Source organism: Bos grunniens, chromosome 19 (genome assembly GCF_055505025.1).
Source record: "Bos grunniens cultivar Pamir isolate PY7600 chromosome 19, Bosgru_T2T1.0, whole genome shotgun sequence".
In the NCBI taxonomy this organism is placed as follows: Eukaryota; Metazoa; Chordata; class Mammalia; order Artiodactyla; family Bovidae; genus Bos; species Bos grunniens.
In genome coordinates, this window is record NC_141183.1 from 50973975 (window position 1) to 52081347 (window position 1107373).

The 1107373-nt window shown below is 41.4% G+C and overlaps 6 protein-coding genes, 3 long non-coding RNA genes and 8 pseudogenes across 63 annotated transcripts; 10 read left to right on the plus strand and 7 right to left on the minus strand.

Moving 5' to 3' along the window:
• Positions 1 to 885: 885 nt before the first annotated feature.
• On the minus strand, positions 886 to 134476 carry APPBP2 (amyloid beta precursor protein binding protein 2). Of its 3 annotated transcripts, none has more exons than XM_086360505.1 (13): positions 134359 to 134476; positions 43112 to 43200; positions 40751 to 40902; positions 35546 to 35669; positions 22600 to 22768; positions 18610 to 18699; positions 16198 to 16265; positions 16012 to 16117; positions 15022 to 15146; positions 11904 to 11989; positions 10092 to 10282; positions 8627 to 8792; positions 886 to 5846 (listed from the first exon to the last, which is right to left on the minus strand). In XM_086360505.1, the coding sequence occupies exons 3-13, from the start codon at positions 40869 to 40871 to the stop codon at positions 5593 to 5595; spliced, it is 1500 nt and encodes a 499-aa protein (XP_086216631.1). In that variant the 5' UTR covers positions 40872 to 40902; positions 43112 to 43200; positions 134359 to 134476; the 3' UTR covers positions 886 to 5592. The 3 variants fall into 3 exon arrangements, with proteins under 3 accessions (XP_086216631.1, XP_086216630.1, XP_086216632.1); XM_086360504.1 differs by lacking the exon at positions 134359 to 134476 and adding an exon at positions 61262 to 61656; XM_086360506.1 differs by lacking the exons at positions 35546 to 35669; positions 40751 to 40902; positions 43112 to 43200; positions 134359 to 134476 and adding an exon at positions 28169 to 28975.
• Positions 117303 to 118153, plus strand: LOC147352636 (peroxiredoxin-2 pseudogene; annotated as a pseudogene).
• Positions 134477 to 149914: 15438 nt separating the features above from the next.
• Positions 149915 to 150615, minus strand: LOC147352637 (uncharacterized; annotated as a pseudogene).
• PPM1D (protein phosphatase, Mg2+/Mn2+ dependent 1D) lies at positions 150502 to 211695 on the plus strand. Of its 2 annotated transcripts, none has more exons than XM_086360556.1 (6): positions 150502 to 151246; positions 169809 to 170037; positions 178632 to 178756; positions 197418 to 197608; positions 205364 to 205606; positions 209926 to 211695. In XM_086360556.1, exons 1-6 carry the CDS (start codon positions 150775 to 150777, stop codon positions 210481 to 210483), a joined length of 1818 nt encoding a protein of 605 aa, XP_086216682.1. In that variant the 5' UTR covers positions 150502 to 150774; the 3' UTR covers positions 210484 to 211695. The 2 variants fall into 2 exon arrangements, with proteins under 2 accessions (XP_086216682.1, XP_086216683.1); XM_086360557.1 differs by having other exon boundaries at positions 150569 to 151246; positions 169812 to 170037.
• On the plus strand, positions 188357 to 190743 carry LOC147352639 (lysosomal-associated transmembrane protein 4B pseudogene; annotated as a pseudogene). The gene has a single exon (XR_015148305.1). The product of XR_015148305.1 is annotated as a lysosomal-associated transmembrane protein 4B pseudogene (transcript).
• Positions 211696 to 212746: 1051 nt separating the features above from the next.
• Positions 212747 to 216704, plus strand: LOC147352640 (uncharacterized). Its single transcript, XR_015148307.1, has 2 exons — positions 212747 to 214147; positions 214260 to 216704. It is a non-coding gene; the product is annotated as an uncharacterized LOC147352640 (long non-coding RNA).
• Positions 216705 to 221422: 4718 nt separating this feature from the next.
• Positions 221423 to 221523, plus strand: LOC147352641 (U6 spliceosomal RNA; annotated as a pseudogene).
• Positions 221524 to 224022: 2499 nt separating this feature from the next.
• BCAS3 (BCAS3 microtubule associated cell migration factor) lies at positions 224023 to 815383 on the plus strand. Of its 42 annotated transcripts, none has more exons than XM_086360511.1 (27): positions 224595 to 224663; positions 226055 to 226142; positions 230582 to 230636; positions 238865 to 238940; positions 254005 to 254111; positions 281713 to 281794; positions 318628 to 318700; positions 363387 to 363494; positions 364201 to 364277; positions 378142 to 378218; positions 381595 to 381678; positions 388696 to 388866; positions 399845 to 399938; positions 428272 to 428405; positions 444821 to 445085; positions 471545 to 471695; positions 483367 to 483411; positions 492862 to 492986; positions 495000 to 495165; positions 497959 to 498059; positions 524187 to 524287; positions 526698 to 526894; positions 532866 to 532963; positions 791545 to 791718; positions 802884 to 802949; positions 811334 to 811424; positions 814581 to 815383. In XM_086360511.1, exons 2-27 carry the CDS (start codon positions 226072 to 226074, stop codon positions 814615 to 814617), a joined length of 2826 nt encoding a protein of 941 aa, XP_086216637.1. In that variant the 5' UTR covers positions 224595 to 224663; positions 226055 to 226071; the 3' UTR covers positions 814618 to 815383. The 42 variants fall into 42 exon arrangements, with proteins under 42 accessions (XP_086216641.1, XP_086216663.1, XP_086216657.1 ...); XM_086360512.1 differs by having other exon boundaries at positions 791545 to 791712; XM_086360509.1 differs by lacking the exon at positions 811334 to 811424 and having other exon boundaries at positions 224595 to 224678.
• On the plus strand, positions 597451 to 598762 carry LOC147352643 (uncharacterized). Its single transcript, XR_015148306.1, has 3 exons — positions 597451 to 597754; positions 598024 to 598185; positions 598291 to 598762. It is a non-coding gene; the product is annotated as an uncharacterized LOC147352643 (long non-coding RNA).
• LOC147352644 (uncharacterized) lies at positions 671383 to 682420 on the minus strand. The gene is made up of 3 exons (XR_015148308.1): positions 682014 to 682420; positions 681806 to 681912; positions 671383 to 671456 (listed from the first exon to the last, which is right to left on the minus strand). It is a non-coding gene; the product is annotated as an uncharacterized LOC147352644 (long non-coding RNA).
• LOC147352645 (uncharacterized) lies at positions 804646 to 805732 on the minus strand. The gene has a single exon (XM_086360558.1). It carries the CDS (start codon positions 805600 to 805602, stop codon positions 804778 to 804780), a length of 825 nt encoding a protein of 274 aa, XP_086216684.1. The 5' UTR covers positions 805603 to 805732; the 3' UTR covers positions 804646 to 804777.
• A 710-nt stretch (positions 815384 to 816093) lies between the features above and the next one.
• Positions 816094 to 822374, minus strand: LOC147352646 (uncharacterized; annotated as a pseudogene). Its single transcript, XR_015148304.1, has 2 exons — positions 821813 to 822374; positions 816094 to 818363 (listed from the first exon to the last, which is right to left on the minus strand). The product of XR_015148304.1 is annotated as an uncharacterized LOC147352646 (transcript).
• TBX2 (T-box transcription factor 2) lies at positions 822374 to 837569 on the plus strand. 2 transcript variants are annotated; one of them, XM_086360555.1, is made up of 9 exons: positions 822584 to 823129; positions 824249 to 824516; positions 825494 to 825640; positions 826832 to 826908; positions 827013 to 827176; positions 827604 to 828241; positions 830495 to 830893; positions 836867 to 837081; positions 837463 to 837569. In XM_086360555.1, the coding sequence occupies exons 1-8, from the start codon at positions 822735 to 822737 to the stop codon at positions 836987 to 836989; spliced, it is 2211 nt and encodes a 736-aa protein (XP_086216681.1). In that variant the 5' UTR covers positions 822584 to 822734; the 3' UTR covers positions 836990 to 837081; positions 837463 to 837569. The 2 variants fall into 2 exon arrangements, with proteins under 2 accessions (XP_086216680.1, XP_086216681.1); XM_086360554.1 differs by lacking the exons at positions 836867 to 837081; positions 837463 to 837569 and having other exon boundaries at positions 822374 to 823129; positions 830495 to 831922.
• A 6412-nt stretch (positions 837570 to 843981) lies between these two features.
• Positions 843982 to 848362, plus strand: LOC147352648 (gamma-interferon-inducible lysosomal thiol reductase pseudogene; annotated as a pseudogene). Its single transcript, XR_015148423.1, has 2 exons — positions 843982 to 844107; positions 847473 to 848362. The product of XR_015148423.1 is annotated as a gamma-interferon-inducible lysosomal thiol reductase pseudogene (transcript).
• Positions 848363 to 858067: 9705 nt separating this feature from the next.
• LOC147352649 (high mobility group protein B1-like) lies at positions 858068 to 871800 on the minus strand (annotated as a pseudogene).
• On the plus strand, positions 871317 to 909192 carry TBX4 (T-box transcription factor 4). Of its 7 annotated transcripts, none has more exons than XM_086355619.1 (11): positions 871317 to 871439; positions 872046 to 872120; positions 873047 to 873135; positions 881452 to 881664; positions 882437 to 882531; positions 890884 to 891003; positions 892554 to 892701; positions 903296 to 903448; positions 904395 to 904483; positions 904610 to 904845; positions 907013 to 909192. In XM_086355619.1, the coding sequence occupies exons 2-11, from the start codon at positions 872111 to 872113 to the stop codon at positions 907633 to 907635; spliced, it is 1776 nt and encodes a 591-aa protein (XP_086211745.1). In that variant the 5' UTR covers positions 871317 to 871439; positions 872046 to 872110; the 3' UTR covers positions 907636 to 909192. The 7 variants fall into 7 exon arrangements, with proteins under 7 accessions (XP_086211745.1, XP_086211746.1, XP_086211751.1 ...); XM_086355620.1 differs by having other exon boundaries at positions 907016 to 909192; XM_086355625.1 differs by lacking the exon at positions 872046 to 872120 and having other exon boundaries at positions 907016 to 909192.
• A 100218-nt stretch (positions 909193 to 1009410) lies between these two features.
• LOC147352651 (transcription and mRNA export factor ENY2-like) lies at positions 1009411 to 1009790 on the minus strand (annotated as a pseudogene).
• Between the last annotated feature and the right edge of the window lie 97583 nt (positions 1009791 to 1107373).

Consider the following 1107373-nt stretch of genomic DNA (forward strand, 5'->3'; position numbering starts at 1 on the left):
CAAGCTTCCCTTGTCCTTTCAGCCTGATGAGAGTTTATGCAAGAAATGGCATTTCAAACAATAGAAGAGCATGTTCAGTCATGGAGATGGAAAAGGAAATAAATTTAAATTCAGGAACACCAGGGAATTCCCTGGTGGTCCAGTTGTTAGGACTCTGCGCTTTCACTGCTGAAGATGCAGGTTCAATCCCAGGTCAGGGAATTAAGATCTCGAAGCTACATGGCTCGGCCAAAAAAAAAAAAAAAAACTGGTGATATATGTATCACCAAAGGTGGCAGGTGATGGAAGTCAATGCTGACCATGCCAAATGAAGGTGGGGCTTTGCCTAACATTCATCAGTTTTCTTCATAATCTGGTTTCATTTCCTGTCATTGTTTTCACTGCTTTAGATTCATGCTGTTTCATGGTGGATTTTTAAAAAGACCTAAGCTGACCCCACCTTTCATACGAGGAAATGAACACAAAGAGGCTTATAATGACACATCTCAAATTCCTACCGTTAAGAGGCAGGGCTAGAACCATAACCCACACCCAGGGTTTTCGCCGCTGACAGACACCCAGCAGAGCTTTATCTGTCTCATCACCCTTCCTCAGCCTTCACGTGAGCTGAGGGAAAAGAAGGGTGTGATTACTTTTGTAAAGTCCCGAAAGCCCTCTGCATTCATGCAGTGCTTGTGTTTCCAAACTACTTTCATAAGCACCATCTTAGGTGCTGTTACCAAGCGTCTCCTCTGCCACACGTCTCACCAGAAAGAGGGCACCGCTGCTCCAGTTCTGGCAGTCTCTCTCGTGTTCTTCGCTAATAAAAGAGTCTGTGATGTTTAAACAGTCCCAAGTCCCAACCAAAAGTAAGCACAACTAAACTGGAAACAGATACACTATGAGTGCAGGAACACTATATTTATTAAGTCAATAATTCATTTTTAGCAATACAAGTACAGAATATATCACAATGCTGGTTACAAACATACTTAGTATGGTATTAATGGTTACAAATAATGGTGGGCACTACAAGTCTGTGGTAAGGGTGATATGAAAGGTTATTCTGACACAATGAAGAATTGTCTTTAAAAAACTCATCAATGACCTTAGATATTTCTATAGAAATTACTGTGGCATTATTAGTGGGGATTTTCATGTAAAGAATGGATAGTGATTTGCTTTTGTTTCCGTAAGAGCTTTTTGAGTCTATTAAACTAAAATCCCCGGTTGCTTAATAAAGTATAAAAATAGTACTGACCTGGTAATATTTAATAAAACATAGCATTCATTCACATCATAAAAGTAGAACTGAAGTGAAAAGTTTTTAGTTACCATGGCAACAGATCTTCCCATAAAAGGAATCTACAGAAATGAGTAATGTATACAAACGGTACCTGCAGAGTTATTTAGGGATCCAACGCTTGTGCACCACAAACCAAGTTTTCTAGATATCTATATAGAGCATATATTTTTAATCTTAAATTTTACTTTTGAAAGAAAAATGTGCACTTCAACAAACTCACTAAGGCCACTCATGCTATAGATGCCTAGGATTGCAATTAAAGAACAGCAATTATTTTAACAAATCCTCAAGCACACTCCTTCAGGTCACCAACAGGGTAAAACCAGTTTTCTGCCTAAAACATTCCTGAGAGTTGCGGACAACTACTAATGTTCAAGCTGGAGATGAATTAAAATGTCAGATTAAAAAAAAAGAAAAAAGGAATTTTCTAGCAAGAACTGAGGTCCTCCAAGAGGTGAAATATATATGCTAATTCTTAGAGCAAAAATAAATCTTAGAGACACTTTTACTTATAAATATTTTTCCAGTAGTAACTTTGCCATCCAGAAAAAGAACAGTTTGGAAGTAGCCAGGCTACAGATTCAGGGGGAAAAAAATAGAGTGACAGTTTAGTACAGGTATCCTCCTCTTTCTCAAAGTTCACTTTATCCTACTTTGCTTTTATCAAAGACCTGCATTAGCGCCTGTTTTTACTAACCGAAAACAGATCCAAAACCATCACTTTCACGAAAAAAGGTGAACAGCAAAAATGGCGTTCCGCGTGTGTCTGCACACGCGTGGCTGTTGAGGAGGCAGCAGCAGTGAGCAGTGGGAGGGCACCGCCACGCTCCTCTCCTGGAACTACGTTCGGCACCTCAGCTTCAAGCCGCCACAGCTTTACCTGTGTGAGCTTCTGAGCTTTATCTCAGTGTATTTTGTGCATCGACTGGCAAGATGTGCCCTAAGCTAACTGCCACTCTGCTGTTCACCTGTTTTGGCTTACAGAGGTTTCACTGCAACACTACTTTTGGATAGTGGGGAAAGCCTGCTGTCCCTCCTCCTACATAGCAAACCATTCTTTTCATCTGTAAAGTATGGCCCAAAGTTTCAGTCATGTTCTAGGCATGTGTCTACTGCTCAGCATCCTGTCTGCACTGTCAGGAGCAGCCAAATGGCACGCTATTTATAAGACTGCAGCTGCCTGATCTGGTTTTCTCAAAATTATGAACTCTAACAGGCTAAGAGTGTTACAAAGGTCTTGTCTAATCTTTCATTTTCACAAAACAAAGCACACCTGCAAGGAGGCTATTCCAAAGCAACAGCCAGCTGTTTCTGCTGAACAGAGACAGAACTTTGATAATGTAAGGGTCCTAATGCTTTGGGCAAAGTCAGCTTTGGCGACCCATAAAAATTATGGTCTAAAAAACCCTCAACTGGCTCTCTGAAACTGAACAAAGGAGTGACTGGCCACCTGTGTGGTACAGGAGTGTTATGGGCTCCCTGATGCACCCAACTTGAGCAGCACCAAACTTTAGGGGAAAAAACCCGAGTACAAGAGAGAACAAAGCCAGGAAAGGACGAGACCAAAGGCCTCTTACTTACTTAATTAGTTGAACCGCCAGAAAAATCTTTTAAGTTGGTCTATGCTTTCTTATACACAACCCCACCATATACAAAAAATCTGTTCAAGCAATTGGTTATTGTGAAGTAAATTTTACTTTCTTTGAGACTGTTTTCCCCTACCCCCATATATCATGATGATATTCACCTCCCTAACTTATCCTAAGCATTCCAACTAAAAGGATAAAACCCACACTTAAAATTATTAGGGTATTATTCTTCATTAGAACCAGAAATAATAGCATATTAAGTTATATCACTATCAGAAACTGGCAATCTCTTTTCTCAATCTAGAGTGTCTGCATTAAGCATATGGATTTACAGAAAACTACATTAAAGCAATGGCAATATGGCAAACTATCAACAATTTTTTTTTTTTTTAAGAAAAACTGGCTGTCATTTAACATCACCCTGTGATCCTAGGCTTCTAAATATCATGTTGCTTTATCACTGAGTGTGATCTGAGTTCAAACTGAATTAGAGAAGATGAGGCCTTAAGTCATTTGCTGGATTTTATCCTAGGAAACGCTGTATATGCACAAAACCAAAAATACAGATTAAAAAAAAAAAAAACTTCATATGAAAACACAAGTTTCAAAATATTTATTGGAAAACAATTTACCATGACATTCCTATACCACAAACATACCACAGGACTCTAAATAATCAACAAAAGTATACAAAGCCTATCCTTAAAATCTTTGGAGGTATTAAATATATAGGCCCATGAGGATAGAGCTGAGTAACTTAAAAATGTTAGTCCTTGGTCACACAGACTATTTGGTAATTAATAAAGAGGTGCCTCGGCATTAGATTGCAATTAACTGGGAGGGGGAGGCGCAGGTGTGCCAATGCGCTCTTTTCAATTCAAAATAATTCAGTATGAGGATTAAACCCAGCGTTCGAAATCACACAGCTATCATCTTAAAGACATCTGGGCTTGTTTCATTTCTTCCACCTCCCCTAGGGAATCCCCTCCTGGGAACTTAAAAACGGTGGGATCATAACTAACAAGATGGCAAATAACAGCTTTAAACAAGGTTATATTTGGGAAGGCCAAAAAAGTGTTTAAAACTGAATTGATCTGAAATTTCCAATTACTTCTTCTGCACTCCACGTGGTGGGCAGTCTAGATTTTCCCCCCTCCCATCCCAACACGCCTGTTAGACAGAAAACCTAAATTCAGCACACATCCACCCACCCACAGACCACTCCAAGCATTAGCCAGGAGCAACAACTCTTAACAGCCAAGTCATGAACCCCTGAAAATAGGGGGGAAAACCCTGATTCTTAACTATAGAGGCACCAAACAGGCCACTATAATAAGAACTGAGGTAAGGGCAACAGACCTTTTTTGTTTCTTAAATTGCTACATGTTACAACTTCTCAAATTTGAATATTACCTCAACATTAAACAACTTGACTGGCTTAAATGAAAAATCAAAACCCAATAAACAGAAAGAGGAGTTAGTGAAATAGATATATCATTAGGGGAAATCTTTACATTTGACTCTTGAATTTCATATAAAATGATCTATTGCTTGCAATTTTTTTTTTATCATAAACATGAAGGATTTCTAAGAATTGCTTATTAGGCGGCATTTGTTTTTCCATTAATCCCCATAAACCAAACACTGACCTAAAATTCCCATCTGGACATGAGCTATTTCATGACTCAGCCAATATACTTGCGAACTGCGTTATTAGGGTAGCATATAAAATGAGAGGGATGGCTGCAGCAGGTATTTACAGACTTGCTTAGGGCATTGCCATCTGTGTGCCTTGACTGAAGATATGCCACTGAAACTGCCAAATTTCCCTCATCTCGTGTCTATTACATGAATACAATTTTTGTATTATCAGTTTTCATAATACATCTAAATGAAATCATTCTATGATAAAAGTAAAGGCAGGGGCTAAAATAATCATCTAAAACCTCTGGTCCAAATAACCCCTTTCTACATTAGGCTGGTCCTTTTCAGATCCTCCTGGTCCTGTTAGCAAAAGCTATCAGAGCATCTTGCCTTTTTGTACCCCCAAAAAACACAACAAAACCAAAACAACCAAAGAGTTAAAACTGCTGGTTTATCAGCTTTTCTATTACTTACAGGTCAACACTGGTCCAGTTCAGATGAATCTGACAGTCCTTCCCCCTGGTCATGCAGCCCTGGAGCGGCTGCACCCGTTTCTCTAGGTAAGGATGCCCCTCTGCTCTTAGTAGTTGTGTTACCTTTTCTATACTGTGTATAAAGATTTTCCTCATAAAACTTCTTTACAGTACAGTATTGAATACCTCCTCAAGGAAGAATTATATGTTAAAAAGTTGTTAAAATCATCCTTACATAATAAGAATGCAACTCTTTTAAACTCTTAAATAGTTTTATTTAGGGGTTCTTTTTTTCTTTCAGGCTTTCTGCAAAATGAATTACTTTTTGTTTAAAAAAAGAAAACAAAAAATTCCTGTTGTTTGTTCTACGAGGTTGAAAATACGGGCCAGACTACTTATACATGCGGTACATGCTGAATATAACTGAATATATGCTTATTCCTACGGACACTCTGCAAGAAAGGGATCACCCAAATAGGGTCAAAGGACTGGACCAGTGTTTCAATGCAAATTCCAGCCCCCTAAAAAACACGGTTTTGATTTCACAGTATGAATTCCCTGGAATCTGGGAAAAGGTAAGTTAGTGAACTGAGGTCTTCCCTCAGCAGCTCGGTCCCTCGACATTCTGCGCAGTCAGGAAGGACTGCACCACTTCTTCAGTGGACTGAGGGCTGGTGTTGACGTCCTCAAGAGCATCGGTCACGGAATACTGCCGATCTCGTAACCGGTTCCAGTTAGACAGAACATTGTGATACTCAAACACTTTCTCATAATTTCCAATGGAGTTGTAAAGTTTAATGAGACCTCGGTAATCGTATTCCAGTCCACTGTAGCCTTCACCAAAAAGTTTCTTCCCTGAAAGTAAACAGAAAAAAAAGGAAGCTCAAATAATGAAATAACAAGTAGTTTCTACAATACAAGCTTAGTTCTTTAAAATAGGGTGTCTTTGTTTTATTCCTTTTAAAAGGAATAGATTCAATTAAAAAAATTTTATTGGAATACCTTTGCTGTACAACATTGTGTTACTTTCTTGCTATACAGCAAAGTGCATCAGTCATACACACATGCTATGCTACGCTAAGTCACTTCAGTCGTGTCTGACTCTGTGCGACCCCAGAGACGGCAGCCCATCAGGCTCCCCCGTCCCTGGGATTCTCCAGGCAAGAACACTGGAGTGGGTTGCCATGTCCTTCTCCAATGCATGAAAGTGAAAAGGGAAAGTGAAGTCGCTCAGTCGTGTCTGATTCCTAGCAACCCCATGGACCGCAGCCTACCAGGCTCCTCCACCCATGGGATTTTCCAGGCAAGATTACTGGAGTGGGGTGCCATTGCCTTCTCCGATATATATATGTCTCCACCATTTTTTACATTTCCTTCCCATGTAGGTCACCACAGAACATCGATGTGTGTTCTCACTAGTTATCTGTTTTATACTCAGCAGTGTGTTTATATCAGTCCCAAACTCCCAATCATTCCACCCTCCAGTTGAAACAGATTCAATTCTTTTATCAGGGTTTACTAACACAGTCTTACTCATAGCCTACTTCTAAGACTTAAAAAAAAAAAATTCTCTTGTCTAAGGTCATTGGTCTCTCTAGAATAAAATTATAAAATTTCAGTTTGAAGGGAGTTCATGAAGATCTCACAGCTCATTTACAGGGCATACTGTTTCTAAAAAAGCAAAGTATCTGGAGTATGCCACCTTTTATGTAAAGTAAAATATTTATGTCTCTGAACACTTATGCCAGAAATATACAGAAGAACGACACTGGTAATCCAGTGGTTAAGAATCCACCTGCCAATGCAGGGAAAACAGGTTCGCTCTCTGGTCTGGGAGGATCCCACATGCCTTGGGGCAACTAAGCCAGCGAGCCACAACCACTCTGCCGAGTCCAAGCTCTAGCGCTGAGAGACACGACTACCGAGCCCACGTGCCACAACTCCCAAAGCCTGCATGCCGAGAGCCCGTGCTCGGCAACGAGGAGCCCGTACACAGCAACAAGACCCAGCACGGTCAAAAGTAAAAAACAAAAACAAAAAACCCAGAAAAAATAGATGAGAAACTAACAAGACCAGTTACTCACAGGAATGACTGGCGAGGAGAAATTAAGGGCAGTCACACATCTGTGAGAAGACCTTTCTGTATAGTTGACTATTTTTTTTTTGGTTATGCCATGTGGCTTGTGGGATTTTAGTTCCCTGACTACGGATCAAACCCAGGCCCTCAGCAGTGACAGTGAGGAGTTTTAACCACTGGACTGCCAAGGAACTCCACAGTTCTAACTTTTCAGAGTATTAATATTTCACAGTCAAATAATTTAGCAGACTAAATAAAAACGGGGGAATGTTACACAAACATAAGCAAATGAACCTAGTTCTCTCGTAAATGAGTAACTTAACTGATAGCAGGTGGCAGGGAGATAAGCAACCTAAGTAAATTCTGAATACAGTATTCTGATTATATACCTTCAGGTTAAGGACAAGATAAAATGTAAATGAATTATTAGGCTCTAAGCAGTAACACTGGTGTTCATAGTACTACGGGTTAACAATTCTAAAACTACTTTACGTGTATTGTAGGGTTAAGCAAGATAATCTATTATGGATAACGAGGAATCTTCACATACACGGATATATGATTTGAGGCAAAGGTAGCACAGCAGAGGGGAAAGACAGTGTTTTGAAAAAATGGTCCTGGTCAACCTGTATATCCATACAGAAGGGAAAAAGGAAGAGGGGAAGAAATTTGATCACTACCTCACAAATTTCCAGAAGATAATCTCCCCAAAGAGTATCTTTTGACTTTGGGGTAGAAAAATATTTCCAAAACACAATTTAAAAAGTGCCAACCATAAAATAAAAGAGCAATAATTACAATATTATATGTAATTAATATTACATTAAACTTTAAGAACGTTTGTTCTTTGAAAGGCACCGTTAAGAAACAAGCAGTAGAGGGACAGTTATCTGCAACACGTTTAACTAACAAAGGGCTTGTTACATCTAAAGTATATAAGGAACTTCCATAAACCAAGAAGAAAGTGACAGACAAATTCAATAAAAACATGGGAAGAGTTTTAACAGGCACAACATTAGATGATGACCACAGTACTTTATTTTGTGATCGGTCTGAACTGAAAACAATTCAAATGTCAACTAATAGTAGAATGGATAAATAATGATATACTAATTCAATACAATATTACAAGGCACTGGAAATTAACAAGCAACAGGGATATGAACAACACTGATGTATTTTACAATTGATGTTCACCAAAAGAAACAAAGCATATAAAAAGATACACTGTATTTCATTTATATCAAGTTCTAAAACAGCTCAACTTTGTCTAATTTAAAATCAGGAGAAGGGTGAGGATGGGCTAGAGGTAGTGTTTATACAAATTTTTAAAATAACTATTTTTGCCTTTACTTGACACACTACTGTCATATTTCTTATTACTGGCTTCAATTATCGATAAATAATCTTTAGCAAAATGTTTTAGAAGACTTCTGAGTAGCTCCTGGAGATCCTGAGCAGCTCTAAACTCATTTAAGTCTTAATAATAACACTTCCCTATACAACATGTAAGACATGTTGATCTCTTATCAATTAAAACAATTTTAAAGTAACATACCAATTGCTATAGATCGCAAATAAAGTTTCTCAGCATTTTCATACTGATTCATGTCATAATTATATAAAGAAGCCAGATGTCCCACCGAAAGGGCTACTTCATAATCTTCTTGACCAAGAAGTTGTTCTTTAATCTGAATTGCTTTGATGTGCATTTCTTCAGCTTCCTGAAAAATAATCAAGCTGTATTAACCATTAGATTATACTTTTTACTATGTCAACAACTCTTATCCAATTAGTAACATTCTTCTAAATGCCAAAAACAGTTTATGGATGGCGTAAGGTAATCTGATCAGAGAAGACACTACATTGTTCTAAAAGCTGCCTAACAGGAAGCATCACTGGCTTCGGGAAGCTATGCACATAAGCTGACGAAACACTGAAATACACCAAAATGACAAGAGAAAACGTGTCCATGTAATAACAAGCTGTTAGAAGAAATTAATGTCGAAATATTCTAAAATGAAAACTTCTTTCAATTTAACACACTTCAAAATTTAATTGAACTGTGTTAAGAAACTCTTTATTAATTTTTACATAGAAGTATATTTTATTATTTCGTTTTTTGGAGTTTTGACAATTTTTATCTCAATAAACAGGTTAACTGAGGAATGTGTAAACTGATTTTCAGATAAAAATGAATGTCTTAGATAGCAACTCTCTTTCCTTTCTTACTGTGACTCTATAAGAATTGATGCTTTTGAATTGTGGTGTTGCAGAAGACTCTTGAGAGTCCCTTGGACTGCAAGGAGATCCAACCAGTCCATCCGAAAGGAGATCAGTCCTGGGTGTTCACTAGAAGGACTGATGCTGAAGCTGAAACTCCAATACTTTGGCCACCTCATGCGAAGAGATGACTCACTGGAAAAGACCCTGATGCTGGGAGGGATTGGGGGCAGGAGGAGAAGGGGCCGACAGAGGATGAGATGGCTGGATGGCATCACCGACTCGATGGACATGAGTTTGAGTGAACTCTGGGAGTTGGTGATGGACAGGGAGGCCTGGCACGCTGTGATTCATGGGGTCGCAAAGAGTCGGACATGACTGAGAGACTGAATGGAATCAACAGTAATAAGAATTTATAACCCAAAGTTCTAAAAGGAAACTAAATTCAGTATATTTTTACCACTACAATTATACAATACTTGCATTATCTTACATTTCTTGCACATCTAACTATGTGTCAGGCATTCTAAGTGTTCAATTTAAACTATTAGCTAAGAGCTATGTTTTAAGTCTGATATATATATTTTTCTATGGTTTGTATTTTTGAATTTTATTTATATTTTGACTGTTTTATACTAGCTATTTTCTCAATTCTTATGTGAAATAATGTGGAAGTATAATAAATGTATACTTTATAATTTAAGATTACTGAAGAAGCATTACTTAAGATTTATTATTCACATTGTACTTTATTACCTAAGATTACTTAGACAGAAAAATACAGTAAAATGTGCTCCTACCTTAAATTTTCTCATTGACTGATAAAGTCTTCCAAGGTTTCCATAGTGTTTTGCAGTCTGTACATTAAATTCTCCAAAAGCTTTTTTAGCTAGTTGGAGTGAAGACAGGTGCAAATCATGAGCTTCTTGAAGCAGCCTCTGTTCAGTTTCTTTATTATGACAGTCAATAGCAATCTCCTCTAAAATAAGTGCTAAATAAGAAGGCAACAAAATCAGTGCACTTTCAAACCATGTATCAAAGCTCATCAGAACATAAACTTTAGAAATGAATTTTATAAATGTTACTTGTATACACTTCTATATGTTTATGGTTTAGAACCATAAACCATATAACACACCAAAGAACTGGTAAAGATGAGCGTATTCCATTTTAATGAAAAAACAAAACAAAACACTTTTGGGGTCATTCTATTTTGCATAGTATAATGGATTTCAAATGTAAGAAAAACAACAGTACACAACAAATTATTTTGCAGAATTACTCTCTATTTTACCAGATCGGTTTGCTTTGCTGACGTAAATTGTTTTTTAAGCAAACAGAAGAAAGACAAGAATGAAAAGGCAAATTTTTTTAAATTGTGAAACTGTGTCAAGGACTACCTAACCACTCTTGAAAACTGTGAAACCACATTTGCAAACTATATAACCTTTAACCAAATAGAAGTAAAAGAACTGGTTTCCTCCTAACTCACTTGACCAGTCAAATCAGATAAGAAGATAATTTAACTTCAAAGTCCTATTTGAGACCCTCAAACTCCATTTAAAGTCTTACAAATATATATTCTTTAACCGGGCAATTTTATTGCTAGGAAAATTGTTCATATTCACAAAAAGTAAGAGATTTAGCTCACTGTAGCATTTTTAAAGAACAAAAGGTTAAAAAAAATTTAGAGGTCCAATAAGACAGGTGCAGTTAAAAACATTAGAAAACTAGAAAAAACATCGGAAAAAAGGATATATACCTACACGTATTGAAATGAGAAAATGTTTGTACTACATCGAGTGAACAAAGCAGATTACAGAACTAAAAAAAAATTATTCACTCATTTCAGTCTTCAAAGAAAGAAAAGCCTAAAAAAAATATTTGCCCACATGTTGATTCTGGATTGATGAGATTTCAAGTAACTTAATTTTTTCTCTTTTAATTCTTGACATCATGTATTACTTGCATGACTTCAAAAATGCAAACCTAAAGGAGAGGTAAAGCCTAGTTCCAGAATTAAGGTAAAAGTTCTTCATCATGCAAGGAATTACCACATGGGTGACCCAATCGTCAGCAAAATCAAAGGCCCTTGGTAAGTGACTGCAGAAGAGTTAAAAAGTAAAGAAGAAAGTGGTATGTGGTGCGAGCCTTGCAACACTAAAGGTAACCTGATATGAAACAGTTTCAGAGTCTTGCACAATAAAGGTGAAGGCGTGTGAAAACCCATCTGCAATGTCACGGTGATTCTTCAATCCTCCCCTCAAAAGAAAGGCATGAATGAATGAAAGGAAAGAGAAAAAGGAGGGAAGAGGCAAGTGGAAGGAAGGAAGAAAGAAGGGTACTCTAGCCTACTAACAATGTTGTATGAGAGAAGCAAACAACTTTTCATTATGAACCACTGGAAATTCTTAGAGACGTGGGCAAATATGTTAAATCAGTGATTGTCTGTTTTAGTAATATACAGTCTAATTCTGAGGAAATCAACAAATATTCCTATTTTAATCAATTTTAAAATGTCAGATAGTAGGCATCTATTATAATTGACAGCTAAAGAAGTCTTAAAATACATCTATCTATCTATCTATAGGAGACCAGATTACAAAGGGTACCTTTCACCCTCTTTGAAGAAGCCAAAAGAAGATGATCTTCAGGTAGGATGTGGGTAATGATACCAATAGCTCTTTCTGCATGAAACCTGCAATACAGAAGATAAATTCTGGCATTTCTTTTATGTTACAAATAATTTAGGCATTAAAACCCCCATAATTTACAACATAATACTGGTAGAATCCCTAAAACTAGCTGTGGTAAAGGACAAGTTTCGCTGTAACATTCCAATCTTTTGTACACTGAGTTTTTTCCCTCCCTTAATTTATTTTTATTTGAAGGATAATTAAATGAACTTTTAAACACCCAGTGGATTCCCATCTATCTCCCTCATAACCAACTGTGAAATTACTATCACAGCCTACAAGGCTTAATACAGTATGATCTTTCACTGGGCTACCTCTCTGACCACATCTCCTACCATTATCAGAAGTAATTCCCTCTTTCCCTTCTAGCCACATAGGAATGGCAATTTTCTGAACATGTGAAGCAGTTCTAGCCCAGGATTCTTGCATTTGTTTTATTGTCTCTCTGGAATGGTTGTTCCCTGAATATCCACATGGTTTACCCTCAATGAAGTCTTTCCAGATCAGCTTATACAGAAGACCCTAAAAAAATCTACCATCACTCTCTAAACTCTTAGTTTATTTTATTCTTCTTCACAGCATATATTCTCATCTGACATGTTTGGTTATTGTTTCATGGCTCATCCTGTCAAACAGAAGGCAAGTTATTTGTCTATTTTATCTACCAGTTCCTTTCAAACAACTCTACACCTTCTATTCCCATCTTTCTTGGACTGCAAGGAGATCAAACCAGTCAATCCTCAAGGACATCAGTCCTGAATATCACTGGAAGGCCTGATGCTGAAGCTGAAACTCCAATACTTTGGCCACCTGATGTGGAGAACTGACTCATTGGAAAAGACCCTGATGCTGGGAAAGATTGAAGGCAGGAGGAGAAGGGGACGACAGAGGATAAGATGGTTGGATGACATCACCAACTCGATGGACAGGAGTTTGAGTAAACTCCAGGAGTTGGTGATGGACAGGGAGGCCTGGCATGCTGCAGTCCATGGGGTCGCAAAGAGTCGGACATGACTGAGCTACTGAACTGAAGCAATCATCAATTTTCTCAGATCTATCTTCCAATCTGCTGTCTCTTTAGTTGTATCTAATGCTATTTAATTTGTCTACTGAGTTTTAATGTCAATGACTATTTTCTAATTCTAGCTATTATAATTTGTTTTCATAATAAGTGTTTATTAACATAATTCATACCACAATTTAAGTGTACAACAGAAGGTTTTTAGCATATTTCAGAGTTATGCACCTATCACTATTAATTTCAGAATATTTTCATCCCCCCCAAAAGAAACTTTGTGCCCATTAGCAGTCACTTCATTTTCCTCCAACTCCCCCAACTCTAGGCAACCACCAATTTACTTTCTGTTTCTACAGGCTTGCCTAGTCTAGACATTTCATGCAATGAAATTATATAATATGCGGTCCTCTGTGGCTGGCTTCTTTCACCTGCACAGTGTTTTAAAGATTCGTTCAAGCTGCAGCATGTATCGGTCATTTTATGTTACTGTGTATTTTTGGCTGCTCCAAGCGGCATGTAGGATATTAGTTCCCCAACCAGAAATAACTCATGCTCCCTGTGGTGCAAGTGTAGAGTCTTAACCACTGAACCACCAGGGAAGTCCCATTTATTTGTATTATTGAAGTATACTTGATTTACTGTGTTGTGTAAGCTTTAGGTATATTGCAAAGTGACTCAGATATACATATAGTTCAATCAGTTTATTTTTATATCTGCCTTTTTTCCTTAAGTTTCCCTCTAAAGCATTATTGATTCCTTCTTTTATATCAGTGTCAGCAATTTTTTTTTTCCTGTACAGGGCCATACAGTAAACATCTCAAGATTATGTGGTACACACTCTGTCCCAACTATTCAACTCTGCTGTTGAAGCATAAAAGCAACCACACACAAAACAGGAGTGCATGAACACTGCCAGGTTCCAATTAACCTTTATTTTGCCTTCAGGCCATAGTTTGCCAACCCATTTATACCCTTAGTCATCTAAGAATCCTTACTTTATAGCATCAACCAAAACATTCTGTTAACTGATATTTTTAGTGTTCTAATCTTGTTCATCATGCCTTCTGACTCACTCACAGAGAAAACGTTCCCTTATTTAAAAACATTTTTTATGGTGAGTTCATCTTAGGTAGAGTTAGGTCTAAGGGAAGTCTGTATGGCTTGGACTGAAGGTTAATTATTACCAAGAGCTTTGTATTTTCTCCTTAAAAGCATCCTAAAAGAAATCAGCAGTCTCAAAGTACTTCTTAATGTTTTCCTCGGTTTGGGGTTTCCTGTATGCATGATGCCCAAATACAAGGGAGAAGTCTATAGCCTATAAATTCCCCCACGAGGCTCGTTTTGTTCAACTGAGAGCTCAGCCTAAGATGGACAATCTTCCATGTCACCCCTCTTGCCAGTGGGCGGTTTTTTCCCTGGTCTACCCTTTCCCTGAGGGTGTAGCTTTGATCTTGGCTTCAGTTTTAAGTCACAGCCTCCTGTGGCCTAATGCCTTATCTCTTAAAACCAGGACTGGTATTCAACCAAGGTTACAGAAATTTCTAAGGCCTTCTAAGCCTTACCACCCCAGAACAGTTACACCATGGTTCATGCCTACCCTTTTGGGTTTTAGTCCATTATTGGCCATTGGGAATTTCCTCTCTCTCTTACAAGCTCAGTTATGCATTAAAAAAGATGACTGTCATTCAGTATTTCTGCATGTTATGATCAAGTTTGTACACCACTGTATTAGTCAAGGAAAAATTACTGAAGGAGATACTTAAAAAAAAGACATTTTATATGATGATACAAAAGTCTCAATGTCAAACCACATACGCTCTAAATGAATGGCTTATAAATTGGGATGATTTTAAATGACTTAAAGAACATTTTAGGGATCTTGTTAAAGTTCCAGGAGGACAACTTTAATCCATTAATTTATACATGAAATAGTACTGTGTTAGGGAAAAAGCAAAGCAAAACAAAACAAAATAGCAATAGCATTTAATTCCTCATGAAAAGGAAAGTAGAACTTACAGCGCATTGTCAAATTTCCCAGAGCTATACTGGTGAACATAAGAGGAATACGCCAAGTCTTCATGAGCTGTTGCTACGTGAATATTTTTGCCACCAAACACTGACTGCCGAATGTCAAGGGCTGCCTGAAAGAGTCAAGAAAATAACTGATAATACTGTGAATGCTTAGAAAACACTACCTAGTTAAATTAAGTAGTCTAGTGACCTAAATATATATTTTATATACTCAACCCCATCAGTTTTGGAAAAAAGTTCTGCTGTAGTTAGAGCACATGTATGCTTAGTGGCTTCAGTCGTGTCCGACTCTCTGCGACCCCATGGACCATGGCCTGCTAGGCTCCTCTGTCCATGGGATTCTCCAGGCAAGAATATTGGAGTGGGTTGCCATTTCCTTCTCCAAATTTACACAACAGAACATAAAAGTCACTCACGGCTTGATTTTCTGAAGAGTAAGTCTGAATTAAAAGGCAATGGCTTACTAATAAAAGTCATTCACGTGTCTTAGGAATTACATTAGTGTTTTTTCTCTATATCCTTTTCAGAAATAAACTATAAAATCAGGGATACCTTGTCCAGAGTGATGGCATAACAAATCATGTACCTAAGATTGACTAAGGCCTAAAATAACTGTTATCTACCCTTCTTGCTACTACAAAGGCACTATAATGATTTGTGCTAAAGTAACAACAAAGACATCATCTGGGTAAATGAAAAAATTGAAAACTACTAAATACTGACCCACAACTCCAAACTTTTTCCCTACATGAGCCTCTTTGATTCCTAAAACAGTAAGTCTTAAGAAGTTTTACTTCTTTAATTCCTAAAGAAGTTAAGTTTTACTTCTGTTATTATTTAGTAAAATAATGGTGTGCCATATATGAGAAGGGGCTCCGAAAAAGTTATTTTTTGAGAGTAGTTTATACACCATAAACAAATTATAGGTCAGCAAGTCAATTTAGGTTGAAAGAAAAAGTGTAACTATTAACATACCTGATAAATTGCAACAGACTGACAGATATTATCTACATTGAGTAAGTAGAACCCATAATCTAGCAGTGTATCAGAATATTTTGGGTGTTTGGATCCAAAATGATCCCTATAAAAAGATACAAAACTATTAGGATATAAAGTAGAGAGAGACAATTTTAAATGGTATTTTTAATAACAATCACGTACCGTGCCAAATACACTGCATGTTTAATTAACTGCTCTGCTTTCTTAAATTCACGTTTTACAACACAAGCCTAAAGATGAAATGAAAAATTGTTAAATAACTCACAAACAGTTAATGAATGTGTTAAAACAAATACGATTTATATATTCAAACTACAATGGTTAAAAAGAAAAAAACATCTTCAAACATAAATAGAATGGATCTATTTGTAATTTCTTTCCTTCCAAGTATTTGAAAATTCCATTATAAACAGATGTGTATATATCCTGAGTAATTATAAAACTTAAAATTTTCAGTCATGCCCAGAACTAAACTGTTATAACAAAGGTATCTTAAAAAGCTCATATATTCCCATTCTTACATGTTATTAAAATAGTGGGGGGGGGGGGGGAGGGGGTTTGCCTGTATATTTTTGAGATTAATTCTTTGTCAGTTGCTTCATTTGCTATTATTTTCTCCCATTCTGAAGGCTGTCTTTTCACCTTGCTTATAGTTTCCTTTGTTGTACAAAAGCTTTTAAGTTTAATTAAGTCCCATTTGTTTATTTTTGGTTTTATTTCCATTACTCTGGGAGGTGGGTCATAGAGGATCCTGCTATGATTTACATCAGAGAGTGTTTTGCCTATGTTTTCCTCTAGGAGCTCTATACTTTCTGTTCTTACATTTAGATCTTTAATCCACTTTTGAGTTTATTTTTGTGTGTGGTATTAGGACGTGTTCTAGTTTCATTCTTTTACAAGTGGTCGACCAGTTTTCCCAGGACCACTTGTTAAAGAGATTGTCTTTTCTCCATTGTATATTCTTGCCTCCTTTGTCAAAGATAAGGTGTCCATAGGCGTGTGGATTTATCTCTGGGCTTTCTATTTTGTTCCACTGATCTATATTTCTGTCTTTGTGCCAGTACCATACTGTCTTGATGACTAGCTCTGTAGTCTAGGGAAAAAAAAAAAAAAAACTAAATGAAATACATTGCTTAGCTCTACTAAGCAATGTCCTGGGTGTTTTACATGCTCTGCTTCATTTAATGAAAGGAAAACTCTACAAGTAAGGTCTCTTCAAAATTCCCATTTTAAAGAGAATGAAACTGAGGCACAGAGACATTAATGAAGTTAATAGTATTTCAAAGAGGTGCTTTTTGGTGAGCGTATTTATCTATACGTAGAAAACTTCATGGGAAAGGGCATTTTCCATCTAGATTGTTGGGGAACAAACCTGCTTTCAATTCTATCTATTAAAAAAATTAAATATGTTATTTACATCTAAAAATAAATAAATAAAATAAAATAGTGGGGGGTGGGGTGGGGGGAGAGGGTTCACCATTATTTCCTAAAGTACTTATTTATATCCCAGTAGCTTAAAACTATCTGGAAGTTTTCCATCTAATAATCTTTAAATGTACAGAATTCCAAGTATTCCTATTACTTCTTAAAATGTTCTGATTCATGGGAAAGTCAGTAGACTTTAAGTATCATTTAAATACAGAAATATAAATCTTGCACATAAATTAAGCTGTTTTTATACTAAATGCATATTCAATGTTTTAAATTAAAAAACATATTACTGTCTCTTCTAGCTCTAATGATTACCTGAATATTTATGCTATTTACTTGCTCTAAAATGACTTAATAAATTTTATAGAAATCTTAAGACTCTTCTAAATCTGTCATTTTAGAAAAATTCCTCTAACTGAAATTTCCGTAAGTAAAACCAGCCAAAGTGGAATATTCAAAATGGAAAAGCTCTGGGAAATACTATATCTGAAAATTATATCAATGCTTTAAAGCTTCAGTTTACTAAAGCAGCAATTTAAAAATATTACTAAATGATTTCAAAGACTTAATTCATTCTGTTTTTTTTACCCAGTAAGAAGAAACACCATGTAAGTATTGCCTATCAGGTCAAGAACAGAAAGCTATCACACTGTGAGACTGCAATACTGTGACTGAAAGGTTTAATACTAGGATATCCTTTAGCAGAAAAGTGACCGAAGCCCATACAATCATGGCATAAGGAATTCAGGTTGCTGTAAAGGTTTAAGAAGAAGCCAGATTCCTGAAACTGAGCAGAAAAATTTAGAAAATAGATGTTGGTATCCATGAGTATGCAACACTTAATTTTTTAAATAGCAGGTGGTGGCTGTTGCTGTTCAGTCACTCAGTTGTGTCTGATTCTTTGCGACCCCATGGACTACAGCCCACCAGGCTCGTCTGTCCCTGGGATTCTCCAGGCAAGAATACTGGAGTGAGCTGCCATTTCTTTCTTCAAAAGATCTTCCCAGATCAGGGATTAAATCTGTGTCTCCTGCACTGGCAGGCAGAGCCACCAGGGAAGCCCCCAAACAGCAGGTTAATTAACACAAATTTGAAGCTTATTAAACTCTATAATCCATTTAATAATTTTAACATTATATTTACCTTAGAAGCTTGTCTTAAAACATCCACCACGACTTTGACTGGTAAGCTTGTTGTGATTTCTTTCATTGCCTCAATGCACCATTTGTATGCCTAAAAAAATTTACAGAAGAGCAAACCCTGTGATGTATCAAATTGACAGTATTCAATGAAATGCTTAAGAATTTTTCCCGCAAGCTTTCAAGTACCTGAATAAGGAAGACACACAAAATATTTACACTTAAAATTTCCTCTCAGAGGCTGAGTTTTCTTTAAAGTATGCTTGTTACATTTTTCTTTGGATATGTGACACACATTCAGGACATCAGAAGCATGTTCTTTCTGTCCCAGAGCCTCTGCACATACCATTTCCTCTGCCTTACGATACATCCCCCTCCTTCCTCCAACCCCCTAAACCACCTAAGCTGTCCTTCAGGTTTCAGCTCCGGACAAGGTTTCCTGTACTTTCCTCCCCCTACTGTAACACTTCTTTGTGATATTGTTCTACTACAATCGCTTGTGTAGTTGGGTGCTCACTTTGTGCTAGCTATTGTTCTAAGCATTTTATGTGCAGTGATACAGTTAACCAACACAACACCTCTTTGAGACAGTGTCACACAATGTGCTAGGGCCTAGGTATCTAGTAGGGGACAAAAATAGAATGTCGTTCATCCCCTAGTGCTTAGTAGGGTGGAGGGTGGGGAAGCAAAATGAATTATTCTGGATAGTAAGAACTGCTTCAAGGAAACAAAAAGTATTACAAAAGGATCATAAAAATGTGGGGAAAACCACCTGAAAATTAGAAAGTAAACATTTGTTTTCTTCTATAAGCTTCCATCTCTTTCATTCCACCTAAAAGATGTTAACTCTTCAGAAGCAATTTTGATGCAAAAACAAAACAGGAAAAAATAAGCAAAAATGATTTGGGTTAAAAAACACCTGGTTTGTAAGATACTAAATAAGCTGATTTTGCCCCAGTAAGAATGTAAAATCTGTGGTAAATTGTAATACTGCTTTTAAAATATTTACTGCCCCTCTTTGAGGAAAGATACGGAGAAGGCAGTGGCACCCCACTCCAGTACTCTTGCCTGGAAAATCCCATGGATGGAGGAGCCTGGTAGGCTGCAGTCCATGGGGTCGCTAAGAGTCGGACACAACTGAGCGCCTTCACTTTCACTTTTCACTTTCATGCATTGGAGAAGGAAATGGCAACCCATTCCAGTGTTCTTGCCTGCAGAATCCCAGGGACGGGGGAGCCTGGTGGGCTGCCATCTATGGGGTCGCATGGAGTAGGGCATGACTGGAGCGACTTGGCAGCAGCAGCAGCAGCTTGAGGAAAGATAAACTTCCCTTTCACATTAAGATTTCCTTTGGCCAAAATATTAATTAAAATATAAGCAGAGTTCATGTGAAATGTGCCATTTCTAGGAGAAAGCTTCAAGAACCAGTAATTCCTTCCCCATACTGTTTTTGCCTTTGCTCCAATGCTGGTAAAGTTCTAGACAGAGGCCGCTCCACAACATGTGGGTTTTGATCAACGTGTAGATATGATGTGAAGCAGAGCCACAGACAGACCAAGACATGAAGCAACATGAGCAAGGAATCAACTGGTGTTATTCCAAGTCAGTGCTGTTTGGAGGTTGGTATTATCTTGGTATATCCTAGACTATATGGACTCAGAGCAGAATATGGTGATAATGCATCAAACTATATCCTCAAGATTTGTGTACTTTTCTGTAGGTATCAATGACAAATTTATAAACTATCAAAATTACACGAGAAACATCTCTAGACTTAAATGTTCCTCATGAATGTGCAGCGAATTCCAAAGATCATGAATAAAATATAGTATGTTGCTGTTGGTTGCTAAGTCGTGAATGATTCTTTTGCAGCCCCATGGATTGTAGCCCATTACGTTCCTCTGTTTATGGTATTCTCCAGGCAAGAATACTGGGGTAGGTTGCCATTTCCTTCTCCAGTATAACACCCCCCAATTCAAATGTTCAGAAAGAAAAAAACTGTCACTTAAACAGTAACTGCTGGTAAATAAAGTGGAAACTGGTGAATAAAAGATATTTCTGTTCCACTGAATACACTGTTGAGTCTGGACAGAAGAAGATGGGCCTGGAGCTGAGTACAGGAGTAAAAAATGGCAAGACATGATTTACTTTACAGAACAGAAAGAAGGATGCAGGGGAGTATGAGAAACAGAGATGAAAAGAAACAATGAAAGAGCAATCAGAGACGGCCAAGATGAGGAGGGCATATGTGGAGAGATAAAGGATGGTCATGGTGGGGCACCTAAAGAACTTTTTTTTTTTAGCCATGCCTCATGGCTTGCAGGATCTTAGTTCCCTCACCAGGGACTGAACTTGGGTCCTCTGCAGTGGAAATGCCAAAGTTCTAACCACCAGACGCCAGGGAATTCCCAGAAGAACTTTTCAGGCAGGCAAATACCATTGCTGTTTACTTCATTCTCATTTCCATAAAGGCTGTCCACACAAAGGCCTTTTGTGAATGGGGTTCTTTGTTTTTGGTGTGTAAAACAACAGAAAAGGGCCAAATTCTATATCTAGACTGACACGCTTGGGAACAGTTACTGCATAAAAGGGGCAGCAAAACAATTCATCAACAGAACTAATTCAGCAGACACAAGAATTCAGCATCAAAAAGAACCAGAAAAAATATATAAACCTCCTGAGAAAATGCAGGCATGCTGATTAGGATTTTAGATTTTAACAAATAAGCTTGATGACTAAAAAAAGTTTCCCCCCAACTTTACTGAAGTATAATTGACAAAAATTGTATATATTTAAATTGTACAAGATTTGATATACATACATACTGTGAAATGAGTATCACAATCAATCTAATTAACACATGCATCACCTCAGTGTTCTCTTTTTTTATGTGTGATGAGCACATTTAAGAGCTATTCTTAGGAAACTTCAAATATACATATAGTATTAACTACAGTCAGCATGCTATAATTAGATCCTCAGCACTTACTCATCTTAGAATGAAATATTAAGCTTTGAAAAATAGTTAATGTAAACGATGAGGCATGCCTCTTAGAACAGCCAAAATCTACAACACTAACATCAAATGCTGGCAAGGGTATGGAGTAACAGGAGTTCTCACTTCTTCCTGGTGGGAACGTATGCTGGTAGAGACAATCTGGCAGTTTCTTAAAAAACTTAACAAACTCTCACCATACACTTCAACAAGTTCAACACTTCCAACATTCTTTGATAATGCCTTCTTTGATAAATATTAAAAGTGGGATGATCCTAGCTTTGGGGTTGTAAACATCACTTTACAGTTATTCTAGAATTCTCTAATTTCACTTCTAATGGTAACTTTCCTTTAAATGTGGAACATATATATATATATTTACATTGCAGGGCAAAAATTGACATTAGGGCAATTTTAAAATATTAAAGCTAAATGACAGCTATCTGACAGTGCAAAATAATTATGATATTCCTCCATAAATAAAGTAACCTTGTAAAAGAGTTAAGCCCACACAGTTCACTTTTCAACTATGTATTCATTAGCACCAAAGCCTTAATTTAACAGTATAAAGCCAAAATGGAGGCTACTACTTTCTGATAACTCAGAGATAGAAGCAAAACAATGCAATTAAAGTATAAATAAAATCTAGGTTCCCAATGAAATGAATGCCTTCAATTTATGAGAGTTCACCCAGAGCTACACAACCAATAATAAAGCACCCACTAAAGGTTCATTTAACAGAGCACGCTGTCAAAATAATTTAGGCAGAAGTACATTTAGTCAAATTAAAAACAAACGTAAAATTGTACATGTGTATGTTTAAAATCCATCTCACAGAATACTCCTTTGCCTATTTAAAATATTCCATTACAAATGTATATTGCTTTAAGTAAACCCATTATTTGAAAATGAGATTAAGACAGATATGAGGTTATATGACTTATTTTCAGCTTAACAGATACTTACTGGTTATAATGAAATATACTTCAAAACACTCACCTCATCATAGTGACTTTTTGCAAACAGGAGTGCACACAGTTCTCCATAGAGTGCAGCTTTGTTTGCTTGCTGGCCATGTTTTGAGAGTTTATCCATATATGTCTGAGCTAACTTAAACGTTTCTTCACCCAAATGGTATTTGCAGTTTCCATTTCGCACATGAAGCAATCTGCAATTGCACAAATAATATGAGCCTATTTCTGATAGCTATTTTCTGTATGGTAGACTTGGTAACCTCTTACAGATGGCTACATAGCACCCAAATGAGTTAAGGTCACCAGACAGAAGAAACGAGGCACTACTGGAAAACAACTGTCTGGCCCAAGCTGGGACTGACTACACACAGAAAGAAGTGTATGTTCATCCCAGAAAGCTACCGGTGATTAATCTGATCCAATGTTGATTCCTTATCCTCTCTAAATATTTTGTATACTTTGTGCACTTGTCATGTACTACATGTATTACTTAAAACTCTCTCTGTTTCAAATCCCAAAGTAATACAGTTTTATTATAAGAGATCTGGAAAATAATGAAGACAATAAAGATCAACATGAAATCCTATTACCTATCATTACTTTCCATTCTTTTTTCTAGTATATTCTGCAACCTTTTTGTTGCTTTATAAAAATGCTTAATTCAATTATCTTTCTAGTAAGATAAGTTCACTGAAAACTGTGGTACTGCCAGTTCTTTCTTTCATAACCTTTATCCTCTATGATGGAAAAATACAGAATTTTTTACACACAAGTATCTGCAAAACCATGCTGATTATCTAGTGATATGTAAGAGTAGTAAAATGCTTTAGGTCAGACTGAGGTCAAGATAGCAACAGGGTATACATCTGTACGAACCACATATGAGACAGAACACTGTGAGGACCTGACATATATTTAAGAATCTATTATGATGTTGGCTAAAACATTATGTCCATATATCATGCCAATATAATTTTATGAAAATGCTCAGCTCTGAGAGGGAACAAGGTATAAACATCATTTAAAAGAAAACCAAGTGGAAAATAAATAAATGAATGAAAACCAAGTTAAAAAAAAAAGAGAAAGAAAACCAAGTATGGAGAGGTTAGGAAGCATTCTTCAGGAGTATTAAACGAAACCCAGATACTTAATATCTAACTTTTATATCTATTCCAAAAATACTAACATATCAATGACCCAAGATGAGAGAGATGGTAACAATCTTCTGATCTCTAGCTTTCTGTTGTATAGTCAGGAAAAAAGAGAGTAATTTTACTATTGTTTTTTAAAAAGTGAAGTATAGTTGATTTACTATATTGTATTAACATAATTCCCTATGCTATACAGTAAGACCTGTTGTTTATCCATTCTATATACACCAGTTTGCATCTGCCAATCCCAAACTCCCAATTCATCCTTCTCCCTCCCCCCAGGCAATCACCAAGCTATTCTAAAAGAGAGTACTTTGGGGGACTTTCCTGGTGGTCCAGTGGTTAAGACTGTGTGTGCTCCCAAGGCAGGGGGCCCAGGTTTGATGCCTGGCCAGGGAACTAGATCCCATATGCTGCAAAGAAAGATCCGACATGCCACAAGTAAGACCCAGAGTAGGCAAAAATAAAGAGTAATTCTGAATCATCAGGATTATTCAATAAGGTGGAACATTACACAATGTGCATCCTTCCAACACTCACCATACAATTAACTGCTTTTAGAAAAGACTAAAACCCTCATATAAAACAACACAGTATATCACTCTAATGGCAGAAAACAAAGAGGAACTAAACAGCCTCTTGATGAAGGTTAAAGAGGAAAGTGAAAAAGATGGCTTTAAAACTCAACATTCAAAAAACTAAACCATGGCATTCAGTCCCATCACTTCATGGCAAATAGATGGGGGACAAGCTGAAACAGTGATGGATTTTCTTGTGCTCCAAAATCACTGTGACTACATATAGCCACAAAATTAAAAGATGCTTGCTCCTTGGAAGAAAAGCTATGATAAACCTAGACAGTGTATCAAAAAGCAGAGACATCACTTTGCTGACAAAGGTCTGTATGTATAGTCAAAGCTATGGTTTTTCCAGTAGTCGTGTATAGACCGGGGACTTGGACCATAAAGAAAGCTGAGTGCCAAAGAACTGATGCTTTTGAACTGTGATGGTGGAGAAGACTCTTGAGAGTCCCTTAGACTGCAAGGAGATCAAACGAGTCGATCCTAAAGGAAATCAACCCTGAATACTCACCGTTAGGACTGATGCTAAAGCTGAAGCTCCATTACTTTGGCCACCTGATACCAAGAGTCAAATAAGACCCTGATATGGAGAAAGACTGAGAGAAAGAGGAGAAAGGGGTGGCAGAGGATGAGACGGTTAGAAAGCATCAATGACCCAATGGATATGAGTCTGAGCAAACTCTGGGAGATAGTGAAGGACAGGGAGGCCTGACCTGCTGCAGTTCATGGGGTCGCAAAGAGTGATGACTAAACAACTGAACAACAGCAACAAGGTTAATCCAACATTCTGAATGAAGTACCTTCCATGATACCAAATTTCTTTTTTTCCCCCATTTATTTATCTTAGTATTTATTTGGCTGAACAGGTCTGAGTTGCAGTATGTGGGATGTTTACTTGTGGCATGCAGGATTTTTTTTTTTCTCTCTTAGCTGTGGTGTGCAGGATCCAGTACCCTGACCAGGGACTGAACCTGGGCCTCCTGTACTGGCAGCATGGAGTCTTACCCACTGATCACCAGGGAAACCCCAAAATTTCAACTTGAAGAAAAAATATATGTAATTATCAGATGAGTTGATTGGATTTATATTTTAAACCAGAAATATAAAAGTAGAAAAAAATATGTTTTGGTATACAGACTTTTCATGCTAAAGTAATACAAAATTAAGAGACACTGTCACTTGACAAATTGCTCATTTAATAACCCAGAGTTTGCAATGATCCCTGCCACAACGAAAAAAAAGTGAAATCTAGTAAAGAGAGAAAGAATTTATGACCATCAGGAGCTTCATTCTAACTATGCAGGCAATATATAATGGGGAAGACAGCCTTTGCAATAAATGGTGTTGAGACAATTAGACAGTAACCCACAAAATAATCAAACTGGACTACCTGCTCATACTATACACAAAACTAAATTCAAAACAGATTAAAGGCCTAATGTAAGACCTGAAACCATAAAACTTCTAGAAGAAAACATAGGTAGTAAGCTCTCTAACATCAATCTTAGTAATTTTTTTTGTCTCCTCAGGCAAGGGAAACAAGAGCAGAAGTAAATACATGGGAACACATAAAACTAAAAAGCTTTTGCACAGCAAGGAAATTATCAAAAACCAATTCAGATCACCTATGGAATTGGAGAAGATACTTGCAAACAATGTATCTGTAAGGGGTTAATATCCAAAATATACAAAGAATCCACACATTACCAAAACAAAGAACCTGATTAAAAAATGGACAGAAGTTCCTGGGTATTCATCCAAACAAAAACATTAATTAGAAAAGAGGTATGCACCCCTATGCTCACTGCAGCATTATTTACAATAGCCAAAATATGGGCGCTACCGAAGCGCCCATCAATAGATGAATGGATAAAGAAGATGTGGTATATATACACAATGGAGTATTAGTCATAAAAAGGAATGAAACCTTGCCATCTACAATAACATGGATGGACCTAGAGGGTATTATGTTAAGTGAAATGAATCAGAGTGAAAGACAAATACTGAATGACTTCACTTATACTTGCAATCTAAAAAACAAATGAACATTACAAACAGAAACAGAGTTACAGACAGAGAATGAGCAGGTGGTTGCCAGAGGGGAATGGGGTACAGAAAGAAACACGTGAAGAAGGTTGAGAGGTTCAAACTTCTCGCTGCAGGAGTCACAGGTATGTCATTTACAATATGGAGAATATTGTCAATAAGTCTGTAAAATCTCTGTATGGTCACACAATGTAACTATAGACTTATCTGGTGATCATTTTGAGTTATATAGAAATATTGAATCACTATGTTGTGTAACAGGAACTAACAAGAGTATTGTGGATCAATTATACGTTAAAAACAAACCCATGGAAAAAGAGATCAGATTTGCGATTAGCAAAGGGGGGAGGTAGGGGGAGAGGAAGTGGACAAAGGCACACAAAAGTTACTATTTCCAGTCATAAGTATGAGGGATGTTAATTTAATGATAAAAGAACATTACTGTATGTTAAACATATAAAAGTTGTTAAGTGTCAATCCCAAGAATTTTCATCACAAGGAAAAAATTTTTTGTATTTCTTTAATACTGAACCTACATGAGGTAACAGATGCTCCTTAAACTTGTGATAATCACTTCACAATGTATCTAAGTCAAACCACTGTGTTGCACACCATCTTGAATGTATACAGTACTGTATCTCAGTTACATCTCAGGACAACTGGAAGGGAAAGAACTTCATTCTAGTGGGGAATGGTGTATTAAGGTAGGCAGACAGACATCAATAAGTAAGACGATAAATGCTATGAAGACGATAAAAAATAGGGTTATATGATCAAAACCTTCTTAAAGGAGGGGCTTAGGGCAGACAGAAGAATTCTCCTCTGTCTGTAGATATAACATCTGAGCTGACACTTAAATGTAAGAGGTAATCATGTGCAGATCTTGGGAAACATGTTCCAAACGAGTGCAAAGGCCCTGAGAAAGGGAAAATAATTCTATCATAAACAAAGAATAGTAAGAAAGCCAACATGCCTGGAATATCATGAATAATGGATTATGTGAAGAGAGATAAAAGTAGAGAAAAGTGAAAGTGAAAGTTGCTCAGTCCTGTCTGATTCTTTGCGACCCCATGGACAATATGGTCCATGGAATTCTCCAGGCCAGAATACTGGAGTGGGTAAGCCCTTCCCTTCTCCAGGGGATATTCCCAACCCAGGGATTGAACCCAGGTCACCCACATTGCAGGCAGATTCTTTACCAGCTGAGCCACAAGGGAAGCCCGAGACTACTGGAATGGGTAGCCTATCCCTTCTCCAGCAGATCTTCCTGATCCAGGAATCGAACCAGGGCCTCCTGCATTGCATACCAACTGAGCTATCAGGGAAGTCCAAAGTAGAGAAAACAAAGATTTTTATAGGGTCTAATTTGACATAGTAAGGCACTCTGGCTGCAAAAGTGAGTGAGATTATTTATGCCGTAGGACAACACAGTCTAATAAAACCAACTGAAATGTTCCATATCTGCTCTACTCAATTTAGTAGCCACAAGTGGCTAATGAGTATCTGAAATATGCCCAGTGTGACTTAGGACTGACTTTTAATTCTTAATGTTAAATAGTCACATGTGGTTAATGGTTACCATATTAAATAGTAAAATTTTAGAAAGACAGCTGTGGTTATAGTGTGCAGAATGGATTACAGTAAAGCCAAGACTGGAGGTAAGGCAACCCACAACATAAGATATTACAACAGTCCAGGAAAAAAAAAAAAAAAACCTTGAGAAAAAAGGACTGGTATAAGAAAATACAGATTTGATAGTTATCCAAATAGCTGAACGAGGAAAAAAAATTAAATTTAGAGAATGAAACATGCTCACCAGTCATTTCTACAATACTAGTAACTGCATTTCCAGCAAACTTCACTGTAGGTAGTCTCCCTAAAAGTAAGTTTCTGAAAATTAGTAATTGGAATATGATGGGGGTAGCAAACTAAGTATTTCATGCTAGAAAAAGCACAGCTTGATATTTTCTCCAGTCTCTGCTGATTATCTATTGAAACAAAAGGGCAAACTCAACATATGTAGACTCTTCAGGGTCTGTGTGTTCATCTGGGCTTACAATGAGCAGGATGCAGGATCCAAGAAACTTCTGGTGCAACCAAGGATCTAATTCTATCGCAGTGTTCAGCCTAAGGAAAAGGCAGGCTCTCAAGGTTCTCCAAACGTGGCATAACCATTAAGCACAGTCTTTATTTTAATATTTTTTAAAGATAGATTTTATTTTTTAGAGCCGTTTTAGATTCACAGCAAAACTGAGAAGATAAACAGACTTCCCGTATACCCACAGTCCCACGATATTTTATTTTTATGACAACATAAAATCATAGCTACTTGATTAATAGCTATTATCAAAAGCAACCATTTAATTAATTAAGTTACTCATTGTTTGAAGTGGAAAATATACAAATCTAAAAGCCACACTACTTCCCTGATAGCTCAGTTAGTAAAGAATCTGCTTGCAATGCAGAAGACCCTAGTTCGATCCCTACGTCAGGAAGATCCCCTGGAGAAGAGAAAGGCTACCCACTCCAGTAGTCTAGCCTGGAGAATTCCATGGACAGTATATGGGGTCGCAGAGTCAGACACGACTCAGCGACTTTCACTTCACAACCCCTGGTCAAAGGCCACTAGTTTATAAATATATTTCTATAAGATTGAGCAAGATAACTAGTTTTAGACAGACATGACCAAAGTATGTTAAAAGTAAACGTGAAGGGGGAAAAAAAATTCTCTCCCGCTCATCCAAGTGTATTTTTTAATGAATCATCTTGCATTTCCATAACACTTTCATCACCCCAGACACTCTATAATATACAATAGCTTCCCATTCTCTCTGTATATCCCCCAGCTGCTGGTAACCTCAATCTACCTGTTTCTATAAATTTATCTATTCTAGATATTTAAGTAAAATCATACAGTATTTGTGATTTTGTATCTGTCATATTTCACTTAGAATATTACTTTCAAAACTCACCTATATTGTAGCATATATCAAAATTGGTTGAATATTATTTTGCTGTATATCCACAACTGACTCTTGAACAATTTGGAGGTTGGGGCACTGACCCTTTAGGGCAGTAAAGAAAAAAAAAAATTCTCATATAAGTTTACAGTCAGGCCTTTGTATCCATGGATTCAACCAACAGTAGACCATGTAGTACTGTATTATGTATGTACTGAAAAATAATCTGTGTATTAAGTGGACACTCAACAGTTCAAACCCATGTTGCTCAAGGGTTCTTTTGTCGGCGGATACTTGAGTCATTTCTACGTTCTGACCAGTGTGAAACATTGTGCAATGATCACTAGCATACAGTTACCTGTTTGCATCCCAGTTTTCAATTCTTTGGGATATATATACCTAGGGCTGAAACTGCTGGGTAATATGGTAATTTTTGTGTTCATCTTTTAAAAAAAACACCAAACTATTCCATAGCAGCTGCTCCGTTTTACATTCTCATTAGCAATGCATGAGGATTCTAGTTTTGCCACATTTTTTTAAAAATTATTTTTAAAATTTTCCTTCTGGTCCTGGACTTTTCTGATTTCTGATTCAATCAATTTGCTCTAGATTTCATTAAGAATTTCTATTTTTTTCTTGGGTCAGTTTAGGTAACTCTGTATTTCTAATAAATACCTATCTGGTGTGGTTTTAATTTTAAATGGGGGAGCAAAGCACTGTGAGAGGAGACAGATAACTGCTGGTTCCCTAACCAAGGCATTTTCCTTATCTCATGCTTATTGGTAGAACCCTGATTTTGTGAGGCACTGACTCCTTTCTTGTAGGACTCATGAGTAAATCATTAGTTTAAGCCGATCGTTTAAGCCAATCCTAACATAGCGATCCTATTCAGATTGCCAGTGACTGATTCAGAGGTAAACAAATGATCTAGCTCTGCCTAATGAGACACAAGAGGTCAGCTTGGTGGTTTCCAAGAAAGGCTCTTTTGTCATCAGAGATAAAATACAGTCTTTCTTCTGCTGGACAATGCGGAATCTGCATGGGATACCTCAAACCACAGGAGCATTCTTACAACCACTGGAGATTAGAGGAGTGAAAAGATGGGGAAAACCTAGTACCCTGATAACCTCTATGAATTCTGAATTAACCTACTTTGGAGATACTTGACTTTTACATATATTTTTAAAATCAAATTCTTTGTATTTTTATAGTGTACTGCTTACGTGCCTATGCGTGTGCATGCTCAGTCAGGTCTGACTCTCTGTGACCCCATGGACAGTAGCCCGCCAAACTCCTCTGTCCAAGCCATAGAGGGCTGATACCTGGGTTTGTGACCTTTTTGTTTGTGGATTGTACGTTTTATTATCAACATCCTTTTTAATTAACTAATGGGTTTTTTATACTGAATTCTGCTTTTATTGTTGATATTACTGTTTGAGGCTATTTTCTTTTAACAGTATATAGCCGGGTTTCATTTTTTCACCTTCTTGGCAGTCACTGTCTCTAGAGAGGGGAATTGAGCCCGTTTACATGTACTGTAATGCCACTTGTATTTGATTTTATTTCACATTTTTCATTTATCATACTTAGTTATGTCCTCTATTCTCTTTGCTTGTATCTTGCTTGGACAAGTCTTCAATCGTTCTTACCACTCTACTCTCACTATTCTAATTTGGAATGTCTATCATGTTTTTCCATTAATCAATTTATTAAATACCCCTCCCTAAGCACTGACAATGTTTGAACATTAAATAATGACAGCCATTCATATTCCCTGCACCAAGATGAGACTTTTATAATACTTCCTTATAGTACTACATTTTTCCAAATACATACTTTTAAAATAGGCTATCATATATGCCCAGTATAAAGCAACCTGAACATAATAACATCAGCCTCCACCTTCCATCCAAAAAGGTTTTCTGCCAACGTGAACATACTAAGTTTTAGGGATATATATGATAAAATTTTGAAATCTCTAATATTTAAATCATCTTTATGTTATAAATATTTTAAACCTAAATTAAAATTTTAAAACTTTTCTTCCTTGCAATTTATGAAATGTTACTAAACTGTTCACATGCATCTTAAAACATTTATTTTCATCATCAAACTACTTTTTGAATCACCTAACAGTTTTTCAGAGTAAAACATTTTCACTTGTTTGCAAATCAGCACTTTTGAGCCTGGTATAATGTCACTAGAAATTTTATCCAAAGGCACCATCAACCATTTGCAAAGAATTAAGACCACTGGGCTTTTTCCTTCTGCCTAAGACAAGTGGACATCCATAATTTCTGCAACCAAGTCACTTAATCCATTACATTTCAAAGAAATATTCAAGAAGCCAGTTAATAAAGATACCTAACACAACTATAAGGCTATGATTTCCAGAGTAATTCTTAACGTATTAAATTCCAATACTTTCTTTCTTTTTGGCTGCATGGGGTCTTCCTTGTTGCTTGCAGGCTTTCTCTAGCTGCGGTGCGCAGGCGTCTCACTGCAGTAGCTTCTCTCATTGTGGAGCACGGGCTCCAGAGCACACAGGCTTCAGGAGTTACAGCACATGGTTTCAGGAGTTCTGACACTTGGGCTTCAGAAGTTGCCTCACATGAACTATAGAGCACAGGCTCTGTAGTTGTGGAGCATGGGCTTAGCTGCCCCAGGGCATGTGGAATCTTCCCAGACTAGGGATCGAACCCATTTCCCCTGCATTGGCAGGCAGATTCTTAACCACCGGACCACCAGGGAAGTTCTTCATTACTTTCTTAAAAAGAAAATTCGGGCAGGTTATCTCTATGAGTTTCCTGATGCTGGCACAGGCTAAGTTTTCAGGTTAACATCTCTTTCCCAAATAGTATTTTGTTGTTTAAAACAACAGACTTGAAAGAACATCACATAATAAGAGGGGCTTTGTAAGGCAACTCTTCAATTTTCAGGTGGAAAAAGAAAATCATCTTACATTTAGGTGGTAACTGAGAATTTATTTCCTTATTTTAAAAAACACTTATTTCTTTGGCTATCCCAGGTCTTGGCTGAGGCACTCAGATCTTTGATCTTCCTTGTGGTACGCTGGATCTTTCAGTTGCAGCATGTGGGATCTATTTCCCAACCAGGGACTGAACCCACACCTCCTGCACTGGGAGCTTGGAGTCTTAGCCACTGAACCACTAGGGAAATCCCTGTGTTTTCATTTCTATAATTTCCTTTTCATTTCCAGTTTGAAAAAAAAAAATCCTTATATAAGACATATTACAAATTCACAATTTGTTCTTCATGCTCTTTCTACTCCATTATGTCTAGTATATATTACAATGCTCACTATTTATCACGTTTCTACACTATCTTCCCCTACCTTGAGATTTGCTATTACTGAACTTTTGTCTGGTTAGAGAAATTTCTTGACTGTTTTCCTTAGGAAAAAGACATGGAGGTATATTTGGTCTCTATACACTTAAAAATCTGAATTTTATCCTAAATGTTGTATAGTATTTTCAGAGTAATTGAGATACTGCTATTGTCTCCTAGCTTCTAATTTCTACTTATTCTTAGATTTCAAGAAATTCATCTTCCTAGGGCTCAGGGTTCTTTCTTCAATCTAGATTCAAGTCTTTTCCTCTCGGTTTGGCAAGTTCAATTTTTCACTTAAAATCCCCAAAATATACCAAAATAATAACTGTGGTTATTTCTGGGCAGCAGGGTTACAGATCATATTTATTTTCTTCTTCATAGATTTCTGAATATTTTCAATTTGTTTGGTAATTGACACAGGCATACGCAGAACAAAATTATTAAATAGAAAAATTAAAGTAAAAGAAACTAAGTCGTGTCTTCAAGGAAAAAAACAAAGACTGAGAAATGGTACCAGGTTTGACAAGATGATTCTCCAACATCTGCTCTATACTGCTTTCATTCCACCCCAATTAGAAACTGATTTTATGCTATTAAATTTAAAAACACACTCTTAGATTAGGCTCAAAACTCCTGGGGCTGGCTAAAGGATTTCATTAGCATCTGTTCTCCAAAACAGAGTTTTCCCAACTCTAAAGCTAAGAATAATTTAATCTTTTTTTCAAACAATACTACTATAATACTAAAAATTTTATGTATGCCTATCATGACCAAGAATTTATCAAGTATAGCTGTGCAGGAGCCAATTTTATTCTGAAATTTCAAATTCTTAAGAACAAGATGTCTAGGTATACAGGCAGTAAGCTAGTGTTATAAACAGTTCTGTTTCTTGGCACAGGCTTTTTTCTACTCATATGTGTTTGTTCTAAAGACAGCCAAAACAGTAACTGAATTAAAGTAACCTATCCAATATTTTCCCCTCTCCTCCTTCCTTAATGTAGACCCATGAGTTCATTTGGAGCAGTAAAATGCACAATTAAAAACGTTCTGCTCCCTAGACCACATTATACCGGTTGGAGGATATGCAGAGTCTGTCCCAGCTTTCTAGTTTCGAAGAGAGGTAAGCAAGGAAGACAGGCCTAGGCTTCTAGGAAAACTATTTTTTCTGTCTGAAAAAAAGAACTCAGCTGGCATGAGCCTTTTGCCCTTCTCCTTGCCTGTAACATTTACAAACATAATGAGCTACATGCTAAAGTTAATAAAAAACAGGAAAGAGAAGAGGAGCCCTAGTCCTGGGAAAAAACAAAATCTTTTGGTTATATTGATGTAAAATTTATATAAGAGCCTTAAAATCAGACAGACAAGAGAAATGTTAGATATCCAAAAGAAATAAATCTGACTTCATGAGTAAAAAGCAAGCATATATAAGAAAATGTTATACCTGTAGGTCAAAAGACTGCCTGCTATGAAAGAGGAATCTACAATGACATCATACAAAATGGATTTTTAAAATTCTAAGTTAACTAGTTCATACACAAAGAAACATTTAGCTAGCCCCTAAAATCCCATGATATATAGTCAAGTCTCCTATTCCTAGGCAGAAGTGGAGAGGAAAGATGACACAGATTATTTTTTATCAGTACTACAAAGTATAGGCCCAATAACCAATCCCTTTATAGCTTCTGCACACAATTATTATTATTATTATTGGAGCTTCCCTGGTGGCTCAGATGGTAAAGAATCTGCCTGCAATGCTGGAGACTAGAGTTCGATCCCTGGGTCAGGAAGATTCCACTGAAGAAGGGAATGGCTACCCACTCTAGTATTCTTGCCTGGAGAACTCCATGGACAGAAGAACTTGGTGGGCTACAATTATTGGGGTTGCAATTATTACTATAATTTATCATAAAATATCTCTGGGCAATTGTCCTAAGCTTCTAAAATATTATTTATAACTAAGTTTCCACATTATACTTCAGGATTTGAAGTTCTGTCTAACACAAGTGAGCCCTGTATAAAACAGTATAATAACCTCAAAAGACTGAGCAGAGAGCATTAGTAAATGTTAACATAAATCAACAATGGTTTTATGTAAAAGAACCTATATTCCAGCTCTCAAGAGGTTCAGATTTAATTAACTCATTTCTAAGATACATAAGAAATATCATCACTTATTCAGTAAAAATATAATAAATTCAGTAAATTGACCAGACTCTGGTTAACTTATGACAGAATTTTCATTATTTTTTTAACTTTATTTCAACTTTCCTTTAATTTTATGTATTAAAAAAATTCTTTTAAAGAAATGTCAAATCAAATTGGGGGAGGGGGGCAAGAGAAAACCTACATGAAAACAGCTAAAACTAAATGCTACATGTACAAAAAAATAAAGATCATAAAAGCACAGAGTCCTTCTGAATTTGCTTGCCTTTAAGTATATCTGTTAAAAAATGAATTTTCAAGAAGTTATTTATAAGTAAAATATTAATCAGGTTATGTATGATTCCAGAAATGTAAACAAACATTTGTTTGTTACAAGCAAACAAAAAAACACCGAAGAAAAAAGTATATTTCTTCTCCAAGCATCCAGTGCCTAGTACAGCATTCTATAAATATTTGTTGAATGAATGAACAAACGAGGTCTATGACAAAGAAAAGAGATATATATAACACACAGTCTGGTTCATAATACTTCAATCTAAGCTGTCTGTAGCAAGATAACTCTGTTTTGGAGATGAGAGACAGGAGGCCAGACTAGTGAAACTGACACATGAATGTCATCTCAGAAGGTTGATCAAATGTTGGAGTTCGCTTAGATGAGCTAGAACTAGAAAAGCCACTAACACCATTACAGCATGTAACACAGGACCGCTCCAACTTACCTCACACAACATTCTACTGCACGAAACCAATGAGGCATCTCATCGTGTAGAGTACACAACTGAAGGCAAGACAGAAAAACCTTCTCGGCATCACTGTACCAGCCTGCATCTGAAAGAAAGCCACCTGAGGACAAGAGAAACCAAAATCTTCAGATAATTTAACAATCACCTGAAAGCATGCTTACCATGAACGTTATCTAAAATGGAAAAAACCTGTGTTTTCTAGTCCAAAACAAAGACACCAACTATGAAATTGTAAAAAAACTTTCAAACAAACTAGCGGCATTAGATCCAAGTTGACACCCTGAATAAGGAATCAAGAGTTTTAACCCTCTAAAAATTTTCCACTGACATTTTCCAGTTAATTAGCCACTATATTTAGTGATTTTTCTAACATTTTCATCATGCAGGGTTAATGTTAACTTTTCAATCAAATAAACTTCATCTTCTTACAATAAACCACATTACAGAGGACACACAGATAAAAAGAAACAGTAGTGCTAGATCATGTCAGTTTTTGTTTTTTTTTTTTTTCAAATTTTTTAATTTCAGATACACACATGCTCCCCATCCTGAACCCTCCTCCCTCCCCCCTCCCCATACCATCCCCCTGGGCCTTCCCAGCGCACCAGCCCCAAGCATCCAGCATCGTGCACTGAACCTGGACTGGCATCTCGTTTCATACATGACATTTCATATGTTTCAATGCCATTCTCCCAAATCTTCCCACCCTCTCCCACAGAGTCCATAAGACTGTTCTATACATCTGTGTCTCTTTTGCTGTCTCGTATACAGGGTTATCATTACCATCTTTCTAAATTCCATATATATGCGTTAGTATACTGTATTTATGTTTTTCCTTCTGGCTTACTTCACTCTGTATAATAGGCTCCAATTTCATCCACCTCATTAGAACTGATTCAAATGTATTCTTTTTAATGGCTGAGTAATACTCCATTGTGTATATGTACCACAGCTTTCTTATTCATTCATCTGCTGATGGACATCTAGGTTGCTTCCATGTCCTGGCTATTATAAACAGTGCTGCGATGAACATTGGGGTACATGTGTCTCTTTCCCTTCTGGTTTCCTCAGTGTGTATGCCCAGCAGTGGGATTGCTGGATCATAAGGCAGTTCTATTTCCAGTTTTTTAAGGAATCTCCACACTGTTCTCCATAGTAGCTGTACTAGTTTGCATTCCCACCAACAGTGTAAGAGGGTTCTCTTTTCTCCACACCCTCTCCAGCATTTATTATTTGTAGACTTTTGGATCGCAGCCATTCTGACTGGTGTGAAATGGTACCTCATAGTGGTTTTGATTTGCATTTCTCTGATAAAGAGTGATGTTGAGCATCTTTTCAAGTGTTTGTTAGCCATCTGTATGTCTTCTTTGGAGAAATGTCTATTTAGATCTTTGGCCCATTTTTTGATTGGGTCATCTATTTTTCTGGAGTTGAGCTGTAGGAGTTGCTTGTATATTTTTGAGATTAGTTGTTTGTCGGTTGCTTCATTTGCTATTATTTTCTCCCATTCTGAAGGCTGTCTTTTCACCTTGCTAATAGTTTCCTTCAATGTGCAGAAGCTTTTAAGTTTTTTTTTAGCAAAAAATCAAATTGCTGTCCTTCAACAGTCCTAATGCACTGAGCATCTGGGCATCACTTCCTTAGAATACTGTTCATCTTTTTTGAGGCTCATGACCCCCTCCTAGTGGTTTAATACATTTTTTGATCGTGCCAACTAGTCTTAATAGTGTCAACAGGAGCTGGGTTGAAGAAAAAATATTTTGCTCAGTCTGGTGTTTTATGTTTAATTGTGTGTAATGAAACAAATATTTTAAATGGGGAGAAGTGTGCTTTAGAATATTTCTTCTCCTAAATATGATTATTATTTTAGGGTGCTCACTAAATGACTGGATTAATGAGATTATAATATTCATATTAAGCAATCTCCTACTCATCCTCTCAACATACTGGGCATTGTGCTGGTTATTAGGCTATCATGTTTTTCAGCTTCAAACCAACCCTTCTAGGCTGTCTGATGATACACGGCTAGGACTCTATTATCACATTTCTCCTTTGCCAGTTGGTTCCCTGGTAGTCTCTACCAAAGAAGGCATTAGAGAGAAGGCTGTAAGCCTGCAGGAGTAAGAGACACTCCCCAGTACCTTCCGGTTTCTGTCAGAATGGGCTCTGCTGACAGTGCCCAAAGGTTATGCTTCTTTACTCTGGCAGTGCAATTCATCTCTGTAAGTCAATTCCAGTTGCAGATTTCCAACACTTACAGATCTAGATTCACAGTATCCCATCAAACAACTAGTCACTGAGGTGCCCCTCCTAGAGGTCAAGATTCTAGACCCACGAGCCCTCTTCTCAGAACTCTGAGGCACCCGTACCACTGGAGCAGGATCCCAGCTTTGCGATGACCGGGCGGCTTGTGGGATCTTAAGTTTAAAAACCTTTGAACTGTATACTTTGACTGGGTAAACTGCATGCCCCATGAAGTACATCTCAATAAAGCTGCAATTTTAAAAAAAAGTATACATCACATAGACTTCTGGTATGAAGTTTTTTCACTGTTTCAGTAATTTTAGGATCAAGACTGATAATATAGTTGTTCAATCTGGCTTCTTACAGAGGGCAGATTGGTATGAGTGTAAAGACAACAGAAGAGCTCAGTGAATATTAGCCTTCCTGCCTTTCATCTTCCTTGATACTAAAAATCTCCCACACAGATTTTTACATGACCATCTAGGACTAAATGGATGTCAATATTAACATTCATTAAGATCACAAACAATCTACTGTTAACAGACATTCTTAAGTCATAATTCTGTGTTGCAATTTATAGTCCATGGGACTATCAAAGGATAAATGCTGAAAATTCTTTTCGGAAAAGAATGTTGAATTCCTCCAGCAAACTGTCTATGACCACTACAAAAATTTTTCTCTAATATTGAAGGAAATGATCATGAAAACTTGTTGGTGAAGAATATATGTGGACATGCGAGAGAGAAAGAGACATACACGTTAATGTGAGAAGTTAAAAATGAATGGTAGACATATGTAAAATAGACGACCAGGGCAAGTTTGATGCATGAAGCATTGCATCCAAAGTTGGTGCTCTGCGACAACCCAGAGGGACAGGGTGGGGAGGGAGGTGGGAGGGAGGTTCAGGATGGGGGGGATGACACATGTATACCTGTGGCAGATTCATGTTGATGTATGGCAAAAACCATCACAATATTGTAAAGCAATTATCTTCCAATTAAAATAAATAAATAATTTTTTTAAAAAAGAATGGTAGAATGTGATGATGGGACAGTCCTGTATCCTGATGGTAATGGTGGTTATATAAATACTTACATGGAATCAACTGCATAGAAAAAGCACACACAACAACTCAAAAATCAAACACTCCAGTTAAAAATGGACAGAGAACCTGAACAGACATTTTTCCAAAAAAGACTTACAGATGACCAACAGACACATGAAAAGATGCTTCTCATCACTAAATATCAGGGAAATGCATATCAAAACCACAATGAGATATCACCCCCTACCTGTCAGGATGGCTATTACCACAGAACAACAATTAACAAGTATTCACGAGGAGGACCCTCCTGCACTGTTTGTAGGATTGTAAACTGGCACAGCTACTATGGAAAACAGGATGAAGCTTGCTCAAAAAATAACAAATAGAACTGCTATATGATCCAGCAGTCTCACTTCTTAGTATTTACCCAAAAAAAGGCAAAAACACTAATTTAAAAAGATACATGCACCCCAATGTTCACTGCAGCATTATTTATAACAGCCAAGATATGGAAGCAACCTAAATATCCATCAATAGATGAATGGATAAAAAAGGTATGAGATACATTTATACACACATAGAGTACTACCCAATCACAATTTTTTTGAAAAGGAGAAATCTTGCAACAACACATAAATCTAAAGGGTATCATGCTAAATGAATTAAGTCAGAGAAAGAAAAATATCATATTATCTCACTTATATGTAGAATCTAAAACCAAAACAAAACGAAAATAGAGTCATAAATACACCAACCAAACAGCTGGTTGCCAGGGAAAGGAGGTGGGGATGGGGTGAAATAGGTGAAGGGGATTAAGAGGTATGAACCTCCAGTGAGAAAATAAATAAGCCACAGGAATGTAACATACAGCCTAAGAAACATGGTCAATATTACTGTAATAACTTTGTATGGGGACGATACTTGTCATGCAATCATTTCATAATGTACACAAATTCCAAATCATTGTGCAGTATGCCTGAAACCAACATAATATTATAGGTCAACTACATTTAAATTAAACACACACACAAATGAGTATATATAAAAACCAATGAATGTTAAATATTGGATTGGTCAGAAAGTTCCTTTGAGTATTTCTGTAAGATGTTACGGAAAAACTCGAACAGACGTTTTGGTTGACCTAATAGGTCTGTAGTCTAGGTAAAACTATTAAACCAGTGTCAATTTCCTGGTTTTGATAGTGTCAGTGAATCCACATCATTTCAAAATAAATATTTGACAAAAAAGGGTAGCAATAACTTCAATAATAATTGCCCGAAACATATTTACCTATGTAAATAATTTATAAAAGGCATATTAAAATGTTACGCAAAAGTTAAACAATAGTTTTCTGTATGTGTAGCATAAAAATCTTTTTAGAATCCTTTTCCATTTATGTTTTCAATATTCTTGAATATGCCCATGAGGAATGCAGATTTACCCTCATTTTAGAGATGGGAAAACTCAGGTCCCAAAAGAACTTTGCCCTATGTCACAGCTATGAAAGAGGTTGGTAGCAGTTTGACACAGTGGGAAGGTAAGTGGTTGGAATCACAAACCCACAGGGCTCTAAACTTAGCTCCATTACTATGTGACTTGAGCAAGTTACTCAACTTTTCTGAGTCTATCTCCTCATTTGTATAATGCTATTAATACCATCACATCACTGGAATTTCATGAGGATTTTTTTTGAAACATAGTATTTAAATGCATAGTATAGCCCATAGCACAAAGTTAATGTTCAATGTATCACACCTAGTTCTTCTGATGTTTTTCTCATAACCTCCTTATGTTGACTTTGGGAATGTACTGGGAGAATCCTTTAATGCCAGCAGGTTTAATTCTGAGTCATGTCACAGGACAAAACACTCGTCTATTTCACCATTACCTACCTAAGACAAAGCCGACCTGAATGGCTTTCTCCTTTACTGCAGCATCTGATTCTGCTATGTAAGAGCACCGTCTACTGAATGAGTAGGCTAAGACTGAAGCAACTTTCACACCATGATCCATCAAAGCCTGGAAACAATGATGAAGCAAATGTCTGAAAGAGAAGGAAAAGGTCATTATTGTTATTACAAAGGTAACATATTTTGTCCTTTTTGAAAACACGTGCCTTTTTGAAGTAATAATACCATTATTTTCAAAGATGGGATAAGATAAAACACAGCTTTTTGCCTATGATGCCATAATAATTCTCAGTTAGCCTAATATTTTTTACTCAGTGGATCCAGTGATTCTGTATGTGTACACTGATGACTGGGAAGGATAAAATGAACTTCTAACATCAATTTTAAAAACCAAATTATCTTGTAGTTCAACAATGACCCAATTTAAAAATGGGCACTAGATTTTAATAGAGATTTCCAATGGCCAATAACCACAAGAAAAGATACTCAATATCATTAGTCATTAGGGAAATGCAAATCAACTCACAAATGAGATACCACTTCACACCATCTAAGATGGCTATAATACTACTTAAAAAAAAGTGATGGCAAGGATATGGAAAAATTTGAACCTTCATACATGGGTGCGTGTATGAATGCTAAGTCATACTAGTTGTGTCCGACTCTTGTGACCCTATGGGCTATAGCCCACCAGGCTCCTCTGTCCATGGGGATTCTCCAGGCAAGAATACTGGAGTGGGTTGCCATGCCCTCCTCCAGGGGATCTTCCCCATCCAGGGATCAAACTTGGTCCTCTTGCATTGGCAGGTGGGTTCTTTACCACTAGCGCCACCTGGGAAGCCCTCGTACATGGTAGCAGGGACATAAAATGGTGCAGCCGCCATGGAAAACAATTTAGGGCTTACTCAACCTAGTTACATATGCACACAAGACAACGCTACGTCCACATAAAGGCTTGTCCGTGAGCGCTCACAGCAGCATTATCCGTAACAGCCAAAAAGTAGAACCAACCCACATGTTTACCAACAGATGACTAAATAATCAAAACACAGTACATCCACATGACGGAAAATTATTCATAAAAAGGAATGAAGTACTGAAACAACCACGAATGAATCTTAAAAACATTATAAGTAAAATTCAGTCACAGAAGAGCATATATTATATGATTCCATTTATATGAAATGTCTAGAATACATACATCCAGAGACAGAAAGTAGATTACAGGTCGGCCAGGGATTAGGGGTAAGGGGAAACAGAGAGTGACTGTTAATGGGTACCACGTTTCTTTTTGGGATGATGAAAATGTTCCAGAATTAGACAGTGGTGATAGTTGCAAAAACTTGTGAAAATACTAAAATCCACTGAATTGTACAATTCAAAATGGTGAGTTTATGGTATGTGACTCATCTCAACAAAAAAAACTGTTTTAAACAAAACTGTAAATAACCAAGTCACTGCTCTGGATAAAGGGGAGGAAAAGTCAAACTACATGCTTTTAGTTTCACAAATACATTAAACACTTACCAAGGGATTTGGACTTGGTGAAAGATAACCTGAGAGATGAAACAGAGGTAGTCCACTAAATCTTTACAATGGCCATCTTTAGAACTGCACAGAGAAATTCAATCCCAGAAAACTAACCTTTTCTTAAGGGATTTTTTAGGAAAGTTTTCCTATAGCCTTCTTGTCCCAAAATGAAGTTCTCATCTGTTATTTTTCTATAGACTAATTTTAATTAATCAACTAACCAAGAAATTTCTCTTAGGCTAAGTACACAGGCCTCATTCCCAAGGCATCCCTAAACAGTGAAATCATGTGATTTACTTGTTGATTACTGTATTATCCCTTTCTAAAATACAAACTCCATGAGGAAGAGACCTTGAAGAACTTACTCACTGCTGTAACCAACATCTAAAACAGTATCTGACACATACAGGGATTCTAACAAGTATTTACTTAATTTTTTGAACAAATGAAACAACTTGCCAATGTTCATACTAGAGATTATAGAGTATTTTGTAAAACTATATTCTTATTTTCCTAGAAATGTAGGTTAGGAAAAAGAAATGCCACTTAAATTTAGGGAAGAATAAAAGCAAGAACAATCAAAGGCCATGTCACCTACACCTACATATGACTCCTACCACATAATAGCCAGAACATGGAAGATGAATTCATTTTTTGTTTTTTGAACACAGAAAGCAAGGGTGGTATTGATGGTTTCAAAACAAAATGAATGTAGTTAAGGCTACTGAATTGTAAACTTAAAAAATGATCACAATGGTAAAATTCAGAATATGTATAGTATAGTTTACCACAATTGTTACAAAATGAATTTACCTTTTATCCAAAGCTCTCAATACTTTACCAAAAACTTCCAATTCACAAAATTCACTGCCCAATTGACACAAGCGTCCCTGTTGGTATAGCTGAAATTAAAAACAAACAAAAAATAGATCACTGAATAAAATTTAATGCCAATTTCTACTTTAATAATACTTATGAATATAATTTCATGGACTTAATATTTCATGAATTATGAATACTGCTCAAAGTTACAATTACACAGTAACATCAGAAAAGATGCTTATGCTAAGAGAAATGTAATGCCAAACTAACAAATCTGTGTAATTCACATAATAGCTAGATATTAATATTTATAAAAGAGTATCTGGTAAACACTAAGTAACAAAAAGTCCTATATATTGTAATTATCTATTAAACATTAAAACAGTTATAGCCAAGAAACAACTTTTTTCCTTAAAACTGGATAAAGTAAAATTATCAAAATAATAGCAAAGATAATGTTCAGAAGCCAGAACTAGGCACTATGCCCCATTAAAGGCACTTCAGAACACAAGAATCTCAGATCAGTACTGGGCATGAAACTTCACAAGCAGACTAACAGTACATCGTGTCTAAAGCAATCCAGTCTGGCACAATTTCTAATCATGTCACTCATTTATTCCTTTTGCCTGACTTTCTAAAACTTCCATTTAAAACAGTATTTAAATAAATGTATTAAATGTTTATCCCAAAAAATACATACACACAGTTAAAAAAAATACTATTGTCCCTCTTTCCCATGCCTCAACTTCACCATATGTTACTCAATTTGCATTTGCTATACAGCGCCTTATGGAAGGCAGAGATTTTGCTCCATCAATTCACTTTTTACATTATAAGCACTTAACACTTAACTCATTTGACAAAAACATGGGTTTCAGAAAGAGGACATACTCCTGAATTCATTTGCCAAATAGACTAGTTAACTTGGCGCAGGGAAAACATACTACAAACTCAGCCAGCAAACTCGGGGATAAATCACTAGTCATGATGGTGGTGGAGAGTGTGTGTGTGTTGGTGGGGGGATGTATGGGGGTGTGTGTGTGTTAGTCGCTCAGTCATGTCTGACTCTTTGCAACTCCATAGATTGGGGCCCGCCCGGCTCCCCCATCCATGGGAATTTCCAGGCAAGAATACTAGAGTGGGTTGCCATTCCCTTCTCCAGGGGATCTTTCCAACCCAGGGATCAAACCCTGGCCTCCTGCCTTGCAGGCAGACTCTTTACTGTCTGAGCCACTAGGGAAGACTGCCTATTAGGTAGATACAGGACTACCATGCAACAATGACCACTTTGCAGGGACTTCCCTGGTGTTCCAGTGGTTGGAATCCTCCTTCCAATGCTGGGGATGAGGTTCGAACCCTGGTCAGGGAACCAAGATCCCACATGCCACAGGGCGACTAAGCCCGCACCACGACTACTGAGCCTGCATGCTCCAGAGCCCATGCTTCCCAGGAGAAGGCCACGTAAAACCACCGAGACTCATCACAGCACACACGTCCCTCACCCACCGCCCCGAAGACGTCTGTGAACCATTGTGATGACTGCTGGGGGGGGAGAGAGGGTAAGAACTACCTCCCACATGCTCAGGAAGGGGAGGCAGAAATGTTACCTTAACACAGTGGTTGGGTACTCATATTAACCATAAACCTTCATAAGAAAAACTTGCTATTTTTGGACATGATTATGTTTTCTGTGGTAAAAATAAATAAAAGAGCTTCTGGGAATGCATATGATAAAATTCACTACCATCACATACATCTTCACGATTAACCAACAAAGGAAAAACTCAGGAAAAATAAAGCTGAGAATCTATAATCAAACCTCTATTTTGGGACTTACCAGTATGATAAATTTCTGATTTGGGACAGAAAAATGCAGTTAACAAAATACATACATATACATACTTCAAAAAGAGTTTAGGACAAAAAAACCTTAGTCTCTTATCAAAATAACCCATTAGTAAACTTAATGCTTAGAATTTCTTTTGTAAAATATAAGAAATGAAAGTTATACCACTTTTTTGCCTTTCACTAGTCAAATAAAACAATTAAACTGTATGTTCTATAAACTATATGTTCTATAACTCATAATATCCCTTTAATTCTGAAAATTTCCTAACAAAAGGTGTTTGAAGGAAAGCCATAAGCTTAGTTACTATTTTAAATATATTAAAAGTATGCCTATTGATAAACACAAGCTTTTTTTTTTTTTTTAATCTCTCAGCAGTTCACTTTTTCTAGCTACAAATGGGTCCACATTTAAATTGGGGGTAAAGAATAGTGATTTAACTGTTTCAAATCATCCAATCATCTTTTCATGCACAGCAGCCATACTTCAGTTAAAAAAAAACCAAAACACCTTATCAGGCTTCTCCCCTCAAATGCAAATTTATACATTATATGAACAGGACTTTTGAATACCAATCCAAAATAAACAGCATTTACTGTGCCAGGTACTGTTCTAAGCACTTTTCCTAAGCAACTCATTCTGTCCTTCCACAGATAAGGAAACTGAGGCATATAAAGTTAAATAACTTGCTCAAAATCATACAATTAAGAAGAAGCAGGGTGACAATCTGGCTCCAGGCAGTCTGTCTTTACATCCATGTTCTTCATAACTTACACTATAATACTTTTCAAAGGTATTATATCAGGAAGTAAGAAAGAGTATAAAACAAGCAATTTAAAACATTTTTATAGAAATAATAGAAGACAAATCCCTTCATAGATTCATGTATCTTATAGAGTAGAGCTAAGAAGAAAACTGAGGCTCTAGGTTCTTTGATAATGATTCTTACATCAGATTTTTTAAAATTTGACTTATTTTAGTTCATTATTACATAATGTATTTTAGTATTAAATTCTCTACCCACTGAGTAAGGAGGTTATAGACTAGCAACTACTTTTAGCTATTGATACCTTAAAGAAAATAAGAAAGAACAAATTTATTTTTTAGAAGTATGTAAACTATCTCCCAACAGATATGAAAACAGACAATAAAAATACAACTAAAACAATATTGTACAAGTATGAAGATAGACCAATCAATGGAACAAAATGCAGAGTTCAAAAGCAGATCTTAGTATACATAAAAACTTAACATTTGATAAAGGGAGCATTTTAAAATCATTAAAAGAAAAAAATAGTTAATAAAGAATGCATAAAAATGCAGAAACAAAGTAAGGTACCTCCTGATAGAACAAAAATAAATCCCAGTCTTATCAAAGTTCTAAATATTAATATTAAACAATTAAGTAACATCCATGTTAAAAGTTACCTTGTAACACTGCCCTTCTAAAAGCATTATATACTACAGGTAAAATCATAAAGGAAGAAGAGATATGTGATTTCATAAACACCGAAAATGTCCATGAGTATAAAATACTGTAAACAAAAATTAAAAATATAACAAAAGTAAAATATTAGGAACACACTTATGTAGGATTTAATATCTTGAATACATAAAGAGGTGAAACTCCTGGTGATGTTTCAGAAGCAAGGGCTTTCAGACACTAAACATTTTTTCTATAAAAACTGAGGGCAGCTATTGCAAGGGTAATGCAAGACAGCCTCAAACCCAGAGAACTCTTTGGAAGATAAAGATGGAGATGAAAGCCTTCCTTAGCCTAAGACATTCTGAACTGACATACCTGCTTTCTCAGCCAATCCAAAATTACCAGGCTGAGTGAACAGTTTAGCGTTAATATCAAATAAGCAAACAAAATAATCTAGGCTAATTCCCAACAACAAAAACTTCAGAAAAGTTTAGAAAAAGACATAAAAGAAACAGCCCAAAACTATGGTCTAAGAATAACTATGAAGTCACAAACACACTCACCCACACATACTCTACGAAACTCATGCATCTCACTCATGTTTGGAACAGTTACCCCTCTCTTTCAGTCACTGAAGAACTGCTGATATTGCGCTTATGGTAGAAGCACCAAGCAGAAGGAAAAAAGAGAGAAGGCAGGATGCAACAGTCCAATAATCCCTGAGCATCTATGGTACAGGATTTGTATTTCACATCTTTTACCAGATTACTGCAAATGTTTCATAAAATTAGTCTTTCCATCAAACCAGTCAATCCTAAAGGAAATCAGTCCTGAATATTCACTGGAAGGGCTGATGCTGAAGCTCCAATACTTTGGCCACCTGATGCGAAGACCTGACTCACTGGAAAAGACCCTGATGCTGGGAAAGACTGAAGGCAGGAGAAGGGGACGACAGAGGATGAGACGGTTGGATGGCATCACCAACTCAATGGACACGAGTTTGAGCAAGCTCCGGGATTAGTGGACTGGAGCCCACGGGGTTGCAAAGAGTCAGACATGACTGAGCGTCTGAACTGAACTGAGTCTTTCCATTACCGTTCTTGTTCTCCTCTAATCAATGTCCACATAGCAGGCAGAATGAACTTCTGAAAAAGTGAATCATTTCATGCCATTACTGTTTAAAAGCATGCACCTTCAATGCATACGTAATCCAAAATTGTTAATGTGGTCTACGAGTCTTTAAAAGTCATCTAAGTCCTACTAGCTTTCAAACCTCATCTTTCACCATTCTTTCTCCCTGATCCCCTACACATTTCTGCCATACTAACTTTCTTTTATTCCACCTCCTGACTTTTTGTACACAAACCTGCTGCCTGCACAGGGAAAACTGATGCCATGATTCTTGATTTGGTTAATTTGTAACCATCCTATTGGTCTCAGCTAACACCTCACTTTTTCCGAGACCTTCCCTTGACTCCCCAAACTAAGTTCTGTTCCCTGTTATATTTGCTCATAACACGTATTTTTCTTCCACAGGTGCACCAAGGCAGGCATACACACATTCACTTAAGTGATAATTTGTTAAACATGTCATTCCATTACATTCTACACTCTGACCACTTTCACCACTATATTCTCAATGCCCAACACAATGCCTAGGAACAGACATACATTCAGTATTATCTGAATGCAAAATCCAAACTGGTAGCAATCTGCTCTGGGTAGAACTCAGAATCTTAGAGGAAAAAAACAAACAAAAAATTAAAAACATACTCTCTATCTCTGGAGCTTATCATTTAGAGTATAAAGTATTCAATACTGCTATTCTATAATTTTTTATTGAAATTGCCCAAATTCATCTGATGAACCTATTAAGGGAAAAACCCTGATTTGACAGTTATTTACTGTCTCCTCAATCAGACTGTAAGCATCTTAAAGAGACATCTGCTAGGCTCCAGTCCTGTCCTCTACTGTACTGACACACCGTGCCCATACAATAAACTCTGAGAACAAATCTGAATGCAAACTTAATAAACTACAGTGCAGAACATAAGGTGCTAGTATCTGAATGTAAAAATCAAGAACAAATTGTAATAGCTCCTTAAATTTATAGACAAAAATAGGTGTTCCCTAATTTGACATCTGATCTTTTACCAAGTACCTGGTGCATTCATTGTATTAAACTCTCAGCTTACTGAACCTGTTTAACCTTTGTAATTTTCATATCAAAATCAAGATTATTATAGCTAGGAACATTCTACTTACTTTTTAAAATTAACTTCATAAATATCACGAACATTTGTGTAAGGCAAATTGTCCTAGGTTTGGAGAATATAGTGGTGACTATGGTCACCACTGGAATACAAAGACAGTGAGAACTGTTTTGTGATTTCAGGGACTTCCCTGGTGGTCCAATGATTAAGACTCTACACTTCCACTGCAGGGGGTGCGGGAAGCGTGGGCTCGATCCCTAGCTGGGGAGCTAAGATCCCACGTGTCTTAGTTCCCACATCCCACGCGTCATGTAGTGTGGCCAAAATTTAAAAAAAAAAAAAAAAAAAAGAACTGTGATTTCAAAAAATTCAGAGGCTGTCAGGTAGGAAAATAAATGATGTTCAGATTATACAACCCAGACAGGCAGTGTTTTAGGAACACAAATAAAATACCCAGACCAATGAAGAAAGCACTTTGGCAGAGGTTTGAAAAGGAATGGGAGTCAAACTTCTAGCAATATGGCAGATAGCACCGACAAACAGAAACTTTGCAGCCTCTTTCCAAACAGAGCAATGCTGGATAAAATATTACAAAACAACTTGGGGATAAATAGCCGAGTTTGAAATTAAGAGCAGAAACTTCACAGCTGCCCCAAATTAAGGAGACATGAACTCAAGAACAGCTGAAAAGAAAAACAGAATAGTTTTATAGCTCCAAGTGGTTGTGGACCAGAGTGCAATGACCAGATAGATAGGAAGGATTAAGGGCAGCAGATCCTTTTAAGCAAAGGAATCTGGCACTGAACTGACTCACTAAACCCAGGAATAAAAGTCTAGAACATCTCCCACAGCCTTGGCAAAGTCTGCTGTGAAAAACTAAAACCAGCCTAGGACATTTGTAAGTATGCAGTCCAAATTCATACTACCTAGATAATCTACAGCCCCCCAATCCTGAATTTGGCTTTAAAAACTGGTCTGAAACCAGTGAAACCTATGAAGTATTCACAAGCAAAAAGGCTGAAACACCTACAAGGGATGATGAAAATGTTTTAGAGGTCTATCACTGGAATCTCACAACCAAAGGAAACTCTGTAGAGTCTATAGGAAAACGGATCCTGTTTCTTCAAGAAATAAGTTGCAAAGATAAGAAAACAGATGGATAGGGAATCTACAGACCAACAGAGCCTTAAGAGATATATCAGCCAACACCCAAGGCACAGATCTTACCTGGATTCTGATCCAAACAAACTGTAAAACTATATACATATTTGACACTTAAAAACCGAAAATTTGAATGACTGGCAATTTAATAAAGAATTACTATTAATTTTTCTTTGGTGTTATAATAGTATGATGACAACTAAGACATTTACAGATGAAATTAAATGATGTGCTTCCAAATACTATATGAAAGGGGATTGGAGAAAATAGATTCAGCAGTAAAACTGGCCAAGAATTGGTAACTGTTGAAGCTCAGTGATGGACACATGGAGATCCATTATTCTATTCCATCTACTTTTGTGTTTAATTTTTCCATAATAAAACGTTTTCTAAAAATAATGCATCCATTACCGCTAAACAAGTAACATCCTTTACCTCTAAGATAAATAAAAGTAGCAATATTTTGTTTTGTTCAACACATGTAAGATACATTTATTCTTGTTCTCTAATCTCAAAGTTCATTTGAAATTTAGCTCTAAATAAATTCACTTTGGAATATAAATTTCCTTATTCTATTTTCACATTACACTGTATATTACATGTAATGTCCTTTACCTGTTGCTTGAGTGCACTGTGATCTCAGATTATACATTCATGGATTAAAGCAAGTACTATAGAAGTATCTTAATATAATGCACATTTAATTAAAAAAGAAATGCTTTCTTCTGGAGGTAAACCAACATTTAAATTTCTTACTTCTTATGGGATTTCCCTGGTGGTCCAGGGGTTAAGAATCCACCTTACAATACAGATGAGGTGGGTTCGATTCCCAGTCAGGGAACTAAGATCCCACGTGCCTCAGAGCAACTAAGTCCATGAGCTACAGCCATTGAGTCCGTGAAGCTCAACGAAAGAGTCCACAGGATACAAAGAAAATCCCACGTGCTGCCACTAAGACCTGATGCAGCCAAGTAAACAAATTTATTGTTGCTTTTTATAACATTTTCTCAGCTGCTCCACACTCATTGGTTCCATTATACTTAAAAAATATATATATACAACTGACCAACATATGATTATTTGCATCTTGCAGGGCAAAGTGCTCTGTTTACTGATAAGTGAGCTAAGTAGACATATTCACATTATTTAAAGTACAAGGAATAGTTAACTCTCAAATGGGAACGTAACCCTTTCCTAACTTTAAATATACTGTCCACATATATGATACTAGATTCACCATCCATTAAAAGAGAAATTAAAAGAGTTTTTCCCCCAATCATTCTAAGAATGAACTTACGTCTAGAACCCATATTCTCTAATTCTCTCATTTGGTGGGTCAGTGGAACATTTTCAAGATAACATGATTGTGTTAATGGTGGAAGATGCTATCATGATACAAATGGAAAGTCAAAACAAAAGTCTGAAACTGAAAGTGAAGGTCGCTCAGTCGTGTCCAACTCTTTGGGACCCCATGGAATATACAGACCATGGAATCTCCAGGCCAGAATACTGGAGTAGCCTTTCCCTTCTCCAGTGGATCTTCCCAACCCATGGATTGAACCCAGGTCTCCTGCATTGCAGGCGGATTCTTTACCAGCTGAGCCACAAGAGAAGTCCAAGAATCCTGGAGTAGGTAGCCTATCCCTTCTCCAGTGGATCTCTCCAACCCAGGAATCGAACCAGGGTCTCCTGCACTGCAGGCAGATTCTCTACCAACTGAGCAATGAGGGAAGCCCCAAAAGTCTAGTTAGATGAAAAATCTAGCCAACAATGATAACCAGTCATATATAACCAAATAGGTATCAGGGATCTCTGTATGTAGGTAAGAAGTTTCTTGACTTCTCTTCTTAAAGCATCACTACCAACCTTGGTGAAAATCAGGAGTGTATCCATGAGGCAGTAGAAAGAAGACAGTATGGTTTTAAGAGGGGCTTCCCTGGTAGTTCAGATGGTAAGGAATCTGCCTGCAATGTGGGAGACCCAGGTTCAATCCCTGGGTCGGGAAGATCCACTGGAGGAGGAAATGGCAACCCACTTGAGTATTCTTGCCTGGAGAATCCCATGGACAGAGCAGCCTGGCAGGCTACAGTCCATGGCTATAAGAAAACATTCTGTCTCTATATGAGATGTCATGCCCTGCACTTGAAACACTGTAAATTAACTACACTGCAATTTTTTAAAAATTAGGGGAAAAAACCCTAAAAACAAAAAACCTCATTCTGTATTCTAGATAGTCAACTTTAAAACATTTGTTTTGGGGACTTCTGTGGTGATTCAGTGGTTAAGACTCCTTCCTTTCACTGCAGGGCAAGGGTTTAATCCCTGATCAGGGAACTAAGGGAACTGAGATCCCATATGCCATGTAGCCAAAAAATAGAAACAAATATTGTTTCCTTTGATTCCAGCAGAGATGCTTTTTTTTTTTTTTTTAAATTAGAAAACATAGAAAGGAACTTATAAAAGAGAAAACCAGGGCTTCCCTGGTGGCTCGGTGGTAAAGAACCTGCATGCCAATACAAGAGATGCAAGATACTCTGGTTCGATCTCTGGGTCGGAAAGATCCCTCAGAGGAAGGCATGGCAACCCATTCCAGTATTCTTGCCTGGAGAATTCCATGGACAGAGGAGCCCGACAGACTCCAGTTCATAGGTCACACAGAGTCAGGCACAACTGAAGCAACTTTGCTCATACGCAGACATAAGCATCCTAGAGCCAGTGCTCCGCAACAAGAGAAGCCACCGCAGTAAGAAGCTCTTTGACCTCTTTGATGGCAACTGAGGAGGAACCCCCACTCCCTGCAACTAGAGAAGTCCTACAATCAGCAATGAAGACTCAGTACAGACAAAAATAAATCTTTAAAAAAGTATCAATAGTATCAACTATTCTTTGACTATACCCAAGATAGTTTAATAATGTGGGAGTTTTGTCTGCTGTGGAGGCAAGTGGACAAAGGGGAAAATATAATTTAACTTCTTTTATGGTTTTAGTCTATCAACTTCTCTTTGGTTATTTGTACTTTCCTAGTCGGAAAGATCCTCTGTAAGAGGAAATGGCAACCCACTCCAGCATTCTTGCCTGGAGAATCCAATGGACAGAGGACCCTGGTGGGCTACAGTCCACGGGGTTGCACAGAATCAGACACAACTGAAGCAACTCAGCATGCATGCATATAAGCTATGCTACATCTAAAGCGAATGATGCTACAACTTAAAAGACTATCTTCCCCCTTTCCATTGTATCCATGGTTATTTTTACTTTCTCATTCCTAGTTTTGAGAATGTGAGCTTTCTCTCACATTTCTTGATGTGGCTAACTAGTGAATTAATGTGGCCAATTAACTACTTAATTAGTTGACTTATTTTTCTTTTAAACCAATCACCTTGACCTACTTCTTATGTGAAAGTAAAAGTGTTTAGTCGTTCAGTCGAGTCCGACTCTTTGCGAACCCATGGACTACAGCCCACTAGGCTCCTCTGTCCATGGAATTCTCAAGGCAAGAATAGTGGAGTGGGTTGCCATTCCCCTCTCCAGGGGATCTTCCTGACCCAGGGCTTGAACCTGGGTCTCCCACATTGCAGGCAGATTCTTTACCACCTGAGCCATCAGGGAAACCCCTGAAAACAGAAGACCCAAGGATCAAACCCAGGTCTCCTGCATTGCAGGCAGATTCTTTGCTGTGCCATCTGACTTCTTAGTCACACTAATATTTTAGAGTATCGGCTTTTAGGCTATTCCCCTCTTAGTACAACTTCATGGGACAGATACGTTATTCTTAAAAATTCAATTTTACTTCTTTTATACAATAAAATAAATCATAAAAATTCTAGTATAAAAATATACAGAGAATATATGTACAAAGTTAAAAACAACTACAATTCTTTCCCTTGAATAAATATTACTGAAATTTCGTGTTCCTCTAGGTTTTTTTTCAACATGTACTCAAATGTACACATATATTCGCTCATTTAAAAACAACAAACATGATTGTTATTCATACTACTTTGTGACAAGCTTTTATTCTCCCCGTGTACTCTTTACACCAATATATCCAGCATTCTCATTCTTTCTAAATGATGTACAGTATTCCATTCCTGATTGATGAGCAAACAGTTGTTTTCAATTTTTGCCACCATGAACAATACTGTACTTAACTTTCCTGAACAGAATTTCCTGTACAGTCAACAAGCATTCCTATAGGAAAATTTCATGGTATTGTAGATTAAAGGATAAGAGTTTTTTGAATCATTAAACCATGCTAATCTGGCAAGTGAAGAGGAATGGTAATTTTTAAACCTTTTTACTGATATATGACATATACACAGATGAGTGCACAACTTATATTTAAAATGTAAAGCTCTAAGAAGTACAAACTATTACGTATAAAATAAGCTACAGGAACATATTGTACAACACAGGGAACACAGCCAATATTTTACAATAATATAAATGGAGTATAACCTTTGAAAATTGTGAATCACTATATTGTATATCTGTAACATATATAATATTGTACATCAATTATACTTCAATAAAAATACATAATTTTAAAAAGAAAAATAAAAGAATGCAAAGTTCAATAAATTTTCACAAAGTGAACATGCCCAGATACCAACATGCAGATGACATTAACGAAACCGAGCACCATCAGAATCCCAGATATCTCCCTTCGCGCCCTGCACTGTCACTACCCGCCAAGGGCAACCTCTCCAAACTTAAAACACTTTTCATTTTTTAAGCCTGTTTTTGAACCTTATGTAAATGGAACCACACATTATAGATCCACATTTTCCAAGCTGCACCAAAATGCCCTGGGGCACTGCAAGATATTTTAAACTTGAAAGGTACAATATTCAACATTTATATAAAACCATGCCAAATACTAGACTGCTATATTTCTTTCAATGACATCTTATCTTTGTGAAGCAGCATTTTTGGTGGTTGTCATGATAAAAGGAACGTGCAAAACTCATGTAACAGAAAATAAGAATGGTAGTTTCCAATTCAATTTCAAGATCTGAGAAGTTGTACAGTGTCTGACACATACACACATTTCAGTAGTAAGTAATCATGCTTATTTAAGAATGGAGTAAAATACTCTTTCAATTTCTGTTTATTCATTTTTTTTAATGGTTCTTGTGTTTTTAGGACTTAAGTATTATTCAGTTTTTTATATCTAACTACTTAATTAACAGAGCTGTCAGGTATTTCTTTTGACCTAAAGGTGCTGTGAAGGGAGAAAGTTTGGGAGCCTCTGGTATATACTCCTTTGCTGATTTCTTTCACTTAATGTCACCTGTGAGATATATCCATATGGTTTCACAACTGCAATTCATTCATTTTACTGTAAAATATTCCTCTACATGACTATTTCACAATTTATAATTCTCCTACTGATGGCTATTGGGATAGTTTCCATTTTTTTGGTTATTATGAATAGTGTTGCTATGAACCTTACTGTTATAATCGTGAGGAGGAATTACTGGGGTATACGGTGTGTGTATACACGCACACGCACACTTTATAGTAGACAATGTGAGTTTTCCAAAATGGTATATCAATTAACACTTCCACTAACAGTTTATGAGAGTTCTGATTGCTCCATATCCTTACCAACACTTCTTTTTCATTTAGTCATTCTGAAGAGAGTATAGTAGAACAGCAATTGCCCTGAAGACAAAATGAGGTTGAGCATCTTTCCAAAATGTTTCACTGGACCTTTGAATGTCCTCTTTTTGGATGTCTATTGAAATTATTTTCTCATTTAAAAGAATTAGCTATTTCTTGTTTATTTCTAGTCTTTTAGATGCAAGATGAATCTTTTATGAGATACTATGTGCTGCAAATATTTCCTCCCACTCTGTGGCTTCGCTTTTCACTCTTTTAATGGTATCTTTTAATAAACAGATGTTCTTAATCTTAAAATAGGCCAATATACCAAATTACCTTTTACATTTAGCTCATTTTTTGTATCCTATTTATTATATTTTTGCTGACACAGTGAACACTTTTTCCTAAAACACTGTTTTCCACATTTAGATCAGCAATCCACCAAAAATGGTAATTGTGTATAAGATCATGATCTTTCTCCCTCTACATGGATATCCAACGAACCAACACTATTTATTTGATCTTCCTTTCCCCATTGTACCACTATGTCACCTTTGTCATAAACCAGGTGACAGTACATGTGTCAGTCTGTTACTGGACTGAACTCTTCCACTGGGCTATTTGTCTATTTATATGGCAATCCCATATTATCCTATCTGTTACAGCTCCATATGATGGTGTAAGTTCTCCAGATTTCTTCTTCATGATTGACTTGGCTTGACATTGCACTTTAATTTGCATTTCATTTGTTGTTTATTAGCCATTCATATTTTCGTGTTCTGTGAGCTAGCTCTTCAGGTCTTCTGGAAATCAGCTGGTTGTACTTTATATACTGGTGAACATCAGATCTTTCTGTATTAGGAAATTCATTACCTGACAAATGTCATTTGCATCAATTCAGTTCAGTTCAGTTCCTCAATGTCTGACTCTTTGCGACCCCATGGACTGCAACACGCCAGGCCTCCCTGTCCATGACCAACTACTGGAGCTTGCTCAAACTCATGTCCTTTGAGTCGGTGATGCCATCCAACCATCTCATCCTCTGTCGTCCCCTTCTCCTCCCGCCTTCAATCTTTCCCAGCATCAGGGTCTTTTCAAATGAGTCAGCTCTCCGCATCAGGTGGCGGAAGTATTGCAGTTTCAGCTTCAACATCAGTCCTTCCAATAAACATTCAGGACTGATCTCCTTTAAGATGAACTGGTTGGATCTCCTTGCAGTCCAAGGGACTCTCAAGAATCTTCTCCAACACCACAGTTCAAAAGCATCAATTCTTCAGCGCTCAACTTTCTTTATAGTCCAACTCTCACATCTAAACACAACTACTTGAAAACCCATAGCTTTGACTCTAGGACTTTTGTTGGCAAAATAATGTCTCTGCTTTTTAATATGCTGTCTCTATGCTCATTTGCATAGTCTTTTTAAAAAAATGTGCTTTCAATTTCCCCCCTAATTTTTAATGTATTCAACAGAATCCATTTCTTTTTTTCATCCTGGGTTTTGGTTTCATGCTTAGAGAAGCCTTCGCTAAGCCAGGACAGTATTACAGCGTTGGCAAGATGAATAACAGAGGACTTCACATTCTACATTACTCATTTTTGTAACATTTGACACTTTTTAAATTTGTAAATTACTTTAAAAATAATTTCTTTAAAGAAGAATTTCAGTCATTCCCACTGTAAGATACTGACCCAGTAATTTATTTTGGTGCTTTTAAGATATCATTTGCCATATTTAAATCTTTAATTTGCTTGGAATTCATTTTGGTGTAAAGTGTTAAGTAGAGGTCCAACACTCCTCCCAGATAACCAGCTTCCTCCCAACTGTTTAAATACAGCATTGCCCTGTAACTTTAGTACATAAACAAATTCTTATATATGCTTTAGCTTCCATGTAGACTGTCTACTATGTCCTAGAAATCAATTTCCTTCTCTGCTCTTCTTTTTCCAATACTGTATTGTTTTAAAATAAATATGGTCTTCTAATATACTTGACTATCCTGAATGTTGTACATTTAACATTTTCCTTGGCTCATTTATTCTCAGGTAATTAATTCCTCCATGTAAGCATCATATTTAATAAGTTTCCTATACCTAGTAAAATCCTGAGATTCTGATTCAACTTGCAATAAATTCAAAGCTTAAACTGACATGAGCTGACAAATTTATAACACATTACCTTTCCATCCATATACAGGGTGTGGCTGCCGATTTATGTTCTTTTATGCCCCACTCCCACTAAAGTTTTTGCTATTTTTTTATTTATCTTTGGCCACACCATAGGGCTTGGAGATTCCCCAACCAGGGATCAAACCTTGGTCCTTGACTGTGAAAGTGCAGAATCCCAACTAATGGATCACCAGAGAATTTCCTGTTCTCAATTTATTAATCCTAAGAGCTTTCTAATGTGAAAAAACATTAACTCTTTGGTTGTCAAATATGTTGCAAGAAATTTTTTTGCAATTTGTTACCAGCCAATTTAAAAAGATTATGAGAATATTAGTTGAGAGTGAAGATAACTAAGAATAGAAATAAACACAAAAAATGAAGAAAAAATACAATTCTAATACTAAATCAGGAATTCATTCATATGTTTTTTAGCAGAAGACTTAAAATAATAATTTTTAAAACCCCCAAATTACTAAGTTAAAGACTGAAAACAAAAAATAAAACACATTACTGAGACACTTCACCTGGTCAAAAGTTAACTCTATGGCAAATTCTGTCACTGGAACAGGATACAAAACAGACCATTCAGCAGTTACAATAAAAAGATCACAAACTTCATCTTTGAGGAACCCAGACCTTCACTCTATTTGCTTTTACTTGGTATATAATTTCACAATTCTTTCTATTCGCTTTATCTACTTCTGTTCCCAAATCGTTGAGTGCCCTTAGCAAAACATCGATCTGAGTCAGAGACATTATTCAGTACTGTTTTATTGAACCATCTATATCTTCTGTCAATTTTTTAAAAAACATATACACCTTAGCAGCCATTCCAACTTCTGTTTAGCCTTTCTACATAAAAGCCGCCACTCCTGTCCCTTACTGCCAGCAAGCGATCTTATCCTAATTCCTTACAACCATTCTTCGCAATCTTACTTATGTTATACTTCATGTCTTTACCTCTTTCCATCTGATCTTAGAGGAAGAAGTAGTCTTCCCCAACTCCAATGTAAGACTGGTACCTTAATTTATGGATGGTGAAAGAAGGGGCAAAGCTCATTCAATTAGTGTCTCTATTCAGGGTCTCTGCTCCATAACTTATTTCCTGCCTCACTTGTATATTCAACCTCTCACTCTGTTTTGGTGTCTGTCATTCAGACAAGAAGTATATTTTAACATCTTCCATCCTTAAACTTTAACAACTTTCACATTTTACCCTTCTACAGATCATCCCTCTCTCTCCCTTCCCTTCTTAGGAGCAGTCAGCACACCTGCTTCTTCATCTCCTGTTTATTCCATAACCCCATTTTCTAAAGCTGCACCTGAAGCTACCGACAAAAACTAACCGAGTGACAGTGAACTACAGTGAATCAGGATGGGGGAATTTTTGATGCACAAACACTATAATTTTGTCTGTGACTATGCCTATTGATGGAAGTTGGGGCAACTGGAGGGATCTGATTATGGGTTCTCCTTGGAAACTATAAACTGGAGAAAACTGGAAACACTCAACAGTAAGCAAGAAAGCAAGGTAAAGAGAATACTGGGTATGCTGCTGCTGCTAAGTCGCTTCAGTCATGTCCGACTCTGTGCGACCCCATAGACGGCAGCCCACCAGGCTCCCCCATCCCTGGGATTCTCCAGGCAAAAACACTGGAGTGGGATGCCATTTCCTCCTCCAATGCATGAAAGTGAAAAGTGAAAGTGAAGTTGCTCAGCTGTGTCTGACTCCTAGCAACCCCATGGACTGCAGCCCACCAAGGCTCCTCCGTCCATGGGATTTTCCAGGCAAGAGTACTGGAGTGGGGTGCCACTGCTTTCTCCATACTGGATATGAGACCCTGACTAAATTACTTCACTTTCTCACTTATAAAACAAGTTAATACCCTAATTTAGGTTAATTGTGAGGCTTAAAATAACTGTGTAAGAGCACTTACAGTTTCAGGCATATGTTAAATACCTTCCTTTCCACATTCCCAACAGGCAGACAACTATTAAGGAATAAAAAGTGTACCCAAAAGACGCCATATTAAAACTCTGTGGGCTATATGAAACACAAAATGTGGCCAAAAGCACCATCTGTTCATTCACTATTAATAATGCTCAAATGAAAAGCTTCAATTAGAAATGAAAGTTACTAGAAAGATATCCAAGTACTTTGAAGAAATTCAACCAATGAATGTACTTTGATTAAATTTCCAATGATTTTCTCTAAAAAGTGTAAAAGGTTACAACATAGGATTTAATAAAATGGATACAGTTAGCATACACACAAAGTTGCAGTTTCCCAGGCTGGGAAAGAACTCTTAACTCATCCTTCCTGCGAGGAATACATTTTAAATACACAAAACTTCCTTAGACACACACAAAAGCAAATCAATGTATCAAAGGGATCTGGAATAAAGGGAGATTTTTCCTTAACCACCCCCCCCCCAAATAATAATATAAATGACCAAAATGAATATTCTCCAAATATCTAGGGGGTAAAAATTGTTAAACTGGTGTAAAGCAGCTGGATTTAGTAGATAGAATGTAGCAAGTCAGCAGCTTTCTGAAAAAATATTCTGGGGTGGAGAAAGCGGGCAATCTTCCCAGTGAAACAACTGCCATAAAACACCATATATATGTAAGAACATACACATCTGTTAAATCTTAGTTTACAATGTTCCAGCCAACTTACAAATCAAGAGGAAGTGTTTAGATCTAAAAAATAAATCATACTTTTACTTCTGGTCAAATTCTGCGTGGGTGGCTACTGGAGACGAGGAGATATCCACGCCGATTCAAGGCAAAGAGGACTGAATAATAAGGCCACTGTTCACATTCAAATGTGGGGGGAGAGGAAAAGGGAGGCTCCGAGTCCATAAAGTTCTCCTCCCTCTCTAAACACTGCAAGACTGTCCACGTCTAAAGACACTTACCCTTGAACCTCCTTGGAGACTGAACTTGGAGGCTTTTTGTTCAGATTTTTGAGGGGGAGCGATTTAGGAATGCTGCAAGATTACAACTTTCAACTACAGGAACATGATTTAAATTCTCAAGTGTTTTTTGTTTTTTTAAAAAGAAAGACTTTCTTCCTTTCAGGTAGTTTATCACCATTCTCGTATTAATAAAACCGCCTATTCAACCGCAAGGATCAATATAAACAAAAACCACAGCTTCAAAGGATACGCGAATAAGGCACACCATTACTTCCAATAATTCCCCAACTTCTTCCCAATGACCGACGAGAAAGGTGACACGAAGCAAGAAAAGAAAAATACTTGCAAAGGAGGGAGGCGAGAGGAGAAGGCAGAAAGGAGGGGGAAAGAGCAAAACAAAAGTCCAGCTGATGCTGACACTTAATTGGGGAAGAGAGGGCAGAAAATATTCCCGAAGTCACAGGCTGGAAGCCAAGGGCTGAGTGGGACAAGGGCGCAATAGAGGAAGTCCAAGCAAAAGAGGCCTACCCCAAAGGGGCCCCGAGGTACGAGGGAACACCAAAAGCCGAGGGGGGAAAGTCTCACTGCGAAGAGGCATCCCATCCATCAAGGCACGAGAGTTTGAGACACAGAAGATAGCAGATGGAGCGTTTCTACACCGGACAGCCCGGCACCGCCCCAGAGGTCTCGGGGCGCCGATCCCACTACGAGGGGTGAGGGGTTAAACGCGGGGGTTCGCGGACGTGGAAGGGGGTGCGGCCCCAGGGGCTGCGGCGGGAAGAGCGGGTCCACGGCCCGTACCTTGTAGTACACGTCGAACTGGATGTTCTCCGGCAAGGAGCGGATGTCGCGGCGAGAGCGGATGTAGTTATCCACCACAGCGGAGATGGCGGTGTTATAGAGAGTCTCTGGGATCCACTCGAGCTCCACGGCCGCCATCTTCCTTCTCTCCGCCTCCTCCGCCTCCTCCGCCTCCTCCTCCCGAAGGCCCCCGCCTCCCTCCGTAGCGAACTCCTCAGCGGCCCCGGAGGATTCCGAGGGGCGGCGGCGGCGGCGGCCACGCGGGCACACGGCAGAAGGGCGCGGCCGCCCTGACTCCTCCCGGCTGAGCTGCGGGCGGCGGGCGCAGACCCTGCGGGGAGAGCTCGCCAGAGAAACGGGGCCAGCCGCGCCGAGGCCTCACATTCCGGGTCTGCGAGCACCCCGGGCTCCGTCCCAGCACCGAGCTCTGCAGGGGCGGGACTGCGCGCGCGCGGCGTCGTGACGTCAGCGCACGCCGACACGCCGGAGGGCAGGAATGCGGCAGGCGACTCGGGAAGGAAAGATCCCGCCCACGGGGAACAGAGTTTTTCCATGGGGACCGGGGCTGGGTGGTTGAGGGGGGACTTTTTTTCGCTGGGACGAGTTATGACAGGTTTTTACCAGCTGCTGCCGAGTCTCCAGCTTCATCTCTCCTTTCAGCCAGTCCTTCTTCGGGAGTTCTAGGACCTTTTCGAGGTGCAGGCAAAAGTTTGGATGATAATTATCAGTCCACTGAAGATCGCACGTTCAGAGAATTCACATTGCTCTGGAAACATTCCCTTCGGCTCCGGTTCCTAAATCGAGTTAGGAACCTTCGGCCTAGAACTAGGGATCAGGATGAAAGGGAGACTTGCGTTGTGTAACCATTTGCACTGTTTGAACTTTACTGTTTCTTTTTCCTCATGAAATTTACCGGGAAAAAAAAAAAAAAAACACAGAAAACAAAAAGAACCACTTTAGAAAAATCTGGTGGGGCGGTTAGCCTGATTATGGAATTACAAATAGTGGTGAGAGAAAAAGGGCTAAGTGTTGGCCGTGATATGACTTACTGGTAAAACAGAAAGGAAGATTTCAACTTTCTCCCGTAGTTCTAGTCCCAGCCTCAGGGGAGAAATAATTGAGAGTTGTTGTTACAGCGCTCTTCCATCCTCAGCCTGAACATCTGCTAACTTATGTAACTTAATTTCCCGTGTCTTAGATTTCAAGAACTTCATGCAACATCTTTCTGCTCTAGTTTAAGGAAATTGTCGTAATTAGTGACACTGTCGGTCTCATAGTCATGCTATAGCAATGTAAAACCTGAAAACAACGATGATAATAATGTGCTGACACTTAAGAGCTAAAAGAATTGGAAGTGGCTCTTCCAGTTCACCTCGGTATGTCAATGTTAAAAGGTTAAATAGTTTGGTAAGAAAGAAGGAAACAAACACACTTAGTCCTCTTCTCAGTCTACACCAGTATTTACTCTGTAATCAATGAACCGAGGAAAGCTGTGGTTGGCCTTAAATAGGGTTACCAGAAGTGGCAAGTAAAAGAATGCAAATACCCAGTTATTTTAATTTCATATCAACAATCAATTCTTACCTTAAGGTGCTAATTCCAGAATTGGAATCCATTTGCAGGCCCTTGTGAACTGGCTGAACAGAGGAGAAAGTGGTAAAACTAGGCCATTTTTGTTGCAGTCTGCCCTCAATTGAAGGAAGAAAGCCTTTCGGTTGTACTCTAGAAAATTAATGAGTCCCAGCAGAGCTGGTATTTGAACTCAATAATTATATAAATGCTGCCTTTCATATTTTGGATGATAGCATAGCATCTGAGTTTTCAATGGTCAAGGTCAGATCATGAAGGTGCTAAAGTGATGCTGATGACCTTGGACTTTATCTTAGAGATGATAGGGAATCCCTAAAAGATTGTAAGGTAGTAAAAGAATCAGATTTGTGTGTCAGCAAGAAGACAGTAATGATCTATGACCAGCAGAGCCAGAAGAAGATCTTGAATCATGCACTCCTGGCTACAGAAGGATAGAATACAGAGGAGGCCTGCTAAGCTGTCATGGCCACCTATACATTTGGGTGGACGAGGTCCTTTGTATCACAAGGTTATCCCCACAGTCCACCAAATCTCCTTTAAGCCTTGACTACTGGTAGCCTCAAATTTGGCAGAAAGCCTTCCACTCTACAGAGCTATATGAAACAGGAACTTGGTCCAAAAATCCTGAGAATTCTAAGAGGCAATACACATTGTAACTTTTTTTTTCTTCTTTGGCTGAACCCTGCAGAATGTGGACTCTTAATTCCCCAGCCAGGGGTTGAACCCATGCCCTCTGTGTTGGAAGCCCCAAATCTTAACCACTGTACAGCTAGAGAAGACTCTGTAACCCTTTTTAACTTGCAGTATCTCCCTTCATTGAGATGTTGGAGGGGGCGTCCAAGTACCTTGCTTTTGAATCTGATTGGCTTATATCTGCTTCAATAAATGGAGTACAGCAGAAGTGATGCTAGGCCAGAAAAGGCCACATAGAGTCTACCTTCTTCTCTGGAATACTCCTGGATTCCTGAGCCAGCTTGTAAAAAGATGAACTACTCTGAGGCAACTGTTCTCTGAGTAAGCCCAAGCCACATGGAGAGGCTACATGTAAGCACTCCTGGTCAACAGTCCCAGCTGAATGCAGCCTTTGAGTCATCCCTGTTCAGGTATCAGTTGTTTCCGTGAAGAAACCTCCACATGATTTGTCAATCCTAAGACGTGAGTTGGGCTTCCCTCATAGCTCAGCTGATAAAGAATCTGCCTGCAATGGAGGAGACCTGGACTCCATTCCTGGGTCAGGAAGATCCCCTGGAGATGGAAATGGCAACCCACTTGAGTATTCTTGCATGGAGATTCCCAGGGACAGAAGAGCCTGGTCGGCTACAGTCCACGGGGTTGCAAGAGTTGGACATAGCTGAGCAACTAAACCACCACCACCAAGACATTTGTGTTACCCTCTGCCTTTCCTGTGGAGAAGGCAATGGCACCCCACTCCAGTACTCTTGCCTGGAAAATCCCATGGACGGAGGAGCCTGGTAGGCTGCAGTCCATGAGGTCGCTAAGAGTCAGACACAACTGAAGCGACTTAGCAGCTGCAGCAGCAGCAGCCTTTCCTGTGGAAAATTCTGAAAGATGTGGGAATACCAGACCACCTGAACTGCCTCTTGAGAAACCTATATGCAGGTTAGGAAGCAACAGTTAGAACTGGACATGGAACAACAGACTGGTTCCAAATAGGAAAAGGAGTATGTCAAGGCTGTATATTGTCACTCTGCTTATTTAACTTATATGCAGAGTACATCATGAGAAACGCTGGGCTGGAAGAAGCACAAGCTGGAGTCAAGATTGCCGGGAGAAATAAAAGTAACCTCAGATATGCAGATGACACCACCCTTATGGCAGAACTAAAGAGCCTCTTGATGAAAGTGAAAGAGGAGAGTGAAAAGTTGGCTTAAAGCTCAACATTCAGAAAACTAAGACCATGGCATCCAGTCCCATCACTTCATGGCAAATAGATGGGGAAACAGTGGAAACAGTGGCTGACTTATTTTTCTGGGCTCCAAAATCACTGCAGATGGTGACTGCAGCCATGAAATTAAAAGATGCTTGCTCCTTGGAAGGAAAGTTATTACCAACCTAGACAGCATATTGAAAAGCAGAGACATTACTTTGCCAACAAAGGTCCGTTTCGTCAAGGATATGGTTTTTCCAGTGGTCATGTATGGATGTGACAGTTGGACTATAAAGAAAGCTGAGTGCTGAAGAATTGATGCTTTTGAACTGTGGTGTTGGAGAAGATTCTTGAGAGTCCCTTGGACTTCAAGGAGATCCAACCAGTCCATCCTAAAGGAGATCAGTCCTGAATGTTTATTGGAAGGACTGATGTTGAAGCTGAAACTGCAATACTTTGGCCACCTGATGCGGAGAGCTGACTCATTTGAAAAGACCCTGATGCTGGGAAAGATTGAAGGCGGGAGGAGAAGGGGACGACAGAGGATGAGATGGTTGGATGGCATCACTGACACAATGGACATGGGTTTGGGTGGACTCCGGGAGTTGGTGATGGACAGGGAAGCCTGGCGTGCTGTGGTTCATGGGGTCTCAAAGAGTCGGACACGACTGAGCGACTGAACTGAACACCCTTTCCAGTCTTTCCAGATGAGGGTCCAAGCATCAGTAAGCTAAGTGAGACAAGTGTCCTTGCTCTGCTCTGAAATCCTGACCCACAGAAACATAATAAGATGGTTCTTCATTTATATCACTAAGGTTGTAGTGGTTATGCCACAGCAGGTCACTGGAACACCCCATTCCAATCCCCTATAGTTCCCAGGAACCCATCACTTAATAGACTTCATAATCAACCTATTCCCTCCCAGAACTATACATTACTAAACATATGAATTCATTCATGAGAATGAGACAATTCATATCCTGTGTTGGACAATTTTCTTAATTTTATGACAATGGCTATGCTGCTGCTGCTGCTGCTAAGTTGCTTCAGTCATGTCCGACTCCATGCAACCCCATAGACAGCAGCCCACCAGGCTCTCCCATCCCTGGGATTCTCCAGGCAAGAACACTGGAGTGGGTTGCCATTTCCTTCTCCAGTGCAGGAAGGTGAAAAGTGAAAGTGAAGTCACTTAGTCGTGCCCCACTCTTAGCGACCCCATGGACTGGAGCCTACCAGGCTCCTCCGTCCATGGGATTTTCCAGGCAAGAGTACTGGAGTGGGGTGCCATTGCCTTCTCCGATGGCTATGCTACACTGCCTATAAGAGTGAACCGCCTAACCGTAGGTATCAGAATGGAGAGAAGGAATTTTTCCTTTTTTTTTTTAGATTATTTATTTTTGGGTGCGCTGGGTCTTCGTTGCTGCATGCAGGCTTTCTCTGGTTACGGCCAGCAGGGGCGGTCTCCAGTTGCGGTGTGTGGGCTTCTTGTTGCCTTGGCTTAGCATTGCGGAGCACTGCTCTAGGTTCGCAAGTCCAGTAGTTGTGGCTCGTGGGCTCTAGAGCACTGGCTCAGTAGTTGTGGCACATGGGCTTTGTTGCTCCGTGGCATGTGGTATCTTCCCGGACCAGGCATTGCACCTGTGTCCTCTGCATTGGCAGGTGAATTCTTAATCACTCAACCACCAGGGAAGCCTGAGATAATGACTCTTGTGCTAAATTTGTAGAGGCTTTTTCAGAGACCTTCAAGTCTTAATTCCACATAGTCAACACCCATCAACCACAGACCAACAATCACATGGCCCTCATAAATAGTCATCAAGACACACCTATGGCATCACACATCACCGAGGCAAAATGACTGGATCCTATAACTTGCAACCACCAAAGAACAGAGCAAGGCTTTCCAACAAGTTATCATCACTTGGGGACACAATGCAGGTAGGAAATTCTGCCCCGTTCTCATCTTTTAGTACCATTACCCGTATCTGCAGAAAACTCAAAAGCTTTTTTCTGTACATGTTCATGGTTACGATCCATCTTGTCTGGACTTCTTTAAATTCATCCTGCTTGCTACATGTGGCTTCTTGTCTCCAAAATTAATCCAAACTGCTACTTGCTAGGATGCTCCCCCAATCTTGTTCTCTACTGTCTTCATTAATATTGACCCTAAGACCAATAGCAAATATAATCTATCATTTGCCAGTCCTTATTTTGAGGAAGCTCCCTTAAAACCTACCCTGCACAAAGTCTACCTACTTACCCTGACAATCAAAAGTAGAGAATCACATGTTGATGTTTGGCAGAAACCTACCCAATATTGTAAAGCAATTATTTTTCAATTAAAAATGAATCAATTTAATTATTAAAAAAATTAAATGTAAAAAGAAAGGAAGTATAGAGTCAGCATAGATGGTCTGAGTGGTTTTGTATTTTGCTGCTAATGCTGGTCCAATACAGAATAAATGTTTAAGGGTCATTCTTGAAAAGACAGGCATATAATCCATAATCACAATACAATGTGAGAAACACTGTGATAGGGTTTCCTTGGGATGTTATAAGAGTAGTAAGGAGATAATGAGTTGGTTTTGGATGTAATATCTACATAAAAGTTCTAAAACAGGTCAATTAAAGCATTTTCAGTTGCAGTGAAGTTCATAGGATAATAACAAACAGATTTACTTGAGCAATTATAGGTGAGTTCATTTCACCTTGACACTATACCTCCAATTTCTAGGAAATTTTCTAATTATCAGAATGTTTAACATACATGCAAAAATTTGAAACAGAGTTATGGTTCTTTATCTGAAACAGTAAAAAGTTTAACTTTTTCAATAAGATAGAAAATAGGAACAAATTAAACTATATGCAAAGTGATATAGTCATGTAACCACCTCATGTAGCCATCTGATATGGGTATTAGCCTACCTAAGTGCATTCCAACCACATCCAACTCCTCACCAAACTGTTTAGTCCAAATATACAAATGATACAGATTTTTAACTTAAGAAGACAAAATATGTGGTGAGATCATCTACTGAGCTTAACAACATACTGAGAGATTGGGTCCAGTTTTGAATTTTTTAAGGATGAGGTTTCTATATTATACACAGGCAGACTTGGGATAGGTTTCAAGACTGGGGGAAAAACCTGATAATTTTTGAAGATAGTCAAGTATGAGAGAGTAAAAAGAGTATATCAAAAGAGAAGAAGAATGTATAATTCAAGAGAAAAGGAAAATTGAAAGATCACAATTATAAACTGCCATGTAACATCCTTTATAATGATATGTTACAATTTAATTATATCATGTGTGGATGCCATCTCCCCAGCAGGCCTGTAAGCTTCTTGAGGACTAGACAATATCGTGTGTTTCAGATACCAAGTCTACTGAAGACAGAGGGTGAGCATTCAGTAATTATATTAATAAATGAATAGGTCTTCCTACTTCTCTTTTGGAGGGAAAAAACACAGAGTTCACTGCTTCCAAAAATTTACTTCCTTTAAACTCATACTTTGAAAAGCACATACTTTAAAATAGTTAATTTTTCCTTTTAAAAAAATGTTGTGAAATATACAAAACATTAAACTTAACTATTAACCATTTTAATGTACAATGTCTTGGCAATAAGTACACTAAGATTATTTTGCAACCATCAACATTGTCCATCCAGAACTTTTTCATCCTCTCAAAAACTCTGTACCATTAAACAATAATCCCCCAATTTCCTCCTCTTCTCAGCCCCTGGTAACTTCTAATCTGCTTTCTGTCTCTATGAGTTCACATATTCTAGATACCTCATATAGGTGGAATCATACAATTTTTGTCCTTTTGTGTCTGGCTTATTTCATTTAGCATGTTTTCAAGGTTCATCCATGTTGTAGCTTGTATCAGAATTCATTTCCTTTTTAAGGTTAAATAACACTCAATTGTATGTATATACCACATTTGTTTATCCATTCATTAGTTCATAGACATCTGGGTTGTTTTCACACTTTGGCAATTATGAATAATGCTATGAACAGAGTATACAAACATCTGTTTGAGTCATTGTTTTCAATTCTTTTGGGTGTATACCTAGGAGTAGAATTGCTGGATCATATGGTAATTCTCCCCTTCATGGATCACTGCCTTGTCGTGGCCCTTGCATAACTCGGTGAAGCTATGAGCCATGCTGTACAGAGCCATCCAAGACGGACGGGTCATGGCGGAGAGTTCTGACCAGATGTGGTCCACTGGAGGAGGGAATGGCAAACCACTCCAGGATTCTTGCCGCCAGAACCCCATGAACAGTATAAAAAGGCAAAAAGATATGACACCAAAAGATGAGCCCCCCAGGATGGAAGGTGTCCAATAGGCTACTGGGGAGGAGTGGAGGGCGATTAATAGCTCCAGAATGAATGAGGCAGCTGGGCCAAAGCGGAAACGACACTCAGTTGTGGATGTGTCTGGTGGTGAAAGTAAAATCCCATGCTCTAAAGAACAATATTTCATAGGAACCTGGAATGTTAAGTCCACGAATCAAGGTAAATTGGTCATGGTCAAGCAGGAGATGGCAAGTGTAAACATCGACATTTTAGGAATCAGTGAACTAAAATGGACAGTAATGGGTGAATTTAATTCAGATGACCGTTATATCTACTACTGTGGGCAAGAATCCCTTAGAAGAAATGAGTAGCCCTCATAATCAAGTCCAAAATGCAGTACTTGGGTGCAACCTCAAAAACAACAGAATGATCTCAGTAATATCAAAGGTACATTTCAGCAAGAAGGGGAAGGTTAAAGGATGGAAATGGCAAGGACCTAACAGAAGCAGAAGAGATTAAGACATGGTAAGAAAACACAGAAGAACTGTACAAAAAAGATCTTGATGACCTGAAAACCATGATGGTGTGATCACTCACCTAGAGTCAGACATCCTGGAATGTAAAGTCAAATGGGCCTTAGGAAGCATTACTACCAACAAAACTAGTGGAGGTGATGGAATTCCAGCTGAACTACTTAAATCCTAAAAGATGATGCTGTTAAAGTGCTGCACTCAATGTGTCAGCAAATTTGGAAAACCCAGCAGTGGCCATAGGACTGGAAAACGCCAGTTTTCATCCCAATTCCAAAGAAGAGGAGTTCAAAAGAATGTTCAAACTACCAGGCACTTGTGCTCACTTCCCATGCTATTAAGGTTATGCTCAAAATCCTTCAAGCTAGGCTTCAGCAGTACTTGAATTGACAACTTGCAGATGTACAAGCTGGGTTTAGAAAAGGCAGAGGAATCAGAGATCAAATTACCAATATTTGTTAGATCATAGAGAAAGCAAGGGAATTCCAGAAAAACATCTACTTCTGTTTCATTGACTACACAAAAGCCTTTGACTGTGTGTTTCACAACAAACTGTGGACAATTTTTAGAGATGGGAATACCAGACCATCTTACCTGTTTCCTGAGAAACTACATGCTGGTCAAGAAGCAACAGTTATAACCTTACATGGAACTACTGACTGGTTCCAAATTGGGAAAGGAGTACAAAAAGGCGGTATATTGTCACCCTGCTTATTTAATTTATATGCTAAATGCCAGGCTGGATGAGTTACAAGCTGGAATCAAGATTGATGGGAGAATATCAACAACCTCAGCTATACAGATAAAACCACTCTACTGGCAGAAAGCAAAGAACTAAAGAGCCTCTTGATGAGGGTAAAAGAGGAGAGTGAAAAAGCTGGCTTAAAACTCAACGTTCAAAAAACTAAGATCCTACATCCAGTCCCATCACTTTATGGCAAATATGAGGGGGAAAAGTGGAAGCAGTGACAGATTTTCTCTTCCTGGAGAGATCCCAGAAGCATTGCAGCCATGAAATTAGAAGTTGCTTGCTTCTTGAAAGGAAAGTGATGACAAACCTAGGCAGTGTATTAAAAAGCAGAGGCATTATGTTGCCAGCAAAAGTCCATATAGTCAAAGCTATGGTTTTTCCAGTAGTCATGTATGGATGTGAGAGTTGGACCATAAAGAAAGCTGAGTGCTGAAGAATTGATGCTTTCGAATTGTGATGCTGGAGAAGACTCTTGAGAGTCCCTTGGACAGCAAGGAGATCAAACCAGTCAATTCTAGAGGAAATCAATTCTGCATATTCATTGAAAGGATTGATGCTGAAGCTGAAGCTCCAATATTTTGGCCACCTACCAATGGCACCCCTCTCCAGTACTCTTGCCTGGAAAATCCCATGGGTGGAGGAGCCTGGTAGGCTGCTGTCCATGGGGTCGCTAAGGGTCGGACACGACTGAGTGACTTCACTTTCACTTTTCACTTTCATGCATTGGAGAAGGAAATGGCAGCCCACTCCAGTGTTCTTGCCTGGAGAATCCCAGGGACGGGGGAGCCTGGTGGGCTGCCGTCTATGGGGTCGCAGAGAGTCGGACACAACTGAAGCGACTTGGCGGCAGCAGCAATGTGAATAGCCCACTCATTGGAAAAGACACTCATGCTGGGAAAGACTGAAGGCAAATGGAGAAGAGGGCAGCAGAGGATGAGGTGGTTGGATAGCATCACAGATTCAATGGACACGAACTTGGGCAAACTCCAGGAGACAGTGAGGGACGCCTGGCATGCTGCAGTCCAAGGGGTCGCAAAGAGTCGAACATGACTTAGCGACTAAACAACAACAACATGGTAATTCTATTTTAAACAAATATTTATTTGTTTGGCTGCTTTTAAGTCTTATTAATAGTGTGTCATGCGCGATCTTTCATTGCAGCGCACAGACTCTCTAGTTGTGGTGCTTGAACTTAGGTGCTCTGCAGCATGTAGGAGCTTAGTTCCCTGATCAGGGATCAAACCTGGATCCCCTGCATTGCTAGGTGAATTCCTAAGCCTGGACCTGCACAAGGGTTCCAATTTTCCCACATCTTCACTCTTGTTATTTTCCACTTTTGATAGTCATCCTAATGAGTGTAGGAACATCTTTATACATATATCTATTTAAATAGGTGAGGAAACATCTATAAATTAACGTGCAATTTGTACTTTTTTAAGGCTCTAGATATGTATTGCCTAAACACTGTTTCCAACATAACTTTATTGTCTTCAGCTGTATATTTAATACACTGTCTTCTTGAATTGGGCTAGCTGATCACTGTGTTGTGAATTTTTGTGAAATACAAAAATGTTTTAATACCAGTTCACACTCATTGAATATTAAATAGGTAGCTGAAAACTTTCACCACCAAACCCCTGCATGGATCCCAGAGTAAAAATGAAATATTTAAGGGGGCTTCAGTACAGAGGGTCTCCTTTTCTTTTTATTTATTCTTTATTTTTGGCCATGTTGCTCGGCTTGTGGAATCTTCCCTATCAGGGGTCGAACCCAGGCCCTCGGCCCTCCCTCGGTCGAACCCAGTGGGAGCACAGAACCCTAACTACTGGGTGAGTGCGTGCTCAGTCGCCTTAGTCATGTCTGACTCTTTGCGACCCCATGGAGTGCAGCCCGCCAGGCTCCTCTGTCCGTGGGATTTTCCAGGCAAGAATACTGGAGCATGTTGCCATGCCCTTCTCCAGGGGATCTTCCCAACCCAGGGATTGAATCCGTGTCTCCTGTGTCTCTTGTATACAGGCGGATTCTTTACTGTTGAGCCACACCAGGGAAGCCCCCCTAACCACTGGACCACCAGGAAATTTCCCAGAGGGTCTGCATTCATAAGTTGCATCCAGAAAGGGAGTAAGAACACAGAGTAGGAACTGCGGTTTGATAGACCCAGGGAGATGGGTCTTAGAGAACATCACAGGGCACCCCAGCCTGACATGGGAGCAGCATGTTGTCATTCAGTCCCTCAGTCGTGTCCGACTCTTTGTGACCTCTGGGCAACCCAAGAGTTGCTCAGAACAACAGAATGATTCTTTGTACCCAAGAGCCTGGAACAGCCTCCCAGAACTGGCCACTGGCAGCCTGTGACACAAAGGGGTAGACAATTCCACTGTAGCAGAGAGGGCCCATGAAGGAAGAGAGAGAGAAGTCTGAGACCCAAAAGTAGTGATGGGCATGGACTATCTTGCAAAGGCTGATCACTAGCAGGATAAAACAGCTCCAACTGTTTTTTGGTCCTTGGATCACATGACTCAATATTAAAATGCCAAGGGCAGAAAGTCATACTGGCTAACTTGGGTCACGTGTCCAACTTCGGTCAGAGGGGGACAAGGCAATACATATGACTGTTCATCAAGATTACGTCAAGTAGGAAACCAGTAATTATGTGAGAAAGTAGTATCAGATGAAAATACCAAAAGATGAGGTCAGAGATATCTGGCAAGCAAAAACTACAGATGTCTAAGTGAAGTCACCAAGTAGATTTACCCTTCAAAGATATAATAAGCTTTGGAAAATGGCAACTTTATTAAGGCATAATTTGTATACAATAGAAGTGAAATATCTTAAGTTGATGACTTTTGACAAAGGTACACATGTATGTAACCACCACTCCCAAAAAGTGTACATTTTCATCTCCCCAGAAGTTCCTTGATGCCCCATTTGCAGTCAGTCTCTCCAACTGTTCCACTCCTGGAACCCATTGATATGATCTTCTCGTACTATTGATTAGTTCTGTTTTAGAATTTCTTATAAATGGAATAATAATCTAATATTTTAAATTTTTCATTTTATTTCTTACTAGCTTAACTATAAGCTTTTTTAAATTACTTTTTTAGTGTTTCCTCTAAGGCTAATATTATTATTTTTTTAAAGATTGATTGATTTATTTGGTGGTGCCAGGTCTTAGTTGCAGCACGCAGGATCTTTCAGCTGTGGCATGTGGGATCTAGTTCCTTGACCAGGGATTGAACCTGGGCCCTCTGCCTTGGGAGTGCAGAGTCTTAGGCCCTGGACCACCAAGGAAGTGCCTAATAATATATATTCTTAACTTATCAATCTATTTAGAGTCAATACTATAGTTCTCCACACTTCCCACTTTGAACTTTCCATTCAGTCCTTATCCCTACTTATCTGACACTTCCTACTTCACAATGAAGCAACTTTACAATAAAAATTTACCAATAAATTCACCTGCTCTTTTATACTGAATCTGATTGTTGTCATATCCTTCCCTGGGACACTTATTATAGGCCCATCCTTACATTTATTTTGTTCTGTTTGTAACAGTTATTGTCTTTTAAGCAAATTTAAAAAAAGAAAACAGTCTTTTATATTTTCCTGCTTACTTACAACTCCTGACACTCTTATCTTCCTTCCTGTAGATTTGACTATCTGGAAAGTATTTAATACTCTATTAATTTACATTCCTGCCAGTAGTAGCAGTGACTTTCCTGTATACAAACTATAGCAAGTTAGGAAATAAAATGGAAAGAAAGATTATAAAACCACGGAAAACATAAACTACTGAATAAAGATTAAGAATAAAGAATAAGAACAGGACTTCCCTGGTGGTACAGTGGTTAAGAATCCATCTGCCAGTGCAGGGGACGTGGGTTCCACCCCTGGTCTGGGAGGATTCCCTGTGTCTGGGAGCAACTAAGTCCATGTGCCACAACTACTAAGCCTATGCTCTTGAGCCTAGGAGGCACAGCTACTGAAGCCTGCAAGCCCGAGCCTGCCCTCCGCAGCCAGAGAAGCCACCGCAATTGGGAAACCTGTGCACAGCAGCCAGAGTGTAGCACTCCACTCGCCGCAACTAGAGAAACCCAAGCAAAGCAATGCAGACCCAGCATAACTAAAAAGTAAATTAATAGATTGGTTAATTAGTTTTAAAAAATAATATATTCTTTATTCATTAAAATGTATAACTTACATAACTGTAAAGTTAATAAGAAATATTAATGGCCTATGTCAGAAAAGCCGCAAAACAATAAAGATGCAAAAGAGGCTTTTAATGAAAGGAAGGACATGTTTTATTCCCAGAGAGAAAGATGGTCATGTAGAGATGTGATTTCTACTTTGTTCTCAACAATTCTATGTCATTTTTGTGGTCAATATAACATATATACTGGAATTTACCTTTAAAAAGAATTCATGTATTAATTACTGGTATATCTGATTTTGCTCCAGCAATCAAGTTTTACATTTTCCTTCATATATTCTTATTTTCTTTCTTTTCTCTGTGACTTTGGCTATATAGGTTTTTAAAAAATGTACTGTTATTTTTCCAGCACTGAATTCTATTTCCATACTTCCAGTGGCAAACTTTGTCTTTTATTAAAAAAAAAAAAACAGTTTTTATTTTCTGATTATAAAAGTAAGACATACCCGTGAAAGAAAACTTGGAATAAATAGGAAACTAGGAAAAATTTTACTGTAATTCTACCATGCAGAGATAACCACTGTTAATATCTTTAAACTTGTTTTGTCTTGAAATTACTTTTTTCCCTAAAAGCAAAGCACACTTCCTGTAACAATTTCAAGTAACACAGAGGCACCATAGTTGACATCTTTTATTTTGTCTTGTCCAGTATCTATTCCTTCTTCTTCTGATAACAATACCCTGATTTTGGGGAGGGGACCTATATCTCCCCCACTTTCAGTTCATGTGTTTCAGATGGTACTGATCCAGCCCCTCAGCTCTAAGGGCTGGTACAAGACCCAGGTTTGATCAGAGTGATAATGACCCAGGCAAGCTGACACAAAATAATCCTGCAGCTTTGGTTGAAATTGCATATCGGGAAAAAGAGTTTCTTTTCTACTGTGCCTCACATCTAACAAGCAGAATATGATGACAGAGATGCTATGTGACTTCAAGGGACACAGTTTCTACTCTGCCCTCTCCCTCTTGAGTCAGCCATTCAGGGGGAAGCCAGTCACCGTGTTGTGTGGATACCCAAGCAGCCTTGTGGAAAGGACCCTGAAGAAAGGAACTGAGGCATCAGCCATGTGAGTGAGTCACCTTGGGAAGGAATGCTCCCGCCTCAGTTGAGCTTTCAGAGGACTGTCCCTGCACCTCACCGCTTGGCTGAATCTTCATGTGAGATCCTGAGCTCCCAGCACAGCTCAACTAAGCTGCTCCTGACCCACAGAAACCTTGAGAGATCATAAATATTTATTGTTCTTTTAAGCCATGAAGTTTAAGGGTAATTTGTTATGTGGCAATAGATAACTAATACAAGATTGGTTTAGGAATATAGAGCTAAGCCAGTCAGAATGTGGCATTCCCAGTAAGCTTTATTGATTTAGGAATAGGCAATTTACTAAACTGTCTGAATTAAACCAAAGGGATGGGCTTCCTTTTTTAAAAAACAAAGAAAAAAGGAAAACAAAACAGCTGGGTAAGCCACTCTCTTCCACTGACCATAGACATGAAAATCCATATTCAGATTGTAGTTGGCAGCCATCTTGTTGTCATAAAAGCCAACTTTAGGATAAATACAATATTTCATGCAAAGATGGGCTCAATAAAGGACAGAAATGGTATGGACCTAACAGAAGCAGAAGATATTAAGAAGAGATGGCAAGAATACACAGAAGAACTGTACAAAAAAGATCTTCACGACCCAGATAATCACGATGGTGTGATCACTCACCTAGAGCCAGACATCTGGAATGTGAAGTCAAGTGGGCCTTAGAAAGCATCACTACGAACAAAGCTAGTGGAGGTGATGGAATTCCAGTTGAGCTATTCCAAATCCTGAAAGATGATGCTGTGAAAGTGTTGCACTCAATATGCCAGCAAATTTGGAAAACTCAGCAGTGGCCACAGGACTGGAAAAGGTCAGTTTTCATTGCAATCCCAAAGAAAGGCAATGCCAAAGAATGCTCAAACTACCGCACAATTGCACTCATCTCACACACTAGTAAAGTAATGCTCAAAATTCTCCAAGCCAGGCTTCAGCAATATGAACCGTGAACTTCCTGATGTTCAAGCTGGTTTTAGAAAAGGCAGAGGAACCAGAGATCAAATTGCCAACATCTGCTGGATCATGGAAAAAGCAAGAGAGTTCCAGAAAAGCATCTGTTTCTGCTTTATAGACTACGCCAAAGCCTTTGACTGTGTGGTTCACAATAAACTGTGGAAAATTCTGCAAGAGATGGGAATACCAGACCACCTGATCTACCTCTTGAGAAATTTGTATGCAGGTCAGGAAGCAATAGTTAGAACTAGACATGGAACAACAGACTGGTTCCAAATAGGAAAAGGAGTTCGTCAAGGCTGTATATTGTCACCCTGTTTATTTAACTTATATGCAGAGAACATCATGAGAAACGCTGGACTGGAAGAAACATAAGCTGGAATCAAGATTGCTGGGAGAAATAGCAATAACCTCAGATATGCAGATGACATCACCCTTATGGCAGAAAGTGAAGAGGAACTAAAAAGCCTCTTGATGAAAGTGAAAGTGGAGAGTGAAAAAGTTGGCTTAAAGCTCAACATTCAGAAAATGAAGATCATGGCATCTGGTCCCATCACTTCATGGAAAATAGATGGGGAAACAGTGGAAACAGTGTCAGACTTTATTTTTCTGGGCTTCAAAATCACTACAGATGATGACTGCAGCCATGAAATTAAAAGACGCTTACTCCTTGGAAGGAAAGTTATGACCAACCTAGATAGCATATTGAAAAGCAGAGACATTACTTTGCCAACAAAGGTTCGTCTAGTCAAGGCTATGGTTTTTCCTGTGGTCATGTATGGATGTGAGAGTTGGACTGTGAAGAAGGCTGAGCGCCGGAGAATTGATGCTTTTGAAGTGTGGTGTTGGAGAAGACTCTTGAGAGTCCCTTGGACTGCAAAGAGATCCAACCAGTCCATTCTGAAGGAGATCAGCCCTGGGATTTCTTTGGAAGGAATGATACTAAAGCTGAAACTCCAGTACTTTGGCCACCTCATGCGAAGAGTTGATTCATTGGAAAAGACTCTGATGCTGGGAGGGATTGGGGGCAAGAGGAGAAGGGGACGACAGAGGATGAGATGGCTGGATGGCATCACTGACTCGATGGACGTGAGTCTGAGTGAACTCCGGGAGTTAGTGATGGACAGGGAGGCCTGGTGTGCTGTGATTCATGGGGTCGCAAGGAGTCGGAAATGACTGAGTGACTGATCTGATCTGATCTGATCTGTGGATGGCAAATCAGATAGACCATATAATTTGGGTCTTTGATAAAATTATTGAGCTACAGAAACAAATAACCATAAACTCCACCTTAACTTGATTTCTTTATTTTTAAAATATTTATTTATTTGGTTGCACCGCGTCTTAGCCTCGGCAGGCAGGATCTTTGAGCTTCAGTTGCATCATGTGGGCTCTTAGCTGCTGCATGTTAGGATCTAGTGCCCTGACTAGGGATCAAACCTGGGCTCCCTGCATTGGGAGTGCACAGTCTTAGACACTGGGCTATCAAGGAAGTCCCCCCCCCTTAAATTTAGTCTTCCAGTTATATGAGCCCATGCATTTCCTTATCATTTTAGTCATAAAAGCCATCCTTTGGTTAGCACGTGCTTTGAAATGAACATCTCCCTTTACTTTCAAGGTTTCTTAGTCATCTTGTTTGAGGTGCCTCCTTAGGTGGTGTTTTTTCTTTTCTCAACCTGTCTTTGCCTTTGGAAGAATTTATTATGTTTGTTTTTATAGTGATTAGTTACATATTTGTTTCTTATTCTGACTCGTGCATTCTATGTATTTTCTTTTATTCTTGAGTAATTTTGAAGTCCTATATCAGAGGTTGCAAATGATATAGCTTTATATCCAACCCACAGATGTGGTTGGGATGTTTGTCTCACAGGGTATTTAACTTTTTTTGAATCTGGAAAATCTGGATTTTTTTTATTCAGAAATTGAAATATTTTTCTAGCCACACTTGAACAATCAGGTCTGTAACATGGGGTCCCTAGCCTTATGTGGCAACAATCGCCTGGAACTGAATGGCGGCTGGACCCCCTAGAGGAGGTGTGTCCCCTCTGGTCCGCTAGAGTCCTTATGTTGTGTTCTTTTTCCAAACTGGTGAGCGAATTGCATTTTATATTTATAATCTTTGCTTTTACTATTGTTTTCTTGTGGTAGAATATGCTCCTGTTTGCATGGTGCTGTCAGTTTTATTGAAGACCTAAGGACTGTTGTTATGGACTGAATTGTTTCCCTATCCCCAAAATTCATCTGATGGAGTCTTAACCGCCGCCTCCCCCCACCTCTGAAATGATGGTATTTGGAGATGATGCCTTTGGAGATAATCAGGTTTAGATGAAGTCATGAGATTGGGGCTTTCTTGATGGGATTAGTGTCCTTATAAGAAAAGAAGAAAAAAAAAAGATAGGGACTTCACTGGTGGTCCAGTGGTTAAGACTACATGCTCCTAATGCAGGGCACCTGGGTTCAATCCCTGGCCAGGGAACTAGGTCCCACACGCCACAACTAAAGATCCTGCATGCCACAACAAAGACCTGGCACAGCCAAATAAAGTAATTTTTTTAAAAAAGGAGAGATACCCCAGAGCCCTCCCACCTGACTGCAATCCCTGCCTTCTTCACAATATGAGGATACATCAAGAAGACAGCTGTCTACAAGTCAGGAAGACTGCTCTCACAGAACCTGATGATGCTGGCACCCTGATCTCAGACTTCCAGCCTCTAGAACCATAAGGAAATACATTTCTGTTGTTTAAGCCAACCAGTCTATGGCATTTCTTCATGTCAGCTCAAGCTAACTATAGTATACTGTTTTCAAACAAAAAGAAGTAAGAATGTCTACTTCTATATTACCTCTCTGGCCCCTGTGGACATTTGGGTTTGCAATTTCTGTTTAAATCCTTTTCTGTTTTACTTGTGGTGGCCCACAATCTGTTAAGAATTATGATCTGATCCAATATTTTTATGACCATCAAGATCCGTTATCTATAATTTTGCTGCTCTACCCAGGATAGTTGGAACAAGATTTCATTCCCCACTACCTTATGCCTCCACTTTTATTGTGATTTAGTTCAAGATTGTTATTACTTTTTCTTATTTTGTCTCTTCAGTTTTAAGATCTCTTCTGAAGAATTCGATTAAATTTCAAAATCACTTTATCAATGATGATTTATACTTAACTGTCAGCTTCATTGGTTTTTTGGCTTATCATGGTTTCTAATAAATCATGCTTCCCTTTTACGATGTTTTTATCGTGATTTGTGTTTTATTTTGCTGCAATCCTTCCTCAAGGGAGAAAGAAATCTCTATTGATAGATGGTCTGCACTCCCTCAGAACACGTGTCAGTCACTCTTTCCACCAAGGAAGGCCTCCTGCTCCAAGGCTACATCATCCTGTTGCAGGCTTTACCCTGGGAGGAGAGCCCTGGGCATGGAGCAGGCCCACAAGTGAACACCCTCCCAGAGCGAGAAAGTAAGGGAAGTGCCCGAGTCTTGAGGAATTCCACTGATGTGATTTGATTGAGCCTTTTTTTTTTTTAATTTTTTCTTTCTCTGTTTGTTGTAGTTGACAAAAATTAGTCGAATTTCAGGCAGTTAATCTGACTGCCAAAGTAAATTGCCATGTCAGAGGGAGCCAGGTATAGCAGTCTGGAATCATGATCCTCTTCCCTTACAATAGCCAATGCTGGACTTCCCTGGTGGTCCAGTGGTTAAAAATCCACCTGCCAATGCAGGAGACACCGGTTCGACCCTTGGTCCCAGAAGATCCCACATGCCGTGGGATTTAAGCCCGTGTGCCACAAATACTGAGCCTGCGTGCCACGGCTCCTGAATGAAGCTCGAGGGGTCCTTAACAAGAGAAGCCACCACAATGAGAGGCCCGTGCACCACAAGTAGAGAAAGCCCCTGCACAACAATGAAGACCCAGGCAGCCAAAAATAAATAAAACAAAAACCAGCTAATGTGCTCCATTGGCACTCTGCATCTACTGTTGAAGATGAGAAAGCATGGAAAGTTATGAGTTTCTTTTACCTTTGTAATACAGAAGAGCCACCAGGATTCACTTGGCATCATCTTTAATTCCTTTCTTTCTCACACCCCACATCCTACCCACTGAGAAATCTCATTGGTCCTGCCTTTAAAATAATTAAAATCTGATCACTTTTACCATGTCTATTGCAACCACCCCAGTTTAAGCCTCTATCATCTCTCATCTGGATGACTGAGATAGTCTCCTAAAACAATCATACTGCATTCACTCAAAGTAAAAACAAAATTCCTCACATTGGCCACCGTGACTCCATATGATCTGAAGCTCCCTCCACCCCATCTCACCGCCATGACCTGATCTCCTACTGTTTTCCTCCTCATTCTATTCCAGCCACAGTGGTCACCTTGCTCTACTGTTCTCTCTTCCTGGAACACTCTTCCCACAAATAATTTCACTGTTAACTCTCTTGCCTTCTTTAAGTCTTCGCTCGAATGATGCCTTTCAAATGAGACTTTCCCTAATCACCCTAAATAATGTTGTAAGTAGCCCTCCAATCCATTTGCTTCTGATCCTCTCCATTATCTGCTTAGCACTTACCATCTTCCAACATACTAGTAATTATTATGTTGATTACCTCTCCTCCTGCTGGAATGTAAGTTATACAAGTGTGGAGATTTTGCCTGTTGTGTTCACGGTTTTATCTCCAATGTCTAGAAGAGTACTCAACACACACAATTAGGTGCTCAATGAATATTTGTTGAATATAATGAGTCATATACATTTAAAAAAATTTATTATTTGTTTTAATCTTTGGCGTACCGAGTGGCATGTGGATCTTATTTCCCAGATCAGGGATCAAACCCAGGCCTTCCGCATTGGAAGTGCAGACTCTTAACCACTGGACCACCAGGGAAGTCCCTATACTTTTTTAGATTAAAATTTTTTTCATGGAACTCTGCTCAATGTTATGTGGCAGCCTGGAGGGGAGGGGAGTTTGGGGGAGATCTGATACATGTATATGCATGGCTGAGTCCCTTCGCCATTTACCTGAAACTATCACAACATTAATCAGCTATCCCCCAGTGCAAAATAAAAAGTTTTAAAAATAAATAAAATAAGAATTTTATCATGTGATTTAAAAAAAAACAGAAAACAAAAACATAATAAATTGCCACTTATACATTATCCAGCTACAATTATTATTGACATTTTGCAATATTGTTGAGTACACTATATTTAGATGTGGCTTATCTTTCAGTAACCTAAAATAAAGACGATATCTGCTAACATTTTTCCCCAAATTAATCTGTGGGAAAGCCTTATTTTTCATTCTAAAATGAGATAATCCTAAACTCTAAAAAATTACTTATATAAGAAATTGCCTCTTCTAATTCATGTTGATGTTTGGCAGAAACCAACACAATACTGAAAGCAATTATCCTTCACTTAAAAATAAATGCATTTATTTAAAAAAAAAAATTGCCTCTTTCCAAACCTATCGTGTAACTCAGCTCCAATGGGAATTATTTGAAGAAGAAGATATAAAAGGAGTTCCTCTTTAGTTTCCAGAAACAAGCTAAAATTTTTCCTTTTCACAACTCTTGAATCATTTTATCAAGAAGTTGGAGAGATAGGAAGTAGAATATGTGTGATTCATTGACTATCTTAGCCAATTCAGTATCTGCTTTATACTAATTTTTAAACAGTATTTAAAATATTCCTGACTTCTAGTTAAAAAGGTAGCTTGAAAAAAAAAAAAAGGTAGCTTGAAGAACTGTGGTGGGTTGTTTTTTTTTTGGTTAAAATGTTCCCCCTTGCCAACACTCCATTACAGCAACAGTAAACTTTTAAAAAAATATATATTTATTTGGTCACCTTGGGTCTTAGTTGCAACGTGTGGGATCTAGTTCCCTGACCAGGGATTGGACCCACATCCCCTGCATTGCAAGGTGCATTCTCAACCACTGGACCACCAGGAAAGTCCCTAAACTTTTTGTTTTTTTTAAGAAGCATAGACTGATAAGAATAAAGAAAACAAGAATGGAGGCAATAGCAACAATGTTTTGGCAACTGGAATGTAGATGAGATGGATGTGTATTATCTGACTTAGTAGATCTAAGAAAGCACAATCTTCAATCAGCAATGGAGAAAATAGAGAATTAATCTGATTTGTGTCAGAGAACTCACAAAAGACTCAGGAATTGTTGGCACCAGATGCCTCTGGAATTGGGGGGAAAGGAGTGGATAAAAACAGGAAGATTGACTGAAAATCTGACTAGGAAATGTTAGGCTCCTACGTGCTCACTTCCACACGTGCTGACAAACAGCTCTGCTTCTTCTTAGAAGCAGAGAATTGAATCTTATTCTTTCCAGAGGGTAAAACACAGGGTGTCTGGTCTAGGGGATACCAGATTCAGTTGAAGGTAGGAGTTTCATGCTAAAAACAGGTTCGATGAGTGAAAAACATTTTATTATAAATGTTCAGATGCTTCTACTACCCACTAGCCTTCTTCTGGTTTCCCAGAATGCTGACAGCCAGGTCTGTACCCTTCATGCAGGAGAAGGGGCTTCTCTAGGGAGTCTGCTTAGCCCAGAAGAACTATAGAGGGCAACATCAACGGAGTTCCCTGGTGGTTCAGTGGCTGAGACTCCACATTCTCAATGCAAGGGACCTGGGTTCGATCCCTGGTCAGGGAACTAGATCCCACATGCTGCAATTACGAGTTTGCATGCTGCCACTAAAGAACCTGTGTGCTGCAACTAAGCCTTGGTGCAGCCAAATAAATACATATTTTTAAAAAGAAAGTGACATCAGGGTTCCTCAGCAAAGGTCAGTAAAGGCCCACAGTGAACAAGTACCACCTGCAGACAGAGCCTGGTGGCATCTCAATTAAATATGAGCATGCAGCCATGCATCTAATATAAAACACAGTAACCAGAGCAAACAGAAAAAGCAACTTGGAGGAAACCTATATATTGAGGGAGGAGAAAACATGCAAAAACTATGTCTCATATCTTCAGATATACTTTATCTGTAAAACAAGAATAAGATGCAGTTTTAAAAGGGACTTTAAATTCTAAACTTTAGAGAGCAATAAGCATAGGCAGCATATTAAAAAGCAGAGACATCACTTTGCTGAAAAAGGTCCGTGTAGTCAAAGCTACGGTTTTTCCAGTAGTCAGGTATGGATGTGAGAGTTGGACCATAAAGCAGACTGAATACAGAAGAATTAATGCTTTTGAAAAATGTGGTGTTGGAGAAAACTCTTGAGAGTCCCTTGGACTGCAAGGAGATCAAACCAGTTAATCCTAAAGGAAATCAACACTGACTATTCATTAGAAGGACTGATACTGACGCTGAAGCTCCAATACCCTGGCCACCTAGTAGAGCTGACTCACTGGAAAAGACCCTGATGCTGGGAGAGATTGAAGGCAAAAGGGGAAGGGGGTGGCAGAGGATGAGATGGTTAGATAACATCACTGACTCAATAAACATGAATTTGATCAAACTCTGGGAGATAATGAGGGACAGGGAGGCCTGTTGTGTTGCAATCCATGGGGTCACAAAGAGTTGAACACGACTTGGTGACAGAACATCAACAAACATCTTGGAAATTAAACAGATGATCCCAGAAGTTAAAATCGCAATAGTAGTTTTGGAAGTGAAAATTGAGGAAATCTCCCAGGAAGCTGAAAAAAACTCATAGGAAATAGAAAAGAAAAAAATAGGGAATCAGGCTGAGAGGAATGACATTTTCAAATATTAGGAAGTAGAAAAAAGAGAAGAAAATATAGAGAAAAATAGAGGGGAGAAAATAATCCAGATATAATTTAGGATTGTTTTTCCAAACTATAGGACATGAGTTTCTAGACAAAAAGGGCCTACCAACGGCCTAGAAAAAATGAATGAAAATGAACATCCACCAAGGCTCATCACCATGATATTTTAGAACATCAAGGACAAAGAATAAATCTTTCCAGGAAGATTTTGAAAAACAATCAAAGTGACATCAAACTTATCAACAGCTATACCATTGTGAATATTTTTATTAGTGTATGGTGTCAGAAAATTCCTTTGAGGGAAAATTATTTCCAACATAGAATTCAGTATATCAATTAAGTGTAAAAGTAAAGCAAAAATATTTTCAGACATAGAACATCTCAAAAAAAATTGTTCCTCACTTACCTGTCCTCATAAAACAGCTAAAGAATGGACTCCACCAAAATGAAGGAATAAACCAAGAAAGAGAAAAGAATAGGAAACAGAACTGAAAAAGTGAGGAACCAACCAAAACAGAGCTAAAGTAAAGCCTTAGAATGATAGTAATAGTAAAGGCAGAAACCAACGGAACAGTGGCAGAGCCCTAGAGAGGAACCGGTATAGACTAGAGCCCATCAGAAGACTCTGGAAAAGGGGCTTCCCTGAGGTTCCATGGCTGAGACTCCAAGCTCCCAACGCAGGGGGTCCGGGTTCGATCTTCTCAGTCAGGAAACTAGATCCTGCCTACCACTAGATTCCACACAGTGCAACTCAAACAATCCTGCATGCAGCAACTAAGAACCAATGCAGTCAAATAAATAAATATTAAAAAAACTTTCCCTCGAGAAAAGATGTCTAAAATCAGGTTAAATTAGAAGAATATTATTGCTAGAATAGTACTATTTTTAAATGTTTCAAGAGCAGATTTACATAACCAGAGGAAGTTTGGGATTTAATTAATAAATAAGTAGAAAGTTAAATAAACTAAAATCAACAGTATAACCCCACAAAAGGCAAAACATGTAAGAAAAAAAGAGAAATCACAGTGTAATACTAAACTTGAAAAAAATAGCATTTACATGTTGATCTATTGAAATTATAAACTAACTATATGGGAAGGATAAGGAAATGGGAAGGGTACCTAAAGTGAAGTCGCTCAGTCGTGTCCGACTCTTTGCGACCCCATGGACTGTAGCCTACCAGGCTCCTCTGTCCATGGGATTTTCCAGGCAATAGTACTGGAGTGGATTGCCATTTCCTTCTCCAGGGGATCTTCCCAAACCAGGGATTGAACCCGGGTCTCCCACATTGTACACAGACAGCTTACCGTCTGAGCCACCAGGGAAGTCCGGTAGAGATGGTAGACGAGTTAAATCCTGGGACTTACCTGGTGGTCCAGTGGCTAAGACACTGCACTCCCAATGCTGGAGGGCTGGGTTCGATCCCTGGTCAGGGAATTAGATCCCACATGCTGCAACTAAAGATCCTGTGTGCCACAAATGAGGCCTGGTGCAGCCAAATGTATAATTTAAAAAAAAATTTGCTAATTAAAAAAAAAGAGTTAAATCCTCATCTTCCATGAAAGGAAGACAATAGATAATGCTTGAATTTGAAAATAAGAAGCACCAGTGTAGGTTATTTTAGAGATAAGGAGATAAATTCCAAAAAGAAAATCATTTGGGAAGGTGAGAATTGGTGGCCAATTGGGAAAATATTTCGTAAAAGAGTAGACGGATAACAAGAGCATCAAATTTCCCAATAGGAACACTGTTGTTGGCGAAGTCTTAATTAGTGTATAGACTCGGTACATGACCTAGAGGGAAAAAGTAATTTCCAATCTTAAACAATCTGAGAACAGAAAACTGAAAGGAGGATTGCTGTTTTACATAATAAAACTATAATAGAACTATTTGACTCTTAAGTGAATGCATAACTTTAAAAAAACTAATTACAAAACACACAATTCTATTAGGGGTACTAAGTTAAAAATTAAGTAACTCATATGGCTAAATTAGTTGGTGTATTACTATTCTTAAATGGAAATTAAAAGCCAATCTTTCTCCTTGATAAAGTAACTAACAAATTATTAAGTTAAAACATGAAAATGTTGGCGTTCCCTGGTGGTCCAGCGGTGAAGAATCTGCCTGCCAATGCAGGGAACAGGGGTTTGAACCCTGGTCAGGGAAGATCCCATATGCCATGCTGCAGTTAAACCTGTGAACCACAATGACTGAGCCTACTGAGCCTGCGTGCCTAGAGCCTGGCTCTGCGACAAGGGAAGCCCAAGCTCTGCAAGGAAAAGACGCTCCTGCTCACCGCAACTAGAGAAAGCCTGCATGCAGCAACAAAGACCCAGCACAATCAAAAATAAATCAAGTAATCTAAAAAATAAAATGTTTACTGCTGAATGAATTCAGTGAACTTCTTTGACCCAGTTAGAGAAAAGAATATAACGTTCATGAAGTAATAACCGAAAAACCTTCAAAAGAGCTGTTGTGTAGTTCCACATTAATTTAGCTTTTCTTTTTTAATATGCCTTCATTACAAGAAAAAACATCTGTCAAGCCTGAGAAAAAGGAATGAACTCTTTGGTCTTCAGGCAATCCCTGCTCCCCTTCTCCTGCCCTCCATGTGCTGAGGCCATTAAGTGGTTGGAGTTTAGTGGAAGCTGGGAAGGGTTGATAATGTCTGCCTAACCAAAGGTATCTTTTCTACCTGGCTGTCAAGATGTCAGAAAAAAGTAATAAGCATCTTCATGCTTATTACTCTTTTATATGTGGACATGTGGGCCTCCTGTTAAAATGAAAATAGTTTAACTGGGAGTGAATCTACGAAGTCATCATCACCTATTAACAATTTAGTTTATCTCTTAGCATACTCCTGGCGTTAAAGAACACAGAAATAGGGACTTCCCTGGTGGTCCAGTGGTTAAGACTCCACACTTCTAATGCAGGAGGTTAGAAGTGTGGAATCATAAAATCCCATATGCCTGCCACAGAGCGAGGTACCCCAAAAAAGGACATAGAAATAGTAAGCATCGAACAGGAGAGAAGAATGATCTCAATCAGCACTGTCCGACAGAAACATAGTACCATTGACATATGTTATTATGAAATTTTCCAGTAACAAATAAAAAGAAACAAACCAACAAAGACCTACAGTATAACCCAGGGAACTACACTCAATCTCTTGTAATAATCTATAATGGAAAAAAAATCTAAAAAAGATTTTATGTTTTAGTATTTTGCTGTACACCTAGAACTAACACATTATAAAGCAAATGTATTTCAAGGAAAAAAATTTAAAAAGTAAAAAGAAATGAGTGAAATTATTTTTAATGTATTTTCTTTAACCCAATACATATATAAATGTTATCATTTCAACATAGAATCAATTAAAAAATTACTAAGGAGGTATTTTACATTCTTTATTTTTCTACATCTTTAAAATCCAGTGTATGTTTTACACTTACAGCACATCTCAGTTTGTATTAGACACATCTGAAGTGCTTAATATGCACCTGTGGCTAATGGCTCTCCTATTAGACCAAGAAGGTTTAAATCAGTGGTTTTCAAAGTGTGGTCCCTGGACCAGCAATATCACCATCACCCTAAAACTTGTTAGAAATAAAAATTCTCAGTCCTTGCCCCAGATCTACTGCATGGGGGCTTCCCTTGTAGCTCAGTGGTAGAGAATCTGCCTGCCAGTGCAGAGACACAGTTTCAATACCTGATTCTGGAGGATCCCATATGCCCTGGAGCAACTAAGCCCCTGCACCGGGACTACCGAGCCTGTGCTCTGGGAGCCGCAACTACGGAACCCCACACACCCTACAGCCTGTGCCACATAACAGGAGAAGCCTCTGCAATGAGAAACCCTTGCAGCTCACACGACTAGAGAGCAGCCTGAGCAGCAGTGAAGACCCAGCACAGCCAAAATTAAAAATAAATAAATAAAATTTAAAAAGAAAGAAAGAAATGTATAATAGGCTTCAGATTCTTCCACCTCATTAGAACTGATTCAAATGCATTCTTCTTAATAGCTGAGTAATACTCCATTGTGTATATGTACCACAGCTTTCTTATCCATTCGTCTACAATGGACATCTAGGTTGCTTCCATGTCCTGGCTATTGTAAACAGTGCTGTGATGAACACTGGGGTACACGAGTCTCTTTCAGTTCTGGTTTCCTCAGTGTGTATGCCCAGCAGTGGGATTGCTGGGTCGTATGGCAGTTCTGTGTCCACTTTTGTAAGGAATCTCCACACTGTTCTCCATAGTGGCTGTACTGTTTTAATTCCCCCCAACAGTGTAAGAGGGTTCCCTTTTCTCCACACCCTCTCCAACATTTATTGTTTGTAGACTTTTTGATAGCAGCCATTCTGACCGGCATGAGATAGTACCTCATTGTGGTTTTGATTTGCATTTCTCTGATAATGAGTGATGTTGAGCAGCTTTTCATGTGTTTGTTAGCCATTTATATGTTTTCTTTGGAGAAATGTCTGTTTAGTGCTTTGGCCCATTTTTTGATTGGGTCATTTATTTTTCTGGTACTGAGCTGCATGAGCTGCTTGTATATTTTTGAGATTAATTCTTTGTCAGTTACTTTGTTTGCTATTATTTCTCTCACTCTGAAGGCTGTCTTTTCACCTTACTTATAGTTTCCTTCATTGTGCCAAAGCTTTTAAGTTTAATTAGGTCCCATTTGTTTATTTTTGCTTTTATTTCCATTACTCCTCTGGGGATCATAGAGGATCTTGCTGTGGTTTATGTCAGTGTGTTTTGCCTATGTTTTCCTCTAGGAGGTTTATAGTTACTGGTTTTACATTTAGATCTTTAATCTATTTTGAGTTTATTTTTGTGTATGGTGTTAGAAAGTGTTCTAGTTTCATTCTTTTACAGATGGATGAAACTGGAGCCTATTGACAGAGTGAAGTAAGTCAGAAAGAAAAACACCAATACAGTATATTAACACACACATATGGAATTTAGAAAGCTGGTAATGACAACCCTATATGTGAGACACCAAAAGAGACACAGAGATAAAGAACAGACTTTTGGACTCTGTGGGAGAAGGCGAGGGTGGGATGATTTGAGAGAATAGCGTTGAAACATGTATATTACCATATGTGAAATAGATCACCAGTCCAAGTTTGATGCATGAAACAGGGCACTCAAAGCCGGTGCACGGGGACAACCCAGAGGGATGGGATGGGGAGGGAGGTGGGGGGCGAGTTCGGGATGGGGGACATGTATACACCTGTGGCTGATTCGTGTCAGTGTATGGCAGAAACCACCACAATACTGTAAAGTAATTAGCCTCCAATTAAAATAAATTAATTTTAAAAAGTAAAAATAACAAGATTTAGCAACAAATGTATAATTTTTCTAAAGTAGTCATCACAGTTGATAAACTCTGGGTACATATTTAGTTTGTTCACGTATTTTGCATTCATTGTATATTCATTTTGGTTTAAAATATACTCAATGAAGTTCTTGAGAAGTGAATAATTAAGTCAATAAACAGATATACTCCTATTTATAGAACTAAATAATAAGTGAAACTGTTTTAAATGCTTTCCCTTATTTTTACAAACCAGGTTCTTATTGAAATGCTTATTCAATGATTTATGTACTGAGTTAAATACCACACTAGTCTATTTTATTTTGTAATTAGTTCTTTCAAAATATAGCCTAACCAGAGAGTCATGGATATTTGTTCATTTACCAAAAATCTTATCCTATAATAAATACTACTTATTTTGGCCAAAAAAAAAAAAATATATATATGATGGTGTGGGCCCACAATCTGTTTTAACAAGACTTTCAGATGATTCTGAAACATGCTAAATTTGAGAGCTAGCAGTCTAAATCATGGGGAGCTGATAGGAGAATTTTTTCCCTTAACTCTGTTAAATACATAATATGTTCAATGTGGGTCAAATTTTTTTAAGTACAAAAGCATATACAGGGAGAAGCCTCCTTTGCTGCTCCAGCCCAAACCAGCTCTAGAAACAATCAAGATGGTCTGTTTGTAAATAGCCTCCAAAATGACCCTCAGGGATCCCTGCCTCCTAGTAGTTACTCCTCTGACATTGTGATATAAGTCTATATTTGGGTTTTCATCCCTAGCCCTTTGGTCAGAGCAATTTTTTGTTTGTTTGTTTTTTTGGAAGTTGCTTTACACTGCCGCATCACTTTCTGCTGTACAGCAAAGTAAGTCAACTATACATATACATACATCCCCCTTTTTTTGGATTTCCTTCCCATTTATGTCACCAGAGAACGCCAAGTAGAGTTCCCCGTGCTATACTGTGGGTTCTCACTATTTGATACATAGTCGTGTATATAACATCAATCCCAGTCTCCCAACCCATCCCACCCACCCCCCTTCCCCTTTGGTATCCCTACGTTTGTTCTCTATGTCTGTGTCTTTATTTCCGCTTTGCAAATAAGATCATCTTTATCATTTTTCTAGATTCCACATGTATGCATTAATATACAATATTTGTTTTTCTCTTTCTGACTTACTTCACTCTGTGTGACAGTCTCTATGTCCATTCATGTTTCTGCAAATGACACAATTCTGTTCCTTTTTATGGTTGAATAATATTCCATGTATAAATGTACCATATCTTCTTTATCCATTACTCTGTTGGTGGACATTTAGGTTGCTTCCATGTCTTGGCTATTGTAAATAGTGTTGCAATAAACATTGGGGTGCCTGTACCTTTTTGAATTTTCTCAGGGTATATGCCCAGTAGTGGGATTGCTGGGTCATGCGGTGAAAGTGAAAAGTGAAAGTGAAGTCGCTCAGTCGTGTCTGACTCTTTGCGACCCCATGGGCTGTAGCCCACCAGGCTCCTCCAGGCAAGAGTACTGGAGTGGGTTGCCATTTCCTTCTCCAGGAGATCTTCCCAACCCAGGGATCGAACCCAGGTCTCCCTCATTGCAGGCAGACGCTTTAACCTTTGAGCCACCAGGGAAGCCCATGGGTCATGTGGTAGTTCTATTTTTAGTTTTTAAAGAACCTCCTTCCTCTTCTTCATAGTGGATGTACCAATATACATTCCCACCAACAGTGTAAGAGGGTTCCTGGACAGAGCTATTAAAACCTTTGTAATTTTCTAAGTGATAAAGCTGCTAGGAACATCTTTTCTTTTAAAACTTGGTCTTTGACCCTGATTCTTGACACAGAGCTCCTCAATCCCCGGAGGTTGGATGGCAGGAGCACCTTTTGCTCTAACGAGGTGACTCTTGGTCGGATTCAGATGGGAGCTGGTCCCCTTACAGGCTAAGCCATCATTAGAAGCTTGGAACTTCAGACTTTACCTCCTACCTGAGAAGGGGAGATGGACTGGAGATTGAGTTACTAACCAATTATGCCTGTGTGATGAAGCCTCTATAAAAATCATACAACTACAGGGTTCAAGGAGCTTCTGGGGTGGTGAACACACACACGTGCTGGGAAGGAGGCACATCCCAACTCCACAGGGGAGAAACTCCTGCACTCCAGGACCCTTCCAGACCTTCGCCTGTGCACCCCTTCCTCTAGCTGTTCATCTGGGTCCTTTATCATATCCTTTGCGCGTATGCGTGCGCTCAGTCATGTCTGATTCTTTGAGACCCCATGGACTGTAGCCCACCAGGCCCCTCTGTCAATGGAATTTTCCAGGCAACAATACTGGAGCAGGTTGCCACATCCTATTCCAGGGGATCTTCCTGACTGAGGGATTGAAGCTGCAACGCCTGAATTGGTAGGTAGATTCTTTACCACTGAGCCTCCAGGGAAGCCCATCATATCCTTTATTATATAATAGCTGGTAAACATAAATAAGTGTCTCCTGCGTTCTGTGAGTTATTCTAGCAAACTGTTAAGCTTGAGGAGAGGGTGATGGGAACCCCAATTTATAACTCGTCAGTCACAAGAAGTGCAGGTGACAACCTGGGACATGAGATTGGTATGTGGAGTGAGGGCAGTCTTGTGGCATCAAGCCTAACTTATGGTATCTGATATCATCTCTAGGTAGTATTAGAACTGAACTGAATTATCGGACACACAGCTGGTGTTGGCATATTGGTCAATGGGGGAAAACCCCACATACTTGGTGACCAGTTAGAGCGTGAGAGTAGGGGAAAACAGTTCATTTTCCTAAACAACTCCCTTGTATAATCCTCTCTCACATTGGCTCAGGGTTGGTCACACAGACCATAGACTGCTGTAGTAGTGATGGTGTGTCCATTCTGAGGCTAGGGTATAGTAAGAGATGGCAATTGCCTGCTGTCTCTGGTATCAGTCACTGGAAAGGCGGGTGGGAGGGCGGCTACCATGCTGTGAAGACACTCAAGCATTATAGAGAGGTCCACGTCGTCGGGAACCGAGGCCCTCAGCCAAGAGCCCATAAGAAACTGAGGCCTCCGCTAATAGCTGTGTGTGTGAACCACCTTGGCAGTGGATTCTCCAACCCCAACAAGTCTTAAAATGACTGCAGCCCCAACTGACATCTGAATTTCAATATCATGACAGATCCTAAGTCAGAACCACCTAGCGAAGCAGCTTCTGAATTCTTAACCAACACACGCTGTGAAATTACAAATATTTGCTATTTTAAGCCATCAAATTTTGGTATATCTTGTGCTGCAGTAATAAATAACTAATCTACCATGTTGTTTAGAAGAATTTTGAGAGTTACTTGAGGTCGGTACAAACAGTAAAATGGCCTAAAGAATCTAAACTGCTGCCTTAAGAACATATTCTTTACGTTAGCTTTTGTATAAACAAAACCAAAAAAAACCACAATTATTTCTTAAAGATTTTAAGATTATAAACATAATGAGCCTTTCTTATTACACACACACACACACACACACACACACACACAGAGTACAGAATTATGTAAAGTAAATAGGACAACTCCCCCACTTCTATTTCCTTCTTTTTCATGAAATACAGTTTATTTTGAGTATATTCTCATTTTCCCTCCAAACCACCCAAAATCTGTTTCTTTTGCTTGCAATCAGAAGAATTGTAATAGAGTATAAAATATATATACCATAATTTAAGCTGTCTTGTCCTTGGACATTTAAATTACTTCCAGTTTTTATTATTAATAATATTGCAATCAAACATTCCCTACATATCTTTGCCTACCTGTGTATTATCTTTAAGGTAAATTCTTAGGGACTTTCCTGGCCATCCAGTGGTTAAGACTCTGTGCTTCTAATGCAGGGGAAGTGAGTTCCATATCTGGCTGGGGAACTAAGATCTCACATGCTTTGCAGTGTGGCAAAAAAAAAATAATAATAATAATAAAAAGTTCTTAGAAATGAAATTGCTGACTGAAAAAGGTATGTTCATATAAATACTTGATGTGCTGTGTGCTCAGACTCTCAGTTGTATCTGACTCTTTGTAACCCCATGGACTGTAGCCCGCCAGGCTCCTCTGTCCATGGAATTTTCCAAGCAAAAGTACTGGAGTGGATTGCCATTTCCTACTGAAGGGGATCTTCCCGACCCAGGGATCAAACCGGTGTCTCTTGTGTCTCCTACATTGGCAGGTGGAAAAACTTGATAAATACTGCCAAATTTCCTTCAATAAACATCATACCAATGTAAACCTTCATGAATAGTGTTGCTGGGGGCTTTGGATGCTCCTTTCCCACCTCCAACTCCAACTCTGATTAATGAAGAACATACACCAAAAAAAAAAAAAGGCCAAAAGGGAATAGAAGTACAATTGCATAAATGTGGACAAGATCCCAGTGCTCCAATGCTAAGCTGTAATTTTGCTGAGGTCTGAGGCCAAAGTAAAGACTTTTATTGCCAACCTGAATCCAGCCCTTGTGACCCACACACTCTGGCTTTCTTGCAGAGAAAACAGTCAAAAAGTGAAATTCCCTTCCTCTTATAAATTAAAGTTCCAAAAATCTATCCTTCCCAATTTTCACTGGTCCTGATGAATTTGATTTCCAATAGCAGGACCCCTTTCCCACCCAAAAAAGTGAAGTCCCTTTGAAATATCTTTAAAGTGAGATTTATTCCTCGCAGTAATAGTTGAAAGAGATATCCTATTTGATTCATTATGAGGAAATACTTACTAAGAAGTGGTCCTGAAGGGTTTTGTTGTTGTTGTTGAGGAAGAGAATGGAGGTCTTTCTCTCAGAGTTGGTTTGTAAAATAATTGACTGAGGATTGGAAGGGCTCATCTCTGGTTTACTGTTGGTCTGTTAGCTCATTGGATAGATGGGGAAGCAGACACCTGATTTCTGTGCCAGTGATTATATTAAGCTGTATTTCTTCAGGGAAATAACTAGCAAGATAGGGTGTTAACTGTTAACATGGTTACTGATTATATTTATAAAGTACAAATCTATGGTTTTCAGTTCAGTTGGTCAGTCGTGTCCAACTCTTTGCAACCCCATGGACTATAACACGCCAGGCCTCCCTGTCCATCACCAATTCCCGGAGCTTACTCAAACTCATATCCATCGTGTAGGTGATGCCATCCAACCATCTCATCCTTTGTCGTTCCCTTCTCTTCCTGCCTTCAATCTTTCCCTGATTAAAAACTTCTGATGATTCATCATTGCCCAAATCATAAAGTCTATGCTTCCTAATTTGGCTTTTTAAAGCCCTTCACAGTCCAATCCAGGAGTTTCCCTGATGGCTCAGTCGGTAAAGAATCTCCCTGCAATGCAGGAGACCCGGGTTCGAGTCAGAAAGATCCCCAGGAGAGGGAAATAGCACCCTACTCGAGCATTCTTGCTAGGGAAATCCCATGGACAGAGGAGCCTGGTGGACTACAGTCCATGGGGTTGCAGACAGGACTTAGTGACTAAACCACCATACCCACGATCTAGTCCAAACCTCCATTTTCATCTCTTTCACTGTTCCTACCTGATCTCCTACCCTGCTCCTCTATTTCTTGAAATCTGGTCTTCAATCATGCCAAAAAATCGGCCACTGCCCAATCAGTCAACGCACAATGAGTCATGCTCCCCATGATTTTTTAAAAATAATTTTCTTTATTCATTAATTATTTTTGGCTGTGCTGGGTCTTCGTTGCTGTGCAGGCTCTTCTGTAGTTGCAGTGAGTGGGGGCCACTCTTCGTTGCAGTGCTCGGACTTCTCACTGTGATCACTTCTCTTGTCGCGGAGCAGAGGTTCTAGGTGAGCGAGTGGGCTTAGCAGTTGTACAGGGTTAGCTGCCTCCATCTTCCTGGATTAGGGATTGAACTCGTGTCTTCTGCATTGACAGGTGGATTCTTTACCACCGAGCCACCAAGGAAAGTCCCTCCTCACGTTCTTCACACGATTTATCAATATTGAGACCACCTATTTACCCTGTATTAGAATATATCCTGCCTAGACTATCAGACAGCTCCAAGTTAAATTTGATGCCAACTCACTGAACTCCCATTAGCCTAACTGTCTTTTCCAATTCTTTGGACCAGATCTCTGTCCTTATATATAAGACTTTATAATTTTCATTTATTTATTTATTTATTATTTTTGGCCACACCATGCAGCATTTGAGACTTTAATTCCCTGAGTAGGGATCAAACTCATGTTTCCTCCAATGCAAGTGTGGAGTCTTAACCACTGGACTACCAGGGAAGGCCCAAGATGTTACATTTTTAAATTACAAAATCAATGGAATATAGAGAAGAAATACAGATTTAGTTTGTTAAAAAGAAATAATGCTGTTATTAAAAAAACAAGTACTTAAATGTACAAACTATACAACTCTCCGTCTTCCCTAATCCCACTCCCTTGATATAGCTGTTGTTAAGCATAATAAATATAACTTTGACTTTTAAAATATTTTATTTGGGTGCCCTGGATCTTAGCTGTGGCATGGGGGATCTAGTTCCCTGACTAGGGATTGAACCCGGGCCCCCTACATAGGGAGCACAGAGTCTTAGCCACTGGACCATCGGGGATTTTTTAATATAAACAACTGATACTCTCATACATTGCTGGTGGGAATATAAATTGGCACAACCATTTTGGAAAACTATTTGGCAGTATCTATCAAAACAATGTACACATAAAAATACAAGAGTTTACTCCTAGGTGTATACCCAACAAAAATGTAGACTTACGTGAAAATATATAAAAGGAACTTGCATAGAACATTATTCATAATAACTCAAAACTAGAGATAACCAAGTTGTAGAACAGATAAATAAATTTTGGTATATCTAGTAAAAATATCATGTACCAACAGAAATTCGGAGAAGGCAATGGCAACCCACTCCAGTACTCTTGCTTGGAGAATCCCAGGGACAGGGGAGCCTGGTGGGCTGCCGTCTATGGGGTCGCACAGAGTCGGACACGACTGAAGTGACTTAGCAGCTTAGCAGCAACAGAAATTAACCAGCTATAGCAACATTCAATATGAATCTTTCTCATAATGATGACCAAAGAAGCCAGACACAAAAGAAAATATGCTATGGTTACACTTACACGAAGTTCAAAACGGGTAAAACTAATGTACAGTGATAGAAACCAGGATGAAGTTACCTCTAGAGAAGATGCTCGTGACTACAGGGGTGCACGAATGGGCATCTGGGCTGTTAACAGGTGTAACTGCTTTGTAATAATTTATTGAGCCAAACATTGATGCAGTTAAAATATATGTTTTTAATGGCTCCAGAGTCTTCCACTGAGTGGATGTTTACTAATTAACTAGTTTTCTCTATTAATTGGACATTTATGTTGAACTTCAGGTTTTTATTCCTATTATAATGTGGCAATGAACGAGCTTGTGCATGTACTTTTTTCCATTTGTTTAAGTATGTCTGTAAGATACGTTTCTAGTAGAACAAATGATGCTTTAAAAGGAATTCGTTAGGAATTCCCTGATGGTCCAGTGGTTAGGATTCATCTCTTTCCTTGGTCCAGGAGCCCCAAGACACAGCCAAAAAAAAAAGAAGGAATCGTGAAGGTTGATGGGCATTGTTTTATAACTCTGCAATAAAGCTCTACCAATTTGCATTTGTACCAACAGGACGTGATGTCTTAATTTTCATAACCTGGAAATTCACTGGGTAGAATTGGACTTTCAGTTGCTGCTTCTCTAGCATGTGAAAACATTTCTTTCTTTTGTAGAATTTTATTTTTATTCATTTTTTTTACTTTGGCTGCGCTGGGTCTTCCTTGCGGTGTTCGGGCTCAGTATTGCAGAGTTGCCCTGACGCGTGTGGGATCCCTGTTCCCTGACCAGGAACTGAACCTGCATCTCCTGTGTTGGAAGGCGGATTCTTAACCATCTTAACCACTTGGACCATCAGGGAAGTCCCCAAACATTTCTTAATTGTTGTGCTCATTTGTACTTTTATTTTATTTAACTTTTTGGGGGAGGTCAAGCCATTTTATTGAGGGGCTTCCGGGGGAGTTGAAGGGATGGGAGGACCGTGAGCTCTGATGTCCTTCTCCTGGCCAGGATTCCCCAGATTCATAGTCACTGAAAAGCCATTTTCAGTTCTTTTAAATTATTGGTGAAATTGAAAACTTTTCCACGTTAACCATTTGTTAGTCTGTTTGTTTTTCAGCCACACGGTGAGGAATATGGGATCTTAGTTCCCCGACCCGGGATGGAGTCCATGCCTCCTACCGTGGAAGGGAGGAGTCTTAACCACTGGACTGACTGCCAGAGAAGTCCCTGTTTATTATTTTTTATGAGCGGCTTATTTACGTTTTTCTCCTTCTTTTTCCCTTAGGGAGTGCTTTACTTCTAATATATGTGTTCAGAATACTAACCCTTTATCAAGTGGTGGAAATTATTTTTCCTGGTTTGTCATTTGGAGTATGTTTTCATTTATGGAGATTTTTGGCCTTAGGAAAAGTATTTTAAATTTTAATGTGTCCTGTTTTATGTTCTTAATGTTTTCTAGTATCTTGTCAGACTTGAAGTCTAGCAGGCGAGTTTTTCAGAATATGTCTTGTGTTGACCATTGTATATCAGTTTTTCCTGGAACACAGTGTACTCTGGGATGTTCTAGGGGAGGAGATCAAGGTAATAGACAAATTCTGCCCACACATCCTGGGCCAGCCTCCCAGACACTGGTCTGGAGTAAATAAGACAGGCAGTCTAGCTCCTCAAGGCCTTCGTGAATGCCTCTTTGATCCTGGCCTCTGAAGCCTTTGAAATGGATCAAGGCACAACATTCACTTTTTAGTACAACAGCCACATTATATACTACATGAGATGTCTCACCTTATTTCCTGCTCAGTCGTATTTTCAAATTTAGTTTATTGACTGACATCACCCAAATAACACCATAAATCATCTATTTTTAAAAACGGCCACATTTGGAATTTAACATAGTGATCCTTCTCTCTTATATTTTAAGAGAAATTGATGTACCCAAAGAAGCACTAAAATCCCCAAATTTCCCCTTTTCCAGTTCTCCTTATTCAAGGCTTTAGTAGGAGAGGTCTCATTCTCAGTCAAGCGCCAGCTTATTGTCAGAATTCTTTCTTGGACAACTGCAGCTCTATCCATCTCTCACTGGACGACAGTGGTTCAACCCACCTCTATACTTTTCCTGAGTTCTAGAAGAACACATGAAAATATTTCAGCATAATCCCCTTGTCCACAAAACTTCACCTCCTTATGCAATAGTGATTTTCCATAATCTAATAGCAATCTAAGTCTATAGGCTGGGAGCCAACCATTGGCTGTAGCAGAATTTTTTTTGTTGGGATAAGAGAGTGGAGGCAATAAGAAAGGGGTTCCCTGTTTCAGATTTGTCATGAATCTTATCAGTCCATTCCAAATGTTTAGAGCACACCATCTGTGAAAATAAAACTCAACTGGGAGAAGATCCACAATAAGGAGTCACGACCCTGGGACTTCCCCGGTGGTCCAGTGGTTGAGACTGTGCTTCACTGCAGGGGCAGGGATTCATTCCTTGGTTGCAGAAACTAAGATTCCGCATGCCCTGGGGTGCAGCAAAAAAAAAAAAAAAAAGTCAAGACACTAACCTTCCAATAGCCTGAAAAGAAAAATTTACCTCGCATGTAAACTTCCAATTCCCAAACAACAGCATTTGAATTACTTCTGTCTCCTTGCAAAAGAAAAAAAAAAAAAGGAAGGAAACTTGTCATGGTTATTCCAAAGACTCACACTAGTGGACTAACCTCTTCCATAGTGAAAGAAACTACTTCACCTCCCACTACAGAAACCAAAGAGGCCAATTCTCCCTGCCCTCTTCCCCTTGCCAGCACCCAGACAAATAAATGCTCCAGCCCTGGAATTTGAGTCTTGTGTATAGTAATGAAAAAACGATGTCAGAATTCACTCACAAGAGGGGTTACGCTGGCAATGCCTTGCCGTGGCAGGGTCAGTAAACACTTCTTGATAAAAGACAGCTGTGGTGACTTCTGCTTCTTAGGCCAGAGTCACCACAGACAACTCAGTTGTCTTGGCCTCTGCTGGTTTTCTGAGCCTGATTCTCCAGAATTGCATTGATTCTGGGAGCCAATCACAAGACTATCTGAAGTGAGGAAGCCAAGAATGGAGGGACTTTGTTGGGGGTCCAGTGGCTAAGACTCTGCACTATCCAGTTCATGGGGCCCAGGTCAGGGAAATAAATCCTGCATGCCGCGATGAATACTTGGCACAGCCAAATCAGAAGAAAATTTTTAAAAGAAGGAGCATTGATGCTGAACTGTTAAAAATTGTGACAGAAGGTTTACTGCATCTTCTTTTTGGTTCCTTTGTGTTTATCTCATGCATAAAACCTATGAAGTTCCATTTCATCTTTGGGTCCTATATTCCTGGCACAATGCCAAAGAGAGTCTTACACTAAGTCCTCCACTCTCCTTTAGGGATATGATTTCATGTTTTAATAAAAGGCACATCTCTGGGACTTCCCTGGTGGTCTAGTGGTTAGGAATCGACCTGCCAATGCAGGGAAGATGGGTTCGATCCCTGTACTGGGAAGATTTCCCCTGCCACAGAGCAACTAAGCCCAAGCAACACAACTCCTGAGCCCGTGCTATAGAGCCCATGAGCCACAACTACTGAAGCCTGAGAGCCCTAGAGCCTGTGCTCCACAACAAGAGAAGTCACCGCAATGAGAAGCCCTCAGTTCAGTTCAGTCGCTCAGTCATGTCTGACTCTTTGTGACCCCATGGACTACAGCACGCCAGGCCTCCCTGTCCAACACCAACTCCCGGAGTTAATTCAAACTCATGTTCATCAAGTCGGTGATGCCATCCAGCCATCTCATCCTCTGTCGTCCCCTTCTCCTCCTGCCTTCAATCTTTCCCAGCATCAGGGTCTTTTCAAATGAGTCAACTCTTCGAATCAGGTAGCCAAAGTATTGCAGTTTCAGCTTCAGCATCAGTCCTTTCAATGAATATTTAGGATTTCCTTTAGGATAGACTGGTTGGATCTCCTTGCAGTCCAAGGGACTCTCAAGAGTCTTCTCCAACACCACAGTTCAAAAGCATCAATTTTTTGGTGCTCAGCTTTCTTTATGGTCCAACTCTCACATCTATACATGACTCCTGGAAAAACCATAGCTTTGACTAGAGGGACCTTTGTCAGCAAAGTAATGTTTCTGCTTTTTAATATGCTATCTAGGTTGGTCATAGCTTTTCTTCCAAGAAGCAGACGTCTTTTAATTTGGTGACTGCAACCATGAAATTAAAAGACGCTTGCTTCTTGGAAGAATGGTGCTTAGCACTTAATAATTGTTCAATTACAAGCCAGACACCAAAAGCTACATACTGCATGCTTGCCTTTATATATAACTATAGGAAAGGCTTCCCTGGCAGCTCAGATGGTAAAGAGTACCTAAAATGCTGGAGACCTGGATTCAATGCCTGGGTTGGGAAGATCCCCTGGAAAAGGGAATGACAACCCACTTCAGTATTCTTGCTGGAGAATCCCATGGTCAGAGGAGCCTTGCGGGCTACAGTCAATGGGGTCTCAAAGAGTTAGACACGACTGAGAGCTTACGCTTTTATATGAGTGAGTGAGTGAAGTCGCTCAGTCGTGTCCGACTCTTTGCAACCCCATGAACTGTAGCCTACCAGGCTCCTCCATCCATGGGATTTTCCAGGCAAGAATACTGGAGTGGGTTGCCATTTAAGGCAAATGTTAAGATATGGTAACAGAAAACAGATCAGTGGGTTTCTGGAGCTGCAGACAGGAGGATTTGCTACACAGGAAGATAAGGGAGCTATTTTGGAGTAGTTAATGGTAATGGTTCCATGGGTATATGCGTGTGTGCCTACTTAGTCAGTCAGCTCTTTCATGACCCCATAGACTGTAGCCCCCAGGCTTCTCTGTCCATGGAATCCTCCAGGCAAGTAGATTGGAGTGGGTAGCCGTTCTCTTCTCTAGGGGACGTTCCCAACCCAGGGATTGAACCCAGGTTCTCCTGCATTGCAGGCAGATTCTTTACTGTCTGAGCCACCAAGGAAACCCTCCATGGGTGTATACATTTGTTTAAAAGCACAGAACTGTGTAGTTAAAATGGGTGTATTTTGGGACTTCTCTGGCAGTCCAGTGTTTTAAGATTCCATGCCTCCAATGCAAGGGGCATGAGTTTGATCCCTGGTCTGAAAACTAAGATCCACATGCTGTGTGGCTAAAATATAAAAATAAAATAAAATGGGTGAACTTTATAGTATATAAATTATACCTTAATAAAGCTGATTTTTTTTAAACATTCTAGCACTGAACCTATACTTTTTTCTCTACTTTCAGGCATTAATAAGGTTGAATTGTGTCCTCCCCCCCAAAAATTTGTTGAAGTTCTCTTCAGGATGTGGCCTTACTTGGAAACAAGGTCTTTGTGTTTGTAATCAAATCAAGATAAGGTCATACTGGATTAGAGGGGCTCTAATCCATGGCTGTTATCATAGAAACAAGAAAAGGAAATTTGAACAGAGACATAGACAGGGAAAACATATTCAATAATGGAGGCCAACATTGAGGTTGTGTGTCAAAAAACCCAGAAATGTCAAGGACTGCCACCAACGACCTACTAGGAAGAGGCACGGAAGAAGCCTCCTAGAGCCTTCAAGGAGATGATGGCCCTGTTGATGCCTTGACTACTTCGAGAGAACAAATTTCTCTTGTTTAAAGATATCCAGTTTGGGCTTCCTGCTGTTTCAGTGGTTAAGAATCAGCCTACCAATGCAGGGGGCACAGGGTTGATCCCTGGTCCCGGAAGCTCTCACATGTGACGGAACAACTAAGCCCACGCACCGCAACTGCTGAGCTCCACGAGCCTAGAGCCTGTTCTTCTCAACAAGAGAAGCCACTGCACTGAGAAGCCCGAGCATCGAGCACCGCAAGGGAAAGTAGCCCCCCCTGGCCACAACTAGAGAAAGCCCTTGCACAGCAGTGAAGACCCAGCACAGCCAAAAGGAAATATGTAATATAAATAATATATAAATAACTTTAAATAATAAAGATATCCAGTTTGTGGTAATTTGCTACCGTATACCTAGGAAGCTATTACAGGAACATAGAATTATTTTCATAATTCTGTCTCCTGCCTTGAGGGGCTCTTCTAAGAGGAAGCTGTGAGTCAGTGAGCTTGAGGTCTGAAAACTTCCTCCCGACCTCGCACAGACTCGGTCAGCCCGCTCTCAGCCCAGAGTCCCTCCCGGTCTCACACGCGACCTTCCGTGGGGCTGTCATGTGTGGAGCCGTCTGGCTCCTATTTCATGGGTTTCAACACTTGTGGTTTCCCTCCGCTTCGCATCATAAGCCCAGCTTCATATACAGCCCAAGCACGATACTTGTAACACACGCCATCGTATGTGTGATGGGCTATAATACTCCAAACGTTAATGTGTGTTTCCTTACCCTCCAGATCATCTTTTTTTTTCTTCTTCTTCCAGAAGAGACTTTTCACAACCTACAATTAGCTCTAAATTTCCCCCGGCGTTCGGGAAATGAGGGTGGAGGGTGAGGATATCACTGTGCAAGGTCAGAAACAAAAATCAATACATTTTTTTTTGTTTTTGACTGCACGGTGTGGCATGCAGGATCTTAGTTCCCTGACCAGGGATTGAATCTGTACCCACTACAGTGGAGGTGTGGAGCTCTAACCAATGGACCACCAGGAAGTGCCAATACAGGTTTATTCATAAGCTCAAAAGCTACTTCTGTATTGCAAAGCAAAAGAATATTGAGAAAGGTGATGCAAAGTAGAGGACCAGACAGGTGTGAGTTCTAAGTTGCTTCAGCCGTATCCGACTCTTTGCAAGCAGACAGGTGGAGCCTGAGAATTTGACACTCTCTCTTCACTCCCACCCCCACGCACAAGACTCTAAACTCCAAAGGGGAGAAGAACCAAGTAGCAACAAATCTAAACACACTGTATTTTCAACAGGCATTGAGATCTAATCGAATTTGACTGTTTGCTTCAAAAATTGGCAAGGATGGAGACTTGATATCAGAAATTGCGATTGAATAGTACTTCTATTTTATACACACCATATGCTTGTATGGAGAAGGCAATGGCAAGCCACTCCAGTACTCTTGCCTAGAAAATCCCATGGACGGAGGAGCCTAATAGGCTGCAGTCCATGGGGCCTCAAAGAGTCGGACACGACTGAGCGACTTCACTTTCACTTTTCACTTTCACACATTGGAGAAGGAAATGGCAACCCACTCCAGTGTTCTGGCCTGGAGAATCCCAGGGACGGGGGAGCCTGGTGGGCTGCCGTCTATGGGGTCGCACAGAGTCGGACACGACTGAAGCAACTTAGCAGCAGTAGCAGCAGCAGCATATGCTTGTAGGGGGCTTCCCAGGGGGCACTAGTGGTAAAGAATCCACCTGCTAATGCAGGAGATCTATGGGTTGGGAAGATCCCCTGGAGGAGAAAATGGCAACGCACTCCAGTATTTTTGCTGGGAGAATCCCATGGACAGAGGAGCTTGGCAGGCTACAGTCCATGGGGCCGAAAAGAGTTGAACATGACTGAGTGTCTGAGCATGACATCTGTAGGTCCCTGGGACTGAGAACCTTTTTTTACTTAGTTAAATTATTTATCATGGGATCACAGTTTCCTGGCTAGGGGTGGAACCCACACCCCCTGCATTGGGAGCACGGGGTCTTAACCACTTGGACCACCAGGGAAGTCCCCATGATCACGTTTTTAACTGCTCACTGTCTCACTTACCTAACCCAAGTACCAGCCCTGTTCTTTGTTTGTTGCTTTTATTGATACCTTTCAATGATTTCCTGAACTTTGGGTTTTTTTTCCTGGGGGAGGATTCAGCTACTTGTGGAATTACTACTTGACCACTCCTCTGCTAAATCTTCTGAGGTCCCAAACATCTCTGGGGTCCCTGAAATAATAACAGTTGATAGACTGCCTGTTTTCTGAACTATTATATCTGAGTAAGAGGTTCTTCGTATTTCCCTTTCACTGTAAGAGCACAGCCTTTCTTTCTGATAAGCGCCTCTGCTCCCTCTCCTGCTGATGACCTATAGTCTACTCTGCCGATTCTGTCCAAAAACCACTTGTTTCTTTGTTTCAAGTTTCCTGTAAGTGACTCTGCCCTCTGCCAGAGGTCCTTCTTCCACCTCTCTCAACCGAATTCATAAAGCTGAGGATTTCAAATGCAGATTTGCTTCCTCTTTTTAAAAATTGTATTTATTTTTGGCTATGCTGGATCTTCGTTGCTGCAGGAGCTACTCTCTAGTTGCGGCCCGCCAGCTTCTCATTGCGATGGCTTCTCTTGTTATGGAGCACGGGCTCTAGCATGCTTGGACTTCAGTAGTTGCGGCACATGGGCTCAATAGATGCAGCTCTCAGACTCTAGGGCACAGGCTCAGGAGTTGTGGCACACGGGCTTAGTTGCACCTTGACATGTGGGATCTTCCTGGACCAGGGATTGAACCCCTGTCTCCTGCATTGGCACGTGGATTTTTCACCACTGAGCCACCAGGGAAGCCCTTCTCCCACCTTTTTTCAAGAAGCTAAACACACAGTTCCCATGGATTCTTCCTATCCGTTGTGGTTGAACTAACACTGTAGACTTTTAAAATCCACAAATTCAAGGGCTTTTCTAATGACCACTCAGGATTCCTAACCAGCAAAGTATGGGAGGTTGATAGTGCTGTATCAGTCAAATTCCTTTGAATTTATAAACACAGAAAAAGGACTGCTACATGCTCCGGGGAGGAAAGAAAAAAGGAAAGGAACTTGATAAAGTAGCTCAGAAATTGTGGAAATAATAGTAGTCTTTTTTTGTTATTGCCATTTCGACCATTTTCAAGTGTACCTCTCAGTGGCACTTAATTAGTGCCAAATCACAATATTGCCCAATTGTTACCACTATTTCCAAAACTTTTTCATCATCCCAGACAGAAACTCTGAACTCATTGAGCAATTGTTCCCCATTCTCCCAGCCCCTGGTAAACTCTACTCTACTTCCTGTTTTCTACAAATTTGATTAGTCCAGGTACCTCACATAGGTGGAATCATACAATATGTTTTCTTTTGTGGCTGGCTTATTTCACATAGCTTTCAAGGTTCATCCATGCTGTAGTATATACCAGAACTTCATTCCTTTTTAGCTGAATAATATCCCACAGTTTACATACACCACATTTGTTTATCCATTCATCTTTGGATGCACAATTGGGCTGCTAGATTTTTGGCATTGTGAATAATGCTGTGGTGAACATGGATGTACAAATATCTAAGTCCCTGCTTTCAGCTCTTGTGGTATATACCCAGGACTTGTTGATCATATGTCAATTCTGTGTTTAATTTTTTTGAGAAACCACCATACTGTTCTCCATAAATTCATTTTTAAGTAACATTTCTTTCTTTCTTTTTTAATACTGATTCTTTATGTGATTTAGAAAGTCTTTCTCAAATGTGAGCATATCAGAACACTTAGAATGGATAAAATAATCTTGCCCTTCTCCATTTCTGCAAAAAAATTGGGATTTTGCTAGAAATTGCATTGAATCTGTAGATACCTTTGAGTAGTACCAACATCTTAAACAATAGTAAGTCTTCCAATCCATTAAACAGGATATCTTTCCTCTGAGTTAGGTCTTTAATTTCATCCAGCTTTGTATATAGTTCTCAGTTTACCAAGTTTTGTACCTCTTTGGTTAAATCTATCTTGAAGTATTTTATTCTTGTCGAGGAGCTATTGTTCTGTGGACTTTTAAGGTTTATTTTCTTAGCAACTTTCAAATATGCAATACAGTATTGATAGGAACAAAGTGGGTGATTAAATGGTTAATCCCAGGACTTGTCTGGTGGTCCAGTGGTTAAGAACCCATCTGCTAATGCAGAGGACATGGGTCCCATCCCTGGTCTGAGAAGATATCACATGCCTCGGGGCAACTAAGCCCATGCACCATGGCTGCTAAAGCCCAAGTGCTCTAGAGCCCCTGCTCTGCAACAAGAGAAGCCACTGCAATGAGAACCTCATCACAACTAGAGTCATACTGCTTGCTGCAACTGGAGAAAGCCCATGCACAGCAATGAAGACCCAGTGCAGCCAAAAACAAGTAAGTAAAAAAAAAAAATTTAAAGGGGAGAAAGTGTTTGAAAAAATAGTTAATAGAAGAAAAAGTAGAAAAAAATATGGGAGACCCCTGTGAAGTAATGATTACTCAAGAGAGCAGGTTTGCTTAACTACAAAACCAAGCGGGATTGCTTAGCAACAAAACCATGCAACAGAAACACGAGATATGCCCCCAAACAATGAAACAATGGTGGCATGAGACACATATCCTGCCTAGTGAGCTCAGTAAGTTAATAATCCCTAGGACATGCTCTCTGCACACATAAAAAAAACGATAATTTATGGACTTAGTTTGACCGCACAGGGACAAGAAAACTCCCCTGCCCAACCCGGAGAAGGAGCTGATGATGGAAGCATGGTGTCTACTCAAGAAAGACAAAAGAAGTTCTTCTCTCCCTCCCCACTTTTCCTTTGATTATAAAACGGGAGTTCGGCATCCCCTCACCTACCTGCTTATAAACCTCACAAGTGTCCTATTCTAATCAGTGATTTTTATAATCATCATTTGCCTCTCGCTGAATTCTTTCTGCACTGAGACATAAAGGACTGAGGTACCAGAGCTCTCTGGGGCCCCCAAAATAACACCAAATGGTTTCACAAATTCTTGACTATAGTCACCATGCTGTGCATCACATCCCCATGACTTCTTTGGAATTGTTTTCTTAATTTCCTTTTCATATTTTTTATAATTGGTATACAGAAATACAACTGATTTTTGTGTGTTTACTTTGTATCTTTCAATTTTACTCAAATTACTTATTAGCTCTAACAGTTTTTTAATGTATTTTTTTAGCATGTTCTACATAGAAGATCATATCATCTGCAAATAGAGGTCATTTTATTTCTTCTTTTCCAATTTGGATACCTTTTATTTCCTTTTCATGCCTACTTGCTCTCCCTATATCGGAAAGAATTGACATTAGAAGAGTCCAGTCACCTCACAGAACTTCTCTTTAGGATACTGCCATAAGGCATCTCTATCCCAAACTATTTTTATGTGTCTGCATTCAAGGTTGCAAATCCTGGGAGACAGAATTGGCACCCACTCCAGTGTTCCTGCCTGGAGAATCCCAGGGACAGGGGAGTCTGGTGGGCTGCCGTCTCTGGGGTCGCACAGAGTCAGACACGACTGAAGCGACTTAGCAGCACCAGCATGACTTTTGGGCCAATGGCCTCATCCTTGCAGGTGAGATGTTGTAAGATTAGCCTTGCTTGGGCCATAGACCTTCTCTCTGCCTAGAGAGTAAGTCTGACACCAGAAGAAAGCAATGGAAGAGATGCCCAGAGGATAAAACCGATACGTACTTCGGTACTTGAGAGTCCACAAACAAATCACCAATCTGATCTGCAAAGGTTAATCTCTAAGTGTCTGCTTTCTTATCGATTTGCTGGAGATAAGTAAGAAGTCTGATGTTGGTACTTTCCTGTCCATTCAAAGTGGAAGACGATTTCTGTGAGGCAATAAGCAAATTGTCTGTTTTGGATCAAAGCATTATGTGAAATGTCCAAGAGAGAAGGGGGAGCTCTGGTGCCCCGAACCATACAGAACCTGTCTATGATCCTAAGAAAAATCAGGGTCAGCAAATACTTCCTGTACTGAGACCTGGAACCCAGATGCCACTTGAGCTTCTGTAGCTCACCATGGACTGGCAACAGAAATCTCTCTTACTTCCTGACCTTAAGTAATATCTTTCTTGTCTACTTAAAGTATCCTCTAAGGACCTGGTTTCTTAGAAGTGGCATACCCTCTTTGAAACTAGATGTCTTCTTTGTAATTTTGGATCATTCCCCATTTAGGCAAGAGTGAATCTTGCAACATAATTTTATACATATATATGCTATTTTGCAAATGTCCCCTGATGGACAGAACTAGTAAAACAGTTCAGTTCAGTCGCTCAGTCGCTCAGTCGTGTCCAACTCTTTGCGACCCCATGGACTGCAGCACGCCAGGCCTCCCTGTCCATTACCAACTCCCGCAGTTTACTCAAACTCATGTCCATTGAGTCGGTGATGCCATCCAGCCATCTCATCCTCTGTTGTCCCCTTCTCCTCCTGCCTTCAATCTTTCCCAACATCAGGGTCTTTTCCAATGAGTCAGTTCTTCGCATCAGGTGGCCAAAGTATTGGAGCTTCAGCTTCAGCATCAGTCCCTCCAATGAATATTCAGGACCAATTTCCTTTAGGAAATTAGGATTGACTGGTTGGATCTCCTTGCAGTCCAAGGGACTCTCAAGAGTCTTCTCCAACACCACAGTTCAAAAGCATCAATTCTTTGGCACTCAGCTTTCTTTATAGTCCAACTCTCACATCCATACATGACTACTGGAAAATCCATAGCCTTGATTAGACGGACCTTTGTTGGCAAAGTAATGTCTCTGACCAAAACGTCACTTGAGGATAATAGAAAGGACCTGGGGATGAACAAACTCTCCACTTGGGTCTACTCACAAACACAAATCAGCCCTAAAGAGCTTCAGATGACTCCACCATCTTTTCTCTTTGTCTCTTCCGCTCCCCTCCAAGTTAATCACAATACAATCATTAAAAGGAAAGTATTTGTTTTTGCAATTCATCTTGTCCAAGTTCTTGCTTATTGTGATAAGCAAGATATTTGGGGAAAATATATGGAGTAAAGGTTCAGGTGCTGAGCAATGTTGTTGTTGTTTAGTCACTAAGTCGTATCTGACTCTTTTGAGACCCCATGGACTATAGATCACCAGGCTCCTCTGTTCATGGGATTTTCCAAGCATGAATACTGGAGTGGGTTGCCATTTCTTTCATCTCTTCCTGACCCAGAGATGGAACCCGCATCGCCCGCATCGCAGGCAGATTCTTTTACCACTGAGCCAACTGAGAAGCCCCAGGCAACGATGGGAAGTTAGTAGTGGATAAGTTCACTCTCCAGCAGTACAGAACACTCATACCCAACAGGAAAATCAGTAAACCAAAAATCCCATGTATCATGTGAGAATTCAATAGATGCCTTATTATTTACAAAATAATGTAAGTCATCACTTTTTCTCCCCATCCATAATAGTAGTAACTAAAACCTCTGAAAACTTTTTAAACAAAGGTAAGATGCATTCCATGACCTCTGACATAGAACACTTTTAGACAAGATCCTTCAAATCTTCTCTTGAGAAATATCACAGTAACACTGAAGTCCAGTTTCTGGACTTAGGCGGAAAAATTATCTGAAACTTACGCAGGTACTTGAAACTCCAAATTATATATAATTTGACCTTTACTGAGCCTTATGGCAGAAAGTGAAGAGGAACTAAAAAGCCTCTTGATAAAAGTGAAAGTGGAGAGTGAAAAAGTTGGCTTAAAGCTCAACATTCAGAAAACGAAGATCATGGCATCTGGTCCCATCACTTCATGGGAAATAGATGGGGAAACAGTGGAAACCATGTCAGACTTTATTTTTGGGGGCTCCAAAATCACTGCAGATGGTGACTGCAGCCATGAAATTAAAAGACGCTTACTCCTTGGAAGGAAAGTTATGACCTACCTAGACAGCATATTCAAAAGCAGAGACATTACTTTGCCAACAAAGGTCCGTCTAGTCAAGGCTATGGTTTTTCCAGTGGTCATGTATGGATGTGAGAGTTAGACTGTGAAGAAAGCTGAGCACTGAAGAATTGATGCTTTTGAACTGTGGTGTTGGAGAAGACTCTTGAGAGTCCCTTGAACTGCAAGGAGATCCAACCAGTCCTTTCTGAAGGAGATCAGCCCTGGGATTTCTTTGGAAGGAATGATGCTAAAGCTGAAACTTCAGTACTTTGGCCACCTCATGCGAAGAGTTGACTCATTGGAAAAGACTCTGATGCTGCGAGGGATTGGGGGCAGGAGGAGAAGGGGACGACAGAGAATGAGATGGCTGGATGGCATCACTGACTTGATGGACGTGAGTCTGAGTGAACTCCGGGAGTTGGTGATGGACAGGGAGACCTGGCGTGCTGCGATTCATGGGGTCGAAAAGAGTCGGACGCGACTGAGCAACTGAAATGAACTGAACTGAACTGAGCCATGACAGGACTTCTCCAGTGGCTCAGCCATAATGAATCCACCGGCAATGCAGGAGATGCAGGACACTCGGGTTCAGTCCCTGGGTTGGGAAGATCCCCTGGAAAAGGGCATGGCAACCCACTCCAGTATTCTTGCCTGGAGAATCCTATGGACAGAGGAGCCTGGCGGGCTACAGTCCATGGGGCCACAAAGAGTCGGACACGACTGAAGGCACTGAGCACACACGCACAAGCCATTACAGCCCTTTTCTGTTTCTTTCCCCTGTTGCTCTATCCTAGATTTAGGGAAATTGTACATTTTCTCCCTCTCTGCCAGCCAGAAATTTCACATTTGAATTTCAACTAGAGGAAGTGACACAAATAAACACCCATCTCAAGTTGTGTCATCTATAATGGTTTCTTAATTTTTAAGAAATTTTTTAAAAAATTATTCTTTTTGGCCACACCACATGGCATGCAGGATCTTAAGTTTCCTGACCAGGGATCAAACCTGCACTCCTGCAGTGGAAGCACAAGTCTTAATTAACCACTGGACTGCTGGGAAAGTCCCAACAATGGTTTCTGATGAAAATTTTAAAAAAATTAGAGGAGGGGACTGTATTTATGCATACATGAACATATTATTGTACATAATTCTCAAATTACTAACTACAACATAAACTTAAAACTGTAACCAAAAAAAAAAAAAAAAGAGAGAGAAGGAGACTTGCCTGGTGGTCTGGTGGTTAAGAATCTGGCTGCCAATGTAAGGGACATGGGTTCGATCCCTGAACTAGAAGATCCCACATGCCAGGAGGCAACCGAGTCCATGCACTACAACTGCTGAAGCCCGAGAGTGCTAGGGCCCTTGTTCCACAAGAGAAGCCCCTCAAGGAGAAGCCAGAGCACCGCAACTAGAGAGTAGCCCCCACCAGCCACAACTGGAGAAATGAAGTAGCAACAAAGACGAAGCTCAGCCAAAAATCAAAACGAAGTCAGAGGAGGGGACCTGGCAGACCCTCTGGGTTCTTACAGTGAGTCCCGTGGACCCGTCTCTGCTTTCAGAAGCAGCTGTAGTGGTTAGTTCCGCGTGAGCTCAGGTGTACCTAGCACTGACTGATGAGACAGCCCATGACTCCATATTCTGCCCCAGGACCTTTCCCCATGCCGCAGGAACCTGCTAGACCCATAGACAAAGTGTAGTCTGGAGCAAATTCATCCAAAGGGGAATGCGGGTGGATGCTGATCCAGCCTTCCAGCCTTCAGATGCCCCATTCTGGGAGGCATGCTATAGTTTCTCGGGAGTAGTTTCTCTGGCTCACTGGAGCCCCTGATGCCCACAGCAACCATCTAGATAATGACTCTTACGTGGCCTCTTCCTTCTCTGTTTCATTCTCCTCAGGCCCTCCTGGGATCATCTTCCAAATAAACTACCTTCACTCAATTCTTTGTCTCAGGCTCTGCTTTCAGATGAACTCAGGAGTCATTATTGGTATTCTCAGTACAGGGACTTAGATATCTTGGCACCTGGTCTCTCTAAGGAACTATGGCTGGGGATGGTTGTGAGTAGGAGAGAAGACCGCAGAGAACAGAGACAGATAAAGCAGAGGACTTCCCTGATGGTCCCCTGGCTGAGACTCCATGTTCCCAACGCAGGGGTCTCCAGTTCGATACCTGGTCAGAGAACTAGATCCCACACGCTGCGACTAAGAATTCGCAAGCCACAGTGAAGACTCAGCCACAGTCAAATAAATAAACAAATATTAAAGAAAAAAAGGATGAAGGGGGAGAGAAAAGAATCCAGAAGTGGACAAGGCAGAAGAGGGAAGGCTTTGGTGGAATGGGGAAGAGGGTGAATGGAGATCCTGGACCATCCAAAAAGAAGCACCGACCTTCACTCCAGGGAGGAGCCCAAGACGGTGCTGAGGCTATGGTGACATATGGTCTGCCTCCCTATTGCCCTCCTAATTCTTATTCTGATAGCTCTAATGATTCTGTGAGTCCCCGACAGAGGCAAAAGCATGTAGTCATGGCTATTGCCTCCACTCCAGAGATTATACATGACAAACACGAAAATTCTAAGGACAGAAGGGCGTGCGTGGTCCAGGCCCTATGCCCAAGGATCCCTAGTTCATTCCTACTCTTCCTTAGCCCCTTGTTTCCTTGCTTTTCTTGATACTCCCAGCTTCCCATGGGGCTTGCCCAGTAGCTCAGCGGTAAGGAATTCACCTGCAATGCAGGAGACGCAGGAGACATGGGTTCAATCCCTGGGAAGATCCCCTAGAGGAGGGCATGGAAATCCACTTCAGTATTCTTGCCTGGAGAATCCCACAGACAGAGGAGCCTGGTGGGCTACAGTCCATGGGGTCGCCAAGAGTCAGACATGACTGAAGGGACTGAGCACCAGCTGGCCATAGGGTAGATTTTCATGGTAAATTAGAGGAAGGCAAAGGCCACTGCGCCTCTTCACTTTCCCCCTGTGGATTTGAGTTTCAGGTTTGGGAGTGGGGGCCCAGTCTCAGTGCCAGGGTCACTTTTGAATCTTCGCAGGATCACACTATTGTATCACTTTCCCTCTTCACCCTCTGGACTTCCCTGGTGACTCAGATGGTAAAGAATCCACCTGCAATGCAGGAGACCTGGGTTCAGAAGATCCTCTGGAGAAGGGAATGGCTACCCACTCCAGTATTCTTACCAGGAAAATCCCAAGGACAGAGGAGCCCGAAGGGCTACTGTCCATGGGATTGCAAAGAGTTAGACAGGACTAAGCCTCACTTTCATCCTCTAATTTCTCCAGAGGAATAATTCCCCTCTTCTCACACTCCTTGAGAATGAGGTTCTAGATCTTGTTATTCATGCCCTAAGCTTATGAAGAAAAATTAAAGTTCATTAGGTGAACTTTCCTTGCAGTCCAGGGATTAAGCCTCCAAGCTCCCAATGCAGGGGCCAGATTTGATCCCTGGTCAGGGAACTAGATTCCACTTGCTGCAACTAAGAGTTTGCATGCTGGGAAAAAAAAAAAAAAGATCCTGTTTGCCACAACTAAGACCTGGTGCAGTCCAATAAAAATTTTTTAAAGTTACTTAGGAACAGGAGGTACCCTTTACCGTGGATATCCTTATGGCTTTCACCCTTTACCAAGGGAATCTTGTGAGAAGGCATGCCTTCAAACTATAGGCAGTTTACCGGATATCCTTAGCTTTCACTTTTGTTTTGCAAAGAGCCTGAAAGTCAGAAATCAGTGAATAAGACCTTCTCCATTTCCACGTCTCTCCTGTGCAAACCTTGTGCATTCACACAGCCTTTCAGAATCCCTGGAATATGTTAGAGATTTCCAGAGTGCCCCATGATTATCCAGTTCTCCAAGGTATACTCAGATTCCCAGCCTGCCTCTCGCTAACCTCCCCTGAAAGCAGAGCCTCAGGGAGCTGCTATGTTGCCAGTGGAGGGCTATTGTTTTGATAATGCCCTGGGAGCAGGGTTATTTTGTTCTGTTGCACTGAACTCTGAGTCAAATCAAACAGCCACGACTACCTAAGAATAGAGATTTTCCAGGGCGCTCCAAGTTCAGACAAAATATTGACTGTGCTCTGGGGGTGTTGCTTTTCAATGAGCTCCACAAGAGGTCAGTCCTCTCCATCCACTGTGAGACTGCTGGCTTTTTGTGGCTACCACCCACCTGAGCTGGGGAGGGAGGGGATGGAAAGAGTAGCCCATTCACAAATTAAAATACCACTGATCCCATTTTCTAAGCACAGTCCTGTTGTTTCTCTCGGATAGATGATTTTCAGTTTGTTCTGTGGCTTCGGTTAGTTTCTCAATATCTAAAAAGGTTGATGTTAGTTGTTTTGCTGGTATTTTCACTGTTTTTTTTTTTTTTGTGGGAGAGTTTGTTCACTGAGGTCCTCTCTGTCATTCTGGAAGCTGATCTCCAGGCAAGCTCATTCCTAAACATGGTTCGTTCTCACGTATCCTCCACCTCTCAGCAGAGTCTTTACTTAGAGTTTGTCCTGCTTCCATCAAACTCAGAGTCAGTTGTGATTTAAACTTATTCTGGTGTGGACTATTCCAGTTATCCTTCAGGTGTACAGTTCTCTTAAATGGAACTTCCAGAAGTCATTGTGTTAGGGGAAGCACACTGATTGAAACCCGCCCACCCTGGCCAGGCACCACGGTAACCATTTGCATGAGTTGTTTTACGACAGGAGATCCTGGTAGGGAACACGGAACTAATAAGCCACCGCCAACCAGAAGAGTTCAGGAAAGGTCAAAAGGAGACACCACATGTCCGACCACCTCCCGGAATCCTCTCTGGCATCCATCTTGGCTGAAAAGGCGTGTACCACCAGGAAGGACTCTGAGTCAGAATGATTGGCTCAAGACAACCCGTAAACTAATCCCATCAACATAAAATCTGAGACTCCAAGCCATGTAGCAGAGCTGTTCTCCTGGGTTCCCTTACTCTGCTGCTCTCCACCTCGATGCTTTTTCCCTATAAAATCTCTTGCTTTGTCAGCACATGCGTCTCCTCAGACAGTTCATTTCTGAGTGTTAGAGAAGAGCCCGGTTTCGGGCCCTGGAAGGGGTCCGCTTCCTGTAACAATTGGAACGTATTCATCAGATCATCCAACTTCCCTGGCGATCCAGTGGTTAAGAATCTACCTGTCCAAAAAGAAAAAAAGAATCTGCCTTGCCAATGCAGGAGACACAAGTTTGACCCCTGGTCTGGGAAGATCCCACATGCGAGAAGCAACGAGGCCGGTGTGCTCCAACTACTGAAGCCCAAGTGCCCTAGAGCCCGCACTCAGCAAGAGAGAAGCTACCAGAATGAGAAGCCCGTGTGCCTCAACAAAGAGTAGCCCCTGCCACTACAGAAAGCCCACGTGCAGCAACAGAGAGGCAGTGAAGCACGCCCACCCCCCCCCACCCCCGCAATAAAATAAAATAAAATAAAATAAACCATTCCACTAGCCTGCTGCGCAGCAGAAGACTGCTTACTGAAAAGCACCCTGGGCAGAAGGTGATAACTTGAGAACTGTTAAGTTCCCTGTACAAGTGTCCTGGCTGGAACAAATCCCAGTAGCTTCTTCCTGTTCTCGTTTTTACCTGGCTTGTCATCCAGGGTGTGTTCTTGATCCACCATTGCTAACTATGGGGAAGGAAATGCATGGTGGGCTATTTGGGAGGAGGCGCTAATCTCTCCTACTTAGCTCTGGACCTTTCGCCTGGCATTAGTGCAGCCAATCAATAGTATCTTATCTCCAGACGTCTCAGTCCTTCCCCTAAGAATCAGTTCAGATTGTTTCCATGCCATTCATGAGTTTACTACTGGGACATGAACTGTGCCTTTTCAGGATCCCAGTTGATGATCTGACAGAAGTTTTTTGTCATTAATGAGTTTTTGTTAACCTCCAATGATTGAGTGTGGGTGAAAGAAATATACACCAACTCCTCTATCTCCATGTAATTGATTTAAATAAAGGAATATTAACATCAATGATGAAAATACACATCATTGATGAAACAAGGGAAGGGAGACATGGATATATACCACAATCATTTCTGCTGGATGATTGTCACCTGGGACTCAATTTAAGACTAAAACCTACACCTTTCATTTCCAAGAGATTAGTGTTGTGTCATGAAAACTGAATAGAGGAAATCCTAGCAGATCCTCACTAATACCCACTAAACAGAGAAATATAGTCTCCTAGAAAAAGCAGTTTGTGTGTATGTGTGTGTTTTTGACAGATGGGGCCATTTCCTACTTGGAATTTCTTTTAATGCTATAGATTAATAGTACCTGTGTATAGTTGAGGAACGAAAAGGAGGCCAGGAAAACAGAAAAACCTGTGGAGAGGTCGTTCCCTGACTGTACATCCCATTAAAGCAAGAAGCTCATCTCAGGGCTGAGAGAAGTTCCCTTATATTTAGGGGCAACTGACCCCATGAGGAAATTCAACTTACAAAACAGCCAGGAAGGAAGCCATACACATGAACATGAAGCAGAAGCAGAACCAAACGAGAGAATAGACACCAAAAACTATTACCTGGAACAGAAATTTGAACAAACAAAAGATAAATGTCTACCCGGAGGAACTTCTAGACAAGACAACCCATGACTCTAACTTCCTCTCAATTCTGTGCAGGAAACTGACATTCCGAACTTAATATTTTAAACCCACATAATGAAGGACTCCAAGAGCAGCCAGGTAAATAGTGAGAGACCCAAGGAAAATAAATGTAGAATATTTATAGTCAATTATCAAATCTTTCTAAATTAGATTGGCAAAGTTTTTCTTATAGGGCCAGATGGATAAACATTTTAGGCTTTGTGGGCCAAGAGACACAGTGAGAGCTCTTATTATTTAAAAATATAATCATTAAAATGTAAAAACTATTTTTAACCTGTGGGCCGTTAAAAACAAAATTAGCCACTGGCCAGATATGGCCCATGGGCTGTAGTTTGCCGGTCTAGACTTGTTGATATTGTTTAGTCGCTAAGTTGCGTCCGATTCTTTTGTGATCCTATGGACTGCCGCCCACCAGGCTTCTCCGTCCATGGGATTTTCCCAGGCAAGAATACTGGAGTGGGGGCCCTGCCAAAAGGAGTCTGCCCATCGCAGAGTCCATGCACCCACCCTTGCCCACGCAGCTTTAGTCATGGCATCCAGCAACGCGCATATTGGAAAACCTGCCCTGCAATTCCAGGTTCCCCCAGTGGTGGATGGTGCCTTCAAGAAAGTGAAGCTTTCTGAGTACAAAGGAAACTACAGGGCCCGCTTTTTCTCCCATCTGCAATTTACCTTTGTGTGCCCCACAGAGACCATGGCTTTCAGCAACGTGCTGTGGAGTTGCACAAGCTGAACTGAGCGTCTCCGTGGACTCTTAGTTCACTCACCTGGCTTGGATCAACACCCCCCAGAAGGAGGGAGGCTTGGGCCCTGGAACATCCCCCTGCTGGCCCATGTAACCAGAAACTTCTCCCATGATTATGGTCCCAAGGAAGATGAAGGTATTGCCTACAGGGGCCTCTTTATCATTAATGGCAAGGGTGATCCCTAGATCACCCTCAGTGATTTGTCTGTGGGGTGCTCAGTGGATGAGGCTCTGTGGTTGGTCCAGGTCTTACAATTCACAGAGGAGCATGAGGAAGTCTGTCCTGCTGGCTGGATGCCGGCAGTCACACAGTCAAGCCCAGTGTGAACCACAACAAGGGAATCTTTCTCTAAACCCAACCAGGCTGGCAGATGGATGGCAAGCTTGGGCTCTTGGCCACCATCTGTGCCCCTACCTGTGTGTGCCCCTTACTGACCCAGGAAAGGCCAGACCTGCCTCTTTAGGCTCGACGGTCCAAGATGGAAGAGGGGCTAAGCCAAAGCCTTCTTAACCTCCTAGCTGAGAGCTAGGTGAATGGTGACCCCCTCTTTGGACCCCACATAACTGGGAACAGGCCTAGAGGTGATTAATAAAGTATTAGTGCATGCGTGTGTGCTAAGTTGCTTCAGTTGTGTCTGACTCTTTGCAACACTATGGACTGTAGCCCACCAGGCTCCTCTGTCCATAGGATTCTCCAGGCAAGAGTACTAGACTGGGCCATTTCCTATTCCTGGGGATCTTCCAACTCATGTCTCCTGCACTGGGAGGCTAATTCTTTACCACTGAACCACTAGGGAAGCCCGATCTAGACTTATCCTCACTCAAATATGAATAATGAGGAAAATCACTGGATCTGTGACTGTTATGAAACACAGCAGAAAAAGATAGACACAGCATATAGAGAGAGACAGATATTAGCAAAGATACTTTAGGTCATGTCAGAAATCCAATTTAAACTATCTTCAGGGAAAAAGGATTATTAGCTCAAACAACTGAGCAGCGCTGGTGGGTCAAAAGGGGGAGCAAAGTGATCTTTTTCTTCCATCTCTTTTGTCAGCTTTTCTCTATGATTCAGTCACTTTCAATCTGCAGATGTAAAAGAAATATGTTGGAAATCTGGATTAAGCGAAAGATTCGGGAAAAATAAAAATAAGTAAAACTGACCAATAAATATCTGTATAGATGCATAACATGAAAGTGACTTAAAAACTGATGAAGAGAGAATTCCTAGTGGTCCAGTGGGTAGGACTCCGAGTTTCCACAGCAGGGGGCTTAGTTCCTGGTGGGACAACTAAGATCCTGCATGCCCCGTGGCACCTCTAAATAAAAGCAAAGAAAAAATAAGTGCCAACATTGAATAGTTAAGGTTGGGGCTGGAATGTTCTGGACTTGTCAGCCAGGCCGCGCCAGCTGCCTGTGTCAAAAAAGCAAAAAAGAAGTTTAAAAACTAGTTTAAAAAAAAAAAAAAAGCTAATGAGTAAGCTCTGGGTTTGAGAGGTGGATTTGAGAGGGCTTGAGGTGCATGGGGGAAGCTTGGAAAGGTAGAGAGAATGGAAGAGGAGGAGAATCGACTAAGGACAAGGAAGGAGGTTCTTGAGTATTGTTCTGGGTGCACAGATCCAGAAATTTGAGGCAGTACTTATTCTTGTAGCATTCCTCATCATTCTCGGTACAGGAGCGGAGAAGACAGCACCGAATTTGTTCTCAAGATGGTGTTGGATGTCAATTCATAGCTGAGTTGGTAAAGAATGTGCCTGCAATGCAGGAGACCCCGGTTCGATTTCTGGGTCGGGAAGATCCCCTGGCAAAGGGATAGGCTACCCACTCCAGTACTCTTGGACTTCCCTTGTGGCTCAGCTGGTAAAGAATCCACTTGCAATTTGGGAGACCTGGGTTTGATCCCTGGTTTGGAAGATTCCCCTGGAGAAGGGAAAGGCTACCCACTCCAGTATTCTGGCCTGGAGAATTCCATGGACTACAGTCCATGGGGTCTCAAAGAGTCGGACTCGACAGAGCAACTTTCACTTTCACTTTCTGATAGTAAAACAGAGGTCCATATGGTCCTTGCTCACCCGATCCCCCCACTGCCACCCACAGTATCTTCTGCCTGACTTTTGCCTGTGAAAAACTTCACAGGTTTAATAAGTTTAATCAGAGAAGTGAGACATACTGAAACAAAGGAAAACAGTCCAAGGAGACTAAATAATAATAATGCAGTCATTAAGCATAGTCAAGGACCTTTAATATTTTCTCAAGGGCTATAGATAATATTCTGAGCCATACCCTGTGACTTGTCTTATAGCTGTCTTATAGATACCAAAACACCAGGTGGAGAAGTTAACTACATGATGACCAGACTGTGCCCAGGACTTGAGCTGCCACAATTCTGAGAACTGACTGCAAAGAAATGGAAACAAGTGCACCCCACTGAAGATTAACTGTACCTACAACCACCAAGATGATGCTGATCAGACCACTGATGACCAATTTGAAGATGACTGTTAGAGATGACTGTACTCTTTCTGCCTGTAATCCCCCCCACTCTGTCTATAAAAACCTTCACCCCCTGATTGTCGGGCTGGGGGGGAGTCGGCCTTTGGACAGGGTCGGCCACTCTCCCTCCCAGTTGCCGGCATCTGAAATAAAGCAAACTTTCCTTTCCAGCGACCCGGCCTGTTTACCGGCTTTTGAGTGGCAAGCAGACCTGTATACCCCTCCCCACACCTTTCAGTAACAACAGAAGAAGGAAGGGATGCGGGAAGTGAGAGTGCTCCTCAAGGACTAGTTGAGGTGATAACCAGGGAGGTCAGACTACAGAGCAAGGGAAGTTTGGCAGTAATGGAGCTGATGTGTTGAGAAAAGAAAGATCAAGAACCTACATGTCTCTAGAAATTTACACAACATTGTATATCAACTATATTTCAACAAAATAAAAGAACCCCTATGCCTTTTTTGGGTCGGTCAAACCTCAAAGCTGGCAAAAAAAAAAAGAACCTACAGGACTCTGTACGATCTCAAAACAGTAATAAAAGCTAGGGTTTGGAAGAGGTAGAAATAGAGAATGGTAGGTACACTGAAGTCAAAGATCTCCATTTTGTTTTATTATTATTTTTACTTAACATTTGGCCACACCTTGCAGCTTGCAGGATCTTAGTTCCCCGACCACAGGGTTGAACCAGGGCCCCTAGAAATACAGACTCCTAACCACTGGACTGCCAGCTGCTGCTGCTGCTAAGTTGCTTCAGTCGTGTCCGACTCTGGCGACCCCATGGATTGCAGCCTACCAGGCTTCTCCGTCAATGGGATTCTTCAGGCAAGATCACTGGAGTGGGTTGCCATTTCCTTCTCCAATGCATGAAAAGTGAAAAGTGAAGGTGAAGTCGCTCAGTCGTGTCTGACTCTTAGCGACCCCATGGACTGCAGCCTACCAGGCTCCTCCGTCCATGGGATTTTCCAGGCAACAGTACTGGAGTGGGGTGCCATTGCCTTCTCCCACTGGACTGCCAGGGGATCGCCCAAAGATTTCTAACGGGGAGCAGTTTCTTGCATGGTCATGGGTGAGTCCACTTTCCCTGGAGTGAAACTATATGTCACTTGAGTTGCATAAGTCACTGAAGTGTGGCTCATAACCATGAGATTTCATGTTTCTTTCAAGGGAAGATGAAGTTATCAGGGTGCTGGCAAGGACGGGGGTTAGCAGTAGACAGGAGCCAGGGGCTACAAGCTCTTATAAATGCAGTCTAGAACCATAAACCGGTGGATGAGAAGAAAAGTGGTGGAGGAATTTTTACCCATCTGAGAGGAGTACTGGTTTGGTAATAATGGAAATGGAAAAAAAAAAAAAAAAGCAGAACTCCCTCCAGCCCCTACGATGTATGGATTGTGGGAGATCTTGAGCCACCTAACTTCAAAAGAGTAGTCCCAGAAGTAGGATTTTCAAGATAAAACAAGAAGGGAGGGAGGGAAGATTATAGAGGAGAAAAGAATGTGGAGGAGTTTGTTTATAATGGGAGTAAATATCCAGAAGGCACAGCAGAAAAATATTTTGGGGAAGGGAGCGTGGGAGGATGAGTCAGGAAAGAGAGAGTAAAGTGGCATTGGCCCGAAAGTACAGGAGAGGAAAAGAGAAGTATGGGGACCCCCCTGGCAGTCCAGTGGTTAAGTCTTCATCTTCCAGTGCAAGAGGTGTGAGTTCCATCCCTGGCCAGGGAGCTAACATTCCACATGCCTCAGGGCCCAAAAAAGAACCCCAAATATATTATAAAAACAGAAGCAATATTGTAATAAATTCAATAAAGATACTTTTTAAATGGCCCACATCAAAAAAAATAAAAGGAAAGAGAGGGAGATACAGAAGTTAAAAGATGAGCTGCCCATATTTGGGATAAAACCCAAGAATGATAAGTGAGTTCAGTTAGCTTCTACATGAAACTCTAGTGCCCTGTTCAGGTTCCTCTGATATTCTGAGTATAGCTAATTTCAGATAAGGTCTCAGTGGATTCTGTATCATGACATGCAGGCTGGGGAGCTGGGTAATCGTGTTGGAGCAGGTCTAGTTTGGCTCTATCGCTCAGTAACTTCCAAGCCATTGTGGACAGTACGTGTTCAACGTGTGTTCATTTCTTGTCCAATGAAAGAGGGACTCCGTGTGACCAAAGAAAGTAGATGAAGTCGCCAAAGGACTGAAAAGCCTAGAAGATCTCAGCCATTCTTCCTTCCCTTCACATTTCAAGAGTCAGAAAACTGGGGGATGGGGTGGGGCTGAGATTCTCCTGCCTCAGAGAACAGGAGGGGCTGAGTGACTATCCTTTCTTTCATCTTGAATTGGATAGGAAGTTATGTCTGTTGAAAGGGAGGTGGGGGAGGAACTTCCCTGGCGGTCCAGTGGCTAGGACCCCATCCTCCCAATGCAGGGACCCCAGGTTCGATCCCTGGTCAGGGAACTAGATCCCCCACATGCCCCAACAAAGATTCTGCATACTGCAACTAAGGATCCTTCATGCCTCATCTAAGACCTGGCACCGCCAAATAAATAAGCAAGTGTTTTAAAAAAGAAAAGGAGGGGGGGGAGGAGAGGGAGAATTCTTCATCCTCCGTCCCATGGAACATGTCCCAGAAAAGTCACTCACTGAAATGTCTGTATGAGATTCAAGCTTCTGAAATGAAGGTGGGGAAATCAGTCCACTGACAGATGAGGTGGAGGAAAATGTCTTTCTTTTAAACAGAGACTCTCCCTGGTCTCCCTCACTTCCTACCATCATCTTCATCAAATTACCCAACAGTTCTGACATATCCTCATTTCACTCCATCTTCTGAATATTTTCTCAGGTCTAATCTCCATGACATGGTCACTGTTCCTTGGGGATTTTATGTTTTTGTACTATATTTGTGAGTTTGTTTCCTCCTGTCTCTTTACTGTTCTTCCCTACTATGTCTTCCCTTGTGGCTCAGCTGGTAAAGAATCTGCCTGCAATACAGGGGACCTGGGTTCAATCCCTGGGTTGGGAAAGATCCCCTGGAGGAGGGAAAGGCTACCCACCCCAGTATTCTGGCCTGAAGAATTCCATGGATTGTACAGTTCATGGGATCCTAAAGAGTCAGACAGGACTGAGCAACGTTCACTTTCACTTTCTTTTTACTATGCTGCAGTAGAAAAAGTGCTGAATAGGATTACCCTTAACTACTCAGAACTGGATGTTAAATAACACCTCAAAAACTGAAGGTACAGCCCTGTTAGGGAGATTGATAGATCCCAAAGTTGGGAAGTATGTGCGTGTGTTAGTCGTTCACTCAAGGTTCAGTGTATAATACTTTGTTTAGAAATAATATTTTTCCATCTAAAATTTGGGAAATAGGGAAACTTTGTTGACCTCAAGCAAAAAAAAAAAAAAAAAATTTTTGTTTTCTTTTTTTGGCTCAGATGGTAAAGTGTCTGGCAGGTTCGATCCCTGGTTTGGGAAGATCTCCTGGAGAAGGAAACGGCAACCCACTCCAGTACTCTTGCCTGGAGAATCCCACCGACGGAGGAGCCTGGTAGGCTACAGTCCATGGGGTCACAAAGAGTCGGACACGACTGAGCGACTTCACTTTCACTTTCAGTGGCTTGTAGGATCTTAGATCCTCAGCCAGAGATGGAACCCAGGCCCTGGCAGTGAAAGTGCCAAGTCCTAAGTACTGGTTCGCTAGGGAATTCCTCACTTCAAACAAAATTTTAACTTCAGATTTTTGTCTGTTAAAGGATGTATTACTATTTACCTTTGCAGAGCTATTATATTAACCCTATAGTATACTAGGGATCTAGCATGAAATAGGCCTTCAACAAATAGTAACCATTATTATGGGCTTCCCAGGTGGCTCAGTGGTTAAGAATCTGCCTGCAGGCTTGGCCCTTTCCAAAGCAGATGCTTCTAGTTACCAGCCACAGGAAAATCTTAATAAAATCTTAATCTTTCTTCCACTGCACCACATAACTTTCTGGTCAGCTTGTCTGGATGAAGTAATTGAAAAATGTTCCTTTAATCAGTAACAAAATAAATTGACTTTTTGGGTTACGAGAAGGGCTAATTAGAAAGTCATAAGCCTGCACCTAATATTTACAGCTCCTTATCCCATCAAGCTCTCCCTTGCTCTCAGCTGATTTCACTTCTATTTCACTGAGAAGGTATAGGCCAATGGGCAGTAAATTCCTCAGCCTCCTGTGCTGTGCTGTGCCTGGTTGCTCAGGTCATGTCCGACTTTTTACGATCCCATGGACTGTAGCCCACCAGGCTCCTCTGTCCGTGGGGATTCTCCAGGCAAGAATACTGGAGTGGGTTGCCATGCCCTCCTCCAGAGGATCTTCGCAACCCAAGGATTGAACCCAGGTCTCCCTCATGGCAGGTGGATTCTTTACCAGCTGAGCCACCAGGGAATCCCAAGAGTACTTAAGTGGGCGGCCTATCCCTTCTCCAGTGGATCTTTCTAACCTAGGAATTGAACCAGGGTCTCTGGCATTGCCAGCAGATTCTTTAGCAGCTGAGCTACCAGGGAAGCGCCCCTCAGCCTCCTACCGCCCCCCAAACCTACAAACTTGTCTGCATTTTCCTTATCTCCTCAATGGTGAAGCTGTCTTGCTTCTGAGGTGATTCTCTTCACTTCCATGCTGAATCGATGGCTCTCAGATATGATCCCTGGACTGGGAGCATCAGCAGCACCTTGGAGTTTATTAGAAATGCAAACTCTTGTGCCCCATTCCAGAAGTACTGAAGCAGAAACTCTGGGAGTGGGTCCCAGAAACCTGTTTCAGCAAGCCCATGAGGTGCTTCTGATGCACCCTTCAGTTTGAGACCCACTGCTCTAAATTCTTCAGAGAAGGCAATGGCACCCCACTCCAGTACTCTTGCCTGGAAAATCCCATGGATGGAGGAGCCTGGTGGGCTGCAGTCCATGGGGTCGCTAAGAGATGGGCACGACTGAGCGACTTCACTTTCACTTTTCACTTTCATGCATTGGAGAAGGAAATGGCAACCCACTCCAGTGTTCTTGTCTGGAGAATCCCAGGGACAGGGGAGCTTGGTGGGCTGCCGTCTCTGGGGTCGCACAGAGTTGGACACGACTGAAGCGACTTAGCAGCAGCAGCAGCTCTAAATTCTTGCTATTCAAAGTGGAGCCCATGACGCATCACTGGCATCACCTGGGAGCTTGTTAGACCTGTTGGCTCAATCCCACTGTTGAGTCCAAGATCCCCAGGTGAATAATAAAGTTTGAGAAACACTGCTGTAGATAGCATTCTCTTCTCAGGGACCATCCACACTCCCCCTCTCTCTATCACTTTTTACCCTCTTTTGGGTATCTCCTGTCAGCATTAAAAAAAAAATTATTTATATTTATTTATTTATTCTTGGCTGTGTTAGGTCTTCATTGCTGTATGAAGACTTCCTCTAGTCGTAGTGAGTGGGGGCTCCTCTCTAGTTTTGGTACATGTGCTTTTTTTTAAAAAAACAAACAAACAACACCTTTTTTTTTTTTTTTTTTGTATTGTGGGTAGAGCTGATTAACAATGTTGGAACAGTTTCGGGTGAACAGTGAAGGAACTCAGCCATATATATACATGTGTCCATTCTCTCCCAGCACCTACCGTTTGGATTACCACAACTGTGGAAAATTCTGAAAGAGATGGGAATACCAGACCCCTGACCTGCCTCTTGAGAAATCTTATGCAGGTCAGGAAGCAACAGTTAGAACTGGACATGTAATAACAGAGTGGTTCCAAATAGGAAAAGGAGTACGTCAAGGCTGTATATTGTCACCCTGCTTATTTAACTTATATGCAGAGTACATCATGCGAAATGCAGGGCTGGATGAAGCACAAGCTGGAGTCAAGATTGCCAGGAGAAATAAAAGTAACCTCAGATATGCAGATGACACCACCCTTATGGTAGAAAGTCAAGAAAACTAAAGAGCCTCTTGATGAAAGTGATAGAGGAGAGTGAAGCTCTTTAAGAATGTTAAAGCTCAACATTCAGAAAACTAAGATCATGGCATCTGGTCCCATCACTTCATGGCAAATAGATGGGGAAACAGTGGAAACAGTGTCAGACTTTATCTTTTGGGGCTCCAAAATCACTGCAGATGGTGACTGCAGCCAGGAAATTAAAAGATGCTTACTCCTTGGAAGAAAAGCTATGATCAACCTAGACAGTATAATAAAAAGCAGACATTATTTTGCTAACAAACGTCCTATAGTCAAGGCTATGGTTTTTCCAGTAGTTATGTATGGATGTGAGAGTTGGACTATATAGAAAGCTGAGCACCAAAGAATTGATGCTTTTGAGCTGTGGTGTTGGAGAAGACTCTTGAGAGTCCCTTGGACTGCAAGGAGATCCAACCAGTTCATCCTAAAGGAGATCAATCCTGAATATTCATTGGAAGGACTGATGCTGAAACTGAAATGGCAATACTTTGACCACCTGATGCCAAGAACTGACTCATTGGAAAAGACCCTAATGCTGGGGAAGATTGAAGGCAGGAGGAGAAGGGGACGACAGAGGATGAGATGGCTGGATGGCATCACTGACTCGATGGACATGAGTGAGTCTGAGTGAACTCCGGGAGTTGGTGATGGACAGGCAGGCCTGGTGAGCTGCAGTCCATGGAGTCCCAAAGAGTCAGACATGACAGAGCAACGGAAATGAACTGATTCTCCCCAAACTGCTTCTCACTGTGATGGCTTCTCTTGTTGTGGAGCATGGGCTCTAGGTGCTCAGGCTTCAGTAGTTGCAGCACTCAGGCTCAGTAGTTGTGGCTCTTGGGCTTAGTTGCCTTGAGGCATGTAGGATCTTCCTGGACCAGGGATTGAACCCTCAACCCCTATACTGGCAGATGGATTCTTATCCACTGTACCATCAGGGAAGTCCCATGTTTATCTTAACATCCTCCTCCTTTGGCAGTGGTAAAGAATCCGCCCATCAGTGCAAGAGTTGGAAGAGACTTGGTTTCCATCCCTGGGTCGGGAAGATCCCCTGGAAAAGGAAATGGCAACCCACTCCAGTATTCTTGCCTGGAAAACCCCATGGACAGAGGAGCCTCATGGGCTACAGTCCATGGGGTTGCAAAGAGTTGGACATGACTGACCATAAGAGCATATGGAACACCTGTTTCTCTGACCACTCATTACCAGCAGCCCTCCCATACCCAGGCTGGGTGCTTCAGAGACGTGAGTCTACTTGGTCTAAAACAGGGTTCCCAGTCTCAACACTCTTGACACTTTGTTTTTATATTTTTGGCTGTGCCTTGGGGCTTGCAGGATCTCAGTTCCCTGACCAGGGACTGAATCCATGTCACTGGCAGTGGAAGTGCAGAGTCCTAACCACTGGGCCACTGTGGAATTCCCCGACACTCTTGACATTTTGGACAGGATAATTCTTTGTTCTGGAGCTTCAGTAGGGGGAGGGGGTGTCCTGTGCATTGCAAGATATTTAGTAGCATCCCTGATCTCTACCCAACTAGCATTAGATGCCAATAGCACCCCTTTATTCCACCTGTGACAACCAGAAATGTCTCGAGACATTGCCCAAAGTTTCCTCAGAGAAAACGGCCTTGTGGTTAAGAACCACTAATCTAAAAGTAATCTCAGACTTCCTCAGTGTTCTAGTGGTTAAGAATCCACCTGCCAATGCAGAGGACACGGGTTCAGTCAATGGTGCAGGATGAGTCCACATACCCAAGGACAACCAAGATGATAGGCCACAGTTACTGAAACCCGTATGACCTAGAACTCTGCAACAGTAGAAGCAACCACAGTGAGAAGCTGAGCACTGCAGCCAGAGAGTAGCCCTTGCTCACCGACACTAGAGAAAGCCCTTGCTCAGCAACGAAGACCTAGTGCAGCCAGAAATAAATAAAAAAAATTTTAATATTTATTTATTTTTTAGGCTACATCAGGTCTTTTGTGGCATGTGAACTCTTAGTTGCGGCCTGTGGTAATCTAGTTCCCTGACCAGGGATCAAACCCGAGCCTCCTGAGTTGCGAACACAGAGTCTTATCCACTGGACCACCAGGGAAGTCCCCAAATATTTTTTAAATGAAAATTTCTAAAAATAAAAGTTAATCTCCTGTAAGCTACTTCATGGAGAAGGAAATGGCACCCCATTCCAGTACTCTTGCTTGGAAAATCCCATGGACAGAGGAGCCTGGTGGGCTGCAGTCCATGGGGTTGCTAGGAGTTGGACACGACTGAGCGACTTCACTTTCACTTTTCACTTTCATGCATCGGAGAAGGAAATGGCAACCCACTCCAGTGTTCTTGCCTGGAGAACCCCAGGAACAGTGGAGCCTGGTGGGCTGCTGTCTGTGGGGTCGCACAGAGTCGGACACAACTGAGTGACTTCACTTTCACTTTCACTTTCTCCACTTGAGAAAGAGTTGTGGAAAGTCATTCTTCTTCTCTCACCACACTGGGGAAGCGTGCAACGTGGACTTCCTTATAACTCGAAATGAAGAAAGCGAAGGGTCCCACCACATCACTGAATCACCGGATCAACCAGGCCTTATGTCTGTCCTTCCTCTGGATTTAATTTTGAATAATAAACCTTCTAAATGCGCTTGCTCATCTTGTTGACTCTTGTTTGTCTCCTTCCTTTGTATCTGTTTGTTTTTTTTGTGTCTCAGTCTGTTCCCTTTAGCGTGACATTCTGTTTGCACTGTTGGTTTGGTTTTCTACTTCAGTTTCCCAGCAGATACTAACTTTAACTCTTTCTCCACTTTTTTTTTTTAAATGTATTTATTTATTTGGCTATGCTGGATCTTAGTTGCTAAACTCAGAATCTTTGATTTTCATTGTGGCATGCAGGATCATTCGTTGTGGCATGTGAGATCTAGCTCTCTTGCCCAGGGATCAAACCCAGGCCCCCTGCGTTGGGAACACAGAGTCTTAGCCACTGGACCACAGGAAAGTCCCTCTCCATGTTTTTCAGGAAGGCTAGTTATCTCACCATGGTCACCTGGTTGGGACCAGGCTCCCAACTCCAGGCCTTAACCTGAAACCTCACAGACGACTTTCTGCACACCTGAGGGGCACCTGGAACACAGCAGTCAGAACAGAGGTCTGACTGGGCTCCAGAACGCTTTCACTGCTCCTCAGGCTCACTGGTGCCCTCTGCTGATACTAGGTCAGGAGTCTGCACCGCTCCAACCTAAAACCAATTTTCTCTGGAGTTGTAAGACCTTCACTCGAACCTGTAGAAGTGGGATTGAGAAATAGAAACAGGAAGTCCAAAAATTTTGGGCTCTTGGAATCAAAAGAACGTGTCAGTTCGAAAGGCTTAGACGAACATTTTGGGGATATGTGTTCTTCTCTAGCCACAGTGCCTTGAACAGCCTTAGTCCAAGGTAAGAATTCAATACATATTTGCTGAGTGACTGTGTGCTGATGAGCAAATGAAGGGCTGGTCTGCGGAGAAAGGCATAGTTGACACACTTTATGCTCCTAGAAATATAAAAAGAACAATTGTCTTGGTTCCTGACAAGTCCCTATTCAGGGTCCTGCCTTCAGATTCCATGAGACACTCCTGTATTTGTATAACAAATCTGTAACTGGGCAAGACCCTAGGGGGTCTTCCCAGGACAGATCCGCCACATACCCTCTGCCTGCCTCTTGTCTGTGGAAAACGTCAGCCTTCTAGGTTTTCTCTGAGTTTCAAAGCTTTAATTTAATCAGAGAATTGAGGACTTTCCCAGTGGTGCAGTGGTTAAGAATCTGCCAACCAATGGAGGGGACATCGGTTTGATCCCTGGTCCAGGAAGATTCCACGTGCTGCGGAGCAAATAAGCCTGTGCACCACAATTATTGAAGCCTGCCCACAGCCTGTGCTCTGCAACAAGAAAAACAACCGAAATGAGAAGCCCAGACACCGCCCCCACTCACCAAAACTAGAGAAAGCCCACGCACAGCACCAAAGACCCTGTGCAGCCAGAAATAAATAAATAAAAATAATTTTAAAAAATCAGGGAAGTGAGAAAATGCAGAAAGGAAGGAAAACAAGCGAGGCAAAATAATAGTACTTTAGCCATTAAATGAGTCAAGGACTTTTAGTTCCTCCTCAAGGACTATGGATAATATTCTGAGTCATGTCCTTTGAAGTGTTTTGCAGAGACTGGAACCCCACCCAGTGCAAAAAGTTAACTGTATGCTGCCTACAGGGCTTCCCTGGTAGCTCAGCTGGGAAAGAATCTGCCTCAATTCAGGAGACCCCAGTTCGATTCTTGGCTGGGGAAGATCCCCTGGAAAAGGGATAGGGTTACCTGCTCCAGTATTTATGGGCTTCCCTGCTGGCTCAGACGGTAAAGAATTCCCCCTGCAATGTGGAAGACCTGAGTTCAATCCCTGGGTTGGGAAGATCCTCTGGAGGAGGGCATGGTAACTCACTCCAGTATTCTTGCCTGGAGAATCTCCATGGACAGAGCAGTCTGACGGGCTGCAGCCCATGGGATCCCAAACAGCTGGACTCACCTAAGTGACCAAGCACAAGCACATGCTGCCCACAAACATGTAGACCCAAGACAGGTTAGAATCAAGTTGCTCTTTAATATGCTGTCTAGGTTTATCATAGCTTTTCTTCTAAGGAGCAAGCGTCTTTTAATTTCCTGGCTGCAGTCACTGTCTGAAGTGATTTTAGAGCCTAAGAAAATCTGTCACTGTTTCCACTTTTTCCCCACCTATTTGCCATGATGTGATGGGACTCAATGCCGTGATCTTCGTTTTTTGAATGTTGAGTTTTAAGCCAGCTTAGAGGGTAAGGTTTAGAGGCTTGTGATTACCTTCCCAAGAAAATGAGGCACATCCCCTACTGCATCCGATCCTCAAACAATCTGGAGGAATTCGATTGACTTTCCACAGGCTTAGCTTTGCAAAGAGGATGAGGCACAAAATGAAAGGGTCTCTTGGACACACCCAGTATCTAAGCTCTGAAGTTTCTCCATTAGTTGTTCTCCTCATGTAGCCTGTAGAATCATTCACTTTGTCTCTTTGAGAAATGTTTTTAAATACAGAAAAATATAGAAAGTAATAAAATGAACACCTTGTCCTTACTACCAAGGATTGAAGATTGTTACCATTTTTGTTATACTTTTTTGTTCTGTTTCAAAGAAGAAAAATATCACAGATGAATTTGATGTCCCTTTACCTCTCATTAGGCATTCCAGAGTGTTATGACCTGTTTCCTCTCCTCCAAAAATATCACTGCCTTGATGTGTTTGTACTTTTTCCGTGCACTTTTTAGATTTTAGACTTTAAATTACCTTATATTTTCTGTATATTACCCAAATTATATTACTTTAGCAATATAAAGTATTGCCTTACATGTGTTCAAATTTGTATAACAATGTGCTATGACCATATCAATTTGTTTTCATTTAACATTATTCATTTTATATCTTGTAACATTAGTTTTGGTCTTCCCAGGTGATGCAATGGTAAAATCTGCCTGCCAATGCAGGAGACACAGAAGACTCCTGGGTTGGGATGATCCCCTGGCATGTGTGTGTGTGTGTGTGATCACTTGTGTCCAGCTCTTTGTGACCCCATGGACTGTAGCCTGTTAGGCTTCTAGGGTAGGAAATGGCAACCCATTCCAATATGGTTGCCTGGAAAATTCCATGGACAGAGGAGCCCCTTGGCAGGCTACAGTTCAGGGGGTTGCAGAGTCAGACGTGACAGAGTGACTGAGCACACACGTGACCTTACTTTTGAGATATATCCATATTGTTACAGTGTACTAGTTAGTGATGCTTTTGGCTGAGAATAGTGTAAAATCCAACCAAGAGTTACTTCCCTGAAGTAACTAGCTCACTTGGTAAAGAATATGCCTGTAATGCAGGAGACCCCAGTTCGATTCCTGGGTCAGGAAGATCCCTTGGAAAAGGGATAGGCTACCCACTCCAGTATTCTTGGGCTTCCCTTGTGGCTCAGCTGGTAAAGAATTCACCTTCAATGCGGGAGACCTGGGTTTGATCCCTGGGTTGGGAAGATCCCCTGGAAAAGGGAAAGGCTACCTACTCCAGTATTCTGGCCTGGAGAATTCCATGGACTGTATAGTCCATGGGGTCCCAAAGAATTGGACACAACTGAGCGACTTTCACTTTAAAAAAAGAGTTACTTAAACAAGGATTTTTTTCCCCCACATAGCAAATACTCTAGAGGTAAAGGGATGTTGGCATTTTTTCCATGGCTCAGTAATGTTAGGACCAGAATCTCTGTATTTCTTTTGGCATTTCCTTTCCTTTCTGATTGTATGCTGGGGGGAAAGGCAGCGCCAACTACATTTGTCTTGAAAATCCCCCAACAAATTTCCATTTATATTTCATTGATCTTTTAAAAAATATTTATTTATTCATCTGACTGTGCCAGGTCTTAGTTGGGGCACGTGGGATCTAGTTCCCTGGCCAGGGGTTGAACCTAGGCCCCCTGCATTGGGAGCATAGAGCCTTAGCTACTGGATCACCAGGGAAGTCCCTGTATTTTCTTAATCTTTATTATCCAAAGATCCAGGTGCAATGGAGTTTGGGAAGGGAGTGTTGAGCTTTTATATCTTCTACAGAGGAGATGGCAAATGGAGACAGGAGTTAGGAATGTTAATAAGTCAGTCAAATAATGTCTGACATACTGTTCCTGAAAGAACATACCTTCCAACTGCTATCACAGTCATATGAGTACACCACATACTCTTATCTATTCCATTTTTGATGGATGTTTTTTATTTTCGCTATTGCAAACAATTGTGCAATGAATATTCTTGCATTTGTCTTCTAATTTTGTAAAATCTTTATCACCTTCATCAAACACAAAAGTTGTTTTAATTGCTAAATCATGTCCAACTCTCTGTGACTGCATGGACTGTAGCCCTCCAGGCTCCCCTGTCCATGGGATTTCCTAGGCAAGAATACTGGAGGGGGTTGCCATTTCTTTGTCCAGGGGATCTTTCTGACCCAGGGATCGAACCCATATCTCCTGCACTGGCAAATGGTTTCTTTACTACAAGGCCACCAGGGAAGCACCCCGCCCTACCCCGCCATGAAAACTGGCTCTAATGAATAATATATTTTTGCTTAGCAAGGATTTTGAAACAAAAAGTTCAATATTTAACGTTTTTCCTCCTCTAGCATCACTTTCCTGGGGTATAAACTTGAAGTGAATTTATGAGTTTCTCCTTGGGCTAATAGGAGTTTCTGGGAGTAGAAAGCCAGTAAACATATGAACAATTTCCTGCTACACATCAATCAATAAAGTCTAAGTGTATAAAGACCATAATTTGAATTCGTTCATGAGCAAAGACTAGGATATATCAAAAAGAAACAAAACGAATCAGACATCTCGGAACAGAACACATGGAATGAAAGCAGCACTGCAACACAGAAGAGCACAGGGCGGTTCAGAGCCCAGCAGACAAGACCAACCACACTGGTTCCTGGCCGTCCCCAGTTCCTTTCAGGAGAGGAATAGGAGATTTCTACTCTTGTCAATGCAGATTCTTCACATTGCAAGTGAAGAAAAATTCAAGAGAAACTGATTTCATTAAAAAGGGAAACTGGAAAGACCATTGGTGGGTCCAGGGATAATCATAATATTATTCAAAGCTTGATGCCACAACTAATACTCAACACAGCCAAAAATAAATAAATATATTTTTTAAAAACCCACAAAGCTCAAATACTGTCGCCAGACCTAGCTCTCAGATCTTCCTCTTAGTGTTAAGCTTCATTTTCAGACTGGTTCCCGTTCAATCCCTGGGAACTAAGATCCCACTTGTCAAGAAGCAATTAAGCCTGGGCTTTGCAACTAGAGAGTCTGTGTGCCACAACAAAAGCTCTCGCAAAGACGGAATAAAGATCCCGAGTTCGGCAACTAAGACCTGACACAGCCAAATAAATAAATATTTAAAAAAGAGTATTGGAAGATATTTCATTTTTATTGTTTACAATAGTTTATTGCAGTAAGTAAGCAGAGTAAGCTATGTTATTCTCATTACAAAGCCAGTCTCAGTCATTTTTTATGAATTCTTTAACTTTGCCACCTCATTTTTCATGAAAGTTCTTTCAAGAATAATTAGACAATAGAAGCTCTTTCCACCACTTAGCACCACTTACCCGATTAATCAGTGCTCTCCTCTGCCTCCAGAGAGGACACGGATGTCCAGACGCCCACTGCACACTGAATCTTTGGGTTAGACTTTGATTCTGCTAGACATTTCTGCTCCCAGGTGTTGAGTCAACGCTGGTTCACAAACCTGTTTGTTCCAGTTGTTCTAGTTTAATTAAATGTTGCATAACATGATGAAGTATGAGTGGAAGAAAAATAAAGTTCTCTCTATTAAAAATTAAATGGAAAGCTTTATTAATAACAAAGGCAAATCAGTTTTTAAAAGCTGTTGTGAATTAGGTGTGGGTGAGAGAGACAACTGGAAAAGGTGGATGGTGAGTTGGATAAGTTATAAAACCCAGCAGAATTCTGCATCAAGAGCACTCTGTACCAGTTTTGAAGGTCTTGTTCACTTTAAGGAAGTAAAAACTGAAAGTCATAGGTGATACACTATTGATGTGGTTTATGGCAGAAGGAGGCGTGCTAAACCCCAAACAGTAGACTCATATTCAAAGTAAAGGTCTTGGCCCTACATCAAAAGACTGGCAAGTGAATATATGGGAGTGTAAGTTAAAATGTTTAAAGTACATATGTATTCATGTGGCGAAAGCTACAAATCAAGCAGAGAGGTCAATGAGCAAGAGAAATGGAATTGAATTAGTAAGCAGAATTACTTCTTGTTAGCAGGTAAGAAGTAGATGTTTCAGGAAAGTAAAGAGGATGGAGCTCAGATTATAGGAAAGTAAGGTGAAAAAATAAAACCACTGAGAAAATTTAATCAAGAAGCTTGATAGAAATAAATCACTACTAATGATCATAAGAACTAACATTTATTGAGTGCTTATTGTACACAGGTACTATCCTACCATTTTCTATGCACTATATATATATATATATGTTTTTTTTTTTTTTACAATTCATGAGATAGTACTAAGTAACTTGTGCCAGATTAAACCGCAAGAAAGTGAAACTGATTTTTCTGGTAAAGCACATGCTGGAGGGGAAAAGCTCAGGATTTTTCTGATGAGAGGATATTCCAGAAATAAAAATAAAAGGATTAAATCAAAAGCAAATTATAAGTATTAAGTGTTCTTGCTAGTTGACCAATATTCACTAAAAGATACAAGCTTCCTGGACTTGCCTGGTGGCGCAGTGGATAGGAATCCACCTGCCAACATAGGGGACGTGAGTTCCATCCCTGTGCTGGGAAGATTCCACATGCTGTGCAGCAGCTAAGACTGTGCACCATGACTGCTGAGCGCAAGCTCTAGAAGTCGAGAGCTGCAGCTACTGAGCCCACACACCGCAACTACTGAAGCCTGTGTGTCTAGAGCCTGTGCTCCACAACGAGGCGAAGCCACCAAAAGAGAAGCCCATGCACTGCAGTCAAGAGTAGCCCCTGCTCATGCAACTAGAGAACGCCTGGGTGCAGCAACAAAGACCCAGTGCAACCAGAAATAAAAAAAATAATAAAATAAAAAAAGAAAGAATAGACAAGAAGGTCCTGGTGCATAGCACAGGGAACTATATTCAATATCCTATGATAAGCCATAATGGAAAAGAATATGTGAAGAATATATATATGTGTTACTGAATCACTTTCCTGTAGAGTAGAAATTAACACAACACTGTAAATTAACCATACTTCAATGAAATAATTGTTAAAAATAGCTTACCTTTAAAAATCAACTCTGAACTCCTTTCTAAGTTCACTCAAGTCCCACAGACTGGACAGAAAAAGAAAATCTGGGGGAAAAAAATTATGATATACCTTACAAGTTCTGCTCAACACAGAGAAGGCAGTGAGTATTCTAAAATGCTCTGTTCCTGCCATAGCTCAGAAACCAACATTATGATATTAGCACCTCTAAATAAATCAATTGCTTAATTTTGCTAGTTTCTATCTTAAAGTGGTCTTCTCTGATTTTGTCTCTAATTATGAAGGGCGCACAATTTGGAGGTTGGAACTTCCAACAGAAGCATAGTAAGCAGTTGTTGTTCAGTCACTCAGTCATGTCTGACTCTTTTCGAGACCGTGGACTGCAGCATGCCTAGCTTCTCTGTCCTTCACCATCTCCCGTAGCTTGCTCAAACTCATGTCCATCGAGTCGGTGATGACATCCAACCATCTCATCCTCTGCTGTCCCCTTCTCCTCCTGCCCTCAGTCTTTCCCAGCATCAGGGTCTTTTCCAATGAGTCAGTTCTTCACATCAGGTGGCCAAAGTATTGGAGTTTCAGCTTCAGCATCAGTCCTTCCAGTGAATATTCAGGGTTGATTTCCTTTAGGATGGACTGTTAACTAAAACTAATAGCACAGTACTTCAAGGGTAAAATAAAATGCATTCCTCAAAGTATTAAATGACTTTTGTTTAACTTTTCAGAAACTGATAAAATGGAAATTTTCATCAAGGAAAAGCAATAATCAATCCAAGAGTAGGCTACATCTCTTTAGAAGAAAAGCCTAAGTGGGTAAGTAAAGCTATCTAAAGTGAAAAGGTATGAATATTCTTTCCACACTAATGACAGCAAAACCAGTTAAGTGCAGAAAACACGACAGATTGGATTTCCATGGCTAATTAAGAACACATACAGGTTTGACACCTTTGGGACTCTGGCAGCCGTGATTCTAATTTTGTGTCTCCTACCAATTTACATTTGCACATGATGAATGAAACAGTGGTAGCCAGATTAGACTGCTTGTTTTGTTAAATGCTGAGTTGCAAAAACAACAGGGTGAGAGTAAAAGCAAGTTTAAGAATTTAACCTCTTGAGACACAGTATCTCATAACTCTAATTGCGAAGGGTGACTCTAATAGGTGAGCAATGGACTATTAGCCACAGGAAGAGACAATAGCAAATTAATTAGTGTCTTATTTTTCTTCTAAGATTAATTCTTACAGTATATGTTTGAAGATTTTGAACTCAGTCATTAAAAGCAAGATATGACTCCCAAGTCAACAAATTAGTAAGAATAGGGAATACCGAAATAGATCCAAGTATATGAAAAACTTGCTGTTTTAATAATGGGAATATCACTAACTGATATATCAAAAAATAAGGTCATTGCACAAAAGACATTGGGAAACATACCTAGTTGAAAGAAATTCAAATCTAATTCATGCCAAAATAATTTCAAATAAATGTGAATGTAAAAACACATTTTAAAACATAAAAATGCTAGAAGAAAGCATGAAATTTTAATCCCATTTAGCTGATCTCAAAAGTGAAAAGGACATTTGAAGCACAAACCCACTGGAAATATAAAAAAGAAAAGCTCAACGTGTTTTAGTATTTTCTATCCCATCTTTTATTCTAGCATTTAAAAAATATTTATTCCTTTACTGTTATGAGCAATGCTTCTGCGAAAATCTTCATATATGTACCTCTTGCAAAGATACTGTATGATGAATTACTAGCAGTGGGACTTCTAGGTCAAAGCATGCTGCTGCTAAATCGCTTCAGTCGTGTCCAACTCTGTGCGATCCCATAGACGGCAGCCCACCAGGCTCCCCCATCCCTGGGATTCTCCAGGCAAGAACACTGGAGAGGGTTGCCATTTCCTTCTCCAAGGCATGAAAGTGAAAAGTGAAAGTGAAGTCGCTCAGTCGTGTCCAACTCTAGCGATCCCATGGACTGCAGCCCACCAGGCTCCTCCGTCCATGAGATTTTCCAGGCAAGAGTACTGGAGTGGGGCGCCATTGCCTTAAATTTCATTTGATATGGACTGAAGCTAGAAATAAACTAAAGGTTTATGAGAGTCTCCACATCTTTCCCACTTCTGATTATCAATCTTAAAAGGATTTTGCCTGTCTGATAGGTAAAAATTTCATTGTTTCTTCTTGTACTTTTACATTGTTTTCCCCTTAACTTAGCTCTTTTATCCACCTGCCATTTTATTTTAGAGTTGGTCTCAGTTAAGGGCTTCACCTTTTCTCCTCTTCAGAGATGGTGAGTTGTCCCAACAAATGGATAGCCAGGTGTCCTAATGTCAGTTCATGAATCATTAGGCCTTTATTCAACTGTTTGAAATGCCACAACCATCATATATTCTCTTCACATATATATATTGATCCTTTTCTGGACTCTCTCTGTGCTATTGTCTCCTGGTCCATTTGCCCTTTCTCTGCCTCTCCCAACTTTATAGAATATTCAGGTACCTTCAGGACAACGAATCATCTTAATAGTCTTCATTTCCGATAACATGTTGGCTATTCTTATCCATTTTCTCTTTTTGATACATTTTATGTTTATTTTTTAAAACATATTTATTTATTTATGGCTGCACTGGATCTTTGTGGCTGTACTCAGGCTTTCTCTAGTTGCAGCGAGCGAGGGCTACTCTCCAGTTGCAATGCTTGGACTTCTCCTTGTGCTGGCTTCTCTGGTTGCAGAGCACGGACTCTAGAGGGCTTCAGTAGTTGTGGCACATGGGCCTAGCTGCCCTGAGGCAGGTAGAATCTTCCCACGCCAGGGACTGAACCCATGTGCCCTGCACTGGCAGGGGGTTCTCAATCGCTGGACCACAAGGAAGTCGCTGGATAAGTTTTAGAATCAACTTGTCAAGTGAAAAAAAATCCAGTTAGAATTTTGATGAAAATTTATAACAAATGTGTAGAATGAATTATAACAAATTAAGTGTCTCATCTAGGAATGTGACATGTTTTTCCACTTATTCAGGGAATTATTTTTTCCTTTGGTAAAGTTTCATTGTTTTCTTCACATAAATTTTACACATTTCTGGCTAAAAGGATGAATTAACCAACTTATATAATGACTTTTTGTTCTAGACTCAGGGGATATAGAAATGAACAAGACAAGTTCTCTGTTCTTCTGGAGCCTGTATTTTAATTGAGAGACATGGTCAACAGACAAACGAATAAAAAAGATGACAAAGAATTTCTCTGCAGAGAATTAGAGTTATATAACAGAGATATAGGGAGGCTAGGGGCTTCCCAGGTGGCACTAGTGGTAAAGAATCCACCTGCCAGTGCAGGAGAAATAAGAGATGCAGATTTGATCCTTGGGTTGGGAAGATCCCCTGGAGGAGGGCATGGCACCCACTCCAGTATTCTTGCCTGGAGAATCCCATGGACAGAGGAGCCTGGTGGGTACAGTCCATAGTGTTGCAGAGAGTCTAACATGACTGAGCAACTTAGCATGCACGCATAGGGAGTCTATTTTAGATAGGATTAGTAAATTGAGATCTGAATAGCAAAAAGAAGCCATCCTTTTGAAGATAGTAGAGGTGGGGGTAGCATTCTAAGGAGATGGAATGCTGCTGCTGCTGCTAAGTCGCTTCAGTCATGTCTGACTCTGTACGATCCCCATAGATGGCAGCTCACCAGGCTCCAGTCATGTCTGATTCTGTACGATCCCCATAGACGGCAGCTCACCAGGCTCCGCTGTCCCTGGGATTCTCCAGGCAAGAACACTGGAGTGGGCTGCCGTTTCCTTCTCCAATGCATGAAAGGGAAAAGTGAAAGTGAAGTCACTCAGTCATGTCCAACTCTCCGGGACCCCATGGACTGCAGGCTACCAGGCTCCTCCGTCCATGGGATTTTCCAGGCAAGAGTACTGGAATGGGCTGCCATTGCCTAAGGAGATGGAATAGCTAATGCAAAAAGTCTTAAGGCCCTTAAAAACTTGGCTGTTTCAAGGAACAGAAAGGTCACTGAGGCTGTGAGGGTAGTGGGGAAGGGGGAATTAAATGTTATTAAATGCTCCAAACATTTAGGGACAAAGAAGATCATGTAGACCTTCATAAGGAGTTTGTATTTTATTTTAAATGTGATGGGAAGTCACTGAGTGCAGTGAGTAGGGGAATGACTTGATCTGATTTATGGTTTTGAAAGATCATGATAGTAGCTAGTGGAAAAGGGATTGCAGAGGTGGTTGTGGTTTAGGTGCTAAGTTGTGTCTGACTCTTGAGACTCATGCACTGTAGCCCGCCAGAGTCCTCTGTCCATGGGATTTCTCAGGCAAGAATACTGGAGTGGATTGCCATTTCCTTCTCCAGGGGAACGTTCCTGACCCAGGGATCAAACCCACGTCTCCTGTGTTGCAGGTGGTCTCCTGTGTTGCTGGCGGAGTCTTTTATAGCTGAGCCACGTGGGAGGCACTTACAGAGGTCCGAGAGTGAAAGAAATCAGACTTGTGAGAAGAGTGATTCAGGGGCCTAAGTGAGAGGTAATAGTGGCTTAGAATGGAAAGGTAGTGGTAGGCGAAGTGAAAAGTGGTGGGTTTGGTATTGATTTTGAAGATTTAGTCAAATGGATTTGCTGATAAATTAGATAGGAAAGAAGGCTGAATGCTGAAGAACTGATGGTTTTAAATTGTGGTGCTGGACTCTTGAGAGTCCCTCGGACTTCAAGGAGATCAAACCAGGCAACCCTAAAGGAAATCAACCCTAAATAGTCATTGGAAGGACTGATGCTGAAGCTGAAGCTCCAATACTTTGGCCACCTGATGCAAAAGGTCGACTCACTGGTAAAGACCCTGATACTGGGAAAGACTGAGGGCAAGAGGAGAAGGGGGTGACAGAGGATGAGATAGATAGTATCACTGACTCAGCGGACGTGAATTTGAGCAAACTCTGGGAGATAGTGAAGGACAAGGGAGCCTGGTGTGCTGCAGTCCATGGGGTTTCAAAGGGTCGAACACAACTTAGCAACTGAACCACAACGAAAAGGACAGAAAATGGAGGAAAGAGAGGAATAAAAAACTCCAGTGTTTTTTGACTTGAACAGCCTGGTGGATGATGATGCTTTTTGATATTGGCAAGACGAGGAGAAGGAGATATGGGGAAGAAATCAAGAGTTTGTTATTGCCATGTTAAAATGAAATGCCCATTAGACACTCATGTGGAACTCTCAAGTGTGCAGATGCATTCAGAATCTGGGATTCAGGGTAAAGTTCAGACTGGAGATACACATTTGGGAGTCATCAGTGAATGGTTTGTAGAACATTGGTCCTGAATGCTGTTGCCTGGGAAGTGTGTACAGGAAAAGAAAAGAGCCTATGACAAAGCCCTGAGTGCTCCCAACAACCAGAAGACTAGCTGGTGTTAAATAAGCAAAGGAAAATGAAAAGGGGGTCCCTTAATGAGGAAGGAAGAAACCTAGTGTGGTCTCTCACAAGCTAAGAGAACCAAGTTTCCAGAAGGAAGCATATTAAGTTTCAAGAAGGAAATAGTGGCTGCACTTGCTGCTTCAGCTGGAACAGAAGTCAGTCAGTTCAGAACAGGCATCATAAGTTTTGGAAACAGAGAAGTCTGGTTATGACATAAAAACAGTCTTAGCATTAGGGGGATGGTTGCTTAACTGGATTGGGTTAAGGAGGAATTATGAGGTAGGAATTGAAAGTAGACTCTAGAAAGAGACAAATCTTTAAAACTTTTTTTAAGAGAGGGAGCAGAAAAATTGGGTAGAATGAGTCAAGGTAGCTTTTGTCATTGTTATTTTTGTTAAAATACAAACCAGAACATATTTGTACAAAGATGGAAATAATTCGGTAAAAAAGGGAAACCAATGAGGTAGTAATCTTGGAGAGACAGCAGTGACTGGTCCTGAAGAGTGATCTCAGCTCCTTGTCCAGGGATTGAACCTGGGTAGCCTGTATAAAGGAGAAGGCACTGGCACCCCACTCCAGTACTCTTGCCTGGAGAATCCCATGGACGGAGGAACCTGGTAGGCTGCAGTCCATGGGGTCACTAAGAGTCCGACAGGACTGAACGACTTCACTTTCACTTTCCACGCATTGGAGAAGGAAATGGCAACCCACTCCAGTGTTCTTGCTTGGAGAATCCCAGGGAGGGGGGAGCCTGGTGGGCTGCCGTCTATGGGGTCGCACAGAGTCGGACACGACTGATGTGACTTAGCAGCAGCAGCAACCTGTATAAAAACCAGGAATCCTAGCCACCATTCCACCAAGAGCTAGAGGTTAGAGGCAAAGTAGCCCTGGCCCTTTCCCACATTTAAAAGCAAGAATGTTTCAAGGAGGCAAAAACTGTAAAAACAGGAAACTTTATTATTAGAGACACAGCACAGTGTGTGGGAGAGCATACAGAGAAACAGTTTATGTCAGAAACTAGGCAGAAATACACACCCACAGAGAAGTCTAGGCATCTCGAATGAGGAGCCCAGGAAAAAGGTGACTTAAATCACTTACATAATACACTCTTTCTGGGTCTTTGTTTGCACTGGCTAATTATCTTGTTTCTTTCTTCACATGCGACCAGTCCTAGGATCCTCCTCAAGATGAGTGCACAACATTTTTTAAGATGGATCCCATTGCAGAGGCCTATGGGTGCATGTCCACACTTATTGTGGGGTGAAGTCCTCTCCCTTTTCAACCCCCAAGAAAGCCTCCTTGCTCATGTACAGACTAGGAAGTCTTCCTTGACCTCAGGAGTGGGAACCTTATCACGTTAGTAGAGCTCAGCTTTTGTCACTAGCTTTGTCCTTGGAATGTCTGGGTGAGAACAAAGCTTGAATTTTACTCCACTTGACAAACACCAACTGTCCAGCCCAGTTCAGTTCAGTTTAGTCGCTCAGTCCAACTCTTCAGTGTCCAACTCTTTGTGACCCCATGGACTGCAGCATGCCAGGCTTCCCTGTCTATCACCAACTCCCAGGGATTGCTCAAACTCATGTCCATTGGTCGGTAATGACATCCAACCATCTCATCCTTTGCTGTCCCCTTCTCCTCCTGCCCTCAGTCTTTCCCAGCATCAGGGTCTTTTCCAATGAGTCAGTTCTTCACATCAGGTGGCCACAGTATTGGAGTTTCAGCTTCAGCATCAGTCCTTCCAGTGAATATTCAGGACTGATTTCCTTTAGGATGGACTGGTTGGATCTCCTTGCAGTCCAAGGGACTCTCAAGAGTCTTCTCCAACACCACAGTTCAAAAGCATCAATTCTTCAGTGCTCAGCTTTCTTTACAGTCCAACTCTCACATCCAAACATGACTCCTGGAAAAACCATACCTTTGACTAGATGGACCTTTGTTGGCAAAGTAATATCTCTGCTTTTTAATATGTTGTCTAGTTTTGTCATAGCTTTTCTTCCAAGGAGCAAGCATCTTTTAATTTTGTGGCTGCAGTCACCATCTGCAGTGATTTTGGAGTCCAAGAAAATAAAATCTTTCACTGTTTCTATTGTTTCCCCACCTATTTGTCATGATTTCCCCATCTATTTGCCATCTATTTGTCCAGGCCAGGGGCCCACCTATCTCCTACCTTAGTAAGAGCAAGAAAGGATAATTGGTGGAGCAGAGCTCTTGAGAGGACAGCAAAGAGGAACTAGAATACAAATTGAGGGGATGCTTTTAACAGTAACAAGGCCTGTAATGGTAACAAGGAGGATGAGGTATGGAGAAGCCAGGGTGTGGATGGAAAATTTGATGAATATTTTGAAACATAAAGTGGCTGAGAAGTGATAAGGATAATGGAAGAAGGGAAGACAGTGATCCACGAACAAATGAAGGGGGAGTTAACAGGGATAAGCTGGTGACAACATCTTGCTGCAGTGGCAGCTGGCATTACCTTTAAAAGAGTTTGTGTAGTGTTGAGTTAAAAAAATAGTCACAACCCAAAAGTTGACAGTTATGTTTTATTTGGTGGGAATTTTTAGGACTTCAAGCCTGGGAGATAGAATTTCAAGTGACCCTGAGAGAACTGCGTTGGGCAGGGGGAGGAGTCAGGTTATATAGAAGTTTGCAACAAAGGGTAGGTAGTCTGAACATCAGAAGTATTTTCATGAATTAAAGAAAACCAGATATCTCAAGTTTGGGAACTTAGAACTTTTCTATGCATGGCAAGATGCAAGAGTCTGGGCTCACTTTTCATATTCATCTCCACTATCTGGGGCTAGTATCATGTTTCTCCTCGGTGCTCACCGTAGGGAGTGGCTACAGCCTGAAAGCGGCTGGATGGTAGATGTTTTTCTCCTTCCTGGTTGCCCTGGAAGCCTGGAATTGCTGATGATTTTGACACCCTTGTTTATTGATACAGGAGGAAATACTCTATTTCTCAGTTGAGACTTCCCTCGTGTTCTAGAGGTTAAGAATTCACCTGCCAATGCAGGGGACGGGGGTTCGATTCCGGATCCAGGAAGATCCCACATGCCACGGGGCAACTAAGCCCATGTAACACAACTACTGAGCTGGAGTGCCCCAACTACTTAGCCTATGCTGCAAATACCAAAGCCCACATGCTTAGACTGACTGCAATGAAAAGTGGCTTGGGGGTTTCAAGGAGAAAGGAAGAGAAATGATGAAATGATTTGGGGCAACATGAGAACCTGGTTCAAATATAAGAATACCTATGAGAGGAATAATATTCTCTTGTACTTGAAATGCTGTAAGGGAGGTAGAAATGTTGTAAAGGAGGTGAGAAAAGAGAATTTAAAGACAAAGGAGAAAGGGAAAGATATGCATCTGAATGCAGAGTTTCAAAGAACAGTAAGGAGAGATAAGAAAGCCTTCCTCAGTGATCAGTGCAAAGAAATAGAGGAAAACAATAGAATGGGAAAGACTAGAGATCTCTTCAAGAAATTAGAGATAACAACAGCACATTTCATGCAAAGATGGGCACAGTAAAGGACAGAAACGGTATGGACCTAACAAAAGCAGCAGATACTAAGAAAAGGTGGCAAGAATACACAGAAGAACTATACAAAAAAGATCATCTTGTTGTCATAAAAGCCAACTTTAGGATAAATACAATATTTCATGCAAAGATGGGCTCGATAAAGGACAGAAATGGTATGGACCTAACAGAAGCAGAAGATATTAAGAAGAGGTGGCAAGAATACACAGAAGAACTGTACAAAAAAGATCCTCATGACCAAGATAATCACAATGGTGTGATCACTCACCTAGAACCAGACATCCTGGAATGTGAAGTCAAGTGGGCCTTAGGAAGCATCACTACAAACAAAGCTAGTGGAGGAAAATATGATGCTGTTTAAGTAATGCACTCAATATGCCAGCAAATTTGGAAAACTCAGCAGTGGCCACAGGACTGGAAAAGGTCAGTTTTCATTCCAACCCCAAAGAAAGGCAATGCCGAAGAATATTCAAGCTACTGCACAATTGCACTCATCTCACATGCTAGCAAAGTAATACTCAGAATTCTCCAAGTGGGGCTTCAATAGTACATGAACTGAGAACTTCCAGATGTTCAAGCTGGATTTACAAAAGGCAGAGGAATCAGAGATCAAATTGCCAACATCTGTTGGATCATCAAAAAAGCAAGAGAGTTCCAGAAAAAATCTACTTCTGCTTTATTGACTATGCCAAAGTCTTTCACTGTGTGAATCACAACAAACTGTGGAAAATTCTTAAGGAGATGGGAATACCAGACCACTTGACCTGCCTCTTGAGAAACCTATATGCAGGTCAGGAAGTAACAGTTAGAACTGGACATGGAACAGCAGACTGGTTCCAAATAGGAAAAGGAGTACGTCAAGGCTGTATATTGTCATCCTGCTTATTTAACTTATATGCAGAGTACATACTGCTAAATGCCAGGCTGGATGAAGCACAAGCTGGAATCAAGATTGCTGGGAGAAATATCAATAACCTCAGATATGCAGATAACACCACCCTTATGGCAGAAAGTGAGGAGGAACTGAAGAGCCTCTTGATGAAAGTGAATGAGAAGAGTGAAAAAGTTGGCTTAAAACTTAACATTCAGAAAACTAAGATCATGGCATCTGGTCCCATCACTTCATGGGAAATAGATGGGGAAACAATGGAAACAGTGACAGGCTTTAGTTTTTTGGGCCCCCAAATCACTGCAGATGGTGACTGCAGCCATGAAATTAAAATATGTTTGCCCTTTGAAAGAAAAGCTATGACCAACCTAGACAGCATATTAAAAAGCAGAGACATTACCAACAAACGTCCTATAGTCAAAGGTATGGTTTTTCCAGGAGTCATGTTTGGATGTGAGAGTTGGACTGTAAAGAAAGCTGAGCGCTGGAGAATTGATGCTTTTGAACTGGGGTGTTGGAGAAGACTCTTGAGAGTCCCTTGGACTGCAAGGAGATCCAACTAGTCCATCCTAAAGGAAATCAGTCCTGAATATTCATTGGAGGGACTGATGCTGAAGATCCAATACTCTGGCCACCTGATTTGAAGAACTGACTTGTTGGAAAAGACCTTGATGTAGGGAAAGATTGAAGGCGGGAGGAGAAGGGGACAGCAGAGGATGAGATGGTTGGATGGCACCACCAACTAACTCAGTGGACATGAGTCTGGGCAAGCTCGGGGAATTGGTGATGGACAGGGAAGCCTGGCATGCTGCCGTCCACAGGGTCACAAAGAGTCAGACATAACTGAGCAACTGAACTGAACTGAAGGGAGGTTTCTCATGATGTACTCTACATATAAGTTAAATAAGCAGGATGACAATATACAGCCTTGACGTACTCCTTTTCCTATTTGGAACCAGTCTGCTGTTCCATGTCCAGTTCTAACTGTTGCTTCCTGACCTGCATATAGGTTTCTCAAGAGGCAGGTCAGGTGGTCTGGTATTCCCATCTCTTTCAGAATTTTCCACAGTTTATTGTGATCCACACAGTCAAAGGCTTTGGCGTAGTCAATAAAGCAGAAATAGATGTTTTTCTGGAACTCTCTTGCTTTTTCCATGATCCAGCGGATGTTGGCAACTTGATCTCTGGTTCCTCTGCCTTTTCTAAAATCAGCTTGAACATCAGGAAGTTCACGGTGCATGTATTTCTGAAGCCTGGCTTGGAGAATTTTGAGCATTACTTTACTAGCGTGTGAGATGAGTGCAATTGTGCGGTAGTTTGAGCATTCTTTGGCATTGCCTTTCTTTGGGAATGGAATGAAAACTGACCTTTTCCAGTCCTGTGGCCACTGCTGAGTTTTCCAAATTTGCTGGCATATTGAGTACAGCACTTTCACAGCATCATCTTTCAGGATTTGAAATAGCTCAACTGGAATTCCATCACCTCCACTAGCTTTGTTTGTAGTGATGCTTCCTAAGGCCCACTTGACTTCACATTCCAGGATGTCTGGTTCTAGGTGAGTGATCACACCATCGTGATTATCTTGGTCATGAGGATCTTTTTTGTACAGTTCTTCTGTGTATTCTTGCCACCTCTTCTTAATATCTTCTGCTTCTGTTAGGTCCATACCATTTCTGTCCTTTATCGAGCCCATCTTTGCATGAAATGTTCCTTTGGTATCTCTAATTTTCTTGAAGAGACCTCTAGTCTTTCCCATTCTGTTGTTTTCCTCTATTTCTTTGCATTGATCTCTGAGGAAGGCTTTCTTATCTCTTCTTGCTATTCTTTGGAACTCTGCATTCAGATGCTTATATCTTTCCTTTTCTCCTTTGCCATGAGAAACGCTGGGCTGGAAGAAGCACAAGCTGGAATCAAGATTGCTGGGAGAAATATCAATAACCTCAGATATGCAGATGACACCACCCTTATGGCAGAAAGTGAAGAAGAACTAAAGAGTCTCTTGATGAAAGTGAAAGAGGAGAGTGAAAAAGTTGGCTTAAAGCTCAACGTTGAGAAAACGAAGATCATGGCATCCAGTCCCATCACTTCATGGCAAATAGAAGGGGAAACAGTAGAAACAGTGTCAGACTTTATGTTTTTGGGCTCCAAAATCACTGCAGATGGTGACTGCAGCCATGAAATTAAAAGACGCTTACTCCTTGGAAGGAAAGTTATGACCAACCTAGATAGCATATTCAAAAGCAGAGACATTACTTTGCCAACAAAGGTCCGTCTAGTCAAGGCCATGGTTTTTCCAGTGGTCATGTATGGATGTGAGAGTTGGACTATGAAGAAAGCTGAGTGCCGAAGAATTGATGCTTTTGAACTGTGGTGTTGGAGAAGACTCTTGAGAGTCCCTGGACTGCAAGGAGATCCAACCAGTCCATTTTGAAGATCAGCCCTGGGATTTCTTTGGAAGGAATGATGCTAAAGCTGAAACTCCAGTACTTTGGCCACCTCATGTGAAGAGTTGACTCATTGGAAAAGACTCTGATGCTGGGAGGGATTGGGGGCAGGAGGACAAGGGGACGACAGAGGATGAGATGGCTGGATGGCATCGCTGACTCGATGGACGTGAGTCTGAGTGAACTCCGGGAGTGGGTGATGGACAGGGAGACCCGGCGTGCTGCGATTCATGGGTTCGCAAAGAGTCGGACACGACTGGGCGACTGAACTGAACTGAACTGACTGAAGGGAGGTAGTTCTGCTAGGCTATAAACCAGTCTTCCCAGGTGGCTTAGTGGTAAAGAATCTGACTGTTAATGCAGGTGATATAGGTTCAATCTTTGGGTCAGGCAGATCCCCTGGAGTAGGAAATGGCAACTCATTCCAGTGTTCTTGCCTGGAAAATCCCATGGACAGAGGAGCCTGCTGGGTTACAGTCCACTGGGTTGCAAAGAGCTGCACACTACTGAACACACACACACAAACCAGCTTTCTGTTAGAACAGGAAGTTGATGGGAAGATTTAGAGAAGAGGTGAAGTATAGAGGAAATGGGTGATAACAGATGTTGAAATCTAAAGGGTGGAGTGAAATGGTTTAGGATGGTTGGTGAAGAGCAGGTTACTGAATCAGATGAAAAGAAATAGAGAGTAGCATCGAGATGTTAATCAGGGTAATGATAGATGACCCTGAGGCTACCCGGTTGTGACAGAGTAAAAAGGACTGTAGAACAGGAGGGATTATCTTTTTTGTAATCTCTTGGAATGGAAAGGAAGGTGGGTAAGCTGTTTAAGAAGAGTAGTACAGAGCTATACAAGGTGTTCTCAGGTGATGTTACTGAGGATACCGGTCTAGAATAGTTAATATTTCACTCGGGTTTTTTTCATTTATTAATAGCTATGAAATACAGGCTATCATTTCCTTCCAGTGTTATAATTGTCAGGTTTTGATGACAGGATTATGATCATCTTTCAGAACACGCTGGGATTTTTTTCCCGAGTCTTTTTACACTCTGGAACCACCTGGCCTAGTGCATTTTGATGCAGGGTATTATCTTTGAGTACATTTTCAATTTAATTGATCTCGTCAGAGTTGCTACATTTTGAAATGATTTTTATTTATATTTTATTGGTAGAAGGGTTTTTCCTATTTTACGTCTGTGTCACATGTCAAAAAATAAACATTTTCCCCATTCCTAGGATCATTCACTTGAAAAATCTCCAAGGCTCTACTGGAAAGAACACACAGGAGAGCTGATGGTGAAGCGGTCAAAAACTGACAAAGTGAACTTTAAATTGATTCCCAAGAACGTTTGCTGCTGACAACAGCCAACCTGCCCACTCCAAGGCTTGCTTTATTGCTGTTGAAATCCGTGCAAAGGTTTTAGCTCACAGATTGTAACTTGCTGGGAGAAGACGCGGGAAGGTAACCGAACTGTTGGAGCTCTGTAGCACTGGGCAGTTTTTGTAACCTGTTTTCAAGTGATCCCACCAAAGGAGTAAAATGCTTGCACCCAGGGCTCGTGGGAAAAACTATTTTCAACAAAAGGTGAAAAGATGTTAAAAAAAAAAGTTAAAATATAAGTCTTTTCAGTCTCCGACGTACGTTAAACGCCAACTGGGTAGCCGACCAGATGGAAATCACAAGTTCTTAACACGGGTTAGATTTGCGCTGTCAACTCCCGGTCGGATCCATCCCACCCAAATTCAGCTCGGCGGTGGCAAGCTTTTTTTCCCCCAGCCTGTTCGCAAACCACCTTCCGAAGTGAGGTTTCCCGCCATTTCAGTTCAAGAAATGAAAGGTCTCTTCCCGGCAGATTCTCCGGACCCGCCGGAGACCCGAGCCCACACGCCTTTCCCCGCAAGGCAAGCAGCGGCACGCCCTGGGCGGCCGCATGCATCGTGATCCCGGGGACTGAGCCAAAAGGTGCCAGCAGACTAACAGAGCGTTTTAGCACCCGCCGAAAAAGCCGGACGGCGAAAACCGCCAGCTGTGGCGAGGAGTAAGCCGGGCGGATCAGGCGCGCCCCCAGCGCCAGCGCGGGTTGGGACGGAGGAGCGCGGCCGTTGCAGGGAGGGGCGAGGCTTGGGGGCGGAGGGCGGGCGCGCGCGCCAACTCGACTCCGGATTGGTCGGCTCCGCAGAGCCGAGTGACGTCAGCCGGCGAGAACGTCGGATTTGTGTGGTGGGCACGGGCGGGCGGGGGGAGGCCTACTGCGCAGGCGCAGCGGCTGGGCTCTGTCCGCCCCCGGCTTTCGGGCCCAGCTCTCGCGGACAAGTCCCGACATCGCGCGCGCCCCCCCTACCTCCGCCCTCCGGGACCGCCCCCTCCTCCGGCTCGGCCTCGTCGGAGATAAACAATAGTTGGCTGGCGAGCGCCGAGGGTGCCTCCCGCCGCGGGGACTCGGCGGGCCGCGCGGGACCGGCGGGATCGCGGCCAGCCGGCCATGGCGGGGCTGTACTCGCTGGGAGTGAGCGTCTTCTCCGACCAGGGCGGGAGGAAGTACATGGAGGACGTTACTCAGATCGTTGTGGAGCCCGAGCCGGCGGCCGAGGAAGAGCTCTCGTCGCGGCGATCGCCCTCGCGCCCGCCGCCTCCGCCGCGGTCACCGCCGCCCCCGGCCGGCGGCGAAGTGGCGGGGAGAGGCGCCGCGGGGGCCGCCCGGGAGGCTCGCGCCGCGCCGCCCGACGCCGGGGCCTCGCCGGCTCCCGGCCGCTGCTGCCGCCGCCGCTCCTCGGTGGCCTTCTTCGCCGTGTGCGACGGGCACGGCGGGCGGGAGGCGGCGCAGTTCGCCCGCGAGCACCTGTGGGGTTTCATTAAGAAGCAGAGGGGCTTCACGTCGTCCGAGCCGGCGAAGGTGTGCGCCGCCATCCGCAAAGGCTTCCTCGCCTGTCATCTCGCCATGTGGAAGAAGCTGGGTGAGTTCCCCGGCTTGCCGCGGCCTCCCCCCTCCTCTTCTCCGGGCAGTTCGGGGATTTCTGTCGCGCCGGCCCCGCGAGCCCCCCAACCCCCGGCCACCGAGGGCGCTCGGTGTGTCCATCGACGGGAGGGCAGACTCCAGGGTCTCTCAGCGCACTTTCCAGGATGGGGGGCTCCGGGCAAAGGAAAGTGGCTTTTCGGAAGGAGAGGGTTGTGGTCTCCTTTCAGACATCCCTCGCTTTATTTCCACCCCCCGACCCCGGCCGGGATCGGTGGGGAGGCTTCCCCTCGTCCCTTCGCTACTCCACTCTGATGGCAGCCAGCGGGTAAGCGTGTTTGAAACCTGGCGCCAGATTTTGGCCTAAAGATGCACTGAAGACGTGTTGCTACCCAGGACGCGCGAAGGAAGCGGGAGATGGCGAAAAAAAAAAAAAGAGTATCTCCTTCGAATCTGTCATAATTTTGCTCTTGAAGGACTTGTTCCTATCGGTGGCCTCCTACCGGCGGTGTCAGGCCTCCAAAATTGACCCCGGGTGGCTGGTAGTTGGAGTAAGCTGTTGGCTATAGTAGAGAGGCTAAAAAGTTATCATCCAGCGACTTAGTCTTGGGAAAGAATTCGGTATGGTGATCATGAAATGTTTCTAGGATCTTTATGCTTGTACGGCTTATGAAAAATAAAAGCGTGGAATGGGTTCTTACCACTTAAACTGGCCCCGTTAGCGGGATGTGTTAAATTCAGTTTAGGGCTTTTCAAAAGCGCACTTTTATTTTTTTTTTAGCCCTGTGGTACTTGCCTTAGCTAATTGATGTCAGAGAGTTCTCAACAGTTCCCACGTAAAAGTGCTTGTAAATTGTAGATACCCGTCAAAGTAGGAAGAGATAAGGAATTACTGATGTGCCAAAAGGAATTGGAGACCCTAATTTCTAAAAATTCGATGTAGTTTCATCGAAGCTTTGAATGTGTTCTAAAGCAGCCGATGTTTCTGTACCCAACCTGTGTTATCATACAGAGTTGTAGGTGCTTAGGCATTGCTGTGAATGAATGGCATGAATCTTTTTTTAGAGAAAACACAATACCACTTCTGTTATTTAAGAAAGTCCTCTTGTTTAAGGTAGCATAATGTTGCTTTATTTTCAGTAGAGGAACAGAGACATAGAGAAGAGTGTAAAGGTTAATCAAATACAGAACATTTTTAAAAGGTATTGTCATAGAGTTGTGGACTAGCTTCTTTCAAAGTCTGTTTTCTGTTTGCCTGGATTTCTGCCAAGAATTGTTTGATTGACTCATAGAACCTCCAGTCCGCCTGTGGGAGGCTGTTTCATCCAATCCCAGAGGCCCCTATTATGGATTTGTTTTGTTTTTGTGTAGGCAGAGCACAGCTGAAAGCACCAGCAGCATATTCCAGAAATTTGTCATTTCATTGCTTGTAGGGCAAGTGGGAGTGGACAGCAAGACAAGATAGAGGAAAATTAGACACAGAGAACATTTAGAGTCCTGTGTATTTTGGAGCACACTTGGAGCAACATGAATTTGCCATGTGTTTTCACTGAAAGGATAAAATATAAACCCTGTTACTTGAACATTTTTTAATAAAGCAGAAATCCTGCTGTTAAATGTGAATGTGTATGTCTTTTGACATGTATGTACTTTTTGAACGAAGATTTATACACCAAATGTTAAAGCTTACTTTGTTCCCACAGTTAGCCTTATACTCCACCATCAAAACTTGCAAAAAAAAAGAGTAGGCTACATAAATGGAAGTCTTGACAGTCTTCCTGTGTGTCAGGCTACAGTAGTGGTTCTCAAACTTTTTGCTCTCAGAACCCTTTGTACTCAAATGATTCAGGGTTCTAAGCAGCTTTTGTTTATGTGAGCTACATCTATCATATTTTACTGTATGAGAAGTTAAAACTGAGAAATTTAGGGGCTTCCCTGGTGTTCCAGTGGTTAAGAATCTGCACTGTAGTGCAAGGGACGCCAGTTCCATCCCTGGTCTGGGGAGATCCCCCTTAGTTGCCATGGAACAGCTAAGCCTGGGAGCCATAACTACCTGAGCCCCTGTGCTGCAGCTACTGGAGCCTGGATGCCTAGAGCCCGGGCTCTGCTGCAATGAGAAACCCAAGAACTGCAATGAAGAATAGCTCCCTGTCTCTGCAACTAGAGAAAGCCCACATGCAGCAACAGAGACCCACCGCAGCCAAAAAACAAACAAATAAATCTTTAAAAAAAAAAGAAATTAATGAAATTTAACCTATTAAAAATAAGCTTATTGTGTGTTGACATTTTAAAGTGAAAAATCACTTTTCCCCCTAAAATAAATATTGAAATAAATATTCTAATCTTTTGCCCATTTTTTGTTTCTTTGAGTTTTGAGAGATCTTAATACATTCTGAATACAAGACATTAATTAGATATACAATGCAAAAACATTTTCTCCCAGTCTGCACCTTGTCTTTTCATTATTTTAGCATTGTTTTTTAAAGAGAACATTTTAATTTCAATTAAATCAAATTTATCAAGTTGCTATATATGGCAGTCTCACACACATATGTAGTAGAAAAAGGGAGGAATAGTTTGTCTTTTCAGATAATTGTGGATATTCCACCCCAAAGTGGTAGTTTCTTAAGATTAGTCAAAGTGGAATCTGAAACATCATCAATAAACTTTTCTATTTTAACAGTAAGAGCCATTGGTTTCTCTTGCACTTTGAATCAGCCTTTTACCCACATGTGTTCTTGTGGCATGTACATGAGTCATTTGGAAAATAATGGTTCACTGAATTATGTAGATCTTCCAAGTATTGATGCATTTCATTATAGAATACCCACATTTGTTACTATCACTGATCACATTGGAGAAGTCTTAAGATTGGGAAGTTACCAAGTTTATTGTCATCACTACCAGGTAGTGGACACATATATTCTAAAATAGGAGATTTGGGGACATCCCTGCTGGTCCAGTGGTTGTGAATCTGCCTTACAATGCAGGGGACTCAGGTTCCATCTCTGGTAGGGGAACTAAGATCCCACTTGCTTCAGAGTAACTCAGCCCACGGGCCTGTAAGTACCGAGCCTGCATGCCACAACTAGCGAGGACATGCCCCGTGAGGAAAGATCCCACGTGACGCAACAAAGATCCCGAGTGTTGCAACTAACGCCCAATGCAGCCAAATAAATACGAGGTTTTAAGCAGCAGTTCTAAGTTTATCACTGGCAACAAATACTGTCAGCTTTTCTTGAAAAACTTCATTTTGAAAAAAATGTATGCCAGATGCCCAAGTCTTTCTTTTTTTTTGGCCGTGCCTTGTGGCTTGCAGCATCTCAGTGTCCTGACCAGGGACACAGCAGTGAAAGGTCACAGACCTGGGACTTCCCCAGTGGTCCAGTGGCTAAGTGCCTTCCCAGCGCACGGGGCCCAGGTTTGATCCCTGATTGGGGAACTAGATTGCACATGCCAAAAACTATGTTCTGGGGACTAAAAAAGATTCCGTATGCTACACTGAAGAGTAAAAATCCCACGTGCTTCTACTAAGACTTGGAGTGAAAGTGTGAAAGTTGCTCAGTGTCTGACTCTTTGCGACCCCATGGACTGTATAGTCCATGAAATTCTCCAGGCCAGGATACTGGAGTGGGTAGCCTTTCCCTTCTCCAGGGGATCTTCCTAACCCAGGGATCGAACCCAGGTCTCCCATATTCCAGGCAGATTCTTTACCAGCTGAACCACAAGGGAAGCCCAAGAATACTTATCAGTCTTTCAAGTAAAAATGATGGTCTGTGAAAATTGTAGCTACTTCTTTCCATCATTCACTCAATCACAAGTGCTTTCCCTCTTCATAGCCATACTATGCAACAGAAGCCTTTTATGCACCTCCCCTCTTATTTTACAGAAGGTTGAAGACATGTATTCGTGGGTGGAGGTTTAATAAAATTAATTTTTATTGCATCATCAAGGACATTCATAAGTTAAACTGGTTTCCCCCCTTTTTTTTTTTTTGCCAACTGAGCCACAAGGGAAGTCTTCCCTTTTCTTTTTTTAAACTGGAAGTGAGTGGTTATGTTTTGCTGACTTTGAGGCACGTGGGGTCTTTAGTTTCCCAATCAGAGATCAAATCCGACCCCCTGCACTGGAAGTGCAGAGTCAACCACTGGACTGCAAGGGAAGTCCCTGGTTATAGTGCATATAGGACCACTAGTCGAAGAAGGCAATGGCATCCCACTCCAGTACTCTTGCCTGGAAAATCCCATGGACGGAGGAGCCTGGTAGGCTGCAGTCCATGGGGTCGCAAAGAGTCAGACACGACTGAGCGACTTCACTTTCACTTTCATGCATTGGAGAAGGAAATGGCAACCCACTCCAGTGTTCTTGCCTGGAGAATCCCAGGGACGGGGGAGCCTGGTGGGCTGCTGTCTATGGGGTCGCACAGAGTTGGACACGACTGAAGTGAAGCAGCAGCAGGATCCACTAGTTCACTTAGGTACCACTGCCTTGCTTCCTGCTAAGGCAACAGCAGTTTTACTAGCCACTGCTTTTCAACCATCAGTACATATATCAACACAGTGAAAAGGGCAAATAAACTTAGAAGTATTATGAAAATGGTTTTGATCTGGTGGAATCCCTGTAAAGATGATTCGCAGCATTGTGAGATAACTGCTGTGTTTTGTCTGTTTCTCGGCTAAACCTTGGGGTCTTCGAGAGCAGAGATACTGCCTTACACATCTTATAGTTAATCTTTTAGGGCTGACCATGCAATTCCTTGCCCAAAGTGACTGCTAGTTTAGTTGAATTTCTTTGGGTGTGGTGGTTAAATTGGTGTTTTTACCTTTTTTTTAATTAAAAAATTTCCCCCTTTAAAAATGATAATGTGTTTGCATACGATTTACCATTTTAGCCAGGTTTAGGTGTATAATTCAGTGGCATTAAGTATATTCATAGGATTGTGCAACAATCACTACTCTACATTTTCAGAACTCATCCATTATCCAAACGGAAATTCAGTACTCATTAAACAGTAATTTCCCATTATCCTCTTCTCCAGCCCTGGTAAGCCTCTATTTTACTTCCAGTTGCTGTTCACCTCTTCTAGCTACCTCATATAAGCAGAACCATACCACATTTGCCCTTTTTGAATTTTATTTCATTTAGCATGATGTCTTTAAGGTTTGTCCAAATTGTAGCATGTGTCAGAATTTTCTTCCTTTTTAAGGCTGAATGATACTCCACTGTATATACACACCACAGTTTATCCATTCATCTGTTGATATTTGGGTTGTTTCCATCTTTTAATGCTGCGATGAACTTGAGTGTAGAAGTGCCTGTTAGATTCTCTGTTTTCAGTTCTTTGGGGTCTAAACCTGGAAGTGGACTGGCTGGGTCATTTGGTAATTCTGTGTTTAACTTTCTGAGGAATCACCAAACTGTCTTCACAGCAGTCGTACTGTTTGACATTGCCACTAGCAGTTCTCCAAGGGTCCTGATATCTCCCTATTCTTGCCACCATTTGATATTTTTCTTTTCTTAAAAAATAATAGCCATACCAGTGGGTGGAGAGGGCTTTCTTATATTTTTAAAGAATGCCTTCTTTGTCTTCCTGCACCACACCCTCTTATATTTTTTGGCCACTTCTGACCTGCAATGTCTTGGTTTCTCAATCTGGGATGGATCTCACACCCCCTTCAGCAGAGGGTGGAGTCTTAACCACTGGACCGCCTGTGAAGTCCCCTAAGGCCTTCTTCATTTATTTAATTACCATTAAGGTTGACCTCTCTAGCATTGTTCAAGTGCTTATATACCCTTGCCAAATTTACAAAGGAAAACTTGAATTATCTAAAAATTTTTATATGACTTACTTTTGTCTTGAGGCAGAGGGACTTGATAAATATAGCATAGAGTGAGAGAGAATGTGAATGTATCCTTTTTGTTTTCTTTTGGCCATGCCATGTGGCTTGTGGGGTCTTAGTTCTTCAACCAGGGATTGAACCTGGGCCCCCAGCAGTGGGAACCTTGGAGTCCTAATCACTGGACTGCTAGGGAATTCCCAACATATCCTCTTTTTGAAATGTATTTATTTTGGCTGTGCTGGGTCTTGTTGGGGCTCATGGCCTCTGGAGCACACAGACTGAGTAGCACAGGCCTAGTTGCAGTGTGTGGGACTTTAATTCCCCCACCAGGGATTGAACCCAGGCCCCCAGCATTGGGAGCATGGAGTCTTATCCATTGGACTACCAGGGAAGTCCCAACATATTCTTTTAAATTTTTTTTTCATTTTATTATTACTTCTTGATCTTAAGTTACAGTATATGTCTAATTTATTTATGTTCCTATGTGTGGATTTACTGTTTCTGTGTTATGCTTATGTTCTAAGAAATAATGTTTCAAAGTTTATATGTACTTTTTTGTAGGTTTATTCATTTGAAATAATGTTCTTATTATCCTTTCTAATGCCACTGCAAATGACCTTCAAGAGAATATCACAAAATTAAATGATGGGATGGCTTTTATGATTCAACACTCTCAGAAACTTTTTAAAGCGATGGCACCCCACTCCAGTACTCTTGCCTGGAAAATCCCATGGACAGAGGAGCCTGGTGGGCTGCAGTCCATGGGGTTGCAAAGAGTCAGACACGACTGAGCGACTTCACTTTCACTTTCCACTTTCATGCATTGGAGAAGGAAATGGCAACCCACTCCAGTGTTCTTGCCTGGAGAAACCCAGGGACGGGGGAGCCTGGTGGGCTGCCGTCTATGGGGTCGCACAGAGTTGGACACGACTGAAGCGACTTAGGAGTAGCACTTTGATAATTCAGAGAAGTTAGTGAACAACATGCAGCTTTTATTCCTTTGAATCATAGTTTGTTGACTTACGTTATCAAGAGAACCATTAGAAAGGTAACAGCATACACTTGAAATGAATGAAGTGTGATCTCTGATGTGATTACAGGAAATTTGCCACAGTATTTGTAAAGGACGATGAAATATGGGAAGTTTTTTTTTTAATTTGTTCAACTGAAAATCAGAGCATTTACTTAAAAGAATATGGCCAAAGGAATGAATTATGAAGAAACTGGTCTTAACCTAAATTGTTGATTCTGTGTTTGGCAGATAGTTTTCATTATCTTAAATTCAAAGACAGAAACAGAGATGGACAAATGCAGAAGAGGGGCAGAAGGGGTAAAGGGAAACAAGAGAAAGCCAGATAGAACTAGAAAGTGTTTATCGCTCTGTTGTGTCCTACTCTTTTTGACCACATGGACTGTAGCCCACCAGGCTCCTCTGACCATGGCATTCTCCAGGCAAGAATGCTGGAGTGGGTTGCCATTCCCTTCTCTAGGGCATCTTCCAGACCCAGGGATTGAGCCTGGGTCTCCTGTATTGCAGGCAGATTCTTTACCATCTGAGCCACCAGAATCTTCCCCAAATTTGAAGAAAACTTTTTTAAATCATGGAATTTAAGCTTGTTATCATTAGTTTCATATTTTTCAGTTTTTAGTATCAAGGACCTTCGTTGTCTCGCTCATCACATGTGCTGAATGAATTTGCCGTATTTATCAAGTACTGATTTTTTCTATTTTTGTTAATCATTCATTACTTTCCATCAGTATTAGATAATCTCTGCTGCCGCATGTTGTTGCATGTAGTTCATTCCTTTTTTTCCTTCTTGCTGAGTGGTATTCCATTGTCTAGATATACCACAGTTTGTTTATCCATTCACCCATTGATAGGCATTTGGATTGTCCACAGCTTTTACCTGTTATGAATAAAGCTGATGTAAAGCCTTTCTTTACAAGAATGAACGTAGAAAGAATGATGGAACTAGAAAATTTCATTTGGTAACCATCATAATTGTTGATTCAGCCAAGAAACATCAATAAATACTAAAACTAGTAGGTAAAACTTGGAGGAACAGAATTGCTGTAATGAGTTCCCTAGGGGGCGGTTAGCACACATTGGATGTCTTAAAAACAACATAAATTTATTCTCTCGTGGTTCTGGAGGCCAGAAGTCTGAAATCCAGGTGTCAGTAGGGTTGATCCCCTTTTGGAGACTCTGAGGGTGAATCTGTTCCATCCTCTCCTCTAGGTTCTGGTGTCTGGCAGCAATTTTTGGCATTTCTTGGCTTGTTCAGTGTCCACTGTCTTTATATCGCCTGTATCTTCTCCCCTTCTGTCTTAAGGACACTTGTCTTTGGATTTAGGACCCACTCTAATCTGACTGATCGCTTCTTAAGATCTTTAACCTAATTACATTTGCAAAGATCCTTTTCCCAAATTAGGTCACATTCACAGCTTCTGGGTGGGCATATCTTTTATTGGTGTTGGGTGGGGGCACCATTCAATTCACTCCAAAGGATATTTATGTTGTCTCAGATAATCTCCCTGTGAAACATATTAATTACAAAAAGAAAAAGATTATAGGGAGAAACCTGGCAGACACCACCTTAATTGAGTGATTCAAGAGTAGCATCACTTTACATGGGACAAATTGAAATTGTATACTGCCTGCAGGGAGATGATCATATTTCTGTGATGTTCCTGCCAAAAATGCATAATCTGGTTACAAACATGAGGAAACATGAAACAAACCCAAACTGAGAGACATTCTTGAAATGACTGGCCAAGTGTTCCTAAAAAGCATCGAGGAAACACTGAGGTTCCAAGTTGGAAGTGACTAAAGATACATGCTAAGCAAATATAACAAGGGGGTCCTGAATTTTACCTTTTATTATAAAGCATATTGTTAGGCTAGTTGATGAAAATGAGTGAGATCTATAGATTAAGTGGTAGTATGCTATCAATGTTAATTTCCTGATTCTGATGGTGTAGGAATTAGGGCTTTCCCCGTGCTTATATTGCCATTCTGTTCCTCAAATTTCACCCTCCAAGCAAGGAATCCTCCTGTAATGCAGGAAACGCAGAGACTCGGGTTCGATCCCTGGGTCTGGAAGAATCCTGGAAAAGGAAATGGCAAAACCATTCCAGTATTGTTGCCTGGGAAATTCCATGGACAGAGGAGCCTGGCAGGCTACAGTCCATGGGGTCGCTGAGTTGGACATGACTGAGAGACAGGAATTGGATACTATACACAGGAATTAGATACTATAATAGTATTTGGGAGTGATGGTATATTTTGTTGGTGGTTGACTTTCTACTGGTTCAAGAAAAAAGTTCTTTGGATTTTTCCTGAGGGGGCGGGGAAGTAAACCTGAAGAAGCAGGTGTCCGATCGGAAGAGGATCTAGGTAGCTGTTTCATCAGAGCCCTGCAGTTGGATGCATACCAGATAACCAAGGCTGTGTTTATTTGTTTCAGTAAAGAGGATAAATCAAAACTGCAGCAACATTTGGCATCATCATTTGATTATAATCCCCTGTCATTTTCTAAGAGCTGTCAGACTTTTGCTGTAGTCAAACTATATCAGATCATCCCCTCTGCTCATGCTTTAATGGTGACACAAATCTTTGTGGTTCTTTGGGAGATGTGATAATGCTTTTAACTTGCTGTTTTGGAAGAGAGTGCTATTGGTGGTCTTGCACTTGACCTTTTCAACCATTAATAGACTTTCTGACCAATTACTAAAGAACCATGAGAGGAAGCTGTTAGTTTCTGAGGTTATTTGGGGACCAAAAGCTGTGGGATAGGTTTGGGATTCCAGTGGGTCTCAGGTAGACTGGATTGAAAGTCTTTTTAGAACCTGACCTCCATGGGCCTTAGCTCTTATATATCAGTGGACTGAGGCTGTATTCTGTAGCTCCAGAATTTTTAACTTAGAGCTGTTGTTCAGTAGTTACTCAATGTTGTGGGCATCTCCTTTACCTCCGTGTTTAGCTGCGTGTGAGAATGGCCACATACTACTTTGAAGATGGTTAACAGTTCTTTAAACTTGGAAGGTTGTTTTGTTTCTTGTTTTTTGTTGAAAGACCATTCTGGAGATCCAGTTTTGCTTCTCCCCTGTTGTCAGTGAAGTAACCATACCAGATTTTCTTTGGGTAAGTAACTGCTCTCATCTGATCTCCATCATCTCAGGATTTTCCCACCCACAGAAATCAGGAGACCCATTTTCATGGCAGCCTCTTCCCTTAGTATTTCTTGCTCAGAGAGAAAAGTCAGTAAAATGTGTTTAAAAGATTTTGGTGTACCATATATAAAATAGATTAACAGTAAGCATATCTGTATAGCACAGTGAATGCATTCAATGTCTTGTAATAACCAATAGTGTAAAAGAATAAAAAGAATATATAGGAACTTCTTTGGTAGTCCAGTGTCAAAGACTCCAAGCTCCCAGTGCAAGAGGCCTGGTTCGATTCCTGGTCAGGGAAGTAAGACCCTACATGCCACACAGTGTATCCAAAAAGAAAGAAAGAAAAAAAATATAAAAAGAGGTATAACCGAATAATTACTTTGCTGAATACCTGAAACTAACACAATATTGTAAATCAGCTATACTTCAATTAAAAAAAGGTTTTGGTGTTTACTTAATTAGTTCTTTAAGTATTGAAGTTGAAGAGAGTCTTTTCAGGTTTTCTTGGGGTGGATAAGTGGGATGCATATTCATACAATAGATTTAGTCTAAGGTCCCTATTTCCCTAAATCTTTGAATTGTTTCCTTTATGTCATTGTGTTTGTTTTCTGGAACTTCCATAATAAAGTACCAAAAATTGGTTGACTTAACAGAAGTCTCTTGTCTTAGAGGTCTGGAGGCCCAAGTGCAAAATCGGGGTTCCGGCTGGGCCGCGCCGTTTCTGTCTTCTGCCAGCTCTCAGAGGAAATCCCTTACCTCTTCTAGCTTCATGTTTACCAGGAATTCTTGGCACTCCCTGGCTTGTAGAAGCCTCCCTCTAGTCAAACGACTCTTTCCCTTATGTGTTCAACATCTTTTCTCTGTGTGTTTGTCTGTCTCTATGTTCGTATTTCCCCTTTCTGTAAGAACGCTGGATTAGAGCTCGCCCTCACGACACTTTTAACTTGACGGTCTCTGTAAAGACCCTCTTTCCGAGTAAGAGCATGTTCTGAGGTACTGAGTATTAGGATTTCAGCATATCTTTTTTGGAATGACACAGTCCAGCTCCTTGAGAGTCATGTCAAATTGTTTGTTGTTTCTCAGTCATGGAATCTTAGGCCAGAGTTAGATCTGTGTTTGCAGTTTTATTACCGTAATTCTAAGCTAGTATGCTCACTGTAGACTTTCCACTTACTGTTCATTGATACATTCAGCCCTGTCTCACCACTGGTTACTACTTGGAATATGAACAAGAGACTCAATGTCTTCTACCCCTTATTGGTTCCGTAACTAATTGACATTTTTCTGAGACTTAGTTGCCTGCAGCCTACTCTGTGGTACTGGTTTTGTGTTACTATTCTTTGAAAACAACACAGTGACTCAGTCTACGATGAGGAGGGAAAAGAGCATGGGAGTTTATTAGAAGGATGTTAGGCAGCTCACAGAACCAGACTAAAGGCTAAACCAGGTTTCACAGTGGACAGAAGCCGGGATCTCTGGGGCTCTAGGTGATAGGAACTAGTGGACATTCATTGAAAAGTTTTAGTTTCTGGGGTGAATCAGCTCCAAAAGTTGGCTCTATGCCTTTCTATCTAAAGATGCAAATATATGAAAGAGTGACACAGGTCATTTGCCTACACCTAGGCCAGGAGCAAGCAGGTTTTCAGTTCCATTCCTAAAGCCTGCATGCAGTGGAGGCTGTGAACTCCAGAACAAAACTGGGATGCTAGTATTAGAAGCGGGAATGTGTGTTAGACACATGTGTACTGTATTTTAATACTGTCAGTAAAGGCTAAAGTAAAAGCAACATCAGGGCTTCCCTGGTGCCTCAGTGGTAAAGTGTCTGCCTACCAATGCAGGAGATGTGGGTTTGATCCCTGGTCTGGGAAGATCCCCTGGAGAAGGAAATGGCAACTCACTTCAGTATTTTTCCCCAGGAAATCCCATGGACAGAGGAGCCTGGTGGGCTACAGACCATGGGCTCGCAGAAGAGTTGGACACGACTTAGTGACTAAACAACGACAAAAGCAACGTAGCCTTTTCCTCCATTCGGATATTTCCTCAGGAAAAAAAAATTCCGAAAGCTGAATTATTTGGTTGAAGAATATGTTTTATCTTTTGACGACTCTTGGTACATGTTTTTCAAATTGCTTCCTGAAGGCTTTTACTGTTCTGTACTACTTTGACATTAGAATGCTGTAAAAATCCTTAGTGCAGTGATTAGGACTCTGTTGAATTGCCTGGGTTTAAATCCCAGTTTCTCCATTTACTGCCTGTGTGACCTGAGTATCCTCATCTTTAAAATAGAATCAAGATAGAACCCACCTCGGACTTACCTGGTGGCACAGTGGATAAAGAATCCGCCTGCCAGTGCGGATCCCTTACTGCCATAAGGGTGGTGGTGTCTGCATATCTGAGGTTATTGATATTTCTCCTGGCAATCTTGATTCCAGTTTGTGCTTCTTCCAGCCCAGCATTTCTCATGATGTACTCTGCATATCAGTTAAATAAGCAGGGTGACAATATACAGCCTTGACGTACTCCTTTTCCTATTTGGAACCAGTCTGCTGTTCCATGTCCAGTTCTAACTGTTGCTTCCTGACCTGTATACAGATTTCTCAAGAGGCAGGTCAGGTGGTCTGGTATTCCATCTCTTTTCAGAATTTTCCACAGTTTATTCTGATCCACACAGTCAAAGGCTTTGGCATATGAGTCTCAGGATATATTAATAGATATTAATACATGATAAGTATATAAGTACCCCCAAATTTAAACTTATTATAAAGAACATATACTTTCTATACATGTTTATAATAGCTTTACTTCATCCATAAATTTTACATTTTTGTGTTATAAAATTTATTAGTCTTTGTTTTAATGACTTACGCACATATTCTAAAGGATGCTTAAATCAGAATTCATATACTATCTGATACTGTTTTTAATATCTCCTAGTTTTAAGTCATTTTTGTTTTTTGATTAAAATGTAAAGTAGAAAACAAGAAAGGCTAAGGAAGACATTATAATAGAGGCAGGTTCCTTAATGCGTAAAGTCATTGCAGTTTGAATCAGAACCTCCACAGGGTGGAGGTTACTTCTGAAGTTCATGTGGAAAAATACTTCAGAGACTATTGAGAAAGAAAAATAATTGGAGGACACTTAAACTCCCAATTATTAAAAAGCACCATAAATAGATTAGTAGGATGAGTCTAGAAATAGATCTGAGGCAAGATATAACATATGATAAAAGGTGACATTTCAAATGAAGAGGGAGAGCAGGAATTATTCAGTATTTTTAGATCATTGCAGAATATCTTTCATAATATATTAGTGCTTTTGACAAAAAACGTGATTTAAACATTAACATTTCTTTGATTACCCTTTTTATTTTTAGCTTTTTTCCTCCCTTTTCATCTCATTTTAGGTGCTTTTTGCCAACAGCTGAATTACTTGTATACTGTAGGTAAATTTTGTTTTTCTTAATGTGCTTAAGAACTCTTTTTTCTGGGAGTTCACTTTGTTCTCATTATATTTAGCTGCAGAAAACAATCTTTTCCAGTTTCTTTAAAAAAAAAAAAAAAAAAAGGAAAGGTTTTACCTAGAGCCATAAAATAAAGGTCTAAAGAAACATACCATACTCTAGGCTGAGCTTCTAAGGAATGCTGTCTGTAACCGAACTGCAAAACTGCATGGTCTATAGAGCTGTCTGCTGGGATCTGTGTTTGCAGAATTGATGCCTTTTTCCTGCTGCTTTTTTTTTCTTTTAACTTAAAAAAAACCCTGAAATATAGCATGCATACATAAAAGGCCGTAACACATAAATGTACATAATAAATAATCATAAAATGAACACCATCCAGTTAAGAAAGAGAACATTGCCTGAACCCCAGTAGGCCCTTCTGATCTCATATTCCTCGCTTCCCCCAAGGGGCAATCAGGATCTTGACTTAGGTGATTATAGTTCTGTAGTGATTTACTTACTTTTCTTAATAGTTTGCCTGTTGCCTGTAAACATGAGAGAGAGAGAGAGAGAGAGAGAGAGATTTTTTTTTTCCCCTGAAGAAAAGCATGCTGTATGTATTCTTTTATCTCATACTTCTTGTGAGATTCTTACCCATGGTGTGTAGTATAATCTATTGTTATTTTGAAGGACATTTGAGTTGCTCATTTTAAGCCCAGATGAACAGTGCTGCTCTGAGCATTCATAGGTATTGTGTGCACATGTGCATTAATTTATAGTGTATACCCAAGGGTAATGAACAGAGTATGCCTATCTTCACCTTTACCATATAATGCCTAGATGTTTTCTAAAGTAGTTGTACCAGTTCATACTCCTACCAGTAGTTGATGATAGAACATGTTATTCCACATTCTTAACTTACTATTGTCAAATTTTATGCAGTCTGATAATTATATGTGGTATCTTGTTGTGGCTTTTAATTTGTATTTCTCTGATGATTAAAGAAGCCAAACATCTCCGCATGCTTCTTGGCTGTCTGCATGTCCTTGTTTGTCAAAGCCTGTTGAGGCTCTTTATCTGTTTTTCTGTTGAGTAGTCTTATTGATTTGATTTGTGGAGCCTTTTATGTATTCTGGATACTATTCCTTTGACCCATATATGTTACAAATGTATCTTCTTCCATTCTGTGAGTTGTCTTTTCACTCTAGTATCTTTTAATGAATAGAAAGTCTTGATGGTACACAATCATTTTATTTTATATGGCTAATCCATTTTTTGTCTTTAGGAAATCCTTCTTTACCTTGAGATCATGAATGTACCTTTTTGTGCATTTTCTGAGCATTTTAACTTTGCATTTCACGTTACGTCTTTTTTAAAAAATGAGTTTATTTTGGCTTTGCTGGGCCTTCCTTGCCGCACACAGGCTTTCCCCAGTTGCGGTGAGCAGAGCTGCTCTCTAGTTGCCGTGTGCAGGTTCTCACTGCGGTGGCTTCTCTTGTTGCGGAGCACGGGCTCTAGGGCCCGCAGGCTCAGTCGTTGCGGTGCATGGGATTAGTTGCCCTACTCAGTTCCAGGAGCAGGAATTGAACTCGTGTCCCCCGCATTGTTCAACCTGGATGAACCTGGCGCCACTGCGCCACCAGAGAAGTCCCTCATGTTAGGTCTTTAATGTATCTGAATTGATTTTTTGTGTTTGGCATCAGGAACTTAGAGTTACTATTTTTTAAATTTTGTCCCAGTTCCATTTATTGCATGTCTGTCTTTTCTCCACTGTTCATATATCAAGTGTCTAAATATGCATGGATCTGTGCTGACTGTTTTATTTGTTTACGGGTTTTCTACTTTTCCATGAATGTCTTATTAGAGATTTGTTAGCATTGTTCCCAGATATTTCATACCTTTTGCTGTTACTGTGGATGGGATCTTGTTTTTAAAGTTACATTTTGTAATTTTTTCTATTTTACAGAAATAGAATTGATATTTTATATAAGTATTTATATCCATTGACCTTATTGAACTTTATCACTGCCAGTAATCTAGCCACAACTGTTTTCTTTGGGGCTTTTTTTTTTTTTTTTGCAACTCCACTTGGTGTCTCTCAGGCTGTTTGCTTTTTTCTTAAATACATAATGGTAATAACAACAACTAGTGTTTTTAAATTTTATTTATTTATTTTATTTTTGGCTCTGCTGGGTCTTTGTAGCTGTGCACTTTTTCTCTAGGTGGTGAGTGAGGGCTGCTCATTGCAGTGGCTTCTCTTGTGGCTGAACACAGGCTCTCGGGCTTCAGTAGCTGTGGCTTTGAGTCTTCAGAGCACAGGTTCTGTGGCTTAGTTGCTCTGTGGCCTGTGGGGTCTTCCTGGACCAGGAATTGAACCCATGTTCTTGCATTAGCAGACAGATTCTTAACTACAGAGCCACCAGAGAAGCCCGCAAACCAATGTTTATTGACTACTCACTGTGTGTCTGGTACTGCTGCAGATGGTTTTACGTGTGTACGTGGCATATGCACATGAATTTCTAGCTTCGTCAGTATTGGCAGCTGTTCTGGTTTCCCTCAGCAGTTGTTTCCTGTGCTGCAAGAAGTCCTCTGTTGTGAGTGACAGGTCACTCTGGAGGATGGATTCCTGTATCATGTGATGGGCCGGGGAGATGCACTGTAGGGTTCAAGAGATGGCTTTTCGGCATATATAATTTTGGAAAAGAAAAGAACTAGTCAGTCTAGATATATTAGAGGAGGCTCATGGCTATAAAAGTTGAGTGGCACCTCATCCACTTGGCGGGGGCGGAATTTATCTCTTCTCCCACATCCCCTTTGAGATCCTGTTGTTCCCATCGGCAGACGCACCACTTTCTTTAAAAGAGAGCAGAATTGAAAGAGACACACGTACCCCAGTATTCATGGCAGCACTATTTACAATAGCTGGGACATGGAAGCAACCTAGATGTCCGTTGCCAGATGAATGGATAAGGAAGTTGTGGTACATATACACAATGGAATATTACTCAGCTGTAAAAAGGAACACATTTGAGTCAGTTCTAATGAGATGGATGAACCTGGAGCCTGTTACATAGAGTGAAGTAAGTCAGAAAAAGGCAAATACTGTATATTAATGCATATATATGGAATTTAGAAAGATGGTACCCATGATCCTACATGCAGGGCAGCAAAGGAGACACAGACACAAAGAACAGACTTTTAGACTCAGTGGGAGAAGGCGAGGGTGGGATAATTTGAGAGAATAGCTCTGAAACATGCACATTACCACATGTAAAATAGATGACCAGTGCAAGTTTGATGCATGAAGCAGGGCACCCAAAGTCAGTGCTCTGGGACAAGCTAGGAGGATAGGGTAGGGTGGGGAGAGAGGTGGGAGGGGAGGTCAGGATGGGGAGGACACATGTATACCTGTGGTTGATTCATGTTGATGCATGGCAGAACCATCACAATATTGTAATTATCCTCCAATTAAAATAAATTAATTAAAAAGAAGAGAAGTATTATAGTTAGTACTGAGGCTTCCCAGGTGGTGCTATTGGTAAAGAATCCACCTGCCAATGCAGGAGACATAAGAGATGGAGGTTCGACGCCTGGATTGGGAAGATCCCCTGGAGGAGGGCATATCAGCTTACTCCAACATTCTTGCCTGGAGAATCCCTGGACAGAGGAGTATGGCAGGCTACAGTCCATAGGGTCAGAAAGAGCTGGACATGGCTGAAGCGACTGGCATGCACGCACTGTAGTTAGTACTGGCATCTTAGGCACGTAAATGTTTCACCTTTTGCCATGTGGGGAGTTTAGGCACTCAGTTTAAAACTCCCACAGTTTTAAATGAATCTGCCAAGCTTCCAGCATCCATTCCTTACTTCAGCCTTTGTCACTGCCTCTTTCAGCTTTCCTGGAACTCTGTTAACAAGGAATACTGATGTACTGCCTTCTTTACTGACTGCTTTTTCCTCATGTTGAATTAAAAATTTTGCATTCTGATTTTTTTCCCCTCAATACAGTTCCATGTGTTTAAAATTTCAGGAATTCCTCAGATTTCTTATGACCCTTTTCTGTGTTTCATGACTGTGTTTCAGGACTTTTTATTATTTGTAATCTGTCCTTTCAATAGGATTTTGTGGGGAGAATATGTCAGTGTTCAGACTTTGTTTGCTATCTTGAACTGTAATTTGTTCAATGTTATAGAATATTTTATTCTTGTAGCTCAGTCGGTAAAAAATCTAGCCTGTAGTGCAGGAGACCTGGGTTCAATCCCTGGGTTGGGATGATCCCCTGGAGAAGGAAATGGCAACCCACTCCAGTATCCTTGCTTGGAAAATCCCATGGACAGATGAGTGGTGGGCTGCAGTCCATGGGGTTGCAAAGAGTCAGGCATGACTGAATGACTACACTTCATTTCATAGAATATTTCAGAAGTTTTAAATGATAGTAAGTATAATCAATATAGGTTTTGGAATTAGATACATGGGATCTTTGCTGCTTAAAATATTTGAGTTATTTTGAGCAACTTTCTTAAACAAAGTTTTGGTTTCTTCATCTGCAAAATTAAAATGATGGAACTGATCTTAGCTTATTGTTAGTGTTATGAGATAATACAGGTAAAGCTCTTAGCACAGGTAAAGCGCTTAGGAAGTGGTATCTAGTAGGTGCTTGGTAAATGTTATTTATTAGGTTATGAATATTCAGCAGAGTTATTTTAAAAACAAATCAAGTGGCTTTTTCTGAAAATCTTTTTGGAGAAAAATTAATATAAACAGATGATAAGCTGCTGCCAGTATCAAACTTTTAACATATCCTTGCTACTAAATGTAGTTAAGACTAAGACTTATGTGGAATTACTAAACCTATGACGTAACATTTTTCTCCTAAGATTGCCTTGATGGTCACGATATAATTGCATTATCTATAAAATTAATTTATTAATGTAATAATGAAGGGATTAACATAAGTCCTTCTTTAATAGCTTTCAAAATATGTTTCTTAAATATTTTTGTGTGCTAATTCAGATTTTAATATGCTAACTCAACGTAAGTTGCAGTTTTTATTCTGCCACAGTAGTTATGTATACACCTGAAAGTAAAATTTTGTCATTTCTATTACAGCAGAATGGCCAAAGACTATGACAGGTCTTCCCAGCACGTCAGGGACAACTGCCAGTGTGGTCATCATCCGAGGCTTGAAGATGTATGTTGCTCACGTGGGCGACTCAGGGGTGGTTCTTGGAATTCAGGATGACCCCAAGGATGATTTTATCCGAGCTGTGGAGGTGACACAGGACCATAAGCCAGAACTTCCCAAGGAAAGAGAACGAATTGAAGGACTTGGTGGGAGGTAATGATTGTCCTCTGTCTTTCCTCTCTCGGTTCTATTTAGTCCTTTTCTGCTTTACTTACCAGGTGGACCTACTTCTCCCTTTCAATGAAGTTACAGATTTTTAGCTTGCCTGGTGAAGTATCCATGTATATTTATAATTATTTTATTATTTTGAATTGACTGATTTATTTCTGATAAATGGCTCCAAAAGGAAATAATATCTTAATGGCACTCAAGTAACAAAACATACAGGGATTTATTTAAAGCCTTTTGTATAAACACTAATCAGCATGCCCTTCAGAATCTGGACAAAGCAGCCCTCAGAGTTTCAGAATAGAACAATTTGAATCTATTTTGGGGAATAGAATTTTGTTAGAATTAGCCTTCAGTTTTCCTCTTTGATTTGTAAGTTTCATACGCGGCAAACCTCTGTGTTATGTTCTCAGTGTGTTTTGAGACAGTTTGTAAACTATGAAGTGAATTTGACTTAAGCATAGTATTTTTATGATACAAACTAAAATGCAAGGTTATTCTAAAAGCAGAGGAAGGAATAACGTAAGAAAATTTAAAAATCATTCCAATACTAATTTTTAAAAAATCAAGGATCTGAGGCAAGTTAACAGAATCCAATGTTTTCTAAGTAATCATTTAACTCAAGTCTTCCCATAATATTGTTACTTTTTTCTCCTTTCTTGTTTTTATTAAATAATTTTTTTTTTCAGAGAAATAATAAGCTGAAGGAAAGAATTAACATCCTTAAATTACCAAGAGTTCAAAAGATCAGTAAGAGAAGCAGTAAAACCCTGCCAGATTCAGATGGCATAAAGGAGAAGTTTGAAAGACAGAAAAAATTAAAAACAGTAGGAACATTTGAAAAATATTTAACATTGAAGTGAAGTTCTATTTTTTGTTATTGAGTTAGCAATATTTTAATTGTAATGGGTATCCTGTTGCTAGGATTATATATTGGTATGACCTATACAAAATACAACATACCACTAACTTTAAATTTATATAGGCTGAGTAATTTCAGGAATCTCCTCTAAAGAAGGAATATGAAAAAAAAAAGAAGGAATATGAAATGTGGACCAAAATGTCTAAATAGAGTTATTGATTGCAGCAGTGTTTATTGACTGTTAATTCAGCTGAAAATAACTTGAAGGCCCAACATCTGGAAAATGGTTAATTACATTTAATTATATTCATAACAGTGGATATGATGTGAACAAAATTTTTAAAAATCATGGTATTACGAAAATTTTCAAACATTAAAGTAAAGGTCAGGGAATTCCCTGGTGGTTCAGTAGTTAAGACTCTGCACTTTCACTGCTGAGGGCCTAGGTTCAGTCCCTCCTCAGGGAACTAAGATCCTGCAAATTGCGTGGCACGGCCAGAACAAACAGACAAAAAAGTAGAGGGAGACTAGTATAATGACCTCCAATACATATGAGGAATTTAAAAAAAAAATACCATTTTTTTGCCTGTTGCGCTGAGAGATAATTGACGTTATTGTGTAGATTTAAGACGTACTACATGATAGTTTGGTTTAATTATATTGTGAAATATTACCACAGTAGGTTCAACTAATCTCCATCTTCTCATATAGATACAATTTTTAAAAAGAGAGAAAAAATAAAGGGAAAAAAGTCTTGTGATGAGAACCCTTAGGATTTATTGTCGTAACAACTTTCCTGTGTATTGTATAGCAGTGTTCACTACACTCATCATGTGGTACATTACATCCATAGTACTTACTTATCTTATAACTGGAAATTTGTACCTTTGACCAGTTCCCCCTTTCCCCTGCCAGGAATTTTTAATAATATAGGAGAATGCTTGTTGGTCACAATAAGCAGGATATAAAATTACATTGGTAACTATTTGTCTCCATGGAGATTGTACCAGTTTATACTTCTAACAGCAATATATGTGAATGACCCTGACAACATAATTATAGAACTTGTTGATCATCACCAGTTGTAGGTAAAAAAAAAAGTCATCTTGGTGATGCTTTCATTTGAATTTATCTTGAGAAAAGTTGAATTATTTTTTATTTGTTGAAAAGCCATATAGACTTCGTTTTCTGTGTGTTTTTGTGTATCATCTTTGTTTATTTATGGGGGAGAGTAGTCAGCCTTCTTTTTGTATTAATGTATAGGAGCCATATACATTAGAGAAATTAGACTTATGTATGTGATGAATTTCAGATGTTGTTTTCACAGTTTGTCTTTTGATTCTGCTCCTGGAATTTTTTTTCCATGTGGAAGTTTATTTTAATGTAGTTAAATTTATCAGTGTCTACCATTATGACTTTTGGTTTTTGTGCCATATATATAATTCCTTCACTCTGAGATTGTTATAAAGTCTTCTATATTTTCTTCTTATACAACAGTTATGAATACTTTGGTCTTAGGAACACTTTACATTCTTAAAAATTGAGGCCCTCAAAGAATTTTTTTGTTTATATGGGTCAGATGTATTGACAACCATATTAGGAATTAAAATGAAGATGTTTCAAATATTTGTTAATTTATTGAAAAATAACAATATTAAGCTCATTATGTGTTAACAGAAAGAACTTTTTTCTATGAAAAAATAGCTGTTTCCCCAAAACAAACATTTGAGAGGATTGGCACCGTTTTACAATTTTGTAAGTCTCTTTCTTGTCTGGCTTAGTAGGTGACAACTAGATTCTTATATTAGCTTCTGCATTCAAATTGTTGTGATAAGGTATTTTGGTTGCAGTATCTAAAGTAAAATCGTATTTTACATAGATATATAGGTGGAAAAGAGAGACTGTTTTCAAAGCTTTTTCATATTTTGTGGGCATTTTTCTTTGATACTGTTCTAAAATTCACGAAGAGGGAATTTCTTAAAGATTGATAATGTGATGTTTGAAATCTTACCAGTAACTTTTTCGTATTCTTTCATTGAGAGCCATTGGTGTATCAGTTAAGAGCCATTGGTTAAATAATATCTTTATCCATGCATGATCTTTTTAATAGACTTTTATTTTTTGAGCAGTTTTAGATTCATAGCAAAATTGAGCAGAAAGTACAGGAGTCCCTGCCTCCTCTATGTGAATAGTCTCTTCCACTGTCAGCTCTCTTCCCCAGAGTGGATCATTTGTTATGATTGATGACCCTACATTAACACATCGTTATCACTCAAAGTCAATAGATTACATTTGGGTTGCTTTTGGTGTTGTACATTCTAGGGTTTGACAGATGTGTAATGACAGGTGTCTACCGTTATAGTTTCATACAGAACAGTTTCACTGTCCTGGGAATCCTCTGTGCTCTGCCTCCTTTCCCCTTCCCCTCTTTCTATTCCTGGCAGCCACTGGTCTTTTTATTATCTCCTTAGTTTTACCTTTTCCAGAGTGCCACATAGTTGGAATCATAAAGTATATAGCCCCTGTGCATGATTTTGAAACCTAAGTATTGGTCACTTGTAAAACATTGGTTAGCTGGGTTATGCAGATCATCCAAATATTGACATCTTTTATCATACAATATATCAAGTTCTGTAGCTGTTTAAAAACTCCACTGTATGCACATGGTCTTAGTATTATTAGGAAAATAATTTTTTGACCTTGCAGATCCCCTGAAATTGTCTGGGGGACTTCCAGGGGGGTCCCTGAACCATGTTTCAAGAGCCACTTTTCTAGTATTTGTATGGTTTTGTCATTTACATTTTAATCTTATAGCTCTGGAACTTTAAAGTTGTGTAGTAGGGATTCAAGTTAATATTTTTTTCTAACTGGCTATCAGTAGCCACTTGAACAATTCCACAGCCATTCCTTGCTGATTTGAAGGCTTACGAGGCATAAAACCCTTCTATTAGTGGGAAGATGACCTGGAGTTTATCCTCTTCTAGCAGTCTTTCCCTGGTTAAGATAAATGTGGAATGTTGACTCTGTTACAAGGCAACATTGCTCGTTGTAGAAGGATCCTTGAATGGAACTGCAGGTGGATAGGAAAGATTGCTATGGACCACAGATTTCCCTTGGAAAGCAGGGACCTTGGCTGCCCTGTGTGCATGCAGCTGGACTTGTGTGGGGATCGGGAAGTCAGGGGCTCTTGAGACACAGATTCCTGTGGCCTACGAAGCTCACTTGTGGTGGCTGGAAGTTGGCTCCTGGATTTCTGTAAGGATCATTGCTGAAGGCGGCACTACTGGAGCTGCAGTTCTGCAGACTGTGTTTCCTGTCCTGTATCCTGCAAAGTCAAGTGAACCTGGTTTCGTGCTATGGTTTATTAGGTCCTGTAAGTGTGAAGTGAAGGTCAGTGTGTATCTGAGACCACTGCTGGTAGTTACGTAAAGTGAGCTTTGCAATCATATTTATTGGGCTGGCCAAAAAAAAATAGTTCCTTCAGGTTTTCCCATATGATGATATGGCAGAACCTGAACAAACTTTGTGGCCCACCCAAATTTGGGCCTTTTCTGGGTATCCTTAAATACCAGTACCATACTTTTTTTAAAATCGAGGCTTTAATTATAATTTTTAATATTGGTAGGCCTGATTCCTTTCATTAGTCTTGTAAAAATTTTTTTCTTTACCATTCTTTATTTTTCTCTATGAATTTTTAATATGTATTTGTATTTAACTTTATTTTTTGAGTTTATGGTTTTTGTGCTGTTACTTAAAATACCATCCGGACAGCTGGACAAACTCTTTGCCATTTGAGAGCAGGTGTCTTTTTGCACAAATTGAGCTATTTTGTTATAAGTTATTTCCTCCTTTCCTTCTGTCCTCACCCTAGGCAACTGGCCAGTGCTCTGTTTTCCCAGCCTTCTGTTGCTTCTCTGTCAGCCCCTGCGTATCAGGCTGATCCTTTTGTATGCCTTTTAATCACACAGGACAATGGCAGGAAGTGCAAGAGAAACAGCATCTTTTACAGCATTGCTTTGGGTTTTTGCTACTGGGTGTAAAACTTTTAGCCAGTGCTCTTTTTTTGTCATTTGTTCCTCTGTTGGTGTTTATGCTCAGAGACCATAACAACTTTGAATATTACGTGTCAAGAGAGCTCCCAGGAGTGTTATATTGAAAGCAATGTGGGTAGCTACTGTAATTACTTAATGTTAAGCCTGACTTTGGGGCTTCCCTGGTGGCTCAGTGGTAAAGAACGTGCCTACAATGCAGGAGCCACAGGTTTGATCCCTGGGTCTGGAAGATCCCCTGGAGGGAGGGCATGGCAACCTACTCCAGTATTCTTGCCTGGAGAATCCCATGGTCAGAGGAGCCTGGCGGGCTGCAGTCCATAGGGTTGCAGAGTTGGACACGACTGAAGTGACTGAGCATGGCACACATGCAAGCCTTACCTTTTAGGGAGCAGGTTTAGGAAAGAGCTACAGGGCATAAGGTGTTAGGAAGGCAGAATGCTGGTGTCTCTTTTCCCGGAACTCTTGTGTTTCATAGTTTCTTGTGAATGGTATTTTGGTTGGATATTAGCAAAGATTTGGACAGCAACAAACACTTTTTGTCTCTTTTTTTTTTTGGTCACGCCACACAGCCTGGGGGATCTTAGATCCTGACCAGGGATAGAACCCAGCCTCCCTGCATTGGAAAAGCAGAGTCTGAACCACTGGACTGCCAGGGGAAGTCCGTGAATGGTAGATGTAGTCTTTACTGTTTGCTTTTTGAGGGTCAGCTTTGAAGAAAGCATAAAATAAAAAGTAACCACCCCCCAACTCGGCCCTCCATCTCCCTAGGGGCTTCCCTCTGGGCGAGGTTCCCTCAGCCCCAGCCCGACCTGCCTGGGCAGGGGATGGAGCCCCTAGCAGCAGGGCCATAGGGATCAGCGCTTCTGTGTCTTTAGGACCAACCTGCTTGCTTTACGGGGGCGGCAGCGAGTCCCTAGTCTCCTGGGCTGCTCAGGAAGCCCCTTCCCCACGGGAGGCCGAGGTCCTCAAGCAGACCCAGCTGGCCCAGGCCAGGCCCCCAGACCCCAGGCCTCTGGCTTCAGCCCTCCAGCCTCAGCTCCCTAGTAAGTGCCCACTGTGTCCCTGTTCGCACCCCAGGCAGGCCCCAAGGACGCAGACCTGGGGCGGGAGATAGACCCTTCTGGTGAAAGGCTCGCCATTACCCAGCGCTCAGGCGTGCCAGCCAGGTACGGCGGGGCTCCCGTAGGCTTCTGCCCCCTGAGGCCTGTGGGACACCCCTCCCCCGGTGCTGCCTGCCTGCCTCTCCCAGGGAGCCTCAGCCCTGCCCGGGATGCTGCCACGCTGCCTGGGCGGTCCAGCCGGTGCTGCCAGCTCCTGCTCCCTCGCCCGGGGCCCTGGCGGCTCCGCCCCCGCCTCCGCCCTCGGACTGAGCGTCGCCTGTTGCCCTCGCCAGGGGAGGTGGCACATGGAGGCGCCCAGTTTTGCTGCGGAACACTCACCTGGAACACTCACCTGACCACGGCGGGCCTGCCGCGCTCGCCCCAGTAAAAGCAATTCCAACCTCAAAAAAAGATAACCACCTTTGCTGACTCTTATATGACCTGGAACAGTGTTTCTTTCAGTACTACAAAGTAATTCTCAAAAGGGAGAGTAAATGAGCAACTCTCTTGATATTTATCTTCTATGTTAACATTGGCCAAATTTTCTACCATGTTCTTTACTTGTTTCATTCCCCTCCTGTTCTGTCTGGTTATTGTAGCCCCATGTGGCTGTTTGAACTTAAATATAAATAAATTAAAGTTAAATTAAAAATTCAGTTTCTCATTTGCCCTAGCCACATTGACAGAGCTCAGTAGCTGGGCATGGCTGGTGGCTGCTACATGTTCAAATGTGCGGAGTGAATGTTTCCATCACTGCTGCCAGTCTGTTGGGACAGCGCTGCTCAAGGCGCCTGGCCTGCCCTTGTCTCATGAGGTTTGTTTTATACTTTAGAAAGATGGTTGCAGTTGTTCTCCTTCTGCTATATTCATGTTTTTCTGGACTCAGGGAGATTTTTTTCTCATTTGTATATATTTATGCTTTTGTTCGGAGAAGGCAATGGCACCCCACTCCAGTATTCTTGCCTGCAAAATCCCATGGATGGAGGAGCCTGGTAGGCTGCAGTCCATGGGGTTGCTAAGAGTCAGACACGACTGAGGGACTTCACCTTCACTTTTCACTTTTCATGCATTGGAGAAGGAAATGGCAACCCATTCCAGTGTTCTTGCCTGCAGAATCCCAGGGACGGGGGAGCCTGGTGGGCTGCCACCTATGGGGTCGCACAGAGTCGGACACGACTGAAGCGACTTAGCAGCAGCAGCATAGCATGCCTTTGTTTCTCTTAGAGCTTTTATTCCGTTTGTTATCTCTTCTCTAGTATCTTCATTCCTTTGAAGTTAGAGCAGTAGTAGAAAAGCCATAGATGGAGGGGAACTGGCTGGCTGCTGCTAATGTCCACAGCATTTCTTAGCGACATTCCTGTGGAGATGGTCACCATTGTCTGTCCCATATTCTGTTTAGTTTCTGAGTTCATCACGTTTAGGGGGACAGAGTCATGCTACTCACAGTCAACATAGTAAACTATTGAGACTCAGGTATACATCAGGATGGCATAGTGCTCATTAATAAGGAGAAGAGTAACTGACGAGAAGACCACAGATGATTGTCAGCTGACCTGCCGTACACTAAATGAAATTTCAGACTATAATCAGAGGGTTTCAGTGTACACGTGGGACCTGAGTGTGAAGACTTAATTTGATGACCTTAATGTCATCTATCGTTGAGAGTCAGGAATCCGGTCTTGGGCATGTATCTATCTGTCAGGTAAACCTGTTATCAGACAGGCTAATATTTGTTTCTTGGAAATGCTCTTTCCCCTCTTCCCCTCAACTTTTTTAAACCTTCCAGGGAAACATTTTTTTTCTTTTATTTATTTTTTTAATTCCAGGCAGATTATGGTTAAATTGATTTAAGGGCCAGTTTCCCATTTCCGTCATTCGGGCATAGGTTGAGAGACCATCTCTACTGTGTTTTTAGTATTACTTTTTTGCTGAAATATTTGACCATATTTCAATATGTTAGGCACCCTGGAGTGTACTAACTACTCTGTGTATTAATTACAGATTTCTCTTGCTCCTACACCAAATTTCTAGGAGGGTTTTCTTGTTCTCAAACTCCCAGATCGCTCTCTCTACAGCTGATCTGTTTCCAGGGTCTAATCTCACATTTCTAAATACAGAAATATCTAAATACATAGGTATTTCTAGTGAAGCATTTCTTATTAATTCCTCAGATCAAAAATACTAAAGCGAAAGTTCTGTTTTCAATACCCTTAAATCCTTCAAAAACTATACAACCTTTTCGACTTCTTTTATGTATTTTTCCCTCTTCTTTTATAACCACTTCTTCCTCCCCTCAGTTTTCTAAGTTATCAAATTATCTTGCTTTTATATACATGCTATCTACTCATTTCTATTTCTCTGTGCTCCCTAAATAATCTCCAAATTCTCATCTTAATCTACCCTATTTTGTCTTTGCCTTATGAACAGGAACTTTGATTTATGCATCTTTGTGTCTAAAGCAGATGATAATACAATCTGATTGTAATAGTTATTTAACATGTGAAACTACTTGAGTTGATATAGTGTGATCACTTAGTGTATTTCTGTGAACCTCTTGTCTTTCAGTGTGATGAACAAGTCTGGGGTGAACCGTGTGGTTTGGAAACGGCCTCGGCTCACTCACAATGGACCTGTGAGGAGGAGCACAGTCATTGACCAGATTCCCTTTCTGGCAGTAGCCAGAGCACTTGGTAAGTAGGACTTCGGTTTGGTGAAACCATCTCGGATGTTCTGCAGCATATGGTGGTAAAATAAAAGACAAGACTGAGAATTAAACCCTCATTTGGCACATTCTGAGTGTGTAAATAGATACTGTAGTAAATGATTGAAAACCTAATTGAGAGGAAGGTTAAAGTATGGATTTCAGTGCCATTTGCTCTTTGATCCTGAGTTGTGTTCAATGTTCTGATAGTTTCCATTTCTTTCTAAAGAAGTAAATGTATGCCTAGGTTTGATGTTAGCCTTAAAACTATTTCTAAATGTCCTTTCCTACTTTAGCCCCTCAAATTTCTCTTCAGAGCCTTCAAAGCTCTTTTTTCTTTTCCATTAGCTAGCAGAGTAAATTGTGACAAAATTAACACTTATTTTCTGTTCCATCTTGTTTTGGAAGGAAGGCTAGAGGATTGTAACTATAGAAATATCTTACTTTGGATGTACTAGTTAAGTTTTCTTCTAAAGAGAATTTCTCTTAGAAAACACCATTTTTTTCCTTCTCTCCTTCTTCCTCTAAAGACACTTGAGCACTAACTTGGTTCCGGGTACTGTATTAGGGTTTGGAGTGATGATACAGATACACTCTGCCCTCAGGGAGCAAGAATAAATAGTTGGAGAGATGGGTGATAAAGAAGTAAATCTGTTCTGAACCTAGTATAATATTGCAGGTCAATTATATTTCAGTTTTTTTTAAAGGTAAGCTTGTACATTGTAAAAGGTAAGCGTGTACACTGTACTGTAAACAGTGAGAGACTTTATTTTTTTGGGCTCCAAAATCACTGCAGATGAAAAATTAAAATATAAAATTAATAATAATGCCATAAAATTAAAACACGCTTGCTCCATGGAAGAAAAGCTATGACCAACCTGGACAGCATATTAAAAAGCAGAGACATTACTTTGCCAACAAAGGTCTGTCTAGTCAAAGCTATGGTTTTTCCAGTACTCATGTATGGATGTGAGAGTTGGACTGTAAAGAAAGCTGAATGCCAAAGAATTGATGCTCTTGAACTGTGGTGTTGGAGAAGACTCTTGAGAGTCCCTTGGACTGCAAGGAGCTCAAACCAGGCAACCCTAAAGGAAATCAGGCCTGAATATTCATTGGAAGGACTGATGCTGAAGCTGCAAATGCAATACTTTGGCTACCTAACGCGAAGAACTGGCTCGTTGGAAAAGACACTGATGCTGGGAAAGACTGAAGGCAGAAGGAGAAGGGAACGACAGAGGATGAGATGGTTGGATGGCATCACCAGCTTGATGGGTATAAGTTTGAATAAACTCTGGGATTTGGTGATGGACAGGGAAGCCTAGCGTGCTGCAGTCCATGGGGTTGCAAAGAGTTGGACGTGACTGAGCGACTGAACTGAACTGAACTGAACTGATTTGTACATGAAGTAATTACAGATTAGGAATTATGAAAGACAGAAATCACAGGGGTCCTGTGATAAAGAATAATTTAGAAGGGAAAATCTATCTTAGGTAGTGTGATGGAAGTGCTCCTTTTAGGAAGTGTTATTTTAGCTGAGATGTAATGGCTAAGAATCAGATTTTGTGAAGAGCCTGTTGAAGAATATCCTAAGCATGGATCCTGAATTGGGAAAGAGCTTGGCATGTTCTAGGAATTATCAAAAGTTGGGAGTTAATTGAGGCAAATGTAAACATCAGATATTTTTGTTCTAGACTAAGGTTACTGGGAAACATTGAAGGATATTAAGCTAAAGAGTAATATTATCTCATTTGCATTTTTTAAAAGATCATGCTACTGTTGCTTGTTCATCTTTGGTATTTGATCAAATACATGTAGTCCCAACCTTCATGGACCCTATAATCTAATGGGGAGAATTGATAATGAGCAAACAAATGAGAAAATTCTTTTCAAAAGCATCAAAAAGGAATTAAGCAATATGATATGCCAGTAGTTGGTGGGAGGGATAGGTGGTGGCCAGGAGAAGAGGTACTTTGGAGAGGATGATTAAGGAATATTCTTTTAAAAAGTGGTGTTTGAATAAGACCTGAAGGAGGAAAAGGGGCTAAGTCAAAGCAAAGGCATAACACTTGCAGAGGCCATTAGGCAATTGGTGGACATTTGATTTGGGAGAAATGGTGGTGGGGGTTGTTCAGCACATATTCTTTTTTCCTACTAAATAATGTCCTGACTCCCTTTTGGGAAACTCTATCTTCCCTACTCTGTGCGGTCTTAGTTTAGACATTCCTATTCAGGGTCCTTTAGTAAAATATAAATGGTCAGGCATATGACCCCAGCTGGATCAGTTAGATTCCCTGTTCCATGATTTTGAATTGTGAATCCAGTAAGGATCAAAATTAAAAACCAAGAAACCTGGTTGGTATGAATACGTCCAGGTGATAATTGACCTCCTTTGGCAGTGCTCATTGACGTGATTGGGTTTTCCTGCCTAATTGTTTGGAAGTACCTTAAGTTAACCTGAACTGGAAATTGTCATTTGTTTGCAAAGAACCCTAACGCTGGAAGGAAAGGACTCCTTGTCTTTAGTGAGAGAGAGAAGGTAGGGATTTAAAATGACGGTGGAGATGAGGATGCTTGCCTGATTGAGAAGGGTGGTACAGACTAAGGAAGGAAGTGTGATGAAGACATTATGGGTGGTAGGCAAGGACTAAATTCTGCAAGGCTTTTTAGAGCATGATAAGGAATTTTATTTTAAATGATTTTGGGAAGGGATTGAAGAGTAGGAGAGGAAATAAACCCCAGTGGTTAAGAGGTAGACTGTGGAGCCACAGTTCCTAGGTTTCTAATCCCAGTGTTGTCATTTACTGTACAGACTTGGGAAAATTACTTAATATATTGTGACAGTTTTTTCAGCTGTGAAGTGGGGCCTGCTTCATACTGTTGTGGGTATTGGGTAACTTAACACATGCAAAGTACTTAAAATAGTGCCTGGCACATAGTAAATGCTCTGTAAATGTTAGTTGTTGTTATTATTGTTGTTTACTAAAGTAGGGCAGTGACATGATCGAGTTTGTTTTTAAAGGATCATAATGGCTAAAATTATAGGGTAATAACATTGGAGGCCAGGGTGCCATTTAGGGGGCCTGTAGCAGTTTCTAAGCACTTCACCTATTTTATAGATTTTTGTCTTAGTTACCCAGGCCATTCACTCATAGTATATATGTGATATAATTGACCCTCCAATTGTTAGCAAGGAAAAAACGGGGGAAAGTGATAGTCAGCTTCTCTTTACTCTTCAGGTAGATGGCAGATTTCAAGTTGACTGTTGCCATTTGTAGCATTAGTGAGCTCCCGAGGGCACGGGAGGCAAGGAATTAATATTACTGAAGAATAGAGAGGGGTTTCATGGGGAACTCAGCATGGACTGAGGGCAAGGTCTTACTGCAGGTTCAAAACTAAGGTGAACTTCAGTTTAGAAAAGCAGATGCTAGTTTATCTGGTGTATGTGAAGTGTGTGTGCCTTGCTTTTCACGTAAGCCTTGAAACCTTACGTGACTACAGAGAGGAGGACAAGGAGCAGGTGAAGGAGCAGCAAAAAGAGCAGAAAAACCAACTGGTGTTCCTGTTTCTAACATTCCTGCTCTGTTCAGGTACAGTGCTGGAGTAATTCAGGTAAGTAATTCAGCACACATGAATATCTTCCGTAATCTTTATGTTTTTAAGGACAAATTGTTGCATTATTAGACAGTCCATGAGTTAAAATCTGTCTCCATGAAGCTTTCAGACAGGGCAGTGTCTTTACCTTTTCTTTTTGCATAATGACAGTCATTTACCTATTCAGAATTGGCTAGCGTGTTTCTCTAGGCTAATTTCAGACCTTCCATTAGTCTTGTCCTATCCCTCTGGATGTTTCCCTCAATAAACGTGATTCCAGATTGAGAACACTGTAAGATGTGGTCTGATCAGTTTGAAGTACAGTGGAAATACGTAGTTCCTGCTCCCTGAGCATTGTACTTGTAATAATGGAGTTTTAGAATTATGACTGCCATTAGCTTTTAGTAATCTTTTCATGTTAGTTGGCTTATTAAGCTCAGATCTCTAGATATTTCTCTTATGAACTGCTACTTAGTCGAGTTTCTCCATTACATACTCTGTTGGTTTTTATTGGGATGGTGTAAGGGTGGGGAAATGGCAGAAAGTGAAGAGAAACTAAAGAGCCTCTTGAGGGTGAAGGAGGGGAGTGAAAAAGCTGGCTTAAAATTAAATATTAAAAAAACTAAGATCGTGGCACTCCCCACTCTTTCTTGGGCTTTAAGATCACTGCGGATGGTGACTGCAGCCGTGAAATCAGATGATTGCTTCTTGGCAGGAAAGCTATGACAAAGCTAGACAGTGTGTTGAAAAGCAGAGACATCACTTTGCAGAGAAAGGTTCATATGGTCAACACTGTGGTCTTCCCAGTGGTCACATACGGTTGTGAGAGCTGGACCTTAAAGAAGGAAGAATGCCAAAGAGTTGATGCCTTCAAACTGTGGTGCTCGAGGACTCCTGAAAGTCCCTTGGACAGTAAGGAGATCAAATCAGTCAACTGATTTGATCCTGGGTATTTAGGATCAAATAAATTCAAGGAAATTAATCCTGAATATTCGTTGGGGGGACTGATGCTAAAGCTGAAGCTCCAGTATTTTGGTTATCTGATGCGAATAGCCGACTCACTGGAAAAGTCCCTGATGCTGGGAAAGATTGAGGACTAAGGAAAGGGGGTGTCAGAGGATGAGATTGCTGGATGGCATCACCGATGCAATGGACACGAAATTGGGCAAACTTCGGGAGATGGTGAGGGACAAAGCAGCCTGGCTTTCTGCAGTGCATCAGGTCACAAAGAGTCGGACATGACTGGGCAGCTGAACAACAGCAAGGGTGCGAGGTGGAGGCTGAATAATACCATTAGATGGGTTTTTTTTGCAGGATATATTAATCAGTACAAAATTAGTAGATTAGTGTGTAGTTGAAGAGATCTTGAGTGATGTGATTTTTTCCCCCTTAGCTTAGTTTCAACATTTGTTAACTATCTAGAGAAAGAAAGAATGTGTGTAGTTCTCAATTTTGTGTATTATGCATATTCAGAAGTATGTAAGCAACAGAATATTATTAGCATTGTTTAAATACTTTTAGTTGCCAGAGAGAAAAAATAGTAATTAGAGAGTAGAGAAATCAGGCAACACATTGAATGATGAAAATTCCCGTCACTAATAAGACGTTGTATGCCTCCAGACATGTGATACACACATCCCCTAGGTAGTACCCTGGTCAAGAGTGCATAGCTACAATCTAGATGAAGGAGGCTAAAGAAATGTTCTAAGCAAGTGCTATTCTGGCTTCTCAGCTGCCTATAAAGGATATTATTAGGCCATCTAACAATTCAGAATATGAATGGTAGGTGGTATATTAGGTACATATTATATTAATATAAATTTATGAAGCTGGTAACTGCAGTGTCCTTATTCTTAGAAAATACACTTTGAAGTACTTAGGGATAAAAGACCATTATTTAAAACACCTTTGTTGCAAGGTTACATGCACAGAATCCTTATACATATGTAGATTGAAAACAAGCAAATGGGGCAAAATGTCAGCAGTAATGAATCTAAGATGGGGGTTCTTTGTTATGTTTTTATTTTTATCACTTTATACATTTGAAATGATCTCCAGATGAGATTAAAAAAAATAGGCTGGCAGTAATAATATGAAATTCAATAAAAGTAAATAAAAAGTGCTAGGTTTAAGTTCATAATATGCTTTGGGTGATTATCTGCTTTCATAGCATTTCATTTAAGAGACAACTAGGGTTTTTTGTTTTGCTTTCTTTTTCGTTGATTGCTAATGAGCATAAGATAATTCTACAGTGATAAGTGCATGCATACTCAGTCGCTTGGTCATGTACAGTTCTTTGCAACTCCATAGACTGTAGCCTGCCAGGCTTCTCTGTCCATGGGATTTTCCAGGCAGGAAACTGGAGTAGGTTTTCTTTTACTGCCATTTCCTTCCCCAAGGTATCTTCCTGACCCAGGGATCGAACTCATGTCTCCTGCATTGGCAGGAGGATTCTTTACCACTGAGCTACCTGGGAAACCCCTAGGTATAGTTTAGCCATAAAAAATTAGTATAGTCTTAGAATGCTGTAATACAGTAGACTGTCCTACTTAATCAGTTAAGAAACTGCCTTTCCAGATTAGTCAGTCGATCAAGTCTATGTAGGGATTTTGCGTACAGCTTTGTTCAACTTACAAGTGTAAGTTTGGACCTTCCCTGGTGGTCCTGTGATTGAGAATCTGCCTTTCAGTGCAGGGGATGCAGGTTCAATCCCTGGTCAGGGAACTAATCCCTCATGCTGTAGGGCAACTAAGCCTGCGAGTGTGAATAAGACCTGACGCAGCCATAAATATTTTCCCCACTCTTTCCACTGAAATCTGCTGCCATTCTCCTAAACTTAAACAGGATAATTGGGCAGAATACAGCCTGGAATCAAAATACTGAGGACACTTATAGCTGGGTTAGTATTTGTGAAGTTTTGTCATCTAGAAGAGAAATTAACCTGATTTTAAAAAGGTGTTGCGAGTTCCCTGGTAGCCTAGCGGTTAGGATTCTGGGCTTTCACTGCCATGGCCTGGGTTCAGTCCCTGGTTGGGGAACTGACATCCCACAAGCTGTGTGGCTCAGCCAAGGTGGGTAGGGGGCGGGGAGCTTCCATGTACTGAATGTTTCAAAAAACTGAGCATGCAAAAATGAGAGCAACAGGTGAAAATTCTCAAAAAGAAAAAATGTGTGATGAACTATAAAAGAGAGAACCATATTTTAGCTCAGTAAAACAGAATTACTACAGATGATAAAAAGTAATAAACAACATTATTTTGTGAACTGTAGTGAGCCTTTCCTTCACTTGAAGTGCTTGGGTGGTTGACATAGATGTCTACATTGGCTCGGAAGCTGGAGAATATAAAACTGGGTTTCTTATAGTTCTGAGAGTGCATGGTAATGTTAAAATAGTTGATCCTTGGTTAGTTTTCCATTGTATTCAAAACAGCTTTTCCAACCAGCTGTTTTTTCACTGTGCATTGTTTTTCGATTTATCCATGTTTATGTGATTCTAGTTCATGCGTTAACTGCTGTACATTCAGTTCCAACATGAAACTATATTTTTTCCCTCTGTGCCCTGATTGGTGGACATTTAGGTTATATGCACACATTTCCTATTATCAAAAATGCTGCAATAAATACCTCCTTGTGTACATCTATGAGATTTATTTAAGGCACATAACTAGAAATGGAATTGTTGGGTTACATTACATTACTCACCAACTTTTAAAATACCATGACACACAAATAATAAGATAATATCTTAGAATAAACAGGGAAGGCTGCTCAAGGCTGTGGGCAACTGACCTAGAGGTTCTAGCCACTCAGGACCTACCCTGCTGACCCACGGTCACACTTAAACCATCCACGGCATATCACTTGGAAAGTGCAGTCCAAGATGTATAAAGATATGTATATCTTTAGCATTATTATGTGATGCCAAATTTCTCCCCCAAGTGATTATACCAGGCTATTAAACTCTCACTGTATTAAGAATCTATTGCTGTTTTAACAGAATATTCCCAAACCTAACAGTTCAAAACATTTATCATCTCCCATGGTTTCTGTGGCTTAGGAACCTGGGAATGGCTTAACTAGGTGGTTTTGGCTCAAGGGTCTCTCGGGTGGTTGGAGTCAGAGTGTCAAGTATGACTGTGTTCTGAAAGCTTGAATGGGGTGGGGCATTCACTTCTAGGACAAACTACTCACATGGCTATTGCCAGGAGGCCTCCATTCCTTGCCCAGTGGGCTTCTCTGTAGGGCTGTTTGCTGCGTCTTCATGCCGTGGCAGCCGCCTTCCTGGAGCGAGTGATCTGAGAGACAACAGGGTAGCAGCCACGATGTGCTTTTATGATCTAGTGTCAAAAACAAGTGACATCTCTTCACCTCCTCCATATTTTTTTTTTTTGGTTAGCTGTGAGTCACTCAGTCTCTCCTGCCCTTAAGTGGAGGGGAATTAAGCTCTACTTCTTAAAATGTATCAGTATGTGCAAATATTCTAAAACTGCACACAGAGTCCCCGCTTCTTCATGATTGTTTATTCATTCACCAAGTATTTATTAAATGCCTGCTATGTTACAGGTACTGCTCTAGGTTTTGAGGATTCTGCAGTGAACGAAACAGGTGAAGATTTCTTGACCCATGGATCTTACTTTATAGTAGGGGGAAACATGATAAACTAAACTAAATAAGTAGAATATATATTGTATGCAGTGAAAAGTGCTGGCATGAAATATTAAGCAGGAAACATTGTGGGAGGCGGGAGTCATACTTTTAAATGGAATGGTCAGGGGAGGTCTGAGAGATGACGCTGGAGTGAAGAGATGAGGGCCTGGGGGTGACTGGGGCATGAGAATTCAGGCAGAAGGACCAATAATCCGCAGTGTCCTTTTCATGAGTTTTTTTTTTTAAACTGAGGAACTTGAAGAGTTGCCATTAACCGATGTAGCAAAGACCAGAGCGGATTAGTAGAGGGTGGTCAGGAGTTCAGTTTCAGACAAGTTACCTTCAAGGTGCTTATCAGGTATTGAAGCGGTGATACCCATTTGGCTTCTGGTTATGAGAATCAGCTAGTGAGAGCTAGGCTAAAGACATCAGTTTGTGGCTGAATCAAGGGATTGAGTGTAGGCAGAAAAGGGGAGGGGAAGAACAGGGAAAGGTCCAGGGACTGAGCCCTGAGATACTGTCACTGTTCAGAGGTAGGGGCATGAATGGAGGAATGGGGTCAGACAAGACAGAAAGAGCCACAAGTAAACAAGATAGTTTGGGAGAGTGTCCTAAAAACTAAGAGAATAAAGTATTTCAAGAAGGTGAGTATTTCCTTATATGTCAGTTATACCTCAATTTTTAAAAAAATGTATTTACTGTTGAAAGCTCAGGTAAAGCAAAGACTTGAGAGGTGATGTGAGTCATTGGTGACCTTGATAAAGTGGCTTTTGGTTGGATAGTGAGACCACAGTTGTGACTGGAATTGGTTTAAGAAAGAGCGAGAAGAGGCAATTTTGATATAACAAGTTTTAGACACTCTTCTAGGAATTTGGGAAGGAGAGCTGGGGCTCTAGCTGGAGTCAAAACCCAGGAGAGGGTTTGCTACTGTTTTAAAAAGGGAAGAAATAATCAGAGTTTATGGGAAGGATCCACTCACCCGGTGCAAAACACCATGTAGGAGATAAAATACAGTTGTTACAGTGATGTCCTATGACAGTTGCATTAACATAATTTTGTAAACAAATGTATGGAAATAAATGGATTGTTTCATATAAAAAGACATGTGGGAGAGATGATACTGTTTCAGTAATGAAAAACATCAGTTCTGCTTTTTCTCTTGGTTTTATTTTTCTATCCCATATTTTCACCTCAAATACCTTTATTGAGATTTAACTGACATGCAGTACTGTATATTAAGTTTAAGGTGTATAGCATTAAAAAGATAATATCCTTTAGATTTGAATATTTAAGCTAAAAGAAATGCTTTGTTATTATCACTTTACCTGTCTTTATTCTGGCACATGGGGGAAAAATATAAAAAATTAAGTTCTAGCTTTTGTTTTTAAAGTTTAACTTGTTGCATGGTAATTCTTATTGGCCCATAGTAAAATTATAGTATTTAGTACCACTCTTATGGTGAATAGTCATTTTTATTCTAGCTTTTTGGGAGAGAAGTTTGCTCATCAAAATTTGTACTGTTGATCAAAATTACTTGAGTGCAAATGTAGCAAAGGTGCCTCCTAGTGTCTCCCTGATGGAATTGCATGTGCGTCTTACAACTCATTGATTCATTGTACAGATACTTGAGCGCAGACACCCTGATGCTGGGAAAGACTGAGGACAGGAGTAGAAGGGGGCAGCAGAGGATGAGTTGGTTGAATAGCGTCACCGACTCAATGGACGTGAGTTTGAGAAAACTCTAGAAGATGGTGAGGGACAGGGAAGCCTGGTGTGCTGCAGTCCATGGGCTTGCAAAGAGTCAGACCTGACTTGGCGACTGAACAAGTATGCCAAACACAGGTCTTTGCCCTCATGGAAGCTTATGGTTTAGAGAAGGGGAGAGGCATTCGTCAAATGATCACAAAAAGAAGAAGGAATATTTTACCTAACTGGAGAGCCACTGAAGTGATGTTTGAACTGAGCTTTGAAGAATTACGAAAAGCTAATAGAGAAAGAAAATGTGTTCTTGGCATAAGAACTGCATTTGTGAACAGCTCTGTGATAGGAGGAGGCCTGGCAAATATAAGGGACTCTGAATAGGGTATGTGGAACAGAGATATGAGAATAAGAGGCATTGATCAAGTGAGAAAACACTGCATTTTTCTAGGCTGTGGTTAAGAGTTATGCACGAGTAAACTACTGCAGAGTTAGGGAAGCAACTAGGTTGTGTGTGTGTGTTTTAATTATGGCAAAAGACCTATAGCAAAATCTACCATTTTAATCATTTTAAGAATTCAGTTCAGTTGAAGTATATTAAGTACATTTAAATTGTTGTGCCAGCAGCCCTCGGAGCTCAGGCTCCGGCCGAGGTTCCAGCTGCGAGCTCTTCGCGGGGAGAGGCGCGGGGCCCGGGGCCAGTGGTAGGCAGACGGGGGCCGGGAAGAGGGAGCGAGGGTAGCCGGGGAGAGAGGGGCCGGCGACAGCCGCGCGGTGCTCAGGACCGACGGCTAAAGCTCCTGCGAACTTGGGCGCAGAGTTGCGCCACTGCGCCCGCGGCCCGAGCGATGAAGATGGTGGCCCCCTGGACGCGGTTCTCCTCCAACAGCTGCTGCCTCTGCTGCCATGTCCGCACTGGCACCATCCTGCTCGGCGTCTGGTACTTGATCCTCAATGCCGTGGTACTGCTGATTCTGTTGAGCGCCCTGGCTGATCCAGATCATTACCACTTTTCAAGTTCTGAACTCGGGGGTGACTTTGAGTTCATGGATGATGTCAACATGTGCATTGCCATCGCGATTTCTGTTCTCATGATCCTTATCTGTGCCATGGCTACGTACGGCGCATACAAGCAACGCGCAGGCTGGATCATCCCATTCTTCTGCTACCAGATCTTTGATTTTGCCCTCAACACCTTGGTTGCGGTCACCGTACTTGTTTATCCAAACTCCATCCAGGAATACATATGACAGCTGCCTCCTGATTTTCCTTACAAAGATGATATCATGTCAGTGAATCCTACCTGTTTGGTCCTCATTATTCTTCTGTTCATCAGCATTATCTTGGCTTTTAAGGGTTACTTGATTAGCTGTGTTTGGAACTGCTACCGATATATCAATGGCAGGAACTCCTCTGATGTCCTGGTTTATGTTACCAGCAACGACACTACGGTGCTGCTACCCCCGTACGATGACGCCACTGTGAACAGCGCCACCAAGGAGCCGCCGCCCCCGTACGTGTCTGCCTGAGCCTGGAAGTCCGGCGGCGCGAGAGCAACAGCCAGACTTGTCATTCATCAGAGCAATAGTTCTTTAATTTTTCTTCTGAGATGAGCTCTCTGAGCTTATTTGTCGCAGAAATGCTACAGTTTAAAATTTTAGATGTTAAGTTGAAACTCTGTAGTTTGAAACCTATGCTTTAGCTGGAGCACCTTGCTAGAGTAGCTGTAGAAATTCTCTCTGTGGGGTGGGGTGGGGTGGGCTCCCCTAGTTTTCCCTCGGCGTTGGAACCACCCGACAACCCGGATGAATCTCGAGTCCGAGACGTCTGTTGTACATGCTGAGCCCCAGAGTCGAAGACTTTCCAACGCTTTTCTCTTCACTCCCTCTTTCTCTCTTGAACGTGTATAATCAAGTCAAAATTAGACAGTGCTTTCCTTGGCCATTCCAATTTATAGAAGAAACCCTTAGGAGAACAGGAATGTTATTTGTGTAAGGAGTCCATATAAATACATAAAACAAGAATTTCCTTAGATATTTACTTTATGATTTAAAAAAATAAATAAATAAATTGTTGTGCCGCCATTAGCACCATCCGCCTTGCTAAGTCAGTTCAGTCGTGTCCGACTCTGTGCGACCCCATAGACAGCAGCCCACCAGGCTCCCCTGTACCTGGGATTCTCCAGGCAAGAACACTGGAGTGGGTTGCCATTTCTTTCTCCAATGCATGAAAGTGAAAAGTGAAAGTGAAGTCGCTCAGTCGTGTCCGACTCTTAGCGACCCCATGGACTGCAGCCCACCAGGCTCCTCCGTCCATGGGATTTTCCAGGCAAGAGTACTGGATTGGGGTGCCATTGCCTTCTCTAACAATCCGCCTTACATCTGTGTTTTAAAGAGATGATTTTGGTTGAGTTTTGAGGGTGGATTAGGTGAGACAAAAGTTGCTGGGAGTCTCTTCGTGGGAAGCCACTCAAGGAGTGAGGTGATGCTGAAATTCCCTAGGGGTAAGGGCGTTAGGTGTCCTGCACCCTGCTGGCCACAGTGTGCCTCAGGAGCGAGCAGAGAACACACTGAGCCCCAGAAGAAAGGCCTTGTTCTCCTCGGGTGTCATTCCAGTGCCCCTAGTGAGAGCAAAAGGGAAATGGCCATTGAACAGGCAGCCAGCAACATCTGCCATGATGTATCCCTCCCTTCAATATGTAGAGGAAGAACATTCTGTGCCCATTTAATGGTGTACAAACCCTAGACCAATGATAAAAACACTTAGCTCAATTCTGATTCCTACTCATTTGATCTCAGGTAAAGCCATGGGAAATAATGGAAATAGAGAGCTTATTTTTGGGGGCTCCAGAATCACTGCAGATGGTGACTGCAGCCATAAAATTAAAACACGCTTGTTCCTTGGAAGAAAAGCTATGACCAACCTAGACAGCATATTAAAAAGCAGAGACATTACTTTGCCAACAAAAGTCTGTCTAGTCAAAGCTATGGTTTTTCCAGTAGTCATGTATGGATGTGAGAGTTGGACTATAAAGAAAGCTGAGTGCCAAAGAATTGATGCTTTTGAACTGTGGAGTTGGAGAAGACTCTTGAAGGACCCTTGGACTGCAAGGAGATCCAACCAGTCCATCCTAAAGGAAATCAGTCCTGAATATTCATTGGAGGGACTGATGCTGAAGCTAAAACTGCAGTACTTTGGCCACCTGATGCGAAGAGCTGACTCATTTGAAAAGACCCTGATGCTGGGAAAGATTGAAGGCGGGAGGAGAAGGGGATGACAGAGGATAAGATGGTTGGATGGCATCACCGACTTGATGGACATGAGTTTGAGTAAGCTTCAGGAGTTGGTGATGGACAGGGAAGCCTGGTGTGCTGCAGTCCACGGGGTCACAAAGAGTCAGACACGACTGAACGACTGAACTGAACTGAAAGCCATGCAGAAGACTTCTCTGGTGGCTCAGTGTAAAGAGTCCACCTGAAGTGCAGGAGGACTCTTTATCTCTATGGACTCCCTAAGTCCATACTGATACAAAAAGATTATAAAGAAGTAGAAGAATGGAAAGCTTTTCTTTAGACAAGATAACTAGGGGCTTGCCTGGTGGTCCTGTGGTTAAGAATCCACCTGCCAGTGCAGGGGACACAGGTTCGATCCCTGGTCCAGGAAGATTCAGCATGTTGCGGAGCACCTAAGCCTGTGTGCCACGACTCCTGAGCCCAGGCTCTAGAGTCTCTGTTCTGCAACAAGAGAAGCCACTGCAGTGAGAAGCCCGAGCACTGCAACTGGAGGCTACACCCACTCGCCACAGCTAGAGAAAGCCTGTGTGCAGCAACAACCCAGTGCAGCCAAAGATACAAAAATAGGGAAAGACAACTAATAAATGTTAGTGTTCTGTCTTCAGTTTACAACTATTACAATAACATGTGATTTGTGCAAGAATCATTAATGGATGCTAAAAGCTGGCGTATTTTGGTAAGGAACAGGATATTTTACACAGTCTCCAACCATCACCCTTCAGATTTCTTGGGGATACCTTTACAGCGTTGGTGGACAGCAATTTAACTGAATAATCAAACTCGGCATTGCCAGTGGCACAGACTGACACTGTACCTCCTAATGTGATTAGCTGAGAAAGTGGTATTCCGGCCAAAACCAAATTTAACCTGAATACAAGCCTTTATATCTTGCAGAACACAAAGAAGCAAACAAACAGCAAAACCCTAAATCAAGGGTCATTCTGCAAAACAGCTGGCCTGGAGACTTTTGACAATGGTCTGTTAGTGTCATGAATGACAAAAATCACGAAACCTAGAGAGTTGTTCTGGGTTAAAAACAACTAAAAATATGCCAACTAAATGCAAGGAATGATCCTTGAGTGGATCTTGGACATTAAAAAAGGGGTTGTTGGATTTTCCTGGTGGTCCCGTGGTTCAGAATCTGCCTGCCAATGCATGGGACCCAGGCTCGATCCCTGGTCTGGGAAGATCCCACATGCCGGGGAGCGACTAAGCCTGTGTACCCACAACTGCTGAGCTCCCATGCTGCAGCCACTGAGGCCCGAGAGCTCTAGAGCCCATGCTCTGCAACAAGAGAAGCCACTGCAGTGAGAAGGCCCTGCTTGCTGCAACTAGAGAAGGCAGCGACAAAGACCCAACGCAGCCATAAATGTTTCTTTAAGAAAAAAAAATTATTGCAAAACTCCCTGGTGATCCAGTGGTTAGGACTCAGCACTTTTACTGAGGGGCCCGGGTTTGGTCCTTGGTCAGGACACACAGCGTGGCCAAAGACACTGCAGGACACACAGTGTGGCCAAAAAAGAGAGACATTATTGAGATAATTGTAAAAATTTGAAGATAGGTTTTATATTACACAATTCTGGATCAGCATGCCATTTTCTGACTATGGTTCTATAGAAGAAATATCCTTATGCTCAGATTAAAGAAGAAATACACCATATTGTCGGGTTGGGAAATAGAATATTGTTAAGATGGCATTTCTATCCAAATTGATCTATGGTTCAGTGTTCAGTTCAGTCGCTCAGTCGTGTCCTACTCTTTGCGGTCCCATGGACCGCAGCACACCAGGCCTCCCTGTCCATCACCAACTCCTGGAGTCCACCCAAACTCATGTCCATTGAGTCGGTCATGCCATCCAACCATCTCATCCTCTGTCGTCCCCTTTTCCTCCTGCCCTCCATCCAGCATCAGGGTCTTTTCAAATGAGTCAGCTCTTCGCATCAGGTGGCCAAAGTATTGGAGTTTCAGCTTCAGCATCAGTCCTTCCAATGAATATTCAGGACTGATCTCCTTTAGGATGGACTGGTCTAAGGGATTCTCAAGAGTCTTCTCCCAACACCATAGTTCAAAAGCGTTCAATTCTTTGGCGCTCAGCTTTCTTCACAGTCCAACTCTCACATCCATACATGACCACTGGAAAAACCATAGCCTTGACTAGATGGACCTTTGTTGGCAAAGTAATGTCTCTGCTTTTTAATATGCTGTCTAGGTTGGTTCCTTCCAAGGAGTAAGCGTCTCTTAATTTCATGGCTGCAATCACCATCTGCAGTGATTTTGGAGCCCAGAAAAATAAAGTCAGCCACTGTTTCCACATCTATTTGCCATGAAGTGATAGGACCAGATGCCATGATCTTCGTTTTCTGAACGTTGAGCTTTAAGCCAACTTTTTCACTCTCCTCTTTCACTTTCATCAAGAGACTCTTTAGTTCTTCTTCAATTTCTGCCATAAGGGTATTGTCATCTGCGTATCTGAGGTTATTGATATGTAGTCCCATTCAAAACCCAGAGTTTGGGACTTCCCTGGTGATCCAGTGGTTAGGACTTCTTGCTTCCATTCTAGGGGGCACAGGTTTGATCCCTCGTGAGGAAACGGAGATCCCACATGCCAAGTTGTTGGCTCTTTGGTGATGCCAGGCTCCTCTGTGCCTGGGATTCCCAGGCAAGAATACTGGAGTGGATTGCCATTTCCTTCTCCAGGGGATCTTCCCGACCCAGGGATCAAACCCGTGCCTCCTGCTTTGGCAGGCGGATTCTTTACCTGCTGAGCCACTAGGGAAGCCCTTTTTTCATGCTGCGTGGTATGGCCAAAAACAAAAAAAATAATTAAAAAAAGAAACAGTTTCAGAAATTTAAGTTAAAAGAAATGTATGTTTCTTCTGGAAATGTACTGAGGTTTAGTGAGAAGAAAAGAGATGAACAGCATATTGGGGACTATGGGAGTTGCAAGCTTGAGAGAACATATTTGGGAGTTGCAAGCTTGAGAGAATGATTTTGTAGAAGGAGTATACATATATACTTGTATATATATCCATAGACATCTCTAGAAGAATACATGAGGACAACAGTTATTCCCTCAGTGTAGAACCAGAAAGCACATGAGTGGGAACAGAGATTTTTGTATCTTTTGGTTTTTGTGCTATGTGAAATAACTTATTTAAAAATATTTTCCAATTTATAAAGATATTATTGTTAGTTTATATATGAGAAATTGTGACCCTTCTTCAAGGTTATATAGTTTGCATTAGATTGAAAGTTGGAATTTCTTTTTTTTAACCTAGATTTTAATTTTAGACATATTAGGGATTCTGCTGTGTGTAAATTTATGTTCTTACTTGCAATGGCAATATAAATTCCAAATATTGGGGGAAAACTACTTTTGAAGGCTTTTAACATCACGTATGAACCCTGTAATTCTACTTTAATATTTATCTTAACTGTTTTTCTATCCATGTTCATTTTTATAGTTTCAACCAGGGATTTTTCTTTTACTGGTATAAATTGATGAATGTGTCTTTGTGTGCTGGCCTGGATTATAACTAGCTTTTAGTGGTCATATGTGTTCTCTTTTGTTACTCTGAAGAATGAATTGCCCCTTTCAAGAGGCTGGTTTAGCAGTGAGTTCCTATTTTATATTAGAGTAATTGCTTCAAGCTATTCTTTCCTTCGGCTCTGAGCATAGTTGAAATGGCCAGTATTTCTGATGGGAAGGTATGGTAAAGTTTGAATAAGGAGAGGACAGAGAACTTCCTCTTATTTAGCAAAAGTCAGACCTGCTTAGCAGCGGCAAACACAATTTATCCTCTTGTCTGAAAACTTTTTGCTCTTAATTTAAGGTCTTTGCCCAAAGAATATCACAACAAACAAAAGAGGCAGAAATTTGTTTTCATCTTTCTGTCTCCTCCTTCCTGTTTCGGGGAGCAGAAGAGTTTATATTGTCCTACTTAGTTATCTTGTGTATCACAGAAGGATAGATGGTTTCTATAAATTTTCTTCCTGTTTCTGTTTTATTGATCTGTTGATGACCTGAGTAACTGAAAGTTTTTTTTATGTTGAACATTCTGAGGTCTTCATCCGGTGGATCCGAAAGGCAGAAGTTTTAGGCGTTGTTTTATGTGGAGCTGATCAGGGAGAGGATAATCAGGGAGAGGCTCACTGGAAGAGTGAACTGTTGATCTCCAAAGACTGGTTACAACTTTTTAGCTTCCAAAGATAGGTTAAAAGCATAAAAATGCTCATTTTTATCTCTGCAGTTTTCTTCCAAGTGACTAGCACTCATCCTTTCCGATTTGATGTAGGGGGTTACATCAAATTGTCTTGACCTGGGGGGTTAACAGGTTTTCGGTTAGCCACTAGAACTCCTACTTATAGAGCAAGTTCTCCCCACTTTATCTTTTCTTCACAGTTATCTTAGTTAATCTTGGCCATTTGCTCTTCCCTATACATTTTATTTATTTTTTCTTCTACTTTTCAATGTATTTTTAAAATGTTATTGAAATATAGTTGATTTGCAATGTCATGTTAGTTTCTGCTGTACAGCAAAATGAATCAGTTATACATATATTAGTACATATATCCACTCCTTTTTAGAGTCTTTTCTCATATAGATCATTACAGAGTAGTGCTTCTTTCTCATACAGATCATTACAGAATATGGAGTAGAGTTCCCTGTGCTATACAGTAGTTCCTTCCTATACATTTTTGAATCAGTTCTTCAAATTCTACAAGAATCCTTTTGGGATTTTAGATGGAATTACACTGACGTTATAGGTTATTTTTGGAAGACTTAACATCTTCATGATCTTCCTATCTTTGCTTATAATTTATTTCTCTGTGTATTTAGGTACTGGAATCTAATTGTATAATTTTGTCCATGATAGATTTGCATGCCTTTTGTTAAACTTTTCAGTACCTTGCATTTGGTTCATTGTTGTAAATGGAATTGTTTAAAATTTTATATTTTCTGTTTCTTGCTGTTATATAGAGATACTGCTGACTTTTATTTATTATTTAGCAACCTTGCTAAGTGTTCCTGTTCTGATAATTTATCTAAATTCTTTTTGATTTCCTATGTAGAAATACAATTATCTGCAAGAAATGATAGTTTTATTTTCTCCTTTCTAATACATATATATGATATATTTTTATTTTCTTACTGTGTTGAGAAGGATCCCTCGTATAGAACTGGAAGAAAAGTGGTGATAAAAGACACGCTTTTATCAGGTTAATAAGAGAGTTAACTTTTAAAATTTCTAGTTTGCTAAGAATTTTTCTTTTTTAAAATCATGAATGGATTTCGAATGTTATCAAATGCTATTCTGCATCTTTTGAGATGAACATGTAGATTTTCCTCTTTAATCTGTTGATGGGATACTACTTTCTTGGAAATAATGCTTCTGGCTTTTTCTGCCTCCTGCTCCCCAGGTGATTTGTGGAGCTATGATTTCTTCAGTGGCGAGTTTGTGGTGTCACCTGAACCAGACACAAGCGTCCACACTCTTGACCCCCAGAAGCACAAGTATATTATCTTGGGAAGTGATGGGCTTTGGAATATGATCCCACCTCAAGACGCCATCTCCATGTGCCAGGACCAAGAGGAGAAAAAATACCTGATGGTGAGAAGTAACTCAATTCCATATGATCACCTATGCATTGTTCTGGTGCTTTCGTCAGGAGTCTTGAATATGAACTAAGCGTGTTCCCGTGGAGTAGGTCTTTGCATTTGCCCTGGCTGGAGAAGAAAGTAAGGTATAGATTTCTGCAGCTCATTAGGGGAATGATGGATCCTTGAACTGTTTCCACTTTTTGGCTATTTTGAATGCTGCTGCTATTAACATTCACAGACAAGTTTCTGGACATGTTCTCGGTTCTCTCATATCGACCTGGGAATGGGATTGCTGGGTCACGTGGTAACTCTGTTATCTGTACTGCTGTTACCTATACCTATACTTTATATACCTATAAACCTTGAAACAACCGTCAGTGAGAAAATTCTTTCCTTTCCTTCATGGCTTGCTTGAAAATTGATCTCTTTATTCTGAGCAGTGACAAAGGAAGGAGATTCGGGAAAGTGTGATGTTATTGAAAGCAAGCAAAGAGAGTGTTTTTTGGAGCAGTAGCCAGCAATGTCAGATTCTACAAAGAAGTAGAGACAGATGGATGAAAACAGGATATTGGGTTTTACAGTTAGGATCTTCTAGTATTAGTGATCTTCAAGGATGCAGAGTTTCAATTGAAGTGATGGGAACATTAGCTGGCAGGTTGGAGTGACGATGAAAGAATATTTTGTGAGCCTAGGAAATAGATGTAGTGAGTGTTCGGCAAGACAAGGGAATTGCCATTGTTACCTTGAAAAGACAGGGTCTTGAAAGCAGTTTTATAGTCTTTACAAGAAAGATTGACAGAATAAGAGAAATAAGAGATAAAGGTCCAAAGCACATGGAAGTAACTGGAAGCAATGGCTGCTTGGAAGAGATGATCTTTTCCTAAGATGAGAGGATCGGTGAAGCTAAATAAGGAGACAGCATAAAAGAACTTGTATTAAATTGCCTGCATTTATTCCCTCAGCTACCATGTTAGGCACTAGGTACACAGGATGCAAAGGTAGATAGAACATGGCCCTTGCTCAGCATTTGCCATATTATTGCAACCAGGATGTATAGGTAGCTATCAGTACCATTTGATTGTGAGTTGTTTTGATGATAAGTGCATGCGTGCATGCTCAGTCATGTCTAACGCTTTGCGACCCCATGGACTGTAACCTGCCAGGATCCTCTTGTGGAATTTCCCAGGCAAGTATCCTGGAGTGGGTTGCCATTTCCTACTCCAGGGGATCTTCCTGACCCAGCGATCAAAGCTGCATCTCTGGCATCTCCTGCGTTGGCAGGCAGATTCTTCACCATCTAACAGTCATGTGTCTATTCAATTCTACAAACTCGGGTCTAGGATGATGCATTTGGTCAGTGATGTTAGATGTAAAACAAAGATTAAATAAAATAAATATTATTTTGTTTGGCTGTGCTCGCTTGCAGGATCTTAGTTCCCTGGCCAGGGAACCTGGACCCTTGATAATGAAAGCATGCAGTCCTAGCCACTGAACTGCCAGAGAATTCCCATGTCTGTTGGATTTATAATTCTTTTTTTTTTTCTGGCTGTGTCACCTTTTAGTTGCAGCATGCCAGCTCTCTGGTTGTGCCATGCAGGCTCAGTAGTCATGACGCATGGGCTTAGCTGTCCCGTGTCTTGTGCGATCTTAGTTCCCTGACCAGGAATTGAACCCACGTTCCTTGCATTGCAGGGCAGATTCTTAACCACTGGAACTACCAGGGAAGTCTCTGGATTTATAATTCTTTAATGATGAGAGAAAAACATTTCAGTGGCATGATGAGGCCATAAACCAGTTTTATTGGGCTGGAAGAACCTATTCGTAAATACCTAAATGAGTATTGAAAGAGTATCTATAGAACAATATTTAGAACAGGTGTTGAGAACTGAGAGAGAGAGGATAGGAAACTTGAAGATTGCATAAGGAAGTTTCATGGGTGAGACTCGTATTTGAGCAAGTCTTAAAGGTGGAGTTGAATTTACCAGGTTAAGAAATCAAGGGAGGAGAGTTGAAGCTTTCCAGACAAAGGAATAGAATGTGTAAAGTCGAAGAGACAAGTCTACAATACATTCAGGTTTCACAAGTAACTTGATGTGATTGGAAAACAAGAGGCAAAAAGGTTTTGAATGGTCTGTTACGAAGTTAGGTCTTTGTAACCAGGTAGTGGAGCGCATTGAAAAGCATTTTAGAAAGCATACTCATTGCAGAGTGGAATATAGAATAGAGGGTAGATGAATGGATGTGAAGATTGTATTTATTAGGATGTGCAGGAAAACCATCTGACCTCTTAATAAAATGAAACCGGCAAAGTTGGCAATGAAAGAGAATGAGTGTCAGCAGTGATTAGTGAAGAATCCTTGCGAGGTGAATTTCAATGAATAGAGTCATATCTATAAGATCTGTCTTCATCTCTCTTTACATGTTGATTTTTACTGCCAGTGTATTTGATTTGATTTTTCTTAATGAGTTTATTAGGCTTCTTCTATGGAGGCTGCTGTTACGTTCTAAATGAAAATTTTTGCAAGCCTGAATCTAAGGCAGCAATGGAAAAACAAAAAGACTACGCTACACACACACACAAGCAAAAAAGAAATACATTAAACGATAGGATTGACAGAACTTGGGTTTTAAGAAGGGAGAGTATGACACCCAAATTACTTAGTGATGGCTGGAAGCTGTTATGAAGAAGAAACACATCATTTTATGAGGAGGGATGATTAGTTCATATGTAAGCATGTTGAATAGGAGGTGCCTTTGGTTCATCTAGATAGATATTTTCAGTAGGCAGTTACTGAAAGGCAGTGCCTGGAAATGCTAATTTCAGTGTTAATAGGAGTAAAGTAAAGCCACAACAATTTGTGACCTCACCTAGTGAGACAGTATGGTGGAAGAGAAGGACACAGTATTATGGAGTGGCCCAAGTCAACAGGGGCTTCCCTGATGGCTCAGTTGGTAAAGAATCCACCTGCAATGCAGGTGACCCTGGTTTGACTCCTAGGTCAGGAAGATCTGCTGGAGAAAGGATAGGCTACCTACTCCCAGTATTCTTGGGCTTCCTGTGTGGCTCAGCTGGTAAAGAATCCACCTGCAATGTGGGAGACCTGGGTTCGAGCCTTGGGTTGGGAAGATCTCCTGGAGAAGGGAAACGCTACCCACTCCAGTATTCTGACCTAGAGAATTCCATGGAGTGTATAGTCCTTGGGGTTGCAAAGAGTCAGACACGACTGAGCGACTTTCAAGTCAACAGAATCAGTGAGTTGAGGGAGAGGGCAAGTAAGTTAGTAGAAATGGCTGATATAGATTTCCTTTTGGTGGAGCTTTACTGGGAGGGAAACAGGCACACAGAAGTGAAAGGGAGAGTCCTTCAGCGAGTTCTCAGGGCTCTGGTGTTTGGCGAGTGGTGCAGCGTGCGCGTACACTGGGGTATGTGATAGACTAATGAGTTACAGATTGATGCTGCCTTTGATCAGTTGAGGTACGTATTTTTCATATTAGAAGGGGGGCAAGCAGTGTTTTAAAACATCATTACATGCGATGCCTTTCTTAGGAATGCAAGGATGGCTTAACACTAAGATTTTAAAGCAGCTGAGATGAGTTTTTGCAGTTTGCCATCATTAATGTATTGAATACTGTACTATGACCAAGATCAGACAACCCCAAATAAAAATGATTACCTGTTTCCCAAGGAGAGAATGAAAAAAAACCCAGTTCTTTATTCAGTTTGAATATATAAACTTTAGGGGTAGAGCTGACAGTTAAATGACATATGTGTAATATATATTTTAATGAAGTATTTATAGTACTGTAGTAGATTATATATTATTATATAGTATACATTACAGTATGTTAATATTTAATCTTGTAACACATTAATCTATCATATTAAGTAAAATTTTTTTTCTGCTTATAGTTCATGGCACATTTCTTTTTCAAACATTTCTACTCATTTTCATTATTCAGCTGTTTCTGCTGCTACTACTGCTGCTAAGTCGCTTCAGTCGTGTCTGACTCTGTGCGACCCCATAGACGGCAGCCCACCAGGCTCCCCCGTCCCTGGGATTCTCCAGGCAAGAACACTGGAGTGGGTTGCCATTTCCTTCTCCAATGCATGAAAGTGGAAAGTGAAAGTGAAGTCGCTCAGTCGTGTCCGACTCTTAGCGACCCCATGGACTGCAGCCTACCAGGCTCCCCGTCCATGGGATTTTCCAGGCAAGAGTACTGGAGTGGAGTGCCATTGCCTTCTCTGCAGCTGTTTCTAGAGGTACTTTTAAAACAGGAAACTCTTTTCTGGAGCACATAATTTTTCTTTTCTGTTCTTTGAAACTTAACAGTTATAAATCCATTGTATGATGCTTTTTGGGGGCTTCCCTGGTGGCTCAGTGGTACAGAATGCACCTGCCAATGCAGGAGGTACGGGGTTGATTGCTGGGTCAGGAGGATCCCCTGGAGAAGAAATGGCAACCCACTCCAGTATTCTTGCCTGGGGATATCCCATGGGGCAGAGGAGCCTGGCAGGCTACAGTCCATGCGGTTGCAAAGAGTTGGACACAATTTAGCAACTAAACAACAACATAATGCTATTAGTCTTATTCTAAGCCACATTTATTTGTATAACATGAGAATGTCTAATTTGTTTTTTCCTTTTTTACTGTTTCTGTTGGTATATCAGTTCAGTCAGTTCAGTTCAGTTGCTCAGTCATGTCCGACTCTTTGTGACCCCATAAACCACAGCACGCCAGGCCTCCCTGTCCATCGCCAACTCCCAGAGTCCACCCAAACCCATGTCCATCGAGTCAGTGATACCATCCAACCATCTCATCCTCTGTCATCCCCTTCTTCTCCTACCCTCAATCTTTGTCAGCATCAGGGTCTTTTCAAATGAGTCAGCTCTTCGCATCAGGTGGCCAAAGTATTGGAGTTTCAGCTTCAACATCAGTCCTTCCAATGAACAGCCAGGACTGATCTCCTTTAGAATAGACTAGTTGGATCTCCTTGCAGTCCAAGGGACTCTCAAGAGTCTTTTCCAACACCACAGTTCAAAAGCATCGATTCTTCGGTGCTCAACTTTCTTTATAGTCCAACTCTCACATCCATACATGACCACTGGAAAAACCATATCCTTGACTAGACAGACCTTTGTTGGCAAAGTAATGTCTCTGCTTTTTAATATGCTGTCTAGGTTGGTCATAACTTTCCTTCCAAGGAGTAAGTGTCTTTTGATTTCATGGCTGCAATCACCATCTGCAGTGATTTTGGAGCCCAGAAAAATAGTCAGCCACTGTTTCCACTGTTTCCCCATCTGTATGCCATGAAGTGATGGGACTGGATGCCATGATCTTCATTTTCTGAATGTTGAGCTTTAAGCCAGCTTTTTCACTCTCCTCTTTCACTTTCATCAAGAGACTCTTTAGTTCTTCTTCACTTTCTGCCATAAGGGTGGTGTCATCTGCATATTTGAGGTTATGGATATTTCTCCCGGCAATCTTGATTCCAGCTTGTGCTTTCTACAGCCCAGGGTTTCTCATGATGTACTCTGCATATAAGTTAAATAAGCAGGGTAACAATATACAGCCTTGACATACTCTTTTTCCTATTTGGAACCAGTCTCTTATTCCATGTCCAGTTCTAACTGTTGCTTCCTGACCTGCATATTGGTTTCTCAAGAGGCAAGTCAGGTCTGGTATTCCCATCTCTTTCAGAATTTTCCACAGTTTATTGTGATCCACACAGTCAAAGGCTTTGGCATAGTCTGGAACTCTCTTGCTTTTTTGATGATCCAGCAGATGTTGGCAATTTGATCTCTGGCTCCTCTGCCTTTTCTAAAACCGGCTCGAACATCTGGAAGTTCACAGTTCACATATTGCTGAAGCCTGGCTTGGAGAATTTTGAGCATTACTTTACTAGCGTGTGAGATGAGTGCAATTGTGTGGTAGTTTGAGCATTCTTTGGCATTGCCTTTCTTTGGGACTGGAATGAAAACTGACCTTTTCCAGTCCTGTGGCCACTGCTTAGTTTTCCAAATTTGCTGGCATACTGTTGGTATATATTTGATCTCTATACTATATGGCTTGTATTGCTTTTTTCTTCATGTAAGTGACATTAGCCATTTATGTATGTATGTATGCCTTTGACTGGGTGGATCACAAGAAACTGGAAAATTCTTAAAAGAGATGGGAATACCAGACAACTTTACCTATCTCCTGAGAAACCTATATGCAGGTCAAGAAGCAGTAGTTAGAAATGGACATGGAACAACAGACTGGTTCAAAATTGGTCAAGGAGTACGTCAAGGTTGTATATTGTCACTCTGCTTGTTTAACTTATATGCAGAGTGCATCATGTGACATGCTGGACTGGATGAAGCACAAGCTGGAATTAAGATTGCCAGGAGAAATACCAATAACCTCAGATATGCTTTCACCCTAATGGCAGAAAGTGAAGAGGAACTAAAGAGCTTCTTGGTGAAGGTGAAAAGAGGAGAGGGAAAAGGTGGCTTAAAATTCAACATTCAAGAAACTAAGATCGTGGCATCCGGTTCTACCTCTTTCTGGCAAATAAATGGGGAAAAAATGGAAACAGTGACAGATTTTATTTTCTTGGGCTCCAAAATCACTGCAGACTGTGACTGCAGCCATGAAATTAAAAGATACTTGCTTCTTGGAAGAAAAGTTATGACATACCTAGACAGTGTATTAAAAAGCAGAGACGTCACTTTGACAAGAAAGGTCCATATAGTCAAAGCTATGGGTTTTCCAGTAGTCACGTATGGATGTGAGTGTTGGACCATAAAGAAGACTGAGCACCGAAGAATAAATGCTTTCAAACTGTGGTGCTGGAGAAGACTCTGGAGAGTCCCTTGGACAGCACGGAGATCAAACCAGTCAATCCTAAAGAAAATCAACGCTCAATATTCAGTGGAAGGACTTTGATGCTGAAGCTGAAGTTCTTGGCCACCTGAGGCAAAGAGCTGACTCATTGGAAAAGACCCTGATGCTGGGAAAGATTGAGGGCAGGAGGAGAAGGGACTGACAGAAGATGAGGTAGTTGGATGGCATCGTCAACTCAGTGGACATGAGTTTGAGCAAACTCCAAGAGATAGTGAAGGACCTGAAAGCTTGGTGTGCTGCAGTCCGTGGGGTCGCAAAGAGTTGGACACGTCTGAGCAACTGAACAGCAACAGTGTACACATATATATGTATGTATATATAGCTGAGAACCATTTATATTTCTTTGTCTCTATAGTTGGTTCATGTCCTTTGACATTTTTTTATGTTGGGGTTGTCTTTGATTTGCAGAATCTCTTATTTTAGGAAATTGGCCCTTTGCAGTGTGGGGTTTTTTTTTTTTTTGCCATGTATGATAATTTCATTTGTGAATTATTTATTGTAATACTTCTTAAAATTAATTTTTATTGGCGTATAGTTGTTTATCTGTAATATCTTGATGTTTACTTCCCCCTTTTAGATAATTTCTGTATAACTGTATAACTTTTCTTAAGTAAGGTTACAATGAAGACCAAGTTTCTTGCTCCCCAAAAGATAAAAATACAGATGAAATTTAACCACAGGATAAGGCTTTGTTTTATTGATTTATTTTTTAATTTAGAGCAATGCTGTCTTAACATAGTTATAGGGATTGTGGATAAGGTTTGAAATTTTAATTATTTATGTAGGCCTTGTTGAACATTATTAATTTGTATTAATTTGATACAACCATAGTGGTAACGGAGTCTGAGTTATCTTCTTTTCTGTTGTTTTAAATACAGGGTGAGCATGGACAGTCTTGTGCCAAAATGCTTGTGAATCGAGCCCTGGGCCGCTGGAGGCAGCGAATGCTTCGAGCAGATAATACTAGTGCCATAGTAATCTGCATCTCTCCGGGAGTGGACAGTCAGGGACATTTCACCAGTGAAGATGAGCTCTATCTGAACCTGACTGATGGCCCTTCCTATAACAGTCAAGAAACCTGCGTGATGACTCCTTCTCCGTGTTCTACACCACCAGTCAAGGTATACAATTCTCTAGTATTTAAGCTGTAATAGATGGAATTTCTCTGATTAGTATTACATGAAAACAGTTTTCAGATTCTTTATAAAATAGGATTTTGGATTTTGTTGTGTAACTTCTTATCAGTACTTCTTATTTAGTACCCAGAGGTATTAAAGTGCATGCTGGATCTCCGTAGAACACCTAATAGACAGTGACTAGATGTGGCCCCTGAAGACTATTAACAGTATTAATATTTGGAACATACTGATTCCCTTCTAATATTATGCATGTTTGTAAGCATTTAAATTAAAAGCTTGTGATGGACTTTCATATGTGGTATTTCATTTGAACCTCATAACCCTGGAAGCTAAATAGTGCAGATAATTAATCCCATTTATAGATAATAAGAGTGAGATATTAAGCAGTTTGAATAAGATACAGAATCAAGGCTGAACTGGACCTTAGGATATCAGCCTTTAGAATTGGCTGTCTATTAACATGAATAAGAAACATCATTCCTGTTTCTTACCCATATTAATATTGAATGAATTTAAGATGTGCTCAGAAATAAGTTTAAATGCTATAGTATTTCCCTTTTTTCTGATTTCATCCCAATTTTTTCCTACTTTTTTCCAATCTTCTGCTAATAATTAGTAATATTGATAACTGCTGTGATATACCTGGCCTTCTGAGAATGTGCTTTCAGAAGAATGACCAGTAAAATGGGAAACACAGTGGAATTTTATGTCATGTATTGAGACAGTTTTTAAGATGATCAAAGCTACACAGTACAAAGAATTTATTTAATTTTGGGTATTGTGATCCTGTATAGAGTACTTGGAAGGTTTCCATTATTGCTTTCCCATCTTTTACCTCACATATATATGGCAACTTAATTTTCCTTACATGGACTCTTCATTTAGAAATTGACAAATTAATATTTTATGCTTATTTTCCTAAAAAAATTTCTTGTGGAAACTTTCTTTTCTTTGAAAACTCTTGAATAATAATGCAGGTTGAGATCTTTTAAAGTCTCTTCATTCTCTTTTGAGTGTTATGGAGGAGCTTATGTTCATTTCAGAACTCACCAGTTTCTGCATTTGAAAGTATTCATTACTTTTGTGTTCCCTAAAGTGTTCATATTTGTAACTGAATTGTAGGTAGTGTAGAGGTGCCATAGGATGGAGGTAAGAATGAGGGGAGAGAAGATACTGTAATAGGACATTCTTAATGTATGGATTGGCATTAGTAAAATTGTACAGAAATGACACCAAGGAATAGTTTAGAACACTCTTTAAAGATTTACTTTCGGCTGTCCCGGGTCTTGGTTGCTGTGCAGGCTTTCTCTAGCTGCAGCGAGCAGGAACTGCTGCTACTGTGCGTTGCAGTGCGTGGGCTTCTTGTCGTGGTGGCTTCTCTTGGTGCAGACCGCAGGCTCTAGGCACGTGGGCTTCAGTAGTTTCGGCTCATGGACTTAGTTGCCTTGCAGCATGTGGGATCTTACCAGCCCCAGGATGGAACCCTGTCCCCTGCACTGGCAGGCAGGCTCTTAACCACTAGACCACCAGGGAAGCCCTTTAAAACATGTTTTACAATTTTGAAAAATAATGATCTAATAATTATACTAAAGTAAAGATTAGGAGATTGATGTATGGACTAACTTCTGTGTAGGCATGGTTATTTGTTAACCATTTAGCCACACCTAAATATGAAAAAATATTTAGAGCCATTCAGAATAATCACTATTGTAGGCTCTGGCCTAACAAGTAAATAAAGACAGATTTCTGCTCAAGAGATTGTGTTTTGTTTTGTTTCTTTTATCTTAGTTAACCATGGCCACTCATGAGTATCTCTGATTTATTTCATTGTTATAATAATAATCCTGTGTTTAGTAGCATCTAGATAAATATAATGACATTTTGATTGATTTTGAATGGTTTTTAAGACTTACCCATATTTAGATTAGGCACTTGAGACTAGGTTACCTATCTACAGACATGTCAACTTCTGTTTGAATCGTAAGCTAAATCGGTACTCAAATCTTTGTTTTGGGACAAACATACTAGAAATACTTCTGTTTAAGTGATATATTACTATGGCACACCTTTCTTTCTCCATCTTTCTTTAGGGCAAAACTAATTTTAGCTGTTTTTTAAGTAAGCCAAGAGCTCTAGGAAGGAGGAATGAGGAAGAGAGTTCTTTCAGAGGATTAGCACTTAGTATCAATTGCATTCTAGGCACAACTTGTAATTAGCTGTTTACTGTTGGATTATAAATATATGGAGCTCTCAAAGTGGATCTCTGAAGTGAAACTTTGCAAGTGTGAATTTTTAGGATGTAAGCTCTCAATATCATGTGTTTTATGAACACGTAAGAAGGCTTAGCATACAGGTAGTAATTAATCTGAGATGAGTCTCAGAAGTCTAAGCCGTTGGCTGCGCAAACAGATGCGGTATATTTCCACAGAATGCCAATAGAAAGAGAAGGAAATGGAAAAGTTAAAGGAATAAGTAGGGGAAGAAAAGCCAGTCCACCTGTGGTATCAGAATAATAGTTTGTGAGTTTAAAAGAACACAGCACAACAGAAATTACAATAAATTGTGTTAACTCTAAAATCATCCCATTGTTTTTCTTTTGTAAAGAAATTCCATCTAATGTCTAAACCTCTTTGTACAAGCTAGAGCAGTTATGTTCTATTCGTATAAGTGGCCTGATGAGTATCTTTTTTTCTTGTCCCTAAATTAGTAATGTGCTTGTTTGGTAGTAGGAAGTCTTCTGTCTACAGAATTTATCTGCTGCCTGGTCTTGTTGCAAATCCTTTTTCTATATTAAAGCAAGATGAACCTTTAGTCAACAATTACTTATGGTGAGGTATAGTTTTCTGTGATCAGTCAGTACATGCTTGTGATCAGGGTAGACATTGGAATCAACCTAATGCAGAGGGGATAAATTCACAGACAGGTTGTCGTTGATATTGCTGAAAGCCACATATGAATGTTCTAGAATAGAGACTGTTCTGTTATCCATGCTCAACACCGGTACTTCGAAATAAGACTGCTGCCCAACATCTAGTCAGTGTTAAAACAGATAAGAATTGGGCTTTCCATAAACCATGCAATGTAAAATAAATAGATGAACCAGTGACCCCAGAAAGAAAGAAATATACTTAGGTTTTTTTTTTTTTTTCTTAAGGGTCTTTCCTGATGGTCCAGTGACTAAGACTTCAGGTTCCCAATGCTGGGGACCTGGGTTCAATCCCTGGTCAGGAGACTAAATCCCACATGCTGCAGCTAAGAGTTTGCATGTCGCAACCATTCTGCATGCTGCAACTCAGACACAGCACAGCCAAACAAATCAATAAAAGCATTTTAAAAAGCATGGCAGTATTCTGTTGGGGGCAGTACTACGTTAGGAATGTCAGAGTTTCTCATCTCTAGCCTCCAGTGGACCTAAAGTTGGTTTATTTTTCTTAGTAAAGCGTGTTCATGTTTATGGTTGAATTGAAATGCTTTTAGATTCCTACAGTTTCCCTTTTTCTTCTTAATTCTAGAAACATTAAAGGAAACATTACTTTTATAAATATGCTTTTTTATAAAGCACTTTTTCAAAAGGTGTTTATTCCTAGGGAATTTTATATCAGAAGGTGACTAGTAATATATCTTTATTTACCATTCTAAATACAAAAGGATTTACTTAGGCTTTTCGGAAAATATTTTATTAAATTTGATTTGACTGAAAGAGGAAAGATTGAGGGAAATGATACACATTTGGGGAAGAGGAAGTATTTATGCTTAAAATTTGCCCTTGAGAAAGTTATTAAAATAGTGATTTTATAAACTATTAAAATAGGGGAAGATTTTTATTTGATAGGAACAATGTCCTCCCATCTCTTGTGTGGAGATGGGAGGAGATTCCGAAAACATTTAGCTTCGGGGCACTGCACCTAAAGCAGTGCACACCGTGCCTCCCAGTGAGGCTTTTAAGCAGCAACCTGCAAGTTCCACGTGACTTTCGTTTGTATCTTTGCACGTTGCCCTAGCCATACTTAGCACAGTCCCATATATCCTACTTTCTCAAATCCCAGAACAGCATCTAGTGTTGAGGAGATGGGTGCAAAGCAACAATCTGAATTTCCATTGTGACAGAATTGCTTTAATGTCACACTTTACATTTTCCACACTACTAAATATTCAGAAATTAAATATAGAAAGTAGGAAATAAACCCCCCAAGTAAACAATTTTGTCATTTATTCTAATGAAACCCTTTCATTTCCCCAATGGTTAAGCTGAATTCTAGGACAAATTATTTCTCACTTGGTCTTACCTTCCTGTTTTTCAGCCCCTGGAGGAGGACCCATGGCCAAGGCTGAACTCCAAGGACCATATACCTGCCCTTATCCGTAGTAATGCCTTCTCAGAGAATTATTTAGAAGTCCCACCTGAGATAGCTCGAGGGAATGTCCAGGCTGCAGTCATATCCTCAAAAGATCCAGAGCCACTAGAAGAAAATTGCACTAAAGCCCTGACTTTAAGGATACACGATTCTTTGAATAATAGCCTGTCCGTTGGCCTGGTGCCTACCAATTCAACAAACACCATCACGGACCAAAAAAATGTGAAGATATCGAGCCCGGGTCAAATGAAAGCCCAGGAAGTTGAAAGAACCCCTCCGGCAAACTTCAAAAGGACATTAGAAGAATCCAACTCTGGCCCTCTAATGAAGAAGCACAGGCGGAATGGTTTAAGTCGTAGTAGTGGTGCTCAGCCTGCAAGCCTCCCCACAACCTCCCAGCGCAAGAACTCTGTTAAACTTACCGTGCGACGCAGACTCAGGGGCCAGAAGAAAATTGGAAATCCTTTACTTCACCAGCACAGAAAAACTGTTTGTGTTTGCTGAAATACGTCTGGAAATTTTTTCCAAACTTCTTAAGAGGGCTCTTTTGAATTTGGTGCCGAAGTTGAACTTTTTTTAAGGGGACAAAATAAAAATAGTATGAATTTGACTTTTTGGAATTCAACAATTTTAGCCTGGCCTTGTACTTGCTTGTATTATAAATGTGAATTTTGTAGATGTTAGGGTGTAAGTTGCTGTAAAATGTGTGTAAATTTGTATCCTTCACACAAACTCAGTCTGTTACTCTGATACACAGTAAATGTAACAACAGGGCTAAAGGTTTAAAAAAAAAAAGAATCTATTAGATTTTAGAAATACATTAAAACTTTTAAAAATGCTTATTAAGAAATTTGTATGTCACTTGTGATGAAAACTACACAACTTTTTAAAGTAAATTATTAAGCAAACTGGAAAAGTGATGTATTTTCATAGTGACCTGTGTCCCACTTAATGTTTCTTAGAGACAGCTAGTGTCTTTTTTAAATTATTTTTTATTTCTAATTTCATAATCCAGAACTAAATTTTTCATAGAAGCCGAAGTGTTGAGCCATGCAAAAGTAGCTGGGTGTTAGTCTCCTTGTCCTAATTAAAATACTATGCAGTATCTCTTATTTCATTCAGTAGCATTTTTTCTAAAACATTAACCATCATATTTGCTCACCAGATCTTTGAAGTAGAAGGAGGTATGTTTGCCTAAAGAGATGCCCTTTTCAATCATCCCAGACATTCAGTGGCATTAATAAGTCTTAAAGTAGTTATATCCTCTTCTCGTGTTTGCATAAAATATGTGAAGTTTTTCTTGCTATTTCAATAATGGATGGTGCTGCTAATTCCCAACATTTCTTAAATTATTTTATATATCGTACAGTTTTCATTGATTATATGGATATGTTTGTTCATCTAATAAATCAGTGAACTGTTACTGATGTTGCTGAATTATTGTTATTGGTTTGTTTTAATGATATATATTAACTTTGTGTTATGCCATGATCAAGCTTTAGAATAACAACTTAAAATGTATGTAATGTTCATTTTTGCACTCTTTAATTTTAACGGAGAGTACATCAACTCAGGCTAAATATACAATAAGAATATGATTAGGTCAGTTATGGTTTATAAGTTATGGTTTGTAAGAATTTGATGAAATATTATGTAGCAATTGAAAGTGAATAAAACTGTATTATTTGAAAAAACTAAAAGGAACTAATACTGAAATACTAAGAGTATGTCGTTTTGGTGTGATGAGTTGCTTTACAAAGAGAACTTTTGAAAATGTATGACTTTAGAATAGGACTCTGAATGAGACCTCGAAGAGTTAACTCATGCATTCAGCATTGACCATGCACCAACGGTAGGCTAGGAACTGTGCACTTGGAAGCATACTAGCTGTAAGAGGATTAATTGAGAACAAGTGCTCCAGGTGAAACATTAATCTTGGCTAGTTTTTCAAGACTAGAGATAGATCCTGGTGGCTCAGACAGTAAAGAGTCTGCCTGCAATGCAGGAGACCCAGGTTCGATCCCTGGGTTGGGAAGATCCCCTGGAGAAGAAAATGGCAACCCACTCCGGTATTCTTGCCTGGAGAATCCGGTAGACAGAGGAGCCTGACAAGCTACAGTCGATGGGGTTGCAAAGAGGTGGGTGTGACTGAGCGACTAACGCTTGCAATTTCTTTTTTCAAGACTAGAGTTTGTTTTTCAGATCTTTTCAAGATAATGAAAGCAAGTAGCAAACACTTTTGGACTCATTTTTTTGTGAAAGATTTTTTTCATCTTTATTTTTCAGATCAACTTTTTAATGTAAAAATGTCAGAATTTTTCCTAGATTATATTTTTAGTATAATAGAGTCCAGTTTCATACCATACTAGTAATTAACTTTTTTTTTTTGGTATGTGTTCTAGGGCTGTTTTTAGGCCTGTTCTTTTAAGGAGGTAAAGATGTCATGCAATCGCAAATAATGTTTTAATGTTTCTATTTTTATTAAATTTTATTTGCTTATCACATATAGATCAGAAGTGTAATGCATGATGGAAACTTCATAATGTATAAAATGGGTACGTAATGAATACACCCTCACTTTAGTCCTCAGGGTAGCCAACAAGTCTACACAAAGACCTACAGCTTTACATGTATTTTTCTCTTTCATATATATCTTGGAGATTTTTCCATATCAGAACATCACAGAGCCTCATTCTTTAGTATTCTACCCTGGCTATGTTATTTAACTATGCTACTACTTAACTGGGTCTTCCCAGGTGGTTCTTGTAATGCAGGAGACGAGAGTCTGACTCCTGGGTCGGGAAGATCCAGTGGAGAAGGAAATGACAACCCACTCCAATATTCTTGTCTCAGAAATACCATGGACAGAGGAGCCAGCAGGCTGCAGTCCATGACTTCACAAGAGTCGGACATGACTTAGAGAGTAAACAACAACTACTACTTAACCATGTCCGCTGAAAGGAAAACAAACACAATTTCTTTTACTGAAGGTGCCAGATGTGTGGGTTTTCCTATACCAAGAAATGCTCCAATATTCTGCAGATGCCAACTGGGTGTCCTACAATTTATTGACACTGTCCATCGGATCCCACAGAGCTCAGTCTCGTAGTGCTGCCTACACTTAAGATACCAATTGCAAGTCCCAGATTGTCACCTACGTTTCTCCTTTGTTGTTCAGTCACTAAGTTAAGTCCAGTTCTTTGTGACCCCATGGACTGCAGCATGCCAGGCTTCCCTGTCCTTTGGTATCTCCTGGACTTTGCTCAAACTCACGTCCATTGAGTCGGTGATGCCATCCAACCATCTCATCCTTGTGTCCCCTTCTCCTCCTGCCCTTCATCTTCCCCATCATCAGGGCCTTTTCCAATGAGTCCGTTCTTCTCATCAGGCCAAAGTATTGAAGCTTCACCATGTCTTTCCTATGAATATTCAGGACTGATTTACTTTAGGATTGACTCGTTTGAGCTCCTTGCTGTCCAAGGGACTAAAGAGTCTTCTCAAGCACCGCAGTTCAAAAGCATCATTTCTTCAGTGCGTACCCTTTGTTATGTTCCGACTCACATCCATAATAGCTACTGGAAAAACCATAGCTTTGACTATAAGGGACCTTTGAGGTGGTTGCGGCACAGGTTGCTGCAAGCTCTTCCTGCGCCAGACCCTTAGTGACCTTTGGAACAAGGAGGGTGAGGGTCCTGGCACCTTTCCCCTCGGTGCAAGTTTTCTCGAAGCTTTTGCTAGCCAGGCCTTGTGGCCGCCTCCGTGAAAACCACTCCTGGGTGCAGCCCCATGTGGCCGGCTGTACTGTGCCGCTGGGCCAGACGATGGCCAGGAAGCTGCTGCTGAGGGCCCCTGCTCTCCGTGTCCTCTGCTTTCCAAGCCCCCCAAGCCTGCCCTGCTGCCTGCCAGCCCATGAACACCCGCCACACTGGCTACCGAGTCTTCTCCGTCAGCTCCGTGGCCGCCAGAACTGAGGTAGCCAAGCGTTCTGCTGCTTGCTGCTTGAAAACATACTCAAGAGATGAGTGTTCGTTGGAAAGGAAAAGTTGATTTATTCAGGACGTCAGCAACCTGGGAGAAGGCCGACTAGTGTCTAGTGTCGAAAAGCCAGCTCCAAAGATTCTGCTTGACCATGAAAGTTTTCAAAGGGAGAATCATTTGAGGAGGAAGGGTAAGTGTCTTCCTTATCTTCCCCTGTGCAGACTTTCTTCTGATTGGTCAGTGGTGAGGTAGAAGGTTCCAGGAATCTTGTGCTCAGCCTTAAAATACCATTCTCCACCCAGGTGGGGCCTCATTCCTACTGAAGAACTCAAAGGACGTTGTTATACGCCTTGAGGAGGAGCCACGACCCTGCCCCGAAGCTGCACTATTATTTCTTGACTGTTCCTCCTTTGTTTCTGCTTCCCCTCCCTTCCCTGATAATAAGCACCTGTTTAAATCTGCGGAACTCAGGGAAGGTCAGGAGGCTGAATGAACCCTGTTTCCTACAAACAAGAAATGGGGGACACGGAAAGGAGTGTATCAGAGGGTATGTATCAGGTAGTTATATACGCCCCTTGGGGAGGAACTAGGACTCTCTCATCACTGAACTATTGTATCTTGACTGCTTTTCCATTGTTCCTGTAGTCCCTTACTTCCTTAAATGTCATGAGTTACTGACACCTGTTCAAGGGCACGCATTGCAGCCAGGCTTAGATTACACAATGGCTTGGGCCAAAACTGCGTCTCTTCTGTCGAGAAAACCAGGCTTGGTTTTCTTTCTCCAGGGACTCCCTACCCTTTCTGTTCTTCTTTGTATCCTCTCTTTTTTGAGATCTTCTTTTTTTTCCATTCACGTCAAGAGTGTTCATAATTGCTTGCAAGCGCATTTGTGCAATTTTGCTTTAAAGTGTCAGATATGATTCTTTGTCATTTAAGTATTGGCATCTGTTGATTTTTGCATGTGAATTGAGATTTTTCCTGGTTCTTTATATACCACGTGATTTTTAAAAAATCATTGATTTTTGGCTGTGCTGGGTCTTTGTTGCTATGCATGGGCTTTCTCTAGTTGCAGCAAATGGGGGCTACCTTCCTTGTGGTGTGCAGACTTCTCATTGCGGCGGCTTCTCTTGGTGCAGAGCATGAGCACTGGAGCGTGTGGGGCTCAGCAGTTGCTGCATATGGGCTCAGTAGTTGTGGCTCGAAGGCTACAGAGCACAGGCTCAGTAGTTGTGGCACACGGGATCCTGGACCAGGGCTTGAGCTGGTGTCTCCTGCATTGCAAGGTGGACTCCCAACCCCTGGGCCACAGAAATCCCTACCATGTAATTTTGGATTATATCCCAGATGCTTGACTATTATGACACTTTATTTAGCTCTTATGGAGATCATTGATATTTTTGTTTTAGTAGGCAGTCAATCTGGTTAATTCATGCTGTTACAGTAAAGAAAGTGGACATGAGAGAATGGTCACTTGCCACGTCCCAGGCAAGTCCCGAGGATGGCTGCTAAACGTGGGTTCTTGGCTTCATGAGGGAAAGGACTCAAGAGCCAGTCATCGTAGAATGAAAGGTTTATTCAGGGAGACACTCCACAGACAGAAAACCGGCCATCTCAGAAGGTGGGAGGTTGTCAGTTTTTATTAGGGTAATGAGTGAGAGGATTATTCCAACTGTTTTGGGGAAGGGGCAGGGATTTCCAGGAATTGGGCCACTGCCCACTTTTTGGCCCTTTATGGCCAGCCTTGGAACTGTCATGGTGTCTCTGAGCAAGTCATTTAGCTCACTGATGTATTGTGCGTGTGTGTGTGTGTGCTCAGTCGATCAGTTGCTCAGTTGTGTCCAACTCTTTGGGACCCCGTGGACTGTAGCCCACCAGGCTCCTCTGTCCATGGTATTTTCCAGGCAAGAATATTGGAGTGCGTTGCCATTTCCTTCTCCAAGAGATCTTCCTGATCCAGGGATCAAACCAGCATCTCTTGTGTCCTGCATTGGCAGGCAGGCTCTTTACCATTAGCACCATCTGGGAAGACCCGCTGATGTATTACAATGAGCATATACTGAGGCTCAAGGTCTAGTGGAAGTCAGGCATCCGCCATCTTGGCCCCACCTTGGCTCTTACTAATCTATATTGGCTCTTCAATGGCTGTCATTCTTTTAAAGGTTGTACCCTTCCCATTCCTGTCTCAGTGCTGCATATTTTAACACTCCTTCCGTGGGTTGTGGTTTCAGTCTCGATTCATTTTCCAAATCCTTTGCCATTGTGTAATTTTATCTGTCCCTTGTATGTATCACCCAGGGGCTAGTTTGGGACCTGGGCAGTGATCTATTTGCCAGTTTAGTTCTCAGAGTCTTTGATATGCTGATTAGGATAAGATTCATGCTTAAGGTATTCAGTGGAATCACTTTCCAGAGCTGCCCCCTCTCTAGAGTCTCCATGAGCTTTCCCTTTCTTTGGGGGTTCCTCTTTTTCAGGCAGAAAGCTGAGGTTCAGGGACCATGCACTTCTGTCATTGTGACTGCATTTGGTGTTTAAATGGATTAACATCTTTGAGTCTTGGTCCTCACGTGTAAAATGCAGAGCAGCATACTACAATGACTGGTATATAGAGCTAAATAAATGTTTCCTAATATTAAATTTTTAGCTTCTCAAAACTGTTACTACAGATTCAGTTTTCACTGATTTAAGCAAACTTTATCCAAGTTTATGTATGTGAAGGGGAAATAAATTATGCCATGGGCATCAAATAAGAGTTGATGAAACTAATTTTTGGTCTTCAATCAATAGTTTTAATTTCTAGTGTCTTTAAGTATAAATGTGTGTGTGTGTGTGTGTGTGTGTGTTGGTAAGTCATGTCTGACTCTTTTGCGACCCCATGGACTATTGCGTGCTAGGCTCTTTTGTCCATGGAATTTCCCAGGCATGAATACTGGAGTGGGTTGCCATTTCCTTCTCCAGGGGATCATCCCACCCCAGGGATCATCCCACCCCAGGGATCAAACCTGTCTCTCCTGAATTGGCAGGCAAATTCTTTACCACTGAGCCACCTGGAAAGTCCTTAAGTATAAACACCAGCTCCAAATTGTAAGATAAATTGTTGGGGTTCTGACACCTAATTTTTCCTGTTAGTGAATAGAGTCTTAAGGGGAATATAAATGAAACACAAACAATCCCTTCTGTTAAAGAGTTTACATTTTAGCTAAATAGGCAATGCAATTATACATTAATCCTGTAGAAAAGTTACAGAGTAGTACTAATGTGTCAAAGATAAAGGGCAACCATACTTCATGGTTTACCTTATTTTCCTTTGGCTTATTTATTTTTTCAGCCACACCATGTGGCATATGGGACCTTAGTTCTCTGGCCAGGGATCGAATCCATACCCCTGCACTGGAAGCACAGAGTCTCAACCACTGGACCACCAGAGAAGTCTGTCTTAATTATTAATAGAGCCTCACTTCATGAAGCTTTCCTAGCTAGGATGATAAATTAATGACCACTTTATAGATAACAGTTTTAAGAGAATGACAAAGTGAAAGAAAATTATCACTGTATTTTCACAAAGTTGGCTGGGCCTGAGAATGAGCAGAGTGGGCTAAAGAGATCTGTGGGTTAGGCTGAAGGCACCAAGATAATAAACAAATACTTAGAATTTTGAATAGCAATGTGGGAAATGGTGTTTCAGAAACCACAGTTATCTAGTAATATCCAGGGCAGAAAAATGGCAGGCACTGTTGTAATTAAATAGATATGAAGTGATATAACCTTGGATTATGTTGGTTTTGCAATTCTAAAGTTTCAAATTCTAATTTTTAGAGATTACCACAAACGATAGTGTGCAAAAGTTTCAGCCTAATGGACGCATCAGAGAATGCCCACGGAGTGAATAAGTAATATACTTGTAGTCACAATTGGAGGATTTTAGAGAAATATAATGTTATTTTCATTTCATTTACTTTTTAAATTGATTTTTTAATGGGCATGTAATTGTTTTACAGTGTTGTATTAGTTTCTGCCGCACAATAGGAATCAGCTATAAGTATACATATATCCTCTCTGTCTTGAGCCTCCCTCTTACCCTCCCCAGAGAAATGTAATTCTTTTACACATTCATTAATTTTATTTATTTACGTATTATTTTTGGCTGTACTGGGTCTTGGTTGCTGTGCACGGGTTTTCTCTAGTTGTGGCGAGCAGGGGCTACTCCTCTTCGGGGTGCTTTGGCTGCTCATTGAGGTGGCTTCTCTTGTTGCAGAGCACAGGCTCTGGGGTGCGTGGGCTTCCGTAGTTGCGGCACACGACTTAACTGCTCTGTGGAATTTTCCCAGACCAGGGATCGAACCCATGTCCTCTTCATTGGCAGGCAGATTCTTAACCACTGGAACACCAGGGAAGTCCAAAATGTAACTTTTTTAATAGACATTTTTAAAGAGCAGTTTCAGGTTCGCAGCAAAATTAGAGCGGGAAGGTACAGATTTCCCACATAAGTCCCCTGTTGTTCAGTCGCTCAGTCATGTCCGACTCTTTGTGACCCCGTGGACTGCAGCACGCCAGGCTTTCCTGACCTTCACCAACTCCCGGAGCTTGCTCAAACTCATGTCCATTGAGTCGGTAATGCCATCCAATCATCTCATCCTCTGTCGCCCCCTTCTCCTCCTGCCTTCAATCTTTTCCAACATCAGGGTCTTTTCAAATGAGTCAGCTCTTCACATCAGGTGGCCAAAGTACTGGAGCTTCAGTTTCAGCATCAGTCCTTCCAATGAATATTCAGGACTGATTTCCTTTAGGATTGACTGGTTGGATCTTCTTGCTGTCCAAGATACTCTCAAGAGTCTTCTCCAATACCACAGTTCAAAAGCATCAATTCTTTGATGCTCAGCTTTCTTTAGGACCGACTCTCACATCCATACATGACTACTGGAAAAACCATAGCTTTCACTGTACGACCTTTGTTGGCAAAGTAATGTCTCTGCTTTTTAATAAGTCCTCCACATACAAATTCTGTTCTCAGGGCGTGTTTGTAGGTCCAGTTTGTTCATAACAACTCAATTAACACAGCTGGCTATACAGTACTGTACTGTAGTATGTTTATAATGCTTTTCACAAAAATAATACATATAAAACAAACACAAAAAATAAAGACAACATTTTTAAAGTTACAGTACAGTACCTTGAAAAGCACAGTAGTACCAGCTACATCCCTGCTGCTTTCACACTTGTTTCCAGACCTGCTGGGTGTGAAATAAAGATACTGTATTACTGTATTCTATACAATACTGTGCAGTAAAGTACACAAAAGCACAACCACTTGTAGAGGACGCACGCTCATGACAATGTACACCTGATGCATGAACTAACCTACCTTATTAGACATACAAATGCACGTTTGCATCTCTGAACGTTCACAACTTGCGGGTTGTATGTAGGTGATTTACACTGTACGTCCTGCCTTAACACATGTACAATCACCCTTGCTATCAAAATGCCCAACCAGAGAGAGAAGACTGATGAGCGTGATTTTTTTTTTAACCTCTGTGTTTTTCCTTTTTTTTTTTTGGCCCCTGCTCCAGGCTTACAAGATCCTAGCTCCCCTGCCAGGGACTGAACCCGAGCCCTTGGCAGCGAAATCGTGGAGTCCTAACCACTGGACTGCCAGGGAATTCCTCCTTTGTTTTTCCTTATACTTGACTGACAATTAAATATTAATGTTCACCATAGTTCTATGTGAAATCAGATTATTTCACCACTGCTTAAATCACATAAGTATTGTCCAAGTGTTTCTGTGGCCAAAACAAGTGAGGCAATGGCTCGTTTGAGGCTAAAAAAAGAATTCTAATCCTATCAGACAAAAATAGAGGAGACAATATTAACTGATCCTGATGTTTGCTTTGCTTATGGATAGTTCCTTGACAAATCTCAAACTTTTGATTCTGGACTGCAGGGCCATGGGATTTTAGTAATCAGTGATTTATTACAATGGGCCATTATAGCAACTGGAAGAAAACAGGACTCTAGCTTGAAGTTACTTTTACACTGAAAATGAGTTTCCCAGCTGGGATTGCTCAATCCAAAGAAGAGACTATTGAAAAGTTTCTCCATGACCCAGTAACCTGAAATGACTCATGAACTAACAATATGTACTAAGCCTTCCACAAGTCATGTTCATTCAAAAAATGATTACCACAGGACTTACCTGATGATTGGGTTGGTTGTGAGTCCGCTTGTTAACAGAAAGGACAGGGCTCAATCCCTGGTTCGGGAATCTTCCACATGTTGTGGGGCAACAAAGCCCACGCGCCACAACTACTGAGCCTGTGTTCTAGAGCCCGAGAGTTGCGACTACTGAAGCCCGAGTGCTTTCGAGTCTGAGCTCCATAACAAGAGAAGCCTGCGTGCCGCAACTAGGGAGCAGGCCCCATTTGCTGCAGCTAGAGAAGGTCCAAGCACAGCGGTGAAGACCCAGCACGGCCAAAAAGTTAAAACATGATCACCACAAATTGTTTTCTATTTGAGGCCCATGAGTGAATCGCACACCATCTCTGTGGAGAAAAAAAAATTGGAGTAATTACAAATAGCTGATTTTTTGTTGTTGTTTTCTCGGTTTACTGCAGCACTTTTATCTGGCAATGACGCATTGCTGGGGCCTAATGTTCTCACATGACAGTGGAAAACCGAGTCTGTTGTCGTCAAAGAATTGAAAATTGCACACCCAAGCCTTACATAAAAGGATGAATAAATATACAGATGTGAATGCAAACTGTTTTCCAGTTCAAAGCAGATAACAAGCCACTGTGTTCTGGCAGGAAAGCTTCAATAAGAAAGGAAAGTAGGTCCTAAGGCTTGGAACTTTCTAATCCTGTAATACGGACAGGAACTAGTTAATTTGTACACATTTCTAACTGGTTCTGAGAATTTTATTTTTGTAAAAAATATTTATTTATTCGGCTGTGTTGGGTCTCAGTTGCAGCACACGGGATCCTCATTCCATCATGCAGTGCACAGGGTCTCTAGTTGTGGTTTGCAGACTTAGCTGCCCTGCAGCATGTGGGGGTCTTAGTTCCCCAAACAGGGATCTAACCCACACCCCCTGCATTGCAATGAGGATTCTTAACCACTTCACCACCAAGGAAGTCCCAAGCATTTAAAATTTATTTACACCTCATAAAAATCCCATGAGGCTGATGCTTGCTTAGGCAACACACACACTCCAAGTGGGAGAAGGCAATGGCAACCCACTCTAGTACTCTTGCCTGGAAAATCCCGTGGACAGAGGAGCCTGGTAGGCTGCTGTCTATGGGGTCGCATAGAGTCGGACACGACTGAGCGACTTCACTTTCATTTTTCACTTTCATGCATTGGAGAAGGAAATGGCAACCCACTCCAGTGTTCTTGCCTGGAGAATCCCAGGGACGGGGGAGCCTGGTGGGCTGCTGTCTCTGGGGTTGCACAGAGTCGGACATGACTGAAGTGCCTTAGCAGCAGTACACTCCAAGTGGAATGATACAGAGGAGTTTAGCATAGCCCCTGCACAAGGATGACATGCAAATTAATGAAGCATTCCATATTTTTCAGTTATTGAATGTGTGTTTTTGTGTATTCGATGTCTTTGCAAAGATGAAGTAGTATAAAACATGATGTAAAATTGTACCAATTGATACGGAAATAAACAGTACCAGCATTAAACTTTTCAAAGTTTTAAAACTTAAAAAAAATATACTGGGAATTCCCTGGCAATCCAGTGGTTGGGACTCCTTGCTTCCACTGCAGGAGCACAGGTTCAATCCCTGGTCTAGGAACTAAGATCCCACACGCCAAAACAAAACAAAACAAAACACCCAATAAAATAAACAACATACAAAACACACCTCCTACCAAACCATCACATTACTAAAAAAAATCTTAGGAGGAGCATAATACTCTTTTTACAGTTTACAAAGGAAGAAACCAAGTCACAGAAATTCTCCTTCACTAAAAAATGTATGACTTCAAGAGGGTTCATCAGATCCATAAAATGGCATTCCTCAGTTCCTCAAGCCCAAAACACAGGCAGGATCTTTGATTCTCCTTTTCCCTTCTCTTATACATCCAACCCATTATCAAGTTCTTTCAATTCTGTCTTCCAAAATATTCTGAAATTGATTACTTTTCACTCTACTGCTTCATCTCTAGCCCCAGGTCTAGATAGCTCTCCCATGCCTCCTTACTTGACCCATGGCTTCCACTCTTGGCCCCTCCCTAAAGACAGTTTATTGTCTGTTTAGTAGGTATAATGGTCTTTTAGACATGTAAATGTGATCATGACACTTCCTAGCTGGAAGTCTTCCAATAGATTCCCACCCTAGGATAAAACTAAAACTCGTTATAATTCTATACACTATACTGGATTTGGCCACTGCTTACCTTTCCTAACTAGTTTGCTATCATTTTCTACTTAATCTACTTTGGGGTTTTTTGAACACATTTATTTAGCTATGCTAGATCTTAATTGTGGCACTCGAACTCTTAGTTGCAGCCATGTGAACTCTTCGTTGTGGTGTGTGAGATCCAGCTCTCTGACCAGGGGTTAAACCGGGCGCTCCTGCATTGTGAGCACAGTCTTAGCCACTGGACCACCAGAGAAGTCCCAATCCACTCTGTTTAGTCATATTATTTTTCCCATTCAACATTCATTGCTTTCTTAAGGCCTTTGTACCTGTTGTTTGTTTTGTCTAAACTGCTTTTCACTCAGAGCTGCTGAAAACCTGCTTCACTGAAATCTTGGTTCAAATGCCATCTCCTTAGAGGCCTTCCTTTACCACATTACCTAAAATAAGCTGTCTCTTATCTCTATTTATCTGGCTTATTTTTTTCCCCATAGCATTTTACACTATTTGAAGTTCCCTCTTTGTCTGTTTATTTCTGTCTTCCTATCAGAGTGCAAATTCTTTGGTTAAAGAAAGACACATTGGTTGACTTATTTATTGCTGTATCTCCAGAGTCTAGAACATGACTGACACTTAGTAGGTGTTCAGATATTTATTGATTGAATGAGTTTGTGTTTATCATATTTGTCTCCTTGTTTCTTCCATAACTGAAGAGGAATAGTGAAAGAGTTACGGAGTTTAAAAATGCATATACAACAGTTAGACTGAAATGCTTTGTACAAATACTAGTTACTCTACTTGTGATTGTTACCTATTGGTCTCCTCTGGATTTCGTCTTTATTCTTTTTTGTGGGTCAGAGACAACATGAGAATAATAATGATTTAATTAACTACCTCTGAATTTTGAACTATCTGTTGTATTCAGGCCTGTTAGGTGTTAAGGGAAATTCAACAATATGAAAGCCTTAAGTCTACTCATGCCTAGGTGGAGTTTAACTTTCTGTGGGAGAAAATAAGACATACCTTAGGGAAATAACCGAAAAAAAAAATTTTTTTTCAGAGACAACAAGTAAGCCAGGGATAGTAAAAGATCAAAAAGAATTCAAAATATTGGGAAAGATTCCTTCCGTATAGGGTTTCATGTAGGAAGCAAATCATAAAAGACTGATGGTGCTGGGCATTTGTGTAGTGAAGAAGATAAATTTCCTCAAAATCTTTCATTAGCCTAATGTTCAAACATTGGGCTGATAAATATCACTTTGGGTGTCCTTTTTTACTGGCACTAATTGAGCGTCATAATCAAATGGGTGGCTTCTTGGCTATATCTATATTTATCTCTCCAGCACCTGATTAACTGCATATTTCCGGTGAGACAGTTTAGCGACTAAACTTTTTCCTTCTCATGGTGCTAAAACCTTTTTAAAATTTTTACTGAGGTTATCAACACCTCTGTTACAAACCCCATGGCTATTAATGATCCATAGTCTCAGGGGACTGTCAGAGGTATTAAATTTGACAGTGCTTATGAAGTGCTTAGGTCTTAAACATAACAATAAATGTTATTATTATAAAAAAAGATGTCACTGACGGAATGACACCAGGGAGATCTCCATCTGTTCCTTACGGGAAATGTAAACAAGTGAGGAAGGAGTCAGGCGTGGTCCACCACCTAGGTCAAACAGACAACATGACAGCCGCACCCTTCATTCAGATCACCACCCCGGCTCGGGAGCCCACCGGGGGAAAACCAGCCTCAGCTCCCGGAAGGTAAACACATCGAAAAAGGCGGGGCAGAAGGCGGGTTCGGAATGGCTGAGTGGCCAGCGAAAAGTGATTGGCAGCTGCCATGTCCACGTGCTTTGAGCTTCGAACCAGCTGTCGCGAGAATTCGATGTAAACACACCCGTCCCGGTGTCGAGTCTGACTGCTAGCCTGCGACGCCCGAGTAAGAGGTACGGGCTTCTGCAGCAGGACGCTTTGTGACTGGGCCACGAAGGCGCTGGGCACAGAGGAAAACAGACGTGTTTGTAATTCCCCGCCACCCGCCTGCGTTCGCAACCGAACCTGACACCTCAGCTTCACTCGAACTCTACATACTGTTTTGTTTTCCCTCGAGCCCCAGCGGATTGGGTCAATTCAGGAGGCGGGCCCGCCTCTTTCCTACTTGCTGGTTGGCGAAGCTGACCCCTGAGGGCGGTGCCCGGCTGCGGCCGGTGTGCTTCTGGGATTGGCTGGAGAGGTAGTTCCGCTGAGGCGTGGTAGGAAGTGGTAACCGTCAATCACGAGGGGGAGACTCCAAACACTGAGCCTTGAGCTGGAGCGCAGCGTTTACCGGCGGGGCGGCCGGTGAGAGGGCTGACGGTGCGGTGTGGCTCGGGGGAGGCTGGGCGAGGACCAGGGCCGGGCAGCGTTGAGGCCAGGGGGTTTGGCTGGCGGGGATTCGGCGAGGAGGGGCTGTGGAGGTCGGAGGGGGAGGGGAGGCAGGGCCAGGGGCCAGAGGGCGGCCGGGGGCAGCGGCGGCTCGGTGTTGGAGGTTAAGTGGGTAGCGCCGTGCTGATGTCTTTCAGGAGAGTGGGGCCTGAGGGGCTGGCGAGGGTCGTTCTCGGGAGACAGGGTCCTTAAGGACAGTTTCTTGGGAGCCTGTGTTTCGAAAAATAAAGGGTGGAATGGAAATGAGAGGGCTGAGAGGCTCGAGGTGAAGGTCCCTTCTGAGGAAGGGGTCCCTGGGCTAGCTGGGGCAGAGGGTCTTTTGCTTGTAGCAGATGGGAATCGTCTGTGGGCGAGATTTCCATTAAGGTGATAGAATGCCCCTTGCTTAAAAGAGGTGGCTTTAGGTGCTTTCAAGCAAGATTAGCTCCAGGCTACGTGCTGTCTCCTAAGATCTTTCACATTGCTGTCTCTTTTAACCTTAACCAAGTGTGTTCCATGCTTTTAAAACCTCCCAAGTGATTCAGATGCTTGTTAGACATTCAAGAATCAGGATGCAGTGATGGGACTGGAAAGGATAAAGGGCTTCTAATGTCATATAAGTTTTTATTACTTACTTAGACTCTGGTGATTAGGTTACAGTAGCAAAGGGGTTAACATATGATTTTGAAAATCTTGTTGAATTGTGACCATGCAGTCTCTTTTTAAATATATAATTGACATAAAGTATTAGATTAGTTTCAGGTGTACCCATAATGATTGGTATTTGTATATATTGTGAAATGATCACAATAAGACTAGAAAACACCCATTAGGATACATATGTAGTCTTACTCATAGATTACCAAAGATCTTAGTTGGAAGGTGTTACCTCACTGCTCCATTTGGTCTTAAAATACTGTACCTTGTATATTTTTTATTATTCAACATTAGAGTTCAATAAATTCTCTAATTTTGGCTCACAGAGGTAGCACATTTGTTTTTATAAAGTGATCCTCTGCTAGACTTTCCATCCCTTCCTAGTTTATGTTAACGGGAGCTCAGCGGGTCCTACAAGAGTCTTAACTAGTTTTGTGGTTCTGAGGCTTGGTCCAAATAAGAAGACCTCAGAGTAGTTTGAAAAGTACTTTTGTCTATTTCTTCCTATTCTGCCCTCTGCCCTTTTGGGTATAAGAGAAATTGCTGGGAAATTTTCCTATATTTTATATATTTTTTGACAATGGATCTCTAGCGAGCAATCATATATCTTGTTATCCTGAGCAGTAATGACCCTTTTTTTTTTTTTTTTTGTCTGTTCATTTTGGAAACAGGTTTTCTGAATGAAGAAATGGCTACAGACTCCCCCAGAAGACCCAGTCGTTGTACTGGTGGAGTTGTGGTTCGCCCTCAGGCCGTCACGTAAGCAAATTTCAGATGAACCTGATAGGTGAAAGAAAGATTACTCAGAATAGTAACTAACAATCAGCTTTCTTTCCTGAGCAGTGCTTACTTTTGAAAATCTGTTTAACTTGGCTTTACAGGATGACAGATATTATTGATTGCCAAAGCCAAATAAAAGCAATAATTGGAGGGTCAAGTTGATGTGTTTAGCACATTTATAGAGTACACGAAAAACACATGAGTACTGTTTTTTCAGACCTCAGTTTTAACAATTAGTGGGTCATTAAGTCAGTTTAGTCGATCAGGACCATTTAAAAAATAGAATATAATAGAAAATATAATTGGAGGTTAGTATTGTGTTCTGACAAGCACATAGATGTATTCATTCACATGTATGTGTATGTTTACTATGTGTGTGTGGATGTGCTCAGTTGTGTCCAATTCTTTGTGATCCGGTGGACTATAACCCACCTGGCTCCTCTGTCCATGGGATTTTCCTGGCAAGAATACTATATTGTGATGTAAAATATATCACTCTAGGTCTCAGTCAGAAAGTTTCAAAGTCAGTGTCAGAATACATTTCTATATTTTAAGCATTTTTTGACAAAGCATATCTGTACTTTCTAGGAGCTTATAATCTAATGTAGTTTAAGATGTATATACTTGTAAGCACTATAATGAATAAAAAAAGATGCCAGCAAAACAGCATGAGAATTTAGAGGGAATATTTTAGGGAAAGTATTTAGTTGGAGTACTTCAGATCTGAAAAGGTTTCATTAAGAAGCTAACATTTATAGCATACTTTAAAAGTAGAATATAATTTGGGCAGTTAGAATCAAGGGCTCATTTTCGGCAAAGGGGATGGAGTGAGCAGATGTGGGAAAGGGAAGCTGTTTTCATAAATGAAATCTTAGGGAACTTGACCTATTTAAAGGAGGTTGGAGTGGACAGTCAACACCCTTGAATAGCTGGCTAAGGAGATGAAATTTGTTTTCTGTCTTTCAAAAATGTCGTAAGGGAATTGTAGCATTTTGGATTATTTCCCATGGACAGTTTAGCATGTTACATAAAGATTTCCTTCGTAGATTAACAGAAATATGTACATACTATGATAATTTACCATTAAACTCCCCTTATTTTCCTCTTGTGTTTCCCAGGGCTGTATATTCCTTCACTAACTAAGGACCATGGCGATAGGTTAAGCATATTATTAGCTATGAGTTAGGTACTATTTCAGTCTTCGTTTTACAGGTGAGGAAACCAAAGCAGAGAGATACCAGTTTTCCTTGATAACAGCCAAGAAAGGAAACCTGGATCAAACCCAGGCAGTTTGTGTCCAGAGTCTGTGCGCTTTATGCACTGTTCTATGCTGCCTCACCATATGGTATTCCACATATATTGCTTTCGTTATGCAACATGTAATTTTAGTGTTTTTTTGAAGTACTTTAATTTATTCAGTGTTCTCTTAACAACTAATGCTTGAGCATCTACTCTGTGCCTAAATATTGAGTTATAGATTCTGGAGATAAAAGGTAAATATGAGAGAGGGATTCCTTTCTGTAATAAGAGTTTACATTCCAGTGGGGGACACAGTCCATAAAGTAATTACAGGCTGTGATCAGTGCCCAGTGCTCTGATGGAGAGTGACATCGGAGAGTGTGATTTAAGGCTGTCAGGAAGGACCTTTCTGAGGAGGTAACTTTAAGGCTGGAGATCTGAAAGGGAAGAGTTTGAGAAGGAATCCATGGAGAACAAAAGCTGATGTAAAGGTCTTGATTCAAAGAAGAGCTTGGTGTGGTCTAGGAATTGAAGTTGCATGTGACTGAAGCAGGCTAAGGAGAGGGGGAGAAAAATGAGGTTGGAGAGGAAGGCCTAATCAGTTTTTATAGGTATCTAAGGCCCAGGGACGGGGGAGCCTGGTGGGCTGCCGTCCATGGGGTCGAATAGAGTCGGACATGACTGAAGCGACTTAGCAGCAGCAGCAGCAAGGCATATTGCCTTTTTTAAAAATAGGATTTAGAATAACTCACATTGTTTCCTCTAAATGTGATTTTTCACATTTCTCTAAAATGAAGTTGATTTGGTGTTTTGAATAATTTTTTTTCTCCATTTGCTGATACCCATATATTTCACATTTGAAATATCTTCAGGATCCTTAATATGGGCTTCCATGTGGTTTAGTGGTAAAGAATCTGCCTGCCAATATAGGAGACACAGGAAATGTGGGTTCAATCCCTGGGTTGGGAAGATCCCCTAGAGGAGGGAATGCCACTAAAGTATCCTTGCCTGCAGAAATCCTATGAACAGAGGAGCCTGGTGGCTACAGTCCATGGGGTTGCAAAGAGTTGGACACGACAGTGCACGCGCACACACACATGCAGTATCCTTAATAGTTCTTCACTTTTATGCATTTTGATATTTTCCCATGTCTTACCTATGTCAAGAGTTCTGTGAGGATTTCTTAATAACTCCTAATGCCTGCTGCTGCTGCTGCTGCTAAGTCACTTCAGTCGTGTCCGACTCTGTGCAACCCCATAGACGGCAGCCCGCCAGGCTCCCCCGTCCCTGGGATTCTCCAGGCAAGAACACTGGAGTGGGTTGCCATTTCCTTCTCCAATGCATGAAAGTGAAAAGTGAAAGTGAAGTCGCTCAGTCGTGTCCGACCCTCAGTTACCCCATGGACTGCAGCCTTCCAGGTTTCTCCATCCATGGGATTTTCCAGGCAAGAGTACTGGAGTAGGGTGCCATTGCCTTCTCTGCCTAATGCCTGCACATGCATCAAAACAGATTCATTTTGCTGTATACAGGTAAGGGATTAGGATTAGGTTCATAACCAATTTAAACAGAAGGTCACTGAATACTGAGTCATCAGCAGTAGTTTTTCTTGCTCTAGGGCATTCTTCTGCTCTGACTTAGGAAGATCCTGCTTTAGTCAAGTCTTCTCTCATCACTCCTTCGGTATGAGTTAAAAGTTGTATCCTTTGGGTTGGCTAAAAAGTTCATTTGGGTTATGGAAAAACCCAAATGAACTTTTTGGCCAATCCAGTATATCACTATAAGAGACCATGTGGCCATAAAAAAGAATGAGATATTTCCATTTTCAGCAGTATTGATGGACCTAAAGATTATCATACTGAATGAAGTAAGCCAGGCAAAGAAAGACAGATCTATGATAGCACTTACATGTGGAATCTGAAAACAAATACAGATGAACTTATTTATAACTCACAGATGAAGAAAGCAAACTTATGGTTAGCAAAGTGGAAAGAGAAGGGGAGGGATAAGTTAAGAGTATGGGATTAACAGATAAACACTATGCTATGCTATGCTAAGTCACTTCAGTCGTGTCCAACTCTGTGCGACCCCATAGACGGCAGCCCACCAGGCTCCCCCGTCCCTGGGATTCCCCAGGCAAGAACACTGGAGTGGGTTGCCATTTCCTTCTCCAGTGCATGAAAGTGAAAAGTGAAAGTGAAGTCGCTCAGTCGTGTCCAACTCTTAGCGACCCCATGGACTGCAGCCTACCAGGCTCCTCTGTCCATGGGATTTTCCAGGCAAGAGTACTGGAGTGGGGTGCCATTGCCTTCTCTGCAGATATACACTAGTAGACATAAAGTAAACAATAAGGATTTGCTATTGTTAGCCCAGGGAACTGTATACAATACCTTATAATAACATATAATGGAAAAGAATTGGGAAAAAATAGAAAACTGAATCACTTTGCTTTGTACACCTGAAACTTACACAGTATTGTGATTCAACTATGGAGTGAAGTGAAGTGAAAGTCACTCAGTTGTGTCTGACTCTTTGCGACCCCGTGGACTATACAGTCCATAGAATTCTCCAGGCCAAAATACTGGAGTGGTAGCCTTTCCCTTCTCCAGGTGATCTTCCCAACGGAGGGATCAAACCCAGGTCTCCCACATTGCAGGTAGATTCTTCACCAGCTGAGCCAGCAGGGAATCTACTCTTTGCGACCCGGTGTTCTGGAATTCTCCAGGCCAGAATACTGGAATGGGTAGTCTTTCCCTTCTCCAGGGTATCTTCCCAACCCAGGAATGGAACCGGGGTCTACTTCAATTTAAAAAAATGGAGGGACTTCCGTGGTGATCCAGTGGTTAAGACTCTTTGCTTCCATTGCAGGGGGCACAGATTTGATCTCTGGTCAGGGAACTAAAATCCTGCATGCCATATGGCACAGCCAAAAAAAACCCCCAAAAAACAAAAAACATGACTTTTAAAAAGAGTTAATGTTTGAAAGAAATTTAAAGCTCATTTGCGTTTAAAAACATATTCAGAAAAATTAAGAAAGTAAGTTAGCAGAATTACCAGGTGATGAAAGTTGTTTTTTTCTTTTTTAAGTATTATGAATAACTGTTAGAGCTTGTAGAAAGAGCTTTTCCTTGTTTTATATTTAGCTGTCATGTTAAATTTTCTCCATCTCACCCCTTTTTCAGGGAGCAGTCCTACATGGAAAGTGTCGTGACTTTTCTGCAAGATGTTGTGCCTCAGGTAAGTATCTCTGTGGTTTCGGGAATAGCATGCCTTACTCTTGGCCAGGGAAGTTCTGAAATATTCTGTTCCCTGAGTTTGACACCAGTATCATCAACTTAAGAAAGACTTTTGATGTTTTAGCATTGTGAGCACTGGTAGTGTGGAACTATTCCTGCTGTTACTATTAGATGTGCCTTAGTTTTGTGCTGATGTTGTCATAATTATGTTTCTTTAGGACTTGATTTCCTAAGAGGAATCAAGGTGAGGTACTAGTTGAGAGATGGGGCTTGGGAATGCCTATTTGGGTTCTGTTTCCAAAATCTTCTCTTGTCGTAAATGTTGCCTGTTGAAAGTGAAATAAGCAGTATATGCTTTGCATTTGGTTAACGAGATATTATATTAACCAAATACTGAGTGCAGATCTGTATCACTTTCATATTGAACAGTAGTTTTATGCCAGTTAGAGCTTGTCTTGTTACTCTAGGGCTTCCCTGGTGGCTCAGACGGTAAAGAACCTGCCTGCAGTGTGGGAGACCTGGGTTTGATCCTGGGTCAGGATCCCCTAGAGAAAGGAATGGCTCCCTACTTCAGTATTGTTGCCTGGAGAATTCTGTGCACAGAGGAGGCTGGGGGGCTACAGTCCATGGGGTTGCAAAGAGTTGGACACAACTGAGTGACCAACAGTTTGTTACTCTAAGAGAGTAAGCCCTTTACTGTTCACTAACTGTGAGAATAAAGAATGAGAGTAACTCTCCTGGGATCATCTCTAGTGCACCGTCACCCAGACTTCAATTAACATAGGTAACACTTGGCACACTTGTTAAAAATAATAATTTCCAGCCCCATCTCCAGGTGAGTTTGTCTTAAGGGAATTGAGGCGGCCTCCAGTAACTTGTGTCTCTAGGAAGAATCTCAGGTGATTCTTGGGAAACAGTATCTTTGGGAAGTTGCTGGTTAGTGGAGTTCCTAAAGGGGGAGGGTTCTGGTTTTCTCTGGTACTGTCAGTGTTCCGACTGGCATAATATCTGTAATTGTAGTGATGAAAAAGGGCATTCATAAATCCAGTGTCCCAGCTTTAGGAGAAGGTCCTGGAAAAGTCTAAAATCCAGATTTCAATTGTATTACACCAATTGTATTCTTCAAATAAGGGAAAATATTAAGGCATATATGGTCTTCCTTTATTATATTCAGTCAACTTTGATGAAAAAATAGGTCATGATGGCAAGATCTCTGGGGCCTGTAAGGCAAAATAAATGCTTTGTTTTCTTGAGGAGCTTGGTTAAGTAGGGAAGTCAATGGCTTGAAACAGTCAGAGATAGTAACATATCCGTAAGATATCAGAGATAGTAGTAAGATATCAGAGACAGTAGTAACATATCAGTAAGTGCTGCACCTGGTAGTAACCGGCTGAATATTTAAATGCTCAGGGAATGCACAGCAAAGGAAGAGCGAAAGAGTCAAGTTCCAAAGGACATTGGAAGTGGGGTCAGTTGAAATGAATGGAAATGTGATGGTGAAGGAAACTGCCCAGCTGGGGATGGTAGGCAGCAGAATTGCTGTGGCTGTAGAGACTCTTGTATAGCCCAGGCTTAGAGAGCAGTCAGGGCCAAAATCCAATTTGGTCTTCTACAAACTGTACCTTTCTCTTAACCCCTGGGCCTTGATATGAGGCTAGTTCTAAGGGAGGAGCGTTTGAACATCTTGATAGTCTACCTTCCCATTAGAATGCCCCTTTATAACATTTTTCAAAGGCACCTTTTGTGCTCATGGAAACCCTGCAGAGCAAGCAGTTTTTTGTCAGCTGGAAGAAAGAGGCTGCGATCAGAGGCTTTGAGGGACTAGTTGGAGAGTTTTCTAGAGAAACAAGAATACTGGGTTGAGCAATAGATTGAAAATAGGGGGCTGCTAAAACTGATTGGGTTTTAGCCAAGAATGTTATGATGGTGCAAGGTGGAAGATTAACTTAGTTTTTATGAGGATTATACATCAGGAAGGGGATGAGCTATGCAATTGACTGTGAAGATTGGGATCAGAGTTAGGTACCTGTGGAAGTAAAGATGTAGTTACGGATCTAAGAAATAGAATAGTCATTTAAGAAGTTTGCATTGTCTAAGTCATTATTCTAGTGACTATGGAAAGAAAACAAAAATTCAGGCAGCAGACTTGACTCAACCAGGCGCCACCAGTCGGGTGCTGTGTTAAGTTAAGGGATGCTCAGTGCCTGTCCTAAAGGCTTCATAGTCTAGAGACCTGCCTGGTGGTCCAGTGGCTAAGACGCCATGGTTCCAATGCAGGGGGCCTGGGTTCTATCCCTGGTAAGGGAACTAGATCCCACATGCTGCAACTGAGTTTATATTCTTCACTTAAAGATCCCATATGCCACAATTAAGACCTGGAGCAGCCAAATTAAAAAAAAAAAGCTTCTTGGTCTTGTGCAGTAGTCAGGCAGACCCTTTTTTTTTAAAGGGCCAGAGAAGTTTTACAGCTCATACAGTCTTTGCTGCAACTGCTCAGCACTGCGTTTTACATAAAAGAAAGGGTATGGCTGTATTAAAATAGAGCTTGATTTATGAACACAGGTTGTTTAGTCACCAAGTCGTGTCCTACTCTTTTGACACCTCATGGACTATAGCCTACCAGGCTTCTCTTTCCATGGGATTTCCCAGGCAAGAGAACTAGAGTGGGGTGAGATTTCCTTCTCCAGTGAACATAGGTGGTAGACCAGATTCGATGACCCATGGTCCCTTTTTTCCACATTTAATCCAGAATAGAATGGGAAAGACTAGAGATCTCTTTAAGAAAATTGGAGTTACCAAGGTAATGTTTCATACAAAGATAGGCCCAGTAAAGGACGAAAATGTCAAGGACCTAACAGAAGCAGAAGATGTTAAGAAAAGGTGCCAAGAATACACAAAAAAACTGTACAAAAAAGGTCTTAATGACCGAGTTAACCGAGTGATGATGTGGTCACTCACCTAGAGCCAGACATCCTGGAGTGTGAAATCAAGTGAGCCTTAGAGTCTTACTACAAACAAAGCTGGTGGAGGTGATGGAATTCTAGCTGAACTATTTCAGATCTTAAAAGATGATGCTGTCAAAGTGAATGCACTCATTATGCCAGCAAATTTGGAAAACTCAGCAGTGGCCATAGGACAGGAAAAGGTCAGTTTTCATTCCAGTCCCAAAGAAAAGCAATGCCAAATAATGTTGAGGTTACCCCACAACTGCACTCATTTCACAGGCTAGCAAGGTAATGCTGAAAATGCTTCAAGTTAGGCTTCAACAGTACATGAGCCAAGAACTTCCAGATATACAAGCTGGATTTAGAAAAGGCAGAGGAAACAAGATATCAAATTGCCAACATCCGCAGGATCGTAGAAAAAAAAATGGAATTCCAAAAAAAAAAAAAAAAATCAACTTCTGCATCATTAACTACGCTAAAGCTTTTGACTGTGTGGATCACAACAAACTGTATAATATTCTTAAAGAGATGGAAATGTTAGACCACCTTACCTGCCTCCTGAGAAACCTGTATGCAAGGACAAGAAGCAACAGTTAGAAGTGGATATGGAACAAAGGACTGGTTCCAGATTGGGAATGGAGTACGTCAAGGCTGTATATTGTCACCCTGCTTATTTAACTTATATGCAGAGTACATCATGTGAAATGCTGGACTGGATGAATCACAAGGTGGAATCAAGATTGCTGGGAGAAATATCAACAACCTCAGATACGCAGATGATACCACTTCAATGGCAGAAAATGAAGAGGAACTAAGGAGCCTCTTGTTGAAGGTGAAAAAGGAGAGTGAAAAAGCTGGCTTAAAACTCAACATTCAAAAAACAAAAATCATGGCATCTGGTTCCATCGCTTCATGGCAAATAAGTGGGGGATATGTGCAAAAAGTGTCAGATTTCATTTTCTTGGGCTCCAAAATCACTGCAGACAGTGACTGCAGCCACAAAATTAAATGACTCTTACTCCTTGGAAGAATAGCTATGTCAAACCTATACAGTGTTTTAAACAGCTGGAGACATCATTTTGTGGACCAAGGTCTGTCTAGTCAAAGCTATGGTTTTTCCAGTAGTCATGTATGGATGTGAGAGTTGGACCATAAAGAAGACTGAGTGCCGAAGAATTGATGTATTTGAACTGTGGTGCTGGAGAAGACTCTTCAGAGTCCCTTGGATTGCAAGATCAAACGAGTTAATTTAAAGGAAATCAGTCCTAAATATTCATTGTAAGGACTGATGCTGAAGACCCAGTACTTTGGCCATCTAATGCAAAGAGCTGACTCACTGGAAAAGACCCTGATGCTGGGAAAAATTGAGGGCAAGAGGAGAATGGGACAACAGGGAATGAGATGGTTGGATGGCATCACTGACTCGATGGATATGAGTTTGAGGAAACTCTGATAGTGATGGACAGAGAAGCCTGCCTTGCTGCAGTTCATGGGGTTGCAAAGAGTCAGACACAACTTAGCGACTGAACAGCAACAAATCCAGAATCTGCCGTTTTGCATTCAGCCACTTGGAAAATGATACATCTTTGCTGAGATGTGTTCCAACTCCTGCTTTATCCTGGGAATCACTGAATTCATGGAACCTAAAAATTATTCTCTGGGTTTCCAAATATCCCTAAGAGGGAGAAAATGTGTTGTCAGACTTATATCAGTTTCTTCAGCTGTCACAAATAGTGTGAATTCCCACTGTGTTTAACAGATGTCATTGATGGCTGATAGAAGCCCTAAGCTGTGCCCTTTGATTCAATAATTGTACTTAAGAAAACTTACTAAAAAATTCTCAGAAAAAAAAAGTTACAGCCAAGAACTTTTGAGTGAGAAATTTTGACATTTTTCAGTGTGAAAAATTGTAGCCACAGGACTTGCCTGGTGGTCCAGTGGCTAAGACTCCATGCTCCCAATGTAGGGGGCCAGGGGCCACGGTTAGATCCCTGGTCAGGGGACCAGATCCCACATGCTGCAACGAAGACCCAGGGCAGCCAAATCAATCTAAATAGAATTATAGCCTGCCCAAATGTCAGTAATAGTCAAGCAAATTATATGTGGTCTCTGTAGAATAATTTGCTATAATTAAAAAGTAATACTTTTGACAAAGAGCATGCAATGGAAGTTATTTTCTCTCCAGTGAAGAAAAAACATACCTACAGTGATTGTTGCTGTATTTTTTTAAATTTAGTAATAACTCTGTGCTTATGAATGTGTATATGTTTTAGAAACCAGATAAGGAATAAAAGGAGAAATAACAAGTCCTGTATCAGTAATGGGATAAAACCTTCAAATCTAAATAAGAGAGCAGTGCTGTTGGATCTTGACTGAAGGAGGGCTAAAAATCAGTGCTGGGGGAGAAATTATGTGTCAGTACACTGACCTCCAGTAAGATAGCAGATAAACCTGAATGGGGGCCTTCCCTGGTGGCATAGTGGGTAGGAAGCTGCCTACCAATTCAGGGGACACCAGTTTGATCCCTGGTCTGGGAAGATCCCACATGCAGTGGAGCAACTGAGCCCGTTCACGGCTGCTGACGCCTGCACTCTCTAGGGGCCTCCAGCCACAACTAATGAGCCCCTGTGCCTAGAGCCTGTGCTCCGCAGTAGGAGAAGCCACCGCAGCGAGAAGCCTGCGTACTGCAACTAGAGAGTAGCTCCACTGTCCACAACTAGAGAAAGCCTGTGTGCAGCAGCGAAGACCCAGTGCAGCCAAATAAAGCAGTGTGTACAGATCAAAAAAAAAAAAATCTGAATCGGCACCTGGTGAGTCTATACTTCACTGACAGACGACTCAAACATGAATAAAGGATATCATCGAAAGCTGGGAGGCAAAATGACATGATGTCACTTGCCTTCTAGATGCCAACCTGCAGGAAGGCACGCAATATGCTTCAGTCAACTTCATAGAATTTTCTAAAAAATGCTTAGTAGAGAGCAGTATGTCTGCTGAGGAGAGATGAAAACCTGAAGACGTAGGAGAAGTGTTGCAAGCCTTGTGAAAGTCTTGTTTCTCCCCGAAGGGGAAAGAGAAGAAGTCTTAAGAATCCCAATCCACTGGAGAGCCTCTTTTAACCTTGTTTCATATTGCATGTTGGCCAGCAGTCAAAGGAGAGCATCATGCAAATGTTGCAGAGGAATTGGGAGAATGTTGATTAAGGAGATGATAAGCTGCCTTAAGGGTTCCCTGGTGGCTCAGCAGTAAAGAATTCGCCTGCGGTGCAGGAGAGGTGGGTCCAATCCCTGGTTCGGGAAGATTCCCTGGAGGAGGAAATGGTAACCCACTCCAGTATTATTGCCTGGAGAATCCCGTGGACAGAGGAGCCTGGTGGGCTACAGTCCATAGGGTTGCAACGAAACTGAAGTGACTCAGTGCACATGTGCACACAAGCAGCCTTATGCTAAATGGAAGAAGATTCGGAAATGTATTATTGCTTTACCAGGTTAATGGAGAGCCTGACATAGGGAAAAAGGGGTCGTCCTAAATGCAGTGTGGTATCCTAGGTTGAGTCCTGGAGCAGAGAAACGACATTAGTGGAAAAACTGCTGAGATCCCAAGAACGACTGGGGCTTAATTAGTAGTAAAGCACCCGTGTTAAGTCACTGGTTTTGACAGAGGTACCATGGTAAGGTAAGATTTGGTTAGATTAGATAGTTAATAGTAGGTGAAATTGGTTGACTGGTATATGAGAACTCTCGGTGCTATGTTTAATAATCTAAAATTATTCCCAGGTGAGAACTTTATTTTTAATAGGCAAAGCTTTGTTTTGTTTTTTTTCTAAAGATTTTTTATTTTTGGCTGCACTGAGGCTTAGTTGCTCCTGCAGCATGTGAAATCTTAGTTTCCCAACCAGGGATTGAACCCGCCTCTCCCGCATTGGAAGGTGGTTTCTCAACCACTGGACACGCAGGGAATTTCCAAGAGTTTTCAAGGATAAGAGAGCAAGACAGAGGAAGAAGAGGAAGAAGATGAGGATGAGATGGTTGAAGATAAAGTAGATGAATTAGTTGGTTCTAGTACAGATTTTCCTTTTCTCTAAGTATAATTGTACCATACATATCTCAGGTTGTTTTTTTTTTTTAAACAAAGACAATTGAAATCACATGAATGTGTAAGATAACATTTTCTTTTTGTTTGATAAACCTACTATTAAAATGATCCTGTCTTTTAGTAATATCTTTAGTGGCCATTAACATTGTGTAGTACAGAAAAAGGCTGTAAGGTGACATGGAAATTTAAAGCAAGTCATGTATAACACATATATTGGATAGTAGTTTTTGTAAACTTTTGATACAGGTTATGTTAAATAACTTCTGTGAACTGAGTATCACTTTATAACTGAAAATGTTGCAGCTTTCTGTTGACATCCTCAGTGCTTGCAAGTATATACAACCTAGAAAATCTAGATACTTTTAAATAAAAGCATTTACTTTGTGGAGAGATGACTCCCTTTGAATACTGATGGGAGACTTCCCTGGCGCTCCAGTGGTTAGGACTTCACCTTCCAGTGCAGGCGGCGCAGTTTCAATCCCTGGTCAGGGAGGTAAGATTGCACATAACCTCACAACCAAAAAACCAAAAGATAAAACAGAAACAATATTGTAACAAATTCAATAAAAACTTTAAAAATGGTTCACTGTAAAAAGAATGCTGGTGGATACTGTTGATTCTCTCCCAGTAACTTCATAGCAGTTTATGCTTATCTTCGTGACCCTTATGGGCTTGCAAGAAAGCTTATAGGTTGGGTCTAGAGGTAAAAGAGACTGAAAAAGTAATGTGTTTTTTCCATTCCCAACTCTGGCCAGCACCCTCCACCTGGAACTGGTAGTTAGTGGAAAGTAATGATCTTGACAATTTTAGGTAGAGTATAATTGCTTGATCCTAAACACTTGGAAACTAAATCAATATATGTGGTGGTTTGGTTTATTTCTTCAGCTTTATTTGTTGACCAGTAAAGGAGATTAGTTTTTTGAGTGTCTTTGAATTATAGTGACACTTCCAATAGACTCTGATCATTGTATTTTAGGTTTCTGCAGTTCTTAGGCTAAAAACCCTTTTCCGACCAAGATTATCAGACTCCTAGATAGCTTTCTTTGAAAATAAAAGTATTACAAAATGTGCCAGTTCTCAAGATGTAGGATTGGTGAGGTTGGAGGGGTTCAATTACTCTTTGTTTTGAACATCACTAGTATTCGTGCTATAAAACATTTTCATTCAAATATTTCTGTTTACTATACAGGCTTACAGTGGAACACCTCTAACAGAAGAAAAGGAGAAAATAGTCTGGGTCAGATTTGAAAATGCAGATTTAAATGGTATGCTTTTAACTTTTGGTGGGGGGCATATGAATTAAATGTTTGAGGTTGACCTGATTCCAAAAAGAGAACCCTTACCTTTTGTCAGGTTACTTTCTCTTAAAATGAGTTTTTAAGTTTTCAAAAAACATTTATTTTCAACTATAGAAACTTGATTAGAATTAATATCGTAAGTCTTAGAGTCACTGTACATGTAGTGCCTAGAGTCCCTGTACATGTAGTGCCTAGCCTTAAACTTTAAGTCCAAGTAAGATAACAATTTCTTAGAGAAAAAGTTTTTCTAATTCAAGTTTGGTCAGTTGTATGGGATTTATAACAGCACAATAAAAATTAGTGTTGAACTTTTTAGACTTTGAAATATTTTTCTGGACTTCCCTGGTGGTCCAGTGGCTAAGACTCTGTGCTCCCAGTGCAGGGGGCTCGGATTCAATCCTTGGTTGGTGAACTAGATACCACATGCTGCAACTAAGAGTTCGAGGGTCCCAGCTGAGGAGGCTGCATGCTGCAAGCAAGGCTTGGTGGTGGTGCTAGTTTGGTTTAGTTGCTAAGTCGTGTCCGACTCTTGAGACCCCATGGACTGTAGTTCACCAGGCTCTTCTGTCCATGGAATTCTCCCAGCAAGAATACTAGAGTGGGTTGCCATTTCCTTCTCCAGGGCATCTTCCCGACCCAGGAATTGAACCTGGGCCTCCTGCGTTGGCAGGCAGATTTTTTACCAACTGAGCTATGAGGGAAGCCCAGGCTTGGTGTAGCCAAATAAGTAAATAAAAGGGAAATTATTTTTTAAAAACATATTCCTGAGCAGAACTTATGCCAGTCCAGGGCCTGTTTGTTCTCAGACACCTTCCTTCCACGTCATTGCTCCTTCCTGCTCCCTCTTACAAAGGGCTGCTCCTTGTCTGTCGTCTTCTGGCTGAGTTTGGGAGGCACTGGTAGGAGATTGGAAGGGAGGATGGGAGCAAGGGAGAGTATTATTCCCTCTCCCTCTCTTTTGGCAGCTGCATTTCCTCCGTGCTTCTCTCTTCCCCTGGGCAGCTCCACTTGCCTTTCTGGGGGTGACCCCAGCACCCTGCTTTCCTCCCTGTCTTCCTAGCTTAGGGGTGGTATTGGCTTCCTGCTGTTGCTAATTCAGTAGGCCACCATCTGTGGAACCAGTTGTCTGTATTAAGTTCCCTGTTATGAATACACTGACTTGTTTTCATTTCTTAGTTGGACATTGATGGGTACCTTACTCTTGAGTCTTTGTCTCCTCTGGGACATTTAAGATTCCGCATTTTCCTTTAAAAACTACTGTCCAGAACGCGGGAGGCTGTCACTTCCACAAATCGGTTTCTTTTGAATTTGGATTCTCTGTCAGGTGGTTTGTTTACATGGCAACTTGTTATGCCGTCCATGCAGAGTAACACATTCGTTTGTATAGGTGGTTATTTATGATACATAACCTTTTCCTACAGTATTTCTCTCTGAAAGCTTTTTATATTCAAAATTTCCTTTCTCTTCACGACTGTCAAATTTCCTTGTTGCCAGTGTATTCTTCCTTTTCTTCTTTCTCTTCTTTATTAAGAACTACTTACTTGTTTGTCATCTTTTGTTTCCTGTCACCATTTCCTCATGAATTCAGACTCTTTTCTCTTCTGCAAGTGTATTTGCTTTGTGGATATCAATGTATTAGAGGACTTTCTTGATTTAATAAGAAAGGAACTGTGGTCATGGTCTTGAAAATATTAGACAATAGCAAAAAATTATAAAGCATATGCAGAATGTTAAAAGTAATTGATCTTTAGAAGGTTTATGTCAGCAGTAATATGACTTAAAAAAAAAATCACATAATTGGGACATTCCTGGTAGTCTAGAGGTTAGGGCTCTGCACTCTCACTGCCTGGGGCCCAGGTTCAATCCCGGGTCAGGGAACTAAAATCTTACAAGTCTCACGGCATGGTCAAAAAAAAAATTTTTTTTCACAAAATTAACTTTAAAAATGTCATCAAAATAATCTTTAGGAAAGTGTTTTTTTTTTTTTAACAGCAAATAAGAATTGCTGGAGTAATAATGCTTTATAAAGCCTTTGCATTATTGAAGTGCAATGCATTTGCATCTGGAAATGTAAATGGATGCCACTTATTTGGGACTTTCTGTTCTGTTGAACTTATAATGGTTGTCCTTAAGAATATCCTGTATCTTAGTTGATTTATTAAACTTTTAAATTTATACATCTTCATGTTAAATACTTCAGCACACTCCCATATCCTTTGGTCTCTCCTTTCTATATCATATTGATAGTGTATGACATTTTGTCCTGGATTTTTATGGATACTCTTTTTACCATCTCTGGCCCTCGGGCTGTGTGTGCATGTGCACACAGGTATGTGTGTGTTTTAAAGCCATAGTAAATATTACCAAGATATTGGATCCTCCTTAACTTCCCCAGTCTCTTACAGCATTTCTTGGATTTGCCTCTTATTTGTGTTCTTTCTTTAGGAATGTTTTATTTAGGTGCTTGTATGGCAGACCTTTTGAGATATTTATGATTGAAAGAAAATTTGGCATGGGAAAGAAAAAGTAGGATTCCCTGGCTGAAAGTGCAGCATCTCTCTGAAAAAGGCCGTGTGTGCATGCTAAGTTGCTTCAGTTATTCCGACTCTTGCGGACTATTTGTACTGGAGCCCTCCAGGCTCCTCTGTCCATGGGCTTCTCCAGGCAAGAATACTGGAGTGGGTTGCCATGCTCTCTTCCAGGGATCTTCCCGACCCACAGTTTGAACGTGGGTTCTTGCGTCTCTGGCGTTTGGCAGGCAGGTTCTTTACCACTAGCTCTGCCACTTTTCCATTACATTAGAGATTCTTGATCAGCCATCCTGCCCTTCCCTGGTTTTGTCTTCCGCAGCTGGGATGTGATTCTTTGATCATTGCCTTTTGTCTGTCATGACATCGTAAGGGAGACAGTGGAGAGGCTGCTTCTGGCCGCCGCCGTAGTAGCTCAGCAGCCTGTTTCTTTGTAGAGCAGTTGGATACCCAGAGATTGTATTAGGTATTTAGGCTTCTCTTTGCTAGACTTGGAGTTTTTTCTGGCAAAACAATTTAGAAGTCTTTTACCTGTCCATAGATTTAAGTTATTTTATAATATTAATGAAACTCTATTAGCTGTTGATTTAAAACCTGCAGTCTTCAAATTGAACTGTGCTCTGCTGATTCCTTTCTGTTTGTTCCAGCAGGCCTGAGAACTCTGCTTTTCATCATGAAATTATTAAAGGGTGCCATTTGGCCCCTGCCACAGGGTTGCAGCCCGTCTGATTACAGGCTTATCAGAGTTGGGGGTGGAGTAGGTAACAGCTTATAGGAGAGATACTTCTGAGGAATCTGGGTTATTGGGATTCTCTTTTCCTGAATCCTTTTAGCTATCTCCGTTCCTAATCTGGTTTGGTGTCCAGTAGAGACTGCGACTGTTGGAGTTTAATAGGAGGAGGATTAAGGCCCTTTGTGTCATGGTTATTGTTTTGTTTCTGCTTTCAGGGAGTCTCGTTTATACCCAAGATTGTTTTTCTTGAGGCACTCACTGTACTGAAAAAGATAAAAGAAGTAGCCAAAGCAGGTTAATATCCTGACATTTTCTGTCACATTCTCTAAAGGTGAGCATGTAGTGTGAGTCGCAAAACACATCAGGTTTAATCAGCTGGTTTGCTCCAGTATAAGAACTGCCAACTTTCTAGCCTTTGCGGGGGTAATTCTTACTATCCTGAGTTGGTCAGTTCTAATATCAAGTTTTAAGTATCTAATTGATACTTAGATATCAATTTTTCTGTTCAACAGATTTTTTTTTTTTAGTTGCATGTGATCAGTTTAAGGGCAAAAAAGGTTTTAATTGTGGTAAAATGTGCTTAACATAAAATTTACTTTCTTAACCATTTTTGAGTGTACTGATCTGTAGTTGTAAATACATTCACATTGTTACACAACCAATCTCCAGAGCTGTTTTTATCTTGTAAAACTGAAACTATACCCATTACACAACGACTCTACATTCTCTCCTTCTCACTAACTCCAGGCAACCACCATTCTACTTTGTCTCTGAATTGGAGATACTTAAGCCACCTCATAAGCAGCATCATTCAGTGATATCATCAGTTCAGTTCAGTTGCTCAGTCGTGTCCGACTCTTTGTGACCCCATAAATCACAGCACGCCAGGCCTCCCTGTTCGTCACCAGCTTCCAGAGTTTACTCAGACTCATGTCCATCAAGTCGGTGATGCCATCAGCCATCTAATCCTCTGTCGTCCCCTTCTCCTCCTGACCCCAATTCCTCCCAGCATCAGGGTCTTTTCCAATGAGTCAGCTCTTTACATGAGGTGGCCAAAGTACTGGAGTTTCAGCTTTAGCATCAATCCTTCCAATGAACACCCAGGACTGATCTCCTTTAGAATGGACTGGTTGGATCTCCTTGCAGTCCGAGGGACTCTCAAGAGTCTTCTCCAACACCACAGTTCAAAAGCATCAATTCTTCAGTGTTCAGCTTTCCTCACAGTCCAACTCTCACATTCATACATGACCACTGGAAAAACCATAGCCTTGATTAGACAGACCTTTGTTGGCAAAACAATATCTCTGCTTTTTAATATGCTGTCTACGTTGGTCATAACTTTCCTTCCAAGGAGTAAGCGTCTTTTAATTTCATGGCTGCAGTCACCATCTGTAGTGATTTTGGAGCTCCAAAAAATAAAGTCTGACACTGTTTCCACTGTTTCCCCATCTATTACCCATGAAGTGATGGGACCAGATGCCATGATGTTAGTTTTCTTAATGTTGAGCTTTAAGCCAACTTTTCACTCTCTTCTTTCACTTTCATCAAGAGGCTTTTTAGTTCCTCTTTACTTTCTGCCATAAGGGTGGTGTCATCTGCATATCTGAGGTTATTGATGTTTCTCCCGGCAATCTTGATTCCAGCTTGTGCTTCTTCCAGCCCAGTATTTCTCATGTGATATCATACATGTGTCTAAATTTCCTTTCTAAGTCTGTGATATTCTGTTTTTTGTTTTCTTTTTTTAATCATTTTATCTTTTCATAGGTGATCATTTGGGTTGCTTCCACCCTTTGGCTTTACAAAGAATGCTGCTTTTAGCAGTTATTTTTGCAAATACCTCTTTGAGTCCCTGCTTTCAGTTTCTTTTTGAGTAATACCCATAAGTAGATTTGTTGGCTTATAAGTTCTTTTTAATTTTTTGAGAAACCACCGTACTATTTTCCATATGGTATTCATTTTAAACCTGCTCCCATGGCTGGGAAGCATAGTGGCTTAATCCCTTGAGTCTTTCACTTCTCACTGCTCCTCTCTGGCGCTTATTTCTCTTCTCTGACTTCTCTAATGAGGTTGGAGCAGTGATTGCTCAAAGCTCTCTGTTTATAACTTTATGATCAAAGAGGAAAAAAGAGTCCTTTGGGCAGTCCAGCATGCTCAGTCTGGATTACCTTCCAGTTATGGGAATAGTTGCAGTGGCCAAGGATATGGTACTAGCACTGGCTCAGCTGGTTGTGAGGAGAAGCCTGTCCTTGTGCTTGATGTGGGGGGAGGGTAAGATCAGTTATCAGAAAAGGAGGAGGTATAGAGCAGGAAGCGTGTGAGGCTGCAGAGAGAGCAGGGGCTGTGAGCCTCTGCTGCCCTAGTGTGCCTGGGTCCCCATTTCAGTGGCCTCCTAGACATCTTCACTTAGATATCCCCAAATGCCTCAAACTCTTAATCATTTCCCATCTAACTACGACGCTTCAGTATCTATACTTTAACCTCACTTGCCTTTCAAGAGTCACGAAAAGCAGAGAACTTTTTATACCTTGGAATCTTTGCACAGGGGATCTTCTGGCTGAAATGAGAATTTCAGCCTTAATCCTCATTCAGCTGTTGTGTGCACGTGTGTGCCCTCAGTCACTCAGTCATGTGCAACTCTTTGCGACCCCATGGACTGTAGCCCGCCAGGCTTTTTTGTCCGTGGGATTCTCTAGGCAAGAATTCTGGAGTGGGGTGCCATTCCCTCCTCCAGGGGATCTTCCCAACCCAGGGATCGGATGCACACCACCTGCGTCTCCTGCACTGGCAGGCAGAATCTTCATCGTTGCGCCACCTGGGAAGCCCCTCATTCACCTATTAGCATCTACTAAAAGTGAATTTCCAGTTTTTAGATTGGGTATTGGTAGGATATTGCTGCTATCAACATGCATGTGAAATACAGAAGAAGCTGGTTTGGGAGGAAAATTAATTTTACTTTACACCTTGATTTTTGAGGTGAGCAGAAAATCCAGGATCCGCCTCTCCTCCTCCCAAGTACAAACAGTTTTCCAAGGAGGGAGAGTATACTGAGTGTGCTAATAGGTGAGGTTAACAAATAAGATAGACTGTAAAAAAATTTTATTGAAATATAGTTGATTTACAGAGTTGTGTTAATATCTTCTGTATAGCAAAGTGATTGTTATACATATCTATACATTCTTTTTCATCTTCTTTTCCATGATGGTTTATCACAGGATATCGAATATAGTTCCCTGTGCTATACAGCAGAACCTTGTTGTTTATCCATCCTATATATAATAATTTTATATTATATATAATATTATATATAATATATTTGGCACATCTGCTAGTGCCAAACTCCCAATCCTTCTCTCCTCTACCTCCCTTCTCCTTGGCAGCCACAACTGTGTTCTCAGTGAAGATAGACATGTTGTTGAAGGATGAGTGAATCAAAGGAAAATGTTGTAGTTATCTAAAACCACAGAGGAAATGCTACATATCTCTATAGGAAAAACTGTAAAGTCCATATTTAGGGGAGAAAAAAGAAACCAGTGAAAAAGGTAAAGAGCAGTTTTAGAATAACCAATGATGGTATGATAAAAGACATAAAGAATAAGGATTACTTAAAGCTGTAGTAGTTCTGAAGAATAACCTAAAGTTTTTACAAAATTAAGAGCTTCACTTAAAAGTAATGAAGTCTGCTCTACCACCATCCAGAGAAAGAAAAAGAGCACAAGTGACTAAGCAGAACCTAAAGTAAGATAAAGGAGATTTTTGTATAATGACCTCAGTGTTTTATATGTGGCATTTGAGGCCTTCTAAAAGTGACAACCTGTGATCAAGGTGGTAGCTGTGGTACAAAGATGACTGAATATCAAGAGTCCTGAGATTGCTCTTCAGCTTTGAGTAAGTTATACCAACCTTGTTCTTTATTTTTGGGTGGGGGGGCTTCCCTGATAGCTCAGTTGGTAAAGAATCTGCCTGCAATGCAGAAGGCCCTGGTTCAATTCCTGGATCAGGAAGATCCTCTGCTTAAGGGATAGGCTACTGCCTCTAGTATTCTTGGGCTTCCCTGGTGGCTCAGCTGGTAAAGAATCTGCCCGCAATGTGGGAAACCTGGGTTTGATCCCTGGGTTGGGAAACTCCCCTGTTCTTTTTAAGTTTTTTTCTTTTAGGCCACACCATATGGCTTGTGGGATGTTTGTTCCCTGACCAGACATTGAACCTGGGCCCTCAGCAGTGAGAGCACAGAGTCGTAGCCGCCATACAACCAGGGATTCCCCGAACTTGTTCTTGTCAGTGATAAAATGAAATCAGCTCCTGCTGTACGTATAAAACAGGATTTTTGTGCATCAGATTAGATAATGTATATATAAATCAATGGAATATTATAAAAGAACATTTAAATGTTAGATGTAAAGAGAATTGGGCCTCCCCCGTGGCTAAGTGGTAAAGAGTCTGCCTGTAGTGCAGGAGATGCAGGTACAGTCCCTGGGTTGGGAAGATCCCCTGGAGAAGGAAATGGTAGACCACTCTAGTATTCTTGCCTAGGAAATTCCCTGGACAGAGGAAGCTGGCAGGCTACAGACCATGGGGTCACAAAGAGTCGGACACGACTGAGTGACTGTTGATGTTCAGTCACTCAGTCATGTCCGACTCTTTGCAATCCCATGGACTGCAGCACACCAGGCTTCCCCGTCCTTCACTATCTCCTGGAGTTTGCTCAAACTCATGCCCATTGAGTTGGTGATGCCATCCAACCATCTCATGCTCTGTCACCCTCTTCTCTTGCCCTCAGTCTTTCCCAGCATCAGGGTCTTTTCCAGTGAGTCGGCTCTTTGCATCAGATGGCCAGAGTATTGGAGCTTCAGCTTCAACATCAGTCCTTCTAATGAATATTCAGGGTTGATTTCCTTTAGGATTGACTGGTTTGATCTCCTTACTGTCCAGGAGACTCTCAGAAGTCTTTGCCAACACCACAGTTCTTTGGTGCTCAGCCTTCTTTATGGTCCAACTCTCACATCTCTACATGACTACTGAAAAAACCATAGCTTTGACTAGATGGACCTTTGTCGGCAAAGTAATTTCTCTGCTTTTTAATACACTACGTTTGTCATAGCTTTCCTTCCAGGGAGCAAGCATCTTTTAATTTCATGCTGCAGTCACTGTTCACATCGATTCGAAGCCCAAGAAAATAGTCTGTCACTGTTTCCATTGTTTCCGCATCTATTTGCCATGAAGTGATGGAACCGGATGCTATGATCATCTTTTGAATGTTGAGTTTTAAGCCCGTATTTTCTCTCTACTCTTTCACGTTCTTCAAGAGGCTCTTTAGCTCCTCTTTGCTTTCTGCCATTAGGGTGGTGTCATCTGCCTATCTGAGGTTACTGATATTTCTCCCGGCTCTCTTGATTTCAGCTTGAGTTTCATCCAGCTCTGCATTTCCCATGATGCACTCTGCGTATAAGTTAAATAAGCAGGGTGACAATATACAGCCTCGTTGTACTCCTTTTCCAAGGTTGAACCAGTCCATTATTGCATGTCCGGTTCTAACTGTTGCTTCTTGACCTGCATACAGCCTTCTCAGGAGGTATGTCAGGTGGTCTGGTATTCCCGTCTCATGAAGAATTTTCCAGTTTGTTGTGACCCACACAGTAAGAGGCTTTAGTGTAGTCAGTGAAGGAGAAGTAGATGTTTTTCCTGGAGTTCCATTTCTTTCTCTATGGTCCTGTGGATATTGACAATTTGATCTCTGGTTCCTCTGCCTATTCTAAATCCAGCTTGTATATCTGGAAGTTCTCGATTCATGTAGTGTTGAAGCCTGGTTTGAAGGATTTTCAGCATTACCTTGATAGCATGTGAAATGAGTAAAATTGTAGGGTAGCTTGAATATTCTTTGGCATTGCCCTTCTTTGGGATTGGAAAGAAACCGACCTTTTCCAGTCCTGTGGCCCCTACTGAGTTTTCCAAATTTGCTGGCATATTGAGTGCAACACTTTAAGAGCATCATCTTTTAGGATTTGAAATAACTCAGCTGGAATTCCATCACCTCCACTAGCTTTGTTTGTAGTAATGCTTCCTAAAGCCCAATGATTTCACGCTCCAGGATGTTTGGCTCTAGGTGAGTTACCACACCATTGTGGTTATCCTGGTCATTAAGACCTTTTTTTAAAAGTTCTTCTGTATATTCTTACCACTTCTTAATCTCTGCTGCTTCTGTTAGGTCCATACTGTTTCAGTCCTTTACTTTGCCCATCTTTGCAAGAAATGTTCCCTTGGTATCTCTAATTTTCTTGAGATCTCTAGTCTTTCCCATTGCATTTTTTTCCTTTATTTCTTTGTATTACTTGCTTAAGACCGAGGGACTAAACAACAAAAGAGAATTAATTATGCCCTTAGGTTAAATAAGCTTATGATTCTGAATTTTGCTGGATATAGAATCATGTGCTATTAATTTTATGCTAGTGAATTCCTGTCAAAGGAAAGTCAGCATAAAAAATAACTGGGACTTCCCTGATGGTCCAGAGCTTAAGACATTGTGCTTCCACTGCAGGGGGCACAGATTTGATATCTGGTTGAGGAACTAAGATCCCCCATGCTATGCCTTGTAGCCAAAAAATAGGAAGAAAAAATTACTGATTTTGAGCTCTGTTCAAGATTTTGATCTTTATATTTGAGCGATGGGAAGTCACTAATGTAGAGGATAGAAGTGAGAAGGTATGCCATTTTTTGTTTTTTTTTTTCGGCTGTGCCTCTTAACTTACGGGATTTTAGTTCCCCAGCCAGGGATCAAACTGTGGGCTGATGGCAATGAGTACAGAATCCTAAGTACTGGACTGCCAGGGAATTCCCCAATATGTATATTTTTAAAAGATCGCTCTGACTCTAATACAGAGTTTGGTGGACAGTGGTGGAGGCAAAAAGTCACTCAGGCTTTTGCAATAGATATTGTAGACAGAGGTGGTGGTGGTGTAAGCAGAGAGCTATTTAGGAAGCTTGCTCATAGATTTATTGCTGGAGGGAAGGAAGAAGGCGGTTCCTGATTTTGCTATCTGGATAGATAATCATGCTGTTCCCCAAAATAGGAAACCCTGGAAGATCATGTTTGGGGAGGAAATCCTGATCTTTAAGTGGAATTTGATCTTCTGTTGAGACATCCAAAACCCATACTGAGGAAGTCACTAGCAGAAAGTAACTGAAGCAATGGTTGGAATGCGGTCACTTAGGGAGGGTTAGTGTAAGAAGAAAAGGGAGTTTAGGAATTTGCTTTGAGTAACTCTGATATTTCAAGAGAAGTTAAAAAAGGATGAGCCAGCGGAGAATATGGTTAGCATTGGTTATAGCTGCTGAATAATCTTAACAAGATGTTCTTAAAAACATATATTGGATTCAACAACTTGGAGGTTACTGATGACCGTAGTAAGTCACCTGGGAGGAGAGTTGGGGCAGAAACACGTTCTGAAACAGGCAGGGATGAATGAGAGATGAAAAGCAGATGCAGTTATAAACGAAGAGTTCAGCTCCTGGAAAGAGAGGAAATAGTGAAGTCAAATACAGGGAGAGGGATATTACTGGTTTATGATTTTAAAAAAACCCTTATTTAGGGACTTGCCTGGTGGTCCCTGGTGGGTTAAGATTCCAGGGTTCCTTTGCAGGGGTTGTAGGTTTGATCCCTATTCAGGAAACTAAGATTTTTCACATGCTGCCTGGAGCAGCCAAAAATACAAAAACAAACCCACCTTATTTATTGTGCAAATATATCATGATAAATAGCACAAAAGTATGGATCACTGAATTTTTACACATCGTAAATCTGTGGAGCCATAACTAAGGTAGAAGATAGAATGTTGCTACCTAATTGCCTAGTGATTCTGAATTTCATATAAAGAGAATCGTTCAGTATGTAGGCTTTTGTGTCTGGATTTTTGCTTATTATGTCTGTGAGGTCCATCCATATCATGGTATATGGTAGTAGGCCATTTTTTTCCTGTGCTGAGTAGTGTTGTATTGTACATTGTATCCGTGTACCACTGTGCTTGTCCATTCTCCTCTTGATGGACTTTGGGTTGATTCCAGCTGTAATTACTTGAATGCAGTACTATTGTGGTAAGCATTCTTGTCTCTTGGTGTATCTGTGCTGAGGCTTCTAATGAGTTTATACCTAGAGTGGAACTACTTGGTCAAAGGGCATGGGATCTTCAACCTGAGTATATGTAGTCTGTTTTCCCAAGTGGTTATACTGATTTACATTTACTAGCACTAAATAAGCAGCCTCTTCACTCCATATCCTGCCAACTCTTGGTTTTGTCATTGTGGTTTTAATTAACACTTCCTTCATTACAAATGAGGTTGAGCCACTTTTCGTGTTCACTGATGATTGATTTGAATATCCTATTTTTGAAGTGTTTTTCATGTCTCCTGCCTATTTTTCTAATGATCTACCTTTTTCATATTGATTTTTAATTTGTATATGACTTAGCAACTATATGTATGTATGTATGTATGTAAATTAGACAAATCCTTGTGGGGTTATAATTGTCTCTTCTCCCAGGCTCTGCCTCGGCTTTTCACTCTTCCGGTCAGGGTGGCTCATGAGAAACAGAAATTCTCCATTTTAATGTAATAAATTTAATGTAGTAGAATTTGCCAGTTTTTTATACTAGGAATTTTTTTGTGTCCTGTTGTGAAGTTTTTTCCCTGTACCATAATCATGAAAATACATTTCTACAGTGTTCCTCTAGTGTTTTGTTAATTTTAGCTTTGTCATTTATATCTAAAATTCACAGATATTGATTTATTTGAAAAATTTTAAAAGATAGGCACTTTAGCATGTTTAAATACTCATTGGGAGTATACAGTACGTGGAAGGAATGGGAGATACAGGAAAGGAAGGGTTAGAGAAAGAGCCCTGAGAAGGTGAGAGAGAATAGGATCCAAAGCAGAGTGATTTACTTTATTTTTGTTTGTTTGGAAAAGTTCTATTCATCCTTCAAACCCTAGGTCATTGAGGCTCTATGGAGTCTCTCTGGGTACTCCAACTTTATCATCTCTCCATGACGTTAGTCATCTCTGCCCTAGCACCTACATTTATTGTTGCCTTTTTCATGCTGTTTCAGAATCATCAGCTTACACATCTGTCTCCTTCGTCAGACTGGAGGTTTCTCACTTTAAAAATTACTGGAGTATAATTGCTTTGCAGTGTTGCGTTAGTTTCTGTTGCATAACACAGTGAATTAGCTCTATGTCTACATGTGTCCCCTCTCTCTTGGACCTCCCGCCCACATCCCCCCCTCTCCACCAACCCTCCCATCCAGGTCATCATGGAGCACCCAGCCGAGCTCCCTGTGGTACACTCAGGTTCCACTAGCCATTTTACACATGGTAATGTATTTATGGGCTTCACTTGTGGCTCAGCTGGTAAAGGATCCGCTTGCAATGCAGGAGACCTGGGTTCCATCCCGGGGTTGGGACGATCTCCTGGAGAAGGGCAAGGCTACCCACTCCAGGATTCTGGCCTGGAGAATCCCATGGACTGTATATGTATAGTTTGTGGGGTCCCAAAGAGTCCTAATCTCCTAATTCATCCCACCCTCCCCTTCCCCCTCGCAGAGTAATTTACTTTAGACAAAAGGAAATAGAATTGTGTGTCATAGAGTGGAATGAGAAGAGAGTGAGTGGTACAGATGCATGTAGGTTTTTGGCAACGAAGTTTCTAGATTTCCTTGTGCGGTATATGAGACACATTATCTGCTGAGTAAGGAGACATTGGGTGGAGTCAGGGCTTGGAGAACAGTTTAAGAAAGTCATTGAAATTGTAGAAGTTGTTTCAGAAAATTGAGTACATTTGTTGTGCAGTTTTGAAGGCTCAGTTGAGGTTTGTGGAGATAATTTATAGTGGTGACAATTGTGTCTCTTGTGATTTTCTCTGGGGGTACTTGGTTGCCATGGAATATACTAGGATAGTGGACTGGTTGGGTTCATCTAGGATTGAGGTTTTGCTGGTTGGGTGCCATGCAAAGATCCCACACAAAGGATAAGAGAATGTAGATGACTGGCAGAAGTTACTGAGATGCCTGATCAAAGACTGTTAAGGCAGGAGGAGAGTAAATATATGAGAGAGGCCTGAAGAGTAGGGAGAAGGCAGGGTTTCAGTGGGTTGGAGGTCTTAATGAAGTCAGAGCAAATCACAAAGCAAATAGTTAAGCAAACTTGCTGGAAGATAAGGTTGTGATCTGAGAAGAAAAGTCTTGATTAGTGATTTTTGAGGTGTAATAGTTCTGTTCAGTAAGGATGATAAATGCTTAATATTCACTGGTGTGAACTGGAAAAGTTGATTAGAAAAGTACACATAATTCTTTTATTGTGAACTGTATGTCCAGTGTGTTCAGATGTGTCAGGATTTACTATCCCCTGTAAGGAAAGGAACATAATTTTTCTTCCATTGCTAAATTTATACATACTAGAATTCTAGATGGTTACACATCATATTTGTATTTAGTTAATTTTGCTAAATATTTTACTTTGATTTGCCTTTATAGGTGGTTGTATTCTTGGTATTAGTATTTCCTGGGTATCTAGTGAGAGTTTGATTTTTATTTTAAAAAATTTCTTAATTAGAAAAATATTTTTTTAATGTAGCATGATTTTATGACAAGAGTAATCATATTTGCATAGTGCTTCTTGTGCCAACTTAACACAAGCCCTCTAGCTCTTTGCAGAGACCTTTACTCCATCTTTTTTTGGCCCTACCATGTGGCAGGTGGGATCTTAGTTCCCTGACTGGAGATCCAACCCTAGCCCCTTGCATGAGAACACAGAATCTTAACCACTGGACCTCCAGGGAAGTTCCCCCACTCCTCCCCATCTTGCATCTTACTCTACCTTATCCTCTCCCCATTGTTTCTCAGAGTGTCCAGATACAACTTGTGAACCCACACAGCTTACATTGTCTGCCTCTGCGGGCACTGCTCCGCTGTCCTTCACCCGGCGCTGGCATTTCCCCTGGGTACTGCTGTCAGTCTGTCAGGTTCTGTAGTCTGCTCTTCATGTGTGATGGAATGATACTTCCTACTGGTACCCTCCTGAGAGAGTTTGGTTTTTAAAACCTACTTGTGCTAATTATAGGTACTGTTCCCTGGTGGCTCAGTGGTAAAGAATCCTCCTGCCGATACTGGAGACGCTGGTTCTGTCTCTGATCCAGGAAGATCCCCTGGAGAAGGAATTGGCAGCCCACTCCAGTATTCCTGCCTGGAAAATCCTGTAGACAGAGGATCCTGGCTGGCTACACAATAGTTCATGGGGTCACAAAAGAGTCAGAAACGACTTAGCAGCGGAACGACCAAAAAAACTACTAGTTTTGTGATTTCAGCTTTTTGTTCACTTTCATTTAAATGTTTTCCAAAACTTCTGAATTTTTAAAGAAAATATTTATTTGGTTGGGTCAGATCATAGTTGTGGCACCCGGGATCTTCATTGCATCCTGTGGGGCCTTTCATTGCGTCGGACTCTCTACTTGTGGTGCTTGGGCTCAGTAGTTGTGGTGCTCAGGCTTGGTTGCCCCTGCAGCATGTGGGATCTTAGGTCCCTGACCAGGGATTGAACCCGTGTCTCCTGCATTGCAGGGCAGATTGTTAACCACTGGACCACCAGGGAAGTCCCCAAACTTCTGAACTTTTATTGAAAAATAATTGAAGCAATCGTTATGCCAATAGCATTAAAGGAATGTCGTTATTTTTGTTGATTGACATTGTGTCTTTTAAATTTCCTCTTCTGTTATTTAATTCTAATGCAGATACATCAAGGAATCTGGAATTTCATGAAATTCATAGCACAGGGAATGAGCCGCCTTTGCTGATTATGATTGGCTACAGTGATGGAATGCAGGTCTGGAGCATCCCTGTAAGTATGAATATGCTGACTCCCTGAAATAGAAAACTTTGCAGCATGCTAGCTGGTGGCCATATTTTCTCTAAGGACTCCTCCATTTATTTTGCAAGCAGTTGCTCAGAGACTGCTTTGTGTGGAACCCCATAGGAGGCCCAAGGAGTAAAGGGCACGTGGGAACTGAACCATGCAGTAAACGGTTTGTAAAGTAGGCTAGCGATTGTGGGGATCACTTTACATGGAAGATCTCACGTCTCATCATGGTAACCCTATGAAGTAGGTATTATTATTCTCTTTTCCTGCAATTTTTACAAAAGAGTAAAGAGGCTAACCCCTGGAGAAGGAAATGGCAGCCCCCTCGAGGGGTTCTTGCCTGGAAAATCCCTTGGACAGAGGAGCGTGGCACGCTATAGTCCGTGGAGTCGCAGAGTTAGCCACAACTTAATGATTAAACAACAACAAAGAAGCTTATAGAAGGCTTAAAAAAATTAGCGATTATTAAAAAAAAATGTTTTGAGTCAGTTAAAACATCCACGTGGTCCAAAATTCAAGAGGTGTGAGTGGGCAACAAAGCTCCCTACTGCTGCTGTCCTCAGTTTCCCTTATCTTGAGTAGTTTCTAGTTCCCTAGGGTTTCTAGTGTCTTATGTATCCTGATTTTTTAGCAAATAAGAACATATATATTTCTCCCTCCCTGCCGTTCCTTAACAGAAGGGAACATACTATACAACTGTCTGTACTTTGCTGTTTTTTACTTATGAATTAGTATTCCAAGAGCTTCTCTATGGGATATATAGCCACATATAATTCTCTTATTTGGACTTTCCTTAATTTACATGACTTGTTTCCAATTATTGGTAACACCTGAGTGCACCCTCCCCTGGCCTTTTCTGATATTAGAAACAATGATGTAATACATGAGCTTGAACTAAGGTCATTTTGTGTCTGTGTATCTGTTAGGATAAATCACAGTTTTGATAAATGTTTTACATTGCCTAACACTGGGCCCAGTTTCCATCTTCAGTCCTCCATGTGATTCTCTGGGATGACCAAAAGTAAATGTACTAGAAGAGGAAGAGGCTTGGTGGGATCACAGCTCAGTGAAGTGCAGTTGGGACTACATACTTTGGCTCATACTTGGTTATATTCTGGTGTTTGGCATGGCCTAAATATCATGTCTCTCTTATAGACTGGGGTGGAAGGCCTAGTTGGCAGGTGGAACATCTGTTGTGTAGTTTTTTGTTTTTTTTTGCAGTTGGAGACCCGGGGCCAGTATTTGTGCCTTTAATAAACGCATTTACTACATTGTTTGAAGGCTGTTTTGCATGGGTTCAACTAGACTTTTTTTTCTTCCCTTTTCGGTTCTTTTGAGTATTATGGTTACTTCCTAAAAGATTTATAAGCAAATATATATTGCCTCAAATTTAATGAAATGCTAGATGTTCTTGAGTACAGAATTTGGCGTAAGGATTATTGAGTAATGAGTACATTGATCTTCATAATTCTTAAACATTTAAACTAAAAATATTGTTTATTCTTATATTCTGTAAATCACTGATAATGAACTATAGTTCTTATAGTTCCTCTAATCTTATAGGGGGCTTCCCTGGTGACTCAGTTGGTACAGAATCTGCTTGTAATGCACGAGACCCAGGTTTGATCCCTGGGTTGGGAAGATCCCCTGGAGAAAGGAATGGCAACCTACTTCTGTATTTCTTGCCTGGAGAATTCCATGGACAGAGGAGCCTGGCAGGCTATTTAGTCCATGGGGTTGCAAAGAGTCGGGTACAACTGAGCTACTAACACTCACATACACATGCACTAATCTTATAATAATTATGTATCATATTATTAAATATTTAGGATTTGAGGCTTTATATTTCTTAAAAATTGGCTTTATTTTGCAGAGATAGAAGAATCCTGTTGGTATGTCATGGATTGAGTGAACTTGTTTTTTTTGCCTTTGGGGATGTGTAATTGACATTTTTTCAAGACCTTGCAATGTTGTTTGTAATTGAAGTATCATGCCAAAGGCATAGACAAAAGGACCTAAAATGTAGCAGTGTTTTGTTTATTTGCTTTTTCCTAACAAGAAAAATAATTCTAGGTTGTGTTCAGAGGAGAGGATTTTGTAAATGTAACCTTTTCTTATTAATAAGAGACTATATTTTGATTCTTAAAAAATTTATTTTTTAATGACTGAGTGATTGGAGTATAGTTGCTTTCTAATGCTGTGTTAGTTTCTCCTGTACAGCAGAGTGAATCAGCTATATGTATATAAATGTATATGTATCTTCTTTCTGGGATTCCCTTCCCATTTAGGTCACCACCATTTTGATGCTTTACTCTGTTTGATGACGGACTTGAAGGCAAAGAGGAAGCTAGAGCTTTAACAGGGTTGGGCCTTGTGGATTAGGGGTGTTGACCAGACTGAACACATTCCTTTGGTGGTACTCAGGCTGCCCACTTGCTTTGGTTATAATTAGAGGTATCGCTTTTAATAGTTGACTTATGTCTAGCTCTGAGTAACTTAAAGGTCTTCCGAGTAATTTTAATTACTTCTTTGAAGTAATTCTTATGCACAGATTGTATTTTGAGAGAACTAAATAATCTTTTCTTCGTGGAATTTTCATTAATTGTCAGTTGTTACTATTGTAGTTGTATAGCCCCCCTGAGGACTGGTTCAAGAATTAGGAGGCAGTTTGGAAAAATAAGCTCCTTCTGTTGCACTGATGGAGCTCTTCCTGTGTTCAGAGAGCTTTATATACACATTGTCTCATGTGTTGTATACTGTGAGGGAGAAGTTATCCTATTTTATAGGTGGTAAGGTCACACTACTTAAAGAGGAGGAATTGGAATGCAAACCCAGTTCTGTCTGACTTAACATTCAAAGCCCACTATCTAAGGGCTCTATTTCCTCTCTGCGGTAGCAGAAGATATGCCATGCAAGTGGTATGGCAGCTTAGTGTTAGTTTTCAGGGTAAAAGTTATGGTGTACCTTCATATGTTCATCCTTTATAGACCAGTGTGAGTTACCCATTGCTCTAACTAAACCCTTCTGAAACTTATCACTAGTTAGCCATTCAGTAATCATTTAAGTGTTACCATGTGTAGATGAGGAGTTTATGTTGGTCAGTCTAGAAATAAACCTGGTTCTAAGGGACCTTTGAGACCGTAAAGCATATTTGCTTTTGAGTTAAGTGAGGGTGGGCAGAAAGTCCATCCTTGTCTGAATTTCAGCTCAGGTTTTGCTTCAAGTTTGTGCCCAAGGTTGACTTTATATAATTGTCCCACCTCTGAGTCTCAGATTAAGAAAATAAACATCCTGGCTAAACATTAAAAAAAAAAATTGTTTATGAAGTTCATTGTTGTTGTTCATTCACTAAGTCATGTGTGACTGTTTGTGATCACATGGGCTGTAGCAAGCCAGGCTCCTCTGTCCAATGCTGTCTCCCAGACTTTGCTCAAATTCTTGTCCATTGAGTTAGTGATGCTTTCTAACCTTCTCTTCCTCTGACACTCTCTCCTTTTGCATTCAGTCTTTCCCAGCATTAGTATCTTTTCCAGTGAGTCAGATCTTTTCCAGTGAATCGGCTCTTTGCATCAGGTGGCCAAAGTATTGGAGATTCTTCTTCAACAACAGTCCTACCAATGAATATTCAGGGTTGATTTCCTTTAGAATTGACTGGTTTGATCTCCTTTCAGTCCAAGGGACTCTCAAAAGTCTTTTCTCCAGCACCACAATTCAAAAGCATCAATTCTTTGGTGCTCAGCCTTTTTAATGAAATGCATAAATGCAGTTGAGGCTTAGATGATATCTCAGAATCTAGCTAAGTTGAGTTAGCTCAAAACTGTGCGGAAGTGGTATCTCTATTGCCCAGTCCCTATGACTTTGTGTATGAGATGCCTGCAGGAAAACACTAGTATTCATAGCTTTCCCAAGCTGTCACGCGCCTTCTGTCAACACATCTGATGTAACATGAGAAAGAATGATTATTTATGTTGTTGTTCTGGATAAATAGGTCCCTTTCCTACTCATGTCTAGCAATGCCATTACCTCTTTTTGGTAATGTGAATATCAGTGCTCTTGCTTAAAATTCTTTTTAAAAAAATTTATTTTATTTTCTTTTGGCCATGGTACGTGGCTTGTGGGATCTTAGTTCCCTAGTTAAGGTTTGAATGTGGCCCTTGGCAGTGAGAGCACAGAGTTCTAACCACTGGACTGCCAGGGAATTCCTTTAAAATTCTTAAAAAATTAAAAAAAAATTTATATTTTTTATTTGAAGGATAATTGCTTTACAGAATTGTTATTTTCTGTCAAACATTAACATGAATCAGTCATAGGTATACATATATTCCCTCCCTCTTGAACCTCTCTCCCATCTAAGCCCTCTAGGTTGTTACAGAGCCCTGTTTGAGTTCCCTCAGTCATACAGCAAATTCCCACTAGCTGTCTATTTTACATATGGTAATGTAAGTTAATTAAAAAAATCAGCAGTACATGGACTAAAGACCAAATAGGTTTATGGGATTTATATGAAAAAAAAAAAAAAAAAACACAAAACACAGTAATTCTGTACTTTTCCTTTAACTCCCATAATTCTTTTAGCTCTTGTTATCTTAGTTATTTATTTTATTTATTTCAGTTATTTTAAAATATCTTGCTTGTATTCTTTATATTTATATATTTATATATATATATATATATATTTTCAGCCAGTCTTACACATAGATTGACTGGGTACCCTGAGGTATGAGAACTTAAAAAGTGTTCATTTATTTAACACAAGTCTGTAATAAAGTATGTATTTTGAGCAAAATAGTGTCTTTTAGGAGCTAGTAGAAGAACTGGATTTAAATAAAAATAAATAAAGACAAATTGTAATATGAAGAAAAAAGAGATTATAATAAGGAAGTGGCATGGAAGTAATTAAATTTAGCCACAGTATGATTGGAACAGCAAATAGTAAAGTCAGAGGTTCTGAGGTGGAAATGTTCTTTACTCTATAGTTGGACATTGATTGAGATTTCTTAAGTTTTTTTTTTCTTAAGAATATTGAGATAAATATCTTTATGATTATGTAATTTAGAGAGATCAATAAAAGGTATACTAAAGCTCTTGGTAGATTTGCCAAATTGCATTCTTATAAAGCCATGCCATTTATACTTGCCTCGTTCATTCATTAATTCATTCACTCAGCAAAGATTTATTGATTGTCTTTTATATGCCAGACCTTGTTCAAGGTGCTGGGAAAACAACAATGAGCTAAACAAAACCATTATTCTTATGGAATTTCTATTTTAGGTGGGTGGGTTGAAGAGTGGGGAAGATGATATTAAAACATGTACAATGCTTTGATAATAAATAAACACATACCAAGTGTTATAGTGGGGTGGTTGGTGTTGTTGTGGGTTGCTGTATTATGTAAGGTAGTCTTGGAAAGCCTCTCTCAGTGACTTGCAGAGCAGAAGTGTGGAGGAGTAAGTCTTGTGGGCATTTGAGGAAGGGGCGTTTAAAGGCAGTACTCTCTCATATAGGATTCTGTTTCCTATATTTAAAAATAGCAGGGAGACACTTTGGTGGAGCTTGGTGAGCAGGTGAAAAATGCTGGGTGTCTCAGAAGTGCTGGGCTACAGTTTTGCAAGGTAAAACTTACAAAATGAGCTTTGTACCATTGTAAGAACTTCAAAAAGTCTGAATATAGAGCAAAGTTGAACCAATTTTATGGAAAATATGTATACTCACCACCTCGATTATACCATGAAAATTTTTACTGTATTTGCTTAATTTTCTCTCTACCTATAGATCTTATGGGGTACATTTCAAAGTAAATTGCAAAATCAGCATGGTTCCCCCTAAATACTTTTGCATGGCTTATCATTAAAGTTGAATATTTGATTAGTTTTTAATGTAAAATTTACCCACAGTTAAATACACAAATCTTAATATGTAAACTTCCTGAGCTTTGATAAAGACATGGCAGCCCACATCTCTGGCAAGATATAGACCATGATTATCATTCAAGAAATTTCCCTTGTGGCTGTTCTCAACTTTTCCTCCATCCCATCTGTGAAACAGCCACTACTGTTATCTTATTTTCCACTGTGGATTAGTTTTGCCTGTTTTAGTTATGGCACTCAGGCTTAGTTGCTCTGCAGCATGTGGAATCTTCCCAGACCAGGAATTAAACCCATGTCCCTTGTATTCGCAGATGGATTCCTATCCACTGCACCACCATGGAAGTCCTCTCATCCTCTTTTGAAGTGCTTAATATCTTAAACAGGTATTGAAAACGTATTCATTACAGTACCTAAAAGATGAGAGTTGTATGAAACAGTGTATTTGAGGTTCAGTAAGTTAAGATTTATTAGGGAAAACCACTAGACCATTCAGGTATGAGCCCTTACGATTATACAGTGGAAGTGACAAATAGACTCAAGGGATTAGATCTGATAGAGTGCCTAAAGAACTATGGACGAAGGTTCGTAACATTGTAGAAGGCAGTGATCAAAACCATCCCCAAGAAGAAGAAATGCAGAAAGGCAAATGGTTGTCTGAGGAATCCTTGAAAGTAGCTGAGAAAAGAAGAGAAGCGAAAGGCAAAGGAGAAGAGGAAAGATACCTCCATCTGAATTTCAAAGAATAGCAAGGAGAGATAAGAAAACCTTCCTAAGTGATTAGTGCAAACAAATAGAGGAAGACAGTAGAATGGGCAAGACTAGAGATCTCTTCAAGAAAATTAGAGATACCAAGGGATCATTTCATGCAAAGATGGACACAGTAAAGGACAGAAACAGTATGAACCTAACAGAAGCAGAAGATATTAAGAAAAGGTGGCAAGAATACACAGAAGAACTGTACAAAAAAGATCTTCATAACCACAGTGGTGTGATCACTTACCTAGAGCCAGCCATCCTGGAATGCAAAGTCAAGTGGGCCTTAGGAAGGATCACTATGAACAAAGCTAGTGGAGGTGATGGAATTCCAGCTGAGCTATTTCAAATCCTAAAAGATGATGCTGTGAAAGTGCTGCACTCAATATGCCAGCAAATTTGGAAAACTCAGCAGTGGCCACAGGACTGGAAAAGGTCAGTTTTCATTCCAGTCCTAAAGAAAGACAATGCCAAAGAATGCTCAAACTGCCGCACAGTTGCACTCGTCTCACATGCTAGTAGAGTAATGCTCAAAATTCTCCAAGCCAGGCTTCAACAGTGTGTGAACCGAGAACTTCCAGATGCTCAAGCTGGATTTAGAAAAAGCAGAACCAGAGATCAAATTGCCAACATCCGCTGGATCATCAAAAAAGCAAGAGAATTCCAGAAAAACATCTATTTCTGCTTTATTGACTATGCCAAAGCCTTTGACTGTGTGGATCACAACATAACAAACTGTGCAAAATTCTTTAAGAGAGGGGAATACCAGACCACCTTACCTGTGTCCTGAGAAATCTGTATGCATGTCAAGAAGCAACAGTTAGGACTGGACATGGAACAATGGACTGGTTTAAAATTGGGAAAGGAGTACATCAAGACTATATATTGTCACCCTGCTTATTTAACTCATGTGCAGAGTATATCATGGGAAATGCTAGACTGAGTGAAGCACAAGCTGGAATCAGGATTGTGGGGAGGAATATCAGTAACTTCAGATATGCAGGTGACACCACCCTTACGGCCGAAAGTGAAGAGGAACTAAAGTGCCTTTTGATGAAAGTGAAAGAGGAGAGTGAAAAAGTTGGCTTAAAACTCAACATTCAGAAAACTAAGATCATGGCACCTGGTCCTAACACTTCATGGCAAATAGATGGGGAACAGTGACAGACTTTATTTTCTTGGGCTTCAAAATCACTGCAGATGGTGATTGCAGCCATGAAATTAAAAGACGCTTATTCCTTGGAAGGAAAGTTATGACCAACCTAGACAGCATATTAAAAAGCAGAGACATTACTTTACCAACAAAGGTCCGTCTAGTCAAAGCTATGGTTTTTCCAGTAGTCATGTATGAATGTGAGTTGGACCATAAAGAAAGCTGAGTGCTGAAGAATTGATGCTTTTGACCTGTGGTGTTAGAGAAGACTTTTGAGTCCCTTGGACCGCAAGGAGATCCAACCAGTCCATCCTAAAGATCAGTCCTGAATATTCATTGGAAGGACTGATGCTGAAACTGAAACTCCAGTCCTTTGGCCACCTGATGGGAAGAGCTGACACATTGGAAAAGACCCTGATCCTGGGAAAGACTGAAGGCAGCAGGAGAAGGGGACGACAGAGGATGAGACGGTTGGATGGCATCACTGACTCGATGGGCATGAGTTTGAGCGAGCTCTGGGAGTTGGTGATGGACAGGGAAGCCTGGTGTGCTGCAGTCCACGGGATCGCAAAGATTCGGACACGACTGAGCAATTGAAGTTAAGATTCGGAGTGTTTTCTTGGATGTGCTGCAAAGAAGCAACACTAGGTGTCGCCAACACATTGGGCTAAGAAAAGTCCAACTGTTCCCTTAAAAGAAAATATTTTCGTTAAAGCTTTTAGTGTGGCTTTTACACTTTTTGTCTTGCCTTTACATTGAAAACTTCAGAGAAAACCTGCAAGGACATATTTGAGGTGAATACCAATTAGCTTATTATTTGTTAGAAGATGGGTGGCAACTTTGCCATGTCAAGAGTGCTAGCCAGGAAACAATTTTTATGGGTTTCATTTGGGAACAATCTAAAGTCAGTGATTTGGGTAACTGGCAAGCAGAGAAAGTTTGAATATGGACCCAAATCAAAAAAGTTGCCTTTGTTGAGAGTAGAGCCTTATTTTGTTTGGTTCAGTCTCTTATTACTGGAAAGAGAAGTATGAATGGCTCTTTAGTCACTTGGCAGTGGACGATCTTCAGGTGTCACAGAGTGAATGAAAGCAGAAATGAAGAATAATATTGAAACAACTTGTGGAATTCTGCCAGGCTGCTCTGTCCGTGGGATTTCCCAGGCAAGAATACTGGAGTGGGTTGCTCTTTCCTTCTCCAGGGGATCTTCCCGACCCAGTCATCGAACCTGGGTCTCCTGCATTGCAGGCAGATTCTTTACCCTCTGAGCCACCAGGGAAGCCCTAATAAAAGCAGAAGTGAAGAAGAATATTTAAGTAGCTTGTGAAATTCACTCAGATTAGTAGAGGAAAATATTTTCTGTGGAATATGTTTCCTAAGGTATGACTTTAAACAAGTCTATATCTAAAGTTTAGTCTTAAAAAACAAAAACAAAAAAAAATAAAGTTTAGTCTTGCCAGTGTTTAAATAGTGGCTTTCTGTGACCTTTGTTGATTTGAAAAATGAGTTTGAAATTTAGTATTGTAAATCGAAATCTCTTGTTTGAAATAATTTTGATATTTTTCCACTCTGAAATGGAAGCTCCTCTTTGGACACAAGCTGACCAGTGAGTGTGCGGAAGGCAGCTGTTTTTCTTACGAATTTCACTGACCGTGTTAAATACCATAAGGTGCACAGATCGTCAGTGAGCAGATTGAGTTTTTAACGTGTGTATAACTTTCTGGGCACCACTCAGATTAAGACACAGACCACTTCCAGCCACTCAGTCGTCCCTCGTGCCACTTGCTTGTCACTGCTGCCTCCTTGTACCTCCAAGTAACCACTATTCTGACTTCTGTCACCAGAGATTAGTGTTTTCTATTCTTGAACTTAAAAAAAAAACAGGGTGTGTGTTGGGGGGTGGTCAGAGATAATCCAGTCTACTCTTTTGTGTCTGGCTTCTTTCTCTCAACAGTGTGACTATGAGATTCTTTCATGTTATTATATGTAGCAGTGATTTGCTCTTAATTTTGCTGTATACTATTTTTAGTGTCCTACTCTTTGCAACCCCATGGAAAGGCACCTCTGTCCATGGAATTGTCCAGACAAGAATGCTGGAGTGGGTTGCTATTCCCTTCTCCAGGGGATCTTCCTGACCCAAAGATCGAACCCGAATCTCCTACATTGCAGGCAGATTCTTTACCGTCTGAGCCACCGGGGAAGCCCGTCCATTATACAACTGATTAATGTTTTTGTTGATTGCACTTTTTGAATATTATGGATAAAGCTGCTCTGGTGTTCTTGTGTGTGTTCCTTGGTGGATATATGCTGCACCCATTTCTCTGGGATGTAGACCTAGGAATGGATTTGCTGTGTCGAAGTGAACGCGTATGTTTAACTTTAGTAGATAACTGCCAATCAGTTTTCCGAAGTGGTTTTACCAGTGTGTACTCCCACCAGCAATTTATGAAAGTTTCACATGCTGCACGTTCTCATTAGCTCTTGGTATTGTCAGTCTTTCTAATTTTAACCATTCTTGTGTATATGGGTTGGTATCTTATTGTGGCTTTAAAGATGCTTTTATTTTGCAATAATTTTTAACTTTCAGAAAATTTTGTACTAATATAAGGAACTCCTGTTACTCATTACCCAGATTTACTAGTGAAGGAGATTTTACTTTTTATTTATCATTCTCTCAATTTTTTCTGTGTGTGCAGATTTTTTTCTGAACCATTTATCAATAGGAGAATTTATGCCCCCCTTCCATAAAAAATTCTGTGTGTATTTCCTGGGAACAAGCACATTATCTTTTATAACCATAGCACTGTTAGCAAAACCAGCACCTTTAAATTTGATACAAATAATAATGAAGTCCATTTTATGATTTCATCATTTATCCTGTTAGTCTTCCTTATCAGGTTTTTAAAATTTTCACTTTTTTAATGTTGTCTTTTGATGAAGGAAATCCAAATCAAATTTTAAGTGGTTTACTCTATTCTTAATGCTTTTTGTATCCTTTATTCTAAGGCCGTGAAAATATTCTGTTATGTTTGCTGCTGCTGCTGCTAAGTCGCTTCAGTCGTGTCCAACTCTGTGTGACCCCATAGACGGAAGCTCACCAGGCTTCCCCATCCCTGGGATTCTCCAGGCAAGAACACTGGAGTGTGTTGCCATTTCCTTCTCCAATGCATGAAAGTGAAAAGTGAAAGTGAAGTCACTTGGTCGTGTCTGACTCTAGCGACCCCATGGACTGCAGCTTACCAGGCTCCTCTGTCCATGGGATTTTCTAGGCAAGAGTACTGGAGTGGGGTGTCGTTGCTTTCTCCATGTTTTCTGCCAGAAGATTGCTATTATCTTTAGATTTATAATCCTTTTGAAATTTTTGGTATATGGTTTGACACAGGGGTCAAGGCTTTTTTGAATTGAAAAAATTAAAAAATGTAATTGATTTAGCACCATTTCTTGAAAGGACTGACATCCCAGGTAGCTCAGTGGTAAAGAATTCACCTGCCAATGCAGGAGACTCAGGAGACGTGGGTTCATTTCCTGGGTCAGGAAGATCCCCTGGAGGAGGAAAGGGCAACCCACTGCAGTATTCTTGCTTGGAGAATCCCATGGACAGAGGAGCCTGGTGGGCTACAGTCAGTGAGGTCACAAAGAGTTGGACATGACTGAGTATGCACGAACTCAGCACTCCTGAAAGGATCATTGTTTGCCCACCAAATATGAGTACGTAATTTTGACCATTTCTGTGTTTTTGCTTTTATTTTTAGTCTATTTTCAAATTGATTTTTAAACCTTTGAATTTTGAAAAAATCATAGACTCATGGGAAATTGCAGAATATTAGAGTCCTGGGTGCATTTCCCTCAATTTCTCCCAGAGATGACATATAAATTATAGTACCATATCAAAACCAGGAAATAGACATTTACAATGATTAAAATTTTTTTTTATTGTTAGTCTTTTCCAGTTTTATTTAGATTTAGTTGACCTACTACCTTGATCTTTAACACCATGAATTATGGTCATTTTGCCAGTTTTGAACTTTATGTTGATGGATTCATAGTATATGAACTCAATCAGATTTTCATCTACAGACGCAATGATTAATCTTGAGACTAAGTCCCCTTTTTTTTTTCCAGTTTGCCATATTTGAATATTCTTCACCTTGGCCTGGGGATTATTTGCAGCTTGACAGAGTGCATTGATCACACGGTTTTCTCTTATGCCTTTTCTTTTAATCTACTTTCTTTCCTTTTTAAAAATTCATTTAAGTAGATTTATTATTGTATTTATTTATTTATGACCGTTCTGGTCTTTGTTGCTCTACGGACTTTTCTCTAGTTACATCAAGCGGGGTTACTCTCTAGTTGCCGTGCAGGGGCTCAGAAGTTGCGGCTCTGGGGCCCTAGAGAGCAGGCTCAGGATCAGGGATTGAACCTGTGTCTCCTGCATTGGCAGATGGATTCTTTACCGCTGAGCCACCAGGGAAGCCCTGTCTTCTTTCTTTATGTATATGTTTCTGGTTTAAAAAGTGCTGATCATCTTGATGTGAACTATCAGAAGTGATAACAGAATTAACAAATGATTGTTTTAAAAGGCTGATACTTTTTAAAATAAATTAATTAAAATGAATTTTAATGCATAGCACATAAAAGTAGGCAAATACGAGTTATATATATTTGTGACTCATTCTTGCCATTATTGGCGTTTTGGACCAGGTGACTCTTTATTACGGGGGGCTGTTCTGTACATTGTAGCATACATAGTCACGTCTGTGGCCTCTGTCTACTAAATGCCCAAACCAACTCCCTTAATTATGACAATTAAAGATGTCTCCAGTCATTGTCAGATGTCCTCTGATTTAGAACCACAACTCCAGAGAAAATTTTGGTCGAAACTACTGGCTTAGATACATGCAATTTGATGGGAAAAGTTGTTGAGTATAGTTAAGCATACCAAAGATTTATTGTACATGTATACGTGTACACACACACACACACACACACACACTTTAGTGAGAATTATTTTTAAAATGGAATTGAAATATTTGTATTTTTAAATATTAAAATTAAGTGCTCTCCATTATAAGCCTGTTCTTTCCCTTAATATTCATTCAGGTTGATTGGTAGTAATCAACTGTGTTCTCATTTTTTTTTCAGATGGGAAGGGTGAGATAATAGAAAATAATAGGTTTCTGGGGACTTTCTTATTGGGTGTACCAGGCGGCATGTGGGATCTGGTTCCCTGACAGGGACCAAACCTGTGCCCCACACGGTAGAAGTATGATGTCTCAACCACCAGACCACCAGAGAATTCCCCTCTGGGGCCTTTAAAAAGGAACTGAACTAGTATTTCTATCTTCTAGATTTTGTTCATAATCAATTTAATGTTTGAATTTTGAACATAGGCCCGAAGGAATGAAGTGAAGAGTTTCTGATTTCATAATTTTTAATTCAGTTTTCCTGTGTGTTTCAGTATTTTCTGGAAATCTTGATTTTACATTAGCAGTTGGGAGAATTCTTTGTATCTCTAGAACTATGATCAGGTTTTCATGGTCTGTATCTCTGGTGCCAGGTACATTGTCTGGTAGGATATGTGTGTGTGTATTTACATATATATTTACATATGTATGTGCACATATATATATATGCTCATGTATATATGAGTATATATGTTAATAAGTATGTTTCAAGATTTCAGCCTTTAGCTGGATATTCTAAGTGTGCTAGAGAGTCAGTATCAGAAAGATTCGAAGTCAGTTTTATAATCTTTTGCTGTTTGCTTTCATTCCATTTCCGTTCCCAGTATATCCCCTTTTCCTAAAATCTCTTTTTAAAAAAGTTAATTAGCAGAACCCTCGTCTTTCCCTTCAGCCACACTGGAACTTTAGGTCGATGCCACGTATTAGGATGTATCAGTGTAGCTGAGGGCTGAGCCCTGCCTCGAGGAGATGGTGTTTTACTTGTGCGCTCTGTCACTACATGATTGCCGTCTGTGTCAGTGCTTCCCAAATGGGAGTGATTGTGCCCCCAAGGAAACATTTGTCTGTGTTTGCAGACATTTTTTATTGTCATCATTAGGAGTTGCTACTGGCATCTAGTCAGTAAAAGCCAGAAATGCTGTTAAACATCCTACCGTGTACTGGACAACCTCCCACAGCAAAGATTATTGAGTCCAAAATGTCAGCAGTACTGAGTCTGTGAGATTCATGTCACGATGGGGGTTTGAGCAGAGTGCAGTAGAGCCCTGAGCAGCGTTGGGGTGCTTTGGGGAATTTTGATGCTTGTGCTGCATAGTGAAATTTCATAATACAAATAGTAACAACTATTAAAAAAATCAGAATGTACCACACACATTATTTTAGGCACATTACCCTTTATTGTCTTATTATCCTATCAATTTGACCAGTTGCTATTATTCCCAGTTTACAGAGAAAAAAATTGAAGTTCGTAGTTAACCAGCTCAGCTTCTTTGGTAGATAAGAAAAAAAAAAGTATTTTTCAGAGCAGTTTTAGGTTCATTGCAAAATTGAGCTGAACGTACAGAGTTCCCACATCCTCTTGCCCCCACAAACACATAGCCTCCCTGTTAATGAGCATTGCACATCAGAGCGGTGCCATGTTTGAATTGATGAACCTGTGCTGACCCCACATTGTCATTCACAGTGCGAGGTTTACATCAGGTTTGCTTTCAGTGTTGCACATGCTGCGGGTTTTGACAGATGTGTAATGACACGTCCCCACCATTACAGCATCACACAGGGTCTCACTGCGCTAAATGCCCTCTGTGCTCCGCCTGTGCCCTGATCTGAACATCTCGTGTGCTCCCTCCTCTGGCAACCACTGGCTTTTTACTGTCCATGTAGTTTTGCCTTTTCCAGAATGTCCTATACTTGAAATCATACAGTATGTAGCCATTTCAGATCAGCTTCTTTCACTTAGTGATACGCGTTTACGCTTCCCTCACATCTTTTCATGGCTGATAGCACATTTGTTTGCAGTGCTGGATGATATTCCACTGTGGGGAGGTACCACAGTTTCTCTATGACATATACCTTTAAAGATTACCACAAAATGTACAGATGTCAAGTCTATAGTTTGATGACTGTGTGTTTTATGTATGTTTATGTAAGTGTGTATATATGTGTTTACACGTGCAAATAAATGGCACTACCATTGAGAACAAAATGTAGAACGTTTTTCTTACTCAGAAAGTTCCCCAGACAGTATTAACCCCAAGGTAATCACTCTTCTGAGTGTGGATTAGCTTTGCCGCGTTGGACTTTGTGTAAGTCGAGGCACGTAGCATGTGCTGTTACACTTTGTGTCTTGTCTTTTGCACTGTGTCTTTTTAAAAATTCATCCGTGTTGTTACATTTTGTAGTAGTTTGTATTTTTTATTTTTTTCATGACTGTGTTTCATTCTGTGGATTGAATATACTGCAGTTTGTTTAGCTGTTCTTCTTTTGATGGGCATTTGTGTTTCTGGCTTTTGGTTATAGTGAAGAAAGCTCCTATGAACATCATTGTAGATCTGTGACTAATACTTTGTTTTTGAGTACCTACCTAGGAGTAGAATTGCTGGGTCATAGGTTAGGCATGTATTTAACTCTATTAGAAATTCCCTGGAGTTTTCCAAAGAGCCTGTACTGTTATACACTTGACATCTGCAATAGCTAAGGATTCTAGGAGGTCCGTTTCCTGCGCCTTTTGGCACTTTAAGTCATTTTTTATCATCCGGGTAATCTTACAAGTTTGTATGATACCTATTTTACAGAAGAAAAACCTTAGCCTTCTCTTTGATATAATCAGTTTCTCTTTGGTTAGTATCTACTGCAAAACTATCTCAATCCACAGATTATATCAGTGTAGGTTTACAATGCCAATAAAATATGACAAGCTGAGTCTTCTAAAAGTGGAAAAAGGCTATAAGCCAAAATTGGCTTATCTGTAGCGTCGTTTTCTCTCGTTCCTTTTCAATTGGACATGTACTCAGCATGAAATAAAATAACGAGTTAAGGGGAATCTAGTTTGTGTGTCTGAGTGATTATGAAGTGTTTATGACAGCTCCTAGGCTGACACGCTCTGTAATGGTGTTACATTGACTTCTGAACACCTTCTAGTCTGCCTCCAGGCGTGTGTGTCTGTGTAGTCTGAGTGGTTTTACATTAACATCTACCCGGGGTAAGATCTTTTGACTACAGAAGTGTTACTTGCAAATGGAAGATACCATTAGGGCCGCTTCAAAGCTCCGCGATGGTATTTGGACTGGTGGTGCTGAAGTAATGGCTGGGGTTTTGAAGTGTAATGTCTAAATCTGCGTTGCATAACCGGAGGAACGTGTGAGTTTAAACTGCTTTTCTTTGATCTTCCTTTCAAAAATCAGGATAAAGGGGAAAGGTTAAAGTTTCCTTAAGATACTCCTCTCTCTGTGTGTAAAAAAAATTTGGAAGTATGAAAATATGATTACAAGTTCCATTCATTATTTATGTTCTGCGGTTTTCATATTGTTCTTGAAACTCACTTCCTTCTTGCCTCAAGTTTTGTATTTTGAATTTAGTGTTAAGACCAAAATACAGGCTTGGTTGCTGTCTGCTTTATGTGGTTAGCGAGTATCTGTTCTATAAGTTGTTAGTCCTCACAAATATGCATTTTAGGTGGTTTTTGTGGTTTGCATTTTTTTCCTGATGGCATGCAGAGTAGGTTACAAAGATACTGACACTGACATTAACTGAATCATTTGTGGTTAGCTAGGCAAAAAGTAAAACAAAAAACTTGTCCCCTATTTCCTCCTACTTTTAGGAGCTTTCAAAAGAATTACTTTTTTTACCATTAGGAATACTTTGCTCAAAGTGTGCTATCTTAAGTTTTTGAAATTGTTGGAGAAGAGTTATAGCACATAAAATGACCGGCTGGCAGTGTCTTGTTTGAGGGAGGAAAAAAAAAACAACTCGAGTTTAAAAACTGTTTTTGAATACAGTGTTAACAGGAGATTCTGATGCCTCTTTGATCTGGACGTGTTTTCCTTTGTTTCCGTATGTCTAAGATGAAAACATATCATCCGATTGGAGAGAGCTTGCTTTGTAGTCGTGATTGGCACTCATGTAGCTGGGTGCTAGCCTCCTGTTGCTTAGGAACCGAACATGTTAGTGTAAGGTGACACTTCCATCTCCTACCCCTGTCTCTTGTTTTATGTTTTTATTTTTACCCTTTTTCTTTAACTAAAGAAATTTTGTGTGTGTATGTATTTACCTTTCCTCCTCAATTAAAACAAATTATTGTTGTTACTCTGTCAGTTAAAAAGGCTATTGGGAATTCCCTTGCTGTCCATTGGGTAGGACTGTGTGCGTCTGTTGCAGGGGGCATAAGTTTGATCCCTGATCCCTCAAGGGGCGGGGCTTGACCAAAAAAAAAAAAAAAAAAAGAAAACACACAACAACAATGCAAAAATTGTCATGAACCAATCTTTATTTTAAAGACTTCGTAAGTTCAGTTGTGCTGTTTGTATGTGAGAGAACTAGCAAAGTGATAACTTTTTTATTTAAATAGACCAAGTAAGGGCCTTTTGTTGCCTGAGGAACTGAATTCTTTAGTGTAAGACCTTAACGCCTCTTCATTCCTCTTTTCTGTCTCTATTTTTACCTTTCACCTTTGCAAGACCCAGAGGATTGTTAATGGCAACTGGAGACCTAATTCCCATCAGCTGGCTAAGGGGCCATGCTGAAGACCTTTCTCTATATTTTTACCTTTTATCTCTATTTTTTCTCTTTTTTTTTGGGTGAGGGGCTAGGAGCGTATCAGAGAAGTTTAAAATTTATTTGTGGAATCTCCACATTTTCCATATATTTTTGAATAAACATTAATAGAGTATTTTCAAAGCAGCTTTCAGTTCAGTTCAGTCGCTCAGTTGTGTCTGACTCTCTGCGACCCCATGAATCGCAGCATGCCAGGTCCCCCTGTCCATCACCAACTCCCAGAGTTCACTCAGACTCACATCCATCGAGTCAGTGATGCCATCCAACCATCTCATCCTCTGTCGTCCCCTTCTCCTCCTGCCCCCAATCCCTCCCAGCATCAGAGTCTTTTCTAATGAGTCAGCTCTTCACATGAGGTGGCCAAAGTACTGGAGTTTCAGCTTTAGCATCATTCCTTCCAAAGAAATCCCAGGGCTGATCTCCTTCAGAATGGACTGGTTGGGTCTCCTTGCAGTCCAAGGGACTCTCAGGAGTCTTCTCCAACACCACAGTTCAAAAGCATCAATTCTTCGGCACTCAGCCTTCTTCACAGTCCAACTCTCACATCCATACATGACCACTGGAAAAACCATAGTCTTGACTAGATGGACCTTTGTTGGCATTAGGTTTACATAAAAGTTGAGGAGAAAGTACAGAGAATTCCCATGTATCCCTCAAACATAACCGCCTCCCCGCCCTGGTTTCCCCTGTTAACATCTTGTATTAATGATGGCAGTGGCTGGCTTACAAGATCTTCGTTCCCAGACCAGGGTTTGAACCTGGACCCACAGCAGTGAAAGTGTGGAGTACTAATCACTGAACCACCAGGGAATTCCCGAGGTACTTTTTTTTAAATTAGTGAACCAATATTGACACTTTATTAACTTAAGTCCATAGTTTACATTTTTCTCCTTAGTGAAGAAATTCTTCTTGATATTACTTTTAACTCTAAGACTGATGAAGCAATGTTTACTTATTAAGGACTTCATTTCAGTTGTGTCTATATGGCTGCTACCTGTGAGACAATTAGAAAAGATTGATGTCTACATTTGTTTATTTAAGTGGGCTGTTTTTACATCATTCTTGGTAAGAAAACCTGTTGCAGGTAAAAAGTTTACATAAACACAGAAAGGTTGGAATGAGTGTGGGATGTTTGCCAGGTGGAGTGGCCCTTGATCTTGAGCAGGAATGTGAAGACCAGTGATGAAACGTGCTGCCCAGAGGAGGTGCTGCTTGTCTCTTAGGCATTGGTCCTTCTCTTGAGAGCTGGAAAGCTTAGGAAGTGTTATACCAGTGGGTTCAAGAATGAGTTGTACGCAAATGTGTTTCATGATATGATATTATAACAAATTTCCAGATATTAAATATTAACAACGTTTTGAAAACAAGGGGCAAAGGCAACTTATGCTAAGTACCGTTAAGATTGAACGATGAGGCCAGTATAGACCTAGTTAGTTATTTGTCAGTTCATTCATCCAACCAGTATCTTTCTTTTTCTTTTTAATATTTAGGTATGGGTGTGTAGGGTCTTAGTTGTGGTGTGCGGGTAAGTGTGTGGGCTCTATAGTTGTGGCTCTTGGGCTGTCTAGTTGTCACATGAGAGTTCAGTTGCCCCTTGGCATGTGGATTCTTAGTTCCTCAACCAGGGATCAAACTTCTGCCTCCCCTCCATTGGAAGGTGGATTTTTAACCACTGGACCACCAGGGAAGTTCTGAAAAGCATCTTCTTGATTTAACTCTCTCTGTGTGCCAACCATGTGTTTTACATAACTTATTAGTTCAGTTAGTTCAGTCGTTGAGTAGTGTCTGGCTCTTTGGAACCTGGAGTGCTTCATGGACTGCAGCACGCCAGGCCTCCCTGTCCATCACAAACTCCCAGAGTTTACTCAAACTCATGTCCATTGAGTCGGTGATGGCATCCAACCATCTCATCCTCTGTTGTCCCCTTCTCTTCCTGCCTTTAATCTTTTCCTACATCAGGGGCTTTTCAAATGAGTCAGTTCTTTGCATCAGGTGGCCAAAGTATTGGAATCTCAGCTTCAATATTTTATTGATAAATAAAACATTTTATTAATAACTATGAAATTTAGTACCATTACTTTGTTACATAGATATGTTATTACTCTTATTTTAAAACCAAACTCAGATTTAGCCCACTTAAATAGATTATAAACACAATCCAGTTTATTTTCTACTGTAATAAACTGTTGGAATCCTTGATGTTGTTGATGTGATATTTGTAACTGATGGTCTCTCATGCTGTACTCACTTGGCTTGTTGCCATAGGCCATGGTTTCGGAATAAGAATACAACCTCCGGGGTCCTACCTACTGGGGGCTCTGGGGTCCTACCTGCTGGGGGCTTTTCAAAGTGCAAGTGTTAGTTGCTCAGTCGTGTCTGACTCTTTGTGACCCCATGGACTGTAGTCCACCAGGCTCCTCTGTCCATGGAATTCTCCAGGCAAGAATACTGGAGTTGGATGCCATTTCCTTTTCCAGGGTGCTTTTAACTCTTTTAGACTTTCTAGCTGGAACCAGAGGCAATGTTTGGAGAATGCAGGTGTGAAAGATATTTTTGACTGGAAGTCAGGATGTGCTTGAGATAAACATGAGGAATTGTATTTCTCATGTCTTTTATGTCTGATGCCTTGGTCTTTTAATTTATATTTCCAGTCTAAAATTGCCCTACTATATATGTTATAGCCATTTTGAAAAATAGGTAAATTAATGCCTCTATTTAAGTTTTTTAGAGATTGAAACTTGCTAAAGAAAGAAAAAGAAAAGGACTACTAAACATTATCTTTTGTGTTTGAACTGCTTGAGTTACAGGAGGAAGATACAGTAATTTTTTATGTTTCCTATCTTTAATAGGGACTGCATTTGCTTTGAGTGTTTGTGTGAATTTTTATAAATCAACATTTTTCCATTTCACTGGCTATCACTTTGTTATAACCCAATCATTTTACCTTATATGGGGAGGAGAGCTTGCTTATTACTGGATTTGAAATTAAAATATGAATTCAATCATGGACCAAAAGCTCTAGTTTTCCAGAGCTGCTAAAAAGAATCTCATTCATATTTTGTGTTGATTAGCATACATAACACTGGGAATGGAGGGTCCTTCAGGACAGAACTCTTATGTCATGTGCCCTGATAGAGGACCACTATACTAAAGGGGTTTATTTATTTAGATTAAGGCAGCATTGCTTTGCCAGAGAAGACTGATTTATGCCTTTCGCTCACTGCTGCGTAATAGAGCGAAATCCATAATTTTTAGAATCAAGCAGCTGTATTGGGCCAGAGACTTTATCAGGCCATTCATGAAATAGTAATATTGAATTTCAATAAGCACATGAAAAGATGTTCAAGCACCTTCTTTGAAGAAAGTGCAAATTAAAACCACAGTGAGAATCTCACTGAACATCCACCAGAGTGATACCAAGTGTTGGATGTGGAACAGGTAGAGAACTCTCTTATACTCGTAAGTTGTTCAGTTACTGTTTCATTAAAAATCTCCAAAAATGTGCCCATATTCCTAGTACAAAAGCAGTTTCAGTAGTATGTACTCAAATAAACATGTTCCATAAATGCCATGTGCAAGAATATTCATAGCAGTATTCCTTATGATGTTACCATTTTAAAAATGGTAAAATCATGACACTCATACAACTGTACAATGGACATGTGTCATAGATTTTATTTAACTTTTTAATGAGGTGTTAGGCAAGTTATCGCTGGTTCAAAGGAGAATCTGAAGAACAGTATAAGCAGTTAGGAACGCTGAAATGAACCTGTTCAGAAATGTGAACCTAGCTCATATCCTGTTGGGACAAAAGTGTACTGCTTGGGATCTTTTTTATGAGTGGAGTTCAATTGCATCTCTGCTAGACAAAGTTCATTTGCATTTCTGTGGGCAACATCAATTGCCTTACTATCAGTTTTCTACAACTTAAAGTATTGTCAGATAGCCCAGTCAAGACAAAGGTGCAGGTTCTTACAGAATCAAATAGCCCCAAAGGATCTACTGTACAATTGTTGATAATCCACTGAAAGAACACACAATAACCTTTTTCCCCTTTGAAAGTTTGTGCAGTTTTTCCAGATACTTTATGAGCCCCAAACTAGAAACAACTTAGACTTCCATCAGCCAGTGGTAGAATGGATAAACTGTAGTAGTTTTATGCAGTGGAAATCTGTGTAGCAACAGAAATAATCATATGCAATAATACAGATGAATTTCACAGGCAGGTGATGTGTAAAAGAAGCCATTCACGAAAGAGTACATACTGTGTGTTTCCATTTACATAAACTTGAACAAGTAAAACTTACGTGTTAGAAAAATCAAGATATTGGTTGTTGTAGTGACCCAAGGATGAAAAGAGCAGATAAAACCAAGGAGGGTCTTAGAATGTAGGAATGGAAAAACCAGACCCTTATTGTCTTTCCCTCCCCCATGTTGTAACTACTAACAGATTTCAGGTCTTCCTGAGCAGTATAACCTATCTCCCCTCCTGTCCCATCAGTTCAGTTCAGTCGCTCAGTTGTGTCTGACTCTTGCGACTCTGTGGACTGCAGCACACCAGTCCTCCCTTCCATTGCCAACTCCCAGAGTTTACTCAAACCCATGTCCACTGAGTCAGTGATGCCATCCAGCCATCTCATCCTCTGTCATCCCCTTCTCCTCCTGCCTTCAATCTTTCCCAGCATCAGGGTTTTTTTTTTTTTTCAAATGAGTCAGTTCTTCACATCAGGTGGCCAAAGTATTGGAGTTTCAGCTTCAGCATCAGTCCTTCCAATGATATTCAGGACTGATTTCCTTTAGGATGGACTGGTTTGATCTTGCTGTCCAGGGGACTGTCAAGAATCTTCTCCAACACCACAGTTCAAAAGCATCAATTCTTTGGTGCTCAGATTTCCTTATGGTCCAACTTTCACACCCATACATGACTACTGGAGAAACCATAGCCTTGACTAGATGGACCTTTGTTGGCAAAGTAATGTCTCTGCTTTTTAATATGTTCTCTAGGTTGGTCATAATTTTTCTTCCCAGGAGCAAGCGTCTGTTAATTTCATGGCTGCAGTCACCATCTACAGTGATTTTGGAGCCCAACAAAATAAAGTCTGTCACTGTTTCCACTATTTCCACTGTTTCCCCGTCTATTTCCATGAAGTGATGGGACCAGATGCCATGATCTTAGTTTTCTGAATGTTGAGTTTTAAGCCAACTTTTTCACTTTCCTCTTTCACTTTCATCAAGAGGCTGTTAGTTCTTCTTTGTTTTCTGCCATAATGGGTAGGGAGAAGGTATTTGGCTTACTCTTCCCACACCCAGTATATGTGCTTCATCCAATCAGCAAATGACCCATAAGACCCCTATCTCACTCCTCGTACCTTGGGTATAAAAGTGGACTAAGAACCCCTGTTCAGGGTCGGTTCTCCCTTGAGCTGGCCTGCTGTTCTAACAGTGTCTCCTACTCTGATAAACTTCATTTCCCTCTCATTCTGTCTCATATCTGGAAATTCTTTTCCATCCTGCGCCCAGACCACGAGAGTTATGGTTGTTGTTGCCTTGGGTTTGTGACTGGGAATGGGTGTGGGGACCTTCTGGGTGTCCGTACTGTTGTTTCTTGATGTCTGTGCTGGTAACAGATGTGTATTAACATTGCAAATTCATTAAGCTGTACAAACACCTAAGATTTCTGTATTACTTCTGTGTCTGTTATCTTTCAATAAAGTTTGTTAAGGAGAATCAATGGCAGACCATAGTTCTCCATTTGCAGCGTCTCAAAGGGAAGTTGGACTTCCCTGGTGGCTCAGACAGTAAAGTGCCTGTCTACAATGCGGGAGACCTGGGTTCGATCCCTGGATCGGGAAGATCCCCTGGAGAAGGAAATGGCAATCGACTCCAGTATTATTGCCTGGAAAATCCCATGAACAGAGGAGCCTAGTAGGCTACAGTCCATGGGGTCACAAAGAATCGGATACAACTCAGCGACTTCACTTCACTTCACTTCAAAGGGAAGCTGGGGGTGTAAATATGTATTCCTGTCCTGATTCTTTGTCATTGTAAAGCATTATTATTGTCCTTTGTGTTTGATTGACTTCTCTATTTTGTAGTCAGATGTCTTTGAAAAGTCATCAGGATTTCAGAGGCAGGTTTGGTTCTGAGGACTAGATGACCTTCGTGTGCTTTTAGGATTCTCTGAAAGCACTTACAAAGCTCCCCCACTACTTTTACAGCCTTTTCTGTGTGTGTGTGATTGTCTTCGGCTGTTATAATTTCCTCTTGCCTTCGATTGAGTTGTGAGATTCTAAACTTGTCCTCCCCTCCACCGCTTTTTGGTTTGGTATGTAATTTGCATATTTTCACCATGCGAAAGCTATTTTCTATGGTTGGAAAAGATTTTTTTCCAACAGTGTGAACAAATCATTCTTTGTTCTCCTTATTGTGCCTCCAAACTGGTACGTCCGGTTTATGCTCCAAACAACAAAAGTCTGTCATCAGAAATTAAATGCCAGTAAGAACAAAGGCAGAGACCATGAGGAGCTATTGGAGAGGTTTCCTCCCTATTTGCTCCTCTCCCCAAGTTACTGCAGTTGCCAGCAAGTTGGAGCTTTGCTTGGTACACGCCTTGCTGGTAGTTCTACCCTTGTATTTATTATTAGTGTTGGTTTAAAAGTGAACTTAGAGCCCCTGGTGATTCTTCCCAGGATCAGTTAAAATCCTCATCTGTGAGGATTTTATTCTTTGCTATTTTCAACGAGTTTTTTTTTTTTTTTTTTTAAAGAAACCTAAAAATCAATTTGACACTCATTTAATTGAGAGCAATATTGCCAGTGAACATGTTGTTTAAAATGATTAGAGGTAATTGAAAACGGCAGCCAAAGTGGAGCCTGTAAGACCATATCCATTTTCTCTGTGTCCTCCCTAAAATGTGCACATCTTATCTGTATCCAAATGATTAGCACTTTTTCTGTTCTGAAATTGTATTCCAGTGTAGAATTTGCCTATATTATTTGAAGGGTGTTCTCCTCCAAGTGTCATGCTTGACATTTGTGACTCAGGAAACTTTAGAATTCTGCTTCTAACAATTTTGATTTTAACATGTTCATAAATTTCTATCACTATTTTGTAAATTGTGATAGTGCTTTCCCCGCTTCCTTCTCTGATGTTTTAATGAAAGATTCTAGGACCTTAACTTAGGGGCAAGAAGGACGGGGTAATGAATATGAGGATGTATTTTGTAATCAATACTAATGTTTTTTCTTAACCTGTTGCTGTACATTTAAAGAGGGATTTAGAGTAAAAGCTTAGAATAGAATAAGGCATTTCGGTTTGTTTTAAAAGCTGTTATGCTCAAAAGCATGGTATGTTCAGATTTCAAAATGTTTTTATATATCAAAGTAAGCTCTTGGGTATTAAATCCAGTGATAACAAACGTTTATCATATTGTGAATGTGGCAAGACAGGTTTGTTATATTCTTTATTCTTTATTATAATTTAGTATAGCAGCTCAGGTAAATATGTTTAGACTTTTTTTTAAACTTTTTTTTTAAGCTTATTTGATAGAACCAAAAACTAAATGCTAGACTTGTGGCATATGGAAATAATATTTCAGAGCAGTGGATTTTGTGTTAGAATACTATGATTTGTTATAGGTATAATAATCCTTATTTGTGAGAAATGGTTTTCATTACTCTGAATTATAACTTCAATGCAATATCTACGGTATTGTTTTACAGTTTATTTTTCATTTCATTCTTGGTAGAAATATATGTATATTGAAGAATATTATTTATCCATTGTCCAACAGCAGTTTATTTTCGAAAAGTAAGTGGCTTGACAGCTTTGGAGATAGCAAGTAATGTACCTGTAATGTAATTGGACTGTGTTAGTGATATACCTTTCTATGAAAGTGTTCCTAAAATCAAAGAGGTGATGGTAATTTTTAGATTTCAGAGAATGTGTGATTATTTGATGGGGTGGGAGATTGGACAAAATGACCCTTTAAGGATTTTTCTAAATTTAAAATTCTGTTCTATAAGAATAAAATGTAGATTTAAAAGCTGTAACTCTAATGGCCTTCGTAGTTCATTTAAAAATTTAATGTTTACAGAGGACTTTGTAGAGAGGTAAACTCTTTAGTTTGCTATCCTGAGTTTGTAGCTTTTGTGTGTTTAATTGGTGGTAGGTGGTGCTGTTGTTGCATGGTTAGTGGAAGAGCCTAGCGTTCCTCATAGCTTCTGCTTCCCAAGTGCTATAGAGGGATTTGCCACTGTGGCCAGTAAATATATTTTAATTATTTTTATGTTATAAATGAATATGATGGCTCTTTGGGCATTACCATAATTTAACATTTATAAGAGACAAAATTATTTACAGTTTGCAGCACTTCAATTCAGGTAGAAGAGAAGCTGAAGATCTAAAAAAAGTATTGATCTAAAAGGCAGCGCTACAGATTTTTTGTCCAATATTGGAAGACTCATAGACCTTTTGTAATATATAAAGTGTTGATATTTTAAATTCCTTGTTTGGCAGGCCTGTTTTTAAAGAAATACTGTCGGTGTGTTTACTTTATGGAATGTTTACCATTTTTACATCTATTGTAAGTTTTTGGGTTTATAGAATGAGTTTTACAGTATTTGCCATTTTCTTGATCTGATGTAACATATTCCATCAAACACTTGGCAATTAAGAAAATTTATTGGGCACTACATTACCACTTACAGTACTCTGGAAAGACTTTCTTAACTAATTATGATTTAATCTGTGCAGTATTTGAATTAGCAGCAGACTGTCCTTTTGAACTAGTAATTCTGAAAAGCAGTTGTTTCCACACCCAACACATATATCAGTCTACCTCTTTTCCTTTTGGAGGAATAGACTACCCTTTATATTTGAGGAACAAATCTGATAATGACTCAAAATGAACAGATTCATATAATGTTTGATCTTAGTGTATAATAAAAATGAAATTTAAAGATGCATACATTTTTAATGAATAGAATATTGAAACTAAAAGCATTTTGAGTTTGTTTAGCATCTTTATCGTCTCAACTTATAAATGCAAAGAATATAGGCTTAGAGGAAGTAGAGGAAATGTTGGTCAAAAAGTATAAAGGTTCAGTTTTATAAGTTGAGTAAGTCAGGAGACCTAATGTTTAGGCATGGTGACTGTAATTAATTATATTGTATTGAATACTGAAAAAATAGATTTCTTGGCCTTCCTTGGTGGTCCAGTGGTTAAGACTGTGCTTCCACTGCAGGGGGATGTGAGTTCGATCCCTGGTCAGGGAACTAAGATCCTGCATGTCATGCGACATGGCCATAAAAGAAAGAAAAGAAAACTAGATAACTAGATTTCAGTTGCTTTTATCACATACAGAAGGTTACTCTGAGAACCTGACATACATATATATATATATATATACACACACAGGTATATGTATATCAAATCTTCATGTTGTACAGCTAAATGCATACAATATTTACTAAAATATATTTAGAGAAGAAAATAAGTAATAAAGGTTTATAGAGGTTAAATGATTTACTCAAGGAGGTTAACAGCTAGGGTTGCAGAACCGTAACTGGCACCCAGGTCATTCACCCTCCACCTCAGTGTTGTTTGCAACATGTTTTGCTTCTTCTCATACATAGCACATTTGTGAAAGTTACTATAGCATTTAAGTTCTGCTTTTCAGAATGTTAAGAATATTTATTTTCATACATAGAAAGCTGAATACTAATAAAAATCCTAGCTGCTTTGCTCTAAAATGGAAGGCAGTCATGTAGGAACTGAACAAACTTTAACAAACTTGTGGTTTATTAAAGATAAAAATTATAGGCTTCCGAAACAGACCTTTTATTTTCCTATTCATATGAAGTGCATGCTCTTAACATTTTCTAAAAATATTTATGATAATTTAACATATCAACATGCTTAATGTGTATGGTCACCATAAGTGTGTGTATATGTGTATATATTAACATTTGAGACCAAAAATCATGGTAAAAATTTAGGAGATCTTGTTTTTGTATAATAATGTTCTGACCTGTGTTTTCGTTTCCTGTATTTTTTCTGTCTCCTCCTGCAGATCAGTGGGGAAGCACAGGAGCTTTTTTCTGTTCGACATGGCCCAATTCGAGCGGCTAGAATCTTGCCTGCTCCACAGTTTGGTGAGTGTAGCCCTTAAGAAGAAACAAATCATTCAGCAAGAGGTTTCTCTTTTATTGGTCTTGGACAACAGACAGCAAGAATGATAACTAAAGCCTGTTTTCCTCCAAGTGTCCATACCCCTTCCCCTCCTCCCTCCAAGATAAAGTCTTAAGTTCTGTCAGTTGAGATGGAAATAGGTAATCTTAACCAATTCAATATGGCCATTCACTTTCTGCTGTGGTTTTGATTTATCTTCCTCCTCTTTGATCTCCATTTAGTCTCTGACTTTGCTGGCTCGCTCTTGAAGGCCTCTTCTCTCTTGGTTTTCATGGCAGCGCTCATCCCAGATCCCTTCCTTGCTGACTGTGCTGCTTTTGTTATGTTGCTTGTTTAGCTTTCTGCTGTGGGTATTCCCCAAGTCTCTGATGTTCTCAGTGTCTTTGCTCTTCTCAGTTTTACTTAACTGCCTTGGGGAGCTTGGTTTTCACCATTATCTGGATTGCAGATGAATCTCTTGTCTGTATTTATAGCGATGGCAGAAGTACAACTTTGGACTTTTGGCCTTGAATTTTTGCTTTAATAATGAAAACTTCTTAATGTCGTATGTAAATATTAGGCATTTTTTAATTAAAAAAATCAGATATATGGTTAAACTATATCAGTTGTTCAGAAGCCTAAATAACTCCCAACTCTAATGATCTACGCTTTGTACAGACTGTCTTTTCTCTGTAATTTGCCAGTGTTCACTCAGTAATGTTTTTTGCATGTGCATTAAAAACAATCATTTTAGTACCATTTGCATACTTATAAAAGAATATTAAAATATTTAAATTCTGTTATATTTTTAAAGTTTGTACAGAAGTTGGAAATCTTCCTAACACTTTGTACAGTTACTTCTCTAAATTGGTGAGAATGGTGTTTATTTAAACTATTGTGTGCCTAAGTATTATTAGAGATTAATTTAATTATGAAATCTGCTTAATCGAAATGGTAGAGGTAGAGGTAATAAGGCAACAGTATCCTGCAGTCATGTGGAGGTTTCCCCTTGTTATTGAAGAATGTGGCATTATACAGTTACCAGCGCTGTCTCTGCTTCATACACACTGTTTTTTGTTGCATTTGTGTTTTGGTGAAAGTTTTGACAAAGAAGATTGTTTTTGGAATAGCCAGCTTTCTCTTTGGATGGTTGGAATTAAGAACTTCATTACTAAAGGAGTCTGCTGTGTCTTTGTTTCTTTGGTATGTAATTCACAGGGGCAGATTTTTCTCCTTTGATTTATGAAGTTCTTCTCTTTATATCAACTATTTACTATTTATTAAAAATTTTTTTGGTTGCACTGTGTGGCTTGTGGGATCTAGTTTCATGACCAGGGATAGTATCCAGGCCTCCTGCAGTGGAAGCATGGAGTCCTAACCGCTGGGCCACCAGGGAATTCCCCTATTTATGCCAATTATTAATGTTCAACTTTTCTCAAATTTTTTACTTTGGGCAGAAATACTTCATGGGAGAGTATAAAACTTTAGAAGTTAATATTGCTATTAGGATTTGAGTTTGTTTAATTTACTTTGTCTAATTAAAAGAAAAATTTCTTCATCCACTATAACTTTTTAATACACTTTAATTTTAATATTTAAGATGTAATTTCACAAAGCTAAATGTCTGACTTACACAAAATGTATGTGTTGGTTTTATTATTTAATTTTTTAGATTTGTTTTCATTAAAGCTATACATGCAACTGATCAGATAAATTTTGTAATGGAAAATAGACTACCTAATTCCTCTCTTTTGCCCATTTTGCTTCTGCACGCATTTTGGTGGAATAAGTCTTTACTAGTTTCTGGAAAAAGAATGTGTGGTGGATCTTGTTTGTCTGAAGATGTCTTTATTCTTTCTTAATTAGTTCTTGATTGTTAATTTGGGTGGATAAGAAATACTTGTAAGTAATGCTACTTCAGAAATTTGAAGGTATTAATCTAGTGTTATGGTTGAAGAATCTTAAGTATTTTGATACCTTTTTCTTTGTAAATGGCTTGTTTATTTCTCTGGGACCTAGTAGAATGTTGGCTTTATTCCCAGTGTTCTGAAATTTTGCAGTGTTGTTTGTTGGTTCATATATTATTCTGGGCCTCTTCAGTGTAGAAGTGCAAGTATATAGTTTTGAGAAAGTTCCTTAAACTACTTTTTCTATGATTTCCTTTCCTAAATTTTCCATGTTCTCTCTGGTACTTGTGTTTGACTGTTATACCCCCAGAGTGATTAATTAAAAAATAATTTCATCCCTGTTCTCTTTGGGATATTGTCTGAATGTGGCTTGCTAACTCCTCTTGAGTAATTCTTTTCTGTTACCCTTTTTTTTTAACTTCACCTTCTCATACCCAACACATTGCTCGCTCTCTCTTTCCCTCTCCTTCTTTCCCTCCTTTTGCTTCTGCCTCTCTCTCTCTCCCTTCCTTTGTCTTTCTTTTCTTTTTTCTTCCTCTCTCCTTTCTCCCTCTTTCCCTTTCTCTTTCTTGGTGTAATTTGTTTTGCATGTAAATATTATCAAACAGAATCCAGTGATACATAGAAAGAATTATATGTCAGGACCAAGTAAAAGATATTCCAGGTATACAAGGTTGGTTAACATTTGAGAATCAATCAATGTATTTCACCATATTAGTAGAATGAAGAAGAAACACAAATAATCATTTCAATAGAAATGGAAAAAATCTTTAGCAAAATTTAATAACTATTTATGATTAAAAAAATGTTTAGCAAATTAGGAATAGAAAGAAACATCAGTATGCTAAAGAAAGTCTATAAAGGATCTACTGTTAATATTACAATCAATAATGATATATTAAATATTTTCCTTTGGAATTTGGGATGGATTTACCATTGAACTTCTGTTTACCACTGAACTCAAGTCCTTGCCATTACAATAAGATATGAAAAAGAAAAGATGTAAATATTAGAATGAAAGTTGTAAAATCATCTTTATTCATAGATAATTTGAATGTGTATGTAGAAAATACAAAGAAATCTCCAAATGGTTAGAATTACGAAATCAGTAAGAACTGTTGCACAGCAGAATCATTAGGTCTTTGGTGAACTGATTCCCTTGCAGTGTGTTTTCCCAGCATTATCTTTGGCCATCACCAGTGTTCCCTATCTCCACCTTCCTCTCCGCAACAACACTCCTTTGTGATAGTTTTATTGAGCTTCCATTTCCTAGGATGAGCCCTCTTCTTCCTATCAGGTCTCTCATTTTCTACTTCCTCTTCTAGAATACACATGTCCTAACTCTTGAGTTAGGATGTTATTCAGCTTCTCTTGAGTTAGGACATTATTCAGGGTCAGTAGTATGTGTTCCCATAGGATTTACTGTGTTTTTTTTTAAATTTTAGTTGCTCATTGCCTCTTACTTGTAGGTTTGTAGGCTGTTTTCAAATCTTTAGTACCTAACAGAGTACTTGATACAAGGTGTTAATATATATTTTAATGTTCCTACATAATATAATCTTTTGAAAGTTATTATCTAGAAGAAAAGCAAGTTCCCTTTCTGTAGGTATTTCTGTGCAGTCTGTCTCCTAACAAAAGTGAGAAACTGAAAGATTTGGATGTTCTTTTACCCCATGCTGCTGCTGCTAAGTCACTTCAGTCGTGTCCGACTCTGTGCGACCCCATAGACGGCAGCCCACCAGGCTCCCCCGTCCCTGGGATTCTCCAGGCAAGAATTCTGGAGTGGGTTGCCATTTCCTCCTCCAATGCATGAAAGTGAAAAGTGAAAGTGAAGTCGCTCAGTCGTGTCCGACTCGTAGCGACCCCATGGACTGCAGCCCACCAGGCTCCTCCGTCCATGGGATTTTCCAGACAAGAGTACTGGAGTGGGGTGCCATTACCTTCTCTGCTTTTACCCCATAGAAGGTCATTATTATATTTAATTGGCGTTTATTCATATCAGCACAGTGTGTGCTTCCCAATTTTTTCATGGTCACTAATAATAATTGATTACTTTCTTAATGAACCTACGCCTGCAGTCTTCCAGGAAGCTATGACCAATCAATTGGTATTTTCATGTCAAATAAAAGCTGTTATTTATTATCTTTCAAATCCATCCTTTTTAGAAATTAATTTCAAGTCAATTCTTATTACTCTCAATGACTCTAGTAGTTTTAAGTAAATCAGTACCTGACTTGTGAAATAAAATATAGCAATATATGTGATTTAATGTGTAAGTTAAAAATTTTAGATAGCTGTGGATATTGTGCTAATAATGATTATTTCCAAGGAGTGGGATCAGAGGCCACATTTGCCTTAATATGTTTTAAATTTCTTAATTTAAAGACCATACAATTAATTCTAACCACTTAAAATATTCGTTATAAGAATCAAGGAATGCTGAAATGTAGAAAGTGAAAATTCGTGTGATTCTGTTATTAGTGATAAACCCCGGTTGCCTCTTTACTTCTTTTTTTTTTTTTTTTTTATTATTTTTTTTGCCTCTTTACTTCTTTAATTTCTTCACTCAGATACTGAGTGTATATTGATAGCTTACAGTATGCATTTCCTGTTTTTTTTTTCACCCTTGAGCTATTCATACATTCTTGAAATTAACTTGTATTATATACAGTACCTGATTCTAGTTCTTTACATGTATTATATGTATTTGCTTTTGGATGTGTGTGTATGTAGAACAGTTTATATTGTGAACATCTTTCCACTTCAAAAGTTCTTTCAGCATTGCCAAAAATTATGTTATTTCATTGTATGAACATTTATATTAATTTTAAACCTTTGCCCTGTAACATGTTACATTGTTATATACTTGTGTGTATGTGTGTGTGTGTGTGTGTGTACATATATATATATATATATATCGGAGAAGGCAATGGCACCCCACTCCAGTACTCTAGCCTGGAAAATCCCATGGATGGAGGAGCCTGGTAGGCTGCAGTCCATGGGGTTGCTGAGGGTCGGACACAACTGAGTGACTTGACTTTAACTTTTCACTTCCATGCATTGGAGAAGGAAATGGCAACCCACTCCAGTGTTCTTGCCTGGAGAATCCCAGGGACGGGGGAGCCTGGTGGGCTGCCGTCTGTGGGGTCACACAGAGTCGGACACGACTGAGGCGACTTAGCAGCATATATATATATATACATTTAAAAAGTATACAAGGAATTATTTTTAGGATAACTCCTAGAAGGATAATTACTAGGTAAAAGAATGTATTCATGTAAAAATTTGACAGATATTGTAAAATTGCTTCTCAAAGGAAGTATGCTGTTTATACATGTGAATTCCCTTTTCCCAGTTCTGTGCTTTATTGGCTATTATGCCTATGTGGTGAAGGAAAATCCTATTCTTTAGCAATTTTTTCTGTCTTTGAGTGCTAGGGAGAGTGGATAGTCCTCATATTTTTGCTGTTTTTTCTAATAATACCATGCTTGTTTTGTACTACTGATTTCAACTCTTTACTAGATTATTAGTGATATATTCTTATGTATGTGTGTCTGTAGATGTCCTGTATTGTTGTTCAGTCACTAAGTTGTGTCTGACTCTTTCCCACCCCATGAATTGCAGCACACCAGACTTCCCTGTCTTTCACTATCTCCAAGAGTTTGCTCAAACTCATGTCCATTGAGTTGATGATGCCATCCAGCCATCTCACCCTCTGTCACCCTCTTCTCCTCTTGTCCTCAGTCTTTCCCAGCATCAGGGTCTTTCTAGTGAGTCAGCCCTTTGCATCACATGGCCAAAATATTGGAGCTTCAGCTTCATTATCAGTCAGTTCAGTCGCTCAGTCATGTCCAACTCTTTGCGACCCCATGGACTGTGGCACGCCGGGCTTCCTTGTTCATCGCCAACTCCTGGAACTTGCTCAAATTCATGTCCATCGAGTCGGTGATGCCATCCTCTGTCGTCCCCTTCTCCTCCTGCCTTCAGTGTCTCCCAGCTTCAGGGTCTTTTCCAGTGAGTCCGTTCTTTGCATCAGGTGGCCGAAGTATTGGAGCTTCAGCTTCAGCATCAGTCCTTCCAATGAATATTCAGGACTGAATATTCCAGTGAATATTCCTTTAGGATGGACTGGTTGGATCTCCTTGAAGTCCAAGGGACTCTTAAGAGTCTTCTCCAACACAGTTAGAAAGTTCAAAAGCATTAATTCTTTGCCGCTGAGCCTTCTTTATGGTCCATCTCTTACATACATGTCTTTAGTTTCATACAAAGAAAATCTTTGCATATCTTTACCATATCTAATTTTAAATCATGACTCTCTTTGAAAGTTGAAGTTTTTCTTTTTCTATTATATCTTCTTGAATGTTTTTTTTTTTTTGCCAACCTCTGATTTTCATAGCTTTTTTGGGGAAATTTCTCCTTTGTTATATCTTCCTTTAGAATCACAGGTACAGTTGTTTTTAATCATTATATTCTCTTCAGTGCCTTGTGTGATATGTGGAATATCTATAGGTGGTACCCACCAAATGGATTTATGCAGTATTTTGCCAAAGAAAAACGAAAACTCTACTTTAGTATAATGTAGTTTTTAAAATCATTTATCACTGACCAAATGGATAGTGCCATTTTTGACTGTAACAGAGCTTGTAATTCTGTCAGGAATTATATTAGCCTCTTGCTTACGCCGTTTGCTTATTGCTTATGGAGTAGATGACCATTTTGGGTTCTCACCTGAACCAGATTTTTTAGAAATCCATATTGAACCTTATTTATTATCCTTAGGAGTCTAATATACTGGGTGTCTGAATTTTCTTGTTTTAGAGCAAATTCTTATAAACTAGGGCTTTTACTCTGAGAGCAGATGGACTGTGGAGATACGGTTTCCTTAAGTGTCTATGAGCCAAAATCCTGTTTCTCATCTAATACAGTGGGTAGAAAACTTGGCTTATTCCTTTTAGGTTATTTTATTATTACTTACTGCCAGAAAGTTAACTATTATTTTTTGTTCTGCTATGCATGGAATTCACAGTTCACATCCTAAAATATTAAAAGGTTTTTAAAAAAACCCCAAGGTCCAGTCCATTTTTCCTTACTGGAGTATAAATGCCTAGTATATTTTGAAGCTTATAATATTGTAAACAGCCCACCCATGCAGTCAAAAACACTAATTGTAGCTGCTGTTTTATGATATGAATGGCTGAAGTTATTTTCTAGAGACAGATATGAGCAGAACACCTTTAGAATTGTTAAACTTTTTCTCATTTCCTTTTTTCTTTGCAAATTTTTGAATAGGTTGCACTTTCTATGTGTTGAATTTCATTATTTTCTCAATGTGCTGGCTACGTGTTTCATCCTTTTCAAACAAGTTTTGTCACAATCAAGGGAGAGCTGTTTGATTTGTTTAGTCATATGAATTCAGAAATTCTGATTAACTTTTCCAGAAGGGTTTGTCATAATTTTTTTTTAAAACTCTAATAACTGTGGTTCAACAAGTAAACCCTGTAAACACACACACTCTCACAGTCTGTTCATCCAAAACACTAGCGCCTTTCCGAAAGTAGGCCAACTGACATTTGCTTACAGTCATCACCAGTATTTTGCAAAGAGGAAACAGGCTTATCGACATTTTAAATGGCCAAACTATGAGATTTAGGGCTTCCCTAATGTTTTCTGCTCTAATTACTTCTCAGTTTGCTTTGTGTATTTTTTTTTTTTTTTTCATAACACCTAGTCCTTATCACTGGGCCCTTTGTCACTTGGGATCATGTAGATTTTTACAAAATTTTGCGAAGCCTGTGATTTAGGTGAATCCTAACTTGGGAACATATGTCCTGTTCACTTGAAATTTTTTTAATGTTTTTGGTCAGAAAAACAGTGTTTTTAAAAGAGAATGTTTGTTTTAGAAATACTGCTTTTTTAGTTTAAAAATCCTTTTAGTTTTTGGTGATGCCATGGTATTGAGTTAGATAAATTGATCTAAGCGTATTCTCAGTTCACACCTAAATATATGATCCCTATAGTTTGGGACTTTTCCTATGAAGGCTGTAGTGAGTAGGAAGTATACTAAAGAGAAAAGAGAGGAAGTAAACGGACAAGTCATATGTATAATATTGCTTTGATACTCTTCAGATACAATTCTAGGTTGATTATAAACATTATCACCACTTTACCGCTGTTTTGCAAGGTGAATACCATTACCCTGTTTTATAGGTGAGGAAACTAAGCTCAAAGAGGTAGGTGACTAGCATCAAGATATGTAGCTGTTAAGTGATCCAGCTGGAATTTGAAGTTTCAAGCTCACCCTTAACCATTTAGGCCTCACTGTCTTCCATTATATGATTTTTCCTTTATTATAGGAAAACAGTTTTAGCAAATCCAGGTGTTTCTAGGCTATGACTCTGACCGCAGAAATCAAACAATTTTGTATTCATTGAAATTTGTAAAAGTAGCTCTGTTTTTCTGTATTTTCATTCACACTTGAAGCTCTAAAGTATCTTCAATTGTGTTTTCATTATATTTGAAGTCCTTGGTTTTTAGTCTAACAGTGAAGAGCAATGAAGATAGTCAGTATTGGGACCCATATATAGGTAATCTGTTTTCCTACATTAAGTACATTGAAAATTTTAAGCTGTTGGGATGAAGTATATCACAAAGACAGCTGTAATCTATTCAAAGTACGTTCACTCTAAATTAAATCAGCCCTTTAAAAGAAATGTTGGTTCCCTTTACTGGACTTGGTATAAACTATTAAAAGTACATCAGAAGGGTTAGTGACGGATATCTCAAATCAGATAAAAACAAAGGTGTAACATGAAGCAACTAAATTACATGTGAGCTTAGTGATTCTGACCCAAATAAACAGACTTGTAATGGAGATGCTGATCCTTATCAGTACAGTTTAAATGCCTTTTTTTTTTAAACTGTAGAACTATGAAGAAGATTGTAGGTGTTTTAGTGAATTGGACAAATTATGGTCTTGAAAATTGTTTGTTTATCCTTACACATTCCTAGGTGTGAAAATGAAAACTCATAATTTTCTAAATAATAGATATTTTAAAGTAAATCTTTTAAAGGATTTATCTTTATTGACAAATAATTTTCATGCCATGAAACTCATCAATTTTAAGTAGAAAATTTGATGAGTTTTGCCAGATGGATATCGTTATGTAACTATCAAAACACAAAACCTTTTATCACTGTAAGAAGTCCCCCTTTTCACTTCACACCCACTAAAATGGCTATATCCAAAAGAGAGATAATAACAGATATTGGTGGGATGTGCACTAATTGAAACTCTTATACATGGCTTCTGAGAATGTAAGATAGTATAGCCACTGGAAAATAGCTTGACAGTTATTAAACTGTTAAATACAGAGTTGACATATGACCCAGCAATTCCACACCTAGGTGTATAGCCAATAAAAATGAAAACATATATCTACACAAAAGCTTGTATGTGAATATTTATAGCAGCATTATTCACATTAGCCAAAAAGTAGAAACAATCCAGATGTCTGTCAATTTGTAAATAGAATGTGGTTCTAATGAAATATTATTTGGTCATAAATAATTGAAGTTCTGATAAATACTAAACCTGATGAACCTTGAAAACATTATGCTAATTAAAAAAACACAGCTATAAAAGGCTGTGTGTACTTAGTGACTTAGCACAAACATAGTAAGTGTCGATTTAACTTTGTAAGAAAATGCTAAATTGGAATTCCAAAGTGGCTATTCTGATTTTCATTCCCACTGGCAGTGTTCCAGTTTTCCTAATGACTAATAATATCAATCATCTTTTCTTGTGATTATTTGCCTTTTTATTGTTTTTATAAAATTGTCTCTCCAAATCTTTTACCCATTTTTAATGGTGTTTTTATTATTGAGGTGTAAGAGTCCTGTATATATTCTAGGTAGAATCCCTCCTTTAGATATGTGTGTGTATATGTATATAAAATATGTACAAAGATGTGTTCCTTCATGTGACTTACCCTAATGGGCTTTGAAAAAGAAAGACTTTACATTTTAGAGCAGCTTTGGGTTCATAGCAAAATTGAGCACAAGGTACATATATTTCTCTTATACCTTCCTGACTCTGTACATACTTTTTCTCCCCCATTATCAACATTCTCTCAGAATACAGGTTTTTCAAAAGTTTTTACCTTTCAATTTTCATTCATTTTTATTTACCAATTTGCTGAATTTGGTGTGTGTGTGTGTTTTTCTTTTACAGGTTGTGATTTTGGTGTTTCTTTTTTCATTCAGGTTTTTTCCTAGGTTTCCTTGTGATTTTTGTCCTTGAACCATGAATTATTTAGAAGGATGTTGTTTTCTTTTTAAATTTTGAGAGATTTTCCTGGTACCTTTGTATTATTAATTTCTAATTCAATCCCATTGTTATTAGAAGGCATAGTTTATGTGATTCTGGTCCTTTTAAGTGTTCTGAGATAGGTTTTATGTCCTAGAATATTTTCTGTCTTGTTCCTTTCTTCTATATCCTTACGTATTGTCTTTCTGCTTATTCTATCCGTTACAGGAGTTGGTTGTTGAGATCTTCCGCTGTTAGTGAATTCTTGTAATTTTATGAGTTTTTGTGTTATGTGTTTTGCCATTCTGTTATTGGGAGCAAAACATTTAGGATAGTAAAGTCTTCTTTATGTATAGATATGTTTTTTATGAAGTCCCTGATACTATTTCTTGCTCTGAAACAGTCCTGCTTTCTTTTGAGTAGTTTTGGCATGGTACATTTCTTATGGTTGTTTTACTTTTAACCTTTGATTTTCTTTATACCTGAAATGCATTTCTTGTAGGCAGTGTGTAATTTTTATCCAATATTGTATCCTGATTATCATTGTGTTTTAGACCATTTTATTTAATGTGTGTATTATGGGATTTAAATCATAAAATAATTCCATTTTATCTCCTGTGTTGTATATCTTAGCTATGTCTTTTTGTCTTGTTTTGTTTTTTAGTGCTTCTTTATGATTTATAGTATTTATCTTTAATTCATCACAGCCTACCTTCAAGTAATATTATACCATTTCACGGATTATAAAAAATCGGAAATACTTAACAACAATAGCAAAACAAACCCATTTTGATTGAAAAAATGGGCAAAGATTTTGAATAGATGTTTCCCCAAAGAAGATATACAAATGACTTATAAGCACGTGATGCTCAGCATCATCATTGCTGCTGCTGCTGCTGCTGCTAAGTTGTTTCCGTCGTGTCTGACTCTGTGCGACCCCACAGATGGCAGCCCATCAGGTTCCACTGTCCCTGTGATTCTCCAGGCAAGAACACTGGATTGGGTTGCCATTTCCTTCTCCAGTGCATGAAAGTGAAAAGTGAAAATTAAGTCGCTCAGTCATGTCTGACTCTTCGCCACCCCATGGACTGCAGCCTACCAAGCTCCTCCGTCCATGGGATTTTCCAGGCAAGAGTACTGGAGTGGGGTGCCATTGCCTTCTCTGAGCATCATCATTAGGGAAATGCAAATAAAAACCACAAAAAGAGAACACTTCCCATCCATTATATAACACCCATTATAATGGCTAGAATAAAGAAAAGAAAAAAAGCCCCACAGAAAATTAAGTATTGGTGATGATGGAGTTGGAAAAAATTGGAATCCATGTGCTTTGCTAGTGCAGCCACTGTGAAAAGTGGTATGGTGCTTTCTAAAAAATGTGGATTTGTGAAGAATTTTGGGTATGAAGTACTAAAGAAATAAAATACATAGATATATTTGTTTTAATAGACTTTTTTTAAAAAAATTGGGGCTTCCCTGATAGCTCAGTTGGTAAAGAATCCACCTGCAATGCGGGAGACCTGGGTTTGATCCCTGGGTTGGGGTGATCCCCTGGGGAAGGGAAAGGCTACCCACTCCAATATTCTGGCCTGGAGAATTCCATGGACTGTATAGTCCGTGGGGTCGCAATAATTAATTGTAACTGGAGGCTAATTACTTTACAATATTGTGGTGGTTTTTGCCATATGTTGACCTGAATCAGCTACGGGTGTACAGGTGTCCCCTTATCCCGAACTCCCCTCCCTCTTCCCTTCCCATCCCATCCCTCTGGGTTGTCCCAGTGTACCGGCTTTGAGTGCCCTGTTTCATGCATTGAACTTGGACTGGTGATCTATTTCACATATGGTAATATACATGTTTCAATGCTATTCTCTCAAATCATCCCACCCTTACCTTGTCCCACAGAGTCCAAAAGTCTGTTCTTTTGGTCTGTGTCTCTTTTGCCCCTCTTGCATATAGGGTCATCGTTACCATCTTTCTAAATTCAATATATATGTGTTAATATGCTGCATTGGTGTTTTTCTTTCTGACTTACCTTCGCTCTGTATAATAGGCTCCAGTTTCATCCACCTCATTAGAACTGATTCAAATGTGTTCTTTTTAATAGCTGAGTAATATTCCATTGTGTACACATACCACACTTTCTTATCCATTCATCTGCTGATGGCTATCTAGGTTGCTTCCATGTCCTATCTATTGTAAACAGTGCTGCGATGAACATTGGGGTACATGTATCTCTTTCAATTCTGGTTTCCTCAGTGCGTATGCCCAGCAGTGGAATTGCTGGGTCGTGTGAACTGTGGTGTTGGAGAAGACTCTTGAGAGTCCCTTGGACTGCAAGGAGATCCAACCAGTCCATTCTGAAGGAGATCAGCCCTGGGATTTCTTTGGAAGGAATGATGCTAAAGCTGAAACTCCAGTACTTTGGCCACCTCATGCGAAGAGTTGACTCATTGCAAAAGACTCTGATGCTGGCAGGATTGGGGGCAGGAGGAGAAAGAGACGACAGAGGATGAGATGGCTGGATGGCATCACTGACTCGATGAACATGAGTTTGAGTGAACTCCGGGAGATGGTGATGGACAGGGAGACCTGATGTGCTGCGATTCATGGGGTGGCAAAGAGTCGGACACAACTGAGCAACTGAACTGAATTGAAGGAGTCTCCACACTGTTCTCCATAGTGGCTATACTAATTTGCATTCCTACCCCCAACAGTGTAAGAGAGAGTTCCCTTTTCTCCACACCCTCTCCAGCATTTATTGTTTGTAGACTTTTTGATAGTAGCTGTTCTGACTGGCGTAAAATGGTACCTCATTGTGGTTTTGATTTGCATTTCTCTGATAATGAGTGATTTTGAGCATGTTTTCATGTGTTTATTAGCCATCTGTATGTCTTCTTTGGAGAAATGTCTGGTTAGTTCTTTGGCCTATATTTTGATTGGATCATTTATTTTTCTGGTATTGAGCTGCATGAGCTGCTTGTATATTTTTGAGACTAATTCTTTGTCAGTTACTTCGTTTGCTATTATTTTCTCCCATTCTGAAGGCTGTCTTTTCACCTTGCTTATAGTTTCCTTCATTGTGCAAAAGCTTTTAAGTTTAATTATGTCCCATTTATTTATTTTTGCTTTTATTTCCATTACTCTAGGAGGTGGGTCATAGAGGATCTTGCTGAGATTTATGTCAGAGTGTTTTGCCTGTGTTTTCCTCTAGGAGTTTTACAGTTTCTGGTCTTACATTTTATTTTTTAAGAGCAATTTCAGGCTTACAGAAACACTGAACAGAAAATGTAGAGAATACTCATATATTCTGTGAAATTAGAGTTCCTGTCGCTCCACATCCTCACAAGCATTGATGTTGTCAGTGTTTTGCTACCTGTGTTACGATATTTCTTTGTTGAATTTGTTTTCCCTAATAACATGTGATGGGACACTTCTTTTCATATGCTTATTTGCCATCTGTATGTCTTCTTTGATGAGGTATCAGGTCTTTAGCCCAGGTTGTTTATTTTCTTGTTGAGTTTTAAGAGTTACTTGCATATTTCAGATAACTGTGTGTATGTATATTTCTTTGGTCTTTTTTCCCCTTTTGTGTTTCCGTTACTTTCTATTGCTACCTCTTCATGTTTACTAATCTTTTTTTTTTTTTTTTTTTGCAGTATCTAATATATTGTTAATCTATCCTAGTATATTTTTCATCTCAGACACTGCATTTTTCATTTTTAGGAGTTGTGTGTGTGTTTATATGCTTCTTTATGGAGAGATCTCCCATGTCTTTTTTTTTAACATGTTAGCATTCTCTTTTACCTTCTTGTATAAATGGAGCATGTTTATCATAGCATTTAGATGTCAGTCTATCCTATGGAAAGCTATACTGTGTTTGCAGATTGGAAGAATTAAAATTGTTGAAATGACTGTGCTCCTCAGACCAATCTATAGATTCAGTGCACTCCCTGTGAAAATGTCAATGACATTTTTCACAGAACGAGGACATATAACTTTAAAATTCATATGGAAACACAAAAGACCTCGAATAACCAAAACAATCTTGAGAAAGAATGGAGCTGGAGGTATCACATTTGAGGACTTCAGACTATACTGCAAAGCTTCAGTGATCCAAACAGTGTGGCACTGGCAGAAAAGCAGACAGAAATCAGTGGAACAGAATAAAGAGCCCAGAAAGAAACCCATGCAGTTTTAGTCAGTTAATATATGACACAGGAGGCAAGTGTATACAATGGAGTAGAGACAGTCTGTTCAATAAGTGGCTCTGGGAAAACAGCTACATGTCCAGAGTGAAATTAGAACATTTTCATGTACCATATACAAAAATAAGGTCAAAATGGATTAAAGACCTAAATAGAAGACCAGAAACCATAAATTGTATAATGTTTTTTTTTAATCTGTCTTCTCAAGTAACAGAAATTAAAGCAATAGTAAACAAATGGGACCTAATTAAAGGCTTTTGCACAGCAAAGGAAACAGTGGACGAAATGAAAGACAGTCTACTGAAGGGGAGAAGATGCAGTGATGTGACTGATTCATATCCAAATATATAAACAGCTCATACAAGTCAACATTAAATAAAACAACTCATTTAACAAAATGAGCAGAAGATCTAAATAGACATTTTCCCATAGAAGCTGCACAGATGGCCAAAAAATACATGAAAAGATACTCAGCGTTATTAATCATCAGAAATGCAGATCAAAACTTCATGCCTCTCAGAATGACTGTCACCATAAAGGCCACAAATAACAAATGTTGGTGAGGATGTGGAGAAAGGGGAACTCTTATACCCTGATGGTGGGAATGTAAATTGTTGGGGCCCCATGGAAAATAGTATGGAGGTTCTTCAAAAAGCTAACAATAGAACTACTGTATGATCCAACAATTCCACTCCTGTGTATATATCCAGAAAGAAAAAAAGCTGAAGCATTAATTAAAAAAGAAACATGTACCCTAGTCGCTCAGTTGTGTCCGATTCTTTGGGACTCCATGGACTGCAACATACCAGGCTTCCCTGTCCTTTACTATCTCCCAGAGTTTGCTCAAACTTACGTCCATTGAATTGGTGTTGCCATCCAACCATCTCATCCACTGTCATCCCCTTCTCCTCCTGCCCTCAATCATTCCCAGCATCAGAGTCTTTTCCAGTGAGTTGGCTCTTTGCATCAGGTGGCCAAAGTATTGGAGCCTCAGTTTCAGCTTCAGTCCTTCCAATGAATATTCAGGACTGATTTCCTTTAGGATGGACTGGTTTGATCTCCTTGCTGTTCAAGGGACTCTCAAAGAGTCTTCTCCAACACCACAGTTCGAAAGCATCAGTTCTTTGGTGCTCAGCCTTCTTTATGGCCCAACTCTCACATCCATATATGACTATTGGAAAAACCATAGATTTGACTAGACGGACCTTTACCAGCAAATTGATGTCTCTGCTTTTTAATACACTGTCTAGGTTTGTCATAGTTTTTCTTCCAAGGAGCAAGCAAGTTTTACTTTCATGGCTGCAGTCACTGTCTGCAGTGATTTTGGAGAACCCCAAAATAAAGTCTATTTATAGTAGTCAAGATATAGAAGCAATCTAAGTGTCCATCAACAGATGAATGGATAAGGAAGATGTATACACACACACACACACACACACAGTGAAATTTTGCCATTTGCATGGTTGGACTCGGAGGGTTTTATGCTTAGTGATTTAAGTCAGAAAAATAAGTCATACAGAAATATTGTATGGTGTCACTTATATGTGGAATCTAAAAAATCTAGTACACTAGTAAATGTAACAGAAAAGAAGTGGACTTTCAGAGAACAAACTAGTGGTTACCAGTGGAGAGAAGGAAGGGGAGAGGGGCAAGATTGGGTCGGGGACTAAGAGTTATAAACTATTAGGTATAAAATAAGCTACAAGGAGATACGAACCACTGTATAAAAATCAGATAACAGGGTCTTACTGAATAGCACAGGGAACTATATTCAGTATCTTGTAAAAGAGTATTTGTAAATGGGATCACAAAAAAGTTAGATATATCTGAGCAACTGAACAACAATGTGTGTGTGTGTGTGTATATATATATATGGATATATAATTGAATCACTTTGCTGTACACCAGAAACTAATATTTCAATTAAAAACAAATAAGCTACAAGGATATATGGTACAGCATGGGCAATATAGCCAATATTTTATAATAACTATAAATGGGGTATAGCTTTTAAAAATCGTGAATTACTGTATTGTGACTCACTATGTTATATCCCTGAAACATATGTTACATTGTAAGTCAGCTATAGATCATTAAAGAAATGTCAATCTGTTCTGTCAATTGATTGCTTTTCTAATTATGAATCAGCTTTTCTTGCTTTTGCTTGCCTTGAAACATTCCGTTGGATGCCACACTTTGTGAATTTTATGTTGCTCAGGGCTGATATTTTGTATTCCTTTAAATATTTCTGGGCTTGATTCTGAAATATAGTCAAATTACTCAGTTTTTGTTCGGTATGTCCGAAACAGCCTTCAGTCTAAGGCAGGAGTGTGCTAACATTTTCTTAAAGGGTCAGCAAGAAAATATTTTAGGCTTGTGGGGTTTTTATTTGTAAATAAAGAAAAATGGGATTGGATTTTATTTGTAGAATAGTTTAAATATTAAGGTATCTTTGGGGAAGTTGAATATCGGATCATTTAAAAGGTAGCAAGCATTTTTAGTTATTGTACTTTTAATTGTGCTTTCTTCTCTCTGGTACTAGATGTAGTAGAAAAAGAAAATGATAAAAACATCAAGGGATTCTTTTTTCCTTTTGATTTCATGAATAGGTAAAGGAGGCTTGAACTTTCTCTCTCACCTTACTATTGTCAAGGGATTACGATGATTCTTACCTTTTAGAGAATGACATTTTTTCCCTCTTTGCCTGTGATGCTTTTAATCTTAAAAAACAAGATTATTGGGCCTCAGTTGTTACCATTTGAATATTTTCTTGGCACCTCCTGTTTAACCTAGTTTTCACTAAGATTTTCCCTCTTGTCATTTTTAGTCTGTCAGTTTTTATGTATATGTATGTTCCCTCTGGGAATATTTTGGAATTTCCATTATTTCACTTGTGGAACATGGAAAGAATCTAATTTGAGGCCAGGTGACTTTATATAGCTTCACAGTTAACAGCAACAACCAGGCACACAGACTAATCAAAACTCTCAAATTTTATAATACAAAAATGGAAAATACAACTGTGTGTGTGTGTGTGTGTGTGTGTGTGTGTGCGCGTTGTGTGTGCAAATGAGTGAAAAGCACAAAATTTAGAAGAGGGGCTACCCAGTAGTGGGTGAGTGACAGGGTTTAGGATGTATGAATATGTGTTAGTAAATGGAAACTGTTGGTAATGTTTTACTTCTTATCTTGGGTGATGGGTTAATAGGTATTTATTATATTATTAAAATATAAAAAATGAAGTCCAAGCATTTAAAAAGGGTTGAAAAAGTGAAAGTGTTAGTTGCTCAGCTGTATCCGACTCTTTGTGACTCAGTGGACTGTAGCCCGCCAGGCTCCTCTGTCCATGGAATTCTTTAGGCAGAAATATTGGAGTGAGTTGCCATTCTCTTCTCCAGGGGATCTTTCCTACCCAGGGATCGAACCTGGGTCTCCTGCATTGCAGGCAGATTCTTTACTGTCTGAGCCACAGAGAAGCCCCCCACCAAGGATTGTTAATGGTCTAATTCTTTGTATTTGGGGCTGTAAGTGGAGAGGAGAAAGGTACAAGCAAGAGAAACCATATTTGGTCAGAAGTGGAAATCAGAAATGAGAACTAAAAGTTTGGAGTGAAGAAATAAGAAGGAGGGATGTTTCTCTTTGTATATATTTTGTCTTGAGAGATTGTCTTTTATAAAAATGTATTCTTGAAAGGTGCTAATGTTTTAAAAATTTAACAGTATTAAGTCACTTCTGCATTTGTAAAGTAGTGTATTTATGTATGTTTTCTCTAACCAGAATATGACTGTGGCTATCTTCTGTGCTTGGTATTTTTATTCATATTTTGAACAGGCCACTGTAGTATGATTTCAAGTTCATTGTCTATTATATTTTTATACCATAGTTTTATAGTCTTTCAAATGTAAATGATATTCTCCTTTAAAAATCTTTTTAAAATTGAAGCATAATTGATTTACAGTATTGTGTTAGCTTCTGGTATACAGAAAAGTGATTCAGTTTTATATATGTATATATACATATTCTTTTTGTCAAATTATTTTTCATTATAAAGTGAGTGAGTGAAGTTGCTCAGTCGTGTCCGACTCTGCGACCCCATGGACACCAGGCTCCTCCGTCCATGGGATTTTCTAGGCAAGAGTACTGGAGTGGGTTGCCATTTCCTTCTCCCAATATTTTCATTATATTCATTCATATATTCACATATATTCATTCATATATTTCATATATTGTTCATTATAGTTTATTACATAATATTGAATATATTTCTCAGTGCTCTACAGAATTACCTTATTATTTACCTGTTTTACATATAGCAGTTTGTATCTGCTAATCCCAAATTCCTAATTTATTCCCCATCTCTCTTTCCTCTTTGGTAGTGGTTAAGTTTGTTTTCAGTGTCTGTGAGTCTGTTTTATCTTTTATGTAAGTTCATTTGTATCATTTTTTGTGATTCTACATGTAAGTGATATCATACGGTATTTGTCTTTCTCTATCTGACTTTGATTAATATGATAATCTCTAGATCCATGTGGCTGCAAATGGCATTATTTCATTCTTTTTTTATGTCTGAGTAATATTCTGGGGGGTGTGTGTGTGTGTGTGTGTGTGTATGTATCACATCTTCTTTTTCCATTCATCTGTTGATGCACATTTAGGTTGGTTCCATGTCTTAGCTATTGTAAAATACTGCTGCTATGAACATGGAAGTGTTTGTATCTTTTGAATTATAGTTTTCTCTGAATATGTGCTCAGGAGTAGGATTGCAGAATCATAGGGCAACTCTATTTTTAGTTTTTTGGGGAACCTCCGTACTGTTTTCCGTAGTGTACTTGGCAAATCTTGTGTATGATGTGAGGGAATATTCTAACTTCATTGATTCACAAGTGGGTGTCCAGCTTTCCCAGTACCCTTGCTGAAGAGATTTGTCTTTTTTCTATTGTATACTCTTATCTCTTTTGTCAAAGATTAATTGATTGTAGGCATCAACAGTACTTTTCTTTATCCTGTCTCACCAGGACAAATGAAGTAAGCTGTAATTTTTTTTTTTTTTTAATTTCACTGAAAAAGTGCCTAAAATGAGCAGTTGTTAAGAGGGTGCCCCATGACCTCCATTCCACCACTGGCGGGATGGAAAAAGTGGCTCTAGAATCCTGTGTCTTCTCCCATCTCCCTTTCTCTCCCTCTCATGCTACATTCAGGGTGTTGCTATGGGAACTTCCGTATATCTTTTATCCTTGCTGACCTTAGCCACCATAAGAAGCCTAAAGATTATCTCTCATCCTTACAGTCTCCTCCATATATTCAGTTGCCAAACTTTTGGAATCTCTCTATGGATTCCCTTCCCCTTGTAGGCTTTTTGAGGGAGTGCTAAGACCTATCAATGTTGTAATAGGAGAAATCTCATTTAGCACCTAGTTTCAGGCTGGTTGGAAGCCAGACCCCCAGGCAGGATCTTTTAAAGTATAGAAATATATCCAGTCCTGTGCATCACGTTTGTAATTCCTGCTGGCTTCCAGTCCAGGAGAGCTGTAGTTCCCTGGGTGACAGAAAAATTGAAGCTCTAGACAGTTGTGCAGCTCCTTTCTGGAAGGTCTTCTAGAGCTGTAGTAAGGTCAGAGGAGAAGGTAGGGCTGGTGTCTCCTTGGGAGCACCTCTTAGCTCTGGGTGTGTGGGAAACCCGAAACCTGTCCCTTAGGCTGAAGCTCCAGGCTAAGTAAACGGGGCCTTTTCACAGGCAGACTAGGGTTGAATTTCATTTGACTTTCTATGCAGTGCCCTGGGGGTGGTGGCCTGCCAAGAACTGTCTTTTCAATTGTTATAGTCCCCTAGAGCTCAATAATGTTGGCCTCCTTGTCCAACAGGGCTAGGTAATCAAGGGGGTGGCCCTTGTGTGGATTGCACATGCCTGCTGGCTTTAGCAAGTCAGCTGGAGAGTGTCAGTGGCAGGCTGACCCTCTGGCTTTCCAGAGACAGTGGGAAAATGTCTTGAGTCCACATGCCCCTGGTTTCAGCCGTGCAGCAGGGGGGTGCCTTTCCTGTGTACCCCTGCCAGCTTTGGTCTGGGGGTGGGAGAATGCTGCCCCGCTCACGCTTGTCAGCCTCAGCCAGGGAGTGGCTAAATGTAGCGCTGGAATTTAGCTAGGGAGCAATAGAATGTTTGTTCTGCTCATCACTCCAACCAGTAAAGAGGGCGTGCTGCAGCCCCCTGAGCTTTCCGGCTTCAGCAGGGCAGTGGTTGCCATCACCTTCCCCTGCCTGACTTAGCAAGGCTGGAGGGAGGGTGCTGCCTCTGATTGAGCCCAGCTCTGCTGGCAGGCTAGCAGGAGACTGCAGTAACGGTGTCCACCAGCGCTCTCCAAGGCGAGATTCTGCTGTTCCCTGTCCCTCCAGCAGTTGCTCTTAGATGAGCAAATGAATCTCCTTCGCATATAGTCTAGGCAGTTTCTAAATTGCTGTTTTTTTTCTTTTCTTGCTTGGTCTTAGTTTGAGTGAGACTGCATGCAGACCCGTTGAAAGGGGAATTTCAGTTTTCATATAGTGCTTTGGGTCCCTTGGATGTCAGCCCCGTTGGTTTTCTAAGCAAGACATTTTGGGGGCTTGTCTTTCTAGTGCACATCCCGAGGGTTGGGGTGCCCGATGTGAGGCATCAATCCTACTCCTCCAGGAGGGGCATTCTAGATTGGTGAATCTTCCCTATTGGTGTTGTGGAGCCAGGGGTGGGGTTTTTGCTGAGACCTTGTCTCTGCCCTTTTTTTTTTTTTTTAATTAAAAAAATTGGCCACACTATGCAGCGTGTGGTATCTTAGTTTCCCCATCAGGGATTGAACCCTTGGCCCCTGCATTGGAAGTGTGGAGTCTTAACCACAGAAGTTAAGCGTGAAGAAGTGTGGAGACCACCACAGAAGTCCTGAGTCTGTCCTTTTACTTGTCTGGTTGTGGTCTTTTGTTGTGGGGAAGCAGTTCATCTAGTTTTTAGATCATTTCCTGGTGGAAATGATCTTTGTGTAGCTGTAGGTTTGGTATGTCCATGAGAGGAGGTGAATTCAGGATCTTTCCACATGATCTTCTTGGACTCGTTTCCCCTACTTTATTTTCTGTTAGTCAGTTGGAAAAGCCTTTCTCCAGCAGATTATACATACTTTAGACTTTAGTCTTAGTTCATTTGTATTTTCTTGTGTCCATGTTTGATTTTTTTCTTAATTCCTTTATCCTTTCTCTCCAAGGAACCCAAATTCATTTTGACATTCTCCATTGAACCGTTCTTTTCTTCTTCTTTTAAAAAAATATTACTTTATTTTTGGCTGCGCCGTGTCTTCGTTGCAGTGAACAGGGGCATCTCAGGTTTCAGACTTCTCTTCGTGGTGGCTTCTCTTGTTCCTGAGCATGGGTTCTGGCACACATGGGCTTCAGTAGTTGTGACACGTGGGCTCTGTAGTTGAGGTGCCTGGGCTTAGTTGCTCCATAGCATGAGGAATATTCCTAGACCAGGGATTGAACCTATGTCCCTCGCATTGGCAGATGGATTCTTAACCAGGGAAGCACCTCCATTGAACCTTTCTGATCAACCAAGGAAAGTTTATATATCTGAGCTTTTTGGGTGCTTTAAAAGAGAGCTTAATGCCTGTTATTTACTTTGCTTTTTATAATTTCTTACTAGTTTTCTGAGTAGTCTAGAACTTCCTGCTCAGAAGAGATGACGTTGTTTATCTGTTTCATCCTTTCAGATGTGGCCCTGTGAGGCTCATAATTACTACTTAATAATTGCCTGCTATGTTTAATTTATGGTTAACAGTTTATTTTACCAGCTTTTAAACATTAGGTCCCACAGAATTCTTTCATTTTAGTCTTACTTTATTATAATAGCTACTATTTTTGATCACTTGCTATGTTCAAGTAAGGTAGAATCTCCAGTTTACAAATGTGGGACTGAAGTTCAGAATTAAGGTCATAAACCTTAAGTCTGTTTGTGTCTGACTTCAAACTGCTCATGTGCAGATTAGTTTTTGTGACTATAAAACACGTTGTCTGGTCTTTGGACATTTGAAATTAAGGCTTAACATTATGCTAGTTAAATATCTTAAGTGATTATATATTTATTTTTACATATTGTGTACATAAATATAGATGATTTCTAAACAATTTTAAGATTTTGCTATTATAGTTTTCTTCTTCTATATTCAATAATTGCCAGAATTAATTTTCAATTACTTGAGCATATTTGTTCAAAACGAAATGTATTCTTTCCTGGTATATAGAGTTTCCATATTTATAAACTATGAGATAATGCCACATCTATGGTTTGAAACTATTTCTGACTTTATTGTTTCTCATTTTATGTTTGACATCCCTAGGTTTTGTTTATCATATGATAAAAATTGTATCATGTAAAGTGTGCTCAAACTTGGGGAGGTTGAATGACATGTGGCTCTGTGGACATAGAAATTGAGTATAATATAAAACATATACTTCATAGAATTGGTATCAGGAAAGTATGTCAACTTCTCACATGTGGTCAGAATTCTGTACAGAATGCAGTCAAGGCTAATAGTAAGCCAAAATTCAAAGAGTGTTTGGCTTATGTTTGGTTTCCAGACTTAAGATCTTTAATCCATTTGACATTATCTTTGTATATAGTATGAGGAAATGTTCTGATTGCATTCTTTTACATGTAGTTGTCCAGTTTTCCAGCACCACTCATTGAAGAGATTGTCTTTTTTCCATTGTATATTCTTGCTTTCTTTGTTGTAGATTAATTAACCATGAAGGCATGGGTTTATTTCTGGGCTCTCTGTTCTCTTTCTCTGTTCTATGTGTCTCTTTTTGTGCCAGTGCCATGCTGTTTTGATTACTGTAGCTTTGTAATATAATCTGAAGTCAGGGAATGATATCTCCCACTTTGTTCTTTTTTCTCAAGTTTGTTTTGTCAATTCAGGACCTTTCATGGTCAAATATAAACTTTAGGATTATTTGTTCCAGTCCTGTGAAGAATGTCATGGGTATTTTGATATGGATTACATTAAATCTGTAGATTGTGCTGGGTAGTATGGACATTTTAACAGTATTAATTCTTCCAGTCCATGAACGTAGGATATCATCTTTCCATGGCTTTATGTCATTTTCAGTTTCTTTGATCAGTGTTTTATAGTTTACAGAGTATAAGTCTTTTCACTTTTTTGGTTAAGCTTATTCCTAGGTATTTTATTCTTTTTGATATGATTTTAAATGGTTTTTTTTTTTTTTTTTTGCTTTCTCTTTTTGATAGTTTAATATTAGTGTATGGAAAAGTAATAACTTTTTAAATGTATTAATCTTGTATCCTGCAACTTTACTGAAGTAATTTTTTAGTTCTAATAGTGTTTTTTGTGTGTGTGTGTTTGTGTGTGGCATCTTTAGGATTTTCTGTATGTAATACCATGCCATTTCAGATAGTGACAGTTTTACTCCTTCCCTTCCAGTTTGGATGCCTTTTGTATCTTTTCTTTGATTGCTGTGGCTGGGACTTCCAGTGCTATAAATAGAAGTGGCAAGAGTGGACATCCTTGCCTTGTTGCTGATACTAGAGGGAAGGCTTTCAGCTTTTCACCATTGAGTATGATGTTAGTTGTGGGCTTGTTATAAGTGGCCTTTATTATGTTCAGATATGTTGCCTCTGTAACCGGTTTGATGAGAGTTTTTATCATGAATGAATGTTGAATTTTGTCAAATGCTGCATCCCATAGATATTAGAAAGCTGTGTTTCCATTTTCATTTGTCTTGAGCTATTTTCTGATTTCTTCCTCGATTTGTTCATTGACCCATTTTGGTTTTTTAGTAGCACAATGTTTTCATTTTCCCCATTTTTCTTCCTATAACTGCTTTCTAGTTTTATAGTATTGTGGTTGGAGAAACCGCTCAATACAACAATTCCTATTCTTTTAAGTTTGTTGAGAGTTATTTTTGGCTTAACATATGATCTATCCTGGAGAACATTCCATGTGTATTCTGATCTTTTGGGATGGAATGTCCTGTAGATATCTATTAAGATTAATTGGTCTAATGTGTCATTTAAGATCTCTGTTTCCTTCTTGATTTTCTGTTTGGATGATTTGTCCATTGATGTAAGTGAGGTGTTAAAGTCCCCTACTATGAATGCATTATTGTCAGTCTCTCCTTTTGTGTCCATGTTTATATTTGCTTTAAATATTTAAAGTGCATATATTTTAACATGTTATATCCTCTTATATTAATCCTTTTATTATTAAATAATGTTCTTCTTTGTTATTTTTTATAGACTTTGCTTTAAAGTCTATTTTGTCTGATATGAATATTGCTACCACCGCCCTTGTTGTTTCCATTTGCATGAAATTTCTTTTTACTTCTCGTCACTCAATTTGTGCATGTCTTTAGTTCTTTTAAGCAGAATATAGGTGAGTCTTGTTTTTTAATCCAGTCCACCTCCCCTGCCCCACAGCTGTGTCTTTTGATTGAAGCATTTATTCCACTGACATTTAGAAGTGTTTGTGCTTATTGCCATTTTGTTCCTTTTATTCTGGTTATTTTTATAGTTCTTCTCTGTACTTCTTTTAGCTTCTTCCATTGTGATTTTATTTTTTTTTTTTAGTGGTATGCTTGTGTTACTTTCTCTCTAGTTTTTGTGTATTTATTTTAGGCTTTTGATTTGTTATACCATTGGGTTCATAAATTTTGATCTTTAACTCTATCTCCTTGCTTTAAATTGGTAATGATTTAAGTTCTAACACCTAGAAGGTCTACATTTTAACTCCCCTCCCTTACATTTTGTGTTTGTGATACCGTATTTTACATCTTCATGTTAATCCTTTTATTCTAATGCACTGTTGCTGTTGTTCAGTTGCCAAGTTGTGTCTGACTCAGTGACCCCATGGACGTAGCACGCCAGGCTGATACTTACTAGGATGCATATTCCAACTTGTTTCTGCAAAAAACATAAAACTTGCAGAATGGTGAAATGAATATGACAGTCAACTCACGTATACCCTTCCCCTAGACTAACTACTGATATTTTGGTCACATTTTAGATGAAAAAGAGGGAAAAGCCCACCTCTGTTCACCAGTCTAATCAACCATTATTCATGTCTTGCACACAGTTTATTTCCTTTGCTGCTGAACAACTTGCTTATTTGCTTCAATTTCTTAATGTAGGTGTAATTTACAGTAGAGAAGTGCAGAGATTTACCTGTTACAGCTTGAGTTTTGACAAATGCATGCACTTATGTAACCCATACTTCTATAAAGATATTTCTCTTCCTGCAGAAGGTCCTTACATGCCCTTTCCCGGTCATCCTCACCCCCTCGGAAGCCTCTCTTGTTCACTTTCACTTTAGAGGAGTCGTTTTCCCTGTTCTTGACAATGTTGCATGTATCAGTACATCTTTTCTTTTTATTACTTAATCGTATTCCATTTTATGACTATATTTTTCATTTTCTATTGAGTTGAATTCATATATTTTGAGCTGTTATGAGTAAAGCTGTTGTGAACTTTGTCATGACGTCTTCTTGTGTCATGGAGTTTGAGTCACCATTTGAGTGTGTTGAAATAGGTAAATCAATTAAATGTGTGTAATACGAGGCTCTGTTCAGTTCTTTAAAGAAAAACAAGTCAAAATAAGGAGTGGAAGCATGATAGAGGATGATCTTTTTGATTGGAAGGTATTTTAGCAATGACCTAAAAAAAGTGTGTAAGACAACTATGGAGGTGACTAGAGTATAACTTGGTAGTTCTAAGGAGATAGCTGAAAATGGAGCGTTCCTGAGGCAGAAGTGTCCTTGGCACATTCCAGTGTGGGTTAGCAGGGCAGAGAGTTAGGTCAGAGAGACACCGACACCATGGTAGAGGAGCACGGAAGGAGTTAAGGTTGTGAACAGTATTTTTTTCTTACCAGGAAGGTAGATGAATGGATTCACAATATGACATTTGCTGGCAACAGTAATAACTGCATAAAGTTTATTGAGTTCTTTCTTGTCACATCACCTTGTTTAGGCCATTCCATTTATTATCTTTTTAAATCCTCACAACAATCCTATGTGAGGTACGGGTACTTATCTCCACTTTGCAGATGAGAGAATTAAAGCGCTAAGCGATTAGATACATTAGCCTTTATCAGTAGTTTTATTTATTTTCCAGTGGAGTTCTTCTCAACCATAACTTTCTGGCAGTGATTTTTTCAGTGAGCCAGAGAAACAGAGGAACAAATTCTGGGCTCTTATTTTGGTTCACATGGAGTTTAGTACCACAACAACTTGGGAAAATGATTTAGCCTCTCAAAGTCTCATTTTACTCCTTTGTCACATGTATGATTTGTGTTTGGTGTTTGTTAAAAGGTCTGGCAAGTCAAATCTGGGAAAGAACATAAAGGGCCTGATCAATCCTTGAAGAGAAATAATGTGACACTATTGTATATTAAGGGATACTTCATATACTGAAGAGTTTAACTTATGGAGGAAGATAACAAAGCCAGGAAGAACTAAAAAATGTTGCTTTAACATTTTAATGTTTTTGTGTCACTGTGGAGTCTAAAATGTATATGCATGTTTTGGATATTTGAGGCAAATGCAGAGTTGTACTTGGTGATCATGTTTTGATAAAACATATTTAAGGCAATAAGATTTCTGTCCTGTTTTTCTTGTGGTTGGTTGATGGTAGCTGCAACCTGTGTACCTGTTTCCCCGTTTCTCCCTCTTCATCACATCTTCCATTTTATCTTTGTCTTCTTTGTACTAAAATATTCGTTACATTTTTCTCTTTTAGGTGAGAAGTAAACATGAGAAGTAACCTAGTTCATAATGGAGATTTTTTTATAGCACAAAATAGAACATTGTCTAATTAAATAGAACTTTTTAGTGGGAAAATATCTACCCAAAATCTGAAATTACATACAATAAGATATATTGACTACAACTGAATAGGATCATACTTTTTGCCTAAAATTTATATCTGCAAAATATGACTACAGCTTGAAGCTCATACTGAGAGAATCTATAAGGAAAATGGGTTTGGACAACCCCATTGACTTAAATATTTTCTGAAAGAATCATTTCGATAAAATAACAAATGGAATGGAAGACTTGGAAACAGCTTAACTGATAAAATGAATTAAATTGTTCAGTGGAATCTTTCTGCAGCAGGCAGTCTCAGTTAAAATTCCTTAGTGCCTACTTAACATACTTGTACGTAAAAATCTCTCTTTTTCAGGTATCATCCTCAACATCACAGAGTAGAGTTAGAATCTTAATATCAGTTGGATGTTGATTTGCCTCTGAATATGCTTTTGGATCCATGCAGAACTGGTTTCTGTTTGGTATCTTGAAATTCTTGACTGATTAATGAACTTACATGCTTCAGTTTAAGTGAGTTCACAATGGTGTGTGTGGTAGGGGGTATCATTTAACATTTTCTGGCATGAAAACTGTTGAATTTTGTTGAGGGGGAAGGAGTTTGGTGACTTGGTGGGCAGGCCCATTTTCATTACTTTAATTGTGCGATTTATTAGGATTTTAAGCTTTTTTATAAATGTTTTAGTGTTATAGGACAGAATTAAAAGGATTTAGAATAAAAGGAGTTTAACAAAAGGACTTTGCAACAGGATTGCAATAGTTTTTATATTTGATGGATTTAGCTAACCACTTTTCATTTCAATCATCGTGCTACATTCTGTTAAATGCTGTAGAACAGGTGTGTGTAACGTCATTCTCTCTATTGTACATGCAAATAAACACAATTTTATATATAAAAAGTTAATCCTCTACAATTTGGAGGATTACATTATGGGAGGGTGATGACTCCATTAGGCATCATGGAGAGTACATGCTATTTATATTGCAAGAAAAATCAGGTTAATAGCTACAGTGTTCATGAGATTGTAGAATTTTTATACCAACACTTTAAAAAATTGTGTTTATTCAAACTGTCCACAACAACATTATTTAAGGCAGAGTTAAGGTTATGTTATATAGTTTCCCAGCTTTGAAAAAAATTCAGTGGACAGTGTGCCTCAAAGAAATTTGAAGGATTTGTTATGATTTGTGTGCTTTTTGTAGACTAGTCTTTCCTATTTCTGGACAGTTTTGCTGGTACAGTGGGTGCTTTTGGCTTTACGTTGTTCTTTAGTGAGGGCCTTATTTTGTAGTGTAAATTGTTTGCTTGGATACCTTTTCTAAATATCCATGAAGAGTATAAATCTTCAGTGTCAGGTGACTGACCTGGAGAGCAAATTCGGTAGGACTGTTGTAACCCAGTGTATTTTAGTCGCTCAGTCGTGTCCGACTCTTTGCGACCCCATGGACTGCAGCCTGCCAGGCTCTTCTGTCCATGGAATTCTCCAGGCAAGAATACTGGAGTGGGTGGCCGTTTCCTTCTCCATTTGTAACCCAGTAGTTCAGTGGAAACCAATGAGGTTCTTCAGTTCAGGTTTGAAAAACACAAAGATAATCAAACCTTTCTTGCCAGTATTATTTGCACTTTAAAGACATGATGTGACACTCATCAAAATTGGTGTGTATAATACCAGGTACAAACCATAAAGACCTTGTCAAAACACCAGGAGGCAGAGGCAAAATAGGTATTGTTAAAGGTGAAGGTGAAAAATGTAGGAGTGAAGAACTGGCCTTGTGTGGCTGAAATTCAGTTATAATTAATTTGAAGCATAAATATCCTGGGCTTTGGACTAGTTAATTTTTAACTTGTACTTCATTTGAAAGTCATATTGTTAATTGTGAAATCTGATTTATTTGTTTAGCAGGGGGAAAAGCACACAATCCATAGTAAATTAATGTTTAGTGAAAATGTAGACACTAATTGTTCTAAGCTTCTCATAATTTAAATTGGTTATGGGGAACTTTATTCATCAATAATGTGTTTATAGTTTTGATCTTTTTAAGGTGTGATAATACAGCTGTGAATGGATCATATAACTTGTCTTAACCTATTTTGTATAATTATTATCACAATTTAAAAGTATATTATGTCAGAGCACAATATAAATGTGTAGCCACATTTAAACCTCATTATTTTTGGAGGGATCCGTTAATGTGGATTATTAACATTTACATTACACTTGGTGTATGCATGCATTCTAAGTCACTTCAGTCGTGTCCAACTCTTTGTGACCCTATGGACTATATAGCCTGCCAGTCTCCTCTTTCCATGGGATTCTTTAGGCAAGAATACTGGAGTGGGTTGCCATGCCCTTCTCCAGGGGATCTTTCCAACCCAGGGATCAAACCTGCGTCTCCTGTGTCTCTTGCATTGGCAGGGATGTTCTTTACTGCTAGTGCCGCTTGGGAAGCCCCACACTTGGTGTATACCATCTAGCAAAGAAGTGGAACACTGTTAAGAGTGCCTGAGCCCCCTGTTATACCCCTCCTGGAAATTCTCTCCATCCTAAACCCCGAAGAAGACTACTCTATCCTGAAATTGATGTTTATGTGTTTTTGTTTTTAGCACTTAAGGTTACTAAATATCTGTCTGTATATCTGCCTAATGACACATAGCCAATAGGCACATACTTGTGCAACCACACAATTTCTTTGTACCTTTTTCAAAACTGTGGTAAAAATCACAAAAGATTTACTGTCTGTAAATCTTTACAAACTTCTTTTTGGTGGGAGGCGTGCAGTGTGACATGCTGAATCTTAGTTCGCTGATCAGGAAGTGAACTCATATCCCCTGAAGTGGCAGTGCAGAGCCCTAACTACTGGACTACCAGGGAATTCCTGGTAAACTTAATTATAAAGCTTGGCTGTGTTAAGTACATTCAAAGAACTCCATATCCATTGAACAGCAGCTCTCTATTTCTCCCTCTATCCCTCTATCCCAGGCCCTGGTAATCACATTTTTCTTTCTGTTTCTAGGATTTGACTACTTTTAGTTCAGTTTAGTCACTCAGTTGTGTCCGACTCTTTGCGACCCCATGGACTGCAGCGTGCCAGGATTCCCTGTCCATCACCAACTCCCAGAGTTTACTCAAACTCATGTCCATTGAGTCGGTGATGCCATCCAACCATCTCATCCTCTGTCATCCCCTTCTCCCGCCTGCAATCTTTCCTAGCATCAGGGTCTTTTCCAGTGAGTCAGCTCTTCCCATTAGGTGGCCAGAGTATTGGAGCTTCAGCATCAGTCTTTCCAGTACATATTCAGGGTTGATTTTCTTTGGGATTGACTTGTTTGATCTCCTTGCAGTCCAAGGGACTCTCAAGAGTCTTCTCTTGAGAGTCAAAAGCATCAATTCTTAGGCACTCAGCCTTGTTTATGATTCAACTCTCACATCCGTACATGTGAGAGTATGGAAAAACCATAGCTTTAAGTATACATACTTTTATTGGCTAAGTGATGTATCTGATTTTTAATACTCTATGTCTGTCACAACTTTTCTTCCAAGGAGCAAGTATCTTTTAGTTTCATGGCTGCAGTCACCGTCTGCAGTGATTTTAGAGTCCAAGAAAGTAAAGTCTGTCACTGTTTGCATTTTTCCCCCATCTGTTTGCCTTAAATTTATGGACCAGGTACCATGATCTTAGTTTTTTTGAATGTTGAGTTTTAAGCCAGCTTTTTCACTCTCCTCTTTCACCTTCATCAGGAGGCTCTTTAGCTCCTCTTCGCTTTCTGCCATTAGGGTAGTGTCATCTGCATATCTGAGGTTATTGACACTTCTGGCAATTTTGATTCCAGCTTATTCTTCATCCTGCCTGGCATTTTGCATGATGTACTCTGCATAGAAGTTAAGCAAGAAGGGTGACAATATACAGCCTTGACATACTTCTTTCCCAGTTTGGAACCAGTTCATTGTTCCATGTCTGGTTCTAACTGTTTCTTCTTGACTGCATACAGGTTTCTCAGAAGGCAGGTCGTGTGGTCTGATATTCCCATCTCTTTAAGAATTTTCTATAGTTTGTTGTGATCCACATAGTCAAAGGCTTTAGCATAGTCAGTAAAGTAGAAGTAAACGTTTTTCTGGAATTCCCTTGCTTTTTCTATGATCCATCAGTTCAGTCCAGTCTCTCAGTTGTGTCTGACTCTTTGCGACCCTGTGGACTGCAGCACACCAGGCCTCCCTGTCCATCACCAGCTCCCGGAGTTTACCCAAACTCATGTGCATCAAGTTGGTGATGCCATCGAACCATCTCATCCTCTGTCATCCCCTTCTCCTTCTGCCCTTAATCTTTCCCAGCATCAGGGTCTTTTCAAATGAGTCAGTTCTTCGCATCAGGTGGCCAAAGTTTTGGAGTTTCAGCTTCAGCAACAGTCCTTCCAATTAATATTCAGGATTTTTTTTCCTTTAGGGTGTACTGGTTGGGTCTCCTTGCAGTCCAAGGGACTCTCAAGAGTTTTCTCCAACACCACAGTTCAAAAGCTTCAATTCTTCTGCACTCAGTTTTCTTTACAGTCCAACTCTCACATCCATCCATGACCACTGGAAAAACCATAGCCTTGATTAGACGGACCTTTGTCAGCAAAGTAATGTCTCTGCTTTTTAATATGCTGTCTAGGTTGGTCATAACTTTCCTTCCAAGGAGCAAGTGTCTTTTAATTTCATGGCTGCAGTTACCATCTGCAGTAACTTTCAGTTCAGTTCAGTCGCTCAGTCGTGTCCGACTCTTTGTGACCCCATGAATCGCAGCACCCCAGGCCTCCCTGTCCATCACCAACTCCTAGAGTTCACTAAGACTCACGTCCATCAAGTCAGTGATGCCATCCAGCCATCTCATCCTCTGTTGTCCCCTTCTCCTCCTGCCCCCAGTCCCTTGCAGCATCAGAGTCTTTTCCAATGAGTCAACTCTTCGCATGAGGTGGCCAAAGTACTGGAGTTTTCAGCTTTAGCATCATTCCTTCCAAAGAAATCCCAGGGCTGATCTCCTCAGAATGGACTAGTTGGATCTCCTTGCAGTCCAAGGGACTCTCAAGAGTCTTCTCCAACACCACAGTTCAAAAGCATCAATTCTTTGGCGCTCAGCTTTCTTCACAGTCCAACTCTCACATCCATACATGACCACTGGAAAAACCATAGCCTTGACTAGACAGACCTTTGTTGGCAAAATAATGGCTCTACTTTTGAATATGCTATCTAGGTTGGTCATAACTTTCCTTCCAAGGAGTAAGCGTCTTTTAATTTCATGGCTGCAGACACCATCTTCAGTGATTTTGGAGCCCCCCAAAATAAAGTCTGACACTGTTTCCACTGTTTCCCCATCTATTTCCCATGAAGTGATGGGACAGGATGCCATGATCTTTGTTTTCTGACTGTTGAGCTCTAAGCCAACTTTTTCACTCTCCACTTTAACTTTCATCAAGAGGCTTTTTAGTTCCTCTTCAGTTTCTGCCATACGGGTGGTGTCATCTGCATATCTGAGGTTATTGATATTTCTCCCAGCAATCTTGCTTCCAGTTTGTGCTTTCTCCAGTCCAGCGTTTCTCATGCAGTCACCATCTGCAGTGACTTTGGAGCTCCCCAAAATAAAGTCAGCCACTGTTTCCACTGTTTCCCCAGAGGGCAGACAGACTGGAACCACAATCACAGAAAACTAGCCAATCTGATCACATGGACCACAGCCTTGTCTAACTCAGTGAAACCAAGCCATGCCGTATAGGGCCACCCAAGACAAACGGGTCATGGTGGAGAGTTCTGACAAAATGTGGTCCACTGGAGATGGGAATGGCAAACCACTTCAATATTATTGCCTTGAGAACCCCATGAGCAGTATGATCCATCAGATGTTGGCAATTTGATCTCTGGTTCCTCTGCCTTTTCTAAATCCAGCTTGTATATCTAGAATTTCTCAGTTTATGTACTGTTGATATCTAGCTTGAAAGATTTTGTGCATGACTCTGCTAGCATGTGAAATGAGTTGCAATTGTGCTGTAGTTTGAACATTGTTTGGCATTACCCTTTCTTGGGATTGAAATGAAAACTGACCTTTTCCACCACTGTTGTGTCCCTATAGTTTGTCTGCCTTAAACATCCTCTGTGCTCTACTAATTCATGCCTCCCTCCTTTTAAACTCCTGAACACCATCGATATTTTTACTGTCTCAATGTTAAAAACTGACTTTTGCCTTTTCCAGAGCCATGCAAGCCTCCCCTGTGTTTTTTCATGGCTTGCTAGCTAATTTTTTTTTAAAATTCTGAGTCATATTTCATTGTCCAGAGGCACTATATTTATTTATTTTTAATTTATTTTAAATTGGAGGATTTTACAGTATTTTATTGGTTTCTGTCATATTATCACATGAATGAGCCATAGATACACATATGTCCCCTCCCTCCTGATCTGCCTCCCACCTTCTCAGTTGTGACAGAGCACAAGATTGGAGCTCCCTGTGTCATACAGCAGATTCTGGAGGTGCTGTAATTTATTTATCCACCCATCTACTGAAGGGCATCTTGATTGCTTCCAAGTTTTGGCAACTTGAACGAAGCTGATGTCCATATCCATGTGCAAGTTTCTGTGTGAGCAAGGTTCTCCGCTCCTTTGGGTAAATACCAAGAAGCATGATTGCTGGATCTTGTAGTAGGAGTACGTTTAGTTTTGTAAGAAACTGTCCACTGTTTTCCAGCGTGACCATACCATTTTGCGTTCCCTCTGGTGATGGTGGCGTCTTCTTGTTATTCCTCCTCCTTGTCAACATCTGGTATTGTTGTTGTTTTACATTTTGGGCAGTGTGATGCTTGTGGAATGGTGTCTTATTGTTTTAATTTGAATTTCCCTGATGACCTGTGATGTAGAGCATTTTTTCATCTGCTTATTGCCCATTTCTATATTTACTTTAAGTGTCGGTTCAGATCTTTTCCTCATTTTTATATTAAGAATTTTAAAGATACATTTACTCATTTATGTGGCTGCATTGGAGTTTCGTTGTGGCACGCTGGATCTTCATCGCATCATGCGGCATCATTTGTTGCGGCGCCTTAGTTCCCTGACCAGGCACGTGTCCCCTGCTTTGCAAGGTGGATTCTTAACCATTGGACTACCAGGGAAGTCCTAGAAATATAGTTGATTTTTATATGTTGATCTTGACTCTAGTAACCTTGTTGAGCTAACTCACGAGCTCTAGGAGTTTTTGTTGTTGTTGATTACTTGGGATTTTAGATGTATCAGTTGTGTTGTCTGCAAAGATGTGTGTGTGTGTGTGTGTGTGTGTGTGTATCTATAAAAAATTACTCAGTTGAGTCCGACTCTTTGTGACCCCATGAACTGTAGCTCTACAGGCTCCTCTTGTCCATGGGATTTACCAGTACTGGAGTGGGTTGCTATTTCCTCCTCCAGGGGATCTTCCTGACCCAGGGATCGAACCCAGGCCTCCTGTAGTGCAGGCACCTTCTTTACCATCTGAGCCACCAGGGAAGCCCTGCAAATTGGGAGTTTTATTTATTCCTTTCTTATCCATATGATTTTCCTCCCCATTCTTTTCTTTTTATCCTTGTTCTTTAATTCTACTTCTTTTTTTTTTTTTACAGTTATTACTTTTTAAGCTTGTTTTTGGTTGTGCCTGGCCTTTGCTGTGCACGGGGGCTTTCTCTGGCTGCCGTGAGCAGGGGCTGCCCTCTCGTTGCGGTGCGCGGGCGTCTCATCGTGGTGGTTTCTCTCGCTGTGGAGCGCAGGCGCCAGGTGCGCGGGTGTCTCATCGTGGTGGTTTCTCTCGCTGTGGAGCGCAGGCACCAGGTGCGCAGTCTGCTGTGGTTGCAGCATGGGCTCAGTTGTTGCTCCTCTCAGAGTCTAGAGCCTGCGTTCGGTAGTTGTGGCCCTTAGTTGCTTTGTGGCCTGTGGAATCTTCCTGGACCAGGGATCGAACCTGTGTCCCCTGCATTGGCAGGTGGATTCCAGTGTACCACCAGGGAAGTCCCCCGCTTTCTTTTCTGTCTTGTCTAGAACTTCCAGTACCGTGTTGAATAGCTGGCATTCAACTAAATAGTGGTGAGAGTGGAGACCTTGCCTTTTTCTTGACCTTTTCTTGACCTTAGGGGTATGGATTCATGATGTTAGCTGTAGGTTTTTGGATAAGTAGTGTAGTATCTAGAGCAATCATTTAAATTTCTGATCCTGTAAACAACCTTTTTTATTTTCCCTGGAGGTTCTATAGAAAATTCTTTTTAGGACTCAGTATCCTGAAATGATGGACATGTGGTTCAGCTATTGAATTCATTTTATTAGACCTACAGGGGGCTTATAGACTCATATTTGTTCTATGAAAAATTTTGAAACAATTCATGGATTCTTTCCTCTATTTTTCTCTGTTCTTTCTTTTTGGAATTCCTGTCTATATGTTGGAACTCTGAGATGGTCCTTTAACAGTTCTCTTGCGTGTGTTTGTGTTCAGTCAGTGGTGTCTCACTCTTTGCAACCCCATGGACTGTAGCCTGCCAGGCTCCTCTCTGGGTAAGAACACTAGAATGGGTTGGTATTTCCTCCTCCAGGGGATCTTCCTGACCCAGGGATCAAACCTACCTTTCCTGCATCAGCAGGTGGATTCTTTACCATTGAGCCACCTGGGAAGCCTGTTTATGTGTATATAGATTAATGCTGTTTTTCTCTTTTTTTGCGGGTGGGTTTTTTTTTTTTTTTTGGATTCTGTTCTCTAGGAAATTTTCTCATATTCTTGCATTGAGTTTTTAAATAATATCTACCATCTTTTTAATTTCCAAGATCTCTCTTTCATTTCTAAGCATCAGTTTTTCTTTGCATTGTTATTTTGTTTCATGCTTAAAATATCTTCTTATATTTTTAAAAGATTATTAATGATAGTTTCAAATTTTTTGGTTTTTTTTTTAGCCACATTTCCAGGTGATTTTACCTATTTATAAGCAGCAAACTAAAAAGTTGATTGCAAGTGATGTATGTTTGCATCCTCTGACTTCATTCAGCGTGCTTTGCTTGTGCTGTTTCTTGGAGCTCTTTACTTGACAGTGTCTTTCATTCATTCTTCATGGTCTGACTGATTTTTATTTTCTAATACATTGCTACTCAGTTTACTAGTCTTTTTTTAGGATTTTACATTGTTGTACATTGAGAATGGCCTGAAATTTTGAGGTTTTTAAAGTTTCTGTTGTGACCTTCCTTTATTTAATTTTGACATCAAAATTATACAACTCTTAGGCAATTAGTTGGTGGAATTGGGGGTGGCTTTCTGATTGCATGGAGAACATGTGTAAAATTGAGGTTGTTGTTGCCAATTATAAAAAAGATTTTAAATGTTGGTTCATTTTAGAAGCAGTTATAGGTTTATTTCTAGCTTTTCTATTTTTTGTTCAATTATATAAATATATTGAATTAAATGAATGTTTTGCTGTCTCTTTAGCCATAAATATTTTGAGAGGATGAAAATAATGGAAATATACAAGAATACTTTTTGAAGTTTTGTTTTACATTTTACTTCATGTTCCTTATCAGGTGCTCAAAAGTGTGACAACTTTGCTGAAAAAAGGCCCCTCCTTGGTGTTTGTAAGAGCACTGGATCTTCTGGGTAAGGAATTAAAAAAAAGTTTTTTGAACCACTATTAAAATTTTGTGTTATTTCAGAGGGGGGAACTTTAATGTCTTCAAGTCTTTGTTTACCATAAGACTATGCTTTTACAGAAGGGATGGGACAGGACGTAATAACATATTTAAGGTTTTTGCCATACAGGCCACTTTATTTTTCTGCTCAACTGTTTTCGCTCAAATGTAGGATGATAGCAGGACATGAAAGAAAGCCAGCAGTATATCAGAATTCAGTCATGAAAGAGCAGCATCATTAAGAAAAATACGTTTCATTTTGTTTATTTATTTATTTTTTTAGTATTTATAATGGCCTTCTACAGTGGATTAGAAGTTACTGTTAGGACATCATCGTCATCAACTGTTATTAACATTTATATTTTACATTGTTTTGAGGATCTTTTAAAAAAATTTTATTTTATATTGGCGTATAGTTGATTAGCAATGTTGTGTTAGTTTCAAGTGTAGAGCAAAGTGATTCAGTTATACATATACATATATCTTTTCTTTTTCAGATTCTTTTCCCATATAGGTTATTACAGAGTATTGAGTAGAGTTCCTCCTTTGCTATACAGTAGGTCCTTGTTGATTATCTATTTTCTATATAGTAGTGTGTATTCCATCATGCTTTTATAGTTATATTAGAATATCTGTCATGATCCTTAGGTAAGATGCTAATATAAGATATTTTAATATATCTTAATGATAATAAAATATAGCATAGTGTGTATTGTGTATTAGCCAACAATTTATTGTTGCTGTAGCATGTGCCTAACACTGTTCTAAAGGCATTACATGAATTTTCTCTTTTTTTTTCTGTTAGCAATACTTTGAAATAGATACTGTTCTTATTCCTATTTTGTAGTTTAGAAACTACAGGCAGTGAATTCTCACAGTGAAACTGTGGATTCAAACCCAAGCAACCATACTTTTTTTTTTTTTTTTAAATTTTTATTGAATATAGTTGATTTTTAGTGTTTAGTTTCAGATTACAGCAAAGTGAATCAATTATACATCTACATATATCCACTCTTTTTCTAGACTCTTCAAGCAGGCATACTCTTAGTTCCATGCTCATTGCATTTGGGACAGTAAGAGGCTTACTGACTAAGATGATTAATTGTTATTGCTCATGAAGTCAAGTTTTCCCTACTTTCTCTATATATTAAATGAGAACAATATTCTTCATAATAGCTTATAGTGATTTAGTTATCACTGTGTAATTCCAGTTAGGAATTGTTTTCAACTGCTGGTAAAGTTCCAATGGCCTATGCAAACCCTGGAATTGAATGACTGGGTAGGCAGTACAGGGCCAGTGAAATGTTTCTGCCATGTGTCATTAATGATCTAGATTCTTTCCATTTCTAGCTTTGACATCTTTTAGAATATGACCCCTTCCCCTTATGATCTCAAGAAGGCTACTGTCTTATCAGTTAGTATCTCATCTTGAACTCCTAGCTACAAGGAAATTAGGGATATTACTGTGGTTTTGTTAGTAAGGTAGAGGATCAAAATGAGTATTAGGCTTGGCAACCAGCAGTCCTTGCCATGTGCTTTCAGCTGATAGTGTCTGGGTCATGGATGCAGTGCACAAGGAAAGAACGTGCTAATGGTATGGTGTAACATGATTGATCTTGGAGTCTTAATTGTTGCTTTCTGGGGAAATGGTTTGACTCCATGTGTTACAAGGCAATTTTCTTCCAGTGTAAAGTTTTGGGTTGAAGTGAGCAAAAATTTACTGTGTACTCATCACTTTGCTAGGTATGGGATAAGGATACAAAACATGAAAACCTAATTCTGTGTCTCAAAGATTTAAGAATGTTGTTGAAAGCAAAAACATAGCACATAGAAGATGATTATGGGATAATGACATCTGTGTGCGTGTGCATGTGTGCTCCGTCATGCTTGATCCTGTGTGACCACATGGACTGTAACCTTCCAGGCTCCTCTGTCCATGGAATTTTCCAGGCAAGAAAACTGAAGTGGGTTGCCATTTCCTATGCCAGGGAATCTTCCTGCCCAGAAATTGAACCCTCATCTCCTGCACTGGCATGCAGATGCTTTACCACTGCCCCACCTGCAAAGCCCAGTGATGTCTAATTGGAATTCAAAGAAGGTAGAGGTCAGTGTACCTGGATTGATAGGAGAAAGCCTCATGAAGAAGGCACAGCATGTGTTGGACCTAAAGGAATAAGAAAGTTTGGCAGGGTTATAGAAGACTAAGAACTTCCAGAGTAGGTTATAAAGCTGTAGCTGGGGAACAGAAACTGGTAGAAATAGTCTTAGGAAAGATGGAGGTTTGTGACTTACAGTGAAGTTCATCTGCAAGATAGGTAATAACAACCATTTCATTTCTCTAGAACTCAACCAAAGGCTTCCAACAATGTGAAAAGTGTTTATGTTTGAGAGACTGGTAAATATTAAGTCATAGCTGTGGGAATCTGTGGCATTCATGCCTGGAGCTGCTTGAGTCACACTCCACCCCTTCTGTTTCCAACTTGGTTGATTCATGGCCATGACATTCGTGGGGAATGTCATGGACATGCTCAGCAGCATTGTCCATGGAACTTATGGTCACGGGGTTGTGTGGGCCAATGGCTCTTTTAGCCTAAAATCATGATCAGTTAAAGCTTCATGTATGTGCAAAGGAGCCATGAAAGCATCCTATGAAACTAAAACCTGGGAGACTTGAAAATGTCTGACCTCTGCACACAGAGATCCTTTTGGAAAGAATGACAACCTTTATTGACTCAGGGTGGTTGAATAAATTCTCTGTTGAACCTTTGGCTAATCACTAAGCTACATAGACACAGGGGCAGCCCCTGGGAAAGCAGGCTTTAAAATGAAAGCAAGAATTAAAAATAAAATCCAGCAGAGGCATTAATTAGTAACTATATATCGTGGAGCAAAGTAGCTTTCCAGAATTCTTATACCATATTATAAAACATGTCTAATTTCCAACATAAAATTATGACACATGCCAAGAAATAGCAAAGTATGATATGTTGAGAAAGGAAGTAGGTGATAGAAACTGTTGCTGATTGCTTCCAGTGTTAAATTTTAGAGACAAGGCTTTTAAAGCAGCTGTTATACATATGTTCTAAAAACTAAATGAACCGTGTTTATGGAATGAAAGGAAAGCTTGGTAACAATGACTGAACATGTAGAGAATCTCAGTTAGAAATAAGTTATAGAAAAACCAAATGGAAATTCTAGAGTGGAGGAGATAAAAAAAGCTTTCTAGAAGAATACAACACTATATTCAGGTCAGCACATGGATCAGAGACCTGTTATGTTAACAAGAGAGGTGAAAGGGAATTGGGGGGGCTTCCTTGGTGGTACAGTGGTTAAGAATCCATCTGCCAATGCAGGGGACAGGGGTTCAATCCCTGGTCCAGGAGAATCCCACATGCCACAGAGCAGCTAAGCCTGTGCGCCACAACTGCTGAGCCTGCACACTACAACTACTGAACCTACATGCTGCAACTCCTGAAACTTGTACTCCACAAGAAAAGCCACCGCAGTGAGAAGCTCCCGTGTGCAATGTAATTTACTAGAGAGTAGCCCCTGGTCTCAGCACCTGGAGAAAGCCCATGCAGCAACAAAGACCCAACACAGCCAAAAATAAATAAATAAATTTTAAAGGGAAAAAGAAAAAGGGAATGGAAACCGTGGAGAAGAGTTGAAGAAGTATCTGTGGTGAAAGAAACCTTCCTTGACTTCACTTTTCCTGATGTTTATTAAACCTCTGCGATTCAGGCACACCCAGTCCTGTTGAAGCCCCACAAAAAGATGTGTTTGTGGAAGATAGTCAACTATTTGCTGAGTTTGGTTTGCAAGTATTGAAAGATTTTCCATTCTTTAGCAACCCTGTTTAACTGTATGATTAAGATTTTTTTTTTTTTTTTGTCTCCCTGTGTGGCATGTGTGATCTTACTTCCTTGACTAGGAATTGAACATATACTCCCTACAGTGGGAACGTGAAATCTTAACCACCAGACAACTGGGAAGTCCCAAGGAGATTATTTTTATTTTTACAGGATTCATTTATTGAGGTGTCACTTGAATATATATAGGAGGTGATGAGATTATTTATTGAGAGATGACTCTGATGGTATGTGGGTTATATTAGTCTAATCCAGAGAATTAGAACCAGTGGGAAGAGGGATTATATATATGAGGAGAGAGGAAGAAGGGAATGGGGGTGTTGATTTTGAGAAATTGACTCACATGATTGTGAAGCCTGAACATCCAAAATCTGCAGACTGAGGAAAGAGTTGCAATTTCTAACCCTCTTCCTCCAAGGAAGTCAATTTTTTGAAGATTTTATTAAGACTTTCAGCTGATTGGATGAGTCCCATTCAAGTTATGAAGCATCACCTGCTTTACTCAAATTCTGCTAATTTAAATATTATTTTATGTAAAAAAGTATGCTCACAGAAATATCTAGAATAGTATTTGACCAAATCTGATTATTGTGGCCTAGCCAAGTTGACACATTAATCACCACAGGGGCGATGAATATAGTTCTGATTAAAATAACATTTGCCTACTGGAAAAAATCTATTGTAGACACTCACTTCCCCTCTCCCATGTCTGCTCCTTATATTTATTTCATAGTAGGAGAATCATTCTGCAAAGAGATGGCTCTATGTCTGTATCTTTTGCTGGATTGTTTTAAGAATTGTTATTGATAAATGAACGCGAAGATATTTCCTTCTTGGTTTTAAGCATAGCACCGTCTAACTAGCATGGCCCCAAACTATTTGTTTTTTGCTAAATGAATTTTAATAAGTTTTCTGTACAGTCATACTCATCCTTTATTTAAATATTAGTAACACTTTTTTTTTTTTATGGTTGAGAAAATGTCTTAATCTGAGGAACCACATGTCCTGAACCTGGGTGTTGATGTCTTCTTCAAAGGCCTGTGGTGCACAAAATCTTAGGACCCCCTTAACCGCTTGGGACGTACAAGACATGTCTGTTGCCATTCATTTCCATGACAAATGCTTTATTGAGCACAAGGTGCTTTGGACACTTGTCAGTTGCTTATATTCACAATTAATACCGCCTAGTAAGTTTATCTTAGGGAAGTTCAGTAAAATTTCCTTTTGATGTATAAATTTTCTTATTTATAAATGTGTATAGCATCACTGACTCAATGGACATGAATGAGTAAACACCAAGAGATAGGGGAGGACGAAATAGCCTGGCATGCTGTAGTCCACAGGGTCACAGAGTTGGACGCGACTTAGTGACTGAACAACAATCCCTTTTCAAAGAAAGGGGGGAATTTGCTATGGAAATAATCCTGGTCCTTCCTCATATTTTATCCTTTAGATATTTACACATTGCAAACTGAGCCCACAATTTTTAATACAGAGTCTTACTACATTCATGACAGTCTTTAAATACCATTTACTTTTATATTGTATTATAGTAACGTTTTCTTTCTTCATGTTTATATGTCTATGTAGAGGGAGAAGAAGAGGGAGGGAGGAGAGAGAAACACATACACTGTTCCATCATCGTTTCAGATAAGCCATTTAAGGTCTAGGTGGGAGATAATGTTTGTTGCGTTACTGATCCAGGAATTAAGTCAATGTCTTGTGTAATAATTTGAGGGAGGGAGGGGAAGTGTGGACAACATACTAAGGAATGTACACTTTCTTAGGAAATGAAAACGTATTGTATATTACATGCTAACCAGCTCCAGTAATGAAGTTGTTCATGGTTAGGATTTTGTTTGGTATTATGAATAACTGCAAAAGAGTATGATTATTCAGCAGCTGACTTCAGACCTTGAAGAATGTTTAATCCAATATAATATCATCACATTATACACATTGGAGTGGAGATGTGATTTTTACATAGAATCACAGAATGTTAGAAAAAAACTTGAAGATCATATGAGATAAAGAAAGTCTTATCTGGAGACTCATACCATACATACATCTGTTTGGTGGTGGCAAATTCTTGTAAGAGTGAGAAAATTTTCTCCAGAAACAGACTCATGTATACAGAGAACAAATTAGTGATTCTAAGAGGGGAGCAGGATGGAAGGAGGGGTATTGAGAGGTACAGACGTTGTAAATAAAATAAATAAGATACAAGGCTGTAATAGACAACACAGAGTATATAGTCCATATTTTATAATAATACCTTTGTATGGTATGTAATCTATAGAAGTACCAAATCTTTGTGTTGTACTCCTGAAACTGACCTTATAAGCCACCTATACTTCAATTAAAAGAGTCAGAAAATGTCTTTATTTCAGTTAGTTAGGAGTCTCTTATCTCTTGTTAAATATGCACTCAATGGCCATATTTCCAAGATTGAATTTTAATAATTCTAGAAAGATGAAAATTTTGGCAAACCACAGACATCTTAAATTTACCTCGAAAAAAGCAAAATAATTTTAATAGTTGAACAGAAATAAAGACTTGATTTCAAAATTAAGGACTGTTTATCAAATAAAATACACTTAGTTCACAACATTAATAGTTTCGCATTTTTGCTACAGATTGCTAACAAAGGTCACGTTGGACTGACAGAATTCTGTGAGACTGGTGTTCGCTAGCCACTGAGCTAAAGCAGCAGTTATTTAGGTGGAGGTTAAGCACAGTTTCACCACCCTGAAGTGTTACTGAAGAGGATTTATTTCAACTTGTGTCTAAAATAAATAAGGGTTATGTTAAATAGAACCAAAAGGGAGGCTGCTTGGGATACCGGGTATCCAGCAGTTCTTTTTGTCGTGAAATGTCACAGAACCCTTACATGTGATGCTAACTATTTTATTTATTTGTTTATTTTCTTATTGGCTGTGCTGTTCTTGGTGTGGTGCATGGGCTGTCGTCGCCATATGCAGGCTTTCTCTGGTGGCAGTGAGCGGGGGATACCCTTCATTGCGGTGCTCGGGTTTGTCACTGCGGTGCGTCTCTGTTTGCGGAGCATGGTTTCTGGGATGCGCAGACTCAGTAGTTGCGGCGCGTGGATTAAGTACAGCCCCATGACGTGGCGTCGTCGTTCCCGGAGCAGGGGTGGAACCTCTGTCACCTGTATTGGCAGGCAGATCCGTAACTGCTGGACCACCAGGGAAGTCCCTAAGTATTTTGTTTTAACGTATTTTCTTCCTGCTGTGTTGTGAGATCTGATGGAATCACAGTTTGAGCTGGCTTTACTTGTGCAGATCCAAAAAGAGATTTAGGCCATGCTTCCAGTGTTCCATGCTCTATGACCTGGGCTTTTTGAGCTATTCCTTAGCCTTCCTTCAGGCACCCAGTCTTTTCACTTGCTCATCTCTCTGGTCTTTTACATTTCTGTGGGTGTTCTGCATTTTCTTCTAGCTTTCTGCCTGGCTTTTGACTCTCTTTACTGCTTTCAAAGACTGGGCTTTTCCATCTTCGATATACCATTTATGTGAGACCTGCCTCTCTGGCACAGAGATTTTTCATGAGATGGGCTGTCCGATATCATGGATTGTTCATGGACCTCTTGACTTCTAGTATTATCTTTGGACCATCAGAGCCCTCAGAGCTTGTCCTGTTTATCTGCTTATGGGTGAAACAAAACCTTACGGAAATAAGATGACATTACTGTAACAGGGGAAAGTTTTTTAGTGTATTTATTTTAAAATATAATACCTGAACCATGGATGCCCTTTGGTAGTTTGCTATAATATCATCTTTATAGACGTTGTATATTTCCTTGCAAGCCTTGAAATTGGTACAAATCTCAAATAGCCCACCAAAATGTTTATATGTAGGTGACCAAACCAAAGGAATCCTGGTTTAAATTTTCAAAGAACTGCCTTTCTTGCTATTACATGATATATGTATTCCCCAAAACTTGTGCTGTTAGGGTCCTGGCAGAAATAGAAGACATATTCCAACTGGGTACTTTGAGGAGAGTTTAAGTAAAGTGAAGAGGGCCTGAGACCCTTTACCGTTTCTCAGCAAGGGGTGAGAGCCATTAGCAGAACCTACAGTGAGAGCCACATCAGGAGGTTACCTGGTGGAAGCTGCTGGTGGAGGCACTCGGTGTATCTGCTCTAACCTGACAGCAGAGCAGCCACCCAGTGGCCCCTCAGGTTGAACCCGGCCGGAAGCTGGAGGCTGCGCTCTGAGGGGTTAGGGAGCCCACTGCTGCAGTCTGTTTGATACAGGCCAGCCAGTCTCCCAACGGCAAGGAGCCAGGTGCAGTGGAGGCAGAGTGTATTTAGAGGGGACAGCATGCTTATCTTCTGCAAAATTTCACACTAAAACTGAGGTTATGGGGAAAACAGATATGGAGGAAATAATATGCAAAGTAATCAGAGCAATAATCCTGATTAAAATTTTAAAAAATGTTCATACTGATAAAAAGTTTACTAGTAAATATGGAATTTCACCTTAAAAAGAAGGTGAAGGAGCCTTGGTGGAATACGGGTATAAGGAAGAGTTGAGACTGTTAAGTTAGAGAGGAAGGAACAAGATAAACAAAGACCAGGGAGGAATAAGCTATAACATTTATTGTTGCCTACGCGCATGGTCAGACTGAGCCACGATGAGCCTGGTTCCTTCTGTATTCAACTGAGCTAATGAACTCTGTGTTCAAAATATACTTTGTGGGGCTCCCCTGATGATCCAGTGGTTAAGTATCCACCTTTCAATGCAGGGGACACAGGTTCAATCCCTGGTCAGGGAACTAAGATCCTACATGCTGCAGGGCAACTAAGCCTGTGCTCTAGAGCAAGATGAGCCTGCATGCCACATTGAAGGTTCAGCGTGACCAAAATAAAAAATCATACCCGGAAAACAAACAAAAAACAAAATATACTTTGTATGCTGTGTTGTAGCATGAAAAACTGATCTTATTTCTGTCACTGAATATTAATTTGCATATTCTAGAGTTTTATATTAAAAGTGGAATCAAAAAATACACAAAGTATATTTGTTATACTTAAAAAGTATATTTGTAAGTATATCTGTTACAGAGTATCTTTATTTTGAGATCCATTCATATTGTTGCATTTATCATTTGCTTTTTTTGTCGACTAGTTTCATACTGTATGAATGTACCACAGTTTGGTTCTTAAGTTCACCTGTTGAGGGATATTTTGGTTGTTTCTAGACTTCGGATTTGCAGATAATGCTGCTTTGAACCTAATGTTCAAGTCTTCATATAGACATGTGCTTTCTTTTCTCTTGGTCAAATATCTGCAAGTAGAATGACTGAATCATATGTTAGATGTCTGTTTTTCAAAGTGACTGGTCTCATTTTATACTCCTACCATCAGTGTATGAGGTTTCTAATTCCTTTACTTCCTTACTTGACTTTATCAGACTTTTAAATTTTAGCCACTATAATATAAATATGTAATGCTTTCTCATTGTAGTTCTAATTTGCACATGTCCCGTTTTTCTATTCTCTCAACCGTCAATTGATTTCAGTCTTCTTTCGTGAGAAATAAAGTGGGACTTCCCTGATGGCTCAGCAGGTGAAGAATCCTCCTGCCATTCAGGAGACACAGGTTCAGTCCCTGGGTCAGGAAGATCCCCTGGAGGAGGAAATGGCAATTCACTCCAGTATTCTTGCCTGAAAAATCCCCATGGAAGGAGCCTGGCAGGCTACAATCCAGAGGGTTGCAAAGAGTTGGACATGACTGAGCAAGCAGTACCTTTTTTATTGTCCTAAGCCAGTATGATTTCTAGTGGTTTGGCACACAGCAGTAGATGCATGAACCGTATTATCTGTTCCTTTGTATACCTAGTGAAAAGGATGATGTAGCAGTACTTTTAATGACTGTAGTTTCTTGTTTACGGTCACTACTTGTGTGTGTTTTGTAGTATTCTTGGTTTTAGTTTTTATTTTGTCTGAACCAGTTTTTCTCTGTGATAGCTTATGGTGAACCGTGTCAGATTTGTGATCTCCAGAGGAGATAATTTCACTTTGGGACCAAAGATGCAGCTTCAGTCACTCAGAGTTTCTTGTAGCAAAAGTTTTATTAAAGTGAAAAGGAATAGAGAAAACTTCTGACATAGAGGGGGCAGAGATTGTCCCACTAGTCTTATCAAGGCCTTACATACTTTTTCAGTTGATTACTAACAATAGAAAAATCTTACCAGACCCACTCCCACAACTTAGATCTTAAGATAACAGGATTAGTCAGAAGGTTTTTGTTAAGAAGGAGAAACATGTCCTCGAGCAAGATATAGGGTTGTTATATAATCATTAGTACAGAGCTTACGGAAAAACATGCAAGCATCTCTGGTCCTGCACACACTCTCATCCCCCTGTGTGTGTGTGCATGCTCAGTCACAGTCCAACTCTTTGCAAACCTGTGGGTGGTAGCCCACCAGACTCCTCTATCCATGGAGTTTTCCAGGCAAGAATACTGGAGTGGGTTGCCATTTCCTCCTCCAGGGGATCTTCTTACCCAGGGATCGAACCTGTGTCTCCTACATGGGCAGGCAGATTCTTTACCACTCACGCCACCTGGGAAGCCCCTCATCGCCCTATTTGACTCATTAGTAACCAAGGGTGTGAGCCAACTGATCTCAGACCTGTTTGTGGCATTTCCCTACTCAGGATGAGACCCCTTTGCTTCTGAGAGCAAATCCTGGGTGGTTTAACTGTGCTCCACCATCGTAAGACTATTGCATTCTCTCCTTGTTTTGCAAGTAATCCCCCTCTGCTCTCCGTCAGCAGAGAAGGCACTTTCTTTGCTTGAACCCATGCCTCCTGCGGTGGAAGCATGGAGTCGTATTCCCTGGACCGCAGGAAATTCCCGGCTCTGCCAGTATTGAATCAGGATCTCCTTTTCGTCCCCTGCTCCTCTGCCTCAGTCAGTTCAGTTCAGTTCAGTCACTCAGTCGTGTCCGACTCTTTGCGACCCCATGAATCGCAGCATGCCAGGCCTCCCTGTCCATCACCAACTCCCAGAGTTTACCCAAACTCATGTCCATCGAGTCGGTGATGCTGTCCAGCTATCTCATCCTCTGTCATCCCCTTCTCTTCCTGCCCCCAATCCCTCTCAGCATCAGAGTCTTTTCCAGTGAGTCAACTCTTCGCATGAGGTGGCCAAAGTACTTGAGCTTCAGCTTTAGGATCATTCCTTCCAAAGAAATCCAAGGGCTGATCTCTTTCAGAATGCACTGGGTGGATGTCCTTGCAGTCCAAGGGACTCTCAAGAGTCTTCTCCAACACCACAGTTCAAAAGCATCAATTCTTCAGTGCTCAGCTTTCTTCACAGTCCAACTCTCACATCCATACGTGACCCCTGGAAAAACTGTAGCCTTGACTAGACGGACCTTTGTTGGCAAAGTAATGTCTTTGCTTTTTAATATGCTATCTAGGTTGGTCATAACTTTCCTTCCAAGGAGTAAGTGTCTTTTAATTTCATGGCTGCAGTCACCATCTGCAGTGGTTTTGGAGCCCCCAGAAATAAAGTCTGACACTGTTTCCCCATCTAGTTCCCATGAAGTGATGGGACCAGCTGCCATGATCTTAGTTTTCTGAATGTTGAGCTTTAAGCCAACTCTTTCACTCTCCTCTTTTACTTTCATCAAGAGGCTTTTTAGTTCCTCTTCAGTTTCTGCCATAAGGTAAATATTATTTAAAGTTCTTAGCTTTTCTCTCTCATCCCTCTCATACTTACGCTGTAGTGTGATTTCAGGGTGATTCATTTGCCTTATTTGTTGACAGGTGGTGTTTTTCAAAGACCTTTGGAGATTCAAAGTTAGGTGGTGTTATCAAGTCAAGTCAAGTGTTAGTTGCTCAGTTGTGTACGACCCTTTGCGACCGCATGGACTGTAGCCCGCCAGGCTCCTCTGTCCATGGAATTCTCCAGGCAAGAATACTGGAGTGGGTTGCCATTCCCTTCTCCTAGGGATCTTCCTGACCCAGGGATTGAACCTGGGTCTTCTGCATTGCAGGCAGATTCTTTACCATCTGAGCCACCAGAGAAGAAGCCCAGGTGGTGTTATATACTTGCACAAACGCGTTTGTAAAAATACTTGGGTGGTATTGTTCTCATCTGCACCTTGCTTTTTCTTGCCTCTTATTAATATATTATGGCATGTTTCATTTAATGATGAATATTGGTGCTACCGTATTATATACATTATCCTACTTAATGCATATTCCTTAATATGAAATACTAATATACACAGTTTAAAATATTAGTCACAAATGGAAAGAGCTTAAAGCTTTAAATAGGCCATCATATGCTGCCACCAGATCTAAAACTTTCTTCTTTGGCTTTTTAAGATTTTGTGTCAGAGAGCGATGTAATCAGAGAAGAAGAAAGCACTCGTGAAAGGTTTGTTTCCTATACTATCTGATTTGAAACTTGTTGAGAACAGAAATTAGCCACAGATTTTATTTAAAATGGGACCATCTCTCCCTTCATTTAACTACTGCTTGCATTTCCTGTGGCCACGTTGCAAAGAGCTACATCTAATTCTTGTTTTGTGGTTCTACCTGATTTTAATAGAGGTTCTTGGGGAATGCATCCACATCAATTTTTGAACCTTTATTCAGAAAGTAAGTATTGAAATGCTGTCATTACAGTGAATTGGGAACATGGTGATAACTCTTTCTTTGGGATGTGTTTTGAGTGTTACCACTTCTCTTTAGGATTTATGCACCTAAATTATTAGCTGCTTAGATATTCTCTTCATGTACTCTTCAAGCAGATTTGGCTATTGAGCAACTGAAACATGGTTGGTGCCAATGAAAGTGCTGATATTGTGGATATATTACATTAAATGTATTAAAATTGATTTCACTTATTTCTTGTTTTTACTGTGGCTACTAGAAAATTTAAAATTACATAGCTCAATTTGTCTTTCTATTGGACTCTGTTCTCGGCTTCCTAGATGGCTTAGTGGTTAAGAATCCACCTGCAATGCAGGAGATGCAGATTTGATCCCTGGGTCAGGAAGATCCCTTGGAGAAGGAAATGGCAATCCACTCCAGTACTCTTGCCTGGGAAGTCCCGTGGACTGAGGAGCCTAGCGGGCTATAGTCTGTGGCGTTGCAAAAGAATTGGACACAACTTAGCAACTAAACAGCAATAACAAAGTTGTTCTTACCTTGCTTTGGGCTTACAGGTGTACGTTTCTGACTACCTCTGAGTGGAAACCATCACGGTTTCTTATTACTTGTACAGATCTGTAGCTTAATCAATCCAGAGCTGTTAGCCAGGAAATTTTAGTTCTGACAAGTGACAGAGTTTGACATTATGATATCCTGGATGACAGTGGGCCTTCAGTGGCAGCTTCTGTAGTGCTGATCTAATAGGAACTCTATCTGTAGTGATATTTATGTTTAATGGATCTGATTTTTGTTTTGGGCTCTCTAATAGTCTTTGCGTATGCATTTAGCCTAAGGTTGGTACCCTGTAATATTCACTGATACCCCTGAATCCATGGATAAGTATAGAATAATGGAAAGAACAGAGGATTGGGGTCACACAGACCTAGATATGAATTACTAGACTGAAATTATTCAATAGTTCTCAGTCTCAGTTTCCCTAAGTGTAGGATGGTGTTCATTTATAACCCCTAGGCTGTGTCTTTGTGAGGATTAAATAAGGCAGTATTTTCAGGTGTTTAGTACAATGTCAGGCCCCTGTTAGATGCACCTCGGATTATTTGGTTAGAAAGATTGTAAGGGCACCCAAGGAAAACTCTTTACTAGGAATTTCTTTTCATATACATATAAAGAAATATATACATAGTATATATTGATGCATAGATTGGAAGTGTTGTCTGTGTGACTGTTGGAAGCATGCGGCTGTGCCCAGTTTGTCCAGAATTTGTGCTACAGGTTTGTAGGCTTCATGTCCTAACCCAGTACTGTGTCTATTAGTATCTCTGATGAACTGAAGCCCTTTATGTTCATTGGAAAATGGTAATTTGTTTATATTCCCCAAGAAAGCCCATGTTACTTATATCTTTATTGAGGTATAATTGAAACATAACAAATGGCACGTGTTTAAAGTGTATGTTATGATAAATTTTGACGTATGTGCACACCCATGAAACAGTCGTTCTGGTGGAGATAATGAGCATGTCCACCACCCACAGTGGTTTTCTCATGCCTCTTCATAATGTGCCCCTGCTGCCCCTCCCAGCGCTCAGTAGAAGAAGCACATTTCCACGTACTAAGTCTCTTCGAGTATCCTTGAGATCTTTTTTGAGGGGAGATAACTTTGCTGTCATGTTGTTTAATGTGACTGTTTTATTACGTAGTTCAAAACAAAAGATGGGAACCTTGAATGCAAAGTTGTTTTTTCTTCTGCTCTGTATCTTAAACTAAAGGCCCTTTAAAAGAAACATTTTCACTCTAGAACTGGTTCACAAAACAACTAAAGGGGTTGCAGTTTTCTGTGTAATCATTTCAAAACAACAGTTTTTTCAGCCACCAAAAGGATGCAGTCTTGACATATAAATAGAAAACAGATTGAGTTTTTGGCTGCTATTGCTGTACTGGTTTAAATGTTGGTTCAGTCAACTTCAGGCTTAGATTACAAGATTTGTAAATTAAAGGAAAACCAAAAGGAGAAGAACATCTGCATAGATTCTGACTTTGTGGAATTCCGTCCAGGCATGCTTCCTCCTGGTGGAACCGGGCATGTGCACAGTGAACAAGCCTTGAAAAGAGATCACTGTTGTGTTTATCCCAAAGACAAAATTGTTGCTGAAAACTAGGTAATTCATCATGAAGAACCATGTTAGTTTTCAAATCAAGTATTTCACAATTCTGGTGAAAATAGTTTGGTGATGTAGTTGTATGGTATTTAGCCAGAATAAAAATGTTGCTAAATCTCATAGTTCTCTTACTTGAATCAAAGTACTGGGAACTGAGAAAGGTAATTTGCTTTAACTAAAACTTAAATATGTTATTGTCAAAGAGTAAGCTAATTAATTGATAATAAATTTACTGCATGCCTCTGTAAGGTGTAAGGAATCCTTGTTTGCTCCTACATAAATCATACCTGTGTGTATGATTTTAAAATGTTTGCTATAGATTACCTATGCTGCTATCTCAAAAAGTGCTTTAATGTTTTTCCCCCTTTTGTCCTAAGCAGGAATTTTATTCTTTCAAGAAATGTTTATGAGTACTTACATTATGGGTCCCTACTATATTTCAGCAGCTTTTATAGTACAGTAATAATCCAAGGCAGTGGCTTTGAGGTGAGAAGGAGATGAGAGGGGTGGTTTTGGCCCCCAGGAGACACTTGCCAATGCCTGGGGCACTTTTGGATGTCATATCTAAGGACTGGGATGTGCTAGTGTTATGGTAGAGTCCAGGTTGCTGCTAAACATCCTATAGAGTACACATCAACTCCTGACAACAAAGAATTTTCCAGCCTGTAATGTCAATAGGGCTAAGGTTGAGCCACTTGGATCTAAGGAGACAAAAGATCTGTATGCTGACCGAGCTGACTTTCTGGCAGGGAGAGAGAAACAAATAAATAAAATATATATTATGGTGGCAAGTGATGTGTAAAAAATACTAGAGAACGTGGTTAGAGAGTGTTAGGGCAGTGTTCTGTGTTGATGGACATTTGGATAATGTGCTGTTTTGGGCTGTAGCGAACATCGCTGATATGAACATTTGTACATATGTGTGTACAATTTTTGGTGTCTATTTCTAATATCTATGGGGTCGCACAGAGTTGGACACGACTGAAGCGACTTAGCAGCAGCAGCAGCAGCAGTGGAATTGCATGGTCATAAGTTATGCTTTGCTTGATATTACCAAGCAGGTTTCTAAAGTGGCTATACCAGTTACCTTCATAAGCCTTCCAGTTGCAGTACTTTGTGTGAGAGCTTGGCCTTGATAGTCTTCATTTTAGCCATCTTGATGAATATGCATTAGCATCTCAGGTGATTTTTGTTTTAATTTTATTGACAGCTATGGAATTTGAATACTTTTATATATATTTTAATCTATTTCAGCATCCTCTGAAGTGCATGACCAAGTTTTAAGCCTGTTTTTCTTTTGTGTTAAATGACCTTTTTTAACTCACTTGTCAGAGTAGATTTAATACATGCCCTGTCCATGCTTTTAGGATTAGTATATCTTATATTCTGTTTACCTCAAGGTCATGAATCTGACTCCAGAATGCATATGATTATCAATACAGAGGCCCAGGAATAGCCCAGATAGTTTTAAAGAACAATGTTGATAGGGTTACACTACTTGATATTATGAAGCAAGGTGCATTGGCATAAGGGGAGACCGTTAGATTAGTGGAATATCTAGGGAGTCCAGAAACAGATTCACATATTTTTATAATAAAAAATGGCTCTGTAGTACAGAGATGATTCATGTATGGTTTTGGGTCATTTGGGTATTCATATGGAAAATGAAGAAACTTGTTTCCTATCACATATCATGTAAAAATCAACTTAAGATGTATTGTAGGCCTAAAGGTCACAGAAAAAAGGAACAAAATATTTTGAAGATGAAGAAAATACCCTCATGATTTTAAGGTGGGCACATAGTCCCTAAACAGAATATAATATGTACTCACCATAAAGGAAAGCATTTATATTCTTTTGGTTTCAATATTATATAGAAAATTGCTTCATTATTGGTATATGACTTATATATGATATCCTGTTATGTAAATGCAATGAAAAGCCAGGATTTTATTATTTTATGAACCTTTACTTAATGTCAGTATATGAAGAGGGGATATATGTATAATTATGGCTGATTGGCGTTGTTTAATGGTGGAAACCAACACAACATTGTAAAGCAATTTTCCTCCAATTAAAAAATACATTTAAAAAAGAAAAAATTAGGATTTGAAATCTTAAGGTTTGCTTTTTCTCCTTTGGTATTTGTTTAAAAATTCTTCTGTTTCTTAATTTATTTTCCTAGTTTAATTCCAATTATAGAATGCCTTTAAATAGATCTTTAATGTTCAAGAAATGTAAATCCAACTGTAATGGTACAAAGCATGATATTGTTCTATAAGTCTAGTTGGAAAACTTCCCTCAAAGATGGCAGAAATTCTTGAAGCCATCCATATCATGATGGGGGGCAGGGAAGGATGGACAAATAGGAAGTCCTGAATAGTGTGGGAAAGTAAAATAGTAGAGCAGATTGGTTAATTTTCTTTTTAAGATGTGATAAGATCCTGGATTTATATTCTGTGTGAGATATTACAGAGGGCCACAATTTTCTTCTTTATTTCAGTTTGTAAAGCTGAATATACCTGTGAATATGGAGGAGCAATATACAAAAACTCCTTTGGACTTACACTCTGCCGAGAAGCTTAAAATTACAGATGACTTGAAGTATTATTTTATGTTTAGAAGCAGATTACTGTTATTTAAAAAATAAATCTGGCCTAAAGGTAGTTGTCACAAACAGTATATTATCCTAGAAGCAAGATTTTTTTTTTAAAGTATTTTGAATGTGTTATGTCTTAATGTTAAGTGATTTTGTCTTTGTTAGTAACTTTTGGTATCACAAGTCTTTTTTCTTGGCATTCAAGTAATTTTACTAACATCTTATTTTTCAAACACAGTATCCAAAGGTTAAAACAGTTATTATTATACAATAACTGGCATGTTAATTAGAGCCTCCTGGTGTGGGGGTGGATCAATGTGCTTGTGGATAGGAATGAACAAGAGACAGAATTTTGAGTGTCCCTTTTGGAGTGTCCTCTTTAAAATTTTTTTTTAAATATATTTTTAAAATTATTTTTTAATTGAAGGATAATTCAGTTCAGTTCAGTTCAGTCGCTCAGTCATGTCCGACTCTTGCTTTACAGAATTTTGTTCTTTCCTGTCAAACCGCAACACGAATGAGACATAGGTATACGTACATCCCCTCCCTTTTGAACCTCCCTCCTTAAAGTTTTAAGTGTTTAAATGTGTGATATATTTTGGTTTTATCACTTATTTAAGTGTAACAGTTTTTATTTATCTCTGTGGAAATAATGAAATATAATAAATTTGTGTTAAAGTAACATATATTCCCTTATTAGTCTTCATTTCCCTGAAAAATTTCACTGAACATACTGAACGCATCTGTTGTCAGTTTCATCCATGCACCTTTTTCAAACAAGGAAATAAAAGTAAAGTTTATGATGACCAGAGAGCTTGAGGAAAACAGCTGCGCTGCATACTTCTGTGAGTCACTTGTCCAATGAAGCCGCAGTATAGGAAAAATGATAATGCACCCCTCCACTGTTAAAAACTGCTGCGATGGGGGGACGTTTTAAATTATTAAACACTGTAAACGCCATAACGTTAATTAGAAGAGGAACAAACTCCACAAAGATAAATGTGTTTTCAATATGATTCTTAGGGAGGGTACAGTAGAAACCAGTGAATAGAGAGGAAATTTATTTCTGGCAGGACTCTAGACATGGAACTGTGGCTGAACTTTTTACCCTAATTACCTCCTGCTAATGCCTGCAGCGGTCTGGAATCAAAGTGGTGCTTCAGGCCCTGGAAATTCTCTGATGTGGCAAACGTTTGTTGTGTGAGGAGGGTTTCTTAAGAAAAAGCAGAATATTGTGACAGGATTTTAAAAAAATTTCTCAGTTACCACCCACCTCACTTGTTGCCTACAAAAATAGAGTAATTGTTTGCATCTGTGTGTGCTTTTTTCCCCCTAAGAAATAACTGTTATAAATCAATGTGACATAGATCCAGTGAACTGAGGCTTGCCCGAGGTATGGTCTTTTTTTTTTTTTTTTTTTTTAAAGTCTCTCCTTTATTTAAAAATCTAGGTTCAAAATGTAAAGAAGTTTTTTTTTTGATAAATGAGAAGAAACATTCTGCCCATTTCTTAGGAGAAGTTAGATATTAAAGTATACTTTTCAAAATAAAGCCTTTTGGAGGCTTATAAACTTTTGGAGCATCAGACTGATGGCTGTTAAACTGCTTAATCCTGGAAGCTGAAATGGGAATTTCCAGTTTCCATTTTTAGCTCAGACCAGAACCTTAGAGATACTTCCCTTTAATTTCTCTGAAGCTTTACTGGGTTCCATTCATCTGTCACCACCTGCTTTTCATCCTTTTCTTTTAAAATCAGTGTAGCTATACTATATATAGGATAAATACTTTGACCTTGTATTTTATGTATTCTGAAAGAATCTACATTTCAATCAGTCTGCCTTTGTGTCATATGAATGTCTGTGCTAACTTTTGTCTCCTAGTCTTCTTAAATATCTTTTATGTAATTTTTGAAAAATCGAATTGCACTGTTGTTTTATAATGCAAATATATTCATGGTTTCACTTGGGAAGAAATTTATTTTGGCAGTCTTTTATTTAGGTATTGTGTAGATAGCGTTAATTTGTGAAGGTAGTATATTATTAGTTTTCTTGATCCTGGGCAATAAGGACATTTTTATTCTTCATAATGAAATCTAAATCTAAGATTTCTTACAAGGTTGGATCAAAAATTCACATCTTGCTGTGGTTAAGCTGTGGTTACAAATTGCTCCAATATAACCGTAGTATTTTGTATTTTGTATAAGTGCATCTGTGGCCATTCATATAGTAGTTTTCTTTGTGAACTGTGACTAAGGATTGTTCCTCTGAATTACAAGAGTTTCAAAATTATATTACAAATAATTTATTTTCACTTTCTTCCCTATAGATGTTTATAAAAACTTTTTAATTAGTGGAAGGCAGTTATACATTTTACTTCTAACATACTGTTTCAAATTTATGATTAGCCCCTTTGGGTGTAATATGTGTACTTCACAGCTTTGGTTTGTTTTGTGATCCCTCTCGACCACTCCTGGTTCTACCTACTGTTATAAGAGCAGTCAAATTAGAAAAACATTTTTCTTCTAACTACTGAAGAAAAAGTAATCTTTCATAGAAATAATGCTGTTCAAAATGGAAAATGACTCTTAATTTTTAACCATATCTGTATCTTAGGCATTTGGTGGTGTTGCAATTTAGTTTATACTTCACTATAAAATAACTTTGCATGTTATTATAAGTATGTAAAGCATCATCGGTTTATTTTCTAAACCTGATACCATAGGAACAGAAAGGACAATCTGTGGCTTTATCAGGTATTACAAATTGTGACTATTCTTCATAGGTTTCAAACAAACGTACTCTAGTGTACAAATAATGATTTTTTTGTGTTTTAGTAAGTCAAATTAGAAGAATTGAACAATATAGTTGTGCTCTGAAAGTGTGTGTGTGTGTGTGTGTGTGTGTGTATAGTGTTCTCATTTCAAGTATCTTACATTTTCCAGTTAAAGTGCAGTTATATTTATCTGTTGATATGCAAAATGATTTTGTATACACTTTATCATGACAGATGAGCATTTAACAAATTAGCTTGCTTTCTGAGGAAATAAATTCAAGCAAGATTTTGCTTTATTTTGTTGGAGTGTTACTGCTTGTACCTTAAAGAACACACAAATTTTTCTAAGTGTATTTTTCTAGTATTCAAAGTTTCTTTATAATATCATGACTCAAAATTAACTTCTTTCTTTAGGGAACTGTCTTATAATCCATTTCTTAATCATTAAGTAAAATTTTAATTTTTAAATTACCCTTTTTCCTCTGTTGTTTGGTATCCCTCTGCCAATGATTTACCTTATGTTGTCCATGAAAAGGAAAAAAAATAGATCATAGTAGAATTTAGACTCCCCAAGTTCGTGTATCTTCAAAATTTATAAAATAGTAAGCAATTTTTTAACATTTCTGCTGTTATCAAGAAAAACTGATTTTCTTCTACATTGGGATTTACAAAGTAAGATTTTATTTTTTTTTAAATTTTATTGAAGTGTAGCAGATTTACAATGTTGTGTTAGTTTCTGCTGTGCTACACGTTTATTCACATGAATATTTCTTTTTCATCATGATTTATCACAGATTGTTGAGTATAGTTCCCTGCGCTGTATGGCACCTTCTTTATTCATCGTATGTGTAATAGCTTGCATCTGCTAATCCCAAACTCCCAGTCGTTCCCTGTTCCATACCCAAAGTAAGATTTTAGTATCCTGAATAATTAATTGAAAAGAATACAGTATAACACTTATACTGTAATTATGACTAATTATAATATTTACTGTGTGGATACCAGAGGCAGATTTATTTGTTTTCTGTTTGATTTTTTGGAAACTTGATGCTAGTGAGTCATGTTTACAGCTTTCAGTCTGTTTTCTTTGTATCCTGTTTCTGTAAATCATTTCCCTAATCAATTAGTAAATTAATATGATAAATTTAAAACATTAACTGTTCAATATTTGAAGTCTTTGCTGTTGATAGGAACGTTTTCCTGTGATCATTCATTGTTGAAAAGGCTTAATGAAAAACCTTCCTCTGTAAATAGATCACATAAGGGTTAAAGGAAATAATACATTACATTATCTTTATAACAATGGCTGGTACTTATCAAATGCACAATAATAAAAATTACAGAGCAGCCACAGCGTGGCACTTTCTTTTAGAAAAGTGAGAGTCAAAAGATAAGAGTGTCAAGCATTTTCATATCTTCATAAATGGAATTTTACCAAGTATCTCTCTTGAGTTTGTTCAGTAATGCATTGTACTTTCTGTGGTTTTGGTATATAAATATATATTTGGACAAACCTATGTTCTGTGGTTTTGGATAAACATGTATACACCACTATAGTATCAAAGAATTGTAGAGCATTGTTAATTGATAGCAAGTAGTTAATATTCTTCTCTTATTCTTAATAGATTCTTTTAACCAGTAGTGTTATGTTCACTGTGCAGTGATAAAGTGTATTTTCTGCCCTTTAGAAGTCTTCTAGTTCTTTTGAGTGAAAGGGCATGTAAGTTCATGAAATGTATAGATGACATTTACTAGATTTGTTTAGTACCTTTGTATTCCTTCATTAAGAATGTTTTATTTATTTATTTTTTTTTTTTGGAAGAAAGGGAGAGCGCAAGGGCCACGCCGACGCCCGCGTGCCCTCCTCCCTCCCCCCACAAGAATGTTTTAATATCTCCAAATGATTTAAAAAAATCATGGAAAATATTTTGGCAAAATTAATGGACAGTTCTTTTCCTTATTTGTTAGAGAAATTCATTATATGTTTTAAATGTTATTGTCATTGTCCTTGGACTAGTTGGAATTTATTAATATGGCTCATTGTTATTTATAAATATCTCACATGTGTATTATTATGAATTGTCATATATTATTTTTGGGGTTTGAAATGCAGTGTTTTCTATGTGTTAAGGTTTTAGTTTTGTAACCTCAGCATTGTAATATACTACTTCGTGTTAGATCATGTTAGTTCAGTTCAGTGACTCAGTCGTGTCCGACTCTTTGCAACCCCATGAACCGCAGCACGCCAGGCCTCCTTGTCCATCACCAACTCCCGGAGTTCACCCAAACCCATGTCCATTCAGTCGGTGATGCCATCCAGCCATCTCATCCTCTGTTATCCCCTTCTCCTCCTGTCCTCAATCTTTCCCAGCATCAGGGTCTTTTCCAGTGAGTCAACTCTTCGCATCAGGTGGCCAAAATATTGGAGTTTCAGCTTCAACATCAGTCCTTCCAATGAACACCCAGGACTGATCTCCTTTAGGATGGACTGGTTGGCTCTCCTTGCAGTCCAAGGGACTCTGAAGCGTCTTCTCCAACACCACAGTTCAAAAGCATCAATTCTTCGGTGCTCAGCTTTCTTTATAGTCCAAGTCTCACATCCATACATGACTACTGGAAAAACCATAGCCTTGACTATATGGACCTTTGTTGACAAAGTACTGTCTCTGCTTTTTAATATGCTGTCTAGGTTGGTCATAACTTTCCTTCCAAGGAGTAAATGTCTCTTAATTTCATGGCTGCAATCACCATCCGCAGTGATTTTGGAGCCCAGAAAAATAAAGTCAGCCACTGTTTCCACTTTTCGCCATCTATTTGCCATGAAGTAATGGGACTGGATGCCATGGTCTTAGTTTTCTGAGTGCTGAGCTTTAAGGCAACTTTTTCACTCTCCTCTTTCACTTTCATCAAGAGGCTTTTTAGTTCCTCTTCACTTTCTGCCATAAGGGTGGTGTCATCTGCATATCTGAGGTTATTGATATTTCTCCTGGCAATCTTGATTCCAGCTTGTGCTTCCTCCAGCCCAGTGTTTCTCTTGATGTACTCTGCATATAAGTTCAATAAGCAGGGTGACAATATACAGCCTTGACATACTCCTTTTCCTATTTGGAACCAGTCTGTTGTTCCATGTCCAGTTCTAACTGTTGCTTCTTGACCTGCATACAGGTTTCTCAAGAGGCAGGTCAGGTGGTCTGGTATTCCCATCTCTTTCAGAATTTTCCACAGTTTATTGTGATGCACACAGTCAAAGGCTTTGGCATAGTCAATAAAGCAGAAATACATGTTTTTCTGGGACTCTCTTGCTTTTTCCATGATCCAGCGGATGTTGGCAATTTGATCTCTGGTTCCTCTGCCTTTTCTAAATTCAGCTTGAATATCAGGAAGTTCACGGTTCACGTATTGCTGAAGCCTGGCTTGGAGAATTTTGAGCATTACTTTACTAGTGTGTGAGATGAGTGCATTTGTGTGGTAGTTTGAGCATTCTTTGGCATTGCCTTTCTTTGGGATTGGAATGAAAACTGACCTTTTCCAGTCCTGTGGCCACTGCTGAGTTTTCCAAATTTATCATGTTATATAGAATGGTAATTAGGATATATTTCACCTGTACCTCTTTAGTCTGGTTAAAACCAGTTGAGAGGCTTTAAAATGTTCTAATTTTTAATGATTTTTTTTGGGGGGGGGATGGTATATCCTCAGATTTTGAGTTTTGAAGAGATGTTTGCCGGGTTGACAAACTTGTCCCTTGTGTTATTGGGAAAAGAGATCTAATGATCTCTTGGAGATTTGGAAGATTTTGCTCTATTCTTGAACGATTGCCCTTTAACTTTCTAGCCACGGAAAAATTTTCTTTTCTTAACAGATGTCAGAATATTGAACTATTTAGATTTGGATGGTATATTAAATAAATAGATGTAATAGAAGTTGAAAAATTAGCTGTTCCAAATATTCATATCTTTGTTTAAAGCTCTTTTATTTCCAGCAGAGTACCATACCTCCTACGTGACTAGAACTTTAATCCAGTTTATTTGTAGTTGCCTTAGATTTTTACCCCTCTGTCTCTAAATTTGCTGCTGCTGCTGCTGTTAAGCCGCTTCAGTTGTGTCCGACTCTGTATGACCCCATAGACAGGCTCCCCCGTACCTGGGATTCTCCAGGCAAGAAAACTGGAGTGGGTTGCCAATTCCTTCTCCAATGCATGAAAGTGAAAAGCAAAAGTGAAGTCGCTCAGTCGTGTCCGACTGTTCGCAACCCTATGAATCACAGCACGCCAGGCCTCCCTGTCCATCACCAACTCCCGGAGTTCACTCAAACTTACGTCCATCGAGTCGGTGATGCTATCCAGCTATCTTATCCTCTGTCATCCCCTTTTCCTCCTGACCCCAATCCCTCCCAGCATAAGAGTCTTTTGCAATGAGTCAACTCTTCGCATGAGGTGGCCAAAGTACTGGAGTTTCAGCTTTAGCATCATTCCTTCCAAAGAAATCCCAGGGCTGATCTCCTTCAGAATGGACTGGTTGGATCTCCTTGCAGTCCAAGGGACTCTCAAGAGTCTTCTCCAACACCACAGTTCAAAAACATCAGTTCTTTGGTGCTCAACTTTCTTCACAGTCCAAATCTCACATCCATACATGACCACTGGAAAAACCATAGCCTTGACTAGATGGACCTTTGTTGGCAAAGTACTGTCTGCTTTTCAATATGCTATCTAGGTTGGTCATAACTTTGCTTCCAAGGAGTAAGCGTCTTTTAATTTCATGGCTGCAGTCACCATCTTCAGTGATTTTGGAGCCCCCCAAAATAAAGTCTGACACTGTTTCCACTGTTTCCCCATCGATTTCCCATGAAGTGATGGGACCAGATGCCATTATCTTCATTTTCTGAATGTTGAGCTTTAAGCCAAGCTTTTCACTCTCCTCTTTCACTTTCATCAAGAGGCTTTTTAGTTCCTCTTCACTTTTCTGCCATAAGGGTGGTGTCATCTGCATATCTGAGGTTATTGATATTTCTCCTGTCAATCTTGATTCTAGCTTGTTGCTTCTTCAAGCCCAGTGTTTCTCATGATGTACTCTTCATAGAAGTTAAATAAGCAGGGTGACAGTATACAGCCTTGATGTACTCCTTTTCTTATTTGGAACCAGTCTGTTGTTCCATGTCCAGTTCGAACTGTTGCTTCCTGATCTGCATATAGGTTTCTCAGGAGGCAGGTCAGGTGGTCTGGTATTCCCATCTCTTTCAGAATTTTCCACAGTTTATTGTGATAATCAAGTCAAAGGCTTTGGCATACTTAAATACTATAAAATGGGCTTCCTCGGTGACTCAGATGGTACAGAATCTGCCTGCAGTGTGGGAGACCTGGCTTCGATCCCTGATCAGGAAGATACCCTGGAGAAGGGAATATAAACCCACTCCAGTATTCTTGTCTGCAGAATTCCATGGACAGAGGAGCCTGGCCGAGTATAGTCCATAGTGTCACAAAGAGTCAGATAGTACTGAATGACTAACACACTATATACTATAAAAATACCTACCCATGTGTAATGAGTATTTTATTATTTAATATTTATTTCTTTAGTTGTGATGACTGACATATATTTATTTGTTCTTCCTGGAATATGTTCAGTCTTTTAAAAAATGACTTTTCAATTATGTTTTAAAATACATGAAGCAATATTACAGCTGAAAGGCAAATAGTGAAACAATTAAAGTTAGAGATGAGCAATCCTCTTTTAGCAAATGGTGGACCTAGGAGATAGGAAATCAGTCAGAATATAGAAGACATCAACTTTTAGTACAACATCAATTTGACTCACCTGATATGTGTAGAATATTACATCCGCATACTGTACATAGAACATTGACCAAGACTGATCATATGCTGGATGTTACAGCAAGTCTCAGAGTATTTTTTTATAACCACCATGCAATTAAGTTAGAATTCAGTAATAAACATGTGTCTATAAAACCTGTACAATGTTTAGAAATTAAAAAACGGTCAAACAGAGATCAGGAGAAAATAGAGCAGATTTTGATCTGAAGGAATGAAGAACACAGCATATGGGATGTAACTAAAGAAGGGACGGGGATATTTATAGCACTAAATGCTCATGTTTGGCATGAAGAAAGGTCTAAACCTTTCACCTTAAGCATCTAAAAAAGAGGAGCAAGTTTACCTAAAATAAGTAGAAGGAAGGAAATGATAAATGGAATTTAATAAAAGAAATGGACAAACAGCAGAAAATCAGTTAAGTGAAAAACTAGTTTTTTTAAAATACCAGTAAAATTGATAACCTTTTAGTATGACAATCAAGAAAAATAGAACATACAAATTATAAACATCAAGAGTAAATGAAAGGACATTACTACAGATCTTATGGTATGATAAAGATAATAAGCAGTATTAGGAACAACTTTGGGCTTCCCTGGTGGCTCAGATGATAAAGAATCTCCAGCAGTGCAGGAGACCTGGGTTCAGTTCCTGGGTTGGGAAGATTCCCCTGGAGAAGGGAGTCTACCCATTCCAGTATTTTTGCCTGGAGAATCCCATGGGCAGAAGAGCCTGGCAGGCTAGAGTCCATGGGGTTTGCAAGGAGTCAAAGACTACTGATCTTGGAAAACTTAACATGAAATGTACAAATGGAAAGTCCTTAGAGAATAGTTATTGGTAAATGAAGACCAGTCAATAGAATAATGTTGCCATGGAGTAGTTCATAATTGCAAATAGATATTTCAGAATCATTGCTATAAAGAGCACAAAGCAGAAATACAAGAACTTGGGGAAAGCAGGGTGAGATAATATGAGAGACATGACCTATAGGAAGAAACAGAAGGAAAAAGCCTCACAAATTCATCACAGAACTGATAAAAGGAATTACAAAGTAGAGAAAGAAGACTAGATAGAAAGCTGAGTAAAATGAGAGCTTGGGGAAAATGGGAATAAAATTAGAATATTTGTATAGTTCCCAAATAAAGAAAAGTGAAGTAATGCAGTGGAGGAAATGTCAGTCATGAAAATGGCTAATCCCAAAATATATCATTGTAGAGCTCTATATTTCAGGAACTCAGGCTCACCTTATATTTGTCCTCTACTGAGGTGTATACTTAAAAGACCCTGAGAAAAGTCTTCTCCACACTAGAAATGGAGAACTGTGTTACAGGGGTCAGTAAAGATTTTTTTTTTTCTGTATAGGAAGCACTCAGAGAACCATATAATTTCTGTGGCAACTACTCAACTTAGCCATAGCAAATAAATAAATGGGTGTGGCTGCATTCTGGTGAAACTAGCAGTGGGGGTTGGATTTGGAATATAAATTTGTTGATCTGTACCACACTCTATAAAGTTTTGAAAATTTTTCCTAAACAAAATTTTAAGTATTGTATTTAGGAATAGTGTTTAGTGGACAAAAATTGTTTAGGCATAAATGAAAAACAGTATCATAAATGTGTAAATTATATAATGTTTACATTGTTTGTATATGGATATATGAACTAATCTGCAAACTTTTTTGTTCCCTGTAACATGTCTTCTGTAGTTTGAATTTTCATTGCACTTTTTTCCACGGTGGTATATTAAACATATTTCCTTGTGTTAAAACTATTTTCTGTCCTTAAAAACAAACCAGTTAATTGTTTTTGAAATCTCCTTGAAGGTAGAATATTTCTAACTAATCTTTGTATTTAATTGCAAACAATAGAAACTTACTTAAAAAAATATATATATAGTGTGTTACGTCTTTGCTTCTTATTTAGTGTGTGACCCTATTGAAGAGCATCTGATTCCAAGCCAAATTTTACATTGCCTCCTGTTTTTGTATGGAGACTTACTCCTTCTTGCCTGGGTACCGCCCCATGTAAAAGCATTATTAATACCACTCTCTCAACTTGTAGTAGTGTTGGAAGGTTTAATTATCCAGTGTTTATTCTGAACTTTGCAGAAGAAAAAATGTTGTTATTAACTAGGCTAATCAAAAATTTAGCCTTTAATATGGTTCAGTTTCCATTTACTTGGCTTTTTCTTTTTAATTACTTAATAAATAAGTGCCACCAACTGGCTTTTGTTCTTTAGGAGCAGAATAAGAATACAAATAATGTAATACTATCAAAATTTTTCCTCTTATATTTAAAGGATTAGATTCAGTAACACATGTTGAAGGTTGTGCAGCTTTTTCCCATTTAAAAATAAGTGTTTCCATGCTTCTTGCAATTTGTGGTAGATTTAAAATGTCTTTGCTATTTTGTGTTTCACTTATACATGCACATTCTTGGAAAATGTCACTTTTTCAAATACTTTGTTCCGCTTTTCCTAATTTTGGTTCAATCTGTTAAATATAATGAATAAAAACAATAAAAGTTTTTGTAAAGGAAAATGGTATTAATATTTAGAACTTTCAAATCATAAAAGCCATATCTCACATTGCTTTAATGTGATGCTCATTGTATCGCATTATAAAAAAACTTTTTAAAAACATTGTCCAGAGTAAGAGATGGCTATGATTCTAATAATATATATGAATATTAGGAAAAAATATTGTTAAGAAACTTCAAAAGTAGACTCCGAGACTCAAAATTTAAGTATTTTTGATAGAAAATTATAAGTTTAGAGGCTTAATATATATTATTTGTGATTCTTATTTCTGTCAGGCATAAAAAATAGTTTGCACCTAGGTAATATATTATTTTCAGTCGTTTTTAAATTTCAACAATGTAAGTGTTGGATCACCATCATCATTCTTCTGTGCGTTAACTGTATATATATTAAGTGTATATATGTTTATTGTATAATTACTAATTATATAAGTAAAAAGAAGCTCAATTACTCAGCATTATTCTAAGTATTCACAGAAAGCCCAAGATACCTAGGTCATTCCTCATTTTCTAGATGATATTGACTGAGTATTTGACATTAGAAAAGGGATTATTGATTCTTTATGAAAAGATGTACTTCGATAGGAATACTTAACTAGAATACTTAACTACACATACCTAAAACTCTTACTTAATTCCTGTTCTTTGACCAATACATGCTCCTTGCTCCGTTTAATGGTGCATTTAATTCGGCCTCACTGTATTGCTGACTTTTGCCTTAAATAGCAATTGTTGCATTTGAAACAGACTGTCAGAATAGTTCACCATGTTTACAACGTGTATAGCATTATCTGTATATAAAACCAACTGAAAAGGATACCAACAATTGTAGTGTGTTATGGAAGAACATGAGAAATGGAAGCCCACTCAGATTTGGTTCAGAGTAGTTTATAATAGTAAAAATTTATTTACATGTGTGTTAATTTAACATAATTGTCCATATATGACTTAAAGAAATTAGATTGAAAGCTTAAACAGTAAATCATTACTCTAGATTGCTGAAATTTAATATTCAAATAAGTAAGTGAAAAGGCAACTGAATGTTATTTTGAAGTAGTAGTACATCTTTTTACTGTCCCCACACATTTGCCTTTTCTAGAGTGTCATATGGTTGGAACTTCATTCTTTTTAAGGCACCATAATTCTACATTGTATGTGGATACTACAGTTTGTTAATGCACTCATCATTTAAAATGACATGTGGGTTGTTTCCACTTTGTGGTTATTATGAACAGTGCTGATATGAATGTTCATATACATGTTTTTGTGTCGACACATGCTTTCATTTCTTGGTATATACCTAGGAGTGGAATTGTTGGGTCATATGGTAATTCTGTCTTCAGCTTTTTGAGGAACCACCAAACCGTGTTTCACAGCAACTGTACCATTTTGTATTCTCACCAGTAATGGACCAGGATTCTCCTTTTTGTGTGTCCTTACAAACACCTCCTCCTTTTCAGTTGTTTTGTTACGACCAACCTAGAGGGTTGTGAAGTAATATCTCATTGTGGTTTTGATCTGCCTTTCACCACTGATCAATGATATTGATAATCTTTTCACATACTTGGCTGTTTGTATATCTTCTTTGGAGAAACATCTGTTTGTGTCCTCTGCTCAGTTTGTAATTGAGTTGTTTGTCTTCTAAATGTTGAATAGCAAGAGTTCTCAATATAGTCTGGATACTAGACCCTTATCTGATACACAATTTGCAAATATTTTCTATTTTTTGATTGTTTTTTAATTTTTAAGGCAATGTCTGTGATACACAACAGTTTTAAATAGTAGTATAACATAATTTTTTCTTTTGTTACTTGTGCTTTTGGTGTCATGAAAATATTGTCAAATATTTTGAAGGTTTACCCTTATATTTTCTTCTTGTATAGTTTTAGCTCTTATACATAGGTCTTTAATACATTTTGAGTTAATTTTTTTTAAGTTAATTTTAATATATGATTTTAAGATAGCAGTACTTCCCTGGTGGTCCAGTGGTTAAGACTTAACGCTTCCAATGCAGAGAAAGTGGGTTTGATCCCTGGTCAGGGAACTAACATCCCATATGCCTCGTGATGCAGCCAAAGTAAATAAGATAGTAGTCCAAATTTTGCATATAAACTTCAGTTTTCCCAGCCCATTTACTAAAGATATTTGGTATTGTTTTGAAAAATTAATTGATCATACATATATGGGTTTATTTTTGGACTCTGAATTTTAGTCCATTGATTTATGTGTCTAATGTCAGTATCACAGTGTTTTGATTAATATAGCTTTGTTGTAATTTTTTTAATCAGATAATGTGAGTTCAATTTTTTTCTTTTTTCTTTTGTTTGGCTTTTTGGGGCCTCTTGCAATTTCGTTTCCTTTTAGGTTGACTTTTCATTTCTGCAAAAGCCATTGGAATGTTGGTGGAGATTGTATTGCTATTGTAACTAGAACTGCTTTCTTTTATTTTGGGTTGGTAATTACTGGTTTATATATGTTGATCTGTACACTGAAATTTTCCTGAATTTATCATTTCTAGTACTATTCTGTGACTTCTTAGGAGTTTTCTATATATAGATCATGTCTGTGAATAGAGTTTTATTTCTTCTACAACTTAGGAGTTTTCAGTTTCTTTTTCTTGCCTAATTGCTTTGGTTAGATCTTTCAATAGAGTGTTGACTATAGGCATCCATTTTTTGTTTCAGATATTAGAGGAAAAACATTCAGTCTTTTGTCCCTGAGTGCAGTGTTTTGCAAGTGCCCTTTATCATATTTGGATCAGATCAGATCAGTCGCTCAGTCATGTCCGACTCTTTGCGACCCCATGAATCGCAGCACGCCAGGCCTCCCTGTCCATCACCAACTCCCGGAGTTTCGACCCTCCCTGTCCATCACCAACTCCCGGATTTCGACCCGGAGTGTTCCTAGTTTCCTGTATGTTTTTTATCATGAAAGGGTGTTGAATTTTGGCAGTTGTTTTTTCTGTATCAGTTGAGATGATCATGTTGTTTCTCCCCCTTTCATTCTGTTAATGTGATGTTGACTGTTAAGGGTTTATTATTTATTCCACATATTTGTGACATGGTGATTGTTTGAAATGCCATGTTTAATGTCACATATTTGTGAATTTCCAGTTTTCCTTTTGCTTTTGATTTGTAACTTCATTCCAGCTTGGTTAGAGAGATTGTTTTCATTGTTTTTAAATTTAGGGAAACTTGTTTTGTGGCTAACATAAAAGAATGTGTATTTTGTCATTATTGGGTGGAGTCTTCTATAGGTTGGTTAAGTTTAGTTGGTGTATATTGTTAAACTTAAGCTGTGTTTATTTTTGTTTGTTTTCATTCTGCAGCTCTGATGTGTAATTTCCCTCATCTTATTTTCAAGTTTGGAAATTCTTTCTTTTGCCTTTTCTGTTCTTCAGGTATACTTTGAAACCTTCGGTGCCTTTTTCATTTTAGTTTTTGGGCTTCCCTGGTGGCTTAATGGTAAAGAATTCGCCTGCCAATGCAGGAGATGTAGGTTTGATCCCTGGGTTGGGAAGATCCTTTGGAGAAAGAAATGGCAACCCACTCCAGTATTTTTACCTGGAAAATCCCATGGACAGAGGACCTTGGTGGTCTATAGTTGCAAAAGAGTCAGATGCAACTTAGCGACTAAAGAACAATAAAGTGTTCTGTTCCATTATGTCTTTGTGATTCCTTTGTCCTAATGTACCAATATCTTATTGATAGTCTTAATTTGTGAATTCATTTTTCTCCTTTATTCTTGGTCTGTGATTTCTTTCAGCTCTTTGAGCTTATTTATGACAGTTGATTTAAATTCTTTGTGTAGGTTCTTCAATGTCATTTCCTCACAGTTTATTTTTGTTCTTTGGATGGGCCATACCTTCCTGTTTCTTTGTGTGCATTGCAATTCTTTATGTAACAGTGGACATTTTGAATATGGTAATGTGGCAACTTTGAACATCATATTGTGCCCCTTTCCGAGGGTTTGCTGTTTTGCTTTTTGAGGTCGATAGCCGTGCATCATTTATTGACTTTTTCAAGCACCTTTTGTAAAGACTGTATTTGGGGCAGCCCTTTGCATGTGTCATGATACCACCTACCATTGTGCCTTAGCCTTTACCTCTGGCTTGTGAAGTCAAAAGTCATAGTTCTTTGTTGAGCAAGCATTGACTCTGGTCATATGTGCTATATTCTAGATTCCGCAGCATATCATTCAGTATACACACACACACAAACACATGTGGTTTTCATTTCAAGGAATTGGCTTATGTGATTGGGCTTGTAGAAGAAGCAGAGAAGGCTAGCTTGCTGAAAACTATCAGGTAGAGATTGACACTGCATTCTTGAGGATTATGAATTTTTATAAGTCGAATCTCTATGTTCAGTTCTTTTAATCTGCTGTCTTTCACTTCATCTTTTATTTGTTTTTTCATTCTGGAAATTTTTCTGAGGTTTTTCCTGTACAGATTCAATTTTCTGAATAAAACTTGCTGCTGCTGCTAAGTCTCTTCAGTCATGTCCGACTCTGTGTGACACCATAGATGGCAGCCCACCAGGCTCCCCCATCCCTGGGATTCTCCAGGCAAGAACACTGGAGTGGGTTGCCATTTCCTTCTCCAAGGCATGAAAGTGAAAAGTGAAAGTGAAGTCGCTCAGTCATGTCTGACTCTTTGCGACCCCATGGACTGCAGCCTACCAAGCTCCTCCATCCATGGGATTCTCCAGGCGAGAGTACTGGAGTGGGGTGCCGTTGCCTTCTCTGGAATAAAACTTGGACTTCATTAAAATTACATACTCCTATTCTTCTAAAACACAGACTGGGAAAAAGCACTTGAAAAACACATATCTGATAAAGGACTGTAATCCAAAATACACAAAGCTCTCAAAACTCAAAAATAAGAAAATGAACAGCCTGATTAAAAATTGGGCAAAAGACCTCATCTGAAGGACCATATATACAAATGTCAAATAAAGATATGAAAAGGTGCTCCATATCTGTCATCAGGAAAACAACAAGAATATACTACTATACACCTGGCCAAAATTCAGTAAACTGACAATATCAAATGCCAATAAAGGGGAACAGTAGGAACTGTCATTAATTTCTGGTAGGTAAAAACCACTTTGGAAGACAGTTTGACAGTTTTGTATAACCAAGCATACTTTTACTATACAATCCAGCAATTGTCTTCCATGGTATTAACCCAAAGGAGTTACATCGGTACAAAAGACTACACATAGGTGTTTCTATATGCTTTTCTGATAATTGCTAGAATTTGGAAGCAACCAAGATGTCCTTCCCATCAGGAAGCTTCCATAAGCCTCTTATCTTTCTCCATCAGAGGGTAGACAGAATGAAAACCACAATCACAGAAAACTAACCAATCTGACCACATGGACCACAGCCTTGTCTAATTCAATGAAACTATGAGCCATGCCATGTAGAGCCACCAAAGACCGACAGGTCATAGTGGAGAGTTCTGACAAAACGTGGTCCACTGGGGAAGGGAATGGCAAACTACTTCAGTATTCTTGCCTTGAGAACCCCATGAACAGCATGAAAAGGCAAAAAAAAAAATAGGACACTGAAAGGTGAACTCCCCAGGTAGGTAGGTGCCCAATATGCTACTAGAGAGAGTGGAGAAATAACTCCAGAAAGAATGAAGAGACAGAGCCAAAGCACAAGCAACACACAGTTGTGGATGTGACTGGTGATGGAAGTAAAGTCCGATGCTGTAAAGAGCAGTATTGCGTAGGAACCTGGAATGTTAGGTCCATGAATCAAGGCAAATTCACTTCAGTTCAGTTCAGTCACTCAGTCATGTCTGACTCTTTGCGACCCCATGGAGTGCAGCACGCCAGGCCTCCCTGTCTATCACCAACTCCCGGAGCTTACTCAAACTCATGTCCATTGAGTCGTTGATGCCATCCAACCATCTCATCCTCTGTCATCCCCTTTTCCTCCCACCTTCAATCTTTCTCAGCATTGGAGTCTTTTCAAATGAGTCAGTTCTTCGCATCAGGTGGCCAAAGTATTGGAATTTCAGCTTCAGCATCAGTCCTTCCAATGAATATTCAGGACTGATTTCCTTTAGGGTGTATTGGTTGGATCTCCTTACAGTCCAAGGAACTCTCAAGAGTCTTCTCCAACAAAAGAGTTCAAAAGCATCAATTCTTTGGTGCTTAGCTTTCTTTATAGTCCAACTCTCACATCCATACATGACTACTGGAAAAACCATAGCCTTGACTAGACAGACCTTTGTTGGCAAAGTAATGTCTCTGTTTTTTTAATATGCTGTCTAGGTTGGTCATCGGAGAAGGCAATGGCAACCCACTCCAGTACTCTTGCCTGGAAAATCCCATGGACAGAGGAGCCTGGTAGGCTGCAGTCCATGGGGTCCCGAAGAGTCGGACACGACGGAGCGACTTCACTTTCACTTTTCACTTTCATGCATTGGAGAAGGAAACGGCAACCCACTCCAGTGTTCTTGCCTGGAGAATCCCAGGGACGGGGGAGCCTGGTGGGCTGCGGTCTATGGGGTCGCACAGAGTCGGACACAACTGACGCGACTTAGCAGCAGCAGCAGCAGGTTGGTGATACCTTTTCGTCTAAGGAGTAAGGGTCTTTTAATTTCATGGCTATAGTCACCATCTGCAGTGATTTTGGAGCCCAAAAAAATAAAGTCTGTCACTGTTTCCATTGTGGTCAAACGGAAGATGATAAGAGTGAGCATCGACATTTTAGGAATCAGCGAACTTAAATGGACTGGAATGGGTGAATTTAACTCAGATGACCATTATATCTACTACTGTGGGCAAGAGTCCCTTAGAAGAAATGGAGTAGCCGTCATAGTCAACAGAAGAGTCTGAAATGCAGTACTTGGATGCAGTCTCAAAAACGACAGAATGATCTCTGTTTGTTTCTAAGGCAAACCATTCAGTGTCACAGTAATCCAAGTCTATGCCCCAACTAGTAATGCTGAAGAAGCTGAAGTTGAATGGTTCTGTGAAAACCTACAAGACCTTCTAGAACTACCACCCAAAAACATGTCCTTTTCAAAATAGGGGACTGGAATGCAGAACTAGGAAGTCATAGATACCTGGCTGCTAAGCTGCTAAGTCACTTCAGTCGTGTCTGACTCTGTGTGACCCCATAGACGGCAGCCCACCAGGCTCCCCCGTCCCTGGGATTCTCCAGGCAAGAACACTGGAGTGGGTTGCCATTTCCTTCTCCAGTGCATGAAAGTGGAAAGTGAAAGTGAAGTCACTCAGTCGTGTCCGACCCTCAGCGACCCCATGGACTGCAGCCTTCCAGGCTCCTCCATCCGTGGGATTTTCCAGGCAAGAGTACTGGAGTGGGGTGCCATTGCCTTCTCCGATAGATACCTGGAGTAACAGGCAAATTTGGCCTTGGAGTACAAAACGAAGTAGGTCAAAGGCTAATAAGAGTTTTGCCAAGAGAATGCACTGGTCATAGCAAATACCCTTTTCCAACAATGCAAGAGAAGACTCTGCACATGGACATCACCAGATGGTCAAAACTGAAATCAGATTGATTATATTCTTTGTAGCCAAAGATGGAGAAGCTCTGTACAGTCAGCAAAAACAAGACCAGGAGCTGACCGTGGCTCAGATCATGAGCTACTTGTTGCCAAATTCAGACTTAAATTGAAGAAAGTAGGGAAAACCACTAGACCATTCAGGTATTACATAGATCAAACCCCTTACGATTATACAGTGGAAGTGAGAAATAGATTCAAGGGATTAGAGCTGATAGACAGAGTGCCTGAAGAACTATGGAAGGAGGTGACATTGTACAGGAAGCAGTGATCAAGACCATCCCCCCAAAAAAGAAATGCAAAAAGGCAGAATGGTTTTCTGAGGAGGGCTTACAAATAGCTGAGAAGAGAAAGGACGTGAAAGGCAAAGGAGAAAAGGAAAGATATACCCATTTGAATGCAGAGTTCCAAAGAATAGCAAGGAGAGATAAGAAAGCCTTTCTTAGTGATCAGTGCAAAGAAATAGAGGAAAACAATAGAATGGGAAACACTAGAGATCTCTTCAAGAAAATTAGATATACCAAGGGATCATTCCATGCAAAGATGGGCACAGTAAAGGACAGAAACAGTATGAACCTAACAGAAGCAGAAGATATTAAGAAGAGGTGGCAAGAATACTCAGAAGAACTATACAAAAAAGATCTTCATGACCCAGATAACCACTATGGTATGATTACTCACGTAGAGCCAGACATCCTGCAATGTGAAATCAAGTGGGCCTTAGGAAGCATCACTACGAACAAAGCTAGTGAAGGTGATGGAATTCCAGTTGAGCTATTTCAAATCCTAAAAGATGATGCTGTGAAAATGCTACACTCAATATGCCAGCAAATTTGGAAGACTCAGGAGTGGTCAAAGGACTAGAAAAGGTCAGTTTTCATTCCAGTCCCCAAGGAAGGCAATACCAAAGAATGTTCAAAAAATTGCACAATTGCACTCATCTCATTCGCTAGCAAAGTAATGCTCAAAATTCCCCAAGTGAGGCTTCAGTAGTACATGAACCATTAACTGTCAGTAATTCCTAATGCGGCTCCTCATTCCGCAGGCATGGTCCCGGGATGAAGGAATTAACTTCCAGATGTTCAAGCTGGTTTTAGAAAAGGCAGAAGAACCAGAGATCAAATTGCCAACATCTGTTGGCTCATTGAAAAAGCAAGAGAGTTCCAGAAAAACATCTACTTCTGCTTTATTGACTATGCCAAAGCCTTTGACTGTGTGGATCACAACGAACTGGAAAATTCTTCAAAAGATGGGAATACCCGACCACCTACTGCCTCCTGAGAAATCTGTATGCAGGTCAGGAAGCAACACTTAGAACTGGACATGGAACAACAGACTGGTTCCATGTACAGAAAGGAGTATATGAAGGCTGTATATTGTCACCCTGCTTATTCAACTTATATGCAGAACAAATCATGAGAAATGCTGGGCTGGATGAAGCACAAGCTGGAATTAAGATTGCCAGGAGAAATATCAGTAACCTCAGATACGCAGCTGATACCACCCTTATGGCAGAAAATTAAGAGGAACTGAAGAACCTCTTGATGAAAGTGAAAGAGGAGAGTGAAAAAGTTGGCTTAAAACTCAACATTCAGAAAACTAAGATCATGGCATCCAGTCCCATCACTTCATGGCAAATAGGTGGGGAAACAATGGAAACAGTGACAGACTTTGCTTTTTTGGGCTCCAAAATCACTGCAGATGGTGAAATTAAAAGATGGTTACTCTTTGGAAGAAAAGTTATGACCAATCTAGACAGCATGGTAAAAATACTTCACCAACAAAAGTCTGTCTAGTCAAGGCTATGGTTTTTCCAGTGGTCATGTATGGATGTGAGAGTTGGACTATAAAGAAAGCTGAGCGCTGAAGAATTGATGCTTTTGAACTGTGTTGTTGGAGAATACTGTTGAGAGTCCCTTGGACTGCAAGGAGATCCAACCAGTCCATCCTAAAGGAAATCAGTCCTGAATATTCATTGGAAGGACTGATGCTGAAGCTGAAACTCCAAATGCTTTTGGCCACCTGATGCGAAGAAGTGACCTATTTGAAAATACCCTGATGCTGGGAAAGATTGAAGTCAGGATGAAAAGGGGACAACAGAGGATGAGATGGTTGGATGGCATCACCAACTTGCTGGACATGAGTTTGAGTAAGCTCCGGGAGTTGGTGATGAACAGGGAAGCCTGGCGTGCTATAGTCCATGAGGTTGCAAAGAGACAGACATGACTGAGTGACTGAACTGAACTGAAAATGTCCTTCAGTGGGTCAAAGGATAAATAAAATGTGGTACATCCAGATCATGGAATATTATTCAGGACTAAAACCAGTACATTTAAAGGAAATCAGTCCTGAATATTCATTGGAAGAACTGATGCTGAAGCTGAAACTCCAATACTTTGGCCACCTGATGCGAAGAACTGACTGACTGGAAATGACCCTGATGCTGGGAAAGATTGAGGACAGGAGGAGATGGGGGGACAGAGGATGATATGGTCGGATGGCATCAGGGACTGAATGGGCATGAGTTTGCGCAAACTCCAGGAAATAGTGGAGAAGAGAGGAGCTTGGTGTGCTGCAGTCCAGGAAGTCCCAGAGTCAGTCCTGACATGGTGATTGAGAAGCAACAACCTTTCAATCTTTTGCAATCTTTTCAAAGATTTCAAAGAAAAGAAAGGGGCTGGGGTCCTTTAAGAGCATATTAGTAAGTGAAAGAAGCCAGTTTAAAAAGGTTACGTACTGTATGGTTCCAAGTAAACAACATTCTGGAAAAGACAGAAACAGCAGGACAGTAAGAAGGTGAGTGTTAGGAGAGATGCACAGGAAGACAAAAAACGGTGTTTAGGGCAGTGAGACTGTTACGTATGCTGCTATAACGTTGGATGTATGTCATTGTAAATTTGTCCCAAACCCATACAATGTATAACACCAAGAGTGAACCGTCCTGTGAACTGTGGAGATTGGGTGACTCTGATGTGTCATTATAGGTTGTAGCAAATATCCCACTCTGGTAGGGGAAGTTGGTAATGGAGTAGACTGTGCACCAACGGGAGCAGAGACCACATGGGAAAATCTGTGCTTTCTGTTCAGTTTTGTTGTGAGCCAAAAACTTTTCTAAAACATTAAGCACGTGAAAAAAATTTTAAATCTGATGAGAAAGATTACAGAGAAGTTAAGAAATAATAAAATAAGCCACATATTTAGATGAAAATCCTTAGTCTTTTCCTCTTGGTGTTTATCTTCTGTATATTTTCAGGATTTGCTTTTAAGAAATTCAACTTAGCTATTTTATATTATATAATTGTTTAATTTATCCCTTTCATTTTCAGTAATGGAAGTTTTAAAAATTTATTCTTTCAATAATTGAAGGAAACTCTCTTCACTGAAATGAATTAAATGTGTAAATTCCATACCTTTGGCTCTGAGAGGACTAGGCCCTTGCTAATAAAGGCTTTATAACTTCCTTTTTGTGTATAGGTCATGCGTATAGCAGGTAACAGATTGCTCCAGTGCAAAAAAATTTAATGTATGTCCTGGTTACTCACTGTAAAACAAGTTACTTAGGTAAAGGAAGGGTCAGTTAAGCAGAATTTGCATTCATTTCTATTTTATATTTCATTAAAAGTACTAAATAACTTTATGTTACCCTTGTTGATTATTTATGTGTTGGAAAGGCAGTGGTGCCTGGGCACAGTTTAGAGTCCTTTAACCAATCATTTAATAAGACAAATTACATCATTTCTGCTTTTCTTTCCCACTCTGGTTTTGCTTGCAATAGGTTCAGTTATGTTCTAAATTAGATTCTCTACACTTCTGTGTGAACTTTTTCTCCTTAAGGTATTAATTAGGTTTATCTTAAAGTGAAGTCACAACTTTAGGTTTAAATGTCAGATGCAAACCAATAAAAATGTTAACCCATTTGAGCTCCAGAAATCTAATGAAGACTTCTGTATACAGCATTTGACACTGCGTGGTGCACGTTAGTAATAAAGTGAAAGCTTATTTTCTTACCAGTATATTGTAGCACAACACACGTCCTTTCTGTTATGGGGCTTGCATACTGCTGATGTTATGGAAAGCTTTCGCATCAGCCTACCCATGAGGAAAATTAAGATTGTCTTGCTGTGTCCCAGGGAAATAGTCAAGGCTTTTAAAAAGAGAGAAAATAGAGAACAAAAGGATATGTCAGGCGTGTACACAACTGTCTTATTGGCAGATAGCGTGACTCCTTTATGAATGTGTGACTTTCTGAAAACTGATTTTAAATGAATTATCTTTTTCTATTAGGCATTGAAGAAGAGGTTTTTTTCCATATATAAATAGAATTTTTAGCTCTACCGCGTCTTGTTCACTCAACTCTAAACTGAACCTTCACAGCATTTGTTTTGTCTACTATTGAAGGCTTTCTGCAGGAAGACTCTCAGTTGTGACATTGTATGGATGCCAGCAAAATGATCAGAATTCAAGTTTCTAGTGTACCATGGCTCTAATGAGCTGCTAATTGAAGGTGACAAGCTGTTTTTTCCTTCCCAGTTGGTCTGGCAAAATGTTAAATTTCATTCATTATTAACTCATTGCTTCTCAGCAGAGGACTGGATTAATTAGTTGGGAACATTAAGAAAAGAATTTTTGCCTTGTGTCCGTTTTGGCGTTGGGAGTTTAGGTTTTACAAGATGCTCCCCATCTTCAGTTTTGCCAATTGTGTGCAGTTGTGTAAATCTCTAGCACAATCAAGACCCAGCACCATTTCTGTCATCCTGTAAGTGGGCACCCATCATGCCGCTTTTCTGTAGCTCCCCTCCTCCTCTGGCCGCTGGCAACCACTGATCGGCCTCCTATTATTACAGTTTTACCTTTCTGGCTTTTCATTGAAAGGGACCCATAGAGTATGTAGACTTTTATGTTTGACCTTGTTTCCCCCAAGAACTTGATGATGGTTTTGAAATTCATATGTGCTGTTAGTTGGATAGTTTGCTCTGTTATTAATATTCTGTTGCTCGAATATATCTCAATACATTTAGCCATTCACCTGTTGATCAACATTTAACTGTGCAAAAACAAAATTATGAATAACAAAGTCCCACAGCATGACTTAGATATGTTTATGTGAAGCTGCCAAACTACTTTTCAAAGTTACTACCTTTTTGCATTCCCAGTGGCAATGTATGAAAGTCTTGCAATCTTGAATTAGCAGTCTTGTAAAATCTTAGTCGTTGTACTAGTGGTATCCCTTAGTGGTTTTAATTTGTATTTTCCTGATAATTAGTGATATTTAACATTTTTTCAAGCCCTTAGTTACTATATATGTATCTTCCATGGTAAAGTATCTTTTAAAACATTATGGCCAGGGACTTCCTTGGCAATCAAATGGTTGAGACTTCGACCAGGGCATAAAAATCAGAAGCCAGTTGATCCCTGGGTGGGAAAGAGCCCCTGAGGGGGAAAATGGCAACTCACTCCACTATTCTTGCCTAAGAAATTCCATGGACAAGAGGAGCCTGGCAGACTATAGTCCATGGGGTCGCAAACAGTTGGTGCACACACCTGAGCACCTACACACATTGTTAACTGTATTCACCGTGATGTACGTCACATTCTCAGGACTTATTGATCTTATAACTGTATGTTTGTACCTTTCTACTATCTTCACCTGTTTCATACCTCCCCACCTGACCTGGGCTCTGGCATCTACTAATCTATTCTTTTTTATTAAATTTTTTTAAATTGGATTAAAAAAAACCCTTCATTTGTTTTCTTTGGTCATGCTTCGTGGCATGTGGGATGTAGGTATCAAACCCATACCCCCTCCATTGGAAGCTCAGAGCCTTAACCACGGGACCTGCAGGGAAGCCCCTGTTCTTTTTTCTATGAGTTGAGTTTTTGTTTAAATTCACTATATAAATTATATCATAGAGTATTTTTCTTGTATTTAACCTAGCATAATGCCCTCAACCTATGTTGTTGTCAAGTGGCAGGATTTCCTCTTTTCTTATACATTTAAAGTACCCCAAACTATGTTTTATGAATTTTCATAAAGATTTAAAAATTAGGTTGTTATTGTTGAACAGGAGTGGTAAGAGTAGGTCAGTTCAGTTCAGTCACTCAGTCGTGTCCGACTCTTTGCGACCTCATGCACTGCAGCATGCCAGGCCTCCCTGTCCATCCCCAACTCCTGGAGCTTACTCAAACTCGTGTCTGTCAAGTCAGTGATGCTATCCAACCATTTCATCCTCTGTCGTTCCCTTCTCCTGCCTTCAGTCTTTCCCAGCATCAGGGTCTTTTCAAATGAGTCAGTTCTTCATATCAGGTGGCCAAAGTATTGGAGTTCAACTTCGGCATCAGTTCTTCCAATGAATATTCAGGACTGATTTCCTTTAGGATGGACTGGTTGGATCTCCTTGCAGTCCAAGGGACTCTCAAGAGTCTTCTCCAGCATCACAGTTCAACAGCATCAATTCTTCGGCGCTCCTTTCTTTATAGTCCAACTCTTACATCCATACATGACTACTGAAAAAACCATAGCTTCGATTAGATGGATCTTTATTGGCAAAGTAATGTCTCTCCTTTTTAATATGCTGTCTAGGTTGGTCATAGCTTTTCTTCCAAGGAGTAAGCGTCTTTTAATTTCATGGCTATAGTCATCATCTGCAGTGATTTTGGAGACCCCCAAAATAAAAGTCTGTCACGGTTTCCAATGTTTCCCCATCTATTTGCTGTGAAGTGATGGGACCAGATGCCATGATCTTAGTTTTCTGAATGTTGAGTTGTAAGCCAACTTTTTCACTCTCCTCTTTCACTTTCATCAAGAGGCTCTTTAGTTCCTCTTCACTTTCTGCCATAAGGGTAGTGTCATCTGCGTATCTGTGATTATTGAAGTTAAGAGTAGGTGATTTTGCTTTGTTCCTCATCTTTCAGCAAAGTGTTGATCTTCTATCTGTGGGTTTTTTGTAGATGCCCCTCATTAAGTTGAAGAAGTTCTCTTCTATTCAACAGTCTTATTTCTAGGAAGAATCTCATCTAATTTTGTATCGCTAGATTTGACTTATTGATATTTTGTTGAGAATTCTTGACGTATATTCATGAGACATTATAAACGTATATATAGTTTCTTGTGAAGTATTTATTTTGGGAATCAGGTGTTACGGCCTTATAAAATAAGTTGGTGACTTCTCTTCTACCTTTAAAAGAATTTATGTAGGATATCTAAACTTGTTTCAAGAATTGGTAAACTTTTCAAATGAAGCCATTTTTAAGAAATTCTTTGTAAGAAATTTTAAGTTATGAGTTCAATTCCTTTATAGATACTGGAATATTCAAATTAGCTATTTCAAGGAGTTAGGTTTAGTTTCATTCATTTTCTCCTTTTGCTTTCCCAAGTTTTATTTCATTGATTTGTTGTTAATTCCTCCATTTCACTTTGATTTGATGTAACTTGCTCTTTTCATACTTTATTAAGGTGGAAACATTGATCTCATCGTCTGTTTTAGTGTCTGGAGCACACTGTGTTTATAGTTTAAATCTTATTTTGAATGTTTATGGATATTTTAGGATGAGATCTCATTTCTGGTAGATTCTTGATTAGGCTTGAATTGTATCTGTTTAGAAAGGGTCAGCCTATGGTGTATACATCCATTCACTTTGGCCTTTTTGTTTTGTTTGCTTTGTTCCTTTTCCTGTAAATGTATTGAAATCTTGCCTTTAGAAATTGAATTATTTGAGATATTCAAATACTTGTATCTTTGATTTCACTTCATAATTGTTTATCCTTAGTTTATAATAGTAGAGGTGATGTTTTATCTAGTGACCTTGATAAATCCATATATTAATTGATAATCCATAGTAATAATCAGTTTACAAATTAATGCATACATTAATGTGTAGTCTTTTATTATTATCAGGCTTGTCTGTATATATATTGCACTTTGTGTTATTAGGTCTTATACAATCAAGTTCTCAGCAAATAATGGTAGCTTTATTCCTTTCTTGTAGTAATTTCTTTTTTTTTGTAGTAATATTTTATGCATAGACCTTCCATACTATATGGGGTACACTGCCATAGTCTTCAAATATCCTTTTCTAATTCCTCATTTTGGGGTGAAACATTTCAGTATTTCACAGTTTTGTTGATTAGTTTTAAGGTTGGTATCCTTAATCAGATTAATGAAATATTTTTTATGAACTGGTTTTAATTCTCTCACATGCTTTACTTCATTTATTGAGGTCATCTTATAATTTTCCTGTTCTACAGTATTGAGTGATGTTTCATTATTTGTTTTCATTTGGCATTCCTGAGATAAATTGATTGGAATATATATATATATAAAATCAGGTTAGAGAAGGCAATGGCACCCCACTCCAGTACTCTTGCCTGGAAAATCCCATGGATGGAGGAGCCTGGTAGGCTGCAGTCCATGGGGTCGCTAGAGTCGGACATGACTGAGCGACTTCATTTTTGCTTTTCACTTTCATGCACTGGAGAAGGAAATCGCAACCCACTCCAGTGTTCTTGCCTGGAGAATCCCAGGGATGGGAATGCCTGGTGGGCTGCTGTCTATGGGGTTGCACAGAGTCGGACATGACTGAAGTGACTTAGCAGCAGCAGCAGCACAATCAGTTTGCATGTATTGTTAACAAGAAAAGTTACTGGCCTTCCCACCTTTTAAAGCATAATGACTCTTGTCTTTTTTGTTTGTTTGTTTTTGTAGCACAAGTCCACCTTACTGTTGTGTGGATTTATATTCACTTCGTACTGGGGAGATGGTCAAATCCATTCAGTTTAAAACGCCTATCTATGATCTCCATTGCAACAAAAGGTAAAGCAGTATTTCATGTGTTTCTCGTACAAGATAGCATGTAGCAATACTCTAAAGTAGCTTCATTTTGGATGCAGTTTAGTTTTGAAAACTTGTAACTTTTTCATGATTATTTCTAAATCTTGGACTTTGGGAAAAATGCAAATTCTGATTAATTTTAATATATCCTTAATCAGAAATATCTCATTTACACTGAATAACAGTTGTCTGAGTTTTCTTCCTCCTTCAGTCCTTTCCTTCCTTCCTTCTTCTTTTCTTCCTTCCTGTTTTCCCTCCCTCCCTCTCTTCTTTGGCTCTTGTGTTGGGAAATTCTGTAGTCATTTGAAGTGAATTGTATAAATCCATTTTATGTTTAATTCCATGACTTTGAGCCAGCAGTGGAAAAACACTTGTAGTAAATAGCCAGCATTTTTTTGATCTCATACATTCTTAATGAAGATAGGTTCATTTGATTTATAATGAATTAAAATATTATAAAAAAATAAAATTTTATTTTGAGGTGTAGTTCTCCTATCACTTTTCTTTCTCTAATCTTGTCTGTATTGGTCATATTAAGGATTTTGGGGTTATATTTTTATATCTAAGAAGCAGATGTTTCTAGCTTATATGTTATGTGTTTGATTTTTAAAAATTGCTATGGTAGATACTGATTTAACTTATTTATGATTCAGTTTATAGTTTATGATTTTTTTCCCTCTAATTTTAGGATCCTTGTTGTAGTATTGCAGGAGAAAATTGCTGCCTTTGATAGCTGTACTTTCACGAAAAAATTTTTTGTCACAAGTATGTATCAACTTGATTTATTTCCTATTATATGCCTTTGAGTTTATATTATTTTCTTGATAGAATCAACAGACTAATTGGAATCATAGCATCAATATTTCATGCTTCTTCCGTTACTGTATTTCTGTTTCTGTGCACGCCTTATTTAGTAATATAATTTTATGGCATATGTGTTCAGCCCACAGCATGTTTTCTTCATGTTATTGTAGACGCTTTGTTGTACACTCAGTTTTTCCTTGTATATTCTCCTTGCGTAGTTGTGACTAATTTAGGTCTGTGTAACTGTGTTGTTAAATTATTTAATTAACATAACATACTTGTGGATGTAACTGTATTATCATTCATGAGGGAAATGTGTCAATCTTTCACTCTTTCTTTCCCCTACCTCTCACAACTCTGCCTGGATTTGCAGAAATAAGCCTAGATTCTGGATCCAAATACACATACACACACACAGAGACACACACACAGACACACACCCACACATAGGGCAGTCCAGCAGGGTGGAAATTCCAAGGGCTGAGTCTGTAGGAAGTCTGGAGTTAGATTTTTTTCAAAGTACAGTGTAGTGAAGCAACAGTTTACCCTCGTTTATGTTTTAACGTCTAACACTCACCATCAAAGCTATAGCTGTGTTTTCAGAGACTCTGTTTTGTGTATGCTGCAGAAATAGTTCTTTTGGAATAGAGCTCAATTTTGTTAGGTATAGGGAATCCCAGTCATACTACTGCATCTCCTGAAATATCAAAACTATTTACACACTTACTTATCAGATGTTTATCTGTATATTAAGCCCTGGTAGTAGACATTATTCCTTTCTGATAAGAGCTCATATTCTTGATAATACCTTGTAGTCTGTATGTAATTGCATAGATTATATAATATATACTATACATAACAATACATAATAATTCATTGTAACGTATAGTTTATCATTTTGTAGACTATGAAGAAGAATACAGTATACAACTCATCTCCTTAATCTTGTAGTCATTTCTCTCAGAGATCTACAGAGATAATACTAGAGACTATGTTCATTGAGATATTTTTTGTTTTATGACAAGGTGAAATGTACACCATTTACCAATTTACATTCGTGTTTCTAGCACCTAGGACATTAGTGTAGGCTTTCATTAAATATTTCTTGAATGATGAGTACATTGACCTACTTATTAGTTAGTTATATTGTGCTGATCCGAAATTTACTGATGTCTTAATAATTATTAAATATAGATTCCTAGGAAGGATCTTTTATTGTTTCATCTATAAATTAAAAGCTTTGGGGGAGCATAGCTTTGTTACTAACATCTTCATTCACAAATGCTGTATGCACCTAATACAGTAAGCTTTGGATATTACATGGCCTGTCTTAGCATATTAATTCTTTGTTCCTATACAAACCTTATGCATTAACATATTACTTTATAATCATGTCACTCATTGTTAGAATTAAAACAAGTAGAGAAATAGAGGAATCATGTATAAATCTTTCCATCCTTCCAAGTTTGTGGGCTACAGAGGAGTAAGTTGAAATGGAATATGAATATTACAGCCAGCTTAAGATGCCAGTTTTTCCTGAGCATTTGTCTTTACATCTTATCAGTAGTTTTCTGTTGTTTATCATTGATTAAAGATACATGTGCTTTGGCTTCTGAAAAGTTAGATATCTCTGTTGTGAGTCCATTTTAATTTTATACTTATGGATAGCTCTTGCTGCCTCAGCTGAGTGTTAAATTGGGGAGAACTCTTCAATAATTATTTGTTAAAATAGTTTATTTAAATGACAATGAATGTGTTGAAATTTAAGCCTTATTTAAACACTGTGCCTACTGCGTTTTGTATGTTGAAAGTAATATTACACTTGTCAATAGACTTCAGTTTCCTTCTTTGTAATAAATGTTAGGCTACGAAGTCAGTTGTCACAATGACTAGAGAGAAATTAATATATGTAAGTAAGTTAATAATGGAGAGTTCAGTCAGTTCAGGTCAGTCACTTAGTCGTGTCCGACTCTTTGTAATCCCATGGACTGCAGCACGCCAGGCTTCCCTGTCCATTACCAACTCCCGGAGCTTGTTCAAACTCATGTCCATTAAGTCGGTGATGCCATCCAACCATCTCATCCTCTCTTGTCCCCTTCTCCTCCTGCCTTCAATCTTTCCCAGCATCAGGCTCTTTTCAAAAGAGTCAGTTCTTTGCATCAGGTGGCCAAGTATTGGAGTTTCAGCTTCAGCATCAGTCCTTCCGATGAATATACTGATTTCCTTAGGATGGACTGGTTGGATCTCCTTGCAGTCCAAGGGAGTCTCCAGAGTCTTTTCCAACACCACAGTTCAGCAGCATTCCATATTTATGTTGGTTTTTTTTAGTGGATAAGTAAACTATATAGATTTTTCATTGATTAGTTTAATATCCACTATAGAATTTTAAAAGAAAAAATTAAATTTTATAATAAAGAGATAGTTAAAATAATTAGATTTGTGTGTTTCATAGTTAGATTCAAAGGATAGGCTTTGTAATAATTTTGATACATTAGAATCAGTAGGCTTTTCATAGTACTCTGTTTAATTAGAGAAAATATGCAAAATTTATCAGTTATTTTTAAGCTTAGATGGTCTAATTGAATTTTGCATATAATCATGTACATATAGCCTGTATCTTTAATTGTATATATCTAAATATGAGTGAAATTTGTTTCAACTGACATATGTCTGTTATTTACTAATGAGTGATAGAAATGTATAAGGATTTATAAATAAGATTTAAACAAAATCCTACCTCACTGTAGGCTGTAGTTACAGTTTTTTAAAAAAAAAGTTTTGTTTTTGCACATTAATGATATTTGCAGCTTTACTGGGGGAGTGTTTTGCAGTCTGAGATTTTACAGTAGGAGAGTTTGTTTTTGGAATATCCTTATTTGGGTCATCTTACATCAGATACGTAAAGCTCTTGAATCAGTTGGCAGGATCAATATAGAAACTGGCACATTAAAGAAATTCCATATTTTCATGGGGTTTTACTGTGCTTTTTCAATTAAACCATTTATAGTAGAAATAAGAGCAAAAATACCTTTAAGCAGAAAAAGATAAGAGTATAATATGTATTCTTTTTCTTACTTGAAATTATGCAGTTCTTGCAGAAAGGTGAATTTTTAGTCACTTCTGATTTTCAGAAAGTTTGCATATTTGATAAATGTGGTCATTTAGTGATATGGTAAAATATTGCATTTTATTAAATTACTGAAGTCATAGATTTACCATTTCATTTCCTTTGAGTGTTTTTTTTTTTTCAAAGTTTTATTTCAGGAAATATATACAGTTGTTTAAAGACAGTAGTGTAATGAACCACCACGTACTTATGATCTGGTTTCAATAAGTACTAACTTGTGGACAATCTTTTTCATTTATACCCTTCCCAAATTATTTCGAAGCATATCCCTGACATACAATTTAATCTATCATCTATGTTTAAATGACAAGAATTTGCAGAATCGTTATTTCTCTGTTGCCAAATGATCAAGTAACTTGTCGTCTAAACTGAGGTCTTTTGATTTGAACAAAGGCCATAGTTGATTTAACTTTGGTCAACAAGTGTAAACTTGTGCATCCCTTCCAACTGAACTCCCAAGGTTTTTGACATAGATAAACCTTCTTTACCAAAATCCAGTGTCCTTGCTACATCTTTTATTTCTACAATCCATTTTCATGCTGCTTATGCTACCTTTACTTTGAGTCACTCATGAATCTCAGCTTTTGGAGATGCTTTGTTGCTTTGCTTCCCTGCCTGAAATGGCCTTTTCACTACCATCTGTCTCCGCATAGTGACTTAATCCCATGTGTCTTTCTAGCCCCAGTGTGCATATTAGTTCTTATATGAAGTATTTCTTGATCCCCTTAGTTTAAAGTAGCCTCTCCTCCTAAATCCCTGAAGATAGCAATTCCCAAATCTGACTGCAGAACAGTAGACCTTCAACATGCTGTGTAATTCGGGATGCCCTGGTAAAACAGACTTAGGAAATGCTGCCTTCTGTTGGAGGATGCCAGTGGTGATTAACATTTTAATCTGTTTAAATTTATTTACTACATTTCAGTATTTCCCAGATTTATCTGATTAGAGATCTCTTTTGTTACCCAGTACCCTTTGGGAATGCTCTTATAGTATTATCTCTCCCTTTGTTAAGACACTTACCTTCTGTCTTATTGTATGTGTTTTCTGTCTACTCCTTCTTTCTTTGACACCCTATAGTAATCTTCTTGAGAACAAAGTTGTGCATCTTGATTTGGTTTAAGAAAATAAGGTCCATCATGCAAGGTAAAATATATCCATTATGTTCTGGCTAACTTAAAAATATTTCTGATGCTTATTTTTGCTCCTTATAATATGAAAACATTTATCACAACTATTTCAAGTTTCGAAGCATCAGTGGTTCTTTTCCAGAATGTTTAGTTAGCCAAAATGGTTGAGAACGTAGTGCAACGCTATCAAAAGTAATCAGATGAGAAGGAAAATTATTCGTAGAAGATCAGTACTCGTCTCTAGAGAAAGTGATACGGGTTTGATCTGGGAATTATAAATTTGGTGAGTATTTAAAGGAATGAATATATGAATGCATAGGTGAATGAGGTTTCTCCCTCTGGTTGGAATAAGGACAAACTTTTTTAAAGTATGAGTTTATTTGAAAATTTATATCTTTGTAATGATCAGCTCTTGAGTCTCTAACCTTAGATATGCAGATGACACCACCCTTATGGCAGAAAGTGAAGAGGAACTAAAAAGTCTCTTAATGAAAGTGAAAGAGGAGAGTGAAAAAGTTGGCTTAAAGCTCAACATTCAGAAAACGAAGATCATGGAATCTGGTCCCATCACTTCATGGAAAATAAATGGGGAAACAGTGGAAACAGTGGCTGACTTTATTTTTTGGGGCTCCAAAATCACTGCAGATGGTGATTGCAGCCATGAAATTAAAAGATGCTTGCTCCTTGGAAGAAAAGCTATGACCAACCTAGATAGCATATTCAAAAGCAGAGACATTACTTTGCCAACAAAGGTCCATCTAGTCAAGGCTATGGTTTTTCCAGTGGTCACGTATGGATGTGAGAGTTGGACTGTGAAGAAAACTGAGTGCCGAAGAATTGATGCTTTTGAACTGTGGTGTTGGACAAAACTCTTGAGAGTCCCTTGGACTGCAAGGAGATCCAACCAGTCCATTCTGAAGGAGATCAGTCCTGGGTTTTCATTGGAAGGACTGATGCTGAAGCTGAAACTCCAATACTTTGGCCACCTGATGTGAAGCACTGACTCATTGGAAAAAACCCTGATGCTGGGAAAGATTGAGGGCAGGAGGAGAAAGGGACGACAGAGGATGAGTGGCTGGATGGCATCACTGACTCAGTGGACATGAGTTTGGATAAACTCCAGGAGTTGGTGATAGACAGGGAGGCCTGGCATGCTCCGATTCATGGGGTCGCAAAGAGTCGGACACTACAGCGACTGAACTGAACTGAATGATCAGCTCTTGAGTCTCTCTCCCGTATCTGGAGTATTGCTTCCCCTTTCAGGAATAGGAGCTTCTGTTTTAGAAGCCTTTGTTGTTGTTTTAGTCTCTAAGTTGTGTCTGACTCTTTTGCAACCTCCTGGACTGACAGGCTCCTCTGTCTATGGGATTTCCCAGGCAAGAATACCAGAGTAGATTGCCGTTTCCTTCTCCAGGGGATCTTTCGGACCCAGGGATTGAACCCATGTCTCCTGCATTAGCAGGCAGATTCTTTACCACTGAGCCACCTGAGAAGCCCTTATAAGCCTTTAGGAAACACAAAATATCGGTTGATTTTGATAAAAATGAATGGGAGACTGAGATGTTATTACTTTCTTAACTTTTATTCTTTTTATTTAGTTAATGTTTTTTTTAGAATCTTTGTTATATAGTCTTAAATGCTTCCCTCTGTATTGCTGGACCACTGAACAAGTATTATTAAAATATTACTTGAACAAGTGTTATTAAACTATTAGTCTCTCTTGTATTCCATGAATTGTTCATGATGGGAAGACAAGATATGGAAGGATCACCAGATTTTTTTAGTGTTGCAGTCAGATGCTTTTTAAGTGGCATGCAGCTTATAAGTAAGTCCTGGTCAAGCAGGGTAGAGGCTCCAGTAGTGAATTTTCAATTATTTCAGATCCATTAGGATTATCACGTCTTCTGTTTGTGAAATGGCGCTCACAGTTTGAAGATGCCATGAAGTCTGTTTAGTCGGCTTAGTTGCTCAGATGTGTTCGACTCTTTGCAACCCCATGGACTGTAGCCCACCAGGCTCCTCTGTCCATAGAATTCTCCAGGCAAGAATCTGGAGTGGTGGATTTCTTTAAATCTGAAATGTATGTTAAGTGCTGCAAAGTGGGGTAGTATAAAAGTACAGCTGCCATTTCTTGGTGATAAATGATGGATATAATGTAATAAATTGTGTACTAAAAGCTGCTCGGCAGGCAGATTCTTTACCATCTGAGCCACCAGGGAAGCCCCAACTAGTGTGTCAGAATGCAGAATGCTGCATAACCTGGAAAGAGGGGATGTGCGAAGGGGCTTTTGGGATTCTGTAATATCCTGTTTCTTTTGAGTACTGCTCATGTGTATGCATATGTTTACTTGGTTGACTTGGGTACTTCTTTATATCGTATTTAAATATGTGTTGTAGTTTATATATAAAAAAAAGACTTCAGAAAGCATCAAAAATGACAAAAGTTTGTGATTTCTTTCCTCACACTCTGATCGCTATTTATTGTAGCATTTCATAACAGATCCCCCCCAAACCTTGCATATCGAATACTCTGGCCAGTAGTAGTTACATACCTCATTTCATACTTCCATTAAGAAGTATTGCACTCTTGGTTACATGTTATTTTATTTTACTTGAAAACCCTGTAGACCAGATTTATTCAAGTAATGTTAGGTTTGTAAGATTGATGATATTTGACACATGTTTGTCTGAAGAAATTTGGCTTCTTTTCTTTGAAATGCAACTGTACCTTAAGAAATTCTTATCAATATTTTGAGCAGAATTGAGCAAGACTTAATATTTAAAATCAAGAAACAAATGGAGCCATTTTCTGACTTTAAAGAAGTTTGTTTTCCCCCAATTTTTGCAGTTTCCCCTCTCCCCTATTCCTTTAAGCAGACTGAAACTTTTGGCAGGTCGAAAGAAGCATGGTATAGGTTATGTGTATTTCTCCAAATTTGGGTTGTTTATGCCTGTAAGCCAGGGTGTAGGGCCTGGTGGACAGGCGAGCTGACGGGCACACTGAGAATAGCATATTTGGTGCTCCATTTGCCTGTGCCGTGTAGTCCTCTCCCCAACCCCCATTGACTGGTTTCTAGTTTTTAAAGAGCTAGTACTAAAGGCCATGTAGAGCGACACATTCTTAATGAGGATATTGTTTTGTTCATGCAAGCATTTAATTTCTCGAAGGGTTTGAAAAGCTCTTGTGTAATACAATCGTGATTGCCTGAGTTGGGTATGAATACAATGATGAGTCTGTAAAATAAGTAGACACAACTGTGTTCATCAGAGAAAGCATCATGGGGATTTGTGCCAAAGGGTGGAAGGGTCAGCTAAAGAGAGCCGATAAAGAGCTGGAAAGGGAGTGCAGCCAATGTGATGAGAAAGGAGATGCCTGTGTATTTGGCTCAACAGAAAAGGTGGCCTTGAGCAGCTGTCTGATGTGGAAATCCAAAACCCAGTATGATTAAGAAAACAAAAGACAAAGACTGATAGATGTCATTAGCAGTCATTTCCAGTGTGCTTAAATTTAAACTCAGATACGAAGTCTCCAGAGAGACCAGAGTATTGTGTAGTAAGTAACTCTTTCCATTGGCTTCTGTTTTTGCTTTGAGGAGGAAAATTTATTCCTTACAATCCTATTGTTATTTCTTAGTGTTACAGTGTATATTCTTCATTTATATTAGTGGTGAATAATAAATAAAGAATGTATTTAAAGGATCTTTAAAATGCAAAATTATTTTTAATTTTGAGAAGAGGAGCCTTTCTTTTTATGCTTCTAAGGAAGCTTGTAACTTCTGTAAGGAGAGTTGGGCAGGTTAATGTGACATCTAAGACCAGTTCAAGTTAAAACGCTATTCTTTTGGGTTCCCATAAATATACGAAAGGCTAGGCTGCCATGATGTTTTTGTAGCCCAGGCAGGTGTGCAGTATGAAGTGGATTCTAAACATGTGTGCCATGAAATAACATGGTTTCCCTATTCTCTGCACATATTAGTAATTTTCACCCATTAAGCCTTTCAATGGCATTACTGTTTTGTATACGTAAAAAATAAAGCAAAAATGAAATCAAGTTTTAAATTCAAAGCTCATGGAATCTTAAGAGGGTCATTAATCATCAGTAAGATGGTCAAATAAATCTCTGAAGTGGTATTTCATATTTTATGTCCTAATGTCTTTCTGGAGAGGTTTTTATAGTCCTTTCTGAACTTCATTCAGTGTATGGTCTTTTGTGACTCTGTGTCCTTCACTGAACATAGTAGACTATTACATTTTTAGAGTGGTTTTACATTTGCAGCAAATTGGGCAGATGGCACAGACATTTCCCGTATGCCCCCAGCTCCACACGTGCACAGTCTCCCCCATTGTCAGCGTCCCTCACCAGAGTAGCGTATTTGTTGCACTTGATGAACCTGCGTTGACACAAAATTATCACTCGAGTCCATTGTTTATCTTAGGACACACTCTTGGTGTTGTACGTCACTGGGCTTCGATAAATGTATAATGGCACATATGGTTCCCAGGTTTCCCCAGTGGTAAAGAATCCGCCTGCCAGTGCAGGAGAGACAAGAGATGTGGGTTCAATCTCTGGGCCAGGAAGATCCCTTGGAGGAGGAAAATGGCAACCCCCTCCAGTACTCTTGCCTGGAAAATTCCATGGACAGAGGAGCCTGGCGGGCTATAGTCCATGGGGTTGCAGAGTCAGACACGACTGAACACACATGTGTGCATGCATATTGCTGTATATCCATCATTGTAATATCATGCAGGATATTTTCACTGTCTTAAAAATCTTTTGTGCTCTGCCTGTTCATCGCTGCCCTCCCCAACCCACACTGGCCCCCCACCCCCAGCAACCATTGGATTTCCTAGAATGTCATATAGATGGAATGATAGTATATAGCCTTCTCAGATTGGCTTATTTCATTTAATAATATCAAGTTTCCTCTATGTTGCTACCTAACTTTAGGATTTACTATAAAACTACAGTAATCAAGACAGTGTGGTATTGGCAGAAGGACAGATAAATAGATCAACAGAACAGAATAGAAAGCCCAGAAATAAATATTTGATGAAGGAGCAAAGGTAGCATAATAGAGCAAAGATAGTCTCTTCAGCAGATGGTGCTGAGCAACTGGACATTCATAGGCATGAAACTGAATCTAGACTCAGACTATTCATCCTTCACAATAATTAACTCAAAAAGAATCACAGACCTAAATGTAGCTTAGATGGTAAAGAATCTACCTAAAATACAGGAGACCCGGGTTCAATCCTTGGGTCAGGAAGATCCTCTGGAGAAGGGAGTGGCAACCCATTCCAGTATTCTTGCCTGAGAATCCCATGGACAGAGAGCCTGGCCGGCTGCAGTCCATAGGTTTGCAATGAGTCGGACATGACTGAGCAGGCTTGCACTAAGAAAGGATTGCCTGTGGTTATGAAGATTTACCACGGTTTTGTTCCAAGCTTTAGCTTTAGTCTTTTATTCATTTCCAGTTTGTATGCAGTGCGACATCAGGGTTCAGTTTCATTTGTTTGCACGTGGATATCCAGTTGGCCCATCATCATTTGTTGAAAGGACTGTTCTTTGCCCATTGACTTGTCTTGGTAGCCTTGTTGAAAGTCAGTTGATCATAAGTGCAGACATCTGTGTTTTTCCAAAAAGGTGTGCAATCTTTTGAGTTGTTCTTTTCAAGGAAAATAAAGCAGGGTATTACAGAGAGTAGTTAAACCCTTTGTATTTCAAAATCAGTTCAGGCCTTCTCTCCACTAGGGCCCCTGTTTTGCCAGAATGCCATGTAAAATTGCCATCAGTCTTTTAGTTATGGAATCATCTTCATGTTAGCGGGGCTTTTCGTGGATCTTACCTTTATTCAAATTTGTAAACTTGAGGTTTTTTAATATCCAGTTCTCTTTTACTTTGTTCACAAACATTGTAAACTTGTTAGAATTAGTCCTAGTATTGTAGAGATTTAGGTGGTGGTTGTTGTTTTCCTTCACTTTGTTTTCAAAGTTTAGCTGGAGGCAGTGGTTAATGTTTAAAGGAGTCATGCTTAGAAAGTTGGGATAGTGCTGAGAGGCTGATGGTCTGCTGATTCTAGCTGTAAAAAGTGTTTTGGAGAGCAGAAAAACTTTGCTTTCATACCAATACACTCTGATTCTTGAGGTCCACTGGCTTTCTAAAAACATTGACTCAAAAAGTGAAATGAAGAATTGTAAACTACATTTTCCTTAGTATTTTTTAGTATTTGGAAAGCAAATATACTTATTAGGATCTGTTGAGGCAAAACTGTTATCACAATCGAGTTAGATGGTGGCTCAGATGGTAAAGAATCTTCCTGCAATGCAGGAGACCTGGGTTCAGTCCCTGGGTTGGGAAGATCCTCTGGAGGAAAGCATGGCAACCCACTCCAGTATTCTTGCCTGGAGAATCCCCATCGACCGAGGAGCCTGGTAGGCTACAGTCTGTGGGGTTGCAAAGAATCGGACTTGACTGAGCAACTAAGCACATGTTGACTTTAAAATTCAAGAGATTATTCACCTCTAATATAATGCCACAATTCACAGGTATTTATTTCTGGTTTTCATTTGGTTCTTTTTTTACATTACATTTTAAAAGGGGAAATTTTCTTATAGACCATGTTTATGCTCTTTTCTCCAGTTCTGAAAGTGTATGTGAAATATGTATATTTGTTGTTTAGTCACTAAGTTGTGTCCAACTCTTTGGCAGCCCCATGGACTGTAGCCTGCCAGGCTCCTCTGTCCATGGGACTTTTCAGGCAAGGATACTGGAGTGGGTTGCCATTTTCCTCTTCCAGTGGATCTTCCCAACCCAGGGATCGAAACCATGTCTCCTATATTGGCAGGCAGATAAAGTACATTTTGGTATGAATTAGATGGGAGTGTAATAATGAAATCTACTATGTAAATACTGTGCAATATATATGTTAAAGTATGTTGTCTTTGTTTATATTGTATACTAAGTCACTCAGCCATGTCTGAGTCTTTGCAGCCTTTTGGATTGTAGCCCACCAGGCTACTTTGTCCATGGGATTTTTCAGACAAGAATTCTGGAGTGGGTTGCCATTTTCCTCTTCCAGGGGATTTTCCTGACTCAGGGATTGAACCAACATCTCCTGTGTCTCCTGCGTTGCAGGTGGGTTGTTTACCCGCTTAGCCGACACGGAAGTCCTTTTTCCTATGGATACGTCCATAATGTGCATTCAGTGATTATAGTAACATCACAGTTACCCAGCAGCTGATTTTTCGGGAATCCAAAGTTTTCCATACACCATCCTTTAAACTCTGAAATACACAGAAAAAATTTCTTTTAACAGTGAGCAGCAAATGATAAAGCTGGTAGTACCTTGTATTTTTGTATGACATATGGACTTTCTCTTAGGATCATATCTTCTTTATAAGTTCCTCATCTTCTTTAAAAATGAAAACTCAGGAAATTCTCTGGGAGTCTAGTGGTTAGGACTTCATGCTTTCACTGCTAAGGGCCCAGATTCAATCCCTCATCAGGGAATCGAGATCCCATAAGGCGCTCAATGTAGCCAAAAAAAAAAAAAGAGAGAGAGAATAGTAAACTCAAAATTGATGGAGTTGAAGGAGTGGAAATGAAAATTAAAGGGTACCAGAAACAACAGAGACTTGTGATTGTCTAGTGGTTGTGAAAACAACAGCATTATCAGTTCAGAAATTGCTACTCAAAAGTCTTCCTGAATTCAGGGAAGCACGAATGTACAATTAAGGAAGATTTCTATTAAAAAATGGCTTTAAAATGAACACAGAAAGCCTAACCTAGAGAGTAGGCAAGCACACTATTAGAAAAATTTTCTTCAGTAGATGACTTTTTTTTTTTTTTGCCTATATGCCTGATAAATATTAAGGTTGGTTAATATTTAGGTACATTGTTTATTCAGCATTTTTATTAAGCTGTTTGTCAGGTATTATTTTAGGCAGTAGAGATTTAGCTGTGAACAAAAGACACAAACGCTTGATCTTTATCAAGTGGGAGGAAGATAGAAAATAAAGCGAAAAGATAGTATATTACTGAACATATAAATTATTTTTATTTTTGACAGTACAAGTCAAAGTAGTTAATTACTATTCATGCCTTGATGGCTCCCTTCCTCTCAGGATCAGTACTAGACCGAGGCTTTCTGCTGGGGCAGAGATTTTCAGGTGTGCTGTTCATGCTATTGCAATCATGCTGCTGTTTTCCAGTTACACTCATGTGTTTCGTGCAGTTTGGCTGTTTTTTTGTTTTTGTTTTTTTTTTGCCATGGTAAGAAAAGTTATTTTTTTTATAAAAACCTGTCTCATTATATTAATTCAGATTCCAAATAGAGCCCCAAACTATGAAACGGATAACCTCAGTTTGATCTTCTAGCGCCCTACATTTTTGGCACCACGGACTGGTTTCATGGAAGACAATTTTTCCACGAACTGGGGAGAGGGGATGGTTTTAGGATGATTTAAGCACACTGCACTTATTGTGCACTTTATTTCTATTATTATTACATCAGCTCCACCTCCGATCATCAGGCATTAGATCCCGGAGGTTGGGGGCCCTTGCTTTAGTGTACATTTTAGAGAAAAGTGTTTGTGAAATATTAATGAGATACTTGTGGAATGATAGACCTCAAATTCTTTAGGTTAGGCTTTTGGTGTCCTTTGATTCTCCAGTCTCCTTTGAGTAGTCCTTTAAAAGCAGTTCTGTGAGCCACTGAAATATTGTCCTGTGTAGCTGATGGATGAGGACATTCTGCCCAGAGACCTTACTGGCGTAGTCAGGAGGGCAGATGAGAGCCTCAGGGATGACACGTACCACTTACTTGAATGAATTGTGTTGTGTCTTGTTCAGTGGAGTTCAGGAAGATGGCATTGGTGTTTCCATGGTGTGGGTGTCCACTGTCGGGAATATGGGATTAATTTTTTTTTAGGAAAAGAACTGCAAATAATCCTTTTTACCAGTTTGTTATTGGCTTGGCTGAAAGCAAGAAGAATGAAGTTGGATGCTTAAAGGAAATGCTCAGGATTGTGTAAATTAGTTCCCCAGCATCTGCTCATGCACCCTGTGTGAATTTCTTCTCCCCATTGGCCCCATACCTAACTTACTTCTTCTACCTCCTTCCTTCATATTGATGTCATTTCATTTAAGGTGTACATCTTCCTTTTCTTTGCCCTTAAATTCCAGAGTCAATTGTATCCTTTTCTTTCTTCTTCAGATGATTTTGCTAGACTTTTGAAACTGTAGGGTTATGAACTTTACATGGTTCTTCTTGGCTTCTCTCTCTTATTCTAGGAGTAACTAAAAATGCCCAATTTTTGCAAAAAGCGAATACCAGTTCTTCCCAGATTTGTTTCTTATTGGAACAGAGTCAAAAGCCAAAGGAAACTATCGAGGAGGAAAAAAAAGGAACCTTTTTGAGCTATTAAAATAATAGCTAGGTTATGAGAATTTTAAGTGAGATTTGGAGGAAAAAAAGCACGTGATTTTTCTGGTTTTATGGCATCAAAATATGATGTACCAACAGAAAATTTATTCAGAAATTTCTTAATACTGCCCTTTGATCAATTTCAGGCTGCTACCCTTGTCCTGGACCCAACATGAATCCTGTTGCTCTTGGGAGTCGCTGGCTTGCTTATGCAGAAAACAAGGTAAGCAGAGCCCATGTTGGAATATTTGTTATGGAGCAAGTGTTGAGTTTTCCAAAGGTAATTCACAACTAGTAATGAATGTGTACCTTACTAGTTTGGTTTTGTTTTAATTGGGCACCACAAAATTGTCCAATCAACTGTACCCATGTACTCTCAACTCAGCTTGTCCTCTGAACCATTTCAGAGTAAGTTGCATATATCTCAGTGCCTCCAAAATACTTGTTATCAGCCAATTTAATGTTGATAAATTACTTTTATCTGTTATACTGTCCCTGTTCCAATCTTGTCAATTAACCCTATCTTGTCATTTGTAAAAAGCTTCTTTCCTGTGGTGCAGCCTCAGGTCTAGGATCAGGTATTATATTTTGTAGGAGTGTCCCTTTCTTGCTTTGTCTTTTACAAGATTGGTAACAACCCTCTACCTCTGCCCCTTATTCTTTTTATTTTAATAGAATGATTTTTCTTTTGAGCTTTTTGATGTTTTCTCTTGATTATAACCGGGTTCTGTATTTCTGGCTGGAACAGTGCGCGGGGGTTGTTCTGTAATTCCCACAGCATCACATCTGGAGGTACACGATACACATCTGTTCCTTGTTGGTAATGCTAATTTTGTCAGGGTCTTGTCCAGTTTCCATACTGAATAATCACTGTTTTTTTCCTCTTGTTAACCAATAGATAATTTGGAAAGAGCAGGCTTACATCCTACTTTTCATCAAAATCTTAGCCTTACCTAAGCTTAGCACCCATCGATGATTCTTGCGTGAATCAGTCTTTCCTACAAATATTCCAAGTCAATGATTTTCCAGTTCCACTCTACACCAGTAGGTATTTGGCTCTTTATTATAATCAAGAACTTCCCCATCTTTAAAAAAGTCTTACTGTATCTGTATTTTTGATATGGGCTCATGGATTCCTGTTTTTTTCAGTAGTTTTTAATATTTTTCTGTCTGTAATTATTTTGGCTTTCAGATTATCCCAGAGTCAATCAAAAGAGCCTCTTTAGTCTGCTTCTTGTGACATTGTGTTGTGGCTTCATCAAAATTAAAAAAGAAATACTCTTTCCTTGCTCACTATCATAAATCTTTGTACTTGCCCTGTCTCAGGCCTGGAATTCTCTGATTTTACTGGTTCTTTTAAATTGACAGTGATATCAGATACCTAAACTTTCTCCAGTAGACATACTTACTGTTTCTGGGGTCTTTTTGCTTCTAGACTCTTTCAGTGGACAGAGTTCACAAACAGGCATGTTATACACCCAAACATACTTCTATATATACACATAAATAGGCAAATATACATAGATGCATATTTGTGCACCCATGTATTTCCATATATACATAATACATTTTGGAAATGAAGAGTTCACATTGGCATTTCCACAGGATTCTCTCTGTTTGTCCCCCATTTCCTATTTATATGTCCTTTGTTTCAGATAGGAGACTGTGACATCAGCACGTTTTCTTCATCTCTTCAGTTCTGTAATACAAAAAGGAATTGTAGAATTGCTTGCTCACACTGCTACAAAAATCAAACCAACTAAAAAGCGTTCAGGATTTTTTTTGCAATTCTCTCTGCTTTATTACTTCCTAAGACTGAAGATATAAGATCAAATACTGTGTTCATAGGTTGAGTTAGTTTGTTCTTTGTCCCTTTTTTTTTGCATTCCTCCATTGTTGTTACATTGTATTATTCAATTATGATTGTGTACCAAATAATAGTGTATAAATAATGTATTATTTGGTAGGTAATTGTGTATTTTTTGTTTATATTTTATTTATATGCTTATATATTTTATCATGTGTTTGATATATTTATTTTTTTCTTTCCTAAAAGATAACATTTTATATGTGTGTGTGTGTGTGTATAGATATATATGTTCTTTTGTACACTGCTTTTTTCACTCACCAGTATTTCCTAGAATTTAGTCGTGATAAGAGTTTTGCACTACAGACGTTTCTGATTTTATCTTTCATTCTGATGTACCTCAGATGCAAATATAATTTTTGCAATGGGTCTCAGTTTTAAACAGAGTTCTGACTTAGTTATGTTTATGTAGAAATGCTAACTCAGATTTAGTTGAATTGAAGAGGTAATAGTATGGCTTCTTTTCCTTGATTATTTTAATTAGCTGAGACTGGGAGAAGATGGTAGTGTTTCTAAGATAATGTCTTTCCTTGCATGTCCTGCAGGAGGCAGCAGAGGGATAATTTTTATAATTCTTCAAATGTGTATTTGTGAATGAATGAATGAATGAGTGAGTGGTTGAATGAGGGAGATTCTTTTCATTAGCTAAAATGAGCACCTTTCAGACTCTCTCTTTTCCCATGTGTGGAACTATATTTACCAATTACCTGTGATTTGGGAAATACCTCACCACTCTTGTTTTAAGGGATTGTTTCTTTTTAATGTCAGAGATGAAGAAAATTTTGATTTTAAAATAAAAGAATAAAAGTTCACACATTAGTTTTTATCAGGTGGGTGGTTTTAAATTATCTAAGGCTTTTTGTGTGTGTGTGTTTTGGGAGAGGAAGATTTTGATTTCTATAGGCTTTTAATAATTCATATCACAGTGTGGAGTTATTCTAATAGTCTATTGCCATTTTATTTGAAAACCTTTCGGTATAAAAATATGGCTAATAATTTTTATATTTCGCTTTCTTTTTTTTTTAAGCCTAAATTTGGAGAGTGTAAGGGCAGTGGAGGCTTTAGTCCTGGTTTATTGCTCAACACATGAGAGAATCATGCATTGAAACTAGTGATTCATTTTGAAAATTGGCAAGTTACTTATTTACATCAGACACGAATAAGGACATGTCTCTTTCCTTCTGATGTTAAAACTAGTGAGCCCTCTGAAGTGGACAGCTATTATATGTGTCATAGTTGATTTATGCACAATTTCTGCCGCTTTCCCACAAACACAATCGAAAATGGAAATATGGCACACTCTTTTGTCTGTTTTTTAAAGTTTCCTTTTGCTGTCTTTATGTAGGAATTAAAAGGACAAAACCTCCAATTTGCTAGCATGTTAAATATTTAATGTTAGGAAGTTGTGGCTAAGTCCTTTGATTATGTTTCTAAAATTTATTTGTGGAAAGTCTGCCAGATCTCAAATCCTACCATTTCAGTTTATAAATTCTTAAAGACTATTCATCTTGTAATTAAAAATCGTATTTGAGCATGAAACTGCCTGAGTAGCACCGATAGATTATAAAAAGGGGTAAAAGTGTCTCAGCAGGGCTTTTAGCTGTTTGTCGAAAAAGGGCTCATGCAAATATTCCCACCCATCACCACCATTCTATGTGGTAAATAAGCTCTGTCCTAAGAGCCTGTAGAGTTAAACAGTGGAACAGAATGGTCACTCTCTCTCTCTTTGCAGTTGATTCGATGTCATCAGTCCCGTGGTGGAGCCTGTGGAGACAACATTCAGTCTTACACCGCCACAGTCATTAGTGCTGCTAAAGTGAGTAGCCTGCAGTCTCTGGGAGGTTTGATTACGTGGAGTAATTATCCCATTTCTCTCCTGAATTGTATTGAGATTTTCCCTTCCCTTTTCACTCACAAGTGTCGAACAAATTTAGGAAGTAAGTCAGAATTATTTTGTCACCTGAGAATTGGTGCCTAAATGATTAGGTATTTAATCTCTTAAGGTTCCTAAATCACACTTTATTTTCTCTTGTAATGATTTTAAGGTTTGTCCAGTTTAAGATATTTATGTCTGTTTGCTAGGTTGAAGTCTATAATCTAATTACTTTGGAAAGAAGCTTTGCATATTTTAAGTAGTGACTTCTGGATTCTATTTGTGTGTGTGTGTGTGTGTGTGTGTGATTTGAATCATTCTACCCATACTGACATCCCTTTGCATTTTTGAATATTTATGAATCTTCTTGACACAAAAAGAATATTAGTCATTAAGAAAACTTGAGTGAAGGCCCTGGTGCATTCAAAGACCCTTTCATGTCACAGAGCTGCCCCCTGCATGTTTGTCAAGTGAGTTCTTTTTGTGTATGCGCGAGGGTTCATTTTGATGATGGCTCGTAAACTTTATGCTGATTATAAGGTATCCTTATAATCACCGTTCTTTTGAATTGTGAAGTATACAACAAAACAGTTCTAATAATAGGGATGACATCGTGAATCTGAATGACAGCATGTAATAGAAAGCACAACTATTCAGAGAAGAACAACCGTTTAAAACAAACCACAGGGAGGGAATCAAAGGTCACACTGTTTTATGTAAAACAAATACAGAAATACTTCAAGATTGATCGCAAATGCTTCCATGATGGGGTTTGATGAGAGAAGCGTTACGTATTTTTCAGTCAAAGGAAAATACTGAATGGCTTTTTGCTTACAGCAGCATATATTAGATTTCAGAATCTCTGTAAGAATGGCTTACTTTTCTCTATTGGGTATGAAAAAGTTATGATGGTTAGCTCAGTGAAGAGAAATCTGAAACAGTAAAGGCAGCGTCGGTGTTATTTAGTTAATTTACAATATACCAATGAGATATAGTTCTCAAGTATTCAATTTCTTTCTGACTTATCTGCGTCACACACTTTGGTCAGGATAGCTCACTGTATTGTTATTCTGAATAATTTTTAGTTGTGTGACCAGCGATAATTTTCCAGCTCTTCTTTGGTATAATTGTGTGTTTGTGTGCCTACTTAAAAGGAAAGTGACCTACTTCATTCAGTAACTGTTTAGCTGTTTATCTGTTAGCTGAAAATAGACTTACTGGAACGAGGCTAGACTTGATGTGCTTTGAAAAAAAGCAAGTCCAAACTCCCTAATTTTCTAAACCACAATATTGTGACCGGTGAGGAACGCACTCATGTCTTCCACACTGAACCTCCACGAAACTGTGCTGATGACAGCTCCTTAATGGGCCATTAGTCACCAGTGCAGTTGGTGTTGATTGCAGTTCCTTGTTACCTCTGACAAAAGAGAAGTTTCTGCCATTAACTCCTAAATAAAGTGATTAATGTTTAATTTTTCTTTTAACTACTTTACCCTGATTTTAGTGCTTATTCATGTTCTTGCTTATACATTTATAAAATGAAGGAAAAAAATATAGCCATGAATGCAAAAGTCACTCGTTTCTTGCTAGTCTTAACACGTCCTGTCATATATTGAACCCTGCTCTTTTAACTCATATTTAGCTTAAATTTCATGAAATATTTTAAAAACATTTTTCTTATAGTTAATATAATTTTTTTCTGTGCATTTATGGATTCCTGAATTAGATGACATGAGTATTTTGAGATTTCTTTGAAAATACTGTTGAATTGTTTTCCTAAAATGTTATCAGATCTGGAATGATTCTTCATTTCACAAAGTGTGGATATTTTATATGGGAAAGATTGGAAAGTTGGGATGATTTTTCCCCCAAATGTAATTTCTTCTAGTAAGTTACTCAGTATTAGTAACTGTGGGTAAATTAACCTTCTGAGATATAAGCAGTTCTAGTTTTCCGTGGTAAGAACATAAACGTTACTGCAATAATTAAGCAGTATAATTTGAAATTTATTATTTTACATTTTCTACATGATAATTCCTGTACTTTGTTGTTTAAGTGGGTATAAAAACTTTACTAAGTAAAACTAAAGATATCTTCAAATCTAGAAACTTTGACCAGAGAATTCTATCTAATGTTTGCAGATGACCAATGGCATAGATAAATAATAAAGATTTACTGTTTAGCACAGGGAACTATATTGAATATCTTATAATAACCTATCATGGAAAATAACCTGAAAAATGTGTATATATATAACTAAATCACTTTGCTTTACACCTGAAACTAACACAGTATTGTAAATCAACTATACTTCAGTTAGAAAAAGAATAAACAATGGCAATATTGCAAAGACTCATAGAATAAAAAGGTCAGATTATGCCTAATCTTGTTTCATAATGCAAGATCACCTTGATGTTGAAACTTAACAAGAGTGTTATGAAAAAGGAAAGCTACAGTCCTGTCTTACTCATTAAATCATTAACATAGATATGAAAAATCCTAAATAAAATATTAGCAGAAAAAAAATTACACAGAGGGGTAATGTGTCACAATTCATTTGGGATAATTCCACAATATAAGACTGGTTTATTACTCAGAATCAGTGGGTCTCATTGCCACATTAACATAATAAAGGAGAAAATGATAAAAATTACCTCAATCTATGTACCAAAAGGGGTTGATGAAATCGAACATGTGTGTATTGGTAAAACATTTTAGTAAATACTGATAGTCTTTCGTTCTCATGAATTCAATTTTTGTCAAATTGCCAAACTGTTTAAACACAGTAAACACCCTCTGTTTCTGATCATTCCATTATCTGGCTCCATTTTTGTGTTTTTGTTGTTTACTTTTTCTCTTAGTTCTCATTTATGATGTCTTGACTCTTTGTTTGCTAAAATATATTTAAAAGATCTTTAGAAAAAGTTTTTAGTTTGAGATGATATCAGAGTTCTGTGACGCTCTCAGGCTTGGATCATCTTTATCCAATTTCATGGATTGAAAGTACTTAAATTATTTAAATAGAGGTCACCTGAAATAGCTGTGGGATCCTGATTAGTACAGGTTCACTCTTATTTCTGTTGTGTGTCCCTTTATATTTCACCATGAAGCATGCAGGGAAAGCAGGACATGACAGCCGAGGTCCCACCACAGGTCTGTCAGAAGCACTACTCAGTCTCTTAGTTGTTGTTGTTGAGTCACTCAGTCATGTCCGACTCTTGAGAGTCCATGGACTGTAGCCCGCCAGGCTCCTCTGTCCATGGAATTCTCCTGGCAAGAATACTGGAGTGGGTTGTCATGCCCTCCTCCAAGGGATCTTCCCTACTCAAGGATGGAACTTGTGTCTCTTTTGTCTCCTGCATTGCAGGTGGATTCTTTGGTGCTGAGCCACTGGGGAAGCCCATTATCCAGTGCATTTAGGCCTAAATACCAGCTCACATAGCTGAATTTCCCTGTTCTCTTGGATTTGGACCTGATAACTCATCACTGTTTTGTTAAATATTCAGTACCTTCAAGCAGAGTTAAAAAAAAATAAAAGACTCTAGTTTTCCTACTTGTTTTCATTGGTAGGATTGATCTGATTTACCTAGCCTATCATATTGAAAATAGAAAATAAAATTTATTATTATTATTCTTACCATTTGAATAATTTCTAGGTAATATGATATTTGTTGAGCTGTAACATGAAAAAATATTTAAAAGCCATGGTGTATGTCACTTTCTCTGACAAAAGTAGTCATTGATATTTTTCTCTCTGACGACAGAGAGATGTGACTTCTTAATGTGGCTTCATAGAGGTTACCTCTTTGTTATATAGAAGGGTTAGTTATTAAACTTTTAATTCTTTTTGATGTCTCACATTACAAATGTAAATATAAATTGTATTAATTGTATATGTGCTTGGATTGTTTTTAAGGAAATAATCTTTTTTTCCCTCCCTGGATTTTCAAACAGCACTTAAAATTCATCCTTCCAAATAATTTGACTTTCCTTATAAAGAATATAATAATAATAAATTCTCTGAGGTCATGTTGAAAGAAAAATTTTAATATTGAAATTGTTCAAATTGGATTATTTTGAAACATTTATTAAATCTTGGTCCATATATTTCTAGTTACCCTGCAACTGTCCTATTTGAGTTTTCCTCTTAATGTGTTTTAAACCCAGCGTGGTGAATTGATTTAATAAAAATGCCTCTGCTTTCTGTGTTATCTGATAACTTCTTAGGACAACTAACAGCTTTTGTGAGAGCAGCACCATTAGTCCTAATGGATAAGGAGGACAACTGATACGGCCTGAGAAAGGTTAAAGATGACTAGTGACCTTTGGCAAATCTCTGTGCAATAGAACAGAATCAGTACCATGTTCATTTGAAGTTTTGGTCACAGTAGATTATCTGACACATACATTATAGTCTTAGGTTCAGCGCTTTACAGTCCAGATTAGTTCTGTGAGTATTCTTGTAATATTCTTCAGATTGTGAGGACAGTAGTGCTCATTGGTACGTGTGATTCTAACATGGAAACAAACTTCTCCCCAAGGTAAAGGTCCTTACTAATGTGGAAAGCTTTCAGTATCCCTCTTCTACACCCTAAGGCCTTATTTTGAAAGTTAATGAGCTATGAGAGTACTGTCCTGTCACTTACTATACAAAGTACAGATCTGAGGCTGTTAAGTTTGGGCTTTAGATTTTGGTCCACTAATAAGGTGCCACCAGTAGGCCTGAGTTTTTTTGGGGGGTGAGAAACATCATTAACTCCTCCTGTAATACTTTATTCACCTTTGACTATGGAACGTACTACTTTGTTTTCCCCCTCTTTCTGGAGTTTTTTTTCCCCCGGTTCTCTGGTATTAACTGTTCCCTTTATCTTGTGGTTGCTTTGGGTACATTACTTCCCACTTTCTGTGTGCTCCAGTTATTTTAGTTTTATTCCTTTTCATTGGTATAAGAGCATGAAATAATAAGCTCAAGGGCAAATGGGGAGTATATACAATCCAAGACGTTAAACCTGAAAGGCATTCCTTTGATAAAGGGGATAGCTCCGTTGAAGTGGGAGCATCTCCATTAGCATTAATGGAGCGAGGCCATCGGCCGAGGCATCTCAGAGGTTAATCAGGCTTCCTGGTGGCCTTTGACATCGATACACTGTGGCGCCTGGTGTTGTTGGTCCTCTGGAGGCTTTCTGGACAACACTCTAACAGTCGTGGTGTAAGTCATTTCTTGTGAATTATTGAAACAAATGTTTGGCTGCTAATTGAAGAACACCAATGTGTTTTCTAATCACTGCAGTTTGAGTTTTTAGCACTAAACAAAACTGTTACAATTGATTTGTGGCTTTTTCTTGGTTTCAGTCAGCTGTAAGTTATATCATTTTGCTTGAATTCTGCAAATGGCTTTGCTGGTCATTTTATTTAAGTATTTATTAGGAAACACTATAAGAGTCTTTATTTTTCCTTTTTTCCTTCCCAGTATACATTTGTGTTCTGAATTCATGAAGTGTGAGATCACAAGTAGTATCAGGAAGACATTACAGGGCATTACTGGATAGTGGTTTGGAGCAAGTCCTGGTTTTGAGTTCTGGCTTTGTTATTGACTGGCTGTTTGAACTGCTATTTCCCCTAACTTCTGTAGCCTCAGTTTTCTCTTCTATAAACCCGAGGTGTTTGAGGAAACCTATCTACATCTTTGTTAAAGAGCCTTGACCAATTCGAGTTCATAATAAAGGTTCCATGGAATATATTAATAGCTACAGTAAAATATACATATATTATGTGCATTTCCTTTTTTTAAGTTCCATCTTATTGTTGCTTAAATTATATTTAGGCCTTTATAAACAACCTTCTTTGCCTATCATTTGTAAATTAATATTTGATATGCTGTGGAAGCAATATACTTCTTAAAATTTAGATGCAGCATATGTCAGAATATAGGTGCATAATTATTTTAAAAGAGCAAGTCACATTATTGAAGATTAATTTAAAGTAGCTTAATAAAAACTCACAATGAGGATGTGTCTGTTATATTGTACATAATTTTTGATATGTCCATGTAGACTGGACAGTTTATTTTGGCTTTAATGGTTAGATTTAATGTGTATGAATCATACAGCTTTCTCTTTGTTTTTGCTTTCTTTCCTTTCAGAGAATAAGAAAAACTCCCATTACTTAACATAATTGTTTGTTAATGGTTATGAGAATAATCAGATGAAATTCACATAAAAGAAAACATACAGATGAGTTAGTTTTTTTATCTATTTGTTTTGAATGAAATGGAACTAAAATTAATTATGAAACATGTCTTTAATTGAAATAATATATTAGAAATATTGCATTAAATTGTTTTCTGTTTCTGGAGAGAAAAGAACCCTTTTAACTAATTTTATGACATTTCATTCATGTAGTAATTGAAGTATCTTAGATGGAGTCTGCATTACCTACATACCAAATCTTGATGTACAGTATTATATAGCATCATGTTATAGATTTAAATGAGAAAGTCGTTTTCACGTATGGATTCTATCTGTAGCTTAGTCTTTTTTATGCTAAAAAGTAGACTGAAAATTAGGTGTATACAGTTAAAAAAAATAGAATATCACATAGTTCCTATTTCTTAATATTTCACATATTTTAAGTTACATGCACTGAGGAGAGCGAAAAAATATTTTTAATAAAAATAGAATTGTATTCTCATGTGAAACAAACTCTGTAATTATTTACCTATGGCCTAATTCTCACCATGCTGACTTGGGGGTACCTACTGATACCATTTACTCAACCTAGTGCTAATTTTCTAACTAAAATTTAAGATTGTGTAAAAAGTCAGACAATTTCTGTGACAGTGCACTGCTACATATGAGCTTATTAGAAAATAAAGAATTTAATCTGAATTATCAAAACACATATTTCTATTTAGAATCCAAGTATTGATGCAAAATGATACATTTACCTTTCATTGTTTAGACACTGAAAACTGGCTTGACAATGGTTGGGAAAGTGGTGACCCAGCTGACGGGCACGCTCCCTTCAGGTGTGACGGAAGATGATGTTGCCATCCATAGTAATTCACGGCGGAGTCCTCTGGTCCCAGGAATCATCACAGTAATTGACACTGAAACAGTTGGAGAGGGCCAGGTAAGAGTTTGTGATGCCTGTAATGTTCATTTTGTGCAGAGGATGGAGCAATTAAGAATATCATTTGGGATCAAGATCGTACAAAGTGTGTTTGGCCTCAGAGATGTGTTAATTTGGAATTGTAGAAAGTTAAGGTTATTTCAGGTTAGAATTTTGTTTGTTTTTTTCAAAAAATGATGAGTAATTATTGTACAACAGAGAATATAGCCAATATTTTGTAATAATTATAAATGGCATGCGTTGTGTGCTAAGTCGCTTCAGTCATGTCTGTCTCTTTGCAACCCTAGGTAGCCTTCCAGGTTCCTTTGTCCATGGGAGTCTCCAGGCAGGAATATTAGAGTGGGTTGCTATTTTCTTCTCCAGGGGATCTTCCCAACACAGGACTCTAACCCATGTCTCTTATGTCTCCTGCATTGGCAGGCAGATTCTTTACCACTAGCACCATCGAGGAAGCCCCATAAGTGGCATTATTGTTATTGTTCAGTCACTAAGTCGTGTCCTACTTTTTGCAACCCTGTGGACTGTAGCTCACCAGGCTCCTCTGTCCATGGGATTCTCCAGGCAAGAATACTGGAGTGGGTTGCCATTTCCTTATCTTGGGGATCTTCCCGACCTAGGGATCAAACTTGCGTCTCCTCCTTGGCAGACAGATTCTCTATCACTGAGCCACCTGGGAAGTAACATGTTAAAACCTGTTATTTCAAACACTGTTAACGTATCAAATCTGAAGTTAAAATTGAGGTTCCTTAGAATTCTCCTGTTACCTCATCAGGACATCTGTTCCATAAATAAATAATTATATATCTCTTTTATACTGTTTAATACTGTTTCTTTTTTTTTAAATGACACTTTGTATAAGCTGAATCAGTCTAATTATAACTAATTACAGTTCCCAGGTGGTGCTAGTGGTAAAGAACCCACCTGCCAATGCAGGAGACCCAAGAGATGTGGGTTCGATCCCTGAGTTGGGAAGTTCTCTTGGAGGAGGGCATGGAACCCACTCCATTATTCTTGCCTGGAGAATTCCATGGACAGGGAAGCCTGGCAGGCTACAGTTCACAGTGTGCCAAAAAGTCAGACACAACTGAAGTGACTTAGCATGCGTGCACGTGGTGGTTATAAATGACAATAATGAATTTTATTACAAATTTTATTACCGATACTTCCTGACAAATACAAAAAAAAATACACAAAATCTCAAAGAGTATATTAGAATATGTAAATGTTAATAACTTATTATATGTTCAGATAAAAAATAGATCTTATATATTCATATAAAACAGATTTTTACAGTCAAGGTTTAGAAACATTTAAGAGTGATTATAAACATGGAAAAATACGCTATGCTTATGTAAGTCTTGCTAGAAATAAACCAGTTTAGTTTTGTTTTTCTCCCCCATGCATTCATAAATTATTATCTTTTGAATCAGTTATGAATTTTAAAATACATTTCTTAAAGGAAGGTAATTTTAATGGCTTGTGATCTTTGCTGTAAATACACAATCTAAAATTGATTACTAGAATGAGATAGGAGTAGAGCAAGATTTGGAAATACAAATTATTTCAATTTATATTATATTTATTTAAATATTAAATATAAACATAGAACTTATATTTAATTCTGTTTTCAGAACATAATTATGTGATCCATTAGAATATTAATCCTAAATATTGCATATTTTTTTAGAAATCTGCTTCCAGTATATATGGTTCTGCATCTTGATGAGAGATTACATTTGGCCTGTACTCATATACTAATTCCTGTAGTAAGATCAAGTGGCGTTTCAAAAAAATACAGACTGTGCTGCAGTGAAAAGAAAAAAATCTTTAAAATTCTGGCTATTATTGAATTTGGCTATTATATTTTATTTGAAATATGAATAATATAATTCTCTGCCTTTCCCATCTTAACTTTGTGGTTAACCAGATATGTTACAGGCTTGTATTCCTGTTTAAAAATCTTTTTAATGAAGTGCTAGCAAACTTTTCAGTTGACTGTAATGCCTTTTTTTTTAACATTGTGTTAATTAGCTCGAGTTGACAGACACATACAGATGTCCTCTTTTTAAATTGGAATTAAATATTTAAACGCTTAGTGTTTTATGAGTGTTAACAAATATTTTCTTTTGTCCTTTGATTCTTAATTAATTCACCTCCAAGGCCACCCACGTTTACTAAGTAGTAACAACCCTCCTCAATATTGTCTAGTTTGGCGGGTATACCTAAGTATGTTAAACATCTAGCATTTGTTGACAGACTGATGTGTGGTGATTTAAAAGTTGAAACTGTTATCTCCTATTATTTTTGATGAAATAGAGCTATAACTCGTTAATTTATATAATGAGTAAAAAGAATTTAATTTATACAAAAAGCATAGCCTTAGGTCTTGTGTTTTCAAATGTGGTTTGTTTTTTCCCCCCCTAGTTCTTTGTTAACTCTTCATAACTTTCAGTTGGAATTCTCACATTTGGAATATGGAAATGGATTGTAGATTATATGAAAGTTTATTTTTTCTGTGAGAAGTGCATTGTTAACATTGGGAACAACTGAAGTAGTTCATTAGGAAATAAGAATAATAAAATGTTAGCTTTTAAAAGTTAAAAAATTGAAAGTGTTGCTCAACCTGAGAAATTTTATCTTTTCTATCATTTGTTCAGAGCATAATCTCTTTCCATTCCTACTTATATTCTGAAATTTTGCTTGATTTATGATATTTGGCAAAACTAATACAATTATGTAAAGTTTAAAAATAAAATAAAATTGGAAGAATAAAAAAAAATAAAAAGGCATATTAGAAGAAAAAAAAATAAAAATTCTATTAAAAGACAGGAAATAAATGAGAAGTTGCTATGTACATTTTTAAGGAATCATAAGTGTTTTTTTAAAGCAATAAGATTTCTTCAGTATAATACTGCTTTCTTTTATTAACATGAATCTGTTTTTTGTCAAGAAGACATTTTTGTCTCTGATAAATAGTTCAGTTGGAGTACAGAGCTGTTTTTAAGTTATGCTGGATTGTATTAAAAAGACTGCAGTGGTTAATGTCATGGATTTATCACTTTAAGCCCTTTCCCACTGATGTTTGACCTTAACTGTAGTGTTTTTTCCTTGTCCATCTCCATCTTAGGAACTAAAGCTGACATTATGTTCACTTTTGCTATTTAAATCCATTGAGACTTCAGTAAAGATATTTTCATGTTTACAGGGATAGTATATAAAATTTGTTTCACCATCCTTCTGATGGTGAATTGATTAGTATTATTTGATGGTGGCAGGATCACTGTATGGTAACTGCATTAAAGAGGAATAGATTTGGTTGACTGTCCATTTTGTCTATGTTACTTCCATGTTTTATTTAAAAGCATAAGCAATATAATTTGCCTTTATAAAGTAACATAATTTAAGTTAGCAGGTGGCAAAGTCTCTAATCAAAGAAAAATGCTCCAGAATGATGACATAAACTAGAGCTATTCTTGCCCTGAGTGTAAATACAAGTGTAGTTCATAATAATTTAGTGGTTCCTGTGGTGTTTGTCTCTCTTTTTGTTCATATGGTAAAGCCTTATCCACCTTGTATCAATTAAAGCGCTTTGCTTTAATAATATTGAATTGTTACTCACAGGATTTTAGCCTGTTTAGATAGTGAGTGAAAATAAAGTCTTAGGACAACGGATTTGGGATATCTTTGGTATTAGTTTGATATTTTGGGCAAGGTGATGATGCAGTGGAGACAATCTTTTCAAAAGTATCTGGTGGTGGTTATATTTGTGAAGCTCATACAGAGAAGATTCAAAGAAGTCTATATATTTTTAGGAGGTTTTGGTACTCACCAAGATTAATGAGCCCTTTTGCTCGATGGCTTCTGTGTTAGCACCATCAAATAGAGTACTCAATACTAATTGTATTGCAAAGAGAGGGTACAGAGTTATAATACATGAAAGATAATAGGCTCTTATAAGAGATTGGTTTGACATAGAAAAATGGGCAAGGACAAAATATTTCACAGAAAAAAGTATATACCACTGGTATAAAATCTATAGATTTAACTTGTTATCAGAGAAAGACAAAACTGTACCAGGATACCACTTGTCATCTATCAGTACGAGAGAAATTAAAAATCTTGTGGTATGCTCTACATTTTTAACTTTTAATTTTGAAATAATTGTAGACTCACAGTAAGTTGCAGATATATCCATGTGCTCTTCCCCCAGTTTCCTCCAAGTTCTCCCAAACTGTGACATCTTACATAGCGGTCATAAAATGTCAGAACCAGGTTATTGACAATGACACCTTACTGTTAACTAGGCTTCTGAGCATATTTAGCTTTCACCATTTGTTTTTACCTGCATTCATTTGTGTGTGTTTTCAGAATATTGAAAGAGCTCCTATAGCTGGATAATAAAAAGATAAATAGCCTTATTTTAAAATGAGCAAAGGATTTGAATAGACATCTTTCTGGAAATAATATACCACTGGCCAGTGAGCAGAAATGAGAGCCCTGGCACACTGCTGTGGGGACGTAACACAGTGCAGCTGCTTTGGAAAAGAGTTACCATTTGATTGGGCATTTGTCTCCTAAGAGAACTGCTCTTAGGAGGTATATAACCAAGAAAAATGAAAATACATGTTTGTGTAAAAATTTGTACATGAATGTTTATAGCAGTATTATTCATATAGCTAGAAAATAGGAGCAACCCAGATAAATGTACTTTAACTGATCAATGGATGGGTAAATAGAATGTGACATAGACATACAATGTAATATTACTTAGCAGTAAAAAGAAGTAAAGTATTAATGCGACAAAATGAATGAACCTTGAGAATATTGTGCTTAGTGACAGAAGCCAGTTGCAAAAGAATACATATTTGTATGAGTCTATTTATATGAAATGTCCAGAACAGGCAAATCTATAGAAAGAGAAAGTAGATTGTTTGCCTAGGGCTGGGAGTTTGAAGAAAACAGGGGGTTGCAGAGTGACTGTTAATAGTATGAAGTTTCTTTTAGGTGATAAAAATGTTGTAATTTGATTGTCATAATGGTTGCACAACTCTATGAATATGCCATGTACCCTAAAGCAAATCCTTAGTATATGTAGCAGACTTTCCTGGAGACTGCTCCTGTAAGACTGCTTTTTCTTGTGTTCCTCTCTAACATTTTTGAAAATTGAATGGAAGAATGGAAAAGAGAGATCAGAGAAATAATTTGTAATGCATGTTGCCCCCCACTTGTGGGAAAATATATATAATGCAAAATTTGCCATTTAGCCTTTTTTTAAGTTTACAATTCAGTGGTATTAAGTACATTCACAATGGTGAATAATCATCATTATCATCCATGTCCAGAATTATTCATTATCTGTACCCATTAAATAATATCTCCCCACCCCTCTGTTCTCACAGTCCCTTTTTCCCAGATAATAAGTACATTATGGACAGAAGTTTCAAAAGTAACTATTTGAGGGGGGGGGGAGGGCTCTAGAAATTGATCAGAAAGCTAAGAAAGAAGTGATAAACATAAATTCACATTTCTCTTATCTACATCTGCCAGGGGCTTGGTGAGTTTGGTAGTTTAAGCAGAGCAGAGTAAGCCATATAAACAAGCAGTTCCCTTTTAGAGGATGGATTTACTTGATTTGGAATAGAAGGTTAAAACCGAAGTCCAATAGTGTTTTCATTAGACTTGGTAGGTGATGAATAGGATAATGTGTGCTCTCGTAGCCCGGGTTTGCAATCTCAGTTTGGGGCCCATTCAAAAAGAATAGAGAGGAAGAATTGAGGACATGTAGAGAGTCTCAGAGACCTCTGGGACAGCAGCAAACACACCAACATATGTATGTATATAATTGGAAGACTGTTTTAGGGAATACAATGTTTCTTAGTTGGTAATTGACAAGACAGGAGTATCTCAAAGGAGTGGGAAAAGAAATGGAGCTATATTGGAGCAAGGAGCTGTAATTTATCAAAATTAAGTCTGAAATTAACCTGTAATCCTGTTTTCTATAAAGCACCTTACAACCTGTATAGCAAATCACTAAGAAATTGCTCCCCCAAAATCAACAGAAGATAAAAATAGTAAACATTAGGAATAATTGTTTAATACAAAGGAAGAGGATCAGAGCAACAAACACCTGAGACATAAAAGTAAGTGGAAAATGGCAGACCTAAATCCAATTATCTGTATAATTGTATTAACTATAAATGGACTCCAGTTAAAAGAGAGTGATTGTCCCACCAGAATCACTTTAGATTCAGAAACATAATTGACTGAAGTAAAAGGTTGTAAGAAATGTACCATGCAAACAGTAACGGTAACAGAATTGGAGTGGTTATATTAATATCCGATAAAAGATTTTAAGTCAAGGAATACTGCAGAGAAAAAGAAGGACATTTTATAATGATGAGAGAGTCACTGATAAACACGTGGCAACATAGGGCAACAAACACGAGCCAGATCCGACAGACTGAAAGAAGAGGTTCTAGCCAACATTTATAGTTTGGGATTTAAATACTGTGCTTTCCATAATTGATGGAAAAACTATACAGAAATTTTAAGAGATTGGTAGATTTAACGACTTGATTAGCACTATCAACCAAAATGATCTGAGACTCCCCATCCCCCAACCTACAGACTTCACATTCTTTTCAAGAATATCTGGAATGTTCTCCAAGATAGGCCATATGATTGGCCATAAAGCAAATCTAAAGCATGGAAATCAGTAATAGAATGAAATTATGGTATAAAAGAATCTCAAGCTATATTATTCCTTAATGGGAAAATTATAACTTGAAAAATGGTCCTAAATTAATAACCTTAGTTCTCCATCAAGAGAGTTTAAAAACAGCAAATTATAATGAAAGTAAGACAAATGAAGTAAATAATAGAAATATGACCAACAGTCAACAAAATAGCAGTGAAATGATCGGGAAAATCAATACTGGTTCTTTGGAAATATTAACAAATTTGATAAATCTGGTGGTATAGCAAATGAGATTGTTTTCTTAGTTCCTTTTTTTTAAAATTAGTGTTTGTTAATATATAGAAAAAAGCTGATTTTTAAAAATTCTTAATTTTTTTTAGATTTCATTTTTTTAAAATATAAATTTATTTTAATTGAAGGCTAATTACTTTACAATATTGTATTGGTTTTGCCATAAAATTAAGAGTGTTAATTTTGTATCCTGCAACTTTGTTGAATTTTGTGTGTGTATGTGTGTAATCTAGAGAGGGAAGTTTCTTTAACCATTTGTATGCCTTGTATTTCTTTCCCTTTCTTCCCCCCTCTCTTTTGAGTTGGTTGCTATGACTAGACCTCACAGTACTGTGTTGAACAGTAGTGCTGAGAGAGGACGTCCTTGCCTTTTTAGTAATCTTAGAGGAAAAACTTCCAGTCTTGCCCCATTTTGTATAATGTTAACTGTGGACTCTGTGTATGTAACTTATTATATTACTAAACATGGTAATTTCCCAGTATTCCTAGTTTGTTGAGTCATTTGTCATGAAAGTGGTTGAATTTTGTCAGATGCTTTTTCCGCACTGATTGAAATCATCATGTGGTTTTTATTTTTCAGTTTGTTAATGTGGTGTGTATTACATTGATTGATTTTTGTATGTTGAACCATCCTTGCATTCCAAGTATAAACCTCACTTTTCTTGGTGTATAATCCTTTTAATATGTTGAATTTGGTTTGATCCCATTTTCTTTTAGATGATTGCATCATTATTCTTCAGGGATATTGATTTGTGGTTTTCTTTTTGTCTCTTGGTATCAGGGCAATGAGGGCCTCATAGAAATATCTTATAATCCATTTTATGTCTGTGACATCAGTTTTAATGGCTCCTCTTTCATTTCTAATTTTAGCTATTTGAATTTTCTCTCTTGTTTTTGTTAATCTAGTTAAGGGTTTGTCAATTTTGTCTTTTTTTTTTAAGAAAGCAAACTCTTAGGGATAAACTTAACCAAGGAAATGAGAGACTTACACACTAAAAACTATAATATGTTGTTAAAAGACGTGAAAGGCATCTTTCAGATATAGAAAAGTGGAAAGACATCTCATGCTTGTGGATTTTAAGACTTAATGTTCTTAAAATATCCATAGTACCCAATGTGACATTAAATGCAGTACCTATCAAAGGCTCTATGACATTTTGTGGTAGTAATAGAGGAAAACCATGCATATGGAATCTGAAGGGACCCTGAAAAGCTGAAACAATTTTGGAGTAAAAAACCACTGCTGCTGCTGCTGCTGCTGCTGCTAAGTCGCTTCATTCGTGTCCGACTCTGTGCGACCCCATAGACCGTAGCCCACCAGGCTTCCCCGTCCCTGGGATTCTCCAGGCAAGAACACTGGAGTGGATTGCCATTTCCTTCTCCAGTTCATGAAAGTGAAAAGTGAAAGTGAAGTCGCTCAGTCGTGTCCGACTCTAGCGACCCCATGGACTGCAGCCTACCAGGCTCCTCTGTCCGTGGGATTTTCTAGGCAAAAGTACTGGAGTGGGGTGCCATTGCCTTCTCCGAAAAAAAAAAACACTGCCTCACTTCAAATCATATTACAAAGCAATAGTAATTAAGATGATGTGATACTGGCATAAAGATAGATATGTAGACCAATGGAAAAGAGTAGAAAATGTGAAAATGAACCCATGCATATACATCCAAAATATTTTTGACAAGGTTGAAAAAAACTACACAGTGGGGAAACACTGTCAACAAATGAGGTTGGGAAAACTGGATAGCTAATGCAAAAGAATGAAGCTGGGCCCTTACCTTATACCATATATAAAAATGATTTTGGATTCAACCGTGAGACCGGAAACTATTAAACTCCTGCATAAAGACATAGGAGAAAATCTTTAATACACTGAATCAAGCAATAATTTCTTGAATATAATGCCAAAAGCACAGGTAACAAAGTAAAAAATAGACCAATGGAACTACATCAAACCTTAAAAGTTCTGTGCCTAAAAGGAAATAACCAGCCATGTGAAAGGGCAACCTATGGGGTGGAAGAAAATCATTGTAAATAATATATCTGATAAGGAGTTAATATATAGTATAAATAAGGAATTTCTACAACTCAACAGTTAAAATTAACAAATGAGCATAGGACTTGAATCAAGATACTTCTCCAAAGAAGATGTAGGCATGTCTAATAAACATATGAAGAAATGCTCAGAATCACTAATCATTAGTGAATCAAAACCACAGTGAAGTATCATCTCCCGCCTATCAGGTGATGACCACTATCAACAGAACAGAAAATAACTGTTGTCAAACATGGGGAAAAGTTGGCACCCTTGGGAACTTTTGGTGGGAGTACACAATGATATAGCCATTATGGAAATCAGCATGAAAATTTCTAAAAAAAATGAAAATAAAGTTACTGTGTGATCCAGTCATCCTACTTCTGCCTTTATATGCAAAATAATAGAAAGCAGGATCTTGAAGCGATATTTACACACCCATGTTCATTGTAGCATTATTCATAGTACCCAGGAGGTAGAAGCTATCCAGATGTCCACCACCAGGTAAATGGATAAAGAGAAATGTATACACACACACACACACACGCACACGCACATGCACACAGTGTAATAACATTACACAACCTTTAAAAAGAAGGAAATCTTTTCACATGTTACAGTGTTGATAAACTTTGAGGCCATTGTGCTAAGGGAAATAAGCCAGTCACAAAAGTACAAACACTAAATTCTTCCTTTTATTTTGAATTTCTAAAATAGTCAAAGCATAGAAACAAAGTTCAAAGGTGGTCACTAAGGGTGGGAGGAGGGAAAAAGAAGACTTAGTGTTTAGTGGGTATAGAATTTAAGTTTTGCAAGGTGAAAGTGTTCTAGAAATCTGTTAACAATGTGAATATATTTAACGGTACCGAACTGAATACTTAAAAATGGTTATAGTGGTAATAAAAACAAGACCTGTAGACAAAAAATTTGACAATCTGCAGCTTGACTGAATTGCAGGTTCTAGCCAGAACAATAAGGCAAGAAAATGAAAGCATTAAGATAGGAAAAGGATGACAAAAAAGGCATTCCTATAAAATGGATTGTTGTAACAGTTACAGTACTATATAAAAATATTGAATTGTAAACATAAGTAACTTTTATGTAAATTATACCTCTGTAAAACTCTTTAAGTCTAAAAGAAAAATTAACCTTGCCAGTGTAGGACTACTTCCTGGATTGCTTCAGATAAATTCTTTGAATATCATGATCCAATATTGGTACAGTAGGCGTTCCCTTTGTAACATTAGATATGTAAAGATTTTAATTTCTTGAGCTAATTGCTTGCTTTGCAAAATGAATACATGCTGTTTTAAAACTTTTTTCCCTAGGGATAATTGAATAATACACTCTTAATAGGCAGATTGTATGGAATGTAAATTGTATTTCAGTATGCTTATAAGAAAATGAAGGGGAATGAATTTGACATACGAAACTGCTTGTTCTACTGGTAGTATTTTCAAAGAAGTGTTGTGTCCGTCTAAAAACTAGAGGTTAAAGACCACAGTGTTTGTACTTTAAGTAAAAAATATTTGGTAATTCCCCTAAATATATGTATGCCTGTTTGTTTGTATTTAACTTATGTTTTTTTTTTTGCTGTTCCAGTCACGGGCAAGAGTTTTTCAGCAGGCCATAACACAATAAGAACTCCTGTTCCTATTTTTAGATAAAGCTGTATAGAGCTGATTTTAGGCTTTTCATTTTTTCTGAACTGAAGCTTCAAGAAATCATTGTCACCTGCAGTCAGGTCAACCAGTTGTTTTTAGAGGTTATGTGATTGATTCCCTGGGGGCAAAATACATCTTTTCCCTATTTCTGAAGTGGCATGCCCACCTTGTATTATGAAGAATAATCTTCAAATGTAGCGGAAGCCTGTTACTTGGTCAGGGATGTAGTGGTGTTGTGTCTCTTCAAGGTCAGTAATTGGTTAACTTCCGTTTGCCTCTTCCTTTCTGTACAGGTGCTTGTGAGCGAGGACTCTGACAGTGATGGCATCGTGGCCCATTTCCCTGCTCATGAAAAACCAGTGTGCTGCATGGCTTTTAATACAAGTGGTATGTCCTTCCCCTCACCCTTATTTATATTATGAGTTTTCTATCCAATTTTTTGGAAATAGAAAATATGAAATATATGTGTTAGGGTATATGACCTAAGTAAGTAGTTTTCAGTGATTATTGAATGAATAAATTTATAATAAAAATTTAGAAATCCTATAAAGATTAATTTTACTGAGTAAAGTTGTGATTGAGTAGTAAAGATAAATAGTAGATATAGAATAGTACATAAACAGTGCTGTTGAATTACATTTATTTCTGTGTTATAAGGCAAGGACTTTAATATTCAAAACTACTTATGTATGTGAATGGCATTTTCTCTGTAACTGCATGTTCCTTTTAAACAGTACAGTGACAGATGTCATGTTGATTAAACAAGTCTTCCCATTGTATATAATGTGTATGTCTTTTGCTAAAATGTTTGAATGTAAGTTACATATGTGATGACATTTTACCAACTACAAATTAAGCATACATTTTCTAAGAGTAAGGCCCTTCTTGTACTTTGTAACCAAATAGTATATTATATGGAGAAGGCCCTGGCAGCCCACTCCAGTACTCTTGCCTGGAAACTCCCATGGACGGAGGAGCCTGGTAGGCTGCAGTCCATGGGGTCGCTAAGAGTCGGACACGACTGAGCAACTTCCCTTTCACTTTTCACTTTCATGCATTGGAGAAGGAAATGGCAACCCACTCCAGTGTTCTTGCCTGGAGAATCCCAGGGACGGGGGAGCCTGGTGGGCTGCCGTCTATCGGGTTGCACAGAGTCGGACATGACTGAAGTGACTTAGCAGCAGCAGTATATTATATTCAGAAAAACAACACATTATATTAGCTAAAATCCAAGTCATAATTTAAAATTTCCCAACTGTCTCAAAAATGAGTTCTCTAACTGATTCAAATCAAGATCTAATTAAAATTCACTCCTTATGTTTTATGTCTCTTTGTGAGTGAGTGAGTGAAGTCACTCAGTTGTGTCCGCCTCTTTGTGACCCCATGGACAGTAGCCCACCAGGCTCCTCCATCCATGGAATTTTCCAGGCAAGAATACTGGAGTGGGTTGCCATTTCCTTCTCCAGTTTATGTCTCTTTAGCTCTTTTTAATCCAGTTTATAGCTTTCACCTTTCCCCCCCCCTTACTTGCAATGTCCAGACTAGTTATCTTGTCCAAATTCTGCGTTTGTCACATATATTTTCTTTATAATAATGTTTTCCTTTTTTTCCTTAAAGGCTTTTAAATACATTCAGGCCTGAAGATGATTTTTTTCAAACTTCCTACATATTGCTGTCTACATCACTTCATCCTGGCAGGGGATACATTAAATCAGGCTGTCTTGTCATTTATAATACTACGTTTGATCACATGAATAAGTTAGTGACCATCAAATGTCTGTATTTTGAAAATAAATTCTCTCGTGGAGATTAGCAAGTGCAGAGTGTTACTTTGGCCTCATTTCTTGCTTTTTTATTTTTTTATAATTTATTTAATTTTTGGCTGTGCTGAGCCTTCGTTGCTGCACAGGCTTTTCTGTAGTTGCAGAGGGTAGGGGCTGCTCTCTAGCTGTGGTGCACGGGTTTCTCACTGCAGTGGCTTCTCTTGTTGTGGAGTACGGGCTCTAGGACACGTGGACTTCAGTAGTTGGGGTTCCCAGGCTCTAGAACACACGCTCAATAGTTGTGGTGCACTGGCTTAGTTGCTCCGTCGCACGTGGGATCTTCCCACACCAGGTCTCGAACCTGTGTCTCCTGCATCGTCAGGTGGATTCTTTACCATGGAACCAGCAGGGAACCCTTGGTCTCATTTCTGAAACAAGTGTTTACTTAATAGTTTTGTTACTATACATTGAAGGCTATAGAATGGTGGTTTTTCTATCATATTTTCAGCATTGATTAACTTCTGTTAACTCTGTTTAAAGAAAGAGTTTTCTCTCATTAACCAGAAATGAGCCACAGTTTTCCTGGATGTAAAAGGCAGAGTAAATATGTTATACTTCCTCTTTAATTACCAATTTTCGTAGTTAGGAATTGGTTTAATACTTCCAGTGGTGAAAGTTCACTCCTGTGGACTTATTTTAAAAATACTTTGATTATGAATAAAAGATAAAATTGCTCTAATGCTTTCAGAGCTGAAATAGTCTTCATTAGTTTGTGGACTTTTCCTTGCTTGGTGGGTCTGAGGAGACTGCCATATCTTATTCTGCAGAATATTAGTTAAAACTAATGGAAAGACCTATCTTTTTCCTCCTTCTTTTCATCTTTTCAGATCAAGGATGATCATGAGGATAATATAAAGTATTTGAGTAATCTTCCTCCTCTTTAGTAGCCATTTTCAATAGAGAGGAAGATTTTGTAGTAATTGTTGATCTGTGGATAGATTTAATTAATGAAGACAGATTTATTTAAATGCTCTGAATGTTGTGGGATTTAAGTTGAATTTGAAGAAACAATCTGGAAGTTATGTCACTTACAGTACTCTTCTTAGAGTAACCACTCTGACTCACTTTTGATAGTCCATCTGTTATGTCAGATCTCCTTTGTGTTAATATGTGTTTCATATGGCCAGAGTTGGGATGCTTCAGACATTTGAAGCTGTAGTTTTTCCTGTCTGTGAATCTCCATTGTTATAAAAACAACTTACATAACTTAAAGGATATTGTAGTTACCTCTGTCATCGTGTAGCAGTTAGTTCTAGAAGACCATAAATTTCTGTGATTTCATAGTTTTGTTTACATTTGCCACTTGATTTATGTTTTAACTCCCAAATTTATGTTTTAATGGCAAGATTAAAGTTGTTTATGTTTATACTTAAAATTTTATTTTTTTTTATTGAGGTATAGTTGATTTACAGTGTGTCAGGTACACAGAAAAATGACTCAGTTGTATAATATATATATTCTCTTTCAGCTTCTAGTGTAGGTCATTACAAGATATTGAATATAATTCCCTGTGCTGTGTAGGTCCTGTACTTTGCTCTGTTCCTAGCATGTTAATTGTATAACTGTATAATTTATCTTGCAGTAATAATTTCTTTAAATATTTTTTTGCTAGCCTGTCTGTCCCAGTTTACATTAGGATTCACTCTTGGTCTTATACATTCAAGGTTTTGACAAATAGATAATGGCATGTATCCACCATTATAAGGGCTTCCCTGGTGGCTCCTTGGTAAAGAAGCTGCCTACCAATGTAGGAGACATGGGTTCGATCCCTGGGTTGGGAAGATCGCCTGGAGAAGGAAATTGCAACCCACCCCAGTACTGGTTCTTACCTGGGAAGTATACGGACAGAGGAGCCTGGTGGGCAGGAGTCCATGGGGTCGCAAAGAGCTGGACATGACTTAGTGACTAAACAATGACAGCAGCAACCCGTCACAGTAGTGCTGTACAGAGTAGTTTGAACAGTCGAACAAAGTCCCTGTTGCTCTGCCTGTTCATTCCTCATTCTCTCAAGTCCTGACAACCACTGATCTTTCTTCTCTTTCCATAGTTTCAGAATGTCATACAGTTGGAATGTTACATAGTTTGCCATTTCACATTGGCTTCTTTCACTTACTAATATGTGTTCAAGTCTCCCATGTCTCTTCATGCCTACATTGCTCATTTCTTTTTAGCATTGAATAATATTCTATTGTATCATACTTTGTCATCTGTATATATTATTTACTGAGCCATCTGTGTCTTTTGACCAATTTTAAATTGGTTTGTTGGTTTTTTGATTGATGAGTTTTAAGTGTTCTTTGTATGTTTTAGATGACAGTCCTGTATCAGATATGTGTTTTGTAAATATTTTCTCCGAGTCTGTGATTTGTCTTCTCATTCTCTTGAAGTGGTTTTCGAAGATCAAAGTATTTAACTTTAATGAAGTGCAATATCAATTATTTCTTTGATCTTTCCTTTGGTATGTAATGCCTCGACACATGTAAATCGACATTTTATACTGTTGTATCTTTATTCAGTCTCACACCGAATCTTACAATTTCTTGGAAGAAAGAGAATTTTATGAGAATTGTCAACATTTAAAAAAAATTTATTTATTTTGCTGCTCTGTGTGTTTGTTGCTGCGTGTATGCTTTCTTGAGTTGCAGAGAGTGAGGGCTCCCTTGTGGTTGTGGTTGCAGCTTCTCACTGTGGTGGCTTCTCTTGTTGAGGAGGACGGGCTCTGGGGCGTGTGGGCTTCAGTAGTGGCTCACAGGCTCTAGGGTAAGACTCGGTAATTGTGGCACACAGGCATAGTTGCCCCTTGGCGTGTGGAGTCTTCCCAGACCAGGGATTAAACCCATGTTCCCTACATTAGCAGGTGAGTTCTAAACCACTGGACCACCAGGGAAGCCTTGATATTTTATGAGTTTTAGGATCTCTTACATTTCTTCTTGAATCTAAAATACAGCTTCTTAACCTGGGTCTGTGAGGTCCACGGAGAATATTTAGAGAGTATGTGAACTTAGGAAAAAAAATCACATCTTTATTTTCTTTAGTGAAAGTGATAAGTGAAAGTGTTAGTCCCTCAGTCATGTCTGACTTTTTGTGACCCTATGGACTGTAGCCCACCAGGCTTCTCTGTCCATGGGATTCTCCAGGCAAGAATACTGGAGTGGGTGGTCATTCCATTCTCTAGGAGATCTTCTCGACCCAGGGATCCAACCCATTTCTGCTGCACTACAGGCGAAATCTTTACTGTCTAAGCTGCTTAGGGAAGCCCTGTTTTCTTTAACCTTTAATGAAAATTCTTTCACTTATCAATATGTATAATAAACTACTGAAATATTAGCTTTTTTGTGAATTTGTAATATAAATAATGGGTATTTTCATATCTTTTTGATGTTATTTATATAATTCTCTAATTAATGCAACGGTTCAAAATCATGGCAGAGCCTGTATTTTAATGTATTACTATTAATAAAAAATCACATATTCTGCTGCATGTCAATTTTAATAACCCTAAGTATTTTTCCTTTAAAAAATATTATTCTGAGAAAGAGGTTCTTAGGCTTCATCATATTGCTGAAAATTTTCATGGCACTAAAATGTTTATGAGCCCATTTATGCTTTCACTCGTTTCAGCTAAACGCATCGCAAGCTAGACTTCATTCGCAGTGCCTGGTTCAGTCCCTACCCATGGAGTCTGCTGGTGGAATAGGGACTTCCAAAAAAAGGAAAAAGGAAGACAAGTCCTTTGTGGAGCAAGGACAGAATGCTAGGAGATGAATATTAACTTGGTATTTTGCTTTTGGGGAAAGTTCTTCAAAAGAAAGCCAGTTCTAAACAGGAGCCAAAAGATGATTCGGAAATAAGGATTCAGTCCCTAGTAAATAAATAAATATTTGTTGAATGAATGAGGCAAGAAAAATATGGCACGGCTGACACAGATTTTGAAGTAAGGGCTGTGTACAGTGGACTCATCAGTTTATTATGTGGCAGATTAATTTTTCAGTGTGTCATCATTTCTGCTTTGTATCTGTTTAAAAGTTTGAATGAAATGATGGGTTATAATTCAGCAAGCACTCAGAAAACTGGTTTGCAGGATCTTCTATAGAAGCTGATAGGCACAGATTTCATGCCATTGCTTACAATTCATCTTAATTATTTATTGTTTATTTCTGAGTATTTCTGCTGCTCAGAACATGAATTTTATTGCTTGAGTATGAACAAGTGTATGTATGAAATATTCAATTCTCAATGACTTGAAAGCCTTGATTTTGTCTTAGCTATTCAGTAGCTGAACAGCTTCTCAGAGAAAGGCGTTGGACTCAGCTGTGACTACCTGTTATCCAGCTCCTGTCACTAGGTCACATTTTATTTTGCTTGTTTAATTTCCATATCATATTTCTTGGTTTATTCTAACACTCTCAGACTGAGACATTCATATGTACAAAATATTTGAGTCAAGAGGCTTCTTTGCTGTTTGTAAATACCTTAGTAGTTATTGTTTTTCCCTGTAATTATTTTTGTAACACTTAAATATTTTGGGGAGACCAAATGTATTTTCTATCAAGATTTAAGTTCTCTATAAAGAGTTGTAATGACTGAAGTGACTTAGCACACTCAGCGGGGACGCACAATGGCATCTAACTTAAATCCCATGCCACACACACATTTTTTTTAAAAATTAAATTGGTCCTTTCAAAATATAACTTGTAGATCCTCCAGTAACACCCCAGTTTTTCCTTACATGGATCCAATGTATATTTCAAAATTTATTTATATTCAGCAAGTTTTAACTGGCACTCCAGTAATTCTCTGTTTGGTTAAAGATTTTCTCCTTGGGTCTGCATTGTGGCCAATAACAAGAGTAGTACTTGTTGGTACTACTTAGAAAAGTATAGGGAAGTTCACTTAGAAAAGTAAGTGAAACAAAACATACAAGAAAAGTTGATTGCCTGTCTTTTGTTTGTAAATCTGATTTTCTCTAACTAGTTTACCTGTATATATCTCACTGTTAAATATTTTTATTTAGAGAGGCTATCTTTAGATCACAGAGTTACTAAAATGTCCTGGATATCAAAATCCAGGATCAAACCAGGAATGTTGTCCAACTCCTAAGAAATTCTAAAAACAATTTACATGGTGGAAAAACACTGCTAAGGAAATTAAGGAGAAAATGTAGATTGCTTGACTCGGTGGCGTGCAGTTTGGCCTTGTGTGGAACCTGTTCAGAAAAGAAATTAAGGGATACCATTAAAGAGAGTTGTGAAACTTTTAGTTCAGCAGCTGTATTCAGTTTGTTTTTCAATTTCTCCTTCCCATTCTTGTTTATTAGCTGTGACTCTGAGTCCTGAATTAAAACAAATATTTTAATGGCAACATTTATGATTTGTTTAGAAGTGCCAGAGAGACCTCCTGCTTAGATCAGGGCAGCTTCAGTAGGGGTGGTGTAAGTTTGTTGCTTTCAATTATTTAGATACACAATGAGTAACATTTTCTAGGGAACTTATTTTTTTAATTAATAAGCTTTATCTTTTAGAGCGCTTTTAGGTCCACAGCAAAATTGAATGGAAAGTACAGAGTGCGCGCATATTTCTGCCTTCCCCCTCTCTCCGCCTGCATGCCACACCCAAACACATACAGTCTCCCACACTATCCACCCTCCACCTGACAGTGATCTTATTCTTACAAGTGATGAACCCATCCTGACACACTATTATCAACCAAAGTCCATAGTTTACATTAGGGCTCACTCTTGGTGGTGTGTTTTCTACGGGTTCTGAGAAATGACTATTGACATGTACCTACCATTATAGTGTCATACAGAAAAGTTTCACTGTCCTAAATGTTTCTCATGAAATTTGGGACCTCTCAGTCATTGTTTCTTTGTCTTTTTCCCCCTCTTCTTTCCTTCTGGGACTCCCGTAGACTTACCTCCCACAGATCTCAAAGGCTCTGTTCATTTTTCTTCATTTTTTTTTTTTTCCTCTCATTCTGGATAATTTCAGGTGATTTTTTCCTGCCATTTAAATTTTCTATTTGGGCCCCTTTATCGAATTTTTCATTTCAGTTAGTGTACTTTTCTTTTCTTTCTTTTTTTTTTTTTTTCTGTTCTATACATCAGTGTCTCTTTTGCTGTCTCGTACACAGGGTTATCGTTACCATCTTTCTAAATTCCATATACATGCATTAGTATACTGTATTTATGTTTTTCCTTCTGGCTTATTTCACTCTGTATAATAGTCTCCAGTTTCATCCACCTCATTAGAACTGATTCAAATGTATTCTTTTTAATGGCTGAGTAATACTCCATTGTGTATATGTACCACAGCTTTCTTATCCATTCATCTGCTGATGGACATCTAGGTTGCTTCCATGTCCTGGCTATTATAAACAGTGCTGCGATGAACATTGGGGTACACGTGTCTCTTTCCCTTCTGGTTTCCTCAGTGTGTATGCCCAGCAGTGGGATTGCTGGATCATAAGGCAGTTCTATTTCCAGTTTTTTAAGGAATCTCCACACTGTTCTCCATAGTGGCTGTACTAATTTGCATTCCCACCAACAGTGTAAGAGGGTTCCCTTTTCTCCACACCCTCTCCAGCATTTATTATTTGTAGACTTTTGGATTGCAGCCATTCTGACTGGTGTGAAATGGTACCTCATAGTGGTTTTGATTTGCATTTCTCTGATAAAGAGTGATGTTGAACATCTTTTCAAGTGTTTGTTAGCCATCTGTATGTCTTCTTTGGAGAAATGTCTATTTAGATCTTTGGCCCATTTTTTGATTGGGTCATTTATTTTTCTGGAGTTGAGCTGTAGGAGTTGCTTGTATATTTTTGAGATTAGTTGTTTGTCGGTTGCTTCATTTGCTATTATTTTCTCCCATTCTGAAGGCTGTCTTTTCATCTTGCTAATAGTTTCCTTTGATGTGCAGAAGCTTTTAAGTTTAATTAGGTCCCATTTGTTTATTTTTGCTTTTATTTCCAATATTCTGGGAGGTGGGTCATAGAGGATCCTGCTGTGATGTATGTCGGAGAGTGTTTTGCCTATGTTCTCCTCTAGGAGTTTTATAGTTTCTGGTCTTATGTTGAGATCTTTAATCCATTTTGAGTTTATTTTTGTATATGGTGTTAGAAAGTGTTCTAGTTTCATTCTTTTACAAGTGGTTGACCAGATTTCCCAGCACCACTTGTTAAAGAGATTGTCTTTAATCCACTGTATATTCTTGCCTCCTTTGTCAAAGATAAGGTGTCCATATGTGCGTGGATTTATCTCTGGGCTTTCTATTTTGTTCCATTGATCTATATTTCTGTCTTTGTGCCAGTACCATACTGTCTTGATAACTGTGGCTTTGTAGTAGAGCCTGAAGTCAGGTAGGTTGATTCCTCCAGTTCCATTTTTCTTTCTCAAGATCGCTTTGGCTATTCGAGGTTTTTTGTATTTCCATACAAATTGTGAAATTATTTGTTCTAGCTCTGTGAAGAATACTGTTGGTAGCTTGATAGGGATTGCATTGAATCTATAAATTGCTTTGGGTAGTATACTCATTTTCACTATATTGATTGTTCCAATCCATGAACATGGTATATTTCTCCATCTATTAGTGTCCTCTTTGATTTCTTTCACCTCCAGATTTGTGTTTGTTTATTTTTATAATGTTATCTGTCTATTGATGTCCCCTACTTGGTGAGACATTCTTCTCAAACTTCCCTTTAATCCTCTAGACATGGTTTCTCTGCATCCTCATTCTCTGCCAGCATTTGGTTGTCTCATCATTTTCTATTTTATGGATCCTCTCTAACATATGTGACGTGGAAATCTTTTTTCCCAGTGAGAAGTTTTTCCTTTTATCTTTTTAATAGGGTCTTTTGCAGAGCAAAATTCTTAGCTTTTTGTCAAATACATTGTAAAAATTTTGTTAGTTGTATTTTTGTGTTCATGTCTAAGAAATGGTCACCAGTCTGGGTGGGGTGCAAGGATTTTCTCCTATGTAATTTTCTAACAGGATGTTAGTTTCACATTTATATTTAAATTTATAATTTAAATATTTTTGTGTTATTTTTAATGTATAATGTATCAGGTTTAGGTCATGGTTGGTCCCTGTTTTTGCTACTTCATCATTTTTTTCCAAGATATTATCCTTCTTCCTTTGAATTACTTTTGTACTTTACTAAGTAACACACTTCCGTTGGCTGTTTCTGGTTTCTGTGATGAAGATGATTTCTTTTAACATTTTCTGACTGTCAGCATCTGTATTTTGCCCATAATTTTGAGGACTATTTCAACTAGATTTGATAGTTTAGTTTGATGGTTATTTCTTCTTTCAGCTATTGTCAGCTCTCTTTGTTCACAGCTTTTGGCATTATTAATCTTATCCCTCTTGATTAATTGGGTACAGAGTTGTATTTTTGTGGGGGCAGTGTTCTGATTTGTTACATCAGCTCAAATGGAGCCACTGAAAATTATTTAAAGGGTTACTGAGTTGTCCTTACCCTCACCTGTTTGAACCCTTTTTCTTTCTTCTGTTCTGCTCAATGTGAGAGCAGCTACTTTTAATTGCTTTGTATTGAACTTAGTTTTTAATAGTATTTTTTATAACTTTGATTTGTTTTTTCATCAGTTTCTCATAGAGCAAGAACAACAGCCTCTTTTGGTTTTATAAATCCAGCCCAAAAGACTATTTAGTGGTCATTTTAACATGTAAAATGCTTTCTATGATACGTGGTTTAGACAATAACCTGTGAACATGTATTAGCTCAGGCTGCCAGAAGGCAATACCATTGACTCGGTTGCTTAAATAACAGAAATCTCTTTCCTCACAGTGTTTGAAGCTGGAAGACCAGGATCAAGGTTTGGCTGATGGTTTCTCCTGAGGTGTTTCTTCATCACTAACGAATGGCCACCTTCTTAACGTGTCCTCGCATGGCCTTTCCTTGATGCAAGGGAGCAGGGAGAGAGAGAAAGAAAGCTATCTCTGTGCTGTCTCTTATGAGGACACTAATACTCTCACATCAGGGCTTCACTCATATGACCTCATGTAAACTTAATTACTTCCATAGATACACCACCCCCCCCCCCACCCACTTCACGTATAGCTCTCACCCCAAACTCCACATATAACCCCAGTAGGTTTCTGGAATTTCATTATAGGAATTTAGGGGCTCTACAGACATTTATTCTATAACCATATGTATGAGAATCATTCAGTTACTCTTGTTTTTAAAAAGTCTTATTTAATTCCAGCCCAATTCTGGGTTATCCTGTTTAGCTATGATTGTTGTATCATGTTCCATGTTTACTTCCATTTTAAGATATTCAAATATTTTATAAGAAATGTTAATGATACAAACATCTTTCAACAACCTTTTTATTAGTGAGTGTATTGTCTAAAAGTATTACAGCATGGCACAAGCTTACCACTTCAACTTGATCAACATGTTTTCTCCCATATTTGGCCATTCTATTATTTTTCAGCTCCTTAAACATGTTACATCATTTTACCTCTGCCTGGAATGTTCATTTCCCTGCCTCTTGTTTATCTCTTAAAAGTGTTATTTGCTCAGTTGTGTCTGACTCTTTGGGTTTGCAAAGGAGCCACTAGGCTCCTCTGTCCATGGGATTTCCCAGGCAAGAATACTGGAGTGGGTAGCCATTCCCTTCTCCAGGGCATCTTCCCAACCCAGGGATCCTATCCGGGTTCCCCCCGCATAACAGGTAGTTTCTTTACTGTCTGAGCCACCAAGGAAGCCCTAGTGTCTCTTGAGTCCCATCTTAAGTATCATTTTGGGAAAACTTACCTGAGCCTGTGTAAGATATCATGTCCCCCCTTCACCTGGCTACTTAATAGGGCAAGTTACTTAATCTGCTTGGATCACTCCCAGTACTTTCGTTTCCTCATCAATAAAATGAGGGCTGTACTGTCATCTAAAACAATACCTAAAATATAGTGAAACCTTAATAAATATTAACTGTTGTTGTTTTCTTTGTTGTTAACCTCCCTCATCCTAGTTTTTAATTTATTTATACTCATCTAGAGTAACCAGTTCTTAAAATCAGTGATAAAAAACATAACCCAGGAGACCTCCCAGGATGGAAGGAGGCTTTACTAATAGCTTTCCTCCACATCTGTATTGCCCCTAAAGAACAGGTTGGTCTTAGTCCTTATGAGATGTTATGGGAGACCTTTATGTTTATGTTAGTGACCTCTTCCTAGATCCAGAGGTTCAGACCCTCCAGTCTTATACCATGGCCATTGGACAGTCCCAACAGGATATACGCTTGTGGAGTATGAACAAGGACCCAAAATATTCTAAGGAGTCACCACTGTATGCTCCAGTGACTCAAGTCCTAATTAAAAAGTCTGGAAAGATGGGTCCCCAAAGGCTCAACTCCAGCCCACATGGAAGGGCCCCTACCCTGTAATACTTTCTACCCCCACAGCAGTCAAGGTACCAGGACATGACTCCTGGATTCACTACTCACTAGTCAAGCCGTGGAAGAAAACAAAAGAGGACATTCAATACACCTGTGAGCCCCTGGGAGGTCTCAGATACCTATTCAGGACCAATGAGTGCCATTCTAATGAACACCCTCAAAATCTGGTATCTGGGAATAAGATTTCTCAAGATACCTCTAAAGAGCCAACACAGCTTGGTAGAGATAGTACTCCAAAACAGACAGGAGATAGATCTTCTGATCCCTGAACAAGGAGTGACTTGAGCCATCCTGGCGATGTGAATTTAGAATTGGCTAACAATTCCCCTACTTCCCTGGTGGCTCAGATGGTAAAGCGTCTGCCTGCAATGCGGAAGACCAGGGTTCGATCCCTGAGTCAGGAAGATCCCCTGGAGAAGGAAATGGCAACCCACTCCAGTACTCTTGCCTGGAAAATTCCATGGACGGAGGAGCCTGGTAGGCTACAGTCCATGGGGTTGCAAAGAGTCGGACATGACTGAGCAACTTCACTTCAGAGTATCCTTTCAACATGTTTTCTGTTCAGTTCAGTCGTGTTCGACTCTTTGTAACCCCATGAACCGCAGCATGCCAGGCCTCCCTGTCTATTACCAACTCCTGGAGTGCACCCAAACCCATGTCCATTGAGTCGGTGAGGCCATCCAACCATCTCATCCTCTGTCGTCCCCTTCTCCTCCTACCCTCAATCTTTGCCAGCATCAGGATCTTTTCAAATGAGTCAGCTCTTTGCATCAGGTGGCCAAAGGATTGGAGTTTCAGCTTCAAAATCAGTCCTACCAATGAACACCCAGGACTGATTTCCTTTAGGATGGACTGGTTGGATCTCCTTGCAGTCCAAGGGACTCTCAAGAGTCATCTCCAACACCGCAGTTCAAAAGCATCAGTTCTTCGGCGCTCAGCTTACTTTATAGTCCAACTCTCACATCCATGCATGACCACTGGAAAAACCATAGCCTTGACTAGATGGACCTTCGTTGACAAAGTAATGTCTCTGCTTTTTAATATGCTGTCTAGGTTGGTCATAATTTTCCTTCCAAGGAGTAAGCATCTTTTTATTTCATGGCTGCAGTCACCATCTGCAGTGATTTTGGAGCCCAGAAAAATAAAGTCAGCCACTGTTTCCACTATTTCCCCATCTATTTGCCATGAAGTGATGGGACCGGATGCCATGATCTTCGTCTTCTGATTGTTGAGCTTTAAGCCAACTTTTTCACACTCCTCTCTCACTTTCATCAAGAGGCTCTTTAGTTCTTCTTCACTTTCTGCCATAAGGGTGGTGTCATCTGCATATCTGAGGTTATTGATATTTCTCCCAGCAATCTTGATTCCAGCTTGTGGTTCTTCCAGCTCAGCGTTTCTCATGATGTACTCTGCATAGAAGTTAAATAAGCAGGGTGACATATACAGCCTTGACATACTCCTTTTCCTATTTGGAACCCGTCTGTTGTTGCATGTCCAGGTCTAACTGTTGCTTCCTGATCTGCGTACAGATTTCTCAAGAGGCAGGTAAGGTGGTCTGGTATTCCCATCTCTTTCAGAATTTTCCACAGTTTATTGTGATGCACACAGTCAAAGGCTTTGGCATAGTCAATAAAGCAGAAATAGATGTTTTTCTGGAACTCTCTTGCTTTTTTGATGAGCCAGTGGATGTTGGCAACTTGATCTCTGGTTCCTCTGGCTTTTCTACAACCAGCTTGAACATTTGGAAGTTCACGATTCACGTATTGCTGAATCCTGGCTTGGAGAATTTTGAGCATTACTTTGCTAGCGTGTGAGATGAGTGCATTTGTGTGGTAGTTTGAGCATTCTTTGGCATTGCCTTTTTTGGGATTGGAATGAAAACTGACCTTTTCCATTCCTGTGGCCACTGCTGAGTTTTCCAAATTTGCTGGCATATTGAGTGCAGCACTTTCACAGCATCATCTTTCAGGATTTGAAATAGCTCAACCGGAATTCCATCACCTCCACTAGGTTTGTTCGTAGTGATGCTTTCTAAGGCCCACTTGACCTCACATTCCAGGATGTCTGGCTCTAGGTGAGTGATCACACCATCGTGATTATCTGGGTCGTGAAGATATTTTTTGTATAGTTCTTCTGTGTATTCTTGCCACCTCTTCTTAATATCTTCTGCTTCTGTTAGATCCTTACCATTTCTGTCCTTTATTGAGCCCATCTTTGCTTGACATTTTTCCTTGGTATCTCTGATTCTTGAAGAGATCTCTAGTCTTTCCCATTCTGTTGTTTTCCTCTGTTTCTTTGCATTGATCACTGAGGAAGGCTTTCTTATCTCTACTTGCTATTATGCTTTTATTTTGTTCCCAGATATTATTAGCCTGGTAATTTTCACATAGTTGATAGTAAGTGTACATTGAGTAGTTACATTAATTAGTTGTCTTATCTGTCTTTATAATCTTAGAAGTGTTAGTTGCTCAGTGGTGTTTGACTCTTTGTGACCCCATGGATTGTAGCCCACCAGCTTCACTGTCCATGGAATTCTCTAGTTAAGGATACTGGAGTAGGTAACCATTTCCTTTTCCAGGGTATTTTCCCGACCCAGGAATCAAACCTGGGTCCCCTTCGTACAGGCAGATTGTTACTATAGTCTGAGCCACCAGGTACAGGAGGCGGTGACCAAAATCATCTCAAAGGAAAAGAAATGAAAGAAGCCAAAGTGGTTGTCTGAGGAGGCCTTGCAGATAGCTGACAAAAGAAGAGAACTGAAAGGCAAAGGAGAAAGGGAAAAATATACCCAACTAACTGTATGCAAAGTTCAAGAGAATAGCAAGGAGAGATAAGAAAGCCTTCTTAGGTGAATAGCGCAAAGAAATAGAGGAAAACAATAGAATGGGAAAGACTAGAGATCTCTTCAAGAAAATTTGAGATACCAAGGGAGCATTTCGTGCAAAAATGGGCACAATAAAGGACAGAAATGGCAAGGACCTAACAGAAGCTGAAGAGATTAAGAAGAGGTGGCAAGAAGACACAGAAGAACTGTACAACAAGGGTCTTAATCACCTGGATAACCACAATGGTGTGGTCACTCAACTAGTCATCCTGGAGTGTGACGTCAGTTGCGAATTAGGAAGCATTACTATGAACAAACCTAGTGGAGGTGATGGGATTCCAGCTGAGCTATTTAAAATCCTGAAAAATGAGGCTATTAAGTGCTCCACTCAATATGCCAGCAAATTTGGAAAACTCAACAGTGGCTACAGAACTGGAAAAGGTCAGTTTTTATTGCAATCTCAAAGAAGGCTAATGCTGAAGAATGGTCAAACTGCTGTATAATAGCGCTCATTTCACATGCTAACAACATAATGCTCAAACTCCTTCAAGCTAGGCTTCAGCAGTATGTGAACTGACAACTTTCATATGTACAAGCTGGACTTAAAAAAGCAGAGGAACATCCATTGGCTCACCAACATCCAACAGATTATAGAAAAAGCAAGGAATTCCAGAAAAACATCTGCTTCTGTTTCATTGACTACGCTAAAGCCTTTGACTGTATGGATCACAACAAACTGGAAAATTCTTAGATGGGAATACCAGACCACCTTACCTGCCTGCTGAGAAACCTGTATGCAGGTCAAGAAGTAACAGAACCAGATGTGAGACAACCGACTGGCTAAAAATTGAGAAAGGAGTTCATCAAGGCTGTATATTGTCACCCTGCTTATTTAACTTCTATGCAGAGTACATCATGAGAAATGCTGGGCTGATGAAGCACACACTGGAATCAAGATTGCTGGGAGAAATATCAGCAACCTCAGATAAGCAGATGATACGACTCTAGTGGCAGAAAGCAAAGAGGAACTAAAGAACTTCTTGATGAGGTGACAAAGTAGAGTGATAAAGCTGGCTTAAAACTCAACTTTGAGAAAAATAAGATCATGGCATCCAGTCCCATCATTTCACGGCAAATAGATGGGGAAAAAGTAAAAACAGTAGCAGACTTTATTTTCTAGGGCTCCAGAATCACTGCAGATGGTGACTGCAGCCATGGAATTAAAAGACACTTACTTCTTGGATGAAAAGCTATGACAAATCTAGACAGTGTATGAAAAAGAGACATCCTTTGCCAACAAAGGTCCGTCTAGTCAAAGCTATGGTTTTTCCAGTAGTCATGGATGGATGTGAGAGTTGGCCCATAAGGAAAGCTGAGCATCAAAAAATTGATGCTCTTGAACTGTGGTGTTGGAGAGTCCCTTGGACAGCAAGGAGATCAAGCCAGTCAATCCTAAAGGAAATCAGTCCTAATTATTAATTATAAGAAGTGTTACTGAAGCTGCAATACTTTGGTCACCTGAGGCAAAGAGCTGACTCATTACAAAAGACCTTGATGCTGGGAAAGATTGAGGGCAGGAGGAGAAGGGGGCAATAGAGGATGAGATGGCTGGCTGGCATCACAGACTCAGTGGTTTGAAATTTGAATAAACTGAGTGAGATAGTAAAGGACAGGGAAGTCTGACATGCTGCAATCCATGGGTCGCAAAGAGTCGGACACGACTGAACAAGTGAAGAACAGCATAATCAGGGCCATGATAAGGTATTAATGTAATGTACTTAGTTGTTTGTGAATAAAGCCAACTTTTTCCAATTTCTGATTTGGACAAAAATTGTATCCCTCCCTCAATTGTGGGATTGTTCCATGATGCAAATTATATTAAATGCAGGTGCATATCACACGTGATTAATATTGAAATTAAAAGTATCTTGTGGAAACTACATTTTTGTGACTTGGTACACTAGATGGGAATATTATTAGTTTCATGATATTTAACATCAAAGAAGATATGTGTTTTTTAATTAATTAGATTAGAAATTAGAAACATAAGGAAGAAATTCTCAGCTCTCTGCAGTGTGGCCTGATGTTTCTCACACAGACCTGTTGTCTTTAATTCAGTAAATAATTGATTTGCTTTCCAGAGGCGTTACTTCTGCCAGCTGAGTAGCCTAGAGCTGTGAAGGGCAACACATCCACGTCTTAAATAATTACCCTTCCTTGGCAGGGAAATTGCTTTTCCATCCATTAATAAGAGGAAAATGAATGTTGGGTCTCTAGTAAAGTAGATTAAACATGAACCCTTCTGAATGCTTGGCTGCATCTTTAACAGACTTGGCATTTTTCTGGTTATTTAAATGCTATATATTGAAAGGTGCTGGTGGTCTTGGGTTAATCATTTAAACAGTTGGATTTTTGTTTGTTTTTTGCAGTTTTCCCGATTGATCATAGCAAGTGGTCAGAAAAATACCTTGTCTTGATTTTTGTTAACATTTATAATGTCTTCTCAATTTATAGAATTAGGTGGCTTTAGGTTTTTCCTCTCACCTGACAGTTTTAGGTGTCTCAGTGTTAGTCACGTATGCTGTGTCACTAGCAGCGCAAAAGCAGCTTGAAGAGTTTATTGCCTCCTCCCCGACCCTGTCGTGGGGATATTTCCATTAGAAGTCTGTAGTTACTCTCTTGTTTTTTCATCTTGTAAAGTGATATCTTTTACTCACGTAATGAGTTACTCCTTGAAGAATTTGTTGTGTTTGCTCTACATTCATTGTGGCACTGGGCTTATATATGAGAGTCAGAGGGATTTTTTCAGGTGATTTGCCATAAAGTACAGTAGGCAACATGCCCACAGTCATTTTAGGGTCCCACCAAAATGTTTAACTCCTTTAAAACGCAAAAATATATATAAAGTTTTAATGGAATGCCTTAATATCCATAATATACGTTTAAACCAGCAACTGTAGTCATAAAATAGTTTTTTCATGGAAGAAGGGGCCAATGAAGGCAAAAATGTCAGGGTATATGAAAGTCCTAATGCAGCCCTGGATTTTGAATGTCCATCAATAAGAAGGAACCCTGCTCCTTTGCTATCACCACTGCCACAGCAAAGGTGCTCAGTTAATACTGAATGAACTAGTGAGAGATGAAGACACTGAATACGTACAATGGCATCTTTCATGCTAATGAAAGATGTGAATATATACAGTGGTGCAGTTAATACTGAATGAGCTAACGAAAGATGTGAATACAAGCAGTGGCCATAGCAAAGGTACTCAGTTAATGCTGAATGGATTAATGAAAGATGTGAATACGTACAGTGGCATACCTACCATGTAAAAATGTGAGGTAAGTATAAATGCCCATAACACTGCAGCTGCAAGTATTCTATTAGATCCGGTATTAAATTTTGAAAAAGGTAAAAAAGGATGTCTATGACCAAGTAGATACAGGTGAAGTAGCCAAGGCTGAATTGAACTTTTGCTTATTGGGACAACTTTAAAACGGTTAAGCCTTGGCTATCGTTGTCCCTTCTCCTTTCCACTCTGCTCGTATACTCTAGCCCTTCTCCAGCTTCAGGCTTGTTTCAGTTTCCTCGTTCAGATTGGTCTATATTCTTGCCATATATTAAATATATGTATATACGTATTGGAGGCTTCCCTGGTGGCTCAGACGGTAAAGAATCTGCCTGCAATTCAGGATACCGGGGTTTGATTCCTGGGTTGGGAAAATCCTCCGGAGAAGGGAATGGCAACCTACTCCAGTATTCTTGCCTGGAGAATCCCATGGACAGAAGAGCTTGGTGGGCTACAGTCCGTGAAGTCACACAGAGTTGGACATGACTGAGTGACTAACACTCTATCTATACATACTTTATATATATATATATATTTTTAAATAGTACTCTGAAAAATTTTCAAGGATAAATATATTTCAAAGAACATATATTAAATTCAATATGATGCGTATTTATGGTGGGAAAAGGATGGCAGTGGGGAATGGATTTAGGAATGGAAGATGAAAAAGAAAACATAGAAACAGCAGTCTACTCAAACTTTATATATATAATCTAAACAAAGTCTTACCAACAGCGTAGAAGAAATAATATTATTATTAAATAAAAAATAGACTAGATTTCCCCCAATCCCATGCCATACCTTTGATTATTTCATGGGAAGATTTTGATTATTCTTGTTATTGTTGTTAGTCTTTCTTTTCAAATCATATCTTTCTGATGGGCTAAGAAAAATATTTGCTACATTTGCAAATATTCCTAAAGTGAAAGTGCTAAGTGATGACCCAGTTTTATCTTTCATCTAATTGTTATGCATTACATAGTTTCTGATCTTCCCTGCTAGAATTCTGAACTAAATCTGTTGTATTTTCGTGTATGCAAAGTGGAATTCATGAGTAATGGTGCTTTGACCACCATTTGGCCAGATTGCACATCTGAGACTTGTAGACCTCTTTCTTGACTCCTTACTACTATGTACTGTCATTTCATATACATCTCTCTGTGACTGCTGTGTTTTTTGATGTCTTTTTTTCTACTTGTAGGGGTAGAGTTTTAACTTTCTAACTGCTCTATTTATCATCGTATCATCTCTTCTTTCGCTCTAGATAAAGCCATAAAAATTATCTTGTTCCCTCATCCTTGTTATTGTTTTGGTTCATCTTCATTTTTTTTGAGATGTAATTATATGATACAGATTGTGTGTACTGATCTTAAGTGTATAGCTTGGTGAATTTCTACACACACATACATACACACGTATCTACCTCTGTATACGTTCCATCTAGAAAATTTAAAGTTTCTATTTTCATGCATCTCTGAAGTACATCAAATGGCATTCCTTTGGAAATTCCTAAATTTCCAAATTTACCTTTCAAATTAAATCTTACAATTTTAATATGTAAAATATGTCTTCTAAGCAGACTGATCTACCAAATTCCTGTTAACCTTCATTCAAATTATATTTTATTATGAACTTGTGGCAATTTTTGTCTGTGACATTAAGTTAGTACTGCTTTTGTGTTTGTGTATTTGTATCGGTATAGGACAATAGCACAGAGAATGTGATGGCACCCCACTCCAGTACTCTTGCCTGGAAAATCCCATGGACGGAGGAGCCTGATAGGCTGCAGTCCATGGGGTCGCGAAGAGTCAGACATGACTGAGCAACTTCACTTTCACTTTTCACTTTGATGCATTGGAGAAGGAAATGGCAACCCACTCCAGTGTTCTTGACTGGAGACTCCCAGGGACGGGGGAGCCTGGTCGGCTGCCGTCTATGGGGTCGCACAGAGTCAGACATGCCTGAAGCGACTTAGCAGCAGCTGCAGCAGCAGGACAATAGCATTGTGTTGGTACATAATAATGTCCCCAAGATAACTACTTTATCTAAAAATTGTACGTTTTTGCCATCCTAGTGACCTCTGTGTTGTGATGATTATAACCACATTTTCATAAAGATATTTTATCACTTTTGTGCTTTGATATCCTATTAGTGTTTTGTGTTAATATTGTTCACTATTAGTTAACTTTATTAAAAGTGAATGTTTAAACCAAAAATAATCAACAGAAGCTTATTCTAAAATTATATGGAGATTCAAAGGATATAAAGTAAAATAGTCAAATCAATCTTGAAAAAGATGAATAAATTTAAAAAACTGACTCTACCTAAATTTCTGACTTACTTAAATATATACTTTTTAAAATAAGTAGTAATGTAGAAAGGATGGTTTTGGGTAAATACAGTCATAGATGGATGGAATAGAATCCAGAAATTGATCAAACTCTTATGATGATTTGATTTTTGACCAAAGTGTTAAGTAATTCACTATAGGGATAGTGTGATTTTCTCAACAGATGGTCCTAGAACAACTGGAATATCCATTTGGTGAAAAGTAAACTGGTTTCCTCCAGTAATCATGTACGGATGTGAGAAATGGCCCATGAAGAAGCCTGAGTGCTGAAGAAGTGCTGGTTTTTAATTGTGGTGCTGGAGAAGACCCTTGGACAAAAGGAGATCAAATGAGTCAACCCTAAAAGAAATCAACCCTGAATATGATTGGAAGGACTTAAGCTGAAGCAGAAACTCCAGTACTTTGGCCACCTGATACGAAGAGCTGACTCATTGGAAACGAGCTTGATACTGGGAATGATTGAGGGCAGGTGGAGAAGAGGGTGGCAGAGGATGAGATGGTTGGATAGCATCACTGACTCAATGGACATGAATTTGAGCAAACTCTGGGAGATGTTGAAGGACTGAGGAGCCTGGTATGCTCCATGGGGTCACGAAGAGTTAGATACAAGTTAGCTACTGAACAACAGCAAAATTTTCCTTAACAGCATAGACAAAAATTTAACTCAAAATCAATCATACACTTAATTTAAAACCTAATACTATAAACCTTCAAAAAAAAAATGTAAAGATTCTATCATTGTAACCCAGGAGGCATAGAGGATGATTTCTTAGATAGGACACCAAAAAAACAAACCATCATATTGGTCTTCATTACTTGGAAACTTATGGTTAAGCAAATGAACTGGGGTATATAAGCCATGAGTATATATCTGATATATATATACATATATATACACACACGTATATATATTTTAATATTTTTATGCTGCTGCTAAGTCACTTCAGTCGTGTCCGACTCTGTGCGACCCCAGAGACGGCAGCCCCCCAGGCTCCCCTGTCTCTGGGATTCTCCAGGCAAGAACACTGGAGTGGGTTGCCATTTCCTTCTCCAATGCATGAAAGTGAAAAGTGAAAGTGAAGTCACTCAGTCGTATCTGACTCCTAGCAACCCCATGGACTGCAGCCTACCAGGCTCCTCTGTCCATAGGATTTTCCAGGCAAGAGTACTGGAGTGGGGTGCCATTGCCTTCTCTGAATATTTTTATAATATAATTTTAATGTATATAAAATGAAGACAAAACAATTTAAAATACGCAAAGGATTTGAACAGTAAAGTCAAGGAAATATGCAAGTAACTGTTTAGCACCCAGCATCACTGATCACCAAGGAGCATAGCATTTTTAAACCATAAGAAACCCACCAAGTACTCACTGAGGTGATTAAGAATATCAGCAACACCAAATGTTGCAAAATTATGGAATTCATGGGAAAGTAAAATGATACCGCCGGCTTGAAAAAACATTTTCTGTTTCTTATCAAATTAAATGTGCCTCAGCTCAGTTCAGTCGCTCAGTCGTGTCTGACTCTTTGCGACCCCATGGACACAGCAGGTTTCCCTGTCCTTTACTATCTCCCAGAGCTTGCTCAAACTCATGTCCATCGAGTTGGTGATGTTATCCAACCATCTCATCCTCTGTTGTCCCCTTCTCCTCCTGCCTTCAGTCTTTCCCAGCATCAGGGTCTTCTCTAGTGAGTCAGTTCTTCGCATCAGGCGGTCAAAGTATTGGAGCTTCAGCGTCAGTCCTTCCAGTGAATATTCAGGGTTGATTTTCTTTAGGATTGACTGCTTTGATCTCCTTGCAGTCCCAGGGACTCTCAAGAGTCTTCTCCAACACCACAGTTCCTCCTCCAGGGGATCTTCCTGACCCAGGAAGCAAACCTGCATCTCCTGTGTTGGCAGGCAGATTCTTTACCATTAATTCGACCGTTAATTTGTAATGACAGAAAGTCAATCAGTGGTTGCTGGGGCCAGGTGATGGGGAGGGGATGGACTGCAAATAGAAGAGAATTTTTTCACATGTTCTCTATCTTGGTTATGGCCTTTGGATGTGGCCATTGGATATGGCCAAAGATATCTTCAAACGGTAACAATTTCATGTTATGTAAAGTGAAAGGAAGAAAGTAATTATTTAAATAAAGGTGTTTGGATGTTTGCAAATTACAAACTTTTAATAATTTTTAGGTTTTCATCTCTACAGGTGTTGATGAGAAAGTATTAAATTTGCAATGATTAATACTAAAATGTACAGTTATTTATGAGTGATGATAATCTGAATTCCTATAAAGATTTCCATTTGACCCAACATATCAGTGGTTATGTGTGTTTTTGGAGGAGAGTGTGAATAAGCTGGTAATTTGTCTTCCAGTTCATATGTGTGCATGTGATAAAGAACCATACAATTAGGTAGGTGTTATAAATAGGATATGGCAGAAAAGACATCCCTACTCAAGTTTCCAAGATTTTATAGCATATGCCCAGTCGAGGTTTGCTACTCTTTAATTTTGCCTTTTGGGCTAACCAGCTGACGCCCAGTTGAAAAGACTTATGTTCTTATGAGGCCACAAAAGCCTTAATGTTCAGTCTTCAGCTACCTCAGATTTTGGGGAACGCCATGTACCATCGGCAGCTTTAGTCCCTACCCTCTAATGCTAGCGCTCATCTATCAAACTTAAGGCTGAGAGTGAAGGAAAGGAAGCTTCCAGATAAACATACAGCAGCGCCTAAACAGCTAATCACTCTAGGCTTCCGCTTCCAGGCCCTATAATTAGAAGTCCTTCTTTTCCTTGTATTCCCAGATGACGCAAATGCTTTTTGTGGCTTGGCACCTCATTTGGGGCGTGGGTTTAGTTTATGGCCAGGCTGGAGTCTGGTTTAGTCTTCTGATGCTGCATAAATAGTTCTCAAGCCACAGTCTACTCTGTACAAGTTTTTCCTTTTATGTATATCTGCTTTTTAACTTGTTTTCTAGAAAAAAAAAAAAAAAAGCTTGTCATTTCTTCCTGCAGAATGTGTGCAAAAGAGGAAATTATAAATTCAAAGGAAGCATATTATTGGTATAGTACTACACTAGCTGTTTCCTCCTTTCCTCTCTATAAATTTTTTTAAAAAATTATTTTAAAGTTTTGTCAAAAAGTTGGACTTATTTCTGAGTTATATAAGCTGTATTTGCATGAATAAGTGGAAGAAAACGTTTTGAGACAGGATACAGGAAGATAATCAGGATAGATTTTCAATGGCTAATTCTCTTAAAATTTGAAGTTGTTTTGCATGCCAGTTTGAAAAACTCGCAGCATGTTGAAAAGTTTTTATTTGTGATTATCTTTCATTTGCAAAACAATAAGAGTCTTGATTTGGCTAATCGGGACTACTATGTGAATGCTAATTATGAGCAAATCATTGATACGCTAATAAAAGAAAGTGAAGTTTATGTTCGGGAATGAGTAATATATTTGTGCTATAAATACAAGTGCATCACATTTCCTGTCGTAATGATGTTTCCTCTGAATTGTTTTTCATGTGCAGAAATGATTTTGTTGTGGGAATGTGGAATGAAAACATAGTAGTAGAATTGTGACAATTCAGACTTCCTATAACTAAGCAAAAAATAGGAGTCAAGACACACTGTCCACAAAACAGAGCATGTCCAATCTTTGAAATTTATTGTATGAATGACAACAGTATTTATTGACCTCATGCTGATAGCTATGCACAGAATGGGAGGTAATGTTAAATAAATTGTTCTAGATCTCAATAAATGACACAGTTCATCATCTTAAAATGTATTCTCTTGGAAATAGCCAAGATACTGGCATCTAATATGCTATTTTTTAATCAAATATAATGACTGGAGCTGTACCATATGTTAGCCAATAAATAGAAAACTCATATATACTTCACCTTCCCATATAAAGGCCCACTTTATCTTTCCGCAGGTGCTTGATATTCTTTCAACAAAGAGATTTTAGGAGTTACAAAATATGATTTTGCTTCTGTTTCTCACAGAAAGCAAATATATTCTGGACAAAATATTAACAAACACACGAACATTTTAATATGTATATTTTAATTTCTGGAAAAACCAGTAAAACCAATAGATAAGTTAAAATTTTGTATTAAAAATAGTGAAATTATCTAAAAAAAGAGAAGGAAGCAAGAGCAGATAAATAAGCAAAAGTAAAAACAAAGGTGAAATTTAAAAGAGATAACCAACAAAGACCTACTGTATTACAGAGACCTCTACTCAATATTCTGTAAAATCCTAAATGGGAAAAGGACTTGAAAAAGAATAGATCCACGTATAACTGAATCACTTTTTTATATACTTGAAACTAACACAGCATTGTTAATCAACTGTACTCCAATACCAAGTAAAATTTTTTAAAAAATCAAGGGGAAAAAAAACACAGGGGTACAATCAGAAAAATAGTAAAAAGTAACAAAATGGTAGATGTAAATCCAACCTTACCCACAAGTTACACTAAATGTGAACGGTCTATAAACACTAATTAAAAGTTTGAGATAGGAATAAAAAAACCCAAACTGAACCCCAGTTATTATCCAAACCAGAGTCATTTTATAATTATATTGACTGTGAAAGTAAAATAATAGAAAAGTATATATCATGCATACATCAATCAAAGCAAAGCTGAAGTAGTGATATTAATACCAGAGAAAGTTGGCTTTAGAATAAAGGAGACACTAAGGTCAAAATGGGACATTATGATAAAAGAGGTGATTCACCAAGAAGTTTTAACAATCCTAAATGTGTATGAACCTAAAAAAATAGGGCTCAAATTTAGGAAGCTTATATAACTGAAAAAAATATCCATAACTATGCTCGGAGATGTTAACTTCTACTCAATAATAGAACACAAAAGTAGGCAAACAAGGATGTTAAAGATCCAATAAGAGTATCAGTTAACTTAATTGACACTGAGAATACACCAAGTGTTCAGGTGTACATGGAACACTCAACAAGATACGTTGTTCTGAGATATAAAACAAACTTTAATTTCTTATCATAATGGAGTTAAATTTGAAATTAGTATATGAATGATAACTGGAAAATACCCAAACATTTGGAAACTAAATAACATATCTTCCTGACAAAGTGATCTAAGCTTCAGCTTTTAAGAAACTTGAAGAAATAGAAAATAAAACTAAAGCAAGGGCAGTGAAGGAAATAGTAATAGAGGGTCATGACAGCAAAAGAAGGAAGATAAATCAGTAAAACGGAAAAGAGAAAACCAGTGACACCATAATGGTTTCTTTGAGAAGCTGTAGCTAGACTGACCATTGAAGAAAGGAAATGGCCACCCACTCCAGTGTTCTTGCCTGGAGAATCCCAGGGATGGGGGAGCCTGGTGGGCCGCCGTCTGTGGGGTCGCACAGAGTCGGACACGACTGAAGCGACTTAGCAGCAGCAGTAGCTAGACTGACCAAGAAAAAAAGAGAAAGGATACAAAATTTCAATATCCTGAATGAAAAAGTGGACATCACTAAAGACCCTACAGACTATTAACTTGAGTTACAGAGAGTAATTCTTCCAAGAAAAAACATTACAATATATTTTCATTATAAAAATTATGTTACATTTTATATTTACAAAATTTAAAGAGAAATTAAATTACTATATCTAAAAGTCTTCACACAAACACAAAAAAGGCCCACATAGTTTCACTGGAAAATTTTACTGGACATTTGTTAAAGTCTAGAAATAAAAGGAACATTATGCAACCATACCAGCTCTACCCTAGTACCAGAAACAGACACACACAGTATTAGAAAAGAAAATTACAAACCAGTATCCCCCAGGAACACATTCACAACAGCAAAATAGTAGCTAATTCAGTGCAGCAGCATGTAATAAAGGATTCTGACAAAGTGGCATTTATCCCAGAAATGCAAGATTGTTCCACATTTGATAACCTTTCATTATTAAAATGCACCATACTAATTGACCAAAGAAGAAAAACCACATAATCGTCTCATAGGTGCAGAAAAGCATTAGACAAAATTTGACATCTGTTTATTATTAAAACTCTCAACAAATTAGAAGTAGAAAATAATGTCCTTAAGTTGATACAGAGCATTTACAGGAAATCTACAACTAGCATCATGCTTAAAGATTGAATACTTTCTTCTAAAACATGGAACAAGGCGTGAATATTGCCTCTCGTCATTTTTGTTTACCTCAGCAAAAATAGCAGGTCAAGAGAAAAAACAAGCCATGTAGGTCATGTAGTGTGGAAAGAGAAAAATCAAACTATGTCTATTCACATACTGTAGGTTTAGAAAGAAAATTCCATGTATCTACATAAAAGCTCCTAGAATTTGTAGAGTGTGTAGGTATGCACACAGTTCAGTTCAGTTGCTCAGTTGTGTCTGACTCTTTGCCACCCATGGACTGCAGCACACCAGGCCTCCCTGTCCATCACCAACTCCCAGAGCTTACTCATACTCATGTCCATCGAGTCAGTGATGCCGTCTAACCATTTCATCCTCTGTCGTCCCATTCTTGTCCTGCCTTCAAGCTTTCCCAGCATCAGGGTCTTTTCTAGTGAGTCAGTTCTTCGCATCAGGTGGCCAAAGTGTTGGGAGTTTCAGCTTCAGCATCAGTTCTTCCAATGAATATTCAGGACTGATTTCCTTTAGGATAGACTGGTTCAATCTCCTTGCATACAGATATTTATATAAATATCAGTTATATCTCTATATACTGCCAAGGAAAATTTGGTAATTGAAATAGAGTACCAGTGATAGTAACACTAAGAAAATACAATCAGTGTGCTAAAAGACAAAAAGGAAGACATATCAAGAAATATGTGATGTTCATAGATCAGATGACTCATTATTGTTAAGATGTTTGTTATCCTAATTATGTAGATATCGAAAAGCTGAATCTGTGTTTGGAAAGACAAAGGAATTGGAATAGCTAAAACAATCTTGGAAAGGTCGGAAAACAAGGGCTTGTTCTATGTGATTTCCAAGTAATAGTAAGTTAAGAAAGTGTGATACTAGTGAATGATAGACACAGATATCAATGGAACAGAATAGGACTTCCAGAAAAACACCCATCCTAATATGGCCAGTTGATCTTTGGCATGTTGACATTGAATGTAGAATAAAAGATAGATAAAAGAGGATAAAGATTAGCCTCTTCCCATGGCAGATGCATGTTGATGTATGGCAAAACCAATACAATATTGTAAAGTAAAAAAAAAAGATTAGCCTCTTTAAGAAATCCTGCTGAGACAATTGAACATCATTTTCAAAAAAGATAATTTCTAATACCTCACACTTTGTACAAAAATTAACACAAAATTGATGAAAGACCTAAATGTAAAATATAAAACTGTGAAATTGAACAGGAAACCAAAATTTTTGTGACCTTGTGTTAGGTGCATAATTCTTGGCCATGACATCTCATCAAAATTTGCTTTGTGAAAGACAGTAGGGAATTTAAATAAATAGGCTAGAGTGGAGACAACTTTTAAACTGGTGAATTGAGTAGGGTATTATTAGCTGTAGTAGTACTCAAATTGGAATTTAAAATTCAGGTTTTGAGAAATGGAAAAAGTGAAAGTGGGTTTTAATTCCACGGGGGGAAGTCTTTCACATTCTTTATTATCAGATTTGCTATTTTAAAATGCTTGTGAACTCTGTGATTCCAGCATTGTAAACTTTTCTCTACTAGTTGTATGAGAACATCATAAAACCTTGACATGTAAGTATGTCACTATACTTGAATACTGATGTGACCTTAAGGTTTTGTATTCACACAGGAAAAAAGTCTTGTGTTTTAATTTTTTTTTTAATTGTAGGAAGTTTCTTATACATTTGGTCACTTTTTCCCTTCAATAATATTTTAAAGTATGATGAGTGCCTTGTGAAAATATTTTATCCACATACATAATGGTGTTTGTTTTTACCCCTTTTTGGTGTGTCCTTCAGGAATGCTTCTAGTCACAACAGATACCCTTGGCCATGACTTCCACGTCTTCCAAATTTTGACTCATCCTTGGTCCTCATCACAAAGTGCTGTCCATCATTTATATACTCTTCACAGGGGAGAAACTGAAGCCAAAGTAAGTTGTATATTTTTTCAGAAGGTGTTTTTTTTTGTGTAATATGGCATCTAATCCAGAGGTTATTTGTATCATACTGGAGCTTAACGTTAATGTTGGTGTGTTCATACAGTTTTTTAGACTGGGTCAGATAATTAAGAACTTTATCCTATTTTGACCCAGTTAATAACATAAGCAGTAGGTGAACAATGAACACTGATAAAACAGAAGTTCAATTTATTGTTCTCTTCCTGTCCTAAAACCATTTTTTTGTTTGTTTTCTTCAAGTCCAGTCTATTAGGCATATATTCTGCAATCATGCTGAAGTAGTTATGGGTGAAACGATACGATATGTCTGGTTTGCTTTTGAATGTTCTGGCAGAACAAAGTAAACTAAGACATAAGTTGAAAACAATATGCAAAATGTTAATAATTGTCAAAGCTAGGTGATGTTGATGGTGGTGGTTCATTATAGCAGTCTTTAGATTTAGTGTGTATTAAGAAATTCCTCTACTAGAAAGTAAAAATAAAGCAGTACCTTTCACCAACATTATGCTGTTTTACTCACTTTTACTGTTTTATAGCAGACTTATTGTTCATTTTTGAAAACATTTTCAGCTATTGAGCATTTTCTTATTGAAATGCATTTTAGTTATGGGGTAATATAAAGAATATTGAGTTATATAAAAATATTTTGAAGTTATATAAAGAATATTTTTAAGTTTTTAATTTGAATTACATTGAAATTACATTTTAATGCAGTTAGAATTTGCATCATTAAGTATAGAATTTTTGCATCTAGGAATTATTACATTTTAAAATTATTATTGCTGAGGTATAATAGGCTATATATTGTTTTGTATTAGATTTGTGTTTTCCTGCTTTGCTGTACTCTATTTTGAGATCTAATACTTTTTCAGAAAAATTTTTCTTGTATTTTGCATATAGAAGGTGAAAGTCGCTCAGTTGTGTCTGACTCTTTGTGACTCCATGGAATGTCCATGGAATTCTCCAGGCCAGAATACTGGAATGGGTAGCCTTGCCCTTCTCCAGGGGATCTTTTCAACTGCATTGCGGGCAGATTTTTTACCAGCTGAGCCACAAGGGAAGCCCAAGAACTCTGGAGTGGGTAGCCTATCCCTTCTCCAGGGAATCTTCCCGACCCGGGGAATCAAACCGGGGTCTCCTGCATTGTGGGTGGATTCTTTACCAACTGAGCTATCAGGGAAGCCCTTATATAGAACATACTTTCTGACAAGTATTATGGTAATTTTTGACCATTTTCAGTTTTATTTTTGTTATTGCATTAGTTTGGAACTCTAAAGCGATATGTAATTAAAAGTAATAATTGTGGTCTTTTCTTTGTTAATAGTACCCCCTATTTTTAAACTTTGTATCATGCTGTTTTGATTACTTTAGCTTTGCAATATAGTTTGATATTGGGAAGCATGATGCTTCCAACTTTGTACTTCTTGGTCATGATTGCTTTTGTTATTGGGGTCTTTTCTGGTTCCTACAAATTTTAGGACTGTTTTCTAGTTCTGTGAAAATGCCATTTGAATTTTGATAGAGATTGCATCGGAGAAGGCAATGGCACCCCACTCCAGTATTCTTGCCTGGAGAATCCCAGGGATGGGGGAGCCTGGTGGGCTGTCTATGGGGTCGCACAGAGTTGGACACGACTGAAGTGACTTAGCAGCAGCAGCAGCAGAGATTGCAGTGAATCTGTAGATTGCTTTTGATAGTGTGGATATTTTAACAGTATTGGTTCTTTTAATTCATGAGTATGGAATATTTTTTCATTTATTTGTGTCTTCTTCAGTTTCTTTCATCAGTATCTTATGGTTTTGAGTGCACAGGTCTTTCACTTCCTTGGTTAAATTTTCCTATGTATTTTATTCTTTTAAATGCAATAGCAAATGCTTTCGGCTTTTATGAAAGCGCTTTCAGCTTCTCACCATTGAGTATAATGTTAGGTGTGGTCTTGTCATATATGACCTTTATTATGTTGAAATATATTCCCTCTGTACCTACTTTAATGAGTTTTTATCATGAATGCTTGTTGAATTTTGTCAAATGCTTTATCTGCATCTATTGGGATGGTCATATGATTTTTATTTTTCATTTTGTTGATGTGGTGTGGATCTCAGCACCTAGATGCAGACTGATTGAGAGCTGAGCCTTCAGACTGCAGCTTTTAAAGTATGCAAATATACTGCTTTCAGGGGAAGACTGGGAGAAGGACATTTTTAGTCTGCTGTCTTTGTGCTGTGGCCTGCGTGGATAGTGGGCTAGGAGAAGTCACTTAAAACTATATAAATATCCCATTCCTCATCAAACTTTTTATTACTTGTTTTATTTACACGTATCATTTGGTTGAATAGATTCTTTGTTAAATGAGTTATATTCATTCAAAAATTATTTTAGTACTCAGAACAGTCCGGATTTGGCCTGTTGGAGCCTATTAGTTTGACAGCTATTAGCTTGACATCTTTGACATCTATTAGCTTATAATATGTACATTATTCTTTGACAGTGTGCTTACATTCTGGCACAGTGAAGTTGCTTTCTCCTGTTTAATAACCATTTGCTGTTATTGCTTTCGTATGGAAGTTTTCAATTAGGTGAGCATTTTAGGTAAAGATTTACTATTTCACTATAAAATGTTCTGCTGGGCACATGTTATTTCTTTGAAAAGATTTTTTTCATTGATGTATAGTTGATGTACAGTATTATATAAGTTGCAGGTATACAGCATAGTGATTCACAGTTTTTGAAGGTTATATTCCATTTAGAGTTACCAAAAAATACTGGCCATATTCCCTGTGTTGTACAATAAAGGGCATGTTTTATTTCTTTACATTTTTTAACAGGTAATTTTATTTGTTTATCTTTGGCTGGGTCCTCATTGCTGCGTGGGCTTTTCTCTAGTTGTGGCAAGCAGGGGCTCCTCCAGTTGTGGTGTGTGGGCTTCTCATTGCGGTGGCCTCTCCTGCAGAGCACGGGCTCTATGGCACACAGGCTTCAGGAGTTGCCCCACGTGGGCCCAGTAACTGCAGCTGCCGGGCTCACTAGTTGTGGTGCACGGGTTAGTTGTTCCATGGCTTGTGACGTTTTCCAAATCAGAGATCCAAGCTGTGTCTCCTGCATTAGCCAGCTGATTCTGTACCACTGAGCCACCAGGGAAGCCCCACATTTTATTTCTTTATTGTTTTTTAATCTGCGTCCTATCCTCCCTACTTACTAATATGCTCTACCTCAACTGTAATCTCCAGTAATTTGAACATTTTAAGCACCCACACCTTTTAAAAAATTTATATCCATTTTTGATACCTCTTTTGCATTATTTGTCATTCAATTTACCTTTATTTCTAACACGGAAACAGAGATCTTGCTTAAGCTTCTTGGGGTCTCTCATCCATAAAACAGTGCGCTGCACATGGACAAATGTTTGTAGGTGCTAATATTTGCTAATGCCAATGCTATTCCTATTTAACAGGTAGGAAAACCAAATAGGCGTTATTAAAATTGTGTTGTTCTATGTCACATCCTATAATTTAGGAGATTGGAAATTTTTAAACCTTAAACATAAAGATCTAAGGAAACACAATTGATAACCATAAAATTAATTTTTATAAGTGTATACTGAAATGATTTTGAAATGATATATAAAATTTAATACTGATGATGAAATCTGTATGGCAAGTAATCTGTCTGTCTTTGAGTATTTTAAAATCATGTCATTCTGGAATCTTCCAAGAACTCTGAGGATACTTTAATCATGCAAGGAAAAAAGGATCAAATATGTGGATCTAATTATGTTGAATTAAGTTGTTTTATGATCTATGACTTGGGATATCCTCTGCATCTGACAGTAATTTTCCTCATAAAGTACATGTGTAGTTAGCAAAATATTCTTAGTTTTCATCAGTAAAGTCATATGTAGTAAAACATTACGGTATTTAAAAATATACTTCTGTAAAGTCTTACCGAAGCTGACACTAGTAGTTTTTGTACTTAACATGCTAATTTTGATAAATGGTACACTTGCTTTGGAAACCTCTGTGTATTAGAAACATGTTACTTCTACTTTATCAGAGCAATCCTGCAAAATGGTATGATTAATATGTTTAATTCTCAAGGAGAAAAGTACCTGTGTGTGAATGCTCAGTCGTGTCTGACTCTTTGCAATCCCATGAACTGTAGCCTGCCAACCTCCTCTGTCCATGGGATTTCCCAGACAAGAATACTGGGATGGGTTGCCATTTTCTTCTCCAGGGGATCTTCGCTACCCAGGAATTGAACCCACATCTCTTGTGTCTCCTGGGTTGGCAGGCGGATTCTTTGCAATGGTCAGTTCAGGAAAAAACAGCCTGGGGTATAGGAAAGGGGAACCCAAATGGAGTCTAGACTCCCTTTGTTGATGAGATATTGGTGAGTCTAGGAAGACCAAGATCATGGAGTTCTCAGGACTGAGCAGAGAGATGAAAGCTACAAAGAAAAACCCTTGAGATCTGCCGAGAAATCTGCAACCATGGGAAGAACCACTGTCATACCAGTAGGAAGAAGTAAAATTACATTAAAGATGACATACAGAAAATCTAATGAATACCACAAAAAGTTAGAACTAATGGGTGATTTTAACAAGACTTCTGGGTACCAAAACCATATACTAGAAACATACAATTGTCAATTAAAAAAAAATTGTTAAGTTAAAAACAATGAGCATATCACATGTAGGACTGTATTCTAAAACTGTAAAACATCACTGAGAGTAAAGATCTGATTAAATAAAGAGTTAAACCATATTCTTCGGCTGCAGTACATAATATTGTTAGAATATAATTTCTCTCCAAACTGATTTGTATATTCAATGCCATCTGCATTAAAATCCCAGCAGTATTAAACATTTTTGATAAAAATTAATAAGCTATTTCTCAAATTTATATATAACTGCATAGGACTTATACTGGGCAAAATAATATTGAAAAAGAAAAAGTTGGAGCATTACCTGGTAATTAGACTTATTAAAGGTATAGTAACAGGCACATTTCCATACATATGTAGAATTGATTTTTGACAAAGGTGCAAAATGAAGACAAGTTAGTCTTTTCAACAGTGGTAATGAACTGACTGGGTATTTATGTGTGAAAAATGAATGTTAGCCCATGTCTCATCCCATATACAAAAATGAACTCATACTAGACCATAGATTTAAATGTATAAAATCTATGATTGTAAAGCTTTTAGAAGAAAACACAGGAGAAACCCTTTGAGTTAGACTCAAGTTGTCTGGTATCTACACCACATTTTAAGGGAACTCTCAAAAAGTGAATGAGTGGAGGAACTGGCTCTTCCACACAGTGCTGTTGGGAATGTACAGTCGTACGGCGACTCTGGAAAATAGTTTGGCAGTTTCTGAAAATCTGAACATAAGCTTGCCATACCACCCAGCAACTTCAGTTATGGGGAGTCCGTAACAGAAAATTCACATTGTATACAAATTTACTGCACATTTCTTTCCTGTGCTTGTCATAACAAATTACCTTAAAATAACAGAACAAAACCAAATGGCCTTAAAATAACAGAAATCTATTTTCTCTCATTTCTGGAAGCCCAAAGTCCAAAATCAAGGTGTTGGCGAGGCTGCACTCCCTCTAGAGTTCTAACAGAGAGTCTGTTCTTTGCCTTTGCCAACTTCCAGTGACTAAACATTTCTTTGCTTACAGCTAGATACCACTCCAGTATTTCCCTCTGTGGCCTCATTTCTTCCTCCTCTTCTCTGTGTCTTCTCCTCTTCTTTGTGTCTTTTAAGGGTACATTAAATAATTATTTAATATCATTAAATGATTCCGTTTAATATTAGCACTGATAATCCATGATAACTTCTGATCTAGATATTAATCATGTATTTTGTCATACAAGATAATAGTCACTCTTTGTACTATAATGTACTGTATGTAGGTCCCACAGATTAGGATCTGGGTATGTCTTGTTTTGCGCACTGTTTACTTCATTACAGTCCTCCCTCTCTGAACCCTCAAATTCAGGATAATTTCATGTGCAAAATACGTTTACCCCATACAAACATCCCTGGAAATCTCAGCACATTACAACATCAGTTCTTTTTTTGTTTGTTTTTAATTTTGTTTTATTTTTAAACTTTACATAATTGTATTAGTTTTGCCAAATATCAAAATGAATCCGCCACAGGTATACATGTGTTCCCCATCCTGAACCCTCCTCCCTCCTCCCTCCTACCTCCCCATACCATCCCTCTGGGTCGTCCCAGTGCACTAGCCCCAAGCATCCAGTATCGTGCATCGAACCTGGACTGGCATCTCGTTCTTAACAGTAAAATCTCTTTAAAATATCATCAGACTCAAAGTTCCCATCTCCTCATCAAAATTATCCAAATTAGGTGTAGTTATCACCTTATGTATGATCCATCCTGGAGCAAAATTCGTTTTGATCTGTGTAGGAGAAGGTATAGAGAGAATGAGGCAGAAAAAAATACATGGAGAAATAAAGATGGGAAATGTTCCAGATTTAGTGGAAGACACATTTTGAATATGACAAAGCTGAAGTTTAAGAATGACATAGTAAACTTTCTGAAAACCAAAGCAAATCTTGAAAGTAGCCAGAGGAAAATAACATATACAGAGAAAAAACATTTTCAAACTGTTGACTTCTTATCAGAAACCATGGAAGTCAGAAGGCAGTGGAATATCTTGTTTAAAGGACTGCAAGAAAAAAGTACTGGTAATAAAAAATTGTCCATCTAGCAAGAGTATCATTTAAGAACGACGAAGTGAACAGTAAACCTTGCAAGTCCACACTGTTGTGCAGGGAGAAAGGATAACCAGAGCAAACTTGGATATTTTGGAAGTAATGAAATATCCAAGAAATGATCAATTTCATAGTAAAGAGGATTTCCCCCCTTTCTTAATTCATTTAAAATATAAATGTTAACATTTTAAATTTAATGTTAAGATACTTTATATGTAGGAAATTTAAACATTTTCTGGGGCTCATATTGTATACATGTAATACATATGATAGCTATAGCATAATACCATTTGTGGTTGGGTGGGAACAGGTATATGGAATTATACTGTTCCAAGGTTCATTTGTGCTGTACCTAAAAAGACAAAACTTCATTTAAAATGGAATTCTAAAAAAAGGTTTAATTAATTCAAAAGTAATTTTGCCGAAAGGGAAGAACAGAGACACAAGACACAGGATAAACAGAAAACAAAATTAAATAGTACATCAAAATTCAACCATATAAATCATATACTAAATATTAACATATTTCAGCCTAAAGAACTCCAAACTAAAGGGACAAATTACCTACTAAAGATTGTCTTTGAGTCTTTAATATGATGATGGTTAATACATGTTAAAAGGTATGTCATGCAAATAATAAACATATGAATATTAAAAATTTGACTGTATTAATATAAACTAAGAAAGAGGTTAAGACAAAAGATATTACCAGCGATATTTCACAATGTTCAAGAGTCAAATTATCAGGAAGATTTAGATGTCTGTGCACCTAAAACTAAGTTTAATAACACTTTCTAAACATTTGATGTGGCTCAGATGGTAAAGAATCTGCCTGCAATGCAGGAGACCTGGGTTTGCTCCCTGAATTGGGAAGATCCCCTGGAGGAAGGCATGGAAACCCACTCCAGTATTCTTGCCTGGAGAAGCCCCATGGACAGAGGAACCTGGTGGGCTACAGTCCATGGGGTCGCAAAGAGTCATACACGACTGGACAACTAAATACATAAGGAAAAAAGGGCAGATCTCTGAGCAGTCCTGTTAACTATCTTGTCCTGAACAGCTAACCCCCAACACCTGTAGTATATTTATGCTTTTAAGTTGTGACATCTTGTATACTTTGTATGAAGGAAGCAATGGACAGTAGATGGGCAGAGATGCATAACTGATGAATTTGGATGGAAATCTATGCAGGGCAGGGCAAAGTGGATACGATGAGCAGCTTGACTCTAGCCTTCCTCACCAGTGGCTCGATTCGCACCTTGGGCCTTAGTGACCCAGATTCTTCTGTTACCAGCCATGATGTATTTGTACAGCTCCTGGCCCTAAAAGAGGGACATCTGCAATCTGCCAGTATATAAGCTCCTTCATGGCACACCAGACCATTGGCAAGGCCATTGACAGATGCCCACGTTTCAGTATAAGTATAGCATTTCTAGTAATAGTCCTTAGGGGGGTTATCTAAAGCAGGTATCCACAAACTTCTTTAAAAAGCCAGAAAGCAAAATAGCTCTGCATTCTATATGTTTTCTGTATTACCTGTCACTGTAGCACAAAAACGTCCATACAGAAATGAATGGGCATCACTGGCCCACAGTTATAGTGACTCCTCAATAAAAGCAGAGGCGACAGCTTTCCATTATCCTGCTGTGCTGATTGATCCTTATGTTTGTCTATCCCAAGTTTTTGTTGGTGCTGTGCAGCTGCTCTGGGCCTGTGGACACCATCACTGTTCATCTTAGCCAAACCATCAGTGAGTCAGGCATTCAAGGGAAACTCTGTGATTCAAGGGCTTATTGAACCACTGGCATTGCTTCAGGCAGTAGAGTAGGTGATAAAGTAGTTGTAAAAACAAGGTGCTCCTGGGGGTATTCTGGAACACATTCTGGAGTATACCCTTCCCACTTGACTAGCAATCCCTCTTGGAACCTTCCACCACACTCATCATTGGATTGGAATTGACTTGTCCCAGTACGGGTCTGGAAAAACCACAAAGCTTCCATGAGTCAGTTGTTCAGTGACAAGAACCCAGAAGCAGGTTTAGTAGCTGCCATCTAAAAGAGGGAGTGTACTTGGATGCTGGCTCAGGCAGGTGGCGATGTTGTACTGGGATAACACCTCTGCATGCTTTAGCAGCCATTAAGCCTCCACCTTCACTTTTTCCTTGGATTCTGATGTGTCTGTTACATAACATGGGAAGAAACGGAAAGGCCAGTAGGTGAGCCTCTATGGGCTTCCTTCTTCATGGCAGAGGATGCCCCCCCGACACATAGAAGCATGTAAGTACAATCAGTTAAGCCATTAATACTAGTTGTTCAGTTCAGTCACTCAGTTGTGCCCGACTCCTTGCGACCCCATGGACTGCAGCACCGCATGGCCTCCCTGTCCATCACCAACTCCCGGAGTTTACTCAGATTCATGTCCATTGTGTTGGTGACGCCATCCAACCATCTCATCCTCTGTCGTCCCCTTCTCCTCCCTCCTTCAATCCTTCCCAGAATCAGGGTCTTTTCAAATGAGTCAGTTCTTCGTATCAGGTGGCCAAAGTATTGGAGTTTCAGCTTCAGCCTCAGTCCTTCCAATGAACACTCAGGACTGATCTTCTTTAAGGTGGACAGGTTGGATCTCCTTGCAGTCCAAGAGACTCTCAAGAGTCTTCTCCAATACCACAGTTCAGAAGCATCAGTTCTTTGGCGCTCAGCTTTCTTTATAATCCAACTCTCACATCCATCCATGACTACTGGAAAAACCATAGCTTTGACTAGACAGACCTTTGTTGACAAAGTAATGTCTCTGCTTTTTAATATGCTGTCTAGGTTGGTCATAACTTTTCTTCCAAGGACCAAGCATGTTTTAATTTCATGACTGCAGTCACCATCTACAGTGATTTTGGAGCCCCCCAAAAATAAAGTCTGTCACTGTTTTCCCTTCTGTTTGCCTCGAAGTGATGGGAGCAGATGCTATGATCTTAGTTTTCTGAATGTTGATTTTTAAGCCAAGTGTTTCACTCTCCTCTTTCACTTTCATCAAGAGGCTCTTTAGTTCTTCTTTGCTTTCTGCCATAAGGCAGAAACTGCCACTAGTTATACTCATGAACATAAACTACGATAGTACACCCGCCTGTGGCTCAGTGGTGAAGAATCTGCCTGCCAATGCAGGAGACTCAGGTTCAACCCCTACTTTTGGAAGATCTTCTCGAGAAGGAAATGGTGACCCACTCCAGTGTTCTTCCCTGGAGAATCCCATGGACAGTGGAGTCTGGCGGCCTACAGTCCTTGGGGTCACACAGAGTTGGACATGACTGAGCAGGCACACTCGCATGCACAAGGTCACTTTAGTTCTCTGAACTGTGCTTAGGCTTTGCTCTAGGATATTTTTTACTTCTACGCGGGTAAGGGCTGTTTCCCCTTACACAAGGACATGGACTAATGTGTTTAAGGTGCACATGCCAGTTTTTCCAGTGACAGCTGCCAGGTCATCTCATTATCCCCTGTCTCTGTGGCCGGGGAGGCTAGCCTGCAGATACTATGGGAGCAGCCAGGAGTGTTAGCCTTTTTTCCTCATTTGGCCAAGCATTCGTGCCAGTTATTTCTGGATGAGCAGCGGTGCTGCTCACCAGTGTCCAGGGAGGATCCAGGCACAGCAGCCCCTTCCTTTCTGTCCCCACTCCTAGCACTGCCATGGTTCACACTGTAGTCCTTGGCTTTTGGGGCCACCCCTCATCCTCGTCTCCACTCGAGTTCAAGCTTCAGCAGGAGTCGGCTCCAGTGGCACTGCTGACACCGTGGTGTTCCCAGGGTGTTACATCCGCATTTTGTTTGTTTCGATTTTTATTGAAATAATCATAGATTCATGTGCGCTTACAAGAAATTGTACTACGAGATCGATCCCATGTACATTGTACCCAATTAATCCCAGCACTAGAATTTTGCAAAACTAGAGTATGTGACAACCAATACACTGACATTGGCACCACGCATTGATCTTTTTCAGATTTCACCTGACTTACTTGTGTTCATGTGTGTATATGTGTACGTAAGTGTATATATTTTAATCACACGTGTCGGCAGTATGCTCCACTGCTGTCAAGATACTGAACGGTCCCCTCATGTTACCCTTTTGTAAGGAACCTGACTTTCACAGTTTTATAAACATTCACCTGAACAATTTACAGTTTGCACTATTACGAATATGTTATGTGAACATAGTTTTCATTTCTCTGGCATAGATGCCCAAGAGTTCAGTGTGCTACTTATTTTAGCTCATTTTCAAATTTTTAGCGCCTAGCAGAGCGCAAGCTTTGAAAGGCTTCCCCTGAATATGTTATTGACTACATAAATGAATCTGAAGAATCGATATGGGGAGGGAGTAGGCAGATGAGTTAGATGCTGTGTATGGATTATCTGTCTTTACCGCATCTCCATTTAAGCAACTTATTCTCACGCCAGCTTATTGCTTTTAACCTTGTTGCTTTGTCAGAGTTAGACCATTTTAAATGAAAGTGTATTTATCAATTTTGAAAGAGAAATCATTGAACTGTTGGGTTGGGAATGTCTATGTGGTTTTTAGTTGCTAAGTTTTGTCCAACTTTTTTGGGACCCCTTGGACTGTAGCTCACCAAGCTCCTCTGTCTGTGGGATTCTCCAGGCAAGAATACTGGAGTGGGCTGCCATTTCCTTCTCCAGGGGATCTTCCCAACTCAGGGATTGAACCCACATCTCCTGCATTGGCAGGCAGATTCTTTATCACTGAGCCACCAGGGAATCCCATATTAATATATTGTATATTAATTAATGTTATATATTCATTCTTGGGCACATAGCTTATTTTAAATATTTTCCTTCATTTTCATTAAACATAACCTCATCTGATGGCTTGGACCTTGACCAGTTAGCATTTGTGGTATGGGACTTGTCTTTATGGTTTGATTGCCATTCTTAACAGGCTTCTGAAAGACAGTAGGTACTCTGGGATTTGAGATATTTTATCTGAGTACTCTCTGCTTTCAGGTTTTCTTTCTTTTTAAAAGGGAGTTGGAAAGGGAATTGGTAATTGAATCTTTAGGCATATTTTTGGCTACAGAAATAAAAACACAGGGTTTATTTTTCTCACCTTACAAGAAGGCTGCTGCTGGTTTTGGTACAGTGTCTCAGTGACTTCACTCTACTGGGCATCGTTTCTGAATTCAAAGCAGTAAGATGAATTCACACAGTAAGGACAGCTTCAGTGATGTTAATTCCTTTTATCAGGAAAGTGGATACTTTCCCAGAACACTGCAGCAGCATCCTGCCTTTGTCTGGCTGATCATAACTGTGTCAGCGCCTGCTGTGAGAGGCTGTGGGCAGTGCACTGGAGGCGTCTGTAGTGGTGGCAGGTGAGGCTGTGAAGGCAGGAGTCGGGTGCTCCACGTGCCATCCACTAGTTACATCTGTATAAGCATAAATCAAAGTACCGTGCATTTTCATCATCTCAGAAAGTTTCCTCTGGCCCTTTTCAGTCAATCTGTTGCCCCACTCACACCCTAGGAAATCATTGCTTTTACTTAATTTTTTTAAAAAGTATCTTTTACATAATTTCTAAGGTTTGGTATGGGGCTACAGGGCTGCTATTTCTGGTCAGTTTATTAATTTTTCTAGCTCCATGTTAGAGACTTAAGGTCAGTAGCAGAGTCCTTATCTGAGTGTTCAAAAACTGCAGGTTTGTTGCTCGTGTCTCCCCCAAGATCTCCCAACACCTCCTGAATTGTAATTCTGAACGTGGGATCAAAAATCTGTATTTCTTCTAGATAATCTAGGTGCTTCTTAGCACACTAAAGTTAGGGATTTTAGGATGTTAAAATAACCCTAAAATTTTAAACTGCTCTTACTGGTTAATTGAGACCGTGGAGTAAATTGGTGGCATAAATTTAGAGCCTTGTGTGATGCTGATTGTTGTATGTTAGATTCTTAAATGTAATAACACTTAATTCTAATGCTCAAATACTGTTATTTTATATGTAATTTGAATTCAGCCTGTTCTGTGAATGAATATATTCTTGGGGTTTTGTTTTAATAAAATGTTGGACATAATTATTCCATATATGTCTGCTATATTAGACTTTTGTGGCCCCAAATATTGTTTGGGTGAGTAAATCAATGAAATTGATTTAGATTGCTGAAAAAATGCTTGTATAAATTAGAATTACTGAAATACAGCTGTATTAAGTTTTAAGAAAAATTTAGTTTTCTACAGGCCTAATTGGTTTCTCATAGCCAAATTTTTCATCATTACAATAAGAAGCAAGCTTGAGATCTTATAAATATGCCAAATAATGCATTTAAAGAGCAATAAATTATGTAACCCAGTAGAAATTTGCAAAACAATTAAGCACTGTGTATTTCTCATTTATATCTTGTTAAGCATGATGACATTTGCTTATTTAAAAGCTCAAAACTGATAATAATGAGTGTCTTAATGAGGGTTCCCCATCTTTCTTATTTTTAACAATATGTGAAAAACCACCCAACTTGTTTGATAACATGGACAGTTATATCATTTTGCATTTTGTGGATAGGCGACTTGTTATCTTCTGTGATTTTATTTAAAGGATTAAACTTTCCCTAGTTTCTTGACTGCTGATGTCTTCAGCAACTCGTCTCTGCTCATTTATGTATCCTGATGTGTCTTTAAGGTCATAGAGCAGAATCACTTCTCTAACTGCAGTTTTCTAAGTAAGCATTTAGTGGGATTCTGTCTTCTTGCCTTGATACTGTTTGTTACCACCACCTCATTGCAGAAGTATTCTTAAAAGAAGGAAACTTCTTTTCCTTGACCAGACCAAGAAGTTGTCTTGATTATAAGTGTTTTGGAAAAAGGTTTTAGATAACATGGTTTAGTTCCACTGATGATGGAACATAAGTTACTCAATAAGCCTAAAGTTTTTTTATTTATTTGATTCTGGCTGTGTTAATGCGTATGGTACAATACTATTAAATTCGTCTGGTGCTGTGTTTCTTCTCTCTTGCTTCTGCTATTTACCCTTTCCTTTGTCCTGCTGCTTCCTTTTCTTTTGCTTTTCTGTTATTTGTTTAGCTGAAAGTTACTGTAGGCGAAGAAGACAGATGAGACACTTGAGGAACGACTTTCTATTTGTAATTCTAGACTCGCTGGGAGTTAAATTTCTCAGCATAAAGAATCAGGAGATTCTTTAATTATAACATTAACGTGGCATTTGGATGTGTCACAGTAATTGAAATGGGTGGGTATGTGGTTCATTTTAGGGTTTATCTGTATTGATCATTTTTGCCTATCAGTCGTCTTGCAATGAAATATTTGTTTGATGTATAAAACTAAAATTTCTTTTTATTTCAAAGGTTCTAGGCTCTTGTACTTTGATGAATACTTATAGCTTTTATTTGTAGGATACTTCTGGAATGTTAGTCAAGATTTTGAGCTGAATTTAGGCTTATCAAAGATTTAATATATTGAAAATTAGCTTCTTGGATTGCTTGGAGAGTTTTACTTGTTCATGTTGTTATAATGTTAGCTAATATTTTTCATATTCATATATATAGAGACACACATGCATTTTTCATGTTAAATCCTACTCATCAGCATCTTTAAATTATCATACTTTTGTTGTCTGGTTTATTTTTTAAAATACTGTTTTACAGTTGTTTTATGTGCTGGAAAATTAGTTTATCATTTAGTCAGTGTAGAAATCTTTCTTATGTACCTGTGACTTGCCTGTTTTTCAAGAGACTGTGGTTAAAACAGTATTGAATTTTACTTGGCTATCTTTTTAAAGTATAAACGTAAATAGAGATTTTTGTTTAAATTGTCACCATTAGACTGGTTTCAAGATAAAAGTAATAAATTCAGTTTGTTAATTTGAAAATACTGGAAATTCCATATTAGTGTCTGATAAATGTCATACAATTTAGTGACTGACTTTACCTAGATCAGGTCTGTGGCCAACCAGTTGTTTCTGTAAAAAAGTTCATTTTTTTAATGAACATAACTGCATGCATTGATCTATATATATTTTCTATGGTAACTTTGACCCTGGAAGGGCAGAGTTGAGTAGTTGAAATAGCTGAGAGAGAGTATACGGCCTGCAGTGTTTGCCAACCACTGCAGTACATAAGTTTTTATGTTTTTAAATTGTTATCATGGCCGAAATATTCCACTGTGTATATGTATGTATCACATCTTTTTTCTCCAGTTCATCTATTGATGGGCATTTGGGTCATCATTAGAGTGTTTTGAGACATTTTCTCTTCCTACTTCTCTTCAGGGTCCTTTAGCTGCTATGTTTATTGAAGGAACTCCTACCTAACTTTCTTTCAGCTATCCTTATCTCCACTACAAATCCACTCCCCTGCATTTCACTCCCACAGTCATCCTTCAAGACCTGAATGCTCTGTTTTTCTTTGGCTGTGCTGTGCTGCTTGCGGGATCTTAGTTCTCCGCCAGGGATGGAACTCGGACCCACGGCAGGGAAAGTGCCGAGTCTTAACCACTGAACTGCTAGGGAGTTGCTCAGAATTGAAATCTTTACTCCACTCTTTGCTAAATAAAATCCAGACACCACTTGCTCTGACTTTCATGTTGTTTCTGGCAAACAGAATTACTTGCCATTCATTTCCATCTTGAAAGTGAAAGTGTTAGTCTCTCAGTTGTATCTGACTCTTGGCGACCCCATGGTCTGCCAGACTCCTCTGTCCATGGAATTCTCCAGACAAGAATACTGGAGTGGGTTGCCATTCCTTTCTCCAAGGGATCTTCCTGAACAAGGGATTGAACTTAGGTTTACCATCTGAGCCACCTGGGAAGCCCCTTCCATCTTATGTCTATGCATTTATATCCAAAGTAGAATATCTTAATATGTCTGAATTAGAATGCCCTTCTTTCCTTTCTTTATAAATATATCCTACTTCAAAACTCATTTCCAGAACCCAGAACTATTCAGATCATGTTTTTTGATGCCACTCCTGATCTGTATCTACCCTCTCGAACATCTCCTTTTTGCCTGTCACAAGCAGAGTTTGTATATTGCTTCTCTTTTGTTACCACCGTGCCTCATATGTAATAGTTATTTCACTTTTACATGTTATATTTTTGTTAATTTCTAATGTCTTTCCTTCCTTGTAGGCTGTGAGCTCAAGGATGATTTTATCTGCCTCTTGTTCCTAGTATTTATTAGCATGTTACTTAGCATATTTGTTGAACAAATGATTAGATTAATAACTTCACCTTGTATACATTGTATAATGTATGTTTTAATTTTTCTCTTCTATACTTTTTGGAAGGCAGATGCCTTTAAAGAAATGAATATTATCCATGTGTATATATATATATATATTTTTTTTTAAATATAGGTTTATAGAGTGAAACCGCCTAGGTCTTATTTTCTGATTTGGCACTCTATACAAGAGACAGAATTCCCTTTAGAATATCTAAATCTTATCAAATCCCTGATGTAAAGTTTTGATCACTATTCAGAATGAGTCTAATCTTTAAAATAAGCATTTTGAAAATATAACCTGATCTGAGATAAATTTGGTAACCAGGCAACCGTTTCTGTTTATATTTGGAAATATGTGTGTGATATTCTTCATCAAATCTGAATAGTTTCGGTCATTTCTGTGTTTTCCCGTGTTTCATTTTAGGTGCAAGACATATGCTTCAGCCATGACTGTCGCTGGGTTGTGGTCAGTACACTCCGGGGCACTTCCCATGTTTTCCCAATCAACCCTTATGGTGGCCAGCCTTGTGTTCGAACGCATATGTCACCACGAGTCGTGAATCGTATGAGCCGTTTCCAGAAGAGTGCTGGGCTGGAAGAGATTGAACAGGAACTGACGTCTAAGCAAGGAGGTCGCTGTAGCCCTGTTCCAGGTCTATCCAGCAGCCCCTCTGGATCCCCTCTGCATGGTAAACTCAGTTTTCTCTCTCTTCACTGTTCCCAACAGTCCTTCTCCCTTTTACCTTTAATTTTTGAGATCTGGGATAAAATAAACCCATTGTTCTAATCTGTTCATACGAAGATGATCTTGGGTTCATTTGAGGACATTCTTAACATATTAAATCATTTAGTAAATTTAAATAATGGTGATGATGATCATTACCATGATATTTTAACTCCCTAACTTTTTAACTGTATAAGGATTACTTGATGCCATGTATATGGAATATGGTGTTCAAGACTGTTTTCATAAATTTAGAGATTGAATTTTTTATCTGTAGATCTTTTCCAGAAAACTCTGGCTTTAACCAAAGTCAGTACTGTAGTTCATTAAGAAATATCTATTGTGGGAGGGCGATAGTCTTGAGTCATACATATTTTAGAGCAGCATTTGCATTTTATCTTAAAATACACCTCTGTGGGATTTCTATTAATGTGTTGCACAAAAAGCTCCCCAAATCCCAAAGACACATATAAGTCGTTACTTTATTTTAGAGAAAATACTTGTATAACCACAATCCTAATCAATCAATAAAACATCAGAACTCCATGTTTGTGCCCCCTTTCCATAAAAGCAAACCATGATTCTGGCTTTAGAGTAATCACTTCCTTTTAAAAAAAGTGAACTATAGCTCACTATTGTTTGTGAGATTAATTCATATATTTCTATGTAGGTTTAATTCATTTATTTCCATTTCTCTTACATATTCCATTTGTATAAATATATTTCTACTTATTTGTTTATTCTTTCTCCAACTGTTGATTTATAGTTTGGTGGTTTCTTGTGGAGTTCTTATGTATAATGAAGATATGAAAATGTTGGTACTTGTTTCATAGTGCAAATGTGTGCTCATTTTTGTGGAAATACTAGGTTACAACATATGCAAATCTTGACTTTGGTAGATACTACCAGAGTGGTTGTAGTTATTTTCTTGGACTCCAAAATCACTGAGGATGGTGACTGAAGCCATGAAATTAAAAGATGCTTCCTCCTTGGAAATCTAGCAGAGACATCACTTTGCTGACAAAGGTCTTTATAGTCAAAGCTATGGTTTTTCCAGTAGTCATGCACAGATGTGAGAGTTGGACCATAAAGAAGACTGAGTGCTGAAGAATTGATGCTTTCGAATTGTGGTGCTAGAGAAGACTTTTGAGAGTCCCTTGGACTGCAAGGAGATCAAACCAGTCAATCCTAAAAGAAATCAACCCTGAATACTCATTGGAAGGACTGATACTGAGGCTGAAGCTCCAATACTTTGGCCCCCTGATGGGAAGAGCCAACTCATTGGAAAAGACCCTGATGTTGGGAAAGATTGAAGATAGGAGGAGAAGGGAGTGACAGAGGATGAGATGGTTGGATGGCATCACTGACTCAATGGACACAAGTTTGAGGAAACTCTGGGAGATAGTGAAGGACAGGGCAGCCTGGTGTGTTGTAGTCCATAGGGAGCCTGGTGTGTTGTAGTCCATAGGGTTGCAATGAGTTGGACATGACTTAGCAATTGTACAACAACAACTTCTATCTAGTTCCAAATATATTTTCTTCACTCCAAACAAAAACTGCATATTCTTTAAGAAATTCCTCCCCGCTCTTCTGTGCCCAAGTCCCTAGCAGCCACCAATCTGCTTCTGTCTCTATGAATGTACCTGATATGGATATTTCATATAACTGCAGTCATAAAATATGTCACGTTTTGTCTGGCTTCTTTGAGGTACAGCCACTTTGTAGTATGTATCAGCACTTGATTCCTTTTTATGGTTGAATAGTATTCTGTTATGTGAATGTTCCACAGTATTTTATCCATTCATCCATTGATGGATATTTGGGTTGTTTCCACCTTCTAGCTTTTGTGGATAGTGGTACTATGAACATGTGTGTACAAGTACTTGTTTGAGTGTATCTTTATGGTTCTGGATATATCCTTATCCTTATTTGTTTTAGCTCCTGCTTGAACACATGTGCTTTTGTAATACTTAGTCAATTAAAGATACATGTAATAGATAAATTTAGATATATTTTTTCCTTGGAGGAAATTTTAAGATAGACTGAAAAAATACATTGGTAACTAGAATCCTGGGGAGAAATTCTGCAACTCAGAAAAGTTTGGGCCCTTTGTTGTTTTTAAGATTTTTTTGATGCGGACCATTTTTAAAGTCTTTATTGAATTTGTTACAACGTTGCTTCTGTTTTATGTTGCTTTGGTTTTATGGCCACAAGGCAGGCATGTGGAGATCTTCTCTCCCTGACCAAGGATGGAACCCACAACCCCTGCATTAGGAAGTGAAGTCCTAACTGTTGGACCACCAGGGAAGTCCCAAGTTTGGGATCTTTGCTTTCTACCTAGATGATGTTCTGTGCTTTGGTTCTATTATTTTTTATAAGAACAGTTGTGATTCATTTATATTTAACTAGTGGTGCATGAGGGAGAAGGCACTGGCACCCCACTCCAGTACTCTTGCCTGGGAAATCCCATGGACGGAGGAGCCTGGTGGGCTACAGTCCATGCGGTTGCTAAGAGTCGGACATGACTGAGCGACTTCACTTTCATGCATTGGAGAAGGAAATGGCAACCCACTCCAGTGTTCTTGCCTGGAGAATCCCAGGGACAGGGGAGCCTGGTGGGCTGCCGTCTGTGGGGTCACACAGAGTCGGTCACGACTGACGCGACTTAGCAGCAGCAGTGGTCCATGAAAATCTTTTACAGTAAGTCTTGGGTGAAAACAGTCATTAAAAAAAGTATTTAGCATGTTTTTAAAAACAGTCATTAAAAAAAGTATTTAGCATGTTTAAAAGGTTTAGAAAGCTTTGAGATATTTATTCATTTTTTCAGCTATTTGCAGGACATTTTACTTCAGAAATGATTCCTTACATTTTTTGTGTAACTTTTGTCACATTGGGTTCCCTGTTGGCTTAGTAGTAAAGTCTGCCAATACAGGAGATGTGGGTTTGATCCTTGAGTCAGGAAGATCCCCTGGAGAAGGAAATAGCAACCCACTCCAGTATTCTTGCCTGGGAAATCCCATGGATAGAGGAGTCTGGTGGGCTACAGTCCATGGAGTCACAAAAGAGCTGGACATAACTTTAGCTACTAAACAACAACAATACAACTTTGTTCTGTAATTAGGAGGTGGTATAGACTGAGAGCCAAAAAACTAATGCTTTCAAACTGTGGTACTGGAGAAGACTTCTGAGAGTCCATTGGACAGCAAGGAAATCAAACCAGTCAATCCTAAAGGAAATCAACCCTGAATATTCATTGGAAGGACTGATGGTGAAGCTGAAGCTTCAGCACTTTGGCCACCTGATGTGAAGAGCCGACTCACTGGAAAAGACCCTGATGCTGGGACAGATGGAAGGCAGGAGAAGAGGGCAACAAAGGATGAGATGGTTGGATGGCATCATCGACTCAGTGGACATGAGTCTGAGCAAACTCCAGGAGATAGTGAAGGACAGGGAAGCCGGGTATGCTACAGTCCATGGAGTCACATAGTCAGACACAACTTAGCGACTGAACATTGAACAACATAGGTTCTTCAAGGGCTTTGCTTTTTGTGTTGCATATTTTTCTTAACTTCACTTTTACTGTAAACTTCATGGAGAGAGGTTCAGTGTGCACACTGGGTGGCTAGGTTGACCAGAGAACCAGATGTATTAGTAGAAAAATAGGGAGAGTGTATAGTCTTTCCGTGTGTGCCTTTTCAGAGAGCGTTCTTCTGAGCTCCTCTTTTCTTCCCACTCTTCCTTCTCTAATAAGGTACATATACCAGGTTCTGTGTTAGACTTTAGGCATAAGATGCACCGAAAATTGAGGTCATCTCTGCTCTTGTCTAAGGGGAAAAAGCACATACTTGAGTGCTGAGCAAGTACCTTTCTGTGTATTTTTGCTGAAGAGTGCGAAGTGCCAACCAGTTAAGGATTTGTCATCTGTAAAAGATTAGACCTTTGAAGAGTAATACTTAAATTCTCTGTCAAAATATATTATTTTCTCTCAACATTATTGCTTTCACAACTTTCTTAATATTTTTGCATAAAGTTAACAGAAGACATCTCAGAGAGGAGATTATGGGTTATTGGGCGACACAGCTGTTCTTAAACTCCCCTTTGAAAACAAGGAATTCTGGGGACATTTTCCTCCTCATAATGTGTGCTGAAGTTTTATGAAGTTGGAATTTCACCTGCTTACTCTGTCATTTTTTCTCATTTTTAAAGTGCAGACATTCGAGTGCTGGTCATTTTTCTTTATGTTCTTTTTGTACGGTACATGTCAAAACAAAGTGGGCATTGTTGTTGGTTAGTTCTAAAAATGATGTATTTACAGTTTGTGTGGATAAACAATCTGATGCTAGTCAAAAACAATGTAAACTTTTGAACGGGGAGGGATTCATCTTGAAAATGAATCATGCTTTGGCGGTATTACCGTTGTTTGTCTGTGCTCTTTTTAGCAAAGTAAAGGAAACTGTTAAATAACAGTTGATATAGGGATATTTCCTTTTTACTTTCTGGAGGCAATCCAGTTTAAGTTAGGATTATTTTATCTATTTGCCATTTTTTTACTGAACAGAGGATGTTTATTTATTTGAAACATAACTCTCTCTAAATATCTCTTTCATTTCTAATCTTGTCGCCTGGACCTTAGTCTTTGTAAGGCATTCTTAAGATCCATGAACGTGGATAGGAAAATATCTCAACTTTAGGTTTATGATCCCGTACCCAAAGTTAAATGTTTTCTTTTACTATGAATATAGACAACACATGCCAGTAATAGCAGTTCTTGTAACACTGTCACCAACAAAAACACAGATGCTTTTGTATCATATACAAAAAATATATTTTGAAGTGTTTTGAATTGTTGATATATTTTGAAATATGGTTTATGCTCATCATTGCTTGAAAATTTTTATATATTATTAGGTAATATTACTGCTTTTAATATTTATTTACATGTGTTACTATAGCAGAACTTAATTTTTAAAATTAATTGCTAGCTTTACTTCAATATAATAATACAGTTTTCTTTTGTAATTCTGTGTATTGTATCCCACGCATTTGTAAGTATTATTCTGAGAAAGGAACCACAGACTTTTCTGGACTGTTGAAGTAGTCCACGACAGAAATGATTAAGAACCTCTTATCATCATTTCTTACCTCATCTGTTTCAGGAGCCTCTTGCCCTTTTTTTTCTTTTACCTGTTGGAAGCATTTTCTTTGTTAACCATAAATACACTCTTCCACTTTCCTACTTTCAGTGTTTCAGTGTTGCACCATGCTTTTGGGATGTTATGGAAGGTTCTATCTTCCTCCCAGCTTCTTGTCCCACCACACCTACATTTCCGTACCCTTCCCTAAAAGGCCACGTATATTCATTTCTTGACGTACTCTTCTCGATATAATTTTTATTCCCTGAATGTTTACTAAAACCCTACTTCATTCTGATCTAGCTAACACTGTCACTTCATCTCTTAAACCTCTTTTAAACATCTTTTGATGTTGTGTCTTCTTTATCAGGCTTGGTATTGACTCTGTGAACATAATTTTATTATATTTTAATGTTATTTGTTCATTGGCATGCCTGTGTCTCCCAGTGGATTAACCTCTATGAAGAGAGGATCTTTTTCTTATTCATATTTGTACCTTGGTGCCTCACTTAGTATTTGGTAAAATGTAGATTCTAAGTCTTCAAATGAAAGTTTTCAAACATCTATCAAGGTTTTCTAATAAAAACAATTCATTACTTGTCAGAATGAAGAACTTTTCATTCATGGTAATGTTGCTTTTCATTTTAACATCTGTAAGATTCTTTCATTTTATTCAAGAACTTTTCATTAATGTTACTATGTTCCTGAGCTCTAAGGATACAGCAGTGAATAAAAGAGGAAAACATCTCTGTTTCCATGGAACTGACTTTCTAGTGGAGTGATGTGTATGATACATAGGATAGATGGTAGGTGGATGGATGGATAAATAGGTAGTTTTATGTGCTATGGAACAAAGTAAAGGAAGGGAAATAGAGTGTACTGGAGAGGACTGCAGTTTGAAATTAGGATGCTTCCGGTAGGTCTTACTGAGAAGATGACATTTGAATAGCGTTGTGATGGAAGTGTGGGAGGAAGTCATGCAGATACCTGCAGAACGTGTTCCAGGCAGAAGAAACAGCCAGTGGAAAACCCCTGAGCTGGGAATGTGTCTGGAGTGTCCCTGGAGAGGCAAGGAGACCCATGTGGCCAAGAAACATCATGCAAGCTGCAGAGTAGAAGATGCGGTCAGAGAGGAAGTGCAACCAGGTCATGTCAGCCTTTGACTTTTACTCAGAGTGAAATGGGGAAGCTGTGGAGGGTTTTGAGTGACATGGCAAGACTGCAGAATGGAGATGTGTACTGAAAATGCACCGTCTGCCGTCTGGTAAGATTAGAACCCTTTTGAGATGAATGAAGAGGGTATCGCAGAAATCCAGGCGAGGAAAGAGAGAAGTCAGGGTGATCAGTAAGGCTTTTGGCCTGAGCACCTGGAAGGGTGGGACTACTATCACAGGAAATGAGGATCACGGGGGTGAAGCAGGTTTGGGGATAAAGACAGGATCAGAAGTTTTGGACATGTTTAGTTTAAGAGGGATCTTGACCTAGTGATGCTAGGTAGATAGTTGGTTTTATGAATCTGGAGTTCAGTGGGAAGGAACAGGCTGAGAATAAATGTTGAGAAGGCATAGATAAAGAAAGCCAAAGCAGAAGGAGATCACCTAGTAAATGAATGAGTATGAAAAGATGGAGATGTCCCAGGTCTGAGCCCTAGGGCCCTCCAACTTTTAAGTAGTAGGTGGCATAGAAAGAAAGCCACGCATGAGAAATCCTAGAGCCCAAACGAAGACAGTTTTTTTTTCTTCTGAGAAAAGAGACGGAGTGATTAATGTGTTAAATTCTGCCAATAGGACAATTAAGATAAGGACTGAGAAAAAGATAGAATACCATTGCATTTAGTCAAAAGAGGACATGTGGCTTTGATAAGGGCAATTTTGGTGAAGCCGTGGGGGCCTGATAGGGGTGGATTTTATTAAGGATGGGAAGAGAGAAATTGGAGGCCAGTATTGACAGGCTTTTCAATGAGCATTGGTGGAAAATGGGGAGAAGTTAGAGGGCAAAGCTGGAGTAGGAAATGGCAACCCACTGCGGTGTTCTTGCCTGGAAAATTCCGTGGATGGGGGAGTCTGGTGGGCTGCAGTCCATGGGGTCCACAGAGAGTCGGACCTGACTGAGCACGCGTGCACTCACACTAGAGGGCAAAGAGAAGACTGCTTCTGTTTTCTCATAGAAATAGGAAGTGAGTGTGGTTGCAGGTGTTGGGAGCTTCAAGGAGACAGGCAAGTAGTCCTCTGGGAGATGAGGCATTCCCTTTACCAGTTAGGAAGTTTTTGCTGAATGAAGAAACCCTTTCTGCCACTATTATTTATGCTTCAAGCAAATTTAATTACTTGCTTTTGCTTTTCAGCTTCAGTCGGCACCTTGTTTCTGCACCTGAATTGCTTTCTGCTTATTTCTTCAGGTAAATGTTGAATGCATCTTGGCAGCTCAGCTCAGCTCAGCTCACAGTGTGCTTTCTCCCTCTTAACCTAAAGTGCCTAACTCCAGTATTTGTTTCTTCTGTAAGTTCTTTATCTGGATTTATTGCTTACTGCTTTCTACCTATTATTTTTGATGATCTCCATTATTAACTGTGACTTCCTTCTGGAGTCAGTTGGAGGACCTGCAGTCGGACTTCTGTGGCGGAAGCTGGGTGACTTTCTGACTCCTTTAATTTAAACACAGTACTTGCTCTACCTGTGCCTTAATTCTCTATCAGGAAAATGGGGATAATAAAATTACCTCCCTTAGAGAGTTACTGTGAGGATCAAAGCACTTTGAATGGTGTCTGGCACATATGAAATAACTTAGGAAAAGATTAGCTGCTGTGATTAGTTTCATTATTAAATTTGTTTATTACTGATGAGGTATATAGGACCTATTCACTATTCATATTTTTGTATAGTACCTTATATGCAGAAAAGAGAGTAAATGAAGAAATCATCCAATAATAAGTGACTGAAATATAATTGTGACCTTATTATGTATAGGATCTTGTAGCATTATTAGACTCAAAATTGGTAAGTTGATTTCTGACATTGTTTCTTAATGTGTCTGAGTCTTTTTGACCCCATGGACTGTAGCATGCCAGGCTTCCCTGTCCTTCACTATCTCCTGGAGTTTGCTTAAATTCGTGTCCATTGAGTCAGTGATGGCATCCAACCATCTCATCCTCTGTCGCCCCCTTCTCCTCCTGCCCTTAATCTTTCCCAGTGTCAGGATCTTTTCCAGTGTTCTTCACATCAGGTGGCCAAAGTATTGGAGCTTCAACTTCAGCATCAGTCCTTCCAATGAATATTTAGGGTTGATTTCCTTTAGTATTGACTGGTTTGATCTTCTTGCTGTCCAAGGGACTCTCAAGAGTCTTCTCTAGCACCACAGTTCGAAAGCATCAATTCTTTGGTGCTCAGCTTTCTTTATGTATGTGATACCATACATTAGGAAATATTGTTGAATAAATTAATCCATCCATTCTCTGGCCTTTGCATTTCTTCATTTTGCAAATTAGTTTTCCAGTTTAGGTTCAAGAATATGGCGGTTACTATATGATAGGGCTTTCAAAGAATTTGTTTTTTTCCTGTTGTTTTTTTTTTCCCGTTGCATCAACAGAGAGGTTTTGGATTCACTTCTGTGGTTCTCAGAGGTGTCTCCTTCCCATTAAGTCACAAGTCCTCAAGGGAATCATAGCTTCAGGCATCTGAATTCCAGATTCTGCTGCTTTCAAACGGAATTAGTTGATAAGACTCTGAGTCCTGTAGATGGGGCCTCCAATTGCTTGGACCGAAGTCTCCCTATTTTAATAAAGTGCTTCTCAGTGACTGGCAGCATCACTTTTCTTCCTGGCATCTACACGAGGCATTCTTTGTTTCTGTTGGAAACTCTGTTTATGGCCTTCATTCAGTGGTTTATTGTACTTACTTACTTTTGTTGATCGGTAGTTTTCTTGATGCAGACCACATCACAGTTGTAAATACAAAGCAACCACACGTTTCAGCCTTATATAGTTTCACGTCCTGAGGACAATCAGTAATAATGTGATGTTTCTTGACTTCGCTTTCCACATCACTGTTTACTTGTGGATTGAAGTTTCCATTTGTATGTTTTAATTTTTGCCAAGAAAAATCAATCATGTGCACTGTAGCTCTGCTTTAAATTTTATGCCTCATATGACACAGAGTATACATATAGTGTATACATGTTAAATGGATAAAAATCTTCTTTTAGGCTATCATAGTTTAGTACTTTTTTTTTTAACTGGTTGCGTGTACTTTCTTGTAGTTCTGGTGAAGTTTCTAATTTCTTTTTTTAAGTCTATTAGTTTTCCTAGTGAGTTTTTTTTTTCCTCATAAGTTAGTTGATAATCTTTGTCTTGACATTTCTATGCACAAAAACTATGCATACTTAAAATATTTTCATGTCGCTCCCTCTTATTTCTGAGAGGGCAGACGAGTTCTTTAGGGAAAGTAGATTGAAAAGAGAGGCCTTATAATAAATACTGTCCTGAAAACAAAGTGCTTCTATTTCAGAAGCCCTAGTTGAAGAAACCATCTACTAAATAAAGAGAGCTTGATTTTTTAATGGATTATTTTATAGAGCAGTTATAGGTTCATAGCAAAATTGAGAGGAAGTTTAAGATAAGATAGTTTTGAGAAAAATAAAACCACCTATGGAATATATTTCAAAAACTCTTATTATCTCTAAATTTTACTTTATATTAAATGTAATACAATAAAAACCAGTCTGTTTGACTATTTTATCTTTTGTCTATATCATTTGTAATATGGCATATTTTTCTCTCTTTTTAATTTTATTCCGTAAAATAAATTCTGGCTAAAGTAGTTATCACTTGAAGCAAAATTGGTACTTTTTATTTTGCTCTTTACTCTTTATGAAATATTTTGTGTTTTCTCTGTATTTTAACTTTGGCACGCCATAGACTGCAGGTTTCACGTTTTGTTTTAAAATGGTTAATGAGACACGCCTCTAGAGGGCGATCTTTTCTAAACTTTCCGATGATTGCAGTCATGGCCGCCCTGGCATGAACCTGGTGTTCTATGGATACTGAAGCCGTCTAAGATTTTGTAATAACTTAGCTTCCTTTTTATTACGTTTTCTATGATTTATTCCTCAAAGTCTTATTACAGAATTGAATTTTTGAAATAAACTGCTGTCATTGATTATCTAGTTTTAGTATCTCATCCAGGTACCTAGCTCCTATGAATGAATTTAGGGAGTTGAATGAAGGCAGATGTTTTAGTTAATCATTGGAGGGAGTGGTGTCTGTGTGTTCTAACAGTTCCTTTCTTTGTTTCTCTATATATTGCTACTCAAGGCTCTGTCTCTGTACTTTATGGGAGCAGTGATTACACTCAACTACTGAGGCATCATTAGGCCCGATGCTTTTCTGCTGACATGTGGAGTTTTATTTTTGTTTACCTATTCAATAAAATTTTTATACCAAAGCAGTACATACAATGATATCACAATTTTATAATGCAAAATTGCACTCTCCTGCACCCACTGCTCCCACTCAGAGGCTTCAATTCTTGATAATTTATTTCTTGCTGTTTTTTTTTTTTTTGCCCCTTTCTCAAAATCATGTCAGTTGGATAATGGATCTCCTACACTGAACCCCTAACTTCCTTTTCCATTTTCTATCTCTTTGTCTTTTTGTTGTACTTTAAAAGAATATCCCCAACTTTATCTCCTAACCTGCTTATTGCATTTTAATTTCTACAGTATGTTCTTTTTTTTATTTCTACAGGTTTTTAAATTTCTGAAATATGCTTTTAATATCCTTTCTGTGAATGTTTCTTTATTATCTCACTCTTTTCTTATTCTATAGATGTAAAATTGTTTATCTCTTTAAAAGGTAGTTATAATTTTTGATCCATTTCTTTGCTGCTTATAAGAGGATTTGGCTTATCAATTTGCAGGTAAGCTTAGCCTTAGTTTTCCAGTTAGGAAGATAATTAAGTAGGAAAATTCTGATACTCACTGACCAGTGTTTGCAGGAGTGACCCAAGTAAACAGATCTGGAAATTATGAGACTTGGGAGTAGCAGCCATGAGCAGTCTTGAACTTAAGAATCTGAGCAGGAAGTAAAAATCTGACTACTGGCTTGAAGTTTGCAAACTGCAGAAAGGTATAGCGAGTGGGGTCAGTGCTGTGTCAGGGTTACACAGAAATAGAAACCATAATGGTTTCTGTTGAGAAATAGAAACTATAATGGTTCTTAGCATAAAATGACATTGAGAATTTGGAGAAGGATGAGAAAAGGAAGGGGATTTAAGGTTCATTGAAAGAGTTATTCACATTGGATGATGTGTTTTTGCAGGTGAGAATATTGAAGCTAGAATGAAGCACAGGAGTGAAGCTGTTTCCAAATGGATAGAGTGGAGTTAGTGTGGGCATTGCTGCTGTTGGCAGCTTCAGACGAGACAGGCATTCCCTTTTCAGTGCTGAGAACCTTTCCTAGTCAGGAGTTAACAAATGTTCAATAATATTTCACTCCTGTCTAATTTGGAGTGGATTAAAACATGTACACTTTGATAAAATCATGGATGAAAGAAAATGTAAAGCGACAGTGCTGTTAATTGAATATACTTTCCTGGCAGTAATCCAGCCGATTAAGAAAAAGTGTCTCTGCTAAGGCAGCAGAGTCACAAGGAGTGTGCAGAGCCTTCATCCTCAGGTCCCAGGTAGGGCCAGGCATCACTCTTCTTTGTGATTTTCTCCCTCAAGGACTTTCTATCAAAAGTAGTTTTTAATGTAAACAGGTGAATTCATGGTTTTTGCTTTTGGAGAAATACATTTAGAAGACAAAGACTTGAACTATTTATTAATGTTCGTAGGGTATACTTTGACTTTCTTTTTCTTTTTTGGTTGGTGAACAGTTCTCTCTCACACATTGTTGATAATTTAGGCAGCTAAATTGAGTATGGGTTTCCTGTTTTCTTCTTGAGCAGAACATGGAAGCATATTTTAGATAGAATGCTATTTAAGTGTTTTTAAGCTGGAAATAAAATATATGTGAGTATAAAAGGTTTTATCTTCCCTTCTGTCAAAAATGCTGGTTTGGCTCTTTTGCACAGTACTCCCATCTTTGTATGGTTGTTAAAATCTGTTGCTTTTTCCCATCTGAAGGAAATGCATCTTTGACACTTCTCATGACCTGAGTCATGATGCTGAAGTAGAGCCAGAAAATATCCTTAATGGTCATCAGTTAAAAGAAGGAAGGCTTCTATGGAGTGGGGGTAAGGGAGCGAGAAGGAGGTTGGGGGAGCATCTTTGCTATTGCTATTTTGAATTATGTCTTTTTTATTATTAGGAAAGTTGCTTCCAGTGTACTATGATAGTTGTTATTCAGCAGAAAATACTTGGATTTTAATATTTAGTTTTTCCTTCAGTATATGGTGTTTAACGTACTGGAAAAAGACCAGTTCTGCAAATGTTTTAATTACTTCGAGTCCTCCGAGTCTAAGAACATTACACCTTAAATCTGGCAATTTATTCAGTATTTTATCTTGTTACAGTGTTTGTTTTTATTTCAGTGCCAATTCCCATTCTTCCACATCTTATATGTTCAGTTTAAATAATAGCATTTATTTACTGAATGATGCCGGTAAGTTTCTATAAGCTTTTTCCTTTTTCAGTTAAGTGCTTCTGTTTGCTCTGTTGACATGATACAGAATTCATTGCAAGATATTTAAGTATGAGAGATATGGGCGTAGTATATTTTTAAAAAGCATTTCAATGAGGATTTATTTATACTTTGGAGAACTCATTTAATCCCAAATTTGGTTTAAGTGATGTCAGATTATGGGGTTTTTAGTTCTGGGGATTTTTTTCACTAAGTTTATTAAGAGTCTTCACTTCTAAGCACTTACTCCCAAAACTGCTTAAGCTCACTTCAGAAGACTGGGAAATTTTGAGGTTGCTTAAATTTGTTAGATTTAGGAATAATATGAATCTGAAAGCAAAAGTCCCAAGATCTTTTTCTTTTATTCTTCTTATACAAAGAGTTTGCTTTGTTCCCTGTAGTGTTAAGTATAGTCCGTTTACTGTTTTGATTTTTCATTGTTGAAAGAGTGGTAAACTACAGTCCTAATGTTTAAAATGAATTAATAATTGCTGAAACTTCTAAAATATTAAGAGAACCAGCTCTTACAAATGTTCTTCATCTCAAATCTTAGAATGCTGTAAGAATAATAAACTAAGGTAATGAACTTCCCAATTATGGGGAAAGATTTTAAAAATTCATTTTGTAAATTTGAGTTGGCCCTGTGAACAGATCGTGCCAGAAATAGAGTGGAAAGGAAATGTAGACAAAACATGTTCACACAATATGTTTAATTGCCTGTCCCCATACACATTTTATCTCTGAAAATTTCTGGAAATATTTCTATTTCCCCACATTTGTATTTTTATGAATGTTGTTTCTAACTCTTGATCTCATCTCCCTTTCTAGGCTTATTTTCGCATTCCAAGGCTCCTTGTTCTCAGACAGCTTTAGTATCTTTTAAGAGTAGTGTAGACTGATCTTGTTCTACGTATAGTTTTAGCAGCAGCTCCTTTTGACTTTAGTTTTTACATGCACATTTTCTAAATTGATTGAGTTTTAGATTTAAGGAAAGAAAAACACATTTACATGAAACAGTGGTGAACACATTAAGGTAATAATTAACTGATGAAAAAGTATTCAGATGGAAAAGGAAACCACCTAGCAAATTGTATATTTGATTATTTATAAATTTATACCTTGATAACTTTAATAATTAGTGCAGTTTTAATTCTCCAGAATATGAAGTTTTAATTCTCCTGACATTTAACAAGCACTAGTGTGAAGTTCCATGCAGCTCCTTTGTACGTGATGGGAAGAGTGATGACAGTATCATTAAAAACCTCAATCACCATCTTGCAAAAAAAAAATTGGATTCTTGTTTTCAAGTCAGTTTTGTGGGGTATTCTCCTGTTTTTCTACCCTGCTGCCCCTCCCCAAAGTACCTGTAGTTGTGTCTCTTGTGCTGTGTACTTGAAAAAGCAACAAGTGTTTTTGCTTGAAATGCATAAACGTTTTTACAGTATCTTTGCTTCCCCACCTATTTACTCTCCAAAAAGGTTACAGGGAGAGCAAGTCAGTACCTAATCAGAATTGGCCTTGAACACTTCCTATCTTGCACTTTGTCACCAAAGCTGTTTGCTTGTTCTGTTAACAGTCTTTTTAAAAATATGGATGCATTATTCATTTTCTCCTAATTGTGTGTGTTCTGCTCGCCTTGGCTCCTGTGAACAAGCATTGCTTCCGCCCAGTTTGGTATGTGGGTCAGAAGGCGCTGTTTCTCACCAGGGCGCTGCTGTTTCCTCTTCCTACTTGAGTAGATTACAGATTATACTGGAATACGCCTGAGAAAAGGTCAAAAAGGAGGTGAAAGTCCTGGAACTGCAGCTGGGAAGCTTGTCATTCTCATCTAGGAAAGGGAGAAAAAAAAAGAGAAAGAAAAAGAGAAATAGACACACTCATGTCAACCCCAAGCAGCCCACAGTCAGGAAATTCCCATTTGCACAGGATACTTTTTATATATTCGGAAAGGACTTTATTTGGTTTTGATTAAATAATTATCGAGTGTTTAGCTGAGAAAGCTTTAATGTTAAATTAGATGGCAAGCCAGAGCTCAGTAGTGTTTTTAACTTTTCAAAGCCTAGATTTCCAGTGATTGTTTCAAAACAAGCTACCATTGTACTCCCTTTGACAGAGTCAAGAAGTTAGGAGCTTTTCAACTACAGAGTTAACTTGGTTAAACTCATTGGTATATTTTGCATTTTTATCCCTGTTGATTCCACAGCGGGATATTAAAAGCAGACTGGACATTTCGGTCTTCTGTGGAAAGCCAAAGCACCAAAAAATAAGCCCCATATGAACTTACTGCCAGTTTTTATTTTGGAAAGATGTGATGTTGAGTGTGAACCATTTATCTCCATAAGGTCTTAGAGCAAGGACGCTGTTGGAAGAAGGACAGTCATGGTAATAGAGTTCTTCCTGTAGAATTGTCTTCCAGGATTGGCAGCCTGTCACACACTCACTGGTTCTCAGTATGCCTCATTACTCCAGTTGCATAGCATGAGAGTTTCAAATATTAGGGGACCAAGGACGCTGATTGGAAGGCTTGTATCCCAGAACAAGAGTGGGTCCTGTGAATGGGTGATGAGAACAGAATTTGAAACTCTTGTCAGAGTCTCATCTTGTATATGTTTCTGTTGTAAAGTTTCAGAAAAATGGAGTGCCTAAAGGAGATAAGAGTGTATCCCTGGTAAGGGTCAAAAAGTGAGGGGATAATGCAGACCTCCTAAAGCTGTGCCCTCCCCTAGGGCATCATCCACTCTGCCTAGTGTCCTTTTGCTTTTTTCCACGTGAATCTCTGCCATTTTTATATTTATCCCTGCATCCCTAATGACAACAAAAGACAATGCTGCTTTATCCTCCCCCCTCTCCGTTTGGTCCACTTGTTTCCATTGTAGTTCTTAGTTTCTTATACCTTCTGTTCCTAGAATCTTCCTCGGACCGTCATTAGCAATAATCTGTAGCTTGTGCCTCTAGAAACCTGAAACAAGAAGTTTTCTCTTTCTCACTGATGTGATACTGTTTTAAGGTACTTTCTCATCTACAGCTCTGATCCCCTGATTGCATAATGTTATTTTAACTGCTCTTCGTTCACAGCATGGTAGGGTAGGGAAATTTTTTTAAAGGATGAGAAGGAAGCCTGTAATTGCATGTATGTCTTATTTTTCCTCTTCTGGTTTGCATTTAAGAAGAAATACATGTGTACACACAGATACACTGGTATTAACTTTAATATTTAACATAATCTGAGATGGTCAATAATTTCAGCTCTTGCCGGCTTTAGAGATTTCTCGTGGCTGGCAGTTTGCCACATTCACATGTTCTCACATCACTGCGTTCAGAAGCTAAGAATACCAACCTGGCAGCTTGTGTAGGGAGGGTAAAGATAAAACAGAAAGGAGTCTAGCTTCGCAGCCACATACCTGGGAGTTGTTGCTGATGTCTTTTCCACAAATGTTCAAGTTTGTCAAAGCCCAGTAAATCTTGGAAAGTTTATTTTCCTTGTAGCATCTGTGTTTTATAATGGGTCTTTTAATTTGTTTTTACTTTGTCTGCAGGGATTTCTTTTGTCCGGAGTTTTCAGACTCTGTCTTTCTGTTTTTTTTTCCTGTGGAAGTGAGTCCGTTAATGATGACTGGTTTGGGAATATACCTCTGCGAGGCTGACCTGACAGGCTGCCGCTCCAGCGCAGCAACAAAGACCATTGTTATTTTCGGTCTTTACTTTTATCCTCAACTTCATCCATTTTCCCCCTGTGATTTTACAGTGTAGAGTGTGTGGGAAAACATATTTTGGCACCACGCACACATGATAAGGTGGCGTTTTGAAGTTAGCAGCATTTTTTAGTAAACAGAGATCACACCCTGTCCACCTCACACACGGACAGTGGTGCTGTGTACTCGTGAGGAGCCTGAGAGTCCTTTCCCAAAGTACTTGCAGGTATTCTTCATCCAGAAGGCAGAACGGGAGGAAGAAGAGAGCCCACAAGGTTGTTTTCGTAATTCCTTTTTCAAAAACGCCAACTTGTACAAGGAAATACAGAAAGTCAGTAGTTAAACCCCAATGTGAACTGTTCTGGCTTAGGACTTTGTAATGTTAAAAACAATAATAACCATTAACAAATAAACAACTGAAAACAGAATATCATTGCTTTAAACATCAAAGGATGTTTTGAACACTCTGATTTTTAAATGATTTTCTGTTCGCGAGTAGAATTCCTGCTTTGAGAAAACCATTTTATTGGAGCTTGGGATTTTTTCCTCTCCCCCAAGAGAACGCCGTCTATCTTGGGGACTGGTAAACCTCTAAAGGATCAAAGCTCTGGTGGATTTGGTTAAAGACCCGAAAGCCTGAAGGCTTATGGAAGTTTATCTATATAGAGTAAGCCCAAAAAACTGGGATGAGAGTTTTAGAAGAGCTTATTTTCTCATGAGATTTTTGGGACTTCCTCTGTTTGGGATGTGCCAGAAATACTGTGAGAATATCCACTCTCATGGCATTTGTCACTTACAGGTCTTATCCCAGCTGGGGTTTGTAAGTAGAATGGTGTGTGAAATATTATATGTATTTTAAAGTTTTGTGACGCCCACTACTAAAGCTGCCGTTAAACGACCTCTACTGTTTTCATTATACTTATATAGTAAAGTATAGTAGAGAATGGTTGGTGAAGGTGACATTTAGAATTGACATAGTGACTCTTCACTGACCTCAGACATTTTGAATTTTAAGGTTACTATTGTATGTGTGCTGAGAAGGTGAAATAAAGAAAGGGGCACTGCTCTCCCTCTCCGTCCAAAGGAAAGCTGAAGCATAGGCTGGAGGGACACACTTAAGCCATGTCCAAGGTTTAGGATACTATGAGTTTCTTCTGCTGAATCTCATTATAGTAAGAAGCCTCAGGCTTAATGAAAAATCCTGGCTGATGTAACCGTAAGGGAGTGGCTGAAGATCTGTTCTTAAAGTTCCCAAACCTGTGCTCCTGGTCGAGTCAACCTGAGGCTAAAGCGAGTAGTGAAAGCGATAGATTCCAGCCCCTCGCTATCTTCTGAAGTACTTTGGGTCCCCTCCAAAATTAATTTTTTTTCCTATAGATCATAGGGTTGTATTTTCCTGTACTTCCTGGATATGAGAAAAAATATATTTCCTTCCTTCATTCAGCAAACATCTGTTGAGATGTCAATCATTAGTAAGATGCTGATCCTACTCTGCAGGAGTCCTCAGTTTTTGTGGAGGATAAATCTGGAGGTTTGTTAGATTCTAGCTGCATTTCCCAAGAAAATCCATGACACAAGGAGGTGATAGAATCATCTTTAAATAAAGACTTTGAGCAAGTGAAAGGGGAAGAAAGGATCATTATACTATTTTTGTGTGAACTTTCATTTTAAAATTTGGTATATTTTTATGTATAAATCATTACATGTGAGATGATGAGATTTCTTGTCTATGTGAGTTCCCTCATTTTACTAATTCCTGAATTAATTACTCACACATCTCTCATCCATTATTTTCTAGTTGGAAACTAAAGACGGGAAGATACAAGTTCCTGCCTTTGTACTCAAAATTTGAATATTTTCCATTTAAAACAACAATAATCAAAATATCTCCTTCCTTTTTTTCCTGAGACATTTTGAGGATGTCTCTCATGGCATGCTTGCTCCCTTTAAATTCTTTAAAGTCTTTCTATCTTATTATGTTATGAATTTTAGGATTCCTGGGATTTGTTCAGCCAGGCGTAGAATAGGGCCTCATACCAATAAGGCTCCAAAAGTGTGAACTGAAAGAATGAATGTTGAATGAGTCCTTTGCCTGGTGCATTATCTCATCTTGTTAATGTCTTTTTATCCTCAAAGTCCTTAAGTCTGTGTTCTGTATCCATTACCGTGATCATTTCCTGTTAGTATACCCATTGCTTATCCCTTTCCAACAACAACAACAAATCTGATTCTTCGCCTCTTTAGTGAAGCTCCCCTATTGAAGATTGCCATGCTGTGCTTAGTCACTCAGTCATGTCCAACTTTGCGGCTTCATGAACTGTGGCCCACCAGGCTCCTCTGTCCATGGGGATTCTGCAGGCAAAAATAGCAGAGTGGATTGCCATGCCCTCCACCAGGGGATCTTCCCAACCCGGGAATCAAACCCAGGTCTCTTCCCAACCCAGGAATCAAACCCAGGTCTCCTGCACTGCAGGTGGATTCTTCACCAACTGAGCCACCAAGGAAGCTCTTTGAAAGGGTAATCTTCAATAGAAGATTACCAGAGTTAGCAGCTTTCTCTCTGAGTATGCCTTTCTGAACCTTGGCGTTGTTGAACACATTTTTTTCTTTCATTAAAGCCGTTTTAAATAAATTACTTGCCACATAATAAAACATAAGTCAGACACTGCCCCTATTCTTACGAACATAAAATCTACCCAGCTTACTTTACTCTTTCAGATGCACTGGGTTTCAGAGGCTCCATCATGAATACAGACACCAAGAATAAAAGCTCATAAATACTTGGGTGTCGCAAAAGACGGAGAAGGATAGGTGTGGTGTACCTTGAGGTTGTTTTTAAGCTGGTGGGGCAGTGAAGGATTTTAAGTCAACCTAACCTAACGAAACCACAAGATTTGCAGCTTCTCAGTGAAAAGCTTCACTTTCTAGAACTCTCATTGTATCTCTTAAGTTCAGTGTTCTCAAAATCGGTGCTGTTCCCTTGCTGAAGAATTTAGATACCTAAATTTAGCTACTTCCACCTCAATTGAAATATTGCTTCTAAAACTGAAATCTATATTCTTCCCATTGCTTTCCATTATAATTCTCTCTCTAGTTAAGAGATTTCGTACTCTTGCTCACATCTGTGGCATCACTTTACAATCTCTGCTCTTCATGTTATCCTTCATCCTCAGAATATTTCTTCTCTCCTGCTCTTACCCATATTTTATCCATCTTTCAAAGCCTAGGTCATGTCCCATGTGCTCCCTGATATCTTCTCCAAATAATTGATCCCATGTGTACTTATCTTTAGTACTAGGCAATTAGCACTTAATTATTCCTGTTTCATGCATATTAGACTGTAAGCTTTGCAACAGCAAAGAATGCAGTCCTTACAGCGTATGGTCTTCGGCTGAGGCACTCAACAAATATTTAACTGTTGTTGTGAAATGTGTGTGTTAAACATAGGCCTTGAATTTCATTAGCTTGTGACATATTTCATGTTGTGGCCTGATTTCAGCTCCGAACAGTATTCAGAGAAATTAAAGGATACTTGCATAAGTGAGAAGATATCCCATGGTCTTGGCTTGAAAGACTTAATATGCTTAAGATAGCAACACTCCTATATTGATCAACAGAGTCAGTGCAATCTCTATCAAAATGTGAGCTGGCATTTTTGCAGATAAGGACAAAATATAGGTAGAAGCAGAAAGTTTTGCTGGATATGATGATCCATCAAAAATTTGTAACAGACCACTGACTGTCTTAGAAACAAAAACAACTCAACCTGATTTTACTGTTTTTTCCTATCTTAAGTCCCTGTGAAAACAATTATTTGCTGTGACAGAGATACTTCACAATACTTTCTTGGGAAAAGGCTTCTTGCAACAAGGGTTTTTGGAGTTTTGAAAGTTAAAGTATTATCTTCAGTGAGTTCTGTGTGTCTGTATTTAGGCGAGGATTTATGTAATGGCTATTTTAGAAACCATCCTGATATGGCAGAATTTCAAAGCATTACAGAAATCAGAAAAACAAACACAGGGATCTAAATTTTCTGATTCCATGTGGCTTGTATCTGAAGAGGACGTTGCTAATGTTACCCTGACGTCTGCCTTTACATTGCATACTCTTCTCTCTGGGAGATTTGTAGCTTATTTGAATGTTGTAGCAGTAGGCTTACAAGGTGGTGACACCAAATGATATAGAAACAATAAATGCCCAAATGGGTGCTCTGCTCTGCAGTATAGTAAGTTCCCTTCTGGTATTCTCGTCTCTTATCGGTGACTGTGTATATTTTATTTTTATTTTCAGATAGCAGAACAAATTGGTACAACATATCAGCTCAACAAAATTTAACTCAGTTTGTCTTTAGGCCAGGATATCAGTTGAATGGAAAAATGAGAGATCATGGATCCCGCCTTGCCTCAGACTTAAAATATCTCAGTATTGAAGTAATAGACATTGCCGGTACTATTTTGAGGATGCTGGTTAAAGAAACAAACAAAAAAAATCGAAATGCGTATTTGTAAGGTTGTAGTAAACGTCAGTTAAACTTCAGAGATTTTGTTTCATTTCCTTTCCTTTGTTTCATTTCGTTATTCTGTTTTAAAACATCGTATTTTCTACCTTGCAATAAAGTTAGCTGTATCATATAAATACTATGAATCATAAAGAAATATATATATATTTCTTTAAGTTGTTTATTTTTGGCTGTGGTGGGTCTTTGTTGCTGCACGGGCTTTTCTCTAGTTGTGGCAAGTGGGGGCTACTCTCTGGTTGCAGTGTGTGGGTTTCTCACTGCAGTGGCTTCTCCTCCTCCTCTTCTTTTCTTCGCAGGCTTCAGTAGTTGTGCCCTGTGGGCTCCAGAGCGCATGATCAATAGTTGTGACACACGGGGCTTAATTGCTCTGTGGTATGTGTGATCTTCCCAGATCAGGGATCAAACCTGTGTGTCCTGCATTGGCAGGCAGATTCTTTCCACTGAGCCTCCAGGGAAGTCTCATTATATTTTTGTAAGAGTAAAATATAAAAATTAAAATGTTTTTAGATTGAATTTTTATAGTAAGAATGTACAAAACAAATTCATGAAGTGGAATTTATTTTAAAAAAAATTCCACTTGTTAAAAGATCTGTAAGAGAACAAAAAGACAAGTCAGAACAGGGTAAGAAAATACTTGAAAATCATATCTAATAAAAGGTTTATATCCAGAATATATAAAGAACTTTTAAAATTTGAGAATAAGATCCATAAAGAATTTTTTACATTTTTATAGGCATTTGATTTTCAGCAGGGATGCCAGGATAATCCTCTGGGTTGGGAAAGAATATCTTTTCAATAAGTAATGCTGGAACAAGTGGATATTCAGCATTCAAAAGAAGTGAAGTTGAACTTCTACCTCACATGATTTGTAAAAATTAATTCAAAATTAGAGACCTAAATGTTAGAGCTAAAAATATAAAACTCTTTGCAGAAAACATAGCTATAAATCTTTGTATGTTTGGACTGGGCAGTGTTTTTTTTTTGGTATAACAACAAAAGCATAAGCAACTAAGGAAAATATAGATAAATTAGACTTCATCAAAGTTAAAAACTTGTATGTTTCAAAGCATACCATGAAGAAAGTGAAAAGATGACATAGGAAGGGGAGAAAATATTTATAAACCATGTTTTTGCTAAGGGATTTACATTCTGAGCATATGCTTAACTCTTATTTATGACTGAACAATAAAATGACAACTCAATTTTGGGCAAATGTTTTGAATAGACATTTCTCCAAGAAGGTATATAAATTAACTAAAATGCACATGAAAAAGATATTTAAAAAACGCACATCAAAACTACAATGAGATACCTCTTCACACCCACTAGGATGGATAAAATAAAAATGATAGACCATAACAAGTAGTATTGAGGATGTGGAAAATTTGGGGCCCTCATACACTGGTGTAGCCACAGTTTATCAGTTCCTCAAAAGGTTAAATATAGACCTAACTGTTCCACTCCTAGTCATATGAACCCTAGAAAATTGGAAGCCCAAGTCCACATAAATACCTATGTACTAATGTTCATAGAAGCGTTATTCATAGTAGCCTGTTAAAACAACCCAAATATTCGTCAGCTGGTATAAGTGTGGTATATCCATACAGTGCAATATTATTCAGCCATTAAAAGGAATGAACTGTTGACACGTGGTACAACGTGGATAAACATTGAAAACATAATTGAGAAAAGCACTCACAAAAGGCCACATTGTATGGTTCCATTTATATGAATTATCCAGAACAGACAAATCTACAGAAACTGGACAGATTCCTGTATCAAAAGCTGATGGGTAGGGAAAAAGAAGAGTGACCGCTAAGGGTATGGACTTTCTTTTTTGGGTGATGAAAATGTTCTGAAATTAGATAGCGATCCTAGCATCATTCTGTAGAATATACCAAATACCATAGAACTGTATACTTCAAAAGGATCAATCTTCTGGTGTGTGAATTATATTTCAGCAAAAATATTAACCCAGTTTTTTAAATTGGCAAAAGCTTTACATAGGTATTTTACCAAAGAAAATAAATGGATGACAGATAAGTTCATGAACCAAAACAACAGCAACCTGATCAGCCCATATTTGGCCAACACCCATATTTGGCCTGGAGAAGGCAATGGCACCCCACTCCAGTACTCTTGCCTGGAAAATCCCATGGACGGAGGAGCCTGGTGGGCTGCAGTCCATGGGGTCTTGAAGAGTTAGACATGACTGAGTGCCTTCACTTTCACTTTTCACTTTCCTGCGTTGGAGAAGGAAATGGCACCCCACTCCAGTGTTCTTGCCTGGAGAATCCCAGGGACGGGGGAGCCTGGTGGACTGTCGTCTATGGGGTCACACAGAGTCGGACACGACTGAAGTGACTTAGCAGCAGCAGCTGCATATTTGACCAGAATAGCTGAAATCAAAATGAGTGACAACACCAAATTCTACTGTGGATACAGAAGAACTGGAAGTGTCGTATTTTGCTGGTGGGAATGTGAATGGATCATCTCCTTTGTCAAAGTGTTTTGCATTTTCTCATCACCTTAAACATAAAATTATTATCTCCATGTAAACATTCATGTACTATGATCAGCAACTCCATTCCTAGATATATATTTTAAAAAACTTCAGTTCAGTCGTCTCCTACTCTTTGCAACCCCATGGACTGCAGCACGCCAGGCCTCCCTATCCATCATCAACTGCTGGAGTTTACTCAGGCTCATGTCCATTGAGTCACTGAGCCATCCAGTCATTTCGTTCTCTGTCATCCCCTTCTCCTCTCACCTTCAATCTTTCCCAGCATCAGGGTCTTTTCAAATGAGTCTGCTCTTTGCATCAGGTGGCCTAAGGATTGGAGTTTCAGCTTCAACATCAGTCCTTCCAATGAACGTTCAGGACTGATTTCCTTTAGTATTGACTTGTTTGATCGCCTTGCAGTCCAAGGGACTCTCAAGAGGCTTCTCCAACACCACAGTTCAAAATCATCAGTTCTTCAGTGCTTAGCTTTCTTTATAGTCCAGCTATCACATCCATCCGTGACGACTGGAAAAACCATAGCCTTGACTAGATGGACCTTTGTTGGTAGAGTAATGTCTCTGCTTTTTAATAATGCTGTCTAGATTGGACATAACTTTTCTTCCAAGGACCAAGCGTCTTTTTATTTCATGGCTGCAGTCACCATCTGCAGTGATTTTGGAGCCCCCTATAATAAAGTCTGCCACTGTTTCCACTGTTTCTCCATCTATTTGCCATGAAGTGATGAGCCCGGATGCCATGGTCTTTGTTTTCTGAATGTTGAGCTTTAAGCCAACTTTTTCACTCTCCTCTTTCACTTTCGTCAAGAGGCTCTTTAGTTCTTCTTCACTTTCTGCCATAAGGGTGGTGTCATCTGCGTATCTGAGGTTATTGATATTTCTCCCAGCAATCTTGATTCCAGCTTGTGCTTCATTCAGCCCAGTGTTTCTCATGATGTACTCTGCATGTAAGTTAAATAAGTAGGGTGACAATATACAGCCTTGATGTACTCCTTTTCCTATTTGGAACCCGTCTGTTGTTCCATGTCCAGGTCTAACTATTGCTTCCTGATCTGCACATAGGTTTCTCAAGAGGCAGGTCAGGTGATCTGGTATTCCCATCTCTTTCAGAATTTTCCACAGTTTATTGTGATGCACATAGTATAAGGCTTTGGCATAGTCAATAAAGCAGAAATAGATGTTTTTCTGGAACTCTTTTGCTTCTTTGATGATCTAGCAGATGTTGGCAGTTTGATCTCTGTTTCCTCTGCCTTTTTTAAAACCAGCTTGAACATCTGGAAGTTCACAGTTCATGTATTGTTGAAGCCTGGCTTGGAGAATTTTGAGCATTACTTTACTAGCGTGTGAGATGAGTGCAATTGTGCGGTAGTTTGAGCATTCTTTGGCATTGCCTTTCTTAGGGATTGAAATGAAAACTGACCTTTTCCATTCCTGTGGCCACTGCTGAGTTTTCCAAATTTGCTGGCATATTGAGTGCAGCACTTTCACACTGTCATCTTTCAGGGTTTGAAATAGCTGGAATTCCATCACTTCCACTAGCTTTGTTCTTAGTGCTGCCTCCTAAGGCCCACTTGACTTCACATTCCGGGATGTCTGGCTCTAGGTGATTATCTGGGTCGTGAAGATCTTCTTTGTACAGTTCTTGTGTGTATTCTTGCCACCTCTTCTTAATATCTTCTGCTTCTGTTAGGTCCATACCATTTCTGTCCTTTATTGTGCCCATCTTTGCATGAAATGTTCCCTTGGTATCTCTTATTTTGTTGAAGAGATCTCTAGTCTTTCCCATTCTGTTGTTTCCCTCTATTTCTTTGTGCACTGATCGCTGAGGAAGGCTTTCTTATCTCTCCTTGCTATTCTTTGGAACTCTGCATTCAAATGGGTGTATCTTTCCTTTTCTCCTTTGAATGTAATAAAGCTTACATTCATACAAAAACTTGTGCAGAAATGTTTATGGCAGCTTTATTTGTAATAACCAAAGCTGGAAACAAATGTCCTTTTGCCAATGACTGGATAAACAAACTGTAGTACTTCCATACAATGAGATTATATTCGGAAATAAAAAGGAAGGAATTGATACCTGTAGGAAAATGTAGAGTGATTGAATCTCAGATGCTTACTGGCAAGTGAAAGAGGTAAGACTCAGTGTGGTACATCATTTATAGAACATTCTGGAAAATGCAAAGCCATGGAATGGGAGAAAAGGTAAGTACCTAAGAGGAATTTTGCTTATTGGTGAGATGAGAGTAATGTCTCTCTATGCAGATCAGATTTTATTTCAGTTTGTTTTTCCTGGTTGTTAGTGAGCCATAGTTCTTGTTCTTTTTATTTTTTTATATTAATGTGGTCATAAAATAAAGGGTTGATTCATAATTTTTAATTTTATGGTGGGTAGTGGTACATTTTGGGAGGCAGGCAATGTTTTTGCTTGTTGATTTTGATCAGTTTCATCCTGTGTCTCTCATGGTACTCTCTGTGGATATACATCCTTATGTCTCATGTTTCTTCTGCCCTCTGGAGGCTTTGTAGGTTGCCATGGCTGGAATATTCTTCCCCTCTGACTCCATAGCTTGTTTAAGGAAACGTTCCATGCTTCCTTTAGACTAATTTAGACCTTTTCATTTTTTTTTCTCTTACTATCTTATATTTCTTTGTAACACCACAAAATTCAGTTTTATACCAATTATTTGTATAACCATTTAACATCTATCCAATTCTGTATCCTCCAAGCCTCCATCCTCAAAGACTATAGTCTCTGTTCATAGTCAAGTCATATTTGGTATTACCAGAGTCCTTTTTTTTCCCCCCCTTCCATAGAGTCTTGATTCTTTTAGAATCATGTCTGCCTTTGATAATTTTCTTAAAAGATTAGTGGAGCCAGTGTAAATCCTGTCAGAGAAGGAAACTTCTCTTGGTGATGCTTTTCTTTCTTTTTTCTCTTTATAGGGAAGCTCAACAGCCAAGACTCCTACAATAATTTTGCCAACAACAACCCTGGCAACCCTCGACTCTCTCCTCTTCCCAGCCTGATGGTGTTGATGCCTCTCGCCCAAATCAAGCAGCCAATGACACTTGGTACCATCACCAAACGAACAGGGTAAGGCCTCAGGCTTGATACTTTTTAAATAGCTATTTTAGAGGATTAAATACATAAAAATAAAGCATACTTTTTCTTTGGGTGGTTTTGATTATGTTCTTTATTCCCAGCCCACATGAGGCTTAATGTCAGCTGATTAAGTACAAAGTATAGAACGTGCGCAAACACGTTCATGCACAAGCATGTACACACACGCTCATAGAGAAAAACAAAGCAGCGACAAGTTGTGGGAACTCGTATTGGCTAATGAAAACCAGATCCATCTCCTCAATCTTGTAGTTCCTGCCTTGTGGCTTTGTCCGAAAGTAGTACAGTTTCATTTTCTTGATTTTGTGGACATGATTTGGATTTATAATGGCCCCCAAATTTTGACTAAGGAGAGAGAACTTAATATGACAACCGTGCTTCTGATACTTTGAAAAAGCATCTATAGTGAGGTACCACTTACATATAATAATCTGTCGTTATTGTTGTGCTAGGTGGGAAAGTGCCGACATGAGATGCTTGTGTAAGAAGAAATACTCATTCTCACGGACCAGGCCTTTGAGCTCCAGATTTCACTGTGACACTGAAATTGACCCTCTGACTAGTGGAGTGGTGTTTTCCTATAAAGTGATCCTATTTTGAATGTAGAAATTGAGTTTGTGGTATATTAAGGGGGGAAAAAAAAGAAGCTGGGAAACAGCAAACCTAGCTCCAAAATCTGACATCTTGTGATACGAATCATTTGGCTATATTTTTAAAACTTGATTTCAGCTTTTTAACCCTTCAGTAGTAGCTTAAGTAGCTTTCCTCTTTTAGTTTCTTTATTTTAAAATAAATAAGAGTGACTACGAATAGTAAAGGGGTTACGAACTTAAATTTACAGATAGCTGGCTTTTTTCTTTGGATGATGATACATTTCTGGGATATAGAATCAAATAAAAATGAGACTAAATCTTGAATCATAATCTTAGTATTTTTTCATTCACAGACGTCAGTATATAATTGTAACTTTTTTGGTCTATCTTTCCTGAATATAAGTGAAGGAACACTCAAAATTGTTCCTCATGATTTTAATTTTATTTCTAAGATGGTGACTAAAGTTCTGTGCCTGAAATTGTGTGATGTTGGAATTTAATTCAAACTATTTGTGGGGAGGATTAGCAAATGAGTTTTCTGGGGGCTTCCCTGGTGGCTCAGATGGTAAAGAATCCACCTGCAGTACAGGAGACCCAAGTTTGATCCCTGGGTTAGGCAGATCCCCTGGAGAAGGGAATGGCTACCCACTCCAATATTCTTGCCTGGAGAATTCCATGGACAGAGAAGCCTGGTGGGCTCTAGGGGGTCTCATAGAGTTGGTCCGTTGGGACTCATAGAGTTGGTTATGACTGAGTGACTAATACACACTTAGAAAGTGAATTTACTTTTGCATATATTTGAAACTTTCCATGATAAAAAGATAAACTCCATCACACGTCTTTTACTCTCTCTCTTGCTATTCTTTCTGTGTGTCCTTAGATGGGTAGAAACTATTTATTATCTAGTCTCTTCCTAAGCTACCATACTGTATGAACTTAGATAACTTTTATGTTTCCTTTTCTTTTTAAAAACTTGATTATAGTTCTTAGATTTTTTAGAGCATGTGTATTATGTTCCTTGTATCCTAGATAATTTAATAATTATTAATGAATTAAGTGATAGGAATTTTAATTGTGTGCTTTGAAATTAATATTAGTTTAAGGTACATGTATCATATTTTTTGCTGGGCTTTTATCTCAGTTCTTAAACCCTTTTATTTTTGCCAAATTTTAAAATTCTTTTTAGCATGTCCTTTCTTATAGTGTTTAGAGAGAAAAATTAATATTTGTCCCATAATGAGTACTTGCCTTTTAATTTCCAAAATTTTGATAGAGATTCATTTAGACTTACTGGGGAAAAAAATGTTATTAGACCCGTAAAAGGAATTCCTGGGGAGGGATGTGGGAGGGAGAGTCAGGTTGGAGGGACACATATGCAACCAAGGGTGATTCATGTTGATGTATGGCAAAAACCACCACAATATTGTAAAGAAAGTATCTTCCAATTAAGATAAATCAATTATTTTAATAAAAAAGGGAATTGCTGCATGCCCAGATTTTCCAAATGTTAACAGTTTAATGAATTTGCCTTATTTATCTTTTCTCACTCCATACACATGCACTCACATACATACACATCCACCAAAAACTCATTTTATTAGGTTTTTTCTTCCATATGCCTGTTGTCTATAATGAATTCTTTACTTGTGGCAGAGCTTTAGTGCTCCATAAATTACCCCATCCACTCTTTTTTTTCCCCTCCCCTCCTACTATTCTTTTTTCCTCTTCCTACTAACACAGATTACCATGACAAAAAACACTTTGATGATAGTATTCATAACTTATGCAGGTCACTGCTAGATTATAAGACCTAATACTCTTAAACCATTTTCTGAAGGGTTTGTTGACTGTATTCAGAAATTGCTATTGTGACATTACTTATAATTCTTTGTTGTTCAGTCTTTAAGTCATGTCCGACTCTTTGCGACCCCATGGACTGCAGCATGCCAGGCTTCCCTGTCCTTGTCTGTATAATTCTTACAGTACTGTTTGGTCATAGAATTTTCAGAGTGTAGTTTGTGGTTTTACTGTCTCAACACTTAGCATTTTCATTGACATACATGTATTTTGACTAACCAAAAGTAGTACTTGTTTTGGGAGAGTAAGCTAGTCCTTGAATTTCCATTTTTGACATAAGGTGATTTGAAGCACATCCCAAAGCACATCTAATGGTTTGAATCATTAGATTTCTCCCGTTAGATTTTATGATTTACATTAATTTCATTTTTATTTAATTTTTTTTTTTTTTTTTTTCACTCTGACCAGTTCTTAAGCCAGAGAAGGCAGTGGCACCCCACTCCAGTACTCTTGCCTGGAGAATCCCAGGGACGGGGGAGCCTGGTGGGTTGCCGTCTATGGGGTCGCACAGAGTCAGACACGACTGAAGCGACTTAGCAGCAGCAGCAGCAGCAGTTCTTAAGCTGCAGTTAGCTCACTTGCATTATTTCCATCAAGTTTTATTGTGTTTCCTGAGGATTTTGATTACCACATTAAGGTCACCAGAGTGATGAGCAAATAGTCTTTTAATTTTCCAGGTCATTGTGGAAATCCTAATTTACTCTAACTTTGCTTCAATGAAATGCGTTTTCTAGCATTTAAAAAATAAAGCTTATAGATATATTTGACATTAATTATGTAGAAAGAGAACACAGAGCTGACTCATTTATAGGCATTAAGTTCCAATACACCTAATATTATATCTAGTTACAAATGTATATTCCATGTCCTAGATATTTGCCATAATGGCATAAAATAAATATTAAAAAATACATTCTAGCATAGAGATTTCCAAGGATTGCTTAGGATCCTATATTTAAATAACCAAATTTAGATGGAAACCTCAACCCAAACCTTCAGGGGATAGACGTGTGCTTACCACGCTTCACATCTGCCCCCTTATTTATAGAAAGATACATCCCTGAAAGCCTGTGCAGTGTCAGGGACCATCTGTCTTACTCAAAGACATTTGCAAGGCCAGTAGAACTGCAAATGGCAGAAGACAGATGTATTTACACCTTCATGTTCTGTACCTTGAAGCAGCACTGGGAGGAAATAAGGCCTATTTTGGCAACAGCTGTTGCTCAGCCCAACTGCGGTATACGCTGATGAAGGCGAAAGATGTGCTAGGAATTATTCGGTTTAATAGCCGCTCATTCAAACAAAACCCATTTCTTCCAGTCTAAGACTAGAGGATTGGAAAGGCCTCCATCCTGTTTTTATCATGTGTAAATCAGCATAGGTCTCATCTTTTAAAAGTGAAAGTGGGTGCCAAGGGATCGCTCCTTGTTTTGGAGGGTAAATTTTTTGTAGTAGGAATGAAGCAATAGCTCATAGATGTTTGACTGAATTAATGGATCAAATACGTGATGAAGGGTTTTTTTAAATGCTTTCTATGTAAAAACTTACTAAATAGACAATTTTTCATCAGTATGCTTAATTTTACATACATTAAATCTAAAATTATTGACACATACATCATTTTGTGGGCACAAGCAGGGAACAGGACATTTCAAAAAGTGGTCAGAGAGATTTCCCTGGTAGTCCAGTGGCTAAGACTCCACATTCCCAGTGCAGGGGCCTGGGTTGGATCCCTAGTCAGGGAACTAAATCCCACATGCTGCAACCAAGAGTTCACAAGCCCCAGCTAAAGATCCTGCGTTCTGCAACCAAGATCGAAGATCTCAGATGCCTCAACTAGACCCTGCACAGCCAAATAAATAAACAAGTACATTTTTTTTAAGTGGTCTTAGTAATTTCATGGGAATAAAAAATATAGAAATTGGGAATGAAGTTACTTCTTGCCCTTCATTAGCTGACATGTTTAGTGAAGTAACCTGATACGATTTGTTGTCTTTCACTGGTTTTCTTAAATCGAGCAGCTTCCTGCTACTTCCTCTCTCCACCATGTTTGTATGTATTCATTTTTTTGTGAACAGTTTGAGCTAGGTATTAGGAACCTTGGGCCTGACTCTGGAGAGGTAGCCTAGGGAATATAGTGAAAGAATATCATCTTAGGAGTCTGAAGCTCCATCTTCTTATCTTGGTTCTGCCATTTCCAGTGTGCCTACGTAATTTCGTCATCCGAGGTATATTTGTATGTATGGATTGTAACCTGTCAGCCTTACAGTGTATGAGTTTCCAACAGGTGCTCTATTAAGTACTTTCTAAGCCTCATTCATTGCTGTTCCCTAGGCCAGTGCTTCACAGGAGCTTCATTTAGGAAACATAGATGATTGTTCTTCTTTAGAAATGGAAGCATTTAATAGCATTTATTTGATTATCTCTAATTGAAATCTGTAGACCAAATCTGCCATCAGAGTTTGCTAAGTGAATAACTGACATTGGTATATAGTCCTTGAGGAAGGTTTGTTCCTCTTTCTAATTCACTTTGGTCTGCCTTGGCTTATTTAGACACTTTGACCTAAGCCTCAAATCTTATAGGTGAAGTCTGAAGAATTAAATGGGAAAGATGTGGAAAAAGACACCCCTCCACCCCCCCGCCCAGTTACAGTGGTGGTGGTTTTTCAGTCACTAAGTTGTGTCCCACACAAAAAGAGTGATGGTCAACTCTGTGACCCAGTGGACTGCAACACGCCAGGCTCCCCTGTCCTTGACTATCTCCCTTGAGTTTGCTCAAACTTCTATCCACTGAGTTGGTGATGCTGTCTAACCATCTGATTCTCTGGCGCCCTCTTCTCCTGTTGCGTTCAGTTTTTCCCAGCATCAGGATGTGTTCCAATGAGTTGGCTCTTTGCATCAGGTGGCCAAAGTAATGGAACTTCAGCATCAGTATCAGTCCTTCCAATGAACATTCAGGGTTGATTTCCTTTAGGATTGACTGGTTTGATCTCCTTGTAGTCCAGATGGTAATTCTCCACTTCCTAGTCCTGTCTTATCTATGTATTATTTCTTGATAACTAAGCTATAAATGTTTCATTCCAGATATAAAATAACTAGCAATGTATATTTTCATTAGGGTGGATATTTCTACATGTGCAATATACATGCACAGTTTGAGTTTCCAGTTTTTGTACTAAGTCAGTAGAGTACTTAAGCCATTCCATACTTTGTTCCCTTTTACCATAAATCTGTTAATTTTGGGGAGTGGAAATAGGGAGGAGATTACGTCTCCTGTATAATGTATTACAAGTCAGCAAGCATTATTTTCTATGGAAATTTGGAAATCTGTGTGTGCTATTCTAGTCTCTCTTCTGCCACATCTGGCGGAAATTGAACAAGAGAGTTTTTTTCTGATGAAAATCTTGAGCTTGTAGTTTAAATTTGCATGTTGAATATATCTCAGATTAGAAAATTCACCTGGATATTTCAGCTTGAATTTGCCTTCAGAACAATAATTTGAGAGCCAGTAGTGCCATAGGTCTCTTTAGTAGTTAAATTAATGAAAAATTTAGAGTAATACTTGAAAATGATATGAGGACTAACTTGCTTGTATGCACATGGGGAATGTGAGTCCATCAAAGTTACTGTTTAACACGATGGGGTGTAGGGTGTAGTACAGTCATTGGGGTTCCTGGAATGTGGTGTTAAGACTATATGGCTTTTCTTTACTATTTTACAGATAGTGTTGTACAGCCCTTTCTCTGTTCAGTATGTTTAATATTTATATGGGCTCATTCTTATGTCTGTTAAGTGACAGTGCTTGAATTCTCATAGGACATGATTAGTTGGAAAGTGGAACTTTCAGAATTTTTTGTTTGTTTTTAATTGGAGAATAATTGCTTTACATTGTTGTGTTAGTTTCTGTTGTACAACAGTGTCAATCAGCTATAAGTATACATATATATATGGGGAGATATATCTATCTATCTCCCCTCTCTCTTGAGTCTCCCTTCCACTCCCCCCATCCCACCCGTCTAGGTTGTCACAGAGCACAGAGCACCAAGCTGAGCTCCCTGTGTTGTATAGCAAGTTCCCACTAGCTGTCTCTTTTACACATGGTAGTGAATATGTCACTGCTTCTCTCTCAATTCATCCCACCCTCTCCTTTCTTTGCTGTTTTTTAGATGCCAACTATTCTTTAACTCTGAAGATGGTGAAATCTAATTATTATTACTGCCTTTTAGCAGCAGAGTCAGGTTATAAAGGGTTTTACCATGTTCAAATAAAATCTGATTTTATTTTCCTCTTAACATTTGAACAGTCTTTTTATTAGTCTTATTTTCAGCTAGGAAGACCAAAGCTTATGTGGTACTGTGTGGCCTTTAAAAAAATGAATCAGAGTTTAAAGAGTTGCATAGTATTAATGATTTGATATGGGGCCTCCCAGGCAGCACTAGTGGTAAAGAAACCCACTTGCCAGTTCAGGGGACATAAAAGACATGGGTTCGATCCCTGGGTTGGGAAGATCCCCTGGAGGAGGGCACAGCAACCCACTCCAGTATTCTTGCCTGGAGACTCCCATGGACAGAGGAGCCTGGCGGGCTACAGTCCATAGGGTCAAAAAGAATTGGACACAATTGAAGTGACTTAGCACGCAGGCACACAGTGGTTTGATATATAGCACAATTCTTTCTTGTCTTCTGAGAATCTCCAGAAGAAACACTTTGAGAACCAGTGTCAGTGTCAGTTAATGCTGGACTGGTATTTCTGATTTGTAGTCTCTTGGCCAACCCTGATGTTTTCCAATCAGAATTCAGCTTCAGCAGGACATAATCATGACTAAGTGGAGAGTTTTATATGGATTGCTCAGCCTGCTGAAACTTATTAGCGTTTGGAAAGATACACATTCTTAACACCTGAATATGATAATTGGAGTTGCATTTGTTAATGCAGACCATTTTAATTCAGCATACACTCTGCCTCACGTGCTGTTTTCCTCCTTCAAACCACCCCTTGTAAAACTACAGCTGCAGGATTTTGGAGGGGAAAGCCATAGGTGAAGACAGCTGGATCATGGACTTGGCCTTTGTGACTTTTTATTTTCATTCTTTCACTACTGAGAAAAGATGAGGCGGGCACATTTCAAAAGAACAGCTGACACTCCCCATACCAAGTCAGTGATCACATCAGTCACTCTAATTCTTTGGTGTTTATGGGTCTTCTTTTCCATGTATGTGGCGGAGATCCCGTTTGTAGGAGCAGCTAAGAAGTGGGTGAGTATAGACTGGGATCATGCCAGAAAGGAGGCCTCACCTGTTTCCCCCTTCCCCTGTCTTCTCCTTGAGCTGGGCCAGTCTCTAGATTCTTCTTTGGCCAAAGAAGGATGACTTCTAATGCATCCAGCTGAATTACACTGTGAACAGTGAGAGCCGTGTTGTGTTTAAGCTTGACCATGCTGCTGTTCACTGCATGCCTGCTCACTGCAGTGTCTAGAGAGTGAGAGTTAACAGTGCGTTTGGGGATTGTGAAGTTGTGGAAATCTCTTGCTGGTAACATGCTGCTATTGCCTGGGAAGGAGAATCTAGCAGTTTTTTTTTTTTTTTTTAAGTGTTTAATTTGTTCGGCTAATATGTTACTTTTTATACATAAGGAAATTTAAACTTGGTAAAAGGTATTTACTGGTTCTGTAGGTGGGACAATAAGCTGGTCTTTTGAACTGTAGAAACTTAAAGTTTTGTTTCATTTTTGTTTGTTTGGTTTTGGGGGTCACTGAGAAGCCACTTAAGGCATAAAGGGCTAAGATAAAACTTGCAAATTATTTGCAATGAATCAGCATTTTTCTGATGTTTGGTTTTTTTTTTTTTAACTTTTTATTTTATATTGGAGTATGCTGCTGCTGCTGCTAAGTCGCTTCAGTCGTGTCAGACTCTGTGCGACCCCAGAGATGGCAGCCCACCAGGCTCCCCCGTCCCTGGGATTCTCCAGGCAAGAACACTGGAGTGGGTTGCCATTTCCTTCTCCAATGCATGAGAGTGAAAAGTGAAAGTGAAGTCGCTCAGTCGTGTCCGACTCTTAGTGACCCCATGGACTGCAGCCTACCAGGCTCCTCCGTCCATGGGATTTTCCAGGCAAGAGTACTGAAGTGGGGTGCCATTGCCTTCTCCAATATTGGAGTATAGCTGATTAACAATGTTGTGATAGTTTCAGGTGGACAGCAAAAGCACTTAGCCATACATATACATGTATCGATTTTCCCCCAAACTCCCCTCCCTTCCAGGCTGCCTCTTAACATTGAGCAGGCATAGTTAGGGAGTTTGGGGTGGACCTGTATACACTGCTGTATTTAAAATGGATAACCAGGTTCCAATGGGAACCCTGTATTCTGATATTTGGAATGAGATGGGAGACTTATCCAGCTTCTATACAATGTATGGGAAAGAGCAACTCATGCCCAGACATTGCAGATCACAAAGGCTTCTGTCAGAATTGTTTGGACTGTTTGATTAATTCAGGGGTGTGCCTAACGAAGAAAATGAAAAGAAGTTGGGTAGTATGTGTCAACAATAACTTCTTATTTAGGCAGTATCTTAGGGGCTTCCCTCATCACTCAGTTGGTAAAGAATCCACCTGCAATGCAGGAGACCCCGGTTCAATTCCTGGATCGGGAAGATCCACTGGAGGAGGGATGGGCTACCCACTCCGGTATTCTTGGGCTTCCCTTGTGGCTCAGCTGGTAAAGAATCTGCCTGCAATGCAGCAGACCTGGGTTCGGAAGACCTCTGAGTTAGGAAGATCCCCTGGAGAAGGGAAAGGCTATCCACTCCAGTATTCTGGCCTGGAGAATTCCATGGACTGTATAGTCCGTGGGGTGGCAGAGTTGGACATGACTGAGCAACTTTCACTTTGACTTGTGGGCATGTGGAAATGTTTTGAACCTTCCGTTTTCTGATCGTTATTTCATGGCATCACAGTGCCACTGAGAGATTGGTGTCTTCACATGGTCACAGTTATTTAAATTGGTGTTGGTCAAAATACAAGATGAGTCCCATTAACATTTTGTTTCTGATGTAATCAGTGAATCATGAAATCAATGGACAGGGGAATCATGGCTAACTTTTTTTTCATTAGTGAAATAGAATATAATAAAATGTCATCTTGCTCCTTGTTCTTCAAACTTAACAACCTTATATTATCTAGGAGCTTGTTAGAAATAGAGAATTGAAGGTCCCACCCAGACCTACCTACCTTGTCATAATATGAATTAATCGTCACTGAAACTAAATCCCAGCATTAATGTCTACAAAACATTGAAATGGAAAAAGTAAAATTGATCACAAACACAACCCCCCACATTCATTAAATTATTTCAGTTTGTTGTGTTCAGGTACATATGAGCTTATACTTTAGTACATTTATCCCTCGGTATCCGAAGGGGATCGGTTCCCACCCCGTACTGAAATCTATGGATGGTCAAGTTCCTTATATGAAATGGCCTAGTATTTGCATAACCTACACACATCTATAGGAGAAGGCAATGGCACCCCACTCCAGTACTCTTGCCTGGAAAATCCCATGGACGGAGGAGCCTGGTAGGCTGCAGTCCATGGGGTCGCAAAGAGTCGGACACGACTGAGCACCTTCACTTTCACTTTCCACTTTCATGCATTGGAGAAGGAAATGGAAACCCATTCCAGTGTTCTTGCCTGGAGAATCCCAGGGATGGGGGAGCCTGGTGGGCTGCCGTCTATGGGATCGCACAGAGTCAGACATGACTGAAGCGACTTAGTAGCAGCAGCAGCACACACATCTATGCATATACTTTAAGTCTTTTCTAAGTTGTAAATAGTTGCTGGTGCATACCAAGTTTTACCTTTTGGAACTTTCTGGAATTTTTTTTTCTGAATATTTTTGATCTATGGCTGGTTGTGAGTATGGGCCTTCTGGATATGGAGGGCCAACTGCATATTTCCGTGGGTCACAGTCAAAACAATTTTGAAATGCATTGTTTTAGTTGTGAGTGGTGAAATCATATCTCTGGTTGTGGTCTTATCATTAACTGTGGGAGAGATTTCTTTGCTTTGCATTTGAATCATCTCTAAAGTTTTCTAATATCTCTGTCTTCCAACTCACAGTTTCTTCTAATATTAATAGTTTCTTGCTTTTTTGTTGTCTTTTTCATATCTTCTGTACTTCAGTCCTCAGAACTGTACTCAGTGTTGTGTGTCCACTTCGCTGGGAGATTGATGCTAATTAGCATGAGTTTTCTGTTTTAATGTTCTTGGCACCAAAGTTGAAGGAGAGAATTACCAAGTTATGCAGTGCTCTTTCTTTCTCAGTTTGTTATGTCTTCCTTCCAAATGTTAGATGCAACAACAGTATTTTGTTCTGGATATAATTAAGTCAGTCTTCTTTTTGTGCAAGTATGCATAGCATGTCTTAAATGCTATGAACAGAATATTAAGAAGAAATATGTGTAACATGGAAGTCTGCCTTTGTATCCCCAGCTATATTTAAAACAAGCAATTGTGGCTTTAGTTTCCTGTATTCCAACCTAGCCCGGTATAGGCCAGATAGAGGAAGCTAACCTCTTCTGTCATTATTAAGAGAAATGCTGATTTCCTGGAATGTGACCCTAAAATGGAAGTAAATCCTACCACAGACTTGTATTCAGCGTTAGTTCCTTTGACCAGCAGTATGCAGTACAACTTACTGTAATTAAGCAGCTTAGAAAATACGTACTTTCTGTGGCTCTGAGACAACTGGTGAACGGCAGCAACGCTTATCAAATTTTTATCGCGTCCTCTTTCACTAGCGTTAAACATTTCGTGTCGCGCAACCACACATGTGTTGCTACTGGTTCCACTCTTTTCTCCGTCCAGTTATTCCATTTAATTTGTACTTTGTTTTAAAGGGCCTCTGAAGTAAATTTTATTTTACCTTAGGAACCCTACAGGGGTGCTCCAGAAAAGGGGGAGAAACAGAGCATTTTGAAATCTGTAACCTTATGAAAATGAAGGGACTTGTTACCACACATCCTTCTGTTCAATGGTTATGTCAGACTTGTTAGTATTGACAGCAGAATTGCAAAAGATTACTAATTTTTTTAGCCATTTAATCCATACTCTTTAACAGTGTGATCAACATGTATTTGTCAATATTAAATGAATTTTCCTCTAATATTTTTTGTGCATTTTCCCCCCTTTTCCATGAAGGCCTTATCTGTTTGGAGCGGGGTGTTTTTCCATAAAAGCTCCATGGTGAGTCTCAGTTCGGTCCCGCATGCCTAATTCATTTGCTGTACTCTCCGAAAGTAACTCTGTTTTGTACTTTGTTTTCAATTGCATGGCCTGATCACAGATAGATGCACCGAATTCCTGAGTCATTGGTAGATGTTGGTATTTACGCCTGAAAAGATTCATTTTCTTGGTTTCACTTCATTTCTTGAAAATTCATATTAAAAAGTCATAGAATAATATTTTTAAAAAAAGAAAGGAGAAGAATTCTCTCATAATAATGCTGGTATATAAGACATGGCCAACACCCACTTTTAAAGCTTTTAGTATTATAGTGATAGAAGATAGAAACTCCCTATATGACATGCTGAACTTCTGAAGACATGATTTATTTTGAAATATAAATATATTTAAGTTATACTAAAAATACCCTATAAATTTTTACTGCATTTTATTTGGTACGAAAGGCAAAAGAGTCAGTTCTGTTTTGAATAGTTTAGGTAGGTAAGGAGCTACATGGGGAAATTTGGGTTTTACGTACACACTCCTAAATTCCTAAATAACTTATTATTTTGAGTTATTAGCGCCTACCCACTATAACTCGTTTACATTCTTATATAAGACTGCATAAAATATAACTTTGTCAGTCTTAGCATGATGATCATAGAAAAGAAACAGTATATTTCATACTTTCATGCAAAGATGTGCAATAGAATGTGTTTAGAGCTTGGTGTAATATGTTTAACAAGATAGTTAAGAGTCAGAGTTCCAGAATCAGACTGTCTAGGTCTTACGTTCCAGGTCACACACTTACTACCTGTATGATCTTGGGTACTTTTCTAAAGCCAGTCTATATCTTGGTTTCCTTATCTCTGTTAGAGTTACCAGTAGTACCTACCTTATCGGTTCATTATGAGGATTAAATGAACTAGCGTATAAATTACTTAGAACAGTGCCTGGCACATAATAAGAGCTCAGTAAATGTTACCTGTCATGCTATGATTTATTTTCTGGTTTAAGGGGGAAATTCCATTTTAGAGAAGAAACTTTTTTAAGTTAGATCATGGTTTTGTTGTTTTGTTTTGGTTCTAGGAATGAGTGAGCCCAAGAGACATTTTGGTTAATTTACATCAATTTTATAAATTTAGTCAGAATACATGTATGTTCAATTCTCATAACTGCTTCTGAGACTTGTTTATACTGTCTTATGGTCCTAGGGAAAAGTCTTACAGTCTTTTTTCCTCTTGGACAAAAAGAAACTTAAATAATTTGACACAAACTAATTTCAGTGTTCATACGCTAATAGGAACATCTGAAAAGTTCATTATTGCATTAGAGTAGGGTGATAAATCATTGTAAAGATTTCCTCTTTAGAATGCGGTATCAAAGTTAGTACACAGATTGTGAAACTGTGATAAGCAAATTCAGGGTATACATGAGTAAAAATTCCCTGAAAGTCAATCTTCATTCTTGTGTTAACTAGATTTTCTTCCAAAAACAAATAAGATACTTGGATCTTACTGAGGAGCTTGTAGCAAACAGTGGAGTTTTAAATGCCAGATTCAACATATGACAAGATTTCTTTGTAGACTCAATTTAGAATTGAATTCCATCTCGGGATAAATTTCTCATTTTAAGTACAAAGAAAGGAGTTTTAGTATGTTAATAAAGTTTGAAGTTTTAGCATAGACGTAAAGATGGAATGACAAATGTTGTATGTGAAATAAGAAAAGCCCATGCCTTCAACAGCTTATGTGCTCCTCAAATTTAAGCAAAAGCACTTGTCAACCAGAAATGATTTGAGGTTGAAACAAGATTAAAAGAGCCAGATTAAAGAAAGGGATATATGAAATATAGTAGACTTTTAAATCATTGCCTGTCTTTTAGAAGACTGCTTTGTGGTTTGTTTGATGCCATCGTTAGCTAGCAAGAAACTCGTTTTTAGTCACTTGTACTAGCCTAAAAGATCCTCCTTTAAAATACGTCGCTTTACTGGTGGTGCATGTTTTTCCCATTAAGATCTTAATGAAACCTCAAATTAAGGCAGCAAAATGAATATAAATTTGACAACTTCTTCCATGTTGTTTATAAAAAGCTTCTTTGTTTTAAGAGTTTTTACTATTTTTCCATGTTGTTTAGCATTCAACCTGAGAATGTTTTTATGTACTGTTTTAGAATAAATATTATGTTAAATAAAATTATCTCTTTATTTCATCACATTTTTAGGACTTTCAGTATAGGGTAGGATTTGTATTTTGGAAGAATATGAAACTTTTATAGTTCCTCTTAAAATGTTATATAAATTTCATACAAATTTTTATTATTTTTCAGTTGAAACATTTATATTTAGCTGAGATTTTGCTTTTGATCGATCATGATTTCTGCTCATTTCTCCATTCTTTGATAAACTGTTTTAATTGTTAAATGCATGTGGCTTCAGATGAGTCAGTTTATAATAATTTCTTTTCCTTTGACAACCGAATAAGCTTGTTAGAAAGTTAACTATGCAGACCAACTTCAACACTTTAGCCATTTTATACATTCTGAAGATTATGTATTTTCTAGGATTTTGGAATTTAAATGATGGTATAAATGATGTAAAAGAATCACACACATGATACACTTTTTAAATGCAGAAAATTTAAGAGAAATACAGTGAAATTTTAAAAATGAATTTTGCTTTCAATATTACAAATAAGTAACAAGTTGTTAGGGAGTTCCTAATCTGCATCTAGTAAACTTTCCTAGTTTTTGAATTTCTTAGTGAAAGAAAAAATATATGCAGAACAGTATAGATAAAAGGTAGTTCATTTGAATATATCTTTATAGTATATAAGGGTAATTTTAAAGAGTTAAAACTTACGTATCAAATTATATTAAAAGTTTTAATTAGTGCCACGTTTTCAATATGTTTATAAATAGTTAATTTAAACTAATCTAGTTATTCTGACACTATTGAAAAAAATATAAATTCATTTTCAGAAGAAAAGATTTATATGGAGAGGAGAATCTTATCTGCCGGGTTCAAAGAAAATCTCTTAGACCTTTAAAAAGAATTTGTGATAGAATACTTTTAGATACCTGGTTAGTATCTTTTTAAAAAATACAGTACTTTCATTTTCCTTCTTAGTTTTTATTTTAGAAAATAAAGCTGAGAATGAGGGAAACTTCTAAATTCCTTTTGAAAGGCTAATCACAGTGAGGAATATAAAGAAGAGCTTTTTCTCTTTAACACAAGGTATAACACCACTTGTAATTCTTATATAAATATTGTCTAAGATTTGAACTAAAGTATTGACTGTACCCTTGTGTTTTAGGGAATGAAAGAAATGGTGCTTCTCTCTCAGCTGAGCCCTTTTCCATGCTTGTGTCCTAAACAAGGCCCCAGACCTCATTGTTGCTTTTCATGCCATCCACAGATTCACCACTCATATCCTATTTTATAGAACATAGAAAATTATCCAGATGCACATAATTTTGCTATAATTTTAAAGCCTATATCATTAGAGTCTTGCTTTTTTTTTTTTTTTGGTCTGTCTGTGGTTAGAGTGTGGAGAAAAAAACAAGCAGAGAAATTTAATATGTTTATCTGACTGAATTACATAATACAGAAGGAGCCAATGGGTAACTTCAATAGTCTTTGTAAATATTTTTAAAGATGTCATCATGTTAATGTCCCTAGAACATCTGATGGCATTAAAAATGATTCTCATTCTATGGTTAGATGGTTAGGTCTCCCAGAAGAAATGACGAAATATTAAAATCCTCAGTTTCAATTTAGCACCTTATTTGTTGTTGTTTTTTAATCATATATTTATATTAGTTTTGATTATGTTGTCTCTTAATAAGTTTTGTAAATGTGATGCTTTCTGATATGGTGAAGGTTGAATTCATTCTGTAGTCCATTATGTTTTGCTCACAAGTGAAGGCAAATTTTTCTTTTAATTTTTGACCTTGGAATTATTTATGGCACAGGAGAGTATAGTGCAGGAGTCGTTAATGGATAGGAGTCCACCAGCTCTATCAGGATGTTTTGTATTCATTTGTAATGATGACACAATTGAATTTCTGGACCCTCGTATACACATAATTTTTTTTCTATCAACTCATAATTGAGTAAATTAGTTAAACAGTGAGAGGCATTTGTTTTAAACTTGCAAATGTCTTATAATAGAATAAAGGGAGATAGATATTGAGAAGAAAGAAAAGAAGGCTAATATTGGAGTGCTTTTCTAAAATGGTTGGAACACCAATCTATAAATAAGCATGAGTTACAAGGCTAGCACTTTTCTCTTTTATTCTTTTCACATATGTATCATTTTTCAATATTTTATCTTTCTGCCAACAAAAGGTAATTTTGCAATAGAAATATTCTGGGTCATTGGGAAAAGTTCAATTCTGCTTCCACCCAATATTCCACCTGGTCTTGGTCTTTTAAAATTTTAGGATAAAGGGGAAATTGAATCAATATTAAATTTTCTTCCTTTGGACATTTCATATAGAAAATACTTTATTAATAATAATATTTTCTTTAGATTATGTCTCTTTTCTATTTTTCTGAAAATCTTGTACACATATACTGCACATATTTAAAATTTCTATTTTGCTTAAATACCATAATCATTCCAAAGGTAGACTGATGATAGGACTAACTTGTTATGACCATGTTCACCAAATATGCTGAGTACCCAGTACATTGCCTTGTGTCATGCAGGAGGTGGCAAGTTATTTTCAGGGATAAAAACTTTTAATATTAAACACCAACTTTTACTAATGGGATGTATGAAGGCCCTATCAGAAGAATAAGAAGAAATGATGAAATATAAGAATAAAAATGATAATTTTTTCGTAATTTTAAGAATATTTTTAACATAAGGTACTTATTCTCTGCAGGAAATAATGAGTTTATGTAAAATGGTACTATATTGATGCATTTTAGTCGTGTGTTCAGAAACTGAGTTATGTGTAACATTAAAGAAGTCTGAGACTTCAGCTTTTGACATTGAATAATTAGACTGTAAGCCAGTAAACATACAAAATATATATTTGCTTGACTAAAGACTAAATTGATTATTATATTACAAAGGTGGCCAACTGGCCCAGTAGCAACTTTTAAAATCTATTTAGCATACATAGCTTAGATGCACCATAGACTCTCTTAAGAAGTGGCATGCTACTTGTTTTGTCTTGTTGCTTCAGTTCAGTCCAGTTCAGTCGCACAGTCGTTTCCAACTCTTTGTGACCCCATGGATTGCAGCACGCCAGGCCTCCCTGTCCATCACCAGCTCCCGGAGTTTACTCAAACTCCGGTGTCCATTGAGTCGGTGATGCCATCCAACCATCTCATCTTCTGTCATCCCCTTCTCCTCCCGCCTTCAATCTTTCCCAGCATCAGGGTGTTTTCAAATGAGTCAGTTCTTCACTTCAGGTGGCCAAAGTATTGGAGTGTCAGCTTCAGTCTTGTTGCTTACCACATGATTTAAACAACAAAAACAAAAATAACTCAGGAATTTGCAAAGAACTTTGAATTTGTATATTTTGTACTGTCATTGCTCCTTGATGGTGATTCTAGTAAAAAATAAGTCATACAGTAGAAACACCTTTCAAAAAAATTCTGGAATTTTTTTCCCCCTCTCTCCTCAGCCTTCCAGCCTCCAGAAACTAACCAATGGAAGTTAAAAGATGCTATTAATAGTTACAGGAACTTAGAGTTCCCTGATAGCAGTTCAATAACAGAAACAAGGGCTCAGTGGTAAAGAATCCACCTGTCAATGCAGGAGACAGAGGAGACGTGGGTTTGATCCCTGGGTCAGGAAGATCCCCTGGAGGAGGAAATGGCAACCCACCCCAGTATTCTTGCTGGGAAAATCCAAGTCCATGGGGTTGCAAAGAATTGGTCATTACTGAGCACACACACAATGGAAATAAAGACTACGAAGGAACCTCACGAATAGCTGGGAAAAGAGAAACGAAAGCCAGAGGTGAAAGGGAAAGAAATACTGAACTGAATGTAGAATTCCAGAGAAGAGCAAGGAGAGACAAGAAAGCCTTCTTAAGTGAGCAGTGCAAAGAAATAGAGGAAAATGATAGGATGGGAAAGACTAGAGATCACTTCAGGAAAACTGAAGATACCAAAGGAACAGTTCATGCAAAGATGAGCACAATAAAAAACGGAAACAGTAAGACCTAACAGAAGCAGAAGAGCTGGCAGGGAGGGATACACAGAAGAACTGTACAAAAAAGGTCTTAATGACCTGGATAACCATGATGGTGTGGTCACTCACATTCTGGAGTGTAACGTCAAGAGGGCCTTAAGAAGCATTACTATGAACAAAGCTGGTGGAGATGATGGAATTCCCGCTGAGCTATTTAAAATCCTAAAAGATGTTGCTGTTAAAGTGCTGCACTCAACATACCAACAAATTTTGAAAACTCAGCAGTGGCCACAGGTCTGGAAGAAGGTCAGTTTTCATTCCAGTCCCAAAGAAGGCCAATGCCAAAGAATGTTCAAACTACCATACAGTTGTGCTCATTTCACATGCTAGCAAGGTAATGCTCAAAATCCTTCAAGCCAGGCTTCTACAGTATGTAAACCGAGAACTTCCAGATGTGTAAGCTGGATTTAGGAAAGGCAGAGGAATCAGAGATCAAATTGCGAACATCGTTGGATCATAGAAAAAGCAAGAGAGTTCCAGGAAACATCTACTTCTTCATTGACGACATCAAAGCCTTTGAGTGTGTGGATCACAACAAACTGGGGAAAATTCTTAAAGAGTTGGGAATACCAAACCACCTTACCTGCCTCCTGAAAGGCCTGTATGCAGGTCAAGAAGCAACAATTAGAACTGGACATGGAACAATGGGCTGGTTCAGAATTGGAAAACTACATCAAGGCTGTACACTGTCACCTTGCTTATTTAACTTACATGCACGTTAAGTACGTCATGCAAAATGCCAGGCTGGATAAATCACAAACTGGAATCAAGATTGCCAGCCTTTGATATGCAGATGATACTACCTGATGGCGGAAAGCGAAGAGGAACTAAAGCTCCGAGGAGCTCAGGTGCTGCTTGGTGAGGGTAAAAGCGGAGAGTGAAAAAGTAGGCTTAAAACTCAGCTTTCAAAAAACTAAGATCAGAGCATTCAGTCCCATCAATTCATGGAAAATAGATGGGGAAAAAGTGGAAGCAGTGACAGATTTTATTTTGGGGGTCTCCAGAATCACTGCAGGTGGTGACTGCAGCCATACTTGCTCCTTGGAGGAAAAGCTATGACAAACCTAGGCAGCGTATTAAAAAGCAGAGGCATCCTTTGCTGACAAAGGTCCATGTAGTTAAAGTTACGGTTTTTCCAGTAATCATGTGTGGATATGAGAGTTAGACCATAAAGAAGGCTGAGCACCAAAGAATTGATGCTTTCAAATTGTGGTGCTGGAAGAGACTCTTGAGAGTCCCTTGGATTGCAGGGAGATCAGATCAGTTAGTCCTAAAGGAAATCAACCCTGAGTACTCATGGAAGGACTGATGCTGAAGCTGAAGCTCCAGTATTTTGACTACCTGATGTGAAGAGCTAACTCATTGGAAAAGATCCTGTGCTGGGAAAGATTGAAGGCTAAAGGAGAAAAGGGTGGCAGACCATGAGGTGGTTATGTAGTATCACCAACTCAGTGGACGTGAATTTGAGCAAACTCCAGGAGATAGTGAAGGAGAAGCCTGGTGTGCTGCAGTCCATGGGATCACAAAGAGTTGAACGTGACTGAGCGACTGAATAACAACATTGCAGCTGTGGCAAATGCAGCAGAGATATGAAATTGTTGGTAGAAACATTCATTTTATCACAGAATCTTGACACACACACGAAGCTATTGTTTTATGCCCTGTCAGTGGAAGTCTTCGGTGTTTTAGGCATGGATGTGATTTTTATGGGTAATAACTTGGAGTGTTTAGAAAATGTTAATGTTGGAAAGAAGAGGCCTTGTCATATATGACAAGGTGCATTGTATGGATTTTGTCAGAGGCACACACCAAAAGGACCAAACAGAATGGCTTCTGAGCCAGACATTTTGCTTTCCCTACCAGGAAGACATCAAAACAGAGGGCTCAGGAAATCAGATATGTGAGAGACTATTTCAGGTGTCATAACACCTGGAAACTGAGATTACCGAACTGAAGTCTGATCTTTTAACTTCAACTTAGTTGAAGACTGTGTGCTATTAAGAGATAATTAGCATTAAGAACTAAGATATGGGAAGGCACTGCCCTGAGCGCTTTCTGCATGTTACAAAATCAGTGGTTCTTAAACCTGAGCGGTTGCCAGAATCTCCTGGAGGGTTTGTTAAAACCAATTGTCAGAGTGGGGCATGGCTTGAAGATTATTTGCATGTCTAAGAACTTCTCAGTGCCAGGGTCCACACTTTGAGAACACATGTAATATGGTAATCCTTATAATAACCCTATGAGGTAGGCATTATGATCTTTCTATTTTATATATTGGTTGTGTGAGGTCAGAGAGGTTAAGTAACTTAAACGAAATTCACACAGGTGCTTTTGCACCTGGGATTCAGATTCATGTTTTTACCTGACCCTCAAAACCCAATCTTTCTCCATCTAACCTTCATTAAAAGACAAAGAGATAAAGGATAATGAGCAAAGGAAAGTAGAAATAATGTCATTTGACATTGGAGACTGTCTAGCAGAGTCTATAAGGTCCCTGGCGAAATTGCTAAGGAACTCTGGGGGCAGACTTTGACATAGAGAAGAGATACAGGATTGAAAGAAGACAATAGGTTGTTATCAGAAGTTGATTGTACTAGAAGCTGATTTGGGGAAAGCAAAGGGGGAAGCTTGTACTTTTTTTACAGTAGTTACGTGAAGTAGCAGAAGTTACTTATTGTATTCTTAAATATTAGAAGAAACAGAACAAAAATAGACCTATCATTTTCACAAATCCATGAAGAAAAAGTACGAAATAGGAAGATCAGTGATTATAACTGCATCAGATCGGTAGATCTCCTCTCCAGATATTGTCTAACCATACATCGCATGCGGCTGCGAGCATTGTCAGGGTTCCATTCTGTATCGTCTCGTGTTTTCATACATGATGTCTCCATTCAACTGTATTGTCAGCCTCACGTTTTATATTTAATATGAAATGATAAGCTATCCTATTATTATGAGAGGTTTATGCTGGTTTTATTGTTCCACTTTGAAATATCCAGGGAAATATTATCCACTTCAAGTAAGTTGACTTGGATTTTGGCAGCACATTCTTCAGAAAGAAATCGGTTCTTCTTGGTCTTTTAAGTTGCTGTTCTGATAATACCCTGAAACTTTGAACTAGTTTTGCTGCTGATCACAGTTCTCCTTAAGGCAAAATGCATGTCTACATGGGGCAGAATTTTAAGGGAAATATGTCATTATCTTGAGGACTGTGATTTCATCTTGGTAATTTTTTTCCATCACTTTATCTTTTAAGCAAAGTTAAACCACCTCCACAAATTTCACCAAGCAAATCAATGGGCGGAGAATTTTGTGTGGCAGCAACGTTTGGGACATCCCGATCATGGTTTGCAAATAATGCAGGTCTGAAAAGAGAAAAAGGTATGTGTTTTTACTGAAGTTAAACTTACCATATGTAATTTGTGTTTCTTGAAGAAAACTCATAGCCGCTCTCTTTGAATAAGCTTCAGCCCAATAATAGAATTTTGCCCCCACTCTGTTAGCATTGTCTTTCCTCAACTACTCAAGTCTCATCCACAGGAAAGGCTGTCCTCTCACTATAAATGTAAAATAAATTGCCCACTGAGTGTTTTTATTTTGTTTTGCTGGTGACAATATACAGGTGCTCTCAAAGTTCTCTAAGTTATTCTCTTAGTTATTCTCTAAGAATAATCAACAACAGCTCTGCCATGTTATAAATTAAGATATAAAAACAGGCTCCCACTCAGAAATAAGGATCATCTTTTATGGTAACCAGTGTCCCTTTGAACTTATATGGTGTTGTTTATTTAAATCCCTTCTTTGACCACCAGAATCAGCTTACAGAAATACCGTATATGATCCCTTATTGTTCTTATGTAGAAAAGAGTGTCTACTTTCCTGGACCAAGTGTTTCATTTTGAAAGTTAAAAATTTCCTCTTATTATTGTGATTCTATTGAAGTAGGTCAGAAACTAAATTGTTAGCGAAGCACTCTTCTGATGAGTTCCACAGGCTGTATTGTTCTTGGCAAAACGGCTCTCCTTGACGCTTAATACTGGCAGTCAGACATCAGCTCTTTCCCTCGTTATCGCCTTTCAGTGGCCTTTCCTTGGAAATAGGATCCCAGACACAGCAGGCTCTTTACCTAAGTGGGGGAGGATACTGTGGAGTAGGCCAGCCTTCCATTTTCTTATCCCATCTTTATTTTTTTTGTTACCTCCTTTGCTTTAATGATGCTATCGAAATGACTTTGTTACTAGGTAAAGCCCTCTGTGAAGCTCCATTTCAAACGCTTCTCCCTTCTGTTCTAATTACCCTTTTAACTTGCTGCTCCTTTGTGTCCCACGGACTGGTCATTAGCCATGTTCTCCAATCAGCTGTAATTGAGTCTTTTGGCAAAGAGATAAGGTGACCTGCCCAGCACTCATGAGGGATTTTATGTGCTCCTAGGTTTACTGTAAAACCCAAGATAGAGGACTAAACCTGTCTTGGTAATGAGGACATGTGTACTTGTTATAAAGTCATTTGATTAGATCCATATTCAGCACCTGACCTCAAAGCATGACTGCTCTTCATTTACTGTGGGGGCCAGTGAGCCCACTGAGAGGAATGAGGGAAGAAGCTTTGAGGGAGGAGGATTTGCTCCTGTTTTTCATTTGTTTGTTTTTTTTAATCCAGAGAGTTAAAGGAGAAACTTTTCTGAGAGGGAGTGTGTGAGAAGTTAGGCTGATTTAGGCAGATGGAGTCTCTCATGCAGTTGAGTTGGTACCTCTGATATAACTAAATCTTAGTCCTTCCAGGGTTCCTTTTCTGTCAGTCCTTCCCTCTCTCACCTGGTATTCATTTTGCGTGTTGTGGGACAAATTACTACACTGTAAGCAAATGCAGAAGATTGTATAATATTGTTTCAGCATACTAAAATTTTGAATATATTTATGTCATTCTTGAAATAAATTGCTTAAAGATTTAAAAATATTTTGATAGCAAAGACCTTTTCATGTTCATTATTGTTGTGCTCAGTCGCTAAGTCGTATCCAACTCTTTGAGACTCTATGGACTGTAGCCCACCAGGCTTCTCTGTCCGTGGGATTTGCCTGGCAAGAATACTGGAGTGGGTTGCCATTTCCACTTCCAGGGGATCTTCCTGACCCAGGTATCGAACCTGCATCTCCTGCGTCTCTTGCATTGCAGACCTATTCTTTACCTGCTAAGTCACTGAAGAAGCCCTTCATATTTATTAGCATCTACTATAAGAATAAACTTTAGACAAGGAGCGGGCACCATGTGAAAGTTTCTGCCGCCTTATTTTTGCAGCCAGCCTCAGGAATAGATTGAAGGGTCAGTAACCTGTAAAAATGAAGCTCTTCTTTTATGCCATTATCACATATCCAGCATCTGTTTTTCTGTTTGTAGATCAGTCCAAACAAGTTGTAGTTGAATCCCTCTACATTATTAGCTGCTATGGGACCTTAGTGGAGCATGTGATGGAGCCACGACCACTAAGCACCGCCCCCAAGATCAGTGATGACACCCCACTGGAAATGATGACATCTCCTCGAGCCAGCTGGACTCTGGTTAGGTAGTATCTCTCTTTGTTTTTTATTAAAAAAAAACTCAACTTTGTTGAGGTATAAAATATTAAAAGTGTACAATTTGATAAGGTTTGACATATGTATACAGCTGTGAAACATCACCATGATTAACATTATAAACACATTGTTGTTTAGTTGCTAAGTCGTGTCCCACTCTTTGCGATCCCATCGACGGTAGCCCCTCGAGGCTCCTCTGTCCATGGGATTTCCCAGGCAAGAATACTGGAGTGGGTTGCCATTTCCTTCTCTAGGGGATCTTCCCGACTCAGGGATCAAACCTGTGTCTCCCATATCTTCTGCATTGCAAGCGGATTCTTTTATCCCTATGCCATCTGTGAAGCCCCACATTATGAATATATCCTCACCTCAGATATTTTCTTATGCCTCTTTGTAATCTTTCCTCTTGCCCCCCTTCATTCCTACTTCACCCACTGAGCCCTAGGCAACCACTGGTCTGCTGTCTGTCACTGTAGGTCAGTTTATTAATTTCTAGAATTTTATATAAATAGAATCAGAGCGAATACTCTTTTTGTCTTCTTTCTCCCAGCAAAATTATTTTGATTTATCCCTCTTATTGTCTAGTCAAAGCTATGATTTTTCCAGTAGTCACGTATGGATGTGAGAGTTGGATCATAAGGAAGGCTGAGCGCCAAAGAATTGATGCTTTTGAACTGTGGTGTTGGAAAAGACTCTTGAGAGAGAGTCCCTTGGACTGCAAGGAGATCAAACTAGTCAATTATAAAGAAAATCAACCCTGAATATTCACTGGGAAGACTAATGCTGAAGCTGAAGCTTCATTATTTTGGCTACCTGATGCGAAGAATTGACTCATTGGAAAAGACCCTGATCGCTGGGAAAGATGGACAGCAAGAGAAGAAGGGGGTGACTGAAGATGAGATGGTTGGATGGCATCACAGACTCAACGGACATGAGTTTGAGCAAACTCTGGGAGATAGTGAAGGACAGGGTAGCCTGGCGTGCTGCAGTCCATGGGATCGCAAAGAGTTGGATGCAACTGAGTGACTGAACAACAAATGCCTCTTGTTGCATTTTTTTGATAATTCATTCCTTTTTAAATTGAGATATAATTTATATTTAGTGCGTATAATACAATTCAGTCACTTAACATGAATTTTCACCTGGTTTTGCACCCATCACCACAGTCAATTTTTTGAGGGTGATGGGGTCTTCATTGCAGCATGAGGGCTTCTCTTGTGGTGCATGGGCTTGGTTGCCCTGCAGCATGTTGGAGTTTAATTCCTGAACCATGGATAGAACCCACATCCCCTGCATTGGAAGATGGATTCTTAACCACTGGACCACCACAGTCAGTTTTCATCACCCTCCAAAGAAACCCCATATCTGTTAGTAATCACTCCCCTCCAACCATCTTCCTTCAACCCTTCAGCCCTAGGCAATACCAGTTTACCTCGTGTCTTTGGATTTGCCTACTCTGGACATTCATGTAAATGGAATCATACAAAATGTGACCTATTGCTTCTGACTTCCTTCGCTTAGTGCAGTGTTTTTAATGCCCAGCCATGTTAAGCATGTAGCAGAACTTCATTCCTTTTTTTATGGCCAAGTGATTTATATGGATATACCACGCTTTGTTTATCCATTCATCAGTTGATGGACATTGCCACTGTTTAGCTGTCAAGAATTATGCTCCTAAGAATATTAGCCAAGTAAATAAATATTAAAATAATAATAATAAATAAAGTGATTCCCCAAGATAAAATGGCTCATCACTGTAAAAATGCTTATTAAAATCAGAGTCCTCCTTGAAAGTACATAGTCATTAGAACTTTTATAATCTAGTGTAAAGAGGGAGAAATAAGATATAGGACAAAACCCATTCAGTATAGTGTATACTGGTACAGGAGAGACAGAGAAAATTGGTCCTGATGTGTGTGGAAGTATTAGTTGCTCAGTTGTGTCCGGCTCAGAGACCCCATGAACTGTAGCCTCTCTGTCTGTGGGATTTCTCAGCAAGAATACTGGAGTGAATTGCCATCACCTGCTCCAGGGGATCTTCCCGACCCAGGGATCGAACCTGTGTTTCCTGCGTTATAGGCAGATTCTTTACTGTCTGAGCCATCGGGGAAGCTATGTATGGAAGGAAACAGACGAAAATTCATATGAAAATGATCTCACTCTTTTTGACATTTAAAAATATTCTTGTATTGATTTTTGGCGGCTCCAGCACTCTTTCCTACTACTTGACTGCACTGGATTGATCTGATCAATATCTTATGTGTCAAGCTATTTAGGAGTGGGCAGATCTAATTAAAATTAGTGCACCATCATTGAAATAAGTGGCTTATTTTGGAACTCATGATAATCAGGTCTTTAATAAGCCCACCATTGACTGTGTTTTTTTAACCATTATTTTCTGCTTTATTTTATTTTAAATGTAAATATATTCTAAGAATAGAGGGCGCTAACAATTGTCAGAAATTAGGTAAAAATTAGTTGTGACATTTGAGTTTCACACTTCCTCTCTGTTCAGTGTTTTGAATGTCTTGTCTATTATGTTGCAGGGTCGTCTGCTATTAAACTAATATTGACTCTATGTAATTTGTATGACTCACTGCCACCTTTTTATTCTTCCTAAGCAGATGGCTTTGTGTTTCAGGTTTCAGCACTCTAACAAGTTCATTTTAATGATTAAAACGATAGTGTGAATTTATATCAGTGTCTATAAGTGGTGACAGTGATAATGATTTATATTCCATCTATTAAGCCTGAATATTAATAATCTTCTGTTATTTCCTTAGAACTCCTCAATGGAATGAATTGCAGCCACCATTTAATGCAAACCACCCTCTGCTCCTCGCTGCAGATGCAGTACAGTATTATCAGTTCCTGCTTGCTGGCTGTGAGTAGTTCTTGATTTTTTCCTTCCATACACTATTTTGAGCTTTCATCTTAAAATGCTGACTTTTAATGCAACCATGCATATTACCAGTGGTACATAGGCCAGAGGCCATAAACAATCTGATGGAGGCAAGGAAGATATTTTAATACAATACATCATAAGCTTTAGCACACATTAATTATGCCTCTGGATGTTCATGTTCCCTGGTCATGACATATACCCTTACTTTTATATAAATTGATAGAGACTATCTGGTGGGTATTCCCCAAAAGTTTTTTTTTAAATAAGGATTCTAGGATATAATAAAGTTTCATAAAATTGGAATCTATTTCTGACATAAAAAGAAGTTACACACTTTTTGCTGTGGAAATTATATTAGCATGCTTTTTGCTTTGTAGGATTTTTTTGCAACATTGAAGTAGTGATTGTAGCTCCATAAGGATTTTGTTTACTTTTGATCTGGGTTCTGTCTTTACTTAAGGAGAAAAAAGTATGCATTGAACTAGAAATAGCCTTCTTTGTAGGTGAGACTGGAAAAGATAATTGAATATTTATTATTCAGCTTACAGTCATAGAATTAAAAATTCTTTACAGTTATAGTACAATTCTGTAGAATTCACTGAATCCTTAATTTAACTAGATGGCTCTGAGTACTGTATGCTTTTAGGAAATTTTCTGTAAATCAACACTGACATGTTTTTAATGGAGTTTTATTCTATCAGACTTATTTTCTTGCCTGGTTGTATTATACAGTATGAAGTAAAAAATTTGTAAAACAATTTTATGTTTATAATGTGTGATATGTTATACTGGAAACAGAGAAAGTGTACTGACTTTTGCACTAAAGTTATGAAGCTCCATAACTGTAACAAGTAATTGGCGGTTTCATTTCTATTATACGATTGAATTCACTGATTCTTCCAGCATGTATTTATTGAATGACGTCTCTGTGTCAGGAACTCATGGTTTAAATGAGAGTAGTATGTTCCTTCTGTCCTCAGTGAATTCAGTATCTAATTCAGGAGACAGATGTTTTATCAAAACGTAGAAGAAAGTGAGACAGGTCATCAGTGAAGGGTTATACATGTAATTGTGAAGGCAGTGGCTTAAGTTGCTAAATTGTTTACAGAGGGATGCTGCTGCTGCTAAGTCGCTTCAGTCGTGTCCAATTCTGTGCGACCCCATAGACGGGAGCCCACCAGGCTCCGCCATCCATGGGATTCTGGTTTTCTGGTTTAAGAAGCAGAGTATATAAAAGTTCTTAGGTTCTAGGTTATCTCAGCATATATTTAACTCTATCATATGACTTGGAAAAAACATATATTGATGTATAATGTCAGTGTTTATAAGAACATTTTCCCATACCTCTCTACAGAGGTAAAAATAGTTAATTGTTGAATTAAGTATAGTTGACTATTTCAGCACTAATACCGGTTTTCTTTGTTTAGTTATTTTAAAATATACTTTGTATGTATTTACTTTTGGCTGCCCTGGGTCTGGATTGCTGCAGGCGGGCTTCCCCTGGCTGAGATGAGCAGGGGCTACTCTCTCACAGCCATGTGCAGGTTTCTCGTTGCACTGGCTTCTCTTGTTGCAGAGAACGGGCTCTAGGGCATGCTAGTGCCCTAGGAGTTGTTTCACATGGGCTTAGTTGCCCTGTGGCATATGGGCTCTTCCCAGACCAGGGATTGAACTCATGTTCCCTGCATTGGCAGGCAGATTCTTTACCACTGGACCACCAGGAAAGTCCTCTTTAGTTATTTTGACAGGTCTGTTATAGTAGACAAATAGTAGCAAGTTCCAAATGTGTAGAAAAAGATACAGGCAAAATTAAAAAAAAAAATGCAGCTATCTCTATTCCTTGACTTATTTGCTCCAGTGAGTTAAGCTAACTTTATTTTAACAGCTCTAAACACCTTTGTCCAATTCTTAGAACTACAAAACCCCCCAGGTGCACGACTGAAGAACCACCATTGTAGCCCAAGCTGTCAGTCGTTTTCAAACATTGCAACAACACCATCAGAATTTTACATTAGAAAGAATACACTGGCAGTGTTGTAAGAAGAGGTTCAGGAGTAGGGAAGAGGTGTGGCAGCTACGTGATACTGGAGCAGGATGGGAGGGCATCAGTTAAGGCTTTTACAGAGAAGACAGAATAAACCTGTGAGATGTTGCGCAGTTGGACTAGGACAAAATTAGGCAATTTGAAGTAGTCACTGATGATTGTTTGATTTCTAAATAAAGAACATAATATAATGCATGTCATGTTAGATGTTTTGAATTCCAGATGGACTAGCATAGGAATAAGGATGAAAAGGCCAAGTTTCTAGTTCCAGACCACCTCTCATTAACTTGCTAAGTATAAAGTATCAATAATAATACTTGCTCTATAAACATGTTACTGTGGTCAGTGCAGTGATGCTAAGCATCATTCTGAACCTTTATTTCTTATTTCAGAAATAAATAAGAAATATTTTCAATTAATAGACTTCAAGGACTTAACAATGGAATACCTATTCTGAATCTGTGATCTTGACCTTGCTGCCAGATCTGTTGTCTAAGTGACAGACTTAATATGCGTGTCCTATATCTAGGTTACATAATTGTTACCTTCCCTCTTATCTAGTGAAATGTTACTATAGATATAACTTAATTTGTAAAACACCTCAGAGATAGGTAAGTCTGTAATAATTATTATATCACTTCTGTACATTGACAGCAGAGACACAGATTTAGCCTGAATTTTGAAGTCACGTTTTCTTACATAAAGAAAGACCATTGGACATCCCTGGTGGTCCAGGGGTTAAGAATCTGCCTTGCAATTCAGGGAACATAGGTTTGATTCCTGGTTGGGGAAGTAAGATCCCACATGCCGCGGAGCAACTAAGCCCACAGTACCACAACTACTGAGCCTACACTTCACAGCCGTAGTCTGTGTGCCGCAATGAAAGATCTAGAATGACACAGTGAAGATCCCACCTGCCACAGTGCAGTCAAATAAATTTTTTTTTTTTTTAAATAAAAAGGCTGTTTGATTTAGAGTCCTGGACAAACTAGTATATTTCATGACTGAAGAAATTAAACATTCAAGACATGGACATCTGCATCAGAGGAGTAAAAGCTGAAATATAATTGGTTAAAGCAATGCTAGAGCCGATTTAGAGAGAATACCTTTACCTGCCCATCTGTTGAGCCCATCTTTATGCAGGTTAGAACCTCCTGAAGAAGACTTTCTTATTACCTTCTTGCCTTCTCTCCATTTCCCTTACTGAAACCATTTGAAAAGATGATATTGAACCTGGCGGCAGGAAGTTTTTGTTTTACTTGACCATGTTGAAAATCTGCAGACTATTGATAATATAGTACTGAAAGTATCTTCAAATATAATCATTTGGAGTAAAACTGTAATGCAAACTTCTCTAGTGTCACCAGCATTTTCATTGGTTGTGTCTGAATCTGTGGATCAAGTGAAGTAGACTTGTACAAACTCCGGAAGTTGTAATAATACTGGACAAAGAATGATGTAAATGGAAATGCAAAAGACACTTTGTCGCAGGGAGAAGAGACTAGGAGAGCAGGATGTTTGGCAAGGAATCCCCACCTCCCCTTCCAGCCCTGTAATCATAACAAGTACACTGCTAGTTGATAAACAGAAGTTCTGCATATGTGGCCTAAGGGTCACTGATGGGCAGGGAAAGGGAAGTGTGCCTGAACTTTAAAGACTTCTTACCTAAATATAGTCAAGTAAGTGAAAACTCCAAATTTTGTATTCTTAACTCTAGTCATATTTACTACCCATACTAATTGAATGGAATTCAATTTTGAGCAATTTTGGTGTATAAATTGACTCATATGAACCTGCCCCTTACAAGGTCACTTTGGAGGTGGAATTTACTTCTTTGTTATTAGGGTGAGCCATAAGAAATTGCTGTTTAGAATAAGCCAAAAAAGTCCTATGGTTTGAGTAGATTGATTAGTTTATGTGTGTAAAGAATATATGCAGATGGTAGTCTCATCTTGCTGTCTAGCTCAGTGAGGGTAAAAGTTAAGAATCTAATATTAAAAAAAAAAGTTCTGCTTGGGTCATAAGAAATCCTAGGAATTGTTTATAAAAGATTACAGTAGTGATGATTAGTGATTTTTGTGGTAACAGTATTTTTTTTTTCCTTCAGAACAAATACATAACTATAGTTACTTTTTCTAAAATAGGCATTTTATTTCAGTGTATTCCTTTGCCAAAAACAAAAACGAGACTAGCAGATATCAACCAGCTTTGAATGTGATCCCAAAGTAGATAATACTTTTTCTTTAGTCTGTTTCCGAGCTTCCCAAATTGTAAATTAAAAACAGGGCTTACGGAGTTAAACTGGGGAAGTTTTATTTGGGCAAAAAATAATGTTTCCTCCTTTTCTTTCAGGTGATTTGGCAGCAGCAGTGTTTTTAAGTTGCTGACATTAACTAGCTTTGTTGGGGATAGGTCAGGCTTTGAACTTCTAAGATAATCCATGGGTATGTGAGAAGTTCCTCCCCAAGTTTACTGAGTTTTCTTTGTTAAATGGTAACAAAGGATCATGCAAGGGAAGTATAGCTTTGATACACAGTGAAGATGGTTAAGGCCTGTATATGGGGTTTTTGTTAATTATTTAACTATCTTTCAAATATAATTGACTGTTAACATAAAAATAGTGTGAATGTACTGTGGTCTTTAAAACACATGTGTGTGTGTGACAACAGTAGTATAAAACCCAGGAGAGGGGGAAATGGAACTATACTATTGTAAGGTTTTTATTGTAGTGGAACTATACTATTGTAAGGTTTTTATTGTATGTGTGACTTCTACATTATTTGGAGGCAAACTGTGTTGTTAAAGATGTATGATGAAATAAAAAGCAAACCTAAGTGCTGAAAAAGGAAGTAAAATGTTAAGAATAAGCAAGTTGATGTAACCCTAAGCATCATCAGTACTCATGTTAGTTATAAATGGCCTAAATACCGGACAAGTCAGAGATTGTCAAGTTGGGTCAAAAAATAAAACCCAGTTATATGCTGCTTAGGAGAAACCCACTTTTTTTAATCAATATTTTTTTATTGATATATAGTTGATTTTTATTGACATGTATTTGCTGCAGGTCATGGGGTTGCAGAGTCAGATATGACTTAGCAACTGAAGAACTGCAACAGCTGTTGCTTTATAATGTGTTAATTTCTGTTTTACAGCAGGGGGATTTGGTTATATTGATACATATATATACACTCCTTTTTAAAATATTCTTTTTCATTATGATTTATCATCAGATACTCAGTACAGTTCTCAAGAGTTCTCGGTGCTCTTGAGTAAGACCTTGGTGTTTACGCATTTATATATAAAAGCTTATATCCGCTAACTCCATTCTGCCTCAGTCCCCACTCCCTTGGCAACCACTAGTCTGGGAAAACCCACTTTAAACTCTCACTTGCTGCATTACTATCAGACAAAGTGGAGCACTCCACCAACAACAGTAGTGTGTGCATTCTTTTCCCGTGCACAAGGAGCATTGACAAATACAGACCGTCTTCCGGGCCATAGAACAAGTCTCAATAAATTTCAAAGCTTTCAAGTTATACAAAGTATGTATATTCTGGGACCACGATGGAATTAAATTAGAAATGATTAACAGATCTCTGGAAAAATCTACAAATATATGGAAAGTAAACAGTACACTTCTACATGATACATGGTTCATAGGAGAAATCAAAGGGGAAATTAGGATATTTTTAGCTGAATGAAAATAAAAAGAGAACACACCCCTATCTGAGACTACTATTCAGGGAGAAAAGAATAGTAGGTTGAAGTATAAATACATGCCACAAGTTGGATGATTCTCAAGGGCATCCTGTAGAGAGACAGAGTATGAGGGAGGGTTGAATATGACCGTAAAGAATTCAGTAGATCTTTGATGGAACAGTTCTATATCTTGATTGAAGCAGAGATTATACAGATAAACGTGTGTGATAAAACGGAATAGAATTACATTTAAACACCCCCCTCACACTCTCACCACAAAATGAGTGTATGTAAAATTGTATGTGTAAAACTAGTGAAATCTGAATAAGGCCGCTGGGTTGTACCAGTGGTACTTTCCTGGTTTTGAAACTAGGTGAAGTGTGTGCAAACCTTCGTTGTACTATTTCAGCAACTTGATAGGAATCTATAGTTATTTAAAAATAAAACCTGTGGAGAAAAAAGGAAAAGTTTGTGGGATGGCACTAAAGTGGTACTCAGGGTGAAATTGATCAGACTAAATGCACATGTTATAAAACGAAATCAGTGGCGTCCGCTTTCATATTCGGAAACTAGCAAAAGTAGAGCGAATTATAGCACAAGAAAGGAAATAGTAAAGATCAGAGTGGAAAAGTAATTAAATCATAAAATTGTGGCATGGTGTTCTTCTCCTTGGAGATTCTTTGATTTGTGGGATTTTAATTTTCATCAGATTTGAAAAGTTTAATGCAGTTATATCTTCACATTTTTTTCTCTCATTCCTCTTTGCTCTTTTTCTGACTGCAGTTATATGTATGTTCACCCCTTGATATTTGCTCAGTTAAAAAATTCTCTTTCAGGGAGAGGGTGGGATGATTTGGGACAATGGCATTGAAACATGTATAATATCATATATGAAACGAGTCGCCAGTCCAGGTTCAATGCACGATACTGGATGCTTGGGGCTGGTGCACTGGGACGACGCAGAGGGATGGTATGGGGAGGGAGGAGGGAGGAGGGTTCAGGATGGGGAACACATGTATACCTGTGGCGGATTCATTTTGATATATGGCAAAAACCAGTACAATATTGTAAAGTTAAAAAATAAAAGGTTTAATAGTAAAAAAAAAAATTCTCTTTCCCTCACTCTGTTTGATTTTGTATAGTTTGTGTTTCTGTGTATTTATATATATATATTATCATCTCTTCTGCTCTGTCTAGTGTGCTGTTTTATTCAACACATTTGTCATTTCAGATACCGTATTTTTCATCCAGTGCCATCTGGATGTTCTTTTATAGCTTTCATTTCTTTCTTCGTCATGTACATGTTTGAACATATAGAACATTTATTTTGTAATAGTTGCTGTAGAATCCTTGTGTGCTCACTCTTTTCACCCTGGTATTGCTGGGGAGTTTTTCTATTGACTGATTTTTTTCTTCTTGGTGTGCCTTCCTGCTTCTTTGTGTACCTAATGATTTTTGATAGGATGCTGGGCAGTTGTAGTTTCACATTACTGAGTAGTGGATTATTCTCTATTCCTAAGAGATACTCAAGCTGTTGTTGGTGGTGTTCAGTCAGTAAGTTGTGTCTGACTCTTTGCAGCCCCATGGACTGCAGCACACCAGGCCTCTCTGTCCCTCACCATCTCCTGGAGTTTGCCCAAGTTCATGTCCATTGAATTGGTGATGCCATCCAACCATCTCATCCTCAGCCGCCCTCTTCTCCTTTTGCCTTCTCAAGTTCCTTGGAATAAATTTTGTTCTTTCTTTGTTTGTTTTTAAGCTTTGTTATGGATGGTTCAAAAAATAGCCTTTTGCTTAGGGCTGATTAAAGAAGGAAGAAGTTAATTCTTAGTGGGGATGGAGAGAAGTGGCTGAATTTTGGAGAAATTGAACAAGTTGTATCTGTAGGATTTGGGACTATATGAGGTTACTGAAGAAAAGTAGAGAGAAATGGATGACGGGCTTGAACAAAAGGTTCTATCATTCACTGAAACATTAAGAGAAATATATTGCCCTGAATAGGAGAAAGAACTGCTGATTACGGTGTTGCCTCTGTTTTGGTGTATGTAGTATATCTGTTGTTGTTCAGTCACTCAGTGACGTCTGACTCTTTGAGACCCCATGGACTGCAGCATGCCAGGCTTCCCTGTCCTTCACTATCTCTGAGAGCTTGCTCAAACTCACATCCATTGAGTTAGTGATGACATCCAACTATCTCGTCCTCTTCTCCTGCCTTCAGTCTTTCCCAGCATCAAGGTCTTTTCCAGTGAGTTGGCTCTTTGTATCAGCTGGCCAAAGTATTGGAGCTTCAGCCCTAGCATCAGTCCTTCCAATGAATATTCAGGACTGATTTCCTTTAGGATTGACTGGTTTGATCTCCTTGCAGTCCAAGGGACTCTCAAGAGTCTTCTCCAACACCACAGTTTAAAAGCATCAATTCTTTGGCACTCAGACTTCTTTATGGTCCAACTCTCACATCCATACATAACTACTGGAAAAACCATAGCTTTGACTATAAGGACCTTTGTTGGCAAAGTAATGTAGGGTGGTGGTAATATTCAGTAGGTTCTTGGAGATAACTCAGAAACTCCCTCTATGTATACTCCATATGTGTATTTATAGATGAGCTCCTTTCTGAGATTTTTTGGATTATAATCAGTCACTGATGTAAACTTTCTCTGAAATAATTTTATCCTAGAGAGAATTTAGAGGGAAGAGATGAGGTTTCATTATGGTATAGACAGCATAAAATTTAAAAACTCAATGTAAATCACTCAAAAAATCCACCTCAATGTTACTTTTGAATAGCTGGACTGTCTATTGACATATTGACTTTTAAAAAATGTTGTTTTACTGATCACTTGGACTTCACTAGCACTTTTGTTTAAGTCTTTATGTATGATGAAGTAGATAATACCTAAAGCTAGTGTTGACATTTGTCTTTTACCTAGAACTGTGAAGGGCTTGAAGGACTTTGCTGGTGGCTCAGATGGTAAAGAATCTGCCTGCAGTGCAGGAGTGCCAGGTTTGATCCCGGGGTTGGAAAGATCCCCTGAAGAAAGGAATGGCAGCCCACTTCAATATTATTGCCTGGAGAATGCCATGGAGAGAGGAGCCTGGTGGGCTGCAGTCGATGGGGTTGTAAAGAGTCGGACATGACTGAGCAACTTTAGAACTATGAAAAACGCAAGTAGGCAGCATGTTTAAGGTTAGATTCTAGAGATCTTGATTCTGACCTAAATTTTGTCCTGCTGGCCTACCAGCTACAACTGTGAGAGTAAAAATAGGAAATGTTTTTCCTTGTAATAAAATCACACTTTTAGGTTTAGAGTGAAGACATGTTTAGAGTATTTTACTATCTCGTTTTATTGGTTTTACAATACAATGGTGATCTATTTTGAAGATACTGGTAAAAAAAAGGATGAAAAAAGTACTGGTCTCCTCTACCATGGTCATCATCAGTGCCCTGGAAAAGCAATTAAACGTGCAGTAATTTTCAGAGCCGCTCTCTTCAGAGTGCCACGTTAGATTTAACCTAACATCCTGGATTGCATCGCTGTTGTGGTATGTACCAAGTATGGTAGAGGTACTCAACAATATTTCCTTGCATTGTCCATAATAAATATTTGCCCAAGAGTTGGTAGGGTGGAAGGGGAAAGAAAGAAATGTTTTTCTCCTGTAGAGGAAACTTGTAATGTAGGGCTTATTTATAGAGTATTTATAGTCCATTGTTGGGTCATTGGGTGTGTCATACTACTCTATCTAGGTCTGAATATCTGCAGTACTTAAAACACCACTTCATATTTATATTCAGTGGATTCTCTTATTTATACTTAATTTTATCAACTGACATATGTCCTTCCTTAGAGAAGTGATTTTAGTGAAATGGTGTTTTTCTCCAAGAGACATATTATCTGTTTGAGAAATACTGACCCTGAATTTAGCCATATATATGCTGTATAACTTGAGGGACATTATGAAATTCAATACATTTTCTTCCTCAATGAAAATATATAGTTTATCAAAAAGTTCAGTTTACTTTCTTTCCCTTTGTGTTCATGGGATACATGCTTTTTATTGATACCTGTATCTTTACATAGATCTTCCTACCTGTGGAATACTTGGTTGGGTTTCTTTGTCATTGTTTATTTATTGTTGAGAAGTTTCAGCATCAAAAGTCCTTTCTATTACAACATAATGACCTAGACTTCATTTTTAATTAAGTCTTATTATTTCTGTCATTTGCTTTAGTGTTCATCATATGAGAGGGAAAAAGTTCTTATGTCACACCACCATCCTGTTATAACTGTTTTTTAAAATTGAAATGAAACAAAAGAAAAGTTATTACAGAGGGTTGTTTTGTTCTTTTAGATGTCTTTTTTCATTTTACAAAATTATGAGTGTTATTACAACTTACTGTTCCTTTAAGTTGTTTTATGACTTGCTTTTTTTCCCCAGGTACAGTTGAGTATATTTGTTTCCATTTATGCTGTTAATATTCATTGCCATTGAATTGGCAGATTTGGCTGGGGTAGAACATTGCTTCTGATAGATTAAAGAAAAGTAATCTGTTGATCATAAAGCCTCTAGTCCTGGAGTACCACTGCTTCTGATGTCATTTACTCTGTCCCACCAGAGTTCAGTGTCTCAGATGGTAAAGAATCTGCCTGCAATGCAGGAAACCCAGGTTCAATCCCTGGGTTGGGAAGATCTCCTGGAGAAGGGAATGGCTACCCACTGCAGTATTCTTGCCAGGAGCATTCCATGGACAGAGGAGCCTGGCAGGCTACAGTCCATGCAGTTGCCAAGAGTTGGACATGACTGAGCGACTAACACTTTCACTTTACCAGAGTTTAAGGTTCTTCTGTTCAGATACTGATACCTCTGAATGTGCGTTTTGTTAATTGGGTAGTGGGGATGCAAGATGGAGGGTGTAGGGGGATCTGTTTGCCCTTCTCTCCAAAAATAAGGGGCCAAAAGAGAATGGTCTGTATCTGCTCACCTCAGTAATGTAGTGGGTTGATATTGGTGGGAGCTTGTAGTTTGAGGCGCCATCACTTCCATCAGGAAGGTTAATTGCTAACAAATGACTAAATGGGAATTTAGGGGGAATGCTACAGCAGTCTGCTGCGTTAGTGGTGATGGGAGTTCTGGCGCCATTTCAGGGTCACTATTTGTATCTGTCTATCAGGGTTAGGATACAGTTGTTTCTCCCAGTTTCAGCCTTCTCTATAGAATTTCTGTCAATTGTTTGACTCCATTAAGTGTGCCGAGGAAATAAAAGCCTGAATGACCAATCCACCAGGGGCTATGGATAGACCCTTTCATTGTCCATACTCAGAGCACTGCATTAGGTCTCATTATCCATTTATAATAAGCGACCTCTGCCCCCTGGGTCATTGGAAAAGATTCAGTGTGCTTTTCTGACACATAGGGCACCTTTCTCAGCAGACACATCGAACAATGGGCCGTCTGGTAGTCTGGAGGACTAGTGTACACGGCAGGTTTTTAAATACACAGCCTTGTGCTGAACCACTCTGCCAGTGTGCTCGCTCATGGTTCATAAATGGGCTAAGGGGAGCCTAAGGTCTGGAATATGAATGCGATATCCTTTCCTCTTTTCTTTCTTTCTCTTCTGTTTTTTAAAAAGTTTAGTTTTAATTGGATGATAATTGCTTTACATGTTGTGCTGGTTTCTGTCATACAACATGAAATTTTTTTTGCCTTGTTTTTCAGTTTTGTGTTCTAGAAAGGATTTGCCTTCATCTCTGCTAGTGCATTTCCTGATAGAGAAATATGGAAAGATTTGGATACAGTGAATGGATAGATTCATCATTTTTGGAAAGTATTTGCCAAACATGCCCATGGAAGTTATCTGTGATACACTGAAAATCTCTCTTCTGTTCCCTGCTCTGCCCAAACTGGTAGGGATTGAATATCCCACTAAAAAGTTGGAGAAAGAATTTGATCCTTCCTTCACCTGTCTAACCCAGATTCATTCTATCATATAAATTTGGGCCACCTACTTGAAATCTCTGCTTCTCTTTCTCCAGCCCCCAGTACATAGACAGATGTAGGAAAAAGATGGAGATAACATAGTGACTATTGGATGAAATATATATTTATATCTTATCCAATAATGAAGTAAGAAAACTGTCATGTTCAGAGCATCACACTGTGTGTACTGAAGGCGGTCTTCTAAGAATCTTGACCACTGGTTCCTGTGTGGCCTTAGTACAGTGTCTTGTTAAATACTAAGAGGAATCAGTCGTTTACCTGAAGGATATTGGGATAGGAAAAATAAAAGATTGAGAGTCACTTCTTTACCAGTTCATATGAAGAAACATTATAAAAGTATTTTTTAAGTTTAAGATGCATACATTTCATAAATAAAGCCTTGTTCCTCTCTCAGAAGCTTACTTTGCATTTAGTGTCACGTATGTTGGCTTGATCAATGTATGAGACACACAGGCACTCAGAGACACCCAGTTTAGTACAGTGAACTGGCAGCTACACTGTCCAGTCGACCCCGGGTGTCTAGTTGAGCGAAGCAGCTTCCCTATTAAGAGATGAACTGTGCCATGCTTCCTGATGCCTGGACACAGAGGTGTCACCTCTGGAGAGTGACCGTTGGGTTCCAGCACAGATTTTTCACTCCACACCAGCTATGGAAAACCATGTAGATGGCAGAGCTCTCTCCATGCCAAGAATTAATATATTAACCAGATTATAGCACCATTTGACAAATTGCTTACTAAATACATCAAAATTGATTGGACATTCTGTATTTGAATTGACAAATGGCTGCATTAGAAGAAGGAGGGAAATCCATTAATTATAGCCGCTCTCAACCATAGGAAATATAATCATATAAATATAGATTTTGTTAAAACAAAAATCTCTACTTCATGGTGGCATTGCTTATGTGTTTACCTGCACCTCTTTGCTGTTAACAGAAGGCTGCTCTTGGCCACTGCCCTTTAAGTAATAATAAAATAATAATTTCTGCTGCACTCTATGTGCCAGGCTTTTATGACTGCATGGTAACTTTTAGTTCTTAGTCCAGAAGAATAGAAAATACAAGAGAAACTAAGCCTTTCTGCTCAGTTCTCAGCTGTACCTCTGTTTGTCTATCTTGCCCTTTGCATTCTCATATTATTTAAGTCAAAAGCTTTACTTTTGCTTTGATGATGTAAAAACCATGATCATCACTCAACTTCTTTTTAGAAACAAATTTCTTTCTCACGATCTTTCTTACTGAAGGTAACCAACTGAGTGACCAAGGCACAGGGTGGTGGGTGAATGCCCTTGATTGTCCCTTTCCAGTTTGAATCTGTTCTCCTTATTGTTGTCATATGACAGGAAGCTTTCTGCCATGTGATTCTGTGGAAGTTGGTGGAGAGACGAGAAACACTGAACTGCCTTTATTGCCTTTATGCCGTTAGTTTCTTGCCTTTTCTTCTGTGCTTTCTTTGTATTTTATAACCACATGAAGAGCCTCAGAACTTCCCTTATATGATGTCAAGTTTGGGTCAGAGCTGAGATTATAAGGAATATTTGGGGGTTAGGCATTCTGTTGCCTTCCAAGGATGTTTTCTAGGTGCCAGTGGTCCTTCTATGGTTATGCCATTTATACCTTTAAGTATGAAACCAAACCAATATTTTCTAAAATGAAATCTTCGAATTCCTCAGGTATATTATAGAGAATGTAAAGTGTGGCCCGAAGTACTTTCTTTTCTCTGGACTTCAGTTTACCTACCATTAACATGGACTTCCCTGGTGGCTCAGACGGTAAAGTGTCTGTCTACGATGTGGGAGACCCGGGTTTGATCCCTGGGTTGGGAAGATCCCTTGGAGAAGGAAATGGCAATCCACTCCAGCACTCTTGCCTGGAAAATCCCGTGGACAGAGGAGCCTGGTAGGCTACAGTCCATGGGGTTGCAAAGAGTCGGACACGACTGAGTGACTTCATGTTCACCTTATAAAATTGTTTTTAGATTAAATGAGCGAATTCATCCAAAAAGCTTGACACATTACCTTAGATAGAATAAAAAATAACTATAGATTAGCATTGTGGGTGGCATTTACAGAAATAGTATTTTTGTTCGCCTTTGAGGTCTTTCTTGCCTCTCTGTATTCCAACGGCTTTATGACTGAGATCCTGCCGGGTGGCATAGCTTTACTGTTAACAAACAACAGGAACTTTTCTGGTGGTCCAGTGCTTAAGAATCCACCTGCCATTGCAGGGGACACAGGTTCGATTCCTGGACCTGAAAGATTCCATGTACTGTGGAGCGACTAAGTCCACAAGCCACAACTACTGAGCCTGTGCACCCCAGCGTCTGTGCTCTGCACAAGAGAAGCCACTTTAATGAGAAGTCCATGTGCAGCAATGAAGATTCAGTGCAGCCAAAAGTGAAAATACATAAATCAATTTTAAACAATGACAGTGAAGAGAAAACATTTGTGGTAAATCCTTTCTCTTCTGTTAAGTGGTCATCCTGACAAGTAAGGTTTTAATGTGAGTATTTTCAAGGCTATAAAAAGCAACTTTACTTAGTAATTCTAATTTGTTGAAGCAAATTGAAAATTTCTCTTAGACCTGTTTGTTTCAAGCATCTTCAATCCCTTAGTAAATTATGGGAATTGGGATATTTCTTGGTGTCCACTGCATTCTGAAAGGCTTTCCTCTGGAAGTTCTTTCTGATGGTTAGTTGCCTTAAGACTCTGAAACCCAACTTCTGACATGCCAGAAGGACATTTGATTTTCTGAGATTATCATTGAAATCATTGTTCACTATTCTGGTGAGCCTTTTGTTTTTTACTGTGTATTTTTTTGAAGTTTATAATGAACCTGTCTGTGTTCCTATGGCAGGTGAATTTCTTAGAAAAGGAATGAGGGAGAGGGGAAGAAAGAGGAGGGAGGGAATAAAGGAAGGAAGCAAAAGGATGAAAGAAGGGAAAATGGAAGGATGAACTATACAGTTTGTTACACGGCACAGAAATTAAATGTTCTACAGTAAACTAAAGTCAGTATGGGCGATTCTCACGTATATGATGCAGTGAGAAAACAACATAGTCCTGAATATTTCACACATTTCCTAGTCTTGCCATGAAAGAATCAAGGTGACTCTTTGTCCATCTGCAGGTCAAAAAATATTTGCTGTTTTCTCCATTCATGAAATAGTCTTAAGAGTTTTTTATTATGGGAATGTTCAAACATACACAGAAGTACAGTGCCTAGTATAATGAATCTACATATTACTCAGCTTGAAGAATTAACAACATTCTGCCACTCTTGTTTCTGATGTTATCTTAAAATTTTATTTATTTATGGCTACACTGGGTTTCATTGCTGCTGTGGACTCTCTCTCATTGTAGCGAGCGGGAGCTACTCTAGTTGCGGTGCCCGGGCTTCTCACTGTGGTGGCTTCTCTTGTTGCAGAGCGTGGGTTCTAAAGCGTGAGGGCTTCAGTAACTGTGGCATGTGGGCTCGGTAGTTGTGGTGCATGGGCTTAGTTGCCCCCCAGCATGTGGAATCTAGTTCCCTGACCAGGGATCGAACCCATGTCCCCTACATTGGCAGGTGGATTCTTAATCACTGTGCCACAAAGGAAGTACAGAAATCTTTTTTGCTGTTGTTGCTTTTTTAATGTATGGTGGATAAAGTATTATGAGAAAGCCACCCACTGTTGTATCTTTTTACCTATTTAATACTTGCATGTATCTGTATGTATGTGTATATATATATATGTGAAGCTCCAGTACTTTAGCTACTTGATGCAAAGAGCTGACTCATTGGAAAAGCCCCTGATGCTGATAAAAATTGATGGGAAAAGCAGAAGAGGGTGGTGGAGGATGAGATGGACTGACTCCGTGAACGTGAATTTGAGCAAACTCCAGGAGATAGTGAAGGGCAGAGGAGCCTGACCTGCTGCAGTTCATGGGTCACAAAGAGATGGACGTGACTTAGCTACTGAACAGCAGCAGCAATGCCTGCATGTGTCTAATGACAAAGACTTGATGATAAGGGGTAGCTCTTTCTGGTAGTGGTACATTGTGCAGTATAGGAAAGAACAGCCTTCAAAAGTGTTCTCTTGTGTTTGGAAAGGGAGACAACCCTATGGTGCTTGTAGGGTAGTATTTTCTGTTTCATTCTTTCCCCAGTCCTTTTGGTTCTATGGATTTTCTGATTTATTTAGAGGTAAAAATCTTAATCATTTAATTTCTCTATTTTATGGAACACATCAAGGGTCCTTAATGATTGTTTGAAAAGATTTTAAATTATATTCTAAAGTATAAGTTGAAAATGTTGATGTCTTCCACAACTAAAAGCTTTTAACTCTCCATGCCAAGAGAACTTTGCTCTTCTGCTTAGGCATGGGAAAATGTGCACTTAATTCTTCCTGTTGTATAATGGTCTGGTCTTACCAGGAATGTAACTAGATAATAAATAAGGGAAGCATTAACTCTTTGCAAAAAAAAAAAAAATGATTTTTGCCATTTTCCCATTTCCAAACAACTCCCCCGTCCTGGCCCCCCCCCCCGCCCCGCCCCCGCCCACCCCCCTGCCCCACCCCCCTGCCCTTTAAAATACTTTAAAAAATTTGTTTGGCTGTGCTGGGTCTTAGTGGCGGCATGCAAACTCTTGTGGCATGTAGGATCTAGTTCCCTGACCAGAGATTGAACCCAGGTCCCCTGCATTGGGAACATGGAATCTTCGCTACCAGACCACCAGGGACGTCCCAGAACTACCTCTCCTTTATTTTTGTTTTGTCAGACTTTGTTGTGGAGACTAGACTGAGCAGTTAAACTCTTTGCTCTTCAACTGTACCATTGTAGGTGAGATGGAGAACAAAACATTTTCAGTACTTGGCCTCTTGCCTACTTGTGTACATTGGTTATTGAATGCAGTTTAATAATCCAAACAGTGATTTTTTTTTTTTTTTTACTTTCCAAGACATCAATTCACAATACTTTATAAGCGCTGCCATCTTAGGTCTCTTATAGAGGATATTGTATTTTAGAGTGTTTGAATTGAGAACTGATTATTCCTGAAAGAAATGCGTCTAACGTACAGAGGTAGCTGTGAGAATACAGTTGCTATTATCAAGAGATTACAGCTCATGATTCTGCCCAGAATCAGCACCAACAAGCAGTCATTTCTCTCAGTAAAAACATACACTACCATGTGTATTTGATTGGATTGTTTAGTTGCTAAGTCACATCTGATTGCAATCCCAGGGACTGTAGTCCACCAGCCTCCTCTGTCCATGGGATTTCCCAGGCAAGAATACTGGGGTGGGATACCATTTTCTTCTCCAGGGGATCTTCCTAACCCAGGGATTGAACCCACATCTCCTGCATTGGGGGGCAGATTCTTTATTTACCACTGAGCCACCAGGGAAGCCCGTGTGCACTTGAGTAGTTGCTAAAAGCTGATAAACAAAGATGTGTACAGTGAATATGAGAGAAAGAGTGTATAAAACCACTTCCATTTCCCCTTTTAAGGAAAATGTCACAAAACCTAAGGAAATATGGGGGGAAATGCTATAAACTCACCTTTTCGTTTCATGCATTGGGTTTCCATCATTCACTGAAGTGCTTGTGATTTCTCTGTTTTCTCTTCTTGACTTGTTAGGTTGATTTCACTAACCATATTACTTGTATTGTGCTTATTCCCCAACTTTTATAATTATCAAATTTTAAGTTGGTACGTGAAAGTGAAGTCGCTCAGTCGTATCCGACTCTTTGTGACCCCATGGATTGTAGCCTATCAGGCTTCTCCGTCCATGGGATTTTCCAGACAAGATTGCTGGAGTGGATTACCATTTCCTTCTCCAGGGGATCTTCCCTACCCAGGGATCGAACCCGCTTTACCATCTGAGCCACCAGGGAAGCCCAAGTTGGTACATAGTATACACAATTTAAATGGTGCCAAGGAATATTTAGGGGAAAATGAGTCATTCCTTCATCCCTTTCTTCCCTGAGGCAACTGTTATGTAAAGGTGAGCTTTGATAAGAATGGTTTGTTGTTTTTAGGCTTATTTTTCTGAGTAGATTATCTAACCCTTGGCAAGACAAACTTATCTGTAAGCTGCAAGCAAGGTATTATACAGACAGGCTATGTTCCTTTAAAATAGCCAGGGTGGACTTTTCTAGTTATCCTGCTGCTGGTTTAATGTATATATAATGTGGTTGTACTGTGAGTTGAGTTGCCATAATACACATTAAATTGTGTGTATCTTTCCAGGTGACCTTAATTGCAAATGTTGCAGCCTATTCAGTTCTCAGAAGTGTGCCGGGACAGTTTGAACTTTTCAGTGGAGTAGGTGATCTTGCTGATAGCATGAAGCCATTATGTTTTATTCTATCGGTCCATTTTTATGACATTTAGAGTTACATGGATGAGCAAAACTAAACTGTGAACCCTTCCAGACTCCCCCCAGGTACAGCTTGTCCAGATGCAAAACGGCAGTGGACCGTTATGGTCGCAGGAAGAACCAAACGAAAGCGCCTTAGCTTATGTCTTGTGTGGGAATATTATATGATGCTTTGGGGGCAGCGCAAGGGAGAAGAGCAGGTGGGGCAGAGATGACCCTGTGTCAGTTACCCAATGAAATCTGTTATCTCGTAGGCAATGAGGATACGTCAGTTTTCTAATTATATATTGCCTGTGACTGTTCTTCTGGGAATGTGGAATAAAAGGAAAGTGAAACCAGAGACGTACAGTGACTGACTGTTAGAAAACTTTAATAATTAATTAGGGAGCATCTGCGGTACCGCGGGGTCAGGGTGCGAGGAAGATCACTGGTCCGTTTAATATATAGCGCGGGTCAAACCTGCTCCCTTTTATATGTGTTGGAGTGCTTCAGCTGTTGTCGCACTGGTACGAGAGATGGCTCATAATGAACAGAGTAGCCAGTAATACATCGTGCTATTGCTAGATTATTCTATGTGTGAAATTCAGCAAATTCCTTTACATATAAGTGGAAACATTTATAAATTAGAAAACTTCTAGGCTTCCATAGAGATAGTTAGGTGTGTTATTTTTGACCTGAAAGCCTTCTCCTTTTTACAAAATTATTTTTTTAAAGTCCAGAGTTTAATTTTTACCAGTTTGATAGTATGAAAGCATAACCTGTAAAATTTTTCAAGTCTCTGATTACTACTATTTTATATGTGTTTGTTGGCTGTTGTATTTCCTCTTCTGTGAATTGCTTGTTCCTTAGGAAATGCCTTAGTCCGTTTTGCTTTTGGATTACTTGTCTTTGAGCCTTTCTTCTTAAAAGGCAAATATTATTTTCTGAGCTAAGAAACTACCTTTCCAGGCAGAATTTCTTCCTCAGATCCTGAGTGCTTTCTGATCAGAAACAGAGTTTGGTAAAGAGCTTTCTCTTATTGTATGGCTGCTCTATAAATGCTGTTTTTAATAAGTACCAAAAATATATTGAAGTTTGTCCTTGGATGAGGGTTTATCACTGTTGGCCTTTGGGTGAACTTTGAGCCTGAGCTGTTTCATTCAAGGCAGCATGATGTCATTTAACTCACAAATTTCTCTGTTGCTAGAAAAAGGAATGTTGTTCCCCTAAATAACCTGAAGGACTGAATAATGCTGGCACAACATTATTCACCTCTCAGGTCTCCACTAAAGACTTCAGCATGGTAAGGGTTTTATTGTTTGCAGAGGATTTGTGGGGATATGTTAAGGAGTAGGGGCAAGCAAAAACTGAGTCTGGTCCTGAATCTGGAGAATACTTTATTCTGCAGCCCACTCAGCTGCCAGTAAGACCCAGCTCACACTCACTTTTCCAAATAAAAACCTTGGGATCCATTTTTGTTTCTTCATATTGAAAGACTCTCTAAGTTTCTTTCTAGTGCTGTTTGTTCAACATATGAACTGATTTTAGGCTTTGCAACAGCAGTTAAAGCTGAAAGTTGCATCTCAGATAAAAAAGTAGATGCCATTTGGGTCAGCCCTGCTCCACACCCCCTTACTTGAGAAGTAGATCTCTCTGATTCCAGTGGCACTGAGCTTCGTTTCAGGAAGTATAGCAGTTTTTTTTTTTACCATCTCCTAAAGTTGGGAGCTTGGAGTTTCGCTAGCAGCGGAGCCTGTGCTTGATCAGCAGCTGTGTCCTCTGAAGCTTCGAGAATTTATTACTGGGAGTTCAAGAGATGCAGGAAAGACTAGAACAAGAACATAACAGAATCAGATAGATTGTCCCTTCATTGAGTTTATAAATAAGCACGGCTCATTGTGCAGCAGTATGCTTTGTGTTAGTTTTTAGAAAAACGATGCTTATAACCTGTATGTGGTTAGTCTCTTTTAACTTTCAAATGTATTGTCAACTCTTTTTCCTTTCATTGCTTTTAAGGATGAATGGTGCTGAGATCAAATAGTTATTCCTTTCATTTCTTTAATAGAATATCTAGATCCTCTGTCCCCTGTTGTAAACTCGGTAGTTAGGGGATCTAATTTTTTCCTGAGTATCCAAACCATGGCCAATACACTTGAGAAAAGTAATTACCTGTTCTAATATAAAGTGTATTAATATTAATGATAAAAATGTACTTTCTCTCTTTCAACTGGAAGACTAGATTTGTTGCAGATGAACTTAGGTTATTGAGATCTAGCTGTTAGTTTCGGGGTATTCTAAAAAGAATTTGATTTCTTGGAATTGAGGATATACAGTTATTACTTTGGATAAAACAGCCTGAAATTTCAAGAGAGTTCTACCTTTCTTCAGGACTGGTAATAACTCATTCTTGGAAGCTTGACTCAAACCTATGTATCCTAACCTTTAAGTAGTCCATTAATTAATGTTAAAAATGAGATTTCAGAGTATCATTTTAGATATCTGTTAATACAATGTTTATAACTCTTTTACTATATTTTATGTGGGTAATTTGTAAAAATTCTATGGTCATTGATCCCCTTCCTAACTACTTATGAATTTGAGAATCTATATTATGAATTGACATTTTCTGTTTTCAGACTGAGAATTTTGTTATGGGGCATTCAGCTGTAGGGGTATTTTCAGAGGACCATTCAATGTTTCTGTTCATAATTTTACTTCGGTTGTTCTACTGATTTGGAAATTTTGGGGGGTTTGATTAACGAGACTAACTTGCAAAGGTCAACACTGAAGTTTTTTTTTTTTGTTTGCTTTGCACATAAACACGTATAAGTATAAATATATTCATAGGAATACACACATATGTACGCATACTCATATATCACTGTAAGACATTAAAATACACTTCGTGGGTTTTTTTTAGCTTTTATTTACTCACTAGAAGCATGATCTGCTTTCCTGAAAACACAATATAAACAAAGTCTAGCTCACAGTTACCTCATAATGATCTGCTCAGCCTGCCCTGGGTTGTTGATCTATATTTATCAAATGCCTGTGTGTACAGGCAGTACTTTTGGAGTTGTATTCTGTAAAAAAAGTTGACAGTGTACCCTTTGTAGTTAGATGGATAGGCTTGTTTTAAATGATTGTACTAAAAGTAGGGATAGAGCATAGCAGAAAATTTTATTTCAAAATTCCATATCCCTTTTCCTAACCCAGGATCATTAACTATCTAAGAACAGAGCTGCTTGCTCAGTCGTGTCCGACTCTCTGTGACCCCATGGACTGCACCCCGCCAGGCTTCTCTGTCCATGGGATTCTCCAGGCAAGAATACTAGAGTTGGTTGCCATTTCCTCCTCCAGGGGATCTTCCCGACCCGCGGATTGAACCTGCGTCTCCTGCATTGGCAGGCAGATTCGTTACCACTGAACCACCTGCGAAACCCCTAAGAATAGTTGGTAAATGTAAACGATATTATTTTTCTTTAGCTAGAAGGTGCTTATGTTGGTCCATTAAACTCAGGCTTGCAACATATGTAACTTCATTTTTCTATAAATTCTCTTTAGTCCTCTTTTGTACCTCTGTCCTAACAAATAGGGAAAAATTAATCTCAATCAATTATAACCTCCTACACAGTTGCATCTAAATTCTGTAGGGCTTACATAGTGCAAAGATATGAGATGGGATTGTTGAAGATATTTTACCTCTATTTTTTCACCACTGAGATGTCCCAGTTCCTTACCAGATTTAATTGTTGGCTGTTGTATACAATTGTTGTATTGGGCTTCCCTGATGACTCCAACGGTGAAGAATTTGCCTGCAATGCAGGAGGCTTGGGTTCAATCCTTGGGTCAGGAAGATCCCCTGGAGAATGAAATGGCTATCCACTGCAGTATTCTTGCCTGGAGAATTCCGGGGACATAGGAGCCTGGCAGCCTGCAGTCCGCAGAGTTGCAGAGTCGGACACGCCTGAGCAACTAGTAGCACATTGGTTCATATAGGTCTTTGTAGCATCCGTTCTTGTTTCAAAGCCTTTTCAAAGCCCGACAATTGCCTGGACCTTGTCCATATTACTCTTGAATGTGTAGTAAATATTCATCATCACATTCACAGGGGACTTGGAGAGGTTGTCACAGGCTCAGCTGTGAAAACACACTATGTGCACACCTTCTCCACTGCAGAAGAGTAAAACCTCCACGCTGTTTCCCAAGTGGAACTTCCTGCTACTTCCTGAAACTACCCAAGAATGAAATTAGGGTTTTTCACAGTTGTTCATCCCTAAAACTTTCTGACTTTTGTACCCTTCCTTGGGAACCCTCTTTTTTCCCCTTTCTGTCTGTGGGGCTCTTGTTCCAGTTTTTGCATGTCTTTCCTAATAGCTGCTTGGAAACCATGGAAGCTTTGCTCCTAACTGTCATACTTTTAATCTCTCTTTCTTATCCCAGGGTCAGGGTTTTGAATTCCTCTCTTCTTTGTGACTGGGTATGTCATTGTTTCCACCAGCTAGTAATCATGGAGTTTTCTTCCTACCTGGATTGGAGAAAGTTTTAAATGTAAAGAAATGTGAGGGAGAGATAAAGGATATTTACTTTATGTTGAAAAATATTTTTCCACTACACATATTTTTATATTGTGAATCTTCTGAATTCTTCCAAGCATTCTTAATTGAAATACTGTTTTTTAGTGAACATAAAGTATGGTAACTCTTCTCACAATCTCTATTTAGAAATTTAGGATTCAGATTTAATGGTTCATAGATATATGATTGGTATTTTTACCAGTTCCTTTGGGAAACAGGTTGGAGGGGAAGAAGAGGAAGAGGAGAAAGAGATATTTTTTTCCTCCTTGAGAAACTTTTCACTGTGGGAAATCTTAGACATACACAAAATTAGAAACAAATTGTGTCAGTATAATGACTCTCCATGTACCTGTAATTCTCAAAAGTCATCAACTCATGACTAACGTTTTTTTCAGCTATAATCCTCTTCCTCACCATTCTCTGCCATTAGATTATTTTTAAATTTACCCTTCCATACATATCTTTTTTTTTTTTTGGCTATGCCTTGCAGCTGCAGGTACTTAGTTTCCTGACCAGGAATTGAACCTAGGCCCTCGGTAGTGAAAGCACAGAATCCTAACCACTGGACCACTAGGAAGGTCCCAAGTTTATCCCCATTTTGATGATGAGTGAATAAGTATCCTACCATCCTGGTAGCCTTCATTATTTATTCTAGAATCAAAAGCTCCGTTCATTCATTTATTTATAAAGTGTTTATTCTGCAACAGGTAGTAGGCTGGGCTCAGCACATGTTGGGTATATTACAAACTCTTGGGGGGAAAAATCACATTAGGTACTGGTTAGTAACACAAGGGTATAATTTCTCAACTTCTCTTCCAATTTTTCCAGTTATCTGTCTATCCTAGTTTTATTAAAAAAAAAAAGTCCTAAACCATCTGCTGACCCTCCCTCCCTGGCTTCTTGGCCTTCCTGATTCATCTTCCACTCTCAGCTTCCCTCACCGCACCTACCGTACTGGCTTTCTGACATGACCGAAACATTTCATGTTCCCACTTCAAAATCTTTGTAATTGATATTTTCTGTAACTCTTTCTTCTCAGATGTATGCATGGCCTATTCATTCACCTCTTTAAAATTTTCTCTGGCCTCAGCTGCGTTCCAAAGAGTGCTGACCTCTAACTATTTGTCCTTAGTTGGCTTCTTGATTAGTCTTTAAGGAGAGGGCAGCTTTGAGGCATACTCTTGCTCTGTTCTATATTAAGAATTTCACCTTTATTTATTTAAATATTACAAGTGGTTGGAAAACACCTAACCTTTTACAAACATAATTACGTATCAGTTTTTATTTAAAAGGATGCTTCAACATTGATTATTATGATATTCTTTTCTTCATGATATTCAGAATATAGGGAATTGTTTTGCTTTGGTGGTCACTTGTATTTCGTGCCAGTTGCCAGCCTGCCTCTCAGCTGCAGAACTAGGATTTGAAGAACTAACAGCTAATAGTTTTAACCATTGCAAATCTTATATTTTAATACTATTTATCTCCCTCTGATGAGTGATTGACTGGCTTAAGCGTCATTTCTCCCCTCCCAGCTAGCTAAGATAAGGTTTTGGTGAGTATGTCTTCTTTAAAATCTTGCCCTACGTTCTGCTCTGTCTACCTCACTTAAACCTGTTTTGTTAAGATTTAGTTCTTCAAAATACTTGTTCTGGCAAGAGCGTTGTGAGATTGGCTTGTGAGTTACTCCTTGTGGAAATGTTTATCTTTTTCTGGGAATATGCATTAAGAAATATAGATATGTTCATATCCTCTGATTTCAATTTTAGAATTGTAGCCTTTGGAAAATATACATATTGAAGTATAGAAACATATCTCTGGGTGGTAGAAATTCTGAGATTATTTTCCTTCTCTCATTCTTTTCTGTTTCTTCCAGGTTTCTTCAGTAGTCACCATCTTTCCTTCCTCTTTGGTTCTCTTCTTTTTTCTTTTCTCTATTTCCCCTCAGTACTTTATTGCTTTATTTCTCTTAGTATTAAAATGTTTAATGAGGGAGAGAATGTATGAGAAATCTCTGTATTTTCTCTTCCATTTTGTTTTGAACCTAAAATTGTTCTAAAAAATTAAAGTCCTCTTTTATAATAAAAATAAGCAAATAAAAAGTATGAGACTTTAAGTAGAGGAGGCTAAGTAAGTTTTTGTTGGGATAATATTTGTTTCCTAGGAACTCAATAAATGTTTACTGAATCATTTTTTTGCTTTGACTAAGCAAAGATCTGGAGAAGGCAATGGCATCCCACTCTAGTACTCTTGCCTGGAAAATCCCATGGACGGAGGAACTTGGTCGGCTGCAGTCCATGGGGTCGCTAAGAGTCAGACACGACTGAGCGACTTCACTTTCACTTTTCACTTTCCTGCACTGGAGAAGGAAATGGCAACCCACTCCAGTGTCCTTGCCTGGAGAATCCCAGGGACAGGGGAGCCTGGTGGGCTGCCGTCTGTGAGGTTGCACAGAGTCAGACACGACTGAAGTGACTTAGCAGCAGCAAGCAAAGATCAGTCACTCAGTCATGTCCAAGTCTTTGTGACCCCATGGACTGTAGCCCTTCAGGCTCCTCTGTCCATGGAGTACTCCAGGCAAGAATACCGGAGTGGGTAGCCATTCCCTTCTCCACGAGATCTCCCTAACCTAGGCATGTTTACTATTAGTAAAGAATCTTCCTGCAATGAAGGAGACCCAGGTTCAATCCCTGGGTCAGGAAGATCTCTTGGAGAAGAGAATGGCTACCCACTCCAGTATTCTTGCCTGGAGGATTCCATGGACAGACCTGACGTACCAGGACACACCTGAGTGACACTAAGCAGAGGTTCTTCTGTGTATGAGAAGTGGGCTGTTTCTGTTTTAAGCCTGTATCCTATGACCTAAAAATCAGGGAAACTATAGAAGCATTAAAAAAAAAAAAAGAAACATTTCTTTTGATGAATCATTGTTTTAGGAACTAAAAGTGTTTTAAAATTTAAAATATTTTAATGCCTTCCATTTATGTGAAACTATTAAATATACTCTTAAAGAATCTTATATGATACTTGTTTTTAAAACCCCTTCCCAGAGTATAAGAACTGCATCAACTTAATTTCTTTGTTAGGTGGAAGGCATTGAAGTGTCCTGAGGTGTAGCAGTTACATTGCACAGGCAATGGAATCATCACTGCTTCTTATGTACTTACGTTGTTAAGATTCAGTTAAGTATTTATTTCTTCAACAATGATACATGTCATGATTAGATTCCCACAGATATTTTTTAAGATGTGCTCCTAGTTGGAGATTTTTCTTGCTCCTAAGAAATTTAATCTTTCTTCTTCATTAGTTATTTGAATTGTGTGTTAAATGTCTTATTTTAGCTTATAAATCACCATAGTATCCAGGATGGTTATGCCCATATTCATTTTTTTTTTTTTCACAGCATGGATTAAAGTTGTTTAAATACGTTTTCTTTCTCCGTCAGTGGCCCCCCCTGGAAGCCCTGGGCCCATTACTCGGCACGGGTCCTACGACAGTTTAGCTTCTGACCATAGCGGACAGGAAGATGAAGAGTGGCTGTCTCAGGTGAGACTCGGAAACATCGGGTCTATTAAGGTGACAGAAAACAGAGCTCCATTTCTCTCTCTTTATTCTCGAAATTAAAAAAAATTTTTTTTCCTTAGAGGAAAATGGGCAGAATTCGGGTTATTTTTAGGATCATCAAGAATTAATCATCTTTCCATATTAAGAATTTCTCAGAAATACTGCTGCAGGGCTACATATACATATATTTTATACACACATATACATATATGTGTGTGTACATTAGCTTTCATGCAGAGAACATAAAGTACGAATATCTTTCAAACAAGCCATTTATATCCCCCAGAACCCTGGATTTCAGATGGACTGTTTGGATTAAGATAAGAACTGGCCTGGTTAAAATGGTGAAGCCATTCAGCAATCTTCAGGCTTTCTTTTGTGGAGGCAACATTTTCTGAAGACTGGGCCCAGACTTTGATTAGGGAAGTTCTGCCTCCTAATTTGCCCAAGTGCTGGTCTGGCCTTCCTTTCCTAAGCTCCTGTAACGTGGCTTCCAAGGGTCTCCAAACCAGTCCTGTAACAGCTTCCACTGACCCTTCCTCCCCCTGCCAGGTGAAGCTGTCTTCATCTCAAGGGCTTTGAAATAAAAGATACTCGGGCAGATTTCAAAATGATGAGATTACAAGTGACTTCATTACAGATGCTGTTATGTCTGTTTCAAGTCTGACATCACTGGGCGAAGTTAATGACCGGGTCTCGGATTACCAAATCCCGCGGCTTTTCAGCAGACAGGTGCCTCCTAGGGGCCCGGGTGCAGTTTCACTGCTTTCTCAGGGAGGAGAGCCCAAACTACTAAAGGGAATCTGGAAACCAGAGAATGAAATTATTTCTAGGTGACAGACATTTCATCACACTGAAAATACTCACAGGAAAAGCTCCTTTAGGTTGCACATGGAGGTGCATCCTTTCTTGAGGATACCACAAACGAAGCTTTTAGAAAAAGGATGCTGGCAGAGAAACCACTGTCCTTCACTTCAACTTTTCAATTAGAAAAAGGGGTAATGTGTGCTGTCAGTGTGAAAGTATACACAATATGTTTGTACTGCACACAACAGGAGGATGAGCTGGAACATCTGGCCATCGCCTCAGTGAAATTGCACAGGCATCTGTTTACCTCTCGGCTCTGTGACACTGATGGTTTTGAGCTTAAAATACACAGCATGCTTTATCTGTGGCCTCATTTATGTTGCTGAATACAACTCCTTGAATGAGAAATCACTGTCCTAAATCTGAGTCGTTTTCTCCCCGTGATTAGCGGGAATGTGGATATTGTTCCAAGACCATGGTGCTTTTGCCCGTTAGGACTTCACAAACACGGAGCTGCACTCCGAGAACCTTTTCAGTTGTGTTTTGTTAAGAATTAATCACCACAATCAGAGAAATGTGATTAAATATAGAAGAACTCAGGGCAACACTAAGGCCCATGGGAAGTCAGTTCTATGAACTGTGTGTATAGACGTGGATGTAGCAATTATAAGACATTGAGAAATAGTGTCTCACCAAAGGTTTGCATATTTAGTCTCTTATTCAAGTCGCTCGTTTATAAAATCACATGTTTATTTTTAGGTTTTACCGCATGTCTTCCTCTCTGCTTTGTCTAATATTGGCAACATTCCCTGCCTCTTCCATAGAGCATGAAATTCATAAGGCATTTTGGTATTACTGTTCTGCAGCATTTAAAATACCTATGTCAACATTCATGGGAGCTGAGGAAACACTGTAGTTAAGAAATGGTATTTTTGAAGACAAATCTAGTTTGAGAGAAAATTTGTAATCCTGTCTTCCTTTAAAAGTGAATTTGGGGGAATTTTGAGGGAAGTATAGTAAATATTACAATATTTAATTGTGGAAAGAAACTGGCTGTGAGTGTTAAATTATTTCAGACGTTTTCTTATCCTTGGATAGTTGAAGAACAACTTCGCGTTTGTTATGAGCTTAGTCCTCAGTGAAGGAATTACTTTTAATATGTGGATTGACAAGTGTAGTGTTCATTGCATGCCCGCAGAGTGATAAGGACTGTCTAGAATGAGTGAAAAAAGTAGTCCTTAGGCAGCTGATGCTAGGTGTATGAGGCAGGCAACTGGGCCTTTTATATTCGTGTGATTTTTGCGTTGTGTGTGTGTGGGGGGTGTGTGTGTGTTTATACACATACAAACACTAAATGAATTTTTATTATATTATGACAAAAACCAGTAGATGGATGTAGTGAATGTCTATACAGGCTGCTGTTGTCACAACTTTCTGATTGTGGATGACACCCTCTCCCTCTCCCACTAGGTTAAGATGGGCTTCTTGGAGAATGTGAGCGTTCAGAGATGAGATGGGGGGATCATGAAAGGCTCTCAGAGGGTGGTCATGATACATCTCAATCATGATTTCTGATCTGTTCCAGGTAGAAATTGTAACGCATACCGGACCCCACAGACGTCTGTGGATGGGTCCACAGTTCCAGTTCAAAACCATCCATCCCTCAGGCCAAACCACAGTCATATCATCCAGTTCATCTGTGTTGCAGTCTCATGGTCCAAGTGATACTCCACAGCCCCTTTCAGATTTTGATACAGATGATCTTGACCTCAACAGTCTCAGGTAAGAAATAAGAACTAGAGAGAGATTTGACCAGATTAATATGTTCCTTTGTGGTGAACATCTTAGATAATCTTTACATTTCCCCCCTTTACACTGTGTCATGTTGCAGAACACATGTTGTTGCACTGTGACTTGTGATTCATTATTAATCACTGAGGATCTTACGTGAGATCTCATCACCTCCCATAAATATTTGTGTTCTAGATTGTACTTTCCTGGATCGAATATTCAGTGCACTTTTAAAAGCCATCCTATTTTATGTTGCCTTTCTCGTATTTCTGATTATCCTCTCTCTCTGTGTTTTCATCATATATATTCTTTGATCCTCACTTGTAAGAATCATTATACAAAGTTTACAGAGTATGCTTTTTATTTTTAGGTTTTTTTTTTTAAACATAATTGAGAACTTTTTGACTTTTGCAACTTAAATTTGCTTAGCAATTTAATTTGTTATACCAAGACTTGACATATCAAGGTACAACAGATGATGAAGGGCCCAGTCTAATGCAATATGATTTCCTTTCTTTGTGTTCTTTTCAGAAAAATTTCTACATTATATGTTTATTTCAATCTAAAATAACCCTCTCACTTTTTTCTTGCATCTCTTTTTTAAAAAATTGTTTGAAAAATGTGTTCCAATCATATGTTGGGAATATGTTTTTATTCTACTTCTTTGTCAACATTAGTCACAAATTTTTATACTGTAAGTATACAAATATATAACCAATTTTTATTCTTTGTTAAGGCAAAAGCTGTTGTAGAGGTGAATTAAGACTAGTTTCTTCTTTCTGTTCAGTCGCTAAGTCGTGTCCAAATCTTTGCGACCCCGTGGACTGCAGCACACCAGACTTCTCTGTCATTCACTATCTCCCGGAGTTTGCTCAAATTCACATCCATTGAGTTGGTGATGCCATCCCACCATCTCATCCTCTTTAAGAACAACTCATGTAGTGCTTCCCGGGAGGCACTAGTGGCGAAGAACCCACTGCCAATGCAGGAGACATAAGAGACCCAGGCTCGATCCCTGGAAATGTTCCCTGGAGGAGGAAATGGCACCCTCCTCCAGTATTCTTGCCTGGAGAATCCCACGGACAGTGGAGCCTGGTGGGCTGCAGTTTGTAGGGCTGCAGAGAGTCAGACACGACTGAAGCGACTTAGCACACATGCACAGGGAATGAAACATGTCTCCTGTAATACCTTTTCAAGTATTTTAGTTTTCTTTCGCTTTTTATTTCTTCACTTTTTTTTTTTTTTTTTTTTGCTCTTTTGGGTCTATTATATTTTCTTCAGCTTTCTAGAAATAGAACTTTTCTTAAGTTGTGAGGCAACTCGGTGGATGCTGGACCATTTTTCCCAGAAAGCAGTTATAAAGTATGATCCATTTTCAGGAAGTCAGGCAGAGTCAGTTCTCAGCTTAGTGATTCAGTGCATATTCATCTGTTTTTGTAGGTTATTCTGTTACTTAAATAGTAATAAAATGGACCTATAAAACTATGTTTATTCTCTTTACTATTTACAAGATTCTCAGCGACCACCCTCCCTGCCTTTTTTTCTGATGACTGTCACCTGCTGTTCTGATAAGATCCTGTCCTTTTTCTTTAGAGAACATCTCCAGCTCTGTACACCCAGCTCGGTTCCTTTGAGTTTTTAAAATTTTTATTTATTTGGCTATGCTGGGTCTTAGTTGCTGCATGCAGGATCTTTATTTGCAGCATACACTTAGCTGTGGCATGTGGGATCTAGTTGCCTGAACAGGGATTGAACCCAGGCCCCCTGCGTTGGGAGCGCAGAGTCCCAGGGCTGGCCCTGTTCCTTGGTTGTAGACCTCCTCTAGCTTTCTTCGTTACCCCTCATTTCAGATGCAGGTCTTTGTCTAAGAGCTCTCTAACTTGCTGCTTCCGACAGAGGTTTATTCCTGAAGTCCTTCTAGAATTTTCCTCAGGGACTTTTCCTTTTTCTTATACTACAAAGCTCCTGGTATTTATCTTTAAATTTTTTATATCCTATTTGTTGAGCATGTGTAAATACTAGAAACCTTTATATTAGTCCCAGGTTTATAATTTTGTTGTATTTTGCTTGCAGTTTATATTTAAAATTTTGAGCATATGAGCCCTTGGTTAAGATCTTAACCCCATTAGAACACAATTTTGATGAAAAATTCAGACTTATCTCACATTATTTCAATTACGTGTCCTGTTTAGTACCATTTCCTGCCCCACATCCAATTAGAAATCCCACTCCTGATATTCTCCTCGTCTCTGTGCGCCATCACTTTATCCTGGCTCCTTACGTCTGGTTCTACAATTCTTTCGGCATTATGGCTGCTGATTTTACTTTCTCCTTTAAATTGTGAAGTCTTGTTTAGATCTTTTGGTGCAACCGGCCCTTCACATCCAGTGCCTTCTCCTGTACCCCAGATCACTGAGAATCAATATGATGCTGTGATAGTCTGCCTTCCTGTATCCTCACCAAAATGGCAACTGTCAGGTGTGCTGTTGGCTGTCATATCCATGAGGGGATCAGGAATGGCTAACCTCAGAGTTGTTTCATCACTCAGTTGTGTCTGAGTCTTTTATGATCCCATGGGCAATAGCCCGCCAATATCGTCTGTCCGTGGGATTTACCAGGCCAGTATACTGGAGTGGGTTGCCATTTCCTTCTCCAGAGGATCATCCCGACCCAGGGATTGAATCTATGTCTCCTGCATTGGCAGGTGAATTCTTTACCACTGAGGCACCAGGGGAGCCTGGCTAATCTTACAGCCGCTCCTTACTTGGAATAGGGATTTAACATGTAGAAAAAGGTCAATGAAATATTTATGAATAGACCTGAGAAATAGATAATGTAAAAGAATGAGATATAAAACCTAGTTTTCCATTCAAGGTTAGCTCCTGGGAAATCAACTTCATTTCATTTTTTCATCTAGTTAATTAATACATCCATTGTTTGATACGTTTTATATATGTATGTTGTGATCTTTCTGTGTGAGAACATTTAACTTCTACTCTTTCAGCAAACTTCAGTATTATCAAAACCGTAGTTACTGTGTGATACATTAGATCCTCACACTTTAATCATGTTATTAAATGATATGTAATGAATATAACATAAAGCGCAGAGTACAGTTCAGTGGTTTTAGTGTAGTCACTATGTTCTGCTGCATCCTCCTAATTCTGGGACATTTTCATCACCCCTACCAGTTTGTTTTTATTTTTGTATTTTTTTTTATGGAAACATTTCAAGCATATATAAAATTTGTAAAATTAAGAAGAATAATAGACTAAACCCCTGTGTATCTGGTGCCTGGTTTCAGTACATCAGTTCTTGGCCAGCCTTCTTTCATCTAGCCCAAAGCACACTCCACCCACAACCCTGGCTGATTCAGAAACTCCAGTGGTATAAATTGAATTAGTAATAGGAAATTTATTAGCCCACATAAGTTATTTAGACTGGGAGGCAGCTTTAATTTGCATGCACTGAGCGTATCTAACAGACTAGCTGCTTGTTTTTCATTAAGACCCAGAAAACAGCTCTTCTAGAAACTTTAAGTAAACTCTTCCTGTTTTCTTATTGGCCCACGTTTGCTTAGACCCACTCATTGCAGACCTAATTAATCTCACCATGAGACGATGGGATCACCATAACTGGCTTGGGAAAATAAGCTGATATAGAAGGGCTACTGGGTCGTACACCGCTAGAGCAGTGATCAGTTATTAGCATTCCAGCATTTCCAACTTCCAGTGCTAGGTCAAATGCATTTTTCACCTCCCTCCTATTTCTTCCTTTCATACAACAAACACATACACATTCCTACTGTGCTTTCAGTGAGGACCCTTTTTCTACAGTCCGTAATTGAAATGTCAGGCTTCTGTAATGTCTCATGGTACTTATCAACTTCTTATCTTCATCAATATCCTCTATAAACTCTATGCATAAGCCAAATCATGCTCATCAAGATGACCTGCATTTATCATGCTTGGCCACAAATCCAGGGGTTTGCTTTTTCTACTTCTGTCTTTAAAGGGATCTTCTTGCTCCTTTGCATATAAATACATCATCCTAACACTGTATAGAGGTCCAATTTCTGTTCCAGCTCCACAGAATCCTCTCACTCTGCTGTGGACCATGCATTCATTCCTTCATTTCCTCTTTTCAAGCTTTTTTTACCTATTTCATTCATTTTCACATTAGTTTTCCTTTGCATCAGTCTTGAATGCTCATGTGCTATACCATGTATCTGCACACAGACTTTGCATTTTGTGTTTTGTTTCTGCTTGTTCCTAGAATACTAGTGACACATAACTAATACTCAACAAATACTTATTGAATGAATGCATTGCCAAAACATACACACTTAGACTATTACGGTAAGTCTTTTTTCCTTTAAGTTGCCTGGGCCTCTCAGCTCTTTGGGCCATACAGAAATCCTTCAGTGAATAGTGCAGAAATACAGCTGGAACTAGACTCTTAGCATTAATAGATTTACCATTCCCAAGCAACTTAAACTCATATGTAGTAAATTGCAATTTTGCTGACATTCTAATTGATTCTTACATGCTAATTAGTGATATTGTGGAGGTAACTCAGTTAGAGTGTAGAGATTTTAGCTAACCCCCTGGCAGCCACATCCCAACACAGCTGTGTTATCCTGTGTTGTTTTTCAGTCGCTAAGTCATATCCGACTCTTTGTGACCCCATGGACTGCAGCATGCCAGGCTCCCCTGTCCTTCACTATCTCCTGAAGTTTGCTCAAACTCATGTCCATTGAGTCGATGATACCATCCAACCATCTCATCCTCTGTCACCCCCTTCTCCTCCTGCCCTCAATCTTTCCCAGCATCAGGGTCTTTTCAAATGAGTCAGTTCTTCACATCAGGTGGTCAAATATTGGAGTTTCAGCTTCAGCATCAGTCCTTGCAATGAATATTCAGGACTGATTTCCTTTAGGATGGACTGGTTGGATCTCCTTGCAGACCAAGGGACTCTCAAGAGTCTTCTCCAGGACCACAATTCATAAGCATCAATTCTTTGGCACTCAGCCTTTTTTATGGTTCACCTCTCACATCAGTACATGACTTCTGGAAACACCATAGCTTTGACTGTATGGTCCTTTGTCAGCAAAGTGATGTCTCTCCTTTTTTAATATGCTGTCTAGGTTTGTTATCCTATGCTTGTTGCCATATGTAAAATAATTTTCTTTGAGGATTTTAAGGGAGTGGCTCAAATTTTTGTATCAATTGATATCTTTTAAGGAAGGCAACGATTCTATTCATGAATTTGAAGATTCTTAAAACTCTTCAGCTTCCTTTTTTAACCTTTTATTTTGTATTTGAGTGTCACTAAAATATAGTTGTGATAGTTTCAGGTGCACAGCAGAGCAACCCAGTCATATACATGTATCCATTCTCCGCCAAACTCCCCTCCCATCAACTTTGAGCAGTTTCCTGTGCTATACACTAGGTTCTCATTAGTTATCTGCTTTATACATAGTATATATGTTAGCCTCTGTCTCTCAACTCATCCCACTTCTCCTTCCCCACCTTGGTGTCTATATACTTGTTCTCTTCATCTGTTGCTCTACTTCTGCTTTGCAAATAGCTTCCTATGTACCATTTTTCTAGATTCCACATACACTTTTCAGATGTCAAAGGATTCAGCATAATTTGTTTTGTGTCTTCTCTCGTTCCATTTCATTTGCCCCTTTGTAAATGAATATCCGTTTTTCAACCCCTTGTTTAAAAGCTGTTGAAAACCACACAAAGAGAAGAAGGGGTCCAGAGTGTAGAGAATACTGTGCTTTAAGTCTTTTGAAAGAGCCTTAGGGACTGCAGTTCACCCATTTGCCTTGTTTTAGAGTGAATGGTTCTTTAATGGACTGGGCTATTCCAGCATTGCCGATTTAAGGTCTGTTGTAGCATGGGACAGTTTTGATGCTGGTAACATATGTGAATTAAATTCAATTGCATTGCAGGATCCAGCCAGTCCGCTCTGACCCAGTCAGCATGCCAGGGTCATCCCGTCCAGTGTCTGATCGAAGGGGAATTTCCACCGTGATTGATGCTGCCTCAGGTAGAAGACTGCATACAAAATGTTTAATGGCTTTTTCCCCCATGCCTTTTTAACTTCTTTTCTTGCAAATGTAGATATTGTATATTTCTTGCCATCTTTCTCTTCTCTTGGGGAAGGAGGATGAGGAGGGATGGCTGCGTGTGAGCAAGCAAGTGTGCGTGCACATGAGTGTGGCAAGTTGTGTGTGTGTTTGTGTATTAAAACAATACTGTGCCTACATTTGTTGCTAAACAATGCCATGCATTTAAATATTGTTAAGGTTGGTGAATGATACCATGGAGTTGGCACTTGATTAAATGTAATGAACACAGTATTGAAGGCTACAGGGTTGATGACTGTTTTGGCCTTTGATCTCTCAAATGTGGAAAAGCAACCTTGACAGAGAACGTAAATACAATATATGGATTCAATTTACTCAACCTGTGGAGTATCAAAGTGCCTGATCTGTGGAAGCAGAGAGTCCAACTGCTATAGCCTAAATGGCTTTATTATTGAAAGCATGAAATTTAGAAATTCATTAACTTAAGTCCGTCTAAAACAGTTATTAACTTCCTATCCTTGGAACCAAGCCACGGATATGTATCCTTGGTACCTGGAAATAGGTCTTTGCCTCTATAGGTGATGGTTGCTAAATTAATATTGTAAAATTGTTTTTGGCCCCATCTGCCAAATAACAGAACTGTTTTCCATGATACATTTTCTCATCTCTAAATGCAGTGATAACAAAAGTAAGGACAGTGATGCTTTCTATATGGCACAGCTGTGGAGCATCTGAAACTTGCATACAGCAGGGTTTCATCAAAAAAAAGTCTCTTACAAGTAGAATTATTAAACACCCGGCATTAGTCAAACAGTTGAGTCAGAGAGGATTTTAATCTATAGCAATTTCAAAATCCCTGGAGACAGCTGATCTGATTGAGGCTTAAACTGTGAAAGAAAATGGAAACAAACACAAAACTGATTTGTGAAGGCCACTTTTAGAAGACCAAAGCTTCTGTTTCTGATTCTGTCTCCGGACGTTTCGAAGTTTGAAAGCTAATGGGTTTTGTACTTTTCCTTGGCTTTCTGAGCTGTTTGTCAGTGGATTGCACTTTGTGTCTGAGCGCACGGTCCACGTTGAGGGCTGTGCTTTCATCCGTAGTGTAAACTTGTATTTTAGAGGACTCATACTTGTTCCTCAGCTTTAGCTTGGCAACCAGGGTTGTCCCCTGGAAACCAGCACAGCAATATCTAAGGTCCCTAGACTTGCACTGCAAGAGATATTGAGATAGGTGACCTAATAAATCTTTTTGATAGTTTCGGTCTGAGAATGCTTAACAGATCCTGTTCATATGGAATTATCATTTACAACTGTGAATCCTGGAAAAGATATATTTTAACCTGAAGTGTTTTATTCAAGATTACAGTAGCAGGCTTTGTTGATTGGGGGGTTTGTTTTTTTATATTATTAAACTGCCATATTATTAGAGTCAAGTAACTGGCCGTTGGTTAGATGAAATGCACGTCACTAAAGCAGTTGCCATGTGTATTATTAAATGTGCCATATTCAATGCTATAGTCTGGGGAAAGACTATATATATCATATAGCACTGTCTCAACTTTAGCTCTTTATAAAGTTCTCTCATGCCACAGAGAGGAATTTCAATGAACTATTGATTCCATAATTTTGTTTAACTCTGCTGCAAGAAGAGTTTCCTGTTGATGTTTGAGTAAGGAATAGATCGTACGTCTTGATTTATCAACACTTAGGTTTCCATCAGTGAAACACACAGCAGATTCTCGGATGTTGTTCTCCCAGCTCTGAGCCTCTGCTTGACTTGTCTTTACTTCTTGGTGACTAAGTTCCATTATTTTTCTCAGCCTGTTTTCATTGCAGAAAATCATTAGCCCCTTTCAGAATGACAGCCAGAGCAATGAAATGCGTGTGCTTTCTCTAGCTGAGCTAAAGAACACCATAGATGAGGAATTAGACTTCTGTGAGTTATTTTCCACCTCTCCAATGGTCTGGATCTCTTTCACTGATCACATTTTTTTAAGTGGGCGGATAATATTTTGTTGGCAAAACTTCATCGATTTTGTCTAGTGGGGCCACTGTTGTAACAGTGTTACTTTTCTATTGATTTAACAAGATAAACTATAAATGGTTTGGATTTTTTTTTTAATTTATTTTATTGAAGTACAGTTGATTTACAATGCAGTGTTAATTTCTGCTACACAGCGAAGCGATTCAGTTGTACGTTTCTTTTTCGTGTTCTTTCCCACCGTGGCTTATCGCGGGATACTGACTGCCGTGCCCTGTGCTGTGCAGTAGGACTTTGTTGTTTATCCATTCTCTATATAATAGTTTGCATCTGCTAATCTCAAACTCTGATTTGGGTTCTTTATGAAAAGAGGTTTATAGGGAAATTCTGTTTTAGATTCTTCTATTAACAAGAGTCTAGTTGCTCCTGAACCAGGAAATACGTCTCTGATTATGACCCATGCCTTGGAGTCAGCTGCTTGTTATGAAGATGCTAATCTGGAGTTTTGATTGCCTTTGCTTAGAGAGGTATGACCAGTGTGGCGCCTCCTCTTATCAGGGTTCCTTGCTTTGTGTCTTACCTTTAAACAATTTATACAACTAAACATATTGTCTTTTTAATTGTTCCTGTGGCAGACTTTGTAGCTATCCCTTTATTTTAGTGACAGCTCTTGCTCTGTCTAAACTAGTGGTGGTGTAATTATTGTTCATCAAATTACTTTTCAAAGGAGTAGAATTTAAAAATACAACTTGATATGATCAGATCTTCTGATGGCTATGACCATCTTCAAAGTGAAAATATTATTTTCACCTTGGATCTGTATGTTCTGCTTTCAGTATCTGTGTGTCCCGCAGTATTACTCTACTGAAACGAAAATCCCTAGTGGGACATTGTGCCACTCTTGCTGGCAAATTCTTACAGAGATTCTTGATTAGGTGGTATGTTTGTGCTTCACTCCTTCACACAGAGATGTATTAAACTACAAGTTTTTCACTTATTAACTTAGATGATTTAGGCATAGTGTAAATTCCATACCTTTAGGTACCTGTGAACAAGTTTCTTGCTGTCTCTTTATATACGTATATTTTAGACTTAGCAGATCTATAATTGTTTTATATGTAGATGTTACTTCCCATGTCGTGTTTCCTCTGATATTTGGAGACTGAAAAAAATACTACCCTGCCTCAGATTTCGAAGTTAATTGTCAGAGGTTCCCTTCTTGTCTAAGGAGAATGCCATTCTGGAAATGGACTTCATAGATTTGCCTATACACACAGGCTACCCAGAAAAATGAGATCTGAAGAAACTGCTCCATTTTTCCTATCCAACTGATTAACATCAGCATCTGAATCAGACAGTATTTCTAGACAATGCATGTCATGATTACTTCCTGTTTTCCCCTTTGTACTTTTCTTTTGGTTAGGTATCTAAGAATTTCTTGCTTTTGTTTGTCCTTTGTAACCCGTGTCCTTCTGGTAAAGGTGTAGGGCTGAAAGGGCAGGAAGGTAGAAATAGTGTCAGGGTCCTGTTCAAACTTTGTTTCCCACTTGGGTGGCTGCAGTTCTTGTTCCAAGATGTGCAGGCTGCATAACTTGTTGGATAACTTAATAACAGCTCTAATTGCTGGTGAGTCATCCACGCAGAGCCTGGAAAGATCTGGTTCGTCCTAAGTTTGTTTGTCCTCGTTTGTAGTTTTACTATGGAAATTGGTGTTTACCAAGAAAGAACTCAAAGCAACTGAGATTCAAAGACAAACTTATGCCCCACTTGTATGAAGAGCAGACATCTTTGTCAGACTCTACTAAAGTAAACATTTTATAGAGAAAATGTTATTAGAAGTGGTGAGAGCAGCTTGGGTGTACATTCCTGAGCAGTTGACAGGAGGGGAAGGGAAGCTGTGACAGAGCAGTAAAACAAGTTCTTGTTCTTTCCAGCAGGCTTTGATACATCAGGTATTGGTGCTACCTCACACACTCCACTAAACAGGGACAGAGTTGCCGATCTGGTATTTGTTGCTGTTCTTGACTCAAGAGAAATGTTCTTTTTTCTGTACAACTGGAGTCATCTAAATGATTTCTAAGGACTTAATTAACTCAGGCTTTCAGCACCCAATTCTTGCAGATATCTAAATAATTTGTTTGCTTGAAGAAAACCCAAACTGGTTTGATTTTATTGATTTTATAATGGTCAATTGTGCCTACTTTGTGTATTTGGCATTTTGTGCTGCTGCTGCTAAGTCACTTCAGTCGTGTCCAACTCTGTGCGACCCCACAGATGGCAGCCCACCAGGCTCCCCTGTCCCTGGGATTCTCCAGGCGAGAACACTGGAGTGGGTTGCCATTTCCTTAAAAGAAATTATACCTATTAGAAAAGTATGGTTGGGTAGACAACAAGGATATTATTACAGCAGCCAAATCTCTGCTGGAGAGAGATTCTTATGGAGGCATGGTTTTATCTTACAGAGATTTCTCTGATGCACTGGGGGAACTATATTCCTAAGGGCTATATTTCATGTGTCTATAGTTGCCATTCCAATCAGAGGCATACAGACTTTGTTATTGTATCTTAAAGCCATCAGGGGCATAAGAGATGCTGGTGGTAAGAGCAAAGGGATTTATAAGAAACACCGTTCAGTCTACCGTGGTGAGGTCACTTAGCTCCATGATTTTCATAACTAGAACAGGTGATAGACACACCATGGTCTTATAGTCATGGTCTTGAGCTCTTGCTGAAACCTTCAATAAGGCATGTTTCCTACCTAGCCATTCTTCTCTGCCTCTGTGAAAAGAATGCAAGGGACTTCCCTCGTGGTCCAGTGGTTAAGACTCCCTGTTTCCACTGCCGTGGGCACGGGTTCAATCCCAGATCAGGGAATAAGACCCCACATGCCATGCAGGATGGCCAAAAGACAAAAGAAAAAAAAAAGAATTTTTTTCCCTTTATAAAAATTTGCTGTACCTTTTTGGGCAGGAATATGTTCAAATTATTTCCTAAAATAACTCCCAAATATAAAGGCTATAAAGTTCTTTTGAAATGTTGAGCTATTTCTTTGAATAGATGATATGGTTTTCATTTAATAGAGTTCCAGATAGTCTTTGTGATTATAAGGTGACGAAAACTCCAGGCATACTTGTACCTTGGGTATTCAAAGCCTTTGTGGAATCAGTAAGAGGATTAGGGATGAGGGTGAAATTAAAAGAAGGCTTAGTCCTGACCTGTGAACAGAGTCCCTTAGAGGGGGAAAAAGGAGGTCAGTAATTTTACTGTGACACTATTTATACTTTGAACAGTAAATATTCAAACTAAGATAATTAAGGTTGGCTTTTTCATTAGAAAAGAGGAAGTCTGTGCCTTATTTCAGCTCTCATCTAGTGAACACCTACTGCCTCTATAGAATCAAAAGTAAATTATAGAGATTAAGAACATAGGGAAAAGAGTTGATTTCCCATCACAAAAGTGCTCAGTCACATCTCTCTCCTCCTGATTTAAATACTCCTCTCATTCTTCTTTCTAATATTTATAGGATGTTAGAAGATGAAATTCAAGTTAACAGTGTGGAAAATTTTAGCTCAGCACAATTAAGGAAAAAATGATTGCCCCACTTGAAGATGAAAAAACTGTAAACAGAAGTAGAAGAAGCTGTTGGGAAAGTTTTTTTCTGATGACACATTGCTTCTTTGAATAAATCTTTGTGTCAGCTGAAAGCTCGCCTTGGCTTTCTCTGTTGCAAGCACCAAGTCCATGACATGCCTTTAAGTCTTTCCTAAGCGTTTGGAGAAGGAATTGATGGAATTCTCCCTACTGTTGATATACCAGGGTACCACATTATTTACATGAGACTTTTGGGCCAAAAGACCCAACTTTTCTTTTTTGTACCGTTATTACTACATCTTGAATACAAGGCTGGACTGTTTATGTAGTCTGTTGCCTGAGACTGTGGTGGCAGAGGGACAATATTGGGGGCAGTATTAGAATTTGTTTAAGTCTGAACCGGGGATTCCATTTGTCTTAGTGACATTAGTGTCAAACTGTTAGTGCCACACTATTTTAAATTGTGTCCAAGAGCCTGAGCGGCTTATGCTTATAGGTGCCATCTATGAACTTAGAAACAAACAAAGGAGCCTCTCTCCACTGACTGTGTAAGCCCAGTGAGCAATTAAAAAGCAGCCCGGGACCTCACCCGGGCAACTGGTCGGAACCAGAGCTTGTGGCATTCCCCTGGATATTGTTGAAAACTGTCAGAGAAAAACTAAAGCAAATAATCAAAGTGGAAATAATTGTTCCTGGGAACAGTTTTGTTTTTGAAGCTTGAGGCAGTGGAAGGAATAGTGACTAGTCACTTACAGATCTTTGGTTCTAGTCTCTGCTCTGCCTGAAACTAGCTCTTTAAGAAATGGCTTCAAAACCCAGGGCTTACTTCTATAAAATGAAGAAAAGAATTGAAGTAGGTTATTTGCAAAGTTCCTTCTAGCTTGAAAAATTGATACGTGTATACTTTAGATCATCTTTGAAGGATTTTTTTTTAATTAGGGTATGGTTTACATATAGCAAAAATGCACATATCTTAATCATACAGCTTGATCAGTTTTTATACCCAGATAATCACCACTCAGATCAAAGTTAGACTATTTCCATCATTTCAGAAAGTTCCTTTATTCCTCCTCCAGTCAAGACTACCTTTGACCCAGACTATGACTTTTATCATCGTAAATTAGCTTTGTTTATATTGAACTTCAAGTAAATAGAATCATTCTGTACATTCTCTTGCATCTGGCTTCTTTTACTTAATTTAATGTTTTTGAGATTCATTCAAGTATTACAAGTGTCGCTAGTTCATTTTTTTACATTGCAGCATAGTTTGAATATAACACAGTTTATGTATCCATTACTCTGTTGTTTTTAGCTTTTGGCATATTATTAATAAGGCTGCTATAAACTTTGCTGTATAAGTCTTTTTTTGACATAGTCAATTCATATCTTCTGGGCATGTACATAGGATTGGAATCGCTGGCTCAGAAGGTAGGCATGTGTTTAGCTTTATTAGGAACTGCCAAGGAAGTATTCCAAAATGACTATACCATTTTTTCATTCTTAACAGCAGTGTGTGAGCCATTCTAGTGAATGTAAACTGTGGTCTTAATTTGCTTTTCTCTGGTGAATACTGATACTGGGCACCTTGCATGTACTTACTGGAGATTTGGATATCTTTTGCAATGTATTTGTGAAGTCTTTCACCAGTTTTTATTGGGTCTGTTGTCTGTTGAGTTTCAGGGGTTCTTTACTCTGGATGAGGCTTTTTGTTGGATATTTTGCCAGTATGTCCTTTCAATTCATTGCCTTTTCACTTTCTTATTGGTGTTTTTTGACAAGCAGAAATACATTTTTTCCATTATTTTTACTTTTATGTGTTTCAGTGCTTTTCCTTACTAACTATATGGTTCTGGTTTTTGCATTTAGTCTATGAATCTTTTCAAAATATTTTTTATTATGAGATGAGGCAAGGATCAAGGTTCAGTTTCTTCCAGATAAGTGTGTTCCAGTACTGTTCATCAAAAAGATTTTTCCCCCAATGAATTTTGACGATACTTTTTAAAAAAAACCATATTTTTCCTGGATTCTCTATTTTCTTCCATACACACACACACACACACACACACACACACACACACACACACTCACCCCTGTCTTTTATACCACTATCATACACTATCTTAATAACTAGCTTTTTAGTAAGTTTTGAAATGTAACAAATTAATGTCTCTACTTTTTCCTTTAGTCATTTCTTGGCTATTCTAGAATATAAAATATAGATTAATGTATGTCTTTACATTTCCATGCACGTACATATGCACACACATACCAGCAGATGGTGTGGTCCATGGACCTCTCTGAAAGTGTCCAATACACTTTCAAGGGGTCAGCGAGTGAAAACTATTTTTATAAATATGAATTCATTTTTTGTCTTTTTTTGCCATCTTGACATTCAGTATAGATGGTGCTGAAGCAGTGGTGTATAAACCTGATGGCCTCTTAGCGTGGTAAAAAGCAGTGGCACCAAGCTATGCTCATAGCAGATGCAATTTGCTCATAGTTTAAAAAAAAAGGATATAATTACTTAAGGCTTTCTTGATACAGTAAACATTATTAATTTTATCAAACTTTAGAAGCTAATAAATTTTATTAGATTTTCATGTTTGTGTACTTTTTAATGTTCTATGTATCATAATTGAATTAATGCACACTAGTTGTCTTGAGGGAGTTGTGTGTTTGTTTTGCACTGAACTAGCAACTGTTTTCATGGAATGCCATTTTACTTAAAAGAAAAACTGAAACTTCGTTCATTCAGACATTGGTATTTGGTACAAATGTTCTCAAAAATGAACAAAGTAAACATGTCATTTCAAAAAAAACAAACTGACAAATATTTACTACCAATCATAAAATTCTAGTCTTCAATTGAAAATTAGAAATTTGGAAACCATGTATCCACCAGTCTGCATAACAGGTCCCATACTTAAACACATTTCTGATGAGATAGGTGGTGATACTACCTAGTATGATATTTTATGTCATAAAATAAGTCAACATTTGGAAGATATGCAGTATTTTCCAAATGACTGGTCTTATAAAATTATGTATGGTAATGGACTCATTTCAAGTGCAAGACAGAACAAAGGATTTTAATACGACAGATTGCAGAAGTTAATTGGTATGGTTTCAGATATCATTGTAACTAGCACGTTAAGTGTTCTATCAGGGAAGAATATCCCCAGAATCTGATAAGACTCAGAATATGAATACACGCAATCCTTTTCCAATTCCATTTCTGACTTACATCAATATATGGAGAAAAAGCATTTGACAAAATCCAACATTCATTCATGATGGACTCGCATCAAAGTGGGTGTAAGAGAAGCATAATAAAGGCCAGTTTTGAGAAACCCTCCAGTTACATCTATTCAGTGGTAAAAAGCTGAAAGTCTTTCCTTTAAAATCAGGAACAAGACAAGGATCCCCACTCACTCTTACCACTTCTATTTAACATAGTATTGGAAGTCTCAGCCACAGACATCAGACAAGAAAAAGAATTAAAAAGCATCCAAGTTGGAAGGGAAGAAATAAAACTGTCACTGTTTGCAGATTACATGATACTATGTATGAAAAAACTTAGTCTCCATCAAAAAACTATAATAAATGAATTCAGTGAAGTTACAGGATACAAGATGAATATACAGAAATATGTTGCTTATTCTATAGACTAATAATGAACTATAGAGAAATTAATGAAACAATTTAGAATGGATTAAAAGTTGTAAAATGCCTAGAAATAAATTTAACCAATGATATGACCATAGTGGTTAATATCCAAAATATATAGCGCTTACAACTTAATATAAAAACACAATTTAAAAATGGCAATAATTAGCCTCCAATTAAAATAAGTTAGTTTTTTAAAAAAGAAAAAAAAATGTGCAGAAGACCTGAATAGGTATTTTTCCAAAGAAGACATACAGATAGTCAACAACCACATGAAAAAAAGTTCAGCATTGCTATCAAAGTGTAAGTCGCTCAGTCGTGTCCGACTCTTTGCAATCCCATGAACTGTAGCCCGTCAGCCTTCTCAGTCCATGGGATTCGCCAGGCAAGAATACTGGAGTAGGTAGCCATGCCCTTCTCTGGGGATTCCAGACCCAGAGATCGAATCCAGGTCTCCTGCATTGCAGGCAGATTCTTTATTGTCTGAGCCACCAGAAATCAAAGGAGAAATTCAAATCAAAATCACAGTGAGATATCATCTCACAGCTATCAGAAAGGCTATCAATGAAAAATCTAGTCAAAAATAACAAATGTTGGTGATAATATAGAGAAAAGGGCACCCAAGTAGACTGCTGGTGGGGTTCTGGTTTGGTGCAGCCACTACAAAAATGGTATATATTCCTGAGAAAACTAAGACTAGAACTGATCCAGCGGTTCTACTCCTGAGTATATATCTGAAGAAATGAAAATACTAATTCAAAAAGATACATGAACCTCAATGTTCATAGTAGCATTATTCACAGTAACCAAGATAGAGAAGCAGCCTAATTGCCCATCAGCAGATGAATGGATAAAGAAGATGTAGTATGTATGTACAACGGAATGTGACTCAGCCATAATAAAGAATGAAATTCTGCCATTTGCAGAAATGTAGATGAACCTGGAGAGTATTATGCTTAGTGAAATAAGACAGACAAACACTGTATATTATCACTTATATGTGGAATCAAAAAACAAGGCAAATGAATAAAATAGTGGTTACCAGTAAAGAGAGGGAAAGGGAAATGGGCAAGATAGAGGTAGGTGGGTAGATTAAGAGGCACAAACTACTGTGGTGAAATACACAACAAGTATATAGCCATTATTTTGTAATAAGTTTAAACAGAGTATAAAATATTGACTCACCATGTTGTATACCTGAAACTAATATAGTATCATAAATCATCTATACTTCAATAAAAATTCATATAATATACCTCAAAAAAAGAAAGCATGACTATCATTATTTGTAATGTTTCAAAATTAAAATTTTAATGGATTAACACAAAAATGTTTTCAATATTGATAGATATTATCACATACAAAAACTCTTTGGATTCCTATCTTTAAGTACACAAAACGGTCTTAATTCCCCCAAAACAACCATCATATTTATATAATATATATACATGTATGTATGTATTATATGTGTATATCTATATACACACATACTACAGATTAAATGTATATTCATCTCTACAAAAATTTAGATGAGATTTGAGTCATTTTTCATTGAATCTGTGGGTCACATTTAGCAGATTTGACATCCTAACAATATGGACTCTTTCAATACATGAATCTTGTATAGCTATCCATTTATTTTGTTGTTTAGTCGCCAAGTAATGTCCAACTCTTTTGCATCGTCATGGACTGTAGCCCACCAGGCTTCTCTGTTCATGGGATTCCCCAGCCAAGAATACTGGAATGGTTTGCCATTTCCTTCTCCAGGGGATCTTTCCGACCCAGGGATCAAACTCGTGTCTCCTGCATTGGCAGGTGGATTCTTTACCACTGAGCCTCCAGGGAAGCCCGGTGGTCTTCTTTAATTTCTCCTGATGTTTGTTAACTTTTAATGTAGGAGTCTTATGCATATTTTTTAACATTTATTTCAGTCATTTGATGCTTTAATGCTATAATGAATAGCAGGCTTTGTTTTTCAGGATTTTTCCATAGTATATAGTATACAATTTTTTTGGGGGGGGCAGTATATTGAACTAGTATCCAGAATCCGTTATAGATTCATGTATTAATTTTAGTAGATCTGTTTGGATTTTTTGCTCAGCAGTCATGTCATCTACAAATAAAGATGGTTATATTTTTTCCCATCTTTACACCTCATTTCTTTTCCCCCTCATTGTATTCGCTTAGATCTCTAGTATGCTGAGTAGATGTGATGATATTGAAAGTCTTGTCTTCTACGTAATCTTATAGGGAAGTGTTTAACATTTCACTGTTACATATAATGTTAGATGCAGTTGTTGTTTTAAATGAAAACTTAACATTCCTCTATTGTGTCATTCCTATATTGGAACACCTGAATCCTTATATTGTATTATTCCTACATTGGAATAACAAAAAATGGACAAACTCCATAAAAGAGCCCAACTGACTTTCTAAAATTGAAAAATATAATTTATTAAATAAATAAATTATTGAATGGGCTTAGCAGCTGACTATATGAAGAGGAAGATAGAATCAGAAATTCAAAAACAAGTCAAAACTTACTTAAACTGAAGTGAAGAAAGAAGAAAATGAAATACAACAAAACTCAGTATGAGAAATGTATGTTGTGGTATTTACCTGCCTAACGTACATGCAGTTGTTAGAGATGGATGGAAAAAAAGCCAGGATAGGGCAAAATAAATAAATGACGGGCTGAATATTTTCTAAAGTTAATTAAAGACATCAACTCCAATTTCAAGGTTAGCTTGCCCCAAGTAGGATAAATACAAAGAAAACCATATCTTGTCATATCAGCACCCTAATAATCCTGAAGTCCACAAATCACAAAGCAATTTTAATTTTTAGCCTACCATGTTTCTTTATTTCTTAGGTTCATATTTGGGTGACAGTTTAACATTTTGACAAAGTTAGAATTATTTTTAAGTTTCTTTGACAGTTTGAGATACCTGTCTCCCATTCCTCTATGAGGAATCGTCAGGATGTTTACCATTAGATGGAAGTAAGAAAATGGGGAACTAGTATTTATTTATAAACAGCTACGTGCCTAACAACGTGTTAGATGTTTTCACATGGTTTATCTCATTTAATCATATTTCATTAGGATCACAGATCCATTTCAGAAATATGCAAAGAGTGGGATTTAAGACACCTAGTTCCTAATACTTAGAAATACTTAGAGTGCATTATGGTGACACCTCAGATAAGTCCAAACCTCTTTTTACCCTGCCTGATCAAATATTCATTTCAAAACACTGTATGCTGAAATGAGCCACGTGGGAGTTGAAGAGAATCAACTATTCAGGTGGTGAAAATGTGTGAATGCAGCTGGCAGATGAAGCTCCAGTGTGATGAATTCCCAGCTTGTCCTTATTGCTTCAGGCAACGACTGACAGGCTGACTGGTCATTGGCTTTCCATTTCTGGCACTGATAGGACTGAAAATACTGAGTGTCACAGATACTTAAAAGCTGTCCCTGTTAGAATGGATACAAACAGTGCTGGAGGGTCCTTCTTGCATAGAGCTGTAATCAATATGGTCTAGAGTTCTTGACCTGAACCTATAATTATCTGGTTGTTGTAAAGGTGGCTTATTGTTACAGAAAATGCTTATATTCAGAACTTTGGGGCTAAGTTGTGAATGGAGCGAAGGAAAATAGAGGCTTTGTCCCTCCTTCTCTCCTTCCTAGTATTTAAGAGGCTATCATAATAACCACAGATCAGGGCATTCTTAAAGGATTAGAACATTGTATCTCTAGGATTTTGGGGTGCTGAAGTTTGAATTTTACCTCTGATGTGAAAGTCATGACTTTAGTGTTTGTAGCTTGTGATTTTTCAAATAACAAAACAGAATTTCTTCTCACTGATTCAAATACTTGGATTAGAAGTGCAACTTAAATCATAACACATTTGAACTTGATCTTTTCCTGCAGCTAAGTGTATGCTGACAAAAAAGAAATTGAGTAAGCGGATGTTACAGCATCCATGATCCATGAATGTGAGTTGAAGGTGGTGACACTGATAGCAATTCTTAAGTTACTCTTTGTACCAGTGTATGTAAGTATATTGTGATCAAGATTAATTTGCCATGTGAAAATAGCAATAGTGCAGTTAGGAAAGGACTTAACAGTCAATGTGGATCCTGATTGCTGTCACCACTTGGTTTAAGACACCTCTGATGGGCATTATTGGGGCTTCCTTGGTGGCTCAAGCAGTAAAGAATCTGCCTGCAGTGCTGGAGACCCAGGTTCAATCTCTGGGTCAGGAAGATCCCGTGAGGAAGGAAATGGCTTACCCATTCCAGTATCCTTGCCTGGAAAATTCCATGGACAAGACAAGCCTGAAGGGCTACAGTCCATGAAGTCGCAGAGTCTGGGTGGGGATGCCTTGAAAAAGAGGGAAAAAGTAATGCTATATAATAGAGGGCTATTTGAAAACAAGGGTTGTCTTTGTATTTCTACATGCTGGGTATTGGTACCTGCCACAGAGCAGATAATCAATATGTGTTGGATTATTGATTTCTGATGAAACATAAGCCTTTAAATATATCACAAAGTATTTAAAACTTAATAATGTTGCTTCTTTGGATTCATTGGAGAGTATATAACTCCATTGCTAACACTAGCAAGTGGGTACTCTTTGTACCCCCTTCTGATGTCTATGTTCAAGGTCAGGAGGGGCGGCCGTGAGGAGACACCCTTGTCCAAGGTAAGGAGCAGCAGCTGCGCTTTGCTGGAGCAGCCGTGAAGAGATACCCCATGTCCAAGGTAAGAGAAACCCAAGTAAGACGGTAGGTGTTGCGAGAGGGCATCAGAGGGCAGACACACTGAAACCATAATCACAGAAAACTGGCCAATCTGATCACATGGACCACACACAGCCTTGTCTAACTCAATGAAACTAAGCCATGCTGTGTGGGGCCACCCAAGACGGATGGGTCGTGGTGGAGAGGTCTGACAGAATGTGGTCCACTGGAGAAGGGAATGGCAAACCACTTCAGTATTCTTGCCTTGAGAACCCCATGAACAGTATGAAAAGGCAAAATGATAGGATACTGAAAGAGGAACTCCCCAGGTCAGTAGGTGCCCAATATGCTACTGGAGATCAGTGGAGAAATAACTCCAGAAAGAATGAAGGGATGGAGCCAAAGCAAAAAGAATACCCAGCTGTGGATGGGACTGGTGATAGAAGCAAAGTCCAATGCTGTAAAGAGCAATATTGCATAGGAACCTGGAATGTCAGGTCCATGAATCAAGGCAAATTGGAAGTGGTCAAAAAAGAGATGGCAAGAGTGAACGTCAACATTCTAGGAATCAGCGAACTGAAATGGACTGGAATGGGTGAATTTAACTCAGGTGACCATTATATCTACTACCGCGGGCAGGAATCCCTTAGAAGAAATGGAGTAGCCATCGTGGTCAACAAGAGTCTGAAATGCAGTACTTGGATGCAATCTCAAAAACGACAGAATGATCTCTGTTCGTTTCCAAGGCAAACCATTCAATATCCTGGTAATCCAAGCCTATGCCCCAACCAGTAATGCTGAAGAAGCTGAAGTTGAATGGTTCTATGAAGACCTACAAGACCTTCTAGAACGAACACCCAAAAAAGATGTCCTTTTCATTGCAGGGGACTGGAATGCAAAAATAAGAAGTTAAGAAACACCTGGAGTAACAGGCAGATTTGGCCTTGGAGTATGGAATGAAGCAGGGCAAAGGCTAATAGAGTTTTGCCAAGGGAACGCACTGGTCATAGCAAACACCCTCTTCCAACAACACAAGAGAAGACTCTACACATGGACATTACCAGATGGTCAACACTGAAATCAGATTGATTATATTCTTTACAGCCAAAGATGGAGAAGCTCTATACAGTCAGCAAAAACAAGACCAGGAGCTGACTGTGGCTCAGATCATGAACTCCTTATTGCCAAATTCAGACTTAAATTGAAGAAAGTAGGGAAAACCACTAGACTATTCAGGTATGACCTAAAGCAAATCCCTTATGATTATACAGTGGAAGTGCGAAATAGATTTAAGGGACTAGATCTGATAGACAGAGTGCCTGATGAACTATGGACGGAGGTTCGTGACATTGTACAGGAGACAGGGATCAAGACCATCCCCATGGAAAAGAAATGCAAAAAAGCAAAATGGCTGTCTGGGGAGGCCTTACAAATAGCTGTGAAAAGAAGAGAAGCGAAAAGCAAAGGAGAAAAGGAAAGATATAAGCATCTGAATGCAGGGTTCTAAAGAATAGCAAGGAAAGATAAGAAAGCCTTCTTCAGCGATCAATGCAATGAAATGGAGGAAAACAACAGAATGGGAAAGACTAGAGATCTCTTCATGAAAATTAGAGATACCAAGGGAACATTTCATGCAAAGATGGGCTCAATAAAGGACAGAAATGGTATGGACCTAACAGAAGCAGCAGATATTAAAAAGAGGTGGCAAGAATACACAGAAGAACTGTACAAAAAAGAGCTTCACGACCCAGATAATCACAATGGTGTGATCACTCACCTAGAGCCAGACATCCTGGAATATGAAGTCAAATGGGCCTTAGAAAGCATCACTACGAACAAAGCTAGTGGAGGTGATGGAATTCCAGTTGAGCTATTTCAAATCCTTAAAGACGATGCTGTGAAAGTGCTGCACTCAATATGCTAGCAAATTTGGAAAAGTCATCAGTCGCCACAGGACTGGAAAAGGTCCGTTTTCATTCCAATCCCAGAGAAAGGCAATGCCAAAAAGAATGTTCAAACTACCACACAATTGCACTCATCTCACACGCTAGTAAAGTAATGCTCAAAATTCTGCAATACGTGAACCATGAACTTGCAGATGTTCAAACTGGTTTTACAAAAGGCAGAGGAACCAGAGATCAAATTGCCAACATCCGCTGGATCATGGAAAAAGCAGGAGAGTTCCAGAAAAACATCTGTTTCTGCTTTATTGACTATGCCAAAGCCTTTGACTGTGTGCATCACAATAAACTGTGGAAAATTCTGAAAGAGATGGGAATACCAGACCACCTGATCTGCCTCTTGAGAAATCTATATGCAGGTCAGGAAGCAATAGTTAGAACTGGACATGGAACAACAGACGGGTTCCAAATAGGAAAAGGAGTATGTCAAGGCTGTATATTGTCACCCTGCTTATTTAACGTCTGTGCAGAGTACATCATGAGAAACACGGGCTGGAAGAAGCACAAGCTGGAATCAAGATTGCCAGGAGAAATATCAAAAACCTCAGATATGCAGATGACACTACCCTTATGGCAGAAAGTGAAGAAGAACTAAAACGCCTCTTGATGAAAGTGATAGACGAGAGTGAAAAAGTTGGCTTAAAGCTCAACATTCAGGAAACTAAGATTATGGTATCTGATCCCATTACTTCATGGCAGATAGATGGGGAAACAGTGTCAGAATTTATTTTTTTGGGCTCCAAAATCACTGCGGATGGTGATTGCAGCCATGAAATTAAAAGACGCTTACTCCTTGGAAGGAAAGTTATGACCAACCTAGATAGCGTATTAAAAAGCAGAGACATTAGTTTGCCAACAAAGGTCTGTCTAGTCAAGGCTATGGTTTTTCCAGTGGTCATGTATGGATGTGATAGTTGGACTGTGAAGAAAGCTGAGCGCTGAAGAATTGATGCTTTTGAACTGTGGTGTTGGAGAAGACTCTTGAGAGTCCCTTGTACTGCAAGGAGATCCAACCAGTCCTTTCTAAAGGAGATCAGTCCTGGGTGTTCTTTGGAAGAAATGATGCTAAAGCTGAAACTCCAGTACTCTGGCCACCTCATGCGAAGAGTTGTCTCATTGGAAAAGACCCTGATGATGAGAGGGATTGGGGGCAGGAGGAGAAGGGGACGACAGAGGATGAGATGGCTGGATGGAATCACTGACTTGATGGACATGAGTCTGGGTGAACTCTGGCAGTTGGTGATGGACAGGGAGGCCTGGCGTGCTGCGATTCATGGGGTCGCAAAGAGTCGGACACGACTGAGTGACTGAACTGAACTAAATGTTGCATCTTTGTGTATATATTACCTCTTTAAACCCAGAAAAGAGAATCTTGACCTAGAATTCTTTGTTTCAGTTGCTATTATGTTTATGATCACTATTCCTTTGTTTGAGCCCTGGGTAAATTGTGTGATCTGTTGGCCTATTTTGTAGAGTGTTTCAAATGATCTTTTCATGTCATTTTTTTCTTAAAAAACAAAAAAAAATGTTTGTGTAGCACGTTTCCCCTCTTTGATAGCTTTTACATAACCAAATAATAAAGTATAAGGCGATTATGACCTTCAAGTCAGGTTTGCTTTAGTTTTGTTAGACTGGCATGGAAATTTGTGTTTGAAGGTTATGTTTATAAAACATTAGCTGGGCAATTCCTGCATCCCTAGATCTGTTGTCAGGCATGTAAACTTGAAAGTAATGGACTCAACTTTTGTCTTCTGGTCATACTAGGCTAACTTCCACATGTGTTGCTGTGGGGGTATTTGGGACTGTCTTTTTAGTTAGCTCCTCTTGTACATGGGCCCAGGATATTCACATATAGGGATTTGACCTAAATTCCATTAAACCAAAAAGGTTTGTTTTGAGTTGCTACCATTTTGCTAATGCCATTGCAGACTTGTGAGTTGTAGTTGAACCCTCGGCAGTCCTATGAGACATACCATCTTGAGTCTTCAACCTATTTCAATGTTGTTTCTAAGAGTATTGAAGAGCCCTAGTTATTCTGTAAATGCTCGGTGTTGCAATTGTGCAGAATACCGAAAGTTGCACTTGAAACTTGAACTCTCCAGTTAGTCATCCATTACCCTCTTCCTGGGCTCCAAAATCACTGCGGACAGGGAATGCAGCCATGAAATCAGAAGACGACTGCTTCTTGGCAGGAAAGCGACGACAAGCCTACACAGTGTGTTGAAAAGCAGACATTACTCTACCGACAAAGGTCTGTTTAGTCAAAGCTATGGTGTTCCCAGTGGCCACATCTGGTTGTGAGAGCTGGACCACAGAGAAGGCAGAGCACCAAGGAATTGATGCCGTCGAACTGTGGTGCTGGAGAAAACACCTGAGAGTCCCCTGGACAGCAAGGAGATCAAACCAGTCAATCTTAATGGAGATTAACCCTGAATAGTCTCTGGAAGGCCTCATGCTGAAACTGAACCTCCAGTATTTTGGTCATCTGATGCAAACAGACGACTCATTGGAAAAGTCCCTGATGCTGGGAAAGATCGAAGGCAGAAGGAGAAGAGGGCGAAGGAGGATGAGATGGCTGGACAGCATCACCGATGTGATGAACATGATCTTGGGCAAACTCCAGGAGACAGTGAGGGACAGTGAGGCCTGTTGTGCTGTAGTCCATGGGGTCGCAGAGAGTCAGACATGACTGGGCAACTGAACCACAACACCACCATACAGTTTTCCAATGAAGAATGTATGATTGGGAAAAGACTCCACCCTTCAGCTTCTTACTACCTAAAGAGGACACTTAGTGCATCTGTGATAACCGTTTGACATTCCTTGTATCGGGCTGACTTTTCTTATGGCAGAGATTTTTAGTCATGAGTGAATACCTCTAAATAAGAGTTTTTAATATCCACGGTAGGGTCCTAACTCCTGAATCAGAGGGCCTATGCCAGAGAGACCTTGGAAAAATGTTGGTATGGTGCCTGAAACTTTTCATTTGCCGTGAAACATGTTCTTAATTATACTTTTTATTCCAGTCCACCTCACTGATTAAATTAATTACTTTCTCCTCTGTTCTTAAACTTTTACTGTTGTGTTTATCACCTCGTATTAAAGGTAGTTGGGAACCATTTCCCTTTCAAAACCGTGAGCTCATCTTTGAACTCCCCACAGCACTCTGAACGGTTCTGACACATAATAGGCACTCAATAAAGGTTAATGAATTCAACGTTTCAGCATGGAATATTGAAACCAAATTTTTGAAGTTGAGTAGACATAGTAGTTGCCTCCTAGGAGGGGGACTAAGTGCCTGGCTAACAGAAGTGAAAAGACAACTTTCATTTTAATCTTTTAGACTACACTCATGCGTTATCCTTGCAAAACATAAATGAAGCTCTTACCAGCTATCATATTTTTCAGAATTTGACAGGTTACCGTCGCAAGATATTATTGTTTGTTTACTTACACAAATAAACTGAGGTTGCTGCTGCTGCTAAGCAGCTTCAGTCGTGTCCAACTCTGTGCGATCCCATAGACGGCAGCCCACCAGGCTTCCCCGTCCCTGGGATTCTCCAGGCAAGAACACTGGAGTGGGTTGCCATTTCCTTCTCCAATGCATGAAAGTGAAAAGTGAAAGTGAAGTCCCTCAGTCATGTCTGACTCTTAGCGACCCCATGGACTGCAGCCTACCAGGCTCCTCCATCCATGGGATTTTCCAGGCAACAGTACTGGAGTGGGGTGCCATTGCCTTCTCTGAAACTGAGGTTAAATGATGGTTAATAACTTGTATTTTGTTACCTTGTTGGTGATAGAACAAAGATACGACTCTGTGAAACCTTCAGTTTCTCCAGGAGATTGAACACCATCTTGACCACAGTAGCCTACCCCTTTTATTGAAGTCTAGTTGATTAAAAATTTTTTTTTCTTTATTTATTTATGTAATTTTTGACTGTGCTGGGTCTTCATTGCTGCTTACAGGCTTTCTCTCGTTGCAGTGAGCGGGGTGGTTCCCCCTGTGGTGGCTTCTCTTGTTAGGAGCAGCTCTAGGGCACTGGGCTTTGGTGGTTGTGGTGCATGGGCTTTCATTAAGGCTGGTGGGCTCTAGGGCACAGGCTCAGTAGCTGTGGCACCGGGCTTAGTTGCCCCACGGCATGTGGGATCTTAGTTCCCCGACCAGGGATAGAACCCATGTCCCCTGCATTACAAGGTGGTTTCTTAGCCTTGGATCATGAAGGGAGCCCCAGCACAATAGCCTACCTTGATTTTGTTCATACAATCAGCAAAAGGTATATATCTGACCTAGGAACCATGTTTCTTTATTGGTATACTGTGTACATCTGAGAAGCCACAGAATACAGCACCTCCAGACTCTTTGAGTGGCTCATCTATTTTAAGAGGCCATCGGTACAACCTCTTTGATAAGGTTTTGTTGGTTGAAAACAATTGTGCTCATGGTTCACCTAGGTAGCCCTGTAGCTCACAGAGAGACTCTTACCCTTTAAGCAGTAACCATTTATTTTCAGCTAGGAAAGCCACTATCAATCAGATAATGTTTTCTCAAGCTGAAAAAGGCTTTCACTAAAGCATGGTGATTGCCCACAGTCACATTTCTTTACCCATCTAATTGTGGGAAAATGCAAACTAAAGGAACACTGGTGTTTGTAACTCCCAGTCTATTCTACTTTTGCAGGTGAGGGAGAGAGAGGCAAAGGGACTGTATTTCTCCTGGAAATATTGTTAATTGCTTTTTCACAATATAGATTAAAGCATAAAAGAACCCCCCAAAGCTCTGATTCTAAATGGACCTGACACCTTGATCTTCTATCATGGTATAACGTGAGTGGAGATTCCCAATGGACCTTGATACACTACAATATTTATTACTATAAAGCTCTAAGAGGTCTTAGTCACTTTGAAACTTGTAAGAGCTGTTCAAATCCCCTACACTGGACTTGTGTTTTCACATGGTAAAGTTTTTCTGATTTGTTTGGTGTAGTGTACTCAGAAGTACCTCCCCCACCCAGTTCTGAATAATCAAATTAGGCTTTTCGATAAACTAAAAAAGTAGTGCTCAGACATGAAAGTATATCTGGGAGAAAAATGTTTTTGCGTTGCTTTGCTTGTCCATTAATATTTAGGGGCTACAGAGTCTTCAGCTGACCCATTTTATGCCTTTGTATTTTTATGTGCAAAAAGGTACTAACTTTTGCCTGTTGCATTGAGAGGATCAGAATATTGATAAACTGAAAGGTGCTGAGATGATACTTCTATCAGTTCTGCTGTTGATGGTGATATTTTCATTGCAGTGTGCTTTAAAACTATGGTGTCAGGAATCAACAGTGGTTTATTATGGTTTAATTTTAGGAATACTTTTTTTGTGTGGGCTGCAGGGAGGCCATGCCACATGGCATGTGGTACCTTCCCGAACCAGGGATCAAACCTGGGCCCTCTGCACTAGGAGCATGGAGTCTTAGCCACTGGACCACCAGGAAAGTCCCAGTCATAGGGTTTTAAAAATTTTTAAATTACTAAGGAAAACTCTGTAGTAATATTTACATTCACAAAAATAGTAATATGCAAATTAAAAGATATACTTAGCTGAGACAAAATTATTTTGAGGTTGTGATCATCAAAATTAATGTAAATTAATATAATTTTGAATTATTTGTCTTTACTTATGAAGGAAACCTAACTACTCTATATGAGGAAAGTTATAGAAGTAAAGGGAAATAAATAGGATACTTAGCATCTCTACTTAAATATTGAGTTATTTGTAGGCCATTTAATTTCTGTGCTGCCTATTAAATTCCATGCATAATGAACAATAGTGGTTTTTGGTAACATTTGATTGCTTAACATACTGTGCTAAGCATTTCACATGCGTTACCTTCTTTATTCTTCATAGAGATCTGCTGAGGTACATGTATTGTTAGAATTTCCCTTTTTGAGAGTAAAGGGGTACAGCCCAGAGAAATTATGGGTACTATACTACTTCCCATTTTGACAGTGCCATCTGAATTTCTTTATTGTGAACATGTTTTGCATAGATCTTTATTAAAATATGTTTTTGGTAAATGCATTTTGGGGATAGACAGTTGTGTAGCAGAAGTGCCTGAACTTAGTGAGCAAATGTGAGTTTGGTGTCATCTCTGTAGCCAGCCAGGTGTATTACCTTCAGGCCCTTTGTCCTTCAGAATTGTTTGGAAATACCTATCTCCTATGATATCAGAGTCAATAGATGTAACATCCGGATGTCTTCTGACCGTGGTTTGAATACATAACAAGGATTCATTAAATATTAGTTCTCTCCTTGTTGCATGCGTAGTCACTCAGTTGTGTCTGACTCTTTGTGACCCCAGGGACTGTAGCCCACCAGGCTCCTCTGTTGGTGGGATTCTCCAGGCAAGAATACCAGAGTGGGTTGCTGTGCCCTCCCCCAGGGGATCGTCACAACCCAGTGATTGAACCTGAATCTCTTATGTCTCCTGTATTGGCAGGTGCGTTCTTTACCACTAGTGCCGCCTGGGAAGGCCCTAGTTCTCCCTTTGTTTCTTTATTTCAGTAATAGGAGAAGGAAGAAAGATTTTTACTATATCCCAGTGATTTTGTTTTGCTCTTTAGTATTGGATTGGCCAAAAATGTTTGCTGGGGTTTTTCAGAAATATATTTATGTCTATTAGTCATGCTTCCCGTGGAGAATGATTATGCTGTTGTCCTTATTTTATACCCAAGGAGGAAGAGAAATGGTAGATCCCAGCTTGGAGGCCAGGTAGTCTAATTACAGAGCTTGTTTTTTTTTTTTTTTTAATTGAAGTATAGTTGATTTACAAAGGAGCTTGTATTCTTAGCTAATATATAATTTTCTCGAAGGATATCTATAACAATGTGTTAGATTAGATTCTGGTATCTCAGGTCTTAACCATAGCAATTATTCGCCCACTCCCTCCTTCTCCCTTATCCAGTTCTCCTGTGTTTAGATTGTGACAGTATGACAGTTCATTTCCTGATCTTCAATTGATTCCTGCAGTAAGTTTGTTCAATTAGATGTTCAAAGACTCTTCTGATTCTAAAATCTGTGATCCTGTACTGTATGGCTACATGTGCCTTATGCTGAGGCAGCTCTGACAGTCCTTTAAGGGAAAGGTACTCATCGCTGTGGCCTTTTGGGGAACATGGTGACTCAAGTACTGAAGTGATATGAACCATTTCAGGGGGGGTTTGTTAGAAATGACAGAACACAAATTAACTGCTCAAGCCTCTTCATCTCCTTAACAAAGAAGAACCGCAAAATAGTTCTGCCCAATTGGATTTGACTTGAGTCGTATTTGTTTTAGTGTGTACATACATTTTGCTCAGCCTACAAAAGCTGAAGAAACAGAGCCATTTTGTTTTCCTGAGGAGCAGTCATTCTCCTAATTGGATTAGACTGGCTGTTTACATTTGTTTTGGACTCTGTCTTGATATGTCATTGTCTCCCTTTCCCTCTTTTTTCCCCTTCTGTCTCTGTTTCAGTTTATCTTCTTGTTTTGATAATTCTTTTTTTTTTTCCTGTAAGTGAAAATCTCTCCCAGGGATGCTGAATAGGTCATTCTTTTTATAACACTCCTTATATGCACAGAAGAATTTAGCTTGGCTGTAAAACTTGTTCTTGGCATAAGTTTGGCAGATAGTTTTTAGCCTGGGTGAGACTTTTCATTGGGATCATGAAAGTGTTGGGGCGTCACTGCCTTCCACTCTTCTTTCTTCAAGTATGACATTAGTGGTTTTAGCTCTTGTTGACCCTTCTTTTAACCAAAGCTTTATAGCCTATTAGAGCACAGTGTGGATTTTTTTATGATATGTTGGAGGAAAAGAAAAAACCCTCTAAAGTTACAAATGGTTTCATTTACCAAAATGACTATTACTCTTGGAAAGTTTTGCCTTTTCTTTAAAATTTCCAGGAGTTGGGTGGGCTTGCTGTCCTCTGTCCCACTCCACCTCCCCACCCACACATTCATGTTGGCCAAGATGCTGAGAGCTTGAAGCATAATTCCAGGCTTCTAGGAGGTAAATCATTTACCAGGGACTAAGCAAGACAACACTTTCCTGCTATTATTTTAATCTCACATTTCATCATTTATTGGATCAAATAACAAGTCTCATTTACTTAGGATCCATGTCAGCACCTTGAACTCCAAATCATGTATTACATGTCACCTTGTGAGGGATTCTGTGCATTGTTCATCTGTTGTAGTGGACTTTATTTAAGCATCTTCATTTCTCTCCAGGGTATCTGAGGGCTTCAATGTAATGAAAAATGTTTGCCCTCTTCATAAAAATAATACAAGAAACCAGTGAAGAAACCTAACAATTTCCTGTCCAAAGCAAGCAGTATCCTTCAGTAGGTTATCTTGAACGTAAATTTATATGTAAATGTAGTCATAACTAAGAAGAGGAAAAGTTGTGAATCTTTTATCATCACAGGTTAAATAACACAAACTTCAGGTAACCTCCTTGGGTTTCCTCCATGCTTTTGGCTCAGCTCTGGTTTATGCTGGAGCCATATCTGCATCTCCACTCTTTCAACCCTCTCTTTTTATGAGACTAAAAAGTAAATTGGGTGCTATTTAAATATTTCCTACTTATGTTTATTGAAAACTACCCTGCCGCAGGGCATAGCACTTTGAAAAACTGCCTTGCACCAGCCTGGTTTTCCAAACCCACATGGTTTACCCAAAAACCTGGACTTTGCTTTCCTCAGACCTTTAATTTCTTTAAACCAAATGATCACACAAAAACTTAGGAGGAGCCTAGTTTCATTTGTGAGGTTTTCAATAAAAGTTAAGTGGAGTGCGGCTAGAAAACCAGACCCTGAAAAGCCATGACTCTGCTGACACTAGAGGAAAAACCTACAGAATTCTTATACTTCCTGCTTTCAGTGTTGGAGAGGAGAGAAAAAACAGAAAAGATGGAAGAGCGTTAGTACTGGTCCACTTTGGGGAAAAGGGGGAATGAGGCAAGTTTGGTTGAGTTCATCTGTTACTTACCTGGTATTTTTTTTGAAGTTTGTCGTATTTCTAGAAATTTTTGAAAATTCAGAAGAGTGTGAAAAACAAAATTTAAAAACTAATTTCATTCCATAGATATAATTATTCTTAACATTATGGCATATAACTTCTTAGTGCTTGACCTTTTAAAATTTATATTTTAATATTGACCTAATAGTAAATAATATTGAGTAGCTTACCTCATCATCATCATCAGATTTCCTTCAAGTTGTTCAGTATTTTCCCAAATATAGATATTTTAATGGTTGTAGTCTCTGAATCATTTGTCTAGCTTCTATCCTTAAAGTTTTCAGTTTCTAATTTTTTTCTACCATAGTAATTAAGAATAAATAAAATTCCCATATATAGATCTTTGGTTTATATGTTTCTAAACATTTAAAGAAGAAATAATATCAATACTTCTCAACTATTCCGAAAAATAGAAGAGGAGGAAACACCTCTAAACTCATTTCATGATGTCAGTATTATCCTAATATCAAAACCAGTCAAGGACACAACAGGAAAAGTAAATCAGGCCAGTATCCCTAATGAACAAGAGGTAAAGATCCTTAACAGAATTTAACAAACCAAATTCAATAATACATTAAAACGAGCCCCCACCACAATTAACCAGAATTTATTCTAGGGATGCTAGGATGAGTTAGCATCTATAGATTAATCAATATGCTATACCACATTAACAAAATTAAGGATAAAAATCATAGGATCATCTCAATAGATGTATAAAAAGCATTTGACAGAATTCACCATTCATTTATAATAAAAACTCTTATTAAAAGATGTATACAGAAAACATACCTCAACATAATAACTTGTCTGTGTATGATAACTCCATGTATAACACTTGTCCATGTATGACAAGTCCACAGCTAACATCATACTTAGTTGTGGAAAGCTGAAAATTTTTCTTCCAAGATCAGGAAGAAGACAAAGTTGCCCATTCTTGCCATTTTTATTCAACATAGTATTGGAAGTCCTAGCCAGAGCAATTAGGCAAGACTGCATCAAACTAAAAAATTTCTGTATGGCAGAAGAAACAAAAATAAAAAAGTAGTAGGTATCCTACAGAATGAGAGAAAATATTTGCAAATCATGTATCTGATAGGGGTAATATCCAAAATATATGAAGAAGTCATACAACTCAATAGAGAAAAAAAGTCATTAAAAAATGGGCAGAGGGTCTGAAGAGACATCACATAGAATACATACAGTTGGCTAATAGGTGCATGAAAATGTGCTCAACACACTAATTATCAGGGAAATGCAAATTAAAAGCACAGTGATATACCATCTCATGCCTGTTAGAATGGCTATCATGAAAAAGACAAGAGATACAAGTGTTGGCAAGAGTGTGGAGAAAAGGGAACCCTTGTGTACTGTAAACTGGAATGCCAGACTGTAAACTGGCGCGGCTACCATGGAAAACAGTATGGCAGTTCCTCAAAAAATTAAAAATAGAACAATCATATGATCTGGCAATATATACTTTTAGAAACACATTAAGTCACAAAGATATCTATGTCTCCACGTTCACTGCAGAATTACTTACAATAGCCAAGACATGGAAACAATCTAAGGGTCCATTGATGGATAAATGGATGAAGGAAATGTCACACACACACATACACACACACAATGTAATATTCAGACATAAAAAGAAAATTCTGCCACTGATGACAACATCGATAGACCTTGAAGGCATTATGCCAGTCAGATAAAGAGAAGTACCATATGATCTTACTTTGTAAGTGGAATCTAAATAAAAATAAAAACTCATACATGCAGATAACAGGCGGTGGTTGCTGGTGGGGGTGATGTAGGCGGAGGGAAATGGGTGAAATGGATGAAGGTGGTCAAAAGGTACAAAATTCTCATTTAAAAGTCAGTCAGTCCTGGGAACGTAAAGCATGGTGACTGTGGTTAATAATACTGCGTTGTGTATTTGAAAGCTGCTGAGAGAATAGATCTTATAAGTTCTCATCGTAGGAAAAAATTTGTAACTATTTGTGGTGATGGATGTTAACTAGACTATTGTGATATTTCCCAGTATAAATGTATATCAAACATGATGTAGTACATCTGAAACTAATATACGTCACGTACAGTTCAGTGGGAAGTTTTTTCCTCTAGTTGTTGTTGTTGAGTTGCTTAGTGGAGTTCTCTTATTCTCAATGATTTTAAGATCATGTAGTAGTTTTCCAAATTTTACTTTTCATCTGTGTGTATCTTTATGTCTTACAGTGAATTTCTCATAGACAGCATATAGTCTATGTTTTTGATTCTGTTTGCCAACCTGTCTTTTACTTCATTTTTCTAGACCATTTACATTGAATGTAATTATTTATATATTAGAGCATAAGTCTTCTAATTTTTTATTCTCTATTTGTTCTGTTTTAGTTGTTTGTTTCCTTTCCCTTGACTTCCTGTGGGTTGCCTGACCATTTGATAAAATTCCATTTTGATATATATATGTTTTTATTATGCTACTTTATATAGCTTTATTAGTGGTTGCTGTAGGTGTGTTACATTAACCATGTATAATTTATCACGGTTTACTGGTATCATTTTACCAGTTTGAGTGAAGTCTCCTCCCTTTATGTCCCTTTACTCTTCATATTTAAACTGTTGCTGCTGCTTAATCCCTCAGTCATGTCCGACTCTGCAGCCCCATGGACTGTAGCCCGTCAAGCTCCTCTGCCCATGGAATTTTCTAAGTATGAATCCTGGAATGGGTTGCCATTTCCTACTCCAGGGGATCTTCCTGACCCAGGAAGCATCAAACCTGCGTCTCCTGTGTCTCCTGCACTGGCAGGCATATTCTTTACCACTAGCACCGCCTGGGAAACCCCTTATTTAAAATATAATTCTCTTAAATCTTTCTTCTGTATACATTTAGAACCACATCTGTGGTTGTTTTTTTGCTTCAACTCTTAAAAATAAAATGTATTTATTTATTTATGGCTGGGCTGGGTCTTTGTTGCTGCACACGTGCTTTCTCTAGTTACAGCGAGCGGAGGCCCAATAGCTGCATTGTGTGGGCTCCTCGTTGCAGTGGCTTCTCCTGTTGTAGAGCGTGGGCTCTAGGGTACATGAGCTCAGCAGATGCAGCTGTGGACCCGAGAGTGCAGGTTCAGTAATTGTGGCGCATGGGCTTAGTTGCCCTGCGGCATGTGGAATCTTCCCGGAGCAGGGATCGAACTCTTGTCCCCTGTTTTGACAGGCAGATTCTTAACCACTGGACCACAAAGGAAGTCCTACTTCAACTCTTAACCATAGTTTAGAAAATTCAAGAGGAAAAGGACAGCCTATTACATTTACTCACATTTTTGTTCACTGTATTTTTTTCTTCCTTCAGTATTCCAGAGTTCCTTCTTTTACTGTTTTCTTTGTCTTAGCAGAACTTCCTTTAGCTTCCTTTTAAAGTAAGTCTGCTGGCAACAAGCTCTCCGTGTTGTTGTTCATCTGAGAAAGTCTAGAGAAATATATTTTCTCTGGGTACAGGATTCAGGGTTGACAGTTCTTATCTATCAATACTCAGAAAAGAAAAAGTCAATTTTTTTTCGCCTCCGTGCATTTATGATGAGAAATCTGCGCTCATTTGAGGTGTTTTTAGGTAAACTGTTGTTTTTTTTTCTGGCTGCCTTTAAGTGTTTTTGTCTTTAGTTTTCAGAAGTCACACTATGACGTGTCTTTTCATGGGTGTCTTTGAGAGTGTTCTGTTAGGGGTTCATTCAGCTTTTTTGGTGGCTCAGACGGTAAAGAATCCTCCTGCAATTCACGAGACCCGGGTTCGATCCCTGGGTTGGAAAGATCCCCTGAAAGAAAAGGCTGTACCCACTCCAGTATTCTTGCCTGGAGAATTCAAACCATGGGTAGAGGAGCCTGGTGAGCTACAGTCAATGGGGTTGCAAAGAGTCGGCATGAATGAGCAACTAACACACACAGCTTCTTTAATGTGTAGATTTATGTCTCTTGCAAAATTTGGTTAGTTTTCAATCACTGTTCTTTCAAATACTTTTTCACCCCCATCTTCTTTCCCCTCCTTTTCCGGCACATTTTTACCCACGTGTTAGGTCGTTTAAAATAATCCCACAGATCCCTGAAATTCTGTTAATTTTTCAGTCTGTTTTCTCTGTGTTGGTCAGATAGGCAATTTCTGTTGTTCTTTTACAGTTTGCTGATTTGTTTTTACTGTCCCTCCCTTCTGCTATTGAATCCACCCACTGAACTTCTGATTTTATTGTATTAGATGTTGGAGGTACAGAATTTCCACTTGATTCTTCTTTACATCTTCTTTGCTGAGAGTTTTTCTTTCATTGCTGAAGCTTCTATTTGTTTCTTTTGTTTCTTGGATGGTCTTAAGCGCTCTTTGAGACATTTTTGTCTTGGCATTTTAAAAAAATCTTTCTCAGATCACTTAAATATCTTTGTCATCTTGGTGTTCGTGTCTATTGATTGTCTTTTTTTCATTCAGTTTGATGTCTTCCAGATTCTCGGTATGTCCAGTGATTTTCAATTTGAACCTGGGTATTTTCCCGAGATTTGGATCTTAAACCTGCTTTTGTTCTGTTTTTAAAGATTTCTTTTGATGTGGGCTATTTTAAAACTCTTTGTTGAATTTGTCACAATATTGCTTCTGTTTTATGTTTTGGTTTTTTGGCCGCAAGTCATGTGGGATCTTGGTTCCCAACTAGCAGTCAAACTTGCACCCCCTGCATTGGAAGGCAAAGTCTTAACCACTGGACCTCCAGAGGAGTCCCCAGACCTGTTGTTTTAACTGGCTTTCTTGACACCACTGTGGCAGGGGAAGTTGGCCTTTGCTGGCTTGGGTGGTGGTAGAACCACAGTTTTTCCCTTTGGTGCTTGTCTAGAATAAAGCAGTTATTTTTCTAAAAGTCTCTGCCTTGCAAGGCTGCCCCTTTCCTGTTCCCTTGGCTAGAGATCAGGCTTTTGTTCAGACTTCTTTTATTTTTTTTAACATTTCCATTTGAGTTTTCAGGTTGCCGGCTTCTTCACCTCCAAGTCTGAGATATTTGAGGCATAAAGAAACCCCAAGGATTTCTTTTTGTGTTATTCTTTGTGTCGTGAAGGTCCTAGCCATTCTGCTGCCTTTCTTCAACCCTTCAAAGTCTTATGTTTATTTTGTATATACAGTTGACCCTTGAACAACGTGGGCGTTAGGGGTACTTACCCTCCGCAGAGTTGAAAATCCCTGTCCACAGTTCCCATTCTGCATCCACAGATTCAACTAACGTGGATTGCATAGTGTTATAGTATTTACTGTTGGAAATTAAAAAAATCCTGGTGGAAGTGGACCTGCTTAGTAGAAACATGTGTTTTTCCAGAATCAGCTGTAGTTCATGCCCAGGGTTTTGTGTAGCAGATTGTACAGTATTGTAGTATTTACTGTTGGAGGGGAAAAAAATCCCTGATCAAAAGGATCCACTCCATTCACACTACTGTTACTCAGGGGTCGGCTGTAATTAATATACAAGGGTTTTGGCTTCCCTGGTGGCTCAGTTAGTCAAGAATCCACCTGCAATGTGGGAAACCTGGGTTCGACCCCTGGGTTGAGAAGATCCCCTGGAGAAGGGACCGGCTACCCGCTCCAGTATTCTGGCCTGGAGAATTCCATGACTGTATAGTCCATGGGGTCGCAAAGAGTTGGACACAACTGAGCGACTTTCACTTTCACTTGGTTGTCCTTAGGTAGAGAAATATACATCTACTCTATTTTCCATTAGTTTGTGCAATTTACTCAAATCTCTCAGGAAAAAACTATATATATGCATATTTCTGTCTGTATGTGAAAATACATTGTACAACCCTGATTTGGTATCAGGAATCAACAAGCTTTTTCTCTAAAGAGCCAAACAGTAAGTATTTTAGACTTCGAAGGCCATAATATTATGTTAGGTACATTTGAAACTTTCATTTCTTCCTTGCTTCCTTTTACTTTACCAGTATTCTTAGAGCATTATGTTCAGTATTTCACAAGTTTAAAGCCAGACTAGGCATTTTGTGTACATTGAAGTAAGCTAAAATTTTGCCAATGTAGTTTCTCATTTTGAAACATGTTGCAAAAAACTGGGAGGGAAAAACGTTGAAATATGGACAGCCATAGAATGTGCCTTGACTGAGTATGAGGTGGGCCTTTTGTGAGGAACCTTGAGTCTTGCTAAGTCTGAGCACAGCTTTGCTTCCCCTCCATCTCTCTTATCTGGCTCCATTCTTTTACAAATAGAATTTGTAGACTAATCTCTTTTCTGCTAACGACCTTACTAGTAAATCTGTAGAAACCTCAAACTTGGGCTTCTCTGGAGCTGGTCTCTACAGAAAGAGGTAAAGATGAGCATGGAGCTCAATAATCTGCTGTGAGTCTCATATGGTAGGTGACGAGTTACTGCCTTCATTTAGTTCCTTTGTGTTCTGAATCTCTTGCAGTTGAAATGTCATCACTCAGGAATAAAGAGTGAAGAGTTCTTACAAAATAAAGAGCCTATGCTTTCTCCAAGTCACTATGTAAATTCTGTCATAAACTGTTGCAAACTAGTACTAAGGACTCCAGAGAGTTATAGAAATGTTCAGTAATATTTACCAATTCAGCACTCGCTTCTCAAGATTCTGGTGCTACAGTTTAGAAATGAATATTATTTGTTTCTAACCTGGCTTTCTTCTTTCTTACTCCATCGTGACATTGCAAAAAAAAAAAAAGACCGTTTTTAAACTACCTTCCAAAAAGTTGACAGTTCTTGTATTTGTCAACTGCTTTAATACTCTGTATATTTTTAAATGGCTGCTTGGTTGGGAGTCTCTAGACACAACACTTCACACTAAGGAAGGCTGACAGTTAAGTGATGTGGAAGCCATTATCTCACCTTTGTGCTTGCAGGCTGTGGTCTCCTGCCTTTTCCTATGTCATAATAAATAGCATTAGCATTCAGGAACTTTTTAACACCTATTGAGGACAGGGTTTTTCTAATTCCGTATAAGAGAGAATTTTAAAAATGAATCGCTAAAAGAACGATGTATCATTCTTACATTGAATTTAGGTTTATAAATATCAAGTAAAATACCAACCAACCAAATTGAACATTACAGTAAAAGACTCATCAACTGTGACCCAGTATGAATTATTGTCGAGTTAGAAGATCTATTGTTGTAATATAATACTGATTGGTCCAGTAAGAGAATATGATCATCTCAATGGTTGCTGAAAGAGTATTTGATCAAACTCAGCATTTATTTATGAGATTTACTCTTTATTTATGAGATTTATGAGATATCTAGTAATAGAAGGGTAAATTCTTTAAATACTAAGGAATAGCTAACTTAAACCAAGCACCAGCATCCTATTCAATGCAGAATACTGTTGGCATTCCTTCTAAAATTATGAAGAAGGCAATCATGCTGTGACCATGATTATTTAATTACTCTAAAAATTCCAGACAATGCAATAATATATAAAGCATTGTGAAGACATATATTTACAAAATCAGAATTTACAGATAATATAATTTTTTATACAATATGATTTTTTTTAGAGAGAGAATTCAAGAACATCAAGTTTTAATGAATTTACTATACTGATCAGACTTAAGTAATGTATAAAACATCCATACTCTGTGAAAGTGAAAGTTGCTCAGTCATGTCCTACCCTTTGCATCCCCATAGACTGTGTAGTCCATGGAATTCTCCAGGCCAGAATACTGGAGAGGGTAGCTGTTTGCTGCACCAGGGGATCTTCCCAACCCAGGGATCAAACCCAGGTCTCCCACGTTGCAGGCGGATTCTTTACCAGCGGAGCCACCAGGGAAGCCCAACTCTTATCTTTCAGTAAAACAGTAAAAAAAAAAACAATTAGATAATCTAGTTCTTTAAAAAATTTACTCATGATAATACCAAAAAGCGTAAAATACTTAGGAATAACCCTAAGAAGAAATACAGAAAATGTACAAAAAGAGGGGAAAAAGTGAGACTCTTCAGTGTAATATAATTTACACTAATTACCAGTACATGATGTTTCTGAAGAAGGAAATTGAGTATTGTAGAAAATGCAGTTATTCCAAAATTAGTTCAGAACTTTCTTACAATCCCAGTCAAAATCCCAGTAGTTGTTATTTGAGTTTTGACATTATATTTGAAAATACAAACAGGCAGGAATTGCTAAGATAATTTTTTTGTGTGTGAAAATTTTCTAACTTATAGAAAAAGTTTAAATAAATATATAAATAACGTAGCAAGTATGTTCGTGCTGTCACTAGATTCAGCGCTTGCTGATATTGTAATCTCTTGCCACACAAAACTGAACTTTAATTAGAAATGAATCAACCACGAGGCGCATTTTAAAAGCAATATCAGGGCCTTCTGGAGTCCCGTGCTTAAGACTTCAGGCTCCCACTGCAGGGGGTGAGGGTTTGGGCCCTCTTCAGGGACCTAAGATCTCACATGCCATGTGGCGCAGCCAAAACAATTTTTTAAATAAAATAAAGCAATATTAGCTATAGACCCATTTCTTTCCTTTAAATTATAACTCCTCAGAAGAATTATCCATCTTTGGTATCATCAATTTCTGTATTTGCGTACATGTGTCAGTTCCCGTGGAGAAGGAAATGGCAACCCGCTCCAATGTTGTTGCCTGGAGAATCCCAGGGACGGGGGAGCCTGGTGGGCTGCCGTCTGTGGGGTCGCACAGAGTCGGACACGACTGAAGTGACTTAGCAGCAGCAGCAGTCAGTTCACAAACACACACATGCTCTCTCTTCCTTTAATGCCGTATTATACAAAATTTCACATTTATGCAAACACAGAAGGAATAGCGTTACAATCCCCCTAACAATCAAATAACTTCAGCAAGTAAGAACTTGTGACCAAACTAGTTTCATATCTTACCCCACTACCCCACCAAATTATATTGAAGCAAATTTCACACACTATATTATTTCATCTGTAACTATATCTGCACATATCACCAAAAAATAAACTTTTTTAAAGCAAAGTATTATCACTCCTGAAATAAGTTATCAATAATTCTTTAGTATCAAATTTCCAATTCGTATTAAATTCTCTGATTATCTTGTTTTTAAAAATCCTGTTCCATAAGACCCATATAGTACAATTGGTTGCTATCTCATAAGATTCTCTTAAAATATAAAGTTCTCTTCCATCTCCTTTTGTCACTTCCTTACAGTTTTTAAAGAAACATTTATCCTGTAGTGTTTATCTTCCCACAAATAGGATTTTGCTGATTGTATCCCTGTAGTGTTCTTTTGTCCCTGAAATTTCCTGTAAATTGTTCATTAGATATAGAAGATTTCTTAGATCAGATTTTATTTTTTGGCAAAAATAGTTATTTTTTTATGAGTTTACATTGTTACGGGCACTTGAAAAGGAACATAATCTCCATTTTTAAGATAAAGTTGCATTTATATCAAATTTACCTCATTAATTATGTTTTTGTGTCTTCTGATGCCATGTGTGTCCTATCCTAGACTGAGAATGGTGAATTAAAACCTCATGCTACTAATACTTCTCCTTATATTTCTGGAGCTTTGCTATATAATGTCCATGTTACATGACATACAGATAACATATAGACATATGTTAGGGCTTCACCACATATAGATATCCGTAACTGTTAGGGCTTCACCGCAGAACAGAGCATACTAGGTGTCCTTTTGAACATTTTCTAGATTTTTTGCTTTTTTGGTTGTTGTTTAATGCTTGTCTAACTCAGATCGTGACTACTGCTTCTCATTTTGCTATTATAAATGTAAAAGAAGGCAGAACTGCATATTATACTTTTGAGAAACTAGAAGGCAAAAGACCAGAATATTGTGGGGCATTTTTAACTTTCTTCTTTAAAGTGTTTCCAAAGTTTTCTACAGGGAGTTTGTGCCACTTTTATAAGGCTTAAAAATCTATTATTATTTTTTTTTTTACAAGAAAAAATTTTAAAGAAAGTATGTAAAGGTAGTTTGGTTTTGTTAATGTTCTCAGCCCGTTTTTTGGCCACAGCAGAAATAATGAACTACTGGCAGTATTCAACATGCCCCCTGTTTTAATCACAGCCGAAAGTCAAGCGCATGCCTCTTCCAGTGATGGGTTTGAAGCGGGAAATTGTTACATGAGCAAGGAAAATTTCCCAGCATCCCTGATAGAACAGGAGTATGGGGCGTGGAGCAGGGGAGGCCTTCTGAAAATGCGTGTTACATTCGCTCGGGCTCCTCTTGGTTCTGAGCCAGATAACAAACCCTTTGGTTGAATTTTTCTGTCCAGACACTGGCTTCAGTGAAGGTATACTTAACTTGGAAATATCATTTCAGCTTTTGGCTGGAATAGCTGTTGCAGAGGCGCTTCTTCAGATGTGGAGCCATGAGGGAATTCTCAGAGTACATGCGTTTTCACACATCTGCTAATGCAAGAGCCCCAATGTGAGCATTAGTACTCAGGAATGCAGCGCGGATTTAAGGTGATCGCCCCAGGATTTTGGCAGGTCAGGACAAACATTATCTTGCTCCCATATGTTTTTGTAGGGTCTTGAAAGGGAAATCATATACATTTCCTTAAACTGACATGCTGAATTTTCCCACATACACCAAAGAACCCTCTCAGCAAAAATAAATTAAGGACTATGTATATATGACATTCATCTATTTAGCATCTGTTGTCAATACAACAATATAAGCTGATGGCTATTGGGAGTCACAGACAGTTTGCATTTACTTTGATTTATGTTTAAATGGCTGATTTCAGAAAACTCGGCCCAATAGATTAAAAAAAAAATTATGAAAGATCCCATATTTTGAGTAAGTCTCTTGTAGTTTTTTCTACTTTGCTCTTCTTTAGGTGCAGTGTGTTGAACATGAGGCTCGAGTCCCCATTGTCAGGATTTCCCCACTGATAGCTCTGTTGTCCTATATGCACAGCTCCCCCATATATACATATACAGTGTGTACATATACAGTATAAAAAACCACCAAGGAACCCTTGTAAAGCTAAGAAATTCCAATGTAATCATATTGATAACACATCCTATGTACAAAGATCGTATCTGTTTTTTATCGCCCTTGAGCAAACCCAGTCCTGTTTCCTATGGGACTTGACACACGGTAAGCATGCATTAAATGTTGACTAACCCTTTTCCTAAGTCTTTCCATTCTTCGGTCTCTACTCCCTCTAGAGAATAACATATAATCTGCCCAGTAGCTTGGCCCCTTTTCTCAGTGAGTGTAGTATTAAAAGTTGAATAAAGTTTGCACCAGTTTCAGCCACGTAATGGCCTCTTGTGCCAAGGATCCTACATTGGTTGGTCCTTATGGACCTGAAAGCTGATAGGTTTAGTCTTATTTCATTCTGTGTCACAACTAGACCCTCTTGTAGGCTTGAACCTGTTTGAGAAGGTGATAATCCCTAACCACTGTTTGTTTTCATGTTTTGTCTAAGTGGTTGCTGCAGTGTCTTGTACCGAATCAAATCAGTCCTCTGGTTCTCCTACCTGCTTATCCCACATGATTTTTAAGCTATCAACTTTTATTTGAAAGTAATATCTTGGGACTTCCCTGGTGGTCCAGTGGTTAAGACTTGGCCTTCCAGTGTAGGGGGGTGCAGGTTCAATCCTTGGTCGGGGAGTGAAGATCCCACATGCCTCATAGCCAAAGAACCAGAACATAAAACGGAAGCACTATCGTAGTAAATTCAGTAAAGACTTTAAAAAATGGCTCACATAAAAAAAAAAAATCTTAAAAAAGTAATAGCTAGGATGTATTTCTTCCCCTTCCCCCAACATTTGGAGAGAGGTCACCTATCTTTGACCTCATTTTTTTACTTTTGTTTTATGTTTATTTACTACCAGTTGTTTTCCTATTGGATTATTTAACTGGAAAATGATTTCTATATGGAAGTAAATTCTATTTATGTACTGGGATCCTGTTCTACAAAGGGAAACATGTAGAAGCAGTGTTTTCAATTTAATGTATTAACAAATAATTTTCCTGGCATCTTGATGAACTACTGAGGTCATGTAGCCTTATTTGGCCTGAATTTATCAGTCGGTTCAGGTAGGGATTATGATAATGTATTTTTAAATTTAGTTTGTTGATCATATTCTATCTTAGAATTGCACATATATATATATATATATATGTATGTTTTAAGATTTTTGTGACTCATAAAAATGTTGGTGTTGTATCAGTTCTTATTTCATTGCATGTTGGCACTTTGACACTGGTTCTTGTATCCATTGTTGGTTTTTAGGGGAAAGTCATGGAAAACTTGCTCTGTTTTTCACTAGTTTTCCTTGGTAACTTATAAAGTTAATTTCATAAAAAATATTCTTCTTCTAAAATTTGGAAGATTTTCAGTCCTTTGAAAAAATGGTTATAGTCAATTTTCCATACATTACGCAGCATTAAAGATCTGCCTGCCAAATGATCCCAGGTGTGGAATTGCAGCAGGTAATTTCCTGAACTGTATGGTACAGATGATTTTCTGTGTCAGAAGATGCTATCAGCTCACCTGGCCTCTAGTGACAGAGAAATCCTTTGTTTATTCATTTAGTAGGCAGATTAACCCTAATGAATCTTAGCTTCCTGGAAATAGATACAGGTGACAATGGCGAAGTGAGGAGTGGGGAGAAGTAAGACAAATTCCCTTTTCTTTCTTCACTTATAAATAATGGTGGCTTTCATTGGAGAGTGTTTTTTAAATGGGCAAGGAATGCAAAATATTTTAATTTAAAAGCAAAATTTAAATAATCAGCCTTTAATTTTTAGTTTTGAACATTTGTATATGTTTATTCTTTTCAGAAGAAATAAAGATTTTCTAATTGTGGCAACAAGTTAAAAATTTTGTGTCTTTCAAGTTATAGTTAAATGAAAATACTCAATGAAACACTTCATGATGGTTTGGGCAGAACAAGTTGTCTGAACAGGAAAATGCAGCTCTAGTATAGTCTTATGTTCAGTTAAAATTTTGTGAATTAAAAAATCATATCATTCATTGGCCTCTCCGAACACAGGGGAGAAAATGTGCACTATGCTGTGTTCATTGCTATAGTCTGTTCATGCTGTTTCAGTTACACACTTGTTTGTTTTCTCAGGAGCAAATCTGAAGGACTAATATAGCCATTAGAAGATTATTCATACAGTTATACTATAATTGTAAAACATTTGTTGAATTAATCTACTTAAAATTCTTTGCTTTGTTATAATTTTTAATAGTATTGGCAGGAATCATTTTTGTGATTATATAATCATGGATATTTGGTGTAATTCTCAGTAACATATGGTACAATGAAATGTTTGTGATTGCAACTCTTAAGTTTTGCTTACTGAAGAAAGGAGTGCTTGACAACATTTTTCTGTGAATGGTTTTGAAGATACATTATTCCCAAGACATGAATGTATAGACACAGATGTGAAAATCTCTTAACGTTCTACTGAACTTTTCCAGATCTTACAGCAGTAATTTATTCTGCACTCTCCAAAGACTCCTCAAATGTCTTCTTTTACATAACTTTATTCATTGGAGGAAAAGTTAAAATTCTTCCCCTCCAAACGCTGAATGTTCAAGATAGGCTTTTCATGATGCATTTTGTAGCTGACCATAAAAGCTCTAGAATTTCAAGGGAGAAGTGAAAAAGCAGAGTTTATCTTTCTATGAAGTATTACAATTTATGGTTTTTTTTTCTAGCGACAGGCTCGATAGTCTGCTCGAATTGTGTTAGGAAGCATTCTGAATAATCTGAGATACATATGAATCAGAGGCAGTAATAAATTCTGAATGAATCTTTGGTTTTTACTTAAGATTACTTTATCCTTAAAACTAATGTTTCTATAACCTCTGACCGAATACTGAGGATCCAAAGTATTTCCAAGGGTGAGAATTTTTCCTGGCCTCGTGCGAGTAGTTTAATTCATTCCAATTGTGTGGCATGTGATGGAGCACGTCGAGGTATATTTGCAAATCTTAATTTACATACCTCTTTGCCAAAATATGATGGCAGTGCTTTACTGATTTGTCTGTAATATTTATTTTCAAAAACATTGGAAAAAGAGAAAGCAATCTATGTGTGTCATATTATCTTCACAGGAACTACTGCCTATGTTAACTGGATTTTCCTTTCCTTTTACTGAAAAAACCAAAGGACAACAGTCATTATATGATTTTGTATTTTAAGTATTTTCATAATCCAACATAAATTGGCCCACCCAAGGTTTATGTCTGTCTTATAAAGATGTGTTTACATAGTCATTGGGTGAAAGATTGCAGAAGTTGAACCACTAGTTTTGAAAGTTGAGCCAGACCAGGAAAAATCAGGATACAATTTGGCACTTATGGAGACGAAATGATTTCCTTTTTAGCTGCTGATTTCTACTGGGAAATGTATCCTTGGACTGAAAATTGCATCCGGAAAAATGTTTATGTAGTGTTTTTCAAATGACTGATTATTCTTCTAACCTTTAACATGAACTGTGTCTAATTTTGGTCGCTTTTAACTCTTTCATGACTAGGGGATTTTTCTCTTTGTGGGAAATTTTGTTACTCAGAAATATAATTTTGCTGCTTTGAATACAAAAATATCTTCCATGGCAACAGCAACATAAAATGTGTTAAAATTTTGACTTGGGTTATTTTTCTGAGCCTTTAGTACAATGTCTTAAGTCATACACCCTCTATCACAGGCTCTTAAATTTTAGATTGTGTTCCGCCTTTAGGAGTAGTTGTAGGCTGATTGAGTAGCTGCCTTTCCCCTTCTCATTCCGCCACCACCTGTACATGAGAAGCAGGAGCTTCTTGAGCTTTTTGTGGATAATATTTGACCCATACAGTCTTCACAAAGATCAGTTCTTGCTCTCCTTTTTTTCTTGTACATTTTGTGACTTTTCTGGCTAAATTATTGTCCATCAGAGGTTACAGGAGTCCCTGCTTCATGCTGTCTCTACTCTTGGACCTTGATTAACTAAAGCTTCATCATCAAATTATTGCAGGTGACCATGACAGGGGAAAGGGGACATCGGAGGTGTCACACTGGTCACTTCTGCTCACAGCTCGTGGGTTAGAACTGTGCTGTCCAATGCACTAGCCACTAGCTGCATTTGGTTATTTAAAGTCAAATTGTGTGCTCCGTCATGTCCAACTCTTTGCAATCCCATGGACAGTGGCCCGCCAGGCCTCCCTGTCCATGAAATATTCCAAACAAGAGTACTGGAGTGGGTTGCCATTTCGTCCTCCAGGGGATCATCCCAATCCATGGATCAAACCCACATCTCTTTTGTCTCCTACATTGGCAGGCGGATTCTTTACCAGCTGAGCCACCAAATTAATGAAAATTAAATAAAATTCGCTATTAAGTTCCTCAGTGGCACTAGCCGCATTTTAAATCTTCTGTACCAGACAACACAAAATGTAGAACATTTCCATTATCACAAAAAGTTCCGAGACTGGTGGATTAGAGTTTTAAGGGGATGGGGAAGTAAAATCCTCTTCTTAGCCCAGAGGTGGGAAAGAAGCAAGTAGTACTAAATTGTGGTAACATCTAACACTGTCAGTAAACCATGTACTTGCAAATATTCCTGATATTCTCTGAATCCATTTTCACCCCTTGTGTTTTTTTGAGGGTTGGATGAGGTGTGAGGAGGGTGATATAAATATGGCATCATCGACTCAATAGACATGAGTTTTAGCAAACTCTGGGAGACAGTGAAGGACAGGGAAGTCTGGTGTGCTGCAGTCCATGGGGTAGCAAAGAGTTGGCACAACTGAATCCAACATGCATATATATACATACACATATACTGCTTCTAGCTGCATGAAGCTACATTGGAGAAGGACATGGCAACCCCTCCAGTGTTCTTGCCAGGAGAATCCCAGGGACAGGGGAGCCTGGTGGGCTGCCGTCTGTGGGGTTGCACAGAGTCGGACACGACTGAGCGACTTCACTTTCACTTTTCACTTTCATGCATTGGAGAAGGAAATGGCAACCCACTCCAGTGTTCTTGGCCAGGAGAATCCCAGGGATGGTGGAGCCTGGTGGGCTGCCGTCTGTGGGGTCGCACAGAGTCAGACACGACTGAAGCAACTTAGCAGCAGCAGCAGCAGCTCCATGAAACAGACAAGAAGCATGCACTTGAAACTAACATTTTGCCAAGGGGGAGTCTTTATGTTGGATTTCCCTTTGGACAAAGAATCTGTATTACATTTATGTGGCTCTGGAGAAGATACATAAGAAAGAAACACCACACTTCCCATTGAGCTCAGTTAATGTGATTAAAGAATTTGAATGTAATTACCCAAAGTTTGGCTTTTCTTTTAAGGAACCCATTCATTTGAGACACTTGTGTTTTTTTTTTTTTTTTGGATACTGCAAATCTGACAACTAAATCTGGATTTTGAGGGGAAGGCTTCCACCAGGAATAGTGTGAGTCAAGGATGAGTCTATAAAAAGCAGCAGATGTAGCAGGGACAGGCCAAGTAAGATTTTGTTTTGACATGATTTTATCTATGGCTGATGTACGAAGGGGATATTTGGCAGAATGTGCAGAGCTTTGCTCCAGATTTGTCCCTTCTATGATTGGTGTACAAGCTTATTTAAATAAAAGGTATGGCAACAATAAATATGTGTGTGTCTGCTAAGTTGCTTCAGTCATGTCTGACTCTTTGCAACCCCATAGACTGTAGCCTGCCAGGCTCCTCTGTCCATGGGATTCTTCAAGCAAGAATACTGGAGTGGGTTGCCATGCCCTCCTCCAGGGGATCGAACCTGCGACTCCTACCATCTCCTGCATTGGCAGGCGGATTCTTTAGCACTAGCACCACCTGGGAAGCCCAACAATAAATATATATTTGAGTAAATAGCACTGCAGTTATTTTTGATCACAGTAGTAACAACAAATTTGGAAAAACTTTTTGTACAGAGAAAAATCTTTGTTCAGAGACAAAGTTCTTTTTACCCAGTTAATGGATTAGAATTTGACAAGTAACAAAAAGCCTTTAGTGCTTCTTTATCCTAAACGGTTTGACAGCTGTGTCTAGTCCCCAGAAAGCAAGTAACCAAGCAGAGTTTGTGGCAGAAACTTTTCGCCTTCCTTTTTGGTGTTTCTGCATTATCTTGTCAAACATCTGGAAATCAGCATGTTTGCAGTCGTCTCACAGCATGATTTTGCATTTACATCATTGTGCTAGCTGATAGAAGTTGTTTTTTTCTTTTTTTAAGGAAAAAAATCAGCAACTTTTGGTCTGTCACAAGGTCAAGTGATGATTAGTGATGCCGTCTCTCCTAAACACATGTTTAGCTCAGGAAAGTTAAATCAGTTTCCAAAAATTTGGTAACCATTAGAGTACTTCCTAAGTCACTTCCGGATGTCAGACCTAAGGTGGAGGGGGGACAGGGCTATATTGAGTTCCCTGCAGTTTTTTTTTTTTTTTTTTACCAAAGGGACTTAATTTGGCAGCTGATCCAGCCAAGGAAACACTCACGCAATGGCAGAACTAGACAGGAAACACTTCTGAAAGTGCTGTTTTGATAGAGGATCATGAGATCAGGCAAAGAGCTGTGAACTTACATGTAGCCTAGGCCATGTAGCACCAGGCTAGCCACCTGAGGGTATGGAATGAGAAAGGAAATTAAAGGAGGAGGGCCATGGGACTCGCACGCAGCTTTCTTTTCTCCAGAGAGGAATGCTAAGAATTATGAAATTCTTTGAAGTAGAAGGACATAATTAATGAATTTTGTTGTCCTTATTGTTTAGGGGTTTTGGTTAAGCGTTCCACCATCGTTATTCACCTTTACCTTTCTGACGTGATTGTTAGTTTGACTACAGGAGCTTACCTCATCAATTCTAACTACCTTTTTATAGCTCTCAGAAGAGCTGTCTTCCAAGCGAAACACTGTGTTGAGCAGAGGTTGTGCTTTTAGAAGATGGACGTTTTATAATGATAAGTTTTGACAACTTGCTCTGGTCGCCATGTGTCTCCCAGGCCTGCTGGTGGGTGGGTATTTGTCAGGAAGGAGAATATATCTGAGAGGGGCTGCTTTTTAGCAGCCAGACTTGACTTTCGACTTCAAGGCGTTCCTTACAGCACCTCAGTTCCTTACAGAGAAGGAGCTTTGCTCTCTCGGGGGAGGTCTTGTGCAATACAAGGTGCTGATCCTCAGTTCTAGAACCTCTCTCAGCATCTTTCGTTCTCCCGTGTGCTTCTGTATGTTGTGTTCTGCCCATATTTAGGAAACATGCCTTGATTAATTTCTTCTGCCCAGCTACTCTTCACGGTCTGTAGAAGCCGTTTTTGTGTGGTGGTGGTGTTTTGTCACTAAGTCGTATGCAACTCTTTTGTGATCCGTGGACTGTAGCCCACCAAGCTCCTCTGTCCATGGGATTTCTCAGGCAAGAATACTAGAGTGGGTTGCCATGTCCTCCTCCAGGGGATCTTCCCAACCCGGGTATTGAACCCGTGTCTCCTGCACTGGCAGGCAGAATCTTTACCACTGAGCCCCCAGGGAAGCCCATTTTTGTGTGTAAAGGCAGACTGATTCATTTCTTACAGTGCAGCATTAAATTATATCTGGCTTCATTGCAACATTTGAAAGAAAAATACAGTCCGTATCTGTACTTAACAGATCTGCTGATGCTCTTCTTTAGGCCGTGAGTGATTCTTGGTCTGTTGTTGCTGGTAAAGGCCGTGCTGGATTCCACGGCGTTATCACCCATACTCTGCTTCTGTGGCTGAGGCAGCTGGCACATCCCCCAGAGCATGTGGATGATTTCCTCACAGCATCTGCCCAGTTGTTCTGATCACAAATTTGGTAGACAGCTGAAAGACCCACACTCAACTTGACTAAGTTCATAATGACGGATTCTAAATTTACAGTCAATACTTTTTTATCTAAAGCTCTTTCAGATTCTTAACAGTACTTAATAACAATTGCATCAGTATTCCTCTTTATTCTAACATTCACAGCTCCTTAAAAACCAACAAATAGAATATCTTCCCAGTTAACTATGAGAAACGAATCTGTATGATTTCCTTAGCATTAATGCCAAATGCCAGTTTGTGTGCCTAACGCACAGTGAGGCCAAAAGATACCAAAACAACATCTGAGTTTGGAGCAGAGGAAGATTTACTGCAGGGCCGTGTGAGGAAAATGGGTGGCTGATGCCCCAGAGAACACTGTAGTCCCCAAAGATGTTTCAAGGAATTATTGTTAAATTAAAGGCGAGGTGAGGGGGGGTCTGGTTGGTTGCTGCACACTTCTTGGTGCTGGAATCCTTTGTTCTTGCAGCTGTCTTCCTAGGACAGGTCACAATGTTCCTGTAAAACTCCAATAAGACAAATGTTATTCTCTGTTCTTTACCTTTTAAAGTCTATGTGAATGAAAAAATGTTACACCCTTAGAGATCAGAGCCTTGAGAATGGGCTGTCGTATATATTAATATTTCAGACTATAGGCGACATTTTTCACTTCAAGCAAAAGCAATAGATTATAAAGGTTAAAATAAAAGAAACAGATCTAATATGGAGAGAGAGCTGTTACAATATCATTAATTCTCTCTGTCCCAGAGAATAGTCAGTACAAGCCTTGTCCCCGTCCATCAGAATAACCACAGAACTGATTCTTAATCACCTCTTGCCTGGAGCACTGTGGCGGTGTCCGAATTGGCCCTGAATGTTAGTCCCTCCGGCCATGCCGCCTCTCCCAGTTCACGTTGTGTGTGTGTGTGTGTGTGCTCAGTCCTGTCTGACTCTTTGTAACCCCATGGACTGTAGCCTGCGGCTCCTCTGTCCATAACGTTCTCCAGGCAAGAATACTGGAGTGGGTTGCCACTCCCTTCTCCAGGGGATTTTCCTGACCCAGGGATCCAACCTGGGTCTCCTGTATTGCAGGTAGATTCTTTACTGTCTGAGCCACCAGGGAAGCCCTACATAATGCTGATAGAAACTTATTCCACAATACTGGTTTTATCATGTCATTATTCCCATTTTACAATATGAAGGCTAGTTTTTTTAATGAAAATTCACAATTCTAGCCATGCTTCTTTATATCCCTTCTGCAAGCACCTGCAGTCTAGTCAGACTGTTCTTCTTTTTTGTTTGGTTGGGCTCCAAGCAGTTCCAATCCTGGCTCCTAAGAGCAGTATCCAGCTGTTTCTCCTGAGGTCTTATGAGAGCTTTTCTTCATAAAGTCAGTGACAAACAAAGTTTCTGGTTTCAAAAGGAAAAGCAGGAGGCTGTTTTATGCAGTTAGATGCAGGAAGCGTTTATCACTTTGATGGATGCTCATTCGTTAGTTATATTTTAATGACATTTGAGTGGAGGAAAACTAGCTCTTTCGGATTGCTATGACTCTGCCTGATAGAGTCATTGGGGCTCCTCTGTGCTCTGTGTAAGGACAGTATCCATATCTATCAGGCCATGCTGAGATGACATTATCATGCCTTAGCTTTCACATGCGACAAGCAGTAAAATGCTAGCAAAGTTGGAATGGCACCAGATCTCGGCTCCTCGGCAGGCGTTTGCCTTTATTGCTGCACAGCGTCATGCAACAGGCTAGGTGTCACCTGTGATGTCTTTCTGGAGTCCCTGCCCTCCTCAGTTTGTCATAGGCAGGTGGATATAAAGTAGGTCTTAGGTTTGCCATTAGAAAAGTTAGCATCTATTTTGGAAGCTGTGGGCTCAGCTCTTGACTTGCGAATTTGCATGCCACACTGTGGTCTGATTTTATATCTCAGGAGGGATTTCATATCTAAGCTTGTATCCTAGGGTCCTGGAATTATTTGCCAAATCTGGATCTGTCTTCCTCTGAAAAGTGAATTTTCTCAGTTTTACATCTTGTTAGCTCTTAAGTCCATTTAAGCTCTCAGAAGAGTTGTTTATAGTAATTAAATAATACCTTGTATTGGGTTAGCCAGAAAGTTCTTTTTCTGTAATATCTTATGGAAAAACCCAAATGAAATTTTTGACCAATCCAATGTATATGTTGCAGCAGCCCTATAGTATATTCGGGAAATATATAAACCCCATTTCACAGACAAAGAAATTGAGACTCACAGTGTTCGGTGATTTAACCAAGGAAATCGATTAAGTGGTGGACATAGGGCTGTAGCCCCAATATTTCCTAAGTCATATTCCACTTTTCACTTTTCTGTCTCTGTTAACTGGTGTTTTTTTCAGTATTTGAGTCATGCATGAGATCTGTGGTTGTACAAGGTGTTTGGAATCCTGGTTTCTAGAGGAAACTCTGCTACTTACCAGCTCTGGTGACTTTCAGCAACTGCATTTAATCTTTTTTAAGAGTATTTCTAAGATCCTTTCCAGAGGAAAAATGTAATATGTTCATAATTTATGATTCTACTCCCATTTAAGCAAAATAAAGTCATATTATAGATATTAGAGTTCTCACCAGGAATTTTTTTTATTTCCTAATGACATCTGTGAATTAGGTATGGAAATCATTGAGCTAGGGGTACAGATTCGACTTGTTAATAAGCAAACCCATACATAATCTCCCTTACATTGCTGAAACGAAATTATCTTCTAAACTTTTACAACTAAGTGTGAACAATTTGCGTTTGAGATTTTGAAATAAGTCCTAGGCACTGGAGTCCTCATCCACCTCCACTCATTTATTATTTCCACATTAAGGCCTTTCTTCCTTGAGGCCTGCGAGCCCCCAGGCCTTTTCAGCATCGTGGTCTGCACTTCTCTGTTTTTCTTTCCCTGGGAGTGCTGATTAGTGACTTGCGGTGTGGACTCTGATTTATCGCAGACCAGAGCTGCCCCTTAGGGGCTGAGCAGAAACACTCATGAAGGAGCCCTGATTAAAAAGAGTGGTAATGAAGACAAATGTTTCAGAGGGAGTTGAGAGAAAACCAGTCCTTGGCATTCCCCGTAGCTCCTCTGAGCTTTTGAAAAGGACATAGTGGTAGCCAAAGGAAATATTCCTCCTTTGTTGTTTATTTCTTATGGCACTGGAAACATTTTTCTTTTCCTCCTGGGTGTTCTAATTCTCACTTGTTAACTGCTTTTCATGCCGGGTTGCAATTAACCCCTGGCAGATTCCGCACTGGGTTCCCCTTATAGCCACTCCATTCCCAACGTAGTTTTAATGCTTTGACCTATAGCCATTTTTAAATTCTTCAGATTTGACGCTTTTGCCTAATTTCTTAGATCATTAAATCACACTTCAGGTTTTTTTATCCAGTGCTTTTTACTAAATTTGATGTTGCTGCTGCTAAGTCGCTTCAGTCATGTCCGACTCTGCGTGACCCCATAGACGGCAGCCCACCAGGCTCCCCCATCCCTGGGATTCTCCAGGCAAGAACACTGGAGTGGGTTGCCATTTCCTTCTCCAGTGCATGCAAGTGAAAAGTGAAAGTGAAGTCGCTCAGTCGTGTCTGACTCTGTGCAACCCCATGGACTGCAGCCCACCAGGCTCCTCCATCCATGGGATTTTCCAGGCAAGAGTACTGGAGTGGGGTGCCATTGCCTTCTCCAATTTGATGTTAGGTACCTATAATCACCTCCGCTTCTTCTTTTTACAAGATAGAATGCCAGTTAGCACAAAGTCCTACTCGCTTGCTAATTTTAATTAAAACTAGATCAAAAGTTCCAAATCTAGGGTTATGTCCATAACTCAAGACACTGTTCCAAAATGACTTGAGTCTAGGTGGAGTTATTGCAAGTAAGTGTCATTGCTTGGTCTGGGTCTCTGGTCATCTACCAAATCAGTAATCTTACTCTCTGTGGCCATGTGAGCTGTAATCCACTGCCCTGGTCAAACCCAGCCAAAATTCTATGTCTTTTCAGAAGATCTACAACACTGGAGTTCATGTTAAGGATATAGATTGTTTGTGACAGGCTTACACGGTGAGTTTCTGCACTCCATCGACTGGTGAAAATACCATATCCAGAACTAAATTTAGGGAGGGAGAGAGACAAAGTACCCTGGATGCCATGGAGTATTGTGTAAGAGCAAATCAGTACACATGTAGCTGGTTAGTGTGCTGAGTACTTTGTTCAATGCTGAGGAGGCAAGGTGGAGAGGAGGAAAGAAAAAGTAGGAGATACAACCAGAGCCCTGTCCCTGTCAATAAGAAGCTCCAGAGCAGATCTACATGGGTTAACAGAAAAATATCAATTCAAGCAAAGTTCAAAAAATGCCACCACCCTGATTTATCTGTCTTTAAAGTTTCTGTTTCCAGAAGTAGGTACTGGTTTCCAATCCAATCAAGTGGATTCCTTTTTGTGGAAAAAGTCTCAGTGTGTTTAGGAACCCGTCAAATATCCAACGTTAAAGGAAAAGTTAAGTAACATTCAATCAGATGAACAAAGCTGATGAAAAGAATCCTTAAGAGTGAGAGGAGCCTTTCAGGTTACCCTTATGGCCTTTGTACTTTTGCCTTAAGGCAAAAACGAAAACAAAGAAACAAGAACAACAAATTACAAGCTTCATGTTTCTCAGATACAGGGTCGAATTTGCAGTTATCCTTTTCTCTTGAATTTATGAAATTAAAGATCAGTGTTAAAGAGCACTCATTGACAGAAGCTTTGGGTAGAACCTTTCACACTTAAGATTGTTTCTGTTGAGGTTTGGTCCCTCTGAACTCTTTCCCAGCTATCAAGGCAAGGTCAAGGGCTGAGTCTAGGCTAAATGGTGTCAAGTGCAAGGGCTGTAAGGCAAGGCCAAAAACTGTTGCAGCTTATCTGGCAACAGATGAAGATTTAGGCTGTTGGAGTAATTGCCAAGTTCGTAGGATGGCTTCAGGAGCATGCTTCAGGGTTGTGGAATTCCATACAGATTTAAGCCATCTGACATGACTTCCATGTTAACCACAGAAGAAAGACTCTTTCAGTAATTTCCAAGACTGAACCAAATTCCCCCTCAAGTACTGATGGACTCTTCCTGGTCTTAAATATGGGCGTACTGTTCTTTATTTTTTCTGGCTTCAAACAGGCATATTAAAATTTCATGGATATCTGAATGTTTCTTTGAGTATCTGGGAACACATCAGAGAAACCAGATAGAAAAGAGGGAAAAGGAAATAGGTTATTTCCTTAGCCCTTTGAAGCAAATGAATCGGAAAGGTGCTTTCTGTTACATTCACTGGCCCGCAACTGCTTGGAATCTCCAAAAGCACCATCTTTTGTTCCTGATTGTGTAATCTTTAACAAAGCATTTCACAGACATATTTAGCAGGTTTTCACATACGTATTCCCAAGATGCATGGAGTGGATTTGGAAAAATTGAAGCTTTGGAAGACTTATTAAAATATTTTGAAGTTGTGGTATATACTAATGAAGGAATCACACAAGGAAAGAAAGAGGTAGTTTGCCTGATTGGGAAAATAAATATTTTAAATGGTCTGCCTCAGTCCGGTATGGCCTGTCAGTATGGTTAGATAGGAGTCACATTCAAAACAAATATGGGGCAGCTTACACACAGTTCTTCATAAGATGGAAAAAAGAAGTACAATTTCACGGTAGGAAGATTAAAATCAATAATAATAGTGAACATTTATTGATTTTAAAAGTATGTGCTGGTCACTGAACTCAGCACCTTACAGCATTATCTTATTTAATCTCCATTTTATAAATTAGGAAATCAAGGTTTTGGCAGAATGGGCTAATGGGCTAATGGGCTGAGCTAATGGGCTGGTGTCACCAAGACTCAAAACCAGGCATGTTCAACTTCAGTCAGTCTATCCACTTGTATGCTATAGAGCTGGATCATGCAATTTCTAGATTCTTTTGGTTCTTGAATTTTTGAAAAGTATTTCAAAATGGGGAGAATTCTGTTGTGGTGAAGCATTTAGACAGAAGCTGAAGTAGTAACAGTAAAATATTTCATGTTAATGACACCTAACCTCAGTTAGGGCTTCTCTGGTAGCTCAGGTGATAAAGAATCTGCCTACAATGCAGGAGATCCTGGTTCGATTCCTGGGTCAGGAAGATCCACTGGAGAAGGCATAGGCTACCCATTCCAGTATTCTTGGGCTTCCCTGGTGGCTCAGCTGGTAAAGAATCTGCCTGCAATGTGGGAGACCTGGGTTCGATCCCTTGGTTGGGAAGATCCCCTGGAGAAGGGAAAGGCTATCCACTCCAATATTCTGGCCTGGAGAATTCCATGGACTGTATATAGTTCATAGGGTCACAAAGAGTTGGACACAACTGAGCGACTTTTACTTTCAACCTCAGTGAAGCATATACCAGGCACTATATAATTAAATTACAAACAAATCAATTAATCCTCAAAACAATCCTTTTGACATATGATTATTGTCCCTAAGAAAAATCATAATTATCCATGAGTCAACCACATCAAAGATGTAAATGACAGTTGTTTAGATTTGAAATGACTTTATTTAGAATAGTACACCATTGTGGCTATTAAAAATCATAAGAAATTGGAATCAGGAAGAAACAAGTTTTTTAAAGAAATATTTCTCCAGGTTATATGTTGTATATTTCTCTTACAGTTTTTTAAATAAAACATTTTTAAATTGAGTAAAAGTGATATATTTTCTTCACAATCGAATCTATGTTATCAGATCTCTCTCTCTTGAAAATTAAAGGTAAGTGATTTCCAGTAGTTTAAAATTTCTAAGATTTGCCTTGGAATAATATCAGGACTAAGATAGTGAGAACTCCTAACCTGTGTTTCAAGTGCCCTGTGTCATACCTCTCATATTGACACTATGAAGTATTTGGGTTTTTTCCTTCAGTATAACAGATGGTTATAAATGTGGGGTTGTTTCTTAATAGCTGGTACTTTTTTGTCACTTAGCCCTAATTCGCTTATTTCAAGGACATACTCTGTCAGTACTGGGGAGTTAGTTTAAGGATGACTTTGATGCAGTAATCAGATTACATTAGTGTCAAGTGCCCACTAATTACGAAGAAATTTATATCTGCATTAGGTAAATGTCATTTCACCACAGTAGCCTGAAATGAGCTTTTCATTCCTTTAGTTAGCAAACCACCTCATTGTAAGTATTGCAAACAAGCTGTGGACAAAACTTAGGCCCACATCCATTTGTTCTTTAGCAGGAATGGCTAAAAGATGGTCAGTCCTTCCAGAGATCTCAAGATAAACGTTCTGTTTCGTTTTTTATCGTATAAGCTGACTTGTCACCTCGAAGGCCTGTGTATTCACTCTAGCAGGAGTTGGCAAAACACTGTTACCACCTGCTTGTGTACAGCCCACAAGTAAAAAATGGCTTTCACAGTTTTATTAGTAGGAAAAGGGAGAAGAATATATTATTAACCCAGAAAATTATATAACCTTCAAATTTGAGTGCATAAATAACGTTCTAAAGGAAACCACCTTCATTCGTTAGCCACCTTCATTCGTTTATGTATCATCAATGGCTGCTTTCTCCTCGCTGTGCTTACAGAGCTGAGTAGTTGTAACAGAGACCATGTGGCCTAAAGATATTCCTATCTGGCTCATTACAGAAAGTGTGCATTGACCACTGATTAAAAGATCAACTCCAAATTCTTTCCTAGCATGGCATACAAAATCACGATGATCCCGCTCCTGTGTAATCTTCTATTCTCTCATTCTCTCCTGAGCTCTCACCATTCTCAACTCCTGGAATCTTCTTAGATTCCAACAAGCTTTCTGCATATAAGCACTGTTTCCATCCTGTTCCCTCTGCATGAAAGCCCTCCTTTCCATCCTAAGTGCTCCTGACAGATTTCTGTTTGTCTTCCAATATGTTTTGACTTAAGCATCCTTTTCTCTCTGCAACCCTAGCATCCTCTGCTCAGTTTCCACCTTGCACTCTTTCACCAGACAGTAAGCTTCAAATAGACACTGTCTGTTGTTCATCTTTGTATCCCAACAACAGGTTTCTTAACGTAAATGCTACTGGCATTTTAGACTGGATGATTCTCTATTGTGGGGCTGTCCCACGCACTGTAGGATGTTCAGCGACATCCCCGGCTTTTGATTTTGATAATCAAAAATGTCTCCAAACATTGCCCAGGGTGCAATGTTTGGTGGGCAAACTTGCCCCTGTTTGAGAACCACTACCCTAGAACCTTACGTCGTCACAGCCCTTAAAGGGTGCTGGATAATGTTAAATTATGTATTAGAAGACTTGATGCACATTGATTTATACACTTCAAAAGGATGGTTTGTATAATGTGTCAGGTAAAGCTCGATAAAGCTGTCTTTTTAAAAAGAGATTCAGTTTCCTAATAGCTATTATTAGTGGCATTATTATTGTGAGGGTTGTCTTTTTTTTTTTTTTTGGCTTCTATAGAAGACAGAATAGAATAGTTGCCAGTGCAACTGACTGTGTCACATACTGTGCTAGTTAATGCCAAGTATACGTTATCTTGCTTGGAGAATCCCAGGGACGGGGGAGCCTGGTGGGCTGCCGTCTATGGGGTCGCACAGAGTCAGACACGAGTGAAGTGACTTAGCATAGCATAGCATACGTTATCTTCCTGTTTTTAAAAATTTTTTTTTGATGTGGACCATTTTTAAAGTCTTTATTGAATTTGTTACAGTATTGCTTCTGTTTGTTTTGGGTTTTTTGGCTACCGAGGCATGAGGGATTTTAGCTTCTGGACCAGGGATCAGTCCACACCCTCTGCATTGGAATGTGAAGTCTTAACCACTGGACTGCCGGGGAAGTCCCATCTTATCTTCTTTGATACTGATCATGATCCCTTGGGAAGTTGACCTGATTTTTGCTTTTCTTTTTTTGGAACATTCAGATGCAAAACGATTCAGTAACTTGCTCAAAAGTCATGAAACTGGTGAACATGTATGAAGGACTACAGGACTCAGCTCTTGTCTGGTTTCAAAACCCATGTTTGAATCACTTGACTATGTTGCGTACACTAGCCAGTTTTTAGCCACAGGAGGTATATCTTCTTGGTTAGGTGAAAATACATGTATCCACTCAAGACAGTATGTTTGTATAGATGTGAGCAGTTTCTAAATAACGGGAGGATTATTTTTGTCCAACATGCCGATCACTGAGTTTCTCATAGGTAGGACATCCTGCGTGCTTTATGGACCATGGTGGAGTTTTTGTTTTGTTGTAGTTGTTGTTGTAGTTTTGTTTTCTTTGATTCTGCCAGGGGACCACTTTTTTTTCTTTCTTATCTTTGGATCCAGAGGCAGTGGGAAATCTATCCTGAAACATCATACAGCTTTGATTTTCAGCCTAGAAATAAAAAAAGAAAATTGGTGGCAGTATCAATTTTTTCACTTTGCCTTAAAACAATGGAACTAAAGCAAATATGACCTGTAAGACTGGTCATCCTTAGACTGGAACTGTACAGTAGAACTTTCTGTGATGATGGAAGAGCACTAGATTCTATGCTGACCACGTGTAGCCTTTGAGCACTGGAGATGTGATAAATGTAACTGAGGAACTTAATTTCAGATTTAATTATGATTAATTGAAATTTAAATAGCCATTTGTGTCTAGTGGCTATCAGATTGGACAGCCCAGCTTTAGAAGTCTTTGCTTTGATAAAACCACAAACCTAAGCTTAACCCCAGCAAGTATCTTAGGGGTCAGGGACCCCAGTTTCAGATTGAATAAAGAGAGTCCACTTTTAGATTGAATAATTTACCAGTGTTGAATAATATGGAGAGTATAGGAATATCTACTTTCATGGTACAGTTGAAAAGGCTATTGTTATACTACAGCTGTGTGACTTGCAGAAGGACAAAATTACTGTGTAGGGGATATAATTGGAGTATTACTTCAACATTTATAAACATTTTCTAGTAAGCAGTTTGCAGTTTTTATTTGACTTTATTGTTAATAAATTATCCATCTAGGGGCAATGTTGAGACATTAAGAAATAAAATGGATCGTCTGGTGTATTTGTTTGTTTTAGGTGTTTAAGAATTATTGTTGGAGTAAGAGACTTGCTTAGTTGAAATTCTAGAATTTTTTTACCATAGTTTTGTTTTTTTGGCTCTTGGTCCAAATGACAGTTATATTTAGGAATACAGCAGGAAACTAATAAAATTTTTCTTCTTTGGGTATATTGCTTTCAGAAGATGCATTGTTTTGGAATACTTTTCATACTCATATTATTTTTATCATGATGTGGTAGTGGTGGTTTAGTCGCTTGGATGTGTCTGACTCTTTGTGACCCAATGGACTGTAGCCCTCAAGGCTCCTCTGTCCATGGGATTTCCCAGACCCAGGTCTCCTGCATTGCAGGCAAATTCTTCATTGACTGCGCCACCAGGAAAGCCCTAATTATGATGTTGAGTATAAAAATATTAAGTTGTAATATTTTCATCAGCAATAAATTCATAAAAAGTAGAGGAACACTTTATTTCAAACACCACCCTAAATTAGCTGTAATTTTTGATAAGTTATATTTAGACTCATCTTTTGCTTATGTGTGTTCATTGCATCTATTAAATCTAGGAAAAAAGCAACTCAGTTATAGTGGAGACAGAGATGAGTTTGATTTTTGGACTTTCAAGAGTTATTATTTTCTTTTTTTAACTTTTTATTTTATATTGGAGTATAGTTGATTATGGTGGTACAGTGTTTCAGGCGCACAGAAAAGTGATTCAGTTGTACATACACGTGTATGTATCCTTTTTCAAATTCTTTTCACATTTGGTCGTTACGTAGTATTGAGCAGAGCTCCCTGTGCTATTCAGTAGGTGCTGTTGGTTATCTGTTTTAAATACAGTAGTGTGTATGTCAATCTCAAGTACCACTTTGGAACTGTAACTGGGAGGTGACAGAAAGTGGTTCGTGGTGTAGGAAGGACTGAAGCCTGCACATGTGCTTTGGTACATGTGTGTTTATAGTACTAATGCTTAGATTTCCCCCAAGGTTGGTTATATTTTGAAAGTACATACAATATGCATTTCTGCTATATTTAAAATGGATAACCAACATGAGTTATGGTTAGTTTTTTATTTACATCTGTTTTGCCCTGCCGCTGGAGTAGGAAATGGCAACCAACTTCCAGTATTCTTGCCTCGGAAATTCTGTGGACAGAGGAACCTGACTGGGCTACAGCCCATGGAGTCACAAAAGAGTTGGACACAGCTAAGCGACTGAGCAGCATGCCCCCACGCAGGCATTTTGCCCTAGCACTTACCTCATGTTAATTGCTTGGAGAAGGCAATGGCACCCCACTCCAGTACTCTTGCCTGGAAAATCCCATGGACAGTCCATGGCTGCAGTCCATGGGGTCACTAAGTGGAAGACTGAGCGACTTCACTTTCACTTTTCACTTTCATACATTGGAGAAGGAAATGGCAACCCACTCCAGTGTTCTTGCCTGGAGAATCCCAGGGAAGGTGGAGCCTGATGGGCTGTCGTCTTTGGGGTCGCACAGAGTCGGACACAACTGAAGCGCCTTAGCAGCATGTTAATTGCTAGTGGTTGAAGTTTTGAAATCTAGATGCATTCTTCACTTGATACTAGCCAAAAGGGCAAGAAACATTAGATATGTTCTCAGATATTGTACATTATTCTCCTTAGAGTTACAGATGACCTAATCTACAAATTTGGAAGACTTAAAAAAAAAAAATAAGCTTAAAGATATGTTTTTTTCCTCTTCCCTATTTCCCAACTTGCTCCTTTTAAGGAAGTGTGATGAAATTAAGGATGTCTGTGATCTGGCCAGAAGAGGTTCACAAACACTGTTTCCATGTTTGTGGTTTTGGTGTTTCCTCCTGCACATGTCTTCCTTCTTCAGTTTCTTACTGGGTCAGGAGAGAATTGGCTGCTCTTTTTGAGTAATGTGCGTATATCAGATGGGCTCTGTGGGGGGCTTCGTCTCTAGCAGAAACCATGAAGTCCAAGAGTTGGTGAGCCAGTTAAGAAATTCCCCTTGAAGAATTCCTTGTGTGGACTGCTTATCAGAAAAGATGTAAATGCTATTATTGATGATTTTATAGATATCAAATATGCAATACAGTTTAGTGTGATTAAAAGTCACCATGCTCCATGCTCTGAGGGGTACAAAAAAAAAAAAAAAGTGAAAAGGGGATGATCTTTAGAAACTTGGAATTCAGGGGATAAAGTTGAACTCTAGTGACCATAGTTCAAGACAGCTCAATTCCTCTTAGAGTACAAAGAAGGGAAAGACGAGCTCTAACTGGGTTGAACAGAGACAGTTGTATGGAGGGAAAAAATGAGCACTTGAGCTAAAATTTGAGGTATAGGTAGAATTCTGATGGATGAAGATTCAGGAAAGGGACTCCTATTGACTAGAAACAAAGGTACCAAGGCAGACACGTACTGAGTAGTTTGAGGACAGATTGAAATCTGCTTTGAATATATAGGAAGGGACATATGAAGGGAAGTTTGGAAGCTTCAGCTGTCTAGGGAGGTCAGAACCAGACTGTGAAAGGAAAATGCTGGTGAAAGAGTTGGAATAGAGAGCAAGGAATGAAAAGTTTTTGAGGTGGTGAGTGATACATTTAGGAAGATTATTCTAGCAGCAGGATTAAATAGATGTGGTAAAGACTAAAGAGAAGTAACTCTGTTAAGTGGTTATATCACAGTCAGCCATTTACCTGGTAATCATACCAACAGAGGCTTGGTTTGTTAAACCACATAAAAGTCGCTAATCTTCCCCCTCTTTTTTTTCCCCTGAAAAAATTGCACTCTGGCATTTGGCCATTTTAGCATAACCTTTGTATAACTTTGGAATGCAAAAACACAGAGAGAAAAGCATACACTCAAAAAGTCAGCAGAAAACTTCTAGTTTATGCTTTTTGATTAATAGGTAGAGAGTTCTTACATAAGACGTTGATGTCCATTCTTTTCCTTATTAAATGACTGTATGACATTGGGCACATTACAGATCATAATGTAGTGATTTGATAGTGCATGATTTAAGATACATTTTTGTCCCAATTTGCAAGTGTCCTGACAAATGTTAAGCAAAAAAGCATGCCTCTCCATGCCCTTTGTTCATCTGAGTGATTTTTTTCAAAAGCGTGATTCTGAAATGGTTCGGGCACGAAGCCAAGTGAGAGACCATTGCCGCTGCCGCTGCTTTCCGCTGCGGGTACTGTCACTTAATGGCTTTGCTGAGGTTCACCTGAGCGAAGGTGCTGGGCTGGTTCGTTTAGACAAGGCAGCAAGCGTTCATCGCCCTCAGTCCTGAGTCCTCACCCTGGTGTATAAATATTACACTCTTCAACCAAGGCTGTTTACACTTGTGTATGAGACATTTGATTTTTAAAGGATCAACAGTTATAAATAGATTGAAGCACCTTTATTTTAGATTACAAGCTGATTGCATGGAAGCCGATTGTTCCCATTAAACAGTTACACTGATATACTTAAGTTCTTAAAAGAAGTTTGTTGAGGGTTGTGATTTATAAAAATGGAGTATTTTTACTCCATTTCTTCCTTCACTTTCTCCCTTCTACTTTATACGTAACCTCCTGTCATTATTGATATTTATCACATGTAAGATTCTCTTGCTTAATTCTTTAAAATGAGCTACCATTTATTAGCTACTCTTGGCTAAGCACTCTACACATATTATTTCATTTAATCTTCTCAACAGTTCTTTGAGGAAGTTATTACTATCCCAGTTTTTGAGATGAGGAGGATAGGGACTCAGATTAAATAACTTGCCCAAAGATACAAAGCAGAGCCAAACTTAAAACCAGATCTGGGACTTTCCTGGTAGTCCTGTGGTTAAGAATCCGCCTTGCAATGCAGGGGACACAAGTTAGATCCTTGGCTGTGAAATGAAAATCCCGCATGCCACAGGGCAGCTAAGGCTGTGCACAGCAACTACTGAGCCAGCGTACTCCAGAGCCCGTGCGCCTCCGCAGAAGACCCTGCATGATGCAGCAAAGATCTCGCGTGCTGCAACTAAGACGCGATGCAGCCAGATAAATAGATACTAAAACAAAGTCAGATCTGTTCGATTGAAGCTGATGTCTTAACCACTATACTTCCTTGACCACTGTCTTCTTTGGTGCCAGAAGATGATGGGGTCCTAGTTTTGGTAATGAAAGAACACTGGTCCAGAGTGGCTGTTTGCATAAAGGAGCCATAGACTTTTAAGAATGGAAGGGTAGGTGAAGGTCACGAGCCCACACATAAAACAAAAGTCTTGTCTATCTTGAGATATGCTGTCTATTCAGCTAGATTCATGTAGTGCCCTGGGTAGTTAGTGTACTAGTAACAGTGTCCTATGGGAAAAGGGAAAGGTTTATCATAAAAAAAAAAAAAAAAGATTTTGTGGTGGAGGTGAAGGCAGAAAGAGGCATTCAGTGTGGAATAAAGTACTTGAAGGATCTCTGCTTTTTCATGTGCAGTGTCTGATTTGATGACATCTGGAGTTTGTCTCAAAATAATACAGGAGGAGAGAAGTGGATGTGGATGGGGCTGGATTGGCCATGGTTTTGATGGTTGTTGGGTTGTGTGAAGGATGCTTGGGTTTTATTATATTTTTCTGTCTATTTTGGTGTATGTTCAAAATCCTCCATAATAAAATGTTTTAAAAATGTTACTTGAAAGCCCTGTTTTCATGATTTTGTAGTGGTTAGATTATGTATATGTTTTCTTATCCAAAAAGTGTCTCATATGTTTTAGTCAAAAACAGTGTTTTTTCCCTAGCATTCGGTCCCTCTTAGAATCTCCTTCATCTCTTTTTCTGAATATTTGTTTAAAAAAAAAACAAAACTCAACTTTTTCAGTGCTGAAGGTGAAGTTAACTGTCAGCTGCCTATATGGCTGCAGCATTAGGATAATTTATCTAATTTCTCTTGTGAGTAACTTCTCTTTGACATTATTTTTGAACTCGAAGACTTGCTTGCATTGTTCTTGTTAGTAAAAAAAAAAAAAAAATCGCTAGGATGTACTTAGTAATTGGAGTCAGCTGCACTTAAGACTGTTCAGCCAGACTGTTATTTTAGCCTTCACTAGTAGGGTTTTTAACACCAGTTTGACCTTACTTTGAAACATTCTCAAAATACCATACTTTAATATCAATTTATATACTTTCATACTAAGGCAGGGCAGGGTCCCGGGGGAAAAAAAATAATGAAACTCTGACTTCCCACAAATACAAGAATAAAGGTAGATTTTATTTTTGAAAGAAAAATGGGGAAGACTTTGGGTAAAGTTTTCCTTTGGGTAGGGCATAATGTTTGCAAATGCATTCTAAGTGTACAAGTGACAGAAAGCTCGGACACCTATTATACAGCTCGGATTCCCTTGGCCTCTGTGCCTTACAACTGCTTGAGGATGGAGACTGAATCCTCAGTTTATACCCCCAAGCAAATGCTCTGTGATTTGTTTCTGAGTGCTAAATACTAATTTTCCCAGTTTTTATGGTGGTTATACTTTAGGCAAGGAAAGTGCAAATTTTATAAAATTTGCTGAAAATACCCTCCACGTTTTTGTTCATTCCAGAGGAGGACAGTGTTCTGACTCCTTCTTCCTCTTTGCCATTGTCCCTCCTTTCTTAGCCTATGGTTAACTCCCATCTAGTAGAATGTCAGAGGCAGAGTAGACTTGGGAGTGCAGATATTCTGTTTTAACATGCGTGCCTAGGGTTATAGTATTCTCAGGACTTCAGTGCTCTCTCTGAGGCCACGACTATCAGCAGACCCATATAAGGCAGCTGGACTGCCTCCCCTGTCCTCTGAGCCTCCTGCGCGTATGTCTAGATACCGTGATAGATCCAGTGCCTGTGAAGACCTGGAACGTTTCAGACAATAACTCAGACTTGTTTTCTTATGCTATATATAGGAATTGAGCAAGTGTTTTATAATGAAATCTCCCTGCAGGCACTCCACAGCTCCTGGTGGAGTGATGCAGAACCCTCAGACACCCAGTAAACAGTCCTTTTCAAGTTTAAAATTCTTTTGGCCGCTTTTTTTCTCTGTTACCTTTCTGAAATATTTGGCCCTATATTTTTCATAAAATAATAAAATCTGTGCGAGATTAAAATTTTCTGATGGTTGATCCTCAGTAGCTAAAAAACAGATTCCGTAACAACGCAACGTTTCTCTGCAGGTTCTGGAGCTTAAGTTCTTGGACTGGTATATTTGTTCTTATTAACCCTTTATTTCCTTGAGTGCTCCAAGTCAACGATTGGAATTGTTTTCAAGTGACTGAGAAAGCTAAAGGTTAAAGATAATATGGTAGTAAGTTGATTTACATCAAAGAATTAATTCATCTAGATTCACGGAAACGATGATGCTGGTGAGATTTCCAGACCAGAATCAGGCCAGCAGAGTACTTTCTCAGTGGCTCTAAACTTGTTTGGCTTACCCCCGCTCAGGTTTAAAAACAGAAGAAAAAAAAAAACCATAAAAGTGTTTAAATTTTTCTTTCTCTTTCCTTATCAGAAATATTCATTTAGACCATAACAACTGTTAGAACAAGATAACAACTCCAGGCCAGCTGTCAAATGTTTACCATTATCAAAACTCTCCCTGGAGGGAGATGCAACTTTGGCTCGCCTCACCGGCAGTAATTTAATTTTTCCTTCATTCTGACTCGGAAATGGCAGCATTTTTCAAAGCTTCTTCCCACTGATGGCTGAAATTTTCCTTGTGAAATGATTTCCACCAGTCTTGAATCTTTCTTGTTTCTGCCGTCTTCACCTTTGCTGATGGTTCTGCAACTCATCACCAGCTATGCAAACTGACAGTTCACATCCTGGGGCAGCAGCGGGGTCTGGCCTGCAGAAAGGAGCAGCCTGGCCGAATTTACGCTCACAAGATCTCTTAATTCACAAAAGCATTTGCTCTAGTTCCTGTTCTCTGCTGCAGGGGCTACGGAGAGGGAGTGGGGGTGGGGGGCAGGACCACTGGGAGAATGTGCTGAAGAAAAGAGAGGCTCTCTTCACACTCTACTGAGTACACAGACTTTGGAGATGAAAAACAGACGGAGAGAGGCATTTCCAACCATCTTGCTGATCTGTGGGGGGGTGGGGGGAGTTCACTGAACTGTACAGCATAGCACCAGACCCTCGTGTCATTTAACGTTCCTTCTGAAAATCGCGCTTAAATGTTCAGCACAAATAGCCCTCCCCCTTTGACTGAAGTTGACAAAGAATAGCAAAATTTAAAAGGAAGGAAAAAGCAAAATATTGCCATGAGAATGACCAGACATCCCTTTGCTCGCTCCCAAGAGTTCTGCCGAATAGGAAAGTCCTCTTAACGAGAGTGGACAGGGGAAGTTTTAGGTTTGAGCTGAACTTCATGTACATGACAAATTTCATTTTTTTGTTTTCCTTCTCTCACAAACTTCAACCCGGGCCACTTGTTTGCAGAAACTGCCAAATCTTCCCTGGCTGCTGCTAAGACACTCCTGGAATTTGAGATTGCCTTTTATCTTCTCCCCAGTAGAGACATATTTTTGTCCTTTGCTCTGCAACCCCTCGACTCCTCTACAGAGGACTCACTCCTCGCTGCACAGTGTACCCCAGACAGACAGCTGCTGTGTTCCTGTTCGTAGCACAGGATCACTTATGTCCTGTGAACCAGTTTGGGTCTGTCTGAAAATTGCTTGTGAATGCAGATTGTTTATAATGACTGACCTCATCGGCCTTTTCCGACCCACTCCCTCCCCGGCTGTCTGAGACAACCTAATCAAGATGGTGGGTTGTTTTCCTGGCTTTGAGTATGGGACTATAATTAAAGTAAAAATGAGAGAATCCTGCACTAGAGAGGCAGCTTTGAATCCTAAGCTTTGTTCTTCTACTATGTTCTTCAGTTTCTTTCCTTGTAACCCACCCTCTGTGGTTACACCCAGTGAAAGAATGATAACACCGTCAAGTTCCTGATTCAGATCCCTCTGATTCGGAATGTGTGAGGATGTGGAATTGAAATTGACCTGTGAACTGTCAAGAAGTAAAGTTCGTTAAGCAAATTGGGATCTTAAATAGTATTTCAGAGCACATTCTCTTACTGAAGAAACAAAAACATGTCAGACACTTGTCCTCGTACAGTTAGTGGTGTCCAGCACTCCTAATTACAGATGTTTCTTTTGTCAAAGAAGATCGAGTAGACGTCTGCATGTGCATGCATGCTCAGTTGTGTCTGAGTCTTTGCGACCCGATAGGGTGTATCCCACACCAGGCTCCTCTGTCCATGGGATTTTCCAGGCAAGAATACTGGAGTGGGTAGCCATTTCCTCCCCCATGGGATCTTCACCACCTAGGGATCAAAGCCACGCCTCCTGTAGTTCCTATGTTGGCAGGAACTACCAGTGGCTTCTTTTACCACTGAGCCACCTGGGAAGCCCCAATGGACTTCTCCCTCTTAGCAAGTGTTCTTCTTAAGTAGCACTCACCTGTTTCCTTGAGACTAGCCATTGCCTGAATTAGAGGTATTTTGATAGTCTCAGCATGCTTTGGGAATACATACTTGAGGAGCTTACAATTTGGTTGGGGATGCAGATACAAATACTAGGGTCATATGTGCTAAATTCCAGAAGAAGCATGATAAGAAAATATGTGCTATAGGAGCTGTAGTCAGCAGAGATATTTAGAAAGTTCTGAAGACAGCACATATACATAAATATGCCATTTTCAAAAAGACCTTCCAAATATATATAAAAATAAACACAGACGTTTTCAGAAATTATTTCTAGGACTTGATATTTTCTCTACCCCATAAAATGTTCAGCTGATATTTGTGAAACCTCTCACAATTTTGGAGTCAACGGATTTTATTTGGTGTAGTAGTTCTTTTATTGAGTACTTACTGTGTACCAAATATTGTGTCCCAGACACAGTTCCAAATTCTGTTTTAAGATACTCATGGAGGGTTCAAAAACTCAGATGCTTCAATGGCCAGGTTTAAGCCGCAGGGGCTAATCTATAGCAAATTACCTGCATTTAAGGTTCTGTCGCTACTCTGCTCCATGTTGCTGTTGCAGAAATGTGGGCTTGGAGTTGCCAGACCTTCCATTTAGTCGAGAGAGACAGGAAATTCACATTTTTATGGATATTTCCTGATTTTTAAAACAGTATGGGCCAAGTAAAAGTTTGTGACTTGTGCCTTATAGACTCAACTCCACTGTTTCCTCACAGCATCCCTGCAAGATATGGATAATCGGTTGTATTTGCCCACTTTCAACACAGCCGATAAGTAGCAAAAGTAGTTTTACCCCAGGTCTGTCTGACTCCAAAAACTGCAGCATTACTCTGCCCTCTCTTTTCTCCTCTAGATTCTTGGGAATGGTGCTGGGGATAGTTTTGGCAGAAAAGCGCTGTTTGGTTAAAGCCAAACCCTTCATAAAACCATCAGTCCTACAGCCTTGTACTGCAGAACGTCATCTTCCAGAGAACACTGACGTATGGCTTTGGGGGGAGTTAATTATAACATGAAGGTATTGGGGGATTAAATTCCAAACAAAAACTCTATTACCTTTCCTGCAGATTTATTATTTCAACCTCATTCTACTTCTAGAAAAGCTGCACAAATACTCTAACCCGTCTGCAGAGTTCTCTGCTTCACAGAGTGGCAGAAGTATTAGCGGCAGTTTTATAAGGCCTGACCTTACCAGAGACAGAGGAGAAATCCGTCGCTCTCAGGATCTCCGCAATATTCAAGCACTTTTGTTAAAATTCTGACATGAACTTTGTGGCCTGAAGGAGTTAACACACCTCCACAAACCTGCCTTCAACTGGTAAGATCAGGACCATGATTATTATTATATACAGCTGTAAAAAGCTGGTTACATAGCATAAATTGCATTGAAACACTTAGGCCACAAGATTACTCAAGAAGAATTGTATTGCTTGTTCAGTCATATATTTTGATCTTTATTGCTGGTAGTTTATTCTCCTGAGAGTTGGGGATTAGCCTTGCTTTTAATGTAAAAAGTGTATCTATGAGGGTAAAAATATAAAATGAAAATAGATTTTTAATGGCAACTTTGGTTCTTAGCATTAATTTTACATGCCGTTTTCATTCTGAACTTTTAAACAGTTTGGAGAAACATATGAGAGATTTGTGAACAGGGGCAAGAGAGGGTCAAATGTATCAAATCCTTGGATTCCAGCAAATGTAGGATTTGTGGACGAGCAGAGAAGCACACATGTGTTGGGAATGTAAATTAAAATAAAACCTCACTTTGTGGAGACTTGGGAGAAACGAACACACCACGTTATGGCGAAATGTCTGAGGCGCGTTCGTCTCCTTAATAAATTAACCAAATATTAAAATAAACATTCGTTTTTATCAGTCTGCATTTTTTCCTCTCTGGATGAAAGTGTTTCAGGAAAAATCATAAAAGAATCTATGGTAGCTCAGAGAGGTTAAACTCAACAGTTGTTTTCTTTGAAGTCCCTGGCCATGAGGTTAATTGCCAAAACTGCTTGTGGAAAAGGTGGTAACAATTTAACAAGACTGTACAACTGCAGAGACTTAGATGAATATCAGGTGTTTGCAGATGGTTTTTTTCCTCACAGGAAAGGGGGTGGGGAGGAGAGGAACAGAATGAGAAACAGGGGAAGAGAGAGGCCTGAATGAAGTCCCAGCTAAACAGCCAATAATTCTTTGTTTGCTTAGCCAATCATCCTGTAATTGGCCGGGAGGTTAATAGGACTCTATTGATTGGCCGGGAGGAGTGCTTACTGTGGCTATTTTTACTGTATGCTCCCAGACAGAAGGCTGCAATTACTGGAGCTCTCATTCCCACTTTTTAGGGCCTGATTTATGAAACCCGATCAGGTCGCTCTTGGCAGTTTGTGTTTTAAGTGTTGCCTTCTGGGTCTTTGCTGCTTAGGGGTCAGTGCGCTATTTCTCATCATTTATTGTGGTCATTTGAATAGGTAAGCTTCTTTATGACTTATTGAAGGGGGAATACATTAAAAATAATCACTACCACCCACGTGGACTGAAAAGTGGGAACCACGGGACAAGCTGTGTGATAAAGCCCAACCTGCTCTAGAAAGCGAAAATTCTGCCCCCGGCAGAGAGTTCACTGAAGATCACAAGATAAAATGCTGCGGTCCTCTCTTTATCTGCCTTCCACTGACAGGTTTCTCAGCTCTCCCTGTTCCTTGGCCTTTCTTGATTACACTTGGATTTGCTTTTGTAGAATGTCTAATAACTGGATTTGGTGGCTGCTGTCTTGGAGCTCAGAAAACTAAGGCCACGTCCAAAATGCCTCGCACCATCCACTTTGTTTCCAGGGCTCCCGACAGGGCCCTTCCGTCTTAACCCGTCCTGACCTGGTCCTGACCCGAGCGTTACTAATAAGGTACTTACCTCATCGTTTCATTTCTCACGTGCTAAACGTGACTATAAATCCTTCCGTTACTCAAGATCCTGGTTTTTCCACCCTCACTCAAACCCTCTTTTGTAGTTCAGCATTCCCTGGGAACGCATCTAAGGGGAGTGAATCTCTGCTGTTGATAAGGCCCTGAGCCACAGATTTCTGCAGAGCCACCTTTACCGCCAGCTGGTCACTGCAGGCTGTGATGACCCCAGTACTACTGCTGCTACTGCTACCTCCTGGTTCTCCTACTTCTTTAATTTTACTGCTGTTATTAAAACAACAACAAAAAAACATATTAAGGACTCCTGCAGATCCTCGCTTTGCTTCTAAAGCTCTCCATCGTTTAGCATCCATGTTTGAACGACCGCCCCATTCTGGGCACCCTTGCAAGTACTGCAGATGTAGGGTGATGACGATAGACCACAGCCTTCCATCCTGATCTCGCTCCGCCAAACATGGCAAACGTTGCTAACCACACCCAGCAAACTTTCTGTAAGACGTGTGACAAGCAGCAACCCCACAGAGTGACCCAGTGCGGGAAGAGCAAGGGTCCTCTCTCTGCCTGTGGAGAGCAGCATTATGACAGGAAGCAGAGGCCGTAGCAGAGAATCAGACACGACTTGGTGACTAAACAATGAGAGGCTAAGGTGGGCAGACTAGGTTATCCCCTCCTTGAACTGGGAGGAGATATGAGAGAGGATCAAGGGATCCAGTTCAGAATTTCATGTTTCATTTTATTATGAAGAGTACAAGATCTTGAGATTATCGTTGTTTTTTTTTTTTTTTTTTTAAAGACCACTAGTATCCCAATACTGTGGGGCTTTCCTGGTGGCTTAATGGTAAAGAATGCAGGAGACACGTGTTCGATTCCTGGGTTGAGACGATTCCCTGGAGGAGGAAATGGCAACCCACTCCAGTATTCTTGCCTGGGAAATCCCATGGACAGAGGAGCCTGGTGGGCTACAGCCCATGGGGTCGGGAAAGAGTCGGACACGCCTTAGTGACTAAAGAACAACACCCATCCTAAGATTGCAGATTCCTGGTCATTTCCCTTTGGGAGGGTAATAGGTGCCCTCGAGCTTGGTGGGTACACCTCCCTGTACGAGGCGGTGAAGGATAGGATTTCCCCACCTGTAGCAGAGGAGCTATCCACAGCCTCCCAGAGATGCTTATTCTGTCACTGAACCACCTGTTACTGAATTTTCTTACTTATGATATCTTGACATTGCAGGAGATAGTGCCTTTCCTTTGTCCTTTAAAATTTTTTTTTCTTCTATCATATTACTCTCACAATCTTCTAACCCTCCTGAGTTCGCTAGAGCTCAAAAGAGCCTTGATAGTTTTCTCCCCCGCTTGTCAATTGTCTGTAGAACTCTCTCTGTCTTCCTGTTGCTACTGCAATTAACAGTGGCCCTTTCCTGTCATGTCCCCTCCTCCACCTCATTACCTCACTTTAGAAGTCTGTTCTGATTAGGATTTCATCTTTTGTGAGTTTTTTCCAACTATTCTATGTTGTTACCATAATGTTATGAGGTGGGAGAGGGTTCATCTGAGTGAGTTCACACAGTGCTCTCAGTGTGACAGTTACTTGTGTGTGTAACTTCTCATAATTGGATTTGGTGGCTGATATTTTAGAGTTAAGGCAACTGAGTCCATGTTCAAGGGAAGCAAAATGTTAGTGTTAAATATCCCATAGGGTAGTCTGAAACCAATTCCACTAGAGTTTAGGAATTTTACTCCTTCCTCTCCCCCCGCTTCATGTCTAGGCAAAATTATATTTTCTCTCCGTTTTCTTGCTATGTTACACTTTTTACTATGACTCTCACAGGGAAAGAGATGACTTAATGTGCTTAAAAGATCTGACCTCACCAGCCCGCCAAACTCCCCCAGCCCCCCACACCATTGTAATGTGACAGCTCTTATTTTCTTAAATTTGGAATTCATAAGAGAAAGTAGCTTGGTACTTTCAGACAGACCACATGTTCTTTATCCTTTGCTTTTACCATAATCCCGAAATCTCAGAGTCCCAGTGAAAGGTCCCTGAAGTGCATTCTCTGCACCTTTAGAATCCTTATTACTGGCTTTTCTTTCTTTTCTTTTTTTTTTTTTGGCTAAACTTCACTGTTTAACTTCATTATCAACTTTAATATCAACTCAGTAGCATTTATAAGATTCTTTAAAACATGGTGATGCCTCAACTCTTATCTTTCCATTTGTGGGTAGAGTCTGCTACTGTTTGTTCCAAAGGAATTAACACACCACCACCAAGAGCAAACATTTCAGAACAATCCATGATCTGGCACTCGCCAGTTTACAGATCTCATCATTTAAGTATCCCTTTGCTGGTGATAAAGGAATCATGAGAAAGGAGAATAAACAGATCCATTCTTTTAAAGAATGGAAGCAAGGGCTGAGTAAGTGAGCTTGGTGTTGGTTCCCTGGGACCACGTGGTTCTCGAAGGACCTTTGTCTGTTACACTGCCTGCCTTCTGTTTCGTTTTCTTTTGAGCCAGCCATCTCTCTTGCTGGATAAGTGTGTATAAAAAGGGAAGGGAGGGTGGGAAGGAAGGAAAGAAGGTAGGGAAAAAGGGAGGGAGGGAAGGAGAAAAGGTGAGGAAGAAAACCCATGTAGTGAAGCAGAGATTTTTGAGCTGAGTGTTGGGAGCAAACGCAATATTTGGAGATAGAACTATTTATAAAACTTTGGGCACTGACTCAGCCATGACACATTCACCTTTTTGGGAAAACTCAGGGAGATTTTTTGGCAAAACTCTTTCATTTTGTTTTCATAGTTCCGGTGTGAAACTGCCACCACAGGTTTTTTACATTCTTGAGAACAAAAACATGACTATTGGTTAATCACCAGAATATTCATTATTTAATGAATTTAACATAAAAAGGAATAAAATCTATTGTGAATAAAGTTACTGGCTCGAAATATAGTTTTATTTTTAAAATGTAAACTTAAAGTGTTCTTTTGATTAAATGCAACTGTTTCTTTGGCTTTTTAAATTTTTTTGGCTTGGAAAAGGCAAAAGAAATCATTTCAGAAATGTGTTCCTGTCTGGCGTTTTCCTTGAAATTGTCTTTTGAATATAGAAAAGTGACCAGTGTACAACACACAGAATTTGTAATGAGACCTTTCAGGCATCGTGGAAGGTCTCTGCATGGTTCTCTCATGTGAGATGACCTCAACAAACTCAGTTTTGCTATACAATGGAAAAGAAAAAAGCATGAAATACTTACATATCATAAAAATCTTTCTCCACCCTAGAGTATAGATTAAAGAAATTTTAATAGGGAGTAAAAAAATTGATAAGCATAATCTGATATGAATTTCTGTGAATGTTACCAGACGCAAGTAGTAGTAGTAGGTCAACTGAATTGGTATCTTTATAGGAGAACTTGAACTTAAATGTCGCCTGAGGCTTTGGTGGCATCATCAAGGATGTGTGTTTTATTCTTTGTGATACATTGTTTTTATCAAGAGAAATGAGCATTTGTGTTCAGAAATGGATAATTCACACACCTTGTTTTTCTCTATTTAATCAAACTTAAATTACAGTTTGAGTGGTGGCAAAAAAAAAAAAAAAAGCTCCAGTAAAAAGTGTACTATTTAACTTGAATTTTAATTTAAATTTGTCACCCAGTGCTGAGGTTTTACATCTGTCTAGGGGCACACGCTGCTGGTATTTGTCAATAAGCAAAAGAAAAACACTGGCTTTCAGATAATAGGCATTTGGTGAACTGGCGACAGTCATGCTAGCGAGAATGCTCAAATGACTTCAGCTCTTTCCAGCTTCATTATGTCAGGCTGGCAGATCACATGTGGCATTATGGAAATCAGCAAATGAAAACCATATTGATCAGCACTGAGAACAAATGTAAAAAAGGTGGTCTCGAGGAGGAGCCGAGGCGAAGAATGCTTTCCTGGTCAACCTGATAGGCTCTTGTTAAGGCCTTTTAATCATTTATTAACGTAACCCTCCTTCCCTTTCCACTCAGATTACCTCAGCCACAGAGCATCCTGCTCCATTTATCTTTTAATGTTTCCTTTATTTAATTTATTTTTAAGCTCTAAGTTATACTCTTATTTCAGAATTGAGTTTTACTTTTCATGGGATTGTTTTAAGTGACTTAAATGACTTTTCCCAACAAGCTCACCAGGCATTCAAAGGAAGAAAAAGCCTTTGCTGAGATTCACCTATCAGCAAATAATTTACTTGGTATGCACCACAACCAAGAGCAGAGAGACAGAGACAGTCAGCTAGACACATTTAAAAAAAAAGAGAGTGTGTGCAAAATCTGAGTTGTTCCTAAGCCTGATTCTCTGGTTAAGATTTGAGTCAATGTGCCAGTTTTAAAGTTTTTGTTTTTTGTTTTCTTTTTTTCCCAGAGTTCGGAATTTAGCTTGGTATAGTTACTTCAAGCCTAAAACTGAAATCTCAGTCTTTTTTCCTTTCCTTCTCTACCCTGTGACTGAAGTAGGAAGCTGGAGTTGTCATTCATCCTGTTACTTTGGGAGGGAGAATGGGAGTAATACTGGATCTGTGTAAATGAGAGACGGAAATGCACGTCTGGGGTTTGTGGGGGATTCTGTTTGCCTTGAGTTTCCTCACTGAAGACACTTCTTGGGTTTGCAGGCTTTGCTGTTTTCCTAGATCACATTCAAACCTAGGTTTGACCAGCCTGTCTCCTCTCCCCACCTCCTCCCTGCCTCCCTCTCTCCTTCCCTCCAGCCCTGACCTCCCCTGACATTTTTATGTGCAGGTTCATCATTTAGTAAGAAATTTCAAAGGTGTTTTCTTATATGGAACCGTGTTCTTTTGTGGTTGATGAGTAACCTGTGGACGTGATCCTTTGGAATACTAATTGCCATATGACAATAGTTGTTTCTATCCCACTTTGGGGCATAAATCACTCCTAAGCAAGACTGACGCACAAAAGAAACGTGGAATATGGATATAATTTAATGCCCTGAAACTGATGTGTTCAAACCAACTCTGTGATGGACTCTTTTCAAGAGTTATTTAGCTAATTGACAAAACTGAATGTTTTCTGTTTTTTTTTCCTTTCAAAGACACCTTTAAAAGAAAAAAATGACCAACAGACCCTTTAACATTAAACAATTGAGGTATCACTTTCCTGTAAATTTAACATTGAATTCTGAGATGGATATTCCTTAAAAATGTGTTTCATCTCTGGGTAATCAGATCACTGAACTTTCTTTTCGTCCTGGACTCCTTGTGTGTAGCCATTTGGGCATCATTCTTTTTATCTTTGCTTTTCTATGTTTCCTTTACTTGCCTGGGCATTTTGAGGGAATATCTCTGATTGATTTGGGTATCAAAAGATGTGCCATATGTAGACCTAATTTATCTAAATAGAATCAGAAATTTTATTTTATTTTGGTGGTCCCCTGGGACTCCAAAGATCTATTCAATAATGGATTTGAAAAATCCATGTATAAAATCTATTTTATGTTTTCTTCTTGCATACTCATTGATTCCTAAGTGCTTTTCCTCATAGACTCACATTACTGTCCCACGTTCCTCTCTGGGCTCTACATCAAATAGTGGAGGAATTGCAGCAGGAGTGCTATCTAGGGAAGAGTTACTCCCCTTGTTTGTTGCAGAAGAGCAGAACATTAAACAGTGAGTGGACTATGCAGAAACCTCTCCCTCTCCGGATCTCTTTTTTTTCCTCTGCCTCCCTCCCTTCCTCTTTTTTTTCCACTGTTCCCTCTCCTTCTCTTCCTCCCTTTCTCTCTCTCCCCATTCCCAATGGGAGTGTTGTTTATAGAGCATTATAATTTATAACTGAAGAGAGTGGATTTAATTTCAGTGGAGAGGCTCGCCAGCAGGGCGCCAGCCTGCAATCATATGAATCAGCAAGCTGCAAACTCTATTGAATGGAAAGTATTATCGCTGGCCACAAACGGACACTGTTTCTCCTAAACAACTCCCTTGGTGCAGGAAGACCTTGTCTTCATTCATCTATTTTACATATCTACTTCTGTTTTAATTTTGCCATTTCCTAAAAGTGTTTTCTCTTTAGATTGCAACTTTTCTCTACCTTATTTCCTGACCCAACATTGGAAATTGCTATTGTATATTTCTGGCTGATTTGATATTTCTTCTATCTCCATCCTTACCATGTATGGCTTTAGTTTTCCCTTCCCGTCTCCTTCCTGCATACACGTCTTTTTTGTTTGTTTTAATGGGAGCTGTTAAACATGCAAACAAGACTGTGATAAACCATTAGCATTAATATTGTAAAATGCTAGGCAGTTTCATTCACCTAAAATTTTATTTAATCATGGCTATTTTGCTTATACTCAGATATTTTTTTCTACATGGAAAGATTTATTTTCTTGTCCTTCAAACATCTGGGAGGTGATTTCTTATTCTTAATATGACCCATCAAAGCTCTTGTAATGTTAGTACCTGCACCTTTATGCCAAGTTTTTTTTAAGTGTTTCGGTCATTTTTCAGAGTGCTGGAATATGTGCATGACTTTTTGTGGTTGGTATTTGTTTTAATCCAACATCGGCTGCTTTCATGTCATTAGGCTAAATCTCTGACTCATTTTGAAAAATCAAGTTAGACCTACAAGGCTGGTACCTTTTTCAAAAGTATTTTACTGAATTAATGTATTGTAATTGTTGGTAATTTTGGTATTGAATCTTTAGTTGAGATGAAGCAAATTGCATTAATATTGCATCAAATATCAGGCTGTCTTCATCCAGACTTTAGAATAATTTCAACATTCATGTCTTAACAATGAAATTCAAGTTGTACCAATAGCATGATTCTGGTATTTGCTTTAAAGAGAGAGAGGAACAGTCCATGAGTCAGTAAGGAAACTGCTGTAAAGGAATTTTATTTAGACATTTATTTAGAATTTTATTTAGTGGGAAAACCAGACTAGTCCGACTACATTCGTGTAAAATAAAGGTCTTATGTATTTAGAAAATGCTAACAAATGCACAAGTTGCCAAGTACTGGAAATGCTAAAAGCTCAGAAAATTGATATGAAGTTCACATGTTCTACTGTCAGAAATGTATTTGTTTTCTTATAGGTATAAAGGAGAGAAATTATTTATATACCAGCTTGCATATTTTCTTGACTCAATATAACATCAACAAATCAAATATATGTACATAATTTTTCTCATTTAAAGGACAAACTTATGAATCCACGTGTATTCATAAAATTTATCCTTTAAAGCCTGAGAAGAGAGTTATAGTCCTCACTGTCTCAGCTAGGATTTTTTTTTTTTTTTTTTTTGCCTTTGATTACTCAATAAGAATTACACATAGAAACAGAAAATCAATATGTCTACTTCTGCTTATTTTCAAAATTGAACATTGCTCTATATTAATTTCAGAGAAGGTATATCCAAGCGTCAGCTGAGAGAGGTTTAGTTTGGTTTAGTTTTAGATTCCTTGTGATAGTTGTCACCTCTAACAGCAATGAACTATCAAAAAAGTGAGATTTCTTATCACTCCGTTTTTATTCCGAGAAGTAGTATGTGAAATGAGGGAGAAAACTGTGGATTGCTGGTGAATGTGTTTCTAACTCCTTTTATTCCTGACTTAAAATCAGTTGGTAAACCTGACTCATGATATGTGGATTTTTATTGAATTAAGATTAGAAAAAGTCCAGGCAGCTCCATAATGAATATCTTTATACAGAGATCTTGCGCATTTTTCAACATCTTCAAGGAGGTGGGAGGGCTACAGTGAAGCGCAAACATTTGGATAAGGTTGAAATGAGTCAACAACAGTGAAAAGGCCCTTGGCTTCATCCGTTTCTTTTCAGAGTCAGGGAAAGGGAGGGTCTTTGTGTTTTCACTTGAGTCTTGGGTTTGGTTATTCTGTTTTGTTTGTTGTATTTTTACCTAAAAGACACACCCCTCTCTACCTGTAATGTAGTGTAAGGTTCAAGACAAACATGGTATAGTCGTGTTTTATTCTGATTAATTCCTACCTTTAAGAAATTCTGCCATTAGGGCTCTCAAAACCCAATCCTAGAACAGAAAAGTTCTGTGTGCCTGTATATTACATGCAAAGGATTTGTTTCTGTAAATTAGTGCCCACAGTCAAATTGATTCCTTTGAGAATTTTCTGCAATTGAAGTCCAAGAAGAACAAATGCAGTAGTTATGATTCAAATAAAATATTTATTGACAGTAGATGATCTGTAAATATCTTTGCCCAAAATGCTTATATGCTACTAGAATCAAAAATAGAAATGAAGCGCAGGAAAGTACAGTTCACTGAAAGTTTGTTTTTTATGGTCTAAAGTAGAGTTGTTGTTTGGGTTTGTTTTGTTTTGCACAACTATTGCACGTTATAGTGACCTGACTTCTTAACACATGATCTGATTTCTTGATCAGAAAGCCTTTATAAAGTACGCTGAGTGGATTTTTTTTCAGATGTTACTAGGTGACCTTGTAGAAGTCCCTGCTCTGGTCATACAGGAAATATGTGGCATTTACGTAATTGCTGTTCGTTTCCTTGATTGTTCCTATCCAAAGTTTCCATGCGTCGCTTCAGTAAAGTGCGTTCAGGCATCGGGGCGACAGCTCTGTTTCCCCTCCCTGTAACTGCTTCTGGACCGTGTGCTTGGCCGACTTAGCAAAGCATAGAAGTCAGCTGCATCTGTGTGAGCCAGCTCTGCTTCGACTGGGAGCAGTCGAGAACACCATTTGTTTTCTTTTCTAAATATCACAGAAGTTTTATTTTCCATTCACCGAGGCTTTTTTGTTTTTTCCTGCTTTGGGCTAAGGGTGTACTAATTTTTCTAACATCTATACATACTTCCAAAATGTGAAACAGGTCATGGCCTTCTTACTGATCATAGTGGATAGTGCTGCTGTCTCTCTAGCTGAAACTGTGACCTTGGTTGGGGGACGGGTAAAGGCCCTGCTGGTGGCTGCTTTCCTCACTTTTTGGAGCTTTGATGTATCTCTGCAACTGGTAGAAATGTAGAGGGGTGTTCAGGGAAAGGCAGCTGGCTGGCAGCGTCAGATTAAAATATTTCTGACCCACAAAAGTAACCAAATGCCCATATTTCTTCATTTAACATAATTAATACCTTGTATTTCCAATGACTTTGATAAAGTGGCCTTCCTCCTCCCACACCCTCCCCCTCCCCTGTGTCAACTTTGGGAAGACTGCAAGAGATCTATAGTTAAAACACTCTGTAGATGATGAAGAATAGTGTGTCTTTAAAAAAAAAAACGAACATCAAAAGTCTCAATTAGGTTGCTGCCTAGCAGGAAGCTTATAACCACATTAAAATAGAAAAGTTATTTCATTTTTAGTATACTGTATTTCAGCAGCAAGGGTTGCAATCGAAAAGCAATATGAAACACTTTGGTTTGGCTGCCAAGTAAATCCACATTTTGTTATAAATGTGTAATTACAGGAAATATATGAAAAGAAAAGTGTTAAGCATTTCTTATCAAATACTGGAAAAGAGGAGTTTGGTGCCTTTGGAATTTAGGAAAAACCTGGGATGGATTTTGGTCCTGTTACAAGGCCTGCTTGTTGCATTTAATTTAAAGCAGTTCTTCTATCATTATCCCAGAGCCCAGGGCTTTTCAATACTTTACAAGACAGAGACGGTGCCACCAAATGTGCCTGGGAGTTTAAGCGGTATTTGATCAATCACGTGATTTTATCAGTTACTTTTTCTTTTCTTGCCTTCTGCACCTCAGCATACACATTTTAGAGTGAAAATACAGACGATGTATTTATTTTAAACAATCTGGCAGTGGTTGAGCTAGCCATCTGGAAAGGTGATGTCAGCCAAGGGCAAGGGTGGTTGCTGGTTGAGGGTAGTCATCTGTCCCTTCCCCCGCGACACACGCACGCCAGCCTCCGCAAATCCAGTTTAATGGTGCCTGAGTTGCTGTTTGGTTGGTTGAACTCATTCTCCTTAGCTGACATTTAACTAGTAGTTTGTGCTGGAAGAGTATTACTACTGCTTTCTCTGGCCTTCACAGACACGATGGCTGGACAAAGATGAGCAGCCCTGATCTGCTATGATGGACAGAGTTCAATTATATTACTCCCTCTCAGAAAGGAAAAAAAGCACACATTTAATGCCATAGCTAAATTGGATTCCTTCTACTAAGAAATCCTAAATTTGTGCTTAATAGCCAGATAAATGTAGAGCTGATTTACATTTACAGGCTGATTGTAGATTTGGTTCATTGAATATAAAATTTGGTCAGTATGTAGATGGTTTTACTCCCCCCAATGATATGTATGTATCTGGTCCTGCAGTGTTTTTTTCTTAAGTAAAAATTGAAGACCTCTCTTTGGGAAATATCTTGGGTAAATAAACTTGACAGGGACTGCTGTGTGTATAGAGCTGCCGCTCTTACAGGAATATGTATGGTTCAGGAAGATTTTGGTTCTCTCTGGGATGGGAGTAAGTGAGAGTCATTCTGGAGGGAGGGCTTGCAATAGAATTGTGGAAGTGTTTCTGACACCTAGGTGTTTTTGTTTTTTTAATTCCCAACAGAGAGATGTTTCAAACGTATTTGCCTCCACAGAAAGAAAATTTTCTCCTATTACATGGTTCCAGGGAAAGGACAGATATACGTACCATATTTTATTTGGAGATGTCCTGAGAGAATCCCTCACTGCCTTTTTCCATGCTACAGTCTGTTATACAGCAGCAAGACCAAGATGATCCCAGTAATAAACCTTATTGGTATGGTTCACTGATTTTTTTGGACTCTGCATTTATTTCAGCAGACTTCTCTAATAGCATTTTGCAGTTTTCAGCTTTTTGTTGTTGAAAACAAAAATAATAAGTAAACCAGTTTAGGGCTACACTTCTTTCTCTGAAACTGATTCCTGCCTTAGTGCCCTCCTTGAGGGAGGAACTGGCTCTCTAGCCAAGGCAGAGGAGCCACCCCTGGTGAAATGTGAGAGAGGAGAGGGAATTACTTACATGCTTAAGGTCTTATTATTTGAGACATTCAAGAGGGTCAACGTAGTATTCTAATTCTTTCCTTAAAAAAAGTATATACATACATATCTTGTTCAGGTTGTAAAATAGGTCTGTAAGTTTGGTCTTACTCTGTGAAAGGTCAGGGCAACGTTTTCTTCACATCAGACAGATTTTGGTTGAACACCTTTTGTGTGGTCCAGTAGTGAATACTTAGAATGTGTTTGCCACCAGAGTAGATGATGGTGTATCTATTAAGAGCGAAACAGTGCAACACACATGATAAATATTATTGAACAGGACATTTCTTCTACACTAAAATGTAGGGGGTCAACGTTTCTCAACTCTCAAGAGTCAGGATAGTTTCTTTTAACACTTGACCCTAAAATATTTTATGTTTGAAGGAATAGCGACAGTACATTTTTCCAATGCAGAGTCACTCAAATTCTTTAGTAGTTTATTATTTTAATTTAAAAAATTAATTTTAATTAAAATTTATTATTTATTTTTTGCTGCACTGGGTCTTTGTTGCTGCAGGGGCTACATTCTAGGTGCAGTGGTGGGCTTCTCACTGTTGCAGAGCACAGGCTCTAGAATGCACAGGCTTTAGTAGATGTGGCTCATAGGCTTCGTTGTTCTGTAGCATGTGGTGTCTTCCCATAGCAGGGATGGAACCTATGTCCCCTGCATTTATTGGCAAGCAGATTCTTAAACACTGGGCCACCAGGGAAATCCTCTTTAGTGATTTAAAGTTTTTATCCCAGAGTCTTTCTGAAATATAGCTTAAGGAGTGGTCATATTCCATTTATCCAGGAGTCAGAGAAATAAACAAAACTCAAGTAAGCCAAAGACTTAATTGAAGTGATCCTATTTCAGTTAGTCACTGAAATCAATGATAAAGACATGACTGTTTGGGGGGGTGGTTGATGGAAATGTTGATATTGGAAAATTTATAAAACCCTTGAGAGAGAGCAAGCACTCATAGGACCATGGAGTCATGTATAGAGTAATTCTGCAACAGTGGCTAGATATTGAACTGTCTTCTAAATCAGCAAAGAAATATTAAATTATGTCTGATGTAGTTTTTATATTAAACTTGGTTCATAATTTTCTAGGTCCTTATAAGTTAGTATCTTACTGGTATTGTATGATAGCTATGATACCTCTTCATGGGTAAGAATGTTCTCTTAACCCCAGCGTGGGATTTCCTGGTTAGACCACTCTGCTGGGCTGTTGTGAGAAGGTGGAACCACAGACCCCACAGGGACATTCAGACTGAAGGACACTGAACCCTAGGTGGTTCTCCATCTGGGTGTCGTCCAGGAAGCAGAGCGCCGCGGGGCCTCCTGGGACAGCACGCGCAGTGACAGTTTCCAGCTGTTCGAATCTAACTCCTCTCAGCACCCTTGCCTCTTAGTTTCTTTGGTTATCCGGTACGTTCCAAAGGAAGCCTTGTTAGGGCCCAGAGTGCTAAGACTTTCCTCTCAGAGGGAGTCCCAGGATCCAAAGGAATTATGGTAAACCCACCTTTGCACCCAGATGCTGTCTAGAATATAGGAACCTTACTGCCCAGCATGGTTTAGCGTGACCACACCTACTTCAAGAGTGTCAAGCACTCAACAGGGCATTCGTTGTGTGATTTTGTAAAAACCATTCTAAGTTCTAGAGGACTCTTCACTTACGTAGTTTACACTTCCTTTTTAAAAATAATTTTTATTGGGATATAGTTTATTTACAGTATTGTGTTGGTTTCAGATGTATAGCAAAGTGATTCAGTTATTCATATACATGTATATCTATTTTTTCAGATTCTTTTCCGTTATAGGTTATTATAATACTTCCCTGTGCTGTCATGTAGGTCCTTGTTTATCTGTTTTATATTTAGTAGTGTGTCTGTTAATCCCCAGTTCCCAATTGACCCCTTCCCCTCTTTCCCCTTTGGTAACCGTAAGCTTGTTTTCTGTGTCTGTGAGCCTGTTTCTGTTTTGTAAATAAGTTCGTTTGTACCATTTTTTAAGATACCACGCATAAGTGATATCATAAGGTACTTGTCTTTCTCTTTCTGACTTGCTTCCCTTAGTGTGGTCATCCCTAGGTCCGTCCATGTTGCTGCTCGATTCTTGAATGGACTCAGGAAGGAGTTGTTATTTTATATTTTATACATGAGCAAAATGAGACTTGGAGATGTTAAGTAATATCAGCACAGTTACCAAGTACTAGAGCTGGAGTCAAAGTAAGGTCCTGTAAATCCAGATACTGCCACCATGGGCCGCGCCTAATTCTTTGTGATGGTAATGATCATTGCTAAAGTAGATAATTGCTGCTTGGACTTAGCAATGCAATGAACATAGGAAACCAAGTCTCTTGATAAGTCTTTCCCTGGTGTCTGCTAGTCAGGGAGATGCCCCTGCCCAGTTCCTTTTCATCCTTGGAAAACAAAACACCTTTCCCGGTAGCTTCTTTTGGCGGGTTATGGCTAGATGGCATCACCGATACAGTGGACATGAACTTGGGCAAACTTTGGGAGATGGTGAGGGACAGGAAGGCCTGGTGTGCTGCAGTCCATGGGGTCGCAAAGAGTCAGACACGACTGTGTGACTGAACAACAACAAGCAAAAAGCCTTGAATTCCTTCCTGGCATATTTTTGTCCTATAAAGAAGCTCCTGTAACTGATGGCTTCGTCATTCTTCCTTCCCAATTCCTTCCAGTTAAAAGGCAACTTGTGACGGAGCCTCCAAACACTAGGTGACAGCCCTCTGAGCATTTTCTTAAAGAATCGATTCATTCTATGAAATAGAAATTCATTCTATGAAATAGGCTGGTATTTATTGAATGCTTTCTGTGTCTTTCTGTTCTTAGCAGTCTGGGAGACAAGAAAACTGTGCCTTTCTCGATTCAAGGAGCTATGGTTGGGAAAGATGAGATATAAATGCATTTGAATACTTAAAAGATGACGAAATGCCACAAAGCATTCTATGATCAATTGCACAATTAATGTACAGATAGTAAATGCTTTGAGTTCAGGGAAGAGAGAATCATAATCTTAGCATGTGTAATCCTGCCACCTTAAGAGAAGGTAGAACTCAGCAAGATTAATATATAGGCATAAATTTATACAGCACAATATGGTCATATCTGGACTTCACATTCAGATCTTTTCATGGCCAGTCTCTTGCCAAAACTACCCTCTCTCCCAGACATGTAATCAGTTAGATTTTTGAGAGAAAAATGAAACCTCATCATCAGTATTTTTAAGTTTCTGACATGATACCGTGGGTACCTACCCAGCACTCTGGGCTTCCTGGTTGGCTCAGTGGTAAAGGACCTGCTTGCTAATGCAGAAGATGTAGGTTCAGTCCCTGGATCGGGAAGATCCCCTGGAGAAGGAAATGGCAATCCACTCCAGTATTGTTGCTTGGGAAATTCCCATGGACAGAGGAGCCTGGCAAGCTACAGTCCATGGGGTAACAAAAGAGTCAGACAACTTAGCGACTAAACAACAGCCACAGCAAACCCAGCAGTCTTTTGTGTCCTGGACATGAGGTACTAGATACTATGAAAAATGATCCTTAACTGAAGTTCACAATCTACTGGGATAGAAATATGTATAGTTAACTGGACTGTAAGCTAAATGCCACAGAAGAGCCTTCAATGAATATAATGCTGTGGGTGCCCAGTGGTGGAGGGAGAAATTGGGTTTATGAGGACTCGTCTTTCCCTGGTGGCTCAGATGGTAATCTGCCTGCGGTGACCCAGTTTTGATCCCTGGGTCTGGAAGATTCCCTGGAGAAGAGAACAGCCCAGTATTCTTGCCTGGAGAAGTCCATGGACAGGTGAGCCTGGCAGGCTATAGTCCATGCAATCACAAAGAGTTGGACATGACTGAGTGACTAACATCATCCTTATTGGGTTTCTTGTAGGGGGTGTGTTTGAACATATAGCAGTATTTGGACAGCCATTCCATGTAAAGGGAAGTGGCTAGGGTTTGTTTTCTGTTTTTCAGTGTTTTTATAATTAGTTGCTATTTTCCTTTACTCTTCTCTGTTGCTCTATCTCGTCTGTTTCCCATGTCTGTTTTTCACCATCCTGCCCACTTCTGCATGGGGTTTTACCTTGCTGCTAAAACATACTTTGTGATCTTTGCACCAACTATAGGTTTGTTTTCTTTCCTCTCTGGTATGACACTGCCTGTCTCTTAATTCTAGAAGTAATTTGATTTCCCCAGTGGCTTTTATCATTCATTGGAAACAACTGAAATTTATGCCTATTGACAAAATTCATTATTAGGTTATTTTATTTGGAAGATCAAGCTTGACTCTTCTTTTTTCTGATCTCTCTCTCTGTGTCTTCCTTTCATTTCTCTCACTCTAAGCTTTTTTCTGTCCTTCCACATTTTCTCCTATGTAACTTCTACACTCTGGAAGATCACCTTGATGACCCTTAGACACCACCTCCATATCTGTTTACACCTGTCATGTGGAGCTGTCTTATCCCTTGAGCCTTTTCTCTTTCTTCCTTCTCCTTTGTTTTATGTTTGGCATTTAATTACCATGCTGCAAATGGTTGGACATCGTTTGTGTTTAAAAAATGCAGTCAAATAAAATTTTATTTTGAACAGCAACTTTGAATATAAATAACCCCATGGAGATTAGGTAATACTTTTCTCACCTTACTCAAATATTTATCTCTGCTTTTTCTCCTGCCAAAGTCTAGAATTCCAAAGTGTCTTTCCTCAGTAATTTAATTAGGCCACAAGTTTGAGGCTTAATGATGGATCAAAAAATGTATGATATGCTTGAGAGATCAAGACGGCAAATTGATTACTGTTGCAGCAGAGGTTGGCCAATGTGGGAGAGGGAGCAGGTACTGCCCTGTGCTGCAGGATCTGAGTCAGTGATCAAGGTCAGCCTCAGTTCATTAACTTCTTTTGAGGGCTTATAGTCACTGTAAATATAACTGCTCATACCTTATATTCTAATTACAATATAGTATCGTTTTGCAAAGACTTAGGTTCGCATCAGTAATGTCCTAGGATGTTGAAAGATCCAGAGTAGTGAAAGCTGATTTCTGGTCATTTCTCCTAGTTTCTTAGTGCCCATAAACAGAAAAATCTCACCTCAAGATACTAGTGTGGATAAATATGCTCCCATCCATGGGCACATTAGGCAGGAGCCTGTTCTTTTCTTAACCATCTGAAACCATCATCTATTTTAAGGAGCAATATAAGGGATTCTTATTGTGCTTTGATCTAACACATTATTTAAAATTGGAATATGTTTCATGGTAATTCTTAAGATCTCATAAACAGGAAATGTGTCTGTTCAACAATTCAAATACCCGGTTTCATTCCTGTGTTTAGACAGTGCCTTGTATTGCGAATAAGCCTGTTTTTAAATGACTTTTAAAGTGTTTTACTTGAAGCAAAATAGTAAATCATTTTAAACTTAACAGATTGTGCGTGTGTGTGTGTGTATGAAATCTAGAATGAAGATAACAGGTGTCCAGTCTTTTACACAGAAGTGTAATGACTTAGTTTGGGGTTTTGCAACTGCTGTGAGAGGATTCTTTTAGTTAAGGATTCCTCAGTATACTTTAGAAAATCTTAACACCAATCTTCATAAATAAACATGAAATCAGAAAAATCAGCATATTTTTTCATTTGTCATGTAGATGTTAAAAACCATCTGAGAAGCAGAAATTGGTGTTGGTGATAAGATCATGAATTGGAGTTTAAGCTAAGGATATTTGTGGACATGGATCATTTTTTACTAATTTAATTTAAAGTAGATTTTGTTCAGTTTCTCTCAGTTGATTTTCATAAAGGTGAAATAGTTGGCATTCATTTTCTAAACATTAGTTGGATACACTGCACATGGAATTTTACAAGGCCTGCAGTAAATGCATGTATCAGACATATCCTTCCACCTGAAAAAAAATAAGGTAGACAATTGTACAGTACAGTGGTTTTCAAGGTATTGGGTATCAGGCAGTTACCCTGAGAGATGCAAAACAAATGGAGTCCTACAGTTGTGCTGGCTCATGACCAGGACGCATGGTAACAAGGGAGGGGAAATCCACATAGAGCACAGCAGTCTTCCTCAGTGGAAAAGATGAAGCTGGGAGTTTGGGGAGGCCAAGAAACTTGTATTCACAGAGCTCAGTACCAGAGAACAGAGAGCTGTACAGATAGCTAGCTCTAAAGATCTGCAGAGGACATCCTATAAGCCTTCAGCTGAGTACTGATCAGCACATGAGAAACTACCCAAGACCCAGGAAGGAACCACTTCTAAGGGTTAGAGTGAACATTTACCAGTGCTCTCACAGGACTGGGAATCCTCTGTTTCCAGCGGTAATAGTGGAAAATCTCATAGTTTATAGGCAAATGGGGATAATACACAGAAAGTTTTTTCCTCCACAGTGAGGCAAAATTTTCCCTAAACTATTGCAGTTTTGCCTAACAGAACTTAAAAGCATGACATAAGGCACATCATAATTAAATTGCTTTAAGGCAGTGTTAAAAAGTTATAAGGTTTTTATACTGTATGTGAAGTGGTATGATATTCCTTCAAGGTGATCTTTAACGATGAGTTAAAAACATATGCTAAATCCACCACTAAAATTACAAGTTATATAGCTAATGACAAATTAGATAGAATGGAATCCTAAAAATATTCAGTTACTCCAAAAGAAGTCAAGGGGAGAATAAAAGGAACCACCCCTGAAAAAAACATATAGACAAATAGTAAATATACAACATCATGGTGGATTTAAATCCAACATACCAAAAGTCATATTAAATATAAATGGCCTAAAGACGCAATTAAAATTAGACAGAAACTGTCAGATTGGATCAAAGGGGAAGATTCAACCATAGTTTGTCTACAAGAAACCCAATTAAAGATACAAATAGGATAAAAGTAAAGGGATGGAAATAATACACCAGTGAAAACTGAAGAAAGCAGGAACTGTTATATTAATAGACAAAATAGACATCAGAAAAATATTATTATAAAATAAGGGGACATTCATAGCATTAAGGGTATTAATTCCTAAAGAGGACATATCCATTCTAAAGGTCTATGTGTCTGATTATAGTTTCAAACCATATGAAATAAAGCTGACTACAAGTAGAATTAGGCAAACACACAATTATAGTTGAAGATTTCCACATCCCTCTCTCAATAATAAAAAGACAAAGAATTGGCAAGGATATAGAAGACTTGAATAACACTATTAACAACTTAATCTTATAGACATTTATTTTAAAAAAAAAACAAAAAAAAACAACCACCACCAACAGCAGAACCACCTTTAAAAAAAATGTACATAAAATATTTACTATGATGATTCATATTCTGGGCCATAAAAGAAGCCTCAATAAAGTTAAAAGATTTGAATCCTACAGTTTGTTCTCTGACCACAGTGCAATTACATTAGAAGTCAATACCATGAGATATTTGAAAACAATCCCCAAATATTTGAAAATGAACACTTCTAAATAAGTCATAGTTTTAAGAAGAAATTTTTTAAAATTATTTTGAATGGAGTAAAAATTAACACACAACATATCAAAGTTTGTGGAATGAATGCTTTAACAGAGTGCTTAGAGGAAAAGTTGTAGCACTAAATACCTAATAAGGAAAGGCTTCAGATCAGTGACTTCAGCTCTTACCTTCCACTAGGATGAGGATCAAAGTGGAAATAATAAAAACAACAATAACAAAAGATAGAGAAATCAATTTTTTCTTAGTTTTGATAACAAAAGTATGGTCCATTAAAAAAAAAGCTATAGTTTCTTTGATAACAAAAGTATAGCCTATTAAAGAAAAACTATAGTTTCTTAGTTTTCATAACAAAAGTATGATCCATAAAAGAAAAATTGACAAAGCAGACTTCATCAAAGTCTAGAACATCTGTTCTTCTACTGATACTGTTAATGGAATGCCACACATTAGGGGAAAATATTTTCACTTCACACAACTGATAAAAGGCTTATGTCCAGGTTATGTGAATATATAAAAACTCTTAACTGTATTTGAGACACTACTATTTACTTATCAGATTGTCTAATATTGACCAAAATATTGTCCTTGTCTTGGCAAGGACATAGAGCAACTGAAGCCGTCATATACCATTGCTGGACGTACAGAATTTTACAAACACTTTGGAAAGCAGTTCAGCAGTTTCTTAATTTTATCATATATCAGAATTCAATAACAGCCATATTTGTAGAATTGAAAACAACTCAAGTGTTCATCTACAAATAAATCTATAAATAAATTGGTATTTATCCATGAAACTGGATACTACTCAGCAATAAAAATGAATTTTCAATAACACGGATAGATCTCAAAATGTCAGTGGAATCTGGCCAAAAATATATATACTATTTGGTTTCATTTATATAAAATTCTAGGAAATTCTAACAAATCCATGGTAATACAAAGCTAGTGAACGGTTTCCGATATAGAGGTCTGGTGAAGTAAAAAGTAGATTGTCATCTGAGAAAACCTTTGGCAGGGATGGACGCTCATTATCTTGTTTGTGGTGATGGTTTCATAGGTATGAACATATGTCATAACATCAAATTGTTCCCTTTAATCTACACAGTTTATTGTATGTCAGTTAAACTGTTAACTTCTAATGACAGTTTATACTTCAGGTTACACTTTCATTCTAAGTTCTATACATTAATTCTATTTTGAGATTTTTGGTTTTGTGTTCAGTTAATCCAGTAGGTCTTTCATCTGAAAGATGAATAATGTGTAGCCATTGTACTTGACTTATTTTTAAACTAATGAATATTTAATGAGGAGACCAACTCTTGATACTGTACTAAACCAATAAAACAAATTTTTATATTACATAAAAACCTGTGTAAGTGCTACTAAATGGATAATCTTTTGTCTTATACTTCTGCATCCTAAAATAGAGTAAATATTAGACATTTGTATCTTGGAGTGTTTTACCTTGGACTCTGAAATACAAACTAAAATCCTAAACATTTTTTTTTTTTAATTACCTCCCAATTTCACAGGTTCTGGCTCTTATATATGTGGTGGGCTATACACACCCAGCCTGCCATCTTATTCCATGGAAGTACTGCTTGGACATTATATTTTGAAATCTGTATTACAAAGTCTTTTATCCTTTTATTAGTTTAGTACTTTAAGCCTTAGACATAAGAAAGAAGACTATCAGTGAAAATCAATTGAAATGTGGTTAGATAAAGATCTGTTGTGCTAGCAGAAGGCTTAGTTGCAGCACAATATGATCAATTAGGGCCCTCCAGCTGCATACAGAGTTTTACCCAGCCAATCACTTTTCACACGTTTCCTCCATTAGCTTGACTAGAGTTCTTTTTCTTTTTTTTTTTAAATGTGAATTATGATGAATGAGATTGTTGTTATGAATATAGAGATAGGTCATTACCCTACAGAAACCAGACTGTGCTGGCGTTTAGTGATTAGGCTTTCTGCTCCTGCTATCAATAAAGTATAAATTTATCTGTCTCAAACTATAATTGGGAAGCTGTAGTCATTGTTATCTAATTCATTTAACAACATTATAATCGTAAATTGTTTTTGTTCATCTGGATAATTTACATAACTTTTAAGTTAGTGGTAAGGATGAAGGGATATGATTTATCAAATCGAGGTGGGAAATTTTTCATGACTTCAAATCAAATAAATATCCCTTAGGAATTGGTACCCCTAAATTGAACAACCGGATATATATAGCCATTCCAGATATCAAAAGTAAAAATAATAAATGAAGATGCTGGAGGTTTGCAAAATAATAAGCATTAGCTTATTACAGAAGTCCTATAGTTGTTAAATTCTAGAAATGATGTGACTGTTTTTCCTAGGCTTCAGTTCAGTTCAGTCACTCAGTCATTCCGACTCTTTACGACGACGCCATGGACCAGGCTTCCCTGTTCATCACCAACTCCCTGAGTTTTTCTAGGCTTAGGTTGTGGAATTGGAGGGGAAAAGGAGTTGTTGGGTTTTGTTTTAATGTACTCAAAGACTGAGGTTCAGTACTGGTAAAGTGGATGCGCAGGGCATCCTGCCAAAAAGGTTAGGGACTGCTGTTCTAGAAGATGGATGCCCCTAGGCCTAGAAGAAGTTGGGCTACAAGAAAAGCGGCCGGGATGCCCTGCGCATCCAGCTGCACTGTGGCACAGAGCTGGTGCCCCATGTGTCTTGTAAGGCAAGCCTGAGTTAGATCCCCAGGCTGTGGTAGGTATTCCTGGTAAATACCTCACATAAGCCTGTCTTATGAAAAAAAAAGAAAAAAAATTAATCCTTAGGACACCTTCCACCTGAGTGGATAGATTAGTGGAGCAGGTCCTGATATAAACCATTGAATTGTAATCAAAATTGGTTTGTTTTTTTTTTTTTTTTTGCTCTGATGTTTCTTTGTTTTTTCTTATTTTAACTTTTTCCTATTACAGTCTCCTGTTCTCACAGAAAAAGGCCTTTTATGTGTCTGTGTGTGTTAGAAAAAGGCCTTTGGGGAAAAAAAAAAGTCTAGAATATAGTGCTTACAGTACTCAGCCCTCACAGATGTCAGTGCGTGTATAGAAAGATCTCATCGTCTGCAGGCGTGAATAACTCTAATGTTACATGGAAAAGCAGGGACTGTTGCCTGACCGACAGATACCAAAGAACACTCCAGTAGAGATGCTGTACTTGGAAGCTTAAAGCAGGCCTGCCTTTGAGGTCCATTGATGAAAAGACCTTTGTGATTTGTGCCATGAGGGTGGGGGAGGAGTGCTCAGTACTAGAAGAGTTAATAAACACCAAGAGCTGTGCTCATCTTGTAGCTTTAGTAAGCTTTAATCTGTAAGCTTGATTACCTCCTAACCCCTCTATCTCTTGCCTCCCCCTTCAAGCACTGTGGGGGCTTTATGGTGGTATTAGTGGCATTTTGCCCAACACTGGCTTTAGGGAAATCATTGTACAAGAAAGAGAATCAGAAAGACTGGCGCTGTCTGCTGTGTGAGGTCATTAACACAAGAATAACCTGACGGGCTCCAGAGGGCAGGGGGGAATGTCTGTACTTACTAGAAATTTGCAGATGGAATGATACAGTCCTTTTCTTGTAGTCCAATTTCTTCTAGGCCTAGGGGCATCCATCTTCCAGAAAAGTGGTCCCCAGCCTTTCTGGCACCAGGGAGTGATTTCATGGAAGACAGTTTTTCCATGGACTGGGGTTGAGGGGGATGGTTTTGGGATGATCCAAGCACATTGCCTTTAGTGTGCCCTATATTATTATTATTACATCAGGTCCACTCAGATCATCAGGCGTTAGATCCTGGAGGTTGGGGACCCTTTTTCTACAAAAACCCCCTTTAGATACTTTCAGCAGGATATTCGGTTGTATATCTTGGAGAGGCCTTTGTGTTTGCTGTGATATTTCATAAAAACATGTTTGTAAGCTCTTGCTCTCTGAGTTTTTTTTTTTAGAGATATATATTAGCATAGAGTTGCTATGTAATTATTTCTCAGTATTAAAGATATTCTAGTGTCTGAGACCAGATTCAGTGCTCTGTGTTTTGCCAAACATCATTAAGTCATTAGTGTAGGGGACTTGTTGTGAAGGACTGATTAAAAGCTCAGAGAAGCCCTTGTACATTTTTATATTAATCCCAAGAGCTTTACAATATTCTCTTTTCTCTTTATAATGAGTGGTTTGAGAGGATGATACATCATTTCATTAAAAATATCTTGGCAGATAAACCAAGACAGAAAATGATTATGGCCATAGATAAGCAATTAAACTATACAGGCAACAAGCTGTGATAAATAAATACTGAGCCCATATTCTGTTAAACTGGAAACCACTGGGTAGAAATAATTTGGCTTAAATGTTGGCCCTGTGTTGTCAGAGGATGTGAGAGAATTACTGAATGTTGTCAGTTGCCTCCAAGGTATCCAAGAGCTGATTGTCAGGTACTTGGGTAACAGGTGTGCCTTACAAGTATGAGGAGACAGCTCAGAGGGACTGTTACAGCAAGTGGTGGACCTTGATAGCACATGGGGGCTGATACTTGCTGCCTTTATCAGAGAGCATTAGCCCCTTTCTGTGTGTCTCTGCAGTGGAACAGAAAGCAGCAGTTTACCTTCACAGATGGCATTAACCACAGGAGGCTTTGTTATTCAGGCACATAAATAAAATCGTCCTCGCCATGCTGCCCTTGAAAGGAGGAGAAAATAACACAGCCATGTAGAGCCCAGGGAAAGAAGATAAGCTCCGTGAGGCCAGACTTTCTCTTCTGTCGTTGGATTTCTAGAAGTTGGCAGAAAATTGGCAATTTGATATAAAATTTTATTTAGTTGATATGACTGGTAAGGGACAGAGATGTTTAGATCCTGGCCTGAGCCCATGCTTCTGTGGTAAGGCCTGAAACTCTTTAGGCCCACTGGTTGTGCTCAAATGAAGCAGATCAGAAGAGAGTATGGATTTGCTATGTTTGTTTGAGAAAGTCTTTATTCCTCCTTCTTTGCTGAAAGACAGCTTCTCCGGTTATAGAATTCTTGGTTGGCAATTCCCCCCCGACCCCCTGACCCCTAATGTTTTGAAGATGTTTATCCTCATTCTCTTCTAGCCTGAAAAGTTTGTGCTGAGAAACCTATGGATGGTCTTGTGGGACTCTCTTGTATACAACTTCTCTGTCTTCTCTTGCTGCTTTTAAAATTCTTTCTTTGTCTCTGACTCTTAACAATTTAATTATCACATGTCTCAGTGTAGCCCTATTTGTGTTCAACCTATTTTGGGTCTTTTGGGCCTTATGGATCTGGGTGTTTATTTCTCCTTCCAGGTTTGGAAAGTCTTCAGCCATTATTGCTGTAAATGTACTTTCTGTCCCTTTCTCTTCTTCTGGAAAAGAAATACTGTGGTGTTTTTTTTTTTTTTTCCCATTGTGTCCCATAAGTCCCATGTGTGTGCTGAGTTGCTTTAGTCGTGTCCCACTCTTTGCAACCACATGGACTATAGCCCGCCAGGCTCCTCTGTCCATGGGATTCTCCAAGCAAGAGTACTGGAGTGGGTTGCCATGGCCTCCTCCATGGGATCTTTCCAATCCAGGGATCAAACCCACATCTCTTTTGTCTCCTGCATTGGTAGGTGGTTCTTTACCACTAGTGCCACCTGGGAAGCCCCCCTAAGTCCCATAGACTTTCTTTACTCTTTTTCATTCTTTTTTCTTTGTGATCCTTTGACTGGATCATTTCCAATGTCTTATCCTCCAGGTTACTGATTCTGTCTTTTCTGTGGTTGAGTCTGCATTTGAATTCGTCATTTTAATTACTGTATCTTTCTCATCTCTAGGATTTCTGATTTCTGTTTGTTGGTTTTGGTGGTTTCTGTTTCTTTGTAAACCTTTTCATTTTGTTATCTATTGTTTTCCTAATTTCATTTAGTTGTCTGTATATTCTCGAAGCTCACTGAACTTCCTTAACACATTATCAACCAGAGACATAGTAACACCATAGGCATTAGTTTCTGCAAAAAATCCACCCACTGTCTGATTACTATTGACTAGGACTGCTGGCTTGGTTTCCTACCCAAGTGAGGCTGTAGGAGGTTCCCTGGTTGCCTGTGTTCTCTGGTCAGGCTTACTAGATGGTTGGAATTGAATACTATATTCAGTAGCTGACAGGACTATGATTGAGCGTCCCTGCTCTGGCAGGGCAACAAGATCGGACCCAGGCTCATTTTGGAGGGCCTAGAACCAGGCATGAGTGTGCACTGAATTTCCTGATCAAGTGAGGCCACCAGTTTTGCCCAGCAATGGGGAAAGCCATGGACTGTGCTTCCTTTTCAAGTGCCACCGTAAGCAGGCTTTTGGATGGGCTCCACAGCTTCCTGTGTGCTCTGGTTAGGTTCTTTGGTTGGCCAGGTTGAAGGCAATATTTAGCAATGGGCAGGGCTGTGAATTAGTTTCTCTGCCCAGGTGTGGTGGGAGCACAGAAGTATGCATGCTCAGTTGTGTCCAACTCTTTGCAACCCCAGAGACTGTAGCTTGTTAGGCTCCTCTGTCCATGGGATTGTCCAGGCAAGAATACTGGAGCAGGTTGCCATGCCCTCCTCCAGGGTATCTTCCTGACCCAGGGATCTAACCCACATCTCTTGCATCTCCTGCATTGGCAGGCAGATTCTTTACCACTGCTCCCTCTGGGACTGGTGAGAGAAGCAGCTCTAAAGCTGGTAGATCTCTTTATTTGTTGTCTTAACTCAGACTGGTTCCCTGGCTGAACAGAGCCACTAGCTTAGCTCTGCAGACTATCAGTTCTGCCCGCCATTTCTCAGCTCAGGTGTTGCTAGGCTTATGCAACTTGTAGGTTTCTCCTCTCTTTTCTGATCACACAGACTGGGAGACACTCCACAGAGGCATAGTTTCAAAAGGGGACTATGTGTCTCAGTTCTCTTGCTTGTGCAAGATGGGGAGGAGTCCCCACAGTTCAGTTCAGTCGCTCAGTTGTGTCCAACTCTTTGCGACCCCATGGACTGCAGCATGCCAGGCCTCCCTGTCCATCACCAACTCCTGGAGTTTACTCAAACTCATGTCCATCGAATCGGTGATGCCATCCAACCATCTCATCCTCTGTTGTCCCCTTCTCTTCCCACCTTCAGTCTTTCCCAGCATCAAGGTCTTTTCCAGTGAGTCAGTTCTTCGCATCAGGTGGCCAAAGTATTGAAGTTTCAGCTTCAGCATCAGTCCTTCCAGTGATATTCAGGACTGATTTCCTTTTGGATTGACTGGTTGGATCTCCTTGAAGTCCAAGGGACTCTCAAGAGTCTTCTCCAACACCACAGTTCAAAAGCATCAATTCTTCGGAATTCAGCTTTCTTTATAGTCCAACTCTCACACCCATACATGACTACTATAAAAAACCATAGCTTTGACTAGATGGACCTTTGTTGGCAAGTAATGTCTCTGCCTTTTAGTATGCTGTCTAGGTTGGTCGTAGCTTTTCTTCCAAGGAGCAAGCATCTTTTAATTCCATGGCTGCACTCACTATCTGCAGTGACTTTGGAGCCCAAGAAAATAAAGTTTCTCACTGTTTCCATTGTTTCCCCGTCTATTTGCCATAAAATGATGGGACCAGATGCCATGATCTTAGTTTTCCAAATGTTGAGTTTTAAGCCAACTTTTTCACTCTCCTCTTCCACTTTAATCAAGAGGCTCTTTAGTTCTTCTTCACTTTCTGCCATAAGGGTGGTATCAGGCCCCACAGGCCTCTCCTAATTTATTTGATGGAAATGTTGTAACCAGAGGCTCACTCTGTTTTTCCCCAGAAAATTTCATTGATTTCATTAATTCATTGTTCATGATGACTTTATAGAATATAAGTACCACAGATAGCAAGAACTGACTCTATTTAGTAAAGAAATCGGGGCTTCCCAAGTGGCATTAGTGATAAAGAACCCACCTGCCAATGCAGGAGACATAAGAGATGCAGGTTTGATCCCTGGGTGGGTAAGATCCCCAGGAGAAGGGTATACCAACCCACTCCGGTACTCTTGCCTGGAGAATCCCATGGACAGATGAGCCTGGCAAGCTATAGTCTATAGGGTCACAAAGAGTAAAGACGTGACTGAAGTGACTTAGCTTGCATGCACAGAATAAAGAAATCATGTGCAAAATATGTAAAGAACTCTTATAACTAAATAATGAGAAAAATAGCTCAAACTATGGGTATTTGAACAGAGACTTCACCAAAGAAGATAAAAAAATGACAAGTATGTGAAAAGATGTTCTGACATTTGTCATTAGGGAAATGATACTGTAACTGTAAGTATGGCTGAGTATTATACTGAGTATTAATGTTAATACTAAGTGTTGATGAGGATGTGGAAAAACTGTGGAACCGTTAAAACATTGTTTTTGGAAATGCAAATTGGTATAACCACTTTGTAATATAGTTTGGTAGTTTCTTATAAATTTAAACATATACCTACCTTATGATTCCATCATGCCATTCACATGTATTTACCCAAGAGAAATGAAAACATATGTTTATACAAAGACTTGTACTCAAATGTTGTTTATTGCAGCTATATTCATAAGAAACAAAATCTTTAAACAAACCAAATGTTCATCTGTTTATGATGAGAAAAAAATTTGTATTATATCCGTACTTAGCAATAAAAAGAAAGGGGCTACTGACTGATACACATAGCAACATGGACGAATCACAACAGCACTGTGCTGAGTCAGAAGGCACGTTAAACACTATTACTGCATGGTTCTATTTACATAAAATTCTAGAAATGGCAAAAGTAGTGCCAGAGTGCAGATCAGGGGTTGCTGAGGACCCGGAGCTGAAGGAAAGAGACTGACTTCCAAGGGGTGTGAATGGACTTTTTGAAGTGATAGAAATATATATCTTGATTGTGGTGATGATCTTATATGCGTTTTAAAAACCGAAATCTCCTGAAAGGCAACACTTAAAATGGGTATGCTTAATTGAAGGTAAATTAATACCCCTGTACAGCTAATTAAAACAACAAAACATCTTACCAAAACCTGTGAGGCCCAGCATAATAAAACTTCTGCCTACCGTTTCAACGTACAGAAACAAAAGTTTTATCGTATTTATATTCCTATGCCTTCAGCGTGACAAAAGCTACTTCTGGAGTTGAATTATCACTGTACAAGCCAGTAATAATTAAAAAAATGCTTTCTTAAAATGGCTAATGGACTAATGGTTTAAATACTTATCCATATTCTAATATGTTCTTCTCATTCATGACCATGCTGTGACCTCTCAAAACAAAAGTTAGAAATCGGAAGTAACTTAACTGACAATTACAGTGGTTGATACACTCCAGTTTAAATAGAAGTGTCCTCGGTTAAAATATGGTTCATTCATCGGTCAAACTGTCCTTATTTCCTTTAATTGAATTAAGATAGACAAATGAGAGATGTGTGCAAGACAGAAAAAAATCCTTTTCACAAATCACTGTTATCCTCCTTCTGAGTGTAAAACGAATCAATTAAAAGCATGTCAAAGCATCTCTCACTCTTGAAGAACTTTAAAGCAGGAAACATTTTATAAAAATAAAAAACTTGAGTGAGAAATTGAGAGAAACTGGTTACTTTCTGCAGTTAAATATAATTTAATTTATGAGTATTGTGCGTTATATTATTTTGTATGCTCTTGTTTGGTTACAAATTATAACTGTGCTAAAAAGCCTTTTTCATTTCATCTTCATGTTGAAAATTCCTAATAATAAGAAAGTACAAAATATAAGAAAGTGTACGATGCAAAACTGTGTGTATACAATTTAGTCTCATCTGTATACTTAACTAAAGAGTATTTCTTTGGGAGAGGTGTGAGGATGGGGTGGAGGATGAAGTATAATTTGTATTTTCCAATTACTTTGAAAAATATAGTTTTCCAGTTCTTTCTACTTGCTTAAATTATTATTTAATTGTACTATATATTATATGTGGATTCATACACATTCTATACAATCATTTTAAACCTGTGTATTAAGGCTTATTTTATTAAAATTAGTTATGTGTCCCTACATCTGCCTCTGTTTTCACTGTTTATACACAGGCAAATTTATACTGCTAACTCAGAGCTGGCTTCCCATTTGTAATTCATATCTTTTCAAATTCTTGTATGTTTTTTCCTGCTTTCTGAATTTGTTCGTAGATATGCTCATAATTTTCATTATTTGTTCATTTGAATTTTTGTGTTACTTTTAATATTTCAAAAATTTTAGTAGGTTCAAAATTCAAAACATACAAAAGGGTACGAGAGTGAAAAATCTTTCTCTCCCATAGTCCGTCGATCACCTAATTCCTGTCTTTGGAGGCCAACAATATTATCAGTTTCTTTATCCTTCCAGAAGTGTTTTATACATTATCTATTTGGGTGGACGGGAAAAAAAAACGGAAGTAAAACTTAGTTATAAATTGGGTTCAAAATTTCAGAACTGTAAAAGTGTTATCACTTTCCATGTGTTGGTTTTTATAGAATCAACTTGCCAACATCAATCAAACCTCAGATTTTAAGTGTTATCAGAACAGATCCGTCCATCACTAAGAGACTCTAAGAACTTAAAATGCTCTGAACACCAGGCTTTTAGAGTTTCCTATATCTGGACTTTATGTCTGTGACCTGTGTTCTAGGCCAGAATTCTGGAATGTCCGTGAAATGCCTCTTTTACCATTTGTCTTTTAGCATGGACCATGCTAGTTAAAGAGTGTGGATATGAATTATTGAGTAGTGTTGATGATCAACCCATCTACCCATGTGGTTTTCCCCTTCCTGTTATAATCAGTACTTTAAAAAATTTCCTTCTAAAATCCTTAGAGATCAGAATAATAATTTTACCCTCCCTCTTCCATAATAAATAAATAACTAAAAATGTAGAAACACAGGAAACTACAATCTAGAAGAATATTAGCAAACGTTTAGAGTTATTTATTGATGGCTTGCTCATTGGCAGTATAAAGTGTGTGTCACTTGTCATTAGCAGTAACAATTTCAGCACGTTATATTCTCTTTTTATTTACTCTGGTGGCAACATGTTTCTGAACAGGGCCACTGGCTGTGGGTCAAGAGGTCAGTCTTTGAGGTTAACAGTGGATGGGGTCATTTACTATTAACCTAAGATTAGCAGCTACGTTTTTCCCTCTTTTTTTTTCATTTTAGCAGATTTCCTCCTATTTGTATAACATGCCAAATTAATCTTGCCCACTTTAGAAGACTTTCTCCTTTCTCATTTGAATTTTTTTTTAAGTTTTATAAAATTAAAAAGAAATTCTCTATCCAGATCTCTTTCTGGCCCCCTTTCCTGGTGCACGGAGCAATGTGAACTTTTTCTAAGATTTAAAAAATCTTATACATTTAACACTCATTTCCTCATGTGCAAATACAGCTATTTTTTAAAAAATATTTTTGATGTCTTACGTCTGTTTCCTGCACGAACCCCCACATATATGCATACCAAAAAATCCAAAACATATGGATCAATACACAGCAGAATTTTAGTATTTCAGGGATGGATTCTTCCCTAAACCATTTTGGCTTTTTGTCTTTTTGCTATTCTTGCTAATAAACCATATCCAACTCTTAAACTAGCAAGTTTTGTTATTGTTGCTTAACTTTCAGGACCTATTTCGTTGGTGCCATATATTTGAAACATTCTTTTTCTCTCTACTCTTCAGCAAAAAGATCACCTCTTATAATATAGTTTTATTAGTCATCATGTAACAAGTGTTCTCTGTGGAATTTCCCCATGAGAATTTCCACATAATTCCTAGTTTACATTCTGATATGAACCACAAGACTGCTCTGGAAGCTAAGTTGATGTTAGGTCTTCTGTAACAAAGTTGTTTCTCTTATGACATTGCTGATTCAATTACCAGTAGGAAAATTTACTTACTTTTAAAAGCCTATTGCTATAGGTGATTCGCTTTCTTTTTCTCTCTAACCTTAGGAGTCAACCTCAGCCTCTGAATAAGTATATAGTGAATACCCTATAGGTACAAGGTGAAACAAGCAGAGAGAAGTCCTTAATGCAGACCTCTCAGAGCCCTTAAAGCAGTACCAAGCTTTAATGGGTAAAAGAAGGAGAAGAAAGTAATGTACCTACATAGAAAATTACAAGTATATAAAACCTGTGATAAGGAAGAGATGAAAACCAACTGGATTTTTAATCATATTATACTGTGCATGCTGTGCTAAGTTGTTTCAGTCATGTCTGACTCTTTACGACCCCTATGGACTGTAAACTGCCAGGCTCCTCTGTTCATGGAATTCTCTAGGCAAGAATACTGGAGTGGATTGCCATGCCCTCCCCTAGGGGATCTTCCCAACACAGGGATCGAACCTGTGTCTCTTAAGTCTCCTGCATTGGCAGGCTGATTCTCGACCACTAGCGCCACCTGGAAAGCCCTATATTATACCATAGAGAACAGCGGACTTCAAAGGGTATGATCTTTGTTGCTGAATTCCGTTCCATGCTTGGAGTTAGTTGAGGGAGAGAATATTTAAGGAAAGTTTTCTAGAGGTATGACACCCCAGATGAGGAGGTAGCAATCCAGGTAGAGAATATAGTATAAGTGAAGGTATAGAGGCAAGAAAATCCATGGTATCTTTCAAGGGCTCATACAGAGGTTCCATAATATAAATTCCTAGGCAGGGAGTTGTGAGAGATGAATCCCGAGCAGTGTGTGTTAGTTAAGGAGTTTGGTCTTCATTTTGTAAGGAATGGACAAGGATTTTAAGCAGAAGATGAGTGATAGAGTGAGGCTAGCATTTCAAATACGATTTGGTAGCTGCAGAGAAGGCAGATTTGGAAAAAAGATTAAGACTGGGGTCAGGGAGAGCACTTAGAGTGTTGACCTGAATTAGGGCAGTGGTAAGTGGAAATGAAAGGAGAAGAATGAAGAGAAGTAGGAAAATAAGTTGAGAAGTGTTGAAGAGTAAAAACTGTCAGGCACGATGATTGGATATGAGGCGTGAGGAAGAGGGAGGAGTTTAATATGAATCCCAGGTTTCTGTCTGTGTTGATTGAATGGAAGAGGCTATAAGAGGAGAGCAGTTTAATGGGGAACTTAATACTTTTAATTTTAGGAAGGTTGAAATTGATGTACTTCTGAGGCAGCCAAGGCAGCCCACCTGGCCCTAAGTAAAAATTTGGACGTTATCAGTGTAGATGAAAGAGAAAGTATAGGCAGTAAGAAAGTTGGGGAGGTCAAGAACCTGAAAATCAGCAGAATATTATAGGCCTGCAAAGGATGATTTGTTCAGAAAGGGCTGAGAAAGAATCAAGACTAAAACTCACAAAGTGCAATGCCACCAAAAGTCATGGAGTGGGTGTGGGGTTTTCAATCAGCAATGCCATTAAATATAGGATTGCGCAATGGTCCTGGATGGCAAGGATAGAAATATATATTGAATTTAGCAACTGGCAAATCATGAGAGGTGTTAGCAATGGCAGTTTGAATACAGCAGTAAACATGAGAGTCACACTGTCACAAACTATGGAGTGAATAAGAATTAACAGGAAGTGAGAAGACAGGACATGGGATGTCTCTTTTTTAATGTCATTTTCAAGGGAACATTTGTTTTTTCCTTCGAAAACCTTAAGTCTATTTATGGTCTGAAGGGAAGAATGCAGGAATGAGGAATCAATCAGAAATGGAAGAGAGATTGGATGCTGACAGAGCAAGATCCCAAACAAGGAGGAGATTGCACTTGATCTTAGCCAGAAGGCTGAGAACAGATCAGGGGGGAGACTGGATTGGAGGTGTTGAAAAGAAGGAAGGAGAGCTCAGATTTGCGTAATAAGAAGAAATAACCCTGGGCAAGTGGGGATATATTTGCATTTGTAGAAAATCAGCTGAGGGATTTAACTCCTTGGCCTCGAGTTCACTCTTGCCTTCCGTACATTTAGGAGTAATTATACCCCCTTCTCTACTTAATTTTTACAGAGATATACATACATAGTCTTGTATCAATAATACCATAACTACAAAAAAAAGAAAATATAGGTTACCCATTAACATATTTCCAGAGATAACACTTTGGTATAACTTTTTGCCTCTCTTTTGTGTATATGGATGCATTTTTAAGGTGACTGTGTAGTATTCCATAACTTATTTAACCAGTCTCATGTTAATGAATCGTTTATCCCTTTGCTTTTCTTTGTTGTGCTATTGTTGGTATGGTTTTTTACTTTTATAAACAAAGAATTCCTTATACATTTTGGTATATATCTGTTATTGTTTCTTCACAAGCAATTTCTAGAAGTAAAACTGCTGTCTATTGAGTATACACTCTCTTTGGGTTGTTTAATATCTATTGGTCAAATCACTTTTCAGATGGATTGTCAGGTTTGCACTGCCATGTAAGAAGTGCTTTCTTTTCACTTTCTTAACACGCTCGTAGCTCTCTCTTAACTCTAGTAGTTTGACATCACAGCGTTCACAAGTGGTATCTTTTGCTTTAGGTTTGCATTTCTTTGATGTTTCTCATTTCTTTTGATATTTAAAAGAATGTTTTTAAATATTTTCACTCATTACTTTAGTCATTAAGTATAAGAAATTAGTTATAATAAAAAAACTATAAGAAATCATTTGAATATAAGAAATTTATAGCCTGGCTTCAGTATATAAATATCTGTGACATAGCAAAAATAAGGCTGGTTTGGTTTAAGGGAAAATCAAAAGGTGGATGACTTAGAGACTACTAACAAGTTGGTTGTGGGAACTCTTTGAATAAAGTTGATGTTACACATCTGTACTTTGATCACAAATTATTGGAAAAATAAAACAGGAAAAATAGAAAATTTAGAAGACATGGCAAAGCTAAATAGTAGTAACAATAAAATAATAAATATATTGAAAACTTAAAACTCAATAACAGTTTTAGACTATTTTTGGATGGCGGTTCTTAGAAAACAGCAAAGAGATATTTAAAAAGTGAAATAATAGTTAATAAATAATAGCTAAAAAAATAAGGACTTTAGAAACTCTGGTATATAACTAGTAAGAGTTCCAAAATAAAATAGAGAAAATGACCAAGAAGTGATGCTCACATCTAGAATTTGTAGAATAGATGAGATTTAGTCATCAGATTGAAAGTATAGCTGAGTGTTGAGCAGAGTATACAAACAAATTCATATCTATATACTTTATAGTAAAATTGAAGACCACTGATTTTTAGAAGTTATCAGAGAGAAAAGATACATTGCCTGAATAGGTATGAAAATTAGATAGGCGGTAGACTTCTATTTGAGCACTTTAGCTGCTAAAGACAATGGAGCAATACACCAAAAGTACTAAGGAAAAATAACTCTTGAAGTACAATTCTATACCCAGCTAAATTTTCATTTAGTATTTTCACAGGGTAGTAAGGGTTTATTACTGACTTGACTTGTTCTTGCTGGAAAAAAATATCCTTTAAAGATGTACTTCATCATGAAAATGTGAGTGCAGAGTGATGTGCAGTTAACTGTGAATGTTATAAAAACAGTACCTTTCATGAAACTTAAATGCCAGACAGTAATGACAAAGAAACTGTGAGGATGTTCAGTGGCAATTAAAGCATACTTAGGACAAATATTGTGATACTGAGTAACTTAGGAATTTTTATATTTGTATATAGTATGATAAAAATTAAGGGTAAACCATTAACAGAAATATAATCTATAGCATACAAACGTATAGAGAAAAAATGATTATAAAAACTATCAGTGTCATAATAAGCAAGGGAGAACGGATCTTACAAAATAAGATGGTAGAATGAGCCCCAATACATCAGTGATCAAAATAAATGTAAAACACAGGGATATAATATTAAACTTAAAAATCTAGTCATACTCTGCTTACAAAATAATATGGAGATTGTTCTTTTAGCTTGTACCAATGGCATGAAAATTTTCAGTCAGAATCTACTGTTAGCAATATATGGTTTTATTTTCTTTTCCCCGTTATTACAAATATATTTGCATGAGAGGAAAAAATATCGCCTTATGATTTCACAGATTTTGTCATTAGTTAATCAGAGTTCATAGAAGCTTCAAATATCCCATCAGTTAATTCCCCCAGCACTTGAAATTTTCATTGTGCTAAAGCTGATTGAAATTCTGAGCTGCCTTTAAAGCAATTCCAGACCTCCAGCTTCTGAGGATTTTTTTTTAAAGATACACTAAGTATGTGACGCTTAAATTCATAGGCTATATTTCCTTTTGGATTGTTTTTCAAAGACTGAAAATGCTTATGTCAGGAAATATTTTTTCTTTCCATCTCCCGGCTTCCCTGTTTGTCAACTAGTCTATTCTGACCTCTAAGATGGGGTTCACATTTTAATTACAGTTATGTATGGCAGACTCCATCTGCCATAGCCGGCCAGCCTGCAGGCTTGCAGAGAGAGGGAACATAATACAGGACTTCTTTCTGACAAGCTAGCTGTCTTGCTGTTCTCTCTTTACAATTAGACTCTCAAAATAATGATCTGTTGCAATGACTGAGTGACCTGTAAATTATCAAATATTAGAAGTTTTCAGTTTTTGAAGTGTATCACTTTAAGCATTAACAGTCTACTTGTTTTTAATTAAACTTCTTTATTCTTCACATATACGTTTGTGCTTGTGGACAGAAGGACTTAAGAAAATTTATGAAAGTTGTAAAAATTTGCTGTTTATTCTCTTGTTCCCTTTTAGCTGCAGATGAAAACTGGTTGTTCAGGATGCATTATCCTTAATGGAATATTCACCGCTCCTGTCCCTGTGGGGCCCCTCCCCCACCTGTACTCTCCCTGATAATATTTCTAAACTTTCTAGTTTGCTGTGACTACAGTTATCCACAGATTAAACATAGATTTTTTTTTTCTGGTTAGTAATGTGCCTAAGAAATGATCAGGTTGGATCTTTAGGAATGATTGTATATGTATGTCTTAATAATTACCAAAAGCCCAAACTGATTTTTATCTTCTTCTCCTATTAAGGTACAAGGACCTTTTTTTTTTTTTTAATTTATGGACGTTAGCATCAGAAGCATTTATACATAGGTTTAAAACTGAAAATATAGCTTTTCTTTTTTAACCTCTCATATAACTATTGCGACCCCTGCCTCTGCAGATCTAGGGCACTTCTCAGATTCATATGTGGATAAGAGAAAACTCATTTGTTGCTGCTGATGCATCCCTGCTATGATGCTAGCCGAAATCTTTGCAGTCTGAATAACTGAAGAGAAGTTGTTCCATAACACAGTGCATCTCAGAATTTATTTTTTCAACTGATACTTCCAGCTCTGGATTCTGTGACATTTGCCCAAAGGGAAACACCGGTCCCTTGGATTACACTGTGCATCCATTGTCTGAACTGTCACAGCAATAGCGCGTAAAGCTGTTTGCATAGCGTGCTAACTCTATCAGGGTCAGTTCCAGTCTGTGGCCGCTAAAAATGAAAACCATGCCCCAGCCGGGACAAGAGCAGGGTCAACAGCTGGCAAAGGATATGGCAATCATTTATATAAATATGCTTTCTCAAGCCCACAAAAACAAAAAACCCCAACCCAACAGCTGGGAAGGGTTGGAAGTAGCCCCAAGGCTGGTTAGTCCCCTTCCAGATGGGGAGGTTAGACTGGGGCTAGCCAGACTGCTCCACATAGACTTCCGATTCGCATTAGAAATAAAAAGAGGAAAGGAAAGGGGAAAGGAAGAAAGGCTACAAGCATGACTGCTCTGTTTTTCACCTAACTTAATCAAATAAGTGAAGACTTTCCGAGACGGAAGGCTTGCATTTATCGGTATTCACGCTCTGTTTTTTCTGTTTATCATAGTGTCTAATACACTTCTTAACTGCTTAAACAGAAAGCATATATGCTCTAAAGTATAGTTTATATATAATGTCATGGTTATTTGTAGACAGATTGAAGAACCGATCTCAGATTTATGTCCTGTTTACATCTTCCAAACACTTATGTAGAACATTCAATGCTAGGGAAGATAATAATTGTGGTGTTGGCCCACTCCCAGAACTTTATCCAAGGGATAGGGTTCATTTTTGTAATTTGATTTACTTTATAATACATCGTTATTGCACATCTAATATATCCAACAGAATAACGAATACCATTTTCCCCGAGTTCATCTTAAGGTTGCATACCACGAGACAAAGTATTATTTTTATAACCTGTTGATGCTACAAGAGGCAAAGGTGGAGAGTATAGGACGTTCAGACTAGTACAGGACTTCCAGAGTGACATAGTGAAATGAAAGGCACCACAATGATGAAAATGAAAATGAAAAATTTGTCCTCATTATCTAGAAATGGGCAGCCTCCTCCTTAATAATGGAAAGTTCTGCTGACGCCGCATTGAATGGCAGTGTTTTCCTACTCTCCAGCCTTCTATTTGCTTAAGAGAAAGCTTACATAATGAATGCATTTTTTTTAGGTGTAGGATTAGCTCATGATATTGGAATCCATAAAGAGACATAAATTAAGGTCTTTTGCCAAAATTGAGACATTGTCTTAGAGAATGTGCTGGTCTGAGACAGAAGTTAAATAACGTGTTTTCTTTCTTGGAATGGTCAGACTGAAAGAAACATTTTAGCTTTGCTCATAGAATGTCATATCTAGAAGGAACGTCAGTGAGCCTCTCAGACACCTCTTCTCATCTTACTGCCAGTGTAGTAGAGATGATCACAGCTGGAGGATGGTGGGGACCGCTCAGCAGGTATGCATTTCCCAGATACCTTATACAGAAGACCCTATCCTGAGAAGAACAGTGCTAAGCCAAGCTGGATAAAGACCTGCAGAAGACTTGAATTATCAGCTCTGTTGATCCCAGATTTACCCGGATCTGCTGTGTAATTGTACTTACTTCCCACTTTACTCTGGCTCTGCAGTATCAAAGCAAGTGTCACTCAAGCATCAATATTTTATTAGATATTTTGACAGTTTCTAGATTGTTTTACTCAGATATTTCCTTGGAGAAGTAATAAATGTGTGTGTTGGATGTGTTAGGAGTATGTTAGGAGTCTGTCTTTTCTTTGTCATTCTAGATTTTAAACATTTTGAGGGCAAGAGAGAAAAGAATAAAACTGGGTTTTCTTCACGGTTTTGTCCACTGAGTCTTAGACATATAAAAGTACAGGTAGGTGTTTGCTGATATGAACGTAAATAAAATGTAGGAAATGCTGATGTACAAATCATTCAGTCATTTAAATGTTTTCTTCTAAAATGTCTGTAGCCATTTTATGCTAAAAGTGTTTTGGGAGGGAGGCACTATTTATTACCTTACTTTCTATAGTTGATCAGTCATGTTTTGCAGGATAGCGAGTATGGAAAAGGTGTTTTTGACAAATTATCATTGTATTCCTGTCCCTTTGGTTCCATTATCCTGGCCGCTTTTTTTAGTTTCTATGCACTTTTGATTTGAGTACACTGTTCGTCTCGAGCATTTTCTTAGCATTTATCTACAAACATTAAGTACAAAAGCAAGACAGACTTAGAGGTATGCTCTGAATTTAAGAACTGGTGGCTTAATTTCCTGACTCTGAGAGTCTAAATATTTCCTTAGATTGATGCAGATTAGTTTAACTTAATTGGAAGTTTGAAAGGTGCATGTTTCTAAAGCTTTTAAGATAATGATACTTTGAAATCACTGATTCTTCCCTGATGAGTAATGTCTTTAATATATGTTTACAAGGTCCAGAGACTTTTAATGTATTTTACCATACTCTGATGACTACTAATATATAATTGAAACAAACATTTTCTCTATCTTTTAATTCTTAGTTAAAAAAAGTGTCCGGTAGAGGCTGTCCTTCCTGCATTTAGTTAATGCAGTTCCGCATCTTATTTTTATGTTTCTTAAAACTTTTCCTATCCATAATACGATGTGGTCTTGCTAGAGTATAGCCCACCAGGCTCCTCTGTCAATGGAATTTCCCAGGCATGAATACTGGAGTGGGTTGCCATGCCCTTCTCCAGTTGGTTGCCATTTTCCTTCTCTAGGGGATCTTCCAGACCCAGGGATTGAACTCACCTCTCCTTCATCTGCAGGCAGATTCTTTACCACTGAGCTGCCAGGGAAGCCCACAATCACATAATATATATGTGTATTGGTATTCTATTGTATAATACGTGTGCAACCATCCAGTCTTACTCTATCCACACTGCCACAGCTACAACCACTTCCTATCAAATATTAAAGGAAACAGAGAGGAAGCCAGTGTGTGGTGTTACATTAATGATAGTATATTGACTGCATTTTTCCTCTCTTAGTTTAAAGGTGAATACTAGCCATCACAACCAAATTTAGGTTGCAGTTAGCACCATTGTTTAGATGTCTGTGTGATTCAGTGTGGTTATCTAATCACATATATTTTTCCTTCTAATTTGTAGTCTGACTGTGCCGTATCAAAGGTTTAGGACAATGATGAACAAGTTAAAAGAAGTACTTTCAGGGTAGACAAATGCTCATTATAAACAGCGAATACAGAGGGTAAAGCTCCTTTCTCCAACAGAGGCAGGTTGATTTTGAATGGATCTCTATAATCTTTGTAAAGGGTATTCATGCCAGTAATCTTGTCCTAAGCATTAGATTCTATCTCTATGGCCTTTCGAAAAGCCCTGTATAGTTAGTTCCCTAATGTACCTGAAAACATCTTTCTAGACTTCCCACCTTACTTCAGGGCCCTAGGGTCATAACCTCTTAACCTTACAGGTTATAGGTCTCTTGCTTTTTGATCTTTCTTGGTTCCTTGGTTTTTGGCTACTTCCTCCACAACATTCAAGCCTTGTTATATAAGGAAATTGGAAACACCAATTTTGGATGAGATAAGAGTTACCCTCTCTTGCAGAATAATGCAAAAGGATGATTTTAAGTAGAAACATACTTGGGCAAAAAAACTTAACAAAACTAACTACAGCATCCTGTCTAAGCCAGTTTGAACTCGAGCCCCTTCATTTCTTGTTGTCCAGAAAAACAAAAAAACAGCAACTTAGAATTGACTGTTGACTTAATAGATAAAATTTTCATTTAGATCACAACACAGCTTTCAGGAGACATCAGAGGGATTCAAAGCAGTTTGAGTGACTAAAAACTAGATTAATAAAAGCAGCTGGTTAACTTATTATTCTTGCTTCACAAGTGGCTCAGTGGTAAAGAATCTGCTTACTAATGCAAGAAATGCAGGTTCGATTCCTGGGTGGGGAAAATCCCCTGGAGGAGGAAATGGCAACCCACTCCAGTACTCTTGCCTGGAGAATCCCATGGACAGAGGAGCCTGGTGGGCTGCAGTCCATGGGGTCCCAGAGAGTCAGATAGGACTGAGCGTGAGCATGAGTGACAAGTGGCTCGTCAGTATGCTGTTTGACAATAGTAATACCAACATCAGCATGGCACTTACTCTTGACAAAGCATTATCGCATTTATCATTTTATAGCCATATTGATTTAGTGAGAGAGAGAGATTGTCTTCAGCTCACAGTAAAGGAACTTGAGCTTCAGCAAAGGTCCTTGACTTGTCCAAGGCCAGGGAGAAAGTACGTGGCGGAGCTGGCGTGCAGTGTGAACCTCCGGGATCACCGTTCTTTGTGCCCAACCCCCCGTCCCTGTTGGGGAGGTTTTAGGAGTGGAGCAATTTCTGTTGCTTCTCAACTAGGGTGGTGGTAAGATATCTCCAGTTGTTTGGCCGCCCAGCTGGCTGTCTCATTTTGTTAATATGTTTTTATTATGATATTGCTTTTGTTTCAGCCTGCATTTGAGTTTTATTTCTTTGCCACACCCACACTGCCAGGTACAATGAGGCCAAATTTTTATTTCTCCAAATGAAGAAACTTCTCTGAGCCTTATAATCGAGTGCTGAAACTCCAAATAGAATTGGAAAATGCAGTTTTTTGATGGGATATGTCTCCGCACCACGGCCTGAGCCCAGTAATATCTCCATGAGTAAGAAAGGAGAGGACGGGAGGGGAGAGGAAGGGAAGGGAAGAGAGGATGGGAGAAGAAGGAAGGAAGGACAGAAGGAGGGAGGAAGAAAGAAACCCTCACATAGGATTCTGAAACCAAGTTAGAAGCTCTGAGTTGATTTTTAACAGGGCAAATGTTTATCTTTGATCCTTAGTATCCTTCACCCACCTACCAGACAGTGCAAAAGAGGTAAAAAATGGTTAAAAAAAAATTATAGATGGATATTCAGTTGTCCTTCAGTCCCATTAAAATGATGAGATCTTGCTTTTGAAAATCAGTAAGCTATATTGTAACTTAAACCTAAAATCAAACAGTGACAGCAGTATTTCTTCTCGAAAGCAGACTACCTGACATGGGCAAGCACCTCCTAGTAGCAAAATCAGAACCAGGAGGCCTGTTAATGATAAGCATATCTCCAACCCGTATTAATCACCTACTTGTCTATCTCACAATAGCACTGAAGTGTGTGTGTGTTTTCTGAATTTATTTTTATTTTATCTGGCTTGCCAGTTGAATAAGGGGGCAAAGAATGTAATGTGGAAACCATCCATTGCCACTGGAGACAGGATCCAAGAGGAATTCCTCAAGCTGAGAACATGAGCTGTGAACAACATGTTTAAATAGCTACATATCCAAAGTTTGAGTCAAGGCCATTTATTTTGGGGGGGACACTCTCTTCTTTGAGGCTTAAAGGAGTCCTTTTGACTCAGAGTATAACAAATGTGGTGCAGGAGGAGGTGGGAGCTGGGAGACCTATGGCGTTTGCACGAGTTCCAGTTGATGGTGAGAGAGAGTGGTGTGGCTCCATGTATGTGACTTATGGTCCATGTGCAATCTAAAAAAAACAGGAACTTTTAAAGGCTTTTGTGTATACTCCAGTGAAATGAGGGGACAGGTAGGGGGAAGGAAGCTAACATTTTCAGTATTTTTATGTGTTGGATGCCATTCCAGGTGTGTTCAGAAGTATCACATTTAGCTCTATCAACACTTTAGTACTAGTGATTTTTACGGCCATTTTGCGGAGGAGGAAATGGATGAAATGATTGGCCCAGCCCAACAGAGCGGTCAAGGTTGAGGGCAGGATTTGATCCCAGAGCTGGCTCCAAAGCCTGTACTTTTCCCAGTTGCCTGGAAACATTACTCAAAGCATTCACTAGCCCTCTCAAGCAAGAGTTTCCTCTCCTTCTGATACTCCTTGTTTTTCTGCCCTAGGCTATCTGGGCTCATCACTCCATTAGTTAGAATAAGAGTACATTGGGCCGAAAATCTTGTTTGATCTCTGGATGGGCCAAATGAATTTTTTACAAAGCAAAGCTGAGGATTATATAGCATCACCATTGGCCTGCCATTGAGACAAAAGTGTGAGAGATGAGCTGAGAGTGTGCCTGACTCAGTGCCAAGCCAGAAAAACAACTCAACAGCGCATGTCCTGTTGCTCTCACAGGGTCTATTTAAAAGGAGTAAAAGCGATGCATCAGTAGTAGAAATAAACAGCCTGAATAACTTACACCAGGTCAGTAGCTTTTCAACAGTAAAGCTGACTCTAATGTATCTGTCTTATTTCAATTTAGATAATCAGGGTACCCAATTTTCTCTAAGCAGTTTATATTTATAGCATCAGCATCATGATGAAGATTTTTTTTATCTTCTATTGTGAATCAGGGTTCATATTAAATTATGTGTAATTGCTGGAGAAGTTTGCTAATGCCTGTGCTTTTTACCTCTTTTTTTCAAAAGGAAATATTTTGGTGCCTCCAAAAGAGGTTTTTGTTTGTTTGTTTACAATTGCAAGACTTCTTTTTTTTTTTTTTTTCCAAATTAACTTTTAAATGGAAGCACTGTACCTTACTTTGTCCGTCTTTGGTCTCTGTTGGTGGTGATCAGGGGTGCCTGCTTTTTTCTCTGTTCCACCTTCTTTTCATAGCTCAGTTGGTAAAGAATCCACCTGGAATGCAGGAGACCCCGGTTCAATTCCTGGGTCAGGAAGATCTGCTGGAGAAGGAATAGGCTACCCACTCCTGTGTTCTTGGGCTTCCCTGGTGGCTCAGGTTAAAAATCCACACTGCAGTGTGGGAGACTTGGGTTCGATCCCTGGGTTGGGAAGATCCCTCGGAGAAGGGATAGGCTACCCACTCCAGTATTCTAGCCTGGAGAATTCCATGGACTGTATAGTGCATGGGGTCACAAAGAGTTGGACACGACTAAGCGACTTGCACGTTCACCTTCTTTTCATTCAGTATTTGAAAAATAAACATTTCCATCTATCACCATACTTTTCACTTTAAGAATTTTTAAAAACCATTAATAATTATCCTTCCTTTATTCCATAGTTTAAGTGCATAGTATTAGTCTCTGTGTGGGCAGATAGAGTTTGGTGTAGAGAAGGAACAGGCAGTCTTGAAAAGTCATTTTTGGAGACTAAAGATGAATGAAGAGGACTAAATGTCAATCCAGCCAAAAAGAACTTTCTGCCCAGAGCAGTTGAGAAGAGTCCTCCAGACTGTATGTTGCCTTCTCTTTCTCCCTTTATTACTATTCTTATTTTATTTTTGTCTTCCTGACTTCTGGGGGACAACCGGGCACAAAAGAGACAGTTTATGAAGGACTTAACAGTTTCCACATTTTCATCTGTGTAAAATCAGGGAAAGAATAATTAACAGATGTATCACAGAAGAGTTAGGGAGACTAGTGATCAAAAAGGGGCTTGAAAAGAGATTTCGAAATCCATAGAAACTTCCAGCTACATATTTTGCCTCCTGTTTATCTTTGTAAACTTTTTTTTTTTCCCCCAGGTTGAGTGTGATTCTTTTTTCCCAGCTGGAACTTTCAGCTTTGTCCCTAGGACCAAAGATTCCATCAGTATCACTGCTTTCAGTGTACCAGGGATCCTCACCTTGGCACTCAATAGGGGATAGTCAGCAGCGCCCTTGGCCCCGAGCTAATTAATCGCGGAGTCCTCCAAGCTCTGAAGCCACACAAGGGGAAAGGGCAGAGGATGGAACTGGAGAGATCATGCAAAATGGGGTTCAAGCTGTGAAGCCATGCCGGGCCCCTTCTTTCACAGCTGGGGTTTTGGCTTCGAGTCCCTCGGCTTGTTCAGCATGGTGACCCTGGCTCCTTGTGATTTACTAACTGTTTTACAAACATTTCCTCACTCTGGGAGGTTTGATACACTCTTCATCCTCCTCAGCTCACCAGAGTCACTCAGTGTCTGAGCCAAACCTGCCTTTGTTTACAGCTTTTCCGGAAATTTTCACAGAGGGGGGGAAGAAAAACCCCTCCCTCCTCTTTCAGTGTTTTATTTTTAAGTCAACACTTTCCCCAAGTTTATTTGTGCTAAATCAAGTTCTCCTACAAGGTATTGCTCTATATTCAAATGGGAATTGCTGCACTTCTATAAATAGAAGGAAGGTCATGTGAACGAGCTCAGAAAAATCTAAATATCACATTTTACTGGACCTTTACATTTAGTTCACTATTTTTTGAAGAGAATATTCCATGTTTGGATTTGTCTTTTTTTCCCACATTCATATTAGACGGACCATTATGTGAAACACTGAATTTGGGAAACACTGAGTGGAATCTTTTTTAAACGAAAATACCCATGTTAAAAATAACAAAAATTGTTGTTGCTTCGTCACTGTAACTTTCTTTAAAACAGTTTATAGCCCTTATGTTAAGTATTTCTGGAATATAATTACCTTTGAAAACACAGTACCAGGGCTTTTTTTTTTTTTCTTTAAATCTGATTCCTCTTGTATTATTCAGTCTTGACATTGGCTGAGAATGAAACAAATGCCTTGGAACTTATTAAATATCAGGAATAATTGGAAGAGAAAGAGTAATAGGATAAAAAATTAAGAAGTCCAGTTCTATCTGAAATCAAAGGCTAACTTCTGATTCACACTAAGAAGAAGTTAAGTAGCAATTTCTGACAAATATGCAGTGGATTTCTCCCACTCTGTTCACTTTTCCAGTCCACTGTTAAAATGAAGAGAGTTTTAAGACTCTTATTATTAACAACAACAACAACAGTAACTGGCTTTGGAACTTTCCTCTCTGGGAAGTACAAGAAGTGTGATTTTTCTCCTTTCTACCTGTCCCAAAAGGTTGAAAGTAAAAGGGAGTGGGAGTAGTGGGGGAGACGTTTCTATCCTCCTTTTCTGTCTTCTAGAGGTAGAGCAGGCAATATATCCTAAGTGGGATACAGTCAGAGAGACCAGTTTCCTGATAAAATGTGTTCAGGAAGGAAAAATTGTTTTATTTCAACAAATGCAGCTGGACTTCCTGGTGGGCCTCCCACCTTGTCAGCATCAATAATAGCATGTATCTGTTGACCAACAGAAGACCACCAGAATGAGGTATTTCCATTTCTGCATGTGTCTAAGTCTACAGGAAAGATAGCTGTTGAGAGCTAGTGTGGAGGAAATGGCAAACAAACGCCATAGGTGATCCTGTGTGACACTCAGGAACTGTTGCAGACGTCCAGCGCTCAAGACAGTCTCCTCAGCCATAATGTCATTGACCTTGACATGCTCAGAACAAATTGGTCTTTGTGATTGCTACCACATGCTGTCCGGCTTGCTAACCCCACCATTGGTCTAGAGGGAAGAGGGCAGGAGCAAGGACTGCTCATCGGAGAATGTGCTGCTTTTATATTCTCTAGACCCTTGTTCAGCAGGCTTTTCCCACTCTGCTTCGTCTGAAAATGGCTACTTTAAAGAGGCCTAAGTGGTGGCTCAGAGGTAGAGAATCCGCCTGCAATGCAGGAGACCCGGCTTCGATCCCTGGGTCAGTAAGACCCCCTGGAGAAGGAAATGGCAACCCACTCCAGTATTCTTGCCTGAAAAGTCCCGAGGACAGAGGAGCCTGGTGGGTTACTGTCAATGTGGTTGCAAAGAATCAGAGGCAACTTAGCAACTAGACAACAAAACTTTGTAGGGCCTGTGGAATGGACCTAGTTTTACGCAAGATCTTAATAAATGAATAGTCTTGGTATTCTTAGGGTGGGAACTATGTCAGGAGCAGATGTGATCAGAAAAACAGCCTTTGTGATCAGTTAGGAAGATAATTTTTGCCCCAAAGCCCTTTATGCTATCTGTACCCATCTGATCAGTAGAATCTGAGCTTTTAAAGGAAAAGCAATTACGTGTGTCTCTTTTCCCACCTAATGAGCCAACTGAGACTAGCTTATTCCTGCATTATACTTCTCCTTTACTTCTATAAGTTTCTTGTGTATCTGAGGAACATAGATTTTAGCCTAAGTTTTAGAGGACTGTTTGTAGCACTCTAGTTATAGACAATTAATGTTGCGTGAATGAGTGACTCTTGTATGATTCAGAATGCGTGGGATAAGTCATAATCTTGGAAAAAGCCTTACCTAGTGCAGTCATCACCTTTGAAAAAGGAACTTAAACCATGCCTTTGAGTTTTAGCTTCAGACTGATCATTAGCTTTTATAATGCTGTCACCTTGACACATATACTGGAGTGACTGCACTCTGGAACAGACAGGGGGCTGGGGGCCTCCTCAGGCCTTCCTGGGGCATCCTATACACAGCCTTCCCTATATTCTGAGTCAGAGCTGTCTAGATGATTCTTGAGTTCTGGGAATAACTTTTTTTTTTTTTTTTACAATAAGTAAGGCATATTTTATTTTGCTTTGTGTGTGTATGTATATCTGTATATATATAAAATCTATAATTTATGCTAGTTTTTTTGTGACACTGTAACTATCATATTAACTAAAACTACTTTTTTTATGTTAGAAAATTATGAGGTGGTTTTCCTCTATGAATATAACAATTTTTGCATTGAATCTATCTAGGTCTTTTTTTTTTTTTTTTAGTTTGAAGAATTCAGTATAGATCCAAACTAATTTTGTTTTGAAGGAACAGAGGTATTAGGGGAACAACTGATATGTAAGCTACAAAGGAGTGTGTTTTTCAAGTCTCTTGTTATTTGAAGACATAGTATTAATATTTGTTCTTAGACCTTTCGTAGGTTTCATGCACATAAACTCTGGTATAGTGGCAAAGATAGCAGAGATATCTCTTTTTAATTATTATTTTATTAAAATTTTTTAATTGAAATGTAGTTGATTTACAATGTTGAGTTTGTTTCAGGTGTACAGCAGTGATTGAGTAATACGTGTGTGTGTGTTCTTCTTCAGATCCTCTTCCATTATGAGTTATTATAAGATATTGACTATAGTTCCCTGTATTATACAGTAGGTCCTTGTTGTTAATATTATACATAGGAGTATGTATCTTTCACAGTATGTGTCTGTTAATCCCAAACTCCCAATTTGTTCCTCCCCACCCACCCTCCTCTTTGGTAACCCTAAGTTTGTTTTTTATGTCTGTGAGTCTGTTTCTGTTTGGGAAATAAATTCATTTGTATCATTTTTTTTATCCCACATATAAGTGATACTGTGTGATATTTGTCTTTGTCCGACTTTCTTCACTTAGTATAAGTCTAGGTCCATCCCTGTTGCTGCACATGGCATTATTTCGTTCTTCTTGTGGCTGAGTAGTATTCCGTTGTGTATATACATTACATCTTTTGTGTCCACTCATCTGTCAGTGGAGCAGGGATATTTCTTAAACTTCTATCTGCTATATGCATGGAAGCATAGACATTCAGATTTTCTTCCCTGTTCTCATACTACTCTATCTACTGCTGTCCAGTTGGTGTTTTACTCTCACCAATTTCTAACAGATACTGTCTCCCTGTCAGTATGTATTACACTTGTAGATTTGCCTTATTCTTTCATTGTCTGTATATTAATAAGGATGGAAACTATTTCTCAAGGCGGATGTGTGTTAATTCACTTAATCCTCACTATAACTTTAGGATATAAGTATTAATAGATGAAGAAACTGATTTAAAGAAACATTAAAGTCGCACCCAAGATAACAAAGATAGGAAAAGCCAAAGCTAGGGACTCCCTGGTAGTCCAGTGGCTAACATTCTGCATTGTCCGTGCCGAGAGCCCAGGTTCAGTCCCTGGTCAGGGAACTGGAGGAGTGTGCATGCTGCAACTGAAAACCCTGCATGCCACAACCCAGATTGAAGAAGACCCCACATGCCACAACTAAGACCCAGCACAGCCAAATATATAAATAAGTTTTTAAAAAATAAGACTAGATTCAAACAAAGGTGTTCTGACTCCTTGGCCTCTGCTCCAGTTCCTTGAGCTCTTTCCAGTAGCATTCTGCTCTATGGAGATGTTATAATCTATTTAACTGCCTCCCTGTAGCAGTTGGTTAAAAATGCTTGCTTCTGCAAGCAAAACTACACTGAACATTTCGGTACACATTTCCTTGTGTACTGAGTAACATCGTAAAAGCACGGATGTAACTGCCCTCTCCAACCACTCCTACCCCACGCAATCCCTGTGTTGCTCCAAAACCCGGGAGAGGAGCTCTGCCCTGTCCCAGAGCTCAAAGAAAGTCAGCTGGCAAAAGGTCCATTTTCCAGAGTTTTCCTGGAGCTGTGAGAATTAAGCTGAGACAGAAATAATGCATATACGTATTTATGTCTTGGCCTCCCTGGTGGCCCAGACGGTAAAGAATCTTACCTGCAATATGAGAAAACCTGGGTTCGATCCCTGGATTAGGAAGATCCCCTGCACGGCAACCCCCTCCAGTATTCTTGCCTGGAGAATCCCCATGGACAGAAGAGCCTGGTGATCTCCAGCCTGTAGGGTTGCAAAGAGTTGGACATGACTGAGCGACTAAGGACATATTTGTGTCTTGTTTGGTGAAAGTGGTGGGGAGGAATAATGGTTTTGGTTTTGCTGAAATTTTATTAGTAACATGGCTGAACACATTGGCTTTGGAAAATTCTCTGTAGGATTCTTACACTTAAGTGGAATCAGAGAAAGAAAAATATTGGTGGTATTATTAATCTCCCTTTTTATATAAGAACATGGATGGAGAAAAAAATCTTGGGAATTAATATTGATCACCTCTTTAAATTATCCTTGGGGTGTATAGTAATGATAATAAGGAGGGCTATTTTAAAAATCTTCTTCAAAAAATATATTTAATGACATATACAGAAACTTACAGAGACTGGGATATTTAGGATCTTGAGTTCAAAGAAATTCCTTTCTGAATCTAGGGTAAAAATAGCCTGTTACCTACAGGTTTTACCTCTTACGTAGTTTATCTTAATAAGTAATTCTTATTTAATATTTTAGAAAATGACGTATAAAAATGTATTCAACTTATTATTTCAGAATCTCAATTCAAAATGGGGAGGTTTCATGAGCTCTCAGGCTTTCCAGAGGCTGGTAGCTTCCTGTTCGACTTCCCTGCACTTGGTATTTGACTGACTGTATTGCCTATTTACATATATTTGACTTTTCACTGCATTTCATTTCTAAAGTTGAGCTCTCATCTTCCAGGAACAAGAGACTCTTCCTCCTGATGCAGTGCTAAGTCTTGCAAATGCTCTGACTCAGCCTGACTTGAAATCCATAGTTTTGTTTTCTGACAATGCATGTATGCATCCTCAGTCCCTTCAGTCATGTCCGACTCTTTGTGACCACGTGGACTGAAGCCCACCAGGCTCCTCTGTTCATGGGATTCTCCAGGCAAGAATACTGGAGCAGGTTGCTGTGCCCTCCTCTAGGAGATCTTCCCAACCCAGGGATCAAACACAGGTCTCTTACATCTCCTGCACTGGCAGGCAGGTTCTTTACCACTAGCCACAACATTATTAATGATTAATATTGAAGTCTTGAATTTAAAGGAAATGTGATAATAAGTTTCATGGGAGAGCTGAGATAGTAAGTTTTGTGAAAAGTTCCTCGGTTTAGGACATATCTCATCCTCGGCATGAATTTAAGTTGAATCTCACTAGCCCAGCTTCACATGAGAAAGTTCTGAAAACCAAAGGGGGAGAAACACAGCCTCTGGTCATCCTGACTATGAATATCAGAGCCTCCTCTTTTATACATCTGTTAGGTCTGGGCTTCTGGGAAGCAAATAGGTATCCATATTGTTGATGTGCCCTCAGAGGGCCTCAGACACATTTTGTTCCCAAACAGAATTAGAAGGAAAAAGTCTGCTTAGCTGTCTTTTCCTGTTTAAAATACAGCTGCCCCTGAAGCAGAGCCGCACTCAGCTCACCAGTGCTCTCTGCAAACTTGTGGTGCGAGTGTGTGATGTAAGTGGTGTGGAGTAGTTTTGTTGCTAAGGGAAATGCGCTAAAAAAGGAAGGGGAGGGGGTACCATATCTCTTGTATGGCGCGGATCCTTTGGGTATTTAACATACAGTTTCCACAAAGGACACTCAGAATTATACCTCTGGTTCAAAATTGCTTAAATGTTGAAACATATGGTCTCGTGTTCCATTTGTTAGGAAACAACCAGCTGTTCTCAGCCTGCAAAATCCAAGTAAACATCCACTGTGTGGAAGAGTGAGTCTGAAGTGGTTCAGTAAAAACATGAAAGCTGTTTTTGCTGCAGAAGAAGATGGGAAAAAAAAAAAAAAGGGGCCACCCCGAAACAACAGCTAGTAAAAAAAAAAAAAAAAAGAAATCCTGTCCTGATAACATGTTTTGCCTGGCTTGGTCGCAGTGGACTAAGGAACAGGAAAGACTCTGGCGGCATTTCAATGAAAGAAAGGTTCATAGCCATCCTTGTTGTCTCCTGATGGTGGAAAATTGTGTGACTGTGTCTCAATGCCAGTGATTATTTTAATAAAATGCAGTTATCTGAATAATTAATTTATTTGGCTACTCCACTGTATCCTCCATTCACAGAGGCCAAAATGTCAAAGATCAAGTAGATTGGGAGAATAGGAAAATTCTCATTATAGAGGCGAAGGGAGGAGGGAGAGGATGAAATATTTGGAATTTCAGCGCCGTGGTTTCTATTTATCCGAAATGTCAAGGGCAGTGTAAAATGTATTTTTAAAATGTGTTTCTGTATGGTTTGTGCCCATTCTTGGCGTGGCTGTGGCTCTACAGAGGCCATTGTTCTTTGAAGAGTATGAGGGGGTGTCTTTGTCCAAAGTGACAAAAAGAAGACTTGGAAGACTGGGCTGCCTTTGTTCCTGTGCGGTGCTGTAAAATTTGGTTTGAAATTAGGACCTCAGGGAAGGACCTTCAATAGAGAGCTTTCATTTCCTGCCAGCATTTTAATCACTCTGGGGTTTAAAGTGGATGGCCGGCCAGCATAATGGCCCTATGTTTAATAGAACAGCTCGTATCTTGAAGGGCCAGTTAAGGGATCTGTCACCCGCCCAAATATTCGTCTTTTCTGTTTCCTGTCCATTTATGAAGATCACCCACCCTTTTAGGTGGCTGCCCTGGACCATTTTGTAGGAGAGCTGCTGCCATTGCTTTTTAAAGAGGCTGAACAGAAAGCCAGTTGAATGTGGTCCAGTCTTCACCCTCTACAGCAAAGGTCTGAGGAGTGCTCTAATTAGACACAGAATCCATCAGGTCTGGGAGCCGATTCCATCAGTTGCAGAGAGAAAGTGTCAGGGTTCCCAAAAGGATAGAATATGAAGAAGTTTAAAATCGAGCCACATCTCATCAAGAATTTTGGCACCTGCTGATTTGATGTGTGACTGCCACATCACGTCCATGGAAGTTAATGTCATCCCATCAGGTGGAGGATTCACTCATCCCTTAGAAGCTGAAGTAACCCAGCGGATTTGTTCCTGTTGTGTAATAAGGAAGTTTGTAGCTTTTGTGATGGAGTGGCTTTTTAAGTCCTGAAAGCTCCCTTTAGAGCCATTTAGAGATTTACCTTTATAGTCTATGAGATGCTATCCAGAACTCCTAAAGGAGTGAATATTGGAGTTAAGTCCTGAAAGATGGGGCCAGCATTAAGAAGCAAGTGTCCTGGGATTTCCCTGACGGTCCAGCGGTTAAGACTTAGCCTTCAAATGCAGGGGATGCAGGTTCAAACCCTGGCCAGGGAGCCAAGATCCCCACATGCCTCATGGCCAAAAGAACAAAACAGAAAACAGAACAATATTGTAACAGATTTTTAAAAGACTTTAAAAATGATCCACATCAAAAAAATTTTTTTGAAAAGCAAGTGTTCTGAATTTCTTACCTGATTCATACCTGGTGGCCAGGAAGAATATCGGGGAAAGGCTCATATTCACTAAGATCTCATCTGGGATCTGTCGCTGAAATTGCCCTGTGACCAAGTGCTAAGCATCAAATCCTCACAATGTGGTAAGAGTACTAGTAAACTACTCAGCAGAGACAGTTTCAGGGGCAGCTATTAAATAGGATCACAAAGTGGTTCCCTAACTCAGAATTAAAACAAACACGAATGGAGAGCGAAAGGAAGGGATTTTTTCAGCTACTAACACACTCTCCCATCTCAGGGAGTCAGGAATTCTGCAAAAGAAACAGGAAATCTACTCTCCATGGGCATTTGCTTCTTTGCAGGTAGGGATAGGTTATAGTAGGGAAATAAAGGCATGTGTAAGCCTCCTTCAGCAACTGAAAGCATCCTCTCTCCAGTCTGTCCCAGGCCAAGCTGGACCCACACCCCTAGAGATGGTGGAAGTGAGCCAGAGTCCTAGCTGCCCACAGCCTTCTCGGAGCCAGGGTCTTGGCCCTGGGTGGAAGAAAGGAGAAAAAAAACCTGGGGTGAGAGTGGAGCGTAGTCTTACTCCTTCAGAAGAAATGGAATGACATCAACGTTCTCCGCCTTCCCCCTTCGCAATCGCTGGAACCGGCCCCTGGTCCCTTTTCCCCTCTGTCATCTGTAACCATTGCCTGGTTAGTTCATACGATAACTCATCTGGCCTCGAAGTGACTGTGCTTCCTTGTTGACCATACTTGTGCCCTGACAGACTTTTCAAACAAGAAGGTAAACATCCAGCGATTGTCCTGTCCCTTTGAGAGCCATCCTCTCCCTGGGTCCCTTCTGACCTCTTTTGTCCTGTCTCTAGCCGCAGATTTCTTAGCTGCCCGGCTTGATCCCTTTTGAATTGTCCTCCCTTGGATGAGTAGCTGTTTGAAAGGTGATTTAAAGTGAGTGTTGCTCCGTGTAAGAGCTATTGGCTGAAAAGAGCGCTATCTCGAAGCAGCAGAGGTGTCTGCATAAGGCAGGCAGGCTCTCCTGAGGTTGGTATTCCAGATGTGCATTGATCTAGGAGGAATTATGCATCATTAGACTCAGGATCTTTTCCTTGCATCCAGGTCATTTCTCCAGCGACAACAGCAAAAAGCCTCTGACATTTCAGCGAGGGAGCCATCACTGTACTTACACCAGGAAATGTTCCTACACAGGAAATGTTTCGACTCAACCACTCAACCAGCTCTTCTGAAGGTCTAGGGTCTGTTTCTTGGGTAAAATTTTTCAGCCATAGATTTGGAGGGAAAGCTGCCCACCAGAGCAGGGCCTTCGCATAAAGTTAGGATCATCAAAGATCTGACTATAATCCTCTTCATTCACTGTAGCAGTTTGTGTGGGTGTATCCACCATGTGGGAACCTCATTTCATTGAAGAATCTGAATATTTTGTAAGGATGTGAAGACTTGCAAACAATCTTTTCTGTAAGGCCGTGAGAGGAACAAAGCAGCTAATGTTAGAAAGAACTGGTACCCTATTGTTTTCTGCCATTTGTAAAACTCAATAGGAATATTCTAGCCTTGACAGATTTATATCCTCAACTTGTTGCTTCTTAAAGTGTATACATATCCTGTTTACAAAAAGCCTACCTGTGAAAGAGGTCTGTTCCATTGGAAGGATATCCTCTTTTGGAGCTCAACTAGTCTAAAAATAAGATGATATATGTACTGTGCTGTGCTTAGTCACTCAGTCGTGTCTGACTCTTTGCAACCCCATGGGCTGTAACCTGCCAGGCTCCTCTGTCCATGGAGAGATTCCAGGCAAGAATACTGCAGAGGGTTGCCATGCCCTCCTCCAGGGGATCTTTCCAACGCAGGGATCGAACCCAGGTCTTGCGAATTACAGGCAGATTCTTTACCGTCTGAGCCATCAGGGAAGCCCAGTAATTCTGGAGTGGGTAGCCTATCTCTTTTCCAGGGGATCTTCCCCACCTAGGAATCGAACCAGGGTCTCCTGCATTGCATGTGGGTACTTTACCAGCTGAGCTACCAGGGAAGCCTGATATATGTACTAACCCCCTAAATTACTTGCTGATAGCAAAGGACTTGTCTACACCTTCAAAGAGCTATCTGAAGTCTGCAAAAGACAAGGCATGGGATAAAGTTTTATATACATATCCTTTCCTCCCTTGAAATCTTTGATGTTAGTACTTGGATCTGAAGTTCTGTGTCTCTATAGGAGGTTTTCTCAGAGGTTAAAGTGTCTGCCTCCAGTGCAGGAGACCCGGGTTTCATCCCTGGATCGGGAAGATCCCCTGGAAAAGGAAATGGCAACCCACTCCAGTATTCTTACCTGGAGAATCCCACCGACGGAGGAGCTTGGTGTGCTACAGTCCATGGGTCACAAAGAGTCAGACATGACTGAGTGACTTCACTTCACTTTACACATATTTTATTTTTATATGTACACCTGAATATATAAAATTATATATAATAATATATTTAAAATAAATATAATAGATATGAGTGTATAAAATGTATGTGTGTATCTGTATGGGCTTCACAGGTGGCTCAGATGGTAAAGAATCTACCTACAATATAGGATCCCCTGGAGAAGGAAATGGTTACCCATTCCAGTATTCTTCCCTGGAGAATCCCTGGACAGAGAAGACTGATGGCCTAAATCTTCAGGGTCGCAAAGAGTCAGACGTGACTGAGTGACTAAGGAAGCAGGCATGCACAATGTCTGTATATGCAAGTCAATGAAAGTGAAAGTATTCGCTCAGTCGTGTCCGACTCTTTGCAACCCCATGGACTGTACCCGCCAGGCCCCTCTGCCCATGGAATTCTCCAGGCAAGAATACTGGAGTGGGTTGCCATGCCCTTCTCCAGGGGATCTTCCCAACCCAGGTCTCCTGCAGTGCAGGCAGATTCTTTACCATCTGAGCTACCTGGGAAGCCTATGCAAGTCAATGGATTTAGCCAAGATAGCTTTATATTTGCCTTGCTTTAAGCAGATACTACTCCAACCTTAATTGTAACCAAGGCGATTATTACGCTCACTGGTGCTAGTTTCCAATTTCCATTTTTCAACCTATCTTAGAAATCACACTAGAAAATGAAGTGGCCTTTGTGGAGGTCCCATTTTGGGGCAATGACTTTGGTTAGCAGTGTTTCTAAGGGCTTCCTTTGCAAATTTGCCTGTATCTGTATGTTCTTCTGGTCCTTTCCTCCAAAAGCCTTTCCTGAGAGTTATTCCCTTATTTAGTTAATACCTCTTTGATTTTTCTGTGTGCAATTGCTTTTATGTTTTAGAATTGAATCCCCATCAGATAGTTAACTTCTTTGAGGCAGGATCTGTGTCACACTTTTTCTGTGTTCCTCAGAATTTAGCCAACTGTTCAGTGCCTTAGAAAGTGTTAGTTTTCTTCCTTTGTTTAATTCTTATGCATAAAATTTTCATAGGACAAAAGTTAGGCAACATGGGAATTTAAAGCAAAATCATACAGTAACCAAGTGGAAAGGGTTGAGTGAGGCCTTCTGCCAGCCAAATGCCTCCTTAAGTGAAAGGCGGAGAATGATTGTCCAGAGTGGTGGTTTGATTTTTTTTTAATGCAGCTCTCTCTTTCTTAAACATTTTATTTGTTTTATTTTTGGCCGTGCGTCGAGGGCTTTTCTCTAGTTGTGGCGAGCGGGGGCCCTCTCTAGCTGCGGTGTGCAGGCTTCTCACTGCAGTGACTTCTCTTGTGGAGCGCGGGCTCTGGGACGCACAGGCTTCAGTAACTGTGGCTCCTGGGCTCTAGAGCACAAGCTTAACAGTTGTGGCGTGCAAGCCTAGTCTCTCCACCGCATGTGAGATCTTCTCAGATCAGGGATCGAACTTGTGTCTGCTGCCTCGGCAGGCAGCTTCTTCGCTGCTGAGCCACCAGGGAAGCCCGGTTGCTTGAGTTAAAGTGGGGCCGCAGATACTAACTAACCTCACGGGAGGACTCTGTAGGGCTGGTTTCAAAGAATCGCATTCCAACTAAAGGCATATTTTGTTGGAACTACTTGGAATTAACAGTGACTTTCCTGGAAACTACTGAAAGATAACTATTCAAAAGGGTAGTCTCTGGCTATCAATGAATGTACCATACAGATGCTGAGAAGTATTTAGCAATAACAAGTTATTGGTTTGTTATAACAAGTTATAATAACAAGTTATTCTGTTATTGGTTTCATCTCAGAAAATTTGCCACTTGCATAGTTAATGTGCAGACTTACCCTATAAACGCAACCTACATTTCTCTTACATCCATTAGATAAAATATAAGGAACTAATCAATCAGAATCTCTCTTTTGATAGCCGGAGCAGATAAGCAAGAAATGTAACTAACCAGGATTAATTTCACATATTGTCTATTATTATGATTTTTCTTAATCTGTTTCTTGGCTTGGTCTAATATTTTTCAGTTCAGGGAGCTAGCTTCTTGAGAATAAAAGACCAGGATGTATTTCACTGATGTCTAATTCTTTTAACTCTTTTGAGAAAGAAACAGATGTCTCTTGAAACCCACCAGTTAGAGAAAATATTTCAGGCATCAAAGTACCAGAGAAAAGAACTAACTTAGCTGATTCTCCTTTCTCTGGATGGAGAATCTGGTGGTCTTGGTTTTTATTTGTCTCTATTACTACCTTGGTCTCTTTTCTCCTAACACTTTACCGTTCTCTACCTCAGTTTAGTATTTTGTGAAAGACCTAAACTAGAGACAAGCAGACACTTGAATATGTCTCCTAACTTGTATGCACTGCTCCCTCGCACAGAGTGGAAACCAGTGTCCATCATGCTGCAGACTCCAGAATACAGAGGAGTATATTTGACATATTTTTAAAGCTCCTTAATCTCAAAGTAAATTGTGATTATTTACAAGAAGTGTGAAAGATTAATATTAGTCTTTCCCAATTTCTCTTTCTTTCATATTCACCTCTTCCATTTGCTAACTGTCCCCAGCTCAAGATATCCAGGCTTCATTAGATACGAACACCAGCAACGCTTATGCAGTGATTCTCAACCTTGGCTGCACATTAGAATTCTTTGGGAACCTTTCAAAAACTCCCTCTCTCCAGACTGCACGCAGAGCAATTGAGTGTGAAGCACAGACATTAGTATTTTTTAAACTCCCTAGATGATTCCAGTGTAGAGCCAAATTTGAGAACCTGTTTGTTTTTTTAAATTTATTTATTTATTTACTTATCTGGCTACTTCGGGTCTTCGTTGGGACATGCAGGATCTTCACTGCATCATGTGGGATCTTTTGTTGCGTGGCACGGGACTCTCTAGTGGTGTGTAGACTCAATCGTTGCAGGCTGTAGAGCACTTGGGCTTCAGTAGTTGTGGCATGCAGGCTCTCTAGTTGTGGCACACGGGCCCGAGAGTGTGCAGACTCAGTCGTTGCAGCACACAGGCTTACTTGCTCCATGGCTTGTGGGTTCTTAGTTCCCAGACCAGGGATCACACCTGAGTACCCTGCATTACAGGTGGATTCTTAACCCCTGGACCACTAGGGAAGTCCCAGAAAACCTCTGTCTTAGTTGAATCTCTTTTGCTTTTACGAGTGTAATCTATAAGTCCATTTTTCTAAATTACGGAAATATATATTTATGTTGGTTCTCCTAGCAATAGATCTCTTATATTTCAGAACATTTTGCTGAGTATCTTGCTGATTGTATATTTTATTCCATACTAATCTCTCAGCCATTTCCCTCCCTGTGGAGGTATAGCATCATTTCATATTAGGCAGCTGATGTGAGTTGTCTATTCCCATTTCCTATAAATAAAGTAAGTCAGTGAGGAGAGAAATTCCTAATGTATCGTGGGATGTCCAGAAATTGAGCGTAGTAGATTTAGAGTGATGTCAATATGTGTTTAATTACAGCAGAAGATACTCCTATTGGGATTTCTGTCACTCTTTTGTCTGATTTGCCTTAACTCAGGTTTACAGAGTATTGAGGGAGAAGCTGTTTTCTTCTAGAATTCATCCTACCCTCAACAGAAGTTTAAAGTAAAAACAAACAAAAACCTAACTGTTCAGAATGAAAAAATCAAATCAAAACACAGGTAGGATTTAGCCTATGTCATAATGTCGGTAAAGAATCTGCCTGCAATGCAGGAGACCTGGGTTTGATCCCTGGGTTGGGAAGATTCCCTTGGAGAAAGGAATGGCAACCCAGTCCAGTATTCTTGCCTGGAGAATTCCATGGACAGAAGAGCCTAGCGGGCTACAGTCCATGGACTCGCAAGGAGTCGGACACCACTGAGCAGCTAATACTTTCTTTCTATTTTATACAGTATCTATGAACTAGGCAATTCAATAAATACTTGTTGATTTTATATGAAGTACGATAATTCTCACATAATAGAAAATAATATTAAAAGAATATACATATGTATAACTGAGTCACTTTGCTGTATAGCAGAAATTAACACAATATTGTAAATCTACCATACTTCAGTAAAAAATGTTTTTAAAGATAATTTTCAAACCCATTCTGCTAAGATAACAGAATTGAATGTGCGCTTGTTAACAGTGAGTTTGGACATACTTGTGCAGGTTTTCCTTTATCTAAATATCAAGTCCTTAATCTGCATAGTTGTTTGTCTGCCACGGAGAGTTTAAAGTTAGTGCTGGTTTTAAAGTGTCCTCTGCCTTATGTGAACCCACTCCAATATTCTTGCCTGGAGAATCTCATGGACAGAGGAGCCTGGTGGGCTGCAGTCCAGTGGGTTGCAAAGAGTCGGACACCACCGAAGCGACTTCATATGCACGCACGCACACTGCCTTTTGTGATAGTGAAAAATCTGGATTCCTGAAAAGAATAGATTCTTTTCCCACCTGGATGATCTCCAGTCCTTTCAATGGTTTGGAAGTATTTGGTGAGGATATTGTGAGCGGGGAATCACTGTGGCTTAGTTTGGCTTGCCTTAGAAATGTAAATTATAGGAAATCTTTCATGAAAAAGATAAACAGGAACTGAGAGCAGAAACACTTTTTCTCCCCCCTGTCATGGTTATTTGGAGCGATTGAAGGAATGGACAAATAAATGCAGGGCATATTCCCAGGACCTAGACACCCTTCAGAATCCCTCTCCCTTTTATCTCATGTTAGGTTTTACAGATCTGGTAGCATCAGGCAGATTCCTCTCACTCATTGATTTGCTTGAGAAATCTTTTTCTTGATCATGTAGTGACTCATACTTGCTCTATTGAAACTCCTTGAAGCCTTATTTTCTCCCTTCCTCAAAATGGTTTTTAAAAAACTGTCTAATGCCAGGCACAAAATAAACTATGCAAGTAAAGTGTCAGACTTCCTCAGAGTAGTCTGGTTACTGGATTTATGGCTCTGCGATGCCTTTGTGTTTTGAATGAACAGTTATAATTGGCCACTGATGATTTAGGTAGACTAGTGACTGCCAGAAATCTTGAGATTAGCAGACCTTTTCCAAGTAGGTCTTCACTTAATATTGCTTTGCTTCTAGCCTGGTTGGGCTTTCTTGGTTTCCAGCCAACTTGACTAAGAACTAAGAAGGTTAAAAGAAGAAATGCTAAGTGTTGGGTCATGAGAAGTTGAATTGAGTGCTTTATCCCTTGTTCCTCTTGGAGCTGGATGCACTGGCTTTCTCAGTCTGGAGTCCCCTTCCTACCTTCTGTTCTCTAGGGTCTGTCCTTTGGGGCTAGAGAAGAGGACCCGAAGACCAGCATGCTCCTGGCTTCAGGTAAATTTCCTGGAAGCATGTTGCTGGCTGTCCCAGGACCCTGCGTGTGAAACTGCAGCGGGTAACTGTGACTGCGTTGTATCACGTGGTGACGCCCCCGCTCTCTCACCGAGAAGTCAGGGCTGAGTTGGCACGGTTGTCTGCGTGAACAACTGTGGATCAAACAGCCTGATGTTTCTTATTAGGCAAGAAAGACATCCAGCTGGTGGGCTGAGCATCCTCATTCCAGACTGCTGTTCGTTCTGTGAGGAAATAGCCACTTACTCACTTCCTATCCCATCACACAACTTTTCAAGCCTCGGTTTACTGTGAGGACTCAACCTGGCTAACCATCGGTCCCAGGCTCCCCAGATCCCGCTTGCACGTGTCGGTGTATTTATCAGCGGTGCTCACTGTTTCACCCTTAAAAGTGCACCAGTATGGATGACAGCCACTCTACTCATCAGCCTATGTTGGCCAAAAGAAAGAGCCACCAAATGGAATGATACGAGGCTGTGTGCTTCTACAACAGAGGGATTCACCTCTCTAACCTGCTGTTATCAACTCAGATCCAAAACAGATAGCTGCTTCTTGATATTTGCTGACAAGGAAAGGTACTCTGGAATTACGATTCTGGTCTCTGTAACTAATACTGTTGTAGGAAATCATAAGCAGGGCAGTGAAGTATGAAACCCAGCAGATTCTGTAGCCTTTTCCATACAATTGGACTCTTCTCATGAGGAACAAACATGGATGGATGTTGATACAGCAAGTTGTCGTTTGAACATACTAAGACCTCTGAGAAAGGAACCTCATCCAGAAATCCCATGTCTTGACTGGTGCCCAGGGGTGCCCGGGAAAGGACCATTCATTCCCGCAATTCCTTTCTGGGCAAATCTCCTAGGGAGTGTTGTAAGTTCAGTAGTTGTGTGTAGCTTCAGGACTTTGGGGCCAGATCTGAACACAAAGGTCTTTTTTTTTCTCCCCAGGGTGGTCCACTAGCTTGGTCTCTGTGTGCCCACATGGAGTGCTGCCCGCTGAGGGAGTTTATGAAATTTTGATGTAGAAATTAGGTTGTTGCTTATCTTGTACCTTCTTGCTCATAGTATTGACAGTACCATTGAATTGCTCGAGGCAGATAGCATCTCAGCGATCGCTGTGCTGTTTCAGCTCTCTGCTGCTGACAACATCAGAAGTGTTTTAACAGGGTTTTAATGGGCAGCCTCTGAAGCTCCTTGGAGGGTTGCAAATAGCTGCCGTGAGAAACCCTCTCTGCTGCTCTGGGCTGACATGCCCTCTTTTCTCATCCAGCTGCTGCATGTTCAGATGGCCGCCTTCCTGGTGACAAGCACTTCTTATTTGGGCTGAGCCGTAAGAGGACTTGAATTCCAGAGATGAGATTGTGTAATATAAAAAAGGAAAGGTCTCCTAAGGACGTTTTCTTCCCATCCTGTTGGGGGCAGGAAAAACAAGACGGGTTATGGGGGTTAAGGCGAGAGAGGGGGTCTAACCAGGAATAAGTCTGCCATTCCCAGAACCTTTCAGAGAAAAGTCCTGGTGTGTCGTTAAAACTAAAGTGTTCTCATTTGACGGAGTCATAAGGATCTCTTTGGAGAATGCCGTGCCCAGAGCCCCTGTTTTCTAGCTTTCCCACATTTTAGAATTTTATTTCACAGCTGACAGGCACACCAGGGAAAAAAACACCTTTCCACACATGAAGACAATTTTTGACTATTTCATAATACTCGGATTTTTATGAAATACGTCTCCAGGGTTAACGCAGAGTGAATTAATACAGTTTCAACTTGGGTTCCATTACTTGATCTTTGAAAATTAAAAGAAAGTGAAAGTTCCATTACTTGATCTTTAGATGCAACAAAGTGACTGAACTCCCAACTAGTGACTTAAAACCGCAAATCGTAGGATGAAAGGAGTTGGAAATCCACCTCTCCTAGAATACTTTTAACTAAGACAATGAGGTGAAAAATGATATGACTTTGACTTCCTAGCTGTGGCACCAAAGATGGTCCGTGATTATCTGTGCCCAAGGTCAACAGGGTACCCAAAGGGAACTGGTGATAAAAATGGAAGGAAAATGTGATGGCTGGAATAATAAACTTTTTGTTAAAATGCAAGAACCCAGTCTTATCAGGAAGGCACACATCCTACCCCTACCCCACCTCCCACCCCTGAAGAAAATGTCTGTGTTTCATTTAAAAAGTGTGGTTCATCGTAGAATCCCAGTGTTTGGAAGTGTCAGTGCAGACATCAGCAGCTTTGATTGTGTCTCTCCATCAGTTTCCCTTCTGAGGGAGTAGAAACAATAGTTTGCCTGGCTGTTTTTAAAGAAGGTCTAAGAATACTTCCTTCTGGTGTCAGAGAGAGACTGCTTTTACTTCAAGCTCTACCTGCTGAGAATTGGTTTTTATCATTATCACCCTCCACGGATTTTTCAGGCTGCCTGCGAAGAATCTCCTATCAGACACTTAAGGCTATTTCACAGCCTTCTCTTCCCAAACCAGATTGATAGTACTAGGCTGTCATCTGTCCCTCAGAGATTTAAGATTCTTAACTTCTTGTCACCAGCAGAGGCATGACTTTAGCTATTAAGGGATAAATTTGATTATCAAGGTTGGAAGGAAAAAAAAAGAAGTGCACCTCTGGGACACATTCAGAAATGGATTCCTGGGAAGGTCCAGGCCTGTTTTTTGCTTTCTTACAGCTAGCTACCTTTCCCGAAGCTGCTGCTGGCTATGCTACTATTGGGACTGTTACTCCAACTAAGATCATAAAAATGGCTTTATTACATGTGCCTGTGATTGGGGTCTTCAGCAAGGCACTGAATAAAAAAAACTGCAGGAGGCTACGTAATATAAAGGGAAAACCACAAGAATATGGCCTATGGGAGAATGTCATGGTGAAGAGTATAAATTCTAGAGTCAGGGAAAAGCTAATCACATCACTCACCAACAATGGGTCTACCTCCCTCTGCCTCCTCATTTGTAAAATAAAAATTATAATGAGAATTGTAACCTACTCATATTGTTGGGGATTAAATAAGAAAATGTACAATTATAGCACAGGGCCTGGACACAGTTGCAAGTGTTTGGTTAACAGGGGTTGATGTTACTATTTCTGTTAAGAATACACATGCCCGGTACTCAATAAATGTATATATAATCCCTGCATACATTCAAAGTGCCTAGTTTAGGGAATTTATTAGCGGTCATAATATAGTACAAGCAGATATAGATACAAGTGTAGAGGATATAGAATGGCAGAAGGAATCGGTTAGCCAAGATATGAAAGAATGGTGAGGAACTGTAAATAAATGATAAAAATATTCAGTATAAACCTTTGAGAGAAAGAGCACCCCTAAACTTGTCAAGCTCCAGATTTCAGTTTTGAGAATCTATATTCTCTTTTACAGACTTAAGTCAAGATTGGGGGACTTCTCTGGTGGTTCAGTGGCTAAGACTCTGCTCTCCCATGGCTAAGACTCTGCTCTCTCAATGCAAGGGGTCCAGGTTTGATCCCAGGTCAGGGAACCAGATCCCACATGCCCCAACTGCCCTGCAAGTAAAAGATCCCACATGCCACAACTAAGACCCATCACAGCCAAATAAATAAGCATTTAAAAAACAATAATAAAATCAAGATTAGGCCTGACTACCTACTGTGGTCTTGGGATGGTTTTTCCTTTCTTTAAGGCCTCATTTTTCTCTAATGTGGGAGAGAATCTTCTGTTTTCCTGATGGCTCAGTGGTAAGGAACTCACTTGCCAAAGCAGGAGACCCAGGTTCGATCCCTGGGTCAGGAAAATACCCTGGAGAAGGAAATGGCTCCTGGCCTCAAATTTTGGAGGTTTACTGAAAAAGAAGAGAGTCATGGCATTCCTATTTTCATAGTTGCTCAACTGTATTTTCTCCGAGGTAAAGATGTGTTTACCTGACAGATCTTTCTGTGAAATTCTGCACTCCTGCCTTACGTGTATAGCTTACCAGTGAGGCAGTGTAGTTAATTTTTTCTGTGTCATGGCTGATTTTGTAAGTTACATCACGTGATCAGCAGTCTTGGTCAAGGTGGGCCGTTGACTGGCCCGCAGGTCGGGTTGATTCCTCTGCCCCGCTGGCTTTGGGGTTTGCTTTGAAATTCCCTTTGGCTTCACTCAGCTGCCTTGAGCAAAGACACATGCGGCTCCCTGTGCACGCACCTCCCCTGCTTTCCTCCTTGTGCCCTCCCTGAAAAATGGGGACTGAAGCTTGTCGGCCGTGTAACCCAAAGCTAGCCCTTCAGGTTTCCCTCCGTGATGATATTACTCCGCCTTGGGCTTTTCTCATGTCCTGGTTTGCTGGTCCCAAATTCAGTAGTTTAATCCTCTACATTGGAAGAACACCAATGCAGTATCTCCCTATCCTTAGTCATAACTGTGGATGGTAATTGTGGAATACATTTCTTACGAATGTGTATTTTTGCTTTCCACACTTGACAGGATTCAGAGCTGTTTTTTTACAAATATTTTTAAATGCTACTTAATAGAGATACCTCTAATCAGGTCCTGGATGGCTGGCAAGCTGCCTCATCCGGTCATCTTGGGTACTGTCTCTCTTCATGTTCATGCATTTCCTCATTTTATATACCACCTGCCAACATCTCACTAAAAGACGTCTTTAACCATGAGTCATTTTAAAGGGCTACATAGTGTCTTTTCCGGATGTCAAGTTTTTAAAAATTTAAAACCAGCAATTAGGATACACTTGCCAGGAGGAATATCTTGATTTCTTAGAACACAATGTGGAGTAATTTATATTTGCATCTCTGAGAGCCGCTGGCAAGGTGGCCATGTGATGAGGAAAGAGCACAGGTATTTTCAGAACAGCTGCTTTCCTAAGTCTGGGTTCTTTGTGGCGTGTAAAGTTGTTGCTACAGATGTCAGCCAGGCAGTATGGCTAGAACTCAGTTATAGCCTGATCGTGTCTGAAGGATGTCTGCCAAGTATTGCCGTGTGCTAGGATTTGAATAGGAGGAGGTGAGTGAGAGTGGAGTCGCCCTTCTTCAATTCCCTTTGGCCTTCTCTAATTGGGGACAGAAAGCGTTTGCTTTATATCAGTTGGTTAGTCCGTCTTTCCTCCTGTACTTGACTGTACACCTTTTTGAGGATAGAAAGCAGTTTTAGATTTTATCCTGTATCTTTAAATACTTCAAATACTCATTCATTTGTTAAAGGAACTTTGGAGCATCTATTATGTGATCTCTGGGCTAGGAACCATAGGTGATCTAAATATGCACAAAGCCAAGTTCTTCTTAGCAAGAAGATAGACGAAATACATCTATGACTAAAAAGTAATATGAGAAAAAGAAATCAGTTTCCACTTGAAGTTCAGGAAAGGCTTCATGGAAGAAGTGTCATGTGAGCTGAGTTTTGTTATATGGAAATAGGAAAAGGGAAATCGTTCCTGGCAGGGAGAACAGTACCCTGAAGACATGTGCAGACAGGGAACGTAGGTGGTCCTGTTTGCCTGCAGGGGACAGGGTGTGACAAAGAAAGGGGGAAGGAGATACCGTCTGGAAAGTAAGTTAGACGGGAGAGTATGGGGTTGTAAATGTTAGTCGGTCAGTTGGCCTTGAATCCTGTTTCCTCAGCTTCTTACCTCTGTGACCTGAAATTCCTTAAACTTTCTGTTCTTCAGTTTCCTGGTGTGCCTAGTATATCTCAAATACCATTTCAAGGCTTAATAGATAAATGAATGATTAATAGATATTTGACAGTCTTTTTTCCCTGCCAAGTCTTGGAAATCTGCTGTGCATTTTGTACTTACGGCACATCCCCATTCAGACTAACCATCTTTCAAGTGCTTGACCGCCACACCTTGGCGGCACAGACTGAAGACAGGTGGAATCCTTTCTTCTGCTCTTCTGCCTTTGGTTTTATGAACATAAAGAGTGAGACGTTTGATTTGAACTCCAAAGCCATGCCATGCTGATAGCCATAGCTACCACCTACAGGTGTTTTTGACATGTCAGAAGTTAATCTGTTCTTAATTGACCATAAGAAATTTGTCAACAGTGATCTAGAATGAAAGCAGTCACTGGTACCAAGTCTGTCCTGGTAGACATGTGAGTTTTGCTCAGGCATTTGTTTAGAGAAATAAGACTCATCTCTCCTTTTCTTCTTTCTTGACCCAGCCTGCCTTTGTTTTCAGGCCTAACAATCTTGGAAGAACACAGATTATGTGCTAAATATAATAGTTACCCTTTTTCACTTAATAAGCGACCATCTGAATTCCCAGCACTGATCTAATTCCACTTGCTTCTGAAGTTTACCTTTTTACACTTGTGTTGGTTTTAGCCAATGGCCACTGTGTCAAAGGTCATGAACTTGTACACTTCCTCCCCAAAGATTCACTGTATCAGTGTTCAGTTTGTGAAGATCCTTCTGGACTCGTTTATTTAATTTTGCCACCGTTGTTGAATTCATGAAATCATTCAGCTCTTTTTTTCTTCTTTCAACTGGATTGCAAATAAAGGAGGGGAAGGAAAGGAATGGAATTCCTTTCCTCAGCATCTTAATTATCTTAGTTTTAAGTTCTTCTATAAGTGTGTATTTATGAATGTAGTTTTACTAGCTTAAAGCGTCTAATTGAAACCAGATCCTTAAATCTCTCTGGATCAAGGAGTCCTAATAAGCCCTGAGCATCTTATCCCTACAATCCAGAAGCATTTATTTGTGCTTGTGCTTGATGCATATGTAATCAGGTTATTCTCCCAGCTTCATTTTCCACCTCAGACTTTAGCGGGATCTAGTATGGTGGTGAAGGGGATATTTATTCCTATTTCCAGTGGGTACAACCAAGGAAGGGAGGGTGAGAGCTTGAGTATTAGTGATTCTTCAATGGATCTATTTTCTTTACATATGGTATCATGGACACTACCCGTATATTTTCAGCTACAGAACATATGGTTGTCCTTTTGCAAATTAAGGTTCACTTCTTTCTCTATTACATGTTGATTCTGATTTGATTCTTTTTTCATAATTGAGTCTTCTTAAAATAATTTTATTTATTTATTTATTTTTGGCTGTGCTGGGTCTTCGTTGCTGTATGGACTTTTCTCTAGTTGCAGAGAGCGGGGGCTACTCTCTGATTGCAATGCTGGCTTCTCATTGTGGTGGCTTCTCTCGTGGAGCACAGGCTCACTAGTTGTGATGTACAGGCTTAGTTGCTCCACAGCATGTCGGATCTTCCCAGACCAGGGATTGAACCTGTGTCTCCTGCATTGGCAATCAGATTCTTTTCCACTGAGCCACCAGGGGAGCCCCTGATTCTGATTTAATTCTTGTTGTACATTCAAAAATACAGTGTGATTTCTAAAATGCCTGCTGACCACAGTAGTGTTATTCATATGCATTTTAACGTTCTTGCTGTTAGATCCATGATCCTTTCTATAGTGGTGAATTTGAGAAAAATTTGTCCTACAATACCTACTTTTTGGATAACTCCAGCATGTCAGAAAAAAAAGAGGGGGCCATATTTGAAGCATTTAAATTACATTGACACTTTGTCTTTTTGTGCATATTTGGAGAAGAAAGTGTTAATTATTTTAAATGTTTTAACCCTTTGCATGGACATTTTCTCAAGTGGATTCATGCTTGTTTGCTTCTTGAGGACCTTTGAGCTATTATACAACCTAGGCATGTAGTTCTTAATTATTGAATAACTCTCTCTTTTTTTTTCTTTTCATCTATTTTTAATTTTTAATTATGAAATATTCCAAACATATAGAAAAGTACAGAACATAATAGTATCCACGTGGACCCATTGTGCAAATTTTTTAGTATTTGTTCTCACCTTTTTCATGAAAGAAACTAGAGCCTCCTAACTAACTACTGCTACCAGAGGTAATCACTGGCCTCAATTTGATATATATCATTCTATCTATGCATGATTTTATACTTTTTCTATGTTTGCAAGAGTACTGGAGTGGGGTGCCATTGCCTTCTCCAATATATGTATATACAATTTAGAAATACTGTGTTTAGAGTTGTTGAATGACTCATTGTTATAAGCATATAGTGTTGTACTGGGTCTTACATCTTAAAGGTTGAGGTTATTTTTAAGTGTCATATTCTTTCCTCAGATGCAAAATAGCTCCAGTACTCATGTGTATTAACTGTGACTTTTATTTATTTTTCTCCCATCAAGACTGACAGCCTTTCTGACCGACAACCAGTCAGTAAGAAACCTCTTACTCACTATGTAATATATGCTAGGTGCACATAGCATTACATTGGAAACTTCATTTAATCTTCACACGACCCTCTGAGCAAGCTCTCACTGTATCCATTTTACAGATGAGGGAACTGAGGCTCAGAGAGACCAAGTTTTTTCTTATTGCTATCAGTGCATCTACTTATACCATCTCTTTCCTTTTAAATAAGAAAGAAAGAAAGAGAAGTCGCTCAGTCATGTCTGACTCTGTGCGATCCCATGGACTGTAGTAGCTTCTCAGTCCATGGGATTTTCCAGGCAAGAGTACTGGAGTGGGTTGCCATTTCCTTCTCCAGGGGATCTTCCTGACCCAGGGATTGAAACCAGGTCTCCTGCATTGCAGGTAGATGCTTTACCCTCTGAGCTGCCAGGGAAGCCTCCTTTTAAATACATTGCTTCTAATTCTGAGGACCAGAAATTCAGGTAACTAGATTATGCATGAAATAGAATATGCTTTCCTCTGGGGAAAGAATGATGAAGACTGGGAGAGGGGTTCCAGGCTGGGCATTTATGAGATGTTGTATGTGGTTGCTAGAGCCCCTTTCATATAGGTTAGAGTTACTCCATGTGAAGCTAATGTTACACTGTTAGCCAGGATGGATATAGACTATCTTTGTTTAGGAGTAGTGGCTGTTGTTGTTCAGTTGCTAAGTCATGTTAGACTCATTGTGACCCCATGGACTGCAGCACACCAGGCTTCCCTATCCTTCACCATCTCCCAGGGTTTGCTAAAACTCGTGGCCATTAAGTCAGTGATGCCATCCAACCATGTCATCTTCTATCGTCTCCTTCTACTGCCCTCAATCTTTCCCAGAATCAGAGTCTTTTCTAATGAGTCAACCCTTTGCTTCAGGTTTCCAAAGAACTGGACCTTAAGCTTCAGCATCAGTTCTTCCAGTGAATATTCAGGGTTGATTTCCTTTAGGATTGACTTGTTTGATCTCCTTGCAGTCCTGAGGATTTTTCAAGGGTCTTCTCCAATGTCACAGTTTGAAAGCAACAATTCTTTGGCTCGCAGCCTTCTCTATGGTCCAACTTTCACATCTATACATGACTGCTGGAAAAACCATAGCTTTGGCTCTATGGACCTTTGTCAGCAAAACGATGTCTCTGCTTTTTAATATGCCATCTAGATTTGTCATAGTTTTTCTTCCAAGGAGCAAGCATCTTTTAATTTCATGGCTGCAATTACCAACCACAGTGATTTTGGAGCCCAAGAAAATAAAGCATGTCACTGTTTCCATTTTTTCCCCATATATTTGTCATGAAGAGACCAGATGTCATGATCTTCGTTTTTTGAATATTGAATTTTAAGCCAGCTTTTTCACTCTCCTCTTTCACCTTCATCAAGAGGCTCTTTAGTTCCTCTTCACTTTCTGTCATTAGGGTGGTGTTATCTGCATATCTGTAGTGGAATGACCTCTATGACTCCTCACAGACTGTTCCAGAGGGGTGCAGATTCCACCACCTAAATCTGGAAAATCTAAGTCAGTGGTTCCTAATATTTTGGGGTCATAGAGCTGAGAAGCTAATGAAATTTGTGAGTCTGCTCCAGAAGAAGTGTGTGGATACTCTCAGACACACGATGTTGTATATGTTTTCAGGGACTTCAGGACGCTCAGAGGTCCATCCCTGGACCCCAGATGAAGATAACTGACTTGGCCTCTGTGGGTGGGTGGTAGTCCCTGCCGCTGTGGAAAGCTAAACATGCCCTGCAGGCCAGAGACGATCATGATGGCAGAGGCACCCTTGGGGCGGGGAGATTTGAAACAGAACAGGGGAGCCCTGTTTGCCCTTGAGGGTTCAAGGTGAGATGTGCAGGTGGACAGTAGCGCCAGTCCTGAATGTGGGGGGAGACCTGGTGTTCTGGTCGCCTGACCAAGAGAAGGACCGGAGGCCGAGAGAGAAGAAAGCAGGCAAAGGTCCCGTGGATTATACGGTCCAGCAGAGCACCTGTGCTGTGTCAGGAAGGCTTCTGCGGCTCTGGGGGAGATTTTCAGAACCTGAAACCTTGGGAAACAGCTTTTGATGCTGTTTCTCTTTGGGGGAGTGTAATTGCGTCACAGTGTGGTGTGAAGTTCTGCTATACAGTGAAGTGAATCAGCTCTGTGTGTACATATGCAGGCTCTCTCATGCTCAGTCATGTCCGATTCTTTGTGACTCACGGACTGTAGCCCACCAGGCTCCTCTGTCCATGGGATTTCCCAGGCACGAATACTGGAGCGGGTTGCCATTTCCTTCATCAGGGGATCTTTCTGACCCAGGGATTGAACTGAGGTCTCCTATGCCTCCTGCATTGGCAGGAGAAGTCTTTCCCCCTGAGCCACCTGGGAAGCCCATCGCCTCCCTTTTGGACCTCCTCCCACCCACCCCCACATCCTGCCTGTCTGGGTCATCACAGAACACCATGTTTATTTTTTCGCTAATGATTTTTTTTCTCTCTTAACTTTATGTAAAATTTGCACTGAGGTCAGCATAGAAAGAGATTTGCAGATAAATCCTTGAGCCTTTATAAAGAGAAGAACAGCTCGTGCGGTGGTGGTAGCATTACTTTTCCTCTTTCTTGAGAGTGAAGCCCACTCTCAAGTAGAGAGCGAACCCCACTCTCAAGTAGAGAGCAAGGGCTCAGCCACAGGTGTAGACACAGACTCCTTTCCCACCTGGAGGCTGTCCCTTCAGATTTTCAGTCCTAAAGTTTTTCACATCTTGTTCTACTAAGAATGCCTTTTCTTTTACACTCATTTTGCATCATCCCCCTAGGCCAGTAGAATCCAGCAGCAGAAACTTCCTCATTTTGCCAAGTGTGACTCCCGTTAATGGGACCAGCCACCTGGCTCTTCAGTGAAGCCTTGAATGGTTTCAGGAGCCCTTTATTATTTTTCTTTGAGATGCTCTTTTAAGCCCTAGTAATATTGAGAAATTATGAAGGAGACTGTAAACAAGTTGAACTCTTTAACCAAAGAAGCTGCCTTTGATAAGAAACCATAATTAATAGTGTATTTTTAAAGGATTTCATCACTCACCTAGAGCCAGACATCCTGGAATGTGAAGTCAAGTGGGCCTTAGAAAGCATCACTACGAACAAAGCTAGTGGAGCTGATGGAATTCCAGTTGAGCTATTTCAAATCCTGAAAGATGATGGTGTGAAAGTGCTGCACTCAATATGCCAGCAAATTTGGAAAACTCAGCAGTGGCCACAGGACTGGAAAAGGTCAGTTTTCATTCTAATCCCAAAGAAAGGCAATGCCAAAGAATGCTCAAACTACCACACGATTGCACTCATCTCACAAGCTAGTGAAGTAATGCTCAAAATTCTCCACGCCAGGCTTCAGCAATACGTGAACCGTGAACTTCCAGATGTTCAAGCTGGTTTTAGAAAAGGCAGAGGAACCAGAGATCAAGTTGCCAACATCCGCTGGATCATGGAAAAAGCAAGAGAGTTCCAGAAAAACATCTATTTCTGCTTTATTGACTATGCCAAAGCCTTTGACTGTATGGCTCACAATAAACTGTGGAAAATTCTGAAAGAGATGGGAATACCAGACCACCTGACCTGCCTCTTGAGAAACCTATATGCAGGTCAGGAAGCAACAGTTAGAACTGGACATGGAACAGCAGACTGGTTCCAAATAGGAAAAGGAGTATGTCAAGGCTGTATATTGTCACCCTGTTTATTTAACTTATATGCAGAGTACATCATGAGAAACGCTGGGCTGGAAGATGCACAAGCTGGAATCAAGATTGCCGGGAGAAATATCAATAACCTCAGATATACAGATGACACCACCCTTATGGCAGAAAGGGAAGAGGAACTAAAAAGCCTGTTGATGAAAGTGAAAGAGGAGAGTGAAAAAGTTGGCTTAAAGCTCAGCATTCAGAAAACTAAGATCATGGCATCTGGTCCCATCACTTCATGGCAGATAGATGGGGAAACAGTGTCAGACTTTATTTTTGGGGGGCTCCAAAATCACTGCAGATGGTGATTGCAGCCATGAAATTAAAAGACACTTACTCCTTGGAAGGAAAGTTATGACCAACCTAGATAGCATATTGAAAAGCAGAGATATTACTTGCAACAAAGGTCTGTCTAGTCAAGGCTATGGTTTTTCCAGCGGTCATGTATGGATGTGAGAGTTGGACTATAAAGAAAGCTGAGTGCCGAAGAATTGATGCTTTTGAACTGTGGTGTTGGAGAAGACTCTTGAGAGTCCCTCGGACTGCAAGGAGATCCAACCAGTCCATTCTAAAGGAGATCAGTCCTGGGTTTTCATTGGAAGGACTGATGTTGAAGCTGAAACTCCAATACTTTGGCCACCTCATGCGAAGAGTTGACTCATTGGAAGAGACCCTGATGCTGGGAGGGATTGGGGGCAGGAGGAGACGGGGATGACAGAGAATGAGATGTCTGGGTGGCATCACCGACTCGATGGACATGAGTTTGAGTGAACTCCAGGAGTTGGTGATGGACATGGAGGCCTGGCATGCTGTGATTCATGGGGTTGCAAAGAGTCGGACACGACTGAGTGACTGAACTGAACTGAAAGGATTTCAACACACTAAAGTAACAGGTCCAATAATTACAGTATTTTCCAAAATCATTGGATGTTATCGTAAAGAATGAAAGTTGTTGTCTTTTAAATCATAGGTCAGTCTTCTGTGTCTAAATTCAACAGTGTTTTTCCTCGACAGTCCCAGTCTCAGTTAGTGAACCCCCTTCTTGTGCTTCTAAAACTTTTCCACTGAAGTACCTTGAAGAGCAGGAGAGAGGTGCTTATGTGACCCCCTTGTTCAGTCCTCGGTTCTGGAGCCACAACCTTGACTATTACTGTCTTAAAATTTTTCTTGAAGCTACGGCTTTATCCCAAAATTAGTGTTGATATTTTATTCTCATCCACAATATGTATGTTTGTCTTAACATGTGAGTTATTTGTCAGTTAAATTCCTTCACTTTTTCCCCTAAAATTTTCAAGCAGTACAGCTCTCCCTGGCCCACCACTGGATAACCCTAAAAAATCTGCAATAACACAAACATTGGCAGAGGGTTTTTTTTTAATTTCTTTTCTTCCCATTTTACAGATAAAAAACAGGTTTTGTAAAGTTTAGGCACTCATGCCAAGGTCATTAAGTGGCAAAGCCATTCCTAACCCATGTTAGAAACTTTTTGAGTTCTGAATCTATAATACACAGCCATGCTGAGTGTAAAGGCATCTTATTTTCAAAAGAAGTAAGGTTAGGGTTTTAAAATATTCCGGAAAGTTAGTGACTATGAGTTATTCATGCACAGCATGCTTAGTTTCCCAGATAGCTTGGAAACAATTAATTTTGGATAAGCATGTAGGTTTTATGTAACTGGAGCTACTGGTGGTAATGTTTCATGACTAATGCATTTTGGCAAAAAAAAAAAAAAAGAGTAGGGGGCTAATTCCCTTCAAAAACACTATCTGGCATGGTAAGGAGGGGTTGTTTTCAGATTTGAACAGAGAAACAAAGGCTCTTATGGGAATCTTTGTTGCATTTATGGCACTTGGACAGACCCTTGAATATAACCAGCTTCATGGCCCATGTGCTAGTTCTGCCCTGAAAATCTTGTTTGTGGTGAACAGCTTTAAAAATCTTAAGTCCCTAAGTTTCATCATGAGGATTCAAGACCCAATTTTCTCTTTCTTAAAAGGAAAAAAAGAACCAGAATGGTGGGAAATTCTTTGTAAGTCCCATTTTATTCTCAGTTGTTGTCTCTCTTCTCCGTTGCTGCTTTGTTGGCATCTTCAGCCCCTGTGAATAAGCATGTTGGAAAAAAAATTATTATTATCATTATTAAAATAACTATTTCCTTTATCATCATTTTAGAGTCATCTATCTCTTTAGCAGACTACAGCAGCTAACCCAAGCTAGTATTGTAAGATACAAAATAATGTTGCTTGCATCAGTTGGGAATTTCATGGAATTTGCTTCTATTTGACTATATTTCCAGATAGAACCATGAGCCTAAGTGTTTATTTTAGGCCTCCAAGAAGTCATTCCTTTGCAATGATCTGTAGCCAGACTGCTCTCCCCTGGGACTAACCTGTATGACTAATTTGAGTAGGAGTGTGATAAACTTAGTCACCACTTAAAAAGAGGCTAAAAATACTTCCTTTTTTATTGTGTGTGTATGTTTTGTTTTGTTTTGTTTTGTTTGCCTCCATATTATCTAGCAACACAGGGATAATCAGAAGGAGGTGATGAAGATTAGAGCTGATTGGGAAGGTTCTGAAAGCCCAAGAAGCATTTCAGAAGTGTCACACCTTTAAGCCTCAAGGGAGAAGCTTTGACCCCCAGCTTTTACGGTTTTGTTGTAAAATCCAAGCTGCTGAGAACACTATGTAGCTAATGGCTTTAGCAGAAGTGATTTTGCAACTAAAGATGGCCATCCCCCAGATTTGTCTTACTTCATTGTCCAGATCTAAAAATGATTGTTGATTCGACTTACAGTTCCAGTTAAATATTGCTAAAAAGTATTTCTTTTGAGGTTGCAGTCTTTTGATCCAAACGTAGTGAATGGAAGGAGGGCTTCCCTAAAAGGTATATTGGAGATGGAGTATATATACTGAGCTGGGGGTTGCAGAGGGGTGCTTGTCTTAACCCTGTTCTCCACTCACGGGGCACCTTGGACACAACTTTACTGTCCCCTGTTTCTTTAACTTTAAGATGAAAGATTGGACCAGCTCTTTGGTTTTCAAACCTTCTTCTTAAACCCTCCTCCTCAACAGCAGAGCCTTTTTTTTTTTTCTAGTGAAATTTTTTAACAGCAGAGCCTTTTATTTTCAAGTGAAATCTTTTCAGGACCCCAATACAGAAAACAGATCCAAGTGGAGATATTTTGTTCATGGAGTATACATGGGAAATCCTTCTCTGTCCTCACTTCTGGCCCCGAGACGCTTCTACTTCAATTTTTCTTTAAGCGCTCTTTGGCCTATGCCATTCTAAAATTCTAATTAATGTGAACTGAGCATTATTAATAACAGTGGGGTGTGGTTTTTTTTTTTTTCACACAATACCCACAGCAGGGAAGAAAAACATGGTCTTAAATTTTAGCAGGATAAGTAGGTAAAAGATGTAATTCGTGGATGTTAAAGATGAGTACAGTCTACCATGGAACTGTTAGAATTTGTGGGAATTCACAATCGACTTGCTCTTCTTTCCCTTTGAATGCTTGGAGCAAGAATACAGAGAAGTAGATACATGACAGGCTTCCCAGATAACTCAGGGGTAAAAGAGTCCACCTGCCAATGCAGGAGACACGGGTTTGATCCCTGGGTCAGGAGGATCCCCTAGAGAAGGAAATAGCAACCCACTCCAGTATTCTTGTCTGGAGAATCCCATGGACAGAGGAGCCTGGCAGGCTACAGTCCATGAGGGGGTCACTAAAAAATCGAATATGACTTAGTGACTCAACAACAACAACAGATGCATGATAAGCCTTCAAGCAGTAGACGTCACTTCCTGCCATTTTCCGCCACATCCTAGTGCACAGCCTCCTGTTTCCTCTTCTCTCTCAAATCCTAGGTCACCGCGTAGTTTAGAATTTTGGCCCCAGAAGGAGCTTTTCTTGTGTCCTTGTGTGTGTGTCTCTCTCTCTGGAGCAGGTCTGAAGTACTCTGATTTCTGCCTGTTATCTCAACTAAGACCTTGAAGATTCAATACCGAACTGATGTATAGGATTAAATTCTGAGCCTTCCAGGGAAGCTTTCAGAAAGCGTTCCTTTGCTGTTGTTAATTGTAAAATAAACAGATCTCCCTCCCAGGGATCGGAGTTTCCTTCCCCTTTGGTGGCCTTCCCTCTAGCAATGTAGGAGCTGCGAGGACCAGATTTACACCTACAATTCCAGACCAGCTGAGAGCTCCGACATGAGCTTCCAAGTTTACAACATTTCACCCACCCATGTACCAATCATTCCAGCCTTTTCTGAGCCATGGTCTTTCCCTGCCAGCAGTTTTCCCACTGATTGCTAGAACTATACCCTCGAGTCAGGATTTCTTCCCCAAAATTCTCATAGCAAATACCGTCTGGTATTTTCTATCAGCCAGCCTCTGTCCTAAGCACTGTAAAGGCGTCAGCGCATTTGGGCTCTTTGAGAATGGCCAGACCAAGGCCCAAGTGACAGGATAGGTACAGAGTTTCCAGAATCCTTCTTGGCTTGTTAGAGCCAAATGACTTGCAGACAGGCAGGGTGGGCAGGTCCCAAGTAAGCGTCCTTCGGTTAAAATGTGCAATTTGGAGAATTTGGATTTTTTTTTTTTAACAAACAAATGAGCCACTTGAGTTACTTAAGTATGAAATGATTGTTTGTCAGGTGAAATTATTATTAATATATTATGTTAAAAATGATTAACAAGGGCTTAATTTCATTCCAAACAGATTGTGTCAAGGCGACTGGGCGCTGCAGAAGTACAGTGAAATATGAGCTTCTTGAGCCTTGAGTAGAGGCTGAGCAAGAGAGACCCCAGTTAGTCCTACCCTTTTCTAAACAGCCACAGCCATGAAACTTTCTTGACCTTTTCACCTTTCAACTTTGGTTGAACTTGGAAAGAAGACTTTTGAATTATTAAAAAAAAAAGAGAGAGAGAGAGAAAAGAGAGAAGAAAAAAGAAAGGCAGGAGTGGGGGGGTGGGGAAGGTTGGAGGAGGAAGGTTGGGGGAGGCTGTGAAAGAGATGTGGAGACTGGGAGAAAAGGGCTGATTATATGTTAGCGTAACAGTAATACTAGGAAAATAATCCTCCTCTTGTGTATGAGTTTCTGCTACTGGGAGCCACAGGGTAATCAGCTCACATGACATACCCAGAGGCTAATGCTAGCCTGGGCTGTTTTTGAACACATTCAAACAAAGACTGATTATCCAAACAAGAATTTGGACTGCAGCAGTCGGACCAGTTAAATTATAGTTAGTAAAACTTGGCGCCTTGTGAGCCTGGAATGTTACAATTGCAGCTGGATCTTCGTTTGTCAGGCATTCTCACTAAACAATAAAAACCAGAGATTTTTATCTCCCCAGGACTCAGTTTAACTCCTTGAAGGCAAAGAGCAAAGTGCCAGCGCTCACAGCTTAGGCTCCTGGCATCGTGCATCTCCCATCCTGCCAGAGTTAAGGAGGCAGCGGCATTTTCGTGGGGGTCTGGAGGAAAGTGAGAGGGTGAAGGCAAGTTGCTCCTTTCCTTAGATCTAGCAGAGAGAGAGAGAATCGTTGTGACTCCTTTATTCCTCTAATCAACATTTATTAAGTGCTACTGTATGTAAGTATCTCAGCCCTGTGCTAGCTGCTCTGTTCATATACAACTGGCTATAATAGATGGCATAAAATGCTCAGTTGTCAGAAGATAGCAAGATACTATGAGTAATTTAGTGAAGAGGAATGGGGAAGATAAAAAAGGCTGTTTGAAGAAGGTATTATTTGAATGGTAGGCTCGAATCTTTAAAAGTGACTCTAATGGTGATTTTATACGGAGGGAACCACACAGATTAAAGGAGTAGATACAGGAAAGTTGGATAGTGGCTGTGAAGGGAAGTAAGCAAAGGCTGAAAAAGTTAATTGAGGCTAAAAGTAGTTTGGGAATGTCAGGCCCAAGAGTGTGGACTTTAAACGTTATCTTTTGTTTTTACCTGTCTTTAATAATTTGCTATTCAGTTGCTAAGTCAGGTCCTACTCTTTGCGACCCTGTGGACTGTAGCATATCAGGCTTCCCTGAGTTAATGCATATTGAAAGTTTACCTTTTTTTGGATGTTGAGTGCTCATAATAATTTTCTGAGGAAACTGCAATTCAGAGAAACTAGTAACTTACCCAAGATCACACAGCCCATAAGTAGCAGAGTCAAGGTCGAATGCAGATGGACTATAAACCCCCACTGCCACCTCTCAACTTCTTTTCTGTCCCACTCTCTATGCCTTTTAAGTCTGCTGAGTTTATGACCACAGTGCAGAATGGATCAGGCATGTTTTTATATGGAGGCAAGAATAGATTATCACCATTCTGGAGTTAGATGGTTCTCGTGAAAAGAGTCACTTTATGTGGATGATCTTTATATCAGAAGTCAATATACAGTTACCATAATCATCACTCTCAGTTGGTTTAAGCGTATGGGTTATAATTCCAAGCTCACGTGAACTGGAGTGTTTTTTCTTGACCAGTCCCATCATAATGAGACAGTCTGCTCTCCTAGTTGTGTGTAACAGTGGTTTTACAGTCGTACTGGGCTGACTTTGGCAGTCAAGGTCCTATGCATTTATGATGTTACCTTTTCTAAGAAACATATTTTAATGCCATGAATATATGGCTCCCCGTTCCCTGCCTCCACAGGGCATCTTGACCGTGTTCTTATCCTCTGCTGACCCTGCCACTGTCTTGTTTTCTTTCCTGTCCTCTTTGATATACTCTGTTATTGTAAGCCAGCCTTGTGGCTTCTGGGAGGGGTGATTGGCAGAGTCAGTCAGACACAAGCGCTGAAACGTGTGTCCCAGAGGTGGAAGCCAGATTTCCTCTCCCCGCCCTCAGGCCAACTCCTGTGATGGCTTCGCAGTTAGAAATAGCAAAAATCGAAATGGATATTGCAGATAGTCTGGACTGGCAAATAAGAAATCCAAATGCTTGGATACTTCAGATTTTTAAATTTACTTGTAGATGTTTTTAACAGTGGAAGCAACATAACCTATTTTTGAGTCAGTTTTTTTCTACATACAGGATAGGCTTACTCTTCTTAGGAAAAGATCAGGTGCTGATTTAGTGAATTTATTTTTGAGACGCAAAAGCAAGAGTGAATTAAATGGGTTACCCTCTTTTAGATAATGGGAGTTAATTTGGCACCAACATCCTTATTTAGCTTGGGAGCTGAAACTCCAATACTTTGGCCACCTCATGTGAAGAGTTGACTCATTGGAAAAGACTCTGATGCTGGGAGGGGTTGGGGGCAAGAGAGAAGGGGACAACAGAGGATGAGATGGCTGGATGGCAAGACTGACTCGATGGACAGGGAGGCCTGGCATGCTGCCATTCATGGGGTTGCGAAGAGTTGGACACGATTGAGCGACTGATCTGATCTGATCTGAAAAGGGAATTTGGAGAGGAGATACTAGGATAGTTATATACCCAGGAGGAAAGCCTAGGTTTGAAATATTGACAGATTTGAAGGGTGGTTATTCATTTGCTTTATTTTTGTTATTTAATTCCGTTTGCAAGGCCTCTAGTAGATAGCTCTGAAACCTTTGAGAAAACTGTTGAAATTCCAGAGATAAGCTTTCTATAACTTCTGATGCTTCTGGAAATTTGGGTGGCCTAGTGATGAGCAATTCTTCCTTTCTGATGTTAATTATTTGCATTTTTATCAGTGGCTCTAAAATTGATATAAAAAGGGAACTTCGTTTACTTTGGGCAGTCATGTTCCAGGAGTAGCAGAGGACAGCATACTGCAGTTAAGATCTAGATCATGGTAAAAGTATTAAACTTGGCTTAAAGTTTTCCCTACTTAAAATTAAGAACTTAAAGATTTTAATCAAGATAAATTGTCTTAAGGTGCAACTTATTTGGGAGGTGATACTACTTGGAATAGTAAAGACCAGAGGAGAAATTGTGAGTTAATGTTTACTCTTTTATTACTATTTTAATCAAATGGCCTTACAACTTGACCTTTTCAATGTGAATATTTTTTTTTTAAGAACACTCAGGTATGTGAAGGCATAGCTATTGTGTTAAAGTTCACAGGCCTAAAAGTCTTATACTTAAATTTTAAACATGTATATAATAAAAATATTTTGATTGGGATTTTCCATTAGGACAGTTACATTCTCCTTATGACCTACATTTTGGTGTGGCTATTTGGATGTTTGGAAACTGTAAGTAACCGTATTACCTCAAATAATAATAATAGTAGGAGTAGTAGTATTCATAGCAAGAAGAATCATTTATTGAATGCCTACTCTGTGATAGACACTGTATATGCATATTTTCTTACCCTCACAACTGTTCTGCCAGGTAGAATAGTATTTTTAAGAGAACTGTGTCTAAGAAAAGATAAGTGATTGGGACAGGCCTCGAACCCAGGTTTCTCTGACCCCCAAAGTCCATATTCTTTCCGCTACATCATGATGTTTAAAAAGGACCGAATTGCAGCTGATGCTTGTTTAAAACTTACTTGTTTTAGTGCACATCCCCTAAGAAGTTCAAGCCCGATTTTATCTCATTCAGTCGACCACATTCATTTACCTGTGTCACAAGCCCTGGGACTAAATTTTAAATTAAACTCAAACTGAAGAGCATCTTAACTAAAGCCTTCCCCTGAAAGAAGCATTCTTGAAAGGTACCAAGGGTTGTTGTTCTTAAGGCGGTTTTGACGAATCCAAGGGCAAAAATAGGCTAGCCATTTGATTAGATTTCAATATGCCACTCTTACTTGGGAATTTTCCTGTATTTGGGCAGGAGAGGATTCTTGCCATGAGAAACCATCAGCTCCCTCCCCCGCAACTCTCACTCGCTGTCTCTCACCCGCCCTTCGGAAGAAGCCAACACGAAATTGCAGTCCTTTCTTTGGGGGCCTCTCAGTACAACAGACACACTGAATTGGTAGATTTGACCTTGGAGGTTTGACTATTTGGAAATGATTCCAGAAGTCAATGAGGAATTTGCTGTTGCTACTGATTTACAGGTTATGTGTGGAAGCGAGTGGCAGAAGCAGCCTGTTTGACCACTCTGCCTGCACTGCCCTTTGCTCTGCTGTTCTCTGCTTGTCTTGTGTCAAGATTTAATACACACACACACCAGCAACAACAACTTAGCCATCTCTGTGCTAATAACAGAAGAGAAAGTAAATAAGCCCAATAAAACAATAGTTTTAAGGTAAAAACAGCTTAAGCATTATACTTTTCCTCCTACTAATAGTAAACGCATAGGGTTTAAAAAAGGTTTCTTGAATAAATGCTTAATTTGGTAAGAAATCTAAGAGCCTTCATGATAATGCAGTGAGATTCAGTGTATGTCTGTGTTTTAATTAAAGGAGAACGCTTTCCCAGTGACAAGTAAATCTAGAACCAGAATGGTTCTTCTTATTCAAGATTAAGAAGCCAAGAACATGAAGAAGACAGTATAAATATCAGAATTTGACCTAAGAGACTCTTAGATATGTCCTGAATAGCCCTAAGTTGCTATACCTGTTAACACATAAAGACGTTTAAAGTGGTGTTTTAGTAACTTTCATGTCTTTTTGGAATCAGTCCATATTTGGTTAATGTTGCCAGACCCAAGACCCAAGCCCTCCTCCCTTTGTATTTTTGATGCTTTAGCCATGATGAGAATTTTCTTACTGACTTGCCCATCATGCTTAGACCCTTCCTCCAGTTAGAAAGACATAACTGGGGAACTTGCCTGGCAACACAGTGGTTAAACTTCAAGCTTCCACTGCAGGGGGCGTGGGTTCTATCCCTGGTCAGGGAACTAAGATCTCACCTGCCTTATTTTGTGGCCAAAAAGTAAAACAAACAAACAAAAAGTTGGCTCATGTGTATGTTAAGAAAGAGAAAGACATCACCGAACACAAGTCATAGCAAAGAGCAAAGGCAGAACCTGGACTTAAAGTCTCATGAGATGGAAAGAGCCTGGGATTCAGAAAGCCAAAGGAAAATTTACCTTCAGAACCTCGCTTCTGCCGGTCAGCCTGCTCCTTCAGAGGTTTATCCCACTTTTTCTGAGCTAATGTTGACGAGAAGGAATAGTTTCGATCTCAGTTCTCCAAAGATTATTGCATCTCTCTCTGTCTTTACAAACTAATCTCTAATCCCAGTTTCTTCCAGACAGATTGAAAACTTTATTTATAATCTCATATAATGGGGTGCATGCTATCTCATCATTGGATGTATCAGGATTTATTTTTGCCAATTCTTTAGAAGGTAGTGTCTTTAGAAGACAAAATCAGTTTTCAGCAGGTTAAAAAAAAAACAAAACTAAGGAAAGTCCATTCAGTTTATAGAAGTCACATCAGCAAAGGCATCAGTTTAAAAACAGGGTGACTAGAAGTTAGCAAAATATGTGTCATAAAAGAATAAAAAGGTAAAATTCAGATGATTATTTTCATTTAGTATTAAAACTGCCTGATGCTCACAGACTTCTTTGACTCTACATTTTGCAAAACAGGATATACAGGGACAACATGGTGATTTTTAAGACTGAACTGAAACTCCATTGTATTTGTGGTTTCACAATTTGTCTTCCTAAATGCAGTATAATGAACTAAAATTTTAGACAATATTTAAGCAAATATTATTGATAAATCAATAAAATAATTCATTTTAAAAGATGATACTATTGGATATCAGTCAGTTTTTCTCTGATTTTCTGATCAAAATGTTATATGTCCAAATCAAAGTTATAGAAGTCCTCTGACTACTATTCAGTTGGTTAAGACCGTAGACTAATGTTACAACTATGAGATGTTGGGCTACCATAAAAGCCATTCCTTACGGAGCACCTAAATTTAGTACTTTTAAAAAATGATAGGGAAAGTCTCATTGAAAGAAAAAAAAAATTAGCAGGAGATTTTTAGGTACCTCTTATTGCCTAGTTGTGAAGGCTGTGAGTCATGGGGCCCCTGTTTAGAGTCTAGAGGATCTAGGATCTTCATGGACTCAAAGTAACATCAAAACTGGAAGCCCTCCTCCTCTGACTTGTCTAAAGCTCTGAGGGTTCAAGTGATCTACTCACAATGACTAACAAGGCTGACATTTAAAATCCCAGCCTTCTCACACCCAGCTTTGATCTGCCTTGCATGCCAACCAGGGGTTCTTTTCCATCCTAGGAGAACCCTGGACCTACCATGACCCTAACCTGATCAGAAGTGGCGTTGTAGAGATGGTCAAGTCAGAAATAGGTCTAAAATTGGTTGAAAGTGGTCCCCGAGTCTCTCCTTCCACTCCCAACACATCTAAGGATGTTCTAGGAGTAAGGGGTACACTTAGGGTGTGTGTGTACAATTTTCCAGTATTGTCTTAGTTATTTATTGATATATAACAAATCATCCCCAGGTTAAGTGGTAGAAAACAGGCATTTAATACCTTACAGTTTCTGTGGGTAAGGAATCTGAGAACATCTGGCTGTCTCTAGCTCAGTCATGTCCAACTCTTTGCGACCCCATAAACTATAGCCCACCAGACTCCTCTGACCATGGAATTCTCCAGATAAGAATACTGGAGTGGATAGCCATTCCCTTCTTCAAGGGAATCTTCCCAATCCAGGGATCAAACCTAGGTGCATTGCAGGCGGATTTTTTTTTTTTTTTAAACCATCTGAGCCACCAGGGAAGCCCTGGGGTTGTGTATCCAATAACATTTTGGACATGGTTCACCTTGCATGGCCTCACTGGAGCTTGCATACCTGAATTACACCAGCCGTTGCACGTTAGCTCTCTTGGTTGGCAAGAACATTTCCTTTTCTTTTTTAAAATGCAAGTCATGCTTTCATTTTAATATAATATCAGCCATTCGGCCTTGACATAATTTTAAATGAATGCGGCTAGTTTCGCCTTTGAGTATGTGTGTGTAGCATAACTTAATTGACAAGCAATCATGACATTCTCTTTGAGGTTGATGTTATCCCATCATTCGGAGGCCCATTTTGGTTAATTTGTTTTTTTCATATAGTTTCTGGTGGGAAAAATGCATTGCTCTGGTACTGAAATTAACTTGATTGAAATATCTTAGACTTTGTCATTTTCCAGTGGCTCGAGAGGTTATTTCCCAAGTGTTTAATTTTTTAAGTACAGTGTATATTAATTTAACTGCTACTTGCTGACATTCATCATTCTGTAGAAAAATTATCAACTGCATGCCTTGAACAGATTTTTATTTACACTCCAAATTCCCACTCTGTGCAGGGTTTATTTAACTTTGAAGGTATCATGTAAATTTGATAAAGATGAGGTTTTTAAAAACGTGTACCGTTTATTGATTTGCTCAATATAATTTTCACATTTTTCTTTATAAAGTATTCTATAATATATCTGCAAAAGGAAACACTTAAAGACTAATGCAATCTACAGGAACTGTTCAATCAGAAATAATGAGTGGAGAGGTCACTTGTCAAGAGCATATTGTTTGAAATACTTACATTTAAGGGTTTCCAGTCTTTGAGGTAACAGAAGTTCTTCCATGAAAAATAGGGACTGCTTTGGGCTTCTGAATTCTGTACAGCATGTCACGATTTTTGCTCCTGGGCTAAAGATAGAAAGTAAAATAAAATGTTCTTTGTCCATTTAGTTATCCTTGACTCCATGAAATTCTCCAAAGTAATTACTGGTGACCACAATACCACCTACCAGCAAGAACAGCATTGACCCTGTGCCAGCTGCCTTATTGCTGACCACAGCTGCTCTTGAGTATAGCAGATGTTTCTCCTTTTGCCTTGCCAGTAAAATTTTATTGAGCAGTTTTGCAAATGGAGAGCAGCATACTCTGCCTGAAGAGCAGCCAGAGATCTTCGCCACCTAGTACAATAAGGTTAGATTTCTCCTCTGGACCAGGAGGCCCCCACTCCTAGGTTCTGTGCAGCCTACCTCTCAGGCCTCGTAAACTGCAGTCCTCTGGGGTTTGCTTCCCTACCCACCCATGTAATTTTCCCAAAGGAAATAATGTTGGAAGAGCAACCACATTTGTGGTTGCATCTTGCTGCTTTAAAAGGCTGTCACATTAGAACTTTGCTCCTACCCGTTGTGGGTTTGCAAAAAGGAGTTAGGGTACTTTGTCGGGATGTTTTGTTAGGATGCTTCTGTGAATTTTTCCACATCTCTTTGGTTTGGATGTTGACTTGGAAATGTCTTTCGAATTAGCTTCTTTTGGAAAGCTTCCTGCCTTCCTGAGCACTTCTTGAATCCTTGCCCTGTGAAGGCAGCCAAGGGAACTTCTGATCCTTCTTTGTACCTGTCATGGATGACACCCTATTTGAGTCTGAAGTCCTTTAAAGTCCTTTAAAATATTTTCAAGTTCTGTATTTTCCTCTGGATGATTTAATACAATTTTTCTCTGTGCTCCTTGTAAAGGAATAGATTTTGGAGTTGAAGCTGACACTCTTTTTTTTTTTTTTAATGCAAATCTAAAGTGCCTTCCCTGTAATGATTCCAGCCTATTTCCCATGAACTTTCAAAGAAATCAACTCATAAAGATTATGGCAATTGAGGATCCAAGCATCAGATTGTCATGAATTCCCACAGAGCGCTGGGCCTGGGGAGGACAGGTAAGATATAAGATCAGAGGGCAAAGGCTGTATGGTGAGAATTTGCCTGCCCTGTGCTTTCTTAGCAGGAAGGAGCACTGACCTGAATCCCTTAGTGTTCATTCCAGGAGTGTGTCATTGTGGGAATTTATCTAGCCCACTCTGTGGCAGATGACCAATCTGATAGCCTGACTTCAAAGCTCCTAACACATATGATACCAAGACTTCTTTGAATATTCTATGTGGTCCTTATTAGGATACCTAGGTCAGGTTGAGTGACTGCTCTTAGATCTCTCCGTCAAGAAGTTTGAAGCACATTTAATGCTTTATACCACTTGGAGTAGTTTAAAGTAGTCGTATACTCTCAAAAACTTGTAACAAAACTTGATTCTTCTTTGATCTTAAAAAGAAGAGCTTTTGTAGATTCCTTTTGCTACTTTCTCTGCTACTCCTGTAAAAATGTATTTTTAAAATAAGAACCTTGACAGCAATATCAGCATTGCTAGACTGGTATTTGGCACAAGGCTCAGGCTTTTTTTCTTTTTTTTTTTTTTTTTTTTGATGTTCCCAGAGCAGAGTACTCTTTAAACTAGGATGAGAAAAGTTAATTTTAATCCTCCAAAGGCTTATTTGCTAGCACAAAAGGTCATGAAACACACCCAAAAACTATATTGCTGAGATCTTAAGGAGAGAGACAGACTCCAGGATCCCAACATAGAATCATGTCCCTGGCTGAAGAAACAGTTTGTTTTAGGAGCACCGATTAATTCAAAAACAACTGAACGGAAGGGCTTCCAACCTGTCTCAAGGAGAACTCTTGGTTTCACATTGTATCATCTCAGAAGAGAATCCTTTGGAAGCGGTTGTAAAATGGTGGTAGAAGAAGTTATTTCCAAGGATGTTTTTAAGTAGCTGTTCTCTGTCCTGTCTTTTTATAATTATTACCCTTTAATCTGTGATCTGTCTAAAGAGAGAAAGGCCTGCCGTATCTAGCTGATAGACCCCTGGAATACTAAAATGTGATGACCCAGTTTTTCAAAGCTTTCTTTTGAGCTGATTTCTTAGAGTATTAAAATGTCACCTGCCCCAAGGATTAAGAATCCAGAAATTGAATGAGGCAGGCTTGAAGAGGATCAAAAAATAAGGTCCTGAATAACAGCATCCATTGTAGAACTAGAGAGAGCTGTGGAATGGCCTGGCTTTCCCATAAGGAAGGTCGGGTTTGCTTGGTGGGTGTTTTAGGACATTCATGCCCTGGGCCCAGCTGATGGCTTTGCCTCCTGGTTGTCAGCGCGCAGCAAGACCTGAGTAGGCCTAGTTGTTTTCTCCCCCTTAGCCCATATACGAAGTAAAAGACTATTGAAGCGAGGGTAGGAAAGAAAACTCCAATTTAAACTTTCAGTTGTGATAGATTTATAAACAACTGCTCCTTCACATTGTGGATTCTGACTGACATATTATGAAAACAGAGCCTGCTAAGCCATTGCAAGAATTCTCCATGTGTTGTGCAAGTTTTGATGGCAAGGAGACTGAGAGAAAAGCTTGTTTTTCATTAAAAAAAAAAATTGCTTTAGAAGCTAAGGTTGTAACTGAGCACCACTCTGTACTGTATCAAGCCATAATATCCAGTGAGTCATGAAGACATTAGGGAAACGCTGGAGACAGAGTAAGAAACATTGGAGTTAATGTTTGAGATAAGAAAGATGACTATCTTTGAAAAGAAACTGAAATTAAAGGGCACAGGCTTCCATTTTCAGATAACTAAAGGGAATTCCTCCTAGTGGTGCTTCCTTTATTCAGCAGTGATCATCCTGTGGTGGGTGAAGAGCCAGGCAAAGAACTAGAAGCCGGGTTTCTGAGCTCACGTAGGCCGCGAGACCTCGGGTAAATAACTTGCCCATCCCGGCTTCAGTTCCCCACCTGAAAATGAGTGATGGACCACGTCATCTCTATGAACTGTCTGGTCCAAGCAGTCTCTTTTAATCTGATTTTGGGGACATTACCTTAAATTGGATGATCCTGGAAAGTTTTATCAATTGTAGTTGCCGTTGTGGTGCATCACTGAAGACACTTAATACTTGGACCACTCGGAAGACCCCTGGCAAATTCTTCAGTTTCCTGCTGACCAGTAATCCGGATGGCCAAATGTCCCCACCCCCCAGCCCTGCTCCAGGAAGCCCTGAGCTGAGAAAGGTCACTTCATTTCCTGTGAGCCTGTGATTCAGGTTTATATCGTTGGTCCATGAGCTGGGCGCTGTTCAGCCAGCTGGAGGGTGGGACAGTGGGCACCTCAGCCCCTTCGACTCTTGTCAAGTCACCTGGTCTTCCTGGCGTTTGTCAGCTGGTGGAGAGGCCAACCCCTCCGTTAATTTCAGGCCTAATTCTAATGAACTTGGGATTCTTTGCTGAAAAACAGACTGGATCTTGGTATGGCCACGACTCTGCCCTTGAAACCTCTGGGCCGATGACGGATATGTTAGTCTCCTGGGACAAGGCTGTACAGTTGAGAAAAGTAGCAAGGGCATCAGATCTCTGCGGGTCATCTGGCCCCCATAAAAAAGCAAGAGCAACTGGGAAAAGGCTAGACTGCTCGGTTCCCAGCCCTACTGGATTATTAGACAAAGCCATCCACTCCATCTTTGTTTATAGAACTCATTTTCAGGAACAAGTGTTTTATAGTGAGGTGGAGGTTGTTAAGAAGCTATTTATAATGGAAGATCTCAAATATGTGAGCCCCGATCAAGCTCGATCTAAGGCAACTTTGCATGGTGGCAGTTCAGGAGAAAAAGGGAGAAAAGGATAAGGGGGGAAAAACTAATAAAAATAGCTGAGATCACTCAACAGTTATCAAGAAACAGATACTACAGTTTTATAACACTAAGTACTAAAAGTATATGCACTCTTAAAAGGCAATTAAAACGTATGCTCTGAAACTATAAAACATTTTCTTTTCATCTGCAACATAGAGGGCAGATTACAACACATTAATAACGTTTTGTTTAGAGTTCAGTTTCTGATGGTTTCCAAATGTAGTCTGTGTAGATTAACCAGAAGGAGTCCAGTTCCCTTTTTTTAAGAGCGCTTGTAAAGGAAAGCAATGTGGTAAGATTGTTATGAAAAGAGAGTGTATTTAGGAAATAGCACTTAGCAGGGTCTCTCTGAATGGCTGCCAGGTCAGGAAGCTGAAGTGCAAGGCTTGGCCCTTGTTCAGCCCCCCCAGTTCCAGCTCCTTGACCACACAGTACGTCAGGAACATGTCACAGGCCAGCCAGGAAGCCTCGGCCCCGCCCATGGGCCAGCTTGGCACGGCCGCTTTCACATAACCCAGGGCTCCAGAGGGGCCGGAGGCAGGCATTCCAGGGCCACGGGAACATGCAATTTTTTAAAATAGAAATGAAGAACTTTGGGGGAAAAAAAGAGCCTGGGAATCAAACAGTTGCTGAGTCCCTATGGGACATGGTCCCTCATGGAGAATGTCAGAGCTGAAAAGGGCCCGGAAGGTTATCGCTTCCTCTGCCCTTGTCTTATAGACAAGGAAATGGACTTGGCTTAACTGCAGTGGTAGAACCAACACGGCACCCACATGTCCCAGTTCACAGTCAGCTAAACCCACTGGCGTCGCCTCAGTGGGCTAAATCTTCCGTCTTGGGAGCCCCGTCTTTAGCATCCTGCAGTGTTTTCAGGAGCCCTGTGGTCCCTTTTCCTTGGATCTTGGGGATCCAGTGATTTGTTGCTGTATCATTTGCTCCCTGGTACTCGCCTAACCGCGCTGTGCCTCGGCCTCAGTTTCTTCATCTGCAAAATGGAGACAGATGTCAGGGTTAATTCCTCACAGAGTTGTTACAAGGATCGACTGAATAAACTGTTGTGACATTTCTGGTGCCTGAGCTTGATGATGTTAGCTATTATTATCATTCATAATAGCATTCACTGGCCTTAGCTCTATCACCAGGAAACCGTCACACCCAGGACTGACGGGTTGTGAATACCTCTGGTCTAGTGCATCATGAAGTTCTGCCATCAGATTTCAGCTGAGGAGCAGAGGTGTAGAAGTGTGTGTATTTGGGGGTATTGGTGGTACATTTCCTACTTCATTATGTGATTTCAGTTGAAAAGGACTCTGGGTGTGACTGAGTGATTATATATTATGGTTCAGTCTCCTCAGTCTACCTGTGGAAAAACCAAGGCTCAGAGAGACCAAGTGATTTGCCTTATGCTTTGCTACCCTAACTTCATAGTTGCCTGGAGCCCTTGTCTTATTTATGTATAAAAGGAAAATAGGAGAAAGAGCCTTAGAATAATACCCATAAGACCTCAATCCCTCAGCTTTTCTACTACATTAGGCCCACTGGGACCCTACTAAAACCCCAGTCACGACCGTATTCCTTAGCATAGAAACAACCCTACAAGAAAAATTCGAGAGAGCTAACCCCTTCCTTTGGTATTGCATGCATGCTAAGTCACTTCAGTCATGTCCGACTCTTTGTGACCCCGTGGACTGTAGCCCACCAGGCTCCTCTGTCCATGGGATTCTTCAGGCAAGAATACTGGAGTGGGTTGCCATGCCCTCTTCCAGGGGATCTTCCCAAGCCAGGAATCAAACCTGCATCTCTTAACGTCTCCTGCATTGGCAGGCAGATTCTTTACCATTAACACCATCTGGGAAGCCCCTTTGCTTGACTTAAGGCTCACTGATTTAAAAAGTAAAATTGGTTTCTTAGTTTATATGTCAGTTGTATTTTCATTGTGCTTTTATCTCTCCTTTGCCCTCGTGTCAGATCAGTTTTCCTGTTTTTCTAAAATGTTTGACCAAGTACTTGGTAAGATTAAAAACTTTAACTACACTGCTTTAAATAGCAGATAAGCAGAGTATTTGATTGCTGGAAAGTTCTTGCATCCTTACCAACAGCAATACCACAACAACACTGATCATCATTTATCTCGAAACATCAACCATAAATTCATTCCAACTTTCAATAAGAATATTTTAGCTTTTCCCTTTTAAAATGTTAATTAAGCTCTGGGATTGCCTTGGCTGTGTTGAAACACCCCTGTCGTGACATCCCACTCTTTGCTGGTACCTTCCTATTTGGAACTCTTTTTTAGTTTCGTTAATCTCAATTCATTCTGAAAGCACTGAAGCAGCTTTTCTGAGAGCTGTCATCGTCACAGAAGGAGCACAATGACTTATTGAAGTTTCAGATTTTGCTCTGCTTGGAGCTACTGGAGACTGGAACCAATTCCTCATCCTCCTCTCTGCCCCAGATTTGGATGAAAATATCAGAGCTTTCCCTTCTCTGATGGTTGTCAAACTTACCCTTCCATCACGTTCCTTGTTTTGCAAAGAGCAAAACTGAATCTCAAGAGATAACTGTTCATCTCAAGGTCACCTGACAAGGTAGGAAGAGAGCCTGGATGAGTGCACCCAAGTTCCTTCCCCTTCGAGCCCACAGAGACCTCCATGACGCCCTCTCTTCGGTTCCACGTCCCATGATGTCTGGAAAACGTCATGGGAAACTGGTGATGACTTCCAGTGGTCAGAGACGTTTGAATACCATCAGCCCCCAGAAGTCTTCCCATCCTTCTCTGAAACTCCAGAGGCCACATCTCGGCACCCAGTGGTGTTAGTAGGCCCGGAATCAGACTCTGATTTGACTTTTGTGCTTTTTGGTACTTGGCTGACTTAAGTGCTGCTGTGGGTATTGAGTGGGGTTTTTCCATCGAATGCTCATTTGGCAAAGACTTTTCTGAATGTTGTTTTGCTTGCCCACGTTGTATGTAGTATTTGGGACTGAAGGTTTCCTGACTGAGCTGCTCACATGAGGAACCTTACCACAGCTTTCTTTTCCCTGAGCTATTCGTAGTAAAGTCCTGGCGATTTGTTTATGTGTTCAGTGAATAACACCTAATAAAATAATAAGTGGATGGTGTTTGGCTTTCAGGAATTTGGGTCCCTTGCTAGTTTTCTTGCCAGGCTATTCTGTGCAACTTTGTTCCTAGACTTTAGGGATGGGAGATGCCACCTAATCTATTTTCCCCTGAAAATTGAGTCTGCTCAAACCGAGAGATTATTTTCTGAAGCTCCCAAGTCACACGTATATCATATTTATTTTCTGACTTTGATCTTCATTTTTTACAGTTAATAAAATGTTTCCCACCCTTTGTCAACCTCTGCTGGTAGTCATAGGCTAAACGGGCTGATGACTCATTATATAATTGAGGCTTCTTTTTTAACATGAGAGTGCTGTGTTTCCAAGTGCCTTCAAAGTGATCCTGAGCTGGATCAGACAACATGGGTCATTAAGCCTTCCTTTTTCAAGCCACGAGGTAGTTTCTTGTTTTGAAGATTTCTTTAAATGGAATGTCTTTGTGCGTGGAATGCTATGCATTTAAGATTGTTGTTCATGTAATACCTTTAAAACCATTGAGTCAGGGGCCCAGAGAGAGATGAGTAGGAGACCAAGGTGAACAAGAGACAGAGTCACACAAAAATAACCATTACAAAAGGGACCTAAGTGTTTAGTGCTGTTTGTATCCCATCACACAGGAACCCAAAGTAATTTTCTCAGCCTTAACCCCAGCCCTGCAGATGGTGTTGAGCAGCCTAGAAGTAAGGGCTGGGCCTTATTACCACGTGTATGCATGTCTCTGAGCGGTTTCTGGGGGTGAACTCAAATTATGTGTAGGTCTTTTCTCTACCAAATCAAGAATGTTGGATTTTTAAAAGTTTTTTCTGTATGCCGTGTAGTTATAGAGCAGCATTTCTACCCACTTTGTGTGTGTTCTAAATAGAAACTTGTGAGACAGATGTTGTCATCCCCATTTTGCCAATAAGGCATAGAGAAAGAAACTCATCTGAAGTCACATTGCTATATTATGGGGCAGCCTGGATGGGGAGGGAGCCAGGATGAGAATGGATAGATGTACATGTATGGCTGAGCCCCTTTGCTGTCCGCCTGAAACTATCACAGCATTGTTAATTGGCTATATGCCAATATAAAATAAAAGTTAAAAATAAATAAATAAATAAATATTTAAAAAGAAATCAGTCGCATTGCTAATAAAGGCCAGAACCTTGGTCTTTGATCCATGTCCTCAAGTCATTCCTTCAAGAAAACTTTTTTCCACATTACCTTCCTTCGAATGGGACACTTCAGTGGTCCAGGAGAGTCTTTCTGTTTCCCCAAATAGCAAATAGTTTGATCCTGTCGAAATATTTTTCCCCTCGGAAACTTGAATGTTGTGTTGCCACCTTCCGATAATAGAAATCCAAGTTCATTAATTTCTTGTGTAAGGTAACACAGTGGTGATGCTGGTGGGGGGGAACATGAAATGGAGGAACAATCAAATAATTCAAAAGTATGACTGTTCTGCCACAAACGTGGGACCTTCACTTAGCCTGTTTCTTCTTCTGTACACATGTGACTAGCAAACCGCCTCAAAAGGAGAGCCTGTGAATCCAAATGAAACGCCAGCACCTTGCCTCACAGTCATCACAGTCTCCCTTCCCATTTTCAAACTGAGCTCCCTTTGGTTCAGACTGAGCTCTTCTATCTGACTACCCACTCCTTCCTTAGATGCACTGTTTGTACTGAATTTACTTACTTATCTCTCTTAAACATACCTTCTACCTTGCCACCTTCACTGTTTAAAAATCTTCTGGTCTCACCACAAAGCACATGGAATCTTAATTCCCTCACCAGGGATCAAACCCACTTCCCCTGCATTAGAAGTGTGAAGTCTCAGCCACCGGACTGCCAGGGAAGTCCCTCCACCGTCGTATTTTTGTGCACGCGGTCCAGTTTCTCTGAAAAGCCCTCTTGTCATCAGTGTCCCTTTATACATACTCTCAGAGAAGTTCTGTTCATCTTTCCAGGTTTAGATCAAATACCACTCCTCCTTGTAGCCTTTTTGGATACTCACCCGTTCTGCCGTGATTTTCCAACCAGGAGATTTACTACTAATAATTTTAGTATATTCATCTAATACAACAAGGACTGGTAAACCTACTCTGTGGTTTGTTTGGGAAGCCACGTGTTACTCTGTGAAAGAATCACAGGACACTAGCTAAATATTGACAACTGGCTATCCCATCCCCTTCCAGCATATGGATTTGGATTTGTAATTCCCTCTAGATAAGATTTTGCCATCCCTCCTAATTTTATTAATCCATTCTAAACTGACAGATGTTGCAGCGAGCCTTGAGCTCTTGGGGATTCTTATTTCATTTCTGATTAAAAGATGAGTTTCCTTCTTAAACCCAAGGGTCTAAGTATACAGTGCCCTTCTCTCCTAAACAGCTTATTTGAATGTCAGAAGTAACCTTGTTATTCTCTCTCAGATACTGAAAAGGCTCTCTAGTGGCTGAGCCACTTCTAAAAGGTTTCTTTCTAGCAGGCAGGTGGATGGTATGGATTAGCAGTAGTACCTGATCCTTTGTAGTTGCTTAGTTAGTAGTTCTTTACCACTAAGGGTAAAGAACCTGTCTGCCAGTGCAGGAGACATAAGGGACACAGGTTCGATCCCTGGGTCAGGAAGATACCCCAGAGAAGGGAATGTCTACCCACTCCAGTATTCTTGCCTAGAGAATCCCATGAACAGAGGAGCCTGGCAGGCTATGGTTCTTGGAGCCGCACAGAATCAGACACGACTGAAGCGACTTTACTTTTTATTTACTTTGGAAAAGGCCGAGGGCAGTAAGCAGAACTTCAGGACTAATCTGTGTTGATCTCTCTTCTTCTTGAGGGCATGTAGAATTTGAGAACACTAAAATTCAGCCAGATAATAACCCAGAGTTACGGTTGATGTTCCAGTATGCTTTGTGCTTTGTTCTGATGGGAGTCCAGCTGACTTTAAGAGCACAGCAATTGTCAGTTCCTGTCCATGGGGACTGAGGACCTCAGTTCATCTGTTCAACTCTGGAGAAGCCAAGGGTGGCCTAACTTGTGGTCCTTTCTTAGGTTCCTGGCTACTGTGTGAACTGCTACTCCAGAAGGCAAGTTGGTCAGAGTAAGAATTTTAATGAAGCCATTTACGTTTCTCCCCATGGGAGCTGGTTCTCTTGTTTATTTCCCTTTCATCAGCCTACCAGCAAGAAGAAGCTCATGTTCTTTCCCAGGGCACCAGCCCTGGGGTGGGCAGCTGTCCATTACTGGCCTGGGACAATCATATTGGAGATCTCCCTGACACCAGACACTTGCTATCACTTCTGCTCTCACATTGGCTGATCCTCCACGTGCTCTTAGGGGCACTTGAGGTCATCTTTTTCCTTAGGAGGTGTCATTCAGTGGCATCTTTAGTGTAGATCACTGTGAATTTGCTGTCTATCACTTCGGATTGGCAATAGGTAATATTTACTGAACTGCATGACTTAAGCACTGGGCAGCTTGCTTAACCTTGAACGTCATGAGTCCTCCCAGCCTTTAAGAAAGGTGTCGTTACACCCATTTTGCAGACAGGTATTGGAGACGTTAAGGCACTCAGCCGAGTTAGTAAGTGCTGAAGCCAAGACGTAACTTCAAAGCCCTGTTTTTCCACTCTGTTTACAAAAAGCTCAAAATAAAAGGCCCCTGAAACTCTGAAATCACTGTAGCGTCTCACCATGACCAGTAGTTCCCAGGACCTTAAGGCGGTGATCAGACTGAATGTGTAGAGGCACTGGCCAACTGACCAACAGTGGATGCCCACCATTTTCTAAGAAAATCCAGAGAAGCCCAAGTACATTAGACACATTCGAATTGAAAAGCTGAAGTGAAAAATTCATTTTAAGGTCGTCCGTGTGTACTGACACGAGGTCTGTGGAAAATGAGGGAGCCAACATCATGTTTCTGAAATATGCAATTGTACAATGGGAACGTGTTATAAAACGCCCTGCCACTGTTGTCTGCCTTGGGATTTAGAGTCAGAGACATGAAGGCTGACAACTGTCTTCCTGTTGTAGGTCAGAGCTTCAAGGAACTCTGTAATCTTCCCACCAGCTTTCCTCTCTCCTGGAACTCACGGGTAAAATTAGATGCTGGCTGGACTTCAGTAGCTGAGTTTGAAAGCTTTCAGAGGCCCCAGTCAGACAACTTCAGCAGATTGCTTTCTCACAGGACCATTCTGAGAGATGCTTTGCACAGACTAACATAGTTTGGTAAACTGATGAGCGTCTGACAATTCTGCCGTAAGACACCATTAATAACAATGCCCACAGGAGCAGGGGGAAGAAAATTATCTTTGTGTGGTTAATCTCCTTGGAAACAGGATAAGGCTTTCTCTTTCTCTTATCATGTGGTGCATTTGCCTCTTGATTTTGCTTTACTATATGTATACTGTTAAAGTTTAAAAACAACAACAACCAAAAAAAAAACCCTCTACTTGAGGATTTAGATACTCTCAAGTTAGATTCTTTGAGTATACACATTCTAATTGACTCTAGGAGGTGAACATGGTGAACAGGGTGTGGGGGGAAATCAGAGAATGAGAGCACCCCCAAACCAGCATCACACACATTTATCTAATTGGACACATTTTTTGCCTGGAAGTGATATCAGGAGACTGAGGTGCCCCCGATCAGAATATAAAGAGCCAGAGGCTAAAACCAGACTGAAAAGGGCCAACCCATTAGGGAAGTACCTCCCTGGGGAGTGGGTGGATAGGGGAAGGAGGTTAGATGGCAGTTATTAAACCCGGAATCAAAAATATGTTCAGAGAGGCTACTGCATGGGAAAAAATCCTCCTTCCTGGACTCAGCTGGGCAGGAGACAGTGAAGGAGAAGGAGTCCTGCTTATTCTCTGCTGCAGGATGCTACCCCCTGACCCTTTATAAGTCAGCCTTGCTTGATTACTCCTTTTAATTCAAGACTCAAAACAGCTTGTAAAGTTTTTTTTGTTTTTTTTTTTATCATTCCTTTCCAGATTGTGTGGGCTACACTGTAGCATGCGTTTTCCTTTGTCCACATCTGTTTTCCAACCTCATTACTCTTCTGTTATTACATTCATTAAAAGAGAGAGAGCACGCTGTTTATTTCTGTTTATTTCTTTTCTGCCTGTTTTCCCCCCAGTTTCAAAAGCTAGCATGGTAAAAATCATGCAGTGTTTGATGTGATCGTCTCCACAGTTTCTGGAATACGAACTGATGGTGGCTTATGCAGGAATTGGTTGAACCTTATTTTGTAAATAAGCTATACCCAAGCCAAGGCTCACAATTCATGTAAGGCTATTTCACTGTAGGCTGTGGTTGTCGAGGCTTGTCATGTCTTTGTTAGAATGTTACATCATATGCTCTGAGGCACATGGTAGTCACATGACTCTCTTGGCTAATGTGCCTCCTTTAATTTGTATACAGGTACTTATACGAATGGAAGCTGGGAGGGACAGCTTTAGAATTTATGGTGGTTTTACTCAGTGAAGAGAGAGCAAAGAGAAATGAGACAAGGATGCCCATTAATACCGTTTCTCTTCAGCATTATTTGGAAGTACTAGCCAATGCAATAAAGTAAGCACAGCATCAAGAAATGTGAGATTTGGAAGGAAAGAGAGATAACTGACCTTATTTGCAGATGATATGATTTGCTACATAGATAATCCAGGAGAATCAGCAAACTATTAGAACTAATAGAAGAGTTCAGCAAGGATGCTGGATACAGAAATTGCTGGTGTTGCTACAGGCCAACAATAACTAATTAAAGAAATGACCCTTTTTACAAATGCTAAGAAGCACAAAGAAGCTAGGAATCATTCTTTTTTTTTTATTTTATTTTTAAACTTTTCAATATTGTATTGGTTTTGCCAAATATCGAAATGAATCTGCCACAGGTATACATGTGTTCCCCATCCTGAACCCTCCTCCCTCCTCCCTCCTCCCTCCCCATACCATCCCTCTGGGTTGTCCCAGTGCACCAGCCCCAAGCATCCAGTATCGTGCATCGAACCTGGACTGGCGACTCGTTTCATACATGATATTATACATGTTTCAATGTCATTCTCCCAAATCTTCCCACCCTCTCCCTCTCCCACAGAGTCCATAAGACTATTCTATACATCAGTGTCTCTTTTGCTGTCTCGTGCTAGGAATAATTCTTAGAAAACATATGTAGAATGTTTACAGAAAATCCGTAAAAGTAAATTGAAGGGATGAAGAATGTCCCTGGTGACCCAGTGGTTAAAACTTCACCTTTCAATGCAAGGGGAGTGGGTTCGATCCCTGGTCAGAGAGCCAAGATCCCACATGCCTCAAGGTCATAAAAACCAAAGCATAAAACAGAAGCACCATTGTAAGAAATTCTGTAAAGACTTTAAAAATGGTCCACATCAAAAAAATCTTAAAAAAATTGAAGAGATGAAAGACCTAGATAAACGGATACATGTTCATGGATAAGAAGACTCAGAATATTAAAGGTGTTTATTATCAAATTAATTGAGAAATGAAATTTTAACCAAAATTATAATAGATTTTAAGTCAGTCAAATGATCAAGAAACCAATGGTACACACCAAAGGGTTTGCTGAAGAGAGGCAATAATGGGCTTATTTACAAAAGTCCAGACAGAGCTATAGGAACAGCCAGTGGTAATTGTGACCCCTGGCAACAAAGCCAATGAGGGAAGATACCCTGACCTGTTTTCCCTCTTGGTCTTCCTTCTCCTGTCATTGACTCTCAGTGGCTGAGTCCAGGATGAAGGGACCCAGTTGATGCTGTTTTTCTGGAGGACAGCCTCATGGAGATGGAGCAATGTGAAAAGTAGAAAGGGAATCTGAAGAAACAATCAGAATATCCAGCACAGATTTCTTTCCATAAAAATTTTCAAGGTGATCTTGAACTTCATGTGGAAAACCAAAGGGTTGAAATTCTGAAAGAACAATTTTGGAGACCAACAGTTCTATTATGATTTTCATTAGATTCTCAATTTCTGTCCTACCAGATATTAAAATATATTTATAAACTGTAATAATTAAGGCAGAATGGTATCGTTAGAGACAGAGTAGAACGGAATCCACATGTGTGTAGCAACTTAAAATATGATAGAGATACCATACAAATCAGTGCTGTAAGATGGACTATTTATTGGTCAATAAATTATGCCAGGAAAAACGGTATAGGAAAAATTTAGTACGTCATGTTTGGATAGCACAAGTTAAAAACTCTGATCACAAGTGTTGCCAAGGATGTTGAAACTCGTACACTGATACTGGAAGTATGAATTGATATAATCATTTTAGAAGGTGATAATTAGACTACATAATATATAGTAAAATTGCATAGATTCTAGAATCAGACTACTTCCCTATCACTGTAAATAGAGATAATAACAGAATCCTTATAAGGTTATCATGAAAATTAAACGACTTAATATATATAAACCACTTAGAATAATGTTTGGCACAAAATAAGCACTGTTTAAGTATCAGTTATTATCATTACCATTTCTCAGATCCTGCTGTTCCATTCCTAGGTATGTAGTCCAAGGAAAGTTCTGACTTACGTAAAAGAAGACTCACATAATAATGTTCATTGCAGATGAGCAAAAGAATGGATTTTTAAAGAAATCATGGTATGTTCATTATATGGAGTAAAAATGAATGAATTGGAGCAACATAGATAAGTCTGAAAAAAGCATGTTGCGGAGGGACTTCCCTGGTGGTCCAGTGGTTAAGACTCTGTGTTTCCAATGCAGGGGGCATGGGTTTGATCCCTGTTGGGGAAAAAATATCCCGCATGCGCATGCCACACGGTTAGACCAAAAACACGTTGAGGAAAAAAACAGATTGTAAGAGTAGTGTGACACTGGGCTAGAAGGAAACATGGGATTGGAATAAAATACACAGAGATTTCATCTGTATCCATAATAGTTTATATCTTTAAAAACATTTTTAAAACTCTGAATCAAAAAGGAAGAGAAGGCTATATGGTACGTTATTGTCAGGTTTTAAAAATACAAAAGGGCCAGTGCAAAATCCCATGGACAGAGGACCCTGACAGGCTACAGTCCATGGGATCGCAAAGAGTCAGACACAACTGAAGCAACTTAGCAGAGAGAGAGCACGGTAGAATATGGGAGAAAGAAATCACCTTGTAGAGGGATCTAGTCTTTAGAGGCAGACAGCCCAGGGTTCCATTCCACTTTTTTTTTTTAATTAGCTGTCTAACCTCATAGTGCTACTTAACATTTGTTATCTCACTAGGGTATTTTGAGGACTAAATGAGATACTGCATATAACATAGCATAGGACCTGATACATAATATTCAATAATCTATTCTTTTCCCTCTTGTACAAGGAAGAAAAATGTCCAATCAATATTTTCCTTGGAAAATACTCTAGACCAAATTTCTGCTTCCGTGGGCCTGGTTTCTATAATCTTTTCTTGGCTTCAGTTCATGTTGACTTTAAGTAAGGATTGCCAAGACATACCCAAACTTAGTGAAACAAGCTCATTTGATAAAGAAATGAACTTCAGGATCTCATTGCATAAAATCATCATTCTTTTTTTTTGTCTTCCATCAAGTGTTCTATTTCCAGTGTTTGGGTATGCACTGCCGTCTTGGGCTTTGTGTAAAAAAGGGCAAATGACTATGTTCCTTCCCTTTATCCTAAAAAAATATTTAACTATATTTTTGTAATAAGCACATGTGAACTTACACCTTCTCTTGCTAACTGAACTGGAGAATAGTTATTCCCTCCCACCCCATAAAAGATAAGTGTCTTTTTCTTGTGAAAACCAGTATAGATACTAAACTGTTTCCCTTCCTCATCTCTAATGAATTGCTGTTTGACTATTGTTTTTATAAAGATATGAAATTTGTACGAAAGTCCATGTAGTCAGGGTCAGCTTCTACATGGGGGAAATTTGTCCTTACTGTCATTAAAATGTCTCTGGTTAGACAGACCCTTTTTGACCATTAATAAGCAATTTGATGTTTTTCATATGACCATTTCTGTAACAACCAAGATAGCAAATTAGGGATTATGGTTTGGAGTTAGATCTCATTTTTACTCTAGCATTTGAGTTGTTTAATATGAAATTCAGTGCTAAAAATAGAAGCAGTACAATAGGCAGAGGAGACAGATGGCTTTAAAGAGAGAGAGAGACAAACAGAAAGAAACAGACCTTAGCCCTTTGGGTGGACAAAGAAAATGACTGGTGTGCGAATTTTTAAAGGCGATCTTTCTCGCAGGCTTCTCACAGGAAAACCTGCTGTGAGCAAGGCCATTTAAGGAACGATTTAGGAAAGGAGAATTAGTTTCCAAAGGAAAGTGTGAGAAGCACCTTGAGCTTGAATGATTTAACAACTAAACTAAGACCTGTATCTGAGAAGCTCTATCTAAGGTTGGAGAGATGAAACAAGAGGCCTAGGAAAATTTCCCTGTCCGGTGTCCCCAGGGTTTACTAACGTGACCTTGCATGTAGATGCAGCTTTCTGAAACGGACATACTTAGGAAATCTTCTAAAAGATCTAATTGCTACAACAAGTATGACTCATAATCCTTTGCACCTTCTGTTGTTGTGGAGTCCATCCCATGCCGTGTTAGAAATTTTCTGTCATCTAAGCCTATTTAGTCTATTTTCTCCCACTTTGTAAACACCCTTTTTTCCATAGTTGCAAATGTCTCCACCATTATTTGTTTCAATTTGTAAATTGCAGAAAGTCTAGAATAAACAGCGTCCTCACACACGCACATCCTCCATCGCCGGAGATTAACTCTCTCCGGCCAGAGATGCATTCAAATGGGGACATTCCCTATTTTCTTTATAAAGCCAGAATTCCAAAAGTAAGGTTCTTTTCTTCTTGTCTCCTGTCTACTAGGATAGGAAAGTTAGTTTTTAAATTTCCGTTGTGGTTGGTAACTTCAAAGAGAATAAGTAGTGATGCCAAGGCTTTTATTTCTTTGGAAGCTTAAACGAGAGATTGACCAGTCCCTGAAAAACATTAAGGGCCCTGACCGACAGCTACCATAGTAGAAATTATCTTAGCCGTTGGTGGGTGAGTGAGTGAGCGAGTGAGCGAATAAATGAGTGAATGCCATGTTGCCAAAACGTATTATCTTTGGCAGGTAGCCTGGGCTGCCCACAGGCTTACAGTCTGATTCTGAATTCAGAGAGGAAGGAGGCAGGCAGGTGAAACACGGAATTTTCCAGAGCAGAGCCAGGAAGGGAGGACTGCTTGCCCTGAAACATGACCACGGGGGTTAAAGACTGCTCCCTTTGCTTCGGTCTCCTCCGTGTCCACAGACCTGTCCGATAGAGTTCTGTGTGTGCTCATAGCTCACTGAAAACCCGGCACCCCCAGCCCCCCCAAAGAACCAGGTCACATCTCTCTTGAATATTTAATATCCTGTCCTACATTTTGTGCCTGGAGAGTAACTGCTGTGACTCACTGGTAGATGTCACTCAGGCCGAAGTCACTCACCAAAGAGTCACTATCTCCAGCCGTCTAGGACCTTGTACACCTTTATTTTTTTTCCATCCCTGCCTCTTCTGCATTTATTCATTCATTCATTCAATACTTTTATTAACTAAAGGGTCTCTTGACCACTCAGTTGAATGAGCCATGAACTCTGTCGTCAAGGTGTATCCTCATTCCTCCTGGGAGGACAGAATTGTACAGTAGCGTCTGTCTGTCCCTCTCCTTTTCTATCACCACCACCACATTGTAAAGTTTTCTTTTGCTTTCCCTTTACCTGATTTAGATGCTTTGTGTGTGTGTGGTTTAAAAAGTATGTAAAATACAGTTTTCCATTTTAACCATTAAAAAAATGTTTTACCCTGTTTTCTTCCAGTTTTATTGAGATATAATTAACATACGGCATGTATAAGTTTAAGATGTACAGCCCGATCATCTGACTTACACACATCATGAAATATTCCCACAATAAGTTTAGTAAATATCCATCATCTCACATTGATACAAAATAAAAGAAAAAGAAAATTTCTTTTTTTCTTGTGATGAGAACTCTTAGGATTTACTGTCTTAACAACTTTCATATTTAACATACAGCGGCGTTAATTATGTTTATCGTGGGGTACATTATATCCCTAGTATTTATCTTATAACTGGAAGTTTACACCTTTTGACCACCTCCATCCAATTTCTGCCCCCTCCAATTCAGCTATTTTTAAGTGTATAGTACAATAGTGTTGACTTTATGCATATTGTTGTACGACAGTTCTAGAAATTTTTCATCTTGCAAAACCGTAACTCTTTACTCGTTGAACAGCAGCGCCCCATTTCCCCCTTACTCCCAGCCCCTGGTAATCACATTCTGCAGTTTCTCAGTTTGACTATTTTACACATCTCGTGTAAGTGAAATCATGCAGTATTTATCCTTTAAGTTTTTTAAATTTATTTTTTAACAGATACCTTTTAGAGCAGTTTTGTTGTTCAATCTCTAAGTCCAACTCTTTGTGATCCCATGGCCTGTAGCGCCCCAGGCTCCTCTGTCCTCCACCGTCTCCCGGAGTTTTCTCCAATTCATGTCCATTGAGTCAGTGTTGCTTGTCTAACCATCTCATTCTCTGCTGCCCACTTCTTTTTTTGCCTTCAGTCTTTGCCAGCATCAGGGTGTTTTCCAATGAGTCTACTCTTCGAATCCAAGTCAGCCAAAGTATTGGAGCTTCAGCTTCAGCATCAGTCCTTCCAATGAATATTCAGGGTTGATTTCCTTTAGAATGGACTGATTTGATCTTGCAGACCAAAGGACTCTCAAGAGTCTTCTCCAACACCACAGTTCAAAAGCATCAATTCTTTGGTGCTCAGCCTTCTTTATGATCCAACTCTTAGGTCTGTATATGACTACTGGAAAACCCACAGCTTTGACTGTATGGACTTTTATTGGCAAAGTGATGTCTCTGATTTTTAATACTGTATCTAAGTTTATCATAGCTTTACTTCCAAGGAGCAAGAGTCTTTTAAGTTCATGGCTACGGTCACCATCCACAGTGATTTTGGAGTGCAAGAAAATAAAATATGTCACCATTTTCCACTTTGTCCTCTTCTGTTTGCCATGAAGTGATGGGACCAGGCACCATGACCTTAGCTTTTTGAATGTTGAGTTTCAAGCCAGCTTTTTCACTCTCCTCTTTCACTTTCATCAAGAGGCTCTTTAGTTGCTCTTCATCTCCTGCCATCAGAATGGTATCATCTGTATATCTGAGGTTGTTGATATTTTTCCCGGCAATCTTGATTTCAGCTTGTGATTCATCCAGCCTGGCATTTCACATGATGTACTCTACATATAAGTTAAATAAGCAGGGTGACAATATACAGCCTTGACGTACTCCTTTCCCAATTTTGAACCAGTTTGTTGGTCCATGTCGGGTTCTAACTGTTGCTTCTTGACCCTCATACAGGTTTCTCAGGAGGCAGGTAAGATGGTCTAGTACTTCCATCTCTTTAAGAGTTTTCCACAGTTTGTTGTACCCACACAAAGGCTTTAGTGTAGCCAGTGAAGCAGAAGTAGATGTAATTCTCTTGCTTTTTCTATGATCCAGTGGTTGTTGGCAATTTGATCTCTGGTTCCTCTGCCTCTTTGAAACCCAGCTTGTACATCTGGAAGTTCTTGGTTCATGTATTGTTGAAGCCTGGCTTGAAAGATTTTTGAGCGTAAGCTTGCTAGCATGTGAAATGAGCACAAATTGTACAGTAGTTTGAGCATTCTTTGGCATTGCCCTTCTTTAGGCTTGGAATGCAAACTGTCCTTTTCAGTGCTGTGGCCACTGCTGAGTTTTCCAGATTTGTTGACACATTGAGTGCAGCACTTTAGCAGCAGCATCCTTTAGGATTTTAAAGAGCTCAACTGGAATTCTATCACCTCCATTGTTCATCATAATGCTTCCTCAGGCCTGTTTGACTTCACACTCCAGGATGTCCGGTTCTAGGTAAGTGACCACACCATCATGGTTATCTGGGTCATTAAGACCTTTCTTGTGTAGTTCTCTGCATTCTTGTCACCTCTTCTTAATCTCTTCTGCTTCTGTTAGGTCCTTATCATTTCTCTCCTTTATCGTGCCCATCCTCGCATGAAATGTTCCCTTGATATCTCCAGTTTTCTTGTAAGATCTCTCCTCTTTCCCATTCTGTTGTTTTCCTCTTTTTTTGCTTTGTTCATTTAAGAAGGCCTTACCTCTCATTGCTATTCCCTGGAACTCTGTATTCAGTTGGGTATATCTTTCCCTTTATCCCTTCCGTTTGCTTCTCTTCTTTCTTCAGCTGTTTGTAAAGCCTCCACGACCAACTTTGCCTTCTTGCATTTATTTTTTTGGGGAGTGGTTTCGGTCACTGCCCCTTATACAATGTTGTGAACCTGCATCGACAGTTCTTCAGACACTCTGTCTACAGGGTCTAGTCCCTTGAATCTATTCATCACTTCCACTGTGTAATCATAAGGGATATGATTTCAATCATACCTAATAGCCTAGTGGTTTTCCCTTTCTTCAATGGAAGCCTGTATTTTGCAATAACAAGCTCACGATCTCAGTCACAGTCAACTCCAGGTCTTGTTTTTGCTGACTGTATAGAAAGCTTCTCCATCTTTGGCTACAAAAAACATAATCAGTCTGATTTCAGTATTGACCATCTGGTGATGTCCACATGTAGAGTCATCTCTTGGGTTGTTAGAAAACGGTGTTTGCTATGACCAGGGTGTTCTCTTGACAAAACTGTGTTAGCCAGTTAGCTTTTGCCCTTCTTCATCTTATACTCCAAAGCCAAACTTGCCTGTTACTCCAGGTATCTCCTGACTTCTTACTTTTGCATTCCAGTCACCTGTGATGAAAAGAACATCTTTTTTTGGTGTTAGTTCTAGAAGATATTGTAGGTCTTCATAGAACCGGTCATCTTGAGCTTCTTCAGCATCAGTGGTTGGGGCACAGACTTGAAGTGCTTTGATATTGAATGGTTTGCCTTGGAAATTAACTGAGATCATTCTGTTGTTTTTGAGATTGCACCCAATCTCAAAAATTGTACTGCATTTCAAACACTTTTGTTGACTATGAGCACTACTTCATTTCTTCTAAGGGATTCTTGCCTACAGTACTAGATATAATGGTCATCTGAATTAAAATGGGTTGCCATTTCCTTCTCCAGTGGACCAAGTTTTGTCAGAACTTTTCACTATGGCCTGTCTGTCTTGGGTGGCCCTGCACAGCTTGGCTCACACTTCATTGAGTTACACAAGCCCCCGCACCATGACAAGGCTGTGATCCATGACGGGCTTTCTACACAAGGATAGCGAGCAAATCGAAAATGAAACTAAGAAGCAGTTCCATTTATAATAGCAACAAAAGATTAAAATATTTAGGAATAAATATAACAAAAGAAGTATAAACTTTATACTCTGAAAAATACAAAGTATTAAAAGAAATTACAGAAGACCTAAATAAATGGAAAGACATGTTATGTTATTGATTGGAAGACAATATCATTAAGATGACAGTACTCCCCAAATTGATCTGTGTATTCAACTAAGTCTGTATAAAAATCCCAACTGATTTTGCAGAAGTCAACAAGCTGGTCCTAAAATTCATGTATAAATTTGAGGAATGCAGAATAGTCAAAACAGTTTTGGGAAAAAAAAGAACAAAAGTTATAGGCATCAACTACCCAATTTCAGAATTTACTACTATGTTACAGTAATCAAGACAGTCTGCTGCTGCTGCTGCTGCTAAGTCGCTCCAGTCATGTCCGACTCTGTGCGACCCCAGAGACGGCAGCCCACCAGGCTGCCCCGTCCATGGATTCTCCAGGCAAGAACACTGGAGTGGGTTGCCATTTCCTTCTCCAGTGCATGAAAGTGAAAAGTGAAAGGGAAGTCGCTCAGTTGTGTCTGACCCTCAGCGACCCCATGGACTGCAGCCTACCAGGCTCCTCCATCCATGGGATTTTCCAGGCAAGAGTACTGGAGTGGGGTGCCATTGCCTTCTCTGAATCAAGACAGTCTAGTACTGGCATAAAGATAGACATATAGGTCAGTGGAATAGAATTGAGAGTCTAGAAATAGACCCTCATTTATGATCAATTTATTCTCAATAAGGGTACAAAGACAATTGGGGAAAGAATAGTCTTTTTCAACAAATGGTGAAACAGTTAAAAGCCCACATGCAAAAGAATGAAAATTGTACCCGTTCCTTATATTATATACAAAACTTAACTCTAAATGGATCAAAGATTTGACTATAAGAGCTAAGCTATGAAACTCCGAGAAGATGACATTGCTGTAAACCTTTGTGACCTTAGATTAGGCAATGGTTTGTTAGCTATGGTACCAAAAGCAGAAACACAAAGTAGATAAGCTGGATATAATCAAAATTAAAAACTTTTATGCTTCAAAGGACAGTATCACAAAATGAAAAGACAACCCATAGAATAGGAAAAAAAATTTGCAAATCATATACCTGAAAAGGAACTTTTATCTATACTATATAAATAAGTATTACAACTCAACAATAAACTTAAACAAGTGGGCAAGGATCTGAATAGACCCATCTCCAAAGAAGATATACTAACGGCTGATAATCATGTGGACAGATGCTCAACTTTATTAACCATCGGGAAACAGCACTCAAAGCCACAGTGAGATACCACTCTGCATGCACTAGCAGGGCTATAATCTCAAAGATGTTGATGAGGATGTAGAGAAATTGGAACTGCCTTTGGGAATGTAGGATGGTACTGCTGCTTTAGCAGACTCTCTGGCAGGTCCTCACATTTTTAAACGTAGAGTTCCCATATGATCCAGCAGTTTCACACCTAAGTAAAAGAGAATGAAATGAAAGATAATGAAGTGAAGTGAAAACCTGTACACCAATGTTCATGGTAACATTCATTTCAAGTAATAATAATCATTAATAGCCGAGAAATAGAAACAGCTATCAACTGATTAATGAATATACACAAAGGACTTGAAAGCAGGGATTCAAACAGATGCATTATTCACAGTAGCTGAAAGATGTAACAACCCAACCCTGAACAGATCAATGGATAAACATAACGTAGGATGTCCATACAATGGGACATTATTCAAGCATAAAAAGGAATGAAGCTCTTATCCCTCGCTGTGACACTGATGAACCTTGGAAACATTTGTGACTGAAAGAAGCCAGTCACAAAGGACCGCAGGTTGTTTCATTCCATTTATAGGAAATGTCCAAAATAGGCCAATCTAGAGAGACAGAAAGTAGATTAGTGGTTCCCTGGAACCGGGAGTTGCGAAGTTTAGAAGGCGATGGTTAAGAGCTACAGGATTTCTTTTGGAAATACTTAAACTTGTAAAATAAATGGTTACCCATTCTATGACTATACTAAAAGCTGCTGAATTGTACCCTTTAAAAGGGTGAAATGTATGATAGGTATATTACATCTCAATAAACCTGTTGTTTTTTTAAAAAGGTGCAACCCTAGAACTGGCCACTCTTCACAGAATAGCAGCTCTTGCTTATTTCTTCTCTTTTCCTCAATCAATGATTCCCTTTGTGGGCAGGTTTGTGAGCAGATGGAAAGTTCCATTCCATTCCTTATTGTTTGGATTCTTTTTGAATGACAGCTTTTGCCTAGCCTGTTGGGGCTAAAGGATTCTCTAGGCATTGTTTGTATTTTGCGGATTTTCCCTGCAGCCTTGAGGATATGTCTAACAAAAATGTGTGTCTAATGTTGATGTGAGCCCAATGTCTGTTCACTTGTCCCCATCACTGCCATTGGGATATGTTACAGTTGATCTTAATCCCTTGGAAGATACTGAGTTATTCAGTCCATCCTGGTATAGACCACAAACCATGTTTAAAATAGTGGGCCAAGCCATTGAGACTCCTTGATGAGGTGTCTCTGATCCCTCTACTTGAATTTTAAAAAAAACAGCCCTCCAGGTAACCACAAGCCATGTTGGGCTTGGCTGACTCAGACCAGCTGGATGTCTGAGGTGGTGTGAGTTTTGTTAAACCTCCTCTGAACTCAACTGTTTCTCCCTCTCCCAGTCTCTGTGTTAATTCTTTGTTTAGCTTAACTGCAGAACTCTGAGTACTTTTTTTAGTTAAATGCTCATCCCTGGAATAATACTCTCCCCAGTGTCAGCAGAACTCAAGAAATCCTCTATTTCATTGAAGAGTAGACTTGTAAGGCATCTCAGAGTCCTTGGGAGTCCAAATTCCGTACTCCACCCTTGAACACCATAGACACCCTGAGAAAGCCAAGGTACAGTCTGTGAAAGTCCAGGAGGCCAATGAATATCACAGGATCCAGGGAGTTATGTAAGCAGAATAATTACTTTGTAGCTTTTAATTGGCACAGCTTGGGCATAGAGGAGGAGTCACTGATTTCTCCTTGGAAGAGAGTGTGAGGTAGTTGACCTGGTAGAAAGAACATGTAATTTGGAATCAGGCCATCTAGGCTGGAGTCACAGATCTGCCACTTAGATTTTGCATCTGAACTTCAGTGTACAGACCCATATAACAAAGTACCTTTCTTGGAATGTGGTTGTAAAGATTTAGTGAAATGATGGATATGAAAGCTTCTTATAACTTGAAAGGAAGAGTATATTCAGATGAAAAAAGTGATTTCCAGGAAGTCGCTCAGCTGTGTCCGTCTCTGTGAGCCCATGGACTAATAGAGTCCATGGAATTCTCCAGGCCAAAATACTGGAGTGGGTAGCCTTTCCCTTCTCCAGGGGATCTTCCCAACCCAAGTATCAAACCCAGGTCTCCTGTGTTACAGGCAAGTTCTTTACCAGCTGAGCCACAAGGGAAGCCCAAGAATACTGGAGTGGGTAGCCTATCCCTTCTCCAGTGGATCTTCCAGACCCAGAAATCAAACCAGGGTCTACTACATTGCAGGCAGATTCTTTACCAACTGAGCTACCAGGGAAGCCCTATTCAGATGAAAAGATGGGTACTAATTGTGTGTGTGTGTGTCTGTGCCCAGCAAGATGTGGCCCCTTCAAGTGCATTCTTACGATGGATTAGTGTTTACATGAGCAGCACCAGTGCCGAGGGCTCTGCCAGTTCTTCTCACACATGCCTGCTCATTTGGGCAGCAAAGACAGAGCCATATGGGTATCTCTGGACTTTTAACAGGTCAAAGGCTTTTTCCAGCAAGTCTCAATTCATTGGCCTACTTTATTCACATGGTATCTCAGCTTTTTGAATAGATATTATATACCATGTGATTACAAAAGACAATTAAGTACAAAATGGTATGTAGTGAGCAGTCTCCCTACACTGTCTTTCACTGTCTCCCAGAGGTAATCACTGTTACGAGTTTCTGGTGTGTCAACCCAGGGATATTCTGTGCACATACAAACATCCTTTTTTCTTTATGTCAAAGGGACACCCTACAAGGCACACTCTTTTGTCCTTTGGTTTTATCATATGTCAATGTATCTCAGATACTTTTGTTAGTATTTATTGTATTTCTTTATTCTTTTTAGAGACTGCATAATTTTCCATTGCAATAATTTACCATCATTTACTTAGGCCCCCTATTGTTGGATGTATAAATGGTTTTCAACCTTTTTTCATTATAAACAAGGCTAAAGTAAATATCCTTTTATATGTTTGAGCATTTGTATAGCTGTACAATTAGTGTAGCTATACAGTTAGTTTCTAGAAGTAAAATTCCCAAGTCATAGGGCATGTGCATTTGGGGTTTTTTTGTGGGGGATTGTTTGTTTGTTCTTTCTTTTAAAAAAATGAAATATAATGGGTATATAGTGTTGTATGACTTTCAGGTGGGTGCATTTGTAATTTTACTTTCTAAATGCCACATTTTCCATCACAGTTGTAAACTGTCTTACATTCCCACTAATAATGTGAGAGTGCTTGCTTTTCTATACGTTTTCAAAAAGCATTTGATCAATTTTTTTGAGTTTTGCTAATCAGACAGATTCAATGTAATACTTTGCTGTAATTTTAATTTGCACTTCTCTTAGATAGCCATTGAGCATCTTTTCACATATTTACATTCTATATATATATTATTCTCTGTTCATCATTGCTCACTATTCTGTGATTTTGGGGATTGGTCTTATTTGGATTGATTTGGAGAAACTTTCTTCATACTAAGCAAATTAGCATTTTGTGTATGAATTATAAATATTTTCCCATCTTGTCAATATCTTTTAATTGTGACACTTTTGCCATATTTTAAGCTTTTATGTATTTAAATTTATCAGTAATTTTTAACAGTTTTGGGGAGTTAGAATAACTTTCTGCACTTCTCTATTAATTAGAAAATTCTCCTATTTTTTTCTTGATAAATCTTCACATTCTTCTGTTACTCCCTTTTTGCAAGAAGGTTGCACACTTAACAGATGCTCAATAAAATTTTCCTAAACAACCATTTCCATTTAGGCTGTTGTGTCTAGTGGCGGAAACATTGAATTTGGATTCAGAATACCTCATTGACTCACTGTAACATATAGATACCAGTTATCTACTGTGTACCTGTCTCTCACATTTGTGTAAATATCTAATACGATCAAAATGAGGTAATATATGAGCAAGTACTTTTTAAACTGTAAAGGAATCATTTGGGTTGGTTTCTTAGTGAACACATTCATACATGCTTTTGTTATTTTTCTCCTTAATGGGTCTCAGGTTTAAAATAAACTGTGTCTCTAGGAAAAAGCAAACCTCATAAATCTGAAATTTCTTTTATTGCTTCTTTGGGAATATCTTATCAATGTGAAGTCTTTACTAAGCTTCCTAGTTGGAAGCTGACAAAGGAGGGGCAGACTTTGTCTTTAGTGAGAGGTTCTCCCCAGATGTCCAGACTGGTGACTTCTGAGCGTTGGATGGTTGGGGAAAGTGGACAGGGCATTTGGTTAATACACAGAGACAGAGAACCCAGTTCATTGAGGTTGTGCCGAATGAGTTCAAAGGCAAAAAAGTCTTTGCGGAACTAGAGTTGGTTTACTCTTAAATGTGACTTCCTGTGTCAGCAAGGGAAAATTCCCTTGTTTGACCTATGAAGGCTCCAAAGACATATTAAATGCTTAAGTTACAGAAAATTGTGTTTGGATTGGTCCCTGCTAATAAAACAGAAGAGCTGGATCGAATGAAAAAGAAGGAAGCCTGTGAACACAGGGTGCTCTTGCCTAAACCCTTCCCAAAGTTGCTATACTTCAGTTTGAGAAGAATTTAACACTATTATTTTGTGTTCTTTTCCTGGTTTAATGAATTGGACAAATTGTGTTATCCCTTTATCTTCCTAAAATGTGAATTTTAAAAAACATTTTTATTGAGGTAAGTTTTATATACATATATTTGACTGTTATTTTTCCCTCTTTAAAGCCACTCGTGACTTATCTCTGCATAATACTGTGGTGTTGTGATGTTTTAACACTAGAAGTTGTGGCGGTTATTCCACTTTGCTTTGCTCCTTTATGTGGTGAAAGCCGTTGGGCCACTGGGATGTTCAGTGATGCTGCCTGGTCCCTTCAGAGATTTTCTCATTTTTTAAGACTAAGGGGACCATCTGTGTTGGAAAAGTACCCATGAATCTAATTGGCTCCTACAGTTGATCCACCAGATTCTTCTTAAGCACCCACTTCATGCCAGGTACTCTCTATTTATTTCACTCTCCTTGTCTGTCCGTATTTGGCAGGAGGCAGAGCTGACAAAGGAATGGCCAAGTGAATTTAGAGGGGGATGTGTACCAAAATGAGATTTAAAAAAATAAGTTGATTTTCTGGTGAGAACTTGAGAACTACAGTTCAGGTTAGAATTTGAACTCCCTCACCTGGGCAGCTTTCATCGTATTTGGTGTTATGAGTTGACCTTGCTGCCTCGGGGCTCCTTGGAATCAGCAATGAAGTCCACAGCCGCATTTCTTTTCTCGCTGAATTTCTTTTTTGCTTTCTCCAGCTGAGCTTTGGACGATGCTGTTTAGGCTTCAACTCTACTGACTTTTTATTTTAATTATTTATTTTAATTGGAGGCTAATTACTTTACAGTATTGTAGTGGTTTTTGCCATACATTGACATGAATCAGCCTTGGGTGTACATGTGTTTCCCATCCTGAATTCCCCTCCCAACTCCCTTCCCATCCCATCCTTCAGGGTCATCCCAGTGCACCAGCCCTGAGCACCCTTTTCAATCCGCCTGGGTGTTGATTGGTTCCTGTAAGGCCAGGTAGATGGCTGTAAACACGGAGAGGAGGAACTCTTAGGTGAGCTGTCAGGGTATCTGCTGGGAGAGCCCCCTTGCCCCTGCTCATCATAAAGCGAGTGGATTTGCCCAGGCAGGACAGGGCACAGCACAGTGAGCTCAGAAAGGGCAGCAGATGTTCCCCTAGCACCTGCCTGTAGAATGGATGGTGAGCGATGTTCCCAAGGAGTTGTCACCAGGGCCCTTTCCAGGTCATCTCATCTGTGGGCTTCTGGAAGCCTTGTCGCCATAAATTCTTGTCCTTAGTCTCTACTCAGACAAAGCTGCTCTGTCATGACCTCGGAGCCTTTTCTGCCCCCTGGTGACTCAGCCAGCTACCCTGAATCTGCCTCCACCAGCAGACCAGGGACCACATGAACCAGAGAAAAGAAAAAAGTATCACCTAAGCGTTGAACTGGGGTCCTTTGCTTTCCCATCCTCCTGGGTCGTGGTTTATCTTGCTAAAGTGCAGAAACAGAGGAGACACTATTACGCTCTTTGGTGCCTGGCAAGGTAGGTGCTAACACGTGTGTGTTAAAAGAGAGGACCCAGTTACTTAGTCTGGCCCAGAGGAGCCCCCAGGTCTGAATACTTGTCTTTGTTTTCTGCTGATTTCCAACAGGTGTCAGTTACACTTTCTTGGCCCTAAAGTGTGGAACTCTGTGTGTTTGGTTCAGTTTTCCCATAGGCTCTAGACTAGACTGGGGGATTGAACTCAGTGAAAATGTTTACTTCTCTAATTAAGCAGAATTAAGGCCTGGACTCAAAACTGTGGTGGGCTGTGCTCCGCATAATTGAGATGCATGGGCTTTGTATAAATAATGTCTCTCTAATTGGCTTTGATTAAGTGCAAATTAGGATCACACTTCACTCCACTGTGATTTACATTCCTAAGCCCTTTTACTCACTGAAGTAGTGTGGGTGGCCGATAAGGCTGTTTATCCAGGGTACCCAGAGCGCTGGAGCTGGGGATCTGCAGTTTCCAAGGTGAAGAGCCTGCAGCGCCTGCCCCGCCCCGGTCTTCCAGTTTTTCCTCCCCATTTCCGGTCCCAGCTTTGGGCAGACTGGCTTAATTCTAAAGCTCCACCACTTAATTTTTCATTTTCAAGACCTGGGGAGCTTGTCTTTAAAAAAAAAAAAGTCAAATGACTATTGGAGATTGCCTTATGGAATCTCAGACCTAAAACCCGCGCCTGGCGGGAGCTGTCAGAATATTGTGACACCTTGGTTACTCGTTGACCAGGAATGTTTCATAAAAGAGAACACCTGGTGGGAATTGTCTCCAAAGAGTTCCCAGTGGTGGATGTGAGTCAACAGATGGCTTACAAAGCAGCTTAACCCTGCACACATCTTCCTCTTGGATCACTTTTTTTTTTAATTATGAAAGTATGATAACACCTTTTCCTGGATCCCTTTGCCATAGTCAAAGGGAAGGTCTTTGCCATTTTTCCTTGGTGAGCCTGGATGGGGCATGTGACACACTCCTTCTTACTCATAGATCTACCGAATCTACCTTTGAAAGTCATCACAGGAGGTGGAACAATGGTCTCTGGGGTTTGGCTTGATGTTGGCTCCCACTGCAGGGCGGGTGAAATCTGGCGGGTACAGGAAAGGTCTCTGGTTAGAGCCAGCCTGGCAAGTGGGCACCTGAGAACTGTACCAGGTGTCTTTGACCCTGTAGGCCAATGACAATTGGGCCTAGAAGAGGTTTCTCACATTAGCATGCTGCGACTTGGTGCAGGACCAAAAACTAACACAGCGAAATAGGGCCTTTCACACTCAGTGCTAACAGCGGGCCAGGATCTGGAGTGTGCTGCTAAGAGGCGTGATGTGTTAAATGCTCACTTCCCAGCCTGGTGAAAGAGTCACAGAGCGACTCCTTGAGCATGTCACCTTTGGAGAAGGTTGGACTGCAAAGATGTTTGGCATCTAAATGCTGCCCTGGGCTCCCATGAGTGAGAAGGCAGCCTATGTAGACAGGCTATACTCTGGCCCAAACAAAGAAAAGCAGAGAAGGCTTTCTGGGCCCTTTAAACTACACTCATTCATTTATTCATCCAGTAAACATTTGCGGGCCACCTACTGAGCCAGACGCTGGAGATGTGACTAGGAATAAGCTATGGACTCTACCCCACTAGAGCTCTAGCTAGTTGGGGAGCAGATCTGTACAGAACTAAATTACAACCAAATGTGGTATGTCCCGTGGCAGAAATAAGGAAGCATATGGTGGCGGCTGTCGTGGGGGAAATTGTCAGCCATACTACCTTGGTTCAGAGCAGCTTTGGGCCATGTCCTGTTCCAAGAAAGTACACTTCTTATTCTTTTCACTTGGGTGGGAGCAGCACGTGAATTTCCAAAGGGGGAAAAAAGAAAACCAGTAATAAGAACAACTACTATAAAGAAACCTGAGCACTAAAGATTTGATGCTTTTGAACTGTGGTGTTGGAGAAGACTCTTGAGAGTCCCTTGGACTGCAAGGAGATCCAACCAGTCCATCCTAAAGGAAATCAGTCCTGAATATTCATTGGAAGCCCTGATGCTGAAGCTGAGACACCAGTACTTTGGCCACCTGATGCAAACTGACTCATTGGAAAAGACTCTGACGCTGGGAAAGATTGAAGGCAGAAGGAGAAGGGGATGACAGAGGATCAGATAGTTGGATGGCATCACCAACTCGATGGATATGAGTTTGAGCAGGCTTCGGGAGTTGGTGATGGACAGGGAAGTCTGGCGTGCTGCAGTCCATGGGGTCGCAAAGAGTTGGACACAACTGAGTGACTAAATTGAAGAACAACTACAATAATTCAAAACATTTTTTCCCAGTATGTGCCATATGCCAGCTAGCATTCTAAAGGCTTTTATTCAATATTTGATTCTCTCTGTTGAATCCTCACAGCAATAGATAAATTATTATTCCCATTTTAAGAGGTGTAAACTGAAGCTTAAGATGAAATCACTTGCCAAAGACAGAAGCTAGGACTTGAACTTGGGTCTAACATCTCTACAACCCTTGACCCCTTTTCATCAAGGTGTTGTGGACCGTGAGTCTGGAGCTTTGGCCTTCAGTCCTGATTTTCCCCCACTGGCTTCGAGCTCTTGATCAAGTTGCTTCCAGTTTCTGCCTCAGTTCCCTCTCTAGCCTCACCGTCAAGGGAGATGCTCAACTAGCTGCTGCTGCTGCTTTTTTTTTTTAATTAACTAACTTGTTTGGCTGTGCCGGGTCTTAGTTACAGCATGTGAGATCTCTCTGACTAGGGACTCCTAGTCAGTTAGATTCCCTGACTAGGGATTGAACCCTGCTCTGGGAGTTCGGAGTCTTAGCCACCGGACCACCAGGAAGTCCCCCAAGCAGCCTCTTGAATCACAGAAAATTTACATTGTCTATGGCTAGCGAATGAGGACGGTCTTTTGCAGCTTGCCGTCGCTCCTGTCAGTGGTGAATATTGTGTCCTTGCCTTGCCATCTGCCAACCCTCAAGTAAGGGATATTGATCTTTGTCAGCTGTCTTGACCTGGGTACTTGATTCTAGAAAGCCTCTTAAAGTAGGGCTCTGTCTCTTTCTTTGTCAGGAGTGGCCCAGGCGGCAGGGGCCCAAGATTATGTAGTGTAAGAGCTTTTTCCCAGGGCCGTCTCCACTGCAGACTATCCTGGCTTTAGATCAGCATGGGCTTTCTACTTCAGATCTCCAGTCAGGCCTTGTTGACAAATACAAGGAGGGGGAGGGGAGTTGGGGGGAGAATGGATACATGCATATATATGGCTGAGTCCCTTTGCTATGACCCTGGAAGTATCACAACATTGTCAATTGGCTATACTCTTATATAAAATAAGAAGTTTAAAGACAAAAGGTGTGGTTCAGCCCAAGACCTTGACTTGGGTAAGTTCTGCTGTACAGCTGAAGTTCTCTTGAGTGACAGAGACAGGGAACCAAGCCTGAGGCAACCACAGACTATGGCCTCCCAGAAGAGGAGCAAGCTGCAAAAGACCTTTCTTGTTCTCTGGCCATAGACCCTGTGTGTTTTCTGTGATTCAGGAAGCTGCTCAAGGGACTGCTTGGTTGGTCCAGCGGCTAAGACCCTGCACTCCCAATGTAGGGGCTGTGGTTTCGATCCCTAGTCAGGAAGCTAGTCTCCCTTCCTTTGCACCCCTTCGTCCACTTGTTGGAACAGCTCATTTCAACGTTCTTCACGTTGTCTCCCTCCTTCTAATCATACTCTGGAACTTTGACCTTGAGTTCTGTTTCCAAGTACTAAGTGTCACACAGGAGAAGATGCCGCCATAACAGCCAGCTCACAAAGAATGCTGGGATTGCGGTGCGGACATGACCCCCCGAATTCTCATTCACTCCTGAAAAGGAGCTCCTTTTCTAACCTTTTCCAAACATCTTCAGGGTAACCCAGTTTGGTTTTTAAGCTTCTTTTCTTGCCTTGGCTTAGATTCTTAGTATCAGACATCAGTGTTTATCTCCCTGGGCATTACTGCGATATGATATCACTCCATCCTCTGAAAGCAAAAAAAAGAAAAAAAATGGCTTTACTGCATGTGCTGGCAGCTGGCAGCTAAAGGGTTAAAAGTTTTAGCAGGCAGCCTGGCCAGCAGGAGTTAGTGGTGTGGAGTAAGAGGGACGCCAGGCTGTCTCTAAACTTTTTGGCCCTCCCCAAGCACAGAGATGAAGGAAGAGCCTCTATAAATCACTGGAGATTAGAGACCCTGTTCTTGCCGACTCTCTGGGGTTGCACTGCTTAATGTCAAAGCCTCACGTATTTCTTTAACAGCGCTCCTTTTCTTTATTAAATCCACTTTGAAATAAAAAAAAAAAAAAAAAAATGATGATCTTTCCAGTAAGGGGGAGAAGGCTAAAAGGATTTAGAAAGTATCTGCTATGTTACATTACAGAGACTAATAACTGTTTAGGGAGTAAGTAACATTTTTGCACCATCTTAAGCCATAAAAATAAAAAGATGTATAAAGGTCTGTTCCTTAAAAATCAATTTGTTTGAGCATTCATTTTGCCCCGTGTCCTTGCCTTTGGGTTCCTTCTAAGTTGCGAGTACAGAGCCTGGGAATCAGAGGCATGTGTGCTCACAACCCAAAGGTCTGGGAACGCAGTCTTGACGGAATTGTTCAGAAAAGAGGGTATTTCGGGGGGGGGGTGGTGTGCGTGTGCGTGTGCGTGTGTGTGTGTGTGTGTGTGAAGGGAGCATGGGAGGGAGTGGTGGAAAACAGTTCTACTTTTATACTTAAAAGAAAAAATGCAAACGTTGACTGCGTTCCATTGAAGGCTGAGACTAAGCTTATCTCCTTCATCTGACTTTAATGAAGACATATTTTAAGCAGCTGCACCCAAGTCAAATGTCATATTTTGGCTCAAAACTTCCACCTTCTGAGTGGGAGGTTTTTCTCAAAACTAAAGAGTTGGTAGTAATTATAAACTAATTGGGGGAGCTCTAGGCAAAAGTCTGATTGTCACAAAACTTATCTTAAAAAACTAATTTATATACGTGAAATAAGAGGCTGTGAGTTGGTAGTCAATTAAAGTTGGTGATGAATATTTAGGGTTCATTATACCAATTTCTCTGCTTATATATTTTTTAAAATTTTATAGTAACAAAAAAAATCAGTTTAAATAAAATACTTAGCACTCAGTGTACAGAGAAAAGAATGCTAACCAGAGTGAGCTAAAAGGTTAAGTCACCAATTTCGACATTTTTATGTATACTTTCAGAGAGATCTTAAGATAAAGAGAAGCTGCACGGAGAATTTAGGCGCCTCTAATTTGTTTACTACCCATTAGGGCTTGAAGCCTCTTTCTGTTATTTTCATCTCTAGTCAAATGGCCATTACTTAAATAGAATTATTTCGGGTAGGTAGGATTTCCTCACTAAAAGCCCAACCGAAAGTCTTCCAAATCTTGGGAACAAATGTGATCAGGGGGCTTTTGGGGTTTGCCTAGCACCCACAAGCCAAGTCCATTTTTGTTTTCAGGGCTTCCATGTTTATTCAGCAAGCATTTTCTGAACAACTGCTACATCCCAGGCCATGATTAAAAAGCTGACTAACCCAGGCTCCCACTCATGAGGCGCTTACAGTCTTAAATGGGAATATAAAAATACAGATCCAGTGTAAAGTAGGTGTGAAACCTTGAAACCCAAGGCCACTTTTAAACGTTGCTGGACTTGACGTGGGAAAGGGAGCCGTGCTTTCTTTCCGAAATTCCCAGGTCACAGCTGGGAGGACGGTGGGGTTTGAGATGAGCAGGGAACCCTCGTTGAGCTGATTCCTAGGTTGGGATGGTGGTGTTTCCATCTGCATTTTGAAGTCTGCAAGGAGTTCACACCTTTCAAATATGGCTCATATTGACCAACCAAGCAACCAACAAAAGGCCCAGCTTATTCTGTACTACTCCTCTTCCAAAAGCTGACTAGTCACAGCTTTGCATTCTGACGAACAGCTTGACGGTGTCACCTCTCCCGGCTCCTGCACACGATGAATTGTGGCTCCTCACTTACGGCAGTGTGGGCTTTCTGCATGCTTTCATGTACTTAGGAGGGTCGCCCAGTTTGAAAGAAGCAGCTTGGGAAATAGCTGGAAGGGGACGCGAGTTCAGGCTCGGTTGCACTGGGGTCGCTGGTGCTCGTGTGAACCCGCGCGTGTACTGGTGTGCCGCTGCAGGTCAGCGCTGGAGCAATTTACACAGAGCTCCACTGTGACCAGAAAAGCAAAGGCATGTAGGGCGAGGAGGAAGAGGGAGGGAGCAGTGCATCTAGTGATCCTGGAACAGTTGCTTGGACCAGCCTTTAGTGTTTTATTAGGAGAGAACAACTCTATAAAAGGAACAAGAGATTCAATCATTACAGAGTGGGGCGACAGCAGGCAGCTGCCAGCGTGACTTTGAAAACCCTTTCAGATCCTACAAGAGTCGCCACATATAACGTGCTGCAGCTGCTGGGATCATTTAGGAGAAATGCAGAACTTGGCACCCACCCACCCCTCCAGGAGATAGGATTCTAGGATCACCCCCGTGTTTTCTTTAGATGGGTTCCAATCCCACCCACCCCCACTTTCCTACTTTGCCTCTGAACCTTCTCAGAGCAGTTCTTAGATTTCTCTCTCTTTTTTTTTAATCCCCAGGTGGGTCTGCAGGGAATTGAAAGGACAGTTCCTTCGTTTCAAAAGAGATGTGTAGGGGGTGAGGGGGGTCCTGCATGCTTGGGAATTGGGTAGGTGAAGCCAGGGTCGGAGGAGACAGAGGGTCTCTTAATCACACGCCCAGTGTTTGTCCTTGATGAATGAGTTACCATAGCCTTGCAAACTATCCCCTACATGATGTCATGCAAGTAACGAAGGATGTGGATTTCGTTTCTAAAAATTGGCCTTGGGATGTCTGTTTTTCATCAGGGCACACAGAATATTTGCAATGTTGAACCCTTGGTGATTAAAATTCTCCAATTAAATCATAGAAACTTCAGCAATAACCTGTAATCATATGTGCCAGGAAAAAAAATCATTTATGGGGAGTTATTTTTGACAAATGCATTATTTGATATATGTATGAGATTTTTGATAAAGATTTCCCCAAGTATAAACTCCAATTACTGCTAAATTTTGGCAACCAGAAGAGTTTCTGGGAACTCATGTTCTGTGAGCAAGCTCAGGGACCACCAGCATGTTAGCAAAAAAAATATTACTGATGCAATCTTGAAGGAGATGTGATCCATACCTCACTGGGGAACCAGTGGAGAAGAAATGAGGGGATGTGGAGGTGGGCAAAGTTTTCTATTTAGAAAGGATATTAGAAATCCTTTAAGCTGGAAATCTCACAGTTTGAGAAAGTTCCCCTGCCCTTCCAATCTGATAACTTTTTTTATTTCTTATCTTCCCTACCCCAATTTAAAAATCATTCCCACTCTTACTCTGAGATATGCATGTCTCTCAGATATGTTGAAAGTGGAAAGTGTTAGTCGCTCAATTGTGTCTGACTCTTTGCAGCCCCATGGACTGTAGCCCTCCAGGCTCCTCTGTCCATAGGATTCTCCAGGCAAGAATACTGGAGTGGGTCTCCACTTCCTCCTCCAGGGGATCTTCCCAACCTAGGGATCGAACTCCGGTCTCCTGCATTGCAGGCAAATTCTTTACCATCTGAGCTACCAGGGAAGCCCATATGTGTTGAGATGGAGGAAAACAAGAACCACTAATTTAAGCTTCCTGGTATTTTTTTTTTCCAAGTATAGTTGATTTACAATGTTGTGTTAGTTTCTTATGTACAGCAAAGTGATTCAGTTATGTGCATATATATATATATATTCTTTTTCAGATTTTTTTCCATTATAGATTATTATAAGATATCAAATATGTTCCCTGTGCTATATAGTAGGACTCTGTTGCTTGTCTATTTTATATAAAGTAGTATATATCTGTTAATCCCAAGCTCCTAATTTATCCTCCTCTCCTGCCCCCTTTCCCCTTTGGTAACTTTAAGTTCTGTGTCTATACTGACTCATTTTTAAAATGAGAAAACTAGGGCTCAGAGAACATCTATAGAAAAAACAGAACAAGGTCTTATTCCATCATAACTCGAACCAGGCGTCTGTAAGATATCGTCACAACCATCATGTAGTTGCCAGGTGACTGGGGATCAGCAATGGTCAAGTAGAAAAGAAAGCCCATGTGCTGTTGAGATGCTGTGAGGAACAGCATGCACTTCAGTTCCATTATGTGCAGCGGGATTTGAGAGGGCTGCTGAAAGTGGCCAACCGATTCTGCTGGGAAGTAACCTTGTTGTGTCTGCCGTCCAAGGAGCTGAGTAATAGGTGACAGCATTTCATCCTTGTATCTTCCAGCCTCCAAAATAAGTGGTTATTAAAAAAGAAAATGTGTAGAAGGGATGCCCAATGACTGTAGTTAAACTCGTAATGGAGTTAACTCACTATGTTTGAAAGGAGGCTGGAGTGGAATAACCCGTGTTTATATTCTGGGCCCACATGTAGGTAGAAGCGCTGTCGTGTCCCAGTGTTCACTGGTCCTTTGCTTCTATGTTTGAGGGACATGGAACTTCCCACCGGCCCAGGAAGAATCACCCATCCTGAGAATCTTTAAATGTTTGATTAAGCCATACAAGGAGCAGGCAGAGTTATGCTACGCACAGCATGGTATTTAGAATTCCTTTTGTTATTAAAAAATTCCACACTGATAGTATGAGTTCAGGAAGCCTGAGGAGGGATAAGAAATAGAGAGCTTTTGTCTAGTGCTGTTTGAACATACTCCTTCAGGTACTAGTGGGCTTCCCTAGCGGCTCAGACAGTAGAGAATCTGCATGTGATGCAGGAGACCTGGGTTCGATCCCCTGGAGAAGGGAATGGCTACCCTCTCCAGTATTCTCGCCTAGATAATTCCATGGACAGCGAAGTCTGGTGGGCTACAGTCCATGGGGTTGCAAAGAGTCGGACATGACTGAACGACTAACACTTTTACTTTCACTTCAGTTACCAGTGGGTAGATTTTGATTTTGAAAGACCTTGAGTTGACTTTCAGGCCTCGGCTGGGTGGCAGAACTGTCTGGTCCCATTGGTTAACTCTTCTGCTCCATCTCCCCTGTCCCTCTATTTGTCAGATTTCTCTAGACAGTGTTGTCTCTTAAACACAATTGTACAGCTCCATTCCTTACTGCCAGCCTCCAATCCAGTCCCGTTCACTGGAATCTAGCCGACATTTGATAACAACTGGTCTTGGGGATAAGATCAGTCTTTTACAACCAGTTTCTCTTGAGACTTCTGGTTCGTCTCTTACCCTGAGGTTCTTTGCCCCCTAAGACAATTCTCTCTCCTAGTACCGTGCTAGAAGTAGGGCAGGGCAGTTCAGCATTTAAACCCTCTCACTAATTTAGAAAACCAAGACCGCCTCCACTCTTTAAAGACCAAACCCTTTAATGACATCACTACTCAAGACTGTGGCTGACAGGAAGATCTTGGTGTCACTTTACGGAGGAGACAAGCTGAGAAACCCAGCTTCTAAATAGCCCCTGCTGGGTGATGAAGTCTTGATTGGGGAATGTACTCCCCACCAGAGACTTATCTCTAAACCTTTGGAGGGCACGCTCCCTAATAAGCTGCCTGAGATGAACAATGCGGACAAGGAACTCCCTGTAAGTGAGTCACAGCATCTGGAACGATCATGCTGGATTACTGGGCGGCCTAGCCCGCCACCCCTTCCTCCTTCCCTCAGACTGAATTCTCAAGTCAAGTGGTTTATAAGGAGCAGGTGATGGCGACAGGGAGGTGTTGCTGATGGAGACTTCGGCCAGAGAGCAGTCTGGCTCCCGGGGGGTGGACGGGCTCGAGAACCTCTGTCTCTGAGACTCACAGTGCCCAGCACTGTCCCCAAGGCACAGGGCAGGCAGGAAGAGTCTTTTAGAAGAGGAGCCGCCTCTGTCTCCAGGATCGTGGAGGTGCTGCTTTCCTGAGAGTTTGCTGCTCCCGTGAGCTAAGGCAGTGGCTTCCAGGTGAAGATCCCTTTTTCTAGTTCTTTCTTTGACTACATTGTTGTTGTTGAGTTACTAAGCCATGTGCGATTCTTTTGTGACCCTATGGACTGTAGCCCGCCAGGCTCCTCTGTCCATGGGAAAAATCTGGAGTGGGTTGCTGTTTCCTCCTCCAGGGGATCTTCCTGACCCAGGGATCGAACCTGTATCTCCTGCATTGGCAGGTGAATTCTTTTCCACTGAGCCACCAGGGAAGCCTCTCCATGCTTCCTTATGGTAAAGCCTATTTCTGCTACCACTCAGGTCCAGAGGAGTGTGTTGAGATGTCTGTGGTTCACTTGAAATTTCTGAAAATCGTGACAATTTTACCCAGTTACTTAGATAGCTCCTGCTCTGGCCCAGGGGGTCAGGAAAAGTTTCCCTTTCTTCTCTGAACATGAGCTTTGTTTTCCTGATGATACTCGTAAAATATTTCCCAAAGTATTTCCTAGGGACCCAGAACCTAGATGTGTTATCATCCCTGTATCTGCCTCCACCACTGCTTCCTTCCCCGAATCAGGTTAGGCAGCCACAACCCAGAGGTCATTTGGATATTCCAAGTTCTCCGTGGTTACCTTGAGCTAGACTTAACGGCAGTTTGACAGGGCAGTTGCTGGCAATATCAGTGAAATCACTCACTATGATTTGCTGATTCCTGATGACTCCAAGGCAGGCAGTGTTGTTGTTCCAGGCTTCAGGTCTTCCATGAAGAGACTGTTCCTTATGATTCCATCTCACTTTTGAAAAGGTGATTCTGACAAAGGTACTGAAGCAGGATGCCTCTTCCCCTGCCGTGATGATGTTACATTTGGCCAAAGTTCTCATTCTCCAGCCTCCATTCCTTCTTTCCCTCGGTAGTTACTACTGTGCTTCTATAGGAAAGAGATGTATTTCCTAGAGCATCTTCCTACCATTTTGTTTGGTGTATTCATTTACTCAGTAAATTTATTAAGCACCAACTGGGTGCCAGGGGAAACTTCCTGGAAGAATGATTGCTTGAACCAAGTCTTGAAGAACAAGTTGGAATAAGCCAGGCAGCAGTGCAGGGACAGAGTCTTGGACAAGGTGCGTCGACAAGAGTGTCCAGGGCACAAGCTCCGTTTAGTTCAGGAAGGCCAGGCTATTGGGCATAAATGAGAGATGAGGTGAGAGAAATGGAAAGCGGATCTGAGGAGTTTGGGTGTCATGGTAGAGGCTGAAGGCTTTGGGGAGCTTCTGTGGAATTTTAAGCAAGTCAATATGATCAGATACGTTATCTCAGAAAAACCACTTTGACTACAGTGTGGAAAATGGATTCTAGTGGGGTGAGGCTAGATCCAGGAAAACCATCAGGTATAACCGGATTAATCCGAATGATAAGTGAGGAATGCTTGAAGTAAGGTGGGAATTGAGAGGAGGTGCAAAACAGAGAGAGTTCGAGGACTTTATGAGGGTTCATGGCATCTTGCGCCCAGAATGTAATTAAGAGGGAAGAGTCCACAGTGATGCTCTAGGTCTGATTGGGCAACTGAGTAGAAAGCAGTACCATTCATACAGAAGGAGGGTGGGGGTAGAGGAGAGAAAACGCGCCTACTTGGAGTTTAAGGAGCTCAAGAAACAGCCAAGAGAAACAGGGCCAAGCCACACTCCTTGCCTTTCTCTTTCCTGGCTCAGAGCGCCTCACTGCCCTTGACGATTGGCTTGTGTGTGAGTGTGGGGGAGTGGGGCAGCCGGCATGTGGAAACTCTCAACTTCAAGAGAAGTTAGCATAAACCCTCCTGTTGAGATTATGTCCAAAATTTGACCAGATGTTTAAGCAAATTAACAAATGATTAAAGCAGCTTTCGGCAGAGACCTAGACCCCTGTGGGGACAGACAGGGGAGCAGGGCCACAGAGAAAGCCAGGCCCAGGTGTTCTTGCTAGAAAGGTCGGTGAGATGTGGGTCCAGGGATGGGTGGACAGAGCAAACAAGGCCAGCTGCGTCTGATGGAGAGGGTGAAGTAGGCAAATGGCTAGGCTTTCAAAAATGTTTGATTCTACCCCTTGTTAGTAATATATTCCGCTTTTCTCATCCCTCAAAAGGACTGTTTCTAAATAGTCCAGAGAATAATTTCAGAGGTGGATTGGTTGGTGTGTTGCACCAGCATCTGGAGACTGACTTGGGTCCAGCTTCGTCAGCAGCTCACTATGAACATCAAGTCCATCACTCACCCAATCTAGATCTTAGCTTTTGCCTCCGGAAATTCAAGTAACACATCCCAGCTGGTTTCTAGGGTCCCTTCTAGCACTAGCAGCCTGTTTTTGCATCCATTTCTGATTTGAAAAGGCCACACACGTGTTGCTTAGAATGGCAGATTCTCCTCACTCACCAAAGACACAGATCTGGACATCAGCAAAATACTTGAGTCAGTGGTACTTTCCAGCACACTCTGTGCCTGGTGTGTAGCAGGGCTGGAAAATTGCCACAGAGACATTCACCATCATCCTTAAAACACAGCAGGGGTCATTTAGAATGTCAGGTTTAAAAACCATTTTCCCTGCCTCCCTCTCCCTAAACAACGTCAGCTTTTTAGCTAGCCTTACTGAGAGTCTTCATTCCTTATCGATCCTCAAGTAACAGCAAAATGAAATGAAAAGGACGTTGAGCTCTCCCAAATGTCCTCATCTTTCTGTCCCCGCTAACATCGGCTCTTCTCAGCATCTTCATTCTCTGAGTTGATTCTCCAGTTGAAATCTCCTACCTTGAGAATGATGATGAAAAAGATCATTGATGATTAGTCCCGTTGCCTTTCTGAACTACTTGCAAAAGGGAGTCCGATCCAGGCCCCCAAAGGGGATGGCACGCAGGCTGCTTCAGTGCCTGTGTCTTGGGCTGCACCCTCCCACCTTTCCCTGGTGGCTCAGCTGGTAAAGAATCTGCCTGCAATGTGGGAGACCTGGGATTGATCCCTGGGTTGGGAAGGTCCCCTGGAAAGGGAACAGCTACCCACTCCAGTATTCTGGCCTGGAGAATTCCATGGACTGGGAGAGTAATGGGACTTGAAGGCTGAGCTTTAAGTCCATGGGTTCACAAAGGGTCAGACACAACTGAGCAACTTTCACTTTCACTCTCACGCCCCTATCAGAACAGAGATTTCAGTGCCCTCAGGTACAGGCTACTTTCCAGGTGAGAGTTGTCACATGTAATTTGACCCTTACACTGCCAAAGATGAAATTCTGATCAAACCTGGGATAGGTATTTGTATGGATTATTTCATGGCAGTTCCGTAGCATTCTTCAGAGGGTTTGGGTTACTTTCCCAAAGGAATCTCAATACGTGTGCCACTTTGGTAGGGCAGTTAGCATCTCTCGAAATGTTCGTCTCACATTCAGATATCAGAGAGGTTTAGTTCGGTGCCTGTGGTCACACAATAAGTGAGTGATCAGGGAGAATGAGGAACAACTCAGGTGGTAACGAAACTGAAATGTCTGGGCTCTGACACAGCAGTTCAGCCAAAGGATGATCGTCCTGAGACGGGGAATATAGCTCAGCCTTCAAGTCCCATTGCTCTCCCAAGAGAACTGTATTTTCTACTCTCCTGAATTCTATTATGACAGGTTTTTTTAAATGATTTAAAATTTATGTGCATGTATGTGCATGGAAATATGTAGCTGCTCACAGATACGTATATAGAAGATGAAAGAGAAAAATGGACAGCTTATAATTGCAGATATTTTTGTTCATCTGGTATCCAGATGATCTCCCTTGATTCTGACAGTTTTGACAAATCAGTTTATTAAAATTGTAAATGTAACCCAGAGCTGTTTAGTACAGTACTAAGCAGAAGGTGCTTTCTCCTCACGTTATATTTTGCTGTTGCTTTATTAGATGTAAATACGACTTACACTTGAAGGACAAAGCAGCCTGTCTTCTGTGAGAAGGATGTAACTTGCCATGTGTATTTCCAGTTGGTTTCATTGTTCTGAAACCCTAAGGATATTTTTCTAGAGCTTTGACTTCGATCAGGCACAGAGATGCCTGGTCCCTCCCTGTGTCCCCTTCTCCCCTTCAGCTTTCCCATCCCTTCAATCTTAGGTTTCTAAATGGAAAATTCTAGAGAATTCCTTTGCAGTCCAGTGGTTCAGACTCAGCACACTCACTGCCAGGGGCCTGGGTTCGATCCCTCTTGGGGGAACTAAGATCCTGTGTGCAGAGCAGCATGCCCACCGCCCCCCCCCCCCAAAAAAAAGAAACTCCTAAGAAAACACTTGCTGTCTAATATCTCAGAAGATTTTGTTCAGGAGATATTTGGGGAAAGAAATCATCAGAAAGCAAGTTTCAGTTTGAGATGTATAAACTCATCGTGCTTAAGGAACAGATTTTCACTATAAACACTTCAGAAAAATGCATGACAGCAAGAAGTCGTGGGGAGACAAGATGGGGAGAGTGAGTGCCTCTTAAACAGAGAGAAGAAATGTGCAAAAGTGGAACTCTCTTTATGCAGTCACTGAAAACGGAGAAAAGAATTTATGGTTTTTTTTTCTTTTTCCTATCCTGCCACAGAAAGTGCAAGGAGGTTTGGGGTTGTGCAGGGTCTTTGTTGCTGCGTGTGGACTTTCTCTAGTGTGGCAAGCAAGGGCTTCTCTTTGTTGCCGTGGGCAGGCTTCTCATTGTCTTGGCTTCGCTCGTTACAGAGCACAGGTGTAGGAGAGGGGCCTCTGCAGCTGCAGCACTCAGTGGTGGACTCAGCGGTCGTGGCGCACACCTCACTGCTCTGCAGCATGCGGCATCTTCCTGAACCCAGGACGGAACGCATGTCCTCTGTACTGCAGGAGGATTCTTATCCACTGCACCACCAGCAAGGTCCCAGGAAGGTTTTTATCTCATATCTGATTAGCTTCAATTGACAATGTCTGCCACATGCTGACTTTGTTTCGCCATCCTTCCTCTTCCCCAGTCCTTTTAGTCTTTGCCCAGGAGTCATTTGTAAACAAGCACATTTACCTATGACAAGGCATCTAAATCTTCCTGCCATGGACTGTTGGTAACCTGGTAGAGCCTACGGATCCCTTCTCAGAATATTTTTCAATGCATAAAAGATAGAAGAACATAATTATTAAAATATTTTATATGCCTCAGATCAGTCACTCAGTTGTGTCCGACTCTTTGCGACCCCATGAATCGCAGCACGCCAGGCCTCCCTGTCCAACACCAACTCCCAGAGTTCACTGAGACTCACGTCCATCAAGTCAGTGATGCCATCCAGCCATCTCATCCTCTGTCGTCCCCTTCTCCTCCTGCCCCCAATCCCTCTCAGCATCACAGTCTTTTCCAATGAGTCAACTCTTCGCATGAGGTGGCCAAAGTACTGGAGTTTCAGCCTCAGCATCATTCACTCCAAGAAATCCCAGGGCTGATCTCCTTTAGAATGGACTGATTGGATCTCCTTGCAGTCCAGGGGACTCTCAAGAGTCTTCTCCAACACCACAGTTCAAAAGCATGAATTCTTCGGTGCTCAGCCTTCTTCACAGTCCAACTCTCACATCCATACATGACCACAGGAAAAACCATAGCCTTGACTAGACAGACTTTTGTTGGCAAAGTAATGTCTCTGCTTTTGAATATGCTATCTAGGTTGGTCATAACTTTCCTTCCAAGGAGTAAGCGTCTTTTAATTTCCTGGCTGCAGTCACCGTCTGCAGTGATTTTGGAGCCCAGAAAAATAAAGTCTGACACTGTTTCCACTGTTTCCCCATCTATTTCCCAGGCAGTGATGGGACCGGATGCCACGATCTTCGTTTTCTGAATGTTGAGCTTTAAACCAACTTTTTCACTCTCGACTTTCACCTTCATCAAGAGGCTTTTTAGTTCCTCTTCACTTTCTGCCATAAAGGTTGTGTCATCTGCATATCTGAGGTTATTGATATTTCTCCCGGCAATCTTGATTCCAGCTTGTGTTTCTTCCAGTCCAGCATGTCTCATGATGTACTCTGCCTATAAGTTAAATAAGCAGGGTGACAATATACAGCCTTGACGTACTCCTTTTCCTATTTGGAACCAGTCTGTCGTTCCATGTCCAGTTCTAACTACACATTTATAATAGGGATTCCCTGGTGGCTCAGATGGTAAAGAGTCTGCCTGCAGAACAGGAGACCCGAGTTCAATCCCTGGGTTAGGAAGATCCCCTGGAGAAGGAAATGGCAACCAATTCCAGTATTCTTGCCTGGAAAATCCCATGGACAGAGGAGCCTGGCGGGCCACAGTCCATAGGGTCACAAAGAGTCAGACTCGACTGAGTGACTTCACTTTCACTTTCTTCTCACATTTATAGTATAGTGATACATACATTTTAGCATATTAAATAACCGAAACTAATTGCTACTATAAAGTCATAATGTGTATACATCAGGGATTAGCAAACCACAGCCCACAGACTGCTTTGTAAATAAAGTTTTATTGTAACACAGCCTTGCTCATTCGTTTACATGTCATCTCTGCCTGCTTTTATGCTGCAATGGCTGAGTTGAACAGCTGGAGAGAGATCATATTGCTCCCAAAGTGTAAAATATTGGCCCTCTGGTCCTTGACAGAAGAAGTTTTCCAAACCCTGTGTAAATTGGAATAGTAACATGCAATAAAAATGTGATTTCTGTGGGTGACAGTCATAGGCAGTGCTAGCTACTGTATATTGCCTACATTCATAATTGTTATAAGTGCCAAATTTCAGTTACAGGTTAGTAAAAATATGGCTGGAATTTTTTTTCCATCCAACTCCACGGATCACCTGAATGTTATCCATGGATTGCTTGGGGACCTGTGGACCCCAGGTTAGTAACCTGTGAATGGGATTACAATTTAAAAGACCTTTCATCAGAAAGAAATAATTCTTTTGCAGCGTGAATAATCTGCTTCTGGCCCTCCCTGGGGGTTCAGTGGTTAAGACCCCTCCCTTCCATTGTAGGGGGCGAGGGCTCCATCTTTGGTTGGGGAACTAAGATCCCACATGCCACACAGAGCAGCCAAAAGGAAAAGAAAAATCTGCTCCCTTTCTACCCTTCCCACAGATTTGTGGGTTATAATTTCATATTTTCATGTAAGGGGAGTTTTAAGGGGTAAATGAAAAAGAAGCCAGACCATCCCTAGAATTAGGTGACTCAGAGCCACCTTGGCCTCTTAGTACCATTCTGCAAAGACCCAGTGTCTTGCCGAGGAAAGGTTATTTCTGTCAGCTCCTGCTGAGAAACATTTGCGATCTCTGCACACCGAGCTCATAGCCCCTGCCCCTCCCACTCGCGCCCTGCCAGGAGCGGAGCCCAGAGTCCTCCCCTCCCCTCCTCCGTGGTCCTCCTGCCTCCCTGGTGCACACGTGGACTTTTCCCATCCTGTCAGTGTCACATCAAGACACGCCATGGGATCTGACTTCGCCATTTACATGGCTGTGATGTCTTATGCTCCGGAGACAGCTTCAAGTATTCAGCAATAACTCATGTCCACTTAATGTGAAAATTGGTACCGTCTAATAGAATCTTCAACATGCTAACCACACCTTTCCAATAACGAAATGCAAATTCTTCTTCTTTTTTTTTCCCCAGTATGGTCATTTTTAGACTCTTGAGGAATGGAATATCCTCTTTATTATGAATTGAGAAATGGAAATAAAGATGCAGAGTTTTCTGCACGTATTTTAATTTTTTAAATGGAAGTACAGTTGATTTACAGTGTTGTGCTAACTTCTGGTGTCCAGCAGAGCGACACATACACACGCTCTTTTTTTATATTCCCTTCCACTATGGTTCATCCCAGGAGATTGGACATAAGTCCCTGTGTTCTGCAGCAGGGCCTTGTTTACTCACTCTGATTGTAGTAGTTCTCATCTCCTAACCCCAAACATCCAGTCCGTCCCTCGGCCTCCCCTCGGCAGCCACGAGTCTGTTCTCTGTGAGTCTGTTTTGTTCTGCGGATAGGTTCATTTGTGCTGTATTTTAGATTCAACTTAAAAGCCTTACACTTATTTTAAGTAATTTCTTTACCTAGTCATAAGCTCTCATATTTAATCCTCACAACAGACCCAGAAAGTCCGTGTCATTGTTACTCCCATTTTACTGGGAAGACGACTAAGATATAGAGAGTTTAGGTTGCATTGATAAGTGACAGGATTCCAGAATTCATGTATTTTTTTCCCCCCAACTTTGAGAGAAAAGACAACCTCACTTTATGTGACTCTTCATTTGCAGGATCGGCTGTGGGCCTGGGTGTGTTTTTATCTAAGAGAATTCTGTAGTAGTTCAGACACTGAAAGGCAGTGAAATGGAATAGTTCTGACTATAGACTCAGGGGATCTAGACTGCAGATCGTTTCCCAGGTTTCTCATCTGTACCGTCAGGACTTCAAGAGAGGAGCCCATTTTTCAGGCCCCTTCCAGTGTCCTCTAACTATCTGTGTTCTAGAACATTCAGTGCAAAGGATGTTGAGGAAGCGGAGCTCATGAAGAGCCCCCCAGCCTCCTTTCAAGTGGGCCATTGAAGGCAAAGGTGGGTCTGGTAATGAAACCTCGGAGGTGGTTTCATAAGCACTGCGGCCACCGTCCTGTGTGCTGATGCAGCAAAGCAGGGCTATTATTGATTTTTCAAATAATATCGAAATGTCATCTCATTGGGACAAAATGAAAAGGATATATGGGGACCCAGAGTGCACCCTGCTGCAGGAAGCCTAAAAAAATTAAAAGGAAAAAAATAGCCCCTCATCTGTGAGGGCGGGGCGGGGGGTCCGAGCAGTGTAAACACATGCCCGTGTGCGGGGACGCAGCAGGAGCCTGGAACTTCTGAACTGCCAGAGAAGCATGCAGTGGGTGAGAAGGAACACATGGGCTCCGCTGAGCAATTAGTGCCGTAGGCTGGCTGGAGTTGGAGTTCTGATCCGGCCCTGCTCTGATTGAACCCCGACTCTGCTCAGCTTCCAGGACAATGATTTGAACTGACAGCCTTACCACCTGTTGTTAATTGGACTTTGGTGCTTTCTCCTCCTGCTGTCATTTCTCATTTCTGTCCTTGACTTCTTTTTAGAGGTGTGGGGGCAGTGAGGAGTGACCAGCCCGCAGGAAGCGGTCCCAGGTATGGGACGGCACTCCCCGCCATCCACCGCCTGTCTCTGGCTCCACGTGGATTGAGACAGAACCCATGTGTCCCCGTCCTCTTCTGTCTCATCTGTATCCAGCACGTAGCCCAACATGCTGTAGTCTCCTGCTAATGTTTCTGACCTCCTTCTGGACTGGAAGCTCCTGAACAGCGGAGATTGAAGTCACCTCTGTGATCCCAGCATGGAATTCTGTGCCTGGCACTTGATAGATGTTCCATAATACTTGTTGGCTGGCTGGCTGAAGGGTGGCCATCACTTTTCTAGCCCAACCCATCCTATCCGTGCTCCACTCTCAACAGTACCACGGCCACTATTCTCTAGTCCGTGGCACCACCATCCTTGGTATCAACAGATCTGGAAATAGGGGGTCATCCTCACCACGGCCTCCTCCTCCACACAGAAAAGTCACCTTCCTGCTGATGTTTTCCTCCCGAAGTTCTCTGATGTGGTCTTTCTTCTTTTGGTTCCTGTTACTGCCGCCTGGGTTACAGCCTCTTTACCGCCAGCGTCCGCTCTTTCAGTCTTCACATTGGCTCCCATTTTTCTGTCCCGAGACACCACCCGTCTGGCCTTGTCACTGTCCTGCCTGGAGTTCTTTCTGCTCCTTGTGTGCTCAGCCGTGTCTGACTTTTTGTGACCCCTTGGACTATAGCCCACCAGGCTTCTCTATCCATGGGATTTCCCAGGCAAGAATACTGGAGTGGGTTGCCACGTCCTCCTTCAGGGGATCTTACTGACCCAGGGATTGAACCAGCGACTCTTGTCTCCTGCACTGGCAGGCGGGTTCTTTACCATTGTGTCACCTGGGAATTCTGAGGTCTGTCTGAGGCTTCCTGTTTGCCCTCAGCAGATCTTATCACGGTCTGAAGAAAGCCTCTTCTTGCTCTGGCTTCTGCCTGCCTGCACATCCACAGCTCCGACCACTTCCTGCCTTGAATTCCATGTTTCAGCATCACCCAAATTTTTATGGTTCCCCATGTGAGTCACACTGTTTGCTGCGTAGGAAACTGGCTTTTACCATTCTCAGTCATACTGTGAAACTCGGGGCATGTGTGACTTCCACATCTGATCCTATCTCCCAGTGGAAGGAAGAGAGTGGGGGAGATGGGGAGAGTGGATGGGTAGCACACCCGCTGGGCTGTTACAGAACTCTGAACACACCTCAGTGTCTCAGGTACAGGAAGGCACTTCCGTGGCGTTTGGAACTTCCAGTATGCCTCTTCTAGTTGCTTAACACCCTCAGATCTCACCATTTCCTTCCCAATCCTTTTCTAAAGTTTTTATTCCTATTAGGATCAAAGTGACAGGTATGTGTGACCTTTCTTAGGAGATTGCCTTTTTTTTTTTTTTTTTTTTTTGTCTCGGCCGCTCTGGGTGTTAGCTGTCGCACGTAGGATCTTTGATCTTTGTTGTGGCGTGCAGTATATAGCTCCCCAGCCAGGGACTGAACCTGGCCCCCCTGCATTGGGAGCGTGGCGTCTCAGCACTGGGCCGTGAGGGAAGCCCTGGATTGCCACTTTTATAGGGCCCTGCTCCTCTCCAGATGGGATCCTGGCCTTTCAATGAATGAGGAGGCATCTCTTAGGTTTGCCAGATGACCCCAGGAAAATGACAAATCCACTGAACTCTGACCCCGCTGCTCAGTTGGGTTAATAACACTTCCCTTACCACTCAGTATAGGGTGAAGAAGGGAGAATGCAGCTGTGTGCCAGTCACTCACCATGAAGGGGGCCACGAGCCAAAAGCAATGCTAAGCCCAACCAGTAAAAAAGCCTGGCATTCTAGAAAGAGTGTGGTCTCTGAAAAATTGACAAGCCTGGGCTGAAATCCATCGTTCACCACTTTGCAGTATAAAACTGAATGACTTTCTTTAAACCCCTTCCTCGTCTGCATACACACTGAATTGTGGTCAGGATTCAAGGAGTGACATGCTTAGAAGAGTCACCAGCACTTAGGAGGTGATCAAAAGTGAGGACTGCCTTTGTTGTCAGTTTCCCTGTCTCACTCCCGCCAGAAAGAGGTCACCGTGCAATGAGAATAGCCTAATCCCTGAGGTCTGTATCTGTTCCTCCTGTTTCACCAACCTTGGCCCTGAGGCTTAGCCTTCAAATCCACCTCAGTGGGTGGCTTCTGATTCAGACACCCTCGTATGGGTTTCCAGTTTTCAAACAGTTGGTAAGAACATTATAAAGCCCCAAATCTTGTATGTGGGAAAGCAGTGTGTTTTTTTAAAAAAGGAGGTACAGTTGAGTTCTGGTCCTGGTTTCTTTTCTTGGCAGCTGTGTGATCTTGGGCAGAACTCTCAGAGTCTCTGCATCTAAGCTGTGAAACCCATGAGGCTGACGTATAGATGGAACTTCTGTTATTGTGTGTGCTTTTTTAATGTCCTTATGGACATTTACAGGCTTCCCAGGGGGTGCCTTGGCAAAGAACCCACCTGCCAATCCAGGAGATGTGGGTTCGATTCCTGGGTCGAAAAGATCTCCTGTAGGAGGAAATGGCACCCCGCTCCAGTATTCTTGCCTGGAAAAGCCCATGAACAGAGGAGCCTGTTGGGCTACAGTCCATGAAGTAGCAAAGAGTCAGACACAACTGAGCACGATGAACCCAGTGGACACTTGGCTTTACAGCGGAAGTACTTCGGCACTGTAATAGTGGTTTGGTTATGACTATATCGGAGCCAGACTTCAGGCTTGTATATAGTTATTAGAGATGAGCAGGCTTTGCTTTGAGCTTGCTTGGTGGCTCAGTGGCAAAAAAAAATCCACCTGCCAATGCAGGAGACCTGATTTTGATCCCTCAGTTGGGAAGATCCCCTAGAGAAGGAAATGACAACCCACTCCAGTATTCTTGCCTCAGAAATCCCATGGACAGAGGAGCCTGGAGGGCTACAGGTTACAAAGAGTCGGACACAATTTAGCAACTAAACAACAATAGGCTTTGCTTTGTCTTCAGATGAAAGCAAAATTCACCTTGAGAGCCAGAACATAATCAATATTACCAAGTATTCATTTTGAGAGATAATTCAAAAAGCTCTTTTCTTTAAAATAGTTCTTGGAATATAAGCCTGTAGAATCTTCCCCTTTCTTATTCATTCCTTAATGGAACTTTGGAGTTTTTCCCCAGGCTTTAGTAGAGTGGTTATTTCTAAGTCTGCTATTTCCTGGCATCAGATCTTTCTAGGAACAGCTCTGAGTCTCTTGGCCAATTTGGCATAAGAGTTTCTGGGCCAGTTTCCTCCGCTTCTCTGATTTTCTCAAAGGTCCGACAATGTTCATCAGAGAGCCGTTTCTGCTGAGTCTTTCTGGTTTTCCTTCCCCATAAGCCACAGAATTAGAAAAGGAGGGATGAAGCTCAGGACCCCGCCTCCTGTCGGGCGTGGGTTGGCACTTGCTGAATGTTGCTTCTCATCTCGTTTGAAAAGTACACTGCCGTCTACCTCAGCCACGTCATTCCTCTGGGACTGTTCCCAGAAGGAGATTTTTCTGTCAGCTTTTAGTGTGCTTTTTGGAGAACAATCAATACTACCTGTAATTTTTCCCATTTCCCCCTTACTGTTACTAGCATTTACTAGATTTTGATTCGAGTTCTTTGAGAGTAATCTCAGAAAAGAATCTACCCCATCCTTTCTTTCTCTGCCTTGCATGTCCCTGTAAGCTGTAAGCTTATGCTGTAAGCATAAGAAATGTTGAAGCCTCTTTCTTTAGCCTCTAGTCAACATGTGAGTGGCCCTTTTAATTTTTTTCCAGTTTTATAGCAATATAATTGATACCAGCATGTATAAATTTAAGTTGTACAGCATAAAGATTTGATACACATACACATTGCAAAATGATTACCGCAGTAAGTTTAACATCCACCATCTCACATAGTTACATTTTTTTTTCTTGTGTGAGAGCCTTTAAGGTCTACCTCTCTTAGCAACTTTCAAATATACAATACAGTATTGTTAGCTAGAGTTGTGATGTTGTACTTTCCTAAGTGGCCCCTTTAAACTATTTTCTGTGTTTGGCATCTACCTGTGCGAAATACCCATAATCCCAATCTTAGCACTGAAACATAAACATTACTATGTATAAAATAGATAGCCAGTGGGAATTTGCTGTATGATGCCGGGAGCTCAAATCCAGGGCTCTGTGACAACGCAGAGGGGTGGGAGGTGGGAGGGAGGTTCAAGAGGGTGGGGACATATGTGTACCTATGGTTGGTTCAAAATAAATTTAATTAAAAATGAAGATATATAAAAAATAATCCCAGTCTTTCTCAATGGGATTTTGTCCCCTCAATCCACCGAAAAAAGAACATTCAGAGACAAAAGGAATTCTGTAAATCCCAGAAACTGTAGAGAGGGTGCTAACTAATTTCATATCTGAGTGCTCCACGTTGAATTACTGTTTTCCACATAAACAGTGCTCTCTAGAAGGGGTTACATGCCTGACTAAGAACGTAATGGCCAGCTCATTGGGAAACAACTAAATTAAAAGTATTTAATGAGAACTTATAACTCATTTGTGGGGAGCACCTTCTTTAGGCACTTCTGTATGACCTGTGTAAAATGGACAGCAAAGCATCTGACACAGAGTTACAAATGTAACACTACAGTTTTATGCACATCTCCGAATGAGGTACCTTTATACCACTGGGACTTGCATTTTCCAAGCGCTAAGTAAGTGGGGCAGATAAATACCTATTTCACCCCACCGCCTTCCGTTTTATCTGGTGAGCTGCATGTGGGCCTCCTGACAAGGAGGACCTGGGAATGCGGGTCAGAAAGGAGAGCGGCCAGCAGTGGGACGGGTGCAAGTGTGCAAGCCCTGTGAGTGTGGCCAAGCGTGTGGGGACTCCTGGTGTTGTTGTTTATGCCATTTGGCAAATATTTCTCCTCGAGCCATCAGCTAGTTTATAGCATTTCATTTTACAGCCCATCACGATGATAGTAACCAACCCCAGAAAAGCATCAACAAGCCGTTAGAAACCATCCTGCTGGAAGATGGATGTGGCCTCAGAGACCTCCGTTCCACCCGCCACCCATCCCATCCCACCCCCGTTAGCGTCCAGTGGCTTTCTTGAGCCAAAGTGGTTGCTGTGGTTCTTGGGTCATAGGAGGATATTTGGAGGGATTTTTCTAAACACACACATATAAATGTTGAGAAATAGGACTCAAAAAAGTAGGAGTTATACACAGACCCCAGTGCCTCTCAATGAGTAAGACAAAAGGCAGCGTGATCTATAAATATGGTAAAGTGCCTTCAAATGCTGAGTTTTGGGGGTGGGAGGAGGGGAGGAGAGAGGCAGGGAGCACCGTGTGACACCACGCATGCCGTCTACTCCCTCTGAACACAGCCTCATAAGACATTTTCCATTTTTGAGCAAGGAAACAACAATTACATTTTAAGTTGCATTGGTTAAGAGCAGAAAAATATAACTTGGCAAGAGTTCCCATGCTGGCCTCTTAGAGCGGGTTGGTCTGTAACACCATACTAAGTCTGTTTTCTATCAGTGATTCCTAGCCAGCTTATTAAACAGATTTATACAATGAAAGAATCTAATAACAGAAACATTCACCTCCTTTATTACTTGGCATTATTTATGGTTTGAGTTTTTTTTTCAGCTACTTTTTTATGCACCGGAATCTGGCAACATCGTACTTATAAAGTTTATGTACCAAAGTCTGAGTCGGTTGGGGGAGTATTGTATGTGCCCCCTCCATCCGGTCGTGTAGACTCTTCCAGCAGAGATACCAAGAACCTCTCTGTCCCATCTGCTGAGTGTTTTTAGCATGAAATACTGTTTCCCTTTGGATTTCATTATGCTTGACCTGAACAAGGGGTTAATTTTTTACCCCTAAAAGGAGTAATGTTCCTTTCAGTCCTGGGTCTAGTAATAGGGGGAAAAAGAGAACCTTAGCCCGTGTGTGAATGTTTATAGGGGAATTAGATAGCTCTCCACCGATGTGCAAACATCTCTCAAATTTTTCAAGATGAAGGAGATAGCCAGAGCCTCCTTTTTCCTCCCCATTCATTCTCAGATAATGAGGGATTAGGTAGAGATAGAAATCTTTTGAGGGAACTGGTGTGCGGAGAACCCTGGGGGTACTAAACTTTAGAGCATCACTCCCCACTATCCGCTTTTATAGGTAATGTAGCAGGGAACCACTCACAGGGGCGTCAGTGGACCCGAAGTGGGTGTCAGATGGGCCGTGGCGTAGCCAGCCTGACTTCCTCACTTAACCCTCTGCGTCTCAGCTTCGTTGTGGCACAAAAGAACATTCTGATAGGTTTGTTTTTCCTGTGAAGAACAAGTCCCATCTCAGATAGGCGTCACCTCCTTTCCCTGAGCGACATCCTTCTTCCCAAGGAAACCCATGTGTGAAGCACATTGAACAAAATCTGGAGCTGGAGAGGTGACCCAGGCGCTTTTTGGATTGTGAAGCAGCTGCTGGGGAAAGTGATGGCCAGTTTCTGGGTTGAGGAGGAAGGACAGGATGACAAGGGGGAGACCAGGAGGTTCCCGTGGGTCTATACACCCTCGTAAGGAGCAGCTCCTGAAGTCAAATGGCAATTTGTAAAAGGAAGCCATGAACACTGGCAAATGAGAGCATCGTGGTTAAAGATGAAGGTATAAAATTAACAGAAAAGCTTAGGCGTAAAGCAGTTTTCCTTATAAAAACTACAGCATTTAGGCTACCACCTTGTGTTTCGTTAATAAGGAAGCCGTGTCCCAGCTGTGTGGTGGGAATTAGTCCTTGCCCTCCATATGTTAATAATAGTAAAAATAAGAATTCAGGGGTTAATGAACATGGTCCTGGCTCTCAGTTATCAGTGCAAATTGCCATGGGTTTGCCAGGTGAATGGATCAGAAGAGATCACGTTTCTTCCTTCTCCCAGCTTCCAGGTTTCCAGCCATTCCTCCCTGTTATACATACATGCATAGGGCCTCCCATCTCTTTGAGCCACTCATCCCATCATATTTGATGGGTGTTCTGAATAATCAGAAATGAGACAATCGAAAGAACTCCCAAATCTCTCCAGCCTGCCTGTGAACCGTCTCTTGGAAACCAGTACTTGCCCCAGGGCCCAGTTGACAAGCCAAGCTGTGAACCAAGAATTAGGGGTAGGAGGGACATATCAAGGATCTGAGCTCCACACGCTGCCCTCCTGGAGCTCCCAGTCTTGTTCTCTATAACAAGACCGTTCTGGTGGCAAACGCTGTGAGAGGAAAAGGACTCCCAATTCCGTTGACCTGTGTGTGTGTTTGGGGGAGGCAGCTGGGAGGAAGGTGGAATGCAGAAGAGGGAAGGCTGTGCTCCACATGGCTTCAGAGGGTCTCCCAGGGCATCAGTGGCGGCTCGGTGGGTTAGAACACGGGCGGGTGGAGCAGTGTTCACTGACTTCAGTTCCCAGCTCTGCCTCTGACTAGCTGTGTCACCTCGGGCAAGTTACTTAACCTCTCTGTGTCTCATCCATGAAATAGTATACCCACACCTGAGGGTTGTGAGGCTTCAATGAGTTAATATGTGTAGAACACTTAAAATACTGCCTGCCTGCCCACCACACAGAGAACAATGCCTGACAGTAAATGCTGTATATAATAATTAGCTATTATTATTATTATGGTCACATATTTTATGTGAATGTATCTAAATGTAATATATGTGTACCTATCCTTTCTTATTTAAGCTCCTGTTATACGGAGAGCCTAACTTGCTTTCCACGCCAGTATCTATTTATCTTATGACATTGATTTAAAATCAACTTTCCTTTTGAGAAAATTCACGACAACCCCAGAGACTGGAGATTCTAAGTGGTGGCACCTCTCTTAGGCTGGGTCCTCCTTTGCTTGATGGAAGTACATCCTTCAGTGTTCAAATTTGTGAGCTCTATTCAAACTGGCTAGTGAAAAGTTTAGATATTTGTTTTTTAAATCTACATCCAGACATATTATCCACTATTTGAAGGAGTCAGCATGTACTAAATAAATCCCGGGCTGCTTGAAGAATTTGTAGGTAAATTGTTGCTCTTAAATCCCCCTGAAATAGAGGGCAGAAAGGAACTTGGCATCCTATGTTTAAAAGACACATTTTGAAGTGTTAGGGTGAATAGGTCACTGCACATCTCAGCCTCCTAAGACTTGTACTGCTTCAAGTTGTTGTGGTTTCTGGGAGTTAGAAATGAAGCAGGGGGATCTTTTGATCTCTTGCTGCTCAGATGTGGGTCCTGGATCATCATTAAGATGTGCCAGCCCCTGCAAGTGTTCCTCCTGATTTACTCCCTAGGAATGATGGATCCAAATCTCAGTCAAGGATCCTACTTTTTAAAAAATCCGTGGTGTATCCGTTAGACAAGCCTGTCCAAGGGAATGGAAGGGAGCAAGGAGACCAGTGGTATCAGCCAGGAGATGGGCTGGCCCGTCTAGCAGATGCCAGTTCTCCCACAAGGCAGATACCCTGGGTAATTCACATCTGGTACTGAAGAGGCTGGAGTGTTGCCACACCCCAAAATGACACTGACCTTGGCCATGCTGTTGGGGTAATTGGACTTTCAAGATGAACTCCCTGAACAATCCCACCACTGTGGCTGGCACAAACAGGCTTTTCTTTAGCAGCAGACATTCATGTCTTCTCGCTCCAACTTTTTTTTCTTGAACAAACATATGTATTGTGGCCAATGCAAGGAAAATCCCACTCATCACTTTGTTCTGAGTTGTTTCTGTCCTGGAACAATAGTCCAGTGTAGCCGGGGCCCTTGAAAATCTGGTTTCCATGCCCGGGTCTAGTTTTGTGAATCTCCTTAGAAGACCCCAAGGCCAGGAAAGCCATTGGTATTACCAAAGGCCTCCTACGACTCCCATCCATCTGTGACATCAGTGGCTTTGCATCTGATTGGCTCCTTTTTCTATGGCCAGAGAGTGAGCTTTAGCAAAAGATCCCCAAATCGAAGGGCTTTCTAAGTGCCTGTGTTTCCTCCCACAAGGTGGCCTCTTCCTTACTTCAATGAACATGACCAAGGGCTGTCTTCTTCTCTGAGCACCCACTCCACTCAGTAGAAGGGATATGTCTCCAGGCACTGCAGAGACCCGGGTATCTGAATAAGCACTTTCTAAGGCCAGGTACAAGGTTAGACACTTCACATCTTTAATCCCGTTGTTAGTTTTTCAGTCGTGTCTGACTCTTTGTGACCCCATGGGCTGTAGCCCACAGGCTTCTCTGTTCATGGGATTCTCCAAGCAAGAATACTGCAGGGGTTACCATTCCCTTCTCCAGAGGATGTTCCTGACCCAGGGGTTGAACCTGGGTCTTTTGTGTCACAGGCAGATTCTTTACCATCTGAGCCACCAGGAAAGCCGTCAGGCTCCTCAAAATCCTGTGAGGTTTTTAATCACAGACTCGATGTGTACTGATTCACAAACGTACTCTGTGTGAGGTGTAGACTATGTCACGATGAACAAATCAGACAACCTTTGTGCACACGGAGGTTGCTGCTGAGGAGAAGGGAATCCTGTTATTCCCAAAGAAGAGGAAAACAAGCTTCAAAGAAATGGTGGGTTTCTCAGGGCCATGCAGCTGCAAAGGCTGGAGCCCCGATTCAGACACCAGTCTGACTCCCCAAGACCGTCCTCCTTCCGCGGTGCCACACTGCCTTCCTGCAGGAAGCTTAATCTGTGGTTCCACTTAAAATATGAGGAAACATCTGGAATATTAGTTTTCAACCACATTTCAGACACGGAAAGCGGAGTCTAAGGAATAGCCCAGTTGGCTCCTCACTGAGAGTGGGTAAGAGTAGAGAAGAATTGCTGAGCTCAGGCATTTTGTTACCAGAATAACCCCACAGGAGAGGCCTGGCTGAACTGGGATTTGTGTGGGCCAGACAGTGGAGGGGATTTATTTCCAGAGCTGGAGGATGGGGCTGGGATTCTGGTCCAGCCCCGCAGCCTCCCCTGAGCGCCGCTCGCCCGAGGAGGCGCGGCCCCCGAGGAAGCCTTTCCGGCCTGGGTAGAGCCCGGCAGGGCCGAGGTAGTTAACGAGGAAACAAGAAGCAGCCTTTGGCTACAGGCCTCACGGTTTGGGTTCCAGGGCGCAGGATAAAAATATACAACTGGGAAGACAAGCTCCCAATTAAGTGGAAGAGCTCGCGCAAGAGATGCTTCAGTCCGGAGTCGCCAGTGACCACACGCGGGCCTGCTGTCTCCTCAGACGGCCCTGCGCTCCCCGCCCCATACTTAGTGTTGGCTCCAGGAGTTTGTGGGGGACGTCAGCTGGAGCGCACAGGCCTTTTCTCGTTCCCATTCGAAAGAAAAATCTCTGCATGCCTTCAGCCCCACCATGTATCTTCTTCGGCGTCTGGGGGAGGGCAGGTGGTCAGAACGAGGAGGGTCCTTGGGTTCCAGCCCGTCTGATCCAGCTCCCTGGCATTTTAACGCCAGGTGGAAACTGAGGCCCCGGACTGGGGAAGTGACTTGAGCATAGTGTCTTTGTCCACGAGGTGAGGGGCGAGGAGGAGGTTCAAGTTGAGGTCTTCTGGTGTCCCCTTGTCCACCCTGGCCCCCCCACTCCCGAGTGTCCCAAGCCAGCACAGTGGGCAACCTGCCAGTCCCCCTTCTTTCTCCCCCCACCCGCACAAACATAAGCGTGCTCACCCTCCATTTTTACAGCAAAGGATACTAAGGTGGGGAGTGTGAGTAGTGCCCATAGAACCGACAAGAGCAGATGCCAGAAGGGGAACCACAGGATCGCAACCAGCAGGCCCGGGCCTTCTCCACCTGACCACACTCCCTCTCTAAGAACGTGCTGGGGGAGGGCCAGCCTTGGGCTCCTCTGAGCTCTACGGTCCCTGGCTCCCTCTGGCCACTGACTTTGCCCTCCGCCGCCGCCGCCCGGGACAGCCGTACAACTTAACAGTGACTTTGAGTCTTGCCAAGACAAGCCCAATAGTTAGTTTTCAGACTCCAGTCCTTGCCAAGCCTGAAATAGTAATTGCCTGAAGGATTCCAAGAAGCTGGACTTTATCTGCTGCAGAGACTCAGTAAATCAAAACACAGGTCTTATCTCTCGGTTCTCCCCCTCTCCGTTGTGTGGTCTCCGAAATGAAAAATGTTACCTAATGGCCGAAAACAGCTGGCCTGATGTTTAATTATTTCAACTCACTAGCCTGGTATTCTGGGCCAATCAGTCGTACCCAGGGCGTGGGTCGGGCTCCTTCCAGCTCGGGGTTTGTCCAGGTGGCCTTTGTCAGAGCGGTTGATTCCAGCCACCAAAGGGGATTCCGGACCCAAACGCTCTCAGCCATCCCCGCGTGCATCTGGTGTTGGAACTCCCCTTCACCCGTCAGTGGAACCGTTGGCTTAGAAAATGCCTTTAATCCTCTCCCAAACATTCCAGTGGCCGCCCTTCTGCACCTCCACCCGTGTCAGCCTGCACTCCCTGTTCCGAGGCCCAGGAGAGGCTCCAGAACCTCCTCAGACCGGACCCTCAGCCTGGGGGTCTGTGCTCTCACCTCAGAGCAGAGAAGCCCGTAGGATGGGCAGCACCGCATTGCCCATTAACGGCAGCGCCAGGATGACGGGCCGGGTGCTCCAGCAAGCCTCCCAAAGCCCCACTCTCCAGCCACACCCCTGCTCCCCCCATGTGGGGCCTGGGTTCGGAACAGGCCAAACGGCTAGTCGTTCCCTGACCCCAGTCTTCCACCCCTTTGCCGTTGCTCCCGCCAGGATGTCCCCTTCCTCGGCCCCTCACCTTCCTCCTCTTCCTTGCTGTCAGCCAGATGTCACCTGGCCCTCCTCCAAGAGCCGCTTCAGGAAGGTGGGAGGGGCATTCAGTACGGAGGGGACATCGGTATACCTGTGGCTGATTCACATTGATGTTTGGCAGAAACCCACACAATATGGCTGAGTAATTATCCTTCAATTTAAAAAAAAATAATAAATTGTTTTAAAAAAGAAAAATGAGCCACCTCAAGTGGCAGGACTTTTTGCACAACTTTGTCCCTCACCCCTCAGTAAGCTCAGTGTTTCCCATGGCCAGTATCTTTTTCTTTTTTCTTTTGGCCAAACTGTGCAGCTTGCGGGATCATAGTTCCCCAACCAGGGATCAAACCCCTGCAGTGGAAGGGCAGAGTCTTAAGCACCGGGCTACCAAGGAAATCCCTCCCGTGTCCAGTATCCTAACTCCCCCTCCATCATCTCCCCTTCGGTTCCTCTGTCACTTCTTCATGGGTGGGACTTTTATCTTTCCATTGGGGATGCTCTGGTGCTTTGAGTCCTGTCTGATCTATAGCAGGCACTCAGTAAATATGTGCTGAATGGGAGCCATTTGGGAGAGGAGCCTAGGATATCATTCTCAGAGCAGCAATGATAGGGGCCCAGAGCTGTACATACTGACTGTTTGATCCAAGAAATAAAGGAGGGAGAGAGGGAGGGAAGGAAAAGGAGGAAATAAACAGAAAAGGCAAACTCTTCAGAAAAGAAGTCCAGGCAGTGCGAATGGCATGGCCCTCTTCTCAAACACCTACTCAGGCTCACACGCAACCCTGCATGTGCTGTGCTCAATTCCTCAGGGTAATAGCCAACAATTCCTGCCATTTAGGTTTATTAAATTAACAGTTTCGACTTAAATTATGTTTAGCTCTCTTCCCCTAAGGAATTCTTCATGTATTCGATCGATTGGTGTAAGAAGCGAACTCTGGCCATGGCCAGTCCTTTTCTGGAAGTGCTACAGTGGGAACCAAGATTCCTTTCTCACAACAGGCACTGATGATGCTATCAGACCCTGGAGACTGGTAACACAAGTCCAAGATGACTATCATATGTGCTCATCTTTCACTGCTTTCTATTCCAAAAAATTTCAGGTTTCTAAAGAGTTATGTCTTCTCTCTGAATTTAACATACGCACATGTATATATTATATCCTGTATTATGTTTAGCTGTCCCCGCCCCCCCACCACCGCCCAGGTGTTTGATCAGTTTGTGCATTTCATTGCTCGGCTTTTAAAGCCTCTGCTCCACGTTTCCCTGCCACCCTCACTAACTCAGGACAAAGCTGATGGACCAGTGAGGGAGAGAACTCTTCTCCAGAACGCACCCCCAGATGCCATATATAATAGGATGTAATAAAATGACATAAAGGCAACACTGCCTGGATAACAGGTCCGGCGCTTTCATTCATTCATCTGTGGATGGTGTTATTTTCCTTATCAGCAAATGGCCTTTCTCAAACGCCTGCTTGTTCATGGGCCTGTGCTGAGAATTAGTCCTGATCAACTGGGTGGTTCTGGTGTTTGGGCCGTGGACCAGGGAGGTGCCACTCCTGGCATCATGGAGTGATGGGGGTTCTAGGAAACAGCCCCATGCAGACGTCTGGGCTGGTGGGACAGCAGCAGCAGCAGGGGCAGCTGGCAGTGGGGCCTCAGTAGCACTTTGAGAATCCAGCAAGACTCTGCTGAGTTGGGTGGGGAAACAGTGAGTGGCAGAGTGAGACCCAGTCTTGTTCCTGGACAGCTGACCCTGCTCAAGGCAGGGATCCAGTGCATGAATATCCCTGGGACTCTTTCCTTGGGGAGGGGACAGAAGCCTGGAGCAGGCACAGCCTGCCAGGGGGACCTGAGGCCCATCTTCTCCCCTCCACCTACCTGTGGGCAGACTCGGGCCAAGAACCTGGATGAGGTCTGAAGGTGGGAGGAACCAGGTGGAACATGCCAGATTGCCCTGACCAGGATGGCTCTGCAGGCCTGACAAGTCAAACCCAGTGGTGGAGGGACAGCCTGGGTAGTGTTCGTGTTTGGGGCATCTCGGGATGTATGGGACACCAGGGCAGAGACCGCCCCCCTGTGCTGCCAGAGCTCTGTCCTGCTCCTCTCCTCCTCTTCATCCATCATCATACTGGGGACCAGAACACTGGCTGGAAGGGACTAGAATCTGCTAGAAAAAGAATGGACTGTTTCCCTGGTAGGTGGAATCAACCCTTCATTCAAGAGACTCTCTGTGGCTAAAAGTTAGCAAGGGTTCTACAGGTGAATTCTGCCCTTTTCTGAGGCAAGAGTAGAGATTCCAGAATGAACTGACCTTTCTACATTGGAACTTCCCTCCTAAGGCTCCAGGATCTGCAGTGTCCAATCTCTGTTCATTGGTGGCCCCCAAGCAGCAGCTGTCTCCTCTCCTTGTAACAAAAATAACAGTCTTTCTTGACGCCAACCCAGCAGCACCATCTCCCTTTCATATTGTCATCGGCAGCCACACCCTCCACTAAATGGCAAATGTGACTGTTTCTAGCGTTAATGAGAAATGAACAGCTTAATAACATGTTGAACCATGGACAGACAGAAGGTTACTTCCCGTATTTCCCCACCCTGCCAGTGAGGCGGCGGCCTTGTGTGGGGTTTCCGCAGAGCACTCCTGCCCTGAGGACGTGTGTGCTATTTCCAGTCCAAGTTGTCCACCTGCAACTTCCTGCTAATGTTAGCAGTTTCATCTCCCATCATTAGAGTCCAGCTGGAGTGCCTTTGAAGTTGGTCCCATAATGTTAAATGTTAACTGTCATTTCTCTTGGCCCTCGCTGGAAAGTGCGTTCATTCTGTTGGTACGATAACAGCTATGGCTATATTGGCCATGTTCTAGCTGACCACCTCGGCAATTGCTTTCTCACCCGGAATAGAGAAAGAGCTTTGTACTATACATCGTGAGCCTTGGGCTTGGACTTGATTCTGCCAGGAAGCCCTGTGACCTTGAGCACGTCCATCCTTTTCTCTGGTTCTCATTGTCCTGCTCTGTGAAATGATGGGTAAGGGCTTCCGCCTCCCGGTCGAGATTCCAGGATCCAGAGCATGCACAGTTGATTGTCCAGTGTTTTGGCCACCTGATGCAAAGAACTGACTCATTGGAAAAGACCCAGATTTGGGGAAGGAGGAGGGCAGGAGGAGAAGGGGGCGACAGAGAATGAGATGGATAGATGGCATCACCAACTCAGTGGACATGAGTGTGAGCGAACTCTGGGAGGTGGTGAAGGACAGGGAAGCCTGGTGTGCTGCAGTTCACGGGGTTGCAAAGAGTCAGACACGACTGAGCGACTGAACAACAGCAACAGTAGTGATTCTCGGCTCCTGCCTCTGCCTCTAGCCTTCTTCCCTCCCCATAGTTCTCCATGTGTGTATCCCAGTAGGAAGCTGTGATCGGGGAATACTAATAACATGGAGAGAACCTGGAGTTGTTCTGACCATTTGAACCTGAAATCCTCAGAGACCTTTTCATTCTAATAAAAAGGCATGATATTGGTGATATGACACCCCCTACATCAAACTCTATCACATTAAGGAAACCTTAGAACTCAGATCTACAGTCTGGCCTGATAATTTACAATTCTTCTGGGATTAGTATGAGGAATAATTATATCTATTTATTTATTCTGCTGTCAGAATGTTGACGCTAGGTTTTCATATTGTCTCTGTCACTAGAGTTTATAATTAAATAATATGTCAAATGTATTGATCATATGCTTATAAATTTGCCTGCTATGCCGTAGAGGCCTTTTGTCGTTACAGTGTATCACAAGATTAAATTCAGAAGTTTGCTGGGCCATCCAGATCTGTTTAGGAGATCTCCTTTTTTTTTTCTTTTCTTAATAAACCACAGATTTTTGATGGCTTGTCATTCTGACATTGACTGAAGTAATTTCTTTTTCCTCTCTTGTCTGTACTGTATCTCTGTTTAGTCGTTAGGCAGACTATAAATAGCTATAATTCCATTAAAATGAAAAGTAGTGTGTATCTTTGAAGGTGGATTTCAAATGTCTTTTTCAGACTGAACTCGTAATTTTCAGAAAACATTTTTTTCCCTATGCATTTATTATGAGAAATTTTCCGTAGGAAAAAGTATATTTCTGCTGGTTTTCTAGCCTTCAGTTTTCTTCTTCCAGTATAGAAGTAGCAAGTAGACATACGTTTATTCATCAACTACTCTAAGAATATTAGAAATGAGAGCTGGTTCAGCTAAGCTGATGGAGTTAAGGTCTTCTTATAAGATGATAAGTACATCAGCTGGGAATTGAGAGAGGAGAGGCATTTTTGGATGAGATTGTGAGAACAGATATGGCAGCAAAGGTGTGTTCAGAGCTGTCCTAGAGCACAAGAGGCCAAGGATGGAGGCAGGAAGAATAGGAAAGGAGAGCAGACGGGACAACATCTGAGGCTCACGAGACACACTTTTATGTCTGATGTTTACTATCTAAATACGCTTGTTACACTCGGTTAAATGTTACACTCTTGTTATACCAAAGCTGTCTCTTATTTTATATCCAAGATTCCAAATGTTTGCCCAAAGAAGAAAAAACCAAGACATTTTCTACGTGATGGGCCAGGAAAAAATAATTGGCCACTTTTGTACATATATACCTTTCCACATGGGCCAAAAGAAACAGCCAAGGAAATAGAAACGTCTATATAACATGTTTATGGTAGCTACACAGGGAAATTTCAGACATAGTGAACTCAAAAGGGATGAATTGAGGAAATGAATTGTGCCCCGTGACTGATATTTATTGGTCCTTTTTTATATGCTTGACATGGTAGAGTTTTTCCTAGTTTGGGTTTTGTAGTCTTCATACGGACAATATAGTGCTTGGCCTGTGTTACAGATGAGGGCGTTGGGCTGTTCCCGGCGCATGCTCTCACAGCTAGTCTCAAACCTTCAAAGCCTGGGTTTTCCACGCTCCCATACTGGTGTCTTTACGTTCCTTCTCTCATAGCGACCTCCTTCAGCAAGCCAGTAGAATTTTATGACCTTTTAGGAAATACGTAAAATGCAAGATGACTTATACAATGAACGTCTGCTACAGGCCATACAAAATTTGTATACAAAATTCCAAATCCTTACGGCAACTCTACACAAATAAATATTCTCGTCTTCATTTTTCAGATTAGTATCCAAAGCCTGAAGAGGTGAAGTAAATTGCTCCAGGGTCATGGGTAGGCTTTGGCAGAGCTCGAACCTGAACTCGGATTGTCATTGTTACTTGTTCAGTCACTAAGTCGTGTTCGACTCCTTGCAACCCTGTGGACGGTTGCCCACCAGGTTCTTCGGTCCTCCACTGTCTCCCAGAGTTTGCTCAGATCCATGTCCATTGAGGCAGTGATGCTATTGACCATCTCATGCTCTCGGGTCACTTTGACTCTAAAACCCAGTTTTGATTTCTGCATCAGTCTCTTCCTAGACAGCTACACTTAGACTGAAAAGATCTGGGTTCCTCACGTGTCCCTGACTCTCCTCCAGGGCACACTGAAGAAAGAAAATATGTGACTACGGGTTCTTTTTTCAGCCCAGTCCTTTTACTTTTCTTAAGTCATAAGAATTCACCTGCCGTAGTGACAGGACCCAGAGGATATAATTAGACGTTTTCTAATATTTGCTTTGGATGTTTCACATGTTTTCTTAATAGGCAAAGAGGATTTCTTCAATCTGCTTGAGACGTGTGTAATAAGCTCTTCAGTCATGATAATAATAATATATCATAGGTGTATAATGCTCTAACATTTACAGAAAGCTGTCAAAGATGTTATCTCAGATGAACCTTAAAGCATGTGGTGATATAGGCAGGGATTATTATTATTAGTTCATTTTAAAGATAAAAAAAAAGGCGTAGAGAATTTAAGATTTTCCCACATTATATGATAGGTAAGTTACAGACTAGAATTTAAGTCTTCTGAATCCTTACATCTAGCCTTTTTTCTTATGAGCTTTAAAGACACAACTAAACATGTGGTATTTCCATTTTCCCTTTTCTGCTTATTTGTTTAAAGTAGACTCTCAGCTTCCTTCTAGCGTCCAGTTTTCTGGATAGATGTGGCATGAAATTAAATGGCCGCACTTCACTAATCCAAGGCAGGACGGAGCAGTAGCAGAAAAAGAAAGATGCTGGTTGTCACTGAGAGATGGACTTAGATGTCTCCTCGCCCAGCTCCTCTCCCTGTTTGAAACATAGCGTGTGTACGTGCCCATCACAGACCCCCAGCCCGTCGACCACCTCCCTTCTCCCCTGGTGACCACAAGTTCATTCGTTGTTGTTGCTGTTGAGTCTCTAAATCGTGTCCAACTCTTTGCGACCCCATATAAAATAAACATTTTTTAAAAAGAGTGAGCGCACTTGTGAAGGCGCTTTGCTCATTGTAAAACCCAGGCAAATGGCAAGGGACTCCCTCTGAGGGAAAATGCTAGTCTCTGGAAGGTTCTGTTTTAGGAGAGCTGCCAAACCGAGCAGTTTATAGGAGCAGAAAGAAAGGATTCTTTCCTCTCCTCATTCTCGCTGAGGACCAGGACTGCCTCCTGGGGTTACACCCACCCTCCAAGCCTTCGGCCATCCTCTTAAGAGGGAAGTTGTAACTCAGCCACGATTTGGCCGGGACATTTCTGCAGGCCCAAGGCTTGGCCAAGTGCATGGCCTTGCCATGCCTCCCTCCCTGCTTCCCTTTCTCCTCCCTCTCTCTGGCCTCCACTTCATTTCAAACAAGTGAGTTGTGTTGCTTAGCTCTTTAATGAGGTTTTTCCAGCCTCCTGTTTCTTTGTCCTTTGCCATAAAGAACTCCCAGTTACTCAAAGCTGAAAATAAAATTTGGCCAGAAGTAAGCTGAGAATATAGTCTCATTATTGGTGTTGATATTTTTAAGTCTTTCTTTAAAAAAAAAAATGCTCTGGGAGAAAAGGAGGATTTGTCATGGAATGAATATCTGTTTGAGTACTCTAGAGTGAGGACTTTACATCTTTTCCTGAAAACAAGGCGCCTTCCTTTTTTGGGGCGAGGGGAGAGTCTTGGCTATTTTGATGCCTTTTGAAAGCACCACAATTAATTTGATTGAGCTGCTTAGCCGTTGGTTTTTAAAAAAAAAGAAAAAGGATAATGGTCACATGGATTTAACATCACATGGGGAAATTCGCTGTAACCCAGCAGTCTTTTAGACAGCTGATGACCACGGGCCAGATTGTTCATTTCACAAAAGGGAGTCTTTTAAAGATGAGAAGACTTTTGTCTAGAGCCCAAACTTCCCCAGGGGGAAGGACTCATTTATAACCCATTCTGATTATTTTTCCCTCTGAAATCTCACTGGTTAAATATGAATATATGTGGAACCCTCCACTACACATGAAAATAAGTAATGCAGTGAGAATTTGGCGTCAGGGAGTCCTAGCCCTGGGTCCCAGCCTCAGCTCTGACACTCCCTAGAAAGCCATAGAGACACTGGCCCTGAACTGCCTTGCATTTTCCGTTCCTGTAAAATGAAGCAATGAAACAAATCCTTCGTACCTTGGAAGACTAGTGTGGAGGAGAAAGTCAGTTGATAATGTCCAGTGCTTTCAGCAGGATCTTAGGTAATTCCCTGGCAGTCCATTGGTTAAGACGCCATGCTGCGTGGACCCAGGTTTGATCCCTGATGGGGGAACTAAGATCACATAAGCTGCATGGTGTGCCCCCCTCCCCACCAAAAAAAAAATCTTAGATGTTCATAAAATTATTCACTTGAGGGTTGTGGAGGGGGTGAGTTTGGGCAGGGACTGGTGAACGCACTCTGCACTTCCTTCCTCCATATGGCTTCTCAGTCAAAAGGTGGGTCGAGGTTTCCTGAGTAGCCCCCTCTTCCCTGTGAGGACCCAGAGACCATTCATCACCACGGTGCAGAATCCCCAGGAAGCAGGCGGGGCCCAGCTGCTGTGCTCCGCTGCTCGTAAGCTATCCAACAGCTCTGCTTTTCCTCGGGCCCCCCGGTCCCCTGTGTGGGTTCGTGGGCTGTCTGTTCTTCCTCTTTCCCAGACTAACCTATCCCCTTCTCATCTGTACGTTCTTCCTGGAGATGATAACTCACTGTCAAGGCTTGGGTGGGAGACAGGATTCGAGCTGCTAGGGTCTGTGAAGTGTTTGGGGGTGCTTTCACCATGCTCACCCCAGCTTCCAGGAGGAATTCTGATACTGCTTCAGCTCGAGCCTCCTTCCTCTGTGTTCCCAGGGCACGGGCATCTGCTAGAGCACTTAGCACGTGGGGCCTTCTGTGGCCCTCTCTTCCTGTCAGGACTCCTCCTCTCTTTCTTAAATTTAAGTATCTGTTTATCTGGCTGCGTCAGATCTGAGTTGCGGCACACGTGGGAATCTGTTGTGCACGGACTTCCCCCTAATTGCAGTGCATGATCTTAGTTGCCCTGGGACATATGGCATCTTAGTTTCCCAACCAGGGATCGAACCCGTGTCCCCTGCATTAGAAGGCAGCTTCTTATCCCCTGGACCACCAGGGAAGTCCCGAATGTTAGTTGCTCAGTTGTGTCCAACTCTTTGTGACCCCATGGACTGTAGTCCGCCAGGCTTCTCTGTCCATGGAATTCTGCAGGCAGGAATACAGGAGTGGGTAGCCATTCCCTTCTCCAGGGGATCTTCCCAACCCAGGCATTAAACCCAGGTCTCCTGCTTTGCAGGCAGATTCTTTACCATCTGAGCCACCAGGGGAGTCTGAAGACTCCTCCCTTATCTCTGTGTCCCCAGTGGCTGACTCCTGCTAAGCACTCAGAAAATGTTTCAATGAGTGAAGGAATGAATGAGAGATGAAGGGAGCCTTGGAATACTCATAGCCCCCAACTTCCTTTACACATTGATGAAACTGAAGCCCACAGCACAGATCCTGTGTGGATTGATCATGTAGAGGAAACTAGCACTGGGATCAAATATGTATGTATAACAAATACATGTATTTATATATTTATGATATATGTAAATAATCTCAGTTCTAATATATCCCAACTCCATATACTACGGGTTCATGAGTACTGTATGTCCTGACTCAGCATTGCCCATGTGTTAAAAAGCAAACTGGAATAGCCCAGAAAGGAAGGCAGCACTGAACAGGAAGGCAGGAACCCAGCTCAGAGTCAGCAGCCTGGCTTCCCGCCCTGCTAGCGACTGACTGTATGATCCTGGCTATGTCACTTCCTCTCCCTCATCTCAGGCGCTTCGTGTAGAAAATAAGGATGTAGATGAGATGACCTCTGAAGTCTCTCCATGTTCAAACGTCTACTATCCTAAGAATTTCTTAAGTTTTTAAAAGTTTGAGCTTCTCGAGAAGAAATTTAAAAACATTTGAAAAATAAGTTAGAGACTGACTGCAAAGGAGGGTTTTTGTTCAAAATTGTTACCTTGAAACTCATTTCCATGGTTTCATGAGCACTTTGCTTGTGCTTTATTTTTTTTATTTTTTTAATTATTTTTAATTGAAGGATGATTGCTTTACAATATTGGTTTGGTTTCTGCCATACCTCGATTAGCCATAGGTACACATATGTCCCCTCCCTCTTGGATCTCTTCCCACCTCCCACCCTTTCCCTCCCCTCTAGGTTGTTACAGAGCTCCAGTTTGAGTTCCCTGAGTCACACAGCAAATTTCCATTGGTTATCTACTTTACAATATTTGTTTGGCTGTGTCAGGTCTTAGCTTCAGCACGCGGGTTTCATTGCAGCACACAGAACTCTCATTGCGGTGCTCAGGCTCAGAGGCTGGCAGCTTGTGGGTTTAGTTGATCTGCGGCATGTGGGCTCTTCCCAGACCAGGGATCAAACCCACGTCCCCTGCATTACAAGGTGAATTCTTAACCCCTGGACCACCAGGGAAATCCCTTGCCTGTGCTTTGGAAGCACCCCATCCCTCTTCCCACCACCCACTGCGTCACTGTTCAGAGGCTGAGTGTTTGTGTCTCCGCGGACCACAGCTCAGGACATAGGCTGTAGCTTAGTTGTGTTCAGGGAGGGAGAGAATCCTGCTTTCTGTGCTGTTTGAATAGCGATGACAAGGAACTCTGAGCCATACCTTTTTGTGTCTGTTGGTGCTTCCCCCCAGCCTCCACCCCATCCCACACCTGCCCCAGCAGCGTTGCCCCTCCCCACCCTGCCCTGTTCAGTCCTCGGGTGTCACTGGGGTGGGAAGGATGACCCTCAGCCTCAGGGCACTGGGCACTGCCCAAGGGCGGTGAGCCATCTCTGGGGAAGACTTGTGTTGGGCTCCCTGTGGGCTTTGCCTAGCAAAGGAGGAGCTTTGACACCAATTCATTCTTGGTCAGTGGCAGGCAGATTTCACACTGAATTCCACCCCATGGGGCTGTGTCTAATTGGACAAATTTGAACAGCAGGCAGCATAGCCACTGCAGCAAGGAACACTGATATATGGCCCAAGCAAGGGACTAAAATCTTAAAGTGACAGGGGTTCTTTTGCAAAAAGTGTCTGGCTGGATTCCAGGAGTAACAGGCCTGACTGGCGAGAGAGAGAGAGATGGGCCAACTCCCCAAAGCAGGGGCTCTTTCTAGGAGGTGTTTTTGAAAAGAGCGTCTCCATTTCTGCTGGTCTCTGTAGTAGGATAAACAGTGTAGGGTGGTCCCTAGGGACTGTCATCTGGGAACAGTCAGGCTGAGTGCTTCTCCCACGAAAAGACTCACAGTGTCTGATTAAATCTGGCTAAAATAGCCAGTGAGGAGACCTTGACAGAAAAGAATTGAGAAATCGTGTTGTCAAATGTGCCTGAGCACCCGCCATTCATTAGTTCATCATCCATCAAATGGCTCTTCAATGCCGCTGTGTGTGCTGTCAAATGCACTGAGCTTGGACACAATGGGGCTTGTGAAGTCTATGGTCTAGGGAGGGAAGGAGACATTAATCAAATAGACTCCCAAATAAACATGATTACAAATTGTGTGAAGTCTTACGAAGGAGGCATTCCACGTGGTCGGAGAGCATCTGAAAGAGCTATTTGGGGAGAGTTTTTCCTGAGAAGTCACATTGAGGCTAAGCCCTAGGGGGGGTGAGTTAAGTCAGCCAAGAGGGCAGGGGTATAAGAGGGGAGTGGTCAAGGTGAAAGAGGGCCTGTGTGGATATAGAAAACAAACTCAGGGTTTCCAAGGGAGAAGTGGGGCGGCAGGGATAAGATGGGAGACTGAAATTGACATATTCACGCTATTATATATTAAATAGATTACTAATGAGGACTTCCTGTATAGCACAGAGAACTCCGCTCAGCACTCTGTAGTGACTTATATGGGAAAAGAATCTAAAAAGAGTGCCTATGTATAACTGAATCACTTTGCTGTACAGCAGAAACTAACACAACAGTATAAATAAACTCCACTCAAATACAAATTAACTTGAAAAAGAAAGAAAGAGGTCCTTTGTGGCTATAACTCAGTGTTCAAGGGAGGAGAGGGCGGAAAATAGCACGAGTAAGGCTATGGGGTCTAGCTGCTCACGGGAAGGATTTGAGTCTCCTCCTAAAAGTGAAAGTGGGAGTCGCTCAGTCGTGTCTCACTCTTTGCGACCCCATGGCAACAGGAAATATATTTTCATCAGAAAGTGATAGGATCATGTATGAGTTTTGAAAAGATCACGCTGGAAAACCGACTTCTACAGAAGTCCAGTAGGAGGTGATGGGATGGATTAGGCTGGTCTCGGTAACAAAATGAAGCAGGCAGACAGCAGTAATATTTAGGACATACAGTCAGAGGACTTTGTGATCGAATCAGTATGAATGAGAGAAGAAAAGATGTTAAGGCTGCTCCCCAGTTTTCTGACTTATTTTACTCTTTTTACTTCATTCACTATAAGTCGCCAGTCACGTGGAGAAGTCAGCTCCGACTTGAGCTTTTATGGAGATGTCAAGATGTGGACTCCACTTGTGGGGAGTGGAATCTATGGGTCTTCAGCACAGAAGAGATGTTTGGGCTTGGTGTTACTTTGGAGAAGGATGGGGAGAGAGATTGGGAGATGATAAAGGGTGGAAATAGAGATCTTCTCTCCCTTGAGGCAGCCCCAGATCTATTTGGAGAGGCTGGGAGACATTTACAAATTAATATAATAAATGTAAATATTCATGATTTTGGAGAAGTGCGATGAGACTGTGTTGAGAGTTAGATGACAGCCAAGTGTGCAGGGTGTAGCGATGAGGCAGCGGAGCCCATAGAGAATGAGGGAACTGACCCAGGAACTCAGGTGGAGGCGAGGGCCACAGATCCGTTCACAGCATTTCGGCAGGAGGCACTGACTCTGCTTCCTGCTTGCAGTGCTTGTTCAGACCCTGGCAGTGGCATGTAAAACTGGGTCACCCTTTCTGGAAGGCAGTTTGGTGGTAACCATATACATATTAACAGTTCAGTCATTTTGACCTAGCCATTTATCTTCTAGGAATTTATCCTATAAAAATATCAGTAAAATTAGTAAGGTACAGGAAAAAGTGCTGTTGTAATAGCAAAGAAAAACTATTAATAAGTAACACAGCTGTCGATCAATATACGTGTGGGTAGCAGTAAATTTGAGTGTGCACATATCATAGCAATAGCAGGTAGGTATGAAGAAGAACACTGTTAGACTTTACAAAAAGCAGTTGAAAAGCAGTGTGTGTAATACCATTTTATTGCTAGCAAAGAAACCAAAAATATGTTAATAGTAGTTATCTGGAGAAGTTAAAAAAAAGAATTTTCACTTTTATGAGGTTTTATGTATATATATTTTGCAGTAAAAACATGTATGACTTTTCTAGTTGGAAATGAGAGTGAAGATTTTTTATAAGAAGAAGTGAGGGGCCAGGAGTGCCTACTGGGTGGTGATCAGGAAGATCTCTTTACTCCTACTTTCTCTTCCTCGAGGCTCACCTATGTGACTCAGCCACACTTGCTTGTGGATCCTGCAAGTTGTTGTCATCGTTTAGTCAAATCCCACTCTTTTGTGACCCCATGAACCGTAGCCCGCCAGGCTCCTCTGTCTGTGGGCTTTCCCAAGCAAGAATTACTGGAGTGGGTTGTCATGCCTTTCTCCAGGGGATCTTCCCAACCCAGGGATCGAACCCGCATCTCCTGCATCGGCAGGCAAGTTCTTGGCCACTGAGCCACCAGGGTCCTGCAAGACCATGCTCAAGGGCCAACTCTTCTAGGAGGCTGCTCCCTGTTATCAAGTTCAGAATGTTGGTTTGATGAGCATTTCTTGACAATCTCCTGTAATCAACCATCATTGGGCCCTGGAGATGCCTAGTGGAGAGAGTGAATAAGATACCGTCTCTGCCCTGAAGCAACTTACTGTTGAGGGGCAGAAATTGCCAGGGAAACAAATAAGTGCGGTACAGAATTAGGTCTGGATGCCCTGAGGTGTCTTCCCAGTTGCAAAGCCTTCAGTTCAATGAAGGAAGTTCCTGAAATTTCTAGCTTCTTTTCACAAGTTGGGGGGAATGTCCCGTGAGCAGTATTCATTCCTAAATTGTCCTCGGCTCCCAAAGGCACACCTTAATCGACTAGGCAGCAAGCTGTTCCCCTCAGCAGAAGGTCTTTATGGGCGTGGGGGAGTGGGGTAGGTGGCAGACACATGAATCTGTGGCCAGTTGGCTGAACCGATGACCCTACAGCTTCTCAAAAGTCAGCCCCAAAGAGAGTCCCCCAGCCTGCCTGGTCAGTCATCAGTAACACAAGCTGATGAGTACCCAGAGGACACCTAATATTCCCTTTCTGGACCTCAGTTTCCTCATTTGCAAGATCAGCAGCTGGTGCTGAGCAGTCCCCGATAGCTTTGACCTGCTACAGTCACGGCTGAAACAATTCTGCCATCTCCCCAATGGTCCCTGAAGCCACGGTGCCAGGCACAGAGGAGGTTTTCCACGTGTGTTCGTCTTTGACAGCCTCCTACAAGTGCTGGGTGTGGTAGAGGTGAGAGAAGCAGACTTTATCCTGCCTTCCAGGAGCTTCCAGACTTTCTGAAACGCAAGAGAAATATCCATGGAGCAGCAGCAGCCCCTAGAACAACCAGGACAAAGAGGTGGAGATAGTGAAGGCTGGACGTGAGAGGTGGGCTCATTAGGGAGTTTTCAAAGGTTCCTGCTGATAGCCAGAGAAATTGCCTCTTTCTAAAGGTGTTTGACAATCCCACTGGCTTGTTTGGTACCAGAACATCCTATTCTCTGGGTCACTTTCTGACAGCGAACGCTGGAGCTTCTGGAATTTCCTGGGGCTGGGGACAGGTTGGAAAGCGTTGAGCGGCCCCTCCCCTTCTATTCTAGAATGCCCTGACTGCCCACCTTGGCAAAAAGGAACGGTCCAAATAATACAACCCTTCTTACATCCCACTCCTCGAGGAAAATGGAAGGGGATTCCTGTCAAGAAACCCATGAACAAGGAGCACATTTCAGCGCCATGACTGTCATTTCTGTCCCACGTGGGCTTGTCATGTCTGTACAGCCTGTGTTTATTGACCCGAAGCGACTCTCCTTCTGAACCCTCAGCCCATCACCAGGGCCGACAAGAGCTTTATCTGCCCGTAACTTAGCCCACCATGGGCTTGGGTGGTGCACTTTTTTTTTCGGTTTGTACCAAGCCAGCCGTTTGCATGGACCCTCCTGTGCGGGTCTGCCTCGTTTGCACGTAGGTCAGGCTAATCTTCTCCATATGTGTGTCTGGTTTGGCATGTGTGTCTCGACCTCCCATGAGAGGGTGAGGCTGCCTCAGACAAACGCGGCGAGTTGACGCCCAGCCCGCCGGGCCCTGGAGCTGGGCCACTGGCCGGCTCTCTGAAGAGGGCAGTCCCTGTGAGGCCTCCTCTCTCTGGAAAGGCTCTGTGAAGAGGAACCTAGATGGGCTTCTCTTTGGAGTCGAGTGGGGTGTGAGAAGAAGCGGTTCTTTGAACAGATACTGACTGGTGACCCCCCCGGAGCGGAGTCTCACCAGGACGGCGGGCCTGCAGCATACCGGGCTGCTAGCCGCTCCGTGTGGCGCTCAAGTCGGGAGCCCTCTAGGCCTCGAGCTCCCTGCTCTGACTACCAGCCTCCTCTTCTCAGCTCCCTTCACCGTCCTAGAAATCCACTTCCTTCCCCAGCAGGATGGAACCCTTGCCCATTGTGATAGGGCGGGGTTTATGTTTGTGTTGGGTAGAGTTCATGGTTGCAGATTGAAGAAAGGGGAACCATTTGACAGTAGAAGAAGAAACTTCACGTGAAAGGCATGTTACAGTTTTACAAAGTTCTTTCAGAGTCAATACCTTTATTAATCCCTACAGCCACCCTCTGAAGTAGGAATTGTCTCCTCGAAATACAGAGAAGTCTTGTTGCTTGGTAAGAGGCAGGGCCAGGACCAAATCCTGGCCTCTTAACTCCAGATTCAGAGCTCTTTTCTAGAATTCTGTCCTCCCCCAAAACTGCAGGCTGCTGCCTAGGGTCTCCTCAAGCCTTTCTGTGTTAGCCTCATCAAGGTGCTTTTACAAGGCTCTTCCTGTCTTCCTGGTGACACCTCAGGCCGATCTCTGCACGTTGGTTGGCATCTGGGTCAGGCGAGAAGCCCGTTTAAGCAGAAAGATGAAATCCTTGTGAGAAGAACATGCACAGTCACTGCCCAGGGACCCTCAAAGATTCTGTCAGACACTGCTGCTCTGAGGACAGAAAAAGCTCTATCTTCAGAGGGCTTTGTACATGACCTGTAGTCTTCAGAGGGTACCCATTCTCATCAGGCAATAGTAGTTGTCTATGACCTCAAGCCAGACCCTGGTCAAAATGGAGGTATTTTGCGAGCCAAGTAGGCCTGTCAGCCCACACCCTGCTGCCCCAACCCTCACCAATCCCATGCATACCACACCGTCATGCCAGCTCTTACTTCCTCCCCAAGCCCAGGAGCCCCTTTTATGCCCACTAGAATAGCTATACAACTTTATTGAGTTCCTGAACCTTTCCGGTCCTTGGTTTCCCTGATTGAGATATGAGGTCAGCATGCATGCTCACACTTATCAATGTGTTCCTCTATAAAAATTCAACATGTAAGTTGATGAGTCCTCAAGATTCAGATTCTAGGGCCCCGAAGCCCTAGAGATTCCAAAAGGTAATCGGACACAATCTCACCACCCTTCAGATGCTCATAGTCTAGGCAGACAGATGTGTAAACAGATGATCATGACACAGTGGGAACACGGACAAAGGATTTCTCAGCTCCTGTCAAGGCTGTGTCCACTGAGAGCTGTTGAGGGAAGGCGAACATGGGCATCCTTCCTTGGAAGTCCCGGAAAGGCATGTGGGAGACAAGGATGAGCTGGATGACCTTGGGCACGTTCTGTAGCTTCTCTGAGCCTCAATTTCCTTGTCTATAAAGCAGAATGATAAAGCCCATGTTACAGAGTTTTAGCGTAAGGATAATACAGAGTGTATTCAAGCATCAAGCCAGTGCCTTGCACGTGATAAATCATAGCAGAAGGGCCAGAGAGATTATTCAATTGTCCTTTTTGGAAAGCATGAGTGTCACAGGGATGACTTATTGTAGCAGCAAGTAGTATTCACTAGTGCCCAGTAAACGCCTGACCCGATTCTGGACCTCGGCCTCCAGAATGAAGCTCTGATGGCACCGGCGCTCTGTTACCACGGAAGGTCCTAGGAGGCCAAGGCATTCTCCCTCAGACTCATCACTGCTCGCCTCTTGTAGCCTTGTATTGTCTTCAGCCCATTTCTGCTTCTCAATAAGTCAACCTAGGCAAACCTTCCTTCAGTCAAGTCTGTTTGCATGAAAACCCTGTAAGTTCAGGGCAGCGGATTCCTCTCAGGTGGGGCGGGGACGTTCCCTCCGGCCTCGTGGCTGAGTCCTGCTTTCCAGGGCTGACTTACCATGTGTCCTCAGTCAAGGCACTTGGCTTTTCGGAACGGTCTCTCCTTCATCCCCTGTCACCCAAATCAGCTGTTTTTGCCCCATGTCTTTAGCATAGTGGGGCTTCCTGGCTCAGCAGTAAAGAATCTGCCTGCCAATGCAGGAGTTGCCAGTTTGATCCCTGGGTCAGGAAGATCTCCTGGAGAGGGAAATGGCAACCCACTCCAGTATTCTTGCCTGGGAAATCCCAGGGACGGAGGAGCCTGGCAGGCTGAAGTCCATGGGGTCCCTGAAGAGTCAGACTTGACTTAGTGACTGAACAACAACTTAGAGTGGTTTTGAGTAGCCCAGAAAAAGTTTGTTCAAGGTTTTTCATGCAATCTTGCAAAAAAACCAGAACAAGATGTAAGCAGAGCAGACTCTACTCTTCTTTGCTAGTCATTCAACAGATACTTTCCTCACTGCTTCTCTGAACCCCACACTAGGAGAAATGCAGAGACACAAAGCGTAGGGGCCATCTAAGCAGCTGTATCCCTACCAGCAGAGTTCCTATCGCCAAGTAATTAATGTTACACATTGAGGGAAATTTATTTAAATGGTTGTTTTGCTTAATAGACCTCGGTTTTCTCATCTGGAAAGTGGGTATAGTAGTAATAGCTCATATAGTTCTCGTTAAGGATTAAACTGTCTTTAGATGAGTTGCCCAGACGAGGTGCTCAGTGCTTGGTAGTTATTGGTCATCTGCCTTTAGTGCTACCAAATATTTATCGAGGGCCTCCTATGGACTAGATAGATCCCCATGATCTGTACTTTTCAAGTTCCCCAGTGGCTCAGCGATAAAGAATCTTATCTGCAATGCAGGAGACGCAGGTTCAATCGCTGGGTGGGGAAAATCCCCTGGAGGAGGAAATGGCAACCCACTCCGGTATTCTTGCTGGAGAAAATCCCATGGACAGAGGAGCCTAGAGGGCTGCAGCCCATGGGATTGCCGAGAGTCTGACAGCACACATACGGACTGGACTGTGCAGGGGGCCCTGGGGATACTTTCATGCAGAGACCTAGGCAATTAGGAAGTCATTAGCCCAGTCTAGGAGGGGAAAGACATTAAACAAAGAATCACACAAATAAATATGGAATTACAAATGTCCCTTCTCTTGCCCTTCAGGGACTAAGGCAGATTGCATCAAGACAGTTTTGGGTGGAAGAGAAAGGAGCACAGCGGCTGTGTTTCCAGGCTGCTGAGGCCAGCTGGGTGTGGAAATGAAGGCAAGGCCAGACGCCTTTCCCCTGTTCTCTAAGACTGAGCAGTGCCCGCAGGACACAACCCCTGCCATCCTTCAGGGCCGCTGCAGACTCAGAAGCAGCAAGGAGTCTGGGCACCTGTGAGCTGGAGCACATGCCCCCTGTCCCCTGCCCAGGGCTGCTCCTCCTGCAGAGACCGTCTGGCTTCTGAGAGACACCTTTCTTGTGTTGGAAATTCATGGCCCTTCACAGTGACTAGGAAAAAGGGAGAAAAAAACCAACTCTGGGCTGGATTTTATTCTTAAAAGTCTATAGACTTTAGCCTGGCCCGAGTCTGGGCTGGAGAGTGGGCACCTAAGCGGGCACAGCCTGGCTTGGCAGCCCTGGCGGCCTGCAGACTGAGGGGGGCTCTGGTGGCCCCCGCCTGCCTTCTCCTCAGATGCCGGCCTCGTCGGACTCCCCTGACGCGAGCAAAGCTCCAGAGGTGCTGCCCAACGGTGCTGCTCTGGATCGAGGCCTCACTAAACTCTCAGCTCCCTGGTTTGCAAAGCAAACTTCAGCCTTGTACTATTTACCTTGGCAAGTCCGGGACCAGATTGATGATCTGTAAAGTGGATTTGTTATTTGGCTGTTTGCTTTGGCAGCTCTTGAAAGCGCTTTGCTGATTACAGTCCCAGATGTCATTGCATACATTACCCTGCTCTATAACGGGGCTTTGAACACTTTAATTTGAACTACAAATACTATTAAGCTTTTTGCACCTCTCCTGCCTTTCCTTCTCGGATATTAAATATCAGAACAGACAGCCTGCATTCCCTTAGGCTTCTTTCCCATTGTCTTTGTCAGCCTTCTCCCATAGAGAGCTCCCAGCTTTCCTCCTGTTCTCTCTCTGGGGCTTTCTAGAAACCTTGCCTACCTAGTCTCACCCCCAGCCCAGCTCTCCTGCTGGCACTCCTGTCGATTTTTCCCTAATGGGTCATCTGACTTTCTAGTTTCAAGGTGCAGTGTGCTCATTCCAAGCCTGGCTTCCCCGCACTCCCAGTCCTGAGGATTTTGTCCTGATGCTCAGTTCCACTCATCCACAAGGATCTTTTGTTTGTTTCAACATAGTGTGTCTGTGTCTCTGTGTGTATGTGTGTGTGTGTGTGTGTGTGTGTGTGTGTGCGCTCAGTCATGAGCGCACACACACACACACAAAAGTCCGACTTTTTGTGACCCCCGTGGACTACGGCCCTCCAGGCTCCTCTGTCCATGGAGGTTTCCAGGCAAGAATTTTGGAGTGGGTTGCCATGCCCTCCTCCAGGGGATCTTCCCAACCCGGGAATCGAACCCACATCTCTTGCATTGCGAGCCGCTCCTTTACCGCCGAGCCACCAGGGAAGCCCTGTTTTAGCATGACCGATGGCATTCTTTGGGGAGAGCTAGATTTGGCGCATGAATGTGTTGTGGCTTTTCCCCCAGACACGATGGGGTCTCACCAAAAAGGCCCAGCATCACACAAAAATGACTTTATACCTTCCCGACTCAAGGCCTGCTGTGGCTGGCCGGGCTCCCTTTCTCCTGCTTGATTCGCAGTCACCTCCCAGGGCAGTGTGAGGAGGAGAGCGGGGCCGGGTCTTTAAATGGGGCAGTCGCTGCTCCGTGTGTCTTCGGGGTTATTGGTGGAGAGTGCCCGTCCTCCTGGCTAGTGGTGGGGTACATGACTCCGTGTTCTCCAAGGTAATTGCTTCTTCCTGTTGTAAATAAACCATTAGCTGGGTCCTTGCCTCAGGAAGCAATTTAAGGCCCAGGGGAGGTAGCCAAAGAAGTCAGCCTTCAGCCTCCTGGAAGGGAGGCCCAGTCTACCCCTCGAGCAACAAAGTGCCCGGTCACCGTTCTGCCAAGCTCCCGATGGGCTTCCCTCGGCCTTGGGTTTGCCAAGCTCTGTGTGAACTGCCTGTTTTTTTGTTTTTTTCCCCTCTCCAAAGAAAATCACTATTTCTAGTCCACCTAAACTAAGTATTGGTGGGATTTTTCTTTTTTTTTTTTTTCTTTTGGTAGTGTTATTTTTTTTCCTTTTTCTCTTTTTCTTTCACTCCTTGGAGATCATTTTCTGTCTGCTCCTTCTCCTCTGGCCTTAAAGAAACCCAAGGCTCTTAGTCGTAGCCTTTCAGCATGTCACAGGGCTTCGAGATGGAAAAAGTCTCTCTGGTTTCAACCATTAGTGGCGTGCCTATGTATATTTCTGTTAAGCATTATATTATCCCGGCAAGGAAGCTGGTTCCCACCTCATTTTATCATTGAGGAGGCCGGGGCTCAGTGGGGGCCTCGTCTGATGACACACAGCCTTGGCAGGGCCGAGGTCTATGAACAGCTAGATCCTGGATCTGTGTGACTTCAAGCCAGGGCCGTGTGTCTCTCCCCGCTGCTTCCATTCGGTCCCTTCTCCCGTGCAAGCTCTGAGTTCTGGCTTGAAAACCACAGCGTCCCTTCCGTGGTGTAATCACCTCAAAGGTAGGTTGAATGTCACGCTTCATTTTGTATCCCAGTGACTGGTCCCGGACCTTCTTGTGTTTAGATGCCCAATAAATGTTCGTTGGATGGATAACTGTACATCCACTCAAGTGCTTCTGATTTTAAGTGACCGTGTCTTCCCTGTGGCCAGTCTTTAGGTAGGGGGAGGTGGTACTTTCAACTTTGAAATATTTCAGTTGAAGAAGTTAAATTCACTTTGTGAGTTTACTTTAGGAATAGAGATTATGGCAGTATTTTTGGCCACCACTCTCGAATTCTTCTAACCTTTTACTGTAATGAGCAAATCGAGCAGATTAAGGACATATTTAATTGCCAAATGGTGTTCTGAACTGTGCAAAGTTACAGGGTGGCTTCCCCCACCCCCACCCCCGCCCCATATATAAAAGATTGTGTGGGTTCTGTGAACTTCTCTGCCTTTTTTTTTTTCAGTCCTTCCTGTTTTATTGTGTTTGAAGTATCTCTGTGGTGACCTGTTGGGAGTGGATTCTTCCATATGGAAGTGTTTCTTTAACTTTTTAATCATTTCTTTGGGGAAGTGGAGGGTTAGGGGTAGCAGATGTTTTTCTGGCATTGCTGGCTGAGTGGAGGTAGGGGATTTTGGAACTGTGAGTCAGGCAAAGCCCAGCCTTGAAAGGAGAAGGCCCCTCCCCGGGGTAGGAGGCAGCCCGACGCCACTGGATCTGGAAACTCAGGCCCGTGGGGGAGTAGGTCCCTCTGCCCTCACCCGGACTAGTGCCTTTCCCGTTTCCCAGAAAGAAGGCCTTTTCCCCTGTGACGCTGAGAAAAGTTTGGTGTGTGTGTGTGTTTTCTTCAGTGTCCTAATGCAAATCCTTTTCAGTCCTTAAATGGGAAGCCTGTCTGGTACCCTTACACACACACACACACACAGGAAAAATAACAAAATGAACCTTTGATTCTCCTCTTCATGGTAGTCACATCCATCTTCGTATTCAATTTCTTAATAAGGCAGTTTAACATCTTCGTTCCAAAAAGAAAGCTTGCAAAAACCCATCTGATTCTCCCATTCTCTCATGGGAGAGAGTCTAACTAGACTCTGTTAGCCAGCCTGTTCAAGAAGCAACACATGACCTCTGGGGAAGGTTGTTCGGTGGAGGTTGCAAAGCTGATGGCTGGCAACCACGTTCTGAAGCTCTCAGCCTAAACACCAAGTCTAACAGTGGCCGCCGCCCTTGCCCTTGATCTGTTTTACCACCTGTGCCACCAGGGTTCCCTCTCCTTCATCCTCAGGTCACACCAGCAAAGCTACTGGAGAAAAGGTTTTGCTGCAGTGAATGAGAGCCGAGGTGATGAGTACACAGTGGGAGGACAAGGGAGAGCTGTAACGGAGGCTTCCCACGCCCTCCAACCCTCCTTTGAGCAGACTGTGGCTTTGCCTGTGAACTTGAGCATCGTAACATTTAGAGGCTGGAGGGGAGAATAGAGAGATTGAAAAGTAACTGCTGGAAAATGGGAGGGAAACCAGGTGAGCGGCATGGCGCAGCCAAAGGAAGAGCGGGATCGAACACGGCAAACGCACACCTGACCCGCTGAGAAGCGGCCGTGGGATTTAGTAACGGGAAGGTCACCACCCTTGGAGGAAACATTTCAGTGGAGAGGTGGGGGCAACCCCTTGATTGGTGTGGGTTCCAAGAGAGAATAGGAAGGAAGGATATTGTAGACAGCAAGTCCAGACCTCTCTTTGAAGGAGTTTTAAGGGAAGGAGAGAAATGAGGGGCCAGCTAGAGGAGGAGAGAGGGTCCTAAGAGTCTGCCTTTCTTTGAATGGAAAAAAAACTAGCAGCATGATGGCAGGAGGGTTTGGGATCCAGCTCACACATGGAGGGATTGGTCTTGGCTCAGATGCAGAGGGGTGGGTGGATTCAATTCCCTTTTCATTGCATCCGTTTTCTTAGCAAAGTCAAGAAGTCTTAGCTTCAGCTGAAGGTGAAAAAGTTGGAGAAGGTATCGGAGGTTTGAGGCTAGAGGAGCCATTCCCTTCTCCAGGGGATCTTCCCAGCCCAGGAATTGAACCCAGGCCTTCTGCATTGCACACAGATTCTTTACCAGGTGGTAGAAGTTAACTAGCAGTGAGGTGGTTCAGAAGCTGCGAGGCCAAGTTGTTGGAAGGACCATCTGGGTGACTTTTGATGGGGTTTGTGATGGAGAGCGTGATGGTGAACCCGGGAAATCTCTGAAGGATGAGGGGTGTGGGGGGAGGGGTGGGACGTGGAGGAGAGGGCGAGGCTGTTTAGTCTAATGGCACCAGAGCCAAAGTGGAGCTGCTGTGAAACAGAGAAGAGATGTCTGCCTCTGGGAAGAGCCAGATGATGCTGGCTCCATCCCAGGGGCTGAGGGATGTGGGAGAGAATCAGGAGCAGACTGCTGGATAGGCCAGGTCCTCAGAGGAAAACCTGGCATTTCTCAAATTATATCATCATTTTAGGGGCTTCCCTGGTGGCTCAGTTGTTAAAGAATCTGCCTGCAATGCAGGAGACCCGGGTTTGATCCCTGGGTCTGGAAGATCCCCTGGAGAAGGGCATGGCAACCCACTCCTGTATTCTTGCCTGGAGCATTCCATGGACAGAGGAGTCTGGAGGGTTAATAGTCCATGGGGTCGCAAAGAGTCAGGCACTACTGAGCGACTAACAAACACTTTCTTTTAGAATTTATAGAGAGCATATATACACTTGGAATTTTATTTGATTCTTCCAACAAACCTTCACACAGGGAGGGCAGATATTTCACACTTGAGGACACTGACGTGCAGTGCAGTGGCCTTCGCATGACTGTTTGTGCAGTGACACTCTGTCAGCCAGTGATGGGTCCAGGCTTTCTGACTCCAACTCCAGTTCCTTTTCACCACGTGGTTCTCCCTTCCTTCAGGAGGCCAGCAGTCCTTCCACAGAACCCATAAAAACCCACCTGATCCAAAGTCTTGACTGTTCTTCCCGTGCTGTCTCTATAGCCTGAGATTTGGCGCTCAGAAAGAGGCTAGGGGAAGTGGTGATCATTTGACCTATACCCTGCCCCCTTGGATCCACCTAGATGTTAAGGACCATTCTCCATACCCAAAATATCTTAAACGTAGCTGCCAGCAATGGGACACAAGTTGACAGGCCCCTTCCAGGAATGATTTGAAAGACAATTTCCTATTTCGAAATAACACAGTATTTTAGTTTTAAGGAATTTAGGTGTCCTAAAACATGCTTTTCTAGCAACGATGAACAAAAAATGTTATTGTGAGATAAAGGCAGGCAATTGGCCATGATGGAAATCATGAACTTAGGGTGGTGGTTCATAGCTTGGTTCTTAAAAATGTTTCCTTCTGGCAGCAATGGAGACGCAAACAGAACAGATTTGTGGACACGGTGTGGAGCGAGAGAGTGGGACGCAGTGGGAGAGTACCATGGAAACATCTACGTTACCATACATAAAACAGCCAGCCAGTGGGGCTGCTGTGTGACACAGGGAGCTCACCCCTGTGCTGGGAGCGGTGGGACGGGTTGGGAGGTGCGAGGGAGGTTCAAGAGGGGGGGGACATAGGTAACCTGTGACCGATTCGTGGTGGTGTATGGCCAAAACCAGAACAATATTGTAAAGCAAATATCGTGCAGTTAAAAAAAAAAAAAATGGAAAATGTTTCCTTCTCATTTCTCAGTGAATAGAGCCGTATGGCCACTGAGGAATCTTCCAAACACCAAGTTACCCCACCCCTCCTCCCTTAGCGGGCCAGCCACCCATATAGGCAGAGAGCCCAAGGGGAAGACAGTCTCCAGTGTTATCCTCTTAGCAAGCCTGTGTTCAGTTCAGTTCAGTCGCGCAGTCGTGTCTGACTCTTTGTGACCCCATGAACCGCAGCACACCAGGCCTCCCTGTCCATCACCAACTCCTGGAGTTCACCCAGGCTCACGTCCATCAAGTCAGTGATGCCGTCTAGTCATCTCATCCTCTGTCGTCCCCTTCTCCTCCTGCCCCCAATCCCTCCCAGCATCAGAATCTTTTCCAATGAGTCAACTCTTTAAATGAGGTGGCCAAAGTACTGGAGTTTCAGCTTTAACATCATTCCTTCCAAAGAAATCTCAGGGCTGATCTCCTTCAGAATGGACTGGTTGAATCTCCTTGCAGTCCAAGGGACTCTCAAGAGTCTTCTCCAGCACCACAGTTCAAAAGCATCAATTCTTCAGCGCTCAGCTGTGTTGGTCACCTTCATTTCAGTTTTGAGCATACAATGAACACTGCACTCCAGAAATAAATGCAGTGGAGGGCTACAGGTTCTTATCCATGCAGTGTGTGAAGGGCTTTTTCTTCTAAAGGAGAATGAAAATATTCCTGCATACTCCAGTCAGTAATCAGTTCTGAGCCACCTCACCCTAGTTCCCCAGCTTGCGGGGCCGCTGAGGAAGGGTGATTTCTGGAGGGTGGGCACCAAATGCCTCCATCAGTTCCCTCTGCCATCATGAGCACATTGGCCAAGGCTGTTGCCCCACAGGGTGGGGATGGTAGTGTTTCTAAACATGTCAGCTGGGGCACAAGCTCTTCTGTGGGCATTCTGTTGGAAATGGCACTAGGGTGGCTTCTGAGAAGAGAGAAGTATTGATGTGTGTGCCCTGCTCTCTAATAGTAATGGTCTCAGGCAGACACACTAACTTAGACAGGAGGAGAGACCTGGCTATGGTTTATGGCAACAGGGAATGCCTCAGAGTCACCTGGGTTAGGGCTCAGATTAGAGTATAGGGTTAGGGGAGCTTTTCAAAGATAAAGATGCCCAGGCCCCCCAGTCCTAGGCCCCAGAAATTCGGGTTATGATCTGGGATGGGACTTGCACTTCCGTATATTTGAAAAGCTCCCCTGTGGATTCTGATGTATAGACCCCGATGAGAAGTACTATTAGAGGAAGCACATGCAGGGGTTTGTGCCAAACAGCTGGATGGCAAGATAACCAGCAGCCCACAGCCGTTCCTCCACCAGGTCTAAGTGTGATCAAATGTCTCTTCTGACAGTTCCCTTCTCAGCGTTATCCTCCAGGAACTTGTGATTATCCTCAGTCTAAGTCAAAAGCAGCTTAATTCCTCTGAAAACAGTGCCAGTTGGGCATTTTGCCTGGAATGAGACAAGCAAATCTGTGGCAGTGTGCTTTGCTCGATTCAGCTCTGCAGCCTCCATGGGGCACCCTTTCTGCATCACTTCCCCACTTTCTCTTCCTGCCACAGAGTCCAGTGCTTTGTTTGGTGCCTGGTTGGTGAAGTCAGGTTGTTCGAGCTGGTTTGAGTGCCTGGTTGGATGCAGACTTGGATGGAATTGGCCTGGTGAAATGTGGTTGGGAGGAAGGTCCCGGGTGGGCTAAGACAGGCAAGGGTCAGTCATAAGATCAAAGAGCAGGAGATGGGGGCCAAGAGCCTGGAGAGCATGCTGAAGGTGCAGACCAGACCAGCACCCAACTCCCATCCCAAAGAGCTCTAGGAGAGAGGCTCACTGATACCCGCAAGGAGCTGGAATACATGAACCCTCTACACAGAGGAACCTGCATTCCCTCATTGGCCTTGGCCAGCAGATCCTCTAGGTCTTAAAGGGCCAACCTCCTACCTGTTTCTTCTGCTTCATCAGAGACACGGGCCTCTTTATCCAAGACCCTGAGCTGAAAGTTGGAGCCATTGCACTGGGAAACCAGGCAGTAGTCAACTCTGGGTCTTCTGGTCTAGACTTGTTCCCTCTTTCAGTGTTATTTTCTCTGGGACTTTCTTTCCCCTTCTCTGCACTGATCTTAGTCTTCCCTTAGCCTCCAAAACCCTTGATTCTCAGGGCTCAGTCTCGAGACGTTGGCATAGGTGGATCCTAGGTTTTGAGGATATGGTAAAGAGCAAGACATGATCTCTACACCCTCGTGGGCTTACATTGTAGAAAGAGAACAGGCAAACCAGCAGTGCCCGTGGAGTGAATGTGATCCCGTGGGTTCAGGGGGCTCTGCTATGGGAGCGCATAGGAGGGGCACCAGACCTGCCCAGTTCTGTTCAAGCTGTCATCGAGGGGAGGACGTGAAGGCCCAGAGGTGAGAGGGAGGAGTCTACCCGAGGAAGTAAAAGAGGTTCATCACGAGTAACACAAGGGGCAAGGGAGAGAGTCGGGGACAAGCCTGGGGGAGCGAGCCGGGCTGGGTCACCAAGGAGCTTGGCCACCATGGCCAGGAGTTGCGGTAACATGCTAGCCTCTTGTTTGCTACCTTGGACAGGTATTTTCCAAATCCGGGGATGACTCTTCAGTGAATACACACACACACTCACACGCAAATCTCCCCGGAATGATTACTGTTCTGTCCCTCCTCGTTCGGAGGCAGCCCCGGGTAATCTGGATTATAAACCACCCACCCCGGGGCAGGGGCTCACTCGCCGGCTGTCATCAGCTTTCCATCCACCTTAGGATGGCACTCAGCCTCACACGGCACCAACGAGCTGACGGAGAATGGAAGTGACAAGGGCAAAATCAAAAACTCCGCAGAACGCATTTGGTGGGAGAGGAGAGGCAAGGAGAGCTGCGGACTTGTTCCCAGCCGACACCCCCACTCCCACTTTGTCCGTCCAAAGGAGGCTCTGCTTCCACTCTGCCTGACTGGCTGGCTTGACGATTCTTCGGGGGCCATGTTTTGTGCTTGTCACTCCTGCCCCGGGTCGCTTTTAAGAGGCATGGACTTCTGAATCTTTAAAAGAAAGAACTCAAAAGGAAATCCCAAAGGCAGTGAGTTGGCAGGTCATCTGCTGAGAGTGAGGGAGCGCGTTATGACAGGATGGAGGAGCTTGAGGAGAGAGGGAAATCCAGAAGGGATCCGACCAGGAACAAATGGGAAAATGAAAAAAAAATTTTAAAGATTGAGGAGCAGGGAGAGCCTGCCTGATAAATTTGTCATGGTGCGGGTTGACACAAGTCAACTTTCTGCAGCACAGCTTGGCAGCCCAGGAACAGAGAAATTTGATGGTTGGATGGATCATTCCAGATGCCTCTAGCAAAGCAGGAGGGGCGGATAAACCAGGGGGAGAGGTGGCAGGGGGCCGGCGACGGTGAAGTATCACCAGGAGGGAGCTAGTGGCCTGAGATATTAGGGAGGGCTTCAGGGACTGTCAGACTCCGTGAGGTTGAAAAGTATTAGTATTTTGTTGCTCAGTCACTCAGTTGTGCCCAACTCGTTTCGAACACATGGACTGCAGCACACCAGGCTTCCCTGTTTTTCACCATCTCCCAGAGTTTGCTCAGACTCATGTCCATTGAGTCAGTGATACCACCCCACCATCTCATCCTCTGTCACCCCCTTCTCCTGCTGCCCTCAGTCTTTCCCAGCATCAGGGTCTTTTCCAGTGAGTCAGCTCTTCTCATCAGGTAACCAAAGTATTGGAGCTTCAGCATCAGTCCTTCCAATGAATATTCAGGGTTGATTTCCTTTAGGATGGACTGGTTGGATCTCCTTGCTGTCCAAGGGACTCTCAAGAGTCTTCTCTAGCACCACAATTCTAAAGCATGAATTCTTAGGCGCTCAGCCTTCTTTATGGTCCAACTCTTACATCTGTCCATGACTAGTGGAAAAGCCGTAACTGACTATACGGACCCTTGTTGGCTAAGTGATGTCTCTGCTTTTTAAGACGCTGTCTAGGTTTATCATAGCTTTTCTTCCAAGGAGCAGGTATCTTTTAATTTCATGGCTGCAGTCACCGTCTGCAGTAATTTTGGAGCCTGGGAAAATAAACTCTGTCACTGTTTCCATTCTTTCCCCATCTGTTTGCCATGAAGTGATAGGGTTGGCCAAAAAGATCATTCAGATTTTTCTGTAAGATGTTATGGAAAAACCCAAATGAACTTTTTGGCCAACCCAGTAGAAATAAGGAAGTGAACGGAATCAACAGTTAGGAAGTTTCCTGATCAAAATTGCAGGGTCTCTTGCTTCAAACACTGGAAGTGCCAATTGCAAGGATCCAGGTGAATGAATGGCTAGAATGAAGGTGAAGGTCATTGGTGTGTGGAGGTCAGAGAATTGTAAGGCCTCGGGGGTTGTTTTGGTCAGGCACCTGAGCACCCCGAGTTCTCAGCATTTGGCAGGGCTTGTTGAGACGGTGACAGGTGTAGCACCGTAGTCCTCTCTGAAGTCTCGCGATTGATACTTAAGTCTGGTGAGCCCCGTGCCAAGGATGCAGTGCGCTATTCTAGAGACTGTGTGAGCTCTGAGCTTCTCCCCTGGTTGGTCAGATAATTCCTTTGGGAGAGGTGATGTCATTCACAAAGAGCATTTGTATTCCCTTGGTGAAGACAGTACTTCCTTTATTGTCAGATCATTTTAGTATGATTGAAAAATCAGGGAGAAAACTTTTCTTTTTAATGCCCGAAAGGAATACTATATGAGATGTCTCGAATCCTGGCCCTGAGGTCAGCTCCTTGGCCTAATACAGAGTGTCTTTATACCACAGCTTCTTTCTGAAACAGAAGAACTTGGCAGGGTCATTTTGATAATCAGTGGGATTGCTGTCCCTTTAAGCATTAATTGTATCAGGCATGTTCATTTAAGCTTTTGTTGTTCAGTCACTGTCGTGTCCTGCTCTATGTGACCCCATGGACTGCAGCACGCCAGGCTTCCCTGTCCTTTACTGTCTCCCACACTTTGCTCGGACTCATGTCCGTTGAGTCGATGATGCCATCCAGCCATCTCATCCTCGGTCACCCCCTTCTCCTCCTTCCCAGCCTCAGGGTATTTTCCCGTGAGTCAGCTCTTTGCATCAGGTACTATTTTTATTTACTCCTGTTTTACAGATGTATACATTGAACCAGGGGCATTAACTGATTTGCCCAATATTATATTACTAGTACATACCTGAGCCTTTCACCACTTCCCATCCTGCCTTTGTTAGCCTCTGAATACAAAAATAAGACGAAACACAGTGCAAAGTTGAAGGAAAGACATGGAAAGAGCTTACTCGACCACAGCCCCATCACTGAAGGTGTGCCTGTGCTGTGGGGACTCAGCTGAGAGACCAGTCCCCAACCACGTGACTCGCCACGTGACTCCAGACAGGCTTCCGGAGGCGCTCGGGCTCGGGTCGAGCCTTGCGTTGCCACAGGGTGCAGCTTGTTGCATCAGGTAGCCCCTCCTCTCGTGTTGGTCTGAGACATGCCAACGTGTTGTTTTCTCCCATGGGTCCTGTTTTGGCCCCTGGCCCCAACCCCCCCTCCCAAACACACACATCTATTCCCCTTTCTGTAAAACTGCTCCTCAAATGTTTGAGTACTAGAATCTCAGCTGTCTGAATCTCTTCTCCAGGTTAAACAACCTCAGTTTCTTCCCTCCCTCTTTCCTGCCTACTGTGGCCCCATGCTGTGCATTTAGGATTGTTGTTGTTGTTTAGTCGCTCAGTTGTGTCTGACTCTTTGCACCCCCATGGACGGCAGCACACCAGGCTTCTCTGTCCATCACCAACTCCTGGAGCTTGCTCAAACTCATGTCCATTGAATTGGTGATGCCATCCAACCATCTCATCCTCTGTTGCCCCCTTGTCCTCCTGCCTGAGTTTAGGATACAGAGATTTTAAAAAAAAGAAGCAGCAGATGCTGCCCTCCAGAAACTTATACCCTAGTGAGAAAATAGACCAAAAAATATTGTTCTTTTTGTAGGCTGTCACCTTTACCAAATTCCCAGCACTCAGCACAGTGGCTGGACCATAAGTTGAAAGTGTTGGTTGCTCACTAACGCTTGTGTTAGTGTCCAACTCTTTGCAACTCCATGGATTCTAGCCTGCCAGGCTTCTCTGCCCATGGAATTCTCCAGGCAAGAATACTGGAGTGGGAAGCCATTCCCTTCTCTACAGGATCTTCCTGACTCAGGGATCGAACCTATTACTCCTGCATCGCAGGCAGATTCTTTACCATCTGTCTCCTGGAGTTTACTCAAACTCATGTCCATAGAGTCAGTGATGCCATCCAACCATCCCATCATTGGTCACCCCCTTCTCCTGCCTTCAGTCTTTCCCAGCATCAGGGTCTTTTCCAAAGAGTCAGTTCTTCCCATCAGGTGGTCAAAGGATTGAAGTTTCAGCTTCAGCATCAGTCCTTCCAATGAATATTCAGGACTGATTTCCTTTAGGATGGACTGGTCGGATCTCCTTGCAGTCTAAGGGACTCTCAAGAGTCTTCTCCAACACCACAGTTCAAAAGCATCAATTCTTCAGCTCAGCTTTCTTTATAGTCCAACTCTCACATCCATACATGACCACAGGAAAAACCATAGCCTTGACTAGAGGGACCTTTGTTGGCAAAGTGACATCTCTGCTTTTTAATGTGCTGTCTAGGTTGGTCATAGCTTTTCTTCCAAAGAACAAGCGTCTTTTAATTTCATGGCTGCAGTCACCATCTGCAGTGATTTTGGAGCCAAAAAAATAAAGTCTGTCACTGTTTCCATTGTTTCCCCATCTATTTGCCATGAAGTGATGGGACCGGATGCCATGATCTTAGTTTTCTGAATGTTGAGTTTTAAGCCAACTTTTCACTCTCCTCTTTCACTTTGATCAAGAGGCTCTTTAGCCACGAGGGAAGCCCCAGTAGACCCCCAAAAGGGTCTGCTGTAAGTGACTGCACGTGGGGCTCTGAGGAAGGGAAGCCCAGGGTGCTGGGGGCCTGTTGGAAGACCTAAGTTCACCCGGAAGAGGAGTGCTGGCAGCTCCTCAGATCAGCTGAGTCTTCAGGGTAAACAGGACTTGGCATCCCAGGTGGCGCTAGTGGTAAAGAACCCATCTATGCAGGAGGCAGAAGAGACAGGGGTTCGATCCCTGGGTCAGGAAGATTCCCTGGAAGAGTGCATGACAACCCACTCCAGTATTCTTGCCTGGAAAATCCCATGGACAGAGGAGCCTGGAGGGCTCCAGTCCATGGGTCACAAAGAGTCGGACATGACTGAAGCGACTTAGCACTAGCACTAGGGAAGAACAGTCCAGGCAGCAGGACCAGCAGCTTCCAAGGAACAGGGGGCAGAATGCCTGGAGCGGGTGGGGGGCCTGGAGCGGGCGGGAGGCCTGGGGTACAGAGTGTGAAGAGCGACCGGGGCCAGTGATGCTGGAGCGATTGGGCTTTATCCCAAGCCTTGGTGAGGCAGATATTCAGATGTGTATTGTAGACAAAGCGTAGACAAAGCGGCACTAAAAATAATTAAAAGAAGGGAAACTCTACACAGAGGCAGGAAGACCAGTGTCAAGTCATTGACGTTTCCCCATGAGACCTGATGAGAGCCTGAGCTCAGTAGCTGTGGAGCAGGGGACAGATTCAGAAGGGTTTAAGAAAGGAATCTCTTGGTGGTCCAGTGGTTAGGACTTGGCGCTTTCATTGCTGGGGCCCAGGTTCAATCCCCGGTCAGGGAACTAAGATCCCACAAGCCACACAGTGCGGCCAAAAAAATGAATTAACTAACTGATTTTATAAAAGAGGTTTAAGAAGTAAAACCCAGAGAACTTCCTGGTCAGCTGACTGTGGGGATGGGATGAGGAGGGGTTTGGCTGGGGCCACCAAGAAGACTGTGTGGCATTGGTCTGGGAACTAGAGAAGGAAGCCATGTTCCAGAGCAGTAAGGTGATGGATTTGTTTTGGACGTGACTTGGAGGTGCCCAGGGGATGTGTTCGGTCTGACGCAAGTGGCTTTGGAGGCCAGGAGAGAACAGAGTCAGAAGCACCGTTTGGAAGTTGGTCATGTGTCTGTGGTAGTTGTGACTGAGAGCTGATAAGCTCGCCCAGGCGTAGTGCACAGAAAAGGAAGAGAAGAGGCTTAACGATGAAACCCTGAAAAAGCACCAACATCTGAAGAGCAGAAGGAGCTGAGCAAGGCCTTGGAGAGGCTTGAGGGGTGGTCGGAGAGGAAGGAGGAAAATCAGAGGAAACAGGGAGAATGCGAGCAGCCTGCAAGGTCCCTTTCGTGCAGTCAGCTTTCCTTTATAGCATCTGAGTTGCCGTGTGGCTGTGAGTGAGCTGCCACATGGCTGTGAGTGAGCTACCACGGTCGAGGTGCGGGGCACAGTCACCTGCTTTTTCAATCTTGAGAGATTCTTAAGGCTAGATTTGAGCCCCGGCTTCTCTAGAGCATTGGTTCCCAAGCTTCCCAGGTAAGAATCAGACCCTCTCCCAGGGTCTCCTAATCTATCTGTTTTCCACTGCATCAGAACATCTTGGAGACAGACCTAAGAATGGGTTTTTTTTTAACAGTAAGCACCCTGGGGATTCTTCTTATTAGGGAAGTCTGAGAATGATGTTCCAGGTCAGAGGTTCTTCCATCATATAACGTGGGCACTCTTCCTGCTATTTATCAACCATGCCCCCACCCTACACACAGACTCTGACCTAAAGCTCTGAAGAATCCCTGTAGTCAGGAGCTGCTGTGACTGGTGGGACTCCTCAGATGTGTGGAAATGGAAGTGCTAACCCACTGATCTGAAGGAGCATTTCTGAACAACTGTCTGAGGATTCGGGAATCCAGTGGAAATCCTGCATTTAAGACAGATAATTGATCCGCACCACTTCTCTGAAAGCATTTAGACTTGAACACCCTCACTGCCCTCTGGTGTAGACAGTCTGACTGCCGGTTCCACTTGGTGCAATAATGGATCTGAATGTAATCCAGTATTTGGGAAAAAAAAACAAAAAAAAACACCATATGTTAAAAAGCTGACCATTAAAGAAGTTTGGAAGAGACACCACATGTAGACAAAGAAGACGTTTTGAAGTTACTGCCATTGCAGGAGCCGACTCTATTCACTTACAGGCTTAGGGACTAACCCTACTCACTGACTCAGCAGTGAGATCCATGAAATATGCTGAACACAGCTATTCTCAGCAATGTATAGATTGTTGGATGTATAGACGATTCTACCATTGTTGTTGTTGTTGAGTCACTAAGTCATGTCTGACTCTTTGTGACCCCATCCTGCCAGGCTCCTTTGTTCATGGGATTTCCCAGGCAAGAATACTGGAATGGGTTGCCATTTCCTTCTCCAGGGGATCATCCCAACTCAGGGATCAAACCCACATCTCCTGCACCAGCGGAGCCCTGTCCCTACCATAGGTATTTCTTATAAAGCATAGAAGCTGTTTAGAGGGCCTATGCCCTGTGTATAAAGTTATGAATCTATAAAATTCAAACATCATCTTTAATAAGCAACCAAGATAAATAATCTTTCCTAAACGATTGGCCTTGGGATATGATCTTTCCAGCATAAATAGAGATACCGATTATACTTAGATTGATATTGCAGGCAGAATGTGGCTACTGAGTCAAGGGTTCAGGAGTGTCCCTCTAAGGAGCATAGGAACCTCTCCTTTTTGGAGTTATTTTAAAAAGAAAGATTGAAGGGTGGTGCTGCCTGGAGGTAGGAGGGTGGCTGAGAAATGCCTTTAGGAGCTCCCTTTCAGACCCATGATACATACATACTTAAGATGGAAAGATAACTAAGCCTTGTCATTTCATCCATTCATTTAATAAACATTTACTGGGCACCTGTTATGTGGCAAGATCTGTGCTGCAGGCTCCTGGCTCTCAGGTATCTCTGGGACATCAGGACAACTACAGGGTGAGCCCGTTTGATCCTGGAGGGCAGCAGCGGGGGATCTTGTGCAACATGAAAGCTATAATAAAGACGTTACGGGTGACTTTCACATTCCTGGTTTAGAAATGAGCGACCCGGCTAAACTATGTGAATGTTCCCACACCACAGGAAGCCACACAGCTCAGGCATCCTCCTTATGTCTCAGAGGAGCTGGAGGGAAGTGGTGAAAGCACCAGCCTAAGGCCATCCATCTGACTTCTGAAAGCAGAATCAGTACTTTGCAAGCCGATTACGCATTATCGTCTTGAAGGTTCTGTCTCGTACCTTGTCATTTGAATCTTCACATGATTTTGAAAATTATGAATAACTAGCCATAATAACTAGCATTATTATTCCTCTTTCCCAGCAGAGAAAACTCAGGTGCCCGGAGGTTGAGGGACCTGCACAAAGTCACATACGTATGTGTGTGCTAAGGCGCTTCAGTCGGGTCTGACTCTGTGTGACCCTGTGGGCTGTAGGCGCCTCTGTCCGTGGGATTCTCCAGCCGAGAATACTGAAGTGGGTTGCCGTGCCCTCCTCCAGGAGATCTTCCCGACCCAGGGACTGGACCCTTTGTCTCCTGCATCTCCTGCATCGCAGGAAGATTCTTTACCAGTGAGCCACCAGGGAGGCCCAGAGTCACATAGAGCAGACCAGAGCCAAAGCCTGCACTAGTATCCCACGCTTAACCACACGCTCTTTCTGCCAGCAGAGTTCAGTGACCGTATAACCATATAACTGCCCAAAGGGTCTGGCCCCCTGCTCTCATCTCACCGTGTTTTTTTCTTTTAGTTTTTTATTTATTAGTAATGTTTTGGCTGTGCCTGGTCTCATTGCTGCAAGTAGGCTTTCTCTAGTTGAGTGGGGGCTACTCTCTCTTTGGGGTGGCTTCTTTATCGAGAACCACGGACTCCAGGGCGCGTAAGCATCAGTGGTCGAAGCACGTGGGCTCAGTGGTTGTGGGGCACGGGGCCTAGTTGCTCCCCGGCACGTGGGATCTTCCCCGACCAGGGGTCGAGCCAGTGTCCCCTGCATCACAGTGGACTCGACTACTGGACCACCAGGGAAGCCCCTCCCTGTGGTTTTAAAAATAAGATACAAAGCACTCAACGAAGAGAAGAGATTGCAGCTAGATTCAGAGGGTTCAGGTTACTATTGGGCCTTGAAGATAGACACCGCAGGCAGGGGGAGGAGGAGGAAGGCTGGTTCCCCAGTCCATGGGGTACCCCACCATCTTGGCTCTCAACTAGAGAGTTGTTGGCTCTCAACTAGAGAGTTGTTGGCTCTCAACTAGTTCTCAACTAGAGAGTCACCCCCCCATTAGGAGATTATCCAGCTCATATCCAAACCTCTTCATTAACGACTTGCCCAAGAGGATGGCGGTGAGTTTGCAAGTTCATTGTATTTCTATAAGAAAGATGGCTTGGTTTTTATTTGTTTACTTTTTTCTTAACAGTCCAAGACACATGAGAAAGCTATTCTGGTAACTTTTCTACCCTAAAGGCACTTCTAAGACTCAGATGAAGCACAGTGAGAAATTAATTTTCCCGTTCAGCTGTTAGCTCTGACTCAAGGGGAGATGACAAGGCCGTGTCTGTCGGACCTGGTGACGTGAGGTTTCCAGCCCCCTCCTAAGGGCTTCTTGGTGCCTTGACTTCCCCCTGCCACCCTCTCCTTATGATGACCCTGCTGTTCCTCTAATTCACTGTGTACCCTCAGTCCAAAGATGAAAAGATAGGTTTCAACAAACACACTCATTCTGGGCCGACTCTGTAAACCTGCTTCTTGCGTGAGTGAAGCAGAAACAAAATATGTCGCTTCCTCCTCATGGGAGGGGTTGGCGTTGCTTACACAGGGAAGGGGCAGAGGAGGCTCTGCTGGCCTTTGTGAACTCGCTTCTCAACTGGGGAAATGAATAACATCCTGATTGGCCCCAGCGGAGCAGAAGTGGAGGAAAAGGAGGGGGAATCCTGGCCCCAGTCTCCAGCCACAGCATACGAATCGCTTTACCCACAGGCGCCAAACTTGGCACACAGCGCGACCAATGAGCGGAGGGGAAATCATAACCAGATTAACACACTTTGGGGGGCATTTTCACACTTAGTAATGAAGTAGGCATTTTGCAGAGCGTGAGCAGAGCCTCCTTCGCAGGCAAGCAAGAGTTCCCCAGCCTTCTCCTAGAGGCAGGAAGGCCCAAGGAGGGTGGACAGAGACAATCCAAGCATCGATCCTACCTGCCAACACACACACGTGCACACGCACACATTCCCACTTGGCTCCTAGACTGAGCACAGCTACTATCCTCTCTGTTTGCTTTAATAGAGGGTTAACCCTGGGCCTTAGAACTTGTGTCAACACTTAACACAAGACTGGAACCAAGGGGAGAGGCCGAGGGACCGGCCGCTGAGGGTGGTCTGGGGGCAGAAGCGTAGGGCGGGGCGGGGGGCAGAAAGGCAAGGGAGACGGCCCTCGGGCATCCGCTGGATGCGAGGGGCCTGGGACAGACCTGCACAACCAAGGCTCTGTCTGCTCCTGCTCCTCCCGGGGCCCGGAACCCGTCCCCTCCCTGGGCCTCGAGGTCTTTGTCTCGAAATGAGTAGCTAGACCCAGACAGGCTCTAGGAATGGCGGGGAGACAGGGCCGGGCCAGTGGGGGAGCTCTGTCAGCCTCCCGCTTCACGGTTTGTGCATCCCCTGGGGGCCTGACTTAAACCCTGATGCTGGTTAATTCCTCTCTCGGGTGGGGCCTGAGAGCCTCCATTCCTGACAGGCTTCCTGCTGCCCCTGGTCGGGGGCCCACACTCTGAGTATGGAAGATGTAGAGGCCAGTGGTTCCCCAGTCTCCTCTCTGCCGCCCGCTCAGCTCTCTGCGCTTTCCCTCAGCTGTGAAATGGAGACTAGTAACAGTAGCCTTGCCTTCCTGCCTGGGGGTGTTGTGTGATCAGGGTAGGGAAAGGCCTGTGAAAGCACCTTGTAAAGGGCAAGGCAGTGTGAATGTTAAGGGATTATGGTCACTGCGCAGATTTCTCTGCCTCATTGCTCCCTGCAATGGCACCCCACTCCAGTACTCTTGCCTGGAGAATCCCATGGACGGAGGAGCCTGGTGGGCTGCCGTCTGTGGGGTCGCACAGAGTCGGACACGACTGAGCGACTTAGCAGCAGCAGCAGTGCTCCCCGCTGTGTGTTCCTGCAGCCGCTCGACTTCTCCCTCCGTCCTCCTTGGTCTCCAGGCCTGGGCTGCTAGTCGTGGTCACCGGCCAGGGCTGAACAAATCCTTGGACATGTCAAGACAGGAAATGACAGTTCCCAGGCACCCCATTGATTCAGATGCAGAACAAGCCCTGAACACACCCTTCTGTGATAAATTCAAGCAATACCAGGCAGAGTTCCACCTCCTCCCCCATGGGCCACCAGGCCAGGAAATTAGGCCAGAAGTCAAGGACAGGGGACCCCAGCATAGCCTGAGCCAAGCTTCCGGCAGAGTGGCTCACCAGTCCCCACTTCGATCCCACTTCTGTGCCGGCCGCAGGCAGCCCCGGTGATATTTCTGACGTGTCCGGATCTGTTCACGGACGACCTGAATGGGTGGCTCCATAGCCTCCCTGTGAGCAAGAGACCACGGTGACTGAGGCAAGTCCTCGAGCCACTCTGACCCACAGTTTGCTCCTCTGTAAAATGGGGTCACCACTGTCTGTCCTGTCTACAGTACACACTACAGAATGATCTCAGAATCAAAGTGAAATGATTGTGTGAAAATAGGCAATGATTCTGTGAAATTACACGAGGTTTCATTCTTCACGGGAGACTTCCTACTCCGTGGAGTTGACTCATGGCCCCCAGTTGAGAAACATCCCTGCTTTTGTTTCTGCGTTCAGACACCACCCCCCACAACCCCTTCTCCACTGTGAGTTGTCCACCACCCGTCTCCACCTCGGATGGAAGGCGTCCCCAGCCACCCCAGCTCGGGTGGGTGTCCCGTGTTGTCCAAACAGTGCTTTTCTCATCTTGCTCCTCTAAGGCCCCGAGGCCAAGTCTTCGCTGAACAGCTTTGTTGCAAGGGCCTGGCAAGTAGAGATCCTGTCGTGTACTATAACTGAGCCCACATCAGAATGGCAGGCCAGGCCCAGAGCTTCATCCCAAGACGCCTGCAGCAGCAAATCTGGTTCACATTTACCCCGTGGAGTGAGGGCTGGTGGATCTTGGTGGCGGAGATTGGTAGACGCTGACCACATATTCCTAATGAAAGTGCCTGTTGCCCGAGCTGGGGGTACCATTTTCAAGGCTGCAGACTTCGGTGACTACCAGAATAACAAAGCAAAAAATGGCCAGGATGTTGAACCAGTCAGCTCCAGGACCCACAGGCACATTCAGGAGCCTCCTGCAGTACAGGGTGGGGGTGGGCAGCTCCCGTCCTCTCCCCTCAGCCTCTGCCCCGGGGCGTGCATATGTGCTTCAGTCGTGTCCCACTTGTTGCAGCCCCACAGACTGTAGCCTGCCAGAGTCCTCTGTTCATGGAATTCTCCAGCCAGGAATGCTGGAGTGGGTTGCCATGCCCTCCCCCAGGGGATCTTCCCGACCCAGGGATCTTATGCTTCCTGCACTGGCAGCGGGTTCTTTACCTCTGCTTCCAAGAGCAGATGGTGGTAGGACCCACTGCGCACACCCATCCCTCCCCGGCTTTTGAAAAGCCCTGAGGTTAGCAGGACCCAGGCTTGCAAAGCTGGGCCTCCATCCACCTCAAGCCAGCCCAGGATGCAGAGAAGTCTCGTGTGAGGAAATACAGATCCTCAGGGAGGAGCAAAAATGACCCAAAGGACAAGCCATGCTTGCCTGTGCATTTATCTGAAATCCAGTCTTGATAAATCTGATGGTTTTGAAACATCATCTTTAATTAATAAAAATAGAGGATGTCTTAGCCCCAGGTTCTGACTTCAAAGTTCTCCTCAGTTGAGAGCCTCAAATTCGGCTTCTTTGTGGACCACTGTAATCTCTTTTAAGACAAACACAGGATTTTAGTGGGGTTGTTTCCCCCACCCCCACTACAGCTCATTTTCAAGAACCACTTTAAAATTCTGGAATAGGAAGACAGACTCCACTGAAAATACCCTTCTTGTTCCTGCAGCCACGTTTTTAAAATCAAAATTCAGCCTGGATTTTCATGAGGAAAGTACAGACGTTGGAGGAAGAATCAGAATCCTGACTGTACCTTTGATATTGTCACCTTGGCAAAAAGTTACTTCCCACTGCCTCAGTTTCTTGATCTTTAAAATGGGAATATTAGCACCAACCTCTTAGACTTGTTGGAGCGATGTCTCATCCATGTGAAGTGGCTGATCTCAGACAAAATAGACACTCAACAAATATTTATTCTCTTCCCTTTCCTGATATCTGATCACAAAACTAATTATATGGAGTCATGACTGTCCTAGAAAACCTAGTTTGCGTGCTTTTCTTGAGAGATACAGTGACGTGACGTTTTTCCGTTCAAGGAGTTGTTAGGTTTCTCAGGATACCGTTGGTCCTGCAGTGTATTCCGAGCCTTGCCATAAGAGTCCCATGACACTAGGCTGTGTGTGAGCTTTCTCTCCACCCTCAGAAGCGACCCAAGCATCCCGAGGGAATATTTTCATTGCTGTCGAGCTGCAAAATGATTCTTCTCTTCCCACCTGGAAGGGGATGAATCTCGACTGTGCCTCATTTAAAGCAGAGGAGGAGAGGGTCTCTGAGATCCTGTCTGGGAAATGCGAGTGTCAGCCTGACTCGGAAAGCTCTGCTGTTGGAGGCACCCCCAGGTCTGGTCCGAGTGTGAAGCCAGTGGAAATTCTCCTTCCTGAGATGACTGAACCCTTCTCCCAGACAAAAGGCAGGAGGGCCCTGCTCGGTGACCTCTTGATGATGTGTGAGGTGATTGAACCTTCCTTGGCAGACACGAAAGGGTGTCTCCTAGGAAGCTGCGTCCTCTTCATCCAAAGGATTGGGGGGCAGGGCAGGGTGGGAACGAAAGTGACAGGTAGAGGAACTCGATGTAAAAACCAACTCCTTCCAGGGCGCTCCACTGGCCCTCTCTGATCTGATGTATGAAATTGGTACAGAGGTGGAGTTGTTTGGCATTTGTCACACGCAGGTTGGTGCACATTCCTGATACGAGTTAATAAGAAACATGCCGGAGGTACACAAGGATGGGTCAACATCGCGTGCAGCCAGCCAGGCCGCTGGGAGAGAAGCCGCGTGTGGGCGGCGGGCTGCAGGCTCAGGTGCCCCCGCGGAGCCAAGCGCAGGGCTCGGGAGCCAGCCCAGCGGGCTTCCCGTCCCGTGCGTTTCTCAGGCTCCCCATCCGGGTCCCAGCACGAGTGCTCCTGCCACGGGCATTGTTTTCTCAGTTTTTTCCTAGTATTTGTGGGCTTGTTTTATGCTGATCATGGAAGTTATAAGAAGCATATAGAAAAGGTGTAAAGTAACAGAAGAGTCCCATATAACCCAGCTGCCCAGAGGCAACTACGGTTAATAACACTTTACATGAATCATGTAAAGTGGGTTTTTTTTTTATGATTTCTTTACATTGTTCAGTAGTACTTACTATATGGTTTTGTTTTACTTTTTAAAATACATTATTTGTTTATAGGCTGCATTGGGTGTCTGTTGCACGTGGGCTTTCTCTCGTCGCAGCTCCGGGGCTTCTCCTGTTGCAGAGTTCAGACTCCAGAGCATGCAGGCTTCGGTAGAAGCGGCACTCGGGCTTCGTTGCCCCAAGGGATGTGAGGTCTTAGCTTCCTGACCAGGGATCGAACGCATGTCGCCTGCATTGCTAGGTGGACTGCCAGAGAAGCCCCTGTGTTACTTTTGTAAGAACAATGAATTACAGTTGATCTACAGTGTTTCAGGTGTACAGCAAGGTGATTCAGATATGTGTGTTGTATACTCTTTTTCAGAGTCTTTTCCACTGTAAGTTTTTATAAGATACTGAATAGAGTTCCCTGTGCTCTACAGTAGGTCTTGTTGTCTATGTTTTATTTCTAGTAGTGTGTATCTGTTGATCTCAAATCATTTAGCATCATCTCTTACAGAATTTCTACTATTATAAACATCGTTTTTCAAGACTACCTAGTATTCTTCGGCTGCAATGAAACATAGTTTACTAACAAATCCTCTATTTTTAACGTGGCAGTGAGCATCTGTATGCATGAAGGTTGTTGGCATCTTATTTACTTGGGTTAGGTTTATGGCAGTAGCATCCCCAGGTCAGTAGTTCAGCATGTTTTTAAAAGGCTCTTTATACATATTGCCACATTGCCCTTTAGATGGTTTCTATCTATCGTGTTCCCATTTTGTTGTTGTTGTTTAGTCAGTAAGTCATATCTGACTCTTTGCAACCCTATGGGCTGTAGCCAGCCAGGCTCCTCTACCCGTGGGCTTTCCCAAGCAAGAATACTGGAGCGGGTTGCCATTTCCTTTTCCACATGATCGTCCCGACCCAGGGATCGAACCGTGTCTCCTGCATTGGCAGGCAGATTCTTTACCACTGAGCCACCAGGGAAGCCCAGTATTCCCACTAGCAACAGTCTGTCTCAGTTCATCCTTATCCATGTTGACTACAATCCTGTTTATCCATTAAAGAATTTAGGATGATGAAGCATCCTATCCCGACCCTCAGATGAGATCAGAGGATGTGAAGGACCTGACCTTGAAGCTAAGAGGCCACCTGTCCTGCTCTCCTGTGCCCCCTGCAGGCATCCTCAGAGAAGCGGGGACACACAGCCGTGTAGATGCTGTGACTCCCCATCAAAGGCTCTGGCTACGTAATGACATGGATGCACTTCGGTTTCATGATGGAGTTGACCAGACTAGGAGCTGATATGGCTGTTTTCCCCTCCCCACCCAGTATCTTCCTCAAGCTGCTTGTCTTCTGGCTTATAAGGGCCCCCACTCACTTTCTAAGCATTTCACAGATCCCACCATCCTTCCAAAGAGCTGCTCACATAGCTTCCAGGTCGTCCGCTGTGTTGGAGTGGCCCGGTGGCCCTGTGCAGTTACGCAAAGCACTCTTTCATGTACTGTCCACATTTATTTATTTCTGGCCGCACTGGGTCTTCATTGCTCAGGCTTTCTCTCCTGGTGGTATACAGGTTTCTCATCCAGTGGCTTCTGTTACAGCTCTCAGGCTCTAGAGCACAGGCTCAATAGTGATATCGCTCAGAAGCTTAGTTGCTTCTTGGCATGTGGGATCAACCAGGACCAAGGATCGAACCCGTGTCCCCTACTTTGGCAGGCGGATTCTAACCTCTGGACCACCAGGGAAGGCCTTTCGTGTCCTACCTGGTCAGATGCTCATGACAGCCCTGGAAGGCAGATATTCATTTCCCTGTTTTATAGGTGTAGTATTATCCTAAGTCTGCCATAACAAATTACTACAAATTTGGTGAGTTAAAACAACAGAAATTTATTCTTTCATATTTCTGGGGCCAGAAGTTCAAAATCAAGGTGTTGGCAGCATTGCACTCCCACCGAAGTTTCCGTGGGAGAATCCTTCCTTGCTTCTTCCAGGCAAGACTGCTTTACGGGGGTGGTTGTTTGATTAATGGAACTGGTTCACAGAAAATGAGGGCTTCCCTGGTAGCTGAGCTGGTAAAGAATCCACCTGCAATGCAGGAGACCCCAGTTCAATTCCTGGGTTAGGAAGATCTGCTAGAGAAGGGATAGGCTACCCACTTCAGTATTCTGGCCTGGAGAATTCCATGGACTGTATAGTCCATGGGGTCGCAGAGTTGGACACAACTGAGTGACTTTCACTTTTTCACAGAAAATGAAATTTGGTGCCCTTGGATACCCTAGGCACCTCAAACATCATTTCACCATTACTCTGTTAATGCATTACTATGAATTACATTGAAGATATTAGCAGACCCCTTAAATGAGGGTCACTCGTTTATTCTCCATGTGGTAAATGGGGAAGCTAAGGCCTAGAGTAAGTAGAAAAGCCAATGGGAGAATTCCAGTTACAGCCTGGATGTCTGGATTTGTCATCTATATTTTAAAGTATGAGTTGTGATCAAACATTGCAGTTGGGCAAGTAGTTGTCAGAATGACTATTTTTTTTTCCTATTCACTAATGTATTTATCTGTTTATTTTAAAGCTTTTTATTTTGTATTGGAATATAGCAGATTAACAATGTTGTGATAGTTTCAGGTGGACAGCAGAGGGACTCAGCCATACATATACATGTGTCCGTTCTCCCCCAAACTCCCCTCCCCTGCAGACCGCCACACAGCATTGAACAGAGTTCCCTGTGCTATATTGTAGGACCTCGTTGGCCATCCATTTCAAATATAGCATTGAGTACATGTCCATCCCGAGCTTCCTAATCATCCCTTCCCACCTCCCTTACCCACTGGCAACCACAAGTTCCTTCTCCAAGTCTGTGTGTCTGTTTCTGTTTTGTAAATAAGTTCATTTGTATCGTTGCTTTTAACTCCTCTATTTTACGTTACAAAGAAATTGTTGGTATCTCAGTTACTGTTGAACTCCTCTTCCCTGGGTCAGGTGCCTTTGACATGTTGGCCCCTCACAGCTGTCCGTTCATGGACCTCTGATGAGCGGTGTATAGTCCCTTCCTGCTCGTGGCCCTGAGGGCCCGTGAGGACACATCTGGACGCACCCCCGGCTTTCAGCATCAGCCTAGGTGTTTCTGTGCTTTGTTGGTACCTTTCCCTTCTCTTCCTAAGTTCACTTCTAAACTGGAGAAGTAGAGCCTTTAGAAATGACTTAACTCCCAAATCTGAGCCTCACAGCCAAATGGATGACTGTGGAACACAGGTAGTACCCGGCCACAAGTTTGGTGAACATTCGATAATCTGAGTCCACAAGATTGCTCTGTACTCCATCGGTGGATGTGGGTTACAGCTAGCTTGGAAGTGACCTGGAGGATTGAGAGGGACAGGTGGGGTCCTCCTCTGCCCTCAGCCTCCCTTCCCCATGTCTGTTAGCCATGGCATAGCGCATGCTGACATAGTGAAACATGCCTGCGGCCACACCTAATAGCCAGGAAGCTAATATCCGCACCCCATGCTTATGTGATAGCACCTGTCGTGTAGAGAAAGCACCAGTCTGGAGCTCAGTTTGGAGAGCAGGCTGGGAGACTCTCCAGTGGCTGGTCTCATCATGCCTGGGATCATCTCTGAGTTATCATGGGTGTCATGATCATCACACGCTCTCATCCCGAGGGCTTGTGTCTTGAAGAGCATTGTTTAATGACAAGTTTACTCTTGGTACCAGGCCTCCCAGGTGGCTGGAAATCAGATCAGCAGGGTCTCATGAAAGTCCAAAGCGGAGGCTGAGCCACGGTCTCCTAAATAGCGAGGGTGTGATTAGACAGTATCAGCTCCGAGGACATCCCAGCTCCCCCATGCTGCCTCACCCACTGGTCTTCCCTGCCCCTCGACAGTGGTGCACAAAAGAGCACATGTGCCCCCAGCCTCCCCAGGACCTTGCTGGCTCACCAGCTGTCATTGGCAGGCCTTTAATGGGCGTGTGAAACCCCAGAACCTGACCTGTTTCTCCTCTGGGGAGACAGTGTAACACAGGATGCCCAGTCGGGATGAAGGATTCAGGTGGCTCACCTGTACGAGCCTGACTCTCTGTTACCATCCAAGGCAGATTGTTTTGGTTCCTCCAGTTCCCAGAATCTGGGCTCTAAAATAAGTGCACAGAAGACGGTAGGAACTGATACTGCAGCATTTTCTGGTCACTTACTTAGCTTTTTCCTTCCTCTAATTTTAGCTTCTTTTTCTGCCTACCTCCATCTCTCCCCTCACCATGCTGGCCCGAGAGGTATAATCTCTGGGACAATACGCCCAAAGGGTATATTGACTCCAGAGCGACTGTCAAATTTCTCAGATGGTTGTAATCAGTCAATAAACATGTTCTGAGCAAGCGCAATACACAAAGCCCGGTGTTTATTACAGACTTGTGGCTTCTGGAGGAATCCATGCCCTCAAGCAGCTTCTAAACTAGGTTGAAGGGCAGATCGTGTGAATCGTGTCAGGCAGCGTGGGAAAGACGCCATGAAACCGAGCTCATTAACCTGGGAATCTGAGGATGGGCTACAGGGGCATCCGTCAGTACCCCAGAATGGCCTGTATCATTTCCTGTTTGCCAACACACACACTTGGGGGGTGGTAAGTTTATCTCTTTCACCAACTTCACCCCAACAGGTAAAGAACTTTGTAGACAATCAAACTTTGTGGAAGAGCGCTCCTGATTTCGATTATCATTATAACAAGATTTTGTTGCGCCAATGGGACTTAAACTGAATCTTAGAAATATTCCAGGAAGAGTAGGGTGGGAGGTGGGCCTGATGGAAGGGGCTCCCAGGAAGTATCAGGGAAAACTGTCACTCTCAGGACCGGTGACCTTCAGTTGTCTCACCACTCTCAGTCTCAGTAAAATGCACATCTGTGAAATGGTGATCACAGCTGCTTCCCCGAGCTTTGTGGGCCTTTTTTTTTTTTTTGGCTCGCTTTGTATCCCCACCCCTCAGCACAGTGCTTGACTCATATCACAGTGGACACTAATCCATATTTAATGAACGTGTGAGTTCACCAAAATAATCAACGTGAGAGGGCTTGGTAAACAGCAGAGGGTTGCTTCAGCTAAAGATCTGAGTTGCTAAGTATGTGCATTTTGTGCTTTGCAAGCAGCCTGTGCTAAGTGTCTTCTCCCCCTTGAAACTGACCCTTCCCCCCTGTAATGGGGCTCGAAGGGCCAGCCCATCTGATGGAGTGTCTGTGGGCTGGCCAGATGAATGATGGCAGCGTTGACCACGCTGACAAGATATGCAGTTGCTTAAGAGCCCAGAGGTGACCTCACTCTCCCCAGGGCTTGGCCTCTCAACCCAGCGCCTGCTGACGCACGCACACACCTGCAGCCCTTCTCTCGCTCCAGGACGAGGAGACCTCGTGAGCTCCTTTGCTGCCCTCATCTGCACTGAAAGGGTGGAAGGATGGGCAGGAAGGGGCATTGCTGAGCCTCTCTGGGACTCCTCCTCACCCACTAAGTACATCCTCTCCGTGGCCTCTCAGGACAGTAGAAATGATTGGGTGCTCCTTTGCTGAACACTTGCATGGGTAGGGGATCCCTGGTAGCTCAGCTGGTAAAGAATCTGCCTGCAATGTGGGAGACCTGGGTTGGGAAGATCCTCTGGAGAAGGAAATGGCTTCCCACTCCAGTATTCTTGCCTGAAAAATTCCATGGACAGAGGCGCCTGGAGGGCTACAGTCCATGGGGTCACAAAGAGTCAGACACGGCTGAGTGACTGATACTTCACTTCCCTTTTGTATCCCCAGCCTCCCACCCGCTGCTTCCTCACAGCGCCCCTGCTGAGAGAGAGCAGACTGGATCTCCTGTCAATTTTTCTTTTCTCCTGTGTGCCATTCAACAGACAGGATGGCTCCTCAGCATAATCGTGATTTGTTTGTTGTTCAGTCGCTCAGTCGTGTCTGATTCTTTGTGACCCACCCCATGGACTGCAGCATGTCAGGCCTCCCTGACCTTCACCATCTCCCAGAGTTTGCTCAAACTCATCTCCATTGAGTCGATGATGCTATCCAACCATCTCATCCTCTGTCATCCCCTTCTCCTCTTGCCCTCAATCTGTCCCAGCATCAGGGTCTTTTCCAGTGAGTTGGCTCTTCCCATCAAGTGGCCAAAGTATTGGAGCTTCAGCTTCAGCATCAGCCCTCCCAATGAATATTCAGGGTCAGTTTCCTTTAGGATTGACTGGTTTGATCTCCTTGAAGTCTAAGGGACTCGAGAGTCTTCTCCAGCACCACAGTGTGAAGGAGTCAATTCAAGGCGCTCAGCCTTCTTTATGGTCCAACACTCACATCTGTACATGACTACTGGGAAAACCATAGCTTTGACTAGACGGACCTTTGTCAGCAAAGTGATGTCTCTACTTTTTAATACACTGTCTAGGTTTGTTATAGCTTTAATCATGATACTCCGAGAAACTTGGGCAGGTTGGGAATGGGAAGCATGTTTAAAAGGCCATGGATGAAGGTGACAGGAGTTCCCAGAACAAGTTAAGAAAGACAGGGGTGATTTCTCCCTAGAACAGTTCTCCAGGGCAGATGCAGCTGATAGAATGAGCTAGCTAAGGACCAGCAGCCTGTGTTCCAGATCTGTCACTCGGAGACCCTGAGCCGCCCTGAATCTCTCTGAGCTTTCAGCTCCTCTTCCATATGCTGGAGTGGTGCCTGTCGTGCCTCTCAGGATCGTCGTGATAGTCACCATCTATGATGATGCTTCCCATGGTGCAGACTTGTTATTCACATATACACGCGCATACCCCTTATGTGCAGAGAGCTCACCATATGCCATTTATCTAACGCACACCCTGCAACACCCCTGTGAGACTGTATTGGTTTTCCACTTTTATGGATGAGGAGTCAGAGGCCCAGAAAGATAATTGGCTTGCCCAGAGCCAGTACACACACAGCTCCTCTGTGTTGGGGCCTGTATCTCTGCTTCCATTCTCCACTATAACACTAACTCCTGATCTTTTTCTCCTGTATCCTGTCACTTTGTCCCTTAAAATATTACAGACTCCTCTGGCCTTGACCCTCTGTCACGGCTGTTTTGTTGTCTTCCTGATTTGGCTTCTGATATTCCTCCCGGTCCTGCTCTCAGCTTACCTGCCCTGACTTCCGAACACAGTCCATACAGACCTTAACTGAGCACCTTTCTCAAGGCAGGCACTGTGCTCTTGCAAAGTGAGAAAAGGAGCGATGATTCTCTTTCCTTTCCCTGGCTCTGGGACACCTCTCTCCATTAAAAAAAGAAGAAGAAGCTGCTGCCTCAGCCCTGAGTGCACAGGGCAGAGGAGTGTGCACATGTATTATTGTTAATCTTCTCTTCTGTAAATTACTAGGCATAGACGTCCCAGGCAGACCCTTCAGGGAAACAGTGGCGCTGTAGCTCTTGATCTTGTCAACTAAGAGTGGGGCAGTGCTGGAGGAGAGCTGGCAGGAACCGCACTTAATCTCTCCCCTCCTTTGACACAGGGCAAAGTGTTACTAGCTCCACTTCAGAAATGGAAAAGGGACATGCACGGACCTGCCTCTCCCCACTTAGTGAGTGGACAGTGGAATCGCCAGTCCGCTGGGTGTCATCAGTCTTTGCGTGTCCTTGGGGACTGGGCACCTTTGAGTCATGGTTGATGCTGATACTGAATGTGGGCTCCAGGGCAGGATGAGCACAGCCCAGGCCTCTTGGGGGGCTGACACTCTGAGCACTCCAGGCCCATCACCTGACCCTGCCCGATGGAGAGAGGATGTGGTGCGGGGCAGGTCCCTGTTCCCAGGTGCCACCCAGCAAGCTGATCTCCAGCAACCCCCGCCCCAGGTGGGCCTCTTCCTGGGGAGATACATTTATAGACGCTGCCCATTCCTCCGGCACCAGGGATCTACCCTCCAACTAGGCAAGAGATAAATCAAAGCCAAACTTGGCTGATGACATTCAGGAGCCAAAAGTGACCCCAGCCACACATAGAAATCCCAGCGGACTGGCCAAGGGCCTTTGTCTGGTCAGGAGAGCCCAGGATTATCTGGCCCTCTTTGCTGATGTATGGAGTCACCGGCTGTCGGAGTGTTTACGAATGGTTATCACCTCGATGCTTGGGCCGTTATCAGAGGCAGGGCCGCCTGCCGGGGCTGGGGCTCGCACCCTCTCTATTACCACCTGTCATTGGCAGAGAGTGTGTGCTGACGCTGCCCAGTCCAGACTGCCGAGGGAAGATAGTTTCTGACGGCTGATCAAAGAGGAGAAGCAAGGCCCGATAAAAAGAGTGTGTGTTGGTGTGCTTTTAACTTGGGGAAACATTGGCATTTGCATTTTTTCCCCATCTTCCTGGTGCTGGCAGGAACCAAGCCCAATAAATGTGGTGGATTCATTACCTAATCACTGGGGAAAGGGTATGTGCTTAAAGTAACAGAGCATGACTGTAATCTCCTTCCAAGAGAGAGCGGCTGAAATAAGCTTCACAGAAGACTTGCTGTATAATAAAGTCGAATCATTTAAAGGTAGCCTTTGAAGTGATCTTGCATGTAAAGTCTAAGCTTGGCGTTCAGCAGAGCGCCGTGTACTCTTTGGAACTGGGGTGCAGCTTCCGATGGAGGAAAGGTCTTTGTAGAAGATGCTGTCACCCAGCCCTCCTGCTGCCGCCCCCCCAGATGGTGCCCCAGTGATGCGCATGTCCTGGGGAAGTCTGTGCAGTGGAGGAGAATGAGGTGTAGACCGAACTGTCAGGGCATCCAAGTCCTTGAACCAAACCGGCCCACAAACCTGCTGTTGGATCTTGGGACATAACTTTTCTGAGCTTCAGATGTGAGACGAGGACGTTTGGTACAGATTAGAGGCTATAGTGGCTTTGAAAGCATTTTTTTTTTTAAATGTGAACTCGGTAAGCCCTTTTAAAAATGAAGCTTTAGGGGAAGCCCTGTTGCATTAACAGAGTCAAGTAGGGTAGTTTTGCTTGAACCTGGGCAAGAATTCTGCTGCCCTTGACCTCCAGCCTGAAGTAGTCCCTGAATACTTCAGGGGAACCCTATAGATCCTCTGAAAACAGTTCAAGGAATTCCCTAGCAGTTCAGTGCTTAGGACTCTTTTTTATGTTTTCACTGCTGAGGGCCCAGGTTCGATCCCTAGTCAGGGAATAAAGATCTTACAGGCCACTCAATAGGAAAAACGAAAACAGTTCAAAAACTACTAACCCCACATCGTGGAAATCTCCATGCCCTGAGCTGGTGGCATGAGCCGTCTCGTTCTGCCCCGTGCATCCATGTTTCATGGTGTTCCTTCCTCCGGCCTCGGGAAGGGCTGAAACAGGCCCCGGGCGGGGGCGGGGAGGTGGCGGTGGGCCAGCGGCGAGCACAGCCTGCCCTCTCTGCAAGGTGACTCAGGTCGGATGTCCCCGTGTGTGCTGCAGGTACCTTCGACCGGAGCGTGACCCTGCTGGAGGTGTGCGGGAGCTGGCCAGAGGGCTTTGGGCTGCGGCACATGGCCTCCATGGAGCACACCGAGGAGGGCCTGCGGGAGCGGCTGGCCGACGCCATGGCTGAGTCCCCGAGCCGGGACGTGGTGGGACCCGGAACAGGTAAAGGTGGGCTCGCACTCCTAGCCTGACTTGGTTGTGAGCGGCGCCTGTGAGTGTGGGGCTTCTCTGCTGGGAGAGGGTGCGTGTGTTTGTCTTAACCCACCGTGTTTCTCTAGTTAACACTCTGGTTGCCATCCATTCTGGAAGCTCTGGTATTGGGAAACCCAGTGCAGAGGGGAGTTCCTATGGAACCGACCCCTGCTCCATGGGCTGCTGCCTACAGACTTGCTGTGGTTCCGCCACTGTGCTGTACAGGCGGTGCCCTGAAGGACAGCCTTCTCCAGGGAAAGGGACCGCCTTGCCCACTAAGGTTTCAGCAGCCCTTGGGCGACGAACGCTAAGGCAGCGCACTTAGCGCTCTGCCCTGCTGCAGGCTTTAGAGATTGGCGAGTGTCGGTGGGTCCTGCAAGCCCCGAGGGGCAAGGATGAAGCAGACAGGCTTGGTGTGACCACACCCCACCCCTGCCAGACAGCTCTTTCTTATGCTGCCTTTGGCCTTGGTACTGCTGTCTGCCACTGAATCCAGCGGTTGGGGACTAGGGCAGTTTCTTGCATCCTTAGATGATTGGGTGAGCCCTGCCCCAGGCAAGCAGCTGTAAGCACACACACACACACACACACACACACATATGCACTTAGGAAAGCCATAACCCTTCCATCTCTACAGAATTACAATCCAGCCTGCCTCTCCTTTTTTCAAAAGCTCCTCCTAGACATCTGTGTTGTGAGTGAGGGCTGTAGCTCAGTGTTTATGTCCGAGGAGGACCACCCGACAGGCGTCTTCTCGGTGTTCTGAGGTCACCAGGGGATGGAGCACAGATCCTCAGATCCTGGCTGCAGGTCTTCCTGCTCTTGCCTGCCTGACTCCTCTCAAGCCTGTTGTCCTTCACCGTGAACCGCTCGTCCCCACTCCATGCGCCTCCTTGGAGAGAGGATCCCAGGGAGGAGAAACGGACACGCCTGGACAGGAAGCAGGACCAGCAAGACAGAGTCAAAGCATTTTTGGCAGAACTCAGAACGCCTAACACTATGACGCAGTCCCGATTCCCTGTGGAACCTCTAGGCCTTTTAGATATTTGGGTTTAGTGGTTAAGTTTTCCCTCTCTTCTTTCCCATCCCATTCAGTTCCTCTGTTTCTGTCCTAAGAGGATAGAGACATATTGTCCTCAACTCTATCTCCACAGCATTAGCTTCATGCCTGCCCATAGCGCTCATGTGATAATTGGCAAACGAACAGAATAGCAAGAGAGGGAGTTGGCTAGAGATGGAGAGGTGCCTTATCCAGCCACGGGAGACCGCCGTCTCTGAGGACCAGCCCCGCCTCCCCCTGCTCCATGCCTCCTTCTTCCCTGGAAAGGAAGATGCAGGCCTTGGAAGCTGCAACCAACCGTGTTCTAGCCTTGAATCCCACACACACAGGCACACCACCTCTCAGCCCTCCTTGTAAAACCCTCCAACTTGTGAATGGCAGGTCATCACACCATTGTTCTCCCACCTGGACCTGGAGATGAAGAGCAGAGCCATTATCAGGGGACTTGAACCCGTGTGGCTTCCCTGGTGGCTCAGATGGTAAAGGATATGCCCGCAGTGCAGGAGACCTGGGTTTGATCCCTGGGTTGGGAAGATCCCCTGGAAGAGGGAATCACTACCCATTCCAATATTCTTGCCTGGAGAATCCCATGGGCAGAGGAGCCTGGCGGGCTACTGTCCATGGAATCGCAGAGTCAGACACGACTGGGGGACTAACACTTACTAACCCCATTTTGCTCAGAAGCTGGCCTACAGGAAGAAAAGCTTTTCCCTTCATGAGCCTCACTTGCAGCCCAGCTTTCCCCTGTACCCCTGGGGCCCCGTCCAGCACCGCTCACACCAGCAGGGCCAGTGTGACACATGCCCAGGAGCCGCTCTTCCAGGGCCAGAGCGGCTCAGGGTCGGCCCTCCTCCCGGCCACCTTCCTCCGAAGCCCCGGAGAGCCCGGCCGTATCATCCAGCAGACGGGAAGGCGCGCTTAGGCCGGGCTGGGGAACTTCAGCCTGGCACGGACCATTAGTAACCTGAGAGAAGCTGGCAGCAGTTCATCTGCCGGACAGCTGAGGGATTCAGGAGTCTTTGTGGCCTTAAGCGGGTTCATGAAATTAAAAAAAGAGAGAGAGGGAGAGAGGAAATTAAAACTGCCTGACCCACAGGTCAGAAAATAGGAGACGCCCTTTGAGAGCTGAGGGATTTCATTTTCCTCCCCAAACTGTCACCAAATGGGATTCATTTGGTTTACTTTGACGTGTGTGTGTGTGTATATGTGTGTGTGTGTGTTTTATATATATATAAAACTCTGCCTTGGTTTTTTATTTTTTAAGATTTTTTTATTTTTGATGTGGACCATTTTTTAAGTCCTTATTGAATTTGTTATAACACTGCTTCTCTTCTGTATTTTGGTATTTGGCCTTGAGATATGTGGGATCCCAGCTCCCTGACCAGGGATTGAACCCCTCACCCTCTGCGTTAGAAGGCGAAGTCTTAACCACTGGACCGCTGGGGAAGTCCCATCTCTGCCTTGATTTTAAAGGTCACTATGTAAAGCAGATATCGTGGAAGTTAACCTGTTCCCCTCTGCCTTTGTTGAGATTCAGTCTTCACATTTCGCAACTCCAGATAAAGTATCAGCCTAGCAGTGCAGCCGTGGGTCCTAGAAAGGGCAGGCTGACACACTCACAGCAGAGTCGGCCTGCTGCCCGGGGATAGCCAGGGAAGTACAGTGTGATGTGGGTGAGAATTTCCTGCAAGTCACCCTTTGCTCAAGGAGCCTCCTGGTCCCTGTCTCTTTCTACAACCTGCTTCTCTGGGTGGAGGATAGGGTGACCCAGGCGTCTACCTCTGTTGGTTACTCTGAGGCGGCAGAGACGATCGGTTCCTGTAATGCCTCCAGCAGGTTCTTTGTTGAGTATACATCTGGGACAGGTGGCCTCTTTATCAAGGTGTGAATGGCACACGCTTTCATGACCCCTGACGCCGAAGTCCCCTGTATCCATGTTTCACTGTTATACAGATTCAGCCAGTGATGTGCTAGTAAGTGTTTAACAGCCAGCTCTGCAAAGGGAAGCAGGAAAGTCCTGATTCATAGCATTTGGGCATTTCCATAGCGTAGAAGCTCCCATTACAACCAGTTTCAGGCTGTCAACACGATGTCAGTGATCGAGCAGAATTCCTGAAAGTGTAACAGTCAGCCAGCTCCAGCATTCCACTGGTAAGCTGCACCGTAGTGCAAACCAGCTCTCCCCCAAAGTAAAGCAAAGCCTGTCAAAACCTTACTCTTCCAAGAGTGGTATGTGAACCAGCAGCAACATCTCTATCCGGAAGCTGATTAGAAATGCAGACTCTCAGGCCCCACCGAACCCTGCTGACTCAGCACCTGCAGTTGGACAAGATCTCTGTGCATGGGGCTTCCCTGGTAGCTCAGACAGCGAAGTCTGCCTGGAATGCGGGAGACCCGGGTTTGTTCCCTGGTTGGGAAAGATCCCCTGGAGAAGGAAATGGCAACCCACTCCGGTATTCTTGGCTGGAGAATCCCATGGGCAGAGGAGCCTGGCGGGCTACAGTCCATGAAGTCACAAAGAGCCAGACACGACTGATCGACTAACACTTTCACTTTCACCATGCATATAAAAGTCAGAGAAGATCCATTTTAAAACATGGTTAACTCTGAGGCAGGTGTTGGCTCTGTCCTCCAGGTTGGCTGCTGACCAAGTAGTCTATGAATAATTAGATCACATGTGGGATTTGCAAGTCCAGCTCAAAAATAACTGACTAAATTGCTTTCTCTCTAATATCATCACATCTCCCCATTCAGCAAAGCAAAATTTAGGTCAGGCCAACTCTGCCTGTACACTTAGGTGGCTGAAGAAAAGTCGTGAATTATTCAGATGGGTCGGTGCCCCTCTGCCAGTGTGCGGTCTCTACTCCCCAGTGAGCCCAGGCAGTCTTTCTGCACTTTTTCCCGATTCTCAGTTTGCACTCGTCTTTCACAGGAGACACCAGTGCCTAGAATGGTGTCTGGCGTGTGGCAGATGTGCAGGAACTGCTGGGTGGATGGGATCCTGCACTTAACCTGGATGTTAGCAGCTTCGCTGTAGCCCCTGCTTTACTGCTGTGGCTTCCAGCCTGTTTTCTTTCCCTTACAGAGTCTCCATGTCTCTGGTCCTCTGAGAGTTTGTATTTTATTATTTTCCCCATGTTACTGCTGTTAATTGAGTATGAATTAGTCTGCTCTTTATTCGGTATGGTACCTGGGCTCCATCCATCCACCATCTTGAAATCGGTCTCTTTCCTTCTTGATGGACACTATTTCAGATTGCCTGTTCCCCTCAAATCTCTTACCCACCAGCTTGTCTCTCCCACTCAGAAGAGAGTGGTCAGCATTTGAGAAATCCCTTGGCCTCCTGCACCCAGACCCTGAAAACCCCCTTTCCTCCTGTGCAGAGGAGGAGCGGCCCCTGCCCACAGCCTGTGCAACCACAATGCCCATCCACCCCAGAGTCCCCCCTGAGTACCCATGTTGCCCCAGCGGTGGCCTGGGGAGCCAGGCCGTGATGTTGGAGTGAGCTCCCTGTGGTTCCTGCCTCCCCGCACGCCCCTGGTTTCTTCTGCCTCCAGCTAATTCTCCATCCTTTCCCTGAGTTTTGTTCCTCTGTCAGCCTTAAATCCATATCTCAAGGCACTATCTCAATCCTTTCTCCCCTCCCTCCATCCATCCAGGGCCATCTCCTCCGCTTCCGTGGCCTCAGTTACTATCCATAAACCGATGATTTCCAAAGCGCCTCCAGGTTGGCTTTCTCTCCTGATCTCCAAGCCCATCATCCAGTCCCCTACCCATGTTTCCATATATCCATACACTGGACTCCTCTGCCTTCAGCTTTGTCCTTCTCCTGGATTCACGGCCTGTCGTGCACGAAGTCCTTCGTGACCAGCCACTGCCCTCTCTCCAGGCTCCTGTCCCTGCTCTGGGCGAGCCCCAGTCCCGCTGAACTCCCTGGAGGGTCCCTGAGCACACGTGCTCTGTCTGCCCGCGGGGCCTCTGCACATACTTCTCCTTCGGCCTGGAATGCCGTCTCCCGCGGCCCCCTCCTCTCTCCGTCACTCCCCCTCAAAATAACTTGACTAATTCCCGCTTAGCAGACATTCCTTTCAATATTGCCTTTTCTAGAAAAATAGGATTTTTTTTTTTCCATAAGCAAAACATTTACTTATCCCAGTCGTTTTGTGTCTGAGGGAAGATATAACCTGGGCTTCCCTGGCGGCTCAGCCATAAAGAATCCTCCTGCCAACGCAGGAAACATAAGAGACGCAAGATGTAAGAGTTCGATCTCTGGGTCTGGAGGATTCCCCTGGAGGAGGGTACGGCAACCCACTCCAGTATCCTCGCTTGGGAAATCCCATGGACAGAGGAGCCTGGCAGGCTGTCTAGTCCATGGGGTCACAAAGAGTCAAACACAACTTAGCAACTAAACAAAAATGGCAAAGATAAAACACAAAAAAATTTTCATAAACACCTAGATACATATTAATTTCATTGTCACTTGAGACGTTAACTCTTTCAATCACTATTTAGCTAAGCCTTGTCTTTTTTTTTTTTTTTCTTTGGCTTTCTCCCACCTCCAATAGCAGACGCCCTTAGGCCTAATTCACAGGTCCTGATCAGCTGCTTGAAGTATTCCTGACACGTGTCTGTTGCAGGCTGCCTCCCCTGGCTGCTGTTGACTCTTAGGAGCTCACTAAGTCAGCAGTCACGGTCAAGAGCGACCATGTCTTCCCCATGACTGTGGCTTCCCACAGTCCTGGGAACACTGTTTCATTCTCCTGTTTGATCACAGCACTTGGGGTAGGAAAGGCTGCAACTTTTTCTGTCTAGCCTCTCTTTCTTTAAAGTATTTTTTTAATTGAAATATAATTGATTACAATGTTGCTAGTTTCCAGTTACAGCAAAGTGATTCAGTTATACATACATATATAGTTTTTTCAGATTCTTTTCCCATGTAAGTTATTACAAAATACTGAGTATAGTTTGGGATTAACATATACACACTGCTGCTGCTGTGCTGCTTAGTCGCTTCAGTCGTGTCCGACTCTGTGCGACCCCATAGATGGCAGCCCACCAGGCTCCCCCGTCCCTGGGATTCTCCAGGCAAGAACACTGGAGTGGGTTGCCATTTCCTTCTCCAGTGAATGAAAGGAAAAGTGAAAGTGAAGTTGCTCAGTCATGTCTGACTCTTAGCGACCCCATGGACTGCAGCCTACCAGGCTCCTTTATCCGTGGGATTTTCCAGGCGAGAGTACTGGAGTGGGTTGCCATTGCCTTCTCCTCATATACACACTGCTGCTGCTGCTGCTGCTAAGTCACTTCAGTCGTGTCCGACTCTGTGTGACCCCATAGACGGCAGCCCACCAGGCTCCCCCGTCCCTGGGATTCTCCAGGCAAGAACACCGAAGTGGGTTGCCATTTCCTCCTCCAATGCATGAAAGTGAAAAGTGAAAGTGAAGTTGCTCAGTCATGTCTGACTCTCAGCGACCCCATGGACTGCAGCCTACCAGGCTCCTCCATCCATGGGATTTTCCAGGCGAGAGTACTAGAGTGGGGTGCTGTTGCCTTTTCCTCATATACACACTACTATATATAAAATAACAAACAAGGACCTACTTTAGCGCATGGAACTGTGTCCAGTATCTCTTTAACTGACTCTTCTAGTCCAGAAGCAATTACTCTTGGGGATCACACTAGGGGCTCAATCTTTACCTCTTACCTTCCATACACTTAACTTCCTTACTCAAATATACTTTCTCTCAAATATTTCTTAGTCAGAACTTTCAGAAAACAGTAGTATAGGCAAAGCACTCTAGGATTATTTTATTTCATTTTTTTAATGCAGTCTGGACCCGCTAAATTGATTTTACAACACAATCAATGATTTACAAATCAATGATTTTACAACACATTGATGAATTGTAATCTAGTTTGGAAACCAATGCTCTAGTTTATTCTGCTAAATCCTCTGAGTTTTCCTGAATGTATATTAATTACTCAGCTGAAAAAGCTATGAGATTATTTTCAACTAAAGGTCTTCCAAAGATTTCTGTCAGAAATCTTTACCTCTACTCTTTGAAAAGGCGTAAGGTACTTTGAAAAGTACCTTTTTTCTTTCTTAACGTGGAAAGCACATTTTGAACAGTATGAAGTTTTTAAATGATCACAGGAAGGGTTCAATAAGTGAATTAATAAATATCCACTGACAACCTATGTTTTGCAAAAGATGACTCAAAGCGCTGTGTGTGTGTGTGTGTGTATGTGTGCGCGCGCGCGTGCACGCACGCTAATAGCTTTCATTTCAGGACTGAAGGAATTCAGCTCTCAACCAGTGTTAGTTATTGGTACTGGAGTTGACCAGCTAGGCACCCCAAAACACATAACCCAGCACGCTGGCCCCTGCATTCTTCCTCTAGGATTAGCTCTTCCAACGGGCCTGGAACTCCTGCCTGCCTCGCTGCTGAGTCTTGGGGACCTTTTCCTGCTAAGGCAGCAGGAGCCATAATATCCCCTCCCATCACAGGTGCCACATGATCACATGACCATACTTGCAGGCATGGGGGCTGAATTAATTCTCTTAGCTTTCAAATTTTTTATTTATGTTTTTTTGGCTGTGCTGGGTCTTCGTTGCCACGCGGGCTTTTCTCTAAAAAGTTGGGGACAGCAGTGGCTACTTTCTGGTTGCAGGGCGCGGCTTCTCACTGCAGCGTCTTCTCTGGTTGCGGAGCACGGGCTCTAGGGTACGTGGGTTCAGTTGTAGCTCAGGGGCTTAGGTGCTTCACAGCACGTGGGATCTTCCCGGATCAGGGATCAAACCCATGTCTTCTGGACTGGGAGGCGGACTCTTCACTGCTGAGCCACCCACAGAGCTCTCTCTTAGCTATTAAACATCCCTACTCTCCGGCAAGCACTGTCGTCCAAGCAACTTGGCCAGTCCCATAGGTCCTTCTCTGCTTTACCTAGTTGGGCCCTAGATTTTCTCCTCCTTCCGTGTCTTTACAAAATGCTTTCAGGGCCTCCTCTCCACTGCCTCCTCTGGAGACCCGTGCTGTCTCTCTGGGGTTCCCCTTGTACGCAGGCTCTTTGAGGTGCCCCTGGGCACAGTTCCTGCCCTCAGGGAGAGAAGAAGCTTCCCCTGTCTCCTTTCTTCCCCTCTAAGGCCTGGGAGAGGGAAGCCACGAAGTGTAGTAAGCTTTGGCCTCCTGTTCCTTCACGTCCTGGCCGCCGCCATTCCCCGTGCTGAGCGCTTCGGTCGCCTCGTTTCCTCCTGTCTCGTGTCCTCAAGGCGCCACCTCCCAAACGGCTTTGATGCCTCAGACTCCATGCCACCCGTGCAAACGTCCTGTCACACCACCACGCGGTAGATATCCCCTATTACGATGTGCAAAGGAGGAGAAAATGAAAGCTTTGATGTGAAATCATAACTCAGCGCTGTGGGATTAAAAGGAGATGTCCAGGAAGAATTTCCGGTTCTTAATGTCCTATCATCTGAGTCATTTCCACCCGTTACTCCTGAGACGGGAGCCCCAGAAAAGGAAACCACCCTCATGTCAGGGCCCGCTCTCCGTCAGCCCTCCTGGGCCCCCAGCTGACCGCCTGGGACCCTGCCGTCATATTTCAGAGTCTCTTTCGGGCTCCTGCTGGAGAAGGCGATGGCACCCCACTCCAGTACTCTTGCCTGGAAAATCCCATGAATGGAGGAGCCTGGTGGGCTGCAGTCCATGGGGTCGCTAAGAGTCGGACACAACTGAGCGACTTCACTTTCACTTTCACTTTCGGGCTGCCGCACCTTTCCAGCCTCTCCCCGCCACCCCCTCCACAGTCACCCTCATTTATAGTTCATGCCAACACCCTCGGCCATCATCCCCAGCACAAGCCCTGCTGACCTGTCTCTGTTCAGGGGCCTGCTGCCCTCGCCCCCTACCAAGTTCCCTTTTTAGACCAGACTCTAATCTCCCCTGTCTCTGAACTTATGCATTGCCTGCGCACGGGACGCTTGGTCCAGGACAGGCCACGCATGCTGCCTTTAACATTAGTGAGCAGCGGCGTATTCCCTTCTCCAACCCACTGGGGTAAGGCTCAGCTCCGGTGGTCCTTCCAGCCCCTACCTCAGCCAGACTGCCCGTCCGGTGTGTCTTAGCCCAATCCCGGATCCTTGGCCTGAATCCAGTTCATCTTTGTTGCCTCTGACCAGCAGCCTTTTCCCTGCCCTGCATCCAGCACTGGGAGCAGAGCCAGGCTGAATCCCCAGTTAATGTTTGCTGAATGACTGGACGGGTCTTGTGGCTCCTGAGAGGTCAGTGGAAGCCAGTCAGAGCAATGGGAAAAGGGATTGTGTTTAAAAGACACAATTGTTGGTTCCTGGCCCAGTCTAGGTAGGTAGTTTCTCCTGCCCCGCCCCCTCTCCCTCTGCCCCCACCAGCCCCCACACCCCTCTCTTCTTCTCCCCTAAGGCTGTTGAAAGCCCCAGGCAAAGACAGAGCTATAATGCAGAACTTGGGCTGAGAAGCATCTCTGCTCATTTCTCAGTTGCCCAAAGTCGACTCTGGATTCTTTAACCAGAGCGCACCGATTCCTATCTATAAGGAGGAAGTGCCCCTGTGACCTCACAGGTCCCCCTTCCAGGCATCGCCTCAACAGGGAAGCAGGGATTCCTGTGGGAAATGGACAGGCTTGGACAGAGGGTGGAGAAGAGCCACTGGACCCCCCTGATAAGGGCCCTTCTCTGAAGACATGAACACGGGTAAATGGTTAACAAAAGGGAGGCTTTCTCTCTGTTCCTCCTCTTCTGCCAGGGAATTCACCTTTAACCGTTGACCTTTCTGCAAGGTGTAAGATCTGAACAAAGTTGAACACAGTCATGGATGGTTAAATACCCATCCTTCCCTTCGGCCCCTACCTCTGCCCTTCTGCCTCAGAAGATGGTCTGAGGTGTTTGGACCACCCCCGAGGTGGGATGGCTGGTGAGGGAGGAAGGACAGACACACAGACAGTGAACGTTGGAAATGGCCCTCTGACCCCTTAGGAAACCAGAGCCTGAGCTCTTAAAGCAAAAGAGAGGCCAGTACCAAGAAGGCCAAGCCATGCCCATCAGATTGGGTTTAACAGGAGGAGGCGTTTCCGAGCACCCACACCAGAGTCAGCTGTCTGCCCTCTGACATTGGGTGATTCTTTCCTGCTCACTTCTCTCTGAACCCCACCCCTGCACCCCCCACCCCACAGCCAGACACCTTCAGGCCCACTCCAGAAGGCATTCTAAGGTGTGTGGGCAGAATCCCCCGCCCCAGGCTTCCCGGACCTCCCCCAGCCCCTCACATGTGTTTTATTTCGTGTAGCCCGATAGCTTGCAATCCCACCCTTCCATGTGCTTAATTGAGTTTGCGGAGAATTGACATCCTGTTGCTTCATTTGTTCAGTATTTGTTTTTCCATTGGGTGCCTGTCCCTGCCCCGGCTAGGGGCCGGGCCTCATCTTCCCAGCCTGTTCCCTTCATCTCCAGTTGGCCAGGACCAGTGTGCACTCTCCACTTTGATGTGTGTGACTGGGGCTGGCCTTAGGGCTCGGTTAGACGGGGGAGCGGGTGGGGCCAGGCCTACCAGGGCCCCCGTCTCCATGCTTGGAGGGACTTGGGTTTCATACTTGTTGCCTCCCCAAGCCACTGGGAGCTGAACGTAAGCATATGGTTCATGCTTTGGGGCATGTCAGAAGGCTTCTCTGAGCAGCCCCCTCGCCCTGCCCAGCAGGTTGGAACTTCAGGCCTGCTCTCTCCATTCTTAGAGCCCCAGAGAAGGAAGAAAACCTGAGGGGCTGCCCACGTGCTGGCAGGACCTCCACAGCCTTCCCTGCTTCCATCCCCAGGCAGGAACATCGGCGGGACTGGGAGGAGGAGCAAAGGGGCGAGGACAGACCAGTTTGGGCTGGTGGGAAATAGATGAAGCCCTGCACACGCCGCGCCTCAGAACAGACCACAAGCATCCCGCACAGCTCCCAGTTGTCAGACCAGATTCTGATCTCTTCTCCCCTTGATCTCTCTACCGGCTGCTCCCTGTAGGGTCCGTGTTGCAATCCTCTTTAAAGAAATATTTTATTTTCGATACAGACACAGCCTTTGAAGTAGCAGTAAAAACCACCACCCCTGAGAGACACATGGTTGTGAAGTGTGTTGGTATGTAACTTCCTGTCTTTGCCTACATGCAGGGCTTCATCCCCTGGTCCTTTGTTCCCCCAGAGGTCACCCCCACCCCTGCACCCCCTGGTGCTCAGGCTTTGGGAGGCATCAGAGCAAGGGCAGGAGGTCGACTCAGACAGGGGGTACCTTCTGGCCGTGGCCTGGTTTGGGGTGGGGAGTAGCCACTCTTGTTCCCCCAACAAGAGTTTCTTTGAGAACCTCACTCCCCACCCCCCACTTTTAAGATGGAAGTCAAATTTTCGGATTCTGCAGTGCAGAGCAGAGAGGTCACTAGGCTCTAATGCATTTACCATTGACTGCCCCTCTTGTAGTGCGTCTATTAGTGAGTAATTTGATTTGTACCTATTCATTTGCAGTCCCTGCAGGAGCCTGGAGCTGGCCCCTAGTATAATTGGTGCTGTCTCTATTTTTACATCATTAGATTAGCCCCGACTCCTGGCCACTTGTTGTCTGCGCTTGTCTGTCCATTTATACAACCTAATGTAACACAAAATTCATTACTGATCACATTACTTTCAACTCTGAAGCCAGCCTTGTGATAAACATTTGGTTAACCCCTTCCTGCCCACAGGAGTGGGGGAGCTGACAGAACAGATGCACTTCCACTCGACAGGCAAATCAATATCTTAATACAGCAAAGTGGAATTGCATTTCTAGATTTGTTATTCCTCCTGGAGGAGCAAATGGAAAAGCTCGTCTGAGCGAGCTGAATTGAATAATGAATAGAGCCCCGGCACCAGTAGGCAGTCTGAGCGCAGAGCACAAAGGCTAAGGCAGCGTCTGCCCACCTTCTCCTCTGCCACGGGCGGCGCCACGGCGATTAATTGAGACTCGTGACTATGGGTTCAGGATCCTAGGCCGGGACCCTAACGGGGGCCACAGAGACCTCGACCCCAGCACCAATGTCTTGGCTAGGCTTGGCCTAGGACGACTGATCCACGAACTGGGTTTATTTCCTTAAAACCTTCACTGATATGAAGGCACCAGACACATGGCCTTGGCGGTCATGCCACCCAGAAATTAAATTAAATCCATTACTAACTGTTAACCATTTGGAACCAGATATACAAAATTCTTCCTATTTAGAGCCAGGTCAGCAATACTGGGGTTGCTGTGTGTGCTGGGCCCATATCCAGGGTGAGCGTTCTTTGGTGTGGAAATGCCTTGTGAGCCTAAAAGTGGTCTTAGAGCTCAGATAGGGGTATCGGTGAGCAACCTGGCCTAGAGTCGTCAAGGGACCTCTCTTGAATCTGGAAGATTCTCGCTTACCCCCACCAGAGTTATCCCCTCCCCAGCCCCCGTTTGTCTCTGGGGAGCATCCACACCCTCTTGAAGTCATTAACTTACAGGATAGATAGTTTCAAAAAGAATAATACCCCGACTTATTTTATTAAAAAAAAAGTCTCATAAAGCCTATACCACAGTGATTAGAAAAATAGACATAGAGGAAGTAGAATGAACCCATTACCGTGAAAGTCATAAATCCCTAAGTAAAAAGAAGCCGTATACTGAAGGTGCTCAGTTGGGAAGGGAAGCTGGAAAAGGCAAGCCCACCCAGGGAACTGTGCTTGAATTCAGGCAGGGGCCGAACAGGAGGCCAGGAGAGGCACCGACGCCTCGGGTGAGTGGGCCTCCTCGCTGTGGAAGGGGCCGCCCTCCATCCCACCAAGGCCCGGTACCTTGGACCCAGCTGCCCCTTAACCCGTTTGGGGCTCTGACAGGCCAGAGGCAACCAGCAAGCCCCTGTGATGTGGCGGCCCCAGGGGATCCCTTGGGTGGGCTCCTGGGCTGCCCCTGGCCATCTTCAACCCTCCTCCATGCATGGCGGGTGGGCAGCTGCCCCCCAACCCTGGGCCTGACTTGGGGAGGCTGCATTGCCCACAGAGGCAGGCCAGAGATGCACGCGCATCCTGCTGTGAGGAGCTACAGAGAGGGGAATCCCTCGGCAGGGTGTCACAAGACCCCGCGCATCCAGACACTGGTGTGTCCCCAGGGTGAGCCTGGGTCCCGCAGCTGTCTTCCCAGGGTGGCTCGCCTCCCCACCCCGATGAAGCCCGCAGGAGCTCTGGCCTCTGCTGTTCCTCCTTGCGGGGAGGGCCCTGGCCCCTTCAGCCCAAGAAAACAGAGCCGAACACAGGCCCTTCCTTGGTGGAGCAGGAAGGATCGGCGGCCGGGAGGAGCGCCGGTCAGCCACTGGAGTGCGAGACAGTGATTTCTTAACCCTGGTGGAAGGGGGAAAGCCACATCTTACCAAACTCTTCCGCTGCGTCAGAGAGAATTTAATTACGTTTGGACATTTGAATGGGAACCAGATGTGGCTCGAGCCCATCAGGCCAGCCACGTTTGGGGAGCAGCGTCTCCCCTGCGGTCTGCAAGCCGCGCTGCGCCATCTCACAGCCCCAGAGAGGGTCTTGAGAAGACCCCACTTGAGGAGGCAGGGCGGGTTGAGGCTGGCTGCCGGACACCTGGTTCTCTGGGACAGTTTCTGAGCTGTGTCCTCCCTGGAGCCGTGCTGAGCGGCCCATTCACGGGGCGCCACGTGCAGGCGTGCGCAGAGAAGGCTGTTCCCAGAGCCCAGCCAGGCATCCCTTAGCTCCATGCCCCCCTCCACATCTGTCTCAGGTGCCATTCTGCCGAGGCTCTGCCCCCAGGCCGCACTGCTGGCCTGGGGCTAGAGGGGGCAGTTCTGGCCTTCCTGGGTGAGGACCGCTTCTCCAGGGGCCTCAGAGACGGCACCCCCAGCTCTCTAGCCAGGACCCCACTGCAGTGAGAGTCTCTGCCACGCCCTCGGGGCTTATCCTGCTTCTCGAAGCACCTTCACATCCTCCTCTCTTCAGAGCCTCACACGGCCCATGAGGTTGCCAGGGCAGCCGCTGCCCTCCTGCCTGACAGGTGGTGAAGCGGAGAAGGGGTGTGGGACTTGCCCAGGTCATTCAGCATGTCTGCGGCAGAGCAGGGTTTAGGGTGAGTTCTCAGCCGCCTCTTCCTCGTAGCCACTGGGAGGGTCAGCTCCAGGGTGCTCCTCCGTCTGGCTGACCTCAAGCACATTTCAGCCAGATTTATAACATCACTCAGAACCGGGGACCATGAGCCAGGTCGGCTCCGCCCTTCCTGGCCCCATGTATAATACACCATGACCGGACTCACTCTGCCTGGGTCCGGATTTACAGTTAGACTGATGTAGTGGCCCCGAGAGGGTCCCCGCACACGGGGTGCTGTTGGGCGGCCGGGATGGGGAGTCCTGCCCTCTTCCCCTTAAGCCAAGACTGGAGAGGGCCTGGGTCACGTGGGGTTCCTGGGAGTGGGCCTCTCCCTGCCTGGAGTTGGTGCCGCGTCATGGCTGTGGTGGGAGGGGCCTCAGGGAAAGGCTGCAGCCCCCAGACCCCAGCCCACCTCCTGGGTAACCCCCAATCTAAGGCTGGGCAGGAGCTGCTCTGCCTGGAACTCAGATGCTCTGCTGCTTTCCCCACCCCCAGCACACACGCATGCCCGCATGCACATACACAAGCACACATATGTGGATGCATGTACACACCCATGCGCACACACATGTATGCACATGTACACATACACATACAGGTGCACACGTGTGCACACACATACACACCCAGCTCCAGGTGGAGGATGCCTTTTGAACACTGACCCTTCCTCATTCTTCAGGCCTCCTTCCCCTCCTCTTTTTCCTCTTTGATTATTTCTTCCCCAGCATTCCAGCATGTGCCTCTTGTGTCATCCCCACTGAGCCCACCAGGAGCTCCAGGATCTAGCCTGCCTCTCTGTCCCTGCCTCATGTGTTAATGCCAGACTGGCCTGCTCTCATGAGTAGGGTTTTTCCAGAGGCCTGAGGACCTGTCCTCATGGAGGGAAGGAAGGGGCTGTGTCTTTTCCTCCAGACACAGAGAGGGCTCTCCACCTGATGGTCTCCTTAGTCATCCTTTCCAGGTATTGACCATGACTTTCACCTTCCGGGGAGGGGCCAGTGGATACCCAGAAGGACTAGGGTCTCCCTTAGGCCCCAAGTCTCCCCTGAGGTTATTAGGCACCCATGCGTGGCCCCAGTGGCCGAGGGAAACAGTTCAAGGGACCCAAGGCGAGAGCAGCAAGTATTTGCCCTTAACGTCTGGAGCTGGGGAAGGGGAGGGGCAAGGGGCAAGGCAGACCACGTGACCTTGGCCTCATCCTGTGGTGTTCTGGGTCTCAGTACCTGCGGTACGCCAGGAGAAAGAGCTGGGCAGGGAGATAAGAAAGCAGGTTTGCAGAAGCACTTGGGTTGGAAGAGACTCCTGCCAGGAAGGAAGGTGTGTGCCTGCGCACTGGCTACAGGACTCAGGCCGTTGGCACAAGCTCTCAGGGACCCCAGGCTGAGTGTGCGGTGAGAGGACCGGAAGTAGGTGGCCTCAGTGCTCAGACACAGGTGTGAAACCCGGGAGAGTCCTAGGCCATTGTTAGCCATCTTTTCATCCACCTTCATTCCATTGACCAGATCAGGGTTCCCCTTATCTGAATGTGGAAGGGCCTTTTCATCTTCAGCCCCTCAACTGTGGGAAACTGCCCTCCTTCCTTCCACAAGCAAGCCTGGGAGGGGAGCAGAAACCCCTTGCTGGAGGAGAAAGAGGACAACTTCTCAGCCCCACTCAGCCCCCAAGACCTGGTATGGGTGGAGAAGCGGGTCCCTGGTCGGCTGGCACCTCTGCAGCCTGGTGGGGGCGCCTGAGGGTGGGACCCTGAAGGGCTGGTTGGAGGGGGCAGGAAGAGCCAGGGTGGGTGTGTCCAAGTGGGGAGAAAATCAGGGCCCCCCTGCAGGCTGCCTCCTCTTTAACTGCTGCCCTTTTAACCTCCTGAAAAATGCCGTGGGGCTGAGGCCGGCTCCGCCCACAGTGTGGACAGAGCTGTCCGAGTTTCAGGAAGCGATCTCAGCCAACTCCCCGCTCTTTCTCCCTGAAGAGCCCCCCTCACCTCCCAGAGAGACACTCTGGAAGAGAGGACAGTAGTTTGCAGGCTCAGGGCTGGTGTGAGACAAGCAGCCCAGAGCCACGTCCACCAGGACCAACCCCTCGTTGGCATCCAGGTCATCTCTTTGGGTTCTTCCCACACTAGAAGCTGAGCCCTGTGGGAGGCGGCCAGCCACCCCCCAACCCCGCACCTCTGTTTCCATGCCTGTCTGCACAGCTGGTCCCAGGCCCTCGTTGGAAGGCCCCCTGTGGATAATGTCCATTGCTTGGGGCAGAGCCCATTTGGAACCATTTGCTGAGCTCGAAGCCATCCTCTCTGTGGTCCTCTGGTCTCCTCCCTGTATATCCCAGGGGGGCTGCAGGAAAGATGCTGAAGATCTGGGTCAGAGGATCCCTCCTCCTGCCCCCAGCCAAGACCCCTCACCATGGAAGGGAACCCAGATCATTTCTGTTTGCAGACCTCTGAGCTAGGCACTGGGCAGGATAGGGCGGTTTGGCTGGCTGCTCTGTGCTCCACTTGCACCCCCCTCCATCGCTCCCCAGAGGTACCACTGAGCCCAACCCAGGCAGGGGGCTTAACCACAGGTCCTGCTGACAGGGGAGAACTGGGAGGTGCACGCAGGAGGGAAAAATCAATGCACGTCAACAGGGTTGGAAATTTATTTTCCAGCTTGGAAGAGGGTACTTCCAAAGAGGCAAGGCGGGAAATGAAAAGCTGTAAACACATAATCTGCCATCTTCCTCTTCAGGCCATTTCTTGATTAAAAAGAAAGACTCTCCCAGAGTTCCAGTGGGGAAGGGGTGGGGGTGAGGGTCTGGATGGCAGGGAGACCTGCCGGGGGAGGGAAGCCGGAGGGCACCCCCAGCAAGGTCTTGTGGATAATCACAATCACTAATACGATTGCAGCAATGAGAGTAACTCACATTTGCTGACTGGAAGCTTTAGGCACTTTGTGATGCAGTCTGCATGCATTATTTAATTCTACAAGCGCACTGTGAAACAGACCTTGCTAGCTGCCTGTGCAGGAAACTGAGGCACAGGGGTTGAGGACCTTGCCCCAAGTCTCCCAGGTCGCAGGGCCCAGAGCTGGCTCTCTGAACCACTTGCCTCATCTGCCTCCCCAACCTGGGCCTTGAGGCCAAGGGGCGGGGTGGGGGAACGCTCCCTTCTCTCTGCCGGAAGCCTGTGGCCAGTGCTGCCTGAGACTCCGCCCTGAGGCCTCATCCTGCTCCCCGCAGGCTGCCCGGGAGGTTAGCTTGGGAATGGGGTGTGTGGCTGCAGCCAGGACCCAATAAAAGTGCTCTGCTAATCCCTTTAATGAGCAGCATCGCGAGGCCCAGCATGCAGAGCTGGGCTGGCTGGAGCCTCTGAGCACACCAGGAGGGCCCTGCAGCAAACGCTGCTCCTTTTGTGGTAAGAGAAGTGCCAGGGGGCCCTGGGGGCTGAACCAGGGGCCCCAGGGACCCTCCTCCCCAAAGCACAGCCCTGTCCTCACTGGTCCCCGAAACAGGCCTCCCTCTGAGTCCAGAGACCGGGGCTCCCCACAACACCTCCACCCACCAGAAACCCAAGGGGCTTCCCTGGGGGCTCTGATTTTCCAGCCACTGCCATCTGGCCTGGAAGAGGCCCGAAGGCCAAGCCCAAGGTAGTGCTTCACTCCGGACCCCCCTGGGTCCCCTGCCTTCCTGGGCGCCCCAGCTCCCCCTGAAACTCACAGAGGCCCTGTGTCCTCAGTGTTCCATGCCTCCCCGGGGATGGGGGAACCAAGACCACAGCGCTTAGGAAAGTGACTGTTGCTTTGGAAAGGCCGCATCCAGGGTGTCCCCAAAAATCCCTGCGTTGCCAGGCATAGAGTGGCCTTGAGGGAGTGAAGGGTCTATACCCTGGAGAGAGGACAGGCCCCGGGGAGAAGGCCTTCCAGGGTGAAGCAGCTTCAGGGACCAGCACTCCAGAGGGAGGGGCTTCCTCATGCCCCCCACCCCGTGCCGTCTCCGGGGCTGCGTGTCCCCTTCCCGGCTCATCTTCTGCCTCTCCCCGGGTGCAGCCGGCACTGGCCGCAGCACCCACCCAGAGCTCCCAGGAGCCAGTGTCCACAGCCCCTGCCTTGGCTGAGGGGCCGCAGTCTCCTGCTGAGAGTCGAGGGGCCAGGACAGACCGTCTCCCTCATCTGCACGGCCCACCCCAAGAGGGGGGCAGCGTTTGCGGGCAGCCAGGCTCCTGCCTCCTTCCATTCCCCCTGGGTCTCCCTTGGCATACACACCCAGGGAACCAGGGTTGTTTCTCCCTGACAAGGCCAGCCACCTCTTTGGCCCCCCAAGACCTTTGAAATTTGCCAGGCTCTGTATAGAGTGAGGGTGGCGTGAGAGCTGAGCTTTCTCGGTCCTTTGCTTATTTCGTGAGAGCTGAGGCTTCTCCTTTGGAGCTGCTGCTCATTCCATTGCCCATTATCTGCTGTGGCTTACCCCGTCCCAGCCCGTGACCTCGAGGGGCAGCTTGGGTGACAGGCCCCATTTTCCAAAAAGAGCCAGCAGCGAGCGGGTGGACACAGCCAGTGGAGGGGATTGGGACTAGTCAGAGTGATGCCTGGAGTTGTCACGTCTCCATCAGCCCAGTTCTTTCTCGAGGGGTTGTGTTCCCAGAGCCAGTGGCTTCCTGCTCTTCTTTGGTTTAGCTGCCTGCAAAATGGGGAGACCAGCACCTACCTCCCAGGCGCACAGAGGCGCTGGGGAACGTGAGGTCACAGTAAGATTTTCCGTCTGAGTGCAGTCCGTTATCTTAGAGGCCTGGAGAGCAGCCTCCGTAAAAGCAGGCTCTATCCCACCAGCCAGAATCCACATACTTGTGTTGAATGGGGAGAGGTCCCCAGCTCGCTCTCCCTTGCAGCCCTGGCAGGTTTCTGGTGGGCTTTCCTTGCAAGTCCAGTGCAGCTGTATGGCTGCCGTTCAGACCCGGGGGTCTTGGAATTGGGGGGAGGAGGGCGGCAGCCCGAGCTGGACCACTGAGTCAGAACACACGGAGGCATCCCTGGAAACCGCAGGCTTTCTCTGTCTCCTGTCCTCTCCTGGGTCCCACCTGCACGGGCACTGCATGGACCGGCAGGCCCGCCTCTCCCCTCCCCACAGCTGCTCCTCCTGCTCCGGGGACGGACCCTCTCCCCCCACATCGCCCCCTTGACGAAAGGGGTCTCGGCTCTGCCATGACAGTTCCATCTCCGGGGCCCCCAAGACTGGTCCCCAGCCCCCCACACGTGCATGTCACTGCAGAACTCTGCTGCCAGCTTACCCTCCTCCCGGCGTGAGCTCCCCACACCTCCTGGTGCCCTCGCCTCCTGCTTGCCGACATCAGTGTACTCCATCATTGTCCGGATCTTTTCCCAAAAGATTCCTCAATGCTTTTCTTTTCAAAAGGGAAAAAAAAAGGAAAAAAAAAACAATGCCAACCGCCCAGCGCCCGCGAACAACCCAACAGTAACAAAGCGTGTGTTCGGGATGGAGGAAGGTAAGGCCGCACACTTCCGTTCGCCGCTTGCTCCGAAGGGCTGGGCAGCTGGGTGGCCTGCGGGGGGCCGTGTGTGCACCCCTCCTCCACATCCACGTCTCCTTCACACACTCACACGGTCCTGTCTCAGGGAGCAGAAGAGCAAGGGGTTTGACGGGGACATGTAGGCAACGGCCCAGGAGCACCTGGGCCCCGGGTTCTTACGCTGGTAGCCAAGCTGCAGAAGCAGTGACCCATCCCCTTCCCTCCGCACTCACTCATTCATTCATCCATTCATTCATTCATTCAAGAACTGCTTTTTGAACACCAACTATTTTGTAGGCTCTGTGGTTTGGCACTAGGGAATCAAACACAGAGCCGGCCTCCAAGGGACTCCCTCCACATGGACGGTGACGCACATGTGAGCAGACGATGCCCAGCGTGCTAGGGGGCCCCAGGCAGGAGTCAGTACAGAGCGCGGTGGGGCCTGGCCATGCTACCAGGGCGACAGCACAGGCTTGCGGGAGTACTAAGCTTCAAAGATAAGTAGGTGTCCTGGGGGCCACAGGAGCCTGGGAAGGGCTTTTCCCCGGATGAGCACACACCCAGAGGCCTGGAGCAGCCTCGCAAGGCCCCCAGACTGCCCAAGCTCGTTATCTGGATTCCTCAAATCCACTTTAGTGAGGTGGGGTCTTGGAGAGGAGCAGGTCCCGGAAGGCAGTTTGATAGAGGTGAGGAGTTGAGAGACCTCATCCTCAGAGCCCTTAGGAGACGGTGAAGGTTTTAAGCAGAGGAAAAGCAAGATGAGGTTTGTGCTGCAGGCAGAACTCTCTGGCTTTGGGATGCGGTGGCTTGGAGAGGGGGGCTCGGGGGGTCTGGAGACCAGTAGGGAGCTTTGGGAGTTATCCAGTGGGCAGCAGCCACAGGCAAGGACAGGAGGGATGAGGCCGGGGGAGACGCCCGGGACCTGAGTCCAGCAGAGCCTGGTCACCCGGCAGGCAGGGGCCACCTCTGTCTCACCCAAGTCCTCGCTAGTGAAGAGAAAACACGAGCAAGACAGCACAGGCTGTCCCTGGCCCTGGGAGCCCCAAAATCATCTTGAAATATCTGTGGCACCTGTCCCCCCACTCACAGGATGGGGTGCGGGGCGGCCGTGCGGACTCTCGGGCTGGGGTCCCTGCGCTGCTGGGGGGTGGCTGCAGGGCAGTGGGGGTCCCCCGCTTGGTCCCAGGCTCCCCGCGCCTCGGCTTCCGGGGCGGTGGGGACGCACCTGCACTTTGCATCAGAAACGCTGGGCCTGCCCCGGGGCTGCTGCCTCTTCTGCCCCTTCGTCCCGGGTTCTCTTTGGGGCCTGGAGTCCGGCAGCCCCTGCCACCCTGCTGGGACCTCGCCTCCTCTCTCCCTCCCAGCCTGCTGTCGGCGCCCCCTAGTGCCAGGACGGCCAGCACCGGGGCCGGGGCCTCCGGGCTGCACTCGTGAGAAACCAAGGGGATGGGGAGAGCTTTCCTGGAGTGCGAAGCTTCCGTGTAGAAACCTGGGGGTCTGCTCCCTGCTTTCCTGTCCTGTCCCTTCTGGCACAATGGGCCCCAAATGAGGGGGAGGCTAGAGGCTGAGTGGAGAAGGAGAGAGCCCGCGCGAGGGTCTGGGTTTTCCGGCGGCATCTGGATGACTCGACTTAATCTCAGGGTCAGGCCCAACAGGGCAGCCAGTGCATCTTGGCAGTCAGGGCCCGTCGCCAGGCCTGCAGCCCGTGTCCACAGCCCCCCACCTGCTGAGAGGTTCTGGTTTGCAGGCACACTCTTCCAGCCTGGGCCCCGGACACGGCTGGTGCCTCACACCTCACACTGGAACCGGGAGGCGTCTGAAGGAGGCCAGCACAGATGCCCCCAACCCACTCTGTGGCTGCTGCTGCTGCTGGGCCTCCAGCATGCTTCAGGGGTCACCCACGGGGAGTGGGGGTCAGTGGTTACTTCCTGGCTGGCCGGTGGTGGCTAGCCCAGGAGTGAAGGCCGTGACCCATCCCCTAACCAAAGCCAGCTGTGCTGTGCATGGAAGGTGGCAGGGGGCCTAGGCACAGGCTGCAGGCACAGGAGACCAGACACGTGTCACGTTTGAGCGCACTTTGTTGTCTCAAATAACCGCTTTGAGAGCCTGGGCTTCCGGGGTGGACAGGCGAGACCCCCTCCCACTCTGTCACAGGCAGGTGTACCTTGGAGAAGGAGGGACTGTAGGTGCCTCATCTTGGCTTGAGGCCCAGAGTTTGCCAAGGGATATGTGTGCCCACATCTCAGAGCCCACTGTGAGGGAGAGGGGATAGGAACTGACCACTCTCAGAAAGCCAAGAAGTAATTCTTTCTGCCTTGCACTCAGCATGCCAGGAAGTCTGTTCCCAGCCCACCCACCCCAGTACCTGTCTTGGGTCAAGAGATGGCAGGGCAGTTGAGGAAGGTGCCCATAGTGGAAGGAGATGGAGCCAGGTGCCATCTCCAAGATGGTAGCCTGGCTTGCAGACGCCAGGGGAGGGGCTGGGAGCCTCCTGACCTGACTCCCGGGTGGACCCTAAACACGTCCCTTCCAGAGGGGTCCCCAGGACACGTGGGAGCCCAGAGGAAGGAGAAGGGAGGCACTCCAGGCAAGTAGGTCCCTCTCAAAGCAGGCACTCCCCCCTGCAGGGGGAGGGCACAGGAGGGGCCTGGCAGGCAGGTAGATGGTGTAGGTGAGGACCTGTGAGCGAGTGAGTGGCTGAGCCCGGGTCCCTGGTAGGGGAGGCGAGGGGCGGACGGACCAGATGGGGACGCCTTGGTCCTTCCTGCCTCCTGGCTTCTCCCCTCCTGCCAGAACAGGAGCCTCTCACGATGTTGGGAAGCAAGCTGGCTGAGCAAGAGTCTGCACCAGGCCTGGGCACATGCCCCGCGAATGGCAGTGTGGTCCAAATGCATCATCAGGGTGGCCATGCTCCTGGCTAAAGGGGTTCACACGGTGAGGAAGTGACGGGAGCCTGCCGGCCAAGGGGGCTTCTCCCTGGGACCCAGGCTGCCCCCCACCCCCCGCACCGCAGAAGGATATCAGTGGACCCAGACTGGCCTCGCGGCAGGCAGCCGGCCCAGAATGCACACCCCCCGCCTACCCGCTGAGAACGCCCCCTGACCGGGCCTGGCCCTCTGTCCTGTCTTGCAGAACTCCAGCGAGAGGGAAGCATCGAGACTCTGAGTAACAGCTCGGGCTCCACCAGCGGCAGCATCCCGAGGAACTTCGACGGCTACCGGTCTCCGCTGCCCACCAACGAGAGTCAGCCCCTCAGCCTCTTCCCCACCAGCTTCCCATAGGTCCCAGCAGCCTGCTTCAGGCTGGCCGGCCCACTCTCCTGCCGGGGGGAGAGGGAGACGCCCCCCATCCGCTCCTACCCTTCAGACTCCGGTCCTCTTTGAACCCACCACCTTCCCCAAGCTTCATGACAGCCGCCCAGCCTCCCTGGATCGAGAAGAGACCCTTCTCTAAAGCACCTCTGCGCGCGCTGACCTCTGCCCCCATCGTGGGGCGGGCTGTGGCCGAGACTCTGCAGAAGCTCCCCGTCCCGCCTCCGTTTGCACATGACATCCCGCATCGGACCGCTTTTGTATTTTCTAACCTAGCTCCTGCGGGGTGGTGGGGGGAGGGGGTGGCTAGGGTGGGAAGGGGGGTTGGCTCGGCGGCATCTTGGCCCCGAGCGGCCAGCCCCGACCCAGGCCTGGCTTCGGCACACACTGCCCAGCGTCCCGCTGGTGCTGAACTGAGGCCCGGAGTATTAGGGGAGGAGGAAGGAAGGAGAAGCCCCGCTTCCTCTTTTCTCTCCCCTTCAACTCATGGAAAGGATTTGTCTTTCTTGTCTGTACGCCCTTGTACCCTGATCCTGTACTGTTCAGTGAAGGAAACCGTGGTTTCTGAGGCCCTGTCAAAAAGTGCACGTCTTGTTCAATAAATCACGCTGCAATTGGTGTCCATCCCTGAGTGGCTGGGGTCAGGGTCCTGGGAGCCTGACCATGCGGCCCTGCGCCCAACACCCCCACCTGGACGAGTGCGGGAGTGGGGGAGTCGGGGAGCGGGGAGGAAGGTGGAGGAGGATGTTTAATCCAGAACTTGGGTGGCGTCTGACAAACCCATCCTCTGACCTTCTTGCCTGTCACCGGAGCCATTGGGTTTTGGAGGGCACCCCGGGCCTCCCTGGCTGTGGCGGTCAGGTCCTTGGAATGTGCTGCTGGGTTGCCATGGTAAGGAGAGCCTGATGAAGACTATGGCCTTCTCTTTGGGACATTACCTGTCATTACCTCTCTCTTTTCTAAAGCATATATCTCTTTTTTTCTTAATTTTTAAATTTTTCTTTGGCTGCGCCCCGAGGCTTGTGAGATCTGAGTTCCCCAACCAGGGATCAAACCCACACCCCTGGCACTGGAAGCTGGGAGTCTTCTGGACCATCAGGGAAGTCCTGTACCTCTCTTTGCAAACTCAGAAGGTGAAGGATGGTCAGAACCTTGGATGACAGGTTCTGGATGCGGTCCCCTCCCCACTCCCAGTTCTGGACCTAAGGTGACGGGCAGGGGTGGAGCAAAGAGGGCGTGCTGAGGGGGAAGGAAATGGGTGCGAGTCCCCATCCTGCCTCCCCGGAGACCCTGGAGAGGCCTGGGGGGACTGAAGGAAACCACTGAGCCAGGCGTACTTTGGGGTGAAGTTTAATGCAACAGCCACAGAAGAGATGTTCACAAACAGGCAGGCCTTGCCTTCCAGCCGTCCAGCCAGAGCAGGGCAGCCCCGGGGCCCCCACCCTGCTCACACGCACCCCATCCAGCCTTGGCACCTGAGGACAGATTTAATCTTCAGTGCCCAGCCAGCTGGGCATGCTGGGGAAAGACAGGACCCGAACCACACTCTGCTCCGAAGGCTGAGTGGCCAGCCCTGCAGAGGGTGGCTGAAGCCAGTCCCTCCTGCCCAGGGACCCACGGGCCGAGGATCACATGCCCGGACAGAAGGAGGCCCACCCGGCAGGGGCTGATGGCGACCAGCAGCTTTCCCCTTTCTGGTTCAGTTGGACACACTGATATGCCAGGCACAGCCCCACCCCTCCAGAGCCGTGTTTCAGTCAAAAGGGGGCCGGGAGAGAGAGGGGTGCCCCCAGCCTGCCTGTGCCTACTGGCTGGCTCCTTGGGGATGCGTCCAGAGCTCCAGGCAGGATCCAGCTCTCTCACCCACCCTCAGGCACACAGACGCGGGGGCAAAGATGGAGAGCCAGGAGTGCTCCCCAACCACTCAGGGACTGACTGGCAGCCTAGAGTCAGGAGTCCTCCCTGGCTCAGCCTGTTCCCTCCAGGGGGTGCAAAAAACAGCTGTGGCCTCCCTCGGTCAGGGAAAGTGGTGGGTGTAGGGCTGGACTTGCCGGCTGAGCTTGCAGGACAATCTGGTTATTCATCTGCTCGCAGCCAGGGCAACTCTTGGAGTATGTGGGGGAAGGGGCAGGATAAGAGAGGCCAGATAAGCTGGCCCCATGGCGGCTGCCACTGGAGCTAGGGTTATCAGAGAGGCCTTGGGTCTGGCCTCCAGCTAATTGGAGAGGTTATAGACCCTGCCACAGCCTGTAATCAGCTGGAAGTGAGACTGGGCCCCAGGGTGGGGGGCCTTACTGCCCACTGGCCCTGGAGCAGCCAGCCTCCTGTCCTCTAGAGATAACTCCCAGGGCAATCTCTGCCTCACCTCCAGCAGCTCCCCCCCACCCCCCACAGGATGGCATCACCTAGGAGAACATGCATCTAATTATGGCCTGACCAGGTGACCTTGAGGAAGCCATGTGAGCTCCCTGGTTCTTACAGTGATACCCGCTCAACAGGCAAATTACTATGGACTTTCTCCCAATTTGATGGGAAAAAAATACCTTCATGGTTTGCACGGAGGCTGATGGGAACTGGGGTGGCAGCTCAAGGAGGCAGGGCACTGTCTGGGACTGACGAGAGCCATGGCCCAGTGGCCCCACGGTAAATTCAGGGGCACCAACCTGTGTCCAACACTAGCGTCAGCTCCTCTGCAAGCAAGCCGGGGCCAGAGCAGGCAGCTGCCAGCCGAGACTGGAAATGGTTGCTCGCTGCTGTTTTTCTGATTTTCATAGATCAGAGAATCTCTAAACTGAAGGCACCCCCAGAGAGCTGTTCGGTCCTCATTTTGGCAGATGAGAAGCCTGAGCCCTTGTCCCAGGTTAAGAAGTCACACAGCTAATCTGCTGACCCCTGTCTGCTCCCTGCTGCCTCACGTGTCCTGGCCAGTTCCCTTAGGGGGCTCTGTTCTGCATCGACCTCCCTGTCCTGGGCCCCCACACAGTCCAAGACTCTGGCCCTGTCTCCCCCATTCCCTACCCCTAAGAGCATCCAGCCCTGGCCCCTGGCTGGCTTTGAAGCTGCTCCGAAGTCCCTGTGTCACTGAGAAAGCAGCCCCCTCCTGCAGACCTAGAGCTGGAAACTCTAGGGGTAAAAGGGAAGAGCATCTTGGACTATCTTGGATTCGAAGAACCCAGAGCCCAGCCTGAGGGTTGGGGCCCAGGAGTCTCAGTATTGCTTGGCTGCCCGTGCAGGTGTAGGTAGTGGGCCAGCAACGACATCACTAACTTGCTAAGGAAGTGGCCTTGCTCTCTTTTAAGGTCCATGGGTCCCATCTCAGCTCTGCCACCAGTAGCTGTGTGGCCCCCGGTAAATGACTGCCCCTCTGGGCTCATCTGCAAAATGGGGGGACAGGAACATACCCAGCAGAGACAAGCAACATGGTCCAAGATCCAAGAGGAAGCTGCAGGTCAAAAAAGCAAAAGGTTGGTTGGAGGCCTAGAGGCTAATGGGACAGGCCAGGTAGCTCTTTGGAAGGGAGAGGGAAGGGCGGGTGAGGCGACGCTGGAACCCGATTGTCACGAACTGCCCTCGAAGCTGCTCCAGGGAATCCGGCAAAGCGTCTCTGCAGAAAGCGAATGGAAAACCTGGTGAGAGCGCTCAGGCCAGCCCCGCCCCTCTCTCGCAGGTGGGCTGGTCGTGGGGGACGGGGGGGCGGGGCACGGGGGTCCTTCCTGTGCTTTGCCCCCTCAAGCCACAGAGCAGCGTGGCCTGTTCACTCTGCCACGATCCCGGGCACCCACACCTGAGAACTCACACCTGTGCAGGTCCACCTCACGTTTACCAACCCCTGCGTCCCAAGCGGACCGCTGCGACCCCGGGACCTCGACCCCAGAGCACAGAATAGTTCCGGGAGCTCCCGGGATGATGGAGTCCCCCAAACTCTGGGGAAGTCGCCCAAAGTCCGGCAGGGACGTGTCCTGGGTGTTGGGGCCCTGCGACCTTGCTTGCCCTCGAAAGTGCGGAGCGACCACCCTCGAGGGCCGGGGCTGCCAGCCCGGGCCTCCCGCCAGCCTGGAAGCCCGGGGAAAGGACCCCAGGGGCCGTGCTGCTACCGGGCATCCCCAGAACCTGACCGGAAGAAGGGGCCCAGCCGCCAGGCCTCGCGCAAGACCGGCGGAGAAGAGGTCGCGCCTCCCGCGCCCTCCGCCCGGTCCCAGCCACTTGGCCCGACCCTGCGCGGGGTAATTGGGTCGGGAGGGAGGCGACGGGCGGGCGGCGACTCCAGAGAGACTGCGCGCCTGTCAGCCGCAATTTGTCTAAGTGGACGGGACAGGCCGGGCCGCTGCGGGCCGGGGTCATTGAGGCCGCGGCCCCCAGCCTGGGCAGACCAGGGACTGCGGGGGAGCCGGGCCCGGCCACTGAACGGGGCTGGCTGGCGCCAAGGCTCCGGAAGGCGCGGGTCCGGTCGGGGAGACGGGGATGGGAGGCAATGCTGCCCTCCTCTTCCCTCCTTCCTGCGCACACAACAAGCCAAGGCGAGGATGCACGCGCCCCGCGGCACCTCCGCTGCTGGTCACAGGCGCAGGGCCCCGCGCGTCACCCGCGCTCAGCCCAGGCACACTCCTAAACCACCGCGCACTTGGTACCCGCCTCAGGCCAGCGCCCCGCTACCCGCGGGGACGTGTGTCCCCTCTGCCACAGGCCCGTGCCCCCCAGGCCATCACTCCAGGCGGATCCCCGCCCAGGGACACAGCCCGAGACGCCGGCGGGACCAACCCCGGGAAGACCCCCGCCGCGGCCCCTGACCCCACGGAAGGTTAGGGGCCAGGGACCGACGGCAGCCCGCCCAGGCTCAGGGCCGCGGCCACACCCGGCCCAGGCCGCCCCCGCCGGGTTTCCGGGTTGCGGGAGGCGCAGAGCGTCCGGAGCGCGTGCAACGCTCCGGAGGCCGGAGGCCAGAGGCCAGAGGCCCGCGCCCGCCCGACGCCCGGGCCCTGGACGGCCGGGGAGGGGGGGGGCGCGGCCGAGCGCGCGTCCCCCGCCCGTCTGCGGGGCTCGACCGATGCGAAGTGACAGGGGCCGGAGCTTTGTTGTGGAGCCTCGGCCGCCTGGCGCCAGCGCTCCCGCCCGCGCCCTCCCCCTCCAGCCCCGGGCAGCTCGCGAGGCGCCCCCCGGGGCCTCTTAAAGAGACACGCACTCTCAGCCCTGGGGACCCCCCGGAGGCGCCTGTTCCCGGGAAGGGGAAGGGGAGGGGAGACCCAGCGGGGGAGGGGCCGAGCGAGAGCTGACCGCCGCACAGCGCAGCTCCAGAGCTGCCTGGGCCTCCGCTTCGCGGGTTTTCGTTGAGCCAAGGATATTCCTCGCTGGAGAGTTTGGCGGGAGGTGTTGGGCGCGGTGGGGGGAATGGGGACGGCAATTCAGACTATTAAGAGTGGCTGTAGCGGGACCTCGTGCTGGTTGCGGGATGGCGGGGCAGGGCAGCTGATGGGGTCCGGGCAGAGAAAGAGCCCGCGGCCGCCAGAGGGCAAGTCCGTGGCCCAGTGGCTGTGGCCAGGTGGGATCGTGGTCCCCCAAAGGCAGCCGCTGCACCGTCGCCGCGCGGTTTCTTGGGCAAACAACCTGGGCCAGCGTGTTTCAAATTCTCTGGGTCTTGGACCCTTTTACCAGGTACAGACCTTCCCCAGGAAAATGTTCAAATTGCACACACTTAGGTGTTCTCCACGCCATTCTTAAGTTTGAAAGTACGCGTACACACACGACTTTGCAAATGCATGCGCGGATTCCCAGGCCAGTGCCCGGATTTCTGGCTACGGAACGCTGGCTGTTATCTGGTCACCCCACCAGCTGCGCAATCCTATCCACACACATCCCTCCCCAGCGGCAACATCTCGCCTAAGATGGAGCCGGCAGGACTTTGCCGGGGCAAAGCAGCAATGTATCTGGCCCGGGCTGCATAGACTGCGCGGCACGGAGTCAAAGATTCGTTCTAGACAGAGAGGAGGCACTAAGAGAGGAGCGACCCAGTGGAGAGTGAGGTCGGGAAGGAAAACCCTCTGGGGGCGGCGCCCTGTGGCGCGCTGTATAGGGATGTAGCAATATCTCTGGGGTCGGCTCAGGAAAGTAGAAAAAAGGTCGAGGAGGCCAAACCACTCCGGCCGGTCCCCAAACTGCACTGCCCGGGGTGATCAGACTTTACACGCCAGGTCTGCGTGTGCAGCATAAAGATTCCCTGCGACTGGTGTGCGCAGCGCATGGAACTGTGGGTGTGGGCTGTACGCGCCCACCACGCCGGGGCAGAGTCCGCGCCGGCCGAACTAACTTGCATTGGAATCGGGCGTGCGGGCAGGCGTGCCACCCGTGTCCAGTGCGTGGTCCGTCTGGCCCTCCGACCGCCAGGAATCAGGCAGTGTCAGGGCTTGAGACTGATCCGAGGCAGGTGTGTGGCCGCCCGCCTTAAGTTCGACTCCCGCTGAGCACAGAGGGAACTACCACCGTGGGCGCGAGACACACACACACACACATACTGAGGGCGGGAGAAAACCCTGGTCCTGCGGGAGAACAAAGTCTGGCTGCGGGGCGGGGGGAGGGAGGTTCAACTGCAGGTGCGCACAGACACTCAGACCCCCACACTAGCTAGTCGGCACCACGGAACCTGGGAGACGTGAGCTTTCGAGAGCTGGGAACCAATTCCAGGAAAGTGGCCTAGAGAGGATGCCGGTGTAGAGGATGGGGCATGCTTGTGTCTCTGGTACCGGATGCGACGAAAATTCGTTGGGTCAAGAACCTGTGGGCGGGATCCGCCGGCGTCTTGCCGCCCGGTGCCCCGCGGAAGGTGCGCTCACACCTTCCCGGTCCGGAGGACCGGCTCTCCTGGGAGAGCTCCGACTAGCTCGGGGACGCAAACGGATACTGGGCTGAGTCCAGGGCTTTCCCGGAACTCCTGGTTCTTCCAGGGGCTTCCTGTGAGGGGGTCGGCGCGGGCTAGGGGGGTCCCCGCGTTCCCCGAGGAAAGGCCGCGTCCGCCTCCCGCCCCCGCCGGCCCCACCAGGGCTCTGCCACCGCCGCACTCACCGGCTCCCGCCACCTGGGTTCGGCTCCGGGACCTCGGCAGCCGGCACCTCCAGCCTCGCCCGCCCACCGGCCTCTCCTTCCAGCACCTGCTGCCTCCCTTCGGAGTGGAGGGGCCCGGGCGGCGCCGCGGCCGGGAGCGGGATCGGAGGCCAAGCCGGGGCGCGGGCCGGGGCTGCGGGGCTGCCGGGCGTGGGAGAAGGAGGGCGCCCCCTCTCCTCGCGGGGCCATGTCAATGCTTTGCACTTGGGGCGGCTTGCGGCTGGGGGTCCTTCCCCGCGGGCCCTGGCGCCCGGGCGCCCCCCGCCTCAGGCCCTTTCGGCGGGTCGGGTCGGCCCGCCGCGCTTTCCAGTCCGGGCGCAGGCAGCCGTGGGCGCTGGCGGTGGGGTGGGGGCCAGGGCAGTGGGAGGGGTCTCGGGGCCCGCTGGCCCGTCATTGGTTAATATTTTATTCTGTTGACATGTTTTCTTACTGCTGAGGCTTCCGACACCTTCTCCCCGGGCCCCCCTCCCGCTCCGAGCTTGGCCTGAGCTGTCAAAACCCCGCCCCCGGAGACCCACAATTGGTCCAAAAAGCGTAAAATCAGCAATCAAGGGGGGCCTGGCTCGTTAGCGCAGGGGATCCGAGCAGGGCAGGACATGTGAGATAGTCACAGTTTTCCAGAGATCACGACAAGATCTAACCAGTCGCGCGTGGTCCCCGGCGCCAGAGCGGCCCAGCCCAGCCCAGCCCCGCGCAGAGCCCCCGCTGCCCCCGCGCCCAGCGCCCCGCGTCCCTCGCCGTGCGCCGGACGGGGAATCGGGAGGAGCCGCCACCGCGCTTGCCACTCGGGTCGCCCTTCCTCCGTGCGCGCCGCCGCCCGGGCCGGGGGTCCGAGCCGCGCGCCCCCGGCCCTGGCCCCCGGGCGCCTGGGCCGGATGTCCCGATGAGAGAGCCGGCGCTGGCGGCCAGCGCCATGGCTTACCACCCGTTCCACGCGCCACGGCCGGCCGACTTCCCCATGTCCGCCTTCCTGGCGGCGGCGCAGCCCTCCTTCTTCCCGGCTCTCGCGCTGCCGCCCGGCGCTCTGGCCAAGTCGCTGCCCGACCCGGGCTTGGCGGGGGCGGCGGCGGCGGCGGCGGCGGCGGCGGCGGCGGCCGAGGCGGGGCTGCACGTCTCGGCACTCGGCCCGCATCCGCCCGCCGCTCATCTGCGCTCGCTTAAGAGCCTGGAGCCCGAGGACGAGGTGGAGGACGACCCCAAGGTGACGCTGGAGGCCAAGGAGCTGTGGGACCAGTTTCACAAGCTGGGCACCGAGATGGTCATCACCAAGTCCGGGAGGTAGGGCGGCCGGCTGGCCGGAGGGCGCGCGGGTGGGCGGGAGGGGAACCCGACAGCACCGACCAGCGCCGAGCCTACCGCCCGCGGCTCCCAGCTCCCGGCTCCGGCCCCCGAGCCACGCACAGACGATCGAGTTGACTTTTCTCATTTGGCACCGAACGAATTTTTCTTTTTAAAAAAAACCGAATTATCGAAGTCTCCCAAATGAAAACGAAAACGTGCTCCTGCAGAACAGTCCCCCAGCGCTCAGAGTTCCAAAGCCGAGGAGGCCCCGCGGTTCGGCCCTGGAGGGTCTCAGCGGTCTCGGCCGCAACTCCTCAGCCCCGAGACCCCTCTCTCCTGCTTCGGAGGCGAGTCTGGCTCGGTGCTCCGCGAAGATGCGACGTCTCCCGCGCTCTCCTCCTACCCAGGAGCCCGGAATGAGACTCTCACCCCCGCTAGGCCCAGCCCGGCCCTCCGGTTCCCGCCGGTCGCGGCCCTTCTCCGCCGCGAGCCGGCCCAGCCGCAACCTGACCCGGCCTGTGAGCCTTGTCCGGGCCGAGGAACCAGGAGCTCCGGAGGCACACGGCTCCGTAGGGCCTGAAGCCGGAAGAAAAGCTACAATCGCCAACCTCTCAAGCTTCTGGCTCGGACGCGGAGAATCCAGGCCTCGGCTCACTCACCCTCTTCGCCCGAACTTCAGGGTCAGGGTCCTTGTTCCGCTGCTGTAACCCAGTTCCTTCCCCCAAACAAACATCCGACTGCACTTCTGAGAGCTTCGGCCCTAAATGGATATATTCCCACGAACGAATTTCAGGGAGGTTCATAAGAAGCGGGTATATTTGTAAGGGCCTTGGATTTCTTTCTTGGAGCTCGGCTTTCATTTCAGATGAGGGAGAAAAAAGGGGTCACTAGATCTGAGCATAGGGCTGAGGGCAAGCCTCATCACAGGAGAGGGTCTTGACAGGCAGAAATGGGATCTCCTAGGAATAACCACCACAGGTGGAATCTCCCAGACCTTCCTAAGAGGGCAGAGCAAGGGCAACAGAGGAACATGTGTGGCGAAGCTTAAGTTTGGGGGAGAGGGGTCCTCGAGATCCACTGGCTTCCCTGACCTCTCCCTCTTTCACTGTCTCCCAGGAGGATGTTTCCTCCCTTCAAGGTGCGAGTCAGCGGCCTGGACAAGAAGGCCAAATACATCCTGCTGATGGACATTGTGGCCGCTGATGACTGCCGGTATAAATTCCATAACTCGCGCTGGATGGTGGCAGGCAAGGCCGACCCCGAGATGCCCAAACGGATGTACATCCACCCAGACAGCCCGGCCACGGGGGAGCAGTGGATGGCCAAGCCGGTGGCCTTCCACAAGCTGAAGCTGACCAACAACATCTCAGACAAGCACGGCTTCGTGAGTGCAGGCCAAGTGCTGATGGGGGTCGAAGACTGCAAGTAGCACCATGGGTTGGTGGGGAGGAGAGAAGACCCCCGGTTCCCCAGAGGGAAGTGCTCGCAGAACCCCCAGAGTGCCCCTGCCCAGATCACTGCCCTGTGGCCTTTGCCGGCTGGGCCTGGGTGCAGAGTCTCTGCTCTGCAAGCCTGGGGAATGTTGGGGTTCACAGCCACTAAGCTCCAGGCTGCCCACAATCTCACTTTCCAAACTCTCAAAATCTCAGGCCTTCCAAACTCCCTTCTGGAGTCAAGCAGGAGGCAGGTGCAGCTGGGACGGGTTGTGGAGCTAGTGGTCTTTGGGGTCTGAGCTTGGAAGACTGGCCCAGGACCTCAGTTGGTTCTCACCCTTCCCCAAGACCCAAGTTCCATCCCCATCCCCAAAGGAGGAGATTTAAAAGGTCAAACAACTCCCCTCCTTACCTTTCCCTCCTCCCTCAGGCAGATGCCTGACCTGGGAGAGGGGATTTTGGGGTTCTCACTGCTTCTGCCTGAGCCAGGGCCCCAGTGAATGGGAAGGGGCAGTTCACCGGGCTAAAGGGACTACCCCATCCCGAGGTAGGGCAGGTCGGTGAGGCCGCAAAGGCCCCAGTCTTCTCTCCCTGGGTTTACTAGGGGCTTAGCCATGAAGAGAAAGAGAAGTTAAGAGTGGAATGGTAGCGAGTTTTGTTTTATTTTGGTTTCCAGCTGGGGTAATTTTTTTTTTTAATGAAAAGAGAAACTGTGATAAAGAAAATCGAGGGGGGGGGGGAAGAAAAATTAATATGGGGAGGTAAGGAGCAGAGAAGACAGGAGAAAGCAGGGGAAGGTTTGGGGGTGAGGTGGGAAAGACAGAACGTGAGAGAGACAGAAAAATGGCAGAAGGTCCGGTCCCCAGAGAATAGAAAGGCTCTGGGAGACAGGCTGGGGGCTGTCGGCTGACCCTCGCCCTCCCTGCAGACCATTCTGAACTCCATGCACAAGTACCAACCGCGCTTCCACATCGTGCGAGCCAACGACATCCTGAAGCTGCCCTACAGCACGTTCCGCACCTACGTGTTCCCCGAGACCGATTTCATCGCGGTCACCGCCTACCAGAACGACAAGGTGCGCGGGTCGGGCGGCCTCCGACCCTCCACTCACACCCGCCCGCGGCCCCCTGCACGCCCGCCCCCCCCCCCTCACCCTCACGATCGGCTCCCGGGCCCCCAGTCTCTGTAAGCGCAGCACCCAGCGAAACCCCCCGGGCTCGCTCTTGTAGGCCCGCGACACGTACGCACACGCTCCCCGGGGCGCGCGAACAGCTGGGCGCTCCTTGGGGTGGGGATGTTTACTTAGTAATTAGCAGAGATTCCGGGCCCGCGCTGACATTGTTACGTTTTATTCGTTTATTTCTTGGCTCTTGGATGGGAATTTAAATGAAAAGAGGGCGCCCGAGGCAATCTGCCCAGGCTTTCCGGCTGCTGGGAACCCAGGGCCTAGTTTTCCCTCTCCTGGGCGAGCCAGAGGTGGTCGGGGGGGACAGGTGACAGCCACCACCCCTCCCGCCCCCCATCCCTCTCTGGGTCAGTTCAGGCCTGGGACCCCTTGGGATGTGCTTGGAGACGTTTCCTTCAAGGGAAAGGGCTTTTCCTGGCTGCTATCTTTCTACACCCTCTCTGTAGAGGGGCAAGGCAACCCCCTGCTAAGGCCCAAGTCCGTGTGCACCACTCTGGGTTGAAGGACAGTGTCTGAGTGTCCTGCCGGCCGTATTTTTTTCCATCTTTTTTTTTTTTTTCCTGTCGTTGTGAACCGATCTGTCCTGGGCCGGTATATGCGTGCACCATTTGGAGTGCCTTGAATCCGTGTGGAGGCGTGTGAATTCGTTTGATTCCCTGGGCACTTGTTTTACATGTGTGTACTTGCGTGTGCGCGGACCCGTGCCTGTGATTGTCGACAGGTGTGTCTGCTGACCTGGGTGCTCAGGTGCCGGGTTCCCTTAACTCGAATGGCCAGGTGGGCCTGCATGCTCGCTTGGACGGATTTCCACTCGGGGTGCACAGCTTTGGGCTTGTGTGTGCAAGTCGAGGGATTATACCTCGAATATAGTTTTTGGAGGTCGCTTTCTTCGAGGTCCGCCCGCCGACCTCACCTTGCCTTGTGGCTTGGAGCGGCCCAGCCCAGGCGGGCGGGTACCCAGGGTACCCTCCCCGGGGGCTCTCTTCTGGGGCGAGCAGCCTCTGACCTCCAGGTGCCCCGGGCCAGGCTAGACGAGCCCGCAGCCTGACCTGGCGCCGCCCCCTTGGTTGGTCCCCGCAGATCACGCAGCTTAAGATCGACAACAACCCGTTTGCCAAGGGCTTCCGGGACACCGGGAACGGCCGGCGGGAGAAAAGGTGAGGGTGCGCGGGGCTGCCGGCTGGCGGGTGCCTGGGGGAGCAGGGCGTGGAGGGGCCAGGGGGTGGGCTGCGCTCACACCGCTCCTGCGGCTCATCCCCAGGAAGCAGCTGACGCTGCCGTCGTTGCGCCTGTACGAGGAGCACTGCAAGCCGGAGCGCGACGGCGCGGAGTCGGACGCCTCGTCCTGCGACCCTCCCCCTGCGCGGGAACCGCCACCCTCTCCGGGGACGGCGCCCAGTCCCCTGCGCCTGCACCGGACCAGAGGTGCGGGTGGGGCCGGGAGGAGAAGGGGAGGGTGTCCCCCGGGCGCCGGGTTGGCTCGGTGCTCAGCATCTGGCTAACTGAAGGCCTGGGGGAAGCGTCAGCGGCGAGTCTGGGACAGGCCTCTACCCCAGGCCTCCTCTGAGTGCGGTCCCTGGTGGCCCGCAGATCCTTCTGGGCTCTGAGCCTAGGGCCCTGGCTCTGTGTGACTCTGCGGCATTAAGGCCTCCTCTGCCGGGTTCACTTTCCTCCTCCCCCGCCCTCCCCGTAAATAAGGGATCTTGGATGGGGTGACCCCTACTACCCCGAGCTTCCAGGAGTTCCTCCGACGTGGCCTCCCCGAGAGCAGACTTGTGCACGTCTCTCCGTCTCGGACTTCGCGCCTGTCTGTCCCCGGGCCGGTAACGCCGCGCATCCTCTCTCCCCGCAGCCGAGGAGAAGTCGTGCGCCGCGGACAGTGACCCGGAGCCCGAGCGGCTGGGCGAGGAACGCGCGGGGCCGGCGCTAGGCCGCAGCCCCGCCCTGGACAGCAGCAGCCCCCCTCGCTTGACCGAACCCGATCGCGCCAGGGAGAGGCGCAGCCCCGAGAGGGGCAAGGAGCCGGCCGAGAGCGGCGGGGACGGCCCGTTTGGCCTGCGGAGCCTAGAGAAGGAGCGCGCCGAAGCCCGGCGGAAGGACGAGGGGCGCAAGGAGGCGAGCGAAGGCAAGGAGCCCGGCCTGGCGCCGCTGGTGGTGCAGACGGACAGCGCGTCCCCGCTGGGCGCCGGACACCTGCCCGGCCTGGCCTTCTCCAGCCACCTGCACGGGCAGCAGTTCTTCGGGCCGCTGGGGGCCGGCCAGCCGCTCTTCTTGCACCCGGGACAGTTCGCCATGGGGCCCGGAGCCTTCTCCGCCATGGGCATGGGCCACCTACTAGCCTCGGTGGCCGGCGGAGGCGGCGGTGGTGGAGGCGGCGGGCCAGGGACCGCCACCGGGCTGGACGCGGGCGGGCTGGGTCCCGCGGGCAGTGCGGCCAGCACCGCCGGGCCCTTCCCATTCCACCTCTCCCAGCACATGCTGGCATCTCAGGTAAGGCCTGTGAGCTGGCAGCAGCATAAGGAAGGAAGGGGAATCCGAGGCGGGCAGAGGTGGAAGGCATAGGGCCTGAAGGCGCTCCGGGCGTCCGCCGGCAAGGACTCCCTCCTGGGGAGATCCGGTGGACCCTCTGAACCACACCTGGCTTCTGGGAGACCAAGACCAGGTCCAGGATTTGGCCAGGAGATTGCTTCTGATTCCTGTGTGACCTTGGGCAAGTCCCTGACCCTCTCTGGGCCTATTTCCTTCCCTCTAACCCCAGAATAGACTGGGACCCATTAGACTCTGCCCTGTCAGACTGGGTCTGCCTCCAGCTTTTGTAAGTCCACTTGCCTGGCCTGCCTCAGGACATTTTTCTTGGGAACTACTGTTAGTCCCCGAAAGGCTAAAGTGGCTGGACAAAAAAAGTACGAGAATTTGCAGTGTGTTCTGGATAACCGACCACCAAATTGACCCACCTCCCAGATGTCTCGGGCTCCTTTCAGACCCTCAGGAAGCGACCTGACAAAGGACGGGGCTTTTTCTTCCCCAACACTGAGTCTCCCAACTCTCCCAGCCACACATCTCAGTCCTTCAGGCCCAGGTCGAAATTCTGAGCTCCCAGGGGAGAGCTTATGAAACTGTGGGCAGCAGCAAAATTAGAAGATCCTAAGGGGAGAGTGGCCTCTTTGGTTGCTTGGATGGAATATTCCCTGTAGAAAGATTTGGAATCTCTACATTCATTTTCTTCCCTCTGAGGTTTCTGGCAAATTGAACCCTTAAGATCTTATCTTAAGGGAAGGAAAATAGGAGTTTAGGTCTGAGAAGGCTCCTTTGGTTCAGAAGCAAATATTTTTAAAGTGGGGGAAGGGATTCTGAAATGAGTTTCAAATACAGCTCCGAGTCAGGGGTGTGTGGAGTGAACGTTGGAGGCACTGGCATCAGTATCTGGGGCTCTGAGCTGGTAAGGAAGCCTCCAGAAAGTGGAGTTCAGAGCCTGGAGGTTTAATTTGCCTGGAGGTTGACTCTGTGTGTATGTGAATGCCTCCTCCCCAGACAAATTCTGGTGACGAGCATGGGCATCGCAGAGGTCACAGGGAAGTCAGGGCTTCTAGTCGCAGCCTGGTTAACAGGTGCAAGGCCAGGGAACAGGCACTCAGCACTCAGGAGGCATCACTAGATATACTGCTAGTGGTTAACCGCTCACCTATGGCCATCGTACTGTGCGTGCTAAGTCGCTTCAGTCTCTATGAGACCCTATGGACTGTAGCCAGTCAGGCTCCTCTGTCCATGGGGATTCTCCAGGGAAGAATACTGGAGTGGGTTGCCATGCCCTCCTCCAGGGGATCTTCCTATGGCCATCAGAAAGAGACAAAACCTTGGAGATCTGAAGCCCCCTCCTTCCTCTGAGATGCTAGGTCTGAATGCTCAGTAGGGCTTGACCTTCTCAGGAAGGGTATTTTGTCATCTCTGACTAAGCTACTTCCCTTCTCCCTGCCTGAGCCAGGCCTGAAGCTCCCTGGAAGCCCAGCTCAGTCAGCTCATGCCCTCCTCCCCATATACCCAAGTACTCCGTGGAAGGAACCATGATCTCAAAGGTCAGATAATCCAAAAGTTGGGCCGCAGGCGGTCTTTTGTGCAGGGTTTCCCGGCTACTGGGCTTTCCACAGGCAAAGACCCTGCATTCCTTCTTCAGCTGCCACTAGGGAGCCGCTGGGAGTTCTTTGCATTCAGGCCAGTTTATGAACAGACTGGCATCTGGAGCCTTCTCCTGGCCCGGGCAGGAGACCCCTGAACAGGTGGGCAGAGGGAGGGAGAATATACAAAGCTCCTCCCGTCCTATGCGGCCCCAGCCCTTCGGGGCACCTGTGGATCAAAAGGCAGGGCAGGACACTGTTGGAAGCGAGCAGCGCCTCCCTGCCAACACAGCCAAGTTACCTACTGGCCACCTGGCCCCCGGCTGGCCCTGTTTCTTCCCCCAAGGCCCTTTGCTAGGTCAGCCGCCTGTAATGGCCTTCCCTTACTCCTAGAGTAATAGCTGGCACAGAGCTTGGTAGGGCCCGCTCGGAATCATAGCCTTAAGTGGGCATAGGCATAATGGCTCATTACTACCTGCGCTCTTTGGGGAGTAAGGTTATGTGAGCAACTGTCTTCCTGAACAGAGTAGGGCAAGGATTCCCAGTTGTCGCCTGGCCACCAGCACCCAGATCACCCCCAGGAACACCCCAGGCGGGATGCCTAACCCTTGTCTTGTTTTGTTTCTTTCAGGGAATCCCCATGCCCACTTTCGGAGGCCTCTTCCCCTATCCCTACACCTACATGGCGGCCGCTGCAGCGGCGGCCTCGGCTCTGCCAGCCACCAGCGCTGCGGCCGCGGCCGCGGCTGCCGCCGGTTCCCTGTCCCGGAGCCCCTTTCTGGGCAGTGCCCGGCCCCGCCTGCGCTTCAGCCCCTACCAGATCCCGGTCTCCATCCCACCGAGCACTAGCCTCCTCACCACCGGGCTGGCGGCAGAGGGCTCCAAGGCTGCAGGCGGCGGCAACAGCCGGGAGCCCAGCCCGCTGCCGGAGCTGGCCCTCCGCAAAGTGGGGGCCCCGGCCCGCGTGGCCCTGTCGCCCGGCGGCGCGGCCAAAGAGGCGGCCAGTGAACTGCAGAGCATTCAGAGACTGGTGAGTGGGCTGGAGAGCCAGCGAGCCCTCTCCCCCGGCAGGGAGTCGCCCAAGTGAGGGGGCCCGCCCTGCTGCTCCGCTGCCGCCGCCGCCACCGCCGCCACCGCGCAGGCCTCCTGGGTTGCCTCCCCTGCTGCTTGGGACGTGTACAGCACAGAATGGGTATTTATTTAAATAAAGGAGAGAAGCGGGCTGCAGCCGGAATGAAACCCTGATCGGCCAGCCGGGGCCTGGGACACTTCCCTGGGCCTCACAAGGAATCCGGAACACAGTCGCTTTGGGGCTGCTGGATTTGGTCCAGGTCTGCTCCGGTGTCAAGGTGTCATCGGCGGGGCCTGTCCCGGTTCCTCCAGCGCTGTGGGGGAGGCCTCGTCCCCGCCTCAGCCCGGGGCTGGCTGTCTGGGGAGCCAGAAGGTGCAGGGGTCAGGGGAGGAAGCCCCAAAGCCCCCTAGCCTGGAGCCCCGGACCGCTGGAGAATCTGGGGTGAGGGGAGCTGAGGTCAGTGAAGATGAAGTCAGTGTAGACTTGAGCTGAGAGGGGCCTGTTCCTTTAGTCCTTCCACTTCTCCCGGACAGGCGCCCCTCCCACCCCTGGGTAAGCAGAGGGAGTGGCATTTCTGTCTTGAGTCCCCAGGGGGCGGGAAAAAAAAAAAAGATATTTATGAAATAAATGGTAATTTGTGTAAATAAGCTTTAAGGTTCCCAGAATATGCAAATTGGTATTAATTTATTCAAAGGTGTACATTGCTGTGTACAGAATATTTAGAGATTAACTCATAGCCTATAATTTTTTTCCTTTTACATGAGCATCTATATTGTACAGGGCTGGGGGGTGGGGAGGAGGTACTTGGCTGAGGAGAGGGCCCCCGGCCCCCGGAGAAGCCCCCACCCCGTCAGCCCCTCGGCCCCTGCGCCCGGGCGTTTTTTGCTCGCCCGGCCCGCGGGCTCCACCTCAGGTTTTCACTTTTCGCTCCGGAGCGAGACGAAAACGACAAAAACTCGAGAAAACAATAAAACGCTGCAATGCGAAGTGAACGGCGCAGTGCGCTCTGTGGGCCGCGCGGGGCAGGGGGCGCCGCGAGCGCGTCAGGCGGGACCGGAGGCCGGGACTGCGGGGCGAGCGCCCGGGGCTCGCGGCGGCGGCGGCGCTCCCCCGGGAGCGGCGGGGCGGCGAGCGGAGCCGCGAGGCCGGGCGGCGCCGGCGCGGGCTGCGGGCGGGCGGGGAGGCGCCGCGCCGCCGTGAGCCCCCCGCGCGCGTCCAGCGCCGCCGCCGCCGGGCCGGGGGCCGGGCTCCCTCTGCTGGCCGCTCTCCGCCGTCCGCCGCTCCGCGCCTGGTCTCCCGGCTCCCGGCCCGGGGCGCGCGCCACCGTGGAATTGCATCTCCTTTCGGAGGTTCTGGCTGGGTGGGGCTGATAAGACGGGTGCTCCCTCTCTCCGTCCGGAGGAGGGGTTTGGCCATGGTCCCCCAAATACCGCGAACCTAGAATCCTTTTCCATCCCTCCGTCTCCTGAACCTCAAAAGGACACGTTCTCTCCAATCAGGATTGTTGACCAGAGTGGCAGAGTCTAGACTGAAGGTCCTCCCGTGAAAATCATCTATATCTCTCTCGGGGGTGGGGGACAGTGTATGAAGACTGGGGCTCCCGAGGCTCTTTTTTCCTCCCCCACTTTCTCCCTGTACAATAGTGGGTTCAGCTGGAGGTCGCTCAGGGAGTCGCACTGTGTCAATCGCCGTTAGGCCTCGCTCCCAGTCGCCCGAGTCTGCCAGGACAGCTGCTGCCCCAGGAGGGCGGCCTCTCCACCCCTCCGCACCCAGCCGACAGGTGTCTCCAGCCCCAAATCCTAGCAGTGGAAGGGGCGGGAGACCGGCAAGTTTCCTTCAGACCACCGCGGGGTCTGCCCATCCGTCAGCATCACCCCTTCCCAGCTGCTTCCTCTTTCTGAAGCGTGTGAGTGTCCATGATGCCCTGGTTTAGCAGGCAGCTCAACCTGGGCACTTCCGAGGCCGAGAGGCGCTGGCTTCCAGTTCACCAGGGACATCGGGGATGGTGAGATGGAGGAAGGGTGAAGGAGAACTGGCCTCCAGGCTCCCTGGACACCTTCGTGGGCTCATCCATTTGCAAAGAAGAGAATCGTGTCCTCCTCTTCCAGGGAGGGAGCCGGCCCCCAGGCCACGCTGAATTCGGGGGAGGGTGTCGGCCTGTGAACCAGTGCGAGGGCGAAGAAGACTGTCCCGGCTCTGGGAAAGGGTGGGCTCGGGTTTCCCTGCCTCTGACCTTCGGGCGTGCAGGAGGGCAGTTCAGGACCAGGGCGGGGCAGAAAGGCCCCTTTCTCGGCTCAAATAAAACCCTGCGTGAACAGTGTCTATTGGAGGTCTCTAACATTTGAAGAGGGGCGCGTGTGTTTCTTCTGATTTATCACTGTCTGGGGAGAATGGGGAGAAGGAAATGGCAACCCACTCTGGTATTCTTGCCTAGAGAATCCCGTGGACACTTCCACGGGCTGGTGGGCTGCCGTCTATGGGGTCGCACAGAGTCGGACACGGCTGAAGCGACTTAGCATGCAGGCATGCATTGGAGAACGAAATGGCAACCCGCTCCAGTATTCTTGCCTGGAGAATCCCAGGGACAGAGGAGCTTGGTGGGCTGCCGTCTATGGGGTCGCAGAGTCGGACACGACTAAAGCGACTTAGCAGCAGCAGCAGCAGGGAGAGTGGGGAAGAGGTGCGGAGCGCGCTGCTGGCGCCAGGGGGCAGCACCGAGCTGCCGCCGCGGCCGCGCCCGCGGGGAGACCCGGTTCCCGAGGAGGGTCGTGGTCACGGTCGCGCAGAGCGGCTTGGTGGCGGCCGCCTTCTCGCCGCAGGGCGGCTGCAGCTCCCCGGTGGGATGAAGTGATCCTCCAGGGCCCCAAAGCGCCCCGGGGCCCCGAGCGCAGCCTGGGGAGCCGTTCCCCCGTCACCGCCGGCCCCCACCTCACTGTACCCCCTCCCGGGGTCGCCCTCGCCGCCCTGCGCTGGGTCCCAGCTGCGAGTCTCCTGCGTTCGGCTGCGGAAACCCGCGCGGTCGGGCCTCAGACAAAGGCCAGGCCTCTCTCTGGCCCAATTAAGCCACCCGCCTCCCCGCCTTCATTGTTCCTGGGGTCGCCAATTAGCCCAGGCGCCCCGCGTCCCACCGCTCCGGTGCCCCCAAGGCCTCTTTAACCCTTCAGGGCCTGGCACCGGGGCGGGGGGTGCCCTAGATGGCGTGATCCCCAGCGGACCAGCGAATCTGGGCGTGATGGGCGCTGCTGACCTGATGCGTCGCCGCGGGGCGCTGATCGCTGGCACCGTGGGAGTGTGGGAGGGAGTTGTGCGTGTCGGTGTTGGGGTTAGGAGTGTGATTCACAGGGGAGCTTGGAGACTGTGGGGGAGGGGAGCTCGCCATGAGACCCCTAGCGGCTAGGCAGCAAGGATTGCGTGACCTGTGCTGTGCTTGGTCGTTCAGTCGTGTCCGACTCTTCGTGAACCCCATGAACTGTAGCTCGCCAGGCTCCGCTGTCCATGGGGCTTCTCCAAGCAAAAATACTGGAGTGGGTTGCCATGCTCTCCTCCAGGGGATCTTCCCCACCCAGGGATCCAACCCAGAGTCTGCCACATCGCTGGCGGATTCTTTGCCGTCTGAGCCACCCTGGGAAGCTTAAGGGACTTCGTTTTCTCTTCTGTCAATCCAAGTCTCCCCAGCCCTCAAGTCATTCTCCTATCTTCGGAGGAAATCTTGAGCACCAGTGGCCCGGCCCTCCCCCAACCCCACCCCATGGGTGCAGAAGTGGGACCGGCCTCCCCAGGGTACCCCATGCGGGGCAACCCCTTGGAGCCAGAGGGGCGTTCAGTTTGACGCGCCCCCAGGACACCCCACAGGTGAAAGCCCCAGCTCGAGGCCTTTACCCGCCCTCCTCCCCAAGTCCCAGTAAAAGGGACGGTTCAGGGGACAGTCTCGGTGAAACCGAGGTTTAAACTCTGAGCCTGCCTTCCTTTCCGGCTTTCGGAGGTACCCCCAATCCAATCCCACTCTGTCCTCTCCTTTGCCTCGACGCCAAAGTCCTTAGCACCAGCCCGGCATGTACACGGTCCGGCGAGGGGCCGAGGGCTCTGCGCTCCAGGGCCTGGGCAGCAGAGAGGAGACCGGGGGTCAGGGGCCAAGGGGACGGAGCCTGAACTCCGGGTCCTCTCTGGGCATTGCCCCGCGCGTGCCCTTGGCAGTGCAGCTTGGTCACGCTCGCTGAATACGTTCCAGTCTCTGTCCGGAACGCTCCGGGGACTTTGGTTTGCACCTAGAGCTCCTTTTGTGTTCTCTGGAAGCGCGGCCCCTCTCCCCCTACCCCTCACTCCTTCCTTGAAGCACCTGGTTCCCGGAGCCGACAGCAGCCCCTCTGCCCTGCGCCCCTCTTCCGCAGCTCCGGGCGGAGAACCGACTGTCCGCAGGCCGTGGCAACCCCCTACATGTCCACCAGATGGCGCTCCAGGCCAGGGGCCGAGCGGCGGCCGGACAGCCCGCCCCCGGGCTGGAGCCTACTTTGGACCCAGAGCCGCGGCAGGATCCGCTCCGACACTGGGCCGCAGGCCCAGGGGGTGGACGCAGGCCGCTGAGAGATCGAGGCGCTCCGCGCACCCGAAGGAAACTCCAGACAGAGGAGGCAGACACAAGGATGGGACTGCCCGAGGCTCTGGATGGGGTGGGGGACTTCTTCCCTTTTCCTGGGACCGCCCTGCCGGGCCAATTCCCTGGCCTGCGAAGCCGCATCTGCAAACACCTCCCACGCCCGGCCCGGCCCGGCCGCCCTCCGCGTGCCCGGCGGGCTGGAGCCTTCGCGTTCCCCCTCGGAGCCGGAGGCCGCCGGACGACCGCGTTCCGGGCGTCCCAAAAGCGGAGCTATGGGCTTGGTCTCGTCGCGGGCTGGACGAACTGCTTTGGCGGGTGGGGGGCCCTCGAAGGTGTGGGGTGAAGGGACGGGTCGGACCCAGGGTGCCTCCTGCCCGGAGGTCCCCCGAGGCGCTTTCCCCAGCTCACCTCCCTCCACTCAGTCTCCAAGGTCGAGGGCGGCGGCGGGCAGGATGCACACACCGCCACCACCACCCCCCGCCCGGGAGAACTTTGCAAAGCTTCTCCCCCCTGCCCGCGTAGGCCCGGGTGCCAGGCGCCTGGGGAGGCTTCAGGTCTGCTTTGTTTCAGTGGGAAGTCGTGCGGACTGAGGAGGGCCCAGGAGTCAGCCTGACAGTCTCTCCCTTGGGTTTACAAGCCCCCGAGGTTCTGGGTCAGGTTTGAATGGGGAGGAGGGAGTGTGAGGTCCAAGTTGATTCCAGTGGCGGGGTTGAAAGGTTGATTCCAGATGATGCTTAAGGTCCCCGGAGGAGCTCTGGTCATCTCACTCCCAGAGATGACCTCCCTTCTTATTAACTAAGGGTCCACAGCTAGAAAGCCAGGACACACCTTGCCAGCTTGTTGTGTGACCCCAGCCAGTGTCTTTCCTGCACTCGGCCTCCAGCTCTTTTCCCTTCAACACAGTGTAACCCAGGAGAGGATCGAACCCTGGGAGTTTAGTAGTTCTCTCCATGTCCATCTACCGCTGAAGCTGGGAGGATAGGTATAAGGTCAAGCTCTGACTTGCTATACCTGAATGTCCTCCAATGTCTAATGACCTTAGACAATGTGACTTCCTCCTCTGGGCCCCGAATCCTCCTCCCGAAAATAAATGGTTTGGAGTAAAATCAAATTGGTCTGTGAGCGACCAGGTGATCTTGATCTGCCATTGCCAAGACTCCAACCCCCAGTCGAGGTTTATAGATAAAAGCTGGGACTCCACTTCCATTTAAGTTTGAGGAACCTAAGCCTGGAGCATGGGTGGGGTCATCCACAGAGGCTGTTGTTGATGAGATTCCTGGGGGTGGGGGCAGGGCTGGTAGCCAGAAAGAATTCACAATTAGGAAATCACATTCCAGGTCCTGAGCACTTCCGGAACCGGCTGGCTCCAGCTGCCTCCAGCATCCTTGTGGGATGTGGTTCCTCCCCCCATCCAAGCCGGATTGCACCTTGGTACAAGCTGTGGCAGAGGCGTAGCTTGATGGAGGGTAGATTGGGCAGCCAGCACCGCGGTTTATTCACTGACTGTGACTTCTTCAAAAGAGACAAGGGGATACTCATGGAGGACATTCAGGTATTCATGTTTAAGGGTGCCTCTCAGACCTGGGATATCCAACTGGGCTAATTCCTTAGCTGGAGGAAGGCTTGGGGTGGGGGGTGGGGAGCAGTCAAGGCACCTTTGTGTATGGGCTTTCACTGAAAGTGAAGTATTAGTCACTCAGTCCTGTCTGACTCTTTGTAACCCCATGGACTGTAGCCCACCAGGACAGAATTCCTCTGTCCATAGAATTCTCCAGACAAGAATACTGGAGTGGGCTGCCATTCCCTTCTCCAGGGAATCTTCCCAATCCAGGAATCAAACCCAGGTCTCCTGCATTGCAGGCGGATTCTTTGCCATCTGAGGCACCAGGGAAGCCCCCTTTTCTTTTTACTATTTTTTTTTTTTCATTGGCAGGGTGTTCATGATGAATCCCCATTTCACAGCCGATGACAGTGAGGTTCAGGGACGTGACGTGACGTGCCCCCAAGCCATCCAGTAAATAAAGAAGAGTTCTTTCACAATCCCACGGGCCTGCTCCTTGGAAATGTTAGCTGATGAAGTGATGATGGGTGAGAGTCAGCCTCGCGGCTGGGAAAGGGCAAAGGGGCCAGGTGCCCTCTTTGGCCCACCAGGCCACGTGTCCATGGGAGAAGCAGCCTGGCTCAGAGCCCAAGACCAGGACATCAGGGGAAGGGTGGCCACCCTGCTTCAAGTCAGCCCAGCAGAGGCACCCCCCCCCCCCACCCCGCCACCCAAGGGTCAGTGACTTCCTCTGGGTAAAATCGTAGCAGAGGTGACGTCACCCAGCGAGTGCTAAGCTCAGGCACATTTGCTCTCTTCATTGTTGATTTCTGTCCCCTAGAGAACAAGGTATCCTCTGGCCCCACCACACCTTCTCCTCAGCCTGAGGGGAGGAGCTGTGGAAAACCCACCGTGTGCCCATGCTGGGCATGCCTTTTCTTATTTCATTGTCAGCTGGGCAGTGGATATGCTCATCCGCATTTTACAGAGGAGAAAACCAAAGCTTAGACCTGCCCAAGGTTATAGAGCTGCTAAGAAGCAAGTCTCGGGTCATGGCATGGTCTGGCCGACCCCAAGCCTGGGCTCCTTCCTGGAGCCCCAAGAGTTCCTGCCCATCCCACTGGGCACTCGGTCCAGGCCACCCCCCTTCTAATTTAGCCTTGCCCCACTTTGGCGCAGTGATAAAGCATCCACCAGCCACTGCAGGAGATGCAGGAGACGTGGGTTTGATCCCTGCGTCAGGAAGATCCCCTGGAGAATGAAATGGCAACCCACTCCAGTATTCTTGCCTGGAGAGAATTTCTATGGACAGAGGAAATGGGTAGGCTGCAGTCCGTGGGGCCACATATAGTTGGACACAACTGAGCATGCGCACTCTGTTATACTCACTTTGGGTCTTATTTCCTCCTCGGAGGGGCTGTCCACCCTCCCAGCTTTGGCTTCCCACAACTCTGACGTGACTGTGTCTCCTAGAGTTCTGCTTTCGTACTGCTAGATCAAGTTCTGAGAAACTCTTTAGATCATAGCAAGTCACCCAGTTGGTCACCCTGCCACTCACACACCAACACACACATGCATGCACATACGTGGAGACCCAGATGTAACATGCTAACCGCCCCCCCACGGACACACAAATGTGTACATATATGGACAGTCCTATGTACACAGGCATGCATTTAACAACCACACACAAACCCATATAGACCTGCACACACACAGAGATGCACAGAGACATACAGAGAAACACACTTAGACACACAAATGCCCACAGACACACACAGACACACCTATAGACATATACCTGTCCCTACCTCACACAGACATTTGTGCATGCAAACACATGCAGACAAGCCTACACCCCTTGGTGGGGGTGATTTTCCATGGAGAAGGCAGCTCCAGCCTCTCTGAAGTTCTGAGGTTCTCCCCCTGCCCCACTTTGCTGGTTCCAAGCCCTTTCCCACTCCACCTTTTGGCCTTGCCACATTTCCTCTGGGAAGGGACACATTTGTTTAGGGTCTCTGTTTCCTAGGAGCTTCCCTGGTGGCTCAGATGGTAAAGAATGCAGGAGACCCAGGTACCATCCCTGGGTCTGGAAGGTCCCCTGGAGAAGGAAATGGCAACCTACTCCAGTATTCTTGCCTGGAGAATTTTCAACAGAGGAGCCTGGTGAGCTGCGGTCGGTGGGGCCGCAAAGAGTCGGACATGATTGAGTCGCTAACACACTTCCTATGAGGTCATTGGCTCCTCCAAGGCAGTGCTGGTGCCTGCTTTGCTTATTTCTGGGTCTCCAGACCTAAAACTGCTTAACATGTGGAAGCAGTGCAAGAAACATTTGCTGAATGTGTGACCGAATAAGTGAATGAATGAAATGCCCCCTCCAGAAGCCCATACCTGATCCTTTCAGGCTGTGTGTGCCCGGCCCTGGATGTTCACTTGGAGTCGACTACAGACAGCCCCTGAGGCCCAGTGGGGCCTCCTCTCTCTTCTGAGGAACTGAGGCCTGGGGGAGGGCAGGTATCTTGCCTAAGGACTTGCCTCTTCAGGAGAAGCCTCCAGGCTGCTGTATGGTCTGAACGTTTGTGTCCCCTTAAAACCCATGTTGAAACTTAACTCCCAAAGTGATGATATTAGGAGGTGGAAACTCTGGGAGCTGCTTAGGTTTTAAGGATCAGATTCTCTTGAGTGGGATAGGTGCTGTCATAAAAGATACCCTGTAAATTATATCTCAATAAAGTTTAAAAAGAAAGGAAAGAGACTCTCTTCTCCGCATCTGCGACCCAGAAGAAGGTCCTCATCGGAGCATGCTGGCACCTGGATTTCAGACTTCCAGCCTCCGGGACTGGGAGAAAGAAATATCTGTTGTTTACAAGGAACCCAGTCTGGAGTTTTGTTACAGTAGCCTGAATGGACTATGTATGGCCCTCCCAGCCCTCGTACCCTGCTCTCCAGCCACGCTGGGTGACTCTCTTCCCCAGCGGCTCTGGGGCTCTCTGGCCTCTGGGTCTTTGCTGCCTCTGAACCCCTGCCTTGAGCCAAAAACGTCCACCATCCCCCAACTCCAGGGCAAGCCCCTCCGCCCAGGACCAGTGGGAGCCTCCCCGCATGTCTGCCCACTGATCTTTCCTGCCTGCAGGACCTTCTTGAAATACAGACCAGATAAGGTCACTTGATGCCCTCCAAAGTCTTCCTGTGCTCTTGGGGTCAAGCCTGGGAGAGGGGCTTATATTAGTCCTGCCTACCCGCCCCCCCTGCCCCAGCCCACCTCTCCCCAGCCCCACCCCGCACACCTCCACCCCACTGTCCACCTACCCAGGTCTGGGGTTACCCTTCTGACCTTGCCTCAGAGACTTCTCACACTTATGCCCTGCCCTCTGCCTGGAATCACTTCCTTCTCCAAGAACCTTCCCCTCGGCCTTCTCCCTTCTGAATGGGTGTCGCTCACATCATTTTACAGTTGGACGTGAGTTTGAGCAAGCTCCGTGAGTTGGTGATGGACAGGGAGGCCTGGCATGCTGCGGTCCACGGGGTTGCAGAGAGCCGGACACGACTGAGTGACTGAACTGAACTGATTCAATGAACCTGTGATGTGAGCAAATTAGCTTACTCCTCCCCATCGATTCTTCAAACTGGAGATGATAGTATTTAGGCCCCAGGGTTGTTTGAGGCTGAAGTGAGGGGCTGTTTAGAGCAGTGCTTGGCGCAGTGAACGCTGGTTTCCTGCCCCTCCTGGGGAGGACTTACCCCTTTGGAGGAGCTTAAGGATGGGACCTGGGGGCCATCTGGGGGCAGGGCAAATTCTCCCCCGGCCTGGGCAGCAGCCAGGGCTGAGACCACCAGAACTGGGTGACCCCTTCTACCCTGGAGACCAGCTCTGGCCACTGAGACCCTGCCGTCTGGGATGATAGACCACCAAGTCCCTGAGCCAGGGTTACCTGTCCTAGACTTGGATGTCAGGCTAGGGGGTGGGGGGAGGGGGCTGTGTGTTGGAGGGTCTGCGGCTGAGCACAGAGCCCCGACATTTGACCAGGCTGCTACAGAGAAATCCGGAGGGCAGTGAAGCCCACTGATGCCACCTAGTAGGGCCTCCTCTGCCTCCTAAGAGGCCCTCTCTCCTGGGCCTCTCTCACCCCAGGCCCAGACAGGGGTTGTTTGTTGCTGGAGAGTGGGTTGCTGCTGACCTACCTGGACCTGTCTCACTGAGCTGCGTGGTCGGTGAGGCAGTACCCACCTCTCACCACTAGATGGGGACCTAGAGTCATCCCGGCTTGGAGCCTGGGACCGGAACCTCGTCCCTTCAGCTCCAGGTTGGTTTCAGGACAGGGGTTTCCAGCCGACCCCCAGGGTGAGGGGTCCAGGCCTGCCCTCTGTGCCTCCGTCCTGATTTCTGGCTAGTCCTGCTGCCAGGCGATGACACTGAGGAAAGTGAATACAAGCAAGGACCTTGTGCAGCCACAGAGACCTGAGCTGAATTCCCAGCCACACCTCTAGTTCTGTGGCTTTGACCTCTTGAGCCTCAAGTGTCGGGGGTCTCTGACATAGATTCGTCTGCGTATCCTGCAAAGGGCGAGGGAAACGGGGCCACCCTGACGGCGTGCACAGTGACCTCGGGGCTTGCTAAGTTGCTTCAGTTGTGTCTGAGTCTCTGAGGCCTCGTGTCCTTGCACTTTTTCCTCCAAACACCCAGGGTTGTCCAGACTGCACCCCCTCCCCATCTTTCTGGACAAGTGCCTTGTTTTCCAAGTCCTCCCCATTTTCCCAGATCACTGGTAGAAACTTATTTTTCCCAGGGGTCCCCTGCTGGCAGCTCCCATCAGCACCCGGGGAGCAGACCCTGACCTGGGCCCAGGGCATCGGTTCAGAGGCTCAGAAGTTCCTGCCCACCTCACACAAAGGCATGGTCTCCTCTCACTCCATCAAGCCCCGGGCCAGGGCTGAGGGCTCATTTCCCTTTTCGCCCAATGATGGGCAGGAAAACAGGTTCAGAGACCCAGCGCAGGTTCCACAAGGGGGAAGAAGTGAAGGACTAGTCCAGTGAAGCAGGTCGTGGAGCTTGGGAGGGTTCCTTTCACATCAGGGGTCTTTTCCTGGGATCAGGTGGCCCTTCTCCAGAGCTCCTCTGTCTGTCCCCCGGAGTGGGAGGGACTGAGTGAGAATCCTCAGCTGTGGAGAAATCTGAACTAACCAGGCCCACAGAGCGCTGTGTCCCTGGTTCTCACCATTTGGGGATCCAGAGGTCTCTTCCCCACAAGGAAAACATGGAGGCCACAACGGGGTTAATTAGTCTCACTTTTATGTCGCTTCAACAAATACACACTGAGTGATTTTTTTTTTAATAATTTTATTTATTTTTGACTGTGCTAGATCACCATTGCTGTGGGGGCTTTTCTCTGGCTGCACTGAATAGGAGCTCCTCTCTGGTTGTGGGGCGTGAACTTCTCATTGCAATGGCTTTTCTTGTTGCGGAGCACGGGCTCTAGGGCGCGTGGGCTCAGTCGTGGCTCCCGGGCTCTAGAGCACAGACTCAGTAGTTGTGGCCCAAGGGCTCAGCTGCTCCTTGGAATGCGGGATCTTCCTGGACCGGGGATCGAACCTGTGTTTCCTGCATTGGCAGGCAGATTCTTTACCACTGAGCCAGCCCCCTGAGCCCCTGAGCAACTTCTTCACTGCTGTGTTCCAGACATCATTCTCCCTCTCTCAGAGACACTGGTCTCCTTATTTCTTAATGTCTTTAAAAAAAATTGAGATTAAAATTTGCATGCTATAAAATTTATCCTTTTAAAGTATATGGTTCCGTGGTTTTAGTACATTCACAAGGTTGTGCCATCATCACCACTGTCCAACTCCAGAACATTTTTATCAACCCCAGAAGAAATCCTGACCCATTAGCAGTCATCACCCCTGACCCTGGCCCTTGGCACCCACTGAGCTCCTTTATGTCCCTATGCATTTGCTTAGTCGGGACATTTTATATAAACGTAACCATACAACATTTGTTTTTCGGTGACTTAGTTTCTTTTACTTATAATATTTTCAAGGCTTATCCATGTTGTCCTTTGCAGAGATCAGCATGTTTATTCCTTTTTAAGTCTGAATAATATTCCATTGCATGGATATACCACATTTTCTTTATCCATTCGTCCATTGATAGACATTTGGGTTGCTTCCACTTGTTGGCTATTATGAATAATACTGCTGTGGACATCACATACACGTCTTTGGGTAGACACATGTTCTCATTTCTCTTGGGTCTATGGCGAGGAGTGGACCTAACTGGCTCAACGGATAACTTTGTTTAACTTTTGGAGGAACTGCTAAAATGTTTTCCAACATGGCTGCACCATTTTCCATTCCCATCAGCAATTCTTTGCCATTTCTTGAACATGCCAGGCACATTCTTCCTCTCTTCCCAATGTCTCTCTTGAGACTGTCCTTGGTCGACCTTTGTGAAAATAGTCACCCACCTTCATCCTCCCCATTGTCTCCCTCCCTTCCTCTGTTTGTTGTCATTTTTAACATCATACACGCTATGAATTTTTAAACTTATTTTATTGACTGTCTCCCCTCACTAGAACGAAAGCTTCATTTTGCTCACAGTTGTCACGTTGTTCCTAGCACAATGCCAGGCACGCAGCATCTGCTCAGTGTTTGTCGAGTAACACCCAAATAAAGAGATGGAGGGCGCTGTGCTGGGCACCCAGGGCAGAACATGGTGGGGGCTGGGGGGTGGGGGCGCCCTGAGTATCGCCAAGGCCCCACGCCTTTCTCCACCTGTCAAACCTGCCATGGGGGCTCAGCCCAGACTACTCAAGCTCTCACCCTCACCCACCAGGGGTGCAGGGGAACCCAGCCCACCCTCCAAACCAGGCAGGAGGCCGTGCAGTCATTGAAACTGGCCCACCTACCAGATAGCACATGGCTTACAGGCACGGCCATGGTTTACTCAGAGGATCTGAGAGGTGGCAGTTGGAGAGGGCATTCAACTGTGACATCGGTACCCTCCATCGGCCTTATCTGTCCCCCTCCAGGGGGACACCAGATGTGAGAGCTGCTTGATGGGAAAGGAAGCCAGCCTTTCCCACGCGGGAGCCAGGCACGGACTGTCCCAGCCGCAGAGCCAACCCACTGGGTCTTTTACGGCCTCACCTCAGCCGGCCTCTGGGCGTGTCAGTCAGGAATCCTTCGCTGGCAAAGGACGGAAATCCAGCTGAAGCTGAAGAAAAAGAGCAGTTTGTTGGCTCATGCGGTACCTGGAAGAACAGGCGAGGGGGCGGCCTGCCTTTCAGAACACGGGTGGCCGGGTGCATGGCTGTCCCCGGCTCTCACACTCTTGACCTCCTCTGTCATTTCTTCTTTGGGTTGGGTTGGTGTCATTTTCTCCCACCGCATATGGGCTTCTTTGTGGGACAGGGAGCTTGGCTGTGGGCAACTGTGGTTATAGAAATCCAGTTTTGTGGCCCAAGGGGAGAGGAAATTGTCCCCTGTGCCCCTCAGAACAAGCCAAGGAAATGCTGATTGGCACCGTGGGAATCACATACTCACTTGTCTCAAACACACCATTCCCATCCGCCACTGTTATCCATTATGGTTACAGCAGAAAACCAAGCTTGCTGGGCTCTCCCAAAATGCCTGCCTAAGTGCCAGGTACTTGGCAATATTTCTCCGAATCCACACAACTGCTCTGCAGAAAGCTCTTTGGATTCCTGCTGACAGAAGCCCAACTCAAATTAGCTCAAGCCAAACCTGGAATTTATTACTTACATAATTGATAAAAACAGGAGTGGACTTCAGGCATAGCTGGATCCAGGGAGTCAGATTAGTCCAGGATGTCTCTCATTAGCTCCAGGTCTTAACCTGACTCTCTCCTGTATTGGCTCCACTCTCAGGCACATTCTCCCCACAAAACAGGAAAGACGCCCAAAGCACTCGAGGCCCAGATGGCTTTTACATCACTCCATCCCAGGGGAAGAGAGAGGCCTGGTTCTCTGTGTGTCGAGCAGATCACTTGTGGAGACTCTGACTGGCTCCTTTGAGGGTTCCATATGTACTTAGTGGACAAGGGGAAGGCAACCATAATTGGCCAGATCTGCAAGCAAGAGGATGAGGCTGTGGGAGTTGGTGCCCCAGAACTGTCTGGGGGCAGACAGTTTACATATGGTCAGTTACAGTCACTATTATTCTCCCATTGTACAGATTAGGAAACTGAGTCTTGGAGAGATAAAGTAACTTGCCAGCACTGTATAACTAGAGCCCCAGCTGGGACCTACATCTGTTTGGCCTTCCCAGAACATCACTTTGCCTTCCCTTTTAAAAAATATTTGTTTATTTATGTAGCTGCATCAAGTCTTAGGTACAGCACACAGGATCTTGGTTGCAGCTTGTGGGATCTTTAGTGGCGCCACATGTGGGATTTAGTTTCCTGACCAGGGATGGAACACAGGCCCCTGCAGTGGGAGTGCACAGTCTTAGCCACTGGGTCACCAGGGAAATTCTTCACTCTGCCTCCTTTATTTATTTATTTTTCTTCTTTTTTCTTTTTGTTACTCTGCCTCCTTCTAAAGTGACACTGAAACATCATTTGAAGTAGATTCCTATTGGCAGCCACGTCATTCCCAGCATTTCTTGCAACAGCTGTCACAGAGAAAAGGCTCTGGGAGGAAAAGGGGGCCACACTCTCAGACAGGATCTTTTATAAACCCTGCTCCATGACTGAAAGGGTCTCTGGGGTCATTGACTCCTGTTGCCATACTGAATCAGTCACCCATCACCTGGGCCCTGTTTGGACACTGTCCATGATGCAGAGCTCACCACCTCCCAAGGTAGCAGCTTGTTACAGATTTGAACTGATCTAACAGTTAAAAACTTCACCAATGGTTAGAAACAGGATAGCCTTGACTAACTCCAGATCGTTTTTTCGTCTTCATTCATCTGTAAGGGAAGCTTTTGTTTCATAGGCAGAAGAAGAGAGAGAAAGTTTGGGTAGGGTGGGCCATCCAAATATTTGAAAGTTACCATACAAACCCTTCCCAGGTGGCGCTAGTGGTAAAGAATCTGCCTGTCTATGCAGGAGATGTAAGAGAAGCAGGTTTGATCCATGGGTCAGGAAGATCCCCTGGAGGAGGAAATGGCAACCCACTCCAGTATTCTTGCCTGGGAAATCCCATGGACAGAGGAGCCTGGTGGGCTACAGTCCATACAGTCACAAAGAGTCGCACATGACTGAGTGACTGAACACACACACACACACACACACACACACACACACACACACACACAAACCCCTTCCTCTAACTCTACCTGGTCATCTACCAAGTTTCCTCAGTTAAGGACTGTTCACTGTATATATTATCCTGTCCCTAGAGACAGTATCTGTGGTCTCAAGAGTCCTCTAGAAAAATGTAGGCCTGAGTGGGTGGAGCACAGGCCTCAGGGCCCTCTCTCCTCTTGCACTGGATTAAACAGAGTCCAAAGTTACTTGGGGCTTCCTTGCCCACTCAGTGGTAAAGAATCTGCCTGCAATGGAGGAGACACAGTTTCGATCTCTGAGCAGGATAGATCCCCTGGAGAAGGAAATGGCAACTCACTCCAGTATCCTTGCCTGGAAAACCCCATGGACAGAACCTGGTGGGCTACAGTCCACGGGATCACAAAGAGTCAGACACGACTGAGCGACTAAACAACAACAGAAATGTCACTCATTCTTTGGCAGCCACGGAGCAGTATTGGCTCAAGTTGCTTCTGTGCCAGATCCCTTCTCCACTCTCCACTATGGACAGGTGACACTGATTTTTTTTTTTTTTAATATCAAAAGTGATGAGTCAACAGTAGTTTTTTCAGAAATGGAGAAATCCATCCTAAAATTCATGTAGAATGTCAAGCAACCCTAAATAGTCCCCTCCCCCCAAAAAAATTTTTTACAGAAGAGCAAAGTTTCAGGTTTCCCAATTTCAAATTATAATACAAACCTACAGTAATCAAAACAGTGTGGTATTGACATATAGACATACAGACCAAAGGAATAGATTGAGAGCCACGAAATAGAGCCTCAAATTTATGGTCAATTGATTTTCCACGAAGGAGCTAAAGCCATTCAGTGGGAAAAAGACAGTCTTTTTGAAAAAATGGTGCTAGGAAGAGTGGATATTCACATGCAAAAGAATGGACTTAGACTCTTACTTTATATCATATATGAACTCAAAAATGGATAAAAGACCTACGTTTAAAAGCTAAAACTATCATAGAAGAAATTATACAGGAAAATCTTCATGACTTTAGGCTTAGCAATGGTTTCTTAAACGTGATACTGAAAGCACAAGTGACAGAAAAAAAAATAGATAAGCTTCACAAAATTAAGTATCTCTGCACCTCAAAAAACATTATCAAGAGAGTGAAAGAACAGCAAACAGAATGGAAAATATATTTTCCCACTGGGAAAACTCCCTGAGGGGGCAGCCCCCGGCAAGGCCAGTGAGCTGTAGCTGCAGGCGCCTCCAGAGTCTGACCCCCGCCCCAACCCTGCCCATCAGTGTGAGCTCTACAGTGTGAGCTGTGCTCCGGCTGCTGGTACCTTCCCATAGCAACCGAGAGCTCTTCCCATAGCAACTGATGGTCCAGAAAATCCTCAGTGTCATTTTGGTGGCCTACAGAAATGCTCAGGAACAAAACGTCAGCGGCGTGTGGGAGTTCACGTGTCACCATGGTGAGCAGGAGTGCAGCTTAGCAAGGTGGAGGCCTGCTGGTTGGACCAGCTGGAGAACTCGGTCTTCCTGATCATTGTCTGCATGGAGGAAATGGATGACATGGAGAAAAATCTGAAGCCATGCCGCCTGCAGATCTAAGCTCCCAAGGTGTCCCCGGACTCCATGATGGCATGTGCAACGGGAGATGGTGGCAGGCAGCTGTTATACACCGAAGCCCAGCTCACAGACGCTCTGCGGCCTCCCCACGAATACATGCCCTAGGTTTCCGACAAGGGGAAATCCATAAAGGAGAAGGACCAGCTAGCTCTTCATCTGCTGACTGTATGTGGATGAGATGTCGGATGTCTGCCAACTCATAGCCAACTCTCCCAAGGATGCTTGCTTCAAGTGACAGCTGGTGCCCTGGGAGGGAGCTAATGCAAGAACAAGATCTCACCTGCCCCTAGTTTTCTGATCCTTGACTCAGCAGCCACTGCTTATCATCCAGGTAGTTTCTACATATTCCATGAAACCCACACGCAAAACTCTGCCCTGCCTGAGATCAAGAATCTTGCCCCACTGTGAATGGTGCTACATTAAAAAGAGTTTAATAGACACTTCTAGCTGTTGTGATTTTTTTTTAATGACAAATTTATGTATATTTTTTTACTTCAGTAGAAAAAGTTGAGCCAGCATGTTTCAAATTCATAAAATACCTTTGATTTGAATTTTTAAAAGGTTCCTCTCCTTTTGAGTGGAATTAAGTGAAGTGCTGGCTGAATTTCAGCCCCCATTTAGTTTCTCAGCTCAAAGGATTCACTTGGGTAGTCAACAGCCCTCACAACCATACATGGCAACCGTGTGCTGGATTTCATATCTAGGTCTCCTTCTGACTGGTCAAAATCATGTTTGGTCCTCATTCTGTTATCGGATGTATTTGCCATCTCCTCCAGTTTGTGACACCTACCAAGCTGATGCTATGTCATTTTCCATATCATTGAGTAAAAAGTCAAACTGGGTGGACTCCTGTGGCTCCTTGGTGGAGACTTCCTGCCAGATTTGTACTGACCTGTTAGTCAGCATTCATTGGGGGTGACTGTCCAACTGCTGTCGGTCCTACTTGTGCCTCTGGGTTGAAGACATACTGTCATTTTGTACCAGCCTCCTTTCTCACTGGTCTTCTCACTTGTCCTCAAAGATTTCATGAGAACTAGAAGAAAGTCTTTACTAAACTCCAGAGAGAGGCTATTTCCTTCATCTGTCAGTCTGGACGTCCTATTACAAAAGAACTTCGGCCTGCCTGAATCTTTGAAGGGGGTAGGATACTGCAGGGAAGTTGTTTCCAAACTTGTATCAGAATCACCTAGAGGGTGACAGCTGGGCTCTTCCCAAAGAACATCAGATTCTGGATAGAGCCCCAGCATTCTCATGTCTGGTAAATTCGCAGGTGATGCCAAGGCCACTGGTCCAGGGACCACATTTTGAGAACCACTGATGTATGGGGGGATAAGGGCAAATGTTCTAGAGTCAGGTTGACCTTAACCTGTTTGAACCTCGATTTCTTTGAAATAGAGATAATAATCTTACCTAAGAGGGTAACTGTGGGTTAAAAAGGTAATGTATAAGAACACCTTGCTGGAATTTCCCTGGTGGTCCAGTGGTTAAGAATCTGCCTTGCAATGCAGGGGATGCAGGTTCGATCCCTGGTCAGGGAACTAAGATCCCACACGCTGTGGAGCAACTAAGCCTGTGCTCTGCAGTCACTGAGCCCATGTGCCACAACTAGAGAGCCTGTGTGCCACAAGGAAAGATCCTGCTCGATGCAACAAAGATATTACCTGTGGCATCTCAGACCTGACACAGGCATATAAATCAATAACACCTAGCTGCCTAGCACCTAAGTGATAGTGACATTTATATTAATATGCCTTGGTAATGAATCTGTGCTGAGTGCTTTTCTAAACTGCTCGATCCCACGCTGGAGCTGGAGATGGTCAGTTACTGGCCTCAACTTTTCCTGGGTTGGTTTGGGCAATGGGTAGGTTGATGACCTGAAGAAAGTAGATTGATTATCTAAGGAAGAATGGGGAGAAGAGAATAAAGAAAGGAGGTCTGGCTAAACTGGGAGAGGACCCCTCTGCCCCCTTGGCCTCTTAGCTTGTCATTGGCGGTACTGCCAGGATTTTGCTTTTCATAGCCTGTTCCTAAATGCCAGGCCAAGAAAGTGGCTGTCTGGCCCACCCAGACCCCCAGGCAGGGCAAACCTCTTCCCCAGTTGGAAGAGATGCCCAAGGCAGCGCTCAGCTGCTGACCAGCCTCCCCCTGAGCACCCTTATGCTTAACCTCTCTGGGTCTCCTGCCCCACTCTTGAGTTGCGTGTTTCAAAACCGTCATGTTGCCTTAACTTCTCTTCCCAGATTTTGTGTGGGTCTCTTCCCGGCCCTTCTGACTCAGTGGTGGCTCCCAGGCTCAAGGGTTAAAAGCACTCGTGGGCAAAGCCAGCTGGCAGGAGATTCACTCACCACCTCTGTCCCCTTCCCAAGGGGAAGGATCTCCTCCACCTCAACTGAAAGGTTGAAAGCCTGAAAGGAGAAAGATGTCTAAGACCTCCAAGAACTTTAGGGGGACACCTGCTGCATCACCTGTAAAGTGCTGCAGTGACTCTCGGGCTGGACAGACTGTCTGTCTGCTGTGCAGCTGTGAGCATGCTAATGAAGTGCCTGGTACCACCTGCGGTTTCCTCCTTCATCGGGCTGCTCACATGCCATAGAACAGCCAGGGGCATTAAATGGGAGAATTTGTGTCTAGTGTTCAGGACAGATCTTAGCGTGTAGGAAACTCTTAATAATATTGACTTTAATGGGCTTCCCTTGTGGCTCAGCTGGTAAAGAATCCACCTGCAATGCGGGAGATCTGGGTTCAATCCCTGGGTTGGGAAGATCCCCTGGAAGAGGGAAAGGCTACCCACTCCAGTATTCTGGCCTGGAGAATCCCATGGACCATACAGTCCATGGGGTCACAAAGGGTTGGACACAACTGAGTGACTTTCACTTTCATTTTATTACTATTATTTTATTTAGCTTCTGGGCCAGAGTTATTTAAATTCCTGGTAGTTCACCATTTGCAGTGGGTTAAATTGTGCCCTGAGAAAGAGATGACCAAATCTTATCCCCCAGTACCTGTGAAGGTGATCTTCCTTGGATAGGGTCTCTGCAGATGCAATCAATTCAGGATTTCAAGGTGACATCATCCTGGATTTAGGGAGGGTCCTAAAGGAAGGAGGAGTGGGAGAGAAGGAGAGGGAGGAAGCCGGAAGGATCTCCCTTAGAACCTCCAGAGGGAGTGTGGTCCCACACAACCATGATTCCAAACTCCGATCTGTAGAACCATGAGAGAATCCATGTCTTTTGTTTGAGCCACCAAGTTTGTGCTACATGAATATACTTTTCTTTCTGATTGTCCAGAAACCTTACGCAGACTCACTATCCCCAGAGGGGTCTGTCCACATTTATCTCTCCTCCCAGTGGAAACTCCCATCTCTTAGGGAAATTTACCTTGGTGTTAAGTGGAAAAAAAATATGATAATTTAATTTAAAAGTCTTTCCCTTAGAGCCATTAAAAAATGTTCCCTCGCACACCTGCATTCCAAATGAAGCCTTCTTGGTGGACTGTGGTCTGAAGATCTTTGAGGCCCTCTTGGCCTCCTTCGCTGGGCTGGCCCCCTTCCACAGAGGGCACTTCTGCCACAGTGCTGACCACACTGAAAGGTCATGAGAGCCCTCTTTGTCCTGGCTGTCTTAGCCTGTAGTTCAGGCTTGGCACATCACCATCCTAATAAATGTTTATTGACTTAACAGATGAGGGAGGGCTTTTTCTTGTGTCCTTACTCCTGGCTACCTCTACCCCAGTCCTAGAAAATTCCATGAGAAATGAAAACGTATTTCCACACACAGACTTGTACGTGAACGTTTATGGACGTTTTATTTACAACAGCCAAATCTGGAAGCAATCTAAATGCCCATCGCCAGGTGACTGAATAAACAAATTGTGGTAATATCCATACAATGGAACACTACTCAGCAATAAGGGTGATACATTTACCCATCAGTATGGATGAATCTAAAATCATTAGATTTTAGAGAGAAGCCAGACACAAAAGAATACATACTGTGTGATTCTATTTACATGTAATTACACAGAATGCTGACAAAAGTCCATCTAGTCAAAGCTATGGTTTTTCCAGTGGTCATATATGGATGTGATAGTTGGACTATAAAGAAAGCGGAGCACCGAAGAATTGATGCTTTTGAACTGTGGTGTTGAAGAAGACTCTTGAGAGTCCCTTGGACTGCAAGGAGATCAAACCAGTCCATCCTAAAGGAAATCAGTCCTGAATATTCATTGGAAGGACTGATGCTGAAGCAGAAACTCCAATCCTTTGGCCACCTGATGCAAAGAACCGACTTATTGGAAAAGACCCTGATGCTGGGAAAGATTGAAGGTAGGAGGAGAAGGGGATGACAGAGGATGAGATGGTTGAATGGCATCACCAACTCTATGGACATGAGTTTGAGCAAGCTCCAGGAGTTGGTGATAGACAGGGAGGCCTGGTGTGCTGCAGTCCATGGGGTTCCAAGGAATCAGACACAACGGACTGACTGAACTGAACTGATAGAGAACGCAAACTAATCTATAGTGATAGGAAGTTGCCAGGGAAAAGTTTCCTGGAGCCGAAGCAAAAGGGGGACTATCTGCAAAGGGACAAGACAGGACTCTTGGGTATGATGGAATAGTCTTTATCTTGTATTTGTGGTTATATCAATGCTGAACTTGTCAGAACTTGTCACTTGTCAGAACTCATCCAATAGATACTTTAAATGGGTGCCATCTATTGTATGTAAAACTGTATCTCAATGAAGTTGATTAAAAAGAAAATTCTATGAAGTTTGTATCTTAAATACTTCATCCTCTACTCCAATAAAAATAGGACATGGGACTTGCCTGGGAGGAGGTCTATTTGAGAACTTACTTAGTCCACAAAAATGTATTGAACTTCCCTCTGTGTAGGCATCTGGTCGACTCTAGAGATGGAAAGGTCCCATCCTCAGGAGCCCCAGGTGGTACCAGAACTTACCAAGTTCTCAAAGAGAGAGAGAAGCTAGATGAAAAGAACATGCCAGGGGCAAAGAATACAAATTTGCCTCCTCGGTGTCACCCAGCTTGCTTGAGGTGCTTGTTGTTGTTCAGATGCTATGTCATGTCCCATTCTTTGCGACCCCATGGACTACAGCCCACCAGGCTCTTCTGTTCATGGGATTTCTCAGGCAAGAATACTGGAGTGGGTTGCCATTTCCTCCTCTAGGGGATCTTCCCCACACAGGGATCAAACATGAGTGTCCTGCTTGGCAGGCAGATTCTTTACTCTGGGTCACCAGGGAAGCCCATGAGGTGCTTGTTACAGATACTAGAAACATCTGGGCTCAGTCCCTGACCTACTGAGTCAGAATTGCTGAAAGAGCCTGGGAATCTTTATTTTCAACAAGTGCCCAAGTAAATCTTCAGATCAGGTAAGTTTAGAGAAAGTGTTTGACTTGATCTCCGTTTCAGGCACAGGTGGGAATGCTGTACATGGCCAAAGGAAAGAACTTTGAATTGGAAGGGAGTACCAGGACTGAAAAAGGTCAGTTTTCTTTCCAATCCCAAAGAAAGGCAATGCCAAAGAATTCTCAAGCTACTGCACAATTGCACTCATCTCACATGCTAGTAAAGTAATGCTCAAAATTCTCCAAGCCAGGCTTCAGCAATACATGAACCGTAAACTTCCAGATGTTCAAGTTGGACTTAGAAAAGGCAGAGGAGCCAGAGATCAAATTGCCAACATCCACTGGATCATTGAAAAAGCAAGAGAGTTCCAGAAAAACATCTATTTCTGCTTTATTGACTATGCCAAAGCTTTGTGTGGATCACAACAAACTGTGGAAAATTCTGAAAGAGAGGGGAATACCAGACCACCTGACCTGCCTCCTGAGAAATCTTTATGCACATCAAGAAGCAACAGTTAGAACCAGACGTGGAACAATGGACTGGTTCCAAATCAGGAAAGGAGTACATCAAGGCTGTATATTGCTTATTTAACTTATATGCAGAGTACATCATGTGAATCACCAGTCTGGATGAGTCACAAGCTGGAATCAAGACTGCTGGGGGAAATATCAATAATGTCAGATATGCAGATGACACCACCCTTATGGCAGAAAGTGAAGAGGAACTGAAGAACCTCCTGATGAAAGTGAAAGAGGAGAGTGAAAAGTTGGCTTAAAACTCAACATTCAAAAAACGAAGTTCATGGCTTCTGGTCCCATCACTTCATGGCAAATAGATGGGGAAACAGTGGAAATAGTGACAGACTTTATTTTTTTGGGCTCCAAAATCACTGCAGATGGTAACTGCAGCCCTGAAATTAAAAGACACTTGCTCCTTAGAAGAAAAGCTATGATGAACCTAGACATCATATTAAAAAGCAGAGACATTACTTTGCCAACAAAGATCTGTCTAGTCAAAGCTATGGTTTTTCCAGTAGGCATGTATGGATGTGAGAGTTGGACGATAAAGAAAGCTGAGTGCCAAAGAACTGATTCTTTTGAACTGTGGTTTTGGAGAATACTCTTGAGAGAGTCCCTTGGGCTGCAAGGAGATCCAACCAGTCCATCCTAAAGGAAATCAGTCCTGAATATTCATTGGAAAGACTGATACTGAAGCGGAAACTCCAATCCTTTGGCCACCTGATGCAAAGAACTGACTCATTGGAAAAGACCCTGATGCTGGGAAATATTGAAGGTAGGAGGAGAAGGGGATGACAGAGAATGGATGAGATTGTTGAATGGCATCACCAACTCTATGGACATGAGTTTGAGCAAGCTCCGGGAGTTGGTGATGGACAGGGGAGCCTGGTGTGTGGCAATCCATGGGGTCACAAAGAGCTGGACACAACTGAGCGACTGAACTGAACTGAACTACCCACTCTGCCTCTGGTCAGTGAGAGTCAAAGTTTACCAACATCTTTCCCTCCATCCCCAGACCTCACCTGTCTGCCAAAAGTACCCCTGTCTGGTTGACTCTCCCCTTATTGGTCCATCCTGGGAAAAGCAAAAAACAGAGCTCTCTACTTCAAGCCCACCATCTTTCAGAAGGGCGAAAGTTTTTTTTGAGACTGCAGTATGGACCAAATATATGTATCTTTTGATGAGACAGTGTCTGCTCCTCTGGCCTGAGAACTCAGTGCTAACCTAGGAAACACACTGCCCACCCTGTTTGTGGTGGGAAGGTGGGTGTGTTGGGGGGATATTCTGTCCTGTGCTCACTTAGGCCACAGAAGACTCACAAGGGCTGTAAGCACCGTCTGCTCTGCAAGCTGCCATCCTGCTTTCACGGGCAAAGCCCCTGCTCACCAGGAGGCTGTGTGGTGCATAGACAACATTCAGGAAGGGTCTGTGTCACTGCCAGAGATGCCCCAACGCCTCGGGTCAGCAGCTACACCCTTTCCCAAAACCAGCCGGATTCTTCCACAGGACACTGGAACTTTGGGTCAAGGATAGGAGTTCAGTCTTAGCTGTAAGATGATTGCTGTCCTTTCTTTGAGAACAGGCCACAGAGACCATAGTTTAAAACCCCCAAATTAGGACATCATGCTCTGATAAAAAATTTGTAAATCGCTGATGTGAAAAGTTGCTTTGTTGTCATTGTTGTTCAGTGGCCAAGTCATGTTTGACTCCTTGTGACCCCACAGACTGCAGCACACCAGGCCTCCCTCTCCTCCGCTGTCTCCTGGAGTTTGCTCAAATTCACGTCCACTGAGTCGGTGATGCTATCTAAGCATCTCATCCTCTGCCGCCCTCTCCTTTTGCTTTCAATCTTAAAAGTATACAAATCAAGTCACAGTTGGTTACATATTGAATAAATAGGAATATATTTCTGGAAAAGAATGTAATCAAGGCAGACACTATCCTCAGAACCCAGAGGTTGGCTGTTTAGGCCAGTGTTTCTACATGAGGGTAATTTTTGACCTCCCTCCCAAAGGACAGTGGCAATGTTTGGAGATATTTGGGGTTTCCATAACCTGGAGTAGGGATGCAAAAGGCCCCTGGAGAGGGACAGGACACTGCTGAGTGTCCCGCAACCACAGGGCAGTCCCACTACAGGCATTATTTGGCCGCAAATGCCAACAGTGTAGGTTGAGAAACCTTGGTCTAGGCCACCTTGGGCTGCACGTGCGGGCCCCAGGGTGTCCGCCCTGCATGGGTGTTTCCTCCTGACTTTGGTCCTGTCTTTGACTGGCGGGGTCCGAGGGGAGAGGCTGGGGGCCCCCCAGTGCTCCACTGCTTCCTCTTGTGTTGGCAGAAGCAAGAAGACCACCACCCCTGAGGAGCCGCACAGACACCAAGCCGAGCACAGCAAGAGACGGGAAGGTCTTGGGTCAGCATCTCCCATCACAGAAGAGGGTCCAGGGCAGACTCCCCCTGCAGCCAGGGAGCAGGAAGGGGCCCTGGACTAGGAGCGAGATGCTTGGCTTCTAGCCCTGCCTGACTCTGCCTCTGGCTGGCTCCCTTAACCTCTGTGCCTCGGTTTCCCCTCCTCTGGGCATCAGTTCCTGCCCTTGCCCCGCTCACAGGGTTTTGTTGTGGGAGGTACGTGCAGAGGTCGGGGTGACCAAGGTGGTGGCAGGTGGGAGGAGGGTAGCTCTGGGCAGAGGATGGAGCGTGTAAGCCTTGAGCGTGCCAGCCACCTGCTGGGCTGTGCTGGGACAGCCCCGGGGAGGATGGGGAGCGCTCGGCATCATGGTGCGGACAGCTGGCAGTCTTTCCTCTGTGGACTCTGTTGTCTTGCAGCTTTCAGATCAGGGGTGGCAGTGGGGGCAGGGGGTATGGACATTGCAGGAGCCCTACTGGAAACCGGAAGTATGCCCAAGCCACTTGTGCTGTAGGAAGTTATCCGGCAGACAGGAGCCAGCAGACGGGCTCCAGGTAGCTGGCCCAAAGCAGACCCATCAACCGCATGGCCTTGGAAACGATGAACATATATCCACAGCTGCTGCTTTGAAAGTCCTTGAATTTTTAGTTGCTTGTGAAGTAGTATTGCAACCTTTAGACGCCTTTAAGCATTTCTGTCCATCTTTTTAAGGAGCATTAAATCTACTTATTATTTCTAATTTTTATAGCTAATTATTTCTTCTCTATTGCTGCTGCTGCTGCTAAGTCACATCAGTCGTGTCGGACTCTGTGCGACCCCATAGACGGCAGCCCACCAGGCTCCCCCGTCCCTGGGATTCTCCAGGCAAGAACACTGGAGTGGGTTGCCATTTCCTTCTCCAATGCCTGAAAATGAAAAGTGAAAGTGAAGTCGCTCAGTCGTGTCCGACTCTTAGCGACCCCATGGACTGCAGCCCTCCTCCATCCATCCTCCATCCATGGGATTTTCCAGGCAAGAGTACTGGAGTGGGGTGCCATTGCCTTCTCCGATTTCTTCTCTATGTTGTCTATGTTAGCAAACATTTGAAATAACTGCCATGTCCAACAATATTTATCAAAACAAAATTAATATATAACTACAAGGATCTGTGGGAAAAACTAGATGTTCACACACACACATACACACACACACACACACACACAAAGTCATGAAAAGGTACCATAGCCAAGATTACTGATTAATAAAAATTAGAAAAATTTTATAAGCAGGGCAAAGTTTATCCAAACTCCAAAATTTCTTAAAACGTGTGTGTGTGTGTTTAGAGGAGACAGTGTTATCTAATGATCATACTGGCTGCCCAGAAGTTAGAAAGAGACCTCTGTTCTCCCGAAGTGTGACCCTTCTGCTGAGTCATCTTCTCTCAATTTTATTTTTTTCATCCGTGGAAGGTGGATGATAATGGTGGGATGTCAAAGGGACCCAGGAGCCAGCTGAAAGAACTCCCAATGGCCAACATGCAAAAAGGTGAGTGACAAAATAAATAACGTAGCGTTGGATCATAATCCAAAGTATGACATGAATGTCTGAGAGGTTATACTGATATAACTAAGTGATTGAATAAATAAATAAACTGAGAATGGGGAAATCTACTGTGAAGAATTTCAAATAATGGATGTAAATGCCCCTCCCCCAGTCCTAAAACGTGGGCAGCGCCTTCCTTCTTCCCGAAAAAGCAGAGAACGTCACAGCTGAAACCTGGCAAACATCACCTCACCCGAGTGATCAAGGTCAGTATCATCAGTGATACGTCATCTGGATAACATGTCCCTCTGATAGGATGTGATGAGAAGGATGCTTCAGAAACCTCTGAGGGTTTCCTCTCTCAAACCCACGATCCCAGTCTAATCACGAAAAACACATGAGAAAAACCCCAATCATGGGGCAGAATCCACATACCTGACCAGCAGTGGCGCTAGTTTTAAAGAGCCCCGCCTGCCAATGCAGGAGACGTTGAGATACGGGTTTAATCCCTGGATTGGGAGGGAGGAGGAAGGCATGGCAACCCACTCCAATACTCTTGCCTGGAGAATCCCACAGACAGAGGAGTCTGGAGGGCCACAGTCCATGGGGTCACAAAGAGATCAACTGAGCACCTCACACACAGTCTTTAAAGCTGGCAGGTCACTGAGCACAGGGAAAGCTGGACTGTCTCGGCCAAGAGGAGCCTCAGGAGGGATGATGACTAAATGTGATGTGATATACTGGATGGGATCCCGGAGCAGAAAAAGGACAGGAAGCAAAAAACTAAGGAAATCTGAATCAAGGAAGGCAATGGCACCCCACTCCAGTACTCTTGCCTGGAAAATCCCATGGACGGAGGAGCCTGGTAGGCTGCAGTCCACGGGGTCGCTAAGAGTCCGACACAACTGAGCGACTTCACTTTCACTTTTCACTTTCCTGCATTGGAGAAGGAAATGGCAACCCACTCCAGTGCTCTTGCCTGGAGAAGCCCAGGGACGGGGGAGCCTGGTGGGCTGCCGTCTCTGGGGTCGCAGAGAGTCGGACACGACTGAAGTGACTTAGCAGCAGCAGCAGCCTCTATTTGGTTAACAATGTATAATATTCACTCACTAGTTGGGACGAATATACCATATTCATGTGGTGTAAAAGATGCTAACAGTAGGGGAGACTGGAGGTGAGCCATCTGGGATGTCCATCTTTGCAACTTTGTTTTTCTGACCTCACTGGGTGACTTGCAGGATCTCAGTTTCCTGACCAGGGATTGAAGCTGGGTCACAGCAGTGAAAGCCTGGAATCCTAGCCATTAAGCCACCGGGGAACTCCTATTGCAACTTTTCTATAAATCTATTCTGAAATAAAAGTTTATTTTAAAAAGTGGATAACAACGTCTACATTATGCTGATGCACCCACTTAGGGAATTCATAGTTTATGTTTACTTAATGTAATGAGCTAATGGGGATGTGTGCGTGCAAGCTCGGTCAGTCTTGTCTGACTCTTTGCGACCCCATGGACTGTAGCCCGCCAGGCTCCTCTGTCCATGGAATTTTTCAGGCAAGAATATTGGAGCAGATAGCCATTTCCTCCTCCAGGGAATCCTTCCAACCCAAGGATCGAATCCTCGTCTCTTGTGTTTCCTGTCCTAGCAGGCAGATTCTTTATCACTAGAGCCACCTGGGAAGCTGGTATCAAGGATTTAATACACGGGCATACGGTAAGTGTTTAAAGCTAGCTGTTGTTTATCATTATTGTTCTTATTTCTATTTTGGTGATAAAAATAGCAATACATACTCATTATAGAAAAATTTACAGATGAGCCAAAGGAAAACATAACCCACAAAACAACAAAGTAGAACACCCACAACCCTATCTTCCCTGGGGCAACTACTGGCCACACCTTCCCATGTACTCCTGCTGAGATGTAACTAATTTTTTATAAAACTTGGATCACACCACTCATACAATTTGGTAAGTGGTCATGATTAAGTAACATTTCTATTGTTCCCACTCTTTGCTGTTACAAGTAGCCAAGAGCACAAGTAATGAACTAAATATTAATTGGAAAGGGGATAAAACCCTAAAAACATTAAAAAAAAACAAAACCCAGACACCAATGCTTACATGGGCACAAAAGGCACTCAATGGTTCATCAAAATGACCCTCATCTGCAAAGCTGATGACTGACTTTTCTAGGTCTATTTCAATAAATTTAATACATTAAAAAAAATTGTTTTTTAGAACGAAAGGAGTGAAGGGAATATGGTAGAATGTTGACAGTGGTTAGCTCTTCTGCTTCCTCTGCAGCCTGCTGTGACTGGCAGATTTCCTATAAGGCAGATATTTGATTCTAAAGCAGCAGCACCATGAGTGATTGGATCTCATCTTTTTCAACCAAGTGCTATCCTGCCTAAATCCCTGGGTTCACTGATTTTCTTTCAAGTAAATCTATTTACTATGTAGTGTTCTAAATGCTTTCCAAATACTTAATGATCTGATTATATAAATGGGTATTATTTTGCTCATCTTATGTCTTCCCTGGTGGTTCAGACAGTAAAGAATCCACCTGCAATGCAGGAGACCCAGGTTTGATCTCTGGGTCGAGAAGTTCCCCTGAAGAAGGGAATGGCAACTCACTCCAGTATTCTTGCCTGGAGAATTCCAGGGACAGAGGATCCTGGTGGGCTACAGTCCCTGGGGTTGCAAAGAGACACAAGTTAGAGACTAAAACTTTTACTTTCTTTCTTTTTTATTTGCTTATTTTACAGATGAGGAAACTGAAGCCCAGAGAGGCTAAATTACCCAAGGTAATACCCAAGGTGCATGAGTCCAGAGGCCAAACTCTTGACCGCTGCACCCAGGACGCCCCAGAACACCTCCAGTCAAACTGCAGAAGCCAACAGCCTGTGCTGTGCTAGCAGAGAGGCGACAATGGCACTCAGTTCAGTTCAGTCGCTCAGTCCTGTCTGACTCCTTGGGACCCCATGAATCACAGCACTCCAGGCCTCCCTGTCCATTACCAACTCCCAGACTTCACTCAAACTCATGTCCATCGAGTCAGTGATGCCATCTAACCATCTCATCCTCTGTCATACCCTTCTCCTCCTGCCCCCAATCCCTCCCAGCATCAGGGTCTTTTCCAACGAGTCAACTCTTCGCATGAGGTGGCCAAAGTATTGGAGTTTCAGCTTCAACATCAGTCCCTCCAATGAACAACCAGGATTGATCTCCTTTAGGATGGACTTGTTGGATCTCCTTGCAGTCCAAGGGACTCTCAAGAGTCTTCTCCAACACCACAGTTCAAAAGCATCAGTTCTTCGGCACTCAGCTTTCTTCACAGTCCAACTCTCACAGCCATACGTGACCACTGGGAAAACCATAGCCTTGACTAGACAGACCTTTGTTGGCAAAGTAATATCTCTGCTTTTCAATATGTTATCTAGGTTGGTCATAACTTTCCTTCCAAGGAGTAAGCGTCTTTTAATTTCATGGCTGCAATCACCATCTGCAGTGATTTTGGAGCCCCCCAAAATAAAGTTTGACACTGTTTCCACTGTTTCCCCATCTATTTCCCAAGAAGTGATGGGACCAGATGCCATTATCTTAGTTTTCTGAATGTTGAGCTGTAAGCCAACTTTTTCACTCTCCTCTTTCATTTTCATCAAGAGGCTTTTTAGTTCCTCTTCACTTTCTGCCTTAAGGGTGGTGTCATCTGCATATCTGAGGTTATTGATATTTCTCCCGGCAACCTTGATTCCAGCCTGTGCTTCTTCCAGCCCAGCGTTTCTCATGATGTACTCTGCATATAAGTTAAATGTAAAGCAGGGTGACAATATGCAGCCTTGATGTACTCCTTTTCCTATTTGGAACCAGTCTGTTGTTCCATGTCCAGTTCTAACTGTTGCCTCCTGACCTGCATATAGGTTTCTCAAGAGGCAGGTCAGGTGGTCTGGTATTCCCATCTCTTTCAGAATTTTCCACAGTTTATTGTGATCCACACAGTCAAAGGCTTTGGCATAGTCAATAAAGCAGAAATGGATGTTTTTCTGGAACTCTCTTGCTTTTTCCATGATCCAGCAGATGTTGGCAACTTGATCTCTGGTTCCTCTGCCTTTTCTAAAACCAGCTTGAACATCTGGAAGTCCACGGTTCACGTATTGCCGAAGCCTGGCTTGGAGAATTTTGAGCATTACTTTATTAGCATGTGAGATGAGTACAATTGTGCAGTAGTTTGAGTATTCTTTGGCATTGCCTTTCTTTGGCATTGCCTTTCTTTGGCATTGCCTTTCTTTGGGATTGGAATGAAAACTGACCTTTTCCAGTCCTGTGGCCACTGCTGAGTTTTCCAAATTTGCTGGCATATTGAGTGCAGCACTTTCACACCATCATCTTCCAGGATTTGAAATAGCTCACCTGGAATTCCATCCCCTCCACTAGCTTTGTTCGTAGTGATGCTTTCTAAGGCCCACTTGACTTCACATTCCAGGATGTCTGGCTCTAGGTGAGTGATCACACCATCATGATTACCTGGGTCATGATCTTTTTTGTACAGTTCTTCTGTGTATTTTTACCACCTTGTCTTAATATCTTCTGCTTCTGTTAGGTCCATACCATTTCTTGATATCTCTAATTTTCTTGAAGAGATCGCTAGTCTTTCCCATTCTGTTGTTTTCCTCTATTTCTTTGCATTGGCTTCTAGATTCCAGGGCCTGGCTTCTAGAAGGCATCGGATTCCAGAAGTCTCCACAGGCCACTTTCTATTTGTGTGACTTTGGGAAGATCTCTTTACTTCCCTGAGCCTCAGTTTCCTTATTTATAAAAAGGGCGTGATGATCCCACTTCCTCTGTTTCTACTCCTCAGGGCTATTGCTGGCTCAGGTATGGAAAGTCTGAAGTGTGCGCATAGGCAGGAAGTCAGAGGAGAGAAGGGGTGCCCAGTGAACAAGATGCAGGCAGACACTGTGGGAGAGCTGTGTTCAGGGGACTTTGGAGTCTGAGAAGCGGGGTGGGGTGGGGATTTGGAGTCAATCTTGGAGGCTTTACTGTCTGCTGGTTGAGTCTGGGCGGCAGCCGCAGTGAGATGGAAGGGTGGGTTGTGAAGGAGAGTCTGCTGCAGGGATCCAGGACCATGGCAGGTTGTCTTCAGCTTCTCGGCTGGGCCCTAGGCTCCTTGCTGAGTCTGAGACAGAGTTCCCCAGGACAGGTCCTCTGGGTAGGTGAGGGGTCCAGTGGGGCGTGGGGGACTTACTGGCAAATTTTTGTTAATGTCCACAAGAGAGAAGGATGATACAGGAGGCACCCACTAAATTGCTCTTTCCAGAAGCCCCCGGGAAATCAGAGTACCAGCTTCTCATTTGGTGGCCCCCCCAAACCCAATTCACTGCAGCCAGCTCATCTGAGCCTCCAACAGTCTGGAGGGAGGTCGACTCTTCTCTTCCCTACACTCCATCTGCTCTTTCTAACATCCCCAGTCATTTATTCTCCTCTGTAACACTCTGGCCAGTATCTTACACTATACTGACCTCTTCCTTGCTCCAAAAAAGTTCTTTTTCTGCCAGGACTGCACCCCTTCTTGGCCAAACCTTTAACTGAATCTGTAACAGGAGGGAAGGAGGCAGGGCACAACTTTTGAAAGACTGGCATAGCCCAAGGACACAACATAAACCCATTAGAATCAAATGGGACCAAGTTGGCAGACAAGACCAGGCCTTGATCCTCAATCAGCAAGTGAAATGCCACACCCAGAGGCACCATGACAGTTCCAAGCCACTGTTAAGAGACCAAGGAGTGGGTGGTGGCCCAAATCCTGGAAATCTCTGCCCCTTCCCAAAAATAGTTGGAATATTCATGCCAAGATGGGCTCGATAAAGGACAGAAATGGTATGGACCTAACAGAAGCAGAAAATATTAAGAAGAGGTGGCAAGAATACACAGAAGAACTGTACAAAAAAGAGTTTCACGACCCAGATAATCATGATGGTGTGATCACTCACCTAGAGCCAGACATCCTGGAATGTGAAGTCAAGTGGGCCTTAGAAAGCATCACTACGAACAAAGCTAGTGGAGGGGATGGAATTCCAGTTGAGCTATTTCAAATCCTGGAAGATGATGGTGTGAAAGTGCTGCACTCAATATGCCAGCAAATTTGGAAAACTCAGCAGTGGCCACAGGACTGGAAAAGGTCAGTTTTCATTCCAATCCCAAAGAAAGGCAATGCCAAAGAAAGGCAATGCCAAAGAATGCTCAAACTACTGCACAATTGCACTCATCTCACACGCTAGTAAAGTAATGCTCAACTTTCTCCAAGCCAGGCTTCGGCAATACGTGAACCGTGAACTTCCAGATGTTCAAGCTGGTTTTAGAAAAGGCAGAGGAACCAGAGATCAAATTGCCAACATCTGCTGGATCATGGAAAAAGCAAGAGAGTTCCAGAAAAACATCCATTTCTGCTTTATTGACTATGCCAAAGCCTTTGACTGTGAGGATAACAATAAACTAAGGAAAATTCTGAAAGAGATGGGAATACCAGACCACCTGACCTGCCTCTTGAGAAACCTATATGCAGGTCAGGAAGCAACAGTTAGAACTGGACATGGAACAACAGACTGGTTCCAAATAGGAAAAGGAGTACATCAAGGCTGCATATTGTCACCCTGCTTTACATTTAACTTATATGCAGAGTACATCATGAGAAACGCTGGGCTGGAAAAAGCACAGGCTGGAATCAAGGTTGCCGGGAGAGATATCAATAACCTCAGATATGCAGATGACACCACCCTTAAGGCAGAAAGTGAAGAGGAACGAGGAACTAAAAAAGCCTCTTGATGAAAATGAAAGAGGAGAGTGAAAAAGTTGGCTTACAGCTCAACATTCAGAAAACTAAGATAATGGCATCTGGTCCCATCACTTCATGGGGAATGGATGGGGAAACAGTGGAAACAGTGTCAAACTTTATTTTTGGGGGCTCCAAAATCACTGCAGATGGTGATTGCAGCCATGAAATTAAAAGACGCTTACTCCTTGGAAGGAAAGTTATGACCAACCTAGATAACATATTGAAAAGCAGAGATATTACTTTGCGAACAAAGGTCCGTCTAATCAAGGCTATGGTTTTCCCAGTGGTCACGTATGGCTGTGAGAGTTGGACTGTGAAGAAAGCTGAGTGCCGAAGAACTGATGCTTTTGAACTGTGGTGTTGGAGAAGACTCTTGAGAGTCCCTTGGACTGCAAGGAGATCCAACAAGTCCATCCTAAAGGAGATCAGCCCTGGGTATTCACTGGAAGGATTGATGCTACAGCTGAAACTCCAATACTTTGGCCACCTCATGCGAAGAGTTGACTCATTGGAAAAGACCCTGATACTGGGAGGGATTGAGGGCACGAGGAGAAGGGTACGACAGAGGATGAGATGGCTGGATGGCATCACTGACTCGATGCACATGAGTTTGAATGAACTCCACAAGATGGTGATGGACAGGGAGGCCTGGCGTGCTGTGATTCATGGGGTCGCAAAGAGTCAGACACAACTGAGGGACTGAACTGAACTGAACTGAATCCTCCCACTCATTAGCATATGAAATTACCCAGCCTATAAAAACTAACCACACCAAATTTCAGGGCTGCACTCGCCGTCTACGATGGTCCACACACCGTCTGTGGACACTGTATCTGAATAAATTTACTTCTTACCTATCACTTTGTCTCTCGCTGAATTCTTTCTGCAATGAGACATCAAGGACCCAAGCTTCATTAGGTCCTGAAAGTAAGTAAGTACTGTGGGTTTTGGCTGAGTTTGAGTCCCAGCCACATGGGTTCAAGTCCCAAGCACGGTTTTGGCTGGGTTCAAGTCCCATCCAGTTTCCTATCTTCTTTTCCACACCCTCCAGATTCTCTTCTTGGTCTCCTTTTCTTTCTTTTTTCTTTTAAAGAATTCTTGCTTAGTGGTTTTCTCAGCTACAGTGTGAATCCCCACCATGCACTGATGAGTTCTGAATCTTCAGCCCCCCATCCTTCCAACTACAGTCCTGGCACAGCTAAAACTAAACTCATCTCTGCTCACTGCCTCTTCTCTCAATGTCATCACAAACAGATAGGGTTCTGTTTTCGGAGTTGTTGAAATGAACCTGGTTGGCTTAAGCAGAGAGAGGGGATTTATTGGAAGGATGAAGCAACTCATTGACTCGAAGGGAAGGCTCAAAATCCAGGCTCAGAAGTGACCGAGGTAGGAGCAGCTATGGGGAGCTGAACAGTGGGTTCAGGTGAATGGCTCCTTCAGGGCACGAAGACTAGAGAATGTAGAATAGGAATGTTACCTACCATGCTGCCAAGGGCAAAGTGGGGTGGGGAGGGATGGATTGGGAGTTTGAGATGAGCAGATACATGCTATTAATATTTCATACAGAATGGATAAAGAACAATGTCCTACTGTATATCACAAGGAACTATATTCAATATCCTCTGAGAAACCATAATGGAAAAGACTATGAAAAATCACACACACACACACACACATACGCACACACACACACACACACATACACACACGGGCTTTTCCAATGCTTCAGTAGTAAAGAACCCACCTGCAATGCAGGAGATGCAGGAGACACGAGTTCAATCTCTGGGTCAGGAAGGATTAAAACCTGTCCTGTGGCTCAGTGGTAAAGAATTCACAGGAGACGTGGGTTTGATCCCTGGTCTAGGACAATCCCCTGGAGAAGGAAATGGCAACCCACTCCAGTATTCTTGCCTGGAAAATCCCCTGAACAGAGGAACCTGGCAGGCTACAGTTCATAGGGTCATAAAGAGTCAGACATGACTGAGGAATCAAGCATACGTGCATACATACACACCATATAACTGAATCATTTTGCTATACAGTAGAAATAAACATGACATTGTAAGACAACTGTACTTCAATTAAATAAAAGAAGAAGAATGTTACTCACTATGTAGTATTTGTTGAAATCTATTATTATTATTTTTTGCCGTGCCACACAGCATATGGGATCTTAGTTCCTAGACCACGGATCAAACTCGCGCTCCATGCAGTGGAAGGGAAAGCATTAACCACTGGACTACCAGGGAAGTCCATTTGCTGAATCTTAAATGAACTGTACGGTAAGGAAGCTGAGGTCCAAAGAGGATGATTCAATTCCTTTGCCTCTGTTCTTTCTGCCTTGATGCTCAAGATTAGAATTCTAGGAAGAGAGCATCTAATGTCTTGGCTGGGGCTGGGCAGAGCTCCTTCACTGAAACTCTTCTCATCCAACTCTACCCAATGACAATGACTCTTTCCTCTACAATGAAACTGGGATTCTGACCCTGAAAAAGGAGAGTCAACTCTTTGGATACAAAATCACAAATGTCTATCATATCCCTACCCAGAGACATCCTAAACTCCAGCCTCTTTCCTACTCCACGTCTTCTAAACATCTTTTGAATAATTTCCCTGCCTTCATAACTGGTATTCCTGTTACCATTCTTCACCCCTAAATCCACCCACCCTACCAGCAGTCACCTTCTAAAACATAAATCTGATCAGTCCAGATCTGTTTCCTGCTAAAAACCCTTCATGTCTACCCACTGCCCTTCAATAAAGTTTTTTGCCATTGTTTTTGCTTGGGTTTTGGTTTGGGTTTGGGGGAGGGAGTTGTGGGGTTTTTCTGGCCTCAATTCAATTTTTATTACCTTCATCATATACAAGGTGTGTAGACAATAGCTTTTTATCAGCTAACTGTATTGAAAAGATAAACATGGTAATAATTTATGTGATCCAAAATGGAGCTTCCTCTCAATAAGAAAAGTTTCAGACCTAGGAAAAGAACAACAATACTGATTTTTAAAATTGTATTTACTTAGAGGAATTCAGATGGTCAACAAAATTGCTGCAACATTTTGTTTTTGCAGTTACAGAGTGGTATTCAGTAACAGAACAACAATTATTTTGTATTAATATAAACTGCATCAAAGACAACTGAAGATGAGAAGACTACCATCCTCATATATAATTAATTTGTGTGCTGCACCAACAAAAGCCTGCTTTATTTTTAAGTACTTTTTATTTTTCACGTATTTATTATTGGCCACAAGACATGTGGAATCTTAGTTCCTTGATCAGGGGTTGAAACTGTGCCCCCTGCAGTGGGAAGTGCAGTCTTAGCCACTGGACCACCAGGAAAGCCCAACAAGAAACTACTTTAAATTTCCATACCAATTTATAACCCTCACACTGTATCAGGTTAGCAGCCATTGCAAATACCACCAGGACAGAGCTAGCTAAAGACACATTTGGCAGTGTAACTATAGGGAAAAAAAAAAAAAAGACACTGTACAGTGTAAAAACAAATCTTACCCAGCCTTACATTTTAGTTATTTCTTAAAAAGGAGTTGTGTATGAGGGAGCTAAATGCTTTATGCTGTTTTGTCACTCAGCTGTGTCCAACTCTTTGCGACCCCATGGACTGTAGCCTGCCAGGCTCCTCTGTCCATGGGATTCTCCAGGCAAGAATACTGGAGTGGATTGTCATTTCCTTCTCCATAAATGCTTTAAAGGCAAGAAAAAAACACAAACTTCAATAGAACCAACTGATTCAACATCATCTTCTTCCTCTTTCCCTTCCTCCCCCTTTTAATCTTCTTTTTCTTGCTTTTTTTTCAGCCTTGATGACTCTCTTTTTTGCTACATCAGCTTCCTTTGGCTCAGTAGACACTAATACCCTGTCCATATTTTTCCTTCAACCTTCTTTTTATAAGGCTGCTTGCTTGTCATCTGCTGCAGTGTTATTCCTCATCTCTCCCAGGTTCTCTGCAACATCACCAATGGATAGGCCCAGATGCTCTCCTTTGAATTTGGGGTCAAACTCAGAATAAAATAAGAAAAAGGCTGAAGGAAGCCTCTTGGGTACCCTTGAACTTTTTTTTTCTGTTTCCCCTTTAAGAGAGATACAGGTTTTCATGTCTCTTTCACAATGGGCCTTATCTGCCTTTGCTATGTCTTCAAATTTTTCTTTCTCCTTATAGACATGATCTATTCAAAACTCCAAGAAACTGACTAAAGCATCTGGATGTTTCTTCTTGTGCTTTTCCTTTTTTTTTTCTTCTGTGAACCATTTTTAACGTCTTTATTGAATCTGTTACAACATTAGATCTGTTTTATCTTCTGGTTCTTTTGGCCATGAGTCATGTGGGATCACAGCTCCCCAACCAGGGGTCAAACCTGCACCCCTTGCATCGGACAGCGAATGGTCCTTAACCACTGGACTGCCAGGGACTTCCCTTCTTGTGCAAATTGCTAAGTCTGCACAAAGAATGCATATGATGACAATCTACCTCTCAGTTTCTTAGGCTCTCCTTGCTCACATTGAATTATTTTTCCTCAGTGAGGCTGAGTCACTCAGTACCTGTTGAGCTCTCATTTGCGCTGTCTCTGAGGAGCTCAATGTCCTGCAATCACTATCTAGATAGATTAATGAACAGGGTTTACAAGGCTGTTCCCAAACTGTACCTTTCTACGAAGCTTCATTTTCTACCACTGCAGTTATGCTGCTCCTCAAACATGCCCTTTGTGCTTTTGTATTGTGCGTGCTTAGTCACTCAGTTGTGTCCGACTCTTTGAGACCCCATGGACTGTAGCCCAGGGCTTTCCCAGGCAAGAATACTGGAGTGGGTTGCCATTTCCTTCACCAGTGGATCTTCCTAATCCTGGGATTGAAGCAGCGTCTCCTATGTCTCCTGCACTGCAGGTGGATTCTTTACCGACTGAGCCATCAGGAAAGCGCCTGAACCTTTATATTGCTTTGGCCAAAACGTTTGTTCAGTTTAGTTCAGTCACTCAGTCGTGTCCAACTCTTTGCGACCCCATGAATTGCAGCACGCCAGGGCTCCCCATCCATCACCAACTCCTGGAGTTCACTCAAACTCATGTCCATCGAGTTGGTGATGCCATCCAGCCATCTCATCCTCTGTCGTCCCCTTCTCCTCCTGCCCCCAATCCCTCCCAGCATCAGAGTCTTTTCCAATGAGTCAACTCTTCGTATGAGGTGGCCAAAGTATTGGAGTTTCAGCTATAGCCTCAGTCCTTCCAAAGAACACCCAGGACTGATCTCCTTTAGAATGTTAGGGTTTTCATAAAGATGGTTAGGAAAAACACGAATAAACTTTTTTTCCAACTCAATACTTGCCCTTCTGCTCTCCTGGGACTTACTTTTCACATCCTCTACCTCTCAGGATCCTACACATATTCATCTTTCAAAGATGCACTCTGATGTTATCTCCTCATGGAACCTCATGGAACAAGGAAGGATGAGTTAGTTATCCCGTTTTGTACTTTCTTCGCATTTAACATGGAAATAGATCATAGCCCTGAGCCCCTTTTATTACTGGGCATCTGTTTACAAGTCTGTCTCTCCCAACAGACTTACAAGTAACCAACCTGATGGAAATACATTTGGAGGGAAATATGACAAATCAGATTGTGTTTTTCATAGTCTAGGCAGTTTCCCACCCCCCAAAAGGCTGGTAACCACCTACTTAGTCCCCTTGCTCTTTGGGAAAATAGGGCTTAGGGAGAGTTAAGTTAAAGAAGAGTAAGGTCTTCTTCTTCCTGGGTTCTTATAGACAAAAAAGAGAGGTGACTCAGAACGTGTGGATTTGGCCTTTGGAGGCTTTTTAGAAGAGAGACTTCATCAGGAGCAAGCAAGAATTCCTGTTCGAAGTGGCCAAATGGCTAAGCTGACCCCTCAAGAGGTTGCCTCCTGAGAAGGCCTACAAGGAGCAGAGGAACCAGCCAGAGGCTCCAGTGTCTCCAACCATGTACCCAAGGAGCTCAAGGATGTTTGGGGGAGGGAGCCCTTGCTAATTAAGCCTCTACCCTTGAGCGAATGTGAGGCTAATAAGGCGGCCCCATTCCAGGGCACCTCCACACCAAACCAGCCAGTCTGTCTGTTTATTGCCCGTATGGAGATCATTAATGCCTCCTGACACTGGGGTCACTCCTGGGGTCAATCCCTGAGCCCGTTCTGCAAAACAAGGGGAAATGAACTTCCCAGCACATGTGGCTCAGGCTTGGTGGGGAGGGGGGACTCCCGTCACCCCACACCTCCGCTCTGGGAGAGATCAGCACCCCAGCCTGTTGGATCCCCAACACAATCCCTTCCGCCCAGGTTGGGCCCTTGAGAGAGTGGTTGTGGGAAGGGCAAAAGGGACGCCCTGGTCTGGGCTGGGACAACCCCCACCGAGGTGATCCCAAACGACAGACAGACGGACACTAATCCCCTGGCGACGGGCAGGGGTGGTGTCTGGGAGCTGCAGCTGCAGCTCGACAGGGGCCAGGCTCCGGCCGCAGGTGGCGGGAAGGCACAGGCCCACGGCCACGTGGGCACGAACTGCAGACCCGGCCCCACCTCCCCGCTTCCACCGCAGTGATTGGGCCCCTTACCCGTCCGGAGTCCAAGATGGCGGACGGGGGCGGGGCTCCTGGCCAAGCAAAGCTGCGATTGGTGAAGCACAGGCCTTTGGAGCTGAAAGACGGCCTCAGTAGCCAGTCAGGGAACTCCTGGCGGGGTTGGTGGGTGCTCAGCCGCTTTTACCTCACACTTAAGCATCTAAGGCCTCACCAATCTGCCTCTCCGAGCCTGGAAGGAGCCAAGGTGGGAACCAGGAACCCCTAGATGGTCCTCCAGGCAGGCCCTTTCCCATCTGGGGCCTCTTCCTCGGTAATGACCAGAACTGGGAATCAGCCCCTACCGGCCCCGGGAAGAAGTCGAGAAAGCCCCCAACTAGCTTGGAGGAAATCAATAGGATTATGAGGTTAATACCAGAGCAGGCTGAGTGACAGTTACCAAATAAATGATCCCAGGAGGACATGGCTGAGGTTAAATGAGGCCCAATAAATAAAGGAACGTGTTCAAAGGGGAAACTTCAGAAAATGCAGAGACGTGGGGGTCGGGCCTCTGGACGCCTTCCTGCCCTCCCCTTCGAGGGTTTGTTGAATCTAGACGAGCCACGGTCTGGGGCGCTACCTCCCAGGAACGCACAGGCCGGGGTCTGTGCCCTGTTCAGTGCCAGTGTTGGCATGGCTCCTGAGCGCAGGGCTCCTTGGACAGCTCCATCCACCCAGCTTCGGCTGAGGGAATGGAAACTCTTACTATGGAGGTCTGACCAGTTAACAGCCCCAGCGTGCCTCTGACTGCTTAGAAGCAAGAGAATGGACCAAGTGCAGCAAGAGGGGTGAAAGCTTGCGAGCACTTTTATCTATGTGAAATCACTTCGTCCTTTCTACTACCCATGAGGTGGCAGTTATTATTCAATTCATTTTACAGATGACGAAACAGAGGCTTAAAGGAGATCACGCTCTAGGTCCCTCTGTCAACAGCCTGTTGAGGACATGAATTCAGGTTTTTTTTAAACTTCAAATTTCAAGGGCTGTCTGATAGCCTAAATACTCTTATTCTTGAATTCTGATTTGTTTCAGCCCCTTATTCAGAAAAACCCTTGAGAACCCAAGTTAAAAGCTGGTTGTGGATAATCTATGTTTATGAAGGATGGAAGGGAGAAAGAGAAGCAAAGAAGGGGCAGGGGGGTGGAAAAATTAAATACTTTCTCTGAGTTAGATTTTTTTTTTTTTAATCTAACACAACCATAGTGCAGATATACCTTCCTCAGACAGATTGTAAAATAAATGTGTTTCAAGGAAGTCTTATTGGGGGAAATGGAAAGAAGCGGCAGTTCAGGAGCATGTAGTGTAAGGGGGAAGAAATTAGCTGATTTTCTGCAGTGAATCCGCCTACTGTTAAGGACTCTGGAACAGGAGATCTAGGTTGCAAAACCCAGATCTGATGATTCATTCTTTATCTCTGTAGTTCCTCCAGTGAGTTTTAGGATGGATCTACCTGTGTTATTGGTGAAACACTGCCTCTGTCCTCAGTCCTGAGGCGGCTCAGAGCAGCCTATCTCACCCAGGTCCAGGATCCAGCCAGTCCAGTTCCCAGTTCCTTCTAACTGGAAGTTTCCTAATTCTCTTTGTGGGAGAAGGCCTGGGAGGCCAGGGTGAGAGGTCAGGTGTGCAGACCTATGCCTGTGGTAAGAGGGGAAGCACCTGCAGCAGCAGCTGCCACCCACTACCCATTCTCCTTGTTCCATCCTCCGATTTCCAGAGTGAGCTCAAGCTCCTGCCCCCACCAGTTGTCCTGAGTTTGATAATCCCAGTGGGATGTTGGCTGGGGAATCTGGAACCAAGAATTGGGGCTACTGGTTAACAAGAAAGACACAGGGGACAGGTAAATTCCCTGCTGCCTCACCCATTCTTTTTTCTCTTACCAAGGATCCCAGGCCTTAGATCATAGCACACACAGAATAACGTGGCTGGGAGGAAGTGTGGAGGGATTTTGTTTCCTGGATTGGAATGAGAAGGTATGTGCGTATACACAAGAATACATAAAGACACTAAAATGTGTATTTTTCATTATGAAACACCAAGGACTCACTCGGCACTGAGCTGGGACCTTCACATATATCTCAGGAGTAAGACTGTAAGTAATAGAGAGTCAAACTAACAATGATGTAAAGAAATAGGGTTTATTTTTTCTCACATTGCAAGAGCAGGTTTACCTGCTCAGTGATGGCCTCAGGAACCCAGGCTCTTTCTTTTTGCTCTGATAGCCTTAGCACATTGATCTTCATCCTTTTTGCCTCAAGGTCTCTAGAGCGTGAGAACTCCAAGGATCTCATCCACAGGCGAAAAGAAGACTGTCTTCCTTTTTTTTATCAACAAAGCAAAAAATTCCCCACACCCTATCTCCCCTCCAGTCTTTCCCTTGGGCCTCATTGGCCAACATTGGGTCACATGACCACTCCCAGCTATGAAAGAGACTAGGAGAGCAGGAAATAGGATTTCCACGATTGGCACAACCTTGGCTGTATTCGCAGAGATTCTGACTCAGTTGGTCTGGGGTGGGGCTTGATGTTGGTATTTATTAAATGCTCCAAAACCTAGGATTTTCTAAAAAATTGTAATTATTTTTCACTACCGTATGGTGCCATCTCAAGTAATCATCTTCAACCAAGCCCACCCTAGGCTCTGAACAAGCCACCTTATCGTATTGACTAGGATTCTCCAGATTATCCTGTAGCCCCTGCTCCCTTTGGGACTGATTATATACGTGATGAATTAGTACATTTTTAGGTTGTTTGTGAATTTGCAGTTAGTAACTGGTTAGCTAAGCAGCTGGCTAACTAATAGAATGCTTAGTTGGCTTTTCCTCTTGTTTATGTGTCTGGCACATAGTAGGTACTTGATAAATATTTCTTTGGGTGGATGAATCCATAAAATGGAGATTAAAAATAGAGTTAATACAGCATCAAATGAGAAAGTAGCTATGGAACCATTTTGTAAATGATAAGACAGTGTACAGATATAAGAATAAACATTTATATGAAAAGCTATTAATACTTTAATGTTTAGGGCCAAGGTGAAGTTTTCCCCCCATTATTCACCAAGGAAATAGTGTTTCCACATTTCTGAAATGGAGAACTACCATTTTGCCCTGTTGGTAGTAAGCCAGAATTTTCTCTCAATTATAGCAACTTCTTCAACACTTAGTGATGGCATATATTCTTTCTCCTTTTTCCTCGACCCTACTTTGCCTTTCTACTTGTATTATTATTTTCTTATTTTGGTTATAAATTACCTCAAGCCTTTTTTAGAAAGAGGTGGGATAAAATACATTTTAAAAATACTTGGGAACTAACCTTTATTATCTACTTACTACATGCCAGGCATTTATATGTACTGACTTACCCAAATCTCACAATTTGCTAGTATGTTGGTGTGCAGTGCATGCTCAGTCACTCAGCTATGTCTGACTCTTTGCAGCCCCATGGACTATAGCCTACAAGATCCTCTGTCCATGCATTTTCCTGGGAAGAATACTGGAGTGGGTTGCCATTTTCTACTCCAGGGGATCCTCCCAACCCAAGGCTCGAACCTGGGTCTCCTGTCTCTTGCCATGGCAGGTAGATTCTTTACTACTGCGCCAGTTGATGTGATTATCCCCTTTTTAATGTAGGTGTCAAGGCACTCACTCGTTCAAGGTCATACAGCTGCTAAATAGTGAGCCAGGACTCAGAGCCAGATTTCAAAACCTTGGACAGTCTGACACCAAACCTGAGACTCTTCCCCTGAGTAACCCAAGGTGGTGTTATAGACACTTGGTTACGATCGGCTTAGCTCAGCTAGTTGAGCAGAGTGTTTGTACTTTGAATTCCTCGCATCTGTCCTGGGAGGGAAAAATTGGTCTTTTTCTTTTCTCCACAGGCCATTTATCAGCAAATACTATACTTCATCAGTTGTAAACTATTCTATTACTCTATGTACCACTAAGAAAAATAAAACTGCTACTTAAACTATGACACACCATTGATGTTAAGATGCATCCTAATTTAAGAGATGTCAAAATGTGAAAAAAAAATGTGTTTCTTAGAATCAACAAAATAATGTATTCCATTCTAGTAATGGAGAATTTGTGCATATAACCTCTCCCTTTTTCTTCCTCAGTTGCTGGCTGGTTTGCCCCTTCCTTTTAATCACCAAAACCTAGCCTGTCTCTTCCATATCACATTTCTCCACATCATCATGAACTGGTCAATTTTGATTTAGGTTATTTCTCAGGAGTCTCCAGAAAGCCTTGAACTGCTAGGAAATTTCCACTCTATAGCTTCTCTTAAGAGCTACATTAGATGGTCTCCTTATGAACGTCCTCCATGACTGTCAGGAAACTCTTTCCAGGGTCTGGCTTAACTCTGGTCTTCCCATGGTACTGGTGATTGACTGCCCTCCCTGTTCACCATGCCACACAGTAGTTGCTTGGTTAGTCCAAATGCTATTTACCTGCCAGGGATTTCCCTCCAGGCTGTTGGAGAAGACATGGGAGGGGGCTTGGGTGCAGAAGCTGAGGAATGTCATCCAGTTCTCCCTAACACAGGAAACATGACTCCCCAGGCATCTCCTGAAACACCAGGGCCTTCCCTGGCTCTACTCCAGGAGGAGGCACAATTAGAGGAGGATTAAGCTTCTCCACCTCTCTCAGACCTTACTTTCCCTTCCTGGTTTGGGACTCCATGACTAGGGCCTGCTCCATGAGAGAAGTCATGAAGGGAAGATGGGGCAGCAGGCTCTGGTACTGATAGGGGAGAAGGGGATTCTTGGGCAGTGGGCCCACGATGGACCAGCATCACAGGCTCCTGACAAGGGCAGCTGGCTTTTCTTGAGTTGGTGTTCTCCTTCCTGCTATGTGTGCAGGGGGGTGGGGAAAGCCTTGATGCCCCGCTCTCCATCTCCTAGCATTATAAAAGGGACGGAGACATCCAGCAAAGGATTTTCCCTGTCCTGTTCCCATGAATCTGCTTTTGAGGTCAGAATCTGGAAAGGAACAGAGGCTGATTGGAGAGGCTGGAACACCACTGAGGATGCAGCCCATGCTGAGAACTGAGGAGCTTATCTAGGAATTCTACTGACCAAGGACTCAGGGGCCTTTGCACATGAGTGGGCAGGCTGGGCATGGGCTGAGGTCCACATGGGACTGCCTGCCTGCCTGTGCAGCTGTAGGGGCCTGCGGGGAGGCACAGACAGACATGGAGACATGGAGATAAGTGAGACAGAGGCCGGGCAGGGAGGTCTAGGCGGCTGAGGGGCACTCACTTTCGAGACCCAGAGGCCGGCTGGCTCGGTGCGAAGCCGTCTGGGCTTCTTAGACTGGAGCAGGCATTGGGCTTCCTCTTCAGCCCTCCGGGATCTCGGGGAGCTGCTGGCAGAGTCCTGGCCCTCGGCCGCAGTTTCCCCAAGAGGCTCTGCCAAGCGCTGGCACCTCGGAGCCTGGGCCTGGGCTCCGATTCAGGCCGGCGCCGCACCTCCTCGCCGCTGCCGCCGCCGCCGCTGCAGGCCCGGGCCACGGGGCCTCCTCCCCTCCTGGGCGCAGGGCCTGCCCCCACCCGTGACCCCCAAGGCCGACTGCAGCGCCCGCTGCCCGGTGGGCCCGGAAGAGCGCGGGCCGGTGAGCAGCGGGGTCGGTCCCAGACGAGGTCCGGGCCCGGCCGTCGCGACAAGGCCCGGGGCCTGACCCCAGGCGCGAGCGCGGGCCGGCGCGCGGAGGTGTGAGAATGTGTGGCGGGCATGGTCGGGAGCCGCCGTGCGGGCCGGCAGGGCGTGGGTGCGCGGCGGGCACGGCCCCAGGAGCGGGCTCGGACCGCGGCGCGTGCGGGCAGGCGGGCCCGGTGGCCCGCGGCTCCGCGCAGGTCGGCCGTCTGGAAGCGGGCCCCGGCCCCGCTGACCCGGGGTGCGGCGTCCCGGGATGCGGGCCGCACCGCCGCTCCGGGCCGGCCGACGGGCAGTCCCGGTTGTCGAGCCTCGGGTGGGAGCCGCGCGGCGCGGCCGGGCCGCTCGCCCTCTCTTCCTGCCCCCTCTAATCTAAACCATGCGGGGCTCCCAACCCAGCCCGGGCCGGCCGGCGGGGCCCGAGGGCCGCGGAGAGGGCAGCGGGCCGCGCGCTGGGGGAGCCGGCAGCCCGCTTGGAGCTCGGGGTCCCGGGGCCGCGGAGCCCGGAGACCCCGAGCCCCCTCCCCGGGGGGCGGCGGGCGCGGACTGATTGACAGCGGCGACGTCAGCGCGGGGAGGGGGCCGGCCCCGGAGGGAGGGAGGAGGGGAGGGAGCTGAGGCCCCGAAGTGCAGCCTCGGAGATCAAGGGCCCGCTCCAGAACCGGGATGCGTCCGGCCCCGAGGGCGCGGCGGGCAGCGGGACCCTGACCCAGCGGCCCCAAGTCGGAGTCCCGGCTGACCCGGGCTCCTCGGACCCGGGCTTGCAGTGGACCTCGGGCCGTGGGCACCAGCGCTTGCGGCAGAGCAGTTAGGGTGAGTGAGGGTCCCGGCGTGGGTGAGGGTGAGCAGGGTGTTGCGGGACAGGGGGCCACCCCAAACCAGGGTGAGGCTGCAAGGTGGAGGAAGATGAGCTGGAAAGGGGGCGAGTAACGGGACCGGGGTAAGAACCTCGGGGGCGGTCAGGGCGGCAAAAGGGCGGCGCGAAGTGTTTTCCGAACCGGCTGCCGCGTCGGCCCGACTCCCAGCGGTCGTGGCTCAAGACCTCCTCTCCTCCGAGCAGCCGGGCGAATTGGGTCTGAGGACCCAAGAGCATAGGGAGGACAGCGCCAACGCCAAAGGAACAAGGTTAGGATGAGACAAGCAGAGCGGTGGTCTTGAAATTGGTGTTTGCAGAAGAAGAAAGGCCAGGGTTGAGGGCCTGGTACTTGGCGAATATCGATGTGGAAATGTGTGTGATGAGAACACTGGACTTCAGAGCCTTTGATGCAACAGGGTCGTCAAAATTAAAGCAAGGAGCATCATATATAAATAATGATCTATGATCAAGAATTACCAAAATATAAGCCATTACCCAAAAAGCAGGGCTAAACGGCATAACTAACAGAGTACTCGGGACTTTAAAACCACAATAAAATAATAGTCATTCTCAAAACGAAGTGAAAACTGTAACCCCAAATTTGAAAGAATCATAGACAAAGTGATGGAACAATGTGAGAAGAATGTTAAAATCAATAGTATTAAAATCAATAGCAATAGGATAAGAAAGAGCAATAGTGTCAAAATGATAAAACCGTAGGAAAAAGGTGAACAATGAAAATACTAATATTAGTATTGACAGAATACTATAATATAATTTATTATTGATGCTATAGTGAATTATTAAAATAAATGTTAACCAAAATCTTAAGAGCAATAGTACTATAAATAAAGACAGCAACAAGAATTGCTAGAGTAATATGACAATTTATGACCAAGGTTTTAATAGTCCCAACAACAGTATAAATAATGATAGAGTAATAAGAAGTAGTGTACCAATGTGATGAAAAAGAATCAGAGTATTAAGAGCTACAACAATATGACAAATTATGACAAAGTAACAAGAAGTAATGATGTGATGAAAAATAACTAGCGAATTAAGATCCATAACATTACAAATAATGACAAAGTAAAGAGATATTGTAACAATGTGATGAAGAATACCTGGAATATTATGAACAATCCTAACAAAACAAGTAACGGTAAAATAACAAAAAGTATTATACGGATGTGAAGAAAATTAATGTGAATATTGAGAACAATAATATTATGTTATGGTAAAAAATTATGGAAACTGTGACCAAGAACAGAGACTGAAGAACCAGCCACGGAAACATTTTAGGGATACAGAGTAAAAATAATAATAGATTAACATGACCTATTGGAAGACTGTATTTAATGATTGCCTAAGTATTAGTAGAATACTAATAGAATTACTAACATGCCAGGAGGCCCTAGAATGATGTGACAGGAAAGCCATAACAACATATTTGATAATGGTGAATTAACAAATCAAGCCAGTACTTTAACCATACAGTATTAAAAATAAAAGCACTAATAACTAGTGTGTGATAGGATAGTTTTAATGTTATTGAACTGGCCAGAATACTACTCTGATAATAAAGATAATTAAAATGCTTAAAATAGTATAAACTATTAACAATTCCCCCGACACAAGAAAAGTATCACCAGTAATCTAGAAATGGAAAGAAAAATGCTATCCTTAGAAAACGAGACAGCTGAAAAGTGACGGACCCAAGCGCACAGGGCGCGGAGCCGACCGGCCGCGCCCGCAGAGGGCTCTAGGAGCAGGGCGAGCGCCGGCCGCGGCCCTCGGCTGATGCCGGACCTGCTGGTACCCGAGTCCCAGCGCGCCGGGGCTAGGGGTCCGAGCGGACCGGACCTCGGGTCTGCTCGTGCCTGGCGGGAAGACAAGGAAACGAGCGGGGAGCTCCAGGGAAGGCGAATCGTCGGGATGTCGGAATGTGGCTGCGTGGCTGAGAGACAAGGAAGAGGCGAACCTCGAGTTTGGGAAGGAGAGCCCCGCACAGCACTCGTCCCTCGCTGAGACTGGAGCTCAGTGACCGCGGGCCGCGGATATGCTCCGCACGGGGCAGCACCGAGAGAGTGCGGCGCAAGTCGCGGGGCATCGCGTGACAAGTGCCCCGCAGGGGACCTAGCGGCCAGGAGAGCATCTCACCAGGCGGTCCCTCCCGCCCCCGTGGGCCGCCACACCTGGACCAGCTGACCCCGGGGGCCCATCCAGGCTGACCCCAGATATAATCGGAACCAACGCCTTGGGCCAGAGCGCATAACCACCCTCGTTGTGGTGGTGCGGTGTCCCCTTGCGTGGGGTCTCCTGGGTTTCCAGGCTCAGTCCCGCAACTCGCCTGTGGGCCAAAGACCGTGGTGGAGTTGGCTATGCCCCGCGGGCCTGCCTCCTCCGTGCCTGTGGCTCAAGGACCGGCAGGGCTGTCAGCCTTATCTTTATGGGCTTTTCCCAGCCCCAACTGGCCCCGGCCCCTTTTTATCTCCTCGGTTGCACTTGGCTTGTTTACTTTGTGAGGCCCTGGGAGCCGATGTCTAGGCCTGAGATGAGGAGGCCAGTGGATGAGAGGCCTGGGCCGTGGAATGCCCAGAGAGATCCTGGGGAGGACAGAAAGAAGGTAGGAGGAGAAAGGGGGAACATTTGGTCACAAAAGAGGCAGCTGGACATTTAGAAAGCCTCCCTAGAGCTTGCCCAGATCCAGATGAAGGGAGAAGAGCTAGGTGGTGGAAAGGAGAAGCAGAGATAATGCAGGGTTGCGCCCATGATAGAGGCAGGACAGGCAGGTCCTTGCAGACTGGGCTCTCATCCTGACATCCCCGGACCAGCTTCCAGAAGGAAGCAGGCACATGAGCAAGAGGGTGAATAGTCCTAGTTGCTTGGGGAAGGGGCAGGACTAGGCTGTGCTGGTGAACTGGGCCCACCCAGCTGACCTGGTCCTTAGCTGGGAGGGGTCTGGGTCCTTTCCCCAAAGCAGAGCCCTTTGTAACTAAAAATGTGAGTGACTGAACCAGCCAGTGTGCACGTGAGGGCACGGCTGGAGTGTCCCTGGCTGAGTTTAGGGCCTGAATCAGAGCGACCCTAGGAAAATGTGGCTCCTTGGGTGACTTCCCAGCTGTGTCTGGGTGTGAGTATGTGTGTGCATGCGTGGGTGGGTGCCGCACAGGTGGCGAGGGGAGTGGGAATGTGCAGGAGGGAAACCCTTTGGTTCAGGAATCATCTACCTGGCTGCAGTCTGAGGGAAGGGGGTGAGCCAGGGCCTGAGAAGCCACTCCATAGGGAGGCCCTCTCTGCTGGTGTGGAGCCCCGGAACATGGGCCCTACCCTCCAGGCCTGACTCTCCTCTCCTCTGGCTCAGAAAGGGTCCTAGCTGCCCTGGGCCAAGAGGGAGCCTGGACCCCAGTGATGAAGGATCAGCCGAAAAAGAACCAGGCTTCAGACTCCACTGGAGCCCAGCAGGAGGAGGGACTCGGGGTGCAGCTGGGGCCATGCCGAGAGGGCGGTCCTTCCCCCAGACCTACTCAACGCACAGCCCCACACCCAGGGGCAGGCAGGACCTTGAACCGAGCACAAACCCTCACAGGTCCAGACCCCCAGACCCGGAGGGAGGAGGAAAGGGTCCTGCCCCCCATGTGTTTTCCCTCCTCCAGCTCAGGAGGGGGCGGGGTCCACGTGCGCCAGGGCCGAACCCCCACCACGGCCAGGTTCCAGAGGGCTGCGGGGTCCCGGGTGAGTGTGGACCGGTGCATGTGACCCGTGTGTGCTGTGCCCACAGGAGATGCTGCAGGATAAAGGCCTGTCGGAGAGCGAGGAGGCCTTCCGGGCCCCGGGAGCCGCGCTCGGCGAGGCCAGCGCCGCCAGCGCCGCCAACGCTGCCAACGCCCCGGAGCCCGCGCTGGCCGCGCCAGGCCTCAGCGGAGCCGCGCTCGCCAGCCCCCCGGGCCCCGGCGCCGACGTCGCCGTCGCCACTGCCGCCGCCGCCGAGCAGGTAAGGGCCCGGACGGCCGTCGCGTGGAGGTCGGGCGTCGATCTGTCTGCAGGGCCACCAGGGTCTGTCCAACCCGCCCCAGTAGGGGCAGGACTGCCGCGCTCCCCCAGGCAGGGCGCCTTCTCTGCCTTTCGTCCTTCCTCCACTTTGCGCCCTCGAGGCTGCTCTGGGACAGGCGACAGGGGGGACCCCGCAGCGCAGCGAGCCCGGGAAAAGGGTCCGGCGCCTCGACCTCGAGAGGACGAGAGGCGAAAGCCTTGGGACCAGGTGGGGAGAGTGGCCCCTGGTCCGGTGGCTGCGGGAATCCGTCCAGCTCCGGGGGACGGATGTCACCATGACCCTGTGCACGCCCTCTGCCTGTGCGGGTCTGCAGGCCGCGTCTGCGGGTCCTGCGCTGTCGGCCGGGGTTAGAGGTGCCCCTCCTGGGTCGGTGTGTCTGCCCGCAAGTCTGGCCCTGTTGGGTAGAGTGTTTATGTTTGTGTAGGAGTGTGTCGTTGACCCAGGCAAGGTCGGTTTGCGTGTCTTCTGTGGGCCCGTCTGTAGGTGCAGCTCCGAAGAAGGGAGATTCACTGATTACATTTCACATTTTAAAAAATTCACCAATGGAACAGAACCATTTTGTGAAACGAAATCTGCCAGGACTCCAGGAGCCTGGGCTCCTAGCAGGGCTGGCAGTGTCCTGCTTGGCCCCTTGGGCCTGTGTCCCTCTTTCTGAGGGCTGCGCCTGTAGCCGTGGGCAAGGCCGACATGAGTCCCTCCCTGCCCTCCCTAGACCATCGAGAACATCAAGGTGGGCCTGCATGAGAAGGAGCTCTGGAAGAAGTTCCACGAGGCGGGCACCGAGATGATCATCACCAAGGCTGGCAGGTCAGCGCTGGTTTTCCTTCGGGGTGGGTGACAGACGGGGGCAGTGGGGATCCCCAGGGGCTCTCTTAGCAGCCCCCTAGATCTTTAGCCCAGAGGACAACAACCCAGCCTCCTCCGCCATTCAGGCCTTAGCTCCTGGTCTGCCTTAGCTCCTGGTCTGCCGGAGCTTCCGAACTGGCCTCGGGCAGCCGGTAGGGAACTGCACCACCGGGGAGCAGCGGGGACTGGAGGCAGGGGCGGGGCAGTATTATGCAAATGAAATGCAAATTCGGGTCACGCCGCCGGAGGTCCCAGCTCCAGAACTTTTGGGCTCTGGGGGTCTGGGGGTGGGGGTGCAGCTTTGTCCTCCTCCTTTTGGGGACCTGCCCAGTTGCTCAGGGTTGCATTGACTGGGGACTCGGAGATGCCCCTCCACAGATGGAGGAAGGGGACTGGACCATGTTTTCCTATTTCCCTAAATTTTGTGGGGTGGGGTGATGGGGAGCGTGAACCCCAAGCCTCTCATCTCACGGGTGCCGCTCGGCCGTTGCCGGTCCCCTTCAGCCAAGGAGAAGGCACCGTTCGGCCCTGTGTGTGTGTGTGTGTGTGTGTGTGTGTGTGTGTTGTTCGGGGAGCAGTCCTCGGGTGGCTGCCAGAGAGGGATGATTTATAAAGTGGAAACATCTTTAAAATGCGCTGGTGTGTCTGTGGGAGAGACCTGGGAGGAGAGGGAGAGAGGAGGAAGCCGCGGACCCAGGCAGGATGGAGACATTCGCTGGGGTGGCGCGGCCGGGTGGGGCTGGAACCGCGAGGAGGAGGGCCGTTATCTGGTGAAGGGGGCTTGCTGCAGACCGAACCTGGAGAAAGTTCAGGTTCAGGAGTCCCTCCCCTCTACTCTGCCTCCTCCACCAGCTCACACTCGATTTTGGTCTCCGGGGTACAGTTTAGGTGTGAAAATGTCCCTTTGTCTGGCCGTGGGCCCCTAGCTGAGTTTTCTGAGGAATAAGACGGTGAAGCATCAGGCGCCAGGAATGTGGAATCCAACTTGGGGCTTCCGGTTCCGCTCACCTCCTTCCATCTGTGCAACCCTCCGGCCAGGTATTTTAGGGTCTCTGCTGTCTCCTCATTTCCATCTATAAAATAAGAGGTCTTTGTACAGTTGCCTGTAAAGCCCTAGCACAGCTCCTGGCACATGTAAGCACACGGTAAATCTAGCGAATGCCGTTCATCACAATTAGAGAAATGTCTGGCATTTACTCAGCGTTTTTCTTCTCCTTTTTAGAGAACTTCCGCCGAACCGCTTAGGGAATGATGCGTCAAAGAACATAAAAAGCTGGTGGTTTGCTGTACACAGGGTAGGGGTGCTGGGTCCTTCCAGTCTGCCCACTGACAGGCCTTGCAAAGTTTCTTTTGTTTTGTTGGGGTGGGGGTCTGGGCACTTCCCTGCCCTCTTGCCTAAGTCAGGGAGGTGGTACGGCCATCCAGGGCTTCTATCAGGGGAAGGAACAAGATGTCAGGGCTTGAGTTTGCTGCACTTGGCAATGGGGAGGGAAGATATATTGGGGGACGTGGTGATGAAGGGGGTGCCTCATGGAGCATTCACTGAGGACAGTGGGGATATCACAAGCCCTGCCTTATCCTAGCTGTGTGCACTTGGGGTAGTCCCCAAATTTCCTGTGGCTCAGAGGTATTTGTTCAAACCTGCCATTCTTTCTGAGATTCAAACCAGGGATTTTGTGAGCAGTGCTTGGTAAATTGCTAAGTGGATTATAGGTGTGACTGGGAGAGGTGGTTATTTCTTGTTACTGCTGGGATGTAGGGAAGGAAAGAAGAGAAAGATCCAGAACTTCCATTTTTAGGCTGCAGAAATAACCTTGTCTCTTGAAAATGAATGGCCGGCATGCTCTTTGGGCATGCCTGGCCCCTGCCTTTTTAAACAAAAGGCATTTGTGATTCTCCTCAGTGGGGTTTCCTGCACCTGCATGAGGCCTCCTCCCTCCCTCTCCCAACACACACACACACACACACACACACACACATCCCACATTTCCAGAGGTGACTGGCTTCAGGCAGATATTTGTGCCTGATCCTAATGGAGGCTTAGAGATGGACCTCAGGGAATGATGATAATAATTTTTAAATGGTCGTGATGATGTTGGCCAATTAAGGATCCATCGTAGTCTTTCATTTCTCTGGCAGAAAGTTTTCCTTGCACCAGCCTAGTGCTTAGGAAAGTCACTAGCCTCATCCCCTGCCAGCACGGTTCTCACAGCACCCCCTGCCTAGCTGCCCACTGGCTTCAGAGACCACTTTCACCGCTGGGACCCCTGTGTCCGCCTCCTCCTCCCACCTCCCACCCACACAGCCTTGGAAGGCAGCTTGCTTTGCTCGGGCTCCTGGCTCCTCCGCGTTCTGTCCAGTGCCTCTCCCTGTTTTCTTCTTTGTGCTCTGTACCATCGGCCTTCCTGGGACACTTCTGTTTCTCGATATCTCTCCTGAACCTTGAATCATACAGTCCTAGACTGCCTGAGCTGGAGAACCAAGAGAAGGTAAACCCGACCCCTGAGAAGGGGAGGCATTTGGCGCTTGCCCATAGAAGCAGAGTTAGGCAGTTAGCAGGTTCTACACAAGCCAAGAAGTGATGCCCCGCCCCCCGAACGAAACCCCGACTTTGAGAAATCCCCTTGGTTGCTTGTTTATGGGGGCCTGCTCAAAGCGGAGTTCTTGTGCTGCCCTAGAGACCCTGGCTGGTTAGGGGCACGACTGCTCTCTGGTTGAAGGAGAGGGGCTGGAGAAAAGGAGCCCGAATGTTCTCAAGCCAGTGTGAGTCCTTAGTTATGCCTTAAGCCCTCGAAGAGCTGACGGCCAAAGGGAAACAGGGTCTCCTTCATCGGACAGTGACTTTAAGTTCTCCGACAACGCGAGAGGGTGAATACCATGCCAGCCACAGTTCAAGACAGCCGATTTCTGAATGCTCACGAAGCCCTGATGTCGAGTGTCAAATGGGGCCAGAGTGTTCTCTAAGCCTCTCAGAAGGCTGAACCCAGAGAGTTTATGCCCTTAACTGCAGAGAGCAGGGTCCTCTCTGCTACCTCACATCTCTGCCAAGCTTGATCCATGTGAGAAACTGCCTTTTCTCCCAAACACAGATAAAAGTGAGCTCCACAAAATTTAAATAAAAACCTCCCCAATATGAAAATTTCCTAACCGTCTGACTGCTCTACTCCTAGGTCATGGTTTTGCCACCAGATAAATCTCTACTATCAGCCTTCATAGCCTGTTGAGTTCAATGTTGCTTGTGTTAGTGACAGTGAATTTGTGTTTGAAAAATGAACTACTGATGAGAACTCCTGTTGAACCTGTATTGTTTGTTATTCTGAGGCAAGGATTTGGCCCGGCTTAATCCGGGGCTTCAAAGCCAATTGCCCTCGCTCTGTATACAGAGCGTCAGAGCCCAGTGGCGTGGGTGATAAGAGAAGTAAGGGTTGAAGACACTGGGAAAGTGGGTTGGGGAGAGAGTGCTTTGATCTCTTTCTAAAGTATTTTCTGAAAGCAAAAGTCTATCAGAAGGAAGTGTCTTCAAAAAAAAAAAAAAAAAATCTCAGAGAACCAACTGGTCTTCCAAAACAGCATCCATTCCACACACCCTCTTTCCTGCCCCCATCTTAGGGAAAATATTTCTGAAAAATGCTTTGAGTGAAGTAGAAAACTCTGTGCATGTGTGTGTGAGTGTGTGAATGTGTGTGTGTGTGTGTTAAGTGGAAATAAATTACATTGCTCTGTCCATTGCTCTCAGAAATCATTTGGATACAAAAGCTTTGGTCTCAGTATTAAATGGCACCCCCTACCTCCCACCCCCAAACTCAGCCTTAGTTGCTGGGCCCCAGCCTGTTCCCAAAACACCCAGAATTCTTCTTTAAGACCCTCAGACACTAGGGACAGAAAATAGATGGGGTTTTCTGTGGACCCCCTACCCTTTTCCTAAAGCCCTTTCCTTTCAAACTCTGGCCTCTGTGTGTGTGTACACATCTTTATGATATATACACACATATATAATTTTTAATGTCAATTTTATTGAAGTGGAACATTCCTGCAGAAAAGTGAACAAGTCTTAATTGTACAGCCCTATGGACTTCTACAAACTGAACACACCGGTGTTACCACCACCCGGATAAAGAAGCAGAACATTACTGACCCCCCAGCATCCCTCGTCTGCCCTCCCAGTCACCACTTCTCCCCACCTCAAAAGCCTTCTCCGGGCTTCTCACGCCTTGGATTTGATTTTGCACCTACATAGCTGTTCCTAGGATTCCTGAGCCCCAGGAAGCTGGGCCTGCAGTGGACTTGGAGTTTGGGGTCCCCAGTGATTGGAGAGAATCTGTCCAATCCCCCAGGTCCTCTCTTCCCTGCTACCCCAGCTCCTTGCAGGATTGGTGGGGAGGGAACAGGTCAGCACCTTGAATTTGGCCACCCCCTTGGGCCCAGACCCGGGCACCCCACAGCTCTCTGAGCCCAGATGAAACTTGTTGGCCCCTCTCTCAGCATTGTTTGTATTTACTGGTTCGTTGCCAAAATCCAAATGCCCCAGACCCTTGCCCCGCACCCCGAAAGCCTCCAACACTGAGAAACGTCCAAGGAAGCTTGTTTTTAGCAGTTCATTCTAAAACCATTTCCTAGTATGGTAGATAAGGCTCCAGGCCCGCACCCTTCCACAGCCTGTTTCATGATCAGAGGAGAAACCCCCAGGCTTTCATCTCCTCCCGGCCTGGCAGGACAGGCGGCTTGTTTATCCCCTGGCGGAGCGGTTTCCGCGAGGTCCCCCAGAGTGCCCCAAGGGGGCGGGGACCCAGAGCCGGGAGAGGGGGACCGGCCTCGGAGAGGAGGCCCGCGGTGCACATGCAAGGGGTGTGGAGGGGCGCAGGGAGCGGGCAGGACAGAAGGCTTGCGGAGCCTGCCTCTGGATGGCTGCGGGTGCTGGGCACAGGTGAGACAGGGCTTCCCTGCCAGCCAGGTGCCAGGGCTGAGCGCCACACGGGCTGCTCAGAGTCACGTCTCCCCTCCCTGTCCCTCTGAGGGGTTCACTTCCCCCCAAAGGGGTTGGTTTTCAGGTATCTTTTTTCCATCCTAAATCACAGAAGCAGCTCAGAGGGTTTCATCTGTGGTTTCATCTGTTGCAACCGAGAGGACCTGTACAGTACAGGGGGAGTCCAGGGCAAGTCGCGGCTCCCAGGCCAGCCTGGCCCCTGTGGCCTGAGTCCTGCCCTTCTGGGGCACACTCCCATGCCAGGCCTCTGGGCTCCAAGCTCAGCTCCTCTGGAACCAAAGGGCACATGCCATCAGCTGGGGCAGGAGGCTGGCAGGCTGGTGTGCCTCACTTTCTTCCTTAGCCTTTTGCACACAGCAGGCCCTTTATCCTTCTGGAGCCCCTTAGGTGGGGAGATGAGGGGGCCCAGGGTCCCCAGTGCCTGTGTCCTCCGTGGTCCAGAAACAGCTACCACACCGGACCCTCAGAGAGATGAAGATACCTGTTTCCACGAAGGCAGGGGTGCTCATTGAGCCCGGGCCTGCTCGTCCTGGAGCAGAGGACCTTTGAATCCGCCCTGAGACCACCTACCTCATCCTCCCTTCTGACTTCTGAGGGCTGCTGCCCTCAGAAGAGGGGAAAGGGAGGCAGAGGCTAGGAGACACCTTCCTGCCCTGCCCCAACTCACTCAGAACCTCCTGAAGGCTATTATCAGCTGGGAACCCAGTCCACATCCAGCTTCCAGGAGAGGCCAAATCACAGGACAGCAGCCCCAGGCCTTGAGCAGCTGAGCACAGGCTGCTCGCCTGCCTCCTAAGAAGTACCAGTCATGTTAGCCTGGCCTCCTGAGCTGCTGAGATGAACTGCAGTAGGGAGGGCCTTCCCTGGCGGGCCAGGGGTGAAGACTTCACCTTCTGATGCGGAGGGTATGGGTTTGATGCCTAGTTGAGGAGCTGGGATCCCACATGCCTTGGGGCCAAAAAACCACAACATAAAACAGAAACAATATTGTAACAAATTCAATAAAGACATCAAGAAAATGTTTTAAAAAATGTGGTAGGGAGTAGAAGGGGAAAAATAGGATCTAGTACCCCGCTGCCCCCCGCCACCAACCTAGATTATAAAGACTGTGGCAGTGGCTGCCCCCTTTGTGGTCACCGGCCGGGGGGTGGGGGTGTGGGGGGAAGCCGGGGCTGTCCTCTGCTGTTGCCACCTGGAGTGATTGCAGGAGAAACAGGCCAAGTACAGGCCCTGATGCCGGGAGAGCCCCAAGTCACTCGGTGGCTGTTTCTGTAGCCCTTGCAAAATGGTAGCCTGCAGGGGACAGGATTCTTGGCCTTCCCCCAGGGCGTGGGGGGAGCTGAGGCAAGTGCCGCCTCTCTCCCTCCCCTTCAGTCTCAGGCCCACCCGGGGGTGAGGCCGGGCCAGGAACCAGTGGGGTGCAGGCTCCAGCTGCGCCCCCAGGGTTGGGCAAGGGGCTGGTAAGCAGGAGGCAGGGTTGGGTCTCCGAGTCCTCTCGCTCTGCCCATTCTTGGAGAGGGGGTGGGGTGGACATTCGAAAATGCTTTCAGTTGACATCTGAGACAAATTCTTCCACACAGTTTATAAGTCCCTAGACTTGCAGCAAGAACTTCCCTCCTCCCTTCAGGCACGCACACATGCACGCATGCGCACTCCGCCGGGTCCGCAAACTCAAGTGCTCGGGCACACACAGCGTCACGCTGCTCCCGCATCCCGGGCCCCTGGCAAGGCTCTCAAGGGCCCGTCCTTCAGCCAGGGAGGGTGCAGAGGCCAGGGCACCCTCCGCCTCAGGGTCCTGGGCTTGCTGTAGGGTCTGCGGGCTTGGGGGCGGGCCTTGATCCCTTCTAGAAGCCCTGCCCTGTCGAGGTAAGCTGGTTCCACGTTGATGCAATGGAAGACTCTGGTCATCTGTTCGTGAGGCGCTTAGGACAGCTTCTCTCGAGGGTCCCTGTGCTGTCTCTTGGCTTCGTGAAAGCCAGAGGTCCCCTGTTGGCTTTCCCAGAGTGGACCGCCTGGGCCCTCTACTGGCTCTGGGGATCTGGGTCCCAGTTGCCTTGGTTTGTCCTGCTGGATTGAATCCTGCCTCTCTCGGAGACATCTTTGTAAAAGGTCAGCTAGGAAGCGTGCGAGGTTCTGATGAGGACCGTGAGGAAGTTCCTCGCTGGGGAAGTCCAGGGTCAGGGACCTGGTGACTGGGGGAGGGATAGCCCACAGGTATGTGTACATGTTGCTGTAGGTGTGGGTGCGCTGAGCGGTCCGACGTAGTGGCCCTCTCCAAAATGTCCCCTGAGCCTCAGGGTCCTGGACAGTTTCAGCATGGGCTGCAGGAACTGGAAGACTTTCTTTTTGATGAGTCTGTTTTCATGGAGGTCGGTCATACCACCGGTCTTCAGAGGAAGGAGAGCAGTCAGGGTCAGTGGTAAGAGCCAAAAGTGGACTCGTTCAGTCCACCCAGCAACCTATGAGATGGGTGTATTGACAACGTCCCCACTTTGGAGTGGAGAAGGAAATGGCAACCCACTCCAGTATTCTTGTCTGGAGAACTCCATGGATGAAGGAGCCTGGTGGGCTATAAGCCATAGGGTCACAAAGAGTCAGACATGACTGAGCAATGAACGCTTTCACTTTCTTTCACCACTTTAGAGATAGGGAAACCAAGGTGTAAAACATCCAAGCCAGTTGCCCAAGGCATCGTGGTTTGTCAGTGGTGGGGCCAGGCTGTGGACCGCGGCAGGGTGGTTCTAGAAAACCATGCTCTTCTCTTCAAGGTTCCTGGACTGACCTTCCCTGAGACCCAGTTAGTGTGCACAGGCCCAGACAAGGCATTCACAGGGATAAACACCTCTTCTCCACACACAGCAGGCATCCAGAGACCCCACAGCACTCTCCTGCAAGTTAGTTTGAGGCTGGGGGTTTGTTTCCATAGAGACATGACCCAGAGGTGGCATCTCATGGACCATAAAGGAAGCTGCCAGGGATTCCCAGGTCTTCTGCTCTGGTCCCCTGGAATGACCCCCTGGAACTTCTGTTGTGTATGGATGACAGACAGGAGGAAGATGAAGGCAGCCTGGTTGGTGTTGAAGTCCTGAGCAGGGTCTCTGTGCTTCAGCTGCTCACAGCCACAGTCTGATAACTGCAGGGGCTCAGAGGAGCGGCTTGTGCAGCCCTTTCCTTGTAGGGGAGGTGGGAGGGGCTGGCCAGAGAGGGAAGCGATTTACACAAGGTCACGAAGCTCAGACAGGGGCCAAGATCTCGCCTGCCTGCTCTGTGCCGTCCCTCCCTCCCAGTGCTCTGTCCCCGCCCCTGCCTCACCCCTCGGCTTCCCCCAGGAGGATGTTCCCCAGCTACAAGGTAAAAGTCACGGGCATGAACCCCAAGACCAAGTACATCCTGCTGATTGACATCGTCCCAGCGGATGACCACCGCTACAAGTTCTGTGACAACAAATGGTAAGAACCTGGGACCCTACGTCACCTGCCTTCCCACTCATGCACACTCGTCCCCTGCCTGCCATGTGGTCTGGGGACTCACCAGTTAGTCCCAGTGACTGGCCAGATCCGCATGCTCAGGCACCGGGCTTGCCGAAGCCACAGGGTCGTCTGCACACCTGCTGCAGATGGGGCGGGGGCTGGGGTGAAAACGAGCCACAGTGTTTGGGTCTCTGATGGATCTCAAGGGTCTGCGCTCTCCCCACGGCTGTGGACACCCGAGGGTGGGTGACTGGGCTGTGGGGTGATGCATGAGCCCCAGCGCAGGGCGGGTTTAGGCTCTGACAGGGCTGTGCTGGAGGTGGGGGTACAGCAGAAGGTAAGAGCCATTTTCCTTGGGGGCCTTGACAGTCCATACTTAGATCTTGGGCTGTGAATCTCTCTCCTGTCTCTCCACCCCCTTGCTCCTGCTTTTTTTTAATTCTTGTATTGTGTTTTTTTTTAAATAATTTTTATTGGAGTGCAGCTGCTTTACGATGTTGTGTTAGTTTCCACTGTGGAGCAAACTGAGCCAGCCAGACATACACATCTATCCCCTCCCTTTGGACTTCCTTCCCGTTCAGGTCGCCAGAGTACAGTAGAGTTCCCGGTGCCACACAGCACATTCTCATTCATTATCAGTTTTACGTATAGTACCAGTAGGGTATAGGTGTCACCCCCAATCTCCCAGTTCCTCCCACCCCCACCCACCCCAGGACCCTCCCTCTTAAGCTGCATGTCCACCATCCAGGGAGAGCAGGCAGGTTAAAGGCTGAACCCAAGCTGGGACCCAGTAAATGAAGGCGGTTTTTCCTGGGCCATCCTGTTCATGTTCCCCATCTGCCCCCGGAGCCTAGGACAGCTCTCGAGGAGAAAGAGGGAGGGATGAATGAATCCGCAGCCCAGCATGTGAGTGCGGCTGTGTGGGGTAAGAAGGTCGCAGAACCCGAGCCCAGGAGGCCAGATTTGGTGGCCGGGTCCTGCCAAGAGCTCAGTTCTGTTCTTTCTCTGGGCTGGTTTAGCACTCAGGGCAGATTCTCCCTGAGCAGACAGCTACCAGCTAACTTCTCACCATTGTTTTGGGGGCAAGCAGTTTGAAAATCCTCTCTGTCGTCTGAGAAGCTACCTCCAAATAATGTTATTTCTAACATGTAAAAAGTGTAAATACAGCCCAGACACGGAAGAGCCTAAATCTCCCCATGACACACTTGTGATTAGCCCCTTCAAATAAACCATCACATTTCTCTACGATTTCCCTTTCTCTCTCTACTGCAGTGAGATACGGGAGGTTCAGGACAGCTGTCCCTCCCAGCACTGTCTCCTCTGCCTCCCCGCCTTTTACCCCCAAAGCCCTAAATGGACGGTGCGGTTGGCACCAGCAGTGATGTGGTTCTGGGGATTTGCTTTTGTGGGGTGGGAGACAGGTTCAGGCCTCTGGGGATTTGCTTTTGTGGGGTGGGAGACAGGAAATCTGGGCCCTCCAAGACCGCAGGGCAATCACCAGCCGCGGCTTCTCCACCCTCTGTTGGCAGGATGGTGGCAGGGAAGGCTGAGCCGGCCATGCCTGGACGGCTGTACGTGCACCCGGATTCTCCTGCCACGGGGGCCCACTGGATGCGGCAGCTGGTCTCCTTCCAGAAGCTGAAGCTGACAAACAACCACCTGGACCCCTTCGGGCATGTAAGCAGGGGGCTGCCTGGCCTCAAGTGTGGGTGCTGGGGCAGGGAGGTGGGGTGCTCAGAGGTGCTCATCTGGAGAATCCATTCTCGGGACCCAGTCTCAGGCGGGTTTATGGGCCAGAGCACAGGGTCTGAGTTCCTCAGTAAGCATCCTTCCCCTGGCACTTACTGGCTAGGTAACTTGGGGCAAGTTTCTTAGCCTTTTTGCACCTTAGTTTCCTCGTCCAGAACATGGGGATGACCAGGTGAAAATTAAATGAGATTATACATAAGGCATGTGGCGCCTAAGAGGCTCTAAATGAATGTCAACTATGATGGCTTCCCTTTACCGTTGTAATGAATCTGCCTGCAATGTGGGAGACATGGGTTCAATCCCTGGGTCGGGAAGATCCCCTGGAGAAGGGAATGGCCACCCACTCCAGTATTCTTGCCTGGAGAATCTCACAGACAGAGGAGCCTGGTGGGCTATAGCCCATGGGGTCGCAAAGAGTCGGACACATGACTGAGTAACACCTGATGACAATGACGACATGGATGGACCCACATCTCACAAATCTCAGCTTCAGTTTCCCCAAATCTGGCCTTGCTGGGGCCTAAGACCAGGAGATTGTCTTGAGAAAGAGTCATGGATGAGTTCAGAAGCCTCATCCCTGGCGTCTGCCTGGCCCCGCAGCCGCCTGCCCTGGAAAGGCAGGCCTCGCACTGGCTCCTGTGTCAGCCCCTTCCTGGCCTTGCCCAGGGCCTGGCTCTCACAAGAGCAACTCTGAAACCCCAGGGATGCTGCTGCTGACGCCCCATCCAGGCTGCTGAAGCTCATTCTTTCCCCAGTCTGGCCCTGGCAGGCCCACAAAAAGCTCTTTATGTGGAAATGTTTAGCTCATACGTGTGGCAAACAGAAGCCTGGGGACCCAGTATCATCTGCCAGGGAGCAAGCCTCGCCCCTCTAGGTTACGCATGGTTACCCTGGAGACACAGGGTGGGGTGTTGATGGAGTGGGTGCCATCGGCTCCTGGATGCGGTTGCCCCGGCTGCACACTCATAACATCTGTGCGGGGCATGGTGGGGGAAGCAGGGGTGGGGGGCATGCAGGCACGTGCCTCTTTTACGCCTCAGTTCTGTTTCTGGGGAGCTGTATGCAAATCAGCACTCTGTGAATCATAGCTCCTTATGGAGAATGCCAGCGATGTGTCCTTTCTGGTTGATGGGTGTGTAATTGGCAAGCAGCAGCTGCTGCTGCTGCTAAGTCGCTTCAGTCGTGTCCGACTCTGTGCGACCCCATAGATGGCAGCCCACCAGGCTCCCCCGTCCCTGGGGTTCTCCAGGCAAGAACACTGGAGTGGGTTGCCATTTCCTTCTCCAATGCATGAAAGTGAAAAGTGAAAGTGAAGTCGCTCAGTCATGCCCGACTCTTCACGACCCCATGGACTGCAGCCCACCAGACTCCTCCATCCATGGGGTTTTCCAGGCAAGAGTACTGGAGTGGGGTGCCATTGCCTTCTCCATGGCAAGCAGCTCTTGGTTCTAATTTTCTCAGAGTCTGTTCAGTTCTCTTCCGAGTCATCAGCAATCGATAAACCAACAATTAGGAGAATGCTTAGTTAATATGATCAACTCATAACTTGTCTGTTTTGCAAGCAGCATGGGGTTTTCCCACACAGAGCAGGCAGATGCTGTTGGGTGTGTGGGCCCTGGGGACATGCGCCCCTGCAGCCTTCCACAGGGGTGTCAACAGGCCGCCCTCCAAGGGGAAGGGTCAGCCAAGCCCCCACCTCTCAGATCACAGGGTCTTTTATGACCAAGGGCCAGAGAGACTGCTGTTCTGGCCAAGACTCTGCTCGTGATCAGCTCCTCTCTGGCCTCCTCTGCTTGGCCAGGCTCTGGGATCAACCTCGAAAGATTAGCGAGGGCCTCCACGGTGGGAGGTGGGGAGCCACATCTCTGCCCACAACTGCACGCACTCACACACTCACACACACAACCCAGGGACCGCCCACTGGGGTGGACAGAGCTGGGCGGGAGGTGGATCCTTGGGTGAGTGACCAGAAATACCCAGGGATCAAAGCTCTGGCGAGAGTTTTAGACACACAGATCGCTCTCATGGTTCCCAGCTGCAGGAATGTCTCTGAGGACCCTTCCACCTCCCTGGACCCCTGCAGAGAGGGCCAGGGGAGGGAGTCAGGTGGTTAAAAAGTGGGGCTTTTTTGGAAGCAGGAGGGTGTGAGCCGGCTTTCGTTGCCCAGCAGTAGGTTTCTCACTCTGGCTTGCTGCTTCAGTGGCTCCTCTGGGGTCCTGAAAGGGTTTGCAGTGGTCTTGAGCAGCCAGTGGGGCTGGCTTGCTGGGCTTGTGATGTTCGGGGTGGCTATACTCGCCACACCAGCCTGGGGCCCTCCTCTCCTTGGCTGGGGGGCTATTCCCTGTACTAACTCAGCTTCCTCCCCGGAGGGTTGGGGTGTTAGAGTATCTTCCTTCTCCCCACCCCCACGTTTTCCCAACACGTGCAGTCTGTTGGTTACTGCACCCTCTGTGAGGCTGGAGGGGCTCATGGAGACAAGGTGCTTGTCTCAGGAGCCGGGAGTAACAGAGCACGGATGGACCCCTGCCTTCTGATGCCTAGGCCTGTGCTCCTTTGGCTTCTCCCCCCATCTTTCAGTACCCAGGGCTCCAGCTGTCAGATCTTCAGCAATCTAGAGCATCACTGGAGAGGTCACAGCCTCTGGCCCTGCAGGGAAGGGCTGTGGAGGATGAGCTAACTTCCTAGACATATCAAGGCAAAGTGGCCCATTTGAGCCTTGGCTTTCTGCCCCTTGGTCTGTGCCAACTGGAGCAGTGAGCTCTCCAAGTCGCCCTTCTTGGCTTCTCGGTGCAGGAACCTGGGAAAAAGCCATCTTGTACTGTGAACCTGCCCCTGACAAGTCCTCCCACACAGCTCACCTCCACACTTTGCCATTTTTCCTAAAAGCTTCCAAACCTCAAGGAACTTTCTCCAGCCAGGTGGACAGTGGACTCCCCACTCAGGATCTCAGAGACATCAGCAGCTGTCTCCCACGTGCCACCCAGCCACCCAGGAGAAGGGTCCAGGGTCAGGAGCCCCTCAGGACATGTGTTCAGAAAAGATAGGATTGGCTTCTGATTAGAAAACTCCTGTGGGTTTTTGCTGTGAGTCCAGGAAAGCCCTCTGTTCTTGAGGGGTAGAGTCAGGGTGTGACCTTTAGGTTCTGGGCATAAGCCAGCAGCAGGGGTGGAAAGGGTTGGTGGCCTGGGACCAGGCTGCTCCAGGTCAGCTTCGCAGCTGTGGCTCTGCTGGCTAAGAAGACACCTGCCTACCTCCCCTCCTGCTCACTGCCCCCTGTCCCCAGCAGGGTCCTGTGCCAGGTGACCACGGGATGGGAAGAGAAGTTGCTCCGAGCACTTGAGGAGAGCCTTGCTAGGCTGGGGCCTGCATCCTGCAGCAGGAGGTGGAGATGGCTGATACCTGGATCTTGCTTTTCTCCTAATCTGGAGGCAGGGAGGGGATGGCTGCGTGGTGGGTTTGTGTGGATGTTTGTGGGGGTGTGTGTGTGTGTGTGTACAGGGAGACGGCCATCTTCTCCACTTCCTGTGTCTCTGGACTCCCACGTTGCCGAGGAGAAAGGTTAGCTTGTGATTGCTCACATAGTCAGTCTGAGCCTTGCAGAGGCTGAGTTAGCCCCAGACTGCGGACGTGGGCTCCCCGGGCCACAGAATGGCACAAGCACCGTCCCCTCAGTCTGCTTCCTCTGCCAGCCGCGGGCCTCTTAGCCTAGTCAGTTACTCCTGAGCCTTGGGATCCAAGCTCAAATGCCACGGCTTCAGGGAGACAGTCTGGGGCCCCCATTATATGCTCTCAGCGCACCACACACTTTTCCATTCGAGTACTTGCCACAGTTATGATTTTATACTTGTTTGTCAACTCTGTTTTTAAATAGGAAATACATTCATATGATTGAAAAATCAATCAGTGAACAAGTGAAAAAGGTCTGCAGTGAGACATCTCCCTCCACTGGTTCCCCATCCACCTAGTTTCTTCCAGCTCTGGCCACAAGGAACCAGTGTTACTAATTTCTTTTCTGTGTTTCTTTTTGCACATGCAGTCAGAATACAGCGTCTCAGATCCCTTCTTTCTGACACAGAAGGTACCATGTTGTAAACACTTTGCACCTTGCTTTGTAAACCCAGTGTCTCAGAGATCATTTCGTTCATGTAGATCATTTCATCATTCATTCATGCGTCATTCCTTTCACATAGCTGCGTAGAATTTCATCCAACGATTGTTCCGTTAATCATGTAGCCAGTCCTTATTGAAGGAATTCGATGTTTCCCTGTCTTTGCTCTTTCGATTAAGCTTGTACATATGTCACTTTATACCTCTGCCAAGTGTTCTTTGTGATAAAGTACCTGTTTGAGGGATATGTGGATTTGCAATTTGTCACCCTGTCCTGCATTGGCGTCGCAGCGATGTGTCTTCCCACCGTCGCTGTGGCCTCACGAACATGGTGGGAGAGAAAAGTTTTGGATCTTTTCCAGTCTCATGGCTGAAATACAGATATCAGTTTTAGCTTCAGTTTCTATTTCCTTTATTATGAGTAAGCATAAGCATCTTTATATATATATATATATATATGTGTATATATATATATATATCTCCTCTTCTGTGAATGTCTGTCCTTATCCTTTCTCATTCTTAGGTTACTTTTTAAAAAATCACCTATCCATTCTAGAAGCTTTTATAAGCTAGAAAGATTTAGCTCCCATCTGTGATGTCGAGTTGCTTATATGTTTTCCGAGTTTGTCACTTGCCTTTTGGCCCTGCCTGGGGTGGTAATCCTACACAGACGTTTTTGATCGACTGTGTCAGTCTTTTCTCTATGGGTTCTGGATTTTGAGTAATTGAAAAGCCCCAATCCATTCCTTACTTATAAGGGATTTTTCTTGTGTTTTCTTATAGTATTTTATGGATTTATTATTACATTTAAACCATTGGCCCCTTTTCAATTTATTCTGGCATTCGATACCAAGTATGAATCCAACTTTATTTTTTTTTCTAGAGAGCTATCCAGTGGTCCCAACACCAATAACTGACTGGCCCTCTCCCCTCTCTGGTTTAGGACACTCTCTGGTTCTGTACAGTAAATCCCCTCCTGAATCTGTGTCTGTTCCTACGCCAGTGCTTTTACCGTTGAGACATCATAATAGGTTTTAGTGTCTGGCAGACTCGGTCCTTCCCCATTGCTCTTCTTTTTCAGAGTTTTCTTGGCTGGTCTTTTTTTTTTTTTTTTTTAATGAGCTTTAGAATAAGCTTGCAGTGTTGAGAAAAAAACTTACTGGTGTTTTTGTTAGAATCACTTTAAATTATAAATTTCCTGGGGGTGGGGGGCACTGATCATGATGCCTTTCTCTTCATTGAAGCCTGCCTTTTGTCTTTCAAAAGTGTATTCAAGTGTTTTCTTTGAGAGGCCCTTCCCATTTCCTGTCATCGTGTTTGTTACTATCATCAATGCAGTCTTTCGTCTGCCACTTTTTCTCACCACTGGATTTTGGATTTTGGATTTTGGATTACCGTGTCAGTTTCCCACTAGACGGTAAACCAGGAGTTTTTTTTTTTTTTCCTGCTGCCAGGCAGTGTGAGTGGCAGTGAGCAGGAGCAAGTGTTACTTCTCTCAGTAACTCAGTAACCTGCCGAAGCGGGGTTTACTTAGAGAAGGCACTTCCTCTGCTGGGAGCTGATGTCCCCACAAAGCATATGCCAGGGGGGACCCAGAACTACTGATCTCTTTCTTTTCCTCCCACATTTGCTGAGCCCTGACGATGTGCCAAGCCTTGCTGGGTGCTTTGGGACACAGACTCCCCACCCAGCTCTGCCCACCCTCCCTGGCCAGGAACAGGTGCAGGTATGAGCTGAGGCTGGGAGATCAATGCTGATGCTGGCTCTGCTCCCATCACTGTCTGAGGCTGAGCAGACACCTGCACCCTCTTGAGCCTCAGCTCCCTGTCTGTTACAGTGGGCCGGAATACTAACACCTGTTAATACTTTGGGGCTTCCCTGGTGGCTCAGTGGCAAAGAATCCGCCTGTTAATTTGGGAGGTGCAAGTTTGATCCCTGGGTCGGGAAGATCCCCTGGAGAAGTAAATGGCAACCCACTCCAGTTGGTGGGCCTCAGTCCACGGGGTTGCAAAGAGTCGGACATGACTTAACAAATGAACAACAGCAACAACAATTAATACTTTACAGGGATGTTGTAAAGCTTAACTGTGTGCTGTGTGGACAGTCCTCAGCACAGGGCCTGGCACAGAGGCTGTGCTCTGTCCACACTGGCTGGCAGAGAAGGCGCCACGCCTGCTGCCCTGGGCGTGAGGACTCGGGCCTGCCCGGTCCAGGCCTCTTGAGTCAGCTGACGGGCCGTCCAACTCAGTCCTGGGTTGGGTCTTCTTTGAGCCAATCTCTGGGCCTCTCTGGTCTCAGTTTGGTTTTCTTCTTTTTAAAACTTTTCTGAGCTGCAGATCCTGTCTCTGTCCCAAAGCTCTTTGTGGGGCAGGACAGGGTAAGAAGGATGATGGAGAAGGTCATCTCAGAAAGTACAAATGTGAGGCAGGAAACAATCTGGTTTTAATATTTGACGGGCAGACGTTAGCCCCACTTGTTGTATGGCCAGCATCCAGATACCCTGCGCATTCGAGGTGCGACAGGGTCTGGTAGATCCTCGTCTCCCACCATGATTAGTTGAAACTTATCATTAATGACCGAGCTTGTGGTTGAGAGCAGTTCATGCTCTCTCCAGGGCCGTCTGGAGTCTTCTCGGGATCCAGTCTCCCACCAGCTGTGTGTCCTTGGGCACGTCACGTTCCCACTACTCACCTCCTGTTCCTCATCATACAGATGAGGAGGTGGCACTAGAGTGATCGCTGTGGCCTGCCCTTCCATGCCCTAATGTTCTGTGATTCCAGCGCAAATGAATCTGGGCCTCGTTAAGCTAAGCACGCCATGCTGATCTCTCGAGGAGATGGCTGTTTGGCGCTATCACAATTGTTAAAATAGAACAGGCTTCTGAATTGTAGCCAGAATATAATGAACCCCATCGCTGTAGAGCAGTGATGATGACGGGACCAGCCGTGTAGTGGGGTTTGTTGACGTGGCTGGCCCATTTGGCCCCATGTCCTCTGCAAGAAATATAAATGTGAGACTCTGGCAAAATAGTTTAGTGTGGCGCCCGAGGAACTTCCGAGGAAAGCCAGGTGTGAGTCACTGAGCTGGTTTCCCGTTCTCCCAGGCAGTCAGGGCTGATGCTCCAGCTTGAGTCTGCATTAGTTCAGTGGCTGGAACTTTCTTCCACATACCTGCCCAGGTTCCAGACTGGCAGAATCAGGAAGGGTGTTTGGGACCACGTAGTCGAAGGCCTCACTGTACAGATGGGGACTGCGATGACTGGAGGGCGAGCGCTTGCTCAGGACTGGCAGCTGATGGGCAGAGACCTGCAGACACTTCTGGGCCCCTCTTGGCTTCCCTGTGGCTGGGGTTGGGCTCCCCTAGGAGCCCCACCTTCCTTTGCGAGTCTGGCAGTGGCTCTCTCCCCCAGATTTCTCTGCCCACCTGTCTGGTTCATTCTCCTAGAAGGTGTGTTTGGCAGTGTCTCCACCCTTGTCATAAGGACCATGTCTGATGGATGGGCTAAGGAGTTTGACCTTTATCCCAAGGGCAAGAGGGAACCATCAAAGGTGGAAATAGGAATAGAAGGGAAGTGGCATGTGAAGTGAAGTGAGGGGTTAGTCTCTCAGTCGTGTCCAACTCTTTGCAACCCCATGCTCCTCTGTCATGGGATTCTCCAGGCAAGAATACTGGAGTGGGTGGCCATTCCCTTCTCCAGGGGATCTTCCCAACCCAGGGATCGAATCCAGGTCTCCTGCATTGTCGGCAGATTCTTTATTGTCTGAACCATCAGGGAATCCCAGAAGCCAAGTATTGAGCCTTAAATATGGCAGGAATGGTGGTTGGTGGTGGTGGTGGGAAAATGGGAGGAAGATGGAGAAGTACAAAGGGCCTTGCCTTCAACCAAGGGCAGTCTTCCTGGATGAACCAGAAGGTTCTGAGCAAGGGAATGAACTGATCTTTGTTTTACAGGTGGAGTCACAGGGCGTGGTCACTGACCAGACCCGGAGGCGGGGGACAGTGAGGGGCCCGGGGGCCTGACGATGCCCAGGGCTCTGACTGCTTAGGTGGCAGAGGTGCAGGGTGGCTGTGGTCCGTCCCAAGTGGTCCTTAGGGATGGCACAGCCTCACTGCTTGGGGACTGCAGCGCCTGCTCTGGGTTCTGTCTGCCTCCTGTGTGTTCTCACCTTGGACCCCCCATCACCCCCACCCCCCACCCACGGGGGTTGGAGTGACTGAGGCTAGCCCTGCATGCCAGGGGCTGGAGCGTGTAAGTGATCACAGAAGGACTATCTGTGCACATGTTCAATCACTACTTTTGCCTGAAACATGCCTTAGAGTTTATCCTATGGGCAAAGAAAGATGAGGGAGGAGGGGACAGGGAGTTTGTGGTTATGGCCCAGGACTTCCTCTTCCCATAACCTGGTCTTGCACTCACTTGTTCCTGCTTTGGAGTAAAGGAGGAGCCTGGAGGTACAAAAGGAATAAAAGATATGGCCCTTTCTCTTGAGGAGTTATAATTTAACTGAAGGGACAAGAAGGAACAGAAAGCCGCTGGAAGCAGCACCATAGCTCAGTAGACCGTACTGTGGAAAGGAAGCTTCAGAATTGGGAGTTTAGAGCAGGCCTCAGGTAATCTGGGACGACTTCCTGGAAGACTTGGGCCTAGAAGGTGAGGGAGAATGGGGGCAAAAAGATCAAGACAGCAGAGAGAACTACAGGTGCGGAGGTGCAGAGGCAGGAATCCGGCCTCTAGGTCACCTCCCAGGCACTCAGCTGCTGGGTCTTCTGAGACCTTGGCACCACGCAGGGTGACAGAGGAACCTCTGGGGACTGGGCAGTGTGTCCCCAGCCCCAGCCGCTCTCCCCAGAGCCCCTCCCTGGGCTCCCGGAGTGGACAGTCCAGGGCGGCCTCCCGGCTTCAGCCTCATTCTGAGTGTTTCGCCTGGCAGGCCCTGCGTTGGGCAGTGGATTCCCCAGCTGCAGATGGGATCTGGGCTCGGGGGCTCTGTGTTTGTCCCAGGAGGCTCTGGAGGTTTGTCCCTGAGAGTGGAGCAGGGGAGGGGCCAGTGCAGAAGGTGGAAGAGTTCTTGCTGGAGCTGCCCAGCCAGACCCAGAGGCCAGGGCAGGGCAGAGCCCGCAGCCTGGGTGCCGGACCACCCACTCCCTCAGCTGAGCTTCTCCCTGGGCCGCCTTCCTTCCCAGGGGGTGAGGAGGCCAAGCCGCGCCAGAGGAAGCCAGGCTCTGAACCCTCGCTTGGCAACTCAGTCACTCGGGGGTTAAATCTCCCACTAAGCTTCAGCCGCAGGCCGGTCCCTGGGAACCTGGGGGTGGGGAGAGCCAGCCCAAGAGAGGGGCACTTGCTGGTGGAGAGAAAGGAGCTCCGCCAGGGACCAGCCTCGTCCAGCCGGGAGGGGAGCTGAAGGGTTAACAAAAACCCGCGCTGTGCTGATAAAATGCCCCAAATGCCTGTCCTACCTCCAGTGGGGAGGGTGTCTGGCAAATGTCAACGATAAAAAATACATTTTAATGGCACATGATGCTGCCGCTACCGTGGGGCACGGCCGAAGGAAGAGGCTTTGGGGCCAAAACTACCGTGTGCTGGTCCCAGGGCTCCGGGCTGAGTGTCCCGGGCGCTTGGCCTCTCTCCCCAGGCACCCACAAGGGCTGGGGGGATGCCTGGGGCCTCCGGTCTTCCTCCGGCCTTGGTACTGTGAACTTCAGCCCATGACAGCGCTCCGCCGCCCAGGCTGTGGGCTGCCTGGGGTGGGTCTGAAGGCCGGGTGCATCAGGGTGTTCTCAGCCTCCGCTCTGCAAGTCCTCAAGGGACAGGCGCCCGCCCAGACCAGACAGATCAGAGTTCATCTTCCTCGGCGTCCCCCTCCCCCGTCCTGCAGACCCTGGGCTGAGAAGCAGCTTTCACTGCTGACAGTCATGAGAGGAGGGGCTGAGCGCCCACCATAGGGCAGGTCCCACATATGTGGGGAGGGGTGAGCTGGAAGAGGCAGCCCGCAGGGCTGAAGGCTGGGGCTCAGAGAAGCCCAGGCGTTGCCTGGGGTCACACAGTCAGTGGCACCTGGACTTTTGCCTGCATCTCAGTTCCGCCTATTAACACTGTGTCGAGTCACTGGTGGCCTTTAAATGGTTCCATCCCCCATTACTACAGTAAAGGGGCTGTCATCTGGGAGGCCCTGAGACCAGGCATTAGTGCTGAAGCAGACAGGCCAATGGGTGCCCCTGAGGTTAGTTTGGGGCCCAGGGGCCTGGTTCTTCACCCTGCAAGGGAGGTATTTGGACCCTTCTGGGCTCAACCCCCTGTGGTCAAACCCTGGAGCCTTGGGCGTTCAGGAGAAGGAAATCCAGCCCCGGGCGGCTGGACAAGGCTGAAGACAAGAGGGTGGGGACCTGGCGCTGACAAAATACCCTTCTCTTCCAGATCATCCTCAATTCCATGCACAAGTACCAGCCGCGGCTGCACATCGTGAAGGCCGACGAGAACAACGCTTTTGGCTCCAAAAACACAGCCTTCTGCACCCACGTGTTCCCAGAGACTTCCTTCATCTCTGTGACCTCCTACCAGAATCACAAGGTACAGCCCCACAACCGCCCCTAGCGCAGACACATTTCTGGGCCACCAGGGAGGCAGGCAGTGAAGCCCTGGTGCAAGATGGGCAGGGCAGTCGCTTCAGGAACCCGCTCAGTCTCCCGCAGAGCCATGAGAAATGAAAGACGTGCGGGGGAAGGAGACGAGGCTCCTGATTCCCAGCACAGGGTAGCTGTCTGTGGTCCATGCCGGGGACGGACAGAGATGGCAACTGGGAACACCGGGAGCATGGAGCTTGCCTTGTGGCTTCACTGTGGGGCCCTTTTGTTCTGGAGTCTTCTCCCTGGTGGGATTCTGGGCCTGCAGAGAGTAGGGAAGGAGGGTGGGAGAGGAGCCCTTTGTTACTACCAGCAGCGGGGGAGCAGGTGATTGAGCCATTCAGAAGCCCTTCCCCCCGGCACGCTCCTGGCACATCCTGGCCCACCTCCCGCCCCGGCCCGACCACCCCAGACTGTCTTCTGATCCCCGAATGGGCTATCCCATTTCCTCCTTGCCTGTGCCCAAGCTGCCCTTCCCTGAAGGCTTCTACACCTGTGTTGGGACTGGTTGGGTGTGGGGGAAAGATTTTAGGCAGAAGAGGGACAAGATTGTCCCTCTTGTGTCAGATTGTGTCAGACTGGCGTTTAGGACAGGCAGGCAGAACCTGATGTGGCAGTTGTGCAGGACGGGGAGATGTGGGTGGGAAGCTGTTACAGGCCCCAGGAGAGAGTGACGAGGGGCTGAATTCAGGAGCACAGGACATAGAATGGGGGTCTGCCGCTAGGAGAACGGGTAAGAGGTGCGGTGAGAACTTCAAGGCCGGGGAGGCTTCTGCAAGATGCCACTTCCCCAGATGCTGCCCGGGGTTCTGAATGTGCCTGTGGTTGGGGTGCGGGGCAGGGCCGGCCCAGGCCTCTCTCCCATGACTCCTCTGTGCCTCCTCTCCTGACAGATCACACAGCTGAAAATTGAGAACAACCCTTTCGCCAAGGGATTCCGGGGCAGTGACGACAGTGACCTGCGTGTGGCCCGGCTGCAGAGGTGGGGGCCGCCCCGCCCAGGGGGGCTGGGGCGGGTGGACGGAGTTCAGGCACATGAATGCGGGGACCCTCAGAGTATCTCCCCTCCCTTCCTGTCTCCAGCTGACTGTCTTTCCCTCGCCTCCAGCAAAGAATACCCCGTGATCTCCAAAAGCATCGTGAGGCAGAGGCTCGTCTCCACCCAGCTGTCGTCCAAGCCTGACGTCAGCCCCCTGCACGGGGCTCACCAGGCGCTCCAGCACTACCAGTATGAGAACGGGGCTCACATGCAGTTTGCTGCGGCCGAGCCCCAGGACCTTCCCCTCAACACCTTCCCAGCCCAGAGGGACTCCAGCCTCTTCTACCACTGCCTGAAAAGACGAGGTAGCTCACTCCTGATCTGGATGCCCCGGAGGGTCGGGATGGGGGTGACGCCCTCCCCACAAACACTCCCCACTGCACATGTGAGCATGCGGCCATGCATGGATGTGGGTGCGCGTACACACTCACACACACACACACTGATTGTTGTGGCCTGGGACAGCGAGCGTAAAGCGTTGGGGACCATGGTCAGGCTCAGTGCTTCTTGCTTTGCATGCAGACAGCTTGTGGCCGGGGTGTCCCCTAGACAAGGATTTTAGGCAGAAGAGGGACAGAGATTGGCATTGAGGACAGGCATGTGGAACCTGCCGCGACAGCCGTGTGGGACGGGGTGACGGGGAGTGGGTGAGGAGGACAGAGGCTGTTATAGGCGTCGGGGAGAGAGCGATGAGGGCGGAACTGAGCGCACAGCGGGCGGGGAGCAGAAGCTAGGATCGGAGGGTCTGCTACAAGCAGTCCCCAGTCCCAGCTGTCCCTTGGCAGCTGCTGCTTTGGGCACCTCCTTGGGGTGGGCAGAGGACAGAGTGAGCCAGGCACTGCCTCTGGGCATGGGGGAGGCGGAAGCATCCCAGTCCAGAATTTGTCATTTGTAGAAGCGACCTCTACCCTGACCCTGGGAGTCCTGGCTGAGCTTGGAGTCCTGGCCAAGCTCAGTTTCCCCACCCCATCCCATCAGATCTCCAGAGGCTTCTTGAGAGTGGATGGGGGCTGTAGGGGGATGTAGACTGGGGGCCAGGAAAATAGGCCACGGACCTGTCCATGCTGGCTTCTTTGTGAGGGAGAGGAGTTCGAGCCAAGAACTAGAAATCTGTGCCCTGGTACAAGGATTCAAGTTTGTCCTCTATAAAATACCAATGATTAGTATTACTGTGTCAGAAGTCCTCACAGGGCCACTGAAATTCTCTTGGGAATGGGTTTAGGGACTTTGCTTGCTGCGCAGAATGTTCTTTCAGCCCAGCTCCTAGGGACCACCCTGGAAGACTCCTGAGTAGCCACTGCACCAGTCCTATAGGAACTAGTGACCTCAAACAAGGGCTGGCAAACTGTGGCCTTTGGACCAAATCTGGCCTGCAGTCCATTTTTGTTCTATCTGTGAGTCATACGAAATGGTTTTTATATTTCTAAGTAGTTGAAAAAAAAATCAAAAGAAGACTCTTTCGTGATATATGAACATTCTATGAAATTCAAATTTTGGTATCTATAAATACAGTCTTGTTGGAACACAGCCATACACATTTATTTACCTATTGTCTATGGCCGATTTCCTGTTGAGAATCCCTAGGGAAGATAGAAGGACGGAGGCCAAGACAAGTAACTGGACAAGTGTTCTTAAATTTGTAGAGTGGGCTGCTGCCCAAGTGCTCAGGCCTGGGTTATCCCTGGGTCCCAGGGGTGGATGAGCTCGTCCAGAATCAAGCCTTCATGCTTGAGGATGTTGAAAGATACACATCCATGGCCTGGGGCACTTAATGTCATCTTTCCCCCCAACAGAGTATATTAGCTTCGCCTTAGAAGTGCAAGTCACCTTTTACTTATTAACAGCTCCATTTCTTAATTGTGTAAACCCTGTTATGTTGGAATCTGCGTAATGACAATCTGATGGAACTTCTTTGAACATACATAGGGTTTACTTCCTCTTCTGAAAGCAACAGGAACGTGCCTGTGAGTAGCTTTGGCTTGCTGAGGCCTTCCTGGGAGCGGAGGATGGAGGCAGAAGCACTGTGGCTTTAATTTTCTGGCTAATTCAGACAGCTTGTAGCCTCTGGGCCTGGTGTGGCCTGGCAGTCGCTTGCACTTTCCTTGGCCAGGGTGGGCCTGGCCTAAGAATGCCAGTGCACATTAAAGCCTCTTACCATCCCCAAGAGTCAGGGCGGCAAGGGATCAAAGGCATACGCTGCCTGGCTAAACACATCACTCAGTGTCCAGGGATGCGGTGTCCCCCGGTGACCTTTGAGCGCAGTCCATGATCTGACCACTTCTGGGCTACTGCCACCTTATAAAAGCTGTCACTGATTAAAATGGTCTGGGAGTGCCATCGCAGTGTGGGGCACCCCCCTCCCACCAATGACAAGGATAGGCTGTCCTGGCATCCAGCTGGGGGTCGGGGAGGGGGTGTTCTAGGCCCTGGGCTTGTGGACCTGGCTCTTCCTGAGGTTTCTTTGTCTTCCAGCAGACAGTGCCCGCCACCTGGACTTACCCTGCAAGCGATCTTATCTGGAAGCACCCTCGGCGGTGGGGGAGGACCATTATTTCCGTTCTCCCCCGCCCTACGACCAGCAGATGCTGAGCCCTTCCTACTGCAGCGAGGTGACCCCACGAGAGGCCTGCATGTACTCAGGGTCGGGGCCCGAGATCGCGGGGGTGTCCGGGGTGGACGATTTGCCCCCGCCCCCACTGAGCTGTAACATGTGGACGTCCGTGTCCCCTTACACGAGCTACAGCGTTCAGACCATGGAGACTGTGCCTTACCAGTCCTTCCCCACGCACTTCACCGCCACCACGATGATGCCCCGGCTGCCCACCATCTCCGCCCAGGGCTCCCAGCCGCCGGGCAACGCCCACTTCAGCGTCTACAATCAACTCTCCCAGTCTCAGGTCCGAGAGCGGGGCCCCAGCGCCTCCTTCCCCAGAGATCGCGCCCTCCCGGGCGCCGTGTGCGAGCGGAAGCCGCCCTCGCCGCACCTGAACGCGGCCAACGAGTTCCTCTACTCGCAGAGCTTCTCCTTGTCCCGGGAAGCCTCCTTACAATACCATTCAGGCATGGGGACCGTGGAGAACTGGACTGACGGATGACTCCCAGGTCCCCTCCGCAGCCCCTGGACCATGTTAACCCAGTCTTAACCTCTGAGGGTTGGCCTGCTCCCTAACCAAGAAACCCAGCAAGGTATTTCAAAGGGTGGGGTGCAGTGTGCCCCCGGCGCGCCTGTATTTGGAGAGCACCTATCTTCTGACATACAACTGAGGCCCCGACAAAGCAAAAAGAAAAAACACACACTTATCTAAGAAGAGATTTTTGGCTGCAGGATTTGGATCCAGTCTTTTCTGACATCTCTTGACATGCCCTTGGGTGGGATGGGAGTGGAGTGTTCATGTGAGTCACTTAGAGGTTTTTATAATTTTCGATTAACTCAGGGGCCAGGTGGTGAAGTCTCTCTGGCAGGGCAAGTCGGGAGTAGGGGGGTTGGGGGAGGAGGATTCTCCTGACTGGGGAGGTGGGGCTCTCTGCCCATCTTGCAGAGTCCTGGCTCTTGAGAAAGGTGCTGAGCATCTTGTTCAGGGAGGAGGAGGCCCACTTCTTCGGCTTCCGGAGAGTCTGCGAGACTACCTGAGAGGTGGGCTCAGCTAAACCTCCAAGCCCGCTCGGAGAGGAGGGCTGACTGCTCGGTTAGTGGCCTGGAAATTGATCCCTGGAGCTCTGAGGTCTGAGGGACCACTTTTAGAGAGAAAATCATGGGCTAAGCACCAGTTGACAGATATTAAAACCCTGTTTTTTTTCTGAAAATTGTGAAAATGCAACCAATAACATCTCTGGCATCATTCAGGTTTTCTTATAAAGGACAGAGCCCTTCTGCCTTGGTCCCCAGCATACAGCCCTCACTCTGATGCGCCAGACTCTCTTCTCAGGCTCCGTCTGCGTCCTTCAATCGGCTGTTAGGAAACGCACTTGACCTGGTGGTGTCCCCAGGAGACCATGCTACTCAGCACCTCCAGAGCCTGTTCTGCTCCTAGAAAACCCTCGCCTCTGGCGCCTGGAGCCCAACAGAAATAAAAACGAGAATTGAGAAACCATTCCTTTCTTCCAGTAAATTCAGCCAGTGAGCTCAGAGCAAGGATAACGCTTTTCCAGGAAGGTGGATCCCATGGTCCCGAGCCCAGCTCTTCAGCATTGAATGTCACCAGCCCATCCGTGGGGCTGGTGGGAACTCTGTAATCAAAATTTGGGAAATCACTAAACTCTTTGCATGCTGAATAGCTATTTATATATTATATAAAATAAATAAATAAATAAATAAAATATATAAATATATATATCTCACAAATGCAGGCCACATGTCAAATCCAGCTTTGCTTTTTTTTTTAAACAAACGAATAAACTTAATAAAATGAACGTTGGAGAGGGTATTTGGAAAGACGTCTATTTAAATTTTTATTACACATTTGATGTTAAAAACAGAATGACTTAGATAAAACGTATAAATAAATATATATATATAAACACACACACAGTACAGATTACACTTTATTAGAAGACACATTAGCGAACGGGATATGAAACGTCAAGTGTTTTGTTATATAGCATGGACATTTTATTTTACATATTGGAACATAAAGCCATTTTACAACTGTGAAGTGTGTGGATGCTCTTTACTCCTGACTTGTCATTTCTTGGCTCTGCCACAGTCTCTGCTTCCCCTCTTCCTCATTGAGTTTCTCAAGGGCCAGGGGGAGCCCTTAGTGCCTCTGTGCATTTGTAACCTGGAGCCTCTGAGCTTAGAGGGAAGTAATTTAGGGCCAAGGGAGCAATCGTACCTTTGATCTCACGCTACTCCCCAGATGGTGGGTCAGGATTCCAGAGCCCATGAAAACCCCAGAAGGGCAGGGAGACAGTATACAAGAATCTGTCACCTTTGAGTAGTGGACCCACAACCTTGCAATGTGGGCGAAGTATGCTCACAGGTGGGGAGTTCTTGGTGGCATCTGTATGGCTACTTCAGACAAGGAACTGAAGAGCTGGTTGGAGTCAGAGCCTGCAGCTTCCTGGAACAACAGTCAATGTGTGCGCCCATCAACCCCCTGCACCTCACCCCCTAGAGGAGGAATTGAGGCTTGGCAGAGACCGTTGTTTGTCCAGTCCTCTGCCAAATCCTTGAAGTTTGGTCTTAAGATGGGGTAAAAAAAAGGAGACAAAATCCAGTCCAGGTTCACAGTCCTAAATGAGAAGAGAAACTGATGTCCGAAGGTGTATTGGGTCTCCCTCCTAACAACTCCTCACCTCTTTGGCTCCCTACCCTTCCTGGCTCCTTTTCCAAAACTGCTCACTGTCACCCACCATCTCCAGGAGGGAGTCAGGGAAGAGAAGACAAGGGTAAGGGGTACCCTGTAAATCCTTGTCCTCAGCAGGATTAAGATGAAATTTCCTGCTGGGTAGACATCAACCTTGTCTCCTATTTCCCCAGGGTCCTCCCCTGTGGCCCTGGGATTGTTCTCTGGCAGGACTTCTCCCTGCAGAAGGAAGCCAGGCTCCTTCTTCATTTTGCTGCTGTCTTCCCAGGTGGCTCAGTGGTAAAGGATCCACTGGTTAATGTAGGAGATACAGGTTCATTGCCTGGATTGGGAAGGTTCCCTGGAGGAGGAAATGGCAAACCACTCCAGTATTCTTGCCTAAAGAATCCCATGGACAGAGGAGCCTGGCGGGCTACAGTCCATAGGGTCGCAAAGAGTTGGACACACCTGAATGCACACATACACACCCACCTTGTTGGTCACAGAGAAAAACTTCACTGAACTTGGCCCAGAGGACAGGGAAGTGGGGGCTCTTCCTAACACACACCTGCTCTGCTCTTTTTTTTCTGGGTGCAGATGGCATTCTGGAATACTCCACACCTTCTAGAGGGCTGGGAGCTTGATATGTGTTCCCAGGCTCTCTCCAGACACACAGTTGCCTGAGTTTGAGGTAAAGAAAGCCGCTTCTTAAGAGAGATTTTGTCTTCAGGCAGCCCGCAGCTTCCTACCAGCTTTTCTGGGAAGCATGAGGTCCGTGGACTTCCCCACCTGGGCAGGGCTAGAACAGGGCCTGCAGTGGGATTTGTGGAACTTTCCTGCCCCTTTGAATCAACAAGTCAATAAAAAGGGGGCACATGGGATCCCCTGGAACAAAGGGCACCATTCAGTAGCGCCAACAGGTCATACATCATCAGGCCAGAAACCTGCCACATGAAAAGTGGCTGCTGCGGCGGTGCCCTGCCTGGGAAGGGAAAAAAAAAAGAAAAAAAACGAACGTTCAACTGTGAGCCATAGGCAGGCAGGCTGCCCCCCCAACACCCTGCCCTGCCCCCGGTCAAACTCCCCCCCACTCCCAACAGGGCCCTGCTGTCAGCCCAGGGCCAGGCCCCAGGAGAAACTGGACCAGACTCCCGGCCTCAACTCAGCCATCCAGCTCCCGGCCAACAGCAGAAGAGCCTGGGATCACTGAAGGGAGAATGCAAAGATGAAGCTGGGTCAGGCTGACAAATTGTTAAAAAACCAAACCAACTTGCAGCCTCCGCTGGGCCTCAGGGGGTCAAGAGGCCTCGCCTCTTCCCACTAATGGAGCCCCCTGAAGGAGTAGCAGCCCCAACCATGCAGTGTCTTATCTTACAACATAAAATTAAAACCCACTTAAAAGGCCGGAGGGCATGTTAACATTCCCCCTGCTGTCTAATTGAAGTAGTTCCCAGCGCAAAGGATTTCACTTGAAAGATGTCTGCCTCCAAGCCAGGTTGCTCCTGCTTGGTGACCAGGGGGAGGGAATGGGGAAGGAGAGAGCTTCATTTCAAAGACTAGGCGGGAAAATCTGGGGTCCCGCGGGCCGAACTCCCCCACCCCCCGCACCCCACCCCGCCTTACAGGCGACAGGTGGCAACAGCAAAGTTTTTTTTAATTTACAAATTCATTAGCAGAGATGTCAGCAGAGGCCAGACTCGTGACAAGAAGCCCTGGTAATGATTCAAATATGGCCCCCAGCAAAACCTGGCAGTTCCCGAGGCCCAGAGATCTCTATTGGGTCCGCCCCCCGCCCTCCTATGCAAATACATTACAGGTCTCCAAGGCATACGGAATCAATCACGGACATCCTGTAAAGGTGATGAACTTGCACTGGCCATCCTGAGTAATGGGAACCAGTCAGCCCCAAAGCCGGCTGCGACTGAAAGCCAAGGTGACAGCTATTAAGCAATTGTGTGCAGAACAAAATGGCAAAGGGGCCGGGTAATCAATTCAGTTTCAATGGGCAACCCGAGCCACAGCCGCGTCTGTCGCAGCTGATTAGAGAGGGCCCCGCTGGAGCTTTCAGGGCGAGCCCATCAGAGATCAGAAACAGGCCCGGATGAAAAGGGAAAGAACCGTCTCCTGAGAAGCAGGCGATGAAGGACTCTGTTTTATGTGACTGTGTGCTCCCATCTCTCCTTGAAGAAAGAGTTGGGGGAAGAAAAAAAAAATGCGAGCAGTTTGGAGATTAGATAGTTTTCTTTTCAGTCATTTATCATGATGAAGGAAAGTAGACAGGGCAGGGGCCAAAAAATCTCCAGTGGGATTTCTGCGAAGTCTCACTAAGAAGGACCAGGTTTATGCTTTGCCGCTCCAGCGGCCCCTGGTTATTACCACAGCCTGACGGGGTCTGCAGAGCGTCCACAGTCCCTCTTCTCTAACAAGAGCAAACAGGCCCCGGTACTCTGAGGATCACAGAAATTCTCCTGCAGAAACCCCAAACCACCAAATTGTATCATTTGAGAAAATTAAAGCCCGAGTTGGAATCATGCAGAGGGCAGGAAAATGGGAAAGATGAGATGAGGTTGTGCAAAGTGCCGGCAGGTTAGGCCCCTGCTGGGCGCCCCTCCCCAGGTACCTGGGTCCCGTGTGGGGCAAGAAGGGCCCTGCTGGGTTTGCCCGCTGTCACCACTGACCCCAGGTTGATGGCGAACCCTGGAAGCCTGCTGGAGAATTCTAGGCTTGTGCTTGGTTCTCTGGTGCAAGGGGTTTAGGGGACTTAGAGCAAGGGCATCTTCGGGCACAGAGGCTGTGAGAGAGACTGGCCATAGGACCGCGGCGGGGACGGGAGAGGCTCGTCAGCAGATGGGATGCAGAAGCTGGATGGGGAGGTCGATCTCAGAGCCCAGGGAGAGGAGTGAACCGCTGGGCCAGGAGGGCTCAGGGGTGGGGCAGGGCTGGAGAGGAGGGAGAAAGGGCTGGCTTGGAAAATGAGAGCCGTGGGTGCCCATGATCAGATCATTCTTTTTTTTTTTTTTAATTGAAAAATAATTTTATTGGTGTATAATTGCTTTATAGTGTTAGTTGTGTTCATTTCTGCTGTACAACAAAGTGAATCAGCCATGTACGCATATATATCTACTCCCTCTTGAATCTCCCTCCTACCACCTCCACCCATCAGATCGCTCTTAAGTGAAGAAGGACAAATGATTAATAAACTTGAACAAGAAGAACATCCCTAATAATTGAAAATGCAATTTAAAGTGATAATATACTGCTTTTGTCTAACAAGTAAATCAACATTTAAGAAAAGATGTGGGTAGCCTCTTTTAGCCCTTGCTGGCAGGAGAACAGATTGCTATAGTCTTTCTGGAAAAAGCAATTTGGTAGTGTGCACAAAGACTCTAAAAGTGTTCATATCCTAAAGAAAATAACCAGAAATGTGGACAGAGCTTAATGTTCTATAATGTTCATTGTGGTTATTATTTTTAATAGCTCTGAATCGGCAGAGAGTAAATTATGGTTAAGTAAATTATGATATACTCAGATTCTGGAATATGATGTAGTCATTGACCCTGTGTTTACAAAGTGTGTTTAGTGACATGGGGAAATGATTTAAAAACTAAGTGAAAAAAGAGGATTGTAATATAGTGTATGGGCTTCCCAGCTGGTGCGGTGGTGAAGAATCTGCCTGCCAATGCAGGAGACACAAGAGATGCCAGGTCTGTCCCTGGGTTGAGTAGATTCCCTGGAGGAGGAAATGGCAGCCCACTCCAGGATTCTTGCTGGGATAATCCCATGGACAGAGGAGCCTGGTGGGCTACCGTCCATGGGGTCACAAAGAGTCAGACATGATTGAACACTATAGAACAGAATGTAGAATATGATCTCAATAGTACTAGAAAATGAAAAAAATATTGCACAAACTGTAGATCATTAAACAACAATCAACAAGATCAAGAAATATATAAATATATACCTCCATGATATACGGACTTCCCTGGTGGCTCAGACGGTAAAGCATCTGCCTACAACGAGGGAGACCCGGGTTCAATCCCTGGGTTAGGAAGATCTCCTGGAGATGGAGATGGTAACCCACTCCAGTATTCTTGCCTGGAAAATCCCATGGACCGAGAAGCCTGGTAGGCTACAGGCCATGGGGTCGCGAAGAGTTAGACACGACTGAACGACTTCACTTTCACTTTTCCATGCTATATTATGTGAAAAAATTTCTGAGTAATATGTATGGCTTCCCATTTGTGTGAAATATAAAACAAAACCTCTGCGTATGTGTGCACATATGTGTGTGCAACTTCTGTGTGTGGCATGTGAGTCTATATGCTTGTGAGCGATGTGTGAGCCTGTGATACGTATTTGTGTGTATATGTGTGTGTGTGTTTGATGGAGCACAGGAACAATTTAGGAAGGATTGTTTTCTGATAGTTTCTTCATACATCTCTGTTTTGTTTGACTTGTTACAATAAGCATGTACTACTTTCAAAATGAAAAGACAGAAAAAAAAGGAAAATGTTAGGGTTATCGAAGTTCCTGAAATAGAAGAGGAAAGAGTGAAAGAAACTGCACCCAAATGCTATGGATGGAAGTCAAGAGGCCTGAGGCCGACTTCCAGGCCCTCCCGTCACTCGCTTTCCTCCTGACACTGGGATCTCCCTCCTAGACACCCCTTCCTCCGTCTAGGCCTTTGACGCTGCTCTTGTGCAAGGTCTGGGGCATTCACCTTCTCATTTATTCATTCATACATCCATTTTTTTATTGAAGTACAGTTAATTTACAACGTGTCCACTTCAGGTATATAGCAAAGTGATTCAGTTATATCTACACACACACACATACACACACATATATATACACAGGTGCTCAGTCGCTAAGTCGTCTGACTCTTTTGTGACCCCATGGACTGTAGCCCACCAGGCTCCTCTGTCCATGGGATTTCCCAGGCAAGAGTACTAGAGTAGATTGCCATTCCTTTCTCCAGGGGATATTCCGACATAGGAACAGGCGCTTCAGTCATGTCTCAGCTGATAAAGAATCTGCCTGCAGTGCAGGAGACCTGGGTTCGTTCCCGGGGTTGGGAAGATCCCCTGGAGAAGGGAATGGCTACCCACTCCAGTATTTTGGCCTGGAGAATTCCATGGACTGTATGGTTCATGGAGTCACAAAGAGTTGGACACGACTGAGTGACTTTCACTTTCATATATGTGTATAATGTTCAGATTCTTTTCCATTATAGATTATTATAAGATATCAAATATAGTAACCCGTGCTACACAGTAGGTCCTTATTGTTTATCAGTTTTATATACCAGCTGGTAGGTGGTAAAGAATCTGCCTGCAATGCAGGAGACCCCAGTTTGATTCCTGGGTCAGGAAGATCTTCTAGAGAAGGGATAGGCTACCCATTCCAGTATTCTTGGGCTTCCCTTGTGGCTCAGATGGTAAAGAATGTGTCTGTCATGTGGGAGACCTGGGTTCAACTTCTGGGTTGGGAAGATCCACTGGAAAAGGGAATAGCTACCCACTCCAGTATTCTGGCCTGGAGAATTCCAAGGACAGAGAAGTCTGGTGGGCTATAGTCCATGGGGCCGCAAAGAGTCAGACACTACTGTACAATTTCACTCTCACTTTTCACTCTTCTCACTAACTGCTCTCCCTCAATGATGCTGACTATTTCCACAGCTTCCTTCATCAACAAACACCAATGCATCTCAAGCCTAACCTCACTTCCCTCTCTTGAGTCTGTCTCCTGGATGGTTCTACTTAAGAAATGTTAGGATCTCCGACTCCGCCAGTTTACTCTTGAACCCATTCTCATCCTCCAGGCCTCCCCTCCCCTTCTACTTTTGGGTAAATGGCACCCCCTCAGCTGACTTACCACCTGCCCATCCCAAACACTTGTGGAATTATGTAGATTCTACTTTGTAAAGAGTGCCTGCTGCTGCTGCTAAGTCACTTCAGTCGTGTCCGACTCTGTGTGACCCCATAGACGGCAGCCACCAGGCTCCCCCGTCCCTGGGATTCTCCAGGCAAGAACACTGGAGTGGGTTGCCATTTCCTTCTCCAATGCAGGAAAGTGAAAAGTGAAAGTGAAGTCGCTCAGTAGTGTCCGACTCTTCGCAACCCCATGGACTGCAGCCTACCAGGCTCCTCCATCCATGGAATTTTCCAGGCAACAGTACTGGAGTGGGGTGCCATTGCCTTCTCCGAAAGAGTGCCTACATCCGTGCAATTTTTCTCTCTTCCATTAGGCTTGGCTTGTCTGCCCAGCAGCAAAGCCCTAGGTCTGGGCTGCCAGCTGTGTGAGGCTGCAGAGCTTCGGGCTGTTGTAAAGAGTCCATCTTGGGGTGAAGGCTGTTCAGACACGTGGAGTCAGGGAACTGCCCAAGCAGGAGACAGGAGGCTGCTCAAGGAAAGCAATGTTGCCTTCACTGGGGACTCTGCTTGCAGCTTGGAGTGGCTTGAGTCCTCTGCTCCTGGCTACTGTCGTGGGTGAAATGAGAAAGCGGGGCACTCCAGCAGCTCAGGTTCAGGGTCACAGCCCGGCCCCCAGGGTCACAAGCTATCAGAGAACCTCCTGCCTTGACAGGCCAATACCCACTCTGGCTGGCAGCTCTGTCTTCTTATCCAGTTACTTCCTGGGGGCAAATAAGCGCCTGTAGTACTAGATCCCAGCCTCCACTCTCTGTTGTCTTTACATCTCTTTCTCCTTTGGGGAATTCCAAACTATCCTCTCCCCTAAACTCTTCTGTGAGACCACTCTGCCTCTGCCAAGAAGGGACTGGCCTTGTTTCTCGCTAAAAAAGAGAAAAACCAAACCAAGGTGAGAAGCCCCCAGACATGGCCTCCTACACAAGCCTCTGAGAGAAGGCGCGTGCCTGGGCAGTGATGGGGCTCCTTAGTCCCCCATGCCCTCACACCTCGACCTCTGTCCCACGCAGGTGCTGGCATGAGCAGGGGAGTTGTTCTCACCATCCTGCCTGCACAATCAACTATGGAGCTAGCTTGGCTCCTCACTGTCTTCTGATCGGAAACTTCTCTTTTTTATAGTTGCTTTACAATGCTGTGCTAGTTTCTAATCCGCGTATGTCCATATACTTCCTTCCATTCAGGGCACCTACCGTAGTGCATTAAGTAGAGTTCCCTGTGCTATACAATATGTTCTCATTCGTTGTCTATTTCATTTGTTGTTTCTCTTGTTGTTTAGTCGTGTCCAACTCTTTGCAACCCCATGGACTACAGCCTAGCAGGCTCCTCTGTCCATGGGATTTCCCAGGCAGGCATACTGGAGGGGGTTGTCATTTCCTTCTCCAGGGGATCTCCCCGACCCAGGAATCAAACCCGCATCGCCTGCATTGGCAGGCAGATTCTTTATACCACTGAGCTACCTGGGAAGCCCTTATCTATTTTATACACAATATCAATAGTGTACACGTGTCAATCCCAATCTCTTAATTCTTCCCACCCCCTCCACTTTCCCCGTGGTATCAATATATTTGTTCTCTACGTCTGTGACTCTATTCCTGTCTAATTTGAAACTTCTTCAGGCTTGGGTCTAAGGAATTGGGAGACTTCTCTAAATGTGATTTACTGAATAATTTGTGGCACTGAAATTTACAATCGTTTCCACCAACCACAACCCCCCACCCACACTGGGCCATGAACTTGGGTTATCTGTTGCCTCCCAGCTGATAAAGGGAGGGGCTGTCATTGCATTAGGCTTCATCTTCTCCATGAGGCTGGGTCAGCTTGGTCCAAACGAACAGTCAGTAAATAATCCAGATACCTTTAAAACAACTGCTTAAAGTGTTTTGGGCGATGGCCCCAAGCCCCACACGGTGTGGGTGGCAAAGTCAGGGTGATTTCCTTGCTTTCCAACTCCTGGTTACAACAGGCTGTCTTGGGATGACCTAGAAGACAGTCACTTTTTGTTTGGGAGTCGCTTTTCCTTTACACCAAGAATTCCTTGTTAGGGTGCCTGAAGCGAGGGCTGGGTGTCAAATGACATGGCTCCATTAAGAATGATGGAAACTATGTGAGCTGCTTTTAATAGCATCAAATACAGCGCAGCAGTCTTCCTTTTCCTTAGACCCCACGTGCTGAAGGCCCGGTGCATGTGCTCTGTAGCCCAACTAAAAAGTCAGGGGCTGCCTCTTCTGGGCAGTTGATGGACTGAATTTACTCCAAACACAGCACTGAAGTTTCAGGCATTAAGCTCCAGGCTGTCATACCGAAGACCCTAATGTACTTTTCTAGCTCAAGAAAAGGAGCTTTTGGCTTCTTTCTACATCAGTGTAGATCTGTGAAAAGGGCTAGGGACCTAGCGTGAGGAGATGTTGGTCCTGGAGCCAGTTTAGTCACATGCCGGCTGTGTGACTTGCTCTCTTTCTGAGCCTCCGTTTCCTTTTTCCACACAGCTCCTCATATCCTCTGCAACACTGGAAGTCTGTGATTCCATCAATAATGTCTACAGTCATGAATTTCCTAGTTATACTTAGCACTATGTCTGAATCTATAGCAGGACTCTCCAAAGTAGGGTAACAGAAGGAAATACTACAACTTTTTTCTTTTCTTTTTTATGGAGGGTAGGGTTTATTTTAGGGTAGGCTCAAATATTTTAAAACAATCATGCAACTATTGTATTTTTTAAAAATAAAGTGCTTCTGTTTAAGTCTTCTTAAAATATATTTTTAAGATTTTTTTTGATTAGGATATTTTTTTAAAGTCTCTATTGACTTCCTTTTTTTAAAATTTTTTTTTATTTTTAAATTTTACAATATTGTATTAGTTTTGCCAAACATCAAAATGAATCCGCCACAGGTATACCCGTGCTCCCCATCCTGAACCCTCCTCCCTCCTCCCTCCCCATACCCTCTAAAGTCTCTATTGAATTTATTATGATATTGCTTCTGTTGTCTGTTTGGATTTTTTGGTCATGAGTCATGTGGGATCTTAGTTCTGCAACCAGGGGTTGAACCTGCACCCTCTGCATTGGAAGGTGAAGGCTTAAACACTGAACCACTAGAGAGGTCCCTAAATTTATTTTTAATTGGAGGATAATTACTTTGCAATGTTGTATTGGTTTTTACTGTACAGCAATGTGAATCAGCTGAACTTCCTTTTCTATTTATTTTAATCTCATTCTTTTTCAAATATCTAATGTCTATATTATTAAGTCATACACATACACACACACACACACACACACACATATCAGTTCAATTCAGTCGCTCAGTCGTGTCTGACTCTTTGCTACCCCATGAATCTCAGAACGCCAGGCCTCCCTGTCCATCACCAACTCCCGGAGTTCACTCAAACTCACGTCCATCGAGTCGGTGATGCCATCCAGCCATCTCATCCTCTGTTGTCCCCTTCTCCTCCTGTCCCCAATCCCTCCCAGCATCAGGGTCCTTTCCAACGAGTCAACACTTCGCATGAGGTGGCCAAAGTACTGGAGTTTCAGCTTTAGCATCATTCCTTCCAAAGAACACCCAGAGTGATCTCCTTGCAGTCCAAGGGACTCTCAAGAGTCTTCTCCAATGCTTTTAAATAATATAGACTATCTTGGGAGCATGTGCTTTAAGGCTCTTTGCTTTAAGGTAAGATTAAAAATTATGGTGACTATAGGGTGATAGAGGAGTCGCCATGAAGCTCTGGTTTGCCTGATCTTCCAGGAATGGTTTATCAGAGCTTTGGAATGAGAGGTACAGGGAGGTAGTGGAGAGAAGGAGCCTGGATAACCACCACTTATTAGATGTTTGCCTCATCTCCCCACCTGTTGATTAGGACCAATGAAGTACTACCTAACTTCCAAGGTTATAGAAAAGATTAAATAAGATAACAACAATAAAAATGTGCATATCAACACATATATGTGGCATCTGAAAAAAATTGGTTTAGACGATCTTATTTACAAAGAAAAATAGAGACACAGACTTAAAGAACAAACCAAGGGGGAAAGGGAGAGTGGGATGAATTGGGAGATTGGGACTGAGATATATACACATTTTTTTTACTTAAAAAAAATAACATAACCACATTTATTTAAGAATGTATTCCAATATCATATTATATACTATCGATTCTATGAATAAAATAGATAACAATGATAACCTACTGTATAGCACAGGGAACACTGCTCAATGCTCAGGGTGACCTAAGTGGGATGGAGATCCAAAAAAGAGGGGACATATGTATACGTACAGCAGATTCATTTTGTTGTATGGTAGAGACTATCACAACTTGACTAGCACAACACAACTATACTCCAATAAAATTTTTTTTAGAAAAAGTGTGCTCCCCTTCCCTGACATGGAATGCCAGTCTACACAGATTTCATTTTTGATGCTTAAAAGATGTGAGTTTTTTTTTTTTTTTTTCCCTAGGAAATTCCTTTTATTGCCTTTCAGGACTTTATTGCTTCTCCTGTCTCACAGTTAAGCCTCCTTTAACAGATGCCAAAGCCGAGATCTAGGCGCAGTTAGGTACACAGTGCCAGGGGAGTGGGAAAGTGATGCTGGGAAGAATCCTGCTGTCTCTCCAGCCCTCGGAGCACCTCACACTCTCAGGGGTTTGGGGCTCATCCAGGATTCAGGACGACACTCCAGGACAGTTAGGAAAGGGTGGTCCTGCAAAGGAAAAGCCAGCTATCTTTACCAGTGCCTCCAGGAAGGGATGGGCTGGGTTTTCTGCTGGGTTCTTCCTTCAGAACCCATCACCAAACTCAGTGACACTAGGAATTAACCTATTCCTGAAAGAAAGGCCCAGCTCTGCCACTATTTTGTTGGAGGCCTTGGAAAAATCCCTCAGCCTCTCTTGGCTTCAAGGTCCTCATTTACGAAGAGAGATGGGTCATATCTGTGCTGCCAACCTCCTAGGTTCAGTTCATGGGCCAAATGAGCTGTTCTGCGTAAGAATACTTCATAAGAAATGAAAGGGATTGCAATTATGAAGCTTCCTGTTGGTCCAGTGAGTACCAATCCACGCTCATTTTTGCATTTTCTTACGAAAAAAAAATCCACCACTGCTTTTTTTTATATAGGTTAAGGAAGGGGAATGGCTGGCGAGGCACTGAGCAATCTCATCAGCTCTGGGGGTGGATGATTTAGCTTCATCACCTGCCTTATCCTTATCCTTGCCTTGCCTGCATCCTCAGCTTTTGACGAGATCAATTTCCGGCACAGGCAGAAAAGCCTGCGGCTGTGGTCAGGAACAATCAGCCACAGTGCTCCTCTCTCCTTGTTGATCCTTTCATTTCCTCCAGCCGACTCCTGCCGGGGACTGAGTTCTAAGCTTTACGTTATTCTTTTTGGACTAATCGTTTACAACAGCCTCAAGCACCCTGCCCCTCTCTCACTTTTGCTGTCCAGCTACTGCTCTGGATGGCAAGATTGCTAATTGGGGTGTGATCCCAGCCAAAAGGCAAGACAGGTTCAAGAAGCCGGCTCCCTGGACCTTAAATATCCTGCCCACAACTTTACAGCTTAGGCAGCCATGGAGGAAGCATGACTCATACCCGGGAGGTGAGGCTGCAGCTCAGGGAAGGCCTCGGCAATGACATTTTTCACACTTTTAATAAACCGCTGTATTATTAGAACTCACCAAAGCTGAATTTAATGAAACTCTTAGGCCCTTAGGCCTGAATTTTTCTTTTGTATTGCAAAATGAAACCAACTGGTCCATTCAAATAAACCCCAGCAAATGCATAGACTTTAATTAGGTTTCTTTCATTCTTTTCCTTTTCTTTTTCTCTCCCTTTCATCACTCTCTCATTTTCAAATGTTGCTGGTGATTACAATCTACTGGAAGAAACGGCATGTACAAGAGGAATAAGAAATAACATATGGGAAACATGCGGATAAGTCACAAATTTCTCTACAGGCTTCTTTAAAGAAAGTTCCTGATGAGTGACACAAACTCGTATGAGGAGCTTTTAAAAAAGAGAATGAAAAGCGGAAAAATACAAGGTCCTCTCGACTGTATCAGAGACATATCTGATTTAAAATTCCATTTTAGGAAAGCTCCTTCCATCAGACCTGCTAAGCATCATTTCATAACAGGCCGTTCTGCACACAATACTGGTGCCCTGCCCCCTCTCCCTCCCAACAAACAATCTCTCCAGAAATAAGACAAGTCCTTTATTTTTCAAATTTTCTGAGGCTGAGCCCTTGGGAACTACCTTGGGGGACGCGGGTAATGAAGCGCGCGGCTGTGCACCTGGCCTTCGACTATTCAGAAGCTTGCGCGGCAGGAAATAGCTCTGCAGCGGCTTCCGTATTTGCAGGAGCCGCTGAAAAGACATCTTTTTCCCCCTCACAGCTACGTTCACAAACAAATGTGCTCTCGCCAACCCCCACCCCAAGGGGAGCGTATTTACCCAATTGAGTGGGCCTTCAAATGCCTCCTTGTCCTCTATGGAGCCGGAGACAGCTTCGTGGCCACCTTAGGGAGCACGCCCTTCCAGAAGACTCGTCAGCAGTCCTCCGGGGCCCCACTGAGTTACTGGACTGCAAAGTCCCCCAAGATGTCGGCGAGGGAAACTGTTTGACATGCTCTGCCTTCAGCATCGAGGGCCAGGCGGTGGGAGCGGGACTGGGAAAGACCACCCCCCCACCCCCCCACCCCCGCGCGCAGAACTGGCCTTTGTCTTCGCCAATTCCTCCTTTTGGGGGTCAGGCTCAGCTCCGATTCCTGCAGGGAAGTCCCTGCTTGGCATCAAGGCTGGCCTCAGGCATAAGATCCTAATTATTTGAATGGTATTTGTTTTCATAGCTCGCTCTCTCTCTTTTTTTAAATGTGTCCAGGTCGATGGCATTTTAATGCCTTATTAAACGGGGGTTTTACAGCAGTCTGTCTGTTCAGTCTCTGGGCCTATGGCTGTACTTTGTGTGCACGGATTTTATCTTTCCTGCTGGCAGAAAATATTTTCCGAATTCCCTATAAAAGTTTTCGAGATTTCCTAAGACAAATAGAGCTCCACCAGCTCTAAAATGACCTTGATGCAGTCAGAATTACATTCAGACACATGCTCTCTCCCTTGTTTACACAAAGAACTGAACTTCACTTGTGCTCATTAACTGCCGTTATGAGTGCACCAAATTTGCTCCACAAATGTGCTGCTGTACCTGGGATGGCTCCCCAGAATCCCATCTTTTACTGGTTTCTTCCACCCTCTCAGATGGCCGCCTTGGCTTTGAAGGCGGCCTCAATAAAGCCTGCCCTGGGTGAGGGGTTTACATAAGAAGGGGTTTACGCACAGCTGAGGGGGAACGGCCAGCCGTGCAACGGAAACATGGCTGCCGTCAAGACCACAGAACTGCCCAGGAGTGAATCAGCCCAGCCTTTTGTTTCTTTGCCAGGGGTTGCTGTTGTTGTTCAGAAGGAAATTGGATGTAGCAAGTATTGAAATGAGCCACGAGTCTGGCAACTGAGTATTATGCAAAGTACCTAGAATAGACAGGGGTTCAAATCTCCTTTCGGGCACAATTTAGCATATGATCTTGGGCAAACAAAATGGGGGAAATTAGCTATATCTCTATTTGTCTCTCTATTTCTATTCCAGGGTTATTGTGAGGACTGAAATGAAGGGATGTATGTATGCGTGCATACTCAGTCGTGTCTGACTCTTTGCGACCCCATGGACTGTAGCCCACCGGGTTCTTCTGTCCATGGGGTTTCCCAGGCAAGAATACTGGAGTGGGTTGCCATTTTCTCCTCCAGGGGGTCTTCCCCGACCCAGGGCTCGAACCTGCATTTTTATTGGCAGGGGGATTCTTCACTGCTGAGCTATCAGGTAACCCAAAAGGGATGTATTGGATTGGCCAAAAAGTTTGTTCAAGTACCCTAACGAACTTTCTGGCCAACCCAATATATAAAACGTTGGGTGTCGTGGCTGACTTGAGTGTTTGTATACAGCCATCACTGCTCTTGTGAGGGGCCTTAGGACTCAGGTAGGCAGAGCGCTATCATTATGGTCACAGCACTCAGGCTTTGTTAAGGGTCCTGAAGGTGGGAGGGGAAGAGAGACCTCAGGGATTGGATGCCCAACTCTGGGCCAAATACAGGGATTAGACACCCAATTCTGTGACAGAAACGCACAATTTAAATCCAGATTTGACTCCAAAGCCTGGCTCCACTATCCAGCTTGGGGAAATGAAATATGGAGAATTATGCCAGCTGCCTGCAACACAACCCAAGCCTGAATCAGCCAGATGGCACTTATTTTGCTCATGTGACATTAAAACCCCTCTTCCAACACTAACTACTTAGTCACCGGGAAAGCTTCCTCTGAATTTCTATTTTGCTGGGTCATTTCTGAGCATTATCCTCTTGGTGGTGTATCACTACAAATGCCACTTTTGACATTTAAGACAAATACTGTGAAGATGAATTAGTAGGGATGCCCAGTCCATTCTGATCATTTCCTGCTTATTCCGTGTCTTCTGGCATTAATCATGTCATAACCAAAGATGAAAGGTTGCTTGATGCCTGCAGTTGGAAAGGACAATAATCAGGGTCATGTTTATGCTTCTATGATTAAAACCCATCATTTATTTAACTAAGACTTTCCACCTTCGTGGAATCAGTGAATATGGTCAATTTTAAGGAGTATATATTTCATTCTTTGAAATTCTATGTGATTCTTTTTCAAGTCAGTTTAGTCTTTTGAAAAAATATTGCCTTTTCTGTTTTCTGTTCTCTTCTTTTTATGTATTTAGTTATCTTAAACATGCTTTAAAATAATTCTCTAGATGATAATTTTGTTATCTGAGGTTCTTGGGGAATAAGAGCTAATTCTGCTATTTATTGGGTCTACTGATGTTTCATGAGTTTTTTTTCTTCTGTTGTTTTATAATTTTTTAAGAACTCATCCTAAGCCAGTCTTTATCTCCTGTCAGATCCCTTCAGAACATTTTGGGTTTTGCTTTGAAAGATTACCTTTTATGTTGATTTTTCAGCTTGGGTTCTTAAACTATGCAGGAAGAATAAATTCAGACCCTGAAATTGAAAGGAGGGAAAAATTTATCTTGTTCTGGATGAAAATTTTTAGGGTTTTATCTATTCCTAAGTCTCAGTATCAACTTCTCTACTTTCCTGTCCTTATATGTCAGTTCAAAGCTCAAGTCCCTCACACTGAAACAGAACAAAACTGGAGGACTTACACTATAAGGTAAGAAGAACTGTCCTAAAACTAGGACAATTAAAGCGGTATGAGACTGGTACAAAGATGGGTTTCATAGACCAACAGAAGAGAGGCCAGAAACAGACCTATGGGCACATAATACCTGAATGATGAAAAACATGGCATTGCAGTAGAAAATAAAATGGTGCTGTCGATTGGATATCCTTGTAGAACAAAATGATGCTTGACCTGTGACTCACATCATATAGAAAAATAAATTCCAGATGGATTGTAATCAAAATATGAAATAGTAAAATGGAAAGAAAAAAGCAGACATCCCAGTAGATAAATTGGCAAAATACTTGTACAGGGTCTTTGCGAAAAAAGGATATCCAGATTTCCAGGAAATATATGAAAAAATGCTCAACTTCAGTAGTGATCAGGAAAATGCAAATTATGACCATAATACAATACTACTGTACTCCCATCAGAATGGCTAAAATGAAAAAGACAAGGAAATTCCCTGGCACTCCAGTGGTTAGGATTGGACACTTTCACTGCTGTGGCCCAGGTTCAATCCCTGGTCAGGGAACTAAGATCCCACAAGCCATGCAGTATGGCCCAAAAAAGCGAAAATATCAACAACACAGCGTTGGTAGGGTTTTCATAGACAGCTGGCGAGAATATAAACTGGCATAACTGCTTTGGAAAAGTATTTGACAGTGTCTACGAAACTGTTTGTCAGTATCCTATAATTACATTTAGTAGGAACATGGGAACATGCCTGATGACCAAGCAGTTCCCCTCTTAGGTGTATACAGAAAAGAAATGTGTGCACGTGCTGATACAAAGGTCTGTACAGAATGTTAACAGTAGCATATTCATTATATCTCAAAAGTGAAAGCAACCCAATGGCATCTGCAGTAGGAAAAATAAACAAACAGTCATATATTCATACACTGGACTACTACACAGCGATGAGTATGGATGAATTACAATTTACTGCAAGATTGTAGATACATCTTACAAAGATAATGTTAAACAAAAAGTCAGACTTAAATGAGTATGTATTTAAGTATGTATCGCTGCTGCTGCTGCTAAGTCGCTTGTCGTATCCAACTCTGTTCGACCCCATAGACAGCAGCCCACCAGGCTCCCCCGTCCCTGGGATTTTCCAGGCAAGAGTACTGGAGTGGGGTGCCATTGCCTTCTCCTAAGTATGTATTAAGTATATGTATATGCAGGGGCTTCACTGGTGGCTCAGATGGTAAAAGATCTCACTGCAATGCGCGAGACCTGTGTTCGATTCCTGAGGCGGGAAGATCCCCTGGAGAAGGAAATGGCAACCCACTCCAGTATTCTTGCCTGGAGAAATCCATGGACAGAGGAGCCTGGCAGGCTACAGTCCATGGGGTCCAAAGAGTCGGACACAACTGAGAGACTAACGTTTTCCCTTTTCAATCATACACATTAGTACATAGATAACGCATTTTCATTATACAAAGTCCAAACAGTCACAGCTAATTTGATGCTGTTGGAAGTTAGGATAGAGGCTTCCCTTGAAGAGGTGGACAGTGATTGGATGGGATACAAGGGAGGTGTCTGGAGTGCCAGTAAAAAAGGGTGGCAATCCACTCCAGTATTCTTGCCTGGAAAATCCCACGGATGGGGCCTGGTAGGCTACCGTCCATCGGGTCACAAAGAGTGAGACACGACTGAGCGACTTCACTTCACTTGGTGGGGTACTAGTTTACATGGGGGTGTTTACTTGTTAAAATACATCAAACTGTACAATTATGATGGTGCAAATTTCTGCTATGCAGGTTACACTTCAAAAAAGTGCTAAAAAAAAGAAAAAAATACAATCCTTAATCAATTAAAAAGAGAAAAAAATTCCAGCCCCTGGGTTAGTAAGATAGATTCCTTACCCCAGGTAGTTCAAGCAACAACTTAAATTTACAACTGACAGTTCTTTGTTCCTCTTACATTTTTTCCTTTTTGAGGATTTTTCTTACTTTCTTGAAAGCTCAGCTGTATACTTAAGTGAAAACTGCTATATATTTCTACTGAGGTGTAGCTGATGAGTAACACTGTATTAGTTTCAGGGGTACAAGTTAATGATTTGATATATGCATACACTGCAAAATGCTCACCACAATAAAGTTTAGTTACTATCCATCACCACATGTAGTTATACACTTTTTTGATGAGAACTTTTAAGATCTATTGTCTTAGCAGAAAGTTGCTACACTTTATCCATTTTGCAAAAGGTTTTTGAACAGAAGCATTTTCAGGTTATCTATGTCATGACATTGTCAAAATCGAAAGTCTTCTATGAAAATATGATCAATTTCAGTAGTCATCAAGGAAATGCAAATGATAGCCACAATACAATATTATTACACCCCTGTTTGTTTGAATTTCCGTAAGCATTTTTACTTCTCACGTGACTCTGTTCTAACTGAATCAGGGAATCTAGGCTCAGTCAACTGTGAGGTAAAAGACCAGTGATTTAGAAGAGACTTTTTTTCATATATTTAAAAAAAATTTTTTTATTGGAGTATAGTTGATTTACAATATAGTTTTAGTTTCCAGTGTACAGCAAAATAGATCAGCTATACATATATCCACTCTTTTTTAGATTATTCCCATATAGGCCATTATATTGTATAGAGTTCCCTGTGCTATACAGTAGGTTTTTATTATTTATCTATTTTATATATGTGTGTGTGCTCAGTCCCTCAGTAGTACCTGACTCTTTGCGACCTCATGGACGGTAGCCTGCCAGGTTCCTCTGTCCATGGGGTTTCCTAGGCAAGAATACTGGAGTGGGTTGCCATTTCCTACTCCAGGGGCTCTTCCTGACCCAGGGATTGAACCTGCATCTCTTGCATTTCCTGCACGGGCAGGCGGATTCTTTACCACTGCACCACCTGGGGAACCCCATTTTATATATAATAGTATGCATAAATATATATGCATATATATGCACATATATAGTCAAAGCTATGTTTTTTCCAGTAGTCATGTATGGATGTGAGAGTTGGACTATAAAGAAAACTGAGTGCCGAAGAATTGATGCTTTTGAATTGTGATGTTGATGAAGACTTTTGAGAGTCCTTTGGACTGCAAGGAGATACAACCAGTCAATTCTCAAGAAAATCAGTCCTGAATATTCATTGGAAGGACTGATGCTGAAGCTGAAACTCCAATACTTTGGCCACCTGATGAGAAGAAGTGACTCCCTGGAAATGACCCTGATGCTGGGAAAGATTGAAGGCAGGAGAAGGGGACGACAGAGGATGAGATGGTTGAATGGCATCACTAACTCAATGGACATGAGTTTGAATAAGCTCCAGGAGTTGTTGATGGACAGGGAGGCCTGGTGTACTGCAGTCCATGGGGTTGAAAAGAGTCGGACATGACTGAGCGACTGAACTGAACTGATGCATATGTCAATCCTCATCTTCCAGTTTATCTCTCCCCCATCATCCCCTGGTAACCATAAGTTTGTTTTCTACATCTGTAACTCTATTTCTGTTTTGTAGATAAATTCACTTGTGTCATATTTTAGAATTCCACATAGAAGCAATATCATATGATATTTGTCTTTTTCCATCTGACTTACGTCACTGAGAATGATAATCTTTAGGTTAAGTTAAATGATTCTTCATATATCACCCTGGATTCACATGGATCCCCCACCTCCAGTTTATTGAGAAATAATTAGCATACAGTACACCAGTATGTAAGTTGAAGGCACACAGCATGACGGTTCAATTTACATACATTGTGAAATAATTTCCACAATAAGTTCAGCTAACATTCATCTTCTCATATAGTTACAATTAAAATGAAAAGAAAGAAAAAAGAAGAAAGGAAAAACTTTTCTCCTTGTGATGAGCTCTTAGGGTTTACTCTCAGCAAATTTACAGCAGTGTTAGCTCTAGTCATCATGTAATACATTACATTGTAGTACTTAGAACAGGAAATTTGTAACTTTGAGCCACCTTTATCCAAATTCTGCCTCCCCTGACCTCTGCCTCTGATAACCACAAGTCAGTCTGGTCTCTTTTTCTATGAGTTTGTCCCCTCCCCAACCTGATCCGGGGCAACTGGCTAGAGCCAGTGGGGGGTGAGGGTGTTGCCTGGATGCTGGGGAAAAGCAGGCAGTGTGGACTTCCAGGTGGGAGATCAAGAGTTCTACTTAAGGTTTGAGATGTTAGGAAACACCCAGGTCAAGAGGTGGAATGGCAGTCCAACATGTAGATACTGAGCTGGAAGACAAGTCTGAGCCAGAGATTGGGTGGTAAGACCATGAAAGTGAATGGTGTCCTTAGGGCTAGACTGCATGCGTGAAGGACAAGCTATAAATAAACAAATGAATATTTTAAAAATTATTTTTAAAAAAGACTTCAGTGCAGCACATGGTGGATAAAGTTCATCAATTTGGCATAAGAGGAACAAAGTATGCACTTAAGTTTCAAGTGGCCACCAAAACTACCCAACCTTCAATGATTTGCACGGAATACTGTCTTACAAAGCATGCATGGCATGGACTTCCCTGGTCCTCCAGTGGTCAAGACTCTGTGCTTCCCCTGCAGGGTGTGAGGGCCTGATCCAGTGTCAGGGAACCAAGATCCCATATTGTGCTTAACTTTCTAGATTTCCGATGAGAAGCAGAAGAGGGACAGGTCCTGTGGTCCAGGAGTGTGTGATTTAACTGGGGGCTCAGAACTAGCATATATGCAGCAACAGCAAGAGTGTGGCGTATAATTACCTCCCATAGCATGAACCATAAGAAAGGAGTTCCTTGAACTTCCTTCTTCTCCTCCTTCTTTATTTTTGTTTTTATTATGCATGGCACTGGTGGTAAAGAATACGCCTGCCAATTCAGGAGCCATTAGACACATGGGTTCAATCCCTGGGTGGAGAAGATCCCTTAGAGGAGGACAAGGCAACCCACTCCAGTATTCTTGCCTGGAGAACCCCATGGAAAGAAGAGCCTGGAAGGCTACAGTCCATAGGGTGGCACAGAGTTGAACATGACTGAAGCGACTTAGCACAAGCATATTTACTTTAATACTTTTCCATTATATTTTCTAAGTGGCTGTATCTGAGAAATAGGAGGGAAACAGTTTTTACTTTGTAAATAAGTACTTTTACTCTCTTGGTTTTAGTTTTTATTTGGTTCTCCTGGTTTTTCTAATTAGACAGTCTTATCATTTGCAAACACTGATCATTTTGTGACCTCTCCCCTCCCTTCCTTCCTCTTTATTAATATCTTGTCGTTGGATAGAATTTACTTTGACAACCATGATAAATGGAGAGATAGTAGACCTTCTTGTCTTGACCCTGACATCTATTGAAATCCTCCTAGTGTTTTATCCTTATGTTTTCTTTTCTTTCTTTTTTCCTTATGTTTTCTTTCATTATATATTTGATTACTGCATCTGTTCCCATTTGTTCTAGTCTTTCCAGGAGCATCATGTATCTACTAAGTTCGATATCTGTCATGTTCTCTCTCGTTGTGTTTTCTCTTTTCCTAGAATAATGCTTGACTTCTCTTTTGGCTCAACCAGTGCCCTGTACCCCAGTGATTCCCAAGTCAAGAGATAAATTACTTCTCTTTTGAGGACCAACCTCTGCATCAGTTCAGTTCAGTCGCTCAGTTGTGTCCAACTCTTTGCGACCCCATGAATTGCAGCATGCCAGGCCTCCCTGTCCATCACCAACTCCTGGAGTTTACTCAAACTCATGTCCATTGAGTCGGTGATGCCATCCAGCCATCTCATCCTCTGTCGTCCCCTTCTCCTCCTGCCCTCAATCCCTCTCAGCATCAGAGTCTTTTCCAGTGAGTCAACTCTTCATATGAGGTGGCCAAAGTATTGGAGTTTCAGCTTCAGCATCAGTCCTTCCAATGAATACCCAGGACTGATCTCCTTTAGAATGGACTGGTTGGACCTCCTTGCAGTCCAAGGGACTCTCAAGAGTCTTCTCCAACACCACAGTTCAAAAGCATCAATTCTTTGGCGCTCAGCTTTCTTCACAGTCCAACTCTCACATCCATACATGACCACTGGAAAAACCATAGCCTTGACTAGACGGACCTTTGTTGGCAAAGTAATGTCTCTGCTTTTTAATATGCTGTCTAGGTTGGTCATAACTTTCCTTCCAAGGAGTAAGTGTCTTTTAATTTCATGGCTGCAATCACCATCTGCAGTGATTTTGGAGCCCCTCAAAATAAAGTCTGACACTGTTTCCACTATTTCCCCATCTATTTCCCATGAAGTGATGGGACCAGATGCCATGATCTTAGTTTTCTGAATGCTGGGCTTTAAGCCAGCTTTTTCACTCTCCTCTTTCACTTTCATCAAGAGGCTTTTTAGTTCCTCTTCACTTTCTGCCATAAGGGTGGCGTCATCTGCATATCTGAGGTTATTGATATTTCTCCCAAAAATCTTGATTCCAGCTCGTGCTTCTTCCAGCCCAGTGTTTCTCATGATGTACTCTGCATATAAGTTAAATAAGCAGGGTGACAATATACAGCCTTGACATACTCCTTTTCCTATTTGGAACCAGTCTGTTGTTCCATGTCCAGTTCTAACTGTTGCTTCCTGACCTGCATATAGGTTTCTCAAGAGGCAGGTCAGGTGGTCTGGTATTCCCATCTCTTTCAGAATTTTCCACAGTTTATTGTGATCCACACAGTCAAAGGCTTTGGCATAGTCAATAAAGCAGAAATAGATGTTTTTCTGGAACTCTCTTGCTTTTTCGATGATCCAGCAGATGTTGGCAATTTGATCTCTGGTTCCTCTGCTTTTTCTAAAACCAGCTTGAACATCTGGAAGTTCATGGTTCATGTACTGCTAAAGCCTGGCTTGGAGAATTTTGAGCATTACTTTACTAGTGTGTGAGATGAGTGCAATTGTGTGGTAGTTTGAGCATTCTTTGGCATTGCCTTTCTTTGGGATTGGAATGAAAACTGACCTATTCCAGTCCTGTGGCCACTGCTGAGTTTCCCAAATTTGCTGGCATATTGAGTGCAGCACTTTCACAGCATCATGTTTCAGGATTTGAAATAAGACTGGGAGCTGACTGTGGCTCAGATCATGAACTCCTTATGCCAAATTCAGACTTAAATTGAAGAAAGTAGGGAAAACCACTGGACCATTCAGGTATGACCTAAATCAAATCCCTTATGATTATACAGTGGAAGTGAGAAATAGATTTAAGGGACTAGATCTGATAGACAGAGTGCCTGATGAACTATGGACAGAGGTTTGTGACATTGTACAGGAGACAGGGATCAAGACCATCCCCCTGGAAAAGAAATGCAAAAAAGCAAAATGGCTGTCTGAAGAGGCCTTACAAATAGCTATGAAAAGAAGAGAAGCGAAAAGCAAAGGAGAAAAGGGAAGATATAAGCATCTGAATGCAGAGTTCCAAAGAATAGCAAGAAGAGATAAGAAAGCCTTCCTCAGAAATCAATGCAAAGAAATAGAGGAAAACAACAGAATGGGAAAGACTAAAGATCTCTTCAAGAAAATTAGAGATACCAAGGGAACATTTCATGCAAAGATGGGCTCGATAAAGGACAGAAATAGTATGGACCTAACAGAAGCAGAAGATAGTAAGAATAGGTGGGAAGAGTACACAGAAGAACTGTACAAGAAAGATCTTCACGACCCAGATAATCACGATGGTGTGATCACTGACCTAGAGCCAGACATCCTGGAATGTGAAGTCAAGTGGGCCTTAGAAAGCATCACTACAAACAAAGCTAGTGGAGGTGATGGAATTCCAGTTGAACATCTGCATAGGTATTGCCATTTGGGTGTTGTTATCTGAGACCAGAATATTTATCTGAATTGTTATCTGATATGATTGTTATGGATATCTAGTGGTGAAGAATCTGCAATAGGGAAGAGCTGGGTTCAATCCTTGGGTTGGAAAGATCCCCTGTAGAAGGGAATGGCAACCCACTCCAGTATTCTTGCCTGGAGAATTCCATGGACAGAGGAGCCTGGCAGGCTACAGTCCATGGGGTTGCAGAGAGTTGCACATGACTGAGTGACTAACACACACACGATACCTAAAGCTTGACATGCTCAAAATTGAACTCTGTGTCCTATGCAGAGGCTGATGACCCACCTAAGCTGGAAAACTTGGAGTAAAGTCATCTCCTTCCTTTTCCTCTCCTTTCCTTTTCACATATAATGGAAATGCAGATGGTTCTGTTAAATAAGGCCAAAAGAGTGAAACAGCAAAATCAGAGCCCCTTGTATGCAAGACGCTATGATGTGTGAAAGATATGGTCCTCACATTTGTAGTGATGTGAAATGATGCTATTTAAAAAACACCTGATTGCAGCCACTTCTACTATAGGGAAGTTGCCAAATTGATTTTCAGGGTACATAACATTCAGTTCAGTTCAGTTCAGTCGCTCAGTCGTGTCCGACTCTCTGCGACCCCATGAATCACAGCACACCAGGCCTCCCTGTCCATTGTTTAGGAAAACACTTTGACGGAACTTTTTGGCTGAGAAAGGATTAGCCTAGATATGCTCAACACAGAGAGAGCTGAGTTTCTCTGTGAAAGAAAGAGAGAAGACTTGAATTTCTATAGAACATCAGAGTGAAAGAGACGGTGTGGGACCACAAGATAGAGACGTCTGGAGATATGAAGAGGGAAAAGAGAGCCTAAGAAGACGGCAAGAAACAGGAACTGAAGAAGGGAAAGTTCCTTTCTCTCTGGGAAAAATTCTCTGTAATGGGGATGGCCTGGGGACTTTGGGACAGGGATGTTCACTTCTGAGTTGTGTGCTGTGCTGTGTTGGTAGCCTGTCTATGTCCCCAGTGAAAGTATGCTATCCATAACAGCTTGGCATAAGTGGTCTGCAGGAAGCCAAGGGTGAGGGCAGTAAAAAGAAGTGAAGCCTTCTCCACATCACTCCCCTTGAGGCAAGGTGGCTGGTAGATGCAATGAGTGGAAGAACAATTCAAGATTTACCCTTGAAATGAACCCCCCTTTCTTCAGGATCTCAGAAGAAAGCAATCTTTGAAACAGGGCAGGCAGACACTTAGGCTGCACTTACAATCTAGAAGGGAAGATAACACAAGTAAAATCATAACTATGATAGAAAGCAGTGTAAAATTCATGCCGTCAGAGTGGTATGTACAAAGAACAGAATTGGAAAACAGAAACGTTGAAGATCATCATATCAAAGGAGAGCTTTGATATTAATGAAAGTAGAATGAGATAGAACTATCTGAATATATACAGAATAAAAGCACTGTACATATCAACGATACACAGATTAAATATGCTATGTCTTACTTTAAGCTATAGCAATGATTTCTGCAAAAGTAAATTTAAGAGCACATGAAAAAAATTTAATTATCTATTTATTTGTGGCTGCGCTGGGTCTTGGTTTCTGCGCGTGGGTTTTCCCTAGTTGCGGCAAGCTGGGGCCACTCTTCATTGCACTGCGCTGGCTTCTCATTGCAGTGGTTTCTCTTGTTTTAGGGCACCGACTCTAGAGCAGAGGCTCAGCAGTTGGGTCGCATGAGCTTTGTTGCCCATGGCACATGGAATCTTCCTGGACCAGGGGTTGAACCCATGTCCCCTACGTTGGTGGAGGTGAACTTTCTTCCACCGGACATTCAGGGATATCCAAGAGCACATTTTGTAAAATAAAATATAACACTCAACATATGTTGATTAAATGAATGAATGAATGAAGAATTTGTTAAAGTAATTCAGAATGGGAAAGTGATGAGTGAACCAGTGCAACTGATCAAGCAGGAAAGATTGTAAAATAAAGGAATGAATGGCTTACAAAAAATATCTGAGATTCTGGGCTGGTACATTTACTAAATAGTAAACTTGACTAAAGAAAAAATGAGCAACATATATGCTAGGTCAACTCATTACCATGATCACAAATGCTGGTGCCAGCCAGAGCAGGGTCAATTAATGAAAAGATTGACCAAGGAGAAAGGTCTTAGAAAGCTTCCTGAATTTTATGATAAAAAGTAGTAAAGATGGAATTGGAAGCTTTTAACTGGAACACTAATGCAACTGCTTCTGAGTCATTCTGATCATAACTGGAGAGAGAGAGAGAGAAGACAGACAAAATATGAATGGAAGTCTACGTGGCATTTGTGAGTGAACTTTGAGACTAATAAAATGAAAATCAGACTGTCCAATTGTACTTTGTTGTAAGTGGTCTTCCCTAAGATTCTGCGCTTATAAAAAAAAAAAAAACGGCTTTTCATTTGACGAATATATGAAACATGGTGAGTGTGTTGAGTTGGAACGGTTAAGCACATGGTGCTAATATTCCCGAGCATTTAAAAAATAAGAGAAAAATATCAGAAGTCCCAGACAACAATTATTTGTCTACTCTAGTTTTAACATAGGCCAAATGTACAGGTGCAAGTTTGGGGAGATTTGTAGAGGAAAGGTTTTTGGTCCAAGATCAAAGATGAGCTGAACAGGCTGTCTGCTGTCAAAGGACTAGCCTTCCTAATGTGAAGGGAACACATATTTTTGAGAGCCGTGTGTCATGGAGGCGCTTGACCTGTATCAGCTCACTGGGTCTCACAAGGAAGTGAGGCAAGTACAGTCATCTTCATGTAATAGACAAGAAGACTGAGGGTTTGAGAGCTTACACACGGACAAGGATTGGAACTTGATTTAAATGCCAGGTTTGTTAGCTCCATGTTGCCACATCACCACCAACCCTAAGTAAGGGTAAGGATTCCTTTTTATAATTTCTTACTGACTTAAAACAGAAAAATCTTTCTGAGACTCGGATGGTTGTTTGACACTAAGCAGAATTCCCCCCAAACAGGTGAAAGTTATCAACAAAAGCCAGTACGTTTTTGAGACCCTCTAGAGACAGGCTCCTGCTTTGGAAAAAAAAAAAGTGTAAAATAAACCGAATCAACTCCAGATCCATCCCAACCAATACTACCCAAGAGGGACTAGCGGAGCTATTTACGAAGGGTGAACTGAATTTCAGCTTGTTTTCCCTCCTATGAGAAGCAATCATGTAAGAAAAGAACAAAGATAGTCATAACAAACTGTATTAAAACTTCCGCTTATCAAAAGTCAGTATAAATAAGTGAAAAGACAAGTCAGTAACATATTTGCAATACAGCAGGTGACATAGAAAGAATTTCTCCCAATTAATAAGAAAAAGATAAACAACTGCATAGAAAAACCAGTTCACAGAAGAATAAACATAATTGATGGGTAAATATATCCATCATGTTGAATGAATAAAGTAAATTGTGGAAGAAAGATACAATATGACACCATTTTATGAAGCTCAAAAGATGCTTCACCTCATTGAAAACCAGGGAAATGCAAATTAAAATCAAAAGGGATAACATTTCACATTCAAAACTTGAAATGTCAAAAAAACCCCAAGAATTTAAAGGGATACGGAGTGAGTGGAACAAATACACATTGCTAGAGGTTGTATATAAACATTTGGAAGATAATTTGACATTTTTAGGGGATGTTGAAAATGTGAAAACTTTATGAGCTGCCAGGAATAAATTTCTAGAGAAATTTTCATCATGTTCCCCAAGCTGCAGGTATAATAAGGTTCAAAGCAAGATTGTTTGCAATAGCCAACCATTGGAATCAACCCAAACATCTAAAAGGACAATGGTTAGATATATTTTAGCAGGGGCAAACCATGGAATATTATACAACACTGAAAATTAATTTAACCATATATATCAACATGGGTGAATATTGCAAGCATGTTGAATGAATAAATTGTGGAAGAAAGATATGGTATGACACCATTTTTATGAAGCTCAGAAGAAAAAATTGAGAGTATACTTTAGAGATATGTACTCAAATAGCTGAGCCACACGGTAGAGAAAAGTTGAGGAGTAATAAATATGACAACTAGGATATGGTAACCTCCAGGGAAGAGGGAAAAGAATCTGAAACGGGGGAGGAGCATACAGGAGTCATTGGGCGTATGGGTGGTGTTCTTTTCATAGCCTTGTTTTGAGCACGTGAATGCACGCTAAGTCATTTCAGTCGTGTCTGATTCTTTGCAAATCTAAGGACTGTAGCCCACTAGGCTCCTCTGTCCATGGGATTCTCCAGGCAAGAATTCTGGAGTGTTTTGGGTACATCAGCATTTATCTTATTCTTCTTCTGCCTAATACATACTTTATATGTGTTCTGTTAAACGCATAATTTAAAAATATAAAGAAAGTATTAAGGGCTTAGAAACACATTGATTTTAATAGGAATCTCACTAACTTCCCTTCCTTAATCAGTTAGTATTCACCAAACACTTTTGCTTTGCTTTAATGACTCCCTTTGGAATGGAATTTGCAGTGGATAAAAGGATTAGACAGCAGTAGGTAAAATTGTTAACTGTTGGTCGATCTGAAGTTTGCTTTTGACATCTCAAAAGTAAAAGTTAAACTTCAGGTTTCCCTGACCCCTAAACAGTCCCCAGACATCTCAGTGATGCCTCCATTAATGAAGAAGATGTTTCCAAAAAAATCCCTTTGTTGATAGAAAAACCTGTTTCCAGAGAGAGAAATCATGTTGGCAGCTTGGGATTGGGGCTCAGAGTCATGAATTCCTCCCTTGGTTCCCAAACCAGGCCCCACAGCCAGACCTTCCCTCTCTCTCCCCCTGAGATAAGCCTTGACTCCCCCAGTCTCTCAGAGTGTTTGGGAAGCAGGGCAACCTCCTGCCCAGGGATGGGTGGTCCCGTATGGTGGCTGCCCTGATCCCACCCTGCCCTTCCTCCAACTGTGACATATGGCTCAGTTACTGTCATTCCTCCTCTTCCTTAGCTGCCAAAAATCTCTGCACTAGAGAAGACCAGCCTTATCTTCTTCTTTAGTATTTTTAAAATACTTATTTATTTGGCTGTGTTGGGTCTTAGCTGTGGCATGCGGGAGCCTCCCTGTGTCATGGGGGATCTTTTGTTGTGGCTCACAGACTCTCAAGTTGTGGTGCCTGGGCTCAGTAGTTGTGGCACACGGACCTAGTTGCTCCATGGCATGCAGGACCCTAGTTCCCTGTCCAGGGATCGAACCCACATCCCCTGCATTTCAAGGCAGACTCTCAACCACTGGACCACCAGGGAAGTCCCTAATATTTATATTTATTTAGTTTTATGTATTTAGCTGCATTGGGTCTTCATTGTGGCATGGAGGATCTTTGGTTGTAGAATTGGGATCTAGTTTATGAATCCGGGATCAAACCCGGGACCTCTGCATTGGGAGTGGAGGAGTCCTAGCCACTGGATCACCAGGGAAATCCCAAGACCAGCCTCTCCTAACTTCTTTCAGATCAAGCTGACTATGACAAGGAGCTGGGCTTTCTGAGCATCACTTGCAGAGCTGAGTCATCTGATTCAAGCTCTCACAAGTCTCAGAGACCCCTGTCATACCCGTAGAATTATTAACTCCTAGTCACTTGTCTAATTAATCAAACATTGGCATTTATAACGTCACTCTTAGAAGCTTTCTCTTGGGAATTTATTTTCAATTTACCTAATATTTTGAATGTCTTCATAGCTTCAGGGGCCAGTGAGAGGTATTAGGGAAAGAGCAGAATGGGTGGACATTTTTTTTTAGCATTTATTGACTTATTTTTCTTTGTGCCACATCTTAGATGCAGCATGTGGGATCTTCACTGTGGCATTTGATATCTTTTCTTTTTTCAGTTGCAGCATTCAAACTTAGTTGCGGCATGGGGGATCTAGTTCCCCAGCTAGGGATTGAACCCAGGCCCTCTGCATTGGGACTGTGGAGGCTCAGCCACTAGACCATCAGGGAAGTCCCTGGAAATCTTAAAATGAAGAGGTTAGAGGACTTTTCAGTAATGACTACCCATATACTTTCCTGAGTTACCATTAAGTTTCTCCTGATAAAAGCAGTCTGTTATATGTCATACCCTGATGCTGGGGAAGATTGAGGGCAGGAGGAGAAGGGGGTGACAGAGGATGAGATGTTTGGATGGCATCACTGACCCAATGGACATGAGTTTGAGAAAACTCTGAGAGATGGAGGACAGGGAAGCCTGGCGTGCTGCAGACCATGAGGTCACAAAGAGTCGGACACGACTGAGAGACTGAACAGAAAATATGTCAGACTGTGTTGACATATATTATCTTTTCTGTTTGTACCAAACCTTCAGATCAGATCAGATCAGTCGCTCAGTCGTGTCCGACTCCAAGGGAAGTCTAAATTGACATGTAAACACATACCAGTCAAGATCCAATAACCTGTAAAAATTTGAATCAATTGCTGACTGCAACCCCCTACAAAGCTGCTCAGTTGGAAATTCAAATGTCTTTTAGGACAAGAACAGCTCCAGCCCCTGGTGGTGAGGGGCAGTGAAGGTCACATGACATTTTGCTCGAAATATGCAATAACCTTAGATTCCACTCACTTCCACTGTCCTCAAGCAGTGTGTGGAGAATCCATATTTCTGGTGGGACAACGTTATCTTCTCAAAAGAGATTTTTCACTTATTTATAGAAGCAGGCTTTTGCTGCATAGAAGACAACAGCTTAGAAACTCCTTTTTCCCAGATGAAGTTTTGGGGGTATTTCTAGAAGTCCCCCAAAGGTCTGAAACTAGAAACATCTTTACTTTTGCGCACACAAGAACAGCTAACAGCTAGGTTGCCAAACTCCAGCCTAGAGTGAATTTTTATGACTTGAGCTGTAAGCCTATGAAATTAGGGGTTTAAAATGGAAACGCTGACACAATCTTTGCATTTCGTAGACGGTTGAGTGCTGGTGGGGGGAAGCGCTATTCTCTTGCCGCTGCTGGCCTCTGTGGTGCTAGGAAACTTCCTGTCCAGCTTTCTTTACTTTGGGGCCTCTTGTTTTCCTCTCAGATCTCTCAAATCTCCCTCTGGCCCAGCTCTGAAAGGCAGCTGAGATGCAGGCCCATCTGGAGATGTTCAGTGTGGGGCCTTGACCGGCTGTAGAGCCCAGCCTGTGGAAGCCTTACATGCTTCAAAGCTCTCTGGTGCCGCCTTAGACTGCTGTCTTCCAGGCCCTCCAAGCCTCAAATCTCCCAAGTGGCCCTGAGTTCAAGCTGTTGTCCTGGGGCCAGCCACTGCCTTCCTGTGAACCTTTCTCTTGACGCAGAAAGGTACTATTCCTGAAGCTTCCAGGGCTCCCTCTGATCCACCAATGGCTTTTGGCTGGTGCTAAGTTTATGTCCTCCCGAAAGAAAACCTCTATCAGAATCTTTTTGCTTCATGGCAGCAAGAGTGAATCCTCATCACCTTATGGGTTCACTGCTTAAAAGACTGATCTTATACTTTTTAAAAGTCTCACTAGGGCTTCCCTGGTGGTTCAGATGGTAAAGAATCTGCCTGCAGTGCGGGAGACCCAGGTTCAATCCCCGGGTTGGGAAGATTCCCTGGAGAAGGGAATGGCTACCCACTCCAGTATTCTTGCCTGGGAAATCTCACGGACAGAGGAGCCTGGTGGGCTATCGCCCATGGGTTACAAAAAATCAGACATGACTGAGTGACTAACACTTTCACTTGGGACTTACTATTGAAAGATAGCATATAGCATCTCTTTATCCCCGAGGACCTCAGAAACTACCTTGGACTGGTGCAATCAAGGCTTAAACGAGGGTGTAAATCTTAAAAAGGAATTAAATCAGTTGTCTAACTTCATTCCTTTTTCTTTTATACTTTCTCCAATTTTAGTTTTAGTGATTTTCTTGTTCTCAGAGACTGTTTTATAAAACCTTTTGTTTCATGATCAGAATTAAATGAGAGAACAATACAGTAAAACAACACAAAAACAAAGGAAACAGGTAGGAAATGTTGCATAACTCGGTAAGATATCCTTAGATCGCTGAGGTTCCCATACCCATGGGCATGAAATATTTAGACAGAACTCTAGTTTGCCACAGCCAGAAAGCGAAGTGTGGTATGACACAGAATATCATTTCTTTTGCACAGTGGAGAAGACTTCTCAAGTTGTTTCAACCTGGAAACTAGTCTCATTCTTAAAAGAAGAAACAGAGAGACAGAGAGCGACAATGCAAACAAGTGGGTGAGAGCAAGAGCTCTCAAAGCTGCGTGAGGTAAGGAGTGGACAGTGGTGGCATGCCTTCTGCAGGGAGCACAGTCATAGGAAATCAGCCTTCACATGTGAGAGCTTTCAGTGGTTCTGCTCGGGAGCAGATGCTGAAGAGCTTTTGCTAGTGCTATGGAAATACAGTTCAAAAGGACTGTAATTAAAGACTAAACTTTAAGCCCCTGCAGACAGAGAAGCTGAAAATTCTCTGTGATTAGTTAAAAGCATTTGGACAGGGTCAAAAAGTAAGAATGCAGCAGGCTTCCCTGGTGGCTCAGCAGTAAAGAATCTGCCTGCAGTGCAGTAAACGCAGGAGATGCAGGTTCGATCCCTGAGTGGGGAAGATCCCCTGAAATAGGGCATGGCGACCCAATCCAGTATTCTTGCCTGGAGAATCCCAGAGGAGCCTGGTGGGCTACAGTCCATACAGTCGCAAAGAGTTGGACATGACTAAGCGACTGAACACACATACACACACGTACTGTGTGTTTAGGACTCCATTATCTGCTATATATATCTATATATATATATATCTATCTTCATTTAATCATTGTAATTCTACCATACAGATTTCATTTTCTCTAAAGTTGATAAATCTGAGGTTCAGCGAAATCAAGTAACTTGCCCAAGGTCATATAACTAACAAGTATGAGAGTCAAACATTCCCATTTGGGTTTCCCAAACTCAGATTCTTTCCCCTGTACAGTTATTTTCTGAAAAGGTTTCTGGATAACCAAGATTTGGGTTACAAAGTATAAGTCCAAAGTAGGTGATTGTGTATTTTACTCACATAAGGAGTGCAAAACCCTCTTGCAGACCTTGGTAGCTCTTGTTTTACACATGATTCTAAGTCATGGTTGCCTGATTCCCAAGTCCAGAGCTGATCAGAGAGAAGTGACAGGTTAAAAGAGGAAGAAAGGTTTCTGCAAGCAAGAGCAATGGTTACAAGGAGAAGAGATAAAAGACATCTTGATGGCAAGACCCCATTAAAAAGCAGATATAAGATTGGTGCAGCCATTATGGAGAACGGTATGGAGGTTCCTTAAGAAACTAAAAGTAGAGCTACCATATGATCTAGCAATCCCGTTCCGGGGCATATATCCAGAAAAGACAAAATCTCTAATTTGAAAAGATGCATGTACCCCATGCTCATAGCAGCGCTATTGACGATAGCCAAGACATAGAAATAACCTATATGTCCACTGACAGATAAATGGATAAAGAAGATATGCTATATATGCGTATATATATGTGTGTGTGTATGAATTATATATAATGGAATATTACTTAACCATGAGAAAGAATTTTAAAAAGCAACATGGAATGACCTAGAGATTATCATGCTAAGTTATGTCAGACAGAAAAACAAATCTCACACGATATCACTTATATGTGGAATCTTTAAAAAATGATGCAAAGGAACTTATTTACAAAGCAGAAATAGACTCACAGATATAGAAAATAAGCTTATGATTACAGAAAGGGAAAGGGGAGGGGTGAGATAAATTAGGAGTTTGGGGTTAACAGATACACATTACTATATGTAAGATAGATAAATAAGAACCTACTGTATAGCACAAGGAACTATATTTAATATCTTAACCTATAGTGGAAAAGAATCTGAAAAAATATATATGTATACATACATATGTATGTATGTGTAACTGAATTGCTTTGCTATACACTTGAAACTAACACAATACTGTAAATCAAAGATACTTCAATTTTTTTAAAAAAGGAGATACAAGAATAGAAGCATTAATATGAATAAAAGCTTCCCATGAAATGATGACAATACTAAACTGCTGTTGTTTAAACAAAATCTACTATGTGCCAGGCTCTATACTAGATGCAGTGACTTTTAAAACTCAAAGCATTTCCACTTTTATTTGTTCACAATGGGACTCTGCATAAGATATCATTTGCAAAAAGAACTGTGGGGTGAGAAATACTTAAAACCACTGCATTATATTACTTAATCCTCAAATCAGCCACTGTTAAGTTTCATTCTACCACTCTCATTTTATAAATGTGAAAGTAGAGCTCAAAAACATCAAGAAATGTGCCCAAGGTCACATAGCTCTGAAGAGCAGGAGCCAGTATTTAAAGGCAGGTTTGCAGACTTTAGAGCCTGTGCTTTTTCCACTGTTAATGCCGCCTCCGCGTTCATAGGCCTGGCTCCGAGTCACAAAAAGAAGATTAACTTATAACCATGTAAAAAGCCAGGGAAATGGCATTGGTTAAACTCATGGAAAAGTGTACTTAAAGGGCAAGCACACAGCTACCTGGAAAACTTAACTCTCTGGAACAGGCTTTACCATACAATCGGGCTTCCCTGGTGGCTCAGCGGTAAGGAAATCCAACGGCCAATGCAGGAGATGTGGGTTCGATCCCTGAGTCAGGAAGATCCCCTGGAGAAGGAAATGGCAACCCAATCCAGTATTCTTGCCTGGGAAATCCCATGGATGGTGGAACCTATCTGGCTACAGTCCATGGGGTCACAAAAGGGTTGGACATGACCTAGCAACTAAACAACAGTAACCATACAATCAGAATCCTTATACTTTTCACAACTTTATCTTTACATTAGTGCAATTTTGTAATTTTCTTGTCTGTCTTTCTAGATCTTATACTGTTCTCTAAATGGTCATTTTGAGAGCATCCACTCCAGGAAGGATTTTATCACAGAAATGATGAGAATGGTATATTTTTCAGTTGGTGTGTGGTTTATCCTGCCTTTGGGGCCGTGACTTTATTGAACCACTGTTTGTTACAAACAGATAAATCTAATTTATGGATTGTTATTAATAAAAGCTATTTTTCATGAAAAATAAGCTGGGGGCTGCAGAAGCAGTATCTTTCTCAATGTCTTTCTAATGAAATTGTTGGAGGGAAAAAGACTGTAAATCATCCTTCAAATCCCTAAAGGTTGAAAGGTAAGTAGTAACTAGTCATCTTCAGAACTCATTGGATTTACAAGTTTATCCTTGAATAGGTTCATGACTGAGAGGGAGCCTCATTAATCTTAATCATATCAATCTGAGTACCCAGTAAAGTTAGGTCAGAAATGGCTGCTATCAGAGACAGTCAGGACATACTTCAGACAGGAATGCACTCACTTCTTAGACACACATACCCAGGCCAGATAACAGCCAGGGATTTAGGGGAGATTCGCTGGAGACACAAATAGTCTCAATAACGACAATAGCTGGAGAGAGGATCCCAGAGCCAAACACACAGCTAATAAAACCACTGAGGTGCAGGGTCAGACCACAGTTAACCGCAGACTCATCCAGAACATTACTGGCTCTATTAAAAAAAAAAAAAAGGCAACAGAAGCCTTGTGTGCAACAAGTGGCCAATTTGGGGCTCCGACAGGTAAACTCTGATTGTCACAGGAGACAGAGATGGCTATCTTTAAGGTCAGGAAGGACTGTGCTCTGCTCTCCATTTAGATGTGGGGAGATCAACAGGAGACGGTGAAGGAAACGGGGGAGGAAACGAGAAACCACATCACCGAGATGAACTGTTGCATTTGCTGGAGGATCTAAACTGGAAAAGTTTAGATTGACCTGACCAGACACGTGAAAAAGAAACATCCATCACACCGTGTCATGACTGCAACCAGTCCGGTTAGTGTTTTTTCAGTTCTTTAACCCTGTAACACATGAAACTTGACAGGAAACTTCAGGATAGTTATTCCCTCCTCCCTCCATCTCTCCATCTCAAATAGCTTGATCATTTTCTCTGTCTTCCCTTCTAGAGTTTGCAAGCTCCCCATGGGCAAGGACATAGTATTTTTATTCATCTTTGTGTTTCCTACAAAGCCCAGTACAAAACATACAGTAGGCTTTTAATATATCTCTCTGTGGATTTCAACCACTGTCTCCATGCCCCCCAGAAAGCATTCTCCTCTTTCCTCATTGTTATCACAACTAAACCCTTTCCTTCTTGTTCAGAAATGTTTTAAATGTGAAGAAACACAGGACCTGGAACTGACAATGGGAGCCCTTGTGATTTCTTGAAAGATCTCAACACGTTGAGTGAGAACCTATGTTAGGTGACTTGATTTTAGTCAGCCTTGATCTTGGAATTTTTCAAATTCATACCTCACCTCACTTTTCTTTTCTTTTGAGTTTTAAGGGTCATTTTTTTAAACATTTGGAAAAGTTTTATTTGCTGCCTCTTTGTTTGGCCTTGTACTAACAGAAGTGCTCTAATTATAATACCCTCTTTCACTGATGCATTTTTTAAAAGCTTTTTTGAGATATAATTCACACACCGTGTAATTCATCTATTTAAAGTGTGCAACTCAATGATTTTTAGTATGTTCACAGAGTTGTTGACTATTACCATAATCAACCCTTGGACATTTTCAACACCCCAAAAAAAGCTCTGTGTCATCTAGCGATCACCCCCTTATAGCTCAGAGACCCTGTCCTTGTTCTGTCGCTATATTGTGTCCAATTCTTTGTGGCTGCATGAACTGCAGCTCACCAGGCTTCCCCGTCCTTCACTATCTCCTGGAGTTTGCTCAAACTCCTGTCTATCGAGTCAGTGATGTCATCTAACCATCTTATCCTCTGTCGTCCCCTTCTCCTTCCACCTTCAATCTTTCCCAGCATCAGGGTCTTTTCCAATAAGTAGGCTCTTCGCATGAGGTGGTCAAAGTATTGGAGCTTCAGCTTCAGAATCAGTCCTTTCAATAAATATTCAGGGTTAATTTCCTTTAGGATGGACTGGTTTGATCTCCTTGCAGTCCAAGGGACTCTCAAGAGTCTTCTCCAGACCTTACCCTAGGCAACCACTAATCACTTCCTGTCTATAGATTTGCTTCATATAAATGCAATCAGACAGTCCAAACAGGTTCTAACTGCAGCTTTCCTACTTACCAACAGCATGGACTTTGAAAGTCCATTTTCTTTTTCTGGGATTCAGCTTCCCTATTTGTGTAAAGAGGACCAATTTAGACCAAAAGACTTCTGAGACTATAGGATTGATTTTAAATTCCAGTTGTCTCATTAACTTGACAAAATCCTTTAATTTCTCTGAAGCGTTTCCTTATTTCTAAAATGGGGACAATAACATCTTGATTTGCAGAGTTGTCTTAAGAATAGAAAAAGTGAAAGTGAAGTCACCCAGTCGTGTCCGACTCTTTGCGACCCCATGGACTGTAGCCTACCAGGCTCCTCTGTCCATGGGATTTTCCAGGCAATAGTACTGGAGTGGGGTGCCATTGCCTTCTCCAGGGAACTTCCCGACCCAGGGATCGAACCCGGGTCTCCCGCATTGTAGACAGACGCTTTACTGTCTGAGCCACCAGGGAAGTCATAAGAATATAATAACATGTGCGTAATTACTGGCACACGGTAAGCTCTCAAAAAATGAGTTTGTTTTCTAATAATAGTTACCGATTTCTTTTTCTGTGGCCCATTAGAGAGATTCAGTAAATCCACTCTGAAGCAAATTCCCTGAAGCTGGTCTAGGAGTTCGTTTGGAATCACCTGACTTTCTCAACGGTTCAGGCCCATCAAAACCCAACAGGCTGAGTTCATCTCACACAAAAACTTCTCTGTCCATTGCCCTCCCAACTACTAACTCATGTTAGGATCCCACATGGTTGTGGGCTCAGTCCCTCAGTCATGTCTGAACCTTGACAATCCCATAGGCTATAGCCTGCCAGGCTCCTCTGTCCATGGGATTTCCCAGGCAAGAATACTGGAGTGGGTTACCATTTCCTTCTCCCCACATGTATAATATACTGGAAATGAGCTCTCTCACGGTAGCATCAATCTGAGTCTCAGTGAGAATTTTTTATATAATGATGTTTACTATTTTGTATTTGATTTCTACTTTCCTCCTTGGCTATCATGATGTTTCCTAATTGTTTGCTTTGCATTTTCTAGGTAGAACTTTTCTTATCTAGAGGGTGTTCCATCAGTTTTTCTAAGATATGGAAAAGAAGCAGCCAAAGAAACCTGGAATTCAGAGAAATATTGGGACATACTAGGTCCTTAAAACTAGCAAAAAAAAAAAAATCCTCTTACTTTAAAATCTTTGACAGCTAAATTTTTATGAACTTCTTGTCTTTAGTCAATCCTGCTGAGAATGAGGAAAACAAGTAGATTTTGACACTCAGCAGGAAGTAAAATGGAAATTCCTGATCAGACCCTACACAATACGCAGATGGAAAATCTACCATACAATACTATACAATATATGTAAATAAAAAAGCAAAAAAGTGGAAGTGAAAGTTGCTCAGTCATGTCCAATTCTTTGTGACCCCATGGACTGTAGCCCACCATGCTCCTCTGTCCATGAAATTCTCTAGGCAAGAATACTGGAGTGGGTAGCCATTCCCTTCTCCAGGGGATCTTCCTGATCCAGGGATCAAACTCTGGTCTCCTGCATTGCAGGTGGATTCTTTACCATCTGAGCCATCATCAGTTCAGTTCAGCTCAGTGGCTCAGTTGTATCCAACTCTTTGCGACCCCATGGACTGCAGCATGCCAGGCCTCCCTGTCCATCACCAACTCCTGGAGTTTACTCAAACTCATGTCCATTGAGTTAGTGATGCCATCCAGTCATCTCATCCTGTGTCTTCCCCTTCTCCCACCTTCAATCTTTTCCAGCATCAGGGTCTTTTCCAATGAGTCAGCTCTTCGCATCAGATGGCCAAAGTATTGGAATTTCAGCTTCAACATCAGTCCTGCCAATGAACATTCAGGACTGATTTCCTTTAGGATTGCCGGTTGGATCTCCTTGCAGTCCAAGGGACTCTCAAGAGTCTTCTCTAACACCACAGTTCAAAAGCATCAATTATTCAGTGCTTAGCTTTCTTTATAGTCCAATTCTCACATCCATACATGGACTACTGGAAAAACCATAGCCTTGACTAGACGGATCTTTGTTGGCAAAGTAATGTCTCTGCTTTTTAATATTGCTGTCTAGGTTGGTCATAACTTTTCTTCCAAGGAGTAAGCGTCTTTTTATTTCATGGCTGTAGTCACCACCTGCAGTGATTTTGGAGCCCAAAAAATAAAGTCTGCCACTGTCTCCACTGTTTCTCCATCTGTACAAAGCCATCATACAAAGACTAAAATCTGACAGAAGGACTTAGAGCACCAGATTCACAGATCTTATAAATATGGGGTCTGGGATATGAGGGTGGGGGAAGGCCATTGTCCATCTGGTGCTTAAGATTACCGAGCTACTGATAACAGAAAAATCAAGTTTGAATAGTGACTGCAGCTTATACTTCTTGGTTAGAATTCCTGATGTGGGGTAGAAACTCCTGGTGTGAGATACAATAAGTCCCCTATATACGAAAAGTACACAAAAGCACAACCATTTGTACAGGCTGCACACACATGACAATGTACACCAGACACGTGAACTAACCTACGTGATTGGATATGCGAATGCACGTCTGAATCTTTGAAAGTTCACCACTTAAAGGTTTGTATGTAGGGGACTTACTGCCTCAGGGTAGAGAATGAATAGGAGAGTGGTAGGCATTATTCCAGGTGTTTAAAGTATATTTTTCTGTTAACAACTCCAGTATCACAACTATTACAGCTTTGGGCAATACAGGAAAGCAGTCAAGCATAATTGATTTCTGAGAATTTACCAGGAGGCTACCAGGCACCCCATCCCACATCCCAGAGAACAGCAAATTCACTGGAGAGACTGGCAGCGACTGCAAACCTCTCCACTGGACCAGGCCTCCAAACGTGTAGCAGCCACAATGCTTTCCTTGGATCAGCCTCCAAGCTTTTATTAGCTTTTTTCTGTTTTTCTAGGTTAAACCCATTGGAAATTGGATTCTCTTTAAAAAGAAGTCTATTTTGGTAGAGAATACCGAGCATGTGGAATAATCAAGTCAGGTAACCCCTGGAGCTTTGGATCAAGGATCCTCTTCCCTGTGATACCTCCTAGGTAGCCTTTATTTTTTGTGAAAGTCTAGTCTAAGGAAATTGTATGGAAAAATAAACAAACAATCACAACTTTTGGAAGATTAGAAATGATGTCTGACTGAGCTCTTCAGTGAATCCTGAGGGTTTTCATTTTGTCCTTTTTCGCTTGTTTTAAGTTGACAGGTGTTTCCAGAAAAGCCAGTTATGTTTGTTTAAGGCCAGTTTTGGAAGCCAGTAAAAAGGCTGGACTTTTTGGCTCCCAGATACAGTGTGATTTTGGATTTTTCTCTCTACTACATTAACCACGCATTCCTTAAAGAGTACTTAGAGTCCTGGGGAGGATGTAAAATGTCAACACTGAACTAAGATCACAAAATTCCTGGAATCAGAGCAAACATGTTGTTAAGGATCAAACTGAAGATGTGCAAATCAAAAACAATACTTTAAACATACTCTCAGCTTTTCAGTTTATCCTAAAAAACTCAACTATTGCTCCCAGTGCGGAGTATGGGTGCCTCCCTCCCTCTCTAGGTACTTCTTTGAAGAGCTCAGAGTGCTTTCCAGACATGACTTCATTCACTCCCAGTAAGTAATGGTGCAGGAGAGGGGAGTGAGAGCTGTTCTCTGTATGTTACACAGTGAGGAAATATGACTGAGAAAAGAAATTGCACTAGAGTCGCATAGGTGTATAGGAGAAAAAGTCTGCATGGCTCTCGTGTCCCCTGACTCCCAAAGGCAAAGTCCATAAGATGTAAGAGCCAGGAGAAAACTTAGATCCTGTCTGCTGCAGTGGTTTCCAATCTTTTGTATTTTACACAACCAAATTTCAAAAGCAATTTTAAGGATCAATTATTTAAAAAAAATACACAGTGATAGTTGCTCAGTCGTGTCCAACACTTTGCCACCCATGGGCTGTAGCCCACCAGGATCCTCCATCCATGGGATTCTCCAGGCAAGAATACTGGAGCAGGTTGCCATGCCCTCCTCCAGGAAGGAAGTGGGCCTGCCAGGTAAAATGCGGGACACTTGGTTAAGGTGGGTCCCACTCAATATCTGGGACATACTCATACTAATTATTCATTGCTTATCTGAAATTCAAATGTAACAGAGTATCCCATATTTTTATTTGCTAAATCTAGCAGCCCTAAGAGGAAATGACTTCTAGTGACTTGAAGTAACTGTTGCTTAACGGTAGAATTAGGAGAAATCAGTTTTGACTCCAGTGATACATTTTTAAATACACTATGCTATCTTGTAATATATCACAGTTTTGCCCTAACCCAACACAATCCATCAACCGTACTAATTACTAACATACTGGTTACTGTTTTCTTTAAATCTCAAAGTTTCTTCTCTGTCTATAGTTTTTGCTTTCAGGACCCTTTACTCTTTAAAAGTTATTGAGAACCCCAAAGACTTCTTATGTATGTAAGTTATATCTATCAGTATTTACAGAACTAGAAACTAAAATTGAGAAAATAATATGTATTTATTAATTGATTTAAAGAAAATGTCATTATATGATAATGTATGTTAATAGAAGTAATTTTTTAAACTATATTTTCCAAAACAAATAAATAAGAAATAGCAGGAAGAGTTGTAATGCTTTATATTTTTTGCAAATCTCTTTAATGTTGGATTTAATAGAAGACGGAGAGATCCTGATACCTCCTTCTGCACTTGATCTGCTGTGAAATGTTTTGGTAGAAGTACATGAAGAGAAGCAGCCATACAGACCCATAGTTGAAAAAGTGTCTTACATAGGATTTGGAGATAGCTGTGGCTATTTCTCTTTGATGCTACCCCCAAAATTGACAAGTAGCAGTTTCTTAAAGGTTAGTTGCCAGGTAGGATCTGCACCCTTATCAGTGAAGTTTTTGTACTCTGTTACACTAAAATCATTGGTCTCTCATGCACTTAGAATGGATCATTTATGCATTTTTTAACATCAATCATTAGCAATTTGGAAAATATTGGTTCACTCGGTTAGGTAGATCTTTCAAATGTTGACACTTTTCATTATACAATACCAAAATATCAACCTTCTTAATATCACTATTGATGTAATTTAAAATATCTGAAGTTTTCCAAAATTTGATTCTTTCTTGGAAGCTGGACTTTTATCATGGTTGACAAATACTATATTAATTGTTGAAATAACTAGTTCCTTTTATTCATCATTAAAAATATATCTGCCAAACCTGAGTAATCACAACTTGTCTGTCGGTAATTTTTTCAAGTAAGAACAAGATTCTGTGCAAAAAGCAGCTAGCTCAACTTTCAACTCAAACAGCTGCACAGCACTTTTCCTGGAGACACCATCACACCTTAGTACGCAGAAGTGCTCTATTCTTTTTGTTGTTGTTGTTACATGGACTATTCAAAAAGCCCTGTGCTTAAGAGTTTAGATTTAATAAAAATAATGTTTATCGCTTCATCAAGAATTTCTCAAATGAAACTGGCTGCCTTTATTTGTTGCTTTGTTTTTGTGTGCAGTGGAGAAGAATGCATTGATTACTACGTGTTATTAATAGCAGTTTTACCTACCATCATTTTGAGCCATCTGCAAATACTTACGTGGTGGAAAAGGCAAATGATGTTTAGTATTGTTAAGAATATAGTTTTGCCCTTGTGGGCCCCCTGAAAGGATCTTGGGAACTCCCAGAGCTGCATCCGAATTGAAGTACACTGCTCTATACTGCCTTTATGCTGACACAGTCACAACCGATAGAAATGCTTAGCAAGGAATGGAAATCCAAAACTCATTAAGAAAGCCAACCCGTTCATGCCAGCACATCACCACAGTACATAACCTGCAGGGAAGGCTCTGGAAGTCCTTCTCTATTAATTATCAAAAGACAGCTGTGGTCTAGAGAAACAGACTGCCATCTCTTCCCAAACACATGTTGCTCCTTGGTCCTGGAGTGTCCTTGGCCCAGCCTAACCCTAACCGTGACATATTCTTCAAGTTTCAGCTGAGCATTACCTTTTTAGGGAAGCTTTCTTGAGTCCCCTAAGACCATATTCCCAAAGCACTGTGCTCATCACCAGGAAAAAGGGTTGTCATGGGGGCAGCAAAAGAAGAACATTATTCCAGACCTTATTTCAGGCATCGTGCAGGATATTTAACATTTAATCCTTACAAATGCTTGTGATAGGGGACTTCACTAGTGAAATAGTGCTTAAGAACCCTCCTGCCAATGCAGGGGACACGGGTTCAATCCCTGTTCTGGGAAGATCCCACGTGCTTTGGAGTAACTAAGTTTATGCGCCACAACTCCCGACTCCAGGCTCATCCCAATGAGAGAAAGCCTGTGAGCAGCAACGAAGACCCAGCGTAACTCAAAAAATATTAAGTAAATAAATAATCTTTTAAAAAGTAAAAAAAACAAAACAAAACACTTGTGGGATAATTCTACAGATGAGGAAACAAAGTTTAGAGAGGCTGAATAATGTAGCTAATAAGAGGAACTGCTGAATCCAAAGCAAATGCTCTTTGTACTTAATCATCAGTTAGATTTCTTACCACCTAGAGAAATTTGATTTAGCTAAAGATTTCTCATCTTCGTATCATTTATGAAGGCGTTTAAATCAATCATCTAGGATTCCTTTTAGCATTAAAATTTTAAAAGAGCATTAAAAGTGTATGAATCTTATATCCTTATAGAGCGAGGAATCATTCATTTGACGATCTGCATAGGGACAACCATTTTTTTTTTTTTTTTTACATTTTTCTGGAAATCAAAACAGGCAGAAGACTGGGATGGAAATGAAGTAGCGAAGGAGCAGAGGAAGGAAAAGATATAATCAGTGCATGTATGGCAATGATCAGAAGTCTAGAAAAGGCTATTCAAAGTAAAGTCCTACTATTAGAAAAGCAGTAGTAATCACACTTTAAAAATCCAAAGACATACTTTTGAAGAAAAACAAGATGGAGAAAATCTTCTCATCCCAAATTGAGATTTATTATAAAAACTATTGTAATCAAGGCATAAAAAGCAAAAACTAGAAAGAAAAAATGGATATATTTGACTGTTTTCGATACTGAAACTTCAGTTTATCAAATGACATACTACAGAGAAGATGAAAAGAGAAGGCACAGGCTAGAAAAGACCCTTGTAATACACAGAACAAACGAAAGTTAAGTGCTCAGGATATATTACAAATCTGTATAAAAAAGACCAATAATCCCCTCTCTCCCCCCCAAAAAAGACAAAAGGCATGAGATTACATTTCACAGAAGATAAAACATGGGTGGCCAACAAAGAAATAAATTAGTAAATCTCACTCGGTGATCAGGGAAATGAGTTTCATACCCATCAGATTAACAAAATTTCCAAGCCTTACAGTGTTAAGTGTTGGCGAGACAGTGAAGCAGAACCTGTTGGTGGGAGTTTAAGTGGTTCAACCACTTTGGCAAAAAAAATTGGCAATAAGTAGAAAAGAGTGAATGTGCATTTACTTTGGGGCTATGTCCTAGAAAAATCCTCATACGTATGCACAAAATATACGAAAAGAATATTCACAGCAGCCATGTTAATACTAGCAAACAATAATAGACTGAATGTCCATTGACAGGAAATGTCTACATAGACTGTGGTTTAACCATCAGTGTAATACCTTACAGCCATGGAAATTAATGAGTCAGAGCCATATGTATCAGTGCGGACAAATCTCAGATACAAAATGTTGAGAGAAAAGAGCAAGCTTCATAAGCAAGTAGGACAACATGCATAGAATATTTAAAAAATGGATATTAATCCTAAATATCGGTTAGGGATACATACATATGCAGTAAAAAAATATATACAGAAATGCCTAGAAATGACAAATTCCAGATTCCCTCATCCAGGGGATTGAAAAGAGGATGCAACTAAGGAGATGGGCACACAGAGAACCTCAAATTTATGGCTAATGTTTCATTTCTTAAGTTAGAGCAGAAAGGGGTTTGTTGTATTATTTTCCCCTCAATTTTATACCTGTAACAGTAATTTTTGTAAAAATCCTAAAGCAGATGCCTGAAAAAGTCCTTCTTTTTTTTAAAATTTTATTTTATTTTTAAACTTTACATAATTGTATTAGTTTTGCCAAATATCAAAATGAATCCACCACAGGTATACATGTGTTCCCCATCCTGAACCCTCCTCCCCCCTCCCTCCCCATACCATCCCTCTGGGTCGTCCCAGTGCACTAGCCCCAAGCATCCTGTATGGTGCATCGATCCTGGACTGGCAACTTGTTTCTTACATGATATTTTACATGTTTCAATGTCATTCTCCCAAATCTTCCCACCCTCTCCCTCTCCCACAGAGTCCATAAGACTGTTCTATACATCAGTGTCTCTTTTGCTGTCTTGTACACAGGATTATTGTTACCATCTTTCTAAATTCCATATATATGCGTTAGTATACTGTATTGGTGTTTTTCCTTCTGGCTTACTTCACTCTGTATAATAGGCTCCAGTTTCATCCACCTCATTAGAACTGATTCAAATGTATTCTTTTTAATGGCTGAGTAAAGGGACTTCCCTGGTGGTCCAGTGGTTAAGAATCCAATTTCGCCTGCCAATGCAAGGGGCATGAGTTCGATCCCTGGTCCTGGAAGATCCCACATGCCAAGGAGCAACTAAGCCACTCACCACAGCTACTGAGTCTGCATGCCTCGAGCCTGTGCTCCACAGCAAAAGAAGCCACTTCCGTGAGAAGCCCAGGCACCGCAACTAGAGAGTAGCCTCCGCTCGCTGCAACCAGAGAAAGCCCCCATGCAGCAACGAAGACTCAGCACAACCAAAACCAAATCAAACAAAAAACCAAAATACATATATATGTGTGTGTGTATATATATATATATTTATTTATGAAGCCAAGAACTTTTAAAAATTATTCAGGGTATAGGTTTTTAACATTAGATTATTTAAAGAATATTTTTAGACAAAATAACACAGAAACCTCATTCTCATTAGTTTCGTTTCACATTATGTGCCTTCTGGATTAAAATACTGCAATGCAGAACTCAGCTTATGTCATTTGAGGTCGGGGGAAGAAAAAATAATGTTACCTGGAAAATAGCACAGGGAAACAGAGCCTAAATGCACAGAGTTTATTTGTTCAGGCTTGTACCAAGGAGTAAGGGAAACATGAAAATACCTTGGTCATAAATTGTCATGTAAAAGACAAAGAGAAACTCTGGAATATTATGAAACTATAAATTACTTCTGCTGAAAGGGTAGAATTTGCAGTATCCCCTTAACCGAGGTTTCACCTCCCCACTTTTGACAGAATAACTCCTGTTCTTTGGAGGAAAACACATGAAATAAATGTAAAACCCGAGAGGGAAATCATCTAATATGTACACCACCTGCCTAATAAAATGAGAATAAATTTGGCTTTTTGGCTAAGTAGATTTGCTTATGTTTTAACTTAGTTAGAGGCACACGCCACCTAAATTACATATATATTTTTATTTCAAAAACCCAGAATGAAGGGACAAAAACTAACTTCATAATGTTAAATGACTTTGCTTTTAGAGCGGGCATCGTGCAACAGAATTCACGCTTATAAAATGAATAGGCCACAATCTGCTCTTAGGTTAATGTGGAACCAGGTCCATTTCTTAGTAATGCTAATAGGATTTCAATAAAGCTGGAGAAAAAAGAAATTGTAAGATTGAAAGAGGTTAATGAGATTCTAAAACATCACTGCTTCGTCTCCAGCTCAGTCCTGGGACCTCAGACCTGTAGTTTAGACACTGACTTTTACTCCACATGGCCAGCGGTTTAGCTCCTGTGCTAATGGCTACAGGTACCAAACAATGACTTCCCAAAAGTAAACATCTCTACTCTTTTAAAACTCTCTCCCAAATCTAGACGGTGACAGACCTCATGAAGAGCTACCTGCAAAATCCTTCCTTTGAAGAAATACACAAATGAGTCTATTCCCCGTTAAAGGATTTGCTAAAAACAAAGGTCCAGGAAGCCACGTAAAAATGATTTGTGAGGCTGCTTGAAGCCTGACTTTTTTTTTTTTTAAACCCTTTCTATGGCCCATTTCAAAAAAAAATGCATCTGCAGGCAACTTGGCTGCTATTTAAGACTGAATGCTGGTCTCAGATGTATATTTGAGGCGTCTATTCAATCTGGAGTTTACTATAGCCAAGATCTAAGCCATAAAAATGGAGTTGGTAATGAAAACATGGAGGACTTTAACTAGAGTCAGAGCCAGACCCCGATCTCGACTCCTCCAGCACCTTTCAGTGATGAGTAGTTACTGCCAAATGGAGGGCGGGGGATTGCCCGTGAGTCCCCTTTCACTGGCGGATGTGACTTTCAGACTAATGGAATACGGCAGTGGCTTGGAGCTCTTGGTTTTTGCAGTTGCCTTGATATGTTATGAAGCTAGAACTTCAAAAACCCACTCTGAGGATGCTGCATTGGCTCTATCCTATTTGTTATATTGGGTGTTAGTAGCACAAATGCATTTTCCAACATTCTACATTCTGTACAGGAGAAAGAATGACTAATATTTGAGTGTCAGAATAGACATCTCTTTCAGATACCAATTAGTAATTATTTTGATTATGGGGTAGAAAAATTACACAAAAATTAATTCAACAAGCACTTACAGTGAATATGATAATAGCTATGATTTTTGAGGACTTACAAGTTAGTCACTGTTTAGCGCTTTTCAGACATCACCTTGTATAATCCTCTCAGCATTCCTGGTGATATGACTATGATCTCTGTGTTATAAAGGAGGAGGCTGAGACCCTGAGAGATTAAGTACAATGATCCAGATTAATGACTAAGTGGCAAATTTGTGATTTGAAGCCAGTTCTAGTCAAACATTAAAACTCTTCTCACTATACTATAATTCTTCTTCAAAGGTGTTTTGTATGTGACCTACTAAAGATGCTATGAGATCAAAACGCTAGGATACGTGAAAACACACCTCATTCCGCTAAAAATGAACTGCAGGGTAGGTACCAAAATGTCCGTTCTGTAGTGGGAATCCTAACATATGAAGCGGTTAGTTATTTAGTCTAACATTACACTGTAAGGAAGAGCTGTGGTCTTGACTTGATCCTTTTGACTTTACTGCTCTAAGAAAGTTATAAAATACTCCTTATATGACTCCTCTTATGCTACTCCTGTGTTTGATCTGACAGTAATAGTTTACAAAACCTGCTTTGTTTCCAAACAAAGTTAAACGGGAAAATCATAATATATTTTTCTTTCCCAAAGTCATGCACAGATAAGTTGGCTAAAAATACAGGGGAAAAAAAAAAGTATGAGCTCTTTTTGGAATTAATTCATTGAAAGGACTGTTACAGTATCTATATCCCTTTCCATCAGCCTTCCCATCTGGAATTTATTTTTTAGGCGCTCATTGCTTCTCACAGGTTCAATGTTACCCATTTCACACCATTTAACTATTGAAAGCACTTGAAATTCCGGACCCTAGAAGCAGAGCCAGTGTATTTCCCTGCGATGTAGCTAATGTGTCAGACTTGTAAAATAGCTCTTAGTGGCGGGCCTCCATTTAGAGAAAGACGGAAACTAGCTTTAAATACTTAGAGCTTTAATATCTAGTCCATTATACTGAAGCAGGGTCTTGTAAAGAGTCAATTATGGGATACTTCTGATTTGATCCACATGCAAGGGAAATCCGCTGCTTTGCCTTTAAATCCCTGTTGTAAGTGTCTTGTTTAAATAATTAGTGACACTTTTTCTTTGATCAAATTGATTCATATTGTTATTCTTCTATACTAATTTAAAACTTAATCCATGTAAAAGTCCAAGGCAGATTTTAATCTCTCATGAAGAAAGGCTTTCCCAAAGAATGTAGTTTTTTTCAGAAAACATTTTAATTTTTTTTAAAACATTGTTAATTGAAAATAAATTAATTTTTCTAGAAGGGAATACGAGAGTCAAGCACAAGCCAAGATGGTAATGTTATTTTTTCGTATGTAGAGTGATGTGTTTCATACACACACACACAACACATAATACTTGCTTAATAGCATGTTTAAGCAACTAATATTACTGAGACTTCTAAAGGCAATCAAATGTAATCTTAGTTTATGGCTTGGGGGCTAAAAAGTTTATGTGTTTTTGCAACACACTGTCAAAGGGTTAATATCCTTAATATTAAACTTTATTCATAATCAAAGAATTGATTAACACGAATAAAAACAAATGCTAGACTTCATTTATTAAATTCATGTTTTTAAAAATTACAATATCCCAGTGTTGGTCAGGGCATTGGGAAACTGCTCCTCTCAGGCACTGCTGGTGGGTATTAAATAGTAGTTTACCAAAAGCCTTGTGGAAATACATAGCAAAGGTCTAGAAAATGCACATTGTATCTGATCCAGCAACAATACTTCCAGCAATTTGGGAATCTAGACTGAGGAAATAAAATCACAAATAAAATCACAATGACAAAATTGTCATAGAGGTATTTCAACACTGAGAAAAATTGGGAGAAATCTCAAAGTACAACAGAAGATTAATTAATTAAATACATTATACTTGAACTCAATGTTGTATTCCTAGCACTTACTGAACAAAGGAAGGAGAATATATCCTTTTAAAAAGGATGTTGCAGTTTAAAAATAAAATAAAACTAAAAAAAAATAAAATAAAATAAAAAGGATGTTGCACACAAACATTTTTATGTTAGCGAAGATGGTCACAATATACAATGCCATTTCTATTTTAAAATGCATGTATATGAATAAACTAATTTGGCAGGCTAGACATCAAAATATTCATAGTGGATATTTCTGGATTACAGGCTAAATTTTATTTTCCTGTTTTCCTCCTCTGACTTCTCTATAATAAACATGCATTGCTTTTATAATAATAGTATCATTTCAAACATTTATGTAAATTTAAAATTTTTATATAAGAAATATAGTCTCACTAAATTTTTAAAAATATGCAAGTAGATAGCATAAATATCAAAAAGTTCTTTCTTTTCATCTCTATTTCCAATTCTACTTCCTCCCTAAGTGGTAACTACTCAATCGTTTTGTGTATCCTTCTTGATTATTTTCTATATATTTATATCTTATCTATGTTTGTTTACATATTTTCATTTTTTGTCCTGTTTATAAATGAGAGCATATTTCACGAATCCATAGAACCCTAGTCTACTTAGCTCGGGGACTATTTATGTTATTTCTCTTTTATTTTGGGCTATTATAAACAATGTTTTGATAAACATCCTCATATATATTTCAACATTCATAGGTGTAAGGAGTTTTCTAGGATAAAAACCAAGAAACTTCAGAGCTGAGAATGGCTGATGAGAACTTAAAATCACTTTCCAAACTCCATTAATTCTCAGTGATTCATACGAGTGTCTCTGTTTACACTCATCAGCAGTAGCGATTACTTCTCTTTTTAAAAGTTTTGGCCAGTCATATGGGCAAAAAAGTGGTCTTTGTTGCTTACATTGGCGTTTTCCTGATTACTGGTGCATTTGAATATCTTTTCGATGATAACCGGTCATTTTTATTTCTTCTGTCAATCGTCATATTTACTCTTGGTTTCTAATTTCTCTAATTGCTTTATAGTGCTCTGTATCTCAAGTGTATCTCACATTACATGAACTTGTAACACATGCTGTACACCTATGAAAATAACCGCAGGTTGCAATTATATTCTCCCTGCAGTTTTTCTTACCTTTTAACAAAAATCGAGGTATAATTTATATACGATAAGTGTAGAGTTCAAAAGTGTTTGTAAATGCTTATGGTTGTGCCATTTTTTTTAACACTTTGTGTGTTTTCAGTTTCATAGTTTTCATTTACTGTCAATCTATTTTGTGGCTTCTAGATTTTTCATTATGCTCAGGAAGGACTTTCACGGACCAAATTTAAAATATTCATTTCTATTTTTCCTGCTATTTTTATTTTAGCTTTCTAATTAATTTATTTAGTTTTGTTTTTGGCGTGAGATTGTGATATGATTTATTCGTCTATATTGACTGTTAATTACCTCAGTGGTAATTGATAGCCTGAAACACTCGTTTTTATCATAAACTAAGTTTCTGTACACAAACACGTGTTTTTGAGCTCTGCATTTGTTCTATTAACTGAATTGCTTATTCTTGCATGAGTGTCAGAATGTTTTAATTATCATAGGTTTACAGTATATTTTCATATCTGGTAAGGCAAATCCCCCCTCATTGTTCTGTATCTAACAGTTCTCTTATGGTCTCCTTCAGCTTGCCTTCAGTAAATGAGAATCAGCTTGTCAAGTTCCATGAAAAATACTTATTGGGATTTTGATTGGGATTGCATTAAACTTACAGGCCATTTGAGGAGAACTGACGTCTTTACAATGCTGGGTCTACCAGTGCAAGAGCGTGGTGTTTGTCTCCACTGATTCTTCTTTTATGACTTTCATTGAAGTTCTGTATTTTACTCTATACAGGTCATTTGGATTTCTTGTTAGGTTTATCTTGTTAGGTTTATTCCTAGTTTATGTATTACATGTTATTTCTAGGATATGAGAAATCTATTGATTTTTCTATGTTGATCTTTAGTTAGCTACTTTGCTAAATTCTCTTAAGTTTTTAGAGCTGTTGATTTTTCTAACCAGACTTTCACGTGGTCTGCAAACAATGACACTTATGTCTCTGTTTCCAATATTTTTCTCATTTCTTTTCCTTTTCATATTGCATTGGCTTTCAATTAACATTAAACAGTAGTTGTAGTGGGCATCCTATCTTGTTCTAGATTTTGAAGGAACTGCTAATATATCTCCTGTATATTTCTGATAAACGTCAAGTTAAGGAAGTCACTTTCTATTCCTAATTTACTAAATTTTATATTGTTTTTTGTTTATTTATGGAGAAATGGTGCTGAATTATATTAAATGTTTCTTTGGAGACTACCTTTTTTTCCCTCCATTAATCTGATAATTTACATAATATTAAATTATTTTTGCATTTCTGAGATAAACATTAATTGGACATATTTTTTATTTTATTTTTTAATACATCACTGGGTTTGATTTTTGAATATGTTATTTAAAGTTTTGAATCTTTTATAAATGACAGTAGTGTATATTGGAGTACATACTGACCTCTGCTAGATTTGGGTTCAGCCTAGGAGCTGAGTTAGAAAGCTTGAGCTCATTCTCTATATTCTAAAGCATTTTATCCATCAAAAGAAACAGTTTTCATTAAGGCTTTGTAGAAATCATCTGTAGAAAACTGGGCTTGATGTCTTCTTAGAGGAAGGCTTTTTCACACTTTTAAAATTCCTTTTACTTTTGATATTTAAAATTGTTTATTTTGTGAAGTAGATTTTGCTAAGTTATACTTTTCTAGAAGGTCTTTCATTTATTTTCTTTACACATGTAAATTTTTTTTTTTTTAATGTGGCCCCTCTGTGAAGTCCTTATTGAATTTGTTATGATATGGCTTCGGTTGTTTTATGTTCTTTCGGCTGAGAGGCATGCAGATCTTATCTCCCCAACCCGGGATGTAACCTGACTAAGTCTTAACCACTGGACCCCCAGAAAAGTCCCTCATTTCATTTAGATTTTCAAATTTGGGGTATATAAATACAACTTTATATCTTTTCCAATGAGTTTATTTGTGCTTTCTTTTTTTCTGGGTCAGATTTGCCTAAGCAAATTACTTTTTACTGGTCTTCAAAAACCAACTCCTATCTTTAGTTTCATTGATTTCTAGTTTGATCTTCCTATTAATTTCCACTGTCATCTTGACTAGCTATTTCTTCCTTTTAGGGTTATTTTGTGTCCCCCCTCCCCAGTTCTCTGAGTTGAACGCTTACTTTATTCATTTTTAATCTTTATTATTTTATAATAAATGCAGGTAATGCTTGAAAATTTCCTCTAAATATCACTTTGTCTGATTCCACCAGATTTTGATATGTTGTGCTTTTATGGGTTTGCATTTCTAAATAGTTTGTGATTTGATACAATAGCATTTAGGACATCGAATTTTTTTTTTTTTCTGTACAGAGAGGTTTGGGGACATATCTTTAATTATTAATTCCTAATCATCATTTTTTACATTATGGTCAGAGATTTGCAGAACATAGAGAGATTTTTCCATTCTGGTACCTGTTAAAATTTTCTTTGTAATTTAATACATGGCTAAATTCTAAGAATCTTTCATGGATGTTTAAAAAAATAGATGTATTCTTCTTTGTTGGGTATAATATTCTATGTGTATCATTAAAACAGAGATGCTTCAACCAGAGAGCAGAAACAGAATGAGTGGGGGGAAGGCATGAGAACATCTTCCTTACTTTCCTCATTTTACAGTTACTACATCTTTAATTCTTTCTTTCACTATTTCCTCCAGTTGGTTCACTTCTCATTTCTCTGATGGCTCATTTTCTGAGAGTTTTGCTATTTGCCAGAGTGCAAATAAGAACAACAATAAAAAGAGTTTTTTGGTGTGTATTTTAAATCCTCTCTATCTATACTTCTTGTGTGTGCACTTGGTCATTTGATTTCTGAGAAAAGGTTGCTAGAATCTCCCACTCTAATTGTGGATTTGTCAATTTCTTCTTGTACTTCTATCAAATTTTGCTTAATATTGTATATTTCAAAGTTATGTTCTCAGTTGATAAAAGTTCAAAAGTCTTATTTCTCCTTGGTGGATTTTCACTTTTTAGATTGAAGCTAATATTTTGTCTGAAATTAATATTCCTATGTCTGCTTTATTTCTGTTAGCATTTACATGAGATACATTTTTCCATTTCTTTCTTTTAAACTTTTCTTTATCATTTTGTAAAATATGCGCACACACACACACACATATTTAAACAGCATTTAGGAAGATTTGAAAGCCCAATTGGGTGTTTATCCTTTGGTTGGAGAATTTAACCTATTCATATTAATTGTGATTACTGGTATAACTGGACTCAATCCTTATTTTATGTTATTTTATGTTATTTACCTTAACATAAATACCTTATTTTATGTCATTTACTTACTGTGATTTCTTCTTTTTTCTTATTTATTGCCCTTTGTTGGATTGATTTAGTTCTCTATTTTCCTTTTACTGTTTTGAAAGATTATTATTCTACTTTTCTAATAGTTATTTTTACATTTTAAATATTAATTTAAATTTTAAAATATTTTTATCATTTTTCCTATTGGTTAGTTTATATATCAATACACTTTTTGCCCCCTACCACACTGTCTTCAGTTCAATTCAGTTCAGTTCAGTCACTCATTCGTGTCCGACTCTTTGCAACTCCATAAACCACAGCACGCCAGGCCTCCCTGTCCATCACCAACTCTTGGAGTCCACCAAAACCCATGTACATTGAGTCGGTGATGCCGTCCAACCATCTCATCCTCTGTCATCCCCTTCTCCTCCTGCCCTCAATCTTTCCCAGCATCAGGGTCTTTTCAAATAAGTCAGCTCTTTGCATCAGGTGGCCAAAGGATTAGAGTTTCAGCTTCAGCATCAGTCCTTCCAATGAACACCCACGACTGATCTCCTTTAGGATGGACTGGTTGGCTCTCCTTGCAATTCAAGTGACTCTCAAGAGTCTTCTCCAACACCACAGTTCAAAAGCATCAATTTGGGTGGGAAGATTTGGGAGAATGGCATTGAAACATGTGAAATATCATGTATGAAACGAGATGCCAGTCCAGGTTCAGTGCACGATGCTGGATGCTTGGGGCTGATGCGCTGGGACGGCCCAGGGGGATGGTATGGGGAGGGGGGAGGGAGGAGGGTTCAGGATGGGGAGCACGTGTATACCTGAAATTTAAAAAAAAAAAAAATTAAAAAATTAAAAAAATTAAATAAAATAAAATAAAATAAAATAGAAAAAAAAATGAAAAGAGACTTGCATCAAAAAACATATAAAGAAAACTGACAAAAAAAAAAAAAAGCATCAATTCTTCGGTGCTCAGCATTCTTTATAGTCCAACTCTCACACCCATACGTGACCACAGGAAAAACCATAGCCTTGACTAGACGAACCTTAGTTGGCAAAGTAATTTCTCTGTTTTTGAATATGCTGTCTAGGTTGGTCATAACTTTCCTTCCAAGGAGTAAGCGTCTTTTAGTTTCATGGCTACAGTCACCATCTGCAGTGGTTTAAGACCGCACTGTCTTAGCAAGCACTCATTCCTTGCCCTGAACTCTCCTCTTTCCCCTCCTATGGCCCCTGCTGAAATTATCTGGCATTTTAGTTACAGGTTGTTAATTATTTCTAATTGTTCATGAGCATCATTAGACTTACTTAGGTTTTGTTTCTTTGCTGAGCATTTGTTTCTTATATATTTTTTATCCCTATAAATCCTTTTGGGGGAAAACTGGTTGAGTTATATTGTTTAGTAATTCTCTAAAGAGGAAGTTTGTGAGTGATTAACTTCCAAGTCTTAATGTGTCTGAAAATGTCTTAATTTTGCATCTCTCCACCCCCACCTAAATGATATCTTGGCTAAGAATAAGATTTTAGCTTTAAAATAATTTTCCATCTTTAACTTGAGGTATTGTTTTATTATCTTTTGGCATCCAGGCTTACTAATGAAACTGACATCTATTCCTTTGTAGATTATTTGTTTTTCTTCTCCTTCTCCTTGGTATTCTGGTATTTCTCTTTGTCCTTGGTATTCTGATGTAGGCTTTTTCTATCTGAAGGCTTCTATTTTCCTTTAGATCTTGGAAACTTTCTTCTATTATTTTTTTAATTATTTTCTTCCTTTTATCCTCTCTAATCTCTTTTAGGGATTCTTCAAAATATCTATCTGATGAAAATTTTCTTCATTTAACATGCTCCCTTACATTTTACATGACTTTTTAAGAGAGGAAGTAGGCACATAATCAGATCATAATTTTAATCTAGTCTCTCTATGCTTATAAGGTAAAAGTGTTAGTTGCTCAGTCATGTCCGACTCTGCGACTCCATGGACTGTAGCCCACCAGGTTCCTCTGTCCATGGGATTCTCTAGGCAAGAATACTGGACTGGGTTGCAGTTCCCTTCTCTAGAATATCTTCCCAACCCAGGGATCAAACCCAGGTCTCTTGCATTGCAGGCAGATTCTTTACCATCTGAGCCACCAGTTCATGGGGTCCCAAAGAGCTGGATGTGACTGAGCAACTAACACTTTCAATTTCATGCTTATGAAGAGAATTTTTAAATGAATTTCAAATTACATATTTGCATGTGATTGAATTTGGGCTCTGGCTATTTTCTCAAAGAATCTTTTCTACCTTCGGAAGAATGCCTTCAGAGAATCCTATGAAATGTTTTACTCATTGAATCCTATTTATTTATTATGTAATTCTGGTTAATATCGTTCTACATCCTGAGAATCCAAAGTTGAGAAAAGACACACATTTACAGTCTGGCAGAGTTTGTCAACCTCGGCAGGGCTGGCATTTTTGATTGAATAATTCTTTGTTGTGAGAGGCTGTCTTGGGTATTATAGGTTGTTAAGCCGTCTCTGTCTCCTAACCAACTAGACGCCGGTAGCACTGCCTCTGCCCTGTGTGACAATAAAAATGTCTCCACACATTGCCAAATGCTCCCTCTTCCCCTCAGAACCAGTGATCTGCGGGCAAAGTAGCTGATAAAATATGGGGAATATGTTAGAGGAAGAATATACACAGTAGAGTATCTGCACAAAGAGGCTAGGAGTATAACCATGCCTGGAGTTCAGGAAATGTTTTTCCAAGCAGTAGAAATTTGGCCTGAGTCTTAAAGAAAAAGCTAGGTGTTTGTCAGGCAAACAAGGTGTGAGAGAAGAAAGTAGTATTAGAACAACAGCACATAAAGACAGAACGGTTGGAATAATTAGATGCATTTGAAGAACTCTAAGTAGCTGAGTATATGGTTAGAACATAGATTTGAGGGCTGTGGTGAAGGGAGAAGGAAGCAGTAAAGCTGGTAATATAGTTGGGGACAAGGTTATAAAAGAACTTGTAGGCTATGCTAAGGAAATTTGGGCTTTATTGAGTAGTGATGGAAAACCACTGAAAGTATTAAGCGAGAATATGGCATTTTAGAAAGGTGGTTTTGTAAATATGCAGGGAATGGTTTAGAAGGAGGCAAGACTGGAAATAGGGAGATTAGCATAAAGACAGTTCCAACAGCTAAGTTAAAGGCCTAAACTAGAGCCGTGATGGGAAATGGTGCAAGCCAAACACAGGAGATAGAACTGAAAGATACAGTGATTGTTTAGCTATGGAGTGTAAGCAATTGGGAGGAATTAAGGACATTGTCAGGCTTCCTCTGGGTGGCTCAGCAGTAAAGAATTCCCTGCAATGCAGGAACCACAGGAGATGTGGGTTTGATCCCTGGGCTGGGAAGATCCCCTGGAGGAGGGCATGGCAACCTACTCCAGTATTCTTGCCTGGAGAATCCCATGGACAGAGGAGCCTGGCGAGTTACAGTCCATGGTGTCGCAAAGAGTAGGACATGACTGAAGCGACTTAGCATGCTTGCAAACAAGGACAATGCCAGATTTGGGTGAAAAGAAAGGGTATTTGGGGACGTTCTCAGTGAATGGTATCTATGGGTAGAAAATTCAAGTTAAAAAAAAAAAACCTGAGACAAAAACAAAAACCCCCAAAACCTACCCTCTCCTTCCTCAAGTATCTTGTAGATCCATAGTTCTAAACATAATAGACCATAAGTGAATTGGCAGTTTTAAGAAAACCAGAACTGGTAACCCCTAAAACCTCCCCCACCAAATCACTGTTGTCCTTCATCTCAAGAAACTTTAAAGTTTTCTCTAAATAGTTTCTCATGGTCTTTCTATTCCAAAATTTCAAGAAAACTATTTATATATTTTTCAAATATCCCACTATGCAATCAACTCATTTTGACACATCATGTCACAAAAGACTGTGAAAATTTAAGCCAAGATCAGGCAATGAGGACTCAAATTTTTTCATTTATTAGCGATGTAAAAATAGACACTAGTATCCACAAAATGACTTAAATTCCACAGGCAACAAAAAATGACAAGTAATTCAAGGATGGGAGAATTTTTCAGTATTTCCGTTGGAGAGAGTTGCAGTGGCGCTTAGTTGAAGTGGCGCTGAGGACCTCTACTGGTGAGAATATGAAATGACTTCAACGCTAGGATCAGACATTCGGAAAAACATCAACCAAGCACGTGCAATCTACAGCCTGCTAAAGTTTCGAAATGGTTTGCAGAGGCACATGGGTATCTGTGTCACTGGAGTCTATGCAGACATGCTTATAACGCAGAATCTAGGTTCCATCTTACCTCCTGGAACTACATCTTCACTTTGACCTTCACTGAGCCTGCCCTACTGCTCTCTTCTGGTCTATAAGTCTGTGCTGGGTCTGATTACTGTTGTTTTCTTTCTTTCTTTCTTTCTTTTTTTTTTTTTGAGGCTTACATTTTCCTGAAGCTTTGTCAAGTCACAATTGCAAGCAAATTTAATATTTATACAACTTAAGTCCATTGAATCAAAGAGTTGGAAGTAAACTGTTATCTAATGTCCCCCAGTCTATGCTTAGATCCTTTTAGAAAGGGGAGAGGGTGTTTTCCTTATGTCCATTCCTGCCTCTCAAGAAAAACTCTTCATCTAAAATGGTTAGTGCTTAGAAATGTGAAATGGTCAATAGAAATAGTCCCCTTTACAGATAATTTTTCCTTTACTCAGATGCTGAAACATTGACTGGAAGCCATCAGATTCTCCTAAAAGTCTGAAACCAAAAGATGTTTGATTCTGCCAAGCCATTGAGCCTCTGGCGTTCATTTTCCCTCAGGTTTTCTCATAGTTATCTCAGAAGATTTTTAAACATTACAGATAGTTTTTAAAGTGGTGTTTGGTGAAAAGATTTTCTCAAATGCCACAACCTATAGGACTGGGAGAGATTTCTTTTGTGTTTAATATCTGCATGTGTACAGCTTTCCTTTTAGGAAGGCCTTAGTTCCACTATTTCCATGATACTCGTTTAAACTAACACAAGGGCCTCTCCAGGTATTCAGTTCAGTTCAGTTGCTCAGTCATGTTTGACTCTTTGCGACCCCATGGACTGCAGCACGCCAGGCTTCCCTGTCCATCACCAACTCCCAGAGTTTACTCAAACTCACATCCATCAAGTCAGCGATGCCATCCAACCATCTCATCCTCTTTCACCCCCTTCTCCTCTTGCTTTCAATCTTTCCCAGCATAAAGGTCTTTTCCAGTGAGTCAGTTCTTTGCATCAGGTGGCCAAAGTATTGGAGCTTTAGCTTCAGCATCAGTTCTTCCAATGAATATTCAGGACTGATTTCCTTGAGGATTGACTGGTTGGATCTCCTTGCAGTCCAAGGCACTCTCAAGAGTCTTTTCCAACATCACAGTTTGAAAGCATCAATTCTTTGGCACTTGGTCTTCTTTATGGTCCAACTCTCACATCCATACGTGACTACTGGAAAAACCATAGCTTTGACTAGACAGACCTTTGTTGGTAAAGTAATGTCTCTGCTTTTTAATACACTGTTTAGGTTTGTCATAGCTTTTCTTCCAAGGAGTGAGCTTCTTTTAATTTCATGGTTGCAGTCACCATCTGCAGTGATTTTGGAGCCCCCCCAAAATAAAGTCTGTCACTGTTTCCATTATTCCCCATCTATTTACCTTGAAGAGACAGGACTGGATGCCATGATCTTTGTTTTTCAAATGTTGAGTTTTAAGCCAGTTTTTTCACTCTCCTCTTTCACCTTCATCAAGAGGCTCTTTAGTTCTTCTTCACTTTCTGCCGTAAATGTAATGTCATCTGCATATCTGAGGTTATTGATGTTTCTCCCTGCAATCTTGATTCCAGCTTGTGCTTCATCCAGCCCAGCATTTCACATGATATAAGTTAAATAAATAAGGTGACAATATATACCCTTGATGTACTCCTTTCCCAATTTGGAACCAGTTGGTATTCCATGTCTGGTTCTAACTTTTGCTTCTTGACCTGCATACAGATTTCTCAGGTGGCAGGTAAGGTGGTCTGGTATTCCCAGCTCTTGAAGAATTTCTCACAGTGTGTTGTGATCCATACAGTCAAAGGCTCTAGCGTAATCAGTGAAGCAGAAGTAGATGTTTTTCTGGAATTTCTTGCTTTTTCTATGATCCAGCAGATTGTTGGCAATTTGATCTCTGGTTCCTCTGCCTTTTCTAAATCCAGCTTGAACATCTGGAAGTTCTCAGTTCATGTACTGTTGAAGCCTAGCTTGGAGAATTTTGAGCATTACTTTGCTAGCATGTAAGATGAGTGCAATTGTGCAGTAGTTTGAACATTCTTTGGCATTGTCCTTCTTTGGGATTGAAATAAAAATTGACCTTTTCCAGTCCTGTGGCCACTGCACAGTTTTCCAAATTTGCTGGCAAATTGAGTCCAGCAGTTTTACAGCATCATCTTTTAGGATTTGAAATAGCTCAGCTGGAATTCCATTACCTCCACTAGCTTTGTTCACAGTGATGCGTCCCAAGGCCCAGCTGACTTCGCACTCCAGGATGTCTGGCTCTAGGTGAGTGATCACACCATTGTGATTATCTGGGTCATGAAGCTCCTTTTTGTACAGTTCTTCTGTGTATTCTTGCCACCTCTTCTTAATATCTTCTGCTTCTGTCAGGTCCACACCATCTGTTAGCTCTCCAGGTATAGTTTGGCTTATAACCACCAGACACACTAGGGCTTGAATCTGGGCTCTGCTGTTTATTAGTTCATTACTAAGTAACTGGTTCAAGTTCCTTAACCTCTCTGATTCTAAATTTTCTCCTCTGATAAAATGGGAGAAGATAATATTTACCTTGCAGGTTTTATGAGGTTTGAATAAGATAGCATTTACATAAACATGTATCACCTAGACTGGCACAAAATCAGTGTTCAATATTCTAAGTCTCCCTTCTTTTCCTTTCCTTACCTTTATAAACAGCACATTAAATAATTACTTCAAAGTAAGAATTATCTGTAATATTATTTGCCCATTAAAAAGAATGGAATGATGCCATTTGTAGCAATGTGGATAGACCTGGAGATTATCATACTAAGTGAAGTAAATCAGACAAAGACAAATATATCAGTCATATGTAGAATCTAAAAAAAAGGATACAAATGAACTTATTTACAAAACAGAAATAGACTCACAGACTTAGAGAACAAACTTATGGCTCCTGGGGGGGAAGGATGGAGGAGAGATAGATTGGGAGCTTGGGATTGATATATATATACACTCTGCTATACTTGATAACCAACAAGGACCTACTGTACAGCACATAGAACTCTGCTTAATATTCTGTAATAATCTATATGGAAAAAGAATTTGAAAATGAATAGATACATGTGTATGTATAACTGAATCACTTTGCTGTAGACCTGAAACTAACACAACATTGTTAATCAATGATACTCCAATATAAAATTTAAAAATTTTAAAGTAAGAGTTATCTGGGCTTCCCCAGTGTCTTGGAGTAGGCAATGGCAACCCACTCCAGTACTCTTGCCTGGAAAATCCCACGGGCGGAGGAGCCTGGCAGGTTGCAGTCCATGGAGTCGCTGAGGGTCAGACATGACTGAACAACTTCACTTTCACTTTTCACTTTCATGCATTGGAGAAGGAAATGGCAACCCACTCCAGTGTTCTTGCCTGGAGAATCCCAGGGACGGGGGAGCCTGGTGGGCTGCCGTCTATGGCGTCGCACAGAGTTGGATACGACTGAAGCGACTTAGCAGCAGCCCCAGTGCCTTAGCAGTAAAGAATCTGCCTGTAATGCAGGAGATATGAGTTTGATCCCTGGATCGGGAAGATGCTCTGGAGAAGGAAATGGCAACCCACTCCAGCATTCTTGCCTAGAAAATCCCATGGACGATAGGAGCCTGGCAGGCTATAGTCCACGGGGTCAAAAAAGAGTCAGACACAACTTAGCAACTAAACAACAACAACAACAACAGCAAAGAATTGTGTTTAAAAATATGCCTATATTTCAGGAAGTAGTCAATTTCACCTGAAAAAAAAAAAATGCTTAGGTGGGGTCCTTTATCAACAACATTTTAAAAGTGAAATGTGAGTCAAACCAAATTCTTCTTTTCATCAGAGTGTATTTTTGTAGCTAGAAAGGCTCTAAGACAGATATTGATGCTGACCAAAGGAACTAGGTTTTAGAGGGTTTGGTTGTACATATAAGTACCAAAGGCATAATTCAAATTTTGTATAGTGAATTTGATAGAATTACAAAATAGTTCAGTCAGCTCCTATAGTCACATGTGAATGAGGTTTGGTTCAGCAGCTGATGAGAGAAAGACTCTAATGAATGTTCAAAACAAGAGACACTGAAGCTCCAAACATAAAGGGGGCTCACACCACCTCTAATATCATCCAGTCACATTCACAACATGCAACCCGTGTCGTTGACCAGCTTACACAAAGAAAGCTCAACAGCTCCATCCTCACCCTTGAAGAATCAGGGTTAGGTTGCTCTGTCACAGAGGTTTTTGTTACAAGGTACTCTTGCTCCTTGGAAGAAAAACTATGATCAAGCTAAACAGCATATTAAAAAGCAGAGACATTACTTTGCCAACAAAGGTCCATCTAGTCAAAGCTATGGTTTTTCCAGTAGTCATATATGGATGTGAGAGCTGGACTATAAAGAGGGCTGAGCACCAAAGAATTGATGGTTTTGAACTGTGGTGTTGGATAAGACTGTTGAGAGTCCCTCAGACTGCAAGGAGATCCAACCAGTCGATCCGAAAAGAAATCAGTCCTGAATATTCATTGGAAGGACTGATGCTGAAGCTGAAACTCCAGTCCTTTGGCCACCTGATGCGAAGAGCTGACTCATTGGAAAAGACCCTGATGCTGGGAAATATTGAAGGCGGGAGGAGAAGGAGACGACAGAGGATAAGATGGTTGGATGGCATCGCTAACTTAATGGATGTGAGTTTGAGTAAACTCCGGGAGCTGGTGATGGACAGGAAGCCTGGCGTGCTGCAATCCACGGGGTCTCAAAGAGTCAGAAATGACTGAGCAAATGAACTGAACTGAACTGATGCCAAACCCCATGCAGAGAATTGTGTGCTATAATGCAAACTCAAGGTAGTGCATAGATATATTTTTGTTGTTTTCAGTGCTTCAGGTGAAATATAAAAGTCAATAGCTTCTTTGAAAAATGAAGAGGGAGCAGCAATCTGGCCGAAGGAATAGTGGTTTGGCAATCAGGAGATCAACAATAAACCTTGCTTATGCCACTGCCTCTCCGTGGGCCCTAAGACAAGTCCAGTGCTTCAGTTTCCCCGCCAGAATGCTCTAAATAACAATTCTGGCTTATACCTCAAAGGGAGGATATAATAAGCATAAAATACTTTGTAATCTTCCTTAAGACAGTGTTACATAAATCCCAGTCATTACTACTACTAATAGGCTAGGATGATAGTACCTGCAGGGAGGTAATCATCACCTTGGAGAGCAGAGAGGGAGAGCTATTAATCACCTTAAATCCCTCAAGCTGTGTGTCAAGTCAAGGGCAACTGAGAGATATATGCAGACTATAATATAGTGTTGGTGTCAGAATGATTTTGTATAGGCCTCAAGGCTTCACTGTGAACAGTAGGCTTCCAAGAAAATGATGCGGAATCGCTGTAAGATACGGCCTTGACTGGTTTAACTCTCCTGAGGCTTTAGATCTTAGCAACGGTGTCGTGAGTCCCAGTTAAGCTGAAGTAAATACATGTGCAGGACAGGGCTGTCAACTTTACCAGGAGAAAAGATGCTTACACTAACCAAGGAAACCATTTCCAACCAAGGATTATAAAATGTCTTCCTAAATCCAAACGGTAACTTGTGTCTTTGACTTCCCCTCTGACAATATGGTCACCTACAGATCAAATGTCTAGATTGAGAAGCGTGACTTATTTGCGTAAGGGACTCACTCATTGACCGAGCCCAGAATCCAAAGGTGATTAGTCGACTCAAGAGAGAAGATGAGCACCAGACAACCTTGTTTGTCATTTTGCCACTTAATCACATAAATCCCTTAACACGAAGTGCATCTGCATGGCAGGAAATTAAACACTGACAAAAATAAAACCAAAGCTCCCAGATCAGTTCGGTCACCTGTTTCACAAAGTAAGTGTGATAAGATTGTCTGTAGACAGTCTTAACATTTGAATATTGGCACACATACCTGAGGATTTATTTTCATAAGCATGGCTGCTTTATCTATAATGTAGTGTGAGCTGTGCCTGCGTGTTAAGTCACTTCGGTTGTGTACGACTCTCTGCAACCCTATGGACTGTAGCCGGCCAGGCTCCTCTGTCCGTAGGATTCTCCAGGCAAGAATACTGGAGTGGGCAGCCATACCCTCCTCCAGGGGATCTTCCCAACCCAGGGATCAAATCCCAGTCTCCTGCATTGCAGGCGGATTCTTTACCATGAGCGCCACCTGGGAAGCCCAATCTTTAATGTAGATAAGTATTAAATTCCAGGAAAAAAAGCCGACCAGATTCTAATTGAAAATAGAGTATCCTCTAATTGTGGCTACTAATTTTTAAGCAATATATTTCCTATTTCAGAAAGAAACCCATTTCGAGATTTCCTCTAACAGCACCAAAAAGCACTAAAAGCGACTTATGTTTCTACACACACACATTTAACCTGTTTGATTTTGATCCAGATTTTCCTCATGATCCTTACACTGTTCACAAGAATTCTTCAAAGGGAAGACTTGAACTTCTTAAAATCCTAGTACATGAGAGTATTATTTATAGGTATTTATCCAAATGAAAAATATCAATGTAAAAACCATACTTTTTTTTTTCTTAACACATACAGCCACAGTCTTATACCATCATTTGATAACCATTTCTCTATGTTCCATTTATTAGTTTAAACCACAGGTATAAAAACATGTGCAAAGTAGCTAAATCTTTAAGAGAATCATAGCAAAAAAAAAAAAGTGAAGTAGAAAATGCTCTCTTCTGAGGAAAATCTATCATCTACAGGTGGGGTTAATGAAAGGTTTTTGGACACTTAAAAATGATTTAAAATAGAAGATCTTTAAACAGAGTTAACTTGAAGCAGAAATCAGTTTTTTTAAATGGTGCAAATGAGCAGACAATCCGAGATGTTCAAATGCACGAAGCACCTACAGAGCAACTTCCAAGCAAAAGATAAAACTTGGGAAAAGAGCCACAGAGGGTTTCCATGGCTACTGGAGGGAACTGACAAAGAGGACCACAGTGCCTTTCAAAACATACCAAAGTATGGAAGAAAGCATTCCAAGCACAAAATGAGCACTCGACAAGAGCTGCAAAGGAGTCTTTAACCTAATTAAAAGCTTACATTTACAGAACTTCAGAGCACTGCTGTTTCAGCTTAACTTTGCCAAAATAATCAAAGAGAATGAAGCAAAACAAATAGGAGAAAACAAGCTTCCCACTCTGGTTTTGATTTGCTGCCCATTACAGTCAAGCGGTTTGGCCTGCTTGGGCTAGACGGCTTTCAAACGTCTTCCAAATGCCTTATAATGACACCTAATTTTACATTTAACTCTTGGAGGCAAGAGTTGTTTCTCTTGTGATGGTATTTGTTCTATTTGAACTGTTATCAAACTGTTTGTTCTAATCCATTCAAAAAAACCATAATAAGGCTCATCTAGAGGCTTTTCCCAGTTAGGAAGGTGACTGAAAAGATTTAGGTCTTGAGCCTGTCTTTAAATCTTCTAAATGAAAGATGATTTACAATTAAGCTACGAACATGTGAACACTCTCAAGTCTGGAAAGTTTCAGTCTGAATGTAGGTATCCTAAATCAATGCAAAAGACTCTGTCTCACAGAACCAAATTTTGCAAAAATCAGCCTCTGTGCTCAAATCTTGTTAATAAATTATAAAGGGTTCACATACCATGTTTAAGTTCAACTAGTCTCAGCTGAGACACAATCAGTGTTTCTCTATAATGCATCATGAAAAGAATAAAAGGACTTGTATCTAGAGATAAAATGACATACAGTGCTAGAAAATTGTCACACGAAGATCATTTTCCTTAGGAAAAAATGATTTCATGTCTTTTTCTTTATTGGTGTATAGTTGCTTTGCAATGTTGTGTTGTTTCTGCTGTACAGCAAAGTGAATCTGCTATATGTATATATATATATTTTTGTTTAGCCGCTAAGTCACTTCTGAATCTTTTGCACCTCCATGGACTGTAGCCTGCCAGGTTCCTCTTCCCTGGGATTTCACAGGCAAGAATACTACAGTGGGTTGCCATTTCCTTCTCCAGGGGATCTTTCCAACCCAGCAATAGAACCCAGGTCTCCTGCTTTGCAGGAGGATTCTCTGCCACTGAGCCACCAGGGAAGTTCCATATATAAACATATATCCCCTCCTTTTTGGATTTTCTTACCATTTAGGTCACCACAGAGCACTGAGTAGAGTTCCGTGTGCTATACAGCACATTTCTAATAATTTGATTAATCAAAATAGGAGGATAAGATTTGTCAGGCTCTTCAGAAGACTTGTTCAGGTTGCAAATTAGGTCAATCTTAAAAAATTTTAAACAGTTTTGGATTCTTGAGTTTGGAAGCCTCATTAGCAGAAACTCTTGCTCTCCCTTCTTCCCGCCCCCCTGCTCCCCTCACCTCTGCCCCTTCTATTCAATTATTGCCCTTGTCCCTTTTCAGAGATCTTACTTCCATTCAACAAGCCATGTAAATTGTAGAAGGATCATCGTTAGAATCCTGGATTTGGATCTAAGCTATATAACTTTAGGCAAGTTTTTAAATTTTCATTCTCCTTATCTGGAAAACAAGAGAACTAGACCAAGTATCTCTAATAATTCATTCCAGTTTAAAACTCTTGAATTCTTAGCAACAGAGGAGGACCAGGCAATGTTGCCCACATATCACATCACCCAGGGATGTCTGTAGATCTTTGGGTAAATGTTATAAAACTACCCAACTACCTATGTGAATATTGAAGTAGGAACTAAAGGCCTAGAAACTAGGAGATTTGAAAAGCATGATAAAAGCCACTTGAGAGAGAAAATTGCATAGAAAAAGTTATTGTACCTAGTAAAATTTACTTCTCAGGTTGAAAGCAGATAAAGAAAAAGAGAACACAAACCCAGGAAGAAGACTGATCCGAACACTAAGATGTACAAAATTGTGTCCAAAATGACAGTTACCCCAAATGAGTGAATGGAATATCTCAAAAATGAGGGTGATGCCCTCAAAACTCTTTTTGTCCTAGAGGCAATAGGGGTAGTGGCTAGAACTAGGACTCAGAAGACAGATTCTACTGCAGGTTAGACTCTACCATTTATTAAGAATATGTGACGTATCATTGGCAGATGAATGGATAAGAAAATTGTAGCACATATACACAATGGACTATCACTCAGCTATAAAAAGGAACGCATTTGAGTCAGTTCTAATGAGGTGGATCAATCTACAGCCTATTACACAGAGGGAAGTAAGTCAGAAAGAGAAAGACAAATACTGTTTATTAATGCATATAAATGGGATCTAGAAGATAGTACTGATGATCCTACATGCAGGGCAGCAAAGGAGACACAGACGCAAAGAGCAGACTTTTGAACACAGTCGGGGAGGGAGAGGGTGGGATAATCAGAGAGAATAGCATTGAAAAATATACATTACCATATGTAAATAGATAGCCGGTGGGAGTTTGATGTATGATGCAGGGAACCCAAAGGGAGACTTTGGGAGTAGGCTAAAGAGGATATATGTGTATTTATGGCTGATTCATGTTGTTGTACAGCAGAAGCTAACACATTTAAAGCAGTTATACTCCAATTTTTAAAGAAAAGAATATGTAACAGAGAAGCCACTGTACCTGTCCAGATATCTTACTCATCTGTAAGAGGAAGGTAAGGACCTTTTAAGGTCCATGCTGTGTGCTTAGTCACTCAGTCTTGTCTGACTCTTTGCGACCCCATGGATTGTAGCCTGCTAGGCTCCTCTGTCTGTGGGGATTCTCCAGACCAGAATATTGGAGAGGATAGCTGTTCCTTTCTCCAGGGGATCTTCCCAACCCAGGGACTGAAGCCAGGTCTCCCACATTGTAGGCGGATTCTTTACCATCTGAGCCACCAGGGAAGCCCAAGAATACTGGAGTGGGTAGCCTATCCCTTCTCCAGGGAATCTTCCCAACCCAGGAATCGAACTGGGGTCTGCTGCATTGCAGGTGGATTCTTTAGCAGCTGAGCTACCAGGGAAGCCCTTTAAGGTCCCTTAGAGATCTTAAATTTTATAATTAGACATGGTTAAACAAAAACAAGGAAGTCAAACCAATCAGTTCTAAAGGAAAACAAACCCTGAATATTCATTGGAAGAACTGATGCTGAAGTTGAAGCTCCAGTACTTTGGCTACCTCACGCAAACAGCCGACTCATTGGAAAGGACCCTGATGCTGGGAAAGATTGAGGGTAGGAGGAGAAGGGGGTGACAGAGGATGAGATGGTTGGATGGCATTAGTGACTCAATGGACATGAATTTGAGCATACTCTGGGAGATTGTGAAGGACAGGGAAGCCTGGCGTGCTCCACTCCACAGGGTCACAAAGAGTAGGACACGACTGAGTGACTGAACAACAACAAAAACATTCTTCAGTGAAGTTAGCTAGGAAACTAAGAAATGCCTCAAAAGTTGAGATAATAATAATATCCACTCCATCCATTTTGGAAATTTTAATGAAATAAGAGACTTTTGGAAGCTGCAAAATGCTATATAAACAACGGTGGTAGTGGATATTAATATCAGTATTTTAGAAAAATGATGGGTTCACATTGCTGAAAATTTCAGCAATGCCAGAATAGGTAGTGAACACATACTTTCTGAATAAATAAATGGATTCAAAGTAACATGTCCAATCTCATAGTGAGAACAACTGGTGAACAAATTTGCCAGTATAAGAAGGAAAGCCCATCTCTATACCATGGAGAATGTGGACAAGCAGGAAGCCTAGTTCAATAGCAAAGCAGGACAAAATGTTTGGAAGGATGCTCCCTGCTCACCAGAATTTCTACTTTGAAGATTCTTTGGCTTCAAAACATATTGTCAACCATGTGCAAGTCTTTGTGTTAATTTCTTGAACATGGAGAATAGGTGTTCCACAATAAAGAAGGCAATTCCTGCCTTCAAGCAGCTTACAGTTAATTTGGGAGAATGACAAATACAGATTACCTGTATTATAACCTGATAAGTGCCATGATAGAAGCAGTACTAGATCCTACAGAACCATGAGTAGGTGGGGAAGGAATCATTCTGTGGGGAGGAATGGAGGGTGGGAAACAGAGAAGATTCTGTAAGAGATAATATTTAATACTTTAGGGAGTTCCCTGATAGTCCAGTGGCTAAGACTGCATTCCCAATTCAGGGAGCCTGGGGTTTGATCCCTGGTCAGGGAACTAGATCCTTCATGCTGCAACTAAAGATCTTGCATGTCATAATGAAGATTGAAAGTCCCAAGTGCCAGAACTAACAGGTGGTGTAGCCAAATTTAAAAATGTGTGTATTCTTCGAAAGATGAACAGGATTTTATTAAGCTAAAAAGGTGAGAAAGGCACTCTAGGCAGACGACTGAAAGTGTCCCAGAGCGGAAATATAAGCGAGAACCAAAATCCAAGAGACAAAAATCGAGTGTGAGTGAGTGACCAAACAATGGTTAAAGTTTTAATTGTGTGAGCCACGTAAGAGAAGTCATCATTTTCACAATCATAATCCATTTCAAAAGGGTACTTTTCTTGAGCAGATTTTTTCATATAATAGTATCATTAGCTCCAAAAAGTGTCAGCATAAATACCTGTGTTTTGCTGGCTATTTTACAAAGGAAATTAAAAAGATAAGAAACGGATCCTTTCAGAGTTTAAATTTAGACTAAAGCAGTTTGGAGGGACATCATAAGGGCTTTGTGTGCATATGTGTGTGTGTGTGTGTGTGAAAAAAGTGATTAAATTTTAATAATCAAAATAGGAGACCTATGTATGCATAAGGGCTTTTTTTTTTTTTTTAAAGATGTTATGTCTTAATTAAAACTCTAAAATAGGCTTAAAGGCAACATTGCCTATAATAAATTGCACCAATAATTATATAGTTAAAGACACAGACTTAAGGCTTGGACTCTGAGTCTTAAGTCAAATCACGTTTAAGAGCTCTCGCTTCTATTTTTAAACAGCATGAAGCAGGCAATGGGGCTAACTTTCTCACCCTGGCTCCAGCACATATCTGACTTATTTCCATCTTTTCCCAGTGCATTTTTTAGCTCCCTTCCAGAGAGGCGGCATATATTTTACTCACTGTTCTGTCACATCTGACTGCTTGCTAATTAGCCTGGTTGAAATATCTTTCCAAACCTATCTTCACCACTAGTTAATCAACCTAAGTAGTCATTTTTGAGTGCTGCCATGTAAGACATACTCTCTCTGCCACATTCCCAGATCCTACTGGCTTAAGTCCAGAGTTTGGAACTGGAAATTCAATCAGAACCATGCTTTCCTATGGAATTTGACCTTATATTATTTTTAACACGTAGAGTCCAACAGAAACAAACAGCCATGAGAAGGAACTTCACATGTTAAGCACGTAGCAAGCCGCTAGGTAAACATGCCAATATTACATCAAATATATAGCTTCTAAGGACAACATTAACCTGTGGGTCTCTCGTGTAGGAGATTCAGTTAGCATTTCTGCTGTTAGAAGAGATAAGCCTACCCATCTGAGTAATACTAGAGCAGATGGTTTGCTTGTGAGATCCTTTGGAGAAGATGGTTCTGGAGAGAACCCTGGGGTTTTCTTTCAATCCTTTTACATTTCCCATGTTCCACAAAGGTCAAACTACTTTAGTAAAAAGGAAATTAAATGTTAAAAACCAGCACTAACATGAAATCACTCTATTTTGTCACCCAGCTCCACTAAAGTAAGGGTGTTTGGAACTAATATCCTCTATTTCCATTAAGCAGTGGATCCCAATATAGGATTTTTTTAAATGTGTCTGTGGCTATTTTATCTGCTACAATTCTTTAGAAGAGGATATAATGCTGATATTTTTTATTTAAGAAGTAACTAACTGGATAATAATGAACTACTTAGATTTCTAAATCACAATAGAATTTTTCATTGATTTCCTGCACTAGTTACAACATATGTGTAAGTAATTTAGTATATATGTGATTCTAAATTTAAACACATGCCTTTTAAGAAGGTAAGCAAGTTATTTAAAGGTGCCAACCCTGAAAGTCCTCATTTGCAATGACAGATATGTTTCACTTCAGAACACTTCCTTTTGGTTCCAAATGGAATAAACCCAGTTTGATTAAAGCGCATTTAATTTCAGATACATACAATGTAAGTGGGAAGATGTATGTGATAAAATTCACCTGTAGGGAGCACACAATGACTGTATTTATAATAACTAACATTTGAGAGGCAGCACAGTGTGGTTTTGATTTGCATTTCTCTGATAATGAGTGATGTTGAGCATCTTTTTATGTGTTTTTTAGCCATCTGTATGTCTTCTCTGGGGCAATGTCTGCTTAGTTCTTTGGCCCATATTTTTAACTGGGTTGTTCATTTTTCTGGTACTGAGTTGCATGAACTGCTTGTATATTTTTGAGATTAATTCTTTGTCAGTTGCTTCATTTGCTATTATTTTCTCCTATTCTGAAGGCTGTCTTTTCACCTTTCTTATAGTTTCCTTCATTGTGCAAAAGATTTTAAATTTAATTAGGTCCCATTTATTTATTTTTGCTTTTATTTCCATTACTTTGGGAGGTGGGTCATAGAGGATCTGGCTGTGATTTATGTCAGAGAGGGTTCTGCTTATGTTTTCCTCTAGGAGTTTTATAGTTTCTGGTCTTATATTTAGATCTTTAATCCATTTTGAGTTTATTTTTGTGTATAGTATTAGAAAGTGCTCTAGTTTCATTCTTTTACAGGTGGTTTACCAGTTTTCCAAGCACCAATTGTTAAAGAGATTGTATTTTCTCCAATGTATATTTTTGCCTCCTTTGTCGAAGATAAGGTGTCCATAGGTGTGTAGATTTATCTCTGGGCTTTTTATTTTGTTCCATTGATCTGTATTTCTGTCTTTGTGCCAGTACCATACTGTCTCGATGACTGTAGCTTTGTAGTATAGTCTGAAGTCAGGCAGGTTGATTCCTCCAGTTCTATTCTTCTTTCTCAAGATTGCTTTGGCTATTCGAGGTTTTTTATGTTTCTATACAAATTGTGAAATTATTTGTTCTAGTTCTGTGAAAAATACTATTGGTAGCTTGATAGGGATTGCTTTTGGTAGTATACTCATTTTCACTACATTGATTCTTCTGATCCATCAACAAAGACCCATCTAGTCAAGGCTATGGTTTTTCCAGTAGTTATGTATGGATGTGAGAGTTGGACTGTATAGAAAGCTGAGTGCCAAAGAATTGATGCTTTTGAACTGTGGTGTTGGAGAAGACTCTTGAGAGTCCCTTGGACTGCAAGGAGAGCCAACCAGTCCATCCTAAAGGAGATCAGTCCTGGGTGTTCATTGGAAGGAATGATGTTGAAGTTGAAACTCCAATACTTTGGCCACCTGATGCAAAGAGCTGACTCATTTGAAAAGACCCTGATGCTGGGAAAGATCGAGGGCAGGAGAAGGGAACGACAGAGGATGAGATGGTTGGATGGCATCACCAACTCAATGGACATGGGTTTGGGTGGACTCCAGGAGTTGGTGATGAACAGGGAGGCCTGGCATGCTGCAGTTCATGGGGTCTCAAAGAGTTGGACACAACTGAGCGGCTGAACTGAACTGAACTGATCCATGAACATGGTATGTCTCTCCAATTATTTGTGTCATCTTTGATTTCTTTCATCAGTGTTTTATAGTTTTCTACATAAAGGTCTTTTGTTTCTTTAGGCAAATTTATTCCTAAGTATTTTATTCTTTTCATTACAATGGTGAATGGGATTGTTTCCTTAATTTCTCTTTCTGTTGTTTCATTGTTAGTGTATAGGAATGCAAGGGATTTCTCTATATTTTTATATCCTGCAACTTTACTATATTCATTGATTAGCTCTAGTAATTTTCTGGTGGTGTCTTTAGGGTTTTCTATGTAGAGGATCATGTCATCTGCAAATGTAAATGGGTTGAATGCCCCAACCAAAAGACAAAGACTGGCTGAATGGATACAAAACAAGACTCCTATATATGCTGTCTACAAGAGACCCACCTCAGACCAAGGGACACATACAGATTGAAAGTGAAGGGCTGGAAAAAGATATTTCATGCAAATGGAGACCAAAATAAAGTAGGAGTAGCAATACTCATATCAAATAAAAATAGACTTTGAAATAAAGACCGTGAAGAGAGACAAAGAATGTCTCTACATAGTGATCAAAGGATCAATCCAAGAAGAAGATATAACAATTATAAATATATATGCACCCAACATAGGAATACATAAGGCAAATGCTAACAAGTATGAAAGAGGAAATTAACAGTAACACAATAATAGTAGGAGATTTTAATACCCTACTCACACTTATGGATAGATCAACCAAACAGAAAATTAGAAAGGAAACACAAGCTTTAAATGATACAATGGACCCATTAGACCTAACTGATATCTATAGGACATTTCACCCCAAAACAATGAATTTCACCTTTTTCTCAAGTGCACACAGGATATTCTCCAGGATAAATCACATCCTGAACCATAAATCTAGCCTTGGTAAATTCGAAAGACTTGAAATCATTTCAAGCATATTTTCTGATCACAATGCAGTAAGATTAGATGTCAATTACAGGAAAAAATTTAGCCTCATATGGAGGCTAAACCACATGCCTCTGAATAACCAACAAATCACAGAAGAAATCAAAAAGGAAATAAAAACATGCATATAAACGAATGAAAATGAAAACATGACAACCTAAACCCATGGGATTCAGCAAAAGCAGTGCTAAGGGGAAGGTTCATAGCAATACAAGCCTACCTCAAGAAACAAGAGAAAAATCAAATAAATAACCTAACTTTACACCTAAAGCAACTAGAAAAAGAAGAAATGAAGAATCTCAAAGTTAGTAGAAGGAAAGAAATCATAAAAATCAGAGCAGAAATAAATGAAAAAGAAACAAAGGAGACTATAGCAAAAATCAACAAAACTAAAACCTGGTTCTTTAAGAAGATAAATGAAATAAACAAACCATTAGCCAGACTCATCAAGAAAAAAAGGGAGAAAAATCAAATCAACAAAATTAGACATGAAGATGGAGAAATCACAACAGACAACACAGAAATACAAAGGATCATAAGAGACTATTATCAGCAACTATATGCCAATAAAATGGACAACTTGGAAGAAATGGACAAATTCTTAGAAAAGTATAACTTTCCAAAACTGAACCAGGAAAAAATAGAAAATCTGAACATACCCATCACATGCACAGAAATCGAAACTGTAATAAAAATCTTCCAACAAACAAAAGCCCAGGACCAGACGGCTTCACAGCTGAATTCTACCAAAAATTTAGAGAAGAGCTAACACATATCCTACTCAAACTCTTCCAGAAAATTGCAGAGGAAGGTTAACTCCCAAACGCATTCTATGAGGCCACCATCACCCTAATACCAAAACCAGACAAAGATTCCACAAAAAAAGAAAACTACAGGCCAATATCACTGATGAACATAGATGCAAAAACCCTCAACAAAATTCTGGCAAACAGAATCCAACAACATATTAAAAAGATCATACATCATGACCAAGTGGGCTTTATCCCAGGGATGCAAGGATTCTTCAATATTTGCAAATCAATCAATGTGATACACCACATTAACAATTTGAAAGATAAAAGCCATATGATTATCTCAATAGATTCAGAGAAAGCCTTTGACAAAATTCAACACCCATTTATGATAAAAACTCTCCAGAAATCAGGCATAGAAGGAACATACCTCAACATAATAAAAGCCATATATGATAAACTCACAGCAAACATTATCCTCAATGGTGAAAAATTGAAAGCATTTCCCCCAAAGTCAGGAACAAGACAAGGGTTCCCACTCTCACCACTACTATTCAACATAGTTTTGGAAGTTTTAGCCACAACAATCAAAGAAGAAAAAGAAATAAAAGGAATCCAGATTGGAAAAGAAGTAAAACTCTCACTGTTTGCAGATGACATGATCCTCTACATAGAAAACCCTAAAGACAACATATGCTTTTTACAAAGCGTAGTCACGGGCACCTCACTTGGTCCCCTGATTAACCTTGCTCATGTGATACAGCACTGTGAAGCTGTTCAAAGTCTGAATTCTGAAATCCGACTGCTTAAGGCTAGAAGTTCAGCTATTCCACTTACTAACTATGCAAAAGGGTTACCTTTCTTTTCTTTTTCTAATACTTATTTATTTTTGGCTGTGTCAGGAGGATCTTGTGTGAGCTTCTCTCTAGCTGTGGCTCCCTGGGCTCCAGAGCGGGTGAGCTCAGTAGTTGCCATGCACAGGCTTAGTTGCCCCCCATGTGGGATCTTAGTTTCCAGACCAGGGATCAAACCAGCATCCCCTGCATTGAAAGGTGGGTTCTTAACCGCTGGACCACCTGGGAAGTCCCCAAATTTCTTTTCTTATGCTTCAATTCTCTTATGTGTCAAATAGGGATGACGATAGCACCTACCCCACTTTGCACACATGCAAAGTACTTAGAAGAATACCTGTAACATAACAGGTGCTTAATACATGTTAGCAATTATTATCTTCACTTTAAAGATGAAAAAACTGTTACAAAGAGGCAAATAATTAGCCCAAGCAAATTAGCTAAAAAATAGTAAAGCAATATACAAGAAAGAAAATGCCTACTAAACTATTATACAGTTAGATGGTTACACCAGAAAACACACAAATGTATGCATTAAGTTTGGTATTAGGCACTGATGACATAAAAAAGAAGACATATCCTCTCTCCATATGTGTATAAAGGCTTTCAACATACATTAGACCCTGAATAGAGATTTCCAGAGGTTGATATGGGATAATTGAGAAAGGGATTTTCAAGTTCAACCTAAGACCTCAGGAGAAAATGATGCCTGAATTGCAGTCTTAAAAGATGAATAAGAAATTAGACAAGCAAGGACTCACAGAAAGGGCAATCCAGGTAGAGAGAACATAATAAGAAAAAAGGCATCAAAGGCCTGAAATAATAGTATGTGTGTATATGGCACCAAAAAAAGAAAGAAAGTCCAGTATTACTAGAACATAAAAGTCTAGATGGAGAAATGCAGAAGACAGGATGGAGCAATGAGGAGCCAGAAGTCTTACCTGCACATTAAAGAACTTACATTTTATTCTGTCGACAGCAAGGAACTACTGGAGTTTTAAACAAGCATTTGTAGGCAGATCGTTCTGGGTGCAATATGGGTGACCGATTTAGGAGAAGGTAAGAGCAGAGAGAGGCAGGAAATCTATCTTGGAGGCAAGCTAGGATGCAGGTTTGAATTAAAGTATGTGAGGCAGCGATGGAGAGGTTTGGCCTCAGCCTATGTCAATAGGGCTTTGACAAAACATGATGAAAACATTTTGCAGTGTTTTGAGGTGATAACCTCAAAACCTTAATATGTTTTATAGTTTTAAAAATTGTATAGTTTTTTTTTAAAAAAACAACAACAACTTTTCTAATTGCTGACAGTTCGGCCGGCTATTTTTTTGGTGTCACGTATAGTTTTAATCCTGAACATACTATGTTAATGTATGTTAATGTCATTCCCTCAGACTATAAGCCTCTTGAAGAGGCTTATAAATTAAAGACTTATAGTCTTTAACTGCTTCTTAAATTTATCTAACACAGTATATAGTTTAGTCCTAAATATGTAGTAGGAATACTATAAATATTTGATAGTGAACTTGATCATCTAATTATTATTTTATTATTATAATTATTAGTGAAATTCATTATGTTAATATAGTGTGGTCTTATGAATAAAAGGATAATTCTATCTATATTAAAGCTTAATATCAGTTAATAACAAGACTAATAATAGAAGTTAGTCAATTTATCAAAATAGGAGAGATTCTAAAAGCAGCACATGCTGCTCAATTGTGTCCAACTCTTTGGAACCTCATGGTTCCCGCCCAGGCTCTTCTGTTCATGGAATTTTCCAAATTTTCCAAGCAAGAATACTGGAATGGGTTGCTATTTCCTACTCCATTCTAAAAGTAGAATGGCCAATACCTACTTTCCAAATTACTTTCATGGAGGTTTTCATTTTTATTTTTTTATTATTTTTTTAAACAGAAAGTAATAATGGTATCAAGAGATTTCCAGAAAGGAAAGCTATACCTTTAAGAAAAGTTGCTGCAACATATCTGGGAAATAAAACCTTTTTCAGAAACATGATCAAAGGATTACTGTATTCTATTTAAAAGCAACATGCACACCTGCTGAAATATTAGTTTTCTATTAAATGTTTACATGGTACTAGACTATTTAGTCTTTTTCTTAAGCTCCTCTATAGGATGGAAAGTTGACAAAAGGTTATTTCTTTGTACCTTTTGAAAATTCTTTTGTCTAGAGACTGAAACTTCTTTTGCGCCTTTCTTTTGTTCTATTGTACACACTGGTGGGTTTTAGTATAAGTGACTCACCATTGATGCAACTTGTGAAAAGTTTGGCATAACTGGTAATTAAATGAAGGCATTTTGGAAAACATTGCAACTTTTGTGTTAATGGGTGTAACCCAAAAGATGTCTCTAGCGAATATCTTCTTTTATGTATTATGACTCCACCACATTAAAACCAGATGATAAGTAAACACTAAACACACTTTAAAGTGAAAGGTATTATTAGGCAGAAATCATTGATCTTGTACCTAACATGTTAACAATGACCAAACAATATTACCTATGAGTAAGAGAGTGCTGCATTCTATATAAATTGTAAGTTGTTTGAGCTCATTCAAAAGTATTTTCAACTTGCCTTGAACTTCTTTTCACTGGAAACAATTATTATTAAGAACTATTATCTCTATGAAAACCAACAATGAAATGAAGCAAAAACAAGCTGAAAAGTTCCTCAATGAACTTTTTTTTTAAATAGAGTTGGAAGGCTGTATGTTTTAAAGTTAAAGGAAGTTTCAAGGTTATTCTAGGCTGTTCCTAGATTAACACTGAAATTGACTTCTCAACCTGGTTTTGAAATGTGTTGATATTTAAGACAAGAAGCTGCATGCTAGTTAACATGAGTTTCATTTCAACTGGAAGTTCAAAGAAGAAGCACACTTTGGAAGGTATTACAAAGTTATGGTGACTAATTCTACCTGAGAACTATTAAGTATCTTTGTTTCCTTTTAAGTGTTTCATGCGCATATTTGTTACTCAAAAGCCAGTTTTTTCTTCCCTGTCTTGAGCTCATGGTGGGAAACGTTCCCTACCTACCTCCACCTATCTTCTTCTTCTTTTTTGCTTGCACACTCACTGCTGCTGCTAAGTCGTGTCAGTCGTGTCCGACTCTGCGTGACCCCATAGATGGCAGCCCACCAGGCTCCCCCGTCCCTGGGATTCTCCAGGCAAGAACACTGGAGTGGGTTGCCATTTCCTTCTCCAATGCATGAAAGGGAAAAGTGAAAGGGAAGTCGCTCAGTCATGTCCGACTCTTCGCGACCCCATGGACTACAGCCCACCAGGCTCCTCTGCCCATGGGATTTTCCAGGCAAGAGTACTGGAGTGGGGTGCCATTGCCTTCCCCCATGAAAAGAAGCCAGATATAAATATTACAAATGTGCAAGTCATTACTATAAGCACTGAAAATTGAGTGTTTCTACAGGTTCGGATTTAGCTCATTTATCTCCTTTGTGTTTACTTAACCAACCACACCTATGTTGATACAATGATTCACAGAGAAAAATAACTCATATTTAAGCATAATGATCAACAACAAAAAATACCACCCAGGAAAATGCTGTCATTGAGGGGGATCATGAGTTAGCCATGATCCATCCAGAAAGATGCATAAATGAATTGCCAACCTAACGGCTCAGGTGCTGGAGGATACTAACAGGAGATAAACCTCTGGTCCATCTTTGAGTTCTTGTAGCTCACAGTATGAGTACAAAAAGAGGGCAGAACGGGAGAGGGAGGAGAAGCTCAGGGACTTACACAACACTTCATGTCAGAATAAATATCTTTCCTGAGTCAAAAGAATGATGCTTTTGTCTCATATACAGTTATGAAAAACAGCCAGACTCAAGTGAGGTGTAGGAGTACCTGAAGGATGTATAAAACCATCAAACACCAAAGTTTACCCATTGATAAAATTAGTTTCTCAAAGCAAATACGGTTGAAGCCTAAGTATTGGTCTAACTATACACTATTGTAAGTTCTGATTTAAAGATACAAACAGACAGAGCCACGTGTGTTTGATATTAAATATTGTTATGATCTAGCCCATACTTTTGACCTTATATGGTTATCTGCATAGTTTTATTGCCAAGTTATCTGAATATTTGGAATGTACTGACATTTCTCAGTAATGTTAATTTTTATAAAAACTTGAATTACATATATGGCCAGTGTCCTCCAGAAACTGAAATATAATTAAACAAAATTCTTGGGTACTTGCTGTCCCTTTTAAGTATGCTTAAATACTGTAATTTTAGTTTTAACAGAGAAGTATGTATACCATAGTAAAACTATATTTTTGGACCACAGAATTGTCTTGTATTTCATATATTACCTTGATTCATTAGAATTTTCAGCTAATGAAATAGTTAAACAGGGTTGCATGGAGATAGTGGAACACTCAACAGAGGGACACCAAATTAGGTGACATTTGTGACAATCTTTTAATGTCTCAAAGTTACCTAAGTTTTGTAATATATTTAAAATGTGGAGGGAATTCCCCAACAGTCAAGTGATTAGAATCCTGTGCTCTCACTGACAAGAGCCTGGGTTCAATCCCTGGTCAGGAAACTAAGATCCCACAGGCCACATGATTTAGCCTAAAATAAAATAAAATGTTGAGTGATAAAAGCAAAATGCAGCTGGATAGGTATGATACTTTTCATATAAAGTTTAAGAATCACATCAAACAACACTACGGAATGCTTGCGGATTCAGTGTATAAAAAATAAGTGGGACAGAGTCACTTCACATCTGGTTCAGGACGGTGGTTTTCTCTGGAAGCAGGAGGAAGGGAAATGGAATCAAGGAGGGATATAAAAGGGACTTTACCTGTAATATTTTATTTCTTGAGAAGCAAAAATAAAGCCAATCCAGCAAAATAAAGTGGATTTTTAGAATCCACTCACTAGTTGATGGATATTTGGGTTGTTTTCACATTTTAGCTATCATGAATAGTGATGCTTTGAAGATTTGTTTACAAAGTTTTGTATGAACACATTTTTTTCAATGCTTGGGTATATACCTAGGAGTAAACTGCTGGATAATATGGTAATGCTACGCCTTTCTGAGGAACCACCAAACTTCTTTCCACTGCAGCTTCACTCTTTTATATCCATGTGAGCAAAGCACAAGATTTCCAATTTCTGCACATCTTTGCCAGCGCGTGGTCCACTGGAGAAGGGAATGGCAAACCACTTCAGTATTCTTGCCTTGAGAATCCCATGAACAGTATGAAAAAGCAAAAAGATAGGATACTGAAAGAGGAACTCCCCAGGTCAGTAGGTGCCCAATATGCTACTGGAGATCAGTGGAGAAATAACTCCAGAAAGAATGAAGGGATGGAGCCAAAGCAAAAATACCCAGTTGTGGATCTGACTGGTGATGGAAGTAAAGTCCAATGCTGTAGAGAGCAATACTGCATAGGAACCTGGAATGTTAGGTCCATGAATCAAGGTAAATTGGAAATGGTCAATCAGGAGATGGCAAGAGTAAACATTGACATTTTAGGAATTGGTGAACTAAAATGGACTGGAATGGGTGAATTTCATTCAGATGACCATTATATCTACTACTGTGGGCAAGAATCCCTTAGAAGAAATGGAATAACCTTCATAGTCAATAAAAGATGTAGTACTTAGATGCAATCTCAAAAATGACAGAGTGATCTCTATTCGTTTCCAAGGCAAACCATTCAATATCAAAGTAATCCAAGTCTATGCCCCAGCCAGTAATGCTAAAGAAGCTGAAGTTGAATGGTTCAATGAAAAACTACAAGACCTTCTAGAACTAACACCTCAAAAAGATGTCCTTTTCATTATAGGTGACTGGAATGCAAAAGTAGGAAGTCAACAGATACTCGGAGTAACAAGCAAATTTGGCCTTGGTGTACAAAATGAAGCAGGGCAAAGGCTAATAGAGTTTTGCCAAGAGAACGCACTGGTCATAGCAAACACCCTCTTCCAACAACACAAGAGAAGACTCTACACATGGACATCACCAGATGGTCAATACAGAAATCAGATTGATTATATTCTTTGCAGCCAACGATGGAGAAGCTCTATATAGTCAGCAAAAACAAGACCAGGAGCTGACTGTGTCTCAGGTCTGAACTCCTTATTGTAAAATTCAGACTTAAATTGAAGAAAGTAGGGAAAACCACTAGATCATTCAGGTTTGACCTTAATCAAATCCCTTATAATTCTACAGTGGAAGTGAAAAATAGATTCAAGGGATTAGATCTGATAGACAGAGTGCCTGAAGAACCATAGACAGAGGTTCGTGACATTGTACAGGAGGCAATGATCAAGACCATCTCCAAGAGAAAAAATGCAAAAAGGCAAAATGGTTGCCTGAGGAGGCCATATAAATAGCTGAGAAAAGAGGAGAAATGAAAGGCAAAAGAGAAAACGAAGGATATACCTATTTGAATGCAAAGTTCCAAAGAATAGCAAGGAGAGATAAGAAAGCCTTCCTCAGAGATCAATGCAAAGAAATAGAGGAAAACAACAGAATGGGAAAGACTAGAGATCTCTTCAAGAAAATTAGAGATACCAAGGGAACATTTCATGCAAATATGGGCACAATAAAGTACAGAAATTGTATGGACCTAACAGAAGCAGAAGATATTAAGAAGATGTGGCAAAAAAAGATCTTAATGACCCAGATAACCATGATGGTGTGATCACTCACCTAGAGCCAGACATCCTGGAGTGTGAAGTCAAGTGGGCCTTAGAAAGCATCACTATGCACAAAGCTAGTGGAGGTGATGAAATTCCAGTTGAGTTATTTCAAATCCTAAAAGATGATGCTCTTAAAGTGTGGCACTAAATATGCCAGCAAATTTGGAAAACTCAGCAATGGCCACAGGACTGGAAAAGATCAGTTTTTATTTCAATACCAGAGAAAGGCAATGCCAAAGAATGTTCAGACTACTGCACAATTCACTTATCTCACACACTAGTAAAGTAATGCTTAAAAGTCTCCAAACCAGGCTTCAATAGTACGTGAATCATGAACTTCCAGATGTTCAAGGTGGATTTAGAAAAGGGCAGGATCATCAAAAAAGCAAGAGAGTTCCAGGAAAACATCTACTTCTGCTTTATTGACTATGCCAAAGCCTTTGACTGTGTAGATTACAAAAAAAAAAAAAAAAAAAACCTGGAAATTCTTAAAGAGATGGGATTACCAGACCTGCCTCCTGAGAAATCTGTAGGCAGATCACGAAGCAACAGTTATAACTGGACATGGAACACCAGGCTGGTTCCAAATTTGGAAAGGAGAATGTCAAGTCTATATACTGTCAGTCTGCTTATTTAACATTTATGCAGAGTGCATCTGACAAAATGTCAGGCTGGATGAAGCACAAGCTGGAATCAAGATGCCAGCAATATCAATTGGAGAGAAATACCAATATCAATTGGGAGAAATATGACACCACCATTATGGCAGACAGCGAAGAACTAAAGAGCCTCTTGATGAAAGTGAAAGAGGAGAGTGAAAAGGCTGGCTTAAAACTCAGCATTCAGAAAACGAAGATCATAGCACCTGGTCCCATCACTTCATGACAAATAGATGGGGAAACAATGGAAACAGTGAGAGACTATTTTTTTGGGCTCCAAAATCACTGCAGATGGTGACTGCAGCCGTGAAATTAAAAGATGCTTCTTGGAAGAAAAGCTATGACCAACTTTGACAGCATATTTTAAAGCAGAGACATTACTTTGTCAACAAAGGTTCATCTAGTCAAGGCTATGGTTTTACCAGTAGTCATGTATGGATGTGAGAGTTGGACTGTGAAGAAGGCTGAGTGCCGAAGAATTGATGCTTTGGAACTGCGGTATTGGAGAAGACTCTTGAGAGTCCCTTGGACTGCAAGGAGATCCAACCAGTCAATCCTCAAGGAAATCAGTCCTGAGTATTCATTGCAAGGACTGATGCTGAAGCTGAAACTCCAATACTTTGGCCACTTAATGCAAAGAACTGACTCATTGGAAAAAACCCTGATGCTGGGAAATATTGAAAGTGGGAGGAGAAGGGGACAATAGAGTATGAGATGGCTGGATGGCATCACTGACTCAATGGACATGAGTTTGGGTAAACTCCAGGAGTTGGTGATGGACAGGGAGGCCTGGTGTGCTGCTGTTCAAAGGGTCACGAAGAGTCGGGCATGACTGAGTGACTGAACTGAACTGAATGACAAATGATATTGAGTATATTTGCACACACTGATTGACCATTGTCTTTTCAAGTCCTTTGCCCATTTTTAAATTGAACTGTGTGTCTTCTGTTGAGTTGTAACAATTTTATACATATTCCAGATAATAGATGCTTATCAGATATATGAGTTGCAGACAATGCTTCCTATGCTTTGGTTGTCTTTTCATGTTCTCATGTCCTTTGATCCAAAAAGTTTTAAATTTTGATGAAGCCCAATTTATCTATTCTTTCTTTTGTTGCCTGCACTTTTGGTGTCATGCCTAAGAATCCATTCTCAAATCCAAGGTCATAGGAATGACATCAAAGTTTTCTCCTAAAGTTATACTGTTTTAGTGCTTACAACATTTAGGATCCATTATGAGCTAATTTCTGTACCTGCTATAAAGTAGGAGCCCAACTTTATTCTTTTTCAGTTGTCTTGGAACCGTTTGTTGAAGAGATTATTCTTTCTTCATTGAATAGTCTTGGCACTTTCGTCAAAAACGAGTTGACTGTGGACACATGGGTTTATCTCTGGAGTCTCAGTTCTATTCCACTCATCTGCATGACTGTTTATGCTACCATGCTTTCTTAAACACGCTATACAGAACAAGTTGTAAATACTTTTGTAATGACATGAGATCATTACTCTTAGTATCCATTATATTCTATAATAATAGTACCACTTCAAGGTTCAGCAAAATAAATTGGATGTTTGGCCTCACAGCGAAGTGTCCCAGACTGGTATTTTTTAGTCATTTATGTGTTGTGTGGGGGCTTCCCGGGTGGTGCTAGTGGTAAGAACCCGCCTGCCAATGCAGGAGATGTGGCTTCTACCTCCCCTTTGCTGGGAGCTACCATTTTTGCTACAATCACGATGCCTATCGTAACTTATAATCTCATTTTTTCCCTTCCTAATTCACTGTTTGTAACGCCTCTGTAAATTTGGATAACTAAGCTTTATTTATTCAGTAAACATTCTGAGCATCCAGTATTTTAGTTTTTGAGGTTCGGCTAATGACGTTCATACTCTATGGTAAGCATGAACACACTCACAACTTAACTGGTGTATTGACACACAGCTAATCATCAGATAAAATGCTAAGAGCACTAATCCAGGAGACAATAGTATTGTGGGTGTAAATTTAACCCAGGGAGATGGGAGATGATTTCCCAGGGTTGGTAACATTTAAATGTGCTTTGAAGGATGAATTAGATTTTGGCAGACCATATCAGATAGAGAATGATAGAAAGAACATTTTAGGAGAAAAGAATATACTATGTTCAGGGAACAATAAAAAACTCCAACGTGACTAGAGTCATGGTAAAAGAAAAGGGGATGAGACCGAGAGAGTAGGAGAGACAGAGGAAGAAGAAGAGACAGGTGGAGAAGGGAAGACAGAGGAAGCAAGAGAGACAGGGAGAGGGAGAAAGAGAGGGAAAGGAAGGGTGGGGAGAGAGAGGGAAGGAGAGAAACACATAGCTGGACAAGCCCAGGGCCAAGTGGAAAACCCTGAATACTGTGCTGAGCTCGAACTTTATGATGAAGGCAACTGGAAGGCAGTAAAGGTTTTTGTTTGGATAAGTGGTGTGACTAACTCTGTTTTAGGAAAATGACTTAAGTGGTATGCAGTGTGGTCCTAGTGGTAAAGCGGAGGCAGAGAGAGGAAGTTAATTTTTAATCTCTGTCTGAGATGATGAGCAGTGGGTAATCGAAATAGATTTGTGATTGATGAAAGTAAACCACCTGAGTCAGAGTTCAAGGAACTTTCTTATGGGTAAAGTACATAAGGAAGTTATAGTGTATACACTTTGAGATGCTTAACTTTGGGCTCTTACAAGGAAATAAAGTGACGGGGTTCAGGACATGCTGCCCCTTGACACTGAATATCTTGCGTGCGTGCGTGCTAAGTCGCTTTAGTCGTGTCTGAATCTTTGTGATCCTACAGGCTGTAGCCCGCCAGACTCCTCTATCCACGGGGATTCTCCTGGACAGCCACCTCCAGCGGATCTTCCTGACCCAGGGACTGAACCCATGTCTCTTATGTCTCCTGCATTGGCAGGTGAGTTCTTTACTGCTAGCACCGCAGGGAAGCCCGTTGAATATCTTACGTTAAAGGAATTTGAGGTGCAACAATTCCAGGTGGAACTTTCTGATGTCTCCCTGAAACAGATCATAAGACTCTCACGTGAGAGCCCTACCCACCCTTGCCCACTGCACCACCACCCATACATGGAGGAGAGGAGCATCCTTATGTCTGAAGACAGAGGGACACCCGGAGGACTCTCACCGAAGAGGCCCTACTAAGTGTCCCTCAGTCTACTACACTCAGCTTATACTCTTTCTGTCCTGTCACGCTCTCCCATGACTTTCTACTCTTCATCACACTTGACTAAAATCATTCTTAGGGTCATCATTTCCTTACAAAAGCTCCCATATTACATAAAACTCATAAATAAATTTGTCTGCTTTACTCTTGTTAATCTGTCTTTTGTTGCAGGGACCCCAGTCAAAATCTTGGAAGGACAGTGGGGGAAAAGATATTTTTCCTTTCCTACAAAAGCATAAAAAGAACTTGGACTTTAGAGTCACCAAACCACCAGCTCTGATTTTACCACTTCCTAGCTTGCTGTGGGCAAGTTCCCAAATGTTTTTAAGTCTTAACATAAAATGTGCTGTGTTTAGTCACTCGGTTGTATCTGACTCTTTGTGACCCCTTGGACTGCAGCCCACCAGGCTCCTCTGTCCATGGGGATTCTCAAGGCAAGAACACTGGAGGGGGTTGCCATTTACTTCTCCAAGTATTAGAACTAGATTATGTTATTTAATGTGCTTATCATGCTCTCTTTGATATATGCTACCCCTCTGTGTGTAATGCCCTTTCTCCATCCCTTAAAATTGACTAGTCCAGCCTATGAACTGCAACTGAAATATCATTTCCTTCAAGAAGGCTCTCTTCTCCTTACCCCAGGTAAGATTTGCCTTCTCTTTGTTGCCATATTACCACATAAGACAGACAATGTACTAAATGCAGTGATAGAGTACACGGTGTTATAATATACTTGTGTGTTAGTCTCTCCCTACAGTCTATGAAAAGGCAAGAACTGTGTATGGTAGACTGTGTCAGTGATTCTACAGTTCTTATCCTGGACCTGGAACATACCAGATATTTAATAAGTATTTATTGAACAAAGAAACCAATTTTTAAAATCACCCATCTACCCATCCCAAGCACTTGCTTACAACTGGTGTCCATTTTTCTGTTTTAAATCTCTCATGTCTTACTTATCAGTCCATCTTTCTCCTAGGAGAAGCAGCTGGAATGGTTCTGAAGAAACTGATCTCAGGGACTTCCCTGGCGGTCCAGTGGGTAAGACTCCATGCTCCCAATGCAGGAGTCCCGGGTTCAATCTTCGGTCAGGGAACTAGATCCCATATGCTACAACTAAAGGGCTTGTATGCTGCAACTGAGATTCAAGATCCCACGTGCCGCAACCACGACCTGGTGCAGCCAAATAAATATTTAAAAAAGAGAAGAAACTGATATGCAAACAAAAAAACCTGTATTGCAGCTTGGCTTCTCCACAATTAGTCATGAAACATGGGCAAATCACTGAATCTCTTTGCCCTTGCTTCCTTATGAACAAAATAAGAATAACTTGGAAGGACTGATACTGAAGCTGAAACTCCCATACTTTGGCCACCTAGAACTGACTCATTGGAAAAGACCCTGATGCTGGGAAAGATTGAAGGCAGGAGGAGAAGGGGACGACAGAGGATGAGATGGTGGGATGTCATCAACGACTCTATGGACATGAGTTTGAGCAAGCTCTGGAAATTGTTGATGGACAGGGAAGCCTGGCTTGCCGCAGCCCATGGGGTCACAAAGAGTCAGACATGACTAAGTGACTGAACTGAACTGAACAGGCTTGTAACAAGGATTAAATGAAATAAGACACAAAAGAGCCATACATAATATCTGTCACATAGTGAGTTTTTATCATTTACTGGCAACTTCTTATTTGCTGTTGTTAAGAATTTAAGTTAGGGACTTCCCTTGTGGTTCAGTGATTGAGAATCTGCCTTCCAATGCAGGGGATGTGGGTTTGATCCCTGGCTGGGGAGCTAAGATTCCACATGCCTCAGGGCAGCTGGACCTGGACACAGCAACTACTGAACTGCTGAGCTCTGCAACAAGAGAAGCCTGTACATCATAACGCAGACCCAGCACAGCCAAAATAAATAAATAAATTTAAAATAAATAAATAAATTTAAAATAAATAAATAAATTTAAAATAAATAAATAAATTTAAAAGTTTTTTCAAGTTAGAATATAGTTGAAAGTGAAAAAGGACTTTTGGTGAAAAACATGGTTCTTTCATGCAATTAGCTAGATTATTCTAATCATCCAGAGAACTCTGAAACTGCCTTTGTTTTAGGCTCTGCTATTACCAATAGCACCAGAATGAACCTGTTAACAAAAATAAAACAAAGTTAAACACCTCAGCCTCAAAGTCATTGCCCGTCATAAATAACCTGAAAGTTATTTAAATGAAGATATATTGCCTCTATAATGGGGTGCTATCTATAAATCAGGAAGAAAAACAAACAACTCAAAGACCCATTAATGCGAAAGGCTGACAAATCTGGGTTTTCAAAGGCCCTACCACTGGTATTTTCAGAAGCCCTAATAAAATACATATTCATTGTGTCTGCCAAACCCCACAACTAAAGGAACACACTCAAAGCTTTGAGGATGAATCTGAATGTGGTGAATTCAGAGGTGGATGCTTGTAGAATCAAGGGACGTTTTCACCCTCGACAAAGAACAATTGCAGCCGGTTTTAGCGAATGAACTGTAGGATGTGTTAGTGCAATGCTGCCATCTACAGCCAGAATTTCCCATGTGCTTTGATAAAATATGAAAAAGAACAACTCCAGGCCTGTTCAGTCAAATTCATACACTGTTCCTACACTTCAAATTATATTTTTGGTCACTTCACGAAACAAGTTCATTAGTTCCAAAAAAATGTTTAGCTGAGGTTGCTTCTGATTACCAAAGCAATCTATTTTAGCTTTACTTCAAATTTCATACAAAAGATACATCAACCTCATACGAGTTTTCCTGAATTCCCACAGCATACATGTCTATCAGATAGAATTACTAGGAAAAACAATCTTTTAAAGAGAATTATGTTCATTATTCTTATGATGAGATGAACTCACTTCTGAGTGAAGTTATAAACCAGCCAGACATAGGCAGATGACTCAGCCCAGGGGGTGCTGATACCAGAATTTTCCAGCACCGCACCTGGACCCCTCTACTTGGGTTCTGCCCTTTCCCTCTTAGTTTTGACAACAAGCAGAGGAAATAAGATGACAGCAGAGAGCTGTCTTTTCTCTAGAGAACAATGCTGCCTCAGTAAGTAGCATCCAACTCAGATACAAATCATATTTATAAAATACAGACTCTTCCCAGAAATAACCAACCAATATTACAAAAATTAAAATCATGCCCACTGTTTCCAGTCTCTATTGTTTCCAAGTTTGTTTTTTCTCAGCTAAGTATTCAGTCTCTGCTGTCTTACTTTTTTTTCTGAATATTTCTTATATCTCATTATGAGTCAGCTATTTTCCTCAAGCTAACTTTGCTTCTCATAGATCTCAATACTCTCCGAAATACAAAAGAACAAAAATCAACGTTCACAAAGTCTCTGAAATACCATAAAGAGTTAGCTTATTTGTTCCTTTACAATGTTTCCGTGTACTTCAGGTTAAAGAGTTCAACTATTTCCTCAAATATGATAAAAGTATCACAGAAAATTTATAGTCATATTAAAAATATTAGTTTTTAATGTCTTTCTGAGGGACAAAATTATATATACATTTGATGCTATAGTTTTGATCATCATAAGCAATCACTTAACTAGACCATTCATTTTTAAAAATTAATTTGTATTGGAATATAGCTGCTTTACAATGCTATGTTACTTTCTGTGGTACAGCTAAGTGAGTCAGCTTGTTGCTTACATATATCCCCTCTTTTTGTGGATTTCCTTCTCACCACAGAACACTGAGGAGAGTTCCCTGGCTGTACAGTGGATTCGCATTAGCTAACTATTTTACACATAGTATCAATACTGTATATTGATAGTCAGCTCCAGTCTCCCAATTCACACCTTTGCCACCTTGATATCCGTATGTTTGTTCTCTAGCCTATGTCTCTACTTCTGCTTTGCAAGGAAGATCATCGCCACGATTTTTCAGATCACTCTTTACTCTCATTTAGTGGGTGATAAAAATAAGGCATGTGAGGGTTAAACGACTTATTCAAGGTCATTGCAAGTAATTTGTACAAATTACACCTAAAGAAGAGACTCTTTATCGTTACAACTGCCCTGAGGTCCTAGCAAGAATGTTAGGCCTCTTCTTTTTCACCTCTCTCTCTAGTGAGAGGTTTACTTCAAATTTTCCACAGGTGTCAATTTCTCAAAGTTAACAATGAGAGAATAATTTATGACAACCGACTCAATTCCTAAAGAGATGGACTGGGGAAGAAAAGTGAGATGCTACATTTGAACGTTTATATTGGAGTATTAAAGAGAAAAGGTTTTATCTACATTTACAAAAGTAGTATTGCATTTTTTACAGCCTCAGTATTAACAGTACAAGTTTAAAATGTCATTTGATGCAGTAGCAAGCTATTCAGTTTGTTTATACAATAGTTAAGAAAAGATTACAGTAAGTTTCCTGCAAAGGCTTAAGTGAAAAAAATCTAGTTAACTCTTTCATAATTGATTTTATGAAATGTTCAGGATAAAAATATAAATGTCTGTTATTATTTAGCACTTTGAACCACACCAATGCTTTCTCAAAACGTAAGCAGGATTTTGGTTTTATTTTTCATGTCTTGAAAAGACCAGATCGTCCCTCTCTCACCTTCAGATGTACCCCCAACCACCCTCTGGGCCACATGTTTAATCATCCATTAGAATTCTAAGTCAACAGAGGGAGCGAAAAGTTTTAAACGACTTTAAATATTTCAAATACATTGAGAAACATGAATTCTCCTCAGTCTCTTATTCACCTTTCATCATATTGCAAAACCATCAAACACATGCCCTATCAATTTTTCTATATTATGTAAACAAAAGATTTCCAAGTAGGATTTGGTAGATGGTCGATTTCAAATTACATTAAAAATGTGCCCATAACTCAGCAATTATTTCATTAACTCTGAATAGTTTAAATTCTTGCAATTGAACCATGTCTTGAGTGGAAAAAAAAAAAAAAAAACTACACGTAATACCGAATCCAAGAAACAGAAGCAAGCAATTGGTGTACTGTCCACACACTTTCATTTTGTTTTAAAAACACATTTATGGTGATGGTTTTACAACTCTGTGAATATACTAAAAACCACTGAATTATACACTTTCAAGGGTAAATTTTATGATATGTGAATTATATCTCAGTAAAGCTGTTATTTTTTAAAAGTCTAACTAAGTGTTCTGTAAGAAAATCCTGCTAGGAAATAAATGACTTTTTCCTTGTTAGCATCATATTTAAGAGTGTATACAGAAGTGAAATAAACAAACTAAATGCTCACTGCAGCCCAGATAAGGGGTTGCTATCTATGAGATGGAATATTTACTGTGCTACAGTCATGATTCCCGAATTATAATCTGAGAGACCTGTGTGAAATTCCACTGAAACCCACCATCACACGATAAGGCATAGGGCCTCATTTGGCACACTGTGCAGTATACTTATATTTTTAAAGGATTCTTTGTTTTCACTTTCATCTGCTTTTGTTTAACTGACAAAAGGATCAAGCCCAGGTTGTGATGAGATCTCATTATGATATTTCTTTAAAGTAAATTTGGATAGAAACATGAAAGTTACCCCAGTACAGACATATAGCTGTGAACTCACTAAAAGTTTTTGGAAACAATATTTCAGATGTTCTCCACTTGGAGTTTGGAAGGAGGAATAGTCAGGAGGGTCATTATTTTCTGGAAAAATGGTTTTGATAGCTTCAAAGAATCGTAAGAGTCAGAAAGCACTTTAGAGATAATCTGGTTAAATCCACTGCTTTCCTAGATGGAGAAACAAAGACCCCAAGAGGTTAAGTAATTTGTGCAAGGTCATATAGCAAGTTAGTGAAAGAGTAAAACAGAAAGTGGTTCTCTTGATTCTCTAACCCCAAATTTTCATCCTCTCATTCCCTAAACTACTATCATCTAGGGAAAATTAAAATTTGTTAGGTGTTCCCAGTTTAAAAAAAAAAATACTTGTATGTAAAATAATCTTATGTACAGTAGGCATTTAAGGAATATTTTAAAATTATGAGTTATTTTCCATTTATTTTTATATTTTGTGCAAAATATACACAAACAGTTTTGTGAGATATTTTGTAATTCATGTCATGATGAAAAAAATTGCACAAGGAGAGATTAGAGGGGTTAAGGAAGGGGCCAGGCAACAGTCACCTCTCTTTCCAAATTCCACTGTGCCTCACAAAAATCCCAAGAGGGTTAAAAAAAAATTAGTCATTTGAATGAACCATGAAAACAAATAATATCACACTCTGCTAGAAAGACTGTGAAGGGAAACAGTCTTTCTGGAAAACAGTTTCACAGTTTCTATCAAAGGCCTTTGAAATTTTTTATAGTTTAAACTAATAAATCTATATCTGGAAACTAATTATATAAATATAAACCATGATCCAGAAACACAGCTTTGCAGAGAAAGGTTCATTGCAGCCTTATTTATCATGAGAAGAAACGACAAACATAGTATTTTCATTTGACAATTGTCATGGTAGCTAATAAAAGAAAATTTAGAATTTAATGTAAAACATGTGATATAGTAAGTTGTAAAAGCAGAATACAAAATTGTATATGCTGTGTATATTTAAAAATATAAAAACTTGTGGATAGAAACATACATTGATTGCCTTTCAGTAGTAAAAATATGGGTGGTTTTGCTTATATTATCCAATTTTTAAATGAAAAATATGTATGGTTTTTATAGTAGAAAACCTTTAATAGGTGCTGTTATTAAAAAACATAAAATGAGCCAACCAATGACAAATCAATTCAAAAAATAAAATTATAATCTGCCTTGGGAATGAAGTATTTATAGGCTTTGGGTTCAGATGACTTTCCAGTACATCGCATTATCCAATACCATCATTTCGCATGTTGTTGCCAAGTGCTTTTTTCTTTACAGAATCACGTACGATTAGTATCTATCATAATAAATAGTTCTTTGAGATTCTAAAGAATACCATTCACTCCAGAGCTTATAAATACATCATTCTTTTGATTTGCGTGGTCAGACCGCACCAATTAAAACCAAACCTCACTTGTCTCCCCAACTTGGTTCAGGTGGAGAGGCTCCTGGCTGCTTCCCTGAGAGGCTTCCTAATTGAAGTCAGTCTCTCTCTTGCTGCACATGGTAAAGTCCTGTTTTCTCTTTGTACTACTGCAGTATCTGCACTCACACAAAGGCACGAGGGGCCGTAATTCCTCATCTCACAGAAATGCACGAGTTAATCCACGTTGTCACGTAGAGAACCGGAAGAACGGCACTCACTTTCTAGGTAATAGCTACACGTCGAAAAGGACAATCAAACATTGTTTTAAACAAGAAAACAGGTTCTACTGATGTTATTCATTCTAAGAAGAGAATTGGTTAAAGGCGATTTCAGAAGTCCTGAGTCTCCCCTTTAGAAAAACTCCCCCTGTTGCTCACACTTTGGAATAATAAGGCCAGTTAGAAGGCCCTTTTATTTCTCTTGTCAGCGTAATTCACGCCCCAGCGTTTGAAATGAAGAGGATCCTTTCCTGACTAGACCTCAGTGAGGCAAGCTGAAGGCAAACTGACAACGTGGGTTTCTGCTGTCAGAGGCCTGCACGTCCATCAGCAAGACTCCAGATGGCGTGTGTTTTCAGTGATCATGTCACTTACCATCAATGTCACGTTAAATCCTTGCAGGAAAAATGGGTTCTTTTCCCATATTCACAAGCAGATGATCTCTGACTTCATCCTCAGGCCTCTCAGGTTGGGAAGAAAACAGAGCAACTGTGTCTCCTGCTGCCTATTAGCGGGAAGACACATGTGCAGACGAGGGACTCGTCCAAGTGGGAAGGAATGAAGACTCAATCCTTGGCAGTACTTGACTTCGTTCCAGGAGATATTTTCACTTTAGTTTAGGTGGCTCAGTGGTAAAGAATCTGCCTGGCCAATGCAGGGTTCGATCCCTGGGCTGGGAAGATCCCCCCTCTGGAGGAGGAAATGGCAACCCGTTCCAGTATTCTTGCCTGGGAAATCCCATGGACAGATGAGCCTGGTGGGCCGTGTCCATGGGGTTGCAGAAAGCTGGACACGACAGAGCATGCAGCATACTTTCTCTACATTCAATTAAACTGTGTTTTGAATTTTGCATTGCTAGTTTCTAAGTGTACGAATACCATTATCTCTGTTATTAGAACCCTTCTATTATTAAGCAATTTCTCACACTCTTGATTTTTCCCAGATTCACTCCCATACTTGCCTGCTCAGTACTTCTCCCCTCACCTAGCAGAAGCAACTCAAGGGAGAACAGTTCTATCAACAGAAGGATCTGAGTTTTAGATGCCAGAGAGAAAATTACTGGTGTCATGATATATCCTTCTTGTTTCACAGGTTTGGCATAATATTCAGTAGGAAATCATTCTGGATGAATGCCACTAAAACCCACACCAATACAAGTTGGCTTTTTTAGTATTATTTCAGATCCCTGATGGAGGGGAAAAACGCATGTCTGGGAGCAATCACACTCAAGCATATATCTTCCCCTGATGCAATTTTGTGAATCCAAAATGATAAAAAGAAGTTGTGACTTTTGACATGACTGAATAAATTCTGAGGTGCTGTTTGAATCGATCAGGTTACTTTCCCCCTGAAATAAATCCAGTATGTTTACACTCTTACCATATGTTAAAAGAATGCATTTGAAAATCTCATGATGAGTTAATTTATTTTTTAAAAAGGCAGTGGGTGGAGGGAATTCATATAGAAAATGACACAGTGTTGCCTCAACTTTTTTTTCCCCCCTCCAAATTTCTGATCATTTTTCTATTTTTGAAGATCTGCTCCTGGGGAAGGGCTAGCTTTTACTGAGCCTTGTTTTGGAAAAATCTGACAGGCATGGCTGCACCCTTATTAGATGCTAAAGTAACTGCCTTTGAGTGCAAGGGTAGTATGTTCCATATGTGTGCAGAGTTAACCGAGGAAGCACAACTACCTTCCTTGCTTTCAATCTAACTACTGAAGTAGTTAGGGCATAAGACAAAATTGTGGTATATTAATTCCTCCTGTTCCTAAAGAGTAGCACAACTCTTTGCTCTAAGATCAACTACAGATCTGGCTTCCTCTACTCTGATTCACAGCATTTATTGTCTATTTTGGTAATCATCATTTACAATCTTGAAGACTCGTTAAATGTTGCAGAAGGGTATACCTTACTTTCAAAACAGAGTTAATTTTAAGGGTGTCTTGAACATGCTCTAGTCCCCTCAACCCAGAGTACACCCACTAAAATGATCTCTTTTCTCTTTGTTTTAGAAATCTCAGGGACAACACTAACAAACTTTATAGAATTTTTAGAACCAATTTGTTGGTCTTTGCACAGCACTTCAGAAATAGCACTAAATATTGAGGTGGGTAATTAACCAACTCTTTCTAGCTTGAAACTGTGTAAGTATGGACATGTTGAACTTCTGGATATTTTATTCTTTCTTCCTTTTATCGGCTTAAGCTTAATACTGAACATTCTGATGACTCAATTTGAGTGAAAGAAAAAAAGACATTTTTGGTTTGAATAAGAATTATCTTGCCATTAAATAGCATCGTTTTCTCTCAGTATACAGAATGTTTTTTCATTTTAACACGCCATTTTTTATGCCCTGAATAGAAAGACTGTCAAAGGTAAACACTTGAGCTAATCTCTAGTTAGGAAAGCATTTGATCACTGGTTTTGCTTTACTTTTGAACAAGGACACTCTTTAAGAAGACAACCAGCCGCTCCCAGGGTGGAAAGTGACTATTCATTTCTGTTGTATACACAGTTAAACCTTCTATTATGTATCCTATTAATAAGTATATTTGCTTTTGTAGTGTGTACTGTCTCCTGATCTCTGAGCTCATTACTATTATAATCTTCTCTAAATAAATAACATCTAAGATTCAATCCCCATACATCTGCTGTCAGAGAACACTTCCTTCCATTTTTCTGGTATTCTAGGACCCAAGGATAAGATTGTAAAATTATTTTAAAGCAAACATTAAAGTGGAATGACAATTAGGAGTCAGTTAAAACTCATAAAAAGTTTAAATGCATTTTATGGTCATTTTTTTTCTTGGCAAGTGTGGTATTTAAACCATAAATAATTCTTAGCTTAAACTACGCTGAAGACAGGAAACCAGAAAATAATTGAAACAATGATTTCAAATCAATAATGAAAGAGAAAAGCTTTGATATTAAAATAAAGTTATTGTTTCATTTAACTTGCTGAATATTCTTAGGTTTAATGCTGTCACTACTATAATATTTTTCTTAGAGTTCATTATGTTTTGTACCCTTAGTTTTAATGCATAATTCTTGGAACGATGAAGGCATTTAATAAATATTTGGCAAATGAGTGAGAGAATGAATGAATGAGTTAATTAATGGCAAATGCACTCTAAATACACACTGCAGTGTATAAGTTTGTATCTCACCGTACCCACTGACGTTCAGTGTACAGATGTATCTGAAACAAAGATCTAGGCGACAAACACAAAGAACCGGAAAACACTTTTAACCTAGACTCCTTGAAACTGATCTTAGACTCTTTTGAGAGTCAGTATTTCAGAGGGAGTTTGGTTGAAGAAGTCATTATGGAAAAGAAGAAAAGCAGAATCCTAGGTGTTTGGCAGGTTCTAAGCTGAAACTCCAGTACTTTGGCCACCTCATGCGAAGAGCTGACTCATTGGAAAAGACCCTGATGCTGGGAGGGATTGGGGGCAGGAGGAGAAGGGGACGACAGAGGATGAGATGGCTGGATGGCATCACTGACTCGATGGACGTGAGTTTGAGTGGACTCCGGGAGTTGGTGATGGACAGGGAGGCCTGGCGTGCTGCGATTCATGGGGTCGTAAAGAGTCGGACACGACTGAGCGACTGAACTGAACTGAAGTAGATTCTTGGGCTTCCTTGGTGGCTCAGTGGTAAAGAATCTGCCTGTCAATGCAAGATACCTGGGTTCAATCACTGGGTCAGGAAGATCTTCTGGAGAAGAAAATGGCAACCCATTCGAGTACTCTTGCATGGGAAATCCCATGGACAGAGGAGCCTGGTGGGCTACAGTCCATGAGTTGCAAGAGTCAGATATGACTTACCAACTAAACAACCACAACCAGGTAGATGTTTAGGTTAAAGTTGGTGAGGTTTATTGCCAACAATTCTCCAGCTTTTGTTTTAAATAACTTCTAATATTATTTCACAAACCTCATTCAGTCCTATACTATATGCAAATAATACTTCTAAGAAAAGAGTCATATTATTTCCCTAAAGTATATTTGATTTTTAAAGCCATAACCACAGAGGGGAAAGCACGTGGAAACTGATCTTCTTGCAGAGAGGGAACACGTTCAGAGTTTTCATTGAGATCAGGGTCAAGAACACCCCCAGGAGTGTGTTTATTGAGGGCAATACAAAAAATCTTGGCATGTGTTATCAATTTGGGAACAAGTCCATGCATCTAGATCGGCATCAGGCAATTTGTTAGACCCAGAGGCAAGATAGCAAGTGATGTACTAACAAGGCAAAAATAAGAAAACCATTTAAAAAGCACATCATTAGATTCAGAATAAAAACACGACCCGAATAGTTTATACATAAAACACACCACCTTGTGGAATGAAAGATAAATACTTCACTGTGTTCTGCCTATCGTGGATGACGTCATCACTGTGATTACATGAAGAAGGAACTTCTTCACCCCAGATGGTCACCATTCTCTCTCTCGGGTAGCCCTAGGATTCATATGTTAGTGTAATTTTTGTTCAATTCAATTGTACAAAAACACATTGCCTTTTCTCACTGACATGGGTGGATGAGCACACAGTTTTATCTTATTATTCACTTCAGTCTTTGCTAATGTGTTTTCCTATAGGATTTATTCTTTTACTCTAGTCATCACAAGCTTTGCCTAGATAACCAGAACAGACTTTCAGAAACCCTTTTTTTTTTTGGTTCCTAAGTGGGGTCAGAGATTCTTTTTTTTAAGGATTATTAAACTCTCAAACATTCAGGCAAAGATACTGCTTTATTTCCTATCTACATTATGAGGTGTGCCCATTAACTAATGCAGAAAGAAAAAAGTGGATAATTTGTTAATATTTGTAGACTCAATTATCTCAACCCTCACTATTCCCATGGAATTTAGAAACCATGTGGTTAATATCTTCATTTTTTAAAATTAGGTGACTTCCCTGGAGGTCCAGTGGTTAAGAATCTGCTTTGCAATGTGGGGACATGGGTTCAATTCCTGCTCCGGGAAGATTCCTCACATTGCTGGGCAACGAAGCCGGAGAACCACAGCTACTGGAGCCTAGTAGCCCATGCTCCTGGAGTCTAGTAGCCCATGCTCCACAAGGAGAGAAGCCACTTTGGTGAGAAGCCCTTGTACAACAAAGGCCAAGCACAGCCAAAAATAAAAATAAATAAATAAAACTAAAAAAAAACACAAAAAGAATGCACCTTCCAATGCAGGGGATGTGGGTTTGATCCCTGGTCAGGGAGCTAAGATCTCACATGCCTCATGGCCAAAAAATCAAAGCATAAAGCAGAAACTATATTGTAATAAATTCAACAAAGACTTTAAAAATGGTCCACATTTTTAAAAAATCTTAAAAATAAATTAAAAATTAGAAAACCAAGGGCTAGAAAGGATAAGCAAATCACCCAAATTTACATTATCAATTAATGGATGTGCTAAGCCCAAATCCCTGGCCTTTTATACCATCTACTCTACTATATGACATAATATTGCTTAGAAGTAGAGTGAAGTTTTAAATGGGCTCTCCAGATGGAAAAATTCATTATACTTAGCAACTAGGCTACTTTATACAAAAATTATCAATTTCTTGTGGTTTTTCTATTTCATGTCTTAAAAGTAATGCTAACATTTCACTCTGGTGAAAGAAAAGCTAGATTATGTACTTCCTAACTGCAATTAAAAAATATATATATACTTTGAGATTGGGCTTGATGTATATATATTTTTAAAACCAGGAAAATGGAAACACTGCTGATTTTTCCATTAGCTATAAAATCAATAATATATTTCAAGATGAGAAAGCATTGTAGGTTTTTAATCTGTTGCACATACAAATTCTTCCAGATGCTTGACTGATCCATGTTACATAAATTTGATGACAACTGTCTTGCAATTTCTAATTGAAGGAGCTTTAAGTAATTGTGCTAAAGCCATGTTCAGTGTGTGCAGCACTGAAGAAGCCCAGACACACCAGAGAGGGAACTTACACCAGAGCTGTTAATAGAATCCAAATTCTGGTTTTTAAAGCAGCCAGCTGCAATCCACTTGTGATGGAAGAAGAAACAGATGAATTTGATACAAATGATTTATCTGTGAAAGCAGAAACCTGATATTCAAAATTCACACTAGCTGATCTTTTAAAAAAGCAAATACATCTTTGCTTTTGGACAATCACTTGAAATAAGAACAAGAAACTTCAGGACTCTTAAAATATGAAACATAACTTCCCTTGGAAGTTTTTAAAGATGGAATTAGAATACCATTCGTGTCATATCTTTTGTTTTTAAAATCGGGTATAAAATTCAGAAAAAAATGTTTCTTGTATGATCCATAGCTAGTAAACACAATGTTTTACATTCCCAGGTGAGTGTTAAGTATAATATGAATTCAAGTATACCAAGTTTCTTTGGAAGAAAAGGTACATATTTGTTAGTGAGGGGAAAAAAGGATCATATTAAATATCTCTTACTACATTTGACTTCGACTAGCCTATGTCATGGAGAAGGCAATGGCACCCCACTCCAGTACTCTTGCCTGGAAAATCCCATGGACGGAGGAGCCTGGAAGGCCGAAGTCCATGGGGTCGTTGAGGGTCGGACACGACTGAGCGACTTTACTTTCACTTTTCACTTTCATGCATTGGAGAAGGAAATGGCAACCCACTCCAGTGTTTTTGCCTGGAGAATCCCAGGGACGGGGGAGCCTGGTGGGCTGCTGTCTATGGGGTCACACAGAGTCGGACACGACTGAAGTGACTTAGCAGCAGCAGCAGCAGCCTACGTCATCATTAGCTTATTCCTCTTCCTCCTTCTCTTCTTCTTCTCCCCCTTGGTAGATATGGGCAACATAAAGCAGCGATTTTTTTTTCTTCATTCATGAGATATTTATTAAAATAATACATTGAGCAGAAAAAAATCAATACAACATACACATGGTTACTGAAAACGATGTTTTTTAGCCATATTTGTTGTTGTTTAGCCAGTAAGTGGTGTCTGACTTTTTTGTGACCCCATGAACTGTAGCCCACCAGGCTCCTCTCTCCATGGGATTTCCCAGACGAGAATATTGGAGCAGGTTGCTGTTTCCTCCTCCAAGGGATCCTCCCGTGTCTCTTGCGTCTCCTTCCTTGGCAGGCAGGTTCTTTACCACCGAGCCACCAGGGAAGCCAAAAACTGTATACCATCACACCAAAACAAAAAGTATTTTATTTTGGGAAATTGATTCCTAATTTCTGGCAAGTTTTACTTTCAGAAATAAAACCACAAAACAACACAATCTAATTCAATCTTAAAGGCTGGGTTGCTAAGCAAGGAATGTTCTTATTCTCCTAGGAGCTCCTCCTTTACACTGTCAGGTACCTGGGTTCTGCCTTTGGGTGTGATTTGAGCCACCCAGTCATCAACAGTAACGTGTTGTAGTCCTTTTTCTTGAGTTACCTCTTAACAGTGTGACTTCAACTGTGTCCTTTCAGCCACATTCAATTAACTTGGCTTTTAGCAACTCTTTGAGGCATTCTGTTCCCTTCTCCAGGGTATCTTCCCAACCCAGGTCTCCCGCATTGCAGGTGGATTGTTTTTACCAGCAGAGCCACCAGGGAAGCCCTCTCTTTCTCCAGTTTCCATCAACTTTTGGTTAATCGCTGCTCTCATCTGTACATCTTTGTACATCTTGCTAACCACCATCTCCGAGGGTGAGAGCTGTCCCTTCCCAGCTACAAAATGACCCCTGCACTGACGACCATTACCTGACACACTCCTTGGTTGCCCAGAACAGTGATTTTCAAACTATGAATTTTGGCCCATTTATTAGGTTCTGAACAGAATTTTTTAAAATGAAACAGAAATAGTAGTCTCTTATGATCCTTTGTATTTCTGTGTTGTCTGTTGTGATCTCTCCATTTTCGTTTCTAATTTTGTTGATTTGATTTTTCTCCCTTTGTTTCTTGATGAGTCTGGCTAATGGTTTGTCAATTTTATTTATCCTTTCAAAGAACCAGCTTTTGGTTTTGTTGATTTTTGCTATGGTCTCTTTTGTTTCTTTTGCATTTATTTCTGCTCTAATTTTTAAGATTTCTTTCCTTCTACTACCCCTGGGGTTCTTCATTTCTTCCTTTTCTAGTTGCTTTAGGTGTAGAGTTAGGTTATTTATTTGACTTTTTTCTTGTTTCTTGAGGTGTGCCTGTATTGCTATGAACTTTCCCCTTAGGACTGCTTTTACCGTGTCCCACAGGTTTTGGGTTGTTGTGTTTTCATTTTCATTCGTTTCTATGCAAATTTTGATTTCTTTTTTGATTTCTTCTGTGATTTGTTGGTTATTCAGCAGCGTGTTGTTCAGCCTCCATATGTTGGAATTTTTAATAGTTTTTCTCCTGTAATTGAGATCTAATCTTACTGCATTGTGGTCAGAAAAAATGCTTGGAATGATTTCTATTTTTTTGATTTTACCAAGGCTAGCTTTATGGCCCAGGATGTGATCTATCCTGGAGAAGGTTCCATGTGCGCTTGAGAAAAAGGTGAAATTCATTGTTTTGGGATGAAATGACCTATAGATATCAATTAGGTCTAACTGGTCTATTGTATCGCTTAAAGTTTGTGTTTCCTTGTTAATTTTCTGTTTAGTTGATCTATCCATAGGTGTAAGTGGGGTATTAAAGTCTCCCACTATTATTGTGTTATTGTTAATTTCTCCTTTCATACTTGTTAGCATTTGTTTTACGTACTGTGGTGCTCCCGTGTTGGGTGCATATATATTTATAATTGTTATATCTTCTTCTTGGATTGATCCTTTGATCATTATGTAGTGACCTTCTTTGTCTCTTTTCACAGCCTTTGTTTTAAAGTCTATTTTATCTGATATGAGTATTGCTACTCCTGCTTTCTTTTGGTCCCTATTTGCATGGAAAATCTTTTTCCAGCCCTTCACTTTCAGTCTGTATGTGTCCCCTGTTTTGAGGTGGGTCTCTTGTAGACAACATATGTAGGGGTCTTGTTTTTGTATCCATTCAGCCAGTCTTTGTCTTTTGGTTGGGGAATTCAACCCATTTACATTTAAGGTAATTACTGATAAGTATGTTCCCGTTGCCATTTACTTTATTGTTTTGGGTTCGAGTTTATACACCGTTTTTGTGTTTCCTGTCTAGAGAATATCCTTTAGTATTTGTTGGAGAGCTGGTTTGGTGGTGCAGAATTCTCTCAGCTTTTGCTTGTCTGAAAAGCTTTTGATTTCTCCTTCATACTTGAATGAGATCTTTGCTGGGTACAATAATCTGGGCTGTAGGTTATTTTCTTTCATCATTTTAAGTATGTCTTGCCATTCCCTCCTGGCTTGAAGAGTTTCTATTGAAAGATCAGCTGTTATCCTTATGGGAATTCCCTTGTGTGTTATTTGTTGTTTTTCCCTTGCTGCTTTTAATATTTGTTCTTTGTGTTTGATCTTTGTTAATTTGATTAATATGTGTCTTGGGGTGTTTCTCCTTGGGTTTATCCTGTTTGGTACTCTCTGGGTTTCTTGGACTTGGGTGATTATTTCCTTCCCCATTTTAGGGAAGTTTTCCACTATTATCTCCTCAAGTATTTTCTCATGGTCTTTCTTTTTGTCTTCTTCTTCTGGAACCCCTATGATTCGAATGTTGTAGCGTTTAATATTGTCCTGGAGGTCTCTGAGATTGTCCTCATTTCTTTTAATTCGTTTTTCTTTTATCCTCTCTGATTCATTTATTTCTACCATTCTATCTTCTAATTCACTAATCCTGTCTTCTGCCTCTGTTATTCTACTATTTGTTGCCTCCAGAGTGTTTTTAATTTCACTTATTGCATTATTCATTATATATTGACTCTTTTTTATTTCTTCTAGGTCCTTGTTAAACCTTTCTTGCATCTTCTCAATCCTTGTCTCCAGGCTATTTATCTGTGATTCCATTTTAATTTCAAGATTTTGGATCCTCTACATAGAAAACCCTAAAGAGTCCACCAGAAAATTACTAGAAATAATCAATGACTACAGTAAAGTTGCAGGATATAAAATCAACACACAGAAATCCCTTGCATTCCTATACACTAATAATGAGAAAACAGAAAGAGAAATTAAGGAAACAATTCCATTCACCATTGCAACGGAAAGAATAAAATACTTAGGAATATATCTACCTAAAGAAACTAAAGACCTATATATAGAAAACTATAAAACACTGGTGAAAGAAATCAAAGAGGACACTAATAGATGGAGAAATATACCATGTTCATGGATTGGAAGAATCAATATAGTGAAAATGAGTATACTACCCAAAGCAATTTATAGATTCAACGCAATCCCTATCAAGCTACCAACAGTATTCTTCACAGAGCTAGAACAAATAATTTCACAATTTGTATGGAAATACAAAAAACCTCGAATAGCCAAAGCGATCTTGAGAAAGAAGAATGGAACTGGAGGAATCAACCTACCTGACTTCAGGCTCTACTACAAAGCCACAGTTATCAAGACAGTATGGTACTGGCACAAAGACAGAAATATTGATCAATGGAATAAAATAGAAAGCCCAGAGATAAATCCACGCACATATGGACACCTTATCTTTGACAAAGGAGGCAAGAATATACAATGGATTAAAGACAATCTCTTTAACAAGTGGTGCTGGGAAATCTGGTCAACCACTTGTAAAAGAATGAAACTGGACCACTTTCTAACACCATACACAAAAATAAACTCAAAATGGATTAAAGATCTAAACGTAAGACCAGAAACTATAAAACTCCTAGAGGAGAACATAGGCAAAACACTCTCCGACATACATCACAGCAGGATCCTCTATGACCCACCTCCCAGAATATTGGAAATAAAAGCAAAAATAAACAAATGGGACCTAATTAAACTTAAAAGCTTCTGCACATCAAAGGAAACTATTAGCAAGGTGAAAAGACAGCCTTCAGAATGGGAGAAAATAATAGCAAATGAAGCAACCGACAAACAACTAATCTCAAAAATATACAAGCAACTCCTACAGCTCAACTCCAGAAAAATAAACGACCCAATCAAAAAATGGGCCAAAGAACTAAATAGACATTTCTCCAAAAAAGACATACAGATGGCTAACAAACACATGAAAAGATGCTCAACATCACTCATTATCAGAGAAATGCAAATCAAAACCACCATGAGGTACCATTTCACACCAGTCAGAATGGCTGCGATCCAAAAGTCTACAAATAATAAATGCTGGAGAGGGTGTGGAGAAAAGGGAACCCTCTTACACTGTTGGTGGGAATGCAAACTAGTACAGCCACTATGGAGAACAGTGTGGAGATTCCTTAAAAAACTGGAAATAGAACTGCCTTATGATCCAGCAGTCCCACTGCTGGGTATACACACTGAGGAAACCAGAAGGGAAAGAGACACGTGTACCCCAATGTTCATCGCAGCACTGTTTATAATAGCCAAGACATGGAAGCAACCTAGATGTCCATCAGCAGATGAATGGATAAGAAAGCTGTGGTACATATACACAATGGAGTATTACTCAGCCATTAAAAAGAATACATTTGAATCAGTTCTAATGAGGTGGATGAAACTGGAGCCTATTATACAGAGTGAAGTAAGCCAGAAGGAAAAACATAAATACAGTATACTAACGCATATATATGGAATTTAGAAAGATGGTAACAATAACCCGGTGTACGAGACAGCAAAAGAGACACTGATGTATAGAACAGTCTTATGGACTCTGTGGGAGAGGGAGAGGGTGGGAAGATTTGGGAGAATGGCAATGAAACATGTAAAATATCATGTAGGAAACGAGTTGCCAGTCCAGGTTTGATGCATGATGCTGGATGCTTGGGGCTGGTGCACTGGGACGGCCCAGAGGGATGGTATGGGGAGGGAGGAGGGAGGAGGGTTCGGGATGGGGAACACATGTATACCTGTGGCGGATTCATTTTGATATTTGGCAAAACTAATACAATTATGTAAAGTTTAAAAATAAAATAAAATTAGAGAAGAAAAAAAAAAAATGAAACAGAAATAGCATCAAAGGTGCACTACACATAGCGAGGGTAACTACTCTGAGTCTTAAAATGAAATGTATTTATTAATGTGAATCGTGGCTTTTAAAGTCTGAAAGGCCCTGAGTCAGAGTAAGAGAATTATGAAAATCATTGCTAGTTTGTTTCAACACCTTGCACATGTTTCTCTTCTTTGGTTTTCTTAGTAACACTTGACTCTCTTAGCACTGATTATCACACCCTGGAATTTATTTTTCACACTTAAAGCTTTGCAGGAGGAAAAATGCATATACTAACATATAACTATACTAACATATATATTAGTATTCTAACATATAATGATACTGTATGCTAACAGATAACAAAGGAACATGTAGTTAGACCTCCTTAGAAGTCAACTTATTTTTAGAAAATAACTTAGTAGAAGTCAGGTCATCTAAATATTATTTCTGTGATTGTCATGAGACCTTGTAAAAGTCTGCTGTGACTTAGTTCCCTAGTATATTTGGTAAGAATAATTCCCAATGCTAACCCTTGGAAAATTAATATTAGCAGACTAATACTACTATAGGTTGTTCTGAGCAAGAGTGGGATAAATATATGGATGGAGAGACCTGCTAAAACAGCAATTTCAAGACCTCTATTAATTAGCTTCATTGCATATTCTTTTTGATTGTTCCTTAAAAAATATTTAGGGATTCCCTGGTAGCTCAGCTAGTAGAGAATCTGCCAGCAATGCGGGAGACCTGGGTTCAGTCCCTGGGTTGGGAAGATCCCCTGGAGAAGGGAACCCACTTCAGTATTCTGGCCTGGAGAATTCCATGAATGGTACAGTCCATGGGTCACAAAGAGTCAGACACAACTGAGTTACTTTCACTTCACCAAAAAATATTTGTCTTAGGTAAGATTTTTTTTCACATCTGTAGTCTTCCCATTACAATCCAAGAAGCCATTTGAGAATACAGAACATGATTTAGAAGGTTCAACATTATTTTAAGACCCAGAAAAAGAGCTCCATGAATGGATGTGACTTAAGAGATGCTTATAATAATTAAATCATGATGAAGGACAGGTGAAGAGTTAAAATTTATGAGGAACTAGAAACAGACTCTTAAAATAAATGCCATGAAATCAATCAGGGATAGAGACAAAAGAAAAACACAAAACCGTGGAGTTAAAGTGTACTAGCTTGTTAATAGGTAAAAATAGTTATTTATAGTTTGGTATATATTTGAATGTATCGCTAAATTTTTGACACAAAGTTTTACTATCCTTTTCTAATTTCCTTTGGTTGCATGTTTCCTTGTCTTTGGGGACTAAAGCTTCTTGCAACATAGTTTTTTTTTTTTTTGCTAATTTTAAGTTAGAAGACAGAGATAATGTGTCATATAATCTACCCAAGACAAATGCTTTTCTCTGAGGGCATCAAGTTAAAAGTGGTAAATAAATTTGGTTCCATCTACATAATGGCATGATCAAGATGGAAATATGACAAAAGTGTTATGACAGTCAATGTATTCTGTGGGAGACCGACCGTAGCAAGGTGAACAAACAAGTTGGAGTCTATGCTTGGACAAGATGTAGATATCAGATTTAGTCATTGGAAATGTCCCATCAACCACCATTCCCATTTCCCATAGAAGACTCAATATCAGGTGGCAAGAAAAACTCCCCACAAAGAAAGATTGATGCATTAGCATTCCATAGGAAGCGAAGATCATGGAAAGTTAGTTTATTTAGGGCAGGTCATATAGGCAGGATCTGAGCCTTAGTAACAACTTTTGCAGAAATGAAGTTAGAAGTTAGGCATAGCTCTTCAAAGACAGTTCCTGAGACCACAATCAGAAAACACTCAACTTTATAGTAAGAAGTTGAGAAAAATATACTCAATGGAAAATTTTTAATACTCGTTTTGAAGAAAGGAGAGTCACCAGAAGACTGAGTCACTGGTGAGAAGATGGGCCACAAAAAGAATCAGAGTGATGGAGGTGGGATTTAAAATGTACCAACTTTGCATATGATGGTAGCCTTAGCTCATTACGTACTTTGAGTAAAGTGGAAAGAACTGGGTCTTTGGAATTCTACAGATCACAGGTTCTCAGTCTAACTCTTCTACTTGCTAGATGTATGATAATGGACAAATTCAACTCTCTTAGCTTTGATTTCTGAAATGAAAAAAAAATACTTGTATATTAAGGGCCTAATTTAGCATAGTTTCTGGTATGTAGTAGGGGATCTAAGTGAGATCTATTATTTTTGCTTTTAATAGGGAAGATAGATTTATTTCTGTAGTTCTGTTCTTGCCTATGATTTCCCTTGTGACCAATAATACATATTTTTGAGATGTCTGACCAGAGTCTGAAGGCACCATCTGTGGCAGTTGGTCTCACTCATTAGCTTCAATAAACTGAGCCAACCAAATCTCACAGTGGTTGGTACCCTTGAGAGCTATCTTATTTGGCAAAGGATTACCCTATATTTCATAACTTTTTTTTAAGCTGGGAGAGGTACTTAAAGTAGGTGGGCTAAAGCAGCTTTGCTTTGCAGTGCTATATGGCCAAATTATAGTGATGATTAATTTGTAATTGCTTTGCTCATTATTAAATGTTCACAATAATGGTGATGATAAGTAACATTGACTTCACATTTCTGGGCTCTATCTACTATATCATGCTCTCCCTGAAGCTCTGAGTAAAACTTATACATAGGTAGAAATTGTGTCTAAAGGAAACAAGAATTATTTAATGAGACAAAACATCCCTGACTGTATACATCTAAATGAGCAGTGCCCCCTGCAAAGTAGTTCCCTTGGGAAGTTATACAAACATTCTAACAATCTTGCCATTGCTCAAAACATTTTTGGAACTTCTCTTCTGGAATTGCCTTAAGACCCAGTTTATGAGCCATACAAAAAAGTCAGACTCATTAATTTATAGTCCCACATAATTTTTCACCTCTGATAGTGTTACCCAGCATGATTACCCATCTTGGCTCTGAGTGATTTTGCTAATTCCAAAATAAAATCCATCCTCAAAAGGTAAACATTGACTATTTGCACTATCTAGGGTATTTAGGAGAATATATCACATTTCTGAAGGCAATTCCAAAAAGAACCCCAGAATTCCAGATACTTGAATAACATCTTCCATGTCACTGGGCTCACTGAGGACAATTCTGCTCTGAATATAACGTTGTAGCATATTTTTTGACTGTTTCATTCAACAAACATTTATCAAGTGCTATGCTATGCTATGCTAAGTCGCTTCAGTCATGTCCGACTCTGTGTGACCCCATAGACAGCAGCCCACCAGGCTCCCCTGTCCCTGGGATTCTCCAGGCAAGAATACTGGAGTGGGTTGCCATTTCCTTCTCCAATGCATGAAAGTGAAAAGTGAAAGTGAAGTCGCTCAGTCGTGTCTGACTCTTAGCACCCCCTGGACTGCAGCCTACCAGGCTCCTCCGCCCATGGGATTTTCCAGGCAAGAGTACTGGAGTGGGGTGCCATTGCCTTCTCCTATCAAGTGCTACCTATTGCCAATTTGTTTACTCATTCACTCGCTCAACAAGTATTTATTGAGTATCACTAGGCACTGGATTATGGATCCAGCAGTGAGTAGGACAAATAAGGCCACTACTCTAATAGAAACTTCATTTAGTCAGGGACACAAATATTAAATAAGTAATTACAGTAAAGAGAAGTGTAATGGGAGCATGTTTCAGGAAGATCTAAGCTAGTCTAGGGACAGGGTTAACTCTCCTGAGGAAATGACTTTAAACTTGAGATTTGAAAAATGAGTAGGAGTGTTCCAGGTAGGGGGAATAGCATGTAAAATCTTGAGGGCAAGGAAGCATAATGTTGTAGGAACTGAAAAAAAAAATTTTTTTTTTTTGGGTGAATAGCAAGACTACTGGTAGAGGCTGGACCATGCAGAGCCTAATAAGCCATTTTACTAATTCAGTTGTACCCACACTGAAGCGTGAGACTGCAACTTTAGTTGCAGAGTGACAAGCTAAGAAGAGAGACTGGAGGTAGGGAGAACATTCAGTAGGTTATTACAAAAATTAGGAGAGAATGATGGCAGTAAAGATGAAGAGAAGTACATAAACTTGAGAAATACTCAGAAGGTAAAAGGAACAGGACTTGAAGATTCATTGGCTATCACAGATAAGGACAGGAAGAGTTAAGAACAATTATTAGGTTGTTGGTTTGAAAATAAGGGTGTGATGGTGCCACTCACTGAGTTGGGGATACTGGAGAATCAGCTCTACTCATTCACTGGGGGAGAAGTGATTAGTCCATTTTGAATATACTATCCTTGAGGTACCAGAGGGGTATCCAAGAAAAGATATTAAGAAGGCAGTTGGGTATATAAGTGTGTGCCTCAAGATGGAGCGTGAACTTGGAATTATAGATTTGTGAGGCATCAGCAACAGGAATGAATCAGATCATTTAAGGTAAGTATACAGTGAAAAAAATACAAAGCTCAGAAAAACCCCTGAGATATTAAGAGCTGGGCAGAAGAGGAGATGCCTGCTAAAGAAACTGAGGGGTAAGAAAGAGAGAAAGAAGACCAGGAAAATGTGGTAGCATGGAGACCAGAGAAAGCATTAAAAAAAAAATACATATGTCAATAGTGTCAAATATTGCCAAGAGGTCAAGTAAGGTTGGCATGAAATGCATCTGTGGGATTTAAAGAATATAAGTTACAGATTATCCAGAATACAGTACAAACGCTTTTAATTAATGTCTTGTGAGTGGGACCTGGGAATTGGTGGTGGTTTAGTCGCTAAGTTGTGTCTGACTCTTGCAACCCCGTGGACTGTAGCCTGCAAGGCTCCTCTGTCCAGGGGATTCTCCAGGCAAGAATACTGGAGTGGGTTGTCATTTCCCTCTCCAGGGGATCTTCCTGACCCAGGAATCAAACCTGGGTCTCCAGTCGGTCAATAGTTAACTGAAAAAGTGATTAAATTGGGTAATCACAAACAAAATTACTCTTTCACATATTATTTTAATCTAAAACATACAACCGTACATTTATTTGCCAATTTTTGATATAGGGCTTAAACATTATGATTTGTTATTTGAATCTGTGTATTGAAGTCAACCTCAGGTTTCTTGCATAACTAATATACATAAATGCATTGTCTGTATTTCCCTGTTTTGGGGAATTATTTAAAGTAAATCAAGAATTTAAAGACACTCATGGAGAGGATTCTGAGAAGACAGTGAAGAAGCACAAGGATTCTGTCTCCCTTTTAAACCAATTACACTTGTAGGATCTGTTTGATGTAACTACTTTGGAACTCTAGACTCTCCTGAAGTCTTGCAATCCCAATGGAAGGTTTAGATGGTAAATTGTGGTTAATCTTGATCAATTTCAGCTCTTAGCACAGTAGTTTTTATCCATCTCCCCACCTCTCAGTTCAGACGCAGATAGCTGTGAGCAGATTCCAGGAACAGCTTGCAATGCAGCTTGCAGGAGCCAAGGTAGCAAAGAGAACTCTGTCCATAAAATATCAGGGATCTGTGCTCTGACTGTTGATTACTGGCTCTACACTCAGAGGTGCAGACAAAGAGATGGGCGCCCATTGTTGTACTTCCCCAATTGTTGCAACCTCCATCCCCTTATCTGAAATGACCTCAGGGAATTTAAAAGGTTGGTACATTTTTATATTCCCTTCATTTTTCTTTCCCTTTTGGTGAGTGAAGAAAATCAGAAAGTCATCGTGCCTGGCCAGGGAAAAGTACAGGCTCAGAAAAGACCTGAAAAGAACTTAAAGTTTACACCTCGGGTTAATCCTTGGCACAAGACCCTAATAATAATAATGATAATAATAATAATAAACAGAAACAAAACTCTTCAAATTCTTGGGAAATAGGAGAATCTGGTTTCCAGAGCTACCACATTATTCAAATCAAATGCCCAGTACTGCCCCTGAGAAAGACATGATAGTGATCTACTAGACAAAGACACGGAGCAGGCAATGGCACCCCACTCCAGTACTCTTGCCTGGAAAATCCTGTGGACCGAGGAGCCTGGTAGGCTGCAGTCCATGGGGTCGAGAAGAGTCGGACATGACTGAGCGACTTCACTTTCACTTTTCACTTTCATGCATTGGAGAAGGAAATGGCAACCCACTCCAGTGTTCTTGCCTGGAGAATCCCAGGGACGGGGGAGCCTGGTGGGCTGCCGTCTATGGGGTCGCACATGACTGAAGTGACTTAGCAGCAGCAGCAGACAAAGACTTTAAGGGACTTTCCTGGAGGTCCAGTGGTTAGGACTCCATACTTCCACTGCAGGGGGCTTAGGTTCAGTCCCTAATTGGGCAACTAAGATCTCACAAGCCATGCAGATCTGTCCAAAAAATTAAACAAAAAAAAACCCTCCTTTAAAGATGCTCAAAGAACTAAAGGAAGATGTGGAGAAAGTCAAGAAAACAATGTATCAATAAAATGGAATTATCAATTAAGAAATAGGAAAATCTAGAAAGAGACCAAAAAGAAATTCTGGAACTGAAAAGAACAATGAATGAAATTAAGAATTCATTAGAGGGGTTCAAAGGCAGATTTGAGCCAGCAAAAGAAAAAAAATCAATAAACTTGAAAATAGGACAACGTAAATGATTGAGTTTGAGGAAGAGAAAGAAAAAAGATTGAAGAAAAGTGAAGAGAGTCTAAAGGAGCTGTGGGACACAATCAAATGGACCAACACAGAGAAGAGAAAGAACGGTGTAGAGAGAATATTTGAAAATGATGACTGAAGATTTTCCCAATTTGATAAAAATACATAATTAAAAATAAGCATCCAAGAAGTTCAAGGAACTCTGAAGAGATGAATTCAAAGAGAATCACAACAAGATACATTATAATTAAGCTTTTGATAGACAAATACTAAGAAAGAATCTTGAAAGCAAAAGAGGGAAGTGACTTGTCACATACAAGAGCTTTTCAATGGGATTATCAACAGATTTCTCATTAAATACTTTGTAAGCTAAAAGGCTGATATATGTAAAGTGCTGAAAGAAAAACCTTAATAAATAAAAGTAAATAGCAAAAAACCCCCAAACAATTCCATTCAAAAATTGGCAAAGAACATGAACAGCCATTTCTTCAAAGAAGATATACAAATTACTATTAACCACATGAAAAGAGGCTCAACATCATTAATTATTCAGTTCAGTTCAGTTCAGTTGTTCAGTCATGTCCAACTCTTTGTGACCCCATGGGTTGCAGCACACCAGGCTTTCCTGTCCATCACCAACTCCTGGAGCTTGAGCAAACTCGCGTCGATCGAGTCAGTGATGCCATCCAACCATCTCATCCTCTGTCATCCCCTTCTTCTTCTTCAATCATTCCCAGCATCAGGGTCTTTTCCAGTGAGTCAGTTCTTCATGTCAGGTGGCCAAAGTATTGGAACTTCAGCTTCAGCCTCAGTCCTTCCACTGACTTCCTTTAGGATTGACTGGTTGGATCTCCTTACAGTCCAAGGGACTCTCAAGAGTTTTCTCCAACACCACAGTTCAAAAGCATCAATTCTTCAGCACTTAGCTTTCTTTATGGTCCAACTCTCACATCCATACACGACTGCTGCAAAAACCATAGCTTTGACTAGATGGACCTTTGTTGGCAAAGTAATGTCTCTGCTTTTGAATATGCTGTCGAGGTTGGTCATAGCTTTTCTGCCAAAGAGCAAGGATCTTTTAATTTCATGGCTGCAGTCACCATCTGCAGTGATTTTGGAGCCCAAGAAAATAAAGTCTCTCACTGTTTCCATTGTTTCCCCATCTATTTGCCATGAAGTGATGGGACTGGCAATGGCACCCCACTCCAGTACTCTTGCCTGGAAAATCCCATGGACGGAGGAGCCTGGTAGCCTGCAGACCATGGGGTCGAGAAGAGTCGGACACGACTGAGTGACTTCACTTTCACTTTTCCCTTTCATGCATTGGAGAAGGAAATGGCAACCCACTCCAGTGATCTTGCCTGGAGAATCCCAGGGACGGGGGAGCCTGGTGGGCCGCTGTCTATGGGGTTGCACAGAGTCGGACATGACTGAAGTGACTTAGCAGTAGCAGCAGCAGATGGGACTGGATGCCATGATCTTAGTTTTCTGAATATTGAGCTTTAAGCCAGCTTTTTCACTCTCCTCTTTAACTTTCATCAAGAGGCTCTTTGGTTCCTCTTCTCTTTCTGCCATAAGGGTGGTGCAATCTGCATATCTAAGGTTATTGATATTTCTCCCAGCAATCTTGATTCCAGCTTGTGCTTCATCCAGCCTGGCATTTGACATGGTGTACTCTGCATATAAATTAAATAAGCAGGGTAACAATATACAGCCTTGACATACTCCTTTCCCAATTTGGAACCAGTCTGTTATTCCATGTCCAGTTCTAACTGTTACTTCTTGACCTGCATACAGATTTCTCATGAGGCACATAAGGTGGTCTTATATTCTAATCTCTTTCAGAATTTTCCACAGTCTGTTGTGATCCACACAGTCAAAGGCTTTAGAGTAGCCAATGAAGAGGAAGCAGATGTTTTTCTGGAACTCTCTTGCATTTTCTATAATCCAATGGACAATGGCAATTTGATCTCTAGTTCCTCTGCTTTTTCTAAATCCATTAATTATTAGGGAAATGAAAATCAAAACTACCATGAGATACCACCTTGTATCCATTACAATGATTGTTTTGATAAGGACGTAGAGAAAGTGGAACTTTTGTGCACTGTTGGTGGGAATATAAAATGGTATAGTCACTGTGTAAGACAGTTTGATGATTCTTCAAAAAATTATAAATAGGATTACCATGTGATGCAGCAATTACACTTCTGGGTATACCTCAAAGAACTAAAAGTAGTATCTCAAAGAAATTTTGTACACTTGTGCTCATAGCAGATTATTCACAATAGCTAAAACATAGAAACAACCTAAATGTCTATTGACAGATGAATGGATAAGTAAATGTGTTATATGCATACAACGGAATATTATTTGGACTTAAAAGGAATGCAGTTCTAACATGCTACAACATAGATGAGCCTTGAGGACATCACGTCAACTGAAATAAGTCAATCACAAAATGAAAACTGCTGTATGAGTCTACTTACATGAGAGAGTAAGTAGTCAAATTCATAGTTACCAGGGACTGGGGGAGAGGAGGGGTTGGGGAGTTAGTATTTAATGGGTATAGAGTTTCAGTCTTACAAGATGAAGAGAGTTCTGGAGGTGGGTGGTAGCGATGATAGCACATTATGAATGCATTTAGCACCATTGACCTCTACACTTAAAAATGGTCAAGATTTCATGCTGTGTGTTGTTCACTATAATAAGAAAAAATCGGGAAAAAAGTGCTTGTTCACAACCTGAGTTCAGAACCCTAAATATGATTTTCCCCAATCTATTTTTGTTCACCTCAATCCAATGAAAAACTTTAATGCCATTTTCCTTTTATGATTTTTCCAAAATATTTGATTTAATTTTCATAGAAACAAGTATCTTCTTTTTCCTATTTATATTTTGTATAATAATAAATGATGGTTTACATAATTACCAACTTCTACAATTATAGTAACAAGTATACCTCGCATAAACAAATTGAATAGACACAATTAATTTTTTTTTTTTGCCTGCACAGCATGTGGAGTCTTAGTTCCAGGGCCAGGGATTGAAATTGCATCCCTGCATTGGAAGCACTAGACTGCCAGAGATATCTCAATGTAACTGATTCTTGGTAAGCCTACAACAATCAAGTGAGAACAAAAATCCGTAAATATACTAAGCAGCAACGTATTACTCATATGTGTTCAGTGTGCTGTAGGTATCAGCTGGTCTGCTTTATAAAGGTAATGGAGAGTACCAATTAATTTGTATTATGTTGGTTAAATGGAAGTTAGTTATGAGAGTTTCTACTGTAGAGCCCGGAGATGATCAGGTGGAAGTTATATTGCAGTGAAGACAGGCTTGATAAAGGACAGAAATGGTATGGACCTAACAGAAGCAGAAGATATTAAGAAGAGGTGGCAAGAATACACAGAACTGTACAAAAAAGATCTTCATGACCAAGATAATCACGATGGTATGATCACTGACCTAGAGCCAGACATCCTGGAATGTGAAGTCAAGTGGGCCTTAGGAAGCAACACTACAAACAAAGCTAGTGGAGGTGATGGAATTTCAGTTGAGCTATTTCAAATCCTGAAAGATGATGCTGTGAAAGTGCTGCACTCAATATGCCAGCAAATTTGGAAAACTCAGCAGTGGCCACAGGACTGGAAAAGGTCAGTTTTCATTCCAATCCCAAAGAAAGGCAATGCCAAAGAATGCTCAAACTACCACACAATTGCACTCATCTCACACACTAGTAAAGTAATGCTCAAAATTCTCCAAGCCAGGCTTCACCAATACATGAACCGTGAACTTCCAGATGTTCAAGCTGGTTTTAGAAAAGGCAGAGGAACCAGAGATCAAATTGCCAACATCCGCTGGATCATCGAAAAAGCAAGAGAGTTCCAGAAAAACATCTATTTCTGCTTTACTGACTATGCCAAAGCCTTTGACTGTGTGCATCACAATAAACTGGAAAATTCTGAAAGAGACAGGAATACCAGACCACCTGACCTGCCTCTTGAGAGACCTATATGCAGGTCAGGAAGCAACAGTTAGAACTGGACATGGAGCAACAGACTGGTTCCAAATAGGAAAAGGAGTACGTCAAGGCTGTATATTGTCACCCTGCTTATTTAACTTATATGCAGATTACATTATGAGAAATGCTGGGCTGGAAGAAGCACAAGCTGGAATCAAGATTTTGGGGAGAAATATCAATAACCTCAGATATGCAGATGACACCACCCTTAAGGCAGAAAGTGAAGAGGAACTAAAAAGCCTCTTGATTAAAGTGAAAGAGGAGAGCAAAAAAGTTGGCTTAAAGCTCAACATTCAGAAAACGAAGATCATGGCATCTGGTCCCATCACTTCATGGCAAATAGATGGGGAAACAGTGGAAACAGTGTCAGACTTTATTTTCTTGGGCTCCAAAATCACTGCAGATGCTGATTGCAGCCATGAAATTAAAAGACGCTTACTCCTTGGAAGGAAAGTTATAACCAACCTAGATAGCATATTCAAAAGCAGAGACATTTCTTTGCCAACAAAGGTCCGTCTAATCAAGGCTATGGTTTTCCCAGTGGTCATGTATGGATGTGAGAGTTGGACTGTGAAGAGAATTGATGCTTTTGAACTGTGGTGTTGGATAAGACTCTTGAGAGTCCCTTGGACTGCAAGGAGATCCAGGAGATCAGTCCTGGGTGTTCTTTGGAAGGAATGATGCTAAAGCTGAAACTCCAATAACTTTGGCCACCTCATGTGAAGAGTTGACTCATTGGAAAAGACTCTGATGCTGGGAGGGATTGGGGGCAGGAGGAGAAGGGGATGACAGAGGATGAGATGGCTGGATGGCATCACTGACTCGATGGATGTGAGTTTGGGTGAACTCCGAGAGTTTGTGATGGACAGGGAGGCCTGGCGTGCTGCAGTTCATGGGGTTGCAAAGAGTCGGGCATGACTGAGGGACTGAACTGAACTGAACTGAAAAAGGAAATAGGAGTTGAAGGAATGGGAAAATTGAATTAGACTTCTTGTTCAAGAAGTTTGACCTTGAGGGAGAAGAGTGTAGTAACTGAAGACATAATTACAGTTGGTGGATAGATAAATACATATTATTCTTAATATAGAAGAGACTTCAGCGAGTTTAAATACTAGAAAGAGTAGCTAAGTATAAAGAAAACAGGGAAGATGATCAGCAAAGGCAGGAATGAAAATCCACTGAACACATAGAATAATTAATCTTGAATAATAGGAAAGGTATCTTTTTGTTGTAATAAGAGAGGAGGAGGAAAAGATGGATATAGGTGCAGGTAGGTTTTAGGTTTGAAGGCATAAAGTTAAAGGAGCTCATATCTGATAACATCCATTTTTTTTTTTTCTGAGAACTTAAAAGAATCATCTACTGAAAATGAGGGGGAATGCAAGACAATTAAAGGTTTATGGACAATGTAAAATATTTAAAATAAAGTTGTATAGAAGGGAGGAAAATTGTGACTAAAGAGATACAGTAGGATTGTGACTCAGTGTTGAGGTCCTAGTTGAGACTGGTAAACACTATGCTATATGTTGGGTTAAATAGAGTTGGAATGGAAGGAGGATGCAAAAATAGATAAAACATCATTCCTGTTAACCAAATGGGGAAGAGGGACATATAAACAAACAGCTTTAAAAGAAAAGAATGTATAAACCTTGGTATATTGTGAAACAAATTGGCATATGATTCACATGGTAATGGGAACAAATCTTAAAAACTTCATGTTGAGTGCAAAAGGCATGGCACAAAAAATACATATAGTAAAATTCCGTTTCTATAAAGTTCAAGACCAGATTAAACTATATATTTTAAGAGTGCATACACATAAATGTGATAAAATATGAGAAAAGCAAAAGAATGATTACTGTAAGTCAGGTGATGGTTACTTCTGGGAGAAAGGAAACAAGTGTGATCAGGATAGGATATATAGGGGACTTCCCAGGTGCTAGTGATATTCTGTTTCTTGATTTGAATAATGGTATATTTAGTCATAGTTTAATCAAGAAATCAAATCCACTTTGAGTTAGACAGAGGAATTTATTACAGAAATTAGACCATAAGTAATTGTAGCAGAAGCTGGAGAAGTGACGTTCTTCAAGAGGGAGTTGGAGGATGGAAGAATTTGAAGCCCAGCTCATCCAGCTGTTCAACTGTGACAGCAAAGGAATAGCTAGTGGAGAAGTCTATGAGAAGCTACTGCCTCTGTGAATCTGCAGCCAAACATTTGGTAATCAACCTGGGACTGCTGTTGGGAAGAAGAGCTGCATGAGAAGCAGAGGAGATTGAGGACAAGTTAGAACCAAAGGCCTCCAGAGAGGAATCGATGCTGCTTCACCTCCATCTCCCAAACCTCACACAATATGTTCTTTCGGCCAACTCTAAACCAGAGCCATCCAGGAAAGGGGATTCTGGGAAATACAGTTCCTAGGTTATCAATTTGAAGATAAAATGGTCCAGCTCAGGTGGCTACATGAGTTTTACTTTATAATTATCTGTTCAGTTCAGTTCAGTTTAGTTCAGTTCAGTTTCTCCAACTCTTTGAGACCCCATGGACTGCAGCATGCCAGGCCTCCCTGTCCATCACCAACTCCCAGAGCTTGCTCAAACTCATGCCCATCGAGTTAGTGATGCCAGTCAACCATCTCATCCTCTGTCGTCCAGTTCTCCTCCTGCCTTCAATCTTTCCCAGCATCAGGGTCTTTTCAAACAATTCAGTTCTTCACATCAGGTGGCCAAAGAATTGGAGTTTCAGCTTCAGCATCAGTCCTTCCAATGAATATTCAGGACTTATTTCCTTGAGGATTGCTGGTTTGATCTCCTTGTCATCCAAGGACTCTCAAGAGTCTTCTCTAATACCACAGTTCAAAATCATCAATTCTTCAGCACTCAGATTTCTTTATGGTCCAACTCTCACATCCATACATGACTACTGGAAAAACCATAGCTTTGATTAGACAGACCTTTGTCGGCAAAACAATGTCTCTACTTTTTAATATGCTGTCTAGGTTGTTCATAGCTTTTCTTTCAAGGAGCAATTATCTGTTATATTAATACATTTATGGTTAAACATCTTTTGGAAGGTATTATAGTTCACAATGGAAAGACCATCAAGTAATCAATCAAGCAAATCAAGGAACAAGAGTATCATTTCAGGGACCTCCCTGGTGGTCCAGCAGCTGAGATTCCAGAAAATGCAGGGTCCGGGGTCAGGGAATTAGCTCCCACAAGTTCCAACTAAGAGTTCATATGCCACAACTAAAAAGATACCATAGGCTACAACTGAGACTCAGCACAGCCAATTAAATAATACATAAAATATTTTTTTTTGGTCTTGAATTATATATATATATATTTTTTAAATTTTGTTTTATTTTTAAACTTTACATAATTGTATTAGTTTTGCCAAATATCAAAATGAATCCACCACAGGTATACATGTGTTCCCCATTCTGAACCCTCCTCCCTCCTCCCTCCCCATACCACCCCTCTGGGTCGTCCCAGTGCACTAGCCCCAAGCATCCAGTATCGTGCATCGAACCTGGACTGGCATCTCGTTTCATACATGATATTTTACATGTTTCAATGCTATTCTCCCAAATCTTCCCACCCTCTCCCTCTCCCTCAGAGTCCATAAGACTGTTCTATACATCACTGTCTCTTTTGCTGTCTCGTACACAGGGTTATTGTTACCATCTTTCTAAATTCCATATATATGCGTTAGTATACTGTATTGGTGTTTTTCCTTCTGGCTTACTTCACTCTGTATAATAGGCTCCAGTTTCATCCACCTCATTAGAACTGATTCAAATGTATTCTTTTTAATGGCTGAGTAATACTCCATTGTGTATATGTACCACAGCTTTCTTATCCATTCATCTGCTGATGGACATCTAGGTTGCTTCCATGTCCTGGCTACTATAAACAGTGCTGAGATGAACATTGGGGTACACGTGTCTCTTTCCCTTCTGGTTTCCTCATTGTGTGTGCCCAGCAGTGGGATTACTGGATCATAAGGCAGTTCTATTTCCAGTTTTTTAAGGAATCTCCACACTGTTCTCCATAGTGGCTGTACTAGTTTGCATTCCCACTAACAGTGTAAGAGGGTTCCCTTTTCTCCACACCCTCTCCAGCATTTATTATTTGTAGACTTTTGGATCGCAGCCATTCTGACTGGTGTGAAATGGTACCTCATAGTGGTTTTGATTTGCATTTCTCTGATAATGAGTGATGTTGAGCATCTTTTCATGTGTTTGTTAGCCATCTGTATGTCTTCTTTGGAGAAATGTCTATTTAGTTCTTTGGCCCATTTTTTGATTGGGTCATTTATTTTTCTGGAGTTGAGCTGTAGGAGTTGCTTGTATATTTTTGAGATTAGTTGTTTGTCTGTTGCTTCATTTGCTATTATTTTCTCCCATTCTGAAGGCTGTCTTTTCACCTTGCTAATAGTTTCCTTTGATGTGCAGAAGCTTTTAAGGTTAATTAGGTCCCATTTGTTTATTTTTGCTTTTATTTCCAATATTCTGGGAGGTGGGTCATAGAGGATCCTGCTGTGATGTATGTCAGAGAGTGTTTTGCCTATGTTCTCCTCTAGGAGTTTTATAGTTTCTGGTCTTACGTTTAGATCTTTAATCCATTTTGAGTTTATTTTTGTGTATGGTGTTAGAAAGTGTTCTAGTTTCATTCTTTTACAAGTGGTTGACCAGTTTTCCCAGCACTACTTGTTAAAGAGATTGTCTTTAATCCATTGTATATTCTTGCCTCCTTTGTCAAAGATAAGGTGTCCATATGTGCGTGGATGTATCTCTGGGCTTTCTAATAAAATATTTTTTAAAAGAGTATCATTTCAAATGTTACATATGATGTGTTCCATAGTGGTATCAGAATATGTATAAAAGTGCTATGAAGTTAAATGCACAACCCTGTCTGACAGTGCCAGGAATGGTTTCGCAGAAAAGAAAATATTTAAAAATAGTAATAAAAAGAATTAGTTACCATTCATTGGCCATTTACAATGCGCTCTTATATCATTTCATATAATTTTCACAACAATCCTATAAGGGAGGCATTATACTTCCCATTTTGCAGATAAAGAAGCTGAGGTAAAGAGAAGTAAATTAACTTGGCCAATGCCACACGAGCTAACCAGATACAGCGCAGTAATTTGAACTCACATCTGGTTCAGCCCAACCACTCTTAACCACTGTACTCTATAATCTTCCATCTGAGTCTTGACAAGTAAACAGAACACGGCAAGCAGAGGGAATGGCATGAGCAAAGAAGAGGCGAGGTCAAAGGGTGTCTTGGCTTGCAGACCACTGAGAAGGTTGGTGCAGCTGACGAATGTCGACGTGGGGAATGGCGAGGGGACAGACAAAGCTGTAAAATCTGCTAAAGGTTTATTTACGCTATGATAAAGTATTCTGAACTTATCTTTCAGTCAACAGGGACCCACTGGCATTTAATTAGTGGGAAAATAGCACAAAATATAATTCTGGCAGTAATTACTTAATAGTTACATATCCCTTTGTATATGTGAAGGCATGGTATATTTGGACACTTCTTAACTCTTTACACAGATTTTTTTTTTAATAGCTGCACTGGATCTTTGTTGCTGTGTGCTGGGGCTACCCTAGCTGCGGTGCACGGGTTTCTCGCAGTAGCTTCTTTCCTTGCAGAGCGTGGGCTCTAAGCGCACGGTCCTCAGTAGTTGTGGCTTGCGGGCTTAGTTGCCCTGTGGCATGTGGGATGTTCCTGGACCAGGGATTGAACCTATGTTCCCTGCGTTGACAGGCAAATTCTTAAACACTAGACCACCAGGGAAGTCCTATACAGAACTGTTCATCACATTATTTCTTTTGATTCTCATAACTGACCAGCCTATGAGGAATGCAGAATAGGTGTTATTATCCCCATTATACAGATTTGAAAGTTGAGTCTCAGGAAGGTTAAATAATTTGTCCAATGTCACTTAGCTAATGAGTGACACTCTGGATGAGAAGCCAGGTTTCTTTGACTCCTTGTTTTCTCTTCTTCCTCCGTTGTATTGCCTAAGTTGACCCAGGCAAATTAGGTCAACAAAATGAATCTCAATCCCCAGGCATTTTCCAGTGAGCTGTAGCCAGATCTAGTGAATTTTCTATTTGCTGTATTCTAAGAGCTGAATCAAGAACGCCAAGAGAAATATCAATAACCTCAGATATGCAGATGACACCACCCTTATGGCAGAAAGTGAAGAACTAAAGAGCCTCTTAATGAAAGTGAAAGAGGAGAGTGAAAAAAGCTGGCTTAAAGCTCAATATTCAGAAAACTAAGATCATGGCATCTGGTCCCATCACTTCCTGGCAAATAGATGGGAAAACAATGGAAACAGTGAGAGACTTTATTTTCCTGGGCTCCAAAATCACTGCAAATGGTGACTGCAGCCATGAAATTAAAAGACGCTTGCTCCTTAGCATAAAAGCTATGACCAACCTAGACAGCATATTAAAAAGTAGAGATATTGCTTTGCCAACAAAGGTCCGTCTAGTCAAAGCTATGGTTTTTCCAGTAGTTATGTATGGATGTGAGAGTTAGAATATAAAGAAAGCTGAGCACTGAAGAATTGATGTTTTGAACTGTGGTTTTGGAGAAAACTCTTGAGAGTCCCTGTACTGCAAGGAGATCCAACCAGTCCATCCTAAAGGAAATCAGTCCTGAATATTCATTGGAAGGACTGATGCTGAAGCTGAAACTCCAATACTTTGGCTACCTGATGAGAATAAGTGACTCCCTGGAAATGACCCTGATGCTGGGAAAGATTGAAGGCAGGAGGAGAACTGGACGACAGAGCACGAGATGGTTGGATGGCATCACCAACTTGATGGACATGAATTTGAGCAACTCCGGGAGTTGGTGAAGGACAGGGAAGCCTGGCATGATGCAGTCCATGGGATCGCAAAGAGTTGGACACGACTGAGCATCTGAACTAAACTGAAGAGCTCAGAGATGATTGGCATCATCATCTTTTGAGAAATTAAATTTTAGTCACGGAATTTCTATTTGATTTAAAATTATATGACTCATAGATATATTTTAATTTAAATATAATGGCAGCAAATTGGTTCATAGTAGGTATATAGTAATTCTGGACAAACATAAATTCTGTGCCTCAAAATCAAACAAAATTGTCTAATTTCAGCAAATGAGAGAATGTAAATTAGTCTTAACTGCCAAATGGACACTGTGCCAGGAATTTCAAGAACAGGAAAAAAAATGAAATTGTATTCAACCTGGATAAATGCTTCCAGGGAGTTCTCAGACTCTGCAAGGGAAATCAGTTCCTTTTCCTTAAATCTCCATATCCATATCTTTCATCAACATTGAGAATTTCCTCAATTTTCAAATTCCTGGTTTGGAATTCTTATTTGCTTTATTGAAACTCTTGTCAGTCATTGCTCTGAAATCTCCTCCTTAGTTTATAAAGTCTGAATTTATGAAGGTCCCGAAGATTTTGCTTTCCAAAGTTTGTTGTTGTTGTTCAGTCACTAAGTCATGTCCGACCCTTTGCGACCCCATGAGCTGCATCACACCAGGCTTCCCTGCCCTTCACTATCTCCCAGAGTTTGCTCAAACTCATATCCATTGAGTCAGTGATGCCAGTTTTTCCCTTTAATGTTACCAGTGAGGAAGAATATCAACAAGGGCTGAACAGAGGTCACCGACATCCAAGGAAATTGCACCTTTACTCTTATCTCTTGCTTGTTGCCATCTGGATCTCTGTCTGAGAAAATGTCACAGTTTCTGTCCTGGTAACTTGTTGGGTCTGTAAAGGGACTACTGATGTGAAGCTTTCTAAGAAGGATTACACTTAAGTTCAGAGTCTCACCAGAAGACAATTTTTCTCAATTTGTCACCCTTCCAAGGACGTTATGAATGCCTCACTTTCTCAGAGGAGCCAGAGCAAAGCAATATGGAAAGATGCCACATACAGCTTCTGTCCCGTCCAATTTGTATATTGGTTTTTTTAGTGAGTGTAAGTTTGCAATGATGCTAAAGCTGGAACTCCAGTACTTTGGCCACCTCATTCAAAGAGTTGACTCATTGGAAAAGACTCTGATGCTGGGAGGGATTGGGGGCAGGAGGAGAGGTGGACGACAGAGGTTGAGATGGCTGGATGGCATCACCGACTCGATGGACGTGAGTTTGAGTGAACTCCGGGAGTTGGTGATGGACAGGGAGGCCTGGCGTGCTGCGATTCATGGGGTTGCAGGGTCGAACACGACTGAGCGACTGAACTGAACTGAACTGAAGTTTGCATTCATATTATTTCTCCTTGCCAAACTGCGTAAGTCTGAAAATTTAAAAATAAGATAATTTTATTTGTTTTATATGTATTTTTATAAATATATGTATATACATTGCTTAAGTCTGAAGATTTAAAAATAAAAACAAAAATTAATATATGTGTATTTATTTTATTTGGATTCTCAAAGGATTCTTCTCCAAAGCCATCAAAGATAAATACAGTTTTTTTCCTATGCACTTAAAAATGGGGACTAGGGGACTCCCCTGCTGGTACAGTGGGTAGGAATCTATCTGCCAATGTAGCAGACATGGGTTTGATTCCTGGTCTGGGAAGATTCCACATGCCTTGGAGTGACTTAGCTCATGAGCCACAGCTGCTGAGCCCACGTGCTGCAACTGCCGAAGCTCACAAGCCTAGAGCCTGGGCTCCACGAATAGAGAAGACACTGCAGTGAGACGTCCGTGCCCTACAGCAAAGAGTGGCCCCCACTATCTGCAGCAAAGACCCAACACAGCCAAAAGTAAATAAATACATAAAATTGAAATATGTATAAATAAAAATATTTTTAAAAACATTGGGGTTAGGTGTCAAAGCATCATGGGATCTAATGTCATTAAAATTGGGTATTTTTTTAACCTATGAAAATTTTCTCTTTCATTATGCTCACTTGATTTGAAAATGTTGGTTTATACTCAGCCAAAAATACTAAGCATTTAAGTATCAAGTATATTGAAGTATGTGATGCTGGCTTCACCAACTATTGGCTCCCATCCATCAGAATTCAAAATGGAAAATGTACCTAATGAAGGTTTATACATAACTGCTGGGAAACCTCTCTGGATTTAATTTTTTAAATTTTAATCCCATTATTCATTTCATATATGTGGTCTCAAAGAGATCTCCGTAAGTGGCCAGCTTTAGCTTACAGACCTATGGGATTTACAGCACTATAAATACAGGGACTGGCCCTGGTCTTAAAATGACAGCCTGCTTGGTTACAGGCAGACTCTAGTTTGACATTAGCCAAAATTAACAGAGCTGTATATTCTACCTCCTGCTTATTCAACTACCTGAAAGGTAATTTAAACTGCAGCTGATCACATATTCTAGCTGAATTAGGTTTAATTCGTTGTTCAATACCAGTTCCTTATGTAGCAATAGATAAATTGTTTAAATGACTTGTCTTCTCTACACATATAAATGGAGATTACTCTCTCGCATCCTGTGATGAAATACTAAATTCCAGCTTTTGTTGCCACCACCCAAGGGCTTAAGGCCTCTTCCTGTGTTCACAGCTTGGGAAGGTAGCTCTGTTTTCTCTTGTACATCTTGTTTCAAATTGTCTATAGCAACACACTCTTAAAATGCTTATCTTCTCTGAATGGGAAAAAATTCTTTACTACTTAGGTGAGATTTATAAGAAGAAAAATAAGTATAGGCTGACATTATAGTAGGTAAAGTAGCTCCATAATCTAGCTTTTTGTAGCACAGGGACTAAACCTATTAAAAGATCTTACTTCTGGGGACTTCTCATCAGCCACGTAGTCCACTCCTCCAATCAGTCTAATCAGATCCTTTACTGGTCTTGAGAAAGAGATAATATCAGTCCAACCTTTCTTTTTTACAGATAAGAAAGAACTTGGGAGTCAGGCTTTTGGGCTTTGACTTATGCTCATCCCTCTGTAGTTATATATTAAAATCCTACCTATATCTTTAAAAATGATGCTTTACGTGAATGAAAATATATGTAAAGAACTTAGAACATACAAGGTACTGTAAAAACTTTTAATATAGTTTTATTCTAACTTCTTTGTGAAATCTTCCTTATCCTCATCTCCGTAAGACCCTGAGTTCCTTGGGCTTGATTTCCTATTTATACTTATATTGAACTTAATTGTTTACTTTTCCCTCTCCCTCACCAGACAGTAAACTATTTGAGGCAAGAACCATGAATTCTGTTTGAATCATCCTCCTCCCCAGTCTTTAGCCCTGATGTAAAACAAATACACTGCCAGTTATTTCTCCAGAAAAAAATGGATTCACTCAGGATCAACAAAGAATTAAATTCAGGGTCTGCAGCTGTGGTAAGTCACCTGCAAGTCTCCACACAGCAAGGAGAGAAGATTTCTTTTAAAGAGGGGAGAGGGAAGTCGGGCAGTCTATAGCAAACGGAGTCCACTGGGTGTTTGAGAGTTTGTAGTGGTTTTTCATTGGCTGAGTTGTGACAATCTCTCATTCCCTATGCTCTTTCCAGGCAAGAAGAGGTCTTTCTTTCTCCTCTTGGGCTCTGCTATTGTTGTAGGGCATGAGAGCTCCCCCTGTGGCCTCCCTACTCTTTTGTGTGTGTGTGTGTGTGTGCCCAAGTAATTATATAGATATAGATATAGATATAGATATATCAAAGAAGGCCCTGGCACCCCACTCCAGTACTCTTGCCTGGGAAATCCCATGGACGGAGGAGCCTGGTAGGCTGCAGTCCATGGGGTTGCTAAGAGTCGGACACGACTGAGCAACTTCGCTTTCACTTTTCACTTTTATGCATTGGAGAAGGAAATGGCAACCCGCTCCAGTGTTCTTGCCTGGAGAATCCCAGGGACAGGGGAGCCTGGTGGGCTGCTGTCTATGGGGTCACACAAAGTTGGACATGACTGAAGTGACTTAGCAGTAGCAGCATATGGATATATATGAATATATATATATATGAAGTATAATTGACTTATAGTACCTGATTCTATTTTAACTGAGATTTCTGTTTATTAAGTTTTACACTAGCATATTACTTTTCAGGCATTACATCTTTAAAGAAGTCTTCACTGATTTAATTGCAATGATGACCTTCAAAAGCAGTGGGAAGTTTTCAACCACTGTGGGCTTGTTGAAAGTGTTAGTCTCTCAGTCATGTCTGATTCTTTGCGACCCCATGGACTGTAGCCCATCAGGGGCCTCTGCCCGTGGGATTTCCCAGGCAAGAATCCTGGAGTGGGTTGCCATTTCCTTCTCCAGGGGATCTTCCCAACCCAGGGATAGAACCCACATCTCCTGCATTGGCAGGTGGATTCTAAACCACTGAGCTACCAGGATACTATAATGATGAAAGTGAGAAACGTGGAAGTGTTAGTTGCTCAGTTGTATCCAACTCTTCGTGACACCATGGACTGTAGCCTTGCAGGCTCCTCTGTCTGTGGAATTCTCCAGACAAGAATACTGGAGTGGGTAACCATTTGCTTTTCCAGGGGATCTTCCCGACTCAGGGATCGAACCTGCGTCTCCTGCATTGCAGGCATCTGACCCATAGATCTGCCAACAAATACCAATAGATACCACATTAGTTTCTTTATGCAGACAAGTTGGGGTTGCAATAATATTAAGCGAGTGCATGGTCAAATGGCAGGAACCAGGAAAAAGTGATTGCAAAACAATAGTAAAATGCACAAACAACAGGATTAACAATGGGATTAATTTAGACTGGAACTCACTAAAGCAACAGACAGGTTGAGACAAGATTAGGGACAAGGATAGATTTAGGGAAGTGAATAGGGCAAGCTGAAGCATGGTTCAGACCCCATTTACAGGTAGGAAAGAAAAGCTGCAATCTTAAGCATCTGAAATGGCTTCCAAGTGTTGCATCAATACTGTGGGATGAGAGATAAAAAGACTGTAGTCTCATAACTACCAAGGGTAAGCCTTTCATCACTAGTTCTGCCTACAAGATGTTTGTTAAAGGATCTCAGTTTATTAGAGTGGTTCCCATTTACTCGGGTTCATCTTCATGACAGTACCTTCCATAGTCATGTCCAGATAGTAGTGTCAATTCTTCAAACATGACCAAAGATACAATCATGACTTAGAGACCAATTCTAATTTTCTAAGGCTTCCCAGGTGGTGTAGTTGTAAAGAATCTGCCTGCCAATGCAGGAGATCCAAGAGATGCGAGTTTGATCCCTAGGTCGGGAAGATCCCCTGGATGAGAAAAGAGCAACCCACTCCAGTATTCTTGCCTGGGAAATCCCATGGACAGAGTAGCCTGGAGGGCTATAGTCCATGGTGTTGCAGAGAGTCAGACACGACTGAGCATGCATGCACTCACACTAATTTTCTAATGACTCCAGGAATTTCCATATGGAATTTGTTCTCTAGAACTCCTAAAGCCTGGGCTTTTGACCAAAGTACTAATACTGTTCCCCCATCATGCTCACCAAGTGAAATATCAGATGCATACATTTCTGGATGCTTTTTGGTTGCAAGTAGAAGGTCCCCAAATCTAAAAGTTACCCCTCTCAAAAGAGTACTCCTAAGAAATACTGAATTGTGCAAACCTCAAATTCCACAGCACTGCTTATTTCAATCAGTGAAGGAAGAAGACAAGAGAGGGAGGACATTGTATAGGAAGGAAAGAAATTTAACATTTAGTTTGATGTGGCAGAGAAAATAGGAAAACTGTGTAGGTATAAGGGTCACTAGGAAGCTGAAGTTAATTGTTTTGGAAAATAGGAGAACTAAAGAAAATGTTTTCCAGTCCTTAAGAGTGTTAAAGAGGACAGGTGGTGGTGGTTTAGTTGCTGAGTTTTGTCCAACTCTTTGCCACCCCATGGACTGTAACCCACCAGGCTCCTCTGTCCATGGGATTTCCTAGGCAAGAATGCTGGAGTGGGTTGCCGTTTCCTTCCCCAGGAGATCTTCCCAATCCAGGAATCAAACCCAATCTGTGTCTCTTGCTTGGCAAGCAGATTCTTTACCACTGAGCCACCTAGGAAGCCTATTAAAGAGGACTATAAGGACCTAAATGGCCTCCAATCATTAATATGCCCTGGGGACTGCAGGTATATTCCCAAATTTGCTCATTTTTCCATTTGTAGTAGGGTGCTTCTCACCATTTGTTTTTAAGGGTAGAAAGTCTGCAAAGAGGTCATGTCCTTGGGTGAAGAGGTCTTCTATGTTTCTTTCATTTAGACCCTCTTAATACTTCAAAGAAGATTGTCAAAAAAACAAAATTCAGCTGAGTAAATCTAAAGATCTAATTGGCTTTATTCAACAATTAATTCAGGAGTCAAGCAGCATCGCATCAAGAGACTAGAAGGCACTCAGAGAAATGGTACAAAATGGAAAGCTTTTGTAGAAAGGAGGGTGGAGCAAGGAAGTAATTAGGAAAGAAAGTAAAAGATTATTTGGGGCCAGAGGTCTTCTTTGTGGGAGAACTGGCAAGAGTTTTTATCACGCAGACGGCCTCTTCTTCCTCTTGAGGGGGTGATGGAGAGGGTCCACATGACAGATTAACCTGGTTGATGCTGACCAGAAAATTTCAAACTGATAAAGATTACATTTCTGGGGAAGGTCAAAACTGCAATTAGGTTAGGTATTAAATCTAGGTTTGATAACATGAGTTTTAGCACAAGTAACATCATTTTGTGCCCATGGTCTTTCTCTTTAACCGGATTAATCAGACATTCGTGTTTTTTAAGTCTGAGAAAAGGAGTCATCCCCAATATCTCTCTCTCTGTGGTGGATATTTGATTTTTCTTTGGCTAACCCCAATTCAATTTTCCTTTCTAACCACACCTTAATTTTGTGGGTGGGGAGTAGGTATATCCTTCACTAAATTTTGTGCAATTTTGAGGACTGTAAATCAAGATAATGTGCCTTCCCTGTATGAAAGCTGAAGAAGTTCCCAGATGCAATTAATGCTTTCTTCCTCTCTTATTGTCTTATATCAAAAGCCAGGCATATAGCTAATGCTCAGCTGGTTAGAGTGCCTTTTCTGGGACTCTGAGTCACAGGTGGAGTGATACAAAGATAGAAAAATCAGTTAGACTTCTTTCATTCTGGGGCTGGTATCCTGATAAGGCTGTCAATTAGTTCCTCCTGGCCCTACGCCATCATTCCTAAACCTACTTCTCTAACCTTTCAATCAATTTCATGAGTTGTCCATAATCCTTATCTTTAAACTTCCCTTTTTGTTTAAGTCAGCCAGAGTTGGTTTTCACATCTTGCAACCAAGAACCATATAACTAGCCATGTGATCCTACAATCCCACTCGGGGCATATGTCTGGAGAAAGCTCTAATTGAAAAGATACATGAACCCCATTGTTCATAGCAGCACTATTGATAATAGCCAAGACATGGAAACAAGGTAAATGTCCACTCAGGTAAGTGGATAAAGAAGACGTGGAGAATATATACAATGGAATACTACTCAGACATAAAGAAGAGTCATGCCATTTGAAACAACATGGATGGAGGTAAAGATCATCATGCTAAGTGAAGTAAATCAGGGAAAGACAAACACCGTATGACATCACTTATATGTAGAGTCTAAAATAAGACACAAACGAACTTAGCTGCAAAACAAAAACATACTCACAGACAGAGAGCACATTTGTGGTTGCCTCTCTTGAGGGGGAGTAGGGAAAGGACGGGTTGGGAGTTTGAGATTAGCAGATACAAACGATTATACATAGAATGGATAAAAAACAAGGTCCTGCTATATAGGAAGCCATGTTCAAAATCCTGTGATGAGCCATAATGGAAAAGAATATAAAACTGATATTTTTGCTGTACACTATTGCTGTATCACTTTGCTGTACAGTCGAAATTAACACAACGTTGTAAGCCAACTATCCTTCAATATAAAAAAGACCACTTAGATCATTTACTGGGAAACCCTCTCTGAATTGCTGTCTGAGCTAAAATTGTGTGGAAAATGAAATTAAGGAAAAAGGGTCACCTTAAAAAAGACTCTAATTCAATATCTCTTTTTCCATTGCTTTATTCATCACTCAGTCCTGTTAATTCTACTACGAAGATGGTTCTACATGCATTTCTATACAGCTATTCTGACATCACCCCTAATCCAACCCACCATCTCTTTTTCCCTTACCCAGTTCACTGCAAGAGCTTTCATGCTTCCACTACGGTCATTCTCAAATCTATTCTTCATATTGCGACAACAGTGATTTTTTTTTTTTTTGGCCATGCCGGTGACTTGCAGGACCTTAGTTCCCTGGCCAGGGATTGAACCTGTGCCCTTGGCAGTGAACGTGCTGGAGTCCTAGCCACTGGACCACAAGGGAATTCCCCCACAGTGATCTTTTAAAACTCCAATCTGATCATGTTCATCCTCAGTCTAACTTTTCAGCTGTTTCCCTTTTTCCATAGGATAAAATTAATAATCTTTAGGAGAGCTCACCTCTCTTAAAGAGACCTTTATTATTATTATGACCTTTTATAATCTGGACCCTGATGACCACCAATCTTGTTTTATAGAATTGTTCATGGAACTCCAGCAACTCCGGCTTCCTTTGGTTTCTCAAATACACTAAGCTCTTTATCATCTCAAGAACTTCAAACGTGGGGCTCCCTCAACCTAGACTACTTTCCCTTTCAATGATGTGCCTGGCTGGCCTTTCTTTATCTCCTACTCTAAACTAGTTTTTGCTCTCCTCTTTCAAGGTATTTTGTTCCTTTCTTTCATAGTTGTTACCACAATTTTTATGTCTTTATTTATGCAATCATTTGCCTAATGACTGCTCTCCCCAGTGCCTGTAAGTTTCATGGGGGTAGGAGCCATATCTATTTTTCTCACCAGTGGATCACCAGCACCCAGTGGGGTACCTGACCTGCAGAAGATCTTTAAGAATTATCTTCAGATCCAATGGTTAAATGAATGGATGAGAAACATCACACCACATTCTCTTCTCTTCTCTTCACCATTATTTCCAACCAAAATCAATAGCTAAATCATTAGTTCCTTTTAATTAATCTTTAAAATATGCCTCTGGGGACTTCCCTGTTGGTCCAGTGGTTAAAAATCTGCCTTGCAATGCAAGGGGCACAGGTTCGATCCTTGGTCAGGGAACTAAGATCCCACATGCCACAGAGCAGCTAAGCCTGCACGTGGCAACTACTGAGCCGTCAAGCTCCAGAGCCCACATGCCACGACTAACACTAGAGGCAGCCAAATAAATAAACATTTAAAATAAAATACAATACGCCTCCCTTATCACTGCTACTGGTTTAGTTCAGGCCGTCATCATTACTTACCTGAGCCTTTGCAATAACTTCCTAACTAGTCTTCTTGTCTCTAGTCTTGTCCCTCCCTAAACTATCTTCTATACTGCAGCCAGAGTGATCTTCCCAAAACACCAACTTATCACATTAACTCTCTACTTACCATCCTTTGATAGCTTCCCATAACCTGCAGGATAAAGACTAAATTTCTCCTACAAAGCCCCATCTGTCTCTAGCTTTATTTCCCAAATGAAGTTATCTATGCAGAGTACATCAAGCAAAATGCTGGGCTGAATGAATCACAAGCTGGAATCAAGATTGTCAGGAGAAATATCAGCCATGTCAGACATGCAGATGATACCACTCTAATAGCAGAAAGTGAGGAGGAACTAAAGAGCCTCTTGATGAAGGCGAACGAGGAGAATGAAAAAGTTGCCCTGAAACTTAGTGAGTTTCAAGGCAACTCACTATTCAAAAACCTAAGATCATGGCATCTGGTTCTATCACTTCATGGCAAATAGAAAGGGAAAAAAGTAGAAGCAGTGACAGATTCTTATTTTCTTGTGCTCTGAAATCACTGTGGACAGTGACTGGGGTCATGGGATTAAAAGATGTTTTCTCCTTGAAAGAAAAGCTACTACAAATCTAGGCAGCATATTAAAAAGCAGAGACATCACCTCTCCAACAAAGGTCTGTAAAACAAAGTTATGTGGTTTTTCCAGGAGTCATGTATAGATGTGGGAGTTTGACCATAAAGAAGGCTGAGCAATGAAGAATTAATGCTTTAAAACTGTGGTGATGGAGAAGACTCTTGAGAGTCCCTTGGACTGCAAAGAGATCAAACCAGTCAATCCTAAAGGAAATCAATCCCAAATATTCATTGGAAAGTCTGTTGCTGAAGGTGAAGCTCCAGTACTTTGGCCACCTGATGCGAAGAGCCGACTCATTGGAAAAAACCCTGATGCTAGGAAAGATTGAAGACAAAAGGAGAAGGGAGAGGCAGAGAATGAGATGGTTAGATAGCATCAGCAACTCAATGGACATCAGTTTGAGCAAACTCTGGGAGATAGTGGAGGACAAAAGAGCCTGGTGTGCTATAGTCCTGAGGTAACAAAGAGTCAGACACAACTTAGTGACTGAACAACAACAAAAAGAATAAACAATCCCACGTTTTGCTGTCCGTCTGAAATGATCACAACATTGTCAATCAGCTATACTGCAATATAAAATTAAAAGTTTTTTCAAAAAGCAATCCCACAGAGAAAACTCTACTTTGATTCCTACCAACATTTAAGGAAAAAATAATATCAATTCTACACAAACTTCCAGAGAGTGAATAGTAGGTAAAATTTCTCAACTCATTCTATGAGTTCATCACTTGAATATCAAAGACATGAAAAATATCAGAAGAAAAGAAAACTAGACCAAACTAGAAAAGTAAACCGATATGACTAACAAACACAGACATAAAAATTATACATAAAATTTTAGCAAATATAATCAATCAGTATATAAAAAGGATAATACATGATAGTTAAGTTGGATTTCTCCCCGAGTGAAAGGTAGGTTTAATATTCAAAAATAAATCAATATGAATCATTTTATTAACACACAAAAAAAGAACTATATTATCGTCTCACAGACACAGAAAAAGCATTTAACAAAATCCAGCAATTATTCCTGATAAATATGCTCAGCAAATGGAAATAAAACTTTTTCAAGTTATTAAAAGGTATTTACCCAAAAATCTATGTCTAACATCAAATGAAGCAGGGCAAAGGCTAACAGAGTTTTGCCAAGAGAACACACTGGTCATAGCAAACACCCTCTTCCAACAACACAAGAGATGACTCTACACATGGACATCACCAGATGGTCAATACTGAAAACAGACTGATTATATTCTTTGCAGCTGAAGATGGAGAAGCTCTATACAGTCAACAAAAACAAGACCGGGAGCTGACTGTGGCCGAAGTCGTGACTATGGCCATGAACTCTTTATTGCAAAATTCAGACTTAAATTGAAGAAAGTAGGGAAGACCACTAGGCCATACAAGTATAACCTCAATCAAATCACTAGGATTATACAGTGGATGTGACAAATAGATTCAAGAGATAAGATCTGATAAAACAGAGTGCTTGAAGAACTATGGACAGAGCTTCATAACTTTATACAGGAGGCAGTGATCAAAACCATCCCCAAGAAAAAAAAGAAATGCAAAAAGGCAAAATGGTTGTCTGACGAGGCCTTACAAATAGCTGAGAAAAGAAGAGAAGTGAAAGGAAAGAGACAAGAGGAAAGATATATCCATCTGAATGCAGAGTTCCAAAGACTAGCAAGGAGAGATACGAAAGCCTTCCAAAATGAACAATGCAAAGAAATGGAGGAAAACAATAGACTAGGAAAGACTAGAGCTCTCCTCAAGAAAATTGGAGATACCAAGGGAACATTCCACGCAAACATGGACAATAAAGGACCGAAACACTGTGGACTAACGGAAGCAGAAGATACTAAGAAGAGGTGGCAAGAATACACAGAAGAACTGTACAAAAAAGATCTTCACGACCCAGATAACCACGATGGTGTGATCACTCACCTAGAGCCAGACATCTTGGAATGCAAAGTCAAGTGGGCCTTAGGAAGCATCACTATGAACAAAGCTGGTGGTGTGATGGAATTCCAGCTGAGCTATTTCAAATCCTAAAAGATGATGCTGTGAAAGCGCTGCCCTCAATATGTCAGCAAATTTGGAAAACTCAGCAGTGGCCACAGGACTGGAAAAGGTCAGTTTTCATTCCAATCCCAAACAAGGGCAATGCCAAAGAATGTACAAACTATTGCATAATTGCACTCATTTCACATGCCAGCAAAGTCATGCTCAAAATTCTCCAAGCTAGACTTCAACAGTATGTGAACCGAGAACTTTCAGATGTTCAAGCCGGATTTAGCAAAGGCAGAGGAACCAGAGATTAAATTGCCAACATCTACTGGATCATAGAAAAACCAAGAGAATTCCAGAGAAACATCTACTTCTGCTTCATTGCGCAAAAGCCTTTGACTGTGTGGATCACAACAAATTGTGGAAAATTCTTCAAAAGATGGGAATACCAGACCACCTTACCTGCCTCCTAAGAAATCTGTATGCAAGTCAAGAAGCAATAGCTAGAACTGAACATGGAACAACAGACTGGTTCCAAATTGGGAAAGGAGTACATCAAGGCTGTATATTGTCACCTTGTTTATTTAACTTATATACAGAGTACATCATGAGAAATGCCAGGCTGGATGAAGCACAAGCTGGAATCAAGATTGCCAGGAGATTAATTTTTTTTAATTAAAAAAAAAAAGATTGCCAGGAGAAATATGAACAACCTCAGATATGCAATGACACCACCCTATTGGCAGGAAGCGAAGAGGAATTAAAGAGCCTCTTGATGAAGGTGAAAGAGGAGCGTGAAAAAGCTGGCTTAAAGCTCAACATTCAGAAAACTAAGATCATGGCCTCCGGTCCCATCACTTCATGGCAAATAGATGTGGAAACAGTGACTGACTTTATTTTGGGGGCTCCAAAATCACTGCAGATGGTGATTGCAGCCATGAAATTAAAAGAAGCTTGATCCTTGGAAGAAAAGCTTTGGCAAACTTAGACATCATATTAAAAAGCAGACATTATTTTGCCAACAAAGGTCCATATAGTCAAAGCTATAGCTTTTCCCATAGTCATGAAAAAATGAATGAAGACTGGGGTGTATGTATCCTTTCAGATCATGTTTTCCTCCAGATATATGCCCAGATATGTCCTGTTCTCCATAGCGGCTACCAATTTACATTCCCACCAACAGTGTAGGAGGGTTCCTTTCTCTCCACATCATCTCCAGCATTTATTGTTTGTGGGTTTTTTGATGATAGCCATTCTGGCTGTGTGAGGTGATGTCTCATGGTAGTTTTGATGTGCATTTCTCTGATGATTAATGATGTTGAACATCTTTTTTATGTGCCTTTTGGACATCTATATGTCTTCTTCGGAGAGATGTCTATTTCAGTCTTCTGCCCATTTGTTTATTGGGGTGTTTCTTTTGATGCTGTTAAGCATCATGGGTTGTTTGTAAAGTTTGGAGACTAATCCCTTGTTGGTTACATCATTTTCAAATATTTTCTCCTAATCTGTGGGTTGCCATTTCATTTCGTTTGTTTCCTTCACTGTGCAAAAGCTTTTGAGTTTATGTAGGTCCCATTTGTTTATATTTGCTTTTATTTCCATTATTCTGGGAGATGGATCAAAAAAGATATTGCTATAATTTATATCAGAGTGTTCTGCCTATGATTTCCTTTAGAAGTTTTATAGTGTCTAATTTCACATTTGATACTGAAGCTGAAACTCCAGTACTTTGGCCACCTCATGCGAAGAGTTGACTCATCAGAAAAGACTCTGATGCTGGGAGGGATTGGGGGCAGGAGGAGAAGGGGTTGACAGAGGATGAGATGGCTGGATGGCATCACTGACTCAATGGACGTGAGTCTCAGTGAACTCCGGGAGTTGGTGATGGACAGGGAGGCCTGGCATGCTGCGATTCATGGGGTCGCAAAGAGTTGGACACGACTGAGTGACTGATTTGATTTGAATTTCACATTTAGGTCTTTAATCCATTTTGAGCTTATTTTTGTGTAAGATGTTAAAGAACGATCTAATTTCATTTTTGTTTACATGTAGCTGTCCAGTTTCCCCAACACCATTTGTTGATGAGATTGTCTTTCCAACATTGTGTATTATTGCCTCCTTTGTCATATATAATTGACCATAAATGCATATGTTTGTTTCTGGGTTTTCTATCCTGTTCCATTGATCTATATTTCTATTTTTGTTCCAATGCCATACTTTTTGATGACTGTTGCTTTGTAGTATAATCTGAAGTCAGGGAGCCTGACGACTTCTGCTCCATTTTCTTTCTCAAGCTTGCTAAGAAACAACCCAATTTTTTAAAATGGACATAAGATTTGACCAGACATTTCATCAAGTAAAATATATAGATATCTGAAAACATATGAAAAGATGCTCACCATCATCAGTCATTAGAGAAATGCAAATTAAAACTGCAATAAAATACTACCACACACATACTAAAATGGCTAAATTTTAAAAAACTAATCATACCAAATATTGGTAAAAATATGGAAAAACTGAAACTTTTAGGCCTTGTTGGGAGGAATGTAAAATGGTATAATGGCTTTGGGAACGTTTAGCAGTTTCTCAAAAAGTGAAATATACACCTAGCATGACATTCACTTAGTTGCTTGCTCAGAGAAATGAATGCATATGTCCATGCAAAGACTTGTACCTGAGTGGTCACAGTAACTTTATTGGTAATAGCCAGAAACTAGAAATAACCCAAAGTCTATTGCCACGTGAATAAATAAACAAATTTGATTATATTCATATAATGAACACTACTCAGCAATAAAACAGAATGAACTACTGTTATATGGAACAACATTGATGAATCTCAAAATAACTGTGCTAAGTTAAAGAAGCCAAACAAAAAAGGATACATACTCTACGGTTCCATTCATGTGAAAGTCTAGAAAGTTAAAACTAATCTACAGGACAGAAAGTTGATCAGGAACTGTTTGGGGATGGGGGTGAGAGGTGAGGAAGAAAGAGGTGGGGGAAAAGGACTACAAACAGACATGAAACAACTTTTGGGGGTGACAGATATATTCATTATTTTGATCATGCTGATGGTTTCATGGGTCATAAGTATATAAAAACTTGTCAAATTGTATACCTTAAATATGTGCAACTTATCGTATGTTAATTATATCAGTTTTAAATGACTAGAAAGGAAATAAATGGAATAAACTGTAGAAGCACTAGAATAAAATAAAATATCGTTCATAACCTGGATGAGAAAGACCTTTCTTAGCATGCACTAACGCTAGAAACTATCAGTTAAAAGATTAACAAAATGTAATTGACCACAAGCTGACATATAACATCAATCACGTTAAAGGATAAACTTCAATATATGATACACAGAGGGTTAATATCATCACTACAAACCTGTTACTAATCAATAAGAAAAAGACAAATACTTAGAAGACTATAAAAATAAATAAAAAGCATGCACTTCCTGGTACTCCACAAATGAAGAAATCTAAAATCATCAATAAATGTGTAAGATGTGCTACTCCATCCCATCTAATTAGCAAATATTAGGAACATGGACTGTACATAGGGCAGTGGAGAGCACCATACAACTGGTGGCAACACTGTAAATTTATATATTGATCAGCATAGCTCTCAGAGAGCAATCTGATGAGCTGTGTAAAACTTGGAAGCATCTAAACACTTAATCCAGTAATTTCAAGTTTTATAAATCTGTTCCAAGAAAATCATTAAACAATACAACATTGTTTATAATAGCCTCAAATTGGACACAACCTAAATGTCAATAGATTCATTAAATAAATTCTGACATGAAAAAACCATAATTCAAAAAAAACATATATATACCCGCCTGTTCATTGTAGCCCTACTTTCAGTGGCTAGGATGTGGAAGCAGCCTAGCTGACCATCAAGGGATGAGTGAATAAAGAGGTTGTGGTACATAGATGCAATGGAATAGTACTTAGCCATAAAAAGGAATGAATTTGAGTCCATTCTAGTGAGCTGGATTAATCTAGAGCGTGTTATACAGAGTGAAGTAAGTCAGAAAGAGGAAAACAAATGTCACATACTAACACATATATACGGGATCTAGAAAAATGGCATTGATGAAGCTATTTGCAGGGCGGGAATAGAGATGCAGACAGAGAACGGACACAGCGCGGGCAGGAGAGGGTGGGATGAACTGAGAGAATAGCACTGAAACATGTATATTATCACGTGTAAAACAGCTAGTAGGAAGGTGCTGTAAAACACAGGGAGTTCAACCCAGTGCTCTGTGACAACCCAGAAAGGTTGGCTGTGTGGGGGTGGGAGGGAGGTTCAACGCGGGGGTCATATATACACTAATGGCTGACTCATGTTGTTGCATGGCAGAAACCAACACAACATTGTAAAGCAATTATCTTCCAAATGAATAAAATAAAAACAAATGAATTGTGGTTTACCTATAGGGACTTAACTACGACCAGAATACTATGTCATCATTAAAAATTATCATCACTACCTACATTGACACGGAAAGATACCCATGATATATGAAGTGAAAACAGCAGCTTGCAAAGTACTATGCAAGTATATTTTTAAAGTATTTGTTCAAATACTTTGAACAAAAGTATTTAAAGTATTTTAAAAGTATTTGTTCAAAAAATATTATAAAAGTATTTTAAAGTATTTGTTCAAAAATATCCTGGAAGGATATACAACAGAGTGTTAACAATAGTTTTCTCTGAAAGCTGAGATTATAGGTAAAATTTACAATCTTGATATTTTTTTATTGCTTGATTTTTACAACAAAAATCTGTTATTTAAAAATGATAATGTATTACTTAAGAGTGTGAAAAATCAGTAAAGTGTTTCCATTTTAGAAAAATTTGTGCTCTAATGTTAATCAATAAGAATTTTATAATAAAATTATGAATAAAATTCACTTCTACCTAGGTTTTTATATGTTCTAATTTGTTCACTGAAAGCTTTTAGAAAGTGTTCCTTCTATCAAAAAATCATGAACAATTTTTTTGAATAGTGACTTTAAAACATTTATAGGCAATTGTTTCTAAGCCAATAGTTTTGAGCAAGAAAAGTACAAGATGTTGGACTTGTATAACCAGTTCTGAGTAAAATACATCTATCATCGCTTTGTGAGATGACTTCCCACTAAACAAACACCTGGGGTAAGAAAATTAATGGATAAACCAATATTGCAAGCCTGGGCTACATTCATATATATTGGATTAGTTTTCATTCACATCATTATTTCTTGTTGAAAAGTATCCTATTTAAATAGTTTAAAAATTCACTTTTCACAATACATTGTCACTTTAAATATACACTGAAAATGCTCTGGGTATTGTTACACAAAAGTTATGAAACTCTGTAATCATTGTTAAAAATAATCATATGTGCTATATATTTACACATGAAAATAAAGCATTATGAAGAATACCAGCTGTTAGAATAATGTGCTTAAAATGAACTATCTTCAAATTTTAAAAATTCACATTAAGAAATGTTGGGAAGATAAAGGCATGATTAAAGATAATGTTAAGGTATATATCAGATATAAATTGCATTACTTCTTTGCAGCAAATTTTATCACTGCTACCTATGACAATTTAAACAAAACAAACAAACAAAAAATTTAAACACATTATAAATCAATCACCCTTATACGCACTCTTTTAAGCAAAACACCTACCAGGTATACAAATTAAACATTGGAGAGATTTATTAGCTTATAGACATTCCTAATTATTTGAAAAACTTGTCTTATGTTCAATAGCAACATCATTCAGAGCACATTTCAGTCTTAGTAGAGGGGATCAAATCATTATAAAAGTGATCATAGAGAGGTTTATTAAAGTAACATTTTAGGACAAAGCAAGTATTATGGAGTTTATTCTATAGTACACACAATCATGTTCAGCCTTTCTTACTATCTAGCAAGATTCCTATGCATAGAAGATAAAATAATACAGAAGGTATGTATGCTGGTGCAGGGGCAACAGAGAGGGAAACGGGGTAAGATTTATTACCTTCAATTATTTTTGTTAAAAACTCTCCTCAGGGCACAGGCACATAATATATTGTACTTTCCATTACTTAGTGCAAATGTAAAATATATCTAAAAAACACATTTCATCCTCATAACATATTAAAATAACAAGTAGGATGTCATGACGTTAATTTGACAGATGGACTGTCATTTAGCAATGTTGTACGACATTAGTTAACAGCAAATTAATATCATCATACCCAATTTTTCTTAACATCTAGAAGCTATCAGATTGGGAAAAGTTCTCTAGTGAGGTATCTTTGATTTGTTTACTAATCTAATAAGACAAAATAGCCAGCTAAAATATGCAAATGTAATCCACATATCATTTTAAAATAGCTTTCAAAAAATTGTAAAACAAATGCTAGAATAATTGAAAAGCTCTGATGTTATCCATCCCTCCCAAATTTATCCTTCACTAAGGTATTGATTTTCTTTTTACAAGTTCACATGTACATTATGAATTGACTCATAAAAATTTTCAGCATATTGTACTAGGTTTATTATAACCACCCTTACTATATTTTAAGACCAGTGTCTTTTCATCAACACCAGCTGTTAAACAAACTTGAGTGACATAGTAGATTCATGATTAGTCCACAGAAAAGAAAGCAAAAAAGAGTGACATAAATTTCATTTCATTACACGTTGGCATCTAAAACCACATTTTATGCCCCACTGACCACAAATGACTCCTCTATTGTAAAACAGTCTTGATCTGTACAATTCTAGTTAACAACAACATTCACCAAATGGATGTTAATTTTAGTTTAAAGTTTTCATATTAAAAATTTATGTTTTCTGAAATAATGTTAATAGTATTGGAATAAGATGAGGAATTATTTCCTGCAAATGTATCCCCATTGATAATTTAAGTGTTTTTGTGAACACTTTCTGTTAACATTTTTTTCTTGATCTATGCTACAAGGGGAGGGACAAAAAAGAAAGCAGAACTTGCAGCCTAATATCAGGATTGAATAAAAACATCATCTTAACTCTATCTGGTTCTTGAAGCAGGAACAGGAAAGGTTGCAAAAATGTGGCTTTAAATCTTTAGCAGCTATGTTTTAGAAAAACATAAAATACTGATGTTTTAGCATTAAAATAGATCTGCTTCTCTGTAAAAGGAACTGTGGTAACCATACTCTTTAGAAAAGATGTTATAATCTCCTAATGAACACAAAGAAGACCTGATTTCAGGAATGTTTGTATAAAACTTCAGGAAGGAATTTACATGCTTTTTGTTTAAAACTTGCAAATTCTACCTCCTTGGTGAAGCTAACTGATTCCACACCACTCCCATATAACTTCTATAGTTGTGCTATGTATGCTAATTCAATCCAACTCCCATTGGATTTTACATTCTTTGAAAGCAGAGACCATGTCTTAAACTTCCCCTTCATTCCCTCTATTAGCATAGTGTTGAGTATGTAAGAAATATACTCAGCAAACACTTGATTGTGAAATTCTAGCAATGTTTATCTGTTTTAAAAACTAGATGCATTTGTTAGATATTAAAATTGTAATCAGAATATTATTTTCACGATTCTGCATCAAATAAGTTACCAGTTACAATGGATCTTTAAATCTATTTTAAATGTAGATGTAGAAATTTAAAATTTGCAACTCCCACAAGATGGCGCCAGTGGTAAAGAACCCACCTGCCAGGGCAGGAGACATAAGAGAGGAAGTTCCATCCCTAAGGAAGATCCCCTGGAGGAAGGCATGGCAACCCACTCCAGTATTCTTGCCAGAAGAATCCCATGGACAGAGGAGCCTGGCAGGCTACAGTCCATAGTGTCTCAAAGAGTCAGATGCAACTGAAGTGACTTAGCATGCCCACACAAGAAGAGATTTACCCATTGTGATTGATATTAATTTACTGATTATCTTTGCAAGTGAAGTTTCATCAGAACTATCTTTTTAAATATCTCTTTGGGTTTTATCACAATAACTATTTATATTTAATAGTCATTATAATATGGAACTATGATGTAATTAAAACCTATATCTGACCTTTGTCCTTAGTTTTTGGCACAGAGCTTCAAAAACTCTGGAAATTTTCTGAGTGATAGAAACGTCTTTGTTATGCTAAGGAGGTTACTCAAGATGGGGCCCATAAAAGCTTCAGGATGAGGCTAGTCATCAGAAAGACCAAACACATGATTTGAAGGTTTAGATTTGGGGCCAGCCCAATCTTTGGGGAAAGGAGACAGGCTCGAACATTAAATCAATATTCTACGATTTGCTCAATCTTGCCAATGTAGTGAAACTCTCTGGACATCCAGGCCGGGGGGCTTCCTGGTTGGTGAACATACAGATTTACTGGTGGCAAACCCTGACTCCACAGGGTCAATAGCCCTGAACTACAGGCACTTCCAGACTTTTCTCAATGTATCTGGAACTTTTGTTTCATTAATATTTTTGTGAAAGTGTCTTTGTTAACTATACAATGTTAATTCTGCTATTTAAAATAGAATTTACATTAAACCTTAGATTACAAGCATTCTGCTAATTTTTGCTTTGCAATGAAAGATGCACTGCTGTGAAAAAGATAGGATTACAAATTAAGAGAACCCTATATATGAGACTATGCTGAGTTAAAAACCTTTGTAAACATTGGTAAATGCCACATGTTTTAAAGAATTATCAATTTTAGAGACTGATGAGAAACAGATGATGTACACAGCAAAGTTGCCACAAGGGCTAAGTAAAAGTCCTCACCACTATTTTTTGTCAACGCTTAATAGTCAATAGCTCTTCTTAGAGCTAAATTTATTTGCTAAATTTACTAGAAACTAAAGGATGTGGAGAGTTACTTATAAAGAAGAATGCTAAAGATTCAGGGGAACAATGTCAGTTTCTGTATGATACAATGCATTTCACAATTAAAACAATTCATTTGGTGGGAAAATCTGAAAAATATATTTTCCAGCACACCTATCCACTTATCATAGTATGGGAAAATAAGTGGATTTCAATTTGGTGATTTAACCTATAGCTTTAAATCTTTAATAAACAAACTTGAAATTCCAAGCTTTAATAATGAAAACGCCATTCCTGAAATGATGTCAACCCTGGATATGAATTTCTTACCAAAACGATGAAAGCCCCACTTGTAGAGCTGTACTTCTGGTCAGCAGCTGCATTTTTGTTTTAATAAAAGGAGAAAGAGTGCCAGCACACCAATGTGATCCAGGACATGGTTGCTACATAAGCAGTAGGATTAATTGCTTTTCCAGAAAGCCAGAGTAAGCTCTCTTTCCACTGTCCCAACAGGACCAGCTTCCATAAAATGAGTGTAATAAGATAATGTATTACATACGCCACTAACTCCTACCAGCAGTATTCAACTGAACAAAGCTATCCATATTTATATCAATCAATAAAAACTTCATTGCTACACATATTTCAGACATCATATTCTAGCTGTCTTTTAGGTGGAGATAAGGTAGGCTATAAAGAAGCAAAAATATATTTCTTTACTCCCTGAAGAATCTGTCCTTCTTTCCTCTAATATCTTCCTTAGCTAATAAGATGAAGAAAAAGAAATATGTATCAGGGATTTCGGAAAAATACCTCTACCAATATGAAGGATCTGACTCACAAACATTAGAACTACAGACATTTATTAGGCACCAAAATGGTCATACGAATCATAATTAGTATGATTTCATGATCGGTAAGATTTGGAGACACTTGATTATACCACGCGTAGTCATGAGACAGTACATTTAGGATGTGACGTACCTAGATAACTTGAGGAGGAAGTTATTTCTAAATTTAAGCAAAGCACAGAAGGAAGCATGACAAAGGTCACACTTCAGCCAGAAAAAGAATTCTTTTTCTTCTGGTTCTCCAGTCAGGAGCTTATCCACTAAATCATTTGGATTTCCAGACCACAACCTAAATGTACCTTCTTATGGCTATATATGGGATAATTAAATGACCTTTCCCAAACCCATTAATCATTTTGGAAACTATTGGAGAGTCTAAAACCAATAGATTTGTTTGTTTCATAGGCACAAAAGTTCTGAGACCATTTCTTAAATTCTAGCCTACTTATGAAAATGGCACAATATGTTATATTACTGATAGAAATGGAAGGCTTCCCTTGGAGATTTTTGTTTATTAGTTTGATTTTGTTTTTTTTCAATAAAGGAAGGTCTTTCTTTTCAGGAGAGCATATGGATTATTCTCATCTAATAAAATCTAAACCATCCCAAAGAAATGGATGGTATTTGTTGAAACGATGTGAGAATAATTTAGGTCTTTTGAGCAAGAAACAACAATAAAATTATGATTAAACTAAAAATTTTAATCTTTCATGCCTTCTTAACATGCATGTATGTATATGTAGCACTAAAAATAGGCAAAAGCAGAAATCTCTACTTTTACTCAGAAATATTCCATGAAAGCTTTAGGAACAATATTATTATTTTCAAAGCAAGCTATTGGCTGCTTAACATGTTTTGACAGTATCAACAAAACATTTTTAAAATTCTTAATAGTTTTTTGTTGTTGTAGCCTTTACCTATACTGAGAAAAAACATACAATACTATTATCCTCTATTGTGATGTCTATGATGATTTCCAAATGTTTCTTTGCTATGCAGCAGAGGTATATGATTTCTGATCCAGATGCTTTAAAAAGCAATTCTAACAAAGAAACTTAATCTGAGCAGAACTTGGCACAGATTCTAAAAACCTATAGGATGATGTTTTGGAAGCTGCTCAAACAAAAGTTGAAACAGAAATATGCATCCACAATCATATATCCCTGGATGGTAGCAATAAATGAAGGATAGACTTTTTCCATAAGTGTGGGTGAACAGAAGTTAATGCTTATAAAATACAAAGTACCAAAACAGTATTTGAGATGGATGCTTCTTTTGTTAAAGCCGAAACATCCATTTAATTCACAGGAAGGTATAAATCGAATAAAGAAAGATTATACTTGCCCTTTGGAAAGCTATTCAAGAGCTTTGGTACTCATCTTAAGTAATGAATTATTTCTGTTATACCATGCAACAAAATTATAGCATGACTGTCTAAAAACATTAACACAGAGAGATGAGGGTATTTCTTTCAGTAAACATGAAATAAGTTGGGTACAAAAATTCTAAGACTTTTTTGAAGGAGCGGAGAGGAAGAATGGGACAGAGAAGTATTTGAAGAGATGTGAAATACTGAATATTGAAATATTGAAGAGATTTGAAAATTCCTGGGAATTTTCCAAAACTCACAAAAGATGTCAAGCCACACATTCAAGAAGTGCTAATACCCGAGGGAAAATAAATATAAAGAAAAAGTGGACTGGGAATATCATAGTCAAAGTGTTGAACACCAAAGACAAATAAAAAAATCTTTGAAGTAGCCAGGGGAAAGAAAGGACATATGACATTCCAATGAAAACAATGGAAGTCAGAAGACAATAGATTGCTATTTTCAAAATGGTTGTAGAAAATAATTACAAGCTAGAATTCTACATCCAGCAAAAATATCCTTCAAAAATAAATGTGAAAGAAGTGAATTTTCAGATAACTGAATACTGAAGAAATTTATCACTGGCAGACAAATACTCAAAGAAATACTACTATACAAAAATATAATTTATTTTTTTAATGATCTTGTATTATAAGACCTCATTAAGCACACTGATTCACTCCAGTAACTTTTTATGATATATGCTTTATGATTTTATACACAGGTGATCTGTGTATAAAAACAGTTTTATACTGTGGATAAAAACAGTTTTACATATTCCTTTACAATCTGTATGCTTTACTTTTTTCCCCCGTCTCATTGCACTGGCTTGGGCCTCCCATACAATGCTGAACAGAATTGGTAAGAGCAGATATCCTTTTTTGTTCCTGCTCTTAGAGAAAAGTACTCAATCTTTCACCATAATATAGTTTATTCCTGGCTGAAGTTATTACTAATATTATTGTTGTTCAGTCACCAAGTCATGTCCGACTCTTTGCAATACCATGGACTGCAGCATGCCAGGCCTCCCTGTCCTTAATTATCTCCTAAACACTGTCAAACTGTCTTTTAAAGTGACTTTAAAATTTTGCATTCCACCAGCAATGAAAAAGTTCCTGTTACTCCACATCCTCGTCAGCATTTGGTGTTGTCAGTGTTCCACTTTATAGATGTGTGTGGTATCTCATCATTTGAACATGCATTTCTCTGATGGCATAGGATATTGAGTACCTTTTCATATGCTTATTTGCCATCTGTATATCTTCCATGATGAGGTGTCTGCTAAGGCCTTTGGCCCATTTCAAAATTGAGTTGTTTTTTTTTCTTGAGTTTTAAAAGTTCCTTGAGTATTTTGGATAATGGCCCTTTATCAGATGAATCTTCTGTGACTATTTTCTCTGAAGCTATGAACTAACTTATCATTCTCTTAATATTATCTTTCACAGAATATAAGTTTTTATTTCAATGAAGCTCACCTTCTCAATTATTTCTTTTATGGTCCTTATCCAAAACATCGTCAATACCCCCAAGGTAATCAAAGTTTTCTTTTATATTACCTTCTAGAAATTTTATGCTCCTTTTACATTTAAATCTGTAATCCATTTTGAGTCAATTTTTGTATAATGATGATTTTGCATGTGAATGACCAGTTGTTTCAGCACCATTTGTTGAAGAAATTATCTTTGCTCCATTATACTGCTTTTGCTCCTTTGTCAAATATCAGTTGACTATATTTACAGAGGTCTATTTCTGGGCTCTTCTTTCTGTTCTGTTGATCTATGTGTCTATTATTTGCGAATACCACACTGTCTTGATTACTATAGCTTAGTTAGTCTTGAACTTGGGTAGTCTGAGTCTACTATATTGCTCTTCAAGAGACACAGGTTCAATCTCTGGTTCTAAAAGATCCCCTGGAGGAGGGTATGGCAACCCATTTCAGTATTCTTGCCTGGAGAATCCCATGGACAAAGGAGCCTGGCAGGTTACAGTTCATAGGGTAGCAAAGAGTCAGACACGACTGAAGTGACTGAGCACTCATGCATGTATGTATGCAGTGTTGTGTTAGCTATTCTGGATCTCTGAACCTCTTCACATAAACTTTAGAATTGGTTTATTGATATCTACAAAATAGCTTGCTGGGATTTGATTAAGACTGCACTTGATCTATAGAGATCAAGTTGGTAAGAACTTACAATATTGAGTCTTCCTAACCATAAACATGGAATAGCTCTCTAGTTATTTAATTGTTCTCTGATTTCATTCATCAGAGTTCTATAGTTTTCCTTGTATAGATCTTGTACCTATTTTGTTAGATCTATACATAAGAATCTCAATGAACAGTGTTGAAAAGGAGAGATGAAAGAGGACATCCTTGCTTTGTACTGATCTTAGTGGGAAAGTTTGAGGTTTCTCATTAAGTATGAGGATAGCTGAAAGTTTTAAAAAATATTCCTAATTGGGGGTGGGAGGGATAACATGTGGCCAAGATGCAAGAATAGAAAGACCTTGAGCTCACTTCCCACCAAAATTACAACTGTTTACAGAGCAACAATTAAAGACTAGTAGAAACAATTTTCAACAAATAAATAAAGATGGAACCACAACAAGATGGGTAGGAGGAAAGGAAACAGGGTACATTCAAGACCCACATCCCTGGGTAGGCAACTCACAAATGGGAAAACAATCACAATTGAAAAGGTTTTCCCCAAGGAGCAAGGGGTCTAATTTGACTCCCTCATCCAGGGGTCCTGAACTAGGTAGACAAAACCCAAGAACATCTGCTCTTGAAGGCCAGCAGGGCTTGGATATGAGAGAGACAGAGGGCTTCAGGAAAAAGAGAATCCACTCATAAAGGCTCACACAAAGTCTCATATGCCCAGTGTAGAGGCAGTAATTTGAAAGAAGCCTGGGTTAGACCCACTTGCTGATCTGGAAGAGACTCCCAGAGAGACAAAAGACAACTGGGTCTCTCTCTGGTGATATAGATGGTGGAAGCAGCCATGGGGGGGAGCTTGTTCTACAAAGAGGACACCAGTGTTGGCAACACCATTTTGGACTCCTCCCTCTAGGCTATTAGTTCCAGGGCTTTACCACCTACCAGTTGGTTGATACAAGTCCTGGGATGCCCCCAAGGTCAAGCAGCCAGCCAAACCAGGACCCAGCCACAAGCACCAGTGAGCTAGCATCCCCTGCATGAGGTAGGAACTAACAGCAACCTGGGCCAAGGGCCAGCCCTGGCTATTAGCATGCCAACAGTAGTTGGCCCCACCACAACAGAAGGGCACATGTAGCCCACATAGAGGATGCTTCCAGAGCACATAGTTCTGATAACCAGAAGGAAGGGGCTCCATACGATGTCTCCTACATAAGGATACTTCTTCAATAGTGGGAAATGTAGCCAACCAACTAAATGCATAGAAATAAACAGAGAATTAAGCAAAATGAGGAGACAGAAGAATATATTGCAAATGAAGGAATAAGGTAAAACTCCAGAACAAGAACTAAGTAGAGATAAGCAATCTACTCAACAGCATTCATGGTGATGATCATAAAGATGCTCATCAAACTTGGGAGAATAATGAAAGAACATAGCAAGAAGTTTAACAATGAGTTAGAAAATATACAGAAGAATGAAACAGAGCTGAAAAACACAATAATTGAAATTTTCAAAAAATGCACAAGAAGTAATTAACAGTAGATTTAATGATATAGAAGAATGCATCAGCAATCTGGAAGACAGACTAGTGGAAATCCCCCAAGATGAACAGAAAAAAATAAGAATTGTAAAATATGAGGCTAGTTTATGAGAGTTCTACAACATTCAGCATACTAACATTCGCATTATAGGGGTCCCAGAATGAAGAAAGAGAGAGAGAAAGGCAGAGATCTAATTTGAAGAGATAATAATTGAAAATTTCCCTAACTTGGGGGAAAAAGTTGATACTCATTTGGGGGAAGCAGAGAGTCCCAAACAAGACAAACTCAAATGGATGCACACAAAGACATACTGTGATTAAAATGACAAAAATTAAAGATAAGAGAGAATCTTTAAAACAGAAAGAAAAAAATTCAACTAGTTACGTATTGTATGGTATATATCACATGGGGACACCCATATGACTTTTCTTGAGAAAAGGAGTGGACAGAAGAGGGGTGATACAATATATGTAAAATGATGAAAGGAGAAAATCTACACCCAAAAGAATTCAACACAGCAAAGCTATCATTGAGATTTGAAGGAGAGGTAGTTTTACAGACAAGCAAAAGTTATGAGAGTTCAGCACCATCAAACTGGCTTTACAAGGAATGTTAAACAGTCTTCTCTAAATGGAAAAAAGAAGAAGAAAAAGAAAAAGACTAGAAATATGAAAATTATGAAAGGAAAAACAACAAAAATATCCTGCAAGAAACACACATGTGGAGGCTAAACAGTTATGCTACTAAACTTCAAATAGGTCACTGAAAAAATCAAAGAAGAAATAAAAAAAATACTCTGGAGACAAATGAAAATAGAAATGACATGATAGAAAAATCTATGGAACACAGAAAAAGCAGTTCTAAGAGAGTTTGGAGTGACCCAAGCTTAATACAGAAAACAAGAAAATTGCAACCTGACTTTATGTTTAAATGAACTAGAAAAAAAAAGTACTAACAAAACTCAACATTAATACAAAGAAAGAAATAATAAAGATCAGAGCAGAAATCGATAAAATAGAAACTGAAAAAAAAGATCAGTGAAACTAAGAGCTATTTCTTTGAAAAGATAAACAAAACTGATAAACCTTTAGCCAGACTCAACAGGTAAAAAAGAGAGAGAGCCCAAATAAATAAAATCAGAAATGAAAAAGAAGTTACAACTGACACCACAGAAATACAAAGTATCATAAGAGATTAGCACAAACAATTATACACCAATAAAATGGACCACCTAGAAGAAATGGATAAATTCCTAGAAATCTGCAAACTCCCAAGACTAAATTAGAAAGAAATAGAAAGTATAAACAGACCAATTAACAATAATGAAATGAAATCAGTACTAAACAAACAAACAAAAAGCAACTCTAAACAACAAAAGTCTAGAACCAGATGGCTTCACAGGTGAATTCTGCCAAATATTTAAAAAAGAGTTAACACCTACTGTTATCAATCTATTCCAAAAAAAGGAAGGAACACTTTCAAACTCATTCTACAAGGCAAAAGTCATGATACTAAAACCAGACAAAGAAACCACACACACACACATAAAGGCCAATATCACTGATAAACATAGACTCAAAAACCCTCAACAAAATGTCAGCAAACTCAACTCAAAAACCCATTAAAAGGATCATACACCAAGATCAAGTGGGATTTAGCCCAAGGATGCAAGGATGGTTCAATATTCAAAAACCAATCAATGTGATACACCACATTAACAAGGAAGAATAAAAACTCATACGATCATCTTAATAAATGCAGAAAAATGTTTTGACAAAATTCAACATTCATTTATGGTAAGATCTCTCAATAACGTGGGTAGAGAGGGAATACACCTCAAAATTAAAAAGGCCATATATGACAAGCACACGGCTAACATCTTACTCAGTGGTGAAAAGCTGAAAGCATCTTCTGTAAGATCATGGATAGGACAAGGATGCCCACTCTCGCCACCTTTCTTCAACATGGTATCAGAAGCCCTAGCCACAGCAATTTGACAAAGAAAAGAAACAAATGGAATCAGATTGAAAATGAAAAAGTAAAACTCACGTTTGCAGATGGCATGATTATGTATATATGTGTGTGTGAGTGTGATCTTTAAGACACACAGAAAAGTGTGTCTTAAAACTTAAAACTTAAAAACTACTAGAACTAATAGATGAATTCAGTAATACAAAATGAATTCAGAATACAAAATAAATATACAAAAATCTGTTACATATCTACACACTAACAACAAACTATCAAAAAGATAAATTAGGAAAACAATTTCATTTACAGTTACATCAAAAAGAATAAAATTTGTTTTTATTGGGTTTTCCAGGTGGCTCAGTGGTAAAGAATCTGCCTGCAATGCTGGAGACATGGGTTTGATCTATGGGTTGGGAAGATTCCCTGGAGAATGAAATGGCAACCCACTCTAGTATTCTTGCCTGGAGAATCCTGTGGACAGAGGAGCCTGGCGGCTACAGTCCATAGGATCGCAAAAGAGTGGACATGACTTAGCAACTAAACAACAACTCAGAAACTGCTAATATATGGATGAAAGAAATTGAAGATGAAACAAACAAATGGAAAAATATACCATACTCATAAATTTGGAGAAGGAAATGGCAACCCACTCCAGTACTCTTGCCTGGAGAATCCCATGGACGGAGGAGCCTGGTGGGCTATAGTCCATGGGGTCGCAAAGAGTCGGATATGACCGAGTGAATCCTTAGTTAGTACTCATAAATTAAAAGAATCAATATTGTTAAAATGACCATACTCCCTGAGGCAATCTACAGATTCAATGCAGTTCTTCTCAAAATACCAATGGCATTTTTCACAGAACTAGAACAAATAACTCTAAAATCTGTATGGAACTACAAAAAACACTGAACAGCCGTATCAGTCTTGAGAAAGAAGAACAAAGGTGGAGGTATCATGCTCTGATTTCAAACTATACTACATATCTACAGTAATCAAAAACAGTATGGTACTGGCTCCAAAATAAGCACATAGATCAATGGAAGAGAATAGAAAATCCAGAAGGAAACCCATACTTCTATGTTCAATTTGTCTACAAAAAAGGAGGCAAGAATATACAATGGGGCGTAGACACTATTTTCAATAAATGGTATTGGGAAAATTGGACAGGTACATGCAGAAGAATAAAATTGGACTAATTTGTCACACTATATACAAAAATAAACTCAGACTTGTTTAGAGACTTTAATGTAAGACCTGAAGCCATACAACTCCTAGAAAAAACATAGGCAATATAGGTTTTAGTAATATTTGGGGAGGGGGGATTTGTCTCCTCAGGCAAGGGAAACAAAAGCAAAAATAAACAAATAGAACTATATCCAAGTTTAAAGCTTTTGCACAGTGAAGAAAACTATCAAGAAAATGAAAAGGCAACCTACAGATTAAGAGAAGATATTTATAAATTATATATTTTTAAGAGAAAATATTTACAAATTATATATATATATATATATATATAGAGAGAGAGAGAGAGAGAGAGAGAGAGAGAGAGAAAGACTGAGAAAGAGAGAGAAAAGTTAACATCCAAAATATACAAATTATATATACAATTCAACATTTAAAAAGACCCAAACAACCTGATTAAACAATGGGCAGAAAATCTGAATAGACATTTTTCCAAAGGATACATACATATAGCCAACAGACACTTGAAAAGATACTCAGCATCACTAATTATCAGAGAAATGAGAACCAAAACCATAATGAGATATCCCTTCACACCTGTCAGAATGGCTACTATCAAAAAGACAAAAAATAGCAAGTATTGATGAGAATACGGAGAAAAGAATTCAAAAGAATTTGTTTAAGGAAGCTCAACAAGCAATAAGCAAACACAGATCACTCAACAAAACCAGGGAAAACATACATGAACAAAATTATAAGTTCAACAAAGAGACACAAATCATAAAAAACAACCAGACAGAAATTCTGGAGTCAAAGAACACAATAAATAAAGTGAAAAATGCAACCGAGAGCATTAATAGCATAGTTGATAAGACAGAAAAAATAATGTATAAACTCAAAATAAGTCATTGAAATGATAAAATCATAGGGGTGGGGAAAAAAGAATAAAAAAGAATGAAGAAAAACTATGGGATGTATGGGAAACCATAAAATACTCATACATGCATTATGAGAATCTCAGAAGGAAAAGAGAGAGAAAGGGGGCAGGAAGCTTATTTAAAGAAGCAATGATAAATGGATGTTGAATTTTGTCAAAGGCTTTCTCTGCATCTATTGAGATAATCATATGGTTTTTATTTTTCAATTTGTTAATGTGGTGTATTACATTGATTGATTTGCAGATATTGAAGAATCCTTGCATCCCTGGGATAAAGCCCACTTGATCATAGTGTATGATCTTTTTAATGTGTTGTTGGATTCTGATTGCTAGAATTTTGTTAAGGATTTTTGCATCTATGTTCATCAGTGATATTGGCCTGTAGTTTTCTTTTTTTGTGGGATCTTTGTCAGGTTTTGGTATTAGGGTGATGGTGGCCTCATAGAATGAGTTTGGAAGTTTACCTTCCTCTGCAATTTTCTGGAAGAGTTTGAGCAGGATAGGTGTTAGCTCTTCTCTAAATTTTTGGTAGAATTCAGCTGTGAAGCCGTCTGGTCCTGGGCTTTTGTTTGTTGGAAGATTTTTGATTACAGTTTCAATTTCCGTGCTTGTGATGGGTCTGTTAAGATTTTCTATTTCTTCCTGGTCGAGTTTTGGAAAGTTGTACTTTTCTAAGAATTTGTCCATTTCTTCCACGTTGTCCATTTTATTGGCATATAATTGTTGATAGTAGTCTCTTATGATCCTTTGTATTTCTGTGTTGTCTGTTGTGATCTCATTCAACATCCATTTATGATAAAAACTCTCCAGAAAGCAGGAATAGAAGGAACATACCTCAACATAATAAAAGCTATATATGACAAACCCACAGCAAACATTATCCTCAATGGTGAAAAATTGAAAGCATTTCCTCTAAAGTCAGGAACAAGACAAGGGTGCCCACTTTCACCATTACTATTCAACATAGTTTTGGAAGTTTTGGCCACAGCAATCAGAGCAGAAAAAGAAATAAAAGGAATCCAAATTGGAAAAGAAGAAGTAAAACTCTCACTATTTGCAGATGACATGATCCTCTACATAGAAAACCCTAAAGATTCCACCAGAAAATTACTAGAAATAATCAGTGACTATAGTAAAGTTGCAGGATATAAAATCAACACACAGAAATCCTTTGCATTCCTATACACTAATAATGAGAAAACAGAAAGAGAAATTAAGGAAACAATTCCATTCACCATTGCAACGGAAAGAATAAAATACTTAGGAATATATCTACCTAAAGAAACTAAAGACCTATATATAGAAAACTATAAAACACTGGTGAAAGAAATCAAAGAGGACACTAGTAGATGGAGAAATATACCATGTTCATGGATTGGAAGAATCAATATAGTGAAAATGAGTATACTACCCAAAGCAATTTATAGATTCAACGCAATCCCTATCAAGCTACCAACAGTATTCTTCACAGAGCTAGAACAAATAATTTCACAATTTGTATGGAAATACAAAAAACCTCGAATAGCCAAAGCGATCTTGAGAAAGAAGAATGGAACTGGAGGAATCAACCTACCTGACTTCAGGCTCTACTACAAAGCCACAGTTATCAAGACAGTATGGTACTGGCACAAAGACAGAAATATAGATCAATGGAATAAAATAGAAAGCCCAGAGATAAATCCACACACATATGGACACCTTATCTTTGACAAAGGAGGCAAGAATATACAATGGATTAAAGACAATCTCTTTAACAAGTGGTGCTGGGAAATCTGGTCAACCACTTGTAAAAGAATGAAACTGGACCACTTTCTAACACCATACACCAAAATAAACTCAAAATGGATTAAAGATCTAAACGTAAGACCAGAAACTATAAAACTCCTAGAGGAGAACATAGGCAAAACACTCTCTGACATACATCACAGCAGGATCCTCTATGACCCACCTCCCAGAATATTGGATATAAAATCAAAAATAAACAAATGGAACCTAATTAACCTTAAAAGCTTCTGCATATCAAAGGAAACTATTAGCAAGGTGAAAAGACAGCCTTCAGAATGGGAGAAAATAATAGCAAATGAAGCAACAAACAACTAATCTCAAAAATATACAAGCAACCCCTACAGCTCAACTCCAGAAAAATAAACGACCCAATCAAAAAATGGGCCAAAGAACTAAATAGACATTTCTCCAAAGAAGACATACAGATGGCTAACAAACACATGAAAAGATGTTCAACATCACTCATTATCGGAGAAATGCAAATCAAAACCACTATGAGGTACCATTTCACACCAGTCAGAATGGCTGCGATCCAAAAGTCTACAAATAATAAATGCTGGAGAGGGTGTGGAGAAAAGGGAACCCTCTTACACTGTTGGTGGGAATGCAAACTAGTACAGCCACTATGGAGAACAGTGTGGAGATTCCTTAAAAAACTGGAAATAGAACTGCCTTATGATCCAGTAATCCCACTGCTGGGCACACACACTGAGGAAACCAGAAGGGAAAGAGACACGTGTACCCCAATGTTCATCACAGCACTGTTTATAATAGCCAGGACATGGAAGCAACCTAGATGTCCATCAGCAGATGAATGGATAAGAAAGCTGTGGTACATATACACAATGGAGTATTACTCAGCCATTAAAAAGAATACATTTGAATCAGTTCTAATGAGGTAGATGAAACTGGAGCCTATTATACAGAGTGAAGTAAGCCAGAAGGAAAAACATAAATACAGTATACTAACGCATATATATGGAATTTAGAAAGATGGTAACAATAACCCTGTGTACGAGACAGCAAAAGAGACACTGATGTACAGAACAGTCTTATGGACTCTGTGGGAGAGGGAGAGGGTGGGAAGATTTGGGAGAATGACATTGAAACATGTAAAATATCATGTAAGAAACGAGTTTCCAGTCCAGGTTCGATGCACGATACTGGATGCTTGGGGCTAGTGCACTGGGACTACCCAGAAGGATGGTATGGGGAGGGAGAAGGGAGGAGGGTTCAGGATGGGGAACACATGTATACCTGTGGTGGATTCATTTTGATATTTGGCAAAACTAATACAATTATGTAAAGTTTAAAAATAAAATAAAATTTAAAAAAAAAGAAGCAATGGCTAAATACTTTATTGGGCTGCTAAACTACGTATCTCAGGATATTGAAGACATATCAGTTCAGTTCAGTTCAGTTCAGTCGCTCAGTCGTGTCCAACTCTTTTCGACCCCATGAATCGCAGCACGCCAGGCCTCCCTGTCCATCACAACTCCCGGAGTTCACTCAGACTCACGTCCATCGAGTCAGTGATGCCATCCAGCCATCTCATCCTCTGTCGTCCCCTTCTCCTCCTGCCCCCAATCCCTCCCAGCATCAAAGTCTGTTCCAATGAGTCAACTCTTTGCATGAGGTGGCCAAAGTACTGGAGTTTCAGCTTCAGCATCATTCCCTCCAAAGAAATCCCAGGGCTGATCTCCTTCAGAATGGACTGGTTGGATCTCCTTGCAGTCCATGGGACTCTGAAGACATGTCAGGGGGAGTAAAAGTAAAACAAATACATATGAGAGAAGCATAGAAATGGAAAAAATAGAACAATAAGAAAGTGACTTCTTTTTTAAAAAGTATACTTATATTGAAATAATAATGAATGGAATTCCTTTCACTCACTGATGATGAACTGTGAGATCACTTTTTAACTACTCTTCAAAGGATTTGGAAATCTAATATAACGTCAAGGTATCTATTGTAAGAAGTGCACACTGACTAAATTGAATATTTTTTCATAAAAGATAAAAAAATAATGGTTGGAAACTTCCCAAATCTTGGAAGGTAGATGAACACCCAGGTACATGAGACTCAAAGATCCCCAAACAAGTTTAACCCAAGAGGGCTTCATGAGGTCACATTATAGTCAAACTCAAAAATCAAAAAGAGAGGATTATTAAAGTGGTAAAAGAAGAGACTCATCACATATAAGGGAATCTCCACAAGACTATGAGGTTTTTCAATAGAAACCTTGAAGGTCAGGAGACAATACTGATGTGTTTATGTGTATATTCCGGCTCAGTGGCAAATAATCCACCTGCAATGCTGGAGTCACAGGAGACGTGGGTTTGACTCCTGGGTTGAGAAGAACCCCTGGAGGAGGGCATGGCAACCCACTCTAGTATTCTTGTTTGCAAAAATCCTATGGACAGAGGACACCGGCAGGCTACAGTCCATAGGGTCACAACCAAAGTGACTGAGCAGGCACACATGTGTGTATTCAAAGTGCTGAAACAAAAAGACACCCTACCAACCAAAAGATTTGCCCATCAATGCCTGGAAAATCCCATGGACGGAGAAGCCTGGTAGGCTGCAGTCCATGGGGTCGCTAAGAGTCAGACACGACTGAGCGACTTCACTTTCACTTTTCACTTTCTTGCATTGGAGAAGGAAATGGCAACCCACTCCAGTGTTCTTGCCTGGAGAATCCCAGGGATGGCAGAGCCTGGTGGGCTGCCGTCTATGGGGTCATACAGAGTCGGACAAGACTGAAGTGACTTAGCAGTAGCAGCTGTCCTTCAGAAATAAGGAGAGATAAAGTCTCTTATAGACAAACAAAAACTGAGTAAGTTTATCATTAAATTTGCCTCACAAGAAATGCTAGAGGGAATTCCCAAGGTTGAAACAAAAGGATGATAATTAGCAATATAAAAAATCATATGGAGGGGTAATTCCCTGGAGATCCAGTGATTAGGACTCTGTGCTCTCACTGCCCAGGTTCAGTCCCTGGTTGGGGAACTAAAATACCAAAATTCATGCAACACAATCAAAACCAACCAACCAACAAACCAACAATAAAACTCACTGGCTTCAGAATACTCTAATACTGCAATGGTAGTATTCATCACTTTTAACTCCAGTATGAAAGATGAAAGACAAAAGTACTAAAAATAACTATAGCTAAAATTATTAATTAATACACAATTTTAAAAGATATAAATTGTAACATTAAAAGAGTAAAATATTGGGCAGCAGGAAAAGTGTAGGGTTTTTCTTTGCAACTGAAGTCATCACCTTAAAATAGACTGTTATAACTATAAGATATTTTAGGTAAGCCTCATGGTAACCAAAAACCAAAAACCTATTGTAAATACACAAGGAAATATAGAAAAAGGAATAAAAGCATACCATAAGGAATAATTAATAATTTACAAAGGACAGTAGCAATAGAGGAGGGAAGAAAGAAGCTACAAAAACATCCAGAAAACAGTAAGAAATAGATAAAACATAAATGTAACAGGGTTAACTTTTCCAGACAAAAGACATAGAATGACTGAATGGATTTTTTTTTAACACAAGATCCAACTATATACTGTCTACAGCAGATTCATTTCAGCTTTAAAGACGCACACTGACTGAAAGTGAAGAAACGGAAAGAGATATTTCATGTAAATAGAAACAAAAAGAGACCAGGGGTCAGCTATTTTTAAATCAGACAGAATGATCTTTAAGTCAAAAAAAGTCACAAGAGACAATGAAGATCACCACATAATGATAAAGTGGTAAATTCATCAATCAGATCAGATCAGATCAGTCGCTCAGTCGTGTCCGACTCTTTGCAACCCCATGAATCGCAGCACGCCAGGCCTCCCTATCCATCACCAACTCCCGGAGTTCACTCAGACTCACGTCCATCGAGTCAGTGATGCCATCCAGCCATCTCATCCTCTGTCGTCCCCTTCTCCTCTTGCCCCCGATCCCTCCAAGCATCAGAGTCTTTTCCAATGAGTCAACTCTTCGCATGAGGTGGCCAAAGTACTGGAGTTTCAGCTTTAGCATCATTCCTTCCAAAGAAATCCCAGGGCTGATCTCCTTCAGAATGGACTTGTTGGATCTCCTTGCAGTCCAAGGGACTCTCAGGAGTCTTCTCCAACACCACAGTTCAAAAGCATCAATTCTTCGGCACTCAGCCTTCTTCACAGTCCAACTCTCACATCCATACGTGACCATAGGAAAAACCATAGCCTTGACTAGACGAACCTTTGTTGGCAAAGTAATGTCCCTGCTTTTGAATATGCTATCTAGGTTGGTCATAACTTTCCTTCCAAGGAGTAAGCATCTTTTAATTTCATGGCTGCAGTCACCATCTGCAGTGATTTTGGAGCCCAAAAAAATAAAGTCTGACACTGTTTCCACTGTTTCCCCATTTATTTCCCATGAAGTGGTGGGACCGGATGCCATGATCTTCGTTTTCTGAATGTTGAGCTTTAAGCCAACTTTTTCACTCTCCACTTTCACTTTCATCAAGAGGCTTTTGAGTTCCTCTTCATTTTCTGCCATAAGGGTGGTGTCATCTGCATATCTGAGGTTATTGATATTTCTCCCGGAAACCTTGATTCCAGCCTGTGCTTCTTCCAGCCCAGCGTTTCTCATGATGTACTCTGCATATAAGTTAAATGTAAAGCAGGGTGACAATATGCAGCCTTGATGTACTCCTTTTCCTATTTGGAACCAGTCTGTTGTTCCATGTCCAGTTCTAACTGTTGCCTCTGGACCTGCATATAGGTTTCTCAAGAGGCAGGTCAGGTGGTCTGGTATTCCCATCTCTTTCAGAATTTTCCACACTTTGTTGTGGTCCACACAGTCAAAGGCTTTGACATAGTCAATAAACCAGAAATAGATGTTTTTCTGGAACTCTCTTGCTTTTTCTATGATCCAGCGGATGTTGGCAATTTGATCTCTGGTTCCTCTGCCTTTTCTAAAACCAGCTTGAACATCTGGAAGTTCATGGTTCACGTATTGCTGAAGCCTGGCTTGGAGAATTTTGAGCATTACTTTACTAGTGTGTGAGATGAGTGCAATTGTGCGGTAGTTTGAGCATTCTTTGGCATTGAATTTCTTTGGGATTGGAATGAAAACTGACCTTTTCCAGTCCTGTGGCCACTGCTGAGTTTTCCAAATTTGCTGACATATTGAGTGCAGCACTTTCACAGCATCAGGATTTGGAATAGCTCAACTGGAATTCCATCACCTCCACTAGCTTTGTTTGTAGTGACTCATCAATAGGATATAGCAATTGTAAATATATACACAACTAACATTACTATACTTAAGTACATAAATCAAATATTAACACACTGTCTGGGAAGAGTAGATTACAATACAATAATAGGAGGAGACTTCATTATTCACTTTCAACAGCTCTACATCATCCAGACAGAAAATCAATAAAGAAATGTTGAACTTGAACTATACCTCAGGCCAATTAGACCTAACAGAACAATCCATCCAATAGCAGCAGAATATACATTCTTTTCAAGTGCAAGGGCCCACAGGATTTTCCTGGCATAAATTATAAGCCCACAAAACAAGAGTTAAGAAATTTAAGAATCCTGAAGTCTTATCAAATATCTTTTCTGACCCAAATGATATGAAATCAGAAATCAGTAACAGGAGAAAAACTGGAAAATCCAAAAGTATGTGAAAATTAAACCACATATTCCTAAATAAGCAGTGGGCTAAAAATGAAATCAAAAGAGAAAAAAACTATCTTGAGACAAGCAAAAATGGAAGCATAATGTAAATCTTGAGAGACAAAGCAAAAGCAGTTCTAAGAGGGAAATGAAAGCAATAAACATCTACAGTAAAAAAAATAAAATAAGGGATTTTCCTGGTGGTTCAGTGGTGAAGACTCTGAGCTTCCACTACAGGGGACATGGATTCCATCTCTCTTTGTGGAACTAAGATTCCACACGCCATGTGGTGTGGCCAAAAAAAGTAAAATGACCTTGACTAGACAATCTAATTTCACACCTCACAGAACTGGGGTGGGGGCGGGGAAGCAAACCAAACTTAAAGTTAGCAAAAGGAAGGAAATAACAAAGATCAGAGCAAAAACAAATGAAACTGAGATTAGAAAAAGAATAGAAAAGATCAAAGACAGAGTTGTTTTTTTTTTTAAAAAGTAAATTATATTGACAAGTCTTTAGCTGGACTAATGGGGAAAAAAAGAGAAAGGAAAATAAAATCAGAAATGAAAGTGGGAACATTACTACTGATACCACAGAAGCAGAGAGGATCATAAAAGATTGAAAGCGAAAGTAAAAGTTGCTCAGTCGTGTCCTACTCTTTGTGACCCCATGGACTACACAGTCCATGGAATTCTCTAAGCCAGAATACTTGAGTGGGTAGCCTATTCCTTCTCCAGTGGATCTTCCTGACTCAGAAATTGAACCAGGGTCTCCTGCATTGCAGGCGGGTTCTTTACCAACTGAGCTATCTGGGAAGCCCTCATAAAAGATTACTATGAACAAATTGGGTAACCTAGAAGAAATGCATAAATTTCTTCAAACATGCAATCTACCAGTACTAAATCATGAAGAAATAAAAAACCCAAACAGATGTATTACTATTAAGGAGATTGAAAGTGTGTTAGTTGCTCAGTCGTGTCCAACTCTACGGACCCCATGGACTGTATAGCCCACCAGACTCCTCTGTCCATGGAGTTCTGCAGGCAAGAATATTGGAGTGGGTTGCCATTTCATTTTCCAGAGGATTTTCCCAACCCAGGAATTGAACCTGAGTCTCTCACATTGCAGGTAGTTTCTTGACCATATGAACCACCACAGAAGCCTAGAGATTGAAGCAATAATTTAAAAAATGCCCAACAACACCCACAACAAAATTCTAGGACCAGATGCTTCATGAGTGAAATACACAAGATATTTAAAGAAGAATTAATATCAATTCTTCTCAAACTCATAAAAATTTAAGTGGAGGGAACACATCCAAACTCATTTTATGGGGCCAGCATTACGCTACTAAGAAAGCCAGACAACAATACTTCAAGGAAAAGAATTACAGGCTAAATCCCTGATGAACATAGATGGAAAAACCCTCAAAAAATATCAGCAAGCTGAATTCAATAGCACATTAAAAGGATCACATACCATGATCAAGTGGCATTTATCTCTGGAATGCAAGAATGAGTCAACATATGAAAATTAGTAAATGTGATACATAACATTAATAGACAAAAGGATAAAAATCATATGATCACCTTGATAGAAGCAGAAAAAAACATTTGACAAAATTCAACATTCGTTATGATATAAACTCAACAAATTCGGTGTAGAAGAACTATACCTCAACATAATGGTGGCCATCTATGATAGGTATATAGCTAATATCAATGGTGAAAATCTGAAAAAAGTTTTTCTAAGGTCAGGAGAAAGACAGAGACAGCTACTCTCACCTCCACTATTCAACACAGTACTGGAAGTCCTAGCCCAAACAATCTGGCAGGAAAAAGAAAAAAAGGGCATTCAAATTGGAAGTGAATAAGTAAAATTATTCTGTTTGCAGTTGACATGATCTTTATAAAACCCTTAAAGACTCCATCAAAAAAAACTTTTAGAACTAATAAATAAATTAAGTGAAGTTAAAAGGCACAAAATCAACATACAAAAATCAGTAGTATTTCTATTCATTAACAACAAGCTATCCAAAAAAGAAACCAATCCCATTTAGAACGAATTTAACCAAGGACACAGAAAATCTTTAAACTGAAAGTTATAAAACATTAATGAGTGAAATTGAAGAAGACACAAACTAATGGAAAGATATCTGTACTGGATTGGGAGAATTATTATTGTTAAAATTCGATACTATACAAAGTGATCCATAAAATCATGCTATCCCCATAAAAACTCTAATGGCATTTTTTAACAGAAATATTTTAAAAACCCTAAAGTTAATATAAAACTACAAAAGACTCCAAATAACTAAGAAATTTTGAGAAAGAAGAACAAATGTGGGGGCATTACACTTCCTGATTTTAAACTACATTATAAATCTATAGTAGTCAAAACAGTATAGCACTGACAAACAAAAACACACAGCAAATGGAACAGAATAAAGATCCCCCAAATAAACCCAAGCACATACAGTCGAATAATTCTTTGACAAAAGATCCAAGAATGCACAATGAGAAAAGGATAGCCTCTTTAGGAAACGATGGTGAGAAAACTGGATATCCACATGCAAAAGAATAAAACTGCATCCTTATTTTACATCATACATGAAAATCAACTCAAAATGGAATAAAGACTCAAAAATATGATCTGACTGTAAAACTCCTAGAAGAAAACATAAGGGGAAATCCCCTTCACATTCAGTTAAGTTCAGTCACTCAATCGTGTCTATCTCTCTGCAACCCCATGGACTGAAGCACGCCAGGCCTCCCTGTCCATCACCAGCTCCCGGAGTCCACCCAAACTCATGTCCATCGAGTTGGTGATGCCATCCAACCATCTCATCCTTTGTCATCCCCTCCTCCTCCCACCTTCAATCTTTCCCAGCATCAGGGTTTTTTCCAATGAGCCAGCTCTTTGCATCACGTGGCCAAAGTATTAGAGTTTCAGCTTCAGCATCAGTCCTTCCAATGAATATTCAGGACAGATCTCCTTTAGGATGGACTGGTTGGACCTCCTTGCAGTCCAAGGGACTCTCAAGAGTCTTCTCTGGGAGGGAGGAGGTGGGAGGGTTCAGGTGGGGAACACATGTATACCTGTGGTGGATTCATTTTGATATATGGCAAAACCAATACAATATTGTAAAGTTAAAAAAAAAAAAGATTCACTGAGGCAAACAAGTGAATAAAGGAACATTAAACAGTTCTTGAATCCTCAAAAAAAAAAAAAAAAAAAAGAGCCTTCTCCAACAACACAGTTCAAAAGCATCAGTTCTTCGGGGCTCAGCTTTCTTTATAGTCCAACTCTCATATCCATACATGACCACTGGAAAAACCATAGCCTTGACTAGATGGACCTTTGTTGGCAAAGTAATGTCTCTGCTTTTTAATATGCTGTCTAGGTTGGTCATAGCTTTTCTTCCAAGGAGCAAGCGTCTTTTAATTTCATGGCTGTAGTCACCATGTGCAGTGATTTTGGAGCCCCCCAAAATAAGGTCTGACACTGTTTCCACTGTTTCTCCATCTATTTGCCATGAAGTGATGGGACCAGATGCCATGATCTTCGTTTTCTGAATGTTGAATTTTAAGCCAGCTTTTTCACTCTCCTCTTTCACTTTCATCAAGAGGCTTTTTAGTTCCTCTTCACTTTCTGCCATAAGGGTGGTGTCATCTGCATATCTGAGGTTATTGATATTTCTCCCAAAAATCTTGATTCCAGCTTGTGCTTCTTCCAGCCCAGCATTTCTCATGGTGTACTCTGCATATAAGTTAAATAAGCAGGGTGACAATATACAGCCTTGATGTACTCCTTTCCCTATTTGGAACCAGTCTGTTGTTCCATGTCCCATTCTAACTGTTGCTTCCTGACCTGCATACAGATTTCTCAAGAGGCAGGTAAGGTGTTCTGGTATTCCCATCTCTTTCAGAATTTTCCAGTTTATTGTGATCCACACAGTCAAAGGCTTTGACATAGTCAGTAAAGTAGAAATAGATGTTTTTCTGGAACTTTCTTGCTTTTTCAATGATCCAGCAGATGTTGGCAATTTGATCTCTGGTTCCTCTGCCTTTTCTAAATCCAGCTTGAACATCTGGAAGTTCATGGTTCACGTACTGCTGAAGCCTGGCTTGGAGAATTTTGAGCATTACTTGACCAGTGTGTGAGATGAGTGTAATTGTGTGGTAGTTTGAGCATTCTTTGGCATTTCTTTCTTTGGGATTGGAATGAAAACTGACCTTTTCCAGTCCTGTGGCCACTGCTGAGTTTTCCAAATTTGCTGACATATTGAGTGCAGCACTTTCACAGCATTACCTTTTAGGATTTGAAATAGAAAGCCTTCCTCAGTGACCAGTGCAAAGAAATAGAGAAAAACTATAGAATGGGAAAGACTAGAGATCTCTTCAAGAAAATCAGAGATACCAAGGGAACATTTCATGCAAACATGGGCTCAATAAAGGACAGAAATGGTATGGACCTAACAGAAGCAGAAGATATTAAGAAGAGGTGGCAAGAATACACAGAAGAACTGTACAAAAAAGATCTTCACAACCCTTGACACTAGTGTTGGCAATAATTTTTTGGATATGACAGCAAATGCACAGCAAAGGCAAAATAAATAAATGGGACTGCATCAAACCAAAAATCAAAAATAAATAAGTGGGTATGCATCAAATTAAAGAGCTTCTGCATAGCAAAAGAAACAATCATCAGAGTGAAGTGACAACCAATGGAATGGAAGAAAATATTTGGAAAATAAATATTCAGGTATATACGTGTGTGTGTGTGTGTGTGTGTGTGTGTGTGTGTGTGTAAGGAACTCGTACTATTAACAGCAAAAAAAAAAAAAAAAAATCCAATTTTAAAATGATCAGAGGAGCTGAGTAGACATTTTTCCAAAAAAGATATATGAGCAGACAGTGGGTAAATTACAAGGTGCTAACCATCATTTACCATCAGGTAAATGCAAAACAACAATGAGATATCACCTCACATCTTTTGGGGCAGTTATTATTTGGAAAACAAGAGATAAGTGTTGGAGACGGTGTGGAGAGCAGGAAACCCTTGTACACTATAGCAAAAATGCAAGCTGAAATAGCCAATATGGAAAACAGTAAGGAAGTTCCCTTAAAAATTAAAAATAGAACTACCATGTGATCAGCAATCCCATTTCTGGGTATATATCTAAAGGAAATGAAATCACTACCTTGAAGAGATGTGAGTACTCCCAAGTTTGCTGCTGCTGCTGCTAAGTCACTTCAGTCGTATCCGACTCTGTGCAACCCCATAGACGGCAGCCCACCAGGCTCCCCCGTCCCTGGGATTCTCCAGGCAAGAACACTGGAGTGGGTTGCCATTTCCTTCTCCAATGCAGGAAAATGAAAAGTGAAAGTGAAGTCGCTCAGTCGTGTCCGACTCTTAGCGACCCCGTGAACTGCAGCCCACCAGGCTTCTCCGTCCATGGGATTTTCCAGGCAAGAGTACTGGAGTGGGGTGCCATCAAGTTTATTGCAGCATTATTCACAATAGCTGAGACATGAAAACAACCTAAGTGTTGTCAATGAATGAATGGATAAAGAAAATGAATGTGGTGTGTATGTACATGTGTATATGTATATATGTTATATGCATACATATTCAAATGTAATATAAATATTACTTAGCCTAAAAAAAAAGAGAAAGAAATCCTGCTATTTGCATGTCACAGATGAAACTGGAGGGCATCAAGAGACTGAGTGAAATAAGCCAGACACAAAATATAAATATTGCATGATCTCACTTATATGTGGAATCTAAAAAAGCCTAATTCCTTGAGTAAGAGAGTAAAAAATTGGTTATCAGGGGTAAGACAGGGAGAAGTGAGAAAATGGAGAGACATTAGACAAAGGGTACATCATACTTTCAGGTAAAAATTCTAGAGACCCAATGTACAACATAGTAACTATGATAAATAATAATGTATATCAGTTCAGTTCAGTTCAGTTCAGTCTCTCAGTCATGTCTGACTCTTTGCAACCCCATGAACCACAGCATGCCAGGCCTCCCTGTCCATCACCAACTCCCGGAGTTCACTCAAACTCATGTCCATCGAGTTGATGATGCCATCCAACCATCTCATCCTCTCTCATCCACTTCTCCTCTCACCTTCAATCTTTCCCAGCATCTGGGTCTTTTCAAATGAGTCAGTTCTTTGAATCAGGTGGCCAAAGGATTGGACTTTCAGCTTCAGCATCAGTCCTTCCAATGAATATTCAGGACTGATTTCTTTTAGGATGGACTGGTTGGATCTCCTTGCAGTCCAAGGGACTCTCAAGAGTCTTCTCCAACAACACAGTTCAAAAGCAGCAATTCTTCAGTGCTCAGCTTTCTTTATAGTCCAACTCTCACATCCATACATGACTACTGGAAAAACCATAGCCTTGACTAGATGGACCTTTGCTGGCAAAGTAATGTCTCTGTTTTTTAATATGCTGTCTAGGTTGGTCATAGCTTTTCTTCTAAGGAGCAAGTGTCTTTTTATTTCATGGCTGCAGTCACCATCTACAGTGATTTTGGAGCCCAGAAAAACAGTCTGTCACTGTTTCTGTTTCCACATCTATTTGCCATGAAGTTATGGGATCAGATGCCATGTACTGTATACTCAAAATTTTCGAACAGAGTAGGTATTAATTGTCTCACCACACACACACACACAAAGGTTACAATGAGAAGTGCTAGGTATATTAATTAGGTTGATGGCAGTAATTACTTCACAATATCAAAACATCACATTGTACATTTCAAATATATACAGTTTTATATATTGGTTGATTATATTTCATTGAAGCTGGAAAAAACTTAGATGTATGATAAATCTAAATGAGAATAGTAAAAAATCAAAGGTACTAGACAATTTTAAAGTGAATATTTTCACTCAAACAGATACTACAGAAATAAATTTTACAGCCTATAATGATTGCTTTACTTATGCTTGATAATAACTCTTTCTTAGTATAATTTGCAATTTATGCATTTGAGAGGATTCAGTTCTTTGATAAAATATAAAATAATAAATATTCTTCCCTAAAAACTCACTGATAGAAAATACAAAAGACCTCTGCTTTATTTACTCAAAACTTTTAAACCAGATTATAAAGCTAAGTCCACCTGAACCCTTCACCAGTGAGGATTTCATTTCTAAGTCTGCAATAATTTCATTTGTGGCCAAGTCTCAGCTCCAGAAGCAGACGGATTACCAAAGATTTTCTGAGATCAGTATGAAGCACATTCTGCATAAACCAATTATGAAGAAATTGTCAGAACACAGATGACAGCCAATTTTATGCATTTCATAGCCACTGGATTTATGTAATCACAATAGCAATAGAAATTAAACAAGAAAGATGTCACTACATATAATTCATTGGGAAATCAGATAGATATTTTTCCAAATAAGATTCTATGGATCAGCAAATAAGATTTTAAGAAAAATATGTTGTAGGAAAATGCAGATATATACACGTAGTATTTAAAATTATACTTTCATGATTATTTTTTGCTTACTTCTATCTTATTGATTGATTTTTAAGAGAAAACCTGTAAGTTTAAATAATATACTTAATGCTTTTAACGTCTATATTATTTCACTGGTAAGTTGGACAATAAGAGACAGGATTGGAAGAGCAACGATTACAAATGTCTCACTTTCATACAGCTTTTAACCCAGGGACTCTGAATGATGTCGTATAATACACACAAAAGGAAACAGTTTAATAAACATAATTAGCAATTATTTCATACATCCGTCAATAAAAAAGCCTGTTACAAACTGAGAAGAATTCATAAGAGTTTTCCCTAAGACTGTTATTTATACTGTGTTTGCAATAATAGTAAGACCCAATCTGTTAGAAAACATGAAAGGGCAAATTAAGAAGGTCATTGTTTTGGACTAATGATGCTTAATGCAGTTTTAACAATCTGCTCGGGACAAAAGCTGGCCACTCAGACGTAGTCAATTATGAGTTTGTGTGGCAGCTGAAACCTTTAATGATGAATCTGATTAACAGTCAATAATAAATGTACAGGCTGAGAAAATTACCAAGCTACCACCTGTAAGCATCAACTAAGGCTTTGTTCAGATTAAGGTCAGACTGATTCTAGAAAGGCACATTAACATAAAAGTTTATCAAATGTGTTAACATGGATTCCCCTAAAAAGGAAAAACACAAAATCCCTATTAGACAAAGGCTACCTTTTTAACTGCTCACTTATCTGATCAGCTAGGAAAATAATAGACCAAACTTATTTATAAGTTTTATGTATCATATTTTTTAGAGATGTTTTAAACCAATTTGGTTTGATCTCCAAACACTGAAAACAGAAAAATCATGTCATAGGAGATTTAGCGGTCTCATTGATTAATTTTTTCTACCAATGGTCTTTTCTGAAAAACTTGAAGGGATTGTTTCACTCAGATTTATAATTTCTAAAATACCTTGGATCCAGTGGAGTTTGATAATTGTTTCTTATTTAAATAAACACTAATTAACAAACTGTGTAAAATTCTTAAAGAGATGGGAATAAAAGACCGCCTGACCTGTCTCCTGAGAAACCGGTATGCAGGTCAAGAAGGAACACTTAGAACCAGACATGAATCAAAGAACTGGTTCAAAACTGGGAAAGGAGTACGTCAAGGCTGTACATTGTCACCCTGCTTATTTAGCTTATATACGGAGTGCATCATGCGAAATGCTAGGCTGGATGAAGCACAAGCTGACTCAAGATCGCTGGCAGAAATATCACCAACTTCAGATATGTGGGTGATACCACTCTAATGGCAGAAAGTGAAGAGGAACTAAAGAGCTTCTTGATGAAAGTGAAAGAGGAGAGTGAAAAAGCTGGCTTAAAACTCAACATTCAAAAAACTATGATCATGGCATCCGGTCCAATCACTTCATGGCGAATAGATGGGGAAACAATGGAAACAGTGACTCACTTTATTTTCTTGGGCTCCAGAATCAGTGCAGATGATGACTTCAGCCATGAAATTAAAAGACATTTGCTTCTTGGAAGGAAAGCTATGACAAACCTAGGCAGCATATTAAAAAGCAGAGATATCACTTTGCTGACAAAGGTCTGTATAGTCAAAGCTATAGTTTTTCCAGAGGTCATGTATGGATGTGAGAATTGGACCATAAAAAAGTCTTAGTGCTGAAAAATTGATGCTTTTGAACTGTGGTGTTGGAGAAGACTCTAGAGAGTCCCTTAGACTGCAAGGAGATCAAACCAGTCAATCCTAAAGGAAATAAATCTTGAATATTCATTGGAAGGACTGATGTTGAAGCTCCGATACTTTGGCCACCTGATGAGAAGAGCTGACTTGGTAGAAAAGACCCTGATGCTGGGAAAGATTGACGGCGGGAGGAGAAGGGGATGACAGAGGATGAGATGGTTGGATGGCATCAATGACTCGATGGACATGAGTTTGAGCAAGCTCTGGGAGATGGTGAAGGACAGGGAAGCCTGGTGCACTGCAGTCCACGGGGTCGCACAGAATCGGACACAACTGAGCAACTGAACAACAGCAACAGAGGTAAACTACAAGAGAAAAACATTTTTTTTTTGAAGAGACAGAGCATCAAAAGCAGATTCAGATATGGTAGAGATGTTGAAATTGTCATACTTGTAACTCAAAACATATATGATCAATATGCTAAAATTTCTAACTGAAAGAGTGGACAGCATTCAAGAATGGTTGAATAATATGAAAAATGGAAATTCTAAATATAAGCTAAAGGAAATGCTAGAAATTAAGAACACAATAATTAAAATAAAGACTGCCTTCATGGAATCATCAATAGATTGGAAACACAGGTCAGGAAAGAATCATTGAGCTCAAAGAAATGTCAATAGAAACTTCCGAAAGTAAAATGCAAAGAGAAAAAAAAGAATGAAAGAGAACAGAATATTTAAGAAATGTGCAATTAACAACTACAAAGGGTGTAACATATGGGTAATGAGAATAGCCCAAGGAGGAGAAAAAGAGAAAAAGGAACAGAAGAAATACTTGAAACAATAATGACTGACAATTTCCCGAAATCAATGATAAACATCAAACCACAGATCCAGGAAGCTGAAATCTCCAGAAAACCTGCCCCAAATCATATCATCTTCAAATTTCAGAAAATCAAAGACAAATGAAAAATCTTTAAAGAAGCCGGAGAAAGAAAACACATTACCTATAGAGAAGCAAAGAGAATAAATACATTGGGCTTCTCTTCAAGAAATATCCAAGCAAGAAGAGGGTGGGGTGAAATATTTAGCATTAAAAGAAAAAGGTAACCAACCTAGAATTCTTCAAAAGTGAAGGAAAAATAAATATCTTTCCACACAAACAAAAATGGAGGGAATCTGGACTTCCCTGGTAGCCCAGTGGATAAGAATTCACCTGCCAATGCAGGGGGGACATGGGTTTGACCCCTGATCCAGGAAGATGCCACGTGCCACGGAGCAACTAAGCCCATCTGCCACAATTACTGTCTGTGCTCCCAGCCGCAACTGCTGAGATCACGACTACTGAAGCCTGCATGCTCTAGCGTCCTCAAGTTTCCACTAATGAGCCCTGGGTCACAACCACTGAAGCCCATGCCTAGAGCCTGTGCTCCGCAAGAGAAACCGCCGCAATAAGAAGCCTGAGCACCACAGCTCGAGAAAGCCTGCATTCAGCTACAGAGACCCAGAGCAGCCATACATAAGTAAATAGAGCAGTATCAAAAAAAAATTTTTAATGGAGAGAATTTGTTGCCAGTAGACAACTTTCATGCTTTGTAAGAAATAGTAGAAGAAATTCTTCAGAAAAAAAGGAAAAAATTTTGCTCAATGTTATCAGTTAAATTGTATTCTTCACAAAATTCATATTTTCCCATATTTTTTGAGTTATTTGCTTAGTGGCTGCTCTGGAGATTACAATCACCATCTTAACTTAAAACAATCTATTTCAAATTAACAGTATCTTAATTTTAAGAGTATATGCCATCTTTTCTCTGTTATTTCTATTCTCCCCTCCTTTGTACTATTATTTTCACTCAATTTCACATCTAAACTCGATAGTTTTATAATTGTTATATTATGTTGTTGTTATTGAAAAGAGGTTAGATAGAAAGGGCTACTGAAGAAACATAAATTTACAGTCATAAATATTTATTTCTGTAGTTACTTTTACCAGTGCTGTTTACTTCTTCATGATGATCTGAGTTACCATTCAGAGTGTTTTCATTTAGCCTGAAGGACTCTGGTTAGCATTCCTTGTTGGGAAAGTTTGCTAGTGATGAATTCTCTGTTTTTGTTCACTTGAGACTGTCAGAATTTCTCCTTCATTTAAAGAATTAAACCTTTTATTTTGGGATAATTAGAGACTGATAAGTAAGAAATGGTAGTGAGATCCTATGACTTTTTACTCAGTTTCACCAAGTGTAATATCTTGCAGAACTTGAACATGATGTCACAACCAAGATATTGAGAGTCAACATGCAATATTTTCAATGTGACAAGGATCTCTTGTGTTGGCCTGTTACAACCACACCCACGGGCTCCCATCTGTACTTCCTCCTTAATCCCTCTTTAATTCTCAAGTAGTCCACTCATCATTTGAAACATTTTAGTCATTTCAAGAATTTTTTATAAATGGAATCAAATAGTATGCAATCTTTTGAGATTGACATTTTACTCTACTTAATTTTCTGGAGATTTGTCCAGGTTGTTTTGTGTACTAATAATTCATTCATTTTGTTGCTGGGTAGTATTTCATAGTATGTATTCACTGTTTGTTTACTCACCTATTGAAGAACTTTTGCAGTTTTCATCTTTTGACTAATATAAATAAAACTCCTATAAACATTTGTGTGTAGACTTCTGGATGAACACAGTCTTCGTTTCTCTGGGATACATACCTAGGAGGACAACTGCTGTTATATGGGGTTTGCACTATTAGATTTTTTTTTTTAATAGTTCAGTCGCTAAGGAGCATCTGACTCTTTGTGACCCCACGGACTGCAGCACGCCAGGCCTCCCAGTCCAACACTAACTCCTGGAGTTCACTCAAACTCATGTCCTTTGAGTCAATGATGCCATCCAACCATCTCATCCTCTGTCGTCCCCTTCTCCTTCTGCCCTCAATCTTTCCCAGCATCAGGGTCTTTTCCTATGAGTCAGTTCTTTGCATCATATGGCCAAAGTATTGGAGTTTCAGCTTCAGCATCAGTCCTTCCAATGAATACCCAGGACTGATTTCCTTTAGGATGAACTGGTTGGATCACCTTGCTGTTCAAGGGACTCTCTCAAGAGTCTTATCCAAAACCACAGTTCAAAAGCATCAATTCTTTGGTGCTAAGCTTTCTTTATCGTCCAACTCTCACATCCATACATGACTACTGGAAAAACTATAACTTTGACTAAATGAACCTTTGTTGGCAAAATAATGTCTCTGCTTTTTAATATGCTGTCTAGGTTGGTCATGACTTTTCTTCCAAGGGGCAAGCGTCTTTTAACTTCATGGCTGCAATCACCATCTGCAGTGATTTTGGAGCCCCCAAAATAAAGTCAGCCACTGTTTCCATTGTTTCCCCATCTATTTGTCATGAAGCAATGGGACCAGATGCCATGATCTTCGTTTTCTGAATGTTGAGCTTTAAGCCAACTTTTTCACTCTCCGCTTTCACCTTCATCAAGAGGCTTTTTAGTTCTTCTTCGCTTTCTGCCATAAGGGTGGTTTCATCTGCATATCTGAGGTTATTGATATTTCTCCCAGCAATTTTGATTCCAGCTTGTGATTCATCCAGCTCAGCGTTTCTCATGATGTACTCTGCATATAAGTTAAATAAGCAGGGTGACAATATACAGCCTTGACATACTCCTTTCCCTATTTGGAACCAGTCTGTTGTTCCATGTCCAGTTCTAACTGTTGCTTCCTGACCTGCATACAGGTTTCTCAAGAGGCAGGTCAGGTGGTCTGGTATTCCCATCTCTTTCAGAATTTTCCACACTTTGTTGTGGTCCACACAGTCAAAGGCTTTGGTATAGTCAATAAAGCAGAAGTAGATGTTTTTCTGAAACTTTCTTGCTTTTTTGATGATCCAGTGGATGTTGGCAATTTGATCTCTGGTTCCTCTGCCTTTTCTAAATCCACCTTGAACATCTGGAAGTTCATGGTTCACGTACTGTTGAAGCCTGGCTTGGAGAATTTTGAGCATTACTTTACTAGCGTGTGAGATGAATGCAATAGTGCAGTAGTTTGAGCATTCTTTGGCATTGACTTTCTTTGGGATTGGAATGAATACTGACCTTTTCCAGTCCTGTGGCCACTGCTGAGTTTTCTAAATTTGCTGACATACTGAGTGCAGCACTTTCACGGCATCATCTTTTAGGATTTGAAATAGCTCAACTGCAATTCCATCACCTCCTCTTGCTTTGTTAATTTTGCTTTCTAAGGCCCACTTGACTTCACACTCCAGGATGTCTGGCTCTAGGTGAGTGATCACACCATCGTGATTATCTGGGTCATGAAGATCTTTTTTGTGTAGTTCTTCTGCGTATTCTTGCCACTTCTTCTTAATGTCTTCTGCTTCTGTTAGGTCCATACCATTTCTGTCCTTCTGTCCTTTGCATGAAATGTTCCCTTGGTATCTCTAATTTTCTTGAACAGATCTCTAGTCTTTCCCATTCTATTGTCTTCCTCTATTTCTTTGCACTGATCACTGAGGAAGGCTTTCTTATCTCTATTTGCTTATTCTTTGGAATTCTGCATTCAAATGGGCATATCTTTCCTTTTCTCCTTTGCCTTTCGCTTCTCTTCTTTTCATAGCTATTTGTAAGGTCTCCTCAGACAACCATTTTGCATTTTTGTATTTCTTTTTCTTGGGGATGGTCTTGATTCCTGCCTCCTGTACATTATCATTAACCCCTGTCCATAGTTCTTCAGGTACTCTGTCTATCAGATCTAATCCCTTGTATCTTTCTCACTTCCACTGTATAATCATAAGAGATTTCATCTAATAATTAAGACAGAACAATTTTATGGTCACAGAAAAATTGAGAGGAAGGTGCAGAGATTTCACATAGATCACCTGACCCCGGGCGTGCATAGCCTCCTTCAGTGTTAACATTCCCCACCAGAGTGGTGAATTTGTTGTAAGTGATGAGCTTACATTGACACATCATAATCACACAAAGTCCACAGTTTACATTATGGTTTACTCTTGGTGTTATATTTATGGACAAATGGATAATGATACTGTAATAATTGGGCTTCCCTGGTGGCTCAGCTGGTAGAGAATCCACCTGCAATGTGGAAGACCTGGGTTTGATCCCTGGGTTGGGAAAATCCCCTGGAGAAGGGAATGGCTACCCACTCCAGTATTCTGGCCTGGAGAATTCCATGGACTGTATAGTCCATGGGGTCACAAAGAGTCGGACACAACTGACCATCTTTCACTTTCACTTTTCGCTGTATTAATTACATGTATTCATCACTGGGGCTGTCCGAGTGGCGCTAGTGGTGAAGAACCCACCTCCCAATGAAGGAGACATAAGAGATGCGGGTTCAATCCCTGGTTTGGGAAGATCCCCTGGAGAGGGCATGGCAACCCACTCCAGTATTGCTGCCTGGAGAATCCCATGGACAGAGGAGCCTGGCGAGCTGTGGCCCATAGGGTTGCAAAGAGTCGTACACAATTGAAGAGACTTAGCACAGCATCCGTCTATATAGTTTATGGTTCTAGTTTACCATTATTCTGCCATCTGATGTTCAGATGGTAAAGAATCTGCCTGCAGTGCAGGAGACCCAGGTTTGATACCTGGGTCAGAAAGATCCCCTGGAAAAGGGAAAGGCTACCCACTCCACTATTCTTTCCTGGAGAATTCCATGAACAGAGGAGTCTGGTGGGCTACATCCCACACGGTCGCAAAGAGTCAGACACGACCGAGCAACACTTTCCCTTTTTTCACGTTCATCATTATAGTACCTTTTATACTAAAGGCTTCCCTGGTGGCTCAGGAGTAAAGAATCCACCTGCCAGTGCAAGAAGACCTGAGTTTGATCAGGAAGAGCCTCTGGAGAAGGAAATGGCAATCCACTCCAGTAATCTTGCCTAGGAAATCTCACGGACAGAGGACCCTGGTGGGCTACAGTTGATGGGGTCACAAAATTCAGACACAATGTAGAGACTAAACAAGAACAACAATTATACTATACTGTCATCATCATAAAATTTCTCTGTGGTCTTCCTATTCATCCTTTCCAACCATTCCCAAACCCTGGCAACTACTGATCTTTTTATTGTCTCCTAGCTTTGCCTTTTCCAAAACGTCATATGGTTGGAATCACACAGTAAGTAGCCTTTTCAGACTGACTTCTTTCACTTAGTAATATGTACTTAAAGTTCCTCAGTGTCTTTTAATGACTTAATAGTTAATTTCTTTTTAGTGCTGAATAGTATTCCATTGACCAGATATACCACAATTTATTTATGCATTCACCTATTGAAGGACATCTTTGTTGCTCCTAAGTTTTGGTAATTATGAATAAAGCTGCTATAAACATTCATGTGTGAGTTTTCAGCTTCTTTGAGTAAATAGCAAGCAGTGCAATCGCTGGATTGTACAGTAAAAATATGTTTAGTTTGGTAACAGACTGTCAAACTATCTTCCAAAGTGGCTGTACAGGTTTACATTCCACCAGCAATGAATGAATTCCTTGCTCTTCATCAGCACTTGGGGTTGTAAGTATTCCTGATTTGGGCCATTTTAATAGGTATATGGTTATCTCAGTGCTGTTTAAATATGCATTTTCCCGATGATATAGAATGTTGAATATCTTTTCATGTGCTCATTTGCTGCCTGTATGTCATCTTTGATGATGGATCTGTTAAGGTCTTTGTCCCATTTTTACACTGAGTTGTTTGTTTTCTTCTTGAGTTTTAAGAGGGCTTCATATGTTTTGAATAATGGTTCTTTATCAGATGTGTCTTTTGCCAGTATTTTCTCCCAGGCTGTGGCTTTTCCTCCCATTCTCTTTGACATTGTCTTTCACACAGCCGAAAATTTTCATTTTAGTTAAGTCTAGAATATCAATTATTTCTTTCATGAATTGTGCCTTTGGTATTGTATCTAAAAAGTCATTGTCATGCCTGTGGTCATCTAGGTTTTCTCCTGTGCTATCTCCTAGAAGTTTTATACCTGTGTTTTAAATCTGTGATCGATTTTGAGTTAATTTTTAATTAACTCAAATTTTAATTAACTTAATTTTTGTGAAGAGTGTTAATTTTTGTGAAATTTTTTTTTTACATGTGGTTGTCCAATTGTTCCAGAGACATTTCTTGAAGAGACTACCTTTTCTCCATTGTACTGATTTTGCTCCCTTGTCTAATATCAGTTGGCTATATTTATGGGGGCCTCGGAGAAGGCAATGGCACCCCACTCCAGTACTCTTGCCTGGAAAATCCCATGGATGGAGGAGCCTGGTGGGCTGCAGTCCATGGGGTCGCTGAGGGTCGGATACAACTGAGCGACTTCACTTTCACTTTTCACTTTCATGCATTGGAGAAGGAAATGGCAGCCCACTCCAGTGTTCTTGCCTGGAGAATCCCAGGGACGGGGGAGCCTGGTGGGCTGCCGTCTATGGGGTCACATAGAGTCGGACACGACTGAAGTGACTTAGCAATAGCAATGGGGGCCTACTTCCAGGCTCTTATTCTTGGCACTGATGTGTATCCCCAGCCTTTTTCTGATGAACTTGAGGGCCTGCTCGCCCTTGGAGGCCTTGAGCAGTCCGTGGCCTGCTGCTCATAAGAAGCGAGGCTGCACACCTCTTGAATCATGTTTTCCATGAAACTGCAGTGCTTCAGGACATGCCCTGCAGCAGCGGTGCCTCAGCTTGCTTCTTCGTGGTCCGCTTGTGGCCCCTGATGAGGCCCACAGCAGAGCCGCGGCTGCTGCTCTTCAATGGCTGCCTCAGAGGAAGCTCTTCCCACAAACTTTAGCATCAGGTTGGCACTATCCAGAAAATAATTGGCTGGGATTTTGATTGGGACTGCACTGAATCTATATATCAATTAGAGAAGAAATGACCTTGTGTTGAGCCTTCTTAACTATAATCATGGAATATCTATTTCTTCTCTTATTTCCTGCATTAGCTTTACAGTTTTCCTCATATAGATCTACACATATTTAGGTTTATACCTTAGGACTTCACTTTGAGGGGTGTCAATGTAAGTGGTATTGTGCTTTTAATGTCAAACTCTACTTGTTCATTGCTTGTAACAGGGAAGGCATTTGACTTTTCTAGATTAACTTTGTATCCCACAATCTTGCTATGAATGGCTTCTTAGTTCCTGGAGGATTTTTGGTTGATTCTTTCAGATTTTTTCATAGACTACCATGTGATCTACAGAGAGTTTTGTGTCTTCCTTTCCAATCCATGTATCTTTTATATCTTATTGTCTTATTGCCTTAGTAAGGACTTACAGTACAATGTTGAAAAGGTGTCTGATTTTTGTGTTAAGGTAAATCTGGCTTCATGAGTATTCCTTCTGCCTTTTACCTCTGAAAGAGATTGTGAAGGGTTAGTATAATGCCTTCCTTAAATGTTTGGTATAATTCACCAGTGAACCCATTTGGGCTGAGTACATTCTGTTTTTGAAGGTTATTATTTATTGATCAATTTCTTTAATAGATAAAGGCCTGTTAAAATTGCTTATTTCCTTGTGTGAGTTTGGCAGATTATACCTTTCAAGGAATGGGATCTATTTCATCTAGGCTGTCAAATTTGTGGACAGAGATTGTTTGTAGTATTTCTTTATTCTTTAAAGTTTTAGGTTCTGTACTGATGTCTCCTCTTTCATTTGAATACTAGTAATTTTTGTCCTATTTTTTTCTTAGTTAGTCTGGCTAGAGACTTAGTAATTTTTATTTTCACAGAAGCAGCTTTTGGTTTCATTGACTTTTTTTACTTATTTTCTATTTTTAATTTCATTGATTTCTGCTCTATTAGTATTTTTCTTCTGCCCTTTTCTCTACTTTCCTAAGATCAAAGCTTAGATGATCCCCTAGAGTAAGAAATGGCAACCTGCTCTAGTATTCTTGCCTGGGAAATTCCACAGACAGAGGAGCCTGGTGGGCTACAGTTCATGGTGCCAGAAAGAGTTGGACGAGATGGACAGGGAGGCCTGGCGTGCTGCGATTCATGGGGTCGCAAAGAGTCGGACACGACTGAGCGACTGAACTGAACTGAACTGAAGCCCTATTACTCTATTTTAATTCTATTGTTGTCTGAGAGCTGATATTGTATTATTTCTACTCTTTTATTAATAAATGTAGCCTATTTTGGTGAATGTTCATTCTTGGTTCGTTGTTGTTTTATATAATTTCATTTATTTTTTGGCTGTGCTGGGTCTTTGTTGCTGCCTGGGCTTTTCTTTCATTGTGACAAGCACAGTTGCGGTGTGCAGGCTTCTCAGTGGAGCTTGGCTGCTCCACAGCATGTGGGATCCTCCTGGATCAGGGATCAAACCTGTGTCTCCTGCATTGGCAGGTAGATTCTTTACCACTGAACCACCAGGGAAGCTGTCATTCTTGGTTTTTAAAAAAAATTCCAAATTGTTTTTGAGAATGGTTGTACTATTTTATGCTACCGTAGTAATGTATAAATGATGCAGTTTCTTTGTGTTCTCATCCTTTGGTATTGTCACAACTTAAAAATTTTAGTCATTCTGTTAGGTGTGGAGTGATATCAGATTTTGGTTTAATCTGCCTCTCTCTAATGGCTAATGCTGTCAGATGTCTTTCCGTGTGCTTCTTTGTCATTTTTATATCTTCCTTGGTGAAATGTCTCATGTCTTCTGCTCATTTTCTAATTGGATTGTTTCTTTTTGCTGATTAGTGTTGAGAGTTCACCTATTTGACAGTCCTTGGTCAGAAATGTGGTTTCAGATATTTTCTCCCACTCTGTAGCTTGAATTTTCATTCTAGCGTGTTTTGCAGACCAAAAGTCTTTAATTAGGCCCACTTTATTATTCTTTCCTTTTATGAATCATGCTTTGGGGGTAAAGTCTAAAAAACTCTTTTCCTAGCTTTGAATCTCAAAGATTTTTTGTCCTATGACTGTTTTCTAAAAGTTTAATAGGGACTGCCCTGGTGGTCCAGTGGTTAAGAATCTGCCTGCTAATGCAGGGGACATACGTTTGCTGCTTGGTCCGAGACCTAAGGTTCCACGTGCCACAGGCCAACTAAGCCCGTGGGCCTCAACTATTGAGCCCTCCCATTCAGTGCTACTGAGCACTGGATTCATTGCTCTAGAGCCTGGGCACCGCTACGATGAGTTTGTGTGCTGCAGCTACTGAAGCTCGTGAGCCCCAGGGCATGTGGGGTGCAACAAGAGAAGTCACTGTGGTGAGAAGCCCATGCACCGCAACCAGAGAAAGCCCGCATGCAGCAACGAAGACCTGTCACAGCCAAATAGAAATAAAGAATTAATTTTAAAAATACATAAAAGTTTAGTAACTTTACACTTAAATCCTTGATCAGTTTTGAGCTACATGTTGTGTAAGGTGTGAGGTTTCTGTTAAAGTTTGTTTTATTTTGCCTTGTTGTTCTGTCGCTAAGTCGTGTCCGACTCTTTGAGGCCCCATGAACTGCAGTATGCCAGGCTTCTCTGTCCATCACTATCTCCCTGAGTTTCCTCAAATTCATGTCCATTGAGTCAGTGATGCCATCCACTTTTTGCCCACGGATGTGCACTGCTGTGGCCCTACCTGTTGGAAGGTAATCTTTCTTCCACTGAATTTTGTTTGCATCTTTGTCAAAACTTAACTGGGCATATTTGCATGGATAAACTTGTGGATTTTCTATGGCATTCCATTGATGTACATGTCTGCTCCTCCACAAATACCACCGTCATTTTTAAAATTAATTTATTTTTAACTGGAGGATAATTGCTTTACAATGTTGTGTTGGTTTCGGCCACACAACAGTGAGAATCAGTCATAACTATGTTGTTGTCCCTGTCGTTGTTCAGCTGCTCAGTCAGGTCTGAGTCTTTGCAACCTGTGGACTGCAGCACACCAGGCTTCCCTGTCCTTCACTATCTCCAGAGTTTGCTCCAACTCACGTCCATTGAGTTGGTGATGCCATCCAACTGTCTCATCCTCTGTCTCCCCCTTTTCCTCCTGCCTTCAGTCTTTCCCAGCATCAGGGTCTTTTCCAATGAGTCAGCTCTTCGCATCAGGTGGCCAAAGTATTGGAGCTTCAGCTTTAGCATCAGTCCTTCCAATGAATATTCAGGGTTAATTTCCTGTAGGATTGACTGGTATGTTCCCCTTGCTGTCAAAGGGTCTCTCAAGAGTCTTTTCTAGCACCACATTTCAAAAGTATCAATTCTTCGGCACTCAGCCTTCTTTACAGTCCAACTCTCACATCCATACATAACTACTGGAAAAACCATAGCTTTGACTATACAGACCTTTGTCAGCAAAGTGATGTCTCTGCCTTTTTAATATACTGTCTCAGTTTGTAAGAGCTTTCCTTCCAAGGAGCAAGTGTCTTTTAATTTCATGGCTGCAGTCATCATCTGCACTGATTTTGAAGCCCAAGAAAATAAAAATCTGTCACTGTTTCCCCCTTTTCCTCTTCTATTTGCCATGAAGTGATGGGACTAGATGCCATGATCATATTTTTTTGAATGTTGAGTTTCAAGCCAGCTTTTTTACTCTCTTCTTTCACCTTCATCAAGAGGCTTAGTTCCTCTTCACTTTCTGCCATTAGAGTGGTGTCATCTGCATCTTAGGTTACTGATATTTCTCCTAGCAATCTTGATTCCAGCTTGAGATTCATCCAGCCCAGCATTTCACATGATGTCCTCTCTATATAAGTTAAATAAGCAGGGTGACAATATACATCCTTGACATACTCCTTTCCCAGTTTTGAACCAGTTCGTTGTTTCATGTCCAGTTCTAACTATCACTTCTTGACCTGCATACAGATTTCTCAGGAGGCAGGTAAGGTGGTCTGGTGTGTATATATACATCCGTCTCTCTCAAGCCTCCTCCTACGCCCCTACTCCCCACATCCTACCCCTCTAGGTCGTCACAGCGCACCAAGATGGGCTCCCTATTTTATATAGCAGCTTCCCACTAGCTAACTATTTTAGACATGGTAGTGTACATATGTCAAGGCTGTCACACAGTCTTGATTACTGTAGGTATATCCCAAGTTTTGAAATCAAGTAGACTTCTACTTCATTCTTTTTCAAAATTGTTTTAGCTATTCCAGTGCCTTTGCCTTTTCATATACATTTTAAAAACTTTGTCTATATCTGCTGGGATTCTGACTGGAATTTCATTAAACCTATCTATCAATTTGGGAATAATTAACATTTTACATCTTCTAATCCATTGACATGTTATGTACATTTATTTTAAGTGAAAGTGCAAGTGTTAGTTGCTCAGTCACATTTGACTCTTTGCAATCCCATGGGCTGCAACCTACCAGGCTCCTCTGTCCATGGGATCTCCCAGGGAAGAATATTGGAGTGGGTTGCCATTCCCTTCTCCAGGGGATCTTCCCAACCCACGGATTGAACTCATGTCTCCTACGTTGCAGGCAGATTCTTTACCTTCTGAGTCACCAGGGAAGTCCCATTTAAGGAGTACTGGCAACCCACTCCAGTGTTCTTGCCTGGAGAATCCCAGGGACATGGAAGCCTGGTGGGCTGCGGTCTATGGGGTCGCACAGAGTTGGACATGACTGAAGCGACTTAGCAGCAGCAGCAGCAGTATGCAAGTCCTAATTTAGTATAAATAGAAGCCAAAAAAGAGAGAAGGGTTATAAACAGGAATAAGTGAGAGAAATAAGTCAATAAGAAAAAACAGATTTACAGAACTTTCTACAAAACTAATATTCAGTGGGTGTTTTAAAGATAAAAGGAAAAAAGGAGATGTTAAAAATCATAAATCAGAGAAAATATAGTTTGTTTACCTTGCATGATTATTAAAATATACCTTCCATAAGCTATTAGTTACATATGATATATCTGGGTTAAAAATATTAGCATCTCTAGAGCACATTTTATTTTCATCAGTGAGATGCCAACTACAGCTATAAAACCCACCTTCAGTAAAACCAGAAACAGCAGAACTAATCTTTCATTTGCATGTAGTCATTTCAGATTTTAGATCTCCAAATATCTTCAATACTTAAAAACAATAACTATATTAAAACAAGCAAAAAAATAATATCTGAGTTTTACTGTGTTCAGTTCAGTTCAGTCGCTCAGTTGTGTCCGACTCTTTGCGACCCCATGAATCGCAACATGCCAGGCCTCCCTGTCCATCACCAACTCCCGGAGTTCACTCAAACTCATGTCCATCGAGTCGGTGATGCCATCCAACCATCTCATCCTCTGTCGTCCCCTTCTCCTCCTGCCCCCAATCCCTCCCAGCATCAGGGTCTTTTCCAATGAGTCAACTCTTCGCATCAGGTGGACAAAGTACTGGAGTTTCAGCTTTAGCATCAGTCCTTCCAATGAACACCCAGGACTGATCTCCTTTAGAATGGACTGGTTGGGTCTCCTTGCAGTCCAAGGGACTCTCAGGAGTCTTCTCCAACACCACAGTTCAAAAGCATCAATTCATTTACCATGTTACTATTAGATAAGATTAAACAAGAGAATAAAAAGTTACATCTCAGTAATACAGGTGAAAGTTATGACTAACCTAGACAGCATATTAAAGAGCAGAGACCTTTGCCAACAAAGGTCCGTCTAGTCAAGGCTATGATTTTTCCAGTGGTCATATATGGATGTGAGAGGTAGACTGTGAAGAAAGCTGAGCATTGAAGAATTGATGCTTTTAAACTGTGGTGTTGGAGAAGACTCTTGAGAGTTCCTTGGATTGCAAGGAGATCCAACCAGTCCATCCTAAAGGAGATCAGTCCTGGGTGTTCACTGGAAGGACTGATGCTGAAGCTGAAACTCCAGTACTCTGGCCACCTCATGCAAAGAGTGACTCATTGGAAAAGACTCTGATGCTGGGAGGGATTGGGGGCAGGAGGAGGAGGGGATGACAGAGGATGAGATGGTTGGATGGCGTCACCGACTTGATGGACATAGTTTGGGTAAACTCCGGGAGTTGGTGATGGACAGGGAGGCCTGGCGTGCTGCGATTCATGGGGTCGCAAAGAGTCGGACACGACTGAGAGAATGAACTGAACCAAACACAGGTGATGGGAATGTTTGCTTAACACATAATAAATGATACAATTTCCTAACTCACTAATAAACTGTGTAATATGGATAGATATGATATAGAGGCATAACTATACAAGAGAGAGTCATATTTGAAAGATAATCCCCAGTGGTCCCAACCAAAATAAGGTCATGTTTACCCTCCTGTCTAAACTTATCAGACAAGACAATGGAAGAAAACCTTGTTAGAAAAATCTTTACTATATTTCCAGTTGGGAAGAGTGAATTAAAAAAATAAAACATATAAACCTGCCAGAACTTTTCAGTGTTCCCATACTGCCAATCTCACCTTCCTTGGAAGAAAGACAAGCTCTGTTTTTTTTCCCACAGCGAAGTATTAATTGTAAGGCATAATTCACCAGCCCACCAAGGAATAGTACTTAACTATGCTCTTCCTGTGAGCATTCAATTAACTCTATGCTTATAAATGGTATTTCCTCTGAATGTGTATTGAAACTCACCTTATAAAAACCACAGCAGTGGAGAATTTCTTGTTGCTAAGGGACTAGGTTACCATTTCATGATGCAAAAGCAGAAATATGATAGTTTAAATTGTTCATATACCTAGCTATCATCAGATAATTTAAAAACTAAAATGGTAAATGTTCTAGTCTCTAATTTTGTTAATGCTAGGACAATGAATGATCCTGTTCTTTTTAATAACTAAACTTCTAAAGTAATATTATTAATAATACAGCATTATTATCATTATGATTATTGTTGCATGAGCTCTTGCATCATCATTCCAGACAACATTCTAAGTGGTCTATAGGAATTAACTCATTTAATCCTTAAAACAACCATATTCGTTAGGTATTATTATTTCCCCAGTTTTGCACAAAAATAAAGTAAAGCACAGAGAAGATAAGCAACTTGCTCTAGGTCATAGAGCCAATAAAGAAGTAGAATTTGATATCCAACCAGTCTCATTGCAGAGTTCACATTTTAACCTGCCCTACTATATTACACTAAGGAAATATCTTTAAAAAATCATACTACACCTGGTTACGTGGGATTTTGTTTTATTTAAGTGATGTTATTCATAGTTCTTTAAGAACATAGTCTTATTCAAAGAATATGTTTGGTGATAGCACTTCCATCCTCTGATAGAACTGTAAAGTCTATAACCAAATTGTTTACATTACTATTATAACTTTGAATCTGCCTGGTTTAGGATGTGCACGGTTAGTGTACCTTGAGTTGGAAATCCAATCCCTAATTTACAAGGCTAATCTTTGCATCATGTCTATGCTATGCTATGCTAAGTCACTTCAGTCGTGTCTGACTCTGTGTGACCCCATAGACGACAGCCCACCAGGCTCCCCCATCCCTGGGATTCTCCAGGCAAGAACACCGGAGTGGGCTGCCATTTCCTTCTCCAATGCATGAAAGTGAAAAGTGAAAGTGAAGTCGCTCAGTCGTGTCTGACTCCTAGCGACCCCATGGACTGCAGCCTTCCAGGCTCCTCTGTCCACGGGATTCTCCAGGCAAGAGTACTGGAGTGGGGTGCCATTGCCTTCTCCGTGCATCATGTCTGATTAAGCGTAAATGAAGAGATTGAAAAACACACAGAGAGAAGAGAGAATTACTTTAACAATGCAAACTTTTAAAGTGGAATTTCACTGCGATGTGAAAGCACAATGTGTCTCATTTTTCTCTGCTGCCGTACTAAAAGACTTTTTAGTTTTAGCTTTAATACTATGGTTTAATGCCAAATGCTAAGTTATGCTAGGAATAGTTCATCTTTAAGAGCATATCATACTTTGCATTTTTTAATTAAAAGAGAGAATGAGCATTATTAATTATCGTCATCCTCAGCACACAGTATAGTTATGTGTGAGTAGCTCCATATTAAATTTCAAGAACAAATGTAAACTTACCCTTGATTCAGCAAGGTTTCTAGGGTCACTTATTTCAGCACCAATTAAAGGACGTGGGAATAGAGACTGGTTGATACAATTTCTGCACTGTAAGTAGCTGGTTAAAGAACATTCTTTCATATTCCAGATGGCATTTAAAGATAAACCTTTCTCCATGCGCACAAAAAATTTAAAAAGGCCTTTCATAAACTCTGAACCACCAGATTCAACATCTCAATTTCTCTTATAAAGGTCTAATAGAAAGTGAACTGTACATTAAGACTGGATAATGTTTTTGAAAACCATTAGTTTAACATATTTATTTTAAAAAGGGAAAATTTCAACAATAATCTTTAGTCTAACATAGACAAGTATAGAAAATAAGCTTTAAAAAAGCCATAGCTGACATTTGCTAATGTCTATTGTGTAAATTCAAATAAGTTTACTCTCACAGCAACAATAAGTGTGTATTATTGTCCTCATTTTCCGGATTAGGAAACTGGGTTTCAGGGAGTATAAATTAGAATTTAAAGACAGTAGGCTGGGGTTTAAAATGTCCAAATCCCAACTCATGCTTCAATCCATCTGGCTTAGTGCCCTCCTAAGAATCAAAACTGGTTTTCAAGAGAAAAATGTAATTCCTTGTTTTCAAATAAAACCATGTATAATTGAGAACACTATGAACAAATTTCTGTATTGTACAGTAAGAAAAACTTGCTTATATTAATTAAATGTGGAATGGTACCCTTAAAAACTTTAACACCAGTTAGTTTTAAAACAGAAATTTGATTATCACGTAAAAATATGAGAATGTAATCTGTCTCATAATAGAAGCTGTAATAGATAATACATGAAGATTCATAATCTAAGAGAAGACTATTTAAAAAGAATACTATTTTAAATGCAAATAGTTCCTCAGTAATTAGAAAAACTAAAGTAATTCTGTCCAACCTACCCTGGAATATGTCTATGGAAGCAACATTCTTCCTTTTACAGTACACATTCATAGCAACAATAGGTATCATCATTATATATCTGCTTTTAGGACAAAAAGTTTCTCCATATTGTTCAGTTGAGTAATCCACCAGACAAATCTCTAATATGTAAAGACAATCTTTATGTTGGACTGGCCTTTTAATGAAGTGAGTAAAACTCCAGATTGTCATGAAGAAAGTGAGAGCTCCAGGGATTCAATGAGCACTTGCTATCTTTGGTAGGAATTAATGGTCTTCTGCAACAGCGGTGTTCAGTAACGTCAGAGAGAAGATAATAGATCAAGAACGTCTACTACACACTCCACCCTCCCAACCTCTTTTGGGATTGAATTGTATTTCAGTAACTTCAGTGCCTGGAAGTTACTGAAAAAGCAGGAATGGAAACTTAGAATAAGGAGACATTACATGATGTAGTTAAAAAAAATTAACAACATAGCCTTTCACTTCAAGCTCAAGGGTATACAGATGAAATGGGAAGGATCTGTGTAATAATAAAGACTATGAATCTGTGCAGATTTGTAGTTCTCAAAAAAACTTCTTACAGTCTTCCATATTGCACTAAGCCCAAAAGTTCTTAACAACCACATATTCATTTTTTGATAAATGAGTACATTCCCACAAGAAAGAATTTCCAATTCCAGAAAAAATATTGAAATTGGTCAAAGCTGCAAAGTACTAAAGGGAACATTATTAGAACCATATGATCTGACCATATGTTTCTGCAGACATTTGTAACCAAAGTAAACATTCAGACTTGTCATGAATGGTCCACCTCTGAGGGAGAAGCAGCAGGGAAAATCCCAAGTCATAGTTTTAAGTGTCTTTTATGCTTAAGTATTGAATGAACTGGTATTACCATAGAACTTAAGACTCTCAGTTTTTAAATGGGTAGAAAAGAGAGTTTAGATGAATCGACTGATGTTGAAAATGGGTAAATAATAGATGCTTGGTTATTTTAAGTCAGGATTTTGGAATAAAAGTAGTATGTTTCTCCTTGGCCATACTGCTTTGAGCAATGAGCAGAGTTTAGGATTATTTCTGGTTGAGTGCAGGGCCTGGGATAAATCATAATGTGTGGCCTAGTCCCTTCTACCTAACATTAAAAATAGGTATAGGCAGCGAAAAAAATGATGAACAGCTTTGCAAGTGGCTGGGAAATTGTAAAAGGGCAGTAGGCACCCTGAGACTTACTTATGCAAAAGAAAAAGGGCTTGGGTTTATGTGTCATTTGTTTGTATATAATAAGCACCCATCCCATTGTTTTTAGGAAGAGCTATGGAACTGAGTCCCTTTTATCCTGAAGGTTGTTTCCATGAGTTATTGCCCATCCTTTTCCCAGGTCAAGCCTGTCAAAGCACGCATGAGATCTGGATTTGTATGCCTTGGGAATATTTGGGTGGAGGGAGTCATTATTAGACACAGATAGATCAATGCCTCCTCTGTCCCAAAGTGGTATTTCTTATTTATATATTTTTGTTTTGAATAGAGTTTGAGATTCTATTTCTTCTCCCTTCGCAATTCTTGAGACGGTGGAAATTGCTTTTTGTTTCAGAAGTCACATGAAAATGAAAAAAAAAAGTGCCTTATTTACACTTGAAGACTTTAGAAAAAGACCAGGAAGCAACGCAGTCATTAAGTAAGTTTACCTTAAGTCTGATAAACCATTTAAGTGGCTTTTAAATGTTTAAGGGCAGCAATGGCATGAGTGGCATAAAATAAATTTTTTTCTTCTCATCTGTACTCAGTTAAGCAATGGCAAAAGGATTTTGTACAATTTAACGTTCAGAAAGATTATTCAGATATTTATCAGGACAGTATTCTTTGAAAAAGTGTCTCAAAAAACTTCCTGAGAAAAGACAAAGGTGAAAAATATTTAGGAAAGGCATAGCACACTAACAATGATAATGGTTTCCAAAAAAATACAGACTCCTGGATGCAGTAATTTATTAAGGTCTGTTTGTATACGTATGTTAGTCAATCAGAAGACAACTCAGTGGAGAATTATTGCACATAGTGTAACAGCAAAACAAGTATATTATCATTAAAGCCTATTAGCACCAAGATATACTGCTTCTCATAAAAACTCTATAGTTAGATGAAGTCCAAAGAATGTGTTTGAATGGCTTCACAATTAGTATCTTAATCTTTAAATTTTTAGTAATCTAAAATCGCACCGTTCTCATAGTGTGCCCTGAGAAAGAGGCTAAGTTAATACGAACCAAACTACACTAAAAACAGTGGGGGGTGTTGCTATCAGTGACCTTGGTTTGGATACTAAATCTCTCTGGGCCTCAGTTACCTCTTGTTTAACACAAGGGAAGGAGATGATTTCTAAACTTCTGGTCTACCTAAAATACCAAAACAGTAGCAAAAGTGTAATAAACAAATAAAAGCAATACCTAACTAAAAGTTGCCAGTCTCAGGATAACACGGTTCAGTTCAGTTTATGGACTAACGAGTGCCATAAATCAGGTACTTACTATTTTAAAGCATGTACCACATGCAAGAGTGACAAAGACAAGCAAGGTCTTAATTTGCACAAACATAAGTCTGGTACAAAAGGCAGAAGCAAAAACAAACAATGCTGAAAATACAATTAATATGTTGAAGTTATGCACTGCAGAGGGGCAGAAAGAAAGTTAGATGAAGTGTACTTAGCACAGTTGGGAGGGCAGGGCGAGTTTTCCGAAGACTAACGCCTTAGCTAAACTTCTCAAGATGAGTATGAGTTTGTCCCGTAAAGGGGAGGGGAACTCCGCATAGGTGCAAGAGCGCCAGCACTGGCAGTGGATGTGAAACGGCATGGTTTGTTTTAAATACTATTCTTTCGTATAAAGTTAGCACAGGGTGGCAAGAGATGAGGTTGAGATGCTGGCAAAGACCAGATCCCAAAAAAGTCTGATATGTCTTGGAAAACAAACTTATGGTTACCAAAGGGGAAAGAGAGGGGAGATAAACTAGGAGGTTTGGATGAACACATACACGCTATTATATATAAAACAACGCCATTATATATAAAACAGATAACCAACAAGGACACATTGTATAGCACAGGGAACTGTACTCAGTATTTTGTAATAATCTATAAGGGAAAAAAACATGACTGAATCACTATGCTGTACACCTGAGACTAGCATGACATTGTAAATCAACTCTACTTCAATAGAATGAAAAAAAAATCTGGTATGTCTTCATGTACAGTGTTGACCTGATCTTGTATATAAAAGGATTTTAAACAGGTGAGTGAAATGATTTGCTTTTTAGACTAGCTAAATGGCAACAAAGCAGAAAGGGGGAGGACTTCTGGAGAAGGACCAGGGGAACTGATGGAGGAACTATTAATGCTGCTCTGGAAAAGAGACTCTGAGGATCTGAATTAATGCAATCACTGTGAAGATGGAAAGTGATCAGCTTCGCTCAACAATTTGGATGACTTGATATTAGTAGTTCAATATTTGGAGAACTAGATGGATGGCGGGGCTGCCAGCTGAAACAGGAAGAGCAGGTCTCAGAAAAGAATTGCTTTATACAAATTGAGTCTGAGATGCTATGGGATATCCAAGATGTGGAGCAGTCAGCTGGATGACGCGTCAGGAATCATTTAGCTCATAGTTCAAAAGAGAATATGATTATCCAGAGAAAGCACATAACTGGGAAAGGGAACTGGGCTGAGAAAAGAAGCAACACGTCAGTTTAGTCCAGCTATTGGTGGATAAGGGGAGAGGGGAACTATTTATAGTCTGGGAAAATACATGAGCTGAAAAGCAGTGCTGAGAATCTAATCAAGGCTGGAAGCCATAACTCTGTAGTGGCACCAATCCACACTATTCTACACAGATTTCAGCAGTGCCCAACTTTCCAGTGCAGTAACAGCAAAGAAAAACTGATATTAAACTAGGTTTGGGGATTTTGCAGGACTGGAATAGAATTACAAAGGTGGACAGAAGTTCAGGACGCCGGCGGGAGACCAGTCCCAGTGACCGACTGAAGTCCAAACTTGGAAGCGAGGAAGGCAAAACGGAAGGAGGCTGACAAGCTAGAAGACTGAGGAAGTAGGTGTACAAGAGGGCTGGAGTAGGGCTTAGTCAGTGGAAGTGAGGAGATGAAGTTTTGGTATTAGATATGCTGGAAAGGTGTTAGGAAACTGGAATAGAGAGTTACGACACTTTGGCTCTAGTTCTGACGCCAAAGTCATTAGTTAGCTGTTACCTTAGGTAATGCTCAGCTTTTTGAGTCGTTTTGAGATTTCATTTTTCCCCCCTCTTTTCATTAAAAGATATTTACTAGGCACCTACTATGTGTCAAGCAGTATACTGTGCTCCAGGATGGTTTCTGTATTCAAAAAGCTAATACTCCTTAATGTTAATGCATCTTCATTTAATATTATAAAAATACTGTAAAAACATTCTGGAAAGTAAATAAAATTGTGAGCCTTGCTTTCAGAATTCCAAGACTATACCTATCATAGGGTCTGGAAAACAAAGGTGGATTAAAATTTATACAAAAGCACAGAAATACGACAAGAGTGGAAAAGTACACCATGACCTTGATTGTGGTCTCATTGCAATGTTTTATTTTCCTCATTTATAAGAAGAAGGATAACACCACCGTGTTGCTGACTTTGGCAGGGTATTCTGAGAACCAAATAAGCTAACAGTTCTGAACTACTTGCTATACTCCCAGGCACTACAGATGCATTGGTTATGTTCTTGCTTTGTTCCCTTTGGGTAAGTTAACATTCCATAATCCAGTTAAGAGATCTGAATATGGGAACTTCAGGAAACGAAGCATATTCTGCAATTCCTCGAGAATATATTTTAAAATTATAAGCATTTTTCCATTAAGATATTTTTAAAAATCTGTCAAGATGCTTCCTGTGTTACAGATTATGCTGTTAACTTACAGATCCTCTATAATCATAACTGTACATTACAGTATGCATATACTCAACAAACACTGCTTTGCCTGTGCTACAGCTCTTATCACACGGTAGCACGAGTGTTTACTTACATGTCAATTAGGTTGTGAATCCCTAGCGGATATATCCTTATCATACTTAACATTGGTATCCCCAGAGTATTAGCATAGCTCTTAATACAAAGTAGGGTCTCAAAATGTGTTAGGGGAGTAAGTAGATGAATGATTAAACGCCAGGTAGGATGAAAAGTGTCTGGATCCTCAGGGGTCGCAATGGGCCAGAGAGACAGACTTCTCAACAATTGCAATACCATACAATAAATATTACACTGGGACAAAGGCAGGAAAAACTAACTTTGTCCCAGGGTGACAATGGGCTTAAAAGGTTTACAAGATAGCTGTCACTTGGGCTAATCGATTAGTTAACATGAAATTCAATTCCTATTTTAGAATCCAATTGTGAAGGACAGCTGTTTATGGACATCTCAAACAGAATGTACAAAGATCCAACATTCTTTGTAGGTTAAAACTGGTAAAACCACACACTTTGGAAAAAAGAAAGAGAAAAGACAATCTCTGGCCCACAACTAAAGGATTAGAAGAAGTATGAGGGATTTAATGCTGTCAGGGCAATGAGAATAACAAATTTGGAAAGAGAAGGGTCACTAGAGTCTAGAAATTAGTCAAATGAAATGAGCATTTATGAGAGCCAAGTAGATATATAAAGTCCTAATAGAAATACACGATTAATAGAGTGTATCAATTAGTCAGTAAATATAATGTTGGGAGTTTAGCAGTAAACATAGACCAGCTCCTGCCCCCAACAGAGCTCCCTGCCCTATGGATCTTACACAGAATGGCCCCAGTGCAACTTACAGACTTCATTCAGTGTTCTACTGATGACTTTTTTTTTTTTTTACTGAAACATGCATATATCTTAAGATATAAAAATGCAATGGAAAAAATGGAAAATACATTTTCACAATACTTAAGTCTTGCTAGTGAAAGAATAACCACATACAATCTTTAACGAAGCTCAATTGTGCCTTTCAGCACTTGGATCAAATTCTAACAGGTTTATTAGTCCTTTTGAAAGTGCAATCTCAGGATACTGAGGCAACAGTTATACCATTGTTGAAGTTTCCTAACAACTACTACTTGGACAGTGGTTCAAAATTTATAAAGTACTTTCACATATTGCATATCATTTAATCACAATTTATAAAGTACTTTCGCATATTGCGTATCATCTCATTTAATCACGATACTTTTCTTAGGTAGATATTACTCACTTTTTTCACTCCCAGAAAATAAAGCTGAGGCTCAATGAGTTAAAATTATATGACCAAGGCCAGTCAGTAAGGCCAAAACTCAAATTCATACTTTTGATTCCAAATTCTGTTACCTTTCTCCTTGTCTGATATTTTTAAAAAGCTTTTATGTATCTGATACTCATAATGTTTGATCTACATTTTTTATGAAATTATTAACATTTAAAGGTGAAAATACAGAAGTTAGAGAAGGTAAATAACTTGCTCAAAGTAAGTCAGCAGATGAAACTGGAATATATGTTTCCATGTCTAATGGTAACACCCATGTATATTGCCTATCAGCTTTAAAGACTGAAATACAGGAATATTAATACATCAATCTACCTTACTGTAATTTAGGTAAGCCCATACTAAGGATGGGGCTTCCTTGGCTCAGATGGCAAAGAAACCGCCTGTAATGTGGGAGACCTGGGTTTGATAACTGGGTTGGGAAGATCCCCTGGAGAAGAGCATGGCAATTCACTCCAGTATTCTTGCCTGGAGAAACCCCATGGACAGAGGAGCCTGGTGGGTTACAGTCCATGGGGTCGCAGAGTCGGACATGACTGAGCGACTGAGCACAGCCCAGCACATACTAAGGATGGCACCAAGTATTTTTTTATATTTCCTACTGCCTTCTGCTTTAGGTAATAATTCAACTTCACAAGCAATAAAATCCTGAGTGGCAAGGTGGATTACTTGGGTCCTTTTACAACAGATACAATAAAAGAGACCAATGTTTGAAAGAATAGTTCATATTTAAATAGGAATATCAAAACACTGAAAAAAAGGGAAAGTCTGAAAAGTCTGAAAAAAGTCTGAAAAAAGGGAAAATGTACCAAGACAATACGTGATCCCAAATAATAACAATCAGTATTTAATATATCTCTAAATCTTTTCAACTATATATGTATCATATATAAAAGATGATGGCATCTAACTTAGTTTACATAAATGACATAGCACTTGTACAGTTAGTGGTTTGTAATAACAAGGAGACAAAGGAAACATTTTAAATTTAGCTTTGTAAATACTGACATAAAATAATTTAAAGTAAAATGACATTTTTGGGACAAGCACAAGAGAATCAAAATCATAAAAGTTGCTTTTAAAAGACCAGAATAAAAAAATAAAATTTTAAAGTGTACTAAAATATCTACCTCTTTGTGCCTTGTTAACAAATATTCCTTTCAATCAGAATTTACTGTTAGATTTTCAAAGGTTAAATTTATGGGAATAGTAAGTTTCATATAATTTTTGTTTTCCTTGCAATATGTTGAAACTTGTTTATTACAGAATGGAATTTGGAATAAGATGGGTTGTTTTGGATCTTGTCCAGGAATTCAGTTACTGAAAGCCCTTCATTATAAGATGGTTTCACCAATAAGGTGATCCACTGGCTCAGATCACATGGATATTATAACAAGGCCCCATTGTAGAGTACAGGAAGCCAGGCAGCTAATGGTCTATCAAATGAAACCTTAAGAAACAAAATGCTTTTTTTTCAGTAGACATGAAAATCATTTAAGGCTAGAAAATCATAAGCCTAGGTCATCTATTTAAATTTCCATTTCCTGAAGTGATGTCTTTATGTTTAATTGCTACATAGTTCTTTATATTAGTTTTAGCTTTCTTAGACATTCACTGTCTGATGCAGTCTTAAATTTATTTTTTATTATGAAAAAGTTCAGTTTTAATACTACCTTTCTATTTACAAAAAATTGACTGCATTTGCCTATGGAAATAGACAAGAATCTACCACAAATTCATAAAGATTAAACTAAAATCTTGTACAGCACGCTGATAAATCTGAGGCTAAAAAGATCACGAGCAAGAACTGTGTAGTAAGCAACTATCCAAAAAATGTCATCAGAGATTAAATGACAATAACCAATCTTTCAAGTGATTTTACAATAGGCATTTTGATTTCATGAAGTTTTATAAAAAATTCCAAAGAATTAAGTAGCTTGAATATGTTTAACTATAGAGTCATACTGTAGAGACATAACAGGAAAAGCCTTCAAAAAATTAATGCCTTAAATAGAAAGAAGACAAGAAAGAATAAAGCACAAAGTCTATGTGAACTTGGAAACAGTATCAAATTAAAAACCATGTAATAATTAAATGCGCAGATGACACGACCCTTATGGCAGAAAGTGAAGAGGAACTAAAAAGCCTCTTGATAAAAGTGAAAGTGGAGAGTGAAAAAGTTGGCTTAAAGCTCAACATTCAGAAAACGAAGATCATGGCATCTGGTCCCATCACTTGATGGGAAATAGATGGGGAAACAGTGGAAACAGTGTCAGACTTTATTTTGGGGGGCTCCAAAATCACTGCAGATGGTGACTGCAGCCATGAAATTAAAAGACGCTTACTCCTTGGAAGGAAAGTTATGACCAACCTAGATAGCATATTGAAAAGCAGAGACATTACTTTGCCAACAAAGGTCCGTCTAGTCAAGGCTATGGTTTTTCCTGTGGTCATGTATGGATGTGAGAGTTGGACTGTGAAGAAGGCTGAGTGCTGAAGAATTGATGCCTTTGAACTGTGGTGTTGGAGAAGACTCTTGAGAGTCCCTTGGACTACAAGGAGATCCAACCAGTCCATTCCGAAGATTAGCCCTGGGATTTCTTTGGAAGGAATGATGCTAAAGCTGAAACTCCAGTACTTTGGCCACCTCATGTGAAGAGTTGACTCATTGGAAAAGACTCTGATGCTGGGAGGGGTTGGGGACAGGAGGAGAAGGGGATGACAGAGGATGAGATGGCTGGATGGCATCACTGACTCGATGGATATGAGTCTGGGTGAACTCCGAGAGTTGGTGATGGACAGGGAGGCCTGGCGTGCTACGATTCATGGGGTCACAGAGTCGGACACGACTGAGCAACTGAACTGAACTGAACTGAGTAGCATAAAGAATTAAAAATAATTTCTAACACAATTATTCAGGCTTCCCTGGTGGCTCAAGCCTGTAATGTGGGAGACCTGGGTTCGATCCCTGGGTCAGGAAGATCCTCTGGAGAGGAAATGGCAACCCACTCCAGTACCCTTGCCTGGAAAATCCCATGGACAGAGGAGCCTGGTATGCTACAATCCATGGGATTGCAAAGAGTAGGACACGACTGAGTGACTTTTTTTTTTTTTTTTAATGATTCATGTAAATATTTAAAGTCATAAAACATCTGCTCTTTACAATGTACCTTTCTTCCATGAATCAAGCCCTTTCTCCAACTGGTCGTTTTGCTGATTCGTGGCCTGTATGCTCTATGTATTTTTAGTTCTTAAATAAATTATTAGATAATTATTTAATTTGCATTGAATGGGTAAGGCAAATTACATGATGAAAAAACTTGTCTTAAATATCTCAAAAGCCTTAAAAAATAAACCAGCCAAATGACTTCTCCTTATTACTATATAAAGATCCATCTAGTAAAAGCTATGGTTTTTCCAGTAGTTATATATGGATGTGAGAGTTGGACCATACGAAAGCTGAGTACCGAAGAATTGATGCTTTTGAACTGTGGTACTGGAGAAGACTCTTGAGAGTCCCTTGGACTGCAAGATCCAACCAGTCAATCCTAAAGGAAATCAGTCCTGAATATTCATTGGTGGCCAATATATTGGAAGAACTGATTCACTGGAAAAGACCCTGATGCTGGGAACGATTGAAGGCAGGAAGAGAAAGGAATGACAGAGGATGAGATGGTTGGATGGCATCACCGACTTGATGAACTTGAGTTGGTGATGGACAGGGAGGCCTGCATGCTGCAGTCCTTGGGGTTGCAAAGAGAGTTGGACACAAATGAGTGACAGAACTGAACTACCATACAATGATTCTTTATTGTCAGTTTATCACCTATCTATCTATCTAATCCGGAGAAGGCAATGGCACCCCACTCCAGTACTCTTGCCTGGAAAATCCCATGGACGGAGGAGCCTGGTGGGCTGCAGTCCATGGGGTCGCTAAGTCGGACATGACTGAGCGACTTCACTTTCACTTTTCACTTTCCTGCATTGGAGAAGGAAATGGCAACCCGCTCCAGTGTTCTTGCCTGGAGAACCCCAGGGGCGGGGGAGCCTGGTGGGCTGCCGTCTATGGGGTCGCACAGAGTCGGACACGACTCAAGTGACTTAGCAGCAGCAGCAGCAAGGTACTTCAAGATGAAAAGCACTACAGAACTGCACAGTATTTTTTTTAACAGGGTTTGCCTTCTTCATTGGAGAAGGAAATGGCAACCCACTCCAGTGTTCTGGCCTGGAGAATCCCAGGAACGGGTGAGCCTGGTGGGCTGCCGTCTATGGGGTCACACAGAGTTGGACACAACTGAAGCGACTTAGCAGCATCTTTCTAATCTATCTATCATCATTAGGGAAGACTCCATATAAAGCAAGAGTGTGCTCCACATATATGATGGATTTACCAAGTAATAACTGAGGATTTGCCGTCAGATACTCTTTTAAATGCTTTTATGTTTTAACTTGAATCTTCTAAAACATCTCTTTAGAAGTATTTTATCACTAATGAAAATGTTCTACTTCTACTCTTTATAAAGGCCTAGTACTTTACTTCTTGCAAAACCATCTTGGTCAAAGCTGTGATCTGAGGAGACTATATACCTGTTTCAACTGTGGAATCATTGTACAAAATTTTTGAAACACCACTTGGGATTACTATAAGCTTGTGCCACATCTCTATGTACATTCTCAGTAACTGAAATTTTTAGCCTTGGAGAAAATTAGATTTTGGCAAGAATAAATTATATCTAGGGAAAGGGATGGTATTTGAGATTGAGTTGGATAAGAACACTGGTGGCTCAGATGGTAAAGAATCCACCTGCAATGCAGGTAACCTGGGTTTGATCCCTGGGTTGGGAAGATTCCCTGAAGGGAATGGCTACCCACTCCAGTGTTTTTGCCTGGAGAATTCCATGGGCAGAGGAGTCTGGTGGGCCACAGGCCATGGGGTCACAAAGAGTCAGACATGACTGAGTGACTAACACCTTCACTTTCTTTCCTTTGATAAGATATGATATGAC

What these genes read in the sequence shown, in the direction of transcription:
- APPBP2 (XM_086360504.1), bottom strand. Translation starts at nt 61,399, where the DNA reads ATGGCGGCCGTGGAGCTCGAGTGGATCCCAGAGACTCTCTATAACACC. An exon ending in TTGAGAGCTTTGGATAAAAG is followed by an intron (nt 40,903 to 43,111) that starts GTAAATTCATTT and finishes CTTCTCTTTCAG; the next exon opens with ACATTTGCTTCATCATTGTT. An exon ending in TCAGGTCGGCTTTGTCTTAG is followed by an intron (nt 35,670 to 40,750) that starts GTAGGTAATGGT and finishes TCTTGTCCTCAG; the next exon opens with GTGGCTTTCTTTCAGATGCA.
- LOC147352645 (XM_086360558.1), bottom strand. Translation starts at nt 805,602, where the DNA reads ATGGCACCTGAGACAGATGTGGAGGGGGGCATGGAGCTAAGGGATGCC.
- TBX4 (XM_086355619.1), top strand. An exon ending in ACCTGGACCCCTTCGGGCAT is followed by an intron (nt 892,702 to 903,295) that starts GTAAGCAGGGGG and finishes CTTCTCTTCCAG; the next exon opens with ATCATCCTCAATTCCATGCA. An exon ending in CGTGTGGCCCGGCTGCAGAG is followed by an intron (nt 904,484 to 904,609) that starts GTGGGGGCCGCC and finishes CCTCGCCTCCAG; the next exon opens with CAAAGAATACCCCGTGATCT.
- BCAS3 (XM_086360509.1), top strand. Translation starts at nt 226,072, where the DNA reads ATGGCTACAGACTCCCCCAGAAGACCCAGTCGTTGTACTGGTGGAGTT. An exon ending in GTTCGCCCTCAGGCCGTCAC is followed by an intron (nt 226,143 to 230,581) that starts GTAAGCAAATTT and finishes CCCCTTTTTCAG; the next exon opens with GGAGCAGTCCTACATGGAAA. An exon ending in TGCAAGATGTTGTGCCTCAG is followed by an intron (nt 230,637 to 238,864) that starts GTAAGTATCTCT and finishes TTTACTATACAG; the next exon opens with GCTTACAGTGGAACACCTCT.
- TBX2 (XM_086360555.1), top strand. Translation starts at nt 822,735, where the DNA reads ATGAGAGAGCCGGCGCTGGCGGCCAGCGCCATGGCTTACCACCCGTTC. An exon ending in GTCATCACCAAGTCCGGGAG is followed by an intron (nt 823,130 to 824,248) that starts GTAGGGCGGCCG and finishes ACTGTCTCCCAG; the next exon opens with GAGGATGTTTCCTCCCTTCA. An exon ending in AACGGCCGGCGGGAGAAAAG is followed by an intron (nt 826,909 to 827,012) that starts GTGAGGGTGCGC and finishes GCTCATCCCCAG; the next exon opens with GAAGCAGCTGACGCTGCCGT.
- PPM1D (XM_086360556.1), top strand. Translation starts at nt 150,775, where the DNA reads ATGGCGGGGCTGTACTCGCTGGGAGTGAGCGTCTTCTCCGACCAGGGC. An exon ending in AGGAGAAAAAATACCTGATG is followed by an intron (nt 197,609 to 205,363) that starts GTGAGAAGTAAC and finishes TTTTAAATACAG; the next exon opens with GGTGAGCATGGACAGTCTTG. An exon ending in GTTCTACACCACCAGTCAAG is followed by an intron (nt 205,607 to 209,925) that starts GTATACAATTCT and finishes CCTGTTTTTCAG; the next exon opens with CCCCTGGAGGAGGACCCATG.